Source organism: Pristis pectinata, chromosome 3 (assembly GCF_009764475.1).
Source record: "Pristis pectinata isolate sPriPec2 chromosome 3, sPriPec2.1.pri, whole genome shotgun sequence".
NCBI classification, from domain to species: domain Eukaryota; kingdom Metazoa; phylum Chordata; class Chondrichthyes; order Rhinopristiformes; family Pristidae; genus Pristis; species Pristis pectinata.
This window is the reverse complement of record NC_067407.1, coordinates 52,059,292-53,141,265: the sequence shown is the minus strand read 5'-3', so window position 1 is coordinate 53,141,265 and position 1,081,974 is coordinate 52,059,292. Positions and strand designations below refer to the sequence as shown.

At 40.5% G+C, this 1,081,974-nt stretch overlaps 1 protein-coding gene and 1 long non-coding RNA gene across 2 annotated transcripts; both read right to left on the bottom strand.

The window, feature by feature from the left end:
* Positions 1 to 121,882: 121,882 nt before the first annotated feature.
* On the bottom strand, positions 121,883 to 127,350 carry LOC127568960 (uncharacterized). The gene is made up of 3 exons (XR_007956106.1): positions 127,318 to 127,350; positions 123,224 to 123,328; positions 121,883 to 122,104 (listed from the first exon to the last, which is right to left on the bottom strand). It is a non-coding gene; the product is annotated as an uncharacterized LOC127568960 (long non-coding RNA).
* Positions 127,351 to 517,618: 390,268 nt separating this feature from the next.
* Positions 517,619 to 1,064,556, bottom strand: LOC127568103 (potassium channel subfamily T member 2). Its single transcript, XM_052011419.1, has 30 exons — positions 1,064,115 to 1,064,556; positions 894,275 to 894,354; positions 886,512 to 886,611; positions 882,426 to 882,470; positions 879,284 to 879,332; positions 868,548 to 868,607; positions 856,945 to 857,019; positions 852,722 to 852,805; positions 852,203 to 852,297; positions 826,265 to 826,445; positions 814,720 to 814,884; positions 813,175 to 813,311; positions 808,625 to 808,688; positions 805,299 to 805,407; positions 797,963 to 798,071; positions 792,844 to 792,900; positions 792,601 to 792,750; positions 788,972 to 789,201; positions 780,546 to 780,762; positions 775,560 to 775,665; positions 774,451 to 774,623; positions 753,358 to 753,429; positions 746,141 to 746,275; positions 728,362 to 728,473; positions 698,550 to 698,651; positions 689,497 to 689,580; positions 672,213 to 672,341; positions 592,940 to 593,246; positions 522,056 to 522,140; positions 517,619 to 519,227 (listed from the first exon to the last, which is right to left on the bottom strand). Exons 1-30 carry the CDS (start codon positions 1,064,207 to 1,064,209, stop codon positions 519,110 to 519,112), a joined length of 3,525 nt encoding a protein of 1,174 aa, XP_051867379.1. The 5' UTR covers positions 1,064,210 to 1,064,556; the 3' UTR covers positions 517,619 to 519,109.
* Positions 1,064,557 to 1,081,974: the final 17,418 nt, after the last annotated feature.

The window sequence follows — 1,081,974 nt, the reverse complement described above, 5'->3', positions numbered from 1 at the left end:
TTCAAGGTTATCTTGAATTTTTTCACTCACATAATAAAGGAAGGAGAACTGGTTCAGAAGTGAGTGGGGAAAATCATGAATTTGTGGCATGGGTAGGAGAGCAGGATTCCTTTGATTCTCTTTTTGTTGAAATTGGGTCGCTGCCTCGCGTCCCACTCCATACCTCATTTTCCCAGAGTTTCAGAACTAAAATACCCACTATCCTCAGTCTTAACCTTACAATTTACAAGATATTGGAATCCAAACAAGGTGATGTTTGAACAGTACTTCATAATTATCTCTGCTGCTGTTATTTTTTTTGAATGTCTGGTGTCATGCAAATTAGCACCTGACCTTTTTAAGAATGAAATAATTAGATATCCTTTTGGCTTCAAAAGATATGTAAAGATGAAAACTGATGCAGTTCTTCATGCTAAATAATTATTTGATCATGAGTGATAAAGTTCAGGTGTGGAGTTTAGCTCAGTGTGAGGGGTTTCAGGTTTGATTAAAGTTATTTTAAATGGGCATTTTAATACCAAATAAAAATAACTGCTGAAAGCATTAAATAATCCAAGGCTAAAGAATGTTTGTACCAAAAGCAATTACTGATACAAATGCAGCAAAACACAGGTATATAAAGAGGTAGCAACTGAGGGCAGTGCAGTGATAGCCAGTGATAATACTGAGCTTGATTTTATACACATTCCCAAAGGTATAGAGGAGTTGATGTAAAGCATTATGTTATTTAAATCTTTATAGAAGCTTTGACCTCTACAGTAAGTAATATTTGAACCACATTTTAAAAATGTAAGGAAGACAGCAATGTGAAAAACAGATTAAACTTATTCCTTCCAAAGCCAATGTTAAATTTGCTGCTCTCTGCAGTCTATCTTTTTAGACAGATCCATTTTATAACTCAGGAACTCTTAATCCTTTTCTCCACATCAAATGTTTCATTTCTATTCACAGGTGTCATTGGTACAGAATTTGCTAAGAGCGTTTCTCCTTGTTTTTAACTTGGTCTTTAGCAAATTGTTAAAAACATGACTTAAAAATAACCAGATCATTTCCACCTTGTTTACAGAAATACCTTGGAGTTTGACAATGGATGTGCACCCATTTCTTTATGGGATGGATTTTCTGCCTGTTCGTATCAGAGTGTGTATTATGAAAATGAAAAGCAAACACCTATCTTCAGTGAAAATATAAAGCAATGTACCTTCATGTGAGGTTTATTGAAGAAGGAATGTTTGACTAAATAAAATTATAATACCTGACCCTTCAGGGAAGCTGTACCATTTGTGGCTAGAACAAACTAGCTTACTCTCCTTGCAGAAGTCCTGATCAAGTGATTTATCTTGCTGGTCTAACTCTGGTGCAGTGCAATTACAGTAAGTAGAAATCAACATCTCAGCCACCACTAGTGTCAAACCTGCTGAGAAAATCCATTCATATATATTTTTAAAAATCAGTATCATGCAGAATACATGTAACAGATAGTGCTGATCAGAGTATATAAAAATTGGTTGAATTTTAACTTGTAACCCTTAAGTAAGACTAACAGTGTCATTTACTGGAAAAGCAATATCGTTTGTTTTATGGGTCTTTCATTATAGAAAGGGACTTTGCATGATATGCTGGCTCATTCATTAAACTTCCTGGGCTATTTCTTTGTCTTTACATATTGTGGGATGATGGAAATTCCCATTCTACTGAAATGCACACATTTATTACAGCATCGTACCACTTATTTATTTTCTCACTCAAGTATACTGAAAAATTCAATTAATGTTCACTCATGTAGATTACTAAAATAATTGTTCTGCAATAAATATATTAGTTGTTATTTCAAGCAAGTAAAATTTCAAGCATCTCCAGCATATGACCTACCCTTTTCTAAATTCAGTTTATGGCCACAGTACAAAGAAACTCTTTGGGCCCACGCAGCACACTATCCTTGCCTGATTTCTGCTATTCTTAAACTGCGCCATTAAAGTGCATCGGGTTAGGGAGATGTCATCTTCATGTAGTGACTCTGGGCTCCTATCAGCTCAGCTACTGACAATGAGAGGAAGGGCAGTCTAAAAGACTCTTCTTTTAAATTGTTGCTGCTAGGTTGCTCAATTAATGCTGCATAAAGATATGCCTGTCCTGAGTGATGATCACTGTATATGTGTCAAAGATGAGATCAGATGCAAAGCCCAAGTCTTGAGATGGTCCATGATTGGCTGTACATTTTGATCATTTTCTGTGTATCCAATGTTGAAAGTTATTCTGGTAGTGAATTTTGAGTTTCAATGATCATTGAATATAGCAAAGAGGAAACAAATAATCACTTCTGCACAATTCTGTTTTGTGATTTCCCACTTAAATACCTGTAGAAATGTGTTTTTTTTCCAAGTTGATGCAGAAGAGAAAAAAATGACTGTCAATATCTTTCAAGAACTTTTGTATAAATTGTCCTTATTGCATTACCTAAGGAGCACTTAACAGTTGGAAGTGTCAGATCCAGACCTCATCTGCTCTCTCGGGTCGGCATGCAAGATCCTGTGGCACTATTTTGAAGAAAAGCAGATGTCCTGGACAATATTTATCCCTCATCCAAAATCACTGTCATAGCACACATCAATTCTAACCTCCTAGACAACCTTGGCCCATTGCAATTTGCCTACTGCCAAAACAGGTCCATAGTGGACACCATCTCCCTGGCCCTACACTCATCTCTGGGGCAGCTGGACAGTAAAGACACCTATGTTGGACTATCGTTTATTGACTACAGCTCTGCCTTCAATACTATAATTCCAAGCAACCTCATCTCCGAACTCCTCGACCTGGGACTCAACAGCTCCCTTTGCAACTGAATCATTGACTTCCTCGCCAACAGACCACAATCAGTAAGGATAGGTAGCAACATCTCTGCCACGATTATCTTTAACACTGGTGCCCCACAATGCTGCATCCTCACCCCCTACTCTACTCCATATACACTCACAACTGCATGGCCAGATTCTGATCTAACTCCATCTACAAGTTTGCAGATGACACTACTGTAGTGGGCCGAACCTTAAATAATGATGAGTTGGAGTATAGTGGCATGGTGTCATGACAACAACCTTTCCCTCAATGTCAGCAAAACAAAAGAACTGGGCATTGAATACAGGAAGGGGAGAGGTGCACACGCTCCTGTTTACATCAACAACGCTGAAGTTGAGAGGGTTGAAAGTTTCAAATCCCTAGGAGTGAACATCACCAATAGCCTGTCCTGGTCCAACTACAAAGATGCCATGACCAAGAAAGTGCACCAGTCCCTCTATTTCCTCAGGAGGCTAAAGAAATTTGATATGTCCCCTTTAACCCTCAACAATTTTTATCGATCCACCACAGAAAACATCCTGTCTGGATGCATCACAGCTTAGTATGGCAACTGCTCTGCCTGAGACCACAAGAAACTACAGAGTTGTGGACATAGCTCAGCATGTCACAGAAACAAGCCTCCCTTCCCTGTATATACTTCTCATTGCCTCGCTAAAGCAGCCAACATAATCAAAGACCCCACCCACCCCAGTCACTCTCCTCCTTTTCATCGGGCAGAAGATACAAAAGCTTGAAAGCACATACCACCAGGGTCAAGGACAACTTCTATCCTGCTGTTATTTGACTATCGAACGCGCACCCCCCCCCCCCCCCCCCGTATGATAAGATGGACTCTTGACCACACAAGCTACCTCGTTATGATCTTGCACCTCATTTTCTGCCTGCACTGCACTTTCTCTGTAACTAACAGTTTACTCTGCATTCTGTTATTGTTTTCCCTTGTACTACCTCAATGCATTGATGTGATGAAATGATCTTTATGGATGGCATGCAAAACAGAGTTTTTCACTGTACCTCAGTACATGTGACAATAGTAAACCAATTTTACCAATTCCCTAAGACTGATTATCTGGTCACTTTCACATTAATTTGTGTGGGGAGTTGTTTTGACAAAGCTGCCTTATTTCCTCTACTAGGTAAGCTTGTCATTCGCTCAAAAGCATGTGAGGACATTGTGGGATTGTGAAAGGTGTATGGCGATACACGTATTTATTTTCTTTTGAGGTGGTTTGCCAGGAAATACTATTGGCTAATTCCTGTCCTTGAAGTAATAGTAAAAAAATCTAGATCTGGTATTTAACAAACTACAGCCAAAAGGCTTTTAAGGAATGTGAAGCAAGCCTTCGCTGTAGGTAATTCTTAGACTGAGGAAATTTATTCCAGATAATCACTAGAGCACCAAAATTGGAAATTAGAAGATTTTTTTTCCATACATGAGGGTTATTAGAACATTTTACCAGTAGTTAGTTAATGAAGCAGAGAAAAGAAAATTAGATAATATGCAAAAATGAAGAATATGAAAGCATGAGATTCAATGGTTCTATTTAGAAGATGCAGTACGAACAATGGGCAGAATTGACTTCCTCCTCCTCCAGCTGTATTTGCTGACATTTTTGTCTATGTCGAATACAGTGCCCTGCTCTATTTCCATTCATTCTTCCACAGGCATGCCTGTGTACGCATTCTTTCCCTCTGGCTTTTGCCTTGTATTTTTTTGTGCTTTTTGCTTACTTAGCTGTTCTGATATTTCAGTTTTGCTTTTAAAGAAGCAATCCTCCTTGATGGATATTTCCTTGGGGACATCACAAAGGGACCCACTGCTGTCATATACATAGGCAGTGCCTTTCCTTTTCCTCTGTAATAGAATCAAAAGAAATCTTGCAACATAGAAGGAGACCACTCAGTCCATTGTGCCAGTGCTTTACCTTTGTAAGAGATCCATTTACTCCTGCTGCTCAGCAGTAGTTCAAGCGTTTGCAAAAGAAATGGATGGAACCCCAGCATGCTTCCATCCTAACAAGCTTCCTGTAATAATTACTTCATCTCTCAGCCTCATTGACTAAAGTTAATGTGAAGATGAAGGGATTTTGTTACATGGAGGAAGAGAAGTTTTCCACTGAGACTGAACAGTAGTTGTGATTAGCTTTAAGCAATGTTGTTTTACTCGGAGTCAATTCTGCTAAGCTTCCTTTGACTTGGATTTTTGATTCCCAAGTGGTACATAAAAAAAAGAGTTATTTCTTAAGAGAAATATATTAAATCTATATCATACTGGGAGCCAGTGCCCAGCTGTTAATTTGCACTATAGATGAACCTGCTGTGCAATTCTGGCAAATGTACAAAGGTGATTGCATCGCCAAAAGTTAATTTCTCACAGACATTGTGGGCCACAGTATCCTGACATACGTACTTTCATAGACTTATTAATAATTGTTTCCAGGATGGTTTAAAAACAAACCAGAATGTGGTCTTCCAAGAGCATTAGTCCAACACTGATCGTGTGAAGTTTTGTATTCTTGCAAATGGAAGGTACAAATTTAAAAGCTAATATAATGCTGCTGTATAATTATTAATAAGGATATTCTGATGCTCTCAGTTAAATAACATTTAGTATAGTTATTACATGTTGAGAAATCTCCATTTTATAAAATATGTTTAAATTTGATTCTGACTGGCTTGCTCTTTTCTTAGGTTCATGAGAGATCAGCGACAAGTCACCAGCTCTCGGAGCTTCACTCTATTTTGATGGCAATATGTTTGGTAAGTATTGCGAAGTTGTGGGAATAACTTGCCAGTAAATTGTAATCGATTGTGGGATAATTTGGGAGGGAGAGTTTGTACTTGATACCTAAATAATTATAACATCCTGAAGGATCTTGACAAGGTAAATGTTGAGATACTTCTACTTGTGGGAGAGTTTTCAACAAGGGGACATGGTCACAATAAAAGAAGGGGGTCATTTAAAACTGAAGTGCACAGGAATTTCTTCTCTCAGAAGGTGGTGAGTGTCTGGAATTCTCTGCCTCAGCAGGTTGTGGAGGCTGGATCATTGGGGGTATTTAAAGAGGAGGTAAACAAATGTTTGAAAGATGGAGAAATTGAGGGTTATGTGGAGATGATGTAGAAGAGGAGGCCTGGGCAGGTCAGTCATGATCATGAGGGGCCAGACAGCCTACTCAGTGGCACGGTAGTGTAGTGGTTAGTGTAATGCTATTACAGCTCCAGCGACCTGGGTTCGATTCCGGCCACTGTCTGTAAGGAGTTTGTACGTTCTCCCCGTGTCTGCGTGGGTTTCCTCCGGGTGCTCCGGTTTCCTCCCACATTCCAAAGACGTACGCATCGGGAAGTTGTGGGCATGCTGTGTTAGCGCCGGAAGTGTGGCGACATTTGCGGGCTGCCCCCAGAACACTCTGCGCAAAAGATGCATTTCACTGTGTGACTAATAAAGATATCTTATTCAATTTTTTTTGTGTGTGTGTGTACACTAATCCCATTTTGTTCTTCCCACATGCCCATCAACCCTTTCCAGATTCTACCACTCACCTACACACCAAGGGCAATTTACAGCAGCCAGGCAACCTGCAAGGCTTTGGGATGTGGGATGAAACTAGAACTCACGGAGAAAACCCATTTGATCACAGGAAGAACATGCAAACTCGATACAGCCGGCATCAGGGGTCGTTGAACCCAAGTCATTGGAATTGTGAGACAGCGGCTCTACCAACTGTAAGGGTGTGCCAGTGGAACAATACAACTTTCTGATTAGAAGTCAGGTTGAAATTCAATGTTGAGTTAGCTTCATGGTTACACAGGTAAACTCTGTAGTAAAATGGATGACTGTTTAGTGACTCATCCAGCAACTGCAGGTCCTGCTGTAAGAGGGGAGTTTGGAATTGCTATAAATTAGATTGTTTTTACAGGAGAGTGAGTAAACACTGTTTTCTTCACAATCCAGGTGAGTTATTGTATCAAAGCTATTTATCACCACCCCCTCAACTGCTTGGCTGCGGTTGGTATTTCTGAATATCACACCCAAGGGAAGTCCTCCACAAGCAGCATCTCCTAGATCACTATTGACCAGAAACGTCAATGGACACAAATATAGTAGCTACGAGAGTTGGTCTGAGTCTGGGTATTGTACAGTGAATGATTTCCCTTTAATCCTCCCAAAATTTTTTCTATTATCCAATAATGATTAGGAGGTGGGATCAGGGCAATACTTGGCAGGAAGTGACTGGTGGTGATTTTTATAGGGATTTGGCCATTACTGTCCAGGCACAGTGTTTAATACTCAATTCTAACTCCTTTAAAAGACTGTGATGAGGTTTCTGACACAGCAACTGGTAAGGAATAGTGACACGTTTACAAGTCTAAATGGTGTGCAACTTAGGAAGAGCCTGCAAGTAATGGTGTTCCTTTGTGGCAGCTGCCCTTGTCCATTAAGGTGGTGAGATTATGAGTTTGGAGGTTCGGTACTGTCAAAGAAACCGAGGCAAATCATGCTCGTGAATTCTTTTGTTGGGGTTCGATGCAGCAACGGTGTGCTGGAATACAGTTCATATGGACATACCAGTTAGAAGCAGGAGTTGGTCACTTGGCCTGTTCTACCATTTACTGAGAGCATATTTGTAATCTCAACTCTTCATTCCTGTCTGCTCCCAGTCACCCTTCACCCCCTCGCTCATCAAGAATCTATATACCTCTCTAAAATTTCAATGATTCTGTTCCTAAATTCCAGGAAGAGAGTTCCAAAAACATGAGACCCTCTGAGGGAAACAAAAATCACCTCATCTGATGAATGGGCGACCCCTTATTTTGAAACTGTGATGTCTAGTTCAAGATTCTGTTACAAATGGAAACATTCTCTCCTCATCCATCCTGTCAAGACCTGCCAGGATCTTGTATGTTTAAGTGACGTTGCTTCTCACTCTTCTAAACTCCACAGATACAAACCTAGCCTGCCTGACCTTTCCTCATTAGATAACCCACCCAATTCTGGTATTAGTTTCTCAAACCTAGGTCAAAGTGATAGATGACAGATACACCAATCAAAAGGCTGCTTTCTTCTGAATGGTGTTGAGACTTGAGTGTTTTTGGATCTCTACTTAACCAGGAAAGTGGAGAATATCCCATTGTGCTCCTGACTTCTGCTTTCTAGGTAGTGGAAACTGTCACAGGACGTAAAATAGGAAGATATTTTACTGATGCAAATAAAAAAGGAAGGTTAAAGTGGGCCTTCAAGAGATAGACAGGACAACACCACAGGTAACAATCAGAAGATAAGTGAAATATTAAACAACTATTTAACCTTAGTATTAACTCTAATATTTAGTACATAGAACATGTGGACACAACATTGCGTAATGAAATGAATTCATTTAACATAGAAAAGGAATAATATTAGGTAGAACAATCAAACCCAAAGAAGATAAAACCCCTGGTCCAGATGAAATAACGAGATATTTTGAAAGATTTTAGGGAAGAAGTAGCACGGATATTACTACATGCATTTAATAATTTGTTGGAAAAAGGATTGGCAATGTAAATTGGAATAGCAGTGATCCCTGTACCTTCCTTGTGAAACAACTCTACCCACCTTCTTTCACTGTGATTGGCTACCCTTCACTCCATTTGTAGGTTTTATGACCATCAACCAGTTAGCAATCCAGTGTACTGTTTGCAACTAACTCCACATTCTGTGACTTCATCATTAGTCTATCATGAGGTGCCTTATTGAAAGCCTTTTGAAACCCGGATAAGTTACATCCACTTAATTGTCATGGTCCATTTTCTCGATTGCTTCCCAAAACAGAATTTTCCAATTTGAAGAGTTTGAAATATTCCTAATTCAACAGCAAAAGACCATCATACTAACAATGACCAAAGATTTGTAGAATTCAGTATTAGATGTAAAAGAGTGAAAGAAGTTTTTAAATTAGGGGAGGATGTGAGAGAAGTTGGCCATGATGGACCAGCCACGAATACTGATTGTTTTCCCTTCCTGTGTCACTTCCCTTGTGTCTTTATTCATCCAAAGTCTCTCTCTTCAGAGCTCAACTTGTTCCTTTTCGCAAAATATATTTTTCCTGTACTCTATTCCATGCTGCTTTAACTGTTTCCCATTACTTACCAGTGTTGTTGCCAATTTCTTCCTCCCAAGTTCTAGTTTCAGCCCCTCAAGATCAACTTTTCTCTCATCTGTTAAAAAAAAATCTGGTATTTTTCTAACTTCTTAACTGATTCTAGCAGTTTCCTACAACCGATATTGGATGAAAATCCAAAATGTTTTCCTGTTTATCTCTGTTATCCTCCAATAATGGACCAACTTTGGCAATCTTCTTCTGGAGATCTGTCCATCTTTAATGGATTAGTTTCTCCCTCACCACATTTTTACATGCATGGAAATAAGTTGATTCTTCCCATTGATTTACTCTTGCCATTGTACGTTACCCTCATATTCTGCTGTAGGGTTGATGTTAAGCAGTCTCCCATGTCCTAATTTCCAATTTCACCGCCCATTAAGGGGCTCTCATTTCTTTAGTACACACTTTTAATATATTTCTAAAATCTTTTAGTGTTGATGTTGATATTCTTAAAAGCTCGTTCTTGTGTTTCCACCTTGCATCGTTGCCACATTCTTTGATTCCCTTTGCCTTTCTTTACGTTACTCCTATCAGTGGGATCTTTACCATTGTATGAATTCTTTCGGTTTTTTTTCCTACTTTTCCTTTCTGATCAACAATGTTTAATTTAAACAAGTAGAGCTTCAGTCCTTCAGATGTGAGTGCACTCTTGTGCTGTTTAAAGAAAGACTTTTTTTTTGTACACTTTTCACTGCTATCTGTGGTTTTATCAGTTGGTTATTGTGTTCAGTGTATCGTGACCAATTTCTTTCAAATCCTTCTAAAAATCAGTCTTGGTTAGTGACTCAACCTTCACTCTAATAACTTTCAAGCGTAGTATTGAATTCTATGAAATTGTGATCACTGTTACCATGAAGGTCCCTTACTGTTAGATTATGGATTCAGCCAGGCCCTTTACTCTAAGATCACCTCATGCTGATTCATGAGATGGTCCTGAATAAAAGAAATTTGCTACCTATGGGACTTGAGCAGTTCTGCTTCTCCCTGTGAAATAGTCTCCTATTTTAAACACTGAGTTTTTATAACAGCTGAGACTAAAGCTAGACCACTGAGGCAGTTGGTCAGAGGTGTTCTGCAACTGATAGCAAGGATCAGTTAACAAACAAATATCCCACACCCAAGTCATTAAATTCCCTCCATTAACATTGTAGGACATGCAGTAAGTCAGAGATACCAGTAGAAATCTACAATGACATCTCCGTAATTAATCCTCAGTACTTTTTTTTCAGTTTTGCATCAATCAAATTGCTTGAGATTTATTTAAAATTGACAGAAAAGCATTCCCTGTGAAAGCTTTCTTTTCAATCTCTGCCCTCCGAGGTGCGTCCATCACTTGATGCAATTGCTGTTCTAAAACTTGACTTTGTTTTGTGAGGTTCTCCAGGTTTAGTTTGACGATTACGCAAACAAGCAGAACAGGTCACAGGTTATAGTGATCAATATTTGGAGCTAATTTGCTTTGCAATGTACGGGAAGCAAAAAATATGTTGGTTTGTTTAAAATATAGCTGAATATTGTGAGTTCATTCCCTGGATGGATGGCTAAATGGCTTTTCTCATCTGTATTTATCTGCTGATCTGATCAGTGCACCACAACAATACTATTTTCCTCACAGCATGCACCTAACTGCACAGATTTAGACAGGTCAGTAAATCTAAACAGGCAGTCTGCTCAGTTACAGTACCACTGGATTCATGGCTGTCTTTTATTTTATCTCCTGCTTGGATTTAGCAGTCAAACTCTACCATTTGAAGTTAAAGTAAATATTGATTCTGGGTTGTGAATTAGTTTTAACCTTGCCATACGGTTGTATGAAACCAGAGACTATCTTTCTTAATGAATCATTCTTTATTTACCATAAGGTCAGAATTTTAAAATGGAATTGCTAGTTTTAAAGAGAGTTTTCAGTCACTGGCTTTTCATTTCTTCACACGAGCAGAGTCCTATGGATTACTTTTAATATGGCTGTCTCTTTGTTGACTTTATCTAGCAGTTGCATTGTGAGTACTAATGTGAAAGAGCATTCAATGAAATATCGTATACTTTGTACATTTGGCCTGTGGAGATCTTGCATTCTGTTTGTGGTGAATGTGAAAACATCCAGCGCAATTGGTATTAGTGCTGGCAAATTTTTCCAATTGTTGTTGATGTTCACATTGAACATGCTGCAGCTTAGGAGTGAAATTGACAGGTGGAGATTGGGGTGACACAATGGCATAGCTAATAAAGCTGCTGCCGACAGCCTCGGTTCAAATCTGACTTCTGGTGCACATTCTCCCTGTGACGGCATGGGTTTCCCCAGGTGATGCAGTTTCCTCCCTCACCCCCAACGGTGTGCACACTGGGGGTTTAATTCTAATTTGGCCCTACTGTAGGTGAGTGGTAGAATATGGGATGAGTTGATGGGAACATGGGGAGAGCAGGTTACAGAGAAACTCTGTGGGGGAATGGGATCACTCTGTGACTTGATGGGCCAAAGTGGCCTCCTTCTATGTTGTAGGGAAATATGGAATAATGCTACTTAATCACAGTGTGCCTTAACCCCCAACTCAGAAGAAGACACCTACCACACTAATCATCCTCCTCTCTCCATCTATTGGTACTGAATTATAGTCGGCTGGGTGATCCAGTTGAGATGATTAATGGACTTAATAAATAAGTTATGTGTTCTCAATGGATTCTTAATCTCTAATGCATTGCAGATTATGGGAACTGATGCACATAAAGACATGAGGACCTTTAGCAAGCTTTATTCAAAGGCTCTTCACAGGTTGTCTTGGTACTTTTTGTACGTACATTGTTGCAGTCCATAGAGCAGTCGTCACAAGACACAATCTATAAAAGGGTGATAGCCTTAGAGCAGTGATTATTCTTCCAAAACCAATGTTACATTTACTATAACAGGATAGTTAAAAATTATTAGATCTGGTGGGTGAATCTAGAGCAGTGGGCATAATCTCACAAGCCATCTAGGCTGATGGGAATGAGCGCATCTCTATGCCAAGGGTAGTGGAAATCTGAGACACACTTTCCCAACAAATTCTGGGACACCTCCTGTGGGAATTGTTCAGTTTTTCTCTCCGACAGACAGCCTGACCATCTATTTGCAACAGATTGCCTTCGATGTCTGTGTTGTCACCTCTAACTGTCCCCAATAACCCATTTGACTGAGGACCTCAATGCCTTATTGCCATGGCAACTGTGGCCTTACTCTTTCAGACATATTTTCTTTGCCTTATGCATCACTGACTCTCTCTCTCTGCAACTTGTTTTCTCTCTTTCCCAGTTCTGATGAAGGGTATTCAACCTGAAATGCTAAATCTGTTTCTCTCTCTACAGATGCTGAGTGTTCCCAGCATTTCCTGTTTTTATTTCAGATTCCCAGCATCTGCAGTTTATTTTAACTTCCAACCTGTTTTGCTCTTCATCTGATCATTTTATCTGTCCTATTCCTCAAAAGATGGGCTTTACAGGCTTAAAAAGGAGCAGCTTCACAATAATGAATCAGCTGGTTTAAAATTAATTTCATTAATCTGCTCTGACAGCTTAAGCCTGAACCATTGGCTGATATAGCAGTCCAGTGTGGAGAGGATGCTTCAGTGCAGTGCAGGAAGGACCTTCCTTTAGGTGACACATCGAACTGTGATCTCACCTGCCAACTCGGGTCGCTGTCACAAATCTATCAGACCTCTTGAACGGCATGAAGCAATGTTCCTGTCAGTTGGATATATGAAGCATGTCAAAAGGAACCATAAAAGTCATTGTTTCTGATCAATACTAAATCCCAGTGTGGATTGCTAAACTGGGAACGTGAAGGCATTCAGCCCCAAGTGCCGGCTCTCCCTTTCAATAAAATACAAATCTTGTGAAGGGCCTTGGATCTGAAAGGTTAACCCTATTTCTCTTTGTGTGGCGCAGGTGGTAGGGCTGCTGCCTCACAGTGCCAGAGACCCAGATTCAATTCTGACCTTGGGTGCTGTCTGTATGGAGTTTGCATGTTCTCCAGGCAACCACATGGATTTCCTCCGGGTGTTCCAGTTTCCTCCTGTATCCCAAAGACGTGGATTGGTTGGTTAATTGATCACTGTAATTTGCCCCTTGTGTGTACATGAATGGTAGAATCTGAGGGAAGTTATTGACATTATAGGGAGAATAATGATTGATATTAGTGTTAATGGGCGGTTGATGTGGACTCGATGGGCCAAAGGGCCTGTTTCTGTGATGTTTCTATGTTTCTATGATTCTATGACTCCACAGACTGAAGTTTCTTTGCATTGTTACAGATGAAAGGATTGAAGATGGTTATTTGGGAAGGTTTTCATTTAAGTACAGAAACAGAATTTATGTGATTTCTGGCTGAAGAGTTTCTGAACAAGACCAATGACTTCCCACTTAAAAGACTTAGCCACTCAGCATGTCTATAGAGGTTATTTTAACAGAATGACAACTGCTTCAACTAAGGGCAAGCAATTGGAACATTTTAATGTATGTTATGTCTGACTGCATAGCGAGACATGAAAATGCACAAGGTCTTTTCTGATGTACCAGCAATGTGGAATATTAAATTGGTCACGGTATGATTCTTGATGTTTAAAGGATGAAGCAAAGTCTTTAACAATTAATAAAAGCAACCTTACTACTTTCAGCAAAATCCAGCTAGCGGAAAGTTGATAGGCAATCTTATCGATTTTCACCAGGAATGTCCTCGGGAGCTTTCCAGATTGCCAGATGGTTTAGATGTAATTTGGTATAGATCCAAATGTGTATGTTGAGTGGCTTTTGCAAATGGTCTGCTGAAGTTACGGTATGTGATCAGGAGAAGGTGAGAGGCAATTGTTTCTGGAATGTTATGTGGTTTCTTTTGACAACATCCCCACACAGGATTTGGAAGTGAAATGACCAGATATGCAACTTCAGAGTTCCGTGGAAATTTGTTCTTGGGCAGTGGTGCTTGGTGTAAAATCATCTAGCTCACGCTTGATTCAGCCTGCCGGTTCTTGCCCCTTGGGATTTACCTGCAGCCACACTTCTTCCTTTTGCGGTTCCATGGGATCAATCGACGTGGAATTCTAGATTCTGCGGCTGTCCTGTGAGCTGGAGCGGTGACTTAGCCTCAGGTGGCAAAGAACTTCAGTCTTTTTTTTCGTGCTTCAAATATGGTGCTATGATCCTCCCCCTGCCTCTTCCATGAAAATCCACAGTTTATTTCGGTAACACACCCTAAAAATGAATAAAATCAATAAACCACAGATGCTGAAAGTCTGAAATAAAAACGGAAAACACTGGAAACACTCAGCAGGTCAGGTAGCATCAGTGGAAAGAGAAACAGTCAACGTTTCAGGTCTGGGGCACTTTATCAGAGCAGGGAATTGTTTTCCTCACTTTCCCAGTTCTGATGAAGGATCCTGGACCTAAAACATTAACTCTGTTTTTCTTTCCATGGATGCCGCCCAACCTGCTGAGTGTTTCCAGTGTTTTCTGTTCTCATTACTAAAATGAAGAGGTTAATGGTAATAAACAGGCTGGTTAATGATAATGAATCTGCCGGTTAACAATAATGAATGAGCTGGTTGAAACTAAATTTTCAGTTACCTGATTTAAACTAACCTACACTTATCTTTTTCTAAATCAAGATCAAAACCAACTACCCCAGGTTAGTACATGAGTGCACTGTCATCAAACTCAGAGGTGAGCCTCGCAGTGGAGCAAGGAATTAAATGCGTTGATGTTTGACCTCCAGGTCGCCTCTGACTTCTTCTGGAACTGCCAACCAGAGGTAAGTACGGTAGCAGTTGTGCTTTATATTTCGCTTCTGAAATGTAGTTCTGCGGAAGTCAATGGAAATGATGTATAACTTGCAATTAGGGCAAATGCATGAGTGTCTAGGTCACGCGCCAGGGAGTCTCTCTGACTGCTGATGCTGCCGTCATCGTTCACCTAGTGAACCAGTGTCGTCGTGCCCATCAATGGATTTGGTGGATGAATGTGATACTGTTAGATGCAGACTCATTTTTAACATTCAAGAGGAAGCTGGATAGGTATCTGAAAGGAAAGAGTTTGCAAGAATATTGGTGGAGAGCAGAGGAGTGGAACACATTGAATTGTTCTTAAATAGGGCCAGTATGGACACAGTGGGCTGAATAGCCTCCTTCCATGCTGTAACCATTCTGTGATTCTGTGACTTGAGGCAAGAATACTGTAGCCATAAGCTACTGTCATCCACATCTCTATCCCACTGTATTCACACAGTTTAAAACAGCAGCTGAGACAATGGATAGCTAAGATGCTAATGCCCTAGTTTTCCTCATAGACTAAAAATAATCATTTGGGTTGTGTTGACATTCCAAGATCCTCATGCCAATAGTACGGGAAATCCTTTGATCCTTTTTCTTGGCATTAAGCCAAAGATGTACAATTGGCGCGGCGCAGTAGTGCAGCTAGTAAAGCTGCTGCCTTATAACCCAACAACCCACGTTCAATCATGACCTCCAGTGCTGCCTGTGTGGAGTTTGTACGTTCTCCCTGTGACCGCGTGGGTTTCATCCAGGTGCTCTGGTTCCCTCCCACATTCTAAAGATTTGCAGGTTAATTGGCCGCTGTAAATTGACCCTGGTTTGTGGATGAGTGGTAGAATCTTAGTGAAATTAACTGCAGATGTTCTTAGAAAATTAGTGGGAAATGGGATTGCTCTGTAAACTGGCATACTGAGCCAAAATCGTCTCCAATTTCATAAGGCATTACAGTAAAATATGGGACAGTGGGACATTGGTTGGCAGAGGCAATGTCTGCAACAGGCTGGTGGCAGACACTCAGATTTTTAAAGAGCTGGGTGAATGTGTTATCCCCAAGACTGAAGACCTGAAATTCAAACAGTTTAATGACTTGCACCGTCTTTCCTCACCAGTTTCTTGTTTCATCCACCTTTAAAGAGAAACACATGAATACCTCTGGTCCAGGACTCAACGTGATATTGTTCCAAGTCTAGGTTGTACATATACGAAAGTATGAAACAATATTGACAAAGGTGGGACTCTCAGATCTTTAAGGAACAACTGAAATCACTGGGGCTGAGGAGCTATTTGCAGAACAATCAAATTTATGCTTTAACATAACAGTGGGATGATACATATCAAGCATTCAGAATAAAAAGTGAGGCTTTCTTCTTTTCTGCTATAGACAGCAGTCTCTTGGCAGTAGTGGCCACTGCTTGTCAGGTTTTAATCTCCTGTGCACAGTATTGATGATGGCCGTTTATTGCATCCTCGCTCTTACGATGGAGTAGCTTTGTCACTGTCCAGCACAAGTCACTGAATAATGGAGAGCTCAGGTGTTTAGGTTATCCTCAAATCTAGGAGTTCATCATCTAGAGCAAAGAGAAGAGCTGACTGTGTGGTGAAGTGGCTTTGTAAGCTGCCTCTTAGATAGAAATAAGCTGCACTAACAACAGTTTTTAAGTAATGATCCGAAAGGTATAAGTTGTCTAATACTTGTGCAAAAAGAAATCAATGCAAGTAATATAGGACCCAAGCAGGTGAAGCAGTTCACTTCACTTCTAATTTAGTGTATTACATTTGATGCTCACAATGTCATCGCATCTATGTTGGAGAAAACAAACACAGATTTGACGCAGAGTCCAGACCTGAAACATTAACTGTTTCTCTTTGCATAGATACTGCCTGAGCGTTTCCAGCTTGTTCTGTTTTTGTTATAGATTAGGTGACCGCCTTGCAGAACACCTCCATTCAGCCTGTAAGGGTGACCCTGAACCTCCATTTGCCTGTCACTTTAATTCTCCATTTCACTCGCACACTGAGGTCTCTGCCTTCTGTCCTCCAGCACTGTTCCAATGAAGCCTGATGTAAGTTCAAGGAACAACACTTCATCTTCTGGGCACATTACAACCCTCACAACACACTGTTGAAGATAGCCAGCATTTTGTTCAACAGCATATATGAAAAATGGTACCTCCAAATGTGTTGCGTTCCTTCAATTTCACCCTATTTCATTAGCCCAATGTACGGGCTGAAATCTCTGGTGTTTGATTTCATTAGAGGCAAGAGTGTGTCCACAAACCAAGGCAGACACCTCCAACAGTGGGGAAGATCAGAGTGCCAGGCAGTGCTGCAAGCATTTGGCATCACACGTGAGTTGCCAATATTATATCCGCCAATAACATATGGACCGCTGACAAAACTAATCAGAAGAAAGGCTCAGTAGTAAAAATTGAAATACTCAGCAAGTCAGGCATCGTGTGTGGAGACACATGCAGAGTTAATGTTCCAGCACAATGACCTGTCTGGGAAAATATAATATCTCGAAGGTGACTTTAAGAGGTGTTACGATTCTATTTTTAACCCCCTCTGGTGGTTGAATGACCACAACAGAAATGGTTTAGCACAAAGAAAGCATGTAGTGAAACGCTGGTAAACTTGAGATGGTTAATGGGGATGTCTTGAGGATAGTCCGTGTTGCTGAAGAGGAGGTGCTGGATGTCTTAAAACGTATGAAAATAGATAAATTTCTGGGACCTGATCAGGTATATCCTAGAACACTGTGAGAAGCTGAAGAAGAAATTGAGGGAGCTCTGATTGAGATATATGCATCATCCTTTGCGACTGGTGAAGTACCAGAAGACTGGAGGATGGCTAATGTTGTGCCTTTATTTAAGAAGGGTAGCAAAGGAAGCCTGGGAACTATGGACCAGTAAGCCTAACATCTGTGGTAGGTAGGTTCCTGTAGGGGATTCAGAGGGATATCATTGGGTTGATTAGGGATAGGCAGCACAGCTTTGTGCATGGGAGATGATGTCTCACAAACCTGATTGAGTTTTTTGAAGAATTAAAAGGATAGCAAAGGTTTAAGAGGGATTAGGGACAAATGCAAGCAGATGGGACTAACTTGGATGGGTGCCTTGGTCGGCATGGACCAGTTGTGCTGAAGAGCCTGAACAGCCTTTGTGTTTCCAAACTCTGAACAGGGCCATAATTGGGGACATGGAAGAAAAGAAAGAAGCTAAACCAGGATGATTACAGGAGTAAGTGTCGTTTGCCTGTTGTAAAATTGCATGTTTTGGTTCTCTCTGGAGCTGTGGAACAGCTTGGTTTACTGAGAATGTTTTGGATTTCGTTGATTGTTTATTTGACCTTACATCAGTTGTCTGAAGGCATGGTGCAAGTCAAGATGACATCACTGATCCCTTGGATTCTTTCAATCATTCAGTTCAATTTTGTATTGACTGTGGAGAGGATGAAATATTTATTAGCTGCACAAGTCATTGCAGAAGAAAGAGGGAATCCATTTTGTATCCGTAAGTGGTACGACATAAAAACTCCAGGCTAATCAGAAGACAATATGTCTGAAGAGTTGATTAAACTAGTTAAAAAGCATGAGTGCCCCATATAGCCATATCTGCAGAAAGAACATGGTTAACTCTATCTACATTAGATATATTAAAAGCAGTTTGTAGCCCATGTACCCAGAAATTGACCAAAACATAATATCCCACCATGCCATGGGAAAACCAAGAGGGGTCTGTGTTGGAGAAGATGTGACTGCAAAGAGGCGGTGGGGGGCTGATGTCTGCTTTCTGAAACCAACCATTTATTTTCTTCTTTGAATCCTTCTGGCTTTAACTATCTGCAAGATTTTGAAATTCCCAAGGTCGTAGCAACCTTCAAAAGGTCTGAAATCATTCCCAAAATCTTTGGAAAAGTCAGATCTTTGTTGAGATAAAACCCACTGTCCACGTTTTGAAGAGGTGTCTAATCTCAGAGCTGCTTCTTTCAAAACACTGCTGTGTGATGTGGATCAGTTAATTAACAGAATAATATATTTCCTGGTCACAGGAGGTAGGCAAATACAACAAACAAGTAAAATAAAGATGGTGCAATTAAGTTAGGGAGGTGGGAGGAAGTAGACAGATCTCCCTTGCCTCTGGTTGCAGATTGTTTGCTCAGCTAGGAGTAAAACCAACCTTCACAATGCTTGACGTGTTTAATACTTGCCAGAAAGTTGGTTAGGCCAGATTCAAAGGTGTACTCAACAATAAATACTCATCTTGGTGTGTTCCAATACAACCAACTTCCACTTGAGGATAATATCAGCTCTGGGCATTTTCAAGAGGAGCATGGATAGTTTGGTCTGGGGTCTGCCAGGTTGCTTGTATGATATCTTTACATTTGGAAAGACAGAGCAGGAACGCAAAGAGTATTGAGAAGGTACACTTCGATAATTCTGAGCAGAATGGTTGAGAAACAAGTCTTTATCGTGTCAGCCAAAGTCCATCATAGCTAAAGGATGAAGGTTGAAGGACTCCAGAAAAGGATGGGCTTGGCAGAATTGAGGGCTAACTTATGAGTCTTCAATCATCGTGGACATTTCCTGCTATCTTTGAGCAAAGCGTTAGGATCTTTACATAAGCTGCCGAATCACACAATAAATTGGAAGTGGGATAAGAAAACATGAAGCTGTGTTCCAAGAGTTGGAGCAGCTTCTGCTGAGTTCACAAGTTCTTGTCCCTTATTATTCCATGAAGTTGCTGCTGTCATCCAGAGATGCATCATCTTCGGGGAGAATGAGGCGAGCGACCGATTGGAAAGAGATTTCGGGGCAAGACCAAAGCAGAGCAACAGGTAGATAAAGAAGGCTGTTGTATGTATGGAAGTTCATCACTCTGCATACAAGTGTGACCTCAATTTTATGATTTCAAGAGTCACAAGCCTCTGCAGGTTATTTTTGATGAATGCCAGGGGGTATCTCAGAGTGCAGAGACGTGTGAGAGTATTGGCTACGTGTGAGTATTGGCTACGTGTGACTTTGTTCCAGAGTACAGGAGTGCACAGTACAATCAGAAGGCATTTTGACTGCTAATTGGTTCACCTCCACATGAGACTCCATTACTGGGTGAGATCGTGATCGCTGGAACACACGCCCAGGTCTCCTGTTACAATCCAACATCATGAAAAGACATGACCCTACCCTCTTGCAGATGTAGGATCACATATATCATGGATGGGAAGGGGAATGAGAAGGTGACATATTATTACCAAATATCAGAAAAATGTATGAGCTATGTGCCCAGAATGGTGTAGTTCTTGGGGGATCTGGAGTTGTCATTCTCCAACAAGGAAGAGCACTCATTCTGAAGAAGTTGCATGGAGGGCTTCCAGTAGTATTTCTTATCAAGCCAAATGCCAGACCTTTTGCCTGGTGACCAGGTGGAATTAGTGTTAATGGATGAAATAATGTAGATTCTTACAATGTTCTTCACTAGTAGCTCCTCTTCTGTGGCCAAACAAACCTCGGTCAAGAATACATGTGGATTTTGCATGTCTATTTGTGGGGAAATATTATCCCATTCATAGATGTATTTGTAGGAGCTGCTTGTATCCACTTGGAATGTGAATGTCATGAGGTCATGATATACTTTCCTAATTTCAAAGCTGAGAATGATCTTCACTACACACGGTCTTCCTGAGCTACATGTGGCAGACATTGGAAATAGCTTCATTCATGATGAAGTTGCCAAAGGAATGGGGGTTAGGTTTGCTCACAGCTCCGTCCCACCCAGCCTCAAGCAGGTTGGCGGAAAAGGCAGTTCGGTCTGTGAAAGGTGGTCTGTGAAAGTTAACGGGGTGAAACAAGTGTAACTTCTGCCTCCTTCCTATTTTGCTACCAGGATAGACCACATACAACTGGAGTTTCAGCACCTGTTAGTGACGGACAAATGTGCAAGAGCACGTTTGGATTTAATGAACCAGAGCTTAGTGTTATTGTAGCAAGGAGCAGGAGGAACACAATGCCAGAACTCTCAATGGCCATTTTGAAGTAGGTGATCTTGTGCTTGTATGTGTTCACATGAGGGACACGCCATTGATTGCACTGGAATGGATTCACTTATGGTTCATCTGGTCATCTGGATGATGAACCATGTTGAAATGCTATGAAGACCATGTGAGATCTCATATGTCACAGTCATCAAGTAAACCAGATGAGGATGCACTAGAAGTTTCTTGACCTGCAATAAAACTGATGAATGAAGGAGGACTTGCTTCAGGGTGAGATGTTACATCTATGGGTGCTGTCACAGCCCAAACACAGCTGTGTCATTTTGCTATTAGCATGGAAATCACCAGATATATTACAACATGGAATTTTTTTTTGTTATAGTATTTTTTAACTATGTGTAAATCTTTCATCCAAACTAAAGGGGGCGGGGGGGGGTGGTGGGCTGGGGTGGAGGTTTAATATCCTGCGGGTGACTTTATTGCCAGCTTCATCACGGGCACAACCCTTCCCACCATCGAGGACATCTTCAAGAGGTGGTGCCTCAAGAAGGCAGCATCCATCACTAAAGACCCTCACTACCCGGGACATGCCCTCTACTCATTACTACCATCAGGGAGGAGGTACAGGAGCCTGAAAACCCATACCCAATGATTCAGGAATGGGTTCTTCCCCTCCACCATCAGATTTCTGTACAGTCCATGAACTCTACCTTGTTATTCCTCTTTTGCACTATTTTGTTTACTTATTTTTTGGTAACATAGTAATTTTTATGTCTTGCAACATCAATATCAATTTCAGAGATTAATTCTGATGAGTCACTGAGATGTTGTCCTACATCCTCTAAAATGGAGGTGGATTCCCACAGAGAAAGCACACTGGGGAAAGGGGCTGAACTGTGAGTGCCCGACATTCCCCAGCACTGGGAGATGCTGTTATGATAAAAAGATGAGAGAGAAAGCAAGTACAGAAATAGGGGAAAATGAGGAAGGGAGGGAAATGCTAATCGGAAGGTTTCTGATGAGGTTGAAGGCAGGTGAGATTGAATGGTAAAAAGGATGAGGGATAATGGGACAAGTCAGGAAACAAAAGCTGGGTCTAAAGGAGGTGGGAATGGGAACAGCAGAATTAGTCTCTGAAATTGATATTGATGCTGAGTTCATAAGGGTGTCAAGTTTCTTCAGGAAGGATGTACTAATGTTCCTTGTGTTTATGTTGGACTTCAGTGCGACAGAATAGAACAAGGATAAATGGTCACGTGAGTGGTGAATAATTAAATCGATAATTTATGTCTGAATTTAAGGGCTGAATGGAGGTTTTCTGTGAGAGTCTCTGACCTGCTCGAGTGTTCCAGCATTTCTGTTTTCATTTCTGATTTTTTGTAATTTTGTTTTGTAAGGATTGTGTAAAGCATGGAGCACTGAATCTTTCCCCAACTATCATAAAAATTGATTCAAGATTAGAGGGAGGGGTTTCTCCCCAACTGTCTGAAGCATCCCGCTCATTCAGACAGGCAAACACAGCTTGCATAAATTTAGCTGACAGCTTCATGTTTCCCTTCTTTTTTTGGTTTTAACTCATCCAGGCGCTGATGCATGTCTGCCAGAAAGGATAAATTTAAAACACTCACTGTCTATCAGTTCAGCAAATGTTTCACCATTTCCTTCCACGAGCACTCTTCCTAGTATGCATAATTCACAAGAGCAAGGGATTATTTTTACTCCAGAAAGTGCCATGAAGGGAGATTTTCTTGAAAGCATTCCTTAATCAGGCAATTGAACTATGTGGTTCACAGGTTCTAAAACTATACTTCCAATGCACTTTGACTTCCAGGGTGTGATTTAGTGAAATATCTGGAACTCAGAAAAGCAGTTACATTTCACAGACCTGCCTTGTGACACTGAAATTGGTGACATCCTGTCCATCTCTCTGTCCGTCAGTTTCTCTGCTGGTCAGCCATGGTTAACCATGATCAGTTTTCAGTGACAGGTTGTCAGGCAAGTTCTCCTTTCACAGTGCGGTTATCAAACACAAAGTGTATGAGGGTCGTTAGCCGACATATCTGCTCATCCACTTCGAGGATCCCAAACTCTGGGATTCAATGTTGCCATTTTGACTGAAATCTTGCATAGTAATGATATGCTTAAGGATTTGAAGTTCACCTTTAGAATTTTTTTTGAGCATAAAGCAGTTAACATGTCATGGAGATACGGCATGAAAGCAGGCCCTTTACTTTCTTTTTCAATCTTTTTATTGAATTTCAAATTAATTCAAATTGATATACATAACATTAATGATTATACACATGGTGCAAAGAGATTGGGATAACAATAATAACAGTTTGTAGCGACTCACCGTCCGAGCAAGCAAACCGGCTCAGTGGTCAGGTCGCGTGTCATCAGAGCGGCGAGGCCCAAGATGGCGTTGGGCCTTTGTCTTCCCCGAGCGACAGGGAGAACCCGCATGTAGGAAAGGTTTGATGATGTAACGTATACGTCATTGCCGTTTGAAGTGGGCGAGAACAGTCTCTCTTAAAAGGCCCGCGCAAGATGGGAAAATAAACCAGTTCTTGTTCTGAAACCCATCGACTAGTGTCTTGTTTTCACATCGCAGTAGCAACAGCTACAAGTTAATATTTATACTCACAAGGAGCACAATATGTAATCTAGACCTCCTGCACTCTTGCTAAGTGTACACGATGGAAAAAAAAATTGAAAAGAAATTTAATTATATGAAGAGAAAACCCCCAAATCAAAAAAAAGTATAATAATAAACAAAATCAAACCAAAAACTTCAAAGAAAAAAAACTGGACTAATATTTCTTCGATTTAAAAGAAAACGTTATTATGTCGTCAGCTCCGCTCCTCTATATTCAAGGGTTATTGAAGGGGATTCGAGAAAGGTCTGCTCATATCATATGGAAATATTGAATAAATGGACTCCAAACTTCCTCAAATTTAAGCAATTTTTTTCTAAGTTTAAACATGTTATAGTTTGAGAAAACCATTGAAATGTAGTAGGGGGTATAGGTCCTTCCATTTGAATAGAATGGACCTCTTGGCCATTAATGTAACAAGAGCAATCATACGACAAGCAGAAGCAGATAAATAGCCAGAATCCATCATTGGTAATCCAAAAATTGCAGTAATAGGATGGGGTTGTAGATCAATATTCAATATAGTTGAAATAATATTAAAAATGTCTTTCCAATATTCTTCCAGAAGAGGACAGGACCAAAAAATATATGTCAGGGAAGCCACCTCTGAATTACATCTGTCACATATAGGATTTATATGGTGATAAAAATGGGCTAACTTGTCCTTCAACATATGGGTCCTCTGAAAGCAGGCCCTTTAGACCATCAGGTCCACGCCAACTATCAAGCACCCAATTACACTAATCCTTTCCTAAGTCATTTTGTTCTCCCCACATTCCCATCGACTTCCCCAAGGTTCCAACACTCACCTGCACACCAGTGGCCAATTAACCTACCAACCCACATGTCTTTGAGGTGTGGGAGGAAACCAGAGCACCGGGAGGAAACCAGAGCACCCAGAGGAAACCCACACCTCCCAGACTCTTCCAAACCTCCTAAGCAATGTTTGCAATGCCAATGGTCAATATTCGCCTGATCTCTCTTTACCCATCTCCATATAGGGCTTTTGTCTTGCGTCTGACTCCTCCCCATTCCCCCCCACCCCCGCCAGCTCTGCTTGAAACTGTAAACCTTCTACTCGCTTCCCCCCCCCCCCACCCAGTTCTGAGGAAAGATCTTTAACCTGAAACTTTGACTAGTTTCTCTTTCCACAGATGCTGCTTAACTGAATGAGTTCTTCCAGAATTTTCTGTTTTTGTTTCAGATCCTAGTATCTGCAATTTGATTTGTTCTCTCTAGAAATGTGGTAGCCTTCCCTGATACAGGCTCCCCTTACCCAAGGGCATCTGAGAGCGTCTGATCTCTGCCTGCAGGCAGTCATATTGTATCTTCGACTTGCTCATGAAGTTAAAGAAAAACCCACTCTGTTAAATCAGCCATAGAGTCATGGCTTGGCTACTACTTTAGTCTCAGGTTCACTGGTTTCACTCTGACTTTACAAGAGTATTTTCACTCAGCTTAAACTCACTGTATTGCCAATTCCCTGCCTAGGCGCTTGCGGTTACTGTTGAAATGGTACTGAGACTTGGACCAGTGTAAACTCAGCCTCTCCCTCCTGAACTCTTTCCCACTGGCACCACTCTGGGAACCCCATTACTCGCTGCTCTAACAAGCATGAGGACTGTGGGCTTTTGCAAGATCTTTGCACTTGTGAAAAATCCCATCTTACTGTGCAATATTGGACTGGTATTAGGAGTCTGAAATCATTGTTCATTTCGTCACCACTCCTGTAAAATGCTGGCTGTATAAATTGACTTTGGAGTGTGCTGCTTGCCTCTCAGTCAAAGAACATGAAAGAAAGCTACGAAAGTACTTGCAAATAGAACTTCAGGTCTGGGAGGGCGAAGGACAGAGAGCGAGAGAAGGTGGGGGGGGGGGGAGAAAGAGTGAACATGTGCAAGTACTTGTGTACCTTTGTGAGAGTGAGACAGAGAGAGAATGTGTGTGTGCGGTCACGGGCAGAGCAGTTGCCATACCAAGCCGTGATTCATCCAGATAAGATGCTTTCTATGGTGCATCCATAAAAATTGGTGAGGGTCAATGGGGATATGCCGAACGTCTTTAGCATCCTGAGGAAATAGAGACGCTGATGCACTTTCTTGGCCATGCACTAGCTGCAGGTGAGTGTACTAAGGTCAGCTGAGGGTAATAGCAAGAATACTACACTGTCTCACCTATGCTTCACAAAGGTTTCACCCTACAATTCAACAGCTATTTGGAACCCTCATAGAACCTGATTCAACCAAGGACCTAAGGCTATATAGGTACGTATCTCTTTAATCAATAAATAATATTTTAAGAACTTCTCTTTTTGGTAATCTCATCTTGAAAATATATTGCATGCAAAATCTAGAATGGTATGAATTCATTTGATCTATTTAGGTGTGCCTCAGTATGCGAATAACAATATGCCAATTTATAAATTGTAAACTCAGTATTCAATCATATAATCATAGAACAGTACAGCACAATACAGGCCCTTCAGCCCACAATGTTGTGCCGACCTTTAAACCTCGCCTAAGACTATCTAACCCCTTCCTCCCACATATCCCTCTATTTTAAATTCCTCCATATGCTTATCTAGCAATCTCTTGAATTTGACCAATGTACCTGCCTCCACCACCACCCCAGGCAGCGCATTCCATGCCCCAACCACTCCCTGGGTAAAAAAACCTCCCTCTGATATCTCCCTTGAACTTCCCACCCATTACTTTAAAGCCATGCCCTCTTGTATTGAGCATCAGTGCCCTGGGAAAGAGGTGCTGGCTGTCTACTCTATCTATTTCTCTTAATATTTTGTACACCTCTATCATGTCTCCTCTCATCCTCCTTCTCTCCAAAGAGTAAAGCCCTAGCTCCCTTAGTCTCTCCTCATAATGCATACTCTCTAAACCAGGCAGTATCCTGGTAAATCTCCTCTGCACCCTTTCCAACGCCTCCACATCCTTCCTATAATGAGGCGACCAGAACTGGACACAGTACTCCAAGTGTGGTCTAACCAGAGTTTTGTAGAGCCACATCACTACCTTGTGGCTCTTAAACTCGATCCCATGACTTATGAATGCTAACATCCCATAAGCTTTCTTAACTACCCTATCCACCTGTGAGGCAACTTTCAAGGATCTGTGGATATGAAGCCCCCAGATCCCTCTGCTCCTCCACACTCCCCAGAATCCTGCCATTAACTTTGTACTCCACCTTGAAGTTTGTCCTTCCAAAGTGTACCACCTCACACTTTTCTGGATTGAACTCCATCTGCCACTTCTCAGCCCAGCTCCGCATCCTATCAATGTCCTTCCGCAATCTTTGACAGTCCTCCACACTATCCACAACACCACCAACTTTTGTGTCGTCTTCAAACTTGCCAACCCACCCTTCTACCCCCTCATCCAAGCCATTAATAAAAATCATGAAAAGTAGAGGTCCCAGAACCGATCCCTGTGGGACACTGCTAGTCACAGCCCTCCAATCTGAATGCACTCCCTCCACCACAACCCTCTGCTTTCTACAGGCAAGCCATTTCTGAATCCACACAGCCAAGCCTCCCTGGATCCCATGCCCTCTGACCTTCTGAAGAAGCCTACCATGTGGAACCTTGTCAAATGCCTTACTAAAATCCATGTAGACCACATCTACTGCACTACCCTCATCAATCTGCCTGGTCACCTCCTCAAAGAACCCTATCAGGCTTGTGAGACATGATCTACCCTTCACAAAGCCATGCTGGCTGTCCCTGATCAGACCATGATTCTCTAAATACCCATTAGATCCTATCTCTAAGAATCCTTTACAACAGCTTGCTCACCACAGACGTAAGGCTCACTGCTCTATAATTCCCTGGACTATCCCTATTTTTGAATAAGGGGACAACATTTGCCACCCTCCAATTCTCCGGTACCATTCCCGTGGACAACGAGGACTCAAAGATCCTAGCCAACGGTTCAGCAATCTCCTCCCTCGCCTCGCGGAGCAGCCTGGGGAATATTCTGTCAGGCCCCAGGGACTTATCTGTCCTAATATTTTCTAACAGCTCCAACACATCCTCTCTCTTGATATCAACATACTCTAGAACATTAACCTTAACCTGTCCTCAGCGTCATCAAGGCCCCTCTCCTTGGTGAATACTGAAGAGAAGTATTCACTGAGGACCTCACCCACTTCCACAGCTTCCAGGCACGTCTTCCCACCTTTGTCTCTAATCGGTCCTACCTTTACTCTCGTCATCCTTCTGCTCTTCACATAAGTGAAAAAAGCCTTGGGATTTTCCTTAACCTTACTCGCCAAGGCCTTTTCATGTCCCCTTCTTGCTCTCCTCAGCCCCTTCTTAAGTTCCTTCCTTGCTATCCTATATTCCTCATGAGCCCTATCTGATCCTTGCTGCCTACACCTTATGTATACTGCCGCCGCCTTCTTAACTAGTTGTTCCACCTCTCTTGTCACACATGGTTCCTTCACCCTGCCATTCCTTCTCTGCCTCACCGGGACAAATTTATCCCAAACATCCTGCAAGAGATCCCTGAACAACGGCCACATCTCTGTAGTACATTTCCCTTCAAAAATGTCATCCCAATTTACACTTGCAAGTTCTAGCCTTATAGCCTCATAATGTGCCCTTCCCCAATTAAATATCTTCCTGTCCTCTTTGCTCCTATCCTTGCCCATGACAATACTTAAAGGTTAGGGAGCGGTGATCACTGTACCCCAAATGCTCACCCACCAAGAGATCTGTCACCTGACCCAGTTCATTACCTAATACTAGTAATATGGCATTCCCTCTAGTCGGCCTGTCAACATACTGTGACAGGAATCCGTCCTGGACATACTTAACAAACTCTGTCCCGTCTAAACCTTTGGTACTAAGCAGGTGCCAATCAATATTTGGGAAGTTGAAGTCTCCCATGATAACAACCCTGTTATTCTTCCAATATATCAAAATGCAACTATATTTCAGTATAATTCATGGATCCTAGCTTCCTTTCTTCAAAATTATATTAGCAGGTAAGTAAAACCCATTAGTTTGTGTGAATGAATGAATTGCACCTTGAGTTTGGAATTTGAGGTTAATTATTCCTAAAATTGAGCAAATATGTTGAAGCAACTCTGACTGGCACAATAATGATGTAGTCTCGTGTGCCGGAGAAATGGGCGTCAAAAGCATCGGTTAGGTAATCAGGTGGGAGTTGGGTTTCTGTTGCTCCCCTGCATTGAATCCTTCCATTATTGTTGGAAGTACATTGCCATGGAGCCGTACTCAAACACTTCATTTAGTAGCTGCTTCTTTCAACAGTAGCAGGATCTGTGTCGTGCTCAGGCAGAGCACAAATTAAGAGCCACTTTAGTGTTGTCTAATAAATGGGGCTTCCATTCATCACTAATCCTTAATGGGTGGGGGAAGCACTTGAGATCCAGCAATAAGGCAACAACCATGTGATGTGTGGAGTCATCCCTGCTGACAAGGCTATCCATGGCCCAAACACTCAACAGCCCTTCCCAGTGACAGCCAAGGATGAGAAAGAGGTCTTCAAGTACAGAGGTGGATAATTCCCTATCTCAAGGAGAGCATGCGAGGGGATCTCAGAGGCACTGTATTCCCATTGTCTTCAGGAAAGGAGATGTATCAGATTGTGGTAATTACAGAAGGTTCTCCCAGCTGTCTGCCACAGGGAAAGTTATTGCAAGGATCTTCATCAACTCCCTCTTGCACACCAAAGAGGTTCTCCTGGAATTGCAATACGATTCTCTCTGTCAATGTGAGTCTCTCCTTCACTGCATAGTAACTCCAAGAAAAGAGCAGGGAGCAGCATCAACTGCTGTATGTAGCCTTCCTTAACATCACAATTGCTTCATCTTCTTCAATTGAGAGGGATTTTGAATGATCCTTCTCAAATTTGCCTTCCTTGTTGGTACAGAGGAAGCTGGGGGATTCTTAAGTCATGTCCATAAAATTATGAAGGACCTAATTAGAGTAAACAAGGAAGACCCATCTCCCTCAGCAAACAAATCAAAAATGAGAAAGAAGTTGCTAAAAGTAATTGGTAGACCTGGGGAGGTGATGTGGAAAGGTGTATTCACCCAGATATGGTAGGGGCTGGAACTTACTGCCTGATATGGTGGGGGAGGCAGACAACCCATCATATATTTTTTTTAAAAGTACTTGGATGCACACTGATCTTCAAGGAGTTCTTTATTTCAACCAGCACAGCTGTGTTGGGCCAAATAACCGCCTCCTGAGCTGCAAATTGTTTGATTCTCTGATTCCTCTGTCTGCTCCGTGATGACTTGCAAGCATGAATCTCACCATTGAATCCACCATAGGATTCAACCAAGGCCATGTCATCGCAACAAACTCAATCCACCTTGTTACAATATTTCACCTCACCTCTAACTAGCTGCTTATTGGAAGGGAGTTCATCTGTAGGGTGAGAGGAAAACTGTATAGCCCTTGTCACCTCCACAAAGCTCGGTTACAGCTTGCACATATGGGTGGTCAGTTGAGCTCCAAGTCACCTGAAAGACGAAGGTTCTTTGCCAATAATGCCCCCTGCTGTACAACTCCCAGTCCAAAGAAATTCATGGTGAGATTCTGGTCAACATGGATCACTTCTATATCTCAGAAGCCACCCTTTAATGAAGGGTGAGAGCAATGACAAAACCACCATCTTCTCCAGTGCACTGGCACAGCCTTCTTCGAATGGAGGAAAAGAAAGTTCAAAGGCCAAATCCTCAATCCCAATACTAATGACCAACTGAGCAGAAATATAGGTGGGAGACACGGACAATTAAGAGGCCTCTCAAAGCTCTAGCAAGATGTGTCAACACTTACTCTTCAAATCCTCCAAGTCCATTGGCAGGAGAGGTGAACCAATGTCCTTTTCCATATCAACATCAAGGATCTGATCACACTCAATCAGTGGACAGAGCACATCATCTGCATTGACAACACCAGACTCTGGATGCAAGAAGCCAGAGCTCCATCAGGGTAAGTGATTTCCAGGAAGAGAGAGAACCTCAAAAGGAAATCCTCAAAATCTCCCATAAGAAATAAAGCATCCTCACTGATTGTGGGCTGTTCCTGGCCCAAGACCCTGAAACTGGCAGATTATTATCCAGGAGGGCTCTGAGCTTGGACTCCAAGAGCAGACAGTGCAAGGAGCGTGTGATAATTCAAACTGTCCTCCTACCTGTCCTGTCAGGCTCCATCTGTACCACCCATGGCAGAGTCTGTGGGTGCCACGTTGGACTTATTAGTCGCCTCAGAACCCACAGATGGGAACAGGTTATCCTAACCTTTCTTTCCAGGCACCAAAAGAACTTCTTGGCTGCTGTGTTTCTAAGTGAGATAGTAGATCCTGCTAATATTGTGTTCATTGTCATTCCTCAATAAGCCAATTACATGTTGGAGTCTCTGCTGTCTTAAGCCAAACAGATGATACTTGACTCTTCCACTGGGTCAAGCAATGTTTTGTTTTTGTTGCTAACACATCGAGGGAGAGGCAGACTTCCCCTGTGGAGGAGTCAGTGTTAAGATAATTAGAGACACAAGAGGCTGTCGAGGCTGGAATGTGGAGCAACAAACAATCTGCTGGAAGAACTCAATGGGTTGAGTAGCATCAGTGGGAGGAAAGGAATTGTTGATGTTTCAGGTCCTGATACAGGGTTTCAACCTGAAATGTTGACAGTTCCCATTCTCCCCTCAGATGCTGCTCAACCTACTAAGTTCCTCCAGCAGATTGTTTGTTGATTAACATAACTACATTGCTTACTGCAGGACTTCTCATTCATTTTGTACAAGATACAACAATGATTCTACTTTTTGGAAATATAAGTTAGATAAAAGTGTGTGTCTTCAATATTTGGTAATAAATAACTTAATTATTTTATCAAAGTTTTAATGGCAGTTAATCCCTTTGTGCTTTTTAATGTTCAAAAACTGCAGTGATGTGTTTAGTAAATTAATGAGATCACTGTGTGGCAGTTCTAGTTTTAGTTTTAAATTTTAAAGGAATTCATAATTGTCATTGCAAAAATTGCACTGTAAATGTATCTGCTGTTACTGCCACAGCAGAGCAAGGTTTAGCAGGAATTACTCCTCACCAAAGATTCCCAAAATAATGACACTGACTAAGAAATGGATTCTACCCCCAGAAGACACTCTTGATACTAATTCCAAAAGAAAGAAACAGGTTAGGATTTAATGATCCTGAAGAAAAAATCACTATACAGGCATTGTTCCAAAAGATTTAATGTGTATATCATATGAGCTGCCTCAGTATTTGGAAGACCATTTTCTGAATGATTGCAAATTACAAAGAATATCTATGTATAATGTGGTTGTGTTTTCATTTCCCTTTATCCTATTTGGGTGAATTATTGAATGGGTTCCAAAACCTTATCTGTCATCACTGAGATGGAATTTCTGTGAACATTCCTATCATTTCTATTGTGAAAAACTACAAGTCTTTATAATAATTGGATTGAATGCTGAAACCATTATGTGCAGCCCTCATTCTACATCTGTTCTTTTGGTAATAGTAAAGCTCCTGGGTATGTTTTGCTTTTCTGTACACTTGGGTAAATGTATTATGAAATTCTACAAAAGATGCATGAGATGTACTATACATAACAACCAGCCTTTCCCTGAATTTTTTTCCACCCTAAGGCTTTTCATTTTTTAATACTAGTTTTCAAATTGTATGGGCAAGTTTCAAATTCGCTTTTGAACAATGATAAAAGAATGTCACTGGGAGCATTGGTTTATTAATGGAATATCCTGATGACAGATGATGTTGATGATTAATTGCCCAATAGCAAAGCAGTTTGACTGTGACCTTTTACTTATGCAGTGGTTTGGAAGGACCCTGGTGATGACTTTCACTTGGAGATTGTATCATGAAGGACCCTTGTGTTTAGAGCTGAGGAAAATCAGAGCAGCGAATATAGAAGTTGCTTAGAAGGTGAGTAGTGTTATAACTTGCAGTCATATTTTGTGATTGAGAGAGAATGAACTTAGCTCCTCTCCCACAGGTTGCTGAACTGAACCTTTGACTAATTTCCCCCTTGTAATTTGATATATATTAAATTGACCCATGGCCTATTGAATATGTCAACCTACAAATGTGAAGCGTGCTGCAGAAACAAGGGGATGGAAAATGCTTTGCTACCTTTTAAAGGCAGTAAAACAGCATTGTGAATCACCCTTTCATTGTTTGTGAAAGATTGAGATCTTCATTTGCCAGGTTCATAGAATAATGTTGTTGTGTTTCCCTACGTAACCACCAGAGTTAAATCTTATTGCTGGTGGCATTCTCTGTTGATGCATTGAAGCTCTTGCAGCTGCTGGCATTAAGACTAGCATCTGCTAACTCTGCAGTTACTAGTACACAATACACGCAACATTTTTTCAGCTACTGGAGAGTGTCGCCACAGACAAATGTGCACTGCAATGATGGGAGGGGTAGAGGAGAGTGCTTACAGGGTGGGATGGGGAGGTATGGAGTGTCAGAGAGACAAATGAACAGGAACATTTGAATTATGAGCACGAGTAGACCATTCAGGCCTGCAAGACTGCTTTGCCACTTAATAAAATTATGTTGATCTGACCTCAAATCCACATTCCTGTCTACCTATGGTAATCTTTCACCCCCATGTTTATCAAGAATCTATCTACCTCTTAACAATATTCAATGGCTCTACCTCCACAGCCTTTTAAACAAGAGAGTTCCAAAGACTCAAAATCCTCTGAGAGAAAAAAAGACACCTTTTTTAAGATAAGTTAAGATTTCTTTATTAGTCGCATGTACATCGAAGCACAGTGGAATGCATCTTTTGCGTAGAGTGTTCTGGGGGCTGCCCGCAAGTGTCACCATGCTTCTGGCACCAACATAGCATGCCCACAGCTCCTAATCCATACATCTTTGGAATGTGAGAGGACAGTGGAGCACCCAGAGTGGTCTTAAACACTCGACAGCTTATTTTTAAACAGCAGCCTCCCATTTCTAGGTTTTCCCACAAGAGGAATCATCCTTTCCACATCCACCCTGTCAAGACCCCTCAGGATTTTATATATTTCAATCATTTATTTTCACTCTTCTAAACTCCAGCAGATACAAGCTCATCCTGTTCAACCTTTCCTCATAAGACGACCGACCCATTCCACGTATTTGTATTGTAAATTTTCTCTGAATTGCTTCCAATGTCCTTTGAGGAAGAGAGCTCCAAAGACTCCCCATCATAGAGTCATAGGATAACACAGCATGGAAACAGCCACTTTGGCCCAACTCATCCGTGCTGACCAAGATGCCCATCAGAGCTCATCCCACTTGCCTGCATTTGGCTCGTATCCCTCTAAACCTGTCCAAGTGTCTTTTAAATGTTATTATTGAACCTGCCTCAACCACTTTCTCGTTCTATACATGCACCATCCTCTGCATGAAGAAGATCCCCCTCAAGTCCCCTTTAAATCTTTCCCCTCTCACCTTAAACCTATGCCCTCTAGTTTTTGGTTCCCTTTCCCTGGGAAAAAGACTGTGTTCATTCACCCTTTCTATGCCCCTCATGATCTTATATACCTCTATAAGGTCTCCTTCATTCTAAGGAACAGAGTCCTGGCCTGCTGTACCTCTCCTTGTAACACAGGCCCTCAAGTCCTGGCAATGATCTCGAAGACCTTGTTTACACTCTTTCCAGTTAAATATCTTTCCAAAACAGGAAAACCAGAACTGTACACAATACTCCATCTGCGGCCTCAACAAGGTCTTGCACAACTGCAACGTAACATCTCAACTCCCTTACTCAGTGTCCTGACTGATTAAGGCCAGCTTGCCAAAAGCATTCCTCACCACCCTGTCTACCTGTGACACCATCTTCAGAGAACTATGTACTTGTACACCTAGGTCCCTCTAATCTACAACAATCCCCAGGGCCCTACTGTTGATTGTGAAAGTTCTACCCTGGTTTGACTTCCAGTCCTACCCTGGTTTGATTACCATTTTGGAATAAAAACTTGCACAGGCTGGTGAAGAACACTATCCTGAGGAAGCACATTGTTTGTACACAAGCCCATGAGGACTTCCAAGGATTACAGCCAAGGTTCCTGGCGAGAGGTGCCCAGGAGGTCCTCTGTAATGACCTGAGTGTGGTCTATGAATGCCTGATCTTTGGGGAAGCCTACGGTGTGATCAGATGCTTGAGCCTACACTGCCTGCTCCTGTAGGCTGATTGAAAAGTAGGTGAAATCTTCTCCCTGAGTTTGACCTACACGCAGCAGTGAGCTGCAAATTATGCCATGTGGCAGAGGTCGGCACCAATAGACTGGAATGGTCCTGAGGCTTGAAAGCTGAGAGTGGCTGTGACCTCAATCTTCACAGGCAAGCAGTCCAAGCACGTCGATAAGACTATGTTTGCAATTGCAGAGGGTTACAGATCTTGGTGAGGATAAACAATGTTATTTGTGTGTTGGCCCTTTATCTGGCACAGTTTCACGGTGATAGTCAACAAGGGTGAGTGGTGAGTTAAAATAGATGGCTTTCCAGATCAGTGAGGTCAGAAATCTCACCGCACCTTGTGCTTGTGGCGCGAGTTTCGGCCAATAGGGGCTCTTCTGCAAGGGTCCCTCCAGAGGTGTCAATGAAAGAAATCCAAGAGGGAATTTGGGTGTATCTGAGTGGCGCGAATGGAATCCATTATTAGCTTGGAGCAGTTGAGATGAATGGTATTGGTGCATTTAAAGGGAGCGTAGATAATGACCTGAGGGGAGAAAGGAACAGATGGATATGTTGATGAGGTGAGCTGTAATAGGCTTGTATGGATGCCAAGCTCAGTTAAGTCATTGTCTCGATCAAACAAGTCACTGACATCTTCCTCGTAGGTGTGTTGCTGGCTGTGAGCTTTGGCTGAAAGCTCTCATTAGCTTCAAAGGGCTTAACTGTATAAAAATTGATGGTAATGGTAGTCTTGGCTTGAGTGAAATGACTTTATCCTCCGATGGTTTCCAGCTAAGGGAATCCGAAGACTTTTGTCAATGATTGCTGTGGCTGACAACAGATCCCTTTTGGAAATTTTGAGCTACATTTGCCTCGCACTGCGCACAGAGGTGATAGCAGATATTTCTTGAGTGCCTAAGAAAGAAAATCTTGAATTTACATGAAATCCTTTCAAGATGCTCCCAGGTGCTTTTTTTAACTCAACAATGTACCTTTAGGAATGTCATCATTGTTGTAATGTAGGAAGAAAACAACCAATCTGGACATGGCAAGATCCCATGACCAGTAATCAGGAAAAGACTGGATAATTGGTTTTAGTGATGATGATAGAAGGTTAAATTTTAGTCAGATTGGCAGGCATAACATCTCAGCTCTCTTTTGAAGTAGTTACATTCACCAGAGAAAGCAGATGGAGCCTTTGCTTAATATCTTGTCTGAAAGCTGGCATCTTGGCATCTTCGATAGTGTAACATCTCCAGTATGGCACAGGATTAGATCCTTGTGCTCAATCATTTAGAATGTCACTTGAATCCACACCTTCTACCTTGGATGATTTGAGTGTGTTGCTCACTGAGTCACACCTGAAGGGGTAACCACTCTGCCTCTGATTCTCCTCTTCCACTGCTGGGATATACAGAGAGATGAATATCCATTGTCCTTAAATAAAATGATGGACCATTGCAGTTCAGGAATGATGCTTCAGGAATGTAATAAAGCAACAACAATGAAGAAGAGGACAAATCATGAAGTCAATTGGCAACCATTAGACTGTCTTTTGGGAAAGAGATTTGGCTCACCAGAGCCGATCTTGTATCGGTGTTCTACACCAACTCTCTTCGATGTGCCCATAACACACGTGCCATTAAAAGGAATAGGAGCTTTTTGAGTGAAGTACATGCTGAATGTGATGGTCCTCAGCCACTTCCTAACTACAGAATGCCATACTATTACAGATGCAGATCTTTATTTCAGCTCACTGTTTGATCCTCGGGCTCCAAAATGTTGATTAGTTTTACCATGTTATCACTGCATTCAGGTTACAGGCATTGAATGCAACAACTCGCAAGATTCACCAGCTAATAGGTTTTACCTGCTATTCAAAATGAAAAGAACCTGAACTTCAAATGATATTCATGCTGACCCGAGTATCCAATGATTTTCTCCTTTGCCTCTAGGATTCCTCATTCCTGGTTTTCAAATCTCCTTGTTCATGACGTGAAACATTAATAAGCATCACAGAGTTTCATCGCATTACAGGAGGCCATTTGGCCCTTCATGCATTGCTGGATCTTTGAAAGAAGAAAGAACAATCCAATTATTCCTGATTCTTTGGTCTTTCCTCATGGCCCTGAAATGTATCCCCACTTTGAAGAATATATCCATTTCCATTTTGTATCCACTTCCTTCACCGATTCATGGACTGCATTCAGATCACAACTTGAGAACAAAACAAATAATTAAAGATTTGCCCAAAGGATAGAAAGAAATATTCTGTTGCCTTTCTGTGCTTGAAGTTTGGATGTGAGTTGGTCTTATTCCCTTTGAAAGTGTCTTTTTGTGAAATGCAGGAAAACCAGCGTATAGTCTTGTGTAGATAATGAATATCTGCTCTGCTGTGTTTAATACTTAGTGCAGTGGCAGAGGGTTATGAATAGATGCTCCAGCAATGGCATTAAATATGCATGAACAATAGTACTTTTCTTAAGCTGCAACACCATCTGCAAAATCACAGGATGAGAAGCACAGAATCCATGACGTGAGGCTTCAAAGCCTGCAGGCTCTTGGCACCAAAAAGTAGGCTGTGAATGAAGCATCCAGAAATGTAGGTTACCACCTTCCTGAATGTGTACATTGCTTGTAAGGTACCAGGGTTCACTCAGGACTTGGTGCTGGTATTGGGAAAAAGCATGAAGAAACAACAGGAATATAATTAGTTCTGCAAGAATCAAAAGAAATTAAGGTTGCCTGAAATTATTTATAAATGTGCAGCAGTTGGCAGAGTTCTTGCACAGTCTGTAGGGTTTTGACTCCAAGACCATTGGCTGGCATTAAAAAAAAACAACCAACCAATGCATGTGGAATTTGAACAGCTCTCTAATAGGTTTCCTACAAAGAATATTTTACCTTAAGGACCTGATAGACCTGTATAATGAATGTCACTGTTCTCTGAGCAACATACTTTCTGCCCATTGTTCCTCTCAAGACTACGTGACAGCCCATCCATAGCCACTCACCTAATGTCGATGTCAGCCAAGACACATTTGGTGGTCCTCTCTTCTCTAAGTTTGAAGGTTGTGGGTTCAAGTCGCACTGTACAGACTCGACCAAATAGTCTGAGCTGGCATGCTGGTGCAGTCCTCTACTGTCACGCATACTTTCCTTCACATAATACCTTAAACAAGGCCCAATCTATTCTCTTAGGTAGCTGTAAAATATTCCACAGCATTACTTTGACGTTAACGAGAGGATCAAAAGTGTGCTGCCTTGGAGAGAACAGTGTTGGAGAGAAACCTGTTGCGGGTTTGTTGAACATGTACATGCATTGGTTGGCCGTTTCCTCCATCCCAGCCATTGAACTTGGAGTTAGAAGCATACCAACGCCACAAGAATCCTGGCAACTGCTGCACAGGTATAAGTAATTTCAGACAAACTTAATTTTCTTGTTTACATTATTGCAGAATAAATTATCACTGTCCTGCCCAATATTCACCTCTGGGCAAACATTACTAAGAGGATAGTTATTTGATCATTATTGAAATGCCGTGTGTGGAAGCTTGCTGTACATAAAATTAGTATTTTAAAACACTTCAAAACAACTGCTTTATTGACTGCAAATAATGGACTTGCCAAGCTTTTGAAAGGTGCTATGTACAAGTATGCTGCTTATTGTCCAATCTCAAAGATGTTTTTAACATGTGGTCAGTTCATCCAGGTTACAGACAGTGAATGGAACAACTGGCTTACAAGGTTCAAAAGCTATTTGGTTTCACCAGCTACTCAGAATGAAAAGAACCTGCGCTTGAACCTCTGAGCGAGTGGTTGAAGCTGGGTTGCTGACAGCATTTAAGTGTCTAGATGACCACTTGAATCACATAGGCATAGAAAGCTATGGATCAAGTGCTGGAAGATGGGATTAATACCTAGGAGTGCCCAATGGTTGGCATAGACAAGTTAGGCTGAATGGCCTGTTTCCTGCTGTCCAATTCTGTGATCCATTCAGGGTGAACTTAGCATGCAAGATGGTCAGGGAATAGGTGCAACTAAAACACTTGAACACAATCATTTCACGTGGAGCTGAGAGACAATGAGGGAAAGGCAAACTGCCACTTACTCCAGGGTTGACTGTGGTGAGAGACCTCTTTCCGGTCATGGAGCTGGGGATATTCGGTGATTTACTGTGATTTAGTCCCTCTGTGAGATGCATTAACCCTCGACACTATCAACCTCATTTTCCAATTGCAAGGATGATGGAATCCAAGCGTACAAGCAGTCCATCAGCCACAAACTGTATATAAAACATCTAGTTGAAATTTGCGTTAAGCCCCTCAAGCTGAACATACAATACTGTAACAGATGTGCTTTGTAATATGCTTGCAGTGTTCAGGTCCATTGACTTCTCTACTGTTTTCTCTGAAACTCATAGAGCCCCATTTGTTTCTTGCCGATGATCAGGATATTTGAATGGGGACTCTCTCCACCCAAAAGGCTGTGGATATAGCATTCACCGAAGCACTGGATTTTACTGTGAAATGCCAAGAATTCCAAACCAAACTATCAGCATTTCACAGCAAAAATATAACCATAGAGTCCAACTTGCTGAGACTCTCCTGCATTTACACTGAAGGGTCTACTCTCCGATCCTGTGTCAGAGTGGCTGAGTCTGTGAATCTATTGAACTCAACAGTGATTTTGGGGACAGGTGGGGTGAGGTGGAACTGGAGAAAAGGGAGAAAGAAGTTCCTCTTTTTAAATTACCTTTGGTTTGCTTGATTTATTTAAATATTTAAGTGATTCTGGTTGATTTTTTAAAAAAATATTTAATTATGTTTAAAACTACTTATTTTTCTCGCAGTTCTTAATTCTTTCCAACTGTCCGAGACATTCAGAAACATCCAACATCCCAGGCAGATTTGACAGCTGGCAAAACTGGAGGGACAATTGTCAAAGGCTTTTGGGGGAGTTTCAGCAATATGGGTTCTGTATATCTGGATTTCAGAGAATGGCAAATCCAGGATAAAGTTTTCAAGGCTGTGATTGTGAGTAATTTGGTGCTGGATTGTGGCGAGTCATTGTAAACTGACTCTGCAGACCTACTCATTTCTTTTACTATAATCGTTATACTCTTTTAAATTTAAATTCTATGTCACTAAGTCTTCTTACAGGGCTGGCACCCTATTGTCCATCTGCAATGCACTTCCCTGTAGCTGTAACACTTTGTATTCTGTTATTGTTTTTACCCTGTACTACCTCAATGCACTGTGTAATGAATTGATCTGTACGAACGGTATGCAAGACAAGGTTTTCACTGTACCTCAGTACAAATGACAATAATAAACCAATACCAATAATTTAGAGTCCTAGAGAGAGACAGCATGGAAACAGGTCCTTCAGCCCAGCAAGTCCACACCAACCATCAAGCACCCATTTACAGTAATTCTACCCAAGTCCATTTTATTATTCCCATATTCCCATCAACTTCCACTCGCATATCAGTAGCAATTTACAGTGGCCGCTTAACCTACTAACCTGCACGTCATTGGGATGTGGGAGGAAACTGGAGGAAACCCACGCTGTCACAAGGAGAATGTGCAAACTCCACACAGGCAACACCGGATGCTGGGATTGAACCCGGGTCTCTGGAGTTGTGAGGCAGCAGCTCCAGTAGCTGTGCCACTGTGCTCCCCAATTTTGTTGGCTGCAACCAATGAAGCAAATGGATCTGAGGTGGGTGAGTGGAGTTAAGGTTCAGATAAGCTCTGAATAGCCCACTGCTTTTCTAATGTTCAGTTCACATTCGTTCTATTTTCTCTTTTCTCTATGGTGCTTATCGGTGTGATGAACATGCATCTGTAATCTGCCCATGTCCTGGGGCGCAGAGACAGTTTTGAAATTGCTGAACAAATTCAAATAAATGAGTAGTCGCACAGGCCAGAATGTCTGTCTGTGAACATTCAAAGACAAATTGATCTCATCAGTATGTGCAGTGCAACAGCTTGTTAATGATGTGCCCTTCAGGGCTGTGACTTGCATTCCAGCAAAGTGTAATGGTTGGTGCCACTTGTAATATGAAGTGCTTTCTAACTTCCCATTTTATCTGTGTTTCCAAGTACCCCTGCAGTTTTAAATTCAACTTCAAAATAAACCAGGCTTGCTTGTGCTGTTCAGCAGTTGTTCTCTAATTCACAGTGCATGCTGAACTCTTTATTTATTATGTAATGTTTGCATGAAATCTAAGCTAAGCAGTGGCTTTGGTGACAAGGATCCCACTGTTGAAGTTTGTCACTGGGCTATCATGTTTGACAGAGCTTTGTCTCTGTTACAAGGGTGGCACGATGGTGCAGCTAAGGAGAGAGGCTGTCTCGCAGCTTCAGAGATATGGGTTCACATCTGACCTCTGGTGCTGCCTGTGTGGTGTTTGCACGTTCTCCCTGTGGCCGCGTGGGTTTGCTCCGGGTGCTCCGGTTTCCTCCCATATCCTAAAGACGCGCAGAATGGTAATTTAATTGGCCACTGCAAATTGACCCACTGCAAGTGTGGGTGGGTGGTGGAATTGGTAGGAATGTGTGGAGAATAGCTTATAGGGAAAATTAATGGGATTGCTCCATGAACCAGCATAGACTGAATGTTCTCCTTTCATGAAGGAAGGAAATATGGAACTCTATCTGTGGGCTGGGTTATCACAGAGAACACAGTGGTGATGGTTGATTGCAGGAAAGACCTTTCCCTGTCTTGAAGAGGTTAAGAAAGGCCCACTGAAGATGTGACAGGTTGAACACGAGGGCAAATAGCTCGGTTTGTAACATGGTGCATGATGCCAGCTATTGGTCTTCGTGCCATTAGAACCTCTCATATTACGTTAGGTCATGGTAGTCTCAGCCCACGAAGGGTGTTGCAACGCAAGATGTGGAGCTAGAAAGCAATATCCAATCCGAATGCTGCCTCCCCAACTTAGTACTGCTGTGTTATCAGCAGCCAAGTGCCAATTAATCATCACCATTACACTGTGTGGAGTAAACTCCATTAGTTAACTGAAGTGCCAAGTGTGGTTCATGGCTCTGAGTCAGTATGTCGGTGATTTAAGTCCCACTCGAAAGACTTGAGTGGAAAGTCTAGGTTAAAAATTCAGTATGATGGTGAAGGAGTTTTGCACTGTTAGAGGCAGGGATCATATCTGCCAGATGTAACATTCACTGGTGTCCTGCTTATCCTAGCTGGTGGCTATCAAAGAGAATGCACAACTACCTTGAAGAGCAGGAACTTTATTCCTGGTACCCTAGCCAATATTTTTCCTGTAACAAACTTCACTTACACAGAATATTTGCTCATCGTTCCTTTGCTGATTGTAACCTTTACCGTTGCTGCATTTCCTACATTACTGGAATGATGGCATTGAAAAGATTATTTCAACACTGGGACGGACGTTGGGATGCCCCACCTCACAGATATAAATCTTTTCTTTAGATAAGTCTCTGAAACTCGAGCCAACCTAGAGTCATAGAATCAAATGGTACAGAAACAGGCCCCTCATCCTACTGAGTTCACACTGACCATTAAGCACTTGTTTACATGAATCCTACATTTATTTCTCATTTTATCCTCCCCACATTCCTATTAACTCCCCCCACATTCTACCACTCATCTACACACTGGTGCCAATTTACAGTGGCCAATTAACCTACCAGGCCGTACATCTGTGGAATGTGAGAGGAAATCAGAGTGTCCGGAGGAAACCCACCTCGTCACAGGGAGAACATGCAAACTCTGCACAGGTAGCACCGGAGGTCAGGATTGAACCCAAGTTGCTAGAGCTGTGAGGCCCATATAGAGCATGGGCAGCACAAAGGCACAAATAGCAGCTCTACTATGTGTGCCTTTGTGCTGCCCATGCTCTCTATGTGCCACTATTTGTTCTACCTCAGTTTGACACAACTTGGGAGAGTTTCACCTGCAGCTTATTCATCTTTGTCCTCTGAGTCAGAAGATTCAAACCCACTCCAGACACACAGCTCAAAAACCTAGGCAGACATTCAACTGCTCTACTGAGGGAGTGCTGCCTTTCAGATGACATGTTAAATGGAGATCCTGCCTGCTTTCTCAGGTGAACATTATGGATCCCATTGCTTTATTTTGAGAAAGAGCAGGGGAGCAATGTCTTGGCCCACCACACAATGATACATAGCTGATCGTCTCTCATGTTGATCACATTATCTTTGGTGGAAGCTGCATTGTGCATTACAACTGTGAGTAGACTTCAAAAGTATTTATTGGCTTAAAGGATTTTGGTATGTTGTAAAAGAGATAGGAAAGGCACTGTATAAATGCAAGAAGAAAGAATGCTAGGAATTCTCAGAAGGTCAGGTAGCATCTGTAGAGAGAGAAACAGACTTAACACGCTGGCATAGCTGTTTGACCTGCTGAGTATTTCCAGCTCATTCTGTTCTATTTCAGATTTCCTGTACCTGCAGTAGTTTGCCTGTGAATAAAATTGCAAGGCTCTCTTTCCTCCTTCCTCTTTCCTCCTTCCTCCTTCCTCCTTCCTCCTTCCTCCTTCCTCCTTCCTCCTTCCTCCTTCCTCCTTCCTCCTTCCTCCTTCCCATCTTAGTTGTGTCGATGTGTTTAACAAAATGTTTCCTGCAAGGGGCAATTAAAACTCTTACATACTTTCATGGATCTCTGACATAGGACGGTGCTGATAATTTGATCATTCCACTGCAATGCAAGTAAAGAGTCTTTAGAAAGACTTCCACGATAATTTGAAATAAAATGGTTAAAAGAAGCTGTTAAGTACGTGAGGAACTGTTGCAAGGAGATGGATCGATGCCACAGATGCAGGTTATTCAGCTGCTGCTCTGTGTGTTTTTGATTGATCTATCAAGTTTTGGATATTCAGAGAACCAAGGGGGATGGGGTTAATGTAGGAAAGTGGCGCTGAGGTAAAAGGTCAGCCAGGATCATGTTGAATGGCCAACTCTTGCTTCTGTTTCTCATGTTCTTGTGTTCGGTTGGATGAGTCAGGCTCCACTGAATTAGCCTGACAGAAGAACAGGCCTTTATGCCCTGCACAAGTGCAGAGAGGGTAACAAAGTATAGGTAAAAGGCTGGTCCTGGCTCTTAGAAGGTCTTGGAAGAGACCTAGGTGGAGAGGTAGCATTGTGGGTTGGAAGGGGAAATAGAGCAAGGCTCAGATACCAGTGATTGGTGAGTCAGAGGCCCTTGGTTAGGGGAGGGTTGATGAGTTCAATGGGTGGTGCGACGTGATTGGTGGGTATCAGCTGAATGGGACCTAGGGGTTGGGTGCTCAGGTCCTGGGAATTGGAAGGTTGGTGATGGTGTTGTGGGGGGTAGGGGTTGAATGGTGGTGGCATTGGGAGGGTTTTTCTGATAGGGAGGGCAAGGGGTATGGAACGATCAGTAACAATGGGTGTTGTTGTGTGATTTGGTGGGAAGGGGTGGAAGTGAAGGTGTTGGGTGATTGGTAGGGGTACAGATAAGTTGTATGTTTTCGTGGGAAGGGGTTTGATATGATCGGTAGGAATGAGGGGGTTGGTGGGGACAGGGCTTAGGTGATTGATGGGGTTGAAAGCCCATTGAGGGTCATGAGCTAGTCAGCAACAAAGGTCAGTATTGTGCTGGGGTTTGTGGGATAGTTAACATTGGTAAGAGGGGAGGGGTGGGAGATCTAAGGGACAGCTGAGATATAAATATATGTTAATAGTATCTACAAGAGACAGGCTCCCAGGACCAGCCCCCAGTGACTTTGGAGGAACAGGGCACAATTCTTCCGAGCAATGTGGTAAATGGACCTTAGGTGGCAAATACATCATTAGTTGTGTGTCTGGTGCAGAGGGTCACTGTTCTGCATGAGAGTGATTTGCAACAGGAATGCCCAGTAGAGTTTCCAAATGCTGTGACCCTACCTTAAAGTCACTGTAATGGCATTCCACATGAAGTCAAAGTCAAGTTTATTGTCGAAGCTGAGTTGATTGTCATATGCACAAGTACATGTGTGCACAGGTGCAAGATAAGCTTAACTTGCAGTAGCATCTCATGCACATAGCATCATATAAGCAGCATTCACAAGAAATACATGAAGTAAACAAAAATTATACGCAGTTTTTACAAGAAAGAACACAATTAGATCAAAAAGAGACAAAGTCCAGTTCAGTGCAAAGTGGTCATAGTGTTGCTAAACTGTAATGATTAGGGTTTTGCTGGTTGGTTCAAGAACCACATGGTTGAAGGGAAGTAGCTGTTCTTCAATCTGGTGGTGTGGGACTTCAGGCTTCTGTACCTCTTGTCCAATGGTAGCTGCGAAAAGATGACGTGGCCTAGGTGATGGGGATCTTTGATGGATGTTGCCTTCTTGAGGCAGCACCTTCTGTAGATGCTACCGATGGTGGGGAGGGATGTGTCCGTGATGTATTGGGCAGAATCCACTACTCTCTGCAGCTTCTTGCGTTCTCGTGCCGTACCAGACCATGATGCAACCAGTAGATCCGCAGAAGTTAGAGTGTTCAGTGACAAGTCGAACCTCGTTAACCTCCTAAGAAAGTAAAGACGCTGGTGCACTTTCCTTATGATTGCATCTATATGCTGGGCCCAGGACAGGTCATCTGATATGTTAACGTCTAGGAATTCAAAGCTACTGACTTTCTCCACTGCTGATCACCCAGTGTAGATGGCGCATGTTCCCCTTCCTGAAGTCAACAATCAGCTCTTTAGTTTTGCTGACGTTGACCCGAGAGGTTGTTGTTGTGGCTCCACTCGACCAGGTGTACTATCTCACTCCGGTCAGCTGACTCATCACCTGAGATTGGTCCAACAACAGTGGCGTCGTCGTCAAATTTGAAGATGGCATTGGAGCCGTGCTTAGCCACACAGTAGAGCAGGGGACCAAGCACACAGCCTTGAGGTGCACCTGTGCTGATCAGTGAGGAAGAGATGTTGTTACCAATCTTCACTGATTGAGGTCTGCCGATGAGGAAGTCGAATATCCATTTGCAGAGGGAGCTACAGAAGTTTGTTGATGAGTTTGGATGGGATGGGTGCGTTAAAGACCGAGCTGTAGTCAATAAACAGCAGCCTGATGTACGAGTTCCTATTATCCAGATGGTCCAGAGCAGAATGAAGAGCCAGAGAAATCACATCTGCTGTCGACCTGTTGTGGCAGAAGGCTAATTGGAGCGGATCCAGGTCATCTCTGAGGCAGGAGTTGATCCGTGCCATAACCAACCTCTTGAAGCATATCATTACAATTGACGTAAGCGCTACTGGACGGTCGTCTTTGAGACAGGTCTCCCCACTCTTCTTGGACACCGGTACAATAGATGCCTTTTTGAAGCAGCTGGGAACTTCAGACCGCAGAACCTCACCACAGAAGCGAGAGGTTGAACGTGTCTGTAAATACTCCAGCCATTTGGTCTACACAGATCTCTAGAATTCAGCCAGGTACGGCGTCTGGACCAGACGCCTTTTGTGGATTCACCCTCTTGAAGGATGCCTGGACGTCGGCCTCAGAGACTGAAATTACAGGGTCATCCGGGGCTCTGTGTGGGTGTGTCATAGTTCTCCCTATCAAAGTGTGCACAAAAGGCATTGAGCTCATCCAAGAGTGATGGGTCATTGCCACTTATGCTACCCGATCTCGCCTTGGGGGAAGTTGTATTGTGCAAGCCCTGCCACAGCTGTCAAGCATCCACCTGTGATTCCAGTTAAGTCCGAAATTGCCTTTGCACTTGCAATGGCTTTCCGGAGATCGTACCTGGACTTCTTGTATGACTCTGGGTCGCCAGCCCTAAACACCACAGGTCTGGCCCTCAGCAGATTACGAATCTCCTGGTTCATCTGGGGATACAAAGGTTTTCAAATTTGCAGTGTTGAGTACTACACAATGAGGCAGGTCCTCCATTGCCCTGAGATCTTCAGCTGCCTGCCTCTGGCTCTTGCTCTCAGTGTGGACTTGGGCACTGACTTCCACCAGAAGCCCAGCCTTTGAGTGTGGTGGGAGTCCAGTGATGGAACAGTCTCAGCCCAGGCAGCTGGCTGCACTCTCACAATGGCTTTGACAGCCGATGATCTCCTGTCTTCCAGGTTCACTCTCTATCAAAGATGTCAGTCATTGTCTGTTTTCAAATGTTTTTGATACTTAGAAACATTTACTAACACTTGAGACCTGTTAAAAAATTATTTATAAAATTAAAATGTGACATTTTAACATTTTTTAAAACAAAGTGCATTTTTGAACTAAGTATCAATTTAAAAACATGGAATCTAACTTAAGTAATAAAAAGTAAATACTTCCCTTTTACTGACAGCTGATATCACCGTTCATTTGGATGGGGCTGCTATACTTGTGCCAGGCTTACACAGACTCAGTGGCACATTTCCTTGCCTGAGATCTGGGAAAGGTTTGTCCTGCTCAATCCACTGTGGCAGCCCAGGGGCAGCTGTAGCCAGTGGTGACATGCTGCCAGATCCTGCTATTGACGTAGGCCAATGCTGGAGCTGGAAGTCAAGACTTTCATGAACAGATCTGGGAAGGTCTCCGCATGAGTGCTGGCACAGGGGCTGAGTGATCTGGTCCAATCAAACCCCTGGGCAGAGGTTACAATAAAATTATCTTGCAAGGGGATTTTTCATTTCCACCACTCTCCCGTTGGGGTCCAACTTTTAGGTGTGTGGCAGTGTTTGCTGATAAAGATCTATACCTGATGCATCAGAAAGTACTCCCCTAATTTAAGGAACTGCATGGTGTATGTACGTATTTGTGTGTGTGTGTAGGGTGAGATGCATGTGCCTTTTGTCTGTGTGTGTGTGTGGGGGGGGGGGGGGGAAGGAGGAGAGGTCGTGCGAGTGTGTGTGTATGTGTGTGTGCGCTGGAGTGGGAGGGGGATGGAGAGGAGAGGTCCCTGTGTATTTGAGTGCATGTGAATGAAATTGTGTGCATGTGTGTCTGTGTGCCTATCGGTTTGTGTGTGTGTATGTGTATCTGTATTTTACACTGCTGCTCTCGCACAAAGCTGCAGTTTTTGCATGTACAACAAATCCCTTTGGTGAGAGATGGGAAGCATTAACAGACTATAATTGGTGAGAATCCTGACCTTGAAGTGGAGGTTTTTTTTAGATCAGTGTGGGGAGGGGTTAGGGGAATGAAAATGTAATGGTTGTCTTTCTGAAAATGTTATTGCAATACTGCGAACAGCAATCAGAGTTAAGTGCATAGTAAAAATTGGTGTTGGTGTAATATTTTCTTCATTTAGCTTGGAGACAAATTTTAAATGCATCAAGTAATCAAACTGTGAGTGAAAATAAAGGTTGATTGAAGTAATTTAGTTCAAAAAAAAACAAAATGTACTGATCCTATTTACATTGTGTAGACTTTTGCATGGATTTCTGAATGAAAATATCTTTCAACAAATGGAATATTTTCCCCAGGTCCTTACGAAATCCACATTGCTACCTAAACAAAAACGTTCTCTTTCCCATTTCTATAAAGGTCAGTGTTCATGATGTTTTAAATGTCTTGCTCCTAATCTCATGCAGTAGCCTATAAATAGATTAAAGCATTTTTTTTTATTATTTAGAGCATGTCTGCAGGCAAGTGTTAATGCTGTCCATAAAAATGGTTTTGTTTTGCCTTTGAAGCAAGCAAGGGTATTTTTCAATAACAGTTTCATAATATGTTCAGTTGGTAAATTATATTAAGAAAGACAGTTAATATGTGAATATAATTAAAATAAATTATTACTGGAAACACAAGCAGGCTTTGTGACAATTTCAATAAATGCTATATTTCTTTCTTTACAATGACATGATATAAAATGTTCATTCCAAAACTGGAAACCTCTATCGCCACTAATTTAAAAAAATCAGTCCATTTCCATGTAATTTATTGTATATACTTCACATTTTCTGTATTTAAAGCTGCCATTTTGAACCAAGTCTTTTACTTTGGTTATACACTTTGATGTTTTTAAGTTAAACTGCCAGCTTCTCTATTGGAGGGAAATCAACAATCGATGTTTCAGGTGAGATGAGTCTCAGCCCTAAACGTCAACTATTCATTTCCCTCCATTAGATGCTGCTTGACCTGCTGAGTTCCTCCAGCATTTTATGTGTGTTGCTACAGATTTCCAGCATCTGCAGTCTCTCTTGTGTCTGTCAGCTTCTCTGTAGATTTCTGATTGGGAGTTTAGCTTGTATACAGCTTGCCCCTTTATCATTAAGTAACATTTTCATTTGCACCTAGGTGAATGTAGCTTTAGGGTGTTATGGGCCATAGGTCATAGACCAGACCCAATGTCATAGTGCTTGTCATTCCATGTATGATGTACATAAATTAGGACAGAAACATTATGAAATTGGTAAACATGTTAATACATTTTATAACAAGCATGGAGAAATATCTGTAGGAATGAAAATGATCTTGCAAAGCAGTTACACTTGACAAAAGTACACGGCAATTTAATTTGAGTTAGATGTAAGTGCTATATCAATGTTGCAAATAGAATGTTCGGTCAGCAGTTTGATACAAAAAGTATCTCCTTTTGTGAGGATACTCTTTCAAGACTTGTCATTCTTTCATGCCAGGTCAATCTCATCCATGAAACCACAGCTTTGACTTTGAAGTCCTTTACCACTTCTGCAAACCTGTGTACACGTGTTCTTATTTATTTAAAATGCAGGCAGTGGAAATAGTCTGCACTGGTTTGTGAAACATTTTAGTTAGAGCAGTGCACTGATGTCCTGCTGAGCTATTCAACATGACAAAGTCTGGAAATTTTATAAGAACCATTTTCTCTCTTTAAGGGGAACATTAAATCATGTTCTAGCTTGGCTTAGTTGTAGCAATCTACATATTTGGGTTAGAAAATGGTGCGATTAAACCCTATTCCTTCGATTTGGTGCATTATCTAGGTCAGTCCTTCCAAGCAGTATTGAGGTGGTGCTGTCCTGCTGAGGAACAGTCTTTCAGTTAGGAAGGTCAATTGAAACCTAGGATGTGGTTTTAACTCTTTTTCTTTTGGGTGGTGGAAGGAAAAATGATCATGTACAAATACCTCTGGGCTTTTATTTCAAGAGCCCGCCTAAACTGGCTACAGCCTTTTAATTTATGCAGATTAAGGTCCTATGCTGCAATTTTAACCTGAGATTGAGCATTTGTTGTGGCTTTTAGTGCATTTCCAATGCCTGTAAATCACTTTAAGGTAATCAGAAGGTGTGAAAGGTACTAGATCAATCCAAGGTTTCTTTCTTCCAAAAAAAAAGAAATTTTGATAAATACATTAAAGGTTCATTGTGCTTGTATCCATGGAGTAATTTCATGTCCATATTGATTGGCTGATTACCATCCTTTGGCCACAGCATTCTCTTTCTATAGAACCTGCCTGACCAGCTGAGTTTTTCCAGCACTTTTTATTTTTATTAACTTACAATTAACTTTGGCATGCCAAAAAGCAAAGATGTACTTTTGTCTGCACTGTGCTGCTTGTGCAATGAACAGTGGATCATTTCCCGTTGTATAGGGGTACATGACCAATCTGCTGTTTACACCTGAGCAGACATTAACATTACAAAACAACCTCCATTATCTGAAGTCAAACTGGCATATGAAAACACTTGCATTCATCATTGTGCCCCGATGCTTTGCGGTCCAGGCCATGATATGAAGGGGAAAGGTGGCTAAGCCATTCATACTGAGTTCATGCATCTGGCAGCACGTGCTGCCTTGGATTGTTGCTTTTTTGCTAAGCAGGGGGTTGGACAAGAGGCACGAACGATTAACAGGAATAAGATGGGGCCGCAAACAAACTGCTGGAGGAACTCAGCGGGTCAAGTAGCATCTGTGGAGACAAATGGATGGTCATTGTTTCCGATTGTCACCCTGCAACACGATCAGGCCTGATGCAGGGTCACCACCCAAAATGTCAACTATCCCTTTGCCTCCACAGATGCTGTCTGACCTGCTGAGATCCTCCAGCAGTTTGTTTTTTTGCTTCAGATTCCAGCATCTGCCGTCTCTTGTGACTCCGGGATTAAGAGGGAGCTGGAGCCATTGCGCTACCAGTGTGTACCGACTTATACAATAGTTTTAAATGAGGCTCGCTGCTACTGCAGTCCCTGTGAAGCCAGCATAAGTATACGGTGGACTTAGTTACAGAGAAGTAAAAAAAATTGTGCTAGTTTGCTCACAGGTGAGGCAGTGTTTTTATTTCTCTTGCTAGGTTGTACAGACCACCTCCAACAGATCTTTCATTACTGTGTCAGTTTGGTTGCCACATAAAATGTCCTGAGATTGAAAGAGTCCAATTTCTATAGTACAGGGTTCAGTACAATACAGTACTATAGTTCTATAGTACAATTTCTATAGTACCATTATTGCAAAAATAATTCTGCAATATAAGTGCACCAGAAAGAGTAGCATAGACCTGGAAGTTGGTTCGATCCTGTCATCTTGGTTAAGAAACAATGCAAGGCTTGGAAGGATCTAATGATGGGATTGATAAACACAGAAAATAAATGCAGTGAGAAGAAACATGGAAAATGTGTTAGCTTTAATAAATACACTTGCAATTTCTTCTTTTTCTTTTTGTCCCATAACATGTTGATATGGCACAAAACAAGCAAACTCCATGTATGGCAAAAATATCGATGCCTGTCAAAGGTTTTCTTATGTTCATTTTGTATCTGTTCTTGTGCTTGTCAGATTTGTTAAAAGTAGAATTATAATCATACGGATAAGTGAATGTCCTTCTTTCCCAGCTGACTACTAAGCTCATTCACTTTTTCTTTCCTACGGATAGATGGAGGAGCAGGAATGTGTATTGTCTGGCATTCTTTGGTGAGGGATGCTGATGGTGGGAAGTGGAATACTTACCTCCTTTGGCACTGTTCATCATCATCCGTGTATTGAATTGATGTAAGAACAAGGTGCTTCACATCTATCAGATCAATCTGCCTTAGCATTGATGCATATTTAACTAACAGTTATTTTGTCATGTGTAGACATACCAGTCAGTACACTTGGATTCCAAAATCATTTCAACAAGGGGTCTTCATTCTCTTCACGGCTGGATTGAAATCTGTTCCTGGAAATAGAAGGGCAATAAGGGAACTATGCATCACACACACAGATTGTAATTTTTACTTGTACTTCATACTCGAAGATTAGTCAGTTGCCTGATCATACCCAGTTTACTTTGGGAAAATGTACTAACTAATGTGTCTCCAATTTTCTTTTTTTCATTCAGGTTTGGCAACAATTGACTGGCTTGTTTCCTTGGATGAAAAATTCAGCAGATTGCGCCTGCACTCATGAGTTGAGGACAATCAGAGGTGATCCTCTGCAAGCATATTTAATTTTGATAAGCTGGATGTAAAGAGGATATTTCCCTAATAGGTTCTCTAAAACTAGGGGACATAGCTTGAGAATAAAGGCCTGCCAATTTAAGACTGAGATGAGGAGGAATTTATTCTCTGAAGCGGTCATGAATCTTTGGAGGTGTTTATTCCTGAAAGCTGTGGGGGCTGAATCACTGAATGTATTTAAGGCCAAGATAGAGAGATTTTGGACTAAAGGTGAATGTAGAATTGTGGGGAACAGGCAAGAAAGTGGAATTGAGGTCAAGATCAGATCAGCCAGGATCTTACTGAATGGCAAATGGCTTATTCCTGCTCCTATTTCTTATTTTCTTCTTATGTGTTAATAGAAGAACAGGCTTCAGTCAGATATACGTATTAACCCTGGTAGCTTTTGCAGAGTGCTGAGAAAGGAAGTGCCAAATGTCAGAGTACTATAAAGCCTCAGCAATGAATCTGTTAGGCTTGCCCATCAGAGACTTGCATTTTTCTGGGACCCTGATGGAAGGTATCTTACCAACACGGACACTGCATTCGTAATCTACTGGAGGGATCTACCTCTCATGTTGGAGCAAGCATTGCTCCTTAAAACCTACCTCTCTGATGACTGTCTTGGACACCTGTCTCAATATTTTCTCTTGCTGGATGGTACCAAGTTTTACTTCATTATCACTTCTGTGTTGCTTCAATCTCAAAGGTGTCATGCAAATTCAGTTTCTTGTGTTAGGGGTAGGGTGTTCACTGAAATCTACTGTCCTGAGTAGTAATAGATTTGACTGATTCCATGAGAAAAATAAATATTAGTTTAGTCTGAAAAATGGGGCTGGAACGTTTCATTGACAACAAGAAATTCTGCAGATGCTGGAATCTGGAGCAATACACAAAAAGTGCTGGAGGAACTCAGGAGGTCAAGGGTCTCGGCCCGAAATGTCGACTGTTTATTTCCCTCCATAGATGCTGCCTGACCTGCTGAGTTCCTCCAGCACTTTTAGTGTATTGGAACATTTCATTACTGGCTTTTGATGCCTATTGAAGTTGGCAGTGGTGTCGAGAAGGACAGACATCTATTGACAATTCTACTCTCCTGCTTGTTTTTCTACCTTTTACTGTTTGTTTTCCTCTGTGTAGATCAGATTTGATTTCCAATCCAAGGAGAAACATTTTCTTTTGCCGAAAGAGTCAGTAACTCTTACAGAGCAAAGATGAGTGAGCAATGGCATGGTCAATCTTCCTTGACAAGAGTTATTGATTTGGCCCTCTTGGCACAAAGATAGTGTAAAACTTGTCAGCTAAGTACCCACTTCTGTCTGGATTACTCTTGATGTTCAACAATGTTTGTCTGTCTTTCAGATGGACTGCTAAGTACTCTGGCAACATCATCTAACAATGGCCAGGATTGCTCTTGAAGCTGCTTCCACTCCACCACCAGGATTTTATAAGTTTGCTGTGGAAACCTTTTTTGTGAATGATGCTGCATCTGCATCACAGTTATAGCACTGGAACAGTAATACTCATGATCTCCTTTGCATGAGAAAATATATTAGCCTGCATTTTATGTTCAGGGGTGAGGGAATGCCACTCCCGAGGTGCAGATATGGTGGGCTAAAGGGCCTGTTTACTTGCTGTCTCATTCTATGACTCTGCTCTCAAATAGTCTTGAGCTTAGACTAACGCACAAAGGAGCTGGAGGAACTCAGCAGGTCAGGCAGCATTTATGGAGGGAAACGGACAGTCGACGCTTCGGGTCGACACCCTTCATCTGGACTTCCTTCATCCCTTCAGTTGTCCATTTCCCTCTATAGATGCTGCCTGACTTGCTGAGTTCCTCCAGCTCCTTCGAGTGTTGTTCCAGATTTCCAGCATCTGCAGTCTCTTGTGTCTCCCTTGAGCATGGACTCTTGCCTTTGGTTACTGGCAATAAACATTTGCAATGGTATTGTGGTCTTGCTGCATTCACTCAGATACTCGATTGGATCATTTAATGCTGATGATTGATTTTACACCACCTTCTCACTGACTAGCTGACTTGTCATGGAGCATCTGTGAACAGGGAAAGCATAATCAAGGTCATTTTTTAAATTCATTCTAGGGATGTGGGCTTTGCAGGCTGAGCCAGCATTTAATTGCCCATCCTTAGATGCCCTTGAGAAGGTAATGGGGAGCTGCCTTCTTGAAATGCTACAGTCCTTGAGCTGTGAGTATACTCATAATGCTGTTAGGGAGTGAGTTCCAGGATTTTGCCCCAGTGACAGTCCTGTGCTGTTATATATCTATATGATATCGCTATCTTCACAGGTTTCTGGCCATGACATCAGTGGTGTTTTCTCCTATCGCAAGCACGTAGGTTGAAGGAAGGCAGAATCTCCCTGGCTCGTAGCAGTGATGTGAGGGTGTAGTGAAGCCTGCAGATCGTGGTTGTGGTCCTGATGGATAGATACTACTTGTGGGTGAGTGATGGGGGTGTGGGTGCGCTGGCCATCATCCCAGGCAGGCATTACAATTGGCCTTCAAAGGTGAAGTGACCAACCACTGCTTCCAGGTCCTTGTTGCTTGGCTCTGCTCATTCACTTTCTGGACAATTTCCCATAGGGTTTCTTGCTTTAAACTGTTTCTCTTCCCCCTTGTGCATGCAGGATTAAGTGCAGTGTCAAAAGACACAGAGCCTGCTCTCTACTATGGCAGGCTATTTGGCCACTTTGCTCTTGAAGTTCTTGAAGCCATAAAATACCTCCCTTTTAAGAGGTGCATGCTGGCTTTAATTAGCATTAACCAGCTTCAGCTAACACTATCTGGTTACAAACCTGGGCCTCTCTTACTGATTCAGTCATCAACTTAACAGCATGTTAAGGCTGGCTGGACCCTGTAACCATGCCAATGATAGGAAGAACAAGGTTTGTGTGTTGTCTGCTCAGGGCTGAATGTGCTTGTGAATGATCCTTGTGCTCCTTTACCTATTGCTATCCAAAATTAAATTTTGCAGGAATACTTTCAGGGTCAGAGAGGTTGTTTGGAAGTAATTATCTTAACATGTTGTTAAAATTGAACTTGCTCCTGAATGCATCAGCTTGTACTTTTCCTGTCAAGTTTAGTGGGTTACTGCAGGAAGAGTGGAGAAACTTTATGCCCCTACATTGATTTTAATGAGAAGTCTGTTGGCAAGGGTTATTACAGTGTGCACTGTGCAGCAACAGTTCCAGAGTTACAGTGATTGAAAGCTAAAAATAGATGTAGATGCTGGAGATTTGAAATGAAGTCAGGAAATGCTGATAATGCTTGGTGGGTCAGGCAGCTTCTGTGGGGAGAGAAACAGATTTAATGTCAGGTCATCGACCAATGAGATTAACTGTGTTTCTCTCTGCACAGATGCTGCCTACCCTGCTGAGTATTTCCAGCTTTTCAAGTTTACAGGTGTAACAGTGCGGGGAGTGAAGCTTTTGTCCAATTTGCTGACCTCACTGTTTAACATCAATTCAAAATCCAGACCTTTCTCCATGTTTGCTCTATCAAACCTTATCAATCCCTTGAAAACGTGTATCAGGTCCCTTCTTAGCTTTTTACTAGAGAATAGATTGTCAGTGCCTTCAGCTTTTCCTTCGACTTGCTGCATATTTCTTAGCATTTACTGTATCAAATGCCGATTTTCAGCTTTTATGGTTTTCTCTTGATCCCTGCTGTAGGGATTAGAATAATCCATTTGTATCCTGCTGTGTTATAGATGCAGCTTGGACTCATCCTACTCTGAGATGTTCTTCCTTCAGGATACATATCCAACTATTCAGTGCACAACTTCAAGAAGATATCATGGTTTCTAAGAGCTTTAAAGAAAAGTAAATTTTATGCTAAATATGTTAATGGAAATAAGATCATAGAAGTCCTGCCAAATTTGCATTTTTAATATCTGCATAAATTGAAATTCAGACGTTTAATGATTTGAGTTTCTTTGTTTTGACAGTTGCATCTTGAGGGACAGATCCATACTTGAAGTGAGAAGTGTCTGCTTGAGCTGCTGGTGGTAGACTGTGAATTAATGGGCCATTAACCAGTGACTCGAGAGTGGAATCAGTTCAGTTTTTAGAAAGCTACCTAAAGCAGCTGATGTAAAACGGTAAGAGTTTTCCAAGGAAAACACAACTAGGTCCCCTGTTCGGCTTGATTTCTAATCTGGACCATGTTGTGCATGGAAGCAGTAGGGGATAGGTGGAAAAATCCCCCATTGCACTATTGTTCCATGCCCTGGTTCCAAACCCAGGAGCAATGCCAAAAGAAGCCTGTGAACACATGGCTCACAAACCACTTAAACACTGTTCTAGCATGATGTGCTGACACTGAGCTTAAAGTGGAACTCCTTATACAGTACATATGTTTGTGGTAAATTGGCTGTTACGTGCAGCAGTTTCTTTAAGATTGGTGGGGACACCATTACCTTGAAAAGGTGTGTACGTGGTTAACTATTTCAATGTTGTGTGCACCATGCTGCAGTTCATTTGGAGAGTCTGCTGTGACAATAGATATTTCTCCTTGGTGCTCCTAGTCTAACTGAGTTACATAAAACTCTACACTTGGAATGTGAGGAGAACCTAAAATACTATAAGAATGGACAAGAAATTGATTGAATATCAGAGGAAGTAGCGGTTAGCGTAACGCTATTACAGTGCCAGTGACCCAGGTTCAAGTCCAGCTGCTGTCTGTAAGGAGTTTGTACGTTCTCCCCGTGTCTGCGTGGGATTCCTCCGGGTGCTCCGGTTTCCTCCCACATTCCTAAGACGTACTGGTTAGGAAGTTGTGGGCCTGCTATGTTGGTGCTGGAAGCGTGGTGACACTTGTGGGCTGCCCCCAGAACACTCTACGCAAAAGATGCATTTCACTGTGTGCTTCGATGTACATGTGACTAATAAAGATATCTTAGATCTTGGATCTTAGAAGACACGCACCATTTAGTACGTCAAGCATGTTGTGCCATTCAGTCAAATCAAAGCTGACCTATATCATAAATCCATTTGGCCGACAAACACAAATCAATCAATCTAGGTCTTGATTGAACATCCACGTATCTGTGTGGAAGAAATCTTCCATTGCCCTTTGTGTGTGGACAGACTCCCCTCTTTGATGTCAGCTCTACTTTTAAAATGGTGTCTCCTTTTTCTTGCTGCTCAACCCACTGAGTTCCTCCAGCGTTTTGTACGTTGATCTTAAACAGAATGTTTTGTTCCAGGTGGTATCTGCCTAAAGAAGCATGATTTCTTTCCCTTTCCAATCTGGTACCTTTGAGACCAAGAAGGATTGGGCTCTTGTTAAGAGAATTATATCAGATGTGATTGTTTTTATTTGATAATAATGTGTACAGAAACTCACTGAAAATTATATAGGCAATATCAAACTGGCAGGAGTGAGGATTTAAATTTTGAAAACACAAAGTTGAGTAAACAGCTGCAGAAACATTGTCCTCTGTAAGAGAACCAAGGTTGAAGTTCTCAAGGATATGCCTGAAGAGGCAGCTCTTCTCACACTGCCCTCACAGACAACTCCCAACCAACAGAAGCTGTAATGTCCACTGCACGTGGACTGCCCTGAAGTCTACCATTATTAACACCTATGAAGAGACTCTTGGCTTCTCCCAGCAGAAAGTACCAGGACTATTTTAATGACAATGACCAGGAGGTCCAGGAGATGATTAATCACAAATCCAAGAAGTTCTTGAATTGGAAGCTCCACCGTGGCTCAAGGGAAAACAAAATATAGCTCTATACGTACCAGAAAGTAGAGGTGCAACAGAAACCCCATGATGTAAAGAACAATAGTGGGTGGAAAGAGGGCAGGGGATTCTGTAACTCATTGATAGCCATGGCATCCACCAATTCTTCAGCACTGTCAAGACCTTCAACAACCCAAACACACAAGGGCCCATGCTCCTGAGAAACCAAGCAACCAAAACAGTTCATCAAGGACAGTGAGTCAATCAATATCTGCTGGAACAGTTGGTATCCCCAATGAAATTTCCAAAGAGGGCCCTTGCTTTTGCAAAATGTGAGACAAACACGGTCTTTCTTTGTTTTTGTTCTCATCTAAAATATGTGGAAGGTGATGATTTTGAACAACGGTGAGTGATCTTGGGACCTGTGAGTTGTATTTTCTTATCTCCATTGAGCAGCATGTGTACCACACAGAGGTATTCTCAAATCTTTGAACATGAAATTTTAGAGCAGGGAACAAATATTCGACTACCAAATGTGTTTCTTTATCCACTATCATTACTGTAGCAGTGTTCTTTTCATGTAAGTAATTGGGTGGATTTACAATGACTTTAGCCAAAGTTCCTTTCCCTCTTTGGTATATATTGTTGAAACTCCCCCTTGTGCAGTATGGCTGCAAGGTGTCAGGAGTAATGATGATTTATATTGTTTTGCAGTTAATGCATGTTACTGAGGTCATATTACACTTTGTCATATTCTCCATTGTGTTCTGCTGTGCTGCTGATGTGAAACATTCAATCAAAGGCAGTAGTTAAAACGAAAACTGTTTAGGCCAACCTCAATTTTATAAATCTTCCCTTATATTTAAACTGGGCCATGAAGAACAATCATTTATCATTGGGTTTCAATTTGGCCAACAATTAAGTCGAGGAAACAGTGCAGAGACCCCTGGCATTCCACAAAATTGAAGGGAAATTTAATTTTCCCTGTTAATGATTGGGGGTGGGTGTGGTGATAGTGGAGCTGAAGAAGGTCATTGGGAGCTTGGATGATTAAACTGGAAAACTTGAGGAACAGAACCTCAACCCACCGTGGATTGCTTCTGGTTTAATCACTGCAGTTTTGACTCCCTCAAATAGTGGAGAGACAGTTTAATATGTAAATAGGGTTGCCCAAGGCTTGAGAAGACCCAGCTAGAGTCAGAGTCATATAGCATGGAAATAGGATCTTCAGCTCACTTGAGTTTGTACCGACCATCAACCACCCATTGACACAGATCCTACATTAATCCTATTTTTACATTTTCCCCACATTCTCCTCAACAGTTCTACCACCCACCTAATACCAGGGAACATTGACGGTGACCATTTAACCTACCAATCTGCACACCTTTAGGATGTGGGGGGGGGGGGGGGGCGGGGGGAAACTGGACGAAAGCGATGTGGTCACAGGGAGAACGTGCAAACTCTACACGGACAGCGCTGGAGGTCAGGATTGAACCCGGGTCTCTGGCGCAGTGAGGTTGCAGCTCTACCAGCAGCCTGAACTACTTAAAGGGAGGTTGGGGCTCCTTATCCAGTGAGTAATTGTACTTGTAAGCGGTGCTTGTGGGCCAGGAGGAACAGGAGTTCTCCTCCCTCAAGCAAGTCTCCTGCATTTACCGGCCAACTTCCTTCCCTCCCCCCTCCCCAAGAATCCTTATGGTTCCCCAATCCATACTCCTTACCGATTGCCAGTCCAAAATATCCTGCTAGTATGTGTTGTTTCCTGGCGGCCAGAGGCTTTTCATCTGATGAACCAGACAGTCCATCAATCTGTTTGCCTGCTGCACAGAAAAGGAGCAAAACAATCAGAATGGGTTTAATTTCTGGGATCTTCCCCCACCCCCTATGCCCTGCTCCCTTGAGCAGTAGCAGCGTGGCCATTTGTCCCATCGTTATCCATGCTGGCCCTGAACAAGCAATTCAATTATCCCCACTCTCTTCCTCATTTCCCATAGCCATCTCTGTAAGCTTTTCCTTTTCAAGTTTATATCCTGACCCTTTTTGAAAGTTGCTACTGAATCTGCTTCCACCACCTTGCAAGCAATGTAATCCAGATCGGAGGAACATACTTGGTAAAATCAGGTCTCTTAATCCCCTCTGGTTTCCTAAGTCAATTATCTTGAATCACTGCCCTTTGGTTATAAACCCTCCTGCCATGAGAAACTTTCATCTTATTTACTCCATTGAGTGCCGTTATAATTGAGAACATATTCTCTTAAACCTCCTGTAAACCTTTCTATGGTCCAAAGAGGACAATTGCGTGATAACTGTGGAAACACTCATCTCTAACTGGTCATTTTTCTTCGCATTGTGTTCGGTATATTTTTGTTATCCTGGTGTTCGAAGCAGAGTGAAGAGCAGCTAAGCAGCCAAGTGAAACTGTGCTTTGATTGTAGGTTTTAATATGATTTGCAGCTGATCCTTGTAGGTCATTGTTTTTTTTTTAAAAAAAGCAAAATGTATTGCAGAGCTGCCCATAAAAAGATGCAGAGTTATTTCAGTAACAGCTCTTATAATCTGACATAGTGAGAGAAAAAGTCACCATTAAATTAGAGTGATAGTGCAGAGATGTACTAATTCTGTGCAAGACCCCTTTCAATTATTTCTGCCAAAAAATGGATTTTTCATAACAGGCTGTAGCCTCTTCTCTGTTTTTATAGTTGCTTTAAACCCAGTGCTGCCCTGGAGAGATGCAGTTGGGTGCACTCTGCGGATAAGATGAATCAGTCAGATTTTCCACACTTCAAATTACTTTTTGTATGGAACAACCAAATGCTTGATCTTATTCCACACTCCTTCCAAAGTCTGCACTGATAGAATAAGTTGATGCTTGTTAATGCTGCAGTAATACTGTTCTTCCTTGCTCTGTTATTTCATTCAGACATGGTCCAACTATTGTCTGACAAATATCTCCTATACAGCAGTGGAATGTGAATTTGGCCCTTGGAAATAATGCAAGCTCCACTTTGTGATGTGGAATGCAATTGTAGTAGATCGTATCACAAAAGTGGAAAAAACACAACACATCTTTGAGACGTGGAGGAACACCTGGACAAAACCGATGCAGTCACAGAGAGAACGCGCAAACTCCACACAGACAGCAGCAGAGGTCAGGATTGAACCCAGGCTTCTGGTGCAGTGAGGCAGTGGCTCTACCAGCAGCGCCACTGTTTCCTTGGCTTCAGAAAAGAGGAAACTTTTGTTAGTTTTTGGGGTCACAGTATAAAGATATGGGGTAAGACATTTACAGTAAGACAGAGGAAGAGGATTTTCTCCATCCAGATGGTGGTGAACTTGTGGAATTTCCTACTGAAGAAGGTGATGGAGGCCAAATCACTGAATGTAGCTAAGAAGGAGATACCTAGATGTGGAAACAGGCCCTTCAGCCCATGGAGTCTCCACCAACCATTTACACTAATCCCTTTTAATTGTCTCCCTATTCCCATCATCCCCAGATACTACTACCCATTTACAGTGACCAACCTGCTTGTCTTTAGGATATGACAGGAAACTGGAGCATCCGGGAAAAACCCATATGGCCACAGGGAGAATGTACAAACCGTATACAAACAGTACTGGAGGTCAGGATTGAACCCGGGTCACTGAAGCTGTGAGGCAACAGTTCTACTAAATGTCCTGCCTGCAATGAATTATATAATTCCTTTCATCTCCTCCTATAGCCCTTTACAACCAGTGAAATATTTTGAAGGGGAATCAGTGTGATAATGTGGGAAAATCTGGCAGCCCAGTTACACAAGGCAAGTGATAATGGCCAGGTAAAATCTACTTTAAGAAATTTATTGTGGGGTAAATATTTCCCAGAACATTACAAATAGCTGTCTTGCTCTTCCTCAAAATAGTGCAATGGGATTTTGTTTTGCTCACCTGAGAGAGCAGATGAGAACCCAGGTCTACCATCTCACCTGAAAGGCGGCAGGTCTGACAGTGCAGCCTTCCTTCTGGTGGTATCAGCCAGAATTTCATACTCAAAACTCTGGAATGGGACCCAAGCTCAGACATTTCTGATACAGAGTACAGCTAATAAGATGTAAAATATCTTTATTAGTCACATGTACATCGAAACACACAGTGAAATGCATCTCCTTTTGTGTAGAATGTTCCGGGGGCAGCCCACAATTGTCGCCACGCTTCCAGCGCCGACATAGCATGCCCACAACTTCCTAAACCATACGTCTTTTGGAATGTGGGAGGAAACCAGAGCACCCGGAGGAAACCCACGCAGACACGGGGAGAACATACAGACTCCTTACAGGCTGTGGCTGGGATTGAACCCGGGTCGCTGGTGCTTTAAAGTGATATGCTAACCGCTACACTACTGTGCCTGCCCTATTTAAATGATATCCTATATTCTTTCATCTGTCTCATGTAAAGAAATTTATATTCAATATGAATTGATGGATATTTATTAGAAATTTATTTTGGGAAAGATCTATGGAATACTATAGTCCAATGACTTAACCATTGCACTAACAGACAAAGTTCTGGATCGTTAACCAAGACACACAAGTAGTGATCCCACCATGGCAGCTGGGGAATTTAATTTCAAGTAATTAAGTATCTCTAAAGATAAAGCTAGTCTCTGCAACAGGAAATTCAAAGCAACTTGATTGTTGTAATAAATCCATCTGGTTTACGAGTGTTCTTCAGGGGATATATAACAATGTGAATGAGGTCCATTCACTGCTCAGAATGTTAACTAAAGAAGAGATTGGTTTAATGCTAATGATGGTGGCAGAGTTTTTTTTAAATTTTCATTGTTTTATGGAATCTAAAGAGTTACACAAGTACTTTGGGACCTTAAACAGCTGCACTAACCTGGCTCATTCCTAGAACAGATCTGTTTTTTTTAAAGTGTGCCATGCCCCGTTTCCCTAACGACTGCATTAGTGCTCATTAGGAAAGGAAGACTGCACACCTGTGGAAATGACTGCAAGCTGGAGGCCAGTGTAAATCGGGACTCAAACAGTGCCTGACCACAGGAACTCTCCTTTGCTGCAAGTTCTAGAAGTTGGTAGTTTGAGGGTTGTGAAGCTGCCCCAGCTGGGCAGGGAGCAGGGTTGAGGCTTTATTGATACTGACCTGAGTATCCCTGTGGATGAGGTCTTAAACCAAAGATGCTAGGAAGCCAGCACAAGCTGAAATGATGCAGGCCTGGGAGGAGGTTAATGCAAGACTTGGGAGCCTCGCTGGAAGAAATTCCACGACCTTGTTCATATGGTCAAGGTTAGTGGAGTGACCTTTCAAGATCCAGTCAACAGATAATCCTTGGCACTTCTGTACCACGTATTGCTTGTGTAATAAGTATGGAAACATTGAGTATAAATTTGTACCCTGTTTGAATTATGCAGGTTTAGTGTGTTTGTGCAAATCATACACAATAACATAGCAATTCATTTTTGTGGTTCTTTGAAGAATTTATAGCCTTTTTAAACAAGAGAAGAGAAATTGATAAAACATAAGGAGAACCAAAAAAATTAAGAGGAAAATTGAAATGCTGCAAATTTGATAATGGGAACCTGAAATAAAAGCAGAACCACTCAGCAGACCAAATAACCTCTGTGCAGAGGGAAACGTAGACAACAGGTTGTTTACCTATTCTTCACAATATTGTAAGTATTATTTTATAAAATAAGAAAACCTCAGCAACTCACAGGAGAACTGCAGACAAGAAAGGATTGTCCCCATGTACACCTGGGCTCCACCAAGTGATCACCGTGGTGAGTTATGTTCAAAATCACTCAAAGTTAAAAAGAAAGTAACATCTAATGGCAGCTTGCAAGAGAACTATGGATGGGAGAGAAGGTCTGTACATAAGGGAGCACGTTCTTTCAAGTGATCGCTGGAGTGAGTTGCATTCATAGAGTTAGGTCAAAGTAGATGCGAGTGGAAGTCAGAATTACAGTTAAGAGTTAAAGCTGTGTAAGATACAGAGGTCATAATGGTTTGCAATATTTTACATTGTTTCTCTGGTAGTTCCATATAAAATGCCATTATTTGTGGTAGTTGTATTTATATTTTATTTGTGGCATTTCTCAGTCTCAATAGAGTTTTAAAGAAACTCTGGTTTGTGCTGCTCTGTGAGCCCTGACTAGCTTAACCCTGGATGGGTTCAGGAGAGGTGGAGTAGCCCAGGCCTCTCTCCTGTGCTTGAAAGGCAAGGTGACCTCATTGAATTTGACAACATTCTGGCTCAACATGAAAGATGCAAAAATGTGTGCAAGGGACAACCACCTACAGAGTGATGTCCGCACCCTGTGAATGAATAACAGCATAAAACATAGGAGTGGGAGCAGCCTCCATCATTCAAGAAGTCAAGTGCCTGTACAGATACGTGCATGCACACACACTGCGCAATTCGTGTCCAGCAGGGACTGCATTCAAGATGTTCAAAGCGTCAGAGGTGCCTACTTCCCAAATCATTGTGCACTGCAATATTATTTGACAGAATCCTGCTCTTTAAAACTGGCTGACCGCCCTTGTTGATAGGAAACACACAGCTTCTGAAATGTACTCAGTGCATGGTTGTGCTTCAGGCACTGTAATAAAGTTATTATTTGGCAGCAAAACACAATTGAGCTGGGTAATATCAATGTGGAGTATGTATGTCCTATTTAAATGTAGAGTGGCATGTGATGATGGAACTTGTATAAATACACCAGCTGAATGAAGATAAATAATTTGACCTTGATGAGACAATAGCATAGCTGAGTTCCCATTTCAAACTAACAGAAAAGCAATGGGGATATATAACAATGTGAATGAGGTCTATTCATTGTTTAGAAATGGCACCTTTTGGCACTTTGCCCTTCATAAATCAGGGCATTGAGTACAGGAGTTGGGATGTCATGTTGAAGATTTACAAGACGTTGGTGAGGCCGAATTTAGAGTATCGTGTACAGTTCTGGTCACCTACCAAAAGGAAAGATATCAATAAGCTTGAAAGAGTGCAGAGAAAATTTATAAGGACGTTGCTAGGACTTGAGGACCTGAGTTATAGGGAAAGGTTGAATAGGTTAGGACTTTATTTCCTGGACCGCAGGAGAATGAGGGGAGATCTTATAGAGGTATACAAAATGCATGCAGGCTTTGTCCGCTAAGGTTTGGTGAGACTAGAACTAGAGGACATAGGTTTAAGGTGAAGGATGAAATATTTAAGGGGAATCTGAGGGGAAACTTCGCTCAGAGGGTGGTGCAAGTGTGGAATGAGCTGCCAGTGGAAGTGGTAGATGCGTGTTCAATTGTGACATTTAAGAGAAGTTTGGATAGGTACATGGATGGGAGGGGCTTGGAGAGATGTGGCCTGGGTGCAGGTAGATGGGTCTAGGCAGAAGATCAGGCAGCGTGGATTAGATGGGCTGAAGGGCCTGTTTCTGTGCTGTAGTGCTCTATGACTCAAAGTGTTTGCTTTAGTCGGATGTGAGTGTGTTACCTAAAGAAGAGATTGGTTGATGCTCATGATGGTGCCAAAGAGTGTTTTAAATTTTCGTTGTTTTATGGAATCTGAAAAGTTACATAAGTACTTTGGCACCTTAAACAGCTGAACTAACCTGGCTCAATACTAGAGCAAATCTTTTTTTTAAAAAGGTGTGCCACGCCCTGTTTCCCTAACGACTGCATTAGTGCTTATTAGGAAAGCAAGACCGCACACCTGTGGAAGTGACTGCGAGCTGGAGGTCAGTGTAAGTCGGCATTCAAACAGCACCCGACCACAGGAACTCTCCTTTGCTGCAAATTGTCCCAGAAGTTGGTAGTTCAAGGGTTGTGAAGCTGCCCCAGCTGGGCAGGGAGCAGGCCCCAGGCTTATTGATATACTGAGTATCCTTGTGGTTGAGGAAGGTGCCAGGTAGCCAGCACAAGCAGAATTGAAGCAGGACTGGGAGGAGATTGTGAAGGAAGTTAGAGTGAGTCCTGGGAGCAACGCTGGAAAAAAAATTCAATGACCTCGTTCATGTGGTCAAGGTTAGTACTGTGACCTCTTAATGTCTAGCAGGCAAATATTCTTCAGCTTTGCTACAGCACTCCCATATCCCACTTGACATGTTGCTTGTATATTAAGCATGAAAATGCTGGATCTGGTGAGCTATACTTATAAGATACCTTTATTAGTCACATGTACATCGAAACACACCGTGAAATGTATCTTTGTGTAGAGTGTTCCGCAGGCAGCCCGAGGGTGTCGCTGTGCTTCTGGTGCCAACATAGCATGCCCACAACTTCTTAATCCGTACGTCTTTAGAATGTGGGAGGAAACTGGAGCACCCGGAGGAAACCCACGCAGACACGGGGAGAACGTACAAACTCATTACAGGCAGTGGCCGGAATTGAACCCAGGTCACTGGCGCTGTAATAGCGTCACGCTAACTGCTACACTACCATGGTGTTTGCTGACTAAACCACTGTGCCATTGGACTTTTCTCAGCAATGCTGCTATGTGCTCAAAACCTGACTCCTCACATTGACACCAGAATACCCACTATTTGAGCATGTTTGTTGGGTCTCTGGCCCCCTGTGAATACAAGGAAATTGCACCTCCTCCACCAAGGGATCCAAACTCACTTTGGGTGGTTCCTTTTCATTTCAATGTTCCTCAGGTCACACTCCCGCCATGCATGACCACCAGTCTCTCCCCTAGATATGGCGCCTTTCTTCTTCAAGAGCTGCAGATTGAGTAATGCAGGCTATCTTTAACTGGATCTCCCCACTCAGAAAATTGTCCATCTCCTGGCTGTGTGGTTAGCATTTGTTGGATGCTGCAATCCCTGAAATGTAGCAGCCTGTCAGCACTGCAACCATAAAATATATTGCCATCCCCATACCAGTTGTTGGGAGTTGTCCTCTAACACCTTAAAATAGCTGATACAATGTGTTACTATATTAATAGGGAGGAGGATGATAAACAACACACCACATTGATGGAGGAGTGTTATATTAAATCATAAACCATTTAATGGTTATGAGGGAAGTTTACGAGCATATGAGTTAGGAGCAGGAGTAAGCCACTCATCCTCTCGAGCCTGCTATGGCATTCATTAAGATTCGGTTGATCTGATTGTAATCTCAGCTCCTGGTAATTTGTTATCTTGGTAATCAAGCATCTATCTCCCTCTGCCTTAAAAAAAAATTTTCAATGACTCTGCTTTCTCCACTCTTTGAGGAAGAAAGTTGCAAAGACTCACAACCCTATGCAAGGTAATCTGCCTTGTCCGTCTTAGATGGGCGACACCTTATTTTTAAATGGTTTAGCTCTGGATTCTCCCACAAAAGGAAATGTCCTCTTCACTTCCACCCTGCCAAGACCCCTCAGGATGTTGTGTTTCAATCAAGTTGCCAAACTCGCTCTTCCAAACTCCAGTGGATACAAGTCTAGCCAATCCAACCTCTTCTCGCATGACAAACAGAAAGCAGATCCCCATCCAATATTAAAGGTTTATGAAAGGAGAGTGACTTCAACAAATAGAAGAGTCACAGTTAATGGGCTGGATGTGTAATCTAGCATGATTTAACAGGATTAATGTGTTCCCCATTTGTTGGCATTAAAAAAAGATTGTAAAATAAATTTGGTTAGTCTTGACTCTGATTTCACAATACTAAACAGTACAAATTGTCAGAAAATTGGTAACCTGAACAGGTGGTGCCATTTGAATGGCATCAAGTTCAGGTTGAAAGGCTTTTATAGAAAGTCATACGGGCACGCTATGAGATTCACTCTTCAATTAGGAAAACGCAAAGTAAGAGGTCAATTCAATTGCCAGAGATGCAAGGGAAAGTTCCAAAAATCATTACATTAATATTGTTGATACTATGTTGATGTACATTTGTAACAAGCAAAGATTAAAAAAGAAATAAGGCTTTTTACATTGCAACAAAGAAACATTTTCAAAGCAAAAGTATTTTGTTATCTGTAAAGCCTTTGGGACATGCTGAGGTAGTTACAGATGATGAATGAAGCAAATCTTTCTTTAAAGATGGGAGGAATAGGCAGGCCAAGTTTCCAATCCTCTCTGGGATCGCTACCAGAGGATGGGAGGACTGCTAGTGTTGTGCCATTATTTCAGAAGTGAGGGAGGGATAATCTGATTAATTACAGGTTGCTTGGTGTAATTTTGGGGGTGGGCAAATTATTGGAATCCGTTCTAAGAAACTGTATAAACCCTCACTTAGAACAGGTTAATCAGGGGCAGTCGGCATTAATTTTTAAGGGAAGGTCATGTCTGAGTCATTAATTCAGTGAGGAGGTAACAAGGAAGGTTGATGAGGGCAGTGTGTTCAATGTTGTCCACATAGACGTTAACAAACATAACAAGGTCTTACACACCAAACTGGACAAAAAAAAGTGAAAACCAAATAATTTAAAGCAGAGTTGGCTACAAATCTGGCAAAGTCGCAGGAAGCAATGAGTCGTGTTTGGTGTTTTTTTTGTGACTGGAAGGCTGTTGCCAGTGCTCAGCCCCTTCCTTTCTGTAATATATATTAATGATTTTGGATAAATAGTATGCAGATGATGCAAAGGTTAGCCATCCAGTTAACACCGAGGAAAGCTTCAGACTGCAGGCAGATGCTAGTCTGTCAACTGGACAGCAAAGTGATATTTGACAAGTAGAGTTTAATCCAGAGAAGTGAGAGAATGCTCTGGGGCAGGTAAAACAAGGGTGCAAATATACAATAAATGAGAGGATATTGAGTGATGCAGAGGAAAAAAAAGTGACCTCAGTGTGTTTGTACACAGATCCTTGAAGTTAGTAGGGCAGATTAATGGGCTGACAGGATGGTTAAAAGGGCATCCAAAATGCTTTCGATTATTAGCTGTTGGACCATTGCTTTACTGCCTCGAGTTCTGCTCACCACTTTGAAAGAGAGCTCTATATGGCACCAGAAAGGGGACAATGGAGTTTTGGTGATGAGCTGAGGTAAGATTGCATAATTAAGGATTAGTTTCTTTGAACAGAGGCGGCTGAAGGAAGACCTAATTGAAATGTATAAAATTGTATCAAGCCAAAGTTAGCAGAAAGATCAAAAAGAGGGAAATGGTTTTAAAGTAATTGATGGAGGGTTTAGAGGGGAAATGAGTGATAAGGGTTTTCAACTCGCTGCCAGAAAACATGATAGAAACAGCTCCTCATCAAACTTGGAAGGTACTTGGATGTGTATAAGAAGAGTTGTGACCTGCTGCCAATGTTGTGCTGGAATCTGGGCTTAGGTTAGCTGCCTTGCTCCAGCTGGTAGAGACGTGATGGGCTGAATGACCTCTTTCCTGTGTTGTAACTTTTCCATGATTTCTCTGGTTCTATAAGTATATGATTGCAGTTTGAAATTACTTTTTATAAATGTTCACATTGGGAACTGTTGCCTACTTTGGAGAACAGGTGGTTTGTGTACTAGGGAATAGTCCAGATTGTGGAGAAGGGCATTACCAGTAAGATGGGCAATAAGAAAATAAGCTTAATCTATTTGTGCAGATTTTGTTATAAATGTCAAGTCTGTGCATGCAAGTAATTTTGACCCAGATATATTGCACTAATGGTCAATCTTCCTTTGGGAAATTGGCTGAGAAGCTTCTATATATAATTTGTCTTAACATGACAGATGTTCTCCTGGTGTCAAACACAACCCTAATAAGGTCACGAATTGTATACTGCACATTTTCTCCATTACTGATGTTCCCTTGATGTTCATTCTCAAAAAAAGGGACAAGCACAGATATCGATTAAGGCATCTATACTGTGGTATCGATATCTCTGCCAGTCTCGTTGTTCTTTGCTCATTTATCGACCTATTTATTTATTTCATTGCAATATAGGCCATTTGGCCCATCAAATCTATGCTGGTTTACAGAGCAACCCCACTCTTCCCCCCCCCACTAATTTTCCCTGTAACATATCCTCCCCACATTCCCTTCATTCTACCACACCCCCACACTAGGGGCATTTTGCAACAGACAGATAACCACATTTTTTTTGGGATGTGGGAGGAAACTGGAGCATCCAGAGGAAACCTACACAGTCGTAGGGAGATCATGCAAACTCCAAACAGACAGTGCCGGAGGTCATGATTGAACCTGGGTCACTGGATCTGAGGGGACTGCTCTTCAAACCTTGACTGGCTTCCCATGGAAGTGAGATGACAGATCCAAGTTCTACATGCAACTTCAATGAAAACCATGCAACCTGTTTTGGTGATAAATGTCACTGTACTACTTCTTGCATCCTTTTGCCTCATTTCATGAATGTTTACATGGAATTTGATTGGTGGTAGTGCTCTTTGCACAAAAGGAGGATACAGCCTAATTTCTCTGGTCCAAACTTTAAGAAAACACCAAAGTCAAATGGAATGCACCACTGATCAAAGAAATGGTTGACACCAGAAAAATCTGGTAGGAGTATGGATTCTACTTGCAGTGAAAGCTCTGTAATCATTCACATGCAAGACTTGTTAAGTGCCAGTTAATCAAATATGCTAGCTAATTAAGAGTTGGTCTGGCCACTCCCTTGGCGTATCCCCTCTAGTGCACTTGTTCCTTTCAACGCGCCAGTTAAGTGAGCATGCTGGATCGTAAAATGCTGGAGAGGAAAGTTTTTACCTTGTTTTGGAAATGTGATTCTGATTTTATAAAGACAAGTTGGAAGCTTAACTACTATTGTGAGGGAATTCATTTTCTTCTTTTCTTCCATTCCTTTTTCAATCAATGATTTTTATTGATTAAGTTTATTGGTCCCATTATTTGTTAATGTCCCAGAAGCTCTGTCACCCTTGCCGTCCTGTAATCCTTGCACTCCACCGTGATAAATGCCAGACAACTTTTAAGCTGAAACAAATGAAAGATTCTAGAAACACAACATAATTTTGCATTTCAAAGACTCTACCAGCTCATTCTTTGGGAGAACTGATGATCTAATCTTCATAATCATAACAGGAATCAATGGGATGCATTTGGAAAACTAAAGGGAATGATTATAGTCTCAAGGAAAAACAAGGCATAATTAAAGGGTATTTTGTATTCCAAAGAGCAAGGAGCGTGTTTTTAATGAATTAGTTAAATCTCCAATCCTGACAGAAGGATTCCTTCATCTGCACTTGCGTGTGCCCAGAATTTAGTGCTTCCCCTGGTCTTAGGGAAGGAACTATGACAATTGGATCGGAACAAGCACACCGTTTCTGAGAGTTGCCTAGCTGATAATAAATATATCGCAAATACTCATGTCTATACCTCTCATTTAATTCATGGAATTGATTGTTACCTAATGGAGTGACTGAAAGCTGCTGGTTTTTTTTTGACAAATCTCATGATTCAACTGGAAATGGAGAGATGGGTTTGATACGATTACAGGACTGAATGGAAAATGCACTCAGAATTTCAAAAGTATAATGAGCCAACTGCACTGATTTCTTTTTTGTCTCTGGCATCTTGTCTTCTTGCTATGGAAATCATGATGGGAACAGTTATCTGCATTTAATCTAATATATCACCATTCAGCAACTGAATCAAGGTGCTTATTACAGAACCTGAATGGCATTTAGACACAGAAATCAAATAATACAAATTACTGGTCATTATAGTCTGCACAGTGTTAACTCCCATTCTGAGAAAATTGAACAGTGAACAATAAAAGGTACCCAACCTGCTGCGATCAACCAGAACAAAAGAACCTAATTCACAGCCACAATTGTCTCTCAAAACCACAGGAGCCTCACCCACATCAAGGATAAGAAGCAGAATGATTTCTCAGGTTTCTTTTGCAATTTACACCTACAAAATCTGGCCTTCATTTACTGAAAGACTATCCATTTCCAAGCTCATCTTTTGTTTGTATAATTTCAGAAATGAAAAGAGCCCGGACCTTTAAAAATGAGGACAAGAATCAATATGAATCTCACTTCCACTCAATAAATAAATTTACACAGTGGCAGGATCGCAAAGTGACTCTGGGTGAGGATGGCCCTGCTGCTCATCTTGACATGCAGTATTTTATGTCTCTGTTCTGCTGCTCATCTTAGTTAATCCATCCAGAGTAACATGCAAGTTTTTCCACCATTAATGCAGCAGGAAATTGGGTTTTAAATGGTTCTCGGGTCTTTGACTGTTCTTAATCCATCCGAGAACCCATTTAATGTATTGGTCATTTGTTTGTGATGATGATCTTAAATGTTCCTTTTACTGGTTTGATTTGCATTGTTTTCAATTAAATTCATGCTGTTGATTTTCCTTTTCCACTCTCCTGACTTTCTTCTGTCTCGCTATCAACATCCTTGTCACATGCTTTAACTCCCCCATATGAATGGGATGGAAGTCAGGTCAGAGGCTTAAACTTAAAAAAAAACTGAAGCAGGATCCCAATCTCTTTTTAAACTCTTTTCATTCTTAACGGAGATGGGTGAAAGTTGATGACCAACCAAGTTGCAGGAGGTACGTTGGTTATTTAAATATGGTAATAACGTTGAAAGCCTTTGTTGTAATGTCATTCTACTTTTATCCATTGGCCAAATTTCCAGTTCACCAGAAACAGCAAGTGAGGAAAAACTCAGCAGCACAGATTGGGCCTGGTGCAGAGTTGCTTTCTCCAAGACCAGCATGCTCCCTGATAAACCCACTGACCCTATAATCCAGTTGTTCCCCAACTCTATTTTATTATTTCTCCTCCTCCCCCCCCTTCCCCCGACCTCTCCAATACAATTGAACCCTCCAGATCACCACTGAGCCTCATCAACAGCAGATACCCTGACCAATATATAAACCATGACATAAAACCAGAAATTTTTGGGAATATGCAGCATGGAAATGCCAAAAGTGAACATGTCTCTCAAGAGTGTCTAACTACCTACCCTTGACATTCAATGGTATTGACGTTGACTGTTCCCACAATTAACATTCTGGAGATCACCAATTAACGAGCAACTCAGCTGGACTAGCTACATAAATATAGTGCCTACAAGAGGTGGTCAGGGGCTATGTATTCTGTGGTGAGTGACCTGTCTCCTGACAATTGGAGCCTTTCCACCATCTACAAGTCGCAAAAATTCTCCTCTTACCAAAGTAGCCTGTTTCACTGGTACTTCATACCCACCCTGAACATTCATTCCCTCCACTGCTGGTGTGTAATGGCTGCAGTGTGTGCCTTCTACAAAATACATTGCAATGTCTCATTAAGGCTACTCTGACGGCACCTCCCAACCCATGATCTCTATCACCAACAAGGGCAAGGACTTAAGTTGTATGGCAACACCACCACTTGCATGTTCTCTCCAAGTTGCACACTATCCTGACTGAAATATATCACCATTTCTTCATTTTTGATGGGTCTATATCCTGGAAGTCCCCACCGAACAGTATTGTGGGAGCATCTTCACCAGAAGGACTGTGATGATGTATCGAGGCAGCTCACCATCACCACCTCATTGGGCATGGGTAATAAATGCTGGCCTTGCCTGTGATGTCCAGAATGTGAGAAGAGAATAGGGAAATATGAAGGCTGTACCAGGAGAAAGGAATACAGAAATCTTCCTTTCATACCATACAATAACAAATAATTTGCCAATGAAACAATAAACTCAGCCGAGCTAAGAAATCAGAAAAGACTGTGGGGCTCACAGAATCCTTTTATGCATACCAGGTATGGTCAATATTTTACTGTATGAGTAATTCAATGCCTAAGCTGATGACCTGGGGACACGTCTGAATCCTGCCACTGCCATAGCAACTGGGAAAGTTACATTTGGAAGGTAAATCAAGGCCTGTGACTGATGTCCATGTCCAGTGAAAAAATTATGAAATCTAAATATCGTAACTTGCAAACATCAGGTGTAATTTCTAATATGCAGCTTGAGCCTTGGCTTTTGTATTTAGATTTGATTTTTCAAATTCACTACCAAACAATTTGTGTATTTTAAAATTACAGTGTGTGCTTTTGCTTGGGTTTCAGGCTGCTCAGCACTATTGTGGATTTGTAGAGCAGTTTCCACTGTTTGCAATAACACAGTGAGAAGAGAGATCAATGATCACCTCCAGGTAGGAGAATATAGTCAATAAAATTCATTAGCATTTTACTGTGGAATTTTACATCTATCCACGGTAGTCAATGTTTCAGTAGCTGATGGCTCGCCCCACAGTTGTCAACAATTGGAGATTTAAGTCGGTTGCTAGCGTGATTTAATTTAAAACAGCAAAAGGTTTATGAAGGAAGGTGGTGTGAATTCTGAGGTGAGAAGAGGTTAGCTCAGGTGCAGTACAATGTAGAGCAACTGAGCTGATCTCATTACAACTGCTGCATATATAGATATATCTCTCATATTGAGCCAATTAATTTATCCAATGAGGGCTTTCTGGTGAGGCATGGCATCAGCAGGATGTTCAATAGTAGGCACTGAGACTAATGACTGTCTTCAAACATCTCATTCATTTTAATGATTGCTTTCCTTGATAAACTTAACAATCTAATGCATGAGACAGAAAATACCGATCCATTTTCAATACAAAGGATTATTCCGGTCTATTCCGAATTTACTGGAACGCAATAAAAGCACAACTACTATCTTATTATATGTTTATAATTGTTTTCCACTTAAGTGGTCAAAGCTATCTGTATCAATGATAACTCCACTTACTTTCACTGGCTCCAAGCTTGGTTAACCGGCTTGTGAAACCCTTACCCCTGCCTTTACATTTGACCATCCTGAAGCACTCCTCCCTGACCTTTCTCATTGCCTAAACATGAGATCATCCAGAATCTGATTGATGCCCACCTGTGCTTGCTGACTTATGTTGACTCGCAGTTAAGCAACACCTCAACTTAAAACTTACCACCTTCGTTTTCAAATCCCTTCATGGCCTCACTCCTCCCTATCTCTCTGAGTACCTCCAGTCCTGCAAACCACTGAAATATTTACACTTGTCTAAATCCAGCCTCCTGATCTTCCCCAAATGTAATCACTCCACCATAGTGACCATGCCTTCAGCTGCCAGTAACCTACCTCCCTCCTTAAATCACGCCACTTGACCCCTTTATCTTCCTCCTCTAGCTTCCTCCTCTATCATGCTTCTGGCTACCTGCCCTAATTCAGTGGAGGAGCCCCAGACAAATAACTGTCCTCTGAAAACATCTGAAATTTGAACTTCATGATCCAAGTGGCTCTGCTGATAATAATTACAGTTATTAATGAATCCAAAAAATAAATACAATAAATCTTTGTTAAATGTTTTACTTATGTTCATGGTATTTATTTCCTTGTAAACATAGCATATAAATAACTTCTGAAAATTACATTGAATACACACAGATAACATTGATTCATTTTCTGTAACCTGAGCACGGCTCAGCTCTTTGTAATTTTTACTTGAGTTCTTCTACTCTATTTTCTTATGTGGTCCAGCCCCAATTTTTTGTTTAATAATGTACACACCTGGTAACTGTTTTGGTTGTATATAGTACAGGCACATCAGTTACTAATATGTTAGTCTGATACATTTAACATGGTGGTTGATTCACTTAAAAACTACAGTTTTAAAATACATGAGCGTTGTGGGTTGAGATGCTTTTCCGCATTGAAGATGCAGAGAAGCATCTCAACCCACAACACTCATGTATTTTAACTGGGTGCGGTTGTTGTAATTGTAAATTCATATCATAGTACTATAATGTGTTCATGCAATAATTTAGAAGGACATACAGGTATAAGCTGTTGCTTGGCATCATTTGGAGGATGCTGTGAAATTAGCCCAAAGGGCCTTTGTGATGCAATGAATGAAGGATCATCAGAGTGCAGACCTGCAAGAGTGTAACACTCAGTAGTCATTCTTTTCAAAGAATAGGACAAGTAAGGTGGGTTGGTGGAAGGGGTTGACAGCATGATTCACCAAGGATTTAACTTCTTCCTCATCTACATGTCCTAGACCCAAGATATGGAAGCTGCTATGCATTGCATGTTCATTTTATTAGTTTTCTCCTTTGTAACCTTACTCCACTATTTTCAAATATATCATGGCCTCTAAAGGGCCAGCCCTTTGTTTGAAAATGTAAGCTTTATGATATTACCAGTGGAACCCTTCACTGTAAATAACTGGTACTAAATTGATCATGTTACATCAGTTTAGTTCAAATCATAATGCTAATGGTTGTTATAGGGAGATGTAATTAACAAGGATCTCTTTATGATATGGTGTAAATAGGAAATAATTATGGATTCTTATTGAAGAACATAAAATAAGCATTTATCATGAGTTTTACGTGCTTGTTTCTTTGCATAAATATTTCATCTGTAACGTGAAATTGATCCACTGTTGTTATTTGAGCAATAATTAATATATAATTTCAGTTTATATTTCACATTTCATTTATTAAGTGCACCCACTTTATGATAGTTATTTTAGTTGCATATAGTATAGATTTGGGATATCAATACCATGTTTATCTAGTATGTTTAATTTATTAAACAATGCAGTTTTTTAAGATATGAATCGTGTGCCAGGCCTAACCAGGATGGCGGTTTGATTTCCTGTACATGGGTTTCACCCTTAAATAGATCAGCCAAGCTGTTCCAGAATTGCAGTTCAATTAAGGCTGTGAATAAATTTGACAAAGACACTCAACCGTTCCCCGAGTGGCAATAAAAAATTTAACATTAAACAAAAGCAAAAAATTCTGAAAAAAGAACATCGAGTGAAATCCACTGTTTTTAAAAGCATAGATACTTCTCAAAAGTGAAATGTGTTTTGATAATCATATTCACTAACTTTATTTGTGAGACACTGCCAATTATAAATTGCCTGAAGATCCTTGGAGTGATAATGAGATCGGAAAACTCTTCTACAACTTCAGAGTTCTAGTTCAATACTTGATTGTAAGATAAACCTCAGTAAGTTGAGATAATCTCACTGTTGCTTCCTTTTGAAAACGTTTTGCTGACTTTTTTTTTGAATGGGAAATATTGCTGAGGTCCCAGATCAAAGATGATAGTGCATTTGCTACCTTTACTGTGCAGTTCACTGTCGGTCCCTGATTTTTCTTTCGTTTGTGTCCTTGAGTTGAGTAGCATCCAAAAACGTGATGGTATGTGATTACATTTCAAGGCTATAATTCCTTTTGACGGTAGTTACAAAGGGAAATTTGAAACGCCCTTGGAAATTTTATCCTATAACAGTGGCATCAGTGCCAAGCAGTTTGTTTTCTATCAATAGAGTGTTACCCGCTAGACAAGCTATCAACGTACAGCCCGTCAGCAACATGGCTTTAGATGCTAATGTTTCCTACAATTGCTTACTTGCATTTGGAGATTCCTAAGTCTTGAGTTTTCCAGCATGGGTTGTTGGCTTCCAGACTTTGATAAGTAAGGTTCATCACTGATGGAATTGTTTTGGAATATCAGGCAAATTCTGTGGATTTCTCAATGATCCACAGGTTGTAGGTCAGAGCAAGCTCTGCATTTCTTTACCACTGAAAGATTCAGCTTGAGAAAGTTGGACTTTTGTGATTTTGCTCAGGTGCCCAGTTAACCAGATAATAAATAGAAATTGCTTTCCATATTTATGAATAATTATTTTTAAATGCTTTTAAAGTAAATGTTAGAGAGTTGGGGGGGGTGGGGGAGTTACCTGGAGAAAGGACTTATGAGATGCTCTGAATCTCAAGAGTCTGGTCTCTGCCCACGGGCAATACAATGCAACCATTGCTTTATCATAATTTCTTTCCATCTGGAGGAAATAGATGGAATTGATTGGGTCTTTTGTTGTAACGGTAGCGTAGCGGTTAGCGCGACGCTATTACAGCGCCAGCGATCGGGGTTCGATTCCCGTCGCTGTCTGTAAGGAGTTTGTACGTTCTCCTGTGTCTGTGTGGGTTTCTGCCGGGTGCTCCAGTTTCCTCCCACATTCCAAAGACATACAGGTAGGTTGATTTGGGGTTTAAAATGGGCGGCGCGGACTTGTTGGGCCGGAAGGGCCTGTTTTATAAAAAAAAATTTAAACACAGAAGCATATTGAAAACAGAATTCATAAGGGGGATCTTTTGCAATAGACATAGCTTGTGCCTTATTCCAATATTACAATAACATTGTTGCACTTCAAAAATTTGTAGAATGACTTCAATGGAATAAATTTCTGAGGCAGAGTACAATGAGCTGACCTTCAATATAACATGTTTAATGGTACCAACCACAGATGGATACCTAGATAACTGTACTTAATTGGAATACCTGTTGTGAAAAGTGCTATATAAACAGAACTTCCTCCTTTCCTTCTTTGTAGATATAGCTTCTGAGAAATCATTCTTAACTGATGAATATTTCAAAGAGTTGTCATTCCCTTGGTGGAATAATGAGTTGGAACTGATAGCACTTGACAGGTTGACATACGTCTTAAGGTTGATGACAGATCTAAGCTCTGGGGTTTGCTTTCCTCTAATTAAAATCTTTACCCTTTCAGTTATTGGCGCTTCAAAGCATTATGGATAAAGGTTGCTTACTGAAATAAAAACAGAAAATTCCTGAACATCTTAGCAATTCAGGCAGCATCCGTGGAAAGAGAAACAGAGATGATGTATCATGTCAAAGACCCTTTGGCAGAACTGGTAAAATGAGCAAATGGGTGAATTTTAAGAAGACAAAAGAGACTGCAGATTCTGAAATCTGGAACAAGAAACAGAACACTGGAAGAACTCAGCAGGTCAAGCAGCATCTGTGGAGGCAAAACGTGCATGTCAACTTTTGGGTCAAGATCCTGCATCAGGACCAAGTTTTAAGTTGTAGAGAGGGTAAGAGTGAGAATGGGATGGATCAGGGAAAAGGAATATCTCTGACATAGTGAGCCTGAGCTTGCCAAGATGATTCCTGTGTTTATAGAGCTCATAGATTATAGGTTTACAGATTAATGAGGGCAGTTAGAGAGGGGGAGAAAAAAAACAAAAGGATTGCAAAGGTGTGAAATATAGGTTAGAGCTGTTGCCGAAACATGAAATGAAAAGGAGAATGCTGGAAACTTCCCACAGATCAGGCAGTGTCTGTGGAGAGAGAAAAAACTGAGATAACATTGCAAATGCATAAACTTGCACAGAACTGGTCAGTGAGTGAGTTACCTGAAATTGTCAAATTTGACATTAAATCTTGAAGACTGCAAAGTGCCCATCTGGAAGATGAGGTGCTCACCTTCTGCTGGAATGGCCTCATAAGTGTATACCAGGATTTTGGATGCTTATTTCAGCATCAATAAAATTTGGAGATTGGTAAATATTGCTCCTAATCTATCACAAATTACTTGATGGTGCTAGATTGGAAACCAAAGCAAAGTAGTTTTGTTTGTCAAGCAACAAACAATCTGCTGGAGGAACTCACAGATGCTGCTTTGACCTGCTGAGCACCTCTAGCAGGTTGTTTTTTGCTCCAGGTTCCAGCATCTGCAGTCTCTTGTGTCTCTAGTTTTGTTTTTCAGAGTTTTTCAGCTGTGTCAGATTCTTCTGGGATGATAAGAAAGAAGTAGATTGATGTTTGTAATGGGGACTTCGTGTTGGAACAATGGTCTATTGAATTGCTTGAGCCTTTCCTTGGTGTCCACCTCCTTTTTTGCTTCACTTTGCCAATTACTTCATGATCCCCTCATTGCTTCAACTAATCCCATACACTTTGAAATTGCAGGCAGCTTCACCGAGTTAACCATCATATTTTGAGAATAAGGACTGTGGGTCCCTGCAAATGAACATGGAACAGCAGACCATAATTACTGCAGCACCAAGACACTGACCTTGTGTGTCGGAAGAAAACTGTTCATTGTCTAACTGCTTAGGCTGTCAAGTACTGCGATAATGGAAAATGAGACTGAAGAAATACACCACCTGCTCTGGGTCATTTAGCTAATTGGGCAATCAGTCAATGATGATCTTTTAAAGTTGAATCTCCAAAATGAAATGTTACTGCAGTCAGATGGACTGGTCACCCGCACACAGAAAGAGCAAGTACTTGCAGCCAAACCAACTGCTTTGTACTCAGGGGCAAGTCCCCTCTTTTTTTCTTTTTTTGATTTCTTGCTTTAAGTTCATCCTTAAGTAAATGACGTTACACTCAAGACTTTGTCTTGAGTTGTCTGTCCTTCTATGATTTGAATGCTCATGATGGGGAGAATTGAATAGGAATAAGAGAAGTTTTACCCACATGAATTGCTTTTGAAATTTTTTTTTCTGGATTCTCAAACTAAGCCATCTGTTATCTGAGACTGACACTAATTTCACCTTTAAACATCTCCACTTAAATGCATTATTAGCTGGTCTGTTTCCTCGGCATGTGTGATTGTGATATTTTCTGTTTCTTTTTACCCTTTCTGCATGTTTTAACTCTGTTCGTCTTCAAGGTCCCAGTTCTGAGGAGAAGAATGCAATAACTTCACCTAGAAAGTCTACTGGTGGTGCAGGGTAGAACTTTATTGTAAAACCCATTAGTGAAAATCGAGTCTTGTGTAGTCTAGGCCTGTATTTTCCAGATTTTAGAATGAGACATGATCTCATTGAAACCTTCAAAATTCTTAGTGTTTGACAGGGTGGATACAGGCTGAGTGTTTAGAAGCAAGGGTCACATGCTCAGAATAAGATGTAGTCTGTTTAGGATTCTGCTGAAGTGCATCATCTCTCTGGCCACAGAGAATAGCTCACTGCTCATGTGCAGCATTCTTTTCACTGCTACAGAATTGCAAGCTGATCCTGGACAGCATCCTTGTGTCGATGAAGACCAGCCATCTGCTCACAAGTGACATTTTACTGCTCAATGAGCGTTTCAAGCTTTTCCTGAAAAGCTTCAAGTTGCTCCTATATGGTCAAAACCAGACCTTGTGCTGCGTCAGGGTAAGGCTACGTAGAAGCTGGAGGACATTGTGTGGCCTCTGATTGTGGCTCCACAGTGACTTCACTTGCACCAATAGATGCTGTGTGATTGGATTGTCACCAAGTCCTTGCAAGAGAAGCACACAAAGCCTTCAGAGTGGTTTCTTGACTCTGCACAAACCCTGCAAGAACACAGAGATGGATTCCTCTATGCTCCTTGCCATTTGCATTCATATAGACAGGCCTGACAACATACCCACCACCTTGATGTGCAACTGTATCGGCCTTGACATGACAGCATCACGTGCATGGTTCACATCTGAATCCTCTGCGACAGTATGAATGTTTGGAAAACCTCCTGCCCACCCCTGGCAAGTCCCCACGCTGGACCACACCACAGCCCACCAGCACTTGGTGTAGCTCTCTAAGATGCACGATCCTTTAACCTAATCTGTGCGTCCTTCATTGTGGCAGTCTTTGAGGTGGTGCTGTGGGGTGTCAATCATGCACTTTAGTCATCATCATCATTGCCATTCGCTGCCTCCTCCATTCTTCCTTCAGCTTTCTCCTGCTCTGGTTCATGGTATTCTGGAGAAGGAACCAGGAGCCTCTCCTAAAATACTGCAAAGGCAAGATATTCACTCATGAGCTGCACCCAGAACACCTTTATGTAGATGCAGTGGCACGCATGGTAATGGCGATATCGACTATAGATCAATTTATAAGAATGTAGTAATCACAATAGGAAACCTAGAAAACAATGCCTCTCTATCTTAAATGGGCCACCACTTACTTTTAATCAGTGACTCTTTAATGTAGATTCTCCATAAAAGGAACCATCCACCCTGTCGAGATCGCTCAGGATCTTATCTTTCATTCAAGTCCTGTCTCACTCTTCTAAACTCCAGTGGATACGAGCCCAGCCTGAGCAATCTTTACTCGTAGGACAACCTGCCCACTTCAAGTATTTGCCTCGCAAGCTTTCTCTGAACTGCTTTCAACGCATTAGCATCTTTCCTTAAATATCTGTTTGTAAAGAAAGCATACTTTATTCAATAGTGCTGTGCAAACTGAGCGATGGCATGGTAGTTAGTGCTGCTGCTTTGCAGCTCCAGGAATGGGCCTTAGATCCTGACTGTGGGTGCTGTGTGAAGATCGCACGTTCTCCCTGTGACCATATGTGTTACTTTGGGGTGCTGTGGTTCCTGATCACATCCAAAAGACATGCTGGTAGGTTAATTGGCTACTGTAAATTAACCCTTAGTGTAGATTGATAACAAAAATGGAAGTTGACTGGCACACTGAGAGACAATAAAATGAAGGGATATAAGGGGAGGGGGGAATGGGACTAATGGAATTGATACCCTGGGACTTCTCATGAACCAAATGGGCTGAATGGCCTCCTGTCTTGTTATAAGATAGGAAATCTCCAGAAGTAACTTGGAAGGAGCCAGGTGTGTAGCCGTTTAGAGCCGCCCCACCTTTACAATCACAAATATGGTCCTTGTGTTGCTCTGCAGATGGAAAACTTCAATGATGACCCCTTTTATGAAGGCAGGCATTGCCAGTGTGGCAAATGCCAAAGTTCAGGCAAAAGAATTGCTCCCTGAACATTTGCTTTCTACTGTGAGTCCTTCTGGACCTCCTCTACCAGTAGTTTTTCCTGCATTGAATGATCTCTCTTGGTTCTCCAAAGCGAACTGGAAGACATACTAGTCAACCCATGCCGGGGTACAAATAACCTTTACAGAGGCAACAAAAATGTACTTTGGTGCCTCTGAAGCTTGCTTCAGCCCAGCTTAAAGGCTAGCAACTTACCTGTAAATACGTCATGTCTAACTGTGCGGGGTTAAGGGAGGGCATAGGCTAGAGCATGCTTCAAAATAGCAGCCGTGGTCAAGTCAGCATTTATATACTGATTGGCGTCATGATCCATCTGTTCTGCATGCTGCTGGCAGTCCTAAGGTATGTGTGCTAACCCCTTTACAAATATGCCATCTGGCAGACTTCCTGTTAGAAGTGTGTGCTTGCTCCCAACTCTAACGTAATTAGCAATGAAAAAATAAATAAAAGCTGGGTAGCTGAACCTGCTCCACAAGTGCCGACAAAATTATCTCCATTAATATGGATTCACCTTCAGATAATCATTCAGATATCATATCGTGTCAATTAAAGCAGGCACATTCCCCTTCCCCCATTCCCATAATGATCAGCCATGCCCCTCTTTCTTCTTATGCCCCTCCTCCAAACTAAATGAGACTAAGCTCATGCCCTTAAGTGTGGACCTTTTAAATTTCTTAAGTAATTTATTTCACCCTTTCCCAATTAAAACTGAACAGGACATGGAATAAGGAACTAGTAAGTGAGGCACCATAGTGCTCCAGTAGGGACCAATAGGCCAAACAGAACATATTAACCATTGAAAACAGAAAGTGGAAATGATAAGCACACTGATTTTTTTTATTCCCACACCAGTGAACTGTCTGATTTTACAACTCAACTAAACAGCAAAGTAATGATCCCCTGCCTCACTGAAGTTTTCTGGCACTGGATTGGAATCCAAGACTAAATAGTTGATTCTGAGATAAGGAATGATTTGCCATTGCCTCGTGAAACTAAAGATAAGAAGGAAATTGGCACATTTAATTAGTCACCAACAAACTTTGGACTCTGACTGTATTTTTAGCAGCAAATCACTGGTATTCTAAAAGAGGCACAGGGCTCATCTGCTGTTCACTGTTGTAAGTCCACATAAGGCACAGAGATGTGATACTGTTTTCATATTGCTCCAAGCTGCATGTGGCTTTGGTGACAATACTGATTGTCCTGGACTCTAGTAAATCACCACGGTTTGAAACATAACGTAGCTGTTTAAAGATACTAATCTACAGACTTGTGATCAGGGTTAATTAGCATGGGTGCAGCAGCACAGACAAAGTTTAGCATTGTTGCTGATTAATGCAGTAACGGTCCTGAATCATTTATTTTCAACATTCATCCTGTAACTAGGAAGTACCACAACAACAATTCCAACATCTTCTTAGGCAGCCCATCAGGATTGAGGATGACTTGCCTCCACTCCCATTCTGTTGGATTTGAGGTTGCTGCTGAGGTCACTGTGGAGTCATTATGCTCTGCCACCCAGAGCAGGGGATGCCTGACGTGGTCTGTGAAATGCTTTGTGAGGTGGTGCTCTCCTTCCACCATTTACACTGGGATTCCATTGCTTCTGACACGTGGACTCGAGGTTCTCGGTGCCACCCGATGCTCCTCATCCAGCTTTAACGTTCATGGACCAGGGATTCCCAGGAGTCAGTGGGGTTGTTGCATTTCTTTTTTCAAGGAGTTGTTAAGAACATCCTTGAATATTTTCTTCTGTCCACTGGTAATCTCCTCCTGTGACAGAACTTGGAATTGAGTACTTGTTTTGGGAATCTGATGTTGGACATGCAAATCATGTGGCCTCCCCAAAAGAATTGTGTAGGTGGGGCCCCAATGCTGGTGATGTTGACCTGGAAGAAGATGATGTTGGTTCAATTGTGTTTGTAGTGGATTTGGAGGGCTTTGTGAAAACAGCATTTGCGATTTCTCTCTAAAGTCTTAAGTGCTTTTAATATACAGAAACAAACAAGGAACTTCAAGGGCAGATTGAAACATCAAATATCTCACATAAGGAGATAATGGGACAGATGATTAAAAAAATTGGGACAGGTTTCAAGGACTGTCTTAAAGGAGGAATAAGTTTGGAGAGGTCGGATGGAGGGAAGTTTAGAATCTGGGGCCTGGGCAGCTGAGCGATAATGAACTGATACTCAGGAAGCCAGAAATGGAGGAGAGCAGATCCCTTGTTTATAAGGTTGGAGGAAGATAAGTATGAATAAAATATAATGAGAATTTAAAAACTTTTGGTATTGCTTAACTGGGAACTAGCATAGATCAGCAAGCACAAGGTAATTGGGAAAAGCAACTTGGTACTATTAAGGATGCAGGTAGCAAAGTTTTGAATTACTTTTGGTACATCAGCAACATCTGCCTCCCTTTTTTCTTCTCTACTGACAGCATATTGTGAAGACATCCTGAGAATGAAAATCAGAAAAAACTGTGGATGCTCACAGTCCAAAATAAAAAATGAAATTACATGAAATATTCAGTAGGTTAGTGGAAAGCGAAGCAGAGTTATTGTCTGAGGTTAAAGACCCTTTGTTTGTTTTTACTCTAGTCTCTGGGTATTTATCAAGATTACGACAGCATGTCTCATGGTAAAATTGTCTAACTGCACTAAAGGTGGGATATTTTTTATTAATCAGAATTAAAAAAAAGCTGCAGATGCTGGAAATCTGCAATAAGTATGGAAAACGCTGTAAGTACTCAGCAGGTTGAATAGCATCAGTGGAGAAAGAAACAGTTATCATTGCAGTCAATTACCTTCCATCAGAGTAAAAACTTAAAAAGTTAGACTGAATGGCACAAGTAGTAGTGGTGCCAGCTGAGAGTAGGTATTAGTTGATTTTTAGCATATCTGATGTCTAACATTTCCACTTGTGGGTCATTGACCTTAAACATTAATTCTAGTTCTCTCAACATTAATTCTATCCGACCTAGTGAGCATTTCCAGATTTTTAATTGTTCAACAATTTTAATACTTATTGTTTTCTGGTGAAATATGGTTCTATGCAGCAATTGTTCTATTCATAGCAATTCTATGCAGACTGAGAATAAATCAATTACTTTCTACTTCTGTGAATGCAACGTACCTTTTTTCATCCATGGTGCCTTGGCACTTCCTACGTTATGAAGGTGATTGCACAACTAAGAATAATTTGCTGGTTGTAAAAGTGATGTAGGACATTCTGTGGTTGTGACAGGTGCCACAGAAATCCAAAACCTTTCTCCTTTTTTCTGTCATTTGGTGTCTTAGTCAGTCCCTTTTAGTTACATTTAGAAACATCTCAAAGAATACTCATAATGAACAGAAGAATTTTTCACTGACTCTTCAAATCTGAGCTACAAACTTGAAGCACACATTTTGCCGTGTCAGATTACCATACCTGGTTAAGTATTAGCTTGATCTGTGATGCCAACCACTGGTTCCTGTCTCCTTTGCATTGCATCAATTGATTGGGTGTGTCAGAAGCAGCTGGAACTAAATCCAGGAATGAGGATGTGGAGAGGTAGGGGGTGAGAGTTAAATTTGGTTGGGACTGACATTCAGTGAATATCATGATTTACAATCCAAATGAATAGACACGGTTTAAAGTTACCGTGACATTTTGCCATGGTTGTTGAAAAAGAGTGAAATATTTTGACAGTTGTAGACCTGATCTAACAATGTAGAAGTGGGTGCAGTGAACAGAGTTGCATTAAATGACATTTGAATTCCTAGCTGACATTTTCCAACAGCATATGCATATTAATAATAAAAAAGTTAACAAGGCGACATTTGCAAGTTTTTTTTTTTGCTTTTAAATAATGAATGTTCAGATTTAATTTCCATAGCCAAAATCAGATTGGTACATTGATAGGGCCATTGCACAACTAATAATTTTGGGCTACGAAGACTAATTAGTAATTTGTGGCTGTGAGCTGTTCCTGTGAATGGAGAAGAGACACTTGAGCGATTATTTCAGATTCAAGCCTGCAAACGGCTGTAAAGTGGGTGCTGGGCTGATAAGACATGCCTGATTAAAAGTCTTTTTTTCCCCCCAAAAAAAAGGGGAAAATTGATATTAAAAATTAAATCTCTTCCTCTGTAATCTGGTATTAGTGGTAATTATGCATAATTTCATTACAGTTTTAGTTGAGGAATATTTCTCCAGAACATGGCCATTTGTAGCTAATTGCTAATGATTTAAACATGCCTGGAGGTACTAACACAGGAACTTGCATGTATGATGCTCAATTTTGATTAGGAGGAATATTTTTTTGAAATCATTAAATGATGTCTCCGCTCGCTGTGAAGGTGTGGAAGTGTGTTTGTTGGCACACAAGAGAATGTTACAGGATCCCTTGCGGACTGATGGAGAGGATGCACGTGTTCTTAGAAGTGATGCTGGAGCTCCTGGTAGAGAAGGAGGGATGTCTTGTACCCACAGTAGGAATGCAAACATCAACAACGACCAACACAGGAGTTTGCTGACAAGGTTGCAGCTTGAAACTAGCCCACAGGACATGGTACCGAGAATGATAATTTAGTGACTTACCGTGAGTGACCAAGGTTAAAACTGTCTCAGATAAACAAATCTGGATGACTGTACCACCACCTCTTTTGCAACTGCAAGACTCTTCATCCACCATTTAAATATGCACAGATGCCTCATACAACTGTATCCTTCACCTGCCCTAGTCACACCTCAAGGACTGCTCTTCAACTATGTGAGACATCATGCATGCACAGATACACTGGTTCATATGCTCATTTGCAACCACTTATGCTTTTCCTTTTAGGAGACTATGATGCAGAATAAATGGCAGCAGGACCAAATGATACTGTTCCCACCGAGGAGGCAATGCTACCATGATTGGCGGGGGAGTGGCAGACACTTGGCAATGTATCCCTGAGGATGATGTGGATACATCAGTTTCTTCATGTAGCTACACCTATTTCTGATCCCTAATCTCACAAGTTCCAAGTACTCTGAAAGTGCACATCTTCCAACTGTGGTCCCAAGTCTTGCACTCTATTAGTGTGTGATTCTAGCAGCAAGGTTTATCTCACTCCTTGGAAGGGTTACTTTGCCACTTTAGACCACAAGGTGGGTAATGAAGAGGAGCAGTGTGAGGAAGAAAGTACTGTGCCAATCACTACCACTGAAGTTGGGACCAGCTCAAAAACTGGTACTGGATTATTTGGAGACAATGGGGGAGTGAGAGGCTGCACATTAGTTTTATTGGAAAATGGACAGATAAGAAACCTGCAGGACAAAGTGTCAGAGGAAAGCTGATTGGTTTAATAAATCAAATGTTCTGTGCCGTGGAGAACTTCCTTGAAAGGTTAGGTGCTGTGGTTGAGACAATGCAGTGTTCTTCCTCCATTCCTTGATGCAAAGCCTGAGATCCATCCTCTCTGGTGAGGAATGTAAGTATGTTGACTTGCACCTTTTGCCTCCACAGATGCTATTTGACCTTCTGATTTCTTCCAGCGTTCTGTTTGTGTCCTAGATCACAGCATCTGCAGTCTCTTTTGCCTTCTGACCTTTTGCCACCTCGCGCAACACTGTTCAGCATCTGATGACTGAGGTTGCAGCTCCATTTAAAGGCAAAGTACAATGATGGGAATATGGGCAGCTGCAATGGTAGCTGGGTTTCTCTGTTGAAAGAATCTTGCAGAGAGTTTCAATTGCACAGGAGCAGATCACTGGGCTAACTGAAGTAATAGCCAAGGAATTATGTGGTAAGATCCTATTGCTTTCTCTATAAAGTTGCATTTCTGCTCCCTTCACTAATGTCTATCATCACCTGTGATGAGAGGATGCCTTCTTACTGGAGTCATTGCAACCCACAGTCTCTGCTTTGGTGTGGGCTGAAGACAATAAATGGAACAAAGTAACACTACTGACAGTCTTCTTGTATCTTTAGTGTTTGGAGTCAGGTAGCTGAAAGAAGAGAGTTAGCTGCTGGTTTAACAGATACATGAAGTGGGGGAGTACTGTCGGATGGTATAGTTTGCAGATGCCAGCAGTGGCTAAGTGTGCATTATCTTTCCTTCCACATTAATGGTTGTGGGTGCAAATCCAACTCCAGGGATTTGAGTACAAAAATCTCTGGCAACACTCCAATGCAAAGGGACAGCTACGTTTTGAGAGGAAGATCAAACAGGCCCTGTTTGCTTCCTCAGGGAGATGGAAATTATTGCGTGGCACCACTTGAGAGAACAGTGCCTGAGTCCCCTCAATTTCTGCAGCCACAGTTTAACCGCCCCCCCCCCCCCCCACCCCCACCCCCGTCAACATCCAAAGCAGGTAATCTGGTCATTATTTCTTTGTAATTTGTAGAAGTTTGATTTGCACAAATCATCTGCATTTCCTATATTACAACAGGGCCTACAGTTCCAAAGTACTTTATTAGGACCTTGTATTGAAAATTGCAATGCAAATCACCTTCTTACTTTACATGGATATTGAAGTCAGTGGTGTACAACACAAGTAGCTGTTTTTACTATGCCAGCCAGTCCACTGCCACTGGTCAAATCTAATCACTGAATTTTGATTCCATAGTAAATATATTTTGCAATTTCAGAAAAATAACTCTGTGTGTACATATATACTGTATGTGGAGATTTTCTGTAATGAGAATGCAACTATTTAAAGAGATCACAGCTAGATACAGGTGCAGTTCCAGACCAGTGCTGGAGATATTGAATTCAACATATTCAATTATAAAAATTCAATTGCAAACAAAAAACTGCAGGATGCTAATTTTTGACCCTCTTTGGAGTTGTTTCTACTTCCTTTCTTTTATTACTATTTGCTTTGCAATTCTAGTGTCAGAATAAAATGATCTTTTTACTTGCATGTCACATCTTCCACAGACTTATTTAATGTATTGACTTCTTTATCTCCAAGTATTCTGAATCTTTAAACTGTTTTTGTTTCCTCCTGAATCTCTCAAATTCTTATTTTCTCTTTGCCTTTTTAGCTTTGAACCAGATTAAAAATGGGTTGGCTTACTCTTCAGTTCTCAGTTCTAACTAGGACTCTATGCAACACATGGTGTTAATCTATCTTTTCTCTTTCCAGACCTCAGTAGAGCTGCTGTATGCCTGCAGTGTTTTCTGGGGTTATTTCACAGAACTCCATCAACCATTGGTGCAGATCAGAAATGCTGAAGCTACATTTTGTCAAGTGCAAAAACCTGAGACCTGGTCTACCTGCAGTGCACAGGCTGTTGTTTTTTTACCATTATTTATTTATAGATTGCAGGCATTCCTGGCAAGGCTGGTATTTATTGTCTATTCCTAATTGCCCTTGAGAAGGTGGGGGTGAGCTACTGTTTTGAATTGCTGCAGTCCTTCTGGTGAAGGAACTCCAGAAATGTTCTTGGCTAAATAGTTCCAGAACTTAGTCCCAAGAGTAATGAAATAACAAACAATATATTTCAAAGACGTGATGGTGTGCGGCTTGGAGGGGAACCTGCAGGGGCTGGTTGTCCCATTTGCTGGTTGCCTTTATGCTCCTTGGTGGTATAGGTCGTGGGTTTGGGAGAGGCTGCCTGAGTAGCCTGGGTCAGTAATCCCAAGACATTACACATTGCAGCCTCAAGCGCAGCCAGAATGAATTGTGGGCAGGAAGTGCTTTGTAGGTTCAGAGACTACACATGTTCAGTACCAAGGTGATTAAAGCCTCTAATTTCACATTAGCTAAACTCCATAAAAACACTCCAGAAACTCAATGCACTGTTAAGTGGGTGCCACATCAAGAAAGACCAATGGATGTGCAGAACTTATTGTTGGCTTCCTTTCCATTGCTGTGGAATCTCCTGCAGCATGGTATTCAAAATCTATTCTGATCCAGTTCATATGATAGAAAAGCACAACTTAAAGAACAACTAATAGCACTTTCAGAGCTGCTGAAGTTGGATTTTTGACAACTGAGTTGCTTTTGTGTCTTGGAACTTGGTGTGGCTGTGTTCCCTCTGCACTAGAAGGCTTGAGATTCAAGGCACAGTGCAGGAAGTGGCAATGATATACTTCAGTGGAGTACTGAGGGGCCCTGCTTTCTCAGAGATGTAATTTTTCAGGTGACCTATTAAGCCAAACCTTGCCTGACAGCTCAGGTGAGCTTAAAAGAGCACCTAACAGCATTCAATGAGGTTATGGAGTTCTCCAGTTCCCATGGCTATTGGCTATTGGCTATTCCTCGATCAGCAGATTGACAGGGTCATAGGTCTCATATCAAATTACAGGACATTCCCAGAAAAGTGCACTATTTGCACTTTGGAAATAATTGTGTTAAGGATACATATTCTGCCACAGGTGTGAAATTTTCTATAAAAATGTAATTCAATGCTAATGAAAGATATTCCACTGAAGAAATTTCCCATTTGAAAAGACAAATTCTTTCTCAGCTTCTCAAGAGTGAGCACTACGGATGGGGAGAGGGACAACTAACCGTACTTTGTGGTGCTAACCACAAATACAACTCCCTGATGTGTCAGAGCTCCAATATCTGCCTCACAGCTGTACTTTGGAGTCAGTTGTTCCAAATCCTTCTGTTTGCTGGTGGCTCTGCACACGGATTGGTGACCTCACGGGCTTGCACAGAATCTCAACTGTGCTCAGAAATGGTAACAATGCCCTTAGCAAAGAGAATCTTTTGTTCTCAAAATATCCTCAAGTTCCTAAACATATTTATTATGCCGTGTTCCATGCTGGCTTACTTTTTAACTCCACTAGTCCTGCACCAGGGTTTATTTCATAGCTGAGGATAAACTTACTTTACCCACACCTTCCTTCCTTCATTAGTGAACTTGGACAGTAGCAATCAGAGGATTATTCGCTCCTTTTCTCAGCTTGTGCTTGTCTGGCTCTGTCTCCCGCCTTGAACTATTTCACAGCCTGAGCGCACCACAGTTGTGTTTAACTCAGTTTATTTTTTTTATTCCAAAATAAACTTTATTCATCAAAAAACAAACTATATACAACAATAAAACAGTGCAAACCTTTACATTTGTGTACGGATCAATCATTAGTGTTACCTTTTTTATATAAAAAAGACAGCACTGATGCCATTCGTGTGGCTCCCTGGGGTGCTACCCCAATCTCATATTTACAATATTTAAGGGGCTTCCTCGCCTGACCCTGCCCCTCCCTCTCCAGTGGCAGAAGAACCCTAAACTCTAGTCCTTCCCCACCAAGCCCTTGTGTTCTAAACTCAGTTTAGAATCAAACACGGGGGGCCATAAATTGTGATAGTCTTAAAAAACACATGCAGACACAGTAGTGTAGCGGTTAGTATAATGCTTTACAGTGTCAGCGACTTGGGTTTAATTCCGGCTGTGTCTGTGTGGGTTTCCTCTGGGTGCTCTGGTTTCCTCCCACATTCTAAAGACGTACTGCTTAGGAAGTCGTGGGCATGCTATGTTGGTGCCAGAAGTGTGGCGACACTTGCGGGCTGCCCCCAGGACACTCTATGCAAAAAGATGCATTTCATTGTGTGTTTTGATGTACATGTGACTAATAAAGATATCTTATCTTATCTTATAAAACAAAATTGGTGGAAGGGGTGGAGGGCTGAGATATACACAACCCCACAAAACTCTGTGTGAGACCACCTGGCAATGATACTTGATCTCGCAGGAGGCCCAAGGCGTTCATGGACCTCATCTGCAAAAACAATATCACACAAAACAAGCACTGCATGCTGTCTGACATCTCTGCAAATGCCCATTGTCCATCTTACACACAGATAACTGGGCTATAGCAAATTAATGTAGTAATCAGATATTTAAATTTTCTTCACTTTTGCTTTGTGCTGCACAATTGAAATAATAGGTTGGGACATCTCTGACATAAATTATTCAATGTTTCTCTATGTGATTCATTTATCTACTTATTCACTGTAGAAGTTTGCAGTGAACATTTTTAATGGATCTTTGCATATTCAACTCCAGAATTACCTTTCAGATCAAATTAGTTGAACTGCTGAGTCAACTACTGGACATTTTTCAGAGTGATGCTCTTAAAATCTGACGAACTGCATTTCTACTTTGGATATGAATGTGATTCATGAGTGATTATTGACATATCAGTAGGAAACCTGTGGTATATTGGGAGGTGGTCTGTGTACAACTATTGTAAAGAGGGTGAACACACATCAAAATGAACTCAAGGGAGCTTCAATAAACACGTTAAAATTCCCTGGTGTGCTTACTTCGCACATATTATTGTGTCACAGCATTTTTATGTACAAATATACCACATTCTTTGAAAGACAGTTTCACATTTGTCCAGCATTAATAGGTTCAGCTTGCTGATTGGCTTTCACGGACTCTTGGATCTTCTTCACTGTGTTTGGGTCTCTGCAACTGTAGTTATTTCTTAACCTGATGACTGTGTGACATGCTGTCTCTGAAATTCAGGACTGGTGCATCAACTCTGGTGCAGGGTTTCGACCTGAAACATCGACAATTCGTTTCCTCCCAGAGATGCTGCTTGACCCAGTGAGTTCCTCCAGCAGATTGTTTGATGATCTGAATTGCGGTTTATTATCTATCACAAATTCTTCAGGCATATCATGAGTTATGAAAAGCAATCTCAGCTCTCTACTGTACATTACTGTTGTGCATGATCTGTATGTCAAACTTTGATCCATTGAGAAAGAGTGTTGCAAAGGACTAGAAAGTTATCATTGCCTTTCCGATAAAAATTGACATGGAGTCTCTGAAAAGGTGGTGTCAGCTCTATCTGTGTTTATAGGGTTGTTGGTGGTGGTTTTGTTTGGTATTCTTGACAGACTATACACACTGACACTGAATTATCTCGATCTCTGTTTCAGCAAACAAAGCTTCCTGAAATAGCCTGCATATTTATGATGCCATTGACCATGATTTGAAATAAATAATTATTAACATTTATTTTAACTTTTTTTTCAAATGTTTAAGGAACAGACCACAGTGAATGGCCACCATTGCACATATAGGAAGAATTTGCATTACTTCCACTCATGAAGGTGCTGATTTTGTTTTAGGAATGGAACTTGTGCTATTGCCTTCTGTTACCATCATATAGGAAAAGTATTTGGAATTACCATTGAGGGTAAAATTTTGTAAGGGGGTCAAAAGTAAGATTCTGTGTGTTTAATGATTTGGAATGAATCTGCTGATCATCTAAGCCACACATAAATCTATCCCATTGTGCAAGGTTTAAGAATTCAGCAAAGTTTGGAAAAATTCTTTAATACTATATATATTTGCTAATTATCTCTCCTACACTTTGATTCCTTGTGACAACTTTCTATTATTTTAAATGGCTGTGGATTGGAAAAAGTCCTCCAATTTCTGTACTCTTTCAGTCAATGAAACACCCATGACTTTCTGTGGGATTGCCAGAGTAGCAAGTGTGCAATAGATCTCCAAGCCAACCTCTGTCAACATTATAATCTTATGCTCTCATGGCAGCATCCTATGGCTGTTTGTTTTCAATTGTGCTGAATGTAAAATATCATTTGTAGTAAAGAGTATTTCCATTCTCTTCATGTATGTTGTGAATGATTGCATGCTTGATAGTACACTCCTAAGTATCCTGCCTGTTCTTGAGTGACCATTTTGTCTAACTTTCTGCTGTTTCCAAGACTTCTCAGCAGAATGTTCAGTACTCCTGTCTAATTTGCCTATGGTATCTCTGGGTATTGATGTTTCTCCATCTCTCAAAGTACAATTCATCGCATCGGCCTTTAATTACCACTGACTGAGCACTAGATGAAGATTACTGATTCACTGAGCACAGAGACTCATCAAGAACTTTGTCCCTGTCATCTTCTCTTTCCCAAATCCAAAGGTTTCAGGTTTTGTGTTTCATGCCATTATTCACAGCAGGTTTTACTGAAACTTTCTTTGACATGTATCTTACCTCAAATTTCTTTTAACTATCCTCTTCGCCTTTTGCAGTTCATTGGGTGGTGGTCCAAGTACGGTTGTTATGGAGCTGTTGCACAATTCATTAAATGAACTCAGGGAGATACTGGGAATTTCAGAATATGTGCTAACTGGTTTTTTTGAAAATTGAGGTTAACTATCCTGGGTTCTTGCATTACCAGTGCCATGATGTCACTACATCACATGCATGTGTGGCTCATTTAAGTATTCATATGCAAATGTACCACTGGTAGCATTTCACAGTCATCGAAACCCCATCATTAAGTCATCGCCTTAAGTGAGGGAAACCTTCAGTTCTCAGCCAAGTCTAATGCCTGTGTCACTTCAGTTTACAACAATGTGAAGTGTCCTGTGGAACCATTTAGTTGTATCAGCAGTTCAAGTGCACTTCCATCTTGTCAGAGGGTCTGAGGATGGAATAAGATTCAGGTCTTTCTGACATACTTGCATCTTGAGAATGAAGAAAAGGCAGAGGTTATTTGAAAAGACAAATCACCTAAAAATGATAATTAGATAACGCCAAAGAAATTTGGAATTGATTTTTAAAATTTATTTCAAAGGCCTATCACTCCATTCATCAATGTAGAGGAGGTGTACCATCAAATTCATCATCAGTAATTGTTCTTTAAAATTTGGCTTTGTCTTTGCATGTATCTTAAGCATGAGTTTTGTACGTGCAAAGTAGTGACAAAGGAATAGAGTCCTGAAGGCCTGTGACCGGAAATTCATGAATGAAATATAGGAAAAGTATATGGAAGGAAAACCAGTAATCAGGAATGTCAAAAATTTCTGCCGTGGGAACAGAATAAATCATTATGACAGTTTTACAGTACTACTCCTGAGGTAAATGATGAAAGTAACAAAACAATAGCAGGAGGAAAAAGTTAGGGACTTTTTTGTTTGTGGTGTTCGAGTACCGCTCAAGACTAAATCACATTTTATGTACTGAATTCAAAGGTCTTGAGAAAAGGAGACTAGCCAAGAGATTAGATCAGGTCCGAATCCATCATCTTGCCAATGAAGGCAGACCTAACAGAAGGCGGCAATTATGGAGCAATTAACTAAATTAGTAACAGAAGCAAAATACTGCTGAATATTATATTTAATAGGGTCAGGAATAAAATCTATCAGGGACTTGCTGTAGAGGAGCAAGCAGGATTTGGAGGAAGGATGAGCCATGATTGTGCAGATACTGATTATGTTGTTGAGATTTTTAATAACCATTTATTGCATAATGAAATTCAACCCATTTGCAAATAGATGTTTTTCTTTAAAAGGTGGCTTCTAGCTTTATTGAGACTTAATCTTCAATCCACAGTGTCACAGTCCACAGATAAAACCATTTTGAATCGCTGGAAAGATAAAAGTAAAATATAACCAGCTTGAGTGTACTTTTTCTTTCCAGAAAGTATATTTAAAAAAAGATCTTACAACAATACAAAGAGAGGCCATTCACCCTATTGTGTCCATGCCAGCTCCTAGGAGAACAACCCTATTAGTTCCATTCCTCCTTTTTCCCAGTTCTCCATACAATTTATTCTCTCTCAGAAATGGCCATCAACACCTATTTGATTCTTTTTGCCATCACCTGCACTAAAGGAAAATTTACATTTGCCAATTAACCCACCAGAACGTCTTTGGGATAGGAAAGGAAACCAGAGCAACCGGAGGAAACTGACACAGTCACAGGGAAAATGTGCAAACTCTGCACAATTAGCACCCGAGGTCAGGATCGAACTTGTATCCTTGGAGCTGTGAGGCAGCAGCACCAACAGCTGCATCACTGTATTGCCCTTAGATGTAGATCAACAAGGGTTTATCACATATTGTCTGCATTAGATGTATGGTTCTTGTGTTGATAAACTGTTTTCTACTTTATAAGCAGTTTTCCTGTTCTAACAAAGCCCACAGAGTGGCATTACAGGCCATGTGGACTTCCTTTCCTGATCATTGTGAAGCTCTCAACTTGATTTCTCAACTCTGAAATATGAGGCTGAGTTAAATTAGATAAATGTAAGAAGGTGTCCTCCCACACAGAAACTTGTAAATGGCTGTCAGGCATCCCTGATTTTATGCCTCATTCAGTTGGTCAGTGGTTCCCACACAGTTTTCAAATGCTTCTGATTTGCACTTACTGCTAAGGAGCTAAACCTGCTGTGCTATATCAAAGGTAAGTGAAAATCAAAAACAAATGCAGATCTGGAAATCTGAAATAAAAATAGAAAATGCTGGAAAAAGTCAGCAGGTGAGGCAGCAGTAAGAAGCAGTTGATGTTTCAGGTCAGAGACCGTTCATCAGATGTATCTTTAATCTGAAATGCTAACTATTTCCTTTAACTGATGCTGTCTGACCTGCTGAATTTTTCTAGTATTTTCTGGTTTTATTTATGCCATACCAAAGTGTTGTCTTTTAAACCAAAGGCTCTGGCAGACTGATATGGTCCTAATGTAGTAGGAAGCATCAATGCCTTCTTTGGCACAGCACTGAAGTGTTGCTTGGTGCTTCTGGAAACTACATTAGGTATACTACATACACCCATTGACAGACTTATGCTTCAGTGACACTCACCATTGGAACACTCATCATCAGATTGACAAATTAGCACATCCAAATATTTGTCCCTCCAACAGTGCAACTCTCTCTCGGCCTTGAATTTTGTGATTGGCTCTCTAGGATTGGACTTCAACCCACGACCTTTTGATTCAAAGATGAGAGTGCTACATTTGTACATTCTCCCTGTGGCTGTGCGGGTTTCCTCTGGGTGCTCCCATTTCCTCCCACGTCCCAGGGAACATACTGGTTGGTTGGTTGATTGGTCACTGTGAATTGCCCCTAGTGTGTAGGTGAGTGGTCGATTCTAGTGGGGTGGGGGGGTTGAAGATAATGTGGGGAGAATGAAAAAAAGGGATTAGTGTAAAATGGTTGCTTAATGACCAGTGTGGACTCGATGGGCTCTAGGGCCTGTGTCCATGCTTTATCTCTCTGTGACACTATGACCATTAAGATTTCTGTACTGCAACAGAGCTTGCAATGCACCCACATGTTAGGGCGATATTCGTACAGTTGCTCAGTATCTTCTCATGCTTAGTAGTGTGACATCGGAGCAGTTGTGCATGTTTCGATATTCAATTGTAATGTTGACTAATGTGGGTTGTGTTGCACTTGGTCAGAGCACAACTAACAGTGGTTCAATTATATAAGATGGATATGTTTTTTGTCCATTCCAAAATGCCATCGGCATATCCATCTTAAGAAACATGGATTTTGAACTCTTAAGCCTCGAATAAAACTAGATGTCAGAAAAAATAATTTTGCTCCAATGCAGTAGATATATTAACAAATAATAAGTGAAGACTTGCTATTTGTAGTAACTCCTTATAAGAAAGAAAGGTAAACATATGGTCAGAGACAGAACAGTACAGCACAGGAATAGGCCCTTTACCCCCCCCTCTCCCCAATGTCTGCACTGACCCTGATGCCAGTCTAAATGAATTCCACCTGCCTGTATGGTCTGTATTCCTCTATTCCCTGCCTGTTCATGTGTCTGTCTAAATGTCTCTTAAACATCACGATTGCATCTGCTTCTACCACTTCCCTTGGCAGCCATTCCAGGCACCTCCAAACTCCGAGACCAAGGACTCAACACCTCCCTCTGTAACTGGATCCTTCACTTTCTAACAAACAGACCACAGTCAGTGAGGATAGGCAGCAATACCTCCGGCACGATTGTTCTCAACACTGGTGCCCCACAAGGCTGCGTCCTCAGCCCTCTACTCTACTCCCTATACACTCATGACTGTGTGGCCAGATTCTGCTCTAACTCCATCTACAAGTTTGCAGATGATACCACCATTGTAGGCTGTATCTCAAACAGTGATGAATCGGAGTACAGGAAGGAGATAGAGAGCTTAGTGGAATGGTGTCATGACAACAACCTTGCCCTCAGTGTCAACAAAACAAAAGAGCTGGTCATTGACTTCAGGAAAGGGGGTGGTGTACATGCACCTGTCTACATCAATGGTGCTGAGGTCGAGAGGGTTGAGAGCTTCAAGTTCCTGGGAGTGAACATCACCAACAGCCTGTCCTGGTCAAGTCACGTAGAAGCCACAGCCAAGAAAGCTCACCAGCGCCTCTACTTCCTCAGGAGGCTAAAGAAATTTGGTTTGTCCCCTTTGACTCTCACCAACTTTTACAGATGCACCATAGAAAGTATCCTATCTAGGTGTATCACAGCTTGGTACAGTAACTGCTCTTCCCAGGACCACAAGAAAATGCAAAGAGTTGTGGACACAGCCCAGAGCATTACGGACACCAGCCTCCCCTCCTTGGACTTTACCTCTCGCTGTCTTGGTGAAGCAGCCAGCATAATCAAAGACCCCACCCACCTGGGACATTCTCTCTTCTCTCCTCTTCCAGTGGGTAGAAGATACAGGAGCCTGAGGGCACGTACCACCAGACTTAAGGACAGCTTCTACCCCACCGTGATAAGACTATTGAACACCCTTATACAATGAGATGGACTATGACCTCACAATCTACCTTGTTGTGACCTTGCACCTTGTTGCACTGCACTTTCTCTGTAGCTGTGACACTTTACTCTGTACTGTTATTGTTTTTACCTGTACTACATCAATGCACTCTGTACTGACTCAATGTAACTGCACTGTATAATGAATTAACCTGTACAATCAGTTTGTAAGACAAGTTTTTCACTGTACCTCGGTACAAGTGACAATAATAAACCAATACCAATACCTCCCACTTGCTGTGTAAAAACAAAACTTGCCTCATAAATCTCCTTTCAACTTTTCCCCTCTCACCTTAAACCAACGCTCTCTGGTATTTGACATTTACACCTTGGAGTAGAAAGACTTGACTATGTACCCTACTTATGCCTCTCATAATTTTAGTTACTTCTATCAGGTTGCTTGTCAGCCTCTGATGCTCCAGAGAAAGCAATACAAGTTTGTCCAACCTTTCCTTAAAGCTAATATACTCATCCTGGTGAACCTCTTCTGCACGCTCTCCAAAGTCTCCGTATCCTTCTGATAGTGTGGCGACCAGAACTGCACACAATAGTCCAAATACCCAGTCCCCAGATGAAAAGATTCTCCACGTCACTTGGTGGTCCTTGTGCTTCTCAGGCCAAGATTACTGAGATGACAGCTGACTAAAGTGGATGATGGAGTATGCCAATGACATTTATTTTCCAGTTTTCACTGATCAGTGTGATGGAATTTTTCCTCAGGCCAATAAATGCATGAGGTTAAAAATCTCTGGTCTGGTAAATCATCCATTGTCTGTGGAAACAATTCTGTGTGACCTTCAGTAGTTTGGTAGTCTGAGATGTCCCAGTTATATTTGTCTTAATTACCATTCTCTCAACTATTTTGCTATTTTGACTCATGCAAAATATATTATGTATGCTACAGAAGTATTGAACAATCACCAGTCTTCACTGTATTTAGCATGATTTCTGTTACTGCCAATGAACTGCTGTAAATTCAGACTGTGAAACTGGACCTGCTGCATTCAGTCAGAACTATATAATGATAGTGAAGTGTATTTACAATTGTCTCTGGTAGGATTTCCTCTAGATATCTGGGAGCCATTTGTTAATAATTTTAAATAGTGAAGCAATAACTAATTAGAATGAATGTTCCCAATTTCTCAGTCTCTTAATATAGTTGGCTTTCTTCAATTGTATTTCCTCAGCAATGAAATAATTATCCAGGCTGCATTAAGTCCTCGTGGGAAGTAGCTCATACTATTTTAGCTAACGTCCATATATTATTGCCAAGGTGACTGATACAATTATTAATAGTAATATTACCTAAGTTTATTGTGGTTATGATATTAATAAATAACTGTTGCCCCAGAGGTTGTTAGTTAATATTTCAATTGCACTCTACATATGCTGTGCATTCTCATCAATCCCCAGCTCATTTTCATCACATAAATCATTTAAAAGACTACTCATTGCCTGATTAACTATATGCCTGTGGTAAACAGTTCTTTCTAAAACATAAGGTTTGCTAGCATTACTTATGAATGCATCTTCTTTAAATTTCCCACCCCTGCGTTATTTTGCTTTTGTAGTTAAAATGAATCATGTCAGGAATAAACTCCTATCTGATTTCTGATCCAAAATGACCAGAATTGTTACAGATTGTGGATTTTCTGAATATCTGTATTTTGATTGCCATGCAGAAGGCTGGGATTATATAAATTCTTCAAGCACACCAACACCTCTACTTCCTCAGAAAGCTCACGAAATTCATCATGTCTCTGATGACTCTTATCAATTTTTACAGATGCATCATAGAAAGCATCCTACCTGGATGCATCACAGCTTGGAATGCAACTGCTCTGCCCAAGACTGCAAGAAATTGCAGAGTTGTGAAGGTAGCCCAGTCCATCACGCAAAGCACCCTACCCTCCATTGACTCCATCTACGCTTCCTGCTGCCTCGGGAAAGCAGCCAACATAATCAAGGACCCCTCCTACCCTTATTATTCTCTTTCCTCCCCTCTCCCATCAGTCAGAAGATACAAAGGCCTGAGAGCATGAACCACCAGACTGAAGGGCAGCTTCTATTCTGCTGTTATCAGACTCTTGAATGGACCTCTCATACTCTAAATGATTAACTCTTGATCTGCTGATCTACCTCATCATGGCCCTTGCATTTTATTTGTCGATCTGCACTGCAATTTCTCTACACTATATTCTGCACTCTGTTTCATTTTACTACTTGATGTAATTATATATGGCACAATCTGTCTGGGTGGCTCGCAAAACAAAAGCTTTTCACCGTATCTCGGTACAGGTGACTATAATAATAAACCAATACCAAAGTTTGTTTTTAAAGAGCCATGGAGTGAGACACCACACAAACAGGCAGTCCACCAAGCCTACTGCTGATCATAAAGCATCCATTTACACTAATCCTTCATTAATCCCATTTTATTCACCCCGCATTCCCGTCAACTCCTTCCAGACCCTATCACCTACCTACCTACACGTTCGGGGCAATTTGGTGGCCAATTTATCTACTAACCACACATCTTTGGGATGTGGGAAGAAACTGGAGCACCCGAAGGAAACCCATGACGTCCCAGGGAGAATGTGCAAACTCCACACAGACAGCACTGGAGCCCTGCATTGAACCTGGGCTGCTGGAGCTGTAAGGTTGTAGCTCTCTGAGCTGCTACATAACTATTATTCTGCTACATCACCAATCTGGTGCTTGTGAGCTATAAACTAATTGAATAATTATGTAGGCTCGAGGGACTGAATGGTCTACTACTGACCATCCTTTCCTATCATTATATAGTCTTAATTGCGAAAAAGATCAAGGGTCTGAATCCTGCTTGTCACTGTAATCAAGGGGATTAAATTCCCTTGGAGAGTATTACATGAATTCTCTACTGATTCTCATTAATCTGCATGAGTCTCAGGAGGTGAATTTCCTGCTGGTTTTATTCACAGCTTCTGCCCATAACCTTTGGCATTGCCAGCAGGCTAATAATTTGTCAAAGTGTCTATTTCAAAATGGAATATCTTGCACCACAATCCCTAATAGTTGTTTGTGTAAAGGGGAATAAATGTCCACTTTCTACAAATATCAGGGAAATGGAATGAGGAAATATCGTTGGGCTCTAGAGGAATGTGTCCATGTGCCAGCCTGGTATCAATTAGACTGCAGCTTCTCAAACACTTTTAAAATATTACACACTCAAAACTATGTATTGCCTGTGGTTCCACATCAGAGTGGCACAGATCACGGGATATTAGGAATAAAAACTGTGAACACCAGGGAATCAGAAGTAAATCATTAGAATCCCACAGCACATGCATTATCAACAAATTTTAATAAAGCTGGAACTTTGCAATTAGTATAAGTAAATCAGCTGCTTCTCTGAATTGCCTTATGAACCTTGTAATATTGAGGAATTACAATACACTTTAAGTTGCATAAAAAGATAAATTTACAACAGTTAAAAGTAATCAATTTGAGGTTTAGGGTTTATTTTCTGCCATTTACTATTTGAATGAATATCCAAAACAGAGGTTCTCTATTCACAGCTCAAACATTATTTTGTATGTTCAAAATGTTAGATCTCAGCAGGAAATTATAAATTAATGTGAATTATTAGAAAGATTATTATCTACAAAGATCCATTGATGCTGCAACTTCAGAGCTGGTGTGAAGTAATTTTGGTTTTGCATTCATATCAAAACCACAGTCAATACCTGATCTGTCTTCCGAATATCACTCTCTGATGGCAATGGTCTCATTCCACCTCTTGTTTGGTAATGTGTTGAATGCAAACACAATGTTAAGTCAAACCTGGTGCATGAAATTCTCAAGGCATCCATTTGGATCAGATGGTTAACCAAAGCCCTATTTGCCAGCTCACGCAGGCAGTATTTCGATGAAGAGACCTAGGCAACGTTTATCCATCAACCAACAGAACCAAAGCAGTTTAGTTAGTTATTATCACTTTGATGTTTGTGGGACCTGCCAATGTGCAAAATGACTGTCATGTTTCTTATATTACAAAAGTAAATACTTCACAATTTGTTCTTCATTGGTTAGAAAGCATTTTAGAATAACTTGAGGGAGTGAAAGATGCCATTTAAGTGCAAATTCCTTTTTTTATAGGACTTGCTGGTCACTTTGCTAATCCAGTTATTTTAACTTAAAGAATAAGAAATACATAGCCCCTCACTGTTTTGTCCACCTCCAATCTTAACTGCTCATCCCTGTTAAATTTTTACCTATAAGGACTGAGTGCAGATCTCACACCTCCAAAGGATAGCCTGAATGTCCTTTTTGCATTCAGTATCAAGTATGATCACAAAGCAAACATGAAATATAAAGGATTGCATCATTCTACTGTAAGTGGTATTCGCTCACATCTCTTTGACTCATTATGATTGCCTGTCAAACTATGTTCAAAATGCATCTCCACCCATGAAGCTGCATTACCCACAGGCTTCAGAGCAAGGCTTCAGAGCAAGACTCCAGCTGTTGTTTTTGACCCACATTGGAAAACAAATCTTTTTTTACTGATAATTTATTACAATTTTTGGAGAGTTTTTTTTTAAACGTTTCCTCCCTGGTTTGCATCCTCCTTTTCTTCAAACCTAGCTGAGTGGCATGGTGCAGCTTGTAGAGCTGCTGCTTCACAGCTCCAGCGAGCTACGTTCAAACCCAACATCTGGTGCCGTGTGGAGTTTGCACAATCTCCTTGTGACTGCATGGATCTCCTCTGCATTCTCCATTTTCCTCCCACATCATAAAGACGTGCGGCTCTGCAGCTTAAATGGCCATTGCAAACTGTTCCCAATGTGTAGGTGGGTTCGGAGGTGATGATGGGAATACAGGGAGAACAAAAATGGGATTAGTGATGGATTGGTATGTGATGGCCTGAGTGGACCCGATGGGCTGATGATGTTTCCCTGTTGTATGATGCCATACGTCCGCAAAAATGCTGTGACTGCAAGGGCAAGTCAGAGGCTTAGTATTCTGAGCCAAGTGACTGATCTCTTGACACCTCAAAATCTTTTCACCATCTACAAGGCACAAGACAGGAGCTTGATGGAATATTCTCCACTTGTCTAGAAGAGTACAGCTCCAACGTCACCGTAGAAGCTTATCATCATTTAGAAGAAGCAGCTGGCTTGATTGGCACCCATTCACCACCCCAGGAAGTCATTGTCTCCATCACCATCATAGTGTGTACCATCTACAAAATGCATTGCTGTTACTCCTCCATGTGACTTTGACAGCATTGTCAAAAATCACGATTTCTACTGTTAAGAAGGACAAGGGTTTCATATACTTGGGAACATCATTATCTGAAGGTTCCTCTCAGCATCATTGACATGGAAATACTATCATCGTTCCTTCATCGTCACTGGGTCCAGGTCTTGGAACTCCCCCCAGCAGCATTATGAGACTTCCTTCACCAGCATTGCTGTGGTTCAAAAAGGTAGCTCACCATCAACTTCTCAAGACAATTAAACCAGCGCAATAAATGCTGGTCCCATGTCCTGAAAAAATATGTACATGATAAAAATGAATTTGAGGAATTTGTATACATCACATTAAAAACTGGAAGACTCCATCAATTGCAAGTTCTTAAACCATACCGTGACAAAAGATTTGTTTACTGGAAGATGTGCTGTTTACACCGATGGAAATACATAACAAGGATGGTGTGAGTTCAGCACTTTCTTTGGATTACTGGCATATCGCCCCATTGTCCAGTTTTCACATTTCACCCCCTTCCGATGGGATTAGCAGGAAATTTAAATGTAACCAGATTTCAGCAGAATGGGTGAGATAGTAAACTCATACTAAGACATGAGCAATGGCTTTCCTGCAGGTTCCTCCTACACCACAGCTTTACTTTTCATCTACCTACCACATATCCAGTGTAGCAACATATCCAGAGCAGGGTCAGTTCCGAGGAATTGCCCACCATTTTTGTCTTGTATTGCAACTTAACCTTTCTGGTATATGTATTGCCACTTTGCTGTGTGTTTATTGAAAGGTAGAAGCTGTTGAGTGCTGAAATATTTTGTTAAACTGCATTTTAAAAATTTCACAGTGGAGAGAGAAAAATCTTGAAGTATTTTATGTTAGTTCTTAAACTGTGAAATTGGAAAAAAAACTGTAGTATAAGTTGTAGGCTGATCTTTTTGTTTACGCCACTGACTTTGAGTACAGCCTGTAGGTATATTGAAGTGTGGAAATCTCATGTAGGGAAAAATTAGATGTGAAATGGTGTGGTTCCTAACTCTGATAGCAGGAGTCCATCAGCAGCCGGCAAAATGCCCAATGTGGTTCTGTCAGACACGATTAGTTTAGACAATATGGTCTGATTTATCATTTGGTTTGAGGGTTCTTGGTTTCTGCAAAATAATATTTTGCAAAATGCTATTGTTACGGTTGTGCTGCATGATTGAGGTAAATTGTTATCATTTGAGTTGATAATGAAATCAGCTGCCATAATCCTTATCTCCTGATGTAAAAGAATATTGAAAAATACAAAGGGAAAGAAAGGGTCATTTTTCTGTGGAGACAGTTGCTTGCAACTGATTAGATACAATTGACACCAGCATGGAATTCCCAATTTACTCAGTTGCTGGGAGAAGTGAGGATCCAAAGCTACACTGAAGGCAAAACTCTGAAGTTTCTCCCTGAATGCTAGCATAATGGAGCAAAAAAGCCAGAGAGCCATGTTACATTATGCAATTTCAATTTCTTGCTTTCCATTAAAAAAGTTCCCCTGGTCACAACAGGACCTGAACCATGCTATCAGTCTCCTTATGTTCTTTCTGCCATTATCTCTCATGATGGCCATTTGTCTCCTCCACTCCCCTACCTGCATGGTGACATTTCATATGTGCGCCTGTGCAGAATCAGCACCCAATGAACATTGTCAAGCCTAATACAACGCTCACCTGTGTTTATTTCTCTTCTCTCTTTATCTTTAGAACCTCGATTAACAGTCACTTCTCTAGGTTACTCTGACAGCACCTCCCCCAGTCCACAATCTCTACCACCAAGAAGAACAGGGGCAATAGGCGGACAGGAACACTGCCACCTGTCGATTCTCCTTCAAGTTGGTAGCCATCCTGACTTGGAAGTATATTGTCATTCCTTCATCACTTCTGGGTCTAAATCCTGGCACTCCCTCCCTAACAGCACTGTGGGTCCACCTTCACCAGAAGAATTGTAGCAGTTGAAGAAAGCAACTCACCATCAGCTTCTCAAGGTCATTTTGGGCTACGCAATAGACATTGGCTTTGCCAGCAATGTCCAGATCTCAAAAAATGAATTAAAATAAACATGTATAAATTGTTGACTGCTTTATATTAATACCTGTATATTAAGTAACACAAAGGAGTTAAACGTACTCGTTTTATAGATAGAGATTGATATCAAGGATCATGAGATGGCAGGTAGGAGCAGGAAATTCAGGCTAATTGCATTCTTATGAACCAGCCTGGAGATGTGGAGTCCCTCATACATAATCTACTTGTTAATAAGTTAAAAAAGATTGTTACTTTGGTACCAATCTGTTACACCAGGGGAAAATAAATTGATCTAACTTTCCTTGAAGATAGTTTTGGTTCCATCGGTAACTCTTTTGCGTCTAAGTCAGGAAGTTATAGGTTCAGATTCCACTCCAGAGACTTGAGTTGATGTTCCAGGCTGACAGTCCAGTGTCGCACTGAGGGAGTTCTGCACTGTCAGAACTATTTTCTTTCAGGTGAGCTTTTAACACCAGCCCTTGCCCGCCTTCTTAGGTGAATGGAAAAGATCCTATATTACAAATTTAAAAGAAGGCCATATGAGTTGTTGCTGGTCTGTGTAAGCTAACTTCATTAAAACATCTGCCTAGAAATTCAATTTCTTAGGATTGTTCTGTTTTCAGCAAAATGTAATTCAAAATCAATTTTTTTTTCTGGAGTAAACACATGTTAACAACCATATAGGGGTTATTTAGCATTTGTCTGGAAATTTGACCAGATAGAAATTTGTCCAGATAGTGTCATTCTCCATTCAATATTCCATTGATGCAACCATCATCAGTTTTCACAGTGCAATGCTGGTTAATCCCTTATTTAACTTTTATCAAACTGACAACCCCACCCCACCTCTGCAGTGACCTGCCTCAGTAATCCTAGTGTTGCTGCTGACCCTCTGATCTCCTGAGAGAGGTTGGCTTGTGGATTGATTGATGAGGCGGTTTAGTGAACCTGCCTCTGTGTGTCCAAGCTAACTTTTGAGAGAGTCAGTCAGATGGCAACCTCATTGGCAATGGCAGCACAAAGTACAAAGTACAAAAAAAACATTATTATGTCGTCAACTCCACTCCTCTGTATTCGAGGGTTATTGAAAGGGATCTGAAAAAGGTCAGCTTATATCATATGGAAGTCTTGAATAAATGGACTCCAAACTTCCTCAAATTTAAGCGAAGGATCAACAGTACCACTCCTAATTCCAACCTAAATGGTCCGTGCTGTACATAAGCCTGGAGTAGATCAATATGGTTAAACGGTAATAGAGAAGAATATGCCTATATGAGTTGTGGGTGGCAGATCACCCAACACAACAATGTAAATTAAGAACAGCCAAGTGTTATAAATGCCAACCAAAGAGTCACATTGCAGCAGATTGCAAGTTAAATATCAAACCAAAGATGAACCAAAAGGCTCAAGTATGAAAGCTGACAAGTGTGATGAGGAAAATTCTGCATAAAGTTTGTATGCTGAAAGTACAAAAATTGGAAAGCAAGTGATTTTAATCAATAGCAAACACACTGAGATGAAGATTGACACTAATGCATACTGTTGTATAATGAGCCAGTTACTTACAAAATCAGTCTGCCTTTAAGGGAAAGCACTTGAAGTGGTAGTTGGGAGAAATTTCCCAATTATTGGGATATTTAAACTGTCCCTGGTTTGTAAATGAGTGGTAGAATGTGGATGGACTTGATCAGAATGTGGAGAAGAAAGTGGATTAATCTTTTTCAATCTTTTTATTAATTTTCAAATTAGTACAAACTAATATATATAACATTGGTAATTATACATATGGTGCAAAGAGATCAGGATAACAATCATAACAGTTAATATACATAATCACAAGGAGTAAAAAAAAGTAATCTAGACCTCCCGCTCTCTTATTAAGTGAACAAATACAAAAGGAAAAATTGAAAAGAAATTTAATTATATGAGAAAAGAACACCCAAATCAAAAAAATATTGATAATAAACCAAAAGAAACAACCAAAAACTTCAAAAAAAAGCTGGACTGATATTTCTTCAATTAAAAAAAAACATTATTATGTCGTCAACTCTGCTCCTCTGTATTCGAGGGTTATTGAAAGGGATCTGAAAAAGGTCAGCTTATATCATATGGAAGTATTGAATAAATGGACTCCAAACTTCCTCAAATTTAAGCGAAGGATCAACAGTACCACTCCTAATTTTTTCTAAGTTTAAACATGCTGTAGTTTGAGAGAACCACTGAAAAGTGGTGGGAGGTATTGTATCCTTCCATTTGAACAAAATGGATTGTTTGGCCATTAGTGTGACAAAGGCAATCATACGACGAGCAGAAGCAGATAAATGGCGAGGTTCCATCATTGGTAACCCAAAAATTGCAGTAATAGGATGAGGTTGTAAATCAATGTTCAATACAGATGAAATAATGTTAAAAATGTCTTTCCAATATTTTTCCAAAAGGGGACAGGACCAAAACATATGCGTCAGGGAAGCCACCTTCGAATTACATCTGTCACATATAGGATTTATATGATGATAAAAACGGGCTAATTTGTCCTTGGACATATGGGTCCTGTGAACCACCTTAAACTGTATCAAAGAGTGTCTAGCACACATTGAAGATGTATTAACTAATTGAAGAATTTTCTTCCATGTCTCTGTAGGTAAAAGTATCTTTCCCATTCATTCTTAATTTTATCAGGTTCCTCTGAACTTGTTTTCATAATCCGATCATAAATTATTGCTATCAGGCCCTTCTGATGAGGATTAAAACCTATATTTTTTTCCGTAATTTCAATTTTATGTGGTGTCGGAAAAGAAGGTAAAGTAACTCTTAAAAAACTTCTAATCTGTAAATATCGAAAAAATGTGATCTAGGCAGATTGTATTTGTTAGACAACTGTTCAAAAGATAAAAAAACAGTTATCAATGAATAAATCACGAAAACATGTTATTCCCTTCATTTTCCATAAGGAACAAGCTGAGTCAAATCTAGATGGTTGAAAGGAAAAAATAGATTGAATAGGACTTGATAAATTAAATTTATTCAATCCAAAAAATTTACAAAATTGAAACCATATCTGTATTGTATGTTTAACTATTGGATTAGTCATTTGTTTATTCAGTTTAGTAAGTGCAAAAGGGAATGAAACTCCTAAAATAGAAACTAATGAAAATCCTTGCACTGATTCACACTCAAGGTGTACCCAACAGGGACAATGAATTGCATCTAAATCTTGTGCCCAGAAAATTAAGTATCTAATATTAATTGCCCAATAGTAAAATCCAAAATTAGGCAAAGCCATCCATAGAACCATAGAACACTACAGCACAGAAAACAGGCCATTCGGCCCTTCTAGTCTGAGCCGAAACGGTATTCCGCTAAGTCCCATTTACCTGCAGCCAGTCCGTAACCCTCCAGACCTCTCCTGTCCATGTATCTGTCCAATTTATTCTTAAAACTCAAGAGTGAGCCCGCATTTACTGCATCAGATGGCAGCCTGTTCCATACTCCCATCACTCTTTGAGTGAAGAAGTTCCCCCTAATGTTCCCCCTAAACTTTTCCCCTTTCACCCTAAAGCCATGTCCTCTCGTACTTACCTCTCCTAATCTAGGTGGAAAGAGCCTACTCGCATTAACTCTGTTTATACCCCTCATAATTTTGTAAACCCCTATCAAATCTTCCCTCATTCTTCTTCGCTCCAAGGAATGAAGTCCTAACCTGTTCAGTCTTTCCCTGTAACTCAACTCCTGAAGACCCAACAACATTCTAGTAAATCTCCTCTGCACTCTTTCAATCTAACAAATATCCTTCCTATAGTTAGGTGACCAGAACTGCACACAATACTCCAAATTTGGCCTCACCAATGTCTTATACAACCTCACCATCCTATTTTAATTTTTGTAAATATTTCTTACTTAATCTTGGGTTTTTATTCTGCCATATATATGGAAGAATTTTGAAATCAATAGTGGTGGAAAAGGATTTTGAAATAAAAGTTGGGATTGCCTGAAATAGATACAAAAATTTTGGTAAAATATTCATCTTAACTGCATTAATTCGGCCAATCAATGATAGAGACAATGGGAACCATTTAGTAAATAATTGTTTAACATAATTAATTAAAAGTAAAAAGTTAACTTTAAATAAGTCCTTGCGTTTCTTGGTAATTTTAACTCCCAGGTATGTAAAGTAATCAGTCACTAATCTAAATGGTAATTGCCTATAAATTGGGACTTGCATGTTTAATGGGAAAAGTTCATTCTTATTAAGATTTAATCTATAACCAGAGAAAACACTAAACTGAGCAAGTAGTAATAATACTGCAGGGATAGATTTCTCCGAGTTAGAGATATAAAGTAACAGGTCATCTGCGCAAAGAGATATCTTATGAGTCCCCTTTCCACGAGTGATACCAAATATGTTAGAAGAATCCTGAATGGCAATTGCCAAAGGTTCCAAAGCAATATTAAATAATAAAGGACTTAGAGAGGAACCCTGTCTAGTGCCTCAAAAAAGCCTGAACAAGGAGGATCTCTGATTATTAGTAAGTATTGAAGCCATAAGTGTGTGGGAAATCAATTTGATCGCAGATATGAAATTTGAACTAAAATTAAATTTCTCAAGCGTGTTAACTAAATATTCCCATTCGACTCTATCAAATGCCTTCTCAGCATCTAGCAAAATAACATGTTCTGGAATTACAGATGAAGGGGTATATATAATATTCATTAACCTCCTAATATTGAAATGCAAATAACGATTCTTAATTAATCCTGTCTGTTCATCAGAAATAATTTGTGGAAGTACCTTTTCCAGTCTAGAAGCCCATATTTTGGAAAAAATTTTAGAATCCACATTCAAAAAAAGAAATAGGTCTAAAAGATGCACATTCAGTGGGATCTTTATCCTTTTTAAGAATTAAAGAAATAGTTGCTTCATAAAAGGATTGTGGTAATTGTCTTTAAACATTTTACCTAACCAGGAAGAGAGAAGGTCAGAAAAGGATTTAAAAAATTCAACTGTATACCCATCGGAACCAGGTGTTTTACCCGAATTCATTGAAGAAATTACTTTCTTTATTTCTTCCTCCGAAATGGGTGCATCTAATATTAAACATTCATTAGGTGATAATTTCGGAGTCTTCAAATTCCTTAAAAATTCATGCATTGATGTAGAATCCTCAGGAGATTCTGATTGATATAAAGAAGTATAAAATTCTTGAAAAGATTTGTTAATTTGATCATGGTCTATCGTGTAGTTACCATCTCGTTTACAAACTTTAATAATCTGACATTTAGTTGAAACAGCTTTCAGTTGGTTGGCCAACAATTTACCAGATTTATCACCATGTATATAAAACTGATTTTTGGTTTTAAGTAATTGATTTTCAAGTGGAGATGTTAATAATAAACTGTGTTGTAATTGAAGTTCTGTTCTCTTTTTACAGAACTCCAAACTAGGAGCATCAGAGTATTTTTTATCGATTTCTTTAATCTTATCAGCCAATGTACGTAATTCATTATTAGTTCGTTTTTTCAGTCCAGCAGAGTATGAAATAATTTGACCACGGATATAAGCTTTAAAGGTATCCCATAATATCCCACTGGAAATTTCTTCAGTAAAATTAGTTGAGAAGAAAAAGGAAATCTGTTCTTTAATAAAATGGACAAAGTCTAAATCTTGCAATAAAGAAGGATTGAGTCACCATTGTCTAGCACCAGAGAGTACGTCCACTAACTTAATTGATAGTTTCAATGGCGCATGATCAGAAATGGCAGTTGCATCGTACTTATGGTCAATAACAAGTGGAACTAATCGTGCATCAAGAAAAATGTAATCAATCCTAGAGTAATTGTGATAGACTTGAGAAAAGAATGAAAATTCTTTATCATATGGGTGTTAGAAATCTCCAAACTTCTAAGATTTCGGAATCAACTAAAAAGGAGTTAATAAAAACAGCAGATTTGTTAGGAAGTGCAAGATTCGACACAAATCTATCTATCAAGGGGTTTAGACAACAATTAAAATCTCCATCCATAATCAACGTATATTCGTTTAAATTAGGAAAAGGTGCAAATAAATGTTTAAAAAACTCAGGATGATCCACATTAGCTGCATAAACATTAACCATAACAACTGTTTTGTTATGAAGTAAGCCAGTAATTAATAAAAATCTACCATTCGGGTCTGAATTTGTCTCATGATGAACAAATGAAATTGAGGAGTCTATAAAAATGGAGACTCCTTTCACCTTTGCTTAAGGGTTAGAATGAAACTGTTGACCCCTCCAAAATCTAAAAAAAGTGCTGATTATCCTCTTTCCTAATATGAGTCTCCTGTGCAAAAATAATCTGAGCATTCAGTCTATGAAAAACTTTAAAGATCTTCTTATGCTTAATTGGATTATTCAAGCCATTTGCATTCCATGTAATAAAATTAATCATCTTATCCATTTTAGTAGACTAAAAAAAACATATGGTATGTAAAGGGTTAACCTTGTTGCAAAGGAGATTTGTTAACAGGAAGAGGAAAAAAAGTTCAAAGAGGAGCCGGATATGATGACAGTTCAGACATATTTGTAGTTTATCAGTCCAGAAAAAAAAACTAACCTAAAAACAGCACTACCCCCCCCACCCACCAAAGCCCCAAAACTGGCCAATAGGCAGCCAGAATGCTACCCACTATTGTTTAACCCCAACCTTTTGGTGGCAGATCTCCAAGCTGAAAAGAATGCAAGGCACCATCAATAGTCTAAACATGAAAGAAAAAAATAGCCAAAGCAATTTTTCAAATTGTAAACAGACTTGCAAGAAATACAGTCTTGTTTTAATTTCAAAGAGAAAAAGGCAATCAGTCACTCAGTTAAATTCTTAATTATTACCCAAATGGAACATTAAAAATGTTAAAGTAAAATATTAAAGAAAAAAAATTAAATTTAAAACATGGTAAGTATCCACGTTCCAGAACCAAGCATGAAAAAAATTAACAAAGGGCAGGAAAATATCTGGGTATAAAAAGCATTTAAACCTGTAAGTTAATCATTGCTTAGTAGACCAATTAATTATAAAATCACAGAAAAGCACATTTCTTGACCATCTGGAGACAAAAATTTAACCTTGGAGGAAATCTTTGGCTTCTTTAACGGAATTAAACCACCGGCGTGATTTGTCGGGAAGTGAAATTCTCAGGCGGGCTAGGAACAGTAATGTAGGTTGGTAATCCCCTTGATAAAGCTGCAACATAATCGGTTTGTAAAGCAGTCTCTCTTTCATAACTTCTGGGGTGTAATCTTAAACCGGACATAACTTCCACTCTTTGTATTGGATCATTCCTTGACGATGAGCAATTCGAATCAAATGCTCTTTGGTACTCACATAGTGAAATCTCAATATTACTGGCTTTGGTTTTTGCTCTGTTTTGGTCTTAACGCTCAGTGGGCACGATCAAGTATAGGGCTTGTAGAAAACACTTCAGGGTCAAACACATCCTTCAGGAGTTTAGAAAAGAATTCAATGGGATTACTAGGTTCTGCGTTCTCGGAAAGGCCAATAATCCTCACATTATTTCTCCGACTGCGGCTTTCTAAATCAATAATCCTCTGTCTTTGCTGTTACAGTCTTTGTTTGGTCACAGTTAAATCTTTTTCCAGTAAGTCCATCCTGCGATCTCTCTCCTTGCCAGCTTGATCCAGTTCAGCAATTAATTGCTGTTGTTTAGCACTCTCCTGTGTAAGTGTGGTCTGTCTGTCTTCCATATCTTTTAACAGCATGTCCAAAGTGGCAAATCTCTGGTCAAGCTTTTTATCCAGTTTAGAGATAGCTTCCAAAGTGAGTTGAGGGTCTCCGTTACCCTTGCTATCAGCTCCAACCTTAGCTCTGGTATTCATTCCAACACTTATTAGTCAAAATCAGTCTTGTAAAAGTATTATAAAAGTCTTATTAAAGGATGGTGCATAAGGAGTTAAAAGGTAAGTGGAGCAGAGCCAAGATACGACCTACTCCATGTAGCGCCACCAAAAGACTCTTGAAAGTGGATTAATCTAAGACTAATGTAAATGGGTGGTTGATGGTTGACATGGACTTAATGGGCCAAAGCTTCAGTTTCTGTGTTGTTTCTCTCTATGACTCTGTATGGAATGTTCAATGAAATATAATGGATAATGCATGGTGGTATTTGTTTTTGTAGGAAAGTTAGGGAAATGAACAAACTTTGGAAAAGATTGGATATGTCAACCAAAGTGAATTGGAGAAATGCATTCAGCTCAGAGGTGGAATTGTTGTCTCTGGACCCCTTATTGTAGACATATTTAAAGATTCATATGATGGTATTAACAGTCATATTCACATTAAATCAGGTGTAAAAACTTTCTATCATGTCAGGACCGATTTCTTATGCACTGGAAGCCTAAGTTGAACAGAATTTGGATAAATTGGGAAAGAGCGGAGTTGAATGGACCATGGCGATTATAGTGGTGCCAAAAGCAATCAAACCAGTGAGGTTCTCTAATGATGATGTGTTCACATGCAATTAAATCTGCATGGGGAACCATATCCACCATCAGGGCTGCAAGATCAATATGCCGGGTCAGTTGGATGAAAGGTACACAAGTCAATGTTGACTAGGATTGCTAAAAATATCAAAGTATCAATAGGCACACAAGAGACTGTATTCTTGCACCTAGTTCCCTATGCCTTTAAGTCATCTCCTAAGAATTTCCAAGCCTCCATGTTCAAAATTATATTATATTGTTGGTGGATTCCAGGCAATATCTTGGTAGCCATACATATTGAAGAGGAGAATCTTCAAGTTATAACAGGAGCTACAGCAGTTATCCTAGTACAATGTGAAACTAAAGAGAAAAGTGTTTTTGTACAACATTAAGTGGTTTTCCTCACCCTAAGAGTGGATGCACATGGTTTGCAATCTGTAAAAGAGAAAGCACAGGACATAATAAGTCCTCTGAAATCTGAGCATATATCTATATTGGTGTCATTATGCACATTTTCTACCAATTTTCTGGCAATGATAGTCTTTTCACTTCTTCAGCTACTGAAGATTGATGTACTGTCCAGAGGGGTGGGGGGTGAAGAGTAACAATGTACCTTTGCTCTGTGTATGATACAACTGGGTGATGAAGCTCTCTTTGTCCACCACAACACTTTCTATGAACCTAGGACAGTGTGTGATGCTTCAGGTCGTTGGACGGGGCAGTCATCATGTGAAAGATGATGGACAGGGAAAAAAAACTTTCACTTCTGCATCCTGAACTCTGAAAAGGGTGAACATGATTATGCCCAAATATGAAGGGAAGTTCTTGGTATTATATTCAGCTCCAAGATACTTCTTCGGTTCTTTATTGAAGCCGACTGTGATACTAGACGTAATAGATCACAAATCATTTCCGATAATCTTGGATCTGAAGTTGGCAATGGCAGCGGCACAACTGCAAAGATGGACTATTGTTCCAATGCAGAATACAATGACAGAAGCATTGTCCACACTACCTCATTAAACTAAAGCAAATGAGTGATAATCCTCTGGCAATTCCAGAACAAACAAGAACAAATCAAGTAGTGAGCTGTGCTTACAAACTCACTCCTAGAGGGTGGTCAGATTGAAAGATTTATAAAGATGAAGACCTAAGAACTTTTTACTTTCAATGAAGTGAATTAGCATGTAATTACACTTGTTTTAAATAGGGTTTGCATATTATTCCTGTATTTTACGAACAAAGTTGGAATTGGTATTGGTTTATTATTGTCACTTGTACCGAGGTACAGTGAAAAACTTGTCTTGCATACCGTTCATGCAGATCAATTCATTACAGAGTGCATTGAGGTAGTACAGCGTAAAATAATAACAGAAAACAGAGTAGTGTCACAGCTGTAGAGGAAGTGCAGTGCAGGTAGACAATAAGGTGCAAAGTCATAACAAGATAGATTGTGAGGTCGAGAGTCCATGTTACCGTATAAGGAAATCGTTCAATAGTCTTATAACAGTGGGATAGAAGCTGTCCTTGAGCCTGGTGATATGTGCCCTCAGGCTCCTATATTTTCTGCCTGATGGAAGAGGGGAGAAGAGAGAATGACCTGGGTAGGTGGGGTCTTTGATTATGCTGGCTGCTTCACCAAGGAAATGAAAGGTATAGACAGAGTCCATGGAGGGGAGGCTGGTTTCTATGATGTGCTGGGCTGTGTCCACAACTCTCTGCAGTTTCTTGCAGTCCCGGCCATACCAAGCCGTGATGCATCCAGATAGGATGCTTTCTATGGTGCATCAATAAAAGTTGGTGAGTGTCAAAGGGGACATGCCAAATTTCATTAGCCTCCTGAGGAAGTAGAGGCACTGGTGAGCTTTCTTGGCTGTGGTGTCTACGTGGTTGGACCAGGACAGGCTATTGGTGATGTTCACTACAAGAAATTTGAAGCTCTCAACCCTCTCAACCTCAGCACCATTGATGTAGACAGGTGCATGTGCTTCGCCCCCCTTCCTGAAATCAATGATTTGCTCTTTGTTTTGCTGTCATTGAGGGAAAGGTTGTTGTCATGACACCATGTTACTAAGCTCTCTATCTCCTTCCAGTACTCCAACTCATTGTTATTTGAAATATGGCTCACGGCAGTGGTATCATCTGCAAACTTGTGCTGGAGTTAGAGCAGAATCTGGCCACACAGTCATGAGTGTATTGGGATTAGAGTAGAGGGCTGAGGTCGCAGCCTTGTGTTGAGAATAATCGTGCTGGAGGCTTTGCTGCCTATCCTCACTGATTGCGGTCTGTTGGTCAGAAAGTCAGGGATCCAGTTGCAGAGGGAGGTGTTGTTAATGTAGTTATTGTAGTTACTGTGTTACAAAGTTATTACTGAAGTTAAGTATGAACATACAGGAATGCTGAAAATGCAGGTAGTATAGAAAATGCAGTAGCTTTCTGTACTAGTGTGGTTTGGATCATGGTTAAGAGGGATATGACGTCAATGTCACATCTGTCTGCAATGCAGATCAATATCTGTGAAATGAACGCTGGCTGAAGAAACCTTTCCAATGAGTCTGTGAAGATTTCTGTGAAAAGGGACATGAATATTTTTTAGCCCTCACTGAAAGTCATTCCAACTGTTGGGGTCTTTTACTATGAAATGTATATTTGAGGAGTTAAGGACAATTTTTGTGCACCATGGTCTACTAGAGGAAATGGTTTGTGATAACAGACTAGTTTTGCTCATGCCAATTTAAAGATTTTGTGAGGGAAAATTGCTACCTAACACACGTTGTTGCCCAGACCCAGTGGAGCAGCTGAATGTTCTGTCAAACAGTCAGAGAAGCCTTAAGGAAATAAGTAATCAAGGATTCTCATAGGATGATGTCTGGCAAATTTCCTGTTGAAATATATTACTATTCCTATATAAGATATAGAACAGTGGAGCTTCTTGCTAAAAGGTTAAAAATGAGGCTGAGTTTCGTACAGCTAGATCTTAATGAAGAAGTGGAACAGGATCAAGAATGTCAGAATATATTTCAAATCAGGTTTCACAGAGAGATTTCAGGTCAACAACCACTTCTGAGTTTTGAAACACCCCTACCAGGCAAATAGGATATCAAGATAGTTGTTGCTGTCTGTGGTTCAAATTGCTGCCACAAACAGAGGTGTGTAACATGGTTCCAGCTGGAGACGTGCATGACTGGGTCAAAGTGTAGTCGAATAATGCCTCAGATTGTGTTACATTATCCAGAACAGATTTCAACACCAGAAACATCAGGGTCCTCAAAGGTCAATACCTGTACCACCATCTGTTCAAATTGCAGAAATTAGAGTGTCTGAAGAGAAGGAGTCCCTTGAACATTTCTTCAGATAGGTTTAGAAGTGAGATTGTTTCTTATGAAGGTGCGAGTGGAACTAGGGAAGAAATTAGACTTGTGAGTAGATTGACCAAAGCTCACAAGCCAGGTGAGATTAAACTAGAGTTTGCAGGTTAATTTGGAAACAAAACGTTTTTATCTTTTAATGAGGTGAAAAAGTGCAGTGAATTTCCATGTATGGACATATGGTAATTGACTGGATGACAATCATGTGATGTACCTGCTGTATTATATCTTTGATACTTGTTATTGAGTCTGATCTATTTGTTAAGGCAATATTGTAGCGGCTAGCTACACACTATGAAATGAAGACACAGAGTCGATTGTTTGAAGTCAGAAGTTGAATGAACGACAGGGGCGCGGTTCGCCTTTAATACCCGAAATCTTCCCGCGCTACAGTTCCCGCGCTGACATCACGCGCGGGTCACCTGACCTTCCTGCGCGTGGGCTTTCCTAGCCCAACGATGGAGAAGAAGGAGGGCCCCGCGCCCTCTTGGGTCGGGGCCTCCGATGACGTTCACGATGTCAGGAGGCAGTTCAATGCCGGTAAGGTGAGTTGCCACATAACCACCCCCCCGCCCCCCCCACCCCAGAACTGGTGATACTGTCGTGAAAACCAGAATTAAATAAACTATGACTTGGGTGGCCTGCCCCTGCGTCGCGCTCGCTGGACCACTACGGGTTGGTCCAAGTCTAAATGAGCTGGCTTCAGCCGGTCAATTGTAAAAACCTCCTCGCGCCCCCCAATGTCCAGCATGAACGTAGACCCATTGTTCTTGACGACCCAGAATGGCCCTTCATATGGCCGCTGCAGCGGTGTTCGGTGTGCGCCCCTCCTGACAAAGACAAACTTATAGTCTCGGAGAGACATTGGCATACATGTCGGGGCCTGTCCGTGTCGCAAGGTGGGTATTGGGGCCAGGTTTCCAAGCCGCTCGCGCAGCCGGTCAAGCATCGCGGCAGGTTCTTCCTCTGGCCCCCGAGGGACTGGTAGGAACTCACGCGGCACAACTAAGGGTGTTCCATAGACCACCTCCGCGGACGAGGCATGCAGGTCCCCTTGGTGTGGTACGTATTCCCAGCAGGACCCAGTGGAGTTCATCCACCCAGTTGGGCCCCTTAAGGCGGGCCATGAGTGCCCACTTCAGGTGTCGATGGAATCTCTCCACCAGTCCATTGGATTGCGGATGATAGGTGGTGGTGAGGTGGATCCGGGAACCCCACAAGTTGGCGATGGCAGGCCACAGGCTGGAGGTGAATTGAGCTCCCCTGTCTGAGGTGATATGTGCTGGGACACCGAAATGGGCCACCCAAGTTGACAAAAGGGCCCGTGCGCAGGACTGGGTGGAGGTGTCTGCGAGGGGAATGGCTTCAGGCCAGCGGGTAAAATGGTTGACAATCGTGAGGAGGTACCGCACTCCTCGGGAGACTGGGAGGGGGCTGACCAGGTTGACATGGATATGGTTGAACCTCCAGTGGGTAGGTTGAAAGTCCTGCAGGGGGGCCTTGACATGCTGCTGTACTTTCGAGGTTTGGCAGTGTGTGCAGGACCTGGCCCATTCGGAAACCTGTTTACGCAGACCTGTTTATGAACTTGTCAGGCCGTGGATGGAATCAAACACCCGTCGACACCAGGCAGCTGGGACGATGGGGCGGGGTTTACCTGTGGAGATATCACAGAGCAGGGTGCACTCACCGGGGCCTACCAATAGGTCTTGCAGTTGCAGCCCCGAGACTGTGGTGCGATAGCTGGGCATCCCCATGTCCATTTGCTGTGCCTCCGCCAAGGCGCCGAAATCCACCCCCTAGGACAAAACTTGGATGGTGGGCCATGACAGTGCATCCGTGACCACGTTCTCTTTCCCGGACAGATGGCGGATGTCGGTAGTGTACTCTGAGATGTACGACAAGTGCCGCTGCTGCCGTGCTGACCAGGGATCTGAGACCAGCGAAAATCAACAGCTTGTGGTCGGTGAAAGCTGTAAATGGCCTGCCCTCCAAGAAGTATCGGAAGTGTCTGATGGCCTGGTACAGCGCCAACAGCTCGCAGTCGAAGGCAGTATATTTGAGCTCTGATGGTTGAAGGTGTCCGCTGAAGAATGCCAGCGGTTGTCAACGCCCTTCGATAAGCTGCTCTAGAACGCATCCGACCGCTGTGCTGGAGGTGTCGACCATGAGGGCAGTCGGGACGTCCGTACGAGGATGCATCAACATGATTGCGTCTGCCAAGGCCTGCTTGGTTTTGACGAACGCGGTGTGAGCCTCCTCCGACCAAACAATGTCCTTGCTTCCGCCTGACAGGAGAGCAAACAACGGGTGTGTGATGCGGGCCGCGGATGGTATGAACTGGTGATAAAAGTTTACCATACTGAGGAATTCCTGCAGGCCCTTGATGGAGGTGGGTCTGGCGAAATGGCGGATGGTGTTGACCTTTGCAGGCAGAGGCGTGGCGCCGTGTTTGTCGATCCGATGGCCCAGGAAATCAATTGTATCAAGCCTGAACTGGCATTTGGCGGGAAGAGAGTTGGCGGAAGTGCGTGAAATGTTCCTGGCGGCTGCTGCTGGCGTTCAAGATGTCGTCGAGGTATATGAAGACAAAGTCAAGGTCGCGCCCAACCACGTCCATCAGTCGTTGAAAGGACTGGGCAGTGTTCTTGAGGCCAAAGGGCATCTGGATGAATTCAAAGAGGCTGAAAGGTGTGATCAGTGCCATCTTTGGAATGTCATCTGGATGCACTGGGATCTGGTGATAGCTGTGGAGGCGGTTGACCTTGGATAAAATGGACTGCCCGTGCAGGTTGGCAGCGGTCCTGAATATGCGGCACGGGGTACCGGTCTGGGGTAGTTATGTCATTCAGGCGTCGGTAATTGCTGCAGGGTCGCCAGCCTCCAGCTGCCTTGGGGACCACGTGTAGCGGAGAGGCCTATGGGCTGTCCAACCTGCAGATGATCCCCAACTCCTCCATCCTTTTGAATTCCTCTTTTGCGGGGCGGAGCTTGTCCAGGGGTAGCCGTCGGACGTGGGCATGGAGGGGAGGGCCCTAGGTGGGGATGTAATGCTGGACGCCGTGCTTGGGCAAGGTGATGGAGAACTGGGGCGTTAGTATGGACGGGAACTCTGCCAGGACCCTGGTGAACTTGTTGGTCGACATGGTGACAGAGTTGAGGTGTGGGGCCAGTAGCTTGGCCTCACCCAATGAGAACATTTGGAAGGTCCTGGCATGTACCAAACGCTTACCCCACAGGTCAACCAGCAGACTGTTGGCGCGAAGGAAGTCTGCCCCGAGGAGTGGTTGTGCAACAGCGGCCAGGGTGAATTTCCAAGTAAAGTTGCAGGTGCCGAACTGGAGGTGCACCAAACGGGTGCCAGAGGTCCGGATGGTGCTGCCGTTGGCTGCTCTGAGGGTGAGTCCTGGTGTGCAGTTGCGAATCTCGTGGTTGTTGGGAGGCATGACGCTGACTTCGGCTCCGGTATCCACCAGGAAACGACAGCTGGAATGCCTGTCCCATACATGCAAGAGGCTATCCAGGTGGCCAGCCACCGTAGCCATCAGTGGCGGCTGGCCCTGGCGTTTCCTAGAAACTTGCATGGTGGCCAGCACCTTGCGGGCATCTGCGCCCCACCACTGGTGGTAAAACACCATTGGTCGGTCGGTGTCTCAGACCTGGTGGCGGGTGGGGTGCGTTCGATGCGGGGTCTGGCCTGCTGGGCCGCTGGGTACATGGCGTGGCAACGTGCTCGACAGATGCCCCACTCTCCTTTTTCGCCCACCAAATGACATCTGCCCGGGCAGCCACCTTCCGGGGGTCGCTGAAATTGGCATCCGCCAGGAACAAGTGGATGTCTTTGGGTAACTGCTCCAGAAAGGCTTGCTCAAACATCAGGCAGGGTTTGTGGCCATCTGCCAGGGCCAACATCTCGTTCATGAGCGCAGAGGGGGGTCTGTCACCCAACCCATCGAGGTGGAGGAGGTGGGAGGCCCATTCACGTCGGGAAAGGCCGAAAGTCTCAAGGAGGAGGGTCTTGAACTTATCGTAATTCTTCTCCTCCAGGGGGGCCTGGATGAAGTCCTCGACCTGGGCTGCGGTGTCTTGGTCGAGGGCGCTCACCACGTAGTAGTACTTGGTGTCGTCCCTGGTGATCTGGCAAATCTGGAACTGGGCCTCGGCCTGGTTGAACCGGACACGAGGCCAGAGGGTCTAGAAGGTAGGCAGTTTAAGGGCTACTGCCTATACCTCTTGTTGTGCAGACATCGTGGGTCCAAAAACGTTTCGGCCTGTCGGGGTCACCAATGTAGCGGCTAGCTACACACTGTGAAATGAAGACACAGAGTCAATTGTTTGAAGTCAGAAGTCGAATGAACGATAGGGGCACGGTGCGCCTTTAATACCCGAAATTTTCCCGCACTACAGTTCCCGCGCTGACGTCACACGTGGGTCACCTGACCTTCCCGCGCGTGGGCTTTCCTAGCCCAATGATGGAGAAGAAGGAGGGCCCCACGCCATCTTGGGTTGGGGCCTCTGGCAATGTTCGCGATGTCGGGAGCCGGTTCGATGCCGGTAAGGTGAGTCGCCACAATATAATATTTTTCTGTGCTATGATGTCATTCTCAAAGACTTCGTCAAATGACATGGTTGCAGTGTGTCTTTAGGAAGTCAAGCTGACCTGAGTTGCCTTTCTACCAGCTCGCTCTAATTGTTTGGGAAACCTGGAAACAATGCTATAGTTAGGTCAGAGTAACTCTGACCAAAGTGCAGGCCTCAACCACCACACAGACTTGTCCCTCTTTACCCTTTTTTGTAGGCTAGCAGGAATTGTTGAATACTATTATCTGGAATTGTTGAATACTATTATCCAGGAAGGATTTTAAACAATAAATAATCACATTGTTTCAGTTTTCAACATGAGAGCAAAACTGCATATCATTGTGCACTGATTTTGTGACCAGAATCGATTCCAGCAGGCTTTTGAGAGAGGATCTGAAGTATCCTAATGGCTCTCACTGGACTCTCTCCTCGATGGTGCCTATTAACAGGCCCTGAGTGTTCTTCTCACTACTGCTGCAGAAGTCTCTGATCTATAATTTCCTGGCTCGAGTTTCACTCCTTTCCTAGATTAAATTATACACCCTTCATTTCTGGAGCCTTATGCATTTTGCTAAAAGTTCATGGGTGACCAGAACAGGGGTGACTGTTATTGAGAATTAATTTAAAATGTCTGTTGGGGACACTAGTGATTGAATAGCTTGTCAAACTCAGAGTCAAGGTCACGTTCGTCAAGTGCCAAAGGCCATCTGGCTCCAGTAAATTCATAAGCTGTTAATGTGTCAGCACCTTCAAAAACAGCAAGGAAACCGGAAAACAAAATAACATGCCATCTGCCTTATTTCAACAAATATGTTTTGCCAAATATATTTTATAAGGTACATACAGTGGCCTAGAATTCAAATATGCAGTGCCAGTGCTGTATGGCTCCTTAACATTCCTTTATGGTGGAAAGGCAGTGCGTTGTCATTGTGACCTGCAAGTGCACCATCTGTAATATCAATAACAGGCAAAATAATCAGCAAAACAGACACAGGTTTCTGCATATGCAAATTGCCAGCCTAGTGCTTGTTTGAAGTCTGCTGTGCAAGATTATACAGTCATATAGCTTGGAAAGAGAATCTTCAGCCCAACGAATCTGCACCAACCATCAAGCACCCATTTACACTAAAATAATGCTAATCCCTTTTTATTCTCCCCACTTTTCTATCAATTTACCTTAGATTCTTCTACCCATCTACACACTAAGAACAATTTACAGTGGCCATTTAACCCATTGACCCACACATCTTTGGCATGTGGGAGAAAACCTGGCACAGTCACAGGGAAAATGTGCAGAATTCACACAGGTGGCACTGGAAGTCAGGATTGAACCCACGGCTGCTCTACTAGGTTGCTTTGTTCTGAGACACCAACTGTACTTAGGAAATTTAGGTTGACAGGTGACCTTAAGGGAATTGCATGTTAAACCACGAGGTTTTACTACCTGAGTGAGTAGCAAGAGAATTCTCCCTGCGTCACCCCAACCCCTGATTCCAGCCTCTCCCACTGCTCTATGTACAGCTGTGAAGGAGACCTGTGCTATTGAGTCTCTACCTCTCTGAGCTTGACATAAGTGTTGGAATAGGTGACAATGGTTTAAACTTGGTCATAGAATTGCATTATGCTTGCTCTTTGGTAGTTTAACCAAACAGCAAACGTGGAGGAGAGGAAAAATGCAAGAACATTGAGAATTTGGAAGCCCAAACAACAGAGTGATGCACACAACATCAAGATAAGGGAGACATTCATGAAAGCCTTGGCATAAGCGCTTCAAAGGCTCAAAAGCAAAGCTAGTGGAATACAACACCAGATAAAAGATTAGGAGTGGGCAAAAGCCTCAGTGCATGGCCTCGACAAGAGTCCACATGATTCACCTTTGGGTCAGAGCACTCTCCGATGTCCACAACCAGGCCTCCTCGAGAGTTGAAACTCATCACTCTGAGCCTGGGAACTCAGTTGCATTATTTACATTTCATCAGGCTATTTCATATAATACTAGGAAACAGTTTGATGGAAATTAATGCTATTATTATCCATCATTTAAAAGGCAGAATCAGGCAGAGTATATTGCAGACTTGTCAAGCCTTTGTTCCAAAATCCTGCAGAGGGTGGGTTGCAGGATCGTGAGCTGGGTCTTGCTGGATTAGGCCCAAAATCACTTCCCGCTGTCCCTGCAAACCTACATCTACATAGGCTAGTTGCCAATGGCGGTCTTGTTGGGTTATTTGTGGAAGGCTGGTCCTGTTGGGCTAGTTGCTGAAGGCTGGTGTTGTTGGGTCAGTTGCTGAGGGCTGGTGTTGTTGGGTCAGTTGACAAGGGTGATGTTGTTGGGTCAGTTGCCGAGAGCGGTGTTGTTGGGGCAGTTGCTGAGGGCTGGTCCTTGTTGGGTCAGTTGACAAGGGCGATGTTGTTGGGTCAGTTGCCAAGAGTGGTGTTGTTGGGTCAGTTGCTGAGAGTGGTGTTGTTGGGTCAGTTGCTGAGGGCTGGAGTTGTTGGGCCAGTTGCCAAAGGCTGGAATTGTTGGGCCAGTTGCAGAGGATGATGTTGTTGGGTCAGTTGCCAAGAGCGGTGTTGTTGGGTCAGTTCCTGGGGGCTGGTCTTGGGTCAATTGTTGAGGATGGCGTTGTTCAGTCAGTTGCCATGGGCGGTGCTGTTGGGCCAATTGCTGAGGGCAGTGTTCCCTCGAGATGGGTGGCAAAATTTGGGTGGTGACCTGGCCGCAGGTGGAGGGTGGAGTTTTTTTGTCTAATAAAGTTGTGTATTTTAACAGTTTTTAAAAATCTCTTGACATTCAGAGACATTTAAAATTGAATTAAATAATAAAGCATTATAATTAACTTTATCTTTTTATTTTCCAATTAACAGAAAAGCACTCAGAGTAACTAGAAACATTGAAGAAAATAATTTTAAAGAAGTAATTTTCCTTTGCTCTATGTCCTAATTAGCAAGTCCGCAATTCCCATTGGAAAGAGTTCCTGCACCAGGTGTTTAATGCTGGGGAGTTTCGTGCCAGTGTGTTGTGATTGATTATGCACTCTGAGCCTGGCAGTAAATCTTGAACTCACTGTCAGCCCAAGACTTGCTTCGAGTCGAGTGCTTAACTATTGACGGCTTCCTCCAGAATTGCCTTCCACAGCCAGCAAGAGTTGGCCCAATCACAAGGGCCAACTGTTCAGACCTTACCTCTAGTGCTGCTTTGTGTAGAGCTTGCACATTCTGTGATTGTGTGGGTTTCTTCCGGATACTCCAGTTTCCTTCCCCATCCCAAAGATGTGCCACTGTAAATTGCCCCTTTTATAATTGGGTGGTAGAATTGATGGAAATATGGGGAGAAAAGGTTAAAGAGAAAATAAGTGGGGGAATGCGATTGCTCTGTGTGCTGGCATAGACTCAGTGGGCTGAACGGCTGCCTGCTACGTTGTATGGAAATATGGACTTGGAAGTCATCAAGCTTCTGTTTCTGAGGCGGGCCAATCGATGCATGGCTCACTGGAAAACATGAGCTGGTGCTCCAAGGTGCCCAATCACAGATGGCTTTTTGAGTCACAGTTTACTAGGCAACCGTCCTGTCCCTGAATCTGGGCCCTCTCCAGGACGTCAGCACATTAATCCAGGCTGACAAATGATTGCAACACTGAGGGAGTGCTGTATGGCGGATAAAGAGAGAAAACAAGACTCTGCCTGCCCTTTCACATGAATAGAAGGGGTTTGCGTGATTTTGTTTCATTGAAGTGGGGAGCTTGCTTGTGTTTGGACCAATTACAGTATGTACCTCTGTCAAAGCTGATTGACTACTCACATTTCCTATTGTTAATTATTGGGTTTTGGTATCCACTCTTCCTCTATGCAAAGAGATTTTAGATGTCCTAAAAATATGTTGGCACTTTATAAAGTTCTTTCATTTACAGTTCATAGTAAAACTTGAGGCTTGATTTTCAAAATAGTCACTTCAGTGACCTGTGTTTTTTTTCACTTATTTTTATTTTCATAAGTCGTATTTTTAATGACTTTGTTCTGGGTTTCTATTTGCAATAATAATATTTGCTTGTCTGATGTCTTCCACATCCCTAGACTTCATTTCAATCCTAAAACCAACCAGTTTAAGACCAAAAGGATCCAAATAATCCTCTGTTCTGGGTAACTCATTATTTCTGGTGGATTATTCAATATTAAATCTACACTATCATCTGCTTTGTTCCCTGCTTTACATATTCTGGTTAAGAAATATTTGTATATATACCTTAAATAACACTTAAAATTGTGGGTTTATAAGATTTCCTTGCAGAAATGTTGATTGGATCAAAGGGGGGGGGGATGAAGCTGATGTGTTTAAAATGTGTGTGAGGTGAGCTAGATAACAGGTGATTGATTGAAATAGATTAGACATTTATGTGCATGGCAAAATTGTATTTCTTTGTGGACTTGCAACAAGTTCCTGCAATTCTTTTAAATGAGTGAAGACGCACAGCGGAATGAATTTATTTCATGCTGATTGCTCCTACGTAAAACAAAATCTTTGATTACAAACTGGTAAAATATAAAGCTGCATCACCTGAATACCTCGGAAATGGCCTTGATTGCAATCTGTGTGGAAACTGGGATTACTGAATACAAAGAATTATCTGACCTATTAGGTCAGTTTAAATCATTTTATAAAGCCTGTCTTTTCTCCAGTGAATGGCATGATTAGACCTAGCTCCTTTGATTAGGAAACCTAGTTACTTTAGTGATTCACTCTTTTCTGCCAATATATTTGCAGTACAGCTGAACGAAAAAAAGTTTGTTGTAACTTATTTAAATGTGAACTGATTTCAGCAAAGAACATGTGCTTTATCACTTATTTTATCCATACTTCAGTAATCTATGCATTCCTGTGAGAAATTCTGTCAAATAATCCTTACAACTATTGATAATCTTGATATATTAAATGTTACTTACTGAGACCCTCGCTGACTGAGACCTCAATTCCGTCTGAAATTTGGCATTTGTGACACCACTGCAGTGTTTTCTCTGTGTCATACTGATCATCCGAGATCATATGTCAGGAATGAGCTTATGCTCACTTACCATTTTTTAGTTGCTGCTACTGGCAGTTCCTACATGTTCTGAAGACCCCTATCTTTATCCCCTCATCTCTCCCTCTCCCCCTCGCTCCTTCTCAATATATCTTGGTGTTCTATTTAACCCTTTATTTGACTTTCAATTATCTCATTTATTCAGGAGGTATTAGCTTATTCGTCATAGTATTAATGGACTGAAATGTATATTTATCCTGCAAGTCCATTAATATGTCCTTGCGGGCATTCCATTTGTTTGGCATTAGGATGTTGAACAATGTCCATAATTGGTGATTTTAACCTTTTCTCCCCTTATCCTTGGAGTTTACCTTTAAAAAACATGTAAACACAAATAATGATCCTGATACATCGGTGAGAGCTGACACAGATTGGGTGACCGCTTCGTCGGGCACCTTTGTTCCGTCCGCTGCAACAGCCAGAACCTCCCGGTGGCCACCCACTTCAATTCCACATCCCACTCCCATATTGACATGTCTATTCCTCTACTGCCATGTTGAGGCCACATGCAGGTTGGATGAACAACACCTCATATTCTGCCTTGGGAGGCTCCAACCTGATGGCCTCAACATCAATATCTCTAACTTGCAGTAACTCCACCCTTTCTTTTTCTTCCCCCCCACCCCCCACTCCTTTGTCTTCCCTTATTCCTGTGGCTTCCTTCCCCTGCCTTGATGACCTCCCATCTCCTCTCCTCCCCTCCCCCATCCTTTATTCCATGGTCCTTTGCCCTCTCCTACTGGATTCCTCCTTCTTCAGCCCTTTGCCTCTTCTACCTATCACCTCTCAGCTTATTACATCTTAACCACCCCCCACCCAGCTACCTTCCTCCTATCACCTGAACTCACCTATCACCTGCCTGTGTGTGCTCCCAACCCCCCCCCCCACCTTCTTATTCTGGCTTCTGCCCTCTTTCTTTCCAGTCCTGATGAAGGGTCTTGGCCTGAAACATCAACTGTTTATTTCCCTCTGTTGATGCTGCCTGACCTGCTGAGTTCCTCCAGCACTTTTTGTGTATTGCTCCAGATTCCAGCATCTGCAGAATTCCTTGTGTCTCCATAATGATCCTGAATTGAAGGTCATATTGGATTAATTAATTTGCTCATATTGACGCCTAGATGTTGAAGTGTTGAATAGGTTAGATTAGTTGGTGCATGTTTCAAGTAGAAAGATGGCTGATATTAGCAGAGTGTAGGTCCAGCAGCAGGATAGGGAGGCTCTCCTCTCCAGGAAGCTAGTATGCTAGTGTTACACATTAGTTCAGCTTTGGTGAACTTGAAAAAGGACTGTAAAGGAAGAGCACATGTGGGGAGAGCAGGTGGATGCATATTAAAACATTTGGTGCATTGACTGCCCTGCCTGACAGCGTGTGATGGATGTCAACATACTTGACTCCAATACTTAATGCAGAGGATGGAGCACATTCCTTCCACTTGGTGGAAGGAATCACCTGCAGTGCAGCTACTGTTGGAGCAGGTATTTAAGGCATTGGCAAAGGCCAGCCAAAAGCATCATGCCTAAATTTCTCTCAGGCCATTCCAGTGAGAGCTCATCTTGGTGCAGATTGCTGCTCTTAGGAGCTGATTGCTCCCACCTAAGCGAACACTGTTGTCTTCGGGGCAGACTGTTGTTATCCAGTGGCTGATTGCTTCTGCCGGAGGCAGTGTTGGCTGTTGTGTGGTGTGAGCCACAGCAGATTACCAGTCTGCTCCAGGGAGAGTGCTGGTGGCATTCTGGAACTATTAAAGTGCTTTTCTATCCTAGGATATCAATGCCCCCCCCCTCCGATTCTCGTGCAAAGCCTTTGAATGTGACCCACAACCAACTGCTGCAGATTGCTACAGTTTATCCTGAGAGGGTGTAGCCTCCTGACAATATGATGAGATCCAACACTGCTCATATTTGTCCATCAAAATACCATAGCTGTAAGTCAGCGATCTACCGCCAGCCTGTCCGTAGGTGCTGGGTGTTTGGGGTGAGGATTGAACAGTGATGAGACTGCTATGTAAAAATAGTGGGTCCAGCAGGTTTGTTTAGAAAGCTGCCACTAAAAGATAATACAAGGGTTTTTAATTCATGTCATATTGGATTAGTTAACTTTATTTGAGTCATGTTCAGAAATTTATAGTAAATGAAATGTTTTCTCATATCTTCCGAGCCCAACCATTTCAACAAAATGTGCAGAAAGAGTAATGAAAGAGACATGGCCCCCCTGTGTATAAATTTCTCAACCAATGACTTCAGCCATTCAAATATTTGGAAGACATTCCTGCTCATCTAGTAATCTGAAAATTTAGAGAAGCAGAGGGTCTGAGAGAAGTGGTGATGAGGTAGAACTGGGTGTCATCAGTGTTCAGTCCCCAGCTGAGGTATTTTAAATATACATTTATAGGATGAGGGTTTTGCTGTCAATGCCAGAATTTATTGCCCAGTCCTATTTATTCTTGAGAAATGACAGTAAACTGCCTTCCTGAAACATTGCAGTGTTTCTGGTGAAGGTAGTCTCACGGTGTTGTTGGGTAAGAAACTAGGATTTAGACCCAGAAATCTTGAAGGAACAGTGATATATTTCTAAGTCAGCCTGGTGTGCGACTCAGGGGAAGCTTGGAGTTAGTGGGGAAAATCACATCACAAAGAAAGCAATGCGAGTCAAAAAGACGATGGAAATGGAAACAGAACACTAATGTTACAGGGATAGAACTAAAACAGAAATCAGTGAAGTTATAGTAAACATGTACAGAATCTTGGCACAATCCTGTTCTTCATATGATAGAAATGATTTGCAGGCACTAGAGAAGGTACAAAGCAGATTTACAATGATGGTATCAAAACTGAGAGGTTATATCCATCAGGAAAACTCCAATAGGCTGAGGAGGTAACTTGGAAGAAATCTTTTGATTCCGAAAAGGTTTGAGGGGGTAGGTGTAGAGAAGGTGTGAGGGATACATTGTGGCCAGAAACATGATCTATTCATAAGTTCATCAGGAAATTTAGGAGGAACCCCTATCCAAAGAGCAGTTAGATTGTGGAATGTGCTATTGCAAGGAGTAGTGGAGATGAATTGTATGGATACATTTAAGAGATGAGGTGACAGGAATTGAAGGTTAAGCCAATAGAAAAGACAAAAAGTGATGAGAGGAGGCTTGTGTGATCAACTTGGCTGAAGAGCCCATCTCACTGATGTCTGTTCATTGCATTAATATAATTAGTTTGTTCCCTTCTAGTAGAATTAATTCAAATGCAGACATTTTCAGTATTAATTCAATTATACCTTAATGAATATTTGCCATCTCGGTTTTCCTTCAGTGTCTGTTCATGCTTAAAATGGAGTTTTATTTCTGTCTGTGCTGTTTTTGTGGTTCTGTTTATCTACTAATTGTCTTCTTCACAGGTCAGTCTGATAAAGTTTCCTTGTGCTCTTACACCTTTTTTTTAGGTGGGAAATAATCCAGTGAAATATATCCATTGGCACTTAATTGATGCAGTATGAACACTGGTGAATAAATTTGCAAGTTACATTTATTGGTTCTTAGAATGGATAGTTTTGATGTTAGCTGAACAAGTTACCAAGCATTTAAAAGAGCCTGGTAAATGATCAACGAGAAAGAAATTAATTGGATTTATATAATTCTTATTACACACCTTTCATGGCAAGTAAATGAAATACAGTCAATGAAATACTTCTGAAGTGTAGATACTGTTGTAACCTGGGAAACACAGCAGCCAATATGCACACAGCAAATCCCCATTGACAGCAATGTGATAATTACCAGATAATCAGATTTAGCCTTGTTGGTTAAGGGATAAAATATTAGGCACAATAAAGGAAGAGCTCTCCCAGCTCTTCTTCAAGGTAGTGCCATTAGTTTTTTAGAACCACTTCAGAGAATAAACAGGACATTAATTTAACAATTATTCAATTAATTTAATACCTCTTCTGAAAGATGGCACCTCCATCAGCACAATACTTCCCAGGCTTTGTGCTCAGGTAGGATTTGAACTGATAACATTTTGACTCAGAAGAATGACATCCACTGATGAGCTACAGCTCCCTGGACAGAATCCTCTGCAGGTCAAACTACACGAATGAAGTAGAAGATTCAGAATATTCCAAATTGTTCAGAAGGTAAGGAATTCCTCAGAGTTGAAAAGAATGCAGTTAAATATATAAAATGTTCAAAACAACAATTGATAGATTTCTGGATATTAAAGCAATCAAGGGATATGGGAATAGGGCAGGGAAATGGTGTTGAGGTAGAAGATCAGTCATTAATGTTTTGAATAGTAGGCTAAGGGATGAAATGGCTTGGGTCTGCTCCTACTTCTTACATCTTATGCTATGTCATTGAGTAATGACATGGGATAAAATAAATAAGCTGAAGCTGTGCTGAGTGCATAACTTGCCTGAAAATTGACTGAATAAGGAAGTTCTAATTCAAGGAGATAAAATTCACACTATTTGTATGATGATAGCAAAAACGAGAAGAGCCAGTCAGTGACTCATCTTGAAATATTTTCAGGGTAACGAGTAATATCTAGCTCCCATAAGATATGATCAGAATAGCCATAGAGTCATAGAACAATACAGCATGGATACAGGCCCAATGAGTCCATGCTAACCATGGTGCCCACCTATCAGTCCCAAGTTCCTGTATTTGACCCATATCTCTCTAAGACTCACCCCTGCGTGCACCTATTCATGTGCTTCTTAAATGACACTATTGTACCTGCCTCAACCACTTCCTCTGGCAGCTTGTTCCATATACTCTCCGTCCTCTGTGTCGAAAAAGTTACTCCTCCGGTCCCTTTTAAATCTTTCCCCTCTCACCCTAAACCTATGCCTGCTAGTTTTGGACTCCCCTACCCTGGGGAAAAGACTGCTACTGTTTACCTTATGATTGTAGATTGCCCCTCATGATTTTATAAACTCCAGAAGGTCACCCCTCATTCTCCTATTTTCCAAGGAATAAAGACAGGCTGGTGAAAAAGGCCTTTAGTACGCTTGCCAACCCCTCCCTATAACTCAGGCCTTCTAGTCCTGGCAACATCCTCGTAAATCTTTTCTGCACTCTTTCCAGTTTAACCACATCTTTCCTATAATGGTGACTGAAACTGTACACGGTACTCTAAGTGTGGCCTCACCAATGACTTGTACGACTGCAACATAATGTCCCAGCTCCTATACTAAATGCTCTGACTGATGAAGGCCAGCATGCTAACCGCCTTTTTCACCACCCTGTCTACCTGTGACACCGCTTTCAATGAACTATGCACTTGTACTCCTAGGTCCCTCTGTTCTATTGCACTCCCTAGTGCCCTACCATGAATAGTACAAGTCCTATGCTGGTTCGACTTTCCAAAATGCATCACCTCACACTTATTTGTATTGAAATCCATTTACCACTCCTCAGCCCACTTCCCGAACTGATCAAAATCCCCCTGTAATCTATAACCTTCTTCACTATCAACAGCACCTCCTAATTTCATGTCACCCACAAACTTACTGATCAAGTCTTGTGCATTCGCATCCAAATCATTTATATAAATGACAAATAACAAGGGTCCCAACACCGACCCTTGTGGCACACCGTTAGTTACCAGCCTCCATTCCGAGAAACAACCTTCAACCACCATCCTCTGCTTCCTACCTCTGAGCCAATTTTGAATCCACCTAACCAGCTCTCCCTGGACTCCATGGGACCTAACCTTCCAGACCTGCCTGCCATGCGGGACCTTGTCAAAGATCTTGCCAATGTGCAAATAGACAACGTCCATTACCTTAGCCTCATCTACCTTTTTGGTTACCTGTTCAAAAAACTCAAAAGGTTCGTCAAGCATGACTTTCCATGCACAAAGCCATGCAGACTCCTCCTAATCAGACTCTGTCTATCCAAATGCTGGTAGATCCAGTCCCTCAGAATTCCCTCCAGTAACTCCCCTACTACTGATGTCAGGCTGACCGGCCTGTAGTTCCCTGGCTTGTCCTTACTACCCTTCTTAAACAATGGAACAATATTAGCCACCTTCCAGTCTTCAGGAACTTCAGTCCTGCAGGATATTTCATTGTGAAGTGTTTCTAATGTCACGTGGCAGAGAAAATTGAAAAGACATGCAAATGTCCTTGACATTGCTGCATTGCCCAATAAGAAATAATCATTTTAAAATATTAGGGTTCATTGTAAAGGGAAGTGATAGAGACTCAAACTAGTGCAAAATTCTAGTCTGACAATTCGTATGTTTGATCACAGTAAAAAAGTATACATACCCGAACGCTTCTGTTTAGAATCCATATCACTGAGGACATGGGTAATAGCTTTGATGTGAAGACAGGCAACAAGAATCACTTGAGAAATGAATAATGGCACCTCCCCCTTTTTAAGATGTGCAGCTACTGCCTTGCACTGGGTGCTTGGGGATTTACTTTTGTTGAACCAGCACATTAAAGGCTCTGGGAACCTCTGAAGTTTATGTAGGGAAGTCAATTCTCTGTTGTTGAGACTGCATAGAGCTTTGTAAAGACATCTCTGACATTGAATCAGCAGCCTCTGGAAACAACAAAGGGTGGAAGGTGCAGGTATGCATGTATTTGTAGGCTCAATAGCATGGCACGACATAAATGAAGCTCACATTCTGTACATAATTAATGCAGGTGACAACTCTGTTCTTATGAGAGTGATCCAGGAATTGTAATAGGGGATTAAAATATCAATGGGGAAAAGGGGAAATTAAGATGACCTCATTTTAAATAAAAACAGAAAATACTGGAACAAAATCAGCAAGTCAGGCAGCATCTGTGGAAGAGAAATAGAATTAATGTTTCAGATTGGGGGCACTTCATCAGATGCAGGATCCTAGATTTGAAACATGAATTGTTTCTCTTTCCACACATGCCGCCTGACCTGCTGAGTTTTCTCAACAGCTACTGTTTTTATTTCAGATTTCCAGTATCTGCAGTTTTGTTTCAATTTTCATGACTTTCATTAAGGGTTCAAAGTGATGTGATCAATGGCCTGGTCAAGAAAATATATAAAAAGGTGTTCACTCCTCGACTAAACCGTTAGAAAAAAAGACTCCTTAGAATTATGTTTCTGTCAATTTAAGATGGGTAAATCCAAAGGAAGAGACAGATTCATAATTGGGATGGTTTTCTTCATTGAATGGGACTATTAATCATCCGCTTGTCATCCAATGGCATTCTGGGTATTGATTAATGAACTTTCCTAAATTTCAACCGAAACCTCCTCATAATAAGTCTGCCAGAATTCTATGGATCCTGCTGTTACCATGTAGATGATTAAAATGAAGGCTCTTTTTAATATTTATTGCAAGCCTTGAAGAGTTGAACATGAAAATAGGACAGGCATCCATAAATTAAAAGAGCAGGTGCAGATTAAAAACAACAGATGAGAAGCACAGCTGCAAGAGTTATCTTTCTGTTCCAGTGGCATGAAAAGAGTACTTCTGCTGTTGTCATTGCTTAATGTTTAACCCTTCCAGTGGCAGATAAAACATTCCTCCAGAGATTCACTGGTACGCAAATTGTCATCTGTACTGCAGACTGCCAATGAGTTGATTCATTAATCAGAGAAAACCTCACCCGATTAAACAAGGAAGGCAAATCTCCTTCCTTCAAAGATCTTCACCAAACTATTTGGATTTTTACTAAAGTCCAACAACTTTATGGTCATTTTTATTGCATTTTAATTTTCTTTGCTGATTTTTAACACTGGATGGGAATTTATTTTTATTCACCCCTGGGGTGTGAGTGTCACCGGCCAAGCTCGCATTTTGCGTCCATGTGTAGGGTCGGTGCTCCGACTGTGCTGTTCAAGGACTTCAACACAGTGATGATGAAGAAGTAGCAGGTCCTGCCACGTTACTCGGCAGCACAATGGTGTAGCTGTAAGTGCTGCTGTCCCTCAGCTCCAGGCTCACTCCTGACCTCCAGTGCTGTCTGTGTGGAGTTTGCACATTCTGCCTGTGTCCGTCCAGATTTCCTTCAGGAGCTCTGGTTTCCTCACACATCCCAGTGATGTGCTGGTGGGTTAATTGGCCACTGTATATTGTCCCTAGTGCAGGTGGGTGGCATGGGGAATTGATAGACATGTGAGAAGGAATACCTGTAGGTTACAGGGAAATTATTGGGGTAATGGGACTGAAAAGAATGCTCTGAGAGCAGGCATCGACTCAGCGGGGTGAACGGCCTTAAGAAAATAGAAACATGATAATCCAGTCTTGAATAGTGGCAGATAATTGAACAGCTAGTGGGACGAAGAAGCTACAAGAATGTGTAGTGGCACAGTAGCACAATGAGAGGAACTGCTGCCTCACAGCTCCAGTGACCTGGGTTCAATCATGACCTCTGGTGCTGTCTGTGTGGAGTTTGCACCCATATCTCCTCCATTTCCTGTACATCTGCCCTCACCCCATTCCACCGCCCCCCCCCCCGACATAACAGGGACAGGATTCCCCTTGTTGTCACCTACCACCCCACAAGCCTCCGGATCCAACATATCATTCTCGGCAACTTCCGCCACCAGCCACATCTTCCCCTTCGTCTTCTGTGCAGGAACCGCTCACTCCGCGACTCCCTTGTCCACTCGTCCCTCCCCACAGACCACCCTCCTGGCACTTATCTCTGCAACTGCACTAAGTGCTACACCTGTCCCTACACTCCTCCCTCACCACTATTCAGGGCCCCAGACAGTCCTTCCAGGTGAGGCAAGTTGTATCATTTATTGCATCCGGTACTCCTGGTGTGGCCTCCTCTACATCGGTGAGACCCGATGCAGATTGGATGGCTGCTTCATCGAGCACCTTCGCTCTATCTGCCGCAACAGCCAGGACCTCCCGGTGGCCACCCTCTTCAATTCCACATCCCATTCCCATACTGATATGTCCATCCATGGCCTCTCAACTGCCACTTTGAGGCCATGTGCAGGTTGAAGGAACAATACCTCATGTTCTATCTTGGGACTCTCCAACCTGATGGCCTTAATGTCGATTTCTCCTACTTCCGGTAACCCCTCCCCTCTTCTCCCCTCCCTTTTTTTCTTCCCCCCCCCCCCTTTTCTCTTCCTCCCCCCTCTTCCCTCATCCCTATGGCCCCCTCCCTCTCTCCCTCCTCTTCTCCTTTCTCTTCCCCCGCCCTTACGACCTGCCCATCTATTCCCCACCTCCTTCCCTTTATTCCATGGTCCACTGCCCTCTCCTACCGGATTCCTCCTTCTTCAGCTCTTTGCCTCTTTTACCTATCACCTCTCAGATTCTTACATCTCCCCCCTCCCTCACCCACTACCTTCCCCCTCTCACCTGTCACCTATCACCTGCCTGCACGTGCTCCTACCCCTCCCCCTTCCCTGACCTTCTTATTCTGGCTTCTGCCCTCTTCCCCTCCAGTCCTGATGAAGGGTCTCGGCCCGAAACGTCGACTGTTTAATTTCCTCCATAGATGCTGCCTGACCTGCTGAGTTCTTCCAGCATATTGTGTATGTTGCTCCGGATTCCAGCATCTGCAGAATCTCTTGTGTCTGAGCTTTGCACGTGACTGTGTGGGTTTTCCCTGGGTGCTCTCTTTCCCCGCCATATCCCAAAGATGTGTGGTTTGGTCGGTTAATTGGCCACTGTAAATTGCTCCCCCGTGTGCAGGTGAGTGGTAGAGTCTGAGGGGAAGTTTCTGGGAATGTTGGGAGAATAAAAATGTGACTGGTGTTAGATTAGTGTAACAGGTGCTTGACAGTTGGCACAGACTTGATGGGTTGAAGGGCCTATTATGCTGTATAACATTGTAACACTATAACATCCTCATTCTTAATGATGGCAGAGCTTAGCAAGTGAGTCCCAAAGATAAAGGTTTACAGCCACCTTCATCCAGAACTACTGAGTGTTTGATTCATCTCCTCTGGTCCACAACTTCTTAGAAGCCAGTCATTAGTTAATCCAATTCATTGCATGTGATATTGAGAAACAGCTGAAAAGACTGGATACAGCAAAAACTATCGGACAACATCCCAAATGTTGTGCTGACACACGCTCTAGGGCTACTTTAACTATTCTGGTGTACTGACACTGGTACCTGTGAGACAATGGGGAGAATTTCCCATCTTTGTCCCGTTTGCAAGAAACAGGACCAACCTGATCCAGCTAATTACAGCTCATTAGTCTCCACTCAATCATCAACAAAATGATGGAAGGTGTCATCCATGGGTGGTGCTATCAAATGACATTGACTCGCGAATAACCTATCAATTTGGATTCCACTAGAGCTAATCATGGACTTGGTCTGTAATGCACAAAGGAGCTGAATTACAGAAATGAGCTGAGGGTGACTGCCCTTGACAACAAAGTAGCATTCTGACTGGGGTATCAAGGAGCCCTCATAAAACTGAAGTCAGTGGGAACTGAGGGGAAGATGCTCGCACCTACCTCACACAAAGTAAATTGGTAATGGTTGTTGAAACTCAATCATCACAGCCCCAGGATATTGCTCAGGACAAATTAGAGGCCCAATTCTCTTTGGATGCTTCATCTACTGAAGCTTCTTTCTATCATGTCACAAGTGGAAATTTATGTTCTTTGCAAAATGTTCAATCCCCTCTAACAGTTCTTCAAAAAAAGAAGCAGTCCGTGCCTTCCTCGACAATGTTAAGGCATCGATTAATGTGGCAAATGACAGGCACTCCGCATAGGTGTGGTCAATGACCATCTCCAACAAAAGAATCTGACCACTTACCCATGATAGTCAACTGTCACTGAGGCCCCCACCAGCGGTACCCTGGAAGTCACAATTCTAAACTCAATGCAAGTTCTGTGGCTACAAGAGCAGGTCAAAGATTGAATATCTGGTAGTGTGTGACTCACCTCCTGACACCCCAAAGCCTTTCTGCCATGTGTAAAGCACAAGTCAGAAGTGTGATGAAATAGTCTCCACAGTGATTATGACTGTGTCAGACTGTTGCCTGATTAATCTGTAGGACACTCTCCAAATTTAGACACCAGTTCTCTAATATTTGTGAGAAGGACTTTGCAAGGTTGGCTGGACGGTGGATGACAATACTGTGGCTCAGTCCTGTGTTTTGGTCAGTGCAGGTTAGTCTGTCCAGTTGTACTGTTTTATGCAGGTTGTGATACAGCTAAATGGCTTTCTAGGCTAATCCAGAGGACAGTTAAGAATTAATTGTTTTTCCTTCCCTGGACCAGAATGTTCTGGACCTTGTTGGCTGCCATTCACCCACACTTATTCTTCAGAATGTTGAGGGCTGAACAAGCTAAACTCTCCATGCCTGACAAACAGCTGGGGGCAAACATGGGTTCTGAACCATGAGTGAGCTTCCAGCATCGTATCCCATGACCGTGCCCTAGAATGCTCACCAGCAATTGAAGGCTGTGGAAGTCCTTATTTTGAAATATCAGAGATATTTAAAAACTATTGAAGAACTATTGAAATAGCTTCAGTAATTTAAAACAATTAATAAATTTTAATAATAAGTTTTAATTAATAAATTTTTAAAAATCAAACTTAATAAAGCACTAACAAATAATTAAAAGCATTAAGATAAGAAAAAGCAAGCACCTACCAGTTTCCATGGTGTTGGTGAATCCATTCCAAGAATTCCCTGCCATAAAGCTGAGGCCAATGTGGAGTCATAGAGAGATACAGCAGAGAAACAGGCCCTTTAGCCCGCTGAGAACACACCAACAATTAAGTACCCATATGCATGAATCCCAGTTTAATCTTCCCATATTCCCATCAACTCCCTCCAGATCCTACAACTCACCTACACACTCAGGACAATTTGCTGTGACCAATGTGCACGTTTTTAGGATGTGGGAAGAAACTGGAACACCCAGAAGAAACCTACACGGCCACAGGGAGTGCATGCGAACTCCGCACAGTCAGCACTTGAGGTCAGGATTGAACCTGGGTTGTTGGAGCTGTGAGGCAGGGGCTTTACAAGCTGAGCAATGCGCTGGTGGAGCTCTCTTCAGCGAGCCACTGATCTGAACGATGAGGCCAGTGACAGAGCAGACAGACTGTGCCAGCATGAGACCATCTCTTGCCTTGGACTAGTGTGTTTTGCTGTAAATGCATAGGAGATGTATTGAGTGGATACAACTGAGGTGTGAGTGGCTGATTGCTTTAAACAAACAACTATTAATCAACAGGCATTAAATCAGATTGGTTTTAATGGCAGTCTTGTAGTTTCATGGTTGATGTAGCTGAGGTTATATTTTTAAATTTAAATTATATTATTTAATTAATAGATTTGAATTCCACAGCTGCTGTGGTGAGATTTGAACACTCCTGGATTCATTGCCTCTGGAACTCATGGTTACTGATCATTGGTCTGATAAGGTAGTCAACTTGTGTCAATTTACCATTGCACCTGCTTCGCCTCCTGCTCCTCCATCTGATCCCGCTCCCTTCTCCTGTACCTCCTGGTCTTCCTCCTCTTTCTGCTCCCTCTTCTCCTCCTACTCTCCTTCCTATTCATCCTGTTGCTGTTCCTTTTCCTCTTGCATTTTACCTCTGACACGCCAGTCAAAACAGTCAAGTTTGTCCCACCACTCTTTAAGCTAATAGTCTCTAATCTAGGCCACATCCTGTTGAACCTCTCTGCACCCTTTCCAAAGCCTTGACATCCTGTCTAAACAGAGGAACAACACTGGCAATTCTCCAGTCCTCTGGGACTTCACCTGTGACTAAAGAGGATACAACAATCTCTAGATATCTAGAAAATGTCCAGAACTAGTGGTCACAGTTTCAAAATTAGAGGTTGGCCATTCAGGACAGAGATGAGAATAAATGGGCCAAGACAACCACAAGACATAAGTCAGGCTGCTGTTTATCGATTACAGTTTGGCGTTCAACACCATCATCCCCTCAGTACTAATCAACAAGCTTCGAAACCTGGGCCTCTGTACCTCTCTTTGCAACTGGATCGGTAATAACATCTCCTGCTTGCTGACAATCAACACAGGCGCACCTCAAGGATGCATCCTTAGCCCACTGCTCTACTCTCTCTACATTTATGACTGTGGCTAGGCACAGCTGAAACACCATCTATAAATTCGCCAATGACACCACTGTTGTTGGCAAAATCTCAGATGGCGACGAGGAGACATACAGGAGTGAGATAGATTGGGTGGTTGAGTGGTGTCGCCAGAACAACTTCACACTCAGCGTCAGCAAGACCAAGGAATTGATTGTGGACTTCAGGAGGGGGAAGTCGGGAGAACACACACCAGTCCTCATTGAGGGGTCAGCGGTGGAAATGGTGAGCAGCTTCAAGTTCTTGGATGTCAACATCTTGGAGGATCCATCTTGGGCCCAACACATTGATGCAATCATGAAGAAGGCTTGCCAAAGACTCTACTTCATTAGGAGTTTGAGGAGATTTGGTATGTCACCAAAGACTTTTGCAAGTTTCTATAGATGTATAGTGGAAAGCATTCTGACTGGTTGGATCACTGCCTGGTGTGGAGGCTTCAAGATGCAGGATTGAAAGAGGCGGCAGAGCGTTGTAGACTTACCCAGCTTCATCACAGGCATAACTCTCCCCACCATCGAGGACATCTTCAAGAGGCAGTGCCTCAAGTAGGCGGCATCCATTATTAAGGATCCTCACCATCCGAGATATGCCCTCTCCTCGGTGCTACCATCGGGGAGGAGGTACAGGAACCTGAAAACCCACACTCCATGTTCCAGGAACAGCTCCTTCCCCTCTGTCATCAGATTTCTGAACAGTCCATGAACACTACCTCATTATTCCTCTTTTGCATTATTTATTTAAACTTACAGTAATTTTTATGTCATGCACTGTACTGCTGCCACAAAACAACAAATTTCATGACATATGTCGGTGATAATAAACCTGATTCTCATTCTGATTCTGATTCAGTAAGTGGTGAATCTTTAGAATTTTCTACCAGGAGAGCTGTGGAGGCTCAGTCGCTGAGTATATTCAAGACAGAGATCTATGGATATTTGGATGTTCAGCGACTCGAGGGATATATGGTTTGCGCAGGATAGTGGCACTGAGGGAAAAGAATAAGCCATGATCTCTGAGGAGGTGGGAGGGACCAAATAGCCTATTCCTGCTTCTAATTTTTTATTTTCTGATGTTCATGGCTCTCTCAGCATGAAATATTGAATTCAGATTACTTTCTGGCATTGGTCTCTGATCCTCAAAACTTATCAGTGTGAGGAGATTTCCCAAGGACTTGTGCAAAATATTTACTATGAATGCCGAATTCTTTATATTAATCAACCTCATAACACTTTCACTGACCCCTGGCATCGGAGCAAAGGCTTTTCCTTCTGGCCTTACAACATATTGTAAAATGTTTCTGTCATTTTAGGAGTATTTGTAAACAGTTTTGAATGAATTTGCATGAATAAGATAGAGGTAACCTGAATGTAAATTTGAGCTATCGTTGATGCACATTAGTCAATCCTATATGTAATTGCTTTGGTGAAAAAAAATTAAACCAACTACAGCTTGAATCAATCATTTTAATAAGTCATTGAATGACAGTGTACTTTATTGACTGGAGAAGTGGAATTGCATTCAAGGTTATGCATAATAAGTTTTTGTTTGTCTCTTTTACTCAATGCCCTCCTTCAGCTGCTCTTGCATCAGATTCTTTGGTGGGCCTCCAGTCCCAAAGATATCAGTTGATATCCAGAACCTTTCCCAAATGACCATCCTTTTTCTGTAGAGTTGGACAAGGTGCCTGCAGACTCATCAACCATTCCAGGATTCTGTGGTCTTTCTTTACCTGGTAATCTGTGCAGTCTTTCCATGAGTGACAAGGAACAGGGAATCCTGGATGTGCTGTATATGACCCTGTGGATTCCTAGTCATTAGTGAAGCAAATATGCACAATGTGCAGATTAATGTGCAGGAAACACAGGGAGCTCCAAAAGATATGTCTTGATTCTTCAGTATTCTCTTCAGTGCACAGGTGCACTGCACAGTGAGACACACAGAACAAATAGGTTATGCAGCAATGTTACACTTATTTTAATGTGCTGCACTGCTTTCATCCTTTGAAAGAAAAGAAAAAGCAAAGCTAATTTAACATTTACAGGTTTATAAATTTACCTAATTAATTGGGTTTTGAATTCTCTTCAATCCTTGTAACTGTATCGGTGTTGCTTGTGTTGATCCTGCAGACCCAACAAGTTAATATAGCATTTATCTTTGAACTCAGTGGAAGTGTCACTTCCTGATTTTCTTCAGTCACATTGTGTCAACTCTCCTTCAGCAATTGTAGGACTTATCTCACGAGTAAGTTCTGAATCCGAATTCTTCTTGGGTATGTTCAGTGTAGGTATATCACCCCACATGCTTTACCTCAGTCCATTTTGAATGGCTATCCACCAACACCAGGAGGTTGACAACATCTTTTTTACATGTGGACACACTAGAATGGCCTCATGGGATATTTTCACATTTGGTGTGGTACTTTTGATGGCTGTGATCTGCCATACTGGCTCAATGCACACTTTCTGGCCAGTCTTCAAGTCCCTTGCTTATGCCAGACCACAAGACAAAGCTACAAGCTGATACCCTCAAATCAGCAATGCTCAGATGTTCCCTGAGAAGTCCCTCTGTTATTCTGCTTCCTGGTTCTTTGAGTGTCACCACTCTGTGACCCTATTTGACACAACCCTGGTTCATCCAAATAGGGTCTAAGTCAGGCAGTATACTCAGATATTTGCTTTAGTACCAGAACCATCTGCACCAGTTTCACCATTTTCAGGGAAACTATCCTCTGCTGCCCGAAAGCTGAACTTTTCATTCTCTCTGTCTTTATCAGTGTCTTCCAACAGTGGTCTTGATGATGCATTTACTGCAGCATTCTGTTTGGATACCTCCAGCTCAATGCTGCTGCAATGGTCTTGTCTTGGGGATTCCAATGAACTGACCCAGTAGACAAACAAACAGTGATATATGTTCCACTCCCAGGATTGAGTATAACCTGATGGTCCTCCCGCAAGTTTGCTCTTGTTCTTTTTAATGGCAAAGGTCACAAAGATGGAAGGTGCTGTCACAGTAAGTGGTGTAGCTGAGAACATGGAAGTGGAGAAAGTGGATACCAATGTTGGGGTCTTCTATACTGCATTCAGTGGTGGTCTACGACCCCACATACTTAACCTTAATCCATTTTGTCTATGTTGATGGTGTGATAACTTCCATCCAGATGCTGGGCAGCATCCAAACATTGTTGACTTCTGCTTTATCGAAGGTGCTGCTGTGAAGAGTCAGGAGAGGAGTCAGATTACTCAGCTCTTGTCCTCCTGTGATAACCATAGACTTGATATTAGCGGCTGGTCCAGTTAAGTCCCTCCATGGACTTGCCCATGTGGTGTCTTTGTCAGCTCCTCCATCCCCATAATCTCCCAAGAACCCACTCTTCCTTCATCGCACCATCATGACATTCCCAACTTTCCAAACCTCCTCCCCCTGATGATGACAGGGGATATTTTCCATAATTAATGTTTTAGGATCTGGACCTGGCTGGCAAGGTCAACATTTATTGCCCACCCATAATTGCCACTTAATAAGGTGGAGGTGACATGCAGAGGGTGTTTTAAGAGCCACCCACTTGCGGTGGATCTGGAGTTAAATACTAACCAGAGCAGGTAAGGGTGGCAGATTTTCTCCCCTGAAGGGTTTCAGTGAACCAAATGGATCTTTACAACTAGTTGTTGCTTCAAATTCCACTTTAATTAATTGGAATTAAATTCCACAGCTGTCCTGGTAATATTTGAAGTAGAGACAGCACAGTGGCACCGCTAGCAGGGTCACTGCTTCAGAGTCCAGCAGGTTCAATCCTGACCTCTGGTTCTGTCTGCGTAGAGTTTGCATGTTCTCGTTGTGACCTTGTGGATTTTTTCTGGGTGCTCCAATTCCCTCCTAAAGACATGCTGCTTGTTATATATTGTATAATGCTAGAATCTGGTGGGGGGGGTGCGGGTGGTGGAAATTGATGAGAATATGAGGAGAATAAAATGGGATGAGTGTTGGATTAATTTAAATAGGTGCTTGATGATCAGCACTGACTTGGTGGGCTGAAAGGTCTGTTTCTGTGTTTTATGACTTTGTGGTCTGTTGAACTCTAGTTTCTGGTTTGTTAGTTCAGGCTACTGGGTTACTTGTCTGGTAATTTTAGCTGCCTACCATCCATGTGCCTGGTTTGATAATAGTACCATTCAAGATCAGGGATAAGACAACTGGCACTTTCCCGGTAATAAACAATATTGGTTCTTCCATGTCTTGGATCTTCATGTCACTTGTCAGCCTTAGCTTGAATGCCTTCCAAGTGTTGTGGTTGGCTGCCTGAGCTGCTTCATTATTGAAACAACTGTGAACTACAGTGAACATTGTGGAATTATCCATGTGTAGCTCCTCTCCAGAGCATATGCCGGAGGGAAAGCCATTGATGAAACAGCTGAAGATAGTATTGGTTAATTATTGTCACTTGCACCAAGGTACAGTGAAAGACTTGTCTTGCATACCGTTCGTACAGATCAATTCATTGCACAGTGCATTGAGGGAGTACGGGGTAAAAGCAATAACAGAATACAGAGTAAATTGTCACAGCTACGGGGAAGTGCATTGCAGGTAGACAATAAGGTGCAAGATCATAACAAGGTAGACTGTGAGGTCAAAAGTCCACCTTATCGTATAAGGGAACCATTCAATAGTCTTATCACAGTGGGAAAGAAGCTGTCCTTGAGCCTGGTGGTATGTGCCCTCAGGCTCCTGTATCTTCTGCCTGACGGGAGAGGGGAGAAGAGAGAATGACCCGGGTGGGTAGGGTCTTTGGTTATGCTGGCTGCCTCACCAAGGAAGTGAGAGGTATAGACAGGGTCCATGGAGGGGAGGCAGAGCCCATAGAGATGGTTGGAATGCTGTCTCATTTTTCCTTTATGTTTTATATTCTCACCTTTTTAACTTATTTGCTTAGAAACCTAGAAGCAGACAGTGCTAGAAACTTCTGATTAGAAACCAGAACAGTGATTGAAACACACTTGATGCTGGCCTGCTGGATTATTATTAATAATCATTTGTTGTATGCATTACTTATTACTGAAGGCTTATAGTTTTGCCTGTAAAAACTTTCTCATACTGTGCTCCCCCGTTCTATAATTAGCTTTAAGTTAAAATTATTGGTAGAACATAATATTTCTTAAATTTACTATTTAAAAAGTACACGTGTTAATCAGCGACAGAGTTCTGTTCTGTTAAATTAAATGGACTTAAGTGACGTCTCTGTCAGAGGACGTGAGCAAAGTTGAATTCTAGGACATCACATAAAGAAGCAATTCAGCCAATTGTGCCATGCAGTCACGATTCTGCCGTGCTCCAGCCTTATGTCCTTAACCCTGTATATTACCCATTCACAAACAAAATGCAAGATGTTCAGGCTAGACAAAGTAGAGAAATTCAGGTGTGTGGAAAAATTGAAAATGTAGCAGCATGGATACAAAATTGGTTGATGAACAGGAAATTAAAAGGCAAATGGCTATTGGCTTAATAGTCAGTGCTGGGTTTGCTCTTATTCATGGTATAAAGGTTTTGGACTCCCTTGCAGGAATAGTGTTTGAAATCTTGCTGTCAGGCAAAAGTAAATTGTCAAAGAAGACTGTAAATGCTTCAGGGAGAGAGAGTGAGAAAGTTTTCCAGAGCATAGAAAATTTTATAAAGTGGGATATTTGAACCAGAGACCATGGTATCATTAAAGGGAATATTGGATACTTGAAGCATACAGAGCTGTGAAGAATAAGGACAGGAAAGTAGGATTAAGTTTGGATTGCGCTGACAAATAACTTTTGAAACACAGTGGCCTGAGACTTCATCTGTGTGGTAATCAACTATGATTTTATTAGTGTGGGTTTCTTTCATAATGATGTCATTATTTTATAATGATAATATTGCCCTAGGAGTTGCAATGTTCTGGAACTCGCATGCTTTGGAGATGGAAAGAGTAAAGGCAAGAAGCCTTGTGGCCAGAAGTCAAGAGGCAGTCAGATAGTGATAAATGGAATTAGTTCATCATTAAGACACAGAGGCAGTGACAAAGAGGTTAAGGCCAGGAGGCAGAATGATCTCCACTAAACAACACACACTATTATTTTCTTGCTGTAATTAAAACTATTAAAACAAAGCCAGAAAGTTCACCAAAAATGAGAGCAAAATACTGCAGATGCTAGAAGTCTGAAACCAAGACAGAAATGGCTGGAAACACTCAGCAAGTCAGACAGCTTCTGTGAGGAGAGGACAAGGGTTATGTTTCAGTGGATGACCATTGTCAGAATTGGTAAAAGAGATGCAATAGTTTTTAGAAATATACAAGATTGGACATTTAGACTCTGGAGCCTTCTCCACATCCACTTAAGGTAATAATCTAGTTTAATTCCATTTCCCTCTAAGACAAATGTATCCTTCCTTATTTAAGTAGACTAAAACTGAACTCGTTGTCCTTACTTTTGTACTCCAATCCCCTGTAATAGGGGCTAACATGTTATTTGCCTTTGTACCTAAATACTATTGGTGCCTAATTTTTAGGTAAGAATGCACAAGCCCGTATACTAATCTCTCCCTATTAAAGAAATATTCTGATTTTTTTCCTCCTCTTCTTACCAACATGGTTAGTTACACATTTCCCCACATTACACTCCATTTGCCACCTTTTTGTCTAATCACTTAAAGCGATTTTATTGCTTTGCAACCTCTTTGTGCCCTCCTTTAATTTTCCACCTAGCTTTGCTTCATCATCAATTGTGGATGTATTACTTCCAGTCCTCTCATTTGTCATTGTTTGTAAATGGCTGACACACAAGCACTGCTCCCTGAGCCACTCCACTTGTTACAGCCTGACAACTTGAAAATAAACTGTGCATTCCTGCTTCTAAATTACAGGGGCAGGGAAAGGGGGTCATGCGAGTGCTAAGAACAAATGCATAAGGTGGAAAACAGGAATAATTTAACTGGCAAAAGGGATAAGACAAAGGGAGAGAAAATTTGACAAGTAAAGGAAAAGCAAAATGAATCTGAGGAGTTGGAAGTGGCATCTGCAGAATCATTACCAGTACCTTCTGGACAATACAGTTGAAAGGTAGTCTAGAATGCCAAGGAGGGGAAGGACTGTTCCCTGGATTTCTGTTGATCTTTACTGTAGGAGGTAGAGGACTGTGAAGTCAGAGCGATAACAGCACGCATTATTAAAATGGCAGGTGACTTGAGGTTCCAGATCCCTTGGAAATTAAACTTGAGTTCAGCAAAGTGACTCTTGGTATTGGCATTGGTTTATTATTGTCACTTGTACCGAGGTACAGTGAAAAACTTGTCTTACGTACCGATCATACAGGTCAATTCATTACACAGTGCAGTTACGTTGGGTTAGTACAGAGTGCATTGATGTAGCACAGGTAAAAACAATAACAGCATTATCCTTATTGATTAAAAAACAGTGGGAAACAAAATTTTGTCAGAAGAGACATTTGTCAGGGGAAAATGCATGATATTAAAAGCTGGAAACTGAAATGGAACATGCTCAAAGCCAATAGATTATCATTATCTGAGCCCTGATAAACAACTCAATCATTGGAAACCCTGTTACTGGCTCCAGAGAATGCTTTTTTCGGAGAACAGTATCAATTCTTCTAAGATAAAATAAGTGGACTTGTGGCTACTTATTATTTAATATATTTATAAATTTAGTTTTAGATGTGGATAATCAGTAGTGCAAAAAGCAATGGACACAAAATAAAATTTGAGCAAAATCCTTTGAATGGATTGTTTGTGATGCTGATTTAAGAATGAGCTTTGAAATAAAATTGTGGGATTTATTTGGATTTGGGATGCTTGTTAATTAGAATCATTTTTTTTCCATTTCTGCAGTGAAGATGATTGAACACAAAGCAAACAAAAAATACTATCAGATATTTGATCCACTCAGCATGATTAACTAATTATTTAATTATTGTTAATTAAACAATCAAAATATTTGTCCTTTGAGCATGAGATGTTATGAGAGTACTCTAGACTTGAAAATTTTAATTAGGCAGATAATTAATGTTGTTCTTTTTAAGCATGGGAAAGATTTTGCTTTGAAGTACCGCTTGTGAATTCTTGGATACTGACACACCAAGGAATTATGATGGAGAAGCATAAAGCCAAAGACACAGACCCAACCTAAGTTGTTGAGATGGAATTATTGCTTCAGAAGTACTTCCCTAAATGTTGGCTCCAAGATCACAGAGCAGCTATATCAGCCCTTGATAATGTTTCTCTGTAAGTGCTGGAGACATTTGTAAAACCCTGAGCAGTTAGTTCCCTTGAAACCTTGGGCCAGAAACGCAGTCACTCCTTGCATGTATTTCATGCACTGTGGAGTTATATTGCAGTGCAAGATCAATCATTGAATACAATTGCCATTCTACAGCAGACATAATGTACACTGAAACTTTGGTAGAAGTGCTCCTATTAGTGTGATATGCCAATGCATGAAAGATAATTGGGAAACCAGTGCCAAGGACAGGAAACTTTGGCAAATTATTATCCGAGAAGGAACAGCAACTTTCAGAGCCAACAGATGTGCAGAATTAGAAGAGAAAAGAAGAAAAGAAGCAGGCACGGTAGTGTAGTGGTTAGTGTAATGCTATTACAGCGCCAGCGACCCGGGTTTGATTCCGGCTTCTGTCTGTAAGGAGTTTGTGCGTTCTCCCCGTGTCTATGTGGGTTTCCTCCGGGTGCTCCGGTTTCCTCCCACATTCCAAAGACGTACAGGTTAGGTAGTTGTGGGCATGCTATGTTGGCGCCGGGAGCGTGGCGACACTTGCAGGCTGCCCCCAGAACACTCTACGCAAAGATGCATTTCACTGTGTGTTTCGATGTACATGTGACTAATAAAGAAATCTTATCTTGTCTTATCTTAAAATGGAAAGTGAGGCAGCAATAACCAAAGCCCAATCTGCCATCTGGAACCACCTGTCCTGAATGCGGAAGAATTTTCAGAGCCAGGATTGGATTTATAAGCCACTTGAGAGCCCATAAGTAGATCAACAGAACAAAGACCATCATCCTTGACCTCGAGGGATAGCCACGATGATGACAACGGCATGAAAAATGCTGAGGATGCAGCAATGACATCATGCAACACTTGTTTGACAACTTAGCTGATATGTTGGACCATGGATATGCAACAATATGCGCAGAAAGGTTGGTTTGAAGAGAAGAAAGTAGACCAACTCGTGTGCTACTTGAAGGGATAAATTGTATTCACATCAATGTTGAGTAGACATTGATGTTGTCAGTTCAGACTGATGATGGAGCAGGTCAAAAAACAATAGATCAGATTTCTGAGCATTATTCAAGTGAGCCTTTCTATACTTCTGGGGAAGCCCTGGAATGCACTGATGCTCTCTCTGGGTATCCACCACTGTTGCCATAATGTCCAATCCACTACTGACAAAGCACAATTCCTGCTCCTAAGTCATTTCTGACAATCCTGTTGACTGTTTACATAAGTTACCCAAAAACTTCTGGTAATGGTTCCAGCTGAGAACCAGCACCCACATCTGGCAGGTCAGATGGCGATTTGTAGGCAAATTCTAAAATTATGCAGGATTTATGTACACAACTGCAAAAAATCCACGAGTCGTGTACCTTACACTATGCAGACACACTAACATTATCGTCCTGTGACCTTGAGTCAAAGCAATTAACACCATTTTAGCATGTGTTAACATGCTGTTAAATTTCTAGACCCTAGGAGTGAATGAAATTGGCCTGATTTCTCTGAATAGGAAGGAACTCCCTCAAAGAGAATTATTGATAAGAAGGCACAGAATTTACCAAGGTTGAATCTGGAATTTTCTTTTCCCTCATTCCCAAACCTAGAAAAAGCATTTGAATTCTTTGTAGGTGGCGATGCTTTTCACAACATGACAATAACTTGCATTCTAGTTGCAGCATGCACTATCCAATTCTGATTATTCTGGATTCTACCAGACAACATAATGTGAAGTGAGTGAGATTTAAGATACTCTAAATTGAACAAGTGAAATGATATTGAGGAATAAATATTGATGACAAGACTAGCTATGTGAGAGTTATGTAACTCAATCTCACTTACAACTCAACAAATAGAGTTGTAAGTGAGATTGAGTTATGTTTGAAACTGATTTATGTGTTTTTGGAGGATCCAAAAGAAGATTTGACAGATGTTAGATGGTCGTGAAACATTAAGAATGAAATGTAGTCCAGTGTAAAGGGAAACTTGTGGAAAGAAAAAGGACTATTTTGTTGAGCATTTGCTTGCTAAATGGAACTGCAAGCAAGGCTGTTCTGCCAAAGTGTGCAAAGGTGAGGCAGGAAACAAATCAAGAAACTAACTCAGGGATATCCAACCTTGGATGAAATGCCTCCGCTGCACTATCTGTGCCAAGAATTAAAAAATACTGATGGCAAACATGAGAACAAGGTGGATTAAAATGCAAAGGCACACCACGCACAGAACTTTGTGCGGGGTAATTTGCCAAAGCATATGAAAACATCCCTAGGATTTAACACACCAGCAATGGATGCATAATAACCCCTCATTACCCTCTGTTCGCCGCTGAAATAAATTCACTACACCACGCTGGTTCAGAATGGTCTCCTGCAGTAAATGCTACTATTTCTTACATAAATTATTCCTGCCTGCCCGGTGAAGATGTGGGACTATTAAGGCCAGCAGCAAATATTTTGCCTGACAAGTGATGAGCAGGTTCCTTATAATTACATGAAAATGTGAAAAGAATTTGCTGAAAGATGACATCTTAACTGCATGTTTTTTTCAGCAATTGGGTGGCAATTCATCTTGCAATGGGCTTTAGATGAAAGTGGCAGCGTTCTGTGTGGATAATTAGATCCACTGCCTACCCTACTCATGGCTGATTATTTCTGTTCCCCAAAGTCCTGCTTCAGCATTCCAAAGTGCCAGGAGCCATGTCAGTCCTGGTTTCATTCCATGCTATTCAGCAGCACCCAAATGCAGCCTGAAGGATGACTTTGGATGACATTGGCTGGCACGCTGTCAGGGAGATACAAGCAAATGCAGATTGCCAATAGAATCAAACCTATAGCATGAAAATGCACACTGAAATGATAAAATATTGATTGATCTCTTGGAACTGCATCATCTTCTGGCTGTAACCAACGCTTTGAATCAAAACATAAACAACACTGTGCTTCTGGCCTGCTCTCCTTATGAATTAGTGGCATGACACTTTTTTACCCTTGAACTTTTTTGTCAGTTTTATTCAACTATTCTGTGCTGGTTTTATTTTTATCCAATGGATATGACTTTATCTTATGATTTGATATAAATTTAATGTGATGCTTATTTACATAACATAAAATGTAAGGACTGAGAGCTTTGGCAGAAAGGTCATTTTGGCTATATACGCTTGAATTTTTTTCAACTATTCTATCCCAGCAAATGGATGTAAAGCTGCCATGTGACGCAAACCCCAAAAAGATCTCAATAAGGTGGTGCAGAGCAGCCTTTTTGAATGGCTGCAATTCATGAGGAGAAGAAATGTGCAGAGAGCTCCAGACCTCTGGCCAGTGACAGTAAAGGAACTGTGATGTAATTCCAAGCCAGCCAGTGTGTGACTTGGACATCTGCTGCCCTGTACTTCTAAGGTAGGAGATAGTGCAGGTGAGGGGAATGTGTCAAAGGAACCTTGGTGACTTATTGCAGTACATCCTGAAGATAGGAAACTGTAATCACTGTATGCTGGTGTTGAGGAGGAGGATGTCTAAGCTGATGGATGACGAGCTGATCAAGTCAACTGCTTTGTCATGAAAAATGCAAGGGTTAGGGATATACACAATGTGCTGCTGATTCACTAAAACTTATTTCTACTGGACAGCATAAGTGTCATCCCAATATATATCCGCAGTTTCTCAACAGATCTTGGTAAGTGAAAAGAAATTGAAGTTTTGATTTCTATGGAAAATATGAAACAGAAAAATAATGTCAGAGTTGTTAAAGTGAAAGAGCCACAGCATGAAGGTTTGGACTCCTTCAGTGTTGAGGACACTTTAAACAAATTGAGGGTCATCTGTATTAAAGTGAAGCTCAGTAAAAACTGAGATAAATGAGAAAAGCTTGATGTGTACTATTATGAATAGTTGACTTTCTGTCTCTAAATAACTGTAGGCACCTACACATTTGCTTTTAAAAATAATCTTTGATGCATTTGAGTGCACAATTTGATCACTAGTGCTGAAAATAAATTTATCACAACAAAAAGCATTTTAATCACAGCATCAATTTGACTTTAAATCACTGAAAAAATGACTGAAGAAAAACATATGAAACCGCCTTCTAGTTATAAGGTGTACAGTAGATAGATTCTTCGTAAATTAAAATATACAAAAGCTTTCAACATTGATCTATTACTCCCTTTGCAGCCAGCCAATTGATCCAGTTTAAGTTTTGGAGCCTCCTGTCAGTGTTGAATTCACCCTGAGGCTAAGGATAATGCTGTGGAATCAGCTTGCTCCTGGTTTAAGTGTCCCAAACTGGGCTAAACTTAAAGTGCACTTAAAATTCTGTGGTCTGCTGTACCAGTTAAGCTGACTTTGGTGCAATTAATTGAATAAACCTTTGCGGCTCAGTAGAAACACCAGACCAAGGGAACTTTTTTTTTCAGGTTAATGGCCTAGAATAACTTTTATCTTCACTATGCTTCCCCAGCAGCCACCATTCCTCCTGCCATGACGCAACATCAGGATAGAGTGTTTTGTGCATTGCAGAACAGAATGCCCTGTTAACAGGGAGGCTAGTAAGTATGGGAGAGTGGCAAAGTGAAGTTGAATTCATTAGCATCAATGAGAAAGTAAAGTTGTTTTTAGCTCATTTCAGAGAACTAGGTTTTAAAATGTTCAAGACTGACTTTAGGAAATTATGTAAATGTGCACATCTGTATGTTAAATAAGAAAAGAAGCACTTTATTCTAGCAGCTGTTCATGATGATAGCAATTAGATGTGATTATATTAATTTCATTTCTTGCTTCTTTCAATTTTTCTTGGTTTCTAGCTGAGTTGATGAATGATTGTCTGCATCCAACCAACATTGAAGTCTCTTGGTATTCATTCCTTTCTTGAACAAAGGGTTATTCATTTTATATTTTTTCCATTGGTGACCACTTTACTCAACTATCTGTTGTGATATTCATTCCTTTGAATAGCTCTGAGATGAGATGCATAGCTGTAAACTGACAGGAAAATTTGAGAGTTTCTTGTGACAAGGTATAGGTTACCTGTTGAGCTTGTGGGTGGATGAATGTCAGTTTGGTTCATTTGTACAGCAGCCTCTGGGTCAAGAGGATGTCAGTTTGCATCCAATACTTGAGCTCAGAGCTTAGGCTGATACTCTTGTTCTGAGATTGGATTATTCTGTCAGCTAGGCCATCCTTCAGAAAAATCTGCCTTCTCAGTTGGGTGAAAAAGCTCCTTCAGCAGGAAGATCTTTTTTCCTCAACCAATAGCACTTAGGAAAAATATTATAGGTGATTTATCTTCTTGTGACACTTTTAAAATGTTTGTGCTTTAGAGGAACTGCGGAGTATGTCTACATAACAGCAATCACTGCCCTTGCACAAATGATGAATTGGCTGAGGATGACAGAGATATTTCTACAATATGATAAATGCATGTAATCAGTTTTTTTTATTTACCAGTATAGTCAGTTTGGACTATTGGCAATCAGCTGGAAGCATTCCATGGTGCTGGAGTAAGATTTCAACACTTAAAATCTCATAATTGGTGTGTCCCTTTTAATAATCATGAAGTGGCAAAGAGTTGTGATGACAGCATTCTTTTAAAAGGTAACCTATTTCTATTTATATAATAAAATAAAAATTGTGTCTCCCAAGACTCTTCTTTAACAATTCTTCCAAGTAAGTCATCATTGCTCCTACATTTATAATTACTATGATTAACGAAATTGATGACATAATTGAAGGAATTGGGGGGAGGTTCTTTGCAGAAGGAAGTTGAATTTACACCGCCAATTTGCAGAATTGCTTTAGGGACTGTAATCTTAATGTGGGTCCATTAATTTAGCTCCTTTTCACTATTTGGCAAAATAATACTGCTGAAGTATTCAATCAACAATTAAAAATATACAAGAGAAAAGATTGAATTTTAACTAAGGTTTTAATTGTATTTTAATTTGTTTGCAGTATCATTTTCTCTTTTTGCATGTGTAGCAATATTTCACTTTCCCCAAGGTGGGACTAGCTCTATTAGGCAACTTGGTTGGCACAGACATTGGGCCGAAGGGCCTGTTTCCGTGCTGTATTGATCTATGACTCTAAGCTACCTACAAGGTGGGTGGGCGGACAGGGAGTGGGGAGGAGTGGTGGTGTGTGCAGAGGGATGGTGACGTATATGAAGTTGCACAGCTTGCGGGAGAAACTTGGAGCCACATTAACCCACTGTGGCAAATTCAATCCAATGGCTAAACCACATGTCTCCTGGCCACTGTTGACAATTGACTAGCCTGCTTATCTCCATAATAGGACTTTCAGGGGCAAAACTGTTGCACAAGGCTTAGTTTCTAACCTCAAGCATCCAGCTAATCCTTTAAACTCCACATCACGTTAGTGTAGCGGTTAGTGTAACACTAAAAACGGTGCCAGCGACCCGGGTTCAATTCTAGCCGCTGTCTGTAAGGAGTTTGTACATTCTTCCCATGACTGCGTGGGTTTCCTCCAGGTGCTCTGGTTTCCTCCCACATTCCAAAGACGTATAGGTTAGGAAGTTGTGGGCATGCTATGTTGGCGCCGGAAACGTGGTGTCACTTGCAGGCTGCCCCCAGAACACACTATGCAAAAGATGCATTTCACTGTGTGTTTCGATGTACATGTGACTAATAAAGAAATCTTATCTTATCTAATAGTCCTGGCTGGTCAAACAATTTGAACTTGTGCCAATAAACTGCACAACTTCATTTGTTTAAACTGATGCACACTAGCAGCCTCTGAAACTCCGGTGTGTAAAATGGCACAGGAATAATTGATTATGTTGGATTTGTCCCTTTTGAAAAGTACATGCACCCAAAGAAAGTGGGTGCAGATATCTCAATAGCTTGACCTGGCATTTTATGAACAAAATGAAGCAGGTACCATTCACTGGAGGCACCAGCTAACTGCAAGAAAGTCATATTGCAGAAAGCCAATGGCATATTGGAGTCCTCAACCCAACCGCAGAGGTGCAAAGTAATGTGGATTCTCTCCTCAAATGGATGTGTATAATGAAGGAAGAGCTTAAACGCTAATGGGTAGGATATCTTGAAGCTGGGTCAGCAGTAATGCCTGTTGGCACATACTATTTAATTCTACTTGGATGTTTGGTGTTTCTGCACCATAGAGCTCAGCGATCCCACATAACTTGCCTCCTTCACTCCCTTCCAAGTCTCCCGTGCCTCTCAGTCCTGGCTATACCAGCCTGCATCAGCTCACCTGTGAAACAGAGTATGCTTGTCAAGTGTTTGAATGATGTAGAAAGCAGTTTCTTGTTATGGCCCCAATTTAAGATTTATTTTACAAACAAAATGTTCAACAAAGTGCCATTGATTTTTGTACAGGGTCTGTTACCACATTGCACTCCCCATGCCCGAATTCTCCAGGGAGGGTTTTACTTGTGCTCACCAAAGGCTTGGAGGTGAAGCTGTTATGGAATTGAAGCTGGGACAAAGTGGGACAATATGGTCTGCAGGCCAGACATTCCTCATTTTGACCCAGTGTAAGTGCGAATAATGCTTTATTTCCCTCAGGGTGGACATTCACAATGGACCAATCAATTTTTGATGTTGCATGAACAACTGGGTAACAGACCACACTCTCGTTGCAGTGCAACAATGGGGCTGGGATTGCCAGCATCTGGTACAGCTGGTGAGCCTGGAGATGAGGCCTTTCTGGCTCTCAAGCCATTCAAGGATGGGGCTGGTCATTCATGGTCAGAAGCAATCTGCGAGGAGCAGGCCTTCTATCAGAAGAATGAATCTGGGGCATGCTGATAGAGACAGAGTACTGGCTCAGAAGGCTTGCTGGTCATTAGAAGAGATAGTTAATTATTTGGGTTCTGTGTGTGAAGTGACACTGTGGGTTCAGCTAAAGCCTACAATTACCAGGATGGAGTTTCCCCCTCATTAGATAATTAAAAAGAACAAGTCTGAGCCATTGCTAGATGGTTAGCAGGTCTCTACAACCATGCACTTCTCATCTGAACTCTGTTCTTGTGTAGGTACATTGTCACCATCCTCCTGACATGTACCAACACATGTATATTGACTTCTTTTAGCTTTCGCTTTTTTCAGGTATGGATTTGAAAGAAGTAAATTCTGGTTCACTTTTTCTGATGTAAACTTTACTTCATTCCTTCATTTGGTAATGCATTGTTGTTGCTAAGGCCACAAACAACTGACAGTAAAATTATCAATATCAAAGTGGATTCAGATGTAATCTGGGCTAAAATCAGAGTCTTGAACGAGATAAAGCTGCTGCTCCAGATGACAATTACTCGAGAAGGCTCAGGGATGGTAACTTTACCAAGTAGTTACAAATGCTGTGTATGTCATAGCTAGCGTTCTTATGAACAGGAGGAACTTATGTTGTATTACTCTTTAAAAAGGGCACAAGTCAGAACTCTAAATTTGTAGGGCTATAAACTTGACATCAGTTAGTGCAATGCTGTTAGAAGGAATCATTAGGGAAGCTCAGTGTGACTACGTGACAGAGGAGTTACTAAAGACTTAAACAGCTTTTGAAAAAGATCATACTTTTCCATTTGGTTGAATTCTTCTGGGATGTTGATGGATAAATGTATGTAATATAAATCTGTGTTTATATAAAGTTTTTGATGCAGTGACAAGTGTAAAGGTTATACTAAATTAAGGTCCTATGGGATTGGAAGGCAGATTCTGGGCTGGCTATGGACTCCTGCACACTCACTGATGCCAAGTTGTCATTGATAGCAATAGCTTCACATGGAGACCAATTACTAATGAAGTCTCATAGGGATCTTTGCTGGACCATTGCTCTTTGCAATCTATATTGATGGCAGGATGAAGATGTTGGTAGTAGTTTGCACAGGTTTGCAGTTGAGATAAAGGTAAGTGGTGGAATTTAGAGTGTTTGATAATTAAATAGGTGCAGAGGGGAATGGGCCATTGCATTAATTTCTTATTTTAAATGTTTTTCTATCACAGGCATCTCAGTCATCTAGGTGTCTGCTCTAAGGACAAGATTGTTATCAGGATTATTTGATTGGAATAGTTTAAACAATGAAAAGACAGGGATGTGCCCATGAGTGCACATTATTCCAGTTGGTTAGGCTAGGTAGAATGCATTCTAAAGTTCTGTCTTTTTGTGGAGAATCATAGATTTTGGAGTAGATCAGTGAATGGGCATTTACTGCAAGTGCTTGAATAGTATTAGAACAGAAGGCTAGTATCAGCACATACAGAAGGCAGCTGGGATATTGGCCATTTTTTAGCTCCTGCAACTCATTTTTGATCATCTTCAGAAATAAGTGACGAATTTCCCAGATTTTGTTTTTGCTCAAATTATCCAAGAATTAGTCTTTCTCAGTTATTTTGCCTTCTCTTAATGTCACCACTGCTCATGAGTGGGAAACACCAAGGGTCATATTGCCCAGTTACAACATGACTGAATGGGACAGAATCAATGGACCAGCTGATTGTTCCTGTCAATCATTTAAGTATGTCTGTAGGCTCCAGTAATTTGCATCCGGTTAGCTTGCTTTATTCAGAAGCTCAGCATGATTCTTTACTCCAAGATTGTTATGCACAAGAAAAAAAACAAATTAGGTGCCTTCAGATTTGATTTACCCCATAGCAATTTCTCTTAAACTGAGTGATTCTAGTTGGAATCCAAACTACACATTAGTAATAAGCTATTGGTGAGCAAGTGCCACTTATTAGCATTATTGCTGATACTTTCCATCACTTTGTTGATGATTGAGAATAGGCTGCTGTAATCAGTAGAACTGGATTCATCCTTTTTATGGACAGGAGTTGATACTTGGGCACAATTCTACCTTGGGGGTAGATATTACCTCCTGTGGTCTAGTCCTGGGACTCAGTAGTCCTGCTGGCTGTGAACTCAGTATTGGCCAAATCAAATATGGCGTGCACCATTTCCTCTGTGAGGGCAATGAAATGCAGTTACATTGGTTCTCTGTCATTTAGATGCTACTGCTTGCAATTGTGCATTGGCTTTCTCCCAGAGAGAAGTATGTCAGTGCATGGGTTTGGGTGATGTTTTTGTCACGATTGAATACTGTGAGATTCAGGTGGGAGGCTTGCAGCTAAATAAGTGTATCAAGGTGCAGTGGAATATAGAATGTATGATGGCACAGTGGCTGAACTAGTAGAGCCACTGCCTTACAGTGCCAGAAGCCTGTGTTCATTCCTGGCCTTGGGTGCTGTCTGTGTGGAGTTTGTACGTTCTTTCTGTGACATCATGGGCTTCCTCCAGATGCTCTGGTTTCCTCTCACATCCCAAAGACATGCAGGCTGGTAGGTTAACTGACCACTTGTAAATTACCCCCAGCGTGGAGGCTGGTGGTAGATTCTTGTGAGGAGAATAAAAAAAAGTTGACATTAATGTAATATTAATGTAAATGGGTGCTTAATGATCAGTGTAGAATCAGTGGAAAGAGCCTGCTTCTGTGTATCTATGACAAGATAGGAACTCCTAATGGATAGGGATTATTGATAAGTGCATTATTTCTGTGCATTAAACAGTGAATGAATCTGATGGTGCACTGGGCAGGGACATGATTGGGAAGTGCATTGAATGATCTTGAACACTCACTGGTGTAAAGAGAAGTGGTCTGTGCACAATTATTGTAAAGTGACATTGAATAAGATCTGGGATCTTCAGAACGTGTTAACACTTTTAATTGCTAAAACCTACCATATATGATTATACCATACTGACAGCTGAGTCAGTTACGTATTTGCATACAGATATATCACACTGCTTTCCCCCTTTCACACATGGCCAGCAAGTACAGATTCAGTCTGCTCACTGGCATTCTCAGATGCTTGATCCTTCTTCACTGTTTTAGGTCTCTGGTGATGTAATTATTTCTTGCTCTGAAGACTCTGTGACATTCTGACTCAATCACTGTTGACTTGCATTACCTCTTCAGTGGTTGGTTCTCCATCTACTTCTGGAATGAATCTGTTATCTCATATTTCTCCAATGTGTCTGGAATGTCTTTTGCTGCAATCATCTAGGTCTACATAGACACTTGTAACTCTGCCTCCAATTAGAACAAATTATGATATAAGATTGCAGACTTACACTACCTCACCAACATCCTACTTCTATGTGTTGTACTTGTTCACCTTCTCATGTTGCTTGAGCATTTTGTCTTTTTGTCTCCTTCCAGTCAGTTGTTAGGACGCGAACCACTATTTTGCTTTTGTTTCAACTGCTGTCTCTCCACTTTCTCCTTCAGGCTGGGCTGTAGCAAACTCAACGTGTTCAAAGTCTGTGACACATAAACAGCTCCGCTGGAATGAATTCTATGGTAGAATGTGGCACTGTATGGTACTAGTGAAGCAATGATTCGTGGATAAACTTGAAAAACCTTGGAAATCCCTTCAAAACTTCCTTAAGAATACATATAGAACTGTCAGCATGCACACATTCAACTAAATGTAGACAAAGAGAATTGACATTTTATCAGTATAAATATACAATATGCTCTTTTATACAAAATTATCATGAGGAGTCATCACTTTTAATTCTGCAATTGGCAATGGACAAGATCCCCCAAGGCACAAACCAATGCCTATGCAACGAGGATGACATTTTCTTTGCCATTACCACTGGGGAAGAAAATCAATTTGTCAAAGATACAAGGCCGAATTTCCAGAACAGAACAACCCACTGCCACATCTGTATTCATCTCTGCTGACTGGTTGTTTATCTGTACCTTGAAATCTTGTGGTTTCCTACTATTTCCACTTGTAGTTTAGATATAATACATCTAGTTCTACCCTCTCAGTGTTGACTGCAAAGTTATGTAGACTCCTTCCCTCCTTCCCTGCATTAGCCTGTTTGACAAACTTTCCCTTTCTGAAGGGATTAGATTGATATGGCTGCTTTGATTGGTTGTTTCGGGTTTGGCTTTACAATGTCATCACTGACATATATAGCACTTTGCCTCCTGAAAGGAACAGACCCGTGGTGAATGTCCATTGCATTTGTAGCAAGATTGACACCACTTATACCCATATGATGCTGACTTTGTTTTTGGGAATGGAATATCCGGAATTGCCTGCTGACTGTATGTACGTCATATTGTGCCTGGTGATGGATGAAATTCATTGGCATTTCTTGATGCCATTTGCATCAAGATTGCAATTTGGCAAGCCAGGTCAAACAGAAGATTTTGTGTGCTTAACAATTTGGACAGAATCTGCTCATCATTTAAACCACAAATCTATCCTGCAGTGCATGGTTTAAGAATTCATCAAAGTTGCAATGTCTGGATAAATCCTTTAATGCAGTGATATATTCACTGACTGTTTTTCCTGCCCTTTGATTTTTCATGCCAAACTTATAACTATCTGCTCTTTCAACTGACTGTGGGTTGAATAATCCTCCAATTTCTGCAGCTCCTCAGTCAATGAAACACCTTTGGCTTGATGTGAAACTGCCAGATTGGTAAGCATGTAATAAGTGTCAAAACCAATCTCTGTCAATAGAATAACTTTCCTATAATGTCTTATGGCAGAATACTGTGCTTGTGCATTCACCTAACACAGTTCAGCCCCCATTTTTCCCTTTCCCTGTCTGAACAGTGACACTGCTACATTCAAGGCTCCTTGGCAATATGTTCAATGCTCCTGTGTTTAACTCTCCTGGGCTTTCTCTTCTTGTTGGTGTATCTCCATTTCTCACAGTACTATTGACCAGCATGGCCTCAACATGAGATGCAAGCTTACTGATTCACGGTGTACAAATACTTGTGAAAGCAATGATGTCCCTGCTGTTTTCTCTTCTCTGACTGCAGAGTTTTGAAATTCCAGGAGTTTTTCTGTTTGCCTGCTTCTGAGTTGTAAATTGCTGACATTTACTTTTGGTCTTCTGTATTCAGTACTGTCAATCACTAATCATTGGCCAATGTTTCAAAAAGCTTCTTCAAAGCACATCTTCTTTCTTCTCCAGCCCAAGCACATAGAAGGTTGCTGGGATATTGCTCATTTTTAGCTCCTGAAACTCAAACCTTCCGCATTCTTTGCCAATTTTTGTTGCTGGTTGTGGTATTTTGGGAGGTGCTCTGTGAGCTACTATTGCAGAAATGGTGAGACTGCAGTAAGTAAAATCTAGGAGACACTGGGAGCTTTAGAACATGTGTAACACGTTATTGAAACCAACAACAACTACCTTGTGTTCTTATGCCACGTTGAGCTGTAGAAAATAGGAGCAGGAGGAGGCCCTTCACTACGTCACCACCCTCTGAGTGAAGACATTTTTCCTGATCTTGTTTCTAAATGGTGTACCCTGTATCCTGAAGATGTGACCTTTGCTGCAGGACTCTCTAACTATCAGGAAGATCCTCCCTGCATCTAGTCTGCCAAGTCCTGTTAGAAATTTATGTTTCCATGAGATTTCCTCTTATTCTTTTACACTCCAGTGACTGGAGGCCCAATCAACCCAATTTCTCATCCCACATGTATCCTGCCATCCCAGGAATCAGTCAAGTCAACCTTTGTTGTTCTCCCTCCATGGGAAGACCAAACATGTAACCAACAGGCCACACATATGATTGTCATTACACCATATGTGGACATGACTCATCTACATATTTACCTACAAGTATTACCACATTGACTCTGGGGTCACTCCTGTGATGTTTCATACAGGTCCTGAAGTCTTGACTCCTGCACAGCTACTTCCCCTGACTGCCTTTACATTGTGTGCACACAGGTGAAGGACATGGCTGCTCTCCACCAAAGGCATCAAGGTTGTCAACATAAATTAGAAAATCCAGAGAATCTGTACTATCCCAGTGGTCCCATTCTTAACTGAGCCCCAAATGAGAATGCATTCAAGGCACCTCCCTACACCTGCTTAATACATCTCCCTGTTAAGAGTTTCACACTGGCTTGAGGTGGTGGAGGTTAACTTTAAGTGATGTAGCTGCTCATTCAACTGGCTTCCATCTGAGGCAATACAGTGATGCAATGCTCAGGTTGCCTTAACAATACATCCAAGGCAATGGACACTGGCTAAACAAGAATCACCAATTCTGCACCCAGTTTTTGGGGCTATCCAATTTAACCCCTTCATTCCCACGCCACTTCCCTTTCTTTAGTCTCCTAACCATTCCACCACAAAGCCTCATTTACTGTTTGTTATACCCATTAACAATTTGGATATGAATGTAGGAGGTATGTTCAGTAAGTTTGTAGATGGCATGAAAATTGGTGATGTTGTTGATAGTGAGGAGGATGGTTGAAGCCTATGGGATGATGAGATGGGCAAAGAAATGGCAGATGAAATGTAATCCTGATAAATGAGAGGTAATACATTTTGGGAGAACTAATAAGGGTAGGACAGACAGAATGAATGGTAGGGTCCAGGGTCTGTTGAGGAACAGGGAGACCTTGGTGTACAAGTCCAAGAACTTCTATAGGTGGCAGCTTAGTGGTTGACATAGACTTAATGGGATGAAAAGTCTGTTTCTGTGGTGTAAGATTCTGTGACTTTATGACTCTAAAAGGTGCTGAAGGAAGCATGCAGGATACTTGCCTTCATTAACTGGGGCATAGAATATGAGAGTAGTGACATTATAGTAAAACTTTATAAAACATTAGTTAGATGGTAGCAGGAGTACTGTGTACAGTTCTGGTTACTATGTTGTAGGAAGGACATGATTGCACTGGGAACAAGTACAGAGAGTATTAACCAGGACATTGCCTGGAATGGAATGTTTCAGTTATGAGGACAGACCTGAAAAACTGAGTTTGTTTCATTGGAGCAGAGGAGGCTAAGGGGGGAACGTGACAGAAGTAAACAAAGTAATATGGGGCATAGACAGGGAATCTTTTCCTCATAGCCTAGGACAGAGATTTAGGGTAAGGAATATGAGCTTTAATGGGGGTCTGAGGAAGAACTTTATCACCCAGAGAGGGTTTAGAATCTGGAACACACTGTTTGAGTAGGTGGTAGAATTGGATGCTTCACAATATTTGAGAAGTATCTAGACGAGCACTTGAAACACCGAGACATAGAAGGCCATGGACTGAGTGCAGATATATGGCGTTAGTGTGAATAGGTACTTAATGGTCAGCATGGATATGGGAGGCAAAAGTGCTTATTTCTGTGCTGTATAACTCTATGAATCTATAACCATAACCCTCAGTGCAAAGTATAACTACCATCGCCAAAATGTTCTTCCTATGATGCCCATTGACTTCAATTTTACTCGGGTGCCTTGATGCCACATGTAGTCAAATCTTATTTGTGAGATGGTGCTGGCAAGACCAGTGCTTTGGCCCTTAATTATCTTTATGGAGGTACCATTGAGCTGCCTTTTTGAACCATTGTAGACCTTCTGGTGAAGGTAATATAGGATTAAGACCCAGTGACAAGGAAGGACTGACAATACATTTGCAAGCCAGCATCAGAGGGGAATCTGGTAATGGTGGTGCTCCCAAGCACCTGCTGCCTTGTCCTTGGAGGTAAAGACTGTAGGTTTGGAAGGTGCAGTCACATTATCCTAGATGAGTAACTGCATTGCATTTTGTAGATTGTACAACCTGCAGCCACAATACGTTGATGGTGGAGTAATGAATGTATAGGCAGCTGGATGGGATACCCAATCAAGTGAACTGTTTTACCCTTATGATATCAAGTTTTCTTGAATTTGTTTGTGCTATTTCTTAATGCTTGTGAATTTTGCCATGTGTATGGTGTAGAGGCTTTGAGGTTAGGAGGTGAGTCACTCACAAGAGTTGCCTCTGACCTGTTTTTATGGACACAGTACTTAGGTAGTTGTTTCAGCTGAGTTTCAAGACAATGGTGATCATATTGATGATGGTTTCTTGGCAATGGTGATGCCTTTAAATGCCAAGATTATGTGGTCAGACTCTCTCTTGTTGGAGATGGTCAATGCCTGACACTTGTGTGGTGTGAATATTACTTGTCATTTATCAGCCCAAATCTAAGTAATTGTACAGGTGTTGGTGCACCCAGGCATGCACTGCTTTATTTTCTGAGGAGAGGTGAATGGTATTGAACATTGTACAATCATCAGTAGACATTATGATATGACACAGTTGAAGATGGTTGAGCTGAGGACACTGCTGTGAGGAACTCCTGCAGCACTGACCTCAGCCTGAGTTGATTAACCTTCCATAACTACAACTATCGTCCTTTGTGCAAGGTGTAACTCCAGCCTGAGGATCATTTTCTCCTTGATTCTCATTTAGTTTTAGCAGGGCTCTTTGATACAAATGTAAAATAGTTTTAATTTGAAGACTTCTGTAGCCGACAATTCAATGACTTTGTAGCAGGTCATATTTTTTCAAAATGCCTCAAGTACTTAAAGCTATCACAAGAAGGTCACTGGCTTTACATTTCACAATAGGTTGTATAGCCACATTGCTGTATCTTTAGATTTTTCTTATTCCTTTGTGTGAAAATGTGATAACGGAATGCTAGAAGGCAATTTTACTCAAACATTTTCCTGAAACCAGCAACAAGAAAAAATTTAGTGTGGTGTAAAGAAATATGCTGACCCGATCTGTAACTGTTTTTTACCCTGCATTTATATAATCCTTGCACTCAATGTGAATGCTGAACCTATAATAAGACCAACTTTTCAGTAGCGAGGAAAAGGTATCATTCAGATTGTTTATGGAACAACACAAGGCTTCTGCCAGGGTAATCATTCCTTTCTCACTTCACCTTTTAATATTATCTCAGTGAAATTATTAGCTAAAAGAAAGAGCTGAATACATTCATGAATAAAAAAAAGAATGAACACACTGGTCTATCATTAAGCTGACAGAAAATTTCATAAGCACTAGTGCCAAGTCAAAGCACTGTTATAACCTCTAACACCAGATACCTGAGCAAGCTATGGTGCCTGTAATTATAATGAATAAGAGAAAATGGATCATGTGTTCATTCCAACAAGCTTGTTATTAACTCAAGATTTTGGATGGGAGGCTTACAGATTATAGATCATAATTTTCTCTCTTCTCAAATAAGGCATTAAGTAGTTTATTTTTATCTGTGTTTAATAACTGCCAATCCATATGATGAGAACAATCAGCAGCATGATCAAGAGTGTCCAATCATGATTTATTCATAGTTTCCTCAATGCATATTATACACATTTCCGAAGTGGAAAGCAAATTATCCAAGCATTCTTTTATCATATAAGAAACAAAAATTATTTAATCTTGCAGTAGAATATGCAGCAGCAAAGTAAAAATAGCAGCAAGAAATGTTAGGAAAGGAAAATTTCATGAATGGGATTTTAACGTTTTCATGGACCACCAGTTTGGAAAAAATTGGCTATTTTTTTTAATTTAAGAGGAGACCCAGAACTTTGGCAAAATAGTTGCATGTTTCAGGGGCAGGGGCACTGTGGGATGGCCATGCTTGTAGATGGGAAGGAGCTGCAAAGGTAAAGTAATGATTTGGGAAACTCTAGCCTGGAAATAAAGGATAAATATAGAAATGAGTGTTGTACTGATGAAAATAGATGTGCCAGCCTGAGAGATGTATGAATATAAGAATAAGGGGGCAGAATAGGTTATACTGTCCCTTGAGTTTGCTCTCCCTTTCAATGTTGCAGCTGATCCTATACCTTAGCTACTTACCACCTGTTTATCGTACAATGTTCGAAAACCTATTGATGTCAACTTTGAATGACTGAGCATCCACAACCCTCTGAAGTCAAGAGTTAAAAATTTATAACTCGCTGCATTAAGGAATTTTCCCTCACTCCCAGTATTAAATGTACAACCCTTTGTCATGAAAAGCTGCATCTTATTTCTAATTCTGTAGAAAGATGGAATGCCTCCTGAGTTTGCCCGGTCAATTCCTCTCAGGACCTTCAATGTCTCAATGAGAATGCTTCTCATTCCTCTAACCTCCAGTGAGTATGTGTCAATTTTATCCAATGTCTTTTCCTGGGAAAGAATCCACTGAATCTATGCTGCACTGACTTCAGAGTAAGTATAGATACACAGGCCAAAATTATACAATATTCCAAACAACGTCTCTCCAAAACTCCATATAATCTCAGCAAGACTTCCTCAATCTTACAGTTTAAACCCTGACAATGAAGGCCAACGTACATTCACCTTCCTTATTGCTTGCTGTACCTACAAATTTACTTACTGCATCTCATAAATCAGTACAATAAAATCACAAAATATTAAAATACAAGCAAAACATACCAGATATGCTCAGCAGGTCAGGCAGCATCTGTCGAGGGAGAAACAGAATTAAGGCTTCAGGTCAGTGGTCTGCTGATAGGTCATTAACCTAAAACATTAACTTTGTTTATCTCTCCATGAATGCTGCCTCACCTGCCAAGTATCTTCAGCATTTCTTGCATATATTTCAGATTTCCAACATCTGCAGTATTTTATTTGCTTTACAATCACAAGAAAATAAAATCTGTTTTCCAGTTCTTCTGGAACTGGAAACCTCACATTTCCTCAAATTAACCTCACATTTCCCCACATAATCTCCATTTGTTACCACCTTGATCATTTGCATAACTTGATTATATCCCTTCACAGATTCTTTCTGTCCCCCTCACATTTACCTCCATCTTTGAATCATCAGTAAACTTGGATACAAATGATTTTGTCTTTTATTATGTCATTTAAAGTTGTAGTTGAAGATCCAGTAATAATCCCTGTGCCATCCCATCACTAACAGTCTGCCGAGCTGAAAATGAGCCATTTGCTCTTACTTTCTTTATTCCATTCTTAAATAGTGCTCTATCCACAATAATATCTTACCCTAAGCCTGCAAGCCTTTATTTTATGTAAAAACTTTTGGCGAGGTGACTTAATAAATGCCTCTTGAAAGTCAAGACATACAAAATTGATTGGTTACCCATTATCAACACTATTAGCTACATCAAAAGGCACTGTTATATTTGTCAAACATGAATTTCTTATCATTAAACTATATTAATTCCACCTATTTTTCGATGATTTTCTGAGGGATACATTGTCCTGTTCTTAATAATGGATTTAAGTATTTACCAATGTCAAGGTAGGGCTAAGAGGAATTTAGTTCCCTACAGTTCTTTCTCCCTCGTTTCTTTAATAGCAGTTTTACATTTGTCTTTCGATCTGCCAGGACAATTCCATAATACAGGAAATTTTTGAAGATTGTCACCAAGTCAACCCTAGTTACTACCTCTGTATTATAACAGTACAACCACTTTGACCACTTTGCACTACAATGGACTTATTTTGTTCTAATTGTGTTTCAACTTCTATAATTTACATTTAATTTATGTTTTTCTTGTGAATGTTGTGTCTCTAATGCTATATGCCTGTGATGTGAGTAAGTTTTCCATTGCACCTGTGTATACATGTACTTGTGCCCTTTGACTTAGTCTTTAATGCAGCCATTTTCTCTGCAGCCTCAGCAGTACGCACCCTGGGGATAGATTGTAAGGTGCAGGGAATTTGCTTTGTTTTAATTTATTTTCTCTTGTACTTTGAGTGATATTAATAAGTTTCAGATCCTCACCATCATTAGACCTCACCCCGCCCCACCATCATTTCTGCTGTGTTTATTGTTGCTTCTGCAAAATTTGTCCTGTCACTGTCTCTATGGGACCAACATTCATATTTTATCTTACTTTTCTTTTTCTGTAATTATAGAAGCTCTTACATTTTTCAAATTTCTTGGTAGCAGTCTCATAATCTTGATCTATTGAAATCTTGTGCTGCTTTCTAAAACTCAAGTCAATCCTCATGCTCACTCCTATTTCTAGCAACTTTACAAGTCCCTTTACTTTTAATATAAAACTGAATTAGTCATGAATGGATCACTTTTTTGTGCATTACTTCTCTCAATGTTCTTTTCAATTGTCTTAATATGTGTGAATTTGACAAAAGAAATTGCGCAGGACATAAATTAAAGTGGTATTTGTATTTGTAATGCATTTTTCCACAATATCAAGGTACATTAATATGCTTAATTTCAATAAAATGTTTTTGAAGTAGGCTGTAATGTATGAAGCAAGGCAGACAACTTGTACATAGCAGGCACAGTGAAGTAAATGGCCACATAATCTGTTTTAGAAGTTAATTGAAGGATAAATAGTGACAAGGATGCCAGAAGAACTCTTCCCCTCTTCTGTGAGTAGTGGTATTACCATATACATCCGGATGAGACGGTATAGGTGGCTGCCCTTGACATTTCAATTAAAGGACTGCTCTCCCTCAGTGCTGTACTGAATTGCCAGCCTAGATTTCTTGCTTGAATATCTGGAGTCGGACATAGAACCAGAAGCAAGAGTGCAACCCAATGAACCACAACTGACACTGTTTCAATTCAGGGATGTTTAGACAGATTAGTCAACACAGTGTGGAGATGACCTAGGCCAATGAGGTGAGAAGCCTTGATGAAGCAAGATGTCAGAGGCTGTTCTGTAACATCAGTAAGTCTTGACTGCAGAAAACATTTTGAAAAGGCCTGGTCTCCCAGTGATGTACAGAATAAGAATCCTTCTTATTAAGCGCATATCATGCATTTGAAGATGGAGGAAATGCATGTTTTGGGTCAGAGGCACCTAAGCTATCCTCTATTCCAGCTTCCATTTTTCTTGCTTTAAGTGATTTGGTCTTTATATCTTATTTGTGGCTCCCAGATTTTATTTTAACATGTTTCTTCACAATCAAACTTCTAGCTTAGTTGACAAAGCTACATTAATTTTAGTTAAGAGCTACCTTCTCAAATTGCAAACTGTCTGGAAGAGTACTGCAGAAGTGACATATCCTAGGATTTCTGTGAAGTGCTTCAATCTTATGTGATCAATGTACCATTAAGCAGTACCAAAGATGTGAATCACTTGTTGTTAAATGCCATTTACAATCAATCATGGCATGATGTAAAATGTTATGTATTTTAATCTACCAGTAAATGAAAATCAAAAATATACTGCAGATGCTAGAACTCTGAAATAAGAACAGAAATTGCTGGGGAAAATTCAACAGGTCAGACACTATCTGTGGAAAGAGAAGCCATCAATGTTTTGGCTTTGCAACCCTTCCTCAGAACACGGGGCAATCCTTCAGCAGAACTCTGGTCACAGACGCGAAACATTGTTTCTCTTTCCACAGATGCTGCCTGATCGGCTGAGTTTTTCCAGCATTTTCAGTTTTTATTTGTAATCTACCATCCTATTATCCTGTGGTAATGGAGATGCAGAGTATTAAACTGAACAAATGTAGTGTAATAAAGAATCCAGTTAGGCAACATCACATCACAGGGACTTAGAGAGGGCATCCTCTGCAATTTACTCCTTGACTACAGGAACTGGTCTGCTGTTTCATTCAATGTTATGTACAGAGGAAATGCTTATGCATTTCTGTAATTTTTACAGAGACCAAAGATCAGTTTAATGGAATGTCCTCAATATGCATTCTAATACTATTTTCTTTATTAGTAAATAAATATCATGTGAAAGGTATACAGACAGCTGATAATAGATTCCCATTATCTTTAATTTCATTAGTTTGGTTTCTTTTACTAAATGCATGAGCTGTTTCTTTATGTGCAAGTTTATCACGATGCTAATTATTTGCCTTTGAACAAATGGCTCTTCATCATGAGATAGTGCGACCTAAATGTCAGCTGGATTTTCCACAATGTAGTCTGACAAATATTATTGCATTGAATAAGCTGCCAGAAAATAAATTTTACTCTGCTTTAAAGAAAGGTTAGAGGGATAAAGAGAGCCAGTGGGAGTATTATTGGTATCAGCTCTGGCTTCACTGCACATGCAAGTGGAAATGTTGAAGTGTAAATTAACTGCAGGAAATGTAAGAAAAGGCAAAATCTCAAGTGATGTTCGAAATACAATTTGTCTCTGCTTAAATGTAATTAAAACACTTAGGCACCTGCTTGGCCTACATTGGACATAATTACAAAATTTGATTTCCTCTGTATTTCAAGGACACCGAAGAAAGTAATATCCAGGTGTGAGATTAAAGAGTGAGGACATCAGAAATTTCTGCATGAGTTTATTCAGAATCATGAATGAATCGAACTTCCTCTCTCACATCAGAAGAGTGAAGGTTCATGATTTGATCTGTTATCATTTTAATTAAAAAAATATTTTTCACCTTCAAGCTGCACCTTGTTCCGCTGCTGCCACATACTTAAACAAATGAATGGAAATAAAGTTTGCCTGAGAGGCATTTCTAAAGAAGCAGTAATAGGTCCATCATGGTGGATTATATTACAAGTAGGATCAATAAGGAAGTTTCATGCACTATTTTCCATTATGTTTGCAACTCTGGAAAAATTGGGATGCAGAGAATTGGGACTTGGGTTTGGAATTGTCGTGTTGAACCATTTCTTTCTGAACTTCATTGTGTAGTTTTCAAGCGTAAGTCAAAGAACAACACCAAAGTGATAATTATTAACAATGTAGAAATTGATTGGATGTAACTTCAGTTGTAAGAATTCTTGCCCCTCAGCAGATTTGAGGTGGAAACTCTAAGTCTATGAGTGGGGTGCGCCATCTGCTGTGTGGTGACCCAAAATAATAATTAAAGATCTCTACGGGTGGTATTCTCTGCTCACATTTGCAGGATACTCCCTTGCATCATCTAGAGAATGCAACAGGAACCAAGGGTGCTGAGACCACTTTCATAGTAAGAAGGCCAGCTGTAGCCATGCCAGCTCATTGGTCAGTGCCAGCTCCTAGATTATCTACCCTATACAGAATCCCATCATAATTCTATCCACTGCAGCAGTAGTAATACAATTTGTTTTTTCCTTTGTAATCACTCACATCTGCTTCATCAAGTTCAACAGCAGTAACAATAGTGGTTTCACTGCACAGCTTGTTTTCCTACATTAACTGTATGCATGGGGACATCAGCGTGTCTAAATAAGAATTAAAATTCTTGCAGCCATGCATGGTACACGTCAAAAACAGTTGACATCATTCCTCAGTAAGTGGAATGCAACCCACTGGCACAAGTGGAAGGAAGTGCAACTTTGGAACATGCAGTTTTTGAGAAAAGAATTTTATTAGAAGGAAGAAACAAAAAAAAACAATGCCTGACACAACATTTCTTTACTGCTGCTAATGAACAGGACCAATACGAAAGCTTGATAGCCATGAGACACTCTCCATTTTTGTGAAATGGCTCAGTCACAAGTATAAAGATGCTGAATAGACCCTGATACAGCAATGACCACTAGAACAGAGATTCTTGAGTAAAATTTGGAGGGTCATGATACATTGCAGCATCCAAAGAAGTCAGCAAGTACTGCAGCCTGTTACAGAAAATGTCAATGTGGACTTAATTATTCTGAATAACTGGAGTGAAGCCGTGCAGAAGTTACACGTTTTGCGAAAGAAAAACTCAAAGCAATGTTTGAATATTACAAAAAAATTACAATATAAAACATATTACGTTCCGAAAGAAATTCTAATGTGTGCAAAAATGTGTGCACAACTAACAATAAGAATGTGAACAGTAAAATGGAGATAAAAGAATGTAAGGCCATGTAATTTGCATTACATATAAAATGATAGAAATAAGAATTCTTTCTAGGAAGAATTTTCATCATCCAAACTATTCTTTCACAATAATATCCACTATTGGGTTTAAAAGCAAATAATCTGAGGTGAATTGAGGTCAGTGACCAATTAAACTGTTCAATGCTTGTGAGCAAGATATTGTATTGTGCATGTTTATTTAGGAAGGCTAACCTGGAAAGCAGAGTGTGTGCAGAGTCAATGGAGACCACAGACATATGTAAATTTTAATTAGACAATCTTAAGATTTTACAATTTGTAATGTCAATATCTCCACACACAGTGATTGTGTACACATCATAATTTAATGAGAATGCAGTACTCAAATAGATTATTGTGCTTACTTACTCATAATGCAATATCTGCTCTCTGCACATATCAAGGTAATGCCTATCACTCATGCGAAAGTCTGAAACCAACCATCCATTTGTTCCTTGATGTTGGCACCAGGACAAATGGACACACCACTGGAAAAATAGCCGGTGACATTAAGGAAAAATTATCGGTCATGTTTCATAAGGCAGCTGGCAAAGAATGGAGGTACAATTTGCTGAGTGCCTCTCATGAGTTTTGTGGGGAAAGAGACTTTGTGAATCTGTTCCTTAATTGAAGCTAGTGTAGCTGTATTTACCGGTCACATGCCTTGTTAGAAACTGTCCAAACTCTCACATCGGAACCAAACATCTATCAAGCAGCTTTTTAGATCTTTAGCCCTGACTGGATATGAACCCAAGTACTTGAGGAGAAAGATGTGTGACGATTGTTTGAAGTGGGATACAACATTCTCAGTGCCTGATCTCAGTATCTCTCACATCTCTGTATTGATGAGCAAGATACCTTGTTCCAGATTTAGCATCTTTCAGAAACCAAATTCTGAAAATCCCACTTACATCTCAGGATCCAACAAGTTGCATTTTGGATTAGCTAACAGACTCTACACAAAAGAAACTCGTGATTTATGTTCTCTATATCTTGTAGGCCTATTGTAATCATTTGGTACCATTCATAGGTTGTAATTTACCCTAATGGACACTCCTGGAGCATGTAATAACTGGAGTCATACCTGCTCAGAGTTCAGTGCTTTAAGGAAAGGAAGGTAAAAACATGAAGGAAAAATAGCCTCCGTCTGGTACATCAGAATTTTCTATACACACTTTCTTACAGGCTCATTAAGTAATTACCTTATTCATCTTTCCTAAATGTGTTGGTGACATGTGTCCCATACTAGGATATAAATAGAGTCCTGCTATATTTATTTACTTGTATAATGTAATGTATATCAAACAGAAATAAACAATCATTTTCCTAGCATGCAATTTATTTACTGTCCAGATTTCAGTATTAAACACACGTCTCATTTACCAAACCCACATTTGTATTGTTTATGATATTCCCAACTTAGAACAACAGAAAAATCAAAACCAGCAATTTTTAAAAGCATGTAGTTGAAATATTTTAACACATAGTTCTCGAAATGTAATTCAATAGTAGGTAACTGTTGACAGGAAAGAGGACAATAGTGGGCAAAAAGCAGAAGCTGAAAATCAAAACCAGTAAAAAAAATTAGTGAAACTAATAAAATGCATGAAGCCATTATTTCAGTCACCGTAAAGGTAACTGCAAGCAAGAGATGCTGCTTTGAAGGTCAATAAATCTTGGTAACCATTGAATGCTGGCACACTCCATTTGAGAGTCACACTTCTTACTTATCAGATGTTGATGTGTGCTAATATCCACATTTTACTACCACAAATTGCATACAATGAACATGAAAGTAAACTTGTAAATTATCCACTATGGAGGTTGATTCTGTATGGAGAAAGTGGGTTTGACTACCCTTCCCTGTGTCAGGTTGAAAGTATTTGCTGATTGGGAACAAAGGTGCAAGAATTCCTGTGAAGTAACATTGCAACCCATTTGGAGAATTGTTTTGGTCACATGTCCTCCGAATACACTTGTTTCCCAAGATGGCCATCTTTCACAAGTAAAAAGCCCCTATAGCCTGGTAGCTTCTTAAGAGTCATAACATCATCTCCATTTTCTTTGGTAGACAACTGAAATTTGAAGGGAGAATTGATTGGAAGTGGAGACTTGGTGAGGAGGATAGGATAAGGAAACAGGTAGGCAGTGAAATCCAAGCACTTGATGTTGAATTGTTTAGTTCTTCTCTAGTTTAACTTCCAATTCACAGATAGTTTTACAGAAGGTGGTGTCTAATACCCCATCATATTTTAATGAGCTAGTATGCAAATTTATTTTGCATGGATACTGAAGGAGAGATGATACTTAACTTATTATAATTTAAGGCAAGTCTTCAGTAAAATCAGGAGGAGAAATATTCATAATTCTCAGTATGAAATGGATATTGACTGTGTATTTTATTGGACAGCCAGTATCCTACAATAAAAAGCTTCATTCTGCTCCTTTAACAGATAAATGTACACTTAGCAAGATGTAGTTTAAACTGCACTCTGTATTAGAAGCAACTATATCAGACATCTAATTGTTGTGTTGTACTTAAGTAGATGAGGGAACAATGTTAAAACGGTTAGCCATGATGCATTGTGCCCTTTCAGTTACAACTATTAGAAGCACATATAGCTCCCTTCTATAGGACAATAGTTCAAGAAAATGGAAACGTTTAGCTTTGTGCTATTTTAATAGAGTACAAGTGTTGATTATTGCATTTATTGATTTCTTCAACAGGTTTCACAGAGCTTGCTCTGCTGGTGAAGCAATGGTGTCACATTTCTTCAAACTTTGCTAATGTAATCATTTTCTCTTCTATAGCATAAATCAATGCCATTTCAAACATTCACACCATTTAGAATTCATTGTGTGAACTGAATGGAAACCAGTTTTTAAAGATTAAGCTCAGGATGAAAATGTGTTTAACCCTAAGGTAGCTCCATACCCATTTCTAATTACGAGATTCACAATGGTAGATGAATTAAATGAACTACCTTTGGCTTGACACATTTCATAGAATGTATGTCTTTAACATTCCATGAGAAAGCACCTTATCTGACAGACAGTACAAGCATCTAAAGCTTTGTTCATATGAAGAAAAGGTAAAATGGTTGTTGCCACAGTGACTGTTAATCTTATGGTTGCACATTCCAGGATGGCACATTTTTTGTTTGATAACTAGCCATTTTATTTTACAGCAAAATGTTTTGATGCTTTCTGTATAAATCTCATTATGTAAGGTTATGCAGAAATGAACCGTTTGGCTTGGAGTGCTCATGCTCAACTCATTAAGAATGAAGTCTACTTTGTTATTTTTAGTCTGATTCTTTCAAGAGAAAAAGCATCAGCTCATTAAAATCACATACATTGTATATCCAAACTATTTTATTTCATTCATAATTTTGTACACATGGAACAGGAGAGTACAGTGGCGCAGAAGGTAGAGCTGCTGCCTCCCAGCTCCAGTGACCTGGGTTCAATCCAAATCTCTGGTGTTTATCTATGTGGAGTATGCATTTTCTCTCTGTGGTGACATCAATTTCACCTGGGTGCTATAGTTTCTTTCCACATCCCAAAGAACTGCAGGTCGGTCAGTTGCCCCTGGGTCTAGGTGAATGGTAGAATCTTGGGGGAGTTGATGAGAATGTGGGAAGAAGAAAATAGGATTACTGTGAATGGATGCATGATGGTCAGTATGATCTTGGTGGGCTGAAGGGCCTCCTTTCCTGTTGTATGATTCCATGACTTGTGCTTTAATGGATTTTTAAATTCAGATGACTATGTCTTGTGCCTTCCAACGAGTTTTTGTATTTCGTAAACCACTGAGGATGAAATAATTCAGATATCAGACCCTCCCATATTGCAGATAATTTGAAAATGAAATTATTTGCTACTTTGAAAGACAAGATAATACAGAGAAATAGAGCTTGTGCTGATATAGTGGCTTTCACAACCCACAGCATTTTCCAGCCAATTAAATAGTTCTGAAGCACTGTTGCAATGTAGGAAACATGGTAGGTCTCATTAAGAACCCAGAAGATCAGTTTTTGTGAAGTTGTTTTTATTTATTCAGTTACAGGATGTAGTTGCTGCTGGTATTGCTAATATTTATTGTCCTTCCCTAATCGCATCTGTACTGAGGAGGCAGTGATGAGTCAACCACTTTGATGGGAATGGAGTCACATATAGCTGGACAGGTCAAGGATGACAGATTTCACCTCCTACTGGATATTTGTGAAGCAGATCAGTTTTCATGACAATCTGCCAGTTTAATTGTCAATTTTGCTGAATCTAGCTTCTTACGTTTATTTAATGACTTGAACTTAAGTTGCTTGATTGCCAGGGGTGGGGCAGAGAGCCGATCCTGTGCTTTTATATTGATGGCCTATGTCTTTGGTATAGTCCAATAATTTGCCATGTTAATGTGGTAGTTAAGGGATAGGCCAAGAATCCTCTTACTATTCTCTGAGGTGGAACCTTTTACAACAACCAGAGTGAGCCTCAGTTTACTGCATCAATAGAAAATCGGTAATGCCAGCAGAACTGCTCTGTTTCACTATAGGACAGGAAAGTCTGTCTGGATTTTGTGCTCAAATCTCTGACGCGTATTTGAACCCACAATCTTCTGGCACAGGGTTGAGTCAGCTGCCACTGAAATATGACTGACACTAGCAGTTGATGCAAGCCAGGCAGAGGAAAACTGTGAAAGCCTGATGTGCAGTGAATTATCATGGGGATCCAAGTCAAGTTATAGTGTGCCAAATGCTGGAGGAAACACTTGAGTTTGTGGGCAATTACTTAAATTACTTCCAGCATCAAGTTTGGAAGTTGAAACTGATATCTGAATATCTGATACACTGAGGGTGTGCAAATGGGCTGGACACCTGTGAGATAAAGGAGTGTGGATTGGAAAACTGAAGGCCTGCTGATGAGGGAGGGCCATCCGAATGAATTAAAAAAATAATGTTAGCATGAGTTGCTTTAATATGATGAGCCAAGAAGGTAAGTGATGGTATCAGATGGGCCGATGTCAAGATCATTGAATCAATCAAATATGCAGTGCATACAAACTGCACTGCAACAACTAACCAAGCCTTATACAGTACTTTTCAAGCCTGCAACCTCTCCCAACCAGATGAACAAAGGCAGAAAGGACCACAAACCACCTCTAAATTCCCCTTCAAGTCACCTGATATCTTTGCATCTGCATTGCTATTGTTTCATAGTTACTGAACCAAAATCCTGTATCTCTCCACCTAATGGTACTGTGAGAGTAGCTTCATTATACCCACTGCAGTAGTTTAAGAATGCTTTTCACCAACACCTTTTCAATTGGAGATGGGCAAATGCAGCGATGGACATCTGGTGAATAAATTAAAAGAAATCAAATGCTTGGGCACTTTATTTCCTAACATGCAAATATGATTGAAAAATTCTGGTTTTTAAATGAGACCCAGCATGCAAACCTACACCAGTAATGCTCCCCAACTCTTTCTCCGTTACATTGATGACTACATTGGTGCTGCTTCCTGCACCCATGTGGAGCTCATCAATTTCATCAACTTCTCCACCAACTTCCACCCCTCCCCCCCCCCCCCAAGTTCACTTGGTCCATCTCTGACACCTCTCTTCCCTTTCTTGATCTCTCTGTCTCCATCTCTGGAGACAGATTAACCACAGACATCTTTTACAAACCCACTGACTCCCACAGTTACCTTGACTACACCTCTTCCCACCCTGTCACTTGCAAGGATGCCATCCCTTTCTCCCAGTTCCTCTGGCTCTGCTGCATCTGTTCCCATGATGAGGCTTTCCATTCTAGGATATCCGAGATGTCCTCCTTTTTCAGAAAACAGGGTTTCCCCTCCACTGCTGTCAATGCAGCCGACACCCGCATCTCCTCCATTTCCTGCACGTCTGCCCTCACCCCATCCCCCCTGACATAACAGGGATAGGGTTCCCCTTGTCCTCACCTACCACCTGCATCCAACATATCATTCTCTGTGACTTCCACCATCTCCAAATGGATCCCACCACCAGGAACATCTTCTCCTTCCTGCTTTCCACAGGGATCACTCTCTCCATGACTCCCTTGTTGGTCGTCCCTCCCCACCGATCCCCCTCCAGGCACTTATCCCTGCAACCATCCTAAATGCTACACCGGCCCCTAAACCACCTCCCTCACCACCATTCAGTGCCCTAAACAGTCCTTCCAGGTGAGGCGATCCTTTACATGTGAATCCACCGGTGTCATTTATTGCATCCGGTGCTTCCAGTGCAGTCTCCTCTACATCAGTGAGACCCGATGCAGATTGGGGGGATCACTTTATCGAGCACCTTCGCTCCATCTGCTGCAACAGCCATGATCTCCCGGTGGCCAGCCATTTTAATTCCACATCCCATTCCCACACTGACATGTCTGTCCACGGCCTCCTCTACTGCTATGTTGAGGCCAGATGCAGGTGGCAGGAACAACACCTCATATTCCTTCTTGGTTGTCTCCAACCTAAACGGCATCAACATCAATTTCTCTAACTTTCAGTAACCCCTCCCCTCTGTTCCCCACCCACCCCACCCTTCGTTTTCCCTTTTCCCTCTAGCCCCATTACTCCTCTTTCCCCTCCCCTGACCTCATGACCTGCCCCTCACCCACACCTTCCTCCCTTTGGTTCCCACCTCCTTCAATTTATTCCATGGTCCACTGTCCTCTCCCATCAGATTCTATCTTGTTCAGCTCTTTCCCTCTTCCACCTATCACCTCCCAGCTTCTCACATCATTCCCACTCGCCCCTCCCCACCCACCTATTTTCCCCCCTCATCTGGATTCAGCTATTACCTACGAGCTTGTGGTCCTCCCCCTTCCCCCACCCTTCTATTCTGGCGTCTGCCCTCTTTCTTTCCAATCCTGATGAAGGGTCTTGGCCAGAAACATCAACTGTTCATTTCCCTCCATAGAAACTGCTGAGTTCCTCCAGCATTTTTTGTGTGTTGCTCCAGATTCCTAGCATCTGCAGTCTTTCTTGTGTCTTAAACATCCTCATTGTCTTTTAGTCAATGATATTCTCAAAAAGTGTACTATCGGGTTACTGTATATCACATTAAAGTACCTAGAATTGGTAGCTAAATAAAGTGGAGCAGATTGTTAACAATAAGCACATCCAGATCAGATACAACACACAATAATGAGTATTTTGATAATGACCCACTAATGAAGGCTTAATGTTAATCTCAAAAGACTAATGTTATTGTTCACGTAAACGCAATGCCTGACACATCCGTTACCTAAACTTACCATCTGGAATTCGGTGCAGTTATTGTGAAATGAGAGAGTGTAGATCTAATGTCCAGTGACTGTCAGAAATGTTCACCTTTTGACCTCAGCGGTAATCATAAAAAGACTATCAGTATCAGTAAAAATAATAATGAAATCTGGGCATGCCATTCATGTGAAGCTTATGTAGACAAATCATAAAGTTACAGCTAATGTTAAAATGGCTGTTTGTCCACAGAGTTTTGCAATTTTTTGAAGTGGTATGTTATTTTGCTATGCCTTCAAATGGCTCTGAGTCATACACCCTAAAATGTCATTCAACATAATTTGCAAAGGAAAGGAATTTAAAACTGAATTGAAATTCATCAACGTTTATCATATTGGTACAGTCATTATAAACTGATGCATTATTAAATACCTTCAGGGCAAACATGCAGTAACTCAGACAAGACTAATGGTGCAAATATCATTGATATTCAGTTGGAAATTTCATTATTGCCCACATTCATATTTTTCATGATGAAATAGATTGTTCTATTTAAAAAGGTAATACACAGTTTGGATGATATGTGGAGATATGTTAAATTTACTGCAAAAATCATAAAATATATGTTACACTATAGGAACAAACAGTTTATATGATATTTTATGGAACCCTCTAATTTTCCCAAAGTTTCCTAATTAGATGTATTCTTCTTCATTCTTAGTAGGATAAGAATTGTTAGAGATACTACCTTAGGGCACATCTCATTTTCATATGGTTACAACAATCATTTATATTGTGAAATTCTAGTTTTATTAATGTTCTGTATTTATGTCCTTGTTTAAAAAACAAACAGTGTGAAAGAATGGTATACTGCAAGCTTTAAAAATCATGTCACTCAGTAGCTCAACAATCTACCTTGTTCCTGATATAAATTTGGTGTCAAATTGCTTCACAATTGTGCATCAGTGGTTGGATTATCACCATGCAGAATAAATTAAAAAAGAATATTAATTTCATTTTTGTAACTGGAAGTCATGCAAGATACCACATCATACTTATCTGTTCCATTTGCTGACAGCCAATCCGAGGTGCTCAATGTGCCTGAGAAGTAGGTCACTGTATTGAGTATCATTAATAATCCAAAAATAATTGGTCTTGAATATCTAACTCTCCTGCTAAATCACTCAGCGTACATGGCCAAAAGGTCACTTTCTCTATTGCACTTCCAATGCTTTCATCTGCAGAGACTGACAACATCTAATTATTTAATTCTGTACTTGTATTCTTTCCATTTTATAACAGACAGGAAATAACAGGCAACATTAAATTGCAGTAATCTTTACTTATAGTCATATAATAAGTTTATAGATGCATGGCTTTTTCATTGGACTTCCTCAGGTATAGTGCAGGTTTGTACTCACTGGCTGTGAATCTTGTTGCCATTGTTGGGGCACAATGGGTGCTGATTAGCTGTGCGAATTTTAGCATGATTCATTTATCCCCCTTGTTGGAAAGGCCAGCTGTGAATGTGTGGTCATGCATACTTGAGCAATGCAGAGTGGACAGATTTGACCTCAATCAGTAGGCAACACTGACATCTCCAGCATTGCCATATCAAAGATAAAATTGTTAATGCCTTGGATTCAACTTGCACCAAGGACTCAGCATTTAACAGCAGGAAAGGTCCTCCATCTTTGCTTTCTAAAGGGTTTATTGGTTAGTTGCACATCTTTTTCTTCATTAATTTTGGGAGTGCTGGTTGGTGTATGTTACAGGTTAACTTTTCACAGGAAGTGAATGTGTGTGTCTTCAAGTTTAGAGAGACTATTGATGCTTTCTACTGTGTCTCAAAGTTTCCACTAGGAACATTGAATTGAGGGGAATGATGAGTGGGAACTGAAGTGGAGGAGGAGTGAACTTCTCAGGAAACTCTATTCATCAAAAGTGTTTGAGGAACTTTTGCCTAAATGCATCTCAGCAAGAACGAATGCCTTAAGAGACTTTGTTGGATAAATAGCTAGTTGTTGATGTAAATATGCCACATGTTGTGTTTGCAGAGCAAGGCCAAAAATGCATTGCCAGTGGCTGGAAGGATATGGTAGCCACCAATGCCTTTACAGCCAATAGTCCCTGCGTCATTCTAGGCCTTTGCAGTGGCCACCTCCATATTTCATAACTGTGAGAACACAGCTTCATTGAGGTGGTAATGTGTCCTCTATACTCCAGGCAAGTGGAATTCATCTTTTTCTCCACAAGTAGAGAATAAGAGGCAGCAAGACTCCATGGATTTGCAAGGATTGCAGGCTATCTGGTGGTGCAAGGTGCTACTGCACCCATATTGGAGTGAGGACATCACATTTAAACACTGAGGTGGTCCAAAATCACAAAATCACAACTGTTCACAAGCCTGAACAGTTGGTAGAAATGTAAAAAGTAGGAGAAGTAGGTCTTTTGGTCCTTCAAGCCTGGTCTGCCATTGTATTGTGGAGGGTCGTGGCTGTCATGTGATAGCACTGCCCACTACCTGGTCGGAAGACACACCACTGCCAATCAAGGTATGGCCCCGCCCCACCCATCAGCGCACACCTGACCATTGGCCCCCTGTAAATTACCTGGGCTGGACCCACCAGCCCTCCAGCTCTATAAAAGGTGCCACATGTGCTTGGCTTACTCTCTTTGCCATCTTCGAGGGACCACCCTGCTTCACTCCAGGCTGAGTACTGTGGAATAGTGCTGGAGAAATCATTGGTGAGGTGTGCACTGTTAAAGGGTTGGGAGCGTTTTAGTTAGTGTCCCTAGTAGCATAGAGCCGTGCCTGCGCTGAGTCAAGGGGTGGCGGGTATCGTATTGCTTTTCCTTGATTGTATGTACCTAGTTCATTGTGTGTGTGTGTGTGTGTGTGTGTGTGTGTGTGTGTGTGTTTTATCCCTGGTGTGATTTTCCCATGCTCGCTATAAACTGCGCGTGTGTGTGTGTGCGCGTGCGTTATTACCGTTACCATTTTCCCCACGCTCATCTTTTGTAAATAAAATCATTTACTGCCAGACTGTGTTCAAAGTCCTTGCTTTTGAGACCCATCGAATCTCTTTTCTCACTCACAACAGCCATTCAATACAATCCAGCTGATTCTATGTCGCAGTATCATAACCACACTCTTCCCATATCACATGATGCCTTTTATATCTAGGAACCTTTCTACCACCTATTTATGACTTGGCTTCCTCTGCCCTCTGTGGTGGAAAATTCCACAGATTCACTGCCCTCTGAGTGGAGAAATTTTTCCTCAGCTCAGTCCTACATACTTCAGCTCAAATCCCAAGGCTTGACCACTTGTTCTTGAACCCCAGCCAGCAGAAACATCCTCCCTGCATCTGTTCTGTCAAGTCCTATCAGAAGTTTGTATTTAAAGAGATCCCAGCTCATTCTTCTAAGTTCTAGAATACAGGCCTAGTTTTCCTAATCTCTCCTCATCTGACAGTCCTGCCATCTCAGGAATCAGTCTGCTGAACCTTTTCTGCATTCCCTTGATGGTAAGTACATCCTTTCTGAGGGAAGGAAACCACAACTGCATACAATACTCCCAGTGTGGTCCCACAAAGGCTCTGTATAATTGTAACAAGACATCCTTGCTTATACTCAAACCTGTTGCAATGAAGACCAACATTCCATTTACTTTCTTAATTGCTTGCTGCACCTCCCTGTTTGCTTTTTAGTGACTGGTGTACAAGAACACTCAGGTCCCTTTGTATATCAACATTTCCCAACCTATCACCATGTAAGCGGTTTTCTGCCTTTATGTTTCTTTCTACCGGAATAAATAACTTCACATTTATCCATCTTATGTTGTATCTGCCCACTCATTCAACTTGTCCAAAATGCTTTGGTATCTCCTTGAGTCCTCAGCACAACCCACAATCCCACCCAGTGTGGTGTTGTTGGTGAACATAGAAATATTACATTCTGTTCTGTTATCCAAATCTTTGATAAACATTGTGAATAATAGGGTGTTGTGTGAAATTGTTCTTTTAACTGTCTTAAGGATCAAGGACTCTGGAAACGAGCTTTGTAGACCAAAACTAGTTTAATCACAAAGGCAAACGTGGGACAGAATGGATGGGAACAGACACACGCTCACTCACGCACAGGATACCACGAACACGAGAGGGAAATCGCAACTGGGGAAAATACACTCACACACAAACACTGATACAAACAAGCACACAATAACAATGTACAACTTCAGGATATAACACTTCAATGCTCGTCCCACACTAGCATTGGCCCTTAACGCTCCGAGTCTGAGTAAAATGCTCCCTGACCATGTGGTGATGCACTCTTACCAATAATCTCTGCAGCATTGTCTCACTACTCCTGGGGTCGTTGAAAGAGGCAGGGCTAGGGGAGGCAGCCCTTTTTATGGTGCTAGGAGACTGGGTGGAGTCTCACTGTTATGATTTGAACGAGCCAATGGTGTGGAAGTCAAAGACAAAGGTTCCTGCCACAGCCAATGTCAAGCAGGTTCAGAGACAAAGGATACTGGTCAGGCAGGTTCAGATGCAAAAGGTACTCTCACACATGAGGGGTGGGTGGAGCCACACCTTGATTGACAGTAGTATCACTTCCGATCAGAGGAGCAATGCTGTCCTCCGGTCAGCGGGGGTCAGTGTCGTTACCGTCACGTGACAGCCATGTGGATTTCTCATAACATAGGGCCCAAGCATAGATCCCTATGGTAACCCACTAGTTGGATACATGAGGAAGGGAAGTGTCTTTGCCAGTATTAGTGATTGGGGTGGTTGACTAGCTAGCAGCATGTGCAAGATGTGAGATGTGACTGCAATACTTATCACTAGTAATAAATGATGATCCATGTGGATATTAGATTAGAGTCCTGAATGATAGAGATCATTGGTCCACTAGTGATGGGAATGTGTTGCATTGAGAAGTGTGTCAGACTAGTGGCTCAGTTGACTGGAGATGGGATCTAAGATATATTCATTGATACTGAATATGCAAATGTGGTCAGTGAAATTTTTGCAGCACTGCATCCAAGTAGTTGATGTTGCATTTCTGGCACTGACCTTTGTCAGTTGTCTCTTCCCACTGTCACCTCAGTGTGCATGCCAGGGGCCCTTGGCCCCAGTAGGTAGAAGACATCTTTTCTCTTGTTCACTCAACCACCAACGGTGGATCAGAAAATTCAGGCTTTGCTCTCCCCTGTGCTCATTCTGCTAAGACCTTCAGGAACAGTTCAGTCACAAAGTACACTCTCTGGCATGCTTGAATTAAACAGATACAGCTTGTTTGAATTGGTGTTAACCACTCACGAAGCTGGTGTGAGTACTGATGTGCAAATGGATCAACTGTCATCTTAACACTGGCTGGCCACTCAAGTCATGATAACCAGTACGCAGGATAAAGTTTGTGTGTGGCCTGCACAGAGTCGCTCAGATGAGGGGAGGTTAACCCCAGTGTACATTCTTCAGCACTATTCAATTCAGCCACCTCTGTGCCATATAAGCAGTCACAATAAATATCTGGGTGACATGGCATCTGAAATGCATTTAAAAGTGACTTCGACCAATTTTGTACCCATTAAAATTCTCATTAAAATTCCATAACACACACAGTGCCAGTCAAATGTTGTAATGTGGAGCATTTATTAATGAAAAAAAACTGATTTGAATATTTTATCAGGATGTTTTCTGTCATGCCAGAGCAAAGTTTAACAATTAACCTTGACCAAAGCATCCAGGAAATAAGGATTTTATATTCTGATGGCATCCTAAATTAATTCAGCATTCTGTACTGGTCATGTAGCAAGGCTAAAATGGCCTGCCATTAATGTTTTTTCTAAAAGAAAAGCTGTTATTTGGGTCTCAGCATTACTACACTACAGGCTGCACTGAAACATTGATTGCTTTTAGCATTCTCTCCCTCTGTATACCATCAGCAAAACACAGAGAATATGTTAATGGTATAATTTATTGAGTTAATATAGATCAGTGTGCCTTATTTGGGAGAATGTGCGTATGAGAGAACACTAAATGAATTGGCATAAATGATTACAAAAGGTGAATCCAGCTGTGCCAGTTCAATACCTTTTAACTCTTTAAACAACTCACAACCTGAGCTTTCATACTGTGTATAAACAGCTTCCCATTTTCAAAAGCTCCCATAAAATGGGCTATATCATTGATTGAAATGGTGAATGCACTGTCTGATTTTATGTCTTTTGAAAGGTCCTGCTGGTATTTTAAAGCAGCCTTTCTCAGTCTGTGCTGCTGACATTGAAAGCAACCCTCACTTGTCTGTCTACTAGTGACGAAGAGTGACTAGGGAGAAGGTCTGTCAGAGATTTATTTTTCTATTTTGTGAGATTGCTGACTAGTCCTGAATAATTTGCTTCTGTGGTATCTCTGGAGGTGCAATATTGGGGATTTGTATGAAGCCACAGCATTTTATGATCAAATTAAATATATTGTACATGTAACTAAATGAATTTTATTGGTGCTATATCCATTAAAAATTTGATTTTCATGCAAAGCCTCCATCTGTTCCCATGCTCCATCAGTGTGTGCCCTTTTCACACCAGCTATTGTTTTCAAGCAATCTAAGCAGGTGAGCCATGGTTTTCTGAACAACAGTTTTGTGCCACAGATGTACAGCCACTTGATGTTGATGAGACATAACCTGGCTGTAAAAGACTCTTTTATCTCCTCACTCTGTGTTATAAGCAGGCTGAAGCCAGATGAACAAGCACGACATCAAATAGATCCTTTGGAACGGAAGTAACTGAGCTTAAAGATGACCTGCAAATCTTGAAGAATCTAACTGGATTCTTTTTGACACAAATTATTTCCTTTCTGAATTTGATGTTTTAAAGTACATACAAACCAGTCGGTTTAATTATTTTTTGATATCTGTAGGTCAAGTTGTATTGCCAGCTGTATGGGTGTGAGGATGTCAGTTTTTTGTGATAGACTAGAATCACAGTGTGTTGGTTTCGTAAAGCAAATCCTTCACTTCCTGGTTTACTGCATACATGAAAATCACGTCGAATTTCTTGTAAACAAAACATGCTTGATGCATGTTGGAAATTCAGCCGTCAGCAGCTGAAAGAGAAAATTAGCTTAATGGCTGAATTGGGACCTGTCATTTAAAATACTGGCAGCCTCGTTCAATTCCATGGACAGAAAGCTGTTCTCATATTGTTTCTCAACATGATACTGCTCAATTTTTACTTCCGCCTGAATTGGTGATGCAGAATATAATAACCACAGCGAAAAATAAATCCACTGTGATTGTCTGTGGTTTGGCAAAGCTTCTAATCTGCAAGATTGTGAGTCTGAGGTTTTATAAAAGCTGGTAATCAGCCAAGTCTTCTGCTAAATGCATCATCTTTAGTCAATTTCTGCAGACAAAAACAAAGCCTAATTGGGTCAAAGTGTACTCATGTCCAGAGAGCAGCATTGACAACATAATCTAATATTTCACTAGTTATTCAAGGGACAATTTCTTTCACTGGATTTTCATTTGGTTTCCAATTTTTAATGGGATTAATGTTAACTTCCCAATGAGCTGGGAGCTGGGAAGGATGGGAAAGGTGGATCTGGGGGAATAGATGGAGAGGGTTGCCAATGCATGGGAGAGTCAGACTACTTTGTAGCACATTTTGCAGAGCTACTTCACGCACCCCAACCCATTAAGTTTATATTTCTTGGTTTCCTGCCTGATTAGGCTGAGCAGGCAAAATAAGGAGTCAGTTCTAATGTTTAGAGGCACATTGCTGGCATGAGCTTATGATGGACCCTGGAGATGGTTGTGGAATAAAAAAGGAGTGAAGACAATTGGATTGTGGACCGACCAAGGCTGCTTCTCATTTCATTAACACAACGCATCCCCATCCTGGATTCAGTTGCTTGATTTAAAGTAACCAAATTGACTCATTCCTGATGTGTAACTTTATCCACCATGAATAATCTGCCCTCTTAAGTCTACTCCAATATATCTCTCCTCCACCTTCATATTTTTCAGGTGCATCCATCCCTTCTCCTCACATCCCCATCTGACCATAGACAATTATCTTTACACTATGTTTTGCCTCACATGATAGTCACCATCAACAAATATTCTCCATCCATCCCCTCAACACATACAATCACTCTCAATCATTGGTCCCTTCATTTCTCCATGCAAGATAAAGGAGTGTAGAACACCAGAAGAGGTAGGAAACTGGAGGTGGCTTTCTAGCTGTCTCACAACTCATCTGCAAAGGAAGTAACTCCAGAAGTAACTGGGCTGACAGAATACATGTCCATTAGAGATGGAGAGATGGAGAACCAGTGACAGAATTTTATCTTGCTCAGCCACATTGCGTACAGTATTCACTGAGGTAGGCTTGAAGTAATCTTTAAGCAAAAAATAAAATGTACAAAATGAAAGCCTTGAATGTTCTCAACTTGACAGTTCTATTTTGTGCTTTTTATTTTCATCGGGAACTCTATGTTTTCTGTGGAATATTCAGCAGGAATGAGACTGACTCCTCCTCAGAGGTGGTCACTCACTCTAAGAGTGCATTGTCATGCCACACATTCAGATTCATTTCAATAGATGCCTCAGGAAAAATAGTTGTTTTCACCTTGAGGTTATGAAGGATCAAGGGTCAATAGTGGAGATGGAGACAGCAGTGGTAAACCAACGGCTAAGGCTGGTGGACCCTCTATGCTTTGCTCAGTTGCATGCAGATGTATCTGCTGCTGGCTTAGTGGCATATGAGGTCATTCTGGAGTTGTTGCAGCACGTGGAGGTTGTAGGAGTACATTTCCAACAAGAGTGTCAAGATGTCCCAAACCTTGGGAAGAGTGATACCTTCACAAAGCATCAGTCCAGGCAATCACACAGGATGGCTCTCACCAGGGATTGCACGTCATCAAGACCATCTTTAATAGGATGATAGATATACAGCAAAATGCTCAGCAGCTATCACCAGAAAGGAAGAGTGCGAAAGTCAGTGTTGGGAGGAGATGCTCTGGTGATAGACCTTTCCCTTCTTTCCCTTTGCTCTCCATCCCTAGGGATTCACCATTTTCTGGTTTATGTCAGGGTGGTTGCACCTGCCTCTGTACTGTTGTAGCTGGAGCAGTCAGTGGCTCCAAAATGTGGTGGACATTGGCCAGGAACCTTGTAGCTGTCACAGCACTAATTGCAGCAGCCTGCCTCTACCTCTGCTGTCGTCACAGGGAGTTTGTGGAAGCCAAAGGTCACACATTGGTGGTTGCAAAAGGGTAAATACAACACTGCTTTACACAATGTAATGGATTTAAATTACGCTGCTTTGGACTTGTATAAAAATTACCTGTTGACACTATGTTCTTCTCTGGGGCATTTATGGGTAGTGACTGCAAGGGACCTTTAAGCAAGTGTGGAATGGTGGGAGGACACATTGATCCTGAGCATTGTGAGAGGGGCAATAGATCCATGGCTGTAGGATTGGTCTGTCTGAGAGAAAGCAGTGGGAGGAGGGAGTGAAAAGTAACATGACCAATTAGATTTTGAGGTGAGTGAATCCCTGGATGGTAACTGAATTGTGTAGAGAAAAGGACATCCTGAACATCTTAGGCACAAATATACATCGCACCTTTTGCATTGCTGGCATTGTCTTTCTCCTTCTTCTCCTCCTCCACCTTAGCCAAGGAGACATCATCACCTCTGACCTTTGTCGCCAACTCTTGTTGCTGTGCAATAACGTGCAGGGAACAGCAGGCCACACCACTGTAGAATCCCCAGCTTTGAGGGTTACCTTGTGATCACTAAGCTATCTTCAGTATGCCAATGGTTTGACAGATGAAATGACTGTACTTCTGGACAGGTGGCTTGAGTTTTACTTCTCCTACGTCTCTTTGCTTGAGTTCTTCATTAAGCTGATTTAACTGGTCATTCCTTCTATCCAAGCACCCAGCCTCCAGGTCTGTTTGGAGTTGTGAAAAAACAGAGAGGGTGGACTACTGCAAGGCAATGGAATCATGAAAGCAGCCCACAAATCTTATGTATCCTGAAGAAAGGTTCTTGGTGATACAGACCATGGGAATGTTAATGGACTTAAACCTTTACTACTATTGAACCGCTTGCGAGTTGGGGATACTTTGTTCATGCAGTTATTTGCAGTCTTCACCTCTCTGTAGGTAACCAACCCAGAGCCACAGACCTAAGAACCTGCTCATTCCAACTCACCACATCTTGGAAAGTTGAAATAATTGGCTGACCTTAAAAACAAAGCATCAGTTACACATTAGTTACATTAAAGAATGACTGACTGTGAGATCCATCTCTGGCACAGCCCTGGAAGGTTCCCAAAGTATAGAAGTTAAGGGAGATCCAGTTTTTCAAAGTCACCAGTGGATTGAACCTACTGGATCCAACAGATGGCAGGATCTCCTCCAGAAATGTCTGCCACTTCCTGCTGTGAAACCCTGAGCCCCTTAGACGCTGATGTTCAGACACACTGTGGAAACTCAGCCTTTGTCTGTAGACCCTGGATATGCCTCTTGTGAGCTGGGCCTCTTTGATTGTTCCCCACTCTGCTTTGAAGGGTATGTGAAAAGTAATCTTCATCTGCTGCTGAGGCTCTGCTCACTGCCCATGCTGGGTCCCAGAATATTACAGCATGAGCAGCAGCCATTGGGACTTGGGTGCAAAGAGCTCCAAAGTACCAAAAGTAAAAAGTGACATATGCAAAGTTAGCACAAGTTCCACAAACCCTGCGTTTGATGATTCCTACACAAAGAACCAACACATCTCCATAAGGAGTTTCCTGTAAGGATACATTGAGCAGAATGAGTTATTCTCCCTAGAATTTAGAAGAATGATCTAATTGAAACACTAATGATTCTGAATGGAATTGAAAGATAATGTGAAGATGTTCCCCTTGGTGAGTAACCTAGATCCAAGGATCCTAGTCTCAGGATAATGGGTTAATCACTTAAAACTGTAATGAGACTTGTGAAACTTTGGGATTCTTACCGTAGACAGTTGAGGATGTAGAGTCATTAAAAGCTGAAACAAATAGAGTTCAGGACAACAGGGGAATCAAGGGTTACGTGGACTGGGCAGAAAGATGGCACTGAGTTAAAAGATCAGATCAACCGTGATGTATTGGATGACAGAGCAGGCTAGAGAATGGCCTATTCCTGCTCTATGTAGAAAACTCTATAAATTGCCTCACTTAAGGAAGCAAGAGTGCAGCTATAGTATGGCAGATAGGCTTCTAATGCTCCCTTCCTGTGCTATTCTCTTTCAGCCGTGGTTTCATTAGTAAGTTTCACGAAACTTGGAAAACCCCACATCTGTAATTAAATTCACAAAGTTCAGTTATATTTCCTCTTAATGATTATTTAACATGTTTAAGTTGGCAACCCATCTTTCCTAAAGGGGTTACTTATCGTAGCCTTGCGTGCTTGGGTTAAGATGTGTTGCTTGCTGAGTTGGTGTGGGTTTCAGACATGCTGGCACATTTAGTGGATTGAACTCCCGGTGTCTTTCCTCACCTGCTGCCTTCTCTGAAACCTACCTATTTACTTGGGTTAAGGTTACACACCACCACCCCCTGAATCCCCAGCTGCCAAAATTGTTTATGAAAGCAGTATTTAATTAATTAATGTATTGAATATTATAACTTCCTGAGAAACTTCAAATATTTTAACAAGATGAAGCATAATAATGAAAGGAGAATCTTTGTAGTATGCACAAACAATTCAAACACATTCTTTGATTGTTCTTGTCAAAATGTACAAGTTGTCCTTTACTCATCCAAGAGATAACATCCAATATATTTCCATTATTTGCCTCTGTAGGTTTAAGTTCAGTTAAAATAGTACAGCGTCATCCCTCAGCTATCATCATTTATGCCATCAAATTCTTTTTTTGTGTGTGTAAATTGTGCCCAGAGTTCACCATGAGTGGCACACATAACACATTAAACTCCTTCAAATTAAGTGTTGATTATTATAATTTGTTAACATAATTATATCTTCTGACAATGGATGATCAACAGGAGAGGTTAAAATTAGGGCCATCAAAGCACCAAGCAGAGCCAAAAAGACAATATGCTCCAATGTAAAATACACGTGGAATAAATTAATACTGGAAAAGTAACTTTCTTAAGCAACTCCCTTCGAGTAGTTTGAACCTTGACCATTATGTTCCAGCAAAACTGTCCTACAATGTAGTTCGGTGCAGCACAAAATAATTGGGTGAAACATATTTTCCTCCTATTTGTGCACAGTGGAGACTTTATCTAATCAGTGGTCTATACAGAACCTGAATCTTTATCGATTGCACTAGAGATAGAACTATCAATATCAGACAGGACTTCTGCTTTCTTTAAATGGAAATTAATTTTATTATAGTTTGCTCCAAAATTAATGTAAACTAACTGTACAATCCCAATTGCTCATATACTTAAAGCTCACTAGTTAAGTGCAACTCAGATCCCGTAATGATGAGAGAAATGATCCAGCTGTGCTTTCTCAAAAGAGTAGCAAGGGAAATTGTAGGTCACTGATCTGTTTTACTGCTCTCCCTATCTGAGTCATATTGGGATAAGAGTAAAATAGATGATCAATTCACCATCATTCATTTCACACTACTGCATGGATAAAATTTACCCGTCTTTATTACTAGGTCGAGCCATTAACATTAGAATACTTATAAAAAGTATTTTCTAATATAAACAATAAATATATATAATTCCAAGCCCACAAAGTCATTTCCAAATCTCCACATTTGCAGACTAACATTATCTGGAATCCACATTTATAGACTAAAATTATCTGGAGTTTGCATTTCAATCAACACTTTCTGGAAGTATTTTCCATATTTTCTTTGTCTTAAAATTACATTCACAAGGAGTTGAATATCCAATAAGAGGTTCAGAATATGAAATGAAATCTGTGATTAATGGAGATGAATAGTTTGTTCTTGCCACTATAAGACACTTGACAAATAAATATGTGGGCAACAAAATTGCTAAATTGGATTACTGCACAAGTGACTAAAAATGTTTTTTTCCTCCAATAGCTATTTTAAATTTAAAAATATGTGTGAATATAAAGCAACCCTCCCTTCTTCTACCATATTAGCTTCAGTATTACTAAAGGTGACAAAATTATGAAGAAAAGCCTTTTTTAAATGACTCCAATCCTTGCTACACACTATAATAATTTCCTTCCCTTTCTGTGGATTAGTTCTGTGTTTCCTTTTCAATAACCCAAAAAAAAATTCTCTAGATACTGATTTTTCCTTTATAGTGTTGCCTAGTACTGGAAAATTTATATTAGAAGTATTTGGAGCCAGGAGATGGTGGAGATATATTGCTTTTTGACACATGCAGAATGGTTGCTGAAATAAAGGCATCAGTTGGTTTTACCTCTGTGTTTCTGCATGTGGTGGGATTCCATGCTTGGCAATGTTATTGGGCAAAGTTATTCAAAGCAAAATTGGCACCAGCACCTTGCTAATCCCAAAATATAAACAGTGGGTTTTTTCCTCAGGAGCATCTGAGTGATAGAAGGAAAGTCCCACTGTTTTTAGTTTGGGATTAACAATTGTCAATACCAATTTGTTTTAAACCAAATCTTCCCAGTTCACCCTGAAGTTGCCTCCAGCTGTTCAAGACCTATGCTTTGGGATTCAGTGACACAAACACCACTAAACCTAATATAAAAATAGGCAGTGAGTTATCAGGAGTTGTCCTTGAATTCTTCTCAGCACTGTGCTCAGGAGTAGCATTGGCTGATATTTTAGATCATTCTCTCAGCTGGGAATTGAGGGAAGTATACTGAAAAAAAATAAAGCCATAAATATTATTTTATGTCACCAGATATATTTTGCTTTGACTTTCCTGATGAATACGTCACTGTGCACCAAAACATGTTTCTCCCCACACCTTATAATAATATGCAAGCTCACCCAACTTGCATCATTTATTAAGTCACTCATTCAAACATTCACTCATTCAGTCACTCACATTCAAGCTAACTTATTCCAAGACATTCCAGTCAATTCTGAGCTCACTGCAATATAAGAATGCTTCATAAAATCTTGCTGTTGCTCTGAATTATGGACACTATTATGGAATGACATACTGCTTAAGAGGATGCCAAGTATTTCTCAGAGCTTGTTGTAAGATATTACATTTTAGTATTACAATCAATGAAAGGGAGCTAGTTTAAATTTTAAAATGTAGGAAGTGTTTTAGAATGATCTTTATTCAACTGAACTCTACAATTTGCTGTGGTTTGTCCAAATACCTTATTGGATATTTTGCCGTAATTACATATAATAGTATTCCTTGGATTCTACCAATCACATTATAAGAGCACCTAGGTGTGATCACCAGGTATAAAAATATTTACCTCCAAAATCTTTTCTACAGTTGTATATTTTGCTACAATGTTGTCTCAGTCTTCCACTGTGGTGTTTGAAGATTAGACTTAGAGGGTCGGCAATGCTGTCAATGCAACATTCACACGCACTCTCGGAAGGCGAGCACTCCATAACCAAAGGAAATAGATAGTCTGCTCAGTGGGAAATGGCTGTGCTTAACTGGTTTTTGGTATATAAAGTTATGGACAAGTCTAGCATATAATTGCTGGCTTGCAAGCTGATTAAGAATAGGATGGAATGATCAGAATGGAAATCACTTAAAGAAAAAATGATTTCAGAACGTTCCAAGTCATTAAGTATGATAGACTCCATGTGATGCACTAGGCTGATTTGGCCAACTGACACATTTTATGTTTTAAGCATGGCTTGTGATTTTGCTGACTTGCCCAGGTTGGTACACACTTTATTAACTGATTGAGTGTAAAATGCAAATAAGATGGAAATTAAATTTAAATAAATGTACATAGAGCTGCAAAAAAGGAACAGAATTGCTTTTAAGGCAGCAGTACAATATTTATGGCAGGGATACTGGGTGAATGGTCCAGAAATAAAAGCTTGCTTTATAAATCAAAATAAGCTTTGATCACATGTATCCATCATTGTGATCTGCTGCAATGCACCAAATGTAAGTGCATGATAATTGTACTTAATCGTTCTTATGAAACAGTATTGCAGAGCATACCATTATGTAAGTGCCAGGCAGTGACATAACTTTGTTTGTGTGCATCAATTTATCTGTATGCTTTCCTTGGTGTAAACTGAGTTTTTTCACTGATAGAATTTCTTGAGCTACAGTATGCTCAGATTAGAACAATTAAACCTTAACTTTAGGTTGGTAACCACAATCTCTTGAGGTAGATTTACATATGTTGAACTTCGCTTTTGGGAATTTGCCAAATAAAGCCATTAGCCTGGACTTGCATACTTGCTTCTGATAATTATGGAGAGAGAAAAAAAGCAGAAGGTTATCTTCTGACCTTGCAATCAGCTTCCCAAGCACTGCCCTTCCTTATCTAATGTAAAATTAGAAACCAAAATGATTTGTAGGTGAATTTGGGGCTTAAATATATCTTAAAGCAAATACCGCTGTTAGACACAATTTTTTAACAGGTAATGTGAAGGAAGATAATAAAAAAAATCTTCAGCATTCTGTTGCTTTGTGTCCAGTTGATATAGAGAATTGTTCTCTTGTGCAAAGTACTAGTGAGTTGATGTATGAGGATAGAGTGGAGCAGTAACTTTTCTTGCCACTGACATTACACTCTTCATCAGATGTTCCCAAACTTTTTGATACACCTTGCTTTAGAGAGATCCTGTCCAACCCCACCCCCCCATTGTCCACATTAATTACAAACCTTGAATAAAAATTCTTAGTTTTTTTATGTACTCCTCCTTTTAACTTTATCCAGATTGAAATACTAGGCTTTAAATCATCTTAGCATAATCATCCTCAACAAATCACCAATAACATAGGGTTATTCCTTGGAAGCATGAAAGGATAAATCTCAAATGCACTTCTGAGTCGGTGCAGCGAACATCTTCATCCACCTTTATGGATCCTACTCGATTTTCCCATTTGGAAAGAAATATCGGGTGAAGAACGTACAGTCAGCTGATCTGTAGCAGTCTATATTGAAGCTGTATTTTATCCTCCATCAAACAGGTTACTCCAGACGGCCAAACACTCCTCAGCCAAAGCAGGAAGTCACAGATTTGAGCCAGTTTATTGTTATGACTTAACTTTCTTCTGTTTTCACTTTTCATCTAACCCCAATCTAGGTGAGTTTTGACATTGAAATTCCCCTAGAAACTGGATTGCATAATATTTGGAACTCCAAGTTTGATTTTGCCTGGAGTAAAGTTGTTGCCTCTTAGCTAGAGTGATTGGGTTCAACCTTGACCTCCAGGACTGTCTGTGTGGAATTTGCATGTCTTCCCTGTCACCATGTGGATTTCCTCCAGGTGCTCTGGTTCCCTCCCACGTTCCAAGGACGTGTGGGTCAGTAGGTTAATTGGCCACTGTAAGTTGCCTCTAATGTGTAGGCAAATTGTAGTCTCTGTGGGGAGTTGAAGGGAATGTGGGGAGAATAAAATTAGATGAGTGTCAGGTTACTGCAAGTGGGTGTTTGAGGGTTGGTGTGGACTCAGTGGGCCAAAGTTTCTGAGCTGTAAGTTACTGTGACTCTAAATCAGGTTAGCAATCATTTCCAGGTGAAATAAGGTTCATAGAGTTATAGAGAACTGCAGCAAGGAAACAGGCCCTTCGGCCCACTATCCATGCCGACCATTAATGACCCATTTACTCTAATCCTACATTAATTTGCACCTATTGTGAAATTGGACTGGGTACTTTAGAACACTATCCATGTTCACACATGCATTATTATTCTGACATCAGACACACAGCCAATGCCATGAATCGCTGTTTAATACAGCAGGCTTCAGTCCCTTCCGACAAAAGCTGGAGCTCAGAGTTCCACATGACAATTATCACGGTGCAACCTTGGGAGAAATGGTTGCACACACAAAGCTTTCACATTACTTGTGGTTTAAATGGGTACTCTGCTGACCAGCAGAGCAGATTTAGAACAGATTCTGGATGCTCAGTTATCCCCCCACTTCCAATGAGTCTGCTTAAGCTGGTGCAGAGTATTTAGCTGTTGAGGTATTCATTTGGTGGATGTCTTAAGTGGTGAAACCATGGATATCACTTTAAGACTGAAGGCTTCAGGGTAGGCTTTGCAGGCAACTTATCAAGTCAAGGACCATTGCAGAAAGCACATAAAATGTCCATTTGCAAAGACCCTATGTGTGAAGAGGTTTAAGAGACATTGCATTATTACTGGATCTCTCTGATGAGCAAAGTCTTCACGTGCTCAGATCACATGAAGCGGTAATAACATAGATAAGTGACTTTCTGTTGGATGAACTTAAGTACCTAGACTTGTCTCTCTCTAGAGATGAAGGTCACGATGACCCTCAGCTTCATTGTCACAGGATCATTCCCAGTGGATGCTGAGATCTCTGTGATATTTCTTCATTCTATGGTCATCACAGCATCAGAGGTCACCGAGGCTCTGTCATTAGAGAACATCAGTTCATTTTTTTAATTATTGCACTGAGGAGAAAGTGGCATCTTCAGCACTGGGATTTGCCAGGCTGCTGGCTTTGCATTGACAGCACTCATGCCCATGAGGGCTCCAGTGTGTAATGTGGATCATTTCATTAACAGAGTTTCTATTTTTCCATTCCTGAACTGTCCAGGGTCATAGAGAAGTACAGGATGGAAACCCCTTCGCCCACCATCTTGGTGCTGGCCATTAAATATCACGTGGAGTCATGGAGCCATAGAGTCAGACAGCACAGAAAGAGGCCCTTCAGCCCACTGCATTTGTACTGACTATTAAGCACCCATCTACATTTACACTTGCACTCCCACCAACTCCAATCTCCCCCACTGAGCATTCTCCCACTACCCACCTACAGTAGGGGCAGTTTTCAGTAACCAATTTACCTGCCACCTAATATGTCGTTGGGATGTGGCAGAAAGCTAGAGGCCCTGGGGGAAACCCACACAATCGCAGGGAGAAGGTACAAGCTTGGCACGGGCGGCTCTGGAAGTCTGAACCCAAGCTGGGTTGCTGGAGCTGTGAGACAGCTGCATTACCTTCAGCACCACTGTGCTGGCACTACCTGTTGATACTAGACCCACTTTCCAGCACTCAGCCCCCAGCCTTCCATGCCACAGCATTCAAGTTCCCTTCTAAATGTTGTGAGTGTACTTGTCTCCACTTGCGTTCAGGCAGTGCTTTCCACACTTCAACCATCTTCTGAGTGAAAATATTCTTGTTCAAATTCCCTGTAAACCTCCTACCCCTTACCTTAAGTTATGCCCTCTGGATATAGATGTCTCTACTAAGGGAAAATCTGACTCATTGTCTAAGCTCCTCATAATTTGGTACATCTCAACCAACCTCCCCTCAGACTCTCATCAGTCTCTTCTTACATCTGAAATGCTGCATCCCAGGAATCTCCTCTGTGCCCTCTCCAATTATATCCTTGTGAAAGTATGACAACTAGAACTGCACACATATTCCAGCTCTGGCCTAATTAATGTTTATATAGTTGTACCATAATCTCCCTGCTCTGATATTCTATTCCATGGCTAATGAAGGCAAGTATCCTGCAAGCCTTCTTAACCTCATCTACATGTGCTGCTGCCTTTGGGGATCCTTTGTCACATACACCAAAGTCCCTCTGTTTCTCAGCACTTCCTAGTGTCCTACCATTCATTGTGTTTATTCTAGGTTGCCGTGGATCATGACAAGAACTTTGTCATGGTCAGTGCTGTGTTTCTTAGCAGCTTCCTTGAATCATTTAATCTGAGGGAGTCTGCGCTGTCAGACATCTTGAATGGCTGGCACTGCCCTGAGTGTTGGATCCTCTCCCAGGCCATAGGCTCTGCCTGCGCTCATCTAGCCACTTGAGAAGGCTACATTGTCTCATGCCCAACAACAGGCTCTGGAAACAAGTGCTATACTTCAGAACCAGATCTATTATCACTGACTTATATGACATGAAGTTTGTTGTTTTGTGGCAGGAGTACAGTGCAAAGACATAAAATTACTATAAATTACAAAAATAAATAGATTGTGCAAAAGAAAAGGGATAACTGTGTGGTGTTCATGGGCTCATGGACCATTCAGAACTCTGATGGTGGAGGGGAAGAAGCTGTTTCTGAATCATTGAGTGTGGGTCTTCAGGCACCTGTACCTCCTCCCCAACGGTAGTAGCGAGAAGAGGGCATGTTCCGGATGGTGAGGGGCTTTAGTGATGGATTCCACCTTCTTGAGGCACCACCTCTTGAAGGTGTCCTTGATGGTGGGGAGGGTTGTGACTTTGATGAAGCCGGATGAGTCTACATCCCTCTGCAGCCTCTTGTGATCCTATGTATTGGAGCCTCCACACAAGGCTGTGAAATAACTTCCAGGCTGTGCGAAACTGTCAGATCAAATAAGTTCGAGGAGGATCGAGAAGGAGCTTCAAGGATACCCTTAAAGGCTGCTGGAAGAAATGTAACATCCTTACTGACTTGTTGGAATCTCTGGCACAAAAATGCTCAATCTGGTGGAGGTTCATTTGCATCCCCTTGACTGAAGCACATGGAGGCCAAGTGTAAATATTTGAAGGAGTGTTCAATAAACAAAACTAACCATTCACCCACTCCATCACCCACCCACCCATGGCAGGGTCTGCAAATCTTAAATGGGACTCATCTCCTCAAAACCTATGGAGCAGGCAAGGAAACAAGTTGACCTTGAACCTGAGAAGAAGAAAACAGGAAGAACCTGCAAAACAGAAGGTAACAGGCAAAGCCTGAGAAAGAGCAGCAAGGCAACACAGAACCTGAGGGGCATGAAGTAGACAAAAGAAGATCAACAGGAGCAAGAGGAACAGGATAATGATGAAGGCTACTAAGGGGGGTATCTGTCCAACATCAGTTGCTGCCCTTTCCAGCAGAACAGAGTAAGGAAGTCCTAATGGGCAATAATGGATTGCCTTATGGAGAGATTCTTCTCTTAAAGACCCTGCACAATTACATAGAGAGAGAGATACAGCATGGAAACAGGCACTTCAGCCCTTTTGAGTCCGGAGTGACCAATAACCACTCATTCACATGAATCCTACATTAATCCAAATTTTTACTCTCTGGACATTCTCATCAACTCCCCCTGGATTCTACCACTGACCTACACACTAGGGTTTACAGTGGCTAGCTAACCCACAAATCCACATGTCTTTGGGATGTGGGAGGAAGCTGAAATACCCAGAGGAAACCCATGCAGTCACCTGGAGAACGTGCAATCTTTGCACAGACAACACCCGAGGTCAGAACTGAACCTGGGTCTCTGGTGCAGTGTCGCAGTGGCTCTACTAGTTGTGCCACTGTGCAGCCAATGCAAAACATGTGACCTTCTCCACAATCCATTCGTTACCACAAAAATAATATACCAATAAGCAGCCAAGAGAGTCCAGGTGACAGATAACATTCCTTGTACCTGCACTGTTTACAACACATCAATAAATAAACCCTTGCTCCAATTACTTAAATACCTTGCTACAACATCTCCGTATTTCCCAGTTTGGCACTCCGACCTCTGCACAAAATCAATTTCCCTCAGAGGATCTCTATTCTGCAGAATAAACAGTGGTTGAGAGCTTGTATACTTTGGACTATCCATTGTAGACAATGCAGCAGCGACTTATGAACCTCACAATATATTGATCAAGTTGGCACACAATGGGCACTGAGGATCTAACATTTCAAGTCCATACTTATTTAGCAGTGAAAAAGCCCTCATGGAAGTCCAAGTGCAGTTCACTAGCCTTTGTACTAATTGAACATTTCAGAATACAGAATGGGAAAGAACTGATTCTGTCTCAATGGTGCAAGCACTTTGGATGGGAACATCGGCATGTTATCCAGCTCAAATTTTCACATCTGTCTTGTGACCTCTCACTTTTTCCTGTTGCTTTTTCTCCCATGCACAAAGGAGGGGTCCTGGCTAATGGCAGCATCAACCAAATGTTTCCTCTCACTGCACAATCTTGCTCATAATCTTCATAAAACAGTCCCTTCCACAAAGCTGACCATTTTAAGTGTTGAAGGGGCAGATCAAACAAGGGAGAAAAATTCTGAAATCAGTATCAATTTTACACTGGAGATCACGGTCATTTAATAGCTCTGTGACATTTCGGCTAGGCCATCAAATTATTGCACAATCACTTGCAGTGATACAGTGAGGCAAAGATTTTTATTTGACAAATATCCTTTCCCTGTCTAGTAGCAATTAAGTTTTCCCTCAAGCGCAGTTTCCGGAAATGCATGGCATTAGTATCTTCCAAGCTGAACCATCGCAGCAATGACGGCAGCCGCCACACCAGTGACTTACGTCAGCACAACGACAGATGTTATGTGCTCCAAAATTTGCAGGTGGTTATTGTCTTTAAATCATTTATAGCAAAGTGCATTCAAATAATACATAAATGGAAAACCATGATCTTTGTTCATCAGGTCCTTTCCTTTTGACCATGTTTGAGGTGGCTTTCAATGGTACAGCGGTATGTTGTGCTGCACTCTCTGTGCCTACAGTCTGACTACTGAAGGCTTCTGCCTTTCCTTTCAAGTCATACACTAATAGGGTGACACAGCATGGAAACAAGCCCTCCAGTCCACTGACCCTGTGCTCTCAATCAAGAAAGTGGCATCCATCACTGAAACCCCTCACCATCAGGAACATAGCTTCTTCACGTTACAGTCAAGCACCAATTTATACTAATCCAATTTTATTCTCCCCACATTCTCATCAACTCCTCACAGATTCCACCACTTGCCTACATACTCGAGGCAATTTACAGTTCCCAGTTAACCTACCATCCCACACATCCTTGCATGTGGGAGGAAAGTGGAGGAAACACATGCAGTCACAGGGAGAACATGCAGCCTAGACATGGATAGCACCAGAGATCAGGATTGAACCTGTGAGGCAGCATCGTTATTCAGATCATCAATATTAACTTTGAGACAACTCAACACAGATGACACTGGAAGTGAGGATTGAACCTGGATTGCTGGACCTGTGAGGTTGCAGCTCTACTACCTGTACCACTGTGCCACTCATGAAAGTCCTTTCAAGTCCAAACAAAACTCGCTGATGATCTCACCACAACCAAATATTATTAATGTTAATATTTGGCTGAATCTGTATACCCTCCGTGAGAGAGGTGGTTTTGACCTCAGTGCCATCTGTGCTTATGAAGAGGAAGATCATGTCCCCCAGCCCAGTGAGGCATTGTACTGGAGAGGACTCCTCTCCTGTCTGGGTGGCTTCCTTCTTATTCCTTTTAGCCTAAATGGAGGGGAAAGAAAGATCTTGAGGGAAGTTTGAATTGTGGGGAAAAATGGCCAAAAATGACAGTGGTGGGATGAGTATAGAGTGGTGAAGGTGAGGGTGTGTCCTCGAGAGGTCTGGATTGAACAATAGTTTTTTTGTGTGTAGCAGTTAGTGTGTGTCTCTGAAAAATTGATTCTGTATGGGAGAGTGGTAGACTGAGTAGTGTTGCTCACCTTGTTCTTTCATGTGAGGGCATGAAACTTCTTGCGACATTGCTCTGTTGAGCATGTGTTCTCACTCCTGGAGGAGACCACTCAAGCCACCTTCTGGAAGGCTTTTCTTATGGTGGACATGACAGGTTTCTTGTCCCCCTCAGCTCACAGTCCCCTCCTGTCCAATGGCCTGTCCTGGTCCTGGTCCAACTATGCAGATGCCATGGCCAAGAAAGCTCACCAGTGCCTCTACTTCCTCAGGAGGCTAAAGAAAATTGGCATGTCCCCTTTCACACTCACTAACTTTAATCAATGCACCATAGAAAGTATCCTATCTGGATGCATCACGGCGTGGTATGGCAACAGTTCTGCCCGGGACTACAAGAAACTGCAGAGTGTTGTGGACACAGCTCAGCATGTCACAGAAACCAGCCTCCCCTCCATGGACTCTGTCTATACCTCTCGCTGCCTTGGTGAATCAACCAACATAATCAAAGACCCCACCCACCTGGGTCATTCTCTCTTCTCCCCTCTCCTATCGGGCAGAAGGTACAGGAGCCTGAGGGCACATACCACCAGGCTCAAGGACAGCTTCTATCCCACGGTGATAAGACTATTGAATGGTTCCCTTATACGATGAGGTGGACTCTTGACCTCACAAACTACCTTGTTATGACTTTACACCTTATTGTCTACCTGCATTGCACTTCCTCTGTAGCTGTGACACTTTACTCTGCATTCTGTTATTGTTTTTAACCTGTACTGCCTCAATGCACCGTGTAATGAATTGATCTGTAAGAACGGTATGCAAGACAAGTTTTTCACTGTACCTCGGTACAAGTGACAATAATAAACTAATACCAATACCTCCTGCTATGTATCACACAAGTGAGCACTTCATTGACCCTCTCTATAAAACACAGAGCTCTCTCTCTCTTCCCTCTGCATCTTCTCACATTCTCTCTCTCTCCCCTCTTTCTCTCTCCCCCTCTCTCTTTATTTCTGTCTTTCCCACTCTTGCTTTCTTTGTCTTCCACTCTTTCAGTTTCTCTGTCTCTGTCCCTCCTCCGTCTCTCTCTCTCTCTCTCTCTCTCCTTGTCTGTTAATGTGTACAGTTGCCGTGGAGAGTCTACTTATGAGGACTGATGTTCTTCTCTGATTGCTGTGTTGTAAAGTGTCAGCAGTTGATTTAAATGAAAATGAAAATTAATAATACAGCCATCTGTTTTTAATTAATTTTTTGAAGGGGTCCTGATTTGACATTTGTGTTAAACACAACACCAAAAAAAATGTCTAATTCAACTTCCAGGCAAAGAACTTGCAAAGATTTTCTGATATAATATGTACATTACCATAAAAGATTGATGACTAATAGTTTTTGAAACAAGAGTTACAAAAGCTAAAATATGTTCTGTAAAATATTATAACTTTTTAGATTTCAGGTGAATCAGAATGAATAGCCCCTATGCAGGGGGATTAAAAGAGAAAAATGAAAATTGTTTTCAGCAAAATGAGAGGAAAATTGACTAATCACTTAAGGACTACACAGTTGTGAAATCCGAGAGTAATATTTTATTTGCAGACATTTACAAGATTCTTCTGAAAATTTTAATCTCTATTAATATTTGAGATGTATGTTGCTCAGGCAAAATAAAACAAGTCTCAAAACTACTTTCAATTGCTGTTAAGCTAGAGAAGATACGGTAAATTTGCAGTGGACTCATAGAAAACAGGGGCAGACGACAGTATACTTGAAGCCTGCAATCATGAAATTGACTTTTAAGAACAGAGTTACCTGAAGGGTGGAATGAGGATTTAGTGAGTTTTAAAATCCTGATTCAATTCTTGCACTTTCAGTAGCCTTTGTCTCATTGTGGCTCCCCTGTGTTAGAGACCCATCTGCTCTGTGTGAGTCAAAAGGAACAGCAGCTTTTGCCTCCTCATTTGTAAAGATGTGAGAGAATTATGGAAAAGAACTCTATTCTCCCCATTGTGTCTGTACTGATGGAAAAAGTACTGTCAAGCATAATTCCATCTTCTAGCATTAGTTCTTTACTTCTGCAGTAATGGCACATATCCAAGTACTTCTTCAGTGTGATGGAGGTTTCTGCCTTAACCACCCCTTTGGACAGTTTCAGAGTCCCACTACTGTTTACTTGCAGGAGAAGGTCTGTCTTCATCCACCAGGGTAACCTTGGAGATCCAACGTAACAGAGACAGAAATCCAACCATTGATGTCACCAGCCCCTGGTTTTTGTGGTGGTAGTAGTGTGGGGTATACTCCTCTGCTTGTTTTCCTACTAGCACCAGTATCTTGGTGGGCAGTAGCTTATTCTACACTAATAACCAGGACTCCACATTGGCTAGGGTGCTCACTTGATGTTTAGAGCACAGGGTATGTAGAAAAGCCTCCACCTACATTCATTAGCTGTAGTGACAGGATTAGAAATTGGAACTGAAAGTGTTTCAACTTCACAAAGATGTGATTTTGTCAGATATGGCTAGCTTCGTAGAATGATAAAGCATGGAAGGAGACCATTTGGCCCATTAAAGCTGTGCCAGTACAGAAATAGAAGAGGCATCCAATTCTTCCAACTTCACTTGCTCTTTCTCCTGCAAAGGTTTTAATATTTTTACCCATTGTCCTTTCAAAAAGTTATTGATTTGGCCTTCTTCACCCTTTCAAGCAATGCATTCCAAATTTTTACAAGTCATGGCCCAAAATGTTATATCTTCATTGACTCTTCTGTGTTTTGCTAATTATCTTTGCACTTACATCCTTTTATGCTGAGAAACTGCTAGACTCTGGTCTGGTATGCTGAACAGGCACACTTTCCCCATTCACCTGGTAATACTGCTCCTCAGCAGACTTCAATGATAAATAACAGCAGCATATTTGTAATGTTTATTAGAAACATGTAATAGATGATAAATCATTTACTTATGCAAATAAGGATTATTATGATACCTTGCCATCATCAAACTGCAGTACCTTCTACAAATCTTCTTTTTCCGAATGTCACAAAGCAATATACCATGCTTGACCCACCAGATGGTACTTGCAGTCTGCATATTCAAAATCTTTGATCATTCTAATTCTAGAAACTTTAAGTACTAACAAAAGACCCAGTTCTTTTGCTTTTGTGTACATTTTGTTCCATAAAATAGACAGCAACCATGCTTTGCATTTATAGAAATTTTTATTTCTCCTTGTATACCACAGCATGTTTAAAGTGTTCATCTTCTTGCCAAGTCAAATCTTTTTGTAAGTATTATGACAAGATTTTCTAACGCACTCAATCCCAAAGAGCAATTATTCAGAAAAATTTCTTGGTTCCCGGTCAAAATTAAACTGTTGCAACCAGGCTGAATTTCACCATGAAATTCAGCATGAAGGCACACTGGTAAATTGGCAAATTGGTTTATTATTGCCACATATACTGAGGTACAGTGAAAATCTTTGTTTCGTATGCCATCTTAACAGATCATTCCAAACATAAGTACATCGAGGTAGTACAAAAGGAAAAGCAATAACAGAATGCAGAATAAAATGTTATAGAGAAAGTGCAGTGGAGGTAGACAATAAGGTGCAATGCCGTGGTGAGGTAAATTGTGAGGTCAAGACAGCTGGATAGAAGCTGTCCTTGACCCTGCTTTCAGGCTTTTGTATTTCTTGCCCGATGGGAGGGGGGAAAAGAGAAAATGTCTGGGGTATGTGGGGTCTTTGATTATGCTGGCTGCTTTACCGAGGCAGCAAGAAGTTGAGAAAGTGTCCATGGAGGGGAGGCTGGTTTCCATGATGTGCTGAGCTGTGTCCACAAACTCTTTGCAGTTTCTTGTGGTCTTGGGCAGAAAAGTTGCCATACCAAGCCACGATGCATCTGGATAGATGCTTTCTATGTTACATCTATCAACATTGGTAAATTGGTTTATTATTGTCACATGTACTGAGGTGCAGTGAAAAACTTTGTTTTGCATGCCATCCATACAGATCATTTTGTTATTTGGTATTGGTATTGGTATTGGTTTATTATTGTCACTTGTACCGAGGTACAGTGAAAAACTTGTCTTACAAACTGATCTTAGGGGTCAATTCATTACACAGTGCAGTTACATCAAGTTAGTACAGAGTGCATTGATGTAGTACAGGTAAAAAAAACAATAACAGTACAAAGTACAGTGTCACAGCTACAGAGAAAGTGCAGTGCAATAAGGTACAAGGTCACAACAAGGTAGATCGTGAGATCATGAGGTCATAAGTCATAGTCCATCTCATTGTATAAGGGAACTGTTCAATAGTCTTATCACTGTGGGGTAGAAGCTGTTCTTAAGTCTGGTGGTACGTGCCCTCAGGCTCCTGCATCTTCTACCCAATGGAAGAGTAGAGAAGAGAGAATGTCCCAGGTGGGTGGGGTCTTTGATTATGCTGGCTCCTACACCAAGACAATGAGAGGTAAAGACAGAGTCCAAGGAGGGGAGACTGGTGTCTGTAATGCACTGGGCTGTGTCCACAACTCTCTGCAGCTTCTTGCGATCTTGGGCAGAGCAGTTGCCATACCAAGCCGTGATACATCCTGATAGGATGCTTTCTATGGTGCATCGGTAAAAGTTGGTGAGAGTGAAAGGGGACAAACCAAATTTCTTTAGCCTCCTGAGGAAGTAGAGGCACTGGTGAGCTTTCTTGGCCATGGTATCCATGTGGTTTATCCAGGACAGGTTGTTGGTGATGTTCACTCCCAGGAACTTGAAGCTGTCAACCCTCTCGACCTCAGCACCATTGATGTAGACAGGTGTATGTACACCACCCCCTTTCCTGAAGTCAATGACCAGCTCTTTTGTTTTGTTGACACTGAGGTCAAGGTTGTTGTCATGACACCATTCCACTAAGCTCTCTATCTCCTTCCTGTACTCTGATTCATCACTGTTTGAGATACAGCCTACAACGGTGGTATCATCTGCAAACTTGTAGATGGAGTTAGAGCAGAATCTGGCCACACAGTCATGAGTGTATAGGGAGTAGAGTAGAGGGCTGAGGACGCAGCCTTGAGGTGCACCAGTGTTGAGAATAATCGTGCCGGAGGAATTGCTGCCTATCCTCACTGATACAACAGTGCATTGAGGTAGTACAAGGGAAACAATAACAGAATGCAGAATAAAGTGTTACAGTTACAGAGAAAGTGCAGTGCAGGCAGACAATAAGTCTGAAAGGCAATAAGACACTGAAAGTAGATGTGAATGGCCCACCTAACACTTATTTAGTGATCTAAATCGTGGTGTGCCATCAAACAAAATGGATGGCTCACTGCTTTGAAATGTACCATACTTCATATGTTGCTGTCAGGTTCAGATATCTTTAGCAGGCAAAATGGTGGTATACCAAGAGTAGAAAGGCAGCAACTGGGATAAGTTGCTGACCTTGTGAATATTTTCCTGCTCAAGTAGCACTAAGAGCTCATACTGGCCAGAGTCAGAATAAACCAGGATCAGACTCCTTCCTTGGAAGTGAATCATGAGATATGAGGCAGACAATCAATGAGTTGTGCTCTCATGCACTTTTGTGCAAGGCAATCTCATGAAACATTGCTCTGAACCACAGTCCTTTTGCCCTCTTTGATCAATGTCTCATGACATTTCCAAAGAAAGAGCACATAGCAGTGGCCAATCTTTGCACAACCAAATAGCAGATGAGATGAATGGGACCTTGCAAGCACATATTAGCTGTCATGTCTCACAGTGCTTATACCTTAATTGGCTTTAAATGCATTGGGACACCCAGAGAAGAATGAAAGATTTGACAGACATACTTTCCAAAATGGATTTATTGTTTTCTATCCTTTTTGAAGAGCTAATTTTATCTTTTGTCTCTTTTTATACATTTTTTGTTTCATTTATCTCTTCTGTCCAGCAGTATTTCTTAATGAAAACACATTGCTCGACACTAATGAAGCTATTCAGTAAGGAATATACCAAAAGTATATTTTTGCTGCAAGTTTTAGCTTTTCTCAAAAACAAACCTTAAATCCAGTAGGACTCTGCCATATATAGTAACAATGGAATAATCCATCATCACCAGGGCTGTTGCTCCTCGAACCAGACTAAAATCAGTAGACACAGGCAAAGTGGATCAAAAGGAAAAGCATATCAAAAACATTGGGAGAGTGACTCATTTCTTTCAGCACATATTTTGATCCAATTATTCACAAAAAGTACTGAAAATCGATAAGTTTTTATCTATCTGAATCAATAATTTAGTGTCGAATCATTTGAAGAGACTTGCCACTTCCCTTTAATCTCTGTATTCTGTGAACTAGTTCAATGCTCTTAAATTAATGTTTGATGTTTATGGACAGCACAGTGCAGCTAGTAGAGCTGCTGCCTCACAGCTCCAGCAGCCCAGGTTCAGTCCTGACTTTAGACACAGTCCTGTCTATGCGGAGTTTGCACATTCTCCCACATCCCAAAGATGTGCCGGTTGGTGGGTTAATTGGCCACTGTAAATTGCCTCTAGCGTACAGATGAGTGGTGAATCGTGGGTAGGATAAAATGGGATTATGTAGGATTAGTGTAAAAATGGCTTGATGGTTGGTGCAGACTTGGTGGATTGAAGAGCATGTTTCCGTGCAGTATCTCTTTATGATTCTACAACTTTAAACTTAGACTGCAGACAATATGAACTAGGGTTGCATTTGTCATAATATTATGTCCTTTTGATGGGATTATTGTGTAATAATTTCTTTCTTCTTGCTATCCAAGAGGGATTTGCTTCATTCTTTTTTTCTCCTGCATTAATGCTGCCTTTCTCTTTTAGTGCTCTTTTCATCTCAGTATTTCACTGTTCACAGTCACAGTACTGCATATTGAAGGACAATAGGCTCAAATGATTTTCTTCATAATCTTTGAGGAGGGGGACTGGTCTTAGGAGGGTATGTTACTTTTGTTAGGCATATAAATCTCTATCATACTTATCGGTTCAAAGTTAATATTGATGAATTTAATATTGATAAAATTGATGCTGCCTCACAGGTTCAATCCTGATCTCTGGGGCTGTCCGTGTCAAGTTTGCACGTTCTCCCTCTTCCTTTGAGTGCTCTGTCTCCTCCCACATCCCAAAGATGTGTGGGTTGAAAAATTGATTGGCCACTATAATTTACCTCTAGTTTGTAGCTATGTGGTAAAATCTAGGCAGACTTGATGGGAATGTGGTGAAAACAAAATGGGATTAAGGTAGATGAATATTTGATATTTGGCACAGACTCGATGGGCTGAAGAGTTTGTCTCTGTGTTTTATGACACTGTGACTCTATGACTGCAGTACATTATGAAATAATAAGGCAACTATATACACCAAAGGTGTAAAAGACAGCAACAGAACAACGTCAGACACTGCTATGGATATGCACAAAAACTTCCAATCAAACCTCCCCTTGAGTACAAAGTTATCAAGAAAGTAACAGAAAGGTGAATAAGAATCAATTAAAATAGATCCAAATTTTTTCTGAAAAGTTTTCTGATTGCTATTTTGCTTTCTTGCTGAGTTTCATATTGAACACCACAGCATAATGAAAGAACCCAAAATTACAACATTGACAAGAAAAAATTGTTGCATTTGTGCATCGGAATTGGCCTTTGTGATTTTTTTTCATAAAGTTTGCCCATTTCTCAGAAATTTGGAGTCATCGAACCATAAGATCTTTATGGTACAGAGAAGGCCATTTCACCCATCGAGCCAGTCTTCAATTTCTGTCAGAGCAATTTAGTTAGTCCACCTTTCCTTTAAATTGTTATCCAATTCCTTTTTCAAAACCATGATTAAACTGGTTTCCACCATTCTTTGAGGCAATGCACTCAAGACCACAACTACTCACGGATTAAAGAAGTGCTTTCCTAAAGTCTCCTTTGGTTCCTTAAATCCATGATCCCTGGCTCTCAACCCATGCTCCCAATGGGCTTCCATGGAGGGTATTTGATCTGAAACATTAAATCCCTCTCACTCTCGCTCTTTCTGTCTCTCTCTCTCTCTCTCGACGGAGGCTACCAAACCTACTGAGTATTTCCACTTCTTCTTATTTTTACCTAAAATAGTCTTGTTTTGAATTTCTTTGCAGCCTGCATACTGCATTATGGATAGAGCACTCCCAACATAATGTGTCAAACTCAAAATGCTTTACAAAAATAAATTATAAAAATCCCAGCATGAAACATTTTGAATCTATTTTGTTTGCTGATGTTCTGGTTTCAGCTTGTGGTGAATCTTGTGCAAAAATATGATGAATCATTGACAGAGGTAGATTAGCACATTGAATTGGTTGATTTTTAAAAAATGTATAATTATTGGTTCCTTCAACAAAAAAATGTTGTGTTCAGTCAACTATGGTCAAATGTTTGTATGAGGTCTTGATTGTTAAAGCTACCTTTCAATGTACCTCCTGCCCAACCACTCCTAAACCTATGGATTTCAGGACAATTGGAGCATCCAAGTCTGAAAAGTATAAAGAAATAAGGAGCAAACACGAGTAAATGAGTTGTAGAGCAGGTTTGACAGGCTAAATGCTATACTCCTATAGTCCACTATCTGATTTTTTGAAAATCCCAATGATTTGGCATCTGGCACACCAGATTCCTTCCCACGCTCCCTTTAAATTCACCAGGACCCTGTTCCTGCCATTCTCTTAGACTCAGCGATGCCTTGTTTGCTGAACTTGCCTTAAACTCACCAGGGCCTATTCCCACACCCGTTTTGAATTCACCAGAGACACAAGAGATTCTGCAGATGCTGGAATCTGGAGCAATACACAAAATGCTGGAGGAACTAAACAGGTCAGGCAGCATCTATGGAGGGAAATAGACAGTTGATGTTTTGAGTCGAGACCCTTCATCTGGACCCTATATCATGAGTCCTGATGAAGGGTCTTGACCTGAAATGTCGACTGTCTATCTCCCTCCATAGATGCTGCCTGACCTGCTGATTCCCTCTGCATTTTGTGTGTTGTTTTAAATTCACAAATGCCCCGGTTCCATTGTTCCTTTTAAACTTACCAGGTTTTATTTCCCATGCTCCCTTTAAGCTCACCTGGTTCACTGTAAAATTTATAATACTGCTGTGTAACATCTAAAAAATATGAATTAAGTGAGTGTGTGTATTAATAGAAGTAATAATCCAATAGTCTGGAAAAACCTGCCAGTCCAGCACCAGCAAAGCCCTAAGCATGCTGGACTATTGGTGTTTTACAGTCTTCTCCTATCTGGATGTTCCTATCCTCTTCCCACTCACCAATGATTCCTACGTGGATTTTACTCATTGGGCAGTCAAAAAATCATGTCATACATTATTCACATGGCCATGCAGGGAGTGAGTTCTCTCAAACGTCACTATATCAGCTGAGGCTATATGAACATATCGCAGAGCTACCAAAAGTAATTGAGTAGTGAGCAGTGAGGGAAACATCAGTCTTTGTCACTCCTCTCACACGCAGTATCACAGAGATCAGTTGAAAAGTCTCCATCAAACTAGGATTGCTTTCCTTTCTGCAGCCCAGGGCATCATCTAGGTCTTTCATAACCTGCATGACTTTCTGACCAGGTGTGTTTGTAACATCTGGCTATCAGAGAGACTCCCGGTATTGGGTTCCTTCAGGTATTTTCTACCAAAAGCTTGATGAATGGTGTGTATCTGCCACTGGCATTGCTCAGTATGTAAACAGAGTGAATTGATAATAAAATGGAGTAAAAGCAAATATATGCACAGCACATAGTTTTTCTCTGCTTGGTCATTATAGTGAAGACACATAGAACATTTTTTTTAACGGAAAGTGAAAATTGGGGGCTGTATCCATGGAAGGGGAACTGCAAAACATTGGTATATTTGATTAAAATCTAAACATTGCAATTGATTAATTTTTGTGGGGGGTTTGGATATTTTGCATTTATTTTGCCTGAAGTCCTGCAACAGGTTAATTCCTAATCATCCCTGGTAATTGTGTCAACTGCAAATACATTTGCAGTGAATTTAAGCACCCTGAACATTGGAAGTCAGGAATACACAGAACAGGAAAATAAAACAGTATAGTCCTTCTCAGTAGGCCCTGATTGTTTGGGATAGAATATGCCTGATTTTATCATTGGCTGGTTTCAGCTGTTTATCCTCACCCCAATAAATTTAACCTTCCAATAGAAAGAATTGGAAGCTTGAACTATTTAAAGTTTAAAATGTCCAAATCCTAATGTCCAGTTATAGTGAATGTTCTAGCCTATGTGGAAGTCAGATCCAATGGCACAAAATCAATGTGGTATCAGCTCTTTTATTTTTGCTACCAACATTGACGTATTGTGAGACAAAATCCTGAGGGATTCCCTGCTGAATTATAAAGGATACTAGGTAGCAGCACAGTCAGTTTGAGAATTCTCTTTTCACACTAGTAACTCTATTCTGGTCAAATAAACTGCCTGATGGCATGAATACTTTTTCTTCCACAGATGGCTGCCAAGGATACAAAGTGAAATATGCTTGGGTAGTCTCAAGCCAATTTCCATTCACAAGTAGGACTGCAAATTTCTAAAGGATCACTGCAGATTGGAATGGTGTTTCCTGACAAACAAGTCTCCCTTGTGCTCTCTGACAGATGTCACTAATCAGAACATCATTTTCTAATGCAAGATAACTCAGGAGATAATTAGAGGCTGTTCAAAATTCAGCTAATTTTATTTTGGACAAATAAAATGAAATAAAATAAAATAATCTTGCTGCATTTTTTGAGATTTATAAAGGGAACTGATACTTCAATAGCTACATTACCATTTTCCTTCTCCTCTCACACATGCATTCCTGTATAGAAACACAAACATATCTGAAAGCACACAGTACAGCTTGAAAAAGTCAAATCCACACTAGCTAGGGGCTGAAGCTTTCGGTTAAAATCTGTTGCGCCAAAATTCGTAAATGCAATTAGTAGATAAAAATAATAACACATTGTGAATAGTGACTTTTCAGTTTTCTATTTAAAAGTTTTCTATTCAATAGCTGACATTAGATGTTCAGAAATAGCAGTAGTGATTTTTTAAAATGAAACAAAATAATTTGTGTGCAGGGGATCTAGCATGATTTGTGTGGAAACAATTGCCTGGAAATTTGGCTCCATATTGCTCAGCATTTGGGTGCTGTGGATGCCCATGTGTTTCCAATAGGATGATTGATGGGGATGCAGACATTTGTAGCCCAAGTTGGATTGGCCAACATACTGCTAAAGTTGTGACACATACATGACACCATTATACTGCTATGTTGCACAGAATAGGTAGTGTGGAACACAAATTTGAAATCAGTGCTGCCACCTTGAAGCTCATCTTGCAGCAGGTACCACATTTGAGCTTTACACAGCTGCATATCTGTTCAGCAGCAAAAAGGAACTGCTGATTGATTTCTGCTGGCAGTTGCTTTGATTCTATTGGTGTCTGGTGCTTCCTCCATTACAGAGATCTGCATAGTACTGCAGATGGTGAAGGACTTTGTCTTGACTTCAATGCCGCTAAATAAAGCAGGTCTTCCCAAGTGGATTGTTGTACTGCTGTGACACCCTGAATCCACAGCCACGATGGCCGTTGTCTGAGCTTGCGTGGGACCATGCTAAATATGAACTACCTCTGTGGTATCCAGATCTTGGGTGGCTTCTCTATATAGTGCAAGGACCATGGACACTGGTCCACAAGCTGCTGATGGAGTTGCCCACTACTTCTTTGCTGGAAAGGATGGTCTTCAAGCTCTTGGAAAAGCCCTGTACAAGGTTGGCGCTGTGCTCTTCCAAGCTGTTTGACATTGCATAAAGGGATTTTGCAGGCCTGTCAATCCATAAAGAATCTTTTTGTAATTGGCCCCTGAGACCTTTACAACAGTTTCCTTCTGTAGACTGCCTCACTGAATTCATGATCTGAGTCCTCTGCAATGGATGTACACAACAGTGTAAACTTACTCTCCAGGAAGCTGGAACCTCTGCTTTGTTTGCTGCCTGCCCTGTACAGATAACTAATGCTCAGCAACATCCCATATGCAGATCCCAACCTAGAAATTACTTTTATTGTTGGCATTAAAATAGCGTTGTCTGTTGCTGTGATGCTGTTGGTGAAGGTTACATAAAAAGCACAACTTCATTGAACAGTGTCATTAGGTTTTGCTGTACAATGCCCTGCTGAAACTGATGTTGTCGATTTCAGCATGACCTTCTCTTCTGAAGTGCTGGAAGTTCTCATAGTTGTCAGCATGTGGCTCAGCAGATGGGATCTCTGCAGTGGGCTCTTAAAGGAACATACCACAATACAAGTAACACACTTACAGCTGCAGGGCTATGTTTACATGAATGAATGAATGCTGCAACGATGAGGGAGGGATAACTGACATACACAGTAAATGGTCGGGCCCTAGGGTGTGTTAATGAACAGAGGAACCTTGGGGAACAAGCCCATGGATCTCTGAAAGTGGCAGCACAGACAGGTCGGGAGTTGAAGAAGGCACATGGGAATATAAGAACAGGGACATCATGTTAGAACTTTATAAACATTGATTAGGCCACGCCTGGAATATTGAATATAGTTCTTGTCACCACACAGTAGAAAGAATGGGATTCTGTTGGAGGCGTTGCAGAGGGGATTCTCCAGGATGTTACCTGGATTGAAGCAGTTCAGCTATAAAGAGAGACTAGATAGGCAGGGTTTGTTTTCCCTGGAGCAGAGAAGGCTGAGGAGTGAACTAATAGAGGTATACAAAATTATGTGGGAGATAGATAGAGCAGATAATAACAATCTTTGTCTTTAGTGGGGTGTTTGAAAAAGAAGGCATGGGTATAAAGTGAGAGGTAGAAAGATTAGAGGGGATCTGAGGGAGAACTTTTTCACACAGAGGGTGATTGGAATTAGGAGTGTGTTGCCTGAGGAGGTGGTGGAGGCAGGTATTCTCATGACATTTAAGAGGTGTCTAGACAAGTATTTGAATCATCAATGCCTTGATGATTCAATCTTGATGTTCTATGGACCAAATGCAGATACGGTAGTGTAGTGGTTAGTGTAACGCTATTACAGTGCCAGCGACCCAGGTTCAATTCCAGCCACTGTCTGTAAGGAGTTTGTATGTTCTCCCCGTGTCTGCCTGGTTTTCCTCCGGGTGCTCTGGTTTCCTCCCACATTCTAAAGATGTACAGGTTAGGAAGTTGTGGGCACGCTATGTCGGCTCTGGAAGTGGGGCGACACTTGTAGGCTGCCCCCAGAACACTTATGCAAAAAGATGCATTTCACTGTGTGTTTCGATGGACATGTGACTAATAAAGATACCTTAAAAAATTGGACTAGGATAAATATGTACAATGGTTGGTATGGACATGGTGGGCTGAAGGGACTGGTTCTGTGCTGTACAACTCCATGACACTATGGGTGGGGAACATGCTCCCAGTGTGTCAGAGGGACCTGAATATCTGGCGAAGAACATCACTCTGGAGGCAAATGCTTTGTGCTTGGGGCATGGAGACCCTCCAGAGTTATAGCTGTGTGCTCCGGGCAGGAGTTGTGAGGGAAGGCTCTGTGACGATGACTGCAGTCTATGAATGCTTGCACTTTGGGGAAGGCTGCAATAACGGCAAATCCCTGGGCTCCCTCTGCATGTTCCTGTCAAGTTTCCTCTTCTTCAGTATGGAGTTCAGATGACCTCCCCAGTGAAGCAGTAAGAAGCAAACTATAAGAAGTGGCAGAGATCAGCAACATCAACTTGGAATGATGCTGAGGCTTGGAGGATGAGAATGACCATGACTCTGACCTCTTTGACCCAAAGCAGTCCAGGCACATGTGTAAGGCTGTGTTTAAGTTTGCAGGTGGTCACAGATCTCAGTCAGGAGAAAGAATACAAATTGAACATTGACCCCCTAAATATCACAATTACAGGGGAAAACAGGGTTAGTAAAATTTAGTTGATCTGCTTGTAAATAAGAATGTCAGTCAGTGAGGATGAAAGTGTCACTGCAGATAGATTTTGAATATTGCACCACTGTTGACATTGTTATGTGGAGTCTCATTCTGAAAAAAATGTATGAGGGAAAACGAAACTTCCAACAAAATGTAAGGAAGCAAATTTCCTGACAGGCGCTAAACTACCCATAAATGTGCACAGAATTGCTGTACTCCAGGTAAAGCCGATTTTCAACAGCCAACAACATTATTTTCAGTGTTGGGTGAGCAAATTTCTAGCCCTCATCTGTCAGATGATCTTTGAGTGTCTGAGCTGGTGGCTGGTGGCATTGAATCATGTGAAGTTATGTCTTCATCTTCACTCTCTTTTTGCTGCCAACTCCTGGTCAGGTCAAAGTGATAAGCTATCTAAAAGGAGAAATGAATAAAGGTAGCACTGAGCTACTTGCTTGCAAAATAGAAGAAGCTATGGTATGAGGAATGGTGAGATGCGAAAGGATGCACCAGCACTAATGTTGTCTTCAATGATCTCTGAAACAGCCACTTCAATTATCCCATGCAATATCTCTTCCATTGGCTTAGGATGATACGCATGCCTGTCTCCTACTGCTTAGCTGTTATGCCTCTGGTTTTCACCACCTGGTCAAGAAGTAGTTGAGATCACTGGGTGTAGCAAAAGCCATGGGACCAGACGGGATCCCTGGTATTGTGTTGAAAAGCTGTGTTCCAGAATTAGCTGCACCCTCAGACAAGCTCTTCCAGTAATGCAACATTGCTCTGTACTGACAAAGAGGCATGTTCCATTTACAAAAAATGTGTTCTGACCACTGATTGCCCCAGTGGCCTACCATCAATCATCAGTCAAGGGATGAGTTTAGTGGCTGTGCTATCAAGTGGCACGTATTCACCTATGGCCTACTCACCAATGCTCAGTTTGTATTCAGTCAGGATCTCAATATATCTTTTATCCGAACAAGGACCATGTGCTGAATTCCAGAGGGAGTTTTGCACATGACTGTCCTTGATATGAAGGCAATGCTTGAGTAAGTTTGGCATCAAGTAGCCCTGGTGAAACTGAAGTCAGTGGGAACTGATGGGAAGAGCTCTACTAACTGAAGTTACAGATAATGCAAAGATGGTTGGTTATGGTTAAGTCAATCATGCCTGTGTCAGATCATCACCAGATCAGAGCAGAATACCAGGCCAATTGAGCTCAGCTTATCAAAGAGATATTGTTGGGTAGCAAGCAACATCTGTGTAACAGGACTACAAGGTAATAATAGTCTCCGACAAAAAAGAAAGTTTTGATACTCAGTGCCATTAACATCATTAAAACCGCACCGTTGACATCCTGGCAGTCGTCATCAACTAGACACATAGCTGGCCAGCCTGTAGCTACAAGAGCAAATCAGAAGCTGGGCTATTGACTCACCCCCAGTGCTTGCCAATGTCTTCCCACCATCTGCAGATTAGGCAAGTGATGGAATATTCTCCACCGGTCTGGATAAGTGCAGCTTCTAAATACTCAAAAGGCAGTAAACCATCTGGAGCACAATGGCTGTCTTGGCTGATAACTCACCCTCCACCTTAAATATGCACACCCTCTACTCCCAGCACAGTTTGTATCCTCTGCAAAATCACCTAGGGCTCTTCAACAACACCTCCCAAACCTGTGATCTCCGCTTCCTGGAAGGACAAGGGCAGCAGGTGTGAGAGAATATCCCAGATACAAAATCCCTTCCAAGTCTCTCAGAATCCTGATTTGGAAATATATTGCCATTTCTTCTTTGTCAATGGATCCAAAATTCTGCAACACTCTCCCTGAAAATGACGTGGGAGTATTTATATCACACAGGAATACAGTTATTCAGAAAGGTGGCTCACCATCAAATTCCAGGGGGCCAATGAAAAATTTTAAAAACTTCAGATGCTGTAAATCTGAAATAAAAACAGAAAATGCTGGAAACACTCAGCAAGTCAAATGGCATCTGTGGGAAGAACAACAGAGTTAATGTTTCAGGCTGAAGTCTGACAAGTAGCTGACAGTGGATCCATTGTGTCCAAAACCACCTGTTTTAAATTCTGGTGAGCTAGAAAACTGCATATTATAAAAATCTGAAATAAAATAGTTGGAAGCACTCAGCAGTGAATTTCACTGTTTTGATGAAGGGTGTTTGATCTTTTCTTTCTCCACACAGATGCTGCCTGACCTGCTGACTGTTTCCAGCATTTTCTGTTTTTTATTGCATCTTCTTCTTGAGGCCAATTAATGATGCATAGGAAATGCCAGCTTTGACTCAATGCCCATATCTTAGGAATGAATATAAAAAATGCTGATTTATTAAAGTGAATCAAATTCTGAAAATCAGTATGAAAAAAACAATATGTAATTTATCGGTTCAAATTAATAAATAGCTACTATAATAAGAATTTTGTGAACTACATCAGAATGGCTTTTTAATGGAAATTACTGCTTTCAAACGAGCATTTTAGGATCATTCATTAGCTCCTGGACTGGTTCAGTGGCTTCACATTGCTTACATATATTCCCTTGATTGGTAAGCCTTTGAATTTGAACCATGATTATTTAAGGGAGGGAGAAAATTACTGCACAGCTTTTCAAAAAAAATACACAACAAATAGTCAGCTTGAACACCCTAAGATATCAGCTTAGTTTCTTAGATAATGATTGAACAATTGCTTTTAATCTTTGGCCACCACACAGAGCAAAGGAAAGACAATCACAGACCTGACTTTATCAAGTCAAGGCTACCACAGGTCAAATAAGATAAGCACTTCTTATCCTCGTCGCTGTTAATAATTAGGGAACAGTCACGCAAGTCAAAATCACAGCACTCATCTCTCATTTCAGTTTGTTGCTCTAATAATTCATCTCCCGTCAAGAGTTTAAAGACTGCTTTATATAATTTCACCTGAAAGAACAAACTTCCACCTTAAAATAAATGATTTCTGCACTCTCTGGTATTATTTAAGGATTTATTCCTTCAGTTTTAATTATATTAAGTAATGAGGACAAGCAAAACATATACAAGATACATTGGCTCTGTGTGAATACTGCTCTGTGGTTTGGTTGATAGAAGGTACACTTTATTATGGCTGCAAAATAGAACACCACCTTCCCCACCACTTAGCATACCATGCCGGGAAGAGATGAAATAAATGTCAGGCTCAGAGCTTGGATGTGTGAGCACAGTAGAGTAAGGCTTAAACTTAAACACTCGAAAGGAAATTGGTTAATTTGGGTTTTACTTTCCTGGAACTGAAAAGTAAGTCTGTTTTGGCAGCTGTGGTTTCTTGTGTCCCTATTGCTGTTCTGAGTGCTGAGATTTAAGGAAGTTGATCTCAGTAAAATTAAACTGTTTAGCATATTGTGTACATATTTTCGCTCTGCTTTGGTCTTGGTATGCAGTCGTTGAGAGATTATTTTGTTTTGACAAGGACTTAATTCCAACTGTTACTTAGGCTTTTTTTTGGCACATCAGGCAGGCGTACTACCACAGCAAGGCCTGCTGTCTTCCTTATTTTACACTAGTGGTATCTGACAGCACAAGAACTATTTGGAGAAATCATACTGAGGTACCAAGAGACACGTCAATGTATGCTCCATCAATTCTGCTTCAGCGCCTGAGTTCAAACCTCTCTGCAGGGTGAACAGAGTCACAGGTGATGAGGCTTCACTGAAGAAAGTCCCATCAGCGGGAAATGTGATGTTTCAAGCTTCATTGCAGCTATTTAAGGAATCTCAGAATTATAGTTTCCTGATACCCAGGACCACAAAACTTGTGAGAGTTAGTGTAAAGAGCACTCCATGACATGATGTTTAAGAAAATGACTGCAACATACATTTCCATGGTGTGGCATTGTTGGAATGGACAAATTGGTTGCAGAATGGCATACCTGTATTCCTGCTGAAGAACTACATGCAAATTTGTGGCTCTGGACATAATAGACACTGTACAGGTGAAGACTTTAACTAATGCACATTGTGCAGAGAAGAGGGATCTTGATAACAACTAGTATCCTATGATGACTTGATACTAGTGCAGTAGGTTCAGAGCTCACATTCCAGCCACCCTACTTTTAACCTTGCACAACTGATCCACAGTGAATGTGTGATCAGCAGCAGGAAAGAATGCCCTTCAAGATGTTATTTAAAGGGATCATCATCTACTTCCGTAATCATTGCTGATTGACTTCCACTGGCTTTTGTTATCACTATACATAATATTTGTTGCTAAAGTTCTGAGTGACTTTGTCCTGACTTCAAAGCTTTTGCATGACTTGAACAGAAGGCTAAAGGGAAGTGTATGGTGCTGCAAAGGGAAAGAATGGGGTAGGAGAGCTCTCAGTAGAAGCCCATATCCATTTGAATTTTCAAGGAAGAAGTCCTCTATCTGAACATCAACAAGGAACCTATGGTTTAGTTGGGATGTCCTCAATGCTCTGTACCATCTGTTCCATCCAGAGTACCGAACTCTGTACAGTGCAAAGATTGAATGCCAAGTGACTATCAGTAACACAAACTTTTATGCGTTAGGTTTCTTCCAGCCTAGTACTGGAGGGCTCTAACATCTTTACAAAAAAAGATTGGCTGTATTTTATTCATTACTACCAGAGATATGCAAGCTGAGTGAAAATGGGGCAGTGTTCCCCATGATGCAGGGTGCCATTGACTGCAGTGAGTCACTTTACAGATGCCACAAGACAATTCCATGCATTATTTTCCTTCAGCTACTGACATAAAAAAAGGAAACACCAAATAACAGCACAGTTAAAAATCAATGTACAACCTATTGCATTAATCTGTCTAATCCTCCTCGTGCAATCCCAGAGTGTCTGTGTTCTGTGTGGCTTCACCTGGTTGTGTGCTTCTAAATAACAGTACCTTCAGGGTTTGCGGCATGGAAGATTTCTGAAGCTGAGTGGGAAGACTGACAGTGAATTTGGAGCTCAACCCCAAGTAACCTTGGCTGTTTGGGGCACAGATTCAGACTGAATCTTCTTTGCATGAAATGCATCCGTCTCTATTGGTTGACTGACAGACAATAGCAAGGACAGAGTTGGAATAAATGGAGTGAGATCATGAGTGCTGCTCTACTAAAAGTGGACAAAAAATTCATGATTCACAGAACCACTGACGCTCCCCTAAGAGGGCACCTCTGCAATTCCTTACTCTGCCCTCTTGATTAACAGTTGGCAGCAGAGCAGCCACTTTGCCCAAATACCCATATATATCCACTGTATTTAATTACTCGATATAAGTAGAGAGTAACCTTTCCTGGGTAGTCCTCCAAAAATTGAGGCACAGTACAAACACGAGCCAAGTGACAAAGGGATAATAAATTTTCCAACAGACATAATGACCAGGATTTTGCAGTCTGGGATGACCATTGACCTCCAAGCAAATTGATACCTACTTCAGAGTGATCTTTCCACTGGGCACACCTGGGGACATCGAGGAGTCCTTCTGGTGAGGCAAATGTAACCTGCCAATAAATGCTCTCCTCCCCCGTCATCAACGATTTATTTTTGGCTGGAGTTGGAGTACGAGGCACATTAGGTATGAGGTCTGGCTGGCTGATAGAAGTTGTTGGTAGGTGAGTGATGGGGTCTGGTGGATTGAGAGGGGTCTGAAGCTATTCCTCATCTGAGTGGGATCTGGCATTTGATGAAGCAGTCACTGGATCTTGACCATTTGTGTAATGTCACTGAATTTCTTGCATCATGACATCTAGCTCCTCATGGTTTGATTCTGACTATCATCCTAGCTATCCCCTTCCACAGCCCGATAACTGTGCTTCTGAGATCGAACAAATTCCCTGCAGATAGTCCTCTCCACTCTCCATCTCATTGAAGCTACCCCTATAGTGCAGCATTGAAAAACCTCAAACCTGTCCTCTCATGTACTAATCAAAGAGACTTAGCTCAAATTAACTCTTACAAAAGTCCCCACCACCTCTTGAAGTCAAAACACCTCCTCTTTAGGGGATGTATCCCAGTTTTAATTAGTTCAGGCCAGCTTCCTCTCATGTTGCTGACTTCCTTCAGTGACATGCAGCTAATGAACAATGCAGCTCGAGCTGCCTGCATCGGAATCATGTAGATAAGCAGGCAGTACAAAGTTGCTGTGTTATCTGTATTGGAAAGAATGGACATAGGTTGAATCCCATCAAATTTATCCCCAGAGATCTTCATTCCTGAACAGTTGTGTGGGATGTCATTATACAGCCACATTGATGAGCCAGCTGATTTATTTTTCAAAGGAAAATAAAGACTCAGCAAGTTACTTGTAACATGGTTGCAAAGTATTTATTCAGCTGTTTCTTTCTGAAGCAACATGATTTTCTTCTCAGGATTAATTAATCACGTGATTCAGCAAAAGGAAGACGCCACAGGCTGATTTTATGGTGCTAATTAAGTTCTGCTCTCTTGACCTTATCAACTCCATTCTCAAAATGCATGTATGTTGCTGTTTACTTCAGAATGATCTTTATCAAACTGCAGAGGTTTATCCAGTTCATCCTCAAAGGATTACCTATTTTACAAAAGTGGTTACACTTTAAAAGTATTTCATTGGCTTTAAAATGCAATTTTGATAAGGACCATGTAAGTGCACATTCTTTCTTACCATCTTTCTTTTGTTGGTATATACAAAATCTTTGGTATAAACTTTGTCTCCAGTTGCTTCTGCTAAATGCAGAAGGTATTATTAACTTCCATTAAACTGTGCTTCTGAAATTTGGTTCTTTGAATTTTACTCTTGGCATTTTACAACAAAGAAAATGGTTATTTGACCCATCATGGCTCTGAAAAATACATTCAATTAATCCTACTCCCCTGCTTTTTTCAAGAAAGTCTTACAAATTCTTTCTTCTCTAGAATTTATCAAATTCATTTTTGAATGTTACAATTGAATTTGCTTGCAGGCTTGTATTTCAGATTCAAGCAAGTTACTGCATATGTAAACTCTCCCTCATCTCCCTTCTGGTTCTTTTGTCAGTGGAAGTGGTTTCTCCCTTGGATTGGATAACCAATGCCTTTACTGTAAGAATCCATGAATAAACTTCAAATGGAATCTGAGATGGTGTGCACTATTCTGAAGGAAAGTGTTCAGGATGTCTTAGAATGGGGATTAATAGGTGCAATCACCCGTACCCTCCCTTCAACATGTCCAGTATCAACAAATCCTGTCCAGTGCAGCCAATTGCAGTTTTCAAACCCATTCCATGCAATGAGCTCTCCTCCATTCACCTACAAGTGACTGATAATCACCTCAAATATTGCAGGTGCAGGGATTCTCTCTGCTATTACGAACTGCTGTTCTAGCTATAGTCGAGACTGCTTATTAATTGCATTCATGTGAAACTATTTTAGAGAGTTGCACGTAGATTGACACCACCGAAGTGTGCTCTACTTGCTTTTATCTGGAACCATGTGATCAGAAATTCCATTTGATGCAGCTCACGCGTTGAGGTCTTGATCACAATGGAAAATCACATTATCTGCTATATGTGCTTTAAGGTCACCGTCACAATTGAAGATTATAGTTGTGTTGTTGCTCTTGGGTCTTGATGGTAAGTTAATTTCTTGCTCATAATAAAATTGTGCTTGCCATCCTTAGTAGAAAAAAATGCTTCTCCAATTTATAATTATGTTCTTCTCTACAGAGAAAAATCCAGCTTCTCCAGTTTCTCTACAGAGATTTTCATCCCTGTTATCTTAGTCAAACATCTCCATGCCTGTTTGCATAACTCAATTTCTATACACCCAAGTTAAAATCTTCCATGAAACACAAGGCTAACTGAACCGGCCTGATGATAATTGAATCAACCATGCTCATCTACCTTTACGTCCAACTCCACAGTACTGAACTGTTCACAGCACAAGTGGGAGTCCTTCACTCATCCCTGCCATTGCACTCTTTAAACTGGACTCTCCTGTCTGAATTCCATTACCAATGTTTGTAATTGAGAAAGTTTCTGATGGGTGGAATTTCAATCCACCCTAGTAATGCTCCTATGTTCCTGCCATTCAACAGTGCATTCCCATTTTAACATGTACTTTCATGCAGTTTGTACTCCAGTATATTATATTGGTGAGAAGTAAGCGATCAGCTTACTGTCTTTCAAAGTTTAGCTGCATCGGTCAAAGTTGATACTAACATAAGCAATCCTTAGTTAAATACCACAATTCTCAAATTTCTTTGCAAGGTCAAATTAAAGGTTTAAATATAAATGTTTTCTGAAACAAAAACCTTCTCTGTCAGGACCTGTCTTCATTATACAAGCAGCATGGCCCAGCACCTTGCAGATGACTACTCATTACCAAATGATTGTCTTTCAATGAACTGAGGATAGTATGAAGTAGGCTATAAATACACAAAATAGGTAGAAGAAAATGCCTGCTTTTTTGTGCTAAAATACTTTTAATAAATAGAAATTTGAAAAATAGTTACAGAAATTCTATCAAAAGATGTTGAATGAGAAAGCTGTTTAAATGTATTTAAAGTTACTTAGCATGTAAATGGAATTGAAATTCCAGTTCAAAATTTTGAATATGTTGAGAGTTTCCAAAAGCACAAAGAGAAGTGTGACTACCCTGGAAAATGCCTCCTAATATCTTACTTTCTGAAATGCAAAACAGAATATTGATAGTTTGGCGAAAGGAATTTTAATATTCTTGTGTGGCATTCTTAATAAAGTTTTAATATGTATGGAATAAATTTTGCACTTTATTATTTTGGAATGCTCGCCTAGATATATTTCATTTCCTTCACCTATCTATTCCCTTCATCTTTTATAAATATTATGCTTTTTCATTTTACTTTCAAGAGTTTGTATTTATATTTCATGAAATTATTGTATGCTGTGATTACATGATCTCTGTAGGTTGAAAGCTTTGGTACTTGGAGCAACATTGACATACAGCATTGTTTTGATCTTTGTCCCTGGAATAAGGTTGGGGATCAAGGATTCTTAACTCCTAGTTGTCCTCCAGTTTCTGGAGTCCAGTCTTTGAGAAGCACCTTTATGTGTGAGAGGGTGAACATTGTGCCTTGCTTTCCAAGAATAGGCCCTACATTACATGGCACATCATATTTATATCCAGATATTTCCCATATGTGTTTGAACACAGATTCAGTGGGGAGATCAATTTTCTAAAGCCGTTGATGCTCATTTGTTGAAATGGCTTTGATATTTCTGTAGCTATTGTTCGCCAGTGGGTGGACTATTTTCTCGCTTCAGCAGAGATTCCCATACCTAGAAAGCATTCTCAGCACCAGAGTAATGAAGGTTCACTATGGAAGTTCTAACTGTGGGCAGATGAGCCAACTATTTTGAGTTTGTAGGCTTTTGGACAGTGACATTCTGGGTGTAGAATTTACTTCTGCTTTTCTCAATGTACCTCTTGTTGGAGAGTACTACAGGTTATTCTGAGGTAAAAGAGAGAGAGAGAGAGAGAGAGAGAGAGATGGGTTAAACAAGCACAGATTAAGTGTATGTTATGATGTCAATGCGTTTTTCCACTGTCATCCAATTTAGACACTATTATTTACTGGAGGGCACATCCATTGAGGCAATATGGCTAGAGATAAGAAAGGTGCAATCGCTATGTCGGCATTATACCACAGGCCACCCAATAGTTGTGGAATATGGAGGAACAAAATGTAGACAGATTATGAAAAGATGTGAAAGCAACAGGGTTGTTGTAGTGGGTGACTTTAATTTCTCCAATATTTATCGCAAATTCCTGAGTGCCAGAGGCTTAGATGGGGCAGAACTTGTTAGGTGCATGCAAGGGGGTTTCTTGAAACGATATGTAGATAATACAACTAGTGAAGGGGCCATACTAAAACTTGCACTGGGAAATGAGTCTGGCTAGGTGATCAGAGTTTCAGTGGGAGAGCATTTTGGGAATAGTGATCATAAGGTTTAAGATACTTATGGACAATGATAAGATTGGACCTTGGAGGAAAGTGCTAAACTGGGGGAAGTCTAATTACAACAGTATAAGGCAGGAGCTGGGGAGAGTAGATTGGAAGTGGCTGTTATTGGGTAAGTCCACATCTGACATGTGGAAGTTGTTTAAAAGCCAGTTGGTTAGAATTCAGGACAAACATATACCCGTGAGGAAGAAAGACAAGGATGGCAACGTTCGGGAAGCTTAGATGATGAGAGATGTTGCAAATTTAGTCAAGGAGAAGAAGATTTAGGAAGCTGAAATTGGACAGGGCCCTTGAGGAATATAAAAGAAGCAGGAAAGAACTTAAACAGGGAATCTGGAAGGTTAAAAAGGACCATGAAGTGTCTTTGGGGAGAATTCCAAGGCATTATATACATACATTAAAAACAAGAGGGTAACTTGGGAGAGGGTAGGAGAACCCAAGGACAAATGAGATAATTTATTCCTGGAGCCAGAGGAAGTAGGCAAGATACTAAATGAGCACTTTGCATTGGCATTCAGCAAGGAGAAGGACATGGAGGATAGTGAGTTCAGGAAGGGGTATGCTGATATTCTAGAGCATGTTGATATCAAGGAGAAGGACTTGTTGGACCTTTTGGAGAATGTTAAGATGGATAAGTCCACAGGACCTGATGGGTTCTAACCCAGGTTATTGATAAAGGCAAGAGGGGCTTTTGCTGGGTCCTTGACAGACAACTTTGTATCCTCTTTAGCTACAGGTGAGGACTGGAGAGTATCCAGTGTTGTTCCTTTGCTTAAAAGGGCAACAGGACAAAACAGGAAATTATAGACCGGTGAGCCTTGCATTAGTAGTTCGTAAATTACTGGAGGGGATTCTTAGGGATAGGATATATTCAAATCTGAAAAAACATGGATTTATTAGGGACGGTCAGCATGGCTTTGTGCAGGGGAGGTTGTGTCTCACAAATTTGATTGAGTTTTTTGAGGAGGTCATAGAGTTGTAGAAATATAGAGCATGGAAACAAACCCTTATGCCCAACTCATCCATGCCGATCATGGTGCCTTCTTGAGAAGTCCCATTTGCCTGCATTTGACTCACATTCCTCTGAAGCTTTTCTATCCATGAACCTGTCCAAACATCTTTTAAACATTGTAATTGTACCTGCCTCTACCACTTTCTCTGGCAGATCGTTCCATATACCCACCACCCTCTATGTGAAAAACTTCCCTCTCTGGTCCCCTTTAAATCTTTTCCCACTCACCTTATACTTATGTCCTCTAGTTTTAGACTCCCCCACCCTGAGAAAAAGACAGACCATCCACCTTGTCTATGCCCCTCATGATCTATAAACCTCTATAAGGTCGCCCCTCAGCCTCCTTTGCTCTAGGGAAAACATCCCCAGCATATCCAGTCTCTCCTATAACTCAAGCCCTTCAGTCCTGACAACAGCCTTGTGAATCTTTTCTGCACGCTCTCTAGCTTAATCACATCCTTCCTATAGTACGGCAACCAGAACTGTACACAATATCCCAGGTGCGGTCTTGTGGTAATGTGACTTCCCATCTCTTGTACTCAAGGCTCTGTCCAATGAAGGTAAGCATGCCATATGCTGTCTTCACCACCTTGTCTCCCTGTGTCACCACTTTTCAGGGAACTATGGACTTGTACCCCTAGGTTTCTCTGTTCTACAGCATTCCCCAGGGCCCTGTCACTCACTATGTATGTCCTGCCCTGGTTTAACTTCCCAAAATGCATCACTTTGTACTTGTCTGAGTTAAATCCCATCTGCCATTCCTTTGCCCACTTTCCCAGTTGATTAATGTCCTGTGATAACCTTAGACAAATTCCTTCACCGTCCACCACACCACCAATTTAGGTGTCATTTGCAAACCTACTAATCATCCCACCTACATTCTCGTTCAAATCTTTAATATATATGACAAACAAAGCAACAGTCCCTGCGCAGGGATATAGACCAAGATGGGATTGGTTTAAATTGACATCATGGTCAGCACAGACATCATGGGATGAAAGGCCTTTTCCTATGCTGTATGTACTGTTCTATATTCTATGGTGAATATGTTCCAGCATTTCATCACTTGCAGACTCATTTGTCTTATCTATGTGAAGTTTTTCATTATTGAATATCTCTTCAGTAAAACACAGCTATTCGGAAGATTTAACTTACAATTGAAATGAATGCATTTTTTTAAGTGTGTGCTCCTCTGAATCACAAAGTAAAGCAGTGTGAAAACAGCTGGATGCCAGCATTCTTATTTCCCATCTCTTCAGCATGAAAGCAAAACCAACATTCTTCATTTATTTTCCCAGTCAGAACATTTCTAATACAGCTTCATTGGTACTTAAACTACAAGGCCACAAGCTCTCTGGATTCACCTTACTGTCATCTGAATTTAATGATCAGGGGAAAAGCTGAACTCATAGTGCTATGAAGCTAAAAGTGAACTGAAGTTAGACATATGGATTAGTGACAGTTGATAGCTGGAAGTTCAGCCACCAGGCTGGATACTAAGGTGGGTGTAAAGATTTTTGAGCATCAACACTGAGTCATGTGGGCAAAGGTTAATCACCAATCATAACTGCATCCCTAATTTCCCTTGAACTGAGTGCCTTGCTAATTCATTTCAGAGGGCAGTTAAGCACCAATCACATTCCTATGGCTCTGAACTATGTATGGATCAGGCCAATCCTGTTAAGGGTGGCAGATTTCCTTCCCTGGGGGATATTAGTGGACAAGTGAAGTTTTTTGACAGTTGAGAGTTTTGCTATTAATGAGACTATTCCAAGTGTATTTAATTAACTGAATATTTAATTAATTAAGTTAATTAAGAATTCACCCCACTGGGATTCAAATGCATATTGTTGAATCAACTATGCAGCCTTTCGGATTTTAGATCAATTGTCTGACCAACATAGCACTATACCTGTATGTCTTCTTGTTAACTGCTGGGGCTCTGAGTCCTGGTTCAAGAACAATGTGAAAGAGTCTGTGATGCTTCCACTTGAAGTCCAGCACTGAAGTCCTAAAATATAGCCAGGTGGCTATGTTGGGCAGACCATGTCACTCACATGCATTACGTCAGACACCCAAACTGGACATTTTGTTCCAAGCTCTGTCATGAGAAGAGATTACCAGACAGACAGAGGAAAAAGTTCAAGGACGTTCTCGAACCTCTGAAGAAATACAACGTCCCCTCTGACCCCTGGGAACTCTTGGCTCATGACAACTCAATGTGGAAAGGAGCATATGGGATGGTTTTGAGAACTTTGAGTCCATTCATTGGGAGCCCAGAGTAAACAGTGAAATGGGGCTTTACCTCATCAACTGCCCATGCACCCATCATGTCCCATCTATGGAAGATACTGTAGCTCCCCCCTTGTCCTCATAACCCACAGAACCAGAATGGAAGCATATCTCCATCCCAAGGAAATGATGAAGAAGAAGAAGGTGCCAGCAGGATAAGCAGGACTTAGGGCTATTGTGCTACTGATTAGTAAGGATATTTTGTAATGTTTCATGAGGAGATTAAATAATGTCATCTCTTCAGTTCTTACCATGTTACTTCTGAGCTTTGATTGGCTGTAGATGATACACTCTGAACAACCACTTCTTGGTTCCTGTTATTAGAGTCATTTAATTTGATAGCTCAGTGCCAATGTGCCTTAAACTAGCATGTGCAATATTTTGGGGAGTTTTTGTTTAGCACCACAAAGGTTGCATTTTTCATTTGGCACCTATTTGTTGTGTTGAATTCTGGATTTCCCTATACACCGAGCCTGGTGATTAGTATTTTATGTTGTGACTGCAAGAAGAATTACTGAGAAATAATGCACCCAAGAAACCAAATTGGGTTTAATAAGAGATGGGATTCAGAAGAATTTGCTTCAATCAGCTTTGTTTGTTGCAATAGATTCAAGGGATTTGCTACCTAGTTTGTACAATGAGAAAATAAATTGTGAGGCAAGTCTGGTTGTGAACATGTACTTGTGAAGCACTTACTGATTACTGATGATTGGAATGTTGTATCTGCTCCTTTTTGTTTGGGTGCTGACAAAAGTTGATTGTTTCTAACAACTTAAATTAACAAAGTCCCGACATTATTATCTCCCTCTGGTCCTAAATACAGCTGAGCAAGAAGTATGCTTCTCAGAGCACAGGTTAAATCAAAATGATTTAAAGTACCTGAGCTCCTTAAACCTTGCTGTGAAAATCAAATGGGGAATAAACTATTGATGCGAAATATTCTTTGCATTGAAGGAAGTTTACATTATATCATAATATCAGATGTCATTAGATCACAAATTGCATAGTACACATTTATTACATAGTTCTCACCATGGAGAAATAAGACAGTCAGCCCAACAGACACAAATTTTCCATGGATGTTGCTCCCCCCTTAAATATATTAACAGCATTTTCTATCTTCCAGTTCTCCTGCACTACCCTTCTGCAATGACTTTTTATGTATCCGATAGCTTTTTCCTAACTTTATTAATATACAAGGAAGCAATCCATCTGAACCAAAATTTTTATCCTCCAAGTTTGATTAGTTTATTAATTACTTAGAACCTTCTTTATTAAATTATCTTTCTTTTTACCATTTTAGTCTTGTAGACATACCTGCAACAAGAGATAGGAGAGGAACTTCTGTGGCCGCAAATGAGACTCCAGGATGGTTCATAGCCTCCCAGGTCCCAGGGTCAAGGATATCTCTGAGCAGTTACAGAACTTTCTCAAGGGGTAGGAGAAACAGCCAGAGGAAATTGTACGCAGTGATATCACCAACATAGTTAAAAAAAGTGATGAGATCCTGAAAATAATTATATAAGTTAAATTTTAAAAAATATATTAATATAATATATTCATTCAAAGGATATGGGCTTCACAGGACTGAGCCAGCATTTAGTTACCCATCCCTAGTTGCCCTTGAGAAGGTGATGGTGAGCTAGCTTTGTGAACCACTGCAGTCCTTGAGGTGTGGGTATTCCCACAATGCTGTTAAGGAGGTAGTTCTAGGACTTTGACCCAGCAATGGTGAAGGAACAGCAACATACTTCCAAGTCAGGATTGTGTATGGCTTGGAGGGCAACCTCCAGGTGGTGGTGTTGTTCCCATGCTTTAGCTGCCCTTGTCCTTCTAGCTGGTAGGATTCATAGGTTTGAAAGATACTGTCTAAGGAGGCTTGGTGAGTTGCTGCAGTGCATCCTGTAGATGGTATAGACTGCTGCTACTGTGTATCAGTGGTGGAGTGAGTGAATGGTTGTGGATGGGCTGCCATGTCCTGTACAGTGTCGAGCTTCCTGAGTGTTGTTGAAACTGCACTCATCCAGGCAAGTGGAGGGTATCCCATCACACTCCTGATTTGAACCTTGCAGAAGGTGGACTGACTTTGGGGAGTTAGGTGGTGAGTTATTCGCCGATGGATTCTTAGCTTCTGACCTGCTCTTATAGCCACATTGTGTATATGGATATCGTCATTGTGTGGCATGAATGTTACTTGCTACCTATCAGCCCAAGCCTCAGTATTGTCCAGGTCCTGCTGCATTTGGTTGTGGACAGCTTCATTATCTGAGGAGTTGTGAATGGTGCTGAGCATTGTACAATCATCAGTGAACATCCCTACCAACGACTGAAGGAAGGTTATTGATGAAGCAGCTGAACATGGTGGACATAGGACACTAGTCTGAGGAATTCCTGCAGAGATGTCCTGTGGCTGAGATGGTTGACCTCCAACCACCACAATCATCTTCGTTTGTGCTTGGTATGATTCCAACCAGCCGAAGGTTTTCCTATTGACTTCAGTTTAGCTAGGGTTCCTTGATGTCATACTTGATCAAATATTGGTATTGGTTTATTATTGTCACTTGTACTGAGGTACAGTGAAAAGCTTGTCTTACAAACCGATCGTACAGGTCAATTCATTACACAGTGCAGTTACGTTGAGTTAGAACAGAGTGCATTGATGTAGTACAGGTAAAAAACAATAACAGTATAGAGTAAAGTGTCGCAGCTACAGAGAAAGTGCAGTGCAATAAGGTGCAAGGTCACAACAAGGTAGAATGTGAGGTCATAGACCATCTCATTGTATTAGGGAACCATTCAATAGTCTTATCACAGTGGGGTAGAAGTTGTCCTTAAGTCTGGTGGTACGTGCCCTCAGGCTCCTGTATATTCTACCTGATGGAAGAGGAGAGAAGAGAGAATGTCCCAAGTGGGTGGGATCTTTGATTATGCTGGCTGCTACACCAAGGCAATGAGACGTAAAGACAGAGTCCAAGGAGGGGAGGCTGGAGTCCGTGATGCACTGGGCTGTGTCCACAACTCTCTGCAGCTTCTTGCGGTCTTGGACAGAGCAATTGCCGTACCAAGCCATGATACATCCAGATAGGATGCTTTCTATGGTGCATCTGTAGAAGTTGGTGAGAGTCAAAGGGGACAAACCAAATTTCTTTAGCCTCCTGAGGAAGTAGAGGCGCTGGTGAGCTTTCTTGGCCGTGGCATCTACGTGATTTGACCAGGAGAGGTTGTTGGTGATGTTCACTCCCAGGAACTTGAAGCTGTCAACCCTCTTGACAATAAGGTGCAAGGTCACAACAGGGTAGAACGTGAGGTCAAGAGTCCATCTCATTGTATAAAGGAACTATTCAATAGTCTTATCACAGTGGGGTAGAAGCTGCCTTGATGTCGAGGGCAATTACTCTCACTTCATGCTGGAGTTAAGCTCTTTTGTCCATGTTTGGATGAAAGCCATATTGAAGTCAGGAGCTGAGTGACTTTGGCGGAACCCAAACTGAGCTTCTGTGAGCAGGTTGTTGCTAAGCGAGGGCCGCTTGATAGCAATTATCCCTTGCATCATTTTCCCGATGATTGAGAGTAGACTACTGGGACTGTAGTTGTCCAGGTTGGATTTGTCCTGCTTCTTGTGGACAGGACACACCTGAGCAATTTTCTGCATTGTCAGGTACTTTAGCTGTCAATGTTGTAGCCATACCAGAACAGCTTCGCCAAGGGTGTGACAAGTTCTGAAGCACAAGTCTTCTTGTCAACTGAAATTATGTTGTTCCTCCTGTAATGCAATTCAAATTGAGACCACATTGAAATGTTATTGAAGGAGCTGACATAGATTCCAGACTAGAGGAATGGGATAGTCAGTGCTGAATGGGGTGGGAATGGTGTAGCCGGTAGTGTAAATTGGTGTTGAATTCCTGTTTGCTCAGTCCATGGGAAGGGAAATGTGAAATGTCAAAGAGACCTATAGTTACAGATGATAATGTACAGCAGACTATTACCTTAAGAATAAGATTTTTCAGCCACGTACTGGTCAGTCACTCAAAGTCTGCTTCATCTGACTGTTGACAGATTGACTCCCCTGCCTCCTGAGATAGTCATGGATATATAGATATACAAGTCTCAGCTCATAGCACAGAGGAGTAGAGCGAAAGGGTATCATAATGTTGGGCATTATATTAAGCCACAGTAATCTTGCAATCTCAATAAAGGTATTTCACCACAGAATTAAGAATTCTGGGCTCTTGTACATTGTTGAATCACTGGTTTGGACTCTTGTAGGGCTGGAGGTAGTTCAATCCTGGCCTGCTGTAAATGCAGGAGGGCGTGAAGTTACCAGTCCTACAGTCTCCCTGGTAAATGGTAAGGTAATTAATTAATAATTTAGCCACATAATCGTCCTTTTCTTTAGCCTTATTATGAATGACCCTGTTCTTATGCTGATATTCCTTTAGTTATTTCTATAAACTTTACATAATATTATAATATTTTATGTCATGATGATTAACTTTCTTCCTTTTCTTTGCCTTCCAAATTGTCTACTTTTACTTCTTTCCCTGTAGTCTCTTTCATCATCATCGTCCCCCTTTTATTTTAATTTCTACTTTGACTTGTTTCTCTATTCATAAACGATGTACCATTGTTCACTTTTTGCTTATGCTTTTCAGTGGGATATGTTTCTGCTTGTCTCCATTGATCACCATTTTAAATATTTCCCATCGCTTTTCTATTTCTATCAGTAACAATTTCCACTTTAATCAGATTAGTTTCAGTCCCAACTGCTTAAAATTAACATTTCTTTTGCACTTTATTACTTTGGCTCTTTGATTACTTAATCTTTATCCTAAATGTTATTGTGTTGTAATCAGTATTGCCCAGATGTTCCCCATACTTATATCTCTTATATTTATTTGGATATTTTCTTATTTCTCCTCCAGCAGTGCTCTTAAATTTCTGTCTTGAGAAGAATTTCAGGAGGAATATATCTCACCTTTCTTATAATGTTATTTTTTTATGAAAATCTTTTGCCCTGATGGTGCAATGATAGTGAGTTAGATGACTGTTCTACACTATTTATTAAAGTTAACGAAGAAAGACTTTGGAATTTTATAATAATACAGCCAATGCGTAACTGAAAGAGTCAAGGTATACAAATCTGCCAATGAAAATGCTCCTGATAGAATAGGGTGGCAGGATTGATTATACAGTAGAAGACCCAATAAAAGAGCTTTACTTGTTATTGGCTAGCTTACACCACCACACAACTACCCCATTGTGTGTCCAGGGCTCTGGTAGTAAAATGGTGATGGGTGGGACATGATGAAATAAGTGGAAAGCAGTGAAGTATATGTTTTATTTGCTTTGGGGAAGTTTGAAGTGAAATGTATAGTGATATGTAGCCAATGAAAATGTGACCTGACATATAAAATTTTAAAATGGACATTTTATGATAAATCCTGCCTCCTGTTGCTAAGTCTGTTGGACATGCCATGGCATAGCTGTGTCAAGATGACTTCCTCCTTTCCCCAACAGCACTTCCACTCTACTCCACCCTTCCTCCTCTGCATCACTGCCCCCAGGAATTTTCTGAGGACCACTGCAGGCCTGTCCATTTGTCAAAGGCTCCCGCAACTCACCTTAGGTTTAGTCGATTTCAGTCAATGTTCATACTTTCTTATTTAGATGTGTTGTGCACAAGTGCATCATTCAGATTTACCAAATGTGTTTTTTGTCTATTTTTTGTGTAGTGAATTCAATGCCACCATTATAAAGCGGGGTGTCCTTAGAAGCATCATGACAGCTGATGGAAACTGGAAACATAACTGTGATATTTGAATAAACACTGTAATTTTTACACTAATAATTAAACTGGAAACTCATCAAGGGATAAAATCAATGCAAGAGACAGCTTGAAATATAATTGCTAATATATGATTATTCCCATCAGGCATCATTCAATGATCATTTAGCAATAAGAAAGTCCTATACAAATCAACAATGATTTGATTTGATTTGCTGCAGTCATTGGTTCCATTTTGAGATTTTTAAAAAAATAAGCTTGACTTGTGTAGATTGATGCATTTTACTAGTAAGCTTTTCAATTTGCCTATACTTAAACGAATTAACAGCTTTTTTGTTAGAAGTATTATGTAACTGATTATTCATAATTATGTATAATCAGTGTGCAGTAGTTAGATGTCCACAAGTGAACTTAATTTATTATTGTTGGTAGCTTTCTTGCTTTGAGTCAGGAGGTTCAAACTCCATCTCAGAGACATGAGAACGAAAATCTAAACTGACACTGAAGTGGAGTAATGAGGGAGGTAACAGTTGAAGATAGTATCTTACAGAAGAGATGTTAAATTGAGGCCTTGTCTGCTGTCTTGGATGGAACTAAATATATCAAGCAGGTATCTGACCTATGTTTAAAACTCAATTAACGTTATTCGAAAGAGTAATATTATCACATTGCTATTTGAAAGAACTGCACAATTGGAGACTGTTTTTCCAACATTGAAATAGTGTCTGTACTTCCTTAGCTGAAATATACCTTGGGAAGCTCTGAAAGGGATGTGAAAAGCACTAGATAAATGGAATTGTTTTTTTTTCATTTCAGTATTTGTGAGATTATTGTTGTGCCTTAAATATCGTCCCACTATCATATGTCTTTATTATTTATAAACTTACTAGTGTCAGATAATTTCGCTGTTTGATATTGCAACCAACAAAAGATAAATCACAGTGAATAGAATATAAAGCTATCACCCACACCAGCAGTAAGTCACAATAATCTCTGTCAGACAATTAAACAAAGTAGGACAGCTGATGGAATAAAGCCGAAATCTTACACTATTGGTAGATTACTAAAATACCCAAGTCAAAATCTTTTTTATTTTTTTGAAGCTCCCACAAGACAAAACATGTCATATGTCACCATCATATCCACTGATATCTCCAGGAAGCTAAACTTATATTACGCACTGACATTTGCACAATCCCTGTCACTGTTGATAGCCTTATGAGTGAAGGAAAAATAAAATTTAAATTCAACATAACTATGTTTCTACCTTTGCCCATTGCTGCAGCTGCTGCTATCTCTCCTGAGGCTATTCTTAACCTGTCTTTTAACCTGCCGTTACTGGCACTGTCTATCTTTGTGATACCTCAAGCACTTCAACTCATTGAAGCCTACAGTTAGTAGATATATTGAGAAGGGAAATCAAAGTTGAATGCTTGCGAGTCTCCTTCAGCTCTCATTGCTGTTCCTTCCCTTGAGGCCATTTTCTGCTCACTGCCTTCCTTAAGCTTATTATTCCTGATAGCACCACTCCCTGTGACAGCTCAAAGCCTTTTCCACCCATTCTAAGTCTAGTTCTGGTAGATTAATTAAGCAAGGCATCCATAGATCCAGCCCTTAAAATTGCTGTTTATTGTTACTCTGCTGTCTCTTCTCGCTTACTGCATTGCATCACCATGACCAACTCGGTGTCGTTGGACTGGTTATTTGGTTAAATGTTATAGATGAGCTTGACTTTTCCTCAGTTAAGAACTGGGGAAACTGGAGAAACCATTTGTCTCTTGCCAAAATCTTCATATGCTTGTTGCTGATTCAATCGTTCTCTTGGGCTGTACACTCGGATTATATAAGATGGTGGAATCAGTGAGAAATTGGCATGATTCTTCTCAGAAAATAGTAGAAGTCATCATGTGCAAGAATGCAATATTGATATTATGGAAAATGTTGATGCATTAAAGAAGTGGTATATGGATGTTCTGAAGTTTCATATGGGAATGTCTTAGTGTAGGAAAATAATTTCCATTTTGTAGAATTTCTTTCCATTATTCTTATATAGTAAAATTAAAAAGTGTGATATTTTCTCACATATTAATAAATCATGAGTTCAAAACCCTGCATCCCCATCATCAAAACTCGAGCCCAAAATCTAAGTTAACCCTTAAGTGCTCTAATGAGGGACTGCTACTCTTTAAGACAATACACACAGTCTTGCCCATACACCTTCCCTCCCCTTCCCTGCACCACACAATCTAATTCGCTCCCATCTTCAGACTCCACCATTCTTCCCACCCCTGTCCCTTTTCTACTAACTGCCTCCTTCAAACCTTCTCTCTCTATGCCTCTTTCTCACTCAGCTCCCTCTCCCTTCATTTGCCTGCTGATATCTAACATTCTTTGCTGTTCCTCTTGATTCTTCCCCTTCTTTTTTCCTCTGTGTGTGTGTGTGTATTGTTATCAGAGTACGTTTATGCGTGCTTGCATGCACGTATACTGTCAGAATGCACTTGTGTATGCAAGTCTGTGTATTTATGTGTCCACATGCTCAATTTATGGAACAGAGCCTGCTCTCCATTTGTCTTGGGCCCCTTGCCACTGGACCAAGACCTTACTCTATCAAGCCCATGTGGTGGTGGTGGCTGGTGTGCAATGACCAGTCCACTTTGAAAAAATTGTACAATTGCACATTCCACTCCTCCGAAATGGAGTGGAAGCAAATTATCCTCAATCCTCAATATCTAGGAAGAAAAGGAAGACTATAAGAGGCACCACCATTTACTCTGTTTGACCTCTAACACATGCATGATTTCATGATATTATTTGAAGAAGTCCAGGAAATTCTTCTAATGTCCTAGTCAATGTTTATCCCCACATCAAGACTATTATTATGGAAGATCTGACTAATTATCTCTTTGCTACTTTTGGAACCTTGCTGGATGCAGATTTTCAAGCAAGTTCCAATTGTGACTACACTTCAAAAGTATTTCATTGATTGCAAAGTGCTTTTGGAAGCAGAGAGCCTGTGAAAAATGCTATGTTAAAACAAATTTGTTCTTTATTTTACATTGAAAAATATTGCCTAGATGTTCCATTGTCAATTCCCTATCCACGGAGGAACATAGCATTTCGGTTAAATAATGTGCTGATATCCAGACGTCTGTAGTTTTGAACTGATGACTGTAGTTCAGATCTCACCATGGCAATAAGGGAAATTAAATTTAATGAAAAGTCTGAAACCATCAGATTGTCACAAACTCATCTTGTTAACTAATGAACTTCAGGGAAAGAAATCTACCATCCTTACCTGGCCTGGCCTATTTATGACTTCAGGCCCACACCACTGTCCTTTGAAATAGCCAAGCAGACCCCTTAGTTCATGGACAATCAGGGATGAGCAATAAATGCTAAACTAGCCTGTGATTCCCAAATACCCAAATTAATAACTTAAAAATAGTAATGATGACTATCTCCCTAATCCTCCATTGTGATTTATTTAATTGTGTTTTGCCTTTGTCAGAGCAAGGCACAGAAGTATCCAAGTTCACTGAATGTTTATGTGACAGTTAGTAAACTACTTAGTGCAGAGAGAATTGGAGTTAATCTAGATCTTGTCCATGCACAATCCATTGCCTGCAATGGAAAGTTACAAGGTGCAAACTGACAATCATTGGTTTCGTACCCTTCTTTAGTCTGCAGCGCTGAAGGTAATGTTAGCTCGCAACCTATTGCCCTAGCTGATTTCAGCTGATTCATCACAGATTAAGGATTGTATCTTAATCTCTAAGGTTTAGTCCCATATTAGAGGATCGCCTATGGTAATGCTCATACCTCTGAGTTAGAAGGTCGTGATATCAAGTCCCATGCCAGAGACTGAAGCACAAAAATCTATCCTGACATTTCAATGGAACACTACACAGTAGGTACCATATTTTGAATGAGGGGTCTGTGTGCTTTCTGATGCAGACATAAATGATTTCATGATAGTATTTTCAAGAAAAGGAGGGATATTGATTCAATCAACATCATTTAAATTCTAGTTTGATTCTGGTTTGTCATCATTTTATTAAATTACTGTGTTGTTCATTTGGAGGAAGTTTGTTGTAAATGTAGGTAGGCCAATGAAGATACAGGGAGACACAAGAGACTGCAGATGCTGGAATCTGGAGCAAAAAAGCGAGATGCTTGAGGAACTCAGCGGGTCATTCTGCATCTGTGGAGGGAATGGACAGAGGACCCTTTGGGTTGAGACCCTTCATCTGGACTGCAATGAAGATACATGTCCTATACAAGTCCAGCATCCAATTGATCACTTCCAGTTGTCATCAAGCAGGGTGGTCAGCCTTTGACTCAACTGGCATAATCCATGTGGAGAGATACTCCCGTAGTGTAGTTAGGTGGACAGTTGCAGGGATAGGTCCCATCAAAAAGAAACTTGCATTTATACGGCATTTCTTCTATCATAAAATATGCCAAATGATTGTATGATTATTACCACATTGCTGTTTGTGGAGGTTGCTGTGTGCAAATTGGCTGCTGTATTTCCTACATCACTGAGTTGGAAAACCTTGATACTGTAAAAGGTGCCTTGAAAATGTCTTTTCCTCTTATTAGACATTCTCTCATTCAGTCACCAGGGAATTTAGTTTAATTTTCTAAATACACCTACATGGCACAAGCTTTCCTCAAGGTTGCTCTACCTTGCAATGAATAATCAGAGTAAATTGTACAAATAAGTGGTTTTCAAGTTGGGTGTATGTGAATGATATCTAGAATTTGGACAAACCTTCCTGATTCAAGTCATGCAAGGTTTTATGAAAGAATATTACTTATCAAGGATCCAAATTTACAGAATTTGCTTCAAATAAACCAACAAACCCACCACTTATGATAAACAACAATGTAAACAATTCAGAGCATTTGGCAACAGATGTTGAAAGTTAAATTAGGCGTTGATTTCTTTTGAATGAAATCTATTTGTATACTGGTGCTGAATGCAGAATGATAGAGGTAGGATGCTTCAGGGGATAATGGAGATGTTACTTTTATAAGAAGTGAGAGCAGCAGAGGAAGGGAACCAGCAGCTTTTTAAAAGTTGTTTCTGATTGTCCAAGTGTGTGTCAGCTCAGCCAATGAAAGGAAGGTAAGATAAAGTGGAGGGGTCATTTTGCAGTGACTATTGTGAATGTGGGCCAGTGTAGGAGTGGATAGCTGGGTCTTTTGCACAAGATGCTTTGGCGAGGTGGCACAGGTGAGGAGCGGGTAAGAACAGGTAAGGTTTTTATTTTCCTGTTAATCCGTAACCTTTGACTCAGTGTATACAAATGGCATCAGGGCAGTAGAATGCTCCTCGTGCAAGATGTGGGAATGCGGGAAGTCAGGGACCTCATGGTCTCCCTGATGACTACATCTGTGGTAAGTGCACCCAGCTGCAGCTCCTGACAGACCGGATCAAGGAACTGGAGGTGCAGTTGGACGTACTCAGGATCATCTGGGATGCTGAGGATATCATAGATGAGAGTTTTAGTGAGATGGTTACACCTAAAGTCAGGCTACAGATAGATGGGTGACCACTAGGAGAAGTAAGGGGAGAAAGCAGTCTGTGCAGGGTTCCCCTGTGGCCATTCCCCTCAGTAACAGGTATACCCCTTTGCATACTGTTGGGGGGATGACCTTTCAGAGGCCAGCAGTGGTAGTTGAGTCAGTGGCACCATGCCCGGCTCTGAGGCAAAGAAGGGAAGGGTGAAGTCAGGCAGAGCAATAGTGATAGGAGGCTCAATAGTAAGGGGCTCAGATAGGTGTTTCTGCGGCCACAATCGAGACCCCAGGATGGTGTGTTGCCTCCCTGGTGCCAGGGTCAAGGATGTCTCACAGTGGGTACAGGACATTCTGAGAGGGGAGGGTGAACAGCCAGAGGTTGTGGTCCATATAGGTAACAATGACATAGGCAGGAGCAGAATAAGGTCCTGCAAAGAGATTTTAGGGAGCTAGGTGGAAAATTAAAAAGCAGAACTTCCAGGGTTGTAATCTTAGGATTACTACCTGTGCCACATGCTAGTGAGGTGAGAAATAGATACATAGTGTAGTTCAATACATGGCTAAGGAGCTGGTGCAGGAGGGAGGGCTTCAGATTTATGGATCATTGGGTTCTCTGCCAGGGTAGGTGGGACCTGTACAAACAAGACGGTTTGCATCTGAACTGGAGAGGAACCAGTATCCTTGCTGGGAGGTTTGCTGGTGCTACTCGGGAAGGTTTAAACCAGAGTGGCAGGGGGATGGGAACCACAGCAGCAGGACAACAGGTGGCAGGGTTGAGGGCAAAAAAGGTGGTATGACAAGTAAGACTGAAAGGAAGGACAGTAAGGGACAAGTGTGGTGGGACTGATGGGCTAAACATGTGTTTATTTCAACGCTAAGAGTATTATGGGCAAGGAGGATGAACTTAAAGCCTGGATCAGTAGATGGAATTACGATGTTGTTGCCATTACAGAGACCTGGTTGCATGAGGGATTGGACTGGCAGCTCAACATTCCACTGTTTATTTGTTTTAAATGTGATAGAGAAGGGGGTAAAAGATGTGGAAGGGTTGTGCGACTGATAAGGGAGAATGTCACAGCAGTACTCAGAGAGGACACACTGGAGGGCTCATCCACTGAGGCAATTTGGGTGGAGCTCAGAAATCAGAAAGGTGCAATTACACTGATGGGATTGTACTATGGGCCCCCCAATAGCCACCGAGAGGTGGAGGAACAGATATGTAGGCAGATTATGGAAAGGTGCAGAAACAATAGGGCTGTCATAGTGGGGGACTTTAACTTCCCCAGTATTGACTGGAACTTCCTTAATACAAGAGGCTTAGATGGGGTGAGATTTCTTCAGTGCATCCAAGAGGGGTTCTTGAAACAGTATGTGGAGAGTCCAACCAGAAGAGAGAACATACTGGACCTAGTTTTGGGAAATGAGCCAGACTAGGTGACAGACCTGATCGTGGGTGAATGTTTTGGGAATAGTGGCCACAACTCAGTATGTTTTAAGATAGTTATGAGTAAGGATAAAATCTTGTGGGAATGTACTAAATTGGGGGAGGGGAAATTATGACAGGATAAGACAGGAGCTAAGGGGCATTGACTGGGAGCAGCTGCTGTCTGACAAGTCCACGTGTGATGTGTGGGGAGTTGTTTAAAGAGCAGTTGATCAGAGCTCAAGATCGGCATGTTCTGGTAAGGAGCAAGGACAAGGATGGTAAGGTAAGGGAACCTCGGGTGACCTGAGAGTCCTAAATTTAGTCAGGAAGGAAAAGGAAGTATATGTAAGGTTTAGGAATCTAAAATCAGACTGGACCCTTGTAGAATATAAAGATAACAGGGAAGTGCTCAGGCAGGCTATTAGGAAGGCCAAAAGGGGCCATGAAATGTCCTTGGCAAACAGGATCAAGGAGAATCCCAAGGCATTTAATACTTGTATTAAGAAAAAGAGGATAACTAAGGAGAGGGTAGGTCCACTCAAGGATATTGGAGGGAATTTGTGCTTGGAGTCAGAGCAGGTGGCTGAGGTACTAAGTGAGTACTTTGTGTTGGTATTTACCGAGGAAAAGGATTTGGAGGATAGTGAAAGCAGAATGGGGCATGCTAACATTCTGGGACATTTTGAGATTAAGGAGGAGGTAGTGCTGGGTCTTCTGAAAAGCATTAAGATGGATAAGTCCCCAGGGCCTGATGGCTTATATCCTAGAATATTAAAAGAAGCAAGTGAGGAGATTGCTGGGGCTTTGACATGGATCTTTGTGTCCTCACTAGCAACAGGCGAGGTCTGGAGGACTGGAGAATAGTAAATGTGCTTTTGTTCAAGAAGGGAAATGGGGATAATCCAGGTATTTATAGGCCAGTGAGCCTCACGTCAGTGGTAAGGAAGCTATTGGAAAGGATACTGAGGGATAGGATTTATGCACATTTAGAAAGGCATAGCCTGCTTAGGGACAGTCAGCATAGCTTTGTGCGGGGCAGGTCTTGTCTTACAAACTTGATTGAATTTTTTGAGGAGGTAACAAAAGAGCTTGATGAGGGTAAGGCAGTGGATGCTATCTACATGGACTTTAGTAAGGCACTTGATAAGGTCCTCATGGTAGGTTGATTCAGAAGATAATGAAGCATGGGATTCAGGGTGAATTGCAAGCTTGGATTTGGAACTGGCTTGCCCATAGAAGACAGAGTAGGGGTGGAAGCCTGTTATTCTGGCTGGACGTCCGTGACCAGTGGTGTTCCGCAAGGATCAGTGCTGGGACCTCTGTGGTTTGTGATATATATCAATGATTTGGATGATAATGTCGATGGGGTGGATTAGCAAGTTTGTGGATTACACCAAGATTGGTGGAGTTGTGGACAGTATAAAGGACTATCAAAGAATATAACTGGATATAGATCAGTTACAGATATGGACAGAGAAGTGGCAGATGGAGTTTAATATAGATAAGTGTGAGGTGTTGCACTTTGGGAGGTCAAATGAAAGGAGAAAGTATACAGTTAATGGTAGGCCCCTTAATAGTATTGAGGTACAGAGGGATCTTGGGGTCCAGGTCTGTAGTTCACTGAAAGTGGCTATGCAAGTGGATAAGGTGGTAAAGAAGGTGTATGGAATGCTTGCCTTCATTGGTAGGGGTGTGGAGTATAAGAATAAGGAAGTCATGCTGCAGCTATATAAAACTTTAGTCAGACCGCACTTGGAGTATTTTGTGCAGTTTTGGTCATCCCATTATAGAAAGGATATGGAAACTGTGGAGGGGGTGCAGATGCTGCCTGGATTACAGGGTATGAGCTATAAGGAGGGATTGGACAAACTAGGGTTGTTCTCCCTAGAGCATCGGAGGCTGAGGGGAGACCTGCTAGAGGTTTTTAAAATTGTGAGAGGCATAGATAGGGTAGACAGTCAGAATCTTTTCCCCAGGGTAGAAATGTCAAGCACCAGAGGACATACTTTTAAGGTTAGAGGGGAGAAGTTTAAAAGCGATGTGAGGGGCAAGTTTTTTTTACGCAGAGTGCGGTAGGTGCCTGGAATAGGTTACCAGGGGTAGTAGTGGAATCAGGCAGTTTGGTGTTTAAGAGGCTTTTAGATAGATGCATGAATATGAAGGGAATGGAGGGATATGGATGATACACCGGAGGAGGACATTTAGTATAAATTGGCATCAGGATTGACACAACATCATGGGCCGAATGGCCTGCCCAGTGCTGTACTGTTCTATGTTCCATGAACGTCCACTGCAGCAAATCACCAACACTTCCTCTGGAGCACCTCCCAAAGCACTCTGACCCCACCATCTAGATGGCCAAGGCAGATGTCTAATTCACCTTCATCCACACACCATAACTACTTGTGCTACCATATTCCTGTGAAGAGCTTTGGTTGCCTCATTATGGGAAGGATGTGGAGGCGTTGGAAAGGGTGTAGAGGAGATTTACCAGGATGCTGCCTGGATTGGAGAGTATGGATTATGAGGAGAGACTAAAGGAGCTAAGGCTGTTCTCATTGGAGAGAAGGAGGATGAGGGGAGACATGATAGAGGTATACAAAATATTAAGAGGAATAGATAGAGTGGACAGCCAGCGCCCCTTTCCCAGGGCGCCAATGCTCAAAACAAGAGGACATGGCTTTAAGGTATTGGGTGGGAAGTTCAAGGGTGATGTCAGAGGGAGGTTTTTCACCCGGACAGTGGTTGGTGCATGGAATGCGCTGCCTGGGGTGGTGGTGGAGGCTGACACATTGGACAAGTTCAAGAGATTGTTAGATAAGCATATGGAGGAATTTAAGTTAGAGGGATATGTGGGAGGAAGGGGTTAGATAGTCATAGGTGTGGTTTGAAGGGCGGCACAACATGGTGGGCCGAAGGGCCTGTATTGTGCCATATTGTTCTATGTTCTATGATTTATGACTGAAAAATCGAAGTATAACTGCAAGGTTGTTGTTGCTAAGACCTAATTCTGCATTTTCCAACCTAACTACACAGAAGGAGTGCAGCCTGCGACAGGTTGTGTCAAAGACCCACCACCACTTGCTTGTGAACAATTAGCTGCTGGACTTGTGTCGGGCATGTATCCCCAATGGCCTATGTACATTCACAGCATACTACTGCGGGCTGAACAAGAGAAGAATCTGGGAACTTAACAAATGACAACAAGCCAGAATTTCTTATTCTGATATTGTTTACCTTTACTTGATTTGAGAGATTGCAATAAATTAATATCATGGCAGACACTACAACTTCTGATACCTCCTTTCTCTAAGCTAGGATCTCAATCCACTGACCATCCAGTGATGTATTCCTTCTAGTGACTAACCAGGTCACCTGCTTCTCAACTGCAGTGACTTCTATTAGGGCCAAACTCTCTAGCCATTACCAGTTATCTCCACAGCTTCTCCTTATTCTCTTGTGTATGAGCTCATCCTCAGGCTGCAAATCTTTCCTGACAAATCTCTGGACCACCTGGCCTTGACGGCGTAAGAATTCAGCTCAAATTGTGTTACTTTGCTGATGTGTGTCAGCCTCACATTTGTCTTAGTAAGTAGATCACAGGCCTACAATTAAGTCGCATTTCAAGTGATAAAATACATCAGGTGATTCTTTCTGCACACAACTGATATTGCTACTGCCCAACACCCACACAATTAATTGGACCATCTTTATCCTATTTGTTTGTGGTTAGGCCATGATTTATTCAATTTAATGAGATACTCCACTTTCCATGTGGTCATTGTTACACAAAGGTGCTTTGATGGGAAAGGTTCCAGGTTTATCAGCATTCTGAAGGGATGATGAATTGGTTTCACTCAGTGATGAGAGGATTAACATCTCCAAAGGACTCGAAGTTTTGTATTATCCAAAAGGGGCCACATGGGTGGCAATGTTGCTCTGTGCTCACACTACAAATGATTAGAACCAATAACGCTATGAACATATAGACTGAGCAACACTATGAATGTAAAGAAAGTCATGCACTGCTTTTTGTATTTCTTGTATATATATTTTATGAATAAAATTTATTTTTGAAATAAATAAGAAACATGTAGCATCTCCAAAGGCACTGGGGATGAATCCACACGTGGTGGAGGCAAGGTTGCTGCTTCTCTGTGCATTTGTAAATCTTGTGGGCAGGCAAAGGACAGGGGTTTGGAGGAGGACATAGCTCCTCCAGCATTACTTTCAGCTCGCAGCCTGCTTTAAAATTTTATTAAAAAGCCCCTTGGTTGCTTGCAACGTTCTGGAAAATGAGGCTTAGTCAATTTTTATGCGGGCAGGCCACAAAGCTCCCTTCACAATGGAGCCATCTGACCCCTTTAATTTTAGTTTATTTTAAATTAAACATGCCCTTGCTTTAGGTTGACTACACATGCCAGTGATGCTGATATGAGAATGAATTTTGATAAAGCCAAACAGAAAACTAATTGAAGACTAAATGTATACTAAAGTTATATCACACCTGAAAATGGCACAGCAGGAGAGTTGTGATGATTATATAAACAGCGTTAAACATTGCGGGAACTCACTGTAGATATGCTAATGTCTATGTGGATCTGATAGTGGAAGAGAAAGCAACATTCATAGTCTTTTATCTGTACTTCCTCTTGACATTTAATTGCCACCTTATTTTAGCTCAACTAGCTATTCTTTTGAATTAACGATTTAAAAATATTTGCTATACTGAACAAAGGATTTACTGCCTGCATTCTTGGTGACAACATTACATGTACTCTTGGAGAGGATGCTGTGTGCTTAAAATTATGAGCTGTGAAACAACTTTTTTTTCTATTCAAAATGGCATTATTCCATTGCATTTATCTAGAAAAATGAATGCTTTTAGTGAGAGATTGTGCAATTGTGTGCAGAGAAGTATTGTCTGTTGCAAGGAAATATGGCACAGATAAACAGCTGCTGGATATTTCTACTGACTGTAAATAAAATCAGGGTTATGGGCCATTTCAATCCCTGTGTGATAGATAAAGAACATTTGAGATGGTTCAATAAGAGTACAAGAATATTTATGTGAATAGGCCATTTTATTTGAGAAGCTCTTACACTTTTGTTCAATGAATTGAATACTGCTGTTAAAAGAGAATAATTTGATGACCATGTGTTAGAACGCTGATGGCAAATTGCAGAACAAATTATCAAATTTTGCGGGAGTGTCATTTTACTTTAAGAGAAGTCTAAATGCGATGTGAGTTGTAACTCCCTGGTCTATGAACATTCACAAAGCTGTTAATGCCACATTCAAGTCCTCTTTAGGATCATGAATGTGATTGCTTTGATATCTATTTAGCCATTGATCTTTGCTGAAACTTTTCTGCTTCGGTTTATTTCCTGTTTTCTTTTTAATTGCTAAAATCTGTGGGTGTCAAATCATGGGTGCAGACCATTGTAACATTAGCCAGATTTGTACTTGGTACACTTATTTGTTCATCTTTGCGCAAGTACATGTTGATGGGGATACTGTATATTCAAAGGAGGACAGGAAAGTTGACCTGAGGTTGAGTTTTATGAATTTTCCAGAAGCCCAGAGACACATCTGTTGCCTGCAGCTTGGGTAGCGAGTGAATGATGTGGAGATAAAAAACATGGTAAGTTTAAAAATGAAAGAATTATTTGGAGAAAAATAGCACAAAAGTTTATTTTTTGTTCATAGCTTGACTGTCACTTCAGCATTTCATGAAGAAGATATCTAACATTGTCTTCAAAAGATTACAATTTCTGCCTTGTAAAATAAGTATGCAGCATTTATGGTGGAGTGAATACGGGGTCAGGAGCTTACTTGGTATCAAGTAGGGTGCAGAATTTGTGACCACTTTGGTCCAGGGGTCGTAGAAGTAGCTGGAACTGGTGGCAGGGTTATGGAGTTTGTGGTAGATGAAGGCTTTGACCTTCTCATTGTTTAGCTGTGGAAAAAATGCAACTTGTTCAAGAGGAAATGTTGCCCAAAGCTCTGGAAACACAGGCACTTGAGCCAGGGGGTCACCAATGTTTATATAGAAACTGAATATACATCTGCAAATGACATTAGAAGAAAGGGGAGAAGAAGGATGGATCCTCAGTAGACACCAGGGATAATTGGGGGTTATTGGTGGAGCTGCTTTGGTTACAATAATATAGCCAAGTGTGAAACCAAAGAAAGGCTGTCTCGCCACACGAATGGAGGAGGATGGTATACCCGACAAGACAGTAAACAGCTGCAAAGATAAAAAGAATGATGGGGAACAAATAACATACCACATGGGTAGGAGCGTTTAAAACTAGCTCATAAGTTTAAGACGAGAGGGAGGAGGTTTAAAGAGGATCTGAGGTAAATTTTTCACACAAAGAATAATGAGCTGCCACAGGAGGTGGTGGAGGCAGGACCAGTAACAACATATAAGAGGCATCTGGACAGGTACTTGAATGAGCAGAGCATAAAAGGATATGGAATTAATGCAGACAAGTGGGATTAGTGCAGATTGGCATGATGGTTGGCATGGATGAGGTGGGACAAAGGGCCTGTTTCTATGTTATATGACTCTATCAGTCTTGTTACATCCTGGGGGTATGCATTTGGTCATTTATTCCAATGTTAATAGAAATCATCACAGGTGCGTTTCAGAAATAATTGGAGAAGGAGGGGACTGCTAGTTACTTTATTGAATAAAAGCTATTAAGGAGGAACAGAGGATGTCTTCCTCCATAAGTAGGTCATTTGTTATATCTATATAGTATGTTAAGATATAAACTGAATGGAGGGATGGAGGGATGGAGGGAGGAAAAGCTGATATCTGGTTGGTGACCAGATATTTGAAGGAGTGACTCCTAGCCAGATGTCTATCTCTGGTTTCTCTGAAGTCAATAACACTATGAGACTAAAGTTACAAGTAGTTAAGGCAAAGTGAGGTGGCAGGTTCCTTCCATAATGGACTTTAATGAACTCTTGGATTTTCACAGTATTCTGGCAGCCATTTTCTGGTATTAGACCATAAATATGCAGAAAAAAATGAGATTAATATCACAGTCAGCCACAGTGAGATTTGAATTCCCAACCTTTGGGTACCATAGTCACAAGGGTAGTGAAGTTACATAAACCAGAATCTAATTATAGCTTAATTGCTGTGAAATGTGCTGCTATAGTTGATGAGATGAGAGTTTAAAAGATGAGATGGGTACCAAACCAAGTGAGGATTAAGATGATTTTAGAAATGAAAAGAATTTCAGAAGTTCTTGAACTGGTGTGGAGTCAACTAAAACAATCCATAGAGGAATGAAACACATTAGAGAAGTTTTGATCATAGATAACAAAGTTTTTAAAGTTCTGTTTTGGATTGAGATCAGTGAAAATCAGTTGAAGTTAAACCCAATCTGCAGCTCTGAATCAAAAGTATGAATTTCCATCTCTAGCAGATTGAGTAGTGATGCGGAACTAAAAAAAATCAATAAAACTCCAACAGTTCCTTTTGAATTAAGGTTCTCCAAAAAGTTTTGATTCACAAGAGGATTTACTTCAGAGATCGCCCCATGAATCATAACATATGTGGGAATTAAAGTAATGATTCTGTTCCTTATTTGTTTGACATCCTGACCCCTAAGGTCCATGTTAGCTTGGAATGTGTACTAAAATTCTCCTAATTTCCCACTGAAGAACTGTCATGAATGATCATGATGGGGAGAAATCAGAATCATCCCAATATGAATTCACTCCATTAAACCTATTTCTCGGTTAGGTTGTTCTTTATTTTATTTCTATTTAAAAGCAGAATTGAAGACTGCTACACTCAGTATTCTTATATTCAAGTGCAGAGTTACTATGAGCTGACTGAATGCCAGGAGCTCTGTGGCAAACTGCTGACCTTCACATGAAGAGCTCCAAGCAATTTCAGAACTTGGGCACATTTGCAACCATTCAAACTGGTGGGCAGCTTCCAGCCAGTTAACATGTTGGCACACACTCCCGTTGGACTCCAAAAGGGGTCCAATATCAGAGCAGGAGCTTTATGACTTTCCCTACCACTGGTATTGGGGGTGCTGCTCCCTGATCCTCATATTTTCATCTGATTCAGGATCTGCAAGCTCCTTCATTTCAATGGTAACTTTATAGCTGAGATGAAGAAAGGTGAGAGTAAGGTACTATATTTTTCATTGTCTTTAGAAGAGTTTTTGGGTGATTTTATTCTTTTTCAATTTTTACTATTTGTTTTTTTCAATATCTGATTATTTAATATTTGTAATAATTGATGAATGATTCTGGATGTTAGGGAAACATTCCAAGTGCTTCATGGCTTTGACAGGCAGCAAAGCTGAGGTTTGGCATTGCTGTCTGTCAAAGGTTCATGCAGCAGATTGCACTTGTTTTCCTGGTCTTGTGACCTGATTACATTATGTGATGACTTGTTATAGCACATAGCATCACCAATTATTATTATCAACCAACAAGTGAATCAGGTGAATTAGAATGATAAATGAATGCACAAGTTCTGCTCAGAACAATCCAGGCAATGTATTTCATATAAATTTTACAGTGCATTTTCTCTCTTTAGGGTTGGATCACCCCTTAGCCTGTTGTGTAGTTTTTTATTATTGGGTCATGTAGAATTTGGGATATTTCCTTCAAATTGTCTTGACTTGAAAGAGATACTTCCCACAAATGAGCTGCAAAGTTATTAATTAATTCTTCCTTTTGCTCTTGGCTTATTCTTGGTAAACATTTCAGACATTAAACTCAGTACTGCCACACAGCTCTCTGATATTTACCAGGGGCTGTAATGCCTTTGTTTCTAGTGGATGGGCTTCTAAAGTGGACATCACCCGTAGCAATATAATGTAGTGCTTTGGATTGGAACTCCTGCTTTTCTTTGAAGTTAGTTAATTTGGTTAACAAATTTGGTGAAAATGGGGAAGAAATCAGCAATCTGGAAAAAGAGCTGATTATTACAAAAATTATTCTTTAACATCGCTTGCAAGGCTACGTGCATGTCAGCAGAAAGTCCTTGAGCTAATGTCCCTTCCTAACAGTGATCAGATGGACAGGGATGAACAAGTTATTGTTGAGGATTTTAAGTGTGCTGATAGGAAGCTAGAAGAAGAGTATTGAATCATTTTCTGGGCAATTTCTCAAGCTTTCACCAATATCAATATATCTAAGCTATCAACATATACAGGTCATTCCTGGGTAATGAATGTGTTCCATTTTTACAGACATCCCATAAATGAATTTTGTCTGTAACTCATAAAATACACAAAAATCACTCAATATGATAACCATACCTCCACAGTATTGTAATGAATGGCATCAAAAGCACATAAGATGAGTCTTTTGGTGGCGCTACATGGTGTAAGTCGTATCTTGCCTCTGCTCCACTCACCTTTTAATTCCTCATGCACCACCCTTTAATAAGATTTTTATAATACTTTTACAAGATTTATTTTGACTTTTAAGTGTCGGAATGGATACCAGAGCTAAGGTTGGAGCTGATAGCAAGGGTAACGGAGACCCTCAACTCACTCAACTACCTCTAAACTGGATAAAAAGCTTGACCAGAGATTTGCCACTTTGGACACGCTGTTAAAAGATATTGAAGACAGACAGACCACACTCATACAGGACAGTGCTAAACAACAGCAATTAATTGCTGAACTGGATCAAGCTGGCAAAGAGAGAGAATGCAGGCTGGACTTACTGGAAAAAGATTTAACTGTGACCAAAGACTGGAACAGCAAAGACAGAGGATTATTGATTTAAAAAGCTGCAGTCGGAGAAATAATGTGAGGATCATCGGCCTCTCTGAGAACACTGAATCTGGTAATCTGATTGAATTCTTTTCTAAACTTCTGATGGATGTGTTTGACCCTGAGGTGTTTTCTACAAGCCCTATACTTGATCATGCCCATCGAGCGTTATGATCAAAACCTCCGGCAGAGCAAAAACCACGGCCAGTAATATTGAGATTTCACTATGTGAGTACTAAAGAACATTTGATTCGAATTTCTCGTCGTCGAGGTATGCTCCAATATAAAGATTGGAAGTTTTGTCTGGTTGAAGAATACACCCCAGAAGTTATGAAAGAGAGACTGCTTTATAAACCAATTATGTTGCAGCTTTATCAAGGGAATTATCAACCTGCATTACTGTTTCCAGCCCGCCTGAGAATTTTACATCCTGACAAATCATGCCAATGGATTAATTCTGTTGAAGCCAAATATTTCCTCCAAGGTTAACTTATTGAATCCAGATGGTCAAGAAATGTGCTTCTCTTTGATTTTATATTTAATTGGTCTACTATGCAATGATTAACTTACAGGTTTAAACGCTTTTTATACCCGGATATGTTTTCCTTTGTTAATTTTTTTCATGCTTGGTTCTGGAACATGGATACTTACCATGTTTCAATTTAATATTTTTTTCTCTTTATTATTTTACTTTAACATTTTTAATGTTCTGTTTGGGTAATAATTAAGAATTTAACTGAGTGACTGATTGCTTTTGTCTCTTTGAAATTAAAATAAGACTGTATTTCTTAAATGTCGACTGTTTATATTTGTGATTTTATTGAACTTTCTTAGCAAGTCTGTTTACATTTTGAAAAATTGCTTTGGCTATTTTTTCCTTCATGTTTAGACTATTGATGGCGCCTTACATTCTTTTCAACTTGGAGATTTGCCACCAAAAGAGTTGGGGTTAAATAATAGTGGGTAGCATACTGGCTGCCTATTGGCCAGTTTTTAGGCTTTGGTGGGTGGGGGGGTGGGGCTGTTTTTAGGTTAATTGTTTTTTTCTTCTTCTGGACTGATAAACTACTAATATGTCTGAATTGTTGTCATATCCGGCTCCTCTTTGAACTTTTTTTCTTCTTCCTGTTAATGAATCTCCTATGCAACAAGGTTAACCCTTTACATACCATACATTTTTTAGTCTATTAAAATGGATAAGATGATTAATTTTGTTATATGGAATACAAATGGCTTGAATAATCCAATTAAGCATAAGAAGATCTTTAAAGATTTTATAGACTGGATGCTCAGACTATTTTTGCGCAGGAGACTTATATTAGGAGAGAGGATAATCAGCACTTTTTTAGATTCTGGAGGGGTGACCAGTTTCAGTCTAACTCACAAGCAAAGGTGAAAGGAGTCTCTATTTTTATAGACTCCTCAATTTCATTTGTTCATCATGAGACAATTTCAGACCCAAATGGTAGATTTTTATTAATTACTGGCTTACTTCATAACAAAAATTTGTTATGGTTAATGTTTATGCACCTAATATGGATCATCCTGAGTTTTTTAAACATTTATTTGCATCTTTTCCTAATTTAAACAAATATACGTTGATTATGAATGGAGATTTCAATTGTTGTTTAAACCCCTCAATGGATAGATCTGTGTCGAATCTTGCACTTCCTAACAAATCTGCTGTTTTTATTAATTCCTTTGTAGTTGATTCTGGAGTCTTAGAAGTTTGGAGATTTCTACACCCATATGATAAAGAGTTTTCATTCTTTGCTCATGTCTATCACAATGACTCTAGGATTGATTACTTTTTTTTATTGATGCACAATTAGTTCCACTTGTTATTGACTTTAAGTACGATGCAATTGCCATTTCTGATCATGCGCCATTGAAACTATCAATTAAATTAGTGGACGTACCCTCTGGTGCTAGACAATGGCGACTCAATCCTTCTTTATTGCAAGATTTAGACTTTGTCCATTTTATTAAAGAACAGATTTCCTTTTTCTTCTCAACTAATTTTACTGAAGAAATATCCAGTGGGATATTATGGGATACCTTTAAAGCTTATATCCGTGGTCAAATTATTTCATACTCTGCTGGACTGAAAAGGCGAACTAATAATGAATTACGTATATTGGCTGATAAGATTAAAGAAATCGATAAAAAATACTCTGATGCTCCTAGTTTGGAGCTCTATAAAAAGAGAACAGAATTTCAATTACAACACAGTTTATTATTAACATCTCCAAATGAAAATCAATTACTCAAAACCAGAAGTCAGTTTTATATACATGGTGATAAATCTGGTAAGTTGTTGGCCAACCAACTGAAAGCTGTTTCAACTAAACATCAGATTATTAAAGTTCGTGAACGAGATGGTAATTACACGGTAGACCATGATCAAATTAACAAATCTGTTCAAGAATTTTGTACTTCTTTATATCAATCAGAATCTCCTGAGGATTCTACATCAATGCATGAATTTTTAAGGAATTTGAAGACTCCAAAATTATCACTTAATGAACGTTTAATATTAGATGCACCCATTTCGGAGGAAGAAATAAAGAAAGTAATTTCTTCAATGAATTTGGGTAAAACATCTGGTCCCGATGGGTATACCGTTGAATTTTTTAAATCCTTTCCTGACCTTCTCTCTCCCTGGTTAGGTAAAATTTTTAAAGACGCCCTATCAGTGGGTAAATTACCACAATCCTTTTATGAAGCCACTATTTCTTTAATTCTTAAAAAGGATAAAGATCCCACTGAATGTGTATCTTATAGACCTATTTCTTTATTGAATGCGGATTCTAAGATTTTTTCCAAAATATGGGCTTCTAGACTGGAAAAGGTACGTCCACAAATTATTTCTGATGACCAGACAGGATTCATTAAGAATCGTTATTTGCATTTTAATATTAGGAGGTTAATGAATATTATATATACCCCTTCATCTGTAATTCCAGAATGTGTTATTTCGCTAGATGCCGAGAAGACATTTGATAGAGTCAAATGGGAATATTTATTTAACACACTTGAGAAATTTAATTTTAGCTCAAATTTCATAATCTGCAATCAAATTTATTTATCATACACCTATGGCTTCAATACTTACTAATAATCAGAGATCCCCCTTGTTCAGGCTTTTTTGAGGCACTAGACAGGGTTGCCCTCTAAGTCCTTTATTACTTAATATTCCTTTGGAACCTTTGACAATTGCCATATATTTTTTTTTCATATATATTTTTTCATATATATGGCAGAGTAAAAACCCAAGGTTAAGTAAGAAATATTTACAAAAATTAAAAAAGGATGGTGGTATGCTTTGCCTAATTTTAGATTTTACTATTGAGCAATTAATATTAGACACTTAATTTTCTGGGCACAAGATTTAGATGCAATTCATTGTCCCTGTTGGGTATACCTTGAGTGCGAATCAGTGCAAGGATTTTCATTAGTTTCTATTTTAGGAGCTTCATTCCCTTTTGAACTTACTAAATTGAGTAAACAAATGACTAATCCAATAGTTAACCATACAATATGGATGTGGTTTCAATTTCGTAAATTGTTTTGGATTGAATAAATTTAATTTATCAAGTCCTATTCAATCTAATTTTTACTTTCAACCATCCAGAATTGACTCAGCCTTTTCTTTATGGAAAATGAAGGGAATAACATGTTTTCATGATTTATTCATTGATAACTGTTTTTTACCTTTTGAACAGCTGTCTAATAAATACAATCTGCCTAGATCACATTTTTTTCGATATTTACAGATTAGAAATTTTTAAAAAATTTTCCTTACCTTCTTTTCCAACACCATATAAAATTGAAATTACGGAAAAAATTTTAGGTTTTAATCCTGGTCAGAAGGGTCTGATAGCAATAACTTATGATCGGATTATGAAAACATGTTCAGAGGAACTTGATAAAATTAAGAATGAATGGGAAAGAGAATTCCAGATACTTTTACCTACAGAGACGTGGAAGAACATTCTTCAATTAGTTAATACATCTTCAATGTGTGCTAGACACTCTTTGATACAGTTTAAGTGGTTCACAGGACCCATATGTCCAAGGACAAATTAGCTCATTTTTATCATCATATAAATCCTATATGTGACAGATGTAATTCAAAGGTGGCTTCCCTGACCACTTTTGGAAAAATATTGGAAAGACATTTTTAACATTATTTAATCTGTATTGAACATTGATTTACAACCTCATCCTATTACTGCAATTTTTGGGTTACCAATGATGGAATCTCACCATTTATCTGCTTCTGCTCATCGTATGATCACCTTTGTCACACTAATGGCCAAGCAATCCATTTTGTTCAAATGGAAGGATCCAATACCTCCCACCACTTTTCAGTGGTTCTCTCAAACTATAACATGTTTAAACTTAGAAAAAATTAGGAGTGGCACTGTTGATCCTTTGCTTAAATTTGAGGAAGTTTGGAGTCCATTTATTCAATATTTCCATATGATATAAGCTGACCTTTTTCAGATTCCTTTCAATAACCCTCGAATACAGAGGAGTGGAGTTAATGACATAATAATGTTTTTTTAATTGAAGAAATATCAGTCCAGCTTTACTTTTGAAGCTTATGGTTTATTTTGGTTTATTATTAATATATTTTTTTGATTTGGGGGTTCTTTTCTCATATTATTAAATCTCTTTTCAATTTTCCTTAAGTATTATGTTCATTTAATAAGAGAGCGAGAGGTCTAGATTACTTTTTTACTCTTTGTGATTGTATATATTAACTGTTTTGTTATCTTGATGTCTTTGCACCATATGTATAATTATTAATGATATATATATTATTTTGTACTAATTTGAAAATTAATAAAAAGATTGAAAAAGAAAGAAAAGCACATGAGACGGATAAGAAGAACAATGACTTCAGGAAAGGGGGTGGTGTACATACACCTGTTTACATCAATGGTGCTGAGGTTTACAGGGTTGAGAGCTTCAAGTTCCCAGGGGTGAACATCACCAATAGCCCTTCCTGGTCCAACCACATAGATGCTACAGCCAAGAAAACTCACCAGCCCGCCACACACTAATCTGCTGCATGAACCTTTGACCACCTCTACTTCCTTAGGAGGCTAAAGAAATTTGGCATGTTCCCTTTGACACTTACCAACTTTTATCAAACACAATAGAAAGCATCCTATCTGGATGCATCATGGCTTGGTATGGCAACTGCTTTGCCCAGGACCACAAGAAACTGCAGAGATTTGTGGACACAGCCCAGTGCATCACGGAAACCAGCCTCCCCTCCATGTCTATACCTCTCGTTGTCTTGGTGAAGCAGCCAGCATAATCAAAGACCCCACCCACCCGGGTCATTCTCTCTTCTCCCCTCTCCCATCAGGCAGAAGATACAGGAGTCTGAGGGCACATACCACCAGGCTCAAGGACAGCTTTGATCCCACAGTGATAAGACTATTGAACGGTTCCCTTATATGATGAGATGGACTCTTGACCTCACAATCTACCTTGTTTGACCTTGCACCTTATTGTCTACCTGCAATACACTTCCCTGTAGCTGTGACACTTTATATTCTGTTATTGTTTTTACCCTGTACTTCCTCAATGCACTTTGTATTACCTCAATGCACTGTGTAATGAATAACGGTATGCAAGACAAATTTTCACTGTACCTCGGTACAAGTGACAATAATAAACCAATACCAATACCAGTAAAAGTGGAGAGAGAGAGGAAATGAGTAGGAATGAATGCACGGACAGATGTTGGACTTTTGAATTTAATAATATTGTGTGAGCTTGTTTGCATGTAGGGGTGCCCTTAGGTTGGGCATTCGTAACCTGGGGATGGTATGTACTCAGGAAATTATCTGAAGACTTGTCCTAAGTAGAACAAGGATGAAATACTTCTTCTTATTGAACATTTTATAGGAGTTGCCAGGAGAAATAAGTACTTGCATGAGGGCTGCAAGATGGGTGGGAGGAGGACATGAGGTCTACCGGAGCAGGAGAGAGGGACAGAAGGAAGGAATGGTCATGTCCTTCTGCATCAGGGGATTACAAGGCATACCTCATTGTATGTCAGGCCTTCCAGTGCCCTGGCCAAGAATCTGTGAGACCTCTTACAAACACACTGACTCTTTCAGTGCCTCAGCCATCATTTACTTCAGATGAAGTAGGTGCAGAGGCCCCCATTTTCTGCCTAATAATTGTGGCAGACATTCTGCCCAACAGTGGTTCCATTGTCTCTGGCTGCCCCTGTGGACTCAGGCTGGGAACTCTGCCCCGAGCCCGTGCCAGGAGCAGAGCAGTCTCCATTCAAGTGAATGGGAGACAGCTGCTGTGGAAAAGCAAGCTGTTATGATTGTTAATTTTAATTATTTTAATTGCTCTTTAGTGTGTGGAAATGCTCTTTATTTATTTTTTATACAGTGATAAATTTAATTTTTAACAATATTGTTTTATTTGTCGTCCTGAGCGTTGCTGAATATTTGTGACTAAAGCCATTCAGTAGCCCCAATGATCCTTGAGCCTTGCTGTGCATCTAAGTTCAGGGTCTCACCATTGGAAGTGCTGGGGGTTATGCTGCAACAAACAATGTGACCTCAGGCAGGCAAACAACTATTTTGGGGCAGTGGGGATCTCTACAGTATTATGTCGAACATCCAGGGATATACAAGTTCTGGGAATTAGCAATTGGGATCAAAGCTAAGTGCTAAAAATCAGACATTTTAGCAGTCATGTCTTATTAACCCAGCACCCAGTTAATGCTTTTTCTCACCCTTTCAGCAAAAGAACTTCCCTTGTTCTTGTACCTCTTCATCAGCTTTTCCTTCAACAGTCTATCCTGGCTAAATGTTGACATGGCCATTAGTTGCACTGCCATGGCACTGGTTTTCCTGTAGTTTATAAGGGCCCTGGATGCCACCAAGCCTGAATGGGTGAAATTGATCAATGGCATTTCCATACTTTTTTGATTGAAATAGAAGTAAAATAAGGGCAATGTAAAATGAGCTGCCAATTTATGTCAAGCAGTTTTGATCTGGTGCTGATGCTTGACTTCACCTCATGAGTAGTTGCCTGGTTTTCTTTGTAAATCAAAATCAAATCTCTTGCTTCAGTCTTTAATTTGTGGTCTTTGTTGGATTATTGCCTTTACTTTGGATGAGCTGTTCATACATTAGAGTCAGGCACCATTAGAATTGTAATATCATAAATGATATAGCACAGAAGAAGATTATTTGACCCATTTTATCAATGCTATCTTTTTGAGATATCCAATTCATCCACTGCTTGTTCACAGCAAAATTTGCCTGTTTGAATATTCATCCATTTCCCTTTGTAGTTATTCTTGACTCTTTTCTCATTTCCCTTTCACAGAGTTGGGCAGGACTAGAATTCATTGTTCTTTCCTAATCACCCATGAAAAGTTGGTGGTGAGCTGTCTTCTTGAACTTTAAAGTCTATGTGATCAAGATATCCCTTCAGTGCTTTTAGATAGCCAGGATTTTGATGTAGTTTGTTAGCCAGGATTTTGATAAGGAATGATGGAAGATATAATATCCAAATTTGGAAGGGATGTGATTTGCACGGCATTCCTACCATTTTCTGCCATTTCCTCCACTGCCAATGATAGAGAATATGAGTTTGTGAGGAGCTTCAAGAAGCTTTGATGAGTTATTGGATTATTTCTTGTAGATGGTCCACCCTGTAGCCAAGGTGCATCAATAGCAGATGGGGAGAAATATTCAGGCTGCCAATCATAAAGACTGCTTTGTCCTGGGTGATTTTGAACATGCAATGCATTTTTCCATCTTGCTCTTGCAACAATAGAATTTTGTTGGTCATTAATCTGACGGAAATGTAACCCAATGAGCAAAGGTTGGTCCTACTGATGAGGTGAATTTGGAGAGGTTGCAGGTGGGCTGGTAAAGTGAATTGGGACAGTTCAGTGGGATCCCCAAGATGGAGATTGAACTTGGCAGGCAGAGTTTGAAGGTGGAGATGATTTCAACTATGACAGCAAAGAAGTGTGCAGTTTTCCCAAGCTCATTATTGAGAGTAAAGAAGGGACAGTAGGATATCAGGAAGATTGTTTGAAAGTGAAGAAAAGGAAAATAAGCTTCATTGTTTTCCTGGAATGTCCGGATGTATTGGGCAGTTCTAGTGGAAGAGAGAGAGGCCAAATGTACTTGATGAGCCCATGCAAGAATTAGTGGTGGGTAGCTAAGCCTTTGGGCAACAGATGATCTCATGTGTGTGCCCGTTGACTTAAAATCTGGATCTATGCTAAGGGGAGCAACAGGGACAGATGAAAGAGTAATGTTTTTACTGGAAGCCATTGGTCATGAAGGTAAAGGAATAGATGGGTATCAGTGGCTGCAGAAGGATAAATTATTTGGTTTCTGCTCAAAGCTAAACAAGTTGGGAGCTTGAAAGTACTGTAGTGATGAACTTGTTAGCAGTCGCAGAAGGAAGTGCGTTTGGAACTGGATACAAGGGTATCCATTCCTTTCATTCTTTGTGTAGTTATTTGCCATTTGTATGGAGAGGAGATACCTTATTTAAACTCAAATTTAGCAGAAAAATTAGAAGTGAATTGATAGGTCTTGGCCAAGACTTCAACCCCCTCACCCTCCCCTCCACTGTCCCCCATACTCCCCTTGTTTGAAGAAGCCTACTTGCATTCCTTAGCAGGTAGGCTTCTGCTTGGCTTGAAAGTCCTCTCTGAACTTTGATCATATTGCTTTACCTAGGATCATTAAGATGTGAGAGACATGCACCCCATCTGCACCTGTCTCAAAGTGCAATTGTGCAGCAGGAGAAAGCAACTTCCAATGGTTCAGCCAGTGGGAATGTTCTTAATATTTTATATTTTGTGTTAAGGGCTGGCCATGGTAGTGGAGAAGAATGAGAAATATGTGCTTCTTAAATATAATTTACTTTGGAATTCCTTCTTCAGTCAGATAACCCTCTAGCCATGAATTGACAGAATTAGTTGCCATCAATGGGATTGATGTCAGAGAAATTGTGGCCGAGACATTAAGATACAAGTACCACAGTTGTAATTTAACACTTGGGTATCCAGGTATTATTTTAGTAAATCTATTCTGAATTCCCTTGTGTTGTCCACAACTGTTCGCTGTACTTCAGGACTGGGTCTAACAAGAAGCAACAAACAATCTGCTAGAGGAACTCAGCGGGTCGAGCAGCACCTGTGAGGGGAAAGGAATTGCCGATGTTTCAGGTTGAAACCCAACATTAGTCCTGATATTGTTGCTCCAGGTTCCAGCATCTGTAGTTTCTTGTGTCTCTGGTCTAACGAGGGCTTTATATAGCTAAGACGTAACTTCCACTCTTGCATTCCGGTTATAAAGACCAGTGTTCTCATTACAAAGCCCAGTATGTTTGTTTATTTTCTGTAGCTGCCTATGACATTTAACAGTCTATGTGCATAACCAAGAGATCTAAAAGTTCATCCACTTTCTCTGGCTTTTCTCATTTTAGAGAGCTACTTGATTTTTTTCACAAAGTTAATAATGTTACGTTTGCTTACTTTGATATCTTTGCACCCCTTTTGCCCATTTCCTCAATTTATTAACATCTCTTTTTAACTTAATGATTTCACCCTAGCTTAACAAAGTCAATAATATACCTTCAATCCCATGAGCTTTAACTTTAGCCATGATGTAATTTCTCAAATGCTTTCCTGAAGTTCTTTAAAAATAACATATATGTGGCCTGTGTCCATTTTTCATTGGCTCTGGCCCATGACTACAGGTAGCATTACCTCATTGCTCTTCTCCCAAATAAGGATATGCCTCTGATGTCATGGCATCCCTCTGACCACTACTTTAAACATCCAAACAAAATCTTTCAGCTATATTAAGTATAATCTACCCTTTACAGAGCCCTGCTGGTTGTCTCTGATTGGCTGAATATTTTCAGGGCCTTGAGCCAATATTTTCTAAACTGTAGACTGTAGTATTTTCTCGTAACAATGGATGTTACACCCATGAGTAATATTCAGATCTCCAACACTCATCTTTCTTAAATGGTTGAGGTACACATACCATTTTCCAATTCAAAGGAATCTGGAGAATTTTGGAAGATTATGGTTAGGACATTGACAATGTTGTCACCAACTTCTTTTAAAACCCTAAGATGCTCACAATTCATTTCCAATAGCCAAAATTAATGAACATTACAGTGAATAAAATCAGTTTATTTACATATTAAATCTTTCTCCCCAAGCACAGAATGGGCAATTTACTTTGATGGGTAGGATTCCTCGAACTTGCTCTTTGGAAAGTTGTTGAATTTCTTTTTCAAATCATGCTATTGGGTTACTTCCATTAATATGATTGATTTGAATCATTGTATGTATGAAACTAGAAAATGGATTAGGGAAAATCCATTTGTGTCCAGCTTTTGTGAGCAAATATTGCAAAGCACACAATTTTGGGTATAATTTGCAATATTCACACATATCTCCTGATAGAGTTCTGACCATTGGAAAATAGGACTGGGCACTTCCTGTTTCGACACATCCTATCACCAATGTTCTTTCCCTGTTGAATCCTGTGCACATGATACATTTATCAATGTGTACAATGCATATTGTTACCTAACAGTATAAATTGGATCAGTAGATCATGAACTATGGCCTGTGTAATTGACTCACAGTTCAACAAGGAGCAAGATTTAAAGTGATTCCCCTGGGTTATCCTTTTTATTTGTTATAACTCACTTCCTTCAGTTTCCAGTTTTATGAAACTTGATTGCTGGCAGCCCTCTGCAGCTCACAGATCCCAGAATCTGTAACCCAATAGACAGGACCACAAGTGTCCACAAGAGATCGGTCTGCTCCATGCTTTGGGGAGAGGGTTCATCTCAGAAAACCCACGCACTGTTACCCTATTTAGCCCCTCTGTATCACCACTCCACCCTCCCCCCCCACCATCATTCCTATTTTTCCTCTGCTCCTGCCACCCCCATCCCTCGGGTTTGCATGGAGAAATTACCTTAAAAGCATTGGCTCTTTTCTAAATGGTCAATGTGCTGATGTTATTGCTGCTATCTGTCCAGCAAGTGCCAGTGTGTGTGGAACATGCAAGTGTGGTTTTAATCACTTTTGAAGGGAGTACATCATGATAGCACTTTCTTAAAGTGTGTATATCTCAGTTTTGCCATTTCTTTGTTGATGTTTAAGGGAATGTGAAGAATGTTATGGGGCTAGGGAGAGATAGAGCCATCAAAGAATGAAAACGCAAGAATTGGTATGTTCCGTTTGAGGCAGTCTGCTACTGGAAACCAAAGTACATCATTGATTGTCAGTGGGGTGAAGGATTATATACATTGTAAGTAATATAAAAAGTAGTTTCACAATATGGATGGTCTTGTTTTTGCACGTTGGCAGAATTGGTGTTGGACAATATACTTTGAAAGTGTAAGGCATGACCTAGATTCCAGGCTCATAATTAAAAATCACAAAAGGATGAATTGCCTCTGTGAAATTTGAGCACCCACTATTTTAAGGTCCATTCGATGATTTAGTGTGTGTAATTTCACCAACCTGTGGAAAAGATGACTCCATGAAGATATGGTAAACAAACCAATATATTCTATGAAGGTTGGTTATTAGTCAACCATAAAATGGTCCTAACTCAATCTCATTTAAAAAATAGCAGATTGAACTGACCATTTAACACAGTGAGTTTTAATCAGATTGCATATTAGGAAGTGAGATAATGTGTTGGGTGTGGGAAATGCTTAATCGAAGAATTCTCTCTGATACCTGAACTGCTTTCGTGATCAAGCAACATTTTTCAGCTGGGACTAGAGATAATGGAAGACGCTACTGTTCCCCTGTGGATCCAAGCCAGAAATTAGGCAACAAGGGGAGAGGATATCCCTGAGTGGCTGCAAGCCTGAAGATCTTTCTTGGACCATAGCCTCACAAAATTCACTCTAAAATTAATAACATCTTTTGTCAACATTTTCCAAACAGCTTAAAACCATCCCTATAAATATATATTTAATAAAGGATCTTATTACAGATTCCCTCTCTCTACTATACCTGCTTTACTGCATATAAAGGCACAAAACTTGAATGCCTTTTGAGAGTAAAGTTTTAAAGCAAAATGTTGTTCAGATATATCTAGGTCTGACCCATAATCTTCAGGAACATCTGGATACTACAGCCAATGAAAGCAAATGCAAGGCTTCAGCTAGGTATTAGAATGATTAAAGGGCTTTGATCATCCTGTTGACCCAAATGAAATTACAGTTCAAATCCTTTTATAAACCTTCCAGAGGGTTCTGCACATATTCATGGGATTTCTCTGTACTGTAGCTGAGAACACTCTGAATGAATTTTGTTTTTCTACTAAGCACTCCTGGACTGAAATAGCCTACAGTCTTTCATTAGCCTCTTGGAAACCAGCCAAATCTGGATTGTTATTATGAATTGTCGTGCCCTTCATTGTCGACCTTCCAGTTCATGTGGGCACAGTTCTGTTATACAGCAATCAGTTCTCAATATTATTTTGGTATTTACCACTTCAGGAAGGTTTTTCAACTGTTTTCAGACAGAGTTGTGGAGCTAGAATGGTGGCTTGGGTTCGGAGGGAGGGATGAATGGTGAATGGGGAGTAGGAGATCAGTTCCTGCAGATCCTTCAACAAGAAACTTCAACAAGAAAAATGCATGTGGCTGAGGGGGTTCCAGGGTAACCAAGACCACCCTTTACAACCTCAGCTGACAGCTGTTGTAGCCTTTCCCAGGAAAACATAGAGCCATATGGCACAGAAGTAGGCCTTTTGCCCCAGCATTTCTATGCCGAACATCTATTACCCATTTACACTAATCCTATTTACCAGCATTTGGTCCCTGGCTTCCAATGCCTTGGCAACTTAAGTGCTCGTCTGGATAATTCTTAAATGTTGTGAGAGTGCCCATTTCCACCACCCCTGAGGCAGTGTGTTCCAGATTCCAAAGACCATCTGGGTGAAAATTGTATTTCTTCAGATCTCCTCTAAATCTCTTCCCTTCCGCACCCTCCCTCCCTTTTTGATGCCTCTGTTACAGGGAAAAGTTTCCTACTATCTATCCTGTCTATATCCCTCATAATTTTGAATAACTGAGATTGCCCCTTTGCCTTCTTCAATCCAACAAAATCAAACCTAGACTATCAATTCTCTGCTGACAAGTGAAACGCTCCATCATTGGCAACATCCTGGTGAATCTCCTCTGCAGTCTCTCCAGTACAATCATGTTCTTCCTACACTGTGGTGACCAGAATGACACATCTGTGGCCTAACCAATGTTGCATAAAGCTGTACCATAACCTTCCTACTCTCCTACTCCATGTTCCGGCTGATGAAGGTGAGTATCCCATACACCACCTTTACCACCTTATCTGCCTGTGCTGCCACCTTCAGGGATCTTTGGGCTTGTACACCAATGTCTCTCTGTTTTTCAATACTCCCTAGTCCCTACCATGATTATACATTCTAGAAATAAGATAAGATAAGATATCTTTATTAGTCACATGTACATGGAAACACACAGTGAAATACATCTTTTTGCATAGAATGTTCTGGGAGCAGCCCGCAAGTGTTACCACACTTCTGGCGCCAACATAGCATGCTCATGAGTTCCTAACCTGTATGTCTTTGGAATGTGGGAGGAAACTGGAGCACCCAGAGGAAACCCATGCAGACATGGGGAGAATGTACAAACTCCTCACAGACAGTGGCTGGAATCGAACCCGGGTCACTGGCGCTGTAAAAGCACTATGCTAGCTGCTACGCTATCATGCCTGCCCACCTGTATCCGGTAACCTGTCATCAGAGAACATGCTACTGCAGTTCTGAAGGTACCTAGATTGGTTAGGAGATGTTTGGATGCTTGGCTTCTAGATGACAGCAAGTTATAGAAATTCCAGCTAGAGTATTCATTGACTTGATAAAATAATTCAACTCAGAAGAAAATCACTTGTTCCAATATGCTGGCTGCTATCCAATTAATTTCACTCTCTTCTTTTTCCCCATAGGTCTGTCATTTTTATTTCCATTCAAGTATATAGGAAAATATTTTTTGGGTGTTGCTATGAAACCTTTTTCTACCAATCCTTTAAGCAGTGAATTCCCTCAGGGTCTAATATTGAGATTAACTATTTCAGATAAACCCTTTTTTAAAATCTTTGTTTTACCACAGATGTGGCTGTACCTTTGGTTTCAGTTCATTATATTTCAATTTGTCTTCGTATCATTTTGTTCCAATTGTCGGTTTCTAAAGTGATTGTTTTCTTGACAACTTTGGTCTGCACCATATTACAGACACTCCCTCTGTTCTCTGTTCCCTCTACAACTTAAAATACTTGTCTTTTCATTTTCCCAGTTTTGATGAAGGGTCCTTGACCTGAAATTTGAACACTGTTTCAATCCTCTGATGCTGCCTGACCTACTGAGTGCATTCGCTGCTGTTGTTTCGAACTCCCAACCACAACAGTTCATCGCATTTAAAAAAAATGTTTTCTTATATTGGCTTTTGTTTTGCCGTTAACTTAAAGAAATGATTGAACCAATTAAGCTTTGAAGACAACCTAGTGGCTTTTGCAGTAAAGCAAAGCACTAGTAGTGCTGAAAATCTTACAAAAGAACAGATGGTTCACTATGTGCTCAAAATGTCAGGCAGCATCTGTAGAGGGAAAAACAGAACTACTGCTTCAGCTTGGTGACATTTCACAGAGCTGCTGAATGGTCGTCCTCTTGAAGCATTAACTCTGCTCTCTCCCCACAGATGCTGCCTGAGCAGTTCCAGCACTTTTTTGTTGTTTTTAAAGCAGCTTTTATGGTTATTTTGAAAACACTTTTACTTTGCATTCCATGGCAAGTTTCAAACTCAGAATATCTGGGTTCCCACTGCAATACCAAAAACAGCAGTCTGGCAGTGCAGGTATAAGAGGAGGGTTCCAATTTGCTGTCATGGTATCTCTTTTCTTTAAATCAGGTGAAATGGAAGCGATGAGAGGGGGATGGGAGGTGAGGGGTGGTGTAGTGTGTGGGAGTTGCTGTACTCTGGTGGAGAAACAGATGTTAGTGACTCAGGAGATGGCTGAATGAGTGATTTCATGCTTTGAAAGGAGGTGCATGGTTGCTTCATCTTCTTACTTTAAATAGGTCTTAGCCCAAAAGATGTGGAGGTGGTGCTATGGTGGGCAGTACATTATCAAACACTGCCTCTATTCACTCCCAATTTCCAACACTGAAAAATAATAACAGGATCTTTTGAAACACATTGGAACAGAGATAAAAAAAAGCCTCTAAATGAAAAAAAGCCAGACTCTTCTTGACAATACCAGGCTCTTAGAATAATTACCACACTATGGAGGTGAGATTCCAAAGCGTTAATGGCTCTGTTTTTAAGAGGAATGTGTTTCTGTAGGCATACATTCAGAACCACACCATATTTCATGAGTCTGGCTAAAGTCGTAAAAGAAGTTGTCATTCATCTTAGAAAATGGAATCATGACAGAGGAAGACATCTGTCTTGTTTTGGAATGCTTCTAAAAGCTAGAAGACTGTTTTACATGATTGACTATTGTATAGCTTCTTTTGGCAGTAGGCATCTCTCCATTCATTCATTGATTTCCTTGTACACTAATTTTTCCTCCTTTAGTTTGGACATTGTCGAAGCTTTTGTTTGTTAGTTCATGCTTTACTGGACTCAAACATTACAAAACGACAGATATGATAGTGGTATTTAAGAGGCTGTCAGACACATGAGTATGCAGGGAAATGAGGGATATGGATCATGTACAGGCAGAAGAGATTTATTTAATACAGCATTATGTTCGGTGCAGAACATGTTTGTGGGCCGAACGGCCTGTTCCTGTGCTGTACTGTTCTATGTTCTAATCACACTAAGGTTGCCAACATTGCATTTTAAAACTATGGGTTGGGCATAATGTGGGTGAGTCTTGTTTTGCTCCATGTTGAGGACTCTTCCTAAAAGCTCCTGAGAGTTATCACAAGGAATATTGTCCCTCAAATGTTATTCTTGTGGGCTGTGTATGTGGTTCAGGAAAATTATGCAGGCAAAAGGGCATCACATGTGACAGGCAATAACTTCATTTAAATGTGGGACATGCAGTCCAATATGGGACTAATGGAAATCCTACCCTCCTTCCCCCCCTCTTTCCCCCAATTTCTGTTCCAAGCACTCCATAGAAACCATAGAAACCATAGAACAATACAGCACAATACAGGCCCTTCGGCCCACCATGTTGTGCTGCCCTTCAAACCACACCTAAGACTATTTAACCCCTTCCTCCCACATATCCCTCTATCTTAAACTCCTTCATATGCTTATCTAACAATCTCTTGAACTTGTGCAATGTATCAGCCTCCACCACCACCCCAGGCAGCGCATTCCATGCACCAACCAATCTCTGGGTGAAAAACCTCCCTCGGACAAACCCCTTGAACTTTCCACCCATTATCCCTATCTCTTTCTGCCACCTTTCACTTCTTTCCTCTCCTTCATTCCCCCCCTCACTCACTCTTCCGTAATCTCTTGACCTTTACTCTTCATCTTGCTCCTCCGTTCTGTTCCTTCCTCTGCTTCCTCCAACTCTGTTTCATTCCTCCTTAACTCCTCTTTCACTCCCATCTCCATAATCTTACCCTCCTTTCCTAATCTTTGCCTCCCCCTTCCCATAGCAGAAGCTGAAGTAAAATATCAGTCTATGGCATCTGGTAAGGTTTGGGTGTGCTTGACTGGCTGTCAAAATTGTTCTTGCTTTGTTGTGGACAAGTCTTGTGCCTCGTCATGAAGAATTCCTACCGGGGGTCTCGGAAATCCCCACTGATGGGATCACTGTGAAGTACGTTTCAAGCCAACTGTGAAATGCCAGCGCTTATTGACAAACCCTGCCCTTAATAAATTCCATGGCCCAGGCTTTAGGCATGGCCAATTTTCTATTTAAATGCTGGGCTTTCCTTCCAATAAAGGTCAGTTGGCAATCCTATGTGTACACTTTCCTGCCTAAGCATCACCAAGTTATACAGCAACAGAACTAGACCCTTCGGACTGCAGATTCCTTGCTGGTCATCAAGCACACACTCTATTTTATTCTCCCTATATTCCCATCAACTTCCACAGATTCTACCACTCACCCACATGCTAGGGGAAACTTACAGTGCCCAATGAATCTTCCAATCTGCATGTCTTTAGAGTGTGGGAGGAAACTGGAGCACCCAAAGGAAATCCACACAGTTGCAGGGAGAATACGCAACCTTCACCCAGCCTGCGCTAGAGGTCAGGATTGAACCCAGGCCACTGAAGCTTTGAGGCAGCAGCTCTGCTAGCTGCACCACTGTGCCATATTCTTCACACACCTTTGCTTGGCCTACTGCTCTAACACAGTGCTTTATCAGTGGCTGTACTAAGTCTGGTGGACGTTTGCTCATTTGCAGTGGAGTGGGATGCAAATGAGCTTGTGATATGACCTTGAGCATCTCTGTGCCAAGCTTCACACTGCACTAATACACAATAAAAGAAGAAGACGCTGGAAACGCTCAACAGCATCAACAGAAAGAGAAACGTTTCAAGTTGAAGAAACTTTTTCAGAATGAGGAAAGAAAGAAAGGCAATTTGGGTTTCAGAAGGAGAGAAAGTGGGGAGTGATGGGTAAAACAAAGGGAATACATCTGATAGGGTGAGACCAAATGAATAAATGTGACAGTTAGAGAGAGATTAAGCTTCTTTGTCTGTGTTAAGTGTTGCTGATAGCAGGGCTGTGGGACTCGTTCAGCAGGTCAGGCTGTTACTATTGGAGGGAGAAAAACTGAGCCAAAATCACAGAGAAATGACAAGTAAAAGTGGGAGAAAGAAAGAGCAAGTTACTTAAGGCTGAAGACCATTTTACCCATCTCTCGCTCACCTTCCCTGCAACTGCGACCAATTTGTTTTCTCTATTCCCTATTTCTGACAAGGGGTCCTAGAACTGAAATGTCCACTTTCTTGTGTGTAAATCATCAACTTTCTTGAATGTAGCACTTTCCGCAGATGCTGCCTGGCCTGCTGTGTGCTTCCAGCATTTTCTACTTTTATTTCAGATTTCCAGCATCTACGGGTTTTTGGTTTTGATTTTCATTCACATTGCATTGTCTCACCATGAGAGGTGGGGATGGGCTGGTCTGGCTGACAGGCAACAGCAAGGATACTGACAGTGTGGCAACATTGCAGTCATGAATTAACAGTGGAGCCACAGTCCCACTCATGGGGAAGTGTACATAGTGATTTATTGATTTACAGATTGCTGGAATCCTGTAATTCTCTCAAAGTTCCTCTAAACACTGGTATCCAGAGCCATTGAGGCAGCAAGCTGACCTTAAAGGATTTAGGTCTGACCTTCCACTGCAGCACCCAGACATAGCCTGACTCCTACTTGTGGTTCAATGGAAGTGGAAATCGCAGCAATCAAACCCTGCATGACGGTTAGGTCTGCAAGTATTGAAATGGGGTTGACCACCATCTCCATGCTGGAAAGAATGGATTCCAGGCTCTGCACATAGTTGTGTACAGTTAGAAGTGGACTCTCCCAGACCCCTTGACACACTGCAAACTTGTTTTCGGGCAACAACTAGGGCACAGGTAGAGTGGCAACCTAAGCCTCTCATTGTGATGCCCAACAGCCTTTGACCATAAACTACCTCCTGCATCTGAGAGCTTTGCTGAAGAAATTGTATGAGAACATACCCTCTGGGCACCTGGACTATGTTTACCCCCTGTCCTGGCATGCCTAGTGATGAACCAATTGCAGATCAGATTCTAAACTGATCTACACGATAGACAAAGTGTCAAGTTTAGCTGGTGGCTATGTGTGTCATATTGAGATACCAAATGGCCTCAAATTTTCTTCTGCTACATGGCAAACTGGATAGGTATGAGCTGTGTGCTGTCTGAAAGAAGAAAGGCTCAGGTTAATTATGAGAGAGTGGAGAAAATAATAAGTGCATGCATACACCAACTTTATTCTGTAAACTTGAAGACATTGTAGGATAATGTAAGAACTTTAGAAGTAGAAGCAGGAGTGAGCCATTCAGCCCCATACATCTGCTGTGATGTTTATGACCATTGCTGATCATTTCTCTAAGCATCATTTTCCCTCACTAACCCCATATCCCTTGATTCCTCAATAGCCAAGAATCTATCAGTCACTGTCCTGATTATAGTCAACAAGTGAAGCCCCTATTTTTACTGCATTACTGGCCATATAAGATGGTTAACCAATTTTACTTTGCTTGGAATACCTCCATCCATGTCATCTGGAGTAGGAGGGGAACAAGTGACACTGATGAGACCTTGTTAGACACTGAATAGCCATTTCCACCTCCCTGCAATTCCTCTAGTGCCATTATTTATTTTATCTTTAAACAGCCTTCATTATCTCCACAAAAGCTGCAGTTGCTGGAAATCTGAAACAAAATAGTAAATGCTGGAAGTACTCAGCAGGTCTAATAGCATATGTGGAGAGAGATGCAGAGTTCATGTTTCTGCTGGATGACCTTTTCCTGTGTGAATAGCTCAATGAGAAATGGTACCAAATGAGCAAGGAACATTCCAAGGCCACAGTCTGGGTTTAGCAGGTGGACCTTGATAGAACCTCAAAGTTGATCTCGTAATATCCAATTGAAACGTGTGTCTATGTATATCAGGTGAGGATAGGATTGGGTTCCAGTATGATACACTTGAGGCTCACATACTAGACACTGTCAACGTCTGTAGAATGGCATCCCAACTAAGAATTTGATGCTTTCAGAAATGTAAAGAAATTAGAGAGAAAGAAACAATGACCTTGACTAACCTCTTTCGATCAGCAGTACATCCTCAACTTGTAATAATTACACATTGGACTCTAGTAATCCTCAAGTAATTTGTCAAAGCTCTAATCCTTTATCCAGAATGTCATCAAGCATTAACCGAGCAAAGAAATCCAGCCCACATTGCCTGTCATAACATCTGCCACTGTTTGAAAATGACTGGGGTAGGGAAAATAAATAAAACCTTTACCACACCCTCCTTTATGTATGAATGTACATACTTATATACGTTATATATAAATATATGTAAATTGGACAGAATTGAATTAATTTAACACCAGTACACAAGAGGAAGCTGCTGCAACTTTACATTTCTATTGCTCTCTACTTCAGTCAATCAGACCTCTTGTTTGTTCATATCAGTAAATCAGCACATACATTAAATAGATTTTTTATACAATTGCATTTTTAAGCTCAAAGCAAATTGTTGCATGCCCGAGGGAAATTCTGAAAGCACTAATGATCTGTGTACAAGGAGAAGAATACTTTGTGTATTTCATGACATTGACTGATATGTGGCAAAACATGCTGTCAGTCTGATGTATTGGCATGGGCCCACCCATAAAAATGCTAAGTGCTGCAGCTCACATTGATATTGCCAGTAATATATCGAAGTGCTATGATGCAGCTTTTACACCAAAGCCTGCTGCTTTTCTGTAGAAGGTGACAAATTTTCAATCCATCAACTTATTTTGAAATGTGTATCCAGTATAGCGAGAGCAGAATAGGTTTGTGAGGTGATTATAGTCTTCAATATGTATAACAGTTCAAGATTCAGGATCACCAATACATGCAAGGATGGTGATGAATTTTACTAATTCACAAAAAACAAATAATCAATCTAAGAAAAGCAAATTGCAAATCGATATTCTTTCAAAGCTTAAAACAAATAATTTTTAGGCATTCTAAAAGAAAATGTTTTCTATACCTTTCAAATACTCTTTTTGCTCCATTAGATAAATGTAATGTGCTTTATTTTTTCCCTGTTGCATTAATGTATGCTTTGAACACCAATGCCATTGTGCTCATTATATTAAAATCTCTCTGCAGGCTGGGATATCTATGATTCCATCTACAGGTCCAATGTGACTGATAGTGAAACTCATGAACTGTAACTGCAATGAATCTTGAAAGTTGTCAATTGGGCAGCTGAGCAGGGTAGGCAGATGTGCAAATCTTACCCATTAGCTTAATGTGATTCCCATTAACTTGGTAAGAGGTTGCGATTCATGCCAAAGGTTACTGCATGATTAGTCTCCTCTTTGAATTGAAAGCATTAGTGGAAGCCTCAAGTAAACAAAAACATGGTCTGTCCTTCAACAATCCAGTGATGCTACTTCTTTCCTACAGTAACGACTGGTGGAAGCTCAGATTTGCTGTTTATTGACAAATGGCCAGCTATGTTCCAGGAAGTGCTCTTATGATTTTTCTGAACTTCTAAAACATGCAAATTGTTCCAGAAGGTTTTTATGTTAACATGGTTGTAAGAGATGTAGTGTATCCAGTGCCATCTCATGGTAATGCAGCAAATGTTAGCATAGAGCATTTCCAGGTCAAAGGGTGTTGCCAAGATGGAGGATATCTATATTATAAACTTGGTATTGGTATTGGTTTATTATTGTCACTTGTACCGAGGTACAGTGACAAACTTGTCTTACAAACTGATCGTACAGGTCAATTCATTACATAGTGCAGTTACATTGAGTTAGAACAGAGTGCATTGATGTAGTACAAGTAAAAAAACAATAACAGTATAGAGTAAAGTGTCACAGCTACAGAGAAAGTGCAGTGCAATAAGGTGCAAGGTCACAACAAGGTAGAATGTGAGGTCATAGACCATCTCATTGTATTAGGGAACCGTTCAATAGTCTTATCACAGTGGGGTAGAAGTTGTCCTTAAGTCTGGTGGTACGTGCCCTCAGGCTCCTGTATCTTCTACCCAATGGAAGAGGAGAGAAGAGAGAATGTCCCAGGTGGGTGGGATCTTTGATGATGCTGGCTGCTACACCAAGGCAACGAGAGGTAAAGACAGAGTCCAAGGAGGGGAGGCTGGTGTCCGTGATGCACTGGGCTGTGTCCACAACTCTCTGCAGCTTCTTGCGGTCTTGGGCAGAGCAGTTGCTGTACCAAGCCGTGATACATCCAGATAGGATGCTTTCTATGGTGCATAGCTGGTGAGAGTCAAAGGGGACAAACCAAATTTCTTTAGCCTCCTGAGGAAGTGGAGGCGCTGGTGAGCTTTCTTGGCCGTGGTATCTACGTGATTTGACCAGGAGAGGTTGTTGGTGATGTTCACTCCCAGGAACTTGAAGCTCTCAACCCTCTTGACCTCAGCACCATTGACGTAGACAGATGCATGTACATTGCCCCCTTTCCTGAAGTCAATGACCAGCTCTTTAGTTTTGTTGACATTGAGGGAAAGGTTGTTGTCATGACACCATTCCACTAAGCTTTCTATCTCCTTCCTGTACTGCGACTCATTGCTGTTTGAGATACGGCCTACAACGGTGGTATCACCTGCAAACTTGTAGATGGAGTTAGAGCAGAATCTGGCCACACAGTGGTGAATGTGCAGGGAGTAGAATAGAGGGCTGAGGACGCAGCCTTGTGGGGCACCAGTGTTGAGAATAATCGTGCCGGAGATATTGCTGCCTATCCTCACTGATTGCGGTCTATTTGTTAGAAAGTCAAGGATCCAGTTACAGAGGGAGGTGTTAAGTCCTAGGTCTTGGAGTTTGGTGACAAGCTTGCTTGGAATTATTGTATTGAAGGCAGAGCTGTAGTCAATAAACAGTAGCCTAACGTATGTGTCTTTACTGTCCAGATGCTCCAGAGCTGAGTGTAGGGTCAGGGAGATGGCATCTGTTGTAGATCTGTTTCGCCGATAGGCGAATTGCAATGGGTCCAGGTTGTCTGGTAGGCTGGAGTTGATGCGTGCCATGACCAACCTCTCAGAGCACTATGTGATGGTGGACGTCAGAGCCACTGGTCGGTAGTCATTGAGGCGTGTTACCTTGCTTTTCTTTGGTACCGGGATGATAGTGGTCTTCTTAAAACAGGAGGGAAACTGAGATTGAAGCAGGGAGAGGTTGAAGATGTCCGCAAATACTTCTGCCAGCTGATCAGCACAAGATCTGAGCACGCGGCCTGGGACACCGGGCCGGGATGTGAGTAGATCAGAAATAAAATAATGACTAATCAAGGAAGAAAGAACAGCTATTAGCAAACATAACACAACATGGCATCAGAAAGTGGTTAGAATATGTTACATTGAGTTCAAGTGTGGTTTCTCTTGGAACATTTATTTGCTTTTGAGAAATGCCATATGTAGAAAGAGGTTCCAAGAGGTGGATTGAAAGAGACAGATTTCAATTCATCTACTGGAAAGGGTTGCTGACAGCTACATGTTTGGATACTAAATAGCTATGCCTTCACTGAGATAGCATGTGAGACATGCAGCCAAGTGACTGAAAATGTCAGACTTGGGTTGCCTTCATTAGGCAGCAGACCAGTGATCTACATTGTGATAGAGCAGATAAACTGGCTCAGCAGCTGTTCTTTGAAACAAGTAACTTCTATTGGAAACAATGGAAGGGGGGAGTTTTCTCTCTGTATTGAGTTGGTAATGGCTAAGAAAGAGATGTAAACAAAAGTAAAGCTATTGTTATATCTGGTTGGTCACCCAGGCAAAGAGCTCTACCAAATCACGGTATAATAAAAAAAATTCTCAAAGCCTTTGAGAATTAGAACAATCTTCCACACAATGAGATAGTGAACAGATCAAACTTTTCAGAAGATGTCAAACAAATTGTGAGATATTCAGTATATGTTCAGATGAACTAAAGTTGCTGATTACAATTCTTGTGAAATGTGTGAGGAAGAGAATCATGAAATCAGGTTCATAACATTGAACCCAGTCAGGGAGGAAAAGGACCAAGCCGACAGAATAGAGGAGGCAAGTACCCAACACAGATCTTTGCTACTGTGTACGTAGAAGGAAGAGAGTGGTACATACAGTATCATTGATAAGAAGTTTGCAAGGTAAACTTTAGGAGACAAAATGAATGCCAACAGTGGAGACACAAGAGATTGCAGATGCTGGAATCTGGAGCAACAAACAATCTGCTGGAGGAATTGATGCAGGGTTTCAATTTGAAACATCAACAATTCCTTTCCTCCGACAGATACTTCTCAACCCACTGAGTTCCACCAGCAGATTGTTTGTTGCTGAGTGCCAACACTGCTCAACCCCAGTGCCACAGTGCAAATGCAAGTTGGAGATGAAAAATTCGAAGAATGGAGAAAAAAAGTGCAAAGTAGAGCTTGCTTGACTCAAGAAGAGCAGTGTACCAAGCCATTAATCAGACAGTCCAGCAAATGGAAACAGTCCAGAAAGCTGTTAAGATACAAATTCTACTGGCGCCAGAGCTTGGCAACACGTTGCAAGCTGCTCTCTACAGATCTACTCATTACCTTTACTATAATCGTTCTACACTTTTAAATTTAAACTCTATGTCACTAACTATGACCTCACGATCTACCTTGTTGTGACCTCACACCTTATTGCATTGCACTTTCTCTGTAGCTGTGACACTTTACTCTGTACTGTTACTGTTTTTACCTGTACTACATCAATGCACTCTGTAATGACTCAATGTAACGGCACTGTGTAATGAATTGACCTGTACGATCAGTTTGTAAGACAAGCTTTTCACTGTACCTCAGTACAAGTGACAATAATAAACCAATACCAATATCAATACTTACAAGGAGCAGCAGGTATAGAATGAATTTGAAGGAGTGTTTGAAGGAACTGGAAAGTGAGAAAAAAAGTAACATCTCAAGCTAAATGTGAGTAAGAAGCAGCTTGTGCATCCTTCAAGGTGAGTTCCAGAAGATGCCAAAGAGTAACTGACAGTTGAGCTTGAATGTCTGGTTGAAGCAAAGGTCATTGTATCAGCAGATGGTCATACCATGTGTTATATGTGGATAATCAAGACAAGCAGAGAATCTCTTATGATCCATATGATTTGAATAAGGCGCCAAAGATTATTGTGGGTGTCCTTCCAGATCTAAGCAGGGCAAAACTTTTTAGTGTGCTGGATGCAGAACTCAAATTTTGGCTTGCGGAACTCAACAGTGAGAAATCATTTTAAGTGTTCTTTGACACAGCTTTGGTAAGATATTGGTGGCTGAGGAGCCTTTTGAATTGACAAGGGACCCAAAGAGTTTCAGATACTTGAAGGGCTTACACATGTTTGGACCACAATAGATAAGGTTTTTACCTTTGGAGAGAAGGATCAATTACCATAGAGACAAACTGATTAGTCTCTTGATATATCGAAATAGGCCACCACCAAGGTTCTCTTCCAGCCTTGGTTAGACTGATGAAATGCTAAGCTGGAATAACACTGCTAACAATTGCGAAATTGCTGAAGCATAAATTCCACCTGCAATAAGCACACTGAGGAAGTGAGAGAAGGAATATCGAGATTCCTACAAGACAGCTAACGAGATGGTGCTCCTTAGGCAGTGATATAGTAAGAATTCAACCACAACATCAACAAGAAAGATGACAGAAAGCTACAGCCCTCAGACAGTCGTCTCACCTTAGATTCATTGAGGTGAAGGCCAAGATGGTATTGCATACCACAGCAAAATCTGTGGAAGGATGCAGCTGAGGTTCAGGATTCTGAAAGTGGTGACCAGATACCAGTGGATGCAACACAATCCCTGCAGGAACAGTGCATCTCAACCAAGCCATAGAAAATCACAATCAATGGCAACCATGCCTGGATGAACCGTTCTCCAACAAAAGCACCTTGTGGGCTATGTGCTGGAGTAAATACATTATTAGATTAGAAATCTGTGTTGGACTTTTATGCTGAGAGAGCAACAGTTTATGTTAGAAAACTGTTTGAGTTACACAGACTCCAGTTCGTGTAAGTTTATTGGAGTTTATTGGAAAACACTTAAACAAATACAAAGAAAGAGTGTAAGAGATTCTTGGCATTTCGAGCTATCCCATGATAAGCGCAGCAATTGTGAGTATCAAGACACAAAAAATTCGGCAGATGCTGGAATCTGGAGCAATACACAAAAAGTGCTGGAGGAACTCAGCAGGTCAGGCAGCATCTATGGAGGGAAATAAACAGTTGACATTTCGGGCTGAGACCCTTCATCAGGATTATGAGTACCAATTATTTCCAGGTCAGAGGATATTGCCAATGGCTGGCTTGTTAATATCTTGAAGACGTGTGGCGACATCAACAACCCACAGAATGAGATAAGGAGTATTTTTTGTAAGCAAAAGAACAAGCTGTTACTGGCATTGGAGCAGAAAGGTGTTTTCTCCATGTACTCTTCTGCCTCATAATAACTAATGGGTTTTCATTTTAAAAAAAATCAAAAACAAACTAGGCTCTGAACTCCAATTTATGTGCCGATCTCTGTATCCTATTGGATTTGGTAAAAGGTCATAGACCCTGGCACCCCATGTGGTATATGTATTATTTGTCCACTAATCAAATTTCCTGTCTTTATCAATACTCCTCCTCCTCCTTCCTTCTCTTCTCTTACTTAGTCTTCCTCTCCTAAAAATATTATGATCTGACATATTATTTTAGAAACCCACGTCCAGTTTTTGTCCCCTTATGCTGTGGGTATTATGGAGAAAGATTCAGAGGAAATCCAAAAGAATGACTCTCGGTTCAAAGCCTTGGCTCCCTGTGGTTGGTTAAAGATTGATTGGTATTATTATTATTATTGATTGGGTCTTTAGAAATATTTAGGAGGTGGCATGTGACATTGGTTGACCTACAGAACAAAATACTTCAATAGAAAAGAAAAAGGTCTTAATTAGCTAGCAGTTGCTTCGCTTCAGTTCCATGAGGTTTGGTTATTGCAATTTGATTGAACTCTCTGAAATAAGGTACGCACCAAATTGCATCCATGCTGACAAATTATTTCAATTAAATAGTCTGGAGTCATGCAGATAAATTATGCAAGTGACTAAATAAATTAGATGTTAATATTCCCTAAAGCATTTTTTTCAATCGACCCACTTTAACCAAATGGTTCACCTACGCAACCCAATAACATTAACTATAAATCTATGTGTAGGTGCCATCAGACCACTTTGGCTGAATCCTAAAAAGCAGGGTCATAAAGAAAATGATATTTCATCCATATTTCACTGTTACATGCTGCTAGCTTAGGTGGGTTGAGAATAACCAGGGTGGAGGCAGGATGCCCAGTTTTCTGGTCAGTGGACCCATGCTCCTCCAAACTCCCTGGGCATTTCCTTTCTGCACTATCTCCAAGCTCATCCATCTATCTATCTATCTATCTATCTATCTATCTATCTATCTATCTATCTATCTATCTATCTATCTATCTATCTATCTATCTATCTATCTATCTATCTATCTATCTATCTATCTATCTATCTATCTATCCTTCTTCTCAAGCTTAGCAGACCTCTCACCTACATGCTATCCGCACACCATGTACCCCACTACTGACCTTTGTGTGATCCCATTGGCATTCCACAACCCACTTGAGGATTGCAAAGCACTCCCCTCCCCCACTTTGAATATCGCTGCTCTAAAGTACACTTAAGGCACCAAAAGTAGGATTGCTTGGTGAATGCTGATTCACTGTGCACCTTCAAGAGCGATTTGGTCTGCTTCCTGAGTGGGACAAAGATTGAATGCTTGTAAGACAAAGGTACCAAATAGTGCAAGTTGTAATGAGTGAGACCTGCTCAAAGTCCTGTGAAAGGCCAGGGCTTCATATCCATTCCATGAGAGGGTCGTTTGGTCTGGATGTTCTTGATCTAACCATTCCTCTTCATTTTCCATGCTCTCTGGACCATTATCACTCCTGCCTCATTGAACCTCTTGCTCCCAAAGCCATTGTCCCGTCATGTGTATCTGTGACAGATTTGATTTTTAATCTGCCTCATGTAGTGAGATCTTGAGATTCCATGGTCTGAACTGACAACTCAGTCACTGAAGTATCACAGTTTCTTCTTTTCTGATTGGAATCTGGGTTTATGTGAAAAATGTAAAGTGCCGGGGGTGGTTCCAATCTGGAATGCACTGCCTGAGATGGTGGTGGAGGGCCTGACTCTCGCAGCATTTAAGAAGCATCTGGATGAGCACCTGAATTGCCAAGGCATAGAAGGCTATGGACCAATTGCTGCAAAATGGGATCAGAATAGATAGGTACTTGATTGTTGGCGTAGACATGGCGGGCTGAAGGGCCCCTTTCTGTGCTGTATGACTCTATAACTCTAACATACTGATAGCTGGCTTTGCCACTATTTGCCTCTCCAAGGCCCCACCTCTATCCTCCCATCCTCTCATATGTCATGCTCTGACCCCATTGTAAATATTGATGCAATGCTAAAGGTTTACTTTTTTCATAAACTGTTCTCTAAAGATGCCTCTTCCAACAATGGGCGCCCAACTTCTCCAAGTTCCATGATGATGGTGATGTGAGACTCGAGATGGAATTTCTTTTGATGCCAGTTGGGCCATTAACAAAATTACCATTGTAAAATACTGCTCCTGCAAAGGAATATCTGGACAAATAAGATAATAAGACAATAAGGGTTTCTTGGGAGAGATGAATATTTGGAATAAAGGAAGGACAAGGGCTTAGTGAACAAGTGGACATTGGGTATCGTAGTAGGACGGAAGGATATAATGAAGAGAGTCTGATACAGGATCTGACACCCAACTGATTTCATTGAGGATTGGAAAGCAAAGGATTAGGAAGCAAAGGAGAAAGTAAATTACATTTTTCAGTTATTTTCCTTTAGCTAAGGTTTCTTTTTATGTAACTATTTTTAGCATTTCAGTTAAATTTTAATTTTCTTTATTTTTATTATTTTTAACTATTTATTTCAATTTTTAATATCTCTTAATTCCACCTTGACGTCATTAAAAATGCTTCTAAAAATCATTTAAAGTATCAAATAAGTGAGTGAAAATCAAAAAAAAAAACTGTAGATACTGGAAATCTGAAATAAAAACAGAAAATTGTAGAAATACTCAGCAGGCCAGGCAGCATTTGTGGAAAGCGAAACAGAGTTAATGTTTCAGGTCCAAGACTCTTCATCACAGTGGTTCTGATGAAAGATTCTGAGCTTGAAATTTTAACTGTTTCTCTTTCCACAGATGCTGGGGACTTGCTGAGTGTTTTCAGCATTTTCTGTTTTAATTCCAAGTAAATGAATGCTGGGGAATTGGGCCATTAATTGGTAGAACGGGGTTGAGAAGCTGAATGGCCTGTATGGAAATGTTCTATATTTTTTGAACTGGAAATAAGGCCCAGGGATAATGCTGCAGAATTATAATGAGTCAAGTTATTTATGATGGTATTTTTCATGGAAGTACAATTGAAAGACAAAGACCTGGAAATTCTACTTCTTAACACCATGTATTACGAAGCTCCTTATCTGTTTCTACCTGTCACCTAGCAGCCTCTGTCTGAATGCTTCACTCTTCCCCTTCCCCACCTGGCTTCATCTGCCCATCATCCTCCCACTTCATCTGGTTCCACTTATCACCTACCATTTTCTGTCTCATCCCTCCCTCTCAGTTCTGTATACTGGCAGCCTTCCCTCTACCCTCTCGGTCACAATGCAGAGTCTCAACCTGAAACATCAGGCATCCCTTTGCCTCCACAGATGCTGCTCAACCCACTGAGTTTTTCCAACAGCTTGGTTTTCGCTCATGATTTTGCTTCTGGATCCTGAGTGTGTATGACACACTGAGCACAGAGGCATGCACAGTGGGATCAAATGGCATGGAGATGCATGTCTGAATATTATTTCAATGAAAGCCTTGCAACATCCTGGGCCCACAGGCAGCGATGGCCCCTGAAGTATAAACAATTTTTCACTATGAATGAGAGGTCTGTCCATCCAGCGATATGTAATGCTGAGTAGTTCCAAGCTTGTAGTGTCTGATATCTAGAAAAAGCTGCAAGTACGTACTCTTTCAATTAAAAGCTTAGCCTGTGTTTTTTCTCAGGCACCCCACTCACCCCCTCACCCAAGTATGACCCTGATCACTCCACCCCAACTTATTTCCCAATCTATTCATGACCTCAAACCCTGTCTTAGTAGCCTATTTTGAATACTGTCCTATTCCCCCCAGCTCCCCCACCTTTGTGATTCAACGCTCAAATATCAGGTTCCATCCCCCAACTGGCATCCCATCCTCCATGAGCTCCACACGCTGGGTAGCTTTTCATTGCAACCATACCTGGCCCATGGCACTCATACTTGTAATTGAGTTGTTTTCCTCCACTCATTTCAGCATGGTGCAAGGAAGATCTTTCACCATCTTAAATGTTTATGTTCTAGTGCACACTCTATTTTGGCCCTTTGCCAGACCTAGGCACAAAACCTGCAATGGACAGCTGTGTCTTGCATGCTTTTCTTGGCAGCAAATATTCTGGGTCACAGTATCTACATCCTAGTAGGGAGGGTATTTTTATTTTGCCTTCAAGTGATTAATGTCTTTCTGTGGTACACTTGGATAAAGAAGAGTTCCAAAAATTAGCAAAAACAATGTTGCTTTGATCTGAAAGTTGATCTTTTGTTCGTACTGTTTGCAAGTGTTTATTTCAATTTTAGTGGAAACAAAAGCTATTACAGGCAAATGGACTAAATTTCATATCTTTACTCATTGATTCAATTGAGATTTTTTAAATACATGGGAATTGTAATTAGCTTAAATATTATATTGCCTTTTAGTTATATCCATTTCAAACTATTTTAGCTTAATATTATTGGAGAGGTTAGTCTCAGCAGTGTGAGAACAGAGTAAAAATTGGATATCAGGTTCATTGCAGTACTCAGGGACAATGGCAGTATACTGATAATAATTTCATTTCTGAGGACTGTTTAGTTCAATAACTCCTCCCACCCAGCTTCCATTTTTGATATTGTTCAAGAATAAGAACAAAAATAAAGATTAATGGAAATACCACAAAAGAAGACAGTTTTATTTCCAACAATTTAATTTTGGAAGGGTAGCACAAATATTAATTTTGTATACTCAATTCCAATGGAAGTGGCATTTGCCAAAACCAATAAAGGAATGAAATTCAACTGAATGTTGTGAAATCAAACAGATGTACAACTATTTTACTTATAAATGTTTGTTACTGACAGAAGAGATGACAATATTAATATAAGTTGACATCAGGGTGTACAGCTCATGAACATATTAAAAGCACAAGCAGTCTGGAAAAAAAGAGCAAAGATGTTGAAAATACCAATCAAGACTATCAGGGTTTGAAAGGGGAAAAAAGCAGGTTAATACTTCGAGTATGGATCCTTCATCCACAGCAGAACCTATGACAGAGTAGATCACTGAATCCACTACAGTCATCAACTGCTAATCCTACACTAATTCCATTTTATTCTTCCCGTATTCCCATCAGCTCCCTCCAGATGTTACTACTTGGCCAAAGGGGAGTATAATAATGGAAATGTGTGATGTATATATGGCGTATCTACAAATACACGGGGTATTGAAAAGAGTGGAATAAACAAAATGTATGCATTTCAACATTTGCACAAGACTCTTAGAGATTTCCTATATACCTGGCACTGCATGCAGTTAAGATATATACACTATATTGGTGATAAGGATATAAAGAACAAACTTCACATGCTGAAACAAAAATCTTTTGAGGCAAACAAGTCATCAATGCTGTGTGTCAAGAGCATTGGTCACTACAATGGCAGTTTGAGGCACTGTCAGCATTGCTGAGTACTGTGTGTCCAACCCTGAGTGAGTATCAGCTAATGTGAGTGTGGGAGAGAATTCTCAGCAGTATTCTGCTTGAGAAGGAACTGCCTGACCTGAGGGGCTCCCGTGTAAATACTTGAAATGGGCCTGGCACATTTAGAGTGGAGAAGAGTGAGGCCGCAATTTCGTGTTTAGCCAGTGGAGAAACACTGTGTGTGTGTGTGTGTGTGTGTGTGTGTGTGTGTGTGTGTGTGTGTGTGTGTGTGTGTGTGTGTGGTGTGTGTGTGTGTGTGTGTGTGTGTGTACACACACACATAGAGTGAACCTTAGATGGATCCAACAGTGCAGTGAGAATTTGCCCATTCAACTATTCAAAACAACATTATATAAGTGCAATAAAAATGGATTTCAGGAACATACAATATGTTAGCAAATCCAGCGTCATCAAAAGAAAAGAACTGCAATCTGAAGTCCTCAGAAATTGTTGAGAGCTACAATTTAGTTACAAGGAATCAAAAGTCACGTGAGACTGTCAGCAAGTATATTGTCTCACTGAAGGACGTGAAGCACCTGCCTCGGCGTTTCAATTTTGGATTTTTCACTGTGTCTAAGTTTTTTATATAGTTTAATCAATGAGGATAATTGATTGAAACTATCACACACCGAAAATGTCTCATATAATCTTTAATGTAAAACTACAGCATCTAAAGAGAATGCTGAAGTGTTTCATCCTGTGTAAGACATAACAATAACTGCAGTTCACAGTCGTAGAGCAGCAATGAAAGCAGCAGTTCTGAGGCACTTGGGTGGGACTGGTGCAAGCAGCTATTGTGGGAGTAACAGAAACCATTCACTACACTTGTGTCAATGCAAAAAGGCAAAATATTTAAACTGGCAGAAAAAAGGACACATATCATCAACATGCAAATCTAAAGCCAAGATAATTAGCCAAAGCAATTTTAATACTGTGAGTTCCTCACAGAAGTGAAGTTTTCACAGTAAGCCTACATAGTATTGAAACTAATGTGAACAATAGAGAATTAGGCAAGCAGAATGATTGCAAGACTAAAGTATGTTTAAATGGTCAGTTCATCAATTTGACCATTGACATGGTAACAAATTATTCTATCATGGGAAGGATACAGATATAAATTGATTCAGTTGAATTCCGCTGATATGGAGTACAGTGCCCTTGAAAACACAAACAAATTACTGAAGACTTTAGCCAGACCTGCAACAAGAGCTCATTTAACTCAAAATAAACCTAACTTAAAAGATTGTGGCTGTACTACAAAGGCAGTTTTGTGTCCTTCCCACATAAAAATTCATCAAAATCCAATTTCCTAGCATGTTGTGAGGAACCAATGGGACTTTCAAATGAAATTTCGAAACAAAATGAAAGGAATGGAGGAGGAGTTATTCACATAGAACCATGGGCACAATCAGTTGATCTTATGCGGACATTACAAAGGAACTGCCTAAAGTAATCAACTGCACAACAATGTGAATTTGTTCATTTCAAACTCTCTTGTCCATCGAAGACCTGTGATCAGGCTGTAAAAATGATGCTCATATCAGCATAACAGTTAACAACCATGGATTCACTAATTCTGGATACATCCCCTCAGACTTTGAAAATATTAACATCAGAGTTATCATGAGAGTAAAACCCATTTACCGATCTTTCATATTGCAGATTAAAACCAGACTTTTCCCATGAAAACACCCTTATGTGATAATGGTCAAAACATCAAAGAGAATGAGGCAACAATAGACTAATTTACAAATTGAAAAGTGACAGATTTTTATCTTCTTTTAAAGGGGTTTTGAGGGGCAAACTTCAGCAGTGGGCAAGGATCAATCACTTTTACTTATGGGAACAGAGTCCTCTAACTGATAACTGGAGTAGGTGGAGGTGTAAGCGGGAGAGGGGAGTGGTGTGAATTGTGTTTGACATGAAAGTGTGTTTGTGTGTTTAATAGTTAAGGTTAAGGGAATAGTATATTGATATTTTACAGTATTCGTTAGTACAAATTAACTACTAAAAGAACATTGAGTTGCATTACTTTGTGAGCCTTGTCAAGTTTTACCTCACTTGGAAGGGTAGAAATGGAATTCAGGAACTGTAGTAACAGAGGTGAGGGTCAGCAACTTACAAGACCATTGCTATCAGTGATTTACCTTCATGTAACTGTTTCCAGTCCACTTTTGCTAAATCACTTCTGTCTAGTAAAATTGCCATCAGCCCAATTTAGAAGTCTTACACCTTGGTATAAATGATCATACTAGGAACAGGAGTAGACAAAGACCCCTCCAGCTTACTCCACCATTCAAAAAGATCATGCCTCATCTGATTGTAACCTTATCCCCATTTACCCACATTGCCCCTTTTCTTATCAAGAATTTATTTCTGCCTTAAAAATATTCAAAGAGTCTGCTTCCATCATCCTTTGTGGAAGATCATTCCAAAGCTCCACAGCCCTGTGAGAAAAGATCTCACCTCAACTCTGTATTAAGTTGATGACCCTTTACTTTTAAACTGTGATCCCTAGATCTACATTCTCCTACAAGAGGAAATACCCTCTCCATATCCACCCTGTCATGACCTCTCAGGATCTCATACATTTCAATCAAGTCTCCTGTTGCTCTTCTAACTCCAGTGGATACAAGCTTAACCTGTCCAATTTTTCCTTGTAAGACAACCTGTTCATTCCAGATATTAGTTCAGTAGGTTTCTCAGTACTGTTTTCAATACATTAACATCCTTCCTTAAGTAAGGAGATCAATATGAACATAACACTCCAGATGCTTCCTCACCCATGCCCTATATAACTAAAGTATAACCCCCTTACTTTTGTATTAAATTCCCCTAGCAATAACTAATTAACATTTCATTAGCTTTCTTAATATTTACAATACCTGCACTCTTGTCTCTTGTGAATCATGCACTTGGACTCTTGTATCTTTCAAGTTGCTTGAGCAAGATAGAGCAAGGTAGAGATCCCTGTGCAATCAGGATGGTATATTAGTAGCAATATACCTAAGAAGAAAACCTTCTAATATTCAAGTAAGTGGTTATATAAAAAAAAACACAATGTAAAGCTCAAAAAAGCAAGTATGCATTTGTAGATGCAAGTGGATTGCACCCAGTCAAAGAAAGGTTGGAAGCAACTGTGAAGACAAGGAAAGCTGATGCCATTGCAGAATCAAAATCATTTCTGGTATGGTACGGTGTTGTGCCAGCTCTTGTGCACTACTGATACCGCAATATTAGGTATCGAAGGCGGATGAAAAATGGGATTAAGAGCCAAGAACTACAAAAAAGTAAATGATTAAAAAGCAAGAAGAGTCTGGGAAGTGGAGACACAAGAAAGACTGCAGATGCTGGAAATCTGGAGCAAAACACAAAAACCTGGAGGAACTCAGCGGGTCAGGCAGCATCTATGGAGAGAAATGGACAATCGACGTTTCGGGTCGAGACCCTTAACCCTAAACATCTAATGTCCATTTCCCTCCATAGATGCTGCCTGACCCACTGAGTTCCTCCAGCATCTTGTGTGTTGATCCAGAGTCTGGGAAGTATTTCTTTGGTATTTCACTATGACACAACACATAGGTTGAAATTTTCACGTGATTTGGAGTAGGAACTATAAACAGCAATAGCCAAGAGAAACCAATTACTTTTTCATCACATGCATTGATGTAGAGGCAAAGAAACAATGCTCAAATTGAGCAAAAGGCAGTCAACATTGTCTTGGAGTGACAAAGTTAATCAATTCCTAATGGCAGACTATTACCTTGATCATAGATTATAAGTGATTTCCAGCAATTCTTGGCCTGAAGTTAGCTGCATTAAAAATACAGAATTGGGCCATTCTACTATCTCAAAATTATTACTTGATAGAATATAGAACTTCAAAGCAAAATGTGATTGGAGATGCATTTGCAAGATGTACAGGTAGGTTAATTTGGGTTTAAAATGGGCGGCGCAGACTCGTTGGGCCAGAAGGGCCTGTTACTACGTTGTAAATAAAATTTAATTTAATTAATTTCAAAATTTAGAAGTCAAACACTGGGCAGGGGAACATGATCTTCACATTGAAAATAGCAGAACATCTTTTTTCTGTTATGGCAATAGTAACCATTAAGAACATTCAAAAACTATGATTTATAAAATAAGTTCAAGTGAAAATTTTAAAGGAAGGTCTGAATCAGACAACTGTCCAGCTGAAGTCATGTGATTGTCCTCGAACAGTTGATGTGTGTTGCTAGTGAAACAATATTCTGTTAAAGGTGAACACAGTATTATAAAACAAAGTCTCTTGAAAAGACAGAATTTGGAAAAGCTTTACATTTAACATTTCAGTATACTGAGCATGAAGGCAATTGTCAGAAGTTTTGCTTATTGGTTGGATTAGGTAAAGATCTTGACAAGCTGGTAGATGTGTCAAGGTAGCAGACCAAGCCTGAAAAGAGACTTTGCAAAGGATACTCATTGATTATTGTGAGAAGGAGATTGATAACTTCTCAGGAAGCCTGGACAGTCATTTAAGATGGATTGAGGTGAATAATGTTGAGTCCAGTGCTACAACAGAGTATACAACTGAGGAATCATTACAAGAATAGCTAGTCTTAGATAATGAATTCCAGTTTCATTCATTTTAATGTGAGATCTTCAAAATGCAAAATGGTATTAAAACACATTTATTTCATCATATCATCGAGCATCAAATTGGATGGCAAAGAGAATCATGAGAATCGTCAAAGACTCACTGAAGAAACAAGTAATCACAGAGTGCCCAAGTTTAACAATGAGGCATCAATTAGTTCAACTAAAGGACAACAACATTGTGGGCTGAGGGGCCTGTTCTGTGCTGCACTATTCTATGTTCTAACACATTCCTTGACAGGTCATACACCTGTTGATATGTGGAAGACTCAGACCACAATTGGGCTTAGTTCAGCCAAATCTTGTGGGAGAAGTGAAAGGCAAGCTTTTAAAAAAAGAGGCAGAAAGGAACTTATGATTCAAACCATGGAGAAAGGCATTTTAAGTAACATGATAGGGTTCATGTGTTAGCAACACCTAACAAATCTGAAATTCAGAAATAGGATGTTGGAATGATAGTTGAAATATGCTTTACAAAGAGTTATTTTGTGAAAAAAGGAGGCAGAATTAGAATTTACATGTAAATCAGAAAGTTCCTGAGAGATATACGCTAGAAATCAAAGGCTTATGTGATCATGAGTGTATTCCAGAAGCTGATCCTATGGAGATTGTGGAAGAAATGATATAAGTTTCTGCTGAATTCTGTCAGGAAATGACACTAGCACCAAGTCAAGAAGTGTATACAATGCCAATAGCTCAAATTCCTTTGAGAAGATCAAAGTGACTTATAAACCCTATGAATAGCTTAGATCTGTAAAATTATGTGAATTATTCTTTTTGAAAATGGAATGTGTATAAATATGTGACATATGAATGATATATGTTCACTCACACAGTGTAATTGGAGAGAGTGGAATATAAAGATGCATGTGTTTTCACAGTTCTCCCAACTTCTTAGTGATTCATTGCATTTTTGGCACTACATTCTGTTGGAATAAAAACCTACACATACATACAGGAGAGGAAGAATTTGTGAAATATATCATCAGGTCTTTCTTAATAACTACTTCCATCCAAACAAGAAAGGAAACATTCCTGGTTCAGGTTAAAAGAGTTATCCAATTAGTTTCAATTCATTCTTCAGAACTAAAACCAGGGCTGTAGGTCAAATAGCCTCAGTCCATGTTGTAGTATTCTGCAATTCCTTTGGGTAGAATTTCATCCTCAGTAATAAACAGAAATACTGGGGACTATGTGCTGTACCCCACTTCAGAAATTTAGTTTGATTGACTTCAAATCCAATTTTGAGTCACTCAACCTCAATAAAATCTGTGTATTTGATAATATGATTAGTACAGCAATGTCAAATCATTTTAAAAATCTTAATTTATGGTGAAAGTAATCCTTTTCTTCCAGTTGAAGGAAATGCCTGCACTTATATTGCTCTTTTCACAGCTCAGAATGCCCAAACAGACTTTGTAACCAGTGAAGTACCTTTATTGTCTTCTCATTATTACAGAGTTGGAGATGGCCAAAGAGACCCTACTCCATATTACAACTTAGGGAACACAACAGATAATTGGTGCACAGTTAGCTCTCACAAGAGAATAATAACTGGATTTCTTTTTCGTGATGTTGATTAAGAGCTTAGTATTGCTCAAGACATCCTAGAAGATTTCCCTGTTCCCCCTTAATGTATTGTCAAAGGATCTATTACGCACACCTGAAGGAGCAAGCATGGCCTTGGTTCATTGTTTCTTCTGAAGGATAGCACCCTCTAATTGTGCAGCAATTCATCAGCAAGATTCTTGTGCTCAGATTTCTGGTATGAGACCTGCACCCAAGTCCCACTGACTATGAGAAGAATATACTCCAATTGACCCATGGCTAATCATTATAAAGCCAATTTTAATTTAGTAAAGAAGTAAGTTACTTTAATACCATTTCTCCTTCTCTAGAATGACTCAAACAAAATGCATATAGAACATAGAACAGAGAACAATTACAGCACAATTCAGGCCCTTCGGCCCACAAAACTGTGCTGAACATGTCCCTACCCTAGAAATTACTAGGCTTACCCATAGCCCTCTATTTTACTCAGGTCCATATACTGATCTAACAGTCTCTTGAAAGACCCTATTGTATCAGCCTCTACCACAATTTCCGGCAGCCCATTCCACGCACTCACCAGTCTCTGAGTAAAAAACTTACCCCTCATATCTCCTCTATATCTACTCCCCAGCACCTTAAACCTATGTCCTCTTGTGGCCATCAATTCAGCCCTGGGGAAAAGCTTCTGACTATCTACCCTATCAATACCTCTCATCATCTTATACACCTCTATCAGGTCCCCCCTTATGCTCCGTCGCTCCAAGGAGAAAAGGCCGAGTTCCCTCAACCTGCTTTCATAAGGCATGCTCCACATCCCAGGCAGCATCCTAGTAAATCTCCTCTGCACCCTCTCTATGGCTTCCACATCTTTCCTGTAGTGAGGCGACCAGAATTGTGCACAATACTCCAAGTAGGGTCTGACCAGGGACCTATATAGCTGCAACAATACCTCACGGCTCCTAAATTCAATTCCCCGATTGATGAAGGACAATACACCATATGCCTTCTTAACCACAGAGTCAACCTGCACCGCCACTTTGAGCGTCCTATGGACTCGGACCCCAAGATCCCTCTGATCCTCCACACTGCCAAGAGTCCTACCATTAAGACTATATTCCGCCAACGTATTTGACCTACCAAAATGAACCACTTCACACTTATCTGGGTTGAACTGCATCTGCCACTTCTCAGCCCAACTCTGCATCCTATCTATGTCCCTCTGTAACCTCTGACAGCCCTCCAAACTAGCCACAACACCCCCAACCTTCATGTCATCCGCAAACTTACTAACCCACCCCTCCACTTCCTCATCCAGGTCATTTATAAAGATCACAAATAGTAAGGGTCCCAGTACAGATCCCTGAGGATATAGACAGCACATTAATAAAATATAATTAGTATAAAATAGTACAGCAGAGAAAGTTATTTGTATTAACTAACTTTCTGCTGTTTATTTTGGCATCCATATCACAATGCAAAGAGCTGTTCTGCAATGAAAAATGGGAATACGTTTTCGTAAATGTGTAATTTGATGTGCAAAAGTTAGCTGTGTTGAGGTCGATGTTAAAACAGTGCGAGGTGGCAACTGAGGAACTAATGAATGTCACTGAGAAGATTGTGGTTACAGTGTGTCATTCAGATAGAGCAATGTTGTTTGTGTACACCAGATCTCTACCTTTTGTATGATTATAGTTAATAAAGAAATGAGTCAAGTTCAGAGCTTTGAGGAATCCTTACTGACTCATAAAGGTCATATTCAGCATCATTCTCATATCAATTTGAGGAAAAGCAGTTGAATTTTTCATTAATGGGGTTCTGGTTTTAACATTTATGACCAAGACCAGCGAGGTTTCCATTAAAGAAAGCCTTTTCAGTCCAGATTCACTAACATTGTTAAAAAGTCCTTCTGCATAGTTGAATAAATACATCCAGTGAATTTGAGGAGAGTATACAAGATGGATTGTAATTTCTTGGAATGTAATTAATGCTGGTTTGTTAATTTGATTTCCCAATATAACTACTTAATGAATAATGGCCATTTGATGTTTTCAATATGAGTTGAGATTGTACTTACTAATGAGGGATCATGTACACGGAACTTCACAGGGATTATTTCAGGGGGGTAAAGAATCTGATTCAAATGGTCGAGGGGTTGGAAATAAGAAGGCACACATTTTAATTAATGGGCAAAATACTCAGAGTATGTTGACAATGACTTTTTTATGCAAGAGATTAACACACACATATTAAATAATAAGATCCAAAAGGGAATTACAGAATTGATTGAAGGGAATAAAATCACAGGAGTGAGGGGGAAGGGCAGGGGATTAGGACTAAATAGATAGAGCTGGCACAGGCACAAGGTGGTGAATGGCAAACTTAAATGTGGCATCATTCAATTATTCTGCAAAACTATAATCATAAATAAGATTAATTATATTCATGTCAGAGTTTGTTGTGCAATGTCTGTTAAAACACTGGCCTCAATGGTGCAATAAGCTTCTGTTATCCTAAGTTTCCAATGATGTGTCTTTTTATGTTACTTATTTGTTGTAAGGAGATTCACAAGCTAAAGGAGAATGATCTCTTTAGCAAAGGCCCCTGCTTATAAATTCAGTTTAAATTATCAATTAGAGATTACATCTGTTTCTGAGCAAAAATTTGGAAAATAAATTCCGTGGGGGGGGGATGCTGGCACTCGGTATTAGAATGAAACCATCTTGATTTGCATTAAAATTTGTAATTCAAAATGGAAAGTCACACATCACCACTTCTTGCCTATTTGCATGCAGCTGCATCTTGTCTTCATCAACCAGCCTAGAAGACAATTATCTGCCTCTAGTCAATGCGTGATATTTATTTTTGATACTTCTAATTTACAGGCTGTGCAAATCTGCTCAAGATTTTCATGCAACCGCATTTAAATAAAATATTTTCTCCAAGTATAAATGAACACTTAGAAGGCATTCTTTAATGGAGGAGAAAATCCTGGGTTCCTAAAACACAGCTTTCAATTCAATCTTCTCAAAGAAAAATGTTGATTTTATTATTTTATTAAAAGTTATGATCAAAAATGTAGCCAATATAGTTTCACACTTTTTTCAAAATACCCTTTCAATTCTTAAGAGTTTTCAATAATAATCTTGATCTGACATGCCAAACACAACAACTAAAATTGCAAAGTGGGGAAATTTTGAAGGGCATGAGGAGTGGAGGGGACATCTGGGCATTAGTGTACCCACTCAGGATGTCCATTACTGACTGCTGAACTTCACTAGTTTCAACGAAAGTTTATTCATTTACAAGAATGGTGACTGCCATGACTACAAAAGGCCACCAGCCCAGACCAGCTGCTGGACTCTTGCTCCAAATCCTGCCAGATCCCACCATCAATATCTCGCTCCCACCATGCTAGCACTCCAGAATCCTTGTGGCACATCTCAAACTACTACCACCGGAAGTCAGATATTTTGGCCTGGGAGATGTTCTCCATTTCAGCAAACAGATGAGGTGTCCTTGAAGTGAAATGTTAACTCAATTTCAGGTCTAGAGTCCTGTGGAGGCACAGGCTAATATCAGTAACCAAAACAATTATCATTAAGTATTTTTTTCTGCTTGTTGCCTTGTGAATAATTACGAACTCTTATCTAGCCATTAATACAAGTGCTAATGTTCTTGAAGAATGAGTTACAACTCTCTTATCAAATCTTAAATAAGAGGGATAGAAGAAACCTAAAGATTTATTTGGTGAAGGGAGTAGATGGAAGAAGCTAATGTTGCAGCTTTGAGCATTCAAGGATTTTTGGGTAATCTGCATGCATTTATTATCCACATGCAAGAGCTATGAATGGCAAGACTTTGTTTAATTCTAGTACTAACTAAAGGCAGTCATTTGAGGGTTAAGTAAAAATGTTCAATTCCCTTCTCTCTGCCAGGCATCTTATTTATTTTATGCATGCTAATGTGTAAAAATATTCATTTTACACTACAGATGGCAAAATCAATAAAGTATAAAATGGAGCAGAGATAATAATATTGCACAGACAGACATGTAAAACCGAGATTCCTTTCAATGACATTACCAACAACAGGAAAAAAGAATATACATTCAGGTCATGGACCTTCCTAAAAAAAGGAATAAGATCTCAAAATTTCAAAGAGCACAAGTTTGTAAAAAGTACAGAGGAAACCTTGAGAATATCAAGGAAGAATATTATTCTTAAAGCTCCAAATCAAATGGATAAGGTTGCAAAATGCCCCGTTATAGATATACTTGTGTGGGCTTAAGATAATTATACAGCTAAAAGTGGACTGTAAGAAAATTTCATATAAGTTAAAAGTGCAGTTGTTTGGCAAAATATTCCAGTAAAATTCCACTATCCATAAAGCCCATGTTAAAAGACTTCAAATATGTCTAATAACATTCATATAAACTGTTGTAGATATCCTCCAGTTACAGCCATTGCTTAGCTATCTTGCTCCTGCATCAGAATTTCTCCTTTTTCATCTCTTGCCTAATCTTGGATCATGAACTGTCATGCATCTCCATAGAAAACTCATTTCCAGTCCAGTGTGCTGCATCCATACAGAAAGCACAAAAACCTGGGATGATACACCAATGCGTCCCGAGGGAGTGTTACACCATCTGAGGTGTCATCTTTTGGATGAGACGTTAACTGTGACCCCACTTACCCTCTGCAGTGGATTAAAAAGTTTCCACAGCATCATTCATTGAGTAGTTCTCCCCAGTGTCCTGGTCAACCAAGTAACAACTGCAGATTGTTTGATCATTTTGTTCTGTGCACTGATTGCAAAAAGTAAAATAAAAGTTTCTTTCTGTCGGATGTGTCATGCATGAACGCTGCCAGATGGAGGTTCTTGTAGTCGATAGATTGCGCTCATTTGTGAACATGGAGAGAAATTTCTAATGCATAAGTAAAAAGGAAATCTGTATCAGGTGCAAACTAGACAGATGGAAAAGTCACGGACGTTTCTTCAGATGACAGGGCGGCTGTCACCAGCGCAATATCTCTGAGTCAAATTTATATTTATTGGCTCCCTCATTACCGTGGACACGTTGTGATGTTATTGTGCCACTCTTCAGTTGATTTATGTATTTGATGCATTTCCAGGCAGAGTAACTATCCTAGAAATGATTCTGCCTTTTGCAAGGACTTGTGCCCTTTCCTTCTGGCCCCATCTGAGTGAAGTCTTATGCTGTGTTCCTTGTCCTAACGTGTCCACGTGTTTAAAATTCACAGTACCTCTCTTTTCTGTCATTGTGCATTAGGCACCTTGTTATCATATACGAGAAACTAATCCTGTGCTAATTGACTTTAGGGCCCTGGCTCCTAAAAATGGAGTCGACCACTAAAGCACATCCTTCAGCAGTTTTGAGGGTGCACGGCGACATGCTTAGGCACACAAAGGCCCTCAGATTTAGTGACATCATCCATAATATCCTCATTGATGCAGCTGATTGGCACAGCGTGCTAAGAGCCCCTAAATCCCACTCTCCTTCCCCCCACCTCCACTCTACTGCTGTGCAGAAATGACATAGGATTTACATGAGAAATATACTAAAGAGGGCAAGTCCCCTCAGATCAAGACCCAGTACTGAAATAAAATCCATGACCTCACTCGACTGTCAAGATTACTACTTTAAAACTAACAATTCTACAATGGATATATACAAGCACAAATAGCTATTCCGCCAGGTCAGTTATGCTGCTCTTGCAAAATCCTTACACAGCATACAGTCACCACAAATGCAGCACACACATACACCTACACACACACCCATCCTGTCTACACAGTGATGAGAATCACTTTCTCACTGTTTTTCAGGGTAAAGCGTTAAGGATTCATCAGCTGGCTTAGCAAATGTGAGGAACCTCCAGGCATGGTGTCTTACTCGGCTAAAGGAGTAAGAAGTAATGATAAGGGACTCGGGTTCCATGGGGCTAATAGACTGTGGAAAACCCTTATTCGTAATAGGTGATAAGGTGACATGTTTATTTTTCACATCAGGTTCCGTTTGTGTTCGGTTTTTGTTAATATTGCAAGAAGGCTGCTGTGTGTGAGTGGGAGTTGAAGGGGATAGGGGCTCATGGTTGCAATCAGACCGGCTGGGGGAAGGGTTGAGATTGCAAACAGAGAGCGGGTAGGCAGTAGCTAATGCCTATATTAAAAATGCAGGTCTGCTCTTCCCAGCCCCATGTTCAGGGAGGAATTGCAAATAATCTTGCTTTCCTCTTATAGCTTTTGAGAATCGCCTGTTATTTCACATGTAGTTCAGAGTTTCATGAATTTAGTTAACAATGATATGGAGGTCTCGTATGGCAAACTAATATTGCAGAAGGTGCCTCCGACTGGAATTAAAGCCCTTTCTCATGTAAGAAAATCGCTAACACTTGTTTCAGGGCACTTTTCTTTGCTTCTGACAATTTGCGAGGTAGTGTCCATCTGGCTCTTAATGAGTGGATGCTTCCTGCCTGGCACATTAGAGACTTGTGCACCTGTTTTATCATTCAAAAAGTGTACACAATGCCTCCCAGTCTTCGTTAATCTTACAATGCAATTTTGCAAAATCATTTGATGTACAAGTCCAAATTTTTAAGAGCCACAGCTTCAAGTAATAGGGTCAAATGGTAAATTAACTCTTTATTTTTATCTATCTAACTGATTAACTGAGTTTAAATAAGTCTATTTTAATGCAAAGCAAGAAGGTTTAATTAAAAACTGCTTTTAGCTTCATTGCAGGACATATGATTGAGCATGAGACAATGAACTTTCAACTCCTTATGATCCAAACTGTAGTCTCTATCATCACAAAGATGGCTTTATTTTAAAAGAATTAAGATGCAAGATTTTCCCTTTATATTGTGATGGTAAGCATAATGGGCTGGAGTTTGTACAGTGCATAAAAATGTGCCAAATTGGTAATGGTCGGGGAGGATCTTATCAGATTCATCCACTGTTGAGGGGAAGTGATTTACATGTATGCATGACATGTGTGCATAAGTAATGTGAAATACAGCCCTTTAACCTCTTCACCATGTGCAATTTTGAGAGTTGCACTCAAAGTTCAATCTTAGCTGCAACATGTTCCACCATGATGTCCACCCTAGTACTGGACAGAGATGGGGTGGATGTGGGAGTGCCCAACCAGTGATATGGTATTTCAGAACACTTTTGATGAGGTTCCACATAGGAGGCTGGTCAACAGCGTAAGAACACATGGAATTATGAGTAATATACTGACAAGGATTGAGGATTGATTATCAAGCAGAAAGCAAAGAATGGAAATAAACAGGTCTTTCCCAAGTTGGCAGGCTGTGACTAGTGTGGACCAGAAGGATCAGTGCCTCAACCCCAGCTATTCACAATCTGTATCAATGATTTGCCTGAGAGTACCAAATGTTATATTTCCTTGTTTACTGATGGTATAAGACCAGGTGGGATTGTGAGTAGGAAAAAGGAAGTAGAAAGGATTAAAAGGGGTATATAGACAAGTTGTAGAAATAGTTAAAACATGGCAGATGGAATATAATGTGGAAAACATGAGGACATCCACTTTGTTGCACAAAATAGAAAAGCAGAAAATTTTTTAAATGGCGAGAGCATTGGAAATGTTGTTGGTAAATTGGTTTATTATTATCACACATACCGCAGTACAGTGAGAAACTTTGTTTTGCATGCCATCCATACAGATCATTTCATCACATCAGTGCATTGAGGTAGTACAGGGGAAAAACAATAACAGAATGCAGAATGAAGTGTTACAGTTACAGAGAAAGTGCAGTGCAGGCAGACAATAAGGTGCAAGGCCATAACAAGGTAGATTGTGAGGTCAAGAGTCCATCTTATCGTACTAGGGGACCATTCGGTAGTCTTATGACAGCAGGATAGAAGCTGTCCTTGAGACTGATGGTACGTGCTTTCAGGTTTTTTTTATCATCTGCCCAATGTGAAGGGGGAGAAGAGAGAATGTCCAGGGTGGTGGGGTCTTTGATTATGTTGACTGCTTTACCAAGGCAGCAAGAAACGTAGACAGAGTCCATGGAGGGGTAGCTTGTTTTCATGATGTGTTGAGCTGTGTGCACAACTCTCTGCATTTTCTTGTGGTCTTGTGCAGAGCAGTTGCCATACCAAGCCATGATGCATCCAGATAGGATGCTTTCTATAGTGCATCTATAAAAATTGGTGTGGGTCAAAGGGGACATGCTTCCTGAGGAAGTAGAGGCACTTTTGTACTTTCTTGGTCATGGTATTTACATGATTGTACCAGGACAGGCTATTGGTGATGTTCACTTTTAGGAACTTGAAGCTCTCAACCCTCTTGACCTCAGCACTGTTGATGTAAACAGGAGTGTGTGCACCGCCCCCTTCCTGAAGTCAACGACCAGATCTTTTGTTTTGCTGACATTGAGGGAAAGGTTGTTGTCATGACACCATGCCACTAGGCTTTCTATCTCCTTCCTATACTCCAACTCATAGTTATTTGAGATTTGGCCCACTACAGTGGTGTCATCTGCAAACTTGTAGATGGAGTTAGAACAGTATCTGGCCACATGGTCGTGAGTGTATTGAGAGTAGAGTAGTGGCCTGAGGACACAGCCTTGTGGGGCACTAGTGTTGAGGATAATTGTGGCAGAGATGTTGCTGCCTGTCCTTACAGATTGCAGTCTATTGGTCAGGAGGTCAAGGATCCATTTGCAAAGCGTGGTGTTGAGTACTGGGTCAAGGAGTTTGGAGATGAGTTTGCTTGAAATTATAGTATTGAAGACAGAGCTGTAGTCAATAAACAATAGTCTAACATCGGTGTCTTTACTGTCTGGATATTCCAGAGGTAAGTGTAGGGCCAGGGAGATAGTGTCCGCTGTGGACCTGTTTCAGTAGTAGGCGAATTGCAATTGTTGTGTAAAAGCACAGAGGTGTTCTTATTTATAAGTCACTGCAGGTACAGCAAACAATTAGGAAGATATGTTGGGCTTTATTACAAGAGATTTAAGTATAAAAATAAAGATGTCTTAATGCAATTATATGGAGCCTTCATGAGACCATATTGCGTACTAGTTTGGTCTCCTTACCTAAAAAAAGATATGCTTGACATTGGAGGAGTCCAACAAACATTCACCAGACCGGTTTCTGGAATGGCATGTTTGTCATATGAGGAGAAATTGAATAGTCTACATTCTCCAGAATTTAGAAGAATCAGAGGTGATCTCATTGAAACTTATGAAATACTTGCAGGGCTCAACAGGATAGATGCAGGGAGGATATTTCCCCTGGCTGAGGAGTCTAGAACTGGGGTCACGATCTTAAAATAAGGGGTAGGCCATTTAGAACTGATGAAAAATTTCTTCACCTGGAGGATGGTGAATCTTCAAGGTTTTTTACCGCGGGGACCTGTGGACGGTCAGTTATTAAGTTCATTCAAAACAGAAATTGATAGATTTCTGGATATTAAAGGGATAATGCAAGAAAGTGGTGAGGTAGATCAGCCATGAGTTAGTTAAATGGTGAGCAGGCTCGAAGGCCCAGATGGCTGACTCCTGCTCTTAATTCATTTGTTCTAATGATACAAAGATCAATGAAAATAGACTATTTGTTCCATCAATCCTTTCCAACCCAACTTCAAATCCATGCCTTTGGGACTACATTGCAACTTTAACTATGAGTACGTAATAGCCTGAATTTTTCTACAATCAAACCATTTATTTATCTAATTTTGTGGATATTTTTCTATCTGGTCACATACTTTCTGTCACATGCTTCGTTAGATGACAATGGATGAAATGAGTGTACCGTTTTTGAGAACTATAAATTAGAAGATTGTTTTATTGCTGGGATTACATGAAATGGAGCTTAATAAATTTCTATATTAGTCTAGTTGCCAAGTTCTTTGATACAATCTAACATCAAATGGTCATATAATGTTTTGTCAGCTGATGAATAAAAAGGGTAAAATAAAGATTACAAATGTGAAAAAGTTAGATACTGAATGTTAAATGAGATAGTAATTACAAAGACAAAATATATGGCTGCGTTGGCAAAGGACAAGCAGCTTAATGACAGAGAGAGCAGAGGTGAGTTGGTTTCAGTTTTGTATTTAAAATTAAACTTCAGTGGTTTGGGATTTAATCCTCAGTAAAGAAGACAAACACAAACAAATAAGCATGGGATAAGAAAAGGTCTGTCTGCCCATAGGCTGTTGCTCTCTGATTGTGCTCTTATACGAGCTACCTTATTATGAATTCATATCTGACACCAAGACATAAGCTGCAAATTATCACTCTAGTTCTAGATTGGATGGCCTAGTAAAGCTCCATATTATTTATTGACCTTCACTCACTCAATGTGATGTTAGATTTTATCAAAGAACTCAGGAATCAAGCCAACTCGATACTTTTTGAGCTCTCTGGCATATAACCTCAGCAATAAAGCTGCCCCTGATTTATAGTCCTCAAAAATGAATTATATTGTGTATTTCTAATTACCCTAAGAGCACAATGATGGAATGATATGTTTTATAACTTCATGGCTTGAAACACCAAGTCAGAAAGCACTTAGAGATTAACATGAAGTGTGGAATTATAGATTAGGAAGAGTTGGCAGTTTCCCATCACTACAGAGCACTGGTAAACCAATTAGCCTTTCATAACAGTTTGGACATATTCACAGTCATTTTCATCTGGTCTCAGAATCAATCCTTGCTTCTCAATTTTTGAAGCCATCTCTAATGCAATACTTGCACAATAACCTAAGACTGGATTCTGTAGTGATCCATGTAAGGACAAAATAATGGCCATGAATTTAAAAGAAAAAAATAATATGTAGTGACTCACCATCCGAGCAAGCGAACTGGCTTGGCGGTCGGGTTGTGCGTCGTCGGAGTGGTGAGGCCCAAGCTGGCGTTGGGCCTTCGTCTTCCCCGAGTGACGGGGAGAACCCGCGTGCGGGAAAAGTTTGATGACGTAGTGCATACGTCATTTTCGTTTTCGGTGGGTGGGAACCATTCCTCTTAAAAGGCCTGCGCAAGGCAGGAAAATAGATCAGTTTTTGTCCTGCAGCCCACTGACTAGTGTCTTGCTTTCACATCACGGTAGGAGCCGCTACAAATAGTATGTTTATTTTGCATCCCGTTATTAGTATATAAATAACCTAATTGATTTGTAATAAGGCAAGGCGACAATGTAAGTTGCTATCTGCCACACATTACTAGTCAATTTATGTTATTCAGGCAGGGGCCTTGCATCCAGTGCCAAGTAGTTACAACTTTCATGCTGCTAGAATGAATTAAATTTACTGCAGCAAGTTAGAGATAGTACTTAATGGTGTAAAAGTACTAATAAAGGTGACATTTATGTTCCTGCAATGCCATTCAATCTCTTTTGCTCCAAAAGAGAATAATTGGAATTTTAAAATCTCATTTCTATGGGTAATAGATAGATTTCAAAGGTTTTGTTCTGAAGAAATAAAACTTCCCATTGTTTCCTGATTCTTTTTTCTTTCTCTCTTAGTCCAATCATTCTTTCCCATTGAGTCTCCCAGAAAGTTATTTTGCTCCAACGAACTAAATGTATGATGCAATAGCACGTTTGTGATGTTCTGAAATTCTTTCCATTGAAGCTAGTGGAGTAGAACATCCAGATGCTACATATCACTTTTAGCACAACCAAATTGAAGAGAAATCTCTCCAATACTATCCCTTTCTCTGCCTACCTTGACTCTAGTCCAATCAATTGCCTTGTTTGTCATCTCTTGGCTCATTCTATATCCTTAAATCTCATTGGCTAAGGATTTAGACTGACCATCCCATCATTCACAAGTATTCCCATAACTTCTTGCCTCATCTTGTTCTTATCAGCCCATATCTGCAGACATTTTTCAACTGGGTGGTAAAGGGAAAATATCTAGCAAAGGCAGCAATTTGTGAGGTGATTGACTCCAGCAAAAATTGGGCCAATGTTTGCATTACAGACAAATGTTTCCAGATGTATTCGATAGTTTGTTTGCCTCATTAGAAATGTTCAGACTCTGTTCAATAGTTGTAGCCACATTTTGCTAAAGGCCTTCCCATTGTCATATGCCCAATTGATATTTCCTATTCTGATATGCATTCGCTGCATTAGGATCCATCCGCCATCCCTTAGCTCACCTGTTCAATTGGTCCTTTGCCTGCTATCTTCGTTTTATGCTTGCCACCCGGACACATGGCTTAGATTCATCGGTAACTTCCATAACGTTGCAACTATCAGTCTTGTCTATTTTCTTTACAGTTCGTTTTAACAACAGAAATGTGTTGATGAGTCCCACAGGAGTTCCTGTTTTATTTCAACCAGTGGCAAGGACAACGTATAGACTACAAAAAAATGTTACTTACTTATCATTGCTAACCTGACAAAATGAAACTGTGGTTAAATTAATAGCATGCAAGTCAGCTACAAGAGAAGCAAGCAACAGACAGCAAATTGGTCAGCTGAAGCGAGACATAATAAAAATTCTGCGCCCCCTGCCAAACTAAGGAAAATTAATGCTTCAAATCTGCCAGTCATTTACTCCAAATGTTGTCATAATTACCTACATGGAGCAGTCTAAAGAGCAGAAGGAAGATATGAATGTATGTAATAGGAAAAGTCATTTGATCTGTTCCTGCACTGTCACACGCAATTTGCATTTCTATGCCCTCCTGCTAATTTGATTAAATCTCTTGAGATCTCTTGACATCAGGTAAGATGCTAAACTATCCAATCCCTCTGAATAATACAGCTATGGTCTAAATTAATGTGACTCTTGGTGCTGTACAATGATAGTTATCCTTATCTAAATTTCTTTGTGTAAACATTACTCTCATTTCTAATTATTTAATTGCTACCCTTTTTGTAGAACACACCACTGATTTAGCACCAACTAATATTGATGGAAGTCTTGTCCCTCCATCAAGAGTAACCTGTAATTATAAAGCACCTACAACTAACAAAATGCCCTGAGGTTCATCAGTGAAGTATTATCAAATGCCATATCACATAAAGAGAGGTAGGGCGGATGACCTAAAGCTTGATGAAAGATATTTTTAAAGGACTGTGTTAAAGGAGGAAAAAGAAGTAATGGAACAAAGTGATTTAGGGAAAGAATTCTGGAGCTTAGTTCTTTAGCAACTAAAAGCATGGGTACCAATGAGTGAAGTGATTAAAATTGGTCAGAATTAGAGGAGCACAGGGGTCTAAGAGGATACTGGGTTGTAGGCTATTGTGCAGATACTGGTAAATTAAGGCAATGTTGCATTTCATGTTGCTTAAAGAATCCAGCAAAGAAGTTCAATGTTTTTGTTTATCTTTTGTCAGGCAGCTTCACAGACATGGAGGTTTTTGCAGGTTACATGGAAATTTATGCTGGCTACTTCCTTCATAAAGTGATACCACCAAATGAACAGCAATGAATCACCACTAAGGTGAACCCGGTCTTGCACTCAGTCTCCCTTACTTGTCTGGTCTGGAAGTGGAACAGTATATCTTGTCAGCTCAAGGCACCCTGGACTCTGGCAGTGTGGTCTAAGGGGTGGAAAGGTCTCCAACAATGTGGAGAAGTATCCCTAATGCCCCTGAAAGCTTAGGTAGCTGGCAAATCCCTGCCCCAGTGCTGTCCACTGTCAAATCTGTAATCGTTTATAAATGTCACTTAATATTTTTGACACTCAGAAACATGATTAAAATTAAATTCATAATTAAAAATTAAAATTAATTACATAATTTTGAAAATAAAAAGTAGTCAAAATCGCCTAAAACTATAAAATAATTAAACATATTAAACCCAATCAAAATAATTAATAGATAGAATTTATTTTTCCTTTGCTTTCTGAAGTTCAGCCCTAGAAGGAACTCCTCTGAGGAGCTGTCAGAAGCCAAATAGCCCATCTCCAGCAGAACACATGAAAACCTCATGGGAGACATAAACTAGAATTGTTGAGGTTGGAACTATTGATGTTATCATCACATACACGATCATATTTCACTTGCTGTTGACATTGTCAACTGGAATGAATGGTGTTTGCTTACAGCTGTCTGATTTACAAATCTGCCAATGAGCAGCTCCAAGACCCCCATCTCCTTACCTCTGATGGATTGGCATTCCACAATTCCACTGATCTCCAGCATCCCCACCTCTGCAACTGTGTTTGGTGGGTGCCTGGGGGCATAACTGATTCCTTGCCACTACTGAGGTTCTATGTGGTTGAAGAGAAGGGTCTAAGTCCCAGTTGAAGATCAATTTATTTAATGTGATAATGAGAGAGATGCATGATATTGCCTACAAATGAGGCAGATTTACAAATTTAAGTGTTGAATAAACAAATAGGAATGGGAGGAAGTACATTGACAGAGAGGGATGATGTCAGATAACTTGGTAAAGGGGATTGCAGCGTTGGAGTGGACAGGTTGACAGGGTTGAGAGGACACACATATATCAGCACATAGGCAAATTTACCAATGTTCTCTTCTTTCCTAATCTGCTTAGGTCATTGTCCCAGATCTTGTGACATTGTGAGCCAACCACACTCAGTATTCATCCACCATTGGAAATACACTATTTCTGCCAGCCTGCCCATGGACATAATCTTCCCAGGGGAGGCCAAACCCTGTGAGTTGCCAAGGCCCTGTGCAGACCAGGGCCTTTCTAACTGTAAGTGGCCATCTCTGCCCCAGAAGGTTTCAATAACCAGTGGAGCCCTGCCCTGGCTCATTGCCATAGAAGTGGTTGCCAGCATTTGAACTGATGAGGACATCTGATAATTTTAGTTCACCAAAAGGAATGCCTGGAAAGTCAGAGAAAGGCAGACTAAGGGAGAATAATTTGACAGCTGGCTGGGGTGTGGGTTTATCAGCTCTAACCCAAACCTTGGTTTCTCCAGTAATATTGCTTTGTGACTCACCAATTTCTAATTTGTTTTAATGTTATCTACAACTAGTAAACAAAATTGTATTGGAGTACCTTTCTAATACCATTTGAATTGTATCTTTATCTCTTTCACCAAACTAGCATCAAGGAATGAAGACACTTTCAGTCAAATCACAGATTCCTGTGTCAGATGTCAGTGGGCACTTGTTGATTTAATTCGGAATTGGTGCCATCAGTGACACCCCCCACGTCCCCCCACCAAAGCTCCAGGCCAGCCCAGTTATTAGCCCAAGTCACCTGGGAAAGAGCCCAGGATTATGTAGGTCTGAGCTCAGAACACTCAGGACAGCCCACAGCTGATGACCAGAGAGCCTCCTACTGTCAAGCAATCCGAGGGCATTGACTGACGCTGGCTCTGCCTGTACTGCCAGTAACATTGACACAAGGGTTGGTAGATTCCTCTTGGTCCTGAGATCCATGGAGAGCTCAGTGACACAGCAGACACACAGCTGGATTGACAGGAAGCCAATTAGAAGAAAAGCAGACAGGTATCTAGGCTTGTTTGTCTACTTCCAGTGGCATAGTGCCTGTTAATGCCTTGGTTATGGAGATATAATTATATAAAGCCTGTGAGTCATCACAAGGCATATCCTATTGTGTCCATAAGCATGGCTTCATACTCTTCTGTTGATATTTTGTGGTACCTCCAAATGTGGTTTTTATGCTCTCCCTCGTCACCACCTGAAAGTTCCCCTCCAAGTCACATTGACTTTGAAGTATCTCATCATTCGTTCATCCTCGCCTCTGGATCACAATACTGCAACCCTATCTGTTAGTACTGTGGGAGTACCTTCACCATGAGGCTGCAGTGATTCAGGAAGGCAGATCTGAGCCATCATCTCACTAGGAATTCGGGATGGTCAACAAATGTTGCCCTTGCCGTGGAAGCTCCAGTTCCTACCAATGAATAAATCAAAACGCTCGAGAAATAATTTTAGTCATAAAGTTGATGTTTGAAAAACAATTTCTGCCTGGATGGTGAATGACGAACTGAAGGTTCAGCTGCTGATGGAGACTGCAATTGGCAATCTAAGAGCTAACTTTGATTTTTCCAGAGCTGATTTGGAATAACTGAAACATCTTGCTTGTTATAAATGGCTTTGAGCATTACTAATTCAGCTCATATCTGAGACCAGTCTTCCAACAGAATTGATCTAATTTGTACTAACAAACCAGAGAAACTGAATTCTTGTTTTCAGTACCTTGGAAAATCAATAATCATATGCTTGTTTCCTCTTCTTTCTTTTTCCTCCTTCAACATCTGAGAACATTCGAACAGAATCATGCAGACAGGTTTCTGTACAATTCTCTATCAAACTGAAACATTATTCAAAAACCTATTGATCCTCTATGTCAATTAAGCATCACAGTCAAACAGCTTATAGAGCAGCTACCTCAGAGCTCCAGTGACCTGGGTTCAATCCTGACTTCCAGTGCTGTCTGTATGGAGTGTGTGCACATTTTCCCTGCGACAATGTGGGTTTCCTACAGGTGTTCTGATTTCACAGAATCATAGAACAGTACAGCACAATACGGGCCCTTCGGCCCACAATGTTAGCCCGAACTTTAAACCTCGTCTAAGACTATCTAACCCCTTCCTCCCACATATCCCTCTATTTTAAATTCCTCCATATGCTTATCTAGTAATCTCTTGAATATGACCAATGTACCTGCCTCCACCACCACCCCAGGCAGCGCATTCCATGCCCCAACCACTCTCTGGGTAAAAAACCTCCCTCTGATATCTCCCTTGAACTTCCCACCCATTACTTTAAAGCCATGCCCTCTTGTATGGAGCATCGGTGCCCTGGGAAAGAGGCGCTGGCTGTCCACTCTATCTATTCCTCTTCATATTTTGTATATCTCTATCACGTCTCCTCTCATCCTCCTTCTCTCCAAAGAGTAAAGCCCTAGATCTCTTAGTCTCTCCTCATAATCCACACTCTCTAAACCAGGCAGCATCCTGGTAAATCTCCTCTTCACCCTTCCCAGTGCTTCCACATCCTTCCTATAATGAGGCGACCAGAACTGGACACAGTACTTCAAGTGTGGTCTAACCAGAGTTTTGTAGAGCCGCATCATTACCTCGCGGCTCTTAAACTCGATCCCACGACTTATGAATGCTAACATCCCATAAGCTTTATTAACTACCCTATCCACCTGTGAGGCAACTTTCAGTGATCTGTGGATATGAAACCCCAGATCCCTCTTCTCCTCCACACTGCCCAGAATCCTGCCATTTACCTTGTACTCCACCTTGGAGTTTGTCCTTCCAAAGTGTACCACCTCACACTTCTCTGGATTGAACTCCATCTGCCACTTCTCAGCCCAGCTCTGCATCCTATCAATGTCCCTCCACAATCTTTGTCAATCCTCCACATTATCCGCAACACCACCAACCTTTCTGTCGTCTGCAAACTTGCCAACCCACCCTTCTACCCCGTCATCCAAGTCATTAATAAAAATCACAAGAAACAGAGGTCCCAGAACCGATCCTTGTGAGACACCACTAGTCACAGCCCTCTAATCTGAATGCACTCCCTCCACCACAACCCTCTGCTTTCTACAGGCAAGCCAATTCTGATCCACATGGCCAAGCTTCCCTGGATCCCATGCCCTCTGATCTTCTGAAGAAGCCTACCATGTGGAACCTTGTCAAATGCCTTACTAAAATCCATGTAGACCACATCTACTGCACTGCCCTCATCAATCTGCCTGGTCACCTCCTCAATGAACCCTATCAGGCTTGTGAGACATGATCTGCCCTTCACAAAGCCATGCTGGCTGTCCCTGATCAGACCATGATTCTCTAAATGCCCATAGATCCTACCGCTAAGAATCCTTTCCAACAGCTTGCCCACCACAGACGTAAGGATCACTGGCCTATAATTCCCTGGACTATTCCTACTTCCTTTTTTGAATAAGGGGACAACATTTGCCGCCCTCCAATCCTCTGGTACCATTCCTGTGGACAACGAGGACTCAAAGATCCTAGCCAACTGTTCAGCAATCTCCTCCCTCACCTCGCAGGGCAGCTTGGGGAATATTCCGTCAGGCCCTGGGGACTTATCTGTCCTAATAATTTCTAACAGCTCCAACACATCCTCCCTTTTGATATCTACATGCTCCAGAGCATTACCCTTACCAACACTGTCCTCAACGTCATCAAAGCCCCTTTCCTTGGTGAATACTGAAGAGAAGTATTTATTGAGGACCTCACCCACTTCCACAGCTTCCAGGCACATCTCCCCACTTTTGTCTTTAATCGGCCCTACCTTTACTCTCGTCATCCTTCTTCTCTTCACATAAGTGAAAAAAGCCTTGGAATTTTCCTTAACCCTACTCGCCAAGGCCTTTTCATGTCCCCTTCTTGCTCTCCTCTGCCCCTTCTTAAGTTCCTTCCTTGCTATCCTATATTCCTCATGAGCCCTATCTGATCCTTGCTGCCAACACCTTATGTATGCTGCCTTCTTCCTCCTAACAAGATGTTTCACCTCTCTTGTCACCCAGGGTTCCTTCACCCTGCCATTCTTTCTCTGCCTCACCGGGACAAATGTATCCCTAACATCCTGTAAGAGATCCCTGAACAATGACCACATCTCCATAGTACATTTCCCTTCAAAAATGTCATCCCAATTTACACTCGCAAGTTCTAGCCTTATAGCCTCATAATTTGCCCTTCCCCAATTAAATATCTTCCGGTCCTCTCTGCTCCTATCCTTGCCTATGACAATGCTAAAGGTTAGGGAGCAGTGGTCACTGTCCCTCAAATGCTCACCCACCGAGAGATCTATCACCTGACCCAGTTCATTACCTAATACTAGATCTAATATGGCATTCCCTCTAGTCAGCCTGTCAACATACTGTGACAGGAATCCGTCTTGCACACACTTAACAAACTCTGCCCCGTCTAAATCTTTGATACTAAGCAGGTGCCAATCAATATTTGGGAAGTTGAAGTCTCCCATGATAATAACAATGTTATTCTTGCACCTTTCCAAAATCTGCCTCCCAATCTGCTCCTCAGTATCCTTGCTGCTACCAGGGGGCCTATAAGAATACTCCCAGTAGAGTAACTGCTCCTTTCTTGTTCCTAACTTCCACCCATACTGACTCTAGAGAGGATCCTTCTACATTATCCACCCTTTCTGCAGCTGTAATAGTATCCCTGACCAGTAATGCCACCCCTCCTCCTCTTCCCGCCCCCCCCATCCCTTTTAAAACACTGAAATTCAGGAATATTCAATATCCATTCCTGCCCTGGTGACAGGTGAGTCTCTGCAAGAGCCACAATATCATAGTTCCATGTATTTATCCAAGCTCTCAGTTCATCACCCTTATTCCTGATACTTCTTGCATTTAAGTAAATGCACTTTAGCCCATCCACCTTTCTACTTTTACACCCTATACTCTGCTTCCCCTTCCTCAAAGCCTCTCTATATGTTAGATCTGACTTTACTCCATGCACTTCTTCCACTGACCTATCCCTCTGGTTCCCATCCCCCTTGCAAACGAGTTTAAACCCTCCCGAGCCACACTAGCAAAGCTGCCTGCAAGGATGTTGGTCCCCCTTGAGTTCAGGTGTAACCCATCCAATCTGTACAGGTCCCACCTTCCCCAGAAGAGATCCCAATGATCCAAAAATCTAAAACCTTGCCCCCTACACCAACTCCTCAGCCATGCATTCATCTGCCATTGCCTCCTATTCTTACCTTCACTATCACGTGGCACTGACAGCAATCCTGAGATTGCTACCCTTGAGGTCCTGTTCTTCAGCCTTCTGCCAAGCTCCCTAAACTCACTTTTCAGGACCTCATCCCCCTTCCTACCTATGTTGTTGGTACCAACATGTACCACGACTTCTGACGGCTTTCCTTCCTGCTCAAGAATGCTGTGGACCCAATCAGAGACATCCTGGACCCTGGCACCTGGGAGGCAACATACCATCCTGGATTCTCGCTCACGTCCACAGAACCTCCTGTCTGTTCCCCTGACTATCGAGTCCCCTATCACTATTGCCCTCCTCTTCTCCTCCCTTCCCTTCTGAGCAGCAGGACCAGTCCCAGTGCCAGAGACCTGGCTTCTGCCACTTGATCCCTGTAGGTCATCCCCCTCAACACCATCCAAAGTGAGATACCTCCCACATCTCAATGATGTGAAGGTTGGTTGGTTAATTGGTCACTGGAAACTGGAAATAAAACAAAAAAATGCTGGAAGTACTCAGTGGGGAATATCTATGGACAGAGAAACTGAGGTAACTATTCAGGATCAAAGATCCTTTGGCAGAATGGGCAAAGTGAAAAAAACAAGTTAGTTTTGAGTTGCAGAGAGAATGGTGGAGGGATGGATAGGACAAAGGGAATAATCTGATAAATTGTTGATGAAGCCACCTAGTTGATAGATGACTAAGGGTAGTTTCAGAGAGATTAAACAAAGAAAGGAGCATCTAAAAGCTGTGATATGTAGAGCTGTTGGAAATACCAGCAGGTCAGGCCATTGGTAGAGAGAGAAAGTATGTCACAGATACAAAACATGAGCAAAAATGACCATTGCTGACACAGAGAGAAAGCAAGTTAACTGAAATTGTTGAATTTGATATAGTGTGTCAAAACAAGAAGATTTATCCAGAGAAAGAAATGGGCACATGACCTCTGTTTGCAGAACTAAACCAAGTAAAGCAAAGTAATAGTAGTAAAACTATGTCACAATGGAAGGGAAACATCAACTGGTAAAGAAAGGTGAATCTTGACGATAGGGAAAAGATCAGCAACCAGTGAGTCCTTTCTGGGCACTATGACACCAATGTTGTCCTAAAATATACATGCAATGCTTCCAGTTATGGGGTTGGGGCAAAGATTAGCCTTGTCATGGAGTGTGAGCATAAGGAGCCTATTGCTTGCATGCCACAGACACTACCCAAATGTGAAAAAAATCTATGCTCAGATAGAAAAGGAAGCATTGGTGGTTACATTTAGAAGTGCAAGGTTTAATTTATTCATACTAGGAAGATTATTCACACTTGTTACTGACCACATACCTCTAATGTAATTTGTTCCCAGTATGAGCATCATGATTGCCAGCCACCCATCTGTCTCAATACAATCTTGATACTGAGTACAGAATACTCAAACAAAGCACAATGCTGGGGTCACCTTACAACAGAAGTACAACAAATATGGAAAAAGAAAGTGATATTCTGTAGGGTTTGGAAGATGGTTTCCATATTACGCCAGTGGAAATAGAGTAACAGGGCAGTGTTAATAGAGTTTAAAATAGAGACACAGGGCAGTGATTATGGAAGAACTCCATGCAAAGCACTTGGGTGTAGTGAGTATGAAGATAATGGAAAAAAGGATTTATCTATTGGCCTGGCATTGACAAAGCTATATACAAAATCTAACTGCAAGGTACATATTATGTGCTGATTATAGAACATGACTTTGTATGGTACCCCTCAGGTGTGGAAGTGAACCTACAAGACCACTCCAGCAGGTCTATATGGATCATTGTGGAAAGGCGTGGAATTTCTTTTAGTATTAATCAATTGCCATTCAAAGTGGCTGGAAGTAAAGTATGTAGGGTCATTCATCTCAGCAGAATTCCCAGCTCAGGAACTAAGATACCCCTTTGCCATTCATTATCTTCTGGAAGAAATTGTATCCAACAATGGTCTTCAGTTTAAGTCATTGTGCAATTTATTGAAGAGCAATTAAATAAATGACCATTTTATTTTTCATTACCACCCAGCTTCAAATGGGGAAACAAAGATGTCAGATTATACATGAAAGAGTTATTGAAGGAACATGTTATGGAAAGTTGATCAAACATTGTCATGAAACATCAACTGGCAGAATTTCTTTTAAGCTTTAAAACAATGCCACACCTCACAAGAAGATACTCTCATGCAAAATGCTGACGGAAAGAAGACTCAGGACATATTTGAGTCTCATTTGGCCCAACATGAAATGAAAACTAGAGAAATGCAAGGTGAATGAAAAGTAAGTATCCTACATCAAGCAGCAAAGAGAGGAAGTTCAATGTTCTTGTGGTGAAACTGAGCTGGAGATGAGAAGAGAGATATCAGGTCAGAGTATCTGGTTCTAAGAATTATCACAAGGATTGCTGAGAAATTCAGAAAATTTGATGTGGACCTCCTGATCCTAATGCATAGTATGCCGGAAGATAATGAAAAAGACCTGTGAGGTTGAAGATGTTCTGAAATAAATCCCACATTTGTTCATGGAGAGCCAACTGCTGTGAAAATCAGAGAGAATGCAAAAACCTGTGACCTGGTCAAATGTTTGAAGTTTATAAATATGATAAATAAGATGATGTTTTTTTTGATAAAGAAAGCAATGTAGTTTACGTAAATACGCATGACATCATTAATAATACATGATGTCACATTTATATTACTGTGTGCAGAGGCAGTCTGACTAGAGCCTTTGGAGAAACTGGACAGACCTCCCAATTATTAGTTTGCACACTCTGCAATGAACCTTGGTTAAGAACTCAAGAGTACACATACCTTACAATGTCAGAATTAGGAGAGGGTCTAAGGACCAGGACGACATCAATCCTGGCCCAAACCCCACCCACATTTGACTTCTTACACTTTTCCAGTCAGCCACTGGAAGCAGGGAGAAGTTTCATTTTAAATAAGCAACCATTTTGAACTGCATTCAACCGAGCAATCTGAGAATTCCCTTGATTCTACTCAGGAGTGAACTGTGCAATGAGTGTATTTTAACTTTGTGCAGCATGCAATTTTGGATGTTCAATCTATTGGTTATTTTGTGCAATTTTTCTCCAGTTGTTTTGATTCCAAACTATTATTTACTCCAGTTATAATTTTGAAACTTAACATTCCATTGGGAGTTTCTCTTTGTGTGAGTCGACAGGAGGGTTGGGAGGCAGGTGAGATTAAATTATAGGCAGGCATCAGAAGATGTTTGATGGTAAGCCATATTAACTGGTGTCAGAAACAGGCTAGGTTGGCAGGATTTGTACCTGGAAGGAAGTGAGTAAACTGGTTGGAACCCTGCAGCTTGCTTGGGATATCTAACAGAACAGAGGGGCCTTTCCTTATCCAGCCACCCTCATTTTCAATTGCATTGAGTTGTGGCAGTTTCCCATGAAGCCAGCCATCTTCCCTATCCCTACAGCAGTCACGACGGAGCTGCCGGGCGCTGCTTTGCGTAGGTGCACAGCTTTAAGCAGTAATGAGATCACTGAAGCAATGCTTCAAAGTTCTGTCAACTGGATCCCCAGTGTGATGGAAGCATGAAGAGAGCATGTGTAGGCTGGAAACAAAAGTCTGGATCACAGCTGTGTGAGCAGTGGTGTGCAACTGACTCTAGGACGTTTGTCATTGATGCAGACGCCAATGAAGTTGACACATACTCCACATTTCCCTGTGTTAAAGGCACTGTATTAATGGCGTTTTTGTTACCAGACTTCAGGTCTGATAAGTGGCCATCTGAGACTACCTATTAATAAATAGCAGCTTTCTGTATATTTGTCTTCTGAGTGGTACAATGGCACAGCTGGTAGAGCTGCTTCTTCACAGCTCCAGGGACCTGGGTTCAATCCTTGCCTGTCCGTGTGGAGTTTGTATGTTCTTCCTGTGACTGGCGAGATTTCCTCTGAATGCTCTAATTTCCTCCCCCATCCCAAAGATGTGTGGGTTAGGGTAGGTTAAATGACCACTGTAAATTGTCCTTAGTATGTAAGTGATTGATAGAATCTGGGAGGAAGGGCGAGTTGACTGGAATGTGGGAAGAATAAAATCAGTTAAAATAGGATTAATGTAAAAATAATGGGTGTTTGATGGTCAGCTTGGACCTAATGGGCCAAAGGGCCTGCTTCTGTGCTCTACCTCTCCATGATAATGTGCTTGATGCATTCTTTAATGATTCCTAAACGTGGTGCTGAATGAGTAGCATCCTTCTAAGTACTGATGTTGTGGTCATGACTGGATCTCAGAGCCCAGCAGTTAAGAAGAATATGAGCTGATCCTCCAGTCACACAGATCCCTGCTTCTCACTTGCCTTCATCATTGGCTAAAGTAACTCTTTGACTCGCTCAAATTACCCACATAATCTGCCTAATTAAATTTCCTGGGTTGGTTACACTTATGCTGGAGTTTACAACAGTTGAAGTGTCCTAGCCAGTGTCACTGGGACCTGTGACCAAGCATGTATATCTATGTTTCTACTTCAGGAAAGAAAATATACTTGAATTCTTGCTAAAAAGTACCTGGAAGAAAGTTGTGTAACTGAAGCAATGTAATGTGGCGCTTTAATGTATCAAGAATGTTTTACACCTGGCTTATCAAGAATATATCTAGTTTTAAAAATATTTAAAGACTGCTTCCATGACTCCCTTAAGTTCCAAGGATAAGAAAAGTATCAAGGAAAAGAAGATGCTGACATTCAGCTTGTGCAGTGGCTCAAATTTTATTAAATTCCACTGTCTAATCTCCAGCCTGTCGCATCTAGTGTAGCATGTTTACTCTAAAAGGAGAATCTAAAATGAGGGGAGTCTACTTTGGTTCTGGTCTGATCCCCACACATTGTTCTGCAAGCAGGTAGGCATTGCTGAGAGGTTGCAAATAAATATACAAGCAAATGTATGAACACCTGCCCAATGCACATGATGCATCCCAACTGGCAATGTGTAAATGGATATGCATCGTGCAGATCAGTAATATATTAAGTTTGCTTTGTGACTCCGACGTACTTGGCTCTTATCTGTTGTTAGTTATATCACCACTATTTCAGTGCAGGCAAGGCTATGTAATAAATGCCAACCTCACCAACAATGCTCACGTTCCAAAGGTGGAAAAGAATGGACACTTCCAAGTAGTCCAAAGCAACTGGAATAAGGTATCCAGCTGTGATTTGTTTTGTGATACCTGAATGGGTTCCCCAAATTAATGTGTATCAAGGGGGACTGTTGCTGACTGTCAATTTTGGGCTATATGCTTGATAAAGTCCAATTTTCTGGACATTATCTGTCCTTGACTCAACATGAACCTGTTTTCCCAACCTCCTGTGAAGTCTGAGAATGTGGAAAGTCTTTTCTCTGATATCCACCTCTTCACAGGTGGCCTGGATATTTCTTCAGAGAACGTTCCATGGGCAGGTCAGTGAGGGCTATTCTTCACCATACATCTCCAGACAGGCTTTGACACTCAAGGTAATTTGTGCCTTCATCTTCAGTACAACAGCAGAATGCCCCTTTAAATTGAAGCTACAACATTCAGCAGCTGCAGCAAAATTCTTTTTTTGCCCCCTCCTTCTGTACATCTCTTACAAATTGGGGCAATTCAGGCCAGGAACTTGTTAAAAATAGCTAATGATTTTTTACACTGGGAAACCTTGCAAAATTATTCCAACATTGCTTCAACAGGCATAATCTCAGTGATTGAATATGATGGCACTTAAGCTCATTTGTGTGGGGAAATATAAGGAAGATCGAAGCTTACAGACTCTGTTCCTGAACCACCAACCATATCACTCTCCCTGAAGACTGTCTGAAACTAAACCAGACCATTCATAACCCTGGTGACATATGAACATATGAATCAAGAACAGGCATAGGACATTGCGCCCATCGAGGTCACTCCACGCTTTGAGGAAAAGATTACCAAAGTGTCACAAACATTGAAGAGCAAAAATAGTTCTCATCTGTCTTAAATGACTAACATCTTATTTTTAAACAGTCATTCCTAGTCTAGATTTTCCCACAAAAGCAAACATCTGCTCTACATCCACTTTGTCAAGACCCCTCAAACATAATTGATCCCAATTTGAATGTCAGTCCACATACATATGATATCACGACTACTGACTGGTGGCTCTGACATCCACCATCATGAAGTGCTTCAGAAGGCCGGTCATGGCACACATTAATTCCAGCCTCCCAGACAACATTGACCCACAGCAAATCGCCTACCACCGAAACAGGTCTACAGTGGATGCCATCTCCCTGGCCTTACACTCAGCTCTGGAGTATCTGGACAGTAAAGACACCTACATTAGACTATTGTTTATTGACTACAGTTCTGCCCTCAATACAATAATCCCAAGCAAGCTTGTCACCAAACTCCAAGACCTGGGACTCAACACCTCCCTCTGCAACTGGATCCTTGACTTTCTGACCAACAGACCGCAATCAGTGAGGATAGGCAGCAACACCTCCACCACAATTATTCTCAACACTGGTGCCCCACAAGGCTGCATCCTCAGCCTTCTACTCTACTCCCTATATACTCATGACTGCGTGGCCAGATTCTGCTCTAACTCCATCTACAAGTTTGCAGATGGTACCACCGTAGTGGGCCAAATCTCAAATAATGATGAGTCGAAGTACAGGAAGGAGATAGTGATCCTAGTGGCATGGTGTCATGATAAATACCTTTCCCTCAATGTCAGCAAAACAAAAGAGCTGATCATTGACTTCAGGGAAGGGGGTGGTGTACATGCACCTGTCTACATCAATGGTGCTGAGGTCGAGAGGGTTGAGAGTTTCAAGTTCCTAGGAGTGATCATCAGCAATAGCCTGTCCTGGTCCAACCACATAGATGACACAGCCAAGGAAGCTCAGTTCCTCAGAAGGCTAAAGAAATTTGACGTGTCCCCTTTGACACACATCAACTTTCATCGATGCACCTATCTGGATGCATCACGGTTTGGTATGACCAAGATTGCAAGAAACTGCAGAGAGTTGTGGACGCAGCCCAGCACATCACGGAAAACCGGCCTCCCCTCCATGGACTCTGTTTATACCTCTCTTTGCCTTGGTGCAGCAGCCAGCATAATCAAAGACCCCACCCCCCAGGTCATTCTCTCTTCTCTCCTCTCCCATCAGGCAGAAGATACAGGAGCCTGAGGGACCATACCACCAGGCTCAAGGACAGCTTCTATCCCACTGTGATAAGACCCCTTCTACAATGAGATGGACTCTTGACCTCACAATCTACCTTGTTATGCCCTCGCACCTTATTGTCTACCTGAAATGCACTTCCTTTGTAGCTGTGACACTTTACTCTGTATTCTGCTATTGTTTTTACCCTGTACTACCTCAATGCACTGTGTAATGAATTGACCTGTATGAACAGTATGCAAGACAAGTTTTTCACTGCACCTCGGTACAAGAGACAGTAATAGACCAATACCAAGGTTTCCACTTCTTCAATCTGACCTGGCTCCCTCACCTACTTCAGCTCATCTGCAGCTGAAGCTGACATCCAGGCCTATCGAAATTCAGTATTTAACTAGTCTAAACCCTCCTGGCCTGGTTTTCCCTCTACTCATCATAAACCTGATATCAAAAGTGGAATTAAGTTAACTTGAGTGGGTCATCTTCCACATTAAGAATAGGTGTGGCGATAAGGATTGCAGAATCTTAAAACATTGTTTACACACTGGTATACAGGACAAACAATATAAATTCAACATAATCAAGGATATAACATCTGTATTTGATTTATCTGCCAATGGAGATGACCCTCAATCCCTAGTCCATCAGTGACATACTCTATTCAGGATATGAAAGGGTAGTTTTAACTTAAACCATCGATTTGGAAATGGAAGGGATTGGCTTTATATCAAATTAGATCTTGGTGTCCATTGAATACGTTGGGAAGTAATGTTGGATAGAATGTAAAAGACACCTTCCATCCATTTCTGAAGAATCCTTTCCCTCCAAACTAGACTTAAATTAATACTGAAATATCTGAATACCATAAACAAACACCAGTCTTCTACTCATCTGAATGGGAAGTGGTGATTAACAGAAGGTATGGGCTTTCCAATAAAGGATCGGTGATAAAGTCCAGGGATCATTTAATAATTGATGGCTGGTGATGTGAAGGTAAGAGAATTGTAGGGATTTGAGGAAGGGGTTCTGAAGAAGGGTCTTTGACCTGAAACATCAGCTCTGATGCTCTGACCTTCTGAGTAGTTCCAGCATTTTCTGTTTTTATTTTATAATTCTACGGGTCTCCTAGGTGGCAGAACAATTTTGGACCAAGCAGTTTTCTTCAACAATAATCACCTAGTGAATAATTTCAAGAAATAAAGATCCAATAGGGGTTGTTTGGACCCTTGCATTTCAGGTTTTAATAGAGATAGGCTATGGATGTGACCAGTCAGGAGGCAAGAAAGGCCATGTTCATAATGTAAGCACATTTTCAGGGGCAGGAGCCTTTCCTCCAGGCCCAACAAACAAATTAGAAACACCTCGATATTGTCGCATACCCTACCATTCAAGCACCATCTCCATATTGTGACCCACAATCTTTCCCCACCACCTTCCCTCAGGCCCCATCGCCTCCTGCTGCAGGCTTCCAACCCAACAGACCTGCTGCATCGCCACACTCTGGGGAGGGCCATTCCCAGTCCCTGCACCAAAAAAACAGTGAAGTAGTTCACCAAGGCTGTGGATACGAGGGTTCAGGCTGATTGACAAGCGACAGCATTTGTGATCCCTGAACTCCAATAACTATGGAGATAAAACTGGCATCTCGAAACATGCGCAGTGTGAAGAGCACCGTGCAATGTGTTAATGTAATACCTTGCCAAGGTCAAGATGGAATGTGACTTTTCCACAGAAGTGGAACTAGAAGAGGTGGTCGCAATGATGGTGGTCTGCAACTGTCAGAGGTGGTTGCAATGGTGGTCCCAGGGGCTTGTCCTTATGTTGGGGAGGGGGAATATATAGTCGTGCATGGGCCTGGGGATTCTGCTGTGGGGAGGTAACTTCTCTATCACTGAAGTCAAAGAGGTGGTGGTGGGGAAGCTCCTTGTAGCTGATGTAAAGTACCATAATAATCCGTTCCGGCTAATTAATGTGTAGGGTGGCATGGTAGCGTAGCGGTTAGCGCGACGCTATTACAGCGCCATCAATCGGGGTTCGATTCCCATCGCTGTCTGTAAGGAGATTGTACGTTCTCCCGTGTCTGTGTGGGTTTCCTCTGGGTGCTCCGGTTTCCTCCCACATTCTAAAGACGTACGGGTAGGTTAATTACAGTTTAAAATGGGCGGCACGGACTCGTTGGGCCGGAAGGGCCTGTTACCACGCTGTAAGTAAAATTTAAAAAATTCTTTTAAAAATTAAAAGAAAACACCTCACCTGTGCTGAGTGAGCGGCTCCCACTACTGCTAGTAACATCCCTACCAGTCGTTCTGGCTGCTGACTTCAACGGCGTCATTGATGCAGCTGGACAATCGGGCATTGCCGACAGGAGACTAGACAGCAGCTCCAGACTCCTGATGGGAACAGTTAAAGATGCAAAGTTGTGCGATGCCCTCAGTACCCCTGCAGGTGGAGCATAGCCACAATACACTTGGACCGGAACGGACAACTCAGTACGGTCCCGGATAGACTTCCTCTTCACATCGAAGGCAGTCACAGTCAGATTCTCCGACACCACGCTGGTGTTCTCTGACCACTGCCTCCTCCGAGCCTCCCATCACCTACAGGAGGACTTGAAGGCAGGCAGGGGGATATGGAAGTTGAATGTCAAGCTGCTGACCCCAGAGAACATTGAGAAACTAAAGAGGGATTAGAAAGGTTGAAGAACCGTGACCCCCCCCCACCTCCTTTTGACTCCCCGATTCACTGGTGGGAAGCAACCAAGGAGAACAAGAGGTTCTTCTTCCTCAAAGGTATTCAGAAAGCAAGACAGAGTCAGAGGGAACTGTGCCAACTCCAGACAGATTTGCAGCAACTTCTCCTTCTGCAGTTGAGGGGGGTGGATGTGAGAGAGGAACTCCGAGAGGTGAAGGGCCAGCAAGCTGCGCTTTTCGGTTCCAAATCCTCAAAGATCATCTTCAGATCCAGGGTCCACTTTGTGGAGCAGGATGAGACATGCTCAAGCTTCTTCTTCGGAAAAGTTCACAAGGGGAGAAGACGGCTCAGTAACATCCTCACAGACACATACTGAGGATTTGCAGACCCTCCTTTGCCGGTCTGTATGACAGAAAGGCTACAGACAGCACAGCCTCCCAGAACTTCCTGTCTTCTATCACTGAGGTGTTAGACAATAGCAAGTGGGAGAGTCTGGATCTGCCACTGACACTGGATGAGCTGACTGGCTCCATCCGTTCATTGGCATGAATAAAACTGCTGGAAGTGACAGCTTACCAGCAGAGTTGTACTTGGCTTTGTGGGACTGGATGGGCCCGGATCTTCTGGAAGTGTATAACACTATGCTTCTGTCTGGCAGCATGTCAGACTCCATGAGAAAGGGTATCATTACCTTCATTAACAAGCAGACGAGGGAGAGGGAGGACATCAGGAATTGGAGACCCATTTCACTGTTGAATGTGGACTATAAGATCCTGTCCAAGGCCACTGCCAACCAGGTCAAGTCTGCTCTTGGACAGGTGATCCACCCAGAACAAACATGTGCTGTACCTGGCAGGAAAATCTCTGACATCCTTGCGCTGCTCAGGATGCCATCGCCTATGTGTAGGACAGAGGGGTGGACACCTGCTTGGTCAGCTTGGACCAGGAGAAGGCCTTTGATGGGATGTCACACACGTACCTGTTGGATGTGCTCCCCAAAATGGGTTTTGGAGAGGGAATCGGAAATTGATTCCCTCTACACAGATATCCGCAGTGCAGCCCAAATCAATGGGTGGGAGACAGATAGTTTCCCCATCGTCTGGAGTCAGGCAGGGTTGTCAACTCTCCCCTGTCTTGCTTGTGTGTTGCATAGAACTTTTGCTGAATCCATCAGGAAGGACGAGAGCATAAGATGGGTGACGTTGCCAGGCAGTGGAGGCACACAAGTCAAAACCTCCTTGTTCATGGACGATGTCGCCATCTTCTGCTTGGATCCAAGGTCAGTTCACAGATTGATCAGCATCTGTGAACAGTTCGAGTTGGCATCGGGGGCCAGAGTCAACCACAGGAAGAGCGAATCCATACTCTTCAGTAACTGGCCTGACCAATCCAATGTCCCCTTCACTGTCAGGTCTGACTACCTGAAGGTGCTGGGGATCTGGTTCGGGGGGGCTGAGGTGTGTAACAAGAATTGGCTGGAGTGGATTGGGAAGGTAAAACAAAAATTGGGTTTTTGGAAATGGCGTTCTCTGTCAGTAACTAGGGAGAACTTGGTCATCAGGTGCAATGTGCTCTCAGGGCTGCTGTACTTGGTGCAGTTGTGGCCTGTTTCCCACTCCTCTGCCTTGAAATTCACTCAGGATGTCTTTGTTTATCTGGGAGTCCAAGATGGAGTGAATCCGACGGGTCTCAATGCACGTCCCCAGAGAATGGGGGCAAAACTGTACCCAACGTTGCCCTCATCCTGATGACCACCTTTGTGTGTGGCTGTATCAGTCAGTATGTGGACCCAAAGTATGTGGGCACCAAGTGTCACTACGTGCTAAGGTTCTACCTGTCCCTGGTGTTGCGGAAGACAGGCCTGACTCCTCTACCGCACAACGTCCCAGTCAGCTGGATGTTGCCGCACTAACTATCCTTTGTGGAAGAGTTCTTCCAAGCAACCACCTTTGACTACAAGTCCATCACTGTTTTTCACCTTGGTACAAATGACAATAATAAACCAATACCAATCAGACAGTGCTCAATACAGAACATCCTGCAGGTACTGTGACAGGGACGTTATGGATACGGTGGAGTGGTTCCCTGAGCAAACTGTCCAAACCATCTGGCAGAATGCCTCATTGCCAGATCTCACCAACAAGCACCAAGATCTTGCTTAACTGAAGATGAGAGAGGCCCTGCCTGTCAAAGCCTTCCTATACAGATAACATATCACCCCCAATCACACTGTACTCGGTACGGCTGAGGTGGGGAAGAGACGGTCATCCATCTCTTTGCAGACTGTGGATTTGCAAAGAGGGTATGGAGATGAAAGCAAGGGTCCGTGTCTTGGTTTATCCCTAGAAGCTGCGTAACAGAGGACCCTAATCTATGGCTGTTCCCAGGGACACACTGAGACAGACATTAAGTGCTGCTGGAAGGTCATCAACTTGGTGAAGGATGCCCTTTGGTCTGCCTGAAACTTGTTGGTCTTCAAGAACAGCGAGATGTCTGTAAGGGAATGCTGCCGACTGGCAGAGTCCAGGCTGCAGGAGTAGGTGCTGAGGGATGTATTGCAGCATGGTGCAGCCAATGCTAAGGCTCTGTAGGGAAGGACCACAGTCTCAGCTCCTTCCTCTACCGTGCATGGAGGGGCTGAGTCAGGTGGGAAAGCCGTATTCATATTATGAAAAGGATGTATCACCCCAGGGGGCCATATGAGTGGCATGGTATTATGTTTGTTTGTTGGTTTTTCTTTAAAAAAAGTTTACACTACTGAACGTAACGATCATGAGTGTAAAAATTTTTTTGCACTGTTTCTTCCTTTGTATATATGTTCTTACGATGAATAAAGTTTATTTTTGAAATAAAAAAAGCAACCTGGAGACATAATTAAAAAAATATTCTATTGCTAAAATCCACAGGATGTTTGGGAAATCAGTATTTCCTGATTTCTAACCCATAGCTCCACACCCAACTCCTTGCACAAATAAACCCATCTCCGGCCACACCCCACTTTAACTACACAACCCAGTAAACATTGGAGCTAGTGATTCAATTCAAGTGTGTTGGTGTGTTGAATAGAAGATGCAGGCTGTACCTGTTCTGTGATATCTTGCACTGTCATTCCAGACTTCCAACTTGAAAGATCAGAACTACAAAGTGGTTCTGGCACCTTGGTGAAGCACACAAAGCTCCAAAAGATAATAGAATAGTTAACACAGCAAGCTAATAACTAAACAGCTTCAGCACCTTGGCACCACAGATTCTGACAAGTGCAGAGAAAACATGGATGTGGAAGTTTCTTTGTTCATATCAGTTTTCTGTAATCTGAGGAGCTATTCTGCAAACTGGGATAGAACAAACACTGCATTATACTTTCTTCCCTTTCAAGTGTCTCTCTGCCTTCAGGCAAAGGAAATGTGGATAAGGTGAATAAAACATGTGGAGCATTCTGTGATATAAAGAAATATTGCTTTCACCAGCAGCCTAAATCTGAATATAAATTACAAGATTTTCTTTCCTAGAATACCACTGTATATCACTCTTTGAAGAGGCAATGTGAAGTATGTGGTATAATTTGAAACACAGGAACAGAAGTAGGTCTTTAGGCCAGAAGTAGGTCTGTTGAGTCTGTTCTGCCATTCATCAAGACCTTGGGTGCTCTGTATCCTAACTCTGTACACCCATCTTTGCTCTATATTCCTTGCACCAGAATAGTGTCAAAGATAGGTGCAACTAATTGATGAAGCAAAATCTGGAAGCCATGAAACTAACATAAGAAGCAAGATGCAGAAACATTGAAACAAATGGCAATTTTAAGCCAACCCACCATTGGGAAACCAATGAGTGTGCCTTTTGTTTTACATTCTGGTCAGTCTTGAAGATGTTGTAAGATGATTTTAGGTAGACCATAACATTGGCATTCCATGCTCCCGCCTTGTTTTCATCTACTGCCCTTATCTTCACTCAACCCTGAATCTGAAGGGATCCCCCTAGGAGAGAGTGGGAGTACAGTATTTGGTATATATTTGCTTAATTACATTGCCTTTTCTCCACTAAGTAGATAGAAAAAGGAATATATGAGTTTAGGAAGAGCAGAGATAGTGTCAAGTCTGCAATCCATTCCAGGAATCCATGAACAAGCAATATACAAGAAACTTGCATTAGCAAGATGGTTTGGATTTTTACTTGACATGACTTATGCAAATACATTGTGCTGGCAGTATGGGATTTCCTGGGGAAAGATAGGCATGATGAAAGTAGATGAGCATTTGCCAGGGGGCTGTGCACATTTTTTCTTTTGCTTGTCTTATTAAACTTATGGTTAGTTTTTAAGCTGATATTGTAAAAGTGAGGCGATGCAATATGAACCCTAAGAGGTTATCAAATTTCTTTCTCCTGTGGTCCCAGCAGTGTTTTGCATGCAGTCCTGCATTTAACCCTCGAAGACCTCTTTTTGAGGCTTCCTGGATTCTGTATTTCCAGAGTCTAAAATCCCAGATGAGGTGCAAACTATGAATAAGTCAAATAACATGTTCATGATGTTCCAATGTGCCTTTTAAAACTTACTTGGTCAAGCACCTTGTGCTTGGAGGCCCCTATGGCCTGCTATAAATTTAAAGTGCTGATAACGGCTCAGTTTACCCATATCAATTATACTGCTGAATTGCTGGCTGGTGAGACCACTCGCAGAATGTGTCTTTACGTGATAAGCCCTTGCTGTCAATAAGATTGTCAAATGATTTGTGTAGAAGCCAAACATTTAATGTCTGTAAATGAAATTGAAAGGCTATTCTTGGCTGCTCTTGTTTACAAGATATCAGCCTCAGCTCAATTAGTTACATTCCCTGGAGTGTAGCTCCATTGGTTTAAGCTACACTCCAGAGAAATGAGCACATTATGATAGACTGATGTCCAGTGCAGTAGTGGTGAAATGACGCACTCTCAGACACACAGGACTGGATCATGCTTAATCTGAACCGCCGCCCTCATTTGGTCCCCATGCATTTCCTGCAGCTGTGCTTTTTACAGCCCTGCAGGATGGATACAGCTAGAGGCCCCACTGCCACATGCAACAGTGCAGCAACCAGAACTCAGCTGGTGGATCCTGAGGACAATTCCATCCACTGATGATCATTTGACAGTTTGCTGTTGTCAAAGGCATCTTAAACCGTTTTTAATTGTCCAAATGATCAGATGCATTTGAAAATAGTTCAAATAAATATAAATAAATTATTAAAATAAAATAAATGTCTTTTTCTTTAATATAACTTAGTGTACTCGAAGTTAAGTATAACCAAAGCTAAAGTAAAAACAAAACTAATACCTTTTCAATCAACATGGTGCACCGTTCAAATGAATGGGGTTGTGCCATTTAGTCACCAACCAGCCATTCGCAAAGTTGAGAGTTTGGATGCACATGACCTCTCAGCTCAGGATACCTGTTGTCTTCTCCTGGACTCAGTGATGGAAGTCCTGGACTCACCAGCTGAGCTGGAAGTCCGATGTACCAGCATCTGACCCTCAACTTGTTTCTGATTTTCATGTTTCAATGTGCAGAAGGAAATGCTGACCCATTAAGAAGATATCATTGGCTTTTCTCTACAGAACGCCAGTGAGTAAATAACATTCACGGTAATGCCTTTTGGAGGAGACAATAAACCAAAACCCAATTTGTCCTCTCAGCTGGAGGTAAATAAATATCCCATGGTAGTATTCAAAATAGAGCAGTATAGTTCTCTCAAATTGGCTGATGAATATTCACACCCAATCAATATTATTTTTTGTTAAATCTTCTCATTACCATTTTAGGACCTTGTGATGCATATATGGGAAGCCGTATTTCATACATTGCAACAGTGACTAAACTATGACTAAATTATTAAGTGTTTGAGATATTTTGAAAGATGAAACTAAATCTTGGTAGGTCAGCTGGCCACTGTAAATTTCCCCTGGTGTTATTGAATCTGGGGAGAGTGCTTGGGAATGTGGGGACGATAAAATGGGATTAGTGTAAATGGGTGCTTGATGGTCAGTGCAGGACTTGGTGGACTAAAGGGCTTGTTTCCATGCTGTATGATCCTGCCTCCAGGACTCAAAACCCCAAGATATTCAATTCCAAACATACACGTTGTATGATAGAGAAGACCATTGGAAAGCTAAAATGGTTTCCACTGACAGGAGCACTCTGGAGGAGTCCAACACTTCCCAGATGTATGGGTGTCATTCCTTTGATATATGCTGCACAACTTTGCTACGGTGAGGAACAACAGGAGGTGAAGGAGAACGGGAGAAGCTGCCTATTAATATTTCAATTGATTTAATACCCAGTGTACACTGCCCCCAGTTCCCCATTCATGCTTAATGATCCCATTGTTGCTGACCACCACTGTAAATGAGTGAAGTTCAGAAGGATCTAAGTGTTCTTGTGCATGAATCACAAAAAGTTAGCAGGCAGGTCCCAAAAGTAGTCAGGAAGGTGAACGTCATTTTGGAGTTTAAAAATAAGGAGATTTTGCTACAATTGTACAGGGCGTTGGTGAGGCCATATCGGGAACGCTGTGCAAATTTTGGTCCCCTTACCCAAAAAAAGGATATAGAAGCATTGGAGGCAACCCAAAGGAGATTTACCAGGCTAATTCCTGAGCTGAGAGGGTAGAGAGTTTGGGTCTGCATTCCTTGAAGTTCAGAAGAATAAGTGGTTACTGTCTTCAAACATATAAGATCCTAAAGGGGGGGGGGGGGGGGGTTGACAAAGCAGAAGTTGAGATGTTCTCAATAATAGGATACGGAACATAACTACAAAATAAAGGACCTGTCATTTAAAACTAAGGTACCTAGAAATTTCTTCTCTCAGACGGTAGTGAATTTTTCAAATTCTCTCCCTCCCCGATGGTGGTGGAAGCTAGGTCATTAGATATACTTAAGATGGATATTGATAAGTATTTAAAATATCGAGGCATTGAGGGTTACAGGGAAGCTGACCTTGAGCCTGGTGGTACATGCTTTCAGGAATTTTGCACCTTCTGCCCTATGGGAGGGGAGAGAAGAGAGAAGGAAATTAATGATGTGGGTGAGGTACATAGGGCAGTGTCTTAGGCTCCTGGTACATTGCATTTGAAAACTGAGGTCATTGCATTTCTTGCATCACTGCATCAATGTCCTCTTGATGTCACACGTGGTATTGACCACTATAGCTGTCTGATCACACTACTATCCGAGTCTGGAGAGCCATCTGGCTAAGAGTGGACAGAACTTCTCCTCTTTGATTCCTCTACCAAGGCACCCTGTCTAGGGTTGGAAAATCTTTGAGCCTGCTCTCTCCCATGTTGCACCTTTAAGATACATTTTTCCATGTCAAAATGAATCCCACAAGATTTCAACCAAATGCTGCAGCCATAATGCAGCTATCATTACAGATTGGCTTCAGCTGCCAAACATCAACAAAATTGACCTCCTCCTTAGGTACAGTGAGTTAGTGCTATGAGTACACAGCATCATGGTAATTAGCAAGTAGCAAAGCATTGATGTGCTGCCAACATTCATTAATCCTGCTTCACAAATCCCTGTTTTGGGGTTACCCAAGTCTGTTCTTAAGCATTTCCTACCCTTAAATTTAATTCATTCTTGTATGTTTGATTCTCAAATTAAACAACTGAAATGCACCATCTGTCAATGTGGGGAAAGAAGGAGCACATTTTGTTATTCAACACTATTTCATGTATATCCTTGAGGAACGTAGTATATCTGCGAACCACAGCAAATCCCTTTCAGAATATTCAGAATGCTAAATTCTTGGCATCAAATGCTTTCTTGCTCTTCAGTTCCATTAAATGAGTATTGTGTATGGTTGGGTTAAATGAGCAACAAATTTTGATCTTGGCTGAATTCTGCTGTTATGTTATTGAGTTTCCACACATGAGACTATGGCTGGGTTTTGGAATTTGCTTTTCCCAGTGAAGCAGAATTAGAAAGTATTGATAAGTGACCTGTATTGTAACAGTAAAGCTATAGGTGAAGATTCCTTTGAGTTGGAACTTTATTTTGGATGGAAGTAAAACACCCAGCTGATTGTTATAAGAATGGATTTGTTTCCTGTGCATATAGAAGCAGGCCTGTTGATGATGTGAGATAATGTGATTTAATAAATCATTCTATTGTAAAGAATGAGGCAGGCGTAGCAAAAGGCTTGGAGACATATTTCCCAGAATAACCATTTTACATTGCGTCATATAAGCAATATGCATCACAAAAGGGTAGGTAGGAAATTGTCAATCCATGTTTTGTAGGTACTTTCCAAATGTTACTGAGTGAGTGTGCTAAGCATGTAATCTATTGGAATATAACAAAGTAAAGTTTAACTTTGAAAAATGGGGTGACTTTTTCAAAGTGCTAATGAGATTGAAACAAGAAAAGTTGTATATGTAAATTTCCTTTGAATGGATGATTTATTTAGTGACTATGAATTTGCTTGCAATGTCAAATGAAATGAATTGCATTTTGTGAGGATACTTGCAACTATAATTTGCTTTGCTGGACAAAAGTACAATAAGGATAAATAACAAAACCCACAATGATTTACCCTTGAGGAACCGTGAACCTTGCAGGTGCTTGTTGGAAAGGGTTAATAGAACTCATCCAGAACTATCTGAATGGTTATTGACCAATTAAATACTGAAGTCATTTATATCTGCATTTGGCTTATTTGTTTATTGCTCTGAAGGGAAAGTATCCAGATTGACTCTGACTAAACCTTCATGGGAATGGAATGGGACAAGTGACCCAGGAATTTCTTGCTTTATGAAAACAAAAGAACAGATTTATGCACTGATACCTGTCCCATGAGAAATGCATTTCTTCTGGAAACTAAGGACGTGAGGTACTTAGAGAGGACATGATTTATTCAACTCTCCATGTTTGATTGGTGGACAGCAAAACCAAATACTTACGAATAGAAAGATCAGTCTGATGATTTTCTAAAATTATTAACCTGGAAGATAACCTTTGGTAGGGCAGTGCAATCTACAACTATGTTACACTTAATATCCCATAGGTAAAACTGGTAGTGCTGTTCAGATAACATCTGGAGGTGACACAAAGGCTGGAGATTTATTTATCAATGTCTGATTCCTTCAAAACATGGAAAAGGAAAGAACAGTTGAGAGTGAACAGTTTCAGGAGAAAAGGTTCACATTAGTCAAAAATTCTAAATTATGTGAAATAAGTTTAGTTTTTAGTAAATGTCCATTCATAGATACATTTTTTCACATAAGAGTAATGTCCAACTGGTGTAACATAAGTGGTATTTTGTGGTCTCAGCTGGTTAGAATGGCGCAGAGAGTCCTCAGCATTTATAAACATTCCTGAGAGTCTACAAACCGAGCAAGATTTGACTTTAGTTATGTTATGCCATGCCAGGCAACCCAAAAAGCAAAACTTGTCATCATTGAATCTTACAGCACAGAAAGAAGGCATCTTGTCTGTCATACCTGTACCTGTTCTTTGCAAGAGCTCTCAAGTTAGTCACTCTCCCTTCTTTTTTCCGCAAAGCGCTACAAGTATTTATCCAATCCCATGTTTCTTACTTTGTTATTACAATACAGAGGAGACTATTCGGTCCATTGGATTCCTGCTGGTTCCCAGGAGAGCAATCCTATCAGTCCCATTCTCTTTCTCCTTTTTTCCCCTCTAGCCCTAAAGCTAATTCTCAAAAACAGGCCCATCAATTTCCCTTTGATTCTTTTTGCTACTTACATAAACATTTGTATCCTTTAATCTTGAAGCTGCTTCCATCAAGCAGTACATTCGCTGCAAAAATAAATTCTCCTCACCTCAACCCTGGTCCTTGAGTTTATTATTTAAAGCATTTGTTCTTTAGTTGTCAACTCTTCTGCAAATGGAACAAACTCTCTCTATCTAGTCTACACAAAGTATTCATGATTTTGAACACCACTACTATAGCTCTTCCAAACTTTTTCTGCTCTGTCCACAGGAAAAGACCTTCACCTTCACTAGAATTATAATTATTTTTAATGCAGAGAAACAATCATTTTTTGCAACGGCTAATTTCCGTTTTCAGAGAGCAGTAAATAATTACATTATAAAAATTATCAGCAAGCATCTATCAGCATAAGGTTTACTGTTGACTGAAGCTACTTGAGAAATATGGATTTTCTGCATGATTAAAGACTATAAAGGTACTCAGGGAGTACTAAGTAGTTCAGAAACCCTCACATGTTGATGGAATTATTCTTGTAGTGCTGTAATATGGGGTTTCATCAAATTTAGTATAAAGTCTTACCCAGGCATTGATGGTAGTGCCCGTCTTCATCCTTCCTCTTAGCTTTTGTAATGGTTTAAATGAAACCTACCTTCACTCGGACTCCTTACATTCTATTTGTGCCACCATGAAGATCAAAGCAGACCATGTTTTTTTTTCAATGAAAATTTATACTTGTGTCAGGATTCTGCCTGGATGCATACTTACAATGAGATGGATTTCCTTCATCTGCTGTGCAGTAGTTTTTTGTAAACCTGGCCCTAGTCTGTGGAGAGCTGGATCTGAAAAGTGGAGACGTTATATTAAACCTCTATCAAACCTGGTCGTACCGACTTGAAGTATTCCATGCAGTTCTGGTCAACATTATAAAAAGGACATAGAGGTACTGGGGAGGTTACAGAGAAGATATACAAAGATGATACCAAAATGTGAGGGTATACATATTAAGGAAGGAGGGACATACTCAGTCTTCTTTCCTTGAGAAAGGAGGCTGAGGGGTAACCTAGTAGATGTTTCTTAAATAATGTAAGATTTTGATAGAATGAATACAGACTGAATGATTTTGATTTTGGGAAAGAGCACAATTAAGGATCGACAATGTAAGAAACCCAATAGGGAATTCGGAAGCAAGCTCTTTACCCAAAGAGTGGTGAGAGTGTGGAACTCGCTACCATGGGATGCAGTTGGAAGGTAGATCTGTTTAAGGAGAGGTTGGGCATGCACTTGAGGAAAAATGCGGTAAAGTGGTATGCAGATAGCTGAGAAAAGACAGGAGGAGGGTTCAGCGGAGCATAAATGCAAGCTTAGACTGGTTGGGTTGCATGGCTTATTTCTGTGCTGCTAATCCCAGGTAGTGCCTTTCTATAGATGTACAGGCAGTCCCTGGATTATGTAAGGGTTCCATTTCTGAGAACTGTCCATCGGGGGATTTCTCCGTAAGTCAGAAATGTCTGTTTTCTATAGCCACCCACATTGTATCGCCCTACATACACTTGCTATAATTCTTTCACTTCATTGACTAATCACCTTAATACTACCCATTATTAAACTAATGGCGTATATGCTGTATGCAGTCATTAATAAACACCATGGAACATTTTATTATTCTTATTACTAATTTGAAAAATGCCTCTACATATGGAAAAACAAACATCCTAGACTAAGTATAGCTTACCTTCAGAAGGTTAACAAGAATGGAGGTTTAGTCTTACCTAATTTTAGGTTATATTACTGGGCAGTCAATATATGAAATCTTACGTTTTGGTTACATTACATTAATCAAGAGGCTTGTCCAGTATGGGTTTCTTTGGAAGCTAACTCTGTTAAAAAAATTTCTATTATTTCTCTGCTTGGTTCTTCACCTCCTTTGTCATTAAATAAACTACCTGATAATTTGGTAGTTAGACAAGCTTTGAGGATTTGGTTACAATTTAGAAAATACTTTGGCTTATTGAGATTTTCTTTGTCTAGTCCCATTTTTTCTAATTACTTTTTTAAACCTTCTATGACTGATGTAGTTTTTAAAGAGTGGGACGAATCCGGTATCACTTGTTTTCAGCATCTGTTTGTTGGAGGAACTCTTTCTTCGTTTGAACAATTTTCAACCAAATATAGTTTACCCAAAACTCATTTTTTCCGATATTTACAAATTAGAGATTTTCTTCGATCTCAATTACATTCTTTTCCTATGAGTCCTGATAAAAATTTACTAGATGCAATTTTTAATTTGAAGCCTTTTCATGATGGCTCAATATCCAATATTTATGACAGGTTATTAGGAATGAGTAAGGTTCCACTAGATAAAATTAAAAATGCCTGGGAATAAGATTGCGGATGTCAATTCCTGAGGAAACTTGGAATAAAACTTTTAAATTGGTTAATACTTCGTCATTATGCACACATCATTCTCTCTTTCAGTTTAAAGTGGTCCATGGAGCTCACTTGTTTAAAGACAAACTATCCCGTTTTTATTCGGATATATCTCCTTACTGTGATAAATGCAATAACGGAGAGGCTTCTTTAATTCACATGTTTTGGACGTGTCAGAGTCTTAAAGGATATTGGACAGAGGTGTTTCAAACTTTTTCTGTGCTTTTTAGAACAAATTTTAAACTTTATCCTTTGACTGTATTATTTGGGATTGTCAGAGAAAAAGATATAACTTTGGAGGCTTCTGATCTACACATTCTGGCTTTTATTTCTCTTATAACCAGGAGGGCTGTGTTGCTTAAATGGAAGGAAGTTACTCCGCCTACTCATGCTCAATGGTTACGGGATGTTATGTCATACCTGAATCTAGAGAAGATCCATTGCTCAATTCTTGAACCTAACTTAGACTTTCAAACCCTGTGGGGACCCTTTTTGAATTATTTTCAAAACCTTTGACTTGGTGACTAAAGTACAGATATTGGCATGGTTTTTCTTTGTCTTTTTTTTACCAAATAGCCTGACTTTTGATAGTGGGTGTAGATTTTTTTTAATAATAAAATTAGTCTAATTTTTTCTTTATTAACTATCACATGTGATTATTAATTTAGATTATTGTGATCTCAAGTATGATTTAACACAATGTATTCAGTAGTATTTTTACTCTCTTTTTGATGCATGTACTCTGTATTTTTTTGTGGAATTAATAAAAATATTGTAAAAAGAAAAAGAAAGAAAAATGTCTTAAAAATGTATGGGAGAATTTGTGTAAAGTCGGATTTCCATAAGTCAGGTCATTCGTAACCCTGGGAACCACTGTGCTTTGAACTCCATTTTTACCCTGCAAAGAAGATGCATGTTTAATTTGGAAACACTAACGTCTTAAAATTAGGTAACAGTCTTTCATTGTGAATGTGTTATCAGTCATCTTTTTAAAGAGGTCAGTGCCGTGTAACATGTATATTTGCTTCATATCAGTTGGGTGTTGGTAGTTAAGAGGTGAACAGTCAAAGCTATTTAAAGTGTTTTAAGAATTTGTTGGGTGGATTTAAAGAAGCTATTTCCTCTGGTGGGGGAGGTAAGGATAAAGAGACATAACCTTAAAATTAGAGCTAGGTTATTTAAAAGAGGAATTAAGAAGCACTTTGCACAGAAAAGTAGCAGCAATCCTCCCAGCAGACTGTGGGTGCCTGGATAATTAGAATGTTCAAGACCAAAGTTAATGGGTTTTTGTGGGCAAGAGTATCAAGGGATCTTGTACAAAGCTAGTTATGTGGAACTGAGGCATAGATCAACCATGATGTAATTGAATGACAGAGTTGAGGAGCTAACTGGCCTACCTCTGCACATATGTTCCCACGCTCCAGTTTATAGACATCTTATCTGTATTTATTATCACAGCCTAATTATGTTAAAGTGCAAACAGGTAAATTGTATCCTTCATTTATACTCCTGTCCCTCCTTCCTCTCTAAACATTTTTGGCTTTCTCTAGAGAATTTCATGAGTTTAAGGGAGATGTTTCTTTGGGAGAGCTCATAGTAACACAAATCCTTTAGTAATCAGCCAGAACTAACTGTTGTTAAGTGAACAGGGCTTTATAGCCTTCAGTTAGCTCAAAGGACAGTTAGTATTCTCAATTATTGCGATGCTTTTTGCAGTAAAATGGAGATGACATGATTTCAATATGTACCTTATGTGTGCTGGTGTGTTTTACCAAATTATGATTTGGTTCTTCTACATACTAAACTTAGGACGTGTTGTTGTAACTGATCTAAGTAATTTTGAATAATTTGTCATTTATTCCCCAACATCAGGATCTGAAGTAGCAGCGAAAGAAATGCCAATAGTATGTTCTTCTCTGATACAATGTCACTACAAGGGCAATTCAGAATTACTACAGGATTTTCTTCACCAATTTCATGTCAAAAACAATAACAGGACATTACCCAATAAGGGTCACCTATAATCTGTTAATCAGTGACGTAGCTCAGTACCTCTGGATAACAGGAGAAAAGAATGTCATATGTAAACAGCCACATAAAAACATTTGCAATTAGTTCCCAACTGGGATTTAGGAAATAGAATTATATCCAGAGATTATGAAATGCATGCAAATATATAATGGTAGATGAAAGCAGTTCCTGCCTCTATGCCACTAACTAAGCAGACTTAGCTAAGGTTACTTGGTATTATAGTGTAAGAGGGTCAACACAGACACCTAAAACATCAGGCCCAATGTTTTTTATTACTTATTCATGGAATGTGAGCAATGCTGACAAAGACAGAATTTTGTGCTCAATCCTAAATGGCATTGGGAAGGTAGCGGCAAACTCACTTCTTGGTCCACTGGTATGTGAGTTTGTCTATCTGTCTGTCTGTCTATCCATTTATCTATCTTGTCCAGGATCTGGGCGTCATGGACAATTTCCATATTTCTTTACAATATAGGAGCCATTTTGGCCCATTAAGTCTGTGCTGAGTTTGCATTTGCAATTTCAGGCAATGGAGAAGAAAGCAAGAGAAGGTAAGCTCCACCCTAAAATAGCATTTCAGCTTTGTTTTTTACTTATTTATGTGTTTGCTTTTAGAACATTTAATGTATTTTTATTTAAAATGTGGTATCTTTTAAAGTTATTCAAAGTTTATTTAAAGTTCCCTCCTGTTTTAAGAAGACCACTATCATCCTGGTACCAAAGGAAAGCAAGGTAACATGCCTCAATGACTACTGACCAGTGGCTCTGACATCCACTATCATGAAGTGCTTTGAGAGGTTGGTCATGGCACGCATCAACTCCAGCCTACCAGACAACAGGTCTATAGCAGATGCCATCTCCTCTCTAGCCCTACACTCAGCTCTGGAGCATCTGGACAGTAAAGACACATACTTTCGACTATTGTTTATTGACTATAGCTCTGCCTTTAATACAATAATTCCAAGCAAGCTTGTCACCAAACTCCAAGACTTGGGACTCAACACCTCCCTCTGTAACTGGATCCTTGACTTTCTAACAAACAGACCGCAATCAATGAGGATAGGCAGCAATACTTCCGGCACGAATATTCTCAACACTGGTGCCCCGCAAGGCTGCGTCCTCAGCCCTCTACTCTACTCCCTATACACTCATGACTGTGTGACCAGATTCTGCTCTAACTCCATCTACAAGTTTGCAGATGATACCACCGTTGTAGGCCGTATCTCAAACAGTGATGAGTCGGAGTACAGGAAGGAGATAGAGAGCTTAGTGGAATGGTGTCATGACAACAACCTTTCCCTCAATGTCAACAAAACTAAAGAGCTGGTCATTGACTTCAGGAAAGGGGGCGGTGTACATGCACCTGTCTACATCAATGGTGCTGAGGTCGAGAGGGTTGAGAGCTTCAAGTTCCTGGGAGTGAACATCACCAACAGCCTGTCCTGGTCAAATCACATAGATGCCATGGCCAAGAAGGCTCACCAGCGCCTCTACTTCCTCAGGAGGCTAAAGAAATTTGATTTGTCCACTTTGACTCTCACCAACTTTTACCAATGCACCAGAGAACGCATCCTATCTGGATGTATCACGGCTTGGTATGACCAGGATTGCAAGAAACTGCAGAGAGTTGTGGACACAGCCCAGCGCATCACAGACACCAGCCTCCCCTCCTTGGACTCTGTCTTTACCTCTTGTTGTCTTGGTGTAGCAGCCAGCGTAATCAAAGACCCCACCCACCTAAGACATGGTCTCTGCTCTCCTCTTCCATCGGGTAGAAGATACAGGAGCCTGAGGGCACGTACCACCAGACTTAAGGACAGCTTCTACCCCACTGTGATAAGACTATTGAGCGGTTCCCTTATACAATGAGATGGACTATGACCTCACGATCTACCTTGTTGTGACCTTGTACCTCATTGCACTGCACTTTCTCTGTAGCTGTGACACTTTGCTCTGTACTGTTATTGTTTTTACCTGTACTACATCAATGCACTCTGTACTGACTCAATGTAACTGCACTGTGTAATGAATTGACCTGTAGGATCGATCTGTAAGACAAGCTTTTCACTGTACCTTGGTACAAGTGACAATAATTAACCAATAAACCAATATTTTACAGCATTAAAGCCAGAATTGCATTCCCCACTCATTTTCCCAATAATCTATCCTTCCCATTTTCCCATCAACAACCCTTCCCCCCAGAATTTACACACTAGGGACAATTTAAAATTGCCAACTATCCTACCAACCCTAACATCTTTGACATGTGGGAGGAAACAGGAGTACCCAGGAGAAACTCATGCAGTGACAAGGAGAAAGTGTGAACTCCAAACAGACAGCTCTGTAGGTCAGCATTAAATCTGGATTGTTGGAGCTGTGAAGCAGCAGCTCTGCTTAGGTGGGCCACGATGGCTCATTCCTATTGGCCCTTGAGAAGGTGCTGGTGACCTGTCCTTGAATCACTGCAAACCTTCTAGTGAAGATACTCCCACAGTGTTGTTGGGGAGAGAGTTCCAGGATTTAGACCCAGTGACAATAAAGGTAAGGAAGGGACTATCACGTTGCAGACTGGTAGGAGGTTAGAGGCTTCTAGCCCAGCACAAGCCAACAATATAATCTGTAAACAATTTGGTCTCATACTTGGAGGGGATCTTGCATGTGGTGATTTTCCAGTGCTTATGCTGTTGTCTTTCTACCAAAGAATCCTTGGTGAGTTGCTGCAATACACCTTGTAGATGGTCCACAGTGCTTCCATGATGCACCAACGTTGAAGTGAGTGAATATTTAGAGATAAAGGTAGGGAGTCAATCAAAGAGGTTACATTATCCTGGATGGGTTAACCTTCTGAAGTTCTGTTGGAGCTGCCCTCATTCGAGCATGTGAACAGTATCGCATTATATTCCTGACTTATGCCTTGTAAATGCTGCAAAAGGATTGGGGAATTGGAAGGTAGGATATTGTGGAAATACTCACTCTGCAATATCATATCTCTGACCTAATCTTGTAGCCATGTTACTGATGTGACTGGCCCAATTAATTTTCTGCTGAATCCTGTACTCCAGAATATTGAAAGGATGTTGGCAATGATAATATCATTGCATATCAAGGGAGATGGTTAGCTCTTGTTGGAGATGGTTGTTGCATCATAACTGCATGGTATGAATATTACTCACTCCCAAGCCAGAGAAACCTGAATGTTGTCTAGGTTTTGCTTCAGGCAGGTACTGAAGCAGCAAAGGAGGAAAACTTCTTGGTTTTGAAGCAGTGTCTTCAAACAAGAGCCATTTTCCACTATAATTTCAAATTTACAGTGTTTTGCCTTTTGAAAACATGGGGCAGACTTCCTTGTCACAAGGCCAACACCCAAAATCACAGCTTACCTGGTTCGAATATGAAGGTCCTGCCACACCATCCCAAAGCATCCCAGTCTCTGGTACTGAGGCCTGAAACATGGCAAGACTTCTAATAGCAGACTAAAGAAGCCTTGCCCCTGAATGCCTTCAACAGCAGGCAAAACCTGTCCCAGCTTTGCCAGTTGTCAAGGCTTTAATGCTGTAAAATAGATTATTGAATAACTTTAAAAGATACCACATTTTAAATAAAAATACATAACATTTTCTGAAAGCAATTAAACACATAAAATAAATAAAAAAACAAAGTTGAAATGCTATTTTAACAAGGAGCTTAACTGCTCTTGCTTTCTTCTCCAGAGCCTGAAAATCCCCATTGACCTTGATGGGTTCATGGATCCAGGGTTTGTCCAACCTAATACAGGACCTGACAGCCGAAGCCTGGTCTGCTGTCAGGGAATGAGAGCAAGATGGATCTCTGCCCCTGGCCTTCATGGGAGTCCAGCAGAGGCCAGTCTTGACAGGTCTAGAACCACTAGTGCAGACAAGTTCATGACCTGCGTGTTTAACTCTGCACCTAGAGATGTCCTGGACATTGGAATTTACAAACAAGATTCAGTCATATATTTCATAGTTAAAATTACTAAATAATTTACTTCTGAACATTGGTAGGAATTTAACGTATGTTTTTTCTACATTAAACTATGCTGTTTTAACCAGAATCCTATCAGAATGCTTGGAGTATCAGTTGAATTGCTTTAATTTATCTTGTTTCCTAAGTCAGCTCTGACTTGGTAATAAATATGAATGTTAACCATACCTTATGCATGGTTCAGTGTCTGGTATTATCATCACTGTGTTAGGGAATAATGTGACTAATAAGGCATTGATATTTTGGCAGTTACAAAACCCTTTGAGGATGAATAGCTTGGTACTTTTCACGTGCTGCAAATTACAATTTGTTATTATTTAAGAACAAAATTCTAAATAATAGTGTAGGCACTGTGCTTTTCAGTTCAAGGTACTTATTACTGATACATTGAAAGTAGTGTCATAATGTTATCAAATTAATGGGTTAGACTTGCTGATTCATCTGCCTTTTGGAAAATATCTAAATACATTGGAAAGCATCATTACCTTGAATCAATGAATCTTAATTTTCATATTTGTTTAATTATATTTTTGTTCCAATGAGAAAAACCCATAAATCTAAACTTTTCAAGACAGAAGGATAATCTGAACAATATCAGTATGCATAGGACCATCAGTTGCAATGATTTACATTTTCCTTTAATACATGAAGTGCCTTTGACCTGGCAAAAAAACGTGAATGTTAGCCTTATCTTGACCAAGTCTCAATGATACTTTTAGGATGTCAGTAAGTGAAGCTACACTACTATGATGTGAATAATTAAAGAAGTCAAAATAGTCCAAAAAGAAGGGAAGATGGAGAAAAGTATCAGACCCCAGACGATACACTACTTTGCACAATTGTAAAAATATTAGCCACTAACCCATCCTATCACTCCCACCTTCTTTATATTGCAGAGCTAGCCACAGATTCAGATTTGGTTCAAAGCCTGTCAGAGTGTGCTTATCATCTGAGAAGACACAATGTCAAAAAGCCAAGAGTCATTACCTGTCAAGGCTGATTAGTGTTTTCTTCTCTTCCCACTATGAGCAATCAGCTTCTTTCCAACTATGATTCACAAAAACACGATCCATCATTTGAAAAGAATAATCCATGAAGGAGATGTGCTCACACCATTGGAAAATGAATATGAAGCAAGCTGATTACACTAATGGGTATGCCAAGCTAACCAAGTGGAAATCCTTACCTAAGTAACCGTCTGCAGTTATTTGGAATTTTTTTTGAACAATAATGGAACAATAAATTCTATAATTGACTAATTAACAAAAAATGCTTTAAGAAAGCAGGGTCACTTGTGGGACTGGGGAACAAAATTTATTAATTCCTAGAATGAGGAATCATTCCAACCAGGTTTAGGAAGTTTATTCTTCATTTGAGCTTTTTGAACTTCTGATAAAGATGTTGTTTTATTCACAACAATTTTACATATCACAAGTAAAATCTCATGATACCTTATGTAAACAATAAAACTAATAAGCTCAAGCAAGACTTCCTGATGTAAGTATTCTTAACCTTTTTATGAAGGTTTAATAAACATAATCTTTCTATACTACAGTCAATGAGCTTTCATAGAATATTTCAATTTACTATTGAAGATGCACTTTAGTCACTTCCAGCTGGCATCATTGTTATCACTTACTTTATTGCATTATATATTCTGACAAGAGCACTTCAAATCTCTTGAAGTAAAAATGAGCCTTTGGCTGCTATCACTAAATGGGAGCTAGAGATCTTGACTCCCTTCCCCACCCTTCCCCACCCCCACTCCCCAGTTTTCCAACTCACACATTGCATTCTTCTCTCAGTGGGATCAATTTTAATTGATCCCATTGAGATTAATAAAAACTCGATCACTTGTTTGATGTACTGACCCAGAGCAGAAAATACATGGCTGCAAGGTACAAAGGTTTTTCGGCATTATCCCTGAGTACATAAGAATGCTGAGTATACAAACCTTCCAGATGTCCACCAGCATAACCTGCACTTGTGATGGTGAGGTTTTCAGCTTCCAGTTTCTGGAGACCTTCTTGAGCTATGAGGCCAAGTTTATAATCAGAAACTGAAATGACAGTGTTAAATACATCCATTTCATTATCACAGTCAAAGAATGAACTGGGAGGTCTGGGGTCAGAATTCTTGTGTTGCTAAAACTGAAACTAATATTAACTAAAAGAAATTTTTCATAAAATTAACTGCATTGTAAAAGAGATGGAATAAATTCATAAAACACTTAGAAAATATAATGAAGCCCAATCATGATCTAATTAAGAGATTGAGAAAAACAGTTGAACTATTTACTTTTAAGAGTGTTAAGGACAAATATGTAATCCTGGAAGATTTGATAAGAGGTAGAGGATACAGGCTTGCAATCTCATCTTCTAAAAATCAAGGTTGTTGTCCAATATGCAGGAGCTCAAGTAAAGGTTTGGTTTGATGGGTGAAGGCCTCCATTTCACTCTATCTCCCTGACTAGCTTAGGGCCTTGAGAAATACTTCCTTTGCTAAAAAGTAGGATGAGATAGGTAGTGTTGTGGTAAAGGGGAGATGATGTAATATTAACATGCCACTTATATGAAACCAAAAACAACAAGTGGTTGCAGTGCTGAATGGAGTGGAAATGCCATTATACCGAACGAAATGGAAAAGTTTGGGTTTGGGTTGCCAGCTCCATCACAGGCACAACCCTCCTCACCATCGAGGATATCTTCAAGAGGCAGTGCCTCAAGAAGGCAGCATCCATCATTAAGGACCCTCACCATCCGGGGCATGTCCTCTTCTCATTACTACCATCAGGGAGGAGGTATAGGATCCTGAAGACCCACACTCAATGATTCAGAAACAGCTTCTTCCTCTCCGCCATCAGATTTCTGAACAGTCCATGAACACTACCACATTGTTCCTTTTTTTCGCACTATTTATTTATTTTGTAACTTATAGTTTTTTATGTCTTTGCACTGTGCTGTTGTCGCAAAACAACAAATTTCACGTCATATAATGCGGGGATAATAAACCTGATTTGGATTCTGGTCCCAAATATTAAATATAATTAGAAGTGTGAAACACAAATGCAAAATATCGTAAGTATGCACCATGATCCATTCTTACTGTTTACTCCCTTCTCATTGGTACAAGGGATAATGTATAGTTTCTCTTTTGTGAATTATGATTGATAGGGAAAATAGCCTAACAAGTCTTGCAAAATTAAGGACTCAAGTCTCCTTGAATTCAGGAAGACTATGTGCTGAAATGCTACTATTCAAGGATCCTCAAAATACATCATAAATAATTCTACAGATAGGTAAATGATGGGAAAGAAAATTAATTGGCTTTCTCTCAAAGTAGGATTCCTAAAAGGCTCAATATTTTCTTGCAAGCCAGAAATATTTACTTGGGTATGTTTATAGCATCTAACTTGTGGCAGATAGCCCAAATTTGCGTTCTAATGAAAATCCATAAGCATCTGGTTATCTCTGTTAGCACTGCTCCAACTTAATTAATAAATTATGCATTGATTCTCCACCTCCAACTCAACTTTTCAAATGTATACCATAGCAGAGTGTTTGCCAGGCTCCAGTTTAAAAAAAACAGAAGGATCATTATCGAAGTATTTAGACCTTTGAGATGTTTTTGAGCCATATAGCATGGAAACAGGCAATTTTCTAATGTTAAGGGTGATATATTGATATATGAATGCAAGGATCAGGATTGCAATGTATGGCAACTGTGGCCTGAGTTATTGCTTGAAGAGGAATGTTAGAATGGGTGAAAATAGCAGCTTAGTAATTGAGAAGGAAATTGCAAAGCCATTGCAAATCTTCTGACTTGACTGGTGAAAAGGTGAAAAGTCTGGACATCAGCTGAATTTTGACAGTTGTTGATGATCTGCAGATTATGCAGGCTGGAAATCCTTTGTCTTCCAGTAAATACTGTAAAGTTGTGCTATGTGAGGTGTGAGAGTGAGTACCTGTGATTGTTTGCTCCGTCCCACTGGCATGCAGATTTCCCCCATGCTTCTTGTACAATAAGTATATGTGTATATAAAATGTGTATATTTGCTTTTAATGCGCACTAAACTCTTATTATCCCACAAACTATGTGCTTGTGAAACTGATCTTTCAGTAATTATGTCCAGGGTTAGGGTAAGGTTCCATACCAATTCTGCTCAGGTGAAAACTGTCATAGGGAAGCCTACCTGAGGAAGCTGATACTGATGCATAAGGACATTTAGCACATTGTATAGTCTGCTAGAGAGTCCAGGGGAGATATCAAGGAACATGGGAAGTCCTTCTCTGAATTTTTCACCAAATGTCACTGGTATAGACTATGATAAGTGGAACTGGAAACCGTGGATGATGGAAACCTGAGATAATTCACAGGTCAGGTAGCATCTCTGGGGAGAGAAACAAAGATTATATTTCAGATCAGTGGTCTTTCAATGGCACCAAGTAAAGTTAGGAGGCAAGTATGCTTTAAATTGCAGAGAAGGGGAGGAGTGGTGAGAACAAAGGAAATGTTTCTGATAGGGTGACTCTGATGCAAGTGGAGGTGGCTGAGAGAGAATGGTGAATACTTGTTACAGGCCGTGCTGGGTAACACATGGGTTCCTTTTTTACACTCACCCATAAGTTGATTTTGTCCACGTGGGAAAATACACAAAAATCATTTGATATGGTAACTGTACCTCCACAGTATTGTGAATTCTGCATTTAATAATATTATGGGAGCTCCTTTGTAGGTACAGGTGTCCATTAATCAAGTGTTCGTAACCTGGGGATGGCCTGTAATTGCAAATGATTTGTCTAGAGGAGGTATGATTCGGAGATTCGTGATAAGAAAGACATCAATATATTTAACTAGGATATGAATAAGTCTTAATTTTATTTTTTGAGCTGACACTATTGAAAGGATATACAGTTTTATGCAGCTCTGGTATTCTGGTTTTGGGGATTGCCGGTGTCAACAAGAGTTAAGAGTGCAGGGGATACACTCCATTGAGTACATGTATGATTGAATAAAGTGGTTCTAGTACATTTTTGAAATTAGTTAAAAGTATTGAAAGCTTTGAGGAATACATCACTTCTTTTTTGCATAACTTATTCATTTCCTAATGGCAATTCTTAAATTTGTTTAAGTTAGAGTTGAGTTATAGGCAGTTATGAGACTTGAATCCACTGAGAATTGGATTAACGTGGTTTAACTCATTAAATATACGAATCATAATTGTCATAAGAGGTTTTAAACCAGTTGTGTATGATTTAAACCTGGTTATATCAAAATGATTGGCCACATCCAATGCTCTGTACAATCTATATTTGGAATTTTAAATGCAAAATGTAATTTTAAGGTTCAATGATGTGAAAATGAATCTTCTGTTCATAGCTGTTGCTCAATAAAACAAAACAGGTAAAAATTGCGTGCAGTAGATAAGGTATAAGATAAATGCCAAGAAATCCAAATGGGAATTCGGAAGAAGCTTCTTTATTCAAAGAGTGGTGAGAATTAGGAAATGCTACCATAAAGGATGGTTGAGGCACTTAGCACAGAAGCATTTGATGTGAGGTTGGAAAGGCACATGAGTGACAAGGGAATAATGGTTATGCTGATGGATTTAGATAAGGAAAATTGGGAGGAGACTCAGGTGGAACTGGTTGGGCAAAATGGCTTGTTCCTGTACCATATATCCTGTTATGTTATATAATCCTGGTTTTAAAAGGAATTTCAGGGTTCGTGTACAGAAATCACAGAACAAATTCTTGCCAAAGGAAGAATTTCAGTAGGTGAGTGCTATTTTAGTCTTCATTAAAGAAGGTTAGAATTTGAGTAAATCTTACTGCAATTAGAGAGGACTTTGGCAAAATCACATCTGAAAAACAGTGGATGCTTGTGGTCTCCTTCCCTAAGGAAATACATATTTGCTTGGAGGGATTGCACTCAATCAGGCTGCTGATGAGGACAGATTGAGAAGAATGTGTCCATACCCTTCGGAATTTAGAAGAAAGATCTAACTTGAAACACTCAAGACTCTTGACAGAATAAATACTGAGCAGCTGTTTCTTCTGATGAAATATCTGAAACTCATAGTCTGAGGATAAGGTAAAGGCATTCAGGACTGAGATCTTCACTCAGGGTTCTGTGACTCTTTGGAATTCACTATGTCAGAGGGCTATGGATGCTCAGTTAATGAATTCATTCCAGACTGAAGTTGACAGATGTTTGATCAGTAAGAGATTCAGGGGATTTTCTTAAAGCATAGGATGTAGAAGTGGAGTTGATGTGTGCTTAGCCCACTGCTCTATTCTCTCTACACTCATGATTGTGTGGCCATCTATAAATTTGCTGATGGCACTACTGTTGTTGGTAGAATCTTAGATGTCGACGAGGAGGTGTACAGGAGTGAGATAGATTGGCTGGTTGAGTGATGTCGCAACAACAACCTCACACACAACATCAGCAAGACCAAGAAATTGATTGTGCACTTCAGGAAGGGGAAGTTGGGAGAACACACACCAGTCCTCATTAAGTGGTCAGTGGTGGAAAGGGTGAGCAGCTTCAAGTTCCTGGGCGTCAACATTTTGGAGGATCTGTCCTGGGCCCAACACATTGATGGGATCACAAAGAAGGCACATCAGTGTCTCTACTTCGTTAGGAGTTTGAGGAGATTTGGTATGACACCAAAGACTCTTGCAAATTTCTATAGATGTATGGTGGAGAGCATTCTGACTGGTTGCATTACAGCCTGGTATGGAGGATCCAGTGCACAGGATCACAAAGGGCTGCAGAGGGTGCAGAGTCAACTCAGCCTTGAGTAGTATGCCAAGAATTTATTCTGAGGGAGTGACTGATAAGAATAAAAGGGGCATGGCTTTCATTGACATTGAGCTGAATAAAATATTAAAGTACACACTGCTTAATATACAGATGCTAGAGTCAAAGAAATAAGAAACTTCAGCACATAGTTGGGACATGATCCAACGTTGAGGATGATACAGTAGAGTTTAATTTGGTGATGACAGAAAATGGGCATTTTCAGATCACCTGCTTATGAAAACACCCAATTTTACTTTCCAAGGACATTAACAGAAAAGAGAAATGTGAGATGAGTCACAGGCAAATAACATGCTGCTAACTGCTTTCCACCACTTTTGGGAGTTAAAACCAGGCCAAAGCGTAATGTTTGGTTGGCATAAGTGTTACTTATACAGCAATGTCCAAGAGGAAAAAGTGTTTTGATTGTTGCGTGTAGTAACCAGAATGTACTTTGAATCTATTTACTACAAGTAGCGATGAAAACAACTGCAGCCTACAGTATGTATGCTATAGTTTTGCAGGTCTTTGTGCATAAATGAGGAAACCTTAAATACTCACGTTATCAGCTATATTGAACTGAATCCAGCTCACTGCTGCAACTCATCACCCTGGACTTGACGTGTACGGCCAAACAAACTCCACTTCTGGGAGTCCGTCCGTAAGATGGGGACCTCCTGCCCTCCCACCCTAAAACCCCTCCTATAGAAACTCCCACCCTCCCAAATGTCCTGACAACCTTAACAGAAGCAAGACTGAGGTGTGAGTGTCAGCTTCTGTCAAGACTGAAAAGCTTTTGTCTTTCTTTATTAGTTTTTTAAATGTCCCTGATATTTAGAGATTCTTAAATGACTAAAAATGCTGTAAAGGATAAAATAAATATTCACTAATTAATAGAAATTAATTAAAATTCATTAGAACACCAAGAAATGATTAAAAAAGCTGAAACAGAATAAAATAAATAATGTGGATTCTGACCCTGCATTGGGCTGGTATAAGATCGCAGAAGCGGATTTGTAACATAATGCTGGAGAATATCAATATGTTTGGGCTCCATCCTTGGGCTTCACATAGACTCGAGCAACAGAACGGAGTAACAACTTGCCTTCATCTGTCACTCAGCTCATCACAGACTTATGGTGAATCTGCATAAACCCAAACTAACCCAAAAGTGGCTGAATTCCAGCAGTTCCCTTCAAAACCATCATCTGCTGCAGCACAACTCACCCCAAAGTCTCTTCCAGAGTAGTTGTTGCAGAACACATTTGTGTCTATCTTTGTGCTAATGTATATATAGCTGATATTAGGAAGTGTTTTTACCCTCCATTGTTCATTGAGGTTTGCCAGCATAATTTATCATCCTTGTAAACCAAATATTACGCTTCTTCTCGCTTCCCAGCTGGCCTTCAGTGTGCTCCTGCTTTCATAAAAGGAGAAAACTGATATTATAAGAAGTAAAGACATTCTTGCAATAGTATGAAATGATGAGCTGGGACAATTTACAACCATGTTATTAATTTAGTAAATAACATATAAAATTCCATTACTGCAAATACTGAATCAAATTACTCTGTTGCAATTCATCAGAGAGAGAAACCTTCATGTAATCAATATTTAATGTAACCTGAACATATTAGTGAAAATAGTCAGGCTGATGAAAAATGAATACTGAAGATAAAAAAAATGGATGCAGATAATGCATTTTCCTGGAATCTATTGACAACAATAACTATTGAAGCTGCAGTTCTTCAGTTTAAAATTCAGCTTGTCATCATATTGTGCATTGAAAAGTTAACATTCAGGTTATTGGATGTGTAGTATATATAGACTTTTGACCTCCTCAGCATTTGCTCAAATTCATCTGAGAAAACCTGCCCAGAAACTGGATTGCATAACGGCAGGATTTTCATGTGCCATATGATTCAGCTTAAATAAAAATATGAAATTTGTGAGTTGCACAGATGTTTTTTTCTAGGTCATCCATATACCTGAGCTCAAATGTGTGCAGTGGTACCAGCAGCATCCAACACAAATCTATAAATTTTACATTGCATATGCAGAGTCACTCATGCAGAGATCAATCATCACACCATTTGAGAGTTTGCTTCAGCACTAATTAAAGATGACCTGTCTGAGCAAGTCCCTGGCATCAAGTGCCTGCCTGTTTAAGTTAAATACTGCCATTCTGATTTTCAGTCCCTTCCAACTAACCTTCCATTGACTCCCTTCTGATCCCTGACTGTGTCCAGCAACTGATTTCAAACACGCTACTGATCCCAAACTCACTAAACACTGATCCCCAATACCACCCCCTTATGATCCCAGATCCTTTCCAATTACTCAAGTCTCTGAAACCTCTTCTTCCCTGAACCCACAAACTACTGATCCCTCTTTCTATTCCCAGCCTCCTCTGGCAACCTGCCCCCTTTCTAATCCCCTAACTCCTCTGACTGCCGACTGCCAACCCCTACCAACCTCCAACCTGCCTCATCCATCCCTGGGCTCCTCTTCCCCTCACTCCCCAGGACCTCACTGCTATTGAATTCTGCTGTGCTGGCCCTCAAACAAACTTTTCTCTGGCCCTAGGCTCGCTGACAATTCAGTGTGCCATTAACAGTCACATTCAACTTCCATTATATGTCATTTTGCTTATGGAAAGGTTTTAAGTGAACTGAGAATCAATTATGTTAGGCTTTGGTCTAAATGAGGCAAATTGTTATGACAGCATTCTTCTTTTTTTTGTATATCCCCTTTTGGGATTTGCCAACAAGCCAGCAATTATTACCTATCCATAAACGTCTTTGAGAGGTTGGTGGTGAGCCACTTTCTTAAACCACCACATCTTTTCTGGTGAAGATACTCCCACAGTGTTCTTGGGTAGGGAGTTCCAGGATTTAGATCCAGTCATGATGAAACATGGGTGATATATTTCCAAGTCTTGATTGTGTATGACTTGGAGGGGAACCTGCAAGTGGTGGTCTTTGCATGTGCCTGCTGCCCTTGTCCTTCTTGATGGTAGTGGTTTGGGAGGTGTTGATAATTGGAGCCTTTGAATAAGAGCTTCCAGATAAAATACTGGCAAAAATAGATAAAGTAGTGGTGATATTATTCCAAGTTTGGGATTATTATCAGAGTTTCCTGGCTACATGGGACTGAATACTGCAGTCAGTTTCAAGCACTGTAGCTTGTTGCTGTATTTAGAGAGAAGTTAAACCATACCTTTGCAAATCTCCCTGCAGGAACTTGCTGAATCCTCTGGGAATAATTCTTGGTAGTCAGGGCCACCACAACAAAAGTGAAATCCTGCAGGAAGGTTGAAACTAGAACAGTGAAAATGAATAACAAAGTCTGTGGCATTTGTTGATCTTCTCCCCATCCATGAAAACAATGGATCCTTCTATTAGCAGGCACACAGTTTTGGTTTTGTCGGAGAATGATAACTGCAGGATCAACAGTCAGAAGGACCTCCAGGGCTGCAATGTGGACATACCTGCTGTGGCCCCAGTAGCTGGATAAACCGCTGCCACTGACTTGGCCCCGGAGTTGTCAGAAACTGTCATGTTCCTGTGCATTCCTGAGAAACTCCAGGACTTTCAGAAACATGTTAACAAAACAAAACATAACAAAAGAAACTTTAAAAGACTGGAAAAAACTATAACCCTCCACTACACTTAAAAAAATCCAATTGCATTAAAGCAGCTTCAAAAACTGAAGCTGAATTAACAGCCCATTAAAAATTTTCAGAATGATTAAAAAATGGGAACGCTGAAACTAAGAACTTATCTGCATTATTTTACATTACATTAAATAAATCACCAACATCCTCTTCATTCAAACCATGGAGAAATGGCATGGTAGTGTAGCGGTTAGCATAATGCCAGTGACCCGGGTTCAATTGCCGTCACTGTCTGTATGGAGTTTGTAGGTTCTCCCCGTGTGTCTGCGTGGGTTTCCTCTGGGTGCTCCGATTTCCTCCCACATTCCAAAGACATACAAGTTAGGAGCTGTGTCCATGCTGTGTTGGCACCGGAAGAGTGGCGACACTTGCAGGCTGCCCTCAGCACATTCTCAGTAATACAAAAAGACGCATTTCACTGTGTGTTTCAATGTACATATGACTAATAAATAAATATCTAAAAAAGTATCTAAAAAACATCAGTTTCACCCCCCCTGCAGCGAGAGTGAGGCTTAGCTGTAGGGCATTTACAACAAGTGTCTGCTGCCACTCTGAACTCCACAAGATGCCCAGCATCAAAGAACAGCCCCCTGCACTGTGGTGACCCCCTGGCAGCAACCACTGATATTTGCAGAATTCCAGAAGTCATTGTTGTTTACACATGGCTATGAAAGAAATTTCATGAAAATCATTGTGCAAAATATTGGCCAAAATGGTATATCTAACATGAGTGTTACTGATATGCCGTTGAAAGTGGAAAGGGGGCTATCACCTTCAATGCAACATTGCAACATCCAGTGTCAGAGCTTTGGTGAGTTGTAATTGGTAATTGGTTTATTATTGTCACGTGTCAAAGTCAAAGTTGAGTTTATTGTTATATGCACAAGTACATGTATGCACAGGTGCAATGAAAAATTTTTTTGCAACAGCATCACAGACACAAAGCATCACGTAAGCAGCACTCACAAGCAAAACATAAATTCAACATAAATTAAACAATTTTTACAAGAAAGAACACAATTAGGAAAAAAACAATGTCCATTGTCGTGCAAAGTGGTCATAATGTTGCTGTACTGAGGTAGTGATTAGGGTTGTGTAGGTTTGTTCTAGAACCGAATGGGTGAAGGGAAGTAGCTGTGCTTGAACCTGGTGGTGTGGGACTTCAGGCTTCAGTACCTCCTGCTTGATGGTGGAGATGTGCAGAGATATAGTGAAAAGTTTGTTCTGTGTGCCATTCAGACAGATCATTCCAAACATATGTGCATCGAGGTAGTACAAAAGGAAAAACATAACAGACTGCAGAATATAGTGATACAGTTACAGAGAAAGTGCAGTGCAAGTAGACAAGTAAGGTGCAAAGGCCATGACAAGGTAGAATGAAAGATCAAGAGTTTATCTTTATTGTAGAAGCAGTCCTTTCAAGAATCTTATAACAGCAGAATAGAAGCTGCCCTTGAGCCTGGTAGTACATGTTTTCAAGCTTTTGTTGTATAAAACAGTTTAGGTTTACGGCCTTTTCATTCAACATGGAGCATCTGTTAATCCATATATCTCATAAGTAATCTGGTATTCAAGAAGTTAATCTTCACATTTGCTCTTGGCATTGTAAAAAATGAGTAGGAGTTGCCCATTGTTCTGGTCAATATGGTTGTCACAGCAGACTGCCTCAAGAAGAATGCATCATGCAAGTTATTGAGCACATAGGTTTGACTACAAGCATTTTTTGCCGATGACCATACCCAATCAGTACATTCAGGGGACTGCAATGCTAATTACTCCCTATTGAGACACAAGGAGGCGAATTCCTTCAACTTAAAGAGAAAGTATCCTTAATGTTCCATATGAGCTTATTTATCAGCCTCAGTACTTTGAATGATTCAGAAAGTCAAAATAATGATGGTGCTGGTTTCCTCCATAGGTCCAAGTCTGCAGTTTGGCCCGCAGAAGCTGCAGATCTTGGTAACCATTGACTCTGGAAACCATAGCCTCCAGATACTTTGTACTTTGTAGGATGGGTAGTGGGTGTGTGGATCCCAGGAGACACCTGGACAATTGGCCCTCTTCTTCGTCCTCTGGCCTCCTTACTTTTAACCCCTTTGTTCCTGCTTTTCCTTGAGCTGCAGGCTCAGTCGAAGGACAGTCAAAGCACTCACCATTTAGGGTACAAGTGGTTTCTCAGTGGCTTCACCTATGCAGTGTTCAGAAACGTGTATTTCTGCTGCTCCAAGATTCTGCATGCATAAGTGACTCCCTGGAAATCCTGGTGATGATCTCAGGCACAGGTGTGTCCCTGCTTCCCTGCGCATAGTCCATACTTAGTCTTCATTGCATTTCCATTTTGCAGCAAAATCATCGTTTGAGTGTTGGATGTGCAGAAGCAATTGACATTGCCTCTGCATGTTGTGTACTTCAGACATATGCATGTCATGTGCACAGAGCTCTGTCATTGAGAATCATGTTATGACAATGCATGCTGTGGTACAATCCAATCATATGGACATAAAAATCTATGTACTGGGTGACTGAATTTCTAAGCCTTTGCCATTTCATGATTTTTATTTCATAGTCAAAAAGGACCATGTACAATTGTCTGTAAGTGTTTAAAGTCCATGTATGTATGAGTGGAAATATAATTTTTTAATACGCTGCAGAATTATTGAACTGATTCTGCCCTCAGTGTGTGCTTTGACAATATTAGATTCATTAGCTTTCCAGTGTGATTGTCATTTCATTTATACAGTGAATGACAGTACTGAAAAATATACGATTCATTTGTCTAAAGCAATAAGTTAGAAAATATAGAACTGCCAGAAGGTATCAACCTTCAGTGGGATGTACTAGCTAGAAATTTTGTTCATCATTATGGAATTAGTCTAGTAACTGCCAAGGGATTCTCAGTCAAGTGCATTTTGTATTTCTTTTTGTGTTTTTTTCTGTACTTTCTAAAATTATTGAGCTACATTCCAGTTATTCTCTCATCTTCAATTGTGACCTTGAGCAATATTGTATATGTCGCACAGAAAATTAAAATGATACTTCACATACATGCTGCAAAAAGTGCATTCTCCCCCACTGTTTAATTCATTGAACTATGTGCTCTAATGTTTTATTTTACATTGAATAATGTTCAAGAGAATAGAATCTAAACAGTATTATAGAACAGTAGAACTAGTAATGCTATTATCAAAGTGAATTATTGACTTCTCACAGCTGTGTGATAAGCCCAGCAGCAATGAGCTGACATTGCTGGGATACCTGACACTTATGTTTAAATTTCACATGTATAATGTTGCCAATTTTTCTTTAACTTTGTAATATTGTGGTTTGTCCCTCATAAAACTAATATATCTTTAGATCCAACATCAGGATTTCAGTATATCTTTTGGTCCTTTGCCATAAAATCAATAGAACTTTTTGTCCTGTTTCATCTACTATTATATCCAAAAGGAATAGAAATATGAAGCTAAAACTGTCCAAAAGCCTTCTGTAATCAATGGGTATTTTGCTGTGAATTTAAGACACCTACGCAACTTCAGCATTTAAAAATGAAATAATTTTGAAGACTCACCTGCACCTGTTTGGTTCATGGTCTATCAATTGGATCAACTTTTTCAGGTGAATGCTTTGAAAGTTAATTAAAGGTTTTCTATTTCCTTCTATAGAATCAGTTCTCTGAATTAAAGTTAAATGGCAACAGCAATGTCAAAGAGAAGTTCTATGCAACTCTGTGATGCATGCATATCATTAGTTAATGTGTGTGAAGGGGTAGCTTTGCAAATTGGATGTTTAAGTTGAACAAAATATAAATTTTGTTTATATTTCATATTTGTTTTTATATTTATATTTTATATTTGTTGATATTGGCACGGTAGCATTACAGTTAGCGCGACGCTATTACAGCGCCAGCGATCAGGGTTCGATTCCCGTCGCTGTCTGTAAGGAGTTTGTACGTTCTCCCCTGTCTGCATGGGTTTCCTCCGGGTGCTCCGGTTTCCTCCCACATTGCAAAGACATACGGGTAGTTTAATTTGGGTTTAAAATGGGCAGCGCGGACTCGTTGGGCCGGAAGGGCCTGTTACCACGCTGTAAATAAAAAAAAAATTTATTACACTGCTTTTTAAGTAATATTGACCTGCGTGTACATTGCTAACTTCAGTTTTATGCATAAATATTTCGTGAATGTGATATTTTATATTTTCAGAAAGATCAGAAGCATCACTTGAAGGAGTCACCAATAACTAACAAATCAGAAGAAATGATCAAAGATAGGTCCACAACAATGAGCTTTGTGCAAACATGTAACACTTTAGCTCATCATGTCCCAAAGGTCAATGTATTTTTGAGAGGAAGTGATACTCTCATATTTTCAAATCGGCAACAGCTCATAAACCACAATAAGATCAGTAAATGTTAAAAAAAATCACCTTTATTTTCAGTGATTTCAGCTGAGGGCGGGGTGATGGTGGGAATATCTGGCAAATTACTTGCTTTATTTTGAATACTAACATGCAACCATTTATTCCAACTTAAAGCTCAAGATGAGCAAACACCTTGCCTCATAATTCAGTACTCCCTTGGCATTCCATGTCACCAGATCTGACTGAAGGGTGGCACAATAATTTGAAATGCACAATGGAAAAGAATTTGAAATTTATGCACTCAGAAGTAGAACAGTGCAGGTGGTCCCCAGGTTACCATAGGGTTCCATTCTTGTGAACTGTTCATAGCCCAAACAGTTTGCAAGTCGGAAATGCAGCCGCAAACCAAGTTCCCAGGCGGTAGAAGATGCCTGCAGCCCTGCAGCAGCCAGCGAATCCATACCTCCAGTCTCCCAAACACTCATTCGCATGTACAGGCTGTACATCGGTCATGAGTCTGTAAACTGGGGAGGACCTGTACCGCAGTTGTTAGTACAGCAACCTGTTTCAATCCAGCAACCTGTTTCAATCCTGAACCTTTCTCCTCACATTTATCTGAATGGCTGTGACTTGCTTATCCCTCTGAGTGAATGTGGGAGCTGTCTCCCTCCCCGTCATAACCTGTGTCTGCTTTATGGCAACAAGGTTTGAATTGCAGCTATTTGGCTGCTCTGGAAAGTGTGCCTTTACAGGTTGATGTCCTTCTCTGAATTCTGTGCAGCAAAGTCGAGAAATGCACTGAATTGCGTGACGTTCCCCCATTGGGAATCAGCTGGGTTCCATCTTAACATTTATTTTAGGGCACAAAGCACCCTAAGATCACTTCAAACTGGATTTCCACTAATTTTATGCTTCATGTTGAGTACCCAATTGAGTGTAAGCATTAAATGCAACCATATTTTGGTGCATAAAAATGGATGCAAACCTATTTCTATGCATACGTGTTGTGCAAGGGCAGCTCAGAACCTTCCCTGTCTCATAAAATATGACAACCTTTTTTCTCTGTATCTAAAGGCATGTGAGTTATCAGCTTCTTCTATTTTGTCAGGTCTTGCAGGCCATGATCCATGTTACCTCTGCAATGAATTTGCTTGGCATTGGGCCTGCCTTGCTACACCTCACAGGAGAATAGGATGAATGCAATGAGTAGGTTTCCTCTGCCTTGCACTGGACAGGAGTGCCTCTCTGGAGGCCACCAAAGTTCTGGTCTCCTGCTCATTGGATCTGCAATGTGGGATTGGCGGTAGTTGTGACGGCAACACATCTACTGCTGTTCCTTTAGGCACAAGCACTCAGCAGGATACCAGCATTGGTGATCATGACCTCCTGATTCCATCCAACAGCATTGTGGGTAGTACCTTGACCAGATGGAGGGTGGAGCAGTGGTTTTAGAACTTTGCTCACCAGCACCATCTCATGGCAATTGGGGGTGGACAAGAAATGTTGGCTGGCAGTGCCCATGTCCTGCTTGTCAATATAAAACACTATTCCTGATGGCATCTGTTGTTATAAATTTGGTTGGAGGATAAAAGTGAGTTTCACTTTAAAGGATTCGGTGCTTGGAGCAAGAGCAGGAGAGTTCACAAGAGATAGGTCTTGGGACTTGCTTGTGAATTTCAGTTTACAGGAATTTAAAAGACGCAAGTTTGTGAAATGTTAGTTGAGTGGTTAATTAAAAGCAGCCAATAAAAAGAAGGTAGGGTCAAGTGGAGCGGACATTATGACAGTGGGCCAGTGTAGAAGGCTGAGGCTTTGGCTCAAGAGGCTTCGGTGTGAGGAAACTGAGGAAGTTGCCCAGGTGTTGGGAGTAAGAGCAGATCTTTAAAAAGGCTTTGCTGAGGAGGCACAGGTAAGAACAGGTAAGGTTTTATATTGCCGTTGATCCTTAAGTACTTGATTCAGTGTAGGCAGGATGATAGGGCAGTGGAATGCTCCTCCTGCAAGATATAGGAAGTCAGGGAACCCGATGGTCTCGCTGATGACTACATCTGTGGGAAGTGCACCCAGCTGCAGCTTCTGACAGACTGGGTCAAGGAAATAGAGCTGGAGTCGGATGTACTCAGAATCATCCGGGAAGCTGAGAGCCTCATTGATGAGACTTTTACTGAGCTGGGTGACCACCAGGAAAAGTAAGGGGAGTAGGCAGTCAGTGCATGGTTCCCCTTTGGATTCTGTTGAGGGGTTGTTCTTTTAGGTGCTAGCAACAGTAGTCAGGTCTCTGGCACCGTGACGGGCTCTGAGGCTCAGAGGGAAAGGGTGCAGTCAGACAGGGGGATATTGATAAGAGACTCAATAGTGAGGGGGACAGACAGGAGATTCTGTGGCTGCAGAAGAGGCGCCAGGATGGTGTGCTGCCTCCCGGGTGCCAAGGTCAAGGGTATCTCTGAGCAGTTGCAGAAAATTCTCGAGCGGGAGGGTGAACAGCCAGATGTCATTATACATGTTGGTACAAATGACATAGGTAGAATAAGGGATGAGGTCGTGCAGAATGGGTATAGGGAGTTAGGTAAGAAGTTAAGAAGCAGGACCTTGAGGGTAGTGATCTCCGGATTACTGCCAGTGCCACATGCCAGCAAGGTCAGAAATAGACGGAGAGGCCAGATGAATTTGTGGCTGAGGAGCTGGTGCAGGAGGCAGGGATTCAGGTTCTTGGACCATTAGGATCTCTTCTAGGGTAGAGGTGACCTGAACAAGAGGAATGGGTTGCATTTGAACCGAAGAGGGACCAATATCCTTGCAGGAAAATTTGCTAATGCTACACAGGAGGGTTTAAACTGGATTGGCAGGGGGGTGGGACCCTGAGCAGGAGCAAGTCATGGGATAAAGCAGTAGTCTGCAAGAGCAAGTTAAGTAAGCAGGATAGCCAGGGGCACAGTAAAGGGAGGGAAATGAATACTCAGTTAAACGGCATTTATTTCAATGCACGAGGTTTAATAGGTAAGCTGGATGAACTAGAGCATGGATTGGCTCTGAGGACTGGGATGTTGTAGCGATAACAGAAATATGGCTGAGAGAAGGGCAGGACTGGCAGCACAATGTTCCAGGATACGGATGCTACAAGTGTGACAGAAGCACAGATAAGTGAGGAGGGGGTGTTAACTTTTTGATAAGGGAGGACATAACTACAGTACTTAGAGATGACATCCTTGGGGGATCATCCAATGAGGCCATATGGGTTAAACTTCGAAACAAGAAGAGGACAGTCACTCTGGTGGGGCTATATTATAGACACCCCCTGCACCACCACCCCCCCCCCCCAATAGGCAGCAGGAACTTGAGGAGCAGGGGTGTAGAGAAATTGCTCATAGCTTTAGAATAATAGGGCTATATTAGTGGGAGATTTTAATTTCCACGGTATTGACTGGACTACCCAGAGTGCTAAGGGGATGGACAGGGTGGAATTTATCAAATGTGTCCAGGTAAGTTTCCTGAGTCAATGTATAGAGGACCCTACTTGGGAGGGTGCAATACTGGACCTCCTCTTAGGGAATGAGGCAGGGCAAATAACTGAAGTGACAGTCAGGGGCATTTTGGCTCTAGTGAGTGTAATGCTATTAGTTTTAAGATAGTGATAGAAAGGGATAGGACTGGTCCACAAGTTAGGGTCCTAAACTGGAGCATGGCTAATTTTGGGAGATTTGGGCAGGATCTAGCAGAGGTTGATTGTGTGAGCTTGTTTGAAGGGAAAGGAATGAATAGCAAATCGGATGCTTTTAAGAGTATGATATCAAGACACCTGGAGCAGCATGTTCCTGTTAGGGTGAAGAATAAACCTGGGAAGTTTAGGGAACCCTGGCTGATGAGAGATATTGAGGGTCTGGTCAAGGAAAAGATGGAAGCATACAAAGAAACTTTAGGAGGTTGGGGACAAGTGAAGCCCTTGAGAAAAAAATTAAGAATACTCTTAAGAGGGAAATCAGGAGGGCAAAGAGAGGGGATGAGATGGATCTGGCAGGTAAGGTTAAGGAAAATCTCAAGAAGTTCTATTTGCTATATTAAGAGTAAAAGAGTGGCCAGGGAGAGAGTAGGTTCCCTCAGAGACCTGCAGGTCTGCCTATGTCTTGAGCCACAGGAGATGGGTAGGATTTTTAACAAATATTTCTCCTCGGTCTTTATTGAGAAGAAAGTCATGATTGCTCAAGAGAAAGGGGAAATGTGGAGATGTTTTGGAGGACATTTGTATTAATTGGGAGGAGGTATTTGCAGCCTTACAGCACATTAAGGTGAATAAATCCCCAGGACCTGACCAAGTACATTTTTGGACTTTGTGAGAGGCTAGAGAAGAAATTGCAGAGGCCCTTGCGGAGATTTTTGCTTCATCGTTAGCCACTTCTGAAGTTCCCATAGATTGGAAGGTGGCTAATGTTGTTCTGTTGTTTAAGAAGGGCAGCAAGGACAAGCCAGGGAACTACAGGCCAGTCAGCCTGACATCAGTAGTGGGAAAGTTACTGGAGACAATTCTGAGGGACAGGATCTACCAGCATTTGGATAGACAGAGTCTGATTAGGAGGAGTCAGCATGGCTTTGTGCATGGAAACTCGTGCTTGACGAAACTTTTAGTGTTTTTGGAAGAGGTAACCAAAAAGGTAGATGAGGGTAGGGCAGTGGAGGTTGTCTCCTTGAACTTTAGCAAGGCCTTCAGCAAGGTCCTGCATGGCAGATTGGTCTGGAAGGTTAGGTCCCATGGAGTCCAGGGAGAGCTGGTTAGGTGGATTCAAAATTAGCTTGGAAGTAGGAAACAGAGGGTGGTGGTTGAAGGTTGTTTCTCAGAATGGAGGCCGGTGACTAGTGGTGTGCCACAGGGGTTGGTGTTGGGACCCTTGTTATTTGCTATTTTATATAAACGATTTGGATGCAAATGTAGAAGGCTTGATCGGTACGTTTGCAGATGACACGAAATTAAGAGCTGTTGTTGATAGTAAAGAAGGTTTTCATAGACGACAAGGGAACCTGGATCATTTAGGCAGGTGGGCCGAGGAGTGGCGAATGGATTTCAATACAAATAAGTGTGAGGTGATGCATTTTGGAAAGTCAAACCAGAATAGGACTTATACTATGAATGGTAGGGCACTAGGGAGTGTAATGGAACACTCCCTAGGAGTACAAGTTCATAGTTCATTGATAGCCGCATCACAGGTAGACAGGGTGGTGAAAAAGGTGTTTAGCACACTAGCCTTCATCTGTCACTGCATTGATTATAGGAGCTGGGAAGTTATGTTGCAGTTGTATAAGTCGTTGGTGAGGCCGCACTTGGAGTGCTGTGTACAGTTTTAGTCACCGTGTTATAGAAAAGACATAGTTAAACTGGAAAGAGTGAGGAAAAGATTTACGGGGATGTTGCCAGGACTAGAGGGACTAAGTTACAGGGAGAGGTCTTTATTCCTTGGCGCATAGGAGAATGAGGGGTGATCTTATAGAGGTTTATAAAATCATGAGGGTCATAGATAAGGTGGATGGTAGCAATCCTTTCCCCATGGCAGGGGAGTCCAAAACTAGGGGGCATAGATTTAGGGTGAGAGGGGAAAGATTTAAAGGCGACTTGAGGGGCAACTTGAGGGTGGTGAATAAATGGAACAAGCTGCCAGAGGAAGTGGTTGAGGCAATAGTATCATTTAAGAAGCACTTGGATAGGTACATGCAGAGGCAGGGCTTAGAGGGATATGGGCTGAATGCAGCAAATTGGGACTAGATTGGTTGGCATTGGTATTGATTTATTATTGTCACTTGTACCGAGGTACAGTGAAAAACCTGTCTTGCATACAGATCAATTCATTACAGAGTGCAGATACATTGAGTTAGTACAGAGTGCATTGAGGTAGTACAGGTAAAAACACCATGGCACCATGGTTGGCATGGACTCGTTGGGCCGAAGGGCCTGTATCCATGCTGTATTGCTCTCTGATTCTGTAAAATAATAATGCTTCTCTGTGGCATGATTAAAACATAAACTGCCAGCCAAACAGCGGTGAATGACAAGAACTAAGTCATGAGGTTCAACTGTATAATATTTTCAAAGCTGCAGCAGTACTGATAAAGGAAGCTGATTCACCATGGAACTTGCAATGTGCTTCAATATTGCTTCAATATTGTGAGTGCTTCTTCTCACACTTAATGAGGTGAATTTACCTTGGTTAAGGGAAGACTTAGTATTTCAGGGAGCTGAGGAAGCACGTTCTGTTGTTGTATTAAACATTGGTAAGGATAAAAATGAGATGCTGTGTAAAGGGGTACACAGGAGAAACAGCTTTCTTTGGGCAAAACATTAGCTAAGATGCACATCTATCCAATATTGCTGTATCCTCTGAGACTTAATTTTAGAATCACAACAGCTAAATGTGTTGAAATTTTTTAAAGGTGTCGGGACAGCATACTATGCTAATATTTATATCTGTCACCACCGCCCACACTCCCCACTCCACACTGCCCAACTCCAGAACTTTAGCTTTAACAGACTCCTCACCGATTGTTACATGACTCCAGTGAATGCTCTGTTCATCTGATTAAAACATTTTTAGCCACCATTAATACCCATGACTTTGGCTAATTAAGTCACAAATTCTGCCTCCTTTTCCAACTTAGAAATACTCATTAAAACCATCTCTTTGATCTAGATTTTGTGAGCCTGCCAGGGTCTGCTATTTTTTTTCAGCCTTCATAATTATCAGATTATGTTTCTTAAAGTTGGAATGTCATTTTAAGTTAAAAATCATAAATAAATGCAAACATTTGCTCTTACCATAAAATGTTGAAAATCAGATTTCAGGATGGAATTTGAAAACTTCTGGAAAGAAGAAGCAACCCAAATCCTGGCTAGCTCAGTGTTAGGAATTGACTGCCAATAGACAGTTGTTCAATTAACCAACACAAGTCTTTCACAATTGAGAACAAGTTCTCATTTTGTTTAGTAGATTGCGTCAGTGAAATGTGAATTGGATGTTATGCATGCAAGGTTCTTGAGTCTGATGTTAAAAAAATTAGACGGGTATATAAATAAGGGGCCTGCAGTTTCCAGGCACTCTCGCTGCAGATAATAATTGAGCTGCTGAGTGTAGTTATGGTTTGTTTTACTGTCTTGGACCTGGCTTAAAGCCTGCAAACTCCAAGAAATCAAGTCATTTTCCAACAATGTGCTGTTTAGAAAGCAATAGAAAATTTGCACATAATTTATCCCAAATGCCTATTACTTAGAACATGACCAGCAAAAGGAATACTTGGGATTTTACGCTATGAATGTTATTACTGCCATGTAAAACCATTCCAAAATGGGCTGGTAAATGTAAAATCCACTGTAAAATGCTTCCCAATGTCCTCTCAACGTCACACTCAACAGTACAGGAACAGCTTCTTCCCCTCCGCCATCAGATTTCTGAATGGTCCATAAACCCATGAACACTACCTCATTATTACTCTTTTGCACTATTTATTTATTTTTGTAATTTATAGTCATTTTTTGTCTTTATTTCTTGCACTCTACTGTTGCCACAAAACAACAAATTTCATGACATATGTCAGTGATAATAAATCTGATTCTGATTCTCTCTACCCTTGGGTTTTGTTTGAGAAATTCTCACATGATAAAAGTGGGTTCACAAAGGCTGTCTGGTAACTGCATAGAAAAGCTTTGGTTTTTCAATCACTTGGTTCTGGTGAAGCTTCTCCTGGCTTGCTAAAAAGCGTAAAATAAATTTCAACTTTTTATCAAGTGAGTACAAATTACCATCATCATTATCATCAGGAAAAAAGATGGCCTGCTCACAGGATTTTGCCAGATAGAAGGTGCTTTTTGGTCCATCATGCTATGCTCACTCTCTGAAAGAATTATGCACCCTCATATTCTTGGAGTAGGTGACTTAACACCCACCCCCCCACCCACATCTCAAGTCTGCCCCACCACTCCACGCCTCATTTCCTCTTCTGTGCCAGTTTCCCATAGCCCTCATTTCCCTAATCTTTCAATTATGTGTCTATTTCTTCCTTAAATACGCCTACACCACCCATTAGAGTAAAGATTCACCACCTTCTGCAAGAAGAAGTTCCTACACACCTCAGTTTTAAATGACTGCCCCTTATCTTGTAACTATGTCCTCTTGTTCGAGGTTCATCCAGCAGTGGAAACATCTCACCATCTACCCTGTCATGCCCCCTCAGAGTCGTATGTGTTTCAGTCCTCATTCTTCCAATTCATGCTTATTCAAAGCCCCAATCTATTTTGAATGTCACCATTAAATCATTAATATAGTAACACACTGAATAAAAATAATTCACCTTCTGGCTAATTTGTCATTTATTTTACATCTGTGTCCTCTGATTGCTGATTCTCCTGCCAGTGGAAATGCCAGTGAAAAATGGTCCATTTTTTGCTTGGAGAAGAAAGAAAAGAAAATTGAATCAAAGGATTAGAGAAAGAGAATGAAAACACAGTGGCACAGCTAGTAGATCTGCAGTCTCACAGCTCCAGTTCCCCAGGTTCAGTCCTGATCTCCGCTGTTGTCTATGCAGAGTTTGGATACTCTCTCAGTGACTGTACGGGTTTCCTCCAACATCCTAAAGATATTCTGGTTGGTAGGTTAATTGACCCCTGTTAATTGTCCCTAGTGTAGGTGGATGGTGGAATTGATGGGAATGTAGGGAGAATAGATTGCAGGAGAGATTAGTGGGGGAGTGGGATTGCTCTGTGGGTTGGCTCACACTTGCTGGGCTGAATGACTTCCTTCTATACCATAAGCAAATATGGGGGTGGGGGTGGGTGGGAAAGAACAGAAAGTAAACAGATAAAAATGGAAGAGAAAAGAAGTCAGTCAGTAAATCTGTTTCGAAGCACAACTAATTAAATGTGTTTAAGAGCACTCAGAGATTTAACAAAGAACAGCAGCAGACAATTTGCATATTGCATGGCCCCTGTGAAGGGCAATGTGATAATGGCTAGAGAAGCTGTTTTACTACTCCTGGACAAGGGATAAATATTGGTCACAACACCTGGAAGAACTCCAGAACTTTTCTTAAAAATTATAAACTCTTAAAGAAAAGATACAATCAACAGATAGGTTATGCTTCTTCGACAGGGAAAAATGACCTTTAAAGTTGTGACAGCCAAAAGAAACAAGTACTCGACCATTAGATTTGAAACCTAATTATTTTTCCAAAGGAATACTTTGACTAGTTTTGTTTACGTGAATGCCCGGTTTTTGGAAATGGCGCTGTTGCTCTTGGTGTATATTTGTGTTCATCAAAATGATGGATGACATTGTTGGAGAACAGAACTTTTTTTTTTCACTACAAGAACAACAACAACCATCAAGTGTTCCTTGCTTAGATATTGCAAAAGTCGGAAGCAATTTAGAATTCTCTCAACATTGCCCTGAAAATCCATTCACCTTTCATGAGGCTGGAGTGGAATTCTGTTTTGGTGTGATTTTGTTGTTTTTCACTCATACATTCTCTGCATATGTTAGAACTTATCTGACATCCAATTCAGGTGAAGCTGAAAGCATTGGCTTATTTCAGTTTTGAAATAACATGATCATCACCGACTGTGACACAAGCAAAAGTCCTTCATTCATTTTATTCTAACCTTGTTTTGTTCCCCTTCTCTCAGCAAAAAACCTGGTAGTTGTATTGAAAATGGTCATCCAATCACTACATGCTTTCTAGAATCATTGTCCTATGTTTTAAACTCCCGTTTTGTTGAGAAAAGAATGGTGGTGAAGAGGATTGCAGCAGGGTGGGTGAAAGGGGATGGGGAATAAAAAGGGGAGGGTTAGGTTGTTCTATTACCATGTGGGTACCCAAGCTCTACACACCTATTTGTGGCTTTTTAATCCATTGCCATTTAATTTCAGTATCTCCTGACTAATTAGGCTGAACACGTGTAGTGATAATACACACCAGATGATTTCAAGTGGAGAATTTAAAGGAACTCTATAAACATGAAATTTGATAATTCAATGCCATGAATTGACAAAATGTAGCATGCACCCTCAAAGGCTGCTCCTCATTTTAGTGTCAGCTCCTTGGGTGTAGTACAATCAGCTGTAAGGCCCTGAAGGAAGATATTTCTCCCTAATAATGTGAGAATGAGACCAGTGGATGAGACAAAGTAGGCAATGCCAGTGGCTGTCCATTAGATCAGCAGCGGCAGTGTAATGTCTTTCATGTACAGACAACGCCAGTTATGCTTTAGTGACCTAAGCAACGCAGGAAAGGTGAGGGAAGTGGAATATTCAACCACTTGCTTAACATGTGCAACACCCCAACCCCTTCAGGACTCATTAAACCTACTCCAGAGTATCAGTCCTCACAACAACAAATCTAACAAGTACTCCTGTTCTCCACTTGCTCACTCTCCAACCTTCTGTCTCTGTATTTCTCACACTCTCAGATATCCAGTCATCTGGGAAAACATTGGGAAGTATAACGAAGGATGTAACAACAGAGGACCTTGAAAGGAATAGTAGGATTGTGCAGAGCCAACATGGATTTACGGAAGGAAATTCATATTTGACTAATATGCTGGAGTTCCTTGAGAATGTGATAAGTAGAATAGATAAGGCAGAACCAGTGGTTTGGTGCATTTGGATTTTCAGAAGACATTTGAAAGTTCTTCACAGCAAGTTGGTCAACAAGGTTAGAGCACATGGAGAAACAAAGGACTGCAGATGCTGGAATCTGGATGAAAAACACTATGATGCTGGAGGAACTCAGCAGGCCAGGCAGCATCTGTGGAGTTGGAATAATGGATCATTCTCTGGTTGGCATACAGTGATTAATGGGGTACCACAGGAACTGGTAGCTCCAGCTTTCTACAATCCATATTAATGATTTGGTTGAGGGAACCAAATGTCATATTGCCACATTTGCTAACAATAGTGAACTCGGTGAGACTGTGAGTACAGAGGGGATTGTAAAATGGCTTCAAAGAGATCTGCGCAAGCTGACTGAGGGGGTGAGAACACAGCAGTTGGAATATAATGTGGAAACAGATAAGGAGACGACAACTGCACACTGCATGAGCCCAGATAACTATGAGGTAATTTACATTTTTTAGAATTAATTGTGAGTTTACTTAGAGGTTTGACGTTTGCCTGAGCCAGGGGAATGTCACCATGCAGGGCTTCAGTTGAAGCCCTGTGCAAGGCTAGAGCTAGGCACCTCCATGCCACCTGACATCTTGGCTTTGCAATTTTGGATTGGAATGCCATCAGGCACAAAGTCTACACTGTTGGTTGAAGGAAAACCAAGTTCCAACTTGCTGCATTGCCCAGCAGCAAGTGCAAGCAGTTCATCATTGGCAGCAGTTCTGTCCCACAGAATCAGAGAAATTTGACCATTGCATTGTGACGTGGCGATCTTTAAGGCCCAAATTTAGGAAAATCAGTTGTTTCCCCAAAATCATTGAATTTAGAGCTTGCTTGTTGAATCTGGTACAATTAGCCATCAATCAATCCTTTCTTAATAGTTCAGATTATCTGTTGCGAAAGGCAATTAGATCAAACTCAATCTCTACGACAAAAGATTAGCTCAGAGAGGAAAGCAGTTAACACTCCATATCAAACATTTTAGTGCACAGAAAATGTATTCTAAAGATTTATAACAGCAAATAGAAAAGATTTATTTCCTGTGTTAGAGAACATTTTGCTGCCCCGGGTTATAAATGTTATCATCGATAGTCTTTATCTGGAATTTCTTTTGCAAGTTCATTTGCAAGTTTTTTATTCAGCACTATGTTTACAAGTCAATGCAACCAGATGGTGGGAAGGGAATACAATGGGCAACCAATAGCAACTTTGTACCCTTCTGCAGATAAAAATCTTTTGGAATTTCACTCCTAAAATGTCATCAATCCAAGGACAGTGAGGAGTCAGGAGTTGAGTAAATAACTCAAATAATAGTAGAAAATGTTGGAAATAGTCAGCCAGCCAGACAGCATCTGTGGAGAGAGAAATGCAGTTAATGTTTTGGGTCGATAACCTATCGTGACAATAGTTGGGGATAAAAGAGGTTTCAAATATAGAGAAAGTGGAAATAGAAGAGAGAACAAAACACAAAGCCCTGTGAGAGGGTGGAAAGTGGAAGAGGTTAAATAACAGAAGTGATGATAGGGAGTGTTGGTAGAGTTTAGTAACAGCAGAAGTTAAAGAACAAAATATAGGCTAGAGGAAATGTAAATGAGAGGATCAAAATCTTTCGGGTAGATTGACTGTCCTTATAACAGCACTTGTAATGAGATGTTTCTGGGTGGTCCTGCAGAGGTCCCCATTTCTAGCAGTGTATTGGCCTAAGCTGGCAGCAACACCTTTTGCCCTATTGCCACCACCTGTCCACTGGAGAAGCATGAAATTCCCAGGGTCCCAGCTCCAGGTATCCCATCTGCTAAATCTGTGCCTGGTTTAATCTGACACTGGTATAGTTCCCATTCACATAGCAACAGGCATCGGCTGCTGAAAGAAAGGTATGCAGCCTCTGTTATTACTTAGTTTAGTAAGTTTTATTGTTTTTAATTAACTTTTGGTGTATGAAGGTGATATTTAGTGTTTTCAATGTAAAAGAAAATAATATTTTTAACGTTTAAAAAAAATTAACGGGTTCTATATGTTACTAGCTGTGACTGTCAAAGACATTCACAACATTCAATGGTCTTGATCACACTAACAGTTTTAGAAGTTCTTTAGCCTCAGTGATAGGGTCTCATCGTCTGTCAAAGCTGTTATGTGAGTGCAGTTGACTACATCTATTGCAATAGCCCCAACACCACAGTGATCTATGACGAAGCGCTGCAAGCCAAACTCAGCAAGAGACTGTACCCTTGGAACAAATAGTGAACTTTGGGGCAATGGAAGATCTTCCCCATAATATGAAATTACAAAAAGGAAATGGAGAGAGATTGAGGAGGGGAAGGAAAGAGCCAGAGATGAACTATAGGAAGTGAGTGCAAGGTGGAAACTGACAGCAATGTTGATGAAATATTTTTAACTTCGGGTGTAAGCAGAAAGGAGCACTGATACAACCACTGACCGACTGGAAAAAGAGATGAGGAAGGAGACCTGGGTAGACCTGAAATGCTGGAAATGTTCATGAACAGAAGTGGTTATAATATGTTTCGAAGGTTGGAATGTGCCCAGTTGGAAGATGAGGTGCAGTTTCTCAAGTTATGCGAGCTTCATTGGAATAGTATAGGAGGCTGAGGACAGAGAGGTCAAAGTGAGAGTGGGATGACGAATTAAAGTGATAGGCAACTGGATGTGTGGCATCCTGCTTGTGGAATGAATAGGGGTGTTCCACAAAAAGACAGGTATAGTCTGGATCCATAGAAGCTCACACAGCAATAACTTTAACTTGGAGCAAGAGAACAGAGTCAAAAATAGTTGATCAACATGAGAACCAGTCCAGTCAGACAGAGGAAGGGGAAACTGGTACAAAGAAAAATAGAAGAACGCTCAGGCAATAGAAGATGGAAATGCAGAGAACTTGGGATGTCGGTGGTGAAAGTGGAACTGTTGGAGCCAGAAACCTGGAAATTCTTGAATAGATTTCCTTTGCTCAAAGGCATCTACCCTTGACTTGACTCATAAATGGAAAGTAATGATGACGACAGACAGGTTCCTTGGAGATGGGTCATGCCTGTTCTCTGGTATTGTTAACCGTTATCATCTTCAGGCCATGGTCATAGCTGAGACAGACATTAAGGGGATGATACCTGTTTCAGCTTAGATCTCTCTTCAAAGCCCCTTTTTCTAGGTGAGCTGGTCAGGGCTCACGTCAAGTTTGAGTTACAGGACAGTTCCAAAATTTCTGAAACTCCAACAATTCAGCAGCAAACCTTTGAAAAATGTGTACATTCTTTCCTTCCAATTAAACGTGAAAAAGGCAGAATGATGTTGAGGACCTCTTGAATTAGTGAAGGTTGTAGATGAACACCGTGCACCCTGGAGGTGCTTAACTCAAGGCATCAGCTCATTCTTCATGCACAGTGTGGTATCACTGGTGTCAAATCACCATTACAGAAGAGCAGCTGATGTGATTTACACATCCTGCATATTTCTGGCATCTGCTAATGATGCACAAAGTGCATACACTAACCAATTTGCTGGATGGCAAAGTTACATTAAAAATGGATGTTCACATCTTATGCAAGAAATTGGAAGCAAATCAGCATCAGTAGTGCTGAAATAACAACTGCTATGGAGCTAATTTCACAGCCTGATTCTTCTGATGGAGGTGTCTAATTGCAGATAAAAATCCTAAGTGACGGGGCTTTGTGAAATATTCTTCAGACTCCCTTTGGTGATCCAGCAATCTCAGGAACATCAATATAGCATAGCAGCCTACGTTGCTGAAATCCACTAATGACGTCAGAATCAAAATCAGGTTTATTATCACTATCTTATATGACATGACATTTGTTGTTTTGCAGCAGCAGTACAGTGCAAAGACATAAAATTACCATAAATAGCAAAATAAATAAATAGTGCAAAAAAAGGAGTAATGAGGTAATGTTCATGGGCTCATGGACCATTCAGAAATCTGATGGTGGAGAGGAAGAAGCTGTTTCTGATTTGTTGAGTGTGGGTCTTCAGGCTCCTGTACCTCTTCCCCGATGGTAGTAATGAGAAGAGGGCATGTCCCGGATAGTGATGGTCCTTAGTGATGGATGCTGCCTTCTTGAGGCACCGCCCCTTGAAAAAGTCCTCGATGGTGGGGAGGGCTGTGCCTGTGATGGAGCTGGCTGAGTCTGCAACCCTCTGCAGCCTCTTACAATCCTGTGCATTGGACTCTATGCATACAAAGCTGTGATGGAACTGGTCAGAATGCTCTCCATCATACATCTATAGAAATTTGCACGGGTCTTTGGTGATGTACCAAATCTCCTCAAGCTCCTAACCAAGTAGAACTGCTGGCGTGCCTTATTTGTGATTGCATCAATCTGTTGGGCCCAGGACAGATCCTCCAAAATGTTGACACCCAGGAACTTAAAGCTTCTCGTCCTTTCCACCACTGACCCCTCAATGAGGACTGGTGTGTGTTCTCCTGACTTCCCCTTCCTGAAGTCCACAATCAATTCCTTGGTCTTGCTGATGTTGGGTGTGAGGTTGTTGTTGTGACACCACTCAACCAGCTGATCTATCTCACTCCTGTACTCAGTGGTGTCATCAGCAAATTTATAGATGATGTTTGAGCTGTGCCTAGCCACACAGTCATGAGTGTAGAGAGAGTAGAGCAGTGGGCTAAGCATCTTTGAGGTTAATTGTCAGCGAGGAGATGTTATTACTGATTCATACTGACTGCAGTGGTAGACAAATTGCAGCGGGTCCAGGTCCTTGCTCAGGTAGGAATTAATTCTAGCCATAATCAACCTCTCGAAGAACTTCATTATAGCAGATGTGAGTACTACCAGGTGATAGTCACTGAGGCAGCTCACCCTGCACTTCTTGGGCACTGGTATGATTGCTACCCTTTTGTAGCAGGTGGGAACATCAGACCACAGCACTGAGAGGTTGAAGATGTCCTTGTATACTGCAGCCAGTTGGTTGGACGTTTTGATGGTCCCAATAGCTCTTAACACTTCATTGCTATATTGCTGAATTAATGCTAGTTATTGCAAATTCTGGGCAGTTACTTGTTCTGGTGCTGAGATTCCTCAAACCAGTTTTAATTATGGCTTTTTATAGCTTTAGGGACAAGACCTTTCCATATATTTAGGCTTTTAAACCTAGGACTCAAAGTTAAAGGTGCATAAGCCTAAAAATTCATTTACATAGTGCAAACATTTTATATGCTACATGATTGTATTGCAGCAGAACATCACTCACTGAACATGAATGGTTCCAAATAGTCCACATAGCAAACAAACAGTGCAACTTTTAGTTTTGTAGTTCCAGGGGTAGAGGGTGCAAAGGTGATGTCATGTTGATCCCAATAGATATCCAACTGCAAAATTTGCTCATGTCAATGCAATTAATGCTTGATGCATCATGCACATGAGAAAGCAACCCTGAACTGCCAGGATAAAACTTAAATGTGCACTATTTAAATCGATCACTAATTATTGGCAATCAGCTAGACCTGAGATCCTATTGGTTCCATGAAAGCCACTGTTGCAAGTCTTGCTGAACTCTGAGATGAAGCTTGCCTTTTATTAATTGAAATATGGGGGGGGGGGCCTTAAGGGGTTAAGTTATTGATTATTGGCCTTTTCTTGTAAAATAACACAGTCGTTAGGCACAGCTGGGCTTCTCCAACCTACTAGTACATACAAAGGGATGATAAGTAAGGGGATGAGAGTTAATTACAAATTGAAGGATTGTGAAGTTGAGGTTAAAATCAGAGCAGCCATGATCTTATTGAATGGTGAGTGGCCTAGCCCTGTTTCTGGTTCATATGTTCATATGTCTGTGCAACTTTTTCCATGCAAGACAGGGGGAATTGTGTTTGACAATGTGTTGTAATTTATGTTGATGTTGTGTTTATCATGGTTGAATAGCTGTAATGTGTCTGGGGTGTGTGGTGGTGGTAGTGTGTGATGGATGGATTTGTTACTATTCCCACTGACTTTGACCACATGAGTGAAATTGTAAAGCTATTTCTGGCACCTTGACCAGGTCCCTGGTGCAATTGTGCCAGCACTGATGTATCTAGCCATCTCCCTTTTGGGGTCCTTAACATGCAGATCTCTCCAGGTTGGTGTGAGTGAATCATGGTGCCCACTCCTCAGATTGTGCTAACGTCATAATCGCCAGTGTTCCCCAAGCAGCATAATGACTTCAAACAATGGTTGCCTTCAGTGTTGTCCTCACTTTAAGATGAGCACATTAGTTTCAGCTGGTGCTTGGGATTCCTGAAACTATTCCAATATAACATGTGCACTTAATGTGATTAAAGCATCGTGGTCTTCTCAATGCTCAAGCACCTACAAAAAAAGTTATGCACCATCTGCAGCTGAATAATCTGTCACAGGTCCTTCTTGGGGTGTGATTTTTGGCACACACTTTCATGCACAACTTAAATTCTAGGCCACAATATTCAAATATAAAATGCTTTGCTTTTAAATGGATTCCTTATTGTGAACATCAGTACTAATCTGTGTTATTTCCAGAATGAGTTGTTAAAATTTAGTTTTTAATCATTGATTTAAATTATATGGAACTAAAATCCAAACCATTTTTCACATTCCAGTCACTACAAGGTTATGGTCTACAATTACCTTTGTTTTCCATCGAATGTTTGAACAAACTACAGATTCCTTTGGCAGTGTGAGTTTGTTAATGTGACATTTATGAAAGGTCAATAAACTACATTTCTTTTTTGTTTCCCATTTTTTTCCTGTTTTGTGAAAGTATGTTCAGATTTACCATTGAAACCTGTTAAATAATACATGACATTTGGCTTTGCTTTGTCATTGACAGTAACATAGTTTATCTTTCTATTTTGCTGATTAGTATTGATTAAGAGATCCATGATATTGACTGATAAATGTCAGAACAGATCCATGTTCCCATTCAATTTGAAATATTTTCATTTAAGTCCTTTTTAGAATGTCACGCTTCTCCAACCTTTGAACAAGAAAATTAAATTTTATGTTAATTTGTGAATATTACCAACTTTTTTTGCACATGCTTTTTGAATAAGATGTGCTCTCAAGGGAATACACTTAGCCTGAAGTCTTTCTGTGAAGGGCAAGGTGACATGCCTGTGAATTATTGTGCAGGAAATAAGTGCACATAACCAAAGATCAGAAATTTATGTCAGCAAATCAATAAACCCTACAAAATATTAAATGGAAAACTTGCATAACTTCACAGAAGCCTGAATATAAAGCTTTTCAATAAACACTGAGAAGACATAGATCCAGTTTATAATTGATTATTCAAAATTGGTGATCTTAAATCTGTAATAATCCTTCACTTAATATTTCTTTGATCATCCTTGAAGGGGTTCTGTTGAAACTTGGAATTTTCTCTAATCAGCTTTTAGTTCTCAACATCATTTGGTTGATATGACATTGTAGGTCCCATAAATTGGCAGGTAGGTTGCGTAAAGTGATGCAAGCCACAGTTCAGTAGTGGCACTCCCATCAATGAGTTAGTTGATTATAAAATTAGACCTACTCCAGACGCTTGAACGTATCTTAGCTAATGTTCCAGAGCAGCGCTGTGGGAGTGCTTCTCCACTAGAGACAGTGGGCAGCAAGACATCCTTACTTGCTCGCATTAGCAATGGAACAGAATGTCAGGAAGTAAGTTCTGTTGATGACTAATGTTTTTCCCTTCTTGTTTTTTGGCTGAAAGATATTGAACCTGCCACAATTTTGAAGAGAAACCCCAGGATCAATTCCTGATGCCCAGCTCAACACATCTCTCAACTAAAATTAATTGAAAATCACACAGTTGCAGATGCTGGAAATCTGAAATAAAAACAGAAAATGCTGGAAATATTCAGCAGGTCAGGCAGCATCTGTGAAAGGAGAAGCAGAGCTAGTGAGTTAGAACTGGAAACGTGAGAAAACAAGCATGCTTTAAGTTGAAGAGAATGGATGTAAAATCTGCAATATGGTGGAGACCAAGGTTGTCCAGGTGATATGGTGGTCCAAGGGTTGCAACATGCCTTGCTGTTCCTCGAACTTGTGTTGGGTTTCTTTGGAACAGTGCAAAGATGGAGAGGTCAGAGTAGGAGTGAGGTTGAGAACTAAATTGACAGGCAAATGGAAGCTTGGGGTCAGCCTTGCAAACTGAATGGAGGTGTTCTGTAAAGGAGTCACTCAGCCTGTGTTTGGTTCCCCCAGTGTAAGGGGACTATATTGTGAGCTCTGAATGCAATACACTGAATTGGAAGAAGTGCATTTTTGGAGATGAGATAGAAGCAAGCTGTGAAGATTGGGACACTATAAGGCTGAAGGCTATGGAGATCTTGACCCACAGCTACCCTCTTACTGTGTCCCTTTCCACCATTCAGGGACCCAAACTGTTTTTCAAAGTGAAGCAGCAATTGACATGCATTTCTTCATATGTAGCATACTCCATTTGGGCCTCTCTCTGTGGTCTCCTCATAGATTGGGTAACTGCTTTGCAAAGTACCTCAGTTCAGTCTGTGGAGGTGACCCTGACTTTCCAGTTGGCTGTCACCATAATTCTCCAACTCTTTCCCCTCTAACCTATCCGTCTTTGACCTCTTACACTCTTCCAACAAAATCTAATGTAAGCTCAAGGAACAGCACCTCATCTTTCTTCTAGGACTTGATGTTGAATTCAACAATTTCAGATAACCATCTTTCCTGGTTATAAAAGCACTCACCATTTCTGATATAAGGCCATCCATCTGCAATATTAACTCAGTTTTTCTCCTTCCACACATGCTAGCTGATCTTTTGGGTATTTCTAGCACCCTATTTCATTTCAGATTTCTAGCTACTGCTGTATACTGCACCTCTAGCATGTTCTTTTGCTTTTTTTCTCCATCTAATCTCACTCATCAATTAACTAGATGGCACCAAAACCACTGCTTCAGTTGGTCTGCACCCTATCAGAGACATTCCCTTTGTTTGCTCCACTCTACACACCCCTCTATAACTTAAAACACACCTGCTATCTCATTTTTCTAATTCTGATGAGAGGTCATGGATCTGAAACATTAACTCAGTTTTGCTCTCCACAGATGCTGCCTAACCTGTTGAGTGTTTCCTGATCTTTCTACTTTTTACCTCAGCTAACGCTGGCCATTCTGACTCTATGACTAATATTTAATTGTGATTGTGGGAACCTGCTGTGGGCAGATTAGCTGCTGTACTTCCATTACTATAACAGTGACCACAATTTAAAAATACTTCATTAATGATAAAATGGTGTAATGGATGTCTTGAGGTCATATAAATTAAAATTGATTTTATTTTGAACTAATACTGCAAAAAGCTGCAAAATAATTGCAGCCTTTCCTTTTTTTTTAATAGGGCCCAGGGATATAAATGACAAAAGCTCATTATACAGACAACTGCCAGATCTTGGTGTCACCCTGTGAACCTGCTAAGGTTTATTAAGTAGTCACTGAATGACAGTAATGCTGCTATGGAGATGCATTGAAAGAAAAGTTATCCATGTGGTGTGCAAGAGGTAAGCCAAGAGGAAAATAATGCTATTCCCACATGAGGAGATGTATTTAATAAAACAAAACTAAATATTTAATTCAATGACTAATAACATTTCTTTCAGAATGATCTGGAATGCCCATCTGATGGATGGCCTCCTTCTGAATTCTCCTATTGGGCTCAGTTAGAACCATGATAATATTTCTTATTGCGCATTTAAGATTGGTCTTGAGGACACTGTTATATTAAAGCATCAGGTAATATTTATACAAAAACTTATTTACATAATTTTGATGTGCATAAAATTAACCTTCAATATGACATTGCTTATTATCCTTTCATAATCTCCAAGTGTTGCTCCATCTTGCAAACAATATGGATTTTCATTAATTTATGTGCATCAAGATGTTAGATTTTGAAAGTAATCCAACAATCTTGACGGATTTACTAAACTAAACTAGAAAGCTCCCATCTCTCTGCCTGCAGACTTGCCCCGGCCTATGATCTGGGATAGATTAAGAGATGACTGTGGTTTGGTAAGGAGAAATAGGGAGGTTATTCACAAGCTAACCTACTCACTGCAAATTCCACTTTATTCTGTGCACTGGCAGTGATGTGTTGTGTAACAGTTAATGTCCAGCTGAAGAACCAGTTAAATTTAACATGCAATAATATGCTAAATTACTTTGAGTCACAGAGTCACACAGCACAAGTCCGTGCCCAACATTAATCACACATCTGCACTAAGCCTAAATGAATTCTATTTTATTCTCCCCACATTCTCGTCAACTCTCCCCAGATTCTACCACTCACCTACTGTATTATGGAAGGCCGTGGCTGTCACATGACAGCACTGCCCAGTACCTGGTCACACCACTGTCAATCAAGGCCTGGCTCCACCCCACCCATCAGTGCACACCTAACCATTGGCCCCTTTAAGCACCTTCGAACTTGGCCTCGGGCCATTGGCCTTCCGTGATCGATTAGTCCTTGCTGGCACCGGGCCATTGGCCTTTTTGAATTACCTGGGCTGGACCCCCCCCCCCCCCCCCAGCCCTCCAGCACCATAAAGAGTGCCACACGTGTCTGGTTCGTTCTCTTTGTTTGCTCCGAGGGATTGTGAAGCGACGCTGGAGAGACCGCTGGTAAGGTGTGCACTTCGACAAGGTTAGGAGCGTTCTAAATTAGTATTCCCAGTAGCATAGAGCCGTGCCTGCACTGAGTCAAGGGTTGGTGGGTAGCGTATTGCTTTCCCTTGTTTGTTTGTACCCAGTTTGTTTTGTGTGCTTGTGCGTATTTTACCCTTGTTGCAATTTTCCCATGCTCATTATCACCGGTGCATGTGTGTACGTGTGTCACCCCTGTTACCCTTTCCTTGCGTTTGTCTTTGTAAATAAATCATTTAACTCTAAGACTGTGTTCAGAGTCCTTGTCCTGCGAGACCCACAATCTGTTTCACAATACCTACACACACAGGGCAATTTACAGTGGTCAATTAACTTATCAACCTGTGCATCTTTGGGACGTGAGAGGAAACTGGAGCATCCAAAGGAAACCGACATGGTCACAGGGAAAACATGCAAAATCCATGTGGAGGTCAGAATTGAATGTGGGTCACTGGAGCTGTGAGACAGCAGCTCTTCCAGCTGCACCATGAGTAAATAACCAGACTGGAAAAGTTGGAATACCCTGCTATTCTGTATGTACACTTTCTTCCCCCAGTATAATTAAATGTTTTGCAAAGCACTGCCTTAACAAGGCTGCAATGTCAATTATGAAATGTCTTTCTATTTAACATTTTGCAGCCTATGTTAAAACAATAAGGCTCCCTGTCTTCCTTTTTAGGCAGCTTGACATCACTTATGAAACATATGCACATTGATTACAGGAACAGGGCAATTACTCCTGAATGAGCTTGCCAAGAATGTTAAATGTTACATTCCAATATAGGATGCACAATTATTTATACTGGACATGACTACACATTTGACTACCTAACCTTTGTTCTATACTTACGGCAACAAAGAAGATGGGCATGTGCTCATGAACTTGAGCAGTTCACTAGGAGTTGTGAACAAACATTGCGACTGGAGTAAACATACGAGCTGCAATGCCATATAAAAATGCATTCCTGTGGTGCTAAAGACAAGCTAAATGTCAGCAAACATAGGTTTCAAATGTACTATGAAAAACAGCATCACTTCCACCCACAATAAAAAAAAATTAAGAATGATACAGAACTATGCAGCCTTCTGTCTAGCTCTGGTCATTATCTGATTCTGTTGGTTGTATCTCATTGTTTGAAAAGTGATTACTGTGTCTCTAGATCTTTTTCTTAGGCTTCCAACATTTCTACATTACTACAGTGAGTGCATTTCAAAAGTACATACTTGCCCTCTTCCTTTCTTACCTCCATCAGAGCATCTGGTCATGTCACTTCATCTGCTGCATGAGTTGATGCATTTATTTTAGTTCCCCACTTCTCCACATCTTGGCTTTGTCCAACATTTCATTTACTTGCTTGTTCCTTCCAGTTATCCAATGCACTCACTGAGCACATGTCATCTATGCTTTTCCATTAATATTAAAATCTCCTTAGAGGAATGTCTTCAGTTGCTCATTGAACAGCTTTTAATGAGCAAGCACATTGTTATTGTTGGATTCTTTCAGCTATTTTGAAGGCAGGAAAAAGGGACAAGTTCTTTGTCAGTGCACCAAACTGATAAACGTCAATGAAACTTCAATATTTCACAACACAGAGGAATTTCCATTCAGTTTCCTTTTTATTACCATATCTGGAGCTACCATTAGCTCTCCTGGAAGTTCAGATGGGTGACATTTTTAACATCCTGATTAATACGCTTGGGTTAAATTCTTATGCACTTATTATGAAACTACCAAGCACATTATGCATTGAAAATTGTGAGCAAGGTGCAAGGAAAATCAGCTGTTCGTCATTTCTTTTTGTCTTTTGTTCTCATTTTGTTGAAAGTCAGGCTCAATGCAATGTTTTCATACCCAAACCCATACTTCTTCGCCTCAAAACTGTTTGGGGCACCTGGATGTATTGGATCACCTGGAACACAGGCAAAATCATGTGGAAGGAATTGAGGCTCATAAAAGAGCCTAGTTGGTTCGCTACTGAAAAGTCAGCTTGGCTTCCTTCTTTAAGTGTGAGACTCCTGACTAATTTTCCTCTAGGTCCTGTGCGTCATGATCTAGCACCCAATCTGGTCTATAATCCCTTGGGGGGGGGGGGGAGGGGTTGCCTGGTATTACAGGAGGTCCATGAGTGTTTAATAATATTGGGGTGATTTTGTTTCAGTTTTCACAAAGAAAGTAAAAGTAAATGCGACTGTACTTAGCACTGCAGCTGCCCAAGCCCCAGGGCTGGCAGAAATCCCCAGGAATCACCACTGTTGTCCACTCCTTAAAAGGAGCAGCCTGTGATGTCATCAGGCATTAATGGGGACAGGGGTGGGGGTGATTTTACCAAGTGTGACTAAGTGGGCCTTCACTCAAAAGGTTTGGGAACCAGTGATCTAATACATTGCCTGCAGGGCCATAAAATGCTTTCCCTGTGAATCTTCTCTTAAAATGACAACTTTTAAATTCAAGCTTCGCAGTTCTGAGTTATTGCTACTTGATTTACCCCAGTTTCATTCCTATTTTATTTTCTCTTTTAACTGTGGTAGCACTTTTCAGTCTTCTGCAGGTTTTCTCAGCGTGGAGGTATTCATGTATGAGATGTATATAATGGTGAATTAACTTTAATTACAGAACACATACTTAAAAGACTTATCACGGTCATCCACTCACTCCTGCTTATCTGTAAATATAATGAGATAATTTGAGCATGCAAATACCCTGCAGCCTTCAACACCAGACTGGAGCATATCGAAATGTTTTTGAAGTAAAGCACCACTGTAAGGTGAAGCAGGAGTCCAATGAACTATTCGCTTAATGGTCCTATTCATTTAAGCACATCAGATGATAGTTTCCAGGTGACTTGTACCCAAAGGATAATTTAATTGGTTATCTGTTGGCAGGGCCAATGAGACAGGGAGGACCATCAGTGATCAAACTCCTGGTTTCCTGTCTAATTAGAAAAGGCAGAAGCAACCACTCATTGGCTAATTCAGAAGGGTTTCTTGAGGTAGAATCATCCAGGTCAAAGGAACTTTAAATTTTAAAAGTCCTTTTCGCTGCAATGTTCTTTGTTACTGCGCACTACAGGAGAGTTCTTCATGTTACATTTGAATGTTGCTCAAGTTGAATATTTTGTTTCGTGGTTTAGCCTTGGGTGATGTGGTTCCACAAGTGCTGCCAAATATTGTCCAAGTGAATACCCTCAATATTGTCCCCAGGTCAAACCATTTCAATACACATTGGCAGGCAGTTTGAGTATGGTGTCCTTCCTGTTATCATTAATCCTGCTTTTAGTGGCATTTCCAATTGGATTTTGTTTTAAATTTTAAAAACGTGCTTTATTCATAATATATACAGAAAGTGCAATCAGGACACACGTTCCTCTACACTCATTGCACCATCAATTCAATATATTCTCTTGTAATGCATCCACGCCATGCTTAATGCACTTGCAAAGCATTTGTTATGTAGGGCCAAGACCCTCAGTGACCATTGGTGGCAGGAGCCTAGACTATGGTCCTTCCCCACGCAGCCTTTGTGGCGGCTGCACTGAGCTTCAGTGCATCCCTCAGCACGTTCTCCTGAACTTTGGAATGGGTCAATTAGCAGCATTCGCTTGCAGAATCTTCTTACACTGGAAGACCAACAGGTGTGGGGAAACCAAAGTGCACTTTTCGCATTTCCAATTGAATTCAATTTATAAGGGTTAGCACTGGGACTCTTTTTTTCCTTTTTCCTTTTGTCAGCTGGAACTACTGAGACTAATTGCAGCAGTTCACACTTGGGATAGATAGATTGAGATGATGTACCTGAATTGAAAGAAGTAACAATTATGAGCTAGGCCTACAAACCAAAATAGTTCATTCAAACACTTGAGCTTCAACTGCCATTCAGTTAGTTTATGGCTAATCTGCATCTTAATTCCATCTGCGCACCTTGATTCTGCATTCCTGAGCCCTCTTATTGATCAAAAAACCATCAGTTTAAGGTTTAAGATTACCAGTTGGTGCAATCTCAATATCAAAGAGATTTTTTTCAGAATAGTTTGTGCTATTAGGCAGTGCCCATTAGAACTTACTTAATATAATATAAGATAAGATCAGATATCTTTATTAGTCACATGTACATCGAAACACACGGTGAAATGCATCTTTTGCGTTGAGTGTTCTGGGGGCAGCCCGCAAGTGTCGCCACGTTTCCGGCGCCAACATAGTGTGCTTACGACTCCTGTTACGGACTCAGTGAAAGTCCCTTTAAGATAGAGAGTGTGTGTGTATGTGTGTGTGGGGCGTGCTTACGTCAATAGAAGATAAAGGACGTAATGACGTTGTTGAAGAGGTTAGAAGAAGAAGAAGGAGAGAGAGAGAGAGAAGGGAGAGAGACACCAGCCTGCTTGTTTTCTCTATCGATGGATGAGAAACAATAACTGTGTTTGCCACTGAAATCCATGTATGGAAGTTGGAAGTAATCCGGTGGAATTCACTTTGTTGCTGACCTGTAGAAGGAAACAGGTATTTGTGTGTGGACGACCACGGTTCAGATGCTTTTCGGGGTGAGGCAGTCACTACCGAGTAAACACTGGAGTGTCGTTTGGGGTCCATCGTGGAACATTTGGATTTCGTATGTACTCTCTCTATGTTTTTCTACATCTACATCTACATCTTATCTTCAGACAACGGTGGTTGTTGAAGAAGCCCTTGCTCATGTTTCACCTTATGGCTTGCGGAACTGAACTTTAAGAACCATTCCGGAACTGGGAGTTTTGGACTTTGTCACACACACACACACACGAAGAGTTTAGTTTTGGGGTTAACGTTCGAGGTTTAACATTCTTGAATTCTAACATACTAACATTTTTACTTTTATTTTACATATTATCATAAGTAGTGATTAATAAAATAGTTTTTAACACTAAATCATGCTCAGTGTGTTTCTTTTGTTGCTGGTTCGTGACACTCCTAACCCGAACGTCTTTGGAATGTGGGAGGAAACTGGAGCACCAGGGAGAAACCCATGCATATAAGGGGAGAACGTACAAACTCCTGACAGACAGTGGCTGGAATTGAACCCAGGTCACTGGCATGGTAACAGCATTATGCTAACTGCTACACTGCAGTGCCAAGTTATTTCCATAATGCAGATTCATGCCTTTTTTGCTTCATTGTTAGTTCTCCATACCTCTTGGGAGGATCTCTTCAAGAAAGGAAACAAGTCTGACTATGGTAACTACAGAGGGGCCTCCCTGCTGTCTGCCGCATGGAAAGTCTTCACCAAAGTTGTTCCCCTGACAGTGGTTGAAGACCTGCTCCCCAAATCACTGTGGATTCCATTCATCTAGAGGTATAATGGACATGATTTTCATCATGTGCCAAAGCCAAGATAAATGCAGCATCACCCACTAAATGAAACCTTTCTTGACCTCACTAAAAACATTGCTTCCATCAACTGAGAGAGACCATAGAGCATCCTTCTCAAAGTTGTCTGCCCATAAAAATATATTTATATTTTACGTTTAATCATCAAGTCCTCCTAGGATTTTGGATCTTGGACTGAGGATTCATGAATCTTAACTCAGAGCGGAAATGGATCAAGCTCGAGGGCTTCATCGCCTCAAAACATTTCTCAATCTACCTTACTACAATGCTGCATTTCAGCTTCAGAAAGCTTTCTGCTTGGTCGGAGCTTTTCTACAGAACAAATGGGCAATTGTTTGATCCTGTCACGACCACTCCATAACAAAGGCCACCAGATATTTCTTCAGGCACCAGATACTTCTTGCATTCCTGCACATCTGAAGGAAGGACTCCAAGTCAATGATGACTCGTTCACTGAAGCTTTTGAGAGTATGAGCTGCACACTTAACATCAGCAATTGAAAGGTCGCTGCTGCACAACTTCACCCCAACCCACAACCAACAGGTCCACAACAAGACTTGGTAATACGTGGGACTGCATCCCATATCTCAAGAGCCGCCTTACAATGAAGGCAGACATTAATGATAAGACCCACCATCACCTACAGTGTGTCAGCACAGTTCATGGCTATCTGAGAAAAAGATTGTTTGGAGATCAAGATATCAAAGTTGGATCCCTGCCCATCTGTACTGTTGTCAGTCATGGGCTACCTAGAGCAGACACCTCAAAGCACTGGAGAGATACCACCAACACTGTCTCCACAAATCCTCCAAATTCGTTGGCAGGATAAACATACCAACATGAGTATGCTGACCCTGGCCACCATCCCAAACACTGAGGTCCAATTTCACACAGTTGTGTCTGGTGGGCAGGCCATGTCATTTGCATGCATAGTGCCACACTCACAAAAGAAACACCTTACTCTCAGCTCTGTCACAAGAAGGGACTACCAAATGGAGATGGAAAACAATTCAAGAATGTTCTTAAAACCTCCTTGAAAAAGTGTAAAATCCTCCAAATATTTATGCAAATCCCTGCCCTATGACTGGCCAAAATGGAAAAGGAGGCCTTGGGATGGCACTGAGAACCTCATGTCTACTTGGCAGGAGATCACAGAAGCCCAGTGTAAATGATGGAAGAAGCGTACTACCTCCTGAACTACCCACCTGCCTGTACGGTTAAACACCTCCCGCCACACCTGTGACAGAGTCTGAGGTTTCAACATTGCCCTGATCAGCCACCTGGGAACCCACAAAACTGGAGTGAAAACATCTCATCGCTGACCATGAGGGAAAAGAAAGAAGGACTGCAGCTGCTCCTGAGCTATCAGATTGAGAGTATCACAGATTAATTTAGTGATTCATTCATCTTTTTTGTTGAACTTTCTGAAGGAGAGCAGATTGACCGGTCACCACATTTAGCATCCATTGACATTATGGCAGACGACTTTAACATCTGACCTGACGTATCATAGTACTGTGCTAATATATCCTTAATTCTAATGCCTTTCTTGGCAATTGCATCTTCATGTCTGCTTTTGCTTCTCAAATCAATGAGCTGTTTAAGTTAAAAAATAGAAATAGGATTTACTCAAAATTGGAATGAATACATTTTTTTTCTGTCAAATGCAGTATCAGATCCAGTCGTAATGGACCCAGTGTCCTTCCCCCTGAGCTTCTTTATTGTCAATATAAATTGACAGCAAGTAGTTTGATAAGCATTAAATCTTAAAACTATAATGAGCAAGTTGATATTGATCACTTTATTAAGGATCCAGCTATAAGCTGTTAAGAAGTCTTCTTAAATAGGAACTAGATACCATGCATACATACACTCTTTGGAAGTTAAACTGATTTAGTAAAATGTCATCCAATAATATTAACAGTCACCAAGTTACTCCCAGCACATAGGTTTATAATTTTGATCAATGAAGAGCCTCAGAATATCTATAAAATATTTATGCAGTCATGAAATAAAGTCCAAGATGCCATGCAAAGTCCTTAACTTTTAGTAAAGGTTAAAACTAACATTCCTGCCTTTGCCTGATTGACTTGAATTTGAATTTTTCTTGATTAAATGACAATTTACCCTGTTTCACAAGAGAAAGAAGCACTATCTCTATTATGAACATTATATTAGATTATTGTGGTCATTTGTCTTATAACAATGTCAAAGTGTTGGGTATCCCATGTTTTACTTCCATCTCCACAACATACCTCTAGTGTTAGTATCTAAAATCAGCAGAATATCCTCAGAATCTTTTAATCGTTGCTAAGACAGTTGTTGGAAAATGGCTCTTTCAATGAATGTTCTGCTGATTTCTTTCATGTGTGGTGTCTTTTTTATTATCCTACTCATGATATTTGCAATATCTTTGTTTATCTTTTCTATTTCTTTTTTACAGCCTTGAAATTGATTTATCTGCCCAGATGTTTTATATCAGAGCATTTCCCTTCTCTCCAGGGTGAATTATATTAAACACTAGGCTCTATTAAATTGGATTTGGACAATTGGTTATATGATCCTTTCTCCATGGATGAAAAACATTGAAACAGTCTTGCAGTTTCTTTGGTATTTTGCTGTCATATTGACATTTAATGTCTTTGTCAAACTTTTCCTTCTTGTATTTTTCTAAAATGTTTCTTCCATCCCACAGCTAGCTAGAATTCAACAGTCCATTCCAGATAGGTATATTGCGTGAATAATTTTGTAGTTGAGATTGAAACCATAACAAGCAAAAATATATGCTAAATGTAGTTATATTTTACTGATCATTGCAACCTCGGGGCAAGATTTAAATTCTTGTGCTCATGTATAGACAATATGGATGAAATGGAGCTTCTCATTCTAATAAAGCACCAAGTGACTATTCAATCACAGCAGCAACTTTGCACTGTTGGAGAAATCATTACATTTTCTCCATACCACTGCCTTGCGCTGCTAATAGTGATGCTTCTGCTACCTCCTAGTTGACACATGATCTGGTCTTTGACCCAATGACCATCAGAGGAGAACCTCTTTTCACAGCAAAGTTTTCACTATCTCTTTAGAGAACTGGGTGGGAAAAAGGGAAAGGAGAGATTGAGGGTGGATTGAGATGGCTTTTGCATGAGAGCTGGTGGGGTGGGCAGGATTGAGCTGTGATTTACATGAGGAAAAGGATTTGCTGAGCCTTCCACAACTCTGTCCATTCTAGCAACAGGCCTTCAGGCCACTGCATGTCACTTAATGGGTGAGCAGCCAATGGAATTAATTTAATTATCCCCAGTGCAATTTTATACTAATAGTGTGAGGTTGATTCTAGTCATATATCATGTGGAAAAAATACAGTGCTTTGTAAATGCTAGTATCAGTAATCCGTCTTTAATACGTAATTATGCAGCAGTAGCATGATTTGTCACTGCAGAGTTGTTTCTCCACTACAGCAATTCAGACAGTTGGCAGTAGCAGTACGGATATGATGCTGGATCCAATGCTGTGATATTCCTTCAACTATATCCCTCACTGCCTGGGATTGACAGGAGTATACCTTTTGGGTCCTTTCAAAATTTAAACAGGCTATTTCAGAAAAAGAAAATGCAGACCCTCCTGCCTCCTTTTTCCAAACATATTTGCAACCAAGCCATTGAGATTTGTGTAAACCACACACAGTATAACTTGGATACTGCAAGCTGCTTACTGTGCTCTACAGCCTCAGATTTCAAACACATTGCAGTAGAATTCAATCACTGCTGCATCTGAGCAATGCCCAGAGGTAGTGAATCTTTGTAGTTCTTCACTTAAGGGGGCTGTGGAAGTTCACTCACTGAGTATTGTCAAAGCAGGGATTGATACATTTTTATATATGAAGGGAATCAAGGGATTTGGGGGTTAATGCAGGAAGGAAAGAGATACTGAAGTAAAAGATCACTCCTTGATATTATTGAATGGTGGAACAGTCATAATGGGTAGAATGGCTTACTCCTGCTTTTATTTCTTATGTTCTTAACGGTGAATCCTACATCACCCTTCAGTTCCAGATGCCTCTGCACCCTTCTAAGGTCATAACTTAGTCTTTAAGAACAAATAAAATTGAAGCAGGAGTCAGTCATACAGTTCAGTCAGGCCATGGCTGGTCCCGCACCTCAACTCCACTTACGCCCACTCCCCATATCCTTTGCTTCCCATCGTTTCCAAAAATCTCTTTCTGACAGTCTTGAATCTACTTAGCGACAGAGCATCTACAGCTTTTTAGGGAGGAGAGTTCCAAAGATTTATAGCTGTCAAGTAAAGATTTTTTTCCTCTGCTCAATTCTATTGACTGACAGCTTGTCAAAGAATTGGGATGCAATTTTGGAATTAGCAGACTGAGCCACAAGGATGACACTTCAACCATGTCAGCTTTGGCTAATATACTTTGGAGGTTAACTAAACTTTGGAAAGGGTATTTTGTTTATTGGGATTGTTTTTGACTCTCCAATCTGAGAAAATAACCTCTCATCCACTACCTGGTTAATCCTCTCTAAATCTTACCTGCCTCAATGAGATCACATCTTATGCTTCTAAACTCCAGTAAGTATAGATGTATCTTAATATTTGCTTGGTATATGGCAAATTTATGTACAACCATTGAACATCATTGAAACACCAAACATACAATCTGCTGGAGAAACTTAGTAGATCAAGTCCCATCTGTGGGGGAAGAGGAATTGTCGATGTTTCGGTTTGAAACCCTGTATCAGGCTCAACCCGAAGCACCGCGATTCCTTTCCCCCACAGATGCTACACAAGCCACTGATTTCCTCCAGCAGATTGTATGTGTTGCTTCAGATTCCAGCATCCGCAGTCTCTTGCGTCTCCATTGAAGCACCAAACACTGCTAAAAACAAGATGCCAATCTGGTGATATCACAACACTCTGCTATATTTGTGATAAACAGTAAAAGCATTGTACAACAAAGATGAGCAATCCCATACTCAATGAACCAACAACAGCAGACCTCAGCAATGCTGAGTGTTTGCAACCATCTTCATCTAGAGGTACTGAGTGTGTGATTCATCTTAGCCTTCCTCAAGGGCACTATATCATGGAAGCCAGCATTCAGACTTTTTATTCATTCCACATGATATCAATGAATGACTGAGAACACTGCTTTACCAAAATTTTTGAGACCAGACAACTGCTGGCTGCAGTGCTAAAAATTCATGCATCTGACTTAGCTGCACTGTTAGCCTAGCTTTTCCATTACGGCTGTATTTACATAACTGTCGAAAATCATCCAGGAGACCAATCCAATCCAAATAATTACCATCGCATCACGCTCCTCTGGTCAGATTATTGAATAGGGTTAAACCAATTGTCATTTTTAAATATAATTTCTTTCCTGTCAGATTACAATTTGCGAGGTTGGTAAGTGTCTAAAATTAGCCAAATGTACCATTTTATGGAATTGATTTTTTTTGTGTGTGTACATGTTCCACACTCAGTCATGTGCATTTGTGAGCTCAGCAGAGAATGGGGCAGCATTTGGAAGCTGCCTACAGGCTTGGTTTTATTATGAACTACAATTGTTAACATGTTACAGTGAAACAAAGACTAAATTAACTACAGCGATGAATTCTTGTTTCTAGTAATGCAATCTTAAACAATCATGAAAATTGAATCTACTTGTGTGTTAATATGAACAGAATAGTAATGTAGCGTTGATATTTTCAATTTGATTTGAACTCTCACATGTTAAGCACAATCTCCAATGTTTTTATTTTATCTCAAACCAGTGTACCCTCACGTTGAATCCATGTCTAATTTTTGCCATAATGTAACGCTGCTTCATTTTCAATTTGTTCTATGCCAGGCAAGTTTTTTTTATAGTTTTAATGATTTTTTTTATGTATCTTGTATGTGAGGATGTATAACATTACAGAAAATTTATTCCTTGAATGACGAGACAAAAGGAAAAATAGAATCAAACTGTAGTAAACCACATACTGTGATTATCTGCATAAAAAAATGAAGAAAATGTCTGCAAGCATTTGGCTAAATCGATATGTGAAAAATAAAGAATTATCGCTGTTTGTGAATATTGTGAATTATTTTCCTATATCAGTATTGGATTTCTTACTTCACTACATTTCCTATGTTATGCATTCGATTCATTATTAACCTTTGACTGCAATAAAATCATAAAGAAAGGTGTAGTTTTAATTTCTAACTTATAGATATTTATAAGTATATGTTCTTTATGAGCAAAAATCATTATTTTGGTTAAGCTATTGTTTATTTTGCAAGTTCAGCTGTAAACTCATTGAACTACCTGGACCAGGGGTTTATTAACCAAAAAGAAGGGAGACAATTACAACTCTGAAACAAATGTTAAAGTCATAACGTTTCTTCTCTGTTAGATTCCCTCATTGTCTCTGCTCTTGTTTCTCTTCACCGTTTATTCAATATTTACTGCCACTTAATGATCACAAGCTCATTTTACCGATTATTTGTGTTTGTAAAAATCACACTCCTGGCAGAGGACTGTGGCTGGCAGCTGGAACTCAGCCAGACAAATGCACTTTTCAGTAATTTTCTCCAATTGCAGTTACTGCTATGTGTATATGCATTCTAGGTTCTGCAGTCAGCAAAAGACTAATATCCCCAGTGAGAACTTTGCTTTTGACAGGAATAAATAGTTACCGATGCCATCTTTCCTGAAGGCACCAAGGGATTCTTTGGTTTTTGTGAGCAGCAATTGCAAATAATATATTTGTTTAATGTAGCTGTTGCTGTTTGACATAACCAAATTATAAGAGAATGCAATTTTAAGTAGAACCCAATATATGTTTTTGTCCTCCATTTTGTTCTCCAAAGAATATGATTTAAGTAAATTATAGTTAAAATACTTTAGTTCTAAATATCTATGGTCAGAAAGAATTACTTTAAATGCCCTTCCTGTAATGCTTCTTGGTCATTTGGTTACAATGAAAGAACATTTATCTTTTATGTGGTGATTATATTATCTAAGGTTAGAGATATTGAAATTTAGCTCTTCATTCTTGCTATGATGTGCATTTGATATTTATCAAATACCAAAATTCTACCAAAGTTCATTGAACACAGCACAATGTACAATAAGTATCACACAGATATTTTGAAGACTAACTTGCAGCATCTCCAAAGCAGTCAAGCAATAAAATCAAAAATGGAGTGCTTTAAATTTCCACAAAACATCTGATCTTTGATAGAACCTCTATGCAACTATTTGTTCAAATTTGTGGTTTTACAAAATTAAAGCACAGGAAATAACTAGACACCTTGTCTGTGTCTCATTGGAAATCGGCCATAATTTCTGTAATTCTTTTAAATGATCTGGAAAATCCTGATTAGATCAGAACATAATGATGTTTGCTTGACCCTGGTGAGATGATATTATTCAAGGAGAGACACCCTGGTGCATTATCGCCAAGCCTTTCCCATCCTTCTGGCTCCTTCCATCCTTAGATTTTACCTTCCGTCCACAATCTTTTTTATTGAAAATTGTTGTTCCTATCATCACCACATCAACCACCAAAGGACCATTATAATTGGTTGAACAGTCTCCACCTGGTTGAAGCCAAATACCTGTTCTGTAAGAGCAAGCTTCTCTCCTCTGGACCATTATCTTAATGTAACATAGTATCATTCCCTGACTTTCAGTTTTACTAGAGACACAAGAGACTGCAGATGCTGGAATCTGGAGCAAGAAACAATCTGCTGGAGGAACTCAGCGGATCAAGCAGCATCTGTGGGGAGAAATGAATCGTCAGTGTTTCGGGTCGAAACCCTGTATCAGGACTGGTGATGGCCAGTATTTAAAGGAGAGGGGGAACTGGTGAGACAGGAGCCAGACGTGATTGGTGGACTGAGGAGGGGTGAACGATGACGGGCAGGTTGCATCAGGCAGGGGACCGGAAGATGAGCAGAGTTAGGAGCCAGTAGCAGGTGGATGATAGATGGAGGCAGACAAAGAACAAACAAAAGGGAAAAAATGAGAGGCAGATGGAGTGAGGTTGGGGGGGGAGAGGGAGGGGAGAGTGAAGGTTGGAGATGGCTGCTGGAGGGTGATAAGCAGGAATACAGAAGGCTACCAGTGCTGGAATCTGAGAAGTAAAGGAGGTGAGAATGGGAATCATTAGGGGAGAGGTGAATGGCAGATGGAACCAATGAATTCTAATATTCTGATCTCTTTGTGGGTAATCTTACTTATGTTCACTCGGATCACGAGTGTGCTTCCAATTTCAACTCACCTTCATGTGGTTCAGATCTGACTTTTTTTTTCAGGGCTAGCTTTGACCCCAGCTATCATCTTCCAAGCCATTTCCAATCTCATCATCTTCATGAATCTTTTTCTCCTCGTATCTGATTTCCATGCTCCCCAGTCCTGAGCTCCTTTACAATGCTGCCACAAAATTCGATTCTTTAAGCCTGTTCTTGTCACACCAAATTAGATTCCTCTTTTCTTGATGAGAGGATGCAGCTGCATGAAATGTGCAAAGCTTAGAAAAACCTTGTTATTTTCTGCTTGGCCTAGATCTTGCTAGCAAGTCTAAGTCTTCCACACAAGTATCATCTAAAGCAGAAACCCAAACTTACAGGAAATTCAAACATAACTGTATATTCCTGAGATTCTCCAGCAACTATGCTGGGGAATCACCTATTGGATCCTATAGCAGGGCAGACCTGCATTGGATCCAAGGCCACATTCATAGAACACAGAACATAGAACAGTACAGTACAGGAACAGGCCCTTTGACCCTTGATGTCTGCATCAAACACGATACCAAATTAAACTTAATCTCTTCTGCCTGTAAATATCTTCTTCCCTCTCATTTCAGAGGGAATTATAAGACAGTGCATGTAAAGCAAAGAGGAAGGTAAACAGCCTTTTCGAAAAAGTCATCAGTTTGGTTGAATATTTCTAATTATTTATTTTTAGGTGCTTTTATCTATCTTTTATTATTATGAAGTAATAATTTTCATTTTTTTTAAGTTCTTCATCTTTTAATGTTTTTTAAAATTCTTTTGATTCAGGAACTACTCAGTTTTGCTTCTTTATTTAATTAAAACTGAAAGCTTGCAGTTAGCAAATCATATTTCTGTTTTAGTCATTTTGAAGAGGGTTTTCTTTTTTACTATAAGATTTGAGATTGTTCATCATTGCATGTTCAGTTCAAAATGGATTGCCTGACATGGCTATACTTGGTGATAGAAGTTTAAGTGACTTTCATCAGATGAACAATATATTTTGTTATAGATTTTCTCACTTGGGATGCACTCCTGACATATTAGAATCTTGCAACATGATGGCCAAATATATGATTAATTTCCTTGCGACTTAGTATACTATTTTCTGCATCGTTTTCATTATGTGATTTGACTGCATTATACATTTGCTTTACACTTCATCTGCGATTTCTTTGCCCTGCCTCAGTTCTCTTAATAGAATTTACATGTACTGAAAAGTGCAAATTCAGCTGTTGTGGAAAGTGAAGATAATTAGTATTTCTTCACTGTCGCAAAGGGTGAATTCAACACATTAGTTATTTTATTTCCATTTGAAGTTGAAATGGCTGCATCATCCAGTCTCACAAAGTAAAGCTTTGTTGGCAAAGATGTGGCGCACATTCATATGAATGCAGTTGCTGTGCACCAGTCACAGAAAAATGTCAGCCTTTAAAGACACACTCCCAATGGCAGCCAATGGAAGAGAAGAGAGGGAAGACAGATGGAGGAGGTGAGAAGGAGGGGGAGAGGGCCATAGGAGAGCTTGTTGGTGGGATTCATACCAGGAGGAACATCTTGTGCATCAGGGTGGAGGAACGGAAAGCCACCAGATCACTGTCAGGTCTGGCAGAAGGTGGCTAAAGTATTCTTCTTTGTGATTGAGAATCCCAGACTATGGATCAATGTTGTTCGAAACTTCAGAACATGACCGGACATGCCAAAATGAGCCGATGTGAATACTGCTCTGCCATACTGATGGTTGCACATACATCCACATATTCATAAGCGCACACAAAGTCCCAGGGTCAAGCTTGGTCCACCCGTCTGGACTGCCCCAGAAAGCTCAGATGTGGGCAACGGTTGAGATCCTGTCATGACAAGTCTGATAAGAATGCAGAGTGAGAGGGTGAGTGCTTTGTCAGGCCTGCCTAGCCAAATACAGGAGATGACAAGCAATCTGGAGGAGTCCATCTTCATGTTCTCACCGGAGGTTGTGCAGAGTCAGCAGACAATAGATGAATGGCATCTCTTTGCTGGGGATCAGCCCACTGGTTCATTTGACAGCTGCAACGGAGGCGCAGGTGGCGGACACATGAAGTCTTTTGGCATCCTTGCAGTGAAGGTGCAGGTCTGCCCTCTGCCACACAGGGCCATCTTGAAGTTCTGAAGGAATGGTGATATGTCACCAGCAATATCTTCATTGAGCAGAGAGATGCTTTTCATGAGCACATTGCTAATCCTCATAGACACAGGGATACTACCCAGAGGTGTCCTGAGGTGGCATGCAGCCTGGGGACAGCTAGCTGTTCTCCACGGCCAGAGAGATGATGCATGTCAGCAGAAGGCTCCTGTCTATGAGCAGTGAGATCCCATATGTGAGCAGCTCATCCTCTGACAGGGGCAGAGCTGTGGAACTTGGGAAATCATTCTCATCCACAGGAGCAGTGGCTCCCACTGCTACTGGAAATCCACATGCCTCTTCATCATAAGCATAGTCTAGCTCAGAGAGCAAGGGGAGATGACTCAGATGAGAAGGGATAAGGCAGAAGGTAGCAGATGGGAGGCAGTTTATCAGTCAGGTATGTTCTGAGTTTGAAGGTTGAACCAATGGCAGAGCAGTGTGAATTTGGTACCATTATCAACTCTGAAAGGCTGCCTGGTGTGCAAGTTCAGAATATTGATGTTCCCCTTACCACCCATTATAAATACCAGAGGTCACTTCCCACAGTGGCCTAGCAGGTAGTATGTTCACCTGCACCCCACAGACAGTTATCCCAGGCTGCCCCTTAATTGGGCCATGGGAACCAGTCTGAGACCAATCCATCCAAGGCAAAAATTTATTGTGGATCATCAAGGACAACTGTGGAGACTCGTAGGGAAAAAGAGCAGCTTTCAGCAACAAGACTGCAGTGACACAGAGTCATATGTCTAGACCCACATTTTTTAATGTTAAGAAAGAGGAAGGACACTGGGATATGAAAGGTCAGGCCCAATGATTATGATTTTTGAACATGGTATTATTTGATTTTATTTGCTGCTGTGAAAGATTCAGAACACACATGAGCACTGTCCCAAAATAGCCTCATCCAAGGCAAATTATATCCTTTATTGTGCCAATATATGTCACCCTAGTTCAGCAGCTGTTTGCATTGCTGCAGAGCTGCCATGCCTCACCCAGAAAGGCTGCATTTCAAGTACTGTTAGTGGAGTCACCACTGACACACTCATTGGATGAGCACATCAGCAAATAAGTTTTAGTACACTCTAGACTTTGGAAGGCAATTGGGCAGACTGCAGAGAGTTTTGAAGCTATGGTTTGGAAACTGGAAAAACCTTGGATGCACCAACATGAATAAGATAATATTTCTTTATGAGTCACATGTACATCGAAACACACAGTGAAATTCATCTTTGCGTAGAGTGTTCTGGGGGCAGCCCACAAGTGTCACCACGCTTCCGGCGCCAACATAGCATGCCCACAACTTCCCAACCCGTACGTCTTTGGAATGTGGGAGGAAGCTGGAGCACCCGGAGGAAACCCACGCAGACACGGGGAGAACGTATAAACTCCTTACAGACAGTGGCTGGCGCTCGCGCTCTAAAAACCCGGGTCGCTGGATCTCTAAAGCGTTATGCTAACGGCTACACCACCGTGCACTCAGTTTCCCAATGGACACGTTTACACCCATAAATGATTGCTAGACTGTTCTGCTCTAGAATAAATTGATTGTTGCATGATTTGTGCATGAAAAATTAGCATTAACTGATCCAAGTTTTGGCTAATGCCCTCAGCATCTATTGCACCATTTGCCCACCCAAGCTGCACCACTAGTCACCAGTGAGGACAAACATGAGTCCTAAATCTTTCTTCAAGAGTTTGGATCAGAGCTTCATAGAATTTTTGCAGCAAAGAAGGAGGCCATTCAGCCCATTCTGCCTTTTTGTGAGAGCAGGCCAATTTGCTCATACTATTCTTCTTCTTCGAACTATATCTAACATATTGTCTTTTCTCATCCCTCTCATGGAAAGTCATGCTTTGCCCTTAGAGTAAACAGGCTGGTGAAATCATCAACACAGATTAGGTGTATAAAATCAGTTAAGATGTCCATTTCCACTAAAGTGGAAACATTTCATTTCATTCAAATTGAATTTAATCCTATACCCTGCTTAAACAGTTCTTGTTTCATTTAGCAATGGCATCGTAATCAGAGCAAACAAAAGCTTGAGGAAACCAACACTTTCAGAGGCACCTCCTTTTTTATGGAATAGTGAAAGTACATTCTACACTTTAAAATGATTTCTTCCTGACAGACCAATTACTCTGCTATTTCTTGAACATGAAGTCTGTTGTTAGATTAAGACAGATGTTTCAAAGCTGTTCCAGCCTTGGTAAATTTCAGGGTTGTCTTTATATCGCCAGATGCCTTCCCATTTTTCAAAGGATTATTAAAGTAAGCTTGTACCTTGAGGGTTTTGAAGCACTTCTGACATTAACAAGTTGTTTTAATGCTAGTTTGTGGTACGTCTTCTGTGGACATTTAGGCCAGTGAGCTCAAAAGACAATTAAGGATGATTTAGTGGTTAAGGATAAGATTAGAAGTTTACATTAAGATGTGGATGGTTCAGATCTAAATCAAAAAGACAGATAGTCTAACTAGAGAGGAAAATTAGCAGTGAATAACTTTGCCTTAGCAGAAAATGGATATCTTGTTTTTAGACTTCATCTGCAACACCTCTGAAGACTTCTACATTAAAGAGGACAAGTTACAATGTTGGGGACTCCAGCATCCCTTTCAAATTACGCAATGTCCTCACATGGATTCACATCCCTGTTTTTTCCTCAGTGCTCAATCAGTAGCATAGAATTTCCTTTCAAATTCATTTCTGGAAATACAATAACTACACTGGCCAAAGTTTAGCTCAGGACAACTGCTAAAATGAGCAATAGCCCTGTCAACATCATACACATGAATATTAAATTGTATGTAAATCAGTTTTCTTGCATATATTATGATGATGGAGACCTCTGGCACAAAATGCCTGGTAGATGTTGGGTTTGAATTTGCTCACATTGAACTTTGATGAGCAGTCTGAGACTATATTCAGACACAAAGGTACATCTTTCTACCAACTGCAACAGTAACTGGAATGAAGAAAACTTTACATGTAACTCATTGAACAACTTGAGAACTTTGAAAGTTTCATTTTAAGTATTTTCTGTTGGTCTCACCACTTCACATTAAAATTTAACCAGTGCTTGTGGAGTTCCCACACACTGAGTTCTGTTTTCCTTGGCTAGGGAGCAATGTGGAACCAACAACATAGAATGGGTTGTCAGCCCATCGCCATACTTCAGGCTGAAGTGTCTGGACAAATAGCTCAGTTCAAGAGTTGAATGTCTTTGATAAGCTCACTAACAAATTGAAACCTAGAGACTTCTTATCACCAATATAGCATTGCATGCACATACAGTGGGTAAAAGAATTAAATTGCTCCCTACCTTTTAATAAAATGGACCTATCAGGAAGATTTGAATCAGATTATAGTGATCAAAATTGGGGCTGATATTTCTTTCCAGAGGAATGTGGGACCTCTGTCCCCTTTATTCTAGCCTGGGATTTCTGTGGACCCAAGATGCAAGGAATAGCCAAAGACAAGAGATAGTGGAAGATATTCTTTGCCCTTGTGCCTTATTTTCCAATTGAAATGAATAAAGAGTTGTCTTAAGGCAGGCCTTATCACCACAGAAAATTTGAGGGAGATAGCGAGCAAGGGAAAAGATACAAAAGAAAGTCTGTGAAACTTTTTTGCCCTCTTCCTTGGACTTTTGCAGCTGAAGCCCTTCTGGCTATTGTTTTTGGACAGCAGCCAGAAAGAACTGAGACCAACCACAGTTCCTGTTGCTATGGCCCACTCAGACCAACTGGAATAGCTCAGATTCTGTTCCTGTTTTTTAAGTTCAAGACCCTGACTGCAAGCTAGCCTGCAGCAAAGGCAAGTTACCAACAGTTTCCAGCAGCTTAAGTCAATAGAGCAGAGTTGCCTTTGGATGATATCTGTCCATGTCTGTGAGGAAGAAGGACAAAACAATTGGTGCCACTACATTTGCCAACTGCAATAACAAGTATGGAAGAGAATATTTTACTAAAATACTCAATTATGTCCTTTATTTAGCTGTAATGGCTGCTATAATACTCCCAGCTTGTAATGGTACTATGTGATAATCCTTTGGAGACTGACTTAAAAAACCGTGGTGTAAATTCTCCAAGCTGCATTCTCATTGATTATATTGGGTACATAAAAATAGTTTATTTGATCATTATTTTATTGTACTGGCTTCCCACACTACAGGAAACAGTTCCTCTTTATCTACCCCATGAAATTCCTTGACCATGTAGGACATCTTGTTTATCTATCCCCCAATCTTCTCAACCCAAGGAATTTCAAGCCATATTGCCGCAGCCTGATTTAGTAATTTACCCCTTTAGCCCCAGATATGGTTCTGATGAATCTGCTCCTAGATGCCTTTCTTGGCTCTCTTTCAAATCCCCACTCCATCCAGTGGCAATCTGTATCCTCCCCACCAAGCTTCCTCCCACACCATCTCACCTATCTAATGACAATTCCCCCAGACCACCATAATGCACAACCAATTACCAATCCTCTCTGAATTCCAAGCACCACAGCTTCATTACAAATCCTTCCAACACCAACCCATTCCCCCACCAGCAGCTAATTTCCCCTTTCCTACTGTCTCAACGATCAGTCCATCCACCAAAGAGCTCTGAGCTGTCTACGACTCAATTGGCCCGACTTCCCTTTGACTCCACAACTCTACTCCATCAGTCTGGGCCTTCGTTGCATTTGGCCACCCCCTACTCTCTCCTCCGGCCCCCAAACCCTGAACCCACCTGATTTACTTTGCTTGTTCCACAATGACAGAACATGCTGTTGTATTTCCCACCAACAGATCCATGAACAGAATATTTGCTGGTCTGCCTAAACTGACCACTTAACGTGCCGAAACAGGTGCAATTCAGTTTCAAGGTATTGCGTCTTTTATTGAATGCTGTGGCATTGCTTTAACTCCAGTTTTATCTGTATTTACAGAGCTGTGTGAATTTATCTCTTTGAAACACTTAATCTTAATATGGATTGAATTATACAATAATTCTCATGTTTCTGCCAGATATCAGATACACAAGCTTCACTGGTTTTAATTAAGCAATAGAAATTCAGAGAGCGCTCCTCTAGGACATTCACCAAAAACATTCATTTAAATGTTGGGCATAAATTCTCTTTTTTGCTGTCTGGGCCAGCTGAATAATTTACCAACCATATGGCCAGAAAATTATGAAACGAGTAATGATTTTGCAAGGGTACCAGCTGTCTAGAAGCCATTTATAAAACAACAATCTTTTACAAAATATTTGTACTTTTAGTCCTATTAACACTACAAAGTGCCATATTCAGAGGTATAGGTGCATTTAATGTCATTTCTTCGACAGGGCTGCTCTGTTTTTTTCAGTGATCACATGGATTACCCTGTTCCCAAGATAATGAAACATGCATTCACTGGATCATATATTCATATCCAAGCCTTTACATTAGTTTGAGTGCATATTGATATCCTAGCTGGATGCTAAGATAAGAAATTAAAATGTTATAAATCCATGCACTGGTGGAGCCATTTTCTCAGGATGAGGGGCACAAATCTGCCTAAAGTAAAAAGACTAATCTTCCTTGCACTTGCACATCAAATTGATTTTCTGCACTGTTTCCTTAGTAACAGCAAATGGTTAGAGCTTGTTGCCAATATCTTTACTTGAGGTTAAACTTTCCAGATTTGTTTTCCATTCTCCCTTTACTCCCTACTGCATGATTCCATGGAAATATTCCTTCTGTGCAACTTGCTCAGAAATCTCAGTTCTCTCTTTATTGCAGAAAAAGTCATTCCTTCTGTAAACACGTCAATTATTTTCTCCCCACTGCCTGTCATTATTACCTTGGTTCCTCGTTAAGGCACCATGAAGAAATTTTCTTGGCTGTGTGGACGTGAATCACATCAAAGCTGTTATTTGACCGTTTGACAGTAAGTACATTTGTGCAGGTCGCCAATGACTTTGGCAGCTGTGGCTGTTCCTAAGTGAACTGCTCTATTACCATGCAGTGCTGCATCTTCCAACCTGACCTTAAGATCCAGAAATCTGCCTAATGAGGACAAATGAGACGGAACGGTGTATAAGGTTAAAGTTTGATCTTGCAGCTTTTCTGAGCTCAAACCTCTGCTGCTGCTGAGCGACATTTTCATTAGCGTACTGCATATTCAAAATAGGTTGAAACAGATATTGTGTCAGAGAGATTTTATTTGTCACCAGTCTCTGTTGGATTGAGGGTAGGGTGATGAAGGTTGTATTCCAGTTGGGATTAAGTGACTAAATACCAGATTAGCAGTTGCTTAACCAATATAATTGCAAAGGTTATATTTCCCTCTGTTGCAAAGTTAATGCTGGAATTTTCCACATATTTGAAAGATATGGAATAAAATAATACAATAACTTTTACAAAGGGAACTATTATAATCTTTTTACCTTCCATTGTAAAATCTGCATGAATAGTATTGAGGCTAAATTTGATAGCCCCTGGAAATAGCCTCCTGATTGCAATTCCTGATTAACATAAGGACTTAAGAAACAGGAGAAGGGGTCATTCGCTCAGCCCCTCGAATGTGCTCCACCATTCAAAAGATGGTGGTGATATTGGTCTCAGCAACACTTTCCCAAGCTCTCCCCATTACCCTTGATTCCCTTGTTGTTGAAGTGTTTATCAGTCTTCACCTTGAATATATTCAGTGATTATACCTCCCTCCACAGCTCTCCAGGGTAGAGGATTCCAAAGAGGAGAAATTCTTCCTTATCTCACCCTTAAATAGGTCATCCCTTATTGTGAACCTCTGACCTCTGGCTCCAGTCAACCTCACCAGGGGGAACAAAACCCCCTCGTTCTAGATAACCTCTCAGTATCCATTCCGTCAACCAATCCCCCTCAGAGTCTCGCAGTAAGATCATCCCTCACCTTTCTAAACTCCAAAGAGTATGGACCCAACCAGCTCAATGTCTCTTCATATGCTCATACCTTTAGCCCAAGGATCAATCCAGTGAACTATCTTTTCATTGCCTCCAGTGTAAATGTACCCTTCCTTTAATGTGGAGATCAAAACTGCGTGCAACCTTACAGCTATGGTCTCACCAGCATCCTGCAATGTTGCTTCAAATCTTCCCTACTTCATTTCCTTTGCAATCGAGGCCCCAACGTTCCATTTGCCTTCCTAGTTACTTGCTGTAATTGCATGCTGACTCTTTGTGTTTCATATACCAGGACGCCCTGGTATATGAAACACACTTGTACCGTAATGTTGTGTATTCAGTTCCCAGCCTTGGTCACCTTGCAACCATGTCTCTGTAGTGCTTGTAAGATCACACCCATTTATTTTTATTTGTGCTGTGAACTCATCTATCTTGTTATATCTTCTGTGTGCAGTCAGATAAAGAGCTTTATCTCATCATTTTTTGTTCCTTTGACTCTATTTGCTGGTGAAGTCTCATACTTGTACAGTCTGCTCCTTCCTGGTGCACTGTGATTCTTGTTTCCTCAGTTGTTGCCCTCTGCATTATTGCCTTCTGTTTCCTTTCCTAAATATCCTTCCACCTGGGCCCCTTTCTTTTATTTCCAGCTCAGTGTTTCACCCTTCTGATTCTACCCTTAGTTTCCCAGCCCCTTACCAAGCTAGTTTCAATCCTCCCCAACAACACTGTCAAAACTCTCCCGCAGCATATTTGTCTCATTCCCATTGTGATGCAACCACCTGGCTTGTAAAGGCCTCAGCTCCCCCAGAACTGATTCCAATTCCTCTGGAATCTAACGGCCTCTCTCCTACACAGTCTCTCTAGCCAGACATTCATCTTCTTTATCTTCCTATTTCTGTACTCACTAACACAAGATACTGGCAGTAATCTGGAGACAAAAGAAATTCTGCAGATGCTGGAATCTGGAGCAATACGCAATAAGTGCTGGAGGAACCCAACAGGTCAGGCAGCATCTGTGGAGGGAAATAAACAGCCAACGTTTTGGGCTGAGACCTTTCGTCAGGACTGGAAAGGAAGAGGGCAGAAGCCAGAATAAGAAGGTGGGGGGGAGGGGGAGGAGCACACAGGCAGATGATAGGTGAGTTCAGGTGAGAAGCTACCTTTGAGGTCCTGCTTTCCTAGCTCCCATAACTCTGCCTGCAGGACCTTATCCCTTTGTTTATCTATATTGTTGATTCTAATATGGACCATAACCACTGGCTGCTCACCTTCCCTTTTCAGAATGTCCTGCAGCTGTTCAGTGGCATCCTTATCCATTGAACCAGGTAGCCAACATACCATCTTGGAATTATGTCTGTGGCTGTAGAAATGTTCCCTTAATTATTGAATCCCCTATTGATTTTCCTCTCCTCTTTACCCCACCTGCATATTAGCTCCCCCTCACCCCCACCCTGACTCCACCCAAGCAGTTGAACCTCCAACCTCCATGATGCTGTGGGCTTGGCTCCAGCTGTACTCCCCACGTGTACCATCGCCCTCACCAGTGCTCAGCACCAAATGCTGGTTGGTGAGCAAGATGAGCTCGGGGGGCTCCTGCTCTCCCTGCTTGGGAGACGCCCACTCCTTCTCACCATCCCTGACATGATACCCATGGAGTTCTGAGGCTTGCACATGTACAGCAACGGCTGCAGTCACCGCTGTAGCTCTGCAGCCCAGTGCTCCAGCTGGTGACACTTTCCACAGCTGTGGTCATCCAGACAACGGGAAGTGTGCAGGACTTCCCACAAGGTAGAGGGTGTGCAACCCATGGGTTTGAACTTCCCTGCCGTACATCTAAGAAAGTGACTATTCACTAACTTTTAATAAATTTAAAACTTTAAGAAAACCAATAAGAGACCCTCACCAACCACTCACCAATCAGCTCCCTCCCCTTCTGACATGGCTATTTCAACTTCTGTCAGTGGTAACCTGGTGAGTTCCGACTGACCCCAATCACCATCAAACGTTTCTTAACAAAGCCCCCATACTCACCAAAGCCTCTATTTTGAAACCATGCGGTGCTTTCCACTTTTTTAAGTATTCATTCAAAAGATGTGGGCTTCGCAGGCTGAGGCAGCATTTAATTGCCCACCCCTAGTTCCCCTTGAGAAGGTGGTGGTGAGCTGCCTTCTTGAACCGCTGCAGTCCTTGAGGTGTGGGTGTGCCTTAATGCTGCTAGGGAGAGAGTCCCAGGACTTTGACCCAGTGACAGTGAAGGAATGATGATATATTTCCAACTCAGGATGGTGTGTGACTGGGAGGGCAACTTCCAGGTGGTGGCGTTCTCCTGCTTTTGCTGCTCTTGTCCATCCAGCTGGTAGAGGTGGTGGGGTTGGAAGGTGCTGTCTAAGAAGTCTTAGTGAATTGCTGCAGTGCATCCTGTAGATGGTACAAAATGCTGCTGCTGTGTGTCAGTGGTGGAGTGAGTGAATGGTTGTGCCCGGGGTGCCTGTCAAGTGGCTGCTAAGTCCTGAACTGTGTCGGGCTTCTGAGTGTTGCAGAAGCTACTCTCATCCAGGCAAGCGGAGGGTGTTCCATCACACTCCTGACTTGAGCCTTGTAGATGGTGGACAGGCTTTGGGGATTTCGGAGGTGAATTACTTGCCACAGGATTCCGAGACTTTGGCCTGTCTCATTTTTTTCAATACCTAAGCTGCATCAGCTGAGTCACCTGACTTCAACTGACTTCATTTGACCGTATCTCTTAGTGTTGTACTTGTTGCTAATGTTGTGGTACACATGCTAACCTATTGCTGCCCTCTTCTGTGTATAATTTCTGTCACTCCGCTAGTACCCTTGATGTCTGTCAGCCAGCCATCCCAGTCCTGCCCCACATCAGGCCAAGAACATGCAGTCCAGCCAACCCTTCCAAACCTGAGCTGCTTGAGGTCATCCTACAGGGCCATCTCTAGCATCCTCTGCTGAGTGGCAGTTCTCCAGAACTCATATTGTAACCTTTAGGATACCACAGCAAAGGAGTACCAGGATGGGCAAAGACTCATGGAAGATGGGCACTAACAGAATGCACAAAGCTGTTTGGTTGACTTTTCCAGGCAAAATTGCTTTGGGTTAATATAGTTGTCTTGGAATGTTTGTTTTGTGTTGGCATCTATTGTTGCAGTGTGGACTCATGAATGCTGTGATGGTCACTAGACAAGGTAAGATCAGGAACAGGGCAGAATTGGGGCTGTGTTCACTGGTCTCAAATCAAATGACTTGGTCGCAGATAGCACAGCTGGAGGGGTGGGTGTTGTCTAGGTTGCCTCCTCTCTTCCTTTTCCTCCCACCTCTCTTTCTACTGCCCTGGGGTTACTTGCAGTATTGCAATTGCAAATGTGCCTGCATGATAGAGAGCTTGTCATTACAGATTTTGAGACCAGTTCTCTTGAAAGCTTTAGGGCTTCTTTGGACTGTTCAATCAGCAGAATCATTTTTTCTGTATGCCAGTTCTTTATTCCATTATATTTGCTGCAGCAACATGGCTTTACTCACATTTGGAAAACCATGGACTTCTTAGGAATAGTAAGGCTTTGTGCAGGGGAGGTCATGCTTCACAAATTTGAATGAGTTTTTTGGGGAAGTGATAAAGGTGATTGATGAGGGTAGGGCAGTCGATGTACATGGACTTCGGTAAAGCTTTGGACAAGGTCATTCATGGTAGACTGGTCCAGAAGACTAAGTCACATGGGATCTATGGTGCATTAGCAAACTGGATTCAAAATTGGCTTGGCCACAGACGAGAAAGGGTAGTGGTAGAGGGGTGTTTCTTTGACCAGAGGTCTGTGATCAGTGTTGTTCCGCAAGCATCAGTGCTGGGACCTCTGTTGTTTGTAATGTATATCAATGATTTGGATGGAAATGTAGATGATCTGATTAGTAAATTTGCAGATGATGCAAACAATGGTGGAGTTGTGTATGGGGAGGAATATTGTCAAATGATACAGCAGGGCATAAAGCAATTGGAAATTTGGGCAGAGAAATGGCAAATGCAGTATAATCTGGACAAGTGTGAGGTGATGCATTTTGGGGCAAATGCAAGAGGGAAGTATACAGTAAATGGCAGGACTCTTAGGATCTTGGGATGTAAGTCCATAGCTCCTTGAAAGTGACAACACAAGTGGATAGGATGGTTAAGATACATACAGCATAAGAATTGAGAATTCATGATGCAGTTGTATAAAACTTTGGTTAGGTCGCATTTGGAGTATTGTGTGCAGTTCTGGTCATCACACTATAGGAAGTATGTGGAAGTTTTGGAAAAGGTGCAGAAGAGGTTCACCAGGACATTGCTTGATTCGGAGTGTATTAGCCATAAGGAGAGGTTGTACAAGCTTGGATTGTTTTCTCTGGAGTGTTGGAGGCTGAGGGGCAACCTGATAGAAGTATGTAAAATTATTAGAGGTATAGATAGGGTAGATAGTCCAAGTCTTTTTTCTAGGGTAGAAATATCAAATATAAGAGGGAATAGGTTTAAGGTGAGAGGGGGAAAGTTTAAAGGAGACGTGTGAGGCAAGTTTTTTTTTACACAGAGAGTGGTAGGTGCCTGGAAAAACACTACTAGGGGAAGTGGAAACGGATATGATGGAAATACTTGAGAGGCATTTAGATAGGTACGTGAACAGGTAAGGAACAAAGGGATGTGGATCATTTGCAGGCAGATGGTATTAGTTTGGATTGGCATCATGCTCGGCACAGATGTGGTGGGCCGAAGGGCCTGTTCCTGTGCTGTACTATTCTATGTTGTATGTTTGATCAACAGAATCTGTATTTACTTAAAGAGTGCAGGAAGCAGTCTAAGAGCTTGAAATGAAACTTTGAAAGCTGAATAAAAAGGGAAATTTCATTTAATTCAATGCTAAATTGAAATAGAAACTTAATTAAAATTATCTTCAGTGGTGCATTCAGGAGCAGTGGAATGTCTTGCATTAATGGCATCTATAAATAGTATGAGTAAGAAGTGGTGAATAGACATGTTCTATGATCTATGTGTCGGGTGCACAGAATGCTCATGTGCTATATCATCATTGGATAAGGCTTGTCACTAATCGGATATATAATGGTTTAATGTGATGAAATACATTTGGCACAGTGGGCTGCTGGAGAATGAAGGAATCACACTGCCAGCACACTGCTGGTTACACACCAGCTGAATGTTGTGGTGAAGAAATTTCTTTCAGTTTAGATATATCATAGAGTTACCACAAAACACCTCACAGAGATTTGTGTGCAGTCAATTGCTTCCTGCACTGGTATACTGCTCTGCCTGCTTCTCAATGCATCGATACATTCTCAATGACAATGAAAGCAGGCAGTTGTTGTGGCTGTAAGCAATCTTATGAAATAGTGAATGGTAAACTGGGAGATGCTGCACATATCTGCAGTTCCATTTTGGGTGTATAAAAGTTCATTCCTAAAATCACATTGACAGTCATTGGCAATGCAATCCTCACCCCGCTGTGAGATTGTGCTGGAACAGGTGGTAAATTACAGCAAGGCTATCTTCCTGAAGCTTAGAAATCTTACACAATGCCCTCATTAAGTTAAGGTGGACAATTAAAATCCCTGAGGTGCTTAGGGAGAAATGGCCTTGTGATGTAAGATAGCAGCTTGCTCTAGTTTGCCCCTACCTACTAACATTGAAATCTGGGATAGGAGACTTGAGGTCAAGATAAAGCTCCTTAACATTTGCCATACCACTCCTTATAGAATTTCAAGAATTTCACTTTAAAGTACCACGTTCTTGCAGAACATTGGAAAATATTCATCAGATAGAAATCAGCAACTGACCTGAAAGAAGTTGATGATACCTTGATATACTCTAGGAGGGGCAACTTCCTGTTGCTGAATGACCATTCAGTTGTGGGAGGTTATAAGAGGACATAGCTGGAGGACTTAATTCCAAAATGTCAACACAGGTATCAAATCAATACTGTGTGTTTATCGATACATTGCACCACATACTTCTGGCAGAGATCAGATGTGCACATGTTAAATGCAATATTCCATGCAACATCCACCATGACTAACACCTCACATCAATCAGGTGCCACTCTAGAAGCAAAGTATAACCTCCAGACATCATGGTCCATTGAGCTGATTTTCTTTGCATCTACTCTCCTATTTGGAAACTTTTACTTTATCCAAACTGAGCCACTTCTAGATTCAATATCATTAAGCTTGATTGACATTGAAAATAATGCGAGCTATTGTTATGTTACTGCCCTCAGGTAACTGACAAGAACCCATTTGAGTCAGAAGGAAATAATATGAGGCTGATTGTAAATGCATTAGTCCACCTAAATCATTGCAATTCTCACCCATTGTGTTAGGTCAAAATTACCAAAATGCATCAGATAGATGTGAAGAGGTGTGAGACAAATTTAATGTTCCAGCAGTTCTTTGGAAATTGTGGTTCATTCTTTAATGAAACACCAAAATGTAACTGTTTTGAAGTTTCCAGCTGTGAAGATGACAACAGCAGCAGAAGAAGCAAAAGTTCTTTGCCTGAATATGTAAATAAGAATACCTCACAATCTGAACCAATCATGAACAAGTGGGGTGAATACTTCCGTCAAAACAATAAAAGAAAATGTATTTCATCTCCTCCATTTGTGGCTGCAATCTCTGTTCCTCAGTCTTCAATCCAACCTTCCAATCACCAAATTTTCAAAATGCAACTTTTCACTCCTCAAAATGTCCCTCAGTTTTTATTATGTTTATTCTGTGCATTCTCTTCACTACCTTTTTAATCTCTGCATTTTATTCATTGATGTTCTTGGTGTTTCATTTGAGTTTCATTCCACCACCTATTCCTATTATTTTTAAGCAGGAACTGCCTGACAGATGCCTCCACCAATACAGAGCTTACCAATCGATCATTGCACGGTCAATTCATTCTGCCACAGTTCACGTACTGAAGATGTCATAAACTACTAAGTCACTGAGTTCCTTGGAGTTTCTATTTCCCTCAATACCAGTTTAAAGCCCAGTGACAGTAATATTATTAACAATAGCATAATGAGTAGGTCTTTTGCATTGCTTCAACGCACATTAGAATAGATCAAACTCTTGCCATAACAGACTTGTGTTTAATTGAGTTCACTTTCACAACATGTCAAAGGTCCCTTAGACTTCCTCAGTCATACACAGTTCAGTAGCTCTCTACATTAATTTTAGACCAACCTTCTTTAAATCTAAAAATCTTAGCATCTCCCTTCTGCTAAATGTCATGATGATCAAGTGTGATTTCCATAATAAGTCCCAACCCAACCATATATGGGCACTTGTCGGCAGTTCAGGCTAGCTCACTGGTTCAGACTCCAGCCACTCCTCTGGACTTTAAACCATCGGGCTTTGCTCAGAGTTGAATCTCTCTGTCTGTCTGTCTCTCTCTCTCTGTCTCTCTCTCTCTCTCTCTGTCATTTGCAGACTTTTCTGTTTTCCTTGGCAGAAGAATCTTCCTGCAAACCATTGCCACTGGACATGGTGAATCCCATGCACTTACCCATCTGCCTGACCACACATATGGAAACCATCCACGTGGGTTTATATCTGGCTTTGAAACTTTTATTTGTTGAAAATGTTCAATTATATGTAGCTTTCTTCAGATGGCAGCAAGCTAATGGTTCTTCTACTTGACTTCCTCTCCACTCAATACACCAGGACAGGTTCGAGGAGCTTCTCCCAATTCATCATTGTTCTCATCAACATCCTTTTTCTGCCAATCCTTTCTCTGTGGTGACATGATGCAGAAAAGTGACAGCTGTGATAATTTGGGCTCTAATGCTCATCTCCAAATTGCAATCTGATCTATTAAAATTCCTATCATCCCATTTGCCTCATTACTGTTTTCTGCCTTTATCTGCAAATGGCTTATTGAAATTAGAATTATAAACTATGCCTGCAAGAGAGATCTCTGATCTGTAAACAAATGTGATATATGGTTCTGAGACATCAAATCTCGTGTGTTGGACTGGTGACTGAAACAGTAAATATGACAGCATCTTAAGGGACAATAACATAATTGGTATTACACACTAATTTTGCATTTACGGAATGAATGTTGAGGGATTTGTCATAAATAGGATGCAACTGAATAAGAGCAGAGACATTATCTCTGATCTCCTGGTCAATATTTATTCCTTAATCAACACCACAGTAAGAAAGATTATCAAGTAGTGATTTCAAGTGGCTGCTTTATTTCCCACAATAGTAATTATGCCTCATTAGGTGTAAAGTGGTTAGAGATGTCCTGATAGGGATGTTAAAGACGGTATATAAATGCAAGCCTTCCTCTGAGATACGTGCGGAAATCCCGCTGTTCTACATGGAATTTAACTGTTCCTATACTTCAAAAGCTTCCTAGACAAGGTAATAGTCCACAAAACTTGCCTTAAAAGAGCCTCACCTTTCTGTACAACTGTGTGCTGCACTTCATATAGTATTCTAATCGACTCAGGTTTTTTGAGGTTTCTTGTCTTCCTGCCCACTATAGGATCTCTGATCATCTCCCTGGCTTGATGTCTGTGTAAGTCATATTTCTTTTTGTCTCAGAACTCTCGGTCTTCCTCAGCTGCTTGAGAGTTTTTCTTTGTTATTCACTCATGGTGCTTTCAGGGCCAGGATTTATTATCCATCCTTAATTGTCCTTCCACTGAGTGCCTTGTAGAGGGACATGAAGAACCATTGCTATTGGTCTGAAATTAAATGCAGGCCAGACTTGGGAAGGATGGCAGATTTCCTTCCTGGAAGGACATTAGAGAACCAGATGGGCTTTTACAACAACCCAGAAGTTTCATCGTCACTATTATAGTTATTAGCTTTAAAATAAAATCCAGATTCATTTAACTAACTGAATTTACATTCTCCACCAGCTGTTGAATTTGATTGTAAGAAGGAATCACAAAAGAGCTTGAAGTTCTACAAGGTCTTTTATGTCTCCTGCTTTGAAGCTTATGGCTCAATAATCAAGTGTAGTGACCAGTTTATGGGCAAATTGTGACAGCCAATTTTTTCACACCAAAGTTCAACAAACAGCTGAGATAAATAACTGGTTGGCTTATTTGCCCTCAGAGCTTATGCAGCAATAAGGGAAGAAATAATTTATTAACTCATGAAGCCCTTCTATTTAACCTACACTAAAGAAATGATATAACATAAACAGCAAAGATCAGATGCCAGACTGAAAGAAAACTGATCTAATAATTTAAATGAAGTTTGCTTCAACTTGTGAAATAAGGTGAATCCCTAAAAATAAATCCTCTATTATTAGATGGCATCGAGCTTTGTTTTTGTTTTAAACATCTTAAAGAAAAGCACCCAAGAAAGTTCGAGAGATTGCCATGGTGTGGGCATATTCAGAGGAAACCAGAATGATTCATGGGGAAAAAAAGTTAGCAATGTAGCTCTCTCTAGAAAAGGAAGATGGAAGGGGAAGATCAAGATGAGTGAAAGGCAGATTTATGACCAATAGCCAGGCATAGGTCACACAGTGTTAAGATGAAGAAAAACATAATTTACACTCAAAATCACTTTCCACTCAAAATCATTTTAAGTGGAATGCCTTGAATTCTATTAATTTTTATGCTTTTTTGTTAAACTTTATACCCAGCAATTGATGCTGATTATATCACCATAATCAATTGTTTGGAAAAGATTTGGAACCCATCAATGAAGAATTAGCATAATTAACACAGAATTAATTTCCTAATATATACACCAGAGTTCATGTAGCAAGCCCAAGACCATCTCCTAGCAGCTGGTAAATGTCTTATTCCTAGAAAATGTAATTGCACATTATTGTTTTTATTTCAATGCTATGTGACTGTAGATAGAAAGAATTTACACGGAGTCCAGGATTGACCTTCAGAACAATATTTTTATCATAAGCTGATGTCAACAGGGGAGTCACTCGTCCTGGAATGAATGCTCCCCAATGCAAAGTTTCCATTATTTTTATACTATTTCTTATCTTCTTTGGTCCCCCTTATTTCTACCCCATGTGTGCTGTGTATACATGAGTGAGGTAAGCCTTTTGCAGTGTCAGTCTTTAGTGCCTCATGTGCAACATGAGCTGTGTGCTTTTCCACTTTTACCTTATGAATACAATGGCAAGTGTCCATCCTGGAGTTCATGGGTTAGTTGCTAGGCTGATAACCTGGCCTAGGTTTACCATAGTTCACTTTAGCCTGCAACCTGTGGTTTGTGTTGGTTTAAAATGGTTCCAGCTACCCATGTCTGGTACCAGTCCTGCAGAGCTCCCCTCTATCTCTCTGCTACAAGACTATCCCCCTGTTCTCTACTGCAGTGCTACAGAGCCATTTCACTAATCCCTGCTACAGTGATTGAAAATGGAGGAAATCTCATTTGCAGCTTCAATAATGCCTTTTGTTATTTTCATGTCAAGCCCACAATGTCATGGAGTGCCTGTTGTAGGGCACTCAGAATGCACTCTCCTCACCATGAACATTCATGGGCAGGCACAGTAGTGCAGCGGTTAGCATAGCGCTATTACAGCGCCTGCGACCTGGGTTCAATTCTGGCCACTGTCTGTAAGGAGTTTGTACATTCTCCCCATGACTGTGTGGGTTTCCTCCAGGTGCTCTGGTTTCCTCCCACACTCCAAAGACGTACGGGTTAGGAAGTTGTGGGCATACTTTGTTGGCACTGGAAGCGTGGCGACACTTATGGGCTGCTCCCAGAACACTCTATTGCAAAAGATGCATTTCACTGTGCGTTTCGATGTACATGTGGCTAATAAAGATATCTTATTCCTTCTGCCCTTCTCACTTCATAGTCTCAAGGCATATAAACTGGCCAGGCCCTGACAGCAGAACTGCTGCATCCCAAGGAGGAAGAAGAATGTTAGTGCACTTGTCAGCCTTGTGCTTCAAGTCAGATCTTGGCACTTTGTAGAAATAGGAAGGTGGTTTTCATCCAGGATCTACTTGCAATGAATCATTGGTCATGAGTGGACTGCAGCCAGGTCAAGGGGAAAGAGAGCTTTTTGTCCTTGGTCCCTGGGAAGTGAGTCTGCAGAACAGTTCATAGTACAAGAGTCATGCAGCACAGGAACAGGCCCTTTGGTCCACAATGCCCATGCTGACCATTGAGTAACCATTTAAAATAATTCTATTTGCCAATACTTGGTCCATAGCCTTCTAAGCCTTGGCAATTCAAGTGCTGCCCCAAAAGATTCAGATATGGATCAGTAAGGCAGCAATCAGACAGAGACTGATAAGTATGCGTAGGTTTTTCTTAGAGCATTGTATGACTTGCCCAAAAGCCTCTGTGAAATGTCAAGGTGCATGGAAGAGTTTCACATCAACCTTTTCCTGGAGTCTGGAGCCCATCTTTTCCACCAAAGGGATGATGGTCAGCCTTCTCTTAACACTGTGGCTTTGATAGCAAAGATCACAGCTTGCATTGCAACACAGCCAGAGACCACCCAAAGTCTGAGTGCTGAACTATAGGCTCTGGCTATGGCCATTCAAGCTAAGCTTCAGATTCCATAGTTGCCAGGGGTTCTGCGGCTCTGACAGCAGTCCAACAGAAAGCAGGGAAACTGATGCCTAGATCTGGGATATTGGCAACGGTTCTATGCTGCCCAAGGTGGCTGTCTTCTCTCTCAGGGCAACACCACCCATGCTCTCACCATTGCCACTTTGACCGTGCCCTTGCAGTTTCCAGTCTGATAGCTAGCCCACGCTACTGCCTCCCAGAGTGAGACAGTGCAGTCTTACATCAGGTCATCTGACCCCAGTGGTGTTATCAATCACTCTTCACAGCTATCTGCTGCTTCTTCCATTGTTGGACAGTGACCAAACAGCAATTTCACTTTCGCTCCAGGGAGACCATTGACCAGGTGAAGTACAGCAGGCAAAGACAGGCAGAAAGTGATTGCACAAAAGTGATTAGTCGATGGTTGTATAGTTTTTCATTTCATTAGATTGACAAAAATATTTATTCATCTCAATCTTTGAAAAGTATGTGTGAAGTAAGCACATGGGCTAGTTACTGTTTGTCTGCAATGAAGTCTATACCCATTTTCTGAAGCTCCTGATGCCTCCTGGAGATAATTATAAGTCTTAACTACCAGCTCTATAAGATTGGCTCACAGACCACTTTCCAATGCAACACAGGAGTAGACACAAGAGACTGCAGATGTTGGAATCTGGTGCAAAAAACAAACTGCTGGAGGAACTCAGCAGATCAGGCAAAGATACAGTATAGCCAATGTTTCAGGTGGTGACCCTGCTTTAGGACTGAGAGTGTGCTGGGAAGATGAACAGTCATGACCTGAAATGTTGACTGTCCCTTTGCCTCCACAGATGCTGCCTGACCTGCTGAGTTCCTCTGGCAGTTGGTTTTCACTGCAGAAGAGACAGACCCATTTAATCAGAACATCTATACCTTTCTTCCTCTAATCTTTGACTGCTCTCCTCCTGTTCCTGAATGCTCTGGAGACTCAGCAGGACCAGAACTGCCCTGCAATGAAAGGGACCCATCACACACACTCACATCAAGTCTTCAAGCAACAGTCTTCAGCCCACTGAATGAATTGAGCTCCAAATGACTCCCTTACAAAACTGCAAATAATTGGTGTTGCCTTTAAACAGTGCAGGTGTCATTTATATATCAGTAATTCAATTTCACAAGGTCCAGTTGTCCTGTCTATTGCACACAGATTGACATTACCCAGGCATGCTCCACATGCTTTGTTCATTGGTAAATCTCATGCAAGGAAGCTTGGAATTGAAAGTCACTTCATGTGCTATGCAGTCTGTAAGGTTGTGATCATGTTTCATGATTGATTTTACTCTATGAAACAATTGTGTAGCAATTAAAAATCATGCCCTTATTTGATTGAATTTCTAGGCCATTACATTTAATAAATGGTTGAACATTGGGTGCAGATGAAATATTGCATCAGCAGTGGACAATTGCTCATTTCACCAACCTAATGTGCATCTGTCCTGTCAGTTGATAAAATTAGCGTTACTTCCACAGGCATGAGTTGAAATTACTTTATAGAATCCTAGTGTATGATCTTTTTGCATGCACATTTGGGATTACTCTCTGCCACTTTAGTTCAAGGGTTAATCAATTCACTTTAAACAGGTTTAACAACTCCACTAAAATAATAGAAAAAGGGAGTTGTGTGCAGTGACTTTTGGCAGATCATGCCCAATGCTCATCTGCAAGATTTTTACAATATTATTTCAAGGCCTCTGCTTATTGAATGTCTACACTTAGACCGCGAGACATAAGCTTCAACTAATGTTCAGAAAGCAAATGGACTGATAACTAAATGAAGTAAATGACAGTGTGTAAGTGACTATATTAGTTAGATATGATTAATCTTTTCAGGCACCTGACCAAAGGGAAGGACCAGTGCCCACATTCATCCAACAACCGAAGAATATCAGAGTTATTGACATTTCTGCATATTGGTTTGAGGCTCATGTATATTAGCTGTTACTTCTAGCCTGATGGGGTTGATACTTCCTATATTGCATAGTTCACTGAAGTGTAGTTGAGAGTCCTAGTTCACGTGAATTGTGTAGTATTCCACATTACAGTACAAGAAAACCTAATACACGACAGTTATGTGGATGTAGTTATGGGTATGTTGTGTATTTTCACTGTTGATTTTATTAGATACAATTTAACCTGTAAGCTTAAAGTGCTTTTGTAATTACGCCTCCCCCAGACTGACCTTTTGTTCCTTTACTTGCTCCTTCACTACATTCTTTCACCTTCTAGCAGCCCCATCATTAGTTACTCTTTCCTACCTTTCATCTTGTCACAGACTGTCCTTTTAGTTTTTTCTCTACTCCTCCGTTCTTCTGAATAATAAACATGTTAACTTTTTCCTCCTCTGATGAAAGGTTAATTCTGTTCCTCTGCTCACAGCCTGCTCTGCTCAGGATCTGATGCAGGGTTTCACCCCGAAAACATCAACAATTCCTTCCACCCCACCCGCCCCCCCCCCACCCCCACGAGGTGCTCCTCGACCCACTGAGTTCCTCCTGCAGATTGTTTGTTGCTCCAGATTCCAGCATCTGCCGTCTCTTTTGTCTCCATTGAACTTGCAGATGCTGAGTAACAAGGTCCATCTCTTCATATGCTTTGGTGAATGAGTCAACAATGTCCAGGAGCTCAGCCTCTGAGCAGCAGAAACACAAGCATCATCTGCATACTGCAGCTCAATTGCTAAGTTAAGGTGACCTCAGTTTCCTGTTTGTTCTGAAGATTAGCTACACTCCAAGGGAGAATGAGGTACTACATACTGATGAGACATGCCAAGTAAGTGATGCCCAATTTGAAAAAACAAGGCACTGGATACACCTTCTTCTAGTGGAGCAAATAAACCAGGTTGACATCAAAGATTGAGTTCTGTTCTACTGGTAGCCCTGTGGGTTTATTATTCAGACAAACTTTGCAGTGCGTGATTTTGAAAGTCTTCGATGGGCGCTGTGAAACCCAGCAACAATGCAACTATATGCACTGCACTGAAAACTCAGCTTGACAAAAGCAGACAGAATCACAGTAATCTCTCAATCAGGACCCTTTAGTGGACATCTCCCAGCTGTCTAGTTGTGGGGTTTGCTCCTTGCTTTACTGGGAGTGAAAACCAAAAGTTGTTGGTTGCACATTATTCTTCAGTTTCTCCCAGTAAAATGGAGATGATGTAACCAGATGTACTATAGACATAATGACAATATGAGGTATGCTAAGGTGAATAGCACCCTAAAAATGTCCAATCCAATTTCCCAGGGCACAGGACTTCCACCAGATATGGTCACTGTCACATTAAAACTTCCCTAGTGCAGCTTCTATAAGTGAGATGGGTGGTAAACTAGATGTAAATGAATCCAATTTCTAGGCTCAGTGGTTGCAGTGTGTAACAAACTTTGGTGAGAGTTTCCTTGGTAAAGTGCAAATACCTCACACATCACCTCTTGATGAAGCTGAGTGATGAGATGTCCTCCAGAAATGCCCACTTTGAATATGGCCCCGTCGTCCTCCAGGGCTTCCCTCTCTTTCTTCCTCAGCTGTTTCTGCCCTCTGCTCTCTTCTTGGCTGCACCCATTCCAGTTCAGGGTGTCTGGCCACTCATGATTGTAATGAAATTGGTCCAGCTTCATCAAGAAACCATTTAGAGTTTCTGGAATCCAGTTTTTAAAAGCAGAAATTAGGCAAAAAATAGACTGCATTTATATAATGTACTTTTCATCCATTCCATGTCATTGAAAAGCAACACAGTGAAGTCATTTTTAAGTATTTATGGTTCAAATGTAGGCAACACTGTGGTCATAAGCCACAAAATTAATATGACCAAAAAATATTGAATGAGCGTTATATACTGGCCAGGTCAAGAGACCTGGTAGTTAACCATAAGCTTAAAAAGATAATCGAGCAAGCAGGGTTTAGGTAGCAGAAGCACCATTTGGTTAGCACTTTTGCAGATTCCTTGCTGCCTGTTAGAGCCAAGTTGCAGGTGAGATTAGCACATGGTGAGCCAAGTCCGGGACAGAGCAAGTTCACAAAATCTTTTGTCAAGCATAGGGATCTTATTTATATAGTTCTTTCGAACTATTATGATTTTCTTCTTCAGTATGGCTGCAGCAACATTTATAAATTAAGTTCATGGTTTGTAAACCACTGTGTGGTCTTTTCAGAGGGGAAGTTTACCTTAAAGACAGCTCCATCAAGTTTGTATTTAGAGCAGGATTTCATGATGATGTGGTTCATGATTTGGTTCAGGTTACTGTATTCAGAAGGTGCAGATTCATCACTTATGCATTACAGAACCTTATCACCCATGCCCAGTTTGGATCCAGGTCCTTCAAGACTGGTGAACCTTGCCATTCTTCCGAAGCACCATGCAAATGTTTACAAAGGAGACTGAACCAATTCTGGTGTGGAATGAACATTCAATGTCACATTGGACCTTGCAACACTTAATTGGTGTCTATAAAGTGGGCACAGTTTAACTTTTATGACAAGAAATTCAAATTGTCCTCTTATAGATGCCAACTAATGCCCCTCCTATTGGTCTTTGGGAGATCTTCTAGTCTGGAATATTTCCAGCTTTTAAACTGGCCATACTGACAAAATATCACTAAAATTTATGTCTTTCCATGGAACTGTTCTTGCTGTTAAAATAGCTCAAGCTTCAAACTAAATTCTAGAAAGAGCTCTGAATGTTTAGTGTTCCTTGAATATTATGATAAGGCTGGGAAACATAAAAAATAATGGTGTGCAAGTTTGTCTGAAGATTTTTTTGATGTTAAAATTGTCTCTATCACCCGAAGCAATATATTGTTTTCTTTTTAATAACCTTCTCATGTTTTTCCCTGTGATATCCTAGCACATTACCACTAACTACCACAAGGAATATTTTACCCTGGAAGGATTTCATTATCAGCGTAGTATCTATAAAGGCAGTCAAATGTAATATGAAGTAAAAGACATAGGAAAGAAGCAGACAGGGAGTTTGTGACAGAGTGAAACAGAACATCAGTTTTACCACTGGGATTGATGGGAATGAGTAGCTACTCTGCACTGGCTGCAAGGCAAATGCGTTTAGTGCTATCTCCACTCTGTTCCAGATGCCCATAAATTCAAAGCACAAAAATCTCCGTAATTCTATGCTAAGCTGTAAAAGAATCAATTTGCCCTTAAATAGCGTCTTTCATGAACTCTGGACATCCTAAGGTACTTTAAATTCTTTTTTAACAACACTAACTTTCTCACAAAATTTGTATAAAGGTTTGCGCCAGAACAGGCAACGTTTTACTTTTTCTAATCAAAGCATTCCTGGTTGTACATGAAACATATGTATTTTTATTAAACTGCAAAACAATGGCTATATCCGCAGTTATATTCTGTGCAAAGGAGGTTGGTTGGAAGTGCAGTTTTACTGCAACTTTCCTCTGTGGGTCCTTGCATTGGTGGCAATTCAGTTGAGTGGTTTCCACAGCATATGCTCTTGAACCTTGGAGCAAAGTAGTCAATGATACTTTACATCAGTGTACATACTTTCTTCGGCATCTAAGAAGATTCAGCTTATCCAAGAAGATTCAGCTTATCCATGAGGATTCTCTCGAACTTCTGCCGATGCACTATAGAAAGTATCCTGACAGGCTGCATCTCAGCCTGGTATGGCAACTGCTCTGCTCTTTAACAATGGAACCTGCAGAGAGTGGTAAACACTGCTCAGTCCATCACAGGCTCATCTATCTTCACAGTACCTTGCTTCAGGAAGGCTAATAGTATTGTCAAGGATGCCTGCTGTAAGGAGATTGAGTGTACCTGTTTGAGAGTGCTAAACTTACGTCAAGACTTTAAGCCCTATCTGATATAAGTATCTACAAGAACCTTCACTTTTGGGAGATTATACTGTATCAATTTATACTTCAAGGTTTAATTTACTTCACTACTTGTCTCTTCTTGAAGGGGTCTAGCTGTCAATAATCACTATTTCAAGTGGTGGTCCCGCGTCCCAACCAAGGAGGAGATACTTCCAGCTAATGAAGCAGTTTAAACACATTTTTTTTTAAGTGAGGCACATTTAATTGTGAGGAGTAATTCTTGACAGAGATTTATAACTTACAAAAGATTTCCAAAACACAAGTACAATTCTTACATATTAGAAAAACATGCAAAGGGTTGCAGACAAACAAGTCATCCGTCGCAGAAACCAAGGCTTAGGAATGAATTCTGTGTCTTCTCTCTGTCACTCCCACCAACCCTGACTGCCTTCTAACATTTATACTGTTTTTCTACTCGTTGGCATCATCAGTATTTGATGTTTCTCAACTACATTCATCAAGGCAGGTGGATGGAGTGTTTAATTAGGCCAATGTGGACCCTCTTGTTTCTCTTGCTTAGGTCATAGTTTAACTTGGCCAACGTGAACCCCATTAGTTCTCTTGATGAAGTCAAGAGGGTGAGCAAAGAATACTGGTTAGAAGTTTAACTTATTAAATACCAAACATCTTGAACCTTGGATAATTTGTGCTGAGGTGCTAAAAAGAAGTTTAACTGAGTGAACAACAAAAACCTTGAACCTTGGTCAGTTTCTGCTGTTGTGCTAAAAGGCTGAGATTACCAATAAACCTTTTGGGCCTTGAAAGTGAATATCTATCACCCTGCCACCCCGGACATTCCCTTTTCTCTCTTCTACCATCTAGGAGAAGATACAGGACCTTGAAAGCCCTGATGACCAGGTTCAGGAACACCTTCTTCCCTACTGCTATCAGACATCTGAACCAATCACCTCTTTCACATCCCTTTCCTAGTGGTGTTGCCATGTTCTTGAACCCATAATTCTACCTCTTCCGCTAATATCACTTCAGCATTTCTTTTTGCACTACTTCCATTTACACCACTGTATGTTGCAGCATTCCATTGTTTTGTGCTCATTCCTGTATTTATTGTTGTATTTATTATTACCATGTATACTTTTTAGTCTGTGAGCTTCAGGCAAGCAAGGAATTTCATTGCACCCTGGTGTATATGAGAATAAACTAACCTAATCTAATCTACTCTAATTGTGGATGGTTCCTTCTGATGGAAGACTGGCAGATTTCAAGATGGACTGTGGATCTTCTTTCATCATGCTGATGGCAGCACAGTGTACTTCCCAAGAAAGAGCCCATGGAGCTCAGAAATCCTGTCTTACTAAACTGTTGAGGAGGAATTGGAACAGGTACCAAAACATCTCTCACATCCCATGCAAAGGGACAATCCAACATAAAGTGGTTGTTGATATCATTGCCATCACAGGCTTGAGTGCAATCAGGTAGTTAGATTACCTTAATAGCACAAAATACATAATTTTTCCATTACCTGTGAAAATAATTGAAAATTCATGAAGGCCCACTTCACAGATTATCCCGAGTGTTTCAGAAAACATGAATTTATTGGGAGGGGGGAATCTGGGCTGGACACAAGTGGTTGGAAATGTGACGTTACAGAAGTGAGTGGGAGAGACATAATAGGGAGTTGATCTATTATGCAAGATATCTCATAAACATAAATTCTAATATGAGGGCAGGAAATAAACAACAATTACAAATAACCACCATGAAAGGACTCCCAAACTCAATGTCCAACACTGGGAAGCATCAATGAATGTCTGAGAGGATAGGAATGGTGTATAATGTGCAGGAGTGGCCAAGTGACGAGAATCTCCACAAATGTGACACTTACATTACTCCTAGTGAGTAGCTAGGAAAACTTGAGCACTCATTGAGATTGGCATAAAGGGGACTCATTAAAGATAATACAGCTGCAAAAATGGACCCTTAAAAGTGCAGGTGAGTTGCCAGCAAAATCTACAGCCATCTGACATTGCCGCACTCTCAACTTTTGAAGCAATATGGGAGGTGTAACATGCCCAAGCAGAATACACATAGGTATAGCATCAGACAGATTTGTCAAATGCTTGCCTGTGTTGAGGCACCTTGCAGGCCAGCTATTTCACAAGTTTGGTCCTACTATCTAGGTCCAGAATGCAAATAAGAACTAAGAAGTGCACCCTCACTGGACTTCAAAACACCACTGCCTAAAAATTGTGTTGCAATGCACCATACAATGCAATTTCAGTAACTCGAACAATTGTAAAATTAGCAAGTTACTGCAAGTTCCACGTCATTGTCTGGTACAACAATGAATCAAAAATCATACCATGTGGTTTATCCAATCATCAAAAGTGCACTTACACCCTACAGAAGGCGTTGCAGAACTAATTGAAGGTGCATGCTGTGGGAATTTGAAAGTAGCTGAGCAGAAGAAGAGAGCACAGCCAAGACAGGAATAAATAGCCAGCAAAAACAGGGAGAGGAAGTGGTGGGAGAGCTGTGAGCAACCAAAATGCTGGGAGTTTCTGCAGAAGAATGGCCAGTATCCTTAGACAGCAATGGTACTCACCCTCCGATTCCAAAATGAAGAATTACATGCAGAAAATAAGTGACCTCCCTTCCCCTGCTGCAACCCTACCATTGAGAAGGCCAATCGATTATTGGGTTGCAAGCTGATCTTTCTGCCCAAATGGAGCAAAAATGTATTTTAATCTGATGTGGTGAAAAATACAAGCTGAGAAGTCTTCCCATTTGTTGGTGCCTAGGGTTTTGAACTGCACCTTGGACATATATTTTTGGACAAGTGAGAGTTCAACCTGAGGCAACGTGTAGATTAGAAAGATGTTGGTGATGTCATAATGAGCCTGTTTCATCTGCCAAGCTCACCAAATCCATTAGACGGCCTGCAATGCTGATTCCTGATGCAAATGTGCAAACACATCAGGAAATACTTGGATAAGATCTTGCAAGAAGCAGTAATTGCCTTTAACCTGATCTACAGGTGTTTCTTACTGACTCCATTCAGTTGCTGTGTTTGACTGCTGCCTGAGTTGGTAGTGGAAACAGGTACTCACACAACATTTAAGAAGTATCTAGACAAACACTGAATCACCAAGGCAGAGAAGGTTACAGACCAAGTGTTGGTAGTGTAGATGGGTACTTGATGGCCAGCATGGATATAATTGGCTGAAAGGCCTGTTTCTGTGGTGTGTGACTCCATGAATCTATTTGCTAGCTGGGCACCCTGTCACCTCAAGCTACCTATTTCACTATTTATATTTAAGGGATGGCTACTTCTTTATAAAGCCATTTGAAAGAAAAATTGTATATGAGATTTTATTGCATGGAATCTGAAGTAAAAGAATGAATAAGTATTGCTGCTATAATATTGGGCTTTGGTGAGACCAGACTTAGGACATTATGCACTGTTTTCACCCCTTACCTAAGGAAAGGTAGATATACTTGCCTTAGACATAATGCAACAAAGATTTACTGGAACCATACTTGAGACAAGGGAACTGTTATGTTTGTTTTTCATCAAGAGACAAACTTTGCATCGGTTTAACATCTGAACATTTTTATTAACCAACACCAGACTGGCTTGCTTTCCCTCTCTTTTTACAGCCACTTCCTGTTCCCCATGTGACCCCTTGCATTGCCTACTGGGAACTGTAGTTCTTTATTATAACTACATAATAACACATCTTCCCCCTTTAAAGAAAAACAAACACAATACTTTGTCCTTATAGACCTGCCAAGAATCCTTGTCCACTCAGCAGCTTTCAATCAGCCTCTGAAGTGGTTTAATGGTCCTTTTTGGTCTGGTCCTTGTTTTCGCAGGTGTGTTGCTTTTATTTGCTGCATTACTGTTGTTGTTTTCATGGAAACTCTGGCCCACATGTTCATTTTCTCCATATGCTGGCCCCTTTGGCGTACTGACAGGGGATGGGTCACAACCATGGGTTAGAGCTTGTGGTCGTAGATCCACGTGGTTCCTCCTCAGAGGTGTCCCTTGCTCCATCTGGATCTGGTATGAATGTGGATTTACTTCCTCTTGCACAACTCCTTGCATGGACCATGTGCCAGAATCATGATCTCGGATTCGCACTTGATCCCCAGGCTTCAGAACTGGTAGGTTTTTCACTGTCTTGTCGTGATTCTGTTTCTGTTTTTCTTTCCCTTCCTCTTTAGCCTGTTTGACCTTGTGTACTCCTTCAGGTGTCAACAGGTTTTCATGTATTGGAAGGTTAGTGTGATGCATCGACCCATCAGCGTTTGGGCTGATGAAAGGCTGTTCTGCAGTGGCGCACTTCTGTAAATCATTAGACTTCTGTGGAAATCCTTTCATCCATCTTGTGCTTTCTTCATGAGGCCCTTCACCACCTTAACTGAACTCTCTGCTAGGCCATTAGATTTCGGGTGGTGTGGGCTTGAGGTTATATGTCGAAACCCCCAAACATTGGCAAAGGATTCAAATTCACAGCTCGAAAATTGTGAACCATTGTCGGATACTACTTCACATGGAACTCCATGCCTCGCAAACACAGCTTTCAGGAACGTGATAACTGCTTTGCTGGAGATTGATTGCAGTGTTGCAACCTCTGGGTAATTGGGAAAATAGTCTGTTACAACAATATGGCTCTTCCCATTACAGTCAAACAAATCCACTCCAACTTTGAAATACGGCCTGTCTGCCTCAGGGTGTGGTGTAAGTGGTTCTGTTTGCTGCTTTGGTCTGTAGGTAAGGCATATTTCACATGAAGCAGTGGTCTGGCTGATGTCTTGGTTCATTCTTGGCCAGTACATCACTTCACGTGCTCTACGTTTACATTTTTCCTCCCCAAGGTGCCCTTCATGTATCTTCTGGAGCATCTCCTTGCATAGTGACACTGGAATCACAAACCTGTTCCCTTTGAAGACCATATCTTTCACTACTGACAGTTCAGCTCTGCATGCCCAATAATCCCGAATACACATTGGACAGTCATCCCTTGCTGCTGGCCATCCTTTCAGTATTGTATCATTGAGTACCTTCATTGTTTCATCTGCCTCTGCTGCTTTCCTAATCTGCTCTGTTCTATCCAGAGATACTGGAAGAGAGGTGACAATCATGTCAACATAGGTCTGTATATCTGCATTAACCTGTTGGTCTCTCTTTTCTGTCTTGTCGACTGCTCGAGACAGCACATCAATTGCAAACATATATTTCCCGGTGTGTAGATCATCTTAACATCATATTTCTGCAGCCTTATCAACATGTGCTGTATCCTCATGGGACAGTCATTCGGTGGTTGGACATAATTGAGACCAATGGTTTATGGTCTGTCTCCACTTCAATAGCTTTCCCATAGATGTACTGATGGAACCTTTCACATGCATATGTACTGCGAGAAGCTCTTTCTCTATCTGTGCATAGTTGACTTCCGCACTTGTTAAAGCCCTTGATGCATAGGCCACAAGTTGCCATGTGCCATCACGCTGCTGCAGTAGTACTGATCCAAGGCCGTGCTGGGACGCATCAGCTGATATCCTGCTACCCCTTTCCGGATCATAAAACTTCAGCATGGGCTCTTCAGTTAGGACCCTTTTCAACGTCTGGAAACATTCTTCTTACTCCTGAGACCAAATCCATTCATTTTGTTGCTCAAGGAGTGACCAAAGTAGTGCTGACACTGTTGACAATCATGGGATGAACTTAGCCAGGTAAGTCACCATCCCTCAGAAACGTCTCACCTCCTCTTTGTTTTGCGGCCTCTCCATGTTTTTAATGGCTGAAGTCTTTCTTGGGTCAGGCTTCACTCCCTCTTCAGATATGACATCTCCTATGAAGATCAGTGTCTTAACACCAAACTCACATTTCTCTTTATTTAATTTCAAATTGACATTCCTTGTCACATCAAGCACTTGCCTCAGTCGAGTATCATGTTCCTCCTTAGTGGACCCCCAGACGATGATGTCATCCATCACGGTCTTGACACCAGGTATGCCCTCAAAAATCATGTAGATGTTTTTATGGTAGACTTCTGGTGTGGACAGGATCCCATATGGCAGCTGCAGATAGTGATATCTTCCCTGTGGTGTGTCAGAAGTACACAGTCTCGAACTTGCCTCATCAAGCTTCATCTGCTAAAACCCAGTTGATGCATTGAGCTTGCTAAACCATTTGGCACCTGAAAACCGAGACATGATCTCCTCCTGTGTTGACAATTTAAAATGCTCTCTCTTTACAATATTTTTATTAATTCCACATAGAGAATACAGAGTACATGAATCAGAAAAAAATGGAATAATATTGAATACATTGTCTTGAATCACACTTAAAATCACAATATCCCATAATGGTAATCAAAAATGATAATTAATTAATAATGATTAAATTACAATATTTTTATTATAAAAAAACCTAAACCTACTACCAAGACCGAAGCTGTTTGGTAAAGAAAGAAAGACAAAGAGAAACCCTTATCACATAGTGATACTAGCCAACATCTGTACTTTAATCACCAAATCAAAGGTTTTGAAAATAGTTCAAAAAAGGTCCCCACAATGTTTGAAAGTCTAAGTTAGAATCAGAAATTGAACAACTGATCTTCTCTAAATTTAGGTATGACATAACATCACGTAACCATTGAACATGAGTAGACGGAGTAACTTCCTTCCATTTAAGTAACACAGCCCTCCTGGCTATAAGAGAAATAAAGGCCAATATATGTAGATCAGAATTCTTCAAAATTAAGCCTTTTCAAACTTTTTCTGTGCTTTTTAAAACAAATTTTAAGCCTAATCCTTTGACTGTATTATTTGGGATTGTTGGAGAAAATACTCTCTCTTGATGGCTTTATTGAGATCTCTTGGGTGTAGACATATCCACAATGCTCCATTTTTTCCTTTGCACAATGACCAGTGAACTCACCCAATTTGTTGGTTCTTCAATTTTCTGTATGACATTCATTCATTCCATGTGTACTAGTTCTTGTTTAAGTTTATCTCTAAGTTGAAACGGAACTTTCCCGCATGCATGGACAACAGGAGCCACTGCCTCATCTATGTGAATTTTGTGTACACCAGGTAAGCATCCGAGCCCTTCAAAGACATCTGCATACTCTTCTATGAGTGTTGTGTGGTCATCTTTGGTATGTGAAGCTACTATGAAAACTCTGTTCACTAGGTTGAGCTTTTCACATGCACTCGGACCTAATATTGGCTGTACTCTCTTTTCTACAATCAGTAGCTGTGATTTTAAGTGCTGCCCCTTGTGCTTAAAGGTCACCATACAGCCCCCTTTTACTGGAACTTTCTCTCCAGTGTAGCCTGTCACTTTTAACTTCACAGGGTAAATCCTACTCTTTACTGTGAGAGTCTTATAATCATCCATGGATAATAGATTCACCTGAGCTCCGGTGTCAAGCTTGAATGGAATTACTGTCTCATTCAGTTACTGGAACAATCCATTCTGTTTTACCAGCAGCCACAGTCTGTACAAAATCCACAAAGAATTCCTCCATTTCCTCATCAACTGTGTGCACCTTTCTCTTGTTAGCCCCAGCTTTGCAGCACCTTGCAAAGTGATTCTTCTTCCCACAGCTATTGCAGGATTTCCCATAAGCAGGGCACATCTTTGGAATGTGTTTACCTCCACATCTGCTGCATTTGCTGTTTGAGCCTTCCTCTTTGCTTTGCTGTGGCTTTCGGAAATGCCTTGTGTGCTGCTTCTCTGTTTTCACAGCATGCACTGTGTCTGCCCTGTGTAGCTCCTTAGCTTGTACTCGTGTGGTTTCTGCTGACCTACACATATTCACTGCCTTTTCCAGGGTCAAATCTTTTTCACACAACAGTCTTTCTCTGAGTCCATTATTTGGAATTCCACAAACTATTCTGTCTTTAACTAGTGAGTTTCTCAAATCTCCAAATTCACAATATTTACTCAGTGTGTGAAGCTCAGCTAAGTATTGGTTGAAGCTAACACCTTGTTTCTGGTCGCAGGAAAAAAAAATTATATCTCTCAAATGTGATGTTTTAACTTGGGATAAAATACTCCTCAAATTTTTTCATCAAAGTGCCCAACTCAAAAGTTGTCTCATCAATTTGAAAGCTGTTATAGGTGTCCAAAGCATCTTCGCCAATCATATGCAGAAAAATAGATGCTTTCAATTTTTCATTATTCCTTCCCGCTCCACTAGCATCTAAATATATGTTGAATCACTGTTTGAAGCATTTCCAATTATCAGTTAGGCTGCCAATAAACTGCATAGGTGTGGGAGAACTTAGCTTATCCATAATGGGAACTCTCGGCGTCTCACCTGAATTTCTCTTGGCAAATCTGGTGACTGCTGAACTTCAGGAACAATGTGCCCCCTCGCCACACTGGCCAGCTTTTCCTTCGTCTTTTTACAGCTTTTCTTTCGTACTCACTGAGTCTCTTTCTCAAATGCACACAGTATTCGTTTACTTTCCTTGTTCAGACCTCACACCAACTTCTGACAACATGTTATGTTTGTTCTTCATCAAGAGACAAACTTCGCGTGGGTTTAACATCTGAACATTTTTATTAACTAACACCAGACTGGCTTGTTTTCCCTCTCTTTTTACAGCCACTTCCTGTTCCCCCATGTGACCCCTTGCACTGCCTACTGGGAACTGTAGTTCTTTATTATAACTACATAATAACGCATAATAACACAGGAACTGCCCTATAAAGAAAGATGGTGTGGAGTAGAAATGTATTCTTCATAGTTTAGAAGAATGAGGCATGATGTCACTGAAAATTCTTAGAGGTTTGACAAGGATGATGCTGAAAGATTGCTTATTCAAGTTGGCAAGTTGAGGGCTAAGGGTTATGGCTTCGAGGAGAGATCTGGTCATTTAGGACTGAGGTGTGAAAGCATTTGGCTGTTGCACATTTCTGGAATTCTCTGCACCGGAAAGGTGCGGATGTTTAAATGATGAGACTGAGGTCAATAGGTTTTTGGACACTAAACAAATCAAATGATGAAAAAATATGGAGGGAAAATAGGGAAGATCAGTTGAGATCTCATGGAATGACACATCTCAATGGGCAAAATAACATTCTCTTGATCACAGTTCTTTTGCTTGTGTATTAAAGTTCGATGTTACAGTTGCCAAGTGTCCAACACAATAACGGGGATGGAGTTCCTTGTTATTTTTCAGTGCATTTTCAGTGCATCAATGGTGTATAAATGACAAAGGAAATTTTCTGCAATTTGCCCTGCCTCCATTGAAAAGCCTTTGCAGTCAATCTGGAAGAAAATGCTGAATGTAGGATAAAAGATAAAAAGGAATGAGTAACTGCTGTTAAGAGAAAGAGCATGGGGTTGAAAGATTTGTGCTATTCAGTGCTTTATAGAAATGCCAGGTCGACATGATGAGTGCACGGACATTACCTAACGCCAGACAAAGGCTGTTGATCACATTATCACTGTTGGTAGCAACCAAATGAATTCCTTGAAAGGTTTTAAGAACTTGAAGGAATGGACACCCACTGACCATACCCCCCAACCTTCACTCCTACCCCCACAGTGGCCTACCTTGGTCGGACTTTTTTTGTGAAGGAAGTAGATAAATATGGGGATGTATTGCAAGGGAGGAGTGCTGTGAGAGATGCAAGACTTCTAAAATTGGTGAAATAAGAAATACAAATGCTCGCAACACTCAGCGTTTACAGAGAGAAACAGAATCAATGTTTTGGCTCTGTGCCCTTTCAACAGAAGTGGGAATAGTTAGAGACAGGCAATACCACATTGCTGAGCAAGGAGGAGGAAAGAGAACCAAAGGGAAGGTCTGTGGTAGAAGGCCGAAAGATCATGTGACAAAAGGGATGATAGTGCACAAAAACAAAACTCTAAAGCGGCTGAAAATGTAGAATGGTTATCCAAAATTTGGAAGGAATGCTGGAAATCTGGAATGAAGTTGCTGGAATTCTGATCGTCCGAAATTGTTGAATTCAGAACTGAGTCATGAAAGCTGTAATTTGCCTAGACAGAAGATGAGCTTACATTGAGTTTTGTTGGAGCAGTGAGGAAATTGGAAAGAGATTGGCTGGGCAATGACACGGGCATTAAAGTGACAGGTATCCAGAAGTTTTGCATCATGTATGCAGATTGAATGAACATGTTGTGCAAGTGAAAAGGGTTTCATTGATTGTACTATGATGAGAAGCTGTGTCATCATGATATAGGGCACTGAGTTAGAGCCACCATTATCCCACAAGAACTGAGTTGGTTGCTTTTCTTGGATAAAGTGGGCAAGAATTAAAAAGATAGACAGGCTCAGTGGATCTATACTCTATGGGTTACCTTCCTAGCCTTTGAAAACTTGGTGGTTCTGGTGACCAGTGAGTTGGCATTCAATGCCAATCTCCTTTGAAGGGACAGAAGTTACATCACTGCCAAGTTTAGTTGGTCCCACAGAAGTCACTTGCCTCTCACCTTCAATCTCTTTAAGTGGGGCTTGAGGATCTGTTCCTGTATCATTCTGCAGTTTCTCTTTGAATGAGGTCATACTGTGTTGCCTTTTTAGGTATACTGAGAGTTTGAAGGCAAAATAGAAATATCAATAGTCACACAGTGAAGTTATTTATGTGTGAAGTGAAAGAGCCAAGCACTGTTTCTCTGTTACCTGTTCACCCCAGGCAACCTGTAATGATTGCAGGCTGCACACTCAAGACCAAAAACAAAAGTGTTAGCACTATTTAAAAGAGAGCTGAAACAATTATCCCTTATGTCTGACATTCTTTTATTAATGTTTTTATCAAGGTGCCTTAGTCTCTGAAAAGCCTGAGGTTGATCTGATAACTTTCCCAGAGGCATTCCCTTGTCATCCTCACCTATCCCTGAAGTTCGCTGGACTCTGCACAGCAAGCAGTGTAGAATGAAAAAAAAACAATGAATAACTCATAGCAGGTTATCCTTATTCATTAACCATTTATGTTTAAGGACTAGAAATTCCATCAGGTAGTACACTGCTTTTATGCATTACATGATCATTTCCCATCCTAAAATCAATCGTTAAAAGCAGAGCATCTAATAGTTCAGCAATTTGTGTAACTATGATATTGTTAGACATAGACCTTGAACACAACAGTAACATCAACTGATAGACATCCTTAACAGGATTAAAATTAAAGTTGCTGCTCTAACATCCTGTCATGAAAAACCACCTAGGGAATAACATGATACTTGAAACCAGGAATAGGTCTTAATTGGAGAGAAATGGCCTGCTTCACTGCAAGAGACTTGTTACCACCTGAGCGACTATTGGAGAAGGTCCTTCCGTAAGTAAGATTGGAATGTGCAAGGCTGCTCCTGCTGTCTTCCACCTCAAAACCAAGTCCTCCTTCTTGGGATATTCCCTACCATAGTGATCATTGCCCCATATGCCTGTCTCCAACACCCAAGGTCCCATCAGCCATTGGAGATGTTTGGTGCCTGTTCCAATTACTGCTCACCACTCAAAGGCAAGTCTTCCCCATAGCACCGTTATTACTTGAAGTGGCTTTGAGAGCTTCCACCATGGTTTGAAATTGTGCTGTAAAGTTTATTCCTCTCACATCGCATTGCAGCTAAGAGTTTCTGTGCATAATTCTGCAGAAGTTACTTCATTGCGCAGCATGAATTAAGATACCCAATAGCCTCACACAAAATTGCAGGGGGTTATCCATGCAATGCTGCTTTAGTGTTATATTTAAATTGTGGAGTATTTACCAACTATTTTTTTTTCAAAATTATTAAGAAACAAAATTGGAGAGAGAATATTGAAACCTCTCTAACTTTGCAGGAATATTTGTTTATTTCAGAAAGAAAATGGTTCAACGAAGCAGGCAGACGGAGGCGAAAACTTGCTGGTGCTTTGGTTTTGTTTACATGGAGATTTTAACCCAATTTTTTTATATATTACATACATTTACCTAGTTGCAGTGGTTAAGACAGTTAGTTATTCACAGAAACCAATTATAAACTTTCAAGTCAATTTCTCTGAACAGAAGTCCTGCAATATCTTTTCAATATCTTTAAGTGGAGATGTATTTATTTCCAAATTTTTCATTCCGTTCTCATTCTTACACTTGCAATAGTATAATCATTGACTGTCATCACCGTTGAACCTAAGGAATAGGAGCAAGGACTGGCCATCCTATCCTCTGAGCCTGCCCCGCCATTCAATACGATCATAGCTGATTTTTCTACAGGTAACCCCTTCGGTATTATGTCAATCTAAACGCATGTGTTTCAGTGGTTCCTTATGTAATATAGATGCATTGCTCTTTTGTGTATTTTGTGCCTTGGAGTATGTTCATGATTTTTTTCATTCAGAAAGTTCCATTCTCTGAAAATGCTTCTCATAAAGCTAATGTCCAGGCTCCAAGTTATCGGTCATCAATTTAATTGTTCTTGGTTTGAACTTCCAATCGTCTAGAACTTTTGTACAAATAATCTGAATGGAATTTCTGAATCCGCTACTGGGTTGGGCTTTTGCAGGGTAAAGTGGACCATCACAGACCAAGCACATCTATTTCCAGTTTCAAATATGAGAGGGACTGAAATAAATGGCAAAACTATTTGTAGTTTACAGAGTTCTAAATTACAGCAAACAGTCAAATTTTCTTTTTGTGATGTTACTGAAGCCTTATCGTCTGTGAAATCTATACCTGTAGCAGCTGGAACCTATTGTTGACATATTACTTGATACGACAAAAGTACTGTAGAAGATGTTCATCATATTGATCACACTGAATTCAAATGAGAAAATCAGTCTGTATGCTGTCTGTTTACTTCATGCGTTGCACTTGTGTGGTGGAATATTTCAAGGAAATTACATTGTTCCAGTTTAATCTGAGACAGCAGAAAGAATACAAATAAAGGAAATGCTATATCCTTTGCTTCCAAAGGTTGAATGTGTAATTTTAAGAGATTTTTTACCAGGCTAGTATTTTAACAATACAACCACAAATAAAGCAAATGGAATAGAAAAGCAGAATATGATGTGAGGCAAGTGAATCCTGGTACTCAGAGAGATCTGAATGCCCATGTACAAGAAACAAATAAGGAGATCATGCACGTACAGCAAGTTCAGAATGTTGGCCTTTATTGCACATGGGATGGAGTACAAAAATAAGGAAGTCTTGCTACAATGATTTGGTCGGACCACACCTGGAGTATTGCATACAGCTTTCATCACTTCATTTAAGGAAATATGTAGTTGCCTCAGAGGCTTTGGAGAGATTAATTCATGGGATGAAAGAATTGTCTTAAGAGGATAGATTGAATGGATTGGGTCTATACTCTGTGGATTTATGAAGTGAAAATTATCTCATTAAAACACAGAAGATTCCAAGCATCCTCTTCAGGCAAATCCAGAACTAGGGATTATAGTTTCAGAACAAGGGGTTGCCTATTTAAGACTGGAGTGAGGAGAAATTTCTTCCATCAGAGAGTTGTGAATCTTTGGAATTCTCTACCTCAGATAGCTGTAGAATGTGAACCTGTAAGCATATTCAAGGCTGAGATGGATAGATCTTTGGACAACAGAGGAACCAAGATTTCAATGGATCAGGCAGAAAATTAGATTTGATGCCAGTGAACTCATTAAATGGGAGAACAGATGTGAGATTGGATTGTAACCATGTAGGTTTCCCCTGTATGCTCCAGATTCCTCCAATATCTGAATGACTTGCATATAGATTAATTGGCTATTGTAAGTTGCTCTGAGTACAAATGAATAACAGAAGAATTGGGGGAAATTGATGTGTTTGTGAGACTGAATAGATTAGAGAAAAATAACTGGAGGAATGGGACTGATGGGATTACACAGAGAATACACACATCGTATCAATGCACTGAAAGGCCTTCTATGTCATGAGAAAATATGAAGATGTGATGCCAGCCAGTGCAGCAGACAGTAGAGAGGGACAAGAGGGCAAGCTGGTCACTTTCACCCTGGAAAGAGGCAGGATGTCCCTTCTGTTCCACCTGGACCTTTGGTACCACATCCAAGCACCCATGTGTCCACTCCCTTGGTTCTTGGGTTATCTTGAAACCTGCAGCTGTGTGTTAACCAGTGTATGCTATACCTTTAGTGGAAGTGATTGTGTGGAGGATACAAATAGAACTTCAAAACTGCTTCTCACCAGTTTCTGTTTTACTGCCTCCTGGCACATCGAATCTTGGCAACTGGCAATTAAACCTAAACTTGCAGGCTAAAACTGGACTCAAATAGCACAGTGCCTGGTTTCACCCTTTTCACCGAACTATCCTCATAAGACTTTGAGCAAGAAATGTCTTATAAGCATTTTCCGCAGTGTCCTGCAAATTCTTACAATGTCTTTCCGAATTACTTGTTAATTTTGATAGCCTGGGAAGGCAAAATAGTTGATTAAGTTCTTAGTCTAACTGTCTCCTAGGTAACATAGACCATGTTTACTTTTTTATTACCAACTTCAGATGGTTGCACATATCCTAAGGTTACCTCTAGTTCACAGTGGGAGTCATGCAGGCAGAGTTGAGTTGGATGGGTCTTCCCAGCTTGAGATTGAGTGGATTACAGCTTCCAGGTTTGATCAGTACCAACTCCATCGATCTTCCACCCCAGATCTATCAGTAAGCGTGCCGGGAGATTTAAGATGGGAAGAAAAGGCAGCTTCTATGGAATCAGGTAATGGTTGGGGCGGGGGTTGGGGTTATGAGGAGGGTGGTGTCAAAAAAGTCTTATGCTCATTGATGGGGAATGAAGCCTCACTCACGGATTCTGCAAAGGGCCCAGCAACCAAAGAGAATCTATTTACATTTCTGCCCACTTCTCACCTGGTTCTTCTTGCTGCCAGGTTCGTCTGATACATATGCCACAGCAGCTTTTCCCCGAAGGCACCCCAGTTAAAATAGTGTTATTGAAGAGCATCTCAATACATTCCCACAGCACTTCCTTTCATCTACATGGTTAAAAACATAACTGAGAAATGTTGGGTTTATGATGTATGAGTTGCAAAATCACCAGGAGAAACAACAGCAGTCAGCCATTCAGCCCCTTGTGCCTGCTGTTCTGTTCAATAATATCATTGAGCTAATCTTTTACCTCAGGCAACTGTATTTCTTTGAACTATTATGTAAGTAGGCTATTGCAACTGGATGGAGATTTTGTCCTCTATGGTTATGTTATCTCATAATGTTTACAGTTATTTAAATGGAACACGTGACTCTGGCACTGCCAGCAGTGTTTGAGTATGACTATCACATTGGAGTTAATAAGCATGTTTTGGTTGTTCCAGCTATTGGTGCAGCCAAAATAAATTTTCTACCTCCTTGCATTTAATTGTAATGTCAGTGTGTTATAGAAATGATACTGTTTCCTTTCCTTTCCTTTTTGCATGGGCAGTTTGTAGCAAGAAGCTTCAAGAAAGCACTGTTGTGCTCAGCGTAGCTGAGTGAGTGTAACTAGAGCCTCAGTCCTGGGGACATTGGCTTGTGAGAGGACACAGAATTTGGAGGATGTTGTGATGACAGCACTGATGGTACTTTTCTAAGATCGGTCTGCTGTAGGTGGTCCAAGTCTCAGAAGAATATAGGAGGGCAGGGATCACTGCTACCCAGTCGACCACATGTTTCATGCCAGGTCTAAGGTCTTGATCTTCAAATATCCTTTTCTTCAATCAACCATAGGCTGTGCTGATGCTTTGAAGTCTGTGGTGAATTTCATCATCATCGATGTCTACCTTCAATAAAACATAGGAAGTGATTCACATTTTCCAGTGTTTCACCATGAACCTTTTCATTGGAGGACAGTGTGGTGCAGCAGGTTCAGGTGGGTGGAGGACCTTTATCTTGCAGATACTGGGAGTACAGCCCATTGTCTTGTATGCTTCAGTGAAAACAATGATGGTTTAGAGCTCAGCCTCCCAACATGCACAGATGCTCGTGGCCTCCCAGCATGCACAGATGCTCGTGTCATCTGCATACTTCACCTCATCTACTGAGGTGTGGGAAACCTTGGTTCTGGATTCTTGTTGCTGTTCGTTGAACAGTTTCCTGTTAGTTCTGAAGATTAGCTCCACTCATGTGGGAAGTTTGTTGGAGGAGAATTGAAATATTGTGGTGAGGAGGATGAAGCTGTGGAAATTCTTCACCACCGAGTTTTAGTATTTCAATGGAATTACTGTCTGCTCCAGAGGCCCTGTTAGTTCTGAGTTGGGAGATGGCCTTCTCTACTTTTGTCAGTCAAGACTGGTGGCAAGGGTGGAGTGTATGGGTTGTTGTAGGATGGACTGAAGGAGGCTCAAAGATAAAGCCACAGTTGAGGAGGTCATCGACTTACATGCACACACTTCAAGGAGTCTATTAAATATGTCACACACACACACACACACACACACACACACACACACACACACACACAGAGAAATATACACACACACACTCACCACGACACATGCAAACACATGCATCAGACATAAACACATACACACCACACACACTCAGAAACACACACGCACATGCATACAGACACACACACACACAGGCCCTCTTGGGGATTTGGAGGTTCCACCCAGGGTAAACATCTCTGACATGCTAACTCCTTCTTGCCAGCTGAGTGTAACAGCGTTAATGCATACCAGGGAGCAGGCAAAGTACTAGAACTGGATCTGTGATGATAGAGCAAGAACTGTATGTGCTTGACAGCACGTCTGCATCGCTGGCCTCCTATTCCCTGACTCCCCCAAGAGTTTCAAGCATGTTACCTGTGTAAATATTTAATAGACCTCTTGAAATATTAGTGGCTGGCTCTTACAACTCCTGCACTTTGACGATTGACATAAAAGAAAAGTGACTGACACTTCCTTCTGCCCTGCCCTGATCTTGGCATCTCCAGCAGACCCTTCTGTTTGTCTTCTTATTGCTGAACAATGACATTCTCAAGCAGACTTCAGTTTTTAAGTTTGTTGTTTCTCTTCTGATAGCTGTGCATAGACACTGATACCCTACTGCTTTTTCCCTTGCAATAATTGTGCACAGAATTAAAGAACTCTGACTGCCAGAGACACTGATTATAACCTATTTATCTACATTCATCCCTCAGGCATGAACTCTTTAAAAATTAGCAAGACTAGTAAGACCCTTTGCTACAGGGCATTTGACATTCTGCCAATGATATATCATACTTCCCAGAGATACCCTGAAAATAGGTTGCCTTTCCCGGCTCCCAGGTAAAATACAAGAAAGTAAAGTCATATGTTATTTTTCTCTTGGCTCTACAAGACATTCATGAAACACTGTGCCCTCATTTGGCTAAGGTTATGAGGTCATTAAGCCTCTTCATGCAAATGGATGGAGGAAGTGGAGAACAAACAACTGGGATGATATTGAGAAACTCAAGTCCATGTGTCAGGAGCACAAAGAAGCCTTGAAGAAGGAAGGCTGCACCTCACAGTCTACCCACTCAACTCTCCCATCAGACATTTCCTGCACCATCTATAGAAGAGTCTGCAGTTCCCACATTTGTCTCAGCACCCACAAAACCAGAGCGGTAGAAAGTCATCCTCAATCTTGAGGGACAAGCCTGAGAAAGAGAGCTACAGTCAGTGTGTCTATAAAGTTCAAGGCAACCTTTTGAAGTGCACCTGCATGCATTTGGAACTCCAGAGGGAGAGGTTGGGCCAGGCTCCAAATTCAGAGTTCGCAGTTGAATGGGAGAACAAGCAATAAAAGGCTCATCAACTGAATCACTGAGTTAGTCACTCTGGATTCGAGTGAAGAGGTTGACCCTGAAGACAAGATATTCACATTACCATCCTGTTGCTGCCCTTGTGATACTTGCTCAGCAGTGAACATACTTTAACCCTGGGCCTTACAGTGGGATGGAGCATGCAGCTCTTCTGAATGGCCACAAAATAATAAACATTAACTTCTATTGGAGCAGTGTTACATGAGGGAAAGAAGAGCATTTAAAGCACTTTTATATTGTTGTTGGAGGGCACTGGGACTTAATTATATGAATCAATTAGGAAAGACAAATTACAATCATTGTGAAAAGAATATTTATGATTCTATATCCATCTGGGGCAGCTGCATCTTCTATCCCATTGCAATAGGAAGAGAATTATGATGTCTCCAGCCCACAACAAAAATTGCAGCAGCATCATCGTGTTGTCATACACAAATCATTTGATCAAAGCCTCATCCTTTCTATGTTAACCGAGAAAGAATAGCCAAGTGTGACTTGCATTCTTAAAAAAAGAACAATCAGCTTATTGAGATCTGAGCTGCTCTTCATTAATTTTTTATTTTTCTGATGCTTGAAAAAGAATCTGTGCTTTTTAATTTGGTCTTCTGGGTTTTCTTTTCCTTGTGTGAAATGCTGGTTCCAAACACTTCCAGTGAGTGTCAAAGCAATTACAGCTGTATTGTTTCTTATATCACGGCTCAAATTCAATACAAATGGTGCTTTGGGACCCTGTTAATCTGTGTGTCATAAGTGTTTGTTATAATGAAGCTTGTCAACTGAATTAAAACTTAAAAGGAATTTCAGAAAGGCTGATGAAATCATTGTTTGTTAAGAGCCTTGTGGTGATCTTGAAATTTGGTTTGAGGTAAAGTTTTACATTTGATGCATTTTACTTAGAGCTCTGTTTTATCAAATTTTCTAAAATTGTCAACATCATGTGTTGAAGTCCACTCCAGTCACAGTGCAATAGCAAATCCGGTAAAGGTCAGAAAAGAGTACACTCCCATATGCATATTCCCCTCCCACCCACATTTAGCCTATGACTATAGTGTTGATTAGCTGCTAATCCCATGAACAAGGAACAATACACAACCACTTGGAAGAAACTGTTGTGCTGCCTTGGAGTTCAGAAGAGAAAGTCATGCAAAGCAAATGTTGCTGGGGAAAGGAAAGCATTTGAGAGGGCATTTGGGAAATAAGAACTCTCTCTGCAGCACATAAATTCATCTGTGATTAAAGACGTGCTGGAGGAGGCTGAAAAACAAAATTGCCATAATTTCCCATGGTGCTGAATTTGAATGGATGAAGTCCTCCATGAACCAATTTCCTAGACCTGTCCAATTTATATTGTGGAGTAGTTTCTATAGTAGTTACCTGAGAGCAGAAGAACTGTGAGATGAAGTTGGTAGTCAGAATATTGAGGCCCCATGGCAGTGCATAATCATTTATCCTCAAATGCGCTACATGGTGCATTGGATAACAATACCTGGGGAGACTCAGACCTTACCAATTAGGCACAATGCTGCCACACTGACAAAAAAAACTGGCACGTCAAATTGATTGGTTTCTCCCAAGCTTTCTCTCCTTCAAAACTTAATATTCATGGACTAATATCCCAGTAGTTCAAGCATCAATTATACTGCAGGTTCTAATTCCTTTAGCAATGATTTATGGAAGGCAGCCTGAATTTCTTCAGTTGTTCAGCTCTCCTATAACCATACTTTGTGGACAGTTTCAGTAAGCCAGTTTGTTTTTATCTCGCCATCTGAGGCATGAATGAAAACATTCATTTTTGGCGGATCCCCCTGGCTTCCTGTCACAGCACTCTCTGGTTCAAGCTCCCATGCAGGACTTTAAAGTTGTCCAATCTTAGAGGGATGCGTTACACATTCACTCACCTATATGGACATGAGTCCTTAGAATGCCTAATAATAATTGGGAACTTTGTGACCCTGTTCACCTTCATCCTGTGTAAACCCTCGATGCAGTCTGTTCATATTCTAAAATATCAATTCCTTCTCTAAAGCATTATGTTATTCCTCTTTAGAAATGATCTGTAAAAACATTTTATCAGCCTTGATTTTGGCCAATATGAATATATGTTTTTTTATATACTGTTTCCATGAAGTGACTTGGGGGTGTTTTACTATACTAAATGCACCATATGCAAGTTGTTGATGAATGAAAGAATTCCAAATTTCTTCTAACTTTCATGAAAAAAATGCTTCCTAATTTAGCCTTTGATTGGTCTCGCTCTAATCTTAAGATGGTGTCCTTCGTTGTTCACAGTTTCCTGCCTACCAGAAGAAATAGTTTCTCCATATCTATCCCTGCAAATTCACTTTACGATCCCACGCAGGAATTTCAGTTTGTTCAATTTTAGAAGGCCAATGAGTTGAATAACCTCCTTCTGTGCTGGAGAATTTCAATGGTTTTATATGCTAGAACATTTTGGGAGATAAATTTCTGTAGATGTACGGTGGAGAGCATTCTGACTGGTTGCATCACAGCCTGGTATGGAGTCTCCAATGCACAGGATCACAACAGGCTGCAAAGGCTTGTAGACTCAGACAGCTCCATCACAGGCACAGTCTTCCCCACCATCGAGGACATCTTCAAGAGGTGGTGCCTCAAGAAGGCGGCATCCATCACTAAGGACCCTCACCATCCAGGACATGCCTTCTTCTCGTTACTACCATTGGGGATGAGGTACAGGACCCACACTCAATGATTCAGAAACAGCTTCTTCCCCTCCGCCATCAGATTTCTGAACAGTCCATGAACCCGTGACCACGACCTCGTTATTCATTTTTTATTGCACTATTTATTTATTTTTGTAATTTATAGTAATCTTATGTCTTTCCACTGTACTGCTGCCACAAAACAACAAATGTCACGTCATCTAAGTCAAAGTCGAGTTTATTGTCATATGCACAAGTACATGTGTGCACAGGTGCAATGAAAACTTACTTGCAGCAGCAGCATCACAGGCACATAGCATCATATAAGCAGCATTCACAAGAAAAACATAAATTAAACATAAATTATACACAATTCTTATCAGAAAAAAACACAATTAGAATAAAAAAAACAAAGTCCATTTTAGTGCAAAGTGATCATAATGCTGCTAAACTGTAGTGGTGATTAGGGTTCTTGCCAGTTGGCTCAAGAACCGAATGGTTGAAGGGAAGTAGTTGTTCTTGAACCTGGTGTTCTTGAACCTTCAGGCTTTTGTACCTCAGGGCAGACATGCACCAGTCTACTTTGGGGGATCGGCGGTGGAGAGAGTCAGCAGCTTTAAATTCCTGGGTGCTGACATATCGGATGACCTGTCCTGGGCCTAGCACATGGATGCAATCACAAGGAAAGTGCTCCAGCGTCTTTACTTTCTTAGGAGGAGGTTTGGCTTGTCACTGAACACTCTAACAAGCTTCTACAGATGTACTATTGAAAGTATCCTGACTGGTTGCATCATGGTATGGCAATTCGAATGTGCAGGAACACAAGAAGCTGCAGAGAGTAGTGGACTTTGCCCAGTACATCACGGGAACATCCCTCCCCACCATTGGTAGTATCTACATGAGGCACTGCCTCAAGAAGACAACATTCATCATCAAAAATCCCCACCATTCGGGACATAATAAATCTGATTCTGATTTAATAGTCCTGGATATGAGAATGATTAACATGTACCTGTTGATTATAAAGCAGTTTCCTGCTACAGCTAACTAACATGGTTGCAGGGTGTAGCCAGTGGTATTTGTGCACTCATTCATACATGCGGATGTGATCGGTCACCTCCAAAATGATCCAGATTGTCTCACTTCATTTCCAACATTACTATCTCTGATTCAACAGTAATGGCTGCTGCCACCTCTACCATGGACAGGCTCATTTTATCTTGCCAACACCATTTTATTGCAACAATAATCATGCAGAGTCTGTGAAGAACCATGTGTTCTTCGTGTAGAAAGGTGGCTTGTTTGTAGTCGGACCCACGATACAAGCTTTTAGCAAACTATTGGATTAAAGTCTAAAATTATGATGGAAGGTCTATTCAGACCAGAAAGCTGGTTGCCTTTTCATTGCTCCTTGCCAAGGCCACTGGAAATACAGTATTTGGTGCTTTAACTTGCTTCTGTAGTGTATGTGGGTTCTTCTGTCTCTGCTTGAATAAGCAAATAACAGAGGTAGAATTGTCAACAGAACACCTTTACTGAATGACAATGCAACAAGGCCAGTCCACATGGTATACAGTGTTTTTGAACCCACATTTGCCCCTGTATAAAGTGCACCTTCTTTTTGCTTCCTCCAAGCTGCTTTGTACCTGTTGGCCATAAAGCATTTTCATGTTGCCAGCTGACTAACATGGTTGCAAGTTGTAGCTAGTGGTATTTGTGCTGTTGAGTGGCTGCTCAGTCCGGCAGGGGGCCCTTGAGTAGCAGTGTCACCTAAAGCCAGAAGTAAAACACATTCTTACAAGATGGTGTAAACACAGGCCATCCTGCTCACCCAGTACCCCCCTACTCAGTCCTATCCAGGTGCCTTTCTTCTTTCAGATACCCAAGAACTCGAACCCAGCCACCAGTGCTGGAAAAGAGAGAAGACAGTGATGATGAAAGTACATCGTCACTTAATTTCACACTTTCAGCTATCAGCTCAGACATTGAATCTGTACCTAAAATGGAGCAGTGGTCTGCATATGTTGACTCCAGACCAAAAAGATAGTGCCCTTTTCCTAACAATTGAAGTCAATTATGAGCTCTGTACAAGAAGTCTCATATCGTCCCTGCTGAAGAAGACTGATGGTGTATTGGAAGGCCTGCAATGGCAAGGATCATGGGAGAGTTCTGTACTAACTCTGCACAGGACTTCCACAGATCTTCAAACCCTTGCTTTCTAACAAGGAAGCTGAGGGCAACTCTGCCCACAATTATTTTGATGCTACAGTGAAAGCTCAGACTGAAGTTACTCTAACTCAGACAAAAGTCATCCTCACTCAGACTGAAGTCATTTACACTCGGACTATAGTCATTCTAACTCACAGTGCTGCCATCATGGTTGGCTGGTTGTTGGCTTTACTCAGGGTGACCACTTTTCTCCTTCCCCAATGCCACATCATCTGTGCCCTTGTGTTAGCTGGTAGCCGGCCAATCCAGGCATTGGGAGTGAGAGTGGATCTTTAAAAAGGCTTCGGTGAGGAGGCACAGGTAAGAACAAGTAAGGTTTTACTTTGCTGTTGATCCTTAGTACTTGCTTCAGAGTAGGCACGATGGTAGTCAGGGCAATGGAATGCTCCTCCTGCAAGATGTAGGAAGTCAGGAACCTGATGGTCTTCCTGATGACTACATCTGTGGGAAGTGCACCTGGGTGCAGCTTCTGACAGACCAGCTCAAGGAAATAGAGCTGGAGTCGGATGTACGCAGGATCATTTGGGAAGCTGAGAGCCTCATCGATGAGACTTTTACTGAGGTGGTCACACCCAAGGTACAGGCTTCAGATAGATGGGTGACCATGAGGAAAAGTCAGTGCAGTGTTCCCCTGTGGCCATTCCCCTCACTAACACTTCTTTGGATACTGTTGAGGGGGAAAGACTGGAGATTCTGTGTCCACAGAAGAGACGTCAGGGTACTGTGTTGCCTCCCGGATGCCAAGGTGAAAGGATGTCTCTGAGCAGCTGCAGAAAATTCTCAAGTGGGTGGGCAAACAGCCAGAGGTCATTGAACATGTTGGTACAAACGACGAAGGTAGAATAAGGGATGAGATCCTTCAGAATGAGTATAGGGAGTTAGGTAGGAAGTTAAGAAGCAGGACATTGAGGGTAGAGATCTTTGGATTACTCCTGGTACCGTGTGCTAGTGAGGTCAGAAATAGAAGAATAGGCCAGATGATTTTTTTGGCTGAGGAGCTGGTGCAGGGGGAAGGGATTCAGGTTCTTGGACCATTGGGATCTCCTCTGGGGTAGAGGTGACCTGTACAAGAGGAATGGGTTGCACTTGAACCAAAGAGGGACCAATATCCTTGCAGGGAAATTTGCTAATGCTACACGGGAGGGTTAAAACTAGATTGGCAGGAGGGTGGGACCCTGAGCAGGAGCAAGTCATGGGATAAAGCAGTAGCCAGTGAGAGCAAGTTTAGTAATCAGGATAGCCAGGGGCACAGTAAAGAGAGTGAAAGGAATACCCAATTAAACTACATTTATTTCAATGCACAAGGTTTAATACATAAGCTGGATGAACTCAGAGCGTGCATTGGCTCTGAGGACTGGGATGTTACAGCCATAACAGAAACATGGTTGACAGAAGGGCAGGACTGGCAGCTCAATATTCCAGGATACAGATGCTACTGGTGTGACAGAGGTTCAGGTAAGCGAGGAGGGGGTGTTGCCTTTTTGATAAGGGAGGACATAATAGCAGACCTTAGAGATGTCATTCTTGGGGGATTGTCCAGTGAGGACATATGGGTAAAACGTAGAAACAAGAAGGGGAGGGTCACTCTCACAGGGCTGTCAATAGACCGCCCAGTAGTCAGCAGGAACTTATGGAGCACACGTGTGGAGAAATTGCTCATAGTTGCAAGAATAATAGGGTTGTATTAGTGGGAGGTTTTAATTTCCCCAGTATTGACTGGACACCCAAAGTGTTAAGAGCCTGAACAGGGTGGAATTTGTGAAATGAGTCCAGGAAAGTTTCCTGAGTCAATATATAGAGGGCCCTACTCAGGAAAGTGAAATACTGGACCTTCTCTTAAGGAATGAGGCAAGGCAAGTAACTGAAGCGGCAGTCAGGGAGCACTTTGGCTCTAGTGACCGTAATTCTATTGGTTTTAAGATAGTGATGGTAAGGGTTAGGACAGGCCCACAGGTTAGGGTCCTAAACTGGAGGAGGGCTAATTTTGGGGGAATTGGGCAGGATCTAGCAGAGGGCGATTGGGTGAGCCTGTTTGAAGGAAAAGGAATGAGGTAGGAAGCAAGTGGGATGCTTTAAAGAGTGTGATATCAAGAGTCCAGGAGCAGCATGTTCCTGTTAGAGTGAAGGATAAACCTATCAAGTTCAGGGAACCTTGGCTAACAAGAGATATTGAGGCTTTGGTCAAGGAAAACATTGTGTTTAGGAGGTTGGGGACAAGTGAATCCCTTGATCATAATAAAAAGATTAAGAATACTCTTAAGGTTGAAATCAGGAGGGCAAAGAAAAGATAGGAGATGGATCTGGCAGGTGAGGTTAAGGAAAATCCCAAGAGGTTCTATAGCTATATTAAGAGTAAAAGGGTGGCTAGGGAGAGAGTAGGTCCCCTCAGAGATCTGCAGGTCTGCCTATGTCCTGAGCCGCAGGAGATAGGTGGGATTCTTAACAAATATTTCTCCTTGGTGTTTACTGAGATGAAAATCATGGTTGCTCAAGAGGAAAGGGAAATAAGTGGAGATGTTTCGGAGGACATTTGTATTACTGGAGACGAGGTATTTGCAGCCTTCCAACACATTAAGGTGAATAAGTTTCCAGGACATGACCAAGTGCATTTTTGTGCTTTGTGGGAGGCTAGAGGAGAAATTGCAGAGGCTCTTGTGGAGATTTTTGCTTCATCGTTAGCCACTTCTGAAGTTCCCAAAGGTTGGAAGGTAGCTAATGTTGTTCTGTTGTTTAAGAAGGATAGCAAGGTCAAGCTAGGGAACTACAGGTCAGTCAGCCTGACATCAATAGTGGGGAAGTTACTGGAGGGAATTCTGTGTGACAGGATCTACCAGAATTTGGATGGACAGAGTCTGATTAGAAGGAGTCATTATTGCTTTGTGCATGGAAAGTCGTGCTTGACAAACCTTTTAGAGTTTTTTGAAGAGATAACCAAAAAGGTAAATGAGGGTAGGGCAGTGGATGGTATCTATTTGGACTTTAGCAAGGCCTTCGACAAGGACCTGCATGGTGGGCTGGTCTGGAAGGTTAGGTCCCATAGAGTCCAAGGAGAGCTAGTTAGTTGGATTCAAAATTGACTCGGAGGTGGGAAGCAGAGGGTGGTAGTTGAAGGTAGTTTCTCGGAATGGAGGCCGGTGACTAGTACTGTGCCGGAGGGGTTGGTGTAGGGACCCCTGTTATTCATTATTCATATATGTGATTTGGATGAGAATTCACATGGCTTGATCTGTAGGTTTGCAGATGACACTAAATTAGGAGGTGTTGTTGATAGTGAAGAAGGTTATCATAGATTACCTGCGTATCTTGATCAGTTAGGGAAATGAGCTGAGGAGTGGCAAATAGACTTCAATACAGATAAGTGTGTGGTGATGCATTTTGGAAAGTCAAACCAGCGTAGGACTTATACTATGAAATGGTAGGGCACTAAGGAGTGTAATGGAACAGAGGGACCTAGGATTAAGTGCATAGTTCATTGAAAGTAGCATCACAGGTAGACGGTGGTGAAAAAGGTGTTTTAGCACACTGGTCTTCGTCAGTCAGGGCATTGAGTATAGGCATTGGGACATTATACGTTGCAGTTGTCTAAGTCTTTGGTGAGGCCACACCTGGATTACTGTGTATAGTTTTGGTCTCCTTGTTATAGGAAAGACGTGGTTAAACTGAAAGAGTGCAGAAAAGATTTATGAGGATGTTGCTAGGACTAAAAGGCCTGAGTTACAGGGAGAGGTTGGCCAGGCTAGGTCTTTATTCCTTAGGAGAATGAAGGGTGACCTTATAGAGGTTTATAAAATCATGAGGGGCATAGATAAGGTGGATGGTAGCAATCCTTTCCCCATGGTAGGGGAATCCAAAATTAGGGAGCATAGGTTTAGGGTGAGGGTGGAAAGATTTAAAAGGGACCTGAGGGGCAACTTTTTCACTCAGGGGGTGGTGAGTATATGGAACGAGCTGCCAGAGGAAGTGGTTGAGGCAGGTACAATAGTATCATTTAAGAAGCACTTAGATAGGAACATGCAGGGGCGGGGCTTAGAGGGATATGGGCTGAACGCAGGAAATTAGGACTGGCTGGATTGGCACCATGGTTAGCATGGACTCACTGAGCCGAAGGGCCTGTATCTGTGCTGTATTGCTCTATGATTCTACGCTGCAACCTAAATACTGTCGTCCAAAGCTGCGTCATGCAGACTCAAAGCTGCCCATGGACGGTCTCCATCTGCACTCCCATCCACTTTTGCTCAGCAGCCGTGCTGTAGCAACTACTATGGCATGTTTTGACATGAAATGTTCATTTGTGGTCTTTGAGTTTTGCCTTTTGGTCAGGTGGCCAATACGAGGGATGAGAAGCAGAAGGATGATACATTTTGGGACTGATGATAAATGATATTGCAGTACGATGTGTTCCTCACAAATAGCCTGGAGAGAAGATGCTTTGCCCAGGTTGCCTATCTCCTCCTCCTCCTCTTCCTACTGCTTTGGAACTGCTTGGTATGTCAGTGGTGACAAGCTCTGTGCCCTCCTTACTACAGCGTACAACATTGGAACACAAAAAATTAGGATTGGGAATAGGCCATCTGGCCCCTCAACACTCTGTACAATGTAACTATACTTCTCTCTTTTTAAACTGCAAGCTCTGAGCAATAAAAGCCATTGTTCCACTTTCCTTCTTAATTACTTGATGCACTTGCATGGGTGCTTTTTTGTGTTTCATACACACCTGAATCCCTCTATATTCCATTCATTTGAAGTCTCCCTCCATTTAGATAACAGTCTGCCTTCTGACTATCACAAATCTCGAGGTCCCCTCTGCCGATTCCTGTGGAGCTCCTTCAAGATCAGGCCAGGCAGCAGAAGCATTATTTCTCTGTACACAAAAGTCTGCTCTATCACACTCTGTGTTGGGAGCATGCTCTTCTCTGCTTGCTCCCTATGTGTCCAAAGTTTGCACGCCAGAGTCACTTGCATCTTTTTCTTCTCCACGTTGTCTCACATCCAGACCTCACAGGGGATTGCTGTGGAATAAAAGCAACAGGATATTAGCCACTTTTCTCCATTCTGTACTCCCATAATGGCATAGTAACTGGATGTTGAGAGAGTGGGATTCCTTCTGGATGGGGTATGACCCTGAATTATAGTGCCATACCTGCAAAACCATGTGGATGCAGTCAGCCACCTCGTGCCCCATGTACTTATTTTATCTGCGTCTCTCTAGCATGAAGGTAGTCAGCTCTCTAAATAGAGTGCATCAGCAGCCTTCCTTTCATGTGAGATGTTATAAATATCTCCACTTCTATCCTGGAAAGATCCTGACACTGTCAACGTAGTATTTGCCCTGTACTGGGGTTATAGGTGTTACTGCAGCAGGTGGAAGATTTCATTGAGGGCACAGATGTCCCACACAACGTTCCTCACTGAGTTCCAGGTAGGAGAACCTCTCTCTGAATACACTGGGTGCATATGGACTCCTGCTGACAGCCACCTTTCGCTCCTTCTGCCCCCTTTCCAAGTTGTTTGACCTGCTCTGTGTGCCCTCTGTTGATTCTCCCAGTCTTGCTGTATTCAAAGAAGAATAACAACTAATAGACCCTTGCTGGAGAAAAACTGACTGTGAAGTCAACCAAAGGTCATTCCCCACGGACGTTGGTGGCTTTAAAGAAATGTAGGAAAAACCAAACACTGCTACAGCCCAGCACCAGTCTAATGGAATCAGTCCTCTATCAATTTGAAAGTAGTTGATGAATCTGTTAAGTGGTTCTGGTGATGGTGGGATGGCGGTGGATGAATTTCTTCCTCAACATGTGTTCAGGGGATTTATAACATCTCATGCATTCAAGCGAAGAGTCATCTGGAGTGTGGAGCTCAAAAAATGGCAGCAAAAGCATCTAATCTGTGTTTCAACCTGATTGGCATCATGATCAGGCTCAGCCACATACTTCCACTGGAACATTAGCCAAGACACCAGATATAGTGTTGAAGATCATGCACAACGCATCCAACTTTTACACCCAGTATAGTAGCACCCATATTTTAGAACCAAATCAGTACAAAAGGCTTATAAGGAACTGGTAGTATACAAACCCGTCTTCACTTTTTTATAAAGGACCACGAGCACAAAGTGAAGGAAGGAACAAGAGGTTAATGAGGGCAAAGCAGCCTATTATTCAGCAAAGGACCCTATAATCCCCAGATAACAAATGTAATTAACTTGCTGTGGCTGTGTAAGATACAATGTAGGAAACGATTCAGCTGAGCAAAGCTTGAGACATCTAAGCAATGCAGACGCACGCACATCATTCAAGACGATTAAAGATATGCTTCAAAATTTTTAAAAACGCAAGAGGCACTAAACTCATGGTAATAAAAAGTTCAAACCGCATTCAACATTTACTTTCGAGTCCAAATTTTAAAGAAACACTTTGCAGCAGCCAGAAACTGTTGAGAAACTCATGAAGTCATAGTTTCATTCTACCTCCCGGCTTCAATATGGTCCTGAAAAGTTAAAATCAAAATGGAAAGGCAATGAAAAGTCCCCAGTACCAACACTTCCCATGCTAAGTATCAATACCATCGTCAAGTAATCAATTGGAGATGCAGGTCGATACCAAGAAATCAAAAGAATAAATAATTTCAGCCTCCTCGAATGATGTTTTCAATATTTGCATTTACAGAAATGTTACAATACATAGAATGAGAAATGATACAGGATAGATCAAGGAAAAAAGCTGTTATACAGAGCAGGTAAAATGCTATACAAGAGCTGAACAAATGATTAGAGCAAAGGTGCAGGAACAATGGTTGTGGTGGGAATACATCGCATCCCTTACAAACAGTGCATGTTTTAGAGTTTTATTAGATGGCATTCAGCATGCTGTTATAAATGTGGTTCTAGCAGCACTGTGCTAAAGTACAGAACTGGGAAAAGGTACAGCACAGAGGTGGAATTGCCACAGAACAGAGCCTGAGAAATGTTGAAATATAGATCAGAGAAACAATATAAAACATATCAAAGTAAATACTGCAATAGGGATGAGTCAAATGGTGCGATACAGTGAGTGAGAAGTTCCAACAGAGATCAGCGAAAAGCTGCCACAGAGATCAGGGAAAAGGGGAAATACAGATCAGTAAAATTCTGTAATAAAGAGGAAGGGTAAGGCCACAATACAGTCACGATCTGCCACAATATCGATCAGTGAAATCTGCAATACAGATTGGTGAAGTGCTGTAAAATAGATCAGTGAACTCTGCAATACAGATCAGTGAATTGCTGCAATGCAGATTTGTGCAATGCAGCAAGCCAGATCAGGGAAATGGCACAACACAGATCAGCAAAATCCTCTAAACCAGAACAAGGGAAATGCTGCAATGCAGAGCAAGGAAAATGCTGCAATACTGATCAGTGAAATGTTGCAATACAGAACAAGAAAAAAAGTCTGTAATGCAATCAATGAAATGTTGCAATACAGATCAGAAAATTGGTGGTACAGAACAAGGAAAATGCCATAATACAGTAAGTGAAATGCAGCAAAACTGTCAGTGAAATGCGGTAATGCAGAACAACTAAATGCTACAATGCAATCTGTGAAATGTCACAGTAGTCAGTGAAATGCTGTAATACAGAGTAAAGGAAATACTACAATACAGTCAGTGAAATGCCACAATAGAGAACAAGGAAAATACTGCAGTGCAGATCATGGGAAATGCTGCAATACAATCAGTGAAACGTGGCCATGCAGACCAAGGGAAGTACTGTAATAGAGAGCAATGAAAAATGCCACAATACAGAACAAGGGAAATACTGCAATACAGCAGGTGAAAAACTGCACTACAGATCACTGAAATGTAGCAATGTAGAGGACGAGAGATGCTACATTCTAGATCAGTGAAATGCTGCAATAGAGATGGAAATTCTGCAATGCAGATCTAGGAGAAATGCTACATCATTTTTTACTTCTTTTTTGAAACATCAAAATAGCCTATGCAGATAAAGGCAATGCATTTCATAGAAGGTACACTCCTGCAGCACTGTATGCCAGTGGAGGAACACATGAATCTCTTGAGTGGTTGATGGGCTGCTAATCAAATGGGCAACTCAGTGGTGTTGGATCCAGATATTTTCGAATCCGCAGGTTCTTTCAGGTGTCCAAGAATGAGTTGAAACCAATTTGGTGCTTCACAAAGTTTTCACAAGACAAGATCACAAGACAAAGTAGCAGAAGTAGGCCATTCGGCCCATCGAGTCTGCTCTGTTGGAAAAGTTTAAAACAAAGAAACAGTCACAGAGCACATGGCACTAGCTTTACTGCTGGGAGATGAGCCAAGAAACTAAAGATGAGCTAGGGCCGGGGGATGGGGGGCTGGTGGGTCGGGGATGGTGGGTGGGGGGGATAGCATGAGAGTGATTAACAAAAAACGACACCTTTTATACCTGAGATAAGAGGTACTCCTTAGCTAACAATAGTCCAGTCAGGAAACCTATTAGACACCTGTGGCAAAACCAACCAATGAGAAAACACATGTTCACCTGAGGGACAGAACCAATAAGCTAGGAAGCGGCCATTCCTTGTGCAGCCATTTGAGGTGTATATACATGTTAGAAAACTATACATGTTAAAAAACTACTTAAAACAGTCAAATCCAACAGTGGTATTGAGCTTCGTGAGTGTTGTTGGATCTGCACTCATCCAGGCAAGAACAGAATACTCCATCTCACGCCTGAAGTGTCTTATAAAAGATTTAGGTGTCAGAAGATGTATGGGGGTGAGTTAGTTGCCACAGGATATACAGCCCCTGGCCTGCTTTTGTGGCTTTGGTATTTGTGTAGCTGGTCCACTTGAGTTTCTAATTTGGATGTTGAAAGCTGGGGACTTTATGATGGTAATGCTATTCATTAACAAGGGTAGGTAGTTAGACCCAATCTTTTTGGAGATGGCCATTGCCTGGCATTTTTATAAGTTTGATGTTATTTGCCATTTAGCAGATGAGCATTATCTGGGTCTTGCTGTATTCAGACATGGATTGCTTCGTTTGCTGAGGAATTGAACATGGAATTGAACATTGTGCAATTATCAGTGAACATCCCCAGTTTTGACCTTACGATGCAACCAATGGAAACGCAATTAATACAGGTCAATACAATGTTGCAGTGCAGAACCAATAGAGATAAAGAGAAATGTCACAAAACTGATGAATGGAAAGACTGCAAAATAACTCAGGGAACTGCAACAATACAGAACAAGGAAAAAGCTGTATTGGAGATCAGGAAATGCTACAATACAAATCAAGGGAAACACTGCATTAGAGATTTATGAAATAGTGCAATAATGTTCAAGAAAACTTGCAATAGTGATGATGGGAAATGTTTCAATGCAGGTTGGAAAATGCTGCAATACAGTTTGTGAAATGCTGCAAACATTAATAAAATATTATAATATATATCAGAGAATTTCTCTGAAACACATCAACGTCATCACTGCAATTAAGATCAGTGAAATGCTGTAATAAAGATTGAAATGTTCAATACAGGTTAATGAAAATGCTGTAATACAAATCAAGGGAAATGCTACAACAGAGTGGGGAAATGGTAGAGGATTTGGGGAAAATGCTACTGTAATGATCAATGGAATTGCTGTAGTACAGGGCAGGGCAATGCTATAACAAGCATGCAGGAACTCAGGAGGGCACTGCAGATCACCCATAGTTTCCAGCAGAAACAGACCAGAGATCAGAGTTTTATTGGATGGTGTCAACATCCCCACTTTTTAACTATGCCAACAATCTGAACAGGTAAAAAGCCATTGCACACAGTTTGGAAATACCACTGTACAGAGTGGTGGAAATGCTGAAATACAGATTAATAAAATGCTGCAGATCCAGGGCATTTCTGCAATACAGCTTAATGGATATGATAAAATTCAATCAGACAAATACTACAATAAAGAATAATGAAATGCTGTGTAATGTCTTCACAAACACTTTAAAGCACAGTATAATTTACATCAAAAGAGATAGTGATTTATTTGCAAGACAAAGATATTCAAGCACCTTCTATAGCTAGAGTATTCCAGTCAGGGTCATTGTTAAAAAAATAAGCACACCATCTGACATTTCTGTCCAACAGGATTATAGTAAATCGACACACATAGATGCTCAGAACATAGTATGTTCATGCATGTGGATGCACTAGTTGCTACAGTGTTCCAATACAGGTTATAAAATTCTGGAGGAATACTGCAACATAGCTAAGTGAAATGCAGCAATATACATCAGGGAAATGCAGCAGAACAGATCAGCGGAAAGTTCTGCAGCAGAAATCAATGAAACATTGTACAATCCATCCCTGGGTAACGAATGGGTTCCATTTTGACAAATGTCTGCAAGTCGATTTTGTCCATAAATTGGAAAATACACAAAAATTACTCGATATGGTAACCATACCTCCACAGTATTGTAATGAATGGCATCGAAAGCACACAGGACGGATAGAAAGAACAATTCATAAACGTGGAGAGAGAGAGAGAGAGAGAGAAAACTAGTTCTGCCATTCTGAGGAAATGTTTGGAGTTTTGAATTTAAAAATATTATGGGAGCTTGTTCATATGTACAGGTGTCCATAAATCGAGCATTCTGAACCTGGAAGCGGCCTGTAAATCAGCTCAAGAACAATACTTGCTATGGTTCAGGGAAATGCTGAATTATTGAAATACGGAGCAGTGAAATTCCTCACATAGTTCAGGGAGGTATTGCAATACACATCAAGGGAAATACTGCACTGCATTGTTGGGAAATGCTGCACTAAAAATCAGTGCAATATTGCAATACAAATGAAGGAAATGATGCATTGTAGACAAAGGAAACTTTGTAAGGTCAGTCTGCTGTTTTGCTTTTATGTGCAGTGCCCAATGTATATTATCAAGTGGAGCACTTTTGTATTATCATCCTTTGCTACTCACTCCAAGGTCAGAGATTAGTACACTGGAATTTTTTTTGTCTTGTTATTTTTCCCAGCATGTGTAAAATAATTGAGACTGTGCTATAGAAAGTATGGTAATAAGCAAATGTAATGCAGCTAAATGTGAATGGTATTTGGCCGAGACTGGTAGTGTCCTTTCACTTCCCTCATCACTTTCCTAATAAGCTCCAAGCATTAGAGGTTACTAGTCAGAGGCCTTGCTATGGCCACATGGAAGCAACAATGCCTGTAACATTAACATATTACAACTTACCACAAGCTGCAGTTGATAAGCAACTGATGGCGTTGGCAGAACACACTACTGATCTAAATTTCCACCATTACTCTTTTCCATTTATACTGGTGCATTTTTCCGTAACGTGAACAAAAATGGCCACATTTAACAAACTGTGTCTTTTATGGAAGAGATTGCATATACTTAACTATATCCACCCAAAATTGTGTGCTGATTATTTTAAGAAGGAGGTTTTGCTTTCCTCCTATTGGTTATTGTCATTTGTTTTACCAAAGAATGAACACAATCCATTGCTCTCTCCTACGTTTGGTGTTCCTTGCACAATAAGGAAAAGGTTTGGTGAATGATAATAACCTTATGGCAATATTGATGGATCATACAGTTAGATGGAGTCATAATGTTGAAATAAATCAGTTTTATTACCAATCACATTTCTATAATTTCTCATTATCATTAACTATAAAAAAATTAAATGACAGTAATAAAGAAATGACAACATTTAATATGTCCCTTCTGTGGATATTCAAACTGTTTAAGGGAGTGGTTAGGTTGTCGACAGTTGTGCTGATAAATGGTTTTGTTAGGTATAATTATTACCATTTCACATTAGACATTTATTTGAATTATAAAATACATGATATGGTCAAAATTATATGTGTGTTACAAGGGACAATGAGAAATCAAATTAATGTAGCAGATAGGTTGTATGTCATTCCTTAGTGATGGATTTTCAGAAGACTAGAAATGCCAAGGGGCTTTATCTGACTCCCTTATAAATTAGAAGCCAGCTTTGATCTATTTTGAAATCTGCATCCTATTTTGAGAGAATGCACTTATGGGCCTGCAAAAAATCCTCTGACGCTTTGGAAGGGGTAAAGAGAGGAACAGATAGGAAGGAATGCAAAATATTGCTCTTTTCAGCTTCTTATGTCTCACTTTCATCTGTAATGTGATGGGAAAAAGTTGAAGCCCATAATAAAGGATCCATCAGAGGAGGAAACGTGTTGCTGTGATAATACACTTATTCAAGAGACACCTCAGGTATCTCCTTATACTCCTCTTCCTGATGCTGTAGAGGAAGAAAGAGGTTTAACTATATGTTGGAGATAAGGTGTGGCTTCTGTATTTCCATGGTTTATCCTGGGGACAATAATATTAAAGCTTTGTTATATATAATACACTAGTATGCATTTTATATGAAAGGATGTTAACTTTGGCTTTTTGCAACTTTATTGTGAGCATACTGAAAACAGCATTCTATCTGGATTGTCAAACATACTTGCTTAAAAATCAAACTCCTGCAATTGTAACCACAAACTAGTTACAGAAAGAAGTTACTTCTATTTGTGCCAGTTATATATGCCACCACAGATGAAATGTGTACATGCAGCCTGATCTAATACAGCCTGAGATACTGCCCTTGTGGATTTGCGATCCAGCATTGACTGATACTCAAATATTGCTGCTAGATGCAGAATAAATTTGGTCAGTTTTCAGACAAGCTGCCAGAGGAAAGATGCTTTACTTTACAAGGCTGCAGTGTTCCATCACAGTAGATCAAGTACTCCTGTCTCTGTTGCCATTCAGTAGTCACATACCTCGTATGTTTAGCTGCCTAGTAGCATTACAATTCACTGTGTGGTCATCTGAGCTATAGGATATGATGGGGAAAGAGCAAAATAGGAAAAATGCCTATGTGCACTGTATTTCCATATAAAGACAGATTTGAGATACTCTGCCTATATTTTTTCACCATCTTGCATTAATGGAATATAGGTCTGGTGCATAGAACAAGGCTCTGGACACAGGACAGATTTTCAAGTTGCCAGCACAAATGGGAATTGGTGCCCATATACTATTTTGAGAGAATTTTGAGGGAAAGCCAGAATGGTTTTGGGCGGGGCAAGTCGTGTCTTACTGAACTGGTTGAGTTTTTTGACAGGTGATGAGAGAGATTAATGAAGGTAGAGCTGTGGATGTCATCTCTATGGACTTCGGTAAGGTATTTGACAAGGTCCCACGTCATTGGTTAATCAAGAAAGTTTGGATGCATGGGGTCAGTGGAGAATAGGCTGTGTGGATCCAGAACTGGCTTGCCCGTAGAAGACAGAGGGTGGCGGTTGAAGGGACTTAATCGGGCTGGAGGCCTGTGAGTAGTGGTGTTCTGCAGGGATCTGTACTGGGACCTCTGCTGTTTGTGAGGTACATAAATACCCTGCATGAGTATGTTGATGGGTGTGTTTTACAGATGATATCAAGATTGGTGAAGTTGTGAATAGTGTGGAAGACTGGTGACGGATACAGCGTGATATAGATCAGTTGCAGATGTGGGCAGTGAAATGGCAGATGGAGTTTAACCCGGATAAATGTGAGGTGTTGCACTTTGGTGGGACTAATGTCAAGAGGCAGTACACTCTAAAGGGCAAGACTCTTAACAGTGTTGAGGAGCAGAGATACTTTGGGGTGTAAATCCATGGCTCACTGAAAGTGGCTACACAGTTAGATAGGGTGATAAAGAAGGCTTATGGAATGCTTGCTTTCATTAATCAAGGTATTGAGTACAGGAGTCAAGAAGTTATGATGTATCTCTATAGAACTCTGGTTAGGCCACATTTAGAGTATTGCGTGCAATTCTGGTCACCTCACTACAGGAAGGATGTCGAGACTTTAGAGAAGGTGCAGAGGAGGTTTACTAGGTTGTTGTCTGGATTAGAGGGCATATGGTATCAGGAGAGGCTGGACAGACTTGGGCTTTTTTCTCTGGAGTGGCAGAGGCTGAGGGGTGATCTGCTGGAAGGGTATAAAATGATGAGGGGCACAGATAGGGTGGACAAGCAATTTCTTTTTCCCATTATTGAGCGATCCAATACCAGAGGGCATGCATTTAAGGTGAGAGGAGGTAGGATCAGAACAGACATGAGGGGTAAGTATTTTACTCAGAGAGTGGTGATGCCTGGAATGCATTGCCTGATAGGGTGGTGGAGGCAAATTCATTGGAGGCTTCTAAGAGGGGCGTGGATGGGCACATGAATGAGAGGAAAATGGAGCGATATGGGATTTCTGCAGGTAGAAGGGATTGGCTATGTCGGCACAATATTGTGGGTCGAAGGGCCTGTACTGTGCTGTACTGTTCTATGTTCTATGTTCTATATACCTAAAATTTCATCCAGCAGACTTCTGGTCTCTTCTTGCCTGGATATTTCTGCCCATAATGTTCTGGCAAGCCCTTATAAATGCTGCAGTAAACTTAACAGTGGCCCTGGTGTGGACTGAAAATTGGGAGTTCAAACAGCTGGTCAATTAAAAAAAAAACTCATAAGATATTGCACAGAGTTTTTTGACCTATGCGATATGGTTGGAATGCTAATTTGTGATTTCTGCTGATTTTTAGCCCACTTAAGCCATAGAATTTCTGCCAAAATGTTGAAATGAATACACAATGCAATTGTTGTACATGTATTACATAGTACAATGATGCAGTAGCAGAGGTGCTGCCTCACAGCTCCTGTGACCTGAATGCAAACCTGACCTCCAGTGCTGTCAGTGTGGAGTTTGCACATTCTCCTTGTGACCGTGTCAGTTTCCCACACTGCTCTAATTTCTTTCCACATCCCAAAGATATGGGGGGGGTGGTGGTGTTGGTAGGTTAATTAGCCACTAAATAACCCCTTGTGTGTAGGTGAGTACTAGAATCTAGGGTTAGGGGGTGGGGATGAGGTATTGGGAATGTGGGAAGAATTAAGTGAGTTTAGTGTGATGGTTGGCACAGATTCAGTGGGCCAAAGGGTATGTTTCCATGCTATATGACTCTATGATTACACTGCTTTCCCTCAAGGTTTATTATTAATAAATGTTGAGAATACTCCATTTACAATGGACACCTTAAAGGGTTTGTTTGATATTTAATCAAATATTTACAGTGTCTTTTTTGTTTCTGTTGGAGAAGTTTATTAATGATAATTTTTCAATTGACATGACTCATTCCCTTGATGTTGACACCACTGGCTTTTATTGCCCATCCTGGCTAACCTTGAAAACGTGGCATATAGTCTCGAACAGCTCTAACCCGTGCGTTAAATGTGCACTCACAATAATGTTAGGTCAGCAATTCCAGGATCGTCATCTAATTCTAATGAAGGAAAGGAGTTATATTTCCAAGTCGGGACGGAGCGTGACTTGGAAAGGACATTAGATATGGAGGTGTTCCAACACTTCTGCTACTTTTGGCTTCATGAGTGATAAGACTAGTTGATGATGCTGAGAAAACCTTGATGAGGTGTTACAGTTCTTCCTGTAAACACCGTGACCATGGTACATTGTAGATGGATGTTTCTTTTTTTATATATTTAGTTATCTTCAAGGATTTTTTTTGGGAGGGATGTGTGCAATTTTTATTTTCATATGAAAATTAGAATTATTTTAAATGTTATCCAAGAGGCAAAATACTGCAGATGCTGAAAATCTGAAGTAAAGATAATGCGGAGAATAATTGCTATTCTCTTTCAACCAGCTCCATCACCACTTTTGTTATTTAGCCTGTTGTGCCCTGCAACTTTCCACAGATTTTCTATTTTGTTCTCTGCACCTCTCTCTCCTTCTCCACAACTTTGGGCTGGATCATCCAATTTGATATCCACCTGGCACACACCTTGTACTTGGCAGTGGCAGCTTTTGATCCTCTGGAAGCATAAGTTGTGCTTGCAGAGCTCTGGACTAAGTTCAGGAGGTTGCCCCAACAGTGCTTTTTGTGCCTCTTGCTGAGTGGCCCAAATGAAGGCCATGAGACCCAGCCTCCAGCTCATTGATGATGTCATTTCCTTTCTTTCACAGGTGATTGACAGGGAAAAACACTTCTTGGGTGCATCCTTTTCGGGGTCAGGAGCAACCTAACATCTTTTCCCTTCACCCCAAAAGAGGATACAGTTGAGAAATGACACCAGGGGTTCCATGTTGATCATCTGGGAGGAAGTAGAAATTAAAAATATTTTGTAAAAAGTTAGGTACAAGTTCCATCTTCATTTAACTGTTTGCCTGAAAGGTATCTGCTATTTTAACAAGTCATTTGGGCAAACAGCATGTGACCAATGATCACCATGTTCACTCGCCCCCATCACCTACCCACCTCGAATCACAGACGGAGCCAAAGACCCCAGGAGTGGCTGAGGTCCCACTTAGATAGAGTCCTCTCTCCATCCAACAGGCTAGTTGTCATAAACAATCTCGGTGGAGCTGGATTAATGAATGCCATCACAAAGGCCAGAGGTTTCCAGTTCGCAGCTGCAAGGGACTGGCTTTGATGTCAAGTAGGTGGTCTTGAGGCAGTCAGCTCAGGGATTAACAAACCACTTCACTGATCCAGCCATCTTCTGACTGGAGTTGAACATTGGCTCTATCCATATCAGCTTCAATGCCATATCAATGGTTTGGATGATCCAACCCTTCACCTCCAACTTTTTCCAGTTCTGATGATAGGTCATTGACCTGAAATATTAACTCTGTTTATCCCTTCACTGGTGTTGTCTGAACTGCTGAGTATTTTCAGTATTTTCTGATTCTTTTTAAATGTTATTTCCTTCAAGCCACTGTGTACTTTAAACAAACCACTCAGATTTTATCGGAACAGGTAATAAAAAGGTAAACCATCTAAAATCATCTTCCAATAGAGTTAAAAAAATTGAGAGGCAATAATCAAGAGATGATTGGATTCCATTGTGTCCACAGAGTTAAGGTGAATGATAAAAGGCTTGTCTTGATATGTCTCAAGTGTATATTTCATCACAAAAGTGATGCAAAATGAGATACTAGTTCAGGGAAAACAGATGTTATTTGGAGCACATAGGCTGCTACTGCACCATTAACCATGTGTGGTGTTCTTGCCTGTTGCTGCTTAAACAACTGCTCCCACTGCCTTTGGGTCACGTTGGAACCATTTGAGAAGCTTTTCTTTCTCCTGCAAAGGTTGCTTGCAGTTGGACATCAACACTGGCATTGAAGTGTCAATGGCATTGGATAATGTGACCAGTGTGTTACATTTCCCACTGAAGAACAACATGAACTTTACCCGCCTGTCCAATTTCACTGCATTGCTGCATTTCATGAAGCATGATTGATGACAACTATTTCTTTATTCTTTTATTGATCTCCTCTTACTGGAAGTACAACATTCACTCACTACTGCACTTGGCTGTCAGTCTGGATTCCAGATCTCAATGCTCTGAGTAAGACCAGGCCTGCTAAATCCAATGGCAGGAGTCTGAGAGTGGGCCATGGCTGGTTACATAAATCAGTGTCAAGATCAGAGGTTTTTCAAGTAGGGATAAACTAATTAGGCTTTCTACTTCTGTTCTGAACTCCTGTTTATCCACCCTTGGATTCATTTACAAGTTGGGGTTAGATTCATAGAGTCACAGAGTCAGTAGTGCTATACAAAATGAAAGCATGCCCTTTGACCCAACTCATCCATGGCAAACAAGTTGCCAAACTGAATTAGTCCTATTTGGCTCATATCCCTCTCAACCTTTCCTATGCATGTAGCTGTACAAATGCCTTTAAGTGTCGTAATTGTACCTACCTCCACCACTCCCTCTGGTAGATCGTTCCATGTCGTCACTATCCTCTGTGCGAAAAAGTTACCCCTCAGTTCCCTTTTAAATATTTCCCCTCTCACCCTGAATCTATGACCCCTAGTCCCAGTCCCAGTAACATCCTCGTAAATCTTTTTTGCACCTTCTCCAGTTTAGTGACATCCTTTCTATAGCAGAGTGAACAGAAATGTTCACCATCTGGTGTCGCCATTTTCAAGGAAGTATGCACCTGCAGCCCTATGACTCTCTGTTCTCTAACACTCCCCAGGGCACTACTATTTACTCTGTAAGTACTGCCCTGGTTTGTCTTACCAAAATGCAACACATCGTACTTATCTGAATTAAACTCTATCTACCATTCCTCAGTCCACTGGCCCAGTTGATCAAGATCCCATTGTAATTATAGATAACCTTCTTCACTGTCCATGATATCACCGATTTTAGTGCCATCCCTGGCTTCTTCTGGAGCCCTGTGATAGTCTGACTCTTATAAAGGCATTGTTTCTCTTATTTGCTTGTTGCCTATTGATTTATAGCACCAGCCCCCTCAGAAAATAGTGGGGTATTCCTCCAATTAGCTTTCTGTTTGTTTCCGCCCTGGATCCACTGGAATGAATTTAGAAAGCCTTGGCCATGAAATCTTGAAGTGCTATAAAAGTTGGTATAAAAGAAGCAGGCAGCCTTTTAAAGGTCTTGGTGATGGAGCGGATGTTGTGTTTAAAGTTCAGCTGCAGATCAGACAGCTTGTCTGCAGCCTGCTTCGTTGAGCTGTCAGAGAGTTACAGATTAGTGTGCTGAGTTTTTGTCAGGGTCCAAACGCAACTGTTTTAATCTCCCTGTTATTCAGTGGCAGGAAATTCTAGCTCAATCAAGACCAAATACCAGACAGGCAGTCTGCCAGCAAGGAGCTGTCATCTTCTGCAAGAGTGATAGATGAAGAGAGTTGAGTATTTTCAGTTTACATATGGAAGCTGACCCCATTTCTGCTGCAGGTGATTGAGGAAGAAGAGACAGCAAACAGAGCAGGATTTTATATCTCAGAAGGCTGTGAGTTCTCAGATCATTTTGCAGACTCATGACCAAGGTTGAAAGATTTCTGGGCTTTAAGAGAATCACTGGATAAAAGAATTGGTTGAGAAAGTGGATTTGAAGTGGAGGGACCTGTCATGTTCTCACTGAATGTTGCAACAGGTTTGATGTGTTGTGGGTGGAAGTGGTCATATGGCCCGCTCCTGCTTCTTATATTCTTAGCAATGGATCCTTAGGGAATTCCAGCTATGATCGTGCAGAATAGCTATTCCTGGAGCTGTACGAGCTGCACGAGCTGCATTGTGACAGATGGAACTGTCCAAGGGTGGGCCACAAGACATAAACCTGTTGGGAGAGGTGGGGGAGGAGCAAAGCATGCTGAATGCAGGCTGAGAAGGACAAGATACAATAGTGCTCTGGATTGTGTCAACAGGATCGAAAGACCAGATGTTAGCAGATTTTTCTTTTTTTTAAATATGTAAGCACCTGATTCAAAAATAAAAACAGAAAATGCAAGAAGCACTCAGCAGGTAAGGCAGCATCTGGGGAGAGACAAAAAGAGTTAACATTTCAGGTTGAAGACCCTTCATTAGAACTGGGGAAGTGAGAAAACAAGCTAGTTTTAAGTGACAGTGAGGGTGAATGGGGGGGGGGGGGCAGAATGGGGAGAACAAAAATGGTATGTGTCTGATATGGTGAGGCTAGGCTTGCCCAGGTGATCCCAATTTTAAGGAAACATCTAATTAATAGATTAAATAGGGAAGTTGGGGGGGCGGGGGCGGTGGAACAAACAAACAAACAAACAAAAGGGAATACTAAAGTGTGAAATGTGGTTCACAGCTGTTGCTGAAACCTGGAAAAACCCAATAGATTAAGCAGTGTCTGTGGAGAGAGAAAACTTGAGTGAACATCGCAGATGGATAACATTATAGTAGAATTAATCAGATGTGATACAACTAGTCAAAGCTCAGTTTTCTGATGTTGTTGAATTCATTATTGAATTCTGGGAGGTAGCAACATGCCTAGATGGAAGATATGGTGCTTTTCCTCAAGTTTACATTGGGTTTGATTGGAATGGGTGTAGGAGGCACAGACAGTGTGGGAATGGGATAGATAATTAAAGTGAGAGAGAATCAAGTATCTGATTTCTTGAACAATATTTTAGTTTTGTAAGCTGTTACTCCTGGCTGTTGATATTAGGGCTGATATGAGATTTTGATCTGTTCCTGCATTGTGAGGAATTTTTTTAAATTAGTACCAATGAGAGGACTGCATCTTTTTGTACTGCTGGATTTGCCATGCTTTTGGAATTTGCTATCTTCAGATTGTTGAGGCCTGTGACATATAATGCCTCGGAGGCAAAAATTTCAAATATGTACCCTTTGAAATTTGTGAGGAAATGACAGTCTTCAGACACAAGATTTTTTAAATTGTAAATTCTTAGAAATCAACAATGTTGGGGTGTGAATGTGAAAGCAGAAACTTAAATTATGTGGTATTTATGTTTTATGCATAAAAGGCACTTAGCAAATTTTTTTTCAGAGAAGCATTGATTCATTTGAACGATTGTCACTTGGGCAATGGGCTAGGTGACTGCTGACTCCCGAAAGGTTGTATTTCAGTAGCTTGTGAATGCTAGCAATGAAGCAGAAAACCCCAATGCTCAAAAGAAATCAAGCAAGCTAAGGATGATGCTAGAAACTCCTATGTAATGGCTATTACCATTGTTAAACATTTCAGTTGACTTGCCCTTCACTTCCATCCAAACTACCAATTATTCCAATAATTATATTTGGGGTGTTAAAGCATCCTGAACACAATAGTTATGTGCTTTACAATAAACCTCTAAATTATTTCTCAGTGAAGCATAATTGTCTGTCCAATCATGTGGATTTCTATCAAATTATATGTGCAGGGAAATTCCATTCTTAATAGGTTCACAGGCACATTGAACTTAAATTTTCTACAGATTTTCATTACCATTATCATTGTGTACAAAGAATTGATTTCAACAACTAACAATTAAACACCATTAAATTTTACACTTTGCTTCCTCAGGTTATCTTGTTTTTTTTCCTTGCACAAAAACATGCAGCTTGTTTTTAAAAACTAGTTTGAAGAGGAACCTTTTTTTTGCCGGCCCCACATCACACCAGAGCACTATCCACCTTTTTCTTTGCATTTGTTAACATAACATGAGATTAGATTTTCTCATTTAAGAAATAAAGTGTCAACACAAGATCTTGGACCTTCTATACTTGTGAGCAACACAAGAGTCTGATTTTACTGTAAGAAATAAGCCTTGGTAAAGCAAGGACCGAGAAGATTAAAGAAGATGCCTTTGAGAATACATACCATTAGTAAGCCAAGTACAAGGAACAAAGGTTAATTCCACAATAGAAATTACAATGTACAATCAGTTCCAACATCAAACCAGTGAGCAGAACTCAGTGGCTCTTTCAGCCATGTGGTTCACGTCTCTTTCTTGGGCAGTTCCTTAGTGTTGAGGATGGCTTGTTACCACTCCAGTTGTGAGGGTTCTGCAGTCATTAATGAATCCTATGTGCGATTCTTAGATTCTGACATTGGTGGGGGAATTGCTAAAGGGCGAGGGTTGGTTCATGAATTGCCTGGACCCAGTTGGTTCACTCTTTGCTCCTATAGGTTGGTAATTTCAGATGTTTTGCAAACCTGCTATCTTCTTTCAGCCTCCATGTCCTCTGGTCATAGGCATGAGGTGCTCAGAGCCTTCCCAGATGCTCCTCCATTTTGAGCAGTTATGGGTCATTGAGAATTTAAATCTTTTACCCAAGAAATTTTGAGAACCCCATGAAACGGTTTCTCCTGGAGATCTCTTGCTATGACAGAGCTTGGAGTGCCTGCCTTGGGAGTCTGTTGTCAAGCATGAGGATGCTGTGGCCAACCATAGCTGGTTGAGGGTGATTGGAGCCTTGGTACAGGGGATGGTGACCTGAGAAAGCACGATGACGTTGATTTGTCTATCACCACCAATGGATTGAGGGGATTATGGAGGCATAGTTTGGGCTATCACCCAGTACTTTGATGTGCTTAACTTTAGATTTTCCATGTCTTTGAAGCACACAGGAGGTGGGTTCAAAGCTGCTCAGCAGACCAGACTTTGTAGTTTAAACAAGTGTGTGGTTGCTGAAAAAATATGTAAAACGGTATAAGTAGAGGATGTTTTTATACAAAATAATGCTAACTGACAAAGCCTGCTTTTGCTTTGTCAAGTGAATGTGAACCTTATTCATAGAGATTTAATACATGCAACCTTGTCAGACAAAGGCAGGATTTAGTTAAGTTCTTCACCAGAAGTCAAGTGTTTATGGGATGAAATCATGCTGTCGACTCGCTGTTCAATTTGAAAGGACTGCTGCACTGGGAAATGAGAAGAATGTACGTGACTTTATTTCACTATACATCTGCACGAAATCCATCAAATGAGATTTGTGAGAAGATTTCATAATGTATAGTGCAGTGACGCCAGATGCAGTGTAATCTGAATTCACCACCCCACTTTAGGCCGGATTGTGCCGACTTTTGCCAGTGGTACTAATCAGAGACATTGGTGTACAGCTGGTGCAACTGAAGAGTGCTCCAAATTTCCGCGCAGATACTGTGGAAGGTGGAGGACTAGGATTTCCCGGTGGATTCAAAGCATCCAAATCTCGCAGCTTCCACTCTGCAGCTGCGGAATCACCTCCCATTCAAAACCGGCGAAAGATCGGAGGTCGCATTTGAGATCAGTGGGGAATTACAGGGCAAAGATTTAGGAGGCAAAAGAGGACGTAGATTCATTAGAAAAAAATGCTTTAGTTTCATACTTATCTGTGTGTTGTTAGAAAGTGTTCTCTTCAGAAGCACAAGACTTAACAGAAATAAAATATTTACATTTTTAATTATTCAGAATTAGAAGTTTTAAATGTTTCTGACTCTTAATTTCTTTTTATCAATCGGTGATAAATTTCACAGGCAGCAAACTCCGCCCCCTCCAGTCTGACGGCTGTCATTGGCTGACCGGGGGGGGGGGGGGGGTGTTAGGGTGGGGCTTGTTCCAAACGCTGCCCTTGGCATAGGCACTGCCCAGATACCGGCGTTGGACCTCAGCAGGAGGAAGGCAGGTCAGTGTGGGGTTGCCCATGACAATCATGGGCTTACCCGGTCACTTCGAAATGGTTCGTATGAGTAAAGCAAAGGTCGCTTCTCTTTACCATATCTTGTTAAAAATAGGTGAAGGGTAGAATTTGGTTAATCCTCAAAGAGATAATTTAAACAATTCAAATTAGTGCTTTGACTGCTGGTGATAAACACAAAAACACTGCATTGTAGGAGTTACCATTGAAAATTACTTGTGTAGCAGTGCGTAAAAGTTAATGTCGGCAGTACATCTTAAATTTTCAAGCTGGTCCACCTTAATTTTTTTTGCTACAATTTATGGCTATCAGCCTGTGGAGCAATTTTTTTCCACTTTGCATGGTCAATGGATCCAGTCATTGCTAGATAGATGGACTGTAACATCGTTTAAATTGAGAACATTCTGAGTATGCTTTGATTCTTGCACTAAAGCAGTGTTTGTGCTGCACAGATACAAAATTCCCATATTCAATTTTGGGACCCAGGAATTCTTGCTATTACTCATGACACTTTCTTTCAAAACACAGAACTTAGCAGAAATAAAATACAAAGGGAGACAATGCTTCCATCCAGTATTGACCCTTCCTGGTGAATATTCCCAAAGCCTCCATCACTCTTTTTGTATTAGAAATTTTCTCAGGTAAAAAATGCGATGCAAGTATAAGGCTGTACTGCTAATTCCATTGGTGCAAGTTTGGCCTGCAAAGTAGGATAAACAAAAGGACAGATTGAGAGAGATTCTGCTTTTAGCGTTGCTTTAGCCTTGGTTCCACAGAAGAATGCACAAGAAGATTTATTGGCAGAAATGAGAAACGCCTCCATACACTGAGGGATCATTTTTGTGATGTATTTGTGAAAACACTACTCTGCCCCAAACTAAAATGGGGGTATGTTCAGGGAATGAAATAAAGGAATTGTTGAGAATTCATTGCTGTGTATTTTGCTTAATAGTGGTTCTATGATTTACTTGCAAGCTTCTCTCCATCTCGTGTTTGAAAACATCACAGGCCATTGTAGACTGGGAGGATGGGCATTAAATGCTGCCCTTCACCAGCGATGCCATCATTCCAACTGTGACTAATAAAAAAAATTGCTGTTATCAGTAAATGGTTGTGGGTACACTGTACATCCTGTAGGATTAGCTATAGGCAACTGCCAAGCTAAGCTCAGAGAAATTGAGTATCATAAAGTTTCCAGATTTGCTGCAGCATTCAGTCTGATAAGTCTGAGCAAGACACTGCATCTGGGCTGAACATTTGAAAAGGTTGTAAGAAGTCCTGGGACTGCAAAATAAAAGAACATTTTGACTGTTGAATTATTATATTTTTGTAATTACATATAATAGGGTCTTGATGCATTGCAAAAGTTATGGAATAATGAGGAGGGAGGTGGTGGTAATATTTAAACACACCATAGGAGTGGGCATAATGAGGTTAATATTGTTTCATGGCTCTTGCCTTAACTTTGACCCAAGGACTGGTTTGGGCTGAGGATTTCCACTTGGTCTTGGAAGGGAGAAAGCCTTCTCCTGTTCCTGATTGGGACCAGGGATGCCAGATGTGGGGTTATTGAATAAGAGGCAGGTGTAGCTGTGATGGTGATTACCATAATAAGGAGTTTACTCAGCCCCAATTTATTACTACTGATGGTAAATTGGAAGTAACCAACTACATTAAGGTGAGGTGCACTGGTTACTAAAACTGTTAAGTTTTTTTTCCAGGGAAGCAATCTAAAATTCTAGTCACACAAATAAAAGCAGAAAATGCTGGAAATACTCAGCAAGTCAGGCAGTATCTGTGGACAGAAAAATAAAGTTGATGTTTCAGGTTGATGACTTTTCATCAATATCTAGTTATCAGATTCGTTTTACAATATCCTAATTTTGATTAAAGGAAAAAATTGTTCTCCAAATTTATCTTACAACAACTGAGTTGCAAGAGAATTAAGAAGCTTCAAAAACCCTGCTTGAATTCACTGTTTGCTTATTCCGTGCATTCTGGATATCAGAGTACAACAACATCATTTTAATCTCTGAAACAAGGTTTTAATTTGCAATAGATAGAAATGTTATCATTAATCTTTGCAAATGAAAACATGGCACCTAAGGATCCATCATGGTGCCAGAGTACTCATTTTGCATCCTAGCAGTAGTCATGATTTATTCATCCTGTGCCCATCTTTCTGCCACCTTCGTTCCCATCAGATTCCAGCCTTACTACTGGGTGACAAGAGTGTTTTGCTTCAAACTTGGCTGAGGACTCCTGTCAGGAACCTGTGCGCAGCTACTAAGCAAAAGCATCATCGAGCAGACACCTGGTGTGCTCAAGCAAAGCTAACACTGCCGAGACTAATCAGGGGGTGCTCAGGATGTGTGCATAGTGAATAACCTTGTGATTGTGCGAGACCAGCCTTTATCACTCCCAGGACTTCAAGGAGTGCACCAGGAGGAGGAGGCAGTCAAGGCTTCTGTCTGATCTATGTCTGTCTGAACAGAGTGTGGGAGCCATGAGGTGCTTTGGAACCTCTCGTCGACACTGATCTGCAAAAGCCCTTTGGCAGAGATGTGAATGATAAGCAGTGGTTCCTTCACTATGGCCTTTTGTCTGCCTGATGAGGAGCAATAATTATAAATGTTCATTTGAAGGTGGATTAAGCCGACTAATGTTGAGGAGAAGGAATATGTCTCTGCAATGCCAGCACTAGGTTTCTCAAGAGGATAGACAGTTGTAACATGGTCCATGGGATGCCATAGTTACATTCTGCAGAACTTCTAAAACAGCCTTTCTGAATCAAATGATTGCAGTGACCTTGTCTGATTCAATCCGATCTAGAACCTTGTATATTTATCACTAAAGGTTAAAAGCAGGAGACTTCATTGTTGGTCCAGAAATTAGGTGTCTATTCCATGCCTTCCTCCAAGCTGCTGCACTATTCTACAAGGAGTTGTACGCATGTCCACAAAGATTTCTGGGAGATAAAGTAGTAAGTTTTCAGGTAATTTCTTTGGATGCAGTGCCCAGGATATCTTTCATACATACTCCCTCTTTGTATGTGATTTTGTCATGGCAAATGTATGAGGGAGCAATTTGGCTAGCACTGGTAAACATTGACTTGGTGTGGATTTGCGTTGATAATGAGCATCACAGAATTTAATTGGAGATCCAGGCATTTAGTTTGAATGCTCACAGTCCAGTCAGGTGTGTGATATCTGGCAACTGTGAAGTTTGATGCTATAGTGCTCCCACAAAGGCATTCATCTGTTTCACACCACGATCGCCTGACTCTTGATCTTCACAGCCTCTTGTTTATAAAGTTGATTCTGGTAAGTTAAGTGCAGTCATGTCTCACATTCGGCAGGATGGAGTTGGATTATATTGTATTTTATTTTCCTCAAAAGGTGACATTGATATTTAAAGTTGAAGCAAAGTGTTGACACAGTTGGATTTAGTTGCAGCCTCCATTTGCAGAAATAATTTACAGTTGTTGACATCAAGTGGAAAGATGACACCCTGCTATGTGAAATACAAATCTGTAATATCAACACCTCATGTTGTCACAATGGCATCCCTGTTAATGAAGCAACAACCATGGTGAGCACTTGTTTATTCACAAGGCTGACCCTGGCGGTCAATCATGTGACCTCCATGTTCTGCAGTAGCCCAGGAGTTGGGTTGCAGTTGATTTTCCCTGTGGGCATAATCTGGGATAATGTAGATACTGTGGGCAGCTGGTTTTGAAGGCACCTTTACTAACCTAGCCTTCAAGTACCCATGTTGCTGGCCTCTGAGTTGATGTCATTATTTTCTCCTGTTGACTGTTCTGAAGTAGTAACAATGAACCTCCTTTAAGATTCTATGCCAATTAATCTGAATACTGATGCATGTCTCTTCTTGGAGAGCCCAAATGGATGGAGTATGAGAAAAAGAAGTGACTAGTAGCATTTAAGATAATTTCCTCCCATGAGGTGAATGTACATTTTCAGAGTGGATATCGTCACAACCTATGGCAGACTTAATGCTTGAAACATTAACAATTAATTTCTGCTGAATAATTCCTATCCTTTTGTTTTAAAAAATGTTATCAGCTCATCCAACCTGATGACACAGCTTTACTCCCTCACTGTCAGAAAGAGTATTTCTGGATGACATTAATGTGTGGAAGTATAACTAACTAAATGTTGAAACAGGGATTTGTTAAGAAATGCAAACGCTAGCAGGTGGGAAGTGTTCACCACGAGATAGTTATGCTGGATGAGGAGAGTAGCTGCAGTGGGAAATCATGCATATTAGAAAGACTATCAGGGAAGCAAGTGTGATTCTGCTGATATGGAAATGAACTGTGCTGTACTGAAATCTTTAAGTTTCTTTTGGAGTACACAGCTGGATATTTAGCAGCAATCAAGCAGAAAAAAATTATTTTCTCAATTTCCCAGCCCCTCTGCAATGCTCAGTGTGTGGGGAAAGTCAGTCTGAATTTTGAAAATACTAGCTCAGAAAATATGTCAGTTTTGTTTATAGGCTTGTGTATTTCTACAGATAGCACTGCATGCACTTACTTTTGTTGTTTGTCATGTATGAAAAGAGCACTAGGGTTGTCCCCAGTAATGAGTACCATTGCTGTACTGTTCAGCAACTGCCTTGAGCACAAAAATAAAAGAGATAAATTATCACAGTAGTATTCCTCGTTGCAGTCATCTGTCCCAATTCCTTGGAATTGAGTGTGTGATCTGCTGATGATTTTTCTTAGACAGTCCCTCAGGATGACTTGTTTCTACTCCAGTTTGGAGGTGGCCATCGAGGTCAATGCAGGACCCGCAGACACTGCCACAGATGAGCCAGGAGGTGTGGGTGGGTGGTATGGGGATGTTGTGCTCCTACCCTCGTTTTTGCTAGGCATCCATGTGTTCCTCAGCTCCGAGACTTGTTCTCAGTGCTGCCCTGGATGCTCCGTCTCTTTGAACAGTTGTGGATTAGGGATTCCCATGAGACAATGAGGAGGTTACTTCATTTTAAGGAGGTTTTGAGAGCATCATTTAAGTGTTTCTTATGTGGTCTTTGTAATCTGTTGCCATGCCAGAATTTGGAGTAGGTGCCTGTCTTGAGAGCCTGGTATCCAGCATGTAGACTTTGTGGCCATCCATTGATAGTAAGGTAAGATAAGATCTTTATTAGTCACATGTACATCGAAACACACAGTGAAACACATCTTTTGCGTAGTGATTTTGGGGGGCAGCCCACAAGTGTTGTCACGCTTCCGGCGCCAACATAGCATGCCCATAACTTCCTAACCTGTAAGTCTTTGGAATGTGGGAGGAAACCGGAGCACCCGGAGGAAACCCACACAGACACTGGGAGAAGGTACAAACTCCTTACAGACAGTGGCCGAATTTGAACTCGGGTCGCTGGCGCTGTAAAGCATTGTACTAACCACTATGCTACCGTGCCGTCACTGAATTGGAGCCCACTGAATATAATTAGAGCCTCAACGGCAGAGATGTTGGCCTGGGAGAGGATGCTGACCTTGGTTCACCTATTCTGCCAATGGATTTGGAGGATGTTGTGGAGACACTGTTAGTGGTACCTCTCCAGTGCTTTGAAATGCCTGCTGCAAGTAGTCCATGTCTTAGAAACAGACAGGAGGGCAGGGATCACTGCTGTCCTGTTGACTATAAGCTTTGTGCAGGGCTTTAGGTCATTTTAATCAACTGCAATGTGTTGACATACTGAACATGATGTAATACTGCTGGATTTGTGAAGCTCTGGGTATGAACATAGGTGAGCTTTGAAGAAATTTGTAAAAGCTGCATTAGTGTGCCATGGAAGTTCCCAATGTGTGATCATCTTCTCATCATGTGATCCAAATGTTTCTTAAGTAACCACAGCATACACTTAGTTGGCTACATGCTGGTGCTTGGGTATTAATGCAGGTAGCTGGAGTTTTCGAACACTTCATACTCCCTAGCATTAATAAACTATGAAGTAGACACTTCCTTTTTGATGTTGCCTTTGTGAACTATTTTGGGCCATTTCTTCCTGAATGTAAATCTCTACAAAGTTTCTAGGCTTTCTTTTCAATGACATTTAAATAGAATCACCATCCAGTCTCAGCCTTTCAAGGATAGCAGTCAAACCTTAAGCCTCAGTCCCCCATTTTATCAGAATTTTCAAATTAGTATAGGACGACACCTGCGTCAGAATTCCAAGCACCACATTGACTCCAACTTCCAGAACTCTATGTAGGAGGACTTGGGTTCATTTGAAATAGGGACCCAAATATGGAACATTTTAAACTGGGAGACTTGTTGTTGGTGTGAAGGAAATAGTGTACAACTCCAGCATTTAAAGTCCTGCAGAACCTTAAAGGGGCATGAAACTTTGGTTTGGCCTGTTTGCAATACAGCATAATTGTTTTTTTTTAAATATTCAACAAAGGCTGCAAGGGTTGTGAGAAATGTGGTCAGTGGAGGGGAAAGAAATGTTCATCAGTGATAAGGATAACATCTGGTGTACCTGAAAGCACTGCAGAATGACCATTCCTGTAGTTGCTGCACCTTTGCTTTCTCTGATGGTGCTTTCAAGCCTTTCCATAATTCCCAAGGTAAACTTTTGTCTGCACCTGATCCCGATCTAGTCCTCAGCCAGTAACTATCCTTGAAGATCACCATGATCAGAGGAGAGCTGGACAAGCTTCTACACATGCTCGCCCATTGGAACTTATACCAGTGACTGGGAACAGCTAACCCAACAAAAGCTAGAGATCAAACCCTGATCTGAACTGTTTTTCCCTAATGATATCTAGTTTTACAGTGAACTAAGTACTGAAACTTTCAAATATAAAACTACTTCAGACAGATTTAATTCTGCAAATTAGTTTTGATTTCTGCTAGCATGCTGATTTTGTACTGTCAAGAGGCACCCTTATTATTCAGAGTCGGTTTAACAGCAGTGAAGCTATTACAGTGTCCCCATGCAGTGTTACACTTCAACACTATCCTAATGAATGGCAAACCCTGTTTTACAAATCTTGAGAAACCATGCGAAAGGTGAAGATATCTGGAAAATTCTTTAGTGAAAGAATAAAAAAAATCTGTTACAGCATCGAAAATACATAGCTTCCCAAGGCAAACCCCTGGGCAGTTTGTCTCATGCTTTGGCTGTTTGCGGCGCTCTGTTTGCACTTGGAGATTAGTGCTGCCTAAAAAGAATCTGTCATCGTTGCAAATCCGTTTCAACCTACTGGCCTGAGGAATCTTTTTTAAAGAAAATTCCATCAACGTAATGTGAATTGATTGGAATTCTGACCTCGCCCATGGCAGAAAAATCACAGGAATTGTTGAAGTGCTTTTGAGCTCTGAATCTCATCAATGCTCAGCATTCGCCAGTTGGCATGTTCCAGCCAAATGCGATGTGGGGCATTAACTGAAGGCACAGAGCCACCAATTAGGATTGTGACAGCTGTAAACCAGTTGCAGGATGTTCGATTTCATTGTTGTTCCTGGTTGCAAGGTTCTTCTTAACTACCATGGAAAGCTGCTGGCTGCTGAGAAATGCTGGATGGTTGTCAGTGCCAGCACATAGCAGTAGGGACTTCCAGTCAGTGATGTCAGGTCACGTACCCAGCAGGCAACTGCATTAAATTTATGGCATGTGTCAAAAGTAATCTGGTGCTGCGAAATTCTGTTTGCACCTTAGTTCCTTTTTATAAAGACCTCTTTAAAATTGCAAGGAATACTGCTTTAATAGTTATATCCTGACAGGATTAATAAAATGTACCTCAAGGAATATCAGATTTCATGAAAGTCCATTTTGGAAGAGTCTATTTGTGTCATTGAGGGCACAACCACTCAAGACTATTCAAGCAGAAGTGAGGAAAATAACTAGGATGATGTGTTTCTCTAGGCTACTAGGTAGTTTACTGTGTGCATGGGATGCTGGATGGACTGAACTGAATGTAGAAGTGGTTAGCCTTGTCTCTCCAGTAGTTATGCTAGCAGTGTTCTTGGCCTTGAAATAATCTTGCTGCAAGATGAACGTAGGAAGCATTGACGTGCATGATTCTACTTATCTACAGAGCAGCTAAAAGGAATGAAACGGAAGTTCTTGTAGGGATTAACAGTGGGATTAGGAACCCATATTCTGATAGTGACATCCTGTCCTTTTGCAATACGATTAATGATTGTGTCCAGTTCTGGGCACTGTAATGTAGAAAGGATAATGTTGAGGCATAGAGGATCACCAGGGCTTTGAATTAAATTATGGGGCAAAATTTCAAAAGGAGATTTGAATTCCCTAAATGTGGGAAACTGTGGAGTAGCTTGATTTCAATTTTTCGGGTATTGAAAGGAATTAATGGGTAGATATGATAGAATGGTTAGGAGTGAGTTTTTTTTCAAGTAGTGGGGAAGTACTAGTGGGCATTCGGGAAGAAAGTTAAGTTCTTGATGTTAAAGTTAAATTCCTGGTGATAAATTCTTGCTCGACAAACACTACTCACTCAACCAATAATTTTAAATCTGATATTGACAGATGTCTGGTAACCTTCAATATTAAAAGATATAAGCCAAAGCTAGTGAACGTGTGCAGTCATAGATTTGGTTGAATGACAGAAAAGTTTCAAAGGGTTGAATGGTCTACTTCCTATTGCAATGTTCCTAAACTCTTCACCTGAGTAAGCCAGTCATCTGGTTTGGATGATGTGCTGATGAATTGCAGGTTGGAAGCTAGGTCACCTGCTCTTGCTTCATATTCAAGCCACTTTCAGTCTGGCAGCCACTGACTGTGTCATTGCTACCTTGGGAAAATGAATTCCAGGTCTGACGGTTTAGTCCCGGCCTTCTATCTGTATAATTCATTAGAAACAACAATGTTCATTTAGATTGTTTTCTTTTCTTTTAAAAAAGCAGTAAAATGCCTAAGTTTATTCATAGGAGTGATTAACAACAGAAATTTGATACTGAGTCACACTGGAAGATATTTGGTCAGATGAGCAAATGCATGATCAATGTGGTAGGTGTTAAGCAGCATCCTCAGATGGGGGAGGTGTGCAGTGAGCCAGAAGGGAATAGCAAAGTGATTCCAGAATACAGGGTCCAGAAGCTGAGGGCACTGTTCCTTTCATAAATGTAGAGAAGGTCATAATTAGGGCAGTGTCGAGATATTGGAGGATTGTGGGACTGAAGGAGGATAGAGAAAAGGTGGGGCAACCATGGACAGATTCAAAATTGAGTATGAGATTTCTGTCTAATTCCATTACCAGATGCTTAATTCCAGTGAAGTACTCATTAAGTTCCTGAGGGAAACAAACGACTGCAGATGCTGGAATCGAGATGAAAAACACTATGATGCTGGGGGAGCTCAGCAGGCCAGGCAGCATCCGTGGAGAAAAGCAGGCGTTCAACGTTTCAGGTCAGGACCCTTCTTCAGGACTGAAGATAGGAAAAGGGGAAGCCCAATATATAGGAGGGAAAATCAGAGCAGTGATAGGTGGACAAAGGAGGGGAGGTGGGGTGGGCACAAGGTGGTGATAGGTAGATGCAGGTAAGAGATAGTGATAGGCAGGTGCGGGGGAGGAGGAGAGAGCAGATCCACCAGGGGATGGGTCAAAGGTAAGAAGAGAGAAAAAAGGCTAGGAAAGGGAAGAAGAGAAGAAGCATGGTGGGGGGGGGGGGGGGGGTGGTGGTTGGTGTGTGGTGGTTTGTGGGGATGGAGAGATTTCAATACTCATGCCATTAGGCTGCAAGGTTCCAGGACGGAAAATGAGGTGCTCCAGTTTGCGCTTGGAATTCTCCTGGCAGTGGAGGAGGCTGAGGATTGTCAGTGTCAGTGATACTATGGAAGGGGGAGTTGAAGTGACTGGTAACAGGAAGATGCAGATCGTGGTTACGTACAGAGCGCAGGTGTTCTGTGAAATGGTCACCTAGTCTGCGTTTGGTCTCACCAATGTAGAGGAGGCCATACTTGGAGCACCGAATGCAGTAGATGATATTAAGGGAGGTGCAGGTGATTCTCTCTCACCTGAAAAGGCTATTTGGGTCCCTGGATGGAGGTGGTGTAGGAGCAGGTGTTGCTCCTATGGCGGGGGCAGTGAAAAGTTCCCGGGGTGGGATTTCAGGACTGAGGATAGGAAAAGGGGAATCCCAATATATAGGAGGGAAAAGCAGAGCAGTGATAGGTGAACAAAGAAGGGGAGGCAGGGTGGGCACAGGGTGGTGGTAGGTAGATGTAGGTAAGAGATAGTGAAAGGCAGGTGCGGGGGGGAGGGGAGAGCAGATCCACTGGGGGATGGGTCACAGGTAAGAAGAGAGGGAAAAAAGGCTTGGAAAAGGAAGAAGAGAAGAAGCATGGGGGGGGGGGGGGGGGTGTTGGTGGAGATTACCTAAAGTGGAAGAATTCAATATTCATGCCATTAGGCTGCAAGGTTCCAAGATGGAATGGGAGCGGGGCGGAGGAGCCAAGATCAGACTTTATCCTGTTTGAGGTTTGGCTAGACTGTGACCCAACAAAGTCACCGAGGACCAGAGTGTTGTGTGAATGGGGATTTCCCAGCTGTACTTTCAGTAGAAAGTTTGGGTGCACCTCATACTTTAGTCCAGGATTCTGCTGATCTTTTGCTGCAGCAACAGTGATTGATCAGGATAAAGTTTGACCTTGGCTCCCACAGGAAATTAATGAGGAATTGAAACAAGATGCTCCAATATATCTTGGCTATTTTATCTGCTGAAGAGCTGAGTCAAATAAATCAGAAAGATGCTAGAAATATTAGAACACGTTATGGTGGATAAATCTCCAGGGCTAGATGGGTTCTATCTCAGGATGCTAAGGGAAACAAGGAAGGAGATCGCTGGGGCTTGCATCTTTGTTAACCCTAGGGGAGAAACCAGAAGATTGGAGGATAGCTAATGTTGCCCCCTTGTTCAAAAAGGGCAGTTGGGATAAGCCTGGAAATCAGTGGTAGGGAAGTTGTTGGAGAAGATGCTGAAGGACAGGATCTATTGGAAAGACGGTGACTAATTAGGAGGAGACAGCATGGTTTTGTGCAGGGGAGATCATGTCGTATAAATCTGATTATTTTGAGGAAGAAATAAAAAAGATTGGAAGTAGAGTGGTAACTGTTGTTTATAGGGACTTTAGTAAGGCTTTTGATAAGGTTCCACATGGTAGGCTGGTGCAGAAGGGATCTGGGGCATGTTGGCAAACTGAATCCAAAATTGGCTTGGTGATAGTTTGCAGAGGGTAGTGGTCGAGGGGTGCTTTTCTGACTGGAAATCTGTAACAAGCGGTGTACTGCAGGGATTGATGCTGGGACCTTTGTTGTTTGTAATGTATACAAATGACTGGATGAGAACTTAGGTGGTACAATTCGTCATTGAGAGCAAAATGGGTTGTTTAAAGATACAGCAAGATCAACTAGAGAGTCAGGTGAAGTGGTGGCATCTGGAAGTGTGAGGTAATGCACTTTCGGATGACAAATTCTTGTAGGACACATAAAGTAAATGGAAGTGACCTGAGGACCATTGATGTACGGAGGGACCTTGGGGTGTAAGTCCACAGCTTGCTGAAAGTGGTGACATAAGTGGATAAGATATCTTTATTAGTCACATGTACATCGAAACATACAGTGTAATACATCTTTTGCGTAGTGTTCTGGGGCAGCCCACAAGCGTCGCCACACTTCCGGCGGCAACATAGCATGCCCACAACTTCCTAACCCGTACGCCTTTTGGAATGTGGGAGGAAACCGGAGCACCCAGAGGAAAATCACGCAGACACGGGGAGAACATACAAACTCCTTACAGACAGTGGCCAGAATTGAACCTGGGTCACTGGCACTGTAAAGCATTACGCTAACCGCTACACTACTGTGCCTGCCCTGGTAGTGAGAATCATCATAAGGTAGTGAGAAAGGCATTTGGTATGCTTGTCTTCATTGGCTAAGGCATTGAGTATAAAAGTTGAGACATCATGTTGCATTTGTACAAACCATTGGTTAGACCACACTTGGAATATTGTGTACAACTCTGGTTGCCACACTACAGGAAGGATGTGGTTACAATAGGGAGTGTGCAGAAGAGATTCACCAGGATGTTGCCTTGAATGGAGGACTGTCGTTATAAGGAGAGGTTGGATCGGTGTGGTTTATTCCCACTGGAATGCAGGGGTAATCTAAAAGTGGTTGACAAAATTATGAGGGGCATAGATAGGATAGATAATCTGAAATGTTTTCCCAAGGCTGGGGAATCTAGAACCAGAGGAAAAAGGTTTAAAGTGAGAGGGAGAAACTTAAAGGAGATCTAAGGGGGAGGAATATCTGGAATGAGCTGCCAGAGGAGGTTGTGGAGGCAGACACTATTACAGTGTTTTAAAGGCAGATACTTGAAGAGGAAAGTAGCAGAGGCACGTGGGCCTAATGCAGGTCAGTGGGATTAGCATAGACTGGCATCATGGTCAGCATGGACGAGGTAGGTTGAAGGACTCGTTTCTGCGCTGTATGCTTTGATGATTCTTTCTAGGTCCTGGCTGAAATAATCTGTGTCAAGCCAACCTAAGTGACAATTGGGGAATGTTATGATTGGAGTAAGGAAACCAAAGTCGCCCATATTTCCCATTTCCATTCACGATTCAGAAAGAAATGGGAATCTTGGAAGATGACAGATTGAGGCTCAAATTTGATGCCTTCTGGGTTTGAGTAACTTGTTGATGCTTTCTCTCATACCTTTCATGAATAAAAGCCATTGGGTAGAGCACCAGCTCTTATTGAACGGGAGGATCCAGGAGTGAGGAACAATATCACTAAGGAGAAAAATAAGTGGATTGGTCGAAGCCAACTCCAGAGCTACTCCATGATATCCATAAAGCTCTCTTCCACTGACCACTGACCCCCTTCATATGGTGAGAAGAAACAGTCTGAAGGAAATGCACAAGGTGGGTGAGGTTCTATTCATTAAATAATAGAATGATCTCAGACAGTGGAAAGAGTAAGGGTGCAATCAAGCACCAAATAATGTGCAAGCTTTATAACACCTGGCACTCCCTGATAGCTGCAGAACAGAACCTGGCCAGAGCGTTATGTGCTCTTGGCCCTCTGCATCTCTCACTGCACCTTCAAGTCCAACCGTTCAAGGTAACAATCCCATAAGCGACGCTGAGGTTCTATTTCATCACTGTCCATGCTCATGAGGTCTGTCTTTCTGGGTGGGAAATCTGTTTGATATGCAGAGCCTAGCGAAATAACAACAAACTTGACAAAGAGCTTGATTGAGAGTGATGAACAAATTGTTTTTAAAAGAAGATAGGAGTAATGGGCTGAGGTCTGAATGGCAGTCAAAGTGGGACAGTTCTAGTTGCTCTACAATGAGAAGGAAGTGATTCCACTCGAGAGGGCACAGGAGATTCAGCAGGATGCTGCTGGGTTACCAGCAATGAGGTGGGACTAGATAGGCTTGGTTTGTTTTCCTTGGAGCAGAAGAGGCTGAGAAGGATTCTGACAGAGGTTTACAATGTTATGAGGGGCATAGATAGCATGAAGAGTTGGAACATTTCCTATAGCAGAGGTGTCTGAAACCAGAGAGCATAGGTTTAAGGTAAGAGATGGGAGATCTAGTAGGTGGATCTGAGGAAGAATTTTTTCACCCAAAAGTGTGGTTGGAATCTGGAATGCACTGTCTGAGTGGGTGGTGGAGGCAACACATAACATTTAAAACCTATGTAGTCAAGCACTTGAATCAGCAGGGCATAGAACCATACAGCACAAAACAGGCCCTTCGGCCCACCGTGTCGTGCCGTCCATCAGACCACCCTCACACTACCTAACCCCTTCCTCCCGCATATCCCTCTATCTCACATTCCTCCATATGCCTATCCAACAAGCTCTTGAACCTGTTCAATGTATCTGCCTCCACCACTACCCCAGGCAGTGCATTCCATGCACCAACCACTCTTTGGGTGAAAAACCTCCCTCTGACATCTCCCCTGAACCTCCCACCCATAACCTTAAAGCCATGACCTCTCTTCTTGAGCATTGGTGCCCTGGGAAGGAGGCGCTGACTGTCTACTCTATCTATTCCTCTCAATATTTTATATACCTCTATCATGTCTCCTCTCATCATCCTCCTTTCCAGTGAATAAAGCCCTAGCACCTTAAGCCTCTCCTCATATTCAATACTCTCCAATCCAGGCAGCATCCTGGTAAATCTCCTCTGCACCCTCTCCAATGCTTCCACATCCTTCCTATAATGAGGCGACCAGAACTGAACACAGTACTCTAAGTGTGGCCTAACTAGAGTTTTGTAAAGCTGCATCATAACCTCGCGGCTCTTAAACTCAATCCCGCGATTTATGAAAGCCAACATCCCATTGGCCTTCTTAACTGCTCTTTCCACCTGTGAGGCAACTTTCAACGAACTGTGAATATGAACCCCCAGAGCCCTCTGCTCCTCCACACTGCCAAGTACCTTGCCGTTTACCCTGTACTCTGCCCTGGAGTTTGTCCTTCCAAAGTGTACCACCTCACACTTCTCCGGATTGAACTCCATCTGCCACTTGTCAGCCCAGCTCTGCATCATATCAATATCCCTCTGTAAGCTCCGACAGCCCTCCACACTATCCACAACACCGCCTATCTTAGTGTCATCCGCAAACTTACTAACCCAGCCCTCCACCCCCTCATCTAAGTCATCTATAAATATCACAAAAAGTAGAGGTCCCAGAACCGATCCCTGCGGGACACCACTAGTCACTGCCTTCCAATCCGAGGGCACTCCCTCCACCACAACCCTCTGCTTTCTACATGCAAGCCAATTCCTAATCCACACAGCCAAGCTTCCTTGGATCCCTTGGCCTCTGACCTTCTGAAGAAGCCTACCATGAGGAACATTATCAAACGCCTTACTAAAATCCATGTAAACCACATCCACCACACTGCCCTCATCAATCTTCCTGGTCACCTCCTCAAAGAACTCTATCAGGCTTGTGAGGCAAGATCTTCCCTTCACAAAGCCATGCTGGCTGTCCCTAATCAGTCCATGATTCTCAAGGTGTTCATAAATCCTATCCCTTAGAATCCTTTCTAACAGCTTACCCACCACAGACGTGAGACTCACCGGTCTATAATTCCCTGGCCTATCCCTATTACCTTTTTTGAACAAGGGGACCACATTCGCAACCCTCCAATCCTCCGGCACCACCCCCGTAGACAACGAGGACTCAAAGATCCTTACCAGCGGTTCAGCAATCTCCTCCCTAGCCTCTCGAAGCAGCCTGGGGAAAATCCCGTCAGGCCCCGGAGATTTATCTGTCTTAATATTATTTAACAACTTCAACACATCCTCTCTCTTGATATCAACAACCTCGAGAACATTACCCCTACCAGCACTCCCTTCCGCATCATCAAGACCCCTCTCCCTGGTGAATACCGAAGAGAAGTACTCATTGAGAACTTCTCCCACTTCTGCCGCCTCCAGGCAAATTCTCCCACCTTTGTCCTTAATCGGACCTACCTTCACCCTAGCCATCCTCCTACCCTTCACGTACTTGAAAAAGGCCTTGGGATTTTCCTTAACCCTACTAGCCAAAGCCTTTTCATGTCCTCTTCTAGCTCTCCTCAGCCCTTTCTTAAGTTCCTTCCTCGCTACCCTATATTCCTCATGGGCCCTGTCTGAACCTTGCTGCTTATACCTCACGTAGGTTACCTTCTTCTCCCTAACAAGTCGTTCCACCTCTCTCGTCACCCACGGTTCCTTCACCCTGCCATTCCTTCTCTGCCTCACCGGGACATATTTATCTCTAACATCCTGCATAAGATCCCTGAATATCGACCACATCCCCATGGTACATTTTCCTTCAAAAAGGACATCCCAATTTACACTCCCAAGTTCTCTCCTTATAGCCTCGTAGTTAGCCCTTCCCGAATTGAAAAACCTCTTGTCCTCTCTGCACCTGTCCCTGTCCATGACAATTTTAAAGGTTATGGAGCAATGGTCACTGTTAGAAGGCTATGGAAAAAGTGATAGTGAGTGGGATTAGCACATATAGGTACTTGAGGCTGGCATGGACATGGTGGTCCAAAGAGCCTGTTTTTGTGCTGTTATTATTTTATAAAACTGTGCACAGTGAAATTCATTTTACAAAGACGTGGAAAGGTTAGGATAACCTTGTATTTCAGTAACGAAATACCAGGCCTCAGAACTTGGATTGTATCTGAATCAGGGACAGTCCTGTTGCAGAGCAAACTAGTGAGGCACAGAGCATTACGCAAAGAGTCAGAGTTGCACAGCACGGAAACAGGCCCTTCAGCCTAACTGGTCCATGCTAAACAAAATACCCATCCAAACTAATGTCATTTTGCCTGCATTTGGCCCATATCCTTCTAAGGTTTTCTACTCCACGTACCTGTCCAACTGTCTTTTAAAAGTTGTTATTATACCTGCCTCAACCATTCCTCTGGCAGCTTGTTCCATATATGTACCACCCTCTGTGCAGATTTAACAAAAAAAGTTGCCCTTTAAGTTCTTATTAGATCTTTCCCCTCTCACCTTAAACCTATGCCCTCTAGTTCTTGATTTCCCCTACCCTGGGAAAAAGACTGAGTGCATTTACCCTATCTAAGCCCCTCATAATTTTATATACCTCTTGGAGATCATCTCTCAGTCTCCTGTGCTCCAAGGAAAAAAGTCCTAGCCTGTCCAACCTCTTCCTATAACTCATTCCCTTGAGTCCTGGTAACATCCTTGTAAATCGTATCTGCACTCTTTCCAGTTTAATAATACCTTTCCTATTAGCAGGGTGACCAAAACTGAATGCAATATTCCAAGTGTGGCCTCACCAGCGTCTTGTATAATTGCCACATAACCTCCTAAATTCTATACGCAATGCCCTGACTGATGAAGGCCAGCATGCCAAAAGCCTACTTCACCACCCTGTCTATCTGTGCCTCCATTTTCAGGGAGCCATGTACCTGAACTCCAAGGTCCCTCTTTTCTGCAACACTCCTCAGGGCCACACAGTTTACTGTGAATGAGACTGTGTATAAAAATGACCCTCGACTCAGCCTGCTGAGTTGTGAGAAATGCATGCAGCTAGAGAAATGGATGCAAACATTCAATGTAGAATGGGCGTCTATACTGATCCCACTGGGTAGATTAAGAATCGATCCTAATCAAAGACTGTGCACAGTAGAATGGATTGTAATTCTCATCAAGTGGCCAGGACCTTGGATGCTTTCAAGATTTCAGTAAAGGATATGTAATTGCTAAAATGCACTGGGAAATTTTACAAGAGGAACTCAGCAAATCATTCTGTCACATTGTCAAATAATTGGATTGACTCCATAATAGAAAAGTTTGCTCAAGGTCTGGTTAAACTAGGCTGACTTATTTCTTGTTCCATGCTTGCTTATGTATGTTTTCAGATTTTTGCTTCTGAGCTGTGTGATATTGGGGGGGAAAATAGCACTGGCACAATGGTAGGTCCTTGTGTGTACTTTCTGCCTGCTAACTCAACATGATCAGAGCAGCAAGAATTCACTCTGAATTTATCCAGATCAACTGTAATATGATTGACTGCATATTAAGTACATTTGTTGATCTGTGATTGTTACTGCAGGGTACATGACTGTGTAATTGTGAGGTAGGAGTTCCTGTTGATGCCCTTATTTTCTTCTCTTCATCTCCTACTCCTTGTCAAATTAACACTAAATTACTTGTTGTGCCTCATTTAGTTTCCAATGCAAAACTATCATTAGCCACAGTGTGAAAAAAAAATCATTTATCTGATCTTTGAGGATTACAGTACGTTTCCACAGTATAAATTCCTCATTGTATTTAGAACATGGGCTTAAAATTTTGATTGTGTTTTGCTATTTATTCAAGCAACCAATAATGCTAAAGTATCCAATGTAATAGGCAATGTATGCCCACTAGTTTGTCTTGTCTTGGAATTTTGACACCCACTGCATCGAACTATGCAGCTTGCTGGCTATCTGAACATATCCTGGAACAATTCAGCAAGGTAGTAATAATATTTAAATACATGCTCAATACTTGTTGTGGAACCCTCTTGTGAGACTGGCCTACTTGCTTTGCCACATGACAAATTCATCCAGGAACTTATGGTGCTAACTTCCAGCAAAGGTGATGCAGAACACAATGTAAATTGCTTATTCTACAGTATAGGTTAGTTTCTGGTTTGCCTCCATGTGCTGCTCAGTAAGTTCTAAGCCTTTTCCAGAATATTTTCTGTTTTCTGCATTTGGTGATGACTTTTGATTCCCTTGCTGATTCTAGTCTGCTTTAGTCTACTTTATTACAGTCATGGTTGAAGTGCCTCTTGGAATTTGGTAAAGCAGCATTGAAGACAAGTGACCTGGTGCATGTGAAAGAGGAAGGTGGTCCACAGGAGACCTTCAATGAACACTTTTTGCAGCCGCAATTTCAGCAAGAAAGAATGGGTGAGTTGTTTGCACTTCCCCACGGTAGTGGTTTTCTAAGCTCCGGCAGGTATTGCAGCTAGAATTGGAGTCCCAAACCAGCCTTTGACTGGTACTTCCTAAGGCTGGAATGTCAACTTGGTGTTATTCTGAGTTAGAGACAGTGGCATCTGAGTTAGTGATTTCTGCCAGTCTGAGGTCACTGAGATACCTACAAGAAGAAAAGAATAGGGAGGCTATGTCGTAGGCTTCCATAGGGCCCATGGCTGCACCCACATTGTCTTGTGCTCTCTCATCTAACATATTGAACCCCTTTCTCAGTAGAGCCATGTGAGACTCCTTGAATGTGCAGCCTGTTTCGGACAGGAGGCAGTGTATAACAATGGTCTGTAGCCAGTTTGCTGGCATTAGTGATCAGAAGTAATAGAAGCTGGTCTCTTGGGCCTCTTCCACTATTCTGTAAGATCATGGCTGATTATCTCCCTAACCGAACCCAAAATCTCTTGGTCCACTTACTATCCATAAACCTATCTCCATGTTCAAGGTGGCTTGTGTATCCTTCTCCAGGTGGGAAGAAGGTGGGCAGGAGCCATCTAACTTCTGTAATCCACCCTTGGTGGCTCAGGTTGGGGGAGACAAAGCTTCTATTTTATTAATTTATATGGGTGTCTCTGCTAAGGCCAGCATTTATTAACCATCCCTAATTTACAGCTGTCTGTCTCTTTTAGATCCTCTCACAATGCGCTTGGATGGGAAATTCCAGGAGTATTAGACCTGGTGATGATGAGGGAGTAGTGACATATTTGAGTCAGGCTGATATGTGGCTCAGAGAGGAAATTTTAGGAAGTGCCATTGACAAAGTTTTGCTGAGTAATTGCAGAGCATTTTGTGAATGTAGAGACTGCTATCACGGTGCACTGATAATAGAGGGAATAAATCTTCAGGGTGGTGGATATGGTGTTGAACAAGTGGCTCACCATGTCAACAATCAGTTTCCCCGTACGTCACTTTCCTGCATGCTCTGCTTCCAAAAGCCGCTTCCCCTGCATAAGCCTTTCTCAAAAACCACTTTCCCTTCTCGCCCCTTCCTTATTCCTCAGCATGCCATGCCCTTGCACACACCACTGTAGTGTATTTTGCAATGGGCTTTGAACTATACTGAGAGTGCTGGTAAACTTCTACCCCAAGGGTATACACAGGAGCTTAAAAATGGGTTATGCATACTTCTTTCTGGTCTAACAGCAAGCCACCACATGGTGGTTGCATTCATAATACACACAATAATGTCATTAACGTCTGTATCTGCTTGCCTTATTCATAAGCTATACATAAGTACACCACGTACCACTCCCTAGGTGCCCCATTCCCTGCATCCTTCACTCACACTCTCCTCCTGCACACAGCTCCCATGTCCTTCCCTGGGAATACACCCCCTTCCTTCTTTCCTCGCCAACCCAACTCTTGAATGAGCTTTCCCAACCCCAACCAGCCCTTTGATGGTGTACCCCTCTCCCAAGTACTTTTCTCCTCAACCTGTTTCCTCTGCATGACCCCACCTCTGCAAAACCCCATTTTGCACTTCACAGCCTCTTGTTTTCATGAATTGCTTTTATTTAATACACAATGTGAATTTAACAAACTGTTGGTGGATGCAACACATCAAAGCAAATGGAGTCAACCTTCTAAACACTGCAAGGATATTGTACTAACTGAATATCTTAAACTCTGTGCATCAGGGAATTGCACAAAAGTGTAAAGCCAGAAATCCCTTTATCTTCTATGAAAAAGAACACTTTATTAAATAAATAAAATCTTTGGAGATTCTTCACTGGTGACACAGAGCAGTATATAACCTTTAAACGTTCAGCTTGAAACATGACTGGTGGCAGTTGTGATGTTCTATGATTACAATATTACTTTGGTTAACCTTTGATGGTCATTCCTGTCATACTTTGTCAGAATGGAAGACACCTTCCCAACTTCTCCATATTCCCACAGCATGTTTATTAGGGTTTTAGTCCAGAAGCACCACAAATCCTTTCCTGTCTGATGTCTGTGGTCACAAAGGGCCATTTGTAAGGGAATTAATCCACATAAATTATTCACTGAAACTGCACTGCTTATCACTATGTCAGCTTCTGCCTCTTCCAGGAGCTCAAGCTCTGTGACCCAATTCAAATCATTGCTTATGTTCGATACATGGAAATGTAGAGAAGATTGGTGGTTAGAGCAGCTGAATTATTTATAGTAGTTGTAGCTTCCTATTTCAAGGGCTAGAACGCACAGCCCTATACCCATTTTGTATGCCCAAATAAATAGCTTGATCTGTGTGTACATTACTGCAATTTATTTCCTCTTTCTTTCTTGATTTAACAACCAGCGGAGATAGTGCAGCTGCTCTTGATCAGAATTTAGTCACAGTGTGCGTGAGTGGAAAGCAGACACCACTGATGAAAAATTTTATTTTTCACCAAATGCTGTGAAGCAACAAAGTCGGAATGACTTTGGCTTCACACTCAGTCATGTATGCTGAGCACCCCTAAAATGATATGACAGTATGTAATCTGCACAACAGGAAGTACTTCCATTTATTTAATGAGCTTAGTATTAAAAAATCCATTTCCAGCTGGTTCAGGCCTAAAAGACATGGTTGTCAAGCAGAACGGGGATTACAAAGTTTACTGGAAGCTTGCTCAATGAATTGGGATTTGAGGAGGTTTTAAAAGACAGTGAATCAGTAATATACAAGGAGAGCATTTCAGAGAAGAGGTAGAGGCAGTGATGGCGATGGCAAGATACTTGGGAATAATGTTTATTGGGTGGGGAGAATTAGGACTGAAAAGAACATTTAATGAAACTAGAAGCTAACTTGTATTAAGAACAAGTTAAAACAAAAAGAAACAAATATAAAATGAGCTACGACTTCCAAATGCACAGTGCAAAACATTTTGAAATCTTTCCTGATTGTGTTATTCCAGGATACTTTTATGAGAGAGAGGAGCAAAATTGAAAAGGAGCTCAAGTAGCCTTGATGTTAAAGAATGGGTTAACGTGAGTGGGAGGGGAAAAAAAGAATCTTCACTCAAATCAAGAAGCAGAGTGAAGTTTGAGTGGCTAAGAAAAAGCAATGGACAGAACACAAAAGTGGGAGTTGTATGCAGGCCTCATTCAATATCAATAATGCAGGGCATTGTACCAATTGGGAAGTTTGAGGTTCATAAAACAAGGGAAATAAAGTAAAGGTATGGGATTTTAATCTGGAAAACTGAGCAGTAATGGTGTGCAGGATGAGTTCATGGTGTGCTTAAGAGAAATGTGTGCAATGTTGCCAAAAAAAAGTAATCCTGAGGATTGAGATCATTTCATAATTCAGCAGATGAGGACCAAGACATTGATAAAGAAAGAGAAAAGGGAATACTAGTCAAATCCAAGCAGGTGCAAGAAACCTAAAAAGAGACTGTAACAGGTTTTATAGATCTGTAAAAAGGATTAAAAAAAACGCTAAAGTATCAGAGTGAGATAGGAGAAATTATAATGTGGAATAGGGAAATGGCAGAGAAGTTAAACATTTTGTGTGTGTCTTCACAGGGAAAGACATAGAAAACTTCCAAGAAATACTGAACTATAGGTCCAGAGAGAACAATGAGCTCCAAATAAAAAAAACTATCAAAAGAATTAGTGTTGGAGAAATTAATGGAATTGGAACGCAATAAACCTTCCTAGGTTTTGAAAGAGATGGCTGTGAAGATGGTCGATGCACTGGTTGTCATCTTCCCCGATTCTAGATGTGCACAAACAATTTGCACAGATTAGAAGGCAGCAAATATAACCCCACCATTTAAAAATAAGGGAGAGAGATAATAGAGAACAATACACCAGTTAGCCTGCTAACAGTAGGAGGGAAAAAGCTAAGAGTTATTGCTAAGGAAGTGCTAACAATGCATTTGGGCAAATAGTAATTGATTTGAACAAAGTCAGCATGAAAGAGAAATCATGTTTAACAAATTTGAGGTTTTTTTGAGAGAAAAACTAACAGAATAGGTAAGAGCAAACCAGTTGGTGTGGTGCATTTAGACTTTCAGAAGGCTTTTGATAGGGTGTCCCATGAGTGTTTATTTAATAAAATTATAGCTAATGGAATTGGCTACATTGATATGGATTGAAAATTGGTTTATGAATAGAAAATAGAGTAAGAATGAACAGAACATTTTCAGGTTGGGAGGTTGTGAGATGCTGCAGGGCTAGGTGCCGAGACCCCAGCTGTTCACAATCTGTGAGCTGCTTGCAGTCTATATCAATAAGTTGGATAAGGGATCAAGTATAATATATCCAAGTTTTCTGTGAGAAGGATGCAGATGTAGATAGAGTAAGTGAATGGACAAGGAAAAGGCAGATGAAATATAATGTATAAAATTTGATGTCATCTAATTTGGCAGAAAAAAATGGAAAGATAGTTTTTTTTAAATGTGAGAAGTTGGAAGTTATTAGTGTTTAGAGGAATCTAGTTATCCTTGCACACAAACCATTGAATGATTATATACAAGCCGTTAGGAAGACTGATGCAATGTTGCCTTCATTGCAGGAGGATTTAAGTAAAAGAGCAGAGACTTCTTGGTCCAATTATATAGGATCCTGGTGAGACAGCATTTGGAATATTTTGTACAGATGTGGTCTCTCTTCTGATGGAAAGATATACTTGCAATTGAGAGAGTGTAGGGAAGGTTCATCAGACAAATTCTTGAGATGATGGGTGTGTTAAATAAGGAGAGGTTAAGCAAGCCTCTCTTGAGTTGCACACTTGAGTTTAGAAGAATGAGAGGTGATCTCATTGGGAATGTATAAAATTCTTATGAGGCATGACAGCTTAGATACAGAGGTGGGGTGCCTGGAACCAGGGACCATAATCTCAGAATAAGGGATTGGCCATTCAGGATAGAGATGAGAAGAATTTTTTTCACTCTGAGGTTAGTAAATCTTTGGAATTCTCTATCTGAGAAAAATCTGAAGGCTTAGTTGCTGAATATACTCAGGACAACAACTAATAGGTTTTCTTTAGATATTAAGGGAATTAGCAATATGAAAATGGTGTTGAGGTAAAAGATTATCATGATGTTTTGAATGACTCAGCTGGTACAAGGGACAAATGACTAGTCCTGCATAATTCCTTATATTTTTACGTTCTTCTTATTCCTGGAAGATTTTGCATTCTGTGATATCAATTAAATTTGAACAAAAGAATGGTCAAAAGTAAATCCGGATCATGGATGTCACCCAGAGTGCAAACTGTATTCCTCTATATTCATGTTACTATTTTCGAGTCCTTGCTTGTACTCAAATTACTGTTATTGGCTCTTGTGTAGAAAAGGCTTTTAAGTGTTGTCGGATGGAGGTGAGAGCATTCACACGTCTGAGGATCCTTCAAGAGGTCTAATTCTCTTTTATAAACAATGAAGATTGATTAGTATGACGAGCTAACTCCATTATTGTAACATTCATCTATGGTTCTATGGTTCAACTATTAGAATCAAAGCTACAGAGGCCTAATCTTTTCTGTTCCTTGATCACTCCAATGGCAAATGATACTTTAATGCAGAAACAGAACTCAATTGCTGAAATTTCCACAATGGTAAAATCAATATAAAACAGTTTACAGCAACTTTTCATGCCACTTCCACTGAGCAGGACGCTTCCCAGCTTTCTATTTTCGGACACCAGTTTTCAACAATCTTCCGTTTTAGAAACAGCAGAAAGATAGTCAGTTAGGATAAGGTAAGATATCTTTATTAGTCACATGTACATTGAAACACAGTGAAATGCATCTTTTGCATGGAGTGTTCTGGGGGCAGCCCAAAAGTGCTGCCATGCTTCTGGCGCCAACATAGCATGCCCACAACTTCCTAACCTGTATGTCTTTGGAATGTGGGAGGAAACCGGAGCACCCAGAGGAAACTCACGCAGACACGGGGAGAACGTACAAACTCCTTACAGGCAGTGGCGGGAATTGAACCCTGATCGCTGGCGCTGTAATAGCGTTGCGCTAACCGCTACACTACCGTGCTGCCCTCTGAACAGTGAAGGTCAAGCAACTGTGTCTCTATCCACAACTCTTCCAGATGGCTTTGGAAGGGGTGCGCCACCTCATAAACTACCCACCTGCCCACCCCTCAGCCACCACCTGCCCCATCAGAGGAAGAATCTGCAGTGACTACTTCCTCTTCTTGGGAAGTTCATTGGGATGGAGGATGACTTGCTTCCAGTCAGGTTTTGTGGGTTTTGAGGTGACCGATGAGGCCAATGTGTGAGCCATAGACTTGTCCACAGATGGGGTAGGTGAATATGTAGTTTGTGGGATGGTCAGCTCCTTCCACCGCTTATACAGGACTTCTGTGTGCTCCTGAAGTTTGGCCCTGGTTCTAGATACTACCCGGAGTGCTCCTTCTGCCTTTCGAACAACCAGGGATTCTCGGCACTCAACAAACCTCTCTACAAATGATTGAGTGGTGATTAACATAATTAAATAGCCAAATCCTGTGAATGTGGAAGAAGGAATGTGGAAGCATTTAGATAGACAGATTAGGAGGAGTCAGCATGGCTTTGTGTGTGGGAAGTCATGTTTGAGGAATCTTTCAGAGTTCTTTGAAGAGGTAACCAAAAGGGTAGATGAGGGTAGGGTAGTAGATGTTGTCTACCTGGACTTTAGCAAGGCCTTCGACAAGGTCCTGCGTGGTAGGTGGGTCTGGAAGGCTGGGACCCATGGAATTCAGGGAGAGCTAGTTAGGTGGATTCAAAATTGGCTTGGAGGTAGGAAGCAGAGGGTGGTGGTTGAAGGCTGTTTCTCGGAATGGAGAATAGTGACTCGTGGTGTGCTGCAAGGGTTGGTGTTTGGACCCTTGTTATTCGTTATTTATATAAATGATTTGGATGGGAATGCACAAGGCTTGATCAGCAAGTTTGCAGATCATACGAAATTAGGAGGTGTTGTTGATAGTAAAGAAGGTTATTGTAGATTACAGGGGGATCTTGATCAGTTAGGGAAGTGGGCTGAGGAGTGGCAAATGGATTTCAATACAGACAAGTGTGAGGTGATGCATTTTGGAAAGTCAAAGTAGGTCTTGTATGATGAATGGTAGGGCACTAGGGAGTGTAATGGAACACAGGGACCTGGGAGTACAGGTTCATAGTTTGTTTGAAAGCTGTGTCACAGGTAGACAGGGTGGTGGAAAAAGTGTTCAGCACACTGACTTTCATTGGTCAGGGCATTGAGTATAGGAGTTGGGACATTATGTTGCAGTTACATAAGTCTTTAATGAGGCCGCACTTGAAGTACTGTGTACAATTTTGGGCACCCTGTTATAGGAAAGCTGTGGTTAAACTGGAAGGAGTGCAGAAAAGATTTATGAGGATGTTGCCAGGACTAGAGGGCCTGAGTTATATTGAGAGGTTTGCCAGCGTACGAAATGCCTTTTTCACCACCCTGTCTTTATTCCTTGGAACACAGGAGAATAAAGGGCGAACTTATAGAAGTGTTTAAAATTATGAGAGCCACAGATTTAGATGGATGGCAACAGTCTTTTCCCCAGGGTAGGGAAGTCCAAAACTAAGGGGCGTAGGTGTAGGGTGAGAGTGGAAAGATTTGAAAGGGACTTGAGGGGCAACTTTTTCAATGCAGAGGATGGTGTGTCGAATGAGTCGCCAGAGGAAGTGGTTGAAGCAGGTACAATAGTATCATTTCAGAAGCACTTGGGTAAGTACATGGAGGGGAGGGGCCTGGAGGGATATCGGCTGAACGCAAGAAATTGGTACTAGCTAGGTTGACAATGTGGTCGGCATGAAGTCGTTGGGCAAAGGGCCTGTATCCTTGCTGTATTGCTCTGTGACTGACACTAGGGACCAACATTTATACAGATGGGTTTCAAGCTATCCCAGTGCTGATTTGACATGCTTTTACACTTTCACCTCCATGGCAAATAAATGGTGAGAGAAGCTCAGGGCAGAGGAGACCCAAGGAATGTCCTCATATCTAGAGGAGTACTTTTGTCCCACTAAGGCATAGTAATAAAAATAAAGCCAAATTTCTGGCTCTCTTTTGACCTGGCTATTTCTCCTGACGTGGTGGGAGTGTCAGCAAAGGCATTTCAGATTAAGACAATAGTTAATACTTTAAAGAAGGAACATGTTTCCTTCCAGGGAAGAAGTAGGGAAATATTTGACAGCTGCATGGGCGGTGAGAGCAGAGGAGCTGGTCACAGCTTTTGGATATCTTATAGATGCGAACGTGATAGCTTATATAGAAATCCATAATTGTTTTTTTATTTTTTCCTCTCTTCTGATCACTTTCTCCCTTTCATTTTCTCTTTCTCTTTTTTTCTCCTTTTCTTTCATCTCTATCGCCAGACTTCTGGCATGTTGTAAAAGCTGAGTAATTCAGAAGTGTGAAATATGCCAACATCACTTTCAAAGGTTGTGTTAAAACTCTCTAAGTCATTTTGAACAAGATTATAAGGATTATCTTAAACACTTGCGTAAACATCAGGTTAAGATGCCTGGAGCATGCATATAATTTGCTAGTAGAATGTATTGCTGTATTTGAAAGGGTCATTTATTTTGCAGCATCTATACTTTTTAATTTGTATAGTCTGGGAGGTGAATAACTCATCAGCTTTAAGGTTGTCAAAAATAAGTATCAAGTAAGTGTTTCTTCTACTAAACATCATCTTAATGGCTCACTAAGAATCTCGTGGAAAAGAAATCAACTGAGTCTTGGCTTCAGAGGCAGCAAAGAGTAAATCAACCATAAATATCATGGCCCTTGCCACAGTACTCAAAGACCAGCTCCAGGTTTATACCTGCCTAAACCCACCAGTTAATGCACCTCTGGTATAAATCAGTCCCTCCAAAACTCTCCTGCTGGTATCCTAACTCTCAACGTCACGTTCATCCAATACCCCTGTACTTGCTGACACACATTGACTTCCAGTCCAGCATTGCCTTGATTTTTAAAATCCTCATCCCTGTTTTCAGACTTCTCTCTGGCCTCTACTCTCCCCTCTTCCATGCATCTCCCAGCCATTTGAAAATTTGAGTTTCTGCAATTCAGACCACTTGTGAATCCTCAGTTTCCACGGCTCCACCGTTAGAACCATGCCTTCAACTCTCAGGGGCACGAACTCTGGAATCCATACCCCAAACCATTCCATTTCTCAAGTCACTCTGTAAAACTTACCAAGTCTTTTAAAACTAGTTTTACATGGCTCATTGACAAATTGTATCTGTGAAGTATCACGGATCGTTATTACCATGTTAAAGATGCTCTATTTATATACATACACTGTTGTTGACATAGTGCAGATAAGTATGGCAAGGTGCTGACAAGAAGTACTCTGAATTTCACATACAGTAAGTTTCAGCTCGCGTTGTTCTTCGACTTCCTATCTGTATTAATGATTTTAGCCTTGAGCAGGGTTTTCATGATATTAGAAGGCTTACAATTCTTTTTAGTGATATCACCTTAATTTTCTTGGAATTTACAATAAAATAAATACTCCCTGTCAGCATAAAACTGGAAATGCATTTAAATGGAACACCTAGTGTGTCCCATTGAATGAGATTTGCCATTAATTTGCTGGGGTACCATCTGTTTGACTGTGCTTTGTCAGGAACTGCATAGTAAAACTAAAGTGGAGGCTTTCTAACAAACTGAGCATGAAGACTCACTATTAGCTATAGACATCCAGCAGTTACTAAATCAAGTTTATGAAATGTGCATTAACTAAAGAATCACATCAAATGAAATGCTGATGAGAGCATCTGGTTTGAAATCTTTGCTTGAATTTGAAATACCAGCAATTTTTCTTTGGTGGTAACTAGATTTGCATTCTGGATTCTGAATACTGTTACTCTAAATCTATTGATATTTTTGGATTTTAATATGTTCCATGAATTTTACTAATCCTCTCTGTCTATTATGGTCCTTAGTAGGTTTACTGTTAACTTTTATTCACATTGTAACTGCTAAATCAATGCATAATTCTTTCAGGTCATTTTGGTATTTGGCTGTTATTTGCTTTCTAATCATTATAAAACATGAAAGAATCTTTATTCTCAAATCCTGTTTCAATGTTGTCATTGAAAAGAGGCTTTTAAGTGACAGGAGGAGGCCACTGGTGAGAGGGGCAAACAATGCATTTAGCAGGACAGCCTTTGAAGAAGGAAACAAGCTCCCAAGGGAGGCAAAAGAGTTTCTGCAGATGCTAGAATCTGGAGCAACACTCACACAATGCTGGAGGAACTCAGCAGGTCAGGTAGCACTTATGGAGAGAAATAAACAGTCGATAACTTGGTATGGAAACAAAAAAGAAATGCATCATACTAACCTCAGGTGCTATCTGTTTGGAGTTTCCATCTTCATGACTGTGTGGGTTTGCTCCAGATACTCCAGTTAACTTCTACATCCCAAAGACATGCTGGTAAGTTGGCTACTGTAGATTGTCCCTTTAGTGTAGGGAAGTGGCAAAAGAATCAAAGGTGAATTGATGAGCATGTGAGATAGAGAAGTTGTGGGGGTACAGGAAAATAAGGAGAGATGGAATGAGATTTCAACACATTTCTAAAGCACTTTACAGCCAATTAGATCCTTTCAAAGAGTTGTCAGTGCAGTAATATTGGGTGGTATTGAGAACCTCAAGACCATACATTGAAAGCACACAGTCCGAGGGTAAATAGCGGAACAAGTGCACATGTCACCAACTGTCTGCCTGCCAGGCACCTCCTGCCCTCTGTGGAAGAGTCTTCAGGTCCCACATTGGCTTAATGAGTCAACTCTGAGCCTACAAAATAGGAATTGGAAGCAAGTCCTCCTCAATCCTTAGGGATGCTTAAGAGAAAGAAGAGGAAGAGAAGTACACTGACAATTGTGCTCTCTGTAAGCTCCCACAAAGAAGAGTGTAATAAAAGAGTCATTCAGGATGGAAATGTGTCCTTTGGCCCACCATGTCCATGTTGGCTGTCAAATACTAATCTATACTACTACCATTTTCGAGCACTTGGCTTGTGGACTTCAATGCCATGGCATCAATGGTGCTACTCTCAATGACACACTTGGCTACATCAGTTAGTCAGACAGGATCTCCCTTTAACAAAGGCATGCCGACTATCCTTGATTAATCCTTGCCTCTCAAGTGCAGATTAATTCTGTCTTTCTGAACTTTTTCCAGCAGTTTCTCTGCCCACTGATGTTAGATTCACTGGCCTGTAAACACTTGGCTTATTCCTGCTGCCCTTCTTGAATAAATATACCACTTTTGCCAATGAGATAGAACCTGCTTTAATAATGTTGAGTGAGGAATTTGTATTGGCAAAACCCTGGCAATAACTCTCCTGCTCAGCTTTTGAAGTAATGTTGTTGAACTAGAGGGAACAGATGGGGCCACAATTTAACATCTCATCTGAAGGACCTTTGTCTGCAGCACTTCCACTGTACTGCATTGGACTACCAACCTAGATTTTTGAGTAGAATAAGATTATTTCTTTTTAAAAAGAAATATATTTTTAGGATGTGTATGATTACCAAAGCTTTAAATCTGTGAGGGGATGAGCAATTATTTCTCCAGATTCTGTTTCCTCTGATGGGTAATAATTCACAGCATTTATGGCAAGGTGAAAACTCATCATGCCTTCTGTTGGTGTTACTGTTGAAAGTTCAGTTTCATTGATGACAATAACTTCTGCTTAGAATTTAAAATGAATTTCACACCAATGTCAAAAACACAAGGGAGGAATAAATGAAACTAATCAGGAAGCTTATGAAGTGGGTTAAAGGCCAAGTGAAGGAAGAAATGTATTTATGCTGCATGATTACATTTTGATCATTCCAGTGTAACTAGCTGAAGGTGAAAGGTCAGTGATAATGTGGAGATTTGAAAATTCAAATAGTTTCTTCAGTCAAGTGCAAAAATTATTTGTGTAGCTGGTGTGACAACCAGCAGAAACATCATGAAATTAAAAACCAATTTCATAGTGTGAAGGCTAGAAAATTTGGAATGCTATTTTATATTTCTGTTTGAATGAGAATTACTATTATTCATAACTTAGATTTTAAATAAGGCCTAATAAACAACTATTAAGTCAACTGCAGCCCTGGATTAAAACAGAAAAGAAAAGAAATAATTTCTGAATAGAATTAAAAACAAAAAGGTCTTTGTAATAATCATCTGGATTGTTGTGTGACGCCTGTGGTTAGCTGGGCAAGGAAAAACAGATGTTGCTAGACTGGATTTGAATTCACATTGTCAAAATCCACAATGGGAGTCTGAAAGCTTAAGGATGACATGCCCTGTATGCACTCTGCTTTGGTGTGGTGAATTTCTGAGAGGATTCCTGATTCATACTACCTTGGGGTGGATCGAGATTGGGCGAAAGAGTAGGGGATTGTCCTTTGAGGAAAGATTAAGCAATATGGGCCTTTTTCTCTAATGAGTTTAGAAGAATGAGGAGTGATCTGATCGAACCATATGAGATTCTTATGAAGATTAGTACGGTATATCTAGGAATGGCTGGTGTGACTAATGGTAAATGTTAGGGGAGTTGATCCATAAAGCTGATGAGCTGATGCTGCAGTTTACATTGGCTATCATTGCACCAAAGCTGGAATCATTGATTTGTACAGACAGGCATAATTGGAATATACAAGTGGCACAGTAGGATGGAGGCATGTTTCTCCATCTGTGACTATGCTAGAGTTGATGGAATTTGTCACATTTTCTTTGTGTTTGTGGTTGGCTCAATAGAGCTTCATGTGCTGTCGGTGCATCTGATCCCATCATTGATTCCTTAGGGAAAACATTCCTTCGTAGAGTAACAGAGTAAAATGGTGTTTAAACAGGCCCTTCAGCCCAGTGTGTCCATGCTGACCATGGTGCCCACCAAGCTTGGCCCATATCCCTCTAAACTCCTCCTATCCATGTACTTATCCAAATGTATTTTAAATGTTGTTATGGTACCTGCCTCAACCACTTCGTCTGGCAGCTCGTTCATATACTGACCACCCTCTGCATGAAAAAGTTACCCCTCAGGTCCCTTTTAAATCTTTCACCTCTCACCTTTAAACCTATGCCCTCTAGTTTTTAGTTCACCTTCCCTGGGGAAAAAGCCTGTGTACGTTCACCCCATCTATACCCCTCATGATTTTATACACCTCTGAGTTCACCCTTCAATCTCCCACATTCCCAGCCAGCCCAACCTCTCCCTCAGGCCCTCAAGTCCTGGCAGAATTCTTGTAAATCTTCTCTGCACTCTTTCTAGTTTAATGATGTCTTTCCTATAACAGGGCGACCTAAGCTGTATTCAATACTCCAAATGCGGTCTCACAAACATCTTGTACAACTGCAACATAACATCCCAGCTCCTGTACTCAGTGCCCTGACTGATGAAGGCCAGCATACCAAGTGCCACCTTTGCCACCCTGCCTACCTGTGAGAAGGGAGGAAAAGAGGACGTCATTCATCTTACCCTGCTGGCAGTTACTCAGCAGTCTAGTTGTTTGAGTGACATTTGGTTGGGAAAATTTATTTTCTGCATAACTTTGCTATGTACCACCGGAAAAGCAAAGGAATGGACCATGAAGTGAACAAAAGTAGCAACTATAATGTAGTAGTAACAACAAAACAATGAATAATATTTAGTGATAACTTAGCAGGAGAACTGGATTGGGAGCAGACATAATGCATGTCCCATAAAGGAAGCAACTACATGGTTAAGTTTAGAGACTCTAGCAAGCAAAATGCAGATCTTCTATGAGGTAATCAGTGAAATAGAGAAAGAACTGTATTTATTTAGCACCATTCATAGCCTTTCTAGGATACCCCATAGCACTTTGGAACAAACAAAATACTTATGTAGTTATTATTGTAATGTGAGAAGTTCTTGCATTAAATTTAACTATTATTTGCTGCTATATAAAATATTGCATTGGGTCAAATCTTCCTGGCTGTGGTGGTGTTCACCTACAGAAACAGAAGCCCCTGGATGGAGATACTTGTACCTGAGTCTGGGTTTTGCTGACAGATTTGAAAGTTGGAATGAATTAGTTTGTTCTCTTTGTGGATTCCATTGGGAGTCCAATGGTAGAACACAATCTTGTTGGGGAATTATCTCTCAGATGCTTTACTGATCAGACAGTGCAGGATTTGTGACCTTATTCATTTTGATGACCATTCTAGTCCTGCAGGTTCAGAAACAAAAGGGAAAATATGTATTTTCCCCAATTATCTTGTTTAAGTTCAATATTTTAAAAAATATTTCAAAGTACATTAATGTACTTTAATTCACTTTATTTTTACTTCTTTAAAAATATTTATATTTTTAATCATTTACTTTTGAATAGTTTTTCTGTGTCTTTGAATATCGTATGAGTTTACAGATTATTAGCAGGAGTAGGCCACTTGGTCGCTCAAACCTACTCTGATCCAACGAGATCAATACTGATCTGATGATAACCTCAACTCAGCAATTCCCCCTACCCCCGACAACCTTTTAAAAACTGATGACACGTGACAACTTTGACTGATGGCAAAACTGCACGCTCATCATTGCCTTCAGTAAAAGGGTATCAGGAGTGATCCAAGTGTGGTAGCTTGGCAATTCCACTGGGAGGCCCAGTTCGGTAAGATTGGAATTGGTTTATTATTGTCACGTGTACCGAGGTACAGTGAGAAGCTTGTCTTGCATACCATTCATACAGATCAATTCATTACACAGTGCATCAAGGTTGTACAAGAGAAAATACAATGCAGAATAAAGTGTAACAGCTATAAGAAAGTACAGTGCAGGTAGACAATAAGGTACAAGGTCATCATGAGGTAGATTGTGTGGTCAAGAGTCCATCTTGTCGTACTAGGGAACCATTCAATAGTCTTATAACAGTGGGATAGAAACTGTCCTTGAGACTAGTGGTACGTGCATTCGGGCTTTTGTATCTGCCCGATGGGAGAGGGGAGAAGAGAGAATGTTCAGGGTGGGTGGGATCTTTGATTATGCTGGCTGCTTTGCTGAGGCAGCAAGAGGTATAAACAGAGTCCAAGGAGGGGAGGCTGGTTTCCGTGACGTGCTGAGCTGCGTCCACAACTCTCTGCAGTTTCTTGCAGTCTCGGGAAGAGCAGTTGCCATACTGAGCTGTGATTCATCAGGATAGGATGCTTTCTATAGTGCATCAATAAAAATTGGTGAGAGTTGATGGGGACGTGCCAAATTTCTTTAGCCTCCTGAAAAAGTGGAGGCATTGGTGAGTTTTCTTGGCCATGGTGTCTACGTAGTTGTACAAGGACAGGCTATTTGTGATGTTCACTCCTAGGAACTTGAAGCTGTCAACCTTCTCCACCTCAGTACTGTTGATGTAGAACATTGATGTAGATCTGACCTCATGTACAAATAACATGGGTCTCTTGCTATGAAAGGAAGCAAGAGTTCTGAAGTCTTATCATTGTGCTACAAAAACAAGGAATGGATGCTGTAATTGTTTGGTCAAGAGAAGTTCTGTCAGCCTGGGACTTGTGTTAGACTGTAGTTGGAAGGCATGTGACACTGCTAGGGTCAAAGAGATCACTTATACTTGATCTTTCTAAATGCTTTTGATGTACTGATCTGGATCTAAATTTTGATAAATCCTGTACTGATGACAATCTGCATTATGGAGGCAAAGATAAACATAAATAAAGAAAATCTGGGTGACATGCAATGCACGTAAGTTTTAATAAAAAGGACATTTCTTCCATTGAAATACACTAGCTGATTGCAAAAGGATGAGATAAAGCCTTTTGCTCTATTGTTAGTGAGGAAAATATAACCACAGATTGAAACTGCAGTCGGCATATGAATCACATCTTGCAAAGCAATATCCTATAATCATTTTGGTATCTTATATTCCAAGGTGGTCTATACTGAATAATAAAACAGGCAATTCAAAATCTTCTGATAGCATACATTACATAGGATAAGTAATGAGTCAGTTACATCTATAGTTGAATTTGTGTTGGGACGTGTGTAAATCTATGCTTGAAAGTGAATGATATATTTAAGAGCAGGATCTTTTGCATTACTTTGGATCTCGTTTTACTTTGTTGGACCATCCACTTTGGGAGAAAATGTTATGAGTCATCACTGAAAGAGTGATGTCTACTTTAATTTTCTAGGGATTTAGAGACTACCTTAGGCCTCAAAACCTTTTGGTTGTCTCTTCCACTTTATTCACTCTATTAGATGCACGATAAAGCAGAAATGAGGCAGTTTGCCTTTTAGACAACCTCCACAGTCATACAGTGAGACCTTAGAGCTCTAAAGTCACAGAGGCCTGATTTCACCATTGAGCTCATCTCACCTATTCTCAATAAAAGTTGGCAATCATACAATCAGACCACAGTTAATTCCATCTGACTGTTGCCTAATATGGGTTGCTCTCTCAGGTGCACGTAAAAGATCATGACATAATTTTGAAGAACTGTGAAGTTATGCTTGATGACCTGGCCAACACTGGTCTCTCAATCAACATCATTATAATGGATTTCTAGTCATTGGCATGTTGCTGCCTGTGGGAACTTATTGTGTATTAATTGGCTGCTGTGCCACTTACAACATTAACTGCATTTCAGAACGGTGTTTTGTTGGATGAATAGCACTTTGGGGTCACTTGAGGTTGTGAAAGGTACAATAAAGGTCCAGTTCTATCTTTGTCTTTTACCTACTGAATTTCCTTTGGATTTAGAGCAGATTTAGTGCAAAGCAGATAGAAGCTTCATTGGTACATTGAACAGAGAATGGGAAAGGGCACCAGTCCATTTTGTGACAGCCTTACATAATGAATGCCAATCCACAACAAATCCCCAGCACTCACAGGTGCCTGGCGGGCAAGACTACTAGAAGTGAATTCCTTTTCAGGTGAGTTCTAATTAGCTGTTGCTAACTCAATGTTTTGCTCTTCTGCTCACTTTCCTGGCCTTGCTGGGCATTTCGTTAGATGTCATCTGAGCTGATCTAATTTGAAGAAGAGGAAGACCTATAGAGGGAGGCATTGTGGACCATGTCACCCAAATGTTGCTCCAGGTCATCAGATTGGCATTCCCCACCCACATGAAGTGGTGGAGGTGGAGTTACTTCTTATAAAGCAGCAACACACCAGACCTTAACAGGGCAACTAATATTTTCAGTGCAAGAGTAGATATTATGCTGTTTTTTAAAATTTAGTGTGCTGAGCTATGAGTGCGTGTGCTTGCAAACACTGCCACAGCCCAAGGTGGAGTCCACCTCAAGCCGGGTTTCCATTGTGGTCAAACGTGGACTGCCAGCTCAGTTCCATTACAAAGCAATGAAATTCATAATGATAAAGCCTCCCACACCAAACCTAAGGGTCTCCACCTCAACATAAACAGCTGTACCTCTGTGCACAAGCAAATGATACTTTGAAGACTGGAAGAATTCTGCAGAAAATGTCTAGAAGTTGCACAACAGCTGGAACTTGGAAGATTGGCATGTCTTACATGGCACTGCCAAGGGTGTCCTCATGTCAGTTGTATCTACTTTTGCTGAGTGTACTGACATGCTGGCACAGCTCAGAATGGAGGCTGAGACTCTACGAATTATTGGCAATGGCACCTTCGGCTTCGGTAGTTGTGCTGCCCACCATCCCTGTACTGCTCTGATGGTGCCCTCATGGAGTCCAATGAGGCAGTGCTATATCTTCTGCAGACTTCCCAGCTCTCAAGCTGAGAAATCTGCCCATGAGCCAATGTTGGGTTAAACCTGGCATGGGTACAGCAGTTTTAATTCATGTGAATGGGAATTAGTGCTGCTGGAAGAATAACAAGTGGCTATGATTTTATCATGTATTTTAGTCAGTTTTAATTATGATAATTGATTTTTATTTTGTGCGCGAGTTTCTTAGCTTTCTGTTTGGAAAGAAGCAAATTTAAATATTTTTATGTTTGTTTACATGTCTCAGGTGTCAGTAAATGTTTGTGACCATCAAAGGCATTTGCGAACTTCCATGGTCCCAGCCATACAGACATCTTTGGCAATCAGAGGGTAGGGCCTCGCCAGCTAACCAAGCTGTTCTGTGGGTACAACTGGCTGCATGTACTAGACGGACCCTTTTCTGCATTGAGCCATGCTGAGACTCTGAGTGGAAGCCTGCACCCAGGGCTGTGTGTGACCCGGGGCAGGAAGCCAGCAACTTTGGGGCAACTGAAGATCTTTCCTGGGACCTGAGAGTCATTCCCAGATTGTTATCAAATCTTGTATGTCCATTTTTCGAAAACACAGTTGGCCCGATCTCTTATCCTTCCCTTCACTTCCATTTTGACACTTCTTGTGGCCTAAATTCATATGCTTTCAACACTGGATATGTGCTCTATTAGATGATTTCCCAAACAAAGCTTTTCTACCTTCACTCATTCAACTATGTTTCTACAAAATGGTCATTGGTATTAACCATCCTATTGCTTAGAAATTAGAATGCACCTATTTTTGTTGTGTTGGCACCAGTTTCATTCCCCGGTAAAGAAAAATGCAAAATTGGTCAAAATAATTTTTGTAAGTGTTGGAATTAATGTGAAGGACTTAGACCCATCAAAAACCTATACTTCCAGTTCAGGATAGTGTGTGACAGAGTAGAACCTGCAGGTGGCGGTGTTTCCGTATGCCTGCTGCACTTGTCCTTTGTGATGGTAGAGTGTTAAGTTAAATAAAAACATTTACGCATTACCAATTTCACTAAAGTTTGACTTGTATTACTATAGAGTTCTCTTTTGTACCTGTTAATACATTATTTCAAAGCTATGGGCTTTATTGAAGCATAATTCTAGAGCTTATGCTCTGACCTTGTGCGGTCATGCTGGTCGTGGTGGAGAATACCAGAATCGCTGTGTGCTTTGAGTTGATTTCCACTTTGGATGAGTGAATTCCCCACTGCTGATTATCCTGGGAGAGGAATTGCAATTTCCTTCCTTCCTTCAAAGCAGAATCTAGAATAACTTTAGATTTTTTATCTTCAGGCAGTGTTTAACTTAAGCTGAATAAAATATCTTAAAGCTCGCCTTTGAGAAATACGGACACATAGCACCAATCCCTTGGGTATTTATGTCTAAAACCAAATAATTAATGTATTTATATTGCACAGTGAAAAAGTCTTTACCTATGCATTTTAGCTTCATGCATTGTTAATGCTTTTTTATTCCCTTTTTAGTTCATTGAGCATACATAGTGGAAGCAACTAATAAAATGTGTAAAACGGTGAAGTGCCAAGCATAGTTCAAATAGCACTTTTGTCTATGAGTCAGAAAGTTGTGGGTTCAAGTTGCAGTCAAGAGACATCAGCACAAAATCCAAGCTGCCATTCTACTGCTGTACCAGGGGCATATTGTTTCCTGGATGAGAGATTAAACCATGACCCTATTGAGCAAAGGCAAAAGGTTCCTTGGTGCTATTTTGCACAAGATCAGGGGAGTTATCCCTGGTTATGTGGTCAAATTGTATTCCTTAGCTTATGTCACAAAAAATAGATTATTTTTAGTGACATTGGCTACGGAAAACAATTGTTTTTTTGTTGGACCTTCATATGCAAAAATTGGCCTTGTGTTTACTTCATGTTAAAAGTGATTAACCTTCAAAAGGACTTCGTTGACTGTGTACAGGCTTGAGTTGCCTTGAAGCAGTGGAAAGTGTTATATCAATGCAGTTCTTTCCTTCACTCAGGATTCTGATATCCTTTTGAGATATTTTTTCAAATTGACAATGAGGCGAGGGAGGAGTGGGTCCAAAGGGAGCGGAATAGGGAGAATATATGCAGAGAGGGGAAAAGGGAAGTAGATCTCACATTATCTGTTCATGGTGACAAAATGTTCACTTCCCGCTTCTTTGTCCACGTTAGCATCTAAGATAAGACAAGATATCTATATTAGTCACATGTACATCGAAACACAGTGAAATGCATCTATACGTAGGGTGTTCTGGGGGCAGCCCGCAAGTGCCGCCATGCTTCTGGCGCCAACATAGTGTGCCCACAACTTCCTAACCTGTACGTCTTTGGGAATGTGGGAGAAAAGCGGAACACCCTGAGGAAACCCATACAGACACAGGGAGAACGTACAAACTCCTTACATATGGTGGCTGGAATTGAACCTACTTCTTGACTGTCTCTCACTGTTCAGCTGCTGAACGTGCAGAGGCTCTGTATGAGTGCAGGACAAGGAGGGCAGTCTTCCTGAAAATGTAGTGACAATTGTTCTTAGGCAAACAAGGACCTACTCGGAGAGTCAAAGAATCACACAGCATGGGAACAGCCCCTCAGTGAAACTACTCACAACATCAAGCACCAATTTACACTAATTACATATTTACTCTCCCCATATTCCCAACAACTTTCCCCAGATTTAATTACTCATATGTTCATCATGGGTAATTTAGTTAACCTGCCAACCTGCAGTTTTGGCATCTGGGAAGGAACTGGAGCAACCAGGGGAAACCCATGTGGTTAAAGAAGAACATGCAGACTCCACACAGACAGCACTGGAGGTCAGGATTAAATTCAGGTCACTGGAACAGTGGCAGTAATTCTATTGGCTATGTCACTGTGCCATCTCATCTCAAATTACCGGGCAGGCACGGTAGTGTAGTGGTTAGCGTAACACTTTACAGCGCCAGCGACCTGGGTTCAATTCCGGCCACTGTCTGTAAGGAGTCTGTATGTTCTCCCCGTGTCTGCGAGGATTTCCTCCGGGTGCTCCGGTTTCCTCCCACATTCCAAAGACGTACAGGTTAGGAAGTTGTGGGCACGCTACGTTGGCGCCGGAAGCGTGGCGACGCTTGCGGGCTGTCCCCGGAACACTACGCAAAAAGGTGTATTTCACTGTGTGTTTCAATGTACATGTGACTAATAAAGAAATCTTATCTTAGTAGTTAAATTAGCAAAAAGAGGAATAAGTGGCCAAATGAGCATTTAAAAGGAAGGGAGTGATGACAGCTTACCTGAGTGGGGAATCTTTACTTGGTCTTTCAGAAGAGGACTCTGATGTTGGGTTTGAGGAACATGATAATGGAAGAAAACTGATGGGCATGCATGGGGATATGTCCTGGGCAACCTGACTGTGGCAAAGGATAGTGTCCATACCTCATGTGGAATGATGACCTTTCCATCATAAGTCATGGCGTGAGTCGTTCCCCATATGAATATGTTAGTTATGCCCACTGTCATGGCTCCTTTGGTACATCTCATCCCTGGTAGCTCACACCTTAACGTGTGAACAGTGGAACTGCACGTTGCGCTCCACTTCTGACATTTCATTCCATTGATTTCAGTGGAACTAAATTTTTGAAGCAAGATAAGTTTCAACACTACAATCTCCTTTTCATACTTTCTTTCCTTCATGGGCCATTGTTATTTAATATAAAGATTTTTATCATTACAATTTGTAGCCCATTAGTCTGACAGCTTTGTAACAAAGGAGCCAGTAATGCGTGAGCATCAAATCCTTGAGGTCAAGAAGATGGGAAGTGGTTGGAAATTTGCATTGGTCTGCTGCATTAACTTTGTGGGTGGATGGTCAGTAAACTAGATTTGGGAAAATGCTAACAACTATGACATCTCCCAAAGCAAAAGCTGTATTTTCAACTGAACTCATTGATGTTCAAAGGTGATAATGAATATTCGGTGGCTTTGGAGCCATTTCATGACTATCAGTTCTTCAAGAAGATAAGAGTGTATGAATTTAAGGCCAGTAGTTCAGTAATGTGTGCTTTGTGGCACAGTCTAGTTGAACAAGAAGATGTGTGGAGGATTTAGGCTTGTCTACGTAAAGGATTGCTGTGCAGAGAGGTGGGAACCATGGTATGAATTGTTGTATTGACCCCTCTGTAAGCAAGAGTATAATGAGGATTTGGTAGCACAAGTGTTTGTTTTGGAGGGTGAAATGTGCACAGGTGAGGGGGAGGAAAGAAGAGGTGTGTTGAGTCACACTGATCTGCAATCCTGTGAGTGAGGCAATTGATATTGCAGTGTTACATCACTGGAAGTTGCCTGTGGTAATTTTGTGTAAACTCTCCACCAGGATAGTGACTGAGTAACTGTAATTCTGCAGTGCAAGAGAAATATTAACCAAGATATGTACTGAATGTTTTTAAAAAGATGATATAAAAATTCAATTAAACATCTCTTGCTGGCTTGCCATTTAGTTCTGCACAGCAGGTTGGCAATCAGGTTGCAATTTTAGTTATTTATATCCATTTTACTCCCGTGCAAGCACAAATGGGGCCAGCTCCAGAAATGTGTGCTTCCATATATTACTAATGTAACCACTACTCATGTTGAACATGTGCCACAAAACCATTGCACCAGGCTTGAAAGTGGATCAGCCCAGAATCTCCTTCACTGGTGAGGTTGCTGACTATTGAGTATCCAAATTTCCAATAGAGAGTTACTGCCAACATTTGCCTGAAATCCGATTGGACAAGGGTAGTGACTGGCCATTTGGTGGTCAAGATGTTTCTAAGCCTTTAGTCTTTACAGTTTTCAGTATGCCAGCTTATTGGAATGAATGCATTTATTCATGCATACTTAAAAAATATTTAGACATTTTCTCCTCCAGATGTTTGACCTGAAACACATTTGAAGAGAATAACTTTGTATTTATTAATTGAAGAAGATTGTGAGAATATTAAAATGTACACTAAAGTTGTTCCATGTGTTCAAGAATCTCAAGCCCATTCTGTTACCAATGCATGTTTGGGGTAAACTTGAGCACAACAGTCAGCCAGCATATTTTGGGTCCTATCATTTATTTTCTTGAAAATCTATGACATAACTTGTCACTGAGAAGGAAAACAGCTGATATCAAACTGAATCACTGGCAATTCAAAAATCTTTTAACAGATTGGGGAGGGTCAATAATGTTTATATTAAGGTAAGGAACTATTGGAATTCATTAGCTCTGCCCTCTTGTTTTATCTGTTAAGGGATCAAAATATAAAGGGTGAGAAGTACACCATTTGTTACTAGCACTAACTCTATGCGAATGCATTCGCACATGTGCTTCCACTGATTTCAGAAGAATCAATTGACAGCTGATTCTTTTGCACCTGTTTGGCACTGGAGAAGTCTGTAAGAATTTGACCTTGGTTGGTAAATTGGTTTATTATTGTCACATGTACAGAGGTACAGTGCCATCCATATAGGTCATTTCATCACATCAGTGTATTAAGGTAGTACAAGAGAAAACAATACCAGCATGCAGAATAAAGTTTTACAGTTACAGAGAGAGTGCAGTGCAGGCAGACAATAAGGTGCAAGGCCATAATGAGGTGGATTGTGAGGTCAAGAGTCCATCTTATCATACCAGGGGACCGTTCACTAGTTTTACAACAGCGGGATAGAAGCTGTCCTTGAGCCTGGTGGCACGTGCTTTCAGGCTTTTTTATCTTTTTCCCGATGGGAGGGGGAAAAGAGAGCATGTCTGGGGCAGGAAGGGTCTTTGATTATGTTGGCTGCTTTACTGAGGCAGCGAGAAGTGTAGATAGGGAGGGGAGGCTGGTTTCCATGGTATGCTGAGCTATGTCCACAGCTCTCTGCAGTTCCTTGCAGTGTCGGGCAGAGCAGTCACCATACCAAGTCATGATGCGTGTGGATAGGATGCTTTCTATTGTGTACCTATAAACAAAAAATTGGTGACGGTCAAAGGGGACATGCCACATTTCTTTAGCCTCCTAAGGAAGTAGAGGCGCTGCTGCACTTTCTTGGCCGTGCCGTCTTTGTGATCGTACCAGGAATGGCTTTTTGTGATGTTCGCTCCTAGGAGCTTGAAGCTCTCAACCTTTGTGACCTCAGTGCTGTTGATGTGAACAGGAGCAGGTGCACCACACACCTTCCTAAAGTCAATAACCAGCTCTTTTGTTTTGCTGACACTGAGGGAAAGGTGTTGTCATGACACCATGTCACTAAGCTCTCTATCTCTTTCCTGTACTCTGGATCATCGTTATTTGAGGTATGGCCCAGCATGGTGGTGTCATCTGCAAACTTCAAGATGGAGTTAGTGCCCAATCTGGCCACGCAGTTGTGAGTGAAAAGGGAGTAGAGTAGGGGGCTGAGGATGCAACCTTGTGGGGTGCCAGTGTTGAGGATAATCGTGCCGGAGGTGTTGCTGCCTATCCTCACTGATTGCGGTCTGTTGGTCAGGAAGTTGAGGATCCAGTTGCAAAAGGAGGTTTTGAGTCCCAGGTCTGGGAGTTTGGAGATGAGTTTGCTTGGAATTATAGTATTGAAGGTGGAGGTGTAGTCAATAAACAATAGTCTAACGTGGGTGACTTCACTGTCCAGATGCTCCACAGAGATGAGCGTAGGGCCAGGGAGATTGTGTCCGATGTGGACCTGTTTTGGTGGTAGGTGAATTACAGTAGTCGAGGTTGTCTGGGAGGCTGGAGCTAATGTGTGCCATGACCGGCCTCTCGAAGCACTTCATGACGTTGGATGTCAGAGCCACCCACGGTAGTCATTAATGCACATTTCCTTATTTTCCTTGGGTAGCGGGATGATAGTGTTCATCTTAAAGCAAGTGGAGACCTCCGATTGAATGAGGTAGGGACCTCAACTTGCATGCACTGCACAGAAATCTTCTAGTGTATATGCATTGTACTCCACTTCTGAAGTTCTTTTCCATTTAAAGTTAATGGAATCAACTTTTGGAAACAGAGTAGAAAAGGTGCATTTATTACAATATTATGTGTTTACTATATACAACCAAGGACAAGTTTCTACCTCCCATTTATTTCCTTACTTGGAGTATTGTGTGCAGTTCTGGTCACCACATTACAGGAAGGATGTAAGTGCTTTGGAAAGGGTGCAGAAGAGGTTTACTATGATGCTGCCTGGATTAGGGGGTATGAGCTGTAAGGAGAGGTTGTTGAGGCTTAGCTTGTTTTCTCTGGAGCTTTGGAGGCTGAGAGGAGACCTGATTTAAAAAAAAATTATAAAATTATTTATAAAATTATGAGAAGCATAGGGTAGACAGAATCATTTTCCCCTGGTCGAAATGTCAAATACTCGAGGACATGAGAGGGGGAAAGTTTAAAGGAGATGTGCAGGGAATGTTTTTCTTTACACAGAGAGTGGTAGGTGCCTGAAACAGGCTGCCAGGGGTAGTGATGGAAGCAGATATGCTAGTGGCGTTTAAGAGGCTGTTAGATAGACACATGAATATGCAGGGAATGGAGGAGTATGGATCATGTGCAGGCAGAAAAGAATTAATTTAATTTGGCAACATCTTTGGTGCAGCCATTGTGGGCTGAAGGGCCTGTTCCTGTGCTGTACTGCTCTATGTTCAATTATGTTACCTATGGCTCAGTTGGTGACACTGTTGCTTCTCTGTCAGAAGGCTCCAAGTTCAAGTCCCACACAAGGACCTTGTTTGCAAAACCCAAGGCTGGCACTCCATTGCAGGACTGAAGAGGTGCTGCACTGTCAGGAGAAACGTCATTCAGATGATATTTTAAACATAGCCTTGTTTGTCCTCCTGGATGAATGTCAAATATGGTGGGGTACAAGGTTGATGAAGAACATGGTAGTTCTTATCGGTGTCCTGGCCAATATTTAATCCTCACTCAACATTATCGCCATTTGTCGGATCTTCTGAGCACACAAATTGGCACACAAAACTACACTTCTAAAACTGCATTGGCTGTAAAACACTTAAGGGCACCCTGATGAGAGAATTTTTTTTATTAATATGCTGGGAAAGAAGAATCACTGAGGCTGATTTTAGGAAGTTCTCCGCAGAAGCATAGACACATGCATAATACTTAATGGAAATACCCAGCAGGTCAGGCAGCACCTATGGAGAAAGAAAAACAGAGCTAACGTTTTCAAGTTGATGACCCTTCTGAATGATCACTGACCTGAACTATTCACTCCTTCTCTCTCTCCGCAGATGCTCCCTCATCTAGATATCTCCAGCATTCTCTGTTTCTGTTTAAGAGTTCAAGCACCTTCAATTTTTTTCGATGATTCATGATGGGATTAAAGTTGGAAGGATGTGAGGATGAAGGTTCACCCCTCTGCCCTAATTCCTGACACAGTCGTTTGTTGTTTAAATCTCTGTGACAATACTACTAATTTATAAAAATCTACTCCATTATGCCCACGTCAAGGAATTGTGGCAAATGTTTGATGAGTCTGGTACTCCCCTTTGCATTCATTAAGACTTTTAGGGAAATGAATAGTCGACATTACGTTTGGCACAAGATCCCAAGAGAGAAATTAAGTTGCAGCCTGCCTGCTCTTTCTGCTTTTTCTGCATTTTCATATATTTATCTCCCTTGACAGGAGACTCAGTTGGCACAATTTATGTTGATGGTTTCATTTTTGCCTCAGAAAATTTAAGACACAGCTCCAGCTGACACGTCAGCGCTGTTACTGTAGTTCAGCATAAGGGAATCATGCATATTGAAGAGGGATCATTTTGTATGCATATCTTTGCAAACAGAGCATGTATGTTCAACTTTTAGCTTTGGGGATTCTCTTTTCATCCTTCACATAGAGATAAGGTCTGACAGCTGTAATAATTTTGGTTTGGATATCCTTTCTTGGTAAAAGATACCTTGTTGTTAGTATAATTTATGGTATAACACAAACTGGAATCAGCAGCATTTCCACTAAAATGATAACATCTTATGGAGGAATAGATTGCAATGTCATTTACCCAGTATTTGCTAGGGAAAAATTAACTATTTAATGCACATTTTGTTGTTAATGCATAATATATAAACAGCCCTGTATTGTAAGAGACCACAAGTTGCTGGACAATTTGCTGTGCTCCACAGATAGGCTCAAAAAACCAGAATCTCATTGTCCACCCCTTAAAGAGTTTCAAGTCATTACACTTGTGGCAAAAAAAATACTATTAAACTCATTGCTTTAACTTCATCTAATGATCACTGAAGTTGTAGTTCACGAAACGTCTCGTCAAAAATATGCAGCCACGATAGACTAGAAGGACTAGCTGTTACAAATCCACAATTCTAGCTGTGTCTAATCAGCTAGAAAATTGCGATGGACTAGGTCATGATGATGACTACTTGCAGTGGGCACATCTGACCTCTTGCTCTGCCCTGGACTCGCCATTGATTATCAGAGACATTTTAGAAACGGTGAAAATAGGGCTTCAGCAGCACGGGTCAACAGGGTGGTGTTGGAGCAGGGCTAAGGATGAATCATCGAGAAGCCACTCCATGGCTAACTGCAGACTTGGGCCTCAACGTTGTTGGGAATTGCACAGCAGCAAGAAGCTAGCCCGGCAACAGGGCTGGTACAGTTGGGATGGGGGGATGGTTGGGGTCGGGGTGGTAGGCAGAGGTGATGGTTTGGATCAAGCATGATTTGGCCTAATGTGTTTTAGTCACTTTATCCTTAGTTAGTAAATTATGAAAATCTGAAGTGTCATCAAGTGAAGTCAGCTGACACACCTAGTGTTGCTGAGGGGCCCAGAAACCACAGTGTGGTTGGTACACACTCCTCAAAGTGGAGCAGCCTTCAGGGTAGGGGCTTTGGGAGTTTCGATGAGTAGATTCTGCAGCAGAATCACATTGGTGCACATCAGGTAGAGGGCAGGTGAGTGATTTCTGGCACACTCATGTTTTAAAAGGTATTTGTGAAGGTGAGGCATGGCAGGACGGCTGGGGTGAGTAGAATGCACTATATTGAAAGTTATGGATCCTGCATGTTGCCCCGGTGACCACATATTCACTAGATGTCTCCAGCTGGAGCCGCTATGGTGTATCCATGAGGCTGAGGATTTTGTGTACAGCGCATTTAGGGAGATGGTCACACTGCAGCGGGAGTGTGATCAGTAGGGAGGGCCTGGGTGACAGACTGGGAGGATGAGGCAGATAGTGCACGAGTTCTCTGACTCAATCTTGCTGCCAAACAGATTGAAGCCGGTGGCTCCTCGGAGGTGTGTAGCCAGAGTAAGGAGTGTGAATAGCTGGAGGTCATGGTCCATATTGGTGTCATTGGTAGAAAGAGGGATGAGGTCCTGAAGGCAGAATTTAGGGATTCAGGAAAGAGCTTAAATAGCAGAACCTCCAAGGTAGGTTTACTACTAGTGCTAAATGATGGGGAGTATAGAGATAGGAAGATAAAACACAGGAGTGTTTGGCTGCAGAGATGGTGTAGGAGGGAAGGGTTTGGATTCCTGAGGGAACCATTTCTGGGGGAGGTGGGACTTCTATGTGCCAGATGAGTTGCACCTAAACAAGAATGGGTCCAATATTCCAGTGGCGGAGTATGCTAGGAGGATTTAAACTAGGTTGACAGGTTTGGGAGCCTAAGCATAGAACCAGAAAGGAGAATAGTTCTGGAAGTAAAATGCAGGCGTTCAGGTGAGGACGGTATTCAGGGAGAAAAGGGAATATTGCAGCCCGAGTGTATCAGGAAGGGCAGAGGGTCCAAATACAAGTCTGCACCAACAAATAGAGTCAGTCAGGAAAATAATAAGATGAAATTAATGGCAAGAAAAATGCGGAAGAAAGTTCCCACAACATTTGATCAGTGTATGGGTTTTACTGAGGTCAATGAAAATGGAAGTGATATAACTAAATTTAGTTTACTGAGCGATATGTGAATGTGGGGAGTGTGTTAAGTAAAGTTAGGGAACTACAGGTACAGATAGTCGTGTACAAATATGATGTAATGGCCATAACGGAAATGTGGTTTAAAAAGAGGAAGGCTCAGCATTAAATGTTGTTGAACACAAAGTGTTCAGGGAGGATAGGGAAGGAAAGAAAGAAGGCACAGTAGCAGTTTTGATTAAAGAGAATATTGTAGTGCTGCAGAGAGAGGATGGGAACAAAGGGGTCAAAGAAAGAGAAGAGGAAGCATAACAACACTGAATATGTTCTATTGGCCACCAAGAAATGGGAGAAATATAGAGGAAGAGATGTAAAGGGAAATTATACAGAGTAATGTAAATGGGAGTCTTTAATTATTCAATGGTTAGTAACAGTGTTAAGGGCAAAGAGGGTGAAGAGAATGCTGAAATCTGCAAAGGATAATTTTGTAGTGCTAAGATGTTTCCTTTCCAACAAGGAATATTGTTGTATCTGGCTCTGGGGAGTGAGTTTCACTCTGGGAACATTTAGAAGATGATGATCATAATGTCATAAGACTTGGGTTAGCTGTAGAAAAGGAGAAGGAGCAATCCAAAGTAAAAATAACTAATTGGAGAAAGACCAATTTCAGTGGGATGAGAGAGGATCTGACCCAGAGAAAGTGTGGAAACGGAAGTTGATAGACAAAACTTAGCAGAGCAATGGGCTGCCATTTGTGGAGGAGAGAATTCGTTTGTGGATGAGGCACATTCCCATGCAGAGCAAAGGAAGAACAGCACATCCAGTACTCTCTGGATGATGAAAGATATGGGAGAAGATCAATTAAGAAAAAAGGCTGTGCATCATAAGTGTTGGTTTATAAGAGCCAGTCTGATCACAAAAGAATCAGAAGAGAAGTGAAAATTAAACTTAAAATAAGAGGACAAGGAGAGTGTGTAAGGAAAGATTAGCTGCCAACATAAATGGGAAACTACTCCTTCATGTTGCATTTCCTGTTTATATGTAGGCATGTAAACAAGAAATAGTACATGAAAGAGTGGGACTTATAAGAAATGTTAAGGACAGACGGGAACTGAGGCTGGTATTTAGGTAATAAATGTATATTTTGCATGTTTCAAATGGGTAGCAGAAGCAGAGGGACCTGTGGATGTGGATGCATGTCAATGAAAGTGGCAGAGAGGTTGAGAAAGCAGTTAATAAGGCATATACATTTCTAGGCTTTATGAACAAAGGCACAGAGTATAAAATCAGGGAAGTCATGCTGAACCTTTTCAAACATTGGTCTGCCTCAGCTGGAGTACTGTATTAATTTCAAGTCATCTTTTTATAAAAAGAATGTGGAGGCATAGGAGAAGGTCCAGAGAAGATTTTTGAGGATGGTTTCTAGAATGAAGGATTGCTGTTACACGGAGAGAGTGGAGAGGCTGGAACTTTTTTCTTCAGAGAAGGAAGGCTGAGGGGACATCTGAAGTCTGTAAACTGATGAACAGAATGGGTAGTGGGAGGCTGTTCCCATTGATGGAATGTTCCAGGGCTAGAAGTCATAGTAGACAAAAAAGGGGGAGAGAATTATCAGTGACAGGAGGAGTAACTTTTTTATGCAATGCACTACTTGCACTTGTGGTGGAGGCAGGTTCCACTGTGACCCTCGAGGGAATTGGATGAATAAGTGTTCAGGAAAACTTTTGTAAGGCTGCAGAGAAAAAGCTGTGGCTGGAACTAGTGAGTGGCTCTGGTAGATAGCTGATGCAAACACAGTGGACAAAATGGTGGTCACCTTCGCTATAACCATTCTATGATTCAGTGATAAAGATGTTAGGCTAATTGATAAACAGTATCCTGTCTTCCTTTTCCAAGTTTTCTCAAATGGTGGACTTGTGCATCCAATTTTACAATCTGAAGTAATGATTCCTAGATCAAGAGCCTGGCGGAGTGGGTTTGTAGTAGATGTCGGTAGATAATCTGTCTCCTGAGACAGAGATCAAAAAAGGGAAGAGGGCTGTTGGAAATGGACCAAGTGAATTGGTAAATAGTAAATTGGTTTATTACTGTCATATGTACAGAGGTACAGTGAAAAACTTTGTTTTGCATGCCATCCATACAGATAATTTCATTACAACAGTGCACTGAGGTAGTACAAGCGAACACAATAACACAATGCAGAATGAAGTGTTACAGTTACAGAGAAAGTGCAGTGCAGGTAGACAATAAGGTGCAAAGTCATAACGAGGTAGGTTGTGAGGTCAAGGGTCCATCTTGTCATAAAAGGGGATCGTTCAATAGTCTTATAACAGCGGGATAGAAGCTGTCCTTGAACCTGGTGGTTATGTACTTTAAGGCTTTTGTGTCTTCTGCCCAATGGGAGAGAGGAGAAGAGAGAATATCTAGGATAGGTGGGATCTTTGATTATGCTGGCTGCTTTACCGAGGCAGCGAGAATTGCAGATGGTCCCTGGAGGGGAGGCTGGTTTCTGTGATGTGCTGAGCTGTGTTCCCCCCACTCTCCGCAGTTTCCTGTGGTCACGGGTAGAGCAGTTGCCATACCAAACTGTGATACATTCAGATAGAATGCTTTCTGTGATGCATTAGTAAAAATTGGTGAGGGGTCGTGCCAAATTTATTTAGCCTTCTGAGGAAGTAGAGGCACTGGTGCACTTTCTTGGCCATGGCATCCACATGGTTGGACCAGGACAGGCTTATTGGTGATTTTCATTCTTCGGAACTTGAAGCTCTCAACCTCAGCGCCATTGATGTGAACAGGAGCATGTGCACTGCCCCCCTTCCTGAAGTCAATGACCAGCTCTTTTGTTTTGCTGACATTGAGGGAAAAGTTGTTGTCATGACACTATTGTCACTAGGCTCTCTATCTCCTTCCTGTACTCTGACTCATTGTTATTTGAGATTTGGCCCGCTACAGTGGTGTCATCTGCAAAATTGTAGATGGAGTTAGAACAGAATCTGGCCACACAGTCACGAGCATATAGGGAGTACAATAGGGAGCTGAGGATGCAGCCTTGTGGGGCACCAGTGTTGAAGATAATCGTGCCAGACGTGTCGCTGCCTATCCTCACTGATTGTGGTTTGTTGGTCACTAAGTCAAGGATTCATTTGCAAAGGGAGGTGTTGAGTCCCAGGTCTTGGAGTTTGGAGATGAGTTTGCTTGGAATTATAATATTGAAGGTGGAGCTATAGTCGATAAATAATAGTCTAGTGCTAGTGTCTTTACTGTTCAGATGCTCTAGAGATGAGGGTAAGGCTAGGGAAATGGTGTCTGCTATGGACCTATTTCTGTGGTAGGTGAGTTTCAGTGGGTCAAGGTTGCTTGGGAGGCTGGAGTTGATGTGTGCCACGACCAGCCTCTTGAAGCATTTCATGATGGCGGATGTCAGAGCCACCAGGCGGTAGTCACTAAGGCACATTACCTTATTTTCCTTAGGTACCAGATGATAGTGGTCTTCTTAAAGCAGGTAGGAACCTCAGATTGAAGTAAGGACAGGTTAAAAATGTCTGTAAATACCACTTCTGAAGATTATAGTTGGGTATACATAATGTTCCCACCTATCCCCTTCAAAAACCTGGGATAGAAGTCCTCTGGTTCTAGGGATTTATCACACATTGGTAACATTATCTTCTCTGTACTTTAATTTTTTTTTACATATTGTTAACTTTGTTGAGTCCCTTTCCTCGATTCACTATCAGCTTCCTTGGGATATGCAACTTGCCCATCAATCTCTTGATTGTATTTGGGATAGTTTTCTGCAGCATTATATCCGGAAACAGTCAAGAGAACTTCCAAGGTAAACTGGGAAAGCCTGTTAAAAAGTAAAATGGCAGAATATGTACAAAGTAATTATTCTACAGGCCTGACATTTATCTATTTATCTTTACATTAAGAAATAGAGGATCTCTTCTGTTTTAGAAGAGATCCTCTATTTCTTAATGTAATTTTGATCTTGTTTTTGTGTATTTTTACTGTTCCTTGATTGTTTCGTTGCATTGCACTTATCTTTATATTCTTCCATTTTCTGCCTCTAGCTCTCCAGGATTTATTACATTGACTTTTTTTGTATTCTTCTTTTGATATTTTGACATTCTTTATCTCTTTTGTGGTCCATGGTTTTCTTTTTGGCAGATGAAGCTTTTGACCCTTAATGGTATAAACCATTTGCAATCTAATTAAGTTGTCGGTCTGAACATTTTCCACTGACCCTCTTCCATTTTACCTATTGACAGGTTTACCATGGAAGTTCTCTTGACCGTTCTTGGATATGTTGCTGCAGAAAGTTGTCCCAAACACATTTAAAAACTTCACTTCCTTTCTGATGTGTGAGTTGGTCAGTTTATCCCAATCGATGTGCAAATCAGAACTTGCCATTTAAGCTACACACTTGTCTGATCTCTGTAATAGAAACAAAATGGCGTAAGCACTCAGCAGGTCAGGAAGACATCTGTGGAAAGGGAAATGGAGTTATGTTTCAGGTTGAAGATCCTTTGTCAGAACTGACCCTGGCCTATTCTCTGCATTCATCCATTCTTCCTTTCCTACCAGCGGCTTATATAGAACATAAACACCAATCTTAAATTTAAAAAAAACTATATTAAATCCTGTTGCTACCTTCTTAAGCAGTCTCATAGGATCAAAGATGACTGACTTTGATCTGAAACAGCTAATGAGGCCAGTGAGGGAAGCATAGACTCCTCTACAGATAGGGTAAGAAGTGGCCCACAGGGTGACTAGTTTGTGAGGTGTTTCTACCAATAAAATCTTCATGGAAGCAACTTTATACTTGATCACTCCACTCCTTCTTCTATTCTCTGTCTTTGCTGTAGACAAAGACATACGGTAGCATAGCGGTTAGCGCGACGCTATCACAGCGCCAGCGATCGGTGTTCGATTCCCATCGCTGTCTGTAAGGAGTTTGTACGTTCTCCTGTGTCTGCGTGGGTTTCTGCCGGGTGCTCCGGTTCCCTCCCACATTCTAAAGACGTACGGGTAGGTTAATTTGGGGTTTAGAATGGGCGGCATGGACTCGTTGGGCCGGAAGGGCCTTGTTACCACGCTGTAAATAAAAAAAATAACCCAGTACATTTGGTTCTGGCTTCTGATCATCTTGCAAGCATTTATCAGTGATGATAACATCATACATTTCAAGTTAAATGAGCACCTGAAATGGTTAAAAGTGTTAATTGTACCCCATGTGTTTGCATAAAATAACAAGTATTCTTCTCATTTGCAGAGGTATTTAAACATTTCAGATTTTCTTTTATGTCTCAATTTTTATTCTCTTTCCCTATATTTCTTTCTCTTTTGGTACCTGAATTAATTCCACTTCTTTTTATACCTTTCTCATATTTTTGCTCTGTTTCTTTTTCTAGTTTTAAATGACAAAGAAGATAAGCTATTCATCCTGTTGTTTGCCACTGATTTCACCATGCCCAATTAATACTTCTAGTAATTTGAGGCACTAAAATAATAAGGGTAAACAAAAATCTCATGATATTCAGCACAAGATGCTTTGTTCTAGAAAATTTTGGACTTTAATTTAATATGACCCAGTTTTTGCATTTTTATACTGGCTAAATCAGTGACCAACACTTAAAATAAGATGTCCTATCTCAATAGTAGTGTGAAGGGCTCAGGATACTTAGGAGAACTTTTCTAATCCAAGTTGCTTCATTGCCATGGGTTGGCTTTGGAAAATAGTGATAGTATCAAGAATCTGTGATTGATATGGTTGAGTGACTATAAGAACTTTCATTTGGATCACAGGGAGAACATTTAAATGGTCTGCTTAAGGCCAGACTGAGATTGAGCAGGACTTTGGTTAGCTATCATTTGGAATACTGTGCGTGATTTGTGTCTCCATACCAGATTGAAGATCTGCTTGCCTTGAAGTCATCACAATGTTTTGATTCATTAGACTTCCGTGCTGAGATAAACACAGAACATGCTGGAAATACTCAGCAGGTCAGGCTGCATTTGTGGGAAGAGAAACGTAGTTAGAATTTCAGTAACCCTTGTCGTGAAATGTTAACTCTTTTTCTCTGAAGTGTACACTGATAGTAGATTGAATGTACATTCTGAAGTGTTAATTATCTGACAAATTTCATTGCATTCTTGCTCAATGTTTGTTGTACCCTCCAGTTTCATAAATTCTATACATTTGGATGTTGACTTACTCCTGATCTTACCCAAATCATTAATGGCCTGAATTGCACTGGTGAATGCTGGTGGTTGTGAATGGATTCACCAGCATTTACATATTAAGAGGCAGCAAGTCTGGGAGCTTGCACAAGTAGCCAAATGTGGGAAAGTCAGACATGCTTGGTAATACAGTAACTATCTGTCTAGGCACCCTGCCCCACAGTTTCACAGTCCTATTAATTTCAATAGGGATTACTGGGGTGCAGAGAAGAAGGAAAAGGGAAAAGCAAGTTTCTTTTTGTATATTAAAAAGAATCAATTTATAAGTGTTTTAGCCAACTGTATTATATATATATATATATTAACTTTTCATGGCTCTTCAATATTTCTGAATGTCACATACATTTAAAAACCTTCATACTTTTCACAGTGAACAAAGCTGAGATGGGGGCTTTGCCAGCTATCAAAGTGTTTGGGGTGGAACTTCTCTGTGCAATGTAGAGTTACCGCTACCGAGGGAAGTCCACAAGAGTGCAGGCGGCTTTAGGCCAACAAGCTGGCTGCTCCATTTGACTGTGTGATGATCATTAGTGGTGATTACAGACAGTTTACTAGACCTGACCCAATAGAATCACGAATGCCAGTGCCCAAAATACTACTCGGTGAATATTGCTTTCTACTTCTCTCCAATCAAAGTAATTAATAATCCTTTACCTTTATGCCTTTAGTCAGTTTACTATCCATTCACTTACTTGACCTCCAACTCCACTTGCCTTAAATTGTGTAATGAATCAAATTCCAACAGGAAATCTGGAAGTAACATTATCTAGTGAGGGGAATTATTATATTCGAGACTAGTTGAGACGAATAGCATCGATGCATTTAAAGGGAAGGCGAGGGGTGGGAGACACCAGGTATGGAGCAGAACAGTTGGTTCAAGTGAACTATTTCTCAGCTGTAGATTTGATGTAACTTGATTTAAAAATACGCTGGTTGGTGTTGTTTGGTATGGTAAAGTAACCAAACCTGAGCTTAAACTCCTGTCCATAATATTTTAATTAGTATTCAGAGCTACAAGTAGGCTAATTGTGGCTGAATTTATGCTTTCTATGATCTGTGGGCCAAGCACGCAGCAATTGTTTTAAATATAGTATTGTCCTTATAGTCCTCTGTATTCACTGAAGAATTCAATCTGAACAAAATAACAGGTGATACTTAACATGAATGCAATCAGGACAAAGATAACTAGGTTTGCAAAGTGGACTGATATCTTGGTATTGGATGACCATTTTTTGGTACGAAGAACATTTTAAATGAATATCTAAGAAGTATTTAAAGCCTAGTCATTGAATGTCAAAAAGCTTTGGAAACGGCTGTTATTTCCTTTGAAAAAATACTATTAATGAGATTTTTAAAATTTACCTGAACAGGCACTTCTAGTTTTAAAATCATAGAGCAACACAGCACAGATTCAGGCCCTTTGGCCCAACGGGTCCACGCTGACCATGTTGTCCATCTAGCTAGTCCCAAATTCCTGCGTTTGGCCCATTTACCTCCAGGCCCCTCCCCTCCATGTACCTATCCAAGTGCTTTTTAAGTGGAACTATTGTACCTGCCTCAACCACTTCCTCTGGCAGCTTATTCCATATACACAGCACCCACTGCGTGAAAATTTGCCCCTCAGGTCCCTTCTAAATCTTTCCCCTTTCCCCCTAAATCTATGCCCCCTAGTTTTGGACTCACCATCCATATTATCTGTACCTCTCATAATTTTAAACATTTCCATAAGGTTGCCTCTCCTTCTCCTACGCTCCAAGGAATAAAGACCAAGCCTGACCAACCTCTCCCTTTAACTCAGGCCCCTCTAGTTGTTGGCAACGTCCTCGTGAAAGTTTTGACAAGATTTGTGATAGTATAGTATTCACAGTATTATGTGCCTGGAACTGTCTTTATGTAGCATGTGTGTGAATGCATACCAACAGTCAGCTTAAATTCAGGGTTGGAATCCGGCATCATACACATCCGCACTCAAAATGACAAGCATTTGATAGAGGAACAACAACAGTAAGAGATCAAGATGTATGATTTTTATTTGCAAAGTAAGAGGAAAGATAAAGGTGATGTTGTGCAGAAGTTATGCTAAACTTTACAAATTTGTCCGAAGATCGAGGTAGTGCAGGTTGCAGTTCTGTGGCAAGATAATCAGCATTAGAATCATAGGTGTGTCCACAGGTGCCCACCTGAACTCGTCCCATATCCCAGCCATGAACCTGTTCAAATGACTTTTACACACTTGTAATTGTACCTGCCTCGATCACTTCCTCTGGCACCTCATTCCACACACCCCCACCCTCTGCGTGGAAAATTTTGCCCTCAGGTCCCCTTTTAAAATCTTTCCCCTCTCACCTTAAACCTGTACCCACTAGTTTTAGACCCCCCCCCACCCTAACTAAAAGACTGGTGACCATCCACCTTATCTATGCCCCTCATGATTTTATAAACCTCTATAAGATCTCCCTCCTCTGCTCCAAGGAAAACAGTCCCAGCCTATCCATTCTCTCCCTTTAACTCTAGTCCTAGCAATGTCCTTGTGAATCTTTTCTGCATCCTCTCGAGCTTAATCAGATCCTTCCTATAGTACGGCGATCAGAACCTGCACACAGTATGCCAGATACAGTCTCATCAATGTCCTGTACAGCTGTAACATGACGTCCCCAACTCTTGTACTCGTGGCCCGTCCAATGAAGGCAAGCAAGTCGTATGCCTTTTTCCACACTTTGTCTACCTGTGTCACCACTTTCAGGGAACTACAGGTATGTACTTGTACCCCTTGGTGTATCTGATCTACAACACTCTCTGTGGCCCTGCCATTTACTGTGCAAGTCGTGTCCTGGTTTAACTTCCCACAATGCATCACTTCACACTTACCTGACAAATTCTTTGTCCACTTTCCCAGTTGATTGAGATTCTGTTGTAACCTTAAATATGAGCCTCTGACCATGCCAGGACCCATTCCCTTGTGCTATCTCAGGTCTGCTCCCTCTATTAACCTGTGTTAACTCAGAGCTAGGCACTGAGGGGCATTTTAAAGTTTTAGTATGAAATAACTTTTAAACTCATCAACAATTTAATTGTTTTGACTTTTAATGGCAAAAAAAACCTGTAAACCAGTACAATAAACCAAACCAATTTAGTAGAAGATGCAATATGTGACAGATACGCGTGCAGTAAAAAAAAAATTTCATTTGGTTGCCAAAAAACAAAATTTAAGAATTCTACATTTGGCAATTTGAATAGCTTCTGAACAAATTATGTTGCGTAATTAAAAAGACCAGGAAGAAAATATAAATTACGAACACGTGAATCAAAATATTATGCCATAAATGAGACAGTACAATCTTTTTGACACCAAAGTTGCATTATCTTTTAGATTCTTTCATAAGACTATAAAAGAGCATCCAGACAACAACTTCAAATATGGGTCCCTCAACGATTGATGTTTTCACAGAATCTGATATTGTTTAAACGTTTTATGAATTGACAGCATTGTCAGATATACAGTATTTGAGTACATTATTAACAACAATAGAGAAGCAGTGTATCTAATAGTATAGACCTGGGTGCTTTGAAATGAGTTAAAAAGCTACAGTATGGATTTAGGGTCCAAAATTAATACTGATCTGCCAAATCAAGCAGATATAATTTATTTTGGAATAACAAACAGTCAGAAGACGATTGCTCCAATAGGCCACTGAATTCTGTTTATCATCCGCTAATTACACTGCGTTCCTGCATGCAGCAAGCTTAATGTGCAGGCTATCTGGTCACAGTCTCCTACAGGTATTTGTGGGAGAGTTAAACACACTAAGTTTCTGTTATTTTTCATGAGAGCTATGTAGGGTAGGCTAGTGACACAATCAGCCACAAGCCATCTGGTCTCATAGCTCTGTTAACTTTATTTTCCTGAAATGTGATAATTTAAAATGCATCCTGTCATGTTTTGTATGTAGTTTGCTTTGCTTCTTGTTGAAAGTTGATTTCTTTTCCTTACTCTGCTCCACAAGGGCAGATTGAAAAATCTTCAGCTGGTCCCAAAATGCTCTATCAAATTTTAAGTGTTATTGTTGCCTAGTGATATTACAAAAATGACTGGATATTTCAATAGTCTTTAGTAGTTCATTCTTTCTGCACCTAAATATTAAACCAACATGACATATTCAGATCACTATCTATTTTGCTCTCACTACTACAAGTTCAACTGTGTTGGCGTTAAAAATAACATGCAAATATTTCACCCTTCCCTATTTCACTTAATCCTTCCACCACAACTCCAAACAGGATAAACACAAAGCTTCTGAATGCCTCCAGTTTTTTTTTGTCTTGTATTTCACAACCTTTCTCAAGGCCTACCATTAATCACCCGTAAATCCTCACTGACTGAAAACAATAGGCCGCACCAAAACCAAAGATGGGCGAGCTTCCAACAGTTGTCTTTGTTCAAAGCACATTGCAAATTGAATGTGTAACGCTCTGGTGAGAAAGTGTTTAGCAAATATGTATTTGCAATGTGATTCTTGACATCTCATTGTGTTCTTGTACACAAGTGGAAAATCAGGATTTGCATCCCCACTATCATTCTGCTCAAGCATTTCTCCCAAAGGTGGTACCATGGACAATCCATCTACTTCTGAAATAATGTAAAAATGTTATTAGGAATTTGACAAAAATTGTAGGAAAGTGAGTATTTTTAAAATTAGCAATATCAATTAAATACTGGAGGATTACTATTGAAGACCAACAAAACACTTTCTGAAACTGCACTTTTCAGTTCTGTCTAATCTGATAGTACATATTTGACAGGAGTCCTTTTGAAGTAACAATTTTGAAATTACATGAGTTTTGTTTCAAAGTCAAAGAATCCAGATTCACTTAAAGGTAAGGTTCCAGGGTTTAATGGTGGTGGGTCTGGGGTTCCTTATTCAAAAGGCCAGACAATCATGGGAAGCATTGCTTCCGAGTTTGATGTTGTTGCATTCCAGGATAATAAGTTAGAGGCAGGATCATGGCTAATATGTGCCTGATTTGTCCCTGTCTAATTTCAGACCAATTTTACTGTCAAAATAACAGATCAGCTATAGGTTCAGTATTACAACACATCATTTATCCTGTTGGGTTAACAATTTACCTGTCAGTGAGGTAACCTGTGATATTTCTATTCATGATTCAGGACCACACAATAATGCCTTTGTTCAGTCAGTCAAAAGAGAAGTAAACAAAAAATACTTAATATATATTATAGTATAGTTTATATAATGTTACTCTTTTTGGCAAATTACATATATTACATTTTTTATAATATTTAATAGAAAATGTTTGAGTAATTTTCTCACAAATGCTAAAAAGGTCCATGCCTGATATTTATTACATACTAGTCATCCTTGTTTACACTTCAAGTTCATGGAGATGTGGTTAGTATTGTGTTCAATACACATCCTAGCTGTTGTTATTGGTAGTTACTGTCCCCTTAAAGTCCCTGCTCTTGTTTTTAAAAGACAATTGGCTAAATTCTACAACTATCCATCAAAGACATTGGTTGCCCAAATTTCCTGCACTGGTGCCCAGAGCAGTTGGTGTCATTTGGATGAGCAGTGGTGTAAAATGCAGTAGGACCATGTTACACTGGAACCATGCCTGCAGGGTGAGCAGCCTAAAATAAAGCCTCATGATGTCCATGTATCAGAAAAGATAATGGTCAGAAGGAGGATGGCAATTAAGACAATTACAGGTTAGTCTTGGCCATTTAGCATTGATTGGGTGTGTATGGATACTGGCATTCAATTTTATGGAAGTTTCAGAAACTACTTATTGTTCTATTGTCAGTGCGGTGCCACATTGCGACAGAGCTCCGCAGTGATATTTCATGACTTCTTACCACAGTCTCCCCAGCTGTGTTGCATTAAGTACTGGTCCCTGGGAAATAAACTTGGTTCTGGAACAGGCAAAGTGGAGAGGGAGATTGGATAGGAGAATTCCTGCTAATGTAAGTTGCTCACTGTTCCTTTGACTTGAGCTATTAGTTGGTGTTTAAGGTTTATAAAATTATTTTATATTGAGAGAACAAAATACAGAGAGCAGTGTACCTTTCAACTACTAATATGTGGGACTACTTCCAAATTAACCCTTGAATACCAATATGTTAATTCCTAATTGCCTTTTTCCACTAACAGATGCATTCCTAGTGCTTATTAAATGAGGACTTATTTGCTGTCAGATTTCAATACCCTGCAACAGATAGATGGCTAGAAATGGATTTAATTTCACTGCATTTCTTCCATTACATGTATTTTCCTAGATAATAATAACATTTTTGAGAAACAGAGCCACAATGATAGCACATGGCTAGGTACTGATGAAAAGCTTCAAGCTTACTTGAATCACTCTGAGACTTCATCCGTGAGTCAGATTGATCAGCCATACATTGGTTTAATTGATTTAGTCACGGCCACAGTGTTTCCAACAAGTCACAAACACAAATGTGTTTGTTTCCTACCCAGTTTAAGTTAATGCTGACAACCATAAAACTTCTCATTGAAATTTGTTGTGATCTTTCCAACAACGCTGACCAGTTAACTAAAGCTGGGTGTTTTCCTTTGTATCCCGTCCTCCTTCACTATTCTCACAGGTGCTGATCTTGAGACTGGGTTTACTGTTTGGGACATAAGCCAAAGGATCAGGCCGGATCAGGTAGCTGTGACACAAAAGAAGAATGAGAAATTTAATTGAACAAAGGAATATAAAAGATAGAAAATTATTTAAACAGGAAGAAAGTTGAGAAATTCAAAGCCCTAATGCCTTACGTCCTGTAGAAATTGCTTTGACATTTACTATTCATGTGCATTATTAATAAATGTTGCAATTAGAATGTACATCTCCTTATTCCAAGTTCTTAATTAAACAATATAATTGAAATCTTTATTTGCTCTGCACTTAAAAAATCCATCAAAATGTAGAGGTTTAAGGTTTTGTGGAACAAAGTAAAGTAAGGTAATGGGAGGATATGGATGACATTCAAATTTTTTTTTAATAAAAGTATTAACTTGCTGAAGTTCTATCATATTTATCTCAAGATAAGCTCATTATTCAATTTTGAAAATACTCAAACCATTAATAAATTTGCTCAAGTCATTTTGTGATCAGTTCTCACAGTTATAATAATTCAGTTCAGGAATACTATCATTTCAAAAGGCTGTTTTCAAGATGTTTGGTTATTCATTGACTTGATTGCTATATTTAAAAAAAAACTTGTATTCACAGTTTAAACCATATTCAGATTCCATAAATGGGAGAGGAGTTGCATTTACTTGGGCTATTCCACCAGACTGTCACATTAATCCTGTATGATGTAGCAAAATAAATCTGGTAGAGGTAAAGGTCTAAGTATGTTGAGTCTCATTCTCAGCAAAAAAAAAATTCTACTGGGCTTTTACATTTGTCCAGCTCTAAGAATCCAGCCATAGAGAGCTCCAAAATCCAACAGGGACCTCAAAGTTTGCTGGGCCACAGGAGAGCAGAAAAGGGTCAGGGGAGGGAGGGATTAAATCATGAAGGGAGCTAAGTGTGGGCAGACTGCATTGCACGACTAACAAATGCAGGCAGCTCACCAACTTCTTGCTGACTGCTAATTTGTGTAATCACTGTCTCAAGTCAGTTCTATCCTATGTGTACCATGTAATCCAGTATTATGAGTTGTGAGCACCACTTTTACAAGTGGGGTATGGTGGTGGTGGAGGAAGGATAGAGAAAGATGTTGAGGGTTAAGTATGCAAAAATGATTTTTGCTTCAATAAATATTATCCTCTCCTTCAGTACATATTCCTAATTTGAAAAAGGTAATGGACTGAATGAGCTTGGCAGATGGGCCACAGCAGGCATCCAGCCTATTTGCATAAAGAAATGGAAACCATATTTTCAGCTAAGCCCAGTCCCTGAACACACAGTCAGTAATGTTGGATATAAAATAGTGAGCACAGCACCAGCGGATGCTTTGCCAAAACTTTTTGGGCTTCTTATTGGATTCCAGGAGATTGAGAGAGCTACTGCTAATTGTAGCTGTGATTTGGATAGTAAATAACAAGCATTGTCAATGATTTTTCAAAGTATTTTTACTACATTAGCATCAAGTCATGTATATTTCAGGGTGGATTTTGGTTTTGCTGTGATTTAATCCACCGTTAACCATTTGAGTGGTTTGAAGGTTTAACTGGGTCTGCACCTCCAGTTACTATACAAGGTTTATGTAGTAGTTCAGTAGTTATGGGTTGAGGTACACAGCCTTTTGACACCTCATAACATTGTCCATTTCATTTTCAAAGTTGCATCTGTCTGAATAGTTCTGCTATTGAGCATGGATCTGACTGAGGTATACAAGATGTCATAGAAGTTTAGTAAGATAAAATTAGAGCTAGGACAGTAAAGAGCAAAATCAGGAGGCACTTCTTCAACACATTTGTATGTAGAAGTCCAGGAGGGTCTTCTACTGAAGATGATGGCAGTTGTAACAATGGAAATATGAATATTTAAGTCTGATAGGTTTGTTGTTAGGCAAGTCTACCTGGGGATATCAAGTAAAGGTGGGTTAATGGAATTAAAGTGCAGATCAGTAATGATTTAATTGGATTGCTGTGCAAGTTCTAGGGGATGGATACTCCACCTCCGTTCCTAATCTTTGTAATGGAGCTGTCAATAAAAATCAGCCCTTTGGTTGCTGTGCTTGAAAGCAGCAATAAGGTCTCAATTACAGAGCTATCTCGGGTGGCCAACTGACAAGCTAAATTCAGTATATTCTACCATGGATCTTTTCTTAGAAGTGTAGGTGATGGCTGTGATTTTGCAATAAGAATAATAATCAATGTTCACCATTATCATGGAATAAATCAAATGACAACTTCTGGAGCCAATTTTGCACAATTGAGTGCAGAAATTGAGGAAATCCTAATATGGCTTGGTCTTCCCCAGGTTTAGCAACATTAGGTACCTCACTGATAAACTCGGCATTGAGATTAAATACTATTGAATAACCTCTTGTGCTGAAAATTCAGATTTACAATTTTGGAATCTATGAAATTAATTATTGGAGTTTAAAAAGAATTAGAATGATTTGCTTTTTTTGCTTTTCCTTTCCTGTCATTTTTATTGCACAATGCCATTTTTTTTTCCACTTGTTTTGCTTTCTACAAGAGGAATTACACTTTGATTAAGACCACATGTCCCAGTGAAGATCATTTAACCTAACTGGTTAAAGTTACTCCTTGCTGCTTGACGTGCTCACACATTCCACAGATAGCCTGTGGGGATTGGGCCAATTCAGACCTTGTTGTCAGTCTGTGGGTAGGTACAAGTATGATGAATGGCTAGTTGTCCCCTTTTGTTGCTGACTATTTGTCTGACTAGAACAGGCAGGGAGATGGTGCCCCGGAAAAAAATTCTCCAACCTTGTCCCTCAAGTAAAAGTTGATTGGCGAGAAGCTATTTGTCATCTACATTCCAAAAATAAAATGAAATCAGTGGAATACTTACACAACGTCATTCAGTTCCAGTCTTGTATCCGGTGAGGGATTGATGAGAATGTATGACAGAGTGTTCTGGTGATCATTCATTTCATCTTTAAAACAAAATGCAAGGACATTTTCAGTTGTACAAGCTGCAACCTTATATTAACAAATGTTGCACCTCCACCAAGCAGTGACCACTACCTCTCAGGATAATGTGGTGCCACAACTGCTTCACTTTCAAATTCTCTTCTAGGCCAGAAGCACTCACGATATCATTCCTCAATCATCAATATCCAGGGGTTTCCTAACTAATATCAGTGAGAAAATCAAGATTCAAATGATCTGTTAATATTTAGAAAATTTGCAACATTTCCCATATAAAATAAACAATGTTATCAGATTACACCTAGGGATTTAGTTTTAGGAGTAGCCCAGAGAGTATTGTACAGGTCAGGCAGTATCTGTGGAGACAGAAACAGAGTTAACATTTGAAGCATTAACTATATTTCTATCTCCATATACACAGCCTGACCAACACTTTTCATTTCAGATTTCCACTATCTGCAATTTTTAACTTTTCAATTTGAGTACTGGACAGGTTAGAAATGCTGAAAACAAATTAATGTAATTGTGCAATGGAAGAAATACAAATTAATTTTGGCAAAGTATTACAGCTAAAGACATTTCTTTTACTGGAAAGGCACGTTACCTGTAACTTTTTGTGTCGAAGTATTGGGTGGGAGCTATTCTACCCAAGGAGCAAATTGAGAGAGTGCTCCTTCTCCATCTATGGTCTTTCACAGAAACCTTGCCATAAAATCTGAGAATACTGAATTAAGTGTTTTATCTCCATAATACCATGCACATTTACATCTTCCAGGGATGTGCAAAGAACTAGCGTGGGTGTGTTCCTGGCACAGTCACCTGTTTGCCAGTGAGTGATGTGTCATGGAACATTTCCTCCTTGTGCTGCTGATTAGTGCGTACTAATTATCAGACATTTTCCATTCTCAGCTCTTGTGCTCCAGTCAGGATAAGTACAATCATATCATGGATCCAGGAACCATAGGTTAATTAACTAAGCTAAATACTCAGTTAATTATACTGTAGAAATACAGCCCTTTATTCCCAGTCTTTCATGGAGTCTGTCAGCGGTTGTATTTCGCAGTAAATGTTTAATTTCTATGTATTTTCTGCAGTCTTGTGAGTAGTCCTTTGATTTTCTCCAGATTCACTCTTGCAATTAAATTCTGTATGGTAGATCTGGACATGCAGTATTCATTTATTTCCCCACAATAATCTAACTTTTAAAAAGAGGCTTGGAATTGAAAGTTTATACAGTAGATACATTAAAGGGCTAAGTAAAGTGCAACATGTTGCCATAACCACCACCATATACGTCATACACAAAAGAGGTCTATGGTATTCCAATCTGTTAACAACAAGATGTGTCACAACCTTTCTGTAGGCTTTTTCTGTAGTCTTGCATCATTTAGTAGCGATTCCCCAAATCCCACTTAATGCATTCCTAGCATTCTCTGCAACAAAGCTCAGGCAGCTGCCTGGAGCTGTGCAAAGCTGTTGCTGAATCAAAGCCACCGTGCTGTAGGTGCCTGGCAGTTAATACATGTTAGCTGGCTAACTGTGCTAGTCACGCAAGCAGCATCTGCTATGTCTCACTGGAAGCTTTGTTGGTCCAGTAGGACTTGAACATTCCTTGGGAAAAATTACTCTTGCCATTCAGTTTAAAGTTGGTAGCATAGACTGTTTTACCAGAGTAACACGACCAAAAATAAGTTAGATTCATCCAGCAATTTCCAATGTTGACAGGATTTCATTCTGCCTGAAGTCTAGTGCATGTATTATAAAAAAAAATCTTTTAAACTGCAAGAGTATATTACAATAAAATTTATAACAGAACAACATAAGAAACAGAAGTAGACCAATTTGCCCCTCTGCCCTACTCAACCATTCAGTAAGGTCAAAGCTGATCCAATCCTTGGCCTTATTACTACTTTCCTGCACTCTCCTTTTTCAAATGTCTTTCAATCTTGCCTCTACAGCTCTCCAGGGTATAGAATTCCATAGACACACAACCCTCTGGGAGAAAGAATGTTCCTCCTTGTCTCCATCTTAAATGGGCAACCGTCATACTCTGACCCTCTAATTCTACATCTCCACTAGAGGATGTATTCTCTCAGAACCTTCTGTGTTTCAATAAGATCACCTCATTCTTCTTTACTCCTGTAAGTAAAGACTCAACATCACTTCAAACGCCAACCCTTGTATCTCAGAAATTGACCTGATAAACTTTTACTGCTTTGCCTCTGATAGTAAACGTATTGCTACAATTCAGGAAAGGGGGAAATCAGGAAGCTATGGGTCAGTTAGCTTATGTGACATTGGGAAAATGCTGGAATTGATTATAGCTCCATGTACTGATCCATGCTCAAAGTTCATCACCCTTACACACTCTTCAACCCGTCCATCCCATTGTGTCTATTACCTTGCTCCTGCTTGTTCCTGCTGGTCGTGGCATTTACTTTCCTCTCAATCCCTCCACTTTCTGACCTGATGCTCTGGTTCCCATCCCGCTGCCAAACTAGTTTAAACCCTCCCGAGTAGCACTAGCGAACCTCCCAGCCAGGATATTGGTTCCCATCCAGTTAAAATGTAACCTGTCCCTCTTGTACAGGTTGCTCCTGCCCCAGATGTGGTTCCAATAATCTAAGAACCTGAAACACTGCCCCCTGCACCAGTTCCTCTGCCACACATTCATGTGTTCTATCTTTTTATACCTGCCCTGATTAGCACATGGCACTGGGAGTAATCCAAAGATTACTACCTTCCAGGTCCTGCTTTTCAGCCTCTTTCTTAACTCCCTACACTCACTGCAAGGGTTCTCTTCCCCCTTTCTACCTATGTCATTGGTGCCAATGTGCACCACAACCTCTAGCTGCTCACCCTTCCCCTTGAGAATGTTCTGCAGCTGCTCTGAGACATCCTTGACCCTGGCAACTGGGAGGCAACACACGACCCCGGCATCTCTTTCACAGCTACAGAATCTCCTGTCTGTCCCCCTTACTATCGAATGTCCTATTGCTCTGCCTGACTTTACCCTTCCCTGCTGAGCCTCAGAGCCAGCCACAGTGCCGCTGACCTGGCTGCTGCTGCTGTGCCCTGATAGATCATTTCTCCACTCCACCTCCCAGCAGTATCCAAAGGGGTATACTTGTCGCTGAGAGGAATGGCCATAGGGGAACCCTGCACTGTCTGTCTCTTCCTCCTTACCTCTCCTGGTGACCACCCAGCTATCTGCAGCCTGTACCTTGGGTCTGACCACCTCGTTAAAACTCTTGTCTATGATGCTCTCAGAGTCCCGGATGATCCTAAAAACATCCAATCCAGTTCCTTCACACGGTCAATCAGGAGCTGCAGCTGGGCACACTTCCTGCAGCTGAAGTCATCGGGGACACTGGCAGTCTCCCTGATCTCCCACATCCTGCAGGAGGAGCATACCACTGCCCTAACTGACATCCCAGCTAATAGGAACAATAATTCTAAGAAAAACCTCACCTGCCCCTACCTTCTCAGCCTCCTCTCAGAGTTGGTGAGTTCTGGCGATGAGGCATTCTGCAAGATGATTTGGACAGTTTGCTCAGGGGACCACCCCACCGTATCCATAACATCCCTGTCCCATGCTGACCACTGCCTGATGGACTTGTGGTCGAAGGTGTTTTCTTGGAAGAAATCTTCTACAAATGACAGGTAGTGCAGCAATGTCCATCTCACAGGGACAGGGATGGCAACAGGGCCTCACCTATCTGCAACACCAGGGACAGGTAGAACCTCAGTACGTAGTGACACTTGGTGTCCACGTACTTTGTGTGTGGCTGCATTAGGCTGTGCGTGGATCCAAAGGTGGTCATAAGAATGAGGGCAAGATTGGGTACACTTTTGCCCCCATTCTCCGGGCACTTGTGCATAGCGACCTGTTGGACCCTCTCCAACTTGGACCCCCAGATGGAGTGGAAGATGGCTTGGGTGATTACTGAGACAGAGGAGTGGGGAACAGGCCACACCTGTGCCAAGTACAGCAGCCCTGACAGCACGTCGCACCCGATGACCAAGTTCTTCCCAGTTATTGACAGAGAAAGCAGTTTCCACAGACCAAATTTTTGATTGGCCTTCCCAATCTGCTGCAACCAATTCTTGTTACACACCTCAGCCCCTCCAAACCAGACCCGCAGCACCTTCAGGTGGTCAGATCTGACAGTGAAGGGGATGTTGGATCGGTCGGGCCAGTTGCCAAGGAGCATGGCCTTGCTCTTACTACAGTTGACTCTGGCCTCTGATGCTGACTCAAACTGGTTGCAGATGCTGGTCAGTTTCCAAACTGACCATGGATCCGAGCAGAAGACGGCAACATCGTCCATGTACAGGGAGGTTTTGACCTGGGTGCCTCCACTGCCTGGCAATGTCACTCCTCCTATGCTCTCATCCTACCTGATGGATTCAGCAAAGGGTTCAATGCAACATAAAACAAGACAGGAGAGTGAACAACCCTGCCTGACTCCAGACTTGATGGGAAAGCTATCTGTCTCACACCCATTGATTTGAAATGCATTATGGATATTTGTGTATAGTAATTGGATTCAATTTCTGATTGCCTCCCTAAAATGCATTTTGGACAGCACATCCATCATGTACATGTGTGATATCCTTCTGAACTAAAAGACAGATTCAGGCTATTTTCACATGATTACACAGTGTTTGTGCTAAAATACTACTGTTAAGACTCATAATCCCCTTGTGCAGAGCAAAGTACAGTGTTTCCTTCAGTCTCCAATTATTTAATGTGGGATGTTTCTAGCTCTGACTATTGGTTATCTCTTGGGTGACTTAAACCTAGGGTTATGACCATCTATTGTATCTGCATTTGTGACAGTCTATTAGAGGCTCCTCCATGCTCAAACACTAGCCTCATTAAAATTGTTAACTTCCAATTCTGGATTCAGTTTTGGTATCCTGCAAGTTGTTGTCTGAATTTTATTCAAATGTTCTTCAACGGCAATGATCATTTGTTATGCAGCTTAGGCAAGCAGGGATAATGAGGTTATTGCAATCAATGTCATCACACCATCCTTTGGGAATAATCTTGAAGAGAAACAAGTAAACTACTTTTCATCTGCTGATCAACCTTGAAAATCCACATCATTGTGTTTATAAATAAATTTGTAATGTGAGCCTACATTGCCATAATTAAGCAATGAAACAATTGAAGGCTCCCTTAAATTCACTCTGCTATTTGGTAAAAACTTAGATTATTTCAAGATAGCCATGGTTGCTTTTGAAGAACATTTGAATAAAATTCAGATGACAAATTCAGAGGATACAAAATTAAATCCAGAATTGTAATTTAATAATTTATTCAAGTCCACTTTCCTCATTGATCCCCTGGAAATCAATCAATCTCAGTTCATTCAAGGCTAAAATTTATCAGTCTTGGGGGTTCCCTGCACTTGCTTCTCTGGTGGTGTTTAAAGTTGAGTTCCTGGCTCACAGATTAAGGCATTCTGTTTATATCAGCCTGACATTCCTGTGTCTGATTGACAACAGTGTCTGCCATTGGACAAGCTTGCTCTTGCCGTGCAATCATCATGATATTCTACATGGCAAGTCGTTAGAAGTGGGAGAGAGAAAAGGCACAAAACTGCCACTACAGAACATTTGTGTACCCCGTTAACAATCAGATAGTGGAACCACAAGATGACAGTGCATTGTTTGTCAGGGAGAGGTGTGGAAAACTCTAATGCCAAACTAGTTACTAGAGAGAAAGAAATAGTTGCAAGAAAGGAGAACAAAAATGACCCTTATTTTAAAAAAAACTCAGACTGAAAGATTGAAGGAATGATGCACCACACTTGTATTAACTAATTTTCAGTGCCAGAGAGATTGACGGGCAGTAATTAAGATACATCATGTTGCTAAAAGTGTATTTAGACGTAAGATGATATCACCTAACTTTGTGTGGAAAGCTTATTTTACATTTGCCACAGAAATTCAGAAGCCCATGCTGCATAATGTATTTCAAATTGGAACCAGAAGGTGAAACATTGGTTCCACAAAACTAAAGGCAGTGTGGTGCATTTCCACCAGCACCCTATCAGTCTCTGCATTTAATCATGCATCTTTCTGCTGAATCATTAATATATAAATAATTGTCAACACTTAGTCGTACTATTATTTTGACAGCAGATTTTGGGGCTTGAAAATGACCATGTCACCTTGAAAGAAGGTCAGCATTTTTTAAAATACTTTTTTATATTTATTATCAGGCACATGTACATCAAAACACACAGTGAAATGCGTATTCTTGCGTTACTGAGAATGTGCTGGGGGCAGCCTGCAAGTGTTGCCACTCTTTTGGCGCCAGCATAGCATGCCCACAGCTCCTAACCTGTACGTCTTTTTGGAATGTGGGAGGAAACCGGAGCACCTGGAGGAAACCCACGCAGACACACGGGGAGAATGTACAAACTCCTTACAGACAGTGGCAGGAATTGAACCCGGGTCACTGGCACTGTAATAGCGTTACGCTAACTGCTACACTACTGTGCCACAGGCAATGAATAGTTTTAGATAACATAAAACAATTCAGTATCTTAAAATTGAATATAAACTGCACTGATTTTAACTTTATTAAACTCTACTCAAGACAAGCTATGTTTTGCATTGGTCAGATTTATCTCGCAACATCCTATTTAGTCTAATAAATTTCTCTTTAGTTGCCTCATTTGATTGTGATGTACTATACTGGTATGAAATTTCCATAACTAATTCCAAAAGAAAATGTTTGTTTCAATGATTAAGTTTTCATGTAATTTCGAATTCATCAATGACATCTTCAAGTGACCACTTTGACAAGGAAATGATATCGGTTCAATGGCACATTTTGGCTATTGTACATCCAAGCAGCCATCTCTCAGCAAGACTTCCTCTAGGTAAACTGAGCTTTTTCATAGTTTCTTGATTATTTTGCACTGTGATGAATCCAAAACAAAGCTTACTCAGTTGCTGCATAACTTTTAAATTCAACTCTCTTCAGTTAGTATTTTAAGGTGAACACACACACACACACACACACACACGCCACCTTGCCTCCCCTTCCATTTTCTTATGTTGTTCAGTTTGTCCAATAGGAATGATCTCTTTTTCCTACAATGCATAATGAGACCATGAATAAATCAAGTCACTTTTACTGAGATTCTAAGCATTCTGCTTTTGAATGATACTATAATCTCACTAGAAGTACTGACCAAACCAGATCTCCCTCCATTTACTTAATGCTGATATTGGATATTCTAAGAACAGAAACCTATCCCACATATCAGATAAACAATGTGACCTTTTCAGGCTTTTTTCTACAAAACTGCACTAAAAATGTTTTTTTAAATGTATTTACATCAAATATATCTGGAAAATGTGATAGCATTCTTATAAGCCACAAGTTGGCAATAAAGGGAGCAACATATAGCTCAAGAAGGAACAATTGAGAAAAGTGGGTTTCGGCATATTATTCTAATAGACAACTACAAAAAGATCCTAAGGCTTTGCTTTTTGAAGAGTAATTAAATGCTGTATATTGCCTTTTAAATAGGCAGGGTTTGTTTTTAATAAAAGGCAAGTTGCAATGATTCGTGAAGACAAATATTGTGAATTATAGAACAAGAAGTATCCCATGAATTTCAGAACTCTGATCTGAAGGCAGGCAGTCTGACTAATTGATGGCACCAAATCATTACCAAAAAAATTCTGTTTAGATTGATAGTAAGAAGAATCTGACAATCTCATTTTCAATTGCTTTGCAATCAATTACTGTTCTGATGCATATTATTATGGCGCAACTTTGTTCTATACAGACTCTAAACAGTAAATACAAATTGTGCTCTTCATAAAAGTGATCAATGCCGTAAATGATGTGTGCAACTGAAATCCTTAATTGGACAAAGTAGTTTCATCTCCAGTGTTAAATGATCCAAAATGTATCTTACTGATGATGACATGATAGCATTGTGAACAAAGATTGTTTGCCTTAATTGATTCAGCCGGTTGAATTTTTGGGCAGTATCACGAAAAAAAATCTCCACAGTGTTGCTTCTGATGCTGGTTTATTCCCATATTGTTAATCAGCATTGCATGGAACTTTCATTTTAGGAAAGATATGTTTCTGTAACTTAAGAATGATTTTACTGCCCATATGTGCTGGTTCTGTAACAGAAAATAACCAGTGGTTCAGATATTCTTTAGCATTGAACAAATTAAAGCTTTTCACCTCTGACTTGAATTCAGGTTCCCGACACACATTAAAAAGTACCAATCACCCTATATAAGTGATGAAAGTGAAACTTTGTTCACACTATTTCTCTACTGATTAACTGGTAGAAGAGTCTTTAGAAAGTAACACTGCTATGGACAACTTCAATAACATAACTATGACCAGTCAGTTTTATTCATAGATCCTTATGCAATTTTATATAGATCTGGGTTATAGTATCAAGGTTGCAATGCAAATTATTTCCTAAAAGCTTCACTTGAACTTAGCACAAGTGAATTGTCAGTGAAATTCAGCCTAAAAGATAGAAATGACCATTTGGCCTGTAGTATTGGTTTACATCTCATTCAACTCTGGCATCAACAAGATGAAGCAGCACACATGGATGGGATATGGAGACCACTCCGTGATCTGGTGGGCAAAGCAGAAATATGCTGGAAATATTCGTCAGGTTAGGCCTCAGAGAGAAATCTGCAGCAAGAAGATATGAAGTTAATGGTTCAGGTCTGTGGGTCAAGGCACTTGGTTTGTGATTTGAAGGTCAATATTTCTTTAAAATTGGGGGGCAGGAAAAGGCACACCTATTTCTTTCAAATAAAGCCATCATCATTGACTTCACAAAAACCGCACATTTGTTTAGCTTCAGGTCAAGGATTACTGAAGTCCCGAATGAAACACCTGCCAGGCATTTTTAAAAAGCTTCCAATGTTGAAAATGGAAACAAAAAGCAATGACAGCGTACTTAACAAAACAAGTACGTCCCAGGATGTAATCAATAAAATGGTGTCGAGTGCAGAAAGAAACTTGTTTTTTTTCCATTCATTTAAAGAATGTAGATGTTGCTGGCAATGCCAGCATTTCTCATTCCCTACTGTCCTTAAGTTGTTCCTGTGGATTAGAGGGTAGCAAATGTGACCCCACTGTTTAAGGAGAGAGGAAACATGGAAGCACCAATCTGTTTAGCCTAACGCCAGTTGTCTGCAATCTATAATGAAGGATGCGAAATAGACACATTGAAAAAGACTAATTGGATTGAAAAGAGTCAGCATGGATTTATGAAATGAAGATAATGGTTGACTGTTCTGCTGGAATTTTTTTGAGGATGTCACAGGAAATGTTTTGTAAGATTCCCTGCAGTTCCAGTAGAAAGTTAGTCAACAATATTAGAACACATGAATTAGAGGTAGTATACTCTCACTCTTTGAGAGAGGGTTAACAGACAGAAAAGAAGAGTGGGAACAAATGGCTTTTTTTTCCTATCAGGTTGTGATATGTGGGTGAGCACTGCTGTGTTCAATGCTCTGGCCCCAGCTCCTCAACTTGGCTGAGGGGACAAACTGTCTTATTTCCAAGTTTGCAGGTGATACTAAAATGGGAGGAATTGAGTACCGAGGAGGATGGAAAGAAGCTTAAAAGGAGATGTAGATAAGCTGAGTGAGTGGGCAAGAATGTGGTTTTGGAATACAATGTGGGAAAATGAGATTATCCATCAGTGCATAAAACAGAAAATCAGAGTATGTTTAAAAACAATGAGAGACTTGGTAATGCTGACGTTCACAGGGGCCTGTGTGCGCAACTTGTACACAAGTTATTGAAAGCCAAGTTGCAAGTACAGTAAGTCATGAGCAAATAGTTTGTGAATCATTATTACAAGAGGATTTGAAAACAGTAGTAAGGAAATCTTGCTGCAGTCACATAGAGCCTTGGGGAACCACTCCTGGAGTACTGTCTGCTTACCTAAGAAAAGATGTCCTTCCCATGAGAGGGAAAGCAGTAAAGATTCACTAGATTGTTTCTAGACATGCAAGTTTGTCCTGTGCAGAGAAACTGAATAGATGAAGAGTGTATTCCATAGGGTTTAGAAGAATGGGAGGAGGTATCATGGAAACTTAGAAGAATTCTTTCTGGGCTTGACAAGCTGGATGCAAGAAATGTTTCTTCTGGCAGAGGACTCTAGAACTAAGTCTCAGGATAAAAGCAAACTATTTGTTACTGAGATGAGGAGAAATTACTTAAGTGATGATGAATCGTTGGAATTCTCTACCTTGGAGGGCTTTGGATGCTCAGTTACTGGGTTCATTTAAAATAGCAATCAATAGATATCTGGCTATCAATGGAGTCAAAGAATATGGGGATAGTGCAGGAAGTGGCTTAGAGGTAGATCAACTATGATTTTGAAGAATGGTGGAGCAGGCCCAAATGCCAGATGGCCTACTCTTGCTTTTTATATTCTTTTATAAAAGGTGGTGGTGAATAGGGTTCAGTGCTCTGGCCCCACCTCAACAACTTGGCAGAGAGAACCAAAGGTCTTATTTCCAAGTTTCTTCATAGTCTGTCTGTGCGAGATGTTCCCATAGTGTTGTTCGGGTGGGACTTACAGTATTTGATCTTGCAACCATGAAGCAATGGTGATCTATTTCCAAGTCAGAATGGTGCCTGACTTGAAGGGGAAATTGCAGTCAGGGATTTTCCCATGCCTTGCTGTCTTTGTCATTCTTGGTAGTAGAAATCTTGGGTCTGTGAGGTGTGGTTGAAGAATGCATAGTGAGTTGCTGAAGGGCGTGTTACACACTTGAATGTATGGTCAGCTGGTGATGGAGGGCATTAATGTCTGAAGTGAATGAAGCATTGTGGTGCTAATCAAGCAGGGTGCTTTGCCTTGAATGATCTTCAAATTCATGTTTATTGTACATGTGGATGGCAGTAAGCTTTTGGGGAGTCAGGAAGTGAATCAATCGCTACTGTTCTTATGGCCAAAGCTTCTCTGTGGCTGTTCCCGTTAATGGTTCAGTTGATAGTAGCCTCCAGGGTATTGATTTTGAATGTCAAATTTAGTGGGTTATATGTTGATGAAACAGCTGAAGATGGTTGAGCCTAGGGCACTGTCCCAAGGTATTCCTGCAACAATGTTCTAGGGTTGAGGTGATTGATTATTAGTCCACAACCATCTTCCTTCATGTTCGTTATTATTCCATCCAGTGGAGAGCTTTCCCTGATTTGCACTGACTTGACTTTTTATCAGGGCTCCTTCATACCACATGTGATCAAGTGTTATCAGGACAGTAAAATGGTGCAGTTAGTAGGGCTGCTATCTCACAGCTCCAGCAACCCAGTTTCAATCCTGATCTTCCGCACGCACTGTTGGTATGGTGTTTGCACATTCTGCCTGTGATAGTGTGAGTTTCCCCTGGGTGCTCTGATTTCCTTCCACATCCCAAAGACATATGAGTTGGTAAAGTTAATTGGCCACTGCAGATTGCCCCTGCTGTGTAGGTGACTGGTAGAATCTCAGGGGTGGGGGAAGGAATGGAATTTGATGGGAATATGGGAAGAATGGGATTAGAGTAAAGGGATGCTTGACAATCGGGTTGATGAACCTGTTTCTGTGCTGTGTGACTCTTTGACGAATGTCAACTGTTATCACTCTCAACTCACCTCTAGAATTTAACTCTTTGGTCTATGTTTGGACTAAGGCTATGAAGTGGACTGGAGCCAGGTGTTCCCAGTGAAACCCAAAGTGAGCAGGTTATTGATGATTAGGTGCTGCTAGATAGCACTGTCTTGGGTGCCTTCCAACAGTTTGTTGATGATTGAGGGTAGACTGATAGACAGTATTGGCTGCATTGGATGTGTGGTGGTTTTTGTGGACAGGACATAGCTGGAAAAATGTTCATTTTGTCAGTTAGGTGCCAGTGTATGTGTATTGGACAGCTGGTGAAGAGGTATTGCTTCAGATGGGGCACATCTTCAACACTGTGGCAGAATGGTGCCTGCTTCCAAAATCTTCCCTGTATTCCATTTCTCGGCTCTTACTTTTATTACAAAATTCCTTTTAAGTTATTTGGCTGATTTTTAGGGTATTGGATATTGTATTGTGTATGGGTAATTAAAGATTAATTTTCAGTTGAAAGTAAACTCAGACCAACCTCTGCACACAGAACAATATAATGATTGAAAAGCTAAACATTGCAATACATCAATCTGGAAGTTTGCAATAAGACAAGTATTCAGATATAGAAATATTAATTTAGGTCACAAAACAGGGTCAAATGGAAGCCAATGGGTAAAAATTGTTCACACTTGTTTTTAAGTACAGACACGTGAAGCCTTAGGCTTTGAAGCTATTAACAAGATCAGAACTCTTTAGAGTCAGACCTTAGCGTGAGAAAGATGCTATTAACAAGATCAAAGATTCCTTCACCTGCCATAAAGTAATTAAAATGCATGATAGAGAGAAAACACAATTAATTTAAGAGAAACCAAATCCAAGAGGAATTAATAAGGAACAGGAAACAAAGCCAAATATAGAAAATGCTACCCAGATACAACAATTAACCAGCTGCTGATGGTGAGAGACACGAGATGAATTTGTTTAGACATTCTCAGAAAATTCTGATTAAAAGATAAAAAGAATGGGGCAGTAGTTTTACAACAACTGACATGTGGCTCACAATACAAGATTGAAGAGAAACAAAGTTTATCCAGGATGCATTTAATTTGCATTATCTGTGAGCCATATGAAAAAACAAAAGGTGGCAAAAGGTGCCAAGACTACAATAATTGTATAAATGGCACTGTGGTCAAAGAGTACTATAAAATACCATGGGTCAATCTGAAAGCCCAAGCACCTTGTGTAGAGAACATCCTTGGATTTCCATTTATGTTGGCAGTTAATCTTTCCTAATATGCATTCTTTGCCTGTTTTAAATTTCACTTCCCTTCTGATTCTTTTATCATCAGCCTAATTCTTTACAACTCAACCCTTCTGATATGTTGATTTTAGTTTACCTTCCACCTAGATTTGCTATTCTCCATTTGCCCCTTATGGGAATGTGCCTCCTCCACACCTGAACTACCCTTTCCTTCAAAGCAGTCCATTGTTTTGTTAGAGTTTTGCTTGTCAATTTATGTTTCCAATTTATCTTGGCCAGATCCACTCTCATCCCATTGAAATCAATCTTCTTCCAATTAGTTATTTTACTTTGGATTGGTCCTGCTTTTCTGTAGTTAACCCAAATCTTATGATGTGGTGCTCTAATTCCAAAATTCGGTGCATTTAACAGCCTACAGCTCAGAATCAGATCCGGTAACAAACAGCTCTGGAAGGTCATCCTCAATACATTTTAGCTTTCTCTTCACCCTCTCTGCCCTTAACAACATTACAATTCCAGTTTACACTGGGGTAATTAATATCCCCTATTGTAACCATTTTTTTTACACTTTTGTAATTTTTGTGTATTTGCTCTTCTACACCTCTCCCATTTATTGGTGGCATATTGAATACACCCTGCATTGTTATGCTTCCTCTACCCTTTCTCAACTTCAACCAAAGGGATTTCTGCGGTAGAGTAATTTTCACTTTAATTACTACTGCTAACCCCTCTTCCTCATCCTTCCTGAACATATTGTAACCAAGGATATTTAATGCCCTTTTGGAGCCACATTTTAATTATTGTCACCATATTGTATTCCTACATTGCTTTATGTGTTTGCAGACCACCACATTTTGCCCACCACATACATGTTGGGTAAACCAAATTTAGTTGCATCATTCCCATTTTTGCTGCTGCCAGTAAAACCCACACACTGACCTAAAGTTGTGAGAACCTTATTTTTTTGCCTTTTAAATTTATCATATTTTCCCCTATTTGCTGGTGCACTCTGATACTTTGTACCCTCTGCCCTTCCTGATGTACTCTGCTTGCCATTGCTCTGCACTATTGCCTTTTCCTTCCTGAATCCCTACCTTCTGGTTCCACCCTCATGCACCCAAAGCCCCTGTCAATCTAGTTTAAACCCTTTCCAACAGCACTGGCAAATGTCCCTGCCATGAAGATATTGGTCCCGTTCCTGTTTAGGTGCAATTCATCTGGCTTGTAGGGCTCCCTTTCCCCCAAGAAATAGTTCCAATTCCTCAGCCATCTGAAGCCCTTCCTCCTACCCCATCTCTCCAGCCATACATTTGTGTGCTTTTTCTGTGTTTGCTCCCCCTTGTTGGTGACATGTAGATTACACTCAGTAATGTTATGTTTCTTCTACTGTTTCTTGGTTCTCACCAAACAGATTCTGTCTTTGACCTCTAGCGCCATCACACCGTAATATTCTCTTTAATTAACATTACTACCCCTTCTTTCTTTCCTTACCCATCCTTCCTGAACACTTTTTATCCAGGGCTATTTAATGGTCAGTCCTGTCCCTTTTTGAGCCAAGTTTCTATTATTGTCACCACTTCAAATTCCCACACAGCTATCTGTATCTGTAGTTCACCAATGTTATTTACTGCACTCACATTCACATACATACATGGTAAACCAAATTTAGTTATTTTGTTTCCATTTTTACTGACCCCCCCCAAATAAAATCCTTACAGTGACCTAGTGTAAAATTCTCTTGCCTATTTCCTTTTGCTTTTATGGCTTTATCAATGTACTGGTGCACAGTTATACTTTGTACATTGTCTCTTCTACACTGGTTATCATTAGTGCATCCTATCATTACCCTATACGATTGACTTTTCCTTTATCTTTACCTTCATAAATACCCCCTTATTGCCTCTCTCCCGTCAGAATCTACCATAAAGTTCCTACTGCCCCTGCCAGGCAAACAGACTGTTTACACCCTCCACAAGAGCACCAGCAAATTTGACCACCACCCCTCCTCTCACCCAAAGAGATTGATCCTGCTCTTGTTGAGATGCAAGCCATCTTGTGAAGGATCCAAATTCCTCAGGAATCCAAAGCCTTCTCTCCTCCAGCCACACATTTATCTGCTTTAATACTGTACTCACAACACATGGCACTGGTAGTAATGGGCTGCACTCTCCTGATGAGCTGTCATCCTCACCAGTATCCAAAAGGGAAGATTATGATATTCTGCTGGGACAGATGTACCCAGGAATTGTTATGGGAGAGACTGGAACAAGGGATGGAATGAATTATTCGGCGAGTTTGGATACATCAGGTTCTTTAGGAAACAGATATCTCAGATGATCATGAGGAGGATGTTGCAAGGTTATCTTGGCTGGGAATGTCTTTGCTATTAGTGAATTTGGTGTTTAGGATGAGCTTATTCTTATTGTGATTAAATGTAGCAGGTTGATATAAGTGGCTGGCTTGCAAGAAATTTTCACCGTCCATGTGGGAGAAAGAAAACTTGCCATGTAAATCTTCTTTGAACTTTTCTCCTCTCACCTTAAAGCTATGGCCTCTAGTATTTGATATTTCCACCTTGGTGGGGGGTTGGGGGGGTGGGGGAAGACTCTGACTGTCTACCCTGTCTGTATCTTTCATAATTTTATATACTTGTCAGCCTTCATTGCTCCAGAGAAAACAATCAAGCTTCTCCAACCTGTCTTTATAGCAAATACTATCTAATCCAAGCAATATCTTGGTGAACCTCTTCTGCACCCTCTCCGAAGGCTCCACATCTTCCTGTAATGTGGCGACTGGAATTGCACACAATACTCCAAATGTGGGCTGACAAATGTTTTATACAACTGCAACACGACCTTGACTTTTATACTCAATGTCCGACTGATGAAGGCAAGCCTGTCATATGCCTTCTTTACCACCCTTTCTACTTGTGTTGTCACTTTCCGGGAGCTGTGGACTTGCACCCCAAGATTCCTCTGTGCAGCTATGCTCCTTAGGGCGCCAACACCCTTGACCATCAAAGATGCCTTCCGAGCCACCCCTCGTCCTCACTTTGGGAAATCAGACCACCAGGCTGTGCTCCTTCTCCCTGCATACAAGCAGGATTTGGTACGGAGAGTCGTGCAGTGCTGGTCTGAGGAAGCAGATGAGCTTCTACGTGACTGCTTTGAGACAGTGAACTGGACCATGTTCAAAGACTCAGCTGCTAGCCTTGATGAGTATGCCACCACCATCACAGACTTTATCAGCAAGTGTGTGGAGGACTGTGTACCAAAGAGGACAATACAGGTGTTCCCAAACAGGAAGCCATGGATGAACCGGGAGATCCACTCCCTACTGAAGGAGAGGACTGTTGCACACAAATCTGGTAATCCTGATTTGCACAAGAAAGCGAGGTATGACCTTCGTAAAGCTATAAGGGATGCCAAGAGGCAATACCAACTCAAAATAGAGTCCCTGACCAGCCGCCAGTTTGAACAAAAAGGAAGTGGATTGTCACCATCCACTCTGACAGCCACCAACGCAGTTGAACCTGTGATCACAGTGGAGGACGTAAGATCACTCTTCCGAAGAGTGAACACGAGGAAAGCACCTGGCCCAGATGGTGTCCCGGGCCGCGTGCTCAGATCTTGTGCTGATCAGCTGTCAGAAGTATTTGCGGACATATTCAACCTCTCCCTGCTTCAATCTCAAGTTCCCTCCTGTTTTAAGAAGACCACTATCATCCCGGTACCGAAGAAAAGCAAGGTAACATGCCTCAATGACTACCGACCAGTGGCTCTGACATCCACCACCATGAAGTGCTTTGAGAGGTTGGTCATGGCACACATCAACTCCAGCCTACCAGACAACCTGGACCCATTGCAATTCGCCTATCGCCAAAACAGGTCTATAGCAGATGCCATCTCCCTGGCCCTTCACTCAGCTCTGGAGCATCTGGACAGTAAGAATACTTACGTTAGACTATTGTTTATTGACTATAGCTCTGCCTTCAATAAAATAATCCCAAGCAAGCTTGTCACCAAACTCCGAGACCTAGGACTCAACACCTCCCTCTGTAACTGGATCCTTGACTTTCTAACGAACAGACTGCAATCAGTGAGGATAGGCAGCAATTCCTCCAGCATGATTATTCTCAACACTGGTGCACCTCAAGGCTGTGTCCTCAGCCCTCTACTCCCTATACACTCATGACTGTGTGGCCAGATTCTGCTCTAACTCCATCTACAAGTTTGCAGATGATACCATCGTTGTAGGCCGTATCTCAAACAGCGATGAGTCGGAGTACAGGAAGGAGATAGAAAGCTTAGTGGAATGGGGTCGTGACAACAACCTTTCCCTCAATGTCAACAAAACTAAAGAGCTGGTCATTGACTTCAGGAAAGAGGGCAGTGTACATACACCTGTCTACATCAATGGTGCTGAGGTCGAGAGGGTTGAGAGCTTCAAGTTCCTGGGAATGAACATCACCAACAACCTGTCCTGGACAAACCACATGGATGCCATGGCCAAGAAAGCTCACCAGCACTTCTACTTCCTCAGGAGGCTAAAGAAATTTGGTTTGTTCCCTTTGACTCTCACCAACTTTAACCGATGCACCATATAAAGTATCCTATCAGGATGTATCGCGGCTTGGTACGGCAACTGCTCTGCCCAAGACTGCAAGAAGCTGCAGAGAGTTGTGGACACAGCCCAGTGCATTACGGACACCAGTCTCCCCTCCTTGGGACTCTGTCTTTACCTCTTGTTGTCTTGGTGTAGCAGCCAGAATAATCAAAGACCCCACCCACCCGGGACATTCTCTCTTCTCTCCTCTTCCATCGGGTAGAAGATACAGGAGCCTGAGGGCACGTACCACCAGACTTAAGGACAGCTTCTACCCCACTGTGATAAGACTATTGAACAGTTCCCTTCTACGATGAGATGGACTATGACCTCATGATCTACCTTGTTGTTACCTTGCACCTTATTGCACTGCACTTTCTCTGTAGCTGTGACACTTTACTCTGTACTGTTACTTTTTTTTAACCTGTACTACATCAATGCACTCTGTACTAACTTGATGTAACTGCACTGTGTAATGAATTGACCTGTAAGATCGGTTTGTAAGACAAGTTTTTCACTGTAGCTCAGTACAAGTGACAATAATAAACCAATACCAATAGGGTCCTGCCATTTATCATTTACTTTCCTTGTGTATTTGACCTAGCAAATTGCAATACCTCACTCTTGTATGGATTAAATTCTATCTGCCATTTCTCTGCCCACATTTCCAACTGATCATTTCCTGCTGAATCCTTTGACAACCTTCCTCACCATCCACAAGTCTGCCAATTTTTGTGTTGCCTGCAAACTTACTGATCAGTCCACCTACATTTTTGTCCAAATCATTTATATATTTCACAATTTCACAACAGAGGTCCTGGCACCGATCCTTGCGGAATACCACCAGTCACAGAACTACGCCCTCCACCACTACCTTCTGTCTTCTATGGCAAAGCCAATTTTAAATCCACTCTACCAAGTCTCCATGGATCCCCTGTGCTTATTCTGGTTCAGCCTGACAGGAAGGACCTTGTTGCAAGTTTTACTACAGTCCACGTACTGCTCTATCCTCGTCACCTACTTAAAAGACTCAATCACATTTGTAAGACGTGACCTCCCCTGCATAAAGCCATGTTGACTATTCCTAATAAGTCTATGCTTTTCCAGATGTGAGTAGATCCTATTCCCTAAGAATCTTTTCCAATAGTTTCCCAAACACTGATGTAAGGCTCACCGGCATATAGTTTCCTGATTTGTCTCTACTGCCCTTCTTAAACAGAGAAACAACATTCTCCAGTCCTTTGGGACTTTGCTTATGGCTAAAGAAGATATAGAGATCTCTCTCAAGGCTCCAGCAATCTCCTCTCTTGCCTCTCTCAATAACCTGGGGCAGAACCCATCAGGGTCTGGGGACTTATCCAACTTAATGCTCTTCAAGAGGCCCAACACTACTTCCTCCTTTATATCAATATGTGCTAGAGTATCAGCTTACCTCTCCCTGATCTCTCAATCCTCCATTCCCTTCTCCTTGGTGAATATTGATGTAAAGTACTTTGTACACTTCCTCTGGTCCCCGGCATAAATTCCCTCCTTTGTCCTCGAGTAGTCCTACCCTCTCCCTAGTTACTGTCTTGTTTATAAATGTATGTATAAAATGCCATGGATTCACTTTAATCCAATTCACCAAGGACATTTCATTGGCCCCTTTTAACCCTCCTGATTCCCTGTTTAAGTTCTCTCTTGCTTCCTTTATATTCATCAAAGGCTCTATCCAATTTCAGCTTCTTAAATCTTTCATATGCTTCTATTTTCTTTTTGATTATAATCTCTCGTCATCCTAGCTTCCCAAACTTTGCCATCCCTGCTTTTCTTCCTCACGGAAACATGTCGGTCCTGAATTCTGACCAGCTGGCCTTTAAACAACTTTCAGATGTCAGATGTGGACTTACCCAATAACAGCTGCTCCCAACCTACTCTCCCCAGCTCCTGCCTAGTACAGTTGTAATTAGCCTTCCCCCAGTTTAGTACTTTCCCCTGAGGTCCAGTCTTATCCTTATCCATAACTATCTGAAAACTTATGGAGTTATTCCCGCTCCCAAAATGCACTCCCACTGAAACTCCAATCACCTGGCCAAGCTCATATCCCAATACGAGGTCCAGTATAGCCACTTGCCTGGTTGGATTATCTATGTACTGTGTCAAGAAATCTTCCTGGATGCACCCAACACATTCTGCCTAATCTACGCCTCTGGCATTAAGGAAGTCACATCTCAGTCAGATATCTTTACCTTAAGAATGGTAGGGAACCAATTGCTCTTGGTTAATGCCAATTTGGTAGTTCTAACTGATGCTAGCTTGTCATGTCAGTGCCTGAAGATGATGGCTTCAGTCTTCCCAATTTTCAGTTCTGTTCACTCAGTGTGATCATTTAAAGATAGCAGAGGTGTAAAGGAAGGTGAGGTTGAGGCAAAGCTGGTGTCACCAGCGTGTTCAGGAAAATTACACTTTGTTTGCATAATGTTCCTGAGGGGTAGCACATGGTTGAGAAACAGGAGGGGTACACCTGATGTAGGTATGGAATGAAAAGCTGTTAATGGTAACTCCTTAGCTATGACTAGAGATAAGAACAGAATGAGGCAAGTGTCAACTCATCCAACTGGTCAACAATGTCAACTTGGCCAACTGTGTCATAGGCTGCTGGTAAGTGGAGAAGGTCAATATGGGTGAGATTATCTTGCTCAGGGTGCCATTTGCTATTTCAGACTGTGGCAAACGTGAACATTTGATTGGAGGATTCAAATGAGGTGTTATTTAAATAATGAGTGTTGGGTAAAAGTGACACAAATTTTGGGAGCATTTGACACAAGGATTTGAGGGCTCTAGTGTAAAGGGAGGTTGTCATGGGGCAGGAGATTGCAAGGAGAGAAGGGTCAATGTTTTTTGGAAGAGAGAAATGGTGATGGCAGATTTGAAGGACATGGGGATGGTATGCGAGGACAAGGCTACATGAGTAGAGTTTAGGAACTAAGAGAGGGTTATCATTTTGCTGGAGGTACACTACAGGCCTCCTAACAATCAACAGGAGATAGAGGAGCAAATGTGTAGAGAAATCAGTTAAGAGTAGGGTTGCAGTAGGAGGGAATTTCAATTTCCCTAGCATTAACTGGGATTACCTTTGTATAAAAGGGCATAAAAGGGATTAGAGTTTTTAAATTGCATCTATGAGAGCTTTTTGGAGTCAATATATAGATAGTCCTACTAGAGAGAAGGCAATACTAGACCTAATCTTAGTGAATGTACCTGAACAAGCAGTTGAAGTGTCGGTGGGAGAGCGTTTGAGACATTGAAATGAACAGAGTTATAGTCAAAGCAGTTACGGAAAGAGATAAGGATAATGTAGCAATGAATGAACTGAATTCGGGGAAGGCTGATTTCAATATCATAAGACTGGGTCTGGCAAAAGTGTTTTGGGAGCAGCCACTGGCTGGTTAGACTACATCTAACAAGTGGGATTCATTCAATGGTGAATGAATGGAAATTCAGGGCCAACGTGTTCCCATAAAGGTGAAAAGGTAAAGACAGCATGTCCAAGGAACCCTGGATATCAAGGGGTATGAAGGGCTGTACAAAATAATAAGCTAGCCTATGGTAGGTATAGAGAACTGAAAATGGGCGTAGGTGAGAGTGACCCTTCAGGAGTATAGAAGGAACAGTAGGCTACTTAAAAAAATTAGGAAGGCAAAGTGCAGGCACTGGCAGACAAGACTAAAGAAGAATGTCAAAGCATAAGATAAGATCTTTATTAGTCACATGTACATCGAAACACACAGCGAAATAGATCTTTTGCATAGAGTGTTCTGGGGGCAGCCCGCAAGTGTCACCACGCTTCTGGTGCCAACATAGCATGCCCACAACTTCCTAACCTGTACGTCTTTGGAATGTGGGAGGAAACCGGAGCACCCAGAGGAAACCCACACAGACGCAGGGAGAACGTACAAGCTCAGTGGCCGGATTTGAACCTGGGTCACTGGTGCTGTAAAGCATTGTGCTAACCACTATGCTACTGTGACTTATAAGGGCAAGAGAGTAACCTGGGAAAGAGTAGGGCCCATTAAGGACCAAAAAGGCAATCTGTGCATGAAGCAAGAGGACTCAAGTGAGGTGTTTAATGAATTCTTCTCACCTTTTATTCACTAAGGAGAAGGACATTATAGTAAGAAGCTCAGAGTGAGGGATGGTGAAATACTTGAACATGTTATCATTAATGAGTAATTAGATGAGAACATAAAGATAGATAAATCTCCAGTGCTCGATGAGATGTGTCCCAAGCTGTTATGGGAGGCAAGCAAGGAGATTGCTGGAGCCCCAAAAGAGATTATTAAATCTTTGATCACAGCTGAAGTGCTAGATGACTGGAGGACAGCAAATATGGTCCCTTTATTCTGGGACAGCAGTGATAAACCAGTGATAAATACATTAATGCTTTGGATACGAATGGTTTTTGATACAAATGGTTAGTAAGTTTGCAGATATGTACTAAGGAAAATTGGCAGTGGTGTTGATGGCGAGGCCCAAGGTTTTATCAAGTTGAAGCATAATCTCCCTCCTCTTGTATTCAAATGCCCTGACTAATGAAGGTCAGTGTCCCATATGCCTTCTTAACCACGTTATCTACCTACATTGCCACCTTCAAGGATCTTTGGAATTTTACACCAAGGTTCCTCTGTTCCTCAATACACCCAGGCCCTTACCATTGTGGTGTATGTTCTAGCCTCCCTGGTACTCCCAAAATGTGTCACCTCATTTATTTTCCATCTGCCATTACTCAGTCCATTTCACCAACATACCAATATAATGCTGTTGCCTAAGCCTACGCTCCATAATATCAAGAACTCCACTAATCCTCATGCCATCTACGAACTTACTGATCATTCCACCCACATCCACATCATTCACATGCATCACAAAGAGTCAAAGCACTGATCATTGTGAAACATCACTAATCAGCTATCCAAATCACAAAAATAAGCCTCTTCCATCATGTACTGGCTCCTATTGCTGATTCAATTTACCAACTTGTCCTTGATCCCATGGACTCTAACCGTTTGGACCAGTCTCCCATGTGGGACCTTGCCAAAGGCCTTACTAAAGTCCACGTAAATAACATCTACTACCCTGCCCTGCCCGAATTAATACACTATGTTACCGAAGGGACAAAATCTTTGAGTTCTTTCAGAAGTAGAAAAGTTTAAGGGCAGATATAATAGGGGTGTTCAAAATTGTTTGGAATTTGTTTAAAAGTAGGAGGAGGAAAACAGTGAAGTGAGCCAAACTGGAGAGTTCTTTCAAAGAACTGTCAGAAGTATGATATGTCCTCTTAGGAAAAAGGAGTGGAAATGGGTTGCATGAGTTCCACTGATAAATATTAATTTGTCATTTAATAGTTTTCTATAAGGCATTACAGACAAAATAAGATATATTGGTGTGCAGTGGGAAGATGATACAAGAGAAGCAGATATAATAGTCATTTGAAAATAGGGCAAAGCCAAAACAGAAGATGCAAGCTGCAAATTTGAAGATCAAGCAGGAAAAAGTAACCCAACCAAAATGAATTCCCAAGAACAGAGGAAAACGAATCAATACCACTGGTCTTTGTCTCAAACATCTGTCTGCCTCCCAGCTGCAATCCACCAGCACTAACCCCCTCCGAGACATCAGCTGAAAGCATATTCAACAGAGAACAAATACACTTAACATTCCGAAGAAACTGGGGGCTACCTTTAAAAGTATAGGCAACCCCCATTTAAAAGAAAATTAAAGAAATATTTATTCCCCCCCCCCCCCATAAATTTCATGAGAGCAAATTTTGGGTTGTGAGTTCTGTAAAGCCAAACTTTCATTACCCATACAGCTATAATACGGGTCACCTGTACATGGTTACATAGTCAGTGGTCAGGCTAGAGAACTGCAGGATGTACAGTGGAAAATAATAATGTCTCAAACAAATTAAGCATTGGCTCATCTCAGTACTGATTATGGGACCTTGGAGTGCATATCTGATACTTTATTGCCTCCAAACAACAGTGACTGCACATTGAAAGCAATTTCTTTTAACCTCTCAAGTGCTTTGTGACCCCCTAAACTCATGAATGCACTGTGCAAAGCCAAATTCCTGCTTCAATTACATTTTCAAGCTTCAAAAACAGTACTTTCCTGCTGGGCACTATTACTTGGTCTAAAAATTTACTTAAGTAATTTTGGTGAACCATCAATTTTTTTTTTACTCCTTAGACTTTCTAATTGCTTGCTGTGTATCACCAGCATTATCTGTTTTTACATCAGCACTGATTGAAGTCACTGATTCTATCCTCACTTTCTTGCTAATATTCCAAATTATTACTAGCCTTTTGCCACAGTGGAACAAGTGCAATTTTCAGAAATTGAATTCAAGGCCAGAATGTGATTAGACATTTTTAAAGTCTCGTAGCTGTTCTTAGTTTCATATTAAGACAATCAGTGGTAGCATTCTCTCACCTCTGATTGAGTTGGTTTTGGATTAATTTCCACCTCATGGAAAATCTAGGCTGTGATTCCAGTAGGGTGCTAAAGGAGTACTGTCTTTTGGACTGAGCAATAAGCTGAGGTACTTATTTTTCCCTCTCTGCCAGAGTAGATGATCCCATAATGCTACACAAGGAAAAGAGGAGTGTTCTTCATAGGGTCCTGGCAACTATTTTCCCTAAGAGGACCTTACTAAAAATAGACAATCTGATTAATAATACATTGTGGTCATAAATTGCAACAGTGATTAGAGTTTGAAAATACTTCAATTGTAAAGAGTTTTGGATGTATTGAGATTTTGAAAAAATGATATACGAATGCATCTCTTTCTTTTATGCAACATGCCTGCTTGTCTTTTGCACAAATATTAATAACATGCACACCACTGAACTAGCCTGCACAGCCATAATACTTTAATTATTATTCACAGCATCCTGCCCATCCATAATCTTGCAACCTCTTGGGAGAGGTGAAAGATTTAAAAAAAATAAAAAGACCCAATATAGAACTAAACTATGCAGGCAACCAAATGTGCCTAAGAGATGATATTAGTCAGGATTTATATTATTAAATATTCCATAAAGATATTGAATGCTATAATTTCCTCTCAAACCAGGAACTGATCCCTTTTAAAGATAAAAGCGGAGAGTCAGGATTCAGAACAGGAAATGTGTGTACCTTCCAATGTATATCCTATCAACTCCATCATAAGATTCATGCAGGGCTCAGTTCATCACATTGCATCACTCACCTACTAATGTCTAACAAACAGAACTCAAACCTAACGATCATCGTCACCACCATTCATAGCTGGTACCACTGCAAGTCACATTTCACACCTTGCACAAACCTGATCCTCAAACCACAGAGCACCAAAAGGAGTCTTCATAGGTAGCTCAGGCAGAAGTGGGCTGTCCAAGTTCTTCTGTTCATTTTCTTCTTCAGATGTTTGGCATATACTTGCTGGCAAGGGCTCTCCCTTCAAGGTGACAGAGGGAAATGGACAGCAATGAGGAAGAGGTAAAGTGGCTCAAGGACAGTGGCTACAGCTGCACGAGAACACTGATTCTGGAAATATACTTGCTGCAGTTAAGCATCTTAAAGATGTACCTCCTGTGGGGGTATCTCTCTCATGAGGAGGATCAGGCAGCTTACCATTCCAGAGATTGGAGTCAAAGTTCAACTGAAGCTGTTCTAATTGTGGGGTGTGGAGGATCAGGCTTCCTTGCTGCCCTGTGTTTGGCTAGAGCAGGCTTTGCTTCATTTGGATTACATGATAATGATGTGGAGTTTACTAACCTACAAAGAGCACGTCTGTGGTAACTGTCTAAAAAAAATCACTTGTATTCATATGGGTTGTACAGTATTCACCAAACCACAATGAATTTTGATGTCTGCTCCACAGCAACAACAGTCCGTGCAGGAGAAACTTTAGCCTGAATTGATGGTTGGGGCAGAATTCCTACACGTTCTGCTGACTTTCAACTCAACTGCAAGCTCACAGTGATCAATCGAACAATGACAGCTTGCAGTGGAGAGCCAGGTATGAGAGCATGGTTGGCAATTACAGGTAGGGGGACTGTGTCAGGACAGGCTGCAGCACAATGATCCATTCCACTGTATCTGTATGCCAGTGGTCTGCCTTCTCGTGTTTTGTGTGGCAGTATGACACAAAAGATCACTGCCACTGTCACCTTGACAGCTACTGGCAATGCGTTAGAGTTATACAGCACGGAAACAGGTCCTTTGGCCCAAGTTGTCTATACCAACAAGATGCCAACCTGAGCTAGTCCCACTTGCTTGTGTTTGGCCCACATCCCTCTAAACCTTTTCTATCCATATATCTGTCTAAATGCCTTTTAAACATTGTACCTGCCTCTACTACTTCATCTGGCAAACCCACCACCTGTTGTGTGGGAAAATCTTGCCCCTCGGGTACTCATTAATTATTTTCCCTCTCACCTTTAAACCTATGCCCTCTAGTTTTAGATTCCCCTACCTGGGAAAAAGACAGTGACTGTTCACCTTATCTATGCCCCTCATTATTTTTAGCTCTACAAAGTCAAGCCTCATCTTCCTTCGCACCAGGGAAAACCACTTTCAAGGAACTATATACTTGTACCCCTGGGTCTCGCTGTTCCACAACACTATCCAATGCCATGCCATTTACTGTGCAAGTCCTGCCCCGGTTTAACTTACGAAAATGCAACACTTCGGACTTGTCGGAATTAAATTTCATTTGCCATTCCTTGGCCCACTTTCCCAGTTGATCTAGATCCTGTTGTAATCTGAGATAACATTCTGCACTGTCCACTATGCCACCAATTTTGGTTTCATCCACAGACTTACCAGCTACGTCAACATTCTCATGCAAATCATTCATATAAATGACAAAGAACAGTAGACCCAGCACCAACCCCTTCGGCGCACCACTGGTCACAGGCCTCCAATCTGAAAAACATCCCTCCACTACCACCCTCTGATTCCGACCACCAAGTCAATTTTGTATCCAGTTGGCTAGTTCATCCTGGATCCCATGTGATCTACCCTTCCAGACTAACCTACTGTGTGGGACCTTGTTGAAGTCCATGTAGACAAAGTCTATGGCACTGCCTTCATCAATTCTGTCACATCTTCAAAAAACTTGATTTCCCACTAACAAAGCCATGCTCACTATTCTTTTACCAGTCCATGCCTTTCCAAATGCTGATAAATTCTGTCCCTCAGAATCCCCTCCAGTAATGTTTCCACCACTGATGTTAGGCTCACTGACCTATCCTTGCAGCCCTTTTCAAATAAAGGCACAACATTTATCATTCTCCAGTCTTCTGGTACCTTACCTGTGGCTAAAGATGACGTAAGTATCTCTGCAAGGGCTCTTGTAATTTTTCCCTAGCTTCCTACAATGTCCTAGGATACAGTGGGTCAGGCCCCAGGGATTTATCCATCTTGATGTGCTTTAAGACAGCCAACACTCCTCTTTTGTGAATGTGGATAGGTTCCAAGACATTGCTGTTCATTTCCCTTAATTCCTTTGCAATCTCATGCCTTCTTTTTGCCTTCCTGATTCCCCTCAAGTGTACTCCTACATCTTTTATACTCCTTGAGAGATTTGCTTAATCTCAGCTACCCATACTTGTCACACACCTCCTCCTTTTCCCTGACTAGAGCCTCCATATCCCTCATCAACCAGGGTTCCCTAATCCTGCCAGCCTTGCCCTATACCTTAAAAACATGCTGTTCCTGAACTCTCCCTCTCTCTTTAAAAGCCTCCCACTTGCCAGCCTTCCCTTTACTGCAAACAACCTCTGCCAGTCATGTTTTGAGTTCTTGTCTAATGCCTTCAAAATTTGCCTTGCCCCAATTTATGACATTAAATTGTGGACCAGTGCTATCTTTTCAATAGTTGTTTTTAAACTAATAGAATTATAGTCACTGGCCCCAAAATGCCCTGCTCCCCCCTCCACTGACCCCTTAATCACTTGTCATGCCTCATTTCCCAATAGGAAGTCCAGTTTGCCCACACTCCAGCAGGGCATCTACATATTTTTTCAGAAAACTTTCTTGTACACATTTAACACATTCTGCCCCATCCAAGCCCTTTGCACTCTGGCGGTCCCAGTCAACATGAAGGAAGTTGAAATCACCTATCTATTACAACCCACTATTCTTACAGCTATTTGCGATCTCATGACACATTTCCTGCAGATTATTGGAGGCCTAAAATAAAATCCCATCCTTATTTCTCAGTTTCACGTATATAACCTCACTGGACGAACCCCCAAGAATGTCCTCCCAAAGTATTGCCATTCTTGCTGAACTCTAATGTGTTTGTAGTAGAAGCAATTGAAGCACTTTGAGTCCACATGCATGTGTTGACCATCTCACACTTTGTCGCTTGCTGAGGGTTAGATAGTAGAATTACTCCCTGAACACCTAGAGTCGATAAAACATCCTTGCATAAATCTCCTCCATCTCTTCTCTCTTCCAGCAGCTTGTCCTATTAGAGTTACAGAGCAATACAACACGGATACAGGCCCTTCAGCCCAACAAGTCCACGCCGACCACTGTGCCCATCCAGCTAGTCCCAATTTCCTACATTTGGCCCACACTATTGTACCTGCCTCAACCACTTCCTCTGGCAGCTCATTCCATATACTCACCTCCCTCTGTGTGGAAAAAGTTGCCCCTCAGGTCCCTTCTAAATCTTTCCCCTCTCACCCTAAGTCTACACCCCCTAGTTTTGGACTCCCCTACCCTATGGAAAAGACTGTTATCATCCACCTTATCCATGCCTCTCATAATCTTAAACATTTTTAAAAGGTTACCCCTCATCCTCCTACACTCCAAGGAATAAAGACCTAGCCTGGCCAAGTGTCTCCCTATAACTCAGGCTCTCTAGTCCTGGCAACATCCTCAAATCTTTTCTGCATTCTTTCCAGTTTATCTACATCTCTCCTACAACAGGGTGACCAAAACTGTACACAGTCCTCCAAGTGCAGCCTCACCAACGACTTATACAACGGCAACATAATGTTCCAACTCGTATACTCAGTGCGCTGACTGAAGAAGGCCACTGTGCTAAATGCCCTTTTCACCACCCTGTCTACTTGTGACATTGGACTATGCACTTGTACTCCTAGGTCCCTCTGTTCCATTACACTCCCTTGTGCTCTACTATTCATAGTATAAGTCCTACACTGGTTTGACTTTCCAAAATACATCACCTCACACTTATCTGTATAGCAACCCATTTGCCATTCCTCAGCCCACTTCCTGAAATTATCAAAAAACCCTGAAATCTACAATAACTTTCTTCACTATTGACAACACCACCTTATTTTGTCATCCACACACTTACTGATCAAGTTTTGTGCATTCACAGCCAAATCATTTATATAAATAACAAATAACAAGGGTGCCAACACTGACCCCTGCAGCACACCACTAGTCACCAGCCTCCATTCCAAAAAACAACCTTCAACAACCACCCTCTGCTTCCTACCTCCAAGCCAATTTTGGATCCACCTAACTAGCTCTCCCTGGATTCCATGGGACCTAACCTTCTAGACCAGCCTACCATGCAGGACCTCTTGAAAAAAAAACTCTGAAAGGTTCATCAAGCATGACTTTCCACACACAAAGCCATGCTGACTGCTTCTAATCAGACTGTCTATCCAAATGCTGGTAGATCCTGTCTTTCAGAATTCCTCCAGTACTTACCCAATATTGTTGTCAGGCTGACTGGCCTGTAGTTACCTGGCTTGTGCTTACTATGTTTCCTGAACAGCTTTAGCCATCTTCCAGTCTTCATGAACATCACCAGAAGCTAACAATGAAGCAAATATCTCCACAAGGGCCTCCGCATTTTCTCCTCTAGCCTCCCACAAAGTCCATGGATGCACTTGGTCAGGCCCTGGGGATTTATCCACCTTAATGCGCTGTAAGGCTGAAAATACCTCCTCCCTGGTAATACAAATGTCCTCAAAAGCATCACCACTTGTTTCCCTTGTCTCTTGAATGACTATGATTTTCTCCTCAGTAAACACAGAGGAGAAATACTTGCTAAAAATCCCACCCATCTCCTGCGGCTCAAGTCATAGGCAGCCCTGCTGATACCCAAGCAACCTACTCTCTCTCGCTAGCCACCCTTTTTAATAGAACCTCTTGGGTTTTTCCTTAACCCTACTTGCCAGATCCATCTCGTACCCCCTCTTTGCCCTCCTGATTTCCCTTTTAAAGAGTATTCTTAATCTTTTTACAGTCATCGAGGGATTCATTCGTCCCTGACCTCCTAAATTGAATGCATGCTTCCTTTTTTTTTTCTTGACCAGAGCCTCAATATCACTCGTCATCCAAGATTCCTTGAACTTTCCCAGTTTACCCTTCACCCTAACAGCAACATGCTGCTCCTGACTCTTGATATCACACTCTTAAAAGCCTACTTGCCAATTGTTCCTTTCCTTTCAAACAGTCTCACGCAATTGGCCTCTGTTGGATCCTACCTAATTCCCCCAAAATTAGCCCTGCTCCAGTTTCAGACCCTAACCTGTGGACCCATCCTATTCTTTTCCATCACTATCTTAAAACTAATAAAAGTACAGTCACTAGAGCCAAAGTGCTCCCTGACTGCCACTTCAGTTACCTTCCCTACCTCATTCCCCAGGAGAAGGTCCAGTTTTGCACCCTCCTGAGTAGGGCCCTCTATATATTGACGCAGGAAACCTTCTTGGACACATTTCACAAATTCCACCCCATCCAGACCCTTAACACTCTGGGTGGTCCACTCAATACCGGGGAAATTAAAATCTCCCTCTAAAACAACCTTATTATCCTTACAACTATGAACAATTTCTCTACACACATGCCCCTCAAAATTCCCGCTGACTATTGGGTGAGGATATAATATAGTCCCACTGGAGTGACCCTCTTTATTTCTCAGTTCCACTTGGTATGAGTTCTGCTCATTCTCCCAGTCATGCCGTGTTCCAGAGAGAATGCCTGCTAATACACCCATGCCTGAGATCAATGCTTGGGCAGAAGCCTTGTCAGCAGCCTTGTAGAGGTGGCGCAGTTAGTAGAACTGGTGCCTCGCATCACCAGAGACCCAGATTCAATCCTGATCTTGGGTACTGTCCATGTAAGGTTTGCCCTTTCTCCCCATGACTATGTAGGTGTTCTCCAGTTACTCTGGTTTCCTCTGACACCCCAAGGACATGTAGGTTAGTTGGCCATTGTAAATTGCCCCTGTGTGTGAGAACATAGAATCTGAGGGAGTGGATTTGATGAGAATGTGGGGACAATATATATTTTTAAAAAATGGGATTAACATAGGATTCGTGTATATGTATGGCTGATGGTCAGCATGAACTTGTTAGGCTGAAGACCTGTTTCTGTGCTATGTTACTATGTCTCATCACTCCCTGTAGACCTCTGCAACCTGAAATAACTCCAGAAATCACATAGTTAGATGAGACTGTAGTTGGTATGGTTAGTAAGTTTGTGGATGACACCAAAATTGGTATTATAGTGGACAGTGAAGAGGGTTATTTAAGATTACAGTGGGATCTCGATCAACTGTGGAAGTGGGCCAAAGAATGGCAGATGGAAATTTAAGTTGGACCAGTGTGAGGTGTTGCATTTTGGTAAGTTAAACTAGGACAGGACTTGCACAATAAATGGTAAGGCCCTGGAGAGTGCTGTAGAACAGGGTGATCTTGGGGTACAGGTACATTGTTTCCTAAAAGTGGAGACATAGGTAGACAGGGTGGTGATGACGGCGTTTGACATGCTTGCCTTCACTGGTCAGGGCATTGAGTACAGGAGTTAGACATCTCTTTTATAACTGAACAAGTCATTGGTGAGACCACACTTGGAATATTGTGTGCACTTATGGTCTCTTAGCTATAGGAAGGATGTCATTAAGCTGGAAAAGGTGCAGAAAAGATTCACGAGGATGTTAGTGGGACTAGAGAGCTTCAGTTAGGAGGAAAAGCTGGATAGGTTTGGACTTTTTCCCTGGAACAGAGGAGGCTGAGGAATGACCCAAGTATATAAAATAGTGAGGGGCATAGAAAGGGTGATGGTCACAGTCTTTTTTCCAGGGTAGAAGAGTCTAAAACTAGAGGGTGTAGGTTTAATGTGAGAAAGGAAAGATTTTAAAGGGACCTGAGGGCTAAGTTTTTCATAGAGGGTGGTGGGTATATGGAACAAGCTGCTAGAGGAAGCTGTAGAGGCGAGTACAATTACAATGTTTAAAAGTCAATTGGACAGGTACATAAATAGGAAAGGTTTAGAGGGATATGGGCCAAATGGGACACCTCAGATAGATGAGTTGGGCCAAAGGGCCTGTTTCTGTTCTGTATAACCCTATGACACATAAAATCAACCAACCAGCTATAAACTATGGAGGATTGGAGCAGAGTGACTGTTATGTGCTTACCAATGCGGGCCATTCTCCAACATCATCCAGAAGTCAACTAGCACCCCTGTACAGGCACTGCATGCAACAGGAGAAAGGACAAGCCAGATGGAGGCTCAGAAAAGTGGAAATAGCAGGTCCAATAACCCATCCATTACCAGACATTAGCTAAAGCCTAAATATCCATAGTTTATCTCTCCAAGTTTTCAATAGATTTTGCTATACCAGATCTCTTTTGACACACCATATCTAAATTTATAAAAGGTATAAGGTAAATGAACTGATCAAAACATGTTCATAGTCAACGTGCTACCCAGTAGTGGAAAAACAGAGTTGGGATGCGATGACTCTGCAATACTACCCAAGTCTTTTATGGTAAGGCCTGTCTACCACAGCAGAATGCCACTATTTCACAAACTGGATGACTGATCATTCCTGACAGTTTGATGAAATGAGAACCAGAAAATATAAGTTCAGTTGTAATAAATAGTCAGCTCACATTGAAATTGCTGCATTTTCAACACTGATTCCAAGGAGCTCTAAAATTCTCTGCTCAGGGCTGCGCTGTATATTGTGTTCTCCAACTTTATATATGCATCATCTGAAAATATTACTGCATGTTCTGTCAACCTACTCACATTTTGTAATTGACGATCTTGCATTTCTACACTGGATTAGATTATAATTGGCAATGAGGTGCTACAAACAGCAGATTTAGGGTTGAAATTTTTCCCCTATAGAACTCAACATTGATAGAAGCCAAGAACCAATTTTTCCCACCCTATCCTAATTTATTAATCCTTGACTTTAAGGATCTAGAGTGAAATTATAAAGAAGTCTCAGATACAGTTGTTAACTGCAAAATAGCAACATGCAGATATTCTCTCTATCCTTTAGATGTTTGTTTCATCAGATTTTAAAATGTTTTATAAAGATGCTAAATGGAAGCTTTTTAAATTCCTCAACTTAAATGGAAGAAGATTAAAAATTGAAACTGAGCCAGACAAATGGACATAAAATTATTTGAAAGCCTGGTTGAGGCTTGGTTCTGAGTTGGATATTAAAATGGAAAGTTGTGCAAATAATTCCAGATCTTGGGTTGTCAAACACATAGCACTCAGTATTAATCAAAAGGAAGGGGGAAGAGGTGGATAAGCCAACAGTACCTCACGGTTTTGAACATTCTGGGTCATCTGAGTGTGTGGTTGGGGAGAACTGACAGAAAAAGAAAGGGAGGGTATTGGTTGCAGGGGAACAGATTATGTGGCAGAGCTTCAAGGCGGCAAATGGCCATTAGAGAAATATTTTGGTTTAGTGTTAGGGAAGGCAGGATGTTTGAGGAAACTTGGCCTTGTGGTCAAGGGAAAGGGAGAGAGAGAGCTCAACAGATAGCTTCAATCTTAGTACCATGAACTCCTCGTATTTACTGCATGTGATAATGGAAGGAATCGAGGAGTAGGTTTGAAGGTTGGTACTAAAACGTTTTTTTTAAATATAAACCAGTCGGTGCAACAAATCATGCTTTACTAATCTTTCTCAAATACACAGCTTCCACCACTTGCATGAACAATGGCAGCAGGCATACAGGGGAACCAGCACCTCTGAGTTATACATTAATCCAAACATAGAACTACATCTCCATCTCTGCTTGATCAAATTCCTGGAAGTTTCCCTGCAATACTTTCTCCATGTACACTGTCATTGTTCAAGGAGATTCCTTAGTTCACCTTTCCTATCCCCTTCCCCATCTGGTTCCACAGATCACCTACCAGCTTCTTTCTCTACCCTCCCCCACCTAGTTCCACCTGCCTAATTTTTCCCCCTAATCTGTTTCCACCCATCACCTACTAGCCTGTGTCTTCACCCTTCTTACTTATACCTACTGGCTATCTTCCCTCTATGCTCTCAGTCCTGATTCAGGGTTTCGACCCAAAATGTCAATTATCCCCTTGCCTTCACTGATGCTTGTTTGACCGGCTGAGTTCTTCCAACAGTTTGTTTTTTGCTCCAGATTCCTTATCCATCACTTCTCAAGGCGAACTATGGATGAGCAACGACTATCAGTCACATCAGCAGAATGGGTAAAAAAACTTATGAACCATTGAATAAAATCAATACCTCTGAAAATTGCAATTGGAAACAGTTCCTCTTATAAATATCCTATTGCTTTCCATATTCTCATTAATAATAACAACAACACTCACATCTTGTGAATGAATAATAGAACATTCTTTTGGTTGGAAAGGCCACAGCCCAACTCTGCTTCATGTAGTGAAACTAGATCTGGTGAAAAACACAAACAAGTTTTTGCTCATAGCTTTCTCTATTTGCTTATGCAAGCAATAACACAATGAAACCCACAAACACCATCTTCAGAGACAAAATGCAGACAGAAGACATTGTTTGGAATGAATTTGTGGGATCAAATGTATAGACTACAGATAGTAAAGGTGGGGGTGTGCATAAATTTTGCTGCTGGTCAACAAGTGAAGCAGGAATTGCATCATATGGCAGCGAGATACTATGTCAGAAGGCATTGATTATAGAAGCACCTGAGGAATTCACCTATACAGTAATAAATAATAATAAAGTAATAAATAATAAAGTAATACATTGGCCAAAGAATTGGACCAGGGTAAGAGCAAAGGATGTTCTGGGCCTGAGGCTAGTGCAAAACAGTCTAGTAGGAGGAGCCATAGTCATGGTGTTACCATTGACAATGATTTGGAAAATTTCAAAACAACAGGACTATTGACAGTATGAGAAAGACAGTTCAGAGAAATTTTACGCTGCAGCAGTCCATAACTAAGGTGAGATGTAATAGGCTCAACACAAGTGCTGCTGTGAGATGATATCAATAGGGTCTGGCAAAGTTAATCCAGAAAGAGAAGTAGATACTGTGCAAGTTCTAGGGAAAAGCTCAGTGCATAGCAGACTGAGTGCAATTGTGTGCTTTGAGGGATAAGTGCATTGCAGTGTTGAGAATGTTATAGTAGGGATGGACTTATTGTTAGCCCCAAAAAAATGTAGCCATGGTGTACCAGACAGATTGGAAACGTTTCTAGAGTTGAAAGCCTTGGCTACAATCCAAACAACAAAGGTCAAAGGTGACAGCTGGAAATAGGAAAGGTCTGATTTGCATGGTGGGTTAGAGTGGGAACCAGGATTCAATGCACTTTGAAAACAGAGGCATAAAGTTAGAGAGCTTTAAGAAACAACCAAAGTAGAAACTGCTATGACAGACTTGGTGCAATGTACCAAATGCAACTTATAATTGTAACTACAGTGTAATTGATAAGATTTATTAAATTCTATGTCAAGTGTAGTGTGAACACCAACACCAAGAAGACAGTGATCCAGAACATGTAATACAACCTATTCAAAATTATAAAGACAAATAATGTTGAGGAAACCATTGCAAAACAGGATGTGAGATGAAGGGTACTTGAGAAAGATGTACTGGAATCACTAGTGCTGAAAGTGAATACTTCAGAGATGTAGTGTACTTTATAGCAAAGAATTCAATGAGCAAAGAGATCAAGAGATTGAGTGAATCCATAATCAGTGTACCTTTAAAAGAATTGCTTCCCATGGTATGACTCTTGATACATTATGGTACCCAGGCACTGCAGTTTCGTTGTATATTACTGCCTTCAAATAAAGGATGTTCTGTTTATAGCTCTGTCTGTTTGTTAATAGAAGTAGCAACACAAAGAGACCTACAAAGAAAAACCAGGATGTGAGAGAGTTATGATGCAGCAAAAGTAATGGGATTAAAGGCGGAAGTGAGTGTTCATTTGAGCAAAATGATAACTGCAAGAGAGCAATAGTGAATGGAGGGCTGAAGAGTTGGACTTTGAATGTGGTGCTATGTAACTTGGGGAAAGAGTCATTTTCCTCTGGTTGAAATAATGGAAATAGAGGGGCAGGGTTGATGGAGTGAACCTAACTATATACAGTGGAGTTTATATCTAGTGTGGGGTAGGGGAAGAATGGAACGGCAGCAAAATCAGTGGGTGAGGGTAGATCACATTGAGATTAAAGTCAATGTGGATGAGAAGCTCTTGTCTAGAAGTGGAAATATTTGATGACATCTTGATCAGAAACTTGAAACCTGGATAGGCAGTAGAGGAGGATTTTTTGAGGAGGGATGTGAGGAGCAGCAGATGAGGTGCTCAAAATCTTGAATGATTTATGTTGATATGAATACATTAGCTTCCCTTAAAAAGACAAAAACATTGTAAATGCTGGAGATACTCGGTAGGTCAGGCAACATACATGAGGAGAGAAACAGTTAATGTTTCAGGTCAATTACATTTCATTGTTGAATTAACTTCTTTTTGTTGAAGTCAATTTGTCATCAGAAATTGTTTTTTTTACATCTATACAAGTCCACAATCCATCAAAACAATGTTCAACTCTTTGAATATTTAACAAGCATTCTCGAGCAGAATCTATTTTTAGATTTTGTCATTATAATTAAAATTGCTGTAGTCACTCGTTTTTATATGCCTAACTATTTACCCTAAATGTTTCTATATGCCTAATTATGTTGAATTGAATCTGTCAACATGTTTCTTGGGCTGGGAAATTGAAAATGACAGCAACTGGGATCCAATTAACTGATTGCAACAGCAATGATAGATATGTAGGCAGAGCTACAATTACTGTGCCTTGTTATGTACATATGCCTGTGCAAAATCCCATAATAGTTCACCTAAATAGAAGAATCTTGTTGGTGACTGGTGGTTATAAAAGAATTTATACAGAGTAGCAGCATTGCCAAAACCTTTTAGTTTACGAAACCCTGCCAATGAAATATGTATTCACAGCAAAGCTTACAGATACAGAATGCAAGGGTACATTTTATACCCACAGTTAATGCATAAATCTCCCACACTACCACCCATACTTCAGTAGCATGATGTACTCACTGGTATTGTGGGGCTAACTAGTGACATGCATATTATTGAAATAACTAACTTCTACAATTGTAGCTCTGCCTACATATCTATCAAAATATAAATCATACAGGAAGCATCAGAAACTACTGACATTTTCTCTTCAATTATATTGTGACATATGTTGTCCCAAATATGGAATTGAGAACTATTGTGCACAGGCAATATGTACATAACAAGGCACAGTAATTGTAGCTCTGCCTACATATCTATCATTGCTATTTCACAAGAACAAGGTCCCAGCGAGGTCCCAGTAAATTATGAATGTATGCTTTATGTTCTAAACTCAAATGAGTAAGATGAAGCACTCCTAGCAAGCAAATACCCTGAAGTAATTTTGTATAGGTTGGGATGATAAATTCACAGCACAATAGTTCTCAAATCCATATTTGGGACAACATATGTTACAATATAATTGAAGAGAAAATGTCAGTAGTTTCTGATGCTTCCTGTATGATTTATATTTTGGCTTACTATTGTGATGGATTGGAATAATTCACCTGCACTGATAAGTTTAATTAGTCAGAAAGCCTTCAAACAATTAAAGTGAAAGGTCAGATTACAATGTGAGTATTCAACCTCTGGATCCCCAAATTATTAAAACAGAATAAAAGATCTATCTGGTTAGCCTTTTCAGTTCGATTACCATATACAAAAACAATAATAGAAAGCAAAATGAATCCTCAGTTCATTCCGTATAGAAGTTCCTTGTTCTAATTAGCATAAATAGCTTAACAAGGCATAATGGCAACCAGTACTGCTGCAATATGCTGTAGATTATATTGTGGTTAGAAACCACAATGGTTTTCCCAGGATAATGAATCAGATTTAAAAAGGAGATTCAGCAATTAGACAGAACCCAAATGCATTTGTGCAACACATCAATCACACTAAATCTCCTGAGTAAAATGCTCACTAAGCATGCCACAATTAGTGATGTGCACATTGCCAATTAAGGATGGAAGGGCGAAAGGGAAAAGAGGGATCATGTTAATAAAGAAAGCCTTATGATAATTTTGTACACTGCTTGAATATAAATGTATCATGTAAAGGACATAGTTAAAATTACAAATGCAGGTCAACAGATAAGGTAGATAAATACTTACATTTGAAGGCAGCATTTTGAAATTATCAGAGGATATAGTTTGAAAATATTTTAACAGCATTAAGTCAGAGACACTCACACACACACACACAGATGATAGCACAGGGCCAGATCATGCCAGATTGGGCCTGCTACCCATAATCACCACCCGTGGTTGCTCCATACCCATACTTACCTGCTCCGACTACGGAGGGCACACCTTGCTACCTGAACTGCTCCAAACTCCAGAAACATGGGCTGAATGGAAGCAAGAAGCCCCATCCCTGAATTGCCACCAGAAACACTGACAAGTGGCGAAGTCCCACCCCAGATTCAACAGCTTTTAAAACTGTGAGATTCTTTAAATGTTTGAGTGTTTCTGACATTAAAAGCCATTTAAAAATATTAAACTAAATAATAAAAACATTTTAAAAATGTATTAAATTTTATTGTAAAGATTAAAAATAAATTCACCTAAAATTGCAAAGACTTTAAAAATTTTGAACTAAACAAAAATAATCAACACATCTGCAGTTGTACAATCACCATTCAAATCGATGAGATTGTAGAGTTTGTGTCAGGCTTAACATGCCTTAGGATCTGAGAGCTGATTCCCCACTGTAAATATTGGGGATCTCCAAACAGTAGAATTCTGATACTGGGTTCCACTGTTTTGGTTATCCAACTCTGTCATAAATTTGAAACTTGTGCATTTGTTTATGCACACGAAGAAATCTCGCTTCCATTGAAGTGGATAAATGCTGTTGGTTTTAACAAGGTGATCCAGGCCAAGGAGACACAAGAGACTGCAGATGCTGGAATCTGGAGTAACAATCTGCTGGAGGAACTCAGCGGATCGAGCAGCATCTTGAGGGAAAAGGAATTGTCAATATTTCGGGTCCTGATACATCAATGATTCCCTTCACCCCACAGATCTTGTTTGACCAACTGAATTCTTCCACCAGACTGTTTGAAGATCTGTGCCAGTATGTATTTATACAGTTTCATTCCATATGTCAATGGTGAGGCCATGATTACAAAAGGAAAGGACACCAGGATCTTTTGTGGTGCTGAAGTCATCTCAGCCTATGATGACACACGCAAAAGTACTTTTCTAAATCCAATTGTGGGAATTTCTGGTGAATGTGCTTTATTAATGGGTGAAATTCTCAGCAGCGGATGAATATACTTTGAGGTTTCAGGGAGTTCTGTAACATACAAAGGAAGCAAACATTTGCCTAAACTTGAGTGTTATATTTTCTGTAGAACTATCAAATATTTTGTGCCTTAAACTGCCATTATATTAAAGTATTTCCAATTCAAAGTATTTTACATGATAAAAGTGAATGTGGCCTTGTCAACAGCCTTTGTTCAAACCCTTTCACCAGTGAAATTGTGCATCTCGAATGCTGTACTGCCTAATCTGATATTGACTACTTTGTACAAGATCACATTTTCCACACCTGATGCCTCTGTATGTTTATACCCATAGTTCTATGGAAATGAGGCACAGTTTAGTGAAGGGAACACACCAGGTGTTTTACTGAAGATGCCTTTCAGAACTATCTACACAATGGGCCTAGTTGTTCCATGTGGTAGATTGGGCATGTTCTGTCCACCAAAATGCAGGTCAAATGGAATCCAACTAATTAACACAACATCAATCAACAGTCAGTATACAGCAAAATGATGGAATGTGTTGCAATAGTGCTCTCAGGGAGAGCACTTACTCACCAATGGTTAAGCTTGGTTTTACCAGAACCATTTGGCTTCAGAAATCACCACTGTCCAAAAATTAGCAAACGAGACAAATACCAGAACTGAAGTGAAAGGAACTGCCCAAAACCTCAAGGCAGCTTTTGGCTGAGTGTGACCTCAAGAAGTCACAGAGAAACTGAACAATGGGAATCAAGAGGAGAACTCTTCATTGGTTAGAGTCAAACTCACAAAAGGTAAATGATTGTGGTTACCAGAGGCCAATCACCCTGGACCCAGTACTTTAGCAAGGGACTGTCCTAGGCCAACCATCATCAGCTGCCACGTCAATGACCTTCCTTTCGCCATCATTGTCAGAAGTGGGAGTGTTTGCTGCTGATTACACAACGTTCAATCCCACTTGTAACTCCACTGGAAATAAAACAGTCCACACCAGTATATAGTAGTACTTATCACACTGCATTCAGGCATGGGCTGACCAGTGACAAGTAACATTCATGCCACACTAGCATCAGTCCATGACTGCCTCCAGTAAGAGAGAATCTAACTTTAACCTTGACATTTCCAAAACAGAGGTCACCATTGAATAAGTTCTTAAATGGATCAGCCACATAAATACTGTGACTACAAGCAGTTCAGAAGCTGGGTATCCTGTGGCAAGTGATGCATTTTGTGACTCCCCAGAGCCTACCACCATCTACAAGGTAGAAGCCAATGGTGTTCTTGAATTGATTGGCACCTACCCAACAGTAAATTTTGGGGCCATCCACCATTGGTACAACACGGCTGCATTGTGGACCATCTACCAAATTACAGTGCAACCTCTTGCTAAGACTCCTTTACCAACCTCTGAAACCTGAAATCTCTACTTCTTAAAATGATAAGAGCAGCAGGTGCATGGAAACACCATCACCTATAAGATTCCCTTATAATTTACACACAAATTTGACTTGGGAAAATACATCACTGTGCCTTCATTGTTACTGCGTCTAAATCAAAGAATTTCCAACCCAAAAATATAAATGTCAGAGCCTTCACCAGAAGGATAGTAATCATTCAAGAAGATAGCTCAACACTACCTTCTCAAGGGTAAGTGGTCAGGGAATTAGACAATAAATGGTGGCTTGTGATGCTCAGACTCCATAAACAAAAATTCATTTAGCTTCTCCATTTACTTTTGTCGTCTTTCAGGATATTTAGCAGTTTCATAACAAAGTTACATGGCTTACATTCATAAGCAAAATATCAATGCCCTTGGGAGAATACAGAAAGAGTTCTGGACATCCACATTTATGTCACAGGAAAGGCTTAAGAATGTGGACTTATTTTCTTCTGGAAATAGGGAAGGTGTCAAAGTGATCAAATTTGAAGGAAATTGATGTGGACAATGAAAACTCCAAACAGAGAATGCCGGAAGCACTCAGCAGGTTGGGCAGCATCAACAGGAGGGAAACAGAGGGTGACATTTCAGTTCAAGGATCCTTCATTATAACTGGAAAAGTGAGAAAACAAGCATGTTAAATTGTAGAGAGAGGGAGGGGTGGAGAGAATAGAGGGAGTGTCTGTCATGGGGTGCAGATCAAACTTGTCAAGGTAGTAATATACTTTAAAAACCAGCAGTTGGAAACAGAAAAGTAAAAAAAAAATGAACACATTGAAACAAAGAGATACAACCATATATGTGGAGAGAGAAAAAAAAACAATGCTTACCTGAAATTTTTTAATTCAGTATTAAGTACCAAGAGCTTCAATGTGCCCAAATGGAAGATGAGGTGCCGTTCCTCAGGCTTACACTGGGCATCTTTGAAGAATGTAATAGGCTCAAGACAAAGGTCAAAGTGGGAGTGGATGGTGAACTAAAATGACAAGGACAACTTTGGAGACTAAACGGAGGTGTTCTACAAAGCAGTCAATCTGTGTCTGTTTTTCCAGTGCAGAGGAGACTACATTCTGAATATAAAATGCAGTACATTAAATTGGAAGAAGTGCAATAATCACTGCTTTACCTTGAAGGACAGTTTGAGACCCTGGTTAGTGGGAAAGGAAGTGTTAAAAAGGCAGTTGTTACATCTCCCATGTTTGCATGGCAAGCATTGTAAAATGGGTTGTGGTTAGTGGAGGTGGAAGAGTGGACCACAGAGTCAGGGAGAGAATGGCTCCTTCGGAATGCTTAAAGGGGAGAGGAAGGGTACATGTTTTTGGTGGTGGAATACAATTATTGTAATTGCTCTAATCCATGAAAATCATTCACTGTAATTCAGACACCACTTACCAAGAGGACATAAGATTAAAAACAAAATTATCAAATTACAAGCAAAATATTTAAGTCACACAGAATTTATCTATCCAATGGTCCCTGGACTTCATGTATTAAGAATGCAATTCAAGCAAGTGATCCTTGGCCTTCGACACTTCTTGATGCATTTCCCGAGTGATGAAGGACTTGAAGACAGAGGATGGAAGTGGACAGGTGCAACTGATCATAAAAGACTGAGCCTGTTGCCATTCTGAGCTTTCATTCTTGCAAAAGTTCTTAAATTATATCTATGATATATCTTTCTTTATAAAGTTGGTAAGATTGGTAAAGATTAGATGAAGTTCAGACTTCTTATGGAGTTGCCAGCAACACAAGTGATAGCCAACCTTTGAATGCATTAATAATTTAATTAGTTTAACATACTTGTGCCTTTAATAAATGATTCTTCGCAATGATTCCTCAGAGTTGATTTACTCCTCTTCCTCCAAGATGTTTATGTTAGGCCATTAGAATGCTGCAGTCGCGACCCAATCAGTAATCCCACACTTGCTTGGCATTACCAAACAAAGATAAATTTCTCCCTGGCAGTCTTGTATGCCCTTGATTGTCAAATAAGTGTCCTTTTTTTATTATTAACCATTCTGAGTGACATATGTAGTTCATCGATTCAGGTGTCACTCATCTTAAGCAGACATATCGAACAATTGAAATCACCTGTTTAAATGGCAGAAGGGCAATGCATAGACAAACATGGATGTTTCGAATTAACCTGAATGATCATGGCCACTGTAAACTGCAGTGCACTCTGCCTCCAGACTCCTAGGGATCATGGCTGGTCTCATTATAATCTCAAATTCACATTCCCATTTATCATTGGTAATCTTTCACCCCTTTGTTTATCAAATTTCTATCAACCACTACTTCAAAAAAAAAATTCACAAGCAGTTTCCTCTATCCTTTGAGGAGGAGAGTTGCAAAGACTCACGACCATTTAGGAGAAAAAAAAAATGCCTCTCCTCTATCTTCAATGTGACATTTTACTTTCTTTTAAATAGTGATCCCTATCCTAGGATTATAGAACATAGAAATGGTATAGCACAGAATTGGATAGCACAGGAACAGGCCCTTTGACCCAAGATGTCCGAGCCGAACATGATGACAAATTAAATAAATCTCTTCCGCCTGCACCCGATCCATATCCTTCCATTCCCTGCATAATCATATGCTTATTTAAAAGCCTCTTAAATGCCACTATTGTACCTGCTTCCACCACTACTCCTGGCAGCCCATTCCAGGCACCTACCACTCTTTGTGTAAAGAAAAAAAAACTTACCCCGCACATCTCTTTTAAACTTTCCCCACCTCAATTTAAATGTCTGCCCTCTAATATTTGATATTTCTAACCTGGGGAATAAGAGCACCTACAAGGGAATTGTAGTAAAATAATACACTTACTGGTAGTCTGTATTATTTAAAAATTGTAAAATCAGACACATTAGTCAGGAGTGAAACTACTAGCCAAATTACATAATTTTGACAGCAACTAGAAAAATTGTTTGTGTTGAGAATTTCCACAGACAAAAGACTTAAGACCCACAATGTCAGACCTAATTATTTTCCTAAACATTTCACTGAAACAGATGAACATAAATTGATCATGAGAATCTTTCATTAATTTGTACAAATACTTAAGGGGAAATTTTATTTTTCAGTGCTTTTAGGCAAATCTAGTATAACAATTTAGAACTTCTATGAATTCTTTTCTCATACAAGAGGTAAACATCCTCTCCACACCCATCCTGACAAGACCCCTCAGGACCTTATAAGTTTCTATCAAGTCCCCTCTCACTCTTCTAAACTCCAGCAGATACAAACCTCGCCTGCCCAATCTTTCCTCATTAGACAATCTGCCTATTCCCAGTCTACTAAACCTTTTCTGAACTATTTCTAATGCACTAACATTCTTCACCAAACAAGGGGAGCAACACTGTACACAGTATTCTAAATGTGGTCTTGCTGATGCCCTTTTTTAACCAGGAGGGATGCAAGATTTTTTTGCAATCAAATATTGGATGTTACTTGGGACACTTAGGATTATTTGACTGTTTTACACTCAGAATCAGCACCAAGAATGCCATCTTTCTGCTGTTCAAGAATAGTCTTTAATTGACAGCAGCATAATAGACAATTTACTGGACTAACGATTCAGAACTATTAGTTGAAATCCCATCATGTCAACTGCATATGTTAAATTTATCCAATTAAATTAATCTGGAATTAAAGAACACTGGTGTCAATAATGGTGACCACAAGATTATGAGATTGTCATAACATCTCACCTTGTTTCTTAATCTCCCACAGGAAAGGAAGTCTGCATGACTCTAGAATCACCAAATTGGTTGACTCTGACCTTGAGCTAGCCAGTAATGCTGACACCCCATGAAGTCTTAGCCTGCATTTAAACTATGTTCAGGACAACATGGCTTCAGCTTTGTGGCAAAGTGTAAATTACACTGTTGGCTAAAGCAATGAGACTTCATCCTCAATGGACTCTCCTTCCACTCTACTTCAGTATCAGTTCAGATTTTGATACTGATTGCATTTACACTATATCTGCAACAATGGTGTGAAATAAATGCAATATAACTGTACCCTCAGAAAAGTAAAGTTTCTCTATGTTGATCATTTCCAAGCTATCACACTGGAACTGTGACAATTGATCAATGTCTCTGAAGATTGAGTTCTGAGTAATTAAACCAACAGGATTTAAGAATTCAGGGAAGACACTGGGTGAGAGTAATTCTCAGTGATGAAAAGAAAATTGTCCACTGCATGATCTAATCTCAGATCACTTTGCATTGATGTTGTGAAGGGCATTTTGAACATCAAATGCACCAATGGCCTTAGAAATCAGCATCACTTCTATGACAGGGTGACTGGAACTCTTGTTAGTACATTGATGAGAATAACTGTGTTTGCAGTTGTTTTCAGAAACTTTACTACCCTGGAGCATGACCAATTCTGAAAAATATCTTGTGCAACATTTCCCAAATTTGAATTGCAATATTTGCTAGCTTTGCAAAAATGAATACTTTTCAGTGCATACGATATGGGATTTTTAAAAATTAGGTATTGTTTTCTCTTTTTCTCTTGTCAGATTGATATTTATGGAAACCGAGAGAAAATGGTGGTGATCATATAGGGGTAGGAAGCACTTCCTGTTTTCAATACTTGTAACCGGGACCTAAAAATAAATCAGAAAATGTGTGCTGACAACAATAAGTTGCACTTTTAACAAGATGAATGTCCCGTGGATCAAGAATAGAGAAATGGACTTGGGAAGTTGGCCACACTGCCAGAATTAATTCCCATTTATTTTCCACGTCACTCAGCTAGAGCTTAGGAAATGAGGTTCAGCCAGATCTACTTACTTGTCATCATCTCCTAAATGTTCCCTCAGTATAAACATTGTGTTGCTGGGTATTGTTAGTACCAGTATAAATCACTGTCAACTGTACAGTGACAAATTTCAAATTCAGAACATCACAATTAAATTTTGAGAGTTTCTGATATTATAAAAAGTCCTGCTGTATCAAATCCCATTTTTCAAGTTTTTTTTTAGTAAACATACAAAGCAAGGAATAAGGCCAAATGAAAACACTTTCATTTTAGTTGGTTAGCAGCACACTCAACTCTGAACCAGAAGATACTGGGTTCAAGTCCTACTCCATGTAAGTGCCTATATCTATGAGCCAAGTGCAGAGGTCAGGGAAAAGGGGTGGCTGCAAGTAGTCTGTTATATGCCCCACAATGGTCTGGATAATAAGGACTTGCTTAGCAGAAGGCCAGATGGCTGGTGGGAGCAAAGAACCTAACACACAGAATTGACCACACTTCCTCTCAACTTACTGCAACACCTGTGTTTTTAAATAATCATTTTGATGCAAATATAGACTTAATTGAATATGTTTTCTTCTTAGAACTGAGGAAACATATGGATATAATAAAACTCATCAGAGCATATCAACAGTTTCCTACAGGACTGCTGAAAGAAATTATCTGCTTGAATTGCCCACTATAAAGTAGAATTTATACGATACAGAACTGAATAGCTGTACTACCACTTAATATGAATTAAACTACAGCCACTAAATCCACATCTGGGGTAAATTATCTGACCCTGGCATCTTAATGAAAGTGCATGCCAGGCTGGCTTCAATTATTTTGTCAACTAGGTTTATCTTTACCATTATGAATTAAAATTAAAGTTCCAAACGCAGCTAAATGCCACAATTGTCTCTGCTAGTCTAGAATAAAGCACTTATATTTACTCAGATAAAAATAATTATTGGGATATTAAATTAACGTGTTTGGAATGTCTTGCTTTAGCAATGTTATCAAGTCATTGCTTTTCTTTTAAAATCAGTAAGAGAGATAAATATGTCCTACTTTCGCTCACCATATTAGCCTGTACTGAAATCTTACAGAAGAGATAGTTAGCATTTATTTGTCCTTGATTGCTTGCACAAAACATACAGATGTAGTAATTTGTGCACATTTTATCCTTTGACTTCATTGGAACTAAATTTTGGAAATGTAGTACAATTGGTAGACGTTGCAATATTGCATGTCTGTAACTATCTGTGCAAGGACAAATAACCAGATGCTTTCCCGCTCACGGCAGAAATTGGAAGGATACTAAATTTCTATACATTATTCAAGAGAAAGCAGAGTTCCCCAGTGCCTTGGCCAAGATTCTTCCTGCAACTGAAACTATGAAAAAAAAAGGTATTTTTTGGTTCTTGCTTTTGAGCCATCTCTGATACAATGGGATTAAACAAAACACATTTGTACTTTTTGTTGAGGAGAGAAAAAAAAAGGAGACATTGATTTGAAATGTGGGTTTTATGTCATACTTACAAATTTACTGTACATGCCTTGTCTCCACTGAATGGGAAAACTGAAATCTGGTGACTTCCAGGTCCCAGTCTGGCTGCTTGAAACAGCAATCTGACTATAAGTTTGCCAAACACCTCTGAGGGACTTCATTTTCAAGATGTAGCCCAATCTCTTCACATTTTCAGCAGCTTAACCAAATGTTTTGAAAAGGAGCACTGATGACTGCCAACCAAAAGGAAAGCTCACTTTTTATTTACAAACCATTATAAGTAAATACTGATGACTTCACAGTGGCTGACATTCAGTACTTGTGTTCCCTCTTTCACTCTTTCCTATCCCACTCCATTGGAGCTGAATGAATTTCCCGAGACCCTGACTGGTGAGATGCATCAGAATGTATCTGTTCACAGCTCAGGGTTTATGGATAAAATGGGACCAAATTTTCAGTGAACACTGGACCTACGTCTTTGTTAGCACTTCGCTTCTTGCTTCTAGCAATACACAAATTCCTTCATCATAATGCCTGCCAAGTTTCCCTGCACAACAGCTATCAGACATGCAATGAACAATGATCGATAACTTGAGGTTTCAATACAGTAAGTTATTATATAAATGCAATCTCCATTGCATTATTTTGCAATTTACCATCACCAGACAGACTGCAGCAGTTCAAATTCACCAAAAGTAGGAATTGGCAATAAATTCTAGACTTAGTGATACCCACATTCTATAAAATAAAAATGGTGAACAATGGGTACAAGCTGTTCCAAGTTGCCATATAATAAATAATTAAAAATCAAGAAATAAATTACTTACTTTTATGGAGTACAAGAGAATAAAATGAACTAATCTTGATTTTTTAAAAAATATATAAGCTGACTGAAAAGGTCCAGGTTTGACTGGGACTGCAGATCATCAAGGCATTATGCATTATTAAATATTTTCAGTCATATTGCTCAGATAAGAATTATTAGACTAAATCTCAAGTTTAGATGTTGTCCCACTGGAACTATCTACCCATTCAGTACTTTGAGAAAGAGGTGAGCCTAATAAGCTATTACGTAATGGATATCATTACACCTGACATACAAACACAAACTTAGCAATGGATCGGATGAATTGTAATTATGTTTGGGAAACCTGCTTGATTTTCATATCCTGATCTCAGAAGGGTGAATACATTTTAGTTATCTCAGCAATAAGTCGAAGAATTTGGAACTTTTCTTGGTACCCTACCCTAGGTGACATTTCCACATTCTAATCACTCTCTCAATAGTTTATTGGTGACCCTCTAATGGTTTTGGCACCTGGATCTGGGTTCTACCACAACTGGAGACTTCTTTGCCACATCTAATCTATCAAACCCATTCGTAATCTTGGATCTCAACTACCGGGTAATTCCCCAAAAGACTGCTTAAAACCAAAATACGACTAATGCTGGAAATCTGAAATGAAAACAGAAAATGCCAGAAATGCCCAACAGATCAGATGGCATAGGTGGAGAGTGAATCAGTTAATTCTTGAGGTTGATGCCTTGAGGAGAGTGCATAGAAGCAGGGACAAAGGGCACCTATTGCCAAACACTGGCATCCACTCTTATTGTTACTTACTAAGATGCCAGAAAACCCCGAATGTTGCTAATGATTCACATAATGTGAAATGGAAAAATGAAATCCTCTGACCTAATCCCATCACTAGCACAGAGCACTTCTTCTGCCATTCATCTAACCATTAGATATTTGCCCTCTGGGTCCTGTCATTATTTTGACATTCATCATGAAAAGGAGCTGACCTTGGGTCACAATAGTGAAAGAGGTGTGGAAGTGGAACAAAGCAGGACATTTTACATGACATTACAGAAAAAGGAAACAGCAACATGGAATTTTGTCAAATTCCTATATCATGCACTTGGTTATTCAGGACTCTAAATTGAAGAAGTCATGGAGGTCCTCCAGCCCACTCCCATTCACTAATCCCATTTTATTCTCCCCACATTCTTACCTACTGTCCCCAAATTCTATCATGCTTCTATACACAATGGGGAAAACTTACAGTGTCTAATTAACCTACCAATTGGGATGCAGCAGAAAACCAAAGCACCCAGAGGAAAACCATTTCCTCTTTTATATCCCTGTTGCCCTTCAATTAATTCACTCTCACATGCCCATCAACTCCACTGTTTTTTATTGCCACTTACCAACACCAATGGAGTAATTTACAGTAGCCAAGCAGACTAGGTCTGGATTGGATAAATGGGGAGGTCATAAATTGTATAGAAAGTGAATCCTGGGTAGTTCCAAGTGGGTGTGAAGAGTGATGACATGATGGGGAATGCCTGTTAAGATGGGATGGAGGGGTGAAGGTGGTCTGACAGAAGACAAAGCAGGGAAGATAGGTTGAATTGTCATATGTACTCATTCTTTTCACAGCACTCATGATCTGGGCACCACATGCTGGTCCCTTACATCGTCAGCTATCTCCAGCTATTCCTTCTTTGTGACCAGCAGGAGTTTTTCTCATTTGCTAGAGAAATATTCCTTCTCCTCCTGAATGCCCTCTGGAATAATTCTAATGAGGGCCCTTTAAATCCTGATACTGCCTTTACGCTATACCCACCAACCATCCTGAAGATGTCTAGTTCTCCATTTGTGCACTGTCCCTTTGAATAAAGTTGAGATTTCATGAGGTGGATGTCTTTATGACTGTGGCACAGCTTGGGTCACAGAACTGACTGATACACTTCAGACTTCACACATTATCTGGAAATCTGGTATTAATGCATGTTAAAATAATGCTATTGAACTAACTTGGATCTCAAGGGGTCAATTTTATAAAACATCAAAGTCTGCTGGCGCTAGTTATTTTCAGATGGATGCCTGAATGAGCACGATGGGAAGATAGTTAGATATTCTGGTGATTGTTCACACAGTACTGTAAGGTTAACTCTTATCTTCACAAGTCAATGTTAAGGTTTGCTGATGGATTTCATTCTGAAGTGGAGGTATGTGGGGGGGGGGGGTGGTGGAGGGGAGACAGATTCACCAATAGCTGATGTTGGATTCAGACGTTATATAAAATATGAGAGGTGCAAAAGCCAGAGCTAGTCAGGCAGCAAACGGCTGAGAGATAAATAGAATAAAGCAAGCAAGCAGTTGGAAAATTAGCTTTAAGTCAAGCAAGACAACTCGCTCAAATTTATTTTTATATATTATTACGTAAAGTCATGTTGTACTGATGGAAATAACTAAGTGTAAACGTAATTGTTATTCTATATATTTTTAGATGGGCTATGAAGCAGCTTAAATGTCCATATTAAGTTTCTCACCACATGTTTGTTCAATCTACCATTAAAGTGATTGAAGAAATCTATGTGTAAAAGGCATGAGGATCTGGTCCCAGCAATAGAGGCCAGATACTGTTCTATCTTGAGTTATACTACTGTACAAGTACATAAAATGAGTGTGAGTTCAGAAGGGAATGAATGAATGCTACTGATCCTGAGAAACAAACTGAAGTTGCTCCCCAGTAGGTAGGTACAGTGCAGATTCTAACTTGTTTAGGAGTTTGTTGGTTTCCTTGCTCACCCTTCAAATTATATAGGTCTTGCATTTTTAATGGGCAGTCTTTGTTAACACGCACATGAAGAAAACAACTGTAGATGCTAGAGATCTGAAATATAAACAAAAAATACTGGAAATACTGAGCAAGTCAGGCAGCACCTCTGGAGAGAAAAAACAGAGTTAATGCTTCATGCCAGTTCTGAAGAAAGATAATTGACCAGAAATAGTAATACTAATTTTTTTTCTTCACAGATGCTGCCTGACCAGTTAACTAATTCCAGCATTTATTGTCGTCATTTATTAACAGGGTACCTGCTTTCACCAACCATGCAGTCCATCATAACATGCAGAATTTCTGCAAAATGTTACTGCTTTCTATCACAGAAATTTGAATCTCTATTTTGTAGAAAAGAGACTAACAATAAGAGATAGTGAATGAACTCATAGCTTCATAATTAAATATAAATAGCAAAGAAAATATGTGAACCAGTATAATGGTTACAGTGCAGACAACTTTCAAAATTTTATGTCTGTGCATTTGTGATGATTTTAACCTTACCTGCCGTGTGGAAACCAAGCAGATGGACACTTAGAATCAAGATAGTGTTTCTTCCTGTTTTAACTACACTTCTGGATGGTTGGCCCAAAGTCAGTAACATTGTTTTGAAAATGGAAGTCACTCTGGCTTCCCTTGGAGATGACAACCATTGTGAAAAAAGATTGGGATCTAGGAGGCCCTCCAGATAATAGGTTTTAGATACTGGATTATTTCATACCTAAGAATCCACTTACTGTTTTTATGTTATCAAATATCACTTAATACCTTATTTTTAAAAAAAGAGAAAAATAATGAAGCATTGAACAAGCATATTATCTTACAATGATACATGATTCATAGATTTAGTGCATAATTAATTGGTTAGAAATTCAACAGGCTCATTCTTGCTAAATGTGCTAAACAATTGAGTCACTGCCTCAAACTCATTCCATGGACTACTTACTTCTGTGTATTTGGTTCTTGTTATGAAATGATAAAGAAGCTGCTGGGAATTTAATTAAGGCTCCCAGATTGTGAAAATGAGACGGGAGCAAAACTGGGAACCACTCACTGGGGATGAATTTCTAGGCAAATGCATTTTATTAACTCTTTCAAGTTGATGTAATAACAGCTGTGACTCATATTTATTCAGTGAAACATCTGCTTCCCCCTCTCCCACCACCCCACCTCCCCACCAATTTCTCTAAGCTAGACCCAACTTTAAAAATTGCTCCATGTATTTGCAAATGACCTGGAAATATGCACCATATTTTCAGAAAATTTTATTTTCTTCAAGATTACAATTAATGTATGCTCTGGAGGAGAGCTTAAATGCATTTGGCAGGAGGACCAGGACCAAGATGCAGTAGTTGAGAGGGAGAAAAAAGGCCAATGCAAAACTAGAAGAGACAAACAACAGCAGAAAAAGAAGTGTTGCTAGGGGAGAAGTAGAGAGAAATTATGAAAGCAGACGTGTGATGTTGGAATGAATGTGTGTTAATGTGAGGTGTAAAAATAATGACCAACATGCTCAAGGCACTATACACAAGTTCACATCAATGGCTGTTATGGCTTAAACAAGGCTATAATGGGCACTAAACATTCCTGCTATAATGAATTAATTGGAATAGGAAGAACAGGGACAGGAAAAAGAATGTTAATATTTTTACAGTGTGAATATGTACCTTTGAGTTCATTTATTTAAGAAACTGTTAGATTACTGTGTGCTTATTACATTACCCCCAACTTACTAAGACAGGGTATCCAAACTGTAGCAAAATTTTAACATATGAATGATGGCATAAATCCTGGTTTATTTTTTTAAAAACCTACTTTCTTGCCATATTGAGACTTTTGCCAAACCTATTCATTACCTTGTTTGCAAGTTTGACCTGGTGTGACTCCATCCTTCACATTTACTTCAACCAGGTTTCTTGCAATTAATTTTCTCCCTGGCACTGTGCCATCCCTTTCTCAATTACTCAGATGTTCCTCTAAAGACTTGTCCCTCATATTCCATCCTCATACATGATTCCACAAAGCTAACAACTTCAATCATTTCCTCTGTTCCTTTGAGCAGATTTTGCTTTTGATTAAATCTTGCATAAACAATTTTGACCAACTTTCTTCCAACAGATAGCTTTTTTTAAACCAGGGTTCACACAGGGTATTTCTTCTAGAAACTAATCTTGCCAGTTTTCATCCTTTTAACAGATACAGGTTTGTTTCCTGACAGGAAGCATGTATACAAAGCACATCAAAATGAATCATTAACCTACTTCTGGCATTGCCATAACAAAAATAATGCAATAATCCTTTGACTTTGTGTTGCCAAATATTTTGGTAATGAAATAGTCTTTCAAGCAACTGATTTTGGGTCATTTTATTCATGTACTTGCTGTCTATGTTTTGCCTTATCTTGATATAAAAAGACAAATATGCAGTTTCAACCTGTTGCTATGCAACTTCCACCATTTCTTATCTAAGTAAGTCAAAAGCAAATAAATCAATAATTACATTTGATACTGAAATTCTGTTTTGGAAAAATAGATAATGGGTAGCTAATAACAAACAACATTGCAAAATAATGGTTTATAATAGTAAGTTTAATGTGATTAAACTTTATGATCATAAATTTTCTTCCACATCTAATTGGGATAAACTATGGCACTGTTTCTATTTACTTTGCTGATGAATAAAATTGCAAACAAAGAAGAAAATCACATCCTGGAGGAAGCTGGGATTGTGCTGAACAATACACCCACTACACCAACAACTTTAATTGTCCAAGTCTAGCTTCACTTATTTCAGTAACCCTGTGCCTTAAAAAGAATAGTTCTCTGAAGGATTGATGTTAATACTTTTTGATTTTATTTCACAATAACAATTAAGTTTAAATAGGATGATCAGTAATAATATTGGTTAAAGAAGAAAAGGAATAAAATGTGAATGCCAATAAATGCAATACCTATTAATTTAGCGCTGCTGGCATTTGTTGCACATCGTGGTGTTTTAAGTTCTGTCCAACAGGATGTTATGCTGTAAAAAACTGACAGAATTAAAAGCTTCATACTAAATGTACTGCTGCTTAATAGTGCATTTGTAATGCCACTACCAGTTTGAATCAGCAGGTGCAATTTTATTATCATTTTTAGCATTTCTTTACATTTACCATAACTCCAGAAGTTAACACTAGTTTAAAAAAATACCCAAGGTTGCTTTACAATGATACCAAAGTCTCTTTATAAAACAGACATTTTGATTGTGACCATTGTTACAGAAATTCAGATTATGTATTATGAAAGTGTAATTAAACACAGTTAACATATGCCAATGAAGACAAAAATGACCAAGTTAAATGAGAATTAAGTATCTAATTTAACTACAAAGAGCTGAAGTAGTTATTGTCTATTATTGAACCTATAGCTGCACAAGCCATTTGTCTTCTCTTTCTTCCTGTCTCTCATCCTATGGTTCACATTGTTGAGCTTAATGTTTTAACTCCTGTAGATAGATGGCTCAAATTATATCCTTCAACATTATCTTGCTTGAAGCAGAAAATAATTTAACTATCTTTCACAGAAAGAAATCACCAGCCAGAGGGATGCAGGGAACTTTGGTCAAACCACACTTAGAGTAGTAACAGAGTTATGATTAGAAAAACGATAGACAGACAATGTAAAGGATGAAAAAAATATTATGATACCACCCTGAATAAGGACTGAGAAATTATCTTACATTATTAAAAGATTTAACTGAATAGTTAGGGATAATATCTTGTATAAGTCTCTAAAATTGTTAAAATGTTTAACAGGGTAGATATAGAGAAGCTCTTTACATCTGTGGAGGGACAGAAAGGTAAGGGGCCAAATTGTGCTGACCATCGCAAACAGTCCTGAAGGGAACTGAAAGCATTCAGCAGCTCCAGCACAAGCAAGTCCTGGACATGCACAAATGTGCTTTAAGTCTAAGACTTCCTAAGTGAGAGATGTTTTTAATTTTATTTGAATTAAATATGTTAATTGTTTAAGACAATCTTAACAGTTTTGTCTCTGAATATCAGAGACATGGCCTTAACAAGAGATGAAGTTCTACTTCCATGCGATGCCAAATGTGGCCAAAAGGACTTCCCACAGGATTTCACATTCCACCTGTCAATGGCTGTCAGGTATTCTGGGGCTTGGGCCTCTGCAGAGCACAACCTGAAACTTGCTTGCTGCTGAGGCCTCCTTTGCTTCACCAGATACCACCTGGGATGTGGAAGGTCAGCATATTCGGTCCTTCACTTCCAGCCAAGGTAAGTGCGGGTGGGTAGAGACAGTTGGGGGTGGATCTAGCTCGACTTAACTCAAGATAATTCATTAATAAATCCTGTAAGGAACTCACAAAATTCTTCTTTTCCAGGAGTTTGTTTTGTATGTGTAAACTGTCACCGCACAAGATAGCTGAGTCAAATGCTCAAGAAGCATTTAAGGAGAATCTAGACCAATACATTGTGGAGAATAGAAGGGGCTACATCAATGGAGTTAGACAATGAGGAGTTGTACAAGAACTGGAGAAAGCTAAATTTATGTAATAAATATTGCTAAATACTAATAAAAGTAAACAAAACAAACGCACGTAAACTAAAGCAATCATTTTGAGTGTAAAAAGCCATCAAGTGGAACACAGCAGAAAGAGATAATTATGAAGACATTCTACATGAGCACATGAACACAGTTTGATCGTTCCAAGCTATTAAAATATTTTGACAGATGTGGTGAAAAAAATAATTTATGAAAGGGTTAAGCAGACACTTTGACTATATTTAAACTCTTATGTACCAGTAATGGTGCACAGATGCAGTTACGGGAACCATACAGCACAAAACAGGCCCTTCAGCCCAAAGCTCAAAAATGTATTCCAACTGGCTAGTGGTGCCTGGAAATTAATCTCACCTGTTTTTGGTAGACAAAACCTGTGCTGTCTTGCACATCGTGCTAATTCCCAAGCATGTTCCACTGCATACCATTGTGAAATTGGCTAAAAAAAATACAGTGGAAACAATGCTATGGTGGTTTACACCGAGAAGCATGTTCCACAATGGTACCCTTGTGGTTCCTGCAGTTGACTGTGCTCCTGTCTGAGAAGTAGATCAGCAAAACCACATATGTCCAAGAAGCCAGACAGCAGCAATATACATTCTAGCTGGCATGGAAGTGAGAAAGACTGCACAAATGAGGGAGAGCCCCCAGTTCACTTAGAAGGTCATGGACATCCTCGGAGAGAGTTCCTGTGCTATCCAGGGCCACCATAATAAGAGTCTGGCATGCGTAGCTCCAATTGTCTCAGTGCCCAAAATGTCACTGAAATCAAAGTACAGGCCACCCCTGCATTACAGGGTGAGGAGGCTGTGTTCCTAGAAAATGGTGCACATCTTGATTTTCCATAACACAAAGCTGCGTCATCTATGCTTGCATCAAGAAATGCAAGTTGAAAAAAAATAAACTGTTTATTTTTTACTTTTTCTTCCCCCACATAAATTCTGAGAGAGTGAAGTTTATTCCGTATCTCAAATGTTTGGATTGTGATTTGTGAATTATGTAAGGGTGAATTTCCATTACCCAAACAACCATAATGCAGGGGTCACCTGTATATGAACATATGTCTGTGTGATTACAGTACCTGGGAGACCTCACTGATGCAGAACAGCAGCAAATTATAAGACATGGCAGAGACCTATTGCAGCCTCTTGGAAAAATCCTACAGCAAGGAAGTCGAGTGTCAAGGTGACCTTAACTTCAACAAGGAGAACAGTATGGTCACAAGAATGTGGTTGAAGGTCATCCCACAGTATTTCATATACCTTTGTAATGGGAGTCTTAGAATACCAGAGCCTGCCAATATATTGTTCATCAGAGAGGTCCAGGTACTAATTGATGGTTCTGAAGGCTCTCTAAGAATAGTCTTTTCATAGATAGGTATGTCGATGCCTCCTGCCCCAAAGTCCCTGATCCACATTGAATGCCCAGCCATTGCCATATTGAAGCCACTAATAATGGATTGCTAATAATAGTGTCACCACTGAGGAATCATTCAATGATTATGTCTGTAACTAATGGCTCAAGAAAGCACTCGCTATTAATTTTAGTACTTGTGAACTTTGGAAGGTTTGAGTAGCATGGTGAATAGAAATCGTCCAGTTAAGTCTCCAATTGTAAGCTTAGCATCCCTTTAAATTGACAAAAATACAGCAAACTAGCACAATGTACATCTGTGTTGGACGTGACTTCACCCTAAATGATCACTGCACAATCTAAAGCAAGTTAAATTATCTTTATACATACTTTGCGTACAAAATAATGGACACTAATTGATTCAAGTTCTAGACTTAATCATACAGGAATCGTGTAATAAAGCACAGAAGCAGACTCTTCAGCCCACCTTGTCCATGCTGACTATTGGATACCCATCTATAATAATCCCATTTACCAACACTTTGGTCCATTGACTTCACTGTGTTGGTGATTCAAATGCTTATTCAGATACTTTTTCAATGTTACCCAGCTCCATCTCCTTCTCATGCAATGTATTCCAGATTGCAACCAGCTTCTCTGGATAAAATCTCTTTCCTCAGATCCCCTCTAACTCCCTAGTTTGAACCTATGCCCCTCTTGGAGGAATAGCTAATACATTCAACGAGTAGTACCTACAAAGGAAGATTTCTGATATCTTCTGGACAACCAATAAAATCTTTGTCGAGGAAAAATCTACCCTCAGGCATTAGAACATCAAGGAAAGTGACAAATGGACATCACCTGCTCATGGAATATTACGAATCAAGTTATCTTGCCAACCCACCATGATCTTTCTTGGGTCCTCATTTATTACTGAATCATTGAAATGTAGAAAATTTACCACACCGAAGGCAGCTTCACCTTATTGTGTAACACATTGGTTGAAAAAGGGTTTTCCAGCTAAATCCCATCTTCCAATACTTGGTCTGTAGCCCTAACAGATCACAGCTCTTTAAGGAAACATCCAAGTATTGTTTAAATGTGACAAGGGTTTCTGCCTCCACCACCCTTTCAGGCAGAGGATTCTAACCCCACTACCCAATGGATGAAAAAATGACCATATCCCCTCTAATCCTCCTATAGATTACATTAAATCTACACCCCTAGTTTTTGACCTCTCCACTAAGTGAAGTTTGTCTTTCCTACTTACTCTCTCCAGACTCCTCACACTATGTCTACCATCAGTCTCATTTGTTCTAAAAACAACCCCAGCCTCTGCAGTCTTTCCTCATAGCTATAATTTTCTCATCCCAGCAATTTCTCAAATCTCCTCTGTTCCCTCTCCAGTGCAATCACCCCCTTCCCATAATATGGTACAAGAACTGTACAAACTTGTCAAGCTGTGTTGTATACACTTCTAACATATCCTCCCTGCTGCCACACCTCATGACTTGGCCAGTGAAGGATAGCGTCCCTTACACTTCTTTAATCCCTCTGTTAACCTCTGCTGCTGCCTTTAAGATAGACACATGAATGATAGAAAACTAGGGGGCTACATGGGAGGGAAGGGTTAGATAGATCTTAGAGCAGGATAAAATGTCAGCACAACATTGTGGGCCAAAGGGCCTGTACTGTGCTGTAATATTCTATGTTAAGATCTTGTACATACATTCCAAGGTCTATCTGATTTTTCACACCTCTTAATATCCTACCATTCATTGTGTATTCCCTTGCCCTGTTACATGTCCACAAGTGTTTTACCTCACACACCTCTGGATTAAATTCCATTTGCCATTTTTCTGCCTTAATGATCAAACTTCTGTATCTTCCTGCAGTTTGGCTTTCCTCCTCACTGTCACGTCTTTATTATGTCCCATACATTTAGGTCTAAATCACTACACACATTACAAAAAGCAAAAGAATCAAGGACTGAGGCCTGAGGAATTCCACAGGCAAGAGTCTTCCAGTCAGAAAAACACCCATCACCATTACCCTTTGTTTCTTGCCATTGAGCTGATCTTGGATCCAGTTTGCTACTCAGCTTTGGATCTCGGGATTTTACTTTCTTGAACAACCTGCCGTGAGGGACCTTGTTGAAAGCCTTACTAAAGTCCACAAAGACATCACTAATTGTACTGCCCTCATGGACACTCTGTGTTATCTCAAATAAGTCAATTAAGTTAGTCACACATGACCTTCCCTTAACAAAGTCCATGCTAATTAATCTATGCCTTTCTAAATGAATACCTATACCCCATTAGAATGGGTGCAAATAATTTGCCCATCATTAGAAGCAGACTGAAAGGTCTTGATTACTTGGTTATCCCTTCTTCCCCTTTTAAACACCTGTACACCAATATTAATCCTCCAACCCACTGCCATTGCTCCTGTCGGCAGGGAGGATTGAAAAATTGTAATGAGAGCCTTCACAATTTCCTCCATTATTTCTTTTAACAAACTGGGACATATTTCATTCCTGGCCTGGTGGTTTATCCAGTTCCAATGACTTTAAAGTCCTTAATACTTTGATTAAGATGCTTTTATAATTTGACTAAGTTTATCCCATCCAATATTTCACAATTGCTTGCCTTAGCTACAACCTCAGCATCATCCACCTCTCTTGTGGAGACAGTTACCCCCTGCCCCCCCCCCCCATCACCACACACACACACACACACACACACACACACACACACGAGGTTACCTTTTCATTAAGGAGTCTACTCTTCCCTTGATTATATTCCTGTCTTTATAGAAAGCATATCTGGATTTTCTTTGATTTTACTTTCCATTAATTTTCCATACCATATCTTCACTTTCCTAATTTTTCTTTTAATTTTACCCCAACTCTTTCCACAGCATTAAGCTCTTACGGTCTGACATAAACTTCCCTTTTCACTTTATCTGACCCTCTCTGCACCTTGTCATTCAGAAAGCACTGGTTTAAACAGTGCTGCCCTTGTTTTGTGGGGATATATTTCAATTTGAACCTTCCTAGCCACATGTTGGTTCCAATTCCTGACACTGTTGCCTTTTACAGACCTCTCTGCCCTCCCTTTAAAGCACTGCTGGTCTCACTACTCACCTTCCTCCTGCAGCTGCAACATGAATCCAACCAGATCTTTGACCACTGGCCATTTAGAATCAGCTTCCAAGACCAATACCAGGCAACACATTTGTGATGCAATTGAAATTCAGTGTTGGATCAACTCCTCTCCAACCAAGAATGTCCATTAGCTCAGATTATTGGAGATCTTCAGTTTAGACATCTTTGAGGTAAAGGGATAGCACAGTGGCACAGGACTTGTGCTGCTGCCTCCCAGTTCCAGCAACCCAGGATTAATCCTGACCTACAGTACGGTCTTTGTGGATGTTCTCCCGGTGACCGTGCAGGTTTCCAATTGAATTCCTTTGAATGGGTGGCGAAATTGAATGGATGTCCATCGCTAAATGTAACCTAATTGGCCTTTGATTTCTTGGTTATCCCTTCTTCCTCTTTTAAACAACAGTATTACATTATCAGTCCTATAATCCTCCGAAAAGTTGTAGTCAGAGCCAACACAATTTTCTCCATTCGTTCTTTTAACATTTTTTCCAAACCTGATGATTTCTCTGGTTCCCTCCTACATCCCAAAGATCCCGAGTGTAAGTGGTTGCTAGACGAATCAAGGTGATTTGATTGGCATGTATGAGAGAATAGGTTACAGGGAAATAAGTGGGAAATGGGTGGATGGCTCGAGAGGGCCAAATGGCCTCCTTCTTTATTGTAAGAAACTGTGAAATGAGCAAAGCTGGTTTAAAATAACATTAATCACGCAGTCCACATCTTTTTTCTTAAGCATGAATTAGGTAACTGTGCAATTAATCATGAAAGCTTTATCTTTGGAAAGCTTGGAATGGCTGCTGGTCCCATAGTAAACCTTGGCAAGCTGCCCTATTTATTTAGAAACTGCTTTCTGCTGGTGGTATGGAAGGAAATGAGGCTGGGAATTGGCAGGAGGGAGAGTTTCAGTCTATACCCAAGAGGATCATGAAGGCTCTGCATGCTCAAGACTTAGATCAATAGATCTTTGGATAAGGGAATCCAGGATAATGCAAGAAGGTGAAGTTGAGTGGAAGATCGGACATGTTCTTGTTAAATTGCAGAGCAGACTTGAAATCCACGTTGCCTACTTCTGCTCCTATTTCTTAAGTGACATTCAAATATTATTGGAGTCTTTGAAAGAAAATGCAGATTTTGGAATAAACTAAGTCTTGTAAGTTGACTAAATTAAAGGGCATCTGAAACAGTGCTTTATTCAGTATGCTGTTCCCATGGAAACAGCACACTAAGCTGTACTGAATGTTGGGGGAATACTCACTAATTTTTGCATTTTGTTTCAGGCAACCTCCTGGCTCAGAAACCCAAATTGCTCTTTCTTAATTCCCAGATCAGGCTAAAACCTGCAAGTCATTATTGTATCTAACTAACCCTGACCCTGGTATTACTGTATCCTCTTGCTTATTCCAGGATGTGTAACAGCAGCATGGCTACTTACTCCTTCTGACAATAAACGAATCAACTTATCAGAGCCTCAGTGGATGTAGATGATCACTGAAACATCCTAACTAACATTCCTTATGGCATGATGGAGTCAACATACCCATTTGAATCTTAATATACTTCATTCTTCAGCCTTGTTGCCCTGCCATTTTAACTGAACTTAGCTGTGGAAGTTTTAATTTATTATACTAATGAGTCCCCATGGTGACATAATCAGAATTTATAAAAAGTTACCATGGTAGATTTGGCCTGGAATTTGTGGTGAGAAGTAATGGTGAAGCTATCTGCACTCACCATTATAATGGGAGAAATCTGACAGCAACTTCTGGAAAATGCACCTGCAGAGTTAAACAGGGAAATATAGAAGCTGTCAGTGCTTATCTGTTCCATCATGAGTGCCATTTTGCAGCTTTCTCTCGTGAACCGAAGAGCACGTTGAAAAATTGTGTCCTAGAGTTGTAGCCATTCACACTTTTTTTTTTAACGCCAGCGTCACATACAGGATAGCATTTGGCACATGTTTTGAAGTGTTTATGTCCATTTCCTGTTAAAGTTGTGCCCTTTGAGGAACTGGACCAGGCACTTCTTATCGTATTTGCCACAAGTGAAGGCATTATCAATGTGTGCGACACCCTTTAATTACTGCCAGAAATAAGATCAAATGGTTCCAGCCTTTTTAACTTGTGATAAAATAAGTGGTGCCACTCGCTGAAGTAATTAATTGAAGCACTGTGCTGTTATACCTCCGATCTCTTAGTCTGTGGCTGTGATGCTGTCACTGCCCACAGGGCTTAGATGTAAGATATTTATTTATTAGTCATATGTACATCAAAACACAGTGAAATGCATCTTTTTGCGTTACTGAGAATGTGCTGGGGGCAGCCCGCAAGTGTCATCATGCTTCCAGCGCCAACATAGCATGCCCACAGCTCCTAACCCATACGTCTTTGGAATGTGGGAGGAAACCGGAGCACTCGGAGGAAACCCACGCAGACACACAGGGAGAACGTACAAACACCTTACAGACAGCGGCAGGAATTGAACCCGGGTCACTGGTGCTGTAATAGCGTCACACTAACCGCTACACTACCGTGCTGCTTGATGTGTGGGGAAGGTATTTCTCTGGTAACCCTTGTGCATTACCTCCCTTTCCCCCTTTTCTCCATCTCTATTTTCATGATGCACCTGCCATTTGACATAGTTGCACCACCAAACTCCCCAATGCCCATTTTCCTCTCATCATAGTGCTAACTCACTTACCAGTAATCAATGTATGAATGACAATGGCAGCTGCCTACTCAATCATGCATAGGACATAGAACAGTACAGCACAGGAACAGGTCCTTCGGCCCCCGGTGTTGTGCCGAACTAATTAAACTGGTAATTTAAATTCCTAACTAAACTAATCCCTTCTGCCTACACAATGTCCATACCACTCCATTCTCTGCACGTTTATGTGCCTATCTAAGAGCCTCTTGAACGCCTCTATTGTATTTGCCTTCACTACCACCCCTGGCAGTGCATTCCAGGCACCCACCACTCCCTGCATAAAAAAAAACTTGTCCTGTACATCTCCTTTGAACTTACCCCCTATCACCTTCAATGTATGCCTTCTAGTATTAGACATTTTGGCCCTGGGAAAAAGATACTGGCTGTCTACTCTATCTATGCCTCTCATAATCTTAAACTTCTATCAGATCTCCCATCAGCTTCCACCACTCCAGAGAAAACAACCCAGGTTTGTCCAATCTCTCCTTATAGCACATGCCCTCTAATCCAGGCGGCATCCTGGTAAACCTCTTCTGCACCCTTTCCAAAGCCTCCATATCCTTCCTATAATGGGGCAATCAGAATTGAATGCAATACTCCAAATGCAGCCTAAGCAGAATTTTATAAAGCTGCAACAAAACTTCCCAACTCTTGAACTCAATGCCTCCACTAATAAAGGCAAGCATGCCATATGCCTTCTTTACTACCCTATCAACCTGTGCAGCTACTTTCAGGGAGCTATGGACTTGGACCCCAAGATCCCTCTTACATCATCACTGTTAAGGGTTTTGCCATTAACAGTGTACTGTCTCTTTACATTTCTCTGTTCATATCTGCAACTGTTCTATATCTTGCTGTATCCTTTGGCAATCTTCTACATGATTCACAACACCAATCTTTGTATTGTCTGTGAACTTACTGACCCACTCATCTATATTTTCATCCAGCTCATTTATATATATATCACAAAGAGCAGAGGTCCCAGTACAGATCCCTGCAGAACACCACTAGTCAAGGACCTCTAGCCAGAATAAGCCCCATTGACCACTACTCTCTGTCATCTATGGGCAAGCCAATTCTGAATCCAAATGGCCAATTCATCATGGATCCCATGCATCTTAATCTCCTGGATGAGGCTCCAATGAGGTACCTTGTCAAATGCCTTACTAAAATCCATGTAGACAACACCCACAAATCTACTTTCATCAATTAACTTCATCACCTCCAGGAAAAACTCAATCAAATTAACAAGACATGACTTGCCCCACACAACGCCATGCTGACTGTCCCTAATGTCCCTCTTCCAAATGTTCATAAATCCTATCCCTAAGAGTCCTCTCCAGTAGCCTCCAACAACAACAAGACCCACTGGTCTATTATTTCCAGGATTATCCCTATTTCCCTTATTGAATAATGGAACAACATTAGTTACTTGCCAGTCCTCCGGGACCTTGCCTGTAGCTAGAGATGACATGAAGATCTTGGTCAAGGACCCAGAAATCTTACCTCTTGACTCTCTCAATAACCTGGGGAATATCCCGTTAGGCCCTGGGGACTTATCCATCTTTAATGTTCTTTAAGAGACCCAACACTACTTCCTTCTTTATCTTGAAATGTCCTAGCCTATTAGCATGCTCCACACTGATGACATTATCCTCCACATCCTTCTCCTTGGTAAATACTGATGCAAAGTACTCATTTAGGACCTCTCCCACATTCTCCATTCCAAGCACATGTTCCCTTCTTTATCCTTGAGTGGTCCTACCCTCTCCAAAGTTATCCTCTCGTTCTTGATGCATGTATAGGATGCCTTGGGATTCTCTTTGATCCTGCTTACTTAGGACTTTTCATGGCACCTCCTGGCTCTCCTAACTCCCTCGAGTTCTTTTCTAGCTTCTTTAAAACGCTCAGGGGCTCTGTTTGATTTTAGCTTAATAAACCTAACATATGCTTCCTTTCATTTCTTGACCAAACTCACCACCTCTCTCATCATCCAAGGTTCCCTTACCTTACCATCCTTGTTCTTCCTTCTTACTGGAACATACTTGTCCTGTACTCTGTGCATTTGGTCTTTAAACACCCTCCACATGTCAGATGTGGACTTGCCCAAAAAACAGTTGTTCCCAATTTACTCTCCTTAGTTCCTGCCTAATACTCTCATAACTTACCCTGCTCCAATTTAATACTCTCCCGCAAGGTCCATACTTATCCCCATCTATAGATAACTTAAGGAGCTGTCGCCACTGTTCCACCACTGGCCAACCTCATTTCACATCACCAGGTCTAGTACAGCCCCTCCTCTTTTGGACTATCTACATACTGATTTAAGAAACCCTCCTGGATGCACCTAATAAATTCTGCCCTATCTAAACCTCTTGCACTAAGGAGATCCCAGTCTATATTAGGAAAGTTGAAGTCACCCACGACAAAAATCCTGTTACTTTTACACCTTTCCCTAATCTGCCTGCACATCTGCTCCTCAATGTTTCAGTGGCTATTGGGGGCGGTGGAGGGGGGGGGGGGGGTGGTGGAGAAAGAAGGGATGGAGGGGGTGAGGTCTATAGTATAATCCCATCAGATTCATCGTACCTTTCTTATTTTTGAGTTCTACCCATATAGGCTCAGTAGATGAACCCTCCATTACGTCCCTTCTGAGTGCAACTGTAATATTATCCCTGATTAATAGTGCAAGTCTCCCCCCCCCCCCTTCCATTATCTCTTTCTCTATCTTTTCTAAAACATCAAAACCCTGGAACATTAAGCATCCAGTCCTGTTCCTCTCTCAACTAAGTCTTTGTACTGGCCATAACATAGAACTATGTACCAATCCATGCTCTTAAGTTCATCCCCCTTACTCATAATACTCTGAGCATTAAAACAAACACACTTCAACCAATCCATCCCATTGTGTCTATCTATTACCTTACTCCCACCTGTTCTTTCTTGCAGACTTAATGGTCATGACATCTGCCATCCTCTCAATCCCTCCACTTTCTGACCTGGTGCTCTGGTTCCCACCCTGCTGCCAAACTAGTTTAAACCCTCCTAAATAGCACTAGCAAACCTCACAGTCAGGACATTAGCTCCCCTCCAGTTAAGGTGCAACCTGTCCCTCTTGTATGGGCCAACCCTGCCCCAGAAGAGGTTCCAATGATCCAAGAACCCGACATCCTGCCCCAGTTCCTCAGCCACACATTTATCTGTTCTATCTTTATATTCCTGCCCTGACTAGCACGTGACGCCAGGAGTAATCCAAAAATTACTCACCTTCAAGGCCCTGCTTTTCAGCCTCTTTCCTAACTCCCTATACTCACTGCACAGGACCCCTTTCCCCCCAATGTGCACCATGACCTCTGGCTGCTCATCCTCCCCCACGAGAAATGTTCTATAGTCACTCCAAGTCATCCTCGACCCTGGCACCCGGGAGGCAACACACCATCCTGGCGTCTATTTTGCAACCACAGAATTCCCTGTCTGTCCCCCTAACTATCAAGTCTCCTATCACTGTTTCACTGCCTGTCTTTACCCTTCCTTAATGAGCCTCAGAGCTAGCCACATTGCCACTGACTTGGCTACTGCTGCTGTGCCCTGATAGGTCATTCCCCCCCCAGCAGTATCCAAAGGGGTATACTTGTTGCTGACCCGACAGCAACCTGATACGATTAATTTATAACACTCCTTAAAAGGAGAAAACAATTTTTTTAAAAAAAAAAGCATAAATCTGTTCCATTTTTGTTGTTTTATTTTAAAAAGGTCACCCGACTTTGCATCAGGGCAATATGTTGCACCCAAGTATTATAGCAAAAAATTGGATGAAAGTGAAATTCTAAACAAAGGTCCATATAACACACACACATACACACTCTCAGTATACAACTTCATAGAGTCATACAGCACAATACAAGGCCCCTCAGTCCACAATGACTACGCTGATCATCAAGAACCACTCCAAACTACTCCTTTTACCAGAACTTGGTCCATAGCCTAATGTGCCATGGGGATTCAAGTGCTCATCAGTTTATGTTTGATTCAAAAGAGCATGGAAACAGACCCTTTGACCAACCATGACCATTCCAACTATCAAACACCTATCTACATTAATCCCATTTTTTTCCTCTTGCATCTGTAATTTTATACCTGAATCTCATATGCAAACTCCAATCTTCTTGCATTCTACAAGATATTTTGAAAAAATAATTATAAATTAGTGCTTTGTACTTTCTAGTTTGCTGCTGTGAAAGTTCTTCAATGAGATTCATTGTTCAGCCAACTTGATGACATCACTATGGCAGGATCCTAGAGATCCTCTTTAGATTCCAACACCAGAATTAATTTAACACTGGAAGGTGGGAAACTGGCACCATAAAGATTTCTAGGAGACACAAGAGACTGCAGATGTTGGAACCTGGAACCAAAAACAAACTGGTGGAGGAACTCAGCTGGTCGAGCAGCATCTGTAGAGGGAAATGGACAGTCAACGTTTTGGATTGAGACCCTTCATTTGGACTCTGTTGGCAATTTTGCTTGAGGTAGATAGGGAATGCCTTCACTGATTGTTAAGTCCAATCTGTTGTCTTTCACCATGGAGCAAAAGGTGCTTGGTTTTGGATCAGCCACCAGTTAAATATCCTGCTCAATTTTTCATCCCATTGGAAACATAATTTTCCATTAATATTAGTATTTTCATATAGAGAACACAGAACAGTACAGCACAGGAACAGGCCCTTCAATCCACAATGTTGTGCCAAACTAATTAAATGCCTAACTAAACTAACCCCTTCTGCCTACATAATGTCCATATCGCATATATATTCATGACAGGAATAATTTATTGCTAGATGTAATATTTTCAGTGATTAATAGTTCAACAATTCATCAAAATGTATATAAATAGGACAATATGATATCAATTCTTCCAGAATCTTTAATTTTTGCATTCCTTGCTTTTGAGAGTAATTGATCAACATTGTATAGAGCAGTAACACTACTTTGGTCTCAGAATTTCCAGATTAAAAGAAAAGAATTATATGAGCAGGTTTGATTGTCATCCAGCACATATACTACCAGAACATCTCGTGCTCCACCAGGGGCACAAACACCCTTGACCACTACTATACAACCATCAAAGATGTCTTCAGAGCCACCCCTCGTCCTCACTTTGGGAAATCAGACCACCAGGCTGTGCTCCTTCTCCCTGCATACAAACAGAAACGGGTGGATCCAGTACAGAGAATCGTGCAGTGCTGGTCTGAGGAAGCAGATGAGTTCCTACGTGACTGCTTTGAGTCATTGGGCTGGTCCATGTTCAAGGACTCAGCTGCCAGCCTAGATGAGTATGCCACCACCATCACAGACTTTATCAGCAAGTATGTTGAGGACTGTGTACCAAAGAGAACAATACAGGTGTTCCCAAACAGGAAACCATGGATGAACCGGGAGATCCACTCCCTACTGAAGTCAAGGACTGCTGCACACAAATCTGGTGATCCTGATCTGTACAAGAAATCGAGATATGACCTTTGGAAAGCTATCAGGAATGCCAAGAGGCAATACCGACTCAAAATAGAGTCCAAGACCAGCCGTCAGTTATGGCAGGGCTTACATACCATAACAGGCTACAAGACAAAGACGGGCTGCATATTTAACAACAGTGTATCCCTTTCTGATGAGCTTAATGCAGTCTGTGCGCGTTTTGAATAGAAGGGAAGTGGATTGTCACCACCCACCCTGATAGCCTCCAATGCAACTAAACCCGTGGTTACCGTTGAGGATGTAAGATCAGTCTTCCGGAGAGTGAACACGAGGAAAGCATCCGGCCCAGATGGTGTCCCTGGCCGTATGCTCAGATCTTTGTGCTGATCAGCTGGCAGAGGTATTTGCGGACATATTTAACCTCTCCCTGGTTCAATCTCAGGTTCCCACCTGTTTTAAGAAAACCACTATCATCCCAGTACTGAAAAAAAAGCAAGGTAACATGCCTCAATGACTACCGACCAGTGGCTCTGACATCCACCATCATGAAGTGCTTTGAGAGGCTGTTCATGGCACACATCATCTCCGGCCTCCCAGACAATCTTGACCCACTGCAATTCACCTATCGCCAAACACAGGTCTACAGCAGACACCATCTCCCTGACCCTACACTTAGCTCTGGAGCATCTGGACAGTAAAGACACCTACGTTAGACCATTATTTATTGACTACAGCTCTGCCTTCAATACTATAATCCCAAGCAAACTCATCACCAAACTACGAGACCTGGGACTCAACCCTCTGTAACTGGATCCTTGACTTTCTAATCAACAGACTGCAATCAGTGAGGATAGGCAGCAATACCTCCGGCACGAATATTTTCAACACTGGTCCCCCACAAGGCTGCATCTTCAGCCCTCTTCTCTACTCCCTATACACTCATGTCTGTGTGGCTAGATTCTGCTCTAACTCCATCTACAAGTTTGCAGATGATACCACCATCCGTTGTAGGCCGTATCTCAAACAGTGATGAGTCAGACTACAGGAAGGAGAGAGAGAGTTTAGTGGCATGGTGTCATGACAACAACCTAGCCCTCAATGTCAACAAAACAAAAGAGCTGGTCGTTGACTTCAGGAAAAGGGGTGGTGTATATGCACCTGTCTACATCAATGGTGCTGAGGTCGAGATGGTTGAGAACTTCAAGTTCCTGGGAGTGAACATCACCAATAGTCTGTCCTGGTCAAATTACGTCGATGCCACAGCCAAAAAGGTCACCAGTGCCTCTGCTTCCTCAGGAGGCTAAAGAACTTCGGTTTGTCCCCTTTGACACTCACCAACTTTTATTGATGCGCCATAGAAAGCATCCTATCTGGATGCATCACAGCTTGGTACAGCAAATGTTCTTCCCAGGATCACAAGAAACTGCAGAGAGTTGTGGACACAGCCCAGCACGTTATGGAAACCAGCCTCCCCTCCATGGAGTCTGTCTTTACCTCTCGCTGCCTTGGTGAAGCAGCCAGCATAATCAAAGACCCCACCCATCCGGGTCATTCTCTCTTCTCTCCTCTTCCATCAGGTAGAAGATACAGGAGCCTGTGGGCACGTACCACCAGACTTAAGGACAGCTTCTACCCTACTGTGATAAGACTATTGAACGGTTCCCTTATACAATGAGATAGACTATGACCTCACGATCTACCTTGTCGTGACTTTGCACCTTATTGCATTGCACTTTCTCTGTAGCTGTGACACTTTACTCTGTACTGTTATTGTTTTTACCTGTACCACCTCAATGTATTCTGTACTAACTCAATGTAACTGCACTGTGTAATGAACTGACTTGTACGGTCAGTATGCAGATACCTTTTTCACTGTACCTCGGTACAAGTGACAATAATGAACCAATACCAATGGGCTTTGCAGAAAGTATGTGTGCAGATATCAGGTGATAACAGTTTCCATAGTTAAACAACTTAGACTCACTGTCCAAGAATGGTGATGAAAAATATCCACTTGGCCACGAAGAGCTGTCTTCAAGACAGGAGAACAGAATCAGTTGAGAGTTTGATTTGGGATCAAATCTCATCAAATTGATAAATTCAAATGCAGTAACGTAACCTTGCAGAAGAAGCCAGCAATTTGAAGGGTGAACGAAAAATCCTTCATCTCCAGATTATGTTGCATGCACCACTTGATACCAAGGCTGTATCAATCCCATCAAATATTATACATTTTCATTGCTCAACCTTTAGATGTGGATTGAAACATTATTCTTAATTATGACATCAACATTCCTTGATATGCATGCTATGCTAATTGTTATAAATAAAAAGATATTATAACCCTTTGTAATGTAAATACTACAATAGATTATCAAAACACTGGAAAAGGGTATAAAATATTTAGGCCTGTAGTGAATTTGCAGGTTCTCATGTGCAAAGCAAGTATCACAAATGTGTGGAGGAACAAAAAGACCTGGAAATACATTTATAAACTAATGCAAGTCAATGATACCACAAACATGGAAAAAAACAGTGGCTCAGTTCTAGAGGAAAAACAAAGATATTCAATTAGGCTTGCATAAAACATAACTTAAAGTACCCCATTTAGTTCAGGTCTGCCTATTGCGAGAAATAAAAGAATGAAGCACCAAAGCACTTGGGGAAAAAAACCAGGGCTAAAAGAGGAGATGCAATTATAGCTACCGGGAACAATTATACATGCTGAGGCTCTATCCTCCAGAGCAGAGAAGGCCGAGGGGTGAGCCAACAGAGGTTGTTAAGATCAGATGGGTTTTGTTGTGGTAGACTGTAGTTTCTACATTAGGGATATAAAACTACAAGCTACTAATATTATAAAGCACCAATAAATCCAGCAAGGAATTCAGGAGAAACTGACAGTAATTAACATGTGCAACTTGACGCCACATGAAGTAGTTAAAGAAAATAATGAAGACATGCTTAAAGGGAAGCTAAAATACGAATTAAAAAATTCAGAAAGAACTGGATGAACAATAGTGAAAGGGCCAACATGGTGAATTGAAAGACAAGCTCGATCTTCATCTATATAAAATAATCCAGTAGTAGCCAACAGGCCTTACCATAATCCGTTGTTGAAAGGCCTAGATGCTTCATTCGAGTCTTTACTAGTTCAGCCAGCTCTTGTCTCTCTGACCTTTTGCATAACGTCATGCGCTGGCGATTAATCCTTTCTGTTATTTTGTTGGAGTGTTTTGGTGCTTTCCTACTCAGCCGCCTTGCCCACTGCATGCTTTTACGCCTTAGTAAGGGATGATCCGATTGGTCACTGGATGTGGAGTTCCGGTGATAGTGGTTGGTGCGATAACCCATGTGCTCTTTGGTATCTTTTGTATCTTCCCAGTCCTCGATGCTGATGGATACTTGCGACTGAAAGAAAGTCAACATTTTAAGAATAAGCTTTGAAGCAAGTAATTTAAAACATGTATCACTCTGCTCTGAACTTTTAACATACATTAATTTGCATACAGCATAGAAATTCATTCAGGCCCATTTTTCAACTGCAAAGCATGTGTGAGGGGCAGCATAAGCAAAGAATTTGGAGGTCCTCATTACATTAGAATAGGCAGGCTGCTCCTGTTGTCCAGCAGCTTGCCTAATTAAGGCAATTAACTTCTGGTGTGCATGCCACTATTTAAAGGGAACTCTACTGTGGCTGCAGGCAGCTTCTGGGCAATCAAAAGTGACAGGAGAAATAGGTATCCCTCAGTTGGTAACATGTCAATGGAGGACAGCAGGATAGGGAAGGCTATTTCCCAGCAAGTAGCAGGATATTGTTATGCCAAGTTGATTGGTAAATGGTGGGCATAGATGGGTATAATGTAAATGGTGGAAGGAGTGCACCACCACCCCAGCTAGCTGCTCATCCACACTGTTAGGGGTATTTAGGGATATGGGATTAGTGCAGAAATATGGCACCAAGGTAAAAGATCAGCTATAATCTTTTACGTCAGTGTCACTTTCCTGCACTAATCCTATATCCAGACAAAATGCCAGTCCATGTCTGTTTTGAGTCTGAGACAATTTCCACCTGGGGAAATCTGATGCTCCAGGCAGATCTGATCGAGAGATTTTATCTCCCAGCTGGCACCTTTCTAAGGTAGGTAAGATATTATTGCTTGTAAAGGAGGGCGCCTACTTGCCATCAAACCTACTGATGTTACTGTCACCTGATACAGCCTGGAACGAGCCACCATTATTACGTTGACAGCTACTGGCCTTTGTATGCCTTGCTGTGGGCTCCAATACATCCTAATGTCTACCTGCTTTATCAGTTACAGGTAGATGAGGACACCCAAACTCTGGCCTAAAAAGGCACACCCAAATATGAACCCTCTGAGCACGCAGCTAAGCATGGGCCTATAAGCATACTACCAAACTTGAACCTGCACATCCAAACTCACTTATGCATCCAAGCTCTGCCATGCATGTATGCATCTAAACTGAGGCCTGCATATATGCACTTAAGCTTGGTTGTGCATGCATGCTCCCTAACTCTGGCTCCTTCAAAATATATTCTTGAGTGTATATTTGAAAAGAATGGCGCAATATTTACCAGAGAGAAAATTACACTCCAACTTTAGAATAATGTATTTTCCTATCCTGAACTTTCCTATAATTATTATTTTTACAGTAGTTTAGCTGGTTGGTATAACAGCAAATTAGCAACTGCTGAAATTCATGCTGAACTGGTTCAAAGTCTAATCACTAATGTTTAATGTTTAATAAGGGAACCACTTACGGATATTGTACCTTAAAGTCCAAATTATAATGATTTTTATTATGTAATATGCCTTCAGAAAGCAATGTCAACTTGTGATATTAGACCTTAATTTAGATGTAGATGAAAATAAACTCACTATTTCAAATATGTTTGACAATAAGTGTCTATTCAACACTTTGTACTTTATTATTCATCAGTCAAGCTATTATGCATGCCACTTCTGATGTATTATATGGCAACATTTGAAAATTGATAACAAAATATGATAAATAAAGGCTCATATATTTATCTTCCATTCTTTATCACATTTGGACAAGTTTATTTTCATAGTTCCACTCATTTAACAGTATTTTACCTTTTATAGGACTTCTGTGAATTTCACTCATTACTGTAAAACTAGAACAAGCTGACGAGATTTACCACATCTATATTTTCAATTAAATGTGAATGTACTAAAAACAATTAATTTTAGTGTCAAATTTGGTTATATTTAAATAAATCACTAAATGTATGCCCAGCACAACTTTCATTCTATAACTGATCCAAAAATACTTATTCCTATTTAACTTTAAAACAAATGTTGGGCTGGAATCATTTATCGAACATCATTGGCTGATTTGATTAGCTATTAATTACTGAAAAAGTAATCTGCAGCAAAATTTAGAAATAAAATATTTTGTTTTTATTAATCAAATTATTTTGAAATATTTTTAAAGATGAAAAATCTTAACTAACTTGTCCATGAAGGGTGAAGTCCTTCATCAAACTGCCCCTGTTGCATCACACTACCCTCTGACACCAAAGGGTCATGACCAGACCCTGGAAAACATGTACCAATTCCATATCTCAGGAACCACCTCTCGGCAAAGGTGGACATGAATAACAAAAATCTCCTCTGCCTTCAATACACCAGCACAGACCTTGAAGAAAAAGATATTTGAAGATCATGACCTCAGACCTGGCACAAAACTCATTGTCTATAGTGCAGCAGTGATTTCTGACCTGCATGCTTCTGACACTTGGATTACCTAGAACCAGAAATCTCAAGCCACTTGAAAAATATGACCAATATTTTCTCTGCAAAATTCTCCAAATTCACTCCAAACCAACATCAGCATCCTCTCCCAGGCCAACATCTCCAGTACTGAATCATGAGTTACACTCAGTTAGCTAGGTTGGGCAGGCCATGTTGGTTGCATGCCCAATATCAGAGCCCAAAACAGACACGTTATTTCGAGCCCTGTCATAGGAAGCGATTACAGGTGAACAGTTTCAGGATGTGCTTAAAGCAAATGCAGCATCCCACTGGCTCCTGAAAATCTCTCGGATTGCCTAAGAAGAAGAGTGCAATTATGTAGAAAAACCTTGCAATCTGGTATATGTAATCATGGTTTATTTCAACTGCCACACTTTGAAAGTAATTCATTGGTTCTGAGGCACAAAGGGTTGTGAGATGTGCAATGCAAATGCAAGGCCTCTCTTTGTTTTCTTTGTCATAGTTTACAGATTAGATCTCTTATTTTTGACTTGAGCTTTCTATACAGTGCCAATCCTCGTGCAAACATGCTCGTGACCCTTCTTCATGTCAAAAAATTAGTCAAGACTATGCCTGATACTGCTCCCATTGCATTTCCATGCAAGCTAATGAAAATGTTTAGCAGCAGAAATCTTTCCTGTTTTCTTCCTTCGTGCACAGGAGGCAGAAGATAATTATTCTTCACTTTTGGCCTTCAGCTAATTCATTATAGACAGCCTGCTGCAACTCTGCTTTATGTGACTCAAAATCATGCACAGTACATTTAATCTCTAAATCATCAGGCTCTCCACCATCGCCACCAGTATCAGTTGTTGTCCAATTAAATTAATGTCTATTTATAAGGTCGGTATTAAAAATAACTAGCAGTAGACAAAAATATAATTAAACATTATATTGTAACTCCATTACATATTGTGAATCCAATGCATCTAACTCAGGTCCTGAAATCCAGCAGAAATTAATTCAGGTAACATCTCTTGGCTGAAGGAAACAAGAAACTGAGGAAAAACTATTGCATGGCAAATATTATACAGTTATTTCAAGAATTATTTTTTAACAAAAGAATCTCTTAAAAAAGTTCAGGTAAAATGTGTGTTATGGAGCTTTGATGTTTAGTTTCAACATTTGCAGCTTAAAATAGATTCAAAATTGGCCCGGAATGAATTTACCTTTTGCTGGCAGTTTAAAAAAAACACCTGTGAGACATGCAGAAGTACCAGATATGCTGGATGTCAGATGCTGGCACATACAAACGTATAACAAGATTGGCTTGGTGGTAGGAGGATTGTTTGTCAGATTGGGGGCCTGTGACCAGTGGAGCGCTGCAAGGATTGGTGCTGGGTCCTCTGTTGCTTGTCATATATATTAGTAATTTGGATGAGAATATAGGTGGCATGATCAGGAAGTTTGGAGATGACACCAAAATTGGTGGTGTGGAGAATAGTGAAGAAGGTTGTCAAAGGTTACAGCAGGATATAGATCAACTGTAATAGTGGACAAGGGAACGGCAAATGGAATTTAACACAGACAAGTGTGAAGTGAGGCATTTTGGGAAGTTTAACCAGAATAGGACATATATAGTGAATGGCAGGGCCCTGGGGACTGTTGCTGAATACAGGGACCAACGGGTACAAGTACATAGTTCCCTGAAAATGTGAACATAGGTAGACAGGGTAGTGAAGGCGGCACTTGGCATGTTTGCCTTCATCGGCCAAGGCACTGAGTTGGAACATCATGTTATAGTTGTACAAAATGTTGGTTAGGCCCCACTCGGAATATTGTGTGCAATTCTGGTCACCATAGTAAAGGAAGGACATGATTAAGCTAGAGAGGGTGCAGAAAAACATCACAAGGATGTTGCATGGATTGGAGGGCTTGAGTTATCAGGTGAGATTGGATAGGTTAGGTCTGTTTTCCCTGGAGTGAAGAGGCTGAGAGGTGTCATGATAGACGTTTATAAAAAGTATCTATGCATCTCATAATTTTATGTTATTTCAATAAAGTTTAATTTTAATTATTTCAATACAGTGGATAGTCAGTGTCCGTTTCCCATGGTAGAGACGTCTAGAACAAGAGGGCATAGTTTAAGGTGAGAGGGAACAGGTTTAATGGGGATCTGAGGGGTGTATTTTTCACATAGAGCAGTTAGTATCTGGAATGAGCTGCCAGTGGAGGTGGTAGAGGCAGGAACAGTAACAACATTAATGAAGCATGTTGACAGGTACTTGAATGAACAGAGCGTGGAAGGATGTGGAATTAATGCAGGCAAGTAGGATTAATACAGATACGCAAGACAGTCGGCAGAGATGCTGTGAACCAAAGGGGCTGCTTCTCTACTGTACAACTCTATGACACCTGACCTCTCTCTCTCTCCCTCTGCCGCTGAACTTACCGCTGGGTCCTTTGTGAGTTCAGGATCATCCTGAGCTGTGTAGGTTTAATCTGCTCAGCCCTGTTCATTGAAATTGGATGGCTGGATGGAAAACGTAAATGGTTTATGTTTTTTTTTCCCCTTTATTTTAATAAATGTCTATGTTTTGACATCAGTTAAATGTCATTTTATTTTTATTACTTTTTATGTTTATTTAGTCATGTTTAATTTTAATTATTTAAATCAAAATGAATGTTTTTTGATCCACATGTAGGGGTTGGCAGAACCTCAAGATCCATTGTCAGAGGCCAAGTTGTTGTCCAGGGACCCCTCTGCATCATGGGACCACCGTGCTAGTGGGGCCTCGAGCTTGTTTGAACCCTTGTAGCCACAAAAGGTCAAAAGTGCTCACAGAATAAGTGTGAAAGGCAAATTCAAGGTGTTAGACAGGGCAAGCATGATCCAGTCCAGTGACAGATTTAACAATGTAAAAGTATATGCTCTATTTTACACCATGGGCACCTGTTGTAAGAATAGGATTTGACTGGCAATAGCATTCCAGTTAACAGTGAATTTTACTACATCAAAAGCAAGTCTATAATATTATAGTTAAATTGCATTGTCAAGGTCTTCAAATGCATTTTATACAGTAGGCCCTTGTACATACTACCATCCCAACACTTGACTGAATGCTTAGTAATAATTGAGTACTTTGGACCCTTTCAACATATGGTTCAGTCTGTGATCTTCTTTGCCCTTCTTCCTTTATCTTCCTCCCTCTCTCTCCTCCAGTTTCAATTTCCCAGTTTTTCCTTCTAAACTCTGTTATACCTTTAGTTACAAGGATAGGGCATCCTCACGCTAATCATTAAATTAATTACATCCACTGTCTCAGTTGTCAGGTTACAGGGGTATGTCTACACAAGACAGGCTGCTCCTGGCTTTGGTGTGCTCATTTCCTTCTCCTGCATGCACATTCTGTTAGTTTCCCAGATAGTTGTCTCTAATAAGCTGACCACAGGATTTCTCTACTGAAGGTGCAGCTATAGCCAACAAAGACCTACTTCTAACTGTACATTGAGCCCCTGTCAATTAACGCTCCAAGTGAGAAGTCTTGGAATGTACAATCTCGATTCATCCTGCTTCACACTGTAAAGAGCTTTACTGATCAAGTTGTGTTTAATTAAAACAAACAAACTACAAGAACCTGTAACACACCTAACACTGACACAGATATGTGTGTGAGAGTTTTAATTAATGATTTCAATGAGTGTAATCAATTGATATAAAGGGTAAAAAAATAGCTGTAATATCTGCACAGGAGCCCAAGAGATTTCACACACTGATAAATTATTCAAGGCCTTTTGTTTTGGTGGTAACTGGTTGCACTTCATTTTGAAATAAAGTTTCCACATCCAATTCCAGAAGCTTCTTAAGCTACTACACCCCTTCTGGTGAAGGTACTGCCATGTGTTGTTGGGGAGGGAATTCCAGGATTTTGATCCAGTGACAGAGGAGGAGCAGGGTCTTTAAAAGGAATTGGAATATTATTGTCACGTACCAAGATACAGTGAAACATTTAGTTTTGCATGTTATCCATACAGATCATTTCAAAACATAAGTATGTCAAGGTAGTACAAGGGAAGAGCAATAACAGAATGCAGAATATAGTGTTACAGTTACAGAGAAAGTGCAGTGCAGATAGACAATAAGGTGCAAGAGCCATGATGAGATAGATTGTGAGGTCAAGAGTTCACCTTAATGTACAAGAGGTCCGTTCAAGAGCCTTATAATAGAAACTGCTTTTGAGCCTGGTGGTGAACCTACAGGTGGTGGTGTCCCCATACAGCTTCTGCTCTTGTTCGTCTTTATGGCAGTGGTCGCAGGGTTGGAAGGTGCTGTCAAAATAGCCTATACTTGCCACTGCAGTGCAGTTTCGAAAGTGGTACATGCTGTGCAGTGATAATGCAAGGAATGAATATTCAGGAAGGTTAAAGCAATACCAATCTAATGGGTTGCTTTGTCCTATATGGTGTCAGCCATGCTGCAGCTACACTAACCCAGGCAAGTGGAGAGTATTGCATCACACTCCTGATTTGTGCCTTGTAGACAGTGGACAGGCTTCCAGGCGTATGAAGTGAGTCATGTCCCACAGGGTACCCAGCTTTTGACCTGCTCTTGTAACCATGGTACATGTTTGGCTGGTCCAGTTGAGTCTTTGGTCAATGGTGACCTCCAGGATGTTGGTGGTATGAGACTCAGAGATGGCAATGCCATTGAATGTCACAAATGGATAGATAGATTTTTTTGTTGGAGATGGTCATTGCCTGGTACATCTGTGGCACCATTGCTACTTGCTGTTTATCAGTCACACTTGAATTTTATCAAGCCTTGCTGCATGCATGCATGAACTATGTAAGTCGATGATGAATTGTGAATTATACTTAAAATCAAACATCCCTGCTTATAATGATGATTAAAGGAATGTTAATGATGAAGCAGCTGAAGATGGCTTGAGCTGGGGCAGTGCCGAGGAAATCCTGCAATGATGTCATGGAACTGGGATGATTGACTTCCAATTTCCTTGTGTGAAGAATAACTTAAAGTATTGGCATGTTTTCTCCTTGATGCCCACTAACTTCGGTTTTACCAGAGCTCCTGGATACCACACTAAGTCAAATGATGCTTGGATGTCACTGATGGTTACCCCTGGAATTCAGCTCTTTGGCACACAACGAGGCCAGGAGCCAAGTGGTTCTGGCAAAAGCCAAACTGAGTGCTGGTGAGCAGTTTGTGATAGGTTCGAGCTGCATGATAGCATTGTCAATAATGGCACCCATCATTGAATAAAGGAGTTTACAGAAGCCTCTACATAAACAATGTAGCCATTACTGTCCTCGCTCCTGAATTTGTTTGTGCTTCTCTGATTCTATCTGAGTAGAAGATTATACTGAAATCTTAGGAGTCTGGACAGACAAAATGCATCAGGGTGCACTATACGCACCTCCAGCTGAAGGACAAGTAGAGAATGGTCCCAAGGGTTTTTAGACCATGATAAATTTAGGTCCCTTTTTGTTCAAAGTAGGTCCCTGTTCCTGATTTTTAAACCACTTTTCAGTGGACACCCAACAAAATGGATGTTTTTGTCATAATAAAAATCCTGGCGAATGTTCTTGGATGTCTCAAACAATTCTACTGATTTCATTTTAAATTGTGATTTCACACCAGATTGGTGGGTATCACAGAGTCATCTAACTTTGGGAAAATATGCTGCTAACATAATATATTAATACAGAAGCATGATATCTTATGGCAAGGTGCTCAGATCTCCACATTGTTTGCTAAACGTAGCTTTGCAAGTTCCTACAGGCTTGGGATAATTAGTTTCAACTGATGACGAAGAGTCTTCAATATCCATCTGTGTTAAAGCATAGATGAGCTTACTTATTCCTAAATGTTAATAGGGTTCATGACATTAATTGTCTGATGTCCATAGATTTATGAAGAATAAATTAATTAAGCATAGACTTATAACAAAATCTTGTGATTAATTGCCAGAGAATTCAAACATGTTGTTGTAGTCCCAGGCCTGGTGTTCAGGCAGATCTGACCTAACTCAAATTTTCAGGTCTGTATTCCAAAATTGACATTTTATATTCCCTCCGCATGGCAAACCTCAAGGTTCTCCAAGTACCTCATACAATTCCAAAAAAAATGAATTAAAAATAGATTCTCCTTTATCAATAATGTTAGTTTTAAGTAGTTTTTTAAAAAAATTGGTATAAGTGCATAACTTTTTTTTATTTCCAATAGGTGTTTATCTTCAAAGTCTCAAGATCTCTCTTTTAAATGCATAAATGAAACTGCCTGCTTGTATGTATTCCTTCTACAGAAGTGCTAATGTAATTAATGCTCAATGCTTTTAATTAGATTTATTGTCTAAAATTACCATTGTTTTAATGTCAATTTTAATTTATCCGTTCCATGCTCACTATATAAATCAATAATCCTAACCTTAGCAGATTTCATGGTAGACTGATTAACTCTTTATTTGTGGGAGAACTTAATGGCCCAGAAATTTAGTCACGTAGTACATCTTTTATATGCATTATGCAATTCTGGAAGAGTAAAATTGATCACGAAGTGGGATCAGCATTTCCATATAAGCAAAGTACACGATGTGAAATTCAATCATCAGCTCTTTGCATAAACACATCTATGTACAGAAGCCATTAGGGGCTTGGCATTGCCATTAAACGGCATGTAATGCACATTTAGTGTCATTGGTCCATAATGGAGTGCATATATGTGCTAAAGAAACAGCACAAACCTGAATGGAAAAGCAGGCCTGAATAAGAGGACAAAGGCCTGGCTAAGCATATGGAAAAGGGGTAACGTTTACCTGATGTGCTTTGAGAAGTTTTACCATTAAAGAAGGTTGTGGAATCTTTTCTAATGGATAAAACATCTCCAGTGTTCCAGGGAAGACCTTCTGGTTTCTTTCAGGGTCGGGAAGAGGTGTGGAGTGTGGTGCTTGACTGCTGCTCTCTGTTTTCTACCTCTAATGTTGCAGTGTCTAAACATCCAGCATAGAAGCAGTGTGCCTGTCTTTGAATCCATCCTTCCAATCCTGGGGAGAGTTTAAAGAGCTGCCATCTTGAAGAATACGTTGGTGCACATTGTGTGTCACCAGAAATTAGGCTCAATAATAATGTATGAAGGTAACAAGGGTCCAGAATTCACATCACCTTGACACATGGCTCTTCACATATCAGACGCACACAAAAAAAACTCACCTGTGGTTTAAGAAGGGAGTAGTATTTAACCTCCTTCTGTTAAAATTCAAGGCTACCTTGCTAAAATGACCACCACTTAACCTGTTATGTTAGGTTCTAGGCCACATTTTAACCTCCTAAGTATTTGGGTAATAAACCAAAATCATTAATCAGAATTTATTCATATTTATGGTTTATTAGTTGAGACTTTAGTTGTACGAGGGAAATAAAGAATCTAGACTTTCAGACTAAAACGCCGTTCTCAGCAGAACATCTGCAGCTGGGCACAAATGTTGTTTCAGAATAATTTTGCTCAATAAATTATTGTACACTATGAACTCAGCTATTATGCATAATAACCAGCTGGCATGGCTCATTGAAAAGTTATATTTTTTTTATTGAGACATGCTACTTTTGGGACTGAAATTATAGTTAGGGTATAATTATAATCATGCATTTAGAGAGGATTTCTCCTGCTGTGAGGGAATGTGGGTAACGAAAGTCATGGCTAGCCGCATGAGGTAAACTTGGCTCGAGCTAGTCAAGTGAAACGGTCTGGTTGGAACCAATAAATTATTCAGAAAGATCATGCTGTAGTGCCCAAAATAACATTTAGTCTGGGCCCATGCAGGCCCGAGACTGGCTGTAAGTAATGTATAAAATAAAGGTGTCTGTGGTCTAAAATGGGCAAAGTTGGCAGATCCCAGTCAGAAAAGAAGACAACATGAAAATACTTGCCATCCTTTCTGCTTGTCTCATCTAATAATTTGTTATCCTGCTATCTGTTATTATGTAATTAACTTACATAGATTGTCTGCCTGCTCAATAAAGTCACAGCCAATATTCATCTACAGATGTTTGCAGGTAATTCATTTTAAAATCTAACACTGCACAGCACCATTTCACCATGTATTTCCATGCCTATTAGAGTTTCCAGCCCAATTAATCTTGTTAAAAGCATTGTCAGACAATAAGAATCAGTTATCATTTTGAGTTACTTTTCAATAGTTCCGATATTCTTGACATAAACACTAGTGTTATTTGATCTTAGTAACAAGAATATTGAAGCAATTTGTTCTGCTGAATTATATCAGCTTGGTACACAGGCACCGCAGGAGTTGAAAATTACTGGATCTTTAAGCTAGAGTGGAAATATATAAGCTAACTGCTAAGTGTTCATCATACTGAATAAACATTTTTTTTGGAAATGTAAAAGGTCCTTACACAACTTAATCTTTTTTGCTAGCTTGAACTAACCTTCATGGCTTGTCTACTTCTGTTAAACTTAATTACACTGTCCAATATGTGGATGTTATTGGTCAAACCAGATGCTCGTAGGCCTACGCAGCCAGGCGTTACAACATAGAGATAGGACAATGGGTTTCAGGTGCAATATGTAAATATGAGGAACTGAGACACTGTTATTCACTCATGGGTTATGGACATAGCAAACAAGCCAAGAATATATTGTTCATCCTTTGCTGTTCTTGCAAAGGAGGTGGTGAGCCACTTTCTAGAAGATATTCCACAGTGTTGTTAGGTAGCAAGTTCCAGGATCTTGTCACTAAGATATTGAAGAAACAATTATATATTTCCAAGTTAGGATAAGGTGTGATTTTGCAAATGGTCTTTTCCTTTGGGCCAGGTGCTCTTGTCCAAGGGAGTAGATGACACAAGTTTGGAAAGCGCTGTTGAAGCAACCTTGATGAGTTGTTGCAGTTTATCTTGCACTGGTGTTAGGAAGAGAGAATGCTAAGATAATGCATGACCTGCCAATACAGCATATTTGTTTATCCTACTCACCATCTATACAAAAAAAAATGCCAGCTTGAGTGTTGCTACAGCTGCATTCTTCAAGGCAGAGTGCAAGGTAGAAAGAAGTTGCATTTATATGAGGCTTGCAAGATCTTAGGCCATCTCGAAGCACTTTAAAGGCAACCAAGTATTTTCCGAATATAGTCACTATTATAATACAAGCAATTAAGTACTTTCCAAATATTGTAATATAGGAAACATGGTGATAAATTTCTGAACAGTAAGCTCTGACAAATAGTGACAAAAGAAATAACTAACTTTAGGTTGGAAGAGATAAAATGTTGGCAGAGAAGGACGGAGACTGACATTCTCTTTCTCGAAATGTATCACATACACACAAGTGAGATCGTGGTATAACAACTCATCTAAAACGTAGATTCTCTTTTGAGGCAGCCTAGGTTAGGTATTTCAGTCCCTGGAGCTGGACTTGAACTCATGACCTTTTAACTAAGAAATGAGAGTGCTAATACCTAAGGCACGGCTGACAATGTTTTATGAAGAGGATATCCTTGCCTTCTTTTTGATGGGGGAAGATTTAGCTTGACTGAATTGATCCTTTAAGCCAGTTCTTTTCAAGAATTACCTCTATAATAAAAGGTAACTGTCACAGTGTTCTTTTCAACTGCTTGTCAAATCTTGCACTATTCTCCTTTCTTCAGTTAATGGTTGCAGAGAATGGTTTTCCACAATCAATGAACACTTCAAACTTGGCACAAATATAACATTTTACTGACAACAAGGAGTTTATAAAAGGAGTGAAAAGCAGTGAAAAGACTGAAAAAAGCAACAATTTTGGAAGAAAGCCTTTTCTTTCAACACAGCAATTGTATTTCTTCAAGGGTGGCCTTAGCTAATGCAAGATGAAAAATGCCACATGGATTGTCCCTTAAAGGAGATAGGTGACCGAACAAAAGAAGAACAAATTGCAAATCTGCCTCTACCCAAAACTCTGATGTTGAAAGCTTTATCAACCTCTCTTAAGAACTATGCTTTTTATTCACCTTTGAATTCAGCAAGCATGGGTCAGTTTGATTTGAACTCTTTAACATGCTGAATTGAAACAGTCTTGTTCAGGCTTGTTCACCTGAGTACTTGAGATGTAGCACCTCAAACACAGCTTTGTGCTCAGAGTTTCCCATATCAAATAAGCAGAAAGCAAAGACCTTTCATAAAATGACACACTTACCACCAGCTTGAGGAAATCAATGTCAAAAGAGAAGTCTAAATAACTATGCTGTCAAATGCATGACCTGGCTTACATTACCTTCTGACATGTGCAACAATTTTATCTAACGATAATGAGACACAAAAAACTCATCAGTGGACATGGAGGAACAATCTAATCCATATAAAACAATTACTGCCATGGTTAATTCAATTGATTGGTAATGAAAAGCAGTTGACATTAATCATTGTCCTCATCATTTGAGCCTTGAAATGAAATATGTTGAATGAATCAAATCTGACAGCTCTTCCACATTTAGTGAAGCTTAGAGGCCTATAATTAGGAATCACTTAAAAGTTAGGATAAAAAGAGCAAGAAAATAAAGTTGACTCTTGAAGGTAAACAGACAACTGATGACAGACAGAATGGATTAGAAATGACTTGTGTTCACAAAGTCGGTGGAGTAGAATGAACAGCCAGTAACTGCATGCAGAGCAGCTTTAAATTAAGGCCTGAGGGTTGACATCTGGCTTCACCAAAGAAGGTCATTTATCTGTATATTAAGGTGTTTACCATATCCATGTAATCCCAGTGAGTAAACCAAGAATAACATCTATCACTGATGCCTAAAACTAATTGAAGAATTGTTGACATTTGTTCACTCAGTGGATATCAGAGAAAAGACTGGCATTATACGAACATAGATCCGGGCAGCCAACTATAGCAAAATCAATAAATTCACTACTTAGAATGAGATGCAGTGAACTTTGTCTGCTGACAAATATCAGTGCAAGTTCAGCTTCAGGAAGCATTCATTTGATCAACACCATGCAATTGCTGACGTGCTGCCATGCTGAAAAGTCACTGACTTAAAAGAATTACTCAGCTATCTGACACTGTGATGTGACTGCTACCATGGGCAAACTGCCATGATTAGACATTCAGTCTGCTTCTTTAATTAACACTGGAAACCTTCTAAGCTGCATTCAAAACTTACTTGCTTGTTTCTTAATCTTAGGGTCTAAGGACCAGACAGTAACAATGAAAGGATCTTCAAGCTGCTGCCAAGTAACAGATGATTCCTTTCTATTACATCTTTTAAAAATTGATCAAGTTAAAGCACTATTTAAATTCAGTTGCCTGGAAATTGTATTTGACCTATTTTAGGTGTGTTAAATATTTGCTATGATATGCCCAAATGCAAAATCAGCAGTCACTAAAAATTTTCCAAAACAGTGACATCCTGGCTTTAAGAAATCACTGCTTCGGTTTTCATCCATTTTGAAGCAATAGAATGCAACTTATGCACGCAAAGACAGCCGCTGCTTACAGAACTCGCAGTTGCCCCTTCATTAGCACATGAAGTTGCCGTGGTGATGAGGGAAAAGAAAGGGAAAATGGAAATGGAGATGGTGATTTTACAGATAAAACTAGATTCTGTTGAGGCCCCCTTGTTATGGACTGGCCAATGGTCTCCATGCTGTGATTGGACCACTGGCATTGCTAGCACGAATCATAGCACCTAGCAGTGAGATGCATAAGGAAGAAAACTTGCTGAGCCTACCACAACTGTGTCAGCATTGTCCACTCCAGCATGGGTCCTAAAAGCTAATGCACTTAATAGGTCCAATTTCTAGGCCACTACCTCTTTGAAGTTGGTTAATGCAGAAAATAGAAAAAAAAAGTACACCATTTAAACAAATATGAACAGCTTTAATTGTTTGATATCACTTCCTAGTTTAATGAATCCCCTGAGTGATCCTAAAATAATTCTCAGTTCCATTGTAAAATTAAATATGTATCATCTTTTAATTTCACCAAGCAAATTCTTTCTGCACCAACTGATAATAAGCTGAGGACGGGAGAAAACGGAAGAGTGTAATCCTGCAGATGTATCCCTTTGCTTAAATTTCTCCAACTCAGTAGATAATATCTTAGAACAAGTAGCGAATAGAATGTAGAAGATACGAATACAAAATAAACATTATTTATTTTCTTATAAGAATATTCTATTTCAACAATTACATATCCATGTAATCATTGCATTGCCAAAAATCTAAGTTTTATGATTGGTTGTAGGATTAAAATAATTTCTCTTTCATTTGATCGCTTCATGCTTGCATTTTAAGATAGTTTGCACTTCTGCTTTCAACCCATCAAGATAGCAAAGATACTGTAGGTGCAAATATAGAAATGGACAATCTTCACAAGCTGTGTTATTAACATAAACTATGACTGACGATGTACTTCAGCTGGGTATTTTTACATTATCCTGTGCCTTATTAATCTACAAATACTTACTGTGTTTGACATTCTCCTGCTTCTATTAACTAAGGTGTTAAACCATAATAATATCATAAATTGATATAGCTCTGTTAATAGAGAAAAACAATCCAGCTTGCTCCACAGAGGCATAATCAAAATAAATGGAATTAAAAGGCAAACTAAGATCTTTTATTAGTCACATGTACATCGAAACACACAGTGAAATATATATTTTGCGTAGAGTGTTCTGGGGGCAGCCCGCAAGTGTCGCCAAGCTTCCGGCGCCAACATAGCATGCCCACAACTTCCTAACCCGTACGTCTTTGGAATGTGGGAGGAAACCAGAGCATCCAGAGGAAACCCACACAGACACAGGGAGAACGTACAAACTCCTTACAGACAGTGGCCAGAATTGAACCCAGGTCTCTGGCGCTGTAAAGCGTTATGCTAACCGCTACACTACTATGCCTGGCTTATTTACTATGGGCTTAGTTAGAAAATTGGCTGAATGGCAGATGACATAGTGCAAGGATAATGGCTAACTCATTTAACTGATGGAACATAACTAGCCATACCTCACAAAATTCCATGTTAGGACCTCAAATATTCACCGTATTAACAGTTTAGCTGATGGTATGGAAGGTGGCATATAGCTCTTGGATGATGACACAAGGCAGTATACGTAGAAGCATGACATTCCAAAGGGATACAAATAGATTAAACAAACATTCATCTTATGTCTAAAAAAGATAAAAACAGAGCCATTTCTAAATAATGGGAAGCTATGAACAATGTCGGCCCAGAGATGCTTGGCTGTCTATGTATGTAGATCATTAAATGCCATGGGCATGTACATTAAATAAATAAAAAGGAATGCCAGCCCCAATAACTAATCTGTTAAATACAATGGACTTGTATTGCCAACATCTGACAACGAAGAAGAAGAATCTCAAGTGTGGGAACTGAGTAACAGTCAGAATCCCTGTAGCACAGAGCTGGCCATCTTGGAAACAAACAGGCAACACCTAACTTTCAACTCACTCGTGTTAGACTTGTTTAGTGATTTAGTTAAAGAGAATAAATAAATAGGGTTTGAAGTAAACCAAGTGTATGATGTGTTTTATTTTCTCTAGTTCACTAAATAACTGGGTTGTACGGTCAACACAAAGATTGTGGAGAACTAAAGCAGGGCATCATCCCCTTGTATGTGCCTACAGATAATATTCCCAGAAGGCATCATGTTGTACAAGGAAGAGGTCAGGGCTGATGATGGATGTTGTGGAAACTCCTTTAGTAGTTGTGCATGGTGGGGAGAAGCCAATCATAGAAGTATCCTGTGCTGAGAAAGAATGGATCCAAGCAAGGGCATAATGAAACAGACAACGAAGAAGAGGCTTTAGAGGAGTCCAGTGTGATTGATCATGTCATAAATGAGGAGGAGAAAAAATGCAGCACATTCCCCGGGAGACCATACAATTCGTGATTTTGATTAGTTCCACTCTATTGCTGCAAAAGAGGCAAAACCGCACTGTAAGTAGGAAGATTGGCACAAATGGGGATGCTGACGTGAACTGCACTTTTGTTAATATTGCACAAGTCCTTTGTTATATAGCCTGGAAGGAGCCAGAATCCTGAAGATTGGTAGCTGTTGTAATTGATTTTGGCACAATAATGTGTTCATTAGATGTTAACTAGCCATCTCACACAAGTTGGTATAAAATAACCAGGACTTCCTTGTTGAAGAGCAAACTCTCATATACCATTTCAGGGGTGTATTGGAGTGGATAGAAATATGGATTGGAGAGGCTCAGCTCTTGGTGGCATTGCAAGATATTGCATTGCCTCAGTACAACATTTTTCCAATTTTCATACAAATAGAAATCCCAAGCAAAAGTTTAGTCAGGAAAAAGCCAGTAAAATTTACTTAGTCTCAGCATAGGTGTTTTGCACTATATTTATGCAGAATAGAAACAATGAATTACAAATGAAGGCATTCACCAACACTTGCTAGAAGCAAGTGGATTTGGCAAGTGCCCACTCCATAAACAGTGGAAACTGCAGCTGCTAATGTAATGAAGGATAGGTCCAAATGGAGCCAAACACAAACTACACCTGGTGATGGCCAGCTACCTCGATAACACACATGTTGGAATATAACCTGCAAGGAAATCTGTGGGCTCCAAATTTGTGATGGCTACAGATATGAAAAAGAACCTGAGATATATCGGATTCTGCAGCTTTCTCAATGAGCAACTGTCACAGTACATGTGGAATATCTACAAAAGAACCAGTAATTTCTTGATACATGTTATAGCCAATTGCTGCAGCTTTGATCTTTCTGCTGTGCTCCAATTATCAGTTTACAGAATTTTTAAGATTATGCTTGCAACAGCCATCAGCATTTTTGTAGATGTTACAGTGACATCTCATCCATCTAATGATTCTGGGTCATGTCTTTGCATTATAATGAGCTTTGCTGTCTGGTAAAGATTATTTGTCTTTTGTGCATTTGACAGCAAATACATGAACATCTTGTGGGTGCTTCTTGCCAATGTTATTCTGTATTAACTACCGCCGATGTGACAAGAGATGTTACCTCTGTAGGTCAAAAAAATCATTTGTATGGTAAGAGCATTTGATTTACATAGTACTTATTTGCCTGTGATTGGATGGCTTAAATTTACACTAACATTGTGACGAAACCCAGCAGAGCAGAAAATGGGGTTTGATCAGTTGGTTGCTAATGGAACAGAATTGACAACACAAACTATATAAAATGTCTTCCCATCCAGAGGCTGATAACAGTGTTGTAATTGTCTATGCTGAGGCAAACCCTATTTATATCTACAAATTACGTTAGAAAATCTATTCTCAAGAACCCAAAACCTATGAAAGATTTGAGAGAAAGTAAACCTCTTTACGGATATAGGCAGAATTTAGCTTTTATATTTGTGACACAAGTGAAATGATAATGCAGGCACTAAGAGGTTTCCAGCTCACAATTTACAGTAACCCCATAAATGCATTCCTTACAAATAGAGTTTTACAATTGAGCTTTAAAGGCGAGGCCATAATTTACTTGCTTTCCAAAAATGCATTTCTCCAAATTGACACGACAAGTCAGAATACTGGCAGAAGATATGGAGTCTAGGAACATGAAATTTCTCTTGCTTATTTTAATCAATGCATTAATCACTTAGTATAAATAGCCTAACACCCTAGGTATAACAGCAGACAGAATAAGACAAATGAATCCATGTTCTTTACCATTTACCCAACTCTGTATGATCAGGTCTACACTGAAGCACTTTGCTCGTTTTATTCTGAAGACCAGACATAATGGCAGAGGTCAACTATGTAGCCTCTGTTGCCGATCCTAGCTTGATATATTCTTGGAGAGTTGAAAACGTGATCTATGATCAGATGGCATTCAGTAGCACAAGGGTTCATGTTATCATATTAGGTCTGAAACAAAGTACCTGACAGATATATAGTGAGATTATTAACAATTTATAAATCACAGGAAGAACACAAAGGAATAGGTTAAGTAATCATGAAATAATAAAAAAAATGTGATGTTTCTACACCATTGCCTGGAAGAAGAAACACCTAATAAATCCAATTATTTCTCTTTAGTTTGTGTAATGTTTAAGATTTTATACCCAATTCTTCCAAAAGCAAAGCAAAGTCAACCTAAAGCAATGGATTGATTCTTGCACTCCACAAAAGAAATTGGGGACCACTGAAACCCAGCTTCAGGGAGGAGAGGTTCAGATCTCAGGATGAAGCTTCAAAACTACCTGACTCCTAGAACAAACATTCAACAGGTGCACATCAAGGATCAACATGAACACTGCTCTCTCTTTCACTAGGTCCTGGCTTATGTTGCTCTTTTTCCCCCTCCCTCTCCCTTTCCTTTCCTGCCTCAGTTTTATATTATGGATTGGTTTTGGTCACATTATTTTTTTCCCTCAGGGCTCTCAGAGAGTCCCTGTGATTTTTGTTAACCTGATGGAACTGGCTTGAATTTCCCATAGTATTTGTTAGGAAACCTGGGGCTCTTGTCCAAGTGTGCATGAGTGTGGAAGTCCTGAACTTCCTCACGGCTGGTGATGCTGATTTCTCACTTCAGTCCAATGTCAGACATTTCCGACTGGATCCCAGCAGTTATGCTGACAACCTGGACACTGAACCTATGCCAGCCAGGTCAGTGATTCTGTTTATTTCGAAGGAGAGGCCCAGTGTGGCCTCCTGTACATTGGTGAGACCCGACACAGATTGGGTGACCGCTTCGTCGAGCACTTTCGCTCCATCCGCCGCAAAAGCCAGGACCTCCCAGTGGCCACCCACTTCAATTCCACATCCCACTCCAATACTGACATGTCTATCCACGGCCTCCTCTACTGCCACACTGAGGCCAGACGCAGGTTGGAGGAACAACACCTCATATTCCGCCTTGGGAGTCTCCAACCTGATGGCCTCAGCATCAATTTCTCTAACTTCGGTAACCCGATCCCTTCTTTTCCTTCCCCCCCCAACTCCTTTTGTCTTCCCTTATTCCTGTGGCTCCTTTCCCCCACCTTGATGACCTACCCATCTCCTCTCCTCCCCTCCCTTCCTCCTTCCTTTATTCCGTGGTCCACTGCCCTCTCCTACCGGATTCTTTCAGCCCTTTGCCTCTTCTACCCATCACCACTCAGCTTATTACATCTTCTCCCCCTACCCCACCCATCTACCTTCCCCCCATCACCTGATCTCACCTCTCCCCTGCCTGCGTGTGCTCCTCCCCCTCCCCCCACCTTCTTATTCTGGCTTCTGCCCTCTTCCTTTCCAGACCTGATGAAGGGTCTCAGCCTGAAACGTCGACTGTTTATTTCCCTCCATGGATGCTGCCTGACCTGCTGAGTTCCTCCAGCACTTTTTGTGTATTGCTCCAGATTCCAGCATCTGTAGAATTTTTTGTGTCACTAATTTTGAGGTCATTTAATGTTTTTTTTACTCAAATGTATTTCAGTGTTTTCTAGTGCTTTTAAATGTTTAAATGCTTTGTATTTCTGTGTTTTCTAGTGCTTTAAAATGTTTGAATGCTTTCTTTTTTTCCTTTTTTTGATAGTATTATTAGTTTATAATACTTGCTGAATGTTCTTGAATGCCAGACACATACTCAAATATTTAAACTCTTTGATGGCTGGTTCAACCTGAGGCATGTGTTGATTGTCTGTCAAAGCATTTCTATGGCCAGGCTTGATGCATTGCAGAAGGCATCACTTGCTGGGTCAGAAGCAATGTTTTGGACCCATACAACATAAATGTGGATCCAGCAGGCAAAGAACTGCAAGACCAGATGATTCACAATGTCCTGAGTAGAAAATGTGTCCACAATTCAGTCTGGAAAGGCAACTCCTTGTAATGAGCTTAAACCCATAGTTTTGAACATTCCAGCCAGAGGAAACAAACATCTCGCCTCAGCATCTACCCTGTCAAACCAATTGGAATCTGATATAATGTACTGTATCTCTGTACCTAAGGAATTATATATTTGCGTTGGAATCAGTATAAGCCAATATCTCTCATCCCAGTAAACGACTAGTGAATCCATACTGCACATCTTCAAGGCAAATAAAATGCTTCTTTAGTTATGGATATCAAAAGTGCACACTATATTCCATGAGGTCCCCCAAAATATCTGTACAATTATAGAAACCTTCTTAGTCTTTTACACCAAGACCATTGCAATAATCATTGGCATCACAGCAGCATTCAGTTGAATGCAACACCAAGTCTTATATGAACTATAGTTGATGGCGATAGGGGAAATATTGTGAGACAGGAGGGTGTAGACTCTTTGGTGCTGGATTGATGCCTGGCCAATTATTTCCATCTCTGGACATTGCTCTAGGCAACATACAGCAACAAGTTTTGAATTTTGACGGCTCCAACACTTTAAATATCCATTCATTCCATTTACAGGATGCTACAGCTGCAGCATGTGCTATTGTAACTCTCTAAAAACTCTTCAGTGGCACTGCCCAACAAACTGAACTGAACAATGGGTACAGTAAATGCATGAAGTATATGGAAAAGCATCACTTTCAAGTTTCTTTCCAAAAGGCAATCTATTTTCATTGCTAATCCTTCTTGTTCCTGGATTAAAATATTGTAACTTCATTTGTAATAATATTGTGCTGGCTTCTTCACAACACTGGCTCCAGCAGTTGAAGTGGCAGCTCGGGACCATTATTCAGGGCAATTGGGAAAAGAATATAAATGCCAATCTTTTCAAAGATGCCAACAGCAAATCAAATGAGTGAAAGAAACTTGCTTCAGAATTTCAAAAAAATCCATATATTGAAATGTGCTGTCCTTATTGCTGTTGAAGGTCATTTTGGGAAGAAAAAGGCTATTAAGATTGATCTTGTCTGTATCGATGAGTGAAACAAAAGTGTACAGTGAGCACTAACTATAGAGTGATATATCACAGTGTGTATTGACAACACTGCCACCCAATGATTTGAAGGTGAAGCAGGGTTTATGACTGGACTCCACTCTGACTGGGAACAGCACTGTAACTAAATGCAGCCTAACATCAATCTCAGTAACTTGCAATGGCACAACCACCACGCTAGATTGACAGGGGAATTGCCCAATTATCTCCATTCTAATGTAGAAATAGAGCTAGGTTACATTAGCCTCATTAGTCCCAGATTGTGGGAGCCATAAGATGGCCATTCATTACCTTTAATAAATATACTCTGCCAAACAAACACTGAAGGTAATCGGATAATAATTTGTTCTTGGTCACGTATACTAAATGTGTGGGATAGAAAGATTCATATGGTACTCTCTGCATCTAAAATATGAAATCAGTAGAACTGAATTTCAGAAGATGTGTTCAATGCCCCTGTGTTCCTCTTACAAATTTTTCATAGCTGTATGGTGGAGAGCATTCTGACTGGTTGCATCACAGTCTGGTATGGAGGCTCCAATGCACAGGATTGCAAGAGTTGTAGACTCAGCCAGCTCCATCAGGAATCACAGGAGCCTGAAGACCCACAGTCAATGTTTCAGGAACAGCTTCTTCCCCTCTGTCATCAGATTTCTGAACAGTCCATGAACCCATGAACACAACCTCGTTATTCCTTTTTTTTGCACTATTTATTTATTTTTGTAACTTATGGTAAATTTATGTCTTTGCACTGTACTGCCGCCACAAAACAACAAATTTCATGTCATCTAAGTCAGTGATAATAAATCTGATTCTGATTCTATATCACATTTTCAGACCACATTACCATAATGTTGTTTGACTCTTTGCTTATTTAGTTCCTCTGCTGCTGAAATCCCTTTCCAAACCTCAACCATCTCAGATACTGCACCCCATCATTTCTCACTGTCCCCTTATTATAATTGTTCCCGTATTGATAATCCAGCTGTCAGCTACCAAAGTGATAAGTTTTGGAATTCCTGCCCAAAATCTCTCTTTCTAGTTTTAAAGCTACTTCTTAAAACCTACCTCTCTGATCCACCACTTGATAACCTGATCACCTGCCTCCTTAAGTAACTCAATGTTAAATTGTGTTTAATGAAACTTGTAAAAGTACCTAGGACATAAATGACATTTTAATAAGCTTAGTAGATGCAGGTTGTTGTGTAATGTGCTAGAATAGATAGCATAGCTAGCTGGCTTTACATTCAGTAACACACCACTCATTTACACTTCAGATATTTAGAACTTTCCTTTTCATAAGTATCAGGTGCTAAACTTGCTTAGTCCTTTTCAAAGCTAAGAGTTCACAGTGTGTAATGGTGGCAATAACAATAGTTGTTCATATTTATCTATCTAGATTTGCTTTGTTGCACTTCACCCCGATAACCTGGGAGATACAGCACTGTGCATATGGGAACTGTTTTCCTGGAGGCAAAAGAATTTGATAAACTTAATGGACTGGATCTCCTGCTGAGCACTGAGCTGCCTGGAACTTCTCTGCTTCTTCCAAAATAAAAAAACAAAATATGCTGGAGACACTTAGGAGGTCAGACAGCATCTGTCAAGATTTGAAACATTAACTGTTTCTCCTTCCATAGTTGTTTTGTTTTTATTTCAGGTTTCCAGCCTTTGCAGATTTTACTGATTTTTCATTTATTTCTTTCCATGTAGTTCAAGGTGTGGTCTTCCTCTGGAAGGTTGACTCCCAATTCATTGGTGAGGCCCTGTGCTCCCAGAATGCCTTTGACAAGCGATGAGACCTGCCTGGGGTGATGGGTTGTCAAGGCAGTCAGTGGAATTGCAAATCTGTGAATTCATTTTACATTCACATTCAAAATAAATTGGGAACAATTAAAAAAATAGAAATATCAAAAAATATTAATTGTTTCAAAATCAAAGGACTGAAAAACATCCATTTAAAAAAATGAAAAAAATACATTTAAATTTACAGAATAAAGTGAAATTTTAAAAATTCTGCTTACCCTTCTTTCAGCCATTTCTTCCCAGTTATTTTAATGGGATTGCTGTACTGCACCAGATCTTACTTGGCACAGTTTCAGTGAGCAGATTTACCAGTCTAAAACCTGAGAAACCTGAAAAAGTCTGTGCTGCCCCATTGAACTTTATAAGGAGTTTATCTGCACAGTACTGTGTCCCAAGGCTGGCACTCAATTGGATCCAAGCTGAACTGCTGGCTTTAAGCAGCTTTTATACTATATCTGGTCCAATATTTAATTTATTGAACCTGGCTTTATATTTATTCTCTCTTTGCAATATTTTATTTGATTCCTCCACTGATTTGGCCTTCTAAGATTTAGTAATAAGCTGGATATAGTTACAGGGCTAAAAGTGAGAAAAGATTTATCCAGCAGTGATCATGATATGATTGAGTTCAAGGTGATGTTTGAAAGGCAGAGACACAAAACAGCAATAAGACTCTAGATTGACGCAAGTCTGACGTCAATGAGATGAGACAGAAACTGTCTATGATAAACTTGCACACTTTTTAATGTGTAAATAGACAGAACATGAGTGGGAATGATCAAAATGAATTTAATGGAATGCAGAATCAGGCTATGCCCCTCAGGGGCAAGAGCTTCACTTTTTAAACAAGCAACAATGAGTGACTGAAGAGTTAGGAAACAATGCATGGTTTTGGTACACGGGGGCACTAATGATATGCGTAGGATTTGGGAGGAGGTTCTGCTGAAGGAATAGGAGCAGCACAGGAAAAAATTGAAAAGCAGAAGCACAAAGATTATAATCTCCAGATTATTAGCTGTGCAAATTGACAGAGAGTAAATATGATTGGAGAGATAAACACATGGCTCTCACCAGATTGGTGTGAGAGAAATGGGTTTGAATTAAAGGGATACCGGCACGATTTGAACCGTGCTGGGACAAGTGTCCTGGCAAATCACATCAATAGAGTTATTGACAGGGCTATAAACTAATTAGAGGAAGGGTTCAAGTGACAGGAAGTTTAATATGTCAAAGAATGAGAAAGCCATGAAGGAATGGTTGAAAATCAAAACATGATAGGAAGAGGCAGAAAATATAAGTAAAAGTTTGCAGCAGAGATTAGAATTGAAGTAAGCGACTATTGTAAAAAGTCGGAGCTCAAGACTCTTTATCTGAAAACAGGCATCATTTGTAACAAGATGGATGACTTGACAGTGCAAATTTGAGCTTGATGTATTACAGAGATGAAGGTGAAGGGTGATCAGGATTGAGAACTCAGTGTTCTGGGCTGTTTAATGTTCCAGAAGAATAGGCAAGAATCCAGCATAATTACTGGGGGAAGAGAATGTTAGTCCACAAGGAGTTGCTTTATTTGAACCATGCTGGGACAAGTGTCCTGGCAAATCACATCACTAGAGTTATTGACAGGAGGTGGGGCAGCATTGTTCATCAGTGATGTATCAGTGTGGTGGTGAGTAGTGATAGAGATGCAATGGATCTTGATGTGGAATTGGTTTGGATGGAAATAAGGAATATCGGGGGCAATTAGACATGCATGGCAGTGGTCAATAGGACCTAAGTGTTCCCTCATGGTACGACAAAGTATAAATAGGGAAATATCAAAACATATGAGAAGAGAGTTGCAAGTATCATGGGTGATTTTAATCTGAATGTTGATTGAACAAATCAAGTGGCAAAGATATGGTGGGAGAGGAATTTGTGGAGTGTATCAGGGGTTGTTTCATAGAACAATGCATTAATGAATCAATCCAGAAACAGGCTACTTTGAATTTGGTCATGGGTAATGATGTAGGATTAATAAGAAATCTTGATCCTCTTTGGAATAATGATTATATGGTAGAATTACTGAGTCAATTTGAGGGCGAACACCTCTGGTCCAAAACCAGTGCCCTCAAGTTAAATAAGAGCAATTACAAAGGTAAGAAGAAAGAGTTGCCTACAGTGTATTTGATTAATAGGCTAAAAGGAAAATCAATATATGAGGACTGGTAGATATTTAGGCAGTTATTTCACAATGCTCAGTTGCACCACAGTGGCATAGCTGGTTGAGCTGCTGCCTCACAGCTCCAGCAACACATGTTCAATCTTGACCTCTGATGCTGCGTGCAGTTTGCACATTTTTCCTGTGACCATATGCGTTTCCTCTGGGTATTCTGCTTTCCTCCTGCTTCCACAAAAAATCTACTTTTTGGTTGGTTAATTGGCCTCAGTAAATTGACCATAGTGTAGGCGGGTGAATTATGGGGGGGAATTGATGGGAATGTGGGGAGAACATGATGGGTTACGTTAGGGTAGGAATGGAATAAGAATGGGTGGTTGATGGTCAGTACAGATGCTGAGCTGAAGGACTTGTTTCCATGCTGCATCTCTCTATGACTCTGTTCATCTCAGTTAGGAAGAAGGTCTCCACAAGAAAGATGAACCATCTATGGATAACAAAGGAGGTCAAGGGAAACATTAAATCAAAAACTAAAGTGTATCTCAATGGCAGAGGACTGGGAAGTTTTCCAGAATGAGCAGTAGAAGACTGATAGTTGATAATAAGATTAAATTGGCAAAAAATGTCAAAACTACAGCAAGACCTTCAAAAGATATATGAAAAGCAAGAGGCTAGCAAAGGTGGTTATGGGATCTGTGGATATTGAGACTGGAGAATAAATAATGGGAAACAAGGAACTGGCAGGTAATTTGAACCATTACTTTGCATCAGTATTTGTAGTGAAGAACACTGCAAACATGTTGAAGAAACAGATGGACTTGTTTTAAATATTCGGAAAGATCTCTGTGAGGGGTGGAAGGGAATCAAAGTAAAACTTACAGATTTAACAGCTGACAAGTCACCAGGACCTAATGGTCTCCATCTAAGGGTTTTAAAGGAATTGGCTGCAGAGTGGAACCATTGGTTGAGGCTGAGAAACAGAGTTGAGTATAATAGGGAAGTAAGTATTATTAGAATTTTAAAGGCTTTGGGGAGCTGTAGGAGGGTGCCAGCAAACTGGATAGCTGAGAATGTGATGGTTTGTGTGTGTGTGTGTGTGTGTGTGTGTGTGTGTGTGTGCGTGCGTGTGTGCGTGCGCGCATGAGAGAGAGAGAGAAAGAGGGGGAGAGAGGGGGAAGAGGGAGAGAGAGAGGGGAGAAAGAGGGGAGAGAGAGAGGAGGTCAGAGAGGAGGTGAGAGAGAGAGAGAAGGGAGAGAGAAATGGGGAAGGGGGAGTAGAGCGGGTAAGAGACAGAGGAGGTGAGAGTGAGAGATGGGGAGGGAGAGAGAGAGGGAGATGGACAGAGAGGCAGAAAGGGAGGGAGAGGGTGGGACTGAGATGGGGATAGAGAGGGGGGAGAGAGTGGGTGAGACAGTATGGGAGACAGTGTGGGAGAGTGTGGGGGTGAGAGTGGGGGGAGATAGGGGAGAGATAGGGGAGAGAGTGAGATGGGGGTAGTGAGATGGGGTAGTGAGGGAGTGAGAGTGGGGGAGAGTGTGGGGGAGAGGGGAGAGAGAGAGGGGGAAGATAGATGGGGAGAGAGAGGGAGGGGAGAGAAAGAGGGAAAGAGGGAGGGAGATGGAGAGAGAGAGGGAGAGAGAGAGGGGAGAGAGAGTGAGGAGAAACAAGGGGAGAGAGGGGGGGAAGAGAGGAGGGAGGGAGAGGGGGAAGAGGGGGAGAGAGGAGGGAGGGAGAGGGAAGAAAGAGGGGGAAGAGAGAGGAGGGAAGAGAGGGTGGAGAGGGAGAGAGAGAGAGGAAGGGGAGGGGGAGAGAGGAGGAAGGGAGAGGGAAGAAAGGGGGAGAGAGGAGGGAAGAGAGGAGCAGAGAGAGAGGGGGAAGAGAAAGAGGGAAAGAGAGAGAGGGGAAGAGAGAGAGGGGAAGAGAGAGGGGGAGAAAGGGGGTAGGGAGGGGTAGAGAGAGGCGAGAGAGGGGACAGAGGGGGTGAGAGAGGAGATGAGGGAGGGGGTGAGGGAAGGGGTGAGGGAGGGGGTGAGGGAGGGGGTGAGGGAGGGGGTGAGGGAGGGGGAGAGAGAGGAAGAGGGGGAGAAAGAGGGGGAGAAAGGGGGGGAGAAAGGGGGGGAGAAAGGGGGGGAGAAAGGGGGGGAGAAAGGGGGGGAGAAAGGGGGGAGAAAGGGGGGGAGAAAGGGGGAGAGAGGGGGAGAGAGGGGGAGAGAGAGGGGGAGAGAGAGGGGGAGAGAGAGGGGGAGAGAGAGGGGGAGGAACTGAGCGAGGTGGGGAGGGGAGGGGGGAGAGAGGGTGGGAGGGAGAGAGAGAGGAGTAGTGAGAGGGGGTGGGAAAGGGGGAGTGGGAGAGAGAGGGAGAGAGGGAAAGAGAGAGGGGGAGGGAAAGAGAGATGGGAGAGGGAAAGAGAGACAGGGAGGAAAAGAGAAGGAAAGAGAGAGGGAGAGGGAGGGGGGGATAATAACCGGAAATGATTGGCCATTAGCTTAACATCCATTCCAGGGAAGATATGGAATCTATAATCAAGGAAAAAATATCTAATCACTCAGAAATGCTTAATGCATTCAAACCAAGGCAATATGGTTTTATGAAAGAGAAATTATATTTGACAAGTTTACTGGAGTTCTTTGAGGATATAACAAGCAATGTGCATGGAGGGGAACCTGTCGATATAGTGTATTTAGATTTCCAGAAGGCACTTGTTAAGGTGCTTCATAAAAGGCTGGTGCACAAGATAAGAGGTTTCAGTATTGAGGAAGTATATTAACGTGGATTAAAAACTGGTTATCACATAGAAGATAGAGAGTCAGAATAAATGAATCTTTTGCATACTGGAAAACAATTGTAACTTGTGGAATGCCCCAAGGATTAGTGCTTGGTCCTCAGCTATTTAGTATTCAATAAAATAACTTGGAGGAGGGGACACGGTCTAAGGTATTCAAGTTTGCTGATGACATAAAAATACATGGGAGGGCATGCTGTGATGAGCACATTTGAACTCTGCCACAGGATATAGATTGTTTGACTGAGTGGGTGAAACCTCAGCAAATGGAGTTTCATGTGGTAATGTGCGAGGTTATGCATTTCAGTAAGAGGAATTAAAAGACAGACTATTATCTAAATGGAGAAAGACTGCAAATGAGTGGAGTACAGAGGGATTTAGGTGTTCTTGTGCATGACGCACAATAAAGTTAGCATGCAGGTGCAACAAGTAATTAAAGCGACAAATGGCATATTGGCCAAGGGGTTGCGGTTTAAAATAAGACAAATAATGTTACAGTTCTACAGGTGCTTGTGAAAGGATATACTAGAATTGGAGGCAGTCTGGAAGTAATTTACTCAGCCAATTCCTAGAATGACAGTGTTATTCTGTAATGTATGCCTAAAAAAATTTTAAACTGTATTCTTTGGAGTTTCGAAGAATGAAGGGCAATTTTATTGAAGCATATAAAATCCCAAGGGGTCATGACAAGGCAAATGTTGTAATGTTTCCACCATAGGAGGGCCTTAAATGAGGGGACAATCATTTAAAACAATGAATTTTTTCTAACAGAGAATGGTAAATCTCTGGAATTTCTACTCTGGAGGGTTATGGAAGCTAAAGCACTAGAGGTATTTAGAAAAGAAGTAAATACATTTTTGAAAGGTGAAGAAATTGAAGTCTGTATGAAACTTGCATTGAAGAGCAGTTGAGGACTGGGAAAAATCAGTCATGAACATATTGTACGGCAGAGCAGGCTTGAGGGGCCAGGTGGCCAGCTCCTGCTCCTATTTTCTTGCGTGAGACAGAAAGATACATTTCCAACTTTGCTAGTGACATGAAATGGACAGTGTTATCATGCATTGTAGTTGGAAAAGTCATGAAGAGACATCAAAATAGTTTAGAAGAATGAACAAGATTATAGTAAATGGATTTCAACGTGGATAATAGTGAGGTCAACTACACTTCTGACTCACTAATGATCTGCTTTAATGTGGTATTTGAGCTTCTAATCAAAACTACACTTTTGACTCACTAATGATCTGCTTTAATGTGGTATTTGAGCTTCTAATCAATGGTGACACCTAAGATTTTGACACAGAGGAACTTAGTGATGGTTGCTAAACATTAGGAAGAATGAATCTAGGATCTTGTGTCTCTGTCACAAACTCTTGCCTCTGACACCACACATCTTCCATAGAACTATCTGAAACTAAACCCAGTTGTTTGTTTCCTTGATGTTATGAGGTGAGCTTTGGAGACCATATCCAAACCATCATTAAAAAACATAGATTTCTCCCTTTGTAACATTGCATGGCTCTGCTCCAGCTCATCTCTTTCTGAATCCCACAACCCAATCTTGGCAACCTCTGGACTTCCTATCCAATGCATTACTAGCTGGTGAAAAGTGAAATCAACCAAAACTCTGCCGTTCATGTTTTAAATCCCACAAAATCCAGTTCATCCATCACCCTTGTGCCTTTTTAAAAAAAATTACTGTCAAGATGTCAGTGTCGGTGAGAAGGCCAGCATTTACAATGTGTCCCAAACTTCACACGGACTGAATGTCTTGCTGTGCCATTTCAAAGGGCAGTTAAGAGACAAACACATTGTTGTGAGTCAGGAGTCGCCTATAGGCCAGAACATGTAAAGGAGCAGATTTACTTTACTTAAGCTCACTAGGCAACCAGATGACTTTTACAACAACCCAGTAGCTTCATTGTCATTATTGATGTTGGTGGCATTATTTGACCAGATTTACTTAATTAACTGAATATAAACTCCAGAACTGCCTTGGTGGGATTTCATTTAGATGGTTATATGACAATAAACTTTCCATCAATGTCAACAAAACAAAGAGCTGGTCATTGAGTTCAGGAAGGGGGACAGTGCATGTGGTCCTGTCTCCATCAACAGTGCTGAGGTCAAGAGAGTTGAGACATCAATAGTCTGTCCTAGTCCAACCATGTAGATAGCATGGCCAAGAAAGCTCACCAGTGCCTTTACTTCCTCCGGAGGCTAAAGAAATTTGGCATGTCCCCTTTGACACTCACCAATTTTTATCAACACACCATAGAAAGCGTCTTATCTGGATGCATCTTGGCTTGGTATGGCAACTGCTCTTGCATAACTGCAAGAAACTGCAGAGAGTTGTGAACACAGCTCAGCACATCAGGGAAACTAGCCTCCCCTCCATGGTCTATACTTCTTGCTTCCTTGATAAAGCAGCCAGCATAATCAAAGACCCAACTCACCCCAGACATTTTGTCTTCTCCCCCTCCCACCAGGTAGAAGATACAAGAGCCTGAAAGCATGTACCACCAGGCTCAAGGACAGCTTCTATCCTGCTGTTATAAGACTTTTGAATGGTTCCCTGGTATGATAAGATGGACTTTTGACCTCACAATCTACCTCTTTATGATCTTGCACCTTATTGTCCACCTGCACTGCAACTTCTCTATAGCTGTTACACTTTATTCTACATTTTCTATTGTTTTACCTTGTACTACCTCAATGCACTGTGTAATGATTGATAGGAACATGAGAAATAGGAGCTGGAGTAGGCCATCTGGCCCGTTGAGCCTGCTCCGCTATTCAATAGGATCATGGCCGATCTGGCCATGGACTCAGATCCACCTACCTGCCTTTTCCCCATAACCCTTAATTCCCCTACTATGCAAAAATCTATCTGTGTCTTAAATATATTTAATAGGGTAGCCTCTACTGCTTCCCTGGGCAGAGAATTCCACAGATTTATGACTCTCTGGGAAAAGCAGTTTCTCCTCATCTACCCCCTAAATCTTTTCCCCCGAATCCTGAGCTATGTCCCCTAGTTCTAGTTTCACCTACCAGTGGAAACAACCTTCCTGCCTCTATCTTGTCTATCCCTTTCATAATTTATATGTTTCTATACGATCCCCTCTCATTCTTCTGAATTTCAGGAAGTATCATCCCAGGTGACTCAATCTCTCCTCATAGGCTAACCCCCTCATCTCCAGAATCAACCTGGTGAACCTCCTTTGCACCGCCTCCAAAGCCAGTATATCTTTCCTCAAGTAAAGAGAACAAAACTGCACATAGTACTCCAGGTGTGGCCTCACCAGTACCCTGTACAGTTGCAGCATAACCTCCCTGTCCTTAAATTCAATCCCTCGAGCAATGAAGACCAACACTCCATTTGCCTTGTTGATAACCTGTTGCACCTGCAAACCAACCTTTTGCAATTCATGCACCAGCACTCCCAAGTCCCTCTGCACAACAGCATGCTGCAATCTTTCACCATTTAAATAATAATCTGATCTTCTATTTTTCCTTCCAAAGTAGATGACCTCGCATTTACCAACATTGTACTCCAACTGCCAGACCCTTGCCCACTCACTTAACCTTTCTATATCTCTCTGCAGACTCTCCACATCCTCTGCGCATCAGATCTGTAATTATGATCTGAAAGACAAGTTTTTCACTGTACCTCAATACAAGTGACAATAATAAACCAATTATAATGCCAATAATAGCCCAGGCATCTGGATTCCTAGACCAACAACATAATCACTGTGCTACTATACCACTTGTGCGTTGACTCACACTGGCTCTCCCTTAAGTATTTTTGTTTTTCCAATTCTTCCATGGCCTCCATCCTCTCAATTTCCACTATGCCCACAAGCCACATAATTCTGAGTATTCCTACCTCTTGATCACCCCTCAATTTAATTATTTTATTGATGGATGAGGCTGAAATACCTGAAGCTCTGAAATTCCCTCTGACTTGAAACATCATCTTTATTTCTCTCTCCACAGTTGCTGCCTGATTGGCTGAGCATTTCTAGCAATTCTACTATTATTTATACATCATTGAAATACAGGATTCTTCACACTTCCCAGATGATGAAAATGAGATACTTCTGCCTGAACAATTGAGAAATATGCTGGAAGAGAACATTTTTGCAGCTTATATTCCTCACAAATCAGTAGAAATTTTGTTACCAGTTCATCAACAGCAGCAGAGAAAAAGGCATATTCTATCAGCAAAAGAAAGTGATCCTCTGCATTGCAACAATTCGTCTACTTCTGCACTGTACCAGGGACATGCAATTTTGGAACTGTGCAATACAGCTTTGGCTCCTTAGAGACATTTGTAATAATACTACACTCAAGTTTTCCATACCTAGGATGATAACATTCTCAGATTGTGATACAGTAAAATGTGGAGACAATGGAACTGCTTGCAAAGCACAGAACTGGTGCTAATGAGATATGCCAGAGATAATTGTCTACAACATGATTTGCATATCGTTTCAATGTTGTATTCATCTTTTAATATCTCTGTATATTTAAAATGAGTGAAAGGAAATAAATGTGGTAGGGATCACTTCATTATTACAAATCACTAATGAGGAGAATTTCGGTTAATTTTAACTTGCCTTCAATTTCCTTGTTAATGGTCTGTTGTTCTGTCAAAAATGTAGACTTTTAGTTCCATCACATCTACTTTTCCTCATTCATTCAGGATTGACTGGACCTGAGTTCTGCATTACTGCTAAGCAAGACTCACAAGCAGAACATCTGAATGACGATTACAACACGGTGACTCTGGATTGCTGCTTAAATTGAGATTTAACAAAAAAACTGTTAATAAATGCACATTGATTTCAGAAGAGAGGATCAGCCAAACCTGAATGTAAGCCAATGCATGAAAAATATTAAAGTCAAGACTGGAATTGAAACAGATTTATACAGAATCTAGTAATGGTGCATATAATACTACCCAGTTATAACTAACAAAGAAAAAAAGTGATAAAATGTTACTGGATAGCTGAAAATTATATTGATTTGTTTGGAATATTGATCTTAATCATCTATCACACACAGCTTGGTGATCTATAATTTAACTGTAATATTATAAACTCTCTTTCACAAGCAAAGCATACTGACAAATGTCGAGGCTTCATTGTTTTTATTGCAGCTGGGGAATAACAACCAGTGAAAATAGTGACCCATGGATAGGTCATTTTGCATGACAATAATTTTCGCCAAAGTTTATTTTAGTTGTTAAATACAAAAGAGTAATTTCTTTGATTTACTTGCCTCCCATCACGTCTGTTTCTATGTAAAACAAGATCCTGAGAGAACAATAAACTATGTGTTTTCTGTCGGACAGTTTGCATTAATTCATGCTACCAAGGTTTACCATAGATCTGGGTCATTATTTTTTCCTTTAATCTTTTTTGATTTGGTGCAGCAAGTCTGTTCTTTGAAATGGTGATGAGCTTTAAATATGCTGTGGTTCAATCAGCTAGCAGACACTAACTGCAGACTCTTTCTTTAATGTGCTCTTATATTTCTCAATGGATGGAATGCCCAGTTTACTCATCTTAGTAGTTGCTATCTGTTTAGTATTGTGCAGAAATATATTTGGAATAAAACACTAACATACGAAACAAGGTAGATGGTACATGAAGTTGTATGTTAGCTCAAGCTTTAAAAGCTATTGTTCTTTTGGATAAAAGTTAACTTTGCTAAATATGCTATTCTGCCTCAGATAACATACTCATATAATGGACCTCTTATTCTACAAGATGGACTCTTGACCTCACAATCTACCTCATCATGGCCCTTGCAACTCATTGTCTACCTGCACTGCACTTTCTCTGTAACTGTAACACTATATTCTGCATTCTGTTATTGCTTTTTCCTTGTACTACCTCGATGCACTGATGTGATGACCTGATCTGTATGCATAGCATGCAAAACAAAATTTTTCACTGTACCTCGGTACATGTAACAATAATAAACCAATTACCAATTATAATCAGAAGGCTCAGTGTACTAATGATCTTGAGATGTTTCGACAGTAGAAGTTCTGGCTGTCAGAACAGATGACTTGTCCAATATTTTTAGAATGTTACTATTTGCTACTTATTAGAGTGAGTGTAATATGCTGCACCGTGTAGAGGAAAATTGGTCCCAATTTTGTTGTACTGCTAATGCTAAAGTTTTGGTATATGATTTTACCAAAACTGCTTACAACTTGAATTGAGGAATCCAACATTGCCACTGCTGTCACTGAGACACTGTTTCCACTTTTAGCACAAAGCTTAATTACAGATATATGATCTCTCCATCTTCACACAGAGGATTAATGGCATGAAGGATGTGCTAGTGGTGTGAATTACAGCTGTCTGTGGTGTCAGCAGGTGATCTGAAGTGCACAGGTGTGGAAGGAGCCTGAAGTATGTGAGTGAGCACCCTGAAATGTGTGTTCGAAGGTAGGTTCACAAGTTATCCAGGTACTCCTATAGTTTAGTTTACACCAGCATTATTGAGGAGTGATGGTATAATAAGGTGGCTCATGAGCCATATCTGTGAGCTTTATACCTCATTTCCTAAGCTGCTAACCACATTCCAGAGAGGACTGCATACTGTCTGGATGGTGCACGATGTAGAATACCAGTGCTTCACTGGGATTGACAGATTTCTGAAACCCAGAGGAATTAAGGGACATGGGATTAGGACATGCATCAGCTACAATCTTGTTAACTGGTGGAACCTGTTCTATGGGCTTTTGGGTCTACTCTTGTTCCCTTGCATATATTAGTAGCCTCAGTGTGTGTGTGTGTGTGTGTGTGTGTGTGTGTGTGTGTGTGTGTGTGTGTGTGTGTGTGTGTGTGTGTGTGTGTGTGTGTGTGTGTGTGTGTGTGTGTGTGTGTGTACGCGCGCATGCACCCACGCATGTGCTTCACCTGACAAGTGGGTGAGCATGTAGATAACTTGAAGTGTGACTATACATAGTTTTGTGGGCCAGTGCCTCACAATTCTGACGTATATCCAAGAATGTCTTGTTGACCTTTCTGTGTTGATTCTATAAAACATCCTGTCCAGTGCTTGTGGCAATCAGGAGTCATGGCTTTACCTTCTGCACTTGCTGTGGGTAGCCTCCAAGGATTTCCTCCATAACAGTTGTACATGAGAAAACATTTCAAGGCCAGGGAAGCAAACATCACAAAACAGTAGCTGGAGACTGTATCCGCAAATCTCCAGCATTTAGTACTTCTCTATACTTTGCTGATAACCCTACTGGAAGCAAGGATTCACTTTATTCCAGGAACATTATTGCTCACCCTCCCAGCTTCTCCCAAAGTCTCTCAGATTAATAGATTGATCTCTTGGTTACTCTTGCTAACCCACTATTGATGAATTTATTTCTGGCATATGAGAGGGGCTCAGGCACAAGTGAATTCTGGGCATGATTAAGAATTCCAATTTCTGCAGTGTGCATGCTTGCGATAGTTAAGCAAAATTATAATTCTAACCTATAACCTTGAAATCTGATCTGGTGCAAGCACCAATCACACAGTGCCCTAAATTGGTTACTGTATCTGGCACCTGAAAAGCAGACTGATGCCAGGACACTGAAGAAGAGCCTCAGACCTGAAACATTAACTGTTTCTCTTTCCACAGATGCTGCCGAATGTTTCCAGCATTTTCTGTTTTTACTTTCAATTTGGTGTTTATTTTTAATTTCCATTTAATAACTTGTGCTTTTTTGTTCTGATCACTAAACATGAAGAGAAACTGATTCTGAGAAAAACAACAGTTGCCTCTATGGAATTGTCCTGATTGGAGAGAGTGTTATAATTCCACAACTCCTTTCATTGCGCCGAAATGGATTAATTTGTTGACCAAGTTAACAAAATGTTCAACAAAAATAATCTTTTCTCTCACATTTTTACATATAGAAAAATTGACACCATTGAGAATCACCCAGTTGCAACAAAATATTGCTTTCTAGTCTTTGCTAATGCACTGATGCATATGGATGTTTTTCCACAGATTTTGTTCTTAGCTGGTCATATTGTGACACATGCAATGATTACCTCCACGTCATGAGTCCAAAACATTCCTCCCAAATTATCCATTGAATGATAGAATAGTACAGCATGGAATGAAATCACTTGGACAATCAAATGAGCCTCGACTCTACCGGAACTTTCTCTATTTTCTCTGTTGAGATGAGTTCCAGTTGGGCTAACATCCCTGATATTTTCCCTTCTCCCTGCTATTTTACCCCCTCCAAGTATCTGATGAATTTGAAGGTTACTTGTTAAATTGAATCTCCTACCCTGTCAGGTAAAGCATTTCAAATACTAATTACTTTCATGTTACATGGTTTTCCCTCATGTGTCTTCTGGTTTTTTTTTGCCCTCTATTATGCTTTAGGCATTCAAAAACAGTTTAACTTTAGTTACTCTATCTATACCCTTCATGATCTTTGAACACATTTATTAAATCCTCTTTAGGCCTTTCCTGCTCAAAACAGAGCAATCCAACTTTTCCTCAGCCTAACCGTGAAACTCCAGTCTCTCAACTCTAGATCATTCTAGTAAATGTCATCTGCATTCCAAAGTCTTCAGGTACTTGCAGCACAAATTCAAATTTGCCTTTTGGGAAACACATATGCATGACATTAATGTTATGTGACCCATGTTTGTGACTGCATCATAATTACACATTTGTATGATTACTGGGAGGACTCTCCTTTCCTCTCACCTTGCACACATTCCAATGTCCTTCCTAAAGGGTGATGCCCAGAACTGTAGACATTGCTCCAGCTTAAAAAGTTCTTTTTTATGATGACATAATTATCCTAAGAAGGTTCAAGTGCTAGAATGTTTGAATGTAAGAATATTTGCAAACAATGAACAGATGCCATTTGATTAAATATCACTCAATTGAATATCTCAGGGTAAAGCAAAAAACAAACTGCTAGAGGAATTCAGTTAGTCAAGCAGCATCTGTGGAGGCAAAAGAATAGTCTATGTTTCAGGTTGAGACCTTGCATCAGGACTGAGTGTAGAGGGGAGATTACCAGTATAAGGAGGTGAGAGGGAGGGGTGAGGCAATGGCTGGCAGGTGATCAGTGGAACCAGGTGAGGAGGGGGATAATGGGTAGATGGAAGAGAGGGAGGGGGAGGGTGGAGTTGGGAGACAGGTAAAGACAGATGACAAATAAGGAGAGAGAAAAAGGGGCAGGGGGAGCCAGATGGATGAAGCGGAGGGTGGAGGTGGAGATAAAGGCTGGAACGTGATCAGTCGAGACACAAGAGACTTCAGATGGTGGAATGTGATAAATAAGGAAGGTGATAAGTGGAACCAGATAAGATAAAAACCTGGAACTCAATATATACTTCGAAAGAAAACAAGTTCAGGGATAAGATGGAAGAGCAGAGGAGTGGGACTAATTGAATAGTTCTTACAAAGAATGGTCTCTTATGTAGCCTCCAGTTTGGTAACTGGGGTGTCTGTGCTATTAGGAAAATAGAGTTAGAAAAGGAAACAGGTAGAGACGGGGAAGTGAGGGGGAAAGGAATATCAGCAGGGGCTGGTGTAGCCAGTGGAACTGGATGAGAAATCTGGAATCAGGTTGAGTGCGTTCTAACTGAATCTACATCAACATCGGCTGTGTACAACCATACCACTGAGCTTTCAGGCTAAGTTAAAATGCACTTGCATTAAAAATGTAGGAGTGTGATTTTAATATGTTAATACATGGTAATGAACTGAGTGCAAGTTTCATTCCCATTTCAATTTGTGAATGTGCTCAATCAGGTTCAAGCACATTCTCGTCTGCTGCGTTATCAGGGAGACCAGCTGCAAAATTTATTTGGAGTATAAATGAAAGTGGAATTTAAATTCTGATTTTTGAAGGCTCAGCCTTTCAACTTTCTGTCTGACAGTTCTTGGAAATGGGATCTCCAATGGGTAATCTCCTTCAGTGGTGTTTGGAGGAGGATGAATACTGGGAGTGTATGACAAGTTCATTTACACTCCAGATGTGGGCAACACAGACCTGCCCCTATTCATGGAGAGATTTCTGGGACCACACATACATTCTCCAGGAAATCAGATGCAAGGTAGGAGCAATTAGACTTAATTTCAGAGATTAACCAGGCACTCCAAAGATGTCAGAAAGGTAGTTGACACAATATTGCACTGGGACATCTAGTATTGGTATTTTATTGTCATATGACCCAAGATACAGTGAAAAGCTTTTGTTTGAGTGCCATCCAGGTTGATCAAGCCATACACAAGTACATTGAAGTAGTCAAAAAAAAACAGAATGCAGAAATAGTGTTGCAGCTACAGAGAAAGTGCAATAACAGGTAAACAATATACTTTAAAATGCAAGGGACATGATGAGGTAGATAGGGAGATCAAGAGTTCATCTTTTCAGGTGTGGGGGACAGTCAGTCCCTGTTTTGGAAGCAAATAAACTGTGATGCCCTGGAAGTAGTAAGGATTGGGCCCTTGCAGCTCAATATTTCCAGATATGGATGTGGCCAAGCAAGTGGCCACTGAAGAGTTTCTTTGAAAGAAATGCTTGAAGTAGGCTCTGGTGTACCTTTCTTGGTCCCACAGCTTTCACAAGGGCCTGTATCCATATGTAACCAGTCTGCCCCACACTCTATGCACCTGCCATTCCACATAGCTCCCCCACTCCCTGACACACTCTTTTGCACAGTGAACCATATGGGGAGGTATGACAGGAAAATGCAGTTTGACAGATATAACAAGGCTTGACTTGCAATTTTTAGCTGTCATGGCAGAAACTCTTACATGGCAGGGTCCAGTAGGAACTGTATGCCTTCATCATACATTGTGCCATTGAAAGTGGACATCCAAGCTAAGGATCGTCGTCATTAGGGCCTAAAACAAATAAAACAGTTTCTTGGGAGAAGAATAACTTCCAGACTATCTTTGAAGAATCCACTTCACCTTTTAGAGCAGCTCAGGTAGGCTCAATCTTGCAACAGGTCTTTACTCTTTGGTGAAGGCCTGCTCCTTTGTTAAAGGTTCACACCATTTACGAAGTAATTATTCGTGTTACAGTATTGTAAGAGCAATGTGAATGATGAATTGCATGTCACTGCTGTGCACTCAGCTATCTCAGTGCATTACCACATCACATGCATGGAGGACCAGACAACAGTTTGGCAAAGTATAGAGTTGCAGATCACATTTACAGGTTGGTTTTCAGATTGAAGAAAACTATTGCAGTAATGCATGAAAACATTGTGCTTTGTGGCAGAAGTTCTAGCCCATCATTTCCAGGGACTGAGGTGGTCTAGACCATGTTGCAGAGTGAAAAAAGTGAGCAATCTTTCACACACAGTATGGTTAGCCTGTTTCTGGTTGCAAATTCTATACCCACAATGACACTGGTGACAACAGTCAATCGTAATGCACAAATACATCAAGCAGATTATTGATATGCTGTACGTCGGAGCAAACAGCTTCATCATTTCTTTCCAGAGACTTGCAGCAGAATGAGTGATGGTTGCAATTATCTCTTGTATCCCAGGGCTCACCAAAGTCCAGAATGTTATTGGCAGCATTGAACAAGCACTGTGTTGCTGCAGCAATGAGGGACTCAACTATTAATTCCCTTGCCTGCCAGGTCAATTAGTGTGGAAACTGAACAGTGCACATTAGTGTTCAAAGTAAAATCTTTTCACTGAGCTGTTTTGATATGTATAAAAACAGATGATAAATGGGCACTATATTCTACTCATTTTATACCTGGTACCTATGTCACAATGGTTATCAACATCAAGGATAATCCCAGCAATGTCAGGGGCATTATTTTTGAATTTGTCATCTATTTTAAATGGCTAAATGAAATCTCTGAGTTATCCATGATGAACTAATATTTGATGAGCAGAAGACGGATGTTTACAAGATCACGGATATTGTTACTTGTGCAATGTTGGGATGAAACTGTCAAGCATCTAAATTGTTTTGGGATGCTTCAACAGCACTTGTGAAGCATGGAGGCCTGTTGTGTAAACTGCTGTGAGTGGCACTTTGCCCACAGAGCCAGCTATATGCTTGGAGTGGTCCAGTTACCAGTGGCTTATGTTCTCAAGTAAGCAAAGAGCAATTGGACAGTGTACATTCTTAAAGTAGGATTAGCTGTAAGCACCAGGGAAGTAACAGAGAAAATTTGAGTGTAGTGCCCTTTAAGAGCAGAATCAGAACTTAAAGCACCCACTTCTCACTACATTGTAGCAATCTTTCTGGTGGCTCTTGGAAGCAGAGCAAAGGAATATTGGTTTCTTTACAATATGTTTTACCAAATTCAGAGTAGTTGTTGGAAATCTTTTCACACCACCAGAATTTAAGATGCTTAAGAGTGAACTCAGCTCTCAATTTGTCAGCTAAGTGCCCTATTGCTTGGAATTTGGATTACATAGCACTATCTTTTTCGGGATTGCATGTTACAAGAAGTTTGTGCTTCCCAGAGTATAGCACAGGCATATATGTGGTTTTACAGGTTGAACTGCACCATTTTGATATATCAACTGGGCAATTCCCATTGTGAATTGCACTTCCACTGTTACACCTTTTTGTGCCAGACACACACTTAGTGTCATCATTCCCGGCGTAACAGCATTAGAGTTTTGTCAGGAGAAATTAGGTCACATTGACCCAAAGGACTGTTGTTGTTGGAGATGTACAATCCAACCAGGGTTGCCCTGCACCTACTTGCTTTAAAGGAGTTTCCCTGAGTAGATCCCAGCCAACACATAGAAAGGTTGGTCCTCTGAGATATCTGCTTAGTGTTTTCCCTTCAGGTCCCTACCCTTCAGGGTAATAACTCTCATAACCCTTCCTTGACCCTATTCAGTCACAGGTCAACTGATCACTCAAAGGCATTGATCATCTGAAATGACACCCTCATCCACCAATCATACAACATGTGTTCCCTCTCTCAACCAACTTACTCACTAACACACCCTGACTACCTTCACAGCTCTCTGATTCACCCACACTCGACGTCACTAACTGGTGCTTGCAAATCCCAGCTCCACGAATCACAGGTGTTGATACTCCCTCTGAACTATTCACTATTACTCTCCTACCGGCACTGGGGTTCTGTGTGATCTGGATTCAGCCCTGGACTAATCAGATATCCTCTGTACCCTCTGCACTGACACAGTCACAAAAGAAAGGCCTTTGCTGGTGTAAGGTTGAAAGATTAGTGCCTGAATGGAGCTCATTTCCACGGCAAGATCACAACATCACGCAGCAACCCATTAGCACAGATTTGAGGCACCAAGGAAATTCTAGGAGACACAAGAGACTGCAGATGCTGGAACCTGGAGCATCAAACAATCTGCTGGAGGAACTCAATGGGTCGAACAGCTTCTGTGGGGAGAAAGGAATTGTTGACATTTTGGGTCGAAACCCTGCACAAGGATTGGGTTCCTGATGCAGGGTTTCAACCCGAAGTGTCGAAGTTCCTTTCCCGCAACAGATGCTGCTCGACCCGCTGAGTTGCTCCAGCAGATTGTTTGTTGGAGGAAGTTCCAGGCACACGTGTGTTCATTTGCATCTAAAGCTATTTTGCAAATACAAAAGTACAGGTAATTGGTTGCAAGATTCTTGATCTAAATTATAATTCTACACAAATACTTGAAACCACTATAAACATTTTTTTACTGGATGGGGTTAGTTAAAACAACAGAAACAATGAACAAAAGATTGAAGGAGGAAAAGGAGATAACATTTACTGGACAGATAGCAAGCACAGGACTGAAAACAAAGAATAGAATAAACTGAAGGATGTTATTTGTAATTAAAGGCAGCTGGTAATTTTTTTTTGCCGAGAGTGGTTTTGCCATGGCATTAAGATAACTCAACCTGCAAACTTCCTTTTGTTTCAGTAAATCGGATTGTTACCTGAAAAGTTTACTGAAATATAATTGGAATGAGTGACAAATTTCACCAAGTTGTCTTCTTACATGTTTTATGAGTAATTATTTACTTCCCTTGGGAAATTGAGTCAATTTTTAAGAGTGCACAGCAGTTAAAATTATATATGCTTCACTGGCAGGAGTTAGCTCACTGAGACAAATGGCTTTTTCTTGTTCCACACTTTAGGCTCTGAGCTTTTTAAATATCCATCAAAATGCCACGACCAATTGCTGTCATAGAGTTCTATTTGCGCTCTGTGATTTCACTATTTTCCAAATCTTTTTGAAGGGAGATTCTAAGCACAATTCCAACGGGAATTGTTTCAAAGAAAATACTGGCTCTGAGAAGTAAAACTATTTCTACACATTATACTACTAGTTATCTTGGGTTCTAATGCTCTTGCAGTCTCTCCATTCAGATATTTAGATTTAACATAAGCAGCACAGTTCTATCAAGCTGTGACATCTGATTTTAGTGCACAGAGTCAATTAAAATCACATGACAAATTGAAGGTCAAAATGTTTGATATGTGGAAATACAATGATTTTCTTTTAGAAATTCAAGCCTCAAGGACACACGACCAGGCTATGAGATATTAATTTCAAAAAATCAATTTCTAAAAATACAAAAGAATTTTATTTAGCATTTTACTAATGCATTTCAGCAAACCCAGTTTTCGGTAATCCTTCTGTGCTGTTTGTGGACTTCCCATACCCATAGTGTGCAGACAATTGCATATGAGACACAATGAGCTAAAAACAATTTGTGTTCTCTTCCATTAAAAAAAACATAAATCAATTTTGTTATTGATTATGCTGCACATTAATTAGTTGCTGCATTTATTAGAGAACTGCCATTTTATTAACAAAGCAGATTGTAAAATTTCATTAAACAGCACATTTTCAACTGTTAACAACTGATTCAAGTAGGCAGACAAAATTTAAGAAACAAAATGACATTCAAAGTGGAGACACTGTTTCTGACCAACCCAGCCCCCCTCCCCCCCACCCCGCCACACTGAGCCTCCAAATCCTTGAACCTGCATCTTTTTCTTGGTTTTCTCCTACATAACCACATGCTTTCTATGAGTTCAGTTTGTCCATTAGATACGCCTCCTACTGCCTTCACCCTGTGCCACCTCTTTGGAGTCCCCAGTTGAATCCAAATTGTCAAACAAGTCTGGAGGAGCAGACATTTCTGCAAATTGAATAGTCAGAAGACAGATATTACTGTGCTTCGTTCTTCTTTTCATCCCTCTCCCTAGAATGGAACCAAGAACAGAATCCTCTGACTAGAAGCAAAGGCTAGAGACAAAGGGTATGATTTGCTTAATTGGGTTGCTACTCTATTGTAAATTTTCCACAATTCTATAAAGAAAAGTTGATGGTAAAAGGACTGGGAAACACAAATTTAAAGCACTGGACAATAAACGTAGGGCAGACGTGAAGACGGCCCTTTATGCATAGCAAATGTTAATGATCTGAACCTCACTACCTAGAAAGCAAAGAAACTCATTACTCATTGATTTCAAACATAATTGGAGAGCTATTTGAGGGAAATAAACTTGCCAGGCTTATCACGCTACAATGGGTGAGATTTGCTCATTATCCAGCAGGGTATCAGGGTGAGGACCAAATTCCTTGGGAGGACCAAAGCCAACGTGGTCAGAAACAGTCTCTCCACTTTGAATGTCATTTCATTTCCTAAATTTTGGTGTCTGCTTGAATCAGGTCAGATCAGAGTGTAAAGCTTACCTGGATAGCAACTAGACCAATTAACGTTGACTGGACACTTCTGTACCTTTCTTGGGTTCAGTACTTTGCCCAGCACATATTATACATGGATAAGGCAGAGGAATAGGATTGACTGGATTGCTTCATAGAGCTGGGATGAACTTGATGGACTAAGCTGGCTCCTTCTATGCTGTTATGACTCTGTCACTTGAGTAAACTATTGGATCCAAGATTAATGTCATAAGCTCTCTTCATTGAGAGTTTAGAATTTATTTTGTAATTATGATACATCAAGGCACAGTACTACAACAGACTGATGTTGAAGACCTTCTCATTACCAGGATCCAAAGCATCTTTATAAAGTGTCAGTCTTAGCAGAACAATAGTAAGGAGAAGCATCTGGGGTCCACATATCATGCAAGACTCAACAGCATCTGACAGGTACAGTACCTTCAGCAGCAGTTTACCCAGACCACTGCCTTATCTTTTGTCTTTCACGCTGATGCCTATGTATATGCTTTTTCTACCACTTTGCTCAGATATTGACAGGGACCTTCAAAGCTTAGAACAGTCTCTGTGAGTTCTTGTTTGACACACTAATTTCCTGTATCATAATGAGAGGGTGGAGAAGATATTTGCTGAAACCAGAGATGAGGGATCTCACCTATGTTAAACTGAAGAAACTGACATTGTTCTCCTTGGACCAAAAGACATCGAGAGGAGATCTGAAAGGGATGACCAAGGTTACCTGGATATGTTAGAGAGAAGTTGTTCCTATTATCTAGTGGTTCAAATGTGCGTAGGATGATGTGAGGAGTTTATTTTAAAACTAAGAGCACAGACATAATCAGGAATTCACTGCCTTTAAGGCTGAAGGAAAAAGAATCAATATTTCAAAAGTGAACTGGATAAGTACTTGAGAGTGAACAATTTGTAGAGCAGGGGATCATGTGTACCAGAATTGTATTTGGAACCAGCGTAAAGTTGATGGGCTGAGTAGCCTCCTGTGTTGTGACAATTCTCTGATTGAAGTCATAGAGCAATACGGGACGGATGCAGGCCCTTCAGCCCAACCAGTCCATGCTGACCACAGTGCCTACACAGCTAGTCCCAATTTCCTGTGTTCGTCCCATATCCCTCTAAACCCTGCCCCTGCGTGTACCTATCCAAGAGCTTCTTAAATGGTATTAATGTACCTGCCTCAACCACTTCCTCTGGCAGTTCTTTCCATATACTCACCACCCTCTGTGTGAAAAAGTTGCCCCTCAGATCCCTTTTAAATCTTTCCCTTCTCACCCTAAACCTATGCCCCCTTGTTTTGGATTCTCCTACCCTGGAGAAAAGACTGTTCCCGTCCACTTTATCTATGCCTCTCATAATTTTAAACATTTCTATATGGTCACCCCTTATTCTCCTGTGCTCCAAGGAATAAAGACCTAGCCTGGTCAACCTCCCTGTAACTCAATCCCTCTAGGCCTGGTAACATCCTTGTAAATCTTTTCTGCACTCTTTCCAGTTTAACCACATCTTTCCTATAACAAGGTGACCAAAACTGTTACCAACAGATTACTCCAAGTGCGGCCTCACCAACGACTTATACAACTGCAACATGGTGTCCCAACTCCTATACTCAGTGCTCTGACTGATGAAAACCAGCGTGCTAAATGCCTTTTTCACCACCCTGTCTACCTGTGACACCGCTTTCAATGAACTATACATTTGTACTTCTAGGTCCCTCTGTTCCATTACACTCCCGAGTGTCCTACCATTCATAGTATAAGTCCTACACTGGTTTGACTTTCCAAAATGCATCACTTCACACATCTGTATTGAAATCCATTTGCCACTCCTCGGCCCACTTCCCAAAACTGACCAGGATCCCCTTGTAATCTATGATAAGCTTCTTCACCATCAACAACACCTCCTAATTTTGTGTGATCTGCAAACTTGCTGATCAAGCCTTATGAATTTGCATCCAGATCATTTATATAAATAACAAATAACAAGGATCCCAACACTGACCCTACAGCACACTGCTAGGCACTGGTCACTGGCCTTTATTCTAGTTCTATTCTATTCTTGGTTTTTGATTTTGATAGACTTGACCAATCCAATTCACTCCAGATGCTGAAGTCCAGATGAAGGGTCTTGGCGGAAAATGCCAACTATCAATTTCCCTCCACAGATGCTGCCTGACTCATTGAATTCCTCCAGCAGTTTATTTTTTTTTGCTCAGATTCCAGTGTCTGCAGTCTCTTAAGTCTCCAGTTCACTCTTGTCTGGCCTACCTCTGTATAATTAATGCCTTCCAAACTTCTGCTGTCTATGCCCTAACTTGCATCAAGTGCTAATACCCATTACCGTTGTACTTGTTTGCCTAGGATGGTTATCGAATAAAGCGACGCTTCAACTTTAAAAATCGCACGCATGTTTTCAGGTCCATCCACAGCCACTACTTCACCTCTCTCTAAACTCTTCAATATCTACCCTGTAATACCCATGATTTTCCCATTCTGGCTTCTGGATCTTCCACAAACGTTCTTATTTCATCATTGGTGGCTGAGCCTTCATCTGCTCATGTGTAATACTCTGAAATTCTATCCCTATGTTTCTCCACTGCTCTCTTTCTCCTCATTTACAATGCTGCCTACAGTCTGTCTTTTTGACTGAGCTTTTGGTAATCACTATGAATCTACTTATGTAACTCAATGCCAAACTTTGTTAACATTCCTGTGACTGAGATTTTGCTAAAGGTTCTACATAAAAACAAGCTGTTTTGTGACATTGTATAATTTTAAAATATTCATTCTAATGTGCTCAAGAAAACCACAGAGAACAGTACTAATTTCAGATGCAGAAAGTAATGCTGCTCATTTTGAAACTCTAACCAGATTTTCCAAGCCAGCTTTCAAACGCAAAGCACATTATTTATTATGTAATTTACATTTAGCTCTATTGCCTGACAAATGTTGTGTGTCGAATTTGATTTTGCAGTCATGCATAATTCAATGTGTAATCGACTTCAGAAAATAGGCACAGTACACCTTACACAAGTGACCTAGCACAAATTATGTACAGGAGAATGTGTTTCACCATGCAAAAATGAATTTGAAAGGAAAGATGCTTGGACTTTTTAAAATGGATAATTTGTGGGATCCAATTTTTCAGAGAAAATTGTTACCTTCATGTCGTCTTTCAACCTCCTAAGTAAACTGTCAACTTCAGAATCTCTTCATAATGGTGCTGATTTTTGCTGAGTCATATTGCTTTTACCCTTGCACAAGATGTTTAGTGGTACAGAGAAGGGTGTAGCATCAGTAGACACTACTGTGTTGCTGCTTGCATAAGCAACGTATGCAGGTAGAGCTATCAACAGGACATTCTTCATTGAAGACATGAATTGTCAACTCAACAGCAAGAATGCATCAAGATCCTACCGAGCAGCACACTCAGTTCCTAAAGGTACCTTTACGTAAAGATACACAACATCACTTTCCTTTTAAAGAGAAACACATGCATGCAAATCATTAACTCCCAAAATGCATCCATTTATACAATAGAATAATACCAGTATTTACCTAAATATGCACAATTATCATCTCAACCAGTTATAAATTTGATTGATCTACTGGTCTTCTCAACCTCTAAGATCTGCTCAAGTGCAAAGGTTCATTTGTCATCCCTGAAGTGACCTCTCTAGGAGCCCTTAATTCTGGTGAATCACCTCCCCCTGTCTATCAGTCAATCAGTTTTGGGTTTCCGTGCCTTCCAATCCAGAGATTGCTGCATCCATCTGTGACAAACTGCTGACATCAACTATGGACCAGTGTTGGGAACCAGTTACTCAGGGAGGCCATATGTTGCAAAAAAAATCATCTCAGAGCCTCTATGGACCACTCTGTAGAACTGCACAATCAAAATATCAATGCCTTCAACTTCTCTTGGTGAATATCAAATAGCAGGAAGAAAAACTTCACTGAAAATAATTCAACATGCAAAATCACTAGAAAGGACAAACAGAGATCAACATTAACCTTGGAGCTGAGGGCAAATGCAACCTTAAGTAATAACATGCTGAGGAGGATTTCACCATCTTTTCAACGAACTACATTCAAAATCTTAACTGGGAGCAGATGGAACGCACTCAACACCTAACAAGACTACAGTTGATCTGATTGTAATTCCTGTCCCCAACTGTGACCTTTGAACCTTTTTCTGATCAAGTATCTATCTAACCTCTGCCTTAAAAATATTCAAAGACCCTGCTTCCATCTCCCACGGGGGAAGAGACTTCCAAAGACTCATAATGCACTGGAGACGGTGCAGGAGAGTTTCACCCAGATGTTGTCTGGGATGGATTGTTTCAGTTAAAAGGAGAGACTGGATAGGTTGAGCTTGTTTTCTTTGGAACAGATGGAACTGAGTTGGGGGGTGTAGGGGGGCTGCTAATAGCAGTGCTCAAAATTATGAGAAGCATAGACGGGTAGATAGAAACTTTTCCCCATGGCAGAGGCGTCTATGACCAAATGGCTTAGGTTTAAGCTGACGAATGAGAGAGGTTTAGAGAGGATCCGAGGAGGTATATTTTTCCACACGGAGGGTGGTTGAAATCTGTGATGCACTGCCTGAGAGGGTGGTGGAGGCAGTACTCTCACATTTGAGAAGCATCTGGACGAGCACTTGATTCTTCAAAGCAAAGTAGGCTACAGACCAAGTGCTGTTACATGAGATTAACATGGATGGGTACGATGGACATGGTAGGCTGAAGGGCTGGGTCCTTTGCTGTATGATTCTATGTCTCCACATCAAAAAAAGAAGTCACTCCTCTGTCTTAACCAGGTAACCTTTCAGTTTTAACAGTGGCCTCTTGTTTAAGATTCTCCGACAAGAGGAAACATCCTCTGCACATCCACCCTGTCAAGACTCGTCAGGTTCTTTTAAGTTTCAAACAAGTCATCTCTCACTCCAGCAGATTCAACACCATCTAAGCTATCCCCACAAGAGAATCCATTCATTCAGATATTAGCCAGTAAATCTTCTCTGAACCATTCCAGGAGGGAGTTGCCTGGAGCTGTGGGCAACTGGAATCTGCAATAATAAGACATGGAACAGGAGCAAGGCCAGTACAGAGAGCCTCTGGCCGCACCTTCATATGGATGGTTCCCTCATACTAATTAAGGATATCCTTTAGTATGTGCACTTATACTAGTTTGCAATCACCACTCTGTGCTCTTATTTCAGGCAACCTTGACAAACTGACAGCGTATACTGCCTTCTTCATTCCATTTGATCTAATTACTCAATCCCATCTTCACTCCACTTCTTTCAGACAAGCTATATTCATACATTTGCCTCATAGAAACATCTTTAATGATTGGGTTGGGCAAGCTATTTGACTGTCACCAGAAAATCATCAGCTACAATTCTCAATGGTGTAAATTGTCATTTTCCAAATTAGTCATCGCCTTTCCAGAAGGCAGTCATTTCAGAGCATCTTCTGCAGCATTCTGTAACAACATAATAAAACAGAAGCAGGAGTTGATCATTCTGTCATTGGGATCTGCTCTCTTGTCCATTATGATCTTGGCTGATATTTGTATCAGTACAACTTTCCTGCACTAACCCCATATCTCTTAGTTCACTTGATATCCAAAAGCCTATTGATCCTCTCCTTGAATATACTCAGTGACCGAGCCTCCACGGCCATCCTGGATAAAGATTTCTAAAGATTCACTATCCTCTGGATGACAAAATTTCTTCTCATCTTAGTCCAGAATGGCTGACTTTTATTTTGAGACTCTGATCTTGGGTCCTAAATACTCCAGACAGAGTTAACCCTGTCAAGCCCTGAAAGAATTTGGTATCTTCTCATTTCCCTCTCATTTGTCTAAACTCTAGAAAGTGTAGCATAAGGTGCTTCATCTCTTCTCATTGGACAGTTTCTCATTCCTGGTGAACCTTCACTGCTCTACCTCCAAGTATATATTTCCTTGGATAGGGAGACTATACCTGTGCACAATATTTCAGATGCATTCTCTCTAGGATAAAATATAATTTTAACAAAACATCTTTACTCTTATACCTAAATCCATTGTAATAAATGTCAATAGATCATGTGTCTTCCTCATTGTTAGCTGTACCAGTATGTTAACTTTCCATGATTCATATACATGTCCCTCTGAATGTCAACACATTTCAATTGCTCACCTTTAAAAAAATACACCTCTCTATTTTTTTTCTACTAAAATGGGTGATATCTTTCCACATTATGTTCCATCTGTCATGTCCTCATGTCACATTGCACAAGATAGACCTGTCTATATCCCTACTGAATCCTCTTTATATCTTCCACATATCTAAGAGAGCTATTCAACTTTCAATCATCATCATATATGAACATATTTCATTTGATCTCCTCAACCAATTCACTGATAAAGATTCTGAACAGTTAGGGCCCCAGCACCAATCTCTATGTTTCCCTATGAGTCACAGTCTCCCAACTTAAAAATGATCTGTATATTCCCACTCACCATGTTCTGGTCATTACTTAATTCACAATCCATGCTGATATATTACCACCAATCCCATGCTCTAATTTTGTTTATTACCTGTTATGCAACACCTTATTGGTCTTGTGGAAGTCCAAATGCACCAGATCCACTAGTTTCCACTCATCTATTCTACTAGTTACCACCTCAAAAAAAACCTAACAGATCTGTCAAATATGATTTCCCTTTCATAAATCCATGTTGATTCTGCACAATCCTACTATTATTTTCTAAATACTCTGTTACTACTTCTTTAATAATACATTTCAGCATTTCCATTTTGCAATCTCTTTAAGTATCCCGGAATATTGAAATGCCAAACTTGGTTACTTTGTAATCACAACTCTGCAAAGGCTATTTGGTCATAGCTATTTAATTCTACCTGTACCATTAGTTCATCTGATTTGTTACAAATGGTGTGTGCATTTAGATTAGGAGATTCTCGGTTCAGATAATACTCCCTCTCCCTTTACAGTGCATAAACCTTGGACTCCAGCTCATTAACTGTACTGAAGTTCATTGAACTCTAGACAGAAGCCATAAGACATAGAAGCAGAATTAGGCCATTCGGCCCTTCTAGTCTGCTCCGCCATTCAATCATGGCTGATTTATTTTTCCCTCTCAACCCCATTCTCTTGCCTTCTCCCCATAACCTTTGACACCCTTACTAATCAGGAACCTATCAATAAATGCTTTAAATATACCAAATGACTTGGCCTCCACAGCTGTCTGTGGCAATGAATTCCACAGATTCACCACCTTCTGGCGAAAGAAATTCCTCCTCATCCTCTGTTTCTAAAGGGAGCGCCCTTCTATTCTGAGGCTGTGCCCTCTGGTCCTAGACTCTCCCACTACTGGAAACATCCTCTCTACGTCCAGTCTATCCAGGCTGAGTCAGCTGACTGCAAGTTCCGTTAACTAGTTCCAGTAGGTTACCAAATTAACTGAAAAATTGGCAGGCTTTTTGCTTACCAGCTCTTACAACTAGCTTACCACTGCAAATGAGAACTACAAGCTTAAGAAAATCTCACAGTAAAAGTAGATGAAATAATTCAATATTTGAAAAACAAAATGCACTAAATTAAGTCCAGGCATGTCAAAAGAATGACCTATTATGGATTTGTGCTGCCACCATTGTTGGAATGGTTGACTTTGTTCAAATAAAATTGACACGTGTGGTTTATAAAGTGACCGGAATGAGAGGTCTGCCAACCAGAATCTTGAGTCACTCTACTATTGACTGTTCTTTTATGAGTTTTTTTGATAGAAGTTTAAGGTGTGGGAAGTGGACAGAACCATTACCTGACTCCATTACATGGACAGTAGCTGGAGGCATTATATGAGAATCATGATGCTTTGCACATGTTATAATGCACACTGAAAGATGCACTACCAAGTATTGTTGTACATTGCATAAAGACCTCCACTGTTCCTCACTCCAGAGCCTATATAATAACTTGTGAAGGGAATGTAATATGGTGGCCATACCATTAGAAACTTCGATTAATAATGCAACATTCTGAGGAAAGAATGAGGGTCAGTAAAACGAGTCAGCTTTCTTTCATCCAACACAGTCACCACCACACTCTACTTATTCTTATCAATTCTGAACTCCTGAAGTAACTTAGGGTTGCATAAATGCACACATCCCACTTCAGCTATACAGTGTACTTCTGTAAGCTATCGACTCCTCCCCCAGCATCTTCAAGTGTTTATATACAGTCTCTACGTCCATGAGGATATCACCTTGAATACTCAGGATGATATCCTCAGATCCATTACGGATTGCAGGATTTTCAGAGCTGTCATTATCACATGTGGTAGCTTGACGTGGGCATAAAACTTCTTCTGCATACCAATTGCCAGGTAACTCTGAGTCCACATTCACCTGCACAAAGACAGCAGGTCTAGCTTGCTAAAGCATTGAGAGTCTGTCAGTTACGCAAATATGTCTTTTAAAGTAGGCAGCAGATATTGTTCAACACAAAGGTTCCTATTGAAGGTTACTTTGCAGTCTCCATGTTACCCGATGATTTTATCTGAAGTGGGGGCCACCATCAATGAAGCTGCCCAATTATTGTGTTGGGTCTTCATAGATATCCCATTCTATGCTAATTCACACAGCTCTTCCTCCATAAGTGCATAAGTGGCAATGACCCATCACTCCTGGATGAGCTCAATGCCTATCATGCACACTTTGATAGGGAGACATGTGACACAACCACACGAGCCCCCATGTCTCTGGATGACCCTGTCATTTCAGTCTCTGATGCATCCTTCAAGAGGGTGAATCCACGACAGGCATCTGGTCTAGATGGCATATCTGGCCAAGTACTAAAGATCTATGCAGACCAGTTGGCTGGAATACTTACAGACATATTCAACCTCTTGGTTCTGCAGCCTGAGGTTCCCACCCTGCTTCAAAAGGGCATCTATTATATAGGTGCCCAAGAGGAGTCTAGTGACCTGCCTCAATGATGTCCGTCAGGTAGCGCTTACATCAACTGTAATGATATGCTTTGAGAGGTTGGTTATGGCACAGAACAACTCCTGCCTCAGAGCTAACCTGGATCTGCTCCAATTTGCCTACCACCACACAGGTCAACAGCAGATGTGATTTGTCTGGCTCTTCACCCTGTTCTGGACCATCTGGACAACAGTAACTCATACCTCAGGCTGCTGTTCATCGACTACAGTTCAGTGTTCAACACAATCATCCCATCCAAACTCATCATCAAGCTTCAAGACCTGGGCCTCTGTACCTCCCCCTGTAACTGGATCCTCGACTTCCTCATTGACAGACCTCAATCAGTGAGGATTTGTAACAACATCTCCTCCTCACTGACTAGCACAGGTGCAGCTCAAGACTGTGCTCTACTCTCTATACGCATATGATGGTGTGGCTAAGCACAGTTCCGATGCCATCTCCAAATTAGCCGACAACACCACTGTTGTTGGTTGAACCACAGGTGGTGATGAGTCAGCATATTGGAGCGACATAGGACGCCTGGTTGAGTGCTGCCATAACAACAACCTCTTGCTCAATGTTAGTAAAACTAAAGAGCTGATTGTTGACTTCAGGAAAGGGAAAGTGGGTGAACATGCACCAGTCTACATTGGGGGAAATCGGTGGTGGAGAGTGTCAGTAGCTTTAAATTCCTGGGCATTAGCATATCGGATGACCTGTCCTGAGCCCAGCACATACTGTAGATGTGATCACAAGGAAAGTGCGCCAGCGTCTTTACTTTCTAAAGAGGTTAGCGAGGTTCGGCTTGTCACTGAATACTCTGACAAACTTCTACAGATGTACTGTTGAAAGTATCCTGACTGGTTGCATCATGGTCTGGTACGGCTATTTGAATGCTTAGGAATGTAAGAAGCTGCAGAGAGTAGTGGACTCTGCCCAATACATCACGGATCATCCTTCCCCACCATCGGTAGTATCTACAGGAAGCGGTGCCTCAAGAAGCAACATCTATCATCAAAGATCCCCGCCATCCAGGCTACATCGTCTTTTTGCAGCTATCATCAGGCAGGAGGTACAGAAACCTGAAGTCCCACAACACCAGATTCAAGAACAGTTACTTCCCTTCAACCGTTTGGTTCTTGAACCAACTGCCAAAACCCTAATCACTATATTTAAACAATACTATGACAACTTTGATCACTTTGCACTAAAATGGACTTTGTTCTTTTTGTTCTAATTGTGTTCTTTCTTGTGAACATTGTTTAATTTATGTTTTTCTTGTGAATGCTGTTTATAAGATGCTACGTCCCTGTGATGTTGCTGCAAGTAAGTTTTTCATTGCACCTGTGCATACATGTACTTGTGCATATGACAATAAACTCGACTTTGACTATGGCAATATGGACAAAGGGAACCAATCTTGGCCCATAATGAATGAGCCTGGTTCCAGGAGGCATGTGATTGTAGATCTTTACAGATCAATTCCACTGTAGAGTCAGTGAAGAGATGCTTGTACTGTGATAAAAGTGCATGTGTCAAGCTAAAATTACTGATAGCTGCCCAGTCAAAATGCAGTATCTGTAGCCCACTTTTTCTATCAGTATTGAGAAACTTTCTCAAACTATATCATGTTTAAACTTGGAAAAAATTAGGAGTGATATTGTTGATCCTTTGCTTAAATTTGAGGAAGTTTGGAGTCCATTTATTCAATATTTTCACATGATATAGATCCCCTTGTAATAACCTTTCAACTTAGAGGAATGGAGTTGACGACATAATATTGCTGTTTCTACTGAGAAATTTTAGTCCAGTTTTTTTTTCTGTTTGTTTTTTTTTTGAAATTTTTTTTTGTTTAGCTTAGCTTGGTTTGATATATTGTTTATAATTTTTCTTATTGTTTTGGGGATTCTTTTTCTTTCTTTTATATTTATATAATAAATCTTTTTCTTTCCTTTCTTTTATATTATATTCATTCACTAAGAGATTGTTGGATTTACAGATTTTTTTATACTTTATTGTTCTTTATGATTATCCATGCCATAATTGTTCTCCTGATCTCTTTGTATTACATGTACAGATATTGATGTATATATTAATCTATATTAATTTGAAAACTAATAAAAGATTTTGAAAAAGAAAAGAAAGAGAAACTCATGCAATTGGCAACAATCATTCAAGTGTTCTCTCCCATACTCTTATACCAGCATAACTTTCTCCTGAGAATTTGCATTAGTTCCTAGGGTACACTTGCAGAATGGTGCTGCAGTGTACCAATAGAGCTGCACTCAACAACTGCTCAAATGAGTCATGACCCTTCAATGTGTGATCACTATCTTAACTGGATGAGCACTTGTGCAGTAAGCCTGCATTTATAGCAGGGAATAAGGGGGGAAGCACCCCAGTCTCGAGTGGCTCTCAATGGTCAATTCTCACCAGGGCTGTACCTACTTTTTGAGCTCTTGTGACCCAAGAATTTACTTCCAACTCTGTGGACAAACAGGATACTGCCATTGTTTTCTGTTTTTGCTTGCCTGGTGCTCTAACACCTGAACTGCATCCCAAGCAAACTTGCTTTACATTCTTAAACATCATCTAATTTACTAGTGGTCATTGTTCATGCTCCCTCTAAAATTAGCCTCCCCATGCCTGAATTCCCCTCATCAGCCACTTCACACACTAGGTGATTCCTCAATCCCTGATCTAAAGAAGTCAGGAAATTATACTTAGTCACCAATGCATTCAGCCTAACCACATATTCAATGTCCATTTCCTGTGGTCCCTGATTACACCTGCTGAATTTTTAGCTCTCAAAAATCTCTGATGGCACTGGATTAGAATAATCCTTTCAAGGATTTCATTAAGTTATTGTATGAAACTTGAGTTGTAGTTTATAGTGCTAGTAGACTCTCTGAAGTCTCATATTTCTCAGGAACTACCACCCCCATAAATACCACTTCCCTTTTCCTGCACATCATTGCATTTCTCTGTTCTGTCTGCTCACACAGGACCTCAATAACACCATTTGTCCTCAACATTTCCACTAATTCCATACAAGAAGCAAATGAGTGAGTCCAATCCTATGTCTCCAGCTTGTTGATAGATCCTATAATTCCAAAGCCCATCATCATCACTGCTCCATCCAGAGAACCCTGTTCTCTGTTTGCTTTGCACTAGATTGCTTCCCTACTATTCCCTAAAGTAGTGACATCCCTTCCTCATCACCATTTAGTATCTGTCACCTCTTCTGTATTGCTAATTGCATAAGTAAATAACAGAGGCAAAGCTATCAAAAGGTACATCATTTATTGAAGGCAAGAATTACCAAATAAACTACAGTGGCTAGCACCACAATGTATGAAGGTCATACTATGTGGTAATCTCCATTCTTAAAGGTTCCCTACACCAATATACTCTTTTGGGATGAGAGTACCAAATTGGGCAGAGCCTTGTACTGCCAGATACTCTCCCATTCATGAATTCATTACTTGTGGGAAAGTTTGTAATACGTGTCATACAAACTAGAAACGGATGATGGGAAAATAGATTAATAGTGGAGGAAATTTAAAGGTCAGATTAGAAGATACAGGGTAATTATTAGATCAGGAAAGTGTTTAGATTATAGGGCATAGCTAGCTGGAGCAGAACTAAACAAATGGAGGTTGGGGTGTAAGCTAAGTGCAGGACAGCTGTTCATGAGATAAGCAAAGTCACGATAGGAGGACAAGACCGTAAATTAGAGCACCAAATTGCAGGGAAAGTGGAGCTGCAATCTCCTGCAGAGATAAAACGAAGATCAAATATAACAAAGAAAAGTGAATAACTTGATTGAAATTGGATGAAATTGTGAAATCCACATGTAACTATTGTAACGCAAATACTCTAAATTGCTGGAAGATTTTTGGGTCAGTGAGTACCTTTGAGCTCCCACTTGAAGTGCTCCCCAGTGTACACTGTAACAGGGTCTGAATAAACAGACTTGTTCAAGAAACTCACCACTGCTGTATGAGTGGTTTTCTTTGTGTGCTGTTCAGGTTTGAGCCATAATTAAGAGCATGACTGGGCCCCATGTGAAAGTCAGATTCAGGGTACTTAACACACTAATTCCTCCTACAATTTCCAGAAGAAGATTCCAGTATATGTGGACACTTATATACAAAACAACACTGGCAATATGACATTACACCTCAAGTTTTCCACCAATACAGTTTCAGTGACATTTATGGGTTGAACTTTGCAGGGAAATGCTGTGATTCATGTGTGGAACCATAGGATTTTCTCTGATACCAAGTTCAAAGTTTCATGTTTGGTAAAGGAACAGCATGGAAATTTTTAAAATTGTGCACTTGCTAAAAACATTACTATCCATACATCAAAAGCATATTTTCAATTAAAAATGATAATTTGTTCAACCTTATGCCATATCTTAGTTATTTATTCATTCAGCAGTTCAATTTGAATGAAAACAACAGATAAGACTCAGTACTTATTTTGCATAAAGGGATTAGGTTTTAAAATTATGCCATTATCTCTAAGTGAAATTGGCAGTGGGCTGATTTTATTTAGTATGCTGAACACCACAAGCTGGATAATTGGGAGATTTTATATTTGGTTCAGTATTTTTTAAATTTAAATTCTCTGCTTGAATCAAGATTTTCATGTCCTGAAGAAGTGTTGACTGCCTGCTTTTCTCCACGGATGCTGCCTGGCCTGCTGAGTTCCTCCAGCATCATCGTGTTTTTCATCTATGTTCCAGCACCTGCAGCCCTTTGTTTCTCTCAATGCTCTAAAAGCTTGCTCATGTTGTCAAAAGTATGTTTGATACAATTTGCAGTTATTTGGAGCTATTATATTGCTTAATGCAATATGCATATACATGTATTCTCACACACACACACACCCCCCTGTACATCTGTAAGTGGGACTTCCTAGGAAGATGCTGTGGAGGTGGAGAAAGAGAATTATGACATGGAAATTGAAGTTCTGGTGAAAGATAGGAAGTTTTGGTAAAGGTTGCTCATTCAAAAGTGCAGACATACCATAGGTTAATGCCAACACCATTTATAAATCTTCTGTTAATACAACATCACTTTGTACTACTGCAAAAATATAAATATGTAAAAACAGGCATTTATTACAGAATGAATGGAGTGGTCATCGGTGCATGAAAATAACAAATATTGTGCACCTTGTTGCCTGAAGGAGAATAATCCCTTTGGCACTTGAATCCCATTTCATTTGAGGTCAGCATCATGACATTATATCCATTTGTGCAGCTCAATTATTTAAAAATATTTCATACTTCTTAGCTGCACTGCACCACCATATATCAGTTATTTTATTACGTGACTACTGGTGGAGAGTTCATTTACGATGAAATCGGAATGTCACAAAATCACTCAGAAGAAAATTCTATTTGTACTGCTAGTTTGATTGACAGTCATCAAATTAGATCTAAAAGGCATTTATCCTGATTTTCATAATAAGAAAACAATACAGCCATTGGCTAATCCTTGTTATATTTAGCTTTTAAATCTGGAGTCCCAGCTGGCACAGGGTGAAACTGTCCCAGATCTTATGGTTGCACAGAACAGGAATGAAATGTGAACTGCTCCAACCTGGTTCTGTTCAATACAAATGCACAAAACTTCCTATAATTCAGTAAAAAAAAATGGTAACTTATTTGAGAGAAGACTGTGGTAATGGACAATGCTAAATATGAACAGTATTTACAGATTAACGTATTAATTTATTTACGGATTAACATATTAACATATTTACAGATTATTAACAGATACTATTTTGCATTTTATTTGGAGGTTAAAGGAATATGTTTCACTTACTTTGTTATATTAAGCTTGGAATCTGTTGATCATAACACCAGAAGCTAAAAATGGAGAGATACTTCATTTCCACGCACTAACATTTCTCACTACAATTGCTCAAAAAACTATAAATTGTAAGTGTGCTCTACATCCAGCAATTGATTTCCTTAATAAATGGTGTGACTAGATTTCTAGATTAAATGACATAGGTCTTTCAGATTCCCAGTGTTATTTTACAGCAATATAAATAATATTTTTACCAGCATACTAAACTAATGAAGATATTATTCTGCAACAGTGTTATAGAATGTCAGCTCGGTTACAGCACTCTTGCCTGAAGGTTTGTGTTCAAGTCCACTCCAGAGACTCTAGCATAAAATTATCGGCCGATACCACAAAGAATGATGCACTGTTGTATCATATGAGGTATTATGCCAAAACTTGGTCTGCCCTCTCAGGTGGCGATGAAAGATCTCATGCCACCAGTTCAAAGAATGGTGTGTTATTTCCGGATGTCTTTGTCAATGTTGTGCTCCAATCAACATTACAATAATCTGATTACCCTGTCGTTGTTACATTGCTGCTTGAGGGTGCTTGCCATGTGAACATTAGCCACTACATACCTCACATGACAAAAAGTGACTACATTTTCGAAGTGTCTAATTGGCTGAAGGTGCTTTGAGACATCCCGAGGCCACAGAAGGAGCTATATGACTGCAAGTCTTTCTTTTCTTAAAAAAACATAAAATATACAATTGCTGGAAACTTGCATTAAGCTTTAAAATCAACAGGCATAATTAAAGAATCAGGTGGACAGCTAAACCATTGAGGCCGTGACCATCTTCAATTAACTCTGTAAGAAGGTCACACAGAACTGGAGGTGCTAATGGCACAATTGACACCAGTGTGCATCTTCAGGAAAATAATATTTGCCAAGTATTAAGCCTTGATTGGGGCACTTATGTGGGCATCAGATGAGGGTTGAAATCAGATTCACTCTGTAGCTTCAGTGCAAATGAAAGCCCCTGGGACTGGCTACCTGAGAGTACAGAGTAACTCTGGCAGGAAACACTCATAACTACAACAGAGAAGAATGTTCACTTTGAACAACCAATACTCGTTATCTTTGGAAGCACTGTTTACTTCTGATTTATATTACTTCAGAGTAGTTTAACCATTTTCTTGATGCCAATCTGAACATACTGAAGAACAGAAGCTTGGTGCACCATTTATACCTTTTGATCTGAAGCAAGGTTTGCCATTGATCTTTATTTTCCATATTCATAAAGCTAAATTTCAGGAAGATTTTGTCATAATGAATAAATTGTTTAAAAATTATTTTAACACTGCAGATTTGTTATTTTAACACTCCCCTGAAGGTTTCCTGTTATTTTCCATTAAAACTGCTGGTGTGATTTATCCTGGTTTTGAAAAGACACAAGTGAAAGAAACATTTCTACTGGATCTCCCGTGTTCCATCGTGCCACATTTGTATACAAATGATTCAAAAATATTTAGAGTGCAATTTACAGTGACGTCCTAGATTAATTTGTTTCCTTAATTCATTTTTATGCTCATTATGATGTTAATCAAGGTTATTACCAAGCAAGTTTAATGGATGATGTCAAATGAACACTGGCCACGAACTTAATTTTAAGGCCAATAGCACTGAAGGTTTTGAAGCCAGATATCCATCACATACTCTCTGAATAGGTTTATGATCTTAGAAAACACAATTCCACATCATGATTTTTTTTTGATTGTCCATTCGCAAAAACAAAAGGAGCCTGAAAACAGTTAAATTGAAGGACCACAGTCAACAATTTACGGAACAAATAATGATAAATTTAGAACTGCAGATCATGATGCTAAGTGCACTGAAACATCACACATGGTTTCCCTTCCGAAGTGTAATTATCGGAATACTAAATCCAACATTATATGTATTTCTATTGCACTGCTCTTGAACAGAAGTACATCTCAAAGCATTTTACAAGAAGAGCAACAGAGAACAGAAGGGAAGTGTGGAAAGGATGTAGTGGGGGTAGCCAAAGGTACAACTTTAACAGAAAAGTAGTAAGGGGCAAGCAAATGGTTAAGGGTGAGGATTCCAGACTGCTAGATACAAGGTTGGAAGAAGAGCTCCCAACAGAACAGGGAACCATGGTAAAGGTTGGGTGAAAGTAGAGTGGCTGAAAGAGTTTGCAGAGTTAAGAAGATGTGAGAACATGGAACACTTGAAAGTGAGGGATCTGAAAATCAAGTTGGTTAGGCAAAAGAAGCCACATTTAGCAATTCCAGAAAAGGATGTGGGCACCAGGATATATTTGTGGTAGAGCCATTGGTGTGGAATGGCCTTTGAACACTAGGGCAGATAAAGGCACTCAGTAGACAAGCACTAAGGTGGAGAATTGGATTTTGTAAGATTTAACTTCCAAATATGATTTTGAATCTTTATTAAGTTTTTGCATTGTTACTAAATAGGTCACTCACTATCAAAGGGAAGGAATGGACTTGGCACTGCATCACTGGGATTGCACAAGGATGAGTTGTTCACTGACAGCCTAAGGCAGAGGGGTATGGTCTAAATATGTTTTCTTTCCTTCTTTCTCCTCCAACTCCCACTATTGCTCCTCTTCAGCTCTTCACCACATGGTGATGACAACGGTTGTGTCCTCTGGTTGATGACATTGTGCAATCTTGACAAGTACTGGAGAACTCTTCGAGAGCAGCAGAGGTACCTTTCAGCAAGTTGATAGCCTGTTAAGTTTGATGTTGGTTGTCAGCCCCTTTGATCATTGATATAATGCTCACACAGGTGTAGGTGGCACATTTGAGTGAATGGCCATGTTGTCAATTAGTAGCCAACCTTCTGCTGGATGTGGTGGCTGAAATGCAGCTGATGCAATGGAATAAATGTACCATAGCAGATGCTATCCTGTTTGACTTGCTGCCTATGATCATACCCAGTGGGATGCTGAGGGAGTAGAATCCATTTGCATTTTGATACAGGGCAGAAATGACATGTAGCACCTGCAGAGCAATACCTGTGCAGTCACTGACACTCTGCACTAGAAGGAAAGTTGTAATCAGGGAAAAAGTAAATTCTCTCTTCACCTACTGATCTATAACATAGTTCACTCTCTTTCACAAGAGAGCACATGTGATCTCTCTTGCAAAGCAATGAACAGCAAACTGGAAACATCTCTTATTCTGAAGGAGCCATGGATATTAAAGTTCATTTATGCAGTCACCTTCACAACTACTAGCAATGCACTTTTCCAGGCAGTCTGGCTGCAACATGTAGCAGATTTGAGTGAGACCATTTTATTGGAGACTAGACATTACAGCATTGTTCCTTACCGAGTTGCAGATCGGTGAACTATTTTGTGAATATCCTGTGATGATATGGTCTGATACCAAGAGCGCTATTCTCTCCAACCTCCTCCCTTTTCCATTAGCTTCTTTGGTTCTGCATGTCCTCTGCTCATTCTCAAGTTGCACCGGACTCCAGGTATAATGAACCAAAGCCATGGGAGAATTGACTCAAGCAAAGCCTCAGTCAAAAGTCTTTTAGAATGACTCCCTGTGGTCTATCAGAACCTGAAAGAGCCGTAGAAAGCACCAGATGTAGAATCCTACCAACAGCCAGCAGAAAGCAACCAACATGTAATAGCAGATAATTGCTTTAAATTGTTTTGGCGGTGGGTCCTTCCTGATGTTGAATGCATATTCAGATACGCAAGGTTAAGCAAGAGGATTAAGTTGAGCATGGTGCTCCAAAGTGGCAGCACTGGCATCAAATCAAACATAATGATCTGCCTGCTCAGCATACTTCCTGCAGATGTTCACTGCTCTGAAGGTGTCTATATTGCCAAAGAAAAATTGGACATCAAAATTCCTTATCTCTCACTGAGAGGAGCCCACCGAGTCAAACCAAGAAACAGAAAATTAATTATTATTAATGATTGTGGAAAATTTTGATCTTTAAGCGTCTTTTACATATGTCTCCAAATCAGCGATTGTTTGATGGGATTTGCTGGCTAATGTTAGAATTTGTGACAGAACAGCTAGCTCTCAGGATTGAAAGACTATCAAATTTCTTATACAGCCTGCAAGCAGCAAAAACAAAAACTCAAAACTAAAATTGGTAGTAGTCTTCAAACCAGAAATGGTGTCCTTGTTCAGGAGATTATACATGTGTTATTATGTAGTTATAATAAAGAACTACAGTTCCCAGCAGGTAATGCAAGGGGCCACATGGGGGAAACAGGAAGTGGCTGAAAAGAGTGGGGAAAAGCAGCCAGCCTGTCTGTTGCAACCTGTTGTTTTGTTGTTTTAATAAATGTTCAGATGTTAAACCCATGCCAAATTTGTCTTGTGATGAAGAACAAACATAACATGGTGTCAGAAGTTGGTGTGAGGTCTGAACAAGGAAAGTAAATGAATACTGTGTGCAATTGAGAAAGAGACTCAGTGAGTACAAAAGAAAAGCTGTAAAAAGATGGAAAAAAAGCCGGCTGGCGTGGCGAAGGAGCACATTGTTCCTTAAGCTCAGCAGTCACCGGATTTGCCAAGAGAAATTCAGGTGAGAGGCCGAGAGTTCCTGTTATAGATAAGCTAAGTCCTTCCAAGCCTATGCAGATTACTGGCAATCTAGCCGATAATCGGAAATGCTTCAAACAGCGATTCAACATATATTTAGATGCTGGAGTGGGAAGGAACGATAAAAAATTGAAAGCGTCTATTTTTCTGCACGTGATTGGTGAAGAGGCTTTGGACATCTATAACAGCTTTCAAATTGATGAGACAGCTTTTGAGTTGGGCACCTTGATGGAAAAATTTGAGGAGTATTTTATCCCAAGTAAAAACATCACATTTGAGAGATATCAATTCTTTTCCTGTGACCAGAAACAAGGTGTTAGCTTCGACCAATACTTAGCTGAGCTTCACACACTGAGTAAGTCTTGTGAATTTGGAGATTTGAGAAACTCACTAGTTAAAGACAGAATAGTTTGTGGAATTCCAGATAATGGACTCAGAGAAAGACTGTTGCGTGTAAAAGATTTGACCCTGGAATAGGCGGTGAATACGTGTACGTCAGCAGAAACCACACGAGCACAAGCTAAGGAGCTATACAGAGCAGACACAACAGTACATGCTGTGAAAACAGAGAAGCAGCTCCCAAGGTGTTTCCCAAAGCAACAGCAAATCAAAGAGGAAGGCTCAAACAGCAAATGCAGCAGATGTGGAGGTAAACACATTCCAAAGATGTGCCCTGCTTATGGGAAGTCCTGCAATAGCTGTGGGAAGAAGAATCACTTTGCAAGGTGCTGCAAAGCTGGGGCTAACAAGAGAAAGGTGCACACAGTTGATGAGAAAATGGAGGAATTCTTTGTGGATTTTGTACAGACTGTGGCTGCTGGTAAAACAGAATGGATTGTTCCAGTAACTGTGAATGAGACAGTAATTCCATTCAAGCTTGACACCGGAGCTCAGGTGAATCTATTATCCATGGATGATTATAAGACTCTCACAGTAAAGAGTAGGATTTACCCTGTGAAGTTAAAAGTGACAGGCTACACTGGAGAGAATGTTCCAGTCAAAGGGGGCTGTATGGTGACCTTTAAGCACAAGGGGCAGCACTTAAAATCCCAGCTGCTGATTGTAGAAAAGAGAGTACAGCTAATATTAGGTCTGAGTGCATGTGAACAGCTCAATCAAGTGAACAGTTTTCATAGTAGCTTCACAAACCAAAGATGACCACACAACACTCATAGAAGAGTATGCAGATGTCTTTGAAGGGCTCGGATGCTTACCTGGTGTACACAAAATTCACATAGATGAGGCAGTGGCTCCTGTTGTCCATGCATGCAGGAAAGTTCCGTTACAACTTAGAGATAAACTTAAACAAGAACTAGCACGCATGGAACGAATGAATGTCATACAGAAAATTGAAGAACCAACAGATTGGGTGAGTTCACTGGTCCCTGTGCAAAAGAAAAATGGAGCATTGTGGATATGTCTAGACCCAAGAGATCTCAATAATCCATCAAGAGAGAGCATTTTAAATTCCCAACACGGGAGGAGATCATGTCCCAGTTTTCAGGTGCCAAATGGTTTAGCAAGCTTGACGCATCATCTGGATTTTGGCAGATGAAGCTTGATGAGGCAAGTTCGAGACTGTGTACTTTTGACATACCACAGGGAAGATATCGCTATCTGCAGCTGCCATATGGGATACTGTCCACACCAGAAGTCTACCATAAAACCATCCACATGATTTGAGGGCATACCTGGTGTCGAGACCGTAATGGATGACATCATCATCTGGGGGTCCACCAAGGACGAACATGATACTTGACTGAGACAAGTGCTTGACATGACAAGGAATGTCAATTTGAAATTAAATAAAGAGAAATGTGAGTTCGGTGTGAAGACACTGACTTTCATAGGAGATGTCATATCTGAAGAGGGAGTGAAGCCTGACCCAAGAAGGACTTCAGCCATTAAAAACATGGAGAGGCCGCAAAACAAAGAGGAGGTGAGACGTTTCTGAGGGATGGTTACTTACCTGGCTAAGTTCATCCCACGACTGTCAACAGTGTCAGCACCACTTAGGTCACTCCTTGAGCAACAAAATGAATGGATTTGGTCTCATGAGCAAGAAGGGTGTTTCCAGACGTTGAAAAGGGTCCTAACTGAAGAGCCCGTGCTGAAGTTTTATGATCTGGAAAGGTGTATCAGGATATCAGCTGATGCGTCCCGGCACGGCCTTGGATCAGTACTACTGCAGCAGCATGATGGCAAATGGCAACCTGTGGCCTATGCATCAAGGGCTTTAACAAGTGCGGAAGCCAACTATGCACAGATAAAGAGCTTCTCGCCAGTACATATGCATGTGAAAGGTTCCATCAGTACATCTACGGGCAAGCTATTGAAGTGGAGACAGACCATAAACCATTGGTCTCAATTATGTCCAAACCACAGAATGACTGTCCTATGAGGATACAGTGCATGTTGATAAGGCTGCAGAAATATGATGTGAAGATGATCTACACACCAGGAAATATATGTTTGCAGTTGATGCACTGTCTCGATCAGTCGACAAGACAGAAAAGAGAGACCAACAGGTTAATTTAGATATACAGGCCTATGTTGACATGATTGTCACCTCTCTTCCAGTATCTCTGGATAGAACAGAGCAGATTAGGAAAGCAGCAGAGGCAGATTAAACAATGAAGGTACTCAATGATACAATACGGAAAGGATGGCCAACAGCAAGAGATGACTATCCAATGTGTATTTGGGATTATTGGGCATGCAAAGCTGAACTGTCAGTAGTGAAAGATATGGTCTTCAAAGGGAACAGGTTTGTGATTCCAGTGTCACTATGCAAGGAGATGCTCCAGAAGATACATGAAGGGCATCTTGGGGAGGAAAAATGTAAACGTAGAGCATGCGAAGTGATGTACTGGCCAAGAATGAACCAAGACATCAGCTGGACCACTGCTTCATGTGAAATATGCCTTACCTACAGACCAAAGCAGCAAGCAGAACCACTTACACCACACCCTGTACCAGACAAGCCGTATTTCAAAGTTGGAGTGGATTTATCTAACTGTAATGGGAAGAGCCATATTGTTGTAACATACTACTCTTCCAATTACCCAGAGGTTGCGACACTGCAATCAACATCCAGCAAAGCAGTTATCACGTTCCTGAAAGCTGTGTTTGCGAGGCATGGAGTTCCATGTGAAGTAGTATCCGACAATGGTCCACAATCACCCAAAATCTAATGACCCAGCAGAGAGTTCAGTTAAGGTGGTGAAGGGTCTCATGAAGAAAGCGCAAGATGGACAAGAGGATTTCCATAGAAGTCTAATGATTTACAGAAGTGCACCACTGCAGAACGGCCTTTCACCAGCCCAAATGCTGAAGGGTCGACGCATATGCACTAACCTTCCAATACATGAAAACCTGTTGACACCTGAAGGAGCACAAAAGGTCAAACAGGCTAAAGAGGAAAGGAAAGAAAAACAGAAACGGAATCACGGCAAGACAGCAAAAAGCCTACCAGTCTTGAAGCCTGGGGATCAAGTGTGAATCCGAGATCATGATTCTGGCACATGGTCCATGCAAGGAGTTGTGCAAGAGGAAGTAAATCCACATTTATACCACATCCAGATGGAGCAAGGGACACCTCTGAGGAGGAACCGCGTGGATCTACAACCACAAGCTCCAACCCATGGCTGTGACCCGTCCCCTGTCAGTACACCAAAGGGGCCAGTATATGGAGAAAATGAACATGTGGACCAGAGTTCCCAGGAAAACACCAATGCAGCAAATGAAAGCAACATACCTGCGAAAACAAGTACCAGACCAAAAAGGACCATAAAACCACCTCAGAGACTGATTGAAAGCTGCTGAGTGGACAAGGGTTCTTGGCAGGTTTATAAGGACAAAATATTGTGTTTTTTTTAAAGGGGGAAGATGTGTTATTATGTAGTTATAATAAAGAACTACAGTTCCCAGCAGGCAATGCAAGGGGTCACATGGGGGAAACAGGAAGTGGCTGAAAAGAGCAGAAAAAGCAGCCAGCCTGTCTGTTGCAACCTGTTGTTTTGTTGTTTTAATAAATGTTCAGATGTTAAACCCATGCCAAGTTTGTCTCATGATGAAGAACAAACATAACAATACACAAGAGTAATAAAATAGTTTTATCTTTACTGTTCTAATGCACAACATAATAGTCTTTAAGGACTGACGATGCGGTGACCATAATCAAATAAATATCTTCAGAACCTGTAACTTAGTTTTCTTTACTATTCTAAAGTGTATTAATTTGAACTTTGCACAGATCACATTCTGCTTGTTCACAAGAAACCTTTGCATGTTACTTTCAAGACCTATTGCAAAACAGTAAAACCACTTAAACCTGCTCACTGTTATTAAAGCACAAATGTTGCAGCAAGTATAGTGGAGGGGCAGAGGCAGAGTTAAACACTAATGTATAATGTGCTTTCTCCACAGTTAACTTTGTTACTCTTACTGACCTTGAATTGCACTGAGTACCCTCAAGGTGCTGTATTTGCAAATAGCTATGAACTAAACCTACTGAAGATACTTAAGTCACTTCAAATGTATGTATCTTTGAATGACACGTGTTAATTACTGCCAGTCAACCATCACTGAAGATTAACTATTAAAAGTGTAAGTCCCATTCCTTCATACTTTAATTGATGGAGATTTTAAACAATATAAAACTTAACGTTTTTTTCCCCTTGCTTTCACTTTACTGCCTCTGAGTCTAATCTTTCTTTCCCTCCCTTTATTTCTAATTCTGTGTCTGATTTGACAATTAATTCACTCACTCTAATTTAAGCTTTTCTCTCAGTCTTTGTGTGGTTAATTTTGCAATCCTTCAACTTCATTAGTTAAGGAGATATACACGGTAGAAAGACAAGGTAATCAACAACATAAGTAAACAATATCTTTAAATTCCAACAGCTTTTGATATATCATTTGATGTCAGTTTGGTGTCAAGAATAAATCCTTAAAAACAATTGGTTTCCTCACCAACATGATCTCACAACCCTTAAATACAGGTTTTTGAGTTCTGCATTTTATGAAAACTACTATACAAACTAAAAAGCCACCAATGATACAAAATATGAGTTTGGATGGTTGGGGTGGGGGGGGGGCACGGAACTATGAGTACTATATTAATACACTGCGATGGAACAATCAATGCCAGCATCCAACTCTTTACAAGACAGTAAGATGCTTCATGTAGTCACAAGGTCTCCTTAGTAAATGAGGATTTTTTCCAATTGTCATTAAGCTATTTTACAAAAGCGTTCAAATCTATGAATGGATTAATGCATTTTTGGAAATTTATTCAGTTTAAGCTTTTTTTTTTACAAGTTTCAAAATATGAACCTGTAGATTTTATTTTTGCAAAGTGTGATCACAAACAGCATTTTTGTTGATAATATTGATAGTCTTCCAAGAATTACCAATCACCTCTATAACTGTGGAATTATTTACTGTCACAGCATTACATTATTTAATATTTGCCATTTCTTGAATTTTTCTCCATAGAAAAGTTCCTGATTTCTCTAGCTTTGGGTTCCCTTCAAAAAAAAGAGAACTTGGTCAAAGAAAAGTTTGAAGCAGTGTTTGGGTAGTTTACACCCAGAAAGAAGCTTTTAAATGGATCTGAAACTTTCACTCTGTTTCTTTTCCCACAGATGTGGCCAGACCTGCTGAATATTTCCAGCATTTTCTGTTTTTGTTTTAGATTTCCAGCATCTGTAGTTTTTTGTTTGCTTTTCACTCAACTGCTGACTCTGTTTTGCAGCAATCACAGGGCATGTCAGGACTTCAAGACACACTTCCCATGGCAGCCAGACAGCTGCAGTGCACATTATGGCTGCTATGGAGAACACAGAGATCGCAGGGGAGAAGGAGAGAGCTTCCAAGAGGGAATTAGAAGTGCTGTTTGATGAGACACATGCAAGAAATGAGGCCCTTAAGTGCTAGTAGGCCCAGCAGACATGGCAGAGCTACCATTGGAAGAGACCGAAAGGTGGTGGCTAGTAAAGTAAGAGATGCAATGGACTGTAGATACTGGAATCTGCAGCAACAAACAATCTGCTGTCTTGATGCAGATTCAACAATTCCTTTCCTCCCACAGATGCTGCTTAACTCGCTGAGTTCCTCCAGCAGGTTGTTTGTGGCTAGTAAGTACTCCCATTGAATGGGGCAATGTCGGAACAAGTTTCATCTTCTCATAAGACATGACAAAGTGAGCTGTGGACCAGTGAAAAGACTGGTTTCTTACACAGTGACACCTATCCAGCCATACACACTCACACAAACTGTGAAGCACACCAGTTCAGTTACCCCATTCCCCATCCATCCATGGCTTTCATCTTCTAGGCAGTCTTCCCCGATCCAGCTAGATGTTTGGTCCTTTTGAGAGTGAAGTGTTTGAAGTTCTGCAGGAACAGGATACCATCAGGGACCAGCTTGATGCCCTCACTGAGCAGAGAGATGCCACTCCTGCTCATTCAGCAGTGAGATATCACCCACTGCACTCAGCATACTATTGAATTTCAATTCCATCCACCACATAGAAGTCATGCCTCCAGGGATGGGTAAAACAAAAAAGCTCATTTAATTTTATTCTCTCCATTTATGCTAAACCAGTAGGGAGAGCCCATCTGCCCAGTGGCATCCTGCATGTGTGCAGCACCTTTCCAGACTTAAGGACATTATCATCCTCCTTATTGGCGGAAGGACCTCAGAGGCACTAACCATTTCTTGAGCAGAGGCAACATAGAATCTGTCACACATGCCCATGAACAATGTTTCGTTGTGGTAACTGCACCCCCCTTTGATTTGATCAACAGCAGACATCTTCACTATCATCTTGCTATTGCATCATAATAATGATGTTTTGTGTAGGCTCCCTCCTGTTCTCTCTTAGGAAGGCAACCAGAGGGGCCCCCTGTCCCCCCTTCTCCAGGTCACCCTCACTGAAGAGCAGGAGGGAAGAGTGAAGGGAGAGACAGAGAAGGAGCTTGCCAGCAGTGACGATGATAACCAGAGTGCCTGATACTGCACAACACCACCTTAGAGTGGCCAGGCAACTGAACAGCAGCGTGGTTTAGAGTGATGCCTGTCACATGGAGATACACAAGGCACAAGCAGCCTCCAGACTTGCACTAAGCAAAAGGAATTTAGTGCTGGAATTGCTGGAGAGGACTTAGATGAGGCAGATGAATGTGATGACTTAGTCTCAAGACCTACACGTGGTTTACATACTGTTAGCCCTGCCTGGCTAAATGTAGTTGTCAACAAGCACAGAGGAGTCCATGTCCAAGCTCTCATAAGAGATTGTGCAGAGCCAGGAGACCAAATGATATCATGCACTCATCTCTGCAAAGGTACAGTGACAATCCCATCACCCAGGACCTACTTTTGCAGGTGACAGCTGCTGTGAAGACACAGATGGAAGAACATGTGAAGCCTTTCATCTTCGATGCAGTTTCCCCCTGACCCAGCAAGATGTTTGGTCTTTTCCAGATTGAAGTGTTTGAAGCTCTGCAAGAACATGATATACCACCAGAGTGCAGCTTGATGCCCTCACTGAGCAGAGGGATGCCACCCCTGTGAAGAGCATTCAATCAGCAGTGAGATGCCATTTGTCAGCAGACCACTGGTCTCAATGGGCACAAGGGTGCAACTTTGAGCAGTTCATGGTTCTACAGGAGCAAAGGGATTCTGCAGATTACTCTCCTGCAGGAACAGAAAGATGTCACAGCTGAGAGGACCACTCCCCAGCAGGAACAGAGATATGGCAGGTGGGAACTTATCTCTCTTCTGCAGGAGCAGAGATGTGCCAGCTCAATTCACACACTTTGGCTCAAACAGTGCAGCAAACTGCTCTTAGAAGGACCAAGATAGTTGGGACCAAACAGCTGTGATCCAGGATCTGTTAGCTAGTTCATCTTTGGCTGTAAAGGTTAGAACAATCATGGAGCAGGCTGGGTGCATGCAGATTACTTCACCACTCCCTACCCAGGACATTGGTTGATGCCCCTACACAATGAGGGCACCAGTTCATCTCCCATCACAATATCTTAGGCTGCACATTCACCCAAGGCCCACAGACAGCCATCCCAGAAAGCTTCTTCATTTCACTGTGGGCAGCAGTCTGCAGCTGACCCATCCAGGGCAAAAGCCTTTTGTGGGTCATGGACATGTGCAGGAAAGGGAGGGGACTCCGCAGTGTAGTGCTAGGACATCAAACCCCACATAAATGGTTGTCAAACTGAGAAGGGACTAAGCTGACGAATAACCTTATGTTGTTTTTTTTATATAAGTATTCCAAAGGAATTGATGCTACTGAAATCCCTTCTCAGTTAGGGCAAATGACATACTTTATTATAGACAAATCACACTCGTGGCAGCTGCTGGAATGGCTGCATAACCTACCATGCCTCAATTAGAAAATCTCCTACTGTTGGGCATGTCGTGGAATGTGCTCCAGTAAAATATTGCTCCAGCAAAATATTGATGGTGACCAAACATTCTATGATGCCTTATCCTTGAAAATGAAAGCTTTCCTTCAGAGGACCACAAGATTGTGCAACAATTAGATGCTTGCCATGCTATTTTGGCCATGATTATGATGAACTCCAATGAGAAGTTGACACCATGTCCTGATTCTTATCCCTTACTGTTGTCACAGCCACCAATGGAGAGGCAGAGAAATAGGAGGGAGACTGCTTATTGATTAAATTGGACTGAGATGAGTGGAATGCGAGGCTTCCAACAATGACATCAGTTGTGCCCTGGTGTGTATCTTGAAATGGTGCAATGTCTTAAAACAAAAATCAGCTGGAGTATGATGAGGGATTTCTCAGTGTGGAATGATTGTGGACTTATATCGACTTGTAATGTTACTTCCCTTAATGCTTTTCCTTACCTATTGCATGCCAATCTGATCAACACATCATTATGTGCTTAATTCTCAGATGCTATGGCTACCATGCTGATCAGACATCATTGAGACAATGCATCATTCCAAGGGTTCAAGATTATACCAAACATTTGTACCTGCAGAGTGGAGTCAATCTGGTCAAGTATACCTTGCAAAGGTGATAGTTGCTTAAGAAAATGAAGTTTTCTAGCAGGCCATTTAAGTTATAGGATCAGGAAATCATTCATTGAAGTGTTATGTTCATCACAGATGACCCTGCACAGCAGGATGAGAGAGGAACTGATGTATCCACCTGGCTCTCCAAGATGCTAACTGGTGTTCTGTTTTGGCAAGTAATGATTGAAGTATGGAGAGAGTCACCTGGTTTCCACTGTAGCCATGATTTTGCACGCTCATTATGAAAAGTGTCTCTCAGGTTGAGACTTCTTTATACCCCATACTGTCAATGCACACCTTATCTGCTCAGGTGGGCAATAAAGCTGAACAAGGACATTTGTTGGCAGCCAGCTTAATCCTCCTGCTCTTCTCCAGCCTCAGCCTTTATGGATCTCAGACTCCAGAGCTCCAGGTTCCTATTCCTTCATTGCTAAGCAGATGTGAAGGCAATGAAGTCTTCATATCTGCTTCAACACAAAGGAGCTGGAGGAACTCAGTGAGTCAGACAGCATCTATGGTGGGAAATGAACAGTTGACATTTTGGGTCGAGACCTTCATCAGTCCTGATGAAGGGTCTCAACCCGAAATGTCGACTGTTCCTTTCCCTCTGTAGATGCTGCCAACTTGCTGAGTTCCTCCAGCTCCGTTGTGTGTTGCTCCAGATTTACAGCATCTGCAGTCTCTTGTGTCTTCATATTTGCTTGGTGCATTGTGCAAAGCGCTCCCTCCAGTAATGCCAGCAACAAAATCCATCTTAAGAGCTATCACATCTTCCACTAGGTTCCTTGTATTTTAGTGGCTCTCACATCTGGCATCAGATGTTATAGTTGGGGAGTGTATTGATGTACGCAGCTGTGGAAGTGGAGGTTAGCCCTTCTCCCTCAAGATCCATCCCTCTGGTCACTGCCAGCTGCCGAATCCCCCGGGATGAATTAGTCATGTGTGGTTTCAGAGACTATGGCATTCATCAGCAGGAAATTCTTGTATATTCTCATCTTTTCAAACAAGATAGGAGGCAGCCAGTTGGCCCATCCAGTCTATGCTAGCTATTAGAGTATTTCCATCAGACACATTCCCTGCTAATATTCTGTATAATCTTTTGTCCTTACATTCCCATTCACTCCTGCCAGATTCTACCACTCTGTCGTACACCAGTGACAATTTATAGTGGCCAATTAACCTGGTACTCAGTGCATCTTTGGGAAGTGGGAGGAAAGCGGAGCACCCAGAAGCAACCAATGCAGTCGAATGGAGTATGTGTAAACTCTCACTCAGACAATACTTGAGATCGAACCTTGGTTGCTGGAGATGTGCGAGAGCAACATTAACTGTTGTGCCACTACGCTACCCTTCTTCTTGTGATCTTCAGTGACTTGTACACTGAGGAAGTGAAAACCTATGTATGGGAACCCTTATGGGCATGTCAATGGTTGACTGAACTCATTGGAAACTGGCAAACCTGGCAAATACCCATGCCTGAGACACCATTGAAATCAAAGTAAATGATTTCTATTATGGTGTCTGGGTGACCTCGCTGATGCAGTGGTGAGCCGTAAATTAAGAGACATGGGAGAGATATGCTGTGGCTGATGGGAAATATCCCACAGTGAGGAAATTTAGCGTCATGGAGTCATAAAGAGATACAGCATGGAAAAACACCATCTGGCCCACTGAGTCCTTATCAACCATCAAGCACCAACTTACATTTTAATTAATTAATAATACATTAGCAATAAAAAATTACAATGTGACCATGTCCTCCAGGGAGAAAGCAACTCAGGCATGAGAATAAGACTAAAGTTCTTTCCTCAGAATGTCATATTTCTCAGTGATAACAGCCTTGGAAAACTTGAGCAAGTGAATACTTAATTCATCAGGGTGATCAAGGTAAGATGTGATGTCTATGAAAACTCTGTGGAAGAAGACTCTTCACTAATGGGCATTTTATTTGTCTCCTACTCCAAGGTCTCCACTCCACGAGCCATCTGCCATACCCAAAACAATGCCAATTGAAATGAAGTGCTGCCTGTGGTGTTATGTATCACAGCAGCTAAATGCTGAAGAACATACACACTGTTAGTTTAAGCACCCTCTGTGGATTTTGGAAAAATGTTTGCGTGGCCTGCAGTCAGTTCTGAAGGTGCCCAAGTCACGTCTCCTAATGTTAGCAGAGTTCCACTTTAAATACCAAGAAAAGCAACAAGGGTTTTTGCAAGCAAGGGTTTTGAGATCAAGTGAGAGCGCTCCACCACACAGACATCACATCTTAACTGGATCTCCCTGATGAATGAAATATTTGCATGCTCAGGTTTCCCAAGGCTGTTATCACTGAGAAATATGACATTCTGTGGAAAGAAGTTTGACCTCAAATTCATGACGGTACTGGTGGAAGTGGGCTTTATGTGAGTAGTGAGGTCCCTCGGAGTGCATCTGACACTGGGAAAACATCAGATATGGACTCCAACTATAAGTGGCTGCTGTTAACATTTTAAACCTCTTTATAATTATTCATATTTACTAAATCTGGTTTCACAGCCCTCTCTGTTTCAAAAGGAACATTTCTCCCAGGTTCTATTTTATATCTCTATTTTTTGTTTTTAAGGCCAAAAAGGAATCAGGGACTTTGTAGTAAATATAGTGAAGTGTTTCCCAATTCTAGAGAGGCTAGTGGATTTCTTATTTACAATTTATAAGGAGGAAATTAATTTGAATTTCAGATACGTCTTGCCGTATTCATTTCTTCAAAAAAAAATTTTAAAAGTTTTTTTTAAAACCAAAAATGATCTGAAAATCCTAGTGTTAAAATTTTATCTTAGCGTTCAAGGTGAATCCATGATTATTTTTCTCATTTTGTAAATGCATTTTACTTCCTTTCTTGAAATTAAGAAGTTCCTTTACTTGACAGCAGTTCTGAAACAGAAAAGCATCTTTATATCCCCCCAACAAAATAATAAAGCAATTGCTGTGGGTGATTCTTTCAGATTAAATATAAATACTTCCTTAATATCAATCTCTTTGGATTGCTATGACTTTTATGCAGTCTGATAAATTCAATAGGACTCAGTAAAACATTGATGAGAAATTACAATTTGCTGACATTTCCAAAAGGTGTTATTTTTATGTTGCCAAAACCTTCATAACACACTACTACATACTGATAATTATAAGATATTTATAACTGGAGGAATTTTATTTTAGACTAATAACATTTTTGTAACTTAGTACATTTTTGTTAACAAATACGTTTTACCAATCTGTGCTTGTTTTGCTTCCATGCAAGGAAAGCAAATAAATGACCCTGGATGTATAACGAAGGCCAAATCGCTGCCAAGCAAATAGTGGATGATCTAGGTGGTTGCCAGCAAGGGTGTCATTGCAGTTAACCAACAGAACCAGTGAAGCTTTGAAATGCCAAAGTGGCTCTTTATGATTGCACAGAATTTAACAGTGAACTGGATGCAGCATTCAGCCAGGCCTGATGCAGGGTCTCGACCTGAAACATCAACAATTCCTTTCACTCCACAGATGCTGCTCAACCCACTGAGTTCCTCAAGCAGTTTGATTTTTTTTGCTCCAGATTACAGACTCTCGTCGCTCCATTTAACATTAAACAACTCAGGAGGGGAGCATGCTGGTTGGTACATTCTCCCAAATGCATGAGACCAGTGACTTCAGATGGCTTGCCAGCCATCAGAAGATTTCTCTCAATTAGTGGGTCTACTTTTTCTATTCACTCAGCTTTTGATAGCTATTGCTGTTTATGAATACTCTCACACTGCTTTGGTGTCTTAAGTACATCCTCTTACAGAATGCTTTGGTTAACAATGTTCAGATGACACATATGACTGAAAATGTGAGAAATGTAATTGAAAAATGCATTGTTTTATTTAATAATAGCCAGGATATCGATTTATTTACTCCAGTGGACCATCCAGGAATAATGCTACAGAGTCCATTAAGCTAGGTTATAAATATTGGATGATCAGGCTTTACAGTACAAACATTCACAAATTTCAAAGCTTGGCATCAACATGCTTGATAAATGTGCATCAGCTCAATTATATGCTGATTGAATTGTTACCTTTACTGCTCTTCATTAATATCAGCAAGCTCTGTAATTTGCAATTTACTATTTTATGTTGAAGAATTAAATAACCCCAAGCTGAGGTTGGCAGTCAGGATGCAAACATAGGAGAAAAAGCCAGCTTTAGAAAATTGTACACAGAAATAAAAGGCAGCAGCTAAATCTGAAAGCTGTCAATGTGTTTTACTGTGCACACTTTCTGAATTGTGTGTACATATCACAGCTAAGAGACGGCGATAAACCCATGCAGACTTGTACCGTTATTCATATTGCACCCAGCACAAAAGAAAGATAAAATGGAAATACACAGACTATTTACTTGATATGGATCCAAGTTCGAGTCAGACCTGCAGCCAATTCACTTCAAAAGGAAATGCAATAACCTCTTAACTTTTTATGTTAATATTACTACGTTAACAAAAACTTGTGTACCAAATTAAATGACAAAAACAAATATCCTCATTTGGATATCTCAGTGCAAAGCAGGAGTAATTACAGGAACAGGACATCTCAACCAAAAATGTGACACAGAATGGAAAGAAAAGCAAAAGACTGTGGTTGTTATACTCAGAAAGGTAAGCTAAATCTGTGAAGAGACCAAATGCAAAAAAAAAAGATTTGATGTGGTCATTTTTATCACAACTGAAGAATATCATAATGAACAGAATTTAAAATGAGAAGTAAATGTTAACATTCACACAATGAGGTGGGGCAGCAATTGACAGTCTCTGAAGTCATAATTGAAATTACAGTGAAGAGTTTCCCTGAGCCTACCAGGATTAGTTCTCTACACTATGAGAGTTAATGACCAGCTCACAAATCTATATTTTATTTCTATTCTAGTCTAGTTTCAGCAGGATTTGTTCCCTGAACTATTAATGACTTGGTGATCTCATGACTAAAGCTACTGCAGTTTTCCAAGTTACTGCAGGATCACATCTCTAGCAAAATGCCGTCAGCGAAGGATAGTTGCAAAATGCAAATTATACCCGTAAATCCAATCGCAATTTTTTAATGGGGGAAATTACCAAATTATCTCAGGACCATTCTTATAGCAAGCAGCCAGAAAAATATGCAGTTGCAGTTGTGCTTGACATTAATGAAAACTGCTTGTGACTTCATAAATTTGGTTTCAATGTGGCAGAAGTGACAAGTATATGAAATGCATCAAAAGTCAAAAGCTACATTTTGCAGAGTTCATAGATTGGTGGATATGGTTTGGGAGTGTGCTAATACGATATAGAGGGTAGAAGTGACCAACAAATTAACTGAAGAACTGGGCAATCATCTGATGGAGAATAGCTCTGACTGCAGGCTGGCTGTCTTGTTGTATCATTTCCTTACCTTCCTTGCTCTTCTTGGAATCATCATTTTGGAGAAGGTATTTTGCTGTGCTGACTCTGTGCTGTTCCCATTGCAGAATCCAGCAGTTAATTGTAATGCAGGGCACTCTCTGCACGAAAACCACATAGTTGCACAGGAATTGAGAACAGTGCTTGAGCTACCCGGATGCATGCCTTGCAGATCCTCTAGTGGTCCAATGGATCATATTGTACCTCAATGTTGCAGCTGGGTGCTGGTAACATGTTCCATTTGTGCAGAAGGTCCTCCTTGTTCCCTCTCATTGGACTCTGAAGCGCTGAGCTTGGTGAAATAATGGGTTGATGATGTGTGCATGGTGACAACTGCCAGGAAACCTGGTACAAAGCTGCATGATTCACTGGAAGTCATCGCTCACCAGGGGAACACTGATGGAGTGACAGCCTTTTCCATTCATGAGGCTGATGGCTGATTAGGGGTGAACACGTGGTTACAATATGCATAGTCATTGAGAAACTTGCACTGGTGGGAAACCAAGCATTGCAGCAACCCTGTCAGACCTTTCCTGCAGACTACTATCATTCTTAGAGAACGTAACATGATAATTGCCCTTGGCAAACTGTACTTCCGTGCCTTGCTTGATATAAACAGAATAGAGAACTGATTTACATGACTGATTACCACCTGTGCATCATGGAATAAGCCACACCATACAAAAAAGACAATGGCTGTAGTCAATTTGATTGTCATAAGCTATTCATGGCCAGGAGGAAAAGGAGTTTGTGTTTCATTTTATGAGATGCTGCATAAGTCCCTTCCTCCCTACAGAAGCAAACCCTCTCTAAATTATTGCAGATATCTCACTCTGAAGCTGGAGACTCTGTGATCATAATACAGACAGCTGCAAGCAGCTAAAACACACACTCTTTTCTATTATCTTTATATTCCTAACCATCATCTTGTTTTTGTGACTAAAAATTCTCAGGCCTTGCTTAGGTTAATGCCAGTTAGCTAATCTCTTTACTGCTGCCAAACTGCTAATAAAAAGAATTAAACAATTGTTATGTATACATTGGCCTTGGGATAATATTTAAACAGGACAGATGATATATTTTCTATGCAAATTCTGCCTGGACATCTCTAATATCTAATTTCAGTGGTAAACAAAATAGATGCCACCATTTAAATGCAATGACTCACCTTTCAAATACAGATTAAAGGAGATGATACTGCCTCATACAAAAACAGATTCAAATTGCAAATTAAAATTTTGCTGGAAATAAAATTCAGTGGTTTGCATATATAAACCAGCACAGGAGACTTCTTGCACATTTTCAACTTGAATTTACAGATAATTTCAATTAAGAGTAAGCCCTATAAATTAGCAGATACCCATACCTCTGATGTTGTGAGCTTTTGTGATTCTGTTCGATAAATACCAATGGGAATGTCTCCTGATGAGGAGCAAAGCTTCTGATAAAGCCGGCCGTATGTCCTGATCCACAGATCATCTTCTGTGATTTTCATCTATGTGAGAAGAGATGAGACTGTTCAGAAATCATGATTTTGACATTAGCCTGCAGACTTTTCTGCACTTGTCCAGATGCATTGCTTTTGCTGAGTCTAATTAGGAACAATGATGACTTAACTAGAATCAGAACAAGGGTAAAGGTAGATTAATGATTAATCATCACGAAGTTTCTTCATTGCTTTGAACTTTGATTTGATGATGTCTTTTACTCATATATCATCACAAACCTGCTATCTTTGAAGATTACAATTAAAAATAAAAAAAAACACCGAAGACATTCTTCCATGATGTATCCATATATGAATACATTCTCAACACCATTGGTGAATTCAACTATTTTTAAGATAACTTGGGTTTAGTGGCATTACTTGGATGAATAATTTACAAACACGCAATGTGAGGAGGTACAGCACAATTTTCACTTTATGGTTCACTTCAATCAAACTTTTGAGTGCACTGCAGTGCAATCACATAGGAACTGAACTGAAGTGTCATTTTATTACATTGATGCAACTTAAGGCCTAGGTTTCTCTCCTTATTTTCTAGAAAGTCAAAATGCAGTCATTCCAAAACAGAGATGGACAAATGTGTCATTTACTGTAATTCATATGTCCCAGATACAAGATGATTAACAGACAGACTGACAGACCATCAACCAAATAACTATGATTAGCAGTGCAGCTGTTAACTGAGAAGAGAACAGATATCTCAAGTCATCTCCATCAGCAGTCAGAGTGCACGTTAGCTCAGCTACATTGGTTTGACTATTAAAGCTGTTCATCTGTGCATAGTAAGCCTTTGCTTTGATGGTAGGGGCTATTTTAACAAATTTGTTTCAGCCTTTTATATTTGCACTGTACATAAAGTAAGGTGGTTCAATTGGGCTTCTATGCATAAATCATTATTGTCTTCAAAGCTTACGCTTTAATGTTTAGTTCTTCAAGCAGTTCTAGGGAAGCCAGGAGATGTCTCCTTCTGCCACAAATGAGCAGTACACAACTGGACAAATAGACCTTTCCATTTAGCATCAGTGACAGTCCCGTCAATTGCACAAGATGTACTGAAGTATTAGTGTGACTCCACAAGACAACTCTACCAATAGGGAATATCGCCAATAGGGAATGCATTTCCTGAAATTTCAGATAGTAGTCCAGGCAGTTTTTCCATTTAGTCACTTTTCTGTGCATCTCAGGTCTTGTCTTGTGCATCTCTTGTCTTGTCTTGTGCATCTCTTGCCCTTCAGATCTTCAAGAAGTGAACAATGTGAGGATGTTCAGTTTGTACATATTGACTTTTTGAATGAATGGAAGTGCATAAGTGATTACACACAAAGATGGTGATTGGGGGGGGGACACAGGAAATGATACAGCATCTCCAGAAGACAAGGCCTTATTAGTGTTCTGTGATTTTGACTCCTGGTTGAAGCTAGGCATGGTAGTGTAGCAGTTAGCATAACGCTTTGCAGTGCCAGCAACCCGGGTTCAAATCTGGCCACTGTCTGTAAGGAGTTTGTATGTTCTCCTCGTGTCTGTGTGGGTTTCCTCCGGGTGCTCCGGTTTCCTCCCACTTTCCAAAGACGTATGGGTTAGGAAGTTATGGGTGTGCTATGTTGGCGCCGGAAGCGTGGCGACACTTGTGAGCTGCCTCCAGAATACTCTACGCAAAAGATGCATTTCACTGTGTGTTTCAATGTACATGTGACTAATAAAGATATCTTATCTTATCTTAATATCACTTACAACAAACAAGAGTCACAAATGGTGGGGATTGGGATGCAGCAAAGATAACAATAAGAATGTCAGTGGAGATCAGGTAAATTTCCAATCAGCTGGGGGAGGGGAGGGGATGGGGCGGGCTGGTGGTGAGAAGTTGGGGCATTGAAGACCAGGGCACAAATAGGGCAAGGAATACCAGTCCTGTTCTTCCAGGCCAACAAAGAAATGTTCAACATTTAAAATAATAATTAGGCTTATCTGGGCTTTCTGTCGCTGGGATGCCAATGGGTTCAGACGTTGGGCACGCAGGCAGACCTGTGGTTAAAATAGTTTCCATATCCCACTGATTTAATTAGTCTTTATTTTAGCCGTTTAGGTTATAGTACTGGCACTGAATGAATCACCTTTATCATCTTAATCCTCGCCATTCTTATGTTCCCTGTGGGCAGGGAAATTAAAGTTGTACATCGGTCTGTTCTGCGACTCGCAGTGATACTGCATAATCTACTTGCATTTTAGCAATGGTTTTCCATCTTGGAAGATTTAGGGAAAATTATAGAGTCAAAACCATTTATATAGAAGGTAATTTAAGATAAAAGCTGGAAACAGGATGCAAGAACTAATCTGCATAGCCGGGTCATGAGTTCTTCCTTGGCAGCGACAAACTCAGATTCCTAAATTAACTTTAATACCACATTCTATAGAAGAGTCTCATATTTAAAGGGCAGTGTGGAAAAGAGGGGACAGAAAGATGGGAATAAAATCAGGCAAAGTAATAAAAATTAATTAGTTTTAGGCATCATAAAAGTTCATTTTTTTGGCAAGAATAGACATGAACCAAAATGTTCATACAAGCTGTTTGATGTGCAAAAACTCAACTGATAATATTCTGTTTCATAAAGTTGTTGGCACAAGTGTTTCAGCAATTAAGTTAAACCATAAGCTCTTGTAACTGAGTGCATGGTATAAAACTGGGGACATCACTGTAGCGGTCAAGGATACCAATAATAGATCTGGTAAGCAATACATTTCTATAGGAATCTGGAGCTCTTTCATTGCTCTCACTGAAAAGGAAGTTCTGCAATAAAAGCCACATCATATAAGAAATAAATGTTATTTGCTGAACCAATGTAAAATAAAACATGAACTAAATGTTGCAAAATGGATGTCCAACCACTGATTCAGATCAGTAGCCATCTTATTTTCAGATAATGGATACACAAGAGACTGAAGATGCTGGAATCTGGAGCAACAAACAATCTGCTGGAAGAACTCAGCAGATCAGGCAGTCTTATGAGGATAGGTTGAGTGAGCTAGGACTTTTCTCTTTGGAGAGGAGGAGGGTGAGAAATTACTTGATAGAGGTGTACAAGATGATAAGCATAGACTGAGTGGACAGAGACTTTTTCCTAGTGTGACAATGGATAACGCAAGGGCACATAATTTTAAGGTGATTGGAGGAAGGTATAAGGGGGATGTCAGGGGCAAGTTTTTTTTACACAGAGTGGTGGGTGCATGGAACGCACTGCCTGCAGTGGTTGTGGGGGCAGATACATTAGGGACGTTTAAGAGACTCTTAGATAGCCACATGACTGATAGAAAAATAGGGGGCTATGTGGGAGGGAAGGGTTAGACAGATCTTAGAGCAGGATAAAATGTCGGCACAACATTGTGGGCCAAAGGGCCTGTACTGTGCTGTAGTGTGCTATGTTCTATCTGTGGGAGGAAAGGTATCATTGACATTTTGGATTGAAACATCCTGATGCAGGGTTTCAACCCGAAACATCTCAATTCCTTTTCTCCCACAGATGCTGCTTGACCCATTGAGTTCTTCCAGCAGATTGTTTGTTATTTTAAGATAAAGCTGCTCTCATGTGTTCTGTTGCCATAGTTATGACTAAAATTCAATATTGAGGTTAGGCGAGTGCTGGTATTATTGTAGCAATTACTTATTTTGGCAATATTATCAATCTAATATTCTTGTTCAAGACATCTATTATGGACTATAATTAAATATTAAACTGGAAAATAGCTTTTTCTTGTCTCACAATATTTCATTAGCTCCAAATTATTTTAGCTAGTACTATGTGCCTTGGACATCATGTGGCTTGGTTTGGCTGGTAAAAATTTTAACTGAGAAACAGAAGATTATGTTTTCCAACACAAATCAGAACTTAAGAAATTAATATTTTATCATAATATTGAAGTAACTCTGTTGCTCCCCTGTGAACTAAAGGAAATATGATTCTGTGCTGTATGTTTAAAGCAGCCTAAAATCCAAATCTGTGGTGGAGATTTGGGAGTCCTTGAGGAACTTAGGTATTGTACAACTAAAGACATTTTGATTCTTAATTTTAGATCAGAACAAGCCTTATTCTGGTAACTTGGAAATGGAGGAGCTCTGAATAATGGGAAGATTTATAATAGAGAACATCCATTAAGGAAATAATGTGCTTAATTTAGCTATTAGTTATCAATAGCTCATGTATGTTAATTAGTGGAAACAAATCATACAATTCAGAAAATCCCCATTTTGACTGTCCTTCCTTATTCCCTTTGCGCACCATCCAAAACAGTATAGGCCCTTTCTACTCCAGGTTTATAGCAGGTCTGTCACAGAAAATGTTCCCTTCCTGGTAATGGATGTTTCCGGTACTCTTTAACAACCCCCTCCCCCTACCACATCATTATATCAGAGCCACTGCTATAATCACAACCCAACTTATCATAACTATTACTTCTACCACTTCCCAATGGCCACACTGGGGAGCGCTATGCATTTTCCACATAGGATACTCATGTGTTCTTTCAGGAATCCCAGCTGGCAATATCAAGTCAAATGGATAGCACAGCATTTTTCTCTGACACCATGTACCAAAGAATCTTCTATATTACAGCATATTACAATAAGATAAAAGGTCAAAATACCTCAGTCATGTCCCCTCTTAATCTCCCCTGCTCCAGAGTAAACAGATCTATCCTCTCTGCTCTGTCCTCATAACTGAAATGCTCCATCACAGGCAACATGCTGGTGAGACCCCTCTGCACCCTATTCAGCACTATTACATCTTTTCTATACTCTGGTGATGAGTATGATGATGAAATTCTATGGAAAAGGCAGCAAAGCATTCTAAGGGTGCATCGAATCTGCATCAAAGATAAGATTGCACTCTGAATCGAATACACATATCTGGATTTACACTGGAAAATGACACAATTAGTGTAAAGCAACATTGTTTTAACCTACATTATTGTAAGGGCATTATCTAGTTCTCATTCTTGTTTATGCAAAACAGGTCAGAACTATGTATTTATTAATGTGATTATAGAAGCTAATAATCCCCCAAAGAGTGAGCTCATAGGAAAAAGAGATTCAGAGGAGCAAAAGATTCAGTATTGCCAATGATGCCTGGGATGCTGCATTACATATAGCCAGTTCAAAGGTGGATAAATGCTAGTGCACAAGGATCATTAGGTCCCAACTTCAATGCAAATGAAGTAACTACTGAAACATCTAAGCCTCATTTTTAGACTTCCATTTCCATAGTAGTTATTTAATATGGGAACTTAAAGATATGATAAAATATCTTTATTAGTCACATGTACATCGAAACACACAGTTCTACACATCTTTTGTGCAGAATGTTCTGGAGGCAGCCCGCAGGTGTCACCACACTTCCGGCGCCAACATAGCATGCCCACAACTTCCTAACCTGTATGTCTTTGGAATGTGGGAGGAAACTGGAGCACCCGGAGGAAAGCCTCGCAGGCACAGGGAGAACGTACAAACTCCTTACAGACAGCGGCCGGAATTGAACCCAGGTCCCTGGCGCAGTAATAGCGTTACGCTAACTGCTATATCAGTGTCATAAAGATCCCGCACCCTGAGCCATATATCCTCCTGTGTCACACCAGAAAATTATCCAGTACAGACAGGCAATCCACTTGCCATCAGTAGAGATATTGTGACCATAAATCGTTGGTAATTTTAAATAATTCTGCTGCTGTTCTCCAAATAAAGGTAATGGTTAATTGCTTCTTTCAGTTATTCCATGATACTTTCTCAACTTGATGAGAAGTAGGGTTAAGTACATTGCATGAATTGCAATGGCTCTTGTCTTACTTAGATTACATATCCTTGAACATCATATCTATCTGTCTCTACCTTGATGTCAATCAAGATATAGATTAATGGATTTATCTACTATTACTCAGAGATATTGACAGTCGAGATATATTGACCTTATTTCATGCTAGGGATGTTAGTTCTATTTCAGTGTCACATTAGCAAATATCTCATTGGTTTTAAAGTCCTTTAAAAACCTTAAGAATACAAATGAAGCAGCAAAGATCAAATGTAACATATCACTTGTTGCCTATGAGAGAGAAGGGAGACGAGAGGAACAATATTTATAAATCAATCCTCACATGCTTGCAGTGCCATTGAAGGACAAATATGATTTGTCCCTCAATGGCACTGTTGACTTGTAATTGCTTCCAAGGTTCATGGGCTAGGAATTTGCAGGGAGAAGTAATGTCACAATGTTTATCATTATATTGTAAGAAATTTCAGCTTCTGGAATACATAATTGTGCAAATAAATGTGGTTGCCTCTGCTCCATAGAAAGCAGACCAATTCTCTCTGGTCTGTCCTCATAACTCAAACACTCCATCCCAGGCAATGTGCTGGTGAATCTCCTCTGCACCCTATTCAGCTCTGTCACATCTTTCCTGTAAATGGGGTGATGAATATGATGACAAAATTTTATGGAAAAGGCAGCAAAGCATCCTTAGGGTGCATTGACATCAACGATTGCACTCTGAATCAAGTACACAATTCTGGATTTACACTGGAAAATTATACAATTAGTGCAAAGCAACATTGTTTTAACCTACATTCTCCACAGGATGCACCATTGCAGCCAGCTCCAGAATAATCTTGAGAAACTAGTGAAAAGATGATCACTTTAGGTATTTATGAATCATATTCACTGACATAACCCTGAAAATGTTACATGAGTTTTTACAGAGTTAAATGCTAAACCAGTATTGGAGTCATTGAGTGATACAAAACAGAAACAGGCCCTTCAACCAACTGACTCCATGGCGATCAACAAGTGCTCACTTACACTAATCCTGTTTTATTTTCCCCACATTCCCATCTATTCCCTCCATATTCTATCACTCACCAAAACAGTAGTGGATATTTACAGTGGTCAATTAACCTACCAACATGCACATCTCTGGGATGACCTCCAGACTCCTACAGCTTTTATGTGTAGACTTTAATCGCCTCAAATAAATAATTTTCAATTCCATACTAGTTTAAAATAAAATGGGAAAATAGGAAAATATCATAAACAAAACAAACATCAACAATTTTGTTGATGATATTTCATCTTTTACCTTAACCTCAGGTGCATGTTCCAATATTTATTTTATATTCTATAAAATGGATAAAAGTTGTTGCTTTTTACCTCTTAGTTTGCTCTCAGTGAAATTCTTTGATGTGATCAACTTCCCAGCTTACCAGATGAAATAAATCACTGTTGCTGGATGCCAGAGACACCTGTGAAGTGGTGCCTGGCTGCAACCAACAACGGGGAAGGAAAAATTGTGCCGCAGAGATCACTGAATCTTTGTTTCTTCCCCACTGACCACAGATCCAGAGCAATTCTTTTTCACATCACAAACACTGCCAGAAGCTTAAACAACATCTGAGCTACTTCCCCATCATGTAGAACAGACCTCCTGTGGTGGTACTAGTTACTCTTTAGAGATCAATACAAAATGTATTGTTATATAGTAGAAGGAAGTATCTCTGACCATGTTCCTCTCTAGTCAGCATTCTGGAGAGAACTGCAGGCAAAAAGCATTGACTGGGTCAATGTATTGCTAACTTCCAAGCCTGTCCATTATAGTACAGAATGCACTGGAGATTCAGATGCCAGCACATCTGACCTGCCACTCAGTTAAGTCTTCTGATAGAGGAAGCAGGCTTGGTTCATACTTGAACAATGAATTTGCACCTGTCTTTGCAAATTAGGCGACGTTCATTCATGGTAAAGAACGAGCTTTTAGGGAAATGGAGTAAAGTAAAAATGAAGAGGAGGATTTTGTCATTGCTCAAAATAGAAAATGTACCTACTTGGATTGGGTACAGTCTAGAGGTCTAAGGGAAGTAAGGGTGGAAGTCCTAACACAGTCTTTTATTCCTCCTTGATTTACTGGAGAGATGCCGGAATTGAATATTAGACTTTTGTACAATTAACAGAAGCAAGGATACTTCTGGTAACAGGAGATTAATCAGCCTAATTTTAGTGAGGAGGAAATTTCTCAGGTCTATAATTAAAATTATTACTTGAATTAAGTTTGTTGAATGAATTAATGTCACCTACAGATTTGTTGAAAGCAAATAATACTCAATGGACAAGATCAAGTTCTTTGAAGGACTAATGGAGTGGGTTGATGAAGTTACTGATATCCATGTAGACTTTCAGAAGGCGTTCAATGAAATGCCACATGATAGACTTGTTAGCAGAATCAAATGCAAGGAGTTAACAAGACTGTAGCAGTGTGGATAGCAACAAGTAGTCCGAAACATTTGTTTATCAGACTGGAGGAATGTCTACAGGTGTCCATGGAGTCTGGATGTCTACAGGAGTCAGAATTAGGCCCACAGCCTTTTGTGGAGGTGGATGAACTGACACTTCATATAACAAAATGATTGATGATGGTAGAATGACTTTATGAATGAAGTACATCAACAATGCATATATTGTTAGTTTTATAAGGAAAGACCTCAGTTGGGCCAAAGAGATTTACCAGAATGATAACAGGAATGAGGGATTTCAGTTATTTGGAGCCCTGTACATGGATGATGTCACCAGCTTCTGCTCAGATCCAGAGTCAGTCTGCAGACCACATCTGCAACCATTTTGATCTGGCTTTGGGGGCCAGAGTCAAATGCAAGGGCAGTGAGGCCATGGTCTTTGGCAACTGGCCTGGCTGATCCTCCATTCCCTCAAGTCTGACTACCTGAAGGAGCTGGGTTTCTGTTCAGAGGAGCAGGGCACGCAGCAAAAATTGGCTGAAGCAAGATCCAACAAAAATTGGGACAAAAACTGCTAAGATGCTGGAGGAACTCAGAAGGCCAGGCAGTATCTGTGGAGAAAAGCAGGCAGTCAACGTTTTGGGTCAGGACCCTTCTTCAGGACTGAAGATAGGAAAAGGGGAAGCCCAATATATATATATATAGGAAGGAAAAGCAGAGCAGTGAGAGGTGGATAAAAGAGGGGAGGCAGGGTGGGCACAAGGTGGTGATAGGTAGATGCAGGTAAGAGATAGTGATAGGCGGGTGTGGGGGAGGAGGGGAGAGCAGATCCACTGGGCGCTGGGGGATGGGTCAAAGGTAAGGAGAGAGAGGAAAAAAATGGTAGAAAAAAGAGGCTAGGAAAAGGAAGATGAGAAGAAGCATGGTGGGGGGGGGGTTGGGGAAGGGGGGGGGGTGGGGATTACTTAAAGTGGGAGAATTCAATGTTCATGCCATTAGGCTGCAAGGTTCCAAGATGGAAAATGAGGTGCCGTTCCTCCGGTTTGTGCTTGGAATTCTCCTGGCAGTGGAGAAGGCCGAGGACTGACATATCAGTGATAGCGTGGGAGGGGGAGTTGAAGTGACTGGCAATGGGGAGATGCAGATCGCGGTTACGTACAGAGCGCAGGTGTTCAGTGAAATGGTCACCTAGTCTGCATTTGGTCCCACCAATGTAGAGGAGGCCACACTTAGAGCACCGAATGCAGTAGATGATATTAAGGAAGGTGCAGGTGAATCTCTGTCTCACCTGAAAGGACTGTTTGGGTCCCTTGATGGAGGTGATGTAGGGGCAGGTGTTGCACCTATGGCAGGGGCAGTGGAAAGTTCCCAGGGTGGGAGCAGGATGGGTGAGGTGGGGGCGGAGGAGGAGTGAAGTAGGGAGTTGTGGAGGGAGCGGTCCCTGCGAATGGCAGAAAGGGGTGGGGAGGGGAAGATATACTTGGTGGTGGGGTCCCATTGGAGGTGGCAGAAGTGGTGGAGAATAATGTGTTGGATATGTAGGCTGGTGGGATGAAATGCGAGGACAAGGAGGACCCTATCCCTGTTAGGTCTGGGAGGGGTGGGATGAGAGCAGAGGTGTGGGAATTGGCAGAGACACAGGTGCGAGCTCTCTTGACCACAGTCAGGAGGAAGCCCCAGTTAGAAAAGAAGTTGGACATCTCAGATGTCCTGGAGTGGAAAGCCTCATCATGGGAGCAGATGGGGCGGAGGCAGAGAAATTGAGAAAAAGAGATAGTATCCTTGCAAGAGACAGAGTGAGAGGAGCTGTAATCAAGGTATCAGTGGGTTTGTAGATGTCGATGGATAAGGAATCTCCTGAGATGGAGATGGAAAATCAAGGAAACAGAGAGAGGTGTCAGACATAGTCCAAGTGAATTGGAGAACAGGGTGAAAATTAGTGGCGAAATTTATGAAACTGTCACGTTCCACGCGGGTACAAGAGGTGGCACCAGTACAGTCATCGATATAGCGGAGAAAGAGTTAAGGAATGGGGCCAGAGTAGGCTTGGAACAGAGACTGTTCAACGTAGCCAACTAAGAGGCAGGCATAGCTGGGGCCCATGCGAGTGCCCACGGCCACTCCCTTGGTCTGTGGAAAGTGAGAGGAATCAAAAGTGAAGTTGTTAAGGGTGAGGACAAGTTCAGCCAGGTGGAGGAGAGTGTTAGTGGAAGGGGACTGGTTCTTCCTCTGGTCAAGAAAGAAGCAGAGGGTGATGAGGCCATCGTGTTGGGGAACGGAGGTATTTTGGGACTGGACATCTATGGTGAAGATGAGGTTGTGCGTGCCAGAGAACTTAAAGCTGTGGAAGAGTTGGAGAGCGTGTGATGTGTCACAGATGTTGGTGTGAAGGGATTGGACCAAGGGGGACAGAATAGTGTCCAGGTACGAGGATATGACTCTGTGGTGCAAGAGCATGTGGAGACAATAGGTCTGCCAGGACAGTCCTTCTTGTGGATTTTGGGGAGGAGATAGAAGCGAGCAGTCCTAGGTTGCGGGACTATCATGTCGGTACCTGTGGTGGGGGTAAGATCTCCTGAGGTCTATGGGAGCAGTGCTTCCTCTCGATGGCCAACAAGAAGCTGATCATCAGGTGTGAAGTGCTCTTGGTGTTACTGTATGTGACACAGATGTTGCCAAGCAGACTGTCAAAACCTCTTGGCAGAATGGTACATCACCAGAACTCACCAACAAACACCAAGACCTACTTGGCTGGCAGTGAGAGGGACCATCCCCATCAGATCCTTCCTGCATGGTCAGAGCCTCACTGTCAATGTATGCTGCCCTTGGAATGGCTGTGAAGAGGATGAGACAATCGTCCACCTCTTTGTAAACTGCACATTTGCAAAGAAGGTTTGGAAAAGGATAGAAGGGTCCTTGTCGAGGTTTGTCCTGAGCAGCTGCATAGCAGAGGACTCTCTGATCTATGTGCTGTTCCCAGGAATGCATACAGAGGCAAACATCAAAAGCAATCTGCCCTGAAGATCATCAACTTGGTGAAGGATGCACTTTGGTCTGCCCAGACTTTGTTGGTCTTCCAGTACAATGAGATGTCCTTAAGTAATGTTGCCACCTGGCATGTTCCAAGCTGCAAGAGGACGCACTAAAGCTTGGTGCAGCCAACGCAAAGTCCACGTGGGGAAGGACTATAATGTAGTTCTTCCGCCAGTAGGCACTGAGGGGCTGGGTCCTGCGCAACAGCCCCACAAACAACTTAAGGGTGTATTGTTCAATGAGTCTATGAGTGGCATTGGTGCTTTGAACATAGAATGTATTAGCTTGATGACACTACGAACGTATTGACTTGACAACACCATGAATGCATCGACTAGACGGCATTATTAATGCAAAGAAAGGCATGTTTTGTATTTCTTGTATATATTTTTGTGAGTAAAGTTTATTTTTTTGAAATTAAAAAGAAACAAAGTAGGAATCAATGGGTCTTTCACTTTGGCTAAGAGCTACTAGGAGGCGGCCAGACTGCTACGATAAGGTGGCTACTAGGAGGTAGCTAGAAGGTGGTCAGTGTTGGGCCCTCAGTTATTCACAGCTGACGTAAATTATGTCAGTGGAAAGGTAGAATGTAACATATCCATTTTAGAGTCAGAGTTATACAGCATGCAAAAAACGCCCTTTGGCCCAACTCACCCATGCCAACCAAGATGTCTTCCTGAGCTAGACCCATTTTGCTTGCATTTGGCCCATAACCCTCTAAGCCTTTCCTATCCATGTACCTGTCCAAATGTCTTTTAAATATTGTAACTTGTACCCGCCACTACCACTTCCTCTGGATACTCGTTCCATGTACCCACCAACATCTGTGTAAAAAACTTGCCTCTCAGGTCCCCTTTAAATCTTGCCCCTTTCACCTTAAACCTATGCCCTCTAGTTTTAGACTCCCCTACCATAGGAAAAAGACTGTGACAATCTAGCTTATCTATGCATCTCATGGTTTTATAAACCTCAATAAGGTCACCCCTCAATCTCCTTTGCTCCAGGGAAAACAGTCTCAACCAATCCAGTCTTTTCTGTAGCTCAAGTCCTCCAATCCCAGCAACATCCTTGTGAATCTTTTCTGCACCCGCTAGCCTGATCACATCCTTCCTATAGTACGGAGACCAGAATTGTACACGATATTCCAGGTGTGGTTTCACCATCGTCTTGCTAATGATATGAAACTAAGTGGGAAGTGTACTGTGAGGAGGAAGCAAAGAGCTTGCAAAAGAACATAGACGGGTTGTGAGTAGGCAGGAAAGTGGCAGATGGAGCACATCTTGAGCCTGTGCACTTTGGTAGTAAGAATAAAATGCAGCATTTTTTTTAATAAGGCGAGAAACTAGTAATAGTTTGCATACAGAGAGCATAGTGTCCTGGTTTGGGACATGCAGAAAGGAAACAGGAAGGCACATCTAGCAGTGAGGAAGACTTCTGGTCTCTAATGCAAAGAAGATGAATTACAAAAGTAAGTGAGTCTTGCTGAGATAATAAAGGGATCGGTGAGGTCACATTTGATTACTGTCTGTAGCTTTGATTTCTATTACTGGGGAAGAATATACCAGCCTTGGACTCACTCCAAAATAGATTGATAAGATTGATTCCAGGAAATGTCCTACCAGGAATACTTGGCCTATATTCACTGTTTAGAAGACTAATAAGTAACCCTGTTGTGACATGCAAGATTCTAAGAGGGATTGAGAGGGTAGATGCCAAGAGCTTGTTTTCTCTGGCTGAAGAGCCTCGAATTTGGGGATGCACTCTCTGGATAAAGGGTCGGCCATTTAGGATTGAGAAGAGAAGAAATTTCTTTAAGCAGATGGTTACAAACATTTTGAGTTCTCTACCTTTGAATGTACTGAAGATAAATTGATGGTTTGGGGAGATGGGTATTAGACGGGAAAGGGGATTGGTTAACATCTGAGTGAATGGTGGTAGAGCAGATTCATTGATCTGTAATGCTTACTCCTGCTTCTATTTCTTCTGTGTTCACACTATGTCTATTACTATGCCTTAACTAATGAGAAAATGTCAATTATGTTATAAAGTACTATGCATTTGACCAAGCAATATTTTTTGTGGGCTTTGAATAGACTCGTATGATCTTTAATTGATTTTCAAACTATAGATTGAGTTGGGGATGGTGGGGGTCCTGGAGGTTGGTTGTGAAATTCCAAGGCTACTTAAAACTACCCTTCCTGAACCTTCAGAGAAGACATAGTGGCACATAAAAACATAGAAGAGATGCATTTAAATTAAATGCTGCACATAAATCTGGAGGCACTAACCTCTGCTTCATGCTGCTGAATGAAATCAATTTTCATACTATGCTGCTGTGGACTTAGTTTTATTATTGCTGCAAAAAACACAGATGAAATCCTGCCACAGTCATGAATGTAATTGTTGCAATATATTACATTCAAATTTGTAATATTATTTAACATTATATTAGTAAAATATAACAGAGAATGCATGGTACGATTGATACATCATCTTTCCTATCTTTTTAGCACTGAAGTAAAATTCTACTGATTGCAAGCTCCAGGTGTATGATGTTGGTAAATAGCTACTGCTGAATGGTGCATTGTAAAACCTTACTAACTGAATTCCTTATTAACTTTCAGTAGTATGTTCATCACCAAATATTGTTATATACAAATAATTTTAAATTCCACTGGCCTGTGGCAAATTAGGTTTCAGCTTGGGCAAGAAGGTAAAAGCAAAATTAACTTTGCCCTTTCCCAGTTGATATGATTCCTTTTATATCTGTAGCTATTTTCCTCTACTTGACTGACAAGCTGCTTATCTACACCTAAGATGTAATTCCTCGATTTTCTTTTATGATTCCTCTTTTTTTTTGGTTAAACTTCAAGTCTTTGATGAATGAAAAAGCTTACTTTACTGCTTTCATAAAAGGTTACTGAACAGTGAATCGCCACAGGACTTATTTTTATCCAACATTCTCAAATATTAACCTCAGCCAATACTTTACAACAAAGATTCAGGATGAAAATGCCCCTTTGTACATTCCAGTCTCTCTGGCTAATACCAGAACAGATCTGGGTCTTGAAAATTTAACAGGCTGTGACTCACATGGTTAGGGCAAAATTGTATCTGCTGGCCTTCTGCAGCATTGGGTCCATTTGAGTTTGCCGGGATCAGCAGGAAGACAAGTAATCTGCATTCAACCAATGGATGCACTGGGAACTATGTGTGTATGCTTGGTAACATTCTGCCACCAAATGAAATAGGAGAACTCTGGTTACCCACAACTCCCATCCTCTTCTTATCCTTCAGTTGGTTCTTCATGTAATTGGGCTCATACTTTATTTGGATAAATATTTGAGGCAGGATGGTGGGCAAAAATGGGTAGCTGGCAAATGCATATTGAGTTATGTGGCTTCCTTTTGTGTTGTATGGTGGCCAAGTGGTTAAGCTATTGGACTGGAGTTTGGACCACTGATCCAGAGACATCAGTGTGAATCTTGACAGTCTGGGGATTTAAATTCAATTAATTAAACCTGGAACTGTTTAATGAAGTTAGGCTCAGTAGCAGTAACCATGAAACTGCTGGATTGCTGTAAAAACCCAGCTAGATCACTATTGTCCTTCAAGGAAGGAAATATGTCATCCTTACCTGACCTGACTCATGTAATGACTGCAGACCTTCTCTTCCCCTTCAACTCAAAGACAATTAGGAATGTATGATAAATGATGGCATTCATATTGTGTGAATGAATAAATTATAAAACAAATAATTTAATGGTTCTGCAAAGTCAAGTCTGTTCCTCTGACTCAGATGCCCTCCTCCTAGAAGTCAAGGGGACTCATCTGATTGGATCCCTGACCAAGCCAGAATTATGGGAATACTTGATGCAGTCCCTGTCATCCCCAAACATGAAATTTGCCACCAGTTATCATTGCCTCCATCAATGAATGTCCAGCCCAAAAAGGCTAAACAGATAATGCCATTCCAATGAGATCTGTTGGACTTATAACAGAATCCCAAAGAAAATTAGACCATAATATTTAATTAGTGGAAACATAAATGTATAAAATAACACAATCAAGCATGAATCTGATTTTTCAGAACAACTGGATAATTATAACAATGCATTAAAAATACTCAGAAACCTACAATGGTACACTGGCCATCATGACAAACACAATCAGCAGGCAAATGCTAAGCAATAAAAAAAATGAGCTATTGAACTCATTCAAAATTTACTTAGCAACAGCGAAAAGGCCTACTAGGACACATTGTTGCTTAGTTACCACACGGGGCTTACCACCAATTGCCTTTGAACACATTTTCTTACAAGATTAGACCTGAAAAGTCATATTTTACAACTGCACAGACATTAATGTAAAAGATTTAATAAAAGGGACAAGATTTGCTTATTGGTGGTTCTTTCTTTGAAAGAACAAGACCGAATGAGCAAGACAATTGTTTCCCCAGCAACCTACAAGGATTGAAAAGAGTAACAGGGGAGGTGAGATAAACCAGTAAGAGTTGATCAGATCAGACCAACAATTTTATAATTTGAAGTAGAGATTTTTTTCATGTAGTACATGTTGCAATTGCATTTTGGAAAATTACCTCAGCCTATTAAGTTCCATTCATAACATGGGAGGATATCCATCCTTCAATTCATGAATAGACCAAGAGGAAGGAGAGACATAAAAAAAGAGTTCTATAGTCTTGCTATTCTGTAACAAGTACCATTGATTAGGAGTCTGAAGTGTACCTTGATTTCAAACATTATATAGAGGAAAGGCAAAGAAAATTGAAAGGCACATCAACCATACTACTGATCAAACTGAGACACAAAAATATCATATTGGAGAGGACAGCAATTATTTCCTATTTTGTGTGAAGGTCTAAAATATTTCCAGATGGAAACAGAGGACACATTTGGATAGACTGGAGATCTGGGGAGATTTGGGGAGAAGAAAAACTGGAATAAAAGTGAAAACTGCTTTAAGGGGTGAGTCTTAGGAGTGTAAGAAATGTGGGAGCTTCATTTGAAATCATAAAGGACAGTGCAACCAAAATTGACACAAGGTGAAGACTTATAAAAGTTCAAAAATGAGGGCGACTTAATTCCACCTTGTTTTACTCAGCCTGTTTACCACTAAGACTGCCAGTGCCACGGGTCCCTTCCGCAGAAATACCTGGACATGCTTTTTTAACATCTCCAGTCTTGATCACTCCAATGTTTTCTTTGCTATTTGATATTCAGTATTCCCTGAACACTACCAGGCATTTTCTTCAGCACAAAGGTCTAAATGTTCATCATCTTTGTCTTTGCTGAACCACACTGGGCAGTTCATCTGAATACAAAGTTCAAAATATTGCCCTTACTTCATAATTTCCTATAGGGTTATCTTAGTTTGTTTTCTGTATATGTTTCAGCCTTTGAATGAGCAATGCTTCTTCTGACTTGGGTTTCATGTATATTCCACCCATTTTCATTCAGTCAACATTAATTGCAAAACCTATAGATCCCAAGCCTTGCTTCTCTAGAACTCCCATTCATCTCAGGATCCTTGAAGTCCTGGTCATAACCCACTTTTTCAACCAATATATTCATCACCCCTCCAAGAAGCTCTCATTTCTGACTCAATGCTGATGATCAAGTTGGAATCATTAAAAAGATATCTGGAAACCCTGCTTCTGGTTGGTATTGAGATCCAGATAATAGTACATAGAAACTGGAACAAAAAAGAGAAAAATTTTGGCTCAGAGAAATTCTAAGCAGAGTTAAACTGCTATAAGACAGATACATGGCTATGTTTGTGGAACAATTCATGATTTGGAGTTTGTAGCAACGGATAAGCAGAACTTACAGCACAGAGAAATCCAGAACCTGGTGTGGTATCCAGACCTAGAAGTAGCCTTGTGATAGAAATCATGTAGTCCTTCACAAATGACTGCAATGAAAACAAATGCCAAAAAAAATTAAAATTACAATGGAACTGTTTACCCCTTAATGCAAGTTTTCGCTGAACCAATATAAATACATTCAAAACAGCTCTCAGACACAGAATAACTACAACAAAGGAGGTGACCTTACAGTCCATTGGGCTGATACTGCCTTTATGTAGGAGGAATCCTGAGGGCCCCATTCTAACAATATTTCCCCTTGTCCCTGCAATTTTCTTCTGCTTTTTAATATTTAATAGCTCCTTCCTGAATGCTACAATTAAATCTGCCTGCACTGCTGCTGAGAATCCATTCCAGACCGTGTAATGATGTTTTTCCTTCTGCAGTTTTTGGTTCTTTTGCCAATAATTTTCAACCTATATCCTGAGTTCTGCACCTCTCAACAAGTGGGAGCTCTTACTCTCCAACCACTTCATCTGTATCCATGATCATTTTAAATCCCTCCATTGGATCCTTCTCAACCCTCAATGGTGCAAGAACAATCCCAGCTTCTCCAATCCAGACACACATCCTGGAAACAATGCTAGTAAATCTATTGCATGATTTCTTAAACTTTGATATCCCTATTAAAGCGTGGTGCCAGAACCAGGCACAATATTCCATTTGTGGCTGAACCAGGGTTTTATAAAAGTTCATCATGATTTCCCTGATCTGGTATTTCATGCCTTTTGTTTATAAGGCTCAGAATCCCTTTTCTTTAAAGAAGCTCTCAATGGACCCTGTCACTTTCAACAAACTCTGCAATAGAGATCCCCATATTTCTCTGTTCTAGTACCCTTTAATAACCGTGATGAAATTGGTTGGGGCATAAGAGTCAAGAAGTCATGTTGCAGCTGTATAAAACTTTGGTTAGGCCACATTGGGAGTATTGTGTGCAGTTCTGGTCACCCCATTACAGGAGAGACTAGGAGGCTTTGGAGAGGGTGGACATGAGGTTCTCTAGGATGCTGTCTGGATTAGAGAGTATTAGCTATTGGGAGAGGTTGGACAGAGCGTTGGAGGCTGAGGGGAGACCTGATAGAAGTTTATAATATTATGACAGGCATAGATAGAGTAGATAGTCAGAGTCTTTCCCTGAGTAGAAATGTCAAATACTAGAGGGCATAGCTTTAACATGAGAGGGAGAAAGTTTAAGGGAGATCTGCGGGTCATGTGGTTTTTTTTGTTTAAACAGAGAGCATTAGGTGCCTGGAATGGACTGCCAGGGGTGGTGGTAAAAGCAAATAAGACTGTGGCACTTAAGAGGCATTTAGATAGACACATGAACATGAAGGGAATGGAGAGATGTGGATCACGTGCAGGCAGATGGGATTAGTTTCATTTGGCATTATAGTCAGTGCAGACATTGTGTGCCGAAAGGGCCTGTTCTTGTGCTGTACTGTTCTATGCTCTATTTTGATATTGTCTATGTATTTGGGTATGTTTCCAGAAGTGGAAGAGCAACGTAACAACTCTGCTGTGATCTATATAAATATTGCTCCTCTCCTCAAGTTAAAACATTCATTTACTACTACACTCTTTCTCGTTACTTAACCAATTTTCTATCCAAGCTGCTACTGCCCTTTTTATTCCATGGCTTTCAATCTTGATAATATCTATTATGTGGCACTTTATTGAGTACCTTTTGGTAGTCTAAATGTATCATATCAACTGCATTTCCCTCTCTGTTCCTTCATTAAAAACTCTTTCAAGTTACTTAGTCATGATTTGTCTTAAATAAATTCACACTGACTTTCATGAAAAACATGTGGTACATGTTGGTACCAACGACATAGGTAGAAAGAGGGATGAGGTCCTGAAGAGAGAAGTTTAGGGAGCTAGGCAGAAGGCTGAAGAACAGGACCCTCAGGGGTAGCAATCTCAGGATTGCTGCCGGTGCTGTGTGATAGTGAAGGTAAGAATAGGAGGAGATGACAGATGTGTGGTTGGGGAGTTGGTGTAGGGGGCAAGGTTTTAGATTTTTGGATCATTGGGATCTCTTCTGGGGAAGGTGGGACCTGTACAGATTGGATGGGTTACACCTGAGCTCGAGGGGGACCAATATCCTTGCAGGCAGGTTTGCTAGTGTGGTTCGGGAGGGTTTAAACTAGTTTGCAAGGGGGATGGGAACCGGAGGGATAGGTCAGTGGAAGAAGTGCATGGAGTAAAGTCAGATCTAACATATAGAAAGGCTTTGAGGAAGGAGAAGCAGAGTATAGGGTATAAAAGTAGTAAGGTAGATGGGCTAAAGTGCATTTACTTAAATGCAAGAAGATCAGGAATAAGGGTGATGAATTGAGAGCTTGGATAAATACATAGAACAATGATATTGTGGCTCTTGCAGAGACTTGGCTGTCACCAGGGCAGGAATGGATATTGAATATTCCTGGATTTCAGTGTTTTGAAAGGGATAGGGAGGGGGGAAGAGGAGGAGGGGTGGCGTTACTGGTCAGGGATACTATTACAGCTGCAGAAAGGGTGGATAATGTAGAAGGATCCTCTCTAGAGTCAGTATGGGTGGAAGTTAGGAACAAGAAAGCAGTTACTCTACTGGGAGTATTCTATAGGCCCCCTGGTAGCAGCAAGGAGCAGATCAGGAGGCAGATTTTTGAAAGGTGCAAAAATAACAGGGTTGTTATCATGGGAGACTTCAACTTCCCAAATCTTGATTGGCACCTGCTTAGTATCAACAGTTTAAATGGGGCAGAGTTTGTTAAGTGTGTCCAGGATGGATTCTTGTCACAGTATGTTGACAGGCCGACTAGAGGGAATGCCATATTAGATCTAGTATTAGGTAATGAACCAGGTCAGGTGACAGATCTCTCAGTCAGTGAACATTTGTGGGACAGTGACCACCGTTCCCTAACATTTAGCATTGTTATGGGCAAGGATAGGAGCAAAGAGGACAGGAAAATATTTAATTGGGAAGGGCAAATTATGAGGCTATAAGGCTAGGACTTGTGAGTGTGAATTGGGATGACATTTTTGAAGGGAAATGTACTATGGGGATGTGATCATTGTTCAGGGATCTCTTACAGGATGTTAGGGATAAATTTGTCCCAGTGAGGCAGAGAAAGAATGGCAGGGTGAAGGAACCATGGGTGACAAGAGAGGTGAATCATCTAGTTAGGAGAAAGAAGGCAGCATACATAAGGTTTAGGCAGCAAGGATCAGATAGGTCTCTTGAGGAATATAGGGTAGCAAGGAAGGAACTTAAGAAGGGGCTGAGGAGAGCAAGAAGGGGACATGAAAATGCCTTGGTGAGTAGGGTTAAGGAAAACTCCAAGGCATTTTTCACTTGTGAAGAGCAGAAGGATGACGGGAGTAAAGGTAGGACCGATTAGGGATAAAGGTGGGAAGATGTGCCTGGCAGCAGCGGAAGTGGGTGAGGTCCTCAATGAATACTTCGCTTCAGTATTCACCAAGGAGAGGGGCTTTGATGACGCTGAGGACAGTGTTGGTAAGGTTATTGTTCTAGAGCATGTTGATATTGAGAGAGAGGATGTGTTGGAGCTGTTAGAAAATATTAGGACAGATAAGTCCCCGGGGCCTGACGGAATATTCCCCAGCCTGCTCCACGAGGTGAGGGAGGAGATTGCTGAGCCTTTGGCTAGTATCTTTGAGTCCTCGTTGTCCACAGGAATGGTACCAGAGGATTAATCATAGAACAGTGCAGCACAATACAGACCCTTCGGCCCACAATGTTGTGCTGACTGGATTGGAGAGTGGCAAATGCGTGTCCCCTTATTCAATAAAGGTAGTAGGGATAGTCCAGGAAATTATAGACCAGTGAGCCTTACATCTGTGGTGGGCAAGCTGTTGGAAAGGATTCTTAGAGATAGGAACTATGGGTATTTAGAGAAACGTGGTCTGATCAGGAACAGCCAGCATGGCTTTGTGAAGAGTAGATCATGTCTCACAAGCCTGATACGGTTCTTTGAGGAGGTGATCAGACAGATTGATGAGGGTAGTGCAGTAGATGTGGTCTACATGGATGTTAGTAAGGCGTTTGACAAGGTTCCACATGGTAGGCTTCTTCAGAAGATCAGAGGGCATGGGATCCAGGGAAGATTGGCCGTGTGGATTCAGAATTGGCTTGCCAGCAAAAAGCAGAGGGTTGTGGTGGAGGGAGTGCATTCAGATTGGAGGGCTGTGACTAGCGGTGTCCCACAAGGATCAGTTCTGGGACCTCTGCTTTTCATGATTTTTATTAATGACTTGGATGAGCGGGTAGAAGGGTGGGTTGGCAAGTTTGCAGATGACACAAAGTTTGGTGATGTTGTGGATAGTGCAGAGGATTGGCGAAGGTTGCAGAGGGACATTGATAGGATGCAGAGCTGAGCTGAGAAGTGGCAGATGGAGTTCAATCCGGAGAAGTGTGAGGTGGTACACTTTGGAAGGACAAACTCCAAGGTGGAATACAAGGATAATGGCAGGATTCTGGGTAGTGTGGAGGAGCAGAGGGACCTGGGGGTTCATATCCACAGATCACTGAAAGTTGCCTCACAGGTGGATGGGGTAATTAAGAAAGCTTATGGGATGTTAGCTTTCATATGTCGTGGGATCGAGTTTAAGAGCAGTGAGGTAATGATGCAGCTCTACAAAACTCTGGTTAGACCACACTTGGAGTACTGTGTCCAGTTCTGGTCGCCTCATTATAGGAAGGATGTGGAAGCGTTGGGAAGGGTGAAGAGGAGATTTACCAGGATGCTGCCTGGATTGTGTGAGTATGGATTATGAGGAGAGACTAAGGGAGCTAAGGCTTTACTCTTTGGAGAGGAGGAGGATGAGGGGAGACATGATGGAGGTGTACAAAATATTAAGAGGAATAGATAGAGTGGACAGCCAGCACCTCTTTCCCAGGGCTCCAATGCTCAGTACAAGAGGGCATGGCTTTAAAGTAATGGGTGGGAAGTTCAAGGGAGATATCAGCGGAAGGTTTTTTTTATCCAGAGAGTGGTTGGGGCATGGAATGCACTGCCTGGGGTGGTGGTGGAGGCAGGAACATTGGTCAAATTCAAGAGATTACTAGATAAGCATATGGAGGAATTTAAAATAGAGGGATATGTGGGAGGAAGGGGTTAGATAGACTTAGGCGAGGTTTAAAGGTCGGCACAACATTGTGGGCCAAAGGGTCTGTATTGTGCTGTACTGTTCTATGTTCTCTAATCAATACATACTGTCTAATTGACTGCCAATTCTGTCCCTGTTTATTGTATATCTGCACCATCAAAGTTAAATTGACAAAACTTAGTTACTGGGTTTATCCCCATACTGATTTTTGAACAAGGGTGTAACATTTGCAAATCTTGCAACCACCTCAGAATTTACAGATGCTCAGAAGATTTTGGCAGTGTTCAGGGTATTATTGCAATGCAAACTTTGATTTAAATTTACACAGGCCTTGTCTGTTCTCGCCCTGTTGAAAATGTTCCTTCTCCAGTTGATTACATGATATACGAGGAGAGATCAAGTAGACAGGGCCTGTATTCTTTGGGATTTGGAAGAATGAGAGGAGATCTTATGGATATCTACAAAATTCATAGAGCTTGGCAGGCTGAATGCAGGAAGGATATTTCTAGATACTGGGAGGTTGATCTAGAACCAGGGTTACATTTTATGAAAAATTGATAGGCTGTGTAGGACTGAGATGAGGATGGCACTGAATCTTTGGAATTCTCTTCCCTGATTGGCTGTGGAAGCTCAGACATTGTATTCATTCCAAACTGAGATTGGTAGGTTTCTAGGCATTAAAGCTAGGGAGATAGTATTGGAAAAAGGTGCTGAAATAGAAGATCACCCACGATCTTGATGAATGGTGGAGTCAGCTCAAAGCCAGATGTCCAACTCCTGTCCTATTTCTTATGTCTTGCTCAACTTGGGATGATTCATTTCCTAAAACCAAGTCCAACTTTCATTGTTGGACATACTAATCAAGCAAGATCACCTAAATGCACTACAGAAATCCCCCTGCTTTCTCTCTTCTGTTATTGCTAACCAAGTCTATACCTTGATAATTGAAGTCCCCCATTATCACTAATTTAATCAATGTGGAAAAGTCAATCAATGCCCCAGTTATTATATGAAAATAAAAAAAAACACTGCAGATATTGGAAAGCTGAAACAACAAAGAGAGTGTTGGAAATATTCAGCAGGTCAGGTAACATTCTGGAAAGTGAAACAGAGTTAATATTTTAGGTTGAAGACCCTTGGTCTGAAACATTAACTCTGTTTCTCCTTCCATGGATGCTACCTGACCCGTTGCATGTTTCCAGCATTTTCTATTTTTTATGCCAATTTTAATACATAGTTTAGAGTTCTGTAAAAACAAACCAGAGACTCTGGACACAAGAAAATCTGCCAACACACCCAAAGAGTTTATGAAGTTAGTTAGATTTCTGTATTCTTGACTTTCTGGTCTGTTATATGTACTGATAGAGAGTGGAGACAAACACTCTGAGATGGCCTCCCAAATCCTGACAATGATCGGCAGTTCAGTTTGTACAGTTTGTCATCCATTCTGATGGAATTCAGCAAAGATCAACCTCCCAGTATCATCCAGCTTCTCATGGAGAAGCTGAAGCAGAAGCTGAAGAATCTGTTCACACAATGAAGGAAATGAATAAAGTGAACAAGATGTCCACAGATCACTGGCATTATTTTGGATTACATACAGGACCATACCCCAGTCCACCACGACAGACATAAGTCAGTTTGATGCAGCCTAACTTGGCAGGACAGGTGAAGGAAAAGAAGGGGAATCAGACAGGGGAGCCAAATCACAGGATTGTGTGAGACAACTTCAGATGAGAGGCGCTATGAAAGTGTTCTGATCACCAAGATGATTGAGATGGAGATTATGGGAGGACTGGGACTACAAGGTGAAGATGGGCAAACAGAAGTCAAAAGGTTCACAGTGATCAACTGGTACATGAAAGTGAGATGTAAGATGATGATCAACAATACGAATGTGGATCTGAGATCTATGACACAGCCATTGCTGGGCAGGACATAGTCAGGGCATACAGGAAACCTGAAACCAGCGGTGGAATTTATTTTTTTAATTCATTTTTAGACTTGGGGCATCACTGCAAGGCCAACAATCATTGCCTATCCCTAACTGCTCTTGAGAAGGTGGTGTTGAACTACTTTCTTGAACTGCTGCAGTTCTTCTGACTATGATATTGTGGCTCTTGCAGAGACTTGGCTGTCACCAGGGCAGGAATGGATATTGAATATTCCCAGATTTCAATGTTTTAAAAGGGATAGGGGAGGGGGGAGAAGAGGCAGAGGGGTGGTGTTACCAGTCAGGGATACTATTACAGCTGCAGAAAGGGTGGATAATGTAGAAGGATCCTCTCTAGAGTCAGTATGGGTGGAAGTTAGGAAAAAGAAGGGAGCAGTTACTCAACTGGGAGTATTCTATAGGCCCCCTCGTAGCAGCAAGGATACTGAGGAGTAGATTGTGAGGCAGATTTTGTAAAGGTGCAAGAATAACAGGGTTATCATCATGGGAGGCTTCAACTTCCCAAATATTGATTGGCACCTGCTTAGTAGCAAAGGTTTAGACAGGGCAGAGTTTGTTAAGTGTGTCCAATACAAATTCCTGTCACAGTATGTTGACAGGCCGACTCGAGGAAATGCCATATTAGATCTAGCATTAGGTAATGAACCGGGTCAGGTGACAGATCTCTCGGTGGGTGACCATTTGTGGGACAGTGACCACCGTTCCCTAACATTTAGCATTGTCATGGGCAAGGATAGGAGCAAAGAGGACAGGAAAATATTTAATTGGGGAAGGGCAAATTATGAGGCTATAAGGCTAGAACTTGCGAGAGTAAATTGGGATGACATTTTTGAAGGGAAATGTACTATGGGGATGTGATCATTGTTCAGGGATCTCTTGCAGGATGTTAGGGATAAATTTGTCCCGGTGAGGCAGAGAAAGAATGGCAGGGTGAAGGAACCATGGGTGACAAGAGAGGTGGAACAACTAATTAGGAGGAAGAATGCAGCATACATAAGGTGTAGGCAGCAAAGATCAGATAGGGCTCATGAGGAATATAAGGTAGCAGGGAAGGAACTTAAGAAGGGTATGGTGTACAAGTAAGAAGGTGGCAGATGCAATCAGAGCAAATGGGATAAAATGGCATTAACTATAAGCAGTTTAAGTTGCTTTGCACCCTGCACAAAACTAAGTGGAAGGCACACTGCCTACAGAAGGAGGCAATCCAGTAGAACTGAGGGATTCTGGAGAAGACACCTCAGGGATGACAAATGTACCTTTGCACTTAAGGAGATCTCAGAGCTGAGAGACCAGTAAAATTTATGTGATTTTGTTGACAATGGTGCATGCATTGATAAATACTTAACCTATTATTAAAGTTCCTATGTGTAAACAGTTGATGGTTTGCATGGGTTTCCTTTTTGAAGGACACAGTATATAAGTGTAAGTGTACCTTTAAGAGCTGAATGCACATGGTTTGACCATGGTGCACTGTTGTATCTGGCATTCTGTTTCATTGAGAATTCTTGCCTTAAATAAAGGATGTTCTGCTGTTAGCTCTAGGTCTATTATATGCTCATACAAGCAGGAAGACAGAGCCTACAGATTTTGTTTTACATGCAGAAGCTAACATCAATGTATATTGTACCAAGACTTGTTGGATGGTTATTTTGGCATTTTAATGGAGTTAAACATCTTAAGGCAGTTCTTGGATATACTGATTATATTCATCAGAGTAACAACATTTTACATAGTTTGATTCATAAGATGAATGTTAAGTCAATATAAATGTCAATCAGCCTGTTTCAAGGAACATATACTAATTTTCAGATTAGGAGCACACATATTGAAGTGCCTGATTTGGCAATACTCCAAGACATATTAGGTAGTTGCTATTATGATTTAGATTTAATGACAGTCTATTGGGGTTGCAGATTTGTTTCAACAAGTAAAAGGCAAGAGAAGTTCTACCTGGTACAGTAGAGTATCCAACATGCTGATGCTGAAGACACGGCCAGCAGCAAATGGTTGACGAAACATGAATGCCAGATTGGAACCTTTTTCACGTTCTTTCTGCAGGAGAGAAAGATTTGTCTTTTATTTTTACTTTCAGCAGAACAACACTGCCTCTAACTGGTTACTGCAGGAACTAAACACAATGGATCACAGCACAAAGACAGTTGAAATTTGCTTAGAGGTTACAAGAATTACGTGAGAGTTGATACAACTCCAAACAAAAATGAATATTTTGTGGTTTATTGTACTTTGATGCACATCATTTTCACATCATTTGAAAGTACAGAAATTTATGAAAGCAGTACAACGTTTGAGTCAAAGATACTGATTGCCAAGCCCAGCTGAGATATTAAGGGGAGATTTGTTTTTACAGGATACCTTCAGCATGTCACACTACATGTTTTGTCATTGTCATACTGAAAAAAATATTTGAATGTAGTTCTTTTGCTACAAGTCTGCAATTTGGTGTTCTAATGCTGTTGAAGGAGCATTACAACGATGGCTTTAGTTCCATTACTTCATTTGATGGAAAACATTGTTGAACATGCTTTGACTGATCAGCACAGAAAAGGTCACCATCTACCCTGCAACATTTACATATTTTAATATACCAAAGACTCGTGCACTCACATTGCAAATTACAATTCTGTTAAACATTTCTATTCCATTACCTCTACCACTGATCATTTAAAAAAATAACCAGTACAGTTCCAACCAGAAAATCCAAAATAGTTATCAAAAAGTAAAATAATACAAATGCTGGAAATCATAAATATAAACTGAAAATGTAATAATATGCAACTGGTCAGGTACGTTGACTTGCTTTGATCACATTAAGTCTCTCCACATGATTCGCTGTTTCTTCCTTGATTAAAGACTGCAGATCTTGTCAACAACAGATAATAGAGTTAACAGGCCTATAGTTGCCCAATTTGTGCATTGCTTTCTTCTTGAATTTGTAATTTTCTTATTCACAGGCACCCTCCAAGAACTCAGTGAATTTTGAAACATTTCAACCAATGGCTCTACTATCTCTGCAGCCATTTCCTTTAAAACCCTCAAGTGCAGGCTATTGGATCTTATTGACTTATCTGCCTTGAGTCCTATTAGTTTTTCCCAAACCTTGTAACAATCCCTATCACAAGAGATACAAGTTCTTCCATGCTATTTGGAACTAGACCCTCTGATAACTTTGGGATATTTGCAATGCTCCTCAATGTGAAGATTGATGCAAAATATTGATTTAACTTATCTGCCATTTCCGTGTTTCCCGTTATGAATACCTCAGTCTCACCCTTTAGGGGTCCCACATTTACTCTAGCTACCTCCTTCCTTTCTATATATAATCACGGAAGCCCTTGCTGTTTGTTTTGATGTTACATGCCAGTTTCCTCTCTCAATTGATCCTTTTAGTCTCTAGCTATAGGTTCCTGTCATATTCCAAGTCTTCTATTTTGCCATTTGCACTTGCCACTTCTAACTTTAATTTTATATTTTCTTTGACTTCCTAATGCAGAAGGATGCCATTCAGTCCACCAGCTTTATGCTGACTTCCAGAGGATTAATCCCATTTTGCCCTCTTATTTCCCTCTACTACTGCAATTTATTCTATCACACACACAGCAGGGAGTAGGTTTTGAAGGCCTTAAAGTGCATTAAGGTGGATAAATCTCCAGGGCCTGACTTGGTACTTTCTCAGACCTTGTAGGAAGCTAGAAAAGAAATTGTGGAGGCCCTTGCAGAGACTTTTGCTTCATCTCTGAACACAGGTGAGGTTCTGGAGGACTGGAGAGAGGCTAATGTGGTACCATTGTTTTATAGAAAATTACAAAAAGGGTAGCAAAAACAAGCCAGGAAACTACAGACGGGTGAGTCTGACATCAGTGGTGGGTAACTAGCTGGAGGGGATTCTGAGGGACAGGATTTACCAACATTAGGAGAGATAGGGTCTGATTCTGGACAGTCAGCATGGGTTTGTGAATGGGAAGTCATAGCTGAGGGTAGGGCAGGGGACGTTGTCTATATGGACTTTAGCAAGGCCTTTGACAGGGTCCCTCATAGCAAGCTAGTATGGAAGGTTAGATCGCATGGGATCCAGGGGGAGACAGCAGATTGGATTCATAATTGGCTCAGTGGTCGGAAGCAGAGGGTGAAGGTTGAGGGTTGTTTCTCAGATTGGAGGCCTATGTCTAGTGGCAGCATGGTAGAGGGGCGGCATGGTAGCATAGTAGTTAGCGTAACGCTATTACAGCGCCAGCAACCCGGGTTCAATTCCCGCCACTGTTTGTAAGGAGTTTGTACATTCTCCCCGTGACTGTGTGGGTTTCCTCCGGGTGCTCTGGTTTCCTCCCACATTCCAAAGACAGATGGGTTAGGAGCTGTGGGCATGCTATGTTGGCGCTAGAAGCATGCCGACACTTGCAGGCTGCCCCCAGAACATTCTATGCAAAGATGCATTTCACGGTGTGTTTTGATGCACATGTGACTCATAAAGAAATCTCATATTAGTGGTGTGCTACAGGGGTCAGTGCTGGGGCCTTTGTGGTTTGTAATTTATATAGACGATTTTGATGTGAATGTACAGGCATGGTTAGTAAGCTTGCAGATGATACTAAAATAGGTGGTGTCGTAGATAGTTTAGAAGGTTATGAAAAATTACAGGGGGATCTTGATCAGCTAGGTGTCTGGGCAGAGCCATGAGATAGGTCATTAGGGACAAAGGTTGGGGTTCTTATGGAAGAGGGTGGCAGGAAGATGGAATTTCAACTCCTCCCCACTTGAAAGAAGAATTTTCATATGAAACTTAAGATGAAATGAGTCCTTTTCCACTTTATCTTTTCTCTTAGCTTCTTTATCCAAATAGTGACAAGAATGAAGAAATAATGCAGAGAGTAGTTAAAGCAAATAGCAGATATTCATCTGTGGAAATTTGAATAGAAAAAGAGAAGAGGAATTAAAGGATGTGGAGCACAAACACTGACAGAAACAGAACAGCTGATTAGCTGTAAATTCTAACAAACTCATTGTAGTTCTGCCCCTTGTGTGATGTTAACTCCACTGGGCTAGGCCAGTGCACGAGGCATTTTATGGACCCTGGGATAAACATTAATGAATGCAAATTGGGATCCATTAACAGACTCGGGACCCTGAATCTATTCAATCAAGAAGCCTCCCAGAACTTTGCAGCAGATAAATCTGTTGGGAAGCAAGCAAGTCCAATAAAGGCAAGATTAAGACAAAAAGTTTATTTAGTGGGACTAGGAGGAGCTTCTTCAGATGCCAGAAAATCCGGAGCCTCAAGTTCATTCCAGACCTACCAGCCTTGAAAGTTGTGGAACATTGCCATCACACCTTGCTGCTAGCACCCTACTTAAGTAGTGGTTGTTGTCCTCATGATCTTTGCAAGGCATTTATGATTGTCTGCCCAAAGTCTGAAAATCTGACAGGCAGAGAAAAGTTGGCTGCTGAAATCTGCTAGATCTCTGACAGAAATGCTTAGGCTAGATTTTTTCACTAGGAATTAAAAGCATCAGTTCAGCCTCTTTGGCACTGAATAAAAGGATGCTGGGAGGTAAACCAAATAAGTACATACAAAATGTAATTTTATAGGAAAACCAGATGCTGACAATTATGTTAAATTGTGAGATTAGCACCAGGTGACTCAAGTTCAAACCAGCAATAGGCAAATCTAAGTGTGATATTTGGAAATTATTCTTCACACAAAGAGACATAGCCATGGAGAATAAACTCCCAGTTAGGGTAGTGGAAGCAACAATCTGAAAATCATTTAAGAAGCAATGGATTTTGTGATGAGAGAATTTTAGTATCTTTCTTGGTGGGTGAAGTTGTAAACCGTTTTCTTAATTATCTTGTGATCCTGAAGCAAACTTTTCTCACCTACCAGCCTTGAAAGTTGTGGGGTTAGGTTACCCAATGTAAGTCTTACTTATTCCTTTGCAGGCTATAGATACAGAAGGCAATACCAACATTTATTGTTCACTGGTAGCTGTCCTCGAACTGAGTTTGGGGTTCATATAGGCAAAACTGGTTATGGATAGCAGACTTTCTTTCACAAAGTAACCTGAAGGATTTTTCAATAAAAATGTAATACTTTTCTGCTCATCATTACTGAGGCTAGACTTTTAAAGTTCCAGATTTATTTAATTACTTGAATTAAATTCCCCAGCTGCTGCAGTGGAATTCAATGACTGTATGGAACAGTTGGACTGCAAGGATTTTATTTCTCCATTAAAAAGTAGGCAGGAAATGAATGGGAATCAGGGAAAAAAAAAACAAAAGCAAAAAATAAGCAATGAAAAATAAATAGAAAATTTTAAAACTACAATGAAAATTAATTTGCAACATACTTTTTAAAAAATAGACAAAAATCCAACAACAGAAAATCATGTTTAAAATATAGTAATTTATCACTGAAATATAACAAGTAAAAAAAGAAAATGGTAAAAGGATGTAAATATAATTATGATTTAAGACAGATTTTACTTCTCAAAGTTGTGACTTTCATCTCGGACAAAATGATTCAAGTGATTTATTTTCTCGTTATGTATTCTTCTTGTATCAGTGCTACAGCTCTGACATAGAGCATCAAAGGCACGTAGATGAATTTACCAATATGATGAAGGTTAAAACTTGTCACTTGCACCAAAGCAGTCAACCTGCTTATCAGCACTGCCATAAACACACACTGACGCTGATAAGTTAAAAAAAAATGGATAGTAAATATTCATTGCATCTGCTACTTTCTAGAATGAAAAATTGCATGAACCCAAAGAGTGAAAGCTTTCCTTTCCTAAAACTCAATTTACAATTTAATTCTTCTCTCCCAAAATAACTTATCATTGTATTCAGATCTATGAAATATTCTGTATTTGTCCTTTGTAGGTATAATGCCACTATTCCAAGTAGGTTGCATACTGGAGACACAAGAGTCTGCAGATGCTGTTAGTTACATACTTCTGTTTTCATATCAATGGCATGATCTGATAAATTCTGAGATCTATATCAGAGAATACAGAGCAGCCAGAAACTGAAATGTACCCAATGGATTTCGCAGTCCACTGAATTTATTCTATACTGCCTATGCAATGAAAGAAACACAACCTCAGAAGTAAAGGAATATTTTCTAAGATTCAGCAAAGAATCAAGAATTCACAGCAAGAACTGGAAACACAAGAATTTGATTGACAGATATACTCAAATGAGTAAAATAAAAGCAGAGTGAAAACTTAAAGGATGAAGCGAGTCAGCTAAAAGCAAAACAAAGAATTGAACTACAGTCCTTTGGTGGTTTCAGCACAATCTCAGCCACCTCTATCCTGTTCATTTTACATTTTTATATAAAGTGAAATGTCTTGTTCTACGTCAATCAAATTCCTGAGTACCCAACCTGTGAATTCTTCATTATTGTCTGGAAACTCTTTGGTCCTTTGGTGACCTTTATACCTGGAAAATAATTCTATTAAATCTGCTGTTCAACCTGTACTTTATTTCTTTAAGTGCAACAGCAAGACATATGCATTTAAATATACAATTACTGAAATGGAAAAGAGTTCACAAAATTGTTGTCTGTCTTGACCAATCCCATTGGTGCTCCACCGTTACTTCTAATTACACAGAGTGGTGTAGAAGTCAAATTAATATCCAATGCCTTGTCAATCATGCAAAGATTTGATACTTGCTTCCAGATTAATTATTACTTAGAACAGACATACATGCATCTCCTGTTATAAATCCTCATTTCTGACTTCCCAACAGAGGTCTAAAATTAAGTATGTTTTGTTTGGAAGAAGACTGGAGCCTTTGATAATTTCTCTACTTGCAGTTTGCACGTATAATGCAAAGGGACAGAATTAAAAATAATTTATGGCTGCTGATGCAGGTCATTAAATAAATGCTACTGCGATGTGGTACTGAACCACTTTGAAGCCAATGGGAGTAAACTTCAAAAGCAGAGTTTAATGAGCACGCGTTGCCACATCCTGCATTTGGCACACACAATGGCGGTGACTTTCTATTACTCAGTTCTTATTCATTGGCACTGATTGAAAGTATATATATGTGAATGTTGACAGAGGACAGGATCATATTCTGAGATATTGATCCCACACAATCAAATTGCTCACTACAAGTCACCGGTTTGAGTAGATCGTGAGAAAAAATGGAAAGGTTCAAAATGGACATAATTGATCAAATACAAATGCATGCACGGCAAGACACCTTGGAAATAAATTTTATAAATATTCAAGTAATGTTTGCAATGTGGTTCTGTTTGGATCATATTTATGACATTCAACCTCATAACTATTTATGCTGCAGATATATTCTTTAAGTTTAAATTTTCCTCTAAAGAAATGTGCAACACTTGACAGGGTATGGAATTTTGAATATCGTTGTCCTGATCTCTTCTTAAATGAGAAAATTATCACTTTAAACTTAATTATTTACTATATTTTTTTTATTATTCTAATAAATAACTTGCATTTGCTTTTCACCAAAAGGAACCAAAGAATGTTAGCACGCTTCGCAGAAGTAACATCATGATCAAAGGGTCAGAAGTGGAGATGTTTGCTGATGATTACAAAATGTTCAATTCTATCAGCCATTCCTAAGATAATAAAGAAGTCTGTGCCTGCACATACCAAGGCCTAGTCAACATTCCATCATGGGCTGATAAATAGCATGTTACATTCACATCATGTGTTAGGTAATGACCAGCTTCAACTAGATTGAGTCTAAGCAGTTACCCTTGACATTCAATGACACAATCATTGCCAAGTCTCCCATCATCATTAGTCTGGTGGGCGAGGGAAGCGTGGTTGGTGGGGAAGGGTTGTTCACCATTAACCAGAAACATAACTGGACCAGCCAAGAAAAACAAAACAGATACAAGAGTACATCCTGCAGTGTTTGTCTTAACGTCTCACTCCCTGTGGACCTTCCACCATTCATGAGTCACATGTTAGGAGTGTGATGGAATATTTTCAATTGTCTATTTGAGTGCAACTCCAATGATACAAGGAGATATTGAGGGCACAAAGTGACAATCAAGCCTCCTTAGTAATTTTCAACAAGAATTATTACTTGTACTAGCAATTAATGCAGCGTCAGACAACAATTGGAACATTTTCTCTTGCTACCCATATCGAGTCATAAAGTTCATTATTCATCTGTGCATTGTGCACATTTATAAAAAAAAACATAACTTGTCCAGGAAGATACCACAAAAGAGGGCATGTAAAGGAAACAGTAAGAAGCAGTTATCATCAATATAAATGGTTCAGAATTAGAGATAATTGTGCACAAGTACATTGTGACATTTAAGTAACCCAGCAACAAATGGCCAATGATGCCCATTATCTGTAAATGAGTGTAAAACCACACAAAATTTGTCACCAATTGAAAAGAGAGATTACGGAATAGGGAGACTGGATTCATAGAGAAGCATAACATTTTAAATTGAGTTATTGCTATACTGGGAGCTAACATACGTCGGCAAGTGCAGATGTGTTGTGTGAATGGCACCTGGTTTAAGTGAGGCATGAGCACAGAGTTCGACAGTAAAACATAATATTCTTGTATTTTTGGAATGCATGCATTCAATGCCCTTAAATGTTTACAATACAGCAAATGACATGGTATCGCATCACAAAGGGGGCAAGAAAGATTGTTCAGAAGGATCCTGATGAACTCCAAAATAATATATGGCAGGTACTTATATTGAGAGCTGGAGATATGGCAAAATGGACATTGGCATTAGAAGAGCGACCCATATCTGAAGCAGGCATTCAAGTGAAACCAGATCTACATGGGAATTTAACCAGAGGCTCCTAAAGGGACAGCCATAGGCTTACCAGAATGTCACAATCAAACCATGTGCTACTGCATCCTACTTGTTCCTCTCTACCCAGCACCCGCTCACTAGATAGATCCTTCCACTTCCAACCTGATAGTTCCTTCCCTCTTCCTGATGGTTGCTTCCCCCTTCTCTCTTCCCATTTGTCATCCCTGTCCTGTGCAATTGTTCCCTGTTCTGTGCAATTGTTCCCTGTTCTCAATTTCTAGCTCAAATGACTTATACAAGAAAAAGAGAAGATTCAGAAGAAACAGAAAATCATTTAATAAATACCATATCATATACTTTTCTACAAAAAGTATCATGCTCAATTGTGTCATCTTCTGTAGCATAACCCACCCCAGGATAATAGGTCATCATTTACTTAAATTACTACTTATTTAAGTTATTGATCAAGTATTCAATTAACTTAACATGAATGAATCATTCAGAGCAAAAAGTCCCACTCTGCAACAAGTCAATGGTGACAAGCAAGTGAATCATTCCCTAAATTTACAAACCGAGAACTGTCACAAAATCTACCAGAATGCTTAAATTATTTCTTCTCACTTTTTTCAACACTCATTATATATTTTCACTTCAATCAGCAAAACTAGCTAAAAATTGTCAAGTAGATCATTAATAAAGGAAAATAGTGAAACACAAGGCAGGGAGGAATATGAAAAGTTGTATTTTTTTTACAATTTGTGAAAATTAATCATTCTGAAAAGTGAGCATTGCTTTTGTGACAATGAATTTGATTGAAAATTGTTTTGCTTCAAGGAGTATTATGAGGTGCTTGAATATTGTGTATAGAGATTATGTTTGGGAGTAGCTCAGTCAGGTAGGCCTGAATCACAATGAAAGCTTGGTTAGATGTTGACCTTTGGAGTTTCAGTGATAACACCAACAATAACTTAATGAGAATAAATGATCAAGCATAGCAAATAATGAAAATATGACAAATTTATCATGTAACTAACTGAAATCAAGATTAATAATGTTGCAGTAGTTGCATTTACTGCAGTACATCACTGATGGATCTGTCTGTCACAACAAATTAAGCAGTTTCAATTCAAAACAAAAATGGAAAATTCCGTAAACACTCAGCAGGTCAGGCTGCATCTGTGGGAGGAGAAACAGAGTCAATGTTTCAGGTCAGAGACCCTTCCTCAGAACTGGAAAGAAGACAAAAAGCTGCAGGGAGGGTGGGGGAGGGAGATGCTTCTGACAGGGCAAAACAGGATGACCTTGGAGATAAGCTGCAAGCAAGGTTATCTGGTCAATGACTGAATGGAAACAGTCAGAGGGTGAAAGCATAGACAAAAGAACCAAGACAAAAGAATGAGGGAGCAACACACACAAAATGCTGGAGGAACTCAGCAGGTCAGGCAGCATCTATGGAGAGAAATATACAGTTGACATTTCGGGCCGAGGGAGTTGTAGAATGCAGAGCAGGAGGACAAGCCCAGCAGGTCAAGCCGGGCATGTTCTCCATTTCCAGAGAGAGGAAAAAGGAAAAAAGGGAAAGAAAAAAACAAGTTGAGCTAATATTACAGATGGATGACTGATAGAAATGAAGAACTGAAGTTACCTAATGTTGTAGACGTAATTTAAATTGTTTGGTAGAAACAGTTTGCACAATTACGTTTTTTGCTTTAATGTTCTGCAGTCAGGAGATGATTAGCATGATGCCCATGAGGTTTCTGGTGATCTGCTGCAGTGGCAGCAGGGAATAAGAGAGATTATTTCCACCATCACTCCTCTGCTATACTTTGGGCCTGCCCACCTCCCAATCTCCTCATCACTTCCTCAGAAAACTACTGAATGTTGCAGGGTAGCCCCACTGATATCGGCAGACCTCAATCACATGCATTATGAGGAAACTTAGATGAAGTTGTCCCATGAGTGACCATTGTTGACCATCCTAATACAACATTACCTCTGCCTGAAGGCGGATGGGGGTGGGATGAGGAATGTGGAAGCACTGAGATAGGGAAGGCAGGAGGTGTCTGAGAGGGATGGAGGTGAAAGGAGTTAGTGGAAGGGTAGAAAAGGAGGGCTGTGGAAGATGGTGTTGGCAAAAGCATTCATGTTTGTGTCTGTATGTGCAAATATGCAGTATTCATTATGCGGTGAGAGAGTCAACTGAGTATCTGTCCACACTGAGGGATTAAGTAAGAACAAAAAAGAAATGTGCTTCTATAAGGCCCCTTTGTTTGCTATTTTAATGCATTCATTAACTTATTTATTGACTCTGTCAAAATAGTGGCCTAGGAAACATCATATAGGCAAATTAGCATTCATGCACTAAAGTTGCCAACGGTTCTGTCTAGGTTTATTTATTTGCAAGGCACCAAAGCAATAATTGGACAGAACATACAGCCATGAATGGCTGGAAGGGGAAAAAAATGATATCTCTATCACACTATTGTTGCTATTAGATCTAATTAATATATACAAGACCTATTAGGGCTGTCAGGATATGTCAGGCTGGTTTATAAATTAATCTTTCACTACATCCTCAACATGCAAGGTATCTTCAAAACAGGCTACAGCAAGCAGCATACAAAATTCTTCCCTGAAAGTACAAATGAATGTTCTGAACCTATGTATCTGAGTCTCCAGATTGTTCCAAAGAAAAATGTGAAGATCAATTGTTACTGAGGTATTAGATAACAATGCTACACTGCCGTGACAATTTTTCAGTGTGGATATTAGGCCTCAAAGATTGGATTTCATTCAATGTCACACTCACAGTTTATCAGTAATCAACTTTGACCTAAAAGGGGGATTTTCCAGGATTAACTGTACTAAGGTCTGCATAAAAACTCTTCCAGAACAGTTTGATTTATGGCCTTGTCTTTCTCTACATTTTACTCACTTTTAATCTTTCTTGGTAGCAACAAGATTGCCTAATACAAGAATAAGAGCAAAGATACAGAAGGCAGGCAAAATAACTATGAATTGTTTTAACAAAACTGTTCACACTTCACCAGATGGATAGTTAGAAAGCTAAGAGAGATACAGCAAGATAAGTGCTGAAGGCTAAATAATCATGAACAACTCAGCCATACTGAAAGGACAATCAGGCACAGTAAGATAAGAGTATCTTCCCAATAATGTGAAATATCACCCAGAGATGCCACTCAAAATGGAAGAAAGCCTTTCAAGTTGGAGAAAATGAGTCTTATACAAGATTAAAATGTCCAAAACAAGAAGAATAAATGCTCCATGAAAAGTAGGATGAAAAAATTAAACTAAAATAAACAGCAATAGATCCAAATTAACTACTCACATCACTTTGTAATATTCCCATTTCTCCTATGTAACTTTAGACTAATAATCTTCAGTAAATGTATGTTAGAACAGAGAAGGTTATTTATTAGAAATGAGCACATCGTAAATGAGTACCTATTCATTATGAATAGCTGAAAAAATAAATAATTGAAACAGCACCACTGTTAGAACTGAATAAGATGAAACACACCATAGAAACATTTTCCCTACAGGGCTAAAGACAGAATTAATGAGGAAATTTGATTACCTACATGGGTTGCAAATGTGTTTGCCTCAAAATTCAATTGCATAACTATGCCTTTTTTCCAGGACTTTCTAATTGAAAAGTAATTTTTGCAGGAATGAAAAGCAGTACAACAACTTCCACATCTGTTTGTATCACTCTGGAAATTTGATCAAGAACTTCCTTCTGCCATGTTGCAATTTTCACATCAGGGGCTCAAGGGATCACGTCATTTCTCATGCATTCTGTCCTGTGAGTGACCATCATTCATCTTCCTAATACAGCTCCGGAGTGGTCCAGCAGTAGGTTAAATCCTTAATTCATGTTCCTTCCTTTTACACCCCCTCACTCTGTATTAATCTTGTTCACCATCCTCCATTGTTAAAGTCTAGGGTCAACACCTTGGTTCACCAATCCTACCACCAAGGCCCCTCTGATCCTCGGAGTGAGACTGAGAGAGCTTAAAAGAGGTAGGTCTCAGGGCTTGCTTGTGAGTCTCACTTTACATGAATTTCAAAGAGGCAAGTTTGCTAATTGTTAGTTATTGTCTAATTAACTAAATAACAGTAGCCAATAAAAAGGTAGGGTCAAGTAGAGTGGCCATTTTGAAGCAGCCATTGTGACAGTGTAGGAGTGGGGAGCTGAGGCTTTGGCATGAAGATGCTGAGATGGTGGCCCAGGTTTCGGGAGTGAGAGTGGATCTTTAAAATGGCTTTGGTGAGGAGGCACAGGTATGAACAGGTAAGGTTTTATATTGCTCTTTGTACTTAGTACTTGATTCAGTGCAGGCAGGATGGTAGTGGATCAAGGAATTAAGGTGGATAAATCCCTCACTTGCAGCGCATTAAGGTGGCTAACTCCCCAGGGCCTGACTGAGTGCATCCTAGGAGTTTGTGGGAAGCTAGAGGAGAAATTGTGGAGGCATTTGAGGAGATTTTTGCTTCATTGTTAGCCACTAGTGAAGTTCCTGAAGACTGGAAGGTGGCTAATGCTGTTATGTTGTTTAAGAAAGGTTGCAAGGCCAAGCCAGGGAACTACAGGCCAGTCAGCCTGACATCAGTAGTGGGGAAGATACTGGAAGGAATTTGAGGAACTGGATCTACCCAGCATTTGGTTAGACAGAGTCTGATTAGGAGGAGTCAGCATGGCTTTGTGCATGGAAAATCATACTTGATGAACCTTTTTGAGCTTTTTGAAGAGGTAACCAAAAAGGTAGATGAGGGTAGGACAGTGGATGTTGTCTATTTGGACTTTAGGAAGGCCTTTGACAAGGTCCTTCATGGCAGGCTGGTCTGGAAGGTTAGGTCTCATGGAATCCAATGAGAGCTTTTAGGTGGATTCAAAATTGGCTCAGAAGTAGGGAGCAGAGGATGGTGGTTGAAAGTTGTTTCTCAGAACGAAGGCTGGTGACTAGTGGTGTGCTGCAGGGATCAGTGTTGGGACCCGTATACATTATTTATATGTGATTTGGATGAGAATGCACAAGGGTTGATCTGTAAATTTGCAAATGACACTCAATTAGGAGGTGTTGTTGACAGTGAAGAAGATTATTGTAGATTACAGGGGGATCTTGATCAATTAGGGAAGTGGGCTGAGGAGTGGCAAATGGATTTCAATACAGTTAAGTGTGAGGTAATGCATTTTGGAAAGTCAAACCAGCATAGGACTTGTACTATCCTAGGGTTCTAGGGAGTGTAATGGAATAGAGGGACCTGGGAGTACAAGTGCCTATTCTGTTGAAAGCGGCGTCACAGATAGACAGTGTGGTAGAAAAGGCATTTAGTATGCTGGCCTTCATTAGTCAGGGCACTGAGTATAGGAGTTGGGACATTACGTTGCGGTTGCATAAGTCGTTGGTGAGGCTGCACGTGGAATACTGTGTACAGTTTTGGTCACCCTATTGTAGGAAAGACATGGTTAAACTGGAAAGAGTGCAGAAAAGATTTGAGGATGCTGCGAGGACTCAAGGGCCTGAGTTTTAGGGATAGGTTGGCCAGGTTATGTTTATTCCTTGGAGCATAGGAGAATGAGGGTAATAGAGGTTTATAAAACCATGAGGGACATAGATAAGTTGGACGGTAGCAGTCTTTTCTCCAGGGTAGGGGAGTCCAAAACTAGGGGGCATAGATTTAGGGTGAGAGGGGAAAGATTTAAAAGGGCCTTGAGGGGCAACTTTTTCACTCAGAGGGTGGTGAGTATATGGAATGAGCTGCCAGAGGAAGTGGTTGAGGCAGGTACAGTCATATCATTTAAGAAGTACTTGGATAGGTACATGCAAGAGCGGGGCTTGGAGGGATATGGGCCGAATGCAGGAAATTGGGACTTGATAGGTGGGCACCATGGTTGTCATGGACGTTGAGCTGAAGGGCTTGTATCCATGCTGTATGACTCTGACTCTATGATCCTCCTGATTTCACAGCTTGGCAATCCTGAAAATCCCAGTGAAGGCCCTGATCGCTCCCCCTCCCTTCACTCATGTCAGTTGTGTCTCAATCTTTACCAGTACCATAGGCCCCAATTGCCCAAGCCCACTCCTGCCAAGACTCCAAAGACAGCATCAGACCCTTTAGGTCATTGCTAACCATTCCTCCTTGCCAACCCCTTAAACCTGGCTTCAGTTGTGTCTCCAGATTGGCACACAAAAATGTGCACTGACACATCTGTTGTGCACTGCCAAATCAGTTCTGCACAAGGCCTTGAGCAGGAGTAGTCTTTCACATTCACTGCAATACCCATCTCACTTTGGTACCTTAGAATAATTGGGCCATTTTTGTTATGGCCATGATACCAACAGTCAGTGTGGAAATTATCACTAGAATACAAACAAGATATTGGAGTAGATGATTGGGGGCAATCTCATCCAACCTAACTGTATTGAAAACATATCCAATGCCATCCCAGTTTAGATGCAGTACAAAAGCTGTTGCAGCCATACACTAATGAAGGGCCTAACACCTGCTCTAGGTCCTGAACCAAAGGGAGGTTTATATTAAATGTTGCTAAGGTCGCAAATGTCAGGTTTTGTTTCCGGATTTACATGCAGCCTTGTCAGCAATCCTTAAAAGGAATGTTGAAATCCACCAACTAAATGATTTATTTACCAAAACATAATCTAGAAAAATGAAGAGTCAAAAAGAGAAGGACCACTCCCAAATGCCCCAAAGTAAATGCATGGGCCATGCCAGTAATTGTTTCCCCCTTCCCCTGACTCACTAACAGTCCCAAGTTAGGATTCAACTGGCCAATTACACTTCTTGCCCCTGAACCCACAGCTGATGTGCTCCTAGGGAGACCACGGCTGATGGCTGCAGCTGACCTGTGCTACCTGTGTCTCTGTTTCTGGCCTCATTTCACAAGTGCATTGTTCACTGTAATGGGATCTTATCTCAAGGGATTAACACAACATTATTCGTAAAATCTGCTCCCAAGGTTGGCACTGATGTTGTTTGGGGAAGTGACCTACACCTCCCGAATGCTGAACACCAGCTCTCTGACACCTCCTCATGACTCCCTTGTAGACATGCCACCAAAAGACATAGAACGGTACAGCACAGGAACAGGCCTTTCAGCCCACAAATACTATGCTGACCAAAAATGCCAATCCAAACTAATCCCATCTGTTTGTGTTCCTTTTGAGACACAAATGCTCTATATCCCTCCATTCCTTCCCTGCTCATGTGCCTGTCTAAATGCCTCTTGAATGTTGCTATCTTACCGGCTTGCACCACTTCCTCTGGTAGTGCGTTTCAGGCACCTACCACTCTCTGTGTAAAACACTTGCCTCGTAAATCTCCTTTAAACTTTCCCCCCTCTCACCTTAAAGCCATGCCCTCTAGCATTTGATATTCCCACCCTGGGAAAAAGACTCTGACTACCTATCAGGCCACTGTTTCCCAGATAGTCAATGACTTCTGAAGATGTTCCCTACACAGTGAACTTCTAACGCCTCCCTAAGATTCACAAGCAGTACCTTCCTGGTAGACCCATAGTTACAGCCTTTTCTTTTCCCATAGAACTCATTGCTTCACCTATTTTGACTCTAGTCCTTCTCTCCTTGTCCAATCTTGTCCCACCTACATCCACGACACTCCTGATGCCCTTTGCCGCTCTAACACAAATCCCTGGTCCCCATCAGCTTATTTTCATCATGAATATCCAATCCTCCTATTCCTCAATCCAGTATTAGTACAGCCTCTACTTCTTCCTCGGACAGAGGCCCCCTCGGCTACTATCCTCCTGGTTGAACTAGCTCTTGCATTGAACAACATTTTTTAACCCCACTTGCTTTCCACAAATAAAATCTTCACCTATCAGAACCCACATGGGGTCAAGCTCTTTGTGGGGTATGTGGAACATTCCTTGTTTCAGTCATAATCAGGTCCCCTTCCTCGCCTCTTCTGTTACATTGGTGATCGTCTCAGTGCCACTTCTTGCTCTAACGCTGATTTAGAATGGTTCATTACATTTGCTGCCAATATAATCTTCACATGGTCTATTCCTGTCTCTTGTCTTCCCTTCTTTGACTTCTCTATTTCCATTTCATGGGATAGGTGAGCAACTACAAGCCCACAAGCTCCCACAGCTATCTTGACTAAACTTCTTCCACCCTGCTTCCTATAAGACTCCATTCTATTTTCGGTTTCTCCATTTTCATTGTCTCTATTTTGATAATGCCTCCTTCCACACCAGTGCTTTAATACATCTTTCGATTTTATCAACTGTGAGTTCCCTTCCACCATACCTGACATGACCCTCAAATGTGTCTGCTCCATTTCTTAAACTTCTGCTCTTGCCCTCCCCCCTCCCAGAACAATAATAGGATTCACTTTCTTCTTCCCTTTGACCTCACCAGCATCCACATTCAACAAATCATCCTCTGTCATTTTTGACACATCCAACACCATGTCACCACCAGACAGATCCTCCCCTCCACTCCCTTTTCAGCTTTTTCAAAGGAACCATTCCCTCTGGGATACTCTGGTTTCATCTTTACCAATATCCACTTCCCTTCTTACAGCAACTTCCCATGCAATTATAGGAATTGCCATACCTGCCCTTCAATGCCTTCCCACTGTCCGAAATCCTTCCAGATGAAATAACAATTTACATGTATTTCGTCCAATTTAGTATAATGCAGTCATTGTGCATGACACAGTTTCTTCTACATTAGAGACACCAGATGTAGATTAAATAACCAGTTTGCAGAAGTCTCTATTCGGTCTGTAAACATGAACCCAAGCTTTCAATCTTCGGCCACTTTATTTCTCCATCTCACTCCCAAACTGACTTCTGTCTTTGGTCTCCTATAATTGCTCCAACAAACCCAAATGTGCGACACATCAAATTCCTACCAGGCACATTACAGCCTTCCAAACTCAACAATGCATTCAGCAATTTCCGATAGACAGACACTCCTTATTTATCCAAAATTCTCAAAATACTTTTTCTTCTGATGACAAGTTCTGATGAGAGGTCCTTTACCTGAAACATTAACTGTGTTCTCTCCCCACAGTTGCTGCTTAACCTTAAGTGCTTTGAACATTTTATATTTTATTTAAATGTGACTTGACATGAAAAATACAGCAGCCTCATCGGCACATTATTAATGCGCACAAGTGCTAACATTGAGTCATTAACTGCAATTCTTGTAAATAACATAAAGGGTTGGCTATTTCAGTGTCAATGATAATTATGTGCAATGCCATTACCTGATGACAATTGGGAAATAATTAGTTAATTATCAACAACTGACAGGAGGAGAAAAATATCAACTAAGAAAGTGGTAACAGAAATAATAAATTAGTTTCAAGAACAATCACCATTTCTATTAATTATTAAAAGAATGAAAGATAAAATGGGTATTTTTTTCTTTGTGAACTTCCATTTAATTAAGAAGCTCTTAATTTATTGGTGCTCTATACCATTATATTCAAGTGCTTAAAGTAATCATAAAGGCTAATGAGCCCTTTATTTCAAGGAGACTGGAACTTAAATATGGGGAAGTGAGGTGTCAGCTATGCAGACCTGCAGACAGATTGGGCATTGAGTACTGTGTACAATTTTAGATACAAAGCCTCAAGAAAGACAACTAGCCCTGGAAGGGGTACAGCACAGATCCACCAGAATGATACAAAGGCTCAGTGGGTTAAATTCTGAGGGATAGTTGCGTAGACTCGGTTTGTATTTCATTCATGAAGGGATTAGGGGTGAGCTAATTGAGATCATTAATCTTAAAAGAGATTTGATAAAACAGATAGAAGAAAAACTAATCTGGTAGCAGAATACAGAGTGGGAGGGAATAATCTTAAAATTAGTGCTATGTTATTTAGGAGCAAAGTTAAAAAGATGCTTTCATATTAAGGATACAGAAAGCAGGATCTCAGTTCCCAAAAAGGCTGTGCTTAGTGTATCAATTGGAATGTTAAGGCAAAGATCGATGGACTTTAATTAGATGGTAGTATCAAGGGATACAAATCGAAGGTAGGTAGATGGAATTGGACTTTCAATCAGCCATGATCTAATTAAATGGTGGCAGATGCTTGAAGGGCTGAATAGCCTTTTTTCTACTCCAATGCAATGAGCTTAGCTAATGAATTGATATTTATCTGTTTGGAAAGTTAACATGAGAAAAATTTATCTGGTAACTGTGTTTTAAAGAAATGTTCTCAAAATAAGGATGTTTAGCAGTCTGCAAAAAGGTGACTTCTGTTGAAAGGAATCCAAGGTAGAAATGCATGAATATTCATGCACAATGATGTTTTGGAGAAGATATTCATCCAGATGATCACTGTAAATTTACAATGTTTTAAGAATCTAGCTGATAAATGGCTGACTTTGCCACGTAAAGTCCGAAGGCACCGGTGAGCAAGAAATAAATGGGAGCTAATTATTGGCAGGGGCAGCCAAGTGCGAGATGTGGTTTAAAAAAATGTACCTCAGGTGGTTACTACCACTATGGAATGATTTCCTGCTTTTGTGAATTGTAGGGCCCGCACATTTTTTTCAAACATACAAAGGTTGGAGACAATAAATCAGAATAAAGAGTATGTATGAGAGAAAGATGTGGTTACAAATTACAAGCTCAAGAGAAGCTACACAGACACACAGAAATACCAGTGAGCAGATAGGAAGTAAAAGCAAAGTTGGAAATAACAGGGTTAGTCAAATAATTATCAAAAGCCATGATGCAAGAATGAATATTATGACATAACTGTCATATCTAACAGCCAAAGCACATTCAAGAAGATTTTAAGAATTTTGCTCCAAGCACATCATAAAATCCACTGACATTGTTTATTTGGTGTATGAGAATCAGGACCATGATTTTGTATTGTGTACAAGGAATTAATAAAATTATCTCTCATGCTAAAATTCCCACTATTTTTATATTGGAAGAAATGAAAGAATACAATGGATGTGCAGACACGCATGAAGTTGTGGGCTCCTGGGAATCAGAGTATCAATCCCACATGATGGTAATAAGCTAAAGTACAACAGATAACGGCGACAACTTTCCCATGGGAAAATATGGAAGGTGTTAAATCTGTGGAATACCACAAAGGCATAATGGTAAGTAACATGGTAAATAATTTATTAGGTTTTGTAAGTAATCATAGGTATGATTTAAACAATATAGCACACATTTGCATGGACACAGACAGAAAATCAACAAACAACAGATAATACATTTAATGATTTGTTTAGGAATAAATAAGAACATTAATTGATCAATTCTAAGATGGAGCAGATGAAAAAGGAAATTTTAAATTTCAGATATAAAAACTTTTAACAGTATAAGAAATTGAAGCTGCTGTTACAAAAAAAACCCCACTAGATTTATAGAAAAAAAACAGTTCACAGAACACATACACACCAAAATGACATGGTCAGGAAGGTGCTTAAGCATGCAGATCATGCTTCAACATCAGCTGGAACACTCCAATTACAATATGAGTGTATAAATTATCAAAAAGCGTGTCATAGATATTAATTCCACCTGTACATGGATTGAAAGCCCAATATATCTGTCCTCAAACAGTCCACTAGAGACCATCCACAGAAAGGTCAGTATTTCAAAGACAGCTTTGATGAAGTGAGGAGGATCATGAACACTCATTTCAACCCCACAAAAATCTTCCATCTCTTTGCAGGCCTGACCTTGCTGTTCATGTGATCTGCTTCCCCAATCCCCAATAGGTCTTAACCACCAGTGAACTCCTTGTGTTAAAGCCCATTGATTTATGCCATCAAAAACCAGTGAAGTGAAATGAACAGCATATGACCACACTCCCATAAGGTGCAACGAAGGCCCAAATAAGGCTTCCCGACAGTCACCACTGAGCCAAATTGAAAAATTGCATTGATGCCTTTGTGAGGGTAAGAGAGAACAGAATACTGGCACGAAGAAACCAATGACAGAATCATCGATGTGCTTTGTTCTCATTGCTATTTGCAAAATAAAAACACACAGCTAATATTGCAATGCCTCATTTCTAGCAGGATGCTGCACTTGAAGGAGCCAGAACTCAGAATTACAAGAGTACAATCAACCTGTGCTTCCTGAGCATACAACTCCCAGTGGAAGGGAGCAATTAGTGAATTATCCTTCTAATTGCAATAAAACATTTTGGAGAGTTACTAAGCAGAGACTGTGCAGTTACCACAGAAACCATGATTTTTAAATAGGAATCTGGTGAGTTATACAGGAGCTTGTTCAGTCAATACAGATTTTAAAGCACAGAAGTTGTTATGAGTGAATTGAAATATACCTATGTGTATACACAATTAGTTATTCATGCCGTCTCTCCTCACATTTCCCCCAGGCTTGCAGTAAGCAATTTGTACGTTCACTGTTGTAAGTTCAATCACGTCAGTGTTTCTCTGCATCTACCCTGCTAAAAAGATGCATTTAGCAGGATTATACTACCCTCTTGCTGTTCAGATAAACTAGCAGTGAAGCTTGATTTGGAAATTATTTAATTTGCTTTGAATTTAAATCTGAAGACCTAACTCTGTAGATAGTAACATATTGTACATATCATTTTAATATTTTCACAGTGCTCCACTTCCTTGAGCTGTGCTATTTAAAGGGCTACTTAGCCATTTTTGACTTACTTCTGTGGTCTGTGGCACTGCAGTTTGGAGGCAATAAGGAACACAGGTGAGGAGTTCCAAGTGTTTTTACAACCTTAACTGAGCTGCACTGCTTTTCCTCCAATTATTACTTCTCTGCAATGGGTGCACCAATGGTGATCCTGTGCAGTCTAGAGCACTGGAGGAAGGGAAAAAGGGTCTATGCTCATAGATAGACCCCATCCCTCATATACATACAGCTCTTCAAGAAGTAATATACCCAGAGCTAAGGCTTCCAGTGTCAGCAGTGACAGAGCCTGTAATCAAGTTCTTCAGGCAGTTCCTACCACATGCTTATGCCTGAACTGGTCGGCGTGCAGAGATGAAAGTTCATTCACACTTTGAACCTCCTAATCTCCAGATCATTCCAGGTGGCGGGTATTCATATAATCATAGAACAGCACTGCACAATACAGGCCCTTCAGCCCACAGTATTGTGCCGACCTTTAAACCTCATCTAAGACTATCTAACCCCTTCCTCCCACATATCCCTCTGTTTTAAAGCTGCACAGTTTCTATTCTATGTGACATTTCACTGTGCAGCTCAACACAGCACTGGAGAGATCACAATGTTCATTACTCAAGGGAAAGGGTCTCCTTTACTTTGAGTGGAGACCTTAAGACAGAGTGGGAACATGGATTGTGCAGTGCAGGTTCCCAAAATGAGAGGCTGCACCCTTGTGGCACTTCAGACTCCCCAAATGAATACAGATCTCTACAAGGAAGCCTTCCAACTATGACCATGAGCCAAGGCCATTTCCAAGAAAGCAACATATTTCTTTTTCTCTTGCTACTCACAGTGCTGACCATATCCCAAGTGCTGAACAGCACAGAAGCCACTCAACCACCAGGAGGGTGCCAATGGGTTACTAAAGCTGAGATTCCAGTACCTTCACTGAACCAGGAATACCTTGCAGAACTCCCCAGTGAGAGTTGGATATTTCATTGTCATCTGGTGCATGCTTCACAGTCTCATCATCACCAGTACCTAGCCCTTCAAAAGGAGAAGGAAGCTTGAGGCAGAGGAAGAGCACATCAGCAGATGGCAACAAAGAGAGCCCCCTCTGGTTGTGCTGCTGGGGTGTGCATCATTGCCTAGAGAATTCTGAGGACCCATCTCCACTGGTTCCATTCCCAAGCAAGGAGGTAATTAGTGAATCAGTGATGGCTCATCTTGTAATGACGTGCTCTTGATGTTCAATCACCAAGGCTGAACTGTCTCATCTGGAGTGTCCACACCAAGTGCAGAAGACATTGTCTATGGTTGCTTCTCCAAGCTATGATCATTGCCTGCAGTAGATGCTCGTCAGAGAACCAAACACATTTCATTCAAAGACATTATCATGCGGTTTCAGGATACTGAAAATACAATGCTGAAGGTTTCACATTCTCACATTAAAAGAGATTCTCTGTACTAAGGCACCACACAATACTGATGAATCTGAGTTGACGAAATTCAATACGAATTATCATTAGCACTTGATCTTGTGAAAACAACACTACCCCAGGAGAATCATTATGAGCAATTATCTTCACGTATAAGTAACCATAGCAAGGAAAAATACTAAAGCTTAAACACCCAGCAGTGGATTATCATCCACACACATGGTCCATTCATTGTTAATCACTGCAGGAAAATAAATGGTCCCTCAGATCAAACACAAAGACTCCACAACTACTACGCCAGACATGTTTAAGTGGTCCAACATTGATTTGTGACCCTGGTGCATTTGGACACTGAACCATCTTGGTTGGTCAGGAATGGCTGAGACATCATTGCTCATTCATCCAAGGAATGGAGGTCATAGAGCCATTGGACCCCTTCAGAGATCTTTTCTGTCTATTTTTCCATTGCAGATCATCTTGAGAACATGGCTGTGACTACATCATGAGAAAGTGGTAGTCCTGAAACTGGTGCTTATTAAGAACCCAGCCCATTCCTTTGAAATACTGCATCTTCTAATTGCAAATGATTTCACTGTACTTAGTAAAATGGATCCTGTGAGCATATACTGGGAAGAGTATATGTGATGAATCTTCTTTATAATGCAACCACTCAGAATCAGCTCTACATTGCACTGTGACACCCTCTGCAAGGAGAAACCCAGTCTGTGAATCTTGCACAGGGTTACATTGTGTTTATATCCTTACATAAGGTTTATAATTGGCCATACACTCTGAACATCCACCAATCTGCTCTGTTGAACACTTGTGAAATGTGCATTCTTGTATGCTCCTGGTAACGGCACCTATAAATAGTGGCCAACAAACTGCATGGTCAGAATTTAGATACATTCAGTTGTGACAAACATCCATAATCTGTAGTCTCAATACATTTGGCCTCACCCTCATATGACCCTTTCTAATTATGGGAGAAAAATAGTAGTAAAGTCTGACACAGACACAGCCCTGGTACAATTCACAAAACAGAATTTGGTTGTACAAGAATGACTTTTAGCAGAACCATCACAGGATAGTCTTCCTGTGCTTAATCAATGGCTTCTGAATTACTAAACAAAAGAACTAAACTGTCACCAGATCATATCATAGCCAGCAATCTTTCCATCATATTATTTTTATGTACGTAACAATAGCTAACTCCAGATTCAGTGCAAAGGGCAGAGGCTGACTGAACATCATGCATTGTCAATCTCTGTCAAGACAATAAATAGTGTGTTCAAAAGCTTCAAACACTTGCTCACAATTTGATGATGCTGATGACGGACAACGCAACCTGGTGTCTATCAAGCACTAAACACAATTGATTACATTGATATCAGGATGCATTCAGTGCTACACGACTATGATGTAAGAATGAAAAATTTACTTTTCAACACCGAGTGTCCGGGTCTCACGGAAGGCATTGCAGCAGAAGTAACTTTAAAGGGACAGCAACCTGTCTCGTCCCTGGATGTAAAAGAGGTGAAGCTACCAGTGTCACAGGCAGAAGGCATGACATCAGCTCTGTTTTTCTCTTTGCAGATGCTGCCAAATCAGTTTTTCTCCAACATTCTCCACTTTTATTCCATAATATAACATGATAACCCTTTGAAACTGCAAATCTGTGCTGATTTAAAGTATGTCTGCGAAAAACTTCACTTTATCTGTGTAGAAGACTGATGTGATTATGGGAGGCCAGTGGTGCATCTGTTCCTGGTATACAGAGAAGGATACCTCCACAATCTGCCCAAATTTTCACATCAAAAAAAGGTGATCCACAGAATAAGTGTGGTAGCATGACACTCAGAGCTCTACCTCAATACCTCTACTTCACATTTCTTTGATTGACATGCAAAAATTGAATTGAACATAAAAATATGATCATCACGGTGAAAAAGAACTTACAAATCCTACTGTCATGGAACTAATCACCCTCATATATTCCCCAAGTAACAGAATTTCATGTTTTATTACTGAAGTATGTATTCTTAGTAACTACAGTTATGATGGCGGAAAGCCATTCCCTCTCATTGGCCCCAAGCATTATGGTAACTTTGAGTAGATCTAGTCCTGACTGGCAATTACATCATCTCGGGTTCAGCAGCAGCTGTCTGGACTAGTTGGCTGTGAGGCACCTATGAGGACATTAGTAGAGATCAAAGACTATGACAATCTTAGAGTGCTGTCTAGCTCCACAGAGACACTCGCTAAAGTCCAAGCATCTCATAGATTTCCTATCTGGTGCCAGTCAGATCATAATACTGCCTCCAGATCCACACCAAAAACATGATTAACACCCTGATAGGAGTTACTACCTCCTTATGACCGCTCCCAAATGACACCTGTGTGCTGCCTTTTTGGCATGCAACAGTGGTGCAAGGCTGCTAGAGTTTGAAAGGCCAAATCATAACCTTGATCACAGAAGTGGGTATGGACTATTTTGATGGTACTGCTCCTAGATCCTGGTGCAGAGCACTTTCCCATCTCTCCATTCTTTGGCCTAGGTGCTGAGATTAGTGCCGGAAATCTGGGACCCACTGCCTGCCCAGCTGAACATCCTATGCTTTCAATAGCTCTCCAGATCAACTTATAGGAGTAATGTGGTCAAGTGTCTCATAAATACTGTAGGTCTGCACGAGTTAGCAATGGTCTCTGTCTGCAAGGGTTGCAGTATTCAACTGCCAATCAACAGTAACTGGTTTGTGCTCGTCTTACAGCAACAGCATGACTGAAAAATAATTGCACTGGTCTGGGTCCCTTATTACTAAGGGGCATTAATTTTAAGTCCAAGTTCTCTCTTTGTCTCTTTGATATCTCTACTTCATGACAGGATCTATTCACTGTTAGGTGGTTGCTTTCCAAAAATTGGATAACTATGTGGGAAGATTTTGTGTCAATAGATCCTTCCAAAGCACCACTGTTGACAAGTTCTAAGTCTGCAGTCAGTGCTTCATAGATGAATCATTTGTTTACATTGATCATATTCTTGATGCAGGAAGGAAGCAACAATTTGATGGGATGCAGTACACTTCACAGGTGAGGAGGTTCCCAAAAACAAAAGGCAAAAAAATAATGTTCATGTATTCTTCAAATGATAGAGCCTGGATGACAGCCCCTCCACAGGTGGAGCCTGGAAGGGTAGGTGGAAATGGGATCAACAGGGAACTCAACCTTGCATCACATCATGCAACACATTCGCATTTTGCAGCCATGCAGGAGTTGGGTGTATCTATATCTACCACTTGTGTACCAACTCCATTTGTCTCTCCACTTTGCATTTCATTACAGTTCATTTTTATCCAGGCTACTTCCTGTCTCCCAACTCAGCCAAGGCTGATAAATAATTGTCATTTATTATGGAGCTTCATAAAGGCTGCGACAATATGTGCAATCTATCTTTAGAAGAAACACATTCCCTTAAGGGATTGATAATATGAAGGATAGTGCTTCAGCAGGTGGGGATCTTTACAACCACTCCACTGCACCCCATCATCGACTGCCACCAATATCTCCCACCCACCACACTCTATCAAAACTCCTTGACCCTCCCACTCTGGCCTCTTACATACTATCTCATCATTGGCATCCACACATGGTCTGAACCATGGGCTGCTGAATTCCTGGTCTAAACCCCTCTACTTCTCCACCTTCTCCCATATTCTTTAAAAGTCTCCTTAAAAATCTGATTTCATCTTGCACTCCTCTCCCAATGTTGCCTGCTTTGAATCGAGGTCTATTGTGTACTAAGTTTGCTTCTTGAGAAGCTTTAGCATATTTTTCTCTAAGTATGCATGAATAGTAAACTACTTAATATAAATAACATACTCAACTCAGCATAATGAAATTCTAAAAGGCTAACAGAAAATAATACATCTGTTTATGCTTAAAGAAAATAATGAATAACAATATTTCAAATCACATGGAACCTTATATGCCCAAGCAAAATGCCATAAATACCACATAAGATAAGACCATACCTACATTCACAAACTTGATAAAATTAAATGATGGTTTCTCAACTCAATGCATAATAGTCAAGGCCTGTAAATGTATGAAAAGCAGGCAGTTTCTATGACAACGTTGTCTCCTTTCACTCAGAAAACCTATGAATGTCATGTATAACACATTATCAACGTGATTTAAAAAAAGCAAATAAAATTAAAATCTTTTTATACATGTATTCTCTGCTGTCTTGATTAATTGCAGATGTTAGATTTCTTCAACCTACATTAAATAGTTTTGTTCAATCATTCAAGAATCCTTTTGAGTACCAGTTTGTTATAAAATTAATGCAAAGACCATAATATTAAAACATCTTTACAGCAGAAAAACTAAAAAAATTATAAAGCCATAATTGTCCTTGTTTTTCGTGTTTTGCCAGCTCTGCAAATCTGTGAAGCCTTCATTGATTGCTGATCATAGAAGGTGGCCAACATTTCCTTATCTACTTTCTGCACAGATGCTTGGTGTAGAATTGTAGTTTTATAATCAATCTAGATTTTTCAGAGAAACCAGAATTCATGAGAAAACTAAGCTTCTAATCTATAAAGTGGATGAGGAACCTCAATCTGACTTTTTGCAACATTGTAAAACTATTGGAGGAACTGAAGCAACAGAAAATTAGTGTAAATCTTAAAAAAGTCATGGAACAAAATGTTCATTTTCCAGGTTGATTTTTGGTAGATGATCCTTAATTTCATCTTGTTCAAGTACAATACAACAGTCCACTGCAGTCAGGGCACTCATATTTGCAAAATTTAATGAACGTATTTGCTGATACAGTTTACAACCCTACTTTATAGTTGTTGTAAAATAATTTTGTTATAAACTGAGTCATAAGTTTTAAATTATGGCAAAAGTGATTTCCCAACAGGAATTATATCCATTAAGACATCCTTTCCTGTAGAGGAATATTTATTTTTAAACTGGGATGAATTATTTAGAATATATTGCCATTCAAAAACACTTGGAGGTTAAGCATGGAAAGAATTCAGGTCATTAGTGGCCAATTCCTTATCAACAACACGTATATTCTGAATATATCTCAGCAATGTTGGTAAAGATACTCATTTTCAGGAGCATTTTAATCAAGATGGCCTCAACGCTCGGCATCTCCAGAAGCAATAATCGCTTTATCAGCTTTTGAAAGGGGACTTCAGAAAGAGGAAGTTGGGAGACCACATACCAGTTCTCATTGGTGGGTCAGAGGTGCAGAGATAAGCAGTTTCAAATTCCTGAGCATTAACATTTCAGATGACTAGTCCTGGGCCCAGCACATTAGAATGCAATTACAAAGAAGGTGTGCCAGTGCCTCTACTTTCTCAGAAGCTTAAGGAGATTTGGCATGTTACCAAGTACTCTAATTAACTTCTACAGATGCCCTGCTGAAAGTATACTGACTGCTTGCATCATGACATGGTATGGCAATTCCAATGCACAGGAATGCAAGAGGCTGCAGAGAGTTGTGGACACAGCCCAGTTCATCATGGGCACAGCCCTCCCCACCATTGACAGCATCTACAGGAGGTGCTGCCTCCAGAAGGCACCATCTATCGTCAAAGATCCCCACCATCTGAGTCATCCCCTCTTCTAGCTGCTACCATCAGGCAGAAGGTACAGAAGCCTGCAGCCGACACCACCAGGTTCACAAACAGCAACTTTCCTACAACCATCAGGTTCTTGAACCTACTTGCACAACTTTAACCCACCTCAGCAATGGAACACTACGGACCACCTCTTAAACTACCATGGACTTGTCTTTGATTGTGTCTTTGTCTTTTTTTTTGCACAGTCTTGCTTTTGCACTGTCTTTTTAACCACTATATGGTACAAATTTTAAGTATAATTTATATTCTGTGTGTTGTCTGAACCTACGTGCCCGTGATGTTGCTGCATGCAAGTTTTTCATTTTATTGTACCTCGCCGTACTTGTGCACATGACAATAAACTCAACTTGACTTTTGTTTCTACATTTGGGATGATTTTGTTTATTGCAAGACTTCGGAGACTTTCACCAGTTAGGTCAGAAGAAATCCGATTTTCCACTTTGGTGTTGGTGTAAGAGCTCGAATGGAAAATTGTGCTGAGTACTCCTGGCCTATCAAATTCTCATGCATGGGCACTGAAGAGGAAAATGGTTTGAGGATTCAATTTGTGCACTGACTTCGAATCCGAGACACTTTTTCCTTATAATTCAACAGGAACTAATCTTCAAAGTACCTCATTAACCGTGAGTGCTTTGGGATATCCTTAGAATTTTTTCAGGTACAAATTTTCTTTCCCTATTTGAAATTTTCTCAAAGTAATTAGAATATAATGAATATTAATAGGCATGCAACAGAGGACAATTTACCCTGATCCAGGGGAACCATTCTGCTACAAACTCCCATCTTCATCAGTTACCTTCTCAGTTTAGTGGTGATGGTATTGCCTGTAAGTGGTCTGAACATCTTAGTTATGTGGGAATTGATTTACACTGTTGTAAATCTTCTTGAGATAATAAAGCCTAGGCCTGTAATGATGACACTCAGTTGTGACCTAAACTGATATTCATGCCTTCTGTACATGTATTTCTTTAATCTCTCCACAGGTAGACCTAATTAACACAAGCTGAGGCAAGGCTTGTTTGAATTGTTAAGCTGAATGTAAGGTGAATGTTCAAGAGAAGCAATGATTGATTCACTTGGTTCAATCAATGCAACTTATCTCCATATATTGGCAAAAGAAATAGGCTTTGCTATCTAACTGCAGTGAGCCAGCTTGCTTGACTTGAGCAGACTAACTAAAATCTCGATATTTTGTCTCACAGCCCAGAATAACCCTGGCTTTGTAGCCTGTGCAGTGTACTGTTCCTAAAAGCCAAATCGCTTGGTTTAGGTCAGGGTTGGAGCCAAAATGAATTCAGCAGAGTTTGATTTTTAGGTATTATGAATGCACTTAGAGCTTCAAATGGCATCGATGATTTGACATCACTTTAGAGCTTAACACGTTATCTAATATCCTCTCATAACTTTACACAACTAGACGTTATCTGGCAGCAGGAAAGATCCCCTCCCCTCTGCCTCCTACACTTGTCCACCCCAACCAAATAACACACTACCTTTTACCTAGGTTCATCTTGAGGTATGTCCTCTGGCTGTCCCTACTATTACACATGTCTGAAGTTCTTTCAAATTGCAAAAGTGTGGCAGGTACTTAAATTATATATTTTTAAGGCTTCTCCACAAACTACTTGTTCCAGACCAGATGAGTTAAAGAGGGCACACAGGGCAGTACAAGCTGATGGAAGAAGCATGGGGTGTGGCAGGGGTTGGGGGGGTGGGGGGAAGAATTAAAGGATCACAGATGAAGGCCAAATACGTTCAAGAGAAATTCCTCTACCTGAACCTCAATGTGGAGCATTTTGTGTAATGTCTGCAATTCATCAAGGACACAGTCACTAAAATCTGCTGCCTGTTACAGACAATTGCAACTACAGAACCGAGCAAAGATGACATTGCAGGAGTTTTCAAGGTGTCTGCAACAGCAAGCACTTGGTTCCTTCAGAGATATTTGAAGATAGAGATAATTGCAAAACCTTGTAACTTTCTGCCTCTTGTTATGTGATTGGTGGAATCTGCTGCAAACATTTTTATTCTTCTTGCATTGTAGGAGTATGCATTGTTATTGTTGTTTGGAAATGGGAAGCTATAATGGTGATGTCAAAAAAATTTAAAATATCAGAAACTATCATTATTTGGTAATCTATCTGCATTTCAAACCATATTCATTTCAATTATTTCTTTCACAAAACAAATAAACATATAGAAAAAAATCCTCACCTTCTCAAGTTTAGACAAAGCTAGTGAATAGCAGTCTTTGGCCCTGAACTGCATGAATCTCATATTGGCTGGATGTGTCAATTCTGTGATAATACTGAGACTGGAGAATAACCTACATTAAAGAAAATAGAAAACAGCATAATTGTCAATTTTGGGTTTCATTTTCATCAAATCACCCACCATTACAGAAAATCATTTCAAATAAATCTTCCCTAAAAGTAATCCAATTCTTGATTCTGAGTTTACATAAAAAAGACACCACAGTACCCCCAACTATTCATTCTATTGATTATTAATTGATAGTAGCCAAATATGCCCCTTGTATTCACTGAATATATTTATTTGTTGACTAGAAAAAATGTCAACTTCAACAACAACTTGCATTTTCTTGCAACTTTTATGTTCAGACCAATATTTCGGATTATTTTACAAAAATGAATGGAAACTAAAGGAATGAGAGGATCAAATAACCTTTGAGGAACAAACCACAATTGAAAAGAATGAATATTCACAAGCTTTTAAGGGTGGTGTTTCAGAGGATGGGAGAAAAATGACTTAAGGAACAGTCACTAGAGGAACAAACAGTGCAATAGAAGATCAGGAGCAAACAGTGTCTTAAGTGCAAAACATGGGGGTGTATGACTGGAAGTCTTAAATGAATTAGACAAGGGTGAAACGATTAATGAGCTATTCATGAGAATCTTAAAATCAACCTGTTGGGACATGGAGAGGTAGTGGTAGAAGAATGGAGGGATGGAGTGGGTTTGAATGATAATAGCATTGGATGGTCCATCTCTTGTTTATTGCCATCTCAAATCACAACTTGTACAAGGAAGAAAGAAATGTAAAGTAACTTAAACAGGTACTGTACTATGGAGTTTAATCTGCTATATAAAAAAATAGTAGATATTCATCCAGCTCTTCAATGTTAAAAATATCCTGTCCTTTTTCTTCATGTTGCTTTCCCAAAAAAAAAGGAAGGATGAATACTTTGTGTAGGAGCAGTATGGATTCTAGAAGAGTAAGAGGGCAGTGGGTAGGTTTCGACATTAACATCCACCGAGATTTAGATGATACCACAAAATGCATGGCCAAAGCAGCTTGGTCTCAGAGCTTTTCTGATTTTTAATACTTTTAAACAATAACTAATTTCAATAAAGTTCTGAAGTTTTAAAAATTATATTGAGCCATAATTTGCTGCAATTGGCAAGTGAATGGTGCCCATAATTTGTTTGAGCTGGTCTATTCACATTTGAGCTGGTCTATTCACATTTGAGCTGGACCTGCATGAATGAGGAAAGCAAATTTGCAAGGCCTTAACACATCAGATTAAAGGATTGATAAAGCAATAATACAAAGACAGAAGGAAGTCCAAACTAAAATAGGCAGATCCAATTTCAAATGAGATAAAGAATGAGAAATAAAGACTGGGAAAGAGAGATTCAATTGAAAGGGAAAAATGTGACAAATTTTAAAAAATTAAAAGCAATTACATTTTTAAAATCTTTAATAACAATTAAAATCTGAGTGAATGAGAATTCATAATTATAATTGTTAATTTTCAGTCCCAGAAAAACTGAGTGGCAGCAAATAACACGATATGCTATTAAATGTCCTTAGACTGAAATAGAAAATGCATAATTTTCCATGCCAAATTTAAGCTTGTTAACTGCTGTGGAGGTGAACAAAGAGGTGCCATTTTCACAAAATTATTAGTGCAGCATCAATTCTTGGCACAGCTTTGGATTCCCACAATTGCCTTCACCTGAAGTTGTTACACCTTTTGTGCATTAATAATGCAAACTGCATAACTCATGCCATTATTTTCATTGGGAAAGGCTTGAACTATAAGATATTACGTTTCAGAATGGCAATTCCTACAAAATTCATAAATATACATTACGTAAATACATAATTCACACTGATTAGAACAGTTAGAACAAAGCAGTTTATACAGTAATAATGAAAACCTTGGGCAATACTACATTCCAATAAGTAGATCCTATTGTATTGCTGTACTAATAATTAAAAACAGTAACTTCAAAATCTGTAAGCTTTACAGTGGACGTGCACCTTAAGCATGTAATCTCTATGCAATATAGTTATAAAAAGTGTTATACAGTGATATGGAAACAGGCCCTTCAGTCCAATGAGTCTGCACTCACCATCAACCACCAATTTAGACTAATCCGACATTAATCCCATTATTTTTATATACTCCCACATTATCATGCCACCTTCCCCCTCACACACACACAAGCAGGTTCTATCACTCACCTACACACTAGGGGCAATTTACAATGACCAATTAACCTACCAATCTGTAAGTCTTTGGGATGTAGAAGGAAAATGGAGCATCTGGAGGAAACCCAAGCAGTTACAGGGGAATGTGCAAACTCCATGCTCTCAGCACCCAAAGTTAGAATTGAACCTGGGTCTCTTGCCCTGCGAGGCAGCGGCTTTACTCGCTGCATCTCTGTGCTGCCCCAAATGTTTTAAGAATATATGGTTCGAATAGATTATAGGTAATTAAATTATTGCAAGTTCATTCTGGGTACTCTTGGTTAATACATCTCATTCCATTTGCATTACACTGATCAAATCAAAACTGCACTAACAGTAGTTTCCTGGTCGGTTATCAATTTCTGCAATTTAAAAATGAGAAGTTTTGCATCTGGAAGACTATTTGCCTTAATAACTTTAGCAAAATGTGACAGGTTATTACAGCTTAAATCTTCAAAAACGTACAGAATAGACCTGCAACATAGTTACTGGATTTAAATAAAACTGAAACTAAAAATATAATTTCTATATTAAGGATTTTCATTCATCTTTACTCCATTCCAACTTCATTGGGCAACCGGGCAGCAAAATGAAACAAGGATACTGCACATTTTCCTTACAATTTTGAAAAGCAGTGAACCTTAGGCTGAACACTTCACACATTATTAAATCATATTTTCTGATTTACTCTCTTCAAGATTATTGTACAACTTGATTACATTATCCCTTGTTGCATACTGAACAGGGCTGCCATCAATCTCTTCTAATTAACTTCACAAAAACATTTATCAAGGTTGTTTGACCTGACAAGCTTTAAAGCATATAATAATTTCAAGTTCAATGAAATTCTTCATGCATTTGGCCAATTTCTACTCATTTCCTGTAAATATCTTGAATCTCTTTGTACTGGAGACTGAAGGTAATGGACATAATGTGATGCATTCAAAGAGACACAGTCTACCAGCCCAAAGTAGTTAAGTGTCTTTCATTCTTCCATCGTAATGGTTTGCAATTAAAGGAGACTGAAGTCTCAACGAATACTTTCAGAGAACAGCACCGTCCAATTGCTTTGCTTCTTTTTAAGAAAAACTAACAAAATTGAAGTTGGCGTAAAAAGGATTTTCTATTCAGTGAATCATTCCCCTCCCATGGAGAGCAACACTTTAGATCTCCACTTAAAGTCAGAATTGTTATCTATTTCACCATGGGGAGAAAATTGATTTCTGCCAGTCTGGACAGAAAGCCAGAATGGCAGGTCTCCATGGGAGAAATGATTCAAAGTAAATCAACAATTGCTCTTGAGAAAACTTCTTCCGTACTATTCTCCCAAGGCAGTATGCATGGGAAGATGTAGCAACTTCCAATATTATGAGAATTTTTAACTTTCCTGTTGTTATATTTCTGAAGGGATAACAATACTACTGATCAGGAATGATTTGAAAATTATATCTCTTTATTAATCACTTCATTCTTAAATCTAGTCTGAACATTATGTGTGGTAACACTCTGAACATTAAACCTACACTAGAATAATGCCTTGAGTCTGAGATCAGATGCACCAACATGCAATTCTCCATTTGGCTCTTCAGGCATCTTATTAGAGAAATACGAAATCCCTCGCGGTTCACTTGTCAGCCATCACCAAAATCCATGCAGTTTCCATGGCACCTTCTGTGCAACTGAGAAGATGTAGACCTTCTACCTTCTCCTTTCCCCACTGTCCAGCTCCTAATCTGTCTTTCCAGCTGAAACTGAAATTTACTTGCATTTTTTTTTATTTTCACTGCTTGCAATGCTGTTGCCTGCTTTGGTGGAGAACAAACGGTGATAATTTTATGGAACGTTTTTGTTTACTCCACACGGATGACCTTAATTGTTCTAGCCACCTATTACGTTCATTCTCCACCCCATATCATTCTGACCAATCCTTGGCCTTCAACACTATTCCTATGAAGCTCAACATTAGCTCAAGGAACAGCAGCTCAAAGATACATTATATTAGAGATGCATGGGATAAGGGGTCACAGTGCGTGTTTTGTGCCCGAGCCTTCTGTTATGCATTATAGCCCAATATCTTGCATAGTAGAACAGGTCTTGCACTGAAAAGGCACTCATAGCCTTCCTTCTGCTATTGTGGAATGTGTGGATGAACTCAAATAGATTGTGCGTTGAAGGTCCAGTTCTTGAACTGCAGATTGGGGGCTGGGGGTGGGGGTGGGGCAGGAAGGAAATGTGGGGAGTTGACGTAGGGGTGGTGAGGGAGATGGTGTTGGGAGAAAAGTCAGAACTTCCACTGGGGGAGAGTCTGGAAGTTTGAGGAGCAGAACATCGTAACATTGAAGATTGGGGGTGGTCTGTCATCAAAATGAAAAAGAGAAAAATTAAACAAAATTACAGCTTTAGAGATTTTCAGTAACATTTAAAAGTTGAGTAAATGAGAAGTCAAACTTGTAATAGTTAATTTTTAGTGCCAGAGAAACTGGGTGGCAGAAAATAACAAATGACATGAAATGGAAAACATGCAACAACAATGGGCGTTTGGATTAGGAACTTGATCAGATCAATGTACGGTGCTGGGGACCTGAAAGACATCTGTAGCAAGGGTTTATGGTTGGATTGAGGGATAAGCAGAAACAAAAGAGGTTTACAAAAGGAACACTGTGCAAATTCAGCAATTTCAAATATTTGCTCATTCCACTTATATATCCTTAGGATATTTTAGTTGTTCCTTAATGTCCCCAAACCACCCCATTCTGCCTTGCACTACCACCCATTTTACCATTTTATCCATCTTACCTTACAAGAATTCACAGCGTTTCTCTCTCAGTTCTTTCCTGCTATCCACCTCCATGCCCTGACTCCCCAAGAACCAAGCTCTCATGGCTCAAAAAATGCTGTAGATGCTGGAGATATGAAATAAACCAGAAAAAGGCAAAACATGCTAAGTTGCAGAGGAAGGGGAAAGGGGCAGAGAGAATAAAAGGGAAGGTTTGGGACAGGGGTGATAATCAGGAGACTGAATGGGAAAAGTGGTAGAATTGAAAGAAGTTGAGAAAAACTGGTGAATGACAAACAACATCAAGGGGAGGACCAACTGTGAGTGGACAAGTAACATCTGAAATTACCAGCAGAAAAGGAAAACTGTGAACAATGGAAATGTGGAAATCACCTGGATTTGCTCTTGCATCAAGCTCACTCACTGCTAAAAATCTATGGCATGGCTTAACCTCACCATAGAATTGACTATTCCACAGCACTCATGGATGAACTTCACCATTCCACTCTTCATAAACCTAACACCATAATAAGAATCTACTGCACACATTCAAATTCCCATCAAGCCCCTTACACCACACTATTCCCCATACCACCAAAATGCTGATCTACGTTGGCTCCTATTTAAACAACAGGTTGATTTTAATGTTCTAATATTTGTTTTCAAATTCCTCCATAGTATTCACCCTTCCCATTTCTATAGTCTCCTCTAGTTCTGGCCTCTTGATCATCCCTAGTTTCATGACCCCATCATGAACATAACTTCAGTTCCCATGGCCATAAACCCCCACTATCTCTCTACCTCATTTTCTTCCTTAAAGACACTTCCTAAAACCTACTTTAACTAAACATTTGATCATATGGTCTAATATTGCTATACCTGGTTTGGTGTCAAGATACATTTAATAATACTCCAGTAAGGTACCTTGGGATGCTTTATTTTGTGAATGGTGCAACATAAATGAAAGTTTCTGTTGTTGGCATGATTAAACCTTACTCAAGTGGAACAGTGTTTTCAATTTGTTAAAATTCAAACCCAGGTGTCAGAGGAAGTGATTTTACATCATACAAGGTTAATGTGCAATATATCTTTCATAAGGGAGGCCATAGAAGCATGGGTGAGAGTTTTGGTTACACCTTGGCTGAGGCAGGGGTAAGGATGTCTTTGGGTGGAACTAAGTGATCATAGATATGGGTTGTAATCAATTTTTTTCTTAATTATCAGTACAACGTGGGTATTATTTGCAAGGCCAACACGTATTGCCCCTCCATAATGCCCTTCAATACTAAGTTGAGTTCAGGCAATCAGTTAATTTGTATAAATTGTAGTCATTTCATGCAGACAGATTTAGATGAGCTGAACCTATTTTTTTGTGACTGCTTGCAAAATTTTAATGGGGTAGTGTCAGATCCAGTTATTTTCGAATCCGCAGGTTCTTTCAAGAGTCCAAGAATGAGTTGAAAACAACTTGGTGCTTCACAAAATTTTACTGGAAAAGTTTAAAACGAACAAACAAACAGTTACAGAGCACATGGCACCCACTTTACTACTAGGAGATGAGCCGAGACAAAGGAACTAAAAATGAGCTAGCGCCAGGGGGAAAGAGAGCAAGAGAGCAAGATAAGCAAGCGAGAGAGATATGAGAGTGGCAAGAGAGAGAGATAAGCACGAGAAAGATAGAGCCAAGAGAGAGATAAGAGAGTGATTAATGAAAAACGACACCTTTTATACCTGAGATAACAGGTACTCCTTAGAGAACAGTAGTCCAATCAGAAAACCTATTAGAAAACCGTGGCAAAATCAACCAATGAGAAAATACGTATTCACCTAATGGACGAACCAATAAACTAAGAAGTGGCCATTCCTTGCACAGCCACTTGAGGTGTATTAAACACTATACACGTTAAAAAAACTACTTAAAACAGTCAAATCCAACATCTCTCTCCCTCTCTTGCTCTCTTTCCCCTCCCCCCCCAGCCCTAGCTCATTTTTAGTTCCTTTGTCTCAGCTCATCTCCTAGTAGTAAAGCAGGTACCATGTGCTCTGTGACTGTTTATTTGTTTTCAACTTTTCCAATAAAACTTTGTGAAACACCAAGTTGTTTTCAACTCATTCTTGAACTCCTGAATGAACCTGCAGATTTGAAAATAACCAGATCCGACAGTAGGTTGCAGACAGGGATACAGTCAGGGATGCAAATAGTGTAACATTTTCTTTCATAAAGCTTCTATCTTCACATAAAGATTAAATGCAACATATAATCAAATAGTTATGCATTTTCTGTTCAGTTCTTTAAAATAAAACAAACTCTAATAGAATATTTAAATTCTGAAATGTAATGTTAAATCACTATTTACTTACAGCACAAATACCAGAACCAAACTCCTCCGATCTCTTTCCTCTCTCTTCATGATCTACCCAGTTCTTCCTACACGCACCCCAGCCCCCATCACCCCATTCTTTCCCCTCCTCCATCTAGTCCATCTGCCTATCACCCACACACTCCTCCCACCAGATATCCTCCCCCTACTGTTCCGTCTGCCTACTCCATCTCCCTTATTTGATTCCATGCTCCACCTTCCTTTCCTATCAGATTCCATCATTCATAGCCCTTTATTACCTCCATCCATCACCTGCTGGCCTCTGTCACTATTTCCACTCTTCCCTCCACCATCTGTCTATCAAACTTCCTCACCTGGATCCACTTATCACTTGCCAGCTCTTGCTCACCACTTTCTATCGGCCGACTCCCCTCTATCTTTTAGTCCAGGTGAAGGGTCTTGACCCAAAATGTTAGCTGTCCATTTCCCTCCAAGGATGCCGCCTGACCTACTGAGTTCCTCCAGCAAATTTTTTTTGTAACCAAATTAAATGTATTTAACAATGAAATAAAAATGAGATATTTTACTAAAACATTTATATTTATGCTCTGATCATAATTAAGACTGTGAGAAGAACTAAGATTGGAAAAAATAACCAAAGTTTGCTGTTTCTATTAACATCCCAAGAAAAGGTACTGTATACCTCATACTATTTTAAATTCACAGGGACTGAAAAGTACACTTTATTGATTTATGAACTGATGGGGAATTGGAACAGAGCAGGCTGAATAATACCATTAATTATGAAAAGCAAAACAAAATCTAGCTCAATGGATAATACTGAAATCACAAAACACTTCAGTGAATCTCTTGCAGGTGCAGAGGTAAAATTAGACCATGGAGTTATCCCCGATAGGGACTGTTTGGCCAAGACAGGTTGGCTGCCTTCATGATCAGAGGACGCATGTTATCATGGCACGTTAATCGGACTTCAGTGAAACTACTGCCTCCCTCACAAGCTTCAGAGAGATTTATGGCATTAATTTATAAAAAAAGTGAATGAAATATTTATTTTACTGATTGCTTTGTTGGAGATTAGAAGCAGCCCTGCAATGAAAGTAATAGCATTTAAGGGGAAGCCAATGATGAAAGTAGGTTTGTGATTTTTTAAAAAATTGATGAACAAATTCCTAGGCACGTGGTCTTGGGGATTTACACTTCTAATTTCTGCTTTTAACTGAGCAGTTTCTACATATAGAATCTTAATGATCAATTTTCATGTGGCCCAGACAGATGGCCTGAAAGTCTATGGTCTCTTAAGGGCCATGAGTAAAATGAGTTTGATCAGATTTAACACAATGATTCATCTTAAAGCACTGTATAAAATCTGGCCAGCCCCATAGTAATTGCCAATTGTTTCTCACACATCGTAAAAATACAGCTTTTGGGAAATATAAAATCTGCATTTAGTGCAATGTGAGTGCTTCTCTCTTTCTCCAGTTGAACTGCATTGTTGGGACAAAGTAAAGAACCATGCAATTTTCGTGACCTTTGGTAGAACACTGATGAACAAAAGTGCATAATTAAAATGTACTTTTTGATTAGCAGTTGAATAAATTATACATCCAGCAAAATTAATCATTTGTTATGTTTTAAGCCCCAGCCTCCATTAAGTACAAATGGAATGAGAAAAATATTAACCCAAGACAAGACAAATAATTTAATTTCATATAACAAAGTGTCTTTCCAAAATCACAAAATATTCATTTTTTAAAAAAGATGTAATTTTATATTCAATGTATCCTCAGAAGCATTAAATAGTTTTACATTTCAGGTGTTCAGAAGCAATAATGAAGGATAATTAAAGGCTTTTAACTGGGAGTGGAACTGTAACAAAGGCATAATCTAAGGGGTGAAAAACAAAATCCAATTGAATTTTTCATGAAAATTCAATTATTAATACAATTGCATGATTTTTTTTCTCTATTTTAAAATATTTCAGATACAGATTACCTTTAATTCCAACAGGGAATGGATGAAAACGCTTGGAGAACATGTGAAAAAAACATGTGAAGCTGATCTAAGGTAAGTATAGATAAAATAGGAGAGATCGTTACACCTCAAAGAAGGCAGCTTTCCCAGCAGGAAATCAGGAGTGGGCTAAATCTATTAAAACAGTAAGTTGGCAGTATAATGCCAATCAATGCCAGGCAGTGATTGGGAAACCCTCGTCATAGTCATAGAATCATAGAGCTGTACAGCACAAAAACAGGCCCTTTGGCCCAACACATCCATGCCAAATGTGATGTCTTTTTACACTAATCCTATTTGCCTTCATTAGGCCCATATTCCTTTATATCTTTCCTTACCCAAATACATGTCAAATGCCTTTTAAATGCTTTTTGTCAATTATTTAGGACTCTACCACCTCCCGTGATAGCTCATTCCATATAACCACTACCTTCCATGTGGGAAAAACTTGCTTCTTAGATCTCTTCTTACATCTGGTTCTCCCACCTTAAACCTATGCCCTTTAGCTTTAGACTCCTCTACCTTGGGAAAAACTCTGCCTATCTGTGTCCCCCATAATCTAACCTCTATATTGTCACCCCTCAGCCTCCTACACTCGAGAGGGAGAAAACCCAGCCCATGCAATCTTTCCTCGTAACTAAAGCCCTCCACTCCAAGCAACATCCTAGTGAATCTCTTCTGCACTCTTTTGAAAGTCACCACATCCTTCCAGTAGTGTGGTGACTTAAACTGCACACAATACTCCCAGTGCAGTCCATCCAACATTTTGCACGGCTGCAACATGACATCCCAAATCTTATACTCAATGCCTCAACCCATGAAAGCAACCATGCCAAATGCCTTCTTCATTTCCCTATCCACATATGTCACCCTCATCAAGAAATCATGAACTTGCACCCCAAGGTCTCTCTGTACATTGACACTCCTAAGGTCCTTGCCATTTACTGTATATGTCCTGCCTGTATTTGACATCCCAGAATACATTATCTCACACTTGCCTGCATTAAGTTTCATCTGCCACTGCTCCGATCATCTTTCCAGCTGATCTATGTCTCTCTGTATTCTTAGATAACCTTCTTCACTATCCATGACTTCTCTAATTTCTGTGTCATCAGCAAATTTACTAATCAGACCATCTACATGTGGGACAGAAGATTTGGTAATTCAATTAAGACAGCATGAAATGAAGTGACTGCAAAAGTCTGCGGCAAGAATGTACTCGTGGATTCAATGGTATAAGCTGTGTATGTCAAGAAAGGTGGGCATAACGACACATTCATTTACATCCTGATATGTGTATTACTCCATTTCCCACAATCTGACCCCTTAACTTTACTCCAATGGTCCCATCTGTACAGCCACCATTGACATTTAGTCTCATCTACATGCAAATACATCTTCTTCCTTTCTCACCAAGTTCTAGTTCCATCAATCCACATGGTTTTACTTTGACTCATTGGCCTTTTTCCCTTTTGTCCAGAAGAATTGCAGAAACAGGGATGAAGCAGAAAATGGGAAGTGGTTCTCCAGCTATCAGACAATTAACCTAAGGAGACCAATGTTAATTCACTTGAGTTAACAGGGATATTGGAGTGACTAGCCATTGGAGATAGAAAGATAGAGTTTTCACAGTCATCCAGTGACAGAATTCTTTCTCATTAAGACATTCTGGATCTTATAGTCTTTCGGTGAGTCATTAGCAGTGAGTGAAAAAGTGAACAGCTAGAACAAAAACTAAAAACTCTTAAAATTTCTTATTCAAGTCTTCAGTCGCTAACAGAGCCTTCACAGCTATGCTGCTGGACATGCGGCAGGACAAGAATGACAATTCATGCCTTTCATCTACTAATACAGATCCTTGCATGTTGATTGGGCTGGAAAGAGAGATGTGGGTTTGCACATGGTGTTCATGCATCACAAGTGAACAGCAGCAGCCAACGTACATTGCATCGGGGATAGGGAATGGGACAGGGATATGACTGGGAAGTTCCCAGCAGAGGCTGAAGGACTCTCTAATCTCTGATTAGCTGGATGCAGGTGCTGCTCTTCAGGGCAGCTGAACAACAGACTACTTCTGGAGGTGGATGGAAAACAAGTTAGGTGTTGACCTGAGTCACATTATGCAGATCGAGTGGAGGAATCCTGCTTGAGCATGTAGGCCACAATGCCAAAACCTTCACAGTGATGTCTAAAGAACGACAAATGCTCCACTCACGAGTCCATACAAATCCTCACAAACACACTGAATATGATGGATATTTTTGCCTTGACTGTTTCCCACCCCAACAACACACAGCAAACTGAAACCTCTCTATCTTTCCTTCTGCCATGAAAATATTCTTTAATATCAACCTCTTCTCTCAAGTATTTAGACATTTGAAACAATATTTCCTGACATGGCCTGGCATCAATTTTTGTCTTATAACCCTACTGTAAACAGCTTTAGAATGTTTCTCTGTTTTAAAATGCTGATTAAATGAAAAGTCTTGCTGTATTATTTAATAAGGCATAAACAGATTGTCTTGTTATGGAATCAGTAATTGTAAGTTGCTACAATGCTTAAAGACTCAAAAGAAAGTCCACAGTAAAATAATATTTATTTTGAATTTTTTGTGTAATAAATGGTGATCATTAAGTTGAAGAACAAGTGAGAAAGTGTGGAGTGATTTATTTGGCAGGAAAAATGAGAAGAAATAATATGAAGTAAATGGTATAATATTAGCTGTAGGAACAGAGACACCTGTGGGCCTCTTTGAAGATAGCAGGACAATCAAGAAGCCTTTTAAAAAAAGGCATTTGGTATCCTTGTCTTAATGAAAATAAGCACAGACTAAAAGAGCAAGCGGTTATGGTAAACCTTGATAAAATGCTGCTTAGTCCTGGGTGAAGTATTGTGACCATAGGTGGGTCCTTAAAGAGGGGGCAGAGGGGATTAACTAGGATGAATTCAGTTATGTGGAGAGAGAAATTGTGGTATTCGCCTTAAAGTATGGGAGGTTAAAGAGAAATTTGACAGAAGCATTCAAAAATTCGAAGTTTTTTTTTATTAAAAAGGAAAATTTACTGATTTCATAACAAGCCAATCTGTTTGTGCCTTATTAAATAAAACATCAAGACCTGGCCAAGGACAAATGTAAAGTTACAAATCCAGTATAAAGCTTCATTCACTCTGTCCCAGCATTGTATTCAGGCCGACCTTGAGCATGGAATAAGATTTCTCCTCTCACATTGTGGCCACTCCAAAGGACAGCATCAAATTAGAGAAAGTTTTATGTATCAATCTGGGTCCACAAGGAACTGTATTGACATCATACAAATCAGGTCATAAGCAACTCTTTTAACCATGAGAGACTTCAAAATCTATCACGCTAAGTTGGATATGAACAGAGCCCTAGAGATGAAAAGCCAGTGAACTACACAACTGCCTTCAATATATTTTCTGAATAAATAGACAAAATATCTCCTGTTTTAACCTTCATTTGCTCCAAATCTTCCTTTAGTATATAAATTAGAAGGAAGTTACTTATTGTGAAAACTTTTAAAAATGCTTCTGAACATTAAATAGTAAATACAAAAGTAGTAAGTTTGCACATTTACACTCAGGAGCCTCTGCGATACATAAAATTAATTATTTTACTTATTTAATTGAAGGGGCAAATAGTAAGGAAGTTATTGAGTCTGTGGCAAACTCTGCTTGGTGGAATGGAATCAAATACTAATTCCAATTAACTGCCTTCCTCAAATCAATGTTGGGCAAATTACTTTCACAATCCGAACTGAACGTCATTACAATTTTAATCACCTTCCATGAAGTTCCACTTCTAGACACATCTCCCTCTCTCCTTGCCTTTCAGCAATCAGAAGGCACCATTCCCTTCATGACTTCCTGGTCCACTCCTCCCCTCTACCAACCATTCTCCCACACGTGGCACTTCTTCATGGAACTGCAGGAGGTATAACACCTATCTCTTTACCTCATGTTAAAGAAGGGCATGGAGACTTTAGAGAGAGTGCAGACAGGGTTCACCAGGATGTTGCCTGGATTGGAGAGTACTAGTTATAAGGAGAGGTTGGACAAGCTCGGATCGTATTGTCTGGAGTGTTGCAGGCTGAGAGATGACCTGATAGAAGCATGGATGCAACAGGTAGTCAGTCTTTCTCCCCGGAGTGGAAATGTCAAATAATAGAGGGCATACTACAAAGATAGAATTGAAGGTTCTTCATCTGAATGTAAGTATCATTTGTAACAAATGTGTGAATTAATAGCGTGAATAGAAATAAACATTTACTATCTAATAATTATTACAGAGACATGATTGCCAACTGACTGAGGTTGGAAATTAAATACTTTCCAGGATAGAAGAGATAGGTAAAACAGAAAAACGCACAGGGAGCCCTGTAGTTTTAAAAAATGGGATTAAGGCAATGGAAAGAAAAGATCATTGGTCAAAAAATCAAGACATAGAATCAGCTTGGGAGGAGCTGGGGAATGAAGATATTGGTGGGAGTGTTTAGGAGTCTCTGAAGACTAATGGTAACTTTGGGCAAAGAATGAACCAAGAACTTAGAGTGGTATTCTTCAAAAGCAATATAATAATCAAGGGGGACTTTAATCTACATATAGACCGAGGAAACCAAATTGGCAATAAAAATGTGGATGACTTATTCATGGGAAATATAAGAGATGGTTTTCTAGATCAATATGTTGAGGACCCCATGAAGGAACATGTTTCTTTATGTCTGATACTGTGTAATGAAAACAGTTTAATTGATGCTATGGTAGCTAAGTGGCCTTCAGAAAATCACATTCAGAACATGGTAGAATTTTGTATAAAGACTGGAAGTGATTTAATTCAATCTGAAACTGGGAGCTTAAATCTGAATTAAGCAAACTATGAAGACTTGATCCATGAGTTGGCTATGGTAGAGAGGGAAACTACATTAAAAGGTATAACAATAAATAATGGTCAATATTTAGGTAGCTATGACATAACTCACGTACCATATACATATATTCCTTCTGAAGATAAACAGGAAAGTCAAGAGAAGTACTATAGATCAAAGGAAAAGGCTTATAATATTGCTAAAAATACAACAAACCTTAGAAAAACTTCAGATTTCAGCAAAGGAGGACCAAGGTATTGATAAGTAGAAGGAAAGTAGAATACAAAAGTGGGTGTGAGAGAACATAAGAATGGTCCATTAAAGCTTCTTTATGTAAAAAGGAAAAGATTTGTTATTTAATGTAGGTTCCTTTTATATTGAGGCTGGAGTAATTATATTTTGAATAAGGAAATGACAGCAAAATTAAATAAATGTTTTGTGTCTGTCTCATGGAAAAAGGCAAAAAAATCTTCTTGGAATAATGAAGAAACTCAAAGTGTAGCAGTTGCTACCACGAAATAAAACAAGACGCTAGTCAAAGGATTGTCAAACAAGAACTGGTTTATTTTCCCGCCTTGCGCGGGCCTTTTAAGGGAGACTGTTCCCGCCCAATGCAACCGGCAATGACGTAAATACTACGTCATCAAGTCTTTCCCGCGTGCGGGTTCTCCCCGTCGCTCGGGAAAGACGAGGCCCGCCGCCATCTTGGGCCTCGTCGCTCCGACGCCGCGCGACCTGACTGCCGAGCCGGTTTGCCTGACCGGACGGTGAGTCGCTACAAAAGAAATTAGTATTAGTTTAAAAAACAAGTATTGGCAAGAATATTGGAATTGAAATGTGATACATCCTCAGGATCTGATTAACCATCACCCTAGAGTTTTGAAGGAGATCAACATGGAGAAAATGGCTGCACTGGTTGTCATCCTCCAAAAGTCCAGAGATTCTAAGACTCTTTCCACAGATTGAAAGACAACAAAAGTACCTCAATATTTCAGAAACAAATGAGAGAGAAATTAAGGAACTTAGACTAGTTAGCCTGACATCAGTAAAAGGGAAAATACTGGATTCTACCATTAAGTAAGTGGTAACAGAGCACTGAGTAAACAATAATTGCATTGGATAGAGACAACATGGATTTATGTTTGGCAAATCTGCTGGAATTTCTTTAGCAAAGAAATACTTTGATAAATGTGGACACCTTCATTGCAAGAGGATTTGAGCACAGGAGATAGGTCTTGTTCCAATTACATTGAGCCCTAACGAGACCACATCTGGAATAGTGCGCGCAAATCTGCTCTCCCTACCTAACAAAGAATATATTTTGAATATCGGGAGCACACCAAGGGTACACCAAGTTTATTCCTGGGATGGGACCTTGTTGACTGAGGAGACATTAAACAGACTATGCCTATATGCTATAATTCAAAAAAAACGAGTGGTGATATCACTAAAAGTGGAAAATTCTTACAGTGTTCAACAGGGGAGAATCCAAGTTGATGTTTGCTGGGACTATAAGTGTCTAGAACTGGGGTCACAGTCTCAAAATAATGGGTTGGCCATTATTTCAATGTTTTAAACCATATCCTTTGATCCTCTAGAATTCTTTACCTAAGAGAGCTGTGGAGGCTCATTCATTGAGCATATTCAAATCGGAGATCAATAGAATTTTGTGATATTAAGGAATCCAGAGATATGGGGTTGGTGCAAGAAAATATCACTAAAAGACCAACCATGATCTCATTGAATGGTGAGGCAAGTGTGAGGGTCTGAATAACCTATTCCTGCTTCTGTTACTTCCACCCAAGAACCATGGACCTGAGATGTAGATAGCGAATGGACAAGGTCTTATCAGATTCCATGTCCTGAAGTGAGCAAGGATCAGGTTGATTCTCTGTCAAATGTGCCTTGTTGTCCAAGTCCTGGAAAAATTAAGGTGTCTGCAGGGAGCTACTGGACGGTCTCATGTTTTCTTGCCAAGAGGAAGCAGCTTCTGTCAAATCCAGATCAATAACCTGGCTAGGATTGGGAACCATTCTGGTTATTAGTGGGCAGCAGTAGAGTGGACCTCACCAATTCTCAAATCATTAAGGGAATCGACTGAATATACTTCAGTGTCTCCAAGATCCTCTTCCAAATACTTTGGGATTTGGTTGATGTTGACCTTTCCAGACAACCCTCATGGGCATTTGCTGCTTCCATGTTGGCTGCTGTGCCTGGATTTCTGATGAACCAAGGAAACATTGATACCCTTGAGCTGCTCCTGTTTTTGCAGAGAGTCCGAAAATGAGCAGAACCCCTCTCAGATTTTGGTCCCAAGCAAGCAGCAGACTACACTGGTATCTCAGCCATCTGCTGTACATCTTGGGAGAGGTCACATGTTTGATGTATGCTTCTTTTCTTGGCGTCATTTAAAGTCTACTGAATAATTCCCTGTCACACAAGACACTAAAGTCACCAAAATAATCTTGAATTCAAGAAGTCTGCTGATTATTCTAAAGTAACTGTTCACTTGTCTAGGGAATTTGTCAGCAGAATGGTGGGGGGTGGGGCATGAAAGAGGGCATTTTCTGCTCACTTTAAGGTAGGAATGTAAGCTCAACTTCTATGGATGGTCCTTCTTATTTGTCCAAATATAATCACTTTTACCCCACCTAAAATTTGCTTCTGTTCAGTGGAATTTTGATGCACATGTTGCAATAGACATACAATGACAATGTGGACTAAAATAATCAGTAATAACAAACGATGCTCATAAAAAGCTGAAAAAACTGTAACTGCTGGCTAAGCCATGCCTCTTGGCTTAGTTGACATTAAAAACTATTATAAAAACTCTGACATTGAGAAGCATTCAGAGACCCTGAAAACTTGAAACTATTAAAATATATTTTTAAATAATGAAACAAAAAATAATTAAAAGGACGCAATGAATATTTAAAGAAACTAAGTCAATTAAAAATGTAATTAAATAACACTGACCTCCTTTCTTCACAGTAGTTCCACTCCAACTGAAATCAATAGAGAAACTATGGACTTGGCGCACACCTGGTAAGTTTGCTGCTTAAAAGTGTTGAGCAAAATGGCCAAGTTGCTATTCCACAAAGGTCTCCATGAGGAGTCCAGCATTGGAATTCAGTCAAAGCACTACTGGCAAACAGATGACTACAGCTTCCATATCTGCATTTACTCAGGAATCTCAAACTTATGATGGTTATGCAGGAAACTGTCAAAATTTTCCTTGCCAAGTCTAGACTATCAAAACTACTTTTTTCAGTTTTAATGCATAAATTCTCTGCATTTCCAGAATACTTTTGTTTGTAATTTTCTCTACGTGTTTTTTTTCTCTTCACCCATATTTCACCACAATTACTTTTATCAGCAAAAACAACTTTCGTTGTCCAAGTGTGTGGCTCTATTGGTTATAATTGTACATGCTTCATCAAATCAAACCTAAGATTACTTAATTAAATGATAATGAATCACTTACCTAAAAAGTGTTTGCACATTTACTATAGTTTTGGCATCTGCCATGTAATCTTCCTCAGCACTCATTGTGCTTTCTTTGTCTACCACAACCATATTGGCAGCAAACGTCACTCCGCACCTCAGCAGATCGTCTAGGCTTTAGGACAGTAAAAAGTAAAAGTTAACATTCTCTGGATTTCTCATTAACTAATCTGGAACAGACACTAATAGAGCTATCTAAATCATTGCTATGTTAAGTTTATTGCAAAGTCATTGGCATAGTTTTTAAACAATATTTGTTAAACAATGACATGATGGGACATCATAGTAACTATGACAATAATTTCCCTAATTATGAATGATTGGTACTTTTCCCCCATTCTTCCCCTCACAAAAAAGTTGACAACCGAGAACTCCATCTTACAAATGTATTTATCTCATTAATATAGTTGAAGCCAAGTTTAGAACCGCTGACTTCTTCACACTCGTATTATGCAACAGTCAACTAATTAGCCATCTCCTATATGCTTATAAGTTTCAGTACATCTGTCAGCATCTATAAATAGGATAGATAAATTGCATGTGGAGACCTTGAAGCTGGCTAGGGATCTCAAGGAAATTTGAGACAGAACTGGTAAAGATTCAAGTGGATTTGGTGTGTACTTTCTTTCAATGTTTTTGTTTTTGATATTGCTCCAAAAGAGAGAAGAATTTACACAAGCAAATACCGTGGGGTAGGGTTTATCTATGAGAACAACTAGGGGTACATCCCTGTGAGGGCTGGACATCATTTCCATGCTATGAGTGGACCACAGCTGAAAGTTACAAATCATTCTGTCCAGGTCACAAAGTATCAGGCAGCTTGGAGGCCAGTAAGGATACCCTCAGCAAAACCCAGGGCCAGTAGCAGGCCATGTTAATTCATTACTAGGTACAGAGCAACACTCTTGGCCTTGCAAAATTAATTTTAAAACTGGTCCATTGTCACAGCATCATTAAGTTTGCGGATGATACTAAAATAGGTGGTATCACACACAGTGAAGAAGGTTATCAAAAATTACAGGGGGAATTTTGATCAGCTTGGTAAGTGGGCTGAGGACTGTCAAATGGCTTTCAATTCAGATAAGCGTGAGGTGTTGCATTTTGGGAAGTCAAACCACGGTAGGACTTGGTCAGGCCTTGGGGAGTATTGTGGAACACAGGGACCTTGTAGTACAAGTACACAGTTCACGGAAAGTGGTGCCACAGGTAGACAGGACGGTGAAGAAGGCATGCTGGTCTTCATCAGTTAGGGTGCTGAGTATAGGAGTTAGGACGTTATGCTGCAGTTATACAAGATGTTGGTGAGACCTCACTTGGAGTATTGTGTACAGTTTTGGCCGTCTGTTATAGGTAAGACATCATTAAACTGGAAAGAGTGCAGAGAAGATTTATGAGGATGTTGCCAGAACTCGAGGGCCTGAGTTATAGGGAAAGGTTGGGCAGGCTCGGACTTTATTCCTTGGAACTTAGGAGGTTGAGAGGTGACCTTACAGAGGTGTATAAAATCATGAGGGGTATAGATAGGGTGAATTCACATAGTCTTTTTTCCATGGAAGGGGAACTAAAAACTAGAGGGCATAGGTTTAAGATGAGAGGTGAAAGATTGAAAACAGACCTGAAGGGCAACTTCTTCACGCAGAGGGTAGTGCATATATGGAATGAGCTGCCAGAAAAAGTGGTTGAGGCAGGTACGTTAACAACATTTTAAAAGACATTTGTATAGTACATATATAGGTGATGTTTAGAGGATAAGGGCCAAATGGGACTAACTTGATGGGCACTGTGGTCGGCAATGCGTGAGTTTGGCCGAAGGGCCTGTTCCATACTTTAGTACTTTAAGACTCTATTACATAATACTGGTAAGGAGAGTGCACAGCCTCTCTGATCAGGCGTCTACCTAACTGGTTATTGGCTTCCACAGCACATCGTGAGACCCTAACTTACATATTGAAAGGCCTACTACTTGAAGTACGTGAACTGGCATCAGTTAAATTGGGAGAAGGAACGTTCCTCAAAGTCATTTCTCCAATTCCAGAGTATCAATGATCCATTTGTACTTAGTGGAGCCATTGGAACCTCCTCCAGTAAGTTATAACATTAGAGAGATTGTGCTATCTTTGGATTTTTTCTGCAGATATTATTAAAGCTAGGAGAAAATCTGAAATTGGCATTAGACTGAATCTTTGCACATTTTTGCAAGAGATGCAAAGGATAAATAAAGGAAAATCTGTTTACATGCAGATTGATTTGTACAAAACACAAACATTTCTACTTGAAGTAATGTAAAATTAATTTTTCATGTGCCCTTTATATCTGAACAACATAAATAACAACGCAAAATAAATAAGTCTGTGGAAAACCATGCAAACATTATTGATGGAAAAAGTCAAGAATTATATCAAAATCTTCTTCTTGAAAAGTCAAAAACTATGAAATTGATCTTTTACGAGTTTTTTTTTGTCATAGTGCATGACTACTTTTTTTAATGTTCTATTTGAAGACAGAAAAATTAAATTTCAGAACACAATTGATGTGGGACCCCACATCAAGCTTTTTGGAGTTGGTCTCACTTCACTTCTGAGGGTGTAATGAATTGGGAGCAGTACATAATATTCACTAATTTACACTTGTCGTGCCAAGGACAAATTTATTTATCTGAATAGAATGGGGTTGTGTGTGCAACTGAACAGATTACACATAAGAGATTGACACAAAATCACTCCAGAAAGATTCGCCTTTTGTCTGCTTGGAAAACTAGCCCGTGGCCTAGATTTCAAGAATTCTTTTGCCATTTGCTGTCAGCCTCTGGAATGGAGGGCAAACTATAAGACTAAAAAAATGAAAAGTTGGTTTAATGTTTATTATTGTGGAAAGTTGCAATAAAGTTTAAGTCAGTGGATAAAGCAGCAATGTGGAACAGGACTACCTCCTTGGAGATGCTCTCCTAATCCTTGCCAACCGTTCATTTTCTAGGCCATTTGTACCTCATGAACACTGAACAGGGATCGAAAATTTGTACTGAAGGGACATTAATTCTGGTTTGACAGAAGGAAAAAGAAATCTACAAATATCAAAGAATACTATTTCCTGTGGAACATTTTGCCATTGTAGTCGATATCTTGGGGAGCATTTCACAATCCCTTCAAAAATCTTTTAAGCTTCTCTGGATGCTAGGGGCAGGTATTGACAGGTGCAGAAATATGGTCACAAACATCTGAGAGCATGCATCTAATCCAACATCACAAATCAAACAAATAATCTGAGACAGGGTGGGGGTTGGTGGGGGGTAGAATCAAAACCCTAGGCTAACATGATAGTTAATGAAATAAAAAGCAAGATAAATACAGCAGTTATTGGATACCAAAAGCTAAAAATAAAAAAAATTATGGAGGAAAATAGTTTTGTTTTACGATGAAATGTATCTGAGTTTGCAATGCATTGGATTCTGAGTAGGCATAAAAAAGAAAATCACTTGGTTTGTGAATATCTACCAAACTGAATAACAAAGCAAGTCAGTTTCCTAGACTGAATAAGACCATCTTGAAAGAGTAATCACAAATATTGCACATTGCAGACAATTTATATCTCACAGAAAATGCTAAGTGTGGCTGGTTTGCTTGTATAGCTTTGAGAAGGGGACTGAGTGGAAATAAGAGTACTTCTCAAAATTAATAGGACATTTTTGATTAAATGATCATATTTGTTGCTTTAATATTACATGAAAGCATCTGATCAATTATTTCAAGTGACTTGAAATTTTTCTCACAGTGCACCAACTTCTGCCCTCAACCATCTCTTGTGCAGATAAAGGTAATTAATCTCCTTTCCAATGACACTTTATACTGCATGGTTGTCACTCAAAGCAAGGGTACCACTCACACTAATGTGTTAATATAAATTAGCTGCCATTGAAGGTAGTGAAACATCCCTGGATATTTTTTGCCCCTCTGGCTTCCCTAATGGAAATTGCAACTGCACAAAGTGAATACGCTCACTTGTGTGAAATCAGATCAAGTCTGAGCTTCAGTAAAATGTCTGAAAACAAAGGTCACTTTAACATTTTATAGTTTGTTGATTTGTTTTATTACTGCTTAGCATGACGTGGATGTAATGAATATTTGTCCCATATAGTATCAGGAATAAATAAAATACAGTCAGGCACAGCATGAGCCAAGTCATGTAGAGCTTTCCTCACTACTTATAGCCTTGAATAACCAGATGTTCCTAAGGTAAATGTTTTCCTTATCCACCCCAGTGATACACGTAACATAGAGTCATAGAGCATGGAAATAGACCCTTTGGCCCAACTCATCCAGGCTGACTGTGTTGACCAGCGAGCTAGTCCCATCTGCCTGCGTTTGACCCATAGCTGTCTAAACCCCTCTTATCCATACACTTACTGTATCTAAATGGCTTTTAAATGTTACTAATATGCCCACCTCAATCACCATTAATAAGATTTCTTTATTAGTCACATGTACATTGAAACACACAGCAAAATGCATCTTTTTTTGCGTAGTATTCTGGGGCAGCCTACAAGTGTTGCCACGCTTCCGGCGCCAAGATAGCATGCCCACATTCCAAATACACATCACCCTTTCTGTGAAGAAGCTGCCCCTGATGTCCCTTTTAAATCTCTTGAATTTGATCTTAAACCTATGTCCTCTTGTTTATAGCACCCCCTCCCTGGGAAAAAGACTATGTGCTTTCACCCTATCTATGACCTTCGTGATCTTATATACCTCTGTCAGGTCACCCCTCAATCTCCTATGTTCCAGGGAATAAAGTCTCCACAACCTCTCCTTGTAACTAAGGCCCCCAAGTCCAGGCAACAGACCGGTAATTTTTTTCTGCACTCTTTCTAGTTTAATAACATTTTTCCTATAACTGGGTGACCAAAACTGTACACATACTCCAAGTGCAGCCTCACCAACATCTTATATAACTGCATCATAACTTCCCAACTCTAATACTCAATGCCCTGATTGATGAAGGCCAGTGTGCCAAATGCCTTCTTCACCACACTATCTACCTGTGATGCCACTTTCAGTGAACCATTCACTCCTAGGATCCTCTGTCTCCCCAGGGCCCTATTATTCACTGAATAAGACCTACCCTGGTTTGATCACCCAAAATGCAATACCTCACATTTATCTGGATTGAAAGCCATTTGCCAATCCTCAGCCCATATACCTAGCTGTTCAAGATCCCCCTGTAATTGTTCATGACCTTCTACATTATCTACACCACCTATTTTAGTACCATCCACAAACTTACTAACCATGCCTTGTATATTCACATCCAAATCGTTTACATAAATTACAACCAACAAAGGTCTCAGCACCGACCCTTGTAGCACACCACCAGACATAGGCCTCCGGTCCGAGAAACAACCTCAACCATCACTGTCTGCTTCCTACCACTGAGCCAATTATGAATCCAATCTTCTATCTTCCCGTGGATCCCATGCAATCTAACATTCCAGACTAGACTGCCATGAGGGACTTTGTCAAAGGCCTTGCTAAAGTCCATATGGACAACATCTACTGCCCTACCCTCTAGGTTACCTCCTCAAAGAACTCCAAGAGATTTGTCAGACACAACTTCCCACTCACAAAGCCGTGCTGACTGTTCCGAATCAGACCCTGTCTCTCCTAATGTTGGTAGATACTGTCCCTCAGAATCCCCTCCAGCAATTTACCCACCACTGATGTCAGACTCACTGGCCTGTACTTTTTTGGCTTGTTTTTGTTACCCTTTTTAAACAATGTTACTACATTAGCCACTCTCCAGTCCTCGAACCTCACCTGTGGCCAGAGATGATGCAAAAATCTCTGCAAGGGCCTCTGCAATTTCTTCTCCAGTTTCCCACAAGGTCCAAGAATGCACTAGGTCAGACCCTGGGGATTTATCCACCTTAGTGCACTTTAAGGCCTCCAATACATCCTCCCTGCTAACTCATATGTGGTCCAAGACAACACCACTCTTTTTCCCCATTTCCTTAACTTCTATCGTTTTCTCTGCAGTAAAAACCAAAGAGAAATATTCCTTGAAAATCTCACCCATTTCCTTTGGTTCCACTCACAGATGGCCATATGCTGAGCTTTAAGGGGAACTATTCTCTCCCTGGCCATCCTTTTAATATACCTGCAGAATTTCTTGGGATTTTGCCTCTCCTAGCCTGCCAGATCCTTCTCATATCCTCTTTTTGCCCTCCTAACTTCTCTCTTAAGTGCACTCCTGCACTTCTTGTAGTCATCAAGAAAGTCACTAGTTCCCAATTGCTTATGCACAGTGTATGCCTCCATCTTTTTCTTTACCAGTGCCTCAATATCTTTTGTCAACCAGGGTTCCCTAAACCTGCCAGCCCTGCCTTTCACCCTAACAGGAATTTGCAGACCCTGAATTCTTGACATCTCACTTTTAAAGGCCTTCCACTTGGCAGACGCTCCTTTCCCTGCAAACAATCTCACCCAATCAACCACTGCAAGATCTCGCCTAATGGATCCAAAATTTCTTCTGCTCCAGTTCAGGACCTTAACCTGTGAACCAGCCATATCCTTCTTCATAACTATTTTAAAACTAATAGAATCATGGTCACTGGACACAAAATATTTGCTGACAGACGCTTCCACCCTACCTGATTCCCCAGGAGGAGGTTTAATAACATGTTTCCGATTGCTCATTCATGCAGAATTCTGGCCAGCATTTGTGCCGATTATGGAGCTCACCTTGTGTGGCACTCATTATTCAAAGAGACTTTCAAGCCTGTTTTGTTCTAGCTTGCATTTGTACGATGTTCAAAGTTAAAAAGATGATGAAATAGCCAGGAGGTTCACCTAATCAGGAAATCGTCAGTCTGGATCTCTTCTCTGAAGTCCCCAGTGCTCACCACTTACCAAGCATGAGAGGTAGTGACTTAACATTAACCTCAGCATATCAGGCGGTCCACCTCTGGACCACCCAAGTTGTTAGTACAGTAGACAAGAATAATATGCAAGTGACAATCCACAAACACATAACAAAAACACAACAACTCTACATGCAATTCATGCCACAATGCAATCACTTTTTTTCCCAAACAAGACTCTCAAAAGAAATAGAAGGAACAATACTCATGCCAAAAAAGCTACTGCTGTTCACAGGTCACACAAAGCTTTTATTATTTTGCCAGCCATGCCTCATAATCTTACATACTTGTCAATAGAGCCAACCATGTAGTAAACCATTGGAAACCAGCAGATTGCTTCCAGAAAATGTACATCTGGCCTGGAGGGAAAGCCATAATTTAGAGACTGTGTTTTACATACATTGTATCTATGAAACAAGCATTTCCGCAACTACATGTTAACTATAAACAGAGAAGTTCCAATGCACAAGATTGCCTGATACTTGCAGAAATATTTATAATGAAAACACTTTATGATTTTATTTTAAAATATTCTGAGGAAAATATTTTCAGGAAGAAATGTTAAAAATCTTGGATTCTTCTTGTCCCAATGCTTTATTGAGCTCTTCATACATATGAGGCTGCCACAAAGCAAAGAACACAGCATGATGACCACAAAGAGAATAACAAGGTCAGTACAATGCGACAAATGGATACAATGCAAAAATAATAATAAAAAAAAAAGACATTTTTTGGTATACAACAGAAAGATCACCGTGGACAAGAATTTTTCTCAAAACTTTTGCTTCTAACTATTTAATAACAATGTTAATATTATTCCATTCTGATAGATCTTTATGCGCAAATGATTTTTGTCATTTTGTGTTGAAACATACATGACTACTTGCAACATTACCTAGATATGATAGCTGAAACTCTCCACTTCTCATGCATGTCGATCAGGTATAACGCAATCCATCAGTCAACTTGACTTGTACAAATATGCTGCTGTAATTCCATGCCCTGCAATTTACGTACTTCATGCCCCAGAATCACACAATGTCAGTGAGATTAAGATTTATGGAGTTTGATGTGATTATCTTACTGAACCCAAAGTGCTGTTGGTGTCAGTGCCCCTATTTTTCTTGAGTGATGCTCCTCTGCCTGACATATTCAGAAAGAATAAGCAGGTGGGGATAACTTTGACAATTATAAACATGTCAGAGAAATAGAGATATTGCCTTTTCAGGAAAGGAGAGGCAGAGCCAGAGACAGGATTGCCTTCAGTAGATAATATGATGGGAATCTCAACCGGACAACCATTGAAATATAGTCTCAAATTGTTTTAAATTGGGGTTTTGTTAAATAGATCTTAAAAAGATTAAGATGACATTAATTGGAGTTTCAATCAGGTTATTTCCCCAAATCTTACTGTAATGGCATACTGCAGAGTTTTCAGTGCCACACAGAGCTTTTGGTCAAAAGACAATAGACACCATATATTCTGCTTATTTATTCCCAACTTATATATTAACGGTGGTGCTTTAACCAATGTATATGCCACCACTAACATAAATGAAACAAGATGCACAAGTTCAGAGGCTTTTATTACTATCTCAAGTATTGTTAAACCTAACACTAGAGTGTCACAGAGATGTCACTGTATAACTGATCAGATCACTGGTCTCTCTTCTGCATATAACTGTAGCATGTTTTTTTTAAAAATCTCTGGACAAGGAAATAGGAGATTGACAATATGGTTTCCAAGATAAGAGACACGGATTTTTCCAAACTTTCATTTTTGATCATTTTCATCTGGCTTTGACAACCCATTCTATTTTGTGTCAGTCTGTTCTGCTCAAAAGGTAGTGGCACAACAAGCTCACATCAGGGTGTTTCCCTGTGGTGCGAATGAACCACCATTGATGGTCCACTACATTGCCACACCAAGTGCACCCAAATTTGCCTGCCTTGCCATTTAAAATGAGATAGTAACAATACAGTAGGCTTTCTTCTCAAGAACTCACTTAATTATTGTGAAGGATTAATTGGACATATGCCCTCAGCCTGCTACAGCACAGGAAATCCATAGAAGAACTATGATGCCCTAAAAGCAAAACTGATGTTTAAAGGAAAACTGTACAATTACAAAACTTCAGAAAGTTAGATGTTAAAATCCTAGAGCAGCTTGTACTTGTCAATTAGTCACTGTAATATTTGAAAGAAAGACTTGCATTTATTTAAAGACATTCACAACTTCAAAGTGTCCCCAAATGCTTCAATGTAATCATTGTTATAATGTATCAAGCAGCACAGCCTATTTATACAGCATGCACACAAACAGCAATATAGTAGACCAGGTTATCTGTTTTAATGATTTTGTTTCAAGGAGAAATATTGGCCAGAACACCTGGGAGAACTCCACTGCTCTTCCTTGAAATAATGCCCCAGGAACCTTTTATTGAGAGAGCAGACAGAACCTTGACTTAAAATCTCGGCTGAAAGACGGCACGTTTGACAATGTGGTACTCTCTCAGTAATGTGTCTGCCTAGAATTTTCTGTTCCCGTCTCTGGAATGTGACTTGAAGCCAATATGTTCTGATCCAGAGGCAGGCATGTAACCCTGTGAGCTATCGATGACACTGCATATACTGTACAGAAACTAAGGCACAGACAATTAATCTTAAAATCCCCTGTAGGTGTTAAATGAACACAAAACTGTGTGCCAGAACTCAAAGCTGCCAGCCTCTGGAGCGGCACATGCAGTGTGTGTGTGTGTGTGTGTGTGTGTGTGTGTGTGTGTGTGTGTGTGTGTGTGTGTGTGTGTGTGTGTGTGTGTGTGTGTGTGTGTCTGAGAGAGAGAGAGAGAGAGAGAGAGAGAGAGAGAGAGAGAGAGAGAGAGAGAGAGAGAGAGAGAGAGAGAGATCATTTTCTTTTAATTGATTATTGTTGGGGGATGGGAATGCCCCTGCTTCCCCATCCCATCCTTGTGCACACCTAAATATTTAAGGTATTGAGAAATTCTAACTGATTTTAGTGCAGAATTGAAAAGTGCTAGAACAGTTGGTTCTCTCATTTATATCTGTTTCCCCAGGTTCCGTTCAATGTTTCTTACCCCTACGTAGATCTCAAGAGAATGAATCATGGGGAATTTGTCCAGAACTGCTGAGAATTGCTCCAATTTTCTACATGTGATACTTGGAAAGTTCAATCCTTTTTTTTCCTCTTGTTTTGTAAAGTGACTCATGTAATGTTACCCCTTTTTGTTAAATCTCCCATCACCACCACTGTCCTCAAAAAAAAAACAACCTGGTCCAGTCTGCTTTGCAAAACAAAAGCATTTGATTTGTCTGCTATTTTTCTCCAGAGTTTCTTTCACTAAGGGAAGATTAGATTTTGGTGCTTAGTCCTAAATATGTATCCAGCAAAAGAAGTACAGGATGAAAGTGAAATAAAATGGACTGTTTTGTCAGCACACCACGAACTGTAGATTAATATGGGAAAAGTGTTTACAATTATTAAACAATGGAGCAAAGTAGATGATAGTGGACTTTTAATATCATTAAAGATTAATTTGGTGATTTTAGGAGAACTTAGAGTTATGACTGAAAATCACTTCCGTGAAAATGTGAAAACTAAAGATTAGATTGGAATGAGGGAAAAGTGATTGAAGGGATACTATTTTATCTAGTCCATGAAACACTCCTCCTTTCCTCCACAGATATTTCTTGGCACACTGAATTCTTCCAGTAGTTTATATATTTTCTCCTCCAGATTCCAGCATCTGCATTCTCTTGTATCTCCACACCTCCTCCTCTTCCTTTGATTCTGTTTCTTTTAACCAGCTTCCTTTTTCTTGGCCCCACTCTAATGGTTCAGTCATCTCAGACGTTGCACCCCTCTTCACTAAATCCCCTAAGATTCTCCTAAAAAACAAACAGCCTGCTCTGTTAGGGGTAATACTACACAATGGATGCCTGCACTTTGGGGAACTATGCAGATTCCCATTCTCCTTTGGCCAGTCTGCATAAGCTGAAGAAAATGTAGCTGAAGATACCACCTGCCTCGTGGTCCTACTGCCCTTCAGATTCTACCTTATGATCCTCGAGCTCTTGTTGCTCTTCCTCTGGGATAGGCTGTGCAGAATGCAGCCCAAGACAATGAAACTTCTGCATTTGCTTGGCAAGACTGTAGAGTGAGCTGAGACACAGACGACGAAATCTCATCAAAGGCATTTTTCCCACTGAAATCCTGGTATTTGCATGGTTTTGTGCACATTGGTTGTGAGAACCCCTAAAAAAATAGGGGGATTCATCTCTCCAAACAAGCGCTGATTGCTGAAAATGCTGGCAATGAGGAGTCCTTTGGGATGAAGGAGTAATAGATGCTTCCTGGAAACATGAGGACATTGCTTTCATGATCTGTAACAAACTGCATATTGGAGTGGAATATTTTCCTGACAGTGAGCAGGTGTGGATTCTTCATGGATACACAAGTGTATTGGCAGTCTACACTCATGGACAGCCAGCAATGCTGGGACATCCCAGTTCCTAAGATACAGGCTGTTTCTCACTGAAATCAAAGTAGATGAAATCATTTATTCACCAATGGAGTGCTTGAGTAATCACAGCAGGGATATATGACAGCTATGACTGCAGGGATAAATGGCAGGTATGATCCTGTGATAAGGAAATTGAGAGTCAACATGACTCTCCACAGAGAGAGTAGTCTAGGCATGAGAGCTGAGCTAAAGGTCTTCCTTCTTAGTGACAATGTCTTTGGAACCCCTGAACCTGTGACTACATTATTCAGAGGTTTAAGTTGGAAGTGGTATTTCTGAAACTGTGTGGGAATAGATTCTTCACTGGATGGTCGTATCTCCCTCGCACCCCAAGGTCCCTGATTAAGTGACCAGCACGGCCATATCAACACCTCAACTCCTCAGTAAAGATGTGCTTCCATCCATGGAATAAGCAATTCAGTCACTGAATATTGGAAAAAAGACATTCATTGACAGTTTAAGGACACTTTGCAGACTTTGTCAGGTGTTTGAGCAGCCTGAATTGAGAGTTGTGTAACTGCCCAATTCGATCTCTCAATGTTAGCAGCTTTGTTCCTTTAAATAGTGAGAACAGCAACAAACCAAAGCAATGTGCTGCTGGTTCTACTGTGACCATTCCATTGTGATGGCAGTGTAAAGCTTTCTGCTCTTATTTATGTTGGTATGATGGAAATGGTGTTATCCAAACATTGACATCATTAGTTGTGTGCCTGATGGCTAAGTTGGACTGTGCACATAGGTGCTCTGTCCATTTTTGCAATTGGTGCAATTTCTCCCGAAAACCTTAACTTACATAATCTATACCAAGTAAAATTGAATTTTGCACAGTGAAATCCAATTTCTAGACAAGTAGATACAGGGAGAAATTAGAGCATCTTTTGGTAGGCTCAGCTACCATTTTATCTTCTTGGTTGTACTTTAATTAAGTATCCTCTGTGTTGGATTCTCCTGAAACTTCAGGCACAACAAAGAAAATGTGTGGCTCCAAACTTAAAAAGTACAATAAATAGATAATCATATCTTGGGTCCGAAGGAGCTTTTGAATGGATGAAATATGACACAAAATGAACAGATAATGGCACAATTCCTCATGCTGCATTTCTAAACTGTCCTTATATTTCAAAAATTCTATTTTTATTGTTGGTACAGCTGCTCAGAAGTAAACATTACACAATGCAATTAACACAGTCCACCTCTGGTAAAATAATGACATCTTTAAACAGTAGTTTGCCATTATGTCACTCAGCAGCAAGTTGCTAAAATGACAATGACACAAAGAGAACCCTACACACATCAAATATAGTAGTATTAAAGTTGGGATGAATGTTTCAGTGGTAGTGGCAGGGGTGAGGCAGAAGTGGGGACAGATGACGACGACAACGACAACAACAACAACAACAGAACAGATTTGGTCGTGATAAGATGAAATGCATTACTTTCAGCACAGCTCTGGGTTGAACAGGAGGTGGAGCCCATGTATAGACAGACCCAGTGTAAATTAGCAACCAAGATCAGAGATGAACTCAGTTGTAAGGAAGCAAATTGTTGATGGGGTTGGAGAGCTAAATACCAAGCTGAATCATGCTGAAGCCAACCAGTAGTGCGGTGGAAGATCAGTGGCTAGCTGGACTTCTACAGCTGTGAGCTACAGCAAGGTAGTACACAACATGATGGAAATTAATTGCCAGAGTTTCAGAACTCTCAGGGGAAGTGCAGCCAAACCTGTAGCAAGACCTCATTTAACACACAATTTAACAACCAAGGCTGACTAATAATCGACCAACGTTCAAATCTTAGCATGCTATGGGGAACCAGCAGCTTTTAAATGAACTTTTAAAGCAGGCTGTGAGCTGAAGAAAATGAACTGTCTATGTTCTCTGAATCTTTTTGATCTAGCACTCTGCAAAACTTACAAATTCACGGAGATGTAGCAACATTGCATTTATTCCCAAATCCTTTTGGAAATGTTAATGCTGAAACTGCTAATGGGGTGAAGTCCATTCATCAGCAGAATAATCCAGAACCTTTTCCATCAAAACACCTTGTGAGATAAGAGTGAAAACATCAGACAGGATGGCCTTCTCTTGGGAGGACCATAGACTAATTCACCGATGCAAGAGTAAGAAGAAACCGTTTTTACAGACTTATAGCAAACAGACAAGATTTCGATAAAAGATGGTGCAAACAAAAGTGTGCGTGTGTGGGGGGGGGGGGGGTGGGGGGGGGGAGGGTGGGAGAGGAAGGGGGTGTCCTTCAAATCAAATTGTCACATATATGACTTAAGCAAATTTCAGCACCTTGCAAGGAAGTTGTGAACAGAATTGGTCACCTGCCTACTGGGGGAAAGATTCCCTTGAGTGATCATAAGGATGAGTTATGTTAGAAACCATCTAGAGCTAAAGAGAACTGTACTTATGAGTAATATTTAAAATTAGAGGGAGAATGTTAGAGGGAGGATTTCAGGGAAACCTTGGACAGGGGTGATTGCTGTACAGACAGGACTGAGTTCCTTCAAGTGATTGCTGGAGTGAGTTGTATTCACAATCAGAGAGAACCACATGCAAATTGAAGTTGCAGTTAAGATTTAAAACTGTAAGATCATTCAAGTAGAGAGACCATATGAGTACACTGCTGTTTGTAGTCCTTGTAAAATCTTATGTTACCTTGGAGTGCTTAGTTTGGCAGCATTTGCTTAGTTTTCAGTCTTAATAAAGTTTTAAGGGAGCCCTGGGTTGTGCTGCCCTGTTCAGACCAAACTGATGATAGGTGTAGGATTTATTAACACAGGAGCAGTGGGACTTGATACACTTTGTATCTGGCTACTCGATGCTGTGTCAACTGTAGCTGGTGCATCTAGTACAACCTCCATTTGAATGGAGTTGTTAACCTGGATAAAAAAAAGGTAGTGGTTTGCTTTTAAAAAGGTTTATTTTAAATAGTAGTAATATTAATTAATTTGAATCAATTAATTGCATGGTAAATGAATATATTATTTTTTTAATAATTTGATTTTTTAAACTTGTTTCAAAAGGTTTTATCATGATTGAAATAGATTACCTGGCCATGATCACATTGTTGTTTTTAAGTCGTGCTGTGCATAAATGGACTGTTAAATTTCTTTCAACAGTAACTTTGAGATATTATTTATTGTGGAAGAGGAGGAGAGTACACCAGACATCCTGAAGAAACTACAATGAAAAATAGTTAGAGTGTAGATGGCTCCAAGAACATTCTCAGCCTCAAAATCAATGGAGCCAGCATGTCACTGCTAAGGAAAAGACTGAAGCATTTGCAGCCATGTTCTACCAGAAATGCCATCCATTTTGGCTTCCTCCTGAGATCCCTGCCATCATGGAAACCAATTACATTCACTTCACATGATATTGAGAAACAGCTGCAAGCACAGGATACAGCAAAGGCTGTGGGACCACACAACTTCCCGGCTGTAGTATTGAAGACCTGCAGAGCTTTGTGCACTTCTAGCAAGCTGTTACAGTACAACTACCACACTGGCATCAACCAAACAATGTGGGACAGTGTTAAGGCATATCTGGTGCAAATGCAATCCAGTTAATGACCATGCTTAATCAGTGTACTCTCAATCATCAGTAAAGTTGTTGATTGTGCTATCAATCATGGACCAATGAGCTGAATTCTAGAGGTGGAAGTCTTCCCTTGACTTCAAGGCAACATTTAGCATGGTCGGCATCAGGGTCCCCTGGTCAAATTGAAATCCGTGGACACAGAAAGGAAAACATCTCAATGTTTGGCATCATACCTTGCACAAAGGAAGATGTAGTTGTTAGAGGTCAATCATCTTAACTCCAGGACATCACAGCAAGAGTTCGTCAGGACAGGATCCTAGCCTCAACCATCTTCAACTGCTTTATCAATGACCTTCGCCCATCATGAAGTCAGAAGTGGAGACATTCACAATATTCAATTCCATTCACAACTCCTCAGCAAATGATGCACTCTATACCTAAATGCAGGACATGAACAACATTTGGGCCTGGGCTGATAAGTAGCACCACAGAAGTGCCAGGCAATGACCATCTCCAACAAGAAAGTGTCTAACCACCTACTCCTGTCATTCAATGGCATGACCATCACTATATCTCCCACTATCAAAACCTTGGGAGCCACTGTGTATCAGAAACTCAATTGGATAAACCACGTAAGCACTATGGCTACAAGTGTAAGTAAGAACTGGGTATTTATAGCAAGTGACTCACCTCCTTATACCCCAAGGCTTTTTCACCATCTACAAGGCCCAAGTCAGGAGTGCAACGTAATATGGTCTACTTGTCTGGATAAGTACAATGCCAACAACTCTCAAAAAGATCAATGCCTGGACAAATCAGCCCAATTTCTTGGTTTCCCATCAGCAATGCTGAACTGTCATTACTTCCACTATTAGGAAACAATGTCAGTAGTTTATACCAATTGCAAAATGAACTGGACAACACTCCCAAACCCACAACCTCTACCAACAAGAAAAACAAGGACAGTAGGTGTATAGGAACACCACCACCTGCAGGTTCCCACCAAGTCACACACCATTCTGAATTTGAAATATATCAGTGGTCTTTTGTCATTGCTGAGTCTAACTCCTGGAATTCCCTATCCCACAGCACTCTGGGAGCACTTTTACCACAAAGACTGCAGCAAGAGCAATGAGAGATGGGCAATAAGTATTGGCTTTACAAGCAATGCCCAGATTCTGAAAATGAGTGTTATAAAAAGGAAGAGGGCACTACAACACTTAGCATTTGCCTCTCTCAGAATCCTCTCACACAACACTGCCTCAGCCATTCCATTAAGCAGAATGGATAATGAGCAGCAGAGTTGACTCATTCAGCAGGTCCCAAGGCCCTGACCACAGACCATCCTGTTAGCCTTTTGACAACTCATGCTATCCGATGACCTTTTCCACTGCTTATAAATGACTGGGATTATCAGGAGAATTTAGAAACACTGGAAGTAGAATTATATATTTTAAGGAAAGTTAATTATTATTACAAAATATTAAAATTGTTTATTTTCCTCATGGTAGTTCAAAACATTAATAGCAATTAATATGGAAAGAGAAATAAACTAAGTGGTTTCACTTACCATTTTAATTAAGGCCAGTCACCCTGTTCAAATGAATGGTTGTTAGATAGGGGCCACACACAAAATATATCCAGCCCCTCTGCTCAGAACAATCAGGAATCATTGTTGGACTCAATTCGGAGTTCAAATGGATGTTCAAAGGATCAGCCACCTGACTCCACTGCATCCCATTTGTAGGAGCTGCACGTTCATGGAAAATTCTCTCTCTCTTTTTCTCTCTAGCTATAGTTCCTTACAGAACCATCTGCTAAAAATCAGTGATTCAGCCTATACACCTAACCAAGCTAAATGTAATGAAAAATAAATAATGGCATTAACAAGCGCAATATCTCAAGACTGCTAGCTTTCATCCCAGGGTTTGAAGGAAGTAGATTGGAGCACTTTAATTACTTGAATGTTAATCTTACAAAGTTTTGATGATTTGGTGATTATTCCCCTAAATTTAAATTGTATATCAGTCTGTAATTTAAGGTGAAAAAGGGTAACCTGGGAACTTCAAAGCAGTTAGTTTAACAGATGTTATCACAAAATTACTGGAGTCCATAATTAAACACAAAGTGTCCGCACTCCTTGATCAAAGAAAATCAGCAAAGATTTTTAAGAGGTAGGTCATCCCTAATGAAACTCATTAATTTTTTGAAGTGTTGATTAAAATAGTGAATGAGGAATGTGTATATATTTTGTTTATATGGAGGGCTTTTGATTAAGTCTCTCGCAGTAAATTAACTCCCATCGAACTGGAGGCAAATTATTGACCTGCTTAGTAAATTAGCTGAGCAGGAAGGATCAGAGGTTATGGATAATGGACTGATACACAAATTAGCAGAGATTTGCTTCTGCTGTTCTGCAAAAGTCTGTGTTGGGATGTAACTATTTACCAAATGATTAAGCAACATAAATCATGGGACAGAAAGCCATATATTCAGGTTTTCTGATTATTCCATGATTGGTAGCATTGTAAGCAGTGCAATTCTTATTCTGGCTTCTGCCCTCTTCCTTTCCAATCCTGATGAATGGTCTTGGCCCGAAACGTTGACTGATAATTTTCCTCCATGGATGCTGCCTGACCTGCTGAGTTCCTCCAGCACTTTTTGTGTATTGCTCCAGAATCCAGCATCTGCAGAATTTCTTGAGTCATTGTAAGCAGTGTAGTTGGATGCATTATAAAGGTTAAGCAAATTGCCTAAACTCTGGGAAATGGTTTCCCATTGGATATTAAAAGTGAGAAGCCAGAAACTGTAGGGTCCAAAGAGATATGGAGGTTCATCTTAGAATAAAATATCATCGAGAGGAACAAATAAATAAAGAAACATTGCAATTGTTATCCAGCATTCTGGAATAGAGGATGGCAACTACAGCAATATAAAATGCTGGTTTGACCACTTCTGGAGTGTTCTGAGCAGTCCTAGGCACTACAGATGAGGAACGATGCATTGGCCTTGCAAGCAATGGAGTGGCAGTATCTCAGAAAGGTATTTACATGCCAAGGATGAAGTTACAAGGAGCAATTGTACAAACTAATCCTGTATTCCCTGGAATTCAGAAGGTTAAAGAGTAATTGAATTGAAGTTTTCAAGATAGTAAGGGGAACTGATAGGGTAGATAGAATCTATTTTCATTGATTAGGGAGTTGAGAACAGAATAAAGATTAGAGTCAGACCTTTCATGATTTAAGTTTAGAAATTCTTCAATATGCAAAGAATAGCAGAAGTTTGAAACTTACTTTTGCAAACAACAATCAATGCCAGATCAGTTCTTAATTTTAAATCTGAGATTGGTTTGCAAAAATCCATCAAAGGTTTTAGTGGATGGAGCAAAGGCAGAATATGGAGTTATGCCATCAATCAACAAGGATCTCACTGAGTGGAGGTCTCAATCAACTGAGTTGGGCCATCAATCAACCAGGGTCTCACAGTCTTGAACATCTGAATGGCCTACTTCTATTCTTACATTCTTATGCATATTAGACATTACGAAGTCATATAATGTTCCTTATAAATGCAATTTTTTTCCTTTCTTCTCTTTAGCCTTCTGATATGTGATACAGGCAGAAGCTGTGAGGATAATTACATTTCTTGATTTTCTATGGACATGGAAAGTCACTGTTAATGCCAGAATTTTAAAAGCAATGTACACTCCTTTCAGTTTAAAAATCAGGGTGACACTGCTATCTCAAAGTTGTTTTGCATGGTGATTAAATCATGTGAATTATTACCTTATCGAGACACCAAAAACACTTCCACCCACTGTGTTGTAAAACCTTCTGGTCTACCTCTACCTGGGTCTTGGGAAGAGTGTGGCTGCAAGGGCAGTCAATTCTTTGTAGAAAGTGAAAGCTCTGAGGCCATTGATAAGGCAAGGAAGCAAGCTGGTTAGAAACCATACAAGATAGTTAGAAGACCCCAGTCCTGAAATTCTTCTGGCAGTGAAGGGGTGGGGCTCCTAATCACCTGACATTACTCTACTGTATAATCCATGGTAAAGTGTCAAGTACTCATTTCCCCAAGCATTCTTCAGGGCTTCAGCCAAAGGAGATCTCGTTTAAGTACGGCAAGAGTCTGTGAAAGAGCAAGTATGATGTGAATGCAAATTATATCAATCATAATAAAAACTTCTGAACATAACTGTTGATCAGCGTGGTTCATGCTGTTGTGGAATAAACTAGTTTACAATCCCTACTAAAGCTTTGCTTTATCTCCTTAACCCAGTCAATCTTGATAAGTTGAAGAAATGTGTGTGTCAAAGGCAAGTACATCCAACCCAGTTCTGTTCACGAGAGAAAGCTATTGTTATGTCCCAGTGTAATATTTTTCCTGTCTGTAATTTGAAGGAGTGCAAGACAACCTCAATAGATGTCAAAATGGCTTAAGGAAGTGACTGACATCAACAATTACAAATAGCCATGTGAGACCCGGAAATATTAACTAGAAATAACTGGATTGGTGCAGGAGATGTTTGAGAGTGTGAAGGATAGAAACATGACTCTACATTGATTTTACTTTCAAGTTAACTAGATGATTAGTGGATAAAAGTTGTGCTGCATCTGTTTAAAGCCCTGGTTAGGCTTCGACTGAAGTTCTGGGCACCTATACCTTAGGGCATGAAGTGTATATTTTCTAGAAAGAAAACTGAAATCCAAAGCTTAAATTACAAGAGAGATTACACAAATTGGAGTGTGCTCTCTATATTTTATGGTTAAGGGTTGAATGGTTAAGGGTTGAATGGTTAAAGTCTTCAAGATACGAACATAACAGATGGAGAGGGAAACCATGCTAGTTGTGGAAATATAGTACGAGGGGCTACAGAATAAATATTTCAAGCAGGCCTTTCAGAATGAAGTTAGGGGACAGCAGAAGGATAGAACAAAAGTGATGATAGGGCAATCGATGATTTGCTATCTGAAATTGATGATTATTTTATTAACCAAAGGATATTGACAGATATGGACAAAACTAGGTATAGGGTCACCCAAGGATTAAATAGTCTATTCCTGCTTCTGTTGGATTGTCCAGCCTGACATCTGTCCACCATTCATTGAGTAACTGTGGCTGCAACAGTCTGCTCACCAACCCTGCCGAGCTCCTCACCGAGTTTGACAGGCGGACTCGGTGGCAGATTCCAGGCCACAATCACCACATGACTGACTGGCTGGCTACGTCAGTGGTGAGGCATAACCCCGCCCCCAAATCATAAACCCTTTTGTTATGAACTTCTTTAAAACAAAAATCTGTTTTGTTAATGCTGCAATTTCCAGACCCGGAGACTGGAGACTGCAGAGTTTGCTCTAACCCATTTGCCTCCTCCATACCTCCATTTATCTCTTCAATAGAAACTCCTCTATAACTGAATTTCCACCCTCAACTGAAAATAATTAATAACCCCATTTACCTCCTTGACTGAAACTTCTTCATACCCTCAGTTACTCCCTTGATTGAATTTCTTTCATACTTACATTTACCCCTTCTCTCAAACTCCACCATAATCACATTTACCCTCTCAACTGAAACTCCTCCGATGATCCTGTGCAGCGTCTGGGTGTCTCGGGTGTGACTGGTCCTCCAGTCTGTTTACTGCAGGTGGGTTTCACCATAGGCTGAAATCCTGAGAGTCATTTTGAGCTGGGCACTGGTAGCAGACCACAAGAACAGTACTGATATAGACAGGGCATCTGTGCGTGACCACCTGCCTTGCCTCATGTGGATGAGAGCACATTAATCTGAGGTCTCAATGCATACCTCGATAGTGCAATGAAATAGATAGGAACTTGGAAAAATCCATAACCCAGTAAATTAACTGTCCACCATATCCAAGAGATAGATTCCCAAAGTCCTTCTCCAAACTTTACTTAGCATTGTAGCCACAACTGGAATCATTCAGTGATGATGGCTGGTGATATATTCTGACTCTAACTATATGCTGCAATTTTATGTGCCTGCCCTGACCCACCACTGGGTTAGGAGGTGTATTAGTTTACCATTGGTTTCAATTACTGAAAGGTCTCAGTGGATCCTGCATCAGTAGAACAGGAGACCATCTGCTGATGCCAGATCCCGGAGACTCAGCTTCCAATGGTGTAGCAAGGGGCCAGTTTCACAGTTTACTCCTTGCCGAAGGACCAAGCTGACCTCTTAACCCAAAGTGCAGGCAGATATTTTATGTTTTATGAGGAAAATGTGATTCTCCTTCCCCTTTCCCCAGACACTTTGCTGTAATTTTCCAAGGTTCAGAGGACATGTAATAGTTAGTGGATTTGACACTATGAAAAATACTTGAACTATTTTGCTAATAATGTTATTAGAAATCTCCAAGAGGTCTGATAATGTGTGTTGATGAGAAGATTGCACTGCAATACAACCTTTTGTCAGTAGATGGCAGCTGCTGCCTGAACATAGAGAAAGCAAAAGTTACGCAAGAGACAAGTTGTTTTCCTTAAGTAAACATTCACTCCAGGTTTTGTTCAGAAATCATTTTATCACAGATCGCGGGGTTCATCAGAAGATCTTTTGTATCTATAAGTGGCCATTCAGTCCACTGTGTCCATGCTAGCCAAAAACAGAGTTCAAGTTAATTTCACTTCCCAGTTCCTGGTCCATAGCTCTGCAGGTCACAGCTCTTCAAGTATTCATTTAAATATGATGAGGATTTCTGGCTCCACCACCTGTTTAGGCAGTGAATTCCAGCCCCAACCATTCATTGAGTATAATGATTTGTTTTTTTTCCCCTTAACAACCCTCTAAACTTTTCTATTAATTCAATTAAATCTCAAATATCTGGCCATTAGTTCTGCTGTCTCAGCTAATGGAAATAGGTCTTCACCTTGTCCAGATCTCTCTTAATTTTATACAAAACAATTAAATCTCCTCTCAGTCACTTTCATTCCAATGGACACTGCCCCAGCTTTGACACTCCTCCTGACCTTTATATTCCCTAGCCCCGGCAACATTCCCGTAAATCTCCTCAGTACCCTCTAGGGCAATCACATCTTTCCTGTAGTGTGATGGCAGAAATGTACACTGTACTGTCGCTGTGGTCTAACTAATGTTTCATACAGTTTAGCATGACCTTCCTGCTCACGTTTTCTATGTCTTCACCTGTTCCACCTCCTTCAGGGATGTGTGAACAAGCACTCCAAGGTCCTGTTATTCCTCGACATTTTTTAGTATCCTACACTTCATGGTTTTTTCCCTTGCCTTGTTTTTACTCTCCAAGTACTTTAATTCACACTTCTCCACACTGAATTCTACTTTTCATTTAACCAGTCCATTGATAACTTTCTGTAGCCTAGAACTTTTTTCTGCACTAAAGCTATCAATAAACACGTGAAATATGGCCCCTAAAATTAAATCCTTAATATATGTGATGTAAGGGTTTACTGAGCTCACTGCACACAACCCTTCAGTCATTAAAATTCCCATCAATCTTCTCCCTTTCTGCTGTGGGGCTAATCTTTAATCAAATGGCCACTTTCTCTTGGATCCCATGGGTTTCTACCTTTCTGATCACCCTGCCAAGTATCACTTTATCAAACAGCTTGCTAAAATCCATCTATCAAATGTTTCACCCTTGTCAACCCTCCTGTTACCTTTTCAAAAAATTCAATCAAGTTAATCAATTCATGACCTTACCTTAATGAATAAACACTTACTGTGCTTGATTAACATGCATCTCTCTAAATGCTGATTTACATCTCCCCTCAAAACTTCTTTCAACAATTTAACCACTCTCAATCTCAGATTAACTGACCCACAATTACTCAACTGATCTGCATCTCCCTTTATAAACAATGGTACCTCACCTGCAACCTACCAGTCCTCTGGAATCATACCTGTAGTGAAAGAGCCCTGGAAAATTATAATTAGATCCTGTGCAGTCTCCTTTATTGCATTTTTCTTTAAAGAGTCTGCTATTTATCTACTTTTAGATGCTTGACCCTTTAATATGTCCTGTTCCTCTAGATCCATCCTTTGTCATACTGCAATTTCTTCCACCTTAATATCATTTCCCATATCATTCTACCTTTCTTCACAGAAAGAGGCAAAATATTAATTCTGAACTTTACGTACGCCTTCCACCTCCACGTGCGTGCTGCCATTTTGGTCTTTAATGGGACCCATGCTTTCCTTTCTCATCCTCTTTCCCTTCACATATTTATAGCACATTTAGAGGTTGCTGTGTTATTACCTGCCATAACTGTTCATGCACCTTCTTCACCTTCCCAATTTCCTTTTTAATTTCACCCTTGCACTTATATACTTCTCCAGGTATTTTTTTTTGCATTGGGTTCTTGTTCTCTGTCATAAGCTTCCCTTATTTGCTTTAACTGCCCTTTATGTTTCTTGACACTCATGGGGGTCTGGAATTGGGAAACAACTTGGTACCATATGAGGAAGACCTATACCACTAGATTTTAAGCATCGCAATCACTTTGGAACACTTAGGAGGCATACAACATAATTTCAATGCCAAGAAAGTGGTGCTGAGGAGTTTTTACAACAGGACATCTAGACCTCCGTTCAGACCCTCATCCAACTGTAAAGAAATTCTGACAACATATTTGTTGATTTGAAAATACTATCTGGACCTCTTTCCAATAACAAACAAAATTACCAGAACATATAACATTTAAATAATGATTAAAATTCATGACTGTCAAGTTCCTCTAATAAATATGCTGGATGTTATTGGCTGATTTGCTAAATGTTTGTCAAGTATCTGCTGCAAGTAATTGCAACAACTCTCAACTGGAGAATTGTATCAGGGAAAATAAAACTACTTGAGCTATGTATATAAGTAAAATGGTAAGACTGAGTGCAACTTCCACTGCTTTTAGTGCTGTATTGGATCTGGGACATTATGCTCACTGTAATTGATGGACAGTAAAACTGAACAGAGAATAGAAAGTGTGAGTAGTTTTCTCATTTCTGGCCAACAACAGCACAGTTTACCAGCTCTATATTTTTATTTTCATAGTCAACAACATAAAAGGGGACTTGGAAGTAAATATATACATGAGCAATTAAAATTTCACCAAGGTCCATACAAACATTGACAATGTTGACTGCAGTCCAGCATTCAGGCACTCAGTTTCAACAATGCCAATTGAATAATTATCATTGTAAGCAGAAAGGCATTTAATATAGACTTGAATTTGCCTGAAATCAACTAAGTTTTTAAATTGGCAAGTAGAAAAGATTCAGTAATTAAAGCTGTTACATTTTAACAAGGTATGTAAAGGTTATTGAATTAGCCAGAGCATGTAATGGCTAACTCAATAACCTTTTATGGCACCAATGCAAGTGATTTTTTTTTATATATGAAAAATGGGAAAATGGCACGTACAGACAATTGCCACGGCAAGGGCCATATACATGACAGACATTGCAGACATGATTTATTTATTCACAAGATGTGGCCTGTTGGCAAGGCAACCATTTATTGCCCATCCCTGACTGCCTTAGACTGAGTTTCCTGCTCAACCATGTCTGAATTCAAAAGTAATCCACCCTGTGTTGGGCCAGGAATCACATGCAAACCAGATATAATAAGTAAGCATGGCTATTTAGTTCCATGAAGATCTTTATTAATCCAGACTGGTTCTACTGAAAGTTAGGCGCTTTCATGATCGCCATAACTGATATTAGTATTTTATTCCAGATGTAAGTGAATTTAATTAAATTCCTCAGCAGCAGTTTTGGATCTGAACGCAAGAAAATAGGAGCAGGAAAGGCCACCTGGCCCTTCAAGCCTGTTCCACCATTTAATATGATTATGGCTGATCTATCCCAGGCCGCCTCCTCTTCTGTGTCAGATCCCCATAGCCTTCAACACCCCAATATTTCAAAAAGTTATCTAACTTCACTTTAAATACTTCTAATGAACTAGCTTCCACAACTCTCTAGTGGTAGGGAAATTCCAGAGATTCACAATCTTCTGTTTTAAATTATGGCTATTATCATGAAATTATGTCTCCTCGCTCAAGGCTCTCCCTGTAGTGAAAACATCTCAACATCCAATCTGTCATGGCCCCTTAGGATCTTTTCAATAAGATCACCTGTCATTCTTCTAAAATTCCAAAGAATACAGACCCAACCTGTTTGCTCTCTCTTGATAGGATGATATTCTCATCCCAGGAATTAGCCTAGTGACTCTCCTTTGGACTGTCTCCAATGCTGTGATATCCTTTCAAAAGTCAGGTGAGAAAAAACGCATTTTAAACTCCAACCCCTCTGCAACAAAGGTTGATATGCAATTTGCCTTCATAGCTACCTGCTGCACCAGTCTGCTAACTTCTTGTGATTCACGCACACACACGCACACACACACACACACACACACACAAATCCCCCTGAACTCTCACTTCTGAGTCATTAATATGGAATGTTGCATTACTAATCCAGTAAGGCTACCATAATGCCACGATATTCTCTGCATTGTATCACCAGGGATTTTGCATTCTGATGCAATCCACAAAAATAAAGGAGGTAGGTTTGAGACCATAATCCCTTAGTCTGCATTATTTGTTTTGTATATTCCCACAAACCAATGGTGTTTCTCCTCAGAAAGAAAAAAAAATGGCCCTTCCCTTGTGCCTTGAAACCACTGATAATAGATCACCTACAGGTTTTCTTAGATGGGGAATTGTACTTAATAGGGCTAGCTTGAGGAGGAGATAGGTAGGCAAAATGCAAAACAATTCCTGCCTTATAAAAAAGGTATGAAGCAATAGTCTTTACATAAAAACAATTTTCATTGCTATTCAAGGACAAGCTTATCACTATTCAAAATATCGAAAAGAACTAATGGAACCATGGTTGTCAACGTCAATAGGAATTCAACACGTGTACATTACTTAAACATTTACTTTGGACTTAAAAAATCATTGACTGTGCAAGCAGAGATTTGATCAAGATTGTACATCTGTACTGACAGACAAAGTTACAACACTCAAACAAAATGTTTTTATGTACAATCATGAAGTGAACGTGCACTACGTTGATACATTCTTTTCTGCACTTTGTTGAAACAACTGCTTTTTTCCAGCAAATAGAGTGGTAAGGGAGAATCTCTAATCATGCCCATTGCCATCAGCACTGCCAAGGCCTTTATGAAGGTGGCCATGAAATGCACCTCAATCAGATCTGAAGCTCATCAAATTAAAACTCCATTGACTCACACAGGATCTTGACTGCAGTGTTGAGATAGAAAAATGGACTGGCAACAGTGGTTTACTTATAAATACGTGTTTTTTTTTTAAACTGAGTGTGATCAAGGATGTTCCTCTGGGCCCATAAAAATAATCTGAACCTATACTGACACCTGTTCTGGAAACACTTCCATTTTAAAGCTTTATCCTCATTTTCAGATCATCTCATTCCCTCCATTCATGTAACCTCCACCTGTTCTATAAACATGGAAATATCTGTGCTCCTCCACTTCTGGCCTCCTGCAGATTCCCAACATTACACCACTCAAGCCAAGTTTATATCCAATCAAGTTCCAAGATCTAGGTCTCTCTGCCACTTCACATACCCTCCCCTCTTAACATGTTTCTTAAAGCTGATCACATGGACTGACATTTTCTGTGGCTGGACATCAAATTTAGCTTGGTATCAAAAGCACCATACATTTATTTAGCATAGTGTTAAACTTGCAACATGTCCCAAGATACTTTATGGAAATATTATCAAACAAAATTTTGCTCCATGCCACATGAAGAGATATGATTTAAAGACATCTTAAAGGAGGATGGGGAGATAGAAGTTTCAGAAGGAATTTTCTAAGAGGACAGCTTGGCATTTGAAGGCATAGTGCCAGTGATAGAGTAAATAAACCTGGGGGCAAGAGGCCAGAACAGGGGAATTGGAAGCATCCTAGGAGGTAGGGAGGAATGATGCCGTGGGAAAATAAAATAAGTAAACCAAATCAAAACTTAGGCTTTGCTTAACCAAGAACCAATGTAGGTCAGTAAAGCTTGGGAGTGATGGATGAATTAGCCTAGTGGCAAGTTAGAACATAAGAAGTACATTTCCTTTTGATTTCAGGTTTACAGAACATACACAGGACAGGCTAGCTGGGAAAGTGGTGGAATCAAGTCTACACGTAACTAGGAGAAAAGATGTGAGCTGCAACAGTACATCAGTTAAGGTAGGATGGAGTCTGGGACATTCATGCTCATGAAAATAAGCAATGGCAGAACAGTTAAGAACTTTTGGATGGAATGGGAGTTTGCAAAGACGGAGGAGCTAAAAGCTGTTTGTTTAGTAGAGAGGTGATGATGGTAGATTTGAAGAAGAGCACAGTGCCCAAGGGGAGAGAAATGTAGCTAACATAAGGACAAGAAGGAAAGTTGGACAGCCAGTGGTTGAGATTGACTAGGCTCAAGGGAGAATCAACTGGATCTTATATATGAGAGGATAAAGGAGAGAGGTGAGATAGTTGAGAAAGGTGGGAGTTCAGAACTATGGCAGGAGGTACGTAACTCACCCAAAACTCCTGTCCTTGCAGGCCTACATCATCTCTTGCCTTAGCCATACTTTGTTTTCAAATCCATCTAAGCAATACCTTGTTTTCATCTCCATCTAAGTTCTAGTTATCTTGGAGAAGGGAAAGGAGCAACAGAAGCTGCGGATGGCCTACTTTGTGTTTCATATTAATACGTGGAGACATACCATTTCTTTCACAACATTTGCGAGTTCATTAAATGCTACTGACACTTGTAGAAACCAGTTTTGTAAGATGAAAGCAAATGTGATCGAGAAGTGATTCCAAATCCTATCCTAATCTTATTTGAGTAAGATTGTCTGCACTCACCAGAGAATGGGCAATAACATGATGCCAGGAAGGATTGCTGAAAGGCTGCTTCATCTCGCTAGAGAGTCTGTATCTAGAGGATAATGACTCTGAATGAAGAGTCAGCCACTTAGGACTAAGAAAATAATTCTTTATTATGAGTCGTGATTTTTCTTTTGAATTCTGGAAGGCTCTGGTTGCTCTATATTCAATATTTTGATCAGTCAACTTTGTGGCTTGAAAGGAATCATGGGATAAGTGGTTCAAGCAGGAAAGTTAATGAAGCAGAATGATAGCCATGAGCTGACACATGCTTGAGGAATCTTACAACATACTCCCATTCCTTATGCTCTCAGGTGATTGATCTGATTGAATTCAAAATTACTGAAATTTGGCAATCCATTACACAATGATAAAGCAAGAATAAGCACTTACGGGTTATCCAGAAGCAGGATTATGGGGTTTAACTCTTTCTTTGGTCTGTAGTAAGCTCTAAGAGGAACAATAAAGTTGTATAGTCCATTTCCAGCAGTTTCTGCAGAAACAATGATCAGTTTGTTCCTGAAACCATATGCTTTTGCATCTTCAGAGTAATTATGGTGGCACCCCTGGAGGGAAAAAAAAGATGAAATTCAATTACTTATGTCTTTAAATAAGAACATACTTTAGTTTTCCGAATGCTAAATCAGCTTAGTCTGCCTTCATTGATAAAACCGTCATCCTTTTCTTAAAGAAAATCTCTTCCTCCTCTGAAATCATACACATAAAGCAGAAAGAAGAGAGAAAAAGAAGGAAAACTGCTACCCCTGTGTCCTTGTAGGGGATGATAATTCAGAACAAGATGCATGTATCAAAAAATCCAGGGAACCGACATCATATCAGGATTATGAACATTTACAGACAGTGTATTTGGCATTCTAACAAGGAACCAGAACCACCTGTAGGTTGCACCCATTGTGGGAAACACTTTTTTTTTTACCTTGGCCTGCTTCTCCTCACACAAGAAGAAAATTACAGAAAATTACAAACTCTTCCATGTATTTTAACAAATACATGGAAGAGTTTGTATAAAACTAAGTTAATTTGAGTATCTCCAGGATTTTTGCTGCTTTCCGATGCCACTTTTGAGAAAATTACTATAGTTTATGTGACAAAGATGAATTTGTGTTTTATTTTGCCTCTTCCATGCAGGAATATCAGATGAAGTAAGGCAGTATCAAATAAGAGGGTACAGTATATTTATAAGATAAACTCCTAAACTTCTCTTCAGAGCAAATTGGCATGTAAAAAAATACAAAGATTTCAAAGTGCCTGAGGACTGTGAAACAAAAAAATTGTTTCTATTTTCTGCTGAATTATTAACAAAGATAGTCATGGGTGGGAATTATAATTATTTACACATCTATTTCACAGAAGCAGGTCTGTGTGACTTTGCTAATGTCAGCATGGAAAATATTTAAGATAAGATAAAACACTCCTGATGCCCTATTTTATTGTAGCAAGTTCTGTAATGGAACTGCAAAAAGCACTACCTGAATTCATACCTTATCTAACCTAAGACAGCAGAATGTAACTTTCTCCCGCAGCAAATGGCACAAGGTTGGAGAACTTCCAATATAGGGGGAGTTTGGAGGGTATCCTTTAACATACCTAAAATGTATAAAATCAGTCACGTTAAATGGGAAATCTTAAAATATTTCTAAGATCTTAATTATTTCCTAGAAATACATTTAACAGTCATAAAACATTTATAACTTCTCCTGATGAAATACTGTCATATCGAGTAGATAAAACTGTATGTGCAGCATAGTCTTATACTTTAAATACATATTGGAAATATTCTGATTATGGTATACTTTACAGTGCATGCACAAAGAATGGCTTCAGACCACAGTTGGCTCAGTTAGTAATTTCTCTTAAAGAAAATTGACATTAGTTTTAATGATAATTCATCATTGGAAATGACAAAAGGTAATCACACCTCAAGAAAAGGTTGGGGTAGGGATGCACAAATGTTAAACCATGCATGATGAGAGACTTAGTTGCACAGAAGGGCTAAAAGGATGTGTGGCACTGCAGCTGTTATATGGAAATGAATAAAGGAAAGATAGAGTTTTCGCAGGTATCCAGATGGTGTACTATTTACTTTGTGGTTGGGTAAAGGATATGAGTGGACAGGTGCAGGCCACTCTGCGAGGAGAAGGTAAAAAGCCAGTTGTTCTTGTCTGTACTTTTAGGAAAAGGATTCAGATGCAATAGACAGCATTTCAGGAGTTAGGAAAAATATTAAAGAATTACTCTCAATGCTATTTTCATTTCTGTACAGAATCAGGAAGAAGGTGTGACAAGAGAAGGTGGGGATCACACTTCTGGGGTGTTGAGATCTATGTGATTCATTTGTTGGGAGCAGTATCTTAGTTAAATGATTGACAGCTACATTAGGCTCCTGTCTGTGCTGGTATGATGAGTTGAATGGACACATTTTGTGCTTCGTGATTCTGGCGTGCTGGAGGTACAACAGGTATTTTGCCACTGTGAGGGAAATACAGTCAAAAGAGTCAACTCATTCATTACAAGAATGTGATTTAAAAAAAATGTTAGACTGTTTGTTAAAATTTATAATTTTTTTGAGTTGTTTTGCTGACACTAGAATATTAGGTATAATGCCTTGATAACCAAGGGTTAATTTTAGGTTCCCGTCACTGTATAATTAATACCTGTAGTTGTGTTGTAATAGAATGGTTGAATGATGAGAGATTGCAATGCTTTGCTTGGGAAATAGATGAATAAAGCACGTATTCAGTTGTAATTATTGGAAGCACATAAATCTATATAGCACATGGAGACATAACAGCATGGAAACAGGCCCTTTGGCCCAACTGATCCATGCCAACCAAGATGCCCATTTAAGCTAGTCCCATTTGCCCGTGTTTGCCCTATATCCTTCTAAACCCTTCCTATCCATGTACCTTTCCAATTGTCTTTTAAAAGTTGTTATTGTACCTGCCTCAACCACTTCCTCTGGCAGCTCATTCCATATACGTACTACCCTCTGTGTAACAAAAGTTGCTCCTCAAGTTCCTATTAAATCTTTCCCCTCCTTTTCTTCTTAAAATAGAGTTTTAAGGAACAATGGGGAATAGATTGGCCAAGTCTGCATTTTACAATATAGAGAGCCAAGAGCTTTAGATTTTGATAAGGATCTATTAATAGCTTTCATGTTCCAAGAAAGATAATGTCAAAAATTCTTTATCCTACCATAAAATAATTCAAATCATTGGAGAAAAAAATAACAATTCTACAAGTAACCAAATGAGAGGACTGATGGAAGTTCGAGGTCTCGGAAGGCAAATAAATATAAGGAGTTAATCACTGAGATAAATGGATGGAATGTGCTGGTGGCGAGCATGCAGGTCCATAGGGAGGAACCAGCCAGCCATAGTGCATGCAATAGTCTGTTCTGCACCTCAGCATCTGAATGCTACAGTGTAGAAATCAGGAATGAGCTGAAAGTCAGAAGTCAGGCCAGTTTCTCTGCACTAGTCATCGAGTGCAGAGATACTCCTTAAATTGCTGAACAGAAGGCCTGAAGACACTTTGTATCTGCCCCTTGAATTTTACTCCTGCCTTAGCTGGTGCATCTAACATGGCCCCAATCATTTGAATTGTGTTGCTGGCCTGAATTAAAAAGCTAAGTATTTGTAACATTTTTTAAAAAATTAATTATAGGTTTGTGTTTTAGTAGAAATACATGTGTTTTAAGCAAATTTGTTTTATTATTAATTTTAATTATTCTTTTTGAGCAGTTTCCAAATGTTTGGAGAGGAAAGGCCACCTTCAGATTAGCATCTGGGCAGTCTGTGGTTAAAGCCTTAGTTCTAGCCACCTGTAGCCTAGTCCATGCTCGCAGCCGCTCCTTGTTGCCAAAGGGCCCTGATGGCAACACTGACGGTTTGTTGGAAGTTGCACAACTGCAGAGATTTACTGCAGCTGGTGGGCTGGCAGAGGCTATAAGCAAGGTGAGGCACAGGCTGGGCCCAGCATAATTCCTCAACAATATATCTAATGAGTTGTAAGCTGCTGACACCAAAGGACCTCAGAAAGTGCTTTGGAGATCCTTCAAGGAAGTTAATTGTAATAGAATTTCTGAAATGTTTTTTATGGTAGGGATTGAAACACAATCACAATAGTTTGTGAAATTACTCAATGAACCGTAAGGTTATTTAGATTGTATTTCATATTCATATTTCCTAATGACATAGAAGGCCATTCAACATACTGAGCCCTTACTGTTTCTCAGAGTAATCCCACCAATCCTATTCCTCCATTTATTTTACTGTAAGCCAGTCTCTCTCAGATGCCACCAAAATCTCCTGATTCTTCTACCACCTGCCTACACTAAAGGTATGGTTGCCGATTAACTGACTGACGAGCAAATATTTGGGATGGGAGAGGAAACTGGAAGACCTGAGGGAAACCAATGGGGTCACAGAGAGAAGCATTCAACCCCAATCTAGTGACCATGCCTGACAAACATTCTGAATGAAGAGATGAAAGATTGCTCTTAATATATAAATAAGATTGAATTCTGTGTTAGTAACATAACCAAAATTTCTATAGAAGTAGCACAGTGGAATCAGTTATTTGCAGGTTGTGGAAGAATATCAAGGGGTAAGGCTGACGTCAATCAATCTCATGTGGGCTAATGTACACCTATTTCAGATGGTGCATTCACTTTATAATTAGAGCATTGTGACTGTTGATAAATAAATTGTACAATGCAAATTTCCTCAGCAACATCATTTTCTGTCATACCGAAAGAACATTGTGGCAAATAAACTGGAACACTTTCATTCTTCTTACAGTTCTCTCCTTCTTTTACAGTTCTTTCAGCAGGCAATAGTGTGGCATCAATACAGGCCTATGTTTGCCCACTTTATTAAAATAACTGATAGTAAATATCTTTAGGTGCCCTGCTAAGACAGACTTCTTCTCTAACCCCTCAGCTTAAAATATGTTGATTGCAAGTTGCTGTCAATGTCAACTGATAATGCAACCAGGACAATGGAATATCTTGGCTGTAATGAACAACTTCCAGAATCAATGAGATACAGTGACTGGAAAATAAAAGCTAGAATCAGGGCAATCAACATGGAATGAATAAAATACAGAAAGAGAAATAAAAAAGAAAGAAGGAATTAAGAAGAAAGCAAAAGAGAGACCAAATATAAGAAAAAGGTTAAAAGAACGACTAATTTTAAGTATCCGTGCTGGACAGGATGAATAGCATAGGAGATACATTAACAAAACTACTAGCCCTCACTTTCTGCGGTGAGTTTAATCAGTGACAAAAGCGTAAATATTGAAACACACCAGGATTTGTAGTGGGACTGCCCGTTCCATAAGGTTAAAAAGTAGAATGCTGCATATCCAGCAACTTGTGGAAATTCATACTTTAAAAAGGCCTCCCCTACCCTATATGCAGCTGGATGATTTAAATGTTAACAGAAGTATACTCATTAAACTCATGATTATTTAAATAGCAAATGTTGGGACATTTTTATTTTGGCCAGATAGAACCAGAGTTAAAAGGAGGGAAGGTATATGGCATAAAATGGAGCAAAGGACAAGTGGTTCCTGCAAGAACAAATGCCAGGAGATCAGTTTGTTCTGCAGAATAAATTGCTGATCACGCTAACAGTCACAATTAAAACTAATTTGCCCTGTTGGCATATGTATGCATTCTGTTGTTTCCTTTGCTTCTGCATCAAAGGGGAATGGCTCACCAGGCTGCTGAAGACACAGTCCAGTCACTGGTAGGGAATGAAACAAGGCTCCCTGAGAGGAGAAGCTTTCCTTACCAAAGGTCCCCAGCACGCCTGACAATTTAACTGCAGTAATTTTTAATCCATTTGTGATAATCTTAAAAGCCTTGAACTGTTTAATCCTTCTGGCTGAGAGGATTTCATGGACACATGGTTCTACAAACAAATTGACTCTAGATATAATGCATGCTTCAGTTTAAAATTATCAAACTGAATAGACTCAGAGCACATTATCAATCAGGAGCAAAACTGTACTTTCTTTGCTCATGAATTATGGATGTGTTTGTTTATCATTATGCTGTAATCTTACAAAAGGCAGTGTACAAAATATTATGCACAGTCCTATTTACATGAATTATTTAAAACACATTTGATATTTGTAAACAGGTGATGCACCAAAATTCGGATTTCACATATTATATGACGCCTTTTATGTAGGTTCAAATCAAAGAGCTGATTACACTTAGGCAATGAACAGGGAGAAATTAATACTGGCACCTTTAGGGGACTGTTTTTAAATAAGCAGTGTTCAGAGATGTTAAAAAAAAATATGGTATCTGATATTAATATAGGTTATCCTCTTCAAAATACTAAATAACAGTTCATGTAATTTGTTAACATTTCTTATAAATACATCTTTAATCTCAGATTCAATAGCTCTAATTCTAAAATAAGATCTTCCCCGTACATTCAATAAAACCTTACTCAATTGCTAAGGATGCTTCCTCATCAGAAGGATTTGCTTCATCCTCCGACTGGTCACTTAGAAGCTCACAGGCTTGAATTGATGAAACATCTGCTACTTCTAAAACTGGAGCAATACTAGACCTCCTACATTCTTTATCGCCATCTGAAGGAAGGGTCAAAGTTGGACCAGTTGGAGGTCGACACCTTGTATCTTGGAGGTCTATGGCTACTGTGCCTAAAAGTAATGAATATTATTAAAACAATTGCAAATGAATTAATATTGGTTAATAATGTGTACATTATTGCATACAGAGATTGATTTTATAATGGGCATAAAAATGCATCATCACAATATGGCAATCCTTCCTGACTTTTTACATTACACACTATTGACACTGGGTCACATTTTTTTGGAATAGGAGATCTCATGACATGCCTCATTAAGCAACAACTGGAAATCCAGATTTTAAATACATTTGCCCGCATGTTTGCTGGATGTAGCAGCTGAGTGACTTGAGGAAATAAATAGCAAAGGCAACAAGGCATCTGGGAACTGAGCAATCAATGGAATAAGATAAAAAAAATAGCATAATATAAAAGGGAAGAACTGAGGGTGAAATAGCATGGGTAAGTTCAGTGTCAAATCAAATAGAGAAAAAAGGGAGAGGGAAGAATGGAATATGGGATAAACAAGACAAAGGAAAGGGAAAAGAAAGAATAAATTTAAATCTGGTATTTTTAAAAGTCTCTCAAAACAATTTGCAGCTTGAAGGAATAAGACTACACATTTTAATTATCTACTAGTTCATGAGTGGTTATTACCAATCAAATGATGGCTGTCTATCACTTCACCCTATTACAGATATTTCATTTGTTCCACCCATTGCTCGTCTCCTCCTTCTCTATTACTTAGACCAAGCTGTAAGCAAGGTTATCTGATCAATGAGTGAATGGGAGCAGTTAGAGGGTGAGAACATAGATAAATGTTCAAAGAACATAGATAAACGTGAAATGCAGAGCAGAAGGACAAGGTCAACAAGTCAGGCTGGACATGTCCTCCACTCACAGAGAGGAAAAGGGGGAAAATAAACAAGCTGAGTTAATTTTACAGAAGGATAACTGATGCAGACTGAGAAATCAAGTTACCTGAAGTTGTAGAATTCACGTTAAGTCCAGAAGGCTGCAAAGTGCCCAGACAGAAAATGAGATGCTGTTCCTTAAGCTTGTGTTGAGCCTTAAGTGTGATAGTATAGGAGGCCACAGATCGATAGATAGGTCAGAGTGGGACTGGGATGAGGAATTAAGTGGCAAGCAACAGGAAGCTCAGAGTCACCCCTGTGGACTGAGTGCAGTTGTTCTGCAAAGCAATCACTCAATCTGTGTTTTGTGTCTCCAGTGTACAGGAGACCACACTGTGAATGCAGAATGCAGTATGCTAGACTGAAAGAAGTACAAGAGAATCTCTGCTTCACCTGGAAAGGTTTTTTGGGTTGCTGGATGGTGGGAAGGGAATAGGTGAAAGGACAAGTAATGCAACACCTACAGTTGTAAGGGAAAGTACAGTAAGAAGGGGGTGGTTGTTGAGAATGGACGAGTAGACTAGGGATTCACAAGGGGAATGGGTCCCTGTGAAATGCTGAAAGTGGGGGAGAGGAGAAAATGTGTCTGGTGGTGGAATTTCTTTGAAGATGGCTAAAACTGCAGAGAGTGATCTGTTGAATGGAGAAACTGGTGGGAAGGAAGGTGAGGACCAGGGGAACTCTATCCTTTTACCATCCCGGAGGAGTGGGGGTGAGTACAGAGGTGTGGGAAATGGATGAGATGTGGTCAAGAGCTTTGGTATCAATGGTAAAGGGGAAGCCATGGTTCAGAAAAAAAGCGCAGAAGCACCTGTGCAGTAAGTCTCATTATCGGAGCAAGTACAACAGAGACAGAGGAACTGGGAGAATGGAAGAGAGTCCTTACAGGAGGCAGGGTGGGATGAAGAGAAGTTGAGGTAGCTGTTGGAGTCAGCAGGCTTGTAATGGATGGTAGTAGCTAGCCTATCTCATGAGATGGAGACATAGAGATTTGTCTTTGACAAATTCATCAGTTCACACTTGTTGATGTGACTGCTTGTTCTCTGCCTAATTATCATTTTTAACAGTTTCCCCAGCTCCAAGGTTAAACCAAATGATCTGTAAATTGCTGAGTTTATACTCGCACCTTTTTTTTTGAACAAGGCTATAAATATGTGGGCAGGCATGGTAATATGGCAGTTAGCATAACACTAGTACAGCACCAGCAACCCGGGTTGAATTCCGGCTGCTGTCTATAGGGAGTTTGTACGTTCTCCCTGTGTCTGTGTGGGTTTCCTCTGGGTGCTCTGATTTCCTCCCACATTCCAAAGACGTACAGGTTAGGAAGTTGTGGGCATGCTATGTTGGCGCTGGAAGCGTGGCGACACTTGCGGGCTGCCCCCAGAACACTCTACACAAAAGGTGCATTGCACTGTGTGTTTCAATGTACTTGTGATTAATAAAGAAATCTTAACTTTGCAGTTCTCAGGAAACATAAATGTACATATAGATGTTTAGAAGATTTCAGTCTCTTTAGATGCTACCTTATTGGCTGATCATTTGCAACATTCTCTTGTATTTAAGGTTTCCAGCAACTGCTGGATTCCATATCTCACAAGTCTAGCATTGTTTTTTCGTCTAATGCCCTTATTTATTTCCCTCTAGTCACACTCTTCCAGACAGATCAGCTGTGATTAATATTCATTCATCATCCTTTCATCAATGGCACCGAAAGCACGTGTGTCGCTAGTTTCCACGCTCTGTTGGTATTTCCTTTGTTCTCTCCACTCCTCCCCTTCTCTGGAACTGAAAACAAGCTTGTTCTCTCACTTTCTCAGTTCTGATGAAGGGTTATTGATCTGAAACATTAACTCTGCTTCTCTCTCCACAGATGCTGTCTGACCTGTTGACCATTTCCAGCACTTTACATAGAACACAGAACACTATAGCACATTATGGGCCCTTCGGCCCACAATTTTGTGCCAACATTTTATCCTGCTCCAAGATCTATCTAACCCTTCCCTCCCACATAGCCGCCCATTTCTCTATCATTCATGTGTCTATCTAAGAGTCTCTTAAATGTCCCTAATGTTTCTGTGCCCACAACCTCTGCCAGCAGTGTGTTCCACGCACCCACCACTCTCTGTGTAAAAAATTTACCCCTGACATCCCCCTTATACGTTCCTCCAATCACCTTAAAATTATGTCCCCTCGTGTTAGCCATTGTCGCCCTGGGGAAAAGGCTCTGACTGTCCACTTGATTTATGTCTTTTATTATCTTGTACACCTCTATCAAGTCACCACGCATCCTCCTCGTCTCCAAAGAGAAAAGCCCTACATCACTCAACCTATCCTCATAAGACATGTTCTCCAATCCAGGCAACATCCTGGTAGATCTCCTCTGCATCCTCTCTAAAGCTTCCACATCCTTCCTATAATGAAGCGACCAGAACTGAACATGTTACTCCAAGTGTGTTCCAACCAGAGTTCCATAGAGCTGCAACATCACCTCATGGCTCTTGAACTCAATACCCCGACTAATGAAAGCCAACACTCCATACACCTTCTTGACAACCCTATTGACCTCTGCAGCAACCTTGAGGGAATATATGGACATGGACCCCAAGATCCCTCTGTTCCTTCACACTGCTAAGAGTCCTGCCGTTAACCTTGTATTCTGCCTTCAAATTTGATCTCCCAAAGTGTATCACTTCACACTTATCCAGGTTGAACTCCATCTGCCACTTCTCAACCCAGCTCTGCATTCTATCAATATCCTGTTGTAATCTACAACAACCTTCTACACTATCCACAACACCACCAACCTTTGTATCAACAAACTTACAAACCCACCCTTCCACATCCTCATCCAAGTAATTTATAAAAATCACAAAGAGCAGGGGTCCCAGAACAGATCCCTGCAGAACACCACTGGTCAACAACCTCCAGGCAGAATACACTCCATCTACCACCACTCTGTCTTCTATGGGTGAGCCAATTCTGAATCCACACACCCAGGTTTCCCTGGATCCCATGCCTCCTGACTTTCTGAATAAGCCTTCCATGAGGAACCTTATCAGATGCCTTACTAAAATCCATGTACGCCACATCCACTGCTCTACCTTCAGAAATGTGCTTTGTCACATCCTCAAAGAATTCAACAGGCTTGTGAGGCACAACCTGCCCCTCACAAAGCCATGCTGACTGTCCCTAACTAGCCTATGCTTCTCTAGATGCCCATAAATCCTGTCTCTAAGAATCTTCTCCGGTAATTTGTCCACCACTGAAGTAAGCCTCACTGGTCTGTAATTCCCAGGGTTTTCCCTACTCCTTTTCTTAAACAAAGGAACAACATTTGCCACCCTCCAATCATCTGGCACTACTCCTGTGGCCAATGAGGATGCAAAGATCATTGCTAAAGGCGCAGCAATCTTTTCCCTCGCTTCCCACGATAATCTTGGATCTATCCCGTCTGGCCCCAGTGACTTATCTATCCTAATGTTTTTCAAAATTTCCAGCACATTCTCTTTCCTCACATCGATATGCCCAAGCGTATCAGCCTGTTGTACGCCATCCTCACAAACATCAAGGTCTCTCTCTCTCTCTCTCTCTCTCTGTGAATACTGAAGCAAAGTATTCATTAAGGACCTCCCATACCTCCTCCAACTCCAGGCACATGTTTCCCCTTTTATCCCTGATCAGTCCTACCCTCACTCTAGTCATCCTTTTATTCTTCACATACGTGTAGAACGTCTTGGGGTTTTCCTTGATCCTACTCGCCAAGGACCTCTCATGCCCCCTTCTAGCTCTCCTAATTCCATCCTTAAGCTCCCTCCTGGCTACCTTGTAACCCTCCAGAGCCTTGTCTAAACCTCAGGTAAGCTTCTTTCTTCCTCCTGACAAGATATTCTACATCCCGTGTCAACCATGGTTTCTTCACTCTACCATCCTTACCCTGTCTCAATGGGACAAACCTATCCAAAGCCCCCTGCAAGTATTCCTTAAACAACCTCCACATTTCCACTGCACTCTTCCCCAAGAACATCTGTTCCCAATTTATGCTCCCATTATGCTTTGTTTTCATTCCTGTCAATTCTCAACTCTAACCAAATAAATTCTGCCCTGGATCATTCCAGGGAATTCTCTCCATCACTGTTATAATTTCCTTAATGAATACTGCCCACCACCACCCAACACATCTCCCACAGCATACCTGCATCAACCTATCCTTCCTGAGCACTTCTCCACCATTTTCATCCCACATGGCTAACTGCATCCTGGAAGTTTTAACCTGGTTTAGAATGCTTTATTCATGTACTGCAAATCTACCTTATTGCTCTTGGTCTGATCCTATCCAAAAACTTAACACTTCTTGCTCTAAAGCTATATGTCTCTCCCAATCCTTTGTACACCTTTTCACTTCTTTTCAATACTACTTTCTGATATCTACCCCATGCCACTTAGTTTAAAACCTACTGACAAACCTTCCAACAAGGACATTGGACCTTGCTGTGCTGAGGTCCAACTCATTGTGCCTGTATAGATCCCACCTCCCCATAAATTGGTTCCAATGCTCCAGAAATCTGAAGTCACCATCCAAGACAATTCCTTCAGCAACCTATTCATTTGCACTGCCCTTCCATTCCTTTACATGCAAGTATGTGGCATTCATAGTCCTGCTTCTTAAACTCCTTCCCAACTCCTTAAAATATAGAGCAGAGGAGAATTATTGACATCAACATTGGAATTTAAAATCAATGATCATTTGAAATATTTATGCAAAAAAAATTGCAATCTATATATGTGAAGTTAGCATTTTAGGTAACTTGCAAAGCAGTCATAATGGCCTGGTATACCATTAAAAACACTTAATCCTCAGGCAATAAACCCAATAACGTCAGGATATTTTGCACTGACACTACTTTTGTAAGATACCTGAACTTTTCAGCAATTCATCTGACTTTCCTTGATTACACCACAGATTTATCTTGATTATTCCTCGACCACTGACCACAGCCAATGGAGGACGGCTGAAACGTTGAAAGTTTACACTGAGATTTCCATGATAAATAGCACTTGCAGGAAAATTTTCAGGTTGCTGTCAATTTCATGGATGCTCAGAGTAAACACTAACAGTTTCACCACCGTTATTACAACTACAAAATCCAGGCCAATTAATCTTTCTATGATCTACTGTTATTCTGTGTAAATTGCTATGTTTCAACTTTGCCATTGAACTGTTCTTAGTACATTTGCATAGTTCTCAAACCCAAGTTATTTTAAAAATTATGGCACAGTTTTTGCAATTACAATGATTGCAAAATCACTTGTATTTACTTTCATAATATCATGAAACAGCAAATTCAAGATTCCATGCAAGTGCAATTTAAAGCCAAAATCACAAAGACAATGACAGTGCTTCACTTATGCTCTATTATTACACTGCTTTCCTTCTCCACTGAAATCAAAGAAAAATCAATTGAATTTCCAAGTATTTCTACCCAATCTTATTGTAAAACACCCTTAAAATGCTACAGTTTATGTCTTAATGTTATATGACGCCATTATTAAAGATGAGCAAACCGGCAGTGCAATTTTTATATATGGAAATTGTAATTCTCTTAGTTAATATTTTGTACTGACACAAGTTTGTCAAAATATTAGACAGTCCTACTACTCTTATTATTTCCTTGGGGAGCCTGTAACTTATTCTCTTTCTCTCTCACACACCTGACAACTCCCCTCTGATTCTTTTGCCACTTACCAACACCAAGAGCTAAACTTACACCTACCAATTAACCTACCAACATGTCTTTGAGATGTGGAAGGAAACCTGAGCTCTGGTGGAAACCCACGTGGTCATGGGGAGAACGTGCAAACTCCACATAATCAGCACCCAAGGTCAAGATCAAACCCAGATTCTCAAAACTGCAAGGCAACATGCTAACTGTGACATTCCCTCTGCTGGTGTTTTACTTAAGGACTGTGCTTTTGTCTGAGAGAATCCTTTCATTCGTCTGGTGTTTTGCCCAGAAGTTGGTACCAAAGAGGTTGTTCGGTATTTGTCGGCAGCTTTCAGTTGGGAGCACCAGGAACATAACTGAGTGATAAACCTAGACTTACTGTATATGAATGCTACTGGGAACAGGACAGCTATTTCAAGTAATTCTGTTACTGCATTTAGAATGGAATTTTGAACTGTTATTGCTGCACAGTAACAGTAATTTAAAATACAGCCAGTAATTTTGCCACATCGATTCAAACTCCATGGCTGATCAATCAGGCTCATCTCCACAATCACTTGTAAAGGCAGCAACATAAAGACAATAGAAGCCTTTCAACATCATCTATCTGCTGGCTGGAATTGCAGCCAAAGTTCTGTTGAGTATGCAGGAACTGCAATTGATAAGTTTTGGTAGTTCAAGTGACAGCAGGTAAGTTTCTAAAATGGGCAATCTGGGACTACTTTAGAAAATATCTGCAAACTATATGTTTGATGTGAAGCAAAAATGAAAGGATTTTGCTAATAACATAATGGGACATCTGGATACCAGGAATTAATATCCAGGTTTAAATTGTATTTCATAATGATCTAGAAGGCTAAACAATATATGTAAAGAACAATCAGTACACTGGAATGTTTTCCTTTTCACTGGAGGTACAGAATTATAGAATACAAGTTCACATATGGCAACGCAAATAAAGACTTCATATTTCAGAATGAATTTAGAAGAACTTAAAAATTCACTCACTGAAAATCCTTTATCCTTGCTTGCCAAACATTCCATGGGCACCAGCAAACCTCAAAAAAATCATCCAAGTAACCATATGGCAGTGTGTTTACTAGGAAGGCATCACTGCCTTGAATGCTCCACTCAGTATTACTGAACATTTAGAAGGGACCCTGGCAGTTTTCCCACCTCCATTTCTGAACTTGCACTGAAGCCAACTAGTTTCCAGTTGGAGCTCTACTTGATATTTGCTAAATTAAAAGGATTAAATTGCATCCCTTCAGATCTCAGAGTCAAATCCAGCACCAGTTCTCCACTGAAAACTCTTCTAAAATGCTCTCTGACTTTTAAACGTTTCTTTCCACAAAACCATCATCAAATGGTATGTATGCGACAGAAATATTTATCACGGTAAACAGACTCACACCACAATATCCAATTGATGACAAGCAGAAATATTTTCCATTTGCCAATTGCTACCCTCATTCGATTGAATTCAGTTATCTGGCATGATCTGTGGATCAAAGTTTTCTGATCTGTTTGGCTCAGGTGCTTACTTCACCAACTTCCCCTTACCACAGCCACGCACCATGGGAGTTCAGAACTTGCACATAATAATAAATCAGCAGAGAATTGATCAGATTGTTATGCTTACCCATACTAGCAATGATGCTGTGAACAGGTAATCTGGAAGCTCCATGATACATAGTATTTGATATACTATTTATGCTTTGTTCATTTTGCTTTATAAAAGCTGAGTTTTCTTCCTTGGTAATGTTAATATAAAAACAGATATCAGTGGAACTCATGATATATTGAGGACCTGGATTAAGTAAAATATTTTTATTTTCTTCTCTCTTTACAGCAATAAGACAGGCTCCATACCTGAAATAGATCAGAAAGAGGAGGTTGAATACTTCATGGGATTCATGGACACAAATTTTACTTATAATGTCTGATAAATACTGGTCGAAGTATAAAGCTTAAATAAAAGCAGAAAATACTGGGAACACTCAGTAAGGCTTTACTCATTGGAGAGAAGGAGGATGAGGGGATACATGACAGAGGTGTACAAAATATTAAGAGGAATAGATAGAGTGGACAGCCAGCACCTCTTTCCCAGGGCGCCAATGCTCAATACAAGAGGGCATGGCTTTAAGGTAATTGGGGGGGGGGGGGGGGGGGGGGGGGGGGGGGGGGGGGAGGCGGGGGGAAGTTCAAGGGAGACGTCAGAGGGAGGTTTTTCACCCAGAGAGTGGTTGGTGCATGGAATGCGCTGCCAGGGGTGGTGGTGGAGGCTGATACGTTGGTCAAGTTCAAGAGATTGTTAGATAAGCACATGGAGGAATTTAAGATAGAGGATGTGTGGAGGAAGGAGTTAGATAGTCTTAGGGGTGGTTTGAAGGTCAGCACAACATGGTGGGCCGAAGGGCCTGTATTGTGCTGTATTGTTCTATGGTTTTCTATGGTTAAGTCAGAGTCTTTGGCCTGAAACATGAACTCTTGTTATTCTCCTTGCAGATGCTGCCTGACCTGCTGAGTTTTTGCAGTATTTTCTGTTTTGGTTTCTGATTTCCAGCATCTGCAGTTTCTTTTGACTTCCATTAAGTTTAAATCTAGTTACTTTACCCAAAAGTTTTCTCCAAAATAACTGAAACAATAATCCCCAAGATTAAACTTTACGTGCAAACTAAAACCTGACATGACAAGAGGGTTAAAGAATTATATATTTTTATTTCTAAATGTAAATGCATCAAACATAATAGGCTAAAAACTCCATGTAAAGTCGAGAAGAGAAATTCTAGTGCAGCATAAAGGGTCATTGTTCCAACCAGTCAAAATAACTTGCAACCAAAACCCAAGGCCTCAGTCACAAGTTATCAGTGCTTAAAATACATCACTAGCTTCCTTCCTTCCTGAGGCTGGGTTCTAGTGAGGTGGTGAAGGCGATTCAGAGCACAGTGAATTAATGGACAGGTTAGGACATGGAAGGCTGGAGTAGACTGCGCAGGCTGGCAAGAAGGGTTGGGTGGAGGGGTGCGATTGACGAGACCAGCACAGATCAGAGATTAGAGTGGTGAGCAAGATGCTATGGGGGGTGAGGGGGCAAAGGGGAGACCAGGGAGGCTGGCATGAAATTATGGGGAAAGGAAGACCAGCAACAAAGACAGGTGTGGGGGAGGAGGGTCAGAGGAGGCAGAGATTGGGGAGGCTGATGGAAGATCAGTGATGAAATGCAGGAGTGGAGTTGGCCCAAGGATTTTGGGCAGCCCGAGGAAAATATGTATTAAGTTTTCCTCAATGCTTCAAAGAGATCATCATACAGGGAATGATGTTGCTCTGTGCAGCCCTGAGAGGGAAGTTGCAAGGGATCATGGGTGGAAGTGCCCATATGGATTCTGTGATTAGTGCGACTTGACCGGAAATGGTTGCAAATGCAATTTCTTCCATGTACTATCAATTTTAAATCCCTAAGTGGTGAAAAAGAGGGTAAATTGCATTTGAATTTCTGAGCATATAATCTTACATTCTGGTGGTTGACAGCAGATAATTTTATTGGGAGCAGTAGTGAGTATCACGGTGACGCATCTTTTCTGTATTGGAGGTTGAATAGTTCTTCGGACTGTTCTGGGTGATCACAGTTGCATAAGGAAGGCTTTCCATGAGTAGATTAATATTTGCACTGTCAACTTGAGAAATAGAAGGATACATACATACTTGTGGCCAGTTAACCTTCTAGCCCACATATCCCTGGGATATGGGAGGAAACCCAAGCACCCAAGAGAAAATGATGTGGTCACAGGAAGAATGAGAAAACTTCACAAACACAACACTAGAAGTCAGAATTGACCCTGGGTTGCTGGAGCTATGAGGCAGAAGCACAACTAGCTGTGGCAACAAACACATTCTACAAGCTATGCCACTGTGCCGCCCATATCCCTGGATTCTCTTTTCATGTGACTTAGAATCTTTGCTGCAGACTGGAGCCAGAGATCTCCTGCAACATACTTCTTGTGAGATTAATTTGGCTTTTGAAATTGCACAGTTAAGTGTAGGGCCAAATGGTCTTGGTTCGCTTCAGGTGGTATTGAGGGAAGCTGTTGTGGTCCCAGTGAATGGGAAATTGATTTCCCGGAAGGTCATGGCACCACAGCCAAATAGATAAAGGAACATCTGACAATATGGGCAGGGTGCTGTGTTTGACATAAGGCTCTATTGCATTGTTCAGATGGACGTTAATAACTCAAATATGGCTTCACTTGGTCTATGGCAATGCATTGTACCAGGCTATGGTGTATGCAAATTGACAATGTTAATGTCCAAAATACTAATGGTGATGCTTTCCATTCCTAGACCATATTGGATCTTTTCACCTTGGCAGCTCCTTTCTTTACGTGGTTTCAGAAGGTTAACATATGGTCTCGCTTCATTCTGAGAAAGGTCAGAGTGAGTTCACATCGCCACAGACGGTTACTTTAGGAGTGTGCTTAGTGTTTGTTATCAAGAGGGAATGCAGTTTTGAGGTGGTGTATATTGATGATCTAGAAGTATTCCTGCACAGGGATAGCAAACCTCTTTCAAGATGGACTACATGTTGTTTAAGATGGCTGGCTGCATTGGCAGGGCCTCGTAATCCTCATTGTAACTTTGCACAATATCAGTGAGGCACATTGCTCACATAGACAGAAGGGTGCAGGTTTGAGTATAAAACCTTGTGGTAGACCACCGATGAGGAACCATAGCAAACCAACTTAAATCACCCAAATTGACACATAACTGCCTGCTGCTCAACATTCTCTATAGCAGGTACAATGTTTTGATGCAAAGTGATCTTGATGGAAGTCTGAATGTAATGCACAAAGTCTGAAACACTTTCTTTCTATCATTATTCTACAGTAATGTACAAGTTCCATGATAATTTTGGGATGGGATTATTTGAGAAATAGTAAAATAATTATGCATATATACACACACACAAGTTGTAATTTTGTCAGCCAGAGGTTAGCTGATAACAATTCCTCATCTGTAAAAGTAATTGGACAAACAGTATAACTTCAAAAATGCACATTTGAATGAATCAGAACTAATTGCTGTTAAATCTGGTTAATTCAGATTTATAGCATTTAAAGGTTATTGAAGCAGTATTATTTTACTCAAGTGCAATGTGCAATTCAATATTTTTAAGTATCGCCAGCAGGAAAATCAAAAAAAAACATGTGAATCAGTTATAACTGCTTAACTAATGATCCAAGATGATTTAAAATCAGGATCAAAAAATCTTACTTTTTATGTGCATGGAAGGAAGTATAGGTAAAGCTCTTGCCCTCATATTCAGCAAAGAATGTGCTGTCTTCCATTTTAATGTGATAGACTTCATTGCCTGAGCACTTGCCATACATCTTTTGCCACTGCTCATGTGTTTGGTGACCATCCCTGGAAAAAAACAAAACAGCATCAAAAGTATCTGCATGTAGTTATTACAGTCAATAAAAAAGTAAATTGCAGTTTATAGATGCATTATTTCACCTGTTTATGGTCTGCTTTGTTCCAGTTAGTTGTCTAAATGCCTCCCATGGTGCTGACCTGAAAATGATTAAATGAAGTCCATCAGCCTACTTCTGACATTTGTTAATCTACATTGAATAAAACTACATCTTAATTATCTAAAGCAAAACAATTCAGATAACTAATCACAACTTGCACACCACTATACAACAGAAACCATGTTAGATTTATGCAAAAGGTAATACTGTTGCCTCAGAACTCCAGAGAACTGCATTCCATCCTGACCACTGGTGCTGTGTGGTATTTGTAGGTCCTCCCTGTGAATACACAGGTTTCCCAAGGCATTCCAGTTTCCTCCCACGTTGCAAATATGTGCTGATTAGCAGGTTGATTGGTTACTGTAAATTGCTCCTGGTGATAGGAAGGTGGGAGGGGAATTATGATGGATTGATGGAAATGTGAGAGAGATTAGGTTACAGGAAAATAATGGGGAATAGGAGCGATGGGATTGCTCCAAGAGCCAAAATAAACTCGAAGGGCCAAATGGTCTTTTTATGTCATAAGAAAATATTAGAAGTTTCTCACTTTCAGTGAGCATTTTGATTATAATGTTCTATTCTGCCAGAATCAATGGAAATCACTGATTACTGCATTATCCAAACCTTGGATTTCTACTTTCAATCTGATGCAATGGCCCTACTGCAAAGTGCTCGAGGGTAACAAGATTTGGTTGAGCTATAATGTCCCCCTTTCTGCAAAAACTTGCTAGCAGTACTGTATGAAAAATAAATCAGTTGAACTATAATCCAAAGTGAAGTAACAGGAAAATAATGGACACAATTATGTAGTATTTACAGGACAGAAGCACTCAAATCTCTTCCCACCCTTCTTTATCTTAGTGTATCAAGAATTGTTTCTATTTCTTTCACCTTCATACAGCCATTTAGGTTTCCCTTAAGTGCATCTCCATTATTTTATCAATCACTCCTTGAGATCCATTTTCTAACCACTCTATAAATAAAGAACTTTCTCCTGAAATACTAATGGAAAATGCTGGAAACATTCAGCATGGCAGGTAGCTGTGGCAAAGAAAGTTAACATTTCAGGTCCAGGACCGTCCATCAGCAATCTTTTTCACAGTTCTAACAAAAAGTCACAGACGTGAAACATTAACTGTTTCCCTTTCCACCAATGTTACCTGACATTCTGTGTGTTCCAGCATTTTCTGTGTTGTTTCAACTTTCAGCATCTGCAGTTTTTTTGATTTTCATTGGATTTATGGCGACTATCTTATATTTATGGCCACTAAATTTATGTCACCAAAACTGAATGAACATCTTTTTGTTTCTATCAAATTCCTCCACATTTTTGTCAATATTTTAAGACAAGAGAAAAAAGCCCCAGCCTCATTTAGCCTTTCCTAATAAATGCAACCTCTCAATTCTGCCATCATCCACTTTATCCATTGCCTCTATCTCACCTTCATAATATGAAGACTGTGATGTAAATCACAAGGGAGACATGCACAAGCATTTGCAAAGACCGAGAGATTACTTTTCAGGAATGGCAACATTTTGATGTTTTCCTATACTGCACTTTTCAATGAAGGTGCACTTTCATCCACATCTACAACTTTGAGTTACTTCATTGAAGCAGACAAACATAATGTAGTGATTGCAATATACATGCACTTGCAAAAGGCTTTAGATATAAACTCATGACTAAGATCAGAGCCTGTGCAATCAAGGGGCAAACAGCAAAGGTAATGGCAAATGGGACACAAAAGAGTGGGAACCAAGTGTTCAGTGTCTTGGCTTCAGAAGGCAAGGCTGCCAATAGTAAAGAAGTTAATGTAGGAATGCTTAGAGCTTTTGAGATGATGAGAGATGAAACCATGGAGAGTTTATAAAAATTGCATGGAAGTGTTAACATTAAGTTGTTGCTTAACAGGAATTTAGTGCACACCAGCAAGTGGATGAGTTAATGGGACTTGGTGTCAGTTAAAGCATGGACAGTAGAGTTTTGTGTCAATCTTCAAAGCTCATTGCATGAAGTCATCAAACTTCAACCACCGAGGTACATTCTTCCTTTAAAGGTTGAGCTTTTTTGAGAAGGGAAAAACATTAAACATACAATTATGTTCAAATTATTGATTCCATTAAGAATCATGAATACTATCTACCCTGAACCTTCTAATCTGCAGAGTATACGATCCCAAGCTCTTCAACACCACCACATACACCTCCACCCCGCACCCCCACATATATTGGCTTCATTAAGATAGTATCAGTTTGTTTTCCCTTCACTTAATTGCTTGGATATAGTGGAGTGACAAGAATTATATGTAATGTTCTGGATTTGGTTGTACATTTCTTTAAAGGTCAAGAATTTGTGATCAGCGGCAAGCTGACCAAGCTCAACTCTAACCCATGAAGAAATTTTCCACTTATCTCATGCAATTTCCTTGGCAACCCTGAATGAATAATAGAGTTAAATACTGATCATTTGATGTTAATGATGCTGTTTGAGGGATGAATGTTGGCCAGGAAATAAGCAGAAGTTAATGCTGCTCTTCGAATAGTGACTCTTTTATGTCCAATTGAACAGACAGATGTGGATTAATGTCACATCCAAAAGTCTGTACCTCTGCAGCACTCCTTGGCACTGTACTAATGGTATTCAATGTAGATGTTTTTCCTTGGTTGCTTCCACTAATTGCACGTACAAAGTGGTGGTTACATATCGTATTCCACTTCAGAACATTGTTCCTGCTGAAGTCAATGGATTCCAGTTACTGGAATCAAATATCAGAAGCTGAATTCAATGCATTGCTACTGCTTCATATGCAGATTTAGCATTAACAATTAATGGTAAATTCAGCTCTTTACCATTATAACCATGTTGCAATCACAATTGTCCAGCATCTCATGTTATGCATGGCTCATTTCCACAAGATCTACTCTCACAAGTTCCATGCAAAAATCCAGCTCAGGCTTGCCCTGTCATCTGATCCTTATCTTGACTTATTTCTTTCCTGCTGCTTCAACATTTCTAAACATAGACTGACATGTCTATATATGCAGTGAATGCAGCCATTTGTCCCTCAACCTTAGTATACCCATGCTTGAACAACACAAGTGCCCAAAACTTCAAATGTATGAACTACTTTGGGAAATTTTACAAATGCAGGACATCTGTTATTATGTATTATGTGCACACCAAAAGCTTAATTTTGATTTTATCATGAATCCACATTTAATAGCTTTGCCACTCTTGACTTAATTAATTCAAACTAATTCTTCTTGTCTGCCTCTTGGTCTGAACCTTCCACTTAGGCCATACTTGATCTTTAATCACAAAAGAACAATCTTTCAGGTTAGGAGTTGTTGCTAGTACAACCTTACCTAACAAGAATTTATCCAGTCTCAGATTCAAATTTATAATCAGCATAGTTAACTTATTTTGCAGGTAATACCTTTTGCCATTCCTCAATGACGCAGGTCCAGATACAAGTTTAATGCCCTCCAGAATTATCTATGGGTTTATTTGGACTTTTTTTTTTGAGTTCTTCAGAAATTGTATGTTACTTGAAAGAAATTAGGAGGCAAAAAGGGGTCATGAAATATCCTTGGCAAGTAAGATTAAGGAGAATCCCAAGATATTCTCTATCAGGAACAAGAGTGTAGGCAGGGAAAGAGTGTGTCCCCTTAGGGACACAAGAGATAATCTATGTGTGGAGTGGGAAAGTGCCTAAATGAATACTTATCTCTATTCACCAAGGAGAAATCTGTGGAAGAAACTGAATTCAGGGAGGGGTATGTGGACAATCTGGAGTGAGTCAATATTAAGGAGAAGGAAATGTTAGATGTCATAAGACACATAATGATTGATGAATCCCTGGACTGGATGAGATCTACCCCAAGCTGGTAATGGGAAGCAAGAGAGGAGATAAATGGGGGCCTGTCAGAGAATTTTGCATCGTCATTAGCCACAGGTAAGGTGCCAGAAGACTGGAGGATAGCTAATGTTGTTCCAGGGCAGCAGATATAATAGCCAGGTAACTACAGGCTGGTGAGCCTAAAGCCAGTGGTAGGGAAATTATTGGCAAGGCATAGGAGGATACAGATCTAATGCAGGCAATTGAAACTAGTATAGATGGGCAAAAAGATCAGCATGGATATGGTGGGCAAAGGGCCCATTTCTCTGCTGTATGATTCAATGACTCTGCTTCTCTTCTTTGCTACTTCAATTTGTTGGAAAGATACCAGATCAACTGGAAGAAGAGAATGTATATTTTGAAAGTACCTTTCTTGACTTTAACCTGCCCTAAAGTGCTTTATAGCCTATTAATTATTGTTTATAGTGCTTTCACCGCCTTAAGAAATGCACCATCCAATGTGTGCACAGCAAGGTCCCACAAACAGCAATAAAGCAAGGAACAGATTATCCATTTTAGGTATCGATTGAGGGATAAACTTGATCAGTGGACCTCGAGAATAATCATGCTTTTCTTTAATTGGTGAATCTTTACGCGGTTTGGAATGGCTCCTTTTAATGTCTCATCTGACATCTCCAAGGGTGCAGCATTCCCTCAGTCTTGGAAGGATTTTAGGAGTTATAAACACCAAAAGGGAAAAGGCCATAAAAAATTTAAAGACAAAAAGAGCATTCTGGTATTTACAGACTTGAATATATAACAATAGGTATCACAGTGTAGCTTATTAATGCATGCCACAGCATGAAGTTTATTTAGAATGCAGATCCTTTTGTTTTGTATGCAACCATAAAAGAGACTGTTCCAACAAGTCCCAATTAGACAGAATGACCATTTTCAGTACTTTTAGCAAAGGGAGGAAAATTAATAAGAACAGTAGGGGTTATGCCCTGTTGTTTGAATAATGCCAAGGGATTCAAATATCCACCTGAATATGCAAATGCAACCTCATTTTAGTGTCTAATTAAAAGTTTACACAATTAATTCAACATTTCCTCAGCACTCCACAACAGTGTCACCTTGATTTTGCCCTTATATTCTGATATAGGGTTCAGATTAACTGATACAGTATACTCAGATGTATGGTAGAATTGCTTATAATTTTAGGGAAAAAAAGCTAACATTCTTATATAAACGAACACTTACTGGCCCCTGGAAGTATGAACAAGTAGAGTAATCAGTGTTGATGTGGCTGGACAGATGCAATTTAGAGCGAGCATGGCATATTTGAATTCTTCTTCACATACAACATGATCTAAATAGAAATATATGAAAAAAATAAAGTGGTGCAACTAGAATTGTACGGATTTGTCTATTAACACATTAGTCAACTGACTTCATAATTTATTAACGATGCACATAAACTTCAACTTACACGCCTCTGCAAAGCACTTTCAATGTCATTGTACTGCTGAATGATGCATAAACAAGGATTTAACCAATCTTTATTAATTGTTCCAAAGCAGGAAATTCAGAATATCCACTAGCTATATGTTTATATGCAGCTACATAACTCAGACTATAGCATAAATGACGGGATTTTAACTCCATTTAAATAGCAGAAATAAGAGTGGGTAAGTTGTTAAAATCAAGTTACTGAGATTGCTCTGACACTAAATGGACAACTGAACGCCCTCCCTTCTTGGAATATGCAGACAGAGATAAAATAAGGTTATGGTGTTTTGGCTACAATGTTAGTTCTGGTCTGATCCGGGAAGTCCCTGTGCACTTCCTGCCCTAAAGGTGGCACAGTGGCACAGCAAGTCAAGCTGCTGCCTCACAGCTCTAGTGACCCAGGTTCAATCCCAATCCCTGGTGCTGTGTGAAGTTTGCACATTCTCACTATGACTGCATGGTGCTCCAGTTTCTTACCTCATCCCAAAGGCACACTGGTTGGTAGGTTAATTGGCCTTATGAGTAGCTGAGTGATAGAATCTGTGGGGAGCTGATGCAAATGTGAGGAGAATTTTTTTAAACGTGATTAATGTAAATGGGTACTTGATGGTCAGTGTGGACTCAGTGGGCCATGGGGTCTGTTTCTGTGTTGTATGACTCTGTGAGTTGAATAGAATTCAAAAGGGATAGATGCACCAACTCCATAAAACAGTCCCGCAGAACACTCTGCTCCCTACCAACTTGAGTGCTGGGATTGACCAATGGTTGCCCAACTTATTTGATGTCAGAAGCAACTTCTTTAACACTGTTCACACTGTACAGATTGAAAGTGGACTGGAGATACATTAATGAGAACCAGCAGATAAATCAGAGAGGCCTATTTATGCAGCAAAAAGGTTAGCATAGACATGGTGGGCCAAATGGCCCGATTCTGTGTTACATAATGCTATGACTGAGCAGCGGATGAGTTAATATATCAGCTCCTCACCCATCCTGCCTTGAGTTAAAACAAGAGCAGTGATCTTTTTTGCCATTTAGGTTAAAAGTAGAGATTTATAAGTGGAGTTTATCGCTACCTTGAACTCGCTACAAAAGCTTTAGTAATGTATTGTCAAACCAATTCACACTTCAAATAATAGCAGAAAACAGCCTAAACATTTGCTGCATCTGTGGTAAGAGAAACAGAGATAACATTTCAGGTCAAAGACCCTTTATCAGAACAGGAAAAGAGAAAAAATAAGTTGGTTTTCAAAGAGAGTGGGAGAGGGATGGATAAGACGAACCAAACATATCTGTGGGGGGGGAGGGACAGGTGGGGCATGATTGCCATGGTGATAAACAGTTGAGGAAGTCATCAAAATGATAAATTAATGAGTCATTCACTTTCACTCCTTCCAATCTAGTGTCCTGCATTCAGTGGGTTTCTTCTTCAATGAAGAAACCAAATGCAGACTGGGAGATTATTTAGTGTAACACCTTCAGTTGGTCCACAGAGGCAACCCCAAGCTTCCAGCTTCCTGTCAATTTTACTTCTCCATTCCACTGTGGTTTGCTGCTCTGTACCAATGAGGTCCAATGTAAACTGAGGAACACCTTATCATCTTACATCTAATCAAACTGAGCCTTTGAAACTCAATATCAAATTAAACAATTTTGGGTAACTCCCTTTCTAAGTCAGTATTAGAGTTCTGCAGGTTATCCATTTGTAATATTAACTAAGTTTTTCTCTCTCCACTGACATTGTCCAGTCTCCTGGGCAATGCCAACAGTTATGACTTGTGTCCATATTCCTCACGTGTTCCTTTGTTTGTTTCGTCTCTCTCTAAATGTCATGTCACATGAATGCAGTCTAAAAGCCTCAAGAAGTACGTACATGCTTACTGAACCTGCTCAATAGACTAAACCATGTTTGCCACTATTTTGTATGGAAAGAAAACATTAGATGGAGAATGGACAGAATTGTTAAGTACATGAACTGCATATACGAGATCTTCAGGAGATTTAAATACATGATAGATTATTACTTCAATAATAAATGTTAAGATAATAAATTATTTTAAGATTAGGATGCCAGAAGAGGACTTATGTCATATTGGATGGGGTAAATATAGTTTAAAATGTTTCCATTGAATCCTTAGTATTGCCAAAACAATAATTTGTACATTTACTTAAGATGGCATCTCATTAACAAAATCTGTTGGAAGACCCAGAGAGAGGTGTCGACCCTTGTCATTCTGCTACTTGTGCTGCTGTCATGTGTGCTGTATTAGATTACTGGAACTTAATTGGAATTATGACAGTCTCTCAACTTGGTGTACAAATGCCCTACTGATAAGGACGTTCCTCATTTCAATGTGAAAGAGAATTTGCATTTACAATAAAAATAGAAAATGTTAGATATACTCAGCAGGTCAGAGAGCATTTGTGAAAAGAGATAGTGTTAATGATTCAGGTCAAAGACCCGTCATCAGAACTCACATTTATACGTCATCTTTCACAACTTTAGGATGTCCAAGCACTTTTCAGTGAAGTGTGTACTATAGAGGTGGAATCGATCGCTATTGTTAATATTGGAAGCGCAACAAGCAAGCTCCCACAAATGGCAATGAAACAGTAAACTGACAATGAATTTTCCAGTGTTGGTCAAGAGCAAAATATTGGCTGGGAAAGGGAGAAAAGTTCCCCTGCTCTCCTTTAAAATAGTTTAAAAGGTATTTTCCTTTACTACCTGAGTTAGCAGATGGGACCTTGGTTCAATATTTCACCTGAAAGTTTTCAGCAATGAGAAGCAAGTGTGCTGTCTTTGAGCCACAGCAGAAACTTGCTGTTGACTTGGACTCTGGCTACATGTGGTGATACGCTCACTCAACCACACTGAAAAATTGTGAAAGAGGCTGTGCAAGACTCAGGTGAATAGGAGAATTCTTTCCTTTTGGATGGGCTCTGAGCCACAATACCTGTTTCTTCACTGCAACTTAATTTCTCAGCCTGCTCTTCCTTCCTCCAAGAGGAAGGCAATGTTTACTCCAGCCGAGTTCCAAAGTGAGCACCCACAGTACTACCAAATCATCTGAACAGCTTGTGAAAGGGGCTGTGTTAACAGGACTAAAAAGCAACATAAAGTGGAAAAACAAGAAACTTAGTGATAGCCTCTTGGGGATTTCTTTTAACCTACAAACCCAAATTCGTTGGAATTTCAGTCTGCAAACGCAATGGTCATCATATGCTGTCTGCTGCTGCTTATAAATAACATTAAGGACTGTGACAGTCCTTCCTATTAATATTAATCTGACACTGGGATTGTAACAACAGAACTCAAGTCTACTGCAGGCTACAGCAGTCAGAAAACTTGGGCTTCGGATTGTTTCTGCATGAAGCAAGTGACAATTGAGGGATCTGCTAGGGGAGAGTACATTTAACCATATTCCCATGGCAAGGAGACACTAAATGGAGAATGCACAGAATGTTCAAGTACATGAACAGCACAGACAGAGCCATCAAGGTATTCAAATTCGGGATGGACTATCAAGCCAACAATGAATGCAAGCTTCAAATATTCCATTTGTTATCGTGAGCCTCCAAGAAAGCTCCTGATACAATGAGAAAATGCTGTTGTGAGGAAAATCACTGAGTTTGGATTAAAAGGCATTGTTTTCCTGATGTACCATCGTTCAATCATCAGTCTAACCAAGAAAAAACATTGTTATTTTGAAGCCACATTGTATATGAACAAATAAACATGGCAAAAAGCTTCAACACTGTAGGCGAGAGGTGTTTTTTTGATAATATTACGAAATTCAAATTTCAATTATATTCCAATAAGCCTTTCTAAATGGATCACCACTGTTGTACGTGAACTTTGTATTTTACCATACGAGAAATGTAGTATTATCTTGTACTCTCTAGTGACCTCTAAACATGAAATAACAGGAAAATCAATTACAAATTTACATTTTACAAGAGTCATTATTTTCTATCCCACTGTTATTGAACACCAGCTGCTTGATGGCACCTTCTTGATCTGGCTGCAATAGTGCCTCCTCTGATGTTCTAATACTTTATTGATGTAATCACCCACTCCTGATTTTGTCTGCATTAGTTTTTCTCACCCAAATGTTTACTCATCACATAAATTAAACAATGATGTTCAGTAGCTCACTGTGGGAATTTCGTTACTTCAGATTCATTATTTACCTTTTTAACTTGTCAGCTATTAAGGTGTACGCTGGTGCCCAATCAGTATTCACTAATTATATACTCCGTGTGATGTAGCAGCTTACATAAATGGAGCAGACATCAAGAAACAGGAGATTCATATTTCCCTAGTTAAACAACATTTATCTTCAGAAAGGAGTATTTGAAAACCTGTGCACTTTGTTTGCAAAATGATGATGCAGTGACATAAATTCCAGATTTTGCTGGACTAATGATAATACAGCTGTCAACACTTGTGTTATCATTGGATAACTGTGCAAGATCTGAATTTCAATTATTTGCCCACTATTCATGCTCTATAAGCAATTTTAAAAGTTAGGAATTAAAACACAAAATGCTGGAAGCGCTCAGCAGGTCAGACAGCACGTGTGGAAAGACGAAACAGAGTTAACATTTCAGGTTGGAGATCCTTTGTCAGAAGGTTAAAGCCAGGGCTTGTCTAGTCAGGAGTGACCAAACTTTAAATGCTTAGTAAGTGATAATAGTCCTGATGCAGGGTTGCAACCCAAGATGGTGAGCATCCCTTTACCTCCACAAATGCCACTTGAACTACTGAGTTCCTCCAGCTGTTCGCTTATTGCTCTAGATTCTCTTTTGTCTACCATGATAATTATTAGTGAGCAATTGTATTCACCCTAAAAAAATAATTTTACCAAATGTGGAGTTTCATTCCTTTGGAAAGAAACTAAAGTCTGCATTTATTTTTATCAGACCATAAGATAAGGGAGCAGAATAAGGCTGTTCGGCCTGTCGAGTCTGCTCCGCCATTCAATCATGGTCGATTTTTATTCCTCAATCCCGTTCTCTCGCCTTCTCCCTGTAACCCTTAACCCCCTTACCAATCAAGAACCTATCAATCTCTGCCTTGTACACCCCGTGACTTGGCCTCCACAGCCCTCTGTGGCACTGAATTCCACAGATTCACTACCATCTGGCTGATGAAATTCCTGTTCTAAAGGGACATCCCTTTATTCTGAGGCTATGCCCTTGGATCCTGGACTCTCCTACTAATAGAAACATCCTCTCCACGTCCACTCTATCCAGGCCTTTCAGTAATCGGTAGGTTTCAATGAGATTCCCCCCTCATCCTTCTGAACTCCATCAAGTACAGGCCCAGACCAATCAAACGGTCCCCATACGTTAAGCGTTTTCATTCCCAGGATCATTCTTGTGAACCTCTTCTGGATCCTCTCCAGGGTCAGTACATCCTTCCACAGATATGGGGCCAAAAATTACTCACAATATTCCAAATGCGGTTTGACCAACACCTTATAAAGCCTCAGCACTACATCCTTGCTTTTATATTCCAGTCCTCTCAAAATGAATGCTAACATTTGATTTGCCTTTCTTACTACCAACTCACCCAGCAATTTAATCTGAACTAGGACTCCCAAGTCCCTCTGCACTTCTGATTTATGAATTCTCTCCCCATTTAGAAAATAGTCTACATTGTTATTCTTCCCACCAAAGTGCATAACCCCATATTTCCCTATGCTGTATTCCACCTGCCACTTCTTTGCCTACTCTCCTAACCTATCCAAGTCCTTCTGCAGACTCCCTGCCTCCTCGACACTACCTGTCCCTCCAACTCTCTTGGTATCATTTGCAGATTTGACCGCAATGCCATCAGTTCCATCATCCAGATCATTAACGTACAAGGTGAAAAGTTGTGGTCCCAACATAGACTCCTGCTTCACTCATCACTGGCAGCTATCCTGAAATGGACCCCTTTAACTCCAGTCTCTGCCTTCTGCCAGTCAACCAATCCTCTATCTAATGGCTAATACTTTGCCTCCAACACCATGGGCTCTTATCTTGTTTAGCAGCCTCATGTTCAGCACCTTGTCAAAGACCTTCTGAAAATCCAACTAAATAACGTCCACTGACTCTCCTTTGTCTAACCTGCTTGTTACCTCCTCAAAGAATTTGGACAGATTTGTCAGGAAAGATCTCCGTCAACAAAACCATACTAATTTTGCCCTGTTTTATCATGTACTACCAAGTACTCCAAAATTTCATCCTTAATGATGGACTCAAAATCTTACCAACCACTGAAGTCGGGCTAACTGGCCTACAAGTTCCTGTCTTTTGCCTCCCTCCTTTCTTAAACAGGAATTATATTTGTGATTTTCCAGTCCTCTGGGACCCTCCCTGACTCCAGTGATTCTTGAAAGATCACTACTAATGCCTCCACAATTTCTTGGTATCTCTAAGTTACTCCATGTGCAAGTCCCAATCTTCATCTTACTTCTTTACAATGATTTAAAAATGGACTTTATATTACTGACCTGCTGTCAGCATCTATCTAAAGATCATTCAGTGTGATAGATCGAAAACATTTTCTGCTGTTTTCTTTCACATCAACCACCCCTTCACCCCACCCCACCCAAAATCCCAAAAAAAGGACATTGAAGTTAAACAGGTACTGGGAGACTGAAAATACCTGCTGATACACCTGCTTAAAATCTGGTCATGTCTACGTGAAAGCAGTTCTGCCTTCTGCCAGTCAACCAATCCTCTATCTAATGGCTCTAAACAATATCTGAGCCACTGTATCATTTGCATGTGATTGTCATTAAAAAATAATGCAGAGCTTTTTGATATGGTTAAGATGACATATCAGTGACCCTTCTTGTATTTGTTATGTGTTCCATTTAGCATTTAAATGCTCATTGCTCATAACCTGCAGCAACCTTTTGTCTGTAAAAAGAATGTGGCATACCAAAGACTAGCAACAAGTTTAGAATTAAACCTTTGTTTCTGTAACTGAGAAGGCAAAGCAAATTAGTTACTGAGTTAAGGTTATGAAAGGACATAAATAGTAGGTTATTCAAATTACAGAAACTTTTGTTTAGCTCTCCCAATAAGTTACCTGCAAACTTGACATGAAATTTATTCTCAGGTTTCAATATCTGAACGTAGAGGGGGCACTTTGGTGCAAAGTCTTTGACAGCCCATGCCCTCAGGATGGTTTGGTGATCCTGATTAAAAAAAAATACAAAGAAAGACAAGTCTTATGCAGTTTTGTGAAGAAGACGGAGAGAATGATAATGAAGGCAATTATTGACTGTGATAATAGCAGAAAGCACACACACAATTATAATACATTGTACAGATGAGTTATGCCTAAGTGTATGCCTTAGGTGAATTCCATTGGTAACCTGATATCCATTTCATTTCTCAAAGAAGTTGATTTACATAACATTAATTTCTTTTGTTTGGAGTCTTAGTGATTACTTTGTGGGATAATTTAAAACAAAATCTAATCTAAAGGGTTCATATTCACAAATGGGAAATAACTAGTGAAAGGAAATAATAAATGTCTCAAGTAGAAACATTTTATAAAATTCTACTTGATTAACTTGGAAGGGCGATCATCAGGATTAGATAAATTAGTGGTCATGACAAACAAACTGTCATTTTTTCTTTGCCATTCTCTTTGGATGGATGATGACTTACTTCCACTTCATTTTGTGGGTTCTAAGGTGGATAATGAGGCCAATAAACTCAGTGGAGCAGGAGCATTATGAATTAAATAGTTGTAGTTACAAAAATGAGAAGTTGAAGAAAGGGAATGAAGTGTCATCACCATCAGCCAGATATCCCAAGGCTCCAAATGGCAAGGTATGTGCATGTGTATGTAGTGAGAGCGAGGATGGGGTGGGGAAAGACAATTGACCAATGTTCATCTCAGTAAAATCAATCAGATCTAATCCTGGAACATAAAATTTGGAAAGTAATGTCACAATTCATGAATACATAAATTAGAGACACATGTAGGTTTTGTTAAATAGTGTAAGTATGGAACTTTTAAACTGAGGCACTCTCAAAGTTTCACTAGTGACAATTTTAAATTAGTCAAATGTTTTGATTTAAAAAAACAAAAATGTGAGCAGGATTGTCATGGAATACCCGCAAGAATCAGAAAGATGTTGGAGGAACAAAGGACTGCAGATACTGGAATCTAGATGAAAAACACTATGATGCTGGAGGAACTCAGCAGGCCAGGCAGCATCCATGGAGAAACGCAGGTGGTCACAATTTCGGGTCAGGACCCTTCTTGGTTTTCTTTCCATTGTTAAAGAATTTGCATGTAATTGATTTAGAACAGTTGTTTTGTTGAAACGCTGTCATGCATTAATGTCCTTAATTGCTGCTCCGTCCATCAAAACCCCCTGCTGCTCAATTACATAGTTCCATCTGCCACATAAAAGGCAAGCTTCAGCAAGTTCTGGCACTTACACCCACAAATCTATATGCAGCATTACCAGAAGCCACTTGACATAAACATGAAAGGCTTCTAAAATTTGATAAGAATTTTTGTGTTATGGCATTTTCCTTACCAAGATTTCTGTTATAATTAACTAAAGTACACCAGGTACTGATCTCACGCAGAGCATTCAGAGTGCCACGTCTAAGCAGTTTACCACCTTCTGCAGATAGGGATCATGGATAACAAAGAGGCCATTTTCGTATACGTGGCAGTAACCTGGTCACCCACCACAGGTAGAACATGGAACACTGCCCAGCAAATTAGTCCTTATTGGCTTGTTTTTACTCCTTTTCCTTTTTTACCTGCATATTTATCTCCTTCTTTCTCTCTCTCACCTAAATTTCTCAGAATCCATTACCTATTAACTGAAACAAACTGTTGGAATAACAAGAAAAAAAAGTCAAATTTCTCAAAGATATTATGTTCAGGCAAAACTGCCATAAAAATTCATTTACGTAAAGCAATACTGAATATTCATATTGGTCTAACTTCTGTCAACCAATGGCTGAAGTTAATTTTATCCTCATTTCTAAAATTGGCAAGGACCTATTTTAGTTGAGTCATTTTTAAAGTTGGTAAATGTAGGAGACGTGTTTCCCTGAAGGGAGGCACAGAACATCAAAACCTAAATCTTCACAAGTTGGTCATGAGTACTTCTTATTGGATGACTATAGAAGGATCATTGAATGCTGTTACGGACTCAGTGAATGTCCCTTTAAGATAGAGAGAGAGAGTGTGTGTGTGTGTGTGTGTGTGTGTGTGTGTGTGTGTGTGTGTGTGTGTGTGTGTGGGGGGGGGGGGCGTGCTTACGTCAATAGAAGATAAAGGACGTAATGACGTTGTTGAAGAAGCAGAAGAGGAGGAAAGAAAGAGAGAGAGAAGAAGAAGAAGAAGAAGAAGAGAGAGAGAAGGGAGAGAGACACCAGCCTGCTTGTTTTCTCTATCGATGGATGAGAAACTATAACTGTGTCTGCCACTGAAATCCATGTATGGAAGTTGGAAGTAATCCGGTGGAGTTCACTTTGTTGCTGACCTGTAGAAGGATACAGGTATTTGTGTGTGGACGACCACGATTCGGATGCTTTTCGGGGTGAGGGAGTCACTACCGAGTAAACACTGAAGTGTCATTTGGGTTCCATCGTGGAACATTTGGATTTCGTATTTACTCTCTCTCTGTTTCTCTACATCTACGTCTTATCTTCAGACAACGGTGGTTGTTGAAGAAGCCCTTGCTCATGTTTCACCTTATGGCTTGCGGAACTGAACTTTAAGAACCATTCCGGAACTTGGAGTTTGGGACTTTGTCACACACACACACGAAGAGTTTAGCTTTGGGGTTAACGTTCAAGGTTTAACATTTTTGAATTCTAACATACTAACATTGTTACTTTTATTTTACGTATTAACATAAGTAGTGATTAATAAAATAGTTTTTAACACTGAATCATGCTCAGTGTGTTTCTTTTGTTGCTGGTTTGTGACAATGCAAAGGATACAACTGTTTTCTCAGTCAATAAATGATGCAAGGTAGAGGCTGATAAACAGCTGCAAGTCAGAGAGAAGTGCTCAGCCTTCACATATGAACTGTGGGAAATAACTTAGGCTTTCTATTACAATTACTGAACAGTTCATATATTACACAGTTCTTATTTGACAGTGTATAAAACAGAAATATCTTGATTATTAGAGCATATGGTAGCAAAGAAATGTTTTTACTGGTTTAGGTTCTACTGTACTGTATTTTGAATTGCAATAGGTGGGGAATTAATTTGAGGATGGCAGTAATGAGAAAAGGCCATCTAGCTTAATAAGATTTCACCAAATGAAAATTTATATTCTGATGATTTTTCACTATTCTAATCCATAAACTCTTTTCCTTTTGGAAAATATCTGATAGATGTTACTCCTATAGAAATACAACTTACAGCAGCTGTCCTGTCAACTTCATATCGACTGCTAAGGATAAAACAAGCTTCAGCATCATCCATTCTGAATCACCAGGAGACACCATTGTAGAAGAAGGCAGCATTTATGGATAAAAAGACAAATATTTGAGAATCATTAATACAATAATGATATATTTGCAAATAGTACAGAGACAATAATCCCCATGGTTGAACAATTAATCTATCCGCCCAATGTTACTTTCATTGTCAGTTTCAAAAGTGTATATGAACAAAGTAATGAACACCTAGAAATGATTTGTACACACAGCTCTCATTCAGGGGATCTTAGCTAGTGTTATAAAGCAGGGTAGCAAAGCTTCTATGGTTTTTAGCTATCAATTAAACATGGAAATAATTCCTTTCATTATATTTTTTCCTGGATGAATCAACATATTATTTTGAAGAAAGTCCCCATCCTGTTTTCAACTTTTTTTTTAATATATATGATATAGCAATTAATGTCGATCACAAATATCTTTTCCAAAAGGAAAAGAGTGTAGAAGAAGAATATTTTCTTCTCATTAAAGAATTAATGATTGTAAATGATCTGCTGACAGAACTATTGTATAAAGATTGTAAATGATCATGTATAATGATCATGAATATGTATAAAGATTGTAAATGATCAGCAAAAAAAGGGGCAAGAATATAAACCAGTATATTGCAATTGTATGTAGCACTGACAAATCACCACTGGTGCTTTTCACATAGTGTGCAGGCAGCAACATTACTTACCTTGAACCAATTCACATATTAATAAAGTTTCCCTTCTACCTTGTCTTTACAGTGGGAACTTTCACTTGAACTGTTTATTTTCTCTGCCTATACAAATCATTATTTCACCCTCAGCATTTTTAACAAGGTATCTTTCTCACTAATCTCTCACCAAATATAAGTTAACAGAACTGGGTGTCTGCTGAGCTGTTTGTGAGATTGTTCCAAACTGTACTTTTTCTGGAAGATAAAAGTCTTGGTATAAAATTTCAGAGTTTAATTTTGTTGCAATTACAGTTATTACTAGTGTCCAGAAAATGAAATTGACTTGGGTTAGATGCTGACAAGGCTTAGCCATAAATAAAGCTTCAAGAAAACCAAATAGTTCTGACATTCAGAAACATTCAACAACACTCTAAAAGTATCAAAACTAATCAAATTATTAAATGCTTGGAGAATTATTTCAAAAATGTAAGAAAAAAAATCAAAAATACCAGAAAAAAATCAAAAATACCAGACATAAAAGCATTCAAATGAACTTCAACATTTAAAAGATCTAAAAATAACACCACCACAGTCCCCTCACAGCTTTTCTTCTCCAAGTTCGAGTGAATTCCCCAGTAGAAGTGCTGGGAAACTGCCACAACCTCACGCTGCACTACCAGACTCCTACATATGAGCAGTCAGCAGCAAGTTCGGGACTTCTGCATTTGTCCACGCTGCCATTGGAAACTTGAATGCACTGGCATTTACTTGGGGAAATGCCGGCTCTTCTGGACAGAACCCCCCACCATTTCTTCCAAAATCTTGGCCATTGGAATATGTATTTTGCCTCTCATTAGGAAGCTATTTGAAATTCTAATCACATATTGCACACAAAAAATCTTTCTCTCTGGTTTCCTTTGCCTGTTTGGCTATTACCTTATATCTGAACCTTCTGATTATGGCACTGGAAACTGTTTTCATTCACTCTATGTAAATACTTCACTATTTTGAATACCTCTGATTCTCAATTATCACTGTTGTAAGAGCTACCCCAGGTTTCAACAGTCTATTCATGTATCTGTAGCAGTCCTCCACAGAAACTTTCTAATAAGTGCCTCCAAAGCTTTCACTTCATACCCACATTTAGACATAATACTCAGGTTGATGCCCTAGTAATAACAGGTTCTTTCAGAATGTGAGTGGGGTGTAAGTGGAAGTGCTTGTATTTGCAGGAATTGTTTTTGTAACTTGGTGGATTATTTTTTGTACTGAGAAAGTGAAATTGAAGAGGAAAACAGGAAATACCAATACAAAAAGGAAGAAGAAAATAGAGTCAACAGGAATGATGTATTTAATGGAATCAACAAACAAAAACTTGATTGGGTAAAGTGTTTAAATAGAGTATCTTATATGAACTGAATCTGCATTAAATATAGAATTTATCACAAGTTAGACCTTGTTAATTCACTTAGGTGCTCATTAATTATTATTAGATCCTACATTTATTTTCATAGCTTTCCTTACAAACATGGCTGCAATAGATTTTCCATGCCAAGTTATTTTACCACTTTGCATGCCTGAAATGTATATAATATTTTACTATCCTAAGTAAGGTAATCAGCAGTCCTGGAAAATGTTCCTGCAGCTTTCTATTAACAGATCATCTGGACAATACTTTATTATGCCTAAATCAACACAGGAAGATTGAAAGCCAGGCATAATTCACGCATCCAAATTTCTGCTAGGAATTAAAATATTTTTGCTAAATTTCTACAAGTGAATTATTCAGGTCGATTTTGCATAAGACTTATGAACTGAGATGGCATCTAAAGCACATAGAACAAAAAAAATGTTAAACTTCCCATCATGTCTTTCTGGATACAGGATGTTGCCTCTCTGAAGTTCCTGGACCTGACAGCAGCCATTAAAGCAGCTGATTTGAAGCACAAGTCCAATGAACAATGACTGGAATTCACCCAAATATGGTGGCCTTTTCTAGCCCTGTAATATATATTATGTAGGTAGTATGTATAAGGCAAAGCCTTCCGGATTAGGCAATCAGTATTTCCCAGAACCAAACTACCAATCTCATGGCTACCTATTAAGATACTGGCTTGCACGTGGCATTTGAGAATTTGTTAACTGTGGTTGTCATTTTCAGAATACAAGGTTGTACTTTCTTGAAAGATGCCCTGGGTTCCGTTTTGAAATGCAAATTGTGTTGCAAATCCCTGCAGCCATTTGGTGAAAGTATAGTTTTCTTAGGCATAGCAACTCTAAAAATTTCCTGAAATCTGTTGGCCTGTAATTGCCATTTGGGCATATGCTAGCATTTGGAGTTGAATAGCGAATGGGAAAGTTTCATTGGGAATTACATCTTTTTAACTTGGATCGTCTGTTTGGTCAGGAAAATTTTCTTGGCAGTCTCAGAGTTCTCAGTGCTGTTTAAGGTAAGCTCAGGTCTGTCTAGACAGAATACAAAGAGCATCCAAGTAATTGCTTTGCAAAGCTTCTCCGGGCACCAAAGTAAAGAATTTTCATGATTGCCTTCTGCAGCATGAAAATGCCATTTCTTTTATTCCAGTCATGCCCTGTGGATTGGGAATGTATGTAGCTGTTTTAATCATTTCCATGCTAGCCTTCTGTACAGATATTATTGTGAAATGAGAGTCAAACAACATCAGCACATGGGAAGGACTCAGATCCTTGATTAGATATGGCAATGCAGTCATTGTGAGATGTAAATCTGATATAAAAGGATACAGACTCCACAATCCTGCAGCCCCCATCCACCCCTTCCTGCCCAATTTGCAGTCTTCAAAAAGATAAAACATCCCAAATCCAATAGCGAGTCAAAGTGGCATCTGTGATCAAGACCAAAAGTAAAAACAAACGCCACCAAGTCAGTGTAGTTTCACAAATGGATGGGGATGATCATGCTTGGCAAATCTATTGGATTTTCTAAGCAGATGACAGAAATTAAAGGAGTTCATATCTACCAAAGGCACAGAACAAGAGCTCTCAGGTCAATCACTGATAAAGGGGCAGGTAATCGAATAGTGCCCGTTTGTGCCAAGGTAATTTTCTACCTGTGTATTTCTAGACCTAGATAGTCCCAAATCTTTGTGACATCCACCAAAAACATGTCCAAATCCAAGTGTTGGCAGACAACACCAGGCCCCATCTTACCACCACTCTTATTGACCTTTGACAGAATCTGATTTCATACTTTGCTGGTTCAAAATTGCATGAGTAACTTATCTCCATTCAAATATTGGGAAGACCAAAGTCATTGCCTTTAGTTCATGCATAAACTCAGTTCTATAGCCTTATACACCACTTCCCACCCTTGCTGTGCCCTGACTGAAGTCATTCCAAACTCTTTGCAACCTCAAGAATCTATATGACCATGAGCTAAAACCTCTGGACCTTATATTTGCTTCATTTAAGGACTCATCACCAACTCTGGTTCTACCTGATCATATTCTTTGCTGGAATCCTTATCCATGTCTTTAACTTTAGATACAAATATTCTATGCCTTCCCTGATCAGCCTCCCAGTTCACAACCTCCAAAACCTGAGCTCAAGTTCAGTTTAATCATCACCACTATGGTCACTGACCAACACTAGTTCCCAGTCAAGCAGTGTGAAATTCTCAACTTTTTTCTCATATCCTTCCCTGGCTTTGGGCCTTCCTATAAGTTCACAACCCTCCACAATCTCTGTGCTATTCCAAGTTTATTTAAAATTAGGAAATGCTGAGATAAATTTAATCCAAATTAGATTTGGAACTAATGAGCAGAATTTTAGCGTAGGCTTTACACACTTACTTGGCCCTCAGAAGGTCTTGATCTTTCAATGCTGATCCCTGTAGGTAGATCACTCTTTGTGCCCACATTGGAATCTGCAGTACTCTTCGAACCTGTATGTCCATTTCAGTAGGACAAAGAATCACCACATAGTAATCCTGTAAGAAAAGAATAAGGTCAAATATATAATTAGAAAGATACAAGGTATATTTTCTTCCATTTCAAAGCATAAGCAAAAATGTAACTTTTTAAACTGCTTGTTTGACTAACAAATCAAATGAAAGAAATATGTTTTCTTGCTTTTCTCAGTTCCCCTGATTCACTTATAAATATGTAGCTAATTAGTAAATTCACTTCTATGTCTCAAAATGTCTTGTACATTTTTTTAAATTACATTGTCATAATTGTCATTAGTAAACAATAATTTAAATGCTGTTGTGCAATGTATGTCACGATAAAGCTAACAATAATTTACAGTTAGCATTGGATACCTCAGGTATGTCAGAACATCAAATACTTTATAAACTACAAGTGGTAGGCTACAACAGTAAAACAGTAATTATGAAAATAAACTTGGTTAGTACTTCTCACAGATTATTTAGATGTCATACCAGTTCACATAAAAATGTTGCATCTTATATACAAAACTAAATCTGAGCCAGGTGTTTAGTTGTGTTTGGTGTAAGAGAATTGTACACCCAAAGGAAAGGTGTTTGCTGATACTATTTATTTTTGTTTATGCATTGTTGTAAAATATCTGAGGAACTTATTGCAGATAAATGAGTCTTCATAATCATGTTTGCCAGTTAGCTGTATTGATTCCTGATGCTTCTAAAACATCTTCACTGAAATACAGTATTTTGATAATAAAAATTGAATTTTATTGACCAATTCATTGCTCATGAATAGATTTTCTGGTTATCGTGCAACATTAATCCTGGATTCATGTAGCACAAAACTATCTGGAGAACAACATGTTAAAATTAATTGGATTCACTTTTCCACTGAGTGGGTAATGTAAAAAATTTACTGTCAATTGATCAACATTCATCAATGCCAACTGTGTAAACACTGCAAAAATTACATTTTTTGTCCTAGTTCACTATTGTCTGCTTGGCAGTAAATCAGTATAAATTACACCACTAAATAAAAACTCATCCACATAACTTATTAATCACAATACAGAGTGAAAATATGATTGAACTCCAAATGTGTACTTCTCTAATATTTATTTACTAGTTTACTGATTATGCAAACATTTCCATAATTAGATTTTGTGCTAATAGTTCCAATAGAAATATGTACAATTTAATTAAATTGCATGTAGTCCAAAAAATACAGAATATTCACTATTTCAACTAAAATACAAAATTAAATGCCTTTCTGGTGCTTTAGTACTTTAGCTTGTGAAATTTTGGATGATATTTTGTAAATATTAATACTGGGAAATGTGGTTGCAAGATATAAGAAAACTGGCACCCTCTACTAAACTCATAAATTCAACTATATTTATGTTAAAATACTTTAAGTGGACAACTAAGTGAATGATTATATATCCTTTATAACCTGGAGACGGGGATGGGCATAGAATTCATTCAAAAAATCCATGAGCAGGTCAATCTTCAAAGAAGTGACACACAGCACGACGTGCTTCTCTGTCTGTGCTCTGTGGCGACTATAGTTTCCACCTGATTTCTGTCTCTCCATCCATAGATAGGCCAGCTGTTCAAACTAAAAAGACAGCATATGAGTTACCATCTAAGACAAACAAAACCAGAAGATACTGTCCATGATTAACATTGACAGACAATCTAGGAGGCCAGATGATTCTTTTTTTCTTCTTCTGTGTAATCCAGATTATAATGCACTCATCTATTTTTGTTCATTGTAAATCAATATATTACATTTTACATACAGAATGTATAAAAAGATGCCCATCTTTATATGAATTAATTTCTACAGAAGAAAAGATTCAGAAAATAAGTTTTCCAATCAACGTTGTCCTTTTTGTGGGAAAATGGTGTGTGTTATGGAAAATGTGGGCATTTGATTGGTTATACTAAGTTGCACCCATAGTCTTATCCAATTTGTTGGTTTACAATTTTTCCATTTTAAGTAAAATAATGGGCCAAATCTTACTGTCTCAGCATCCATGCGGTCCCTAAGCCTATGCTTACAAAATTCAGATACAGAGGGCTACTTCCAGTCAACTATTAATAATGTTAACCTCTGGAGGAATTACTAGAAGGCAAACTAATGCCCCAGTGTTTATGCCAGTACAACCTCAGTAATCCATTTACTTGTGTAACTAAGGCGTCCAGAACTGTGCTGGTGCCAGTCCACAACACTACATTTAAAAAGCCCTTGGAGAACCTTCTGTGTTTTCATTTTGTTGATCTAATGGTTGTGTGCCATGGACTACCATCCTTGCTAAGGTATCACAATCTTGGATGAACTTATTACCCGACTAGAATTTCATCTTACATATTTATTTGGAGCAATGTAATATGCCATGGGCAAGTTGTCTTCACTCATCAGTAACCTTCTATCTGCATTTAAAAAAAAATGTTTTGCTGCTGAATTTTGCAGCCTAAATCAATATTGTTTCAAAGCAATCTAGGGGAAGTTCACAATATATCCAATTAATTTATAAGATAAGGGATTTAGTGTTACTCATGAGGTTACTTTGCTCCTTGGTCATGGCCCATAATTTGCACCCAGCAGCAAACTAACAATGCTTGTGGCTAACCTCAAAAACAAAGTTCCTTACAAAGTTTTAATGGTCTCTGTGGTGAAGAACATCCATTTTTCCAATGCCTGCTGCTGCAACAGGATTCCAGGCACCCAGCAGTCATGTTATCATGAAGCTGGTTGAGCAGACAATCAGGTTAAAGAATCTCACTGACCAGGAACTTGGCTTTTGAAACCATCAGCTGAGCAATAAGTGAAGCGTGAAACATAGCAGCTGTTAAAATATTCCCTGATTTTAATTACCTCGAACTTTACTGTTAAATGTTGGTAACCATTGGCAATAATGCTTGGAAATAGGCTATTGGATCTAATTCCAAGTTGGACCTGGAGTAGGATTTCAGATCCCATTAATTACATTGGAGCTTGTAGGTACTTCATGCTGGCAAAGTAGCCCTCTGTATCTGAATTTTGTAAGCACAGGCTTAGTGATACCTTGGATGGTGAGACAGTAAGTTTTGGCCCTGTGGCAACTCACCTTACTGGCATTGAACCGGCTCCTGACATCCCAAACATCGTCGGAGGCCCCGACCCAAGATGGTGCAGGGCCCTCCTTCTTCTCCATCGTTGAGCTAGAAAGCCCACGCACGGGAAGGTCAGGTGACCCGTGCGTGATGTCAGCACGGGAACCGTAGCGCGGGAAGATTTCGGGTATTAAAGATGCACAGCGCCACTGTAGTTCATTCGACTTCTGACTTCAAACAATCAACTCTGTGTCTTCATTTCATAGTGTGTAGCTAGCCGCCACATTGGTGACCCCAATGGGCCCAAATGTTTTCAGACCCACAATGTCTGCACAACAAGAGGTACAGGCAGTAGCCCTTAAACTGCACACCTTCTGGACCCTCTGGCCTCGTGTCTGGTTCGACCAGGCCGAGGCCCAGTTCCAGATTCGTCAGATCACCAGGGACGACACCAAGTACTACTACGTGGTGAGCGCCCTCGACCAAGACACTGCAGCTCAGGTCGAGGACTTCATCCAAGCGCCCCCGGAGGAGAAGAAGTACGATAAGTTCAAGACCCTCCTTCTTGAGACTTTTGGCCTTTCCCGACATGAACGGGCCTCCCGTCTCCTCCACCTCGATGGGTTGGGTGACAGACCACCTCCCCCCCGCACTCATGAACGAGATGTTAGCCCTGGTAGATGGCTACAAACCCTGCCTGAGGTTTCAGCAGGTCTTTCTGGAGCAGTTACCCAACGACATCCTCCTGTTCCTGGCGGATGCCGATTTCAGCGACCCCCAGAAGGTGGCTGCCCGGGTGGATGTCCTTTGGCGGGCGAAAAAGGAGAGCGGGGCGTCTGTCGAGCGCATTGCCATGCCACGTACCCAGTGGCCCAGCAGGCCAGACCCAGCAATCGAATGCACCCCACCCGTCACCAGGTCTGAGACACTGACTGACCAATGGTATTTCTACCACCAGCGGTGGGGCGCAGATGCCTGCAGGTGCCAGCCACCATGCAGGTTTCCGGGAAACGCCAGGGCCAGCTGCTGCTGATGGCTACGGCGGCTGGCCACCCGGATAGCCTCTTGCATGTGTGGGACAGGCGTTCCGGCCGTCGTTACCTGGTGGATACCGGAGCCAAAGTCAGCATCATGCCTCCCAACAGCCACGAGACTCGCAACTGCACACGAGGACCCACCCTCAGAGCCGCCAACGGCAGCGCCATCCAGACCTCTATCACCCGTTTGGTGCACCTCCAATTCGGCACCTGCAACTTTACTTGGAAATTCACCCTGGCCGCTGTTGCGCAACCACTCCTCAGGGCAGACTTCCTTCGCACCAACAGTCTGCTGGTTGACCTGCGGGGTAAGCATTTGCTACATGCCAGGACCTTCCAAATGTTCTCGTTGGGTGAGGCCAAGCTACCGGCCCCACACCTCAACTCCATCAACATGTCGACCAACGAGTTCGCCAGGGTCCTGGCAGAGTTCCCGTCTGTACTAACACCCCAGTTCTCCACCACCTTGCCCAAGCACGGCATCCAGCATCACATCCCCACCCAGGGCCCTCCCCTCCACGCCCGCACCCACCCCCGGACAAGCTCCGTCTCACGAAAGAGGAATTCAAAAAGATGGAGGACTTGGGGATCATCCGCAGGTCGGACAGCCCATGGGCCTCTCCGCTACACGTGGTCCCCAAGGCAGCTGGAGGCTGGAGACCCTGCGGCGATTACCGATGCCTGAATGACATAACTACCCTGGACCGGTCCCCCGTGCCACATATTCAGGACTTCGTTGCCAACCTGCACGGGCAGTCCATTTTTTTCCAAGGTCGACTGCCTCCGCGGCTATCACCAGATCCCGGTGCATCCAGGTGACATTCCAAGGATGGCGCTGATCATACCTTTCAGCCTCTTTGAATTCGTCCAGATGCCCTTTGGCCTCAAGAACGCTGCCCAGTCCTTCCAACGACTGATGGCCGCAGTTGGGCGGGACCTTGACTTCGCCTTCATATACCTCGACGACATCTTGATCGCCAGCAGCAACTGCCAGGAACATTTCATGCACCTCCGCCAACTCTTTTCTGCCTGAGGGATTTTGGCCTCACCATCAACCCAGCCAAATGCCAGTTTGGGCTTGAGACAATCGATTTCCTGGGCCATCGGATCGACAAACACGGCACCGCGCCCCTGCCTGTAAAGGTCAACGCCGTCCGCCATTTCGCCAGACCCACCTCCATCAAGGGCCTGCAGGAATTCCTCAGTATGGTAAACTTTTATCACCAGTTCATACCATCCGCGGCCCGCATCATGCGCCCGTTGTTTGCTCTCCTGTCGGGCGGAAACAAGGACATTGTTTGGTCAGACGAGGCTCACACCGCGTTCATCAAAACCAAGCGGACCTTGGTGGACGCGGTCGTGTTGATGCATCCTCGCACGGACATCCCAACTGCCCTCATGGTCGACGCCTCCAGCACAGTGGTCGGAGGCGTTCTAGAGCAGCTTATCGAAGGGCGTTGGCAACCGCTGGCGTTCTTCAGCGGACACCTTCAACCATCAGAGCTCAAATATAGCGCCTTTGACTGCAAGCTGTTGGCGCTGTACCTGGCCATCAGACACTTCCGATACTTCTTGGAGGGCAGGCCGTTTACAGCTTTCACCGACCACAAGCCGTTGACCTTCGCTTTCAACAAGGTCTCAGATCCCCGGTCAGCATGGCAGCAGCGGCACTTGTCGTACATCTCAGAGTACACCACTGGCGTCCGCCATCTGTCCGGGAAAGAGAATGTGGTCGCGGATGCACCATCACAGCCCACCATCCAAGTTTTGTCCCAGAGGGTGGATTTCGGCGCCTTGGCGGAGGCACAGCAAACGGACATGGAGATGCCCAGCTATCGCAGTTCAGTCTCGGGCCTGCAACAGCAAGACCAACTGGTAGGCCCCAGTGAGCACACTCTGCTCTGCGATATTTCCACAGGTAAACCCCGCCCCATCGTCCCAGCTGCCTGGCGTCGACGGGTGCTTGATTCCATCCACGGCCTAGCACACCCATCCATCCAGACTACTGTCCGGATGGTGTCAGACAAGTTTGTCTGGCATGGCCTGCGTAAACAGGTTTCCAAATGTGCCTGGTCCTGCACACACTGCCAAACCTTGAAAGTCCAGCAGCATGTCAAGGCCCCCCTGCAGGACTTTCAACCTACCCGCTGGAGGTTCGATCATATCCATGTCGACTTGGTTGGCCCCCTCCCAGTCTCCCGAGGAGCGTGGTACTTCCTCACGATTGTCGACCATTTTACCCGCTGGCCTGAAGCCATTCCCCTCACAGACACCTCCATCCAGTCCTGCGCACGGGCCCTTTTGTCAACTTGGGTGGCCCGTTTTGGTGTACCGGCACATATCACCTCAGACAGGGGAGCTCAATTCACCTCCGGCCTGTGGCCTGCCATCGCCGACTTGTGGGCTTCCCAGATCCGCCTCACCACCGCCTATCATCCGCAATCCAATGGGCTGGTGGAGAGATTCCATCGACACCTGAAGTCAGCACTCATGGCCCGCCTTAAGGGGCCCAATGGGTGGATGAACTCCCCTGGGTCCTGCTGGGAATACGTACCGCGCCAAAAGAGGACCTGCATGCCTCGTCCGCGGAGGTGATCTACAGAACGCCCTTAGTCGTCCCGCAACAGTTCCTAACAGTCCCTCGGGGGCCAGAGGAAGAACCTGCTGCGACGCTCGACTGGCTGCGCGAGCGGCTTGGAAACCTGGCCCCGATACCCACCTCACGACACGGATAGGCCCCGACATGTACACCAACATCCCTCCGAGACTGTAAGTTTGTCTTTGTCAGGAGGGGTGCGCACCAAACACTGCTGCAGCTGCTGTACGAAGGGCCATTCCGGGTCATCAAGAACAATGGATCAACATTCGTGCTGGACATTGGGGGGGGGGGGGGGGTGGCGAGGAGGTTTTTACAATTGACCAGCTGAAGCCGGTTCACTTAGACTTGGACCAACCCCTAGTGGTCCAACGAGCACGACACAGGGGCAGGCCACCCAAGTCATAGTTTATTTACTTCTGATTTTCGTGATGGTATCGCCGGTTCTGGGGGGGGTGCAGTTATGTGGTGACTCACCTTACCGGCACCGAACCGGCTCCCGACATCGCGAGCGTTGTCGGAGGCCCCGACCCAAGATGGTGCGGGGCCCTCCTTCTTCTCCATCGTTGGGCTAGGAAAGCCCGCGCGCAGGAAGGTCAGGTGACCCGCGCATGACGTCAGCGCGGGAACTGTAGCGCGGGAAGATATCGGGTATTAAAGGCGCACCGTGCCCGTTGTTCATTCGACTTCTGACTTCAAACAATCGACTCTGTGTCTTCATTTCATAGTGTGTAGCTAGCCGCCACAGCCCATTATTTTCACTTACATTTCTTACATTTCAAAACATGTAGCAAGAAAATTGCTCTAAATGCATGATATATATTCACAATTTTAAGTGCATATAGTTTACTAAGCTGTGCTAATGGCTTGTTTAATAAAAAATTGGCTTCATAAAGCAAAGAATTTTTTGTTACTTTGTGGAGAGCCTGCTTCAGAAATAGCTGAACATTTTGTCAGTTCCAGAGACTTCCTTTTATTTTGGTCGAGAAAATTGCAAGAAATCCCAAGGAGTAACTAAGTAATGACAGCAGATGGCAATAGTTTCACTGTTGGTTGCTACCACAAAATCCAAGACAGCATTTTAATTCCTTTATGCTGGGTGTGAGGAAAGATTATACACCAGTAGGACAAAACATGAGCATTGCTCCTTCAAGAGATTCATTCCCAACTGGCAAGAACATACTAACCTTTACTGTTCATTCTGAATAATAAACATGGAACACCTCCTGAGGGTAGCTAAAAAATCCAATAAAAATACGTCTTCCATTACCAGCTGAAACAAATGGAGTTTGTTGAGAAATGATGGGTTCAGCACTGACAGGAAACAGCGACTGGAACTGAGTGCAGTGTACACAATGGACCAGAAACTAGAAAATTACTGAACTTGAGGCAGAAGTCCCATTTTTTGTAATTATTTTCCAGACTTTGCCAGCCAAGTATATCAGGAGCACAATGTGGAGGAAATCAGAACCCAAGTAAGCTGATCCAATGGGATCAATTAATTACTTTTGAGTCATATATGGGTTACTGCGACCATGAAACTTGCCTTCTTTTATCAAACTAAAGCATGCACAAATACAAAATAGTACAATTAGGAAGGATGATGTATCAGCATTTCTTGGTGAGTTATTAAATAGAAGCAATAGCAGAGGTCAGAGAATTTCAACTTCAAATGGCAAAATAGGTCAGCGTATTTATTTTTCACGTCAATGCCAGAGGGATCTGAAATTGTTTACACTTCTTATATGATAACAAATTACATTTTAGATAATTAATTTGATTAAAAACTAATCAACATTGATTATTAATTAATTCTCAGGTTGCGGAGGACACTGATGTGGCCTGCACCTGTTGCCTTTCTCTTGAAATGGGAGGTGTGGAGCAACACCTTGAACCAATGGCACCTGGTGTGATACAACTGCTGGGTTACTTCAGCAAGCAATGATAATAGTGTGGAACACACTCAGAAATGCAGACCAAACTGAGTAAGGTTGTGACAGGAATCTTTCTCAAGATGGAGCGTATTCTGCCTGGAGGTCTGTGACCAGTAGTGTTCCACAGGGATCCGTTCTGGGACCCCTGATCTTTGTGATTTTTATAAATGACTTGGATGAGGATGTGGAAGGGTGAGTTAGTAAGTTTGCTGATGACACGAAGGTTGGTGGTGTTGTGGAGAGTGTAGAAGGTTGCTGTAGATTACAACAGGATATTGATGGAATGCAGACCTGGGTTGAGAAGTGACAGCTGGAGTTCAACCCAGAAAAGTGTGCAGTGATACACTTTGGGAGATCAAATTTGAGGATAGAATACAAGGTTAATGGCAGGACTCTCAGCAGTTTGGAGGAACAGAGGGATCTTGGGAGTCCACATCCATAGATCCCTCAAGGTTGCCTCGCAGGTTGATAGGGTTGTTAAGAAGGCGTATGGTGTGTTGGCCTTCATTAGTCAGGGTATTGAATTCAAGAGCTGCAAGGTAATGTTGCAGCTCTATAGAACTTTGGTTAGTCCACACCTGGAGTATTGTTTTCAGTTCTGGTTGCCTTATTATAGGAAGGATTTGGAAGCTTTAGAGAGGGTACAGAGGAGATTTACCAGGATGCTGCCTGGATTGGAGAGCATATTTTATGAGGATAGGTCGAGCAAGCCAGGGCTTTTCACTTTGGGGAGAAGGACGATGAGAGGTGATTTGATAGAGGTGTACAGGATGATAAGAGGCATAGATCGAGTGGACAATCAGAGACTTTTTCCCAGAGCGAAAATGGCTAACATGAGGGGGCATAATTTTAAGATGATTAGAGGAAAATATAAATGTCAGAGGTAATTTTTTTTTTACACAGAGGGTGGTGGGTGTGTGGAACGCACTGCCGGCAGAGGTTGTGGGGGCAGATACATTAGGGACATTTAAGAGACTCTTAGATAGCCACATGAATGACAGAGAAATGAAGGGCTATGTGGGAGGAAAGGGTTAGGTAGATATTAGAGCAGGATAAAATGTCAGCACAACGTCGTGGGCTGAAGGGCCTGTACTGTGCCGTAATATTCTATGTTCAAGGACATTCTAAAACTAACTTGCTTTTGACGGCAGACCTGATGCTGCATGGACATTTTTCCTGACGCAATCACCTTATTTCATGATTTTTCATGATGAATTTGAATTATGAGACACTCTGTCAGGAATTTGAACTCCGAGTCATAGAGAAATACAGCATGGAAACAGGTCTTTTGTCCCACAAGAACATGAGGACAATCAAGTACCCTTTCTTTACATTCATCTTACCCTAACACATTTTATTCTCCTCACATTCCCATCAACTGCCCCCAGATTCTATCACTCACCTACACACTAGGGGCAACTTACAGTGTCTAATTAACCTACCAACTCAGATGCCTTGGGAGTGTGGGAGGAAACTGGAGCACACAGATGAAACGGCAGTACCCGGAGATGGAGAGCACATGCAAACTCCACACAGACAGCACCAGAGGTCTGGACTGAACCCAGTCACTGGAACTGTGAGGTAGCAGGTCTACTAACTGTGCTGCACACTCACGCACATTACTCTAGGTTTTTAGATTAGCATTCCTGGGACATAACCACAACAATACTATACTCACTATACTCATTCTTAGCTATTTTTATTGACAGATGATCCCCACGTTATTGGGAGGGGGGGGGGGGGTGGATTGCATTCCTAGAAAATGGTCTGTATCGTGAATTTCTGTAACATGAAGCTACTTTAGCTGTGCTTGCATCAGGAAAGGAAAAAAAAGATTTTATTTACTTTTTTTCACCCCAAAGTTAATTCTGTAGCAGTGATTTTTATTCTGTATCTCAAAATTTTAGGTCATGAATTGTGAATTCTGTAAGGGTGAATTTCCATTACCTGAACGGGCATAACATACTTCAGTGTTTTTTTATTTAATTTCAAAAATAAACTTTATTCATGATAAAAACTATATACAAAGGAAGAAACAGTGCAAAACTTTTACATTATGGTCACTACATTCAGTAGTGCAAACTTTCTAAAACAAAACAAAACATAGTACCATGCTACTCGTGTGGCCCCCTGGGGTGATACACCCTTTCATTGTTTGAGGGGCTTCCCTACCCAACTCAACCCCTCCATGTCCAGTAATGACCCTGGACTGAGGTCCTTCCCCATAGAGCCTTTGCATTGGCTGCATCAGTGCATCCCTCAGCATGTACTCCTGCAGCCTGAAATGTGCCAGTCAGCAGCATTTTGCTGTGCTGGAAGACCAGCAAGTTTCAGGCAGACCAAAGGGCACCTTTCACCGAGTTGATGACCTCCCAGTAGCACGATGTCTCAGTGAGAGCCCCTGGGAATAGCCCATAGATTAGAGACTCCTCTGTTAGCCTTCTTCACACCCTCTTTGGAAATCTACAGTCTACAAAGAGGTTGGTGACCATCTCTTCCTCACCACAGCCATCCCGAAGGCAGCATGCGTTGGGGATATGTCATCTCTACAGGAATGATCTGACTATGAGGACCTCTTTCATCACCAGCCAAGCGAGATCTTGGTGCTTGTTGGTCAGATGCCAGATGGTTTGGACAGTCTGCTCAGGGAACCACCACACCATATCCATAGAGTCCCTATCCCGCAGTGTCTGCAGGATGTTCCGCACTACCTGATGGACTTGTGGTCAAAGGTGTTTGCTTGGAAGAACTCTTTCACAAAGGACAGGTAGTGCAGCAACATCCAGCTGACCGTGACATTGCTGGATAATGGGGCCAGGCCTCTCTTCCGCAACACCAGGGACAGATAGAACCTCAGCCCATAGTGACACGTGGTGCCCACGTACTTTGGATCTACACACTGCCTGATACAGCCACACATGAAGGTGGTCATCAGGATGAGGGCAACATTGGGTGCACTTTTACCCCCATTCTTTGGGACTTGTGCATCGTGACCCATCAGACTCGCTCCATCTTGGGCCTCCAGATAAACTGGAAAACATCCCGGGTGATTGCCAAGACAGAGGAATAGGGAACAGGCCATATCTGTGCCAAGTACAGCAGCCCTAAGAGCATATCACACCTGATGACCAAATTCTTCCCAGTTATTGACAAAGAGCAGTTTCCACAGGCCCAATTTTTGTTTGACCTTGCCAATCCTCTCCAGCCAATTTTTGTTATATGCCTCAGTCCTTCCAAACCAGATCCCTAGCACCTTCAGGAAATCATGGGTGATGGCTTTGGACAGGATCTTATAATCCACATTCAACAGTGAAATGGGTCTCCAATTCTTGATGTTCTCCCTCTCCCCCTACTGCTTGTTGAGGGTAATGATGCCCTTCCTCATGGAGTCTGAAATGTTGCCAGCCAAAAGCATACTAAACAATGGGGATAAAAGTTGCCCTTTTGAAGGGATAGAAAATATCATCTCACGATTATTTAATTGCCTTTGTTATTTCCTCATACATATTTATATTATGGTTGTTTCCTTTAAAATTCTAACTTGTCCAGGAAATGAGAGCCATGGTGAAAACTGGAATTCTTGATGGAAAAGAGGAATAAGTCATTCAGAAAGGTATGACTAAACTGGCCAATTCAGTGTAGGAGGAGTATAAGGATGATTAATTATGCAGTTCAGTCACATGATACTGCACCAGCTAACAGACTCTTGAGAGTATTCAGCCTAAATCCAGTTAAGTGCACGAAGTATTCGCTTATTATGTTCCGAAAATACATATTCTGCTGTTTGACTTAAGATGATGTTCAAATTTGGTATAAAACAAAAGAATCACACACATTAAATTAAGACGTTACTAATCAGTAAGCAGAATAATGAACATCAAGCTAGATATACTTTGGGCATGGGGAAGGTGTCATTGATGGGGCATTGTAACTTTACAGTACATTACTTGAGCTGTTTTATTGTAAATATTCTTGACAATTTTTCAGCAATCTCTAAGTAAACAACTGAATCTGTACATAATAATTTTACCTCCATGGTTCATGGTAGTAGTTTATTTTTTCTCTTGTTTTATTTGTTGTTCCTTACTTGTCACAATTAATACTTATCTGTCAAAGTGGAATGGAGCTAGTAACTTATCAACTGACAAACCATCAATGATCCATAACTTATGGAATCATACCATTTGGAATAAATAAAATATTAAAATAGGCCACATCGAAGACAAAATATCTGCCCAGTAGCTGCTAAAAATGCTTATTTTACAAAATATACACAGCACTGAAGGTTACAGGTATCATTTTCAAACATACTACATACACTGGACTGCTTACCTGTATCGGCAACACTACAAGGGCAACGCAGATCATGATGACCACTAACAACTTGGAAGGCCATACTTTGGGTGTGACATCGCCAAACCCCACAGTAGAGAAAGTGACAATGCAGAAGTAAAGGGAGTCAAACAGTGTCAGGTTATTCCCTGCTCTTTCCAAATGCTGTATTCCACAGATGCTAAAAAAAAGAATATTAAGAAGTTAAAAACATTAAAGAATCTTACAAACCTATACAAGCTAAAAGAACAGGAGGATATTTTTCCATTCTGTATTCCTAAATTTGTTCAAAAATCACTTTTTTTAAAAAATCTGTTTCATCATTTAAACTACTTTACTGTTACTTTCCCAGGAACTGTGCAATTAGGTTTTTATTAAATATATTTTTCTTGTGATTATGTATTTTCCAATACAAGACTCATTTCATTTACTGTAACATCTAGGAAACAATTCTGCTCAGCAAAACATGTTCTGCACTGAATGTATCCTGTGTGTTATTCTATTCTAACTTTACAACTGAAAATAAGTAAAAGCAAACATTTTTCCCCAGTTGGATGAAAAATCATTCTGCAAGTCTTTGGATTGAAATGACATTATGAGAGAATGTTATTAGCTAACTCTTGACTGTACTTCCCAAACAAACAACAAAGGGATAAAAGGTTGAAGTCTAGGAGAGATATGTGTTTTATTTCTCAGAAACATACCTGCTTTTGGTTGATTAAAGAGTGCCAATGTTTATGATCATTAAAAATTATCCTGGATGTTGCCCAGCAATCTGAAGTATAATGCAAAATGGCAGCACCTAGGTTCTGGCAGAAAACCTTATTTTTGAAGTTTCGTGTGGGCCTGATGGGGAGAAGATTTGGCAATACAAAATTAGGCTTCCTTGAGGAACAATGACCAACATTGTTTTGAATATTACAACATTATTTAACTTCATGACCTAATCTTAAGTTGCCATTAAAATAGGAAACCAACTCTGATTCAAATGAGGATTGTGGAAAGGAATCCTATAGGGCATGATTGAAAATGATGTACACAGTGAACCTGTACCCCTCAGGCTGCCTACCCAACACATGAAAATCAGAGGCTAAAACAGAAAGTGCTGGAAACCTTCAGCACATTAGACAGTATTGGAAAGTGAAGCAGGGTTAACATTTCAATATTAACAGAGCAAAACAGTAACTCTATCTTTTCCTACAGATACTGCCTGACCTGATGAGTGTTTCCAGCATTCTCTGATTTTACTTCAGATTTCCAGCATCTGAAGTTCTTTGATTTTCACCAAAAACTATTGGCTATACCAATGCCATTATGTTCCTGTGTGTGCAGATATGTTCTTTCTCCCATATTCCCTACTTTGTGAGGAAGGATTTATATTTGCAACCTTTAGTCTATTTGTCTAGTTTCTCTACAACTGATGCCAGACCTGCTTAGAGCTCCACCGCTTCCTGTTCTTGTTACACATCATAGCACGGCTACGCAGTTCTTCAAGCAAAGAATTAAAGCAAAGTTGTACCACCTCCAAGTGAGAATGGTGGTGAATGGTCAGGGAAGTAACGCAAAGAGGAGGCTCTATGATTGTCCCCAATCTTAACAAAGGTAGAACCAAACAGGTAAATGGGGGGAAAAGAAATGAGACTGAATTGCTTGTAAGTTATAGAACACTACAGCACAGTACAGGACCTTCGACCCACAATGTTGTGCGACATTTTATCCTACTCTAAAGGCTATCTAACCCTTCCCGCCCACATAGCCCCCTATTTTTCTATCAGTCATGTGTTGGAAAGATTGAAGGAAAGAATGTATAGTCTTCTTTCATGAGGTCCAACATCATAGGTACTGGTGTCTGGTTATTCCTGAAACATTAAGTAGATCAGTATATTGACACAAAACATCTTTTCCATCCCTCCAGTGAAACGCATTATGTTTGATCCAATCACATTTTCATGGTTTGAAGTATTTGTTGCAACATTCATCAATAAAAGCCTATGCCTCCAGTAAAAGCCACAGGATGAATTTCACATTGGTTGCCAAATGAGTACACTCAGCTGATCAAAAGTTGTGTTTAAGGTCATGAAGTTAAATAATGTTATATTAAAAAATATAATGAAGGCCCACTGGGCTTCAAGGATGCCTTATTTTGGATTGTTAAATCATTCCAAGGAAGATTAAACTTGAACTAAATCTTCTAAAGTGAATTTTCAATCTAAGCAGAGCATAATATATCCTTCCTGATCTCACAAAGCTGAACTATGAAGGTTCACAGGCAGAGATTCAGCTGATGTGCAGAAATGTTTCTCTCATTGCATTAACTTACCTTTTCATAAAGCAAAGTAAATGGCATACGATCCTTTGGTAGTAACAAATAGTTAATTATTTGCTTTTCCCATTGCATAATATTAACATTGCCTTAATCTAAACAGTTTAATTTGGATTGTAAAAATTAGACAATATTGGTTCAACCTTCAACCTTAAGCATCTGGTTTACCAAAACAGATTAGTTTCAGTAAATCATGATAAATGATTGCCAAGGCTTTGGCACAAATTTCTGTAGTGAAAGTTATTGAACTTTTCATTTGACAAAGCAGTCTCAACATAATTCACATTACTTAATATATTAATGAGAATGCTATGACTTATTTTATATTCCAATCAGAACAAGTACTAAATAATCTCGAAAGGAATCTGAAAAACATGCAATATTTCACTTTATAAAAAAGGATTTATTTAACTTTACACAAAAACATTAAAGCTAATTACATTTTTAAAAGTGCATATTTCGCTTCATTTGCAGCCCTGCAATAGCTTAGTGGATGCAAACATTACACCTTTATAGATCTTCTTGATCACATCAAACTTGAAAAGTTAATGTGGCCACTTTTCTAGAAAAGATTAAAATTCAGGAGAGTGGCCAAGATACTATGGTGATTAGTTCCATCAGATGTTGCTCTATCAGGATCAAAAACAGCACTCTGTCTCAGTTGAGAAAAGGTCACGGCTGAGTTGTTACTTTGCTCTTCCACTTCTGGAAACATACCCAAATACACAGACAATATCAGAATGGAACATAGAACAGTACAGCACAGGAACAGGCCCTTCAACCAGGATGCCAAATGAAACTAATTGGTATTGGTATTGGTTTATTATTGTCACTTGTACCGAGGTACAGTGAAAAACTTGTCTTGCATATCGATCGTACAGGTCAGTTCATTACACAGTGCAGTTACATTGAGTTAGTACGGAGCGCATTGATGTAATACAGGTAAAAACAATAACAGTACAGAGTAAAGTGTCACAGCTACAGAGAAAGTGCAGTGCAATAACATCTACCTGTACATGATCCAAATCCCTCCATGTTTGCATATCTGTCTAAATGCCTCTTAAACATGCTATCTTGTCTGCTTCCACCACTGCCACCCCTGACAGCACGTTCCAGGCACGTACCACTCACTTTAAACTTGCACCTTCTCATCTTAAAATCTAACTGGAAAATTTGGGACTATTGATTCAATACTTTCAAGAGGGTGCAGAGGAGGTTTACCAGAACGCTGTCTGGTTTGGAGGACATGTGCTATGAGGAGAGGTTGGACAAGCTGGGGCTGTTTTCTCTAGAGCGGCAGAGGCCGAGGGGAGATTTGATAGAGGTTTATAAAATTATGTGAGGCACAGGTAGAGTAGACAGCTGGTATCTTTTTCCCAGAATTGAAGTATTTCAGGTGAGAGGGGGAAAGTACAAAGGAGATGTGCGAGGCAAGTTCTGTTTTACATTGAGAATAAGTGGGGGCCTGGAGTAAACTGCCAGGGGTGCTGATAGAGGTAGGTAGTACAGGAGCATTTAAGAGATTCTCAGATAGGCACATGAATGTGCAGGTAAGGGAGGGATATGGTCAATGTGCAGGGAAAATGAATTAGATTAACTAGGAATCATTGATTTAATTAGTTCAGCACAACATCATGGGCTGAAGGGCCTGTCCTGTGCTGTACTAATCTATGTTCTATATCCTAATCCACTACACTCAACTTGATGTCAAAAGCAGCTCCTGGGGGATGGAGAGTGGCAGATAGAAGAACTGAAAAGCCAAGGCCTGTAATTTAAGTCTTAGTAATTTTGTTTCATTTAATTTTAATCAATTATTTTTTTTACTGAATCCAGGGTAGTAACAGTGGACATAATCTTTGCCCTTAAGGTGCTCCATGCATTAACTGACAACTGGATAAATAGAATTAAACTGTTCCTACCAGCAGATAGTTAAAAGGCCAGGGAGGACAGACTTAACATTTTGAGGATGGAAGGAAAAACATTTTCACGCCGATGGTAGATGCAGTCTGGAATTCACTGCAGAGAGCCTACTCTGGAATCAGAATCAAATCAGGGCTTTGAGGGATGTAAAGCAGAAAATGGTGGAAAAAGGCAGGAGGTCAGATGTCACTTGTGGAAAGAGAAACAGTTAATGTTCTAGATCCAGAACCCTTCATGAGAACTAAGAAAGAGAGAAACAGGTTGGTCTAGGTAGCAGAGACGGTGGGGGGGTGGGGGCGGTGACGGATGAAACAAAGTGAATTTTACTGACAGGGTGAAGTGACGTGGCAGTTAAAATCAAATTAAGCTTCTTTGTGCAATGTGTTGAAAAATCCACATAGGATGAATTGGAGAGGATGTGGCTTTGGAAGCAAGTCCTGGTCAACACCTTATCAAAGACTAGAAGGGGAAAAAAAAAGCAGAGAATGAACAAGCAAAAGGGCTTCCAAACAGCAGAGAAGAACAAAGTTGGCACTCCTGGTCCATTTTTCCAGCAGAGGATAGATGCAGGCTGGAATTCACTGCAGAGAGCCTAGTGGAATCGGATTCAAATCGGGGCTTTGAGGGACATTGTTATTATTTCAGATTTCCAGCACCCGCAGGTTTTTTTTAAAATTTTGATTTATTGTTGATACTCCTTCTTGAGCAAATGTTTCCGATTCCAACTCATTTTATCCAAGTTTCTCAACACATAACAAGGAAGTCTAATGTAATCATAGCTGCCCCATTATTTCATCCAATCTAAGTAATTCCCTTTGTTGTACCCATTGCCCTCCCCCACCTTTTCTGCTATCCAAGAATAACTTATTTCTCTCTTTCCTAGTTCAGCTCAAGGGCTCCAGAGCTGAAACATTGATGATCCTGCTTCACTTTGCGGGCAGAAGGCCAGAGAAACAAAGATTCACTGATGATGGGATTGAATACAAGAAGGAGATTATGCTTTAGTTATATAGGATATTGGTGAGATCACAGCTGGAGCACTCTGTATGGTATATCAATTCCTTTATTTAAGGAGAGATAATGTGTGGTGAAGGTTTACTACACCTAGAATGGTATCCTTGTTTTATGAGCAAAGGTTGGGCAAGCCATGCTTGCATCTGGTAGAGTTCAGGAGAGCAAGATGGAACTTGATTGAAACATACAAGATCCTCAGTGTCTTGACAGGCTGGATGTGCAGAGGATATTTCCTCTTATGAAAGCAGCAAGAACTAGGAGTCACTGTAAACAGTCACCCATTTTAGACACCGATGAGGTGAAATCTTTTACTCTCAGAGGATTACGAGTCTATGGAACACTCTTCCCCAAGGGATGTTAGAAGTAGTCATTAACTATTCTAAGAGCAAAGGTGGATATATAATTGATAAACAATGGTTACCACAGGTAGATTGGAATGTGAACTTGAAGTTACTTTCAGATCAGTCAAGGAGAGGAAGCTCATGGGGCTACTCCTGCTCCTAACTTGTATTTTTGTTTGTCTTAAGAGGAGAGATTAAGTATGCTGAGACCATTCTCTGTGAAGTCTAGAAGAATGAGAGACGATCACATTGAAATTAACAGAATTCCTAAGGGAATTATCAGGGTAAATGCAGTGATGACAGTTGCCCTGTTTGGGATGTCTAGAACCAAGGGTCACAGCCTTCAAAATAAGGACTGACCATTGAGCTGAGAAGACACTTCTCTGCCCAGAGTATAGTGGATCTTTGAAATTCTTTACCTAAAAGGGACGCATAGTCAAGATGGATAGATTTTTGGAGGTTAAAGAAATCAAGGAATATGGGATTAATGCAGGATGGTGGCATGGAGGTAAAACATCAGTCACGATCTTATTCAATAATTGTTCATGCAAGAGAGACCAAAGGTCCTACTATTGCCCCCACTATTCTTCTATTACTTCAGTTCATTTTCTTTTGAGAGAGAACTGGGTAGGTACTTGAGGGAAAATACCAACAATGGCCACTTTTGTACTAGAGACATACAACATGGAAACAGGTCCTTCAGCCCACGCCAGCCATCCAGTCCATCTTTACACTGATCCAATACTATTTTATTTGCCCAGCATTTTCATTAACTTCCCCAAGACTTGACCATCCTACCAACTTATCCATCTTTGGGACATGGGAGGAAACTCACACAGTCACAGGGACAACAAGAAAACTCCGCACAGACCGTGCCAGAGGTCAGGATCCAGCCCGGGTTGATGGAGCTGTGAGACAGCAGCTCTACTAGCTGCACCACCGTACTATTCTGTACCATAGCAACTCTATAAATCTATTATATGAATCTATATATGGGACGTACATGTAGTGTCAAAGAGGCTGAAATTCTGGCCCATACACAACGTTCATTTAAATTGTCATTATATTGCCAGTATAATGATTTATAATTACAGAACAATATTTTATGTAGTATCAACTTTGTTGTAGATTCCTTTCCTCCTGTTCTTTGTGGTATTTTGCTGGAACTCAAATGAGCTGGAACCTTAGTGGCAGAGGGAATCAGAACTGTGAATTTGTGTTCCATTATTATTGGATAAATCAGTGGGATTCCAAAGAGTTATCTCAGCATGCTATTTTAAATTATTTGACTGGAGAGCTTACAGCTTTGATTTTATGACAAACCTTCACTGTACTGTTTGTAGACGTGCAATATTTAGAGGTTTCACTCATACATTAGCAGTACCAAGCTGCCTAGCTGGATCCCAAAGTACAGACAATACAAGGCATTAGGGAGGGTACAAAAGTTTTCTTTGTCAAGGAGGCAATCACGTCAGTTTGATTTAGGCAGTGATCACAGACAGAAGGATGTACTTCAGGTCTATGTGGGGCTCCATAATGTAGTGATGATGGAACCTTTTTTTTTAACCAGGTAATTGGTGCTTGTCTGAACAAGAACAAAGACTGTTCGGAGGATGGACAATCTGACCATGGAATCAAGTGGATAAAAATCCATAGGAAATTGGCAGTCCTAAAGCATGGTGCTGTCAGGGGAATAGCTACTGTTCAATGTACCTCAACTGGAAATCCAAAAGACTGTGTTGCCTGTACCATGCCAGAATCACAGAAGTGAGAGAGGAACTTGAAGTGAGAAGATACAGTTGTCACATTCCCATAGCAATCAACAGCATTAACAGAATTAGTAATAAGGTTCTGCTGGGGGATGCTGAGAAGCTAGGGTCAAAATCAAACTCTATGAGTAATAACAGAATTGGTTATCTGAGTTACACACAGATTGATGTGGGGTAAACAAATCAAAATTTGAATGCTTGGTTCAAAGAGGAATGTGGGAACAGGATTTTGATTCATGGGGCATGGTCAGCAGTTCTGGGAAAAGAATTCTATTCTATTGGGGCAGGTTCCACTGAAAATGTTCTGTAACTGTATCTGGATTCACCAGGATACCAAGAGCTGTAATTAAGACTTTAAACAAACAAAATTGGGGGGGTTAAATTTGGGGAAAGTACAGAAATTTAAGAAGAAAACTCAAAGCCACAGAGCAAAAAACAGTTTGGATAGTGGAAAGCAAAATGTAACAGGAAAGGGATGGAATTCAGCGGTAATAGAATATCAGTTAATATGCCAGAATCAAGGAAGACGGTAAAAGTTAAAAGGATACAATATCTGAATGGCCAATACAACAGATTAATGGAGAAAAATGGGAAAGCAAAGACAAAACTGCATATGCTGGAAATCTAAAATAAAACTGAAAATGTTGGAAACATTCATCAGACCAGGCCGCATCTGTGGAGAGAGAAACTGTTAACATATTAGGTAGATGAAAGCTCAATGACCTGAAAAGTTCACAGGCATACAAGCAAGCATTTAGGAGACCAGTGGGATGGATTTGCCAGATGCTGTGGGGCTGCACCCATCTTCCGTCGTGTGGGAACTAGGTTCGCGGCCGCATTTCTAACTTATGTACCCTTTGGGTTACAAACAGTTCACAGGAACGGAACCCTGCTGTAACCTGGCGATGATCTGTACTTTGTTTCTCCTTCTACTAGTGCTGGTGAATATTCCCAGCAGTTTCTGTTATTCAGTTTTTATAGCACAGAGCAAGCAATACTCCCACTGGGACCACATCCTTATTATTAGAGATAATGAAAGTTTTATCGAACAAGCGTTGCAAAGGCATTACTTGGTATCCAAAATTGTGAAGTAAATATTCCAAGATACTTGATATTTCAAAAGTATGGACAAAATGGAAAAATGGGGTCAGAGTGGCTTTGGGGGATAAAGAATAATGCAATGGTCACAGTATGGAATGATATTGCCCATGCAGAATAATTAATTAAATCAATTTTGGTGGCGCTAACAGATAACAAGCAGTGGTATGAGCAGTTTAGCAACATTGCTACAATTTATTTTGGTCTTAAAAGGTTTAAAGGCAAGATTGTACCTTTACATCAACAAGCAACTAATTTACTCATCAAGCTGCATAATTAAAATCTTCTAACAGCTGACAATTTGATCTAGATTTTTAATATTAGACTATATGGCTTAATTTAGAAGTTTCAATGCTTACTCTGTGGTGGCAGATTAGTTTCAGTAAGTCATGACAAAATGGTTGCCAATGTTCCAATATGATCCGAGGAACATGCCATTAAATAAAGATTTTGTACAATGATTGAACAAACTCTCAACTTCTGTCAACTTGCATAATCTCAGCTAGAAGAGGACATTAGTTCTTTTTTATAATTATCATCAGACCCACTATTAAATGATGAATAATTGAAAACCCTACCATATTTCACTTTAAAAATGAGGATTGCAACTCCACACAGTCAATTTTATTGTCTAATTAATTTTAAAAACATTGGTACAAATTTGTTGTGCATGACTTCTATGTAACTCATAAAAAGTTTATACTTTCAAAGTTTTGCTTTATAATACAAAACTGAAGATTTAATGAAGCCACATTGTTAAATATTGACTTATTGTACTGAATATAAAACCATAGTGATCAAGTCCATTTGACCAAAAGCTACATTCTGTAATAGTGAAAAACCAGATATAGTTGAATGGTTAGTTTTCTTGGCCAACTCTAGAGACATTCCTCAGGACGTGCACACAATACTGGAAACCTAACCAGAAAATGTGGCGAGATGAATGAAAATATGAATATGGTTTCACCCCATGTACATTTGACCAGCTGGCAGACAACTGGTGCGGGAAGGTACTGGATGAGGGCAGGTCTGTAACTGAAAGTCAAAGAGTTTGGTTTCCTTTAATTATACTGTTCATCTGTACTGAATCCAGGGCAATATACCCAGCTTTTATTTTGTTTTATTATAAGGTACCCCTTATAATAAATGGGACATGCAGCACCTTTGTGCAATGTCAGTCAGGCTGTAATTCTGTTCCTTACAAGTATCATCACAGAGTGGGCATCCAGTGAAATAATAAGTAAATGGTCCTTACATTGCCAGCATGGTAATTTATAATTACATTGGATGATTAATGCACTACCAGCTTCATTTCTGTTTCTTTTCCTCCAGAGCCCCTGATATTTTCCTTCTGTTCTGCCTTGAACGTCTCTGCAGGAACACATAGACTGGAGCCTCAACGATACAGGGAATCACAACTGTAAACAGTTCTCCCACTATTCTTAAGTAAAACACCAGGAATTCAAAGTGAGCTACTAATATTTCCAAACAGCAACAATGGTTCAATTGTATACCATGGATGCATGATTTTGTGCTGAGGGCCAGATTGACAACATGAGTCACTCCTGAGGGCCATTTGCACAAACACACTCCAAGCTTATAATGTGGTTTATGCTGTTGTCATTCCAGCTGAACTCTTGGACTCTACTGGTAGACTGCTGGCTTTCTGCAGTTACAAAAGGAAATTTCTCTACTGAATCCTTGCTAGGTTAGGCCTGGTACAATTTCCGCAACTCCATTCATTTCAATGGTAATTTACATTTTTTTAAAAAATTAGCTCAGTTAACTGAAAATGCATTGACTTTCTAAGTTATGTAATTAATTTTTTCTGGTCTTGACAGCCAGCAAGCCTAGGGGCAGGACTAAAATGGCAATGTAATTCCATGGGCAGAACCACCAAGTTTACATTGCATGATACAATCTCAAAGGCTACTTTGTAAAAAATAATTTTTGTGCAATCAACAGCGAAATCATTTGAAAACTGCAGCAGAGGGTAAAATTCATTCATTAAGGAAAAACCTTCTCTGGCTGTCAATTCTCTAGGATTCAGAGTCTCTCTCACTTGTCACCCAGCTTCAGCCAATTTTTTCTGCTTTCAGTCCGACTCGATTGGACAGTCACAGAGTCCCATTGCCAGTGTACCTATATACAAAAGTAATTCGTCATGCTCCATTTCAATCTGTGGTACATTGCACGCAGCCTGTATGAACAATCTACCACTATAACTCAACTAGCAGTAAGACAGTGAGCACTAGAACCAGGGATCACAGATGAGGTAAGAGCCATGGAGTTGTAGAGGTAGGATGTGATGAGAAGAATTTCTTTTTTATCCTGGGACAGTGCATCTTTGGCACCAAGAGGCCTATGCAGACTTTGTTGCTGAGTATATTCAAGAGAGATCTATAGATAATTAAACATTAAGGGGATCAAATAAGGGGTTAGTGCAGGAAAATGGCACTCAGTAAAAAATCATACTGTATAGTGGAGCAGAAATGAGAGTGAATTGCTTTACTCCCATTACCATTTCTAATATACTTATGTCAGCAACTTGCTGCCAACTGAGACAAGGTTAATGAAACCATCCCACACCCAGGACCCAACCAATAGGCTCTATGTTGTGGCTTTATACAAACATAGACTCACGAATAATATATAATAACTTAACGAAAATCACCAAGACACCACCCACTTGTTTATTGATGTTAGAACCTGTCAGTAGATCTCCAAGGATTTGAGAATACCTTAGATTCATGGAGAATAAAAGGAAGTATTTCAAAGTAACTTCAATTCTTTGTTCACTAAATATCCTAAAGCTACAAAATAAAATAAGCTTTCATGCACTTAACAAGAACTTTGGTTCATTTTCCACAACTTGTGCTCAATTTGACTGTAGCTTATTTAATCTATTAGGATAACACTATGCATCCAAACATCTTACAACCTCTAGTAATCTGCATTGGAAAAAATCATAGGGTACAAACAACTTGTGCTTTACTGCTTACCTTCTAAGCTTTAAATTTCAGAACTAGTGCAGAAAGCATATCTAGAATTATGAATGCATGTTTAGCACAAGCAATCTAGGAGTGATTTCTAATTCCCTTTGATATAATTGGTTGAATCCAAAGAAGTTAGTGCTGCCCTGAGAGCATTACTTGAGCACAATCTGTGGTTGAAATGCTCACATGGAAAAAATTCACAGACCAAAATTTCTCAGCTACATTGAAATCACAGCAGCACTTCACTATAGTTCCTTTACACAATATAAATCAACTTTGGGGCGTCCCCGTTGTTAACACTGGAAACATGCAAGATCTACACTTTTCCATTGGTAGGATGTGTTTATCGTGAAAGATACATGGAGTTTCCAGTTCACTGTTCATAGTTTTGGAACAGAACTATATGGTATCATAGTCAAAAACATAAATATCACAGAGCCAACCAGTTATGACAATGTAAAGCTCAAATTAGTTCTGGCAAAGGATCATTGACCTGAAACATTAACTTAGTTATTCTTTATACAGATACTGCCTGGCCTGCTGAGTGTTTCCAGCATTTTCTGTTTTTATTTTATATTGGCTCGGACTTGATGCGTCTGCTGCAGTTTAGCACGTTCTGCAAACTAACTATGCAGAAAATACTGCTAAATGAAAACAGATCAACAATTTATTAAGAATATATTCAACAGCAAAGCACAATGTCTTATTTATTTCAAACATGAAAATCATGCGTAATACTAGAATTTGAAAGAAAATGATAAATTTCTCTTAATATATTATTCATTTATGCCTGTGGCTGAACATTGATTTTCATTTGATAAAGGACAAATCTATCACACAACTTCTAAGAAGAATATTCAAACTAAGTAAAGGATAATCAGGATTACTAAACACATATTTCTAGATCCTTTTAATTAACAAACTGATTATCCACACTTCACAAAGATGAATCTGATTGTTTCATTAATTCATTATTATAAGTTTTTAAATTTGTTTGTACATGTGTCACCTTTAACAAAAATTCATTTTACCACTTGAAGTATGGTTTTGAAAGTCTCTGTTCTCAACCATCTGTTGCTCATGGAAGTCCACATTACTAAGGAAGACTCCTCATTATGCAGTGCTTGCACACATTTCAATTATACAGTATCCAACTAGCACACAATAACTATGATGGGATTCCAAATATTTTTCAGATACAAGTTGGCTCATGTAATAAAATGTTTGAAGATAATTCAGAATATATCAATGGCCTCAAAAATTATTTAGGTCAACATACACTTTATCCAATAAACTTTTACAGGAATAATTTGTTCAATAAAAATTGTTTTACAATTACAATTTTTGTTGTTATTTAGTTCATTAACTGCATTTCAATCAATGGTCAGAATGCCATGAAGGATGCCAAGTTTTCTTTATAAATTATTTTTTGCATTGTTTGATTTACCTAACGAAAAACATGAGAACAGAAACCAAAATACTGCCATGTATATTAAAAATGATGTGTCTTTTTTCCTTTATTATCAGTTAAATATTTTCCATCCATTACCTTCAGGACAGATTAGATAAGTTTACAATAAAGATCATACCCCAACTTCAAAAACAAATAGATTTGACAGTGGCAGTGTAAATCCAAAGAAATGTAGTCCAAATAATGAAACTATTTACAAACCAAAAGTCACAAGTGAATAAAAAAAGGCATATAAGAGGACCACCTTTATCTTGCACTACAGAGAGGCATCCATGTCCATAAATGTTGTTGGGATGCAATATGCGAAGCTTTCATTCACTGACACCATCAGCTTGCTTTAAATTGCACTAACAGAACAGCAACAGTTCCTTTTATTTCAGATGGTGAAGGTAACTAGTAAAGACAAACCAGTAAAATTACATGTCCTACCATAACTGTGCCACTGGTCAAATAAGTTCTATCTGTTTATGCCACTAAGTGTTAACACGTCAGCCTTTCTGACTGTGCATCCAAAGCAGTTGAGATGCTTTATTTTCATCTGACCAATACTCTTCCACAATCAACATCATTAAATTACTGATTATTTGGCTGTTACAACAATGTCTGTGGAAGCTTGCTGTTCACAAACTAATTTTCCAACAGTATAACATTGACTACAGTTCAAAAGTACTTATTCATGCTGGAACACAAGATGCTGCAAGAGTAGTAGTGTCCAATACAACATGGGGACACTCCTCCCCACCAATGGTAGTATCTACAAGAGGCGCTGCCTCAAGAAGGCACCATTCATCATCAAAGATTCCCACCATCCAGGTCGTGCCATCTTTTCACAGCTACCATTGAGCAGGAGGTATAGAAACCTGAGTCCCACACCACCAGGTTCAAGAACGGCTACTTCCCTTCAACTATTCTGTTCTTGAACCAACTGGAAAAACCCTAATCACTACAGTTTAGCAACACTATTACTACGTTGATCACTTTACACTAAAATGGACTGTGTCTCTTTTTGTTCTAATTATGTTTTTTCTTGTAAAAAAAAATGTGCATTATTTATGTTTAATCTATGCTTTTATTGTGAATGCTGTTTATTTGATGCTATGTGCCTGTGATGCCGCTGCAAGTAAGTTTTTCATTGCACCGGTGCATACATGTACTTGTGCATATGACAATAAACTTGACTTTGACTGTAAAGCACTTTGGGTATCTTGAAGCATTGCTTTCTTTTTTCCTTGAACTGAAATGCCACTCAATCCTAATTCAACACCAATCACTGTCAAAGGTTGGAGGTGCAGTGAAAGATGTTGAAACCGCAGCATCAATAAATGACATTCCAAGAGAACAAACATTAGTAAGTGTACACCCATGTCCAACTTGTCCCCTTCATCCCACCCATGAAGGCTTCTCTGATTGGATGCCCATTGCACTGAGGTAATGAATCTTGCAATTAGGAAATTTGTGTGGCAGAAGAAGGGAGAAGTTTTGACTCCCATGCAATTGGTCACTCCAATAGTTGACCAGATGCCTGGTTGAAATGGACATGTGGCAGCACCTCATAAGCTCTGGGCCATCTGGAGATTGTAAGACCAACAATCAGGAACAGTAATCCCTTGACTGATGAACATTCAATCTACATATTTTCACTGTACTACCATTAACTTTACAGGGTACAACTGTATTTATTCTACTTTAACAAATAGTCCACGTCTCTCCGTGCATAGGTATATTACCAGCTTTTGGAATTTCAATTAGCAAAACATTTATTGGTATTGGTTTATTATTGTCACTTGTACCGAGGTACAGTGAAAAGCTTGTCTTACAAACCGATCGTACAGGTCAATTCATTACACAGTGCAGTTAAATTGAGTTAGTACAGAGTGCATTGATGTAGTACAGGTAAAAACAGTAACAGTACAGAGTAAAATGTCACCAGGAATAATTATAAATGAGAAGATGTGGCAGGAGATGGAGAAAGTTGATTGGTTTTGTAGACAAAGAATGGTAATGCTGCTGCTAGCTGAATGTAAAGAGATTTTATTCTTCTCCTAGAGAATTTCTGGGTTTACACCCCGATCACTAAGAAAGCAAAATACCACCGAGGTCCTTTGAGTGATTTGTCCTTTGAGCTACTTCACCTTGCAAATACTAAAGAGGTTACTGCTGAACTCATGGAAACACCTCACCATCTCAAGAAATTAGTGGAATTAATAATTACATTGAAATGGTATGCTGATGAAAGGTCAATTCAGTTTCTCTCTCCATAGATGCTGGCTGACACGTTGAATATTTGCCACATTTTCTGTTTTTTTTTAATTCAGATTTCTCGTGTCCATAGCATTCTTCTTGTGAATTAAAACAGCCATAAGGCAGAGGTAAAGTGATCCATATGTGGGAGAGAGGAATTAAAAATCCCCCTCTGATTTCACTTTGCGGACATTTGAAGCTAACCCAATTTGGAATACGTCATTTTAATATATATTTGAATTTGTATTAACAAAAAATAGAATTGCAAGTGGTTTCCTCACAGATTAACTAACTACAACTGGCTTTAAACTCTCTGGTGGAGGAATGGAAAGGCAGAGAAGGGTGTAGGAGTAGAAATTGTCTAAAGTAGAGACTGAGCCTCTAAAATTTTGTTGGCCAACTGTTGCCAATAACCTGCTCACCACTGCTCAGTTTGGTTTAGCCAAAGCAACATGGCTCCACCTAATCACAGCTTTGCTCTAAACAGAGGCAAAAATGATGAATTCCATGGTAATCTTGGCATCAGTTTAGCATTTGACCAATCATGGCATCAAGGACCCCCTGTAAAATACTTCTAGGGAAAATATTCCAGTTATGAGAGACTAAAGAAGCTTAACACCCTCAAGGATAAAGCAGCCCACTTAATTTGTACGAAACCTACTATGGTGCACCTTGACTCCAGTGTGTACCATCCATAAAATGCACTACAGTTCCTCATCTAGACTACTCCAGCAACAGATGAATGGTCCAAATCAGCAATTTTTCCTCAAAGCTGGCCACATTTAATTTGAGCCTGTGAGCTGCCAACCTGCAATGGGTACTCCAATCCAACTTCCTAGATTCAGGCCACAGCACTTTTGGGTGCAACTCCAAGAGGACTGCGGTGAAAGCAATGTGGAAGGTGGTGGTGGAGTGTGGGGGGAGACCGGCTCAGTGTCCAATATCCCAAAGTGCCAGTAGCCTCAATGCTACCCGCTCTTACCCCTTTGCCTACCCTCTTTTCCATTAAGGTCCTCCATAAAACAAAGTTTGACCAAGTTAATTGACCATGGATAGATCCCCGAGACTGGATGGGATATACCCCAAGTTACTATGGGGGGGTGAGAGAAGAGATTGCTGGGGTGTTGGCAATGATATTTGCATCCCCCTTGGCCACAGAAGTGATATCAGAGGATTGGAGGGTGGCAAATGTTCCCTTGTTCAAGAAAGGTAATGGGATAATCCTGGGAATTATAGACCAGTGTCTTACATCAGTGATGGGCAAGCTACTAGAGGAGATTCTTAGGGACAGGATTTATGAGCATTTGGAGAAGCATAGTCTTATTAGGTATAGTCAGCATGACTTTGTGAGGGGCAGGTCATGCCTCGCGAGCCTAATTGAGCATTTTCGAGGAAGTGACAAAACAAATTGATGAAGGTAGAGCAATGGATGTGGTGCATATGGACTTTATTCAGGCATTTGACAAGGTTCCCCATGGTTGGCTCATCCAGAAAGTCATGAAGCATGAGATTCATGGAGACTTGGCTGTGTGGATTCGGAATTGGCTTGCCCACAGAAGGCAGAGGGTGGTAGTAGATGGAGCGTATTCTGCCTGGAGGTCAGTGACCAGTGGTGTTCCACAGGGATCTGTTCTGGGACCCCTGCTCTTTGTGATTTTTATAAATGACTTGGATAAGGAAGTGGAGGGATGGGTTGGCAAGTTTGCAGATGACATGAAGGTTGGAGGTGTTGTGGATTGTGTAGATGGTTATTGTAGGTTACAACAGGATTTAGACAGGATGCAAAGTTGGGTGGAGAAGTGGCAGAAGGAGTTCAATCCGGACAAGTATGAAGTGATACAATTTGGAAGATCGAACTTGAAGGCGGAGTACAAGGTTAATGGAAGGATTCTTAGCAATGTGGAGAAACAGAGGAATCTTGGGGTCCAAGTCCAAATATCCCTCTAAGTTGCCGCGCAAGTTGATGGAGTAATTAAGAAGGCATGTGGCGTGCTGGCCTTCATTAGTCGAGGGATTGAGTTCAAAAGCTGTGAGCTAATGTTGCAGCTCAATAGAATTCCAGTTAGACCACACTTAGAGTACTGCATTCAGTTCTGGTCACCTCATTATAGGAAGGATGTGGAAGCTTTAGAGAGGGTGCAGAGGAGATTTACCAGGATGTTGCCTGGATTAGAGAACATGTTTATGAGGAAAGGTTGAGTGAGCTGGGGCTTTTATCTTTGGAGCGACGCAGGATGAGAGGTGACTTGGTGGAGATGTATAAGATCATAAGAGGCATAGATGGAGTGGACAGCCAATACCTTTTCCCCAGCATGGCAATGGCCAATACCAGAGGACACCAGTTTAAGGTCAGAAGAGGAAAGTTTGGGGGGCTATCAGAGGTAGGTTTTCTTTTACACAGAGAGTGGTGGGTGCCTAGAACGCACTGCCGGGGGTGGTGGTGGTAGAGGCCGATACAAAAGGGAAATTTAAAAGTCTCTTAGGTAGGCACATGGATGTAAGAAAAATGGAGGATTATGGGCTGTGTAGGAGGGAAGGGTTAGATTGATCATAGAGTAGGTTTATATAGGTCACCATAACATCATGGGCCAAAGGCCCCATACTGTGCTGTACTGTTCTATGTTAATGGTCACAGTTTCAATGTTGGGCTCCAAGTGAACAATCCTGCACTCCCTGGCCCATAAAATTAAATGAAAGTCCACTGATAGTAAATTTGGCAAGAGACTGTACAGTGGAAAGCTACCATTTTTGAAGGTAACTGTCACAGTTAGATTGCCAACTCTAGTTGAATGTGTTTTTGGAGGTTATTTGAATGACTTCCCAGTACCAATACATTTCAGATCCCAGCGTCCATAGTGTTTTTTTTTGCAAAAAGGAAAGAGGTCTTTTTGTTTCTCCACTAACCCCAATCTTCTTATAACTAAATAGCTGTTGAAGAAAATCAGAAGGAAAAAAACTCAAAATGTTTTTCCTCCAATGTTGACAGACCAGAGTCCCAGCAATTAATATTTATTTCCTGAAGAGTCCAGATCAATTGTTGAGCATTAGCCCCTGTGTACTGCATCACATTAATGTTCATATATTCATATCAAGATTTTTCTCTCTGCTGGTTCTAGTGTCCATGACTGGAACAGAACAAAGGTATGCAAAATACTAATTAAACTTACAGATGAAATCAGGAACTGTACTGTATAACTGAAAGCTATTTTTTTAAGCCGTCCAGGCATAGCATTTTCTATTGATAAGCTCAACTCTGAAAAGTCAACATGGCATACATAACTTTACTTGGAAAAATACTCAATTTATCTGCAAACTCTTGCAATGTTAACAATCAACTCAGCAAGAAAATAAGTAAATAAGAAAATGAAGTCTTTAACTTCATAGAGGAACAATCAGTACAAAACATGCAGATATTATGAATACAGTGGTACAGTGCAGTCAGCCGTAGTTAGGGTTCAAGGAGAGCATACAAAGTGAGGTTTACCACCACTATTTGTATCACTTAGGCTCTCCTCCTCTTCACCCAATCGCAAACCTTCACTTCTGTTCTCTCCACCCCCTCCCCTTGCTCTGCAACTTGAAACTCATATCATTTATAACTCTGCCTAGTTCTGATGAAAGCTGCTGATCTGATATGCAAACTCTGTTCTTCTCTCTCCAAGATGCTGTCTGACCTGATGTGTAATTCCAGCATTTTCAGTCCTTACTTCAGATTTCCAGCACCTGTAGTATTTTGCTTTTGGATTACTGTTTCTCTAATTGCTCTGCCTACTTGTTTATTAATAATGGGAGAAGTTCTGAAGCTGAAAGGAAAAGATGAGTCACCGGATTCTTTCAATCTGACTTGACTACCCTGAACATTCAGAGTCTGTTGTGATAAATTAACTACTTATTGAGGAATGTGCAAGGTACTATTTTCATCAACATTACAAAGCTTCTAAAAAGGAACCATAAGAAAGTGAAGTACTCTTGTCTGCATTAGAATATGTATTGGTTTGTTTGTTGTTGATCTTAAAAGACTTAATGCTGCTTTCTACTGGGTTTTATTTTTTAAAAATGTCCAATTATGTATTATGTTCTCACTTTTAAAAGCCTCTCCTGATAGCTTTCTGTTTACAGTTATATTCTATTCAAAATTTGTCAAGCTGAGGGAAATCAATGCATGTGGGTAGGAATTGGTTCTGTACATATTGCAAATAATTAACGAAATTAAGCTTCTCATTCAACATCAAACACCCTTCGTGATTGATATTCTGAGACTGTGGTTTAAATGGCAGTTCATGTCTGAGGTGAAAGTAGGCATCAGGCTCTGCGAAGGTCAGTGATTCTGACGGACAGCTCTGCAGCTAAGAGCCTCCAATTATGTCCACATAGAAAGCCACATGGGCTTAGGTCAACAACCCATCTGTAGCCAGCAGAAAGCGATTTAAAGAAATGAATTTTATTCTGAGGACTAACAGAATGTCGATTTGTTTTTACAAGAATAGTAATAACTTCAGCCACCATAAACACACAGAAGGAAACAGTCACAGCCTTTGCATGAGCAATAGTGTGACGTGGTAAAGTTTACACCTCCACTTTGAATTGCTGAAAATCTCATGCCAAATTCTAGAGATGTTGATGCCAGTGCCTATGTTTATAATGGCAGGGGTATTGGAGAGACAACCACCTCTATTTTCAGAATAATCCCCTGTCATGCAGGAGGATTTGGTATATAGGTGAGGAGGGTTATTAAGTCCAGACTGGACTGGAACAAAAGACAAAAGCAACTTGTTAAAAATCTGGGTTCAACCAGAATTGGGTTGCTCACTTTGTGGGCATTTCAGCAAGCCTAGAATGGATACGTATAGCATAGCGGTTAACGTAACGCTGTTACAGCACTAGGGACCTGGGTTGAATTCCACCACTGTCTGTAAGGAGTTTGTACGTTCTCCCCATGTCTGCATGGGTTTTCTCCGGGTGCTCCAGTTTCCTCCCACATTCCAGAGACGTACGGGTTAGGAGCTGTGGGCATGCTGTGATGGCACCAGAAGAGTGGCGACACTTGCGGGCTGCTCCGCAGCGCATTCTCAGTAATGCAAGAAGATGCATTTCACTGCGTGCTTTGATGTACATGTGACTAATAAATAGATATCTTAAATAAATATCTTAAAATGTTCATACTCAGTATGTGCACATAGAAGCATGCCATTAAGCTCAACCAATCCACAAGACGATTTCTACACTCAGGCCTCCTCCAATCTTCCCTTATTTAAAATTATCCTTTTCTCCCTCATCTGCTTATTCAGTCTTCCCTTAAATGCATCTTTACTACTGGCTTCAGCCACTCCCTGTGGTAGTAATTACATATTCTCATAATTTTTGGCAAAGAGGTTCCTTCTTTATTCTACATTAAGAAATAAACAATTGTCTATATGTTCCTTTTAAGTTTCAAGTGGTTCTTGTGGAGATATGACTGATACATAAAACATGGTATAAGATTTCTTTATTACTCACAAGTACATCGAAACACAGTGAACTGCATCTTTTGCATAGAATACACAACATTGTGGGCTGAAGGGCCTGTATTGTGCTGTGTACTGTTCTATGTTCTGGGGGCAGCCCACAAGTGTTGCCATGCTTTCGGAGCCAACATAGCATGCTCACAACTTCCTAACCCGTACGTCTTTGGAATGTGGGAGGAAACCGGAACACCCAGAGGAAACCCATGCAGTCACGGGGAGAACGTACAAACTCCTTACAGATAATGGTTGGAATTGAACTCAGGCTACTGGCGCTGTAATAGCGTTACGCTAACCGCTACACAACTGTGCCTGCCCTATCATTCAATGTACAACCATGAATTTAAACTCCTGAACATAAATCATTGTTTTTTCTTATGATATAATGATAATTTAGATTCATTTTTGATTAATAATCTAGTTGTTGCTTAGACATACAGTCATGCACAGAAGGGAAGGAACCTCAAAGGATTAAACGCAAAGTATTCAGCAAAATCGGTCTTTGAAGCATAAAGGAAAACAGATGTTATCATTAACAGTGAAGACAACTCAAGCTTATGAAAAGCAAACTCACTGCTGGAGAGTTAATGCTGATAATTTGAATGGGGGAAATGTTAAGAAATAAAATTAAAGACAGGGAGGGAAAAATGAAAAAAATGGAAAACTACAAAAGGGAAAAGAGAACAGGGAATGAAGATTGATAGAGATATGAAAAGTGGAAGTCAAGATTGATTGAAGGAGAAAAAAAATAAGAAAAATAAGAAATAAGAAAAAAACTAAAGAACCAAAGAGGTGTAGGAAATAAGGTATTATAAAGGGAAGTGATAGTGGGTAATAAGGAAGAAATAATAAGAGAAACAAGGACAGAAGGAACAGGAGGCAAGATAACTAAATGGAGAGAATGGAACAACTAAAATGGAGTTTAAAAAACTGAGCATTATTTAATCTAAATCCATTTACTTATAAGATTTCAAAACCAATTACCATTTCATAGATAATCTGCAGTTAAGCATTTGTCATAAATATCTGACAAATTCCTATCCTGATTTATTACCATTTTGTTCACAAAATAATCACAGCAATATTCTTTACACATTGGTTCAGTATTGAAAATACTACATCTGTAAAACAAAAAGGTCAATTTTAAGAATAATTAAAACAGCCGAATGACAAGATTATTCTTGGCTCTCAATCCTTGCAAAATTCGAAATATTTATGCATATCAATAATGCATTTCCAAGTTCTTACTATTGGCACTAAAATTTAGGTACCATAACAGTCATCACCATATAAATTCTACACATTAAAATGTACACCTGTGAAGCTGTTTGAAAAATTATTAACTTCACAAAAAATACTAAAATGGAGACATGTTGGGCATAGGGTAGTCCAAAACTGCATGGGAAATGTGGAAGAAATTCAGCATTCTGCAGTATATCTTTTAAAGATGATATAACTTGTAGGGCTCACTGTTTTTAGTTGTGGAAGGGCCTTTTATGTGTTCAGCAGTAATTGGTGGAATTTGTAAAAATCCTTCAGAGGGGTTGATTTCTATTCAGACCAGTTCGAGTTTGGTTTAAACCTGACGACTCTCATTTCAAGAGAAATGAGCAGATGAAGGTGTTGACTCAGTGGAAAGTGTAACCATCTCCAAGTTCAAATCAACTGTATAGAAATGCGGTACCCTAGCTTGCCTAATGTACATGCTTGGAACGCTCTGTGGATGACACCAGTGGCCCTGCCTAATACACACCTGATTTCTGGACAATTCAATGAGAAAGCTGACTGTTTTCACTGTCAGGTTTGGTCCACCCGAGTCATAAATTTACTGGAGAATCAGATTTTTCAGGTCTCCCTTGCAATTTCTTCAGCCATAAGCATGAAATTGCTGGCAGCTTAAACATCTTGTGCACTAGATCACCATTACCTGTTCATAAGGGATCCTCAAGCAAGCATCAACTGTTTATAAGTACCATAATCTATACTGTTATCATATTGGAAGAGTAGCACATCTTGTCCTTGTTAGCTTCATGACATCATCGTGGGAGCGGCTTGTTTGATCCAAAAATGACTAAAGGCTTACAATCCATGACTAATGCAAGGGCTACTCTGAGAGGAATTGTGTGAAGATGAATCACACCAAAGTTGATGGTCAATGACTCCAATGCTTCCTTTTCATCTGGGCATTATTCCTCTCACAAGTTGTCAGTGCTTGAGAAGCTTTGTTTTCAGCCATTCATACCTTGTATCTTTTACATGCGAATAACATCCCTCTGCTATAGTTAGAGTCACTGCTTGCACTCATTTTAAATTTGCCATGCATTTGTTCTCATACTGTTGGGGTTCACCCTTCCTTAGCAATTTGAAGGGAGGCATTTGCAGTATGAACAATTGTGGCAGAGTGTTGTAGCAAACACAGAAATTATCTTAGCTCCTGCAACAATTTTTGGTTAAGTATGAATGCTACTTCCTTTTTTACTGAGTGAAGCCCTTTTTAATCCCTCTTTAGGCCAAGGCTGACACTTTCCTTCTATAAAGTATTCTTGCTCTGCTTCAGCTTGAAATCATGATTGCAGAGTCTCTGGAAGACTTTATTCATCACTGCCACACTGCTTCAGTTTGTGTAGCAACCAAAATGTCATCCTGATTACAAAGACAGTGCAACACCAGGCCCATAATGACTTGGAACATAGTCAAAGTCAACTGCATGCTTCAGGGCAACTTCACATATGAATATCATGCCTTGATCCCATTGACTATGAGATATTGTTGACTTTCCCGATCTACATTAAGCTGGGCACAGACATGTGGTAAATTGAGTTTACTTAAGATTTTAAAAGGGAGAACATCGAAATCTCTTTCTGATTGTTTGCATTTTATTGTGTACTATTTTTCCATATGAATGATTGTAGACCATTATTTATATTTACTCATTTAACTTGTTTTTAATCCCCACGAGTATGAAACTCCAAATGGATTTTTCTCACGAAAACCACATCAAATAACAGCAAATATTAAGTTTAAGCATGTTGTGCTCATCTAGAAATCTCATCCTGCACAGAATAAGTTCACTACAAATTAGAAATGTACATGTTCACTTCAAAAAATTCCCATCATCCTGCAAATATCTTTTAATAACTTTGGTCACACTTTTGATAATGATTACTATCTTTTATCATTGAGCAGATTTAAAAAAAACAATAAAAACCTCCAAATCTTTGTTTTTAATATTCTAGAGCAAAATTATTATATGGTATATTTTTACCCAATTCTGTTGTGGAATGGATGGCACAATTGATTTTTTATTGCTGTTCGCATTGCTATGTTGAGGACTCACAGTTCACACAATGAGAGACAGTAACTTGAACAAGAATAATCAGTTGCAGGGGAACATGAGCTGAGAATAATCCTCTTAATTTTGTGTTTTGATATTCCTGAAAATAAACCAAGCTGAAACGTTGCAACTAAGAGTGTAGAACAACCATTTTCTGAGCAATTTTCAGCACACATTCTGATATTTATTTTCACCTTCTATCTACCCAAGGCCACCCTTGACTGTAAATTTACAAATCAGCTATTTATCCTAGATCTTCATTAGAGGGCTTTAGCCCTTCTTGCCAAAGCCCTCCAATAAAGATCTAGGAATGATCTGAACAGATTGTTGTGATTCAAATCTTTTCAACCAGCTTCCACTCCACTGCAAATCAATTTTAGAGTTTGGCCTTGGACTCCTTGTATGCTCTTTGAGAAGTTTTCAAAAGTAGATACAAGTCAAAACAACTATTCTTTTCATTTTCCCTTTCAGGTTTGGGGTGCTCAGAGCAGAAAAAAAAACATCATTCTAAATATTTTCCAAAGAGATGACCATTCAGGCAGTAAAGAATAAAAGAGCCAATGAAAGTATAATGGGCTATTATAGTGAGCAATGGTTAAAAGAAAACAGGTATCCAGAACATAACAAGAAATCTGCAGTTTACCAGCATTATTTCTAAGACATAAAATATTTGTAATTGGCTGAAGTTCCTGAATATTTTCTGAAAATTACAAACAATTCTTTTCCATTTCATCACCCAATGGTTTCACTTACATGACTGTGGGATCAGGAATAGGCCATTGTCCTTTGAAAATTCTGACGATTTAATTCTAATTCCCTAATCTTTCTTATTATCTCACTGTATACTGCACTCCCAAATATCTACTTCTGCCTCTGCACTTATGACCTTATGGGACAACGTGTCCTGTATTTTCACAATATGTACAACAGATTTACTTTTGGAAGTTATACCAAACTATTGAATCAAAATGTTCCTTTGTTTTAGACTTCCTCAAATCAAAAAGACCTTTTCATCAATAATGCGAATTGCTTCCCATATTTTAAACCCTTTTTGCAGATTAATGCTGAGTTTATTCATCTCCAGGAAAATAACGCATCACCAATCCCTTAATTCCAGGTACTATCTTGGGATTTTAAGATTTATTCACCCACTTGAATTTGATAAATAAATCTTTCAATAATGTGTATGATACAATTTTTTTTCTTGGTCCAAATCATGAATGTTGCTTCTACTTATAGTTGCACTTTCTGTAATTAACTGTTCTATTTATGGAACTTGAGTGCCACAGTTTACAGAAATAGTGATGCTCTTTTACAGTACTGATTTAGTATCTTTGGATTTTATGAGCTCATATTTTGAAAATGTAAAGCTTGCATCCTTGTATTTGAATACAAAGCCCTTTGATGGCACCATGATTCTTATCAACGATGTATCTTAGCTTCCACATTACACAAACTTAGGTTTGTGTATCTTGGGTTTCCACATTCCTGTATCTTTATCCATGTTTGGAGCAAGTTTTGTTCATTTTAGCAGAGATAGAAATTTGTCTTTGGCTTTGTGCGCTGTTTGTGTATATATAGACGTGGCTGCACATTGTACCCTAATTAAAGTAGAACGTATATGCAATTGCTGCTGTATGTACATGTGTATTGCAGGCAATCAGCAATGAATTTCCATCTCTTAAGCTTTTCATACACACAGACCAGGGCATTTTGTCAATACCTTGATTTGCTTTTCAATTGTAACAAATTGGCAATTTTACAAAACAAGGTCAAAGTCCACACAAGACTAAAGTAATGAGAATAGGTCAAAATTTTTACAAAATTATTTACCGAAATATAAAACCCTTCAGATGTATCATTTGTTAAGTACAAATGTTTTTATTATGGATGAAGATTGGAAATACTTAATGGAAACAGTTGTGCTTACCAAGTAAAAATGAGGCACAATAAAGTTGATATAAGAATAAGAACCTGGTTGAACATTGCAGACTGGGTTCGTTGGATTGCTCTGTGGAGATCATTCTAAATTAATAAAAAGAATAAAGAACAGTCAAAATTAAAAAATAAAGCTAATAATCCATTTGATTTTAACTTGAATAAAACACTCTTTTCATTTTTGAGAGGCAAGTTGTGTGTGTTGATGGTATATTGAAGTTTACTACCTGGAATAAATTTCCTCAAACAAGGCTAGATACAAACAAAACAGATTGTATTTGTACTTATCAACAGGTTTCACAAGTTACTTACAATTAATTATTAAAATGGCTCAAGTTAGTATAACTTAGAAAATTATACAACTATGAGATAATTATTGCTGATAGATTCTGCATTTCTGAATTCTTGTGACTGGATGAGGTCTTACATTGAGGTGTTCCATGCAATTATTTGAAGACTCACAGAGGAATATAAAAGCTATTTCCTTCCCTTTGAAGCTTCTCATACTCACAATCATATTCTCCAGGGCATGCTTGGCTAACCAGCAATTCAGAAACACTGGGATGAATAGATTTCTTAAAGGCGACCAAAATATCTGAAAAGGAACCGTTTAATTGAATGCAATTTCAGAGAACTTTGATACAAAGTATATAAAAGAAAACATGATATAATGTAAGTCATTTCAATACATAGCCCATTGTTACTGTGGGGCCTTGTTGTACAAAGATTGTCACAAAAGTAGGACTCGACCTGAAACGCAAGGAGAAACAAAAGGTTGCAGATGCTGGAATCTAGATGAAATCTAGATCTCCATCTCAGGAGATTCCTCATCCACCGACGACATCTACAAACCCACTGATGCCCACAGCTTCCTCAATTACAGCTCTTCTCACCCTGTCTCTTGCAAGGACATGATCCCTTTTTCTCAATTTCTCCACTTCATCTGCTCCCATGATGAAGCTTTCCACTCCAGGACATCCAAGATGTCCAACTTCTTTTCTCACCTTGGCTTCCCTCAGACTGTGGTTGATAGAGCTCTCACCCGCATCTCTGCTATTTCCTGCACCTCTGCTCTCACCCCACCACCCCTCCCAGACCCAACAGGGAGAGGGTCCCCCTTGTCCTCACATTTCATCCTACCAGTCAACATACCCAACACATCATTCCCCGCCACTTCTGCCATCTCCAATGGGACCTCACCAACTCTGCTCTCCCCTCCCCACCCCTTTCTACCTTTCGCAGGGATCGCTCTCTCCGCGACTCCCTAGTTCACTCCTCCCCCTACCCATCCCACTCCCACCCCATGGATTTTCCACTGCCCCGCCATAGGTGTAAAACCTGCCCCTATACCACCTCCATCCAGGGGCCCAAACAGTCCTTTCAGGTGAGACAGAGATTCACCTGCACCTCCCTTAATATCATCTACTGCATTTGGTGCTCCAAGTGTGGCCTCCTCTACATTGGTGAGACCAAACTCAGACTAGGTGACCATTTCGCCCGACACCTGCACTCTGTCTGTAACCATCACCTGCATCTCCCCATTACCAGTTACTTCAACTCCCCCTCCCACACTATCATTGATATGTCAATCCTCAGCCTCCTCCACTGCTAGGAGAAATCCAAACATAAAATGGAGAAACAACACCTCATTTTCCATCTTGGAACCTTAGAGCCTAATGGCATGAACATTGAATTCTCCCACTTTAAGTATTGCCCTCACCCACCCCCTCCCCGATCATGCTTCTTTTCTTCCCTTTCCAACCTTCTCTCTTTTCCCTACCCCCTTTTTCTCTCTCCTTACCTTTGACCCATCCCCTGGTGGATCTGCTCTCCCGTCCTCCCCCGCACCTGCCTATCACTATCTCTCACCTGCATCTACCTATCACCACCTTGTGCCCACCCTGCCTCCCCTCTTTTATCCACCTATCACTGCTCTGCTTTTCCCTCCTATATATTGGGCTTCCCCTTTTCCTATCTTCAGTCCTGAAGAAGGGTCCTGACCCGAAACATTGACTGCCTGCTTTTCTCCACGGATGCTGCCTGGCCTGCTCAGTTCCTCCAGCATCATAGTGTTTTTCAAACGTAAAACATATTGGAACATTCTAAGGATTGGACAAATAACACATAAATGGAAGTTCTTTCTTTCACTTTTATATTTCCAGACAAGATAAATCAACTGCTGGAAATAAAAGATAATGAATACTTTTGACTTTAATGTTTATTAAAGTAGATTTTTATCACTTCATGTGAGAAGTGTTCTATTTGAGTACAACATCAGTTTAGGTCTACAAATCACCACATTATTTTTGAAATGACTACCTGTTACTACCAATAGGGAAATCTCTGCCACCTTTCCGGTCTATACCATACTCTAGAAAGGTAGCAGCATCAGCAGAAGACTGGTGCAGCCTTTGTAGATCTGAATTTAGACTATGGCATGGTCGGGCTTACAGAACTGACAAAGATCACCTCTGCTTCTAAACACTACATCTATTATGAACAAAGCTGTAGGTGACTGCTTAACCACCTTGAAACTAAATCAGATCGCCTGAATAAGTTGGCAATGGTCTGCCACAGACCCAGTACTCATATTAGCACTTTACAACACCAACATGAAAGATTTGCCATCAAAAGAGTCAAGCAGATTTGCACGCAAGGATGAACTCACTCTGACTACACATGGCTCCATATACATCACTGAGTCTACACTGAACTGAGACTTAAAGATCACAGAGGAACACAAAACACCAAATCAGAAGGTTCAAGCCAAATCCCCATACAAACATTCAGTGCTTTTCATCTTGATGAAAGTGCCAAAATCTTGAATGCTTTTTGCTGCAACAAATGAGAGAAATGAGCCCACCCCAGTTTGTCTCAATCAGGCTAGATTGTACACTGACTTTCAAAGACCACCTAAAGGTAGCCAGTAAGACAAAGACGAGGACAAAGGATTAAACTGATCTGGAAACTAATAAGCATAAGTTGGAGGACATCTGCATCAATGCTGTGGATGTCAGTAATGTCCCTTGCATACCAAGTACAAGCCTCTGACTCCATCATTCAGGAGGGTCCCTCCACAAAAGCTTTATGAGGTACTCATGAGACCACATCTATAATACTATGTATGGTTTTGATTCCCTTACTTGAGGAAAGATACATCATCAGAAGCAGTTCAGTGAAGGGTTTCTAGGATGATCACAAGTATGGAGGGATTGCCTTATGAGGAAAGACTGAATAGGATGCATCTGTACTCACTGAAGTTCAGAAGAATGAGTGCCAATCTTATTTAAAATAAGATTCTTAAGAGGTTTGATGGGGTTAAATGCTGGGAGGTGGATTCTCCTCATGGAAGAATTTCAGATCAAAAGGCATAATTGCAGAATAAGGAGGTGCTCATTTAAGGCTGAGATGAGGAAGAATCTTTTTTCTCTCAAAGGTGAGTCTTACCACACTTTTAATTTCCATTACAGTCTTGACATTAAAGTCTTACCTTAAAATTACTTACCTCAGAAAGCTGTAGTGGCTGGATACTTGAATATATTCAATGTTGAGAGAGAGAGATTTTTTAATTAATAAGGGAGTCAGGGATAATGGAGATGAGGCTGGAAAGTTGACAAGGAAAGGTAGATCAGCCATGATCTTGTTGAGGGACCAAATAGTCTATTCCTGTTCCTGCATTTTTATTGTTTTATAAAAAGCCAAATGCAACTCGAATGGAGTCACAGGTTAGCAACTTATGAAAGTCCTAACACGTAGGGCTGCCTGGCTTTGATCTTCCAATGTATCCCATGGTCACCTTGAAACCGCAAAGCAGATGTGGGCAATTGATGAACAAATAGAAATTAAGAACTTCTTCCATATAATGAAGTTGTAATCAGGACAGACTACATAGACACATAACAACCTAATATTCATTTCATAAAGAGAAAGGAGGCAACCACAGTGATAAACTGTGCCTACCTTACCACCCCTAGCCTCCATCTGAATACAATGGTGTTGATATCCAAGTGTTATAGATAGCCACATGAAAGAGAGGGAACAGTTTTTGACAGCTTTAATGATGTTTTCAATTAACAGTTTAACTTTCTCATGGTCTTCATGTGTATCTCCTTTACAAAGCCAAAATAATCAGAGTATGCAATAAGTATCCATTAAGTTTAATAAGGTACAGAAAGCTGCAGTATAATTTTACTGTCACATTTAAGTAGATTGATAATACCATGTTTTAACTAAATTCATTGACAGTTTTATGCAGCTGAGAATGAATCTAAACTCTGCTTAGCATATACGGAACACATTTTTTCATTAAGGAAGACAAAATGAACTCTTGTCACCTTATTTTGCAGTGACTCACAAGCTTTGCGTGTGCAGATTTAATGGATATTTGAAGCCTATCCTTTACTAATTACTAAGATTTCTTTATTTTTTGAATTACAGGTTAAATACTGCAAGACATGCAACACAGGTTTAATTAAAAGTCTTTGCAAAATACTACAGAATACGTCCTCAAGCTGTCAGATGTGACCTTCACACAACTTTTCAGCAGTAAGCAGCATGGGTTTATTCAACCCATGCTTTTATATAAAACTATCAAAAAACATTTTGTTGAAATACAGCCCCAATGAAAGTCATGAGCAATCTGTTGAATATGTTCCTTACACTTGAACGATTTTGTTTTAATAATCTCTGCCAGCCGGGCCCCAACTTAATATTTGATGTCAGAGACAGACTTACTGTGATGATAAAGGGCACAGTGTTGATCATCTCCAGGATGAAGGGTATTCGTAGAATTTGTTCCCAAATGTTCCCCTTTCAGAAGAAAATAACCACAGATAAAAGGTCAGTGATTTCAGTATAGAACCAAAAAAGCTACAAAATATAAATAAGCACTAATATCCAAAGCAGCTCAGTATGAAAGGGTATTTAACCTGCTATGTCTAGAAATGTTATGAAGGTGGTGATGGAAGCCCATGTTCACCTTCATGTCTGATGTGCTCAGCACGTTAGAATGAGATAGCACAGGAGGAACCTGTTTGTTGCAATGTGTCTGTGCACGCCCTTTGGTGAACCCATTAATCCCAAACCACTCTTTTCCACAGGTTTTAAAAGATTTTTGCTTTAAAGTTTTTAATCTGAGTCTTCAGATAATTGCCTTTCAATCTGCTTCCATCAGCATTTTAAGCAGTGTATTTCAGTTCATCACTTGTATGTAAAAAAAAGTCTTCCTCTTAACTTTTGCAGATCATCTTAAATGTGAAGTTACAGCATTACACTACTGGAAACAGTTTTCCATTTAATCTATTCATGATTGATTCACAAATTTATTAAATCTCTATCTTCTAAGGGAGCGACCCCAGTACTCTGTGCTTGCCACATAATGTATCCATGTAATTTCCTTAGCTCCATTCTTATAAATCTCTTCTGCATCCTTTCTTAGGTGACATCCATTAAACATTTGATCTCCACATGTGGCCACAAATATTGCCCAGCTTCGGGCATAGTGAACACTTGATTTATAATCTGAGTTCAACAGTTAACAATTCAGGTCAAAGACTTGAAGAAGTTTTGATGAAAGGTTTTCGACTCGAAATGTTTTCGACCTTAAATGTTCACCATTGTTCTTTCCACAGATGCTGCCGGACCTACTGAATTCTACCAGCACTTTCTGCTTTTATTTTTAAAAATATGTAACTTGGCTTCTTACCTTTCTGCCTCACAGGTGTGAAAGCTTCATTGTGATTAAATAAACTCACACATCATCTGCCAAGTCAAAACTGGCACTGGATCGGAGAGTAGACTCTCCAACTTATGGGAAATCCAGTGGTGGAGCTCAACTAGCAAGTTCAAGGCTTCCACATTCCCATGCAAGTCTCAAACTTGCCAGCCCTCGCAAAGGTAAATGCTAGTAGTTCCCTGCAAGACTGCCAGCAAAACTCATTAAATTCCAGGCAATACATCTTAATATAAGTTTAATAACAGGAGATCCCCACGATGGAAATTGCTTAACAGTGTCTGTTGACTTAAGCAGCTGGTTAGATCAAGTACTTCAAGGGAAGTCCATTTACTTCAGTGAGGTCATTATTCTAGAAGTTACTGGGGTTATCGACAATATGTCTTTGCGAAGTACCTTGAAACATTTACCTACGTTAAAACAATTTCATATATCCAAATTGCTTATCTTGCCAATCATTACAAACAACTTCATTTTGGAATATTCCTGAAAGCCAAATTACAGCATCAGCTTTAGTCACAGAACAACAAAATCTGAATGCAACATTAACACCCAGTTCTTACTCTGATTCCAACCACTGCAAGTCACAAGTGTAGCCCAGACAACAGCCTTCGTCAGGCAAGAGCTTAATTAATTTTTATCGATGCACCATAGAAAGCATCCTGTTCGGATGTGTCACAGCTTGGTATGGCAACTGCTCTGCTCGAGACCACAAGAAACTGCAGAGAGCTGTGGACACAGCTCAGCATATCACAGAAACCAGTCTCCCTTCCATGGACTCTACACTTCTTGCTGCCTCAGTAAAGCAGCCAACATATTCAAAGACCCCACCCACCCCGCATATTGTCTCTTTTCCCTCCTTCCCATCGGGCAGAAGATACAAAAGCCTGAAAGCACGTACTACCAGGCTCAAGGACAGTTTTTATCCTGCTATTACAAGACTATTGGATGGTCCCCTAGTACAATAAGAATGGACTCTTGACCTTACAATCTACCTCGTTATAGCCTTGCACCTTATTGTCTACCTGCACTTTCTCTCTAACTGTAACACTTTATTCTGCATTCTGTTATTATTTTCCTTTGTACTACCTCAATGCAAGGATGTGATGAAATGATCTGTATGGATGGCATGCAAAACAAAGTTTTTTCACTGTACCTCGGTTCATGTGACACTAATAATCCAATTTAATAATTTACCAATTGTAACAAATTTAAGTTGGAGTCCCATAATGTACTACAAATGCAGGCCAACACTAATTGAATATGGCCACAACTTTAATGAACTGAATTGTTTGCCATTCTTACAAAAGGACTGCAGCATAAAAATCATTCATGTACTTCCTTGGCAGCTTATATTTTCATTTATCCTGTTGTATTCAAAAACGCCAACCTTATTTAGAGAATAACTATGATTTATTAGAGTACAGGTAATTTTCCCATAGCCTTGGATCATGACCATGTTCTAACACTCAAATCCAAAAATACAGAATGGATCAAGTATCCAACTGAGGCATGATGGAACACATACTTTGCATTTTAATACCGTAGTTCATAGTCTCTTGGGGGGATTTATACAATACTGTTTAGTCAAAATACAAATGGCTCTGCACCTTCCACAGTTTTATCTGGCAAAGGGGTCTAACATAAACCCAAGCAGGGAAAAATATCTGAAGACTACAAGCACAAGAGAGCAGGATTGTCAATAGTTCTGCAGTCAATGGATCAAATCTAACAGCACACACATTTTATCAGAAGCTTTTTCAGCTTATTGCCATTACAGAGTCCAGCAGCGCATCAAGATCTGTGCACAGAACCAGAACAAGCCCACAAATTAAAGAATTGTCAGGATGCATTCCAGAATAAGCTAAGTTTACATATATTAATTGCATGTATGGTATTCAATGTGCCTAGTTTTACTAATTTTTCACCACTTGGGCATCAGTGTTAAGGCTAGATTTGTCACCCAATCCTAATTACCAGGTCATGAATGGGTCTGTAGTTACATATTGCCCAGACAAGACAAAGCATTAGTGAACCAGATTGAAAATTTACAACAATCTAGTAGTTTGTGCTGAACATTAGTAAGACTATCTTTATTTTAAATCCCGATTAACAACTGCATTTTAATGTCTCAGCTACCATGGTGGAAAGTAAAGTCAGATATCTGGATTGTTAAGTCCATGCATCTGGGTTATTAGCCTGGTGACAACCACTGTAACACCACCATACACTTCTACCTCACTGTTGGCCACTGGTCAAATGATCTGAAATTTGCCTTTTTCTATTGTTTCACTCTTCATAACTAGCAGAGAAACTGAAGTGTTTAGCTTTAGGGTTCTATCTGCTGCCATATAGGATAGAGGTTACAAACCCACTCTTTCTGCTAAGCCAGAAGCTAGCTCTAAGAATAAAGGAGTACACTTATTCCAAAGTCTCAGCCTAGAAAACTATTCCATGGGAAAAGGGGATAACAGGGAGTTATGCATATGTTTGTAACCTGCAACATCAGTACATCAGCTATTGCCTTTCCTTCACTGCTGGGTATTTTGTCAGCATGAGCTGGACATTTGGTAGACAAGATATTCATGAAAGAGTTAAAAACAGCACATCATCACTGCAATTCCAAATCAGATTAATCCAGATGACACATCCTCCTTTGGACTTGAACTCAAGATCATTGTGGCAGCAGTCTATCCACTTCTGAGAATAGCTCAGAACCTCAGCTGCACAGGTCCTGGGATTAGTGACACACTTCACGGTCTGCTGCAGATTCCCACAGAGCATTAAGTAGCACTATGCTCGTGTAGACTGCAGACGTGACCAAGGATGCTCCATTGTGTTATATTCTGGATGGCACCATCTCAAAGGGCTTCTTATTGTGCTTACAAAGTTCATTTGTAAGCAGGAACTGCAAGCTCTCTATCTTAAGGCACAGCCTTGTGGCTGCCTTCTCGCCTACAGGTTATATCCCCTATGATTTCACTAGTACTTTCTCCATCGCAGTCATGCTCACAGCTTCATGAATTGCTAGGGCCCGCAATAAAGAAAAATAATGACTTGTGCCTCAGGAGCACTGGGCACCACAATTCCTTCAATCCTAACACATCATGCAATATGCAGCAGGAGCTCTGAAATGGTATAAGTTTGTTGATCTTGCATGATCAGGCAAGGTCAACGGTTGTGTGCATGGAAGTACAGAGCTGCCCTAGAGTACTAACTACACTGAACAGGGTTGTGGCTCCATCGCCTACATTCTGCACATGGCTAATGAAATTCTTATCTCAGGGGGAAAAGAATTCATCATCCCAAGTTTACATTACATGGCTTCAGCAAAGCCAACAATCTTTTGATTGTGCAGAAAAAAAAAAATCACTTAGGAAATATAGTTTGACAATTTCACAATCCTCCAAAAGAGGGAGGTGCTGAAGGTGGAAGGAACAGCTGTTCATTGTCAAACTGATTGTGCCCAAGCACAATTTTACTTTGATATTCCTGTCTGCAAATAATGTATAATTGAGTAACTGAATTCAGAACTGGGCCTTATTTATTGGATTTGCTCCTTCACAGAGGAGTAAGATAATTGTGTGACATGCCAAAATTGAATTTAGCTTTAATTTTTCATCATATCATTTCCCATTATGTCTGTGTGATTCCTCTCTTTTCCAATAAAACATTATTGCAATCTCTCTATATTAATGTATTTGACAAATGCATTACAGCACAATTAGATTATGGCTTTATATAGTATTTCTGCAGAGGGGGGACCTCTTTAAAAAAAGACAGTTCAGCGATGATGTATTTCTGACTAATCATTTTCTTCCAATCGATGTGAAAGAAAAAGTTCTTCCTTTTATCAGAAAGAAAAAAGTTCTATTATAATCATTACTTTGGTGAGTACTATTAGACTAAATTAAATGCCACTCTAGTTTCACCTGTTGTAAAATTCCTACTTTGCCATTTGTTATAATATTCAGCACACTATGAAATGGCCTCAAAATTGATGAGCGCAAGGCAGCAGAGAGTGGTAATTTGATGTAAAAAAATCTGTATGCTATGTATGGTCCCCATCCAATGCTACTGAAAGATAAAGGCAACTTCTAACAGATTCTGAATCAATCAAGTTGTAGAGTCACAGAGCTGAACAGCATAGAAACAGGCCCTTCAGCCCACTGCATCAGTGCTGAACACATGCCCATCTATACGAATCCCACTTGCCTGCATTAATTCCATATCCCTCAACATCCTGCTCATTCGAGTACTTGCTGGGATGCCTCTTAAATGTTGTTACTGTTCTTGCCTCCTCCACCACCTCTGGCAGCTCACTCCAGATACCAACTACTGTGTGAAAAATATAGCCCTCAAATCTCCTTTAAACCTCCTCCCTCTCACCAAAGTGCATCTTATGGACTTCGCTGCTTGTAAATCAATGCTGATTTTAGCAGCTCCAAGCAATCATTTGGATATCAAGATTGCCCAAAAACTATTGCCCAGAAATTCATCCTCTGTCAGTAACACTGAATGTCCTCTAAAGTTGCACTGATTCTTTGTACACTGCATTGAAGTCAAGGGAAGGAATTTCAAAGACAGTAAAACATGCCAACTATACTAAATGCTATGTTAGTGTTACTTACTGGGGACAAATTTCCAGCATGACTGTATAAGACCACTTGAATATAGTTTATTCTGAATATCAATTAAGGTTTTGTCAATTTCAACACTTCCAAGTTGAGGCCACAATGTAGTCACATTTAACATTATGATTAAGAGAGAATAAAGAAGATGATTCTGTGAGTTCCTTCATAAGCAGCAGCTAACAGAGAAGAGCACAACAGTTACAAGTCTGGCACCTGTCCAAACATGCACCACAATCTCATCACTCCAAGGGAAAATTAAGTTCTCCATTCACTGGTACCTAAATGCCACCTCAATTGAGACAAGATTGTTCTAAAAATAAAAATGGAACAAATTAAGTTAAAAGGTTTCCAGAGTTACTGTTAATATAAAGAAACATTGCTTCAAGTTCTGGATGCAACCAATGCAGAGATGAAGCTTGAAGTGATTTCACACAGCCTTCTCATTGCTTACCTAATTCTGATTTCAATGACAAGTGATGCCTCACATTTTTAGTTGATGTGAGGCCAAAACTACTATACATCAAGGCAAAATGTGTATTTTAAGTGTCATATTTAATTCTAATTTACTGAAAGAAAGCATTATACACAATTATTTGGCTATTGGCTTAGTCCTGGGAATAATGTGCAACCCATTCTCTCAACTTGTAAACAGGTGGCGATAAACAAGGCAATGTTACCCTCAAAAATAATGTTATTCTCAAATGCCAAATTCAAACAACTGCAAATGAACTGCTTTCAGAAATGCATAACGTTTGAGACACAGATGGGATGAGCTTGCCGCAGCTCATGATTTAAATACAATTTACATGAATTAAGTCACCATGCATGGATAATTTCCCATTCAATTGAAAATAATTCTTTTGTTTTTGCAATTAGCATGCACAAGAGTTGTCAATGTAAATCATCATTTTTGAAACATCAAGATTTTATGAGTGCAGAATGAATGAGTTACATTGTTAACATTTCTGTAGTTTGCCGATGCAGCATTAACTGTGTATTTTGGTAAAAAAATATTGCTGGAGAACTTGCATTTATCATGCTATGTACTTTTAGGAACAGAAATGTAAATCTTACCATTATTTTTAAATTTCTTTTTAAGCACCACAAATCATCAATCATTTGTATTTCTGGATGAGCCAGCTATTTCCAATTTTTATAACCTAAAGGCAGACCTGCCCCATTAGCGTTTCCCTGCAATAACATTCAGGCTCATGTGACTGAAGTGGTTCAGCAACCATTAACTCTTCGAGCATGGCAAAAGACATTCATTCAGTTCTTGAGTAGAAACTGTGCACAAGAAAAAAAGGGCTTTGCAGCAAATCTGCCAGTCCATTTCACTGTTGTAATGTGTTCTAAGTTTAAGGGTCTTTTAAATCTAATAACATTAAAATCAGTGGGTCATCTTCATCCTACCTACTCAGCAGAAACCAGACAAGTAGTAATTAAAAATAAAATGAAAATTGAAAATGCTGGAGATGCACAGCAGATCCAATAGAATATGTGGAGCGAGAAAAACAGAGCTAATTTTTCATGTTGGTGACCTTTCATCAGGACTAGGAAAAGAGAAATCCAACACCTTTTCAGTTGCAGTGAAGGAAGAATGGTGGAGAGAACAAAGAACTGTGACAGAGACCACAAGAGAGCCAATAGCAAAAATGACAGTGGTGCCAGCTCTAGTGAGGGTGGCGATACCTCACTAATTGCAGCTGATCTGTCTGGAGGAGATGTATATAAGGATGAATGAGGACAAAGAAGAGAGAAAAAAAAGGAGCCCTAAACACTGTGGTTGTCAGAAATTTGAAATAAAAGTGAATGTAGGAAGTACCTAGATCTAGCTACATCTGTGAAGAGAGAAAATACCAAGTTAATGTTATAGGCTGATAACCTGTAATTAGTGCTGGCCAGTTCCAACACAAGTCTGGTTATCTAAAATAGTTTTAAATTAAAAAAATTCAGTGTTGAGTTCTGTGGTCTGTAATGTGCTTAGTCGGTTGATAAGATACTCTTCCTAAAGCTTTTGTTGGGCTTTGCTGGAACAGTGCAAGTGGTCGAAAGTAGACAAGTCAGAGTGTATATACAGGATGGAGAATTAAAGTGAAAGGCAAGTGGAAGGTCAAGGTGATCTCTGCAGACAGAGCAGAGGTGTTCTGCAAAACTGTCATCCACTCTGCATTTGGTTTCTACGACATAGAGGAAACCACATTGAGCACTGAATGACAGACACTAAATTGAATGACACACAAATGAATTGCTGCTTTACCTTGAAAAAAATTTTGGATCCCTGGATGGTGGGAAGGGAAGAGGTGATAAAGCCGATCTTGCACCTCCTGTGCTTGAATGGAAAGGTGCTATGAGAAGAAAATGACCATTGGTGGTGATGGTAAAGTTAACAAAGAAGTTGCACAGGAAAAGGTGTGTTCAGAGTGCTGAAAGGGGTGGGGAGAGGTGAAGATGTGTCTGGCATCACTTTGAAGATGGTGAAAATTATGGAAAATGATCCATGAACTTGGAGGCTGTTGGGGTAGAAGGTGACGATAAAGGGAACGCTATCCTTGCTCTGGGTGGGAGGAGAGGGGGTTGAGAGCAGAAGTGTGGGTAATTGAACAGATGCATTTGAAAACCCTAAAAACCATAGTGGAAAAGAAGCCATAGTTAAGGTAAAAAGGACACTGTGAAAGTACTGGTGTGTAAACAACAGACATGATGAAGCCAGAGGAACTGGGAGTCCTCACAGGAAGTAGGACAGGAGAAAGTGTAGTCAAGGTGAGAATCAAGTGAGTCCATATGAACAGTCTTGAACAGAAACTTTGATTGTCCATTTCCCTCCACAGATGCTGTCTGACCCGCCAAGTTCCTCCAACATCTTGTTTGTTGCTTGGGAATCTGTGGACTTGCAGTGGGTTTCAATCACTAATTTATTCCCGAGATGGAGATAGAGAAATCAAGAAAGGGAAAAGAAAAGTCAGGGATGAACCATGTGAAAGTGGAAACTGACAGCAAAGGTCATAAAGTGTCCGATGCCCACGCAAGCCTAAGAAGCAGCACAAATACAGTCACCAATGCACTAGAAAAAAGGCAAGAAAGGAAGCACAAGTAGGACTGATATAGGGACTTGTCCATGTATCCCACATAGAGCCAAGCATTGCTTCATCCTAAGAAGTTGTGTTCAATGCAAGAATGAATTCTGCCAGGTAAAGGAGAGTGACAGTGGAAGGAAAGTAGTTGGGCATCTGTTCAGGCAAGAAGCTGAGAGTGCTCAGGTGATCCTGCTTTGGGATGGAGGTGCAGAGAATTTGGACATCCATGGTGAAAGTTAGCTAATTGGAACCAGGAAACAGAGGTGTCAGTGGCAGAGGATCAGATTGTCATGGATACAAATGGGACAAGATTAGAAAGGGGAGAAGAAAAAGATTCAAGGTAGAAATTAAGTTCTGTGGGAACAGAACAAGCTGAAACAAGGGACCTGTGAGTGCAGCCCTGCTTGCGGAAACTGGGGAGGTAGATGTAGGCTTTGAGAAGATTGAGAGAATGAGGATGGAAGTTGTGGAGGAAAGATGTCCAGAGAAACAAGGTCACCGTCTGGTATTCAGTGCTGGGGCTCATGGTCCAGGGAGATGCAAGAAGCAGTTTGTATTCCTTGAAGTTTCAAAATAAAAATGACGAGTGACCTTATTCAAACATACATAATCCTAAAATGACATTGAGACATTTTCACTAATGACAGAGTCATAAACAAGGGGACATAGCTGCAAAATAAGGGGCCAGTCCTTTAAAACTAAGGTAAATAGCAATTTTTTCTCTCAGGGGTAGTGAGTCTCTGGAATTCTCTGCCCCCAAGGATGGTGGATGCCAGATTATTAAATGTATTTAAAAATGGAAATAGAAAAATATTTGAAAGATTGAGGAATTGAGGGGGCATGGGGAACTGGCAGAGTTGTTGAGATCAGCTATGATTATATTGAATGACAGGGCACACTTGAGGGACCTGGTGGACGACTAATATTTTCTTGTGTCAGACCAATGAAGGTCAGCCTCTGCAAGGGTAGGGAGTTATTTCCACCCCCCCCCCCCAATAAGAGTGTTGTCCTTATCAGCAGGTTTAATAACAACATTCAATTTCTAACTCTTCCTAGTTTTGACAAAAGTCATCAGCCCAAGGTGTTAAATGTGTTTCTCTCTCTACAGATGCTACCTGCCTTGCTGAGTGCATCCAGCATTTTCTGCTTTTATTTCAGATTTCCTGCATCTGTAGTTTTTGCTTTTCAATTACTTGATTAAACATCCAGATTCTGCTGTCCAAACAGGAGGCTTCCCCCTAAACCTAGTTCCCCAAAGTTAGGAAGCACAAATTCATAAAAGCAGGTTTGCTCAGAAGCTGGCATATGCTGTTGTGAAGCAGTACTGGGCTGGCAACATGTTACTGAAATAAAGCAAGCAAAATTGCCGTGGTCCCATACAACTATGAGTGGGAAGAAAGTAAATGAAACCAATCATTCTCGATGCAAGCCACTTGGCAATTAAAATCAAACACTACTCCATCACCCAAAACTATTTGTATTCTAACATGTAATCAGCATCCTAATTTTAAAATAATTAAAATGTATAATTCAACTTTTAAAAGCTATATGATTCACATGAAACATCTCAATTGATTGTATTTCTAGACTTGTTTGTGTCTACAATTAGAGCAGTTTAATGAAACATAGCTATATTCTCAGGTGCACAGAGGAAGAATATAATTGACTGCATTATTTGTCTGTTCCACTTGTACAGGATCGCTAGGGTGGGTAGGTATTCCATGATACAACCAGAAGGAAGCCATGCAACCCACTCAATCTGCATCAGCACTTTAGAAATATTGTCAAGTTAGCCCAAATCCATGTCAGTTTCTCCACCATCAAATAATGCAAAACTGAAGTTAAAAGTATCTGAATGAGCACTTCAAGATCCATTATTTACAATTATAGGGTTAACCCAAGGTATCAATTTTTGGCCAGCAGAGGTACAATTGATTGCATTGCTTCTTCCACAGCATAAATTTCTATGATTCAATTAAATAATTATCCAACTCTCTTCTGAAAATTACTATTCAGTTTTATGCTTTCCATTCAAATTTTAACCACTCAAGTTTCTTCACATCACCTGCAATTTTGCCAATTACCTTAAATTCACATCCTCCCATTTTTAACCTTTTGTTAATGGTATCTTTATATACACAACCAAAATCCCTACAAAAGCAGCCATAACTTCTCTAACCTATCCTGTTAGCAACAGGTACTCATTCCTGTAACTATTCCAGCAAATCTTATCTGTGACTACCGTGGGCCCATCTTCCTGGTAAATTCTTTCCCATCAATTTGTAGACCAAAGGTGATGGAACACCTACTGCAGACAAATAACCTGCCAGCATTTTGATTGATCCAAAAAGCATGATTGATCCAGCTCAGCAATTGAACTAATTTCTTTCCGAATGCTTTAATTACTCCTGATGGAAAACAGCTGCACCTTAAGAAGGTTCATTAACAAAGACTTAACACCCTTGTTAACAAATTAATGTTTGCTTCAAAAAAAAGAACAAACCCATTTCAGTTTTACTTCCAAATTTGCACCAGCTGAAATAGTTGCTGTTTTTTTTATAAAGAAAAAAAACTTTTCAATGCTTATCAACTAATTGAATTATTCATCAAAGGAATTAAAATCAATTTTGCACCAATGTGTAATATATATTGTATTCCACGAAGAGCCAATGACTCATACCTCGTGGGCATCCAAATACTGAAATGGAAACACTATCTACCACTTTAACAGCGTAACCTGGAAAAGACTGTTACCCTATGTCCTTTCACTTAATGCAAATTCTCCTGACCTTTGTTTCATGACCAGCTAGTAAAACCAATCTGACGGATCCCCTGAATCCACAGTTTGTGCAAGCAGTGGGTTGCCAAGCAACAATTTCAAATCAAAAAGCTTACCTTATAACTGAGATAAGCCAACAGCATTGTTTCAAAGAAACTTATCAAGGCAACCGTAACCTGAAAGGAAATAATAGGAATTAACACAACAGACTATCTGAAGAACAGAGTCTCTGGTATTTTAACTAAGCATTAAATAATCTTTTAAAATATTACAGAATATATCAGCATTTCATTCTCAAATGCTGAATTGGGACAAATTCAATTTTAACATTGCTGATTTCCAAATTTCACAAGATTATTACAAAAGCTGCAACTTCTATTTTTTAGGTTTTAGCCAGAGAAGGATGGTTATTAATAGTTTCCTCAGCAGTCCTTGCATGGATCTTTGTTATTTTAAGGCCTATTGTATCATTTAAACATAGTATTCCTTTAACCATGCACAGCTCCTGTGTATTGCATTGTTTAATTACATAGAATTGATGATGTAATGGATGTTTAAATGTGTTACAGTCAATGAGCTCCATGGTTCAACAAACACATCATTCTTTGATGAGCTTACTCAAAATTGTACAGTGAAATACACATTTCTTTTTAAATCAAACTCTGTCTCACTTTAATATGCCATTTTCCAACTAATTCCTATTGTTGTCTCTCATTCTAACCCAGAACTGATTTATACAACACACGATTCATGCTGCACCTGCATTTGCACATTTCGTTGTAAGTTGTGTGGCCAACCAATGCTTCCTGTGGATCCTTTATGGCTAAAAAGACTCTCAAAATTGTTTATCTGGACATTCCAAAACTTTGTTCTAATGTCAGAGGTATAAAATACCAAGAATTTGATTGTTACAATATTCTGACTGAATTCATCCAGATTTCTGGATTTAATTAAAACCTTCTTACTATTTACTAACTGGCCTGGCAGAAAAAAATTGCTATCCTCAACATTGTCACAATATGTGAACAGAGATAATCATCTTAAACTCAGTTTCCACCTATCTGAAAAATATGGTCAGTGTTCATAACAATCTGTCATCAAACATTTACTTCAATTAAATAGTTAAACAGCTGGTGTTAATTTGAATATTTCTCAAATACATGCACTTACTCTCCTGATTTCAGTAAAGATGCATGAACTGTTCATAAACTGGCATAAATTCTGTTCTTTTTTAAAAAAAGTTTATTTTCAGGCAAGATAAGGTGAAACAATTGCTGAAGCCGATGGATATATGAAAAGCCGTATGGTCCAATGCTTCAATTTGGGCTCTATTTTTCTGTGAAACAATGCAATGAACTTTGTTTCAGGTGCTCCCTGTGGTAAAGCCTTCCATGCACCCAACAACCTTACACACAAATAAGCTATTTCTATCCTCTCTCTTCACTTCCCCAACAATAGTTTTAAATATATGGCTTGTTTCTGACAGCTCAACCAAAGCATTCTTTCTTTGTTCAACTTACCAACACTTTGAGGGAAAAACAAAATTTCCATTAAATTTCATTTTAACCTTTATTCCAAGAGAACGTATTCCCCATCCCCCATGTCCCTTCTTGTAAATTGGAGTTTCTAATCTGTAACATCCTTCTAGTGAATCTACTCTGTATGCTCTCTGTAGCATTGTTGTCCTGTGTATAATGTGTGAACAGAGAAACTCAGGAGAGACCAATTTGCAAAAAAAAAATCAACTGCACCAGAAGCAGTAATGATTATGTGGCAAAAGTGCTGACGGATTTGAAAAACAAAAGATCAATAAATGGCTGAAGTTGAGAGATAAAATCTCATGAGAAGCACGTGTGCAAGTTTGTTAACTACAAAGGTAAAAATTACCTTAAGGTTGTTGCAGCAAAAAACAAATGGCTGGAGGAACTCAGTGGGTCAACAGCATCTGTGGCAAAAAGGAACTGTCGATATTCCAGATCGTGACCCTGCATCAGAACAAGGTTGTTGGGTTGCTGCTACTTAAGACACGGTGTCACGTAAATATACCATGTATCATTATTTGTGTCATGCTGTGGAAAGTTGAAAATCAACTGCCCTAAATAAAGGTTGTTTACTTGAAATGTACCTCCACTGCTATAGAAATGAAACTGGGGAAGTTTGCAAATTTTCAAAACCATGGCTCAAAATTTAGAACAACACCTGATGAAATCAAGAAGATGATTGGCTGATATGGGGAAGGAAACTGGATGGAATAGCCTTCTGACAGGAATATTTAATGCTCTGGAGAATCAGAGATGGTAAAATTGATGGTAGACAAGGGCACTAAATGAGGTGCAAGGAAGCTGACTAAGTAGTCATCTTAGTTACACAATGATGGGAAGAGACAGCAATAAACAAGCCCCAGCATCAACATTAGATTAGATTAGATTAGATCAGATCAGTTTATTGTCAGATATACCAGGATGCAATGAAATTCCTTGTTCACACAAAGCTCACTGAGTAAACAGTATACATAGAATAATAAATACAATGACAAGTGGGAAAAAAACAACATAATGGTGCAAAGGTTGTGGTGCAAAAAGAAATGCTAAAGTGACAATAACAGAATGACCAAGAGAGGTAGAATTCAGAGTATGAGAATGTGGCAGCACCACCGGGAAGAGGATGTGAAAGAGGTGATTGGTTCAGAAGTCTGACAGCACTGAGGAAGAAACTGGACTTAAGTCTGGACATCTGGGCTTCCAACCTCTTGTATTTTCTCCCAGAAGCTAGAAAAGAGAAAAGGGAATGGCCAGGGTGGCAGCAGCCTTGACGATACGATTAGCCTTCCTGAAGCAATGCACCATGAAGATCGACTGGATGGAAGGAGGTGAAGAGCCTGTGATGGACTGGGCAGTGTTTACCCACTTTCTGTAGGTTCCATCGGTCCAGAGCAGAGCAGTTGCCATACTGGGCTGAGATGCAACTCATCAGCATACATTCTAAAGTGCATCTGCAGAAGTTTGAGAAAATGCTCGTGGACATGCCAAATCTTCTCAGATGCCTAAGAAAGTAAATAAGCTGATGCGCTTCCTTAATCACCACATCAGTATGAAGGGACCAGGTGAATTTGCTGGGGTTTGGTCCATTGTTGTCGATTTTGTGGACAGCATAAGTGTATCCAAGGTGAAGGACAGGGAAACAAGGCAAAATTTGAAGACGCCAGGTGAGATACCAAGTTTTGACACAGATACAATCTTTGGAAGTGGTTATAATGGAGGATCATTAAGGCATTCTGAAGATACACAGGACTGGGAACATGCTGATACAAAAATACCCATATGAACAGCACAGACTGAAGCTATAAGGAATGATACTACCTTGAGTAGAAGCATGTCATGGAGCAAAATCAGTCTAAACCCCACAAATGGAGGCAGTGCTGGAAAAAGGACATTGGATTCAGGACCAGAAAGAAATCTACACTCTGGAGCAATGAATTTTATTTTAAAGTTGAAGACAAAGGGTAATGAAATGAGAGATTGAGAGAAGTCTAAAGAGATCATAGCTGTGTCTCCTATCATTCAGATTACTTGTTATTAACATCCAATCAGTGTTGCTCAGGGAACTCTGGATGAGAAAACTCGGTCAAGGAAGAAGTGGCAAGCAAAACTAAAGCCTGACAGTTTAATTCAGAATTGGGGAATGGAAGATCTTGCTCAGGGCAAGTGGGTTACAGTCGTTGTTGGTCTGAAGTGCAAAAGAATTGACTTTGATGAGATGTGGAGCAGGTAAAGTCCACAGGCTGAAGATGCAGAGGATTAATAGTTCAATGCAGCCCACTCACATTGTAATGAACTGACTTTTGCCCATAAGTCTCTTGGTGCCTGTGGAACCCTCAAGTAAGGTGAAGTAAATACAGTTAGAGTTGGAAGAGTTATGGAAAGAATGAATAACCAAAGTGCTTTCAAAGTATTAAGCCAAAGTCCATTCTCAGTTTAGATACAGAAGCAGGCATTGTGTTAGTGGTATCTGCTCAGCACAATGTGGCTGGAGGAAAAGTCAGGCTACATAATGTCCTCACTGAAGTGAAGCCCACAGCAGCATTCCAAAAGCAATAGAGAAGAGGAGGAATGTGCAGCCAGTGTCCAAAAAGGGAAGATGGAGAAAAGGAGAAGTACAGCTTCTGGAGAGACAACTGGAAGCCAATGCATAATGCAAGACTGGGACAGGGCAGGAAGTCTGGAATATCAAGATGGCAAAGAAAGATCAAGCTGCAAGGAAGTGGAAGAAGAATATCAGGAGAACATACTTCTTCAAGTGTTGTTCATGTGGACTTGCACTTTTGTGTGAATTGGGTTATGCTTAATCCACATTTATAAGTTTGAACACTTTGTATTCAACACTTGCAAATATGAACAGTAATGTATTCATTCAATGGAATTTGTTGTGCCTTATGGACAACAGTAAGTTCATGAACATAAATATGTTCGCTGCTTCAATTTATCAGGATATGAATGTATAACAAGGCTGCTGTGTTGCTACTACCTTAAGTGATTTGGTCATGAGGTTATGGCTTATAATGTTGTTGGCATCATGCATGTAGTTCAGTTGCACACACTGTAATGAAGTGCCTTGAGTCCCGATGGAACTCTTAAATAGAGTGAACAAAATACAGTTAGAGTTGGAGGAGCTTTGGAAAGAATGTGAAATGTTATCAAGCCAGAGTCAGATTTTACTTTGAATACAGAAGCAGCCATTGTGTTAATGGTATCTGACTTCCACAAAAAATGTGGTATTTACTTGGAGTTCCAAGTGTATGCGAGTGAACAAGTGACTCTGGTATTCAACTCTAGAAACATTGTGTCTTCTGAACCAAATACAATGCAACATCAAAAAAAGTAAAAAAAATAATTTATACCCAGCAGCAGGACTAAAGATAATGACAGACAGCTACTGTTCCTTTTGCAAGTGTGAGCATGAGATTAAAATAATTTCAACTGGGTATGCACATTTTATATAAAACCAGTCATAATCGTAAACTTTAGATAATCCTGATTCAGGATATACCAACCAGATTGCTTTTATTTTGGAGATCAAATTGAGTTCTTGTGCAATATAATGTTCCGCAGGGAAACCGTTCAGCACATACTGCTTCCACAATAATAAATCATTACCAACTCTAAACTTATCTCTGCTACTTTCATGTCTCAACAAATTTACCCAGTAGCTATGACATTTTCACCAGGAAGGTTACAGCTTAATCCCCAAATAGTGCAGACTTAGCTGATCTCAGTTAGTGCTGAGAGAGGAGAACACAGCATGATGTATATCATGCAATCCTAACTACAGTGCAATTGTCGAGATGCTGACTAAAGACAGTCAAAAACCTGCTAACACCTACTGACAAAACTTGTATTTGAATGATAGCAAGCTGAACTCATTAAAGCATGATAGTCAGCATCCAAAGAACTTTCCTCAAGTGAAGTCTCAATACATTTGGAGAGTAGAAAAATTGGTGGAAAACAGAGTTAAACTTTAAGAAAAAAGTATCTGTGCTAAAGCTAGGAGATGATGGCAGGAGTGGCAATAAGTGGGAGAAACAAATGGTGTTACTTTCTAATGCACTTTTATATCTGTTCTTACGACCTGCTCTCTGCATCCTTGCATGCTGCTTCTTCCTGCTCCTGCAGTGAGTCAGTAGACACAAATGCAAAGTAGACCTATGCCAGAATTCCTTACACTGTGAAGTTAGTATTCTGACCACATATTTGAGTGAAGGTCACTGTCAAGATCCCATACTGCAGATTGATCAGAAAAGTTAGAAGTCCAGGGGATTCAAGAAAAAGTGGCAAACTGATTCCTTTAATTATGCAAATATAAGGAACAGGGTTATAAAGTTTGCTGATGATGTAAAAATTGGCCATGTGGTTGACAGTGCAAAAGAAAGTCGTAGACTGCAGAGAGATTTCAATGGATTGGTGATGAGGCTCTGAAGGTGGCAAATGGAGCTCAACCACAGAATTGTATGGAGGGCAGGCAAGGCAAAAGAATATACAATAAATAGAAGAGTACTGAAAAACACAAAGGAACAGAGAGATCTAGGAATGCACATCTACAGATCCACAAACACAGTAAGACAGTAAGGTAAGATGATTAAGGCAACATTCAAGATGCTTTCCTTTGCTGTCTAGACCACAGAATGTAAGAGGAGGGACATCATCTGAGAACTATATAAAACACAAGAGTGCTGGTTATCACATCACAGGAAGTATAGAGACCATGGAAAGGAGACTTAGGGGAACGTTACCAGGGCTGGAGAAGTTTGGTTGTTAGCACGATTGGCTAGATTGTGGTTATTTTCTTCAGAACAGTGGAGGCTGAAGGAAGATTTAATGAAGTGTATGAAATTGAAAGAGGCTTAGATAGGATGAATGTGTAAGATTTTATTTCCCTTCACAGGGTGGTGAGTAATGGGGAGTTATGCATTTTAAATGATAGAAGAATTAAAGGGGATAAAAGCCACAGCTCCCTCTGATCCTTCTACCAGGTTTGGAAGACACTGTCCGAAAGGATAGTGGAAATGTATTCAGATGAGCAATTGTTATGTCATATTCTGCACAATTATGGAGCAGGAACTGAAAAGTGAGATTAGTCTGATAGGTTATTTTGGTAAGTGTAAACACCATGGACTCAATAGTCTTCTAACGTGCTGTACACTTCTGCAGTTCTTTGAATATTAACATACAAAATGAGTCAATGAAAGGCATTGTATAAAAAGGAGCAAGTGAAAAACAATATATAAAGGTAACAAGTGAATAAACATTATAATGACGGCAATTGGAAAGGACTATGGGACAAGTTTAAATGGGCATCTTGGTCAGCATGGACCAGTTGGGCCGAAGGGCCTGTTTCGTGCCATATGACTCTATGACTACATGAAGGCAGCAAGTGAAAGATGTCTCAGTGTCTCCCTTATTAACTCTCTAAGATGCTAGCAATAGGTAGTAATTTAAACAATCAACAAAGGTACTTTATTCATGAAACAGTTTACAGAACCAGCAGGCATGCTTACAGTTGCTTTCTCTCAAAACAACCTTTTGTTCCCAAATACTGCTCGAACACTCGCCTGCATTTAGGTACATGATACAATCATTAAAGGGATGACAAGATTGAAGGAACACAGATTCTTCATGGACCGGTATTACATAAAGTACATATTGTATCCCTACTTTAATAACAAAAGATGAAAGAAAAAAGATCATGCAAATCACTGTCCAATATCTATGTGCTTTACTCTGTTTGGATTAATGGACTATCCTTCCCAATCCAATCCTAACCGGTTGTGGTTCTCCAGAGGTCTATTAATGAGCTGTGATGTTTTCTTTCCAGAAGCAGTCGAGCATCTTCTGGTATCTCCATATCAGTTTCCTTTGTAGTGATCTTTCTAAGATGGCAGCTCTTGTGTCAATGTGGGATGCCTTCCTCTATCATGAATTCATATGATCTGGGGCAGGGGGCGTGTCAAGTTACCACTGCCTTCGGTCTATCTGGTGTCAATTTTTTGTGGGCTTTATCCTTGCTGTATCTTTAGCATCTCTGTTGTGGTGGTTTTGTATTCCTTTGGCTGTCTCCAATTGTCCTCTAGTTTCAACAGCTCACTTTTTGGAGCAGAGATCTGGTTCATGTCCTCATAATCCCCTGCACTTCACTGCTCATCATCCTTTGGGGCACGTTGTCGCAGAAGGTCAGGAAACTCAACAAGGATCTGACCGTGATGATGCAGACTTCTACAGAAGTTCCTTGGCCACCTTTGCAGTATCCTGTGCCTTTCCATTACTCTGTGGAAAGCAAGCTGATCATTTCTGGTGATCAGATAACCTCACAAGGTTATCTGCTGTGAACAGTGGCCTCTTACTGTGATCTGCACCTTGGGGATGTTATAGCTAGCAGACTGCCCTTGAGGCTTGTGAGTTACTGTTGATAAATAGCTCCTCTTCGTGAAATCTCTCCCATAAATTTGAAAAATAATCACCCATCACCAAACATAATTTTTCCTCCAGGTGAAACAGACCTGACCTTTGCTCAGGGTTTATCTGGAAACCAATAAAGGTAAAATGTTTCCTTTGATTTGTTTAATAATTGAGATCTGTGGGTCTCAAATTTCCTCACATGGTCTCTCATCTTCTCTTCCATCCTAAGCCAGTAAAAACTTTCTTTTCTTCTGTATAAGCATCCATTCTCTCAGAAATATGTGACATAGATGTATTGATCACATAATTTCTTCATAACAATTATCCTCTTACCTCTGAAGATCAGATCGCCTTGAACCCAGCGCTTGTGTTGAGGCATGATCTGAGCTAAGGTTCAATCTCATGGTGTTGTTTTCTATCCTGTCTGAATCATTTGCTTCAGGCAATGCACTGTGCCAGCTAGTCTGATAGTTCCTTCAATCTCCTGCAGAGATTGGAATATCTGACCGCATTGTTTTTTTCATGCTCAATGTCCAAAGCATCTCTCATGTCCTCAGTACACATTCAGTTCAACATGCCAGCTAAGCACATGTCTTTGCCTTGGGTATTTCCCACAACCTCTCTGGTACTTAACAGCAATGATCTCAAGTGGCTTGCAATCACTGTGCACACATGCAGTTCTTTGATCTGTGCACCAGCGAAACTTCTCCAGTCCAAGGATCACGCAAGTAGCTCCTTCTCCATTTGTGCGTAACTCCTCTCCATATCCATCAGCACTCTACACGTGGCTGATTCTCCTGCAATATCGTTGTTCCCAGACACTCTTCGGAGGTGCTTACCTGCAGTGTCAGCTCCTTATCTTCAAACTATCAGAACGCAGGCTCTGCTATGACTCTCTCCTTGATTCTTTAGGTTCACCACCTTCAGAGAACATTTCCCAGCTGGCTTCAGTGTAGTCTGTCTGTACATCAACAGCACATGAGTTGTTGGTTTTAACTGCATCTACCTGAGAGTGATGGTTTGTTGCAGGAGAACATAATGGATTGCTCCAGAGTCATATTATGATACACTGGTTGCTCTTGCACCAATGTCTTGGTGTAAATACACCTAGCGGCTGTTCCTTCCACAGGTTTGATTTTGTTTGGCAGCAGGTACATATTTTTCAACTGGATTTATCTGCTTACCATGTTTTCTCCTTTAGGAAAGGATCAAAGCATTTTTCCTAGTCCTGGTTGCACATAAAAAACAATAACCATTCACTGTTTCAGTTCTGGGCAAGTTGGAAAATGCTTGTAATGCATCTAGAAGCATTCTCCATAATCTCACTTAGGGGTTTTATGTTACATAACAATTCTCTCCCATTGTAACAATGAGATACAACAACAAATTTATTACCAACAGTCTGCTCCAGCCAGCTCAAAGTAAAGTGTGAACAGTTCCTACTACCATCTCCATTTTTTAGATGGGTTGCTGCCCTGAAAATCCAGTAACTTGGGCAACTTTACTTTTCCAATGTTTACCCTCTCAATTGAATCACATAGTTCATTATCTCAATGCACATCTATGTGTTATCTAAATGGGAGGGATCAAGCCCAGCTTTGGGTATTCCAAATCAGGCATGGCATCTAAATTTTACAATTTCATCAACTAGTTCCTTGGATGTCACTTCAGCATCTCTCTCATAAACTCTCTAAGCTATGGAAGTGGTCCATAATTTAAATTACCAATGCAAATGCAGCAGAGTTTACAGTTATTTTTTTTCTCCAATTTCTGTATGGAACCTTCTGTCGCCAAGCACTACTACTTTGTACCGTGGTTCTTTTAATCCTGTCATATAATACAATCCATAAATTGGTGACAGCATTAAAAGAACTACAAACAATATGGCATATAAAACGTATGTTACCAAAGGCACTATATAAATGAAGTACTAGAGTTGGTCTTTTAATTGACATTAAAAAGAATTGGTCTTTTTAAAGCTGCACCAAAGCACATTAGGGTCACATCACAGTAGCAATTATATTGCATTATTAATGTCACCATGAAGTCAGATTGATACACTTGAATTTGTGCTAGGATTGTTTTTCTTCCTTGAAGCAGAAAAAGGGGAGGGTAGTTCCCTTCAGACTGAGTTGTATTTTTGCTATACACAGTTGTTCAGTCTGTTCCCAATGTGTGGTATCTGCTGTGTGTCTTGTTGGAACTCTACCACTATTGCTGATGGCATATTTCTTATATTTTATAGTACAACGAATATTGTATAGACTGATAGCTCTTTAATTCTGCCCAAGGCTCAGGAAAGGAACTCAGCAGTCACTACCCGAGGCCAAACATAAATGGCTAACTGAAGAACAATAACATCTCCTGACTTTTTTTTTGCAGACAGCATAAATTATTTTCAAATTCCAGACAGTAATAATCAGTTTGTGTAGCCAAATGCAAGCCAGAGAAAGAAAGAATAGAGAGCCACATTAGATTTGTCTGTAAGCTTTCAAAATTCTGTGAAATCTGACCTTATCTGAAAAGCAATCAAAACTAAGAGCAAGCTAATGGATAGAAGCTAATTTGCTACATGTTTGAATATCAGCCCAATTGTGCAGAAAGTCAGTGAGAACTGAGTTTCCAATCAGGTTAATAAATCATTCTAAATGGCAATAACAAGTTGCATAAAGGATGATATCCCTCTTATATAATTAGTACACTCTAACGATTACTTACCCATTAATGCATTAAGGTCCCTGCACTATCAAAGCAGGATTGTCAACAAGTGGAATGAGAAAATAGCTATTCTGCCTGTTGTTTTACTTTGTAATCCAAGTATAGCATCAGTACTCCAGCAAAAATTAGTTTTATTTTTAATGATTGTTTTCTTAAATTTATTTGTACTGGTGGTCATATCTTACCTGTAAACCCCATAAGGGAAGACTTCTTTCTACCCAGATTATAGGAGACCTAATGGTAAATCAAAATGGTAATCTTGGTTAGTTTGTATTTCATATATATTTGCTGTAATGCGCATAGTTGCTTATTTTAAGCACATAATATGCAGGGTACTTATGGAAAATGATGTACAATACACCATTAAAAATCCAAAAATTCTGTAATCTCAGAAATAAAAGTGCAGTTTGACTTGCTTAGTTGGCATAAAATCATGGACATTGACAAAAATCATGAATTTCTATCTACCAAACAATGGTTAAAGTCCATACATTTCATCTTATAATAATTCAGTTGTTTGCCTGGTAGACCCACTGATTGCCCACTTGTTTAGGTGAGGGGGAGAAGGAGAGAGTCCTGGAAATCATGTATCTTTGATGATAAAAGCAGAAATTGGTGAAAACACTCAGCAGGTCAGGCTGCGTCTGCAGAAAGAGAAACAGAGTTAATGTTTCAGGCAGAAGACTTTTCTGTTTCCCCTTCCACAGATACTTCCTGACTAGCCAAGTGTTTCGGGCATTTCTGTTTTTTTATTTCAGATTTCCAACATCTACATTTTCCTTTATTTTAATTACCACTGGTGGTAAGTTAGTCAGCACCTTGGAGTGGTGTATTCTACGTGCAAATGGAAACAGAATTACCTCCAAGACCTTTAATTTGGGCCACTAGTACTTCCAAGCTGTGGAGGCTCTAGTCCAGGTAGACAGTGGGGAGTAATTCTCACAATTCCCCCCCCTCCCCCCGACAAACCACCTCATCTAGAATTGTAGAAAGTCTTTAAAATTACATTTGTGATGCAAGTGGGAGAGCTTGCAATGGCAAAGAAAGTTCAATGACCTCTCTAGATTGACCAAAGCAAAAAACCTCTCTTTTTATGATCTGCTCGAAACTCCAGCATCAGCACCATTCCCAAAGTTGCCAGTACCTATGCTAGAGGAAAGCTGATGAAGTACTGACTGCAAGTACGCAGCAGCTCAGGTATGGAGCATTGCATTTTAGTTCTGACTTTGACTTACCAGTGATGAAGAAATGGTGATGTACATTTCTCAGATCAGTGTGGGATGGCACTCAGAAAAGAACTGGCTGGTTGTGCTCTTGACTTCATCCCAGGTTGTTGCGGATGCAGGTTTGATAAAAGCTGTCAAAGTATCAGCAAGTGCAACTGTGCATTTTATATGCAGTGCAGCCACCATGTGCCAGAAATGGACATTAAAGGTGCTAATCAACATGTACTGGGAAGGACTCAAGCAAGCCTGTGTCCATTGGATCCAAGGCAAGTTAGTAAATTGTATCCCAAAATTGGGTTGGTAACAGGTAGTGGTTTTTTGTGATGGAAGCCTGTGTCCAGTGGTGTACTGCATGGAACACTGTGGAGACCCACCGTTTATTACTTATATTAATGAGTTGGATATGAAGGTTGGAGGTATGATTATAAGTTTGCAGATGACATGAACAATGGCGGAGATATAAGAGACCGGAGATGTTGTAATCCGGAGCAAAAAATACACTGTTGGAAGAACTCAGCAGGTCAGGCAGCATCTGGCAGATTGGTAATTTGGTTTATTATAGTAACATGTAGCGAGGTACAGTGAAAAACTTCATTTTGTATTGCCATCCAAATAGATAGTTTCATTACAACAGTGCATTGAGGTAGTACAAGGGAAAACAATAACAGAATGCAGAATAAAGTGTTACAATTACAGAGAAAGTGCAGTGCAGGTAGACAAAAAGGTGCAAGGCCATAATGAGGTAGATTATGAGGTCAAGAGTCCACTTTATCGTACTAGGGGACCGTTCAATAGTCTTATAACAGTGGGACAGAAGCTGTCCTTGAGCTTGGTAGTCTCTGCAGATCTACTCATTACCATTGCAAGTTGCTCCCTGCAGCTGCAGAGGCAGAGTGATGGTTGACATTTCAGGTTGAGACCCTGCATCAAGACTTGATAGTGAGGAGGATAGTCTGAGGCTATAGGATGATATTGATCAGTTGGTAAAATGGGCAAAGGAATGTAGATGGAATTTAATCCTATGAGTGCAAGGTGATGTACATTGGGAGAACTAATATGGGTAGAATATATACCATGACTGGTAGAGCCCCAGGGAGTATTGAGGAACATAGGAATCTCGGTGTACATAACCAAAGATCTCTGAAGATGTCAGCACAGATAGATAAAATGGTGAAGAAAACACAGAGGATATTTGCCTTCATTAACCAGAGCATAGAATATAAGAGCAAAGAGGTTATGGAACAACTTGATAAAACATTAGTTAGGCCACAGCTGGAGTACTGTGTGCAGTTCTGATCACTACACTTTAAGGAGGGTGTGAATGGACTGGAGACCGTGCAGGGGAGATTCACCAGGATATTACCTGGGATGGAGCATTTTGATTATGAAGAGAGAGGGAATAGGGTGGGTTTGCTTTCCCTGGAGAAAAGGAGTCTGAAGGGGGGACTGATAGAGATACATAAAATTATGAGGGGCACAGAAAGGCTAGAAAGTTGGAAATTCTCCCCCTTAGCAGTGGTGTCAAAAACAAGTCAGCATAGGCTTAGAGTAAAGGATAAGACATTGAGGGGGATCTGAGGAAGAACTTTTTCACTCAGTGCAGTTGAAATCTGAAACGCACTACCTAAGTGGGTGGTGGAAGCGGATATTCTTGCAGTATTTAAGATTTATCTAGATGAGCATGTGAAATGCCAAGTCATAGAAGGCTACTGACCAAGTGCTAGCACATGAGATTAGTATAAATTTGTACTTGAAGATTGGCATGGATATGGTTGGCTGAACTATGATTCTAATTATGCAGGGTATTTAAGAATCCAATTCCAAAGATCCAGCCTTTTGGGAAATACTCAGAAATTCTATAAGAGGGCTCGGGACTTGTTATTCTGTTTATTCACTCCATGCCAACCACACGCCCACCACCCCCACCCCACCCCCAACCTCTTTTTTGTGACACTTCTGCTGAGGGAAACTTTGGTTCATGGTCCCATTCCATTCAGCATATTTTCTATCAATTGATGTGTATAAAATGTAAATAATACATTTTCTTTTGCAGTCTGACAAAGGTACTTATTCTGCACTTATAAACAATTCCAAAACTTACCGGTCAGTCTTGCTGAGACTGTGGTTTTGACTGGAACAGCCCCAACTTTATAAAACAAAACACAAAGTAAGTAATAATTTCAGACCAAACTGGTGGATTTAATTTTTGTCTACATATCACCATTATTCATTAAAATACTACTTTGCATCTTTAGGTTTAATAATAAATTATTATTGTAAATTGTAATATTTACTCAAGTACAGGTAACCAATTGATAAAAATCACAGTACCTTTTCTCCCAGAGATTTTCACATAGTCCAAAATACTCATTCCACAGCTGCAGTGCATTGAGACTGATTTCATCTGAAGTGGGATTAAAATCGCTCCAATGCAAAACCAGTGTTGGTGGGATCTCCCCTTGGGAGAAAAGATTGGGCACGTTCCGACTTATGAATGCAATATCTGATCTTCTTTTCCTAACCAAGCGTGTCATCTAGTTTTCTCTTGCAGCTGCTTCTCCTGACGTCAGGTCCAACTATAGCTACTGATGAGGAAATGACTGCACATTTTCATGGTTTCTTTGACCTTGGTACAAAACACTTCCTTGCCTTGTATTACCAAGCTTCCAGATCTATGAGGCCCCCTAGATCAACTACATAACTTTTAATTCCTTCATTTGTACAATTCCTACATAATTGTTAATAGTAAAGCCTTCCCACCATACCATGGGAGAAATTTTAAACTTTGTCAGCCAACAGAAAGAATACAGGCAAGATGAATGGTAATAGTTATCCCTTTCCATCCAACGATGTGGCTTACAGTACAATCTCAAAACCTAATTCTGGGCGATTGAAACACATTCCACAATCAGGGAGCAGTTCATTTCAGAATATACAGCTAAGGAGACACAAGAGACTGCAGATGCTGTAATTTGGAGCAACAAACAATCTGCTGGAGGAATTCAACGGGTCAAGCAACATCTGGTGGGGCTAAAGGAAAAGTTGATGTTTTGGGTCAAAATGCTGCATCAGCAGTGAGTGGAGATGGAAGATAGCCAGTATAAAGAGGAGGGGGGAGTGATGAGACAGGGGCAGAGGTGATTGGTGGAATGAGGAAGGGTGAAGGATGGTGGGCAGATCGAGCCAAGTAGGGGAGTTGAGAGACAGAGGCAGGTGGATGATAGATGGAGGCAAACAAAAAATGAGCCAGGTGGAAGGAGGGGAGGGTGGAAGTGAAGACTACTGGGAGGGTAATAAGCAGGAACATATATGCCTAGTATTAGGTAGAACACATTGAGCACAGATATTGAATTGCAGGTTCTATTTACATAATGGGCCCTGATTTACTTATAGACAAATGTATGAAACAGGCAAGTTTGAAGAAGGCATGCAGGATACTGACCTTCATTAGCTCTGGCACAGAATACAAGAGCACGAAAGACATGGTACAACTTTATAAAACCTTAGTTGGGCCACAACTGGAGTTTTGTGGTCGCCACACTACAGGAAGGATGTGAATGCTCTGTGGTGGGTGCAGAGGAGATTTGCAGGATGTTGCCTGGGATGGACAGTGTCAGGGAAGAAGAGTGACTGAATAAACTGGGTATGTTTTCCCTTGAGTGGAAGAGGCTGAGGGGGGAGCTGACAAGAGGAGAACCAAAAAACAAGGGGTATAGATAGGGTGGATAGTAAGAAATGTTTCCACATAGTGAAGATGTCTAAAACCAGAGGGCATAAGTTTAAGGTGAGGAGCAAGAGGATTAGAGGGGATCTGAGAAAATTATTTTTCATCCAGAGGGTGGCTACAATCTGGACTGCACTGCCTGAGAAAGTGGTGGAGGCAGGGACTTTCACAACATTTAAGTAGTATCTGCACGAGCATCTGAATCACCAAAGCATAGCAGGCCACAGGCCAAGGGCACAGATGGGGACTTGATGGTCAGTATGGAAATGGTGGGCTGAAGGACCAGTTTATGTGCTGTATGTTTCTATAGCTCCATGACTTTAAGTATTACCTTAAAAAACAATAAAAAAAAACTTTCACAAGAAATTCCATCTGGCATTTTTAAATCATCATTTTATGGTTGATCAATAGTTATTGCCAAGTCTGAGAAAAGCCAAGTGACTAATTTAAAAGTAATAAGATTGATTAATTTGTGTGACATTTGGTTGAAATCGTTAAAACTTGCTGCATGATACTTGTGGTAAATTGGTGAAAGAAATGTTGAACAATATGTTCTCAAATTGCAGAGGTATTATAATTGCAATGATATTATAAAAACTGTAAATTGTGCCCATTATTCCTTACTTTGTAACATACTTATATATCATTTGTTACTATAAAACATACTGAATACAACACAGTGATGAAAACATTCTAATTATTATTTTCTCCTTAAATGATCATTCAAACACAATCTAAAGCCCACTAGTCCAATGTGCTAAGTGAAAACTATATATTTTTGGCGATTTAGGGCAAAGTGAACACTATATATTTTTGGAGATTTAGGGCAAATCCATAATGATTACGTTGAATGAAATTAGCAGAGAAACACACAGAGGTCCTGATTGCATTTTTAAAGTAACATGTTAAAAAGTTCCCTCAAGGTACGCAAAACTAAAGTGGCCAAAGGCAATGCAGCATGTCCATGATTTCTTTACATAACCAGTATCCTACAAAGTTCCACATCAGAATATTGCACAATCAGCCCTCATTTGTCCAAAACTTGGTTTGCGACTCACATGTTTCAGCAAATAATTCATAAACTTAGTGGTCACATGACTCTAAGGAGCAACATCGATGAAAAACGACAAGGCTGATTAGGGACAGCCAGCATGGCTTTGTAAGGAGCAGGTCGTGCCTCACGAGCCTGATTGAATTCCTTGAGGATATGACAAAGCACATTGATGAAGGTAGAGCAATGGATGTGGTGTACATGGATTTTAGTAAGGCATTTGATAGGGTCCCTCACGGAAGATTCATTCAGAAAGTCAGGAGGCATGGGATCCAGGGAAACTTGGCTGTGTGGATTCGCAATTGGCTCGCTCATAGAAGACAGAGGTTGGTGGTAGATGGAGCATATTCTGCCTGGAGGTCAGTGACCAGTGGTGTTCCGCAGGGATCTGTTCTGGGACCCCTGCTCTTTGTGAATTTTATAAATGACTTGGATGTGGAAGGGTGGGTTAATAAGTTTGCTGATGATACAAAGGTTGGTGTGTTGTAGATAGTGTAGAAGGTTGCTGCAGATTACAATAGGATATTGATAGAATGCAGACCTAGGCTGAGAAGTGACAGATGGAGTTCAACTCGAAAAAATGTGAAGAGATATGCTTCAGGAGATTGAACTTGAAGGCAGAATACAAGGCTAATGGCAGGACTCTTAGCAGTGTGGAGGAACAGAGGGATCTTGGGGTCCATGTCCATAGATCCCTCAAGGTTGCCGCGCAGATCGATAGGGTTGTTAAGAAGGCGTATGGTGCGTTGGCCTTCATTAGTTGGGGAATTGAGTTCAAGAGCTATGAGGTAATGCTGCAGCTCTATAGAACTCTGGTTAGACCACAGTTGGAGTATTGTGTTCAGTTCTGGTTGCCTCATTATAGGAAGGATGTGGAAGTTTTAGAGAGGGTGCAGAGGAGATTTACCAGAATGCTGCCTGCATTGGAGTGCATGCCTTATGAGCATAAGTTGAATGAGCTAGGGCTTTTTCTCTTTGGAGAGGAGGAGGATGAGAGGTGACTTGATAGATGTGTACAAGATAATAAGAGGCATAGATCGAGTGGACAGTCAGAGGTAATTTTTTTTTTACACAGAGTGGTGGGTGCGTGGAATGCACAGCCGTCAGAGGTTGTGGGGGGCAGATAAATTAAGGATGTTTAAGAGGCTCTTAGACAGCCACATGAATAATAGAGAAACAGAGGGCAATGTGGGAGGGAAGGGTTAGATAGATATTAAAGCAGGATAAAATGACAGCACAACATCATGGGCCAAAGGGCCTGTACTGTGCTGTAATGTTCTATGTTCTAAGACGAATTTTGCTTTCCTTGGGCAAATCTTCATAAATATGGTGCTTCATTTTGATTAGTTTTTAAACTGAACTGTAATGAGATGTCTATTTGAGTTAGAATAAAGCTTTGATTTTGTACATACCATCCATTTCTTTCCTTAGGATCATCGAGTAACACACGAACAATATACAAAAAACAGCTTAGTAGCTTGAGAGAAAAATTGAACAGGCGTATTCGCAGACCTGAAATAATTAAAATTAAAGCCTCATTTAGATAGTCATTTTTTTTAATATATCTACTATATTATATAGTTCCAAATAACAGAATGCAGATACAAGGAAATGCATGTCACCATACAGTTATACTTTTTAATAAATATATCAGCTGAAAATAAACTTTTGTTTTAATCACAGGTCCAGTAACATTTATCTTAAGCCAATAAAACAGATGAGGAGAAATAATTTTTCTCTAACTAAAAATGTAAAAATACATATTTACCTTCCTCATGGTAAAACATAAATTAAACAAGTATTGTCAGTGAACTTAATCCTAGTTTATGTACATATTAGATTATAAATTTGGGAAATCTAAAATTAAAAGCAAAAAAAAACTGATAGGTGTGTGTTGGAGGAGTCAAGCCTGGAGGTTAGGTTTCTTGAAGTCACTGCCTGCATTTTCACGTGCACACTTTTAGCAGCTGTCAGTTAAGAACTTCAAACCTGAATACCACTGACAATCAATGTTAAGTTTATAAAGTTTAGGAAAAGATCCAACCAAAAGATTATGGCTAATCCCCCCATTACTCTGCCAAACAGATATGTAATCACAAACTAAATCATCCTCCTTATGAGAGCCTAGGTTGAATGTTTAGAAGGCTAGAGAAGATTACCTGCCAACTTGTTCTGAATTAAAAATAACGTAGAAAGAATTAAAAATGAATAAAAGCACATAAAACCCAAGTTATAAACTTATTTACAAGAATGAAAATTTATATTTCCCTAAAATAATTTTAAAATTGATGAATAATGAAATTAGTATAAGTAACATCAACTGACAAATAAAGTAGAAGAACATCATTGATATACATTTCACAGAAGCATCATTGAACAAAAAAAACCACTAAACCACAGAAGGAATGCTAGACTTGAAGACCAAAAGCTCAATCAAAGAGGTGGGTTTTAACAGGCAACTTTAAGAACAGAAAATAATGTGCACAGGGGAAGAATTTTAGAAAGAAAATTGTGGAGTTTCAGATCTTGGCAGCCAATCATGGAACAATTAAATACATAGATGATAAAAAAGTGAGACTTGGAGGATATCTTAAAGGATTGTAGGTATGGAAGCAATTATAGATTTGGAGAGAAGTGAAACCATATAGGGATTGAAAAATAAAGGTAAGAATTTTAAAAATGAGGTATTGCCTAAACAAGACCCACTGCTGTTCAGTAAGTACAGGGGTGAGGAGTAAATGGGACTTGGTGCTCTTTAGGTTGGGAAGTTGTTTTTGAATGACACCAATTTTACCAGAGTGGAACAAGGAATACTAGGTAAGACTAGACTAAGAAATAGTCAAGTGTACAGGCAGTAGAGTTTCAGCACCAAGATAGTGGTTGATTAAGCTATGTAACTTTAGTAGAGGGACCAATGGTTGGAAGCTGTCAGGGAGGGGGATGAAATTGGTAGTCACAGAACAGAGTTTGTGTCGGAGACCAAAGACAATGGCTTTGATCTTTGGGGAAATCTCTGCTCATCCTTTATGGTCATAGAGAGATACAACACAGAAACAAATTCTTCAGCCCACCAAATCCGCTAAGACCATCGACCACCCATTTATACTAATCCTACATTAAAGCAGTTTAACATCATAGAGAGAGTGGGGGATGAAGAAAGTAAGGATGGTGGATCATCTCAGCATACAAGTGGAAAATAATGTTTTTATAAGATGAGAAATAGGAGGAGTCAAGGGTAGATCTTTGGTGGGGCTTCATGCTTTGATCTTTCGTGATCAAGGTACATCTCCATAGATCAAGTAGAAGGGAGTACATTAATAGTCAATACAAGTGAGCTATGACCTACAAGTTCTCCGGCACATGCTACAGATGGTGACAAATGGGAGCGTCAGGCTACAGGGAACTATGTCCTATTTTCCTGTTTCTTCCCCTCCTTTTCTGTTGTTCTTCTGCTTCCTCGGTGATTATGCCCTCTCACGAGGCAATTCCATGCAGCCTTGACCTTAGTTAATATCTCCCAGTTTCTGGTGCCTGTATTTGCTTTGATGGTACGCTTAAGGCATTTTCTTGGACCCTTTTGAGTTCTTACTTCATGACGAAAGTATGAATATTGCATCTGTTTAGATGTCCATAAGAAAGTCTTATCCATTTTAGCTGATGCGGTTGATCATTTCTTCAGTGCTGGTGTAGTTAGCAGTGAGGGAACAGGTACTCACACACTGATCCTCCCAATTTATATGTAGGGTCTTCTGAAGATAACGCTACCCAAGAGGGTAGTGGAGGTCAGTCACCAAGTATATCCTAGATTTTTGGATATTCAGGACATTAAGATATTTGTGGTCAGTCAGGAAAGTTGTGCTGAGGTAAAAGATAATCAGTGAGTTAACTGAATGGTGGATCAATGACAATGGGTCAAAAGAGCTACTTCTGCAACTATTTCTGAAATTCTTATGAAAACATTCCAGGCTGATCAAGCAACATCTGTGATGACATTTCTGTTTCAGATCTTGCATCAGGATTGAGGGAGAAGAGAAAAAATTGCCAGGTTATTGCCATATGGGGGGAGGTGGGGTGGTGGGTAGGGGGAATAGAAGCTGTTAGGTGATAAGTGGGGAGGAGATGATGGGCAGATGGAACGACGTGGAGGAGAAGTGAACAAAGGGAGAAGGAAACTAGGTGAACAGGTGAGTGTGTGTGAGAGAAGAACACCGGGGGTGGAGAAAATTCAATGTTCATGTCATTAGATTGTAAGCTACCCAAATAGAATATGAGATGTTGTTCTTCCAATATGTGTTTTGCCTCTCTGTAGCAATGGAGAAGGCAGAGAATGGACAAGTTGGTTTGGGAGTGGGAAAGCAAGTTAAAGTGGCATGCAAGCAGAAGCTTGAGATGGCTGTTACAGAGTACAGGTGCTCCACAAAACAGTTGCCTTGTCTACACTTCATTTCACCAGTTTAGAGGAGGCCACTTGATGAGCATTAGATGCGGTAGACTAGGTTGTAAGAGATGTAGGTGAACCTCTGCCTCACCTGGAAGGACTGTTCAGGTCCCTGGATGGTGTTGAGGAAGGAGATGAAGGGTAAGGTGCTACAACTCCTTCAGATGCAGGGTACAGGGGAAAGTGCCAGAGTACAGGGAGAGGTGGAGGGGTGGGTGGGGATGGATGAGTGGACTACGGAATCACAAAGAGAGTGGTCCTTGTGGAAAGAAATCCGTAAAGTGGGGGCGAGGGAATGGATGAGAGAAAAGGGAAGATGTCTTTCTGGTGGGATCACATTGGAGATGGCGGACATGGAAAAGAATGTGTTGGATGTGGAGATTGTTAGGTGAAAGGTGAGGACCAAGGAAATTCTATTGCTGTTCTGTCTAGGGGGATGGAGGATGAGAACAGGCATGTGGTAAATGGAGGAAATGCGTGTGGAAACTCTGTCAACTATGACAGAGGAGAAGTCAAGTTTTTAGAAGGAGGAGGACGTTTCAGAATCCTGAGAGTAGCTCTTGAGAACAGATGCAGAGACAGAGTAATTGAGGAAAAGGGATGGCATACTTTCAGGAGGTAGGATGGGGGGAGGTGCAGTGGAAGTAGCTCTGTCAGTGAGTTCACAGAAGATGTCAGTGCCAAATCTCCCTCCTGAGACGGAGACAGAGAGAAGAAGAAAAGGAAAAGAAGTGTCAGTGATAGTTCAGGTGAAGTTGACGGCAAGAAGGATGGAAGTTGGTTGCGAAGATGATGAAATTGACGCGTTCTGCTTGAGTGCAGGAGGCATCATGATGCATTTGTTGATGTTGAGGAGAAAGAGTGTGGTGGGTGTGGAATAGGCTTGGAACAAGGACTGTTCCATGTAGTAATAAAGACAGGTGTATTTGAGTCCATGCAAGTACCCATGGCTACCCCCTTGATCTGCAGAGTGGGAGGAGTTGAAAGAGTAGTTGTTGAGGGTAAGGACAAGTTCTGCTAAGTGGATGAGAGTGTTAGTGGAGGGCAATTGGTTGGGTCTTTGTTCAAGAAAGAAACAAAGACCTTCCTAATGTGGGATGGAAGTGTACAGAGATTGGATATGTATAATAAAGATGAACCAGTTGGAACCAGGGAATGGGAAATTATTGAAATGGCCGAGGCCATCAGAAATGACCTGGATGCAAGTGGGAAGGGACTGGGCAAGGGAAGACAGGAAGGAGTCCAAGTATGAAGAAATGAGTTCAGTGGGGCAAGAGCAAGCAGGAACAATGGGCCTACCAGGGCTGCCCTGTTTATAGATCTTGAGTAAGAGATAGAACTAGGCAGTATGGTGTTGGATCACTTTGAGGTTTGAGACCGTGGAGGGGAGATATTCTGATGTAATGAGATCTGTAATGGTCTGGGAGACAGTAGCCTAGTGGTAAATTTTTCTAGGCAGCTAAACAGCTAAGACCTGTCTAAGGCTCCTGCTGTCAACAGAATTATTTACTTTGGTCAGATCAATAAAAGAAAGACACAATAGTTGGTGTTGGTCCTAGAATTTCTCCTCAACCTTCTGAACCTTAAAATTAATGTCATGGTGCCTCTGAACTGATTGAGGGCACATCAGAGCTCTAAAGGTTTCCTCAGCAAAGGAGAGAAATCAGTTCACTGAGATTTGAGCAAGGAACTTTCAAGTGATGGAGAGCAAGGAAATACCTTGGTAGTTTCCACAATAGACTAATTTCCCTTTTATGGAAATAGAAATAATGTTGGCATTCCTTAGGTCAGCTCGAATTTTCTCAATTTTTCCATATTTTGAGGAGCATGAGAAGTTTATTGGTCACACCTTCTCCATGGACTTTAAAGAGCCTAGCAGGAACACCATCAGGGCTTTGTTGCTTTTCATGCATTTTGTAGCCTGTCAAATATTTTCAGGGGTTGGTGGATTGCAAGAGCATTCCTAACTGGATGTTGTGGAATGGTTTGGATGTTGTTATCTATCATCTTCAAATTATGGTTCAGGAATTTTTGTAAGTGCTTCTTCCAGAATTCCTTAATAGCCTTTTAGAATTGTACTGCTATTTTCAGATCTAAGTGAGGTAAACCCAAGAGAGTGTGAGCTGGATCTAGTGAAAAAAGCTTGCATGTGCTTTATTTTACACAGGAATACAACTGTGAATGAGCAATTACAGAGATATTGATAGTGGGGAAACATGTACCCAGTGATAGGTAGATTCAAGACAATGAGTTTTCCTCTTCTGTTGCTGCCTTCATCCACCATTGCAACTGCTGATGAGCATCCCTTATACATTTGCAGAAGCCACTACCAATATCCTTTTTTTGGATTGGTCTGTTTTCAGATTGTTATCTCATGTTTGTTTACCAGGTGTCATTCTAAGGGTTATATGTGTACACAAGTCATTCCACCATACCAAGGTAGCAGTCCATGGGGAGACACCAAGAATAATGAAATGCTCACAGAAAGAACAGCACTTGCTTGCAATTTTAGTATGATATCTGGATAACTTAGAATGGAAGCAGCCAGATGCAGTGCTTGCTGCTGGGCAATATTGAAAAGGTGTTAAAGGAAGATGGTATGTTCAAATGCATCAAAGTCTAGAGACCAGCCAAGGAAGGTCATGAGAGCTAAATTACTTCTGTTGCAATAAAAGGATGTCATTTAGGTCATCAGTAGATCAAAATCAATCAGCTTGAACACAATAAACTATCTCAATAAATCATAATAGCACATTCTCCACCTTATCAGGAACTGGGTAAGGGTTCAAAATTGCAGCTTTATGAAAAATAACAAACAGAAATAGGCAGGAATTTCCTTTCCAACACAGGTCCCCAAAGTAAGGCATGCATCATTAACTCAAATATTCAATGTTACCTTGGAATTGACTGATAATTAGTTTCCAGTGGTCAAACAAATTGATTTTACATGAGAAATTTCAACTTGATTAAATTGGTAAATTGGTTTATTATTGTCACATGTTACAATTACAAAGAAAGGGCAGTGCAGGCAGACAATAAGTTTCAAGGCCATAATGAGGTAGATTGTGAGGTCAAGAGTCTATCTTATCATACTAGGTGACCATTCAAAGTCTTATAACAGTGGGATAGAAGCTGTCCTTGAGCCTGGTGGTATGTGCTTTCAGGCTTTTGTATCTTCTGCCCAATGGGAGGGGGGAGAAGAGAGAATATCTGGAGTGAGTGGGGTCGTTGATTATGTTGGTTGCTTTACCAAGGCAATGAAAAATGTAGACAGTGTCCACAGAGGGGAGGCTAGTTTCTGTGATGTGCTGAGCTATGTTCACATCTCTCTGCAGTTTCTTGTGGTCTCGGGCAAAGCAGTTGTCATATCAAGCTGTGATGCATCCAGTTGGGATGCTTTCTATGGTGCATCTATAAAAATTAGTGAAGGTCAAAAGGGACATGCCAAATTTCTTTAGTCTCCTGAGGAAGTAGAAGCACTGGTGCATTTTCTTGGCTGCAAGTACGATTTATGTTAAAAGCAGAGTCTTCCTTTAAAGATCTTCTCATGTGAAATTTCATCCAGCTGGTGACTAGATCATTTTGCAGGTTTGCTTGTCTTTACAAATAAAGTTCTAGGTCAAGAGTAAAGTGCAGTCTGAATCATGTTTACTAGTATTGCTCTTGACTCAATACTGGACCCTGTAGAATAGTGTCAGTTTTATTTTTAACCTGGAAGACATAATTACCTCAATGATGGAACATTTCAATAAGATTTAATAGATTAATAAAGAAAAATTGCAAATGTAGGAAATCTGAAATTAAAAACAATGTAAAAGTACAGCAGAATTGAATGAAAATACAGATTAACATTTCCACTTTCATCAGTGAACAGAAAGCCTCTTAGTACAAACAGAAAGGCAGCACAACAAATGACGGGCATCTAGACTGACCGGGCAAAGTAATTTGTAAATTAAGCAGTCATTGGCTCAGAGTTTGCTAGGAAATAGCAGCTGTTTCCAAGTGACTGTCACCAACTTAAGGATTTCTATTTGAAATCACAATACTATGGTCAGCTTTTGCCTGTGTTTTTTTTTGTAATTATATTCCAAAGCTTGATTTCTCACTGAGTTTAGCATGGGACCATCAATGGAACTAAACAGCTATGAAGGACCAAATATTGGTTAATCCTGTTTTTTTTTAAAATTGTTTTATTTAAATATTTTTTCTGTTTTTGTTTGTTTCATTTTTTTAAATTTAAATTGTTTAGACTTCTTAATAGCTGTGCGTAGTTGGTGAATTTATATATCAGAAACATTCAATTTTTTTTGTCAGCATAGCTTAGCTAGCTGTCAAAGGTTTGTTTTCAGCTCTCATTTGAAGAGAGAATTTGTTCCAGCTCCCTGCATTAACCATTGCATTGTGAAATACCTTGCTGTTTCAAAGGCTTTGCCTTGAGGGATGAAGTTATGCTGCTGGAGGAATTACATGAAATTAAGTCTATATTTTCTTTGGAGGTCTACGGCAAACGTGTGTGGATCACTGTTGACCACAAATTTTATGCTGTTGAGTTTTAGTGTTCTTTAGGTAGACTAACTGGGATGCAACACAAGGAATTAAACAACGAGATCTGATAGATGAGCAAGATCTGAAAATACTCTTGAAGTTTCTTTATCTCATTTTGTATGCAAAATTCTATTTATATAGGTAATTTAAACAAACTTAGCTCTAGAAATGGATATTGTGAAAGGTACTTACTTGACCTTTGGTTTTTGATGAAAAACAGTTTCAGACGTTCTTTGAATGTATTTTCATTCACATAAAATTCAACTTGTACTCTGTGAATGAACAAAAAAATTATGCAACCAAATTTCAGATTCTTTGATTTTCATAATAAAAGTCAGTAAAATTATTACTCAGCCAGTATTCACACAAACGTGTCAGCATCTGCAGTAAAGCAAATAATTAAAGGATTGCACTTTAATTTAATGTGTTGCTTTTGCCGCAAAAATTCTGAACAATTACTCATCAACATCTTGTGTTTCAGTATAATAGAGCAACTTCATCAGACTTGGACATCATCAGCAACTGTATACCTTCTACTCTGAGAAGCTGGAAGAGGGAGGATTGCCTTGTTGGGTTCACAGCAAATTACAGAAGAGTCCTGAAAGGTAGTACATAAAGAAAATGGAGATTCGATTTCCAGCAGCATTTGGCGATTAAAAAATATTTCAACCTGGCATTAACTTGACAGATAAAGACGCACATCCTAACTTAAGAAGATGGGCAAAGTAATTATGTCACATGAGTAGATGATTCAACCACATTCCAGCATTTAATTGGATCATGTCAGATCTATATCTTAACTCTATATTGATAACTGACAAGCAAAGGAAATCTGCAGAATCTAGAAATCTATAAAAGCAGAAAATTCTGGAAATATTCAGCAGGTCAGGCAGCATCTGAATCAATGTTTCAGGTTGATTACCTTTCACTCTCCACAAATGCTGCCTGATCTGCTGAATATTTCCAGCATTTTCTGTTTTTTTTATATAAACTTCTGATTTTACTCCATTTCCAGGATTTTTTTTATTTTATTCCATTTTGATAATAATCATATTCTCTCTGACGTTGCCTGTTATGCACACCTTCCATAACTCTTCAAATGCTTGTAGTGTATGTGGACATAATAGGGAACAAAATTAAATGCAATTGAAACTCATTTATTTATGAAAGAAGGTAGAACAAAAGATGCTCTGAAGTACAATAATAATGGATTTTTTTATAATCAGCATTAGAAATGAACTTGGTTTAATTTATTTTGCAGCTTTGCCTTGAATTTATTTTTGAATCATAAAAGATTAATACCCAGAGAGAGACTCAAATTATCTTGGATATTATTTATAACAAATTATTTGGATTATCTGCCACTTCAATGTTGAGTTTCCTACATACTAGACGTGTCTGAAACTAAGAAATCATCGAATAACATCTACAGACAGTTACATCTCAAATGTTGGATTGCTTTATTACTGAGTTGCCTGCAGGAGGCTTTGCTGAACAGGCAATGCAGTTGCTATGGCTTCCCCACCAAGGGAGTAAATTTTTGATTCAAGATGGTAGATTTAATTTGCGATCCAACAAACCAATCTTCTTCACAACATGCTCAGGGCAAGAATAGGCATCAAACACCTGCTTTGTCTCCTTTCTCCATGTACATAAGAAAATAAATCCACAGTTTGTCTGAAAACATGTCCTCCTTTCTGAAAAATGGTTACTAGTATGTTTACCATTAAGTTGCTGACCTACAAGCTGGGGCCTTGTTAAACTCCACATATTATTTCATTTATGATACAAGGAGTTTGACTCAATTACATATGTCATTCATATTTTATCTCTAAACTTCATCAGTTAAGTTAGGATTTGCATTTTCTTTCTTAATTATCTTTGTAGTCTACAAAGCAGGAAAAGTTAATCTCATATCTATTCTTGGATGAACCACAACTTCATATCACTAAATACTGTGAAAACAGAAATCATTATCTTGGACTCTTGCCATAAATTCTGATTCTATCTGTCTTCACCATTGCTGATAAATTGCACTGTTGGGCTTACAGAAGCTGGTCTACTGGTCTAATGTGTTTTTCATTTAAAATCTGTCCTTCCAAGATTAAGTGTTGCCCCTTCACTTGATGTGATCTGAAGAAAGGTACCCAAAGGCAGGCTCTCCCAAACTGCTACTCCAATACTGAAAGCATTAAATGCTGCAGTTTTCATTTGCTCTTTGCTTTAAAGGATCATCTGAACTGATAAATAAATAAACCCTTCTTTCAACATTGAACCACCATTGCAAAATCTAAGTACTAAACTTCCATCAAAATAGTTTTGAAACATAAGTAAAGATGGAAAATGCCAGATTGTCATTGAAGCACACAAGGATCACTAATCTACTACTTATCAAACATTAGTTTGGCCACAAATGGAGTATTGTCCCTGGTTCTGGGTTATACATTTTAGAAAAAATGTGAAAGCTTTCACAAGAGAGTGCGGAAGAGACTTACCAAAATGATTCCAGGACTGGAAATACTGGAAAGACACTTACGTAGGCAAGGCATAGAAGGGTACGGTCCTAATGCGGGCAAATGGAATTAATGTAGATGGACAAAAAGGTCACCATGGACATGGTGGGCTGAAGGGCCCTTTTTTGTACTGTACAACTCATGACTCTGAGTTGGCTTGACACAGAGGCAGGTGTCAGGAGATATGATAGAAGTAGTTAAAACCATGAAGGGTATTGACAGAGTAGGTGGGAAGGAACTTTCTCTCCTGCTAGATGAGTCAAGAATTTGGGGGGGGCAATAGCAAGAAGGTGATTGGCAAAAGTGTCTCAAGGAATTATTTTTTGCACAGCAAGTTACTAGCGTCTGGAATGCACTGTAATGGGTCATAATGGGAGCAAATTCAATTTTACCATCCAAAGTGTTCGAGATATGTGTCTGAAAGGAAAGAATTTAGAGTAAAGGAAAGAACTGGTATGAAGTTATTAGTTTGAATGGCCTCCTTCTGGGTTGCAACCATTTTAGGATTCTGCAAGAAAACTAAATTTAGGTCTTAATGGCTTCACTGCTTTGGTCTCACAGTTTGTCAGGGATAGTTATTTAGACTGCAATAAATTGTTCTTTTAAGAATGGATACTTGTCTATTCATGGTTGCTGATTTGCAATGTGAGTTAGGTCTGTATTAAACTGCATATATTATTTTTTTCTGTGATACAAGTGGTGACTGGGAATGATTGCCTCTAATCAGGAATCATCTTTTGTTCATTACCTCCATAAATCTATTATATCTCATTATAAACCACTTTAGATATCAATGGAGAGCTAGACAATTGTTTGTTTAAAAACTTTAAATCAGAATACACTTTAAAATGCTGTCAATATTCATTGCAATTGTAGTTTTTTTGGGCATTCCATTAAAGATGCAAGAAGAGGGTATAGTGTTAGAATGCCAGGAATCTGGGACGACAATTATGAGGAGTCTGAGATAACTGCAGCTGAGAACGTTATTGGGTGATCAAGAAAAGTTCTTCGAAATCATGAAGAATAATGAAAATGTATTTATTAATTCTACTAGATAGATAAAAGGTTTAACTGATAAAAGGTCTTAACTGCTCTACAAAATAGGCTAGTAAGCCACTCAGGCAACTAAAGGCTGGTCCAGCCTGCTACCAAAGAATTCACGCTCTATAAATACATTAGTGGAATCTCCAATCATCCAACATGGTTATTGTACATGATTTATTTTAAAAGGGAGTTATGTAGTTGTTAGAAAAACCTGTAATACTAATGGATTTGTTGAGACAGGAGCATGGGATTAGACAGATGATCCAGTTAGAGAAAAAGCATTGATCCAGAAATTCTTCCGTTCGGGAGAAGTTTTACCACACAGGCTATGCGAATGCAAATCAACTTAACTTGCATTGTTTTGAAAGCCTGCTTCTGCAGAGTTTAAACATGCAAAGTGCTCCACAGGGTGGAAAAGAGGGAGTGAGTTGGGGAGGGGTGTATCTTCTGTGTACATGGATGTCATACATATTTGGGTCCTGGAAGTTATTTGCCAATGTCCGTGAAAACACTGCAAGTAGCTGAGCGATATCTCACTTTCAGCAACCAGCTTTCCAATAAAATTCTATGTAGCACAGATAAATGACGGATATCCACAGTGACTGACCAAATGTCCCATTTCTGTGCTGGGCTATTGTGAAATATAGCATACTTCAAACTGGATGCAAGAGGCTGCATATTCACCACCAGGAAAGATCTCTGCACGCAATGGAATATTTATAATAACCCTTACCCTCTGCATCTTGAAATTAGTGACACTGCTGTTATTTTCAAACACTGAGCAATGGAACATTTAAACAATAGCCACCAGACTTTCACTAAACCATTGACTGTTGCTCCTGGGTTAGCAAATTTATTTCAGTTGTAAGATGCAAAGCCAAAAGTTACCAATAGAATCACATGCTAACATAGAACAGAACAAGAATTATTCCCCCATCACTTCGATCAACTTATATTACTTTTGTTTCTAATATGTTGCTGACAATTTTAAATCTTCCTACTGCATAACAAATTCTCAGCTTGAATTCTACCATCATGGTGGTGGTATGCAGGATTCAGGGCATTATACAGCTTAGGAGATTTCCTGTTTTTCCTGAGCTAATTTATTTATATAACATATCCAATTAGTCACATACACCAGTGCAACAATGAAACTAGATTTTTTTTTGTTTACTGAGCAAAATCCATTTCTTTTGTAACAGGAGAACTGAAAACTAAATACAAGGTATATTTAAAGTTCTACTGCTATGATCTTCGTTCTTTGTTTACATGGGTGCGGCATACCGAATTTAATATCGGTCTCCAAGTCAGATCTAGCCTGGACTTTCCAATGTTGCACCAGAATAATCTTGTAGGCTGCTGCAATCTACTGTGCTAGAACAATCGACGAAAGGAATGTTGTCTGCTGGTCCGTGGTTGGTGATTGGTAGAGGAGGAGGAAACATAATTAGCCCCCTTCTGCTTGGTGTTTTGTGAAGAACTCATCCAAATAGGATACCAGCAGCCACAACCAATTCTCCATTTCGCCAACAGTCCAAGCCTACCTTCCTTCATTCACTGACCATCACAACACCTGATTTGCCATTATGAGAAAGGATGAAAGCCAGCAGAGGATAATTATTTCTGACCAAATTTTTGCAGACAAAAAAACCATAATTCCCATCAAGGACTACCATTTTCCCAACTACATTTCTCTAAATGCCATTCTTCCATCTATGTTTGCCTGTCCTATTACTTCAGTACCACAAGGCATGTGCACATCCCAATGTCACTGAAGCAAGATTATTTTCTGCACTCAAGATTTGTGGACAGTGCAGGTTCCTCATTTCAAAGCATGCCTTAAATTGAGAAATGATGCTGGCTTCAATATTAATGGGACCCTGGCTTATCCTGATTTATTGCTGTGAAGGTTGAGACAATGTTTTGGCATACACAGGTACTTTACTTGGAGTTCACCACCTCCCACACCTGCTGCCATTGTTGGTCCTCAATATTCTCCCACATGATTCCTGTCAAACTGATTTCCATCACTAATTATGTAATATGTTAAGGCATATTTTATTGAGGTTGTTCTCCATAGAGCAAAGATGATTGACAACAGATTTTAAATTTAAGGCAAGAAGTAAATGGGTGTATGAGGAAAATCATTTTATGCAGAGACCAGTCATGATCTGGAACTAAATGCTTTTAAGGGTGGTGGGAAAAGAATCTATCAGGGCCTTTGAGAGGGAATTGGATGGGCTCTTGAGTCAAAAGAATGTACAGGGCTATGGGAAAGGGCTGGTGAATGGGACTAACCAGACTGTACTACTAGGAGCTGACAAAGGCTCAATGGGCTGGATGACCTCCCTCTGTACTGAATCATTACCAGGATGATATGCAATAATTATGAATTTTCACAGATAAATTTCATATAAGAATATCCTAGAAGATTCATAGACTTGAATGGTGTAAGCACATACTAAAATACAATAGAACAGTGAAATTACTTAAATCTAATATCATCTTTACATTTCAATCCACTGTACTTTCAGTTATTATTATAATAACTATATGGACTAGTGCTAAACAACATAAGCCTTTGGTTCATTTCTATGTTTTATAACACATTCTTAATGGCAGAAACCCACACATTGTTTGGGGGCACTACACTAAAACATGTTCATGAGATAATTAGGTTCTGTTAATGCAATTTTTACAATATCTCTTTAAAAGCACTTCACTCACTTTGATGTATTTCAATAAACTGAAGGCAGATGTTTTGATTTGCCTTTCTAGTAGCTGACACCATTATGTTACTAATGTTTGCATTGTATTATTGCATTAAATCTGTATGAACAACAACACTCAGGTGCATGCACTGACAGAACCCGATTTCCTATGATATTGCCTGCAGAGGGGTCAAGTTCAACTGTAACAGGCGACATAAAATGGATAGCTGCAGTTTGAAACCGCCACCAGGGCACTTGTAACTCAGTTTACTCTAAATATTGCAATCTTAGCAGGAGACTCTTAGGGACAGTGAGAGGTCACTTTTCATATGAAAAAAAGGTTCTCACCATTAATGTCCAACCCTAAATTGGAGGAACCTGTGTTGGGTCTGCACTGCCTACTTCTGCCAACATTCAGGATCTTCAGGTTGGTTTTTGATAGGACTGCTGAAGATTTCAAGAAAATAAGCCAAACCAATTTTTCATCTGAACAACTGTATCTTCTACCTCCTCTTCCTTCTTTGGCAGTCCTTCATGATCAAGGATGACTTCACTCCATTTCTGTGGTTTCTGAGGTGACTATAAGGAGCAATGTGGCAGCTGCAAACTCTTCCACAAACACTAATGGGGTGGGTGAATGGAGAGTTTGTGAAGTGGTCCACTTCATCTACCATTAATGTTGGACTTATTAAACACTCCTGATGAAGTGACCCAAGGTTCTTCATGGCAACCCAGATGTTCCTTCTTCACTTTGAGTGATCATGGGCCAGATATTCAATGTGCAGATGTTGCATTTTTTCCCAATGGGCTTTGAGAACATCCTTGACTCTTTTCCTGTCTTCCTGGTAATCATTTCCTGTGACAGTATTCATAACAGAGTGTCTGTTTTGGCAACTTGGTGTCAAGCATCTAAAAGAAATGGCCTGCCCAATAGAACCAGTTGTGTAATTAGGGCCTTAATGCTGTGATGTTGGCCTGGGAGAGGATGCTATCATTAGTTTGCTTGCCCTGCTAGTGGATTTGGAGGAGACAGCATTGATGGTATATTTCTGCTGTTGATCTCAAGTAGGCACCTCAAGACTTGAAAGCCTTGCCACCAATATTCCTATTGTTCCCCTGTCCCCAAGCCAGACTAATTTGAGATGGGTGGTTTCTAACCCTCACCAATCAACAAGCTCCAACAGAGACCTTATTTTGCATACATCATTGGGACTTGAAACTATCATGACCCTTGTAGACCAATGGTGGGGCACAATGAACTCTGTCCATCTACCAACCATCTACTTCACAACACATCATCTATAAGGAGAAACATCCGACTCACGTGAAGTGATGATAGAAATGGACATAATTAGACCAGCACACACTGATGTCATATATTGTGTCTCCATTTCTAGGTAATATTTATTTTGCCTTAAACAGCTACATAATTAAAGCTTTTGACATTTTGGGAAGCAGTGGAAAGTATTAAATAACATCAAGGTAACATTTAAACAAGAATAACCCCAAGGAGACCCAGCAAAACTAAAATTAATGGTGGTCAAAGGAAAAGATTCATCCATGCCTATAGCATTTCAGGCCTCAGCTATTGCAGCTTGAGGTGGAAAGTTGAAGGTATACAAGGAGCTCTAGGGCAAACAGCAGAGATAGCTAAAGGCATAATCTCCACTGGTGGGGTGAAGAGGGATTGCACACGTGAGAGATCAGGAAATAGAACTAATTTAATGCCACTACTGTCATTTTTTGGCCGTGACCAATCTATTAATCATAAAGATACAAAAAAATCTGCAGATGCTGGAATCTGGAGCAATATACAAAAAGTTCTGGAGGAACTCAGCTTATTCTGGCTTCAGCCCTCTTCCTTTCCAGTCCTGATGAAGGGTCTCGGGCCAAAACATCGACAATTTATTTCCCTCCATCGATGCTGCCTGACCTGCTGAGTTCCTCCAGCACCTTTTGTGTATTGTGCCATTATTCATAAACTCATGCAATTGATTATCAGACTTTGATATTTGATGTGTTATTTTATAAAACAATCCTGTTACGTTGTTAAGTACTGCTCAGACTTAATATCAGGTAACAGAATTATCACAGGGATGTCACAAAGGGGAATTGATTGCAGTATTTAAATTGGGTTAGACAATGGAGATAGTTGGTCAATCATATACAAGGAAGGCTATAATTGGAATTCTGTATTAGCTGGACATGAAATGGCAGGTCTTCTTTGCAAGAAAAACAAAAACATACAATGTGATCACTTGACTGTCTCCAAAATTATGAATTTTATATCATAAATATTGGGTAAAACTTCCAATGGCCTACAAAGGACATCCTTGGCTTGATTGCCAAGTTGAAGCATCAGGTCAGTAGCCTGACTAGTTCATTGGGTCTGTTAGCACTATTTCAGAATCTCTCAGTGATGTATCATTTGTGAATATTTTCTACATGTGACTGTCAATAGACAATAATTGATCAAATCTGATTTGGATCTGTCCTGGTAACTCCTGGGCAGAACAGGCAATAGGAATAAGACTGAATAAGCTCATTGGAATTTGATGATCCAGCCAATGCCCTCAGATAAGCTCAGACAGCAGATCATACTCAACAGCAGGAAGGACCTACCATTAGCACATTTTAAAGAAATAACCAAAAGATGGTTGGTGAGCCCAAGCCATCCTGCAATAATGTCAGTTACTTCCACATATGCGTATATTAGTTAGCCATCCCACTGAAACACTAGATGACTGAGAGAATGACCAGAGGACATGCAGAGCATGGCAAACTGTTGAGGGAGAGAGAGAGAGAGAGAGAGAGAGAGAAGGGGTCCCAGCTGATGGCCATATACAACATTGTGTGGAGCGGCAATTCTTCCCAGTGAACCTCTGTAAAGACCAATTGTAGTGTGAAAGGTCATGGCTGTCATGTGACACCATCGAGTACTGGTCGAAAGTGACGCCACTGTCAATCAAGGTCTGGCTCCACCCACTCATTAGTACACACTCTTGACCATTGGTCCCCGTGCACACCTTTTGTACCTGGCCATGACCTATTGGACCTGTTGAATTACCTGAGCTAGTTCCACCCAGCTCCCCAGCACTATAAAGAATGCCACACGTGCGTGGCTCTTTCTCTTTTGATTGCTGCAGGAGTCGAAACCACAACAAGGGACCACTGGTAAGAGTGTGCACTCCCACAGGGGTTTAGGAGCGTCCTAAGTAGATAAGTAGATTCCCGGTAGTGTAGAGCTGATGCTTGTCCAGGTTCAGGGACCGTATTGTGTTTTCCTTGATTGTTTGTAACTAGTGCACTAGTTCACTCTATGTGTGTGTGTGTGTGTGTGTGTGTGTGTGTGTGCGCGCGCGCACTTCACCCCCGTTGCAACTCCCCTCACGTTTTGCAATCACCCGTGTACGTGTGTGCGAGTGTGCATCCGTTCCGTTCCCATTCATTCTGTTCCCGCATTTGTCTTTGTGAATAAATCCTTTTTCAAAATCCAAAGACTGTGTCCAGAGTCCTCTACCTCTGAGACCCCAACGAACCTTTTCCCACAACAATTGGTGCTGCGAGCAGGGTCTTAAAGGTCTTGGCTGGACCCAGACACGGGTTGGATGTTCTGGAACAAGGGAAAAAGGAAATTGTAGGCACTGAGGAGAGGATTCCCGGGTGGACCAATGAGAGTGAGGGATTTGGGAGCTTGGCAGGCCTGCCTTCAGACCACGGTAAGCTAGTGGACTGGGCTGAGCAGTTAGATCCATGTGGTAAGAAAATGGGGCACCACATGGTGGCCCTCCTCCAGAAGTTGGGGTTCCCCAGAGCCAAAGGGAGTCAAAGGGGTGCCTTCTGGCTCCTGGCATCCCTTCTGAGGTGCCAGGTTGAGATTACTGGCCAGTTGCAGAATACATGTCTACAGAGGGAAAAGGAGATAGAGACACTCCAGCAGCAATGCTGTACGCTGCAGGAGGTAGTTCAGACTGCCCAGACCCAGGCCAATAACCTTGAGTCCAGGGGTAGCAAGGTCACCTGCCGGCTGATTCAAATACAGCAGGCGCAAGCCGCCCGCAGGTCTGGCTGGCAACCAGACCCATTTAAAATCCGAGCCTTGGTCCAGCGTGGTGACAAGCTGGACGCATGGCTGGGGGATGGGGACATATGGATGGACAATGACGAGGCGGGGGTACCCGAAGAGCCTGAGCCTCATCACACCCACCCCCCGTCCTACGCACCCGAGCCCCTGCAGGCTCAACCTGTCACCACACAGTCCCAGGTCCACCACAGGAAGGAAGGGATTCAGGATGGGACCCCTGCAGGGGAAGGTGTCCGCGGTCCCTCCGAGACCACGGAGACCCGGGACTTCTCCGTTAAGGAGCTCACCCAGCTGGCGGATTGGTACTGCCAGCGGTCAGGCAAACAGCTGGCCGCATGGCTGCTCCGGCTGTGGGATGAGGGGGGCCCCAACGTGAGCCTCTCTCACCAGGAGGCAAGCGCCCTGGGGAGCTTGTCGGACCAACAGAGCATTAATAACGGCCTGCAGGCGCCGCCGGGAGGGACCGGGGACACGTGCGTGGCACTTCCTCTTCTGATTGCTGTAGGAATTGAAACCATGACGAGGGACCACTAGTAAGAGTGTGCACTCCCACAGGGGTTTAGGAGCATCCTAAGTAGATTCCCGGTAGCTGTTCCCGTTCATTCTGTTCCCACGTTTGTCTTTGTGAATAAATTCTTTTTCAAAATTCAAAGACTGTGTCCAGAGTCCTCTACCTTTGAGACCCCAAAGAACCTTTTCCCACAACAATTGGCTGAAATGTCTGTGGTTCACTAAGGACATACTCTCTGAAATCTGTCAACAGCTGCAGCTTCACTTCCAAGCTTCAAACACAAGAAATTGGCCATGATGTGACTACAGCTATTTGTGAGGGCTTGTTCACAAACTGTGTGCCCCTTTTCCTAGGTTAAAGTGGTAACTTCAGTTTGCTTAAAATGCATTAGAATATTATGTTGAAGAAACATAAGAGAAGGCAGGTAAATATTGTACACGTCATTTATTTTCTTATCATTCTGAGTTTCCTCTGAAGAACTCGAGCCTGGTTGTCTCCACAGGTGTGTTGACAGAATTGATACAAGTTCCACGCTAGAAACAATGGGCTCCAAGCTCTGTGCAAAGCCTGGGATCACCTCCCTAAACTGAACTCCTTCTATAGCTTCTTCTCTTCCTTAAAAGTTCTCACCTGTCCTGGCTCAGTATCACCAAATAAGTGCTCTCATGAATCATCTTGAAATGTGTCATTACATCAGTAATACCAATTAGGTGCAAGCTGCTGTCCCTGAAGCAATGGGCTATTAGATAGTTGGAGCAGCTATAAAAGAGACCACAATGGGTCAGAATTTCAGGTCTGTTAATGGTGATAGGGAGGTTCAGTCCACTAAAGTGAAATATTTCAGCCATGTTTCCAATATGATGTTTTTTAAAATAACCAGAAATTACTTCCAGCTGCCTTAGTGCAGTTTTTGCTGGATTTAGTTAATAGAGCAAAGCCATTCAATAGCAATTGGCACTAAATTGCCAGTCTCACTTAGGATAGCAAAAAATAGCAAGCCTTAGAAATCAAAATGGCATCATATGGAGGAAAGGTGTTTCAGCAGAATAATAGAGTTGAGGGAGATTCAATCCATTGTAACACAGTCTGCATCTTCACAGTAAATGCTTGATGTTGACATTTAGTGCTAAATAACTAGTAAAGGGTTTTGGCACATCATTCGTTGTGTGAAAGACAAAATTCATCCTTTCCAAGTTCCCACCTAATCCACATGCTTCATACAAAATTAAATAAAATTGCATGCCTAGTTCAGACACTATTCCTGCTTCCATGAGCATTAATCATAATCCAGTTTGACAGGTTTACTGCGCTTAACAAAACAACAAGATCCAATACTTCATCAGGCAGAACCCAGTGCCAAACTACTTTGGGTAAAATTACAGCCAACCCCACCATCCTCTGGCAATGCTGCAAAACCAGCCACAGGAAAGGTTGTTCAGGATCAGCTGATCATCCCACTACTACTTGGCCTCACAAACAAAAAATTGAGAAATTGGTTTTGTGCCCAAAGCCAGATGCAGCCAGTGAAGTATGTGTTTCTCACCAGATCTCACTGGCCTAAGGCCCAAATGAAAATGGAACATGGGACTCATTTCCATTCAATAGGCAAACCTTGGCAACTGATCATTGCCTAGGAGCTGCTCAAATCCCAGCAGCTCAGATATCAGGTCCCTGAACTGGAGAAATCATTAGCAGCAGTAGCTCGCAGTAAGCTCTTCAACTGCTTGAGCATTAACCAGGTCAGAGCTGATCAGTGCTTCAATGCTATTTACCAACCTTTGTTCCATATCCCTTGATAACCTGAACAAAAATGATCTTCAATTTTTCTCCTAAAAATTTCAATTGACCTCATATTCACACCATTTTGAAGGGGGCACATTTTAGATTTCAACACTTAATGTAAAAAGTGCTTTCAATTTTCACTCCCATATGATTCTCTATTCACCTCCATCAGAAACTACTCCTCTACATCGATCAAGTTGAATCATTTAAAAATGAGTGAATCACCCTTAAAACGTTCTAAAATGAAGAAACAGAAACAATGATTTATGCAAACTGCCCTCATAATAGTTTAAGCCCCATGTGTGTTCAAGTGATGTTCTCCCTCCACAGCTAATAAATATGGCTCAGTAAATGTTTAAAGTAAATGCTGAAACTGAAGTAATCATTTAGCAATAAAAAAGTGCTTGATGCTTCAACTGAAGTTGTGTAACTGGTTCTGACAAATAGCCTACAACCTGCATAATTCTCCCTCCTGCACTCTCTCCACAGACGTTGGCTAAAATAGTTTCCAGCATTATCAATTCCAATTTCTGATCTTCAACATTTTACAGTGGTTGCAAAATGGTAGGACCATAAAATTGTAGAATTGTAGCACAGAAGGCTCACAGTAGTGTTATCCTATTAATCCCACCAATAGACCTGCAATATTTTTTCTTTACAATTATTTACCTAAATCTCTCCTAAATGTTACTTTTAATATCTATTTTCACCACCCTTTGAAGCAATACATTCTAGATCACCAACATTGTAGAAACAATACTCCAACAAAATCCATTATAATTTTAAACACTTCTATCAACTCCTCTCTTAACCTTCACTGATCCAAAAAGAACGATCTCAGCTTTTCCAGTTTCTCCACATAAATGCAGTCCCTCATTCCTGGCACCATTCCAACAAAAACTTCTATCAAAATATCCTGACATCTTTCCAAAAGTGCAGTGCCCAAAGTGGGCAGAGTACACCAGCTAAGGCTTAAATTAGTGTTTAATTAAAGGCTTAGCACAACTCTATTCCTCCAACAATAAAGAGATCCAGAAATGTTGCTGTGTACCATAATATGTATGCTCTGTGAGATATGATTTTCTCCCCCTGGAAAACTGATCACCTACCACATCATTTGCAAAGTTTGCTTCATTCCCAGAACTAGATCCAGCATTGCTTCTTTCATACTTGGATTGGTCAGAGAAGTTTGCTGGTTCATGTTTCAGCTCTACTTTGCTGTTCTCATCTAATTTTCAATGCTCTGCAGTTATTGCATCTTTCTTTGAGTGGCTTGCAGATCGTTTCTTCCATCTCCTCCACATTGTTACTCGCCACCATTGTAAATACCCACCTGCATAAAAAATTATTGTTCTATGATTTCCACTTTGATGCCTCAGCTACATCATCCCTCTCCAGCACCATAGTTGTTTCTCTATTTAATTCTGCCCTTTCTTCATGGCATACCTCTCCTGAATACCATGTAGCCTGAAATATGGATCCAGATTAAGAGGAAAATGCCAGCTGTTCCATGCACAACTACCAGCATTTCCTCACATAAATGGCAGGAAATTTGGGCTTTCTCCCCGGTAAATATTGAAACGAAACAATTAATATTTGTGTTATTTCACTATCACTTCTTATATCCACATAGTGTAAGTTCCTTGATTTACTTTCACTGTTCCTCCATCTTCTCTCTGTTTCCTTACTTGCCATGCTCTCCACTGTAGTTCATGTATTTAGCATAAACCACCTTCTTTACCCTCAATTTTCTCTCATGTTTTTGTTCATTCATGGTCTCACAACAGGATTTATATGATGTTCGGTGAAACAAATATTTTTTCTGTTCTATATAAAATCCTTCTATCTGCTTCTCTGCATTGTTGTTACCAATCTTGTTGTATGATTTTAATTTTCAATTTAAACTTTCAGCTTTCAAAATTATTCTTTTGTAATCTTTTGATCTAGGTCTTTGTCATATCCACATTCTCCTACATTTATTATCCTAATGTCACTGTTGCAAAAATGATTTCCAACTTCTCTTACTGGATCTGGGAATTTCAAATTAATAGATCCAGAGTTAATCCAGAGGGACTCCTCATTTCATCATAGAAAATACAGCACAATACAGGCCCTTCAGCCCACAATGTTGTGCTGACCTTTAAACCTCGCCTAAGACTATCTAACCCCTTTCTCCCACATATCCCTCTATTTTAAATTCCTCCATATGCTTATCTTGAATTTGACCAATGTACCTGCCTCCACCACTACCCCAGGCAGCACATTCCATGCACCAACCACCCTCTGGGTAAAAAACCACCCTCTGATATCTTCCTTGAACTTCCCACCCATTACTTTAAAGCCATGCCCTCTTGTATTGAGCATTGGTGCCCTGGGAAAGAGGCGCTGGCTGTCTACTCTATCTATTTCTCTTAATATTTTGTATACCTCTATCACGTCTCCTCTCATCCTCCTTCTCTCCAAAGAGTAAAGCCCTAGCTCCCTTAGTCTCTCCTCATAATGCATACTTTCTAAACCAGGCAGTATCCTGGTAAATCTCCTCTGCACCCTTTCCAACACTTCCACATCCTTCCTATAATGAGGCGACCAGAACTGGACACAGTACTTCAAGTGTGGTCTAACCAGAGTTTTGTAGAGCTGCATCATTACCTCGTGGCTCTTAAACTTGATCCTACGACTTATGAAAGCTAACATCCCATAAGCTTTCTTAACTACCCTATCCACCTGTGAGGAAACTTCCAGGGATCTGTGGATATGAACCCCCAGATCCCTCTGCTCCTCCACACTACCCAGAATCCTGCCATTAACTTTGTACTCCGCCTTGGAGTTTGTCCTTCCAAAGTGTACCACCTCACACTTCTCCGGATTGAACTCCATCTGCCACTCCTCAGCCCAGCTCCGCATCCTATCAATGGCCCCCTGCAATCTTCGACAGTCCTCCGCACTATCCACAACACCACCAACCTTTGTGTCATCTGCAAATTTGCCAACCCACCCTTCTACCTCCTCATCCAAATCATTAATAAAAAAATCACAAAAAGCAGAGGTCCCAGAGCCGATCCTTGTGGGACACCACTAGTCACAGCCCTCCAATCTGAATGCACTCCCTCCACCACAACCCTCTGCTTTATACAGGCAAGCCAATTCTGAATCCACACAGCCAAGCTTCCCTGGATCCCATGCCCTCTGACCTTCTGAACAAGCCTACCATGTGGAACCTTGTCAAATGCCTTACTAAAATCCAGGTAGACCACATCTATGCACTACCCTCATCAATCTTCCTAGTCACGTCCTCAAAGAACCGTATCAGGCTTGTGAGACATGATCTGCCCTTCACAAAGCCATGCTGGCTGTCCCTGATCAGACCATGATTCTCTAAATGCCCATAGATCCTGTCTCTAAGAATCTTTTCCAACAGCTTGCCTACCACAAATGTAAGGCTCAGTGGTCTATAATTCCCTGGACTATCCCTACTTCGTTTTTTGAATATGGGGACAGCATTTGCCACCCTCCAATCCTCCAGTACCATTCCCGAGGGCAACAAAGACTCAAAGATCTTAGCCAACAGTTTAGCAATCTCCTTCCTCACCTCACGGAGCAGCCTGGGAAATATTCTGTCAGGCCCCAGGGACTTATCTTGCCAGGCTTGTTGCTTGGGTATTCACTCCATTCCCAATTTCCTCTTTGTCTACTACTTCTGGCCAATTCCTTCTGGAGAATAATTCCTCTGTAATTAATACTGATCTTTTTTTTACTTCTTTCATCAATCTGTTCTATATATTCAGATCAACCAGTGGACTTTCCAAAGGTCTCCACTGAGGTGAAACACAAGACATTATTAAATAACTAAAATTAGAGCATAATGGATTGAAGTAATGTATTGGTATACACTGAGGATTAGTTAACAGAAAGAAAATAGACAGTAAGAATAAACAGGTGATTTTGGGTTTGGGTAGCTGTCATTAGTTGGGTTCCATAGGGTGCTGGGTCCCATTTTGGATGAAGAGACCTAGTACAATATATCCAAGTTTGCTAATGGTACTATGCTGGGTGGCAGTGTGGGTTGTGAGAAGGGCATAGAGATATTTTTAAGGGATATAGAATGGCTAAATGAATAGGCAAATACACAGTAAATAGAATATAAAGTGGGAAAATATGAGGTCATCCATTCAGGTAGAACAAAAATTCAATGGACTATTTTTTAGATGGCAGAGATTGAAAGGTGTTGGTTTTCAGAAGGACCCAAGTGTTCTTGTACTTGAATGAATGAAAGTTAAAATCGATGTACAGCAAACAATTAGGCAGGAAAAAACTATGTTGGTCTAAATTGCAAGAGTATTTGAGTGCAAGAGTAGATACATCCCATTTCAATTCAAGGGTGTGCTGGTGAGACCACACCTGGAACAGGTCTCATTCTCTACCTAACAAAGGATATAGTTATGATGGAGAGAGTTTATGAAAGTTCACTGGATTTATTCCAGGAATGGGAAATATGTCAAATGAGGAGAGATTAAACAGACTTGACTAATATTCTCGAATGCAGAAGGAAGAGAGGTACAAGATGAATCAAATGTACAAGTTTCTTACAGGCCTTAATTGTGTAGTTGCATGGATGATTTTTCCCCTAGCTGGGGTGTCTAGAATTAGGATCACAAAAACAAAGGGATAAGCCATTCAGAGCTGACATGAGAAGAAATCTCTTCACCTCAACTGCAGCAATTCTTTTAAATTCTCTACCCAAGAGAGCTGCAAAGGTTCAGTAACTGAGGAACTTCAAGCCAGAAATTGCTAGAAATGAATAGAATCAAGGAATATGGCATTAATGAGTAAAAGATCAACCACATTCTTATTGAACTGTGGTTCAGGCAAGAGGGACAAAATGGCCTATGCCAGTATCCATTTCCTTTGTTCTTATGATAACATAGAAGTTTCAAACTTTCTGATGACTGCTCACTGGTGTTTCTGCATTTACGCTCTTTTGCTGGACACCTCGTGAATTGTATAAGAGCTTGCAATTACAAAATAAATCTGTATGTCTGTTGTCTGTCTAAAGCAAAAAAGCTCTTTACCCAGATCTCATAACCCAAATGAGTCATACATCTTGCACTCATTAGAAATATGAAGATGTGTAAGAGTCTGGAGAGTGTGCTATACTGATGGACGACATGGAGTTGGTAAAGCTAATTGAACATTCTGTGCAGATGAGAGACCTTAATGAACCAAGTTACTGGGGGGAACCAAGTTATGAGCTAATGGCAAGTCAGAAGTGGTGAACGGTCCTAAAAGACATTCAAGCTAAGAGAAAGAATGTACACTTTTGTCACAGCAAAATGTCATTTGCCATAACCAGACTGAGTATGATCCAAGTGAAATATTCTCCATAAATTACACCAACCTCAGAAGTATTTCCCTTCAAATGAAAACATGTTCAGGAATTTAAACTTTTTTCTGGAGGGACAGGTTAAATACATATTACACACATGTGCATTTACATGTCTATTGTAACGTGTTTAGTGATTGTTTTTATGGGGTTGCATGCCTAGCCTCCCTTCAGTTTTAAAAAAAACTGAAATATAGCCCTTCACACTGATGCAAAACCTTCCTTCTTCTGAGTACTAGTGCATTCACTAACTCAGCATGAGTCCTTGGAATGCAGCTCTAATATAACAGAAACATCCAGCATAATTCCTCTTGCTGCTCTACAAATTGGTAGCATATGAGCTGATTGTTTCTCTGAACAAGAATAACAATATTGGAGCCTCCCAGATCTACAATAACTTCCCAGTGGTTTCAGATAACGCAACACATTACCAATGTTTTGAAAGCCAGAGATAACCTCTCAGACTCCAGCAATCTATTCCACCATGCAACCCACCCTTGTAGTCCCAGTCTTTTGAAATTAATTCTGTGCTCTTCATCTCAATTGTTGTTCTGACCTGCCCATCTACTGGGCTACACAGTGCTGCAAAATCCAAGTTGTTCTTCTCCAATGTTCCCTTAGTCAGAGACTCCATTGAACAGCATTGCAATATTCCAAGTCTTTATCTATTGCTGTATTTACATGAACAATAAGAGTCTCAGAGCATTAGCTGCAGTAGTCCTTGCAAAATATTGCATGGAAAGTATCATTGTTGTTACAAAACCATGGCACAAAAGGAGGCCAACGGTCCCAAATTGTCTATGCCTGTAATAAAGGTCTTAATAAGCTTCCTCCTATCCATGTCCACCTAACCCTATTAGCAGACTTTATCTTTCTTCATTCTTTCTGTCTGTTGATTTTCTCCCCAAAATGGCAATGACAAAATATTTTAGAATAAATATATAATAGAAAAATAAAGACAAAGGTTAGCACACAAAATTAATGCCAAAATGCAATGTCATGAATTCTCCTATAATTCTTTCAAATGAAGTGTGGAACATTACAGTTTACTTCAACAGATAACTATTCTACCATGAAACAGTCCAGCTCAGAAATTGAGGTGAAACAGTTTTAACTCTAAATGGAAGTCTACAATTGTTATTTTCTTCCATGTTTCTGTTACATGCTTTTATATTTCTATTGTTTGAAAGTATACAAGTAACTTGAAGAAATTGTACTATTAAAATTAAATTTTTATTAAATGGAACATAGAACAATATAGCACAGTACTGCCCTTTGGCCCACAACGTTATGCCAACCTCTATAAACACCTACTCCATGAACAATCTAGCCCTTCCCTCCTACACAGCCCATAATCCTCCATATTTCTTACATCCATGTGCCTATCTAAGAGTCCTTTAAATTTCCCCATTTATCAGCCTCTACCACCACCCCGGCAGTGCGTTCCAGGAATCCAATGCTTTCTGTGTAAATAAACCTACCTCTGACATCTCCCCTAAACTTACCTCCTCTGATTTTAAACTGATATCCTCTGGTATTGGCCATTTCCACCTGGGGAAAAGGTGCTGGCTGACCCTCCATCTATGCCTCTTATAACCTCATACACGTCTATCAAGTTGCCTTTCATCCTGCATCGCTCCAAAGAGAAAAGCCCCAGCTCGCTCAACCTTTCCTCATAAACATGTTCTCTAATCCAGGCAAATCTCCTCCGCACCCTCTCTAAAGCTTCCATATCCTTCCTATAATGAGGTGACCAGAACTGAACACAATAGTCTATGTTTGGTCTAATCAGAGTTTTATGGAGCTACAACATTAGTCAGGCAATTGAGTTCAAGAGCCACGAGGTAATGACAGCCAGCACACCATACACCTTTTTAACCACCCTATCAACTTATGCAGCAGCTTTGAAGGATCTATGGACTTGGACCCCAAGATCCCTCCGTTCCTCCACACTGCTAAGAATCCTGCCATTAACCTTATATTTCGTCTTCAAGTTCGCTCTTCCAAAGTGCATCACTTCACACTTTTCTAGATTGAATTCCATCTGCCACTTCTCCACCCAACTCTGTATCCTGTCTATATCCCGTTTTAACCTACAGCAACCTTCTACGCTATCCAAAACACCTCCAACCGTTGTGTCATCTGCAAACTCATTAACCCATCCCTCCACTTCCTCATTCAAGTCATTTATAAAAATCACAAAGAGCAGGGGTCCCAGAACAGATCCCTGTGGAACACCACTGGTCACTGACCTCCAGGCAGAATACGCTCCATCTACCACCACCCTCTGCCTTCTATGGGCAAGCCAATTCTGAATCCACGCAGTCAAGTCTCCATGGATCCCATGCCTCACAACTTTCTGGATGAGCCTACCATGGGGAACCTTGTCAAACATCTGACTAAAGTCCATATACTCCACATCCACCACTCTACCTTCATCAATTTGTTTTGTCACCTCCTTGAAAAACTCTATTAGGCTCATGAAGCACGACCTGCCCCTCATAAAGCCATGCTGACTATCCCTAATAAGGCTTTGCTTCACTAAATGATCCTAAATCCTGTCCCTAGGAATCCTCTCTAATAGTTTACCCACCACTGACATAAGACTCACTGGTCTATAATTCCCAGGATTATCCCTATTACCTTTCTTGAACAAGGGAACAATATTTGCAACCCTCCAATCCTCAGGGACTACTCCCATGGCCAGGGAGGATGCAAATATCATTGTCAATGCCCCAGTAACCTCTTCCCTCACTTTCCATAGTAACTTTGGGTATATCCCATCCACCCCTGGGGACTTATCTATCCTAATGTTTTTCAGAAGCTCCAACATTACCTCTTTCTTAACCTCAACATGCTCCAGCATATTAGTCTGTTCTATGCTGACCTCACATTCAAAGTCCCTCTCCCTAGTGAACATTGAAGCAAAGTATTCATTGAGGACCTCCCCAACTCCTCCGCCTCCAGCTATATGTTTCCTCTTTTATCCCTGAGCGATCCTATCCTCAATCTAGTCAACCTCTGGTTCTTCCAGTGTGTAGAACGTTTTGGGGTTTTCCTTAATTCTACTTGCCAAGGCCTTCTCATGTCCCCTTCTAGCTCTCCTAAGTCCCTTCTTAAGCTCCTTTCTGGCTACCTTATAATTCTCAAGAGCCCTGCCTGATTTTTGCTTCCTAAACCTTAGGTATGCTTCCTTCTTCCTCTTGACTAAATGTTTCACCTCTCTTATCAACCATGGTTCCTTTACCCTACCATCCTTTCCCTCTCTCAGTGGGACAACCCTATCCAGAACCCCAATTAAATGTGCTGATCCTTTATAAAGAAAACTGGAGCTATAAAGAACAAAAAAAAATTCATGGATTACATTTTGACTGAAGGAGGCTTTAATCATTTGAACAGTCTTCCTACATTTATTATCTGTGTTAGGCTTTCAGAAAAATTCATGGTGTTCTGTCACAAGGCAAAACTTCACTGGGTTTGTGACTAAAATTAAATCTTTACTTAACAATTAACTCAAGCACTCTGCAACACAATGAATTAGATTAGGACATTGTTCTTTTACCAGGATTCTGGTTAAATTCAGGCTAATGGGATGAAAATGTCTTTTGCTAGCTGTAAGGTAAGAAAAGTAATGACTTTAGTGAGTTCTCAGTAGTTGCAGGTCCACAACACAAAATTGGAAATGTCATCCAGAAAGGCTATAAGAGAAAAAGAAAATGTCATGTTGGTACTATAGTGGGTTTCCTCTGTGTAATCAGAATTGAATTCAATTCAGGGAAAATCAAAGGGTGTTTCATGATGTATTAACCAGTTACAGATGAATTACAAGTGTTTAATGTTGATCCATGGAGACAAAAATTCATGGCTTTGCTAATTTTAGTCAAAAATATGATCTGATTATAAAGCAATGGAATACATCTTCATTAAACTTAGCAAGAATAGGAATATCGTCCACAGATGTTGGCCACAAATTTTGTATTTGCATTCCTTCCCTGAGACATTTACTTCACTTTCTCACCTTGCAGGAATCATTTCAGGCTGCCCTCATGGACTTAAGAAGGCAGTGGTAAGGGTGTAAGAGTTGTGGAATTTCATCTGACACTGCCCCCAGGGTCCTTGGATTCAACCCTGAATACTGATAGCCTTTCATTTCCAAAATCCTTTGTGAATTCAAGGTTAGCCATGTCTAGGTTTTTCCAAGTCTACCAGAGTTGTAACTTTCACAAAGGCAGCAATGAGAATTTTTGGGTTGGATTTCATTCGGCTCTGCCCTACTGCTCCTGTCACTTATCTCCCTTGTGGCCCATGACCATTTTGTACCTGCTTAATGTGCCCTCCTGGCATCCCTGGTGTAAATTTTTCCTTGTAGCTCTCAACCTCATCTATCAGGATATTGAGGCCCGTCTCATAATTCTGGGAGCCAGACCAGCTGAACCTCTTTCCTGCCATTCAACCACAGAACTCAGGCATAATTTTGCATGCTGGTGTGCTTTAATAGTAAGAACCCCTATAAGAGCTGAAGCCCCAACATCAACAAGACTCTGGTCAGTTCCATAATGCTCATTTTAACTTTACTAATTAGCTTTAAATCTGCAATCATTACATGGGTAACACTTGGAACGTACAGGCATGTTTGCATCAGTCATGAGTAAAAACTGGCAATTAATATTGCAATTACTTTATTACAATTGTCACATGTTCCAAGATACAGTGAAAAGTTTTTGTTTGCATGCCATCCAGACAGATGATGCCATACATAACTACGAGGTAGTAAAAAGAAAAGCAGAATACAGAATATAGTGTTACAGTTACAGAGAAAGTACAGTGCAGGTAGACAAATGAAGTGCAAAGATCACAACAAGGGAGACCAGGAATTCATCTTTCAGCATATGAGAGATCCAGCCAAGAGTCTTATGACGGCAGAATAGAAACTATCCTTGAGCCTGGTGATACATGCTCTCAAGCTTTTGTATCTCTGCCCGACGGGAGGGGAGAAAGAGAGAATGACTGGGGTGAGGGGGTCCTTGATTATGTTAGCTGCTTTCTCGAGGCAGTGGGAAGTGTAGACGGAGTCAACGGAATGGTGGCTGGTTTGTGTGATGGACTGGGCTGTGTTCACAACTCTCTGCAATTTCTTGCAGTCTTGGGTGGAGCAGTTGCCATACCAAGCTGTCGTGCATCCGGATAGAATGCTTTCTATAGTGCATCTGTAAAAATTAGTAAGAGTCATTGGGAACATGCCAAATTTCCTTAGTCATCTCAGGAAGTAGAGGCATTAGTGTGCTTTCTTGGCCTGAGTATCGATGTGGCTGAACCAGGACAAATTGTTGGTGATATTTATACCTAGGAACTTGAAGCTCTCAACCGTCTTCACCTCAGCACCATTGATACAAACAGGTGTGTACTCCACCCCTACTTCCTGAAGTCAATGAGCAGCTCTTTTGTTTTGCTAACATTGAGGGACAGTTTGGTGTCTTGACACCATGCCACGAGGCTCCCTATATCTTCTTCCTGCACTCCGTCTTGTCGTTCTTTGAGATCCAGTCCACTATGGTAGTGTCATCTGAATTTGGCCACACAGGCATGAATGTATAGGGAGTATAGTAAGGGACTGAGGATGTAGCCTTGTGGGGCATGGCTGTTGAGGATAATCATGGAGGAGGTGTTGTTGCCTATCCTTACTGATTGCAGTCTGTTAGTCAGGAAGTCAAGCATCCAGTTGCTAGAGGGAGTACAGAGTCCTAGGTCTAGGAGTTTGGAGATGAGTTTGTTTAGAATTATGGTGCAGAAGGCAGAGCTATATTCAATAAGTAGGAGGTACCTTTGTTATTCAGATGTTCCAGAGGTGAGTGTGGGACCAGGGAGATGGCGTTTCCGCGGTAGACAAATTGCAGTGGGTCAAATGTTGTCTGGGACGCTGGAGTTGACGTGTGCCATGACCAGCCTCTCAAAGCACTTCATGACGATGGATGTCAGAGCCACAGGGCAGTAGTCATTAAGGTGCATAACCTCATTTTTCTTTGGCACTGGGATGATATTGTCTTAAAGCAGGTGGCAACCTCATATTGGAGTAGGGAGAAGTTAAAGATGTCTGTGAATACTCCTACCAGCTGGTCAGTGCAAGACCTGAGGACTCCATCCGGGCCAGGCGCTTTCCACTGGCTTACTCTCAGGAAGGCCATCTGATGTCTGCAAATGGTGACCATGGGTACATGTGGATCAAAGGCCAAGCAAGATAATTGAGTGTGGCTTAACCACACACCCCCAGTTTGTAATTTAAATTCCCTTCTAATTCTATTGTTCCCTCATCTAGTATCTTCCGCAAATATAACAGTTTTTTTTAATTCAAAATTCAGGTATTGACCCCCTCAAGATGAACTGAGGAATGCATTCACTATTTTATCTGTCCTTAGATGCAGCTCATCGTACAGATATTCATTGTTGCCTAAGGTTTTGGTCTGTTACTTTTTTTTTATTCACAATGTATAGGTATTACTAATTGCTCAAATGACTTGCTGGACCATCTCAGGAAATAGTTAACTACTGACTGGGTGAGGATGTTAGATTACCTTCCCTGAAGGACATTATTGAACCAGATGGGTTTTTATGGTAATCTGGCAACTTTATGGTTCCCATTATAAATCCTAGTATTTTTTTAAAATTCCAAATTTAAATCCCCAGCTGTCATGATGGGATTTAAATTCATGGCCTGGTCTCGGGATACCATTTCAGTAACCTAACTTGTATGCAACCACACTCCATTCTTAATGCCAAGATTTAACCCTAAATAATGATAGTGCTTCATCTCCAAAAACCTTTTGGATTTCAAGGTCAGCTATGTCTTAGGGCTTTCAAGTCTACTTGAGTTGTAACTTCTACAAAAATGGCAATGAGATTAATCAGGCAAGATTTTCTCCTTCTGAAATAATGAACTGCTAGGTTATTGTTTTGCAAAATTATCCTCTAGCTGTCCTCATAATTGTATTTTACACAGAATGGATGGGAGACTTAAGCATCCTTCTAAATACGTAACCCATGTTAATCTGTTTCCAATGTACTCATAACATTTCCATTAACTTCTTCAATAGGATGACAGTATCGTTGACAAATATTTTTCCTTAATTGCCCTTTGCACTCAAATATATATCATCTCTCAATGGGAATTTATTTGTTTTGTCTCTTCTAGCCTTTTTAAGAGATCTATCTCATTAGTCCGGAAATTGCTAGGACATGTGCAACCAACGGAACCTCAGAAAAAGAATGAAACAAGTAAATGAAAGAATGGAATGTGAATCAAATTAGATACCAAAAAAGAGGGAAGGAAAAATATTAGATTAAGAAAGAACAAAATAAAGGAATATATAACAGAAAAAGTATAATATTTAAGGAATCCCAAGCAACAATTTACTGCCTGTAGGAATGATGCACGACAGTTTCATTGCTCTTATTGTTCACCCATGAATATTGAATGATCTACCAATGCCATAAATCACATAATTAAAAGCAGCCTTACAAAAAGAATTATTAGCCCTGAGTAGCTACAGCAAGATTAATTCATATCAATAGTGCAAATCCAGCAATTTCATGACATACAATAAGGAGGTTAATGACAAAATGGTTATTTTTGTCAGTTTCAAAAAAGCTAACACAGGGAGCAACACAAATCATCCAGCAATCTGTGGAGAATAGGTACTAATTGTATATCTCTACCTTGCTACAAATTGTTTTTATATAGAAAAGATATGGTCCATGACGTTGTCATTATTTTTTCTTGGCAATTTCTGAGCCAATTATATTAAAACTGATTGGCTTCATTAGGGATTTATTAACCTGAAGAGAATATGATTCCTTTTGAATAATGGCAGTAAGTAATGTTGTCTTTTGAAAAAAAACTTGGAAAAGGTTATCATTTTGAATATTTTCTCTTTAGTGAAATATTTACAATATTTTCAGTTTGTCATTCTACTCATCGCCACCTTCAATGAGCCAGCAAAGTCATTGGACAATTCAGGAATTGGATATCAGACTTGGCACAAAATGTCTACTGGGCAGCAATGATCTTGGCCTTCAAAATGCTTCTGAGACTTGGACCACTTACAGAAGGGATCTCAAGCCAATGGAAAAATACAACTAACACCATCTCCACAAAATCCTTCTCTTGGAGGACAATATCCCCAGCACTGAGACCCTAGTTACTCCCAGTCAGCTCCATTGGGCAGGCCATGTTTATCACATACTTGACAGAGAATTCCTGAAATAGATATTCTTCTCCAAGCACCATTGTGGGAGGAGGTTACCAGACAAACAGACTGAGAAAAATTTACAAGGCTGTGTTCAAAGATTCACTGAATAAGTACAATATCCCCAATTACTCCTGGGAACATTTGACCCATGACTGCTCAAAGTGAAGAAGAGTTCAGTATGGTATCGAGAAACTTGAGTCCATGCATCACAAGCACACAAAAGGCCTGCGTAATTGGAGAAAGGAGCAGATCACCTCGCACATTATCCAACCACCTGCCTTGTTGGGCACCACTTTCCCCATCTGCAGAAGAGTCTGTGGTTCCCCTGCGATTCATTAGCCCCCTCAGAACACACAAAACTGGAGTGGAAGCAAGCCATCCTCGATCCTGAGGAACTAGTTTGGGAGAAAAAGAATCATGCTTCTTGATTTCTATATTCACCTGTTCTCCCAACAGGATTTGTGAAGGTCATTTTCTCCTTCATCCCACTTTAATGCGCATATTTATTTAAAGCCACATTTGATTGAACTTAGCTCTTTTGAAAGTTACACATCTCAGTTGTGAGCATTTCTGATCAAGTTAAACTTGCTCATTTTGGGTCATCGTCTTCCACAGGGGCTATAACTGCAATAATGAAAGAAAAAAAAAGACCCAAGCATTAGGTTGACGGAGAACTAAATGACACAGGAAAGACTCTATTCAGGTATTTCAATGGATAAAATGTTTTCATATGACCCACTGAATGATAAACTCGTTATGTAGAATTTATCCAAAGCTCATGCCCTAACGGTCAGTAAGGAACGTAACCAATCTTAAGCATTGTCTATTAAATGAAGGATATATTGGGCATCCTGAACTGATAAACTGATTTTTTTTTGTACTTATCATTCCATAAAGGTCTGAATTTGCCATATTTTGCAAAACTTCATGAATTGGATAATATGGATGTACTGAAATTCAGATAAGAGCTAAGGAAAGAAATGCACTGAAAAATAAACTTGAGGTCTTTATTTAAAAGTAGCTTTTATTTTCCTTCTGTATTTGGAAAGGCAAACAAAGGAAAACTGTCATGACTCAATGGGAAGATTATTTTGTTCAGGACTGAAGACAACTACCAAACAGTTCAATCAACAAACAGATTGGCTGGTCATTCTGCTCTTTGTAGCCTATGGGAAATAGCTAGTGTGGAATATTTATTTGAGATGTATACAAGATGAAACTCAATGCTCATTAAAATTTGTATAATAGTGCTTTGAGATTAATTGCAGGATAATGCATTACATAAATGCAAACATCATTAATGTGAGCCGTCATGTGTTGTTCAGAAGAGCTGAAGTTCAGCTGTTATCTATTTGTTGTTCAATCTCACTTGTGATCATAGTAATTCTTTAGCTTACTGCATCAAGATATTGAAAATCCTGAAATAACACTGGCAAAACACTTCCCGATTGCTCCCTAAACAAAACAATGAGCAGTAAACCTAGTACTAAAAGAATAGACAATATCAGTTAATTACAATTTAGTGAAAACCAAACAGCAGACATACTGCTCCCAATGTTGTTCATAATGTTGTTATATTCAGTGGGCCACATGAAAACATTTTATCCATTGAAATAGCTAAATAAAGCTTTTCCTGTGCACTTTTTGTGTTGATTTGGTCCAGTGAAATAGTGAGCAGTCTGCCCTAAATCTTTTATTTCAGGTTATGCAACAAAAACAATGCAGTTTTCAGTACAGCTTCAGTAGTCTGGCAACTTAGCTCAAATTATTAGGATATAAATACTTTACAATGCCTGCATTTGAGGACTTCATCAAGTTTCACAATGATGTTCAAGTATTTGAAAGCTGTGGAAAATCCTGGCAATGGGGAGGAGTGTCAGGTATAACTGAAGTGAATAAAAATGCCCATCAAAATCTGATGCAAGTCAGTGAGTGCTGCAGTACCCATTTATTTGTTTTGGGGAAGGCTAAGTGGGCATGAACCAACATGAGTGAATAGCACACTGCTGGAGGAACTCAGCGGGTCTCCCAAAATGTTGACAATTCCTTCCCCCCGCCCGCCCCCCGCCCCAGCACTGTTCCATGTGGTACACCACTAGGCACAGGCTTCCAATTACAAGAACAACCTCTCACCATCACCCTCTTCCTCCTATTACAACATGAATTCAGTGCATGAAATTTCCCAATGTGAGTACCCTCATGAGGCATCAGGAAGATGCACCATTTTGCCAGATGGTCAACATCATATGCGCTTCCTGTGGGGCCTGAGAACAGATGGCAAAGGAAGACAACACACAAACATTTGGTTGTAAACTACTTCAGCCATACTTACATAAAGCATATATGGCTCAAATCTGCTTGGGACAAAAAAAGTCATCTGTTTTACATTTACTCTTCGCCTAGACCAAGCTTCATTGCAACCTTACAGTTTGCAACTTAAAAAATCATAACATACTTTTAGCCCAGGGACCATAATCAAAGATTGAAGTTATCAATAATGCCATGGCATCAATTTACTGGAGAAGAAAATTCTGATAGTTCTTGCTCCATATCACCAACAGTAAATGGTTATTGACATCCAAGCTAGAATATTTGTTATACCTTGTTACTTTACCATAAGGGTGCTCTTTCAACTTCCAACACCTCAAGAGTGCAACAGGAGATCTCTACACAAGCTGGATGGTGATTGATCTCACAAGATCTCCTATGACTTAACTATGAAGATCGAACTACTGGGCTTATATTAACTAGAGTTTAGAAGAATGAGAGGGATCTCAGAAACCTATAAAATTCCAACAGGAGTGGACAGATTTGATCCAGGAAGGATGTTCTTGACATTGGGCAAGTCCAGGACAAGGGTCACAGTTTAAGGATAAGAGGTAAGCCATTTAAGACAGGGATGAGGAGAAATTTGTTCTCCCAGGACTGGAGAAGAATTTACTACCATAGAACACAATTGAAACCAAATAATTATATTTATTCAAGGAGTGAGCAATAAAGATAGGACTAAAGAGATCAGGAGGTATGGGGAGAAAGCAGGATCTGAGTACTTAGTGTGCATTAATCAAAGAGTAGGCATTTTCTATTTTATGTTTCTACCTGGATAACGAAGCACATTTGATGCAAATCCCTATGAAGGATCATCTGGAAATCATCCCTGATTACCTGCTTCCAAAAAGAGAAACTCAATGACCACCTTGCTGTGACCCACACTCAGGACTGAAACCTAAAAAAATGAAAATCTAAAAGCATGAAGCAAGTGAACATAGAAATATCAAAATAGGAGCAGGAAAAGGCTACTTGAAACTTTGAGCCTGCTCTGCCATTCAATATGATCATAGTTGATCATATAAGTTCAGGACTCTGTTACTGCTTTCTCCCTAGATCGCTTGATCTCTTTAGTCCTAAGAGTTATATAATTCCTTGAACATCTTTAATGATTTGGCTTCAACTGCCTTCTGTGACAGAGAATTCTACAGGTTCACCCTTCTCTGGGTAAAGGTGTTTCTCCTCACCTAAATGCTATTGGCTCACTCCTTATTCTTATACTGTGACACCTGACCTGGACTCCTCTGCCATTGAGCACAAGCTTTTCGTATCTGGTCTGTCAAATCTTCTTAACTTTTTGTAGTCTTCAATGAGACCCCCCCCCCACCCCCCATTCTTCTAAACTTTACTGAATATAAGCCTAATCAGCCCTCCCACGAATCAGTCTGGTGAACCTTTACTGCATACCCTCCATAGCAAGAACAACTTTCCTCAGATAAGGACACCAAAAATGAACACAGTACTCAAGGTGTGGTCTCACCAAGGCCCTATACAATTACACCAAGACATCCCTGCTCCTGAAGGTAAATCCTCTCACAATGAAGGCCAACATACCATTTGCCTTCTTGCCAGCAGTTGCACCCGCATACTTACTTTCAGCAAATGATGTGCAAGCTCATCTGGGTGTCATTGCACACGTCCTTTTCCCAGTCTATCAATGTTCAGATAATAATCTGCCTTCCCATTTTTGCCTCCAAAGAGAATAACCTTTATACAGCATCTGCCATGCAGTTGCCCACTCCCTCAACCAGTCCAAATCCAGAGCTTCTCTGCATCCTTCTCAAAACACACACACCCATCGAGCTTTGGGTCATCTGCAAATTTATAGATATTACATTTACTTCCTTCATCTAACTTATGCATGTACATTGAAAATGTACATTGTAAGTAGCTGGGATCCCAGCAATAATGTATTTGGTACCTTGTTAGTCAATGCCTGCCACTTGGAAAAACAGGCTCATTTATTTCAACTCCTTTTTTGCTGTCTTCCAACTAGTTCTCTATCTATGATAGTATGTTATTCTCAATCCCATGTGCTTTAGTTTTAAACCAAAAAATTAAAACAGCAATCCAAATCTAGCAAAGCTTCAAATATAGACGGGTATTATCATGATTTCCCATCAATAGTATATACCATTAAAGTATGGCATAGGCGCAAAATGGCCGTGCATATATTAATAAGGCTTGCAAATGTACAGTGGCACTCAATTATACAATTGAAGTATTGTGAGGCATTCTGGGCACAACTTAGAAACAATAATATTGGTGTTGAAGAGTGTGCAATGTAAACTTATCAGGATGATACTTGAACACGTAAGTTTAAATCAAGTTAAACAGTACACCAACCTGAAAAGCATATCCTGGAATTAAGACATTTGTTTTATTTGTTTTTTAATATATTAAGGGAACTGATAGCACAAAGAGATGAATTATTTTGCCTGACCTGCTGAGTTTTACCAGCATATTCTGTTTTTGTTTCAGTAACTATTTATGTTGGTTGGGGAGCATAGAAACTGGGGTTCACAGTTTAAAAAATAGTACTGGGCCCCTTCAGGAGAAAAATTAGGGAATACTTACATTCAAAACAATGCTGGAAGTTTAGATCTCACTTCTGCAAACAGCAATTACTGTTATGCTAATTATTAACTTTGAATCTAAAATGAACAGACTTTGGTTGACCAATGTTATTAAGTGACAAAGGTTAAAAACAAACACATCAAGTTGGCTCATCCATTAGCTGCACCCTCACTAATGGGCAGAACTGATTTGATAGGGTAAAACAGCCAACTCCCGTTCTGGTTCTGGATTTTTTGCACCAGATTCCAGCACCTACAGTCTCTTGTCTTTCCTGTTTTATTGTTCCTATTTTCAATTTGAATTCAGGTTTTACATAAAATGAATGCAAGGTCAAAAGTCTTGATTTTAAACTAGCATTCTCCCATGTCCAAGTCACAATTACATAAGGGGATAGATTCAGAGCCAATTTTTAACTACAATTGGTGCTAATGGATAATAATATATCAGGAGCAAGAGGGTAGCCAGGGAAAGAGGCGTCCATTGTGTGGAGCCCAGCAATGTGAGCAAGGTCCTAACTTGATACTTCTTATCTGTATTCACCAAGAAGGGTGTGGAAGAAAGTGAGTTCAGGCAGTATGTGGATAATCTGAAGCAGGTCAGTATTAAGAAATGGGAGATGTTAGATGTTATGGGACAGAGAAGGGCTGATAAATCTTCATGGCTGGAAAAGATTTATCCCAGGTTACAATGGGAAGCAAGAGAGGAAATAGCTGGGGCCCTGATTAAGATTTCTTCATCTTCATTAGCCACGAATTAGGTACCAGAAGACTGCTAATAAACAGATAGCTAATGTTGTTCCTTTACTTAAAAAAGACTGTAGGGATAAGCTAGGTAACTGCAGGGCAGTGAGCCTTGCATCAATAATAAGGAAATTATTGGAGAAAATTCTAAGGGATTGGACTTTTGTACATTTGGAAAGGCAAAGGCTGATTAGCGATCATCAACACAGTTTTGTATGGAGGGAATCCTGTTTTGGAGCATTGGCATAGGAATTTAATCCTGACACATGCAAGGTGATACATTTTGGGAAGTCAAATAAGGGTAGGATATATACAGTAAATGGTAGAACACCAAGGAATGTTGATAAACAAAAGGATCTTGGGGTTCAAGTCCATAATTTCCTGAAAGTGGCTACAAAGGCAGATAGGGTAATGAAGAAGGCATTTGGCACATTTGCCTTTATAGACTGTGGCATAGAATATAAATGTTGTGATGATATTTTGCAACTTTACAAAACACTGATTAGACCACACTTAGAGTATTGTGTACAGTTCTGGTCACCACACTATAGGAAGGATATGGTTGCATGAGTGAGAATACAGAGGAGATTCACTATGGTGTTGCTAGAACTGGAGGATTTCAGTTATGAGGAGAGATTGGATAGGCTGTTTGTTTTCCCTTGGGCAAAGGACACTGAAGGATGGCCTGATAGAGGTGTAGAAAATAATAAGAGGCATAGAAAGTAATAAGAGGCATAGATAGTCAGAATCTTTTTCCATGGTAGGTATATCAAAAACAGTAGAGCATAGGTTTAAGGTGAGGGGAAGAAGTTTTAAAGGGGATTTAAAGGAAAAGTGCTTTTACACACAGAGTGGTTGATATCCGGAAGGAGGTGGTGGAGTCAGAAACCACTACTATGTTAAGAGACATTTAGGCAGGCACTTAAATAGGCAAGGCATAGAAGGTTAAAGACCTAGTGTGGGCAAATGGGATTAGTGTAGAAGGGCAAAAAGGTCAACATAGACGTGGTGGATTGAAAGGCCCATTTCTATGCTTCATAACGGCACCTTATCCATAAGTTTTCAGCTGAAACAATCATCAATGTAATGTACATCACTAACTCAACGTATTGCCATGTGAGGTTTACTAAAAGTGGGAAATTTTGGGAGATTTCTGCTGTTTGGAGGTGATTTAAATTTTCAAACTGAAGTGATGGGATTTCTAGTCAAATAAAAAATGGAATGTTGGTTAATTTTATTTACAAGTCTGATTTTTGCAGCCTTTTAGGCTTGAATACAACATTGCAGATTGACCAAAAAAAGTAGCTGAGGATTAAAGCACACAAGTGATTATCCTGGCTACACATGAAGTGAGAATATCCAGGGAGGCCCTCCATTATCCAGATGGTAATTATCATTTACATCCTCCAACTGTCATTACCTTACCATCATTTATAACCAAATTTATTTTAAGTGGAATAATGGTCATTGGAAAATCTAAGTGGCTTATACGAAGCTTTAAGCGTATTCCCCATACATTGATACCGGAAAGTAATGTTTAAAAAAATTCTGCTAAGTCGCAAGCTGCTCTCTATCTTCTTTGAACAGATGTTAATATAAATCACTCTCAGCTACAGCATAGTTTCAACTGAATATTCATCTGCTACCAAATGATAACTGTTGTAAATTCAAGCAATTTCTGCTTGTTCTTGCAGTGACAATGGAAATTATGTAAACTGCACTGAATCGTAGATCTTCAGATAATTGATGAACAGACTGAGTTATAAAATGCAAATAAGTTCTGTAAATATTATACTTTTTTTTCTTGAATGGTGTGCTACATCAGCAGTTTGGCAATGAGAGTGTGATTAGTCCCAAAAAGCATAGCTCAGTGTATATATAAACAACAGATAGTCATCAGCAAATCTGACTGGAGCTCCCAGTACTCCTCCAGCAAAACTGCAAAGACAGGCTTCTGTTCTCCAACAACAACCATCTCCTCAAGGTTGTTTACCTACCTCTGAAATCAAGTGTGAGAAACATAGAGGCTTACTTATCACAAAAACTGAGACCATCTATGTAACTACCTTTTCTTATGTCCACATCTTGCACACCAGTTTAAGATTCCCACCCCACACCCCATAAAGTTCTCCTACTCTAATCTTAATCTTTTTCAAGTTTCACCCTGCAAGAGCTCTTCAAATGCATCTTGTCCACAAGACCCACCTCCCATTCCCTTGATATTATTCTTAATTAACCGTAGCCTACCCAGTGCCTCCCCTTTGTTAGAATCATAGAGTTATACAGCACTGAAACAGGCCCTTCAGCCCAACTCATCCTTGCTGACCCAGTTGCCTACCTGAACCCGTCTCATTTGCCTGCGTTTGGCCCATATACCTCTGAACCATTCCTGTCCATGTACCTGTTCAAATGTCTTTTAAACAATGTAATTGTACCCACCTTTCATACTTGCTCTGGCAGCTTGTTCCATATTCCCACCACCCTGTGTAGGAAACCTGCCCCTCAGGACCTATTTAAATCTTTCCCTTCTCACCTTAAATCTATGCCCACTAGTTTTAGACTCCCCTGCCGTGGGAAAAACGACTGCGAGCATTCACCTTATCCATGCCCCTCGTGACTTGAGGGGGCTGATCTTTTCAGGGTTTACTCTTAGCTATGCAATGGCAGCCAAATAATCTTCTGCAATTGCTTCCACAGGAGATTAAAGATGCAAGCTACCTCACACAAACACACTAAACCCCTCCATATTTAAGGAAGAATATACTTGCATTGCATTAATTCAGAGAAGGTAGGTTCATGAGTGTGATTTCTGGAATGAAGGTGTTGTCATATATCAATTTAGCAGTTGCAGCCTATAGTTAAGTTTGGAGGAACGGGAAGTGATATTATTGGAACATTTAAGAATATGGCAGAGCTTCACTGGCAGGATTTGTGAAGAGGTTCCCCCTTGTTGGTGAGTAGAAAACGAAAGGGCATAGTTTCAGAAATAAAGAGTTGCATATTTGAGATCTAAATATAGAAGAAGTTCTTCGCTTAGCGAGTCACAAATTTTTGAAGTTTTCTCCAACAGGGAGCTGTGGAAGCTGAGTCATCCATATTATTCAAAGCTGGAATAGACTTTGGGACAACAGGGGAATAAAAGATTAGGGGGACAAGGCATGAAAATAGAGTTGGCATGATTCCATTAAATGATAAGGCAGACTCGAGGGAGAGTTTGGCCTACTAATCCTATCATAAAGCCATCATGCTCCTCATGTTACAATTCTCAGCATTATTTTCTCCAATTAATCATTGGGAACGATGAAGCCATTATCTTCAGCTCACATCATAATCTCTAGTCTCTCACACCGATTGGTTCCCATTCCCTTACAACTGCCTCAGTTTCTAAATTACTTGTAACCTCAGCATTCTATTTCACTGACCCGAGCTTCTGATCATACAGCCCCCCAGAACAAAACATCTATTCCCTCCTCTGCAATGTTGCCACATCAACTTGTCACAGCATTCTTATTCCACCTCTTAAATCTTCATTACTGCCTTTGGATCTCCATACTCTAATGGTTGACTTCTCATATTCCAGCTTCCCCGAATTTACAGTTAAATTCTGACCAGTTCATCCATCATAACTGTGCTCCTTTACTGGCAATTCAACTGTCACCACCATCACTGTGCACAATGGGGATCCTGTCCACTGACACTTTAATTACAATTTCCTGTTCCATCTTTGGAATTCATCTGTGGCCTTCACAGCTTTGCTGCTCCCCATCTCGAACCTCCTTCAGTTCTACAGTCTTGCAATTCTGTATTCTTGTGCGACAGCCATTCTCTTTATCTCACCATTAATGGTTGCATCATCAGATGTCAATATCTTGAGCTCAAGAATTTTCCCTCTAAACCTGTCTATCCAATTCTCCATCAATGTTTAAAACCTTTTTTTTGCAACGTACACCTGTTTGACCAATCCCTCAGTTAACTTTAGTCGAAAGTCAATGTTTCTCTTATACTCTTGCAAAGCACTTTTGAATAATTCCCTTAACCATAGCACTGTATCCTATGTTTATTTACTGCTGCCCAAACAGAACAGTTAACTATTTCTGCAATACTGAAACTTCTAGGCCAAAAATTTACACAACTCAAACTAAGGTACAAACATAGTCTCCACAAATAGTACAGTTTTCAATTTTATATAACATGAAAGACGTCAATGGTTGCATATTAAAAAGAAATCTGTTTTGCCCAACCTTCCATGAAAGATAAGGAAATACATTCAAATATTTTTATTCTCCTGCTTAAGATTTTCCTTTCTCCTCAGTCATTTGCATCATTTTTTTTTAATTTGTAATTTCTGCTGAATCTGTTGTGGTGTTCCATTCTGCAGTACATTTTTCACCAATAGAAGTTTTCAAATTCACTTGAGGATAGCGGTCAATTACCCTGGTGCAGGTGGACTTGTTTCCCTGGCTAATTGACTAAGCCCAGCTAAGCTGTTAAACACCAAATGACAACAATATGCATTTATAAACTGCAAGGTCTCAAGGCATTTCAAAGAAGTGTAACTAAAAGAATCTGACACCAAGCCATATCAGGAAGTATTCAGAGAGATGACATATACTTGGACAAAGAGGTAGGTTAAAAGATCAAGAGACACACAAGAGATGAAGATGCTGGAATCTAACTGCTGGAAGAACTCAGTGGATCAAGCAGCATCTGTGGGGGAGAAAGGAATTGTCAATATTTCGGGGAGAGATCCTGTGTCAGATTAGAAGATCAATTTAATGCGGGGAATAGAAGGGAAAGCAGAGAGCTGAAAGTATGGCCGAGTGATTAAATTGGGGGTGTACACATGGCCAGGACTTGTGAATGCAGATATTTCATAGAACCATAGAACCATGATTATTGGGCTGGAGGAGGCTAAGCAGAGCTAAGCAGTATCAAAGCCATCGAGGGATTTGAAAACAAGAACAAGAAGTTTAAAAATGAGGCAATGTTTAATCTGAAACCAATGAAGGTCACAAAACACAGAACCTGGGTCAAGGTAGGATGCAGGTAGCAGGGGTTTTCACATTTTTTCGTTATGGTGTAAACTTGGGCAGACTGGAAAGCTTTGAATAGTCAATGTTACAGGTTAAAAACCAGATGTCAACATTTGGAACTGCTGAAGTAATAGAGGAAGATGAAGGAACTGTTAGCAAGTTGTGTTAACCTGGAAGAATTATCAAGGAAAAGGTGGACTCTAAGACCAAGGATTGGAATCTGACCAAAAATTATGACCTAGAACTTGCTTTGCTACATTTTAATGGAATTAAAACAGTGTTCTGGGTCATGGTAATGCTTCTTGTGTCCCATAAAAACTGAGATATTCAATTACAATGTACAGGAGAATAGCTTTATTGACCTTCTCTGTGTAAAATTACACTATGTCAAACTTCCGTGCAGTGTTCTCTTCTGATCTATTACATGTTTTTCACACTTCATGATATTTAGCCTAGCAGCAATCTCTACAGCTAGCTCTCAAAGAGACATATGTAACAATGTAAACAACACTCTACCAGGTACTGGGAAGTATTGCTGTTGAATGAATGGATGATTCAATGATGGGATAGGTTGGAAGCATGCTCCCAGGAGTCACAGAGATAGGGACAGGTTGGTCTCACAGCTGGCATTGGGCAGGAGATACAGAAGCCTCAAGTCCCACACCATCATGTTCAAGAACAGTTACTTCCCTTCAACCATTCAGTTCTTGAACAAATCTGCACAACCCAAATCACTACCTCAGTACAGAAACACTATGACCACTTTGCATGGACAATGGACTTTGATTTTTTTTTGTTCTAATTATCTCTCTTGTATAATTTTGTATAATTTATGTTATTAGTTATATTTTTCTTGTGACTGTTGTATGTCTGATGCTATGTGCCTGTGATGCTGCTGCAAATAAGTTTTTCATTCCACCTGTGCAGACATGTACTTGGGCATATGACACTAAACTCAACTTCCAAAGAACAGTGCTCATAAAAGGTATGTTCCTTACGTAACGGGATGAAACAAACTCTCAAGGGCCACAGCCAGGTGCTCCTGGCTGCAGATTGCCAGGGAGGCTTCTGCAAGGGCACTAATGCAGTCTATGAATGTCTACCGTGAAACCTGCAATGCAAACAAAAACAGTTTCCCAATTTGCCTACTCCTGTGCACTGAAGAAAACAAATGGACGCAATCTTCTCCCTTTGTGCAAAGAGTCTGGGAGACTGCAATAATGCAGCAGTGAGCTACAAACCATGGCATGCGACAGAGATCAACCAACAGCAGCCTGGAGCAGCCTAAGACTTGCAGGCTGAGAGTGACAATGACTTTCACCTCCACAGGCAAAGCATCCGCGCATGTGCAGAAGAGTGTATTTGTTGTAGTATAAGGTCATAGATGTCAATGAGGACAAAGAATATAATTTGAGATGTGTGCTGGGTGCAGCAGTTAATACCACTACCTCACAGCTCCAGGAACTGAAGGCTTGATCGCCTTCTTGGCTGCTATCTATGTAGGATTTGCACTTTCTCGCCATGACTGTGAGAGTTTGCTCTGGGTGCTCTGTTTTTCTCTCCATCCAAACACTTTGTGGTAGGTTATTTGGCAATAGTAAATTTTGCCTTAGTGTAGGTGGATAGCAGGAGATTCAGGTAGGAATTAGTGGGATTGCTCTACTGAAGCTGACACTGACTTGATTGACTGAATGACCTCCTTCTACGTCATTGTAATAATGAATGTTACTTAAAATACAAGATTGGTAAAACCTGATTGATCTGTGATTAAGAATAGCTGTTTTCCAAACAAGTGATGTTAAAGATCACAATAGAGACAAGGTTTGGGTACTGCCCTATTGTTGACAGTATTTGGGGAGTTTTACAATGAGAGAAATGACATGACAATAGAAAATCCACCTAAAACTCAGGTATTGGTTTCTTGATGGCCAGTAAGACCAGAAATAGGTATAAACATTTACTCATGACTTAACTGATTTTCAACTGCTTTGCAACATCTGTTTTTAAAAAAGATATGCAAAGGAACTTTTAGGTCAATGGTGCTGAGAAAGTACTTGTGGTATGTGTGTCCAGTCCTGATGAAGGGTCCTGACCAAAACATTGACTTGTTTATTTCCCTCTAATAGATGCTACCTGACCTGCTGAGTTCCTCTGGCATTTTGTGTGTGTTGCTCCAGATTCCAGCATCTGCAGAACCTCTTGTGTCTCTGTGGTATGTATGTGACTGGGTTGTTCTGAAAAGGGCTTGCAAAAAAAAGTGGGGAAAAATGATATCTTCCATTTATTCCCTAATTTGCTGGCTTGCGAATGGTAATTTTGAACAAATAAATGGAGCAATTGATTATTCAGTTTTGCCGGTTTTTTTTATTGGTACTTTATGTTTGATTTGTTCCCATTTAACCAAATGAACATTTGATTGATTGTCACTTCAATTACCCATCAGTAGTGTTACTCACGACTTTTTATTTGCCTCACAGAAACTAAAATAAACATGGGACCAGGTTTTATTGTACCTGGCTTATATACACTCAGCTGGAGTGAATGCAAAAGCCAAATCTTGCTGACCTCCAAGACCTGGGGGTTGGGTAGGGTGGTACAGCAGGCTTCTGTGGCAAACAGGTCTCAAGAACACCACCACTAAGACCTTGCCCATGGAATACCCCTACAGATACTGACTGGAGGCAAGCTAAAGGTGGAGACACAAGAGAGACTGCAGATGTTGGAAACCTGGAGTAATGAACACTAAATGCCGGAGGAACTCAGCAGGTCAGGCAATATCTATAGAGAGAAGTGAACAGCCGACGTTTCGGGCCAAGACCCTTCTTCAGATCTGGAAAGGAAGAGGGCAGAAGTTAGAATAAAAGGGTAGAGGGAGGGGGAGGAGCATTGACTGGCAGGTGATAGGTAAGTCCAGGTGAGAGGAGGTAGATAGATAGGTGGGGGAGGGGGATGAAAGGGAATGATGCAAGAAGTTGGGAGGTGATAGGTGGAAGAGGCGAAGGGCTGAAGAAGGAATCTGATAAAAGAGGACAGTAAGCCATGGAATAAGGAGAAGGAGGTGGGCAGGTTGTGAGGGCAGGGGAAGGGAAAAAGAAGTGGTGAAAGGGTCACAGGAATGAGGTAAAACAAAAGGGCAGGGGGAAGGAAAACAGAGGGGAGTGGTTACCGGAAGTTAGAGAAATTAACATTGATGCAGTCAGGTCGGTGACTACCAAGACGGAATATGAGGTGTTGCTCCTCCAACCTGTGTATGGCTTCAACGTAGCAGTAGAGGAGGCCATGGACAGACATGTCAGTGTGGGAATGTGAAGTGGAATTAAAATGGCTGGCCACTGGGAGATCATGGCTGCTGCAGCAGACAGAGCGAAGGTGCTCTACAAAGCAGTCCTCCAATCAGCGTTAGGTGTCACCGATGTAGAGGAGGCTGCAGCGGGAGCGCCGGATGCAATAAATGACACCAATGGATTCACATGTGCTAAAGATGGAGCATCCTCACCTCTTGGCAAAGCAGGGCCAACTTTTCTTTCCTCTACATTTGTTAACCTGTCTCTGGTATTAAAAAGGATTTTTTAAAAAATTCCCAAAAGCCAATAGCTCCAAACAAAACCACCGACTCCAATGATCAGGTTTTACCTCACTGGAATTTCAATAAAAATTCTCCAATTATACATGTGGTAAAAATCGGTGACATTGTTGATAGTCTCAGGTTACAGAATGATATTAATCAGCTGGTGAATTGGGTGAAATAATGCTATGTGTGAGGTGATGCACTCTGGGAGATCTAACACACCATGAATGATAGAGCCCGAGGGAGTATTAAGGAACAGAAGGATCTTGGTATACATGTCCAGAGATTCTAAAGGTGACCACCATTAGATAAGTTGGTGAAGAAGACATTTGAATGCTTCCTTCCTAAGTCAGGGCACAGACTATAAGAGTAGGGACTTTATGGTATAACTTTTTAAAACATAGAACACAGAACATATGGAACGGTACAGCACAGGAACAGGCCCTTTAGTCCACCATGTCTTTACTGACAATGGTGGGCTGGATAGACTGTGTTTGTTTTTACTGGAAGAGACTGAAAGGGGACCTGATAGAGGTATACAAAGTTATGAGTGGCATGGATATAGTGGATGGTGAGAAACTGAAATAGTGAGAAGACTTCTACAACCAGAGAGCATAGGTTTAAGGTGAGGGGTAGGAGTGTTAGATGGGATCTGAGGAAATATGTTTTCACTTAGAGGGTGGTTGGAATCCGGAACGCGCTGCCTGAAAAGGTGGTAGAGGCAGGTGCTCTAACAACATTTAGAAAGTATCTGAATGAGCACTTTAATCAACAAAGCATAGAAGGCTTCAGACCAAGTGCTGGTAAATGGGATCAGCAAAGATAAGTACTTGATGCTCTGTATGGACATGGTGAGCCAAAGGACCTGCTTCTGCACTGTATGACTCTATACCGTCAAAGATCCTGCTCAAGTTGGGTGTTAAAGACAGATTTTGTAGATATAATCAATGACAGTGAAAACTTTGCTTAGAAGTTCACTGTTCAGTTTTGCAGGACTTATAACATCATATTAATCTATACAGCCAACTACACAATAATGAATGGTGAACTTGACTGCATTCTTTTATCGTTCCAGGACATGGTGTCCTGAATATATTTAACAATAATTTGATTTATGAAGTATTAGCTGCAAGGCCAATTTCTACAAGGATGTCATAAAATCTGCATTATTAAACAGCATAAAAGAAAGTATCATTATTAAAACATTCACTCATTGCTTTATTCTGTTTTGGAGCAGTTAAAGATGTTTTGTTAGAAGCTTTCTGCCAGAGTGAATAAATATTTTCCCCAAGGGTATAATTTCTTTGGCAGCTTACTCAACTCAATGAGCAAAAAAGTACATTGAGCTGAATCCTACAGACTGATAGCTGACAATCCTGACAGGAATTGTAAACATTCTATGATTTTGCTTCTATATTGATCATTAAAACACAGTTTTCTGCCCAGTGAAATGGAGGCTGCCTTTACTGTGCTTTAGACTAACTTCTGCACATGTTCTTAAAAGGGAAATATGGAGTGTTATGAAGTGTTTGCAATAGCATAACACAGCATCACTCCCCATGTCAATTAGAAAGCAAGTCACGTTTTGATTTCTTAGTCTTCATGATTTGTCTTTTCTCTTGTTTGGAGAAGCTTTAGGCATCTCTGTGAACAAAGGTTTTGTATCACTTTCTTTCAAAAATCAGATCCAAGAAAAGTTTGTGGAAGGCTGAATGACTTCAGGATATCTGATGGCAATGATTGTTGCTACAGTTGGGATTGTTCATTATTTTTTCTGTAATCTCAAGGTTATCCATTTGGATTCAATATCACAATGTTATCTTGATTGCTTTTAAAAATAACATGTTTTGTGTGATGTGTTCCCAATCATTTCATCACGGATTCTTTGGTGATGGTCATTATCAAACAGTTGCATTGTCACATGGTGTTTCTTGCTTGTTTATTTGGCTATTATGTTTCACAAGAACTTTATCCCAAGACTGTAATAGCATGTGTTTCTCTCCATTTGCTTTCATGCTGTTTCTCTTGGCTTTGTCATGCATGTGCACTGGTTGATCACATATGTCATAGGGTAGTTCTAGAAGAGGTGTACGGTGTGGCAGGTGGTATGCAAAAAGTAGCTGATAGCACTCCTGTCATTGAATGTGTTATTGTTCTTTGCTTTCATAGAAAATGCTGATGTTTTTACTTTAAGTTATGCCTTTGGCATAAGTGGTACTAGTAACATTCTTTAATATCTGCTTAGATCTCTCCACTTCACCAATGGTGCATGGCCAGCAAAGTATTGTTTTGCTATATGTGAAATCTAAGCAGGTTTGAAAATGTCACAAAATCATCATTGTTGTTGGATGGTCCATCCTGTTTGCTGAACACTAAACAACTCAAAGAAGTGGTCAAGTTCTGGGATTTAGAAATTACAATTTCTATGACTGAGTATCCAGCACAGCCATTCTCAATCAAAAGTAAATGAAGAAGAGAGAGTTGATTTGTGAAAGCAACACTAACAAGAATCAATGGCACAATGGGCAATTCTAACCCTTGCAGTGGTTATTGCACACTTGACATTGTGGTTTCTGGCATGTAAGATATGGTTGCTTTTGTGTTTAACTAAATAATCTGTACTCAGAACCATGCTTTTTCCATAGGTGCTGTTGTGGGCTCATTGTGAACTTCCCACAAACTGTGCTGTGTACATGAAACATCACAAGAGGGTCCATGACAGATTTCCATTTTTGCCACTGAACTGCAGCAATGCACTGAAAGAGCAACATCTTGCCTTGCTACAGTTTTGATTTTGCTTAGTGTCATTGTCCTGTGCGTTATGTTCAATCTCACATAATTAATATGCTATTCTGCAATTGTTTCTTCACAGTTTGTCAGGGTTGGTTGTAAGCACAGAATGGTGCTAATGGTAATCAGTGGGAATTAATTTCCCAGGTTGACAGGTGGCATGATAATCATCCTTTCGGAGCATAAGTATCAGCAATCAGTGAGAGATTGCTGCTTTGATTGTTAAACTCACCAACAGCTTATGGTCTTTGAAGTTATACTTTGAAGATATCAACAGGTATAGGTGAAAATATAAGCTGTATCAAATGAAAGACAATGCTTCTCAGAAGGTGAAAAATACTGATCCATAAGCAATCTATTTGCCATAACAGTGATTTACATTTGTCTGGCTTTGTTTCTCTGCATGAGAACAGCACCAAGACTAACTAAACTCAGAGTTACAATCAAATATACAGCTTACTCTGGGTCACAGTTGGCAGTTGCATAGTGAGCAGTTAAGTGCTGTTTGATCAAACTGCTGCTTACTTGTGAGTTTCGGTTCATTTCCATTTCAGTGCAGGTGGGCTGATTAGTAAGTTTGCAGACAGCACCAAAGTTGGTAGAGTTGTGGATAGTGAGAAGGGTTGTCAAATGATACAACAGGAACAGAGATCAGTTGGAAATTTGAGTGGAGAAATAGCAAATGGAGTTTAATCCGGACAAACGTGAGGAGATGCATTTGGGAGGACAAATGCAAGAGGAAAGTATGTAGAAAATGGCAGGACCCTTGAGAGCATTGATGTACAGAGAGGGATATTAGAGTGCAGGTCCATAGCTCCTTGGAAGTGCCAGCATAAGTGGATAAAGGCGGCATTCAGACTTGCCTTCATCTGACAGGAAATTAAGTATAAAACTTGGCAAGTCATGTTGCAGCTGTATAAAACTTTGGTTGGGGAACATTTGGAGTATTGTCTGCAGTTCTGGTCACTACATTAAAGGAAGAATCTGGAGACTTTGGAGAGAGTGCAGTAGAGGTTCACCAGGATATTGCCTGGATTGGAATGTATTAGCTACAAGGAGAGGTTGGACAAACTTGGACTGTTTTCTTTGGAGCAACAGAGGCTGAGGGGCGATATAAGTATATAAAATTATCAGAGGCATAGTCAGAGTCAGGTCTTTTTCCCCAGGGTGAAAAGGCCAAATATCAGAGGGCATAGGTTTAAGACAAGAGGGGGAAAGTTTAAAGGAGATGTGCAATGTAAAGTTTTTTTATATATACACAGTATGGTAGGTTCCTGAAATGTATTGCCAGGGGACAGGACAAAATCATTCTTTAGGAGCTTAGGTATCAACAATCTATGAGAGCTAGCTGCTTGGATTGTGAAACAAACTCCCACAGGGGAGGTGGTAGAAGCAGATACAATAGCAATGTTTAAAAGACATTAGATGGACACATGAACAGACAGGCAATAGAGGGAAACAGACCATATGCAGGCAGATGGAATTAGTTAAAATGGCATTATGGTCAGTGCAGATATGGTGGGCTGAAGGTCTTGTTCCTGTGCTGTTCTATGTTCTATTTCATTGATTCTTGTTAGGTGATATTAAGAATAACTGAAATAGAAATTGGATTAGGGCTTTTTTGCCTGCTCCATCATTTAGTAAGTTCATGGCTAGGCTTTTACATCAGTGCTACTTTCCTATATTAACTTCAAATCTCTTGATTCCAGAAATATCTATCAATTTCTGTCTTCAGTCAGTCACTGCGCCTCCACAGTCCTCTTGCGTACAGAATTCCAAAGATCTATTGCCTGCAGGGTGAAGAGATTTCTTTTCGTTTCAGTCCTGAATGGCTGACCCCCTACTTTCAGTGTGAAATCTGATTGTAGACACTCTAATGAGGAAAAACACCATTCCTGCATCTCCCCCATCAAAGAATTCAGTAAATTTCAAAGAAATTACCTCTCATTCTCCTAAACTCTAGACAGCATTGGAACAGTCTGTTTAATGTCTCCTCAAACTTTCCTATCTCAGGAATCAAGATGGTGAACCTTTACTGCACTCTTTTTTTGTGAGTACATCCTTTCTTAGGTAGGGAGAGCATACCTGTGCACAATATTCCAAATGTGGTCTTACCTGGGGTCCATACAATTGGAGCAGGACATCTCTACTTTTGTACTCAAATTGTTTTGCAAAAATAGCATACCTTCTGCCTTCTCAATTGCTTTAAGTACCTGCATGTCAAATTTCAGTAATTTATGGACGAGGATACCCAGGTCCCCTGAAGACCAATACCTTTCATTCTGTCACCATTTTAAAAAAAATTGTTCCTATTTTACTGCCAAATGGATGACCTGATTTTTGCAAATGACAATTCTTTTGACACATCCTTGCCCTCTTAATTGTCCATATTCTTCCTGAAGATTTTCTACATCCTTTTCACATCCCACCAATAGTCACAGCTTCCTGAAAATTCCTGTTCACTGTCTATCAACCAATTATCAATCCATACCTGTATATTACTTCAAAACCATGCATTCTAATTTTGTTCAATTGTCTCTCGTGTGGCATATTGTGGAAAGTCTTCTGAAAGTTCAAATGCATCACATCAACTTGTTTATTTTTTACCCATTCTGTTAGCTATAACCTAAAAGCTCTAACAGTTAAGTCAATCAAGAGTTCCCTTTCATAAATCCACATTGCCTCTGCTCACTGTGTCACTGTGACCAATCACTGAGCCATGGCCTTTCCATCACGAGTTGATCAAAGCTTCCTTTTCAGCCTGAACACCAGTGTTAATATTGCAGCTGAAAGGAAAGGTTGGAGGAGGGCACATTTAAATTTCCATCCCACACTTGACCCATTAGTACCCATCTGTGAAGTGTGGTGGGGTAGGGAAAGAAGATGGATTAAAACTGAGAGCATGGAGAGATAGCAGTTAATGTGTAAACTGCAAGAAAATAAAGTGAACTTGAGTTGTTAAAGCTCATCAACAGAAAATAGCACTGACAAAATATTGGCAACAACTTTAACAAACTTTACTGTGAACAACAAAACTTCCAGAAGCATTTGGATGCCACATTACCCAAGCATCATTCCCTCATACACTAGTTAAAAATCCTCAATCTGACTCTCATATTCTACCAATGATATTTCAGAAAAGCAGAGGGGCAGAACCTGTCAGGAATAAAACCGGGTAACAGACCAGTCACCTGTTACACACTACAGATGATATCCATTTCTTTAAATGGATTTAAAAATCAGATAGTCATTGTGCCAGTTTTACACACAAGCTGCAAGCTGAAAATCTGCCTCAGCATATACAGAAATATTCAGAAACAATCATTTCATTTAGGAAGGCACAAGCTTCACAGCCCTTTGTCACTTATTGCTCAGGATTTATCTTTGTAAAGAGGTAATCCAAAATATTCTTTCCCTTCCTTTTTATGTGTTCTTTTGCCATTTTAGACAGATTACTATGGGTACATGCACTTAAAGTCATTAATGGCATTATGCAATACTGACAACCTGGCTCAGAGACACGGGGATATAATAAACCATTGAATGCCAATGCTTTCATTATCAATGGAGGTCTCCTTTAATCAAAATGTGTGGGAATCAGATTACCTGGAGGCTCTGAACCCTATACCACCGTCCATGAATATATTGTTTCATTGTTTATCCTCCATTGCCATAATGCGACTCCATTTCTATATAGTTTGACAGGCCAGTTGATCTAAAAAACATTGTTCAACCAAATGTTACGTAATCAGTCCAAACAGCAGTAGATTCAAATTCTCCTGTTGGAGACTATAATGACATAAGTATAACGCAGTAACTAGTGGAGTGCCCAAGGGATCGGTTTTTGGCCTTCAATTGCTTACTATTTACATTAATGACTTGGAGGAGGGAACAAAATTTATGTTTTCTACTGATGATACAAAAGTAGGTGGAAGGGTGTGTTGTGATGAGGATGCTGTGATTCTGCAACGGTATATAGATAGATGAGTGATTGGGAGAAAACCTGGCAAATGGAGTTTTAAGCTAGAAAGTGTGAGGTAATGCACTTCAGTAGGAGGAATCAAAAAGCAAGAGATTCAAATGAGTGAGATTGAGAAAGATCTAGGTATTCTAGTGTATGAATCACTAGAAAGTTAGCAGGCAGGTCCAACAAGTAGTTAAGAAAATGCAAACGGCATGTTGGCCTTTACAGCAAAGGGGTTGAAGTTTAAGAATAGGGAAGTTTTGTTACAATTGTACAGGGTGTTGGTGAAGCCTCACCTGACATACTGTGCATTTTGATTCCCTTACCCAAAAAAATACAGTAGCATTGGAGGCAGTCCTAAAGAGATTCACCAGGCTAATTTCTGGCAATGAGAAGGTTGTCCTCTCAAGGGAGGCTAGACAGTTTGTATTTCTTGGAATTCAGATGTGGGACGGGGGGGGTGGGGGGGGGGGAACCTTATTCAAACATACAAGATCCGGAGGGGGCTTGACAGAGTAGATGCTGAGATGTTTTCACTAGTGGGAGAGGCACAAACAAGTGGATATAGCTACAAAATAAGGTACCTTTAAAGTGAAGTGCCTGGAATTTTTCTTCCCTCTCAGAGGATGCTGAATTCTCTGCCCGTAAGGGTAGTGGAGGCCAGATCATTAGATATTATTGAAGTTGGAGATAGATAAATATTTGAAAGATCAAGTAATTGAGGAATATGGAGAACTGGCACAAAGGGAGATGAGGCCAGCATCAATCAGACATGATCATATTGAATGGTAGGGCAGGCTTGAGGGGCATGGTGGCCTACTCCTGCTCCTATTTTCTTGCGTTCTTCTGTGACATAAATTATCTGAAAAGAGAAAAAATAAGCAACTGTTTCTATTTCAGTAAATGTTTATCACTATGACTCCGAATTGCCAGTTATGTTATGCTCAGTGACCACTTCAAAGCAAACTAAAGGAGTTGCAGCAAGGTCATCTTGGTGACATTGATAAAGAAGTCTTAAATGTGATCAGCTGAAATGTGAGACTATAGAAAGCCTTTAATAATTTCAGTTTCATGTGGTTGCTAATGATATGATCAATAGACAACCATGATCATACCACACTTGTTTAGAAATTATGGGAAATAGTCATATTAATGTGTGTATTTGAGCAGTAATGACATATCTTTAAATTCAAGCACTGAGTGCTAAGATTCCAATTTTATTTCCAATTCCATTGTAAGCAATTTTATGTTATGAATATATTGTCCAAATCTGCAGCTGATGGGTATATTGTGTCTCTTTATATATGTGATCCAAAACACCCATGATAAACATGCTTGAGCTGACTTTCAGAATCTGACAGATGTAGTGAATTCCCCCTCAAGAAGTCTCTGCTATTCAGAATCCAATTTATTATCACTGACTTAGATGACATGAAAATTGTTATTTTGCTGCAGCAGTAGTGTGCAAAGATATAAAATTACTATAAAAATTACAAAAAAATAAATAAATAGTGCAAGAAAAGGAATAACGAGGTAGTGTTCATGGGATCCTGGACCATTCAGAAATCTGATGGCGGAGGAGGAGAAGCTGTTTCTGAATCTTTGAGTGTGGGTCTTCAGGCTCCTATACCTCCTCCCTGATAGTAGTAACGATGGTGAGGGTTCTTAATGACAGATGCTGCCTTCTTGAGGCACTGACTATTGAAGATGTCCTCAATGGTGGGGAGGGTTCTGCCCATAATGGAGCTGGCTGAGTCTACAACCCTTTGCAGCCTCTTGTGATCCTGTGCATTGGAGGCTCTAAACCAGGCAGTAATGCAACCAGTCACAATGCTCTCCACTGTGCATCTGCACAAATTTGTAAGAGTCTTTGGTGATATACCTCCCATCAAACTCCTAATGAAGTAGAGCCACTGGCATGCTTTCTTCATGATTGCATCAATGTGTTGGGCCCAGGATAGATCCTCTAAACTGTCAATGCCCAGGAACTTGAAGCTGCTCACCCTTTCCACCATTGACCCCTCAATGATGACTGGTGCATGTTCTCCTAACTTCCCCTTCCTGAAGTCCACAATCAATTCATTGATCTTTCCAAACTTGTTATCGTGACACCATTCAACCAGCTGATCTACCTCACTCCTATATGCCTCCTCGTCACATAGAACATTAAAGCACAGTACAGGCCCTTCGGCCCACGATGTTGTGCTGACATTTTATCCTGCTCTAAGATCTATCTAACCCTTCCCTCCCACATAGCCCTCCATTTCTCTATCATTCATGTGGCTATCTAATGTATCTGCCTCCACCACCTCTGCCGGCAGTGCATTCCACACACCCACCACTCTATGTAAAAAATTGACATCCCCCCCATACCTTCCTCTAATCACCTTAAAGTTATACCCCCTCATGTTAGCCATTTTCGCCCTGGGAAAAAGTATCTGATCTATGCCCCTTATCATCTTGTACATCTCTTTCAAGTCACCTCTCATCCTCCTTCGCTCCAAAGAGAAAAGCCTTAGCTCATTCAACCTATCCTCACAAGACATGCTCTCCGACGCAGGCAGCATCCTGGTATATCTCCTCTGCACCCTCTCTAAAGCTTCCACATCCTTCCCATAATGAGGCGACCAGAACTGAACACAATACTCCAAGTGTGGTCTAAACAGAGTTCTATAGAGCTGCAGCATTACCTCTTGGCTCTTGAACTCAATACCCTGACTAATGAACACCAACACACCACACGCCTTCTTAACAACCCTATCAACCTGCATGGCAACCTTGAGGGATCTAAGGACGTGGACCCCAAGATCCCCCTGTCCTTCCACACTGCTAAGAGCCCTGCCAGTAACCTTGTATTCTGCCTTCAAATTCGATCTTCCAAAGTGTGTCACTTCACACTTTTCCGGTTGAACTCCATCTGCCACTTTTCAGCCCAGCTCTGCATCCTATCAACGTCCTGTTGTAACTTACAGCAACCTTCTACACTATCCACAACACCACCAACCTTCGTGTCATCTGCAAACTTACTAACCCACCCTTCCACATCCTCATCACCATCTGAGATTCTACCAACAACAGTAGTGTCATCAGTGAATTTGTAGATGGTATTTGAGCTGTGCTTAGCCACAGTAGAGCAGTGGGCTAAGTACACACCCTTGGAGTGCACCTGTGTCAATTAAACTGTCTGACGGATAGTGTAAACCAAAGGTAGCATATTGTTCATAAACTCTTAATCTTCATCTGATGGTTTATAACATTAACCTTTTGCTCTCCTCATTCATGTCATTAAAATAACAATCCACATTTTTAAAAAATAATTTGTAATATGTCATGAGATCATGAAGTCTGTAGATCACTGGGGAAGCATTAAGTGATGTCTAATTAGATAGCAGTAATTTCATTTAATGATCAAAATTATAAAACTAGATACCATAAATACTTCTATTTGTTAAGCCATTCTTTTGAATTAATGACATCCAATTGATGGGGGAGATACAGTAACTAAGTGGTTCAGTTACTATGCTAATAATCCAGAAAAATAGGTTGATGACCCAGAAAGAAAAGTTCAAATCCCAACTCAGAAGTTAGGACATCCGAATTGGGTTAATTAAGTAAATTCTTGAATTTAAAATAAATAGAGTATGGTAACCCTGAAATTACTGGTTGTTGTAGAATCTCAAATGATTCACCAATGGCTTCAAGGCAGGAAATTTACCCATCTCAGTCTAGCCTACATGTGATCTCAAACTCGTGCAGCAATATACTTGACCCTTAATTGCCTGGCAAGCTACTCAATTCACTGGCAATTGTGGATTGTCACCCTTATTAACGAATAATAAATAAAAATGACAAGTTTTAGAGCTCCTGCTGCATGTTTTACCACACTCACTGTGAAGTTAGGCTTGTGCTCACCAAAGCACATAATCTAATGCCAGACAAGCATTTTTTTTTGGAGACAGTAACTAAAAATTATGCCACTGACTGTGATTTTGTAATCCATTGTCCTGGCAGAGTCTCAATGGGGCTCATATCAGGTATTAGATTATTTTCCTTTCACCACAAGCCTCGGTTGACGGGCTGTTAATCGGTTTCACCAAGGCAAAGCAGCTCAGATTCTGATCTATCACCAGATTAGATTATTAATATTTCAACATAGAGAATCCTATAGTATTTTGAATGCTATAACTTCATACTTCCTTTTCACCCGCATCCTTACCATCTTTTCTCTGTAAGTTTCTCCATAGTACATGGCCTGTGAAATGTACATCATAACTGCATGCTGAGACATGGATGTCCCTCTCATTGAAAAAGGTGAATTCCTACTTTGCTGGAAGGAAACCATTCATGTAAAGAAGGGAAAATCCTGCACAAAAGCTGCAAACCCAACTTTACCTTCAACATTAGAGGGAGATCCTAAAGATGTGACAGGAACATCTAAAGACAGAGGAAATCTTTGAGTGAGTGAAAATGTTTTTGTCAGGTTGTATCACATTTCCTCCCCCCCCCTCACTTATTCATTCATTCATAAACAGAAATACTGCAGATTACCGAAGCTCATGTCAACTACAGTACCTATTTTAAGTGCTCAGATCATAATGTGAGAGAGACGGAGACAGATGCGGAAAGAATCTGAAAGAGAGGAGAAGGAAAGAGATGGTACCCAGATATAGAGAAGAGTAAAGGAGTTGGCCTTTTGATGGGGATGGTCTCTCCAGATGACAACCTATCATCCAACCATTTTGACTTTGACTGTTTTATGCACGGAAGTAAAACAAAATTGTTTAAATGCCACTTTCTTAGCAAGGGCCATCTCACCGCAGTTCAAAAGCTGCCCCTATTAGGTGAGCTGGTCCTGAGCACAAAACAGGCTCCACCTCGCCTATGCTTATCACTATGGAAAAGTGGTTCGAGAGCATACCAATTGCACTCTCTTGACAACTGGAACTGCTGGATTGGCAAATAGCAGCAATATGACTGGTAACATTGCAAATATTAATGTTCATATCCAGAATTATAAAGTTGGACATTATATTATCATTATGCTTGGTAATTCAGCAGAATAAAAAAGAATCAATGCAAGTTAATCTTGCTGTTAACCCCTGTGGCAGGCTAGCATGTCTATGATGTATATGAGGAAGTCAGAGCACCCAGAGGAAACCCATACAATCACAGAGTGAGCGAGGAAGAGAGAGGAACAGAGGGAGAGAGAATCAGGTTTATTATCACTAACATATGCTGTGAAATTTGTTGTTTTGCAGCAGCAGTACAGTGCAAGACAGACAGAAATTACTATAAATTACAAAAATAAATAGTGCAAAAGAAGAATTGTGAGATAGTGTTCATGGACCATCCAGAAATCTGATGGTGGAGGGAAAAAGCTGTTCCTGAAACGTTGAATTTGGGTCGTCAGGTTCCTGTACCTCCTCCTGGATGGTAGTAACGTGAAGAGAGCATGTCCCGGGTGGTAAGGGTCCTTCATGATGGATGCTGCCTTCTTGAAGCACCGCTTGTAGATGTCCTTGATGGCAGGAAGGGTTGTGCCCGTAATGGAGCTGGCGGAGTCTACAACACTCTGCAGCCTCTTTTGGTCTTGCACATTGGAGCCTCCCTACCAGGTGGTGATGCAACCAGTCAGAACGCTCTCCACCGTACACCTGTGTAAATTTGTAAGAGTTTTTGGTGACATACCAAATCTCCTCAGATTCCAAATGAAGTAGAACCACTATCCTTCTTCATGATTCTGTCAATGTGTTGGGCCCAGTCATGAGTGCAGAGGGATTAGAGCAGTGGACTAAGCATGCATCCTTGAGGTGCGCCTGCTTGTTTGAGAGAGCGAGTGCAAGAGAGAGAGCGAGAAAACTCCATACAGACTGCACTGGAGGTCAGCACTGAACTAAAGCTGTAAGGTGGCAGCTATTCTAGTTGCACCATGTTCTGCCCAATGAGCTCAAAGCAAAGATATTGAGACCCATTGACAAGAAGGTGCATTCCAGTGAATTTGTCTACAGAGCATTTGTAACAAGACAAAATTCAAGCACAACTTTGCTGGATAATTCCGACCTCCACACAAAATCCAATTTAAAAATGCAGTTAAAACTAGCAGACCATTCCTCAAATACATTTCTCTTTAAAATTAGCTTCTTCATCAGGCTACATGTCTAATGAGAGAAATTAATGAGAGGAAGTGACACAAGCTTCCAAATGATTTCATTTGAACTACATTCTAATATGACTGGTTACACTGTAAAGTAGTTTATCTGCTGTATTGTACTTTGGAAAATCCTAAAAGTAACATGGAAGGTGCTATATAAATGTAGCCTGTTTGCTTTATGAAAATTAAAGTGAAGATTTCATCTGTATGCCATGTATATCAAGGACAACCATTCATTGTAAGCGATGACTAGAAACCTATAAGAAACATTTTTGGCTTCAATTCTTGTATTTGTTTTTTTTAAAAGATATGAACCTTTATTATTCAGTCCTCAGGTGGTGTTTGTTCTCTCACTATAGGCAATTAACTTCATGCTTCTGGCCACTGAGCTTTTGCAGTGCGCATGAAAGTCCACTCGGCAAAGGTAAAATATAAATGCTGGCATCAATGGGCCTTCAGTCAATACTAAAGGCAGGTCCCAGCAGAAAAAGTTAAGGGTATCAGTAATCTATATTTGTTGCCAGTGTCCTTCAAAGGCAGGGAACAAAGCTTGAGCTGCAGTTCCCTGGTTCCAGAGGGATGCATATTGATCTACTTGCACAGTAGCTTTATTTTCAAGGGATTGTTAGAATGTATTATGGACAGATTCAAGCGGAAGCACCCTAAGCTGTTTAAAAAAATACCCTTCAGTCGTTTGTTTTAATATTACTTGATTACTTCAAGCAGACATCCGGTAAAACAGTTATCCCACTCATGACTACAATATTAATTTTTGCTCTACACAATTCTTGCATGTTAAGATCATATCACAATAATGCCACATTTATTTAATGATACTTTTATAATGGACAGATATGAAGGCAGGTTGATAATTCATTGCTTATTAAAATAAAAATGGATTTAATATTTATTTATAAGCCCATTATAATTAACTAAGCTATAATACATCATTCATCACAAGTTAAACTTAGCATAATGAAATTAGTGAAAATATCTGTGAACATCATAACAATTCCTGCTTTTCTGGTAAAGGCTTTGAGGTATTTTTAAAGTTCCCTATCAAAAAGGCATTAGCCTTGAATATTATCATCCATATTATGAAGATATGAATTATTTTTAATATTAAAGTGCCCTCCAGCAAAAAGTGTCAATGATTTTATTAAAGAGGCACCACCAGAGGGAGAAAAATGTTGAACCATATATTGTTAACAAATATTAGTCCTTATTTGAAAGAAAATGGGACTTCTGTTTGCAAATGTATATTGTCATCCCTTTCTGTTTGACTTTCTACAAGCTAACCCCAACTGTCCTTACCCCAGGTTTTTAAACATTTCCCCAAGTGCAAACATATTTTGTCACCTAATCTTTTTAGTTTTTATTTCCAAGTGCCAATGGCAAAAGGCACAGTCATCTGCTGTGTTTAAAGTAAGGCTGAAAAACAGGAATTTAGTAATGGTTTATTGAACCCCTTGAATTTTCTTGCTATGATAGTCTGAATATACGATTAATTGAAATACTGGGCCAGGTCACACTTAAGCTAAACTGTGCCAAACCCAACCCTGCACGAATCAAATTAAGCTCGAAGCCCCACTGCCATAGTCACTCCATGAGGTGTGAAGGGCTACTGTGGGGGGGGGGGGGGGGGGGGGGGGGGGGGGGGGGCAGGGATAACTCAACCTTTCCTCAGATCATAGTCTGGTCTTTTCAGAGCAATAGCTGGAAAAAAATTTAAAATTGTTAAAATAATTTAAAAGACAGATTAATTTATTTAGAAAACATTTAAATTTAAGAAATTAATTTTAAAAAATAAGATTGAAACTAGATAAGAACACAACTTACATTGTAGGTCTGTAACCCTCTAGCATGGTCTCTCAGTTCAGCATGTTGCATTCTGAGCTCTGCCCCGGACTAGGTAATGAATCCAATAGCAGAGCAGGAAGTCAGATGCACCATCTAACCTCTGTATTACAAAGTACAAGCATGGAAGTCAGGAACCAGCTGACCCTACACAGCTGCTGGCTAGTAGTTCTCCATAGAATCAATGGCTAACCATCAACATGACCTATCCCATTGAATTGGAATGTTGGAGGTTTAAATCTGACATTTGACCTCACAACATCTGCTGCATATATAAAAAAATACAAACTATTGATACTGCAGCAAATTCTGATCTTCACCTGGTATAAATGCACATATTACCTCTTTATCATTAGAGGTGACCTGTTGCCAAAAATACTAATATGGTAGGGTATATTTCAAAACCTGTAGCTATAACTTGAGTGACGCATTATGTGGCAATTCATAAAATTTTTCTTCTCTGTGGGATCTCAATTTAAAATGAACAATTTAATGAGAATATGAAATATAAAGAATGTAAAACGTACAATTGAGTTTTATGATGTGTTATGCAGCGGTGATTAATGCATGTCCACATAGAGAAGTTTGGAAAAGGAACAGGTGTTATCTAAGCCTTGGTATTAACCTAGCAATTGCTCTTTCTTCCCTCAGAGGGCAAAATAGTGGACTTTTTAAAAAAAAATAAACTCTATGTGAACAAGGCTGTTAGAAGCCTACATGAAGGTGAGAAGAATAGGTGCATTTGCAATATTAAGCTCTATAAAGTATAATCATAGCATACAAATCTGCAGAGTAACTTGAAAGAACAGGATATAGTGCTTTCTTCAACTCAACATTTCTGTCCTGCTGAGATGTTGGAGCACTCAACTTCCAGCCCCCAACTTCATTGCTTAGTGACATCATTACCTCTCACATTTTCAAGAGATAGAATAAGCAAGCATTATATAGGAGGATCTGCTTCAGGCTGCACTGGTTTAGCAGTACCATACATGGCAAGGATTTAACCTTTTGAGGATCTGCCATGGTGAACCAGTTTGGATCCAAAATAGCCAGGCTCTATGCATGGCAATACAATCCCATAACAGGCAGACCAGACCCAAATCCAACCAGCTGGTTAAGCTGTATCCCCAGTTTACCAACAGTTAAATATGACAAGGACTTTAAATGTTTCAGAATGCTCCTGCCATTCAGAAACGCTAAAATAAGATCAATAAAACAATTAAGGAGTCTTAAAACCATGAAAAAAGCTTAAAACAAAACTTTAAAAATTCTTGAAAACACTTCTGAACACTAAATAAATTAAAAGCACTAAAGAAAAAATATATTCAGAATATTACTTAAATGTGAAATACATTGTTAAGGAAATCTTAAATATCATGAGGAAAATCCAAATTCATCAAGGCCAAATACAACTTCAGCATCGCATTAAATTTCTAGGTTCTGGTTTGGCAATTATTCCTGATATTTTATTTGATTTCCTTAATATTGGCAAATATTGAATTGGTTATCTGACACTAAAACCCCTAGATCTCTTACTTGATCTGTTACCCGAATAACTGTAGCATTCAATCCACAAACTTCATCATCAGATCTTTTCCCAAATTTAATGAGTTCACACATCCTTGTTGAAATCCATTGACTTTCCTTTTGCCCACAGATCCAACTCGCCACATCCCTTGGTTCAGGCTATTGGTTATTGTAGCCAACATTGTTGGATTCAAATCTAGACAACTTGGTCAATGTTTTATTCTCCACATGAACCATATTTAAGAAGTCACCTCAACCTAATCCCCAAGGGACTCGACTGACAATGAGTATCCACACATCATTTAATAGTACTCATGATTTACTACATACATTAGCAACTTTTTAAATCAGAACATTCAGGTACTCTTCCAATGCTTCTAGTCAATCATAGGCCATCACCAGGTTACAAACGCCCAATTTATGTTGACTCATACATGTGAAAGAGCTCCCATGATATTTTTAAATTCAAAAGTCTGGCGTATGTACACACATTCATTCCTACAAACGACAGAACTAGTTTCCTCTCTCTCAACTTTTATTAATTGTCCTCTCTTATTAGTCTTGTGTGTTTTTGATGCCTGTTACTTGTATATACTGTTAATTGTGTATTTTCTGACTCATGGACAAAATCAAATTATGGATGTCTGTAAAACTGTTACCCAGTGACAGCCTGTGTTCCAAGTTGCAATTAAAATGTTATCTCCACAGTTTTTGGATGACCTATTGAATACTTCCAGCAGTTTAGTATTTCATATTTCCGGCATCTACATTATAATATTTTCTTGTGTATTGTGTGGGCGGCACGGTAGTGTAGCGGTTAGTGTAACGCTATTACAGCGCCAGTGATACGGGTTCAATTCCCGCCACTGTCTGTAAGGAGTTTGTATGTTCTCCCTGTGTCTGCATGGGTTTCCTCCGGGTGCTCTGGTTTCCTCCCACATTCCAAAGACATACAGGTTAGGAAGTTGTGGACATGCTACGTTGGCGCCGGAAGAGTGGTGACACTTGCGGGCTGCCCCCAGAACACTCTACACAAAAGATGCATTTTACTGTGTGTTTTGATGTATAGGTGACTAATAAATACATCTTACCTTATCTATATTATGAAATAGCATCAAGTTCCATTTTGAATTCTACTGTACTGTACTGCTGTCGCAAAGCAACAAATTTCACATCATATAATCCAGTGATCTGATTCTGATTCTAGCAAGATAACTTTTGCTGCCTTCTTTATCCAGCAGAACCACAGTCACCTCAAAGAATTTCTGCAAAGTGGTCAGGTGTAATTTCCTTCTTTTGAACCTTTGGTGGCTGTGCTCAGTCATATCCTCTCTCTTTATGTGATCCTCTTTGCTTCTTTAAGTCTCAAAAAGTCTGTCCACAAATGAGAAAGTTTACATGACTGCAATTTTAAGGATTGGGTTCTTTTAAAAATGAACTTTATGATAGCTTTGAATCTCATTTCAATAAGCTTTAAAAAGGTCTCACCAAGGGGATTAAAAATCTCTTCACCAAAGGCTCCATGCACCCACAGATGGAAATTTTAAGTGCTTCCTGGAGACTTCAACTTTCTGAAGTTCTCTAACTGCCTTTGCATGTTACATAAAAGTTTCACTGTATTTCTTCTATTCTGTATTCACCTCTCAGCAATGATCTGTATTCCTATGTATTCCTCATATAGAGAAAAAAAACTGCTTTATTGTTCCCTTTATGCTTTTTGCTCATATTCTTTCTCATCACAGTAACAAATGAGGCCATTCAGGCCATCAAGCCCATGCCAGCTCTTTCAAGAACCTGTCCAATTTAGTTCTACACCCCAGCATTTTCCTTACAAACATGCAAGTACATCCTTTGCAAATCCATGTCCAAAGACCCCCTTCCCACTAAATCCAGTTTCATTATCTTTTATGTAATGTGCTTCAGTTCTCAGTAACACTACGGTGAAAAAAGATTTTCCCCTGGTTCCTGTTGAGGCTCAATGCCCAAGGTATAGAAGGATAGACCAGAAGAGTTCCAGCTCACGTGGAGAAATTTAAAGAGATGACAAGGATTTATAGTTTTGACCCAACTCTTTTGAAAGAGAGCAGAAATCAAATGTCCCAAGGGGCATTACAGCTAATAAATTATTTTTCAACTGTAGTTGCTATTGTTATACAGGCAAATGTCAATGCAAACCCAACAGGTTTAGTGTCTCATCTGAAAAATACCAACTCCTTCCAATAGCACTCATTCAATACAGCACTGTAAGGATAACCTAATATAAGCAGTCAAATATTGGAGCTGGACTCAAGCTCTCAACCTTTCAGCACTGCTAAAATTGAGCTGACAGAAAAAAATCTATAACATACTGCCTTGAATGAGCACCCTGACTAAATAGAGAAAGTACAAAAGCAACTGAAATGCAGATGATAGTTTAAGAAATAAACAGATCCAAATCATTACATAAAAGCAATTTGGTATGGTTGAAACTCTCTAGTCTGCAACCCTTGGGACCTGACTGTGCCAGACCACAGAAGATCCAGACCACAGAAATGCCCCTGATCGTCTTTCTCTGGGCAGTAGAAATGTTCTTTTTAAGTATAGACACTCCCCGGGTCACATGGGTGTTCCAAAAACCACCTGTAACCCAAAGTTTCCATGAGTCAGAAACGCTATCAGCTGAGATCACCATTAGCTGAGATCACAAAAACTGCACTGGTAGGTTAATTAGCTACAGATTAGTGTAGATCTTAAATAATTTTAGATCTTAGTTAGAATTAGTTAATTAGTACAGATTCAAAACACGTCAAACCACAGGAGTTGCCAGACCACAGAAAACTGGACTAGGGAGTTTCAACCTGTACTAGCATGGTTTTTACTTCTTTATGTCAATAATATTAAACACTTTACTAAATTAGCCATTAATAATAAATAATGCCCAATTGCATATGAAAATTCTAACTGCAAGAAAAAAATATTGGCCTGAAAATGTCACACTTTATCATCAGACCTGAAGCCATCATCAAAAATAACAAGTTGTACATGGCACTTCAGAATCATTTCTGTCTTTAAATTGTATAATACTAGATACATTGACAGAAATCTAATTAACTGCAGCCTACATAAAGCACTTCAGCTTAATCCCTGTTTTGCTGTCCCCAGATCTAACCAGGAACTCGATGTGATTTTTAAAAATAATTTGACATGTTCTCTACACTTACTAGGTTAAGTGTAGCAAGATCTGATTTGTTTCACTAAACTAATTACTCCCTATTAGTGGAGTGGTTCATGGTAAAGAAAATACAAGCAAACCTTTCAGCATTTACTGATAAAGCCAGAAATGTCTATGGCACCGAAATTGCATTGCAAAACATTCATAAAACAATTAACAGTCACCTTAAATGTTCCTCTTAACTACTTGCACAATAAATGGGCCACTCCATATAGACTCATTAAACGTGTTAAGTCGTGTGTGGCATACAATATTCTCAAAGGCATCTTCTAGCTGAAGAATACATGGATGAAACAGCAGAAAACAGAGATTAGTAAAAGAAATAATCAGTTATATAAATTCTACCACACATATTTTATCAATGTTGCAGCCACTTCATTATTCTGAAAATTATAATCTAAACCTCTGTCATTTAATCCCTGCGTACACTAACATACTCCTCCCCCAAATGCCATTACTTCTGGTCTCTCGGGCAATGTATGTCACTTTCTCCAGTTTGGTAGTTTGCTCCTCTTTTGCTGACAAATTTACTTTTTTCCAGCTGCCCACTATTTTCAACTCTATTTCTGCCTGCAAAATATCAAAATGTACTTCAAGAGTATTTTTAGATATGAAGAGGAAATGGAATTCGTGCAAGAAAGTGGCAATAAATTAGAAGATCAGCAATGGTCTTAGTGAATGGCAGAGCAAGTATGAGGGGGCCACATGGCTAACTCCTGCCTCTCTTTCTTTTGTTCTTTTGTTAATAGTACTGGCAACAGGTCAAAGTTTGATAATAGTATTTAATAATTCACGTGCTACGCAGGAATCATGCATCTGCATTGTTCAATAATCTGATCTGTGGAATAAAAAAAACAGAAAATGCTGGAAACACTCAGCAGGACAAATAGCATCTGTGAAAAGAGAAACAGTTAACATTTCAGATCTAGGACCCTTCATCAGAACAGTTCTGAAGAAGGGTGCCAGTCTCGAAATGTTAACTGTTTCTTTTTCCACATACGCTGCCTGATCTGCTGAACTCTTCCAGCATTTTCTTTTACTATTTCAGACTTCGAGCATCTGCAGTTTTCTTTTTTAATTTTCAATTTATATCCTTGGGTGTCATTTGAAAACTATTTTATCTCATGTTCCAATTTTCATTCATTTTTGATGCAACAATGAATTCTAGTGATAAAACCCAGTTTTCTTTTTTTAATTGATTTACCTTTATTATTAAAACCTGACCATTCTAGTAATACATTCTTGTAAATTGAAACTTTAGTGACATGTTTGCAATTTTGTTCTTCACTGGAATTAAAAGATACAAAAACTATTCTGTATCACAGTAGATTTGTTGCTATTGTAAATTTTCTAAGCTAAGATAATTCCAAAGCAACAGTCCTAGTTATTGCTATCTGAAATTTTTTAATTAGATTGCGATGTGCAAATTATCTTTTCAATATCTATGATTCCAATTACACAGAAGTATAAACACATATTATTTCAAGAACAAATCTTGAGATTCCACCCAGTTTCAACACAAATTTTGTTGCACCCATATTGGGCTGTCACTACGATGTTGATTCAGCTCCATGATGTAAAGTACCGCATATTGTACACAGTAAATGCAATATATTTTTTTTCTGATAGTATCGAGTAACAATTTAATCCTACTCCCTTTATATTTGTTTTATCTACATAATTAAGCCTGGCAAAGCTACAGTCATGTTTGATTCACGTGTTCAAATGAAATCCTCAAACCTTGAAAGAGCATTTTAATCCAACTTTGGTGGATTCCATGGAAAAAGTGAAACAAGTGGCAGAGATACTCACTTCCTGCAGAACCAGAGAGATTTTTAAAAATCTAGAAGAATTCCTAGTTGCTATAAGTTTCTAGTAATTAAGACATTTAATGCAGCAAATGAGACAATATTAAACTTTTGAATTTGCAGAAATTTTTTAAGAACATATTTGGAACATACATATATGCAGTGCAATATATTCTAACAGTGTCACTTTATTAGGTTGTATCAACTGGACATTTCATGGAAAGCATATCTGCTTGTGCCCTTCATTTCATAGAATCAGAGTCCTGCAGCACAGAAACAGGCCATTTGGCCCATCTTGTCCATGCTGACCTGATCTTCTGTCCGTTGCTATCGACCTGCACCCGGACCATATCCCTCCAAACCCCTCCCATCTATGTACCTATCCAAACCTCTCTTAAATGCTACAATTGAACCCACATCTACCACTTCAGCTGGCAGCTCATTCCACACTCACATCACCCTCTGAGTGAAGAAGTTTCCCCTCATATTACCCTTAAATATTTCACCTTTCACCATAAACTTATGTCCTCCAGTTCTAGTCTCACCCAACCTGAGGGGAAAAAGCCTGCATGCATTCACCCTATCTATACCCTTCATAATGCTGTACACCTCTATAAGATCTCCCCTCACTCTCCTGCACTCAAGGGAATAAAGTCCTAAACTATTCAACCTTTCCCTGTAGCTAAGGTCCTCATGTCCCAGCAACATCCTCGTAAATTTTCTCTGTACTCTTTCAAGCTTATTGATAATTTTCCTGTAGGTAGGTAACCAGAACTGCACACAATACTCTAAATTCAGCCTCACTAACGTCTTGTACAGCTTTAACATGACATCTCAACTCATGTACTCAATGTCCTGATTTATGAAGGCCTAAGTGCCAAAAGTTCTCTTTACGACCCTATCTACCTGTGACTCCACTTTCAAGGAACTATGGATCTGTATTCACAGGTCCCTTTGTTCTACCTCACATTTCAGAGCCCTGCCATTCACTGTGCAAGTCTTACCCTGGTTTGTTCTCCCTAAGTGAAACATCTCACACTTGTCTGCATTAAGTTCCATCTGCCATTTTTCAGCTTGCTTTCCTAGCTGGTCAAGATCACACTGCAAGCCTTAATAGCCTTCCTTGCTGTCCACTATGCCCCCAAGCTGCAAATTTGCTGATCCAGTTTACCACATCATCATCTAAATCATTAATACAGATGATAAACAACAACAGATCCAGCACCACTAGTCACAGACCTCCAGTCCGAGAGACAACCATCCACTACCACTCTCTGGCTTCTCCCGCTAAGCCAATGTTGAATCCAATTGGTTACTTCATCCTGAATGCCAAATGACTTAGTTAACCTTCTGGACCCACCTCCCACGCGGGACTTCGTCAAAGTCCTTGCTAAAGTCCATGCAGACAACGCCCACCACTTTTCCCTCATCAACCTTCTTGATGACTTCCTCGAAAAACCCTAAGATTGGTTAGACATGACCTACCATGCACAAAGCCATGTTGACTATCCCTAATCAGGCCCTATCTATCCAAATACATATATCCTGTCCCTTAGAAGACCTTCCAATAATTTATCCATGAGTGATGTCAGGCTCGCCAGCCTATAATGTCCTGGCTTATTCTGAGAGCCTTCAAATATGACTGGATTATTAATGATCTTTCTCAAAACATTCTTCAATATCTGCGCAACACTGACAGGTACACCATCTGTGTTCAATGTCAACAAACTACAGTGTAGATGAAACTGCTCGAGGAAGGTGGTAAGATGTTTCAACAACATCTGTGGCTTGGGTTCCTTCAATCTTCCACTCAATTCATGCAGTCTTTTGATTTCAAAATGAGCCTCCATGATGCCAGATTGCAGCCTCTGTGGTCTCTTTTCTCTCTATGTTGCCATGCACCATAACTTTCCTACCCATTTGATGATGCACCTTTGTGTCCAGTCACAGTATTTTACAATCATTGTTCATATTGCACAGAATCAGCCCTGCGGCCCACTGTGTCATCGCCGACCATCACGTTGCCACCTATACTAAAGCCATTTACCAGCACTTTCTCCGTAGCCTTCTCTGCCTTGGCAATTCAGGCACTTGTGTAGATAATTCTAATATGAGAGTCTCTGTGTCCACCCTCCTTCAGGCAGTGCATTCCACATTCCAACCAACCTCTGGATGAAAAGACTTTTTCCCCTCAAACCTCCTACCCTCACCATAAACCCATGCCTTCTGGTTTTAGGCTTGCCTGCTGTGGAGAACAGTTCTCACCAATCTTATTTATGCTCCTCATAAGTTTCTAACGAGCCCATTTGTCCAAGTTTGGTACAGGTTATTTTTCCAGCTGGTTGAACAGTTTTGTTTTCCATCTGAATAGACAACTTGATTCAAGGCCATGATGTGGGATTTAAATTATGTCTCAAACATCAATGTGTTAATTAAATGTGTGAATTATTTCCTCAGGGTTGGTACTCCTGTGTTTATATTTTAAATGTACTCTACTCCTGATAGTAACCAAAAAATTAGCTGACTACATTCAGGTGGTGGATGTAACATACCTATTGCTCTCTTCATCAACAAGGGCGAGGCAAATACATTCCAAGGCAACTTGTGGTATAGTGGTTCAATTATTGGACTAGTAATCCTGAAACCATGGCTAATGACCCAGTGATACAAGGGCCTGATACACTGACAAATTTGGATCAGAAGGATACAGGTGGGATTTGAGGGAACAAGTCCCACAACACGCCCCGCTCCCCCTCCCAAGCCTGCGCACATAACAGAGTAGTTATGATTTGGAATTTATTTATTCATTCATTCAGTGGCTTCAAAATGGAACATGACAAGCACTTGAGAAAAAATTAATTTGCTGGGCTTTGGAGAAACAGCAGGGGACTGACAGGATTGTCCTTATGGGAGCCACAATAGTCTCAATGGGCTAAATGATCTCCTGCTCTGCTATAACAATTCCATAATTGTATGAAAAGTTACATTCATTCAATGTCTTTGAATAATCATTCAGGTACAACACAATGGTCACCAGCTACAAGGTTTTACTAAACAATCAAAACTTACTGTCTTTTAATCAGATGTTTGCAATTTAAACAAAATGCTTTTGATATGACAGGTATATTACCTACAATGGAATCCTAACCAAAAGAGAAAATAGAAAATAAAAAAAGCTGTCGTAATGAATAGTCAATGGGGATATCAAAAGACATTGTTTTGCTTGACTAACTTCAATTAATTCTTTGAAGAGGCAACAAAGAAGATGGACAAGGGAAATGTAATACATGTGATATAACTAATTTCTAAAATGTTAATTTGGTACCACATAACAGATTAATGAATAAGGTCAGAGCATGCAGATGTGCAACACAGGAGGATGTGAATAAATTTGCAGAAGACTTGTTGGTAAATGATTTTCAATATAGATAAATGAGGCCTTTATTTGGCAAGAAAACAACTGCTCCTTGGAAAATAAGGTGCAAACTGGGTGGAGTTGAAGAATCTGGAAGGACAGATACATCACTAGAAGTAACAAGGCAAGTTAATAAACCCACAAAAGGCAAATAAAATGCTAGGAATTGAAGACCAATCAGACTACCATCCTAGGTCTGAAAAAAAATGGAATCCTGCTAAGAAGAGAAAAAAATCATTTAGAAACCAGGCTTGACCTAGTTCATTGATTTTTAAAATGTAACAGAGGAAATTACAAGAGGTAGGCAATAATTTTAATTAATCCAGATTTTCAAAAGCTCATGAGTGAGGTATCACAAAATAAAAATGGATAAAGTCAGACCAAGTGGAGTCAGCAGCAGAATGGAAGGCTACCTGACTGCAAGACAGAAATCTGATAGTGGGCATAAATGGTGGCTATGCAGAATGGCAGGAGAGAAATAGAAACCTGCAGGCTCAGTACTGGAATTTTCCAAGTTATATTAATTTATATTATACTTCAGAATCAAAAATAATTTTAAAATCTAGTGATGGCATCAAATTGGGAGAGAATGTCAAAACTAGGGAGGACTGTGCAATTTGCAAGATAGTGTTAACATGTACAGAAAGGGCATTAACTTCAAAACAGCAAACTCTGAGGTATAACATTTTGGTAAGTGAGGAGGTCACAAATGGCTAGTAATTAGATCACTGGAAGCCCTAGTTTGAGGCCAATTGCATCATGGTTAATTAACTCAGCTCAGACAATAGATTGAAGAAATGTATGTAATATTTATGCCGTTAAACAGAAATATAAAATTATAGAATATTAAAACAAACAAAACTTGGGAAACATGGGAAATAATTATGAAAGCAGAACAGAAACCAAAACAGAATTTAATGAGATGATACACAATAAGTGCTGGAGGAACTCAGCAGATCAGGCAGCATCTATGGAGGGAAATAAACAGTCAACATTTCAGGATGAGACCCTTCATCAGGACCGGAGGGGAAGAGGGAAGAAGCCAGAATAAGAAGGTGGGGGGAAGGGGAGGAGCACATACAGGCAAGGGAGAGGTGAGATCAGGTGCGAGTCCAGGTGAGAGGCAGAAGGTAGTGGTGGGGGAGGGGGAGAAGATGTAATAAGCTGAGAGGTGATAGGTAGAAGAGGCAAAGGGCTGAAGAAGGAGGAATTCAGTAGGAGGGGGCAGTGGACCATGGAGTAAAGAATGGAGGAGGGGAGGAAGAGGAGACGGACAGATGGACAGGTCATCAAGGCGGGGGAAGGGAGCCACAGGAATAAAAGGGAAGACAAAGGAGTTGGGGGGGGGGTGGTAGGAGGGGGGAAGAAAAGAAAACGAAGGTGTGGGGTTACCAGAGGTTAGAGAAGACAATGTTGAGGCCAGTTGTAGATTCCCAGGGCAGAATATGAAGTGTTATTCCTCCAACCTGCGCCTGGCCTCAACATGGCAGTAGAGGAGCCGTGGGTGGACATGTCAGTAATGGGAATGGGATGTGGAATTGAAGAGGGTGGCCACCAGGAGGTCCTGGCTGTTGCGGCAGACGGAGCGAAGGTGGTCAACGAAGCAGTCACTCTACCTGCGTCGGGCCTCACCAATGTACAGGAGGCTGCACCGGGAGCACCGGATGCAATAAATGACACCCTCGGACTCGCAGGTGAAGCGCTGCCTCACCTGGAAGGATTGTTTGGGACACTGAATGGGGTGAGGAAGATGGTGTAGTGACAGTTGTAGCACTTGGTGGGGTTGCAGGCATAAGTGCCGGGTGGTTATCGATGGGGAGGGATGAGTGGACAAGGGAGTCACAGAGAGAGCAGTCCCTTCGGAAAGCAGAGAGACGGGATGAGGGCAAGATGTGCCTGGTGGTAGGATCCTGTTGGAGGTGGCAGATATTGCCGAGAATGATGTGTTGGATACAGAGGCTTGTGGGGTGGATAGGTGAGGACAAGGGGAACCCCATCCCTGTTATGTCAGCGGGGGGGCGGGGGGGGGGGGGAGAGAGTGAGGGCAGACGTGCAGGAAGTAGGGGTAAGGGAGACATTGATGATGTAAGGGAAAACCCAGTTACTGAAAAAAGAGGACATCTCTGATGTCCCAGAATGGAAAGCTTCATCATGGGAACAGATGTGGTGGAGGCGGAGGAACTGGGAGAAGGGGATGGCGTCCTTACAAGTGACAGGGTGGGAAGAGGTGTAGTCAAGGTAACTGTGAGAGTCACTGGGTTTGTAGAAGATGTCTGTGGTTAATCTATCTCCGGGGATGGAGACAGAGAGATCCAGAATGGGGAGAGAGGTGTCGGAGATGGACCAAGTGAATCTGAGGGCAGGGTGGAAGTTGGAGGCAAAGTTGATGAAATTGATGAGCTCAGCATGGGTGCAGGAAGCAGAGAAAGAGTTGGTGGGGCGTTACCGGTGCAGTCTTGGAACATGGACTGTTCCACGTAGCCGACACAGGCTGGCATAGCTGGGGCCTATGTGAGTGCCCATGGCTACACTTTTAGTTTGGAGAAAGTGGGAGGAGCCGAAAGAAAAGTTGTTAAGGGTGAGCACCAGTTCCGCCAAACGGAGGAGGGTGGTGGGGAGGGGAACTGGTTGGGTCTGTAATCAAGAAAGAAACGGAGAGCCTTAAGACCTACCTGATGGGGGATGGAAGTGTACAAAGACTCGGCGTCCATGGTGAAAATGAGTCGGTCAGGGCTGGGGAACTGGAAGTTGTTGAAGTGATGGAGGGCATGCGAAGTGTCATGGACATAGGTGGGAAGGGACTGAACCAAGGGGGAGAAAATGGAGTCAAGATATGAGGACACAAGTTCAGTGGGGCAGGAGCAGGCAGAAACAATGAGTTTACCAAGACAGAGGGGTTTGTGAATCTTGGGTAGGAGGTAGAAACAGGCTGTGCGGGGTAGGGGAACTCTGAGGTTGGAGGCTGTAGAGGGGAGGTCCCCAGAGGCAATGAGGTCAGTGACAGTGCAGGAAACAATGGCCTGATGCTCCTTGGTGGGGTCCAGGTTGAGGGATAAGTAAGAGAAGGTGACGTCTGGCCTCGGCAATGTAAAAGTCAGTCCACCAGACTACAACAGCACCACCCTTGTCTGCAGGTTTGATAGTGGTATTAAGATTGGTGCGGAGGGCAGTGCATTCAAGGGGAGTGAGGTTGGAATAGGTGAGGGGAGTGGTGAAGTTGAGACGGTTAATGTTCCGTCGGCAGTTAGAGATGAAGGGATCCAGAGCGGGCAGAAGGCCAGGATGAGGTGTCTAAGAGGAGGAAGAGGGCTTAAGGCGGGAGAAGGGGTCATCAGTGAGGGGTGGGGAATCCTTGCCAAAGTAGGCCCAGAGGCGGCAGAAGAAGAGCTCGGCATCATAGCGGACGCGGAACTCGTTGAGGTGCGGGCGCAGGGGGACAAAGGTAAGGCCCCTGTGAAGGACAGAACTTTCAGCCTCAGAGAGGGGAAGGTCGGAGGGGACAGTGAAGATGTGGCAGGGGTGGGAGCTGGGGTCAGGGGAGGGTCGACAGTTGGAGGGGTCGGAAGAGGGTAGAGGGTTGGAGGGGTCAGAGGAGAGTTGGAGGGGGTCAGTGGAGAGTTAGAGGGGTCAGGGTATCACTCCTTATGTCAGGGAAATAAGGCTCTTTAGCAAACTCTCGCCAGTTAAAATGCCTTTTAATTAAACAATTGATCAATTGAAGAGTTTCATCTAAGGCACAAAGTTCTTCACCTAATGTTTTTCCATTGTTATTGGATTAAAATATATGGAGAAAGAATTTCTGAATTTCTGGCAGTTTATCATATTTACTTTGGGGGCAGATGGAGTTGATCCTTCTGAAAAATGTGAAAACAATGTTTCTCCAGATATCTTAATCCAATAACAATGAAAAACATTAGGTGAAGAACTTTGTGCCTTAGATGAAACTCCTCAATTGATCAATTGTTTAATTAAAAGGCATTTTAACAGGCAAAAGTTTATTAAAGAGCCTTATCTTATTTCCCTGACATAAGAAGTGATAATGGCAACACTGGCAATTTGTCTCTGCACCTGCCATATAGAGGATCATTGCATCCAAACCTTGGGTTTCCCCAGCTAATTCTGGGAGTTATGTTTGTTTACAGAGGAAATGGTAGTGAAAAGGTTGGTGGAAAAGCATACATGCAAATGCCTAAATCAATTTCAATAATTGCTTTCCAGGTCCATAAATTACCAAATAATTGGCTGACAGAGTGCCCACCACTAATTTTTGGTCGACAGGTTGCAAAGAGGATGGAGGAGGGATTGATAGGACAAAGGCAACATCTCCCTTCAGGTGAAGTCTGCGTTGCCATTGACTATCCTGGCTTCACCCTTTCAGAGATATTCTCAAATTATTTGTCATATTATCTCATGACATAGGACACTATCTGGCCCTTCAAGTCTGTGCTGGCTCTCAGAGCAATCCCACCTTAATGCTTTATTTCCCTATTCTCTTCCACATGCCCAACAATTCCACCCTGATTCTGCTACCATGCCACAACACTGGGGGTAATTTACAGTAGCTAATTAACACACCAACCAACATATATTTGGGATGTGGGAGGAAACCAAAGCACCTAGGGGAAACCCATGCAGTTACAAAGGCAACAGGCGAAATCCAAACACAGTACTGGAGGTCAGAATTGAAGCTGGGTCGCTGGAACTAGGAGGCAGCAGGACTAGCTGCAGTGCTACTCTGCCACCTACTTTGTCCCTTCCACTCTCCTACATCCTCTCCACAACGTAAAACTAACTTATTTTTTCACTTTCTCAGTCTGACAAAGGGTGTTCAACCTGAATCATTAAGTCTACTTCTCTCTCCACAGACACTGCCTGGCCTGCTGATTGTTTCCTGCCTGACAATATGACTGACAGCTTCTCCTTTTATGACCTGCTGTGAACTTCATTACCTGCTATCTAGTTGACAATGCTTAAGCAAAATATAGAGAAGTCCATAGACCTGTTGTAGCAAAGTTCCTCAATCTCCTGCAAATAAAAAGCTCTTTGCATCTTTATTTACTTTTATAAATTATGATCCTTACAAATTTATGATACCTTCATGAAAGATATAAGCACCAATGCTTCTTTCTCACTCATCAAGATTGCAATCTTTCATTACAAGGAAGTTAATGTTTATTCCATCCACAAAAAAAAATTACATTTTATTCCATTCCTCCTGAAAAATTTTGGAAAGGCTAGCTATTTTAGGTGAGATATAAAAGCATAAAAGAAAATCAGTATCTGCAGTAGGTCACACAGCCTATAGAATCTGAGAAACTACTACAGTAACTCTACGCAAATGTGTCCTTGCTGCTGCATGTATATATCAGTGTATGTGCATTTTTGCAGTGTGTGTCAATGAATGTGAGTGTTGCTTTGATTGTTTGTGGATGGGGAGGGTTGGGATGTGTTTATGTCGACACTAACAGCCTGCAGTATATGTGAGGTGTGATATGTGTTGGACTGCTGAAGTGGCATTATAGTTATGAATGGCATGGTGCAGTTGTTGGTAGATGGGAGCAGTTGTTCCCACAAACTTGACCACCTGAGTTCATTAAATACTTTGTGGTGGCGGGACCATGCGTTCAGACCTATGAGCACTGATTACACTGGCCACCTTCTTGTGCCACACCTCCCCAGTGCAAAAGTCCTTACATGAGATATTCGTACAAAAATCATGCATTAACATTACTGGAGCAAACCAGCACAGATCCCCATATTGGTACCAATTTACCACAAGTTTTCATGGCAAACTAACCTCTATGAGTATGGTCCATTTAAAAAAATAGCATTACAGGAGATGTCTAATGCTGCATGAGTTCTAGAAGTCCCCACGTGCTTCGTAAGGTTTGCTCATCCTACCGTTTAAATGTAGCATGTGATGAAGTGCTGCCTAGATAAAATCAATAAATGTTATGAAGGCTGGAGCTGTGTGTTGTCATGATTTTGGAATGGTCTTGATTAAGTTTCAACCATTTTGAAGCTTTGGAGCCACTGTAGCAAAGTTAGATGACTGGCTCGCCAATTGGAGTATTTCAACAGACACTAAACTGGAAAAAATCTCTTGGTCTTTATCATTTTTTTTAAGCAGAGTGCAAAATAAAGATTGAGATGTATACTAAAAAAAATTGCAGTTAAACTATTTAAAAAAAATTAAAGTACATAGAATTTTTGAAATAATTCTGATGGAGTTAGGTCTCACACATAAAATTAAGTCTTCCAGATGTGTGTTTGTTTTGAAGTATTTACAGACGTTGCCAAAACTTAGATATTTAAAAAGGCAACATTTTAAATAATTTTTAGAGCAGGAGTAAAGCATAAACCTGAAGTTCATGTCAATTCAGTGATTTTCTGTTGATTGCAATAATAAACGATGCAGTGACACAACTTACAGAGAAGGAGAGTATGACTGGTAGCAACTTGTACCAGAATTCATGCACTCATTTATTTAACTTGTAAATGCACTTTTGTCACTGAGTTTTAAATGAACTCCACAAATATTGTGTGTTACCTTTATTGTTTTTCCAGATGGATGTAGACAGAGTTACCAATAAAGGACAGGCTAGTGGAAAAATTCTGTACTGTTCTACATGAGTATTATATTCAGAGTGGAAGTTCGGAAATACTGGAGAGATTATCAATATCAAATAATATTTGCATTGTCAAGTAATTCAAACTGCCAAACAGATGGAACTCAAAGTAAGCAGAATAATAATTTGCACACTATTTCTCAAAGTAATCTGAAGTAATAACAATAAACAATTCAACAAATTCCGTAAATCTTTCATATTTCTTAAAAGCTTCATCCCAGAGATACGTAGAGAAAAGTTAGTTTTCATACAAATGTGTGTTCAAAGTTAAAATTAAAACTTCGTTCCACTTTCTTTCAGTCTTCCTGAAATCTTACAACAGATCATATGAACACATTGTTTAGTTTACAGGACAAAACCAATAACTTAAGTAACCATCTTGTATCCTAATTAGAATGAAGTCAAACAATGAATATTTCCTTGCATCATGAAGAAAGCACATTTCAACATGGAAACTGAAGATAAAACTTCTCATTTACTGCAGTTTCTGTAAAAGACTGAAAAGCCTAAGAATGCAAAATTTTAATCTGCCTGATCTGATTACTAGATTTCATAATTTGCATTGTGGTTAAGGGTCAGCCATAGAGTCTGCAATCACATACAAGCCAAATGGGATAAGCTCAACCAATTTCCTTCTCTAAAGGATAATACTGAACCAGAGAGGTTGTTACGCCAACCCTGTTATTTCATGGTTTATTCTTACTGAGGTGTGCTTTTTTTAAATCCATATTTATTTAATAACTTGACTAATTTGCATTGGATGTTGGAGTACATCATGGATTTCTTTTTTTAAATAAATGTGTCACCAAAGGAACATTCTATCAAAAGGTACCTGTCTGTTTGCCCCCTTCCACGAGTCAAAATTGCATTCATACTGATCCTACAGCTGTTACTCAAATCCTTTCTAAGTAGTCTTCTCCTAATATTTATTCATCCATTCTCTCTACTATCAATTTCCCGATCATCTTTCTGATCAGTTCTTCCTCCCTAGAGTTTCTTCATTTTAAGGTTGAAATTTAAAATAATAATATAAACAGCCACCGAGTAACAACAGACGGCACACAATCATAGAGACCTCAAGCAATACTTATTATTGATAATATCAACATATCACCCAACTTGAAATAAAGCACCATAATGCATCACAAAAAGAGAACTTTTACAGTTTGAGCAAGAAGAAGATGGAAAGAGAAGCCAAGACAGGCACAACAAAATGACAAGCAGCCACAGACAAAAGTAAATGAATTGAATCAGTCACAACGCAGGCTCAGGAATTCATATAACATGAAACAAAAAACAAAAGAATTACTGAAGTCACTATTGATGGGATGTCCTTCATCAAACTGGTCTTTTAATTCTTAAGGGCTTGACTACAGCCTCAGTTTCTCCCTGAACCAGTGAGTCCAGTGAGTTAATCATTGTCCTGTGCTAGTCCAGTGAGTTAATCACCATGCTACCACTGGCAGGGTGAATCAAAATTCTTTCTTGGCGTTCATCTGTCTGGGTAACACTGACAGCAAATGAAAGGCAGTGAGTCAGACTTGCTGATAATGCTGAAAAAGGCAACGGTGCCCCACAAAGAGGATGCAGACAGGTAGTGGGTCCACAGTGTTTGGTATGTTCCCAAGCAGGAAGTGGCAGCTTTGGCTGCATTCAGTTTCTAAAATGGCAGAAAAAAAAGTGCAGCACCTGAAAAAACATATTCCTAGCAATCAAACCTAACTTAACAGTGATAGAAAGATGACAGGAAGCATCCAGTGGTTAACCAGCTGGCTGACATGGCAAACCAACAGCATCATGTTTTCCCTCCAAGTTTTCCTGATGAAAGCTTGTTGCTGCTTGGTAGAAGTATGAGCTATTGGAGTTTGGCTTTTGGTGAGTCAGTTTCTGGGGGAGAAGGGAATCAGAAAATGGTCCTGCACTGAGTTCTGGGAGCTTTATTTACATGTTATTAAATTCTAAATAACCTTTGGACACCTTTGAAGAAGCCTGATCTGCCAGTGTCACACTTTCAGCTCCAATGAACATGCACTTTCAATCCACCACACTGGAGGTTTATACGCACACTTAAAGGGCAGTAGAGTCACATTTCTAATCCTAATTGCCAATGCTAACTCTGGAAACAATGGTCATTTGATCAACAAAAAGAGCAGGGGGGAGGAGGGAGAATTTCCCAAATGACAGTACTGCTTTTTTTTTAAAGAAAACTCAAATATCAGAAAAAAAAGTGCTAGGATCTGACTCTACCCATGTAACATCAATCTTGAGTATTGACAGCAGGAATTTCAATCACTTAGCATAATCAGGTAAAATAAAAACAATTTTTAATGAGTGATGAGTAATGACATCAATTAAATCTGGTCAAAATATGAACATTTGAATAACCTCATGGATTTTAAGTAATTACAATGTGCAAAACAAAAGTACTTTGTGAATGAATTTTAATTGATTACTGTATCTCTAGGTAAGGAATAAGCTTTCTCATGGCATCACTGCTCTAACATCTGATGAAAGCGAATGCATCTAAACATTAGAAAAGAAATAAATTACACCACGTACAACTCACATATTGACAAAATCAATTTCCTATTTTTTCAGATGAAAAACATTTTTAAAAATAGCTTTTGTGACAAACATTAATTAACACAATTTAATGTCATTTGGAATATAAAACTACACAAAGTTCAGATGATATTTCCCTGCTACTTAGATGCCACTGTCAGAAATGTAGTAGGACATTATGCTGTTTGTATACTTTACCTTTGTCCTGCATCAGATGCTATCAAATCATGGCCTTGAAATAGCATAAAGGTAGAGCCACAGTGAATAAGATTTTGTGGTTTATTATTTGTCTGCCCAGCACAAGTCCCCTTTGTTCAGAGCCATTTTGTATCATTTAGTCCAGTTTGACACAAAAAAACTTCACATTCCAATCATCAGTAAAGAGACTACAAATTTGTATTGTTTGCTGGATCCTCCTCAGCTGCTTCAACAGTCACTAGTGAAGAATTTCATTGGCATTTTTGGCTGAAAGCAGAAAAACCAATTGTCTAACTAATTTGATTATGATCCAGCTCTGCGCAATAATTACTTCCAGCAACCTGTCTTGTATAGTTTGTGATTCTCCACATTTGTTGTCAGATTGCTCAAGCTTATCTGAAGTTCCGTGATCATTCTGCAATTTTCTTTACAATATAAGAAAATAGACACAGGAGTAGAAAAACTAACTAAACTTGCTTTTTCAATAAAAACATATAATGAGATAAAAAGCAAAAAACACTATTTTCTTTCTGTGAGGAAAGAGATACAAAAAGATGCTGCATTAGCAATAAGAAATTACTTCTCAACTGTAAATTAGTAAGAGGCAAAAAGTAATACTGTATAAGAAATGTACATGGTTGTCCAAAATTATGACAAAGAGAAAATGATATATGCAAGAAATTGAACACAACATCTACAAAGTTAACCAGTGACCATCCACAGCCTTTTGGAAACATTAGTAACCATTTATCCTTTTTCTCCAAAATACACATTATGAATTTACCTAATTTTCTCATCCACTACCCATTTTAAATATATAGGAGCACAGGTCATTCAACTAATCAGTTCTGATCATTTAGTTAACTAAAATAATCAAACTTGGATTTAAGATGGTCAATTAATCTAATTTCAAATGCCAGATGCAGAAGAGTCTTCAAAACTTATACCACTCTTTGAATGCAAAACAAGACCCCTCGTCTGTCACTCTCCAACTGGCAGAAATTGTTCCTTTCAACCTGTCCAATCAATTCCCTTGGATATTTTGAAAATTCCATTCAAATCACCCTGCAATACCAAATATATAAAGACATACAGTTATAGATGCCAAGGTATAAAGCTCAGTATTTCATTAGAGTTTTATTATTTTCTGTTATTGTGTGTAACATTAATGAGCTGTAGACACAGACACACAAGTCATTTTCCATTTCCATGCTTTGAGTTCTTTGCCATTTAGAAAATATTCCATGCTATCCTTTTAATGCCCATAGTGGATGGCCTTCCATTTGCCATGTTGAAATCTTTTTGCCTAATCACTTATCCAATTAATATTTGGTAAATCAGTTCTTTCATTTTTATAGTTTTCAATACCATCTTTCTGTGAATAAGTAGAAAAACTATCATGTCTGGTTTTCTATGCCTTCATCCAAGTTTTTTTAAGAATATGTAAACAGTTACGGACCCCAACACAGATCTTCGTGAGAACTATTAGTTATATCCTGTGAATTTGAATTAGTGCTTATTATTCATCCTCTCATTATCTTCTGCCACTCAGCCAACTTCCTAGCCAGGTCAATAATCTACTATCAAACCAAAACTAAATTGTTTTTTGGGAGATAATGTATCAAATATCTTTGCAAAGTCCGCATTATATAACCTTGCAAAATATTATCCATGCCACGACTTTAGTCAGAAAAATTTAATCAAGTTTGACAGGGTTAATCTAAACTTTCACGATGGCACTGGAGCAGTGCATGGATTCACTTTGGAGCATCCGCAATGCTAAGAATATGTGGATAGCGCTTACAGTGAGTTGGTCACACCGCAGTTTAAAGGTCTAGGGAAAGATAAGGAATGGGTGACCAACAGGCAGAGCAGTAGCAGGAAGGTAATGCAGGAGTCCCCTGTGGTAATCTCCCTCTAGGACAGATATACTACTTTGGATACTGTTGGAGGAGATGGCTCATTAGGGGAAGGCAGTAATAGCCAGGATCATGGCACTGTGAGGCCTCTGCTGCACAGGAGGGCAAGGAAAAGTGGCAGAGCTACAGTGGTAGGGGATTCCACGGTATGGGGAATAGATAGGAGCTTCTGTGGGCCGCAAACAGGACTCCTGGTTGGTGTGTTGCCTCCCAGGTGCAAGGGTCAGGGATGTCTCAGATTGGCTGCGGGGCATTCTGGAAGGGGAGGGTGAACAGCCAGTCATGGTGCACGTAGGTACCAATGATACAGGAAAAAAGTAGGATGAGGTCCTACAACCCGAATTTAGGGAGCTGGGAGATCAATTAAAAAGTAGGACCTCAAAAAGGTAATAATCTCAGGATTACTACCTGTGTCACGTGCTAGTCAGAGTAGGAATAGCAGCATAGTTGGGATGAATATGTGGCTTGAGCAGTGGTGCAGGAGGGAGGCTTTTAGATTCCTGGGGCACTGGAACCAGTTCTGGGGGAGGTAGGACCAGTGTAAACCAGATGGTCTATACCTGGGCAGGACTGGGATCAATATCCTAGGGGGATTGTTTGCTAGTGCTGTTGGGGAGGGTTTAAACTAATATGGCAGGGGGACGGGAATCCATGCAGAAAGACAGAGGGAAGCAAAGCAGAGACCAGAGCAAAAGTTAGAAAAGAGAAAAGTAAGAGTGGAGTACAGAAAAGTCAAACGCAAAAGGTTATTAGATTCTAAAAGGACAATGAGTGCAAGGGCACTGTATCTGAATGCCTGTAGTATTCGAAACAAGGTCAGTGAACTTGTGGCACAAATCAGATACAAAGGGGAATAGCAAAAGGTAAAAAGAATCACTGATAGAAGTTGTCTATGGGCCATTGAATAATAACATTACAGTGGCACAGGCAATAAACCAAGAAATATTTGATGCATGCAAGAATGGATTGGCAGTTGTCATGGGGGACTTTAACTTCCACATAGATTAGGTGAATCAAATTGGTCGAGGCTGTCTTGAGGAGGACTTCATATAATGCATCCGTGATAGCTTTCTTGAACAGCATGTTAGTGAACCTACAAGGGAAAATGCTATATTAGATCTGGTCCTGTGCAATGAGACAGGTAAAATTAATGATCTTATAGTTAGGGATCCTCTTGGAAAGAGTGACCATAGTATGATTGAATTTCTCATACAAATAGAGGGTGTAATAGTTCAATCTAAAGTCACTGTATTATGCCTGAACAAGGGAGACTACAACAGGATGAGGGAGGAGTTGGCTAGTGAATACTGGAAATACAGGCTATATGGTGGGACAGTGGAGGAACTGACTTTCAAAGATTTTTTTTTACAGTGCTCAACAAAAATATATTCCAGTTAAAAGCGAGGACAGTAAGGGTGGGAAGAGCCAGCCTTGGAACTCTGGAAATATAAGAAGGTATCAAGCTAAAAGCTCATGCATACAAAGTCGCTGAGAGGAGGAAACTGGAAGATTGGGAAAACTTTAAAAAGCAACAAAGAACCACTAAGCAAGCAATAAGGAAAGGGAAGATAGATTATGAAAGTAAACTAGCACAAAATAAGAAAACAGATGGTAAAAGTTTTTATTATATAAAACAGAAAAGGGTGGCTGAAGTGAACGTAGATTCCTTGGAAGATGAGAAAGGGGAATTATTATTGGGTAATGTTGAAATGGCTGAGGCCTTGAACAACTATTTTGTGTCGGTCTTCACGGCGGAGGACATGTCTAACATGCCAAAGAGAGATGTTATGGATGTGATAGGAGGTGAGGACCTCGATACAATCGCTAACACTGAAGATGAAGTGATGAGCAAACAAGTGGGCCTAAAGGTAGACAAGTCCTCTGGTCCGGATCAGATGCAATCCAGGGTACTGAAAGAAATGGCAGAAGTTATAGTTGAGGCATTTTGTGATAATTTATCAAAATTCTCTGGACTCTGGGCAGGTCCGACAGATTGGAAGACAGCGAATGTCACACACTGTTTAAGAAAAGGAGGTAGTCAAAAGGCAGGTAACTATAGGCCAGTTAGGTTAACATCTGTAGTCAGGAAAATGCTTGAAGCTATCATTAAGGAAGAAATAGCGAGACACCTCAAGCAGACAACATGGATTCAGGAAGGACAGGTCCTGTTCGACAAAGTTACTGGAGTTCTTTGAGGATATAATGAGCGCAGTGGATAGAGGGCAGCAGGTGGATGTTGCATACTTGGATTTCCAGAAGGTGTTCGATAAGGTGCCGCAAAAAAGACATATCCATAAGGATGCATGGAGTTGGGGGTAATATATTAGCATGGATAAAGGATTGGTTAACCAATAGAAGGCAGAGAGTTGGGATAAATGGGTGTTTCTCTGGTTGGCAATCAGTGGTGAGTGGGATGCTGCAGGGGTTGGTGCTGGGTCCCCAACTGTTCAGGACATACATTAATGATTTGGAAGAGGGGATCGAGTGTAGCATATCTAAGTTTGCAGATGACACTAAACTGAGTGGAAAAGCAAATTGTGCAGAGGATGCAGAGAGTCTGCAGAGAGTGGTACAGTAGCGTAGCAGCTAGTGTAACACTGTTACAGTACCAGCGATCGGGGTTCAATTCCCGACACTGTCTGTGAGGAGTTTGTATGTTCTCCCTGTGACTGCATGGGTTTCCTCTGGGTGCTCCAGTTTCCTCCCACATTCCAAAGACGTACGGGTTAGGAAGTCAACAGGGGTGCAATTGAGTGGTGCAGGCTTGTTAAGCCGGAAGGTCCTGTTATCATGCTGTATAAATAAATTCTTAAAAAAAAGTTAAAGAGATCTAGATAAATTAAGTGAGTGGACAAGGGTCTGGCAGATGGAATACAATGTTGGTAAATGTGAGGTCATCCACTTTGGAAGGAAAAATAGAAGATCAGATTATTATTTAAATGGTGAAAGATCGCAGCATGTAGTTGTGCAGAGACTTGGGAGTGCTTGTGTGTGAATCGCAAAAGGTTGGTCTTTAGGTGCAACAGGTTATCAAGGTGGCCAGTGGAATGTTGGCCTTCTTTGCCAGAGGGATTGAATTTAAGAGCAGGGAGGTTATGCTGCAACTGTACAGGGTACTGGTGAGGCAGCACCTGGAGTACTGCGTGCAGTTCTGGTGTCTTTACTTGAGGCAAGATATACTGCCTTTGGATGCGGTGCAGAGGAGGTCCACCAGGTCAATTCTGGAGATGAGGGGGTTAGCCTATGGAGAGAGATTGAGTCTCCTGGGACTATACTCACTGGAATTCAGAAGAATGGGAGGTGATCTTATGGAAACATATAAACTTATGAAAGGGATAGATAAGATAGAGGCAGGAAGTTGTTTCTACTGGTAGGTGATATTGGAACTAGAGAACATAGCCTCAAGATTCGGGAGAATAGATTTGGGACGGGGATGAGATGAAACTGCTTTTCCCCCAGAGAGTAATTAATCTGTGGAATTCTCTTCCCATGGAAACAGTTGAGGCTACCTCATTAAATATATTTAATACACAGTTAGATATATTTTTGCATAGTAGGGGAATTAAAGGTTATGGGGAAAGGGCAGGTAGGTGGATCTGAGTCCACGGCCAGATTAGCCATGACCTTGTCGAATGGCCTACTCCTGCTCCTATTCCTTAAGTTCTTACATTCAAGCTGTTCAGTAGTTCCATCTTTATAAATGTGACTAATTTTCCAACAACAAGATGACTAGTTTATACTCCCTTACATAATCTCACTTTAAACAATAAAATAACATGCATAATCTATAAAGTACCTCAACATTTAAACACAGGATGCATTTCACCTTGCATGTATCACCAGGCTCAGCATGTAATGCCGGTCTCGAGGACAGCTTCTATACTGCTGTTATCAGACTTCTGAACAGTCCTATGTTCATAAAGATGAACATCATTATGCCCTATGGCATAAAGATGAATTTTTAATCTCCCAATCTACCTCACTATGGCCCTTGCACCTGTCTACCTGCACTGCACTTTCTCAGTAACTATAGCACGATATTCTGCTTTCTTTTTTTCCTTTTTACTACGTCAATGTGTTTATGTGTGGAATGATCTGTCTTGATGGCACACAAACAAAAGCATTTCACTGTATCTCGGTATGTGTGACAATAATAAACCAATTCCAACCAATTATAATTATAATTCCTTTATCTTTTGAGTCAAACCAAGCAGATTTCTCTGGCAAAAAGAAAATTGCATGAAATATGTCAAGGCTCCCTCAGTGTGCCATAATGGACACACTTCAAGGCTACTTTTATTATAACACTATCTCTGTGCTGTTTATTTTGATGATTTAGTTACAATGGGTTGGATTGTGCTGTCCCAGCATCTGGAATCTGTGTCTGTGGTCTGCCCGTGCCAACATTTACTCGAGCCAGATGTGGTCAGCTGATCTCACTGGCTTTCTGCACCCTGGAGTCATAATCTGGACAACGGCAGTATGCCATGTATTACAGAAAGGAAGTCCAGTCTCTGAAATGCTGCTCACTGCTTGTGGGAGCAGGACATTGCATGCTGGAAAAGCATTTATTGATTTTAATGATTTTTGAATGTCTGTGACATTCAGAGACATTGAAAATTATTGGCAAATGCTTACAATTTTTTAAAATTAACTGAATAAAAGCACAAATAATTAATCATATTAAAGTGAAGCAATATAATTTGAAAACAAGAAATTGCCTTTTCCTTCATCTCCAAAGACTTTGCCCTACAATCCTCATTGAAATTAACTGGACCTCAAGCAGGTCTCACCGGACAAAGTATATGGGAGGTAATTCCCCCAGCAAAATAGTTTCGCAGGACTTTCTTCAGTTTCAACGGCCTAACATGGAATCACTGGCAACATTCTGCCATTTGATACACATGTATTTCTGCCAGTGAGGGTTTTGCTATTTGTTGTAAATTACCATTAATTTATAAGTATAATCTTGAAGTGGTGGTGAAAATATAAATATAAAATGGCTAAGAAGATCACAGATGCATGCAAGACATACTTCTGTGATGAGGCAGGGATTGTCCATGGTAAATTGGGCAAATTTCTTAATGGGTACATTGACAGAAAATCAATGCACATGAGGCTGCTAAACAAGATAAGAGCCCATGGAATTACAGGAAAGTTACGAGCATCGATAGAGCATTGGCTGATTGGCAGGAAACAGAGAGTGGGAATAAAGAGATCCCATTCTGGTTGGCTGCTGGTTACCAGTGGTGTTCCGCAAGGGTCCGTGTTGGGGCCACTACTTTTTACGTTGTATGTCAATGATTTGGATTATGGAATAAATGGCTTTGTGGCTAAGTTTGCCGATGATACAAAGATAGGTGGGGGGGGGGGTAGTGTTGAGGAAACGGAGAGTCTGCAGAGAGACTTGGATAGACTAGGAGAATGGGCAAAGAAGTGGCAAATGAAATACAATGTTGGAAAGTGTCTGGTCATGCACTTTGGTAGAAGAAATAAATGCGCAGACTATTATTTAAATGGGGAGAAAATTCAAAATTCAGAGATGCAAAGGGACTTGGGAGTCCTCGTGCAGGATACCCTAAAAGTTAACCTCCAGGTTAAGTCAGTGGTGAAGAAGGCGAATGCAATGTTGGCATTCATTTCTAGAAGAATAGAATACAAGAGCAGGGATGTGATGTTGAGGCTCTATAAGGCATTGGTAAGACCTCACTTGGAGTACTGTGTGCAGTTTTGGGCTCCCTATTTAAGAAAGGATGTGCTGACATTGGAGAGGATTCAGAGAAGATTCACTAGAATGATTCTAGGAATGAGAGGGTTAACATGAGGAACGTTTGACGGCCCTTGGGCTGTATTCCTTGGCGTTCAGAAGATTGAGGGGGGACCTCATAGAAACATATCAAATGTTAAAAGGCCTGGACAGAGTAGATGTGGCAAAGTTGTTTCCTATGGGAGGGGAGTCTAGTACAAGAGGGCACGACTTCAGGATTGAAGAGCGGCCATTCAGAACAGAGATGCGGAGAAATTTCTTCAGCCAAAGAGTGGTGAATCTGTGGAATTTGTTGCTATGGGCGGCTGTGGAGGCAAAGTCATTGGGTGTATTTAAGGCAGAGATTGATAGGTATCTGAGTAGCCAGGGCATCAAAAGTTATGGTGAGAAGGCAGGGAAGTAGGGCTAAATGGGAGAATAGATCAGCTCATGATAGAATGGCGGAGCAGACTCGATGGACCAAATAGCCGACTTCTGCTCCTTTGTCTTATGGCAATATACAGTGGAGCAAAAATTCAGGGCATTTGTCCCCACCAATCCACAGGTGGCACAAAAACTGCAGTTTGAGGAGCAGCTATAAGTACTGCAAAATGGGTGGAAGATGTGGAATTCCCAGGGTACAGCCAGTAACATCCCTTTTACTTAGAAGCTGGGCAGTGAAGCTGCCCAAGAAATTACAGACAATAATCAGTGGGACATTCTGTTCTGCCAAAGGTAGTAAAAGCTGTATAGGAAGAAGTGGCAGAGTTTGGAAAATTGTCAAGGCACAGGAGTCCTCAACTGATTATATTAATCTACAATAGCCCTCTGGCAACACACTTATCAATCATGCTTATCAGATACATACTCAATTGGAATGTTTTCTTTTCTTCACGCATCCCTTGCCTGGAATGCTTTAGCATTTTTCAGGTACGCCCATGAATACTTCCTCACTAATCTACTTTTAGGGGATCGTGGCCAAGAAATGGTTACATAGGAACCAATAAACTTGGGGGAAAAAAACTTGGATTCATCTTTGCCTTGTGGCTCAAAGCCTGCTGAGGCTAGGTTCTGTCACAGCCTTTCTTCTGTTATAGCACATTTGAGTCTTCCTCGATATAAGAGAGTTCACTGAAGGAATGCCCACAACTAGGAAAATCAGTTGAATCCTTTGATTCAGGGTTACCCAGGTTCCCAAATTTACATCTGGAAATGGCTTCTCCACTCGAATTTGAAAAGACTGAAAACATTGAGCTGTAGGGTGAGGAGAGAGAGAGAAGAATGCAGCAAACAATCTCTGTATTTCAAAGTAAGGCCTAAATCGCACCTGATATTGGATCATGGACCTCATTATCATTGGGCTAGTGAGTTGTGAACACGAAAAGGACAGCTCACCAGCAAAAAGGAATGGCTGTAACAATACCAACGTCGGGAACTGGAGACCTAATGTGTGCCTAATAGTTCTGGACATATTTTGCTCATTTGTTCAATAAATGGGACCACGAAAGTAGAAAAATTGGACATTTACTTTTATGCAAAGAAACACTGTAAACAGTAGAGTGAAACCCAGCATCTGAAGTGAGAAAAGCTCAGTCTGACTTTTTGTTACTCATGATTCATTTGTGCAAAAATTTCCATTTTGTTCACAATTCAAAATGTTCTTCAATTCTGATGTTTTGACAACAGAAGCTCATGATGAATGATGCACTGAAATTGAGAAAACTTCCTACAGTATTATGAACGCCACAACCACTCTCACAATTTAATATTGTTGGTGACCCAACCGTAATAATGGAAGAAAATTAACCTGGTTTTCTTAATCAGATAAATAAAACTAATAAATGCTGAAGGTTCTCAGCATGTTAGGCAGCATCTGTGGAGAGAGAAACAGAAAACGTTTCATATCGATGACCATCTCTTGTTTCTCTCTCTCACACAGATCTTGCCTGACTGTATGAGTAATCCAGCATTTTGTGCTTTCATTTCAGTTCCATTCTTTTTTTTACTATTCTTTATCAGGGGTCATTTCCTATATAGTGATGATAATGCAATTCTTGCCACTGTTCCCAATCTCTGCTGGTTGGTATTGGTATTGGTTTATTATTGTCACTTGTACCGAGGTACAGTGAAAAACTTGTCTTGCATACCGTTTGTACAGATCAATTCATTACACAGTGCATTGAGGTAGTACAGGGTAAAAACAATAACAGAATGTGGGCTTAATTTTGCAATGGCAGATGAAGCATCCTGCTCCAAATACAGTTGAGGTTTAAATAGCACTGCAGAACCCACGGCTTTCTCCAATGAGATTCAAACTAGGTTTTAAACTTAATTGTTATCCAAGCTTAACACAGGAACAACTTTTCAAAATGACTCGTGATGAAAGAAAAGTGGGAAGAAATTTTTGAATGGAACTCGGTTCATGCGGTTTTATACAAAATGTAATCATAATCTCTGTTGGTTCTTTGAAATTTCAATTAAAACTTTGCATTTTCCAGCTGCTAGTACTTTCTGACTTTCAGACAGGATAAACGAACCAACATCAACCTCCTCTCCCAGGCCAATGCCCCATCAATAAGGTCCTACACTCAGTAGGCTACTTTGGGCTGGCTACATTACTGGCATTCCCGACTCCCAGACTCCCGTAAAAGATACTCAATTCCGAGCTCTGTCATGGGAAGAGATTTCTTCTATCTGCCTAGTAAAGATTCAAAGAGGTGTTCAATGAAACCAATATCCTAACCGACTCCTGGGAAGCTCTCACCCATGATTGCTCAAAGTTGAGAAGGAGCAATTGGGGTGGGATTGAGAATCTTGAGGCCATACATCAAGAGCTCACATAAGTGCAAGCATAAGAAACACACACTCTCACAAACTATGCAACCACCCACACCATCTGCCACCTTCTGCTTCATCTTTGGGTTTGGAGTTGCTACATCGGCCTCACCTGCCACCTTAGAACCCACAAGAAAAAAGGGGAAGCAAGTCTTCTGCAATCCCAAGGGGGAGGGAAAGAAGGCAGACTGAAGGAGAATAAAAAGAAGAAAGCGAGGGAGAAGGAGAAGACGACAGCAATGATGACAGGCACAAGTATGAATCAGAAGCAAATTATACAGGCCCCAAACCTGCTCCCCATTTTAAAAATTCAAGGCCATTTTTAAACCTCTATTTCAACTTTCCACATTATCCTCCTATTCCTTTGTTCCCTTATCATCTAACATTTTTGTTTTGAACATTCTCAAAGACTGAGTATCCCAGTCTTCTCAGACAGAGAAATGCAAAGGTTCACAACTCATCAATTAAAGGCATTTATCCTCATCCCAACCAAGGTTGGCACCTTAGTCCACAACAGTGCCTCCTAGTTCCAGACAGAACCATTCCCATAATAAATAGTATTTACCACGTCAATACTGCCTTGATTTTGTTTTGTGTAGCAATGAAGATAATTCACATCCCTCCAAACTCTAAGAGACCTAGGTTACTGAATCTTTTACTGATGGGATAACCCCAACTCCCTTTTCTATATACTAGTCTAGATTAACTTCAATGAACACCTTCTAAAACAACTATACCTCAGGCAAAGAGTACATTGTGTTCCAGGTGTTGTCTCACCAAGGCTGAAAATAAATGCAGTCCACTGAGACATCCTTACTCTTGTACTCCATTACTGTAATAAAAACTTATCATTGGTGATTTGTTTTGAATCAATCAACAAAAGACACCAGTTTCCTTGAAATTCCAACACTGCCCAGTCTCTCACTGTTTAACAAGAACAGGAACAGAGCAAACAGGGCTAGGCCATTAAGCCCTGCTCCACCATTCAACACAATCATAGCTGATCATCCACTTCAGTACCCTATTCCCAGATTCACTCCATATCCCTTGATCTCTTTGGCATTAAAAAAAATCATCTTCCTGAGTATTTTCATGACTTGCTCCCCATAGCCTTTTGTGGTAGGGAATTCCACACAGTCACTACCTCTGGTTGAAGAAATTTCTCCTCATCTCTGTTCTAAGTGACATACCCTGCACCACGAGGCAGTGACCCCCAAAGGTTCTGTACTCTCCAGCCATCAGAAGAACCTCCCTGTATCTCATCTGTCTAGTCCTCTTGGAATTTCATGGACCATAGAAGACTGAGTAATGGTAGAGGGCTGTTACTCTGACTGGAGGTCTATGATCAGTGGTGATCTGTAGGGATCAGTGCTGGGACCTCTTGTTTGTGATTTTTTTTAAATTTACACATATACATACACATACACACACACACACACACACCTCTTGAACAAAAATGAGGATGGGCTGATTAGTATGTTTGCAGATGGCACAAAAATTGAGGGAGTTGTGGACAGTGAAGAAGATTGTCAAAAGATACAACAGTTATAGATCAGTTGCAGATATGGGTGGAGAAATGACAGATGGAGTTTAATCTGGGCAATTGTGTGGTGTTGCACATTGGGAGGTCAAATGTAAGGGGAATGTACATAGTAAATGCAGGATCCTTAAGAGCATTGATGTACAGAGGGATCTTGAGGTCAAAGTCCATAGTTCCCCGAAAGTGGCAATAAAAGTAGATAGGGTGATAAGGAAGGCATATAACATGCTTGTCTTCATTGTCTGGGGCATTGAGTACAAGAGTAAGAAAGTCATGTTGCAGGTGTATAAAACTTTGGTCAGGCTGCATTTGGAGTATTGTATTCAGTTCTGGTCACCCCATTAAAGGAAGGATGTGGAGGCTTTGGAGAGGGTGCACAGGAGGTTCATCGGGATACCGCCTGGATTAGAGAGTAATTGCTATAAGGAGAGGTTGGACAGACTTGGATTGTTTTCTCTGGAGTACTGGCAGCTGAGAAGAGACCTGATAGAAGTTTATAAAAATAATGAGAGGCATAGATAGGGTAGATAGTCAGAGTCTCTTTCCCAGGGTAGAAATGTTAAATACTACAGGGCATAACTTTAAGGTGAGAGGGGGAAAGTTTAAGGGAGATGTGTAGGGCAAGTTTTGTTTTAAAAAACAGAGCAGTATATGCCTGGAATGAGTCGCTGGGATGGTGGTGGAAGCAGCAGACTCAATAGTGGCACTTAAGAGGCATTTAGACAGACATATGGACAAGGAGCTAATGGAGGGATATAGATCATGTGCAGGCAGATGGGATTAGTTTCATTTGGCATGGTCAGCACAGACATTTTATGCCGAAGGGCCTGTTCCTGTACTGTTGTGTGTTCTGTGAGATCCCTTCTCATTCTTCTATAGTCCAGTGAATATAGCTAACCCAATTCCTTCTCATATGTCAGACCTGCCATCCCAAGAATCAGTCCAGTAAAACTTTATTGCACTCCCTCCATGGCAGGAACATATTTTCTCAGATAAGGAGACCAAAACAGCACACGTTACTCCAGATGGGGTGTTACCAATGCCCTCGGCAGCTGCAGCAAGATATCCTTGCTCCTACACACAAATCCTCTTGCAACTAAGTCAACATACCATGTGATTTCCTAGCTGATAGCTGCACTTGAACGCTTGATTTCAGTGATTGGAATAAAAGGACACCCAAGCTTGATTGCAGCTTCCCTTTTCCCAATTTATCACCGTACAAATAACAATCTGTTTTTAGAACGAAAGTGGGTAATCTCCCATTTATCCACGTTAAACTGTATCTGCCGATGCATGTGCCCACTTGCATGAATCACATTAGAATCTCTTTGCACCCTCCACACAGTTCACTTTCCTCCCCCCTCACACTAAAACTCTGTTGTCCATAAACCTGATTTTGTTACGTTAAACTGTGAAGAGCTGGGGTCCAAGCACCTATCCCCATGTTATCCCAATAGTCACTGCCAGACATTTGGCAAAAGGCCTGTTTATTTCTACTGTTTCTTATTAACCAATTCTCATTCCATAAGACCATAGATATAGAAGCAGAATTAGGCCATTCAGCCCATTGGGTCTGCTCCAGCATTTAATCATGGCTGAATTTTTTTCAGCCCCCATTCTCCTACCTTCTAGGTAGAACCTATCAACCTCTGCCTTAAATACACCCAATGACTTGGTCTCCACAGCCATCTGTGGCAAGGAATTCCACAGATTTACCACCCTCTACCTGAAGAAATTCCTCCTTATCTTAGTTTTAAAGGAATGTCCCTTTATTCTGAGCCTTTGCCCTTGTATCCTAGACTTTCCTATTAATGGAAACTGCCTCTCCACATCCACTCTATCCAGGCCTTTAGTATCCAGTAGGTTTCTATGAGATCTCCCCTCATCCTTCTGAACTCCATTGAGTACAGGCCCAGAGATGTCAAACACTCCTCATATGTTAAGCCTTCCGTTCCTGGGATCATTCTTGTGACCTCCTCTGGACCCTCTCCAGGGCCAGCACATGCTTCCTTAGATACTGGGCCCAAAGTTGCTCATAATATTCCAAATGCAGTCTGACCAATGCCTCAGCCGTACACCCTTACTTTTATATTCTAGTCTTCTTGAAATGAATGCTAACATTGCATTTGCCTTCTTTACTACCAACTCAACTTGCAAGTTAACCCTGAGGGAATCCTCCCAAGTCCCTTAGCACCTCTAATTTCTGAATTTTCTCCCCATTTAGAAAATAGTCTACACTGTTATTCTGCCTGCCAAAGTGCATAACACCACACTTCCCTACACTGTATTCCATCTGCCACTTCTTTGCCCACCCTCCCAACTTGTCCAGTCCTTCTGAAGACTTCCTGCCTCTGTGACACTAACTGTTTCTCCACCCATCTTGGTATTGTCTGCAAACTTGGCCACAATGCCAATCCATGCCAGTACCTTTCATCAATCCATTACGCATTAGTTTTGCAAACCAACCTCTAATGTGGAACCTTATTAAGAACTTCCTCAAAGTCCACATTCACTGGCCCTCCTTTATCTTTTCTACTAGTTACGTCCTCAAAAAACTCTAATAGATTTGCTAAGCTTGATTTCCATTTTTTAAAATTTTTCTGCCAATATGGTTAACTTAACAACTCTCCATGGTTTCTTCCATCTGTCACTTTCTTGGTACTCTCACTTTTACCTGCCCATATCTTTTCATAGCTTCTTTGTAGTAACACTACCACTTTCTTCTTCAACTTTGTACTGTAAAGAAACTTGCATTTATTACACTTTCTCCTCACAAAAAAAATATTGATTAATATGGAAAATAGCTCAGGCCCCATGTCTGACCATTACAATCTACTTAAGCAGTCCTTCAGGACCCAGAATAACTTGTTCCACTCTTTTATGAATTCTGAGGTGACAGATGAGACCAAAGTGGGAACTGCAGACTCTGCCACTGAGGAGACAGGTGGTTTTTGATGGTACAGGTGAATGGTTAGTTTGCAAGGTGGTACACTCCTTTTGTTGTTTACACTGGGTTTCTGTGCATTGCAAGATTCTCAATATTATCCCAAATCTGAGTGGTTGTGGGCCAAGACTCCCAATAGTTAGCAGGGATGTTGCAGTTTTTCAAGAAAGCTTTGAGCACATCCTTGACTCTTTTCCTGTCTGCCTGGTAATGTCTTCCCATTGTAGAAAGTAATGTATGTTTTGGGAGTCTCGTGTCAGGCATGTCAATAATAGCATGCTCAATGCAGCTGACTGAGTGTAATTAAACTCTCAATGCTGGGGATGTTGGCTTGGAAAAATGTTTGTTCACTTTTCTTTCCAGTGGATTTGGAGGAATTTTGTGGAAACAGTGATGGTAGCATTTTCTTGTGCCTAGAGGTGTCTGCTGTAGATAGTCCAGGTCTCAGAAGCATACAGGAGAGGGAGGATAACTGCTGTCCAGTCCACAATAAGTTTGTGCCAGATTTGAGGTCCTGATCTTTTTGCTCATTTGATTGAAAGCAATTAAGGCCGTGGTAAATTTCATCATTAATGTCTACCTCTGCTGGGATGTAGCCTGCAAAATATGAGAAGCAGTCCACTTTTTCCCCCAGAAGGTCTCGTCATGAACCAACGTCAGAGAGCGTTGTCGTACAGTGGGGGCGAGCTGGTAGAGGACCTTTGTCTTGGAGACGTGTCGTGTGAGAACCATACTGTCATTTGAACAAGTCAATGATAGTTTGGAGTTCACTACAGTACCCCACTTATTATAGCCAGTCTATTCGAAAATTATTCCAAGAAAAAATGTCCCAGCAAGTTCAGTACAGACTCTGACACTTCCTCTTCTGTGATATAGTGTGCACTCACTTTAATTTCTGGCCGCTTATTTTTTTTTGACAGCATTCCTCCCATTTTATAACAGTTTGCCTTCCAAATCATCCACAAGATCACTTTTATGAAATTTTAAAATGATCTTTATTACAAACGGTAATAAAATTTCTGTCCTAATGGCTTTATAGTTGCTCAGTTTAGTTATGTAAAACAAAACAATTCCACAACACTGCCACAGTTTCACAGTATGTTCTACAGAAATGTTTTATGATCTCCAGGCAATCTACATCTGTGTATTGGTTATTTTAAATCAATCATTCATCGGAATTCTTGTATGATGCAGGCAGTGAAAATGATCCGCACCGAGTTCCATAATTTTTGGCACTCAAAGCCATATCAAGATTCTCTTAAAGAGATGGAACCAATCATTCACTTGGTTTTATTACACCGTAATCATTTTGTTGCACTGAATAACATATTAGGTGTTGCAAATAAACTTTTACTATGAATCATAATGCACCATTACTATGACTTTATTGCAGCACATAGTAAAATATATTGGGTCCCTCTCCACCCCACCCCCCCCCCCCCACACACACACACAGATAAACAAGTAAACATAATTAACACCTTACTTGGTTTCCCATAAAAATCCTGTTTTTGTATACCTCCTGAAATCTCAAAAGGTGCATGAAAAATACTCATTGCCAAAGACACAAGGAATCAGAATCTGTTGGAAATGCGTATTTGATTCTTTTGCCAACAAACACAATGCATTTTTCTGAGAAATTACAATTGGATCTCACTTGAAGCAAATTTGAATAACATCTGCTTTGGACAAGTGGCTAATGACTAGGGAATATCTACAAAACCTGGTGCAAATCAAGAATGGATAATTTGTCCTCAAAGGATACACTTGAATGGGCAGTCATATGAATTAGAGACAGTACCATACTCCTCCACAGAATAATAATCATTGAGATATTGCTAGCTATGACTTAATCGTATGACAAAATAGTGCATTGCCATTGTGTCATTTTCAATCAAGCAATGAAGCACAAAAATAAGTGAAGAAAAATTGTTGAACAGTTTGAAAATGGAAACACTGATTCCAAGCTTACAAGGAAACACTGATTCCAAGCTTACAGTTACACTTTGGTGGAAAAAAAATAGAAAAGCTTATAAGCTTATACATTCTTGTTAATTGGGAAGACTGGGAAATGTTGGAATGTTAAGGAATCTTTGTGTCCTTATACACAATTTGCAAATAGTAAATAAACTCTGGTAACTATGGAGGAGTCTCCCTGCTATCAACCTTCTCCTCTCAGTGTCTGAACAGCTGTCCCCTGAATTACAATGAGGATTCCATCCATCTGGAGGCAGAGTAGACATGACTTTAATTGCACTTCAAGAGAAATGAAGTGAGCAGCATCAACACGTCTTTCAACCTCATTAAAGCTTTTGACTCATTCAGACAAGAGGCATTCAGCTATGCCAGTGAAATTCATCTCCATCTTATGCTTGCTTCATGATGCCATACAAGCCATGATCCTATTACGGAGAAAATTTCAGTTAAAAGCAGTGTCAAACAAGGCTGCAGCATTGCCCTGACATTTTTTTTCCAGTCTTTCTCTCTACACTTCACCTGCAACAAACTCTCCAGAGTGTCTGGAGCTAATCTCCAAATCTATTGGAAAACTATTCAAACTCCAGCAACTTCAGTCTTAAACTCAGATGACAATCAGTAGTGTGCAGAAAATGTTTGTGTTTGCATATGCTGCAAGCAACTGTGCATTTTTTTTTATTATTGAAGCACGCGAGAGGATGCAGCATACATTCAACATCCACGAGGCAAAAGGTCCTATTCCAATCTCCCCTGCTATACAACTCCATTCTCTTACAATAAAATATCACAGTGAGACTCTGGAAAACATGGAGCATTTCTCACATCATAGGTACTACCTCTCAACAAAGGCATGTGACAATGATGAACTTCATCATCACCTTGAATATATCAGTATAGCCTTTGATCAATCGAGGAAAAAATAGTTGAAGGTCAAGATTTAAGATCTGGCACAAAATGCATGGTCAACCAGGCAGCAGTGATCCCTGACCTCCAATATGCTTCTGAGATCTAGACAACATACAGCAGGATTCCCAAGGCACTAGAAAGATACAACCAATGTTATATCTGCAAAATCTTCCAGATCCGTTGGAAGGAGAAGCAGTCCAATGTTAATGTCCTCTCTCAGGCCAATATCTTTTACGATCAGTTGACTCTGCTGAGCGGGCCTCAGTTTTTGCATGCCCAGCACCAGACTCCCAAAACAGATACTTTTATCCAAGTACTCTCACAGGAAAAGTTTGCCACTCAGACAGAAAAAGATTCAAACCTCCATGGAAAAGAAATACAGCCCCGCATAAATGGTAGAAGGAGCAAGTAACTAATAAATTAACTTCAGGTAGCTCTTGCCTCATCTGTGGAAGAATCTGCAGCTCTCTCATTGAGTTCCCCACCATTTCAGAGCCAACAAAAGCAGAGTAAAAGCAAATCATTCACAATCCATAGGGACTGACTAAGAAAATAAAAGCACTGAAGTGCAAGAACAGTGTCTTAATGGACTGCAATTATTGAGGACCTTGTTGAGATTACACCTGGAATATTATAGTTTCAGCCTTCTTCCCTGAGGAACAATATACTTGCTTCAAAGGGAGTTCGGTAAAGGTTAACTAGATCTTTAGATCGGAAACAAAGTAACTCCTTTGAAATGTTAACAATGGTAAAATGGTATGAACAATGCAATGAATCAAATTCAAGTTTAAAAACAAGCTGACAATGTTCAGTTGTTGTACTCTGCAAGGTACATCATAACTGGTGCTGTTAACAGAAATAGAATTACTGCACAAAAGTGTAAAGAAAAATAATGCTGAATCAAAGGGGGGGGGGGGGGGGAGGAGAAATAGGAGGAACTGTAGCCAAAAGCTTATTCAAAAAGAATAGCGTTGGAGATATTTATAAAAAGATGAATAAAACAAAAGAGGTTTGGGTGTTGGTGGTAGGGGGAGGAGGACTCAGACCAAGGCAAGCTATCTGATGAATCAGTCTCCAAGCTATAAAGAGGTTACAGCACTTCAATGACTTTCAGAGAGCATCATGGAATACTCTTCACTTGTCATAATGAATGAAGCTCCAATAACCTTCAAGAAGCTCAGTGCTGCCCAGGATAAAAGCAACCTTCTGATTAGCATCCCAAAAAAGTATTTGTTCCATCCACCACTAGACCATGGCTGCAACATGTTCCATCTACAAAATTTGCATTGCAATTACTCATCCAAGCTATTTTGACATCACCACCCCAACCCACAACCTCTACTACCAAAGAAAGGTGTGGGAACACCACCAACTCCAAGTTGCATAGCATCCTGACTTGTGAATATATCACGGTTTCTTCATTGTCACTGGGTCTAAATCTTAGAACTCCCTAACCAGTTGGGAGTACCTTGTTTGAAGGACTGCAGTGAGTCAAGAATGCAGCTCACCACCACCCCTTCAAGGGCATTTAGGTATAGGCAACAAATCCTGGCCTTGTCAGCCACAGCCTGAGAAATGAATAGACAGAAAAACAGTCAAAATGTTTGAGGATAGTAACTCTAGCAATGGACTGAGTTACAAAGCTAGTGAGCCCATGGAGGATTCAAAGAATAAAAAAAAATTAAATTTGCAGAATTGTAGAATCAAGAGACAAAATAGATCTATGACAGAGATGTTAGGGTAACACAATGTGTTGCAAGATAGAAAGTGAACTGCATAGTTGTGGATGAGGGTGAAGATTGAAAAGCCATCCCAGAGAGCAGTAGAATAACCAGGTTTGAAAGTGACAGATGGATGGGCCTTTTACCATGAAAGGCATATTATGAAGCATAGGTGGCTGACGCAACTAAGCTAGAAGTTGATATATCCAGAAATTAGATCTTGTAGCACCATTTATTTCTGAACCACCTGATTGAACATGGAACTACCACAGGAAAGTCAGCATTGACCGTTTTCAGGTCGTGGGAGTTGTTGATGTTTGCAGCAGTAGGCACATGATCAAACTGTTTATCACCACAAGATTGAAAACTCAGCCTTTGGTTGAACATTCACAGTGGTTCCATCAGAGACAGTGACCATGGAAGAGGATGAAGTTGATCCTAATAGCGTTAACTTTTCTGGCTATGATCTATTTTCCAATACAGGGGTTCTCTGGCTTAAAGATCTGAAATCCAACTTTAAAACAAAATTGAGAGAATTTGTGTAAAGAATTTTTCAAAATAGTCAATTTAGTTACAGAAATGCAAACATCTTCTGGAGTAATGGAGCTAGTTAATTCAAAAGACAACCTGTCTTCAAAAAAAGAAAAACTGTTTATGTGTAACCTTTGCACAGTAATCAAACAGACACGATCGTCATTAAGAGCACACGCTGCCAGTTCACAGCAGGAGGCCACTTAAGTGATTTGCTTTGGAATCTAACAAGACAATATCTCTTCCATTGATACTTTTAGGTCATCAAAACTAGCCATCAGATGTAGGGCCATTATAATTACACAGGAAGACAAGAAATATTCATGTTAATCAACCCTCATTGAAATTGTTTATTTCTGACTTACAGAAAAATTGGTTTATAGACAGTTCTCAGGAACAGAATCCTTACACAACCTGGGAACTGCCAGTACTTATTTGGAATACAGCACATCCAAGACCAAATACACAAAAGGCCATTAAAAAGATAGATCCAAGCATCATAACACTGTCAGCTGTGGCTCTTTGGCGACAGTTTTGCTATAGGGTCAGAAGGTGTGGGTTCACTTCAGAGACTTCAGAACAAAAACCTAGGCTGAAACCCTTAGGGAAACTCAGGTCTCACTATCAGTGATACTCCCCTTTAAATTATGTCTAAAAGCCCTGTCTACTCTCTCATGCATCAGTAAGAGATCTTATAGTATTATTTTCAAAGGGAAGTATATCCAGTATGTTGGCTGGTATCCATGCCACAATCAATATCATCTAAAATACAGCAGTAATCTCACTATTGTTGTAGATCTATTGACAAATCCATTACTGGGTAAACTACTTTCCAACCTTGACCATGCTTGAAAAACAGCTCTTTGACTGTGTAACACTTTGGGGTCATAAAAGGCTCTATACAAGTACACATCTTTCTTTTCCAGCGTATTTACAAAGCATATCAGTGGATGCTGTAGGAGTGAGAAGCTGCAGTATCTAATAAAATACATCAGGACCTATTAATAAACATCAGGAAGTGGTGGTTTAATTACAAAAGTTATGTGAATACTGAGTTTCCACTTAATTGTGGGTATCCTGGTATAATGCAGATCCAATGAAGTACAGATGCATTACAAAATTAGTCCAATTGGATAACAGTATATCCATATATGGATATCCATAAATGGACTTTGTTTTTTGTTCTAATTGTGTTCTTGTAAAAATTGTTTAATATGTTTACTTTGTTTTCCTGTAAATGCTGCTTATATGATGCCATGTATCTGTTCTGCTGCTGCAAGTAAGTTTTTCATTGCACCTCGGTATACTTGTGCATATGACAATAAATTCGACTTTGACTTTGAAAATACACTACAACCTGCTCCCCTCCTTCTTAACAAATTAACTAGCAAGCCCCGATTTAGTGTCATCACAAGCTTGTGAGTTCTGATCTCAGAACAGGAGATTGGCACAGCTGCAGATCCTGTTCAAGGGCCCAGGATTCCATTCTGACCTCGGATGCCATCAAGGTAGACTTTGCATGTTCTCTGCATGACTGTATGGATTTCCCTTTTGTGCTCCAATTCCTTCCTGCATCATGAAGGTGTTCTGGTAGGCTGGTTGGGTTCTGCAAATTACCTCTAGGTAAGTGGCAAAAAGAATCCAAGCAGAGTGGACAGGCTTGCAAGAGAGTAAACGAGTTACATAGAAACAAAAGGGTGAATGGGAAAGCCATCATGAGAGCAAAAAGGCAATTCCGTGTGAAATTAGAGACACAATTGGATGCACAACAGCTGTGGCAGGGTTTGCATGCTATTAATTCCTACAAGACAAAACCTAACAACTTAAGTGGCAGTGATGCTTCACTCCCCGAAGAGCTCAATGCCTTTTATGCAGGCTTTGAAAAGGGAGAACAAAACTACACCAGTGAAAATCCCCACAGCATCCAGCAACCCTGCGATCTCTGTCTTGGAGGCCATTGTCAGAACATCCGTCAAGGGGGTGAACCCTCGCAAGGCGTCAGGCCCGAATGGTGTACCTGGTCGGGGTCTGAAGATCTGTGCCAACCAACTGGCTGGAGTGTTCGAGGACGTCTTCAACCTCTCACTGCTGCGGTCTGAGGTTCCCACCTGCTTCAAAAGGGCAGCAATCATACCAGTGCCCAAGAAGAGCAGGGCGTACCAGAATGAAGTGCTTTGAGAGGTTGGTTATGGCTAGAATTAACTCCTGCCTGGACCTGCTGCAATTTGCCTACTACCACAATAGGTCTACAGTGGACACAATCTCACTGGTTCTCCACTCTGCTTTGGAGCACCTAAACAGCAAAACATATGTCAGGCTGCTGTTTATCATTTACAGCTTGACCTTCAACACCATCATCTCATCAGTATTAATCACCAAGCTTCTAAACCTGGGCCTCTGTACCACACTCTACAAATGAATCCTTGACTTCCTTATCAGGAGACCACAGTCAGTACAGATTGGTGATAACATCTCCTCGCTGACAATCAACACAGGTGCACCTCAAGGATGCATGCTTAACCCACTGCTCTACTCCCTCTACACTCATGACTGTGTGGCTAAGCACAGCTCAAATGCCATCTACAGATTCACCGATGACACCACTGTTGTTGGTAGAATCTCAGGTGATGATGAGGTGTACAGGAGTGAAATAGATCAGCTGGTTGAGTGGTGTCGCAACAACAACCTCACACTTAACGTCAGCAAGACCAAGGAATTGATTGTGGACTTCAGGAGGGCGAAGTCGGGAGAACACACACCAGTCCTCATTGAGGGGGCAGCGGTGGAAAGGGTGAGCAGCTTCAAGTTCCCGGGCGTCAACATCTCGGAGGATCTGTCCTGGGCCCAACATATTGATGCAATCGTGAAGGTGGCACCTCAGTGGCTCTACTTTGTTAGGAGTCTGAGGAGATTTGGTTTGTCACCAAAGACTCTTGCAAATTTCTATGGATGTATGGTGGAGAGCATTCTGACTGGTTGCATCACAGCCTGGTATGGAAGCTCCAATGTGCAGGATCTTAAGAGGCTGCAGGGGGTTATAGACTCAGCCAACTCCATGACTGGCACAACCCTCCCCGCCAAGGACATCTTCAAGGGGCAGTGCCTCAAGAAGGTGGCAGCCATCACCGAGGACCCTCACCATCTGGGACATGCCCTCTTCTCGTTACTACCATTGGCGAGGTGGTACGGAATGAAGACCCACACTCAATGATTCAGAAACAGCTTCTTCCCCTCCACCATCAGGTTTCTGAACAGTCCACAACCCCATAAACACTACCTCATTATTCCTTTTACTTTGCACTACTTATTTTGTAATTTGTAGTAATTTTATGTCTTTGCACTGTACTGCTACTGTAAAACAACACATTCCACATCATAAGACAGTGATAATAGATCTGATTCTGACTGACAAGATCACTCATCTGGGACCAGCATGAACCAAATGGATCAAAATGCAACTAGCAAATTAATCTTTTCTCCACTTCTATTTCCACCTTCAGAAGAAACAGTCAAACTTCCAAATCTATTTGAACAACTTTGTTCAATATTCTCATTCTCTTGAAAGTTTCCATTTTCTGTATTTTGAACAGGTGTTATGCTGATGTTGACCTTTGAGAGCTCTGGTGATGGGAGTGTTGTCATGGAATCTATTTTGGATAATGTGACAAAATCTTGAGCATCATTTGACTGTACTTTGAACTGGTTGTGTTTGTCTCCAGATGGAAATATGTGACCCATATTATACACTCGGGATTTTGTCAGCAATCTGATCAAGATACTGCTTAGAACAACAAACAGTAACTCTCCTGGTTTCCCACTTGCCTGCATTCATTTTGTTGTTAAGGTGGATTCAAAACTCAAAGTGGTTGTTGACCTGAAATCTTCTCCCCATTGAATCGGAGTTTGTACCATCTTTAACTCTTAATCCTGTTCCATCTCTTCATTAAGATCCAGTTGTACTAAACTCAACCTCATTCTGAACCTTTTCAAAAGAAACTTTGCCATTCTGTACTTCTTAAGCATCATTGGCATAGTTCTATATTTCAACAGGAAACTTGCCAGATGACATTTCTATGCTAAAAAATGAGAATACATCTTTTTTTAAAAAACTTACTTCCTTGAGTATTCTTTGACTATTTGACAGAACATTCAGCTGCTCCTCTGGATTTGGGCAATAATGTGAGTTTGGTAGCAATTTTTCCCTTCAATCTTTAAATTAGCAAGGCAAGGCTAGTCTGTTGTCACAAACCATTTCCTCTAGTAGGCAATGACACACAAAAATTGTTTTAAGCTCACCTAACATACATTTCATGGTAAAAATTCCCAACAGTTAGAATGACTTTCAACGAAAAGTAAAAAATTGCTAAGTCTCTTTTCACAGAAATCTGCATGGACTTACTGGACCGGTTCCTTTCTCCACATATGTTGGCCAGCATTGCAGGCAGGTGTAACATTGACTAATCAGCTCCTCTTGATCATTATCCAATCCAGTATATAAAATTGAGGAAATGCCTTCATTTCCACCATTCATGTATCTTCGTGTGTAACAGATAATATCTTTGGACTTAAAACTGCAGGATTACTCAATTTTAAAGATGTAATTGCACGATTACTCATTTCATTGAAAGACAAATGGGCTTAGCCCTTCATCTACACAAGCCTTTGACCCTAGGCCAAGGCTTTTCCTTTTCTTCAATCTTTTATTGTTTGTTCTGCAATTTCAGAAGCTATCCCCAACTTCTCAGCCTGGCTACATGCATTCAGGTACAGTGCAGATACAAGATTACAAGGTTCATCCATACATGTAAATAAACTGCAGTCCTTTGTTGTTATTTAATTGGATTCAGTATATTCAAATATACTACAAAAGCCATGGATAGAGATGGTCTGAAAATGATCAGACAGCCCAGAGTGGAACCAAAAGGGTCGTCCCACCCAGCCAGATAACAGACTGCTGGGACTCAAGAATGATGGTGTGGTCATTTTTTTTTTAATGCCAAGTTAAAACACACACGAAATCATTAAAAGAGATTTGCTTTAAAATTCTGACAGAGCAATGAAGAGTAAATAATAACATTCTTTCATAAAATATACTGCAACTCTTACTCTATCTGCAGAGCAAGATAGAATAAGAGTTATTGCATATTTTCGATACATTTTAAATAATCATGGCAATTTGTTTTTCACTAACTCCTTGGGGTGGCAATTGAGTCACTATGGGAATCAGGTAGGAAAATTACATACCAGAATCATATTTCAAATAGTTTAAAGTGTGGGTTAAAAATATAGTCGTTCTGTTCAAATACTTCAGTCCAGACTTTTCTGGTGTCCTTTTCCCTGGTTTCAAGCACCAGAATAAAGTGCATTTTGTATCCCAGTCCTTATTTCCCTTTTGTCATCTCCTCTAAACAACTTGTACCTTTCATTAAATTCACACCAAATCGAAACCAAGCTATTTAATTCAAGCGAATGAAAAATATTTACACAACACCAACTTTTTTTTTTATTACTGCAGGTGATTGGGATAAAAAGCAAAAGCTCCTTCCATCTCTGATGAGCGTAACATTTTCTTCTTTTGATTTTACTGTCAGCTGCAAAACATTTAAAAGTTTTATGTAAAATGCCAGCAATTACTTTCCTAATGTATACATCAGTGCAGATTTATTTTTTTAATATACATCTTTAACTAAGCCTCCTCAGGTAATTGACTGGGTCCTAACACTCTTTGGCCAACCAATGCTAATGTATCCAAGTAACTTTTTCTCCTTCAGATATTTGTTTAATTTTCCCTCAAAAGATACAACAATCCCTGCTTCAACCATTCCATCTGGTGGAGCACTTTGTGGTTAAAGTGGTCAAATGAAGTTTTTCTGCATCTCTTTCAGCACTCTCAAGTGGCTATCACTCACTGGTGTCCTCACTGAACACCCCAAGTCAATGAAATTGTTTATCTTATTTAGTCTTCATCACTTTTTTCAAAAAAAAGTTTTACCTGTGTAAAATGTTTTCAATACCTCAAGTCTATCCTCGGACTATAGCTTTTTATCCCCCCCAGATTGCATCACCTTAGTCAATCTATACTAGTCAACAGTAATACCCTTTCTATAAGTGGACTCAAAATAACTGTTCACAATATCACAACTGGGAGTACAAATAGTGCTTCATATTCCGATATTACAGATTTCTTTTGTACCATATCCCTCTTTATAAAACAACACCAGTGTTTTTTTTTAAAATGGCTTTATCAACCTTCAAATTTTTGGGAAATAATTGTACTTGAAACTCTTGGGCATTCTTAGTCACCCAAACTTTTTGGTGCATTTCTATCAAGTATGCACACCTTTTTGTTTTCCCTCAGATATACAAATCTGGTCTTCCTAAACTGCTCACTGAATGCGTATTATTCTTTCATGGTACAATGCCAATCTTATCATAAGACCTCAGCAAACAGCTCATTTTTGCTGCTTTCCCCCTTGGTCTGAACACTGCATCCAATTTCAATAATACTCAAGCAGCTCAACACCATACAGGACATAGCAACCCACTTGATAGGTTTCCCCATCCTCAACCATCCACTCACTCCACCACCGACACACAGCAGCAATAGTTTGTACCATCTACAGGATGCACTGCAACAACTCACCAAAAGACTCTTTTGGCAGCACCTTCCAAACCCTCCATTTTTACCATTTAGAAGAACAAGGGCAGCAAAAGCACAGGAGTACCACCACCAGGCAATCACCCCCCCCCACACCATCCTGATTTGGAAATGTATTATTCCTTCACTAGTGTTGAGTCAAGATCCTGTAACTCCCCCCTCTAACGCATTGTGGATATACCCACACCTCAAGGAGTTCAGTGGTTCAAGACGACAGTTTACCACTGCCTTCTCAAGGGTAACTCAGGCTGCAAAGCCCACATCCCTTGAATGAATATATAAAAAAAATATGGTTGTGCCAGACAGAGTCTGTGCTCCTGAGAGTGAAAAGCCAAGTAACTGTCTTGAACCAGAAGACAGTGATAAGGGGACAGCCATTTAAAATGGAGGTGCAGAACAGCTTCTTCTCAGAGGTTGGTGAATATCTTAAGTTTTTGTCCAGATATTTGAAGGTACTTAAAGAGAAGGTAAATACATTTTTGAAAGATCGAAGAATTGAGAGTTATGGGGAACTGGTACAAAACAGCAGATGAGACCTGGGCAAACCAGCATCGAATGGCAGGGAAGGCTTGAGGGGCCAAGTGGATTTCTCTCCATCCTATTTTTTTTAAAGTTCTTATGTCTCCCAATCAGTGGTAAAGGTTGATCCTCTCCAATGTTGCACGGAGTTATAATTCTCATCACTCACCAGGTCAAAATGTTCTCAAATAAAATCATTTCCCCATGACTTTTGTCTCATCTGCTATGACCCAACTGATCACTAGACCGGCTGCTGCAACATCCTAACAGTAAGCTTACACATAAGTGATAAACTTTCAGTTATCAATTCCAACACGTCAACCATTCCACAAGATTCTAATCTGCTTTGCAAAACTCCTTAGGAAACTTCTGCAAGTTTGAATCAATGATCATATAATCAGTACACAAGGTTCAGTGATGGTAACTTTTATGGCCATCCCAGAGAAAGTATGCTACTATACAACTAGGATGAACTAATCTATTAAAATATATGGTTCACTCAGGATTTCTTCATCAATCACCAAAGCAAAACATTAATTATGCAAAATAATGAATGTTGTTCTACCATGATAATATTTAAGCTATTCAATAATTTAAACATAAATTGAAGGCATATCATTGAATATCGGGAATACATGAATTTGAGAGTTGGGGATAAGAAATGGGGGTAAAATTATGAAACTAAAGTAAATGCTTTCAGGAGAGGATTCCTGCGCAGTATACCTGAAGTGAATTGTTCCCATCATGGTCTCCATTTCCTTGCTTTCAGCTTGTATTGACCGTAGATAATCCTGTTTTTAAAATCAAAAATAATTCCTTTTACTCTATTCTATGACTCATATTTTCTTCATTTCTCAGCCTTTTGTAAAATACTCATTTTCTTTCCCAAGGTTAATGTTAATTTGAGTTCATTAATTGAGCTAGGCTTAGAACTTGCAGCTCAGCACAGATCAGCAACTGCGAAGGATTGCTGGTGCACTTGGGGATTGGACCCTTGCAGTTTTCAAAGTCATTCAGAGCCAGCCACTTATCAAAAAGCCACAGAGTTTCATTGATCAGCTGAGAGCTGGTCTGTCATTGGTGGCCCCAGTTTGAAACCATTCTGGTAGAAATAGAGTGGTCCGAGGGCAGGTGACTTACAAATTACACAGCTCGATGGTTATTGGGCATTCCAGCTACGCTAAGTTGCATCTACCACCAGCCTGCCCATTCAAGGAAATATAACAGTGACTACACTATGAAAATAAGGGAACTGACATGGTAGCTAATACTTTCACAATAAGGTCTCAGCAAGGGGGAGAAATCTCAGCATTTAACTACTATGACACAATCGAGATTTTAGTTTGCTTTCAGTGAAGTCGTTCAAAAGATAAATATTGGCTAGAGCACAAATAAAAACTCTCCTGTTCTCGAAAATATTCCCTTGAAATCTCATCCATCTACCAGAGAAGAAAGATGGGGCATAGGCATGATTGCTCTTCCAAATGTTGGCATTTCCACAATGTAGCTCCCACTTCGTTCTACACTATGTTAGCCTAGATTTTCAGGACCAACATTTTGGACTGCAACTTAAACCTTTTGATTCAGAGATGAAAGTGTTACCAACAATGCTACAGCTGACACACATAAATATGATGTAACTTTTGCCTATTGATCATTTGATCATCCATTGATTTTTCAAACTGTTGTTTGTTCTTTATCAATATATCCAATATTAGTGGACATATGATGGAGATGTGATAATCTCCTGAATTGCATTTCAATGTATCACTGAGGAACAATGGTGACGTTATCAGGACGACCATCTTAAAGTGCTTTCATTCATAAAGCTGTCAACTGGTACTTAGTGGCTTCAAAAAGCAATACCATTATTCCCTATTAAGAGCATGTGTACTGTTCCCAATTTCCCTTCATGACATCCGCAGCCACTAAGAAGCAGAAGTCATTGTCAAAGCTGACTAATGATGATAATTTCTTCTGCAAACAGCACAACCTCCCAAGTTCATCCCCTGAAAGCCGAATAAGAGGGAATACTTTGTGTACACAATCATGAGTGCAAATGAATACAAGATTTGAGATTAGTATTTTTCTCCCCTGCAGAGTAATAGATCAATAAAATAGTAACTCCTGCTATGTTGATTAAATACTTCTGAGAAATGCTAAATAAATATGTTAATACTGTAACTGGAAATACTGGAGTTTACCCCAGGCTTAAATGAAAAACACTTATGACATACAGAGTAGAGGGGAACTTTGTTTAGGGATAGATATATAATTTGGAGTGGTTTATTTCAAGGAATAATGCTGTACCCAACTTGTCATCTCAAATAGATTATTTTGTTTTCTTGGCCTCTGGGCCAAAATCTTGAAAAGGTGTTGATGTTTCACAGGAAGAAAAATTGGCAAAAAAAGTGAGGGCTGGGCAGGACGAGGAAAGGGACTCAGTGAAAGGCTTTAGAAAAAACATGGACAGAGATTGTGAAAGGCATCATATCTATGTCAGTCTTTCTGTATTCTGGAAAGAAATAGGAGCAGAGAAGGGCGAAAATGTAAATAATCCCCAGAGAAAATATTGGCTGCTGTTTACAGCATTTGAATCAGAATTCTGTACTGACACTATATTAAATTTAACACTCACAGACTCAATACAAATCATTAGTAATCTGGAACTGATGAACACCTAAATCAAAGTAATCACGGAATGGTTCTACTCGACATCCTAATTAAATGCCAAGAATAAAAACAATGACAGATATGCAACTGTTCATATGAACAAATATTGCCATATAAAAGTTGCACATTATGATCTTAGGATATCCCAAAATGTTTTACAGCCAAATAAATGTTTTGGAAGTTTTATCACATTTGTTATTTAAGAATCACAGCAGCCAATTGCCACACAGCAACCTCTCACTAACAGCAGTGTATTACTAACCAGATAATCTATTTTAATGTTAGGCAAAGTTTGGATATTAGCCAGTAACTCAGCAAAATTCCCTATGTTCTTTGTGAAATAGTACTATAGGATCTTTAACATCCATTTGGGACAACAGATGGAGCCTGGGTTTAATGATTCAACTAAAAGGCAGCACCTCCAAGAGCGCAGCACATCTTCAGTACTGCATTGGTATCAACCTTGATGTGTGCGCTCTAGGAAGATTTAGCATGAGGCCCAATTAAAACAAAATATAATGGTGGTCGAAACAGATTTTTTTTCCCCAGCATATTCCAAGGGATCTGGAAGCACAGATGAACATCGAAATTAAAATCTGCTGTTTTCTATAGCACAGTAACAAAAAACATTGAGTGAAAACAGGCACATATAATCACTAGAGTAACAATCCAATCTGCATACACTCATGCCAGTTCTATTCTGTACCCATTTCCAATGTCTAATGAAGGTTCTTCAAATTGAAATGTTAATTTTATTTCTCTTTCTGCAAATGCTGCTTAACCTGCCGACTGTTTCCAGCATTTCCCATTTTTATTTCAGAATTCCAGCATCTGCAATTTTTGACTTTCAATTTCCAATGTACATTAAAAATGAATGCCTGGAAATTCAATTGCATTATGCTTTCTTCAGCATTATGCATTTTTTTTTGCCCTGAAACAGCTCACTGACCATTTCCAAGTCATTTCAGGTTACTCCAAAAATTCTACTTCCAGTTGTGAGTCAGTCTTCTGCATAATGATGCAATGGCCCATGCACCAATGACTATTTCAGTTGATGAGTGAGAATTTATGGAAAATAAAAATCACCATCCAGCTGTTCTGGATGATCAGGATGCCTCAGTCCAGGAGATCAGTATCTGGACCTCGAGATCTGCATTGGGATTTGTAGGGTGGTGGGGGTGTAGAAGTGCAGTGCATTAAGGGGCCCTCCCTTGACAGGTGTCCCAGTTCAAAATTGCATTGTAAAGATCAAGTACTCGGAGGAGTGCTGAATGGTGGTCTCTCCTGGGACAATGTGACATAAGTTGTGCAGCAAAATTCCGAAACGAGTGCTCTATGATAAATAACGCTATGCTGTAGGTAACACAAGCCAAAAAGTAACTTTTCAAAATGACCATCATCACATTTCAATCTCATAAATCCTTTTTTTTTTAAAATTGCATAATGCTCAGAAGAAAGCTCATTTCAAGGTAATGCATTTTATCACAGAAAGGAGGAAGTTGCTGCCTTCGATTCACTGCTCCCACATATGCTCCATTGTTGCAATCTCTGCAGAAGTAAACACAGGATTGGCAATTTTACTTCATTTTCTTTTTATGCAGTATACTCCTTGTAAAAATAATCCTTGTTGAATGAGGTACAACAGGACTTTAACAGCTAATCTGGTCATAATAGTGACTAAACAATTACTGACCCTAAAGAGCTAATTTTACGTTCAGGATGTGTCATTCCTTCCAATTCATGATGGAATCTCCATGGTTTTACTATTTTAATCACATTAAAACATCTTTTAATTCATGCAATTTTATCTTCCATGAAATCCTGTGTGCATGTCCAAACTTTTGTTTCCTGTAAAATGATCAAAAATTGAATTGTAATCTTACTTCCCAGTTATAATCCTTCAATCTGAATCACTATTCAGCCACTTGAAGAGATCACTGTCGCTAGGTAGCAGTGATTGTCTTTTGGTGGCACCAGATTTAAAAATTAGAATCCTACTAATTGAAAACATGAATGTTCTTGAGCTTTTCCTGAAGCCAGTAACAATGGCATCCTTTCACCACTGATCCCCAAAGCAGGTTAATGTCACTACTAAATCTTTACAGTTACATCTACATTCCCCAAAACTCTGGTATTTCACGTTTGTGAATACATGATATCAATTTGTTAATTCATGGAACAAAGCTGAGAACACGGATACATTATTAGTGGAGAGCTTTCAATGGACAGAATATAGCATAGAATATGAAATGATCCGAAAAGACTACTTCATTCGTTTTCTATGTTATGCCCCATCCACTATTGTAATGCTGGTCTCAAACTGAATGAAATCATTGAATATAAAACTGTTAAGCATTATGAAAAACATGATCAGTAAGTCATTTAATGATTCAGAAGCAATCTAATCAAATTGGCAGCTGTTCATCCAAGAAAATATTTCAAGAGAAAAAACAATATTAAACATAATTAATACGTTCAGTGGCTAAGCAATGCATGAGTAATACACATGTGACATGATGCTACGCAGTACTGCCCAGGAAGGAGGAACTTATAATTATTATAGTAGCTGACTACATTTTCAGTGGTTCATAGCCACTGACTTTTCAAACATAATTATTTTTATTTGACCAAGTGTGGCAGATAATTTGCACACAAGAAAGTTCCACAAAAGATCAAATTAGATGAATGATTGGTACATTAAATCTGCTTGATATGGTATTGGTTCAGGGAAGAATGCTGTTCAGGTATAGAACCATAGATTTTTTTTCATCCACCCAAGTGAATGGGACTTGTATTTAATGTTTCAAAGTCCCTTCCAAAATGCAGCATACTTGCAATTACTGAACTGAAAAATCACCCTAGGTTATATGCACAATTTCTGAAGTGATTTTGCAATCACAATCTTCTGCCACAGGGGAAAGACAAATTCTAACTGCAGCACACAGTTCTGCCTGTTTCAAGATAACCAGTCTCAGCTGCTGGATTAACGTTAATGTCTGCCACATTAAGGAGCGATGAGTTATTTAACACTTAATTCACTTGCCAGGAATGATGTTGACATTCTGGTCCACATCCCAGTCCTCATCACCAACGCAGGGAAGCTGGCAGAGTGGAAAAGAAATGGGAATAGAAAGAATGTGTGTGTTTCATATTAGTTGAAGTACACAAAGCATCTGAAGGAAGCATCATAGCTGAAATTACAGCTTTTGTCTTAAGCATTATTCACACAGACTCCTGTTGCTTGTACAATCATTTATGCAATTGCCATATCACTGAAAGAGGCAAACAAGATCCACATGTGACGAGATAAGGAAAATATGCCTTAAATAATATGCAGTGTTTATCATCCACTGGTCATTACTAGATCATCGCTTAAGTCATTGCTTAAGCATGACCTCAATGCATGGCTATGCTGGTTACCTTCCACAGCAACAAATACTGCACATTTTTTTCTCTCAAAAGAGATTGGGCTAAAAAAAAAGGACTCAAATCTCCTGAACAATGTCTTATGATTTCCAGGTTTCCATCAATGTGCTTATGCAATTTACAAGTGCTCACTTTACTCAATTAGCTCTGGCTGCATCCAGGCATATCCATTTCCACTGACAAAGTTGATAGAACACCTAGACCTACACTTTCTACAAACTGCCAGCTCTGCAGCAGTTAGCCACAAGGAAAAGATATGGAACATGTCAAAATGACATCTTTCTTTCTCAATAAATCTTCATCCTTTATTTCCTTGTGATTTTTCTTGATCAGATCCCTGCTCAGTCTATTGAGCAAAATGCATTGAAAGAACTTAACAGCCCTACTTCAATGATAAGCATACAAATAATTCTGCTTTATAGATGCAGATCCATTGAATTACAATTAATTATCGTTGGCTACTGAAGACTCAGTACTAGGCAAATAATAATTGTTTTTGCATGTGCAGTCCAGCTATGCCAATTAAGTTCAATAAATGTTGTAAAATTGAGGTGTTTATCAAAGTGTGGCCATATCTAATGAGCTAAATATAGTTCTAATGTGGACTGCAGTTCCATAGAGAACTGCCAACCCTCTATCCTCTGATGCTCGGTACATCTTTAACTTTTGTCTTAAGCATCATTCACACAGACTCCTGTTGCTTGTGCAGTCATTTATGCAATTGCCATATAACTGAAAGAAGCAAACAAGATCCACATGTGATGAGATAAGGAAAATATGCATCAAATAATATGCAGTGTTTATCATCCACTGGTCATCACTAGATCATTGCTTAAGTCATTGCTTCAAACTGCAGTATGCAAGTCACAGATGGTTTAGAGATCAGATGTCAGCATATCTATCTTCTCACTCTACTGCTGAACTCAGCACTGACCACAGTGCTGCTTCACCAGGACGTTGAGGTACAAGAGGTTGGCCAAACTTGGAATGTTTTCTCCAGAACGTAGAATGGCTGAGGGTACACCAAAAAGTATATAAAATTATCAGAGGGATAGATAGTGTGATAGTTCTTTTTCCTCTTCTACCACCACCCCCCCCCCGCCCCCCCCCGGGTGGAATTGCTAAAAACTTGAGGGCATAGCTTTAAGTTGAGAGGGAAAAAGTTTAAAGGAGATTTGTGAGGTAAGTTTTATTTTACATGGAGGGTAGTTGATGCCTAGAATGCACTGCCAGGGGAGGTGGTAGAAACAGACACAATTGCAACATTTAAGAGGCATTTAGACTGACACACAAACAGGCAGGGGATGGATAGATACAGACCACATGCAGTCAGATGGTATTACTTTAATTTGGCATCACAGCTGGCACATACATGGTGGCTAAAGGGCCTGTTCCTGTGCTCTTCTAATTTTTTTCCCCCCATGTCCTATATTTTTCACCATCCAAGGCCTAGTCACCAGTTGCAGAAGGTTCAGAGAGTAGCGACTTCCCATACAATACATCCCAAAGGGCCAAGAAGCTTGATGCAGCTATGGGTATATCATGGGTGTGAACATGAAGCACAGACTGGTCCTAGTATGACTCGACCCAATGAAGATAGTGCAGACAAATAAATACAATTCTCCAAATTATTTTAAAACTCCCTATTGCTGTTATCAGAAGGTTCACTTTGACTTGATTAACACAAGGTGAAGAAGATTGGTGATAACAAGAGAAAATGGAAGCAGCAACTAAAATTAAATCCATGAAACTGATTGGTTTTAACAGTACCGCATCCCATCTGCTCTCCAGATAACACAAGGGGAAGTCAAAATGAACTCCTACATATGCCAAAAGAGAATTCAAGAACTATACATGAAAGCAATTAGACTACAATTTGACCTACCTCAACACTGCAAAGTAACAGGGTGAGACTCCATATCCATAATCAAAACTCCACATCATCAGGCCTTTGCATCCAACTTATAAAATTTGGCTAAACTAAAAAAACTAAACTTGAAATATTAATGCACTGTAAAACATAAAAGAACTCAGATAGGATATATCCTGATAGGTCTGTCTACTATTTGAGATTTCATGGAGCTATGTGCTGATCTGGATGGTTGCTGTTTGCTGGACTACCAAGGAGTTGAACCTTAATACACAAAATTCTAATTCAGTGAGCTATCCTCCTGGCATGGAGTTTGTTTCCACTAGATACACATTTCTAGATCTCTGCTGTGCATGGATGTATGCCAAGTCTTAACTTCAAAACTGAAGCGTTAGCACACTGTCACAAATATACACCCAATCTAAGGGAAGTGATGAAGATAGATGCCCTATGAAATATCACTGCCTATAAGTTGGTCAGTGCTGGTAAAGGCACATTATGTAGCTGGTTTATCATTAGAAATGCATTAATGCATACAAAGTAGTGGTCCATGTGCACAATTAATCTTCAGACACTCTTGTACTCAGACAGCCAAAGGCTGTGCTGATGCACTGGAAATAATGGTGAATTTCATCATTGATGGCTGCTTTCATTAAGAAATGGCTACTGGGATGTGGGAAATGGTCCAGGATTTCTAGAGTCTCAATGTTGTCCTTTATTCGTGGAGGGTGATGTTGTGCAGTGGGGGCAGATTGGTAGAAAACTTTGGTTTTGCGGACACTCTCTCATGCTCCAGTGTGTGAGTCAATGACATGGAGTCTTGCCTGTGAGCATACACATCTGCAGTCTTTGTCTGTGTACCACTGACACAGCTCAATGACTGAATTTGGGGTGGCCTTAGTTCTGGAGCCAAAGCAACATTGGCAACAAGTTTCTAATCTGTTTTATAGATTACTCCAGCCCAGCTGGAAACTTATCAAAGACAAGTTGTAGCATTTTGGTAAGAAAGTTAGAGAAAAGCTTTGGAGCAATGATACAGCTTTGTTTGACACTGGTGTTTATGGAGAGTCCTTTATGAATTCATCAGTTTAGATGAAAATTTGCAGGCAATCACATAGCAGCTAGAGATGAATTTCTACAAGCAGCCAAGTTTCAGAAAGATGATCCACAGTCTCTCTGAATTAAAACCAAAGATGTTGAAAGGTCAGAAAAGGCCATATATAGTGGTTGATGCAGTTCCCTGCATTTCTCTGGGAGTGAATGTGTAGTAAAGATCACATCCCTTTGCATATGGGTGAATGGAAAGCACATGCCAAATCAGGTTACAATGCTTTGGGATGAGGCAGCTGAAAAGAATCTCCCTTCTGTCTACCCTTCTGTGGTAGACAGAAGGGAGATTCCTCTGTAGATAATCCAATCATGGCCCACCTCATTCCAATCAATGGTCACAAGCATATTATTTGGCTCCATCCTCTCCCATTCATTCTCTGTGTGATCCTATTGGGCATACAGGATTGATCTGGGCTTGCAATTGATCAACTTTATATCTTAGAACACTACAGCACAGTACAGGCCCTTCAGTCCGCAATGTTGTGCCGACATTTTATCCTGCTATAATATCTAACCCTTCCCTCCCATTTCTCTTAACTGATAAAAACGTGAGCATTGCACCCCATTTTTGCCGGTACAACTGTTTTCAAATATATTGTCATCCCTTTCAAACGTAGTACCAAGGTGCAACTTTGATTTATCAATGCCGATTACATTCTTCCTATCCAGCTTGACTTTTCCCAGCCAGCCCTTCCCCACCTAAGTTTGTTACAATGGTTAGATACACTATGCATTCTATATTACCCTAATGTCTGTAAAATCTCAAGGGTTGATTTTTTAGAGACACAAGAGAATGCAGATGCTGGGATCTGGAGCAAAAAAAAACAAACTGCTGGAGGAACTTAGCTTGCTAGGCACCATCTGTGGAGGCAAAGGGATAGTCAACATTACAGATCGAGACCCTGCATTAGGACTAGGATAGATTTTTAGTTTGACATGCTTTCCATCAGAAATGTCTTGCTGAACTTACCTGAAAGAGTAGCTTTGCAGCACAGCAGTGTAGCTACTAGAGCTGCTGCCTCAAAACTCCAGTTTCAATCCTGATTTCCAGTGGCATCAGTGTGGAGTTCGTACCTTCTCCTGTGACTGAATTGGTTTCCTCTGAGTACTATGGTTTCCTCCCACATCCCAAAGATGCATGGGTTGGAAGGTTAATAAAGCCACTGTAAATTGTCTCTAATATGTGAGTAGTAGAGTCTTGGGGGAATTGAGGGAAAGGTGGGGAGAATAAAATGAGATTAGTGTAGGATTGGCGAAAATGGGTGCTTGATGGCTAGCACAGACTGGGTAAGCCAAAGGGCCTGTACAACATACATTCCATGTTATACGGTTCTATGAAAGCCTGTTGGTTTGCTGCCATTACTGCTTGTGGCATTGATACTGAACAAACTCATTCCTCACTGTCTGAATGAACTTACAAACTATAAACTCCTCTGTTGAAATTGCTTTTGTTGTTTGTCCTAGCCTTGGATCTACAGGCTGTCATAATATGACATTTCTTTTGGAAAGTGAAACACGTGGCTTTTCTCAACTGAGAAAGAGATCACTATTGCAATGATGGCAACAGAACGAATTGGTCTGACCTGTACACTATACTAATTGCATGAGGTGGACAAAATCCCCTTGCATGCCATATACAATGATACAATAATATTATATGCAAGTTCCAATATCAGGTTTTGAAAACTCAACAGCTTTGGTGGAATTTATTCATCAATGAATCCACATACAAAACCTGTGCTTAAGACACTATCTAAAAAAGCTATACAATTGCACTGCAAGGATAAGTTATTCAATGAAACAATGCACCCAGTGAGGACTCCAGGTGAAGGGTCTCAACCCGGTATGTCGACCAAGTTCCTCCAGCTGTTTGTGCGTTTCACTCCGCTTCTAGGTCTTAGACAACCAAGTTCTTGTACCATTTAATAAGATCATGGATGATCTGATTGTAACCCCATCTATCCATTGTACCCTTTCACCCGCTTTCTTATCAATAAAAGTATCTACTTCTGCCTTAAAAGTATTCAATATCTCTGCTTCCGCCCCCTTTTGAGGAAAAAAGTACCAAAGATATATGGACCTCTAGGGAAAAAAAATACCTCATCTCCATCTTATATGAATATTTTTAGTGACCCTTGTTCTAGACACTCCCTCAAAAGGAAGTATCCACTACACATCTACCCCAGCGATGCCCTGCAGATGAGGTGTTAAATCAGTTGGAAAGTGGTTGGTGCCAATCATCAGTAAACAGCTGAGATTGGCGGAGTGTACTATCAGTCATCGGCAGCATGGTTTGGTGAGAGTGCTGGCAAAGTCAGTAAGTAATGGGTTCGATTGGTGATCAAGGAACAATGTTTGAATCAGCAGATTAGTGGTTTGAAAGTGGGAAGGGAGTCAAACAAGTGTTACAAAGAGCAGGATAACTACTTACCATGAAGTGAAGCTACCCACGATGGGTTCTCTGAAGTTCCTTTCAAAGACACAGATGCATGACTGTGAATTATGGAAGTGTCATGTAGGGAAACATTATGCAACACTCCACATTCAGGGTTTTCTACGTGCTCCATTGTGCGGATTATGGAAGACCCCAAACAAAAACTGTAAACTTCATGTAACCTGCCTCAAGTCCCCAGTTTTCAAACATTTGATCTTTCATTGAAATTGGACCACAATCTGTTTTTTTTTGTTAGTTGTTTTTGCCTCATTATTTATTGCAGAGATATTGACCTGGAAAAATGTCTCACAAAGGGTCGTCAAGGACTACATTACATCAGTCATAGAGTCATACAGCATGGAAACATGCCCTTCAGCCGAACTCAGCCATGCCAATCAAGATGCCCATCTAAGCTAGGTCCTCATCCCTCTAAACAGTTCCTATCAATAAACCTGTCCAAATGTCTTTTAAATGTTGTTATTGTACCTGCCTCAACTACTCTTTATGGAAAAAGTTGCCCCACCGATTTCTGCTAAATCCTTCCCCTCTCACCCTAAGCCTATGCCCTCTAGTTCTTGATTCCCCAACCATGGGAAAGAGACTGTGTGCATTCACCCTATCTATGCCCCGCATGATTTTATGCACCTCTGTAAGATCACCCCTCAGTCTCCTATGCTCTAAGAAATAAAATCCTAGCCTGCCCAATCTCTCTATAACCCAGTACCTCGAGGCCTGGCAACATCTTTATAAGTATCCTCTGCACTCTTTCCAGCTTAATTACATCTTTCCTATAGCAGGGTAACCAAAGATGAACACAATACTCCAAGTGTGGCCTCACCAACGACTTATATAACTGCAATGTAACTTCCCAACGTCTATACTCCGTGCCCTGACTGAAGGCCAGCATGCCAAAAGCCTTCTTCATCACACTGTCCACCTGTGACGCCACTTTCAGGCAGTTCAATTCCCAAGGTTCAGATCACCCACACCAAGTGGTTACTTGACTAAGCCACTCTCCTTGATTGCTGATGCATGACTCTTAAAGTTAAGCTATTGATGAACAAGCTAGTGGCTAGCTTAAGGTTTTTAGTTATTATGAGCAGTTTGTTATTGCATTAATGTTTGTTGCTGCAATATTCACATTAAAATGCTTGTTTATAACAAATACAATAATCAGAATCAATTTGCTGAGAAAATACATTTTAGGGGTTCCAGTAGAATTGAATGATGTGTACATGGAGGAGCAATAAAAGTAAAATGTGAAGTTATTTTAAAACAAAACCCTGAGACTTATACAACATCTAGCTTGTGCTGAAGAGTGACAAGTAACATATATACCACTAGTGTCACAGTGTGACAATTTCCTATCAGAGCAAGCCAATCCACTTGACATTCAATAAATTACCATCACCAAATCCCTCAACATCAAGATCTTGATGGTTACTGATGAAAAGCAATTCAATCGAATCATTCATTACAGTTGCTATTGCTACTAGAAAAGGTTGGTACTGTGTGCCCAGTGGTAAATAACTTAGTTTTACTGCCCAAAGCCTCTCCATCCCCTGCAAGGCGCATTAGAAGTGATATGGAATATTTTGTACTTACTCCGGAACAGCTGTAACAAGACTCAAGTAGCTGAACACTAATCAAACCAAAAGTGCCTACTTTAGTAAAACTTCATCCACTAATCTAAACACCCACATTCCAATGATGAATGTTTTGTTCATTCTAAATCTTGCTCAAGACAATGATAACTCTCCAAAATAGACTAGGCCAGATATTACTCGACTGCCCAAATTTGCCACTTGCCGTGCCCTCCCCTCTGGTTTGCCCTGATCCTGGATGACCCTCCATATGCAGCCCCAAAGTGGAGCAGGCCACAAGAACTGAGTGGGCCTCAGGCAACATACTTTACAGCCCCATCCCCCAACTGACCTGATGAACGTTCAACAGCTCACACCTGTCAAAGGCCTTAGAACAGTGTGTCTTTAGCAAGTGCAATGCTTTGGGATGAAGCAGCTGAAAAGGACTGTGCTGATGATCTTCCCTGTGGTAGACAGAAGGGAGATTCCTCTGTAGATAATCCAATCATGGCCCACCTCATTCCAATCAATGGTCACAAGCATATTATTTGGCTCCATCCTCTCCCATTCATTCTCTGTTTGATCCTATTGGGCATACAGGATTGATCTCGGCTTGCAATTGATCAACTTTATATCTTAGAACACCACAGCACAGTACAGGCCCTTCGGCCTGCAATGTTGTGTCGACATTTTATCCTGTTCTACTATCTAACCCTTCCCTCCCATTTCTCTTACCTGATAAAAATGTGAGCATTGTACCCTATTTTTGCCAGTACAACTGCTTTCAAATATATTGTCATCCCTTTTGAAAATAGAAAAGAAACATCTTTGGAAACCAGTAACAGTTTGAAATGGTTCAAATGTGCTGAAATAAAAGTTTTTTTTAAATAAAACTAAAACATAAACAAAGCGAAATAATGAAAAGTAAGCAAATGTTCTTACTTTTTCCACTCAGAATCGGCAACCCCATACAAATGGAATGGAATCACATTACTCATTTATTATGCCTAACAATCAGAATTAAATCTCAGCAGAGCAAGTCTCAATTTCTTCAGTTTTCACATCACTGAAATCTCTTCTCCCTGGGTGCCTTGGTTGGCTAAAGTTGAGAAGCCCAGTACAAAATGCATCCGGCTCCTCTGCTCAGGACACCGTGGTGAGATGCAGACTTATCCAACCTCGAACTCATCCCTGACTTCCAGGTTTCAATGAGCAGGTCAGAAGTCAGAAATGAGTGGAATAGCAAATGACAGTAGACTGTTTCCCAGAGAACCGCCGGCAAAAGGTTATAGCGGTCAGGATTGTTTGCATCAGGAGAAAGTCATAAATTTTCCATATTTACTTGTTAAGGCCAAACTTACCAACAAAATCTTTTATCAGAATTTTATGGTTCAACATCTTAGGTCAGAATACACCCATGGAGAGTAAATCACCTAAAAATCTTGATAATTTCCAGGAATGATTACCCCATCATTCTGGGGAACAGCTTAAAAAAGGTAGTCATGAATATTCATAGAATCTACAATTAACAGCCATATATTGTCAAGCATTTCAAATCTACCACCACAGAGTAATTAGTTCAGAAGAAAAACACTTAATTTCATTTATCGGATAGCATTAACATGTTTGCAAAATATGTTTTCACTATTTTTACCTAACTCATCTTGTTACATTTCTCCTATGACCCAGCCATCAATTTTCACAAATTGCTTTTACTTCCCAAGTTTAAATACTAGTTTTATTTTAGAAATGCCCAACAGATCTTTACCTGAACAACCCATCATGAAAATTCAAGACATTAAACAGTTCAGAAAGTTGTCCCTCACCTTAAACTCTATTCCAAAATCAAATTAGCACTGTCAGGGAAAGGAGTAAAAAAATGTGACACTTTAAAAATTGTGTAGGAAGAAATAAAATTGTAAGGATATTCCTTGCATCAAAACCACTCAATTTTTTAAAAATGTGAATGAAATCTTCTCTTGGCTCTCTCTCCCTCCAATCTCAGCAGAAGATGACTATTTTTTTCCCCAGTCTCTACATAACTGAAATCTCTTCACCCTGGTATGAATTCTTCAACCTTAACAAAATGTTTATTTCTTAAGAAAATGAAATGTCATAATTTGGTATTGGTTTATTGTCATTTGTACCAAGGTACAGTGAAAAACTTGTCTTGCATACCGTTCATACAAATCAATTCATTACACAGTGCATTGGGGTGGTACAGGGTAAAAACAATAACAGAATACAGAGTAAAGTGTCACAGCTACAGAGGAAGTGCATTGCAGGTAGACAATAAGGTGCAAGGTCATAACAAGGTAGATTGTGAGGTCAAGAGTCCATCTCATCGTACAAGGGAACCATTCAATAGTCTTATAACAGCTGTCCTTGAGGCTGGTGGTATGTGCCCTCAGGCTTCTGTATCTTCTCCCTGATGGGAGAGGGAAGAAAAGAGAATGACCCAGGTGGGTGGGGTCTTTGATTTTGCTGGCTGCTTCACCAAGGCAGTGAGAGGTATAGACAGAGTCTATGAAGGGGATGCTGGTTTCTGTGATGTGCTGGGCTGTGTCCACAACTCTGCAGTTTCTTACAGTCCTGGGCAGAGCAGATGCCGTACCAAGCCATGATGCATCCAGATAGGACGCTTTCTATGGTGCATCGATAAAAGTAGGTGAGTGATATGTTTCCATTAAAATCAATTTTCTGTGATTATATTATGCAACAAATGAATGTCCAAAGATACATTTTCTTTCAATTGTACATAACAAAAAAAGGGAAGAAATGATTTGTGCCAGGAGGAGTGATCAAAAATGAGGTGAAGATGAAAAATCAAGTGAAGGTTACCATGAGAAATTGAACTATGACAGTTTAAGGATAAGAGAATACACTGACCTAGAAATTCCTTCCACAATGCTAAAATAAATGCTGTGCAATTGAAAATTGGCTTCACCTAGAACAATATTGCAATACTTTCAGCACTAGGGAGAGAATCTGACCCCCAACTTCCCAGCTGGATATTCATTAACTTTAGAAGTATTGTTCCAAGATAACCAGCCCCCCACGCTCCCCCGCCAAATAATGCCAAGAAAAGCACATTTTTCTACTTCATCACTGTGAAAAACAGGACTTCTTATTTACTCACAGTACTACCACCTCTTTCAAACCACATTTCTCCTGAAGCCATGTTACTTGAAGGACCAGCATTCTTCAGATGTGCATTTTTTGCCACGCTGCCCCATAATGCTCTGCTGCACAATGCTCAACACTTAGGACTCAGCCTTCTTTGCGCCATCAACAATTCTACATTCAAAATGGTAATTCCATAGGGATTTGCAACCAGTTCTCTTGATACATGATATTGAGGTCGGCCATAACTGTCAAAGACATGACAGGAAATATTTTGAGACTTTCACAGGAACTTTTACAAAGATAAAAACTTTCATAAGACCAATGTCAAATTTTAACAATTACTATGCAAAAACTAATTCCATGGCTTCCCTGTCCATTATTTGGATATTCTGAAGTATAGATTGGTTGAAAGTTTGCTTTGACTCAATGACAAAAAGTTTTGCTTGAGAAAATATCACCAAAATATGAAGTCATTTTTGAAATAAAATATTTAATGCACACCAAAACTTATTTACTAGCAACTCTGCATTTTATATCAACAAGGAATTAACTAAAAATAAACCAGCAGATCCCTTGCGTTTCACCAGTAGTCAGATTTTGCATTTCCAGTATGTTTTAGAGCCATTTAATTTGATGTGCTGTAATAGCAGAACCATAGTCATCACAGGGCATCAGGGGTATCACAAAGAATTCCTATGCTTTTCTTCAAAGTAGTGCCATAGTCTCTGGAAAGACCTCAGTGCAATGTTCCCTCAGTACTGCACTGGAGTGCAAGCTTAGACTTTATGCTCAAAATTCTGCAGATTGGTTACATTCAGAGCCATCTAGCTTGGGCGCGCGAGAGAGTCGTCACTGAGCCAAAATTTAATGAATTCAAACTATGACTGTACATGCAAGCAAATGTTGCATCACTCATTGTTAATACTTATTCATTTTTACTCAAACACTGCAACATGCAGTATTCAAGTACACCTTGGTATTAAGATAGAATGGTGTTGATATCAGATCACAAAATCTAATTGCCTAATTACAATAAACAGGCATTCTTTGCAGTTTGTTTGTTAGCCTCTTAGAGACATTCAAAGGTCAATTAAAGGATATTGTTTTTCTGTAAAATGATGATCAAGTCAATAAGAAAGGTAGCCTTAAGAAACTGCTTTAAGTTTATAATGAATAGTGGCACAAGCTCATATACAGTTCATTAGGAGAATAAAAAATACACTCGATTTTTTTTCCTTAATTAAAACTCAAGCAGAATGATGCCAAATCATTTTGATTGCAATTAAGAACCACCTCCTAATAACAATGACTCAAGCTTAGCTCTGCATTATACATGAAATCCAGATATGAAAATGATTACCTTGAAGTAAGCAAATTTATATGCTGATTAGAAGAGGTTATGCTTCACCAATTTAATAATTCCTCCTGTAGTCCTGTAACCTTCTTGAAGTATTTCATTTCAAAAAACAAGTTTTATTTCCTTGTCAGACTGCTGTGACATTTTAAAAAAGCATAGGTGAAAATTTGTCCAGATTTGTTATCTATAAAGTTGTTTTTGCTCTCTGACAGTCAAGTCTAAATCAGAGAATTATGGTCTTGCTTTTGTAGAATATATAATTTATTGACATACTATAGTGCAAATTGTAAAATGACATACAATGTTTTAACAATTAAAAAATTATAATGGTTAGAAAATTGTCAACCTACAAACACTTACTTAATAGTTCAATTTTTTTCTGTTATTCTAATGTTAACTCTTTCACTGAAGTAGTGGAGAGAGGAAAGTTCAAATGAACAAGCATTTATATGCTGATATCCAACAGCAGAACATTTGACCATCACATTCCTTACCTGTGCCTTGCAGATGCTGGAAAGGCTTTGAGGCATCAGTGAGAGTCACTTGACACAAAACACTCAGCTCCGGATCTGCTTAAATAACCACAAGCTTTGTGGCTGGTCCAGTTAAGCTTCTAGTTAATACTTATCCTAGAATATTGATGGTGATAGTTTCAGCAGTGGCAATGCCATTGAATGTCAAAGGGAGAGTTTTAAAATCTGCACAAAAGACAGTAAGATGATGGAGGTGGGCATAAGAGCTGGTGGGTGAAATGAGTAGGGAGGGGTAGATGGAGCCCTGAGGGGGAAGGGGATGAAAATGGGCAATGGGACCAGAGGAGGAGGGGGAGAGAGTGAGAGACCAAACAGAGCACAGGTGCTCTGCGAATCCATTGCCTTGTCTGCACTTGGTCTTGCCAGTGTAGGGGAGGCCACATTAGGATCATTGAATGCAGTAGATGAGTTGAGGAGGTGCACATGAATCTTTACCTCATCTGGAGGGGTGTTTAGGACAAGTGTTGCACCTCCTGTGTTTGCAGGGGAAAGTGTCAGGGGTCAGAGAGGGATAGGTGGGGAGGGATGAGGGGATCAGGGGGGCACGTAGGGAGTGGTCCCTGCAGAAAGTGGAAAGGGTGGGGAGGAGATGATGTGGCTTGCTGTGGGATCACGTTGCAGCTGGCAGAATTGACGAAGGTTAATGTGCTGTTTTAAAAGCATCCCCTGAGCAAGTTAAACCATCCATTCCAAATTATAAATATCCAGCGCGGCAAATGGATTTTACTTTTCAAATTATAACTCTTGTGACTTGTGCATCTCAAGCATAGGAGGAGTGCAAGAAATGGAGATGCATTTGGGTTTCTGGGTCAACCACTGACATTTCTCAAGTCCAACGGCATTAATCATTTCCATTAACACATCTCACTTCCTGAGTCCTGGAGACAACGCACACAGTTCACTCCTTCCTTATAAACTAGGGTCACCTATTAGTGCAATAAATGTTATCCCCTTGAGATATGAACTGGATATTCAAATCTTTCACATACACAAATGCCTCTGCAAGCATTTTGACGATAGTTTTAAAATCCATCTTGTTGGAGATTGTCCTTGGTTGGCACTTGTGTACCATTTACGACCTAATGCCTTAATGTTGTCAGGTCATGCTCTTCTTAATTATCATTAAGAACTGGAAGGTAAAGTGAACACAATGCAATAACTAATCATTTCTATTTCTGACATTATGATTGAGAAGAAGTTACTGATGAAGTAGATGAAGATGGTTGGGGCTATGGAACTGCCTGAGGAGCTCTGCAGAGACCACTGGGACTGAGATGATTGGCTTCCCACACCACATCTTCCTTTATCCATAGCAATACACACACAAAAATGATGCAGAATCCAAGAATAAATGCTGGGCAATACCATCAAGCTCCTACTCCACTGCTGGAATCCATGCAAAATCCAGTGATGATGCAAAGCCTGGATATTACTGGCAGAGGTCAAATAGCAGCCCCAGGTTACCATAATGGCGAAAGAGTCCCAAACATGCTGAACACATGTGTAAATGTCAGCAAGATTGCTGGAAAATCCCAGCAAATCCGTGTCATTTAAGTCTGGAATCAAAAGGCATCATTCCAACATCGATACAGAGTCACTCAGTGTGGACAATCAACAAATATATGTGTAATTCATTCAGCTGAACAAATTTAGCACATATGGTTTCAAAATTCATAAACTTTACCTTTAGTATTGCACAAGTCAATTGAGTCTTAAATATAAAAATAACCAATTTTTTTAAACAAGTTTCTGCACAACTGGAAATGTAACATTTAAGAACAGCAGCACCATAAAGTTTTCAAATTCCTCCATGATCTTGCCCCTTTATATATCTATAATCTCCTCAAGTAAATAACTCTTCAAAGTAACAGTGCTCCTCCAACTTCAGTGGGACAAAGGAAATTTCAGTGGAACAAAGGAAATTACAGTGGCATGAGAGAGGAACCGGCCCAAATTGATTGGAAAAGTAAGCCAGTTGGAGGGACGGCAGAGCAGAAATGGATGGAATTTCTACAATAAATAAGAAAAATGCAGGATAGATATATTCCAAGAAAAAATGGCACAAATGTGGATAATGAGAGAGGTGAAGGCTAAAATAAAAGCATAAGGGAGAGCACACAAGGAAGCAAAAATTAGTGGGAAAACAGAAGACTGGGAAACTTTTAAAAACTTACAGAAAGAAACTAAGAAGGTCATTAGGAAAGAAAAGATGAATTATGAAAGGAAGTTGGCAGGTAACATTCAAAAAGATACCAAAGAGTTTTTTTTTAAATATACGAAGAGTAAAAGAAAGACACAGGTTGATATAGGACCAATTGAAAACAGTGCGGGAGAGATTATAATGGATAACAGAGAGATGGCAGAGGAACTAAATGAGTATTTGGCATCGGTCTTCACTGTGGAGGACATCAGCAGTATACCAGATAGTCAGGGGTCTCAGGGAATAGAACTGAATTCAGTTAAAATTACTAGAGAGGAGTTGCTCAGGAAGCTAAATGGACTAAAGACAGATAAATCTCCCGGACTGGATGAGGTGCACCCCCGGGTCCTGAAGGAGGTGGCTTCAGAGATTGCGGTGGCATTGGTGATAATTTTCCAGGAATCAATAGACTCTGGCATGGTTCCGGAGGACTGAAAGGTTGCAAATGTAGTTCCACTGTATAAGAAGGGTGGGAGGCAGCATAAAGGAAATTACAGACCTATTAGTCTGACATCAGTGGTGGGAAAGTTATTGGAATTGATCCTCAAGGATGAGGTTATGGAATACCTAGAGGTGCAAGGCAAGATAGGCCCAAGCCAGCATGGTTTTGTGAAGGGAATATCCTGCCTGACCAACCTATTGGAGTCTTTTGAGGAAATTTCAGGTAGAGTGGATAAGGGAGAGGCTGTGGATGTTGTGTATTTAGACTTTCAAAAGGCCTTCGACAAGGTGCCGCACAAGAGGCTGATTAATAAGATGAGAGCTCATGGAATTACAGGTAGGATACTGGAATGGGTGGAGCATTGGCTGGTTGGCAGAAAGCAAAGGGTGGGAATAAAGGGATCCTGTTCTGGTTGGCTACCGGTTACTAGTGGTGCTCCACAGGGGTCAGTGTTGGGGCCACTTCTTTTTACTTTGTACATTAACGATTTGGATTATGGAGTAAATGGCTTTGTGGCTAAGTTTGCAGACAACACCAAGATAGGTGGAGGAGTAGGGAATATTGAAGAAATAGGAAGGTTGCAGAAAGATTTAGATAGTCTAGGAGAATGGGCAAAGAAATGGCAGATGAGATTCAATGTTGAGAAATATGCCGTTGTACACTTTGGAAAAACAAATAAACGGGCAGATAATTATCTAGATGGGGAGAAAATTCAAAGTGCAGAAGTACAAAGGGACTTGGGGGTACTCGTGCAGGATACCCTAAAGGTTAACCACCAGGTCAGATCGGCGGTAAAGAAAGCAAATGCTACGTTAGCATTCATTTCAAGGAGGTATAAAGTATAAAAGTAAGGAAGTGTTGATGAGGCTATATGGGGCACTGGTGAGGCCTCATTTGGAGTACTGTGCACAGTTTTGGGCCCCTTATCTTAGGGGGGATGTACTGACGTTGGAGCAGGTTCAGAAAAGATTTACGAGGATGATTCCCAGAATGAAAGGGCTTACTTATGATGAGCGTTTGTTGGCTCTTGGACTGTACTCATTGGAGTACAGAAGAAGTCCCCTCTCATAGAAACATTTAGAATGTTGAAAGGACTGGACAGAGTAGATGTGGTTAGGCTGTTTCCCCTGGTGGGTGAGTCCAGGACTAGGGGGCACAATCTTAGAATTAGAGGGTACCGGGTTAAAACAGAAATGAGGAGAAATTTCTTTAGCCAGAGGGTAGTGAAATTATGGAATTCTCTGCCATGTACAGCTGTGGAGGCCATATCATTGGAGGCATTTAAGGAGGAGATTGATAGGTATCTAACTAGTCAAGGCATCAAGGGATATGGGGATGTCAGAAATTGGGGCTAGATAGGAATAGTATTAGTTTAGCTCATGGAGCAGACTCAATGGGCCAAATGGCCTACTTCTACTCCTTTGTCTTGTGATCCTGTGAATAATTGTGTCTTCAGCTCCTTAGGCCCCAACATATCTCACTGATTTGCCAAACACCCTCCTCCTCCCCCCAGATCTATTTCACACTTTAGGATGGTCCTTCAGACTGGTCCTTCTGGCAAAGCTTTTGGTCTCAGCACATGGCTCGGCATTCATTTCTTTTCCTTTGTCAAAGTTCATAGGAAGTACTTCAGAGACATTTTGCTTCATTAAAGATGGTATATAAACCAAATTTTTTGCTGTTGCACAGCAACCATCTAAAGGGCAGCAGTGACACCAGTTTAACAAATTCATAGAAATTCCTGAAGTCATAAAATCCTACATCCAATACACGTGTTACCATTCATTAAAGAACTCTCAATGCTGGAGAACATTTGCATTGTTTTAAGGATAGTTAAAATTTAATACTTAATATGTACATCTAAAATGTCTAGAAAATATGTGTTCCCTTTTTCAATACCATTATCAGAAGGATCAATAGGAATGACAATTCCTAGAAAGTTAAAACAACAAGATGAAAATAATTTATTTGTTCCATAGCTCCATTCCAGAAGATGATACCTGTTGCATCAGAGTACCAAATGGGAGGAATAACTGAATTACTATTCACTGTTAAAAATGGGTAGCCCAAGTTCCTTAACTAGTCAAATAATATTCAGGCTCTAGGTGGGGACAGATGAGATTTATGGATAATATTGAATGTAATTGCAAGGGAGGTTTAAAAATGTAGAGATGTTTAGACTGGAATAGAAGTAAACAGCGAAAAATTCAAAAATTTCCAGCATACAGCAAAGTATATATCCTACAAACAATGTAAAAATCTGCTCTTCAAAAATCACAGCATCTACTTAGCTAAGAATTTGGTCTGTGAGGACAAACTTTAATTAATTGTGCAGCCTAGGTTTCCAGCACATTTCCCAGAGAATCAGTGCAGGAAGTTAAGTAGTTTTGAATTCTGTAACCAATGAAAGGAAGTGCATTAGTCTCAAAGGTTGAGTATATTCTAATGATCTTTACATTGTTGTGACACCCCTTTGCCCAAGGAAGTTCTTGGCTATCAATTGAGCAAGCTAAACCATGCATCCCAGATTATAAATATCCAGTGAGACAAATGGATTTTGCATTTCAAATTATGACTCATATGACTGGTGCATCTCATGTGTAGGAGTGCAAGAAATGGAGATGCATTTGAGTTTCTGGGTCAACCATCGATGTTTCTCAAGTCCAACAGCATTAATCATTCCCATTAACATGTCCCACTTCTTGAGCTCTGGACGTGACTCATACATTTCACTCCTTCCTTAAAAACTAGGGTCACCTATTAGTGCAATAATGTTATCCCCTTGAGAAACAAACTGGATATGCACAACTTTCACGTGCACAAATGCCTCTGCAAGCATTTTGAAAGTAGACAAAGAAAGTACTCATGAAGTTGATGCCACATAATAATCACTTATATGCTTCACTTCACAGCTTATAAACAAATATAGTAACACTTCGCAATCCTAATGGTGAGATCCTTCACTTTCCACCAAAAGCGGACAGGAAGACTCATTAGTCTACCATTCTGAGGAATGACATGTCATTTGACTGGTAAAGTGCAAGAACTGCAGAGTTGCCCAAACAATACTCATTGATTACAGAATGGGAACAAACAAGTTGGCTTTCACATGTTCCCAGCAAGTAACAACCAAGTTACCAGTGCTGTCCAATGAGCAACATCTAATGATGCCTTTAATGACCACCCACCAAATGCTCGGATTGACCTGAGATGCACGGGTCTCTTGCAGAGCTTCTTCCCAACCCCTACCCTCAGATTTTCAATTACTGAGTGCCTATTTCACAGGTGAGAGACAGAGGAGCAGTAATTAAAAGATCACATCTTGAACCAGCTTTTCATGTTCTAAAGAATCACCTGCAAGGGGCTTCTCTTCTCATTGTTGCTCTTTTAAATTTTGGAATTCCCAAAGGCTTGCTCCTTCCATCCATTTCTCAAATATATTGCCCGTCACTAACAAATCTGAAAACATAACATCAGCTTCTTGAATAAATTAATCCTACTCCATCGCATTACCACTTCTCTCAAGCCTCACACCCCACTTGGCAAATACCTTGGCAAAATACTTCAAGTGCTTGTTCAACAACAATTAGTTGTGAAGTTTCCTTGAACTAAACTTTGGGAAGAGTAAAGCCATCATCTTCAGTCTTTGCCATTAACACCATCCCACTCTGAATCCAAATCAGACCACTGACAACCCTGATGAAGGATCTCAACCCGAAACATCGACTGTTTATTTCCCTCCATAGATGCTGCCTGACCTGTTGAGTTCCTCCATCACTTTGCGTTGCTCCAGATTGCAGCATCTGCAGAATCTCGTGTCACTGACAACCCTGTACTTCATCCCAAGAGGAGTCAGCCCACACGTCTATGCCTCCACTAACATACCTACTGCCATCTTCACAACACCATTAACTCTTCCCCTGCCTCCATTCATTTGCCATTGAAACTGTCAACCTCTGATACGTGTACACTTTTGCTTCAAGTCTTAGCTGGCCATCCTTCCATTTTCCACCTGACATAAACATGAATTTATCAAAAATTTTATTGTTTGCATCTTAACTCACACCAAATTCAATTTACCCATCACTCCACATATGAGAATATAGGTGGCATGATTAGTAAGCTTGCAGATGACACTAAAATTGGTGGTATAGTGGACAGTGTGGAAGGTTCTCTGAGACTACAATAGGATCTTGATCAACTGGGCCAGTGGGCTGTGGAATGGCAGATGGGAGTTTAATTCCGATAAATGCAAGGTGTTGCATTTTGGTAAGACAAACCAGGCAGGACTTGCACAGTAAATGGTATGGCTCTGGGGAGCGTTGTAAAATAGAGAGACAGAGGAGTGCAGGTACATATTTGTTGAGAGGTGGCGACACAGGTAGGGTGGTGAAGAGATCATTTGGCATGCCCACCTTCATCGGTCAGGATAATGAGTACAGGGGTTGGGAAGTTATGTTACAGCTATATAAGATATTGGTATAGCCACATATGGAGTACTGCATATAGGCATGGTCATCCTGTGATAGGAAGGATGTCATTAAACCACAAAGGGTTAAAAAAAAAAATTTAAGAGGATGTTACTGGGACTGGAGAGCTCAAGCTACCAGGAGAGGTTGGATAGACTAGGACTTTTATCCCTGGAGCATAAAAGGCTAAGGGGTAACCTTATGGAGGTTCATAAAATCATGAGGGGTATAGATAAGCTGAATATCCACAGTCCTTTCCACAGGTTAGGGGAGTCCAAAACTAGAGGGCATAGATTTAAAATGGGGGGGGGGGCAAAGATTTAAAAAGGACCCAAGGGGCAATTTTTTCTAAACAGAGGGTGGTATGAATAAGCAATGAGCTGCCAGAGCATGGAAAAGTTAGGCAGAAGGGCCTGTTTCTGTATTGTATAACTCTACGACTCCTATACTCAACAACACGGATACCCAGTTAAACCTTATTCACATATAGTTCTCTGGCACACACAACCTCATCTTCACCATGGATGTCCAGTCCCCATCTACATTCATTCCCCATCATGACAGCCTCACTGCCCTCTGTTTCTTTCTCGACCAAGGACAGAACCAGTCCCCTTCCACTAACACTCTCCTCCGCCTGACTGAAACGGTCCTCACACAACTTTCCCACCATCCCACCACCACCCCCCCACCCCCGCCGATTCCTCTCACTTTCTACAGTCCAAGGGTGTAGCCATGGGCACTCGCATGGGCGCCAGCTATGCCTGCCTTTTCTTTGGCTACATTGAACAGTCTCTATCCCAAGCCTACTTCAGCCCCATTCCCCAACTCTTTCTCCACTGCATTGATGACTGCATTGGTGGCACTTCTTGCACCCGTGTGGAACTCAGTTTCATAAATTTCACCACTAATTTTCACCCAGATCTCCAATTCACTTGGACTATCTCTGATAGTTCTCTCTCTTTTCTTAATCTCTCCATCTCCATTTCAGGAGATTCATTATCCACCAACATGGTCTACAAACCCACTGATGCCCACAGCTACCTTGATTACAGCTCCTCTCACCATCCCTTGCAAGGACCCTACCTCTCAATTTCTCCACCTCTGCTCCCATGATGAGGGTTTCCACTCCAGGACATCAGAGATGTCCAACTTTTTTTTTCTAACCATGGCTTTTCTCCTACTGTGGTCAAGAGAGCTTGCACCAGCATTTCTGCCATTTCCCACACCTCTGCCCTCACTCCCAGACCTAACAGGTATAGGGTCCCCCTTGTCCTCACATTTCATCCCACTAATCTACGTATCCACCACATCATTCTCCGCCACTCCCGCCATCTCCAACCAGACCCCCCCCCCCAACCAAGCACATCTTCCCCTTCCCACCCTTTTCTGCCTGTCGTAGGGACCACTCTCTCTGCGACTCTCTAGTTCACTCCTCTCTCCCCACCCATCCCTCTCCCACCCTGGGGACTTTCCACTGCCCCCACCATAGGTGTAACTCCTGCCCCTACACCACCTCCATCCAGGGGTCCAAACAGTTCTTTCAGGTGAGGCAGAGATTTACCTGCACCTCCCCTAATATCACCTACTGCATTCAGTGCTTCAAGTGTGGCCTCCTCTACATTGGCATGACCAAATGCAGCTCAGGTGACTGTTTCATAGAACACCTACACTCAGTCCGTGACCGCGATCTGCATCTTCCTGTTGCCAGTCACTTCAACTCCCCCTTCCACACTATCACAGATACGTCAGTCCCCGGCCTCCTCCACTGCCAGGAGAATTCCAAGCACAAAATGGAGGAACAGCACCTCATTTTCTGTCATGGGACCTTACAGCCTAATAGGAAGAACAACAAATTCTCCCACTTTAAGTTAACCAAACCCCCTCCCCCCACACCTTGCATCTTCTTTTCTTCCCTTTCCTAGCCTCTTTTTTTCTCCTTGCCATTTTTTTTCTCTCCTTCCTTCCCCCCATGCTACCTAACTTCATACCTTTGACCCATCCCCCAGTGGATCTCCTCTCCCGCATCTGCCCATCACCATCTCCTACCTGCATTTACCTATCTCCACCTTGTGCTCACCCCACCTCCTCTCTTTTGTCCACCCATCACTGCTCTGCCCCCCCCCCCCTTATATAGGGCTTCCCCTTTCCTTATCTTCAGTCCTGAAGAAGGGTCAGGGCCCTGGTTCTAGACACTTTGCCAAGGGAAACATGCCTGCATCAACCATACCATGCCCATAAGAATTCTGTATATTTACATGAGCACCTTGCATTCTTCTAAACTGGAGTGTATAGGCCCAGTTATCTTAACCTTTCTTCATAGGACAATCCCACCATCTCAGAAATCAATCTGGTGAACCTTCACTGCACTTACTCTACCACATGTATATCCTTTGTTAGCTGGGAAGACCAGGCTTGAACACAATATTCCATATGTGGAATCAACAGGGCCTTATATAATTAAAGCAAGGACATTATTACCCTTGTATTCAAATCCTCTTGCAAAGAAGGTCAAGAAGATAACCACCATGCCAGCAAGTGGATTCTCAAACCAAATTGGATTTTTCAGGATATGAATGATACCTCAGAGTTCAACTGAAATTAGTAATAACATATTCTGCCAAGTTGAAAGTTCAGATGGTGTGAATCTCCTATTGATAAATGTAACAGTCTCTGCCCAAATGAGCCACTACCAAATTGTTACACTTCGAGAAAAATCATTGACATTCAAGCATAGAGACATGGTAAAGAACAGAACCTTAAATTTCTTGACCCTAGTTCAAAAGCACAATCACTAACAAGTTAAAACTGCACCGCTTTCCCTCTTCTAAATGGCTAAAATATGTTAGGAACGCCAGAATGAATAAAATCTCTCTTTATGCATGAAGAAAACAATTGAGAAAGGATACATTCATTCACTCCAAAGGGTTATTCAAAATGCAAATTTCACCTCTCCCAAGTGTTTTTTTCAATAAAAATGGTGATGGAGAGGAAGGATGTTTCAATAAACAATTAATTGAAATTACAAAACACTCCAAGGTTCTTCACAGCTACAAACAGGCAGCAGTCCAAATAATATTTGGTCATTAAATAATCATTGCACATAGGTTTAACTTAATGTTTCAGTCAAACAAATGATTAAGAACAGTCCTTACTGCTTAGGTGTTATTTAATAGATATTCCAAAAAAAAGTCACACATGCACACCAACTGTCCATAAAATGGCTTCTTGTTAAATATTCACAGGATTTATTCCTTTTGAAATTGCCAGTGTGGACTTATTTCCCCATCTCAAACAGCAACAGATCAAATGACTGCTAAAGTGAATTTTTGAACATACACCATGGAGCTGCACAGAAACCCACTGACAGCTTGCTGAGCCACTGTGCAACTGATGTGCGGAGGAGTTACCAAGTCTTTCTAACCCTGCCTTTTCCAGACAGAATTGACTGTACATATTATCATTTACTTTCTAATGCATCTTTTTTTTAATCAATTATCTTTAGGCTCCCTCATCTCTTGGCATCAATAATAAGCAAATTATAAATGGTTCACATTTTTTGTTGATGACAAGTGATTTATTGTGCACAATTTCCGCAAATGGAATTTCTTAATGATGATACCTTATCGTGATCAAAGTTTACCAAAAAGGCTTTTCAGAATTTCTAAACCACATTTCCTTGGAATTCTTCTGCTGAAAAATAAACCCTACACTGATGTGATACTCCATAGATGCAAGTCTCAACATCATTACATAAAATTGCTGAAAAGATCATGATGACCTAACCTGACACGTGTCTGTTCATGATTTAATCCAGAGAGATTTCTTGTTCCAAACTAGTTTTTCACCACAGTTAGCATTATTCTTTTGCACCATTTTCTCTGTGTACTGTCAGAACAAAAATCTTAATATGCTGAGGAAATACATTAGAGATAACATTGCAGGTATTGCATGGGGAACTTCTTTTACCAATGAACATCCATCCGTTTTTCATGTCTTAATTTGTATACAGATTATTTATCCCATTAATTCCCACAGATTCTATTAATGGAAAATAACAAATAGCAATATTGCCAGAATGAAACTATATGAGAGTTTATCAAATAAATTTGCTTACCGTCAAGTAATTTGCCAAGTTACTCAACAGGTTTTACATCTACAGCATCTATACTTGTTTTTATTTATATATTCAGTTTTCTAGCATCTGCAGTATTTTGCTTTTGGTGAAAGATGGGAAATTGTTACAAAATGGCTCAATGATGTTTCACATCAAAGAAGATTAATTAGTTTATATAACAGGAAGCATGTTCAAATCTAAAAACACTGGAATTTTATTTTAGTTTGCTTTTTGTTAAGGTTTACGCCTGAAACAATGGAAATGTGAAAAGATAAAGAGTTTTCACTTTACTGCCAGAGAAACAAGAGATCAGCAACCTTAGAAGGATCCTTAGCAGGTCATAGTTTTCAAACCCATTACTGGATAAACAAAAACACACACCCTCAACAGCCAGCATGTACTTCAAAGAATCACCATCACGAAAGCACCCATAACATAATGGCAACTGGAGACCCAGTGCTACAATCCTACTTAAAATAATAGAATAAATTAAAATGATGAACGTGATTTTCTACAAAATATTAGCCCAAATGAAAATAAGAGAAAATTAAAATTTAACCTGATTAAATTCAATGAATCCCAATTGGATTGCAATAGGCCCTAAAATATATTGGTTAACAAATGTGATCATGTAATGCTGGTTTTACCTCATAGCTATGTGAATGAAAATCAACATTTCCCCAGAGTGGTATGTGACTCTGATGCTTTCTGGGTCAGTTCATGCCACTCCAGAAAATCCAACTGGGCATTTCCAGTCACAAATAGCTCAAGAAGATTTGCCAGTTTCTGCATCTGCCATGCAATATTGATGGTATTCCACATGCTATTGGGTGAAGTTAGTACACATTGTCTTGAAGCAGGACTATTATGGGTGGTCAGCCCAACCAGATTACAGCAACATTGCTTGATCGCTGTGGCACAATCTGAAGTGGTCCAGTGAACTGAACATGTTACATGTTCAGGTTCTGCAGAAATCAGATTTAAATTGGTTTACTGTTGCCACATGTACCAAGGTACAGCGAAAAACTTTGTTTTGAACGCCATCCAGACAGATCATTTCATCACAGCAGTACATAGAGGTAGTACAAGGGAAAACAATAACAGAATGCAGAATATAGGATTTACAGTTACAAAGAAAGTGCAACGCAGGCAGACAATAAGGTGCAATGTCATAACGAGGTAAATTGTGGGGTCAGAGGTTCATTTTATCGTACTAGGGGGCCATTCAATTGTCACCTAATATGATAGCATTCAATAGCAGGATAGAAGCTGTCCTTGAACCTGGTGGTACGTGCTTTCAGGCTTTTGTATCTTCTGCCCAATGAGATGGGAGCGAAGAGAGAATGTCCAGGGTGGGTGGGGTCTTTAATTACATTGGCTGCTTCTCCCCAAGTGTCGACAGAGTGCATGGAGGGGAGGCTGATGTGCCAAGCTGTGTCCACAACTCCCTGCAGTTTCTTGCGGTCTCGGGCAGAGCAGTTGCCATACCAAGCCGTGATGCATCCAAATAGGATGCTTCCTATGGTGCATCTATAAAAATTGGTGAGGGTCAAAGGGGACATGTCAAATTTCTTTAGCCTCCCAAGTAGAAGCGCTGGTGCGGTTTCTTGGCCGTGGTCTGTACGTGGTTGGACCAGAACAGGCAATTGACGTTCACAACTTGAAGCTCTCAACCTCGACATCGTTGATGTGAATAGAAGTGTGTGCACCACCTTCCCCCCCCCACCCCCCCACTTCCTGTAGTCAATGGCCAGCTCTTTTGTTTTGCTGACATTCAGGGAAAGGTTGTTGTCATGACACCATGCCACTAGGGTCTATCTCCTTCCTATACTCCAAGTCAACATGATTTTAGATTCAGCCCACTCTGTGGTGTCCTCTGCCAACTTTTAGTTGGAGTTAGAGCAGAATCTAGCCACACAGTCGTGAGTGTATAGGGAGTAAAGCGGGCAGCTGAGGATGGAGCCTAGTGGGGCAATGTTAAGGATAATTGTGGTGAAGGTGTTGCTGCCTATCCTTCCTGACTATGGTTTATTGGTCAGGAAGTCAAGGATCCAGTTGCAAAGGGAGGGGCCAAGTCCAAGGTCAAGGAATTAGGAGATGAGTTTGCTTGGAATTATAGTATTGAAGGCGGAGCTGTAGTCGATGAACAGTAGTCTAACACAGGTGTCTTTACTATCCAGATGCTCCAGAGATGAGCATAGGGCCAAGGAAATGGTATCTGCTATGGACCTGTTTCAGCAGTAGACAAATTGCAGTGGGTCGAGGTTGTCTGGAGGCTGGAATTGATGTGTGCCATGACTAGCCTCTTGAAGCACTTCATGATGGTGGATGTCAGAACCACCAAGCGATAGCCATTAACACACATTACCTCTTTTTCCTTAGGTACCAGGATTATAACGGTCTTCTTAAAGCAGGTGGGGACCTCAGAGTGAAGTAGGGAGAGGTTAAAAATATCTGCAAATACCCCCACCAGCTGATCTGCGCACAAGCTAAGGACACAGCCAGGACTCCATCCGGGCCAGATGCTTTCCATTGGTTCACTCTCTGGAAGACTGATCTAACATTTGCAACAGTGACTGTGAGTACAGGTGCATTGAAGGCTGTCAGGGTGGGGGTGAGACTCCATTCCCTTTCTGATCAAAACATGCATAGAAAGTGTTAAGCTCATCAGGAAAGGATGCGCTGTTGTCGATGGTGCCCAACAGTTTTGTAGCCCGTTATAGCATGCAAGCCCTGCCACAACTGACGGCTGGTCTGGTACTTGATTTTGGACTGGAATTGTCTCCGGGCATCCCTGATAGCTTTACGAAGGTTGTATCTCAATTTCTTGTATAGGTCAAGGTTACCTGATTTGAACGCTGTAGTCCTGGATTTCAGTAGAGAGTGAACCTTCTGTTTCAACCATGGTTTCCAGTTTGGGAATACCCAGACTGACCCCTTTGGTACACAGTCCTCTACACACTTGCTGATAAAATCCGCAACGGTGTTGACATGCTCATTTAGGTTGGCTGCCACGTCTTTGAATATGGACCAGTCTACCGACTCAAAGCAGTCATGTAGAACCTTGGCTATTTCCTCAGACTAGCTCTGTACAACTTTCTATATCCTCACATTTCAGCTTCTCTTTGTACGCAGGGAGAAAGAACACAGCCTGGTGGTTTACCAAAGTGTGGGCAGGAGGTGGATCGATAGGCATCCTTGGCAATTTTAACCCATCATTTGGGTGGCAGACATTAAGTGCAAACTTCTCAAATGTACAGACAAAATTAATGAGGTTGATCAGTGCAAATGAAGATAGTTCAATAGTAACAGAACAAGGCAATGATGTTAATTGAACAAAACAATGGCAAATGAAGTTTAATGCAGACAAAAATAAAATAACATGTTGGAAGGAAAAGCAGGGAACACATTTATTTCCTGGATGGTGCTGAAGTAACCAGTTAAAGATTGAGACTTGAAATTCCTCAAGGGTGATAGGGGAGGTTGTGTGGGGAGAAGAGTTGCCAGACATCAGAGATGAAGCCTGTTCAGGAAAATCCACCCTTACAGAGCCACTTTAAAATCATTTGCCTTTCTCTGGAAGATTACCAGCAAGGTTCTGTCACAAATTCCTGACATCCTCAAGTGAGCAAGTTTTCCGACCGCTCTGATATCATGAATTCAAGGTCATCAGGTGTTTTGTGATTTGATATTCAACATGCATTCAGTGCAGAGCACAAAACTGTAAAACCAAAAGAACATTCAGCCAGAAGGCCAATAGATAGAATGCAGGTCAGAGGGTTCAAAATCTGAGTGCATAGAAACTGTTGTGCACGCTCTTTTGGTATTGACTTGGATGCAGTATTGTGTATGATGTGCAGATGCACATTTGCAACGTGAACTATATTGATCCCTATATTGGAAAAGCCGTTAGCACATACAAGACTAACCACTGCAGAAAGACCATTCTTTGAAACAATAACTTAGTTTCTCTGACTACAGATGCTACCTGGCCTGTGAAGTATTTCCAGCATTTTCTATTTTGATGCCCACTTTCCAGCATCTGCAGTTTTAAGCTTTTCAACAAATAAGGGACATATGCAGACTATGATGACATACCTGAGCATTACCAGATGCTCTACACACCACTGAGTTATCCCCATGTACCAGTGTGCATATATAACTCTGTGGATCAGTTTTGAAATTGTCTCTTACAAGCATAGACTGTGTCCTCTGATTCTACTGTGAATAGTAAAATAATTTGACATAATCCACATTATCCAGTCCCTTTGGAATCCTTTAAAAACACTTCTCAACCTGCTTATTTCTAAATGGGAAGGTGCTCAAACTTATACAAAATTGCCCCCCATCATCCAATCCCTCTATACCCTCAAAGATTCTGGTGACTCTCTTCTGTATCTTTTCATTAGTTACAAGATCCTTTTAGTACTTTGGTGACCAGAACCACACATAGCATGGTATATGCAGTCACACCAAAGTTTCTTAAAAGTATTAAAAGGCATTGCATTGGCTTATTATTGACCTATTAATATATCCCAACATTTGATTTGTATTACTTATTCTACAGGAATTTAGCAATTGCTTCAATTTATTGTCGACCAGAGCACCCAAATCTCTTTCATCTTCTGCACACACTTTATTCCATTTTATGTAAAGTCTTTTCTTGGATTTTTATTTTGTCACCACATGAAGCACTTTGCATTTCTTTACATTTCATTTGCCATCTGTCAATTCACAAGGATATTAAAATCCTCTTGCAGCTTATTCTGTTCAGCTCTGGAATCTGCCTCTTTCATCATCTTTTTTTGACATTTGCAGAGTTAGCCACAGCACTGGCTACTCCTCTTCTACAAAGATATTCAACAAGGTATCAAACTTGTGGGACTGCATTGGTAGCCATCCGAAGGGTCGATGGCAATTCCTATATAACAGCCCCTCAGAATTACAACAATAAACCAATAAAATATACAATGTGAATTTCCACTGTTTCTGTCGTCATTGTCAAGCAACTGAATGCTGCTTTTAGAAGACTTTGTAGGGCTTCCAGATGAATGAGTTGAGATGAGCCGAAAGGTTTCCCTCATCCCTAAGGATCTCACAGTTTTAAGGAGATTGTCATGACATGAAAGAGGTAATACAGACATTGGAGACTTGTGGGCAGGTGGGAGACCAGATTACAAATACCCTCAGACTAGCTATGGAATTTAAATTTAAGTAATTAAATACATTTGGAGTAAAAGCTATCATTAGTAATGCTGACCACATAACCTATGAATTGTCATTAAAACCTAGTTAGTTCACTAATGCCCTTTACAGATGGCAATCTGTCATCGTTACCTGGCTTGATTTGAACTTTAACTTGCCTTCTGAAATCACCACTCAATTTTGGAGAAAACTAGGGATAAACAATAAATGCCAGCAATCTGCAAATGAATAAATCCAGAAATTGTTGAACAGGATGTTTTATCCTCCAAAAGCTTTTTTTAAAATGGTATAAATAACTCCAAGGATCAATATCCTTATTCACTGAGTGGCAAGGTTTCTGTACTGTACATCAAAAATACATAATAAAATAAACCAATGTTTGCCCATTCTAGTCTACTGACTTTTTTAAACACTTAGTTTCAAATCGTGGAAGCAGAGATTGAGCCACTTAATAATTTAAAACAATATTGGAAGTAAACAACATCTGTAAACGCCCCCCTCACCCCGCAAGCTAAATTACTGCTGGGAATAGAACATTTTGTATGAACCTGATGAAATTGATCTATTTATAAATAAAAATGGTATACATAAAATGTTCAATGTGAGTAAAAGGACATGCAGCTTTAAAATGTCATTTATGCCATGTACAGGGAACATCAGAACCAATGACATCAAAAGGCTGAATAAATCATTCTACTTATTTTAAATCCATGTTCATTATATAAAAACAAAGAATCATTTATGTGAAAGTGTAACCAAATATGTATTTCTGTAAAAAATTTAAAAATTCAACAACCTGAGAGAGTCGGGGAAAGAGAGGTTGCTATTCTGGGATCACCATAATTTCAAGTTATGCACAGTAATGGAAGGCACATTTAAATCCTAAATGGTGTTCAAGTGGCGAATGATCAAATGCTTGGAAATATGCCCAGAGCTGGCAACCCCTGTGGTCTAAGCAAAAAACTTAAATCCTTCAACGATCTAGAACAGTGTACTTACATCCTTGTCTCAGCCACTACACAACTTGTACACCACTACTTCCTATTGTGCATTTATTTACAACATTTAAACTTGATCTCACAAAATTACATTTCAGAATGTGAAGCCTTAGACATTCAGAAGTCGGTTAACCCTTTTAAGAAAAAGGCAACTCAAGGTAACGACAACATATTTTACCAGAAATCCCAGAACTCCCTCAAAGATCGGGTTTAAGGTGGTGAATCAGAGTATTTTAGTCGCTATCCTGCCACATTAAACTAGTCATGCCATTGCACACTTTTGCAGGGAAAAAATGTGTCACTTAGCCCTTCTCTCCATGTGCTCAGAAAGTTGGTCACAGGCCACAGTGAATTGGGGAAGGCAGGAGGGGGCAGAGGGTGAGAGTTTGGGCAAGGCAGAAACAAATGCACTCTTAAAATGAGGGATCAGGAGAGAGGAAACAAGCATACTGCTTGGGGATCAGGAGGGAAGAAACTCTGCTGCTTGGAGATCAGGAGGAGATGGGAATCAGGTAGAGGATTGGTTGAGTGGGAAGCAGGACAGCATGGTGATATAGCATTTGGTGCTACTATATCACAAGTCCAGGGACATGGGTTTGACCCTGACGTCAGGGCTGTGTATGTGGAGTTTGTACACTCTCTTCATGACTGCATGGCTTTCCACCAGGTGCTCCAGATTCCTCCCTTCCTGGGACATTTATTGACTACAGTAAATTACTTCATTATAGCTAAGTGCAAGAAAGAATAAGTTGCAATGAAAAGTGAATGGGACTGAAGGGATTGCTGCACTTGATAGGCTGAATGGCCTCCTTTTGTGCTGTACCAAGCAACATTGTCTAAGTTCATGATATCACACGAATCCTCGACACAGAAAGGGTGACTCACAACAAAAGTACCCAAATGGATTTCCCAAATAGTGTGATGTGATCCAGAAATAGTGGAAAGTGCATTTTACTCAAAACTAAATAGGCATTTACTGCTGCTGGAAAAAGTATTAAGCAATTCAATTCCTTGATATTAGTCTTACTGCCTTACTCTTCAATTAAAAATCTCATTTATAGATCATGTCTGTAGACATCATTACACAGCTAACTGCTATAGGATGCAGAAACTGTGTTGGAGTGGCATCAGAAATGGTGATCCCTCTGCAATTTACTCTACGGAACCAAATAACAGCTTGTTTGTTTTTCCTTTATTTAGTCCCCATCAAGCAAGCAATTCTTCAGATTTGCTGGAGGCAAGGAAAAAAAATAATAGAAACCATGTCTCCAAAGACACCAATGCATCTGCTTGTATGCAATAGAGTCACCGAACCCTGCCTCATGCAAAATCTACTGCGTGCTGTGCCACATAAAATCTTCATGTAAATTGGTTCATTTTGCAACCAAGTAGGCAGGGAAGTACATTCTAATTGCATTACCAGGTTATTCTGTCAGCTGTATTATCAAGTGGCAAAGAGAAAAGACCTGTACTAGAATTATGTTATCAGAAACAAAACTGCACCTTGTATTAATTAATATTTACCATAGGTTCTTATTACATTAAAATTAAAAGTAAAGATTATTCTTTAGCACCAAATACATTCCTACAATTCCCCATCTCCTAACATTATTGCTAAAGATGCTGTGAAGTCTTGAAAGTCAAAGACAGCGAGATTAAAGCTTACAATGATCACTAGTGACAAAATGCTGTATGAAAGAATTTTTTTGTTGCAGGATTACAACCATAATAACTGTACTTAGATTCACGAAATTCTTAATGGTTTCATGACCAGAAAGGCTTTCCTTTCTATAAATGACCAGATGATTGCTGACTAAAGAAAATCCTGTACGTCAAAGCCTGCTTCCCAGGGAGCAATCGTGACTCATTTATTCTGCAGCAGTCACTGTGCCACAGCTCTGCAGATCGAAAGATTCGACTTTTCAAGGGATCATGACCATTAGTGGCCTGAAGCAGAGCAGCAAACAATCAGGAAAACACTTTAACACTTCCAGCAGAAGATTGTTGATATCGTAAGGCATATGACATGATCAGAATTAGTGTTGGGCATATCATAGCAGGCTAAAGCAATGTTTTTGTTATTTCAAGGGAACAGTGGGGGAGAATGAAGCATGCATTTCTACTGCATCTTTCATGATGCAGGAGATATCTCAGAGCAATTTGCACCCAGTGAATTAATTCTTTAAGCTGTAGTCATTGTTGTGATGTAGGAAGCATGGCAAGAAAGTTGTCCAACATCCCTAAGACAATAATCAGGTAATCTGCCTTGGTGATATTTGTTGAGGGATGATTATTCATCTGAGGGTTCACTGAGGGTTTCCCCAGTGCCTCTTTCAAGTAATTCCATAGGAACTTCTACATACACCATAAAGGCCATAACATTTTATTTAAAAGGAGAAGCCTTCAACAGTTTAGCATTTCTTCAGTACTATAGTGTAACCAGGCTAACATTCCACAGCGAGAAAGACAAGCAAGATGTATTATTTGCAATTCACATTCTGAAAAATATATCCAATTGACCAATCTCTCTCTGCTAATTGAATTTAGGAGCCGAGAGGTAATGTTGCAGCTATATAGGACCCTGATCAGACCCCACTTGGAGTACTGTGCTCATTTCTGGTCACCCTCACTACAAGAAGGATGTGGAAGCCATAGAAAGGGTGCAGAAGAGATTTACAAGGATGTTGCCTGGATTGGGGAGCATGCCTTATGAAAACGGGTTGAGTGAACTCGGCCTTTTCTTCTTGGAGCAACAGAGGATGAGAGGTGACCCGATAGTGGTGCATAAGAGGCATTGATCGTGTGGCTAGTCAGAGGTTTTTTCCTAGGGCTGAAATGGTTGCCACAAGAGGACACAGGTTTAAGGTGCCGGGGAGTACGTACAGAGGAGATGTCAGGGGTAAGTTTTTTTTTTACTCAGAGAGTGGTGAGTGCGTGGAATGAGCTGCCGGCCATGGTGGTGGAGGCAGATACGATAGGGTCTTTTAAGAGATTTTTGGATAGGTACATGGAGCTGAGAAAAATAGAGGGCTATGGGTAAGCCTAGTAACTTCCAAGGTAGGGACATGTTCGGCACAACTTTGTGGGCTGAAGGGCCTGTATTGTGCTGTAGGTTTTCTATGTTCTATGTTTCTAAAAGATGGGAGAAAATACCCATTTAGAAGTTTCTGTATTTAAGCAGAGATAAGTGGAGTAGAATTATCCAGTAGGCAAGTACTTTCAGTGAAGGACTTCTTTTGGTACTGCAAAGCTGTGAAATCACACAATCTGACAGGGTAAAAAGTGTTGGCAGGCTGGTAATGGCAAGCTACGTTCCTACCACAGAGAATTGAATCATCTGTTGCCCTAGCAATATTGGAGACATAAGCAATGGGCAGAACAGACAAAGCTTTATTCTGCATTTGGACATTTGGTCCTGATTCAAGAGGATTCAATACTGTCAGCGAATACCTGAAACACGCTGCCATTACATTAAGTAGAGCAAAGAAAAGTGAAGACTATGTTTAGAACTCCCATGTAGAACATATAAAGAGCTCCAAAGACAACCAGTAAAATCCCCAGTTTATTGACAGGGTCCAGTTAATGTATGCAGCAGGAATGATGGTTGTACTTACAGAGACTGGAAGTTTGCAGCCTAATATTTCTCTTGCTGATTTCCTGGAAAAATTCCCCAGGGTGAAGGGAATTATGCAACTTAATAAACAGACTTCACATCTGGAACATGATCTCACCCCAGCCAGATTCTAACTGTACCAGGTCTGTCATGGTCTTCTCTAATCAAGATGGTGAACAGGTTTCTTTACAGCAGCATGAGAAAAAAATGGAAACATATATACAGCTTATTACACCTCCTGCTAACTCAAGAACTATCTATATACTTCTGTTCCCCTTTCGCTATGGGTCTTTAAAAAAAAAAATATCCAAAAAGGTTACAATTAAGTTTTTATGAATTGCCATTCCCTCACTTTATTTGATCAGTTATTCTTCTGGGTAAAAATTAACTGCTAAACTTTGTTCTTCTATGACTTTTGTGACTACTGAACCTCAACAATTAAAGTTAATCTCTCCGAATACTATGACAACCAACTGGATGTGTGCCTGCCGAAAACAGGAGTTCCTAAGCACACAAGACATACTTTTCCCTGCTCTCTACTGTGCAAAGTCACAGATTCAACAGTAGTATCAATTAATTCCTTTTAGCTAACACTTCTCTACAGGAGCAAGTTGCAGTTTTAAATCATAAATTGGTGACATTGCTACCTAAATATGTATCAATTCATTATTCATAAAGATCATCATGTTTCAGTCACTCAAGAATGGTGGAAAATGGACAAAACACATGGGATACATGCAAGACTTGAAACAACTTGATACATTTTAATCAATTTAGAAACAGATCCAGGGTATCTACATTTGGGGCAATTGCTCCAATCACCTAAAATGTGTAATATAACTAGGTCCAGGCAATTCATGCTCTAAGTCAGGCCCAGACAATTCATTAACCAACTCCACTTGGACAACTCATTAACCAACTCATCCATTGATGGAATCATGGAACGTACTGGGTGCCCTTAGAAATTGGATACACTGTCTTGGTATGATATTGTCAGCCCAGGTATTTCTGCTTAATGCGAAACCAGCTACCTTCAATAAAAGGCATTCTATTGTTAGCTCCATTAAGTCTAAGTGACAGTGTTTTCAGCAACACCAAAGCAACCCACAGATATTACAATGGCAATGAGCTTGGGATGTTGCTGTTTGTAAAAAGTTACAGGAGACAGATCCAGAGAATTGGTTTCTGAGCAGGGCACATATGGTGAGGGTGTTAGTAAATGGGCATGATACATGTCCGGGAACTTGAAAAGTATGAGTAGACTCAGCTGTTCTCTTTTTACATGGACTGGGTTGTAATGTTTCTTTATGGCAAATGACATTAGTCATGTCCAGAAGAATGACACAGAATAGAGATACACAGTGCAAGGAAGGTGATACTGCTGCCAAATGGTGGGGTTGAGCACGAGACACTGGCAAATCCACACATGCACGAATTACAAACAAGGTCTCTAACAAGAACAGTGTAAATGTCTTTAAGGAACATTCCAGTCCAAAGCTTTCAGAAATTGTTGAGAGAATTCAAGTGAAATGTGTTAACATGCTGAACCTATCGTTTGAGGGGGCATGCAGGATTGTCACCAACAGGAAATTGGCATACGAGAATGCAATACTAATGTGCAGGTAATGGAGGCTGAACAGCTCTCCATTCGTCCTGGAGACTAACTCCACTTCATTTGGAATCTGGTTGGATGACAGGTGGAATCGCGTAGTAAAAAAGATTGGGAAAGGGTTGGAGCAAAGACACAGCCTTTTTTGACCACTAGAATCAAATCTGTGAATCATGGGTTTTATCCCAGAGACAGATCTCTGAGGGCAGCCAAATCTAAGAAAGATTCTGTGCACACCCTCTCAGTTGATACCTCTCTAAGGTTTTGTAAGGTCAAAAGAAAGCCAGGTACACTGGTAGATGCTGTCCCTACTTTGCTATGAAAGCAGTTGTGCAATGGCGATCAAATGGACAAAATCCACACTGCAATTCACAGCGAAGCTCACTGGCCACAAGGGAAAAAGTGAAAGTACAAGACTCTTGTAAAAACTTTTCCTATGGCAGACAGCAAGGGGAATTCTCTGTAGTAACCACAATCGAATGCTTCTTTCTAAAAACATCCAGGACAACAGCATCTCCTGAGTCCTCCTGGGACCTTCTCAAGAGCAATTAGAACGAGACAATGTTGCCCTTACAGTGATGCCCAGATCCCAAAAAATGAAAAAATACATGAGATGATTTACAGGAGCCCAACATAGATATTTTGGAAATATTTGTACATCTTATAGTAAAGAGTTTTGCAGCTGACAAGATTATGAAACTGAGCTAACTTATATTTGATTAAACTTAAAAATTGTTATACCACATACCTCTGATTAGTTTGGAATGGCTGCCTTCAATAAAGAATGTTCTGCTGTTAGCTCTGCCAGGCAGGAACACCAAAAGAAACCCAGAGACACTAAACATGTTTCATAACAGTCTCCTATTATGCAGCTCCTTATGCACTTCCATTCCACATAAAAAAGATAGAAGAATCAATTGTTGCTCTCAAAAATCCATCAATTTGTTCACTGCCTACGTGAGTACACCATCATTGCAGTATCTACCAACGTGTTCTTGTCCAGGCAGCAACCGATTTTCTAAAGAATATGTCAGATGCACTGGAGATCTCCAGAATAAGGGCACAATGATCAAAATGCACCTTGAATCAGTGCCTGCTCTTCCTGATGCAGACAGCACAGTTTTGTTTCAGATGCACAGGAAATGCATGGTGGCTGCAGCAACTCTGACCTACTTTGTGCAAGGGGAGAAAATGAGGAATGGTACAGACTGGGACAGAACAACTCCAAGGCATTAGACAATTCAGTAAAAGGAGTTAGCTTTTTCACCTTCTCCATCACAAAGCCAGGAAGTGCTTCAAACAGTCATAGAGCCAGTGAGAACAGATACTTCAGTTAGTGTACTTAATTTAGTCACAAGAACCTGGAGGGTGTGCCACAAGAGATTTCATGGTCAAAATCAGAGAATGTCAGTGAAAGTCATTCAAATAGTACATCACCAGCTGCCTCAGAAATTGCTCTATTTGCCAATTTTTGTCAGTATTCATTCCCAACAATCACATGCTCAAATTCACATCCAAACATTTGGCTTTACGAACACATCTTGCATTTTGCACATATTCCCAACGATTTAACCATGAGACCTATAACTGGAGGCAAGAGCAGAGGATGGGTGCAGCTACAGGACTTTACCCTAGTGGAGGGGAGAACGCTCGATGTACAGACACTGACCAAGGTCATGGCCATGGGTGGCACTGAAATGAAAGTATCTGCATACCAAAACTGCTCACCTCGCCTTCCTCCCACAATCCCTTCTCATATACAAGCTGAAGATGGTGTGAGCATTATTTACCTACTTTGGCCCTCTTCACTGTAAACAATACTTTGTTTTCCTTCTTCTGAATCATTAAGAACTGCAACTGAAAACTCACACGGTTGCCATCACGATTGTAGATATATGTGTACTTGCAGGATGTCAAAGTAGTCCAGCAAACTGCCCTGAATTGACTGATGGGACTGAGGCACATTCCCAAGGGAATAGGGGCTCACTTGATGGTTTCATAATTTTTTCCTGACACAGAAAGCAGCCGTTTGGCCCGTTTAGACAATGCTGGCTTTCAGAACCAATATATTCCGCACTTATTTCCCTGAAAGTTATTCTCACCCACAAACCCTGATTCTCATACCATTCACTTATGAGGGGTAATTTACCTTCATTTCGGCACATCTTTGGGATTTGGGAGGAAACCAGGGCATTCGGGGAAAATCAGCACGGCCACAGGTAGAATATGAAACCTTCACTTATGAGGGGTAACTTACCTTCATTTCGGCATATCTTTGGGATTTGGGAGGAAACCAGGGCATTCGGGGAAAATTAGCACGGCCACAGGTAGAATATGAAACCTTCACACAGACAGTAGCAAAGGGCAGGATTGAATTGGAGCTGTGAGGCAGCAACACTAACTGTTGGGCCACCGTGCCACCCACAATCTCAGCATACGTCCTCGCACCATTGCAAATCTACCAACACCCTGCAGTTGTCCGTCAGTTACCCAATAAACTGTTGCCACAATGGATCTGGAAGCTGAACCAAAACTTGTCCAAAGCAACTTGCAGTCCCCACCACTGAAAGTCAGCAAATGTCCTCCAGTTTAAGACCTCAAGGACAGGTAAAGGCACATAAATGACAGACATCAAGAGAACACAAAGGAAGATTAGTCATTGTTTCCTCAAAACATGCCCTGATCTATTAATTTTATTTCAATCATTAATTTTGTATTGGCTCTAATTTATGCACTGTGGCAAAGCAAATACAGTGTCGAGCAGCAACAGAGGGAAGACAAGGTGTGGGGTTGTTGGTGAACAGGGAATTGGGACACCATAGTCAGCCTGACCAGAAAGGGGTGCACAGCGTGCCCTTTCCCTCTCCTCAGCTGCTCTGCCTAACTGATGCTAAGGTGTTAAAACATCTTGTTTGCTTATTTTGTTTATCTTATCATCCATTTGTTCTTTTAAGTGCAAAGGATAAATATAGGATTAAACCCCAAATGGACAGGTGATGGAGAAGAGTCTTTTTTCTTTGTGATTGATCTGGGAGCTGGCATGTGGCAAGCACAAAGCAACGTGCCTGCAGCAAACCTGCCTGCAGTAAATGACACCTTGCACCATAGGAAAACCTGAACTTCTCATAAATCGCTTCAATTGCTCATTTCTGGTCTGAAAAGAAACAGTAATCAGCTTGCTCCCTATACAGCAATGAAGGCAAGTATTGCAAATATTTCCTTCTCCAATCTAGAAGCAGGCCAAAACAGAGATGTTCTTGGCCAGGGTCATTTTGACAATCTTGGGAATGAACTTCCTGCCCTTGTCTTATTGAAGAAAAAGGCAGATTTCAATGAGAACTTTCTTGAAGTACACTCATTTTGCATATTGTTCCTGATGAGACCAAGGTAGGAGAATTGCCTATAACACATGTGGCCTCTTACTTGGACCTTGCCTTCCCCTCCTTAGTTTACTATATAACAACGCGTCCTGCTCTGTGTGCTCCCTTGCCCAATCTTGCACCCTTGTTCTATCCCGAAGGAAATTCCTGTCATTCCAACCTTGTCCAATGGCAACTGGTTTGTGCAGAAGCTTTGAAGTCAGGACAAAGCCATTCAGCAGCAACCATGCCACTCTCAGCAGAGATTAACAATTTAAACAACTCTAGAAACTATTAAACACCTGTAGAATCATACCAGCAGCTGATACAAAAAGCAATTAACCTACCAGCAACAGATGATCCCTTCAAATAGGAGGGATCTTTATATTTCTTCATGACAAAGCGGCTATTCAGTTCATCAAGATTAAGCTAGCTCTCAGAGTAATCTAATCAATCCCATTCCTTCACTTATTTCCTTACAACCTCCACTCCCCCAAATGGTATTGTTTATTTTGGTTTATTATTGTCACTTTCACTGAGGTACAGTGAAAAACTTGTCATGTATACTGTTCATACCAATCAATTCATTACACGATGCATTGGGTTAGTCCAAGATAAAACAATACAGAATGCAGAATAAAGTGTCACAGCTACAGGAAAAGTGCAGTGCAGGTAGATAATAAGGTGCAAGGTCTTATAACAGCAGGATGGAAGCTGTCCTTGAGCCTGATGGTATGTACTTTCAGGCATTTGTATCTTCTGCCCAATGGGAGAGGGAAGAGAGAATGTCCGGGGTGGGTGGGGTCTTTGATTATGTTGGCTGCTTTACCAAGGCAGCAAGTAGTATAGACAGAGTCCATGGATGGGAGGCTGGTTTCCCTGATGTGCTGAACTGTGTCCACAACTCTATGCAGTTTCTTGCGGTCACAGGCAGAGCAGTTGCCATACCAAGCCATGATGCATCCAGATAGGATGCTTTCTATGGTGCATTGATAAAAATTGGCGAGGGTCAAAGGGGACATGCCAAACTTCTTTAGCCTCTTGGAGGAAGTAGAGGCACTGGTGAGCTTTCTTGGCTGTGGCGTCTGCATGGTTGGACCAGGAAAGGCCATTGGTGATGTTCATTCCTAGGAACCTGAAGCTTTCAACCCTCTTGAACTTAGCACTGTTGATGTGGACGAGGGCATGTGCACCACCCCCCACCCCCCTTCCTGAAATCAATGACCAGCTCTTTTGTTTTGCTGACATTGAGGGAAAGGTTGTTGTCATGACACCATGTTACTAAGCTTTCTATCTCCTTCCTGTACTACGAATCATCATTATTTGAGATACAGCCCACAACAGTGGAATCATCTGCAAACCTTTAGATGGAGTTAGAGCAGAATCTGGCCACACAGACATGAGTGTATATGGAGTAGAGTTGAGGGCTGAGGACTCAGCCTTGTGGGGCACCAGTGTTGAGAATAATTGTGCAGGAGGTATTACTGCCTATCCTTACTGATGGCAGTCTGTTGGTCAGGAAGTCAAGGATCCAGTTACAGAGGGAGGTATTGACTTCCAGGTCTTGGAGTTTGGTGATGAGTTTGCTTGGAATTATAGTATTGAAGGTGGAGCTGTAGTCAATAAACAACAGTCTAAAGTGTGCGTCTTTACTGTCCAAATGCTCCAGAGACAAGTATAGGGCCAGCGAGATGGTGTCCACCGTAGACCTGTTTCAGCATTAGGCAAATTGCAGTGGGTTGAGGTTGTCTGGGAGGCTGGAGTTAATGTGTGCCATGACCAGCCTCTCGAAGCACTTCATAATGATGGATGTCAGAGCCACGAGGCGGTAGTTATTAAGGTACGTTACCTTGTTTTTCTTAGGTACTGGGATGACAGTGGTCTTTTTAAAGCTGGTGAAAACCTCTGACTGAAGCATGAAGATGTTAAAGTTGTCTGCAAATACCCCCACCTACTGATCTGCACCGGATCCAAGGACACAGCCAGGGACATCATCCGGGCCAGATGCTTTCCACGGGTTAACTCTCCAGAAGACTGATCTTATGTCCTCAATGGTGGCTATGGGTTCAGTGCATTGGAGGCTGTTCTGGTCAAAATTCAGAACTCTGGGTTCACTAGTCACCTACACCAAGGGTGATTTACAAATTAGCTTTATTCTGAAAAGTTACTGTTGTTTCTCCTTCCACAGATGCTGTCTAACCCATTTGGTACTTACTGCATTTCCACTTTTTTAAACCAGCTTGTCTTAGCGATGTGGGAGGAAACCCATATGGCCATAGGGAGAACATGCAAACTCCACACAGGCAGAATCAAAGGTCAGTCAAAACTGGGTCACTGCAGCTATGAGCAGCTCTACTAGCTACAGTGGCACTCTACTACTCCTTCCTGCTGTTAAACACATAAACCACTGTAGGAGATTAAGAGAGGGGCATTATATAATGATTTTGACTCTAAAATGGTAGCATCAGTGCAACTTCCCCATATGCAACATTGTGAAATTAATCAACGTGCTATTTCTGACAGGCATTAGCAGTGAATGTACTAATATTCTCTACAGGTTGGTGCCTGGTGCAACTTGCATCTCCAATGATTCCATGCTGGTTTGGAACCAGCTCAGCACATGTAATACCCACCAAAAATCATATGTGTCAAAGCACATAATTTAATACTGATCATTTAATCCAGCTGAAATGTATGAAATTATTCATATGAATATGCATATTCTAAAACTGTGTAAGTATTGGTTTAGGTCCAATATAATTTTTCAATATTCTACTATCCCTGATATTTTATCTTATTAATTGAGCAAATAATTAGTACAAGTGCAAAATAATTACACACTCTGCTGGCTCTTCCGTACATTAACTCTCTGCCAGCTGAAAAGTACTTTGCAACCTCTTCCATGTATTCATTTGTTTGCTCTGTGCATCTTTCCTTTACTGGATTCATTTCATGTTCTGCTTCCATTTATCAGTTTATTGCTTTGCTTTCCTTTGTCTATGTCTCCTCCAAGTTCCTTTAAATATTGCTTGTTTGTAATATTAATCTTCACGCCCATTTTCAATACTTTTATTTAAAAAGGACTTAAAGGGTTATACGGCAACAGCAAATCTACATTTAGTAAATAGTTCTCTTAGGTGAAACATTCTTAGTCGTGAATCCCAGCATGAAGGACATGGATTTCACTTATTTACATAATCAGTTACGTTAGTATAAATTACACAGGAAATTAGCTATGATTGTGTCAAGATACATTATTTTTCACTTCCACTTATTATTGTTTTTTTTACACTATCCATTTTTTTTCTAACATCATGTCTCTGACCTCTGCATTTGCTACCTTCCTCATTGTGATCTACAGGCTTAAATTAGTTCATGCACGGAAGTGCATACAGCACAAAAACAGAGTTAATACTTCAGGTCCTTGAATCTGAAATGTTAGCCATTTCTTTCTTCCTGCAGATGCAGCCTGACCTGCAGAGTATTTCCAGCTTTTTCTATTTTTATTTTAGATTTCCAGCATTTGCAGTGTTTTTTTGATTTTCGGATCACGTACAGCATGCTGCTATTAGTGTGATATCACACGGACACTGATCAACCCACGCTTTCATTGGAATATATTTTTAAATTAATCTATCCAATTAAAGTTTGGAATCTGTGTCAACAGCAAAGTGTGTGGGAAAATGTATACTACAGATCAAAGCACCACACATACAAAGTGCCTATCAGCCTTTTATCCAATTGGCTAAAGTGACAAGAATTTAAGTGACTTTATCTACAGTAATACATATAGAAAAATATTGCCAATTATCAAACAATCATCAAGTTGGCAAAGCTAATCCCAATCAAAACCAGTGAAATAACTAATCTTTCCCCCAACCAAGAACCAATAGCTTTTCAAAATTTATCAAATTGCTCAGTTTCCTTCTGGTTTTATTTTGCAGCTGAGTTGTTGCTTATGTCAACCAAAGCTAAGCCTACAAATTTGAATAAGCGTACTATAAATATATAACGAAACAAAAAATATTTAAACAATGTATCAAAATTGCACAAGTTCTAATGGAAAGCTTTTCATATATTGCAACTCCAGGTGTTTGCTTTCTCAGGTGTTTGGGATAATTCTCTCCTTTCACACATTTCATATTTTCTTACAACACTCAGCCCATCAGGTCTACACTGGTTCTCAACAGGATCTCAATTCTATTTGCCCATATCTTTCCCTGTAATCTATTCTCTCTCACATGTCTACCAACTCCCTCCAATTCTCCCACCACCCATATATACTCGGGGTGATTTACAGTAACCAATTAGCCAACATCTTCAGGATGTGGGAGCAAACTGGAGCACCATGGAAAACCCATGCAGTATCAAACAGTATACACAGACTTCGTACAGACAGGGATGAAGGTCAGGATTAAACCTAGGTCACCGGATCTGGGAGGCACCAGTATACCTGCTGTGCCACTGCATAGCTCTCTCAGAGAAATGTTTGTATAGTCACCTTATCCCTTAATACATTTATTGATTCCCATAAATATATCATTTCGGTAACCATTAGAGCAATTATAGTTTTTAATTCAACTTAAAAAATTCATTTCAACTGAATTCCAAATAATTACTATCTCACAATTTTCCAGTTTTAACATTCATGGCTTACACAAGAGGCAATTTTGGCTGACCTCTTGGGAGCTACTGGAACATAAAATTTAAATAAATTGCAGCCTTGTTTCTTTAAAATACAGTGTAGCGGCACACAATGCGCTACTAATGGAACACATGGAGGCAGAGAGTGCTGAAGTCAAAGACCCTTTACCGATTCAAAATCGCGCGCTTAAATCTCCCATCCCATGGGCCCGTGACCCACGGGGCGGACGTGACGTCCGACTGTCCCCGGAGGGTCCGCCCCAAGCGGGTAGTTCCAAACGCGCTACTGCGTGTCTGCCCACAGCTCCCGATGGCGATTCGAGTCCCGTGTGTGCAGGCCACCACACCACCCCCCCAGAAACATCCATCAGGGGAGTGGAGCCCCCAGTCTGTGTGGCTTGCCTGGGTGGCCAGCCTTGCCGGCGCAGTGCGGGTACCCTCACTGGTTGCTCAATGTCCAAGTGCGCCGGTTTGAGGTGGTCCACTGTAAAAGTCTCTTCCCGGCCACCCACCTCCATGGCACGTGGATCCGTTGTGCCGGATCACCTTGAAGGGTCCCTCGTACGGCCGCTGTAGAGGTGACCTGTGCATGCCCCTGTGAATAAAAACACACTCACAGACTTGGAGGTCTTTAGGGGTGAAGGATGGCGTGGGACCATGCCTGGAGGTCAGGACCGGTGCCAGGGTCCCTACCTTGTCCCGCAGCCTCATTAGCACCGCTGGAATTTCTTCTGAACCTCGGGCCTCTGGTACTAACTCACCCGGGACCGTCAGGGTGGCACCATAGACCAATTCTGCCGAGGAGCCCAGGTCCTCCTTGGGGGCTGTGCGGATGCCCAGTAGGACCCAGGGAAGCTCATCTGTCCCGTTGGGGCCCCTGAGACGCGCCATCAAGGCCGACTTGAGATGCCCGTGGAATCGCTCTACCAAACCGTTGGACTGGGAATGTTACACTGTGGTGTGATGCAGCTAGGTGCCCAGGAGGTGCGCCAGTGCTGTCCACAAACCACACATGAACTGTGCTCCTCTGTCGGAGGTGATGTCTGTTGGGAGGCCGAACTTGGCGATCCAGTTTGCAATGAGCGTCCTGGTGCAGGACTCAGTGGATGTGTCTGAGAGCAGTACGGCTTCCGACCATCTGGTGAACCTGTCTATCATGGTAAAGATATACCTGGCACCCCGGGAGACTGGCAGGGGGCCGACGATGTCCACGTGGATGTGTTGGAACCTCCTGTGCGTCGGCTGGAACTGCTGGAGGGGAGCCTTCACGTGCCGCTAGACTTTGGCGGTCTGGCAGTGTACGCAGGTCCTGGCCCAGTGTTTGCGCAAACTGTGCCAGACGAATCTGTCCGCCACCAGCTTGATGGACACCCGGATGGACGGGTGGGCCAGGTCGTGCAGCGTGTCGAACACCCAGCGCGTCCATGCTGCTGGTACCACGGGTCGGGGTTTGCCAGTAGACACGTCACACAGGAGTCGATCCGCTGCCGGACTGATGGGGACATCCTCCAACTGGAGCCCTGAAACGGTGGTGCAGTAAGCCGGGATCTCAGGGTCCAACCATTGGGCTTCCGCCAGTGCTGTGTAGTCTATTCCTGAGGACGATATGCCTGCTGAGTGGAGGCAGGGGTGAGACAGTGTGTTCGGCGATGACGTTGTTCTTCCCTGCGATGTGGCGGACGTCCGTGGTGAACTCTGAAATAAAGGACAGGTGCCTCTGCTGCCGAGCCGACCATGGGTCTGATACCTTGGCCTTTGCGAAGGTGAGGGGCTTGTGGTCTATATACACGGTGAACTCCCTTCCCTCGAGGAAGTACTGGAAATGCCGGACAGCCAGGTAGAGCGCTAGCAACTCCCTGTCGAAAGCGCTGTACTTCACCTCTGGTGGCCATAGGTGCCGGCTGAAGAAAGCGAGTGGTTGCCACTGGCCCTCAACGAGCTGCTCCAGGACTCCACCGACTGCCGTGTTGGAAGCGTCGACTGTGAGTGCCATGGGTACATCGACTCTCGGGTGCACTAGGAGGGCCGCCTTTGCCAGCGCCTCCTTGGCCTGCTCGAACGCCTCCGTGGACTCTGTGTCCCATGCCACCTCTTTGGCCTTGCCAGCCATCAGGCTGAACAAGGGTCTCATGATGCGTGCCGCCACCGGCATGAACCGATGATAAAAGTTGACCATCCCTACGAACTCCTGCAGGCCCTTAACCGTGCTGGGCTTGGGGAACTGGCGGATGGCCTGGACCTTGTCCGGTAGGGGAACTGCGCCATGTCGATTGACTCTGTGGCCCAAGAAGTCGATCTCCATCAGCCCAAGCTGGCACTTCGCTGGATTGATTGCCAGTCTGTGGTCGCTCAGGCGTTGGCAGAGCTGGCGCAAATGTGCCACGTGCTCTTGGTGCGAACTGCTGGCCACCAGGATATCGTCCAAGTAAATGAAAATGAAATCCAGGCTGCGTCACACTGAGTCCATGAGCCTTTGGAAAGTTTGGGCTGCATTCTTGAGACCAAAAGGCATCCTCAGGAATTCGAACAAGCCGAACAGAGTAATGAGGGCTGTCTTGGGCACGTCGTCGGGGTGCACTAATGTTGCCGCATGCAACACGCTACTAATGGAACACACGGAGGCAGAGAGTGCTGAACTCAAAAACCCTTTACTGATTCAAAATCGCACGCTTAAATCTCCCATCCCATGGGCCCCTGCAACCCGCGGGGCGGCCATGATGTCTGACTGCTCCCAGAGGGTCCACCCCGAGCGGCTAGTTCCAAACGCGCTACTGCATGTCTGCCCGCAGCTCCCGATGGCGGTTCCAGTCCCACGTGTGCAGGCCGCCACAACAGCAAAAAAAAAAACAAACTGCTGGAGAAATTCAGCAGGTCAGGCAACATCTGTGGAAGGAAATGGACAGCCAACATTTTGGGTCAAGACCCTTTATCTGGACTGGAAGAGTAGAAGGAAGGTAGCCAGCAGAAGGGGGTGAGGGGAAAGGGTGGGGCAAGAGATAGGTCAATCCAGGTAAGGAGGGGGCGATAGGCAGATGGAGGGTGGGGAGGGGGGTTAAAGAGTGGAAACGGTGACAGAGGCTGGGAGGTAATAGGTGGAGGCAAAGGGCTGCAGATGACCAAATTTGATAGGATAGGAAAGTGGAGTATTGGAGATAGAGGTGGAGGAGACCCATTGCAAGGCATGAGTGGATGCTGGGCAGGTGGAATAGGGGAAAGAAATAGGGTGAGTGGGGGAAATTTGGGTGTATGTGTAGGAAGAACTGGGTAGATCAAGAGGAAAGAGAAAAGAGACAGAAGGGGAGCAGCAGTTAACCTGAAATTGCAAAATTGAATATGGAGACCTGAAAGAAGCAGATGGAAGATGAGGTGTTGTCATTCAAGCTTCTTTTGGGCTTCATTAGAACAGTGCAGGTGGCCACAAACAGATAGGCAAGTGCAGGAATGGGATGAATAACTAAAATGACAAACAACTGGAAGCCAGGAGGCCAACAGATTGAACTGAATTGATCAGCAAAGTGGTCATCCAATCTGCATTTGGTTTCCCAAGTATGGAGTTAGGATCAAAATTGGTCTTCTCTCAAGCTTGTCCACAACTGAACGTTGAGGAAGTTAGTCAGCAAAGTCAGTCAAAACTTTCTTGTCCAATAGCATCTCTGTATGTTCCTGCATATAGATGCATTACACAAGATACTTACAAAAATTTTGCAAAGGAATCAAATTCTTGCCATCGATTTTCCACAAAATAATGGACAAATTCTTGCAAAGAGGGGTGCATAATCTGTTGATTGCCACAAGCGTAAAAGAATAAAATGTTCTAATTTTGGAGGAAATATTCAGATCTGCACACAATGTGACATGGAAGCAAAGCAATTCTGGGTTTTTGTAATGAGAACCAGATTTGAAGATTGGTGCTAAAGCTTATGCTCAATGAGGGAAAAAAAAGCAATCGCCAATGCACCAAAAACATAGCAAAACCAGGGTCATTCCGAGGGATGGTGTATTTCATGCAATTACTTCCAGATCTTGCAAAGGTACTCAAACCATTGCATTGCTTGCTAACAGATACCAGATGAATGTGGAGCAAATATCAACAAAGTGCGTATGGTAAATGCAAGGAAAGCTCATCAAGCAAAGTGCTCTTTGTTCATTATGATGCTACATGCATGCTGAACTTGGCATGTGATGTATTAAGTTATGATGCAGAGATAAACCACAAAGTGGGCAAGAGAAACCCACTGTTTCACTTCTCAAACCCTCACAAGGACTAATCAGCATTATTGTGGATAGCAAGGTACTGATAATTGAGTATTATTGTGATGGATCAGGAAGTTGTCAGTCCACACATGAAACTTTACACTTTATTGATATTACAGATGTGTAGTGCATAGTTGTGAAATATGAGGGGGCCAAGAGCAGATTTTTGATGGACAGATTTTGCAGTGCAGTAATAGAAAGAGAAGACAATGCAAGAGGTTACAAATGGATAGACAAGAATAAAACCATCGAAGGATCACCCCACACAGCTGAGTAACAAAGGAAGTGATAGAAATGAATAATATGGTAGTTACTTCTCACCAATTGTTTATTTCTTTATAATAAAGAAACAAGTTAACCATCCCAATTCCTGGGATGGCGGGACTGTTATACGAGAAGAGTTCTGAGTTAACTCAGCCTGTGTTCACTAAAGTTTAGAAAAATGAGAGGAGATCTCATTGGAATGTACAAACTTCTGACTGTTTGACAGGCTAGTTGCATGCAGGATATTGGAGTGTCTAGAATCAGGGGTCACAGTCTAAGGATACAGGACAAGGCATTTGGGTCTGAGATAAAGAAAAGTTTCTTCACTCAGATGGTGGTGAACATGTCTTTCCCAAATGGAGAATCCCACATGGTGGACCAGATGGCCTTTATCTGTGTGTTCTAAGTATTTTATGCTTCTATGCTGTACTAAGATCACATACGCTATCCAGAGCAGGAGTCAATGTTATCAGCAGTTAACTCAGCACCACCATTTGCCTGAGGAACGCAAATTAATTTCTGAAATAACTACAACCTCGCATTCTAAGACCAATATAAAAATCAAAACATCATGAGTAACGAGCAAACTTCCTAGATTGTGAAACTGCATTAATAGTATACCACTGCTCAAATAATTATGTACGAGACATAATAATACATTTGACTCCACTGAACTACACACTCATATCTCATGATAATCGTTTTTACACGTGTGGTGCTTTGAGCCACATTGGGAACCATCGTGCCAAAAGGATGGAGAATTATAAAGTAGTTAAGAAAAGGCAAATGTCACAATCAGCCAACTATGTGTTCACTCAGTAACAACAGAAGCATAGGCAGCAAATTTAAATTTGTTCAGTTCCCAAATGTCCACAGCTGCAGAACCTTAATTTTCTATTAAAAAGTTATGGATGCTAAAATCTTATTTTCAAAAACAAGTGAACCAAGACAAACTTATGATATCCTGATTTCTGCAAAATCATGCTCATAACAATCTATTGCCATAATAAAACAAAAAGTGCAAATTTTCTAGAATGCTAAGTAATTTGAATGAGTGAGAAATTGTCAACTCTTTCAAGGAGCCAAGTCTGAAACTAGCAACAGGTGCCAAGTGTTTGTTCTCAAAGTGATCAGTGGTTAGACTGTTCAAATACCTGTCACCAATGGACTGATTGCACACAGTGGCAAGGAAAGATGGACCAAATTCAGCTGGCAGCAGGTCTGGATTATTTTGTACTACTTTTCCATTCATCCCCAGCCCTAAAAAGAAAATAATTCCAGGAAATCTTTGGGTCCTCTTTTTCACTAATTACCCAATTTGAAGAAAAAAGCAGCTTCATGACATGATCAGACCGACAGTCAAGTTAATGCCTTACTTACATCAGGCATGCTTCAGATATTAATGGGTTGGCTGAGCTAACCTCCTTCCTAAATTTCAACTGCTAGATGCTTGTTATTACACAAAAACTGAAAAATGATCAACCAGCACACACAAAAAAATTACCACACTGGCTTACAATGTACACATTTTGTCATTTGCTAACTTCATTTAGGAGTTAGGAGTCGTCCTGATGAAGGATCGCAACTAGAAACTTTGACTGTCTATTTCTCTCCATAGATGCTGCCTGACCCACTGAGTTCCTCCAGCATTTTGCGTGTGGCTGTTAAAGAGGGATTTCCAGAATTTTCACCCAATGATGGTGAAGGACCGGCAAAATGTTTTCAAGTTAGGATGGTGTGTGGCTTGGAGGGCAGCCTCAAGGTGGTGGTGTTCCCATGCTTTTGCTGCCCTTGTCTTTCTAGTCGGAAAATGTTCTGGATTGAAAGATGCCATCTGAGAATCCTGCAAGTTGCCGAAGTGCATTTTGTAGATAGTGCAAACTGCTTCCAATGTGCATTGGTGGTGGAGTGAGTGAATGGTTGGAGTGTCTATCAAGTGGGCTACTATGTAGAACTTCTTAAGTGGTGTTATATCTGCACTCATCCAGGCAAGTATTCCATCATACTCATGACTTGAGCCTCATAGATGGTGGAAAGGCTTTGGGGAGTTAGGAGGAGAGTTACTCACCACAGGATACCTAGCTTCTGACTTGTTCTTGTAGCTACAGTGTGTGTATGGCTATTCCAGTTTAGTTTCTCAAGTAGGGTTGATGACAGTAGAAAAGAGAACTTACGTAAAAACAAAATTGAAAAAAAAAACTCCAAAACATTAGCATTTCCTTAAAAATAAAATTTCTATAAATCAAAGACAACATTTCAATGCATTTTAAAATGTATTTTTCAGGTAAATAAAAGATCCCTTAATACAGAGTGGCAACATATTACAAATAGGAGATTTTTGTTGTAAAACTTGCATTAAAAAAGAACAGAGTTAACTATCTTTCATGTAGCATTGCCTTCTACAGAAGATCTCTCTAAAGGTTAGAGTTGGATAGCAACCAAAGAACAACAATCGAGACATGTTGGCTGAAAGGAAGAGTATGGGACCAAATGAAGGTGGGAACAAAGGGACAGGACGTTGTTAAAAGTTTCAAGAATTGTGGAAATGGAATTGAAACAGGAACCTGTCAAAGGAAAGCAGGAATTGTCGGCATCAATTGTAGGACTGCGGTGCAGTTAAATGAGACCGATTCTTAAAATATAAAGCTCTTGCCAGCTCTCCTGTCAATAAAAGTTATCCAGGAGACTAAATGGCTAGTGCAACATACATTTCTTGCTGTCTTAAGGAAAAGGTTTACATACATTTGTGCAGTATGTCCAAATGTTCAAACCTGTGAATGAAATCCTTCCTTTCCAGCAAAATCAATTTCACCCAATAATGTTGCTTGCATTTCTACATAAACACCATCTATCACTTTTGAGTTTCACAAACTCAACTGAATTATTGAAGCATCACTTCAGTTGTTGGATGGTCATGGAGAAATAGTTATGCTTTGTCGTCATTACAGCAGTAATCTGGGTTACACCGCATAAAATGGCTTATTGATTGCCAAACTACAAAAATCACTGGTGGCTGATACAAAACTGAGTGTCTTGTTTGATAGTTTCAAAATGAAGTCGTATGCTGTATGGTCAGTCAGCACAATGTACTCTGCCCCTGAAATCTGGCCCACTGGCTAGGAAATTCAATCAGTTGAATTCAAAATTAAAAGTATTGATTCAACTAAACAGTAATTTAACACAACTGACCAGGAACGAATTTCTAGACAATGGTTTGTAAAATATGTCAGAGAGCATATTTTTTTCATGACACAGGTCACTGTAATGAGATGGTTTGCCAGAAATTAGTTGATTCACTAAATTGGTTCTGGGATGACATGATTGCCTTGTAGTGAGAGATTGAATGTGACTGGCCCATATTCACTGAAATTTAGAAGAAAGCAAGATGATCTTATTAAGACATAGAAGCTTCTTAGTGAGGACGTTTACTAGAGACATTTACTGTATGCTTCCTTTGGCTAGAGAAGCTAGAAATAGGAGACAAATGTCAAGATAATGGGTGTGCCATTTTGACAAGCAGAGAATTTCTTTATGCAGATGGTTGTAAATCTTCAAAGTTCTCTACTTTCAATATCAATGGATACTCAGCTTTTGCTTATATTTAAGGCGGAGATTAGTGGATTAGTTTTCTGCCACCAAGATGACAAGGCTGGCAGGTACTTGGGAACACCATCACCTGCAGATTCCCCTCCAACTCATATACCACCCTGTCTAGGAAATATTCCATTTCCTTCATTATCGCCAAGTCCAAATCCTGGAATAACTGACCTAGCAGCATCGTCCGAGTACCTTCACCAGAAGGACTGCAGTGAGGTCAAGAAGGCCTGAATAGACATTTTTGGAAAAGACAACTACAGAATATGGGGAATGGACAAGCAAATGGACTGAAAGCAGCTATCAGCCACGATCTTAATGGCGAAATAGGATCAAGGGGCTGTTTAGTCTGCTCTTACTCCCATTTCTTCTGTCCTCACAGAAGTTCCACTGTAAATGGTGTTGGTAATGGTATTGGTTTATTACCGTCACATGTACTGAGCTACAGTGAAAAACTATTTTTTGTGTGCCATCCATCCAAAGCTTGATATACACAAGATTATTGAGGTAGTAAAAAGAAAATAGATTGTAGAATATAGTGTTGTAGCTACAGAGAAAGTGCAGTGCAGGTAAACAAGTGCAAAGGCCGCAACGAGGTAGAATGGGAGATCAAGAATTCAGCTTTTGCATTTGAGATATCTGTACAAGTGTCTGATAATAGTGGGATAGAAGTTGTCCTCGAGTCTGGTGGTATGTGCTTTCAAGCTTTTGTATCTTCTGTCCAATGGGAGAGGGAAGTAGAGAGAATGATCAGGGTGGAAGGGGTCTTTGATTATGCTGGCTGCTTTCCCAAGGCAGTGGGAAGTGTAGACCGAGTCAATGGAGGAGAAATGGTTTGTGTGATGGACTGGGCTGTGTTCACAGTTTTCTATAATTTCTTGCAGTCGTGGATAGAGCAGTTGCCATACCAAGCTGTTGTGCATCCAGGTAGGATGCTTTCCATGGTGCATCTGTAAAATTTGGCAAGAGTCATCAGGGACATGAAAAATTTCCTTAGCCTTCTGAGGATGCAGAGGTGTTGGTGCGCTTTCTTGGCCATAACATCAACATGGCAGGACCAGGAACTATCGTTGATGATATTTACACCTAGGAACTTGAAGATCTCAACTATCTCCACCCAATCACTGTCGATACAAATGGGTGTGTATTCCACCCTGCTTAAGTTGATAACCAGCTCCTTCATTTTACTGACAGAGGGAAAGTTTGTTGTCTTGACACCATGCCACTAGGCTCCCTACCTCCTTCCTGTACTCAGTCTTTTTGTTGTTTGAGATTCGGCCCACTACAATGGTGTCATCTTCAAACTTGCAAATGGAATTAGAGCAGAATTTGGCCACACAGTCATGTGTCTATTGGGATTATAGTAGGGAGCTGAGAATGCAGCCTTGTGGAACACTGCGGTTGATGCTAATCATGGAGGAGGTGCTGTTGCATATCCTTACTGATTGCAGTCTGTTGGTCAGAAGGTCAAGGGTCCAGTTGCAAAGGGGATGCAGAATCCTAGGTCTAGGAGTTTGGAGAGGAGTTTGTTTGGAATTATGGTATTGAAAGTGGAGCTATAGTCAATAAATAGGAGTCTGATGTAAGTGTCTTTGTTATCCAGATGCTCTAGAGCTGAGGGTATGGCCAAGGAGATGGCATCCGCCATAGACCTGGTTTAGCAGTTGGTGAATTGCAGTGGGTTGAGGTTGTCTGGAATGCTGGAATTGATGTGTGTGTGCCATGACCAGTCTCTCGAAGGACTTCATGATAATGGATGTCAGAGCCACCAGGCAGTAGTCATTAAGGCACGTTACCTTGTTTTTCCTCTGACACCAGGATGATAGTAGTCTTCTTAAAACAAATGGGAACTTCAGATTGGTGCTGAGATATGTCTGTGAATTGTCCTGCCAAAATTGAAACCATATTCGTATTGTATTTTTAACAATTGGGTTAATCATATGTTTATTTAATTTGGTAAGTGCAAAAGGGAGTGAAGCTCCTAAAATAGATGGGTGCTCAGGGTGTACCCATTTAGGGCATTGAATTACACCTGAATCTTGTATCCAAAAAATTAAGTGTCTGATATTAATTGCCCAATAATATAATCTAAAGTTAGGCAGGGCCATACCACCATTGATTTTTAGTTTTTGTAAATATTTCTTACTTAACCTTGGGTTTTTATTCTGCCAAATATATGAAAGAATTTTAGAATCAATAGTGTCAAAAAAAAAGTCTGTGAATTCTCCTGCCAGCTGGTCCACACAGGTCCAAATGGACCAATGGCTGAATTGGAGGAGTATGATGGCTATCTGCACCGCTCAAACTTCAGGCCATGCTGAATAGTAGTTGCAATAATAATGACAGTGAAACTATTAGCATTCACTGCTATTACTCTCTGAAACTGGCTCTTCAGGACTTCACACTTGCATTCACATGAAAATTCTGGAGTTGCACATCTCTGCTGGCTGAAGTGTTTGCACCACCATAAAGCAGCACAGGGGGAAGAAAAAAACCCACAACCATTTGAACTGATGTAGATTTAAGCTATTTACTGATTGGTCCCATTGTACAATAATCTGAAAATCTCATGCTTTGTTACAGGAGGTTTGAGTTTTTAGGCAGCCGACTAGCCACTATTACTATCTAGAAAACCAGTTTGCTAAGCAGTATATATGGTTAGTAAACTGCCTAAAATGTTTATCACAATTTCTTCACGTGAATATTTTAAATACATTACAAAAAATTAAAATATTTGTAATTTTCAACTTCCACTTCAATGATGTGTACACTCCAATCTTATTTCAAACTCAAAATAATTAACTAAGAATGTTGCTTCATCCTTTCTGTTTTGCTCTCTGTGGAAATCTTTAATGTAACTATCTTTTTCAACCATCTTATAGGATAATAGCAGCTGGATGGCTATGATCTCTTTGAACTCATGCCTGACAACAGCAGGTGTTAGAAAAAGGGTAGTTTTCACAACAGCTAAGCTAGGCAAACCTGAAATGCTACAAAGATGTGGATACATCTAATAAGAAAATCACCGTATAACATTTTTGATCAAATTGATGTGCCATTTCTGCATAAAACTTGTATCAGCGCTTCACTCTATCCACAATGTAACAGTATAAGGCACTGAAATTCATGTTTGTTGTTATATTGTTTGATTCCCTTTAACCCCAGCTGGTATTAACCACAACAATTATTTCCTTCAACCAAAGATGGAGAAAGCAAGAGCATTTTCTACCAAATTCCTATATTCAGAAGGAAAGATTATAAAGTGAGCAATATCTTACTTTCAGGGACACTTTTGTAGATAAAACTAAATCACACAAATGTAAACAGTAATATAGTTTGAACAAATATAAACGAATATTAAATTGTTAATTTGGATTTGAATCCCATGCCCAAGTAAAAAGCATTGGCAGGTATATTTTCATAACTTATATTTATTTTAAGCATTAGTGCAGGAAAAGAAAAACTGCTTCAGTTTGGTTGACTTGAACATTTTTTGCAGCTTCAGCAAAGTTACTGCACTTACAAAGTCTTTACAATCTGTATCAGCATAGAATGCCTGCCATTGGGTATTGTAAAAATGTTATGTTACTGGACAGGTAATCCAGAATACAAGTATGATCAACAGCAGTGGAATTTAAATTCAGTTAATTAAATAAATCTGGAAAGAAAACCTGGTGTCAATAATGGTAATCATGGAACTACTAGACTGACATTACAACCCATCTGGTTCATTAGTATCATTCAGAGAAAGAAAATATTTGACTTTACCTGGTCTGGTCAATATGTGACTCCAAACTATCAGCAAAGTGGTTTATTCTCATCTGCCTCTGAAATGCTGTACCAACCAGATACAGGAACAATCATGGATGAGAAACAATTGACAGCCATAATAATGATGCCTATATCCTGTGAATAATTTTAAGAAGTGTCTGATCTTCTGTTTCCACCATAGCTATCCACATCACAGAATGTAGCATTTTTTTTATGCATAACACACAAGAGGTTTAACAAAATCTGACAATGCATTTACAGACATTTGATCCAGATTCTCCTGGGAAGCCATTGGGCATATCCACTGACATCAAAGAATATAATGCTCAATTGGTATCCATTGCTTGAAAAGCTGCCACACTCAGAAGCCAAACTTTGGATAATGAATGTGTCAACCATAGGGCTGAGTTAAGACACTTCCTAATGAACCATGCAAGATGCCTTGCACTTTGTGTGGGAGAATATCGCAGCCTTGAGGCCTCATCCAAAACTAGCAACTGTACCAGGCACAGCACCGATGGTTGTTACCATGTGTTGAAGAATTCCTCAACCACAGAATTTTATTAAGATTAGTATTAATCAATAGCAACAGACCCAAAGCCAACATTTGAAGCAAATACTTTCCAGTGGTTCCAGACAACGACTTCCAATTGCACAGCACCTATATGTTAGAACACTTCCAGGAGTTTCACAGGAACCACATCCAGGCTGCAGCAGGTTCTGCCAGAATTTCGGTAAAATCACAAGAATTTAATTTCATCTAAGTTAGGGTCACTATCAATGATAGCTTCTAAGGAATATCCCAAGTTTCCATCACTTAGCAAATAGTATTCAAGTCTTTCTTTACTTACAAACAGTCAGAAGTTTTGTGCTTAGCTTAACCGTGTTGCTTTGACACTATTACACAATGATAGATAGAAAGCTTCTGCTCATCATACAAGTCATTAGGTTTTGATAAGAAACCTCAGAAGATACCCATATAGTATCTTCTGCAAAACTGCTCCACCTTGCAAAAGTGTAGTACAATCTTATTAAAATGCACTTGGTACATTAAAAGATGTGATCGAGCTCTCCTGTGCACATTATACTCGCACATCTGAAAGATGCAGAGGATGTTGGAATGTTGACAACCATCATGGAACAGTGACTTGACCCCTGGCCTGGTAAATTATTTCACATGCTTGCAAGTAACATGCAATATGGGCTCTGCGTAGGAAATCTGGTCAGAACAATAGGAAGAACCTCTGCACCTGTACGATTTGAAGAGAATGAGAATAACTTGTTGGAGAGTCCTTATTGGATGAGAGGCCTGCAGGATTGGGTGTGATGCACTTAGGAGCTGCAACACTTTTATAGACTTTTATTGACTACAGTCAGGAGTTGCTACAAAACCAGAAATATGAAAGGGGCCAAAGGCAAAGTTAACTTCCCAGAAGTAGTTCCAGGAGGTGAAGGAAAAGGGATCTGGCAGAGGAGCATATCGCCCAGATATAACCACCACTTGCCTAAAGAGCAATGTACAATTTTGAAAGGCAGGAAATGACCTGGTACCTTCTGCAAGCAGAGTTCTAGCCACGCTATGCCTGGGATGCTGTGCCTTTAGACTTGAAGGCCATTACTACCCTAAATCTTGGATTCCAGTGCAATTCAGGTAGTGGCTGGTATCTATTGCATTGTTGTTTACAGCATGCTGCTACATTCAAAGAAGTTTCTAAAGGAAAAAGAACTTCTCCTCCTCATTGGATACATAGCATTAGACAGCACAAGTGCACAGATCTGTTGACTCAGAGGCTCACTGTAGGTTCTGGGTTGGTGGTTTGGAGAAAGGAGTTCTAGGATTTAAAGGTGAACCCAGGTAATCTGAAGAGACTATAACACTTCAAACATTTCTTTTCCCGGGTTGCTAGACTGAAGGTTGCTCAGCAGACTACAGTGAGGGTCTCTTACCTTACAGTATCTTCATTTGTGAAGTCCTATCCTGTTTTACTATAATTAAGGTATTGTCCTTTCTCACTGCACATTAGCAGGAGGACAAAAAATAAGTTGGCAGGTGGCTTTCTCCATATGTGATTCACAAAGCAATTAATCAACTAATGTTCAGATGAGGACCCTGTTTCAGTAAATGAGTCCATGGCTAAATAAATTGTTGCCATCATTCAACTAGGATAGTAAATGGCAAATGAAAATAAAACTGCAGATAGTGGAAATGTGCAATGAAAATATTGCAACTATTCAGCAGGTTAGAGAGTATCTGTGAAAGGAAAAACAATGTTGTGGGCTGAAGACCCTTCATCAGAACTGGAAAATTGAGAAAACAAGTTTTTTTTTCCCCCAAACAGATGGGGGAAGAATGAATTGGACAGTGGGATCATCTTTGATAACATGAGGCCCGGGTTGCCCTGGTGATGTGCTGTTTGCGGATCACTGTTTGGTCGATAGATTAGCGAAGGCAGTCTCTTTTTAACTGCCCTCATTAATTTATCAACCAGACAGCTTGGTAAACAATATATGACCTCAGCAAATCTGGCTTCAGCCTATCAGAGATATACCCTTCATCTTATCCATGAGTTTGCCTTCCCTCAGCTCTGCAACTTAAAACTAACTTGGTTTCTCACTTTTCCAGTTTTAATGAAGGGTCTTCAATCTGACATATTCTGTTTCTCTAACTGACCCAATGTGAAGTGATGGGTTAGCATGTGCCATTCTATCTCCATCAGTGGTGATCTCATTGTTTTCCCCTTAACTTTGAATGATGTTACCAGTTTCCTTTCCTCCATTAGCCACTCATTTAGCATTCAGTTTGTCTGTTATTGGTGTCCGGTGGATGCAGTGTGTGCCATCTATTAAATATACTGCAGTTACTTGCCTAGACTACTCAGATAACACCTGCCAAACCCATAACCTCCCCAACCATGAAGGATATAGTGCATGGGAACACTGCCACCTGCAAATTTCACTTCAAATCAAACACCAACTAATAGGAAAATATTTTGCCAGTCCTTCATTGTCACTGGATCTAAAACCCAGAACTCTCCATGCAACAGTATCATGGGAGTACCTTCAGCAGGAAAATGGCTGTGATTTAAGAAGCTGGCTCATGACCATCTTTTATGGGCAATTAAGATCAGTGAGAAATGATGGCCTTTCCAGGAACACACACATTGTGAAAAATGAATAAGTAAAAAGTAGAAAATAGCTGAATTTAGTTAGGCCTAGGACACTACACTTGAAGAACTCCTACAGCAATGCTTTGAGGTGTGATTTATTGACCTCCAGCAGTCAAAACTACCTTTTTTTAAAAATGTGCTATTCACTCCAGTTGGTAGAGAGTTTTCCTTTGATGTTTCAATTTCATAAAGTCTCCTTGATATCACTCACTGTGAAAGGCTGCTGTGATATAGATGGCATTCATTCTCACCTTGCCTTTAGAATTCAACTTCTTGATCCAAACATTGAGAAAAGCTGTAATGAGGTCTGAAGTTGAAGTTTTTTTTAGCAAAAATCAAAATGAGCCTGGTGCATAGGGTTTTTTATGGCTCTGGCTCAACCCATTCCGTCATTTGCTGATGGTTGATAGCAGCTATGGGTGATAATTGGCTTGACTGGATTTGTTCTGCTTTTTCTGGAAACCTGGCCAATTTTCTAATTTCCTCAATAGGTCACTTACAGCATGGTAGCTGTTCTAGAAAAGCTTGGCTAAAGGTGTTGCTAGATCCAGTGCATAAATTTCCAATCTTGATCTCGGATGACTTTGGAGCCTACCGCCATTACCATGACCGGCTCATACAACAGCTCATTGAAAATGTATGGAGTTAATCAAATTGAGTTGTGGTGGTGGGGACCATTGATGGAGGCTGTTATCTTTTGGCTGAGGATGATTGCAAATTTTTTGTGTTATTTGCACTAAGAGCTTGAATCTGCCATAACTGAGGGTTCAGATTTGTCATGGAGCCACCTCCTCCTTTTATTAGTTGATTAATTCTCCACCACCATTCACAAGCAGGTGTGGCAGAAATGGAGAGCTTTGATCCAGCATTGATCTATCTATAACATGTTGCTTCTGATACTTAGAATGCACATGGTCCTCTGTTACTGCTCCATCTGTTTTAGCAACATATGTTTAGATATGTCCGCATCTGCTTCAGTTATGGTTTTCACATATTGGGGTTGCTTCCCTGACCTCATTGAAGCCAAGTCTCTTGATAGCAGATTCAAAGATATGCTATGAGGTTACAAACTGTGTGGGAAGGCAATTCTGCTACCATTGCTGTCCTCAGCGCATTCACACAGTTGTGGAGCTGCCACATTACAAGTACTTATAAAGAGTATATTCCACAACGAGGCCTTGCTGAATCATGCCAGTATTTCCAACCACTGGAGTTGATGAGCAGATTTTCAATCCCACCCTAGATCATGTCTGGGCTCCATGAGATCTCGTAATTGTAGTTTGTAAATTATGACAAATGATGCATTGTCAATAAACTATGGCATAATTTACAAACATGACAACTTGCTCGTCACTTCTTTAATGATGCTTCCCCATTTAAAACTTGTGCTCTAGGCTTCTCTGCCCTGTGGATTCTCAAAAGCTGAAAGTGAATCAGTGCTGCAATTTTCTTGGACCTCTTACACATGTTATCTTTCAGCAGCTAAAATTGTGTATGGCATGATTCCTTTTGCCACCGCATTCTTTTCTTCACTGCAGCCTCTTTTCAGAAACTATAAAACACTGAGGGATTTCCAGTTTGCGTTCCAGTATGTTTGTGAAAGTAAGTTGACAGGATAGAATAAACAAAGGCAGAGGCACTTGCACCTTGGGCATTGACTTTACTTTAGTCTGGGACTTAAGTTTTCAGACTCTGAGAAATATACCCAATGACATGCCTTCATAGTCTCTCTTATGTGGCCTATACAGACATAACATTTATGCCGCCTAAATTAGACACACCCTGAGATGAGATCCATCACATATAATCCTGCCCAATGGTGTGAATTTTATCTTATCCTTTAAAATTGATTTGACCAGATTAAATAATACTGGCTTGGAAATTGTATCTCTCACACACGCACACACACACACACACACACACATACCAATCTTCAGTCCACGATGCAGTAAGTTTCAGAACCTTTTATGATGGCCCACCCCCCTACTTTTTGCTCCATATAAATCAAAACAGCAGATTTGCTTGTAGCGCTCAAGTGTGCTAAGCTATTGAATTGTAGACCATTATGTCCCTTGATAATCTCTTTCCCAGCATTCAAAATTATAATAAATGTTAAATAACAATAATGCAAGGTTAATGCATAAAATCATTTAATTTGGTGTAACGATGCCATTTCAGTTATCTGCAATGGAACCAGTTTTTGTTACTAGATCAGACATTGCAGTTGTTCCATTGTTGAAACTAGTATTTAATTTGCAAATGTACATTTTGAAGAATCAACCAACTTTGAAAAGCAAGCAATGTATCACTATGCTCACTCGAGTACATATGACCAAAATTTATTGGAGCTTTAGGAATATACTTGTCAAGAACATACCTTATGGTTAAAATTGTATTTTATTGTCAAATTGTTACAGTTAGTTTTGCAAATTCTACTGTGGCTAATGAAGGTTTTTTTTAAAAAAAAATGCAGGCATTTCAAAAAAAAATACTGTGGATCAAAAAAAAAGTAGTTTCAAAGAAAGCCAAATTCAACATGGGTCAAAACATTGTAGGAATCTGAAAAATCATAATATTAAAATTATTACAAGCAATTAATAAACACTTACTTACCATCAACTTTTTGTATCAATTTCTCTGTCAGCACATCTGTAAACTTATCATATGGTAATGATACTTCCCCAGATGGAAGTTTCACACTAGCACTGATGGCAGGAAGATGCAATTAAACCACAGCATGTTCACCTGCGCCATTGCAAGTTTCTATTCTAAGCACAGGCATAAAACTTCATAACAAAATACAAACCAATAATGTTAAGACATATGTTAAGATAGGGATTGACTTCTGTCTGCATGGTCTAGCTCAGTTGTCCCCAATCTTCAACAACACTTGACGCAAAAATTACACTTGATCCTGAATTCTCTTGTACAATACGGCAGGTCATCAGCTAGACTTCTCTATTATTAAAATGCTTTCAATCACTGCATATCAATATAATTAAAATCATCAAGTGTGTCAATTCTCAACAGGGCAAATGTCCATGTGTCAATTTTTTAATATTGTTTCAACCATTAGCTGCTAGACTTGACTCCTCAAATACTGGAAATAATGAAAATGTTAAAATTCCATTCAGAAAAAAATTTCCATTTAATGGACCAGTAGAAAGGTTAACTTTTCTACTTAGCTTTTAACTAGCACGCACAAAAGTGTTGTGAGACCAAACCACCTACCAATGAAGCAATTTTGCTCCAATCAGTGAATTATGCTATTGTAAAAGCATTTGGGATGTTGGACAAATTAAATATATAACCAAAAGACAAAAACGAATTCAATAAACCACTAAATGTACTCATCTATTTTAGAAATTTCGAGAAACTTTCACCAGTCACACCCGATTAAGTCGGAGTTCCACTGGGTTTCTTATCTCCTGTTGATATTATTCTCCTTTGGAACATGCCTCATCTCACTTTGCCACTGGCAACCATGCATTAATTTTTTTTATCCTTTGTACAATTCAAGTCTCCTACTCATCAATAAACAACGCTTAGTAAAAAAGTTAGTACGTGGTATTGAGAAACTGAAGTAACATGGTCAGAGATTTTCCAGTAAAATTTGTCTCAACGCCATCATAAAAACGTCTCCAAATAAAATTTCACTGTTTTTACTACTATAAAGACACTTAAAATTAGTATATATACGGCATTCTAGGAGTTTTCAGTAGACTTTGTCAGATAAAAAATGCTAAGCATTTTCCATTGCACATCAAATAAACCTTCTGTTGCTGAATGGCTTGGGAGTTAGAACTCTGATGCAGATGCACTCTAGGCAAGAGGTACTTCGATCAGATCCTTGTATTTGCCGGGTCGTGGAATTTCGGAATGCCGAATTTCCAATGATACTGTACCACTGAACTAGTAATTATGGTTTCCATAATATTGGACTGCTTTAATAGATACCACATCTAAAAAATAAGTAGTACCTTCCACTAACCAGGTAAACAGGCGATGAGATGGGAATACAATAAACATCTCAGTTAATAATTCTATTAGTTAACCATAATATGTCTATGAACGTTTTTATTTGTACATCGGCGCTCGAGATATTTGTAACCTGAACTATACACGCACCTACACATGGATGTTGTTTTTAAACAGCATTTCAGCCAAGCAAAGGAGCAAACTTTCCAATGTGTGTAACAAGTTGCATCTTTATTAAAATTGTGCGTCTTCTCCAAGCATCCGCGACAGCCAGCATTCAAACGCCTATTAAGAGAGAAATCAGTAACCGGACCTACCTGTCATCTGCCTGCCAACCTTGATCTCCAAGGAGCAAGTCGCGAAATCTGTACCTTGGAGGAAGAGGAGGCACTTCATTTTCCAAGTCCACCATTCTTTCCAGCCGTGTGGTGTACCTGTGCTTGATGAATGTATTTTAAACGCATGTACTTTTCCTCCCTCCAGTGTGCTGCCTCGATGAAGGCAACGGAAGCTTTCTAACCACACAAGAAAACGGCAGCCCCTCCACACAAAAGGTTCGCTTTGGTCGGCAGCGGGAGCCTCGCATGCAAACGGGGTGAGCTGCTGCTGCTGCTCTCTCTCTCTCTCTCTCTCTCCTGCCCTTCGCGTTGCTGGGAATGCGCGGCAACCCCGGAGCGATCCAGGAATGGAACGCTGCCCAGAGCGCGTGCCCACCGCCAGCTGGAGAAGATTCGGAATCAGAATCTCCTCGCACCTGTGTCCGCGGGGCGCGTAGCCGCCACTGCCGGAACCACGGGACTTGTCTCCCTGAAGAAGGAAAATCCCTCCCTCGGGCTGTTTACTGATTGGTGTCGTGCACGCGCGTTCCCAGACAAATCGCCTAGGGAACATCCTTTCATAAGGAGTCGTGTGATTTATCATCCTTCACCTCGCAGCCACCCAGCGTCCAACAGGGCGCACGAAAGCAACATCTCCCCCCCTCTCTCTCTCTCTCACACACACACACACACACACACATACATACATAACGAGAGGGGTTTCCCCTCAGCTGCCAAGCGTGGGAAATACCTTCCTGGAGACGACAATGAATAATGACAAGTTTTAATTGCAGTTATGCATTTAAAAATGTAGGAAAGCTCAGCAGTAAAAATCATATTTTTGAAGAAAAATCTCAGAATGTGGTAACCAATTGTTTCCCATCCATTATTACCTTTAAGGAGGTGGTGGGGTTTGACGCAGCATCAACCAAGCTGCCTGTGATAAATGTGTCCAAGTGATCGGGAATAGTAGTTGAAGGTGGTGGTGTTTCCAAACACCTACAACTTTAAATAGTGGCGGCCTTGCGTTTGATTAGTATTGCTGCAGAAGCCTTGGTGAGTTGCTGCAGTGACATTCATCTTGTAACTAATGCATATCTTAATTAAAGTAAGCTGATGACGAATATTTAGCAACAACTGGTACTTAGATAATTACGTATGTCAATATCCAAACGAGCTTCACCAGAAGTTTAGCAAACAACATTTGGCCCTGAGTCACGTGGAGATTTTGGGAAGGTAATCCAAAGCTTGGTCAAAGAGGTAAGCTATGAAAAGTATCCCTATAACGAGATAGGGAAATGGACAGATACAGAGAGAAAGTCCAGAGGTTAGGACTGTGGCAGCTGAAGGTGCGTCTACCAGCTGCGGAATGATATGCAAGGCAAGAATTGGCAGAGTGCAGTGATCCCAAAGGGTTGTTGAAATGGAGGAAGTTGCAGAGATAGGAAAGGGTGGCCCCTAGAGAGGGTTGTAATTTTAAAACTGAGTTATTGTCAAGCCAGGAATCAATGCAGGATAGCAAGCATGAATGTGGATGAAGGAAAATTGATGTGAAATACAACAGCAGAGTTTTTGATTACATTGATTGGAGATGGTAGAATGAGATAAACCTTGGGGGACAGAAAGTGGGTATTTATTGACTATGATTATTTAGTTAGAATGGAACCAAATGAGTATAACTCGACAGTAGTGGACAATAGGGAAGAGATATTATAGGAAGCTGGTGTGGTCAATTGTGTTAAAGCCTGCACACCGATCAAGTGATGATAATCTATCACAGTCATCATTACAGATTATATTATTGTGACCATGTTGAAGGCCATTTTAATTCTCAAGTGAAAATTTCATTGCTGGAACTTGCTGCTTAAGCAACCCATATTATTGAGATGCTGTCCAGTGTCTAGTGTTGCTGGACCTCCATCTAGGCATGCAAGTGGAAAGTATTTCAGGATTATCCTGATTTATGCCCTGCAGGTTGTAGTGACATTTTAAGATTTAGGAGGTGACTTACTTGCCCACAGAATACACAATCTCTGATCAACTCCATTCCACACCACAGTTTTGTGGGTATACATTTCAATTCCAGGTCAATGGTGATCCTCAGGAGATTGGCATTAGGGGACATGGTGATTCAAATGCTGTTGGAAGTCATGGAGTGATAGTTATGCTCTCTCTTGGCGGAGGTGCTCATTTTGTGGTGTGCATATTAATTGGCAATTGTCCTAAAAACTGAGGTGATTGATCTCCAGTCTGATCCATGGACATCAGTTTTACCAAGACATTCTCATGGCACAGCATAGTCATTTTGTACCATGTTGTCAAGGGAAATCATTCCCACATCAGCTCTGAAATGTAGCTTGTGCCCATGTTTGTTCAAATGCAGCAATGTAGTCTGGAGCCAAGAGATTCTGATGGAATATAAATTGACCAGGTAATTGGTGAGCAAGTCCTGCTTGATAATTCCTTCCATCATGTTGCAGATGATTGAGAGTGGAATGATGGGACTGTAATTGATTGTGATAGACTTGACCTGCTTCATCTAAGTCGCATACCTGACCTGCACAACTTTCCACATTATTGGATAAATGCCAGTAATGAACTAATGTTAGAAAATAAATATAAAGACAGTATTCATGTTGTTTTCCTAATTCTGCATGTGAAGAAAGCAGAACGATGACATGTGATATTGCAAGAATATTTTGTATGATATACTCAAAAATTACATGAATAGGTTTTAACTTTGGATGTTATTACTTTTGTAACATAAATACTGCAAATAAAGAAATGGTTTGCCTATTCTTGAAGGACATACACCTGAAAGTTTCATTGCATTGCATCACATTTCCAAACACTAACAATTGGCTAGTGAGCTGACACATGCAAAACTGACCAACTCTAACATCATCGCTGTAGGAGAGTTTAAGTAAAGTGCAATAGGTTTATGTAGACAATTTAGAAATATGGACAAAAGAATTTGTTGTGGAAAAGTCACACAAAAACACTGCTAGAAGAAGATTTTGTAAAAACAAGTGCATACAAATGAGAGTTTTAGCGTTTGGCAGATTAAATAAATCCTTTATGATGCCACTACAGACAAAATGTATAACTGTTATTCATGCACTTCATATAGTATAATATTGCTATATTTTGTTCTGATTAAAGCTGAATCTTGTATAGTTCGAGTGGCGTGAGAGAAAAAAAAAACTGGAAAAGAACATGAACTTTTAGATGTGGTACAGGTTTTGGAACCAAACACAGGTTTATAAGAGGTCGCCAATACGGAAGCAAAATTTACAACACTATGTATGCCACCCTTAATAATGTAAAACTATTCAGAGTGGCACGGTGTCACAGCTAGAAGAGTTGCTGCCTTACAGCTCCAGCAGCCCAGATTTGATCCTAACCTCCAGTGCTGTCTATGTGGAGTTTGAATATTCCCCCAGTGACTGCATGGGTTTCCTCCACGTGCTCCAACTTCTTCCCACATTCCAAAGGCGAACAGGTCGGGAGCACAATTAGCCACTGTATTTTGCCCCTAGTATGCAGGTGAGTTGTAGAATCTGAGGTGGGGTGGGAGGGTGTTTTTGGGAATATGGGGCAAATAAAATGAAATTTGTTTTGGATTATTATAAATGGATGCTTGATGGTTTTCACAGACTCAGTGGGCCAAAGGGCCTGTATCCTTGCTGCAGGATTCTATGACTTTGCAGGAGTGTTATATATAAAATAAATACTAATCCATGTAAGGAGATGTTACGGTAAATGACCAAAAAAAAAGTTGTAAGGAATATTTTATTGGAAGAAAGAGAGGTGGGGAGGGTTACAGTGAGAATGAATGCATTAAAATATTGAGAAAAAATCTCTAGGATCAGTGTAAATGGGTGGTTGATGATTGGCATGGACTTGGTAGGCAGAAGGACTTCTTTCCATACTGTATCTTTTTATGACTCATTGACATTCCAAAATTGGTTGTATTTGTAATATTTGTGTCACTGTGAATCAAGCATCAATATGACTCAGAAGTCGATGGTGACAGCCACCTCAGTGTGCATAATTTCCTTTGTGATGTCAAGCAAGATTTAAAAATGCAGAAGAATGCCTTTGGATTGGAGATAGTTTTATAAACTGGAACAGAGTGTTCAGCAGGAAGTGTTGTGCCTACAAGCACTGCTGTCTGCATGCTGTAACATTTAACATTTGTTAATGGAACATAAAATTATAAACATGGATTCAGCTCTCCAAGAGTACAGGTTGGTTAGCCTGGAGCATAAATGCAGTACTTTGAGCTGCAGTTCACTCAGTGCAGCTGTTGAGTAATAGCAATCTATAACAATCTTAAAGATACAATCCTCATCAGTGTATGATTCCAAATTGAACTAAATATGTATATGAGACAGCTGCATCATTCTGAGGTCAATACCTGCTGTTTAGGTTCCAGCTGGAGGAATTTGTTTGCGTTGTATAGCTGGAACTAACAACCCTTTCTCAGGGAGCTTTTAACTTGCATGGATAGTTTGCTTTTGAAGATCTTAGTTGTCACAGTTATACTTGAAAATGTCAGTGGACCATTCTTGGGGAGAGCTTTCCACTAACCTTCTTGAAGGTGATGTTGCTTGTTCAAAAGTGTATCCTTTCACTGGCACATGAAAAGGGAGCAAAGGTTATGATGGTTCTTTGATGATAATGTAGCGACATTTTGCTTTACGCACAATGATTGACAGGGAATTGTCCTTCATTGTCTACTTTGGTTCCAGCGAGCAACCGTTTGAATTGAGTGAGAAAGAAAGAGTGCAGAAATGTAGACACAAACAATGATCTTAAAGCCTTTTGCTTCCCTATCTCCTATATCCTTCAGTGTCTGTTCTTTTTTTCTTTGTGTCACGTTCTAAAATGATGTGAAAGAATTGAGGCTGGTGGAGCAAGTGGAAGGAGGGCTGCTGCTTCATATTTAACTTCTCCTCACTGTGTGAAATATTGTGTAATATATTCTGTTTCTAATTCATGCATTGAGTGGTAGAATAATTGATATTTGATGAAGGGCAGGGGTATCCATGCCCCAGCCACCGGGACCCTAAAAAGAGGGGCAAATATTTTCAAGGGGAACAATAGGCCATGTTAAGAGGCTAGAAGAAATAGCAAAGTATGTCCAGGTATATAGTGAGTACATTTCAAAATGGCATTCTATTTTATGAGTATTTTATCCAATGTACACCAAGTACATACTTGTGCCGTCTTTGAGAAGGAAGCTGGGATTGGACAGCTTTTGGATGAGATTGGCAATGTGTGTAATGGAAGTGTCAGAAGCTGAAAGGTCCAGTACTTTATCAGCTTAGTTCTGGTAAATGCTTCAGCATTTCAGGATCAGGCATAAAAAGTTCTCCCATTTAGTTATGCTAGCTACATAATGGCTATTTAAACATGAACAACTCCCAGTTCAATATAGCGTTCAAAAATGTGGGCACAATGCAGTCCAGTTTTGCCCCCTTTATTTTCCAGGAGGCTATAGCAATACTGCTTGAAAGTTTATCACCATCATCTTTCCAGGAAACTAATGGTCAGTTGCCAATCAGAATAATAATTTGTTCATGCTGCTTGCCCACAATATATTTATTTAAGTGGATTCAGCAATCCAACTTGGGAAAGTGTTAATCTTGGCACACCTGCTGGCTCCAAAATTGAAGGAAAAATTCAGTTCTTTTGTCTACCTTGTCAGGTAATTACCTGTTCCACAGCCAATAAAAAGATTATTCCCTTTCTCTGTTGCAACTCCATGTCTTACTTGGTAAATTGGGTTTTTCAAAGTTGTTGCTGAACCATAATGATAAGGTTTATGTACACTCTGCAGCTGGATGAACAGAGCTTTCATTATTTATATCTCTGAGTGGTAAATTAGCTGATTAAAAAGCGTGAAAGGAGTTTTATTGCATATGCATTGTGATTGGTTCCTTTCACAAAATCAACTTCAGGGTAATTATGTCCAGCCATCACTTTACTTGGCAACAATAAAAACGTAAACAAAACACATCATTAAGCCTTTCCCAAAAAAAGGTGTTATGTAAAGTTGTACTCTCAAAAACCTAGGGTTACATTTGGTTCTTTTTTTTATCTTATATAATGCTGCTATGTTTGTTTAAATAATAAAGTTGCACAGATAGCAGCATGAACTTTGAATAGCTTCCTCTACATAAATTATCTCCAACATGCTAACTCACAAAGAAAACTGTTAAGGCCATGTTTTGCCTGCAACTGTCTTGTATTGCTCACTTTTTGCAAGATTTAAAGTATGCAAGAACAGAAGAAAAATGGTCAAACTTTATAATACATTTTTGTTTTGATAAATTAGTCTCCCACAAATGTAACAGCCATAAAAATTTACAAACATAAAGAAACACTTTCTTCAATAATTAGTCTCTAATTGGCCCTGGATCTGCTCATTAATATAACTTCACCAATGGATTGATATAAAATAAAGGAGCAGGCCAAGATAGAACAGCAGTATTTTAGTTTCAGTAAAGCAACTTGGGATCAGTTTCTACATTTAAAGGCACAAAATAAATACCGGTTGTTGTTGCTGCCAGGGATTCACTTTTAAAAGTTGCCTATGAGACCAAATACTTATGGAGCACTTTAATAATCCCATTTATAACTTGCCTGGCAAAGCAGAAATAAATTGAAGAATTTTGCTCCTGGCTAAAGTTATGACTTTCCCTCTATTTTCAAAACATAGTGAATCAAAGAGAGATCAAAAAGGATCCTTCCAAATTAAATAAAGTAGTCAGATAGAACTAAACTTCAAAGGAACAGATTCTGCCTGGTGGATATTCAGCAAGCATTTCACAGTTCTCCAAGACATAGCCAGAATAAACCAATACCAAATGTTCAAATCCTTTTCCAAGATGCATTCCAAGGCCCATGAACTCTGCAGGATGATAATTAGACCTCTGGACAACAAGTTCCTCTACACTGACCTGCTTCTGATGACTTGTGTTGAATGTATCACCCATGAATGTGCTTGAGTTTACTGTCCAAAAGCCTGAGGGTGGATGCATTCAATGTGCAGTTTGTGAGAAGATGGCTAAATGATTGTGGTTGCTACAAAATACTGCCAAACTAAAACATTTAGTGACACTTGGCAAGGTGCCTATAGCACATTTAGAAAAGGAGACAACAAAACTAGATTGTTGCTGTCTGCATCAAAATTACTCTTAATATTGTATAGATATGCATCTTTCATTGTTTCCACCTTCCCCCCCCCCCCCAACTACCACCATCAACTCCCAGCATCCCCATTCCTGCAATTCACCAAATATCCATTTAAGTAATACCAGTTTGATAACGTAGGGTGGGATTTCATGAAAGAATATAGATTTATTTCAGATGTGTCTCTAAATACCTTATTTGAAACAAAGTGACCAGTTTTGTTAGTGCTGAATTATATAAATTAATGATATTGACATTTTCAAAGTAAGTTTGTAAAGTTGACTACAAATTTAAAAAATTGAAATTGATTGCTCTGTCTTTGTATTATGTTCAATTAGTAGTTCCGCATAATGATTTTGTCTACTTACATGTTTTACTTGGTTGATGGAAATTAATCTACATTAAATAAATAACAAATATTTAATTAACAATTGGTCAGGTAATATTTGTTTAAATTTTAATGTAATATCCTAATTTGAAACTTTCTGTACATATTGGATCTTTATTGCAGTTGGCATCCTGCAAGAAGTAAACTAAAATCTAGAAACCCCTAGTTTACTGCATTAATAGTGTAAATCAGATGAAGGTTAAAATTCATGGTCAGCTGGTAATGCTGGAGAAACAAAGTGAGAACCCTGCTATTGGATCCCCAAAACTCCTTAGTAGAATGTGGTGGCCAGTATATACTAGAAGGAGGTTGAGCAAGGGCAGAATTTGTATGATCAAAAGTAGTGAAAATGCTGAGTAACATATTGAATCAGAGACTGAAATGGATTGGTGGGAAAAATAACCAGATCACAAAATATACAACTTACGATGCACGGGGTCTGATCTTTCCTATGGTGAACTAACTCATCATGCTTGGTTGATATCTTTGCCTATCAGATGGCAACATATTACTATCTCAGAAACATAATCACATGCCACTTTGTCAAGTGACCTAGCATATGTAAAATATTCTAACACATTAAAATCTCCATTCCCAGGTCTTTGCAGCCTTACACCTGTTATTGCTACCACCCATTCTACAAATTCTGATTGATCTTGATTATAGTATCTGGAGGCTACAGTGGCCAATTAACTCTAAGTTCCACCGGTGGGAGCAATAACATGGAATACCAAGCCTCTGGGGAAAAATGCTCCAACACAAAGCGTTTAATCGGTCATCAAGAGGAAGCAGTGGGAGTAATTTGTGTTCAGCTCATAGCTGGCAATTAGATGGGGCCATGCGCCTCCATAACTTTGGAAGAATATACATTGAGCACTTTTATACTTATTTTTCAAACTTTTTACCAGCTACCATATGCAACACCAGAGATCCTTAAAGGAGCTGAGCAGTATGTATTGTTATGCATGCACAGTATATACCAAAGTATTGTTTGTTCACAGCCCTGAATAATGAAAGTCATGAGAATGAAGAGAAGGTTGCTGAAATAAAATATCTTGTAGTCCAATTCACCAATAATGATGACTACCTATCCATGCTATCATTTACCATAATTGCCTGGTAACCAAGAAAATCTTGCCTAAAACAGCACAGAAAGTTATAATTAATACATAGTGAGATATAATGAATGAGAAACTCAATGGATGCAGATGTAGAAGTGGAAGGTACTCTGGCTACAGAGAAAATTGATAATTATCTCAGGAGTTCTGATATGCAGAAAAGGCTTTCGGTAGAATATCAAGTGTATAATTATAGAGAAACAAAGGACTGCAGGTGCTGGAATCTAGATGAAAAACATGATGATGCTGGAGGAACTCAGCAGGCCAGGCAGCATCCGTGGAGAAAAGCAGGCAGTCAACGTTTCGGGTCAGGACCCTTCTTCAGGACTTTCTTCAGAGTGCTGAAGAAGGGTCCTGACCCAAAATGTTGACCACCTGCTTTTCTCCACGGATGCTGCCTGGCCTGCTGAGTTCCTCCAGCATCATCGTGCTTTTCATCGTGCATAGTTATGTGTGGCCACCCTCAAGGAATGAGGCAAATGTCTGGGAGAGCGGCACAGTGAAATGTTGGACGATGGGTGGGATTAGGGGTTGATGGCAAGGGCGAGGAGGTAATAATGTCCAATTCATTGAAGAATGGAAAAAAGTGGCAACTTCTTTCTCCATTTCAGAAAATGTCATTTTGTGAAGCGAATGGATCTTGGATAACTGGGGATATTAATGTAAACTAGATCACAAATATTTGCTTAATGCTCTCGAGAATGATCTTTCTAATTTTTGTGAAATCCATTCTCCAGAATCTTGTTCCTAGCAACAGAGAAAAATCTTAAGTATCTACCTTCCAGTCATGGCCCTCAGCTCCCCACAGAAATCTTTGTTTTATTTTAGAGACGGACAATAAACTATGATGAAATGTTAAGCAGTCTAAATTATCAGAAGCTACTGATATTTTGCCACCAGACCCAGTCACCCCAGCCCTGTGTTGCTATCTCTCCCATCCTGCACACAAATCCCCTTGCCATCAGTAACAGTTGGAAATGATAACGCAAAGTAGGATATGGCTTTTACAAATGGCCTTAATAAATCAATGTAATGTTTGATGTTTGCTTCTCTTGTGCAACATTGGGAAACAGATAATGTAATAATGTGAAGACTCAGGATTATGATGTAATGACTATTCATGAAGAGCAAAGAATTTTCCCAAGAATACAGAGAGGTGTTAAGCTGTGAATAGTTGAATGATCGATTTTTTTTCATATAATATTCTACTCATTTCTGGATGTGCGCCTGATTCATGCAGTTCTTTCTTAATCTGCTTCCTTACACCAATTGTCTCTCCCTCAAGCAGTCTGGGATCCTTTGAGATACCCATCATCATGATTTTTCCGATTACAACATTGCAAAATACATACATGCTCTCATGATTTACAAGACTTTACTAGGTGCATAATGCAAGGAACCCCCAGACATATTTATTGTTACCTTACTTTGTTCATCACAGCAATTCAATCAGTTCTTGGTCTTCTTTTCATGCACATTTCATTGCATTTATATGAATCATGAAAGTAGCCAGTCCATGTTTATGCTCTTGAAAGGGAGTAGATATACCAGACAAACTCTCATGGTATCATAGCAGCTCCAACTTGTCATGAATAAATCTGAGTTTTTGAACATTTTACATAAACATAAATATAATCAGTAGCTTTCAGAAATAGTGTATGCTTAGTGCTGGATTGGTTGAATTTTCTGGTTCCAACTAATTACCTTACTGCTCTTCGATGATTTATTTGCTCCAGTATTTACGTCATATTGTAAAATTCATATTGGATGCATAAGAAACATTTTTGGGCATTATTGTCCTGAGAAGCCACTGGTAGTATTTTCAAGAATTGTTGATTTTCTTTTGAATTTTCAGTGATAACTAACTGATTACTATTTGCAAAATATGAAAATGTGAGGCAATTAATTTAGAATTTCAGTGTTAGGTTTATATAAGCACTGAAAAGTGAAGTGAAAGTAAAACTTTTTGTGTAACTTCCAGAACAATAAAATAGTGTTGTTTTATACAAAGAACAAGCTATGCACCCATTTATAGATTTTTAATAATATTTAGCAAGACCAGGTCAAAATTACATTTTATAGCTATAGATTTTGTAAAATCACTTGTAAAACTAAGTCCTCCCATTATCCTTTACCAATAAGCTGTCATGTATTCCAACTGTGATCCTAATTTTGTATGCTAGTATCATGGCCCATACATTCATGTGTGGGCTCACTGTCCTTACAAGTCCCATTCATGAACTCTCTGGAAACATTTGATATCCAACAAAGCCTCACCTTCAGCTTTGCCAGCTGTCAAAGCTTTCAATATTTTCAAAGGTCAAACAAATTTTTAAAATATGGAAACTATGAGCCTTGTACCAAAATGCTGCATTATACTGAAATTAAATCTTTAATTAAGGAATACTGATGCGGGCAGAAACAATGTTAAGTGATTTTGAAATAGGTATGATTATTTTCAGAAGCTTAAGAGAAATTAGACACATCCAAAGAGATCTCGATTGGGTTAATGAACAGGAAGTGAATTGTCAGATAAGTTTTGATAAGTGCAAACTTTTGCACAGTTAAATGGACCATACTCTATGTTCCAGGATGGCCGCCAGCACTTTCTTCCACTGGTGCCTAGTTCTTTGGCATAACTGATGTAACAGTGGGGCTTCCTCAGAATAAAGAACCAGTAGCACTGAAACAATGTTTTTAACAGCTGATGAGTTGGCTCAGTGTGATCAAGGACATTGAATATTCATCTTTCTTTGATATTCACAGAATTTGTTAAAAAAAATAAACTTAAACAGATGTTTTTTTTTAATATCCAGCACATTAAAATACATTCACATACTGCAGTAGAGAATAGTGAAATGGCTCTGCAGCACTGTGGTAGAGAGCAAGGGAATGATCATGTAGCAGAGAGATAAAGGGGAATTCTGCAGGGATGGCACCAGGCAGAGAACATCTGTAACTGGTTCAAACTGACCCGAACCACAAACTGCAGGCTAAAGTGAACTATTAGTAAACTCATGACGGAGACACAAGAAATTCTGCAGATGCTGGAATCTGGAGCAATACACAAAAAGTGCTGGAGGAACTCAGAAGATCAGGCAGCATCCATGGAGGGAAATAAACAGTCGACGTTTCGGACCGAGACCCTTCATCAGGACTGGGAAGGAAGAGGGCAGAAGCAGAATGCATTCGAAGGGGGTTGCCATTGAACACTATGATAAAGTAAGAAAAAAAATGATTTAAAGAGTATGATCAGACTAAAAATGAAGGAAGATCAGAATGCATGGTGGAGACAGTTGATAGGGGACAGATAGAAAGAAGGAGCTGTTTTATGCCTCGATAGAGGCAGAATTTACAGGGTTAAAATGCAGAATATTGGATAGGTTTATGGATATGAGAGGTATGGAGGGCTATGGTCTGGGTACAGGTAAATGGGACTAGGCAGAAAACCAGGCCGGTATGGACTAGGTGGGCCAAAGGGCCTGTTTCTGTGCTGTAATACTCTATGACTCTAAGTAGAAACAGTGGTGCAAAACTCTCCAACAAGAATCACCCACTATGAGAATGTACAGTGAGTCAGAGAGGAGTTGTTTAAATTAAAGGAAGACCTGTTTAAGTATTACACAATCATGAAGTGTTACAGAAGGTGAATGGGGTTTTATGGGATTAAGGATAAAACCAGCACAGTTTTGGCTGTAATGACCACAGTAAGGCAAGAGGATGGATCAGGGAGGAGATGACACAGATAAGGAGAGAGAATGGGACATTAGCCACGACCCAGACTTTAACCCCCAAACACCAAAGAGCCCAAAGACAAATTATACCCGAGTCTTGATGAGACAGGCTTCAAGAGAACACTCTGCTAGTTAGAGAGACAGAGAAGGAGAGAGAGAGAGAGGGAGAGGGAGAGAGAGAGAGAGGGAAGAGAGAGAGACAGAGAGAGAGAGAGAGAGAGAGAGAAGAGAGAGAATGCATGAGGTGAGTAAGTAAATAAAAGTTGTTGTATGTTTGTTAAATCTGTATTGGGAGAATGTTGAATTAATCCTATGCTCCAGAGGAAATAGAATGCAACCAAGTGAAGGAGTCTACTGTTTTATGTGAAATAAATCTGCAAGACCTTTATCTTTTAAGAGGTGGTGTCTCTTTAAGAAGCTGTGCGAATGTGTGGGGGGGCCCCATCTATCTACCTTTTCTATTCCTTTATTCTTTAAATTGTGTATTAAATGTTTTTCACTGTGGAAATTAATTGTTTATTCTAAGTTTTAAATGTCTGAACATGGATTTTAATTTAATTTACCTGTGTTTCAAGTGTGCGTTCTTTTATTTCTTTCCTTTGAAATTGATTTGGGAGAAAGAAAAAGACCTGGACTCCACACTGGCCATGTGGAATCCAGGTTAAGGGGTAAGAAATATGAGTGTCTCTATTCTGGATACGAGGTTCCCACAGTTTGGGGAGAAGTACGCATCTGGGGAAATTGGTGATTAGCGTAAACTTAAATTGGGAATTTCAAATGTGGTATTTTGGTAGGTAGATAGGAACATTTGGGGAGTAATCTTAAATGTTGCTTTTCATAACAAAAATGTTTTTCCAGAGGGTTAAAAGAAGTTGTTCCAGACTTTCAACACACTCGTTTGGAGTTTTAGATTTCCTTTGACAGACTTGTTTTTCAAATGTAATCACGATGTGTCTCATAAAATGCAAATGAGAGTTCAGTTTAAATCATAGGTTGGACAGATGGTAGTTTCGCATTTTAGTTATATTGTCAGCCCCAATCCCCTCACCATTTTAACAGAGCACACAGCTATGCAGCTGCTGTTGGATAGTCGAATTAAAATGATGTGATCAGTCAGCACCGTCTCTCAAGACTCTCAGGGTTGGGATATTACCGTAAAACGTATTAAAGTTCTTACCTTCCTCACTGAATTAGACTGGAGAAGCACATGAATATACTGAGCAGATAGAGTTAGAAAAACCAAGGGTGAGTCTGAGAAGAGTCCATAACAAAATCGGACATGGAACTGTATGTGGATAGGCCGAGGAGATATTATGATGGTATTTCCAAGACAGGGTGGGCAATAGTCAGTGGGAAAGGCTATATCCTAGATAGAGGAGCATTACCCAGAATTGACTCCACACAGATAGCTGAGTTGGTGGCCCTTGTATGAGCTTTGGAATTGGGATCAGACTAAAGAGTCAATATTTACACAGAGAGTCATATTGTTTTGGGGGTAGTACATGTCTATATGCTGGTGTGGGCTTGAAGGGGATTCATGATTACTAGTGAGGCAGAGGTGAAGAACGGAGATAAGATACGACAACTTGTCCAGGCTATTGAGAAACACTGGGAAATGGCTACCATAAAGGTTACAGCACATGTTGGGAGAAAGAACAAGACAGAGTAGGAGAATGCACAAACATTAGGGAAAAACTATGTAGATCAGGCTGCGAAGAAGGCAGCTATAGACCCATCATTAATTACTGGAGAGACAGAAGTAGTAAGGGCCTTAGAAGTTGGGAAGATTAAGCAGGGTACCAAGGAAAGAGTATGGAAAGACAGAACAGGGGCTACAATAGAGCCCTGCTTAAGACAACAGCTTCTAAAAGCAAATATTGCCAGAAACGTAACATCTGTACAAAGAACATTGTGGGTAAGAAGTGTAGTGTCCAGATGGGCCATCAACAATGATCACTAGGACCATGGGAAAACACCCAGGTTGACTTCACCAGACCCCTCAATCCTGACCGAGGTAAGAAGATTTGTTTAGTTATTATTGACCATTTTACGGTGAATAGAGGCTCTTGTGATGCATGACTGTTCCATGAACAGAGTTGCAAAAATACTCGTGAGCGAGATTGTCTCCAGGTGGGGTATGCCAGTGCAAATTGACTCTGACAATGAAACACATTTCACTGGTAAGATAATGAAAGAAACCTGTAAACTGTTGGGAGTCAAACAGAAATACCACATTCCCTATCACCAACAGAGTTCTGGATTTCTGGAGAGAACAAACTATATCCTAAAGGGAATGCTGGCAAAAGTCAAACAGAATACTGGTAAAGGATGGACAATTTTATTACCACAGATAGTGATGCGTTTAAGAGCAACACCTGGAACTAAAACTGGATTGACACCATTTGAGTTAATGATGGGTTGTGCCATGAAATTGCTTGGAGACGCAATAACTGAGGTGAGTCAAGGGTACAATTTCATAGAATAATAGAATCATAGAATCATAGAACAGTAAAGCACAATACAGGCCATTTGGCCCACAATGTGTTGCCGACTTTTAAACCTCGTCTAAGACTATCTAACCCCTTCCTCCCACATATCCCTCTATTTTAAATTCCTCCATATGTTTATCTAGCAATCTCTTGAATTTAACTAATGTACCTGCCTCCACCACCACCCCAGGCAGTGCATTCCATGCCCAAACCACTCTCTGGGTAAAAAACCTCCCTCTGATATCTCCTTTGAACTTCCCACCCATTACCTTAAAGCCATGCCCTCTTGTATTGAGCATTGGTGCCCTGGGAAAGAGGCGCTGGCTGTCTACACTGTCTATTCCTCAATATTTTGTATACCTCTATCATGTCTCCTCTCATCCTCCTTCTCTCCAAAGAGTAAAGCCCTAGCTCCTTTAGTCTCTCCTCATAATGCATATTCTCTAAACCAGGCAGCACCCTGGTAAATCTCCTCTGCACCCTTTCCAACACTTCCACATCCTTCCTATAATGAGGCGACCAGAACTGAACACAGTACTCTAAATGCGGTCTAACCAGAGTTTTGTAGAGCTGCATCATTACCTCACAGCGCTTAAACTCAATCCCACGACTTATGAAAGCTAACATCCCATAAGCTTTATTAGCTACCCTATCCACCTGTGAGGCAACTTTCAGGGATCTGTGGATATGAAGCCCCAGATCCCTCTGCTCCTGCACACTACCCAGAATCCTGCCATTAACCTTGTACTCCGCCTTGGAGTTTGTCCTTCCAAAGTGTACCACCTCACACTTCTCCGGATTGAACCCCATCTGCCACTTGTCAGCCCAGCTCTGCATCCTATCAATGTCCCTCTGCAATCTTCGACAGTCCTCCACACTATCCACAACACCACCGACATTTGGGTCATCTGCAAACTTGCCAATCCACCCTTCTACCCCCCCATCCAAGTCACTAATAAAAATCAAAGTCCCAGAACCGATCCTTGTGGGACACCGCTAGTCACAGCCCTCCAATCTGAATGCACTCCCTCCACCACAACCCTCTGCTTTCTACAGGCAAGCTAATTCTGAATCCACACAGCCAAGCTTCCCTGGATCCCATGCCCTCTGACCTTCTGAAGAAGCCTACCATGTGGAATCGTGTCAAATGCCTTACTAAAATCCATGTAGACCACATCTACTGCACTACCCTCATCAATCTTCCTGGTCACCTCCTCAAAGAACCCTATCAAGCTTGTGAGACATGATCTGCCTTTCACAAAGCCATGCTGGCTGTCCCTGATCAGACCATGATGCTCTAAGTGCCCATAGATCCTATCTCTAAGAATCCTTTCCAACAGCTTGCCCACCACGGACATAAGGCTCACAGGTCTATAATTCCCTGGACTATCCCTACTTCCTTTTTTGAATAAGAGGACAACATTTGCCACCCTCCAATCCTCTAGTACCATTCCCGTGGACAACAAGGACTCAAAGATCCTAGCCAACGGTTCAGCAATCTCCTCCCTCGCCTCATGGAGCAGCCTGGGGAATATTCAGTCAATTTACAACATCGAATGAAAGAATAGCTGGTTAAGTTAAGTGAGGAGGTAAGGAAAAAGTTGAAATGAGTGAGAGAATAGCAGTAGATTGCAGACAGAGAACAAGAGTTTCTGAATAAAAATGCACCAACATTATCCTCTATTGGAGACGGGGTAATGAGACGGCAGATTGATAGGAAGGGACTGGGTCCCCACTGGAGAGGACCATATGAGGTTTTATTTGTAACTCCAACAGGTGTTTGATTAAAGGAATGAACCGGAGCGAGATGGAGACATTGGTCGCAGATTAAGGCATATGAAGCTAAAACCTCCTTTGCACCCCTCTCTATCAGGACAGAACACTCCAGAAATGACCAAATTTGATTGGGTCATGCTCCATTTACTCCTGGGAACCAAGATGATATGGTGGACAACATTATGGGTCAGGATTCTACTGACCACCCCCCCCCCCCCCCACAGATGATCAGAGAAGAGTATGAGGTATTGTCTTGTAAAGGTGGAAAGACCAGAGTAATATCCATTGGGCAGGACTTACAATGTACCATTGGATGGGACATAACCAAACTAATCAGGCATAACTGTACACAAGTTGACATAAACTACAATCCAGGATGAAAAGTGGAATGGATAAAGGATAAAAGGACCAGCATGGAATGGGGAACAGATAAGAGGATTCAGCCGAGATGGGGCACCCACTTGGTGACAATGTAATGGGGAAAGTTGCTGGATAACTTATACGAACTTTACAAGTACAACTACATTACCAACAGCTACAACAACTTCGCGGGTGAGTGTACCGAGACGGCTGGAGTTTGATGAGGATATCTCACAAGTGACTGGTCATGGACTGGTGATGACACCTAACAGAGAGAAGGTAGCATTGGTACCATATTATCAACATGTACAGGTGATCTTGAATTCAACTGACCTTGCTTGGTGTCCCACTCTCACACAACAATTATTTCAACACTTGTTGAGGGAACTGTTAATGGAGAAGGGACTTAGGGCCCATAGAACTAGTTCCACCTTAGAGGGCAGGTGGAACTAGTGGGGACAGGATATGCAGCAGGAATATCTACAGTGAACACTCTGGATTGAGCAGTACTAAACAAGCAGATTGAGCAGCTAAAGGGTAAAAGTAGGCGAGTGATGGCACAGGGTTACCAAGATATGACTGAGATGAGCAGAATAGGAGAAAAGACAGCATGTGGGCTCCCGAAGGAAGTAAGGATTCTGAAGCCTTATGAGGAAGTGATGAATAATATTATAGATAGGGTGGGGAACACATTCCGAGAAGAGCATAAGGAACGTGTGCTCCATGTAGTCTGCATGGCTACTTTCCCAAGTGCAAGGTGGACCACTACAATTAGCTGGGCATCAAGTCCCAATG

Coding starts and splice junctions, on each gene's coding strand:
- LOC127568103 (XM_052011419.1), bottom strand. CDS start 1,064,209: ATGGTGGACTTGGAAAATGAAGTGCCTCCTCTTCCTCCAAGGTACAGA. Junction 886,612..894,274: donor CATCAAAAACCAAAGGTCAA/GTAAGTACCTTT, acceptor TAATTATTTCAG/GTCTGCGAATACGCCTGTTC. Junction 852,298..852,721: donor ATGCCCTGGAGAATATGATT/GTGAGTATGAGA, acceptor TTATTAATTTAG/AATGATCTCCACAGAGCAAT.